General features: G+C 40.9%; 2 protein-coding genes across 4 annotated transcripts; both read right to left on the bottom strand.

Annotated features, from left to right (window-relative positions):
* Window positions 1–971: 971 nt before the first annotated feature.
* On the bottom strand, window positions 972–117,199 carry GALNT7 (polypeptide N-acetylgalactosaminyltransferase 7). 3 transcript variants are annotated; one of them, XM_077815473.1, is made up of 12 exons: window positions 116,768–117,199; window positions 65,440–65,900; window positions 43,367–43,533; window positions 31,904–32,034; window positions 31,544–31,623; window positions 29,112–29,294; window positions 25,628–25,745; window positions 22,906–23,028; window positions 13,464–13,682; window positions 7,587–7,685; window positions 6,134–6,262; window positions 972–3,383 (listed from the first exon to the last, which is right to left on the bottom strand). In XM_077815473.1, exons 1-12 carry the CDS (start codon window positions 116,891–116,893, stop codon window positions 3,246–3,248), a joined length of 1,974 nt encoding a protein of 657 aa, XP_077671599.1. In that variant the 5' UTR covers window positions 116,894–117,199; the 3' UTR covers window positions 972–3,245. The 3 variants fall into 3 exon arrangements, with proteins under 3 accessions (XP_077671599.1, XP_077671597.1, XP_077671598.1); XM_077815471.1 differs by lacking the exon at window positions 29,112–29,294 and adding an exon at window positions 28,770–28,952 and having other exon boundaries at window positions 116,768–117,197; XM_077815472.1 differs by lacking the exons at window positions 29,112–29,294; window positions 116,768–117,199 and adding exons at window positions 28,770–28,952; window positions 95,388–95,406.
* Window positions 117,200–180,468: 63,269 nt separating this feature from the next.
* Window positions 180,469–1,086,612, bottom strand: GALNTL6 (polypeptide N-acetylgalactosaminyltransferase like 6). The gene is made up of 12 exons (XM_077814511.1): window positions 1,086,460–1,086,612; window positions 737,234–737,342; window positions 667,822–667,960; window positions 599,601–599,767; window positions 308,321–308,506; window positions 301,793–301,976; window positions 259,334–259,451; window positions 243,233–243,340; window positions 221,223–221,444; window positions 206,100–206,216; window positions 185,663–185,812; window positions 180,469–180,636 (listed from the first exon to the last, which is right to left on the bottom strand). Exons 1-12 carry the CDS (start codon window positions 1,086,610–1,086,612, stop codon window positions 180,469–180,471), a joined length of 1,821 nt encoding a protein of 606 aa, XP_077670637.1.
* Between the last annotated feature and the right edge of the window lie 66,821 nt (window positions 1,086,613–1,153,433).

Here is a 1,153,433-nt window from a genome sequence, read left to right as displayed (position 1 = left end):
CTGCTGTGTACTCAGAGTTCAGGGTTGGGTTAGTGGTCCAAATTGGAGGTTGTTTGAAAGTCTGGTTGACATAGCAAAGACTTGGAGAAAAAACTCTTATTGTAAGCATCCCTTTGTATTTTCATATCCAGCTGCACATGCCATTTTGTCTTGAAGGGGGTTGCTCACTAGCCTGGTGCTGTGTGTAGCATCTTTACACTTCAGGCCCATACTGAGATTATGAGGGCTCCTGGATATATTTTCAGAGGAGCAGCTGGTGCTGTTCTTGGTTCTGAAGATAGCCAAGTTGGGGTGGATGGCGTAGAAAAGGTAGGTAGCAGTTGCAGGAATATGACTGTAAATGGGGAAAAGAACCAGTGGGTTGATTCTGGAACTCACCAGTTCTGACACTTTCTTGGCACCCCATATGTAAAATGTAAAAGCCTGCCTTGAAGCAGGGTGGTTTAGGGAACTACTTGATGTCAGAGGCTTTCAGTCCCAAGGAAACCTGCTCCCAGCTGGTACAGTAATTCTACAAGTGTCATAGGCTTCCTAGGAAGAGGGGAAGCTTGAACACAACGCTGTTGGTGTCCGAACTCCTTCAGATCTGTTTCTGTGTCCTTTGCCAGACTGACTGACGGTGAGGGTGTTAGCTTCACATTCTTCTACCTTTAAAAAAATAAGATGAGGTCCTAGAGAGGCAGCAGCATTGGAAGCAGCAGTTTTTAAATTGGTATCCCTCATTTCTTGTCCAGTCAGCTCATGATAGGGGAATGCAATCTCTAGTTGTGCCATACAGGCAGCTAGAAGACTTGGCCTTTACTTCAGTGACAATGGGCACCTGAATAAAAGTAAAATAGAATCCTCTACTTTTAAATACTTTTAAGTATATAGCACTCAAAGTTGTCTGAATCAATTTAGATTTGGGGGAAAAGTTCCTACAATGATATTAAAGAATTAGTTCATATGCAGAAGTATAACAAACCCACAAGTTAAAATATTTGATTTATTTTCCTCACCTAGAAAACAAGCAACCCAGCATTAAGATGCACATCGTCTTCCCAAATTTATCCCTAATAAAACTTTTGAAGATTTATACAATTTCTACAGAAACATACAGTGTATCAAAATCTGCATAAATCAAATTTATAAAATGTGTAGAAATGCATAGTGATATTATCATCAGTTTACAAAGCAAGATATGGGAAAAAAAATTTCCCCAAGCAGGCTACAATAGGAAAAGTCATTACAGCAACAGCTTCTGATGTTTTCATGTTTTGTAGTTTGCAGTTTCAGATACAGATTCATATGCACATACAGTATCTTTTAATGAATTGCACAAAATACCCATTTAAAATACACACCTTCACGATTTATATGCCACCTTTCTTTCACTGATGCATAGTAACATGATTAATCTACCCAACACAAAAAATGGAGTCAGTTTTCACACACACAAATAATAAAGTTACCTATACTCTTATTCTCCTTTTTCCAGTTTTTCCCTCCTTTATTTTCTAATTTTATTTTTCACACCTTTTAAAGGACAGCTGAGAAGTTTAAAGAAGCCAGAGGAGATCCCAAATCATTGCCAAAATATGCATAGATAGATATCTAAAGGCAGAACTTGACCTTTATAAAGCTGTGATACATAACCCTTACTAACTTAAATGGAAGTTACACGCAATGCTAATCTGCATTTGAGGGTAGAATTTGGTTCTAAAACAAATACTTTCAAGGTCTGATCCTGTGAGGTGCAAAGGGCTCAACTCCTAGTAAGTCAAGGCACTCATGATGTCATCAACTCTTAATAGTCTCAGAGTCTGGATCTAAAACTAGTTGATAGTGCCCCTTTAAAGTCTACCCCTGTATGTTAATTAGTTTGAAAATTTTTTTTTTTTTTAACTTAAAGTTTTAGTTCACCTCCAGGTGAATTCAATTTATATTAACAATGTCACAAAATCCTTGACCATTCTTAATTTTATACATTGTGCAGCTTTAGCTTTAAAATACATCAGAGGTTTGTACGGCATGATAAAACAAAGAAGTTAGTGTTTGTAAGTTCTTAGCTGTAATTCAGAGCGCTCTCTTCATCAGATATATCACGGAACGCTTTCAGGTTCAGTTTCTTTTGGCTTTTTTTTAATACTGAAAATAAAATAAATGTTTAATTGCTTTAGTGCTGTCTCAGACTACGTCTACACTCTGGATCTTACAGCGGCACAGCTGTACCACTGTAGCTGCGCCGCTGTAACGTCTCCTGTGTAGCCGCTCTCCCTGCAGCATTAATTAAACCACCCCCAACGAGCAGTTATAACTATGTTGGAGGGAGACACTCTCCCGCTGACAGCACTGTCTACACTGGCGCTTTTGTTGGTAAAACTTACGTCAGTTGGGGTGGGGGTTTTTCACTCACCGGTCCAACAAAAGCGCTAGTGTAGACAAAGCCTAATATACCAGCTGCATCCAGGTGCTACTCAGCATATTTCCAGTGAAATTACAGAACCTAGCTTCAAAAGGGACATTTTGCAATATTTTTGGGACCCCCTACAGCATTTCTGGTGTGGTCTGTACCTTTATTTGCCTTACCAATATGTAGTAAATACAGAAGTCACATTGGCAACACAAACTTGTCTTAGGTAATTACATGGGTGGTACAATTAATCCTTATCAATGACATATCAACATATCCATACCATACAGTCCATCAAATGTTTTTCGTGTAAAATATATAGAGAAATGAAAGAGGCACTAAATATGTTGAAATCTACCTTTCCAAAAAAGCAGCATGATTGTGAAAGAAGGCCACTCTGGCTAGTAACCTGTGGCAGTGCTTGGTAGGATGTAAAATTAAATAAAAAGATACAACAGGTTGATAATCACCACATTATGTGAAAGTCTGGTTACTCCAACCTTTTCAAGTGTGTGTAAAAAAACTGCCTTCAGACCCCTGAGTGAAATCCCAAAGAAGACCACAGTGCCTTTAACTTTGTTCCTATAAAACACAGATAAGAGCACATGAAACCCCTAACATCTTAAAACAAAAAGATGTAAACATCTACAAAGTTTAAGGTAAAAGCAGTTTTGTAAACATTAACTGCAGATGATAATGTTATTGTAATATCACAGTTCATCTATGTCCTTCAGCCAAGTTAGGAGATTTCAGGCTTGCAGCTGTACAAAGTTAATAGTTGCAGCAGTTTTCAGGTTATTTTCAGTCCTGCACAAATTAATGTTTCAGTAGGCCAGGTTTTTGTTTGTTTTGTCTATACACTAAGAATGTTGTTCATTTCCCATTTTTGTGTTGCTTTACCGGAGTCACATTCCGTGATAAAGACTTGGTGTAAGACCTCTGAGCGATCTAAGCACTTCCCTGAAGGAATATGGGTAAATCTATGTAGCTTCTGGAAAACAAAAGAATCAGAAATAGATTTAAAATTTTCCCCATCTAATATGTGTAGCTGTTTAAAAACAAATTACCCAGGGTCCTTGTGAAAGTATCATTTCTACATTAATAATTTTATCACTTTTTAGGCCTACATTTTCACATCTTGAAATGTTACATTATAAAAGTAAATAGATGCACTTGGTCCATTTTAAAAACCCATACTTATTCCTCATAGGAAACAGGTTAATTCTGCATAACTGATTCTAAACTATGTTTTCAATGTTTGATTTAAAAAAATCTAGGTTAGACAATTTTTTTTTATTAAAGACAAATGCTTGAAAACAAGACCTTTCCTGCTTAGGATTGCTATCTGATCTGGCTGTTTATGCTTCACCTAAACTTATAACCATAATGCCAACATCAGAGCAATTCAAATATTTGGGGTGAAAGTGAGGATTTGCCTCAGCTCTTCTCCCACATTTCCTTTTTCCAATGGTAGCAGGGAGAAGTGGGGTTATGAGATAGCTGTTGTCCCCCAGATCAACAAAAGTCAGCAAAAGACAAAGGGAATAGTCTGACCAGATCTGGCTATACTCTCTCTGGGATACCTGAGTGGCCTATAGCAGCACTGCTACCGAATCCCTATAGTCACATAATTGATTCACTATAGTGGCACAAATATTGTGACTGTTTGACCGACACAGAAACACCTCCCCAAAAATGTTGCTGTTCATGTCTGCCCTGGGCATCACATTTCTTGTACTGATTATAATTGTTATCTTTCTGCCCCAGTCCACCCCCCTCAGTGAGAATATATTTTAAAAATGGGTTGCACAGTAATTAAACACTGAAAATCTGGCTCACAAGTGCACCCAGTTTCCAGTGTTTGTTTGCTTACCCATCTTTGATCGTCTTTTATCACATTTCTTTGAAAATAAACCCAATGTTTTGGTCCACATTCTGTGTTGTGCCTACTGGACCACTGTCTCCTAACTTCTAGTAACAGAAACACTGAAGCAAACAATTGCACAATTGGCACAGCTACTGTGGAAAGGGATTCAACTCATGTAAAAACAAAGCCTAATGAAGTGGCAAGTAACATGCTGGGCCACATTAGAATTGGTGGAGAGCAAACAAGTTATACATATATACTACAGCACAAAGTAGACACCAAAACAGTGTGTATTGATTTTTATCTAAATTCCTGGGATTTAAAGATCTTGTCTGTCTCTTCCCAACTTTTTAGCTCCATACAAACAGCTTTTTGTTATTCAGGACTTCACAGCTGTATGCAAATATTACAAAAACTTGCATGTCAGTGGAAGGCAAATGGACTTTCACCACGTAATGCTTAACAAAGAATCTAGCTGCTTCAGGCAAATAGAATTCAGATACCAACAGATTAATGAGTGAATTAATAAATGCCCAACAAGCTAGATGGTAATGATTCAGAAAACAACTGGGTAATAGCAATCTGGCATTCAACCCTATTAGACCACATTATGCCCTCAAATACACAATCGAGGTGTGTGTGTGCACGTATTTAAAGGCCAAATTTCCTTATTAGTGTACTCTGTCTCTCTCTTTTTACTGGAACAAAAGTATAAGCTGACTCATTAAATATAATAGAGTATGATAAAAATGTTTTCAAAGTTAATACCTATACGAAAATACGTATTTACTTAATAGCTATTACAAGCTATGAAATCAATACTTCATTTAAAAATTCAGATCTTTCACAACAGCATTACACAGCAGCCACACACATCATTTAGAAAAGATAAGACAATATTTACTCAGCGAATAGTTAGCTAACTCAAAAGAACAAAACCAAATGCTGAACAAGGCACAGGGCAACACATAAAAATAATTAAATTTAGCAGAAATAGAATTAGCATTGCTGTACTTCCCTTATCCCCTCTCAGGACTGCTGAAGAATGTAATTTAAATGGAACGCTATTTCAGTCTAGATATGGAAGGTAATCAAATTACATTATTCGAGCTGCTAAATTCACCCTAGCATCTATGCCAGCTTCTGGCAGTACAGACATTGTAGAGAACTCTCTTGGTGGGAAGGACATTAGCAGGAAGGCTGCTGTGAGCATAAGCTGTTGCAACCTTCATCGGGGTGTGCGGGCCACCACAGTGCCAAAAAGGGGGCAGCGGGAATGTGCTGATTCAGCACATACCCATGGAATCATAGGACCGGCAGGGATCTTGAGAGGTCATTTAATCCAGTCCCCTGTACTCATCGCAGGACTAAGTATTATCTAGACCACCCCTGAGCGGTGTTTGTCTAACCTGCTCTTAAAATCTCCAATGATGGAGATTCCACAACCTCCCTAGGCAATTTATTCCAGTATTTAATCACACTGACAGTTACGAAGTTTTTCCTAATATTTAACTGAAACCACCCTTGCTGCAATTTAAACCCATTGCTTCTTGTCCTATCCTCAGAGGTTAAGGAGAACAATTTTTCTCCCTCTTCCTTGGCAGCAGCTGTCCTGGTGGAACTTAAAGCTGCTTTCCTGCAGTGGAAATCCTGGGAGAGTGTCAACAAAACCCATCTTCCCTCAGAGTGAATTCCTCCCAGAAAGCAAGGGGAGAGCCTGGTACAGGAAAGTGAAATTTACATTTTGCCACACCAAGTTCAGTGAATCTGGTCCTACAGTTTTACTTCCAGATGTGTGCACAAAGTCTAACGACATGGGGTTTAAAAAAAGTCTTAACAAATTGCCTACCCTTGCACCATATGCTGTCACATACCTTGAAGTATTGCCATTCCTTGTATTCATTCAGATTACAGTGCGTAATCATAACTTTTGATCCATCAGGTCCTTTAGTCAAACACTGGTCATACTGCATGAGTTGATTAGCTTCATTTATTCGAAAAAGCTAAAAGAAAATTTTTTTGTTACTGTAAACACAAAGGGTGAACTTTATAAGGTAACTGAAATGTTAGAAGCAATACTATAACGATTAATTTACATCGTCTGGAATAGTCTTTTGAAATTATCATCACACCTACTTTTGCTTGAATAGGGGTGATTTATTTTAAGTGATGCAACATATTAGCTTTTCACTATCAGAGACTTAGCATATGAAGTACCTTCTTTCTGAGCTCAGAAAACTAAATATATGAGACTACTAAATTAAGTTAAGAACAAAGGGGATAAATGCAAAAGATTTTATCTGAGAGGCTCCTGAGAAGAGCTGGATAAATCAATCTGCAGTTTGATGGCTATATAATCACTATCTTTCAAAGAGCTGATAGCCAGTGAACTTTTGTCCTCACCAGTATTTTCAAATGAAGACAATAATAAATTTAAAAACTACAGAGCACTGGGCCAGAGGGAAAACTACCAAACTTAAATACAAACAGATAATTTCTGCTACTTCTTAGATTGGCATTTTATTAAGGTAAGATTTTAGGACTGAAAAAGAATGATTTTTTCACAGGCTTTCTCGAGTACTGTATACTGAAAATGTATTTTCACAGGGTACTGTGCTGTATTTTAAACTACAGTGACAACAGTGACGTTTTTACATTAAGAGCCAACTGAACATGATTTTTGAACAGGGACATCATCCTGTATGTTACTGCACTACTGACAAAGCTTGAGTGCATAGGGTTAAGTCATATATATATGGAAGATAACTTTTTGTTAACCTCTTCTTACCATTTTGCTTTGAGCCATTTTTCAGTTTACAGACTTCCAAAATTTAAAGTATCAAATTCAAGAAGATAAAGCTACCTGACTGCCTGAAGTAGGTTGTGCATTTGTCCTTGTGGTGGTGAGATGGCAAAATTGTGAAGACTTGGGGCAAATTGTGCAATAGTCTTATTACAATTATCTATTAGGAACTAAGCTTTTTCCAGTTTAACTCAGCTTCACTTATGAATTAATTTATATTTGATTCCTTGTTTCTGGTAGTGGAAAGCCATTTAGTGCATCAGTGCATTGCAGACCTATAACTATATCACAGTTCTGAGAAGTAATAACTAAGGCACCACAGTGGGTAAGGGGAATATTTCCTGAGTGGAAACAAATCCCAAATTCCCACCCATAAAAGCTGACACAGTTCACGACTTTTCCCCCGCATTTATTCTACTTTTTGGTAAGCACAGTAGTTTTAGGGACTTTATCAGAGAAACAGCTTTATGATTATTCATTGCATCGACTGTCTCTTTCAAACTTCTCGCCTCAAGGTTATTTACCTGATTTCCTCCCATTCTGTGGCATGGTCCAAGTTCAACAAAGCCGCCATTGGTGTGCCCCATGCTATCTATGCAGTAAGCAGTTTCAAAGCCTCTGATCTGTGGGGAGAAGGGGAAAAGGGGTTTTGCACTTTAGTTTAGACCTTGGACAAATATGATGTCCAGTGCAAAGAAGTTAAGGAATATCCTACTCATCGTCCTCCAAAACGAATAGTATACACAGATATTTGAAGCAAGACTGCAAGAAATTGGAATCAAATGAGATAAGGCTGTTAAATAATCAGGAGAAAGTTTTATGAATCCAACTGGCCATACTAATTTGAGAGCTATTGTGAGATAACAGACATAAAGTATGCTAGTGAATATACTGTATGGAAGTTTGATTTCAAATTTACCATATTCATACAGAGCAGGACCTCTTTCAGGTGTAGGCCTGGTTTCTTATGCAGTTAATCCCCCATGAAAGGATGTTCAATTCTTTATATGTTCCTAAATGGTGTGCAGCAGGGGCTTGTAATTAGGGTTGATCGGGCTTTCCACCTAGGAGAGGATCTGAGGGATGAGATAGAAGGTTGTTTTGTTCAGACTTAAAACGAAATGGAGCTTGACATGAATGTCAGAAAATTACTATGATAAAGCGTCAACATTGTAGAGTTCTGGTGTCCGCATTTTAAAAAAGATTGTGCAAAACTAGAGAGGGTGCAGAAAAGAACCACAAAATTATTTGAAGTACGGAGAAAATGCCGTACACATTGAGAGACTTAAAGAGCTCAATGAAAAAGAAAACGGAGAGCTTATCTGATACATGGGGGGGGGGGGGGGAGGGGGGAACACTGGGTACTAAATGATTCATGATTGGCAGCTAAAGTCAGTCATATACAAATAAGGGAAATAAGGCAAAAAACAAACAAACAGTGAAGGTGATTAACCACTGGAAAAAAATGTCTCCTTTGATATCTTCAGATCAAGACTGGATGCCTGTTTGGAAAGTATGCTTTAGTCAAACAAGTTTTTGAGCTAAATGCAGGGGTAACTGGGTGAACTGTAAGAGCCTGTCATATACATATTGTTTGACTAGTTAATTGTCACGTGATGAATGGCCAAAAATTCCCTTTTAGAGGAGTTGGGCCTAGCTTCGCATATTATAGTAGGGAGGTAGCTGAGCTGAGACATATCAGCAAAGAATCAGGTGATTATAAAAAGGCAGAAAGTGACTCAGCTGGAACAGAGCTGCCAGGAGCCCGAAGGCAGTAACAGGAAGGAGAGCTAGAACTACCAGTAAGTAGTTTGACTCCTGTAGGAGGAAGCAGGGTCTGGCTGTTAGGCAAGTGGCCTGTAGAATGGAAACATGTAGTGAATAGATAAGCCCCTACAGAACACCCCAGGTTATGGGGGAAGGGATGCTCAATGTGCTGCACTAATTTTATGTGGAAGAAATAAAACGGAAGCCCTGAGAAGAGGGTCTGAACCAGATTCTGGACATGATGTCACTTCTTCCTGGGCTGAGGGTACTGGCCAGCAGCCTAGAGTGATCTAAAGGTCTCTTCTGGCCTTAAATTCTATAAATCTATGGATATTTATCACAGCTGTCTTCCCAAACATATACAATTTATCACCAACCTTTGGAAGTCATGAACAGCAGGGATTAATGAAATTTCCAGTCAAATATTAACCCAGTTGTAGTAGAAAGAGAGAGCCTGAGTCACAAGCCCTTGTATAAAAGGTCTGAACTAAAGTAGTGGTCAAGCCTTGCTAATAGAAAGCAAAGTTAGCAAATGTCAGGCTGTGAGCAGAAGTCAGGTCCCGTTATAAAACATGCCTGCGTGCAGGTTCACAGACCCTGGCAAGAATAAGGCTGGTATTGCAAAAATATACACATTCCTGAGAAGTTCTAGGCATAGGAGACTCATGTAAACACCTTCCAAAAGGGTGGTACCAGAACACCCAGATACCAAGTAGGATGCAAACACACTCCCCAGAGCCGATACAAGGACACACTGACCCCCTCTTAAAGATAAGGTCAGGATGACAGGGTGATGAACAGAGATGTTTTGATCGATAAGCCCAATGTGTACAAGGTAAAAGGGTGGTAACTAACCATGTCACAGGGGCAATATGTAAATTGTTTGTATTGGTGTATAAAGAAGAGTCTCAGAGGGAATGTCTTTGACTGGCCAAGGGGGGAATGGAGAATCCTGCCATTCGCTGAGCTGGTCCATTGTTACAGGCATACATGTGCTAGTGTAACTGCAGAAATTTGACCGGGGAGCTAGGACCTGGCTGGGTGCCTTTGCTACTAAACCAAGCCTTGTGGTCTTATTGGGAAGTTCGATCGGAGCCTGCTGTATGGGCTATCTGGCCAGAGCCAATGCAGCACGCAGAGAGAACACACATGCAGCCAATGACTAACTACATCAGTGTCGTGGTTGTTCACCAGCATTCTAGTCTAGTGATTCCACAAACAAGGAGGGAGAACCTACCTGAAAGTTAGGGTGTTTTAAACAGCTGGAAATTAGTGAAGGATTTACATGAACACTAGCCCAAGAAGCTACAATAAAAAGCAGCCATCCACTTAGTGAAGGAATCCTTTAAATGTGAGAAAAATAGGACTGGAAAGAACCTTGTATCCAAGTAGCAGAGTCAAAAATGTTTTTGGCCACCCAGAAATACAGTTGAGACAATAAGAAAAGGAGGACTTGTGGCATCCGATGAAGTGAGCTGTAGCTCAAGAAAGCTTACGCTCAAATAAATTTGTTAGTCTCTAAGGTGCCACAAGTACTCCTTTTCTTTTTGTGAATACAGACTAACATGGCTGCTACTCTGAAACCTGTCATTAATTGAGGCAATGTTATTAAAAGTGAAACAAAGGAGCATTAAAATACTGTAAACATTGTGTAATGACTGCTGGCCATCAATTAAGAGAGATCAAAAACATTTCTGAGAAGCCTGAGGGCATAGCACTCTGATTGATGTCATACTACTTCAAGTTTCCCTGTCACTTCATCCAAGTCCCAGGGGCTGCTGGCTTCAATTCTTTTTTTCAGGGATGCTCTCTGTCAGGTGTCCCTCATTGCCTTCTTTTTTCCAGACACTATCACAGTGACTCTCACAGCTAAGTCAGGAGCTAGATGTTGACACATTTTCCCCACCTTAGGTGGACTTTGGAACAGTTCTATAGCTGATCCACTAATGTACTGCTTTGTATTAACTCTTGGGCAAGAGATTTGCCTTGATGGAGATGGTCTTATTTTCCCGGGCTCCCAGATGCAGGACTGTTTGTCCATCTTCATATGCACTTTGTACAAACAATTTCAAAGGCCTCATAATAGACCCTGACAGATTCCCAACATGCCTGTTGTGCACTGGACAACTCTGTACTCCACCAGTGCTCTCTTGAAGTCACATAAGTAGACCCTTCATACCCATAGAAGAGGAAGTTCTTTAAACTACTCCCTTGCACATCTAATGGATTATCCAATTGACTAAGAAGTAGGATGGAACTCAGGGCTTATTCTGCCAGTTAGAACATTCACTATCTCTGCCTCCAGGTTCTGCAGAAGTGGGTTCAGTGTACTCATGGAGGAGACAGGGCAGGGCTTCTGGGTGACTAATAAACAATCTTCATAAGCCAAGGCATTTCCCTGGCTGAGCAGGGAATCCTACAAAGGAGTATGTAAAAAACCCAACTAGGATTGTCTGTGAAAGAGCATTCAATTCCTGTAAATCACATGCTGAATTTAAACCCTGCCAAGTAGTTTTTCTTGCAATTAAATGAGAATGCTGAATCTGTGATGTCCCAGTAATTTTAACAGCCTTCAAAGTCACATTCAAATGCAAATATCTTGATTATTCTGAATGAGTAATTGTCTCCAGATATGCCTTCTCTACATACACCAGTGTTCTTCATTGCAAGGCCCGCAAGCCAGTGGCAGCTCCCTAAGTTCTCTCGAAGCTGCGCAGCCGCACAGCAGGCTATAAATACCTGTGCAGCAGCTCGAAAGGGCCACACAGCAGAGACTTGGAGAGGAGAGAGGTTGGGGATGTGTGGGAACTGGGGAGGGGAGCAAGTTGGGGCTTGCAGGGCTCCTGTGGGGCTCTCCCCCAGCCCTGGAGCTCCCTGCTGCTGACAGGGGAGAGAGAGTGCCCCTTTCCCCCGTTGCTCCCGTGCTGCCGGCCGGCAGAGGGGAGAGAGGGCCCCTTCTCCTGGAGCTACTGTGCTGCCTGCCAGCAGGGGAGAGAAACATCCCTTCCTCAGAGCTAGCTGCTGCTGGCAGGGAGAGGGCTGGGGTGAGTTCTCTGGCCCCAACCCCGGGGCAGCCTGCCTGCATTCCAAACTCCTCATCCCCGGCACCAGCCCAGAGCCCAGCACCCCCAGCCAGAGCCCTCACCCATGCCCCGCATCCCACCCCTCTGACCCAGCCCTGAGCCCTCTCCTGCACCCTGAACCCCTCACCCCCATCCCCACCCTGTAGCCCTCACCCCTGCATGCCAACCCTCTGCCCCAGCCCTGAGCCCCTTCCCACACTCCAAACCCCTCACCCCTGCACTCCACCCTCTGCCCTACCCTGGGCCATCTCTCACACTTCGACCCCACCCCGTGTGGCTTTCACATTGAAGTTTTTTTGCCAAAGCGGCCCCTACTTCAAAAATAGTGAAGAGCACTGAACACCATATTGTGATTCCAAGTTTCTTCTCAAAATACATTCTTACTCTGAAAGGAGGACTCGGGATTATAAACATCAATGAAGAAGAGTAGACACAGACAAAAGAATTCTCAACAAAAATGTAGAACTAATAAAAAACACATGTTAAAACATCATGACTTGGTTGCTTACTGTTGCATTTGATCTCCTGTCCTTACTCTATAAATACAGTACTTTCATACCTGTCTGTCAGGTGTTATGCAGACTTGCTATTTAGTGTCATGGTTACTGGGTAAATTGTGCCTTAGAACACTAACTCCCTCGCACATTCACCCCGGGGAGACAGGCTTTGCTACCTTCCTCCCCTCTTGGTGGAACCATGTGGTTCTGCCACTTTTTAGACTGGATCTCTGGGCTGCAGCCTCCCTATTTATCAAATGAGTCAACCTGACAGGCTCCAGTGGGTTTAGCACCTGCAAGCTCATTATCTCTGGAGACCTGTGACCAGCAGCTAGTTAAAGTGACTCAAAAAGTAGCTTATTCAAAACAAAGTAGTATGATTTGCCAAAAGGAACACAACATCTAAGAAAATGGGTTAAACAACTAAATGTTGCATACACATATTAGTCTGCCTAGGATTACTCTCTCTATCCATAGCTTGGGTAGGTCCAGTTTATTACCATCTCTGGAGAGCCAGCCTGCCTGCTGCACTTTGGCAAGTCTGTCTGCCAGAAACTCATATCTAGCGATGGCTGCTGACAGCCCACTCATCTCCCCGCCGCCCCTTCTTCTCTAGGAAAGCATCTTGAAGGTTTAGGATCCTCTATGATCTTAGTCTTTTAGCCTTGAGAAGAGTAAAACATGCCAACCAGGTTGGAGCCAGGCAGAGGCATTCCCCCAATTAATAGCTCCACCCATTGTTCCCTTAAGGAGCCATATCTTTGTCATTGTATTGTTTTGTTTGCATGCCACTTAACAGCCTCCTTGGATTTAACTCCTGACACTCGGGCAGGATAATATTAAACAAACTGAGGTACATGCCATACTTGTAAAAAAATAATATACATATCTCCCTCATTTTCCACATTTATAAACAGTAACCAAAATAATTCTTTGTTTTCTGTTTAAATATTAAAATATTTATCATGTACAAGAAGTTACAGAGTTCATTGTGGACTCCCAACTTTAAAAACCTATCGCATGTGCTGATTTTAGATACATTTACTGTACATACCTCTCCCCAGTCCACATTTTTAGATGGTAAGGGATAGTGTGAGGTTATATCATAGGCTATTTCTTCCATAAACCATTTAAAACTTTTGCAGTTGTGATCTTCACGGAACTTTTTCAGCTCAGATACATCCCCATATGGTAGTGCTTTTGTCTCTGGACGACTGGCATAGAAGTAATCTTTGTACTCATCCCACCAAACTTCCACCACTCTGACATAGTTCTGTATGGGGGGGAAAAAAAACATCACTACTGCAAAACAGAACCCATACCCAGAACCCATACCCATCACTACTGCAAAACAGAACCCATGTATGTATGAGGAATTTAATCCCACATATTTAAGAATTCTTATAAACATGTTAATACATGCGTTATACGCACCCAACTTGCCACCTTTAACAGAAGATACAGCACAAAAGTAGCCTTTTTATATATTTTTGGGGTAAGACTAGCATAAGTAAGTGAGCTTAGTGAAGGTACAAGTACTCCTCGTTCTTTTTGCTGATACAGACTAACACGGCTACCACTCTGAAACCTTAGTGAAGGTTGTAATTATAACTAAGTCTGGGGAATTCTCTTTTTGAAGTTAGTTATGAATAGAATGAAAACAGTGCTGTTCATTTGACTGCAATACTCTAGAAAATGTGATGTGTCATCTGCAGTTTATTTTCACCTTCTACGCTTCCTAGCATTAAAACAGAGAGTGACACCTATTAACCCCCAACTGGATACCACAAGTGAATAGGATTTTAGGGCTTTGTCAACACTACAGATGCCACGGCAGCACAGCTGTGTCACTGCAGTGCTGTAGTGCAGACACTTGCTACAGCAACACAAGGGTTTTTTTCTGTCATTGTAGTTAATCCCCCCATCTAACCTCTTGGTAGCAGATAGGGTGACAGAAGAATTCTTCCATTGAATTAGTTGTGTCTATACTGGAACATAGGTTGGCTGAATGACATCTCTTGGGGCATAAATTTTTCAACCTGAGTTTTAAGTGTGGATCAGGCCTTAAACAGTTCAACTGATACACAAGAAAGATTCCATCTCTTCTCCCATGCCTGCATTGGCTCGGCAGTACTAACAGGAATTACGATTATAAATATATATATATATATATATATATGAAAATAAAAAGTGTAAAATGATCTTTAACTTCACACAATCTTATCACACGCGGTCTTATTCCCCCCTTCCCCAGTCTTCATTTTCTTCCTTGGAGTAAGCTGTCAAGGAACCTGTTATGTGAAGTGTCTAGCACACATTTTTATATGGACCTCATCACTGTAGTATTTGAATGCATCTGTCACAGATGGTTCTCTCTTTCTTTCAGCATGGTACAGACAATGTTAACAATATGCAATTAAAACATTCTTGTCATTGAAATAAGCAGATATGACTGAATACACAAGGGAGTAGAGACCTGTTTAGTAAGAAGGTACCAGTTTTACCTTGTCACTTTCAGAATAGAACTGCACTTTAAACTAGAACAGAATATTATTATAGCACAGGAATGCATCACACAGTATTTATGAGGATGGTAGTGATGTATATTTTACTCAATAGGGAGAAAATGATTCCTGATGAGGAATTTTCATATAAACAAGTGCTTCAAGGACTTACTGACTATTCTTAAAGAAAAATGAGGGTTCTTTAAATAGAGAGAGTACGGTAACTTACAGTAACTTGATTTCTTCAAGATATTTTGTCCTGTGGCCATGTGCCTGTGCCCTCTTGACCAGAGAATGTAAAGTGGTGTCTGCAGGCTCACATCTGCTCATAGCAGCGCCTGTGGCTTCCAAACAATGGCATATAAGGAGGCATTGACCTACTGTCACTCAGTTCCTTCTTGACTGTGAAGCCGAGCCTCCAGTGCTGAGAGGAAGGAGGACAGGACGTGAAGCATCCATAGGAACAAAACATCTCTAAGGACTCCAGTTACTGTAAAGTAAGTAACATCTCCTCCTTTAAGTATGTATGTTCCACTGTAGGAGACTCCCAAGCAGTAACTCAGCCAGGAAGTTAGTGCTGAAGAGGCAAGTCCAAAATGTTTCAGAGGACTGCATCACCACAGGTAGTATAATCTCTGGAAGAAGGTAAAATGGTGTAATACTTGGCGAAGGTATGAATGGAAGGCCAAGTTGCTGTACTACAAATTTCTGTTATGGGAACATCCTTCAGCAGAGTACAGATGTGGACTGAGCTCCAGTGGAACACGCTGTCACTCTATGAAGGAACTAGCTGCATCCTCGCCGATTCATAGCAGGTTAAGATGCAACCCAAAACCCACTTAGTCTTTGAGTGGAAAGAGGTTGTTCTTCATCCGCTCTGCAAATGACACACATAGCTTAGGATGATCTTAATCCTGTCAAGGTAGAAGGTGAGGGTCCTTCTGATGTCTAGTCTACGTTAGCTGGTTCACTCCTCTGGAGGTATGAGGTTTTTGGGTAGAACACAGGCAGGTGTATCTCTTGCTTAATGTGGTACTCCAAAGAGACCCTCAGGAGGAAGCGAGGAGGGGGATGTAGTGTAACCTCATCTTTATAAAAGGTGGTATATAGTGGGTCAACCATAAGAGCACTGAGCTCTCCCATTCACTGCCTGAAGTGATGGCTATGAGGCATGAAGACTTGGAGATGTGGAGAGTAACAGACCACCACTGGTTCAAAATGGAGGTTTCCTCAGGGGACTGAGAACCAATCTGAAGTCCTATTGGGGAGCTGGGTTCCGTACAGGGGGGAAACAAATTGCATACGCCCTTGAGGAATGTAGCTGTAGTAGGGTGGACGAAGTCTGAGAAGCCTTCAACAGATGAATGGATGGCTGTTACAGCGGTCAAATGTACCCCGATTAACAGACTGTGCATCATTGACAGACTGTGCATCTTTAAATCCAACAGGTAGTTCAGGATTTGGAGAGCAGAACCTCTGAGGCTTGGGAAGAGCAAAGGGGAACACCAGAAGTGGAAGCATTTCCACTTCTGAAAATGTTTTGTGAGTACTAGGTTTCCTGCTTGATAGGAGAACTGACTGGACCTCACCTGAACAGGTTAGCTCCATGCTCAAGAACCATCCAGGAACCATGCTCTCAGCTTCAAGGAGGAGGGGTTGGGATGGATCAGGGTCCCTGAGTTCTGTGTCAGGAGATCCTTCTTGATAGGAAGACAGAGAGGTGTTGTCACAGAGGTGGAGGAGGTTCAAATACCACACTTGTCTTGGTGCTGTGCTATGAAAAGAACCCTTGCTCTTTCCTGACATGGTTTGAGTAAGGGCTTGAGCATTAGAGGTAGAGGCAGGTAAGCATACAATAGGGGATGGGGCCACAGCATTATGAGGGCATCTCCCAATGAGTGGCAGCTGTATCCTCCCTTGGAGCAGAAAAGGTGGCTTTTTGTGTTGTTTGGGGTGGCAAAGAGGTCTGCTTCTTGGAAGCCCCAAATCTGGCACATACTGTGGAAGACAGAATCGTTGAGCTCCCATTTGTGATCCTGAAGGAAATGTCTGCTCAGGGAGTCTGCAACTGTATTCTGGAGGCCTAGAAGATAGACAGTGGAGATCTCTATCTGATGGGAAATGCACTGGTTCTATAGCCTTAATGAATCTAAGCATAAGGACTAGAATCTTGCTCTGCCCCATCAGTTGATAATATAGTGCTGCTCTTTTGTCCAGCGTTACACTGATGGAATGACCCTGTATGGGGTGAAGGAAGTATTGGTGAGTGTAACTAACTGCTGTCAGCTTCAGAATGTTGATGTGGAGCATAACCTCTTATGCAGACCACTTGTCCTGGACTGTGGCCCCTTGGAAGTGAGCTTCCCATCTAAGAAGTATCTATTGTATCTGTGAGGGATGTGAGAATGGGGTTCCCATGCAGAACTTCAGTGTTTCCTTCCACCACCTGAGTCCAGAACTTTGAGGTATTGTGATGCACTTGGAAAGACTGTCTGTTTGGGGTGTACCTGGACCGTAGCCATGTCTGAAGGCACGTGAGGAGAAGTCTCACATGAGGCACAACAGACATGGAGGCTGACATGTAGCCCATGAGTTATAGCAAGTTCTTGCAGTTGTTTGTGAGCTGTATTGTATTATTGAGATTACAATGGACAAAGTGGAGACTCTCTCTTTGGCTGTGGCAGTTAGGGAATCTAGAGTGACTCAGATGAAGTCAATTCTTTAGATTAGGGTCAGTGTGGACTTTCTTATATTGATGAGAAGGCCCAGAGAGTGAAACAGGGCTAGAGCCCTGGAGGTTGCAAACTGGACCTCTAGAAATGATCAACCCCTGAGGAGCCAATCGTCCAAGTAAGGGAATACTGCTATGCTCCACTGAGGCAGATGGACTATCTGCCGAGAGAAACTTTGTAAAGACCCTTGGGACTGTGGAGAGCTGAAGGGAATGACTGTATTGGTAGTGTTCTGAGCTTAATTTGAAGCGTAGGAAATGTTTTTGGGATTAGTGGGTAAGTACATGAAAGTAGGCTTCCTGGAGGTCAAAGGCAACAAACCAGTTTCCTGGATATAGGGATAGGATTACAGTGGCTAGCATCACAATCCTGAAGTGCTGTGAAAGGATACAGGTGTTCACATTTCTTAAGTCAAGGATTCTGCCCCTCTTGGGAACTAAGAAATAGTTGGAACAGAACATCTTCTGATGAGCTCTGTGGGGACTGGCTCAATTACCTGCAGAAGAAAGAAAGACTGGATGTCTTGTTTCAAGAGATCTTTCTAAGAGGGGTCCCTGAAGAGGGATGGAGAAGACAGGTGGTGGGGGATGGTGTAGAAATGGATGGAGTATCTGTGATACCGGTAAACCTGGTACCAGCACTTGCCAAGTCTGTAGACTTCAGCTGAACACTAACAATTTTGTAGCTGGAAACCACACCAGCTCACGTATATTTTAATATTGTTCAAGACGTTAAGATTTGTAACAATGTGTTTAGACTCTAAACCTATAAAATGCTTGTTAGTTGCTGCATGCATTAATCTTACTTATAATGTCTGTATTTCATGCTACAAGGTAAAATATAAATTTGTTTTATAATTGTAAAAATGTCTGCTCTGAACCTGTGAACTCAGATGGGAAGAGCGGCTCTCCCCACTCATTCAGGAGGACTATCAAAATTAAGTGGGCCATTGTAGGACAAAAGCTTTATTGGTTGCCCCATCTATCCATGGAGAAGTATGTGCGGAAGGCTTTGTCCTATCAGTTAGAATGCAGGAAGAGGGAAACAAAGATAGCTGATGAAGATTTCTTAGCTCTTTGCTGTTTGGACTCTTACAAGGGCTGGAGCCAAAAAAAAAAAAGCATAAATCGCCAGGATCAAGCTGGGTTAGCCCTGAAAAGACATTCAATACTGACAGATTTAATAATTTTATTGAGATAATGTTGAAGTAAAAAGAAAACAGCACAGAGTTTAAGCACAGAAGGTCCTGGTTATCAGGGAATAAGGTACAGATTATCAAGGGGTGCGAAATTCGGTTTAGGAAGGAATACAAGCTGCAATCTCCCCGATTGGGGGTAAAAGTTTAACGGGTCAAAGTACAGACATTGAGGTATGGGGGTATGTTGTCCATATAATGGCTATGTTCAGGTGTGGAGTATAATGGGTGGATATGATGATGAGGATGGATCTACCCTCATTTGGTGGGATTTAATGTTCAGTGAGTTTATGGTTCCAGTTCATATGGTCCAATGGAAAAAATCTCTCAGTCCCTTTCCCATAGTTGATGCATGATGTTGTACCAGCTCACACCTCCTGGTACTGTTGGTGGCCGGTGATGTGTTTAATGTAGATGTCCCTGGACCATCGGATGGTGTCCGAGACCCCATGAGGCGCCGCATGAGCCGTGTGTAGCGTCGACCAATCCCACAGGTCTGCAGCACACGCTCGTTGCAGGGGTCCCAAGCGCCCACGGCTCCGATGATCAGGGCATCCATCTGCACCTTGTAGCCCTTCGCTCTCAGGGTGTCAGCTAGGGGGGCATATTTTTCCAGTTTACGAGCTCGGGCTTCGCGGAAGGCCGGGGTCCTGTACTACATCTGTCACCTTTGGAGTCACAGACCAACTCATTTGTGCATATATGTTGCCCACTTAAATCTGTAAATAACTCATTTCTTTTTCCTAGTTAACAAATCCTTAATTAGTTTACTATAGGATTGGCTAACAGTGTTGTCAAAAAAGAACTAGATAAGTTCATGGAAGATAGGTCCATCAATGGCTATTAGCCAGGAGGGACTGGGATGGTGTCCCTAGTGTTTGTTTGCCAGAAGTTGGGAATGGGCAACAGGGGATGGATCACTTGATAATTACCTGTTCTGTTCATTCCCTCTGGGGCACCTGGCATTGGTCACTGTCAGAAGACCGGATACTGGGCTAGATGGACCTTTGGTCTGACCCAGTATGGCTATTCTTATACGCTTATGTCTTTTGGGTGAGACCTAAGGTACAAATTGAACTGCAGTCTTGGGACTGGGAGTAATACTAAAAATCACAAAATATTCAGGTAAGTGACCATTTATCACTAAGTCCAGCTTGCCTAGACTGCCCAAGGGGAATATCTGTGACTCTATGGTAAAACTTTGATCCAGGAGTTCACATTTGTTACTGGCTTGCTGAAATCTAATTATAGAACATATCCCCAGTTTGGGGTGTCTGTCCTGCTTTTTACAATCTGCCCTGAGACAGACACTCATGGTCATAAATCATTCCAGGCAGCGTGACACCATTCCATGTTGATCACCTCCAAAATCCATCTGTCTAAGATAATTTGTGCCCAGGCAAGGAGGAAGTGGAAGGTAGATTGGTTGAGGCCCTTGACCGAGATGTCAAAACTGTTTCTTAAAAGGAGGTGCAGATGATATTGCTGTAGAAGGGGATGGTCCTCTGCTTTGAGGTCTAAATCTCCTCCTCTGAAAGTCTGGGAAAAACCTGTTGCAGATGTATTGGAATGGCCTTTATTGCTATGACATTTGAGATCTACTAAACCATCTTTTTGTTGCATGAACATAAATTCCCAGTGACCACAAGGTAGTTGCTGAGTCCCTCAGAGTGTAGAGGGAAGAGTCCATGTCAGAGCTGAAAAACTTGGCCCTTCAAAGGGAAAGTCTTCAGCTGTATTCTGCACCTCTCTTTGGAGACTGGAAGGCTGGAACCAAGATGCTCTCTGTATAACCACAGTCACAGCGAGGGATCTAGAAGCCGTGCCCATGGCATCTAGAGCAGCTTGGAGGAAGGTTTTTTTCTATCAACTGACCCTCCGAAATGAGGGCCTGAATTTTTTCTCTCTGGTCCTGTGGCAGATGTTCAATAAAATGAGTGAACTTGGAATCTGTATTGAAGTCATATTTCTCCAACAGGGTTTGGTAGTTTGCTTTACAAAACTGAAGAGCTACCAAGGACTAACTTTTCCTACCCAGGAGATCTAAAAGTTTGGACTCCTTATCATAAAAAGAAGATCTCCCTATTCCTTTTCTTAACTGCGTCCTACACCAGAGAACTGGGAATATGGTGGGAAAAGAAACGCTCCATCTCCTTGACTGGAATATAATACTTTTTATTTGCCCATTTAAAGGTGGACTGGATAGTGACAGGTGTTGACCAGACTGCATGAGCAGGCAACAACAGAGCCTCATTTTTTGGTGATTTTTTCCTGTGGGGTGATATCTGACATGTTCATCAAGGAGAGTTGAGACTCTTGGATCTCCTCTAATGGGATCTGGAGAGATTTCACCAGGTGTTTCATGAGGTCTTCAAAGGCCCGAAAATCATCGGCATAAGAAGGTGGCGGCGGCGGCATTACCACTTCATCTAGGGATGAATAGGATTTAGCTGATGGGGGTAAGTTTCTCTTCATACTGTTCTTAGGTATCTCTTGTTGCCAAGGGGGCATAAAGTACCAGAGGATGATCATGCAGTACTGAACGTTGGTCAGTCAGTGCCTGTGAATGATGCGATAATGCAGTCTCTTTCTGGTTGGAACCCTATAAAATTGTTCACAGAGATAACCCAATGGATTCCAGTAAGCCCACTGAGGCGGTGGACAGGGAAATAGTCCCCCAGATACTCATAATTCCTGGCTCTTGGACATATGGTGGGGTCTCCAGAATACTGGCTCAGTGGCCTGTAGTGGTAAGTTACCAAAAAAGAGCCCTGTACCAAGACCTCAGAGTGTGAAGAAGAATCATCCTCAAGGCTGAAGGGGAGAGTCTCAATCATGGGTGGTGTACTGAAAGCTGGAGGTCCAACTAGGTTCAAGCCAACTGAGCAATTCTGGGGATGGGGCCCGGACAGAGGATCACAGTAGGGAACACTCCAATACTTCTGGTATAAACAGGTCCTCCAGGGAAAGAAATCTGGAAGGCTGTGTCCAGTACTAGGGCCTGGCATTGCTGAGATGTTGAGCACAGTACTGATGAGGCTTGTAGAGGAGCTTCTCCAACCTCAGAGCCCTGGTGTAAGGGAGGTGATGGTATCAGAGTGTGCGTTGGAGGCCTGTGCATATCTCAGTGCCTGGAAGGATCAGTCGGTACTGAGGTAGACTGCTACCTGTGCTGTCTGTTAGAAGCCTCATTCACATGCTGCTTCTTGTAGGGTACTGGTGGCTTGGTAGCAGGTTCTGACAGAACCTCAGCTGTACCCGTTGCAGGATGTGAGGTCTCCTTAGAGAGGAATTTATGGGGTGACCTACCCCTCTTGTTAGGCTCTCTGGAAAGAGAAAGAAGCTTCTTAGAAATCCTAAATTCTGAAGTTGATGCTGCCACTGGGGCAGCCTGGGACATTGAGGCCGACGTACGGGGGTGGAGAGAGCTAGTGAACACTCCACTAGTAGGAGCTTCAGTCTAGCCACCCCTGTTTCCAAGACCTGCCTTTAAATCCTGTAGAAACCTTATACTTAAATGGGACGTGGATGTCTCCGAGGCAGTGGACACAGCTCAAATGCTCATCACTACTAGGAAAAGACCTGTGGCAGGTATGGCAGGGCTTAAATCCTGGGGTCTTCGGTATAACACAGTGGGGTGTGTGGGGAGGTAAGTCCTCTTCTAAACAACTGTATAAAACTAAAGAAATCAAATAATTAAGAAAATAAAGGGAAAAAATTAAGAATAAAAATAGCATACAAAGAAAGGCAGGGAGCTAAGAATCAATGGACACTCATTGCTCTGTCTCAAGCTGCAGGCAGTTGAAAGAAACCGGGTAACAGCAGGTCCATGCCTCCTTATATGCTCTCATTTGAAGGCACAAGATTCTGCTCTGTGCAGGCAAGGGCCTGTGGACACCGTTTTGCATTCTCTGGTTACAAGTGCATGGGCACATGTGCATCCTATGGTGGCACACTCCCATAGAGACATATACTCAAAGACTTGTAATAAAGAAGAAATGTAGTACGTGTACAAGTGTTGTTATTTAAGGTCAAACCACTCTGCAGTTTTAAGTGAAGTCTCACCTTCAGCGTAGGAGAGGACCCAACGTACACTGGAGGTGGATTTCCTTGCCAACCCTGGAGACGATAGATGTGTCCAACACGAGAACAAGGAACAAACAACAACTTCCCTCCACATTGCCAGATCTACAAGGTCAAGAAAAAAATGTGGTGGAAAAGTTGATAATACACATGTAAACTAAACTTAAAAAAAAAACCAAAACCAAACAAATACAAACTAACTTACAATAGAGTAAAAAAAATTAATTACATTAATTGGATAACACGCTAAGCTCATAAAATAAATTTATGCTTAAGCCTGAAGTAAAATTAACAATGAGGGCTTGAAATAAAAGTCCTGGGCTGTATCCAGTACATTCTTCTGTTCTACAATGGATATATTTACAAACACCATTTTATAAATCATGGTTTTGAGATCCTATTCCATGACTATTTGCAAAGACAGGAATAAATGGGTATACAGAAACTGCAGCTGGTCAGGATTTATTTTATTAAACTTCAGCTCATATTTCATCATCCTAGGCAGTGTTCCTCACCCCAAATATTTTTCCTAATGAAAGTTATGGGGACACAGAACCCTTAGGTAACTCACTGGACTACTCTATTCTGGATAGATTCGTCCATCCCAAAGTACAGTAGCAGTGACTGAGGGAGAATCTTAAGAAAATTGCAACAAAACTAGGAGATAATCCTAATTACATATTCATAGAATCATAGGACTGGAAGAGACCTCAAGAGGTCATCTAGTCCAGTCCTCTTCACTAAGGGCAGGACTAAGTATTATCTAGACCAGGGGTGGGCAAATTTTTGGCCTGAGGGCCGCATCTGGGTATGGAAATTGTATGGCGGGCATGAATGCTTAGTGGGGGAGGGGGAGTCTATGGGGTATAGCATAGGGGCTCTATAAGGGATGTTAGCGAGGGGAGAGGGAGGGGGGACACATGTGGTGTGGCGCAGGGTGGGGGGCTCTACAGGGGCAGTACCGGGGATTCCTAGGGGCCCTGCCAACAGTGACTCCAAGGAGGCCATACCAGGCACTGTCACGGGCGGAGGCACCCTAGCTGGGATGAGTGCGGCCCCTGGATGGTTTTGAGGCTCTCTAGGGTAGAGCCGTAGGAGACCGGGAGGGGATTGGGTGTGCTGCTTTGTGTGTGTGTGTGTAGGGGGGGGCACCTGCCATGTAGGGATGGGGTTCCGATCCCGGAAACAGCGCGGTGAAGTTGCACTTGCGTAGTGCGGCTCTGCATGCCAGAAGATGGTGCTCATCAAGGGAATTGTGAGTCGGGGGCTGGAGTGCTGGAGAGGAGCAAGCCCCTGACCCCGCTCCCCGGCAGAAGCTCGAGGGCCAGATAAAAATGTCTGATGGTCCAGAAGCAGCCCGTGGGCTGTAGTTTGCCCTGATCTAGACCATTCCTGACAGGTGTCCTTTAATGGGCTTTGTTGACATCCTGAAGAGATCAAGCCTCCAGTTAATGGAAATCCATCTATCCATCAACATTACTGTTGTAACACTAAAACCAAAAAAGAGGTGAAGAACCACTAAAGTGAAAAAATAACGCTGACACAATAACACACACCACTTTAGGGTCATCCATTAAATTTAAGAAAAAAGAAAGACAGTTTAAATGTAGACTAAATAATGCTGCTTTTAAATGTTTATAATTAAATATGGTCCTGAACTATCACACATGAGCTGAACCCATTAAAACCCTAGGGATGCTCCAAATCACATCTAATTCCAGATTAGGATTGCATGACTTGGGACCATCTATTCCTAACAGACAGTATTATTCATAATATTTTACTTTCTTCACTATATGGATCTTATTATCCTATTGGTTTTCTTTCAGCAGTTTTGTTTAAATATTTACCAAAGAGGTTTTCTTTACAAGTTTTGATTTTACATAATACTATTATATTTGTAAGCTCGAACACAACATCGGTTAAAGTGGCTTTCAGTTCTTCTGAAGAGCTGTCCTCAAATTTTGTTTTTGTCCAGAAGTTAAATTAGTTTAAATGTTCTTTATAGGACTATGTAATGACTTCCATTGTCATTTCAAAAATTACTACACAGAACACTGGTCACTTTCTAGACCCAAACTAGTCCCTTGCTCAAGCAAGGCCCAGGATTGGAAAAAGAAAGGTGTTGCAAACAAGGACTGAGGCTCATTAGGAGAGGTCTGATTGCAACACCAATCTGATTACAAACGTGCTCAGTTACTTTAATAAAATTCAGCCCAAAATTAAAGGGTCATTGTCAAGGATGTCAGACCAGAAATTCGGTCTAAAATATTTGTTCCTGTTTTTGGGGACACAGCTCTCTGTTCTGCTTGTATCTGTGTCCTTTGGAGTCTGAAGGGGCATAAGAAACTAATTCTTATGATCTTAAATGTCTTGCTAGATGGAAGAGCATGCATGTGTTTAGCAATCAAAACAAAATCCTGTGCCCTGGTTTTGTCCGTGATGAGTCACCTCACTGGGATTTTTCCATTTTTATTGCCCTTGTTTTGGGAAGCCTCGTTTATTTTATTTTTTAAAAGAATTGTCCATAATTCTGAAGAACCATAGGGTCATTTTCCACCCACAAGGCTGATGGGGAAGGGGGAAAAAACATCGGCAGGTTAGTTTTCTTGCCAGCATTCTTTAAAGTCATGTCCATCTAGGTTAGTATTTCTAGAACTAAGTTAATTTTTCATTTTAAAAGGCAGATCAATTTTGCTGTTACCTTGTAAGAAATTTCAAAGTTTTCACCACCCCAGATTTGAAGACCTGGATCGTAGAGACCCAGTTCAAAGAAGAAATCACGTTCAATGGCAAATAATCCACCAGCCATTGCAGGGGACCTAAGAGAAAGAACAAACAAAGTAATTCCTTTCACCAACAGAACATGACAGTCCTCTGGAAAAAAAAAATTACTCTTAATATAAGAAGCAATTTCCTGTTAATGCGTGTAAAAGATTAGACTGATGGCAATACATTTAGAAATTACTTGGCTTTATTTTTGGTTCATTGATAAGCCTTCAATGAGTCTCTGAATTTGATACCTGTGTTAGTTTTAAAGAAGTCACTTATTACAGTTCTGAATTACATAGAGCATTGGCCCACACTTTTCAGCCAATCTGCATCTGAAGTTACACGCCACTTATTGCCATGACAAGAACCATTGTGGTGACAAACAGAAAAGGTCTATTCATCTCTTGATGCATATGACAACATGTGCAGTGGACTAGACTCTACAGTACACAAATTGTGTTCTGAGAAGCTGCTACCTTAAAAATCTCATCATGTAACATCCTAGTTACAGTTTCAATCCATACTTTTAAAAAAATTATTAATGTGAAGCCAGTGGGAGGGCCAGGCATGGAGAATAAATAAATTAGAATTATTCTCAATGAAATGTTTAAGAGGGGCAGTGTACAGGCTTCAAATCTAGGTTTTGTTTAATAAAACAGTTTTATAAAACCTTCTATGTATGCCAAGATTTTGATAACATTAAAGACTATTAAATGAAAAAATGTTCTAGTTTTGATTTAAGCATTTTACTGCAATAGTTGCAAATAAAATTCTTTAGCAATATGCTAGGCACATGAGAAAGTGAAACTAGCTAGTCTATTTTTATTGGACTTGTACTGAATCGTCCACCTCGGGATCAAAAAGCACTATCGAAAAATTAATGAATTAAGCCTCACCCAAGGTAGGTAATTATTTAAAACAAAAAACAAAAACCCAACCCCACCAGATATGGAAACATGGCTTGAGATGATCACCATCTTGCCAAGATGATCTGTGGCACAGCCAGGAACAGAACCAAAGTCTCCAGCCCATCATTACTGAGGTAAGTAAAATCCAAACAAGTAAACTAGTAACACAAAATGTGAACAGATTTAAAAAATCTGCTGTGTTTCACGGTGGTGTCATTAGTAACATGAAGGAATCCTTTAATATACTGAATTTTGAACTTGATGGTATCCCTTTTAAATACTAATGGCTATATATTCCTGCCCTGCATAGAAATGCATGGAAGGGAACCATTTAAACTAAGTTGTAGAATTATCACACATTCTCTGAGCAACCCAGAAGAGTGGCAGAGAGGAAGGTGAACAAAAACAACAAAAACTGTGAATCTATCACTGTGAAAATTTCTGAATGGTGGGCTCTTTCTGCATGTTGCCCTTAACTATGCTACTTACTGTAGTTGTATTCCCTTATTCCACATAGTTGTATCATATGGATGCTTTTCAGAAACCAAAGAGCTGCATAATGCAGGGATGTGGAACATTATATGGAAAAAGCAAATATGCAGAAAAAACAAGCACCCCAAAAATAAAGGAGAGCACATGCCTGAAATGTTGACTTTTCAATCTTGGCCTCTGATAAGAACACTATAAAATCCACACAAGCTTAACAGTTTATTTTACAAGGTCTAAGGTGGTGAGCATTAAGATTTCTGAGGATCTTTCCACATTACAAAATGTTTATTTTATTTTTTATGTTTAAGAACCAGTTTATTCTGCCTACACTACTATTTTCAGCAAAATGATTAGCTAAATTTTACTTGTTTTCATATTACTGCAGTAAAATGTGTGTATAGCCTGGGCATAACGGGATAAGGTTCTTTTTCAGAAAGAGAGCTAAACGGTCAAGAATTCAACTATTATAGTTGTTACCAAAACCATTTTTTAAAAATTTTGATCGTCAGAATTGTTCTGAAACCAGTTTATAAAGCTGTGGACAAAGAATGTGATACCAACTTTTGAAACAGCTTAACACTAACTAGTTTAGTGCTGATAAAGTTCCAATGTGGACAGCCTTCTTCTCTATGAAAGGATATTGTCTATATTACATAAAGTACTGAACAGACCAAAGCTTCATAATTTCCTTGAACATGTTTTGCCATTTTTGCAAAGAAGAATCACAGGGTGAGAGCTGAGTGAAGGATAACATCAGTTCCTGCAATTTGTTTAAACCACAAGTAAAAAGTTATATGAAACACTATTTTCTAATTATGTGAAAGTGTTTTCAAATAAAGTAATTGGTTACAAGATTACAGTAGTATAAGGGAAAATACAGAGCAGAACCACAGCCTCCCAAGTCTCAAAAAAAGTCCAGTAACACTAACATTTAAGCAGAAATTTGCATGTATTTTGATAGAAAAGAAAACGTTACACTCATGAAGCAAAAGAAATAGGATGGAATACATGAAATTAATTAAATCCCTCCTCAAAGACAGACTGGAATTATTTTTAGTTAAGTACATTACAGAGAGCAAATTTAGAGCTATTGGGTTATCTTCCTAAGATTTCGAAGTAGTGCACTTGTATTTGTCAGGTGGGACCTTCCATAAAGCAAGTGGGAATGATCGGACACAAAAAGAGGGCTATATGGCTCCTGATGCACTTGCATTGACCTATTAACAAGGAGCTGTACACATGCATCCATGAGAGAAAACAGCCTAAACATTTTATGTATTATGAATTTTTTTGTAGCATGCTTATTATGGAACAGTTAAGTAAGCAATTTTTATTATTCTCAAAACCATACCTGAAAAGAGCCCCCATTAATAGTTCCATGAATTTTGCTTGGAAACCAAATGATAAGAACATCTGTTTTTCCAAATGAAAATTATTATTCTGAAATACATCCTATATTTTGCTTGAAGTGTTAAGTACATAACAGAAACAGAGAGGCACAAGAAGTTAGTGAAGCTACATTAGCAGCGATTGACCAAAATAATTAATAACAGTAAGATACTTTTTTTTTTTTTAGACAAAGCATCTTCAGTTGTTAGAGTATTAAAAATACGTGCAAATATTTAGTAGATCAGTATCTCCTTAAGAAGAGAAATGGGTAAGTGATTTAGTGATTACCGATACGGCTCAGTTTGTGTCTTTCTCATTTCCTTCTCTCGCTTGGTCAAAGGCACCCTCTTCCACAGCATACTCCAATCCCACGCTCCTCTAGCAAACCCATCTTCGTCACCACCCCCTTGGGGTATAATATTGTAAGTGTTGCCATCTACGACATCTATGAGCGGCACAGTGCATGTGGTTCTGCAGGGTTGTGGATGGTGGCAGTGAGGATGAAGTTAGGTACAAGGACCCAAATGTCACATTTACACGAATCGTAGTTCATGGGAAAAGAGGGGGAAAAATGAGATGATTTAGATATGCATTCAAAACAATTAACAGAATAAAAACAGCACTCTTTACCGATAAGGTTCAGTTTTATGCTTTCTTTTGGCCTTTTCCTTGTGGCTTAATGGAATTCGTTTCCACAGCAAACTCCAGTCCCAGGCCCCTCTCGCAAAACCATCTTCATCCCCACCTTGCTGCGGCTCAATGGAATAATCATTCCCATCTATGTAATCTATTAGAGGCACAGTACATGTAGTTCTGAAACATTTTGGAAGGGGAAGAAGAGAGCAAAATATAATTTAAGAAAGATGTGCTGTCTAATCTAATACATCTACCATTAACTTTCATTTTTTATTGAAATGTAACTTAAATGAAAGGTCAAATGTAAATATGTATCATCTCAAAAATGTAAAACTCCATTCTTATGGAAGAAAAAAAAGAATATACTGTAACAGTCCTCACGTTGATGCCAGAGCATCAAATTACACAATCCAATGGTCAGAAGTTAAAGGTAGCCAAATTCAAACAGGAAATAAGGCATTAATTACTCTCACTGTTAAAAATTTACCACTGGTACAATTTACCAAGTGTCGTGGTGGATTCTCCATTCTGGTGATTAAGAAATAAATTGTTGTTTTTTTCTAAAGTGTATGGTCTAGGAATTATTTTTGGGGAAATTCTCTGGCCTGTGCTATACAGGAGGTCAGACTAGATGATCACAATTGTCCCTTCTGGCCTTGGAATCTATGCAATGCATATTGAAAGCAGAGAAGTTATGGTGGAAATGTTGACATACCAATGCTAACACTGGCCTTCAGAAAAAATATTGCCTGGGGCAATGAGGGGGGAAAAATGGGAGACCTGAGAGGGTTAAAGGGAAGTACAGATCTCACGATTTTATAATCTTTCCATAATTGCTGCTATTTATGTGGGATCTCAGCTGTCAAAAAAAAAAAATAGTTTTAGCTCTTCTTGTTGCAAATTGAGCCTTTCACTATTCAAGTCTGAACGGTGTACTGTTGCCCTATAAAGCCATTCTTTTGGGGAAAAACCAAACCAAACTTCGCTGCTGTTGGATCAGGCATGTCTCAGCAGTGGTTTTAAACACAATGGCCAAACATTCCATCAGAAGATTCTACGTTTGCTTTTTACAAATACACTGTTCGCTGTGATCCATCAGACACAATATTCAATGAAGATCAACAGTCTCTTGTTTTTCTCCCAGTGTTTTCATCAGAGGCTCTGCTGATGCACTGACTGAATTGAAAGCTTTTTTCAATTTTTTCCTAAACACTTCCATCTTAGAGGCAAATGCTACATACAATGAGAAAAACAAAAAAGGGAAATGACAGCATAATGCTTTACCTCCAACCAGGAGACCAGAAAAGTAGCTCTTTTATTTAACTCTTTGCAAATTTCCATTTCAGGGCTTTGTACAATGGAGTAGCAGGTATCAATGCTCCTCAACACTGTGGCCTTCAGCAACAATCTCTCCTCAGGTTTTGTCTTTGAGATTGTTTCTTCAACGTTCTCCACAACCTGCCTCCCCCAGGTAAAGGGACATTAGACTGAACAGGAGCAAGAGAAGTGCTCCTATCCCAAACAACTGAAGCACCTGGAGACCTGACCTATCACCAACACAGTGGCCTTGCAGGACTTATTTCCTGGCACTTTTTAAGCCTCTGACATACTTGTAGTTAAGACTCTAGTGGTACAATAGGCTGAGGGATTCAACAGCTTTAAAATAAAGATATGCCACACTCCCATACGCCTCCTTCAACTACTGAATAAGCCAAATAAAGCTAAAACAACAGCACAGAGCAACTGCAGCATACAGGTGGTTCAAAGGATCGGAGGCAGGTGCGGTCCATTCCTTTATAGGCTCAAATGGAGTTTCGTGCACATAGGGCTTGTGGTTCCAACATTAACTACTAGCACAATGTCTGGGCATGCAGACAAGGCAAGCACATCCCAAAGGTGAGGATTTGTTTAAAACTATTCTCTAACTTTAGATTTAAGAGAAACAAATATATTTTTGTAGTAACTACCATAATTATTGCAACCTTAAGATCACACAGGCTTTAGTAGTCTGAAAATTCTCACTAAATCAAAGTTGAGCTCTTTCTCTCTCCCCAATTCCTACCTCCATTTTAAATATAATCATTTTGATTAGCTTTAATAATAATAATCTTGTTTAAGCAAGCTGCTCATTCATCTACAGTACGACATTATCACAACAGGGGGCCTGTAAGATAAAGTCATTGCAACAGACTGGATTCCCCTTAAATGTAACCCACATTTCAGTACCTCCATTAAAATAAACTAATTAGAGATTTATTTGCATGATTGTCACTTGTTACATGACAATATCTTCCACTCTGGGAGATGATGCAATAGTTGTAATGTGAACACCACACTGAATATGGTTTGAAACATGAAGATTGTTACTGTGACTATTTTTCTTCTTAGGAGGCTTTCTGAGTTGTAGAAAAACAGGATAGCGTTACCTGTCCTTAGATATAGGAGCTACAAGTGGTGCATACCAGTTAACTGCCACCTCACAATGGGCATCAAGGTAAATCAAAACCTTTAAAAACAAAAAAAGGCAGGGAGATATAATATCATTTGAGATTTCTGTATACAAATCACACATTGATTGAATTATCATATATCTTAAATTTTGACACAAATTTACACAATTTTTTTTATTACACTATGGTGTAATACCTCACAGTGAGGTTTTAAGAATTTAAGCCATTCTTATTTCAACAATGTTCATAATAAAATAACCATTTTAAGATTTGTTAAAAATATCTATTTTAATATAAAGAAAATACAAATGATTTTATTTATCAAACATTTTCTACCTTTCCAAGTTTAGCCTTCTGAGCTCCAATGCTTCTAGCTTGAATTAAACCTTCTCTCCTCTCATTTCGAAATACCTTTACAAGGCCATTCCACTGCTTAATGTACTCGTCTAGTTTTTCTTTTAAGTGCGCTATCAAATAATAATAAAAAAAGAATTTTTTCCACGTTATAATAATTAGCGTTACACTCTTAATGCAAACTAAACATAACTGACCAGATTTACTAAGGAAATCTAGATGTTCAGAACTAAAAAGGTCTCAAATACAACACTGCCGAATCTATTATTGATAAAGTGCTTATAAGTGTGATAAAGGCTTGATTTGAAGTTCTCTGATTTCATAGCAGAAGTTCTAGCTTTAGAACAGAAAAAGTTAATAGCTGCACTATACTAAGAGATTGCAAAAGTAGATTCTGAACCACCTTTCAGCAAAGACCATTGTCAATGACTCTTCACTAACACTCCTCATGATTTTGACTCGATATCAAATTATTTTGGGCAATTTGCATGATGTCTTTGTTAAGTTATCTGTTTTTGTCACCTAAAACTGCTGGGAACTTGAGGCAAAGTTCTGCCAGACCTGGATCCCCCTATCCCTTTCAACCCCCACATCCCCAGGGTCAGTCAATGCTTCCCACCCATCTCCTCAATGAGTATGTCCTTGTAGTGGCAGCTGTATTCACTAGAAGGAGAGACAAGGTAGGTGAGGTAATTTCTTTTATTGGATCAACTACTATTGGTGGAAGGTACAAGCTCTTGAGCTCTTCTTCAGGTCTGGAGAAGGAAGGAGAGCCAAATACAGGTTAGAACAGATTGTTAAGTAGAAGAGGAAACATGTTGGCGGCATCCGATGAAGTGAGCTCTAGCTCACGAAAGCTTATGCTCAAATAAATTTGTTAGTCTCTAAGGTGCCACAAGTACTCCTTTTCATGTTGGCGGCAGTCACTTGAAATGAAATGGTGTTAGATTGTTATGCATAAAGGGTTTGAAATGGGCAATTAAGGGTAGCAGATAATGTGTGTATTACAAATTGTTGTGATGAGCCATACAGCCAGCATCCCTGTAAAGTCCATGGCTTTTGGTGTCTAGCAGAGTTATGAATTTAGGTTCTCAGGCTCACTTTTTGAAGGTGTTGGCAGGTTTCCCTTGAGGACAAGTACTGAAATATCAAAAATGGAGTGATCGCTTTGTGAAAAGCATTCATCCACGGGTGACATGATGTTTTTGTCTTTTATTATTTTTCTGTGAGAGTTTATTAGAGAGCATAGGGATTGTCTGATTTCACCCACATAGTTGTTATTGGGACATTTGGTGCACTGGATGAAGTATAGCACATGTTGTGATAAGCATGTATAAGACCCATGAAGCTTGAAAGATGTGTTGTGGGGGCAGGTATTGATCATTGTAGCAATGGAGATAGGGCTGCATGTTTTGTATCTGCTGTTCTGGCGGAGTTTGGTGCCTGGTCTGTGGGGAGCTTCCTTCTGATGATGAGCTTGGTGAGGCTGGGAGTTATTTGAAGGCCAGAAGAAGATTCCTTTCAGGACATGGTCCCATTCAAATATGGGTTGTACCTATTTGATGATGCCCTGTATGGGTTCCAGTGTGGGCTGACAGGTGACAACTAGAAGAGTGCGGTCAGTAGGGAGGCCACTCAACTGGTATTAAACTGGACAGTCCCCTTTTTGAGAGGTTTGTCCCCGATCCAGACCTGAGACAAAACCCAGACATCTCTGGTTTGGTCCAATATCGGATGGGGGATGCCACTCCACCCCTCCAGCACTTAAAAATAGTGTCCCCTGTGCAACGTGACCTCACATGTGCCAGGCCGAGAGTGACGCGGCAGGGTGCTTTTAAAAATGGCTCCCTCTATGCGGGGTGACCTCACATGCACTATGTGTATGAGGGCATGCCAGTGGGGGTGGACGCAGGCTCAGGGCCGGATTAACTTTTTGTGTGCCCGGCACCAAACATATTTGTGGGTCCCCCTGGGGAATGAAGGGGCCGGGGCAAGAGCACAGCAGGCATGGTGAATTTGATTTAAATCATGATTTAAATCACTAGTCAGGAAGACGCGATTTAATCATGGTTTTCTACATAAAGTGCATTCTTGTTAGTTGTTATAACCTTAATACATATTCTTCACAACTCACAGATAGATGTAGGTTTCATTTTTAGAAGGTACATACTCTACATTTTTAAACAGTGATTTATTTTGAAAACTTTTCAGATGAGTTTTACAGTTATATCAGAAAATGAATGATTGTTTGGTTATTTCATTTACCAAAGATAATTGAAGCAGATATTTATGAAGTCATTGGGAGGTGAACTATCTGCAATTCAACCGGTTAATCATTAATATTTGGAGGATTTTCTTGCCAGGCTGTATTAGGAGGAGAACATCACCAGACAGACATTTACATTGTTTTATTTAACTACAACAACAACTTTAGGTATTCTGGATTTTTTTCTTCAGCAGCAAACATAACATTTTAACAAAAAAGCATATGTCCCTCACTTCTCACATTTATCTCCAGACTTCTTCTCCTTCTCCAGATCTATTCCACCCCCAACAATCTTCTATTCACTGAACTGTGGCTCAGCTCCTCCCCCCTGATCGGCAGCAGAGAGAGGGAGGGAGATGGGGAGGGGCGGGAAGGCAGCACGCTGGGGGAAGAGGCGGGGGAGGGGTGAGCTTGGCTGCTGGCGGAGCCTGCAGGACCAAGCTTCTGCCCACTGCCCCCGCAGGAGAGACCGATGGGCGGGGGGCAGAGAAGAGCGGGCAGGCCCAGGCCCCTTTGTACCGTGGGCCCGGCGCCATGGTAAATCCGGTACTGCGCAGGCTGTTCCTGGAAGTACCTGAATTTACAGTATTCCGGGAAGATGTGAATGACCACCTTAGTGGTCAGTGGGTTTCTTTTTCCTGTATTGAAGCAGGTTCTCCCGGGGTATTTGGATGGCTCTTTTCATGAAGAGATTCCAGGGAAATCTGCACAACATTTTGAAAGAGCAAGACTGGGAACTTAAATTCATAATTCAGCTAGACACAAAAAGCCATGGATTACAGGGACATTGTTGTATGGCTCGTTACAACAATTTGCAATATACCACACTGCCTGCTGTCCTTAATAGTCCACCTCAAACCCTTTATGCATAACAATGTAACCTCCAATTGCCCATTTAATTTCAAGTGACTGCCCCAATATGTGTTACCTCTTTTACTTAACAATCTGTCCCAACAGCTCTGTGAAGCTCAACAGATTGGAATACCTTCCACTGAAGGAAGTTGATCCAATAAAAGAAATTACCTCACCTACATTGTCTCTCACATATTCTGGGACCAACAGAGCTACAGCAATACCTCAGAGCAGCTGAAGGATGACGACTGAGGGGTGTGCACTGTGGTCCATCATCTGATGATCATATCACAAAGTAATACATAAAATGATAAAGGTGGAGAATCACTGATAGTAGGCAGAAAAACTCTGAGGCAGAGAGAAAGTTTCAGGGAGGATGGTAGGAGCCAGGCTGGGCAGCAGGGACAGGAGGGGCCATACTTAAAGGGCTCGGTTACATATTTGACAAAAAATATTTAAAAAAAGAAAAGAAAAGAAAAAAAATCAATAGATTAAGGAACAAATATATTCTGATGTGGAAATCACATCCCTACAGCACGGTTATGGAAAAAGTGTTTCATTCTTAAGGGTTAACCCTAACCTTGCCCCTAATGATTCAACTCAGAAAAGTCTGAACATGCACCAGGCCAGGTATGTCTTGTCTCCATGAAGTTGCATTGATTTAAATAAAGGTGTTAATTGAAACGGATTTCCTTAAGCCAGTGCAAAACCCAGTGTGGACTCCTATTTTAATTTAAGACTGACATGTTTCAATTTAACTTAAGTCAATTAAGAACAAGTTTAACCTACACCAAAATAAGCCACTCAAACCAAAATAAGGGTCCACACATTAGTTTGCACCAGTTTATTTAAACCAGTACAAGTTTATATATAGAAAAAGCCTTAGATTTTAGTCTTATAAATTATTACATTTTACGTCACCTTTGACAAAACTACTAAGAAGATTCCAACCTCAAAATATAAGTAATGAGATTATGCATTAATAATTGAAATAAAAATGGGATTTAAAAAAACAAAATTTATTTTTGTTCAAAATTGTATTGTATCAAAATTTATTTCAGGAATCGTGCTCCAAAAATGGAATTTTTTTTTAAACTTGCTTTCTTCCAAAGCCACCTGAATACCGAATACTATTTAACCCTCCATTAAAAAGCAAAACAACATAAAAAATTTGATTGTCAAAGTCAGTAGGGACAAAATCTGATTATCCTCTTCTCTCTCCCTTTACATACGTTTGCAAAGCTGCTGTAATTCTTTGAGGGTTACAAACATGTCACTTATACCTAAGGACTAAGTTAGGAAAAAGGACATTTATTTATATAATAAATATATATATGATGTATGTGTTATGCATTATATAGAGCAGGGGTGGACAAACTATGGCCCGCGGGCTGGATCCAGCCCCTCAGGGCTTTGGATCCGGCCCGCAGGATTGCCGGCCCCTCGCCACTCCGGGAAGCAGCTGGCACCATGGCCAATGGGAGCTTCAGGGGAGGTACTCACAGGCAAGAGCAGCGCGCAGAGCTCTCTGCCGCACCCCTTTCCCCTACCCTCCCCCCCCGAGGGGCCACAGGGACGTGGTGCCAGCCGCTTCTGGGAGTGGCGTGGGGCTGCACGCCGCTGCTACCCTGGAGCCGCTCCAGGTAAGTGGTGCCGGGCCGGAGCCCTAACCTCTCCTGCACCCCGCACCCCAATTCCCTGCCCTGAGTCCCCTGCCACACCCCAACCCCCTGCCCTGAGCCCCCTGCTGCACCTGGCACCCCAATCCCCCGCATCCCTCGTGCACCTCAACCCCCTGCCCTGAGCTGGCTGCACTCTGCACACCTCCTGATCCCCAGCCCCCTGCCCTGAGCCCTCTGCCGCACCCCAACCTCCTTCCCTGAACCCCCTCATACATCTCACACCCCTCCTCTGTCCCAACCCCTTGCCCTGGGCACCTTCCTGCTCACCGCACCCCCTCCAATACCCCACGCTCCCTCCCGCACCCTAACCCCCTGCCCTGCATGCAATTTCCCCACCCAGATGTGGCCCTCGGGCCAAAAAGTTTGCCCACCCCTGATATAGAGGATACATGATAGATGCAGGATAGACATTTTACAAAATGAATTTAGTGTGAATTCATAACTACAAGAAAGTTATGAAGGTATCCCACACAAATGTCCATAAAAGCTTTATACCACACCATTACTTATATGCCTCATATGTTACAAGAAGATTTAGCTCTCTGTAAAACATTCCTGATTATTAAAAATTGAATTTATTTCTAACACTTTCTGCCTACAAAGGCAGGTGCTTTAGTTATTATAAATTCACCTATGCAGGGCTCAGAGGGAACTATAAAAACTTCTAACATGGATTATGGAATGTTTTTCAATGGTAAGTATTTCAGAACTTTGAAATCCATTATCTCAGGCCCTTCCAGGCCTAGGAGCAAGTGCCTGTTCTCACTGGGAAGCTGTGAATTTCCCCCTTTCCAATATTATACAGTTCCAAAGTTTAGCCTTACAGGGATGCAAGACATCAGAATATAAAGCCCTGACATTTTATGTCTAGAAAATCTGCCACTGGCCTAGTGCTGAATTTTGTCCACCAAGCAGATACATTTTGTTTCTTCAAAAAACATATAAAGGTGGTTTCAAAGGAAAGGTTTGTTTGTTTTTAAATTAAGGTTTTATTCCTGCTATTTTTAAAAAAACCTTAGAAATATCAGGAATAGCTAGTCTGGTTTCTCCCAGTTTTGCTGAAGAACCTCCTACATGTTTCCAAATACGGAGCTCTGTCATTTAATGTAGGGGGTTCAGAGTGAACTCAATGTTTAACAAAGATTCCCTACTCAAAAGTGTTAGTAAAAACCAACCGACCAAAAATTATTATCAACAGCCTGATTAAATATTCTTTTGCCTCTCAACTGTTCAGATTTTACTTCCTTGATTGATTACTGATGTCAGCGTTTCTTTAATTCCCAAGTTATCATAGGTCCTACCTATACCAACCATTGTTGTAAACTCTCCCATGGTGATGCTACCAGTGATGCAGATCCACTGGTGCCATCAATAGGTGCACAAGCATAGACAAAGCATCAACATTAACAGATGTTTGTACCACTGTTTCATCTATATGTGCTCTGAGCAGGGTTAGCCAATACATTGGTAAAACCAGTGGTTCCCGGCCTATGCTAGCTCTTCCTTTGCCGCTACTCCTGTGGAGCTGCAGCAGTGGCAATAAAACAAGATTTTTTTAAAAAATGGTCAGTGTAGACAAAACCTAAGACAACTTGAGACCTAGTGAAAAGCTGAGATTAGGAGCCCTTAGCTGATGTAAATCAGCGTAACTCCTTTGGATTCAAATGGAGCTGTGCCAATTTATACCAGCTGAGGATCTGGTCCCTTTTGTTTACGAAGGACATTAAGACCTTGGTTCAGCAAGGTATTTAAGCATTAGCCTAACTTTAAGCACAAGTGGTCCCAGTGACTTCAATGGAACGTCATAACATTTTGCTGAGTCGAGGCCTAAATGCAAAACACAATGTTAATGCACCATTAAAGTGTACAGTTAAAACAGAGGGATTCAGGAAATATAAAAAGTAAGGTACCTGCAGCAATCAGCTGTACCCTCTCTATGTCTGACATTTGGCAAAATAAGAAAATATATTAAAGCTATACCTATGAGAAACAATGGAAAGGAAATAGTCTATATATGCACACAATGTGGCCAAGTTGACGCTGCTTTTGAAAGTTTTGCATTCTTTAGTTTTTGGATTTTAACATCCTATTAATGCATATTTTTCCATTGAAGATATCAGAATTGTGATGATTTTACTAACTTGGCATTGAATTCCTGTCATTGCTATTCTCCTGTGCGTCTGACAAAACAAGTTAACAAAGAAAACCCACCCTGGAAATTTTCTAAAACCAAAAACTATTGTGCACAGGAGAGAGTGCAGGGGGAGAGAGAAGATTGCCATTCAATAAGTAAATTACTTCCAATTGATTATTATAAATAAAGAATTGTTTTGAAAATTATTAAAGATGCATAAACAATGCTGTTTCTTTCTCATAACTAGAAAAGAACAACATTATTAATGAATAAAAAATATACGCTAATAGGTGCGATTAATGACCTTTTATAATTCTGAATCTGGGATTTAGGAACACTGCCAACAGCAAGAACATCACCTTAATCTCAAGCAACTCAATGTTCTCTCATGTGGGGAATCAGAGCTCCATTCTTCACTACTAAGAGGGCAATGCAGTTAATATAGCACAAAGCACCTGAGCTGAGACTCAGGCTTTTCAGGCAACATTGTCTGGTAGCTGCATTTAACCAGTTCCAGATAGGGAAAAAGAGAAAATTCAAATATTAATATCTTTAGCTATTGTTTTCAGTTCAAAGCAAAACAAAATTAATTTTGATTTAACTGAGCCTGTGAAAACTGTACTACTGTATGCACATGCAGTAAATCACTAACAATGATAGCATGTGTGAAGCATGCAGCTAAGAATGGCAGAGTTGTACATATATCTGACAGATTTATAAGCACACTTTACAAAATGTTCCTATGCTGGGACCAGGGCCTCTCAGAAGCCCTGGCTTCAGAAGCTTACATGATGTATAATAGCTCCATTCTTGTGAGAAGCCCCAATCTGCCAGCCTGAAAGCAGGAGATCCCCAGCTCCTAAGGTTCACAGAGACTGGCTTCATAAGATGCTTGGAATATGGCCCTCTGCTATTTTCTAGTCAAATGGTGTAAGATTATGTTTTGGTTGGTTGGTTTCCTCTCACCCCTAAAAAACATAGGAAATGCCATAAAAAAAAACCCCTCACTATGTTAAAGTTGCATGCTTAAACACACTGAAGAGAGTTAGGAAATATGATGCCACCTAGTTCTATATAATGCTTTTCAACTGTAGACCTCAAAGTGCTTCACAAAAGAAATAATATTGCCACCTCCTTTTTACAGATAGGGAAAATGAGGCACAGAGAGACAAGTGACTTGCTCAAGATCAACCAGCAGACCAGTGGCAGAAATGGGAATAGAACACAGGTCTTCTGAGTTCCAATCCAGCACACTATCCACTAGGATACATATTATATGTGTAAGAATAAGAGACTATAATTAAGAGTCTATATATTTTATATGACAATGCTAATTACATAGTCATGCTGTTTCTCAGGTAATAAAATACTAATTTTTCCTTATAATCTTAAATACACATATACCAGGGATGGCCTAACTTTCTGACCCTCCAAGCTGCATACAATAATCTTCAGAAGCTCGAGAGCTGGGGCACCGCCTGCTGGGGCTCAAGGCATCAGCCGTACAGGAAGAACTTTATGGGACTTGGGGCTTCAGTCCTGTTCCTGTTGAAACCCTGAGCCCCAGCAGGCATGCCCCACAGGACTGAAGCCCTGAGACCCCTCTCTCCGCTGGGCAGAAGCCCCTACCCCACCACCCTGCTGCAAGGCAGAGTGTCAAGATTCCCTCCCACCCCCACCAGGCTGGCAGATGGCGGGGGGGTGGGGGCGCTATGCGACCCTGTGAACCAGTTTGGCCACCCCTGACATATACTATTCTATCTTGTAGTACTAGGTCTGTTATGCCAGACAGTCCATGAAAGTCACCTATATAAAGTGGATAGTCAGTCATATTCACACAATATGAACAGTACTATGAATTCAGATTAAATACCAACAAACTTTTACTAAACAGGCCACCTAATTTTACAGTGATGTTAGCTTTTATTTAACTGGCTCAGCAAGTCCTTGAATTGCACATAAAGATAGCTGTGATACCAGCTGAAAAGTCTAATATATGGCTGCTGACTAAATTATTAAAAAAAACATATCCTTTAGAGAAACATTTACATATTATATAAAAGTCTAAACCAGCTTCTCAGATGGTGTGATTCCATTAAGGGACACATGAATATAGTGGACCATTCTTTGACAGCACTACTGGTCTAATGGATGCAGGGAAGGAGTACTTGTGAAACATCCTGATTTTAGTAAGGCTTCTGATACAGGCCTTCACGGCATTCTTGTAAGCAAGCTAGGGAAATGTGGTCCAGATGAAATTACTATAAAGTGGATGCACAACTGGTTGAAAGATTATACTCCAACAATAGTTATCAATTATTCGCTGTTAAACTGGGAAGGCATATCTAGTGGAGTCCCACGGGGGGGGGGGGGGTCAGTCCTGGGTCCAGTACTATTCTGCTCCTAATATTTTCCTACCTCATAGGGATGTTGTGAAAATTAATGTTTATTTATCATTTTAATAATGCTTTACATGCAAAAAGTCTAACCTGCTTTTAATACAATCATTTCATCCTTAAAATTAATTTCTAGGATTCATTCTTTACCAATATTCTCCTGTGAGATGAGGACAGGCAGAAGACAAGTATACTGTGTGCCAGACTGTTTAACAATACAAAGGAGAACCACGTCAGCACTGGGTCCCCACATAGCCAGATGCCCCCCATATCTCCAAATTCAACTATTCAAAGAGAAAAAGGAGTATATGGGACAGCAGATCCCAGACTCCAAGAGTAGCTCATACTCACCTATGATCAGACATGCCTTGTCCTTGCTATATACCAATCCAAGGGACAGACAGCATAGAAATGCCGTTGCGTCAAGATTTGGCAATACTAGCTCTGCATAGGAACTGCCATACCAAAAGCAGACCAAAGGTAATGTTGACTCTCACAGCTACCAGTACAAGATGCTTCAGAAGAACATGCAAAGATCCCATAATAATCATGTATACAACAACTTGCCTATAGAGGAAATTTCTTTCTAATCTCAGGTTTATGCACCTTATAAATGTTTATTTTATCTAATTTTTCTGTCTTAATACTTATTTTGCCCCTCATCACTGTAGCATGTGAAAGCTGTCCCTCCCTCCCCAGTATTTCTGGATTTAGCTGCATAATAACCCTGTGAGGTAGTGAAGTATTGTTATCTCCATTTTCAGATGAGGAATTGAGGCACAAAGAGATTAACAATTCGCCTGAAGTCAGAAAGGAAAAGGTAGAGCCCGTAACAAAACCCGATACTCCTGAATCCAAGTCCAGTGCCATAACCAAAAATTATCCTTGCTGTAGAAGCAAATATTTTTTATTCACACAGATGTCTAATCTTTTTCTGACTCTTACTAAGAATTTTGCCTCAACAACATCTTGTGGCAGTGTGTCTTTCAGATTAATTATGCATAGTATAAAACAAAGTGTTTTAAATTGAAAACTGATCAAAGAAAATAGACATCGAACTGACCCTCTCTATATCATTGATTATCTTATTTACATGTACATTAACATGCCACCTCTTGCTATTCTCTTCTCAAATCAGCTTCACTTTACATTGCCAATGAGCATTAGACCTGAAGATTTCAATACTAGGAAAACATTCTGAGAGAGTGAGAGCAAGCAAGAGAGCATGTGTTTTATAATGCATATTATATATTTAAAATCATACATATGTATACACAGCATATACATTCCCATCTTGGTTCACATCTGAGGAAAGGAAGAACAGGGATGACGAGCGTGGGCAGGAAAGACTACAAACGTCTGGAAGCTTTGATGACATGCAGCTGGAGCCCATATGCCACCATGAAATAAAGAAAATTTCATGTAAAAATGTGTGGGTAAAATAGTTTTTCTTTCAATGAAATATAAGCAATGGTAAATGCAGTACTGTGTTTCAAAGAATCATGGGTGGCTCCAAAAAACATTAAGACAACGAAAAAATTAATATGGTTTACTGAATAGTAATAGTCAAATTTCGACTATAGTCAGAATTAAGATAGGATTTCCCTGTGAGGGTAAGATGAAAGACACTTCTTATGTCAAATTTAGCACTCCTCGATTAAAAGAAGAGAAGCAGTGAAAATACAAGTAGATAAGTACTTCATGCTCACTGGTTTGACAGTTACAGATAGAGCATAGTGCTGTGAGCTGTTTCAATTTATCTCTAAACAGATTATCCCTCTTAAAATTCCCAATGACAGGATGTGCTAATTAACCCAGACCTCCATACTAATGTGCTAACCAAACTCTTGGGAAAACCTGCCACAAATTCTATGCATAGAACAGAAATGTATGCATATAGACCAGTGTTTTCCTTTTCATTACTATCCATTGAGATGTAGCTTGTGTTTTACTGAAAGATGAAAATGACTGTATAAATACCATCTTGTTTTTCTTGTACAGTTACACACAATCCATATAACAGAATAATAAATCCAATAAGCTAATTATTAAAATTATTTTAATATTCCCTCCCCCTCTTTTCTACAGATTCATTGTTAATAGCCTATGCATTACCTTTGTTACTGAAATCATCAATCATCACAATTTCTGCCAAGTATTTCCTTGGTGTCCTTTTTATTACACTGTGAACTGTCCTCATGAGTGTGGACCATCCTTCATTATGGAAGACAATGACAACACTGGAGGTGAGCAGGTTCTCATCATAATGCCAATACTTGCACCTGCAAAAGATTTTATTTTGTTATTGTAGATTTGCCAGTGTCTCTCTTAATAGTGTGTGTGAATGAAGTTTTACTTAAAGTCTCTGCTTCTAGTTACAGATAAGCAGGATATCAAAACCAAAATATAGCGTTACTATTTCATAGATTCATAGGATTTTAAGGTCAGGAGAGACCATTATGGTGTCTGACCTCCTGCATAATACATTTATATTACTAATTTATAAAAAGCAGCAACCAGTTTGTAATGTTCCTGTAAACCACATTCTTACAAGTAAAAATAATAGTTTGTAAAATGTTTCCATTTGTGTCACATATTTAGGATAAAAAAACCTGCAAAATCTTGTAAATTACTATTATAAACATTAGGTGGACTGTTTCCCACTGTGTCCCAAAACCCTGGTTTATCAGTCCTTTCATATCTAAACACATTTTTAATCACACAGTTATTAAGTGACAGATGTGCAAAAGCTGCACACATATGCTCATTTGCCACTGCTGCATATAAAACTTTCTGCTCTATATAAAATCTGACAGAAAAGCATAGCTGCTTATGGAGAAGATTTTATCTTTACAACAGAAAAGTTTTTATTAATTGGCAATCACTGGTGCATAAACTTTCAGCTATAATGAATGAAGGCTAAAAGTGCCTTGACATCCATTTCCCCCATGGCCAAAACAAAAATAAAGCATTGTACCCGATCTACTGAGGATACATCTTTCTGCCAAATTCTGTGTAGATATGAAATTTTTTAAAACAGATAAATCAACAATGAAGCTCAGACTGCCAATGACAAATTTCAGCCACAGTCCAACTTCAAAGGCTTCCTATTAAAAATTTTATCAAATAAGAGACCAAACAAGAACTGCACAGAAAATTCAAAGAGCATAAAAATGAACAGTATGAAATTTCACACTGATAGACCACCTACGTTTAGGGGGAAAAACCCCAAGAACTGGTGGCCACTTTAGAACGTAAACTATCTATGATGTTGCTACCAGGCGTCACCATAATAAAAAAGTAATATTCAAAATTCTGAGCTGAGTAACCTTTAAATGGTTGCCATTCCCTCACACATTAACAGAAATTCAGCGGCTAGGACCATAGGAGGTGGCACATCAAATGACAACAGTATATCCATCTAGTAGTCCATACTTCTGACATAGGTCACACAACAGTGCAAAGTAAACTGCAAGGAACCCCCTAGTGGACAACTTTGGAATACCCTCTTCGGAGAAAATTTCTAATGAAGCAATGTGGGTTTATATCCAACCTAATGTAATGGTGGATGTTCTCATTATCCATATAAAAGGTTTAAATATTTTAAAAATACTACTAAGTTTTTGGGCTCTAACATCTTGGGGCAATGAATTCCAGATGTGGGATGCTGCATAAAAGTATTTTCTTTTATCAGTTTGAAATGTGCTACCTTTTAACATCATTGAATATCCCCTTTGACTTCTATGGTTAAAAAAGGAAAACAGGATTTACCACAACTTTGCCCTTTATTATTTTTTATGCCTTATGTCCCCTCACCAAACTAAACACTTCCAATCCTTTCAGACTGTTCAGGTCTCTAAAACCCTTCTACTTCTACTAGATCATATGAGATATAGGGTGATGCACTACATCAAAGTGCACGACAGAACTTTTAGTGCACGGTAACAGGATCCACACAGCCAGTCAGTATGCTATCGAGTCACACCCTGGCTTGCTATGCACAAAATCATTGTGTTGACAAGTCATTAGAAACCAGCAATGTGTTTAAGTAGTTCAAAATATTCCTTCCAATACATATTACGTGACATTTCTCAGCAGTGAATTTCATTTGCCACTGTACTGCCCATTTACCTAATTGCATTAGATCCCCCTGAATTTGCTTAGTCTCCTTACTTGTGACCAGCCTAGGCAAGTTGGGTCAGCTGCAAATTTTATCACCTTACTGCTCTCCCTGTAAGAGCCTGCAGGATTGGAATATGGAACCATGGAGGTTCTGGGCTGATGCTTCCGCATGACCGCATCACTACTGGAAGAGTAGGCTGAGTTTCCGCTGCGGGACTGTATGAAGCTAGACACTGCAGAAAGAACTGTCCAGCAGTGCCTAAGTGGTGACGCCCCCACTCCAGTCTACTGATTGGCTCATGCTGGTATATAAATCTGGTGAGCTGTGTGAGCAACGACATAGAACACCTGCTTGCTTCCACTCTAGACCTTGCCGTGTTGTGGACCCTAGACTCTGGCTTCCGATCCTGGTTTGTCCCTGACTGCTACTTGCCCGCTGTTTGTAACCTGGTGCCTGACCTTGACTCTCTGGCATCCTGACCTGGCTCAAACCTGACTGTGCTACTTGTCTCCCACCTGCAACTTGGTACCTGACCCTGACTGCCGGCTCAATTCCAACCCCACTATTTGTCTCCTGACTGCAACTTGGTAATTGACCAGTACACACAGGCCACCCACAGCCTGGCTCTGGCACTCCTTTTCCAGGTATCCTTTCCCAGAGAATCATAGGGTTAGAAGGGACCACAGGTGTCACCTGGTCTACCCCTCTGCCAAGATGCAGCATTTGTTGGGTCTAAGCCATCCAAGACAGATGGCTATCCAGCCTCCTTTTGAAAACCTCCCATGAAGGAGCTTTCACAATCTACCTGATGGTAATCAATACCACCAGTCCTACTACAGAAAATTGGAGGAACCTACTGTTAACCTATTGCCATGTTGAAAATTAACTCAGCTGTTAGCTACAAGAATGTCTACTGAACAGGAGAGATTCTGACCTTGTTTTCCAGCATTGTCTAACTTGGTGCTCTAGAAAAACAAAGAAAGACAGAGTAAGCTCACACCTTATTCCTCATTTTTATATTTCCCTGTATACTGTACCAGAGGCTATCTGTAAAGAATCCTGCATCTGATTGATAAACTGAACAACTACATTCGTCATGCCATTGGATGTTTCAAAAACAAAATTCAGAAGACAAGCAGACATGGAAATAGTTGGACCGTGTGGATGCCTATAGGCATTTGTACAAAGGGAGGGAAGAGTTTTGCTATTGTAAGGAGATGTGATTCAGTGCTATTCTGTATATCACCAAAGTAAAGTTGAAATCTGGTGGACACATACTAGTCTCACATTCTAGAAATCAGTTTTTAATTTGACTGCAAAATCTATTAAGATTGTCCCTAATGAAGCCTCTACTCTCTCAAATGAGCTTGAAATATCACTTCTGAAATCAGAAGAGCTCTTTAAGAATATGGATTAGAGACTGTATATTTTGTATCTTGATATTTTTATAGCTGGAGATAGAAAGAATAAAAGACAATCACTTCTGACTATCAGCTAAGGACATACAAGTATCTGTGGACAGACTTTCAATTAATCGTACATTCAGACCACTGGTTTTTCACCCAAAGTCTGTGTCACAAAATTTTTTGACTGATTTCAAATAAGAATAACTCCAGTTTGGAGCAGAAACCTTTTCTGGTATCCCTCCACTATGATGCGAGTTGTTGGCATTATATGTACTACACTGTGTGCAGGCTACATGCTTAGCTACTGTGTCCCTTTTAAGTTATTTATTGGAGGAAAGTTTTTCCACTACATATCTACTCAAGGCAGGTTACATATTCCAACTGTATTCTGTTTTAAATATGCATTTATCTGGATCAAGTTTGGAATTTTAGTTATGCTTATTTGGAAATATTTCTACCACACTGTTATCATGCACTCTAATGTATCATGTTCCAAGACAGAATGGTAGCTGAAATCCATTCAAAAATTCAATTTAAAGGACACAGAAAATATCTGTATGTTTGCCTTATGAGAGAAGGTGGTATCTGATCTAGATTGTACTGCCAACTTTTGTCTTTTCAAAGTTTAAGCACTGTTATTGTGTTCTTCAAATAAGGAAAGACATTGATAATTAATACAGTTTAGAGATTACATCCTGTTCCCAAAAAAGCCACATAACTCACCCGAAAAATGGGAGTGACAGCCTTATTTTAAAGCTAAAAAACACATGTTCTGCTTGTTTCTTCCTTCCTGACAGTACAATTTTCAAAAGGAAAAAAAAACTAACAATAAATCATGTTCTATTCCTGTAATAGCTTAAAAAAAATTCTTAAAAATCTGGTTACAAAAGCCGACCATCATGAAACGTCTGTGAGCAATTTAACAGCATTTTGTGCTCTAGTATATTTAACAGACCTATTGTATTGACATAAAACCAACGAAGGTCTAGACTTTTTTTTTATTCTACAAATCCAACCTAATCTCTGCAGATCTAACAGTTAGTAGACATTACACTTGTAGGTTTCAGAGTAACAGCGGTGTTAGTCTGTATTCTCAAAAAGAAAAGGAGTACTTGTGGCACCTTAGAGACTAACCAATTTATTTGAGCATAAGCTTTCATGAGCTACAGCTCACTTCATCGGATGCATACTGTGGAAACTGCAGAAGACATTATATACACAGAGACCATGAAACAATACCTCCTCCCACCCCACTCTCCTGCTGGTAATAGCTTATCTAAAGTGATCACTCTCCTTACAATGTGTATGATAATCAAGGTGGGCCATTTCCAGCACAAATCCAGGTTTTCTCACCCCCCACCCCCATACACACACAAACTCACTCTCCTGCTGGTAATAGTTCATCCAAAGTGACCACTCTCCCTACAATGTGCATGATAATCAAGGTGGGCCATTTCCAGCACAAATCCAGGTTTTCTCACCCCCCCCCCCACAAACTCACTCTCCAGCTGGTAATAGCTCATCCAAACTGACCACTCTCCTTACAATGTGTATGATAATCAAGGTGGGCCATTTCCAGCATAAATCCAAGTTTAACCAGAACGTCTGGGGGGGGAGGGAGGAGAGGGTAGGAAAAAACAAGGGGAAATAGGCTACCTTGCATAATGACTTAGCCACTCACAGTCTCTATTTAAGCCTAAATTAATAGTATCCAATTTGCAAATGAATTCCAATTCAGCAGTTTCTCGCTGGAGTCTGGATTTGAAGTTTTTTTGTTGTAAGATAGCGACCTTCATGTCTCTAATTGCGTGACCAGAGAGATTGAAGTGTTCTCCAACTGGTTTATGAATGTTAATGTGAGAAAACCTGGATTTGTGCTGGAAATGGCCCACCTTGATTATCATACACATTGTAAAGAGAGTGGTCACTTTGGATGGGCTATTACCAGCAGGAAAGTGAGTTTGTGTGGGGAGGGGCGGAGGGTGAGAAAACCTGGATTTGTGCTGGAAATGGCCCAACTTGATTATCATACACATTGTAAGGAGAGTGATCACTTTAGATAAGCTATTACCAGCAGGAGAGTGGGGTGGGAGGAGGTATTGTTTCATGGTCTCTGTGTATATAATGTCTTCAGCAGTTTCCACAGTACGCATCCGATGAAGTGAGCTGTAGCTCATGAAAGCTTATGCTCAAATAAATTGGTTAGTCTCTAAGGTGCCACAAGTACTCCTTTTCTTTTTGCACTTGTAGGTTGAAAGTCATTTCTGGATAAATGTGCTATTTGTAAGCTGTAATACTACAGCATCTATACGCCTAGTAAGATCTTACTCCTAGCCATTTCCTGATCTAATTTCTTGGATAGTCAGTGTGGTGACTCATCACCAACAAGCCTGTGAACAGCACTCAGAGTCTACAATAATCGATACATTCAGTCTACTCTCACAATTCTGCATTTGCCAATTGGAGTTTGAAACAATGTGTGCGTCTAATGGCTTCAAACGTATGCTATGAATTGCCAGTATCTGAGAAGCGTTAAATTAAACGATTTCCAATAGTTAAGTGCCAAATGGATTCTCCCTCCTCCTTTCTCTCCCAACACTAAATAAATCCTTTTCCTGGCTGCATTTATGTGGAACAGTGGTGACATCCAGTGGTAGACTAAATAAATACCAGGTACAAATTAATTCCAAGTAACAGCACAGAGTAAGTTTTGCCTATAGTTTAAACTGATTTTACATAATTTCACACTGAACTTAAAAATCATGACTGGCCAGACTAAAAAAAGAATAGATTAGAATTTGTTTTTATACAGCACCTTTCACACTCCAAGTATGAAGTTAACACTGAGACAGATACAGGAAGATCAGGCACAGCAGTAGCAATTTAAATTTGTCATGAAATTACAGATATCCCACCTCTCCCCACAGGAAAGGAAATCCTTTTGGGGCGGGGGAGGGGAAGGGACAAGATGAAGGGGGATTGATCATACCTGTTTTGTGAAGGAGCAGAAACATTTTATCCCACTGACATCACAGTGAAACTAACATGCGGCTAGTCAGTTTCTCTCTAGATTTTCTTCACTAGTCTACCCCGAACATTTTGTCTAAAAGCAGAACAAGTAGAATCTTTTACTACGGTGCCTGATCTATCTGAAATGAATTGATGATCTCAGTTTCTGGCAGCAGGTCTTCAAATCAGACAACAACGGGTACTGTTGAGTGACCATCCTTAACAGACACAAAAACTGAATTACTGTGGAAATAGATTTCAGAGTAACAGTGTGTTAGTCTGTATCCGCAAAAAGAAAAGGAGGACTTGTGGCACCTTAGAGACTAACAAATTTATTTGAGCATAAGCTTTCGTGAGCTACAGCTCAATGCATCTGATGAAGTGAGCTGTAGCTCACAAAAGCTTATGCTCAAATAAATTTGTTAGTCTCTAAGGTGCCACAAGTCCTCCTTTTCTTTTTGTGGAAATAGAGTTAATTTCTCACTCTGTTCAGTGTATGCATGCATTTCCCCTCCAGAAAACAGGCATTACCTTGGCAACATGGAAAAATGTGTATTCCCAATGAAGTACAATGTCTGTCCTGTGAATGCAGGGCTATCAATATGGCAACTTAATACCACCATCAATTCATAAAAATAATAAAGTCAGTATTCAGAAATCCATTCCCACCACATGAGCTATTGTCCCTTCTGATGACAGCGGCTAAAAATAATCACTATAGAGTTCCACAGTATGTAACATTCATGGAACCCCTGCAACAATCTGAGGATTAGAACATATCATTTGAGTTAGTGCTCAAATCATTGCTCAGAAACTATAACTCACAGAGCAGTAGGGAAAAAAATGTAGTGTAGGGAACAACCCTGAAGCGACAAAGAGACAAATTAGATATCCTCATGGGTCTTTTCCATTTTTACAACTCTTGAATACCAAAAGCAGAAAGATACAGAATAGGTATTGTGGTCAAGTTAGAGTTCCTCCCCAACTTAAGAGGGAGAGAAGCAATTATAATGGGCTATTTAATACTGGATATCTTAAGAGTAAAGTTTTCATCTATATTTTAGTTTTTTAATTCTTAGGAAATCTAGTATCATGGTCTCTCTTGCTTAAGAAATTATGTTTTATATTTCGACCATAACCTTATCTATTTATCTATACTGTAGTCATTTTGACCTATATTTTCGAAAAAAAAGTGTCCACTCATTTAGGATACCCAACTTTAAATGTACAGGGCCCGATTTTCAGAGGTATTAAGCACTTACATTGACTTCTGTGGGAGTTGTAATGGCTAAAAAATTCAGGCTCAGTGGAGAACCAAAAATTAACTAACAGTTTTGAAAATAGAAAAGGAGTACTTGTGGCACCTTAGAGACTGCTTATGCTCAAATAAATTTGTTAGTCGCTAAGGTGCCACAAGTACTCATTTTCTTTTTGCGAATCCAGACTAACACGGCTGCTACTCTGAAACCTGTCAGTTTTGAAAATGTAGGCCGTAAATCTTAGCATTTACATTACTGAAACATATTCCAAATGTCATTTAGACATTAAAAATAACTAATTTACTTCTAAAATTATATAAAGAAAAGATCAAACCAGTATTGAACCCTTCATAAATAAATTGCATTTTTAAGCTGAATTCCAATTTCAAAAGATTTGTGATTCATCATGCCACCTAGTGGTAGCCATTTTGTACTGCTCACTTTTCTGATGCTTTGCTCAAAAGTGATATGCTACTGGTACAGTAGCTGCAATAAAGTCTTTTTTTAAAAGCACATTTCTTCATTCACAATCATCCTTTGCAGTCATGTCTGCTCATTACCTCCCCCAACAGCCTTTCACTGACCAGCACACTAGTATCATAGTCAAATTTTGAATTCAAGCCTGCCCATGACGTATTTTTAGTTATCAAGTTTTGTTAGGAAGAATAGTTAAAACAAAACGGCATTTATTTTTAAGAGGTGAACTACCATTCACAAAATATCCAACTAAAATCCCCAAACAGCATTTTCAGATATTCTGTTGACAGCAGTAAAATCCTAAATTTGTAACTGCAAGACTTTCTGCAAGTCAGAAAACATTGCATGAATTACCGTAGTCATCTCAAAAGAAAGGAAAAGGTCCATGACCTTTTGCAAATAACCAACAGCCATTTAATACTCTGAAGTCTTAACAGCCCACCCTCTTACCGGATATACCACATGGACCTAAAATAATCCAGAAGTGGTTTTGAGGATTGCTATTATGACGTATCAATTTTGTTGTTAACTAGATGTGACCAAGTAAATTAGGCATTCCAATTTACATATGGAAAATATTCTATCCAGTTTATAGGCAATCCACATGTAAATGATAGTTATGTAAATATATTTTATAAAACAGAAAGATGATCTGGAGAGAAGCTGAACAAACAGTCCCCAAACCGATAATTTCAGTCAGCTTGGTTTACCATTTTTTCCATGATTTAATAGGAGATAGCATCCCCCAGGCTATTTAGTCAAACTAGCAACTGGAGCCTGTGCTCCAATGGCTAACGCTCCTCACCACATCCCAGCTTCCCCTACTTAAAGCCCTACCATCACCCTTCAGTCTCCAAAGAACAAACTTTTTCAGAGTGGTGGCTACATTTATTAAAGTGCATGGAAGCACAGATATCTCAATCACATCTCTTAATCTGCCAGTGCCCAGATGTGGAATACAATTTGTGCAAACATCCCAAATTTGGGATTAACAAAACAAAACAAAAAAGTGAATGCAGGAAAGTTAAAACAATGCAGAATTCATTCTTTTTCATGTAAATAACTCTTTCTATAGCACCAGTTTTAAGATTCTTTATTTCTGATGTACATAATTTTCAACAATTAAAATAAGGGGACACGGAATGGTGGTAATTTTGGAACAAAAAAAAAATGAATGATGGCCCTTAACATAAGATATTTTTCAGACTATGGTCCCAATAAATATTTGTTGTTTTGCCACACAGTTTCATATTTCGTATTCTGTTGCACTTGGTAAAAATGCTGCTTTTTCACACTAAGCTTTGATTTCTCTCATGCTACTCTGCACATTACATTTTCACCTTTTATCACAGCACTTACATCATGGACTCCATGCTGGAATTTTTCCGCTTTACATTGCTCTTCTATCTGTATTCCTAAAGATTTTGTAGTTAGTTTAGAAAAGGTTTTGACCCCCCAAAAAGCAAAAGTTTGGGTAAAACAACCTCCCACCCTATTTGCCTGGTTGTCTGGAAAAATCAGAAAAAAATTATGTGAAAAGGAGGCTCCTTATGACCAATATGAAATAATGTATTTTTAATCATGGTTATTTTATTATTACACATTGTTTTGCAATGGGATGATTTTAAAAGTGTAACTGACTTTTGGAGAAGGTTAATCTTAGTGTTAACATTCATTTATCTTTATCGCCTAAGGTTAAGAGGCTATATTAATACATTTTATTTGATGCTGATTTGTTAATCATGACAGTTCTTGTGTATACCAAATGCGAACTAGTGTTTAACATCATATTGCTAACTTGTGTTCTAACATGGTATTTTCCCCTGTGACAAGCCTGCTGAGAAAATGATACTGAGCATATAGGGTCAATGAATGTACTGGGTTTCTTTTTTGTGCTACTTAACATCTGACATGGGTGAGCAACACTCCATTTGCCCAAAAGCATTTAGGAAAAATAAAAAAAGCACATGATGAGAGTGGACAGGTGAGGACTGGGAAGTCTTGCATACAGCAGATGGAAAAAAGCTGCAAGGTCTAGTGGAGAACTTGAATACAGAGTTCTGAAAGTGCTGTACTATATACATTTGATTTTTCAAATCTAACGTTCTGTTTACAGCTCAGTCTCTCCGTTTCAGACTGAGTACACATACAAATACATTCACTTACAGATACCTATGTCTGTGCCAACATCTCTTTTCCCCAGTAGGGGAATAACCCACATTGGGAGTGCATCTACAATGGGAAAATTTATAATGGCAGCAACGCATAGTGTTAAAGCACACTGGATCTGTGTACTCTCTTCTACTGTTAGGGGCACTGGTAGAGCTGGACTGGTACAGAAAAATGCTTACACATTTTCCTGCTACACACAAGACACTGGAGGTCTGATCTGCCAATACATTGCTAATTATTTTTTTAAATAGCTATATTTTCCCCTTTTGGAGTCTTGCCAACAAAGCAGCTTATGAGGACATGCGGTCAAGAGTATAGCCTTCTTCTTCAAGTTTGACAGCTATAATTCACTTGATTCTCATAAACTTAAGTCTCAGTAAAACACTGTTTTATTATACTATTTGCATAATAAAACTTCTTTTGGTAATTCATGGAATTATTATAGTGCGCCATATTACAAAAACTGATTGTTCCCTAGGCTTCATGTATAATGAATGAAAGTCCTTAATGCTTGGTTTCCAAGGACACAGATATCAACTGTAATTACTAAAAGCTTATTTAATTAAACAGTATCATATGTGTAATTAGTACAATGCAATTAAGCAAATCACCACCTTCATGAATAAAGTAAGCTTTGGCACTGAGTCCTTCTGTGGAATCTCCTTGGTTATAGAGTGGGGCTGACTGAAAAATTAACAGTTGTTTAGAACAGGGGCTCTCAACCTTTTCCTCTCTGAGGCCCCCCCTTGATGTGCTATAAAAACTCCAGAGCCCAGCTGGGGGAGAGAAAGGGAAAGAGGGCTCGGGGCAGGGGCCTTGGGCATAAGTGTAATCTGACTTCTATTTGGGGCAGGGAGGGGCCACAGGTGCAGGGAGGGAGTGCTCACCTCAGCAGGCCACCTGCCTGTCTGTCTTGGTGAAGGTGGTGGCCACAACCAAAAATTATAACTCAAAGATGGGGGGGCTTAGCTTAAAAGGTTTGAAAACAGCTTATGGCTTATGGGAGGTGGTAGCTGGGGCTGTGTGCACACAGGGTGGCAGCTGGGGCCGTGTGCAGGCAGGGGGCAGATCAGGGTGCAGGGAGGGCATAATTCAGGGTGCACGGAGAGGAGGTACTAGGGGCTGTGTGCTGTGAAGGCTTCCCTGCGGTCCCTGTTCCCGGAGGCGTCTGCCAGCCACAAAGCCGGGTCTCCCCACATGGGCGGCTCTTACTGGCTGCCTCTGCGGGAGCAAAGGGGGCTGGGACTCAGGAGCTGAGGAGCAGTTTCAACCCGGGGCACCAAGAGGAGAGGAGGGAATGCTGCAGCTGCCTGCTCCATGGCACCAGTCAGAGCAGCACCTACCCCGCAGTGCCCGGTGTAACGGCAAAACAGCAGGCAGCACATTTCCCCACCAATAGTATTTACCTGCTGAGCCTGCTCAGTACAACCTAGGTAGAAAGTGCTGCCAGGGAGTTGTTAGTATCACTACACCGGCAGGGATCGGAGCTTCAGCTCTGTGCCTCCTGGGAGTCCCGACTTGAGCCCCACGAGGGGCACTAGGGCTTGGGGTCTGGGTTTCAGCCGCAGAGCCCCGCGGCCCCCTTGAAAGAGTTCACGGATCCCCAGGGAGCTGCGGACCTCCAGTTGAGAACTGCTTGTTTAGAACTTATTAAATTCACTCTATGCGCTCAGCTTAAATATTGTCCCTCTCTGGTTAGCAGCGGTTTCCTCACAAAATCTGGCATTCGCATTGGATGTTGACGTGACAGTTTCACATCATTATGACTCTAACCTAATAAAGGGCTATTTTTCACCAGATTGCTATCGGAAGGATGGATTCTTCCATACTCCTATCTTCCTACCAAGACAAGTTCTTTCCTACCTTTAATAGTCTAGGAATAATGAGAACCTCCTGCCCTTCAAAAACTATAGGTTAAAAAAAAAAAAAAAAAGAAATCTTTGCCCTCTTCCGCTTTTGAGTCAACCATCAAAATGGTTGACTGTCTTGCTCTTATCAGTTCCTAAAACGTTAGGAAGCAGGGAAAAGGAGAACTTCATCCTATTGCTAAACCCATATCAAGTTAGAAACAATACTTTATTCCATACTATTTTTCATAATTTGTCAAAGTATATTTTACTGTAAAATACACAGTGCTGCAAAAATATATTGAAGAAAGTATTTTCTTAATTTTTGTACACAAATAAGTTGTGTTTGGCACATGATAAACTACTGTGACATTTCTGAAGTGCAATTTTTAATTAAGGTAAACAAGACCAAAATGGGTTGATTGTTCATTTATAAAAACTGACCTTGAAAAAAATGATGACAGTACCCCTTCACTGAAAATATATAGTTGTATATAGTCAGAGGATATGCCCTGTAAGGGCTATAATGTAATTAAAGGTAGGAAAGGGAGGGGAGAAACCCTTGAAGAACTGGGAGGAAGAGCAACAATAAATTCAAAGGAGCAACATAATTAAACATGGATCTTCCTGGTTTAAAGATTATTGAGAACAATTCTATGATAATTTTGCTGCTTTACCTTCAACTAATAATACACACACAATTTGCTTTGATGGAAAGTCTTATTTTAAGTTATATCACAATGAATATTTTTTTGCCAGCAAAATAGCCTAACTCAATTTGTAACTTTCAAATGATAACTTGCTGACCAAAGTCAGATTTTAAGAAGTGCAGCACTTAAGCAGCAGACTGAGGTATTTGATGCTGTGCACCGTGCATCTCAGACACACAAGCCTTGGATCTATTATTATGTAAGAGAAGATTAACCTAATTCACCACGTTATATCACAAACATTCAAGCAAATACTTTAACAGTCATCAAACTACTCAATTTTTTCTCCTATAACTGGAAAAGTCATATATAGGTAAATAGTGGGGGGAAGGAGAGAGATAAAAAACTAGCATAAATAAAATCCTAACAAAGCCATCACATTTGTAACCACACTTTCTATTTGTTATATAATAAAATGGCAAAGAGAAGAACAATATGTTGAGTACTCATCCTTTCCTAGGGCCAAAATAGTTAATTATCCCGGTTTATTATCTTGGCATATAATCTGATCAACAGAATGAACATCTCTGGCCTAAGGGCTCTAACATAAGATAAAAATTAGTAAATAGGACAGACAGGGAGTTTCTAAAGTATTATTTATTCATAGTATACCCTAAGAGAATATTTCTTGATTTAAGTTTCTAATACAAATACTCATTTTACATTGTATTTGGTTTGAATTAACTTAGCACAGTGAACTCTCTCTACCAAAAGGAAGCCACATATGGATTTTAGGTTCTTCTATCAAATATGTCTTTTTAATAGGAGAACTTTGTTACCTCACTGACAATCACAAGAGTAAAAGTTTCAAGCAGTAAAATTACTGCTTTAATTAATGCAGTGTGTACACAGCTTTCTTAAGGATATGAAATGTCAAAGTCCTGTTGTTTCAGTCTTGGATACATTCTGCAGCGTAGTTTTATATGCAGGACTGTTAGCACCACCTATTGTTAAGTTTGCCTGACACTATACCTGACACTGACATTATAAGTTTTTGTGTTCAATTGTTAATGACTTCCACAAACTAACAGTTTGTGTTGGAATTTTACATGCTGGGTATATTTCTCTTTCAAATTTTTTTTTTTTTTGGAAATTTTCAGCCAACGTGGTTCAGTCATTTCAGAGAACGAGGTTAGGGAAAAATATGTTGTTTTGCCCATATTAAAAAAATTCTGGCAACTTTCTCTAAGAACTCTAGCACCCCAATGCTTGGGAGCAGGGACTTGAAATTTCACTGGGATTGTAGTAATTGTGTCAGAGATGTGCCTGGTGCGGTCACCATGAAAATCCACCTATATTTGGCCAAATTATAAGCCTTTGTGGAAAAAAATTGCAGTTTGCACATGCTCAGCAGATATTACTTAGATTTGAGCTGATTTAATCTCTGAAGAATCCATCCTCACTAAGCATACTTAAGCCTATCTCAGCTCCTATACTGACAGGATTGTGCATACACCATCCCCACAGAGCAATGGTGGACGCTCCCTCAAGACCAGGCAATCTTAATACTGGCATGTCCTAACTTCTGAGTGCATGATTTTGCAAGCTTAATAATGTTTTTAATGTAGGTTTGTGTGAGTAATTTGAAATAAAACTAGAGTATCCAGCTCCAATTTCAATGGTTTATTGGGGGTTAAGGCACAGTTAAAAAAAAAAAAAGTGTGCTTTATACTAAAAAAAAGCTAGAAAAACCACACATTTGCTTTGCATTCGAGACACATCTACATACTGAGTAGTTTTAGAAACATCTACTATTTTACAGAAAATCACCACGTGAGGCAAGATGAAACAATGGTTTGCTTAACTCAGGTAATAGGAAAATTCATCCATTCTTACCTGAAAATTTTCTTTCTTCGAGTAGTAAGGTCCACAGATCTGCGACAATGGGTATTTAAGTCGGCTTTCAGTGTGGAGGCGGGAGAGACCTGTCAGGCACTAGCAGCCCAAGAATGCCTCACCTCCAAAAGTTCCCTACAGTTGAGAAAACTTCCACAGCCAGCATAGTTCAAATCTTCCTTCCTAACTTACAGATTGTATTAAATATACTTTAGGTAAAAAGCACAACAACAATTTCTCCTACTGCGGGGCAAGGTAAATCCTATCTAATGACTACAAACCCAAATCCTTGGATATCAGTTTCTGTCACTATTCTGGATGATCCATTTGTACTTAGGATGGACTGGATCTGTGGATCCTATTACTTGAAGAAAGAAATTTTGAGAAGCACTGATAAATTTTCCAATTCCTCTTCATGCTAAAGTACACAGATCCATTACAATAGGATTTTCAGAGCACCGTGGCTTCAGAGTGGGAAGCAGGATCACCCTTTAACCATGGACATCCAAAATGAGGTAGATTATTCATAAATATCTTATCCATCTTCTCATGCACTAAGGCACGGAGAAGACTACTGCCAAAAGAGTGTAAATGGCATTGGTTAAGATTGGATAATCAATATGCAGAATTTGGTGAATTTATGTATTGATAGCCATGTGCTGTCTAGCAGATTTCAATACTGGAGAGATGACTACTCTGCCCTGAAATGGTCAGTTCTCATAAGGCCTTGACTTTGATGCTTAATTGAAGGAAGACTATTTCTTGAATTTGCATAGAGAATGGATGTGATGACTGTTGAAAGGACTACTGCCAGAATTAAAAGTATAATATTGGCTTTCATTAGAGAAAGCCCAATTTCAAGGCCCTCCCCCCACAATCTGATCTGGACATAGGAGCCATCAGGAGGCCTACATTAGTGGATAGAAAGTATAAGGAATCTTTCTGCAGGGGTTCAATCTGAGTACTGCTGCAAAGTGCAAAATGAATTTCCAAGGTCGTGCTCTATGACCTTGTGGAGTAGGAATAAAGTTGATGCCCTAAGGAAGCATCTCATGTTGGGATTTGTGCTAAATTTCCTTTTCTTGTAAAGGCTGAGAATGTTATACCACAGAGTCTTGACCTTTTGGTTGGACCCTCATACCACCATAGTAAAACCCTCCTGGAAGAACTCAAGGCTGTGTTTCATTGGTTTATCATAGTAGTTGAACTGGACTTTTCACCTGCCAGTAGAATAAGAGGAAGACTCAGATTGTCAGATGACAGATCATATTAGTTCGGGTTTTTTTGTTGCCCTGATGTCACCTGAGAGTTTTCATTCCTAGAGGAGGGGCTGAACTGATGTATGCTTGGACTTGACTGCCAGTGAAGATCCAGAGGGGTAGGCCACTCTTTCAAGTAAAAGTCTCCCTCAGTTAGAAACACTGTGTCCCTGACTACCAGGAAAAATAGTTGCATTTCTCTTCAGTACAGATACCAGGTTAAGTTTTGATGTGTGCAAACCAAGCAGCTTTCCGGTCTTATAAAATGGAGGCTGGTGAAAGAGTAGAGTAAAATGAAAGAAATGGTGAGTCAAGAAGCTGCTTACAGCCTACCAGTTCTTTCACATCTGGACTGCTGTCCCTCTGATTGCTCCATAGCATGAGCTGGGAGGAAGAAGTGGAGGTGGTGGTGATACATGGCAATCTACAACTCAAGTTGGGAACAACAGCCTGGACCTTAGGGCATATTGAACCACAGCAACAGCTGGGGATGCAAGCCAGATACTTTCTCCGTCTTCTGGGGACAGTGGGAAACCCCTATCCCTCTATTACATTTTTCCAGGGTGCATGAGGAGGGATAGCTAGCTATAGCTTGTCTAAGGCCCCCATAGACTTCCTAAATGTAAGTTGCACAATATTCAATGCTGTCTTGCCTGAAAGAGGCTCAATTCTTTCTTTTTTTGTATTTTAAATATATTTTACTATTTGATTCTCAAACTCTGATTTTGGCAGTTGGTCTCCTTAGAAGGAAGAACTGCCTTTGTGGGATTGCGTGTTTGCATGCCTAAAAGAATCAGCACATCTATAGACTATCTTTTCTGCACTGATTGACCATGCTGCACTCTGTGAGGTGAGCAGGAGAACCCAGCACTGATTTTATTACTCATTTTATTTCTCCCTTTGGGATTTTGTCCCCATAATCCTGCTTCAGAAGGAGGATGAAGTTGGCCGCAGAGTAGAGAGAGCTGAACCAAAAGGCCCCTTACTGCACTCTCAAGTGTTGGCAGCAACTGTGTGGTATCCAGTGTCTCCATCCCCAATCCAAGGGGACTCAGGGTGGGGAAGGGAGAGGAAAGTGTGTGTGTGGATGGGGGCTAACCAAGCTCTGCAGTCAAAGGTGTGGATGTTGGTGGGGGCTATTGGGACTCAAGTGCACTGCCATTCTGGCTTCACCCCCCTCATGGAGATGGGAGCTGCTTTCCCTGATGCCAGTTTTTTCCCCAGTCTGCTCAAATCCTTTCTGACCCAGAGAAGAGAGTCCAATGTGACCCCCACCCAGCCTAGGCTGTGAAGGGAAACTACACTCTTGCTCCCCAGCAAGACACTTAATGGCAGGGGGAGAGCAGGGAGAGACAGACCCTTCCTTCCGCCTCTGGCTTTTCTTGGTAGAGCTCTCTCCCTGAAGCCTGCAGGGGGAGCAGCTGCTGCAGACACCTCAGAAGGTAAAGTGAAGCTGATGGGTCATTCTCTGCATAAATCAAAAGCAGCCCTGGGACATATCTGGGAATTAAACAAATTCTTCAGATGATCTTATAAACACTTGAAATAATGTTTGGAAATTTCCTCAGAAAAGCTCTGCGGTAAAGAGGTCTCGCTGAGCTGCTTGCCACTGTGGAGGAAACTGCAGGGAACCGTCCCCAAGCTGCAAGCAGGCAGAAGTACCCATTGTAATGAATCTGTGGCCCTCAGCACAAAAAAAAGAAGATGGGGGAAAAAATGCTGTAGTTTCTATGCAGTTCATTCAGAATATGTTCCTTTTCTTTTTTAACAAGCATGCAACAGGCAGTAAATTCAAACAACAGAAGATGTAAAAGTATGAGTCAGGTTAGCAGATGGCTGACTATGTCTCAGCTCCTGGAGTGGAAAACACTCATCAGAAAATACACGGGTGCCGCTACAGTAACCAATCACTCAACCAATGATTCAAATGCCACAGCTGGAGACACACAATCCAGAGCTTGGCTTCAAGTCCTGTGGTTGGTACAGCTCCACATATGGGGATGGCAAGGGAATGAGATAGACAAGTACCATATTTCACATAGCAAACAGAGAAAAAAAAGAGAGATAATAGTGGTAAATGATTTTGCAGTGATCAGTATATTGAACCCAGAGGACCTTTTCTTAACACAGATTTAATAATGAAAATGTGAAGACTGAACACAATCCAGCCTTCTCGAGCTGCTAGAAAGATTATCTGTAAAGCAATTGGAAGAAATTGTTAAAAACTCCCAAACCCCTACATACCAGAGCAAGGAATTTAAATCTCTAGAGCAGTTTCCTTCACTACAATACGCAATAAGCAAAGTGGTTAGGAAGATTATGCTGATGTCAGCTTTGAGTTCTAAACACCTCTATGGCAGATAAATAGTTCTGTGGACGTAGGCAGGTAATCAGTGTTATAGGTGCATACAGCAAGGGAAAGAATATATTTCTTAGTTTTGGTTTTCTGTTAGAAAGAGCTCTCTTTAGAGGGCTTGCGGAGTGATGGGAGGAGGAAGTGTTGTAATGCTCTGTGCAAACTTTAAAAGGACATAAAAAGGCTTATTCACAATATTAAAAAATCTTGATGAGAGATTAAAAATAAAAGAGGGTAATTAAAGAAGTGGCTGACCCAAGACATCCTAATTCAAGTGATCAGGCATGAGAATGGACTACTTCAGAAGGGCAATCAATCGAGATTAATGTTCAAGAAAAGATTAAGTAAAATAAGAACACAGGGAAGTGTTCAGTATGATGTAACAGGAAGTCTTCTAACACAAGAGATCTTATTTGGCTTCATCTATTCTGTAAAAAGAAAAGGAGTACTTGTGGCACCTTAGAGACTAACCAATTTATTTGAGCATAAGCTTTCGTGAGCTACAGCTCACTTCATCAGATGCATACTGTGGAAAGTTTAGAAGATCTTATATACACACAAAGCATGAAAAAATACCTCCTCCCACCCCACTCTCCTGCTGGTAATAGCTTATCTAAAGTGATCACTCTCCTTACAATGTGTATGATAATCAAGTTGGGCCATTTCCAGCACAAATCCAGGTTTTCTCACCCTCCGCCCCCCACCCCCCCAGACACACAAACTCACTCTCCTGCTGGTAATAGCTTATCCAAAGTGACCACTCTCCTTACAATGTGTATGATAATCAAGGTGGGCCATTTCCAGCACAAATCCAGGATTTAACAAGAACGTCGGGGGGGGGGGGGGAAGGGGGTAGGAAAAAACAAGGGGAAATAGGCTACCTTGCATAATGACTAAGCCACTCCCAGTCTCTATTCAAGCCTAAGTTAATTGTATCCAATTTGCAAATGAATTCCAATTCAGCAGTTTCTCACTGGAGTCTGGATTTGAAGTTTTTTTGTTGTAAAATAGCGACTTTCATGTCTGTAATCGCGTGACCAGAGAGATTGAAGTGTTCTCCGACTGGTTTATGAATGTTATAATTCTTGACATCTGATTTGTGTCCATTTACTCTTTTATGTAGAGACTGTCCAGTTTGACCAATGTACATGGCAGAGGGGCATTGCTGGCACATGATGGCATATATCACATTGGTGGATGTGCAGTGAACGAGCCTCTGATAGTGTGGCTGATGTTATTAGGCCCTGTGATGGTGTCCCCTGAATAGATATGTGGGCACAGTTGGCAACGGACTTTGTTGCAAGGATAGGTTCCTGGGTTAGTGGTTCTGTTGTGTGGTATGTGGTTGCTGGTGAGTATTTGCTTCAGGTTGGGGGGCTGTCTATAGGCAAGGACTGGCCTGTCTCCCAAGATTTGTGAGAGTGTTGGGTCATCCTTCAGGATAGGTTGTAGATCCTTAATAATGCGTTGGAGGGGTTTTAGTTGGGGGCTGAAGGTGACGGCTAGTGGCGTTCTGTTATTTTCTTTGTTAGGCCTGTCCTGTAGTAGGTGACTTCTGGGAACTCTTCTGGCTCTATCAATCTGTTTCTTCACTTCCGCAGGTGGGTATTGTAGTTGTAAGAATGCTTGATAGAGATCTTGTAGGTGTCTGTCTCTGTCTGAGGGGTTGGAGCAAATGCGGTTGTATCGCAGAGCTTGGCTGTAGACGATGGATCGTGTGGTGTGGTCAGGGTGAAAGCTGGAGGCATGTAGGTAGGAATATCGGTCAGTAGGTTTCCGGTATAGGGTGGTGTTTATGTGACCATCGTTTATTAGCACTGTAGTGTCCAGGAAGTGGATCTCTTGTGTGGACTGGACCAGGCTGAGGTTGATGGTGGGATGGAAATTGTTGAAATCATGGTGGAATTCCTCATGGGCTTCTTTTCCATGGGTCCAGATGATGAAGATGTCATCAATATAGCGCAAGTAGAGTAGGGGCGTTAGGGGACAAGAGCTGAGGAAGCGTTGTTCTAAATCAGCCATAAAAATGTTGGCATACTGTGGGGCCATGCGGGTACCCATAGCAGTGCCGCTGATCTGAAGGTATACATTGTCCCCAAATGTAAAATAGTTATGGGTAAGGACAAAGTCACAAAGTTCAGCCACCAGGTTAGCTGTGACCTTATCGGGGATAGTGTTCTTGACGGCTTGTATTCCATCTCTATGTGGAATGTTGGTGTAGAGGGTTTCTACATCCATAGTGGCCAGGATGGTGTTATCAGGAAGATCAACGATGGATTGTAGTTTCCTCAGGAAGTCAGTGGTGTCTCAAAGGTAGCTGGGAGTGCTGGTAACAGCCAAGCTCTGCGATACAACCACATTTGCTCCAACCCCTCAGACAGAGACAGACACCTACAAGATCTCTATCAAGCATTCTTACAACTACAATACCCACCTGCGGAAGTGAAGAAACAGATTGATAGAGCCAGAAGAGTTCCCAGAAGTCACCTACTACAGGACAGGCCTAACAAAGAAAATAACAGAACGCCACTAGCCGTCACCTTCAGCCCCCAACTAAAACCCCTCCAACGCATTATTAAGGATCTACAACCTATCCTGAAGGATGACCCAACACTCTCACAAATCTTGGGAGACAGGCCAGTCCTTGCCTACAGACAGCCCCCCAACCTGAAGCAAATACTCACCAGCAACCACATACCACACAACAGAACCACTAACCCAGGAACCTATCCTTGCAACAAAGTCCATTGCCAACTGTGCCCACATATCTATTCAGGGGACACCATCACAGGGCCTAATAACATCAGCCACACTATCAGAGGCTCGTTCACCTGCACATCCACCAATGTGATATATGCCACCATGTGCCAGCAATGCCCCTCTGCCATGTACATTGGTCAAACTGGACAGTCTCTACGTAAAAGAGTAAATGGACACAAATCAGATGTCAAGAATTGTAACATTCATAAACCAGTCGGAGAACACTTCAATCTCTCTGGTCACGCGATTACAGACATGAAAGTCGCTATTTTACAACAAAAAAACTTCAAATCCAGACTCCAGAGAGAAACTGCTGAATTGGAATTCATTTGCAAATTGGATACAATTTAGGCTTGAATAGAGACTGGGAGTGGCTTAGTCATTATGCACGGTAGCCTATTTCCCCTTGTTTTTTCCTACCCCCTTCCCCCCCCCCCCCGACGTTCTTGTTAAATCCTGGATTTGTGCTGGAAATGGCCCACCTTGATTATCATACACAATGTAAGGAGAGTGGTCACTTTGGATAAGCTATTACCAGCAGGAGAGTGAGTTTGTGTGTGTGTGGGGGGGGGGGGTGAGAAAACCTGGATTTGTGTTGTAAATGGCCCACCTTGATTATCATACACATCGTAAGGAGTGTGATCACTTTAGATAAGCTATTACCAGCAGGAGAGTGGGGTGGGAGGAGGTATTTTTTCATGCTTTGTGTGTATATAAGATCTTCTAAACTTTCCACAGTATGCATCTGATGAAGTGAGCTGTAGCTCACGAAAGCTTATGCTCAAATAAATTGGTTAGTCTCTAAGGTGCCACAAGTACTCCTTTTCTTTTTGCAAATACAGACTAACACGGCTGTTACTCTGAAACCTGTCATCTAATCTATAGTTTTAAAGATCGGTTAAAACACATGTAAAAAATTTATCCAATCCTTCAACAACAACAAAACAAGAACAAAAAATTAGAAGTCTGCTTACTCTTCTTGACGCAAGTCATTAATGCTCCGATCTAGTGAGATCATATCACTTGCCACCATATTAAACCCAAACTCTTTAATGCTGGCTTGAATGGATTCTTTGTATTCTGGTCCTAATACATATGGCTTGCCTTCCTCTCCAGGGCCACCAGCAACTCCATGAGGCTCAGGTTCTTTGGGCTCAAAATTACCAAGGATTGCAGGTCGTAAAACAGGATCATGGTATGTAAATGTCTGAGGCTTAAATGTGAGATATTGCCTCTGCATGATGTTCTGCTGATTGTTATCACCAACATGATGTTCTAGTTCATTTTTGGCCTTATTTTTTCTTCGAATAGATTCTAAGTCCACTTCCATGCCTTCGACATGAGGCCAGGGTACCACAGGTTTGAATCTCTCATTTCCTGGAGCTAGTCCATGGTTTCCTTTGTCTGGCACGGGATTCTTCGCTTCTTTGTCCTCCTATATGTATATTAAAAAAAAACAAACACACACACACACACACACACACACCAGGAAACCATTACAAACTATGATAAATATAGAACTCAGTTTTTTAAATCCTAAACTTTATATGCTGATACTCAGTACTAAAGTAGTAATTAAACAGTAGTAGCAAGCAAGTATTGTTTACAGATTGGACTTTAGGTTCTACCAGCAACTGCCACATGCTTGAAGAGAGAGTTACTGGGGACTTCTAACAGGACCAGTTCTCCTAATTCTCTTAGGCACTTCCACAAATCCCACTTACACTCTCTGGCTGAATTTCTCCCATTTATAAAATGGTTTGGTAAAGAACACTGAGTTATTTAATAATGCTTTACAATTCTATAGCACCTTTTAAAAGGGGCTCAGTGTTTACACTAGATACAAAGGGCAGGATTTTCAAAAGTGTTCAGCATTGACCTAACTTTGCTCCCACTGAATTCAATGGGAGTACAATTAGGGTAATGTTGAGTGCATCTGAAAATCCCACAAAGGCCATTATTTAGGACCTATTGTTAAGATTTCTTCAAATTGTGAAGAAAACAGGAATAACGGTAAACTTTAATTTTTCCTAGAACACTGATGAAAGCATTTAAGCCAACGTAACAGCTGGCAAACAAAGTAGAAAATTTGATCAAGAGTCTGTTGCACCAGGGTTATTTTAATACATGCAGAAATTATTAATGAACCAAGTAGCTGAAACAAGTTATTAGACTACTACAACTACACTTCCATCTATAACTGATACTTTTGAGGAAATCTTACAAGGCCAAGACAACAGGGAAGTAGCTCAGCATGTGTTGGGGCACATTTTGCAAGGAGGTAACAAGCTGCCATGAAAGAAATAAAGCAAAACACAAATAAAAACAACAACAAGAAACATACATACACCAGAGGGGACTGGTGAAAAGAGTAAAAGCTACCATGAAAAATAGCCTCTCACGACTGCCACTGGAAATCAAGAGGGAGGTCCTACTGTAGACAGAAGAAAATGTCAGTGTATAACCAATGAAGGACTGGTTTATAGAATGAAGAAGCCTCCAAAAGTGACAAGACTTAAAAAAAAAAAAATTCCTTAGTTAGTTAACAATGATATAAATTATCTTACTCATTCATATCACCTTGTAAAACAGAAGTTGTAGGCACTGATGTAGAGGGAACCTACATGATACTCTTCATATTCACTGGATTCTAGCAATTAAAAAAAAAAAAAGACTCATCACCTACCAAAGTTGCTACTAAAATCCCAGATTCTGAGGGCAACAATTTGAGTGGTGCTGAGCTAATTAATAGCCAAATCTGTAATCAGAGATTAATTAATTAGAGATTACGTCACTTGTTTCTTAAGGCAGTTTCCAAACTCCCACATGATTTATTGTCAGTCCAGGACATTCTTTATCTACTTGATTCAGTCTAAGACTTGGAAGCACACTACAACCAGGGTGGATAAAAATTGGATTTTGAGGAAAGAACCTTTCTAAAGATAGTTTTAATTAAGATACATTATAGCTCAAAGATCTCTCATCATGGAATAGGGATTATAAATTCTAATGCTATAGTATGAGACAATATATTCACGTAATGTTTAAGAAGAGTTTTGTAAATGAGTTCCAATAGTTCATGGATTAGGGACCCAATTTTATGGGGTTCCAGGGTCTTCTGTATAGATTATTTAGGTTAATCTTTCTATCTACCCAATGTGACTCAGTGCTCAGCCTAGAAGATACTATCGGAGATGATTAGTTCTGCAGTTCTCAAACTGTGGATTTGTTTCTCCAGAGATAACATGCTTGTTAACAGCAAAATGTTTTTAAATAAAATAAAAAAAAATATAGAGAGGTAAGAAATAATAGACCTCAATCCCATTGTCCCTCTGCAAATTTGTGTACACAGAGTCAATCCCTTACCTCTCTCTAAAAGTGCACAGTTTCATGAATAGAAGATTGTTGGGGGCAGACTAGATCTGGACAAGGAGAAGTAGTCTGGTGCTAAATGTGAGAAGAGAGGGACAGGCAGTAAAAACAAAAGTGAAACTGTTTGGACAGCATATTCCAGAAGTTTTGAGGTCTTTCTAAGTGTACCCTTCATTGATTTGAGATCTACCATACCATTCTCTCACTAGAAGGGAAAACCTATAATGGCAGCAGGCCATAAAAGAGACCCAGTTTGGGAATATTTTAATGAAGTTTCTCTACCTCGAGTAAGACAGGAATGAAATGAAAACAGTGCAACAAAGAAATGCAAAGCCTGGTTGCCCAAATGAAACAACATCACGAGAAGTGTTCCTTCTCAGGAGGAAGCTGCGTTGAAGATGAGGAAAGGAACATGTCTGAACATGCAGGATCTTCAGGTTGGTAAACTTTCCTATTTTATACTTCTTTCTTTAAGGACTGCCTGTCTTCCTTCAGGACTATTCTTGAATTCTCATGTTTGAGGGAAAAATATAGTTGTTACTCTATGGTACTATCATTTTTGATGCAGCTGTGATAAAAAATAAATAGCTGAAATAGGCAGATCTTCCTTTTTCACTTTCACCTTTAAAGTAGTACTGTCAGTGAATGCAATGAGTAATACTAAATGAGCAGTATGGTAATAATAATTAAATAACTGCATTGACTTATTTTGTTTAGGAGAATCCATCCTCAACATACAGGATTCTGAACACTATCCATCTTCAAGGTCACCATCATTTCAGAGTTATCTGCCAATGATAGTGTTTCAGTCACGTCATGTATGTCACATAGCTATAGTACATCACCTGTAGCCAAAAATATGCATCATCCAGAAACAACCATAGATAAGTTTGTGATAAGAACCAGGAGATAACAAAAAGAGGTAATTGATGAAAAAATTGCCTTGTTTGTTTATGCAAGAAACTCTCCTTTCCATGTGATTGAGAAATCACACTTAATTAACATAGTTCCGTCATTAAGACAAGGATACAGTCCACCCAACAGAGCAGATGTCGCAGGCAAATTGCTGGATAAAGTGTATGAAAGAGAAATTGAGCAGTGTGTAAAAGGTCTAGAGGATAAAACTGTTAACCTGAGTCTTGATGGGTGGAGCAGTGTCCACAATGATCCTGTTGTATGTGCTTATGTGACAAAAGAAGGGAATGTCTTCATTACAGAAACAATTGATACATCAGGAAATGCACACACGGCAGACTACTTACAAGAAGTAGCAGTAAAAGCTATAACAAACTGCAGAAAAAAATTCAAATGTCTAGTACGGAGCTTGGTCACAGACAATGCTGCAAATGTATCCAAAATGAGAAGAAATTATTTAGAAGAGTGTCCCAAGCTAACAACATACGGTTGCAGTGCTCATTTGATACATGTCTTAGCCAAAGACTTCAGTGTTCCAGAAATAAAGGCTAATGTTGTTGAAATTGCAAAATACTTCCGTAACAACCACTTTGCAGCAGCTGCTCTGAAAAAAGTGGGAGGAACCAAGCTAACTCTCCCACAAGACGTGTGATGGAACTCAGCAGTGGACTGTTTTGAGCACTATATCAAAAACTGGCCTAATCTGATAACAGTTTGTGAACAAAATTGTGAAAAAATAGATGGCACTGTCACAGCCAAAGTTCTCAACTTCGGGCTTAAGAGAAATGTTGAACACATGCTGAGTACCCTGAACCCTATTTCTGTAGCCTTGAACAAAATGCAGGGAAATAGCTGGTTTTTGCTGACACTGTTGAAATTTGGAAGAAACTGAGTGCATATTTCTCTTTTTAAGATCTCAATGACAGAGTTAAATTACAAGCATTGAAAAAATGAATGGGACAAGCACTATCTCCAGATCATTTTCTTGCAAATATTCTCAATACTCGGTACCAGGGTCACACCTTAACTGCTGAAGAGGAGGAGTTGGTTATGACATGGACATCCAGCAATCATCTCTCCATAATGCCAACTATAATAAACTTCAGAGCTAAGGGTGAGCCATTCAATAAATATATGTTTGCTGATGATGTTTTAAAGAAAGTCACACCAGTGAACTGGAGGAAGTCACTTAAGCACTTGGATTCAGAGACTGTTGAAGTGATAATCTCACTTTTAACAGCAGTAGCTTCTTCTGCCAGTGAAGAAAGAATATTTTCTTCCTTTGGACTAATTCATTCCAAATTGATACACTGTGTGAAATTATACCACAACAATATGTTGCAATATTGTTACATTGTAAACTAAAAGGTCAACTAGTACTTTGTAAAGCATTTGTACAGTTGGTTATGCAAATATTTGGGCCACAATACAATAAAATACCAAAGTATGTGCTTAACATACATGCTTATGTCCCATTGACTTTGAGACTTAAGCACATGCTTACATGTTTTTATGAATCAGGGCCTTAATGCAGAGGTGTATTTGGTTAGTAGATAGGCGTTACTTATTCAGAACGTACAATAAATAAGAAAAAAGCTACCTTTCTAGATATAGTACAGAGTAGATTCAGCTCAAAGTGTTAGTGGTGTGTTTAGTGTGTTTTAGAAGGAGTTCACAGGCTGAAGCCCAGCAATCTTCAAATCAGTTCTGGTTTATCAGCAGAGATGTTCCGTTTCTTGTATTTCATTTAGTCGTATTGTAATTGGTGGTTCTTTTGTGAGAAATAGTGTTGTGATGCATTTCCTTGATGCTTTTTCTAATATTCTAAATATTTTTTGTACCTTTGGGGAGTACTATCTAGAATATAAATAGGCATGATTTAAATCCAAGTTTATGTTTAAAGTTTTCTCTAAAGATTTATGTATGCATGACAAAAATATATGTAATGTAAGTAGACTCAGAAGAGGTATGGAGAGAGTGCGATTTAAGAGAGGCTGGTTGTAAGGTAGCAAGCACTTTACTGGAATTATTTATGGTTGTTCATATAAAAAGAGGGAATGTTAACTAAAGCACATGCCACAGTCCAACCCAAATCAAGCAGTTATAGACCTGCCTTGATGCAACAGTTACGTAAGATTCCAAAATAGCAAAATGCGTGTTAACTGAGTGACTACTTTTGGCTGTCACCCCTCAATAATACCACCTTAGTTAGGAACCTTCAGAGCTTTTCATTTTTTAATGAATGACCACCCAACAAAAGAGTTCAATTCATCTGATCAATGAATCTGGCCTGCCTCAACCAAAGAGCAATGTACTGTCACAGTCACTTGAACTGTTTTTAAAATGTTCACACCAAACTTGGAAGGCACAGCTATGAGAAAGACTCATTACTCAAAAAGAGAGAAATTCTCTCTTCTCTTCCACTTCAAAGGAGAGAAAATTGGAGGAAAAGCCTGAGAAGAAAGGGAGGAGAGTCTACATTGTAAGTTCCCCTCCGCAGCACCCTCTCTCCCTATTCTACAGAACTGATAAGAAGGCAGGTAAAAATCAGAACAGTCTCTGTGAATGGTAAAAACAATTGTCAGTGTTGCATTAGAACTCCATAACCGACAGCCACTCAGATGAAGAGTAGCACAGAGTTGTGGTCAAAGGGAAGCACAGCCAAAACGCTAGGTCACAGAACTCAGGCTCTCCAAATGCATGCCCCAAGAGGTGTAGGGCTGGGAGCCTGGATTCCCTGCTAATCCTCTGGCTCCACATGAATGCAAGCCCCTCACTTCTCTGATGCTGTTTTCCTAATCCCCTTAAAGGGAATATGAATCAATATTTCAGCTAGTTAAAACTGAGGAGTCATTTTTACTTAGTTTTTCTCCTTCGCATTTTTTCCCCACAAAAGGGGACTGTCTGGCTCAAAATTAACAAAAACGACAGCCCAATGTCCTAACTGTAAATGAGACCTGAGATGCAACACTGAGCTGCTGGTATTCAACAGTAACCTGTGCCATCTACAAGTGGCTTTACTCACGACTAGAAGACTCTCTTTTACAAGCACTTTTATAAATCATCCAGGGTTAAAAAAAAATTTTAAAAATGGCATGACTTGCATAAGGCTGAAAAGTTAGCCAATTGGCTAAATGTGACTTTATCTGATGGCTGCAAATAAAGATATCAAAAATAGAAATGCTAACTATGAAAGCAGAGTATGTAAGTCAGTCTGAGAATATAGACGACCTAGAGACTTCTGAAATAATGTCCAAAGTACTAATTTGATCTTAAACAAAAACAGGAGACTTTTATTTAAAAATAGAGGAAAGGTTGATGATATTCAAAAGAAACCAAGGTGAACCGAAAAGAATGTATAGCTAGATAAAACTCTTGAATGTGTAAAAAATGAAAGAAGAGAGTAAATTGAGAGGAAGAAATTAAAAGTGTGTCAGTTAGTACACTCAAATTCCAAGTATACAAATTCACAATGTATACAAATAGATTCACCCTTAACACACTAGTATTTATCTCAAATTGGTTAAGAGAGAATTACTAAGAGGAATATCTAGCAGATATTTGGGTGTCAGTAGAGACCACCTCAGGATATCATCACCTTGCTGAGTCAAGACACTTCACTACACACTTCAGCATGCATTTAACACATTAAAAGTTTTAATTTTCCTACACTTGCCTAAGCCACATACAGTCCAGCTCTTTGTTCATGCAAAAAACAATAGTACCAGATTAACTTGAAACTGGGTGGGAGATGTCAGGGTGTAGCATTTTGACAAATCTGGGAAAATGGTCAAAGATTTATCCTGTTTACAGTACAGAGGACTGGAGAAAGTAAATTAACGTACTTTAATAAAAAAAAAAATCTATGCTAGCCTGTGGCTGTACTTACAAAGGACACTTTGTTTTAAACTTAATTTCTTAACCCTGTTCCCGTTAGGATCTTGTTCTACCATCAAAAATGTTAACAATTTTATTTTTAATTAACATATTTACATTTCATTATTCATGCAGCATGTTCTCATTTTGCATTTTTTTCTGTTTGCACAGTGAACTTACACCAGCCTGTTACTATTTAAGTTTTACTTTCTGGTCTTTATTCACTAGTACAGAGCTGTAGTATGTAGATTGCAGTGGAACATTTAACCCCGCAACTATCAAAATAAGGACTTTCCATTGTGTTTGAATATTGCTGCATAAAACTTTTTTAAAATGTACATTTTGTGTTCGAGAGAGGAGACTGGTGCTGCTGGGATAAAAAATGAAATGAAACGATGCTCATATAACCGAAACGATCACAGGATACAGACACACAGAAATGTTGGGCCTGAACTACCAGACTGACATTCAAGAGATTAGGATTTTTTGTATATTTCACTTGGCCATCAGCACGCTGCACTCTGTAGAAAGTGCAACACAAGAAAAACAGCTATGACAAGCATATGGAAGACTGCTCAAGAGGTAGGCTCAAAACAGGCATAGGAGAGAACCAACGTATCTAACAAGTCTGATATTTGGAAATAGATTTCATTGTAGATGGCTACTAATTTCAAAGAAATAAAACAAAACAAACTCCTCAGCTAAGGTGAAAGGGGTTAACCTGTGAAAATCCAAAAATAACTTGTATGACTGCAGATCACTGGATTAATCATCATGTGATCCAGTATAAAAGCAGAATTTAGAAGTCTCCTGAGTCTTCAGAGAAACTCGACCCTGACATCAATTACATGCAAGATCATAAGAGTCAGTGGGATTGTATAGGGTGTAAAATCAAAGCAGAATTTGGGCCTAAGAGCATTTCAGCTAAAGAAGAATGCTGGCACTGCAACTTATCTAGGTTTTTATATAGTTGCCCATCACCATGGTATCTGAGCAAACCCTGTCTGCATCTTACCCTCTCTTCCCATGCTGTACATTGATAAAAACCTGCCAACTCTAAAAGCTAGATCTGTGACCTTTCATAATTTCCACAGAAGACAGAATATACAAGCATTTGTGTTGACTAGATTCTATAGCAGGGATAGTCAATTATTTTTTGTCAAGATCCAGATTTCTTGGTCAAGGTATCATCAAAGACCAGACTCCAGAGAAGTAAAAAACAATAATGATAAGAAGTAGTAAATAAAAAGATTCCGTGGTCCGTTCAAAAGTGTCTGACGGTCCGGATATGGCCTGCAGTCCGCCTATTGACTACCTCTTCTATAGTAAATCTTAGAACTTGTGAAGCCTTATAACTATAGTTTAAAAAAAGTATACATAATTGCAATTTTATTCTAATCTTGCCTGATTCTACACTGTGGTTTTTGTTAGATAGAATTTAAGTTAAAGTTTACATGTCTATCAAAAACACATAGAATGCTAAGTCAATGCTAACTTGGTTACTTTGTGATGTGTGAAGCACAGGAAGGTAAGCAATCCTTACAAAGAACTTTCTCGTGCTTACCCAAGTGAGAAACCTTAACATAAGAACCACTGAGCAACTATTTGTGAAACAAAAATGTATTCACATAGAATATTTCAATTATATCTTTGCTGGAGAAAGTGCTTCACAAACACCCACAAAGATAGTCATCTTAGACATGGCAATTAAAAATCTTATATATTAATCATATTAATTTCTTCGCAACAACTTATACTGTTGGAGACAAATGAGGTTCCTGTTGTAAAAATACAGCATACCATTCAAAAAACAAACCCACTAAATTTAAAGGATATAAACAATAAATTACTTGTGTACGCTGTTGTGGAACCAAGAGAAATATTCTAGATCTAGACAAACGTGAGTACCTTTTGTTCTAAAATATTTGTAACATGCTCCACATCCACACACAAAAGTATTCCAGGTGGTTTACAATTGTACAGTTTCAGAAGGAAGACTAGATCCAGCCTCAGTCTTGATCCACAGATACGTTTGTAACTGCCAAACTGCAAATTGTCCTCCTATTACTATCTTAAAGTAAGGTAGCTTAGTCTACTACTTTCTACACTCCACTGGGATCAACTTGGTCAGAAGCAATTTCCACATACAAACAGTATTGCATTCACCATAGACAACTGTGAGCTATTTCCAGACTTTTAAAAAACTGATCTGCAACAACCTGCTGATAACTCAATTCTTCCCTCTCATACTGAGATCTCAAGAACAAAGAACATCTCATGAATGTCCTTCCAGCTGGACAGAAACAGACGTTCAAGCTCCAATCATGTTATAGGGTGTGACACACATCCAAAAAGAGCAGGTAGACTCTATAAATATACTGGCGTATAACTGGATGTCCAAGCTGCTTGCTGAAGTTCTACACAGTACAATGCATTGGTGAGACAAACGTATAGGCTTAAAAGAGCTTTCAAAAATAAAAATAAAAAATATAAAAATAAAAAAAAAAACCCAGAAGATCCAGGTCTGGGTAGGAAGCCTAACACTTCCACAATGCGCTAGACAAAATACTCAAGTATTTCCCCTGTGCTCAACCAGATATACTAGGGAGTCTGGCTAGCTGATCATCTAAAAGTACACCATAAACAGCTGAAAAGACCAGGGGTACAGGACCCTAACCCAAAGATGCCAGGATTATAGCTCAGTTTGCAAGGACGTAGGAGCCAAAGACAGCCGGAGACTGAGCAATGGAGATGGCAGACCTTTGAGGCATGTAAGCAGCTTTTAATGGATAATTTCCAGCTGGGGCTGATTTGGTAGACTCAGGCAAGTGAGATTTCTGGGTTCCTAGAGCTGCTGTCATTATAGTTTGTAACTGAGAAAATATTTATCTTCATTTAAGGAAGGAAGTGTCGACCTCCCTACCTGCTCAGCCAGTACTTGCCCCCCGCCACTCTGCATGCACCCTATCTCTGTAGTACGAGAAGCAGCAGTGGCTTGACAACCCATCCAGTTGAGTTCCTCCATGATTCCCCTTGGCACACATGCTCACTTTGGCTTCCGAGGCCCTATTCCAAGTCAAGGCTAAAGTGCCCTGCTTTACAGTGTTCACAGCAGTTGTCAATATCATCCCATGTCACAAGAAGCACAATAGCTGACTAGCAAAGGGAAAAAAATTCAAGAGGTCACAAAAAATAAAAATATTCTACAAAAAATTATTGGTGCTACGGGCATACAATCTACATCACATTTTATCTGTTGTACATCCACCAGCCTGCAGTATATAAAAAGCAGGCTTATGCAATCATAGTACAGACCTGAAGAAGAGCTCTGTGTAAGCTCAAAAGCTCATCTCTCTCACCAACAGAAGTTGTTCCAATAAAAGATGTTACCTCACCCACCTTGTCTAATATCGTGGGACCAATAAGGCTACAACACTGTACAGTACAGTCTAATTTTCTATTAAAGAAAAAAAAAAAACACAACCAGGTAGAATCACTCTGATTTTCTATGCAATGCATTTCAAACAACAATATGCAAGCTGAAGTTATATATCTGCAAACAAATCTGTTTTTCTATGTCTTACATGTCACACAATAAGCACAAATCTGGAAAGTAACTGGACTGCAAGTACCACAGGCATCCAAGTAGAACAACTTATTCTAACTGAGAGTTTACAACACTATATTCAGCTACAATGCCCCAGCCCTGATCCCCCTCACACCCGCCGAACCCCTCAGTCCCAGCCCGGAGAACCCTCCTGCACTCCCAACTCCTCATAGAATCATAGAATCATAGAATATCAGGGTTGGAAGGGACCCCTGAAGGTCATCTAGTCCAACCCCCTGCTCGAAGCAGGACCAATTCCCAGTTAAATCATCCCAGCCAGGGCTTTGTCAAGCCTGACCTTAAAAACTTCCAAGGAAGGAGATTCCACCACCTCCCTAGGCAACGCATTCCAGTGTTTCACCACCCTCTTAGTGAAAAAGTTTTTCCTAATATCCAATCTAAACCTCCCCCACTGCAACTTGAGGCCATTACTCCTCGTTCTGTCATCTGCTACCATTGAGAACAGTCTAGAGCCATCCTCTTTGGAACCCCCTTTCAGGTAGTTGAAAGCAGCTATCAAATCCCCCCTCATTCTTCTCTTCTGCAGGCTAAACAATCCCAGCTCCCCCAGCCTCTCCTCATAAGTCATGTGTTCTAGACCCCTAATCATTTTTGTTGCCCTTCGCTGGACTCTCTCCAATTTATCCATTCATCCCCAGCCCCACCTCAGAGCCCGCACCCCCAGCCAGAGTCCTCTCCCCCGCAACATCCCAACCCCCTGCCCTAGACCGGAGTCCCCTCCCGCACCCAGAACTCCTCATTTCTGCACCCCCAGCCAGAGCCCTCATCCCATCCCACACCCCAACCCCCAATTTCATGAGCATTCATGGCCCACCATACAATTTCCATATCCAGATGTGGTCCTTGGGCCAAAAAGTTCACCTACCCCTACCCTATATCCACTGAGAAACAAGTAGCTTCTTTTGAAAATGGCCGTACCCCATGATCCCATATTTGATTATAAAGAAAGTGATTTTTCCTACACAAAGTTGGAGAAGACAAAAGTTGTTTACTAGGCTATGAAAAGATACATAGACTTATCTTCACCTTTCCCCCACCTGTTCACCTGTACTTTGTTTTTTTTAAACTGAAAAATTTGGGCAGGATGTTTGCCTTCCTGTATGATTGTACAGCACTAAAAACAAATTGTGGACACTACTACTAATTACTAAAACATGCAAAAATAGAAAGAGGCATGTTGAAATAGATTTGAGAGAATAAAATATTATGGAGGACCGCATCACTCCGTAATTTAGGACTTTTGGTTATGTTCTGCACTTAAAGAAGGGATTCAGCTTCTTTTTATGTATGAAGAATATAGTGAACCATCCCCAAACCTTAAGCATGTCCTTGGAGTACTGAATACATTTTCTGAGGACTTATAAGCTTTAAATTTAAAGATAACCAACATTTAAGTAGAACTAAAATAACAAAATACACTTAGTTTGAGCCAAAACCATGAAGGTATGTTATTTCAGGTCTTGGGTTACTTTACTCAATCCCATTTGCTAGAGATTGGAAGATGCCACCCTTTGTAGCCCATATGGTCAAACATGCAGCTGGAGCGGTCTTCCATGCTCAAAGGGAGAAACAAGTCATTATGGAGAAAGTACTTAAGCATCCAGTCCAATTACCAGTGAAGCAAGAGAATTAAATGCCCTATCATCATGCCTCCTCACTTGTCTCCTCCCGACTCCCAAGACAGCACCTAGATGAATCTGCATCCTAAGCCCTGGCCTACACTATAGAGTTAGGTTCATGGAAGACAATTTATGTCGACCTAACTATGTAAGTGTCTACACTAAAATTTCACTCCTGTCAATGTAAATCGCCTGCTACACCAACTTAATAACTCCACCTCCACAAGAGGGATAGAGTCAATGTCGATGTAGTTAGGTCGAAGCAGGATCAGCGTAGACACTGCGTTCCTTACATTGACAGTTACTGCCTTTCAGAAGCTTTCCCACAATGTCCCACACTGAGAGTTCAATTGGTGCAAGCACTCCTGATGAGGACGCACACCGCCAATTCAAGAAGTAAAAGTGTAGACACAAACAAATGACATAATTACTGTGGCGGCTGTATGCAGATGTAAGTTAGGTCGACTTAATTTTGTAGTGTAGACATGCCATCGGTTTTTTTGTAAGTAGCTTGTGTTCATAATGTTTCAATTTCACAAAACTCTTTGTTGGATGCCATCTCTAACATTTCATTGGTAACCATAAGATTATAATAATGCATCCGATGAAGTGAGCTATAGCTCACGAAAACTTATGCTCAAATAAATTTGTTCGTCTCTAAGGTGCCACAAGTACTCCTTTTCTTTTTGCGAATACAGACTAACACGGCTACTACTCTGAAACCTGTCATAAGGTTAAAGTGACTCATGCCTAATATCAATCAACTACCACCTGTTCAAAATGTTAATCCTTGAAAATACCATACTGGTGATAAAATACTGCAAACAGAGTTCTGAATAAAGTTGCTATGCATAAATCAGGAACAACTAATTTTATATGTCACAATCAATTCAGAAATCTCTTATTTTCTTGACTTTTGTGCCATGAGACAAGTTGAATGGCATATTTAAATCAGATTAGAACAACATAAGAGAGCCAGGGTTGAGTGTAATTTAACAGGAAGGCAACACCAATCTACCCAGGTATTTCTATGATTTTCCTCCTACCCCCTTCACAACAGCATTTGACTGAATGTTGCAGTCCCATAATAGCATGGTTTTAAATACCTTCACTCAGGAAAAATGATGAAATTTGCCTTGGGTTTGGGGGAAGAGAAAAATGTAAGACCATCACAGTTGTATCACTTTAACTAAACTATACTAATATAATTAAGCAGTACAAACACTCATCCACCATCTGGGGTGGATGCTGTTATATTGACATCAAAGTGCTTATACCAGCACAGCTTATTCCTGTATGGGAAGGAGAATAAGTTATACTCATATAAAGCACCTTATTACTGACATAAGCACATTCCTGTTACCAGGGATTGTACTGGTATAACTGTTTCAGTAGATAAAATAGAATCATACCCCCAACTGAAATAATATACCAGTACAACTTTCCAGTGTAGATCAGACTGAAGAGCTAGAAAAGTTGCAAACCTGTTAACTCACAAGATTTACTATCCTGCCATGGGGCAGCAAACAGGACTGCAACATGTAAACATGTTCTACTAGGAAATAAATCCTCGTCCACTGTCACAGTCTGGTAAATGAACATCTGAAAAGAACAATAATTTAGGGGCTTTGAAGACTCCATATCAAGATTTATCAAAATGTGGAAGATGACAAACTAAATCTTCTATGCCAGCTAAGCTTGCATTCTTTTAAAATGGAAAAAAAAAAAGTGAGCTTACAGAATTTTTAGTAATACTGTATCTACAACTCAAACTGTTAAAAAAAGATTTCAAGCACTGACATATTACAATAAGGATTTTTGTTTTGTTGGCGCTTTTCTTTCCCCTCCTTCTTTGCAGGACCTCCTTGCAGGACCAGAGATGCCCTTGAAAAGAGAAGCCGTCGCATTCACATCCAGGGCTTGTCTACACTGCCACTTACAGCACTGAAACTTTCCTCACTCAGGGATGTGTAAATACACCCCCCTGAGCAATGCAAGTTTCAGCGCTGTAAAGTGGCAGTGTAGATAAGCTATTCCCCTCGCAGAGGTGGCTTTTCTTTTCTTTTTTTTTTTTAAACACAGTGCTCAGAGAGCTCTCTCCCAGTGCTGGAGCCGCGACTACACAGCCACGTTAAAGCGCTGCCGCAGCAGCAATTTAATATCAGCTGTGTAGACATACCCCCAGTGAAGTCTTCTGAACAATGCCTCTCCCCCAGAGAAAAAGGCTTTAATGAAGAGAAAGACTGTTCTGTAATTTGTAATTTTAAAAGACAGAGATCCATGTTGAGATATCTTGTTGAGAGACAATCAGATTATTAATTAACCAAAAGACTGCATGCACTGTGTATGCAGTATGTCTGAAGACAGACATTGAGATATGACAGAGAGATGCAGAAAACAGTGGGGAAAGAGAAAGACTGGATGAAGACACTTGTGATTAAAAATCAACAACGCTGTTTTCAGGGACACAGTTATCGCTAAATGAATGTATATTGCAGATGGGAGCTGTGCAAGCTCTCACAATGCTCAGCATTGTGCCCGGCTCCAACTGATGCTATCATCCCTCACTTTCCTCAGCATTTGCTATTATAAGATTTTTTTAGAAGTGTGAGCTTACCTTCTCTTACTAACCTTGCCCTTAAAAAAAAGGTTAGACTACATTTTCTAGTTTTGTTAGTGATGATTTTATTAAGAATGGCTCAGTGTTTTCGTTTTAAGTCACTTTATGAGTAGCACGGGATGGCGGGAAAAGGTCATCCACTGGGATGACCCATTCTCCCAGACAAGGGTTAGATGTCAGTAGATTCAATTTGAAAAACTGTCATTGTAGTTCCTGTATCAGATGTATCCTCCCGCAAGCATCTAGTATTGCCTACGGAGCACTTCTACACAGTTGATTTGATCAAGAAAGAGAAACAAAACATGGTGCTGCACTCTCCCTCAACACATTGCCACAAGGCCACAAAACAATAAAGCCCTCAAAAAGGGGTCTCAGTTCAATAATGGTATTCAGAAGTTTGCATGCAAGACTCCAAATTGAGAATTAATTGTTTTCCCTCTGCTTCTGAACTATGACTTTTCAGCTTTACGGAACTACTAAAAAGAGTATTTGAATATGCAAACTGTTTGAAGAGAATTTCATAACAAAAATGCCTTCGGTTTAGAAGTGCTTTAAATAATCAGGAAGATATGATGTAAAGTTGTGATGAACTAACAACTCAAACTGGAGGCAGAGGGATTTATTTATCCAGATCGCAACTATCACAAAGGTATCAGGAAGCACCTTCTAGGCGTTATTCTGAACTGCCCAATTAAATATCCCGGACAAAAGCTATTTACAAAAACTGTGTGGATGAAATGAAGGTGGAGGCGGCCATATTTGATGTACAGGAAAACAGACTGAGTCCAGACAACAATAGAGAACGCAGAGATCTATATACCATATAGTGAAACATCAACACTGTTATGAGCCAGTAATTTTTCAGCACTGTACTTCTACTGAAACATAATCCGCTTCAACATCCTAATATGATGTGTCTTTTTTTCTCCCCAAACACAAACCCCACAACTTTACTCTGAAATTTATTGCTGTATCTATAAGAAAGGTCATTTTAAAAACAGTATTTAATATCTACAGCAAGAGTTTCTCCTACGAATACAGAAACTTACAGAAGCATTAAGTTTATGAATGACAGAAAATTTATCCAAGGCACGTATATTTGTAGAATGAGGGGCCTCCATATACAAAATCTCATTTATTCCACATGGAACATGACACATCATGGCCTCCTCCTAGACCTCCAGGGAAGGTGCTGCTTTCTACCCACCATCACATTCTGAGCCCAGATTTCCATCTGATTCATACTACCTCCCCAGGGTCTCCTCTGCGTCTATTACTGAGAAACTGGCAGAACAGCAACTATCCATGCAAGGTGAGGATTCCTACTTCCACATAGAAAGGGATCCCCTTCCAGGCAAATCTCTAAGATCTGTAGTTACAGCCTCTCTTCCCAAAATACACTGTTAAGAGGGGATGGTGGCAGGAAATGCAAGGTTCCCCTCACAGGTTTGTTTGTTTTTACACACATGCTATAAACTGAAGGCAGATGCTATTCTGTTTCACAAAGGCAGAACTGCAGAGGCTTGTCTGCAGGTTGCTGAGTCAAGCCTAGGTTAGATCTGTAAGACCTGCAGTGGTTACTATCTGATAACTGTTCAATACACAAAACAGCCTATGCAAAATGAGTCAGCCTGTGGACAGGGATCAAGATCACCAAAACAATTTGCAACCTTTTTGGCAGTCTCAGCGGAGGCCACTGGCTAAATGGGTATGGAGTCACAACTATCCTCTCAGCTCCTGGAAGAAGCTCTCCAAATTAGGACGGAGACAAACTGCAAGACCAAGAAGCTTACACTGCTACTGCCCATAATTGAGGCTCCCGGTTTGTCATGGAGGTCATGGATTCTGTGACTTTCCGTGACTTCTTCAGTGACCAGTGCACCTGGCCCGGGTGCCTCCTGAACAGCTCAGACAGCCCCTGGGCCAGGCACACCAGCTCCTGCTGGGGCAGTCTCAGGCCCCCACCCTCCCAGCAGCAGGAGTTTGGGTGGGGGGTGGGGAGGCTCAGGGTGCCTGCGCTTACTTGGGGGTGACTCCCCGGAAGGGCGACAGGAACTCTCCTCCCTCAGCTCCTAGCTCCATGTGCTGCCTCCGCCCGCAGGCACTGCCCCCGCAGCTCCCATTGGCTGCTGTTCCCAGCCAATGGGAGCTGCAGAACCGGGGCTTGGGGCAGAGACAGCATGTGGCGCTAGGAATTGAGGTCGCCGCTTCCCAGGAACAGGGTAGGGAGCTTGCCACAGCCCCATAGTACCCCCCCCAGCCCCTACAGTACCCCCCAGGCCGCCCCCCACCCCACCCCCAAGCACCCGTGGCACCTCCGGGCCACCCGCAAGGTTTTAGTCAAGGGTATATAGTTAAATTCATGGACAGGTCACGGGCCGTGAATTTTTGTTTACTGCCCATGACCTGTCCATGACTTTTACTAAAAATACCCGTGGTTAAGACATAGCCTTAACCATGGTATGCTGATTATGTGGATACCTAGATGACTTCAGTCTCTAGGACTGCCAATCCACACTCTTTTACTAGCGCCAGAAGAATTCAGAAAAAGTGGATTGGTTTTTGGAGTTTTGTGCATCTTTCTGGACATTAAATACTATCTAAATTTCACAATACTTGTCATTTCAAATAGAGATTCATGGTTGACCAGAAGTAAAATTTTCAAGAGTGCTTAAGAGACAGACTCCTAAGTCGTATTTTCAAAAAGGGTGTAGGCATTTAAGGTCTCTTGAAAACGTTACCACACTCTTCCAAGTCTTTTATAATGAAATATATAACTTGGTTCTTCATATGTTTGAAGGTTGAACATCTGGCGATATGGACTGACCTGGATACCTACAGATCAATCATCCAGAAACCCAACTTTCCCCAAATGAGGTCTGCTTTTAACCAGCACTAGCAATGCAACAAAGAAAATAGAGCAAAAGGATACTATTAAACTGAAAATAATTAAGTTGGGTATTTTGTGAACAGGACTACTGTCAAACCACATTCCCATCAGGAATTTAGTATATGGTGATCTATCTAACTTAATCATGTCTTTAAAGGCATTCCAGCACTTTCACATATTACAACAGCTACCTCTAACACATAGTATGCAGAGAGGTAAGTTCTAACACACAAAGATAGAAATACATTGCAAAGCAAAGCGTTTACAAAGCCAGCCAAAAATAAAGCCCTGTGCTGAAAAGCAGTTCACGAGATGAAATGGAGTTCATTCACAGAAAGTTGAAAAGGAGAATAAAAGGAATGTTTAAAAAGGAATTGAAGTTTTATGGTTATGACAGAACATTTAAAATCAACCAACTGGAAGGTCCAGGTTGAAATAGTCTTTGATTATTCCCCTAGAAAACTGGAAGCATGAGATCAGCTCTCCTTCTTTCAGTCTAAGATTGTCCTAATTCACAACAATATCGCCTCCAACATCAATACATTGTCATTGCTACCTTCTCATTACTCCGCTTTTTCCACAATCTGCCCTCTTTGCACCCTTTCACACCACCATCTGATCTGGTCTTGCACCTGTGCTCCTCACAATACCACAATCAGTAGTCCCATTCCTTTGCTTCTGGAACCTTTCACAATACAGTAGTTTATTGATCGCTGACCCAGTCTTACTGTAACTTCCTTCCATCCTAAAACAAAATTTCCATCCTGTCTTAGTGAAGGAAATACCTTCTTGGGTAAAAGATTTTCAACATAGTATCACTAAGAGGGTCCAACCTGGGATTTGTTTTTGCCATAGCACAGGGGTGGCCAACCGGAGCCTGAGAAGGAGCTGGAATTTACCAGAGTCTATTGCCAAAGAGCCACAGTAATAAGTCAGCAGGCCCCCCCCAGCAGCTCCCCATCCCCACGCCTCCCACCCACTGGCAGCCCCACCGACCAGTACCTCCCCCTCCCTTCCCACACCTCCTGATCAGCAGTTTTGTGAGAGGAGGAGAGAGAAGCAAGGGCACGGCACGCTCAGGGGAGAGGGTGGGAAGGGGTGGAGTGGGGGCAGGGCATGTGGCAGAGCCAAGGATTGAACAGTGAGCAGCCCCTGGCACATTGTAAAGTTGGCACCTGTAGCTCCAGCCCTGCGTCGGTGCCTATACAAGGAGCTGCATATTAACTTCTGAAGAGCCGCATGTCGCTCCAGAGCCACAGGTTGGCCACCCTTGCCATAGCATTTCAACTGCCCTGCTCCATAGAGTTAGTGACCTTTCTGCCAAGTAAATCATCTTCTTCACTTCTGGAGTACTATGCAAATGTGTGCATACATAAGTTGTTAGAATGAGATCTTAAAAACAAAACTCATGTCTATTCATACGGCCAGATTCTTCATGACTTCAAGACTAAGGGTTTACCCAGCTGTCTTTCATTAAAGTTTCTCTGATTCCCCACTTTTGCAGGAAACTGGTTGCTCTCTTCTACTCCAGAAGCGGCTGCATTTTAGTAGTGCAGCATGAATACAAGTATTATATAAAGTTCTTTGGGACACAAAGTGCTTTATTTTACATCTTATCAAGACCAAACCTTGTATCAGGACCTTGTGTGGACTAGGGAAGGAATGCATGTAATTTGAAAGCTGAGAAACCAGCATTATCCTCTTTAAGACTTATTCTACAGAATATTAATGTTTGAAATAGATGTTAGGTTTTGGAGGTGTAAGGGTCAAAACCAGTCAGATGTTTTCGCTTGAGTGGTAGGGAGCCATATAAGGAACTACAAATCATATAGAATTTATTTTGTGGGGGTTTTTTGTTTACTTTCAATTACTACACTTGAGATCCTAATATCCATCTGCATCTCTCTGAGAAAAACCTCATGAAGTTTTCAAGATGAAATGAAACACTCCTATCTGCCAATATAATCTTTTTAATTGCATGATAAGCTGGTGCAGCTGCTCTAGCCCTCCAGGTTTGGAAATCAGTTATGAACATAGTGCTGATAAAAGTAAATGAAGGACACTGGAGGAATAGGGATGAAGTTCCACAATCATCTGAAATACAGTATATGAAACTACTTAAAGCCATACATCTGTACCCCAGCTATGAGAAATTAGAGCAAGGAACTAGTAGCTAGAATATACTAATTGGATTCATTGAGAGTGGTCTCAAATAGGTTTCTGGAGGGGACTGCAATTACACCTCGCATGTTTCAATATTCTTTAGATGAGCTCTTGTCCATATTTATCACTATTAGGAGACTAAGTGTACTGCAGACATTTCTCAAGATAAATGAAAATGCACTGCTCTGTCTTTACACAGCCCTCCGTGCATATGCTACATTTCAAGACTTTATCATCATTAAAGTTATGAAAGGGCATTGTAAGAAGCTTTGAGAAACTCTGCTTTGAAAAAAAATTACAAAATTTGCAGACTGTTTCAGTGGATTTACCACAGAGTGCAAAACAAATATGGGACAGGCACCTGAGTATTTATATGATATTCACTTGGTCTCCACAAGAAATTACTTATTTTGATTTGCTAAACAGAAATAATGAATTCATTTGTGTCCCTACTCTCTCCCTCCCACCACTCCTCCATGCCTTTCTTTTGGGGGGTGAGGGGGGAGAGGGAAGAGAAAAATCTGCATGACATTCAGTGAAAATAGAGTATCATATCAGATTACTGAAGCAAACAAACTTCTCATCTGTCCCCCTTTTCAAAAAAAAAATTACTTTTTTTCTTTAAAGTTAATACAGTAAGAATATGTGTTTCAAACAATGTGTGAAAAAAGTGTTTCACAACCGTAGTGAAGTGGTGTTGTAGTTCCCATACTGAACATAGAAGGCACCTTAGTAAATTGCCTTTTCACCTCATGACAAACACAACAAGCCACACTTCAGCAGGCTTACTGCATTTTGCTGTTAAGTATAGAAGATGAAGCTCAGAATGCATTTCATCATTTTGTTATAGCAGAGCGTGAACTGCTATTATGAATGTGTGGACACTGTGTTTCATTATATCCTCTACAGCAGGGGTGAGCAAACTTTTTGGCCCGAGGGCCACCTCTGGGTATGGAAATTGTATGGCAGGCCATGAATGCTCACAAAATTGGGGTTGGGATGCAGAAGGGGGCGAGGGCTCCGGCTGGGGGAGTGGGCTCTGGTATGGGGCCAGAAATGAGGAGTTCAGGGTGAGGTTGGGGGCTCCGGCTCGAGGTGTGGGCTCTGGGGTGGGGCTGGGATCGAGGGGTTCAGAGGGCAGGAGGGGGATCAGGGCTGGGGCAGGGGGTTGGGGCACGGGAGAGGGTTGGGGTGCAGGCTTGAGGCGGCACTTACCTCAAGCAGTTCCCGGAAGCAGTGGCATGTCCCCTCTCCGGCTTCTAAGCAGAGGCACAGTCAGGCAGCTCAGGGTGCTGCCTCATCCGCGGGCGCCGCCCTGCGACTTCCATTGGCCCTGCAATTCTCAGACAATGGGAGCTGAGGTGGCAGCGCTTGGGGCGGGTGGGGGCAGCACGCAGAACCCCCTGGCTGCCCCAATGCATAGGAGCTGGAGAAGGGACATGTCGCTGCTTCCGGGAGCCATGTGGAGTGGCCCCAGACCCCGGTTCCCAGCTAGAGCGCAGGAGTAAGGCAAGTCTCAGACCCCGCTGCCCAGCAGGAGCTCGAGGGCCGGATTAAGTCGGCTGGCGGGTTGGATGTGACCCATGGGCCGTAGTTTGCCAACCCCTGCTCTACAGTGAGAGTCACCAAGCACATTACTGTTTGGTGCTCTACAGCCAATTCTATTGATGAAGTCTCTAAAAGACAATATTAACATACAAGGTGTGTAAATAACCCCCTCACATACTCTCCTCTATTCCCTGTCCCCCCACCCACATGATGATGGGCTCCTTTATAGTCTTAAAAATAAAACTGAAGTTTTAAGCTTTTAGAATCTTTTCTAGCAACATCTGCAACGGGATAAAGAGGATATCCCCTTCACTATGAAGCCAGACTGCTCATAAATCATGGAATACAAGAACATGGATGCACATGTCAGCAAACACTGGTAAACATGAAAATAAAGATGTCCACAATATTTTGGAATGGTTTATTTATTCAGCTTCAAAGATTGAATGATTGTACAAGAAGACATCAGTAAATAAAGTACCAGACATCAGACATTTGGCAGGTAAAAAGCCTCTCAGCCTTTGGTGAGCTTCTTATGTCTTAAAAGTGCTTAAGGTTCTTATAGCCTTCGACAGGAGTTAATATAAAAGTCACTTTGCTAATGCCTGCTGGAAATTCTTGCATTTAATCAGTAGTACAGAACCTTAAGTCGCTGACACTGCTGCTGTTTAAGTTAGTTTGAATGCAACAGACAAAAGCAAAGATGCATGGATTTTGCTTCAAGGAATGAATAAGAGTCAGTACTTTCAACAGCAGGTCTAACTGCATGACATACAAATTCTACAACTAGCATGGGAATAATTACTTGTATTAATACATGTAATCTTATTAATAAAGTTTACTGCTTGTAAAAATGTTTTGTTAAGAACTCAAATCTTTGAAGTTCAAAGCTCTTCACTTGAATAATTAAGCTTTGAGGTTTGGTTAAAACCGAGACTCCAGAATAAGTATTCAAGTCCCTCCCTGAATGGATACATAGTCATCAAGTCCATTTCTTCAAGGCCCACTTCTGCCATGATGCCTATTAAACATATATTTTTAAAATCAGACAATTAAGTGTTTCAGGAACAGAGGAGGATAGTGGGCACAAAGTAATTTTCAGAGTAAAAAATTGTAAATGTATGTAAAAATTGTATACACCTGTATTAGATTGTGTCCCTCTCTACCCATCCTTCATATGTCACTTGCCATTTTGTAGTCCATGCTTTTCAGGGCAGAGACGGTCTCTTCACACGTTTTTGTACAGGGCTGACCAAGCACACATACACGCCAATGAAGTCAGTATACAGGAAGTTTTTAACTGAAGCTTTTCATTTCAGATCTATCAACGTTTGTTTGTTTATTATTTTGCAGGTAAAAACTGTTTTCTAACATACAAAAAGACAGGACCACACTTGGGGCTGTGTAAACTAGCTTAATCAGGCAGCCCTGTCAAGAGAAGATGCAAACATCTTTAAAAGCCTATCTTACACTTGACCACAGCATGATATTAAAAACAAAAAACATACAAACTTTACTTTTAAACTAAATGAAGCGTTAGATACCCAGACAAAATCAATAATTTCCCAATGCGTTGCCTGATCACAAAGCTCAGACTTAGGCCAAAAAACAAACAAACAAAAAAACCAATGGGAATTTGCCTGAGTCAGGATTACAAAATCAAGCCTTACGAAGGACACGAGCGAAGCAGGTAGCAGGGAACAGTGAATTAAAGATTTAAAAAATAAAAATCATGTACACACAGACCAAACTAACCTGTTATTTCACTTTGTGCTTTCCTCTCTGGCTGAAGGCAATCTTCTGGGTGTTCCTCCTAGTCATTCATGGAAGCTGACTGATTGAAGATATACAATGGTAGGTCCAATGTTTTAGCTACCTTAAACTAAGGTTGCAATAAGACCTAAACCAAGTAAGGGCACCTCTCATGTCCGGAGACTATTATAGTCTATTTTTTCTTAGATCAAAAATAAAGCAAATAAATGTTCTTAACCTGATCCCACATGAACCTCCAATAAAAGAAGCTTGTGGCTGGAATGTTAGGGGTGCCAGAAGTAAGTAGCACCAGAAGATCTGTGTGGGGAAGCTTACACATAGTGTTAACTTGCTCTCCCATAGTTCAACCAATTACGTTATTCTTGAAAAGAGAGAGTAAAGAGAACTTCACAAGATGTAATGTTTCTGTTTACAGCTTACGAACAAGTACGGAACAGAGAGATGCAGTTCAGCTTCTAATATACGCACAGGAGCATTATATTAGGTAAAAAAGCTGAGGAAAAATTGGAGACTCTACATGACTGTCTCTTTAAATTAATTAAACTATCATTTACTATACCTTGTATTTATTCAGAATCATAAAAAAAAAAAAAGTTAATGCACAGCCTTCCATGTCTTAAGAGCTTTTAAAATAAGCAACATTGTTTATCTGCTTCTGCAATAAATATTCTGATGACATATGGTGAGAACAACCACAAGCAAAAACGAAAAGATAGGGGACACAATCCAAGTTATTTTCAGTCATAATACTTTGTTTTGGAAACAATCTTTTCCTTTGCTTTAGTATAGTTTTCAGCATTATAATATCTGACTACATGACATAGTTGGATAGTCACAGACCCAAAAGAAGTTTGTCCTACTTTCTTTTCAAAACCAAACATGCAGGCTCTGAAAAAATCCATTTGCCTACTTGTTAGTGACAAGAGAGAGGTCTTCCCCTAGTAAACAAAGGGGCCCAAAACTTAATTTCTGAAGAAGTTGATTTTTTAAAATGAAAGTTTCTTGACTTTATAGTTTACAGAAAGATTTCTAAATGTGACTATAATGCTGCAGTGATTTAAACTATCTTCCCAAGACGGCAGACACACAGGTTCTATGGCATAGTGAAGCTGACAAAAATCATGTTAATTTCATGATACTGCAGGGTAAACGATGAGAAACTATCAGGGTGCAGCATCTGGCTGAACTAAGAACATAAGAACGGTTACACCAAAGGTCTATCTAGCCTAAGACCCTGTCTTCCGACAGTGGCCAATGCCAGGTGTCACAGAGGGAATGACCTGAACATGCAATCATCAAGCGATCCATCCCCCGTCACCCATTCCCAGGTTCTGGCAAACAAAGGCTAGGGACACCATCCTTGTCCATCGTGGCTAATAGCCAGCCATTGATGGACCTATCTTTCATGAACTTATTATCTACTTCTTTTTTGAACCCTGTTATAGTCTTGGCCTTCACAACACCCTCAGGCAAGGAGTTCCAGAGGTTGACTGTGCTGTGTGAAGAAATACTTCATTTTGTTTGTTTTAAACCCACTGCCTATTAATTTCATTTGGTGACTCCTAATTCTTGTGCTATGAGAAGGAGTAAATAACACTTCCTTATTTACTTTCTCCACACCAATCATGATTTTACAGACCTCTATCATATCCTCCCTTAGTCATCTCTTTTCCAAGCTGAAAAGTCCCAGTCTTATTAATCTCGCCTCATATGGAAGCCGTTCCATACCCCTAATCATTTTTGTTGCCCTTTTCTGAACCTTTTCCAATTCCAATATATCTTTTTGAGACAGAGCAATCACATCTGCATGCAGTATTCAAGATGTAGTTGTAACATGGATTTATACAGAGGCAATATATTTTCTGTCTTATTATCTATCCCTTTCTTAATGATTCCCAACATTCTGTTAGCTTTTTGACTGCCGCTGCACATTGAGTGGATGTTTTCATAGAACTATCCACAATGACTCCAAGATCTCTTTCTTGAGTGGTAACAGCCAATTTAGACCCCATCATTTTATATGCATAGTTGGGATATCTTCCCATGTGCATTACTTTGCATTTATCTACATTGAATTTCATCTGCCACTTTTTGTTGCCCAGACACCCAGTTTTGAGAGATCCTTTTGTAGGTCTTTGCAGTCTATCTGTGACTTACCTATTTTGAGCAATTTTGTATCATCTGCAAATTTTGCCATCTCACTGTTTACCCCTTTTTCCGGACCATTTATGAATATATTGAAAAGTCTGGGCCCAGTACAGACCCCTGGGGGACACCACTATTTACATCTCTCCATTCTGAAAACTGACCATTTATTCCTACTCGTTGTTTACTATCTTTTAACCAGTTACTGCTCCATGAGAGGACCTTCCCTCTTATCCCATGACAGTTTACTTTGCTTAAGAGCCTTTGGTAAGGGATCTTGTCAAAGGCTTTCTGAAAATCTAAATACATATATATCCATTGGATCTCCTTTGTCCGCATGCTTGTTGACCACCTCAAAGAATTCTAGTAGATTAGTGAGGCATGATTTCCCTTTACTAAGACCATGCTGAATGTTTCCCAACAAATTACATTCATCTAGGAGTCTGACAATTTTGTTCTTTACTATCTTTTCAACTAGTTTGTCTGATACTGAAGTAAGGCGTACTGGCCTGTAATTGCCGGGATCACCTCTGAAGCCCTTTTTAAAAACTGGCATCACATTAGCTATCCTCCAGTCATCTGGTACAGAAGCTGATTTAAATGATAGGTTACAGACTACAGTTCTGTAATTTCACATTTGAGTTCCTTCAGAACTCTTGGGTGAATACCATCAGGTCCTAGAGACTTATTACTGTTTAGTTTATCAATTTGTTCCCAAACCTCCTTTAATGACACCTCAATCTGGGACAGTTCCTCAGATTTGTCACCTAAAAAGAATGGCTCAGGTTTGGGAATCTCCCTCACATCCTCAGCTATGAAGACTAATGCAAAGAATTCATTTAGTTTCTCCGCAATGGCTTTATCGTCCTTGAGTGCTCCTTTAGCATCTCAGTCGTCCAGTAGCCCCACTGGTTCTTTAGCAGCTTCCTGCTTCTGATGTACTTAAAAAAAAAATTGCTATTACTTTTTGAGTCTTTGGCTAGCTGTTCTTCAAAGGGATACTATGATCATCAGCTAATGCAATGGAATTATGGTCTCTACATATGCAACCTAGTGACAATATTGATGTAAAAATTCACCTTTCACGTTTCATGAGCTTATCTCTCATCCACATCAGACATTTATGAACCCTCAACATATGCATCTCAAGTGTGTAAAGTGGGACAGAGATAAGTTTGAGAAATGTGTATGGTGAATTTTTACATCAATGTTGTCAATAGCTTGAATGTACAAACTATAAAGGTTATGAAATGTTTACCTAAATGTTTATTGGAGCAAAGGCATATTTAGGCCTGACAGAAGCCTACTATGGATTTTAAGAATCTGTTCTGATAATATCTAACAGCATAAATAAAACTGTGTAAGAAATTGTAGAGTAATCATGTTTGCGAGAACAAGAAAGTAACTAAGGGTATGTCTATATTACCTGCCGGATCGGCAGGCAGCGATTGATCCAGCGGGGGTCGATTTATCGCGTCTAGTCTAGACGCGATAAATCGACCCTCCCGAGCACTCTCCCGTCGACTCCTCTACTCCACTGCCACGAGAGGCACAGGCAGAGTTGATGGGGGAGCAGCAGCAGTCGACTCACCACAGTGAAGACACCGCGGTGAGTAGATCTAAGTAGTCTACTTCAGCTACGTTATTCACGTAGCTGAAGTTGCATAACTTAGCTCGACCCCCCCCCCCTCCCCATGTAGACCAGGCCTAAAAAAAACTAAAAAAGATCAGTCTGAACTAACTCTAAACCTGTACTGATGGTGGAGGAGAGTTAACATGAAAATGAGAGACTAAAACATACATATAAGAAAAGATGCAAAAAATTATAAATAAATTTGTGTAATAAAGAAAGTTTGAAGGAGGCAACTGTGATGAGATTGTCCGGATGAGCTTCTGAGATCACTACTTGTGGTGTGTTTTGCATTAATAAGTATTTGTTAGACCCATCTGCTGAGTAAGTGAATCTCAATCCAACAACCTTCACTTATTTTCACACGCCATAGTGATCTGTGTTTTGAGTAAGTACAGTAGAAAAGATATTAATCATTTGAGTAATATCAATTGAAAATTAATGAAATTTTTGTGGGGGAATTTCCTACCACAAGTTATTTTTTAAATAAAGAATAAAGGAGAAGCAAATCTCTCTTGCAATAGACCTTACAGCTTATTGTTTGTAAAAGGAAAGTAGCTTGCCACAAATTTTAGCACTTAATGGTTTAGTTGTTTATATTTTTAAGAACACAAACATTTCAGCAATCGAACTATAAATCAGTTTGGTTCTACAATTACAAACTTTTAGCAATCTCATTAAAGAAAATGGGTACCCTTGGATCCGAGAACTCTTATTGCTTATTCCTAACTCTGCAAGATCCCTTGGCTCCGGAGTTCTCAAGTCTGAGAGAGGAAAGAAAGGAGGGGGAAATAGCCAGGTAGCTCAGAGGCTGCTAATACCACTGTTACAGGTATTATGCAAGTACTTTCACTACTGGACATTTTGGGAAGCCTTGGAGGCAAGAAGAAGAAAAAGACAGACTTCTCACTGATTTTAGTCATTTTTAGAAATATATATCAAGCAGCATAATTTTTTATTGCACTGATTTGACAAGCATCATGTATTTGGCTTGTGGCATGACTTTCTGTAATGCAAGTAGTACAGTAAGATTCAGGAAAATAGTCCAAGTTGTTAGAAAAGACAGTTTTATCATTTCTCACCAACATTCACAGTGGTGAGCTATTTGTAAAAATTAAGATTGCTGGGATTAAGTTACAGACCTAATACTGTATTTGGACACGTTTCTGTGCAAACTAAATTCCTATGATTATTTTCAGCTTTTCAAAACCTACCAAGTCATTCTCCCTTTGCTGCAATACTAACTAAACCTATCACTTGGATCCCCTGTGTGTAGTGTTCAAGGCTGCAAACTATATTTCATTAGTGTCCCTGAACATAAACTTGATCTACAGAACTAAAAAAAAAAAAAGTTTCTAAACATATGAAGAAAAACATCACCTTTAGACTAAGAAATAAAATATGTTGCTTTTCAACATATTGGGCTAATAGATTTCCTAAACTAGTTTAAAAAAAAAAAAGTACCCTTAGTCTGCATCATTAGTTTTTTCATTATCTACTGAGATTATTCTTCAAATATCTAGTTTAACTTCAGTGCAAGAAAACTGAAGATCAATGTTGAGCAGCAGGTCAGAAAGTGACTATTTTAATTAATTTCTTAAATTTTCCAACAAATATCAGCAAAGAAATCTTTAACAAAGTTATAATTACGTAATACATGAGGTGTAATGGAATAGAATAGTTTTAATAGCACAAGTTTGTGATGGCTGCAATCAATTTTAAATGGCAAATCCACATCTATGTAGGTACTCCCAAATAAGTACCAAAAACCTTTATATTCCCCAACACTATCACAAGGCTTGTGTTTGTGTATATATAAATATATATTTACAGAAAATATATTTTGATTTTAAAAAAATATATATATATTTCCCCCAATCAGGAAATCCCAATACCTTAGTTACCATGACTATAACTGTACATGGCTCAGAAGGAAACAATATTTTAAGTACATCATTAAATACTTTTTCTACAAATAACATCATGACTTTGAAGTCCAATAATTTAGGACCTGCAGGAAGGAATGAAGTGTTTTATGCCCCATTGTGAAGCTGAGAATCATCCCTTTATAATGGTACGAAAACTGTTTCTATTTTTGCAGAATAAGAAGATATTGGTTATTTAAAATCAATCATTGGTCCAGGCCTCAATCTGGCCTTTCCTGAGTCAGACACCAATATACTTTTTAGAGGGGATATTCCACATTTAGGAGAAACAGGAAATATTTTGCAGCAGAATGATTAAAAAGCAACAGCTGTTTGAACCTGCTCAGAGGTTTGGAATGTTAGAATAGTCCTGGGGGAGATGGATTAAGGGACAGAGAAGCAGTCAAAGGTGCATGATAAATGCAATTCATCACAAGGCTATCACCACCACATATGTGGCATGTCACACACACACAAACACACACACACCTTGAAGAATTTAATTTTGAGGTCTTAGCTGAAGATTTTAAACTACAATTTAAATATAAGTGTAGCAAGACATATTTCAAGAGCGAAAAAGGCTACAACAGCATCTCCTTTCTCCCTGAAGAAAATCGTAACTCAATCACCATCTTTCTTGTTATCCTTTCATCAACAGGATTAATAAAAAAAATTTAAAAAAATGTATTATTCATTACATCTTCTTCCCAGCAGCTTTTACAGGTTTATTATTATTCCCAGTAGTTTTTCCATACTCATTTACATATTAAAGTAAAATAAGATTTCTGATGTTTTTAGTTCAGTAAATAGCGACCTACTTGTTTATCTCACACTCAAATATTGTTAAGCATCACAAACCCACAAAAGGCAGGATTCAGTTTTATTTCTCCATTTTCTGTTATGCCTTGTGTTACAGTCTGAGCTGAAATATCACTTCACTGATAAGGGTCATCTGGAATACCTAGTAAAACAGGGGAAGACAAGCAGAGAGTTTCTCCTAGAACACCGATTTTTAAATATGAAAAGCCAAAATGTTCAGTTCCTTAAAAGAATGTTGCCTCCATATTGTTCTACAATATATTCTTTAACTTCTCATAAGAAGAATTATTGAAAAAAACCCACAACCCTTCATACTGTGTTTCAAGGCAACAAGATTTTTTAAAAAAATCCAATATTCATAGAATCATAGAATTTAGGGTTGGAAGGGACCTCAGGAGGTCATCTAGTCCAACCCCCTGCTCAAAGCAGGACCAATCCACAACTAAATCATCCCAGCCAGGGCTTTGTCAAGCCTGACCTTAAAAACTTCTAAGGAAGGAGATTCCACCACCTCCCTAGGTAACGCATTCCGGTATTTCACCATCCTCCTAGTGAAAAAGTTTTTCCTAATATCCAACCTAAACCTCCCCCACTGCAACTTGAGACCATTACTCTTCGTTCTGTCATCTGCTACCGCTGAGAACAGTCTAGATCCATCCTCTTTGAAACCCTCTTTCAGGTAGTTGAAAGCAGCTATCAAATCCCCCCTCATTCTTCTCTTCCGCAGACTAAAGAATCCCAGTTCCCTCAGCCTCTCCTCATAAGTCATGTGTTTCAGTCCCCTAATCATTTTTGTTGCCCTCCACTGGACTCTTTCCAATTTTTTCACATCCTTCTTGTAGTGTCTCTCATGTTATATATGGTGAAAGATTTGCATGGTTTCTAAGCACATGAAAGAATAAAAGAATGTGCCTTCTTTTCTTCTCAGTAATAAAAGTCCATTTCTTTCAACACCTATCTTTCATACATCTGGAATAATTATATTGTCTTGAAAAATCCAATTGTATACTCCTCCCACAACTATCAGGCAGCTATCATCATCCTGTGTGTTGAAAGTCAGAGAAAAATTTCTACAGGGACAAAGGACAATCCAAATTTGTGCCATACCACGAGCTTTCTTCTAATTTAAAATTAGAATGAAATTTCAAGCTCTTTTTCACTTGCAGAGATCAATTTCATAATGCAAAAATTCATTTTATTTTATATTGAATAAATCAGACAAGTTCTTGCTAAATAATAGCAATTATCATTGAACAAGAGTTACAAAGGGCTTAAAACACACATATTAAATATGGATTCTTTTTAAAAGGAAATTGCTATCAGCTTACATTTTACTTTCTTTTAAAGGTTGTGAGCCCTTTGGAATATAAAGAAAATCTTCCAGATGTAAGCAGAGTGTAAACTGGTGCATTGTTTCTTCCAAATTCTTCAGGCAACTCCAGTACTTTTGCTATTGCTTATGGCTTTTCCAAGCAGCAGTGATAACTGCCGCTATTTATATACCCGTGGGCAGCAGTGAAACCACAAAGCTGTCAGGCTATTTTCACCCTGCTGCTGCTTGGAAAGCCAGGCGCAATACCACAGGAGCTATTGACTAGGATGGATAACTCAAAAAGAGGCTGAGAGATGTAAATTAAATGGAGACAATCCTGACCATCCGTGCAGCAACCAAAAGGCTCTGTATTGGAAGGGAACAAAGACAGTTCTTCCTGCATTCCAGCAGCCAGAGAGTGTGTGCACACATGGAAGGGAAGAATCTTCAAAACGGTATGATTCCTTCCAGCTGACGGGACCGAAAAGGGACCAGAGATAACAATCTGGCAGAAATCCCAGCATCCTTCCCTTGCTCAGCAGTTGGAGGCATCAACCTGTTTCGAGGGAGACTCATACAAGCCCAGGAAAAATAAGAACTCTTTTCTGGAACAATAATTTCACTTAGGACTCAGCAAAATCAGGTCTAATATATGCAATCAATGTTCAAGAGACCGTTCTACATTTGCTGAATCCCAAGTAGGAAAGAGCCAGCATGTAAAAAACAATTATCCATTCCACATATGAGAATGTTGGGAGTTTACCTGAAAAGGGAGTGCACAACTTTATGCTACCCCCACCCGCCATGGCTGTACTGTTATAAAAACATCTGTCACAGGATGTGGGAATGTTATTCCTATTGCTTAGCTAAGGAAAGCTACAACAAACTGATAAACCCTGACCTTCAAGATTTTGAATGAATAAGCTCTGGCTTAACCTCTGCTTAGAGTTTATTCAAATCTTTGTCATGAGTTTAAAATCCTCTACTAAATCTACATTAGTCAGAGGATTGGGAGAAGAGGGAGGTAGAAGAGAAACAAACCAATAGACCAAATAGGTTGCAAGGACCTGAAGAAGCTCTTTGCTTTTATTTGATAACCATGCTGGTAACAGCTTGCTTTATGATGACATTAATTTAAAATGGCTATGTGGCCAGACATAATACAATGAGGGGGGAAGTCACTATCCAAAACAGCTTCTCAACATAAATGCTCCCCATGCCCCAATATTTTAAAGTGTTAGATATATTCTAAATAAAAGTAAGCTTTTACATTAGTCATCTTTAATTCACATTTTGATTATGGAAAACCAACAGAGAGGAGGCAGAGACCTTTTAAGCAGTATGTTTAGTTTTGTTTTTTTTTTTAACTAATCACACATGGCAGATGCTTGCATTCTATAATTGTTAACGAAATCTAGTGATTAAAAATAACTTATTAGACCAGAAGCTTCCCTTCAGATTGGGTGTCTTACTGTTCTATGGAAGCAAAAGTCTCCTTTTGTACACACTGTAGGCTGGAGCTATTAATGTAGCAGTAGTGAAGGATAAACGGGCTCCTCTCGGCAGGCTTCTATAATGAAGATTTGTAGTCTGACAAAATAGGACAGAGATGCTGCCATTTTTCATTAGTAAATACTAACTCATTTCAAGCAACTGGTGTGTTGATACAGTTTTTACAGAGTTCTGCAGTGGGTCAGTCCCATAACGAGGAGGTTACATGCTGCTTGGCCATCTGGCAATGCATGGATTCTGGAACAACATCCCTCCCGGAAGGCCAATCTACAGCAGACATCACCAAGTTGACATATTTGATCCTCTGTGAGAAAGTGTGGTAACACCAGAAGTCAGAATTCTAGGACTTCTGCACAAAGTTGCATCCGTGTGAATTCAATTTTCTTCAAAATAACGTTAATAACCTATTTTAAATGGCCCTCAGAATCTGGAAAGAATTCAAAATTAATCTTAAAAGCACCTGATGCACCATCTGTGATGAGTGCCAAATACCACAATGCTTGCTGGCCCAGACTTCCACATTTTTAAAAATAATTAAGTTTTTGATTAACTGATATTTTAAAATGTCCCACTGAAAAGCAACTACTACACAGAACAGTGATGTGAAACATTTTAAAAGCTTTCTAAAAATGACAGCCCAACAAGCATGGTGCAGTGACTGTACTTGAAATGAATTCTGCAGCCCTATACATTGTTTCTTTGGTAAATACTGCACTAGCACCATACAGTTTTGCTTGTGCAGTTATTTCATTAGTTAATACAGACATTAAAGTTCTACTGCATCACTTTAAAACTAAATAAAGGGAGCTACTTGCTACTGGTACGGGTTCCTTGGATGGTCCAACACTCTTTCTGCAGCAACAGGGACCCTTGAGAAACAGTATCAGGCTAATTAAGACCTTCAAATTTTCAAATGCTCAGTTCCTGAATGTGCATGTTTCATTTGTTCCATTTTTCAGATAGTATCAGTTGCTCTGTACATAACATAATGCTAAAACCTAGGTACCAATATAGTACTCCAACTGCCAGTCTTAGTGCACATACATTTATAAGGACTGTAATTATGGTTCTGCAGCATCTCTCTATGGATTTAAAAAGCAGCCCCACTTGTAACTGATTTACCTGTTTCACATTATAATGCGTTTAATATTAATGTGGGACTGTTAGCATTAACTTTTAAAAGTGAAAAAGCACTGAAACTTTTATATTGGGAAACAACAAATGAATTACAGGGATCTTGCAAACATCAGAACATCCTTGGTCACAGCTTAGACTTTACATCCTTGGCAACGTCCTTTTAGATTAAATTAAGCCCTTTAGCAAAACAGAATAAGATTTCTGTCATTTCCGTGCCATTACTCAAAAAACCATTGTGTAGTCATTTATTCTGTAACATGATAGAGAGTGTGGAATAGTAGTGTCATTTTATTTCCCAAATATTTAATAGATTTTTTTAAGTTCCTCTTTAGTCACCCTGGCAAGAGTTTGAATAGGCATGAAGATTTTTTAAAAGCTTTTTCAAAGGATATTTAGAGGGGAGCATACATTTAAAAAAAATACATACTTTTATCTGAAAATATTTAACCTACTAAATATTTAACCGACTATTGTCAGGAGCAACACTTGAAATTACTGTAACTAAGATTTGAGGAAAAAATTGTGACATTAACTTTCCATGTTTGGTTGCACTTTGGGTATAGTAAGCTCACTGTTTTTTCTGTATAGTCAGTCAGTCTTTGCTTAAGATACATAAAATTAGTGAATACTTCTGAAAATCTGGCTGTAAATGTTCCTCTTTCCTCTGCGGAGAGTCTCTCATACAATAGATGAAAAGTGACTACTAAGGCCTTGATTATAAAACAAGCTCCATGCAGGCCAAACCCTGCACCTTACAGCCCCACTGACATCAATAAATCTGAATGCCTGCATGGAGCTCATTGTCCATTCAGGTTCCAAGGATCTGACCTACTTGTAAGGAGACTGTTGCCCCCTTACTAACATTCAGTGGGGGTGTTTTGGTTGGCTAGCTCCCAGTACTAAAAAGGCGGAAGCGTCGATGGGGAATCAGGACCCTGAGACTGACAGCCCCCTGAGACTGACAGCCCCCAGGAACAATGGGGAGAGGCCAATGCTTCAGGTCAGCCTGAATGACAGGGCAGGCAGGCTAATCAGGGAGTCAGGAGGCCAGGGAGGTCCTGTCCTCCGTGTGAGCTGGATTTGCCTGGGTCAGAGAGAGTGGGGCCGAGCTAAGGAGAAAGCAGGGACCCAAGCTAAGTTGGGGAGCGGAGCTATGCCAGATCCAGAGGGACCAGAAAAGCAGCCTGGAGAGAGAGAGCAGACCCTGTCCTGGGAGCAGAGCTGCAGCCCCAAAGCTAGAGGCACAGCCCAGAGAGAGCAGACTTACCCTGGGAGAAGAGCTGCAGCAACCAGAGCCAGAGGGACCAGAAAAGCAGCCCACGAAGCAGGACAGTGCTGGGAGCAGAGTCACAGAAGCAGCCTGCAGAGCAGACCTGTCCTGGGAGCAGAACTGCAGCAACCAGAGCCAGAGGGGCCAAAGAAGCAGCCCAGGGAGCTGGAGGCAGAGCAGCAAAGACAGAGTGGTGGAGCTGGGGCTGGAGCAGTCCAGAGCTGGGTGCGGTGAGGGGGACCCTGGGCAGCAGGCCCAGCACAGGGAGATGCCACAGCCAAGAGGCTCTGCAGGCCAGGCTTGGATCGTAACCCCAACAGGGCAGGGGCGACACTGGGACGGAGGGTCCTACAGCTTAGAGCCTGAGAGCGTGTGGCCACCACCAGAGCAAGTGTCCAACCCACAGCATCCCTACAGCACAGCCAGGGCCTGAGAAGAAGGCCTGGGACTTACAAGGAACAGACTGTGAACTGCCCTGACATTCCAGAGACACTGTTTGTGATGTTCCCTGCCACAGAGCGGGTTGATGTGTTTCCTTTAACCTTTCCCATTTTTCCTTATTCTTTTTTAAATTAATTGTTGATTAAATAACTTGCATTTGCTTTAAATTGTATGTAGTGGTCAGTGGGTCAGAGAAGTGCCCAGTGCAGAGAGAGTACCCTGGAGTGGGGACACCCTAGCCCCTGTCCTAGGTGATCACAGCAGGGTTGGGGGTCGAGCCCCCCAGGAATCCTGGGCCCAGCCTTGTTGGCGTTACGAGGACTCTGCCAGACAGGAGAGTGGAAGGGAGTCCTCAAGGGCAGGGAGGCCACTGGGTAAAGGAAGTGGGAGTGAGGACTCGGATCCTTTCGCTAGCCTACTTCACTGGGGTAGTGCAGAAGCCAGGAAAGTTCCCCACAAGAGCGGGACTATTCCCCCGCTTACATACTACCCATCCCATTCAATGGGCAGTGGATCAGGCTCCATGTGAGTACACTGAAACAGTGAAAATGACCGTAAACAAAACACTTTCAACTGTACAAAATAAGTGAACATAGATTTTGTTCTTTAATCCCTCACTGGGAATGGTAGGTCCTCAATGCCTCTGAAAAATCAGGCACAAGGTGTCTATGGTTGGACACCTAAAGACTGGGACACAAAATCTGTGAGAAGGTTGGCCTTACATAGAAAAATGGAATTGTAAAACCACAGACTGGCAGAGGGACTCATGGCAGGTACACCATTACAAACTATTTTTAAATTGTTTTTAAACTGATTCAATTTCAAGTTCACAGTGTCACTTTAACATTTTCTATAACAAGCAATAAATGTTTATTACAAAATAATCAACAGAAAAAGTTTGTCTTTATCCAAAAAGAGTACTGTAATAGTAACTCATAATTCTCCCAAAGAGTTGCACAAGAACAGTGTTGTGATTTTCCCTAATATCCCCCCAAACCCAAACCTCCATCCCAGTGAAAAACCAAAGGCATAAGCATATATATTCTTCCCACATAAAAAGGCACATATTTTCAGAATTGGAATCTTTTCATTTTGGATAACAACAGAAGCTCACTACAACTGAGCTCCTCCCCCGGTCTACTACTATATGTTAAGCTTGCCACTTTTCTTCCTTTTAAAATTTCCCCTTCGACACAGATAGCTTACTGAATATACTAGCTTTTTCACAACTAGACAGTTACACGGTTTTGGCCAGACCCCTGAAGAGAAAAAAGAAAAATCCTGCTCTGATTTATACTGCAAGAAGAGGGCCCAAAGAATCTCAACTAAGGCACCCCGCAGCCCAGACACCAGCACCCCCCTCCCAACAGAGCCCAGCTGCAGGGCACCCCCCAGCCCAGACACCAACACCCCCTTTCCCACAGAGCCCAGCCACGTGGCACCCCCTAAACACCAGCAGTCCCCTCTCCACAGACCCAAGTCCAGCCGTGGGGCATCCCCCTCTCCACAGAGCCCAACTACGGAGCAGACACCAGAACCCCCCTCTCCACAGAGCCCAGCAACAGGCCAGAGCCCAGACACCAGCACCCCCTACCCCACAGATCCCAGCTGCGGGGCAGCCCCCAGCCCAGACACCAGCACCCCCAGAGCCTTTACTCCTCACAATTTCTTACTGTCCCACTTGGGGACATGGTGTGGTGTGGCCCTGCCCTGAGCTGGGTTTCCCAGGCCCTCTCTGTCCTTGTGAGAATGAGGATCAGAGAACATGCAGCCTCCAGCCCTGCCAGGCTGAGCATTCCGTTCACTGTGAGCTGGGCTCTGCAGAGTCCAGCAGCCCGAAATTCTGTGGGGGAAACAGGGAACTCTGCAATGGTGCAGAATTCCCCCAGGAGTAAATTACTATGTCTGGCAAGTAGGCGTCTAGTAAACACAGAACTTCCTCCCCTTTCCAAACATACACATTGCCATACTGACTCAAACCGGTGGCCCATCTAGCCCAGGATCCTGTCTCCAACAGTAGCCAGTACCAGCTGCTTCAGAAAAAAGGTGCAAAAAGCCACCACAGTAGAGCCTTGCAACCCAACGGGACCTGACAACAACATGACCCTCACAAGCTCAAGCGGAGCCATCTCTAATCACCTCCTCCTGCCCGTGGGGTCAGCGCAGCACCACCTGCCTGCCTCCCTTCTGCTGGCTGCCGCCACCTCACTGCGCTCATGTGTGGTGCAGAGCGAGCGTGATGACAAGCTGCAGTGTCTCTAACTCCACAGCACACGCCATGCGGTGAGATAGCAGTGGCTGGCAGAAGTGGGGCACGGACCCCCTGTTGTGCGGACCCCCAACCAAGCCCAGGCCCCAAAGACAAGGCAGCGGTACTGGCACAGATTTGACGGGCGGGGAAGTGCCAGGGTCACTTCTGAAAATGACAACACACTTGGGCCACAGGCCAGCTGTGCTTGGCTTGGGTACAGGTCCAGCTTGGACTTCCCCATAGGGAAAGTTTCTTTCTAATCCCTCACTAGTGTAAGGGTGGGTCATGCCTGGAGAATGAGTGCTTGCATCCTTACCCAAACTTTTCACTTTTTAATTCTAATCTCATGGTACTGGATATTCTTCTTATCCATACAAAGGGAAGCTTTTTGTTTTTTTTTTAAAAAAAAAACATATGCCCTGTGAATTGAGAGAATATATTTTGTTTGGCTAGTCATTTCTGATTACGTTTGTTTTAGACTGTAAGCTTGTAAACTTTTGAGAACAAAGACTGTCTCTGTCCAGCACTTAGCACAACAAGGCCTTGATCCTGAATGAGGCCTCTTAGTGCGACCATAATACAAATGTTAATAGATGTCCATCTTCTTCTCTAATTCTGCTAAACTCTTTGCCTCAATTATATCTTTTGGAAGTGAATTTCATGGGCAAATTATGTGAAAATTTGTTTCCTTTTTTCAGTTCTGAATTTGCTCCCTTTCATTCTCACTGAATGTCCCCTTCGTCTTCCACTATGGGAAGGAACCAGAAATGCCTGATCTCTATCTTTTTTATACTGTTATTTTGTATACTTTTTTATGTCCCCTCTAGTTCGCCTCGTCTCTTAAGTAAACAGTCCCAATTTTTCCTCCCACCCTCTCTTCATATAGAAGCTTTCCATGCCTCTAATCATTCTCATCTGTCTTTGAAACCTTTCTATTCCACTCATAATTTTTTAGAGAGAGCAAGAAATGAACACAGTATTCCCGGTAAGAGAGTACCACTGATTTATATAATGGCATTATAACATTTTCACTATTATTCACCATTCCACTCCTGGCTGCTGGTGCAGGGAGTGAAGGGTGCAAGACTTACAAAGCAGAAGGGGTCGATGATGGAATGCAACCCTGTATTCACACCGTACACACTACTGTAATACTCTTTGTACAAAATATGCCTTGTGAGGTAGTATTTGAAAACTAAGAACTCACTGATCATATAATATTACTACATACATTTGATCGTGATATTTTTGTAGAGTTATAAATATAAGCTGAAATCATGACTGAAGTGTGTTTACCAGACATATCTGGGGAGTAGGCAAACCACATTTCTCAAAGACAAAGGACAAGCTGACACGCACTTCTACTGGTATCAAAGTTAATGGGCAACCTATCAAGTGGCCATTCTTTGGCAAGGGCGACAGCGGGGGGAGGAAGGAGAGGAGGGCAGGAACAAACTGATCTGCATCTTAGCAAACAACAGCATGGAACCTCTTTCCTCACAAGACTGCATGATCCAACCTCACAGTGGGAACATACTTTATCTAGGGGTAACCCTCAGGAAAACGCATTTCAAAAGAAGTACGGGACTATAAAGTGAGGGGCAAAAACATTCCACTTTCTCTCTCCCTATTCATATCTTTCATTTTCACCTAAAAAGACAAAAGAAAAAATGTTTGGACTTTGGGAGAAATCCTGACCTGAAACAGGGTCAGCCCTATTGCATGGAGCATGAGGTAAGAATTTTACCTTTAATCAAGTTTTAGCACTAGAAAGTGTTATCTTTATTTCTCTTGTAACCATTTCTGACTTTAATGCCTTGTACTTGTACTCACTTAAAATCTCTCTTTGTAGTTAAATAAACTCATTTTATTCTTTTATTAAAACCAATCTAGTATTGTCTTTAAACTGAATGGTGTGGGTAACTTCATTTATGGTAATAAATTGTTGTATACTGATCTCCTTTGAGGACCAATGGACCTAATATATCTGGCCTGTCCAGGAGAGGGCTGGACAGTGCAAAACATATATTTTGGGGGGAAATCTGAGATGGAGTGTGTTAGGGTCACCCTGCAAGTGACAACCCAGGCTGGTGGAAGCCAGAGTGTGACTGACATGTGACTGACAAGCTACAGTTTCCACAAACACTCAGGGTATTACCTGCATGCTGCATGGCTGTTTATGAGCGGCCCAGATTGGAGCTACCACAGCAAAGCAATGTGAGGCTCCTGAGGTTGCAGGGAAGTGGTAACACAGCCCCTCGCTGGTCTGGATTGCACCTCGGAACGTCATAAAATTCCAAACACTTGTTTCTTGAAAGCTTATGTGGTTTATTAGAATTTTACTCCCTGCTGTGTCAACGTGTTTATAATGCTTAGTGGACAAGTGCATTATTTAGCCTTAGCAGTAAAAAATTAAATTCTAGCCTATTTTTAGATTGTATGGCTTGAAAAAGACTTTCAGCAATCTGGTCTCTGATTTTTTCTTTTGTTCAAACAATAATGTAGTTTCTATATAAGAAGCAGAATTTGTAGCGTAATACCTAGCGACAGAAACAATTATCTTATCAGTATAACTGGACATAATGCAGACAAAACCACTTCAGAAAAGTAGTAACAATTATAAAATTCCTTGCTACACTATTTAGAAACAGAATTTAGATAAGACTAGTGTATTAATACCCACCAACAGCAATAATTAGAAATAGAATGTGTGAAATACACTTGTTAGATATGTGCTTTGCACGACATGAATACATGAGGTGTTTTTCTATTGGATAAAGCTGCCTCATAGTAGACAAAATATGTTGCTGCAACAAACATTCTAACAGAAGCCTGTGTTTAATCTGGAAACAACTCTGCTGAAGTGCAGTTTGAGAACTGCTAGTCAAAAGCATACTAGCTTCTGAACTGGTTAGACTGCTGCTTGACTAATGTTTATTAAAACAGAGAGGATGTAAAAGAGTTTATTATTATTAATTAATTGTAAAATAGTGTTTTAGTAGGTAACATCACCCTCTTCATCCAAACAAATGATCCTTGATGCGTGTTCCAAACCCAAATACCAGTAGCCACAGAAAAATTAGACTCAGAGACCTATAGAGTAGGTTTTTCTAGTCAACTATACTACCTATACAAGATTGTTCAGCACAACACATTTTCTAGTACTTTACCAGGACTGGTTTTTAAAAGGCGTTTATGACATTTATGGCGTTTATGGAACAATCTCCCCTTCCTGATATTTAACCTAAAATTTTATTTTTTAATTACATTCCATCGCTTCTCACATTACTACACTCTAATTCCTAATGATTCCTCCCGTCTTTGAGGTGTATACCATTCAATCACTTGTGGACTTTTTTCCTCCTTCCTCTCCCCCACCCCAAACTGTTCATTTGCTGGATTTTGTATAGTTAGCTTTTACTTTTACTTTGTAAAACCATCTCTGCTGATATACCCTAGGAGAAAGTCTTGCCTCCCCCCTAAAACAGTTAGTCATGTTTCAATACATATGCTATTATATAGATATACCCCAGAGGCTTGTGCGTTGGGTACACATTTGTAAATTCCAGTATAAATAATATAAGAACAAAAAATTTGCCATAGTTAAGTTTTGAATTACATTTATACCCCAAATACCACTGGTGAGACAAGCAATTACTTCTTCTCCTAAAATCTTTGTAATGTAAATTCCTCCATCATTTCTAGAAGAAAATTTCAAATGTTTTTACAATGATGACAGCCCTTTTTACAATGATGACAACCCTCCGTATACTTAGCCCAAGTTTTTCTCCCTGCCCCTCCATTTTAGTGTCCATGTGTTTCTGTTGTTGCTCAGTTCATATAATTCCCTTAAAAGGTCACTGTGATATCTTCTTAGGTACATATAATACACAAATCAGAATTATTTACTAACTTCCAACCAGTTAAACTTGAACAGCCTGACTGAAGGATGTGGAGTTGCGCAGCTTCAATTAAGGACATAATCTGGCCAACAGAATCTCTACTGCAGGAACCAAAAAAGATAATGACACACAAGGAAAAGAACCCAACACTGAGATCTCAGACTAGTTGCAGGCTGGTAGTTTTGAGGAAAATACATACAAGAATTCTTTATACTTGCAAAATTAGCTTATTTCATATGGGATCACTGCCAAGCAGAGAAGAATTCATTTTTTCACCTTGTCACTGTTAGATTAGAATTCTTCTGCAAACTGCTCAGGTTTTGCAGAAACTATATACCGTACCTTGATTTATCTGAACCTTCTCCAAAATTTGTACATCCCTTCAGAGATAAGGTTCCCAAAACTGGACACAGTACTCCTAGCCCCAGTGGAGTCTCAACCATGGTTTTATACAGTGGCATATTTTCTTCCCAGCCCCTCCAATTCCTTTGGATTCACCCTATGATTATCTTGACCTTTTCACCACTGCTAAACAACAAGACATTTATACCTTCATGTTCCTTCCAACCTGAATGCAATAACTTTGATTGTTAAACAACTGAAAGTTATAGGCAATCAATGCGAAAGTTACCTCCTAATTTTTAGATACACAAGATATGACTTAACATTTCTCATGTTAAAAATCTATCAGCTGTTCCACAGACCATTGACAATGTATTTATGATAAACTGCATTCTGAAAGATTTGTAACGTTACCAGTGCTTCTAACATTTGTTGTTGTTTGAAAATGCTAAAGTACATCCCCAGAGGTACAAATCTCTTGAGTAAATACAGGATAGTGTCATGGAGTGTTATCATGTCCAACATAGCAGTTATCACCATACTTTCAAATGTAGTTACGTGCCTAGTCTTACGCATGCTTTTTGTCTTATGCATGCTTTTTTATCTGCTTTAAAAAAGAAAAGAAAACAGAAAAGACTGGTCAGTGGGCACTATACAATTGCTCCATTGGTCCCCTTAACCAACTCCAAATTCAATGCTTTATTCTATGTCACCAACTGAGTCACCATTCGCTAACCATCCTCTTTATTCTCCTCCAAATCATTCTTAACTCACTGCACCATGGGCATACATACACTAACACTTGCGTTGGCTATATTTTAGCTGCAGGGCCTGGACCTTGTTTTTATACATAAAGCATCAAGCACACAAACTACAAGATACATAAAGTAAGTGACTGTAAACAAAATAACCAATTCACCTGACTAATAAATTAAGACCTAGTCACTTGGATTAGATTTTTCTCTTGGATAGTGTATTTAACACAGAGAAAAAAAATCTAACTCTTCATTAGAAATAAAGTGCAGTTTTCCTAAATGTATGATTAAATGCTTATCACTGAAATTAAAAGTCTGAGTAGTTCAACCTGCATATATCATTTATAGGTAACCATGGACAGAATACCTTTTCCCCAGATTCATACTTTTCAGACCTGCTCTTGCTAGTTTAAAAAACATGCCTCAGCTGGAAGTGGTTTCCAAATCACTCTTTTTATATGTGACCTGAGATCTCTAACCACTTGAGCCAAGCAGCAATTGTGCATGCACCCAGGGATACAAGGAAGGAGCATGCACAGCTAAGAGCTAGCAGAAAACTGCTTGCTAAGTTAAGGGTCTGTCAGCATTTCCAAGTTTATAAACTCTTGTTTTCAGAGCTTTATAATTGGCAGTAATCATTCATTTATGGCTTATTACAACAATCTATAACCCACGAACCGACCCCTGTCTCCCTCACGACTGTAGAGGTGTTAACAGGCCACTTCACTTTGAATGGTCCCTTGAAATATGGGTTAACTAGTTATGCTAAACAATCTGTTCCTCCTTGTATTTAACTGTGACACTCTGAGTACATTTCCTAGACCAGAAGAGTGAGTGGTGTTCTAGCTCAAAAGCTTGTCTCTCTCAGGCCTTGTCTACACTACGAAATTAGATTGAATTTATAGAAATCGGTTTTGTAGAAAGTGTTTTTATACAGTCAATTGTGTGTGTCCCCACACAAATGCTCTAAGTGCATGTAGTCGGCAGAGTGTGTCCACAGTACCGAGGCAACCGTCGACTTCTGGAGCGTTGCACTGTGGGTAGCTATCCCACAGTTCCCGCAGTCTCTGCCGCCCATTTGAATTCTGGGTAGAAATCCCAATCCCCGATGGGGCTAAAACATTGTCGCGGGTGGTTCTGGGTACATATAGTCAGGCCCCCTTTCCCTCCCTCCGTGAAAGCAACAGCAGACAATCGTTTTGCGCCTTTTTTCCTGGGTTACCCGTGCAGACGCCATACCACGGCAAGCATGGAGCCTGCTCAGCTCACCGTCACCATATGTCTCCTGGATGCTGGCAGATGCACTACTGCATTGCTACACAGCAGCAGCTTATTGCTTTTTGGCAGCAGACAGCACAGTATGACTGGTAGCCATCAGCAACGTAGTCCAGGGTGCTCTTTTAACCGACCTCGATGAGGTCGGGGTGCCTGGGCAAACATGAGAGTGACTCAGCCAGGTCATTTCCTTTTTAAGTTTCATCTCATGGCGATTGAGTCCTACCAGCAGTGCACTGTCTTTTAATCAGCAGCCAGGAGAAGACGATGGCCAGCAGTCATACTGCACCGTCTTCTGCCGAGGACCCAGGAGATGATGATGGCTGCCGGTCGTACTGCACAGTCTGCTGCCAGCAAGATGTATAAAGATAGATGAAGTGGATCAAAACAAGAAATAGACCAGATTTGTTTTGTATTCATTTTCTCCTCCCTCCCTCTGTGAAATCAAACGCCTGCTAAACCCATTTTTGAGTTCTGTCCTTAAGGGGGGCATTCTGTTTCTCGCAAAGCCACCCCTTTGTTGATTTTAATTCCCTGTAAGCCATATTGTCAGTCGCCCCCTCCCTCTGTCAGAGCAACGGCAAACAATCGTTTTGCGCCCTTTTCCCTGGATTGCCCAAGCAGGAGCAGACGCCATTGCACAGCAAGCATGGAGCCCATTCAGCTCACCGCAGCAGTTATGACCATTGTAAACACCTCACGCATTATCATGCAGTGTATGCAGAACCAGCACCTGAAAAACCAGGCAAGGAGGCGATGGACATGAACACACTTTTCTCTAAAACCGCATTCCCCCGCAATTTGGAGATCATGGTGTTAATGGGGCAGGCTCATGCCATGGAACGCCTATTCTGGGCCCGGGAAACAAGCACAGAGCGATGGGACTGCATAGTGTTGCGGGTCTGGGATGATTCCCAGTGGCTGCGAAACTTTCGCATGCATAAGGGCACTTCATGGAACTTTGTGACTTGTTTTCCCCTGCCATAAAGCGCAAGAATACCAAGATGAGAGCAGCCCTCACAGCTGAGAAGCGAGTGGCAATAGCCCTGTGGAAGCTTGCAACACCAGACAGCTACCGGTCAGTCGGGAATCAATTTGGAGTGGGCAAATCTACTGTGGGGGTTGCTGAGATGCAAGTAGCCAGCATAATCATTGAGCTGCTGCTATCAAAGGTAGTGACTCAGAGAAATGTGCAGGTCATACTAGATGGCTTTGCTGCAATGGGATTCCCTAACTGTGGTGGGGCCATAGATGGAACCCATATCCCTATCTTGGGACTGGACCACCAGTGCAGTCAGTACATAAACCACAAGGGGTACTTTTCAATGGTGCTGCAAGCACTGGTGGATCACAAGGGACGTTTCACTATCAACGTGGGATGGCCGGGAAAGGTTCATGACACTCGTGTCTTCAGGAACTCTGGACTGTTTAAATGGCTGCAGGAAGGGATTTACTTCCCAGACCAGAAAATAACTGTTGGGGATGTTGAAATGCCTATAGTTATCCTTGGGGACCCAGCTTACCCGTTAATGCCCTGGCTCATGAAGCCGTACACAGGCACCCTGGACAGTAGTAAGGAGCTGTTCAACTATAAGCTGAGCAAGTGCAGAAGTGTAGAATGTGCATTTGGACGTTTAAAGGGTCGCTGGCACAGTTTACTGACTCGCTCAGACCTCAGGAAAACCAATATTCCCACTGTTATTACTGCTTGCTGTGTGCTCCACAATCTCTATGAGAGTAAGGGGAGACGTTTATGGCGGGGTGGGAGGTTGATGCAAATTGCCTGGCCGCTGAATACGCGCAGCCAGACACCAAGGCAGTTAGAAGAGCACAGCAGGAAGCGCTGCGCATCAGAGAAGCTTTGAAAACCAGTTTCATAACTGGCCAGGGTACTGTGTGACACTTCTGTTTGTTTCTCCTTGATGAAAACCCACCCCCATGGTTGCCTCTAAATTCCCTGTAAGCCACCCTCCCTCCCCCCTTCAATCACAGCTTGCTTGCAAAGGAAATAAAGTCACTGTCATTTAAAAAAACATGTATTCTTTATTAATTGATTATAAAAATAGGGAGATAACTGACAAGGTAGCAGGGTGGGGTGTGGGAGGAGGGTAGGAGGGAAGGAAAAGGCCACTTCAAAACTTGTTGAATGCTAGCCTTCTGTTGCTTGGGCTATCCACTGGGGTGGAGTGGTTGGGTGCCTGGAGCCTCCCACCCCGCGTTCTTGGGCGTCTGGGTGAGGAGGCTATGGAACTTGGGGAGGACAGAGGGCGGTTAAGCAGGGACTGCAGCGGCAGTCTGTGATCCTGCTGCCGTTCATGAACCTCCACTAGACGCCGGAGCATGTCCGTTTGATCCCGCAGTAGCCCAGCGTTGCCTCATGCCTCCTCTGATCTTCCTGCCGCCACTTCTCCTCACGTTCATCGGCCACTGTCCTGTACTCTGCTATTGTGTCCCTCCACACAGCTCTGTCAGTGCCGGAGGACTGCCTGAGCTCAGAGAACATGTCATCGCGTGTGTGTTTTTTTCGCCACCTTATCTGAGGTAGCCTTTGGGATGGAGAAGGGAGGCTTGAAACATTTGCAGCTGCTGGAGGAAAAAAAGGGAGTGAAGTATTTAAAAAGATACATTTTACAGAACAATGGCTATACTCTTTCACAGTGAACAACACTATTCACATTACATAGCCCATGTGAGTTTGGTACAAGGTCGCATTTTGCATCTTATATTGAGTGCCTGCGGCTTTGGTGTTAGCGATCACACACGCAGGGCCAGGCAACAGAATTCGGCTTGCAGGCAGCCGTGGTAAGCCATAGTCTTTCGGCTTCTGCAACCTTCATAACAGCAGCCCCCTCTTTTCCCATACCAAGCAAAGCCTGTTGAGTTGGCCATTTAGTGCTGCAGTTTTCCTGTTAACGTGCAGCAGCAGAAACCAAACTAACCCCCTCCCCCAATCCAGTTCTCTGGGATGATCGCTTTTCCCCTCCCCCCACCGCCTGGCTGGTATCAGAGAAGATACCTGCTAGCCAAACGCGAACCCCTCAGCACCAATGCTGCCCCCCATCTCCCCACGTGGCTAACTGCGTGGAGGATTTCTTTTCAGCCACAGGCAAACAGCCCAGTAGGAACGGCCACCTCTGAATGTCCCCTTAATTAAATTCCCCTATTTCAACCAGGTTACCATGAACGATATCACTCTCCTGAGGGTAACACAGAGAGATAAAGAACGGATGTTGCTTGAATGCCAGCAAACACCAGGACCATATGCTGCCAGGCTTTGTCATGCAATGATATCAGATTACTTGCTACTAGCATGGCATGGTAAAGTATTCTACCATGGAGGACGGAATAAGGCTGCTCTTCCCAGAAACCTTCTGCAAAGGCTTTTAGAGTACCTCCAGGACAGCTTCATGGAGATGTCCCTGGAGGATTTCCACTCCATCCCCAGACACGTAAACAGACTTTTCCAGTAGCAGTACTGGCCACGAATGCATCCCAAGTCCTCAAGGCTACTTAATCATTAAAAAACGCTTGTTTTTATAACATGTATTATATTTTAAAAGGTACACTCACCAGAGGTACACTCTCCGGCTTCATTGGGTTGGGAGGGTATTTCAGTCAGGGTGATAAAAAGATCCTGGCTGTCAGGGAGAACAGTGTACTGTGTGCTCTCCCCAAGCTCGTTCTCCTCCTCCTCATCTTCCCCGTCCGCAAAATCCTCAGCCATGGCGGAGAGTACCCCATCATCGGAGACTATGGACGGGGTGGGGTCGTGGTGGCGGCCCCCCCTAGAATTGCATGCAACTCAGCATAGAAGCGGCATGTCTGGGTCTCTGTCCCAGAGCGTCTGTTTGATTCTTTGGTTTTCTGGTACGCTTTTCTGAGCTCCTTAAGTTTCATGGGGCACTGTGTTGCGTCCCTCATGGCCTCTGAGATTTTTTGAAATGTTTTGGCATTTTGTCTTTTGGAACGTAGTTCTGATAGCACAGATTCCTTTTCACCATACAGCGGTCAGATCCAGTACCTCTCGTTCGGTGCATGCTGGAGCTCTTTTTCGATTCTGGGACTGCATGGTCACCTGTGCTGATTAGCTTGCTTGGCCAAACAGGAAATGAGATTCAAAAGCTCCCAGGGCTTTTCCTGTACACCTGGCCAGTGCATCCAAGTTCAGAGTGCAGTCCAGAGAGGTCACAATGGTGCACTGTGGAATAACTCCCGGAGGTCAATACCTTTGAATTGCGTCCACACTAACCCTAATTCGAAACGGCGATGTCGATTTCAGCACTAATCCCCTCCTTGGGGAGGAGTACAGAAATTGGTTTTAAGAGCCCTTTATCTTGAAAAAATGGCTTCGTTGTGTGGACGGGTGCAGGGTTAATTCGGATTTAACGCTGCTAAATCCAACATAAACTCATAGTGTAGACCAGGCCTCACCAACAAAAGTTGGTCCAATAAAAATATTACCTCATCCACCTTGTCTGTAATCATTCAACTTGGCCACAAGGTTTCAGCTCAGAAGCAATTTTTATCTGAGTGAATTCAGTGTTTGTGAAAGGTGGAAGTTTCATTGCACTACAGTCCTCGTTTTAATCAATACACGCACACAGAGGCGGGGAAAGATTCTTCACATCAGGAAGTGCACCTCAATAGTGACCAGTAGGAACCACCTGAAGCTGCAACGATACCTGCAGCTGGCCTGCGGCAGCCGACTCAAACTCACAGAGCTCAGCCAGTGGGGCTGTTTCATTGCTGTGTAGACTTCTGGGCTCAGGCTGCAGCCCAGGCTCTAGGAACCTCTGAGGCACGACGGTCCCAGAATGTCAATGAAACAGTTCTGCAGCCCAAGGCATGCAAGCCCACGTGAGTGGGCACAGCCCAGCTATGGGTTTTTCTTTGCTGTGAGGATAGACCCTGAATTACCTCTCAATAACTACTACCCATGATTTGCCTATTCTTTTAGGAGACTTTAGTTTCTAAAGCTGTCAAGACTAACACCCTTCATAAGCACTAAAAATAAAAATAAATGATTTTAGTGAATTTAAACTGAAATGTCACAGACAAGAAAATTCATATGCAACTAAAAATTCTAAAGATTTTAAACATGGGTTTATTGTACGGGTACAAAACATGTTTTTAGAAGGACAGATCAGAAATTAGAAAACTCCTTTTCTAATCAACCATGGGAACTCCAAAGGAGCCATTATAATCCATCATCTCAACTATATCTGACACGATCCAACAAACTGTACGGGTTCCAAACGATAGCAACATCTCTTGAAAGAGCCTACTAATGTTCACAAGTTAAGAATTATACAAACTAACTTTCTCTTGGTTATTATGCAAAGCGTTCAGCTATAAAAGCCAAACACACAATGAGTGAAAGCCAGAATGTCATCTCAGATTTTTAGTTTTAACTATGAAATTTCCTTGCTTGCTTTTGTGGGTTAAAGTAAGATCTCCGAGATTACTTTAAACTTAGCTTTTGAACCTCAGCATGATGAATAGCACTTACAAGATATGATCTAAACAGAAATACCTACTGCAAATCCAGTCAAAGGAGGGCTGGTTTATTCTCAACTGCAGTAATTCTATAGTAACACATGCAGTTGGGAAGCATGCACATTTGTTTCTCAGACCTCTTGAAGTATAGCATTTTTACAAGCTACTGGTAAAAAATATTTTAAGAACAAAATGCTATTACAACAGCAGTCAGTTGTTCTAGATATCAGAGACATTGCTACTGTTTCACTGTGGGGACTTGTAGCCCTGAATAAGGTCTGTTCTGCCACCCCCACACCAACTACTACTATCATGCCAGCAGCAAGAGCTTTTCATGTTACTCTTTCTGCTGGATCTGCTTCTCTCGTCTCTACCACAAATGCTCCTCTGTCTGTAGTAGGTGGAGCACAGTGGGGGCCCCTTGAGATGAGAACTACCACATCACAGGAGAATGAAGAAAGTTTGTGAAAGGGGGAAGAGAAGAAAACGTGTAGTGTTTTTTAATACATGGTAAAAAGTAAGCATTATGGGGTATCTGGACACTTTACAAAGTTTACATTGAGACATTAATTATCTTAATGTGACAAAATGTGCCTTTAATCCAACCAGTCAGCTAGGAATTAGATCAACTGGGAAGGCCGAGGCAAAAATGGTGCAATTTGTAGCTTTTACTAAAAGTGCCAGGATTAATGTTCTGTGCATTTTCCCAGGCATGAATACAGAGGTGCAAGGCCTCTACCAGAATTACCCTGAGGCTGAGATGTATATCAAGTGTTTCACAATTAGGAAATCACTGTTCAAGCTATTGTTTACTGCAATAAAAGCATATGCCTGAGCCAGTGCTCTTATCCAAAACGAACAAGGTAAGGGCATTGTTTTTGTATATAAAAGACTGCCTCTGACTGAAACTGATTAACTACAGCTAGCCCTGTACACCTGTGCAGCTCTTGCTCCTGCCATTTAGTTCGCAGAAGAAGGTAGGTTATTTCCTACCACCTGCGGGCGCGGGATAACATAGCCCTTCCAGCGTCGCTCTAATGAACTCGGTGAGTGCCCGATACACCGCCAGAGCCTCAACTCCGGTCTGTCTCCCTTCTCAATTGAATGTCCCTGATCCTCCCTAGGTCTGCTCAGACATTTCAGTGGGCGCTGCATGCCGCCACCATCACCCCGAGTAACGGGGGGGGAGAGAAGAGCGCTGCACCCACCAAAGCCAGCCCTTCTTGGGGCTAGGCTGCCGCTGCACCGGGGGACTGCACGGGCCGCAGCCTGGTCCCCTCACGGGTATCGACGGCCTCGGGGGTGGGCGGGACTCCCCCCTGCCCAGAGCCACAGGGTCAGGGCAGGCCCGAGGGCGGCGGTCGCCCAGCGGGGCTCGATCCCCGCGTGCCCGCCACAGCGAAGCCCGCCCCACCCGTGCTCGGCAGCGGGGACGGCTGGGCATGGTGCCCGGGCGTAGGGGCGCTGTGAGGAGCCCGGCTAGCCAGGCCGGCCGCAGCTCCCCGGTCGGGCCTTCAAACGCCACAGGCCGCAGCCTGGGCGCCAGCCGCCGCCCAGCGAAGGAGGGAGGCCCTGCCAGAAGCAGCCGCCTCTCCTGGAGGGGGCTGGGCGGGCTGGGAGACACCCCTTCCCCATCCCCCCGCACTGGGGGGAGACACCGCCCCGCCCGAGCGCTCGCTCACTCACCCACATCCTGCCCTGCGGGCTCGGCTCCTCGGCGCGGGGGGACAGCGAGGACCAGAGCAGCAGCAGCCCCAGGAAGCTGCCCGCCAGCAGCACGGCGCGCAGCAGAAAGCCCAGCTTCAGCCGCATCGTCCCGCGCCGGCCCGACGCCCTGCTACCGCTTACCGCTCCCGCCGCCCGCCTCGGCCCCCTCCTGAGCTACCCCGTCCCCAGCCCGGAGCCGGGCTCGGCTCCCTGCCCGCGCCTGGCGTTGCGCCCCCCGCTCCTGCTCGCTCTAGCCGCCTGCTCTCAGCTCCTGCTCCTCTCTTTAGCTCTACCCCGATCCCAGCCTGCTGATCTGCTGCCTTCCCTCCGCCGCCGCCGCCGGCTGCTACTGCCGCCGCCCCCTGCTCAGTCCGTCACTGTGCTGCAGGCACAAACTTTTTCTCCCCCTCCTTAAAACTGCCCCGATTCCTCTGCTGCTTGTCTCGTCTTTTCCCTGCTGAGCTGTGCCCAACAGCTCAAATGATCTGAAGCAGGAAGTCACCGCAGCAGCAGCGACAGCTCCACGTGGCTGATTTATAGCCCGGAGAGTTTTCCATATTGATTGTAGGTTGCCTTTTCACACGTCTCCCTAAGGAGGTGGATTTGTACGAGTAAAGCTGGGATGAGGTGTACAAACACCAAGCTGCTGCTCCTAGCTTGGTGAGGTGGAAGAAGGGATCATTTCCGGGTTTATGCCTTTACCTTGGCTTGGAAAGAGAGACAGAGTCCACGGGGATTTATAACTGCCTTTTTAAAAACTACCATCATACCAGATTCGGACCCAGATTGCACCAGACCTCTGTCATACAATACTACTTTTACTTTATTTCCCCCTGAATGTTTGTAATTTGATGTATGGGAACTCTGATATGTGCACTGGCCTCATCACTGGTGAAAACTTTCAAAGAACGGAGCCCAGGTTGTCAGGCCTTAAAAATGATTTAGTATGTGTGTAGCCCTGTCTGGTAAATCTTATGCCTTAAGTATTGAAAAGAATGAAAACCTTGTAGATATTTTACTTTAGAAAATAAACGATATTCCCCTACCCCGTGCTAGCCCTTGCAGCAATAATAAAAATAACTTCCCAACTTTCTGTATAACTAATTTCAGGCCAATACCCATGCAAAGTACATGCTTAACTTTATTCATGTTGAGACCACCTATTGAAATCAAGTACTGTTTTTGTCCATAGTATTAAACTGGTGTACCAGAAACAAATTGTACACAGTCTGAGCAAATAACAAGGATCCAAATTCAGTATAATTCCTGAAATCATTGACTTTTCTCAAATTTTGGCTTGTATTCCTGACAGCAATCTTAAGCCAACCTGTCTTTCATTCCACACTTGCACTCTTCTGAGAAAAATGAACTGCACTGAAAGTTAAGCATTCTGTTTTTATCTTGTGCAACAGTTGTGAAAAATTAGTGTAGTCCAAGTGCAGTTATCAGGAAAGCAGCCATGTAAAAACAATTTTATTTATTTAACAGTTCTGCTTTTGTATAGTCAGTCAGAGTCACTAAGGTTTACTAAGGTTTTTTTCAAATTCCTGTTCACACTGCAGGAATCATATAGATCCAACAATCCTGAACATTGACTTTTCGGTGATAAGTTACTTTAGAACAAGATATTGCATATCAATAGGATTCCTCGTGGACGATTTTTTTAATAGGAAATGTAGTGCTTTACACACTTGGAAACTGAAGTGTCTGTTCGTCCAGAAAACTAGTACAGCACTGTTAGTGGCATTAACATTTTCCCCATTCTAATAGCTTGATGCAAAGAACTAAATAGATTAATGCTGAGTTAAAGGTACAGTAAAAGACTCCAAACCTGCAATCACTTGCACAAGTGCTTAACTTTGTGTGTGTTTTCCAGTGAGAGTTATATCTAGAATTTGAAAAGTTTACTGGACACCTGTTAGGTAGAGATAAATATAAAAGACAAGTGGAGACCCCCCTTAAGGCGCTCATTCTAAATTTGAAGTTCCAGCTCTTAGAAGGGTGAAAGAGGGGGGATATCTTTCTTTGCCTTTCCGAGCCCCATGGCGTCTACTGCAAAAAAAGTAGGTCTCCCCTACTGTCTCTTTTTGCCAATGTCCATTTTTTGGGACCTCCTCTCCACTGACTAACTCTAATTCCTTCTCTGTTGTAACTCATAGCTTTCTCAAGGAACAGCAGAAGAAAGAAATAATTATTTACAGTCTTAATGCTGCCCACAATTGTAATTGATTGTAAAACTGACTAGAGTCTTGTAATTTCACTCTGCTGTTGCGTGCTCTATAACTGAATCATTGAAGCGGTCTGTCAGCAGACTGAGGAAGACACTACTGTGTCAGTTCCAGGCCCGCTCACAGCAATTGCGGGGCAGAATAGTCAATGGGCCCCCACGCACACACAAGCCGTGCCCGCACGGACGGTCCACCTGACATTTGAGCAGTGCTGCACCTGCACTGGCAGGTGCCCAGCAAGCTGCCTGCTGCATGCACTCTTCCAGTACATCCAGGACTTCCACATGCCCGCCTGGCAGGGTTGCCAACTGTCTAATCGCACAAACCCAAAGACCCTTGCCCCGCCCCTACCCTGCCCCTTCCCTGAGACCATGCCCCTGTCCAGCCCCCTGCTCACTCCATTCCCCCTCCCTCCATCGCTTGCTCTCCCCCACCCTCACTCACTTTCACCAGGCTGTGGCAGTGGGTTGGAGTGCGGGGTGCAAGCTCTGGGAGGGAGTTTGGGTGCAGGAAGGGGTGTGGGGTGCGGGCTCTGGGAGGAGTTTGGTGCAGAAGGGACTGTGGGCTCTGGGAGGGGATTTGGGTGTGGGAGGGGTGATGGGTACAGGTTCTGGGAGGGAGTTGGGGTGCAGGAAGAGGTGCCGGGTGCAGGCTTTGGCGGGGGGGTGCAGGTTCTAGGCTAGGGCAGGGGGTTGGGGTGCAGAAGAGGGTCAGGGAGTCAGCGCTTACCTCAGGCGGCTCCTGAAAGTGACCGGCACACCCCTCTGGCAGCAGCTTGTAGGTGGGGCAGGGGTTCTTCATGCGCTGCTGCCCACAGGCACCAGCCCCACAGCTCCCATTGATCACAGGTCCCAGCCAACGAGAGCTGTGGAGTCAGCACTCAGGGCGGGGACAGCATGCGGAGACACCCCCCTCTGGGGCCACAGAGTCAGGCTGGACGCTTCCAGGAGTCGTGCAGAGCAAGGACGGGCAGGAAGCCTGTCTTAGCTCTGCTGCACTGTTGGCGGTGGCCAGGGGCCTCCGGGCCCTTTTAAATCGCCCAGGCACCTGGGCAATTCCCCCTTCGCCCCACTTCAGCAGGCCTGTTCAGTTCAGTTGTGTGGTCATTGTAACAAGCAATTGTTTTTAAATGAAAGTTTAAATTCTGCAAAAACTGATGAATAAGGCCTCCACAGCTATCAGGGAAAGCTTCACGCTCACCCCAGGCCAATTGCCTGAGGACAGCAGTCCCTATGTCAGCCAACTTGGCAGATAAAATGCTTTTTTCCTCCCAAAGGAATCATGGCTTCATTAGACTGCTACTATGCAGCTGTCCACTAGGAAGCAGTGTGGCCTTGTGGACTAGGCACTGGAGTAGGAGTCAGGAGACCTGAGTTCTATGTCTGGCATTGTCACTGACCTAGTGTATTACCTTGAGCAAGTCACTTCAATTCTCTGTGCTTCTGTTTTTCCTCCTACCTTTGTCTGTTTTCTTTGTTTGGATTGTAAGGTCTTCAGGGAAGGAAATGTTACCGACTGTTTATTTGTACAGTGCCCGATAGAATGGGATCTCTATCTTGATTGGATCTCCTAGGATTCTAAATAATGATGAGCTTAGAAGTGACTTCAGATATTTACAATTTTAATTGTATTTTTTCCATGATACCAAAGGCATTACTAACTATAGCTTTTTTTCTACCAGTGAAGCTATGACAATACTAAGGCTATGTCTACAGTACACAGTTTTTAATGACACGGCTGTGTCACCACAGCTGTGCCGCTAAAAGTCGTGCAGTGTAGCCACTGTTTGTTGACTCTCCTGCTGACAAAAAACTTCTACCCCCAACGAACAGCGTTTGCGTTGTCGTCAGGAGAGCGCTCCTGCCGACAATGCACTGTTCACACTGTCACTTGTTGCAGCAAAACTTTTGCCTTTCGGGGGGAGGGAGGGTTTAACACCTGAAAGACAAAAGTTTTGTTGTTCAATTGCCAGTGTAGACATAGCTAAGAAGTTACAGATAGTGACTTACCCCTCTTCACATATTGCATAAACCTCAAGGGCTCAGTCCCGTTGTCCTTATTCAGAGAAGAGTCCTAGTGAATTTAGTTAGGAAACTAACTTCCATGTCAACATACCTCAGCCTGGGTAACCCACATCCAGTATTTCTATGCAAACATTTCTAAGAAAGCTGCCAAACATCTTCATTTTCTTTTTTGAGCATTGATACATGTCTACTAAGCATTGTATTAAGATCACCAATGCATTTCACATAGGCCTCCAAATAGCTGTCAGATAGTATTATTTTTAGTCATTACTAGCCTATTCTGTACTTGAACCAATGACCTACTGTGACCTAAAGGTGAAGTATCCAATTACCAATCCTTTAAGCCACTCTATCACCTTCTTTCTAAGCACTTGAGGGTATGGTATCTGCCCCCAGGGCTGCTAGAAAATGTCAGTCTCATGCATTTTGCTAGCATCTGACAAACCAATATTTGGATACACTTGTTAACTGTTGTCCTGAATAAATATTTTCCCCACAGTAAAGCACTTTAGATTTACATGACCAGAATTATTGAAAGAAGATTTTAATGAAGTTTAATGACCATAAAAACAAAACCCCTAGTCTACTAATAAGAGGTAAACATAAGGTGCTATAAAAGCTTCCTTGTATGTAAAATTGCAAAGGTGCCTAACTGTGATCCTCTTCAGAGGGACTGATGGGTTTTTTTGTTTACAGCCTTTCATGCCTGACCAGTGCTTATGGGTGTACCAGGACTTGTTTAAGCTCGTGTTATTTATTTATTTAATATATATTAAATATACCATTTTAATTCAGCACAGGTCAAAACCAAGCTTTTCCCCCCAATCAACTGCCAACACCCACCTTCCCAAGCACTTCAAAACAGCAATGAATTGTAGGAATTCATCAGAATAATTTTATCTTAAGCACAGCATTATACCTAGGAATTTCAAAAATTCCGCTGCCAGAATTTTCATTTACTCTGATATTTCACTATGTAAGATACTGGGGCTTTAGTATATGTGCAACCTTGGAGTTGATGTCTTTTTAAAAAGAAAAGTTGGTAAGTGTCAACTAGTAGACACTGACTTATTTATTTAAATATCCTCTATACCGATTAATGTTTTTCATTATTTTATTGTTTCCTGAAATAAGATTTATAAACATTTTAGCCTTTAGTAAGTGAACTGCACGTTTATCTAGCTTCATTTTAACTCTGATTGATATCAATACTGCTATCTTTTGTTGAGATATTATAATTTACACTTCAATAGCACCTTCTACCTGAGGAGTTCAAAGTACTTTTAAAAGTACGAATTAAATCTCACACGTAGAAGGATAACGTGGTTATCCTCATTTTACAATTGGGGAAGGGGGGAAAAGGTTGTGTCACACAAGGAGTGTATGGAACAGAATACATATCTCCTGACTCCTAGTGGTATGTTTCAATCATTTGGCTATGCCCCCCACTAATGCTGTTTTGAATCTTATTACAAATCAGTCATCACCCTTGAAAACAAACACACAAAAACAAACTGACTTTTTTTTGGCAGCATTGGTTCTCAGTGAGTCTTATTACATATTGGTACAAGCCTTCCATGGATTAGAGAGTGGGAGTGAAGCTATTTGTGTGAAGAGAGTATTTCCATTTTGAATTATTGTCTGTGAGCCAGGTCTACAAAGTTATTCATCTACTACACTCAATCCACAGCAAATCTCCCACTGAAAATAACAGATTTACCTGGCCAAGAGGAGATCCATATGTCAGTGCCACTAACACCAAGGAAGATTCCAGAACCTTGACAGTATTGATGCAGAGTAGGAGGCAACTCTTGGTGAGTTTCTCAATTGCACAAGGTTGTGAGGTTAGATACGAGAGGCAATAGATGGAAAGATTGTTGTATCAAGAGATGATGTCTTAAATACTGGCCAGATTGAGACTTGCTTTAGAGAGAGTGGTAAATTTCCCTAAAGGTTGATGATCTCAGTTATTAGGGTCCCAGTTGCTCTCAATTCACTTTCATTAGTGAAGAGGAGAATGGATTGGTCAAGGCTGGAGCTCAGTTTCTCTGCAGTGCTTCTCAGACTTCCTATTGTGTACATGGGCTTGAATTCAGAAAGGGGAAAGTATCATGTTATCAGGCCTAGGATCGTTGCATGATTTCTGCTGTGCAGAGAGGCCTTCTTATATGTAAGTGATTTTCTTTGAGAAACATGCTGATAGTTCCTAGTAGCAGCAGATGCTGGGTTCTAGAGTTGTGTGAAGGCATTCCAGATTAATAAAGCAGTTCATGGTTTGGAATAATTCAGCAGGCTTCACGTTGGAATAGGGAATGATGGAGGAGAGGTAGACTGTCTGTGTCCACAAAAATAATAATAAAAAAAGTCTAACATTAACAGAGCTACAGGCTTTTAATTTCATATTACTTTGAATGGTAAGTGGTTTTCTGTCTCATTCATACACATAAAATTGACTGGAAGATACCTTGGTAATATCAGGAGCTCCAGGTCTTCACATTTTGTCTAATTCACAAGCACTTCATCTTACCTACCCTGTCTTCCTGATTTAATAGTCTGTAGCAGACACTAACTTAATTTTCATTTACTATTCTCTCATTCTAATCCATAGAATTTGCATTGCAACTCCTACCAAAATTATCCATTAGTATTTCACTGCTTATATGAATGTTCTTGACATATAATGCGTCTTGCTACCTTTCTGTCACTTCTATAATAATAATTTTCAGCGTTGACACTTGTCATGAAATTTAGCCCAACATGCTCCTGTCGTGCCTAAATCATAATTTCCCTCCTGCAGCATCACCGCTAACATCTTATATTTCAATCCATCACAACAGAAAGTGAGCTGAATATAGTGTGTAGAGCCTTGCTTTATACTACAGTACAATCTTTAGGATGTACAGGAAAAAGACTTAAATTACTCTTAGTTATGATTTTGCTTGTATTGAAGTATCCTAATTATTGCTCATTAATTATCAAGCACTGATGGCTAATATATAGTTTGTAGCACCTATTACATTCCTTTCTGATAAGGAAAGTTTCTGATCCTCTAACACAGGGGTTCTCAATTTTATTTTGTTGGGCCCCCTCTTTGAAAATATTTCAGGCCACGATGACCGACCTCCCCCTCAGAAATGCCACCCTTACTATTGTGCAGATACTGGCGGCCACGCTGCCTTCAGAGCGGGGCACCTGGCCAGCAATCGTTGCTACTCTCCAGCTGCCCAGCTCTGAAGGCAGCAGCAGCACAGAAGTAAAGGTAATACCGCAAACCCCCTACAATAACCTTGTGATCCCTTTTTGGGTATGGATCAACAGTTTGAGAAACACTGCTTAAACACATCTATGATGTTTATAGAGTGCCAATCAATGTATGCTATTTCTAGGTTCTGTTGTTTCACGTATTAAGACTAGCTTGTGTACTTCGATAATTCCTTATCCTGTTTTTCAGCCTTAGTGGCTGTTGGGATAATTGTTAGCCTTTTAATTTTTAATTTAAAATTACATTAACAGAATACATTGCTGAAATATTATTTCCCTCTTGTCATGTTACTTAAAATAATATTTGCTTTTGTGATGCATAACTCCTTATTTTGCTGGCATAGTATTAACTTTTGAATACACTTTTAAAATCAGTCAGACTTTAATTTTTGAGCATCCACCCCTAAATGTACACTGTGTGTTCCAGGAGCAATGGCTTCACCATCTTCATTTCATAGGACCTGTTCTTGGCAGCACTCTTGTAGGGTAGGGTTGCCATATTTCAGGTTGCCAAAAAGGACACTGTGGAGGAAGGGGATAGAAGAGCTGAGGGGGGAAATGGGACAGTTGGGGTGCTGGAGGAGGTAACTGCAGCGGGGGCACTCACTGGAGGTGCAGGGCAGTGTCACTCCCTGTCACAGTGGCTGGTGCAAGCCCAGGATGTGACAGTCAGTCAGCACCTTCCTTCAGGATCCTCTCCCCAGGGCTAGGAGCTGGGGCCTGCGTGGGTGGGATCTGGCAGGTGTGACTGCAAATGAATGAGCCAATTAGCTGTGGATGCAGGGGAGGGATCAATCATGAAGCAGACCAATCAGGGCTCTTTCTGAGCTATAGCATTTGGTCTTTAAAAATCCAGGACATTTCCTGTTTGAGAAATCCGCCAGGACAGAGGACGTAGGCTCGCTCTCAAAAAAGGCAATGTCCTGCAAAACTAGGATGTAACCCTAATGTAGTGTCATTCACAAGTTTACACATAGATCCAAGCTAGGATATTGCCTTAATATGAATTACTTTTCTTTAGTTTCAGATAGCTGAATATATATTAAAAGAAAAAAAAGTTAAACGTTTGTTGGCATGTTTCATACTAGTGATGATACAACTGATAACTGATTTGAAGAGTCTTACTATGCATTAGACTATCAGTAAGTTATCAGTAATGACTGGTGTTTCAAACACTAAAGGAATGTGAATCTGGACAGATTTCATTGGAATTTAAAAAAAAACCAAACATTTAAATTTTGTTTCTCTTAACATAACTTAAATTCTGGATCTAAACAACCTGACAAAACTACCTTTAAACTCACTTGTTGATTTAGCTTTTACAGCTAAACTATATGTTCAGTCATGTTTTGGTGGAAAAGCTGAATCCATAGCTGAAATGCTGGTGTGTTACACACCTTTTTACCTCCCTGGCATGCATAATAAATTGCTGTAACCACACCACACATTTTGGATACAAAAATTCCCTCCTGTTCAATTTTCTCATGCCTGATTCAGAAAAGCACTTAAGCTTGTGCTTAAGTCAATCTCTGTTCTAATCACACACTTAAGCGTTGTCCTGAACAGGGAAGTTTTCCTGAATCAAAGCCTCAGTAGTGGTATAAAACAGTTAAAACTATGCACCTTTTGGTCACTCCACGGTAAGCAATTTCCAGAACAAATGCAATTTTAAAACTATATAGTCGAGTATATTGCTACTTCTTATCTTTTAAAATTTCTCAATACTGCTTTGGAGAAAAGTAGAAGAGTTTTACTCTAAGTAGCATGAAACTTATGGGAGCAGGATTATTCATTTTACTGCCAGGTATATTTGATGGAACCAAAATCTTTCAAGGATCATCACACATAACATAATATTTATTATTATTATTGAAAGTCAGAAGCTTTACATTAATACATATTAAGCATAAAAACATGCTCCTAGACAATTTCTTAACATCTGCATATCTGTGGTGATTACAGAAAGTAAGAGCCTGATCCTGCCAGTAGCTGAGCACTCCTCCTGGATGCTGAGTGCCTTCCACTCCTGTAGTGTTCCCATATGAAAAGAATGTTTAAACAGTGCAAGGCATGGTTATTCCATTTAGTATGCTTTCACACCAGAAATCTGATTAGACTTTCGCTCTGTTAGACATGGGACAGTCAGTGGGAATTGCAACTGTGTAACTTGGAGCAGCAGCAACTGAGGGAGCACAGCATCTTGCATGATCAGGCCACCTATTACTAGATTTAGATTGATCAGATTTTCAGTAAGTAAAGTACAAATCAGTAATGTTGTGCTAAAACCTCCTCTTTTTGATGTTTCAACATATAAAACAAAGCCACCTGGATGAGAATTAATCCTGTTTTGAGAAGATGCAATGTTCCCAACACTCATCATTTTATAACAAGTATTATATTTGTTTTCCCGAAAGGTTTCACTCATTCTAGCCTTCATGGTTTTGGAAAAAGGTTTGAAAATATGAACCTTAAAGGCACAAAATACAAAAGGCAAATAAAGTTTTTTAATCTCATGATTTTGGGGTGGGAGGCCTGACTCATGATGTTTTAGCACATGAAGTCAGTAATATTGATGATGGCACAATCTCAAAGCTCAATTGTGGTCCAACCCTGCAAACCTTTATTTATATAAGTAGTCCTAATGACTTTAATGGGACTGTCAAGGTTCCTTCCCCACTCTGAACTCTAGGGTACAGATGTGGGAACCTGCATGAAAACCCCCTAAGCTTATCTTTACCAGCTTAGGTTAAAACTTCCCCAAGGTACAAACTATTTTACCTTTTGCCCTTGGACTTTATTGCTGCCACCACCAAGCGTCTAACAAATATATAACAGGGAAAGACTTGGAAATGTCTTTCCCCCCAAAATCCTCCCAAATCCTACACCCCCTTTCCTGGGGAAGGCTTGATAAAAATCCTCACCAATTTGCATAGGTGACCACAGACCCAAACCCTTGGATCTTAAGAACAATGAAAAAGCAATCAGGTTCTTAAAAGAAGAATTTTAATTGAAGAAAAAAAGTAAAAGAATCACCTCTGTAAAATCAGGATGGTAAATACCTTACAGGGTAATCAGATTCAAAACATAGAGAATCCCTCTAGGCAAAACCTTAAGTTACAAAAATATACATTCCATTCAGCACAGCTTATTTTATCAGCCATTTAAACAAAACAGAATGTAACGCATAGCTAGCTAGATTACTTACTAAGGTCTAAGACTCCATTCCTTTTCTGTTCCCGGCAAAAGCATCACACAGACAGAGAGCCTTTGTTTCTCCCCCCGCCCCGCCAGCTTTGAAAGTATCTTGTCTCCTCATTGGTCATTTTGGTCAGGTGCCAGTGAGGTTATCCTAGCTTCTTAACCCTTTACAGGTGAAAGGGTTTTTCCTCTGGCCAGGAGGGATTTTAAAGATTTTACCCTTCCCTTTATATTTATGACAGGGACTGTTCACATAATTTGTTTTCACAATGGGGCCAAAACATTGTTTTTCCACAAATGCCCAGGTACAGATTGGAGGACAAAAGCAAATCTTTATTTTGTACAAATATATACACTGCATAGTATAACTTAACTGTTTTACTTTATTGAGTTTATCAATCAACAGAGAAACCTTTCTTTAGAAAAAGAGGATTTACAGTGACTAGATATTAAGCTATAGCCTAACTAATTTTTCCCACTTTGTAAAATCATTGCTCTTGAAACCAGTTTAATTTTTCCATCTACTTGTAAGATTAAAAGAACTGGGAAGGAAGTTATTTGTATTTGCATGACTTCAAATAAGAACAGTAGCAATTAGATATTTATTCTCAAATCTATCCTAAATACTCAAGGGGCTACTCAATGGGAACTGCCCCAACATAACTTGGTTATGTAACATAACATAACCTTACTGTTTTTAATTTCACCACCTTCTTCAACAACATAATGGAAAATATGCCTAATTGTTTGTAGAACAAACACAATATTGTTGAAATTGGTGAAAAGCATTTTTGTTTGAAAATTAGGCCCCTGGTAATAAACAAGAGGGCTAAGGGCAAACTGGGGGCTACAGAAAACATGCATAATGTTAAACAGCCTTCTTCCTCCTTGGGAGATGCATTCTGAACCATTTGTTCGGGGGCTTATTCCTTCACCCACTTACTTCCCTGGTCCTTCTCGCATGAACAGGGAGCAACAATACCCGAAGTCCAAAGGTGCAAACAATTCGATGTTTATTGGGGTGAACTTCCAGCAAGCATGATTCCAGTTTCTTTCCTTAGTCTCCTCCTTCCCAGCTGACACCACAGAGCCTTACACCTGTGTCCCTGTTCCCATTCCTGCCCTTAGCCAAACATGATTCCAATTTCCCCACTCCCATTCCCTGTTCCCATTTCCCTCACCCGCATGCCCACCCCCCTACTTCCTGATTGACTGCAGACTATATAGTAAAACTTGAGTTCTGCTTTGCTATACCTTAACCAATCATCTTCCTGAAATTTAACTAACCAATCCTAACATATTGTAACATGATTATGTAACCAATTATATCCCACCACCTTAATTAGTTTACACCCAGCAAAATTAATTATACAGCAGACAGAAACAACCACAGAACCAGACTGAGATTATACAGACAAACAACAGCAAAGTGGGAACTATAATGACAAAACAATACAGAAGTGGGGATTTCACATCCCAGCTATTGATAAGTGAGTTCTTGCCAGACAGGATGCTATCAAACTAAGTTTCCTTTTACATTTTCTAGGCACTTCCCTTTCTCTGGAGGTGATAGGAATACAATCCTGTCCTGATAGTGCCTAACAGCCCAATAGCACCTTATTTCAATGTGACTAGTTTGGAATGTGAGGATCTGACTGTTCGCTTCCTAGCTTATGGCTGCCTCTGCTGCTTAGCCAAAGGCCTTAGTCTAAGCACAGGGCCACAAACTGTCACAGTAAGAGAAGGCCCTTACACCGGCAGACAGTGATTTTGATTCTTTCTTTTGTACTTCTGTAACTAGCCAAGTGATAAGAATACACCTAAATTCTTAGAGTATAGGCCTTTACAGACAGGCCTGAATATCTATATCCTAACACCATTGTTTGATTCACAGCCAGGCCGAGTAAAAAAAAATTGGTTGGCTCCATATCAGTTAACAAAATACACGAAGATAAGGCTCAGGTTTTAAATGATTTTTTTTTTTTTTTGGTCTTTTATCTTCAGGCCATCAAACAAGCAGGTTTATCATATAAATAAAAAGGAAAGCAATAAGTTACCTTTCTCTCAGGCTTATACCCCAAAGCCCCTTCTCTTCTGACTCATAGGGCTCAGCTTTGGGTGTCAGAATTGATTATTACAACAAAGGAGAGAGAGAGAGCCTCCCTCTCTCTAATATTTAGGTCAGCTCTGATATTCTCCCTAAGTATATCTGGGCCACATCTTTAATTAATCCCAGAAGATTCCATCATTGCTGGGTTATCTCAGCCAGCCTTGCCTAGAGGAACACCTATCTTCATTCCTGGCAGTAGAGATTTTACCTCAGGGAACAGACAACTTTTCTTTACTCCAGGGAAGAATTTTAACTTCCTCACCACCATAAACAATGTAGTCTTTATGCAACTCTTCATACAAGCCATATGCAATCCACTTGGCACCTCTGACTGAGAACAAACTCAGATGGTGTGGAGCATTGTGGGGGACACAATAACCCTTGGGGAGCCCCCTTCCATTTGGCCATGTCATTGGTATCCTTGGCTCCAGCACCTCTGGCTCCAGGTTGTCTGTAGCTCAGCCCTCTGACCAAGACAAAGTTCAAACTTCTTCCATGGTATTGCAAACATGTCCAAACTAATCTGAATAAATCTTCTACTCCTTTGGCTGTTGAGGTCTTCTCCTTCTACTTGCAAAACTCTATCTCAGAGTTTCTCTTTCACTACATCTGTAGTATACTATATCATTATATCTGGCCATTACCCTAACCCTAGGTTTTCAGCCAGAGAAACCTGTTCCCTCTGCAGTGTCTCCATCAACTGAGCTCCTTCAATCTACTTATTATGGCTGACCTCTGCCCCCTCTGGCTGGGAGCCAATTAGCTGCTCACCCCCCTTGTGCAGAACATGACTAATTGGGTGTGTTTGCTAGCCTAGTAGGTGATGGGGGTTAAGCCCCATTGCACACACACCCCCTCAAGGTAGTACCCATCAGGTTATTCTCTCCCTGTGTCTCTACAGGGCCCTGCAGTTGCTCCAGCTCTTCCTCTAAGTCATATACTTGGGTGAACTAATATCTAGCACATCAACATAACATAACATTCCTTCCAGTATTCTCCATCTTGGGTGTGTATATGCAGGGCCTCCTCTACAGCAGTTAAAACTCCCTGATTTGTGTACTCTCTATGACTGGTCTGGCCTCCTGTGGTCACCCTTGGAGTGGCAGGTCAGGGTCTACAATCAAGGCATCTTCTCCTGTCTCCTCACTCAGGATATCCATTCCCTACGAACTCACTCAATTTAGTTTCCTCTTCCACCGGGGCCTGTTCTTGGCTTCCAGACGTCAGGGCCCCCTTGTCACATTTCCATGGTTCGCAGAGCAGTTTGCTCCCCTTCAAGTTGCTTCTGACAGTTCTTTTCATAGACTAGATCTAGTCTTGTCTGAATCAATTCTTGTTTTGCCAGATCCCATAAATGTGCTGCCTCTCTAGGCGCACCCTCCCTACAACACAGGAAAGACTCTATCCTAAACCAGCGATGGTATGCTTCAGAGGTCAGTCCCAAACTATCCAGAATGGCTCTTTTTCCAATTTTGTAAGGCTGTGCCTGCTCATCGGACAGAGCTCCATAGGCCGCTTGAGCTTCTCCGAAGAGGAATGGGGCCACTCAGGCTGCCCAGGAGGATTCGGCCCACCCTCCTGCTGTTGCTACCGTATTGAAAGTGTGCAAAAACACCTCTGGCTTATCACCTGGACCCAAGTTTGCCAGGGTGGGTACTGGTCTGGCAGAATTTTCTTCTCCTGAAATTACCCAGGTCCTTAGGGTCCATTTTCTAGGCGTTGCAGGAAATGTTCTTGCTGGCCTTGTAATAGATACAATAAGGAGCACGCAGCTGCTCCTGTTGGGCTGCCAGCATGCGGACTACATCCTCCATGTTCCCCAAAGGAAATAAAAAAGCCTTAGTGTGTCCAACTGCTCCTGCCCCTACAGTAATTGGTATCTCCCTTCTTCCTTGGGGTCCCCAGAATCCTAATTCTGGTACCAATATGTGGGGGCACATTCACCCTTGAACTGCCGCCTTGCATCCAGGTGCAATGTCAGTAGAATCCAGTTCTCTTGCTAGCCATCTGCTCTGGCTCCAGGTCTTCTGTGGCTCAGCACTCAGTCCAAGTCACAAAGTTCAAACTCCTTGCAGGGTATCACAAACAAATCCAAATGAATCTGGATAATTATTCTGCCCCCTTGTTCTACCGAAATCTCCTTCTACTGGCAAAACCCTACCTTGGGACTTCTCTTGCAGGAGCTATGCTGTCCCTATGTGTGCTACTCTTGTTATCTATTATCCTAATCCTGGACTTCTCTCAGGGGCAGAGACCTGTCTCTCCTGCTCCTTCAGTCTACTAATTATGACTCAGCTCTGCCCCCTCTGGTTCAGAGCCAATTAGCTGCTCACCTCTCCACATGCAGAGTCTAGTTGGGTGCATTTCCTAGCCTTGACAGTGGTGGGGATGGGGGCAAGGTTAAACCCCATCACAAATCTGCTTTACAACCTGAGGTCCCGGGTCATTTTACCGATGTGGGTCTCCCTGCTGAATTCATGACTCTCCCCACTGGAGATCTGGGGAAATCAAACTGCTACTCTAATGCTGGTGTCTCTTGGGGAAATAATGAGTAATCCACCCTAACAGTTGATACTGTACTCCCTTCATAAATAAGTATGCAATTCTTAAATAACCAAACAATTCCAATAATATTTATTTAAACAATGGAAATTATAAACACAGCAAATGCAAGAACTAGTTATACTCTCTCTCTCCCCACCCTGAAGATGAGTCATTCAAATGAATTTCTCCCATCAGCTGAGTTTGCAGATCAGAGCAAAAGGGGGGATAGGGAATTAAAATCTCTAATAAGAAGGAACAGGATCTTTATGCTGCTTGCACTCTGAGGGATTTTCTAGGCATAAGCGAAAGAACCAGAGTGCTTACCTGGATTTACCCTAAAGGACATATAGCATTTGCTTATTAAAGAAACTTCTATTACCTTTTGAAACTTAAGATTGTAACTCATTTGCATATGTATGTTTACCTGCTTTTACCTTGTAAATAACTCTTGTTTCCTTTTCCTAGTTAATAAATTCTTAGATAGTTTACTATAGGATTCGCTAGGAGTGTTGTCTTTGGTGTGAGATTTAAAGTGAAATTGACCTGGAGTATGTGACTGGTTCATTGGGACTGGGACTATCCTTAATATTGCTGTGATTTGTGCTGTAAGGGACCATTTATCACAAAGGTAGGCTTACCTGGGTGGCAAGACACATCGGAGTGTTAAAGCTGTTATACCTGCCTGGGGAGTTTACACTTAATAAACGGTTCATGAAATTTAGAACTCACAACCCATTTGGGGTTTATGCCCTGATTCTTAACAGTCTGTCGTGAAGTTAATATTCATGCTCTGAAGTCATGGCCGGCAGCTTGACAAATATATACAAATATGGCTAGATTTTTAAAATATATGTACATGCCATAACTCTGTTTTATTTTTCTGTTCTGATCACTTTACACAATCACCAAGTCCAGGTACTGATTGGTGTTGCACTTGTAGACGTTGCAGGCATTGTGTGGTCCAGTGTCCATCTTGTCAGAGGGGTCCAGAGCAGTCTGGATCTCAAAATAGCTTCTTAGTTCCAAGTGGTAGTCTGACGCCTGCTCACGCTGGGGTAACAAGCTTAGCTATAAGCTTTCTGCTTTCCTCCTGGCTGAGGTAACTGTCAATGAGTCGGCTGTAGAAGGCAGCTGGCTGAACTAGCCATTGGGCAGTCACTCCCTTCACAATGGTGTGGTAGGCCCTTAGGTTCCCAAACTCGATGGTTTCCCAGTTGCGAATTGGGAAAACTGAAAAAAACTGTCAATCAATCACTCTGTGAGAGGAACTGGATGTCCCCTGCCCCCTCTCCCTTTTCAACTGACACCCCAGAGGGAGGGACTAAATCCTCTCTCCCAGCCATATGGTCCATGGGGTAAAGAACCAATCAGAGCTCCCCTCTTTTGGGAAATCTTGGGCTGCTGCTTTAGTTCCCTCCCTCCAGCCTCCTCTCTGCTTAAATGAGGGTCTCCTAGCAATGGGACAGCAATGCTTCTGGGATGCAATCTTTGGCCCTGGCAGTGCCCCGGTAAGTTTCACAGCCTCCCCCTTAGGATAAGGGATGTGTATATGTTTATAATATATTGCGATTGCAACTACATAGACAATCAAGTCAAATGTAATAGTCTAACTGTCTCTGTGATGGGGTTTGCTACTCACGGCTGGGGCGCCTCCTAGTAATCATCTGGGGATTAGCTCTCAGCTAGTCTGACAGCCCTTCCTTTAGTTGCTTGCCCCATCTCTCTCCATCTTTCTCTCTGGACATGGTTGCTCCCTCTTTGTAACTCAGGATCCGTATAATGCAAAGTAGACATTGGAGACTCAGGTTGGGACCCAAGGTTCAACAACCTGGGGTTGCAAATGAGCACCGACACTCAAGCCCTAAAATAATAAACCCAGGGTCTGCTAACTTGAGTTTTACTAATCCTGGCCTTATGTTGCAATGTAAACATATCCACAGTGTCTGTGCATTGGCTTCCCAGATAGAACCAACTAATTTGCTGATCAGGTTGATTCTTGTCTTTATTTTCAGCAAGGTTTTGGTAAGATGTTCCATGAAAATCAAGGTGCACTCCAGTGTAACATCTAGATACACAGCATTGGTGTGTGATCCAGCCTGTGTCCATTCAAAAAGAAGTTGAGCTGCTTATTGGCCTTCGTGTGATATAGATGGAGCAGCTGGAAACTGTCTTTTTGATACAAGGTTTAAGTACCCATCTTTTGTAGTAGGGGGACATCTCTTTCATGTCAGCATTCAGGACTTCTCTAGGTGACTGAAATCCTGGTCCTGTACTGCCAGACAGATGTAATCTGCATAAATTAAACACCTGGCGTGGTCTTGAGAAGGTCATTTTTGAAGAGGTTGAAAAGTGTTCGTGTTAGAAATGAGCCCTGAGATAGACCGTTGTTTTGGGACCTCCAGGAGCTGTTTCTTTGTCCAAGTAAAACTTGGAACCAGTGGCTGTGACAGATATGGCAATATCCTGATTTATTCTTGGGAGCCCTTATTTAGTTAAGTATCTTTGGGGTCCATTGTATTAAATGGAAAGTTTATGTATTATTGTGGGCTAGAATTGTATGTAACCTCTCCAGGTGAGGGGATGTGATTCAAAAGACAATATTGAAAATGTGCCAGGCAAGAATGGACTTTGGGGACAATAAGTGTGAAGTTGATTTTCTGGGGCATACCTAGAGAGAAGTAAATGCAAATTCCCCACCTCCAGTTATGCAAAAACCTCACCTTTTCAAGGTATGTCCTGAGGAGTGAGTCATTGTCTGCTAATTACCTGTTCCTTGAGACTTGAGCTCCTAGGCCTGAGCTGTATAAAGAAAGAGCTGTTCTGTTCAGCCACTGTTCTGGTTCTGAATCTGAGACAGTGATGAACTTGTGACTATGCGGAAAACCCAGTTGTGGGTTTTGAAGGACTGATACCTACCAGAGCCCAAGGATGGAGTGGGGCTGACCTCACGTACGCATTGTAGCATATGTGTAGGTTCTCTTATTGTTTTTAATATTTTTTCCGTGTAATGCTTGTAGAATACAGGTACTTGTTTAGAAAGAGCTGTGGTAAATATACTGGTCATAGCCCTTGGAGAGAAAGCAAAGCTGTTTCCCACTGCCGGGAAACACTTTCCCTGTTGTGGCGAAAGGCTCCAGCAATGGGGAGCTGCCCGAACCTTTGTCTGTTGCTGGAGCCTTTCACTTCAGCAGGGAATGGCTCCAATTGCGGGGAGCTGACAGAGCCTTTCCCCACAGCCAGAATCTTTACCTGTGGCTCGAAAAGGTTCTGGTGGGGGAGGCAGCGTGAAAGGTGAGAGCCTTTCCTTCCTTCCTGCCAGAGCCTTTCCCCGCTGAGGAAGTCTTTTCCAGCAGCAGCGAAAGGCTCCAGCAACAGGGAAGCAGTGGGACACTACACTGCTAAAAATAGCAGTGTAGACAGGAAGACATAACTTGGGCAAGTAGAGAGCATGTCGGTATGTACTCACATACATACCCATGCCCTTCAAGCATGCCTTAACTCTACTTGCCTAAGCCCTGCCTCACCATTCACACTGCTATTTATACTAGTACTGGGGTTACGCAGGTATGTACTCTACATGCCGCCAAAAGAAACATGCAGTCCAGTGTGGCTTGCTGGAGCTATCATAGTGTAGACAGGGAATTGTGCAGCCTTAAAGAACCCAGTCAGGAGCTAGTGAGACAAGGATCTCTCTCCAATAGAAGTGATAGCTGGGAGCCAGAAAGCTTTAAGCATGTGTCCTCAAAGGACCACATAAAAGAAAAACAGATGCAGTTACCCTGAAACTGTGAGAGTGGTTTCTCAGTAACAGCTGCACAGCCAGGACACCCCACGTCGGTAAGATCAATGATAGCTTGTACATGGGTCTGTATGCCGGATTGTGTCATATGAAGCAGTAAGATCTAGAAACATTGCGCCTGTCTTCTGCCTGGGCATGGAAGCCATTCTTGATGTAGATGCTGAGTGCCAGTATTTGGTGAGACTTACTGTGGTTTGGCTGAAATATGCTTGATCTACACTCAGGACATCATCAGTGATGGGGCAATTCTTTGAAGGATAAGCCTTTCAAGTAACTTATACATTCAACTTAACAAAGAGATGGGGAGGTAAATTATTGCAAGTTGAGGTCTTTCTCAGATTTTGGCAGGGCTATTACTTTGGCTCTGCACAAAATCTTAGGTATTAGATGATCTAGTGGCCCCTTCAGGTCTCAGAGTCATAGAGTTTATTTTATTCCCCTGGATGACTCTAGAAGAAAGATGGCTAGCCTTTGTCTGCTAGTTATTCCAAAGTGCTTCAGGAATTTGAGAGAGATGTTATCAAGTCCATAGGCTTTACCTATTTTCAGTGTTTAGAATGACCTTTCTATTTCATCTGTGGTGAAAGGCTGGAAGTCTTCTGTTTCAGGTATGCACTGTTTATATTGCTGCCATTTCTTCTTCACTTATCCTTCAAACTTTTTGTCCTTGTCTGCCTTTGCAACATTTATTAGGTGGGTAGCAATACTGTTTGGAGAAAATGGTGCTGTGCTGGAGGCTTCTGAGCAGCACAGAGTTTTCTGATTATGCCCAAGCTTTGTGGCTGGATCTTTCCATGTTTATTTCCACTGTGGCCTGCTCTCATCATGCTCTTCTAAAAGAATTCAAGCTGTCAAAAAGATATGTGGCGATGCCTGGATCACCACTCTCTTAATATTGCTTGAGCAGTTCTGCACACTCCTCACCTAGGCAAGGGAATACAGGTCTGACGATAACCTCGTGGAATTGACTTAGTGGCAGCTTCATAAATGGCTATTGTGAATTGTATGTAAGCTTCTTCCACAGGGATGTGTGGGATACAGTGATGTAGTGGTCAGTGAATTGTGCAAAACTGGGCCAGTTTGCTTTCTGATAGTTCCAGTGAGTTTTATTACTGCTCGCAATAGGTATAGTTACTCCAACTTCAGTAAGGATTGGATGATGTTGACTATGCGGGAAGTTTTTCAGTACACTTGAAGTAGATGATTGCCTTTGCTGGTGATCCAGGTGAGGTCAGGGGAGCATCACAGAGGTCTGAGTTAGATGGGAATGGTTCTTGGTCAGCAAGATGTACTCTAACATAGGTAGCACAGCCATATTTAGTATGCAGAGAGTAACTCACAACTAACCTTTGATGTTAAGGCAGTGGGCAGAAAAGGAGTTAACATGCGTTTTCTAAAGGCAAATTATATCCGTGTTTCATTTGGAGTCTATGAACTGAAGAATGGAGCATTTAGTAGCTGAGAAACCTTCAATGTTTAGCTGAAGTATTTTCAGGAATGGGCCAATCGTCCAAGGTTTCTTGATCATGGTTAAGATCACTGAGATCACTTGAAAGTCCATGCTGACTAGGATCTGAAAGATTTGGCCTGCTTGTTGCAGCTTTGGCATATATGATAGGAATGCAGCTGCTTTATACCCCACACAACCCATAGGATATGAAGTATATATCAGGGGTGGAATCCTGACCCATTGAAGTCAATGGGAGTTTTTCCACTGACCATAATGGAGTCAGGATTTAATTCCAAGTTTTATTGGGATGGATTACACCAAAGATGATGTAAAACTGTTGATAGTGGGGTGGGGGGGACAAGGTTCTGGTGGTATGCAGAGGGGTTCAAGGCAGGGCATATCATCCCTGGCAGTAATCTGGGGGAGCACATGACTCTGTGTGCCTCCCTCCCCATGCATCACATCTGGATTCCATTAGGTATCCCCAAATCATAAAGTTTTTTCTGTTCTTTTTATAAACAGACCTGGTATACAGGATAAAATGTTTACTCAAAATATAGGCCAGAAGATTTCCAAATATACAAGTCACCTAACTCCCGTTGAAAGTCAATGGGCATTGGGGGCCTAAATCCCATCTGTGCTTTTTAAAATCTACCCCATAGTTTTCTCTGTTCACTTACTAGAATGATGTAAACATTCTGTTTTGGGGAGTAAGTTGATCTGTTCTGTGAGGTGCCTGAATCAAGCATGCAAGTTCCCACAGGTGCTATGAAACAGTGCATACATAAAAGGTTAGCGGAGATGCAAAAAATGAAGTCTTGTCCCCAAATCAAAAGTGACCAAGCATGTTTTGAAATGGGATTGAACTAGGAAAATAATATATCGATAATCAGTTACCACAGTCCATACATGTACTTGAAATCATAACACTAAAAGCAGCTCTAGGAAATGCTCTGAGCGGTACCATGTCTCCACACAGCAACTCTCTAGATTGTGTCCAAAAACATAGCAATATATTGCAACAAACTCTTTTTCAATCTTTGATTTATGAACTCAGTCCTGTAATGTACTGTACATACACATGACTGTTTGACACAGAAGTATTCTGTTTAAAGACATGCCACATTTTATAACCTATGAGGAACAAGAAATTCCTGTTTTTAATACTTACTAATAACCTATTAAAATAACAAAAACAACAGTCTGGGCGTTTTTGTAGCTAATGGGGTTTTCATTTTTTTACCCCACCTTAGTTTTGAAATTTACGTCCTTGAAATCTCAAGTTCTCATACAGCAAAGATTTTTGTTGCATTTTATACAACACAATTGTCAAGAAAACTTTTAAATAGCTTCAACTAATAGCTTATTGAATTTCATAATATTATAAATGTAAATAGGATGCAAATTGTTTTACACAATACTTATATTTCCCCACGTAACTACAGAGACAGGACATTCTGTGAATAAATGCTCAACACCTGCATATTAAAAATATTCATTTTGAAAACATGCATTTTTAAAACTAATACACTGTCAAAAGCCAGGAGGGATGAATAAAAGAAAGACCAACCATACTGTATATTAAGAAGAGTTTTGCCTGAGTAAGTGGAGAAGTATCTTTTGATCTGCAGGATCTTCCCTCACTGATTTTTTTCATTAGTAAATTACTGTATTATTCATATCCTAGTCAGTTTCTTTGGAAACCTTCATTCAGTGACCATCATCCATATTTCAAGTGCTGCACAATTCTTCTGACAATTAATTTTTGCCTTTGATAAGCCAGGCTTCACAGCAAACTGTTTATAGGTCCCATTACTGTTAAATCACTTAGTTCTCCAAGAGCCCTAAGAATTGAATACATACAACTGCTCACTACTATTTATATGCAGTTTCAAGTTCAAAAATGCAAGTATTTTTGGCATATGAAACATTAAACTGTACCTTTTCTGAGTTTTTTTTAAATAAGCTTTCACCACTTTTTTATTTGTACCCCTTCAGACTTAAGCATCATGGGCTCAGCTGGTGTAAATCGAGTCACTCCAGTAAAGCTAAAGGAGCTATATTGATTGATACCAGAATCCGGCTCTTTTACATTAGTTGGAGTGAAGTCTGGTAAAACTGACAGTAATCTCCCAGCCGCCTTAACCGCATCCACATCCTTCTGTACCCCCCGAATCACTTTCAATTACCTCCTTCTTAATACATAACCCTCAGTAATTCTTTCCTTCCAAAGCCTTCTAAATCCTTCTAGTATTTTTTTTAAACTTAACTAATTGTTAGAAGCATTTGTAGCTCTTTGAAATCATACTTCAGAATGTATTGTGGTATGTTGACTCTGAGGGCTAGAGTTTCTAAGCAGCTTTCAAAATAATGAGATTTGTGTGCAAGGCTCCCATGGACTGCTTTGAAGATTTACTCTTTATAGTTAAAAACTTTTTAAAGAATCAGTTTCTTTGTGATGTTCTCTTGTAAACAATGTGCCAAAGCATGCAGTCTTTACAGTGAAGATTTCCCCCAAGATATTCCACTTTTTTTGTCATATATGCTGTACTGTTACAACAGTTCTGCTTCTTAACATAAGGATGTAGTGCCTTTTCATCTGATATACTGTGTGGTTTTGATGCCAGACTTGCCTGAAGCCTGCTTTCAGCCTTGTTGTATACACATTCCAAACAGGAGTCTGATTCTGCTTTCTCTGCACACCCAAAGTCCCCAATATCTTTGATAAGAATTTGGGCTATAAAAGGAATATGTGAAGTATACGATGTATTTCACATTGGCAAGCACTTGGATTGTGCAGATTTTTATTGTTTAACACTGGAAATGAATGTTGTGGTAATTGCACTATGATATTTTACATTAATAGTGTTTCTTTCATTTGCTGATCTCAAGATGTTTTACAAAGATTAAGTATCTCTCCCATTTTAAAGATGGGGGGGAAACTGAAGCACAGAGGGGTTAAGTCAGTGGAAGAGTTGGGAACAGAATCTATTTTTCAGACCCCCTGCTGTAGATACTAGACTTGCTCACTCAGTTGAAAGTTGCATAGTAAAATTGAATGTCATGCCTGTCATGAGTCACGTGATTTTCATGTTTGATTTATTTTATACAGTATTTCCATGACTTTTGACATTGTGGGATTTTCAGATGATGATGATGATGGTGATGAGCAAGAACAAATTGTAATAGTACAAACTTTGGGCCACATTCTGTCAGTGTTATTCCAGTTCATAAATGTCTTACTTTACAAAACAGTCCCACTGACTTCAATGAACTACTTATGAAATATGGTACTGCTCAGAGTAAGAGTAGCAGAATCTACCCTTTTCAGAAAACAGCCAGTAAGACTAAATGGATGTCTAATAGGGCCAGATTATGTAATGTGCTGAGCATCTCATGAGATATGCTTAGCACTTCAGCTACCATTAAATGTCAATAGATGTTGAAGAGACCAAGCATTTCATAGGGGCATTTGATGGGTTACAGATCAGATCCTTAGAGAGCAAAAGATCAACAATAAAAGTGCAGGGACACAAGGTAAGACTGGTAGAATCTAGACACAAACACTAGAGTAATAGAGCTTTACAGGACAAGGAGGTAAAAGGGAAAAGCTGTCAGAAAGACACCTTTAATAAACACACACAGATGGAAAAGTGACCATCTAGTATATATGGCTACACACACAGAGTTACAATATTGGTAAGAGACAGTAGCTAGGTACCCAAGAGCTAACAATGTGGAAACAAATAATTTAGGGGAAAAAATACATGTAGAGGCCTGATTCTGTGGTTCGGTACCCACAAGATGCGTTTGTGACGTTTCAGAATTTCTGCCCTGACTTGAGGAGGGTTGTGAGGCCAACCACATGTGACACTGTGATGGGCTGGATCACAGAAACCCCCTTGGGGCTACCAACTGATGTGCCAAGACTACTTCTGCCCCTGCCTTCCCTGCCAATTTGGGACTCCAGAGCCCTGCCTGGTTGTGCCAGACACGCTTGCCGGCTACAAACACAGACCCAGGTTTGAACCACAAACTGGAGGCTTAACTGAAAGCAACGTTAGAAATGTTCCTGTCTCTAACACTCAGATGCCTAACTCCCAATGGGGTCCAGACCCCAAATAAATCTGTTTTACCCTGTATAAAGCTTATACAGAGTAAACTCATAAATGGTTTGCCCTCTATAACATTGACAGAGCTATGCACAGCTGTTTCCCCTCCCCCCAGGTATTAATACATACTCTGGGTTAATTAATAAGTAAAAAATGATTATATTTAATACAAAAAGTAGGATTTGAGTGGTTCCAAGTGATAACAGACAGAACAAAGTAAAATAAAACATGCAAGTCTAAGCCTAATACAGTAATAAAACTGAATACAGATAAAATCTCACCCTCAGAGATGTTTCAATAAGTTTCTTTCACAAACTGGACGCCTTCCTAGTCTGGGCACAATCCTTCCCCCTGGTACAGCCCTTGTTCCAGCTCAGGTGGTAGCTAGGGGATTTCTCATGACTGCAGCCCCCTTTGTTCTGTTCCACCCCCTTATATAGTTTTGGCACAAGGCAGGAATCTTTTGTCTCTCTGGTTCCCCACCCCCCATTCTAAATGGAAAAGCACCAGCTTTAAGATGGATTTCAGTACCAGGTGACATGGTCACATGTCCTGTGAGACCCCAAGCCATCATTCCTCCCAGCCTGACTCACAGGAAGGCCTGCCTGCCAACACAGCCATCCACAGTCAATTGTCCTCGTTGATGGGAGCCAACAAGATTCCAAACCACCATTAATGGCCCACACTTTGCATAATTACAATAGGCCCTCAGAGTTATATTTCATATTTCTAGTTTCAGAAACAAGAATGATACATATGTACAAATAGGATGACCACACTCAGTAGATTATAAGCTTTGTAATGATACCTTACAAAAGACCTTTTGCATGAAGCATATCCCAGTTACATTATATTCACTCATTAGCATATTTTCATAAAATCATATAGAGTGCAACATCACAGACACTTCCAAATATTTGATATGACAAATCAATACCATCACAGTTAACTGTCTGCATTGTGCTAGATCCAGCAGTTTGCGCTTGAGTTTTGGAGCTTTTGTGTTTGGCTAATATTGTTTTGCTAAGGGTTTGTTTGCTTTATTAATTTTTCACCTTTTTATCCAGGCGTTAGCAAGGCTATTTGTTCAACCTTGAAGTCACACTGACTTATTATGCCAAACAAGGTTTGTTATTGCTGTTGGTGGCTAGTTACTTGAATGGATTTAACTAACAAATGATGACTCCGCCATCCCATGGCTGTTGCTGTGTGTGCACCAGCAAATTACTGCAGGCAAGACTGAATCCAGAAAGGAACCTCTTTATTTGTTTCATGACTTTGGCTCTTGTTCTTTTTTGAAAGTGCTTGTGGTTGTAACAGGACCACCTGCCCCTTTAAGAGGCAGGAGGCCTTGGGCCAGCCAGCCCTGTTTTGAGGAAGAGCCCCTTAAAGAACAGGTGTCTTGAGCCAGACCCAGTGAGGAAGGGATAAGGTGATTACAGGTGAGAAGCACCTGATTTCTATAAAGTTTAGAAGAGTTCACTCAAAGTGGAGTGTTATAGGAAGAAAGTTGGAGCCTAGGGAAGGGTTACTGCCAGAAAGGCATGCATGAGCTGTAGAGAGCAGAAGACCCAGGCTGTGCCAGTTTTAAGGGCAGGGGCTTGCCTTTGGTCACTGTGCTGTGCTGCCTTTTTTCCCCGTCCCCCTCAAGTAGCATTGTCCACCCTAGATGGCAAAACTGGCTAGGGCTGCTCAAGCAGGCTGTGGGGAAAGAAGGGAAGCAAGGGACGAGTGATGTGCTGAATTTGTGTTATTTGGAAGAAGTACAGTTGAAGAGCTGCAACAGAAGGCCTGAACCAGACTCCAGGTGGGGTGTCAGTCCTGGAGCTGTGGGGACAGGTCAACAGTACTATGACCTCTTATAGTTTTGGGGGAAAATAATCAGAAAAAGAGCTAATCAAGGTGTATGTCCAAGCAATTTGCATGCAGCCAATTACTTTCCTTTGCAATTTTACATCTAAAACTGTACACTCCTGTCTACTTAGCAGTTCTAATGTGAAATTATCAATCCTCTTACAGCTAGATTTCTGAAGGGGACTTAGGTGCCACTGGCATTCATAAAACCACAACTCAGCTGCTACCTATCCCTTTAAGTGTCAAAAGTCCTCATGACACCTGAATTTGTGCTGGTGAGTACATGCACAGCCATGTAAGTCCTGACCCCATTGAACAGCTTGGCACCTAACTTAAACCTGAGTCCTGGTGGAATTCATCAATGAGGCATTCCCCTACTATCTCACCAGTGGAGCCTGATGCAGTAGATGTGCTCAGAGGCTGCCTAAAAGCCCACCTACCAAATAGGGTCCTGTGTGAAACAAAGCTGGGGAAGTGGTGAACACCTTGTACACTATAACCCAGTGATAGTCACCCAGGTTCAAATCCTGACTCTGTCTGACTAGGACAGAGACTTGAACTGGGGGTCTCCCAGGTGAGTATGCTAAGTACTGTGTTATTGGGTATTCTGGGGTAGGTCACGCTCAGTCTCTCCTGTTGAATCTGTTCCACTCTGTATGAAATATGTAAATATTTATTGGAGCACGGACTGGAACCTGTGCACTAGCCACTAGACTACAGAGTCAGTCTCTGGCTCAATGAATATTTAAGTATTCTTACAAAGTGGAACAACTTCAACAGGACTGATTGAGAGCCCCACCTAGAATAACCTCTAGCCCAGTGTTCGGGGCACTCTTTTGCAAGGTGGGAGACTGATTCAAGTTCCTGCTTTGAATCAGGTAGAACAAGGATTTAAATCCAGGTCTTCCACATCCCGGGTGAGTGCTCTAACCATTGGGCTATTGCAGGGGAGGCACCTCTTCTTTCTCTGAAACTTTTCTTGAGAAAGGACTGATCTGCTTTAGGCGCCAGTTTTCAGGTGAGGGTTCACAGTTGTGAATCCTGAGCAGAGACAGGTCCAGAATTAGGCATGTAACTCCCTTTGAGGGGCAGGGTTTAGGCTACACCCCTCTCCTAAGCACTGTTTACTGGCTGTCTTAGGCAGCTCCCTGCTCAGCACGATTGCTTCTGTGAATTTTTTTAGGTGCCTAACTCTCACCAGCATTTTATAGAGAGCTTGGGTGCCTAATTTGGGGTTATGATTTCCACGACTGCAGGATGACTAAAAGTCAGACATTGCAATGCTTAATTCCCCCTTGTGAATGTAGCCCTTTTTTTCACCCAGTTGGTTTGATTACTGACTTTAAAGGGGTAACTTTGAATTTCCCTTCCCCTCTATTTGCTATGAATATACATTCGGGAGCTTGGAGGAAAGTAGAAAGGGGGTATGAAATTTACGGAAAAGAGGTAGTCTATAGGAGGTATCATCTTATATAGCTCTTCCTCCAGGGCCTGAATAAAAAAATAAACAAACAATAAGACCATTTTATCTCACCCTCAGCAAAGAAGTGAATCCCATCAGTGACCACGTAAACTAGAATGACTTACTTTTAATTGTACATTGTTTACATTGACTCCAGCCTCCTTTAGAACTATATACTGTATGAAGAAAAATCCTTTAAAAATCCTTGTTGGATAACTAGATTACTGAAAGCAAGCATTCTCTACTCTCCATTAAGACTCCAGGGGCCACCAATTATACAAAGAATATTAAGGATAATGCTAGTGTATCTATATATACACACTTCCTAGACCCTAGATCCTGAAATTATAGTGCTTACATGTAAAGGGTATTAGAGTGACTAAGTATTACGCTTAATAATGGAGACATATATGTCTGGAAACCAGTTATAAAAATCAGTGCACTGTGGGGCACATTTTCAATACCACCCCCTACAAGCTGTTCCAGTACATTGTCTCCTCCACATTTAAGATGTCTGTAACCATTTCTTTCAGCCTTAATGACCTTCTCATGGGAGGGAGAGACAGTGAAGGAAAATGGGAGGATGGCAGTGGTACAATCACTCTGCTAGTACAATTGCTTCTGTGCACACTTCTTAAAGTCTTTGTAAGGTATATTATTTTTGGATCAAGAGCATTTTCCAAAGTAGATATTACAGGAACAAAGGAAAGATGGGAAACTGGAGTCTCTGAGGGCAGATTTAAGATTGTTTGGGTGACCTTAACTGTGCATTTTCATGCTTTCAAATGTTTAGGGTTTTTTAAAGATTAATCATTAGTCAGAATTGCAGGGTTCTAATGCTTGGGTTTTGGTTTTTTTAATCGTGACAGTATTCTCATAAGGTTTGTTTTGTTTTTTATCCTTAAATTACTGTAATGTAACTTCTAAAAGATTTTGGTTGGGAATTTAATAATCTTAGTCTTCTTTGATTTCATTTAAAAGAACTGCTGTACTCAGATATATCTGCTTCCTTATATTCACAAGGAGTAGAGGATTCTGCAAAATTGCATTGTTATATTCTCACAATCCAAATCCCCATCAGGTTTCTCTCATTTAATTGTCTTCAAATGCTGGGAAGCAGTCTTTGTTGCAACATCCGAGAGCTCAGTAAATAGTTAAGTTACTTGGCACGTCCCTTTAACAGAGAGGAGTCAGCAGGGACCTAGAAACAGGCTTTTGTTCTTGTGAATAGTTCCATGTTATAGTTCAGTAAGCAAGGGTGTGTCTATTTGATGTATGCATAGAGCCTCTTGTATATGTATTAACCTCAGCAATCTTAACACACATCTCAAAAAAAAAATAGCATTCTCCCTAGAAAATGGAACTTAAGTTAGCATACATTCAAAGGTAATTTCTACACTCTTAAAGAAATATACTGTACGTAGATGCTTTACATTATTATGGCTGTCCAGTACACCAACCCCCTCAGGTGTCAGCAGCAATGCCAGGTGTACTGCAACTTGGAGACAAGCACAGTAGGTGCTTTACCAGGGTGGCCTTATAGACACTAGCCTTGGTGCGTCCCCATAACTACTGAGACACATGGTTAAGGGAAAGGGTGTTTTCCTAGTGCTGGCAGGAAAAGGAAAATTCGTAGATACTCTAGGTACAGAGGCTAAGGGCCATGTCTTCACTAGCAACGTTAAAGTGCTGCTGCGGCAGCGCTTTAACATGGCTGTCTAGTCACGGCACCAGAGCTGGGAGAGAGCTCTCCCAGCGCTGTAAAAAACCCACCCCCTACAAGGGGAGTAGCGAGCAGCGCTGGGAGCGTGTGTTTTTTCACATCCCTGAGCGAGAAATTTTCAGGGCTGTAAAGTGGCAATGTAGACAATGCCTAAGACAGTTACAGTGCAAAATGAAAAGAACAAGAGTACTTGTGGCACCTTAGAGACTAACAAATTTATTTGAGCATAAGCTTCCGTGGGCTGAAACCCACTTCATCGGATGCATGCAGTGGAAAATACAGTAGGAAGATAGATATATACACAGAGAACATGAAAAAATGGGTGTTGCCATGCCCACTATAACGAGAGTGATCAGTTGAGGTGAGCTATTATCAGCAGGAGAAGAAAAATCCTTTTGTAGTAATAATCAGGATGGCCCATTTCCAACAGTTGACAAGAAGGTGTGAGTAACAGTAGGGGAAAAAATAAACATGGGGAAATAGTTTTACTTTGTGTAATGACCCATCCACTCCCAGTCTTTATTCAAGCCTAATTTAATGGTGTCCGGTTTGCAAATTAAGTCCAATTCAGCAGTTTCTCATTGGAGTCTGTTTTTGAAGTTTTTTTGTTGAAGAATTGCCACTGTTAGGTCTGTAATTGAGTGTCCAGGGAGGTTTAAGTGTTCTCCAATTGGTTTTTGAATGTTATAATTCTTGACGTCTGATTTGTGTCCATTTATTCTTTTATGCAGAGACTGTCCAGTTTGGCAATAACAGTTATTGTTTGAGCTCCTGGCACTGTCCAAAGCAAGAGTCAGGGCTCTTCAGGCCTAGTGCCTGGGGTGCCCTCTGCAGTCCAGGCTCTATTTCAGCAAGTAGGTACTTGCAGTGTTCCAGGCCAGGCTCAGTTAGTGTCTCTCATTGGACTCCCTATCCAGCTGCTGCTGCTTCCCAGTAAGTCCCATAAAGACCTGCATCCAGCTGTATCATCTGACAGCCACAGCCTGCTCCACATGTGGCTCTGTCCTCTTCCTCGGGCTTCTCTCCAGCTTCTTGCTGCCACGAGTCTCCCACTCAGAGGTGAAAGTAAGCCGGTACACCCCAGTACGGTGTACCGGCAAGAGCCAGTGCGCCGTCCTGGGACCGGCTTTCCCAGATGGCAATTTAAAGCCCTGGGGTAGCGGCGGTGGGGCTCCCACAGGCATTTAAAGGGCCCCAGTGCTCCAGCCGCTGCTACCGCCCTGGCCCTTTAAATCCCCGCTGGAGCCCTGCTGCCGAAGCACTGGGGTAGTGGCGGCGGGGCTCCGGAGGGGATTTAAAGGCCCGGGGCGGTAGCAGCGGCTGGAGCCCCAGGGCCCTTTAAATTCCCGACGGAGCCCAGCCTCTGATACCCCAAGGCTTGGGCAGCAGGGCTCAGGCGGGGATTTAAAGGGCTCGGGGCTCCAGCAGATGCTACCACAGCGGAGCCCCAGGCCCTTTAAAGCTCTGCCAGAGCCCCAGGGTAGCCATGACAGCCAGGAGCCCCCAGGGCTCTGGCAGTGATTTAAAGGGCCTGGGGCTTCACTGCAGTAGCGGCAGCTGAGAGCCCTGGGCCTTTTAAATCACCCCCGAGCCCCAGGGCTCCTAGCCACCTCTGCAGCTGGTAGCTCGGGGGTGATTTAAAGGGCCCGGGGCTCCCAGCCGCCATTACCGCAGCTGGAGCCCCGGGCCCTTTAAATCAAGATTTAAAGGGCCCGGGGATTTAAGGCCCTGCCTCTTCCGGTTCAGGCCACGCCTGTTCCAGTTGAGGCCACGTCCCCTCCTCAGGAGTCCGGCGTACCGATAAGTCCTTTAACTTACTTTCACCTCTGCTCCCACTCCACTCCCGTCCCAAATGCAGCCAGCTACATCCTGTTTCAGGACCTTTCTCCTTACCCAGCAAGGGAAGTGCAGTTGGGATGGGGCTGATGGGAACTGTAGTTCTCTGCTTTGTTGATCATCACAATTCACAAAAGTGCCCAAGAATTTAACTTTTGTAATCATACACAACTCTCACCATTACAAGGGTTGTCATCAGCATTCACATATTTAAAGGCTTTATAACTAAGCAGGGGTTTCTTCTTTGAGTCAAGGTTCCTTCGCCACTCTGAACTCTAAGGTACAGATGTGGGGACCCGCATGAAAGACCCTCTAAGCTTATACTTACCAGCTTAGGTTAAAAACTTCCCCAAGGTACAAACTTTGCCTTGTCCTTGAATAGTATGCTGCCACCACCAAGTGTTTTTTAAACAAAGAACAGGGAAAGAGCCCACTTGGAGACATCTTCTCCCCAAATATCCCCCCAAGCCCCACACCCCCTTTCCTGGGGAAGGCTTGATAATAATCCTCACCAATTTGTTACAAAATCATCAAAAGACCCAAACCCCTGGATCTTGGAACAATGGAAAAATCAGTCAGGTTCTTAAAAGAAGGATTTTATTAAAAAAAAAAAAGGTAAAAATCATCTCTCTAAAATCAGGGTGGAAAATAGCTTACAGGGTATTCAGATTCGAAACACAGAGGATCCCCCTCTGGGCAAAACCTTAAGGTTACAGAAAACAGGAATAAACCTCTCTCTTAACACAGGGAAAATTCACATAAAACAAAAGATAAACTAATCTGCCTTGCCTGGCTTACCTATACTGGTTGCAATATTGGAGACTTGGATTAGGATGGGTTGGAGAGGATGGATTTCTGTCTGGCCTCTCTCAGTCCCAAGAGAAAACCAACACGTAAACAAAGAGCACAAACCAAAGCCTTTCTCCCCCCCCAAGATTTGAAAGTATCTTGTTCCCTTATTGGTCCTTTGGGTCAGATACCAGCCAGGTTAGCTGAGCTTCTTAACCCTTTACAGGTAACAGGATGTTGGCTCTGGCCAGGAGGGATTTTATAGCACTGTATACATAAAGGTGGTTACCCTTCCCTTTATATTTATGACAGAGGCAGACTCAATTTGGAAAAAAATCTCTTTAAAACAGAGTGTAACACTAGCTTGGTCTCATTCTTCCCCTATACAATACACAACCCCAGCTTTTGTCTCTCTCTGCCATTCTAAAAGTCACTGCTGTGTGTCCTGCAGAGGGACACCATGTCACCTCTTTGCCCGTGCAGGTGTGCCATTTTGTGAGCAGCAGTCCTCGGACGTTAAGCAGGAGACGTGGTTCTACTAGCCAGGGGGATAAGTGTGGCACAAGAATAAAAAAGGGATTCCTCCAACTCGGGAAACAACCTTCACCCCATGAGCACAGCCTTTAGTCCTTACTTAGCAGGCAAACCCAGAGTAACTCACTTAACTAATGGGAGCAATGCTTACAATCCAAGGGGGTCCATGAAGCACAGGACAGTAAAATCACAGAATGTGGGCAGTCCACCCTGAATGGCTTCATTTAAACTAACAAGGGAGTAGAAAAGCTGAAGAAAAAGTCTGATTAAATAACTCTATTGGAAACAGTCTAATACTATAAAATCCCACCATCAGACCTTTCCAACAGAGACCTCCCCACACTTCATTCAAGGACTAATTTCGAACACACACGAGGTGGTGGGCTCATTGCAACAGGCAATGGACTCCAGCGACAGGATGGAAGGGAGAGGCACAGAGCCGTGATAGGGAACAGATACCTCTGCAATCATTAAGGCTGAGTGTGAGGCTGAGGCTGTAGCACCTACTCTAACCCTGGCGGGCTACTTTCAAAAAGGTGAGCTCTTGTTGCTATGGCAATTGGAGCTAAAGCCTGTACTCCAATCAGAAGGCCTGGGGCCGGGGTAGGGGTCCAGGAGTCACTGTTGCAAGTTGGACTGCAATTATATGAACCCCTGAACTCTACAGAACTCACAGAAATATGGTAAATTCCACCCTGGTTACATGACACAGTGCTTTCGCTATGAGTTTTGCTTATTGAGGTCATATAGAAATGTTACATATAGCACTTTCTGTGATCTTTAATTTCCAGGTTCAGAAACTCAAGTAGTAATTTTTTCCATACTTGTAATAGTATCCATGGCTTCTTTGTGAGACCTAATTCCTAGTGCTCCTCTATGCCTCATCCATTCACGGTTCTCTAGAAGCCTATGCTTCTACTCCACAAAGCTATTATTTATTTACAGCTGTTTTAGAATAAAGTTTCTGATCCTAAATAGATGGTGCTTTTCTGCACTACAGTATGCCCACTCAGCATCCCCACCCTTTCATATTGCTTACATTTGATGCTAGATTATGAAATTTCTCTCTCTTGCTCTTACTTTAGCTGATGCTAAAATTGTCAGTAATTGATCTGTCTTTGTGTTTATGGTTTTCACAAACTCACATTGATCCTTCGTGCTCGAATCTTCAAAGAAGTGAACTGTCAGCAGTAGAGCAGTTGTCTCCATCTGTCAAGCTTAAGTATTTTGTTTTTACTCTTTGGCACCTTGGGAACTTTCTCTGCATGCCTTTTTTATGCAACTAGAGGAACTGAGGGCATCTCCCAATTTGCCTGTAAAGTTACATAAGTTTTAAATAAAAATCAGTGCACCCTATTATGTTGTTTACCTGCACTTGTATTTCCCTTGATATAGGAGCTCAATCAAAATTTTTCTATTCATACGCAATAAAATCATATACTGTAGTTGATTAGATTTGCCTTCTCCTTACAGTAACCGTATGTGGTAGAGAGAGAGCCTCCATTGCTCAGTTTCTGTTTCATGATCCTGCACGCCACATGTGGCCTTTTTGTCACACTTTGCACAGCCCACCCCCTTGTCCATATCGATGTTCTTCAGTAGCAATTATTGCCTATAAGCTGCTGCATAAAGGTGGATTTTGTATCAGACTCTGTGAATATTCAGGCTAGGGTTCTTTCTGATCTCCTCTAGGTTGTGTTCAATAATAAAAACCTAGCTGCAAGAATGTTGCATTCTGGTTCCTGAAAGTTTCACACTTAACAATGAAGGTTTCTAATATATCTTCATTGAGACTTACCCAAAGAACCTAACTCTGTCTCTGTCCCCAACTATTCAAATTTGGGGAAACTTATACTTCTATATACATGTGTTGGGTGGCCCCATCGAGGTAGTAGCAAAAAAAAAAAAAAAAAAAGAAAAAAAAAAGAAAAAAAGAACACTAGTTTCAAGAGATTTTGCATTCAGAGTATTAACTTTACTTAACCTTAGCTTCATTTAACTGCATCTTGACTGGTTGGGCTAATGTTTTATTGCTTAAAAACCTCTTCTTGAGGTATTTGTGTCATGCATACAAGTTTCTGTGGATTTTTACAGTAACAATAAATGGAAAACAGGCGTAGAAAGGAATCCAAAGAAATTAAAATAACATGTTAACAGTTGTAATGACTATGCAATTAGAATCTAAATTCCTGGCCCAGATATGTTGTTATTCAAAGACCCCTGGAGTAAGGTAACTTTATTATTCAGCTGCCAACCTGAATCCCCTGATTACATTGATATGTAACTACTGGAAATGTTCAGTTGTCTTCTGTTAGGGTATTTCTAGGGATTTTGCTAGTGTAAGGTTTAACTTCTGTAGAAAGCTTGGAAGGTTATTATTATTTTTAATGAATGTGTGGCTTAGTTTACCTACCTACTTTTGTACAGAGACTCAAAGGGTTAACTCCTGCTCAGAGTTCTCCACCCAGGAGACCAGAAAGAGAGGCAATGATCTAAAGTAGGGCCTGCTTAACTAAGCATGGAGAAGCTAAAAAGTAAGGTAAGATTCATGTGTACAGCCTTAGTTACTTCAACCCATATCTGACTTCTGGGTTCCTGTTGACACATCATACATTGTTTTTGAAAAGCCTGAAGTGTGTCACTGCATACATTTTCTGGTTACTAAGATCCCAAATACTTAGTCCTGCCATGAGTGCAGGGGACTGGATTAGATGACCTCTTGAGGTCCCTTCCAGTCCTACAATTCTATCTTTCTAAAGAAAGAAGACTCTTTCAGGGAACCAAACCTGGCTCTGCTGCAGGAGCCGCAGTGTGAAACAGGGATGCTGAAGCTTAGGGACCCAGTATGAGAATGGCAGAGTCACAGGACTCCCCCTTTAATGAAGCAGAGGCCCAGGACTTATCACCAGGAAGGGTGCACTCATGAGAGATTGCAGAAGAGTACAAAGAGTATTGTGTTCTGTGACCCTTTTTGATTGGTTTCAGAGTAGCAGCCGTGTTAGTCTGTATTCGCAAAAAGAACAGGAGTACTTGTGGCACCCTAGAGACTAACAAATTTATTTGAGCATAAGCTTTCATGAGCTACAGCTCACTTCATCGGATGCCACAAGTACTCCTTTCCTTTTTGATTGGAATTTCTCAAAGTGGATTTGTTTTAACTCATGATATCATATACTACTTGCATAATCTTGGTAACCCCTTTTCTTAGCTCTCCTGCAAGAATTAGCCATGTTGATAGTATGAAAAATACCTTTTAATACTCTCAGAAGAGATAAAATGCAACTCCTTTTAAAAAATTGTGAGACTGTTCTATTTTACACATCATGCCAAAATCACTGACGATAGAAGTTAAGCACCAATAAGATTTTACTTGCATCATTCTTCTATTTTGTTTTAAAAAACCCCAACAAATTGGATAAAATTTCTGTCCCACAGACTCTGGTCTTGATTTCATTAAAGCCTGTGTTTAAGCCTTTGTTTTCACTGATTAAAAATTATGTTCTGGCATTAACTAATAGCCAAGATGTTGTTATCACTGGTTCTGGATGTAATAAAAACAGTGACAAGATAAAATGACTCTTGACTTTAGTAAAATGAACTGTAAAACGTTACAAAACAAATTCAGTTGAAAAGTGGGTAAGGCATGAAATATAGATCACTTCCCCAACACTCAGCAGCAGTGTGCCAAGTTCAGAGAGAGACAAGGTGAGTGAGATAATATCTTGTATTGGACCAACTTCTGATGGTGAGACAGACCAGCTTTCAAGCTTACACAGAGCTCTTCCTCAGGTCAGGGAAATGTACTCAGAGTGTCACAGCTAAATACAATATGGAACAGATTGTTTAGCATAAATAGTTAACACAGACAGGCCAGTCCTTACTTACAGACAGCCCCCCAACCTGAAGCAAATACTCACCAGCAACCACACACCACACAACAGAACCACTAACCCAGGAACCTATCCTTGCAACAAAGCCCGTTGCCAACTGTGTCCACATATCTATTCAGAGGACACCATCATAAGGCCTAATCACATCAGCCACACTATCAGAGGCTCGTTCACCTGCGCATCTACCAATGTGATATATGCCATCATGTGCCAGCAATGCCCCTCTGCCATGTACATTGGCCAAACTGGACAATCTCTACATAAAAGAAAAAATGGACACAAATCAGACGTCAAGAATTATAACATTCAAAACCCAGTTGGAGAACACTTCAATCTCTTTGGTCACTCGATTACAGACCTAAAAGTGGCAATTCTTCAGCAAAGAAACTTCAAAAACAGACTCCAACGAGAGACTGCTGAATTGGAATTATTTGCAAACTGGATACAATTAACTTAGGCTTGAATAAAGACTGGGAGTGGATGGGTCATTACACAAAGTAAAACTATTTCCCCTTTGTTTATTTCCCCTCCTACTGTTCTTGTAAAGTGCTGGAAATGGTCCACCTTGATTATCACTACCCACTCTCCTTCTGGTAATAGCTCACCTTTCCTGATCACTCTTGTTACAGTCTGTATGGTAACACCCATTGTTTCATGTTCTCTGTGTATATAAAATCTCCCCACTATATTTTCCACTGTATGCATCCAATGAAGTGAGCTGTAGCTCACGAAAGCTTATGCTCTAATAAATTTGTTAGTCTCTAAGGTGCCACAAGTACTCCTTTTCTTTTCACATATTTCAAGGGACTATTCAAGTTGAAGTGGCCTGTTAACACCCCTCCAGCTATGGGGGTTGGGAGGGGATGCTGGGGAGGAAAGGAAGGGTAAAAAAGGTTCAGAAAGTAATACTTTTCAGCTCCCAAGCAATTTTTGATCTCTTTAAACTAGTCATGCTCTACCTCTCCCACTTAGGCCATAGCTATGCTCGAGATACCTTACAGTGGCATGGCTATACCGATGCAGCTGCACCACTTTAAGATGTCCCATTTAGCTGCTCTGGGCCGACAGGAGAGAGCTCTCCCATCAACATAATTAAACCACGCCAACATAGCACTGTCCACAGTGGTGCTTCTGTTGGTGTAAATTATGTCACTCGTGGTTGTTTTTCACACTCCTGGGTGACATAATTTATTCTGACAAAAGTGCTAGTGTAGATATAGCCTTAGATTTGAGAAAGAAATACTGCCATGACACTTTAAAGCCTACCTGATGACAAGATCCCGTTATTGGGTCTTTCTATATTAAACATGGAACATATTGCAGCTAATGATGTGTTCTGGAGACATTTTTAAAAAACATTGATCTCCTTGAAGAATTTAAACACAGATAAGTTTGTTACAATAGAATTTCCACTTAGCTTTTTTAGCTGCTTTGATTGCAGGAGGATGGAGAACGTCGCTCACTCAGATATGGCTAGCATCTTCAGACCAGACCATGTTACTGTAAAGGATCACCAAGCTCTGTTTTTCAGTTTTCCCAATTTCTTCCTTATCAGTTGAATCTAATGTCAAGTTGACCCGTCCAAGAGCAGCAACTATCTGGATTTGTGAAATACACCACTCATTGGCCCCTCTGCGGCCCTTTCACAGAAGGAAATGTAATGTTTCTTGACCTGCCAAACAGAGAAAGAAGAATGGAAATCAGCCTGCCTGTTGAATTGTGGACCCTGTTGTCTCATGGCAGGCTGCTTTGCCTTACCGTATAAGGGGCAAATAGTATATCAAATAACCTAAAACAGCCTCTGACAAGTCCAAACCAATATTAGGCATGAGATACCTGTTGCTGTCCATAAACAATCTTAGTTAATTCAGTAAACATATTGTTTCATTTCACACCAGAAGGGAAATCCAATTATTGAACAATTCTTTACCACTTTCTCTGATGAAAACAGCAGGCTTGTTGTTTCTAAGGGCAAATCTACACTACAGTGCTATATTGGTGCAGCTGCACTGATGCAACTGCGCTGCTGTAGGGTGTCTGGTGAAAACACGCTATGCTGACGGGAGAGCACTCTTTCGTTGGCATAATTACTCCATCTCAGTGAGAAGCAGAAGCTATGCTGGCAGGAGAGCATCTCCAGTTGACATAGTGCTGGTGTGGACAGCACAAAACTTGCGTCGCTTGCAGGATAGGGTGGACTTTTGCACACCCCGAGTGATGTAAGTTAGAGTGACTTAAGCGGTAGTATAGAGCTACTCTAAGTAACACATACCTCACATACCTCAGCTGTTTGTTTTGTCCAACCAACTTTACTTACTGACACATTCTTTTGTGTAGTGTGTTATAACTTCCTATTTCCCTTCCTCAATAGGTCCCACTTTTATTGAATGGAGGCCTTCTGTTAGTGGGTGTTGTCCTGTAACCGATATCTGTTTTTTTAAAAAAACAAACATTTCAGTTGTGTGAGCAGCCGCTGTTCTCAACCAGTTCTACAAACATAGTGCGTACACTTCAAAGTTCAAATTCCCTTAGTAGGTTTAGTGACCCCACCCCACTCTGCCCTGCCCATAAAAGTTACTCTTAGGAGTCAGTCATAAACCTTTGCTGTCAGACTTTGTCCAACTGCTGCCTCTTAACCTGAATCTTCTCATTCTCCCATACAGCTTTCCAGACACCTTTTCTCTCCTCAATTTCTGCTTGGTGTCCCCTTCAAGTTCCCTACTTTTGACCCTTTGACCTTCACACTTGTCCTTGCTTTCTCTTTTGTTGTCCCCCATACTTATTTGAGTCCTGGGCTCAATGGCCCCTCCCCTTAGGCTGGGGGAGGAGCCTTTAGCTGTGGGTAGGCTTGTAGCTGTCCATTTCCTGGAACCCAACAGGACCTTTTAGCTCCTCAAACTGTGTTGATCAGATCATCATCCGTTCGTTCCATTCAATTTTCAGGTTTTGAACCTCAGATTCTTTGAAAATTTGAGCTAGATGCCTGGGGCATGGGCCTCCTGCTACGTTTAAGTATAGTTCCTACTCTGTAGGCACCTTTATAGCCTTTTCCTGCCCATATAATTCATAGCTTCAGTTTTGGTTTCATTCATTGTATGACTTCAGATATTCCCTTTTGGGACCAAGTAAACTTTGTATAGAGACAGTTGTTTGTAAAATAGGATAAAATATAACCTGTAGAGAGGGATTTTTTGTGTGTCATCAGTGATCCCACGGATGTCGTATTCTTTGTGGATATTGTTAGCCAACAGTTATAAGACCATGCAAATAACAAAGGTGAGAGACATTAGCCTACTCTTGTAACATGCTGTAAACTGAAAACATGTGAGCTTGAGTTATTAACCCCTGACTTGACAAAATGGAAAATAACAAAGAAACTGTTTCTTGCAAACCCTTTTAGTCTATGGTCTGTAAAAGACCATGCCCATTTACAGAATGGTATGCTTTCAACTGCTCAATAATAGTTAGATATTTCACATATTTTGTATATATCTAGTCTCATCCATCAACAGATATTATGAAATCTAATCATAGCTACATATTTGAAACTGCTCAAATGGTCAAAACCTAATCTACGTACTAAAAATGTTGTTTGGTGAGCAAATTAACAAAAAGCTGCAGTAAAAATTTAGCTGAAAACTTTCAATATATGTATACAGCATAAACAAGGATCTCAAACTGCTGGAACACTGTTCATATTAATTGCTAATCTTTTGGTACCAGTAATGATTGTTTGTGATTACTTGTAGTGGCTTGTTGCTTCACCATTTGAAATGCAAACCCTGTTTCCATATTAATAATGTTGTTGAACCTCGCTCTGTTGCTTTTCTTTATAATTTAATTAGATAGTTTTCTAAGACCTGAAAAATACTCGTACTGTGCATCAGCTTATGCATTTTTTCATTGGTTGTATGGTAGTCTCACTTCCATATGCATAAGTATGCAATTAAATACTACACTGACGAGTGCCATACAAGAACCTAAAAGAAACCTATGTAGTTCAGTGTTCTGGATCTGTGATAGAAGATGAAATATTTGACTGTGTATCTCCAGCTTGATGGTGTCTCTCAGGGTAACAAAGTGGATATTCTTAGTTTTAGCCAAGCCTGGACTTTTTTCTTTTGTGTCACTTCATCCTCCATCCATTTTCGACAATCCTGTATTTCCTATGAGGGAATTATTACATCTTCAATCCTTTGAAAAAGATCTTGGGGAGGAAAATCTTGATAAATGGTTCAATGAGTCACCAGTTCAAAAAGGAGAGGGTTTCTTGCAAGGAGAAGAGACTCAGCAGCAGCATGAGGGCATGGGGGAAGAGGATAATTGGACCCTATCTGTTCCCCAACCACATGTAGCCAGTACTTTAGGGACACATGGCCCCACGAGCATCCCTGCCCCTTCCCTGAGCACTATATTGTTGACTGGAGCCCTTTGTTGAACTCATGGGAGGGTGACTATTTAAGTATAAACTCATTTGTAGTAACAGCACGGGGAGGGAGCTAGCTGAATGCCTTCTTTCCACTACCCCACCTGCAGAGACAGGAATTTGGAGGCACATGGAGTTGGCATCTTTACAGTGTAGGAGTCCTGATGATGTCAGCAGTTCTGTGTGCTGTCTTTCAGTGTTGGGAGACAGACTTTGGAGTGATAAGGGCTATAACTGAGAGAGGTTAGGTTATGGGCTGACCAGGGTGACACCTCCAACAGCCTTGGTTGCAGTGACATTAGAGTATAGGTTCCAGGATCAATGTGCCCTCTTGTATCTGACACCTGCAAGGATCTACCCTTGCCCCCTGGGTGCTGGAAGTGGCCTGGGAGAAACCTGAGGACAAGGTGGCTTTCCAGCCTCCCCGTGGAAGCAGAATCTTAAGGGAGGGAGCGTAAGGCAGAGTGGGTGGGTGGGGCAGGTGGTACGATCATGTCAGAGTGTTATTGATATAGTTGTTTCTTTGTTAAAGCAATCTAGACTATAAACTCTTCAGGATAGAGGCTGCCTCACAGAGTGTTTTTGTGAAGTGTCCAACACAATAGGGAGCTGATTTGACTGGGGTTTCTAGTTTCACTGTGATATGACTTGTAATCACTACTTGCTAGGTAAAGAAGTGATTGGGGATAGTCTACACGGAGAGGCAACCTAGTGACAGAGGATGTGGAAAAAGCTAATGTGCTCAATGCTTTTTTTGCTTCTGTCTTCACTAAGAAGGACAGCTCCCAGACTGCTGCGCTGGGCATCACAACATGGGGAGTAGATGGCCAGCCCTCTGTGGAGAAAGAGGTGGTTAGGGACTATTTAGAAAAGCTGGACGTGCACAAATCCATGGGGCCGGACGAGTTGCATCCGAGAGTGCTAAAGGAATTGGCGGCTGTGATTGCAGAGCCATTGGCCATTATCTTTGAAAACTCGTGGCGAACGGGGGAAGTCCCGGATGACTGGAAAAAGGCTAATGTAGTGCCAATCTTTAAAAAAGGGAAGAAGGAGGATCCTGGGAACTACAGGCCAGTCAGCCTCACCTCAGTCCCCGGAAAAATCATGGAGCAGGTCCTCAAGGAATCAATCCTGAAGCACTTACATGAGAGGAAAGTGATCAGGAACAGTCAGCATGGATTCACCAAGGGAAGGTCATGCCTGACTAATCTAATCGCCTTCTATGATGAGATTACTGGTTCTGTGGATGAAGGGAAAGCAGTGGATGTATTGTTTCTTGACTTTAGCAAAGCTTTTGACACGGTCTCCCACAGTATTCTTGTCAGCAAGTTAAAGAAGTACGGGCTGGATGAGTGCACTATAAGGTGGGTAGAAAGTTGGCTAGATTGTCGGGCTCAATGGGTAGTGATCAATGGCTCCATGTCTAGTTGGCAGCCGGTGTCAAGTGGAGTGCCCCAGGGGTCGGTCCTGGGGCCGGTTTTGTTCAATATCTTCATAAATGATCTGGAGGATGGTGTGGATTGCACTCTCAGCAAATTTGCGGATGATACTAAACTGGGAGGAGTGGTTGATACGCTGGAGGGCAGGGATAGGATACAGAGGTACCTAGACAAATTGGAGGATTGGGCCAAAAGAAATCTGATGAGGTTCAATAAGGATAAGTGCAGGGTCCTGCACTTAGGACGGAAGAACCCAATGCACAGCTACAGACTAGGGACCGAATGGCTAGGCAGCAGTTCTGCGGAAAAGGACCTAGGGTTTACAGTGGACGAGAAGCTGGATATGAGTCAGCAGTGTGCCCTTTTTGCCAAGAAGGCCAATGGCATTTTGGGATGTATAAGTAGGGGCATAGCGAGCAGATCGAGGGACGTGATCGTTCCCCTCTATTCGACATTGGTGAGGCCTCATCTGGAGTACTGTGTCCAGTTTTGGGCCCCACACTACAAGAAGGATGTGGAGAAATTGGAGAGAGTCCAGCGAAGGGCAACAAAAATGATTAGGGGTCTGGAACACATGACTTATGAGGAGAGGCTGAGGGAACTGGGATTGTTTAGTCTGCAGAAGAGAAGAATGAGAGGGGATTTGATAGCTGCTTTCAACTACCTGAGAGGTGGTTCCAGAGAGGATGGTTCTAGACTATTCTCAGTGGTAGAAGAAGACAGGACAAGGAGTAATGGTCTCAAGTTGCAGTGGGGGAGGTTTAGGTTGGATATTAGGAAAAACTACTTCACTAGGAGGGTGGTGAAACACTGGAACACATTACCTAGGGAGGTGGTAGAATCTCCTTCCTTAGAAGTTTTTAAGGTCAGGCTTGACAAAGCCCTGGCTGGTATGATTTAATTGGGGATTGGTCCTGCTTTGAGCAGGGGGTTGGACTAGATGACCTCCTGAGGTCCCTTCCAACCCTGATATTCTATGATTCTATGAAAAGCAGCAGCATCCCTCGCCTGCTGGGTAATGGCGTAATGGGAAGTGAAGGTGTGGACTGAAGACCATGTTGCTACCTTGCAGATGTCCAGGACAGGGACCTGTGCCAGGAAAGCTGCGGACATCGCTTGTGCTCTGGTGGAATGCGCTGTAATAGGTGGAGCTGGAATTTTAGCCAGGTCATAGCACATCCTGATGCAGGACGTGATCCATGATGAGATTCTCTGTGATGAAATAGGAAACCCCCTCATCCTTTCTGCAATTGCAATAAAAAGCTGTGGTGATTTACAGAACGGTTTTGTGCATTCAATGTAAAAGGCTAAGGCCCGTCTAACATCTAAGGTGTGAAACATACACTCCCTGCTGGTGGCATGGGGTTTAGGGAAGAACACAGGCAAGAATATGTCCTGGTTCCCATGAAACTGGGAGGCCACTTTGGGCAAAAATGCAGGGTGGGGATGTAGCTGCACCTTGTCTTTATAAAACACTGTGTATGGGGATTCGGAAGTCAGGGCTCTGAGCTCGGACACCCTCCTTGCAGAGGTTATAGCTACTAGGAAGACCACCTTCCAGGACAGATAGGAGAGAGGACAGGTAGCCGTAGGCTCAAAGGGGGTCCTCATGAGAGAGGATAGGACCAGGTTTAGGTCTTGGGGGGGGGGGTGGGGGGGGAGGCAACGGGCTGACGTACATGTAGGTAAAGTCTGTCAAGGCCCTTAAGGAACCTGCCCACCATAGGGTTACTGAATGCTGATCCCCCGCCCAGCATTCCCGGGTGGAAGGCTGAAATGGCCGTCAGGTGTACCCTTAGGGATGATATCGCCAACGCTTGGCTCCAAGAGGTAGTCTAGGACAAGGGGAACTGGGGCTGATTGTGGTTCAGATCCTCTTTGTTGGGACCAAATGGAGAAACGCTTCCACTTGGCCAGGTATGTGGCTCGAGTGGAGGGTTTTCTGCTTCCCAACAGGACTTCCCTGACTGAGTTCGAGCACTAAGTTCCAAAGCACGAGTTCCAAAGGGTTCAACCATGGCGTTTCCACACTGTGAGGTGGAGAGACTCCAGGTTGGGGTGCTGCAGCCAGCCGTGGTCCTGCGAAATTAGGGATGGGAAGATGGGGAGCACTATTGGTGTGACCACTGAAAGGTTCAGCAATACGGTGAACCAGTGCTGGCGGGGCCACGCTGGTGCTATCAGGATCAATGAGGCCCTGTCCTGGCGAACCTTGAGGAGCACTCTGTGTATGAGGGGGAATGGTGGGAAAGCATACATCAGGTGCCCTGCCCAAGATAGGTGAAAGGCGTCTGCAATGGAGCCCGGGCTGTGGTTCAGGAAGGAGCAGAACTTCTGGCACGTCCTGTTGCCCCGCATGGCGAACAGGTCTTTATGGGGAAAGCCCCACTTCTGGAAAATTGAGTGCATCATATCCGATCTGAGGGACCACTCGTGTCCCTGGAACGAGTGGCTGAGGCGGTCTGCCAGCACGTTCTGCACCCCAGGAAGGTATGATGCCTGCAGGTGGATGGAGTGTGTGATGCAAAAATCCCACAGGGCAAGGGCTTCCCAACAGAGGGGAAAGGAGCAAGCACCACCCTGTTTGTTTATATAAAATGTTGCTGCAGTATTGTCTGAGTACTGATATGCACCTCTCCCAGAGATGGCTCTGAAATGTCTGGAATGCAGGCGAACTGCTCTCAACTCTCGGACATTGATGTGCAGTAACAGCTCTGTCTGGGACCAGAGGCCTTGGGTTCTGACACTGCCCAGATGAGCCCCCCAACCGAGCGCCGAAGCGTCCATAACCAGGACAATCTTTTTCTTATGTGGCACCGGAGACTGGGGTCGGCGCTGATGCGAGGCACTGGCCTTGCGTGCCAAGAAACGGTGCCGGTGGCTCCTTGCCGGGTCCTTCCTTGGTGCTGGGACATCCCGCATCGAGGGCGGCACACTAAGTACCAAGGAGACCGGTGCCGGTTCCGTCTGCGGCTGAAGGGCCGACTCCCTCAAAAGGAGTTTCAGGCGGTAGTCCCGCTCTTTCTTTACTCTGGGTTTAAAGCCCCTGCAAATAGGGCACTTATCTGTTTGATGGCCCTTGCCGAAACACTTGAGACAATTGGCACGTGGATTGCTTGTGGGCATAGGCTTCCCACACCTCTCGCACGGTTTAAACCCCTGCGGCCAAGGCATGCCCGAGTAGAGCAAAGGCGGGGAACCCCCTGGGAGAACAATAACTACAACTATTAACTTGAATAACTATCTACACTGAAGACAAAGGTAACCACTAGGCTAAGTAACTTGCCTAGAGCAAATACTAAGCTGTTCCAACGACCGTCATGGGCGGTAAGAAGGAACTGAACGGGCGGCAGGTCAGCAGGCTCATATATACGTCACCATGAGGGCGCCACTCTAGGGGTCTCCACTGCTGACCCGACGGGTACCACAAGGGAAAAGCTTCCGGCACTCGTGCATGCGGCGTGCGCACACACCTATTGGAATGCACATGAGCAATCACTTGAAGAACCCCAAGATTCATACATGCTGGTACTAGGGGTGCTGGGGGTGCGGTAGCACCGCCCTGGCTTGAAGTGGTTTCCATCATATACACAGTTTACAGTTTGGTTCAATGGCTCTTAGCACCCCCACTATACAAACTGTTCCAGCACCCCTGCAAAGATCTCTGTCCTTCACCTAAGAAGACAAAGGCACCAGCAGCTTTAGGCCTCTAGGAGTGACCCTGACCAGGGAAAGGGTCAGTCACCATCTTGCTAGAAGACTGTGGGTGAGAAAAGCCATATTAAACAAAGACTTGAACGAAAGCTTTGCCAGAAGATGGGACTGGGCAACAGGGGATGGATCTCTTGATGATTAGCTTTTCTGTTCATTCCCTCTGGGGCACCTGGCATTGGCCACTGTCAGAAGACAGGATACTAGGCTAGATTGGCCTTTGGTCTGACTCAGTATGGCCATTCTTATGTTCTTATTAAGTTTTAGACTTTGACAAGTGTTTTCACTTTTATTGTCTTATAACCATTTCTAACTTTTGTCTCTTATACTTGAAGTCACTTAAAATCCTGTCTTCTTTTGTGAACCATCTCATTTTATTTTTAATCTAAACCAATCCAGAGCTGTATTTAAACTGAACTGTTTAGTAACTACAGTTAAAATAACTAACGAACAGTTGAATATTGACTCCATGCTGGGGCAATTAACCTTAATATATGAACTGACTGGGAGATGGCTGGACAGTGCAGAACACACATTTTTGGGAAAACCTGGGTTTGGGAGTGTGTTGGAGTCACCCTGCAAGTAGTAACCATGTCTGGTGGAAGCCTGTTTGTGACTAGTGTATTGTTGGCAAGCTGCTGGACAAGGGCTGCACCTATACACGCTCAAGGTGTGACCTTCATGCTGTAGGCTGTTTGTGAGTGGCCCAGGCTGGGAGCTGCAGCAGCAAAGCATTATGAGGCACCCACAGTTACCCACCAGGGGAAGCTGGTGACACAACCCCTCACTGGTCTGGACTGCACCTAGAATGTGACGGCTTGATGTTTCGTGTTATGTTAATTGAACAGTAAGGTCACACCTACCAACCTCAAAAGGGTTTTAACCCAACCCATGAAAAGGTTTCACCCAGCTAATAAGCTATGTTGAAAGCAATATTATATATTGTTATCTTAAAGACACCAAGCAAGGCTAAAATAAAATGAAATGGGAAACCTTTTTAATGTTCTTGTCCTACCGCCTATATTTACATTCTGCATCCTGACCTGATAACGAGATATAAAGTAACAAATAGAAAACCAAGAACTTTTGAATTATGTTAGTCAACTTACACTTTAGTCTTACTGAAAATGACACTCTGGCTTCCAAAATGATAGCTGTATGAATTTTGGGCTGTGCCTACACTTGAAGCTAGTAGGGTGATTCCTAACTCACATAGACATATCTGTTCTAACTCTTATCAAGCTCGTGCACTAAAAGTGGTAGTGTAGCTGTGGTAGCCTAGGCAGAGACTAGATGCCCCAAATACAAACCTACCTGGAATCTGTGGCTAGGCTATTTATTTTAGCATGCTGGCTTGATGAGAACTAGCAAGTATGTCTACACAAGCTGGGAATTACACCCCTAGCTCCAAGTGTAGACATAGTCATATTGCTAATAATGTTATGATGGAAAATTTACAGTATAGCGATTTCTAGCCCCGTATCTAATAAGATTCTAGTTGACTTCAGTGGGTTTTGGACCAGGCCCCATGCTACCTATATTTTCAGTGACCACACACTCATTTTGGGTCTTACTACACAGTGGTTTTTAGCCTACGAAGTTGTGCAAAGAGGGACTGACCAACTTCATTTCTCATGTGGTCCAGAAGTACGGTGGGAAGCGGGGCATGTGTTCCTCTTCCCTCCATCTTCAGACAGGCATATGTTCCTCTTCCCACTCCAACTCTCATCACATTCCCCACACGTGCCCTTACCTGCAAAATGCTTTCAAAAGCCTTTTTTGTAGAGTGTCTGCATCTGATACAATGTTCAGATAAGCCTGTCTTGTATTTTATACAAGTCCTTTCCTCAGGCTCGGAGTTCCTGACAATACTGAGGATAGAAACTTTAGCTATCCTATGTTCTACTTCAGGCCATGTTGTTTATCTTAAAACTGATGTCTAATTGTTTGGGGGTGGTTGGTTTTTTTTGAGGTGTCGAAAATGGCTTAATGTTCTTTTAATAACTGTCCTTTGTTGCCAGTTGTTCTCTTGCCAAGCTTAGTTCCTCTGATCTTAACAACTCCCGCCTCCTTTGGGATCCGGAGCTAATTTTTGCAGCTGTCTTGCTATTCATGAATTCTCTTCATTTAAAGCAGTGATTCAGGGATATTTGTTAAGTACTACACAATTGAACTCCCTATAAAGGCTTAGGCCCAGATAACTTCGTTATTGGATTGGCTAAAATGACAGTTAAGATAATCAATCAATTTTTTCCTCCTCAGCTGGCTGCTATTATTTTTAGTTGGGTTTTGATTATAGGCACCTTTTGTGCCTGTTAGAGAAGCAGCAATCAGTTATTTTAATGGGCGCTTGTAGTCTTTCTTGTCACCTATTATTTTTAAAGGGCTTGAAAACCAAAGCTTGCTTCATTGAAGCTTCAGAAGAGTGTTACAATAAACAAATGCTACCCAAAACAAATTTTGCCAAATTAATCCCTGGTGAAACTCCACTGACTTCAGTGGAATGTCAAGTATTAATTTATTGAGAATAATTTTTTAACCACAGCCCTGTGCAAGTGAAATGTGTGTGAGGATATACATATAAAAGAATAAAAAATGGGAAAGAAACAAAAAATATCATTCCTTGCCTGCCTGAAAGAAAATGAACATACATTAGCAAAAAATACCTTGAAAAGACGATTGACTATTGTCATCTACACAGCATGAGCAATCAATTGCTGCATTGCATGTTCAGATTGGTTCAGTAGGCAAAAAATTCTATTACCAACAAAATGGATACAATTTCTATTTTATAGATAGAAGTTGGAACTATTTACTGTCTGTTGAGGTGATTTCTGTTGTTATTCATCTTCAGTTGCAATGGAGTTGAATAAGCATGTTTCAACCAATCTAATGAAGTAAGGACATGACAAGAAGAATCATCTCTGATGTACTTAAATAGCTAAGTCAAGCAAAAATAATAAAAACACTGGGTAAAATCCCAGCTCCGTTGAAATCAATGGGAGCTTTGCCATTGACTTCAGAAGGGCCAGGAATTCACCGATAGAGCCTGTCTCAGCTTTCACAGAGAATATACATAGGTGTGACACCATTACTTCAGTGAAGATACTCCCAATTTACACCATTGTTAGATCAGAATCAGACCCCTACTATCTTTTTCAGCTCCTTTGTTTCTACTTTATATTGTGTGGGCTAGTGTGTATGTATACAACTGCCCTCTATAAAATGTCAGATATATTGAAGTGTGTATGTCCATATCTCCTTCCAGTGGCTGAGCCACTGAGGATATCAGCCCTAACATTGCTATAGCTAACAGATTCTCTTTCAGTGATAGAGGCTTGTGTTTTTTGGAGAAGAAGATGCTGAGTTTTGTCCCTGCTGATGATCACAAAGTCCATGGGGTCATGGCGTGTGGAACTGCAAACAGTTATGAATTCCTACGAAGCCACATAATTGTTATACCTGCTTACTCATGAAAAAACTTTTCACGTTCTTCATCCACTTGACAGAGCAGGTCATTCTAATACAGTTTCTTACCATCTTGCAAGTCTTAGGGTGGGGAAAAAAGCAAAAGAAAGAACAACAAAAAGACAGGAACATGCAAAGCACCTTATTTGTGTTTCTGTTCTGTTTAGGTCCAGTAAAGAATAGAGACAACTGTAAATTATTTTTATTACTGAGTCTGAAAACCCCCCTATATAAATAAATTACAATGATTTGGATGTGTGTATGTGAATATTTATTTGTTTTTCCTAAAGTTAATTAAGTATTTTAGGAAAAATTGTCAGTGTGGCCACCAGCAATAGTTGGTGGCCACACTCCGAGGTCACCAAAAAAATTGTTGTTAGAACCCCTGTAGCAATGTATACAAGGCAAATTGAAAAAATAAATACTGTGATTTCTGAGAGGTATTTATTCATTCAAATCAAGGTAATTTTTTGGAGATGGTACTTCAACAATTTTTTCCTTTTGTGTCCCATAACTTAATACAATTGAATATAAAACAGGACAGGCGAATAATTTTTATTCCGTATTTCAAGATCTGCATTACAGTCTAGTAATTTACAGGCATGTGCTCTCTGTAAATCCTTTAGAATTGACACTGAAATGTTATTTTAATGAATCAAGTTTATCAAAGCTTCTACAGCCATGATTAATTAAGATCTAAGCCAACTATTTTAGCCTAGTCAGCACTGAATGTAGGCTTGCATTTTATTCATTATAAAGTATATATTATTGGTCATAGTCCAGTATATAATACCTTAAATGCACACACCTGAAAAATAACATTTTCCCACAATTTCAGAAAGATTTAACAAATTACAGTAATCATTTATTGTACTGTCAACTCCCATGGAATTAGACAACTTTGTCTTACCTGTTAATTGGTCATAATTGATGTAGATTGCCAGTGGCTGGCATTGCCTACTTGCTGACTGGAGTAGGAATATGCCAATTTCTCTCACTGAGCACAAGTGGCGCTTTGTGAATGTCTTGGCACCTTTTAAATTTTCCTCTGTTGAGGGAACAGGGGGAGCAATCCAAAAAAAAGGCACCACCCGCTGCAGCACTTTTACTCACCTGGCGGCGCTCCAGGTGTTCGGCAGCACCTTGGCGGTGGGACCTTCAGTCACTCACTCACTCGCTCCGGGTCTTCGGCGGCACGGTGGCGGTGGGACCTTCAGTGCCGAAGACACCCGGAGCAGGTGGTGCCTTTTTTTTTAATCACTCGCCCTGTTCCCTCCACCTGGCTACGTGGCTGCAGAGAATATCTGTTTTGGGTGGTGTGAAATAGTAAACCTTGTGGGTACACTCAGAAGCAGTGTGGTGGACAGTCCTAGAAGAATGGAAGAAAAGGATCCTTGCAGGAAAGGGTGTCTAACTCATTGATATGTCTGGAAGAGGAGATGGCTGTTACGTAGGTCACTTTGATTGTAAGAACATAAATGAAGCTTTTGAGAGGTTCGAAGAGGGCTTTAAACCCGACACTGAGTCTCCATTTTGTCACTAGATACCTGGTAAATTCAGTGCAGGTGTGTCATAAATATAAAGGGAAGGGTGACCACCTTTCTGCATACAGAACTATAAAATCCCTCCTGGCCAGAGGCAAAACCCTTTCACCTGTAAAGGGTTAAGAAGCTAGGATAACCTCGCTGGCACCTGACCAAAATGACCAATGAGGAGACAAGTTACTTTCAAAGCTGGAGCGGGGAGGGAACAAAGGGTCTGTCTGTCTGTGTGATGCTTTTGTCAGGAACAGATCAGGAATGCTCTTCAGAACTCCTGTAAAAAGTTAATAAGCAATCTAGCTAGAAATGTGTTAGATTTTCTTTTGTTTAATGGCTGGTAAAATAGCTGTGCTGAATGGAATGTATATTCCTGTTTTTGTGTCTTTTTGTAACTTAAGGTTTTGCCTAGAGGGATTCTCTGTTTTGAATCTGATTACCCTGTAAGGTATTTACCATCCTGATTTTAGAAAGGTGATTCTTTTACTTTTTCTTTAATTAAATTCTTCTTTAAAGAACCTGATTGTTTTTTCATTGTTCTTAAGATCCAAGGGTTTGGGTATTCACCTATGCAAATTGGTGAGGATTTTTATCAAGCCTTCCCCAGGAAAGGGGGTGTAGGGCTTGGGGCAATATTTTTGGTGGGAAGACGTCTCCAAGTGTGCTCTTTCCCTGTTCTTTGTTTAACATGCTTGGTGGAGGCAACATAGGGTTCAAGGACAAGGCAAAGTTTGTACCTTGAGGAAGTTTTTAACCTAAATTGGTAAGAATAAGCTTAGGGGGTCTTTCATGCAGGTCCCCACATCTGTACCCTAGAGTTCAGAGTGGGAAAGGAACCTTGACAAGGTGCTAGACTACTTTAAGTAATTAAGGAATGGGATTGCCAAATTATCCAGATATCTGGTTAAGAATAGAGCTTCGAGGGCTGATGTTTGTATCCACATGGAAATGTGTCAGTCCAATGATGAACCCATCCTAAAGGAAATAATGAAAGGAATTTATAGAAGTTTTGAGAGGATAGAGACCTATGGACTCGAACCACTGGAAGATGACTCCCCACGCTGATCAATAGGTTCATATGGTCAAAGCTTTATTGGATGTGAAGATATCTCTATAATAATGGGGGAATAGCCAAAAGAATCCCAATTAAACTCTGCCAACCTCTTAGTTATAAAGACTACATTGGCAGGATACAGATAGAGAACGGGACCCTTGTGGAGAAACATGGTTATGACTTGGATGGTTACTCAGTAAGAAGGCAAGAAACCAAGATCTTGGAGGCCAGCCCTTGAAGTTAGTCTGTGATCTGTTAACCTCCTGTGGGGAATCTTTCTTTCTTGGCCATCCTATGAGATTTTTTAGTGGACAATGTTCATGTATGGCAGTTAGACATAACAGACTTTGTAGAAATGGCATTGTGAAGTTCCATGTTGGCTGTATTTCAGCGATTTAGCTGCCAGCTCTGCAAATTCAGCTTGAGTTCTGGGAGTCTAGCTGAGTTCTTTCTTTTCTGTCATCTGTGACAGCCACCATCTTGGCAGATAATGTGGGACATCCAGAGCTAAAATCATGAGCAGCTACATCTTGAGCTAAGGACCTGTAAGTGGCTTTGTGACAGATTCCTATGCTCTGAAGATCAGCACACAGCGGTACTTATAATACACTCTTCACTGCATTATACATAGTCACTTCCACTACACTTATATAACACTTCAATATATTTTCACAGGTGTGTCTTACTGGAATTTAGTACAATTCTGTTTAGAATACACAAGATGGAAAAACATTCAACTCAGTCTCGCATAACTCTGACTCTACAGGGTTAATTTTGTCACCAAATTAAGCAGATACTCTGAATACACATAAGAAGCAGACCTGTTAAGATGCTTTTTTTTTTTTTTTTTTAAACACACAGTCCCTTTTCAGAGTAGAACTGTATTTTATGGAGGCAAGAGACGATGGGATACCTGCTGCTAGATGGTGCTGGGCCTATGGAATCTTCCCCCTCCCTCAGTGAAGATATAATGCCACCTGTCCTGCTAGGCTGGGAACTTTTACTCTGTCAGAGACAGACTCTGCAGAAAGATTGAGTTGGAAGGATGAGAGCCCTGAGCTCAACTGCTGTGGTGGGTCACTGGCTAGTGTAGCAAGTGGGTGAAGGCTGGGAGACAAAGAAGGCAAAGCAGGGAAGAGGGAAAAAAAAAGAGAATAGTTGGCGGCGGTGGGGGGGGAATATCTACAGTGCAAATGCTGGAAGTTTTGATGCTGGAGAAGGAAGACTGGGGATGAAGGCATCAGCTGACTTTTAAAGGGCTAAAGAGAATGCCTAGAGAGAAACTTGCATAATCTTGCCTCTGGACAGCAAGTGGCAGAGCTACTTGGTAGTGATCTGGATTGGCGGCTCCTGGAACATCTGGGTACTGTTTTTTCTCCATCTAGAAAAGCCTGCGATGCAAACTGCTTTCAGAGAGAAACCTTTTATTTTAAGTTGAGATGAGAGCATTGATCCCAGTGTTCTGCTTCAGCCTATTTGATTTGCAACACATACCCACAAAGTTAAAACTCAGTGCTGGTTTGGTCACCCAACAAATCACCACTTTAGTTTTACATTTTGTCATTAATGTATTTTGGACTCTGCAATTGTTCTCGTCATTCTAAAAATGAACCTGTTGGAAAATACTGGTTACCCATCTGTTCCTGCAGATTAGTGATGGACTAGTTATAAAAGGTTTAACATGAATAAGGACCCAAAGTTTCCAGTGGTTGACCTTTGGAATAAAGGGAGGTCCTTCTCCCTATATTTCAAAGGTTAGCCTATCTATAATGTGTAGGGGAGAAAAGCTGTGAGATCATGGTGGACTTCAATTTGAGTGTCATATGCTGGAGGTCTCATGCTGCCAGTAGTAAAATATCCTTGGAATTTCTAAATATTATAGATGACAATCTTCAAGTTCAAAAGAGTTCCCAACACAGGGAAATTCTATACAAGACTTCATTTTGACAGATAAAGAGGAACTGATCATAGACCTAAAAATTAATGGTAACTTAGGTACAAGTGATCATGACTTGATCACATTTATAATGAATAAATTCTCAGCCAGTGAGAAAGACAGATACTTGGTGCTTTAAAAGGAACAATTTCACAAAGTTGAAAATAATTATGAGCCACATCAGCTGGGAAGAATTTAATCAGAAAAATATGAGTGATAATTGGGAATTGTCTAAGAACTCGTTACTTGAGGCCATAAAAGCCACAATGGAGGAAGAAGGCCATATTGGTTACAAACTCATCTGGTTAGAGGGGAAGTGAAGGCATCTATAAAAAATAAAATACATATATATATAACAAATGGAAGAAAGGGGAAGTCAATATTATTGAATATAAATCAGAAGCTAGGAATTGTAGCAAATTGATAAGGGAAAGAAAGGGACACAAGGAGAGATTAATGACCAGCAGAGTTAAGGACAATAAGGAGGAGATTTTTCAGGATATTTGGTACTGGTCCATTACAAGATGGAAATAGTAGAATTATCAATAATGCAGAAAAGGCATTATTGTGTGTAATGAATATTTCTGTTCTGTGTTTGAGAAAAAACAGATGATGTAGTCATATTTTATGATAACTCTTTCATTTCTACTAGTATCTCAGGAAGATGTTAAATAGCAGCTACTAAAAGTTAGACATTTTAAAATCAGCCACTCTAGATCACTTGCTTCCAAGAGTTTTAAAAGACCTTGCTAAGGAGCTTGCTGGACCATTAATGTTGATTTTCAATAAGTCTTGGAAAATTGGGGACGTTCCAGAAGACAGGAAGAAAGCTAATGTTATGCCAATATTTTTAAGAAGGGTAAACAGGATGACCTGGGAAATTATAGGCCTGGGCAAACTAATAGTAGATGCTGGGCAAGATAATGGAGTAGCAGATACAGAACTTGATTGATAAATATAATTAATGCCAATTAACATGGATTTATGGAAAAATAGATCCTGTCAAACTAACTTGGTGTTGGTTTTTTTTCATGATATTACAAGTTTGGTTGATAAAGGTAATGGAGTTGATATAATAGGCTTCTCTAAGGCATTTGACTTGGTATTGTGTGAAATTTTTATTAAAAACCTAGACGGATATAAAATTAACATGTCACACTTTAAATGGCTAACTGACAGTGTCAACATATGTAATTGTAAACATGGAATCATCATCAAATGGGTGTGTTTATAGTGGGGTCCCACAGAGACTGGTTCTTGGCCATACACTAGTGAACATTTTTATTCTGGAGCTGGAAGAAAACATAAAATCATCACTGATCAAATTTGCAGATGACAAAAAAATGAGGGAGTGGTAGATAATGAAGAGGACAGGTCACTTATACAGAGTGATCTGGATCACTTGGTAAACTGGATGCAAGGAAACTAGGTCTTTTAATAGGGCTAAATGTAAATCTATACATCTAGGAACAAAGAATATAGACCATACTTACATGATGGGGGACTCTATCCTGGGAAGCAGTGACTCTGAAAAGATATGGAGATTGTGGTGAGCTCCCAGTGCAATGCTGTGAACAAAATGGTGCAATCCTGGGATGCATAAATGGGGAATCTCAAGTAGGAGTAGAGAGGTTATTTAACCTCTGTATTTGGCACTGATGCAACTGCTTCTGGAATACGCTGTCCATTTCTGGTGCCCACAATTCAAGAAGGATGTTGATAAATTGGAGAGGGTTCAGAGAAGAGCCACAAGAATGATTAAAGGATTAGAAAACAAGCCTCACTTTAATAGGCTCAAAGAGCTCAATCTATTTAGTTTAACAAAGACAAGGTTGACTTGATTACAGTCCATAAGTGCCCAGATGAGGAACAATTATTTAATAATGGACTCTTCAATCTAGCAGAGGAAGATACAACATGATCCAGTGGCTGGAAGTTGAAGTTAGTCAGATTTAGACTGGAAATAAGCTATACATTTTTAACAGTGAGAATAATTAACCACTGGAACAGTTTACCAAGGGCCTTGGTGGATTCTCCATTACTGACAATTTTTAAATTGTTTGGATGTTTTTCTAAAAAAAACATGCTCTAGGAATTTTTTTGGCGGGGGAGAGTTCTATGACCAGTGTTATACAGGATGTCAAACTAGATGATCACAATTGTTCTTTCTGACCTCGTAATCCATGAATTTACTCCCTTCACATTCAGGGAGTATACAAGGCTTACGTGATTCCTGGTCCTTACCTGTTCCAAGCTATCTGCTTCCTCCCTCCTTTTCTAACTAAATTGGCAAGACATAACCTCCTTGCCATCCAGCTTCGCAAATTCCTGTATGTAGGCTTGCGACTCATGATCTTCCTAATTTAGGTTTATTCCTGCAAATCACTTCCCTAGGCTAGCAACCTCAGTTTTGCTGAATGAATCATGGGCCTAGCAGATCCCTACTCTCTCCTGTAGCCCAGACCATTGTTTTATTTTAGTTTTAGTTTCATTTGGGATTTCTAAGCAAATTGTATCCAATATCCTATTGCGCAAATCAGATGGGGATGCCCAGGGCTCAGAAGCAGACAGACTGGACATTTGTCTGTCTGTGATTCTTTCAAGCCAGGGAGTTATGGGCTCAAATTAAAAAAAAAAAAAAAAGGTTCAGGGATAGGACTGAGGTTACTGAGAACCAAGTTTTGCCTCCAATTGCAAATGTCTCTTAGATACTGGCATCACTTATCTAACATTGACTCATCACATCTCACTTTACATCTCCTCCATTCTACCCATAATGCCAGCCTCAATACCCGGTCTTGTCTCTGCTTCTCTGACAACCATCACTGTGCCCTTTTCCCATGTCACTCGCAACACATGGAACATCCTTGGCTCAGTCCACAAGACCATTTACCTCTCCTCATTCATATCCCCCCAAAGATCCACTTCTACCAGGATGCCTACAAATAGTAAATCATTAAACACATTTATTTATGTACATAATTGAAAAAAATAACCTGTTTCACTGTGCTCTGCACATACCATCACTAATCACCCCACAGTCCTAGTGCTTAGCTCGTGCTTTCTTCACTATCCCCATCCTATTGTCTTCATTCCATCACTGTTTGAAATTAGACTGTAAGCTCTTTGGGGCAAGAACTGTTTTCTTATCTGCACAGGGAGATGCCAAGTACACTGTTGGGCACTGTAAAATAATAAATATATATATCTAAGATAGCTAGACAGATGTCACCAAAGGTCTCTGGCATACCTAACCATCATGGCAGAAAGCTCTTCCTTAAAGTACCATCCATGGAAGGAGATACTTTCTCTATTAAAATCACACCGTCAGCCAATCAGCATGCAGAGTGCTGCCACATAATATTTGGAAGTTCCACTTTACTGGGTGCTAGTACTGGTATTATTGATGCCTGGCAAGCTTACTGTAGGAAAGTAGTGCCCAAATATACACCTTCAGCAGTTTCCTCTGGACAACACTGAACTTTGGGAAGCACCTGAAATGTTTTTCAGTTTATCTCTAGCTAAAAGTTAGTTAGTATTCAGTTTAACATTTTGAATGACAAAGTTGCTTTTTCCTGCTTAATTCATTTTCATGGGTATTGTGCCCACAGAACACTCACAGAGGTAATACCATAAGGGTACACATACTCCTCTACGACAGTTACAAGGCGGATAGAGTTGGTTAAAAATAATGCCATCAACTACAGAGGTACCAAACTCTGGTTCAGATCCAGAGTACAACTTGTAATTAGAAAATACTGCATAGGGTAGAACCACTAAGTAGCCATATTACTTACTCATTCAAAGTTTTTCCAGGTGAGGACTTTTGTTTGGGAACAAGAAGTCTGATGAACCTGTGATTGCTGTGTGCAGAGGTGCCAGGTATTTTTCCTGTTAAACCTGCATCTCCACCAGCAGCCATTACCTTAAATATTATTGCAACTCCATATTGCAACTCCTCATTGGTCTATACTGTGAGATCATTTATGGAAGCTCATTCTTTGTTTCAAAGAAGATGAGCTCTCAACAATGATGTACAAAAACAATTCTGGGGTTCTTGTGCTCTTTGAACCAACAGATACAGCACAGATTTGTGGGTCAGCTAGGCAAGTCAGGCTTCCTAGTCCAGTCCTAGCCAGCCTCTACTTTGTGAGCAGTATATGAGCTGTATATGTCTAGTACCCATCACAAAATTGCCTCAGGTCAGTTTTTCAGTTTGAAGGCTTTGAAGTGGTTTTTATAGCCACCTTGACTGACTATTAAAATATATTTTTTCTTTTTAATTTTCTGATTTAATGTGGATGTTGTACGTTCATATAAAATGCTGGATAACAGAGGTATAGCATGGGTGGTAGCAGCTGTGCAAACCTCCTAATACTGCCCTGATCCGACTGGATAAGATGAAAGGGGAATGAAGTCTCCATCTTATTCAATCTTCAGCTTCTGCTGAGACTGCCAACAAGAATGCAAACTGGCATCAATTGTGATGGGAACACCTGCCCTTTGTGAAAAGGACTGAGACCACTAAATTCATTTCACTGAGCTAGTTTGAACCTTTTTGCTACTGGTTTTCCATGGCCCCAGAATTTCACTTAGGTCAGTGGAATGTAAGCACATACTGGGTTAAGAAATGCATGCCCATTTTCTTTTAAACTGAGATATCTTTATCATGATGAACAGTTCTGAACACTAAACATTTATTTCAATATTTAAGGAGCATTTTGTCTATAAACTGATCTTATTCAGATACAGAAATGTGCATTACGTTATGCTATTAAACACCCTTAATCATTGTATCAGAATGGGATTGCTGAAAGCATTGTCTCAAAACAACCTGGCCTTTCTGAAATCAGATCACGACTAAGAAGAAGTGAAATCTTGTCACAATGTCAGGACTTCTTCAGCAAGATTACTTCTCTGACATGTCAATCACTCTGACAGATTAAAGGGCTGCTGATGCTCCTGGAAACATTTGAAAATAATTCTATTTAGAAATAGCTGTGCTGACATGACTTTATTTCACCTCCCACCCCACTTTTGTTATTTTATGACTTGAGATATTTGCATGAAAACAAGACCTTGCTTTCTTAAGAGTTTTAGATGGACCTGTTGCTTATTCCTCTTTCTCTAGTTAAGGTCCTATCCTTTGTTACATTATAATTTTTGCAACAATTACATTTGATGTCACAAATAGATCTAATAACCTTAAAGTGAAGAATGAACAGCAGGAGCTGACGAACTCTTATAAACTAAAGATTTTATTTTCATGACCATGTAAATAGAATCTCTCCTCCCAAAAAACCTATGTTTTTAGAAACAGAAAAAATATAGGGACAGTTCATCAGTTGGTGTAAACTGGCATAGCTCCATTGAAATTCATTATATGTAGAACTAACTCTAAATGGTGCTTTTAGGGAGTTGTTTTATAAGATATGGAGAAATACAACATTTGATGTGATTTTTAGAAAAAAATTAATTACGTGTTTAGTGGGAGTTCTCAAAGGACTCAAGTCTGCCATTTTGGAGAGATGCATGCTGATGCTGAACAATTCAGTAGGCTCTCTTGCATGCAATAAAGGAGACAAAATTTATTTTTCTTTCTGCCCTTTGAGCTGTGCCGATTTTTGCGGGGTGAGGGTGGTGAAGGGGATATGGCTGTGGGAAGACTTGTAGAATTTCTGCACATAAAATCACTATGGAACTCTATTGAGATCCATGGGAGGCTTTTCTAAATATTCAAGGCAGGATTTGACTCTCAGTTTAACTTCATGCTGCAAAATCTCCCAGCTGCAGATGACAATTTATGACTAACTTAAGCTTTTTGGTGAAGGAACCATTGTTTTGGCAGCCATGTCCCATTCTGAAGACCTGTTATCACAAATGAGATTGTCTGAAGTACTTTTTGAATGAATTTTAACTAGCTAGTTGTAAGTCTCCTACACTCTTAGACCCTTTTTCCCTGCTGCACCAGAGTTTTGCTCAGCCTAGCAGTAGCCAGTAATGGTGGCGGGGAGTTGGGTATAGCTGCCTGATTCTGTGCTGTGACCAGCTGGTGGAAAGGTCCCTAGAGTCTAACATGCTCCAGCCACTCCTCCTTCCCAATCCTCCCTGGCTTCAACATGTTCCTGCCCCTTCCACCACAGAGGGTGTGGGGGTGGGAGAGAGGTGGTGGGAGAGGAGCCAGCTATGTTAACTCTAGATCTGTTAGAATTCCCCAGTACCAAAGGAATCTTCAGTAGGGAGGATGAAGCCAGCTTCTGGCCCCTTTGCGCTGGCTCTGGTTATGCAAAGGGGATAGAAAGAGGAAACGAATCTGGCTTTCAACTTTCACTTGTATGTGGTGGGGATATGTGGTAGAAGTTTTGTCCCTTAGGACCATGTGCCTGAAATCTGGTCATTGATTTAAGCACTTTTTTTTTTTTTCCATTTAAGGTGTCTTGTTCAAGTCACACCACCCACCATGGGCTCCCTGATAATTTCTCTATGTGAAATTGCACTGACCCTCTTCTTATAGAAACTGAAAACATTATCTGGAGCACCATTATGTTTTGTTAAAAGATCTTAATTTCAATTATGTGGAAGTTTGTTCATTAATAAGATAGATTTTAGAAAAACCGCCAGATTTCACAAATATTGTCTAATTGCAAATAATGGGAAGTTTTCCTGTGGCAGAGGTTAGTTTAGAGCCAGAACAATACTGAGCATCTGGAAGAGGCATAGAATGTCTTTGCCAAAACAGCAGTCTAGTGCCCTTTAAATATTTTAAACAGATGATTAGGATACATTCATACACTAAATGCTATAAGCCGTGCAATGGATTGTTTAGCCAGGTATGCTGGAGCATTTAGATCTGTTCTCCTTTGCCCCTTCCACCTAAGACACTATTGATACCATGGCTTTGAGGGTTTTGGGAAAGTCCAAATAGATATCCTAGGAATTTCATTTTCACCTTCATACTCTAGACATAATTTTTTCTTCTATTTTCAAATCTTCTTTCCTCATGCTCAAGATGCAAATGAATTGTGCTATGAGTCCTGCAGCTGAGAGGGTGGACAGTGTGTAATGACCCGTTGGGGTCTAACTACTGGTAGCTATATTTAAAAAAAAAAAAAAAAAAGTCAAACCCTTTCTGATGAAAACTCAGATTATCATCAACCTCTCCTGGGCTCAGGTGTAAGAGACGCTAAGGTTAAAATCTGGAGTCTTGTCTTCCATGCTGCAGCGTAGTGAGTCTTCAAATTAAATCTGAACAGTAACATATTTACAGACGTAATGGTAATAGTTTAACTCTACAGACAGATTGCTCCTTGAACATTTGAAATAGATCTTTACTCCCTTGCTGCAATTCTCCAATACTGTTGTATTTCATACAATTGATTTTTCAGGACATGCATCCTGAAGGCTCCAGATCTGACATGCTCCTCCTAAAATGTCCCTGTGACCTAAGGTTTGGAACCCATAGCCACAAACAGCACACAAGTGTGGATAACAGTCATCATCCAGGTACAACTATTGCTCTTCACAGATACAGCTGAAAGAGTAATAAACAAAACAAAATCACCTTCTACTGTCAGGCTGGACAGTTGAAATATGAACATTTTGGTTAGCTGGCCACATTTCTAGCAACAGAAGACAAAGTTTTCAGATTAATTACATACATATTTTTGAAAGTGACAAGTGCTATTACAGCCATCTTTTGTAAGCTTTAATGTCTGCATTCACGGTGCTTTCATCTGTTGGTTCAGGTTTCAAGTAAAACCAGGCCATTTAAATGTGCTCTTAATTTTAGAACTTCCAGAAACTCTCTACTATGGCCCACATTGGTACTCATTGATTTCCACTGAAGAAGAAGAACAGGCCTCTCTAAACACATTTTTAACCCACTAACTCTCCTCCGACCATGCCAAAAATATATAAGAGCTGATGGACACTATATCCCAAAACGATAATCAGTGCAAGAAAATTCTGTGGTGGGTTGGATAGTTTTGTTTATGCTACTAAAAGGTGAAAATACTGAACTTTTTTTGATTTTTATACTTGTTTTCATTTCCTAACTCTCCCATCCAGAAATTTACAATGCCTTAGCTGAAAACTGTGGCACAATCACTGTTTTTACAATGATTTCATCACGTTCTTGCAAAAGAGTTAGCTAGTTTTACAGGACTCCCCACCTCCTTGCAAAAAACAAAAACACCCCCTCTCCCTAAAACTCCTGTAATTCCTGCAGGATCCTGTAAGCTGCAGTGCAGGGAGCCAACACTTTGTAACTGATGCCAGTGTACCAATGCTTATTTGGCTATAAGTCTCTATGACTTACAATAAACAATTAGCCTGTCACGCCTGATGCCTCTTATGTCTCTGAATATTGTTCTTTGATTTAAAGCAATTTTAGTTTTAATAAAAATACTGGAAAAGTAAATCTAGATTTCCAGGGGAAATCCTTTCTGCAAACCTTGCATTGTGCTGCTATTATTGGTGCATATACCTGCTATTGAATGACTTCAAGATTTGGTAGCCTTGTTAATCTTTTGGCCTTTAATTTAGATGAAGGCTAGATTTGAATCACAGTTGATGAGTGTTAGGTAGATTATATCATCTATGGAAGTCTGATTTAATTACTTTGATGGACTTTTTTTTTCAAATGCTGAGGAGAAATGGGACTTTTGAAACCTTGGAAGTCTATTTCATGCTTCGTTACAACACAATTCTAAACCCTTATATTTCTACCATTCCTATTTTGGTAATGAAAGGAATGTAATGGGGAAGTGTTTAAAATCATCATCTGAGGGTTAATCCCGCTTAACCTAACCTTTATTAAGAGAATGGCACCAGATCATATAGTTTGTCTGGAGTGCTGGGAAATTGTTAACATTCCACCAGTGTGGGTTAGTTCTTAACCTGTGATTTCTGCAGGTTCCCATAGCAGTCATGCACACCATATACCCACCCCAACTAATAGCATCCATTCATAACTACTCACTACAGCAGGATTTGACCTGAGAAACTCTAGAATTTTGTTTCAGTTTATTAACTCAGAATGTTTTGAAAAGTTTTTTTAAATAAAGTTTTCCCTCGGCCAGCAAGGGAATTGTCAGATTGAAGTTCTCAGCAGCATCTGGTGAGGCTCTCAGCCAAGTTCTTCAGATACTGTACATCCACAATGACAGCCCATTGGCCTTTGCCGTGGCATTTGCTTAATCCTCAGAAAAGACTTCCTGGATCTAGGAAATTTAAATTCCTGACTCCTTCGACCCAGATGCTGGCCAAAATGCAGTTTGCAATCTGTATTTTTCCCTAGGAACTGGCCTTGCTGTTAAATTTTTCTAAAACAGTCATATTGATATGTTCAAAAATCCACTGCTGAGTTTCAGATAAAGGATCACATCTGTTCATGAAAATCTTCTTCTCAGCTGGGTTGCAATCTATGCAGCTGTTGCTTACTGGATGGAACAAAGTTTTGTCCTACGGGAATGAGAAAAAATAGAATTAAGTAGTAAATACCAAGTGATTAAAAGTGTTCTCATTTTCTAGAACTTGGATTAACACAACCCTAGCTCAGATTATTTAGTTTTCTGTAGATATTCTTTGAGCAATAATCTGGAGTGAAAAACAAAGCTATTATTGGGGAGATATAGATAGCTGAGTGATTTCTTAGGACAAAAAGTGTTTGTCTTTTACCTCAGAGAATAAAAGCACAGAGACAAATGGCAACAACCAGTGATCTAGTTTCCTATCTTCCCATCTTCATGAGACTCTAAGAAAAGTCTGATGTGCTTTCTGTATACATCTGACACAGATTCCATGTGGCATTGGTTGGACAAGTCACTTAAATGCTCTACCTCACTGTCCCCACCTGTAAAAAGGAGATGATAATATTTGTTTCCCTGCCTTATGGAAGTTTTGAGAGCATTAATATTTGTTAAGTTGCTTAGAAAACAAAAATGGATATTTATTATTAATTGAGAGTTTTGGTTAGCTGGAGTTTGGTAAAATGAGGACTGCACTGTAAACAATGCAAACTCGGTCTCTTAGAATTTGGTTTACATCAGTGTAAATTCCAGTTGCACTGCTTGTTGAGAACACTGAAGACTAACACATTGAATTTGAATCTTAGGTAAGGAAGAAAATATTCACTGGGTGCTAATATCTGAGGGTTGCAAAGCTCTAATGTATTTGGATTTTGTGTGGTGTGGGGCTGATTAGATAGCTGGAAAGTTTCTGATGGCTGTACAATACACTTACTCTAGCTGTTGAAATAACATTTCAGATAATCCCTGGTAAGCATATCCAGGTTTCTCCCTCTGTGCCAGGCATGACCCTGCCAACATTTAATATTAATCCAGGATGTGAACACTTGCACAGCCACAGAGTAGAAGGCAAGAAAGAGAATAAGAGACAAACAAGAAAAGGTTCCTGTAATTTGGTCTGACCTATTTCTGTTTTCAGTACCGGCAACAGACAGACCAAATTCAAAAGTCCAAGACTCAGTTCTGTCCTTCTGACCTTCCTGAGGCTTCTCACCTCACATATCATCGCTCCCCGAAACTGGCAGCTGAATACATCCTGTTTCAATATATTTAAAGTAAAAATAATTTACAGAGACTCTGTCAGTGCTGACAGGGCTAACCTGGACCTATAGGCTTTATTTGGATCACTTGTATGCAGGCTCCCACCTTGCTTTGCCTATCTCTGCCTGTCCATTCCATTTGTGTGAGCTGGCAGAATATTTCAGTTCCCAAGAATCCTGGTCTTTCAGGGCTAGGCTGTGCTATTAAAGCCGTGCCCTAAGGAAGAAAGGATGCAGAGCCATACTGCCCAATGAGAACATGAGACACCCTGGTGCAGGTGTGCCCTTCTCTTTGTGGTTGACCAGCTCTAGCGGTCAGGGCTAAACGGGTGTGGAGATTGCCCCTCCTTGCCCCCTCTGTGGCAAGCAGCCAAGCAGTCCCTGCACTCAGGAGAGAGCTGTGACTGTAACTGGCCCCTAGGGAGAGAAGACTCCTTACATCCTTCCTAACCTTTTGCACAAGGGCCAAGCACAAGCACAGTCTGGTCCTCTGTGCTTTGAGATATCAGGATCCCTGGAAACTGAAATACCCCTCTTGTGCACAAGCAGAAAGCAACCTGTTCCAGCAGGAGAAATGTGCTATTCAAGAGCACTGCTGCCTTCCCAAAGAAAGCCTGTGCACTTCTGGGTTAGTATCTGCAGTGCAAATTTTTGGATTCATTATGGTTGCGGCTTGCCTTTTACAAGTTTTCGTAATTAGGAAGCAGACAGTGTCCCTTTAAGAACAGTTTTTTATTACTCTGAAAAACTTCTTGGTTTCTTAAACAAATGTTTATCCATTGCCATCTCTAGTTTTCTCTTGCCTAAGGTTTAATTATTATTGGGTCATGGACTTCAACGGACATGGAATCAGGACCATTTATTTGTAGTTTGTGCTGTAAAGCATAATTTTCCACTTGCAGCCAGAGGGGCATAGGCATGAATCCTCCTTCACAGCCAGCATAAAAAGCCACAAGAAATCCTCCTGTAGATTTCAGTCCTGTCGGGGAAGAGTAATGAGATTTTTTTCTCTGCATGTAGGCAAGTCTGAATACTATTTTAGAAAGAAAACCTTTTCCATAAGATAATGGACTTACTAGCAGGCCTGGACTGCTCAAGTAGTTGGTTCGATGTCTCATGACCTTTCACTTCTTCTTTAACTACAGCCAAGGTCAGTAGTGACTGAAAGTCATTATCCGTGGATGTCTGCGGTAGTTTATTTAACAGGAGGTGGTAGAGCACAGTTTCTCCCAGACAGGTGTCCACATGATAAAAACCACCGTAAGAATGATACGCCCATTAACAGTCTCAGGGAAGAAGCTAAGGGCCTAATGGGCATGGTGAGAGAATTCCTCTGACAGTTTTGCTCCGACTGCCCGACAGAGATGTAGGGACAAATTCTCTTTGTACATGCTTTCTGGATAGAGAACTTTAGTTTCTGATGTTGTAAATCTAGCACATTTCCTAATTACTACACTTAGAGTAAAATTATAGTATCATTAAATTGATTTTTCACAGCTGGCTTTGTTTTTTTAAAATCTACTAAATCTGTCCCTACTTAGATACTCATAGAAGCTCTACAAATAAAGGTGTCAGAGTGCATAAATTGAATCATGCTGTATCAGACTCAAACCACCTGGAGTAACGCTAAAATAAAAACTGAGGGCAGGTCCCTTTACTGGGAGAAATGGAAAATGACAGGGATTGGCTAATATGGCAAACATGGCAAAATTTGCTTTATTTGAGCATTTTATAAGATTCATGACAAAAACTGAAGTACTTCATGTGACATGAGAAGAATTAAAAAAAAAGAATTCCGTGTGATCACTAAGAAGGTGTGGGGGAGGGTTGGGGTGGGGTGGAACAGAGTAACAGATGTGGTCTTTGTTTATGAAAACGGGCTGTTTGTTGCCTCCCTGTAGGCTGTTATTCTTATGGATACTTTTGCACGATTAGTTTAAAATTAATAGACACTTGTAAAAAAAAGTACAGCCAGATCTATGTTAGGAACTTTTGCCAGCATAGTAACGTTGGTTAGAGGTGTGCTTTTTTGAGACATTTCCATGCCAGCAAAAACCCTAGTTCAGATACAGTTATATTAGCATAGAAGTGCTTTTGCTGGTATAACTTATTCCTTCAGGGAACTAGTGTAAGCACTTTTTGCTGGTATAACTTGCATCTACATTAGGAGGGGTTTTGCTGGTATACTTACATTGGCAAAAGTGTCTAGTGTAGATCTGGCCTACATCTGATGTGAGGCAATCAAAAACTATTTAATATACAGTCAAGCTCAGCTGAGAAATCAGCTTAGACCTGAACAAGGGTAATATATTTAACCATTAATTTTGCAGTGTCAGTGGATCCTTGTTTTGAAGTTATGTAGTCAAACCAGAGGCACTTGTGTAGTATGGCAATTAAGAAGGTAGATTGCTACCCGGCTTGTATTATGGTTAAAATTGTGCAAGCACTTTCATTATAAAAAACATTTTCAAGGAATTTCTAATTCAGATGTAAACATTTGACTTGTCCCGAGAATTTTTATGAGATCTCCTCCCTCTAGATAACAAAAACAAAGCAGTACAGGGGACATACGCTGCAGTGTTTTTGAAAGTGATACTATTTCATTGGCTGTCTACTGGATTCTGTCCACATCAAAAGTGATGAACCGGGTACAGAAGACAGCTCCGGAGCTGCATTTTGTCACATGTAACTGGTACACTAAGCACTAATGAAGTGTTAAAGTTGTTAAAGCTTCTTGCTAGCAGCTTGGATAGGCACAAAGATAAACTGGAAGTGGATCTGAAGCAGGGAAGAACTATCATAGGGTACAAAGTAAGATATTCAGCTGGTATACGTTGGCATAGCTCCACTGACTTCAATGGTGCTCTGCTGATTTACACCAGCTGAGGAGCTGGCTTAGCTAATGTAGCTGGATTACAGATGCTACCTCAGTTTCAAATATATCACATTTCTGGAAAACCCTTTGGAACGTCTCTGCTTGCAATGTAAATACTGGATTAAATGGCGAAGGTCAATAACTAGACACCTGAGGAAAATGTCAGTAGCTAAACTATTTCTAACGGTTATAGTTCAGTTTACTAGAATACATCATCTCAAACTAGAAAGTACTACTGAGACATGTGCAGTAAAATCCAAATCCTTGCCATTACGCTCAGCTCGAGTAAATGTAGGCACACAGGTGATGGTGATTATGTGGAGGTGATCAATGGGTGGGAAGGGATCCCTCAGCATTTCAAAGAAAACTGCATAGATTGCAAAAGTGAAAGGGTTAATCAAAGTCAGTAATGTGTTAATAATGTTATTTGAAATCCTGTTAGTATTACTGTGGCACTGTTTGCCCTGAACACAGTTTCCAGCATGACCACATATTTTTAGTGATTTATAAAAATGGGTTGAAACAGCAGATCAAAGGGACACCTAAACTGCTTACGCTTGATTTGTAAACTCCCTCTTTTTTGTGGGCTTACAACAATGCTTTTAATGTTAATTTTTTTTGTAATTTATCTGCCAAATATACACTTTAAAGTATAGTAAAATATTAATATTTAACTCATGAGCAGCATTTCTTGCTGCTGTCACATACAATAAAAATATTCCTTGTGATGCCTTTGTTAAAATGACACATGTCTTAAAGTGTCAAAATGGTAAAGCATCTTTCAAGGACTAAGGGCCAACTCTATGTTGGATCAAATCCATATTAATTTAACTTTGACCTAAGTACCTGCAAATGCACACAATGTGCATAAATGCCTTCTACATATTAAAAGAAACATGCTCTACAGAGATTTTCATTTAAGCTAAATTGGAATAAACCATAATGGTTTTTAAAACCAATGTCTTTTGACTGGACAAACACATTGTTCTCCAAATACAGACTCAAGATAGTATGAATATCTGAAAATGACCCAAGGTGACTCCAACCTTCCTATAGCTCCAGTGCTGGTTACCCTTCATGCCATGACAGTCATACAGTGTGACAGGGCTACTGTGCGAAACGGAATCGAAGCAGAATTTCCTGGTGTGAAGAGGTTCCCCAGGGCGGATGTCTTCTCTCCAACCAAAGGTAAAGAGCTACAAAAACAACCAGGCAAAATGATAATATATGGCTGCTGAAAGACATTTAAAAACAAAAACCAAACCAGTGTATATGCCCTTTCTTTGCATGTCATGGAAAAGGATTAATTAGACACCAGTTGATGATATAGCATTTTCCTTGTTTGGCCCTATGCTGTGCTTATTATTTCCTCTTTCCCCCAGAGTATTGTTTTACATTTATCTACAGCAAAGGACAGTGGACAGCTTTAACATGGTTTTTAAATCAATCCTTGCTTTGTAAAAGGTTAAGTCATTTTCTGCTTTTTGTTGTGCTTCTTGAACAAAGACTCCCACACCTCCTGCTGAGGTACCTTTTTATGTCATCAGCAGTGGGAGAAGCAGGAAGTGGCACTGCAGAAGCAAGGCTGCTGCTTCAAAAAAGTATAAGTCTTAAAGAAAAAAAATTATCATTGTTAGTCTGCAAGCCAAGTTACAGGCCTGCGGCTCAAAATAACCAACGATAGACATGCTGAGAATCCCAGCTTTCCAATGGTGTGGAACAGGGGTTCTGAAACTCTCTCACTCTGTTGACTACTTTGTAAGAGATAGAGCCTCTCGTGGGCCATTTTCTAATCTCTCTCTGCTTAATTCTCAAAATATTTCATTCTGCATATCAGCAGGAAGGGCGCCACAGACACTGGTGATCTATGGACCTTGAGAATGTATTGATACTCAAATTACCATACAGAATGCATTGATACTCAAATTACCAGCTTGTGTCCCTCATCTCCCACCATTTCAATTATTGCACGATTTCTCAAGATGATTGCTTGGGGACTGCTAGAGATAAATTTTGTGCACCATGTCCTGTCTGAAACCTGAGAATTCTGATTTTCCAACATATAGCTTTCATTTCCAGCCCTGGAGGTCTGAGCAATATTGGACCTTAAACATCTGGGCTTTTTTTTTCTTTGTCTTCTCAAATTGTTGCCTTTTGAAACAATATCTACTCTTCTTTTTGCAAGTGCTGCCTCTCCCTGGTGTTGCCATAATAAAAGCAATCTCAGTAGAGACTGGAACTCCTTCTTAGAACTTCGCAGGAAAGGAGAAAATTAGATTGGAGGGGTACCAACCACCCCAAAACAACTATTAAAATCCTGTATTCACAGAGACAATTCAGTGGCATCCATCACTCTTTCAATCTCATCACTTTACACTGGCTCATCGTTTTGTGATTTCAGTCTATCTTCCACGGTCCTGGGAATTCTGCTTAGCTTGATATCAAATCTGGTATTTTATCCCCCAGATAATGTGTGAAGATATTACATGGTAATAGTCCAAGTGATGAGCTTCATGACACTCCACTTGTTACTTTCCTCATAATCTGATGCTGTTGCCCGTTTGGCTCATACCATTAGCCAATTTTTGGGGACTGCAGGACTGTTTTCATTAGGAGGAGAAATGGATGATAGAAATCAGTCTTGTTTATTTACAAAGAACAAACACTATTTCCTTGAACACAATAGGAACAAACAGGCAGTTTCTTTGTTCACAATTTCCAAGTGTGCCCCTCCAGTCAATTCTATGCCACAGGGAGCTCTCTCTCTCTGTGCTCCTTCTCAGGACCACAATCAACTCAACACACACATACCACACCCTGCCAAACAATCCCTTAACCCATTGTTTAGCTTCTCATCAGGAGTTGTGCCAAGTGCCATGCTTCCACAATTGCCTCAGGCAGAAGCTTCTATTGTTTCCAGCTGTTCCTTTCATTTAACCTGAAAGAAGGGTGCTTTGCACACCCATTGGCTTTAACCAGGTCTGTGATCTGCTTTAGATCAAAGGCCTGCTCATGGTAGTCATTAACAATTTCCATCATAACAACATTGTTCTGTTAGTAATTACACTTGTTTATGGTCTGTCAGTCAGTATTGTGTCCACTGTACAGTATTAGCTTTAGCCAGACAGCACATTTCCAATTTTCTACTAGTTTGTGATATGTGACTGTATTAAAGTCTAGACAGTTATATCCACTGAATTCTCTGCATTCACTAAAGCTGTAATAGCGTCAAGACAGCTAGAGTTTGTTTGACACAAATATCCTTTATGAACTCATGTTGCTTATCATTCATTGCCTTTTTCTTAGGCCTTGATCTGGTGTGGTATAGGAAACCTCTGCTGAACGCTTTCAACTCTCACTGAAGTTGGTGGAAACAGAGCAAATAACGTCGGGGGTCTAGACTGTGACTTGGATTACATGCCTATGTAAGGGATTAGGAGCTCCCCCATCCCAGTTTAGACTGCTTGGATGTTTGTTCAGGGTGTTTAGGAGGAAGCAGGTGTGGAGTGCCCACCTTCTGCCTGTCCCTTCTTCCCCAGAGCATATGGCCAGGGAGGGCACAGAGCCATGACTTTACTATTTGCTAACCAGCACAGCTGAGCCTGGACAGGCAGGCGTTATTGCTGCTGGCACATCCCAGTTTACTTTTGTCTGATCCCTTGCCCAGGGCTCTGCCTGAAGTCAGAATCTAGCCTTTAGAAGTAAGAGCTAGAAAAGAGCTATTAACTCATCCAGACTGGCTCACTGCCAGTACAAGCTTGTTTCCTACAACATATTCTTTTTATTCTTATTCTTCTTATTTATTTAGTTTTCCTTTCCATTGAAGTTTCCTGGATCTTCATTTTAAAACTCTGAAAGTACAGAGTTGCACATCTCCAGCCCTCTGATCCCTCACTCCTCACCAGGAATTTAAAAACAATCACAAGCCTTTTGTCTTCAGTTTTGCCTTTGGAATCTTGCGATGGAAGGTCATCTTTCAGGCTACTGCAGGCTCCATAAATTAGATTGGAGGGAGTGCTGCCAAGAGATTCATCTTGATTTCCTGCACCCAGTTACATGATGTGAGTGAAATCCTACAAAATGTTATATCACTGTCTCACGGCAGGGTCAGCATACATTAACTCCTGTTATACAGGTCATAGAATCATAGAATATCAGGGTTGGAAGGGACCTCAGGAGGTCATCTAGTCCAACCCCCTGCTCAAAGCAGGACCAATCCCCAACTAATTCATCCCAGCCGGGGCTTTGTCAAGCCTGACCTTAAAAACTTCAAAGGAAGGAGATTCCACCACATCCCTAGGTAACGCATTCCAGTGCTTCACCACCCACCTAGTATCCAACCTAAACCTTCCCAACTGAAACTTGGGACCATTACTCCTTGTTCTGTCATCTGCTACCACTGAGAACAGTCTAGATCCAGCCTCTTTGGAACCCCCTTTCAGGTAGTTGAAAGCAGCTACCAAATCCCCCCTCATTCGTCTCTTCCGCAAACTAAACAATCCCAATTCCCTCAGCCTCTCCTCATAAGTCATGTGTTCCAGTCCCCTAATCATTTTTGTTGCCCTCCGCTGGACTCTTTCCATTTTTTTCACATCCTTCTTGTAGTGCGGGACCCAAAACTGGACACAGTACTCCAGATGAGGCCTCACCAATGTCGAATAGAGGGGAACGATCATGTTCCCTTGATCTGCTGGCAATGCCCCTACTTATACATCCCAAAATGCCATTGGCCTCCTTGGTAACAAGGGCACACTGTTGACTAAATTGGAAAGAGTCCAGCAAAGGGCAACAAAAATGATTTGGGGTCTGGAACACATGACTTATGAGGAGAGGCTGAGGGAACTGGGATTGTTTAGTCTGCGGAAGAGAAGAATGAGGGGGGATTTGATAGCTGCTTTCAACTACCTGAGAGGTGGTTCCAGAGAGGATGGTTCTAGACTATTCTCAGTGGTGGAAGAGGACAGGACAAGGAGTAATGGTCTCAAGTTGCAGTGGGGGAGGTTTAGGTTGAATATTAGGAAAAACTTTTTCACTAGGAGGGTGGTGAAACACTGGAATGCGCTGCCTAGGGAGGTGGTGGAATCTCCTTCCTTAGAAGTTTTTAAGGTCAGGCTTGACAAAGCCCTGGCTGGGATGATTTAATTGGGGATGGGTCCTGCTTTTGAGCAGGGGGTTGGACTGGATGGCCTCCTGAGGTCCCTTCCAACCCTGATATTCTGTGATTCTGATTCTGTGACTCATATCCAGCTTCTCGTCCACTGTAAACCCTAGGTCCTTTTCTGCAGTACTGCTGCCGAGCCATTCGGTCCCTAGTCTGTAGCGGTGCATGGGATTCTTCCGTCCTAAGTGCAGGACTCTGCACTTGTCCTTGTTGAACCTCATCAGATTTCTTTTGGCCCAATCCTCTAATTTGTCTAGGTCCCTCTGTATCCTATCCCTATCCTCCAGCATATCTACCTGTCCTCCCAGTTTAGTGTCATCTGCAAACTTGCTGAGGGTGCAATCCACACCATCCTCCAGATCATTAATGAAGATATTGAACAAAACTGGCACCTGGACCAATCCTTGGGGCACTCAACTTGATACCAGCTGCCAACTAGACATGGAGCCATTGATCACTACCCGTTGAGCCAGACAATCTAGCCAGCTTTCTATTCACCTTATAGATCATATCTTGCCACTGATTTTTCTACTGAACTCCCCCAAAATTTCAATGGCAAGTTAGCAAACTGGATCAGTAGCAAATATGCAATTAAAAAAAAGACATAGGTACAGTAATAAAATACTCGATAGCCTAATAAACATCTTTGATTTCTATCGGCAAATACAGAAATCAGGATAAAGAGCTAGCAAAAATTAGAACGATATATTTACAACCCTGCTGGAGCACCCTTTTAACCAGGCCCATTTTCATGGATTTCTGAAAAATCTCAAGGGAAATTAGACGTTTACCTTTTCATTCCTTGTGAGACATTTCACTTGGAATATTTAAACTAGAAAATGTACTTAAAGCTTATTGCAGGTACCATTCCTGCACTGGCAGTAAGATATACTAATGTTCTAGCAAGTCTATTTCATCTTACATTTCTGTGATTCTTTGATTCTTTTCTTTCTTTAACTGGCAGCTTTGAACAACTGAGTAAAATAATTCCTAACCCTGTGTCATGGGGTGCAGCCCTCATTGCCAGACTGGTGCCTCCTGCTGGTCATACTGGGGATTAGCTCGAGGCAGACACCCATGTCCATGGTCTGCACACCGTCACTCTGTCTCTGCTCCTGCCTACAGCTCCCATGGGTGGAGGGTGAACCTCCCCTTTGGGAAGGCTAGCCCTCCAGCCCTGCCCCCCTGAGGCCCTACCCCGCCACCCACTGGAGACCTGAGCCTGAAGCCAGAGGACCCCCCGAGCTGCCTCAGTTGTGCTGGCTGGCCCAACCCCTGGGCCGCCCCAAGGCACCGTTGGCCACCGGCTGAAGCTGAGCCTCCACCAGCTTCAGGGGAGAGGGGGAGCAAGAGTGGGGCCTCAGGGCGAAGCATGGGCAAGACCACGACCTGGGTTTGGGGAGGCTAAACCTCCCCTAGCCTTCGATGCCACCACCCATGACAACTCCTCTCTCAGCTCCCAGAACGGCAGTGTCCTCTTCTCGACTCTGCCCTCCGGCTAGGTTACCATCTGTGTTTCCTCCTTCTGGGAGAGGTATCTCTGTCCAACAGTCCAGCCACTTCCCCAGTGGTGAGTAGGGGGACCTGGGCCTGCCCACTACTCCGGGACCCAATCCAGGGACCCTGTAAATAGCAGCCTCCTGCTGCTCCTCTGTAACTTCTGTCAATGCTGCTCTATTTCCCTAGGCTACTTCCCATCAGAGCACTCAGCTGATCAGTCCTATGAGTCAACCATGACTTTGTTCAAGGTGCTTATGTTCTCTCTGCCCTCCAGGGACAGAGTCTTTACTCCCTGGACTCCCGGCAGCAACTGACCCTGCTCTTCCCTGTGGCTCTTTTTATATGGGCCTGCTGGGCCCCGATTGGTTGTTCCTCACAGCCCTTCTCCTATTGGCTGCTTCCTGTGCAGCCTCCCCAGGGCTATATTAACCCCTTTTTAGCCAGTGGGGGTGAAAGCCCTATCATACCCTGCCACAAACATTTTGCAGGGTGGATGACCTTCCATCAAGATTCTCAAGATCTCTTAGAATGTATTTGAATCTTTAGCTTCATATGGTCACTAAAATAATCCAGAAACCAGTATAATGTAAAGAACGACTAAGAATAATCAAATAAAAAGCTGCTCACCATTGCAATGGTAAGCACTAAGCCTCCCACTGCAAATATTTTTGCATAGTGAATCTTCTTTGCTTCTTCAAAACTGATTTTTTTTTAAGTTTAAAAAGGAGAGGTTACTCACCCTGTGTAGTAATGGTGGTTCTTCAAGATATGTGTCCCCATCGGTGCTCCACTTCAAGTGCACGTACACCCCATGCGCTTTTGAAAGGCGATTTTCATTAGCAGCATCAGTTCGGTCTGTGCATGCACCCTAGACATCATCACAACCCATACCGAGGGAATATAGGGCTACGTGGGTGAACTGCCCTCACTTTCTTCTCCACTGCCCAGTCTCACAAGAAACTCCAAAGCAGAGGGCGGGTGGGGGGGAGGGGGTAGTGGAACACCCACAGGGACCCACATTTCAAAGAAGAACAGTTCTGCACAGGGTGAGTACATTCTTCTTCTTCAAGTAGTGTCCTTATGGGTGCTCCAGTGCAAGTGACTCCCAAGCAGAACCCCCGAATGGAAGAATGAGTTTCAGAATCTAGAATTACATCACCAGCTGCTGCATCCAATCTAGAAGCATTGATTAGGGTGTAGTGTCTTGAGACGCTATGTTCAGAGTATCATGTAGCAGTGCTGCAGATCTCAGTTATAGGGACTGTGATGCTGTATGGAATATGTGGGACACTTTATGATATTGTTGATACCAATATTATAAAATTGCAAGGAATCTGACCAGATATACCGTGTGAGGTCTCTGCGAAAAATGTTACAAATTGCCAAGTATGATAATCATGTTTATATGTTTGTATTAAGAGTTATAGATATGTATGGTATATCTGTATTTCCAAACTTGTGCTGTGTTTCTGGAAGACATCCCTGGACAGATTGGCACCAGCACTGCCAAGCTGTTCAATGGTCCATCAAGGGTCATCAACTATACAATGAACACACTGTAAAGAACTAGGGGATACACCTTATGAGTCAGCAAGGTATGTGGTATCATAGGCACTGACTTCCCCTCTTTCCCGTGGGCGCTCGACCCCACCTCTGCCCCCAGCTCCACCCCTTCCCCTTTTGGATAAGATCCAACCTAATATTGACCTGGCAATATGGCTGGCCCTTTGGGGTCAGAAGAACATTTTGTATAGTTTTAAAATAACTTCTCATTGTACTGGACCTAGGTGCTGATTGGGGACCAGAGAAATGGAATACAATAAGGGGGCTGTGTGATTACTCTTTTTTGCTTCTTGAAAACCAGTGTGGAAATCAGAAGCGCAATTTCTGGCTGGTTGGGTAATTTAATTTCCGTGTTACTCACCAATCTTGGGAGTATCTGCTCTCCTTTTTGCAGCCTGCCCTGACCTTGGCATTTTCAGTGAGGGCTCCCCCTGGCACCCCTGGGTCACAGGGACATTTTTTAACTATGGCCATAAAATGTAGACTGTGACGAGCCTGTAGAAGGAGCTAACACTCTGGGAGGAGGTGGAATGCTAGCAGCACCATAATACGCAATAATACATCTGGAGATCCATTTTGACAGTCTCTGGGTAGAAATAGTAGATCCTTTAGATCTGTTCGCAAACGGAATGAACAATTTAGGAGATTTTCTGAATGATGTAGTTATATCTAGGTAGAAAACTAGTGCCCTCCAGACATCTAGAATGTGGAGATCAGTCTACAAAATGGAATTAAGATGGTTTTGGAAAGAAACCGTCAACGATGTTTCCTTTAAATGCAACAGGTAGTCCAGAACCAGTGGAAGAGGGGCAGATTCAGGAACAATTTTCTGGAGGTCACACCACTCACAAAATCTTTCCCACTTTTGAAGGTAAGTAATTCTGGTAGACTCTTTTCTACTATTTAGTAATATCTGCTGTTCCTCTGCAGAAAAGGCTGACTCTAACTCAATGAACCATTGAAGAAGCATGCCTTGAGGTGGAGAGTTCTCAGATTGGAATGCAGTAGTCAACCAGTGTCCTGCAAGAGGAGTTGAGGAATGATTGGAGGATTTATTTCTGGACAGAGAGCTAGGTGAAGCAGGTAAGGAAACCATGTCCACCTTGACAATGTCAGGCCACTAGGATAATTCTGGCTTTGTCCTGTCTGATCATCTTCACCACCTGAGAATCAGAGGTGTTGGGGAAAATGAATAAAACACCTTCCTGTCCATGGGAGGAAGAAGGTACTCCACCAATAAATCACAGCCTAAACCGTCCCTTGGGTAGAAGAGGTAGCATTTTTTGTTTGAGGCTGTGAAGAAGAGGTCCAACTTGTGGGAACCCCCAAGTTTGAAATATGTCAATAAGTATCTGAGAGTCCAACTCCCAATCTTAGTCTTGGGGAAAAGATCTGCTGAGAGCATCGGCTGTGATATTTTGCCTGCCAGGGAGATATACTGCCAAATTCTTATGCAATCCCATATACAGCAGTTCTATAACTTTATTGCTTTGGTACAGAGTGAAGGGGACCCCTTCCCATCTCCACCAGTTGATGTAAAACATGCAGGCCATATTGTACATCATGACTCTGATAAACTTGTCTTTGATGAGAAGCAGAAAATGAAGGCAGGCATTTCTGACCACCCTTAGCTCCAACAAGTTGATGTGGAGGGTGGTTTATTGGGGTGACCATCTGCCCTGTACAGTATGAATGGCAAGGTCTGCCTCCCCATCCTAACAGAGATGCATCTGTCATTGCAGTTACAGTTGGCACCAGTCGGAGGAAGGGAACTTCCACACCTACACTGCGATGTTTTCTCCACTAGTCTGGGGAGTGTTTCACCTGCTGGGGAACTGATACCTTTCTGTATAAGCTGTGTCTGCTTGGTGAGTAAATTGTTCTGAGCCATCCTTGGATGGCATAATCGTACATGATCTGTCACAAAAGTGCAAGAACATTGTGGGACCCAGAAGCTGAAGACAGTTGTTGACTGAGGTTTGGGGGCTCATCTGCATAGACCTGCCAACATTTAATAGCCCTCAGCATCTGTCCCTAGGAAGAAATTCACTGACTACCAGGGGATCCAAACATGTCCCTATAAACTGTATATTTTGTACTGGAGTCAGGGTGAATAGTCCCACATTCAATTGCAGGCCCAAGTTCAGGAAAAGGCAAGTGTCCTCTGTATAGCAGAAAGCACCTCCACGTAAGACCAACTGTTGGGGTATGAAAACAGTATCATTGCCAGTATCATTGCCTGTCAGTGCAACTAGGTGGCCATTACCACTATAACCTTTGAGAACACCCTCTGAGCCAAGGAAAGGCCAAACACAGGAACACTCGGTACTGAAAGTGATCCTGACCTATAATAAAATGCATATATCTTTTGTGAGATGGGTGACTTGCTCTGTGGAAGTCTTTGTCTTTGGCACAAAAGTATTTTGTGTAGAAACCTCTTCTCTTTGTGCTAAGCAGGAACAGGTTCTGTCGCTCAGCTAGAAAGGAGGGAGTTTATTTCCTATCTTAATAAGAGCTCGTGAGGGGGTCACTGAAGAGGAATGGAGAAGGGAGATAAAGTGAATGGTGTAGACCGTTATTACTTCTAGCACAAATTTGAGGTGATATGTTCCCAAGCTGGTTGAAAATGGGAGAGAGGTCTCCAAATGGGGAGGAGGTGGGCAAATGATTGTAGTTGACAGTCAAGAGAATGGGGAGGGTTTAAATTCTTGACTATCCCATAAAAACTGATGATTAGAAGCAGCAGCAGCCTGCTGTGAACTAGTGTCAGATAGATTAGAGTATCTCTCTTTCTGGAAACTGTCTCTCTCTTTTTTGGAGGTTCCAGAGGTCTCTGAAACCCAGAGAAATGCATCAGTCAGGATCTTTGGGCTGTTTGGGATCTACTACATTTCCTTTTGTTCACAGGAGTGTAGGTACCCATTGAATCCAATGTGGCTCTAACGTCTTTTAAAGCATGGAGTGATTCATTAGTATTCTTTTTGAACAACTTCAGTCCATCAAATGGGAGATCCTCTATTGTATTCTGGGTTCCCCAGAGAGGTCCAGATAATTGCAACCATTTAATTGCCTTGTGCATCACTTCCGCAGTGGAGACAGAACAAACTGATGTATCTGCAGCATTTAAGATCCTTGAAGGGCTGTCTTGGCCAGTAACTGTCCCTCAGCAATAATAGCCTGGAATTGTTTCCTTTGGTCTGGAGGAATGTGTTAAAAAAAGAATTAAACCTCTCATAATTTGTGAAGTTGTATTTGGCTATCAACACCTGGTAACTTGCAGTGCGGAATTGTAGGGTTGCATATGAGTAGGATTTTTACCTTAGAAGGTCCAGATGCTTCTGGTTTCTCTCACACGGGTTGCACTTATGTCAGTGGTGGTTACTTCATTCATTCACCACATCAAGCACCAAAGAGTTGGTGGAAGGTAGGAGAACAGGAACTCACAGTCCTAGGAGGGAACATAATATTTTTATCGGCTCTCTTATACATAGGTGATATTAAGGTTTACCAAATTGTTTTTGCAGGTTCCAGGAGAGCCTTATTCAGGGTAGGTGACTCTGGATGGAGTTGCAGAGTGGAGAATATCCAACCATTTGGGTTGTGATTCTTTGATTTGATTGAGAGGTATCTGTAGGGAGTCTGTCATCTGTTTGACAAGCTCTTGGAATTGCTGAAAAACATCATCCATAGAAAGAGAAGGATACATTACCACCTCATCAGGTGATGAGGACAAGATGGTAGTCTGAGGGGTAACTTCTTTGCCTGCCCTAGCCTCTTAATCCACAAAAGTATCCTCCTGTTGAGTGATGTGTTGGGAAGGAGAATTTTGTGCCTCTCTATCATTGTGATGGGACAAGGTTGGGGCCCTGGAGAATTATTCGTGATGACTGCCCCTGGGTCCCAATATGGCCACTGAGGTCTATATGGGGGTGGTGGTGGCACCTAAGGTTGCTGCCACCAAGCAATATGTGCTCCGCTGAAGTAATCCCTGTCTCCTCCGTGGCTCTTGATACTGGCAAGCAATGGAGACTCTGGATCAGCAGTCACTGATAAGTTTATTGGGTACCTCAAATGTTGCGGTACTGCATGTAGTTGTGTAGAGCCGAGCAGACTGTACTTCTCCCTGACAGATGGTACTGAAGTTTTTGAGTGCTCTGAGGTAGCTACTGATGTAGACCGGAGCTTGGTCACATGTGGAACCGAAGAGCCTGTTACAGGAGATACAGGAAGAGTGATTATGTCCGAGAGTACGGCTCTTCTATGCTTTCTCTGCCTATCTCTTCCAGATGGGACTAGTGCCTTCTTGGAACCAGGTTTGCTGTTAGAGCTACAGGGTCTCCCTAACCCACCAGTACTGGAGGAACCCTTAGCCTCTGTTGTACTATGCCTCAAGGTGGAGGCTTGCGAGCCCATTGATTTGCTTGGAGAGCAAAGTCTTTTCAAGGTGGACTCATTAAAAGGTGAGTTAGAGCTTCTCTTCTTTGCATATTTAGAGGAGGTCTCTGAAGCCTTCCCCTCTCTAGGGGAGTGCTGGGCCGAAGTCAACTGCACACTAGATACTCCCGGAGACTGATGTACAAGGGGTTCTACTGACCTGGCTCCGCACCAGCTTGAACCATCATTAAGAGTCACAGCTTGATTTCCTGTTTCTTTCTTGTCCTGGATTTGAGGGCTAAACAGAAGTTATATTTCAGCAGAACATGGGCCTCTCCTAAATAGTGAGCACACTTAAAGTGTCCATCGCTGAATGGGATGGCCTCATGTTAGGTGAGGTAGCGTTTAAAACACAGTGAACTGGGCATGCCCCTCTCTGGAAGGAAGGGCTCCCATGAAGTCCTCCAAATAAAAGTAATTAACTAACTAATTAACTAACTAGAACTAAATGAATCTAATCTAAAATAAATGAAACTAACTAAAATTACCAGAGGCAAAGTAGCTGACATGCACTTGCTGCAGTCACACTAAGGCACATCGCAGGCAGAGACAGCTGAGAAGGAACTGAGGGCAATTTGCCTGTGCAGGGCTATATAGCCTTGGTGTGTGACATGAGGATTTCTAGGATACATGCATAGGCTGAATGGATATTGCTAATGAAAATCTCTGGTCAAAGGTGTGTGGGGCTTGCATGCACCTGAAATGGAGCACCCATAGGGACACTACCTGAAGATGAAAAATAATTTCCTCTTCAGATGAAAATTAGTCTGCATTTATGTTGCTTTAATTTTCTTTTAGAGATGATAATCCTCATAGTATTTATACTTTGAAACATTTATTTTATTTAAGACTTTATGCTGAAAGGTGGATAAATTAATCACAACTCCGTTCCCCACAATTGAAAGAATAACTTTCGGTTACAGTGTAATCTCATCTTGAAAAGAAACCTCCAATTCGTTATTGCAAAATAAAATATAGACTGTATCATTTTAACCTTAGAATCATATTTACTTTTCACCTGAATTTTAAAAGTGATCAACCTTTCCCCTCTTCTGTTGGCCGAGTTTAATCTCTGAAAAGCTCCACCTTTATTGGTTTGGAGGATTGAAAATCTCCTAGAGTTAAAAATTTATTAACCTTTCTATCTTCCTTCACCCTGTATGGTGCTCTGCTTGTCTAGAGCTGCCCTCTGCTGATAAATGTTTGAACTACATATTTCAAATTTCAGCCAATCTATTGAAAAGCAGAGTGGAATGAATACAAATATAAACAACTCAGAGCTTGATTCTATGAGGTGCCTTCAACACCCAGGAGTCCAAGAGAGTTGAAGGTGCTCAGCACCACCCAAAGTAGCAGTCTGCCACTTGTAGGACTGACCCCTAAATTATTAAATACAAACATTAGTACTATATACTTTATTTGAATTTATGCACATTAAATATCTGCACTGGAACTTACCAGTTTTTTCTGAAGCAGTTAATCAATTACACTTATCTGTCTGCTAAAGTTAGGGCTTCAATAGTCCTTTCCCAATGAAACCATACTGTTATTTTCAAGGACATAATCTCTTGCATTGTTCCACGTAATATTCTGTTGTATGAATGCATATATGATTATGTATCACCCACACAGGAATAATTCAGATTGTCTGTGAAGCATAGATCAGTCAGTTTAAAGAGACACCATTGTTCTGATTCTATTCTTATACTGGTTTTACATTGGTTTAACTTCATTTACTTTGATGGAATTACTACTGATCATTAATGTTGGGGAGAACAGAATTAGACTCATAGTATTTTTTAAAATTAAATCTACTTATAGTCACTGTAATATTGAGAAAATCCTGCAGTCATTTATTTCCAACCATTGACTCCTTCCAAAAATTCTCCCACCTTCCTATCCCCTTCCCTCCCTTTCCACACAGGAATTTAATTTCAATGGGAGTTAGGTGCCTAGGTATGTCTACACTACGAAATTAGGTCGAATTTATAGAAGTCGGTTTTGTAGAAAGCGTTATTATACAGTCAATTGTGTGTGTCCCCACACAAATGCTCTAAGTGCATGTAGTCGGCAGAGTGTATCCATAGTACCGAGGCAACCGTTGACTTCCGGAGCGTTGCACTGTGGGTAGCTATCCCACAGTTCCTGCAGTCTCCGCCGCTCATTTGAATTCTGGGTAGAAATCCCAATCCCTGATGGGGCTAAAACATTGTTGCGGGTGGTTCTGGGTACATATCGTCAGGCCCCCTCTTCCCTCCCTCCTTCTGTGAAAGCAAGGGCAGACAATCGTTTTGCGCCTTTTTTCTTGAGTTACCTGTGCAGACGCCATACCACGGCAAGCATGGAGCCCACTCAGCTAACCATCACCATATGTCTCCTGGGTGCTGGCAGACGCAGTACTGCATTGCTACACAGCAGCAGTTTATTGCCTTTTGGCAGCAGACAGTGCAATATGACAGGTAGCCGTCGTCGACATAGTCCTGGGTACTCTTTTAACTGACCTCGATGAGGTCAGGGGCGCCCGGGCAAACATGGGAGTGACTCAGCCAGGTCATTTCCCTTTTAAGTTTCGTCTCATGGCGATTGAGTCCTACCAACAGTACACTGTCTTTTAATCAGCAGCCAGAAGAAGACGGCGGCCAGCAGTCATACTGCACCGTCTTCTGCCGAGCACCCAGGAGATGATGATGGCTAGCGGTTGTACTGCACAGTCTGCTGCCAGCAAGATGTGTAAAGATAGAGGAAATGGCTCAAAACAAGAAATAGACCAGATTTGTTTTGTATTCATTTTCTCCTCCCTCCCTCCGTGAAATCAACGGCCTGCTAAACCCAGTTTTGAGTTCTGTCCTTGAGGGGGCCCAGTTTCTCACAAAGCCACCCCCTTTGTTGATTTTAATTCCCTGTAAGCCAACCCTGTAAGCCATGTCGTCAGTCGCCCCCTCCCTCCGTCAGGGCACCAGCAGACAATCGTTCCGCGCCTTTTTTCTGTGCAGACGCCATATCACGGCAAGCATGGAACCTGCTCAGATCACTTTGGCAATTAGGAACACATTAAACACCACACGCATTATCAAGCAGTATATGCAGCACCAGAACCTGGTAAACCGAAACCGGGCGAGTAGGCGACATCAGCGCAGTGACGAGAGTGATGAGGACATGGACACAGACTTCTCTCAAAGCACGGGCACTGGCAATGTGGGCATCATGGTGCTAATAGGGCAGGTTCATGCTGTGGAACGCCGATTCTGGGCTCGGGAAACAAGCACAGACTGGTGGGACTGCATAGTGTTGCAGGACTGGGACGATTCCCAGTGGCTGCGAAACTTTCGCATGCGTAAGGGCACCTCATGGAACTTTCTGACTTGCTTTCCCCTGCCCGGAGGCGCAAGAATACCAAGATGAGAGCAGCCCTCACAGTTGAGAAGCGAGTGGCAATAGCCCTGTGGAAGCTTGAAACGCCAGACAGCTACCGGTCAGTTGGGAATCAATTTGGAGTGGGCAAATCTACTGTGGGGGCTGCTGTGATGCAAGTAGCCCACGCAATCAAAGATCTGCTGATATCAAGGGTGGTGACCCTGGGAAATGTGCAGGTCATAGTGGATGGCTTTGCTGCAATGGGATTCCCTAACTGTGGTGGGGCAATAGATGGAACCCATATCCCTATCTTGGCACCGGAGCACCAAGCCAGCAAGTACATAAACCGCAAGGGGTACTTTTCAATAGTGCTGCAAGCACTGGTGGATCACAAGGGACGTTTCACCAATATCAACGTGGGATGGCCGGGAAAGGTACATGACGCTCGCATCTTCAGGAACTCTGGTCTGTTTCAAAAGCTGCAGGAAGGGACTTTATTCCCAGTCCAGAAAATAACTGTTGGGGACGTTGAAATGCCTTTATGTATCCTTAATGCCATGGCTAATGAAGCGGTACACAGGCAGCCTGGACAGTAGTCAGGAGCTGTTCAACTACAGGCTGAGCAAGTGCAGAATGGTGGTAGAATGTGCATTTGGACATTTAAAGGCACGCTGGTGCAGTTTACTGACTCGCTTAGACCTCAGCAAAACCAATATTCCCACTGTTATTACTGCTTGCTGTGCGCTCCACGATATCTGTGAGAGTAAGGGGGAGATGTTTATGGCGGGTTAGGAGGTTGAGGCAAATCGCCCGGCTGCTGGTTACGCACAGCCAGACACCAGGGCTGTTAGAAGAGCACAGGAGGGCACGGTGCGCATCAGAGAAGCTTTGAAAACCAGTTTCATGACTGGACAGGCTACAGTGTGAAAGTTCTGTTTGTTTCTCCTTGATGAACCCCCCCGCCCTTGGTTCACTCTACTTCCCTGTAAGCTAACCACCCTCTCCTCCTCCCTTCGATCACTGCTTGCAGAGGCAATAAAGTCATTGTTGCTTCACATTCATGCATTCTTTATTAATTCATCACACAAATAGGGAGGTAACTACCAAGGTAGCCCAGGAGGGGTGGTGGAGGAGAGAAGCACCGGGAGGGGTGGTGGAGGAGGGAAGGACAAGGCCACACAGCACTTTAAAAGTTTAAAATTTTAAAACTTATTGAATGCCAGCTTTCTGTTGCTTGGGCAATTCTCTGGGGTGGAGTGGCTGGAGGTCCCCCTACCACGTTCTTGGGCGTCTGGGTGAGGAGGCTATGGAACTTGGGGAGGAGGGCAGTTGGTTACATAGGGGCTGTAGCTGTGGTCTGTGCTCCTGCTGCCCTTCCTGCAGCTCAACCATACCCTGGAGCATATTAGTTTGATCCTCCAGCAGCCTCAGCATTGAATCCTGCCTCCTCTCATCACGCTGCCACCACCTTTCAGCTTCAGCCCTCTCTTCAGCCCGCCACTTACTCTCTTCAGCCCACCACCTCTCCTCCTGGTCATTTAGTGCTTTCCTGCACTCTGAAATTGTCTGCCTCCATGCATTCGTCTGTGCTCTGTCAGTGTGGGAGCACACCATGAGCTCAGAGAAAATTTCATCGCAAGTGCGTTTTTTTCGCCTTCTAATCTTCGCTAGCCTCTGAGAAGGAGAAGATCCTGTGATCCTTGAAACGCATGCAGCTGGTGGAGAAAAAAAAAGGGACAGTGGTATTTAAAAAGACACATTTTACAGAACAATGGGTACACTCTTTCACGGTAAACATTGCTGTTAACATTACATACATAGCACATGTGCTTTCGTTACAAGGTAGCATTTTGCCTCCCCCCAGCATGTGGCTAGGCCCTCCCCTCTCCCCGTGGCTAACAGTGGGGAACATTTCTGTTCAGCCACAGGCAAACAGCTCAGCAGGAATGGGCACCTCTGAATGTCCCCTTAAAAAAAGCACCCTATTTCAACCAGGTGACCATGAATGATATCACTCTCCTGAGGATAACACAGAGAGATAAAGAACGGATGTTGTTTGAATGCCAGCAAACATACACTGCAATGCTTTGTTCTACAATGATTCCCGAGTACGTGCTACTGGCCTGGGGTGGTAAAGTGTCCTACCATGGTGGATGGAATAAGGCTACCCTCCTGAGAAAACTTTTGCAAAGGCTTTGGAAGTACATCCAGGAGAGCCATGAATGCCAGGGCAAATTAATCATTAAACATGCTTGCTTTTAAACCATGTATAGTATTTTAAAAGGTACACTCACCAGAGGTCCCTTCTCCGCCTGCCGGGTCCAGGAGGCAGTCTTGGGTGGGTTCGGGGGGTACTGGCTCCAGGTCCAGGGTGAGAAACAGTTCCTGGCTGTCGGGAAAACCGGTTTCTCCACTTGCTTGCTGTGAGCTATCTACAACCTCCTCCTCATCATCATCTTCCTTGTCCCCAAAACCTGCTTCCATGTTGCCTCCATCTCCATTGAAGGAGTCAAACAACACGGCTGGAGTAGTGGTGGCTGAACCTCCTAAAATGGCATGCAGCTCATCATAGAAGCGGCATGTTTTGGGCTCTGACCCGGAGCGGCCGTTCGCCTCTCTGGTTTTCTGGTAGGCTTGCCTCAGCTCCTTAAGTTTCACGCAGCACTGCTTCGGGTTCCTGTTATGGCCTCTGTCCTTCATGCCCTGGGAGATTTTGACAAAGGTTTTGGCATTTCGAAAACTGGAACATAGTTCTGATAGCACGGATTCCTCTCTCCATACAGCGATCAGATCCCGTACCTCCCGTTCGGTCCATGCTGGAGCTCTTTTGCGATTCTGGGACTCCATCATGGTCACCTCTGCTGATGAGCTCTGCATGGTCACTTGCAGCTTGCCACGCTGGCCAAACAGGAAATTGAAATTCAAAAGTTCGCGGGCCTTTTCCTGTCTACCTGGCCAGTGCATCTGAGTTGAGAATGCTGTCCAGGGCGGTCACAATGGAGCACTCTGGGATAGCTCACGGAGGCCAATACAGTCTAATTGTGTGCACAGTACCCCAAATTCGACCCAGCAAGGCCGATTTCAGCACTAATCCCCCTGTCGGGGGTGGAGTAAGGAAATCGATTTTAAGAGCCCTTTAAGTAGAAAAAAAGGGCTTCGTCATGTGGACGGATGCAAGGTTAAATCAATTTAACGCTGCTAAATTCGACCTCAACTCCTACTGTAGACCAGGGCTAAGCACCTCTAGGCCTAGCTGTCTTCTTAAAAGATCAGTTCCATTCTCTTTCTCCACTATTCTTTCCATAAGCACCGACTCCATGGGTGCTCTGGGGCTGCAGCACCCATGGAAAAAAAACTGTAGGTGCTCAGCACCCACCGGCAGCCCCGTGGATCAGCTCCTCCCCCTCCGCCCTCCGCCCTCCCATTGGCAGGCCCCACTGCTCAGTTCCTCTCCCTCCCCCCCAGCACCTCCCGCCTGCCTGTGATCATCTGTTCAGTGGCATGCAGGAGGCACTGGCAGGGGGAGGGAGAGGAGCGGAGGCAGGAAGAGGCGGGGCTGGGGTCCAACACCTCTGGAGAAATCACGAAGTTGGCACCTCTGATTCTTTCCTCCAACAAACTCTCTCCCCTGTCACCAAGTTTCTTGTGTCTTCTCCTGCACCCCCTCTAGCATCCTTGCCTGACCTCCTTTGACTCATAGATTATAAAGCCAGAACAGACCATTGTGATCATCTGGTCTGATCTCCTATATAACACAGGCCATAGGACTTCCCTGCATTAATTCCTGTTTGAATTAGAGCATCTGTTTTAGAAAAATATCCAATCTTAATTTAAAAAAAAAATACAATAATGGAGAATCCACCACAAACCTTGGTAAATTGTTCCAATGGTTAATCCCCTCATTGTTAAAAATGTGCACCCTATTTCTGGTCAAAATTTATCTACTTCAACTTCCAGCCATTGGATTTTTTTTTAATACCTTTGTCCGCTAGATTGAAGAGCCTTATCAAATTTCTGTTCTCCATATAAATACTTATAGACTGATCAAATCAATCCTTAACCTCCTGGCCTCACTCTCATGTCTCCACTGCTCTCAACCTTCTCTCTCTCTTCCTTGTCTGCCCCCCATTCTCAAAAAGCTGTCCCTTTACCCCAACTCATTTAAGTACCATCCCAGCACCCTTCTTTCCTTTGTTTCCTAACAGTAGGAGCAGAAGCAGCCAAAGAAGGATTGTTGCACTGGGATGGGAGAGGACAAAATGGGGCTCTGGCCAGGCCGGCCCACCCACCCACAGAATCTCCCTGGATTCAGGACTGTGCAGGGACTATGACCCAAGTGGTGCCTCCCCTTTTTCCTTCCCCTACGCTCCTCCTCAGCATATGGCCTTGGAGAAAAATAGCACAGAGCAGCTGGCCAACCAATAATGGTAGTAGTGGAAGCAGCCAAACCAGGGATCTTTCAGTGTTCAGAGAACTTCCTGCAGTTTTGACTGCACTCTCTCTCTGCCCTGTGCAGATTGGCTGTTTGCTCCAACCCTCTGCCTCCCTCCATCTCTTTACCTCATCCTTATTCCTCTTCATCTGCCCCTTTTACCTCTTTCTCCCCTGACCTGTCCTCCTCACCCTCTTGCCTTCCCTTTCCATTTAGCTTATCCCCTCCTAAGTAAACCCCCTAACCCCCCCCCCGCAAATATTGGGAACTAACACAACGTTTGTTGCCATCACATGGTTCACCCTCCTTGTGTATTGAGACTGTAAACTCTTCAGGCAAGAGACTATCTACTAGTACAGTGCCTAGCACAATTATTGATTGGCTCTTAGGCACTGTCCTAATAAACATGATTGATAATTAATTAATTATTTCTTTTCTTGATTGCCACCTCTTCCTTTCTGGCCTCTTTGAATCCATATGGTTACTATTGGAAATACATATTTCTTCCTTGTACCCAAAATTCATTTAAAGCACAGCTGCTCAGATCATTTTCTTGGCCATTGACCTGACCCACTTGGAATCCACCATATTTGAAATCTTTTGATCTTATTTCCAGTCGTTAGGGTTATTCGGCTGAAGGGACAAGAAGGAGACATGTCTGGTAGGCTCCTCTGCTCTTTTATAATACAGATGTGGATGTTTCATGACAAACATGTCTACTTTCAGAAATGCTGAGAGCTAAATGAATCAAGTCAACATTTTTGTGTAACTAAGCAAAAATCGGAAGCCTAAAGAACTTCTGGGCATAACTCCTCTTTCCATAAATGAAGCTAGGGGAAAACAGCAAAAAAGATGACTAGCGGAGAACCTAAGGTAATATTAAGGTTTGCTTTGTAAAAGCTATTAAGGCCAACAACAGATTTTTAAAAATTCCACACCGTGTTTAGACTTAGGAGGAGGAGGAAACCTCAGAAAAGTCTTTAGAATCTGGGGAAGAGAAGCAACAATTTTACGCTGCATTTTTATGTCATTAAAATACCTGTTCATGTGACCACGTCCGTTCTGAGCCATCCTTCACACAAACATCTAGCCTCAGCTCTGCCCCTGTGGCCCCATGTTTACTGTCCACACAGAGATTGGCTGCCACATTTCGAATCTGCAAAACCAAGCAGCAACATTTCACATTATACAGCAGGCTGCAGAATAGGACTTGTGAGGATGAGGATGCTGAGATTTGACTCTGTCTTGGTTCAGTCAGAAACTAGAGATATGGCTATAAGCACATTGCTTATTTATCATCAATGGGGCTTTGTATGTGGCAGAGAGGCTGAAGAGACTGTATCCGGGAAGTGATCTATTCCTTCCTCTGCTCCAGTATTTGAAAAATTCTGTAAAGAAATTGAGATTACGTTTTTTATTAGAATAGTTTGGGGTATAAGGACTGGAATGAAAAAGAAATCTTGGGAGGATAAAGTTTAGTTTGTTCCTCTCCTGCCAACAAAGCAAGCAAGATCAAGTTCATTCAGAGGAATCTCCTGTTTGAACCTCTATCAGAATTCAGGGTGATAGTTTTCTAAAGCTCAGACACACACAGTTCCAGTGCTTGTGGGTGTGTGTGTTGGGGGAGTGCTATCTCTTTAAGCAGAGCACTCAGGCAGCAGCTGCTGTCAGCAGCACTCACTTCTGAGCCAGCAGCAGACTGGATCCCTCTGTTCCTTGACCCCCTGCTCAGCGGTGACCGCATACATGGGTGGCAGAAAAGGGACATCCCAACATCAGCCCACCTCCCCAACCCCCACTCTGCGCAGCAGACAGGAGGCAGGCTCCTGGTCCTAAGCAGCTTGGCCAGGCGTGGCTCCATGGGAGGGAGGTAGGAGCAGCAGTGGAGCAAAGCATCAGGAGGAGGGGCATTCCTGCCCCAGAGGCATGCAACGGTGCAGGGCACCTGGGTGATGGCTCCCTTTGCCACCCCTCGGACCGGCCCTGTCCAGCGGGGAGGGGATGGTGCAGACAAAGGGGTGCCTCCCTCCCCACCCAGCTTCTGCTGAGCCCCATCTCCAGAGGTGTGTGATTAATGCTCACTAAAAAAAAAAACGCATTAATTTGTTTTGAGTTAATCACATGCATTAACTGAGATTGACAGCCCTAACATATATATATATATATATATATATATATATATATATATATATATATATATATATAATTCTCACAGCAAAATGACTGACCAAGTATTATTATTTTATCAACTACAGCTGGTTAACAACATTGTAAAAGCATCCTGATTGGTTAATAACTTAGATTGGTTAATAATTAAATCATACAGTGTTTTAATATCATGTGCTGCAAAGAGTTTCAAGAGAGACATTAAAGAGTCACTTGTGGCTCCTGAGCCTCAGCCTGAGTATCACTAAACTAGACACTTAATTCCTCTGTTTCTCCCTCTGTAACATGGGGATGATAGTAACTATCTAGCTACCTTCAAATAGTGTTCTGAGGGTTAATTAGTTATTGTTTGTACAGTGCTACATACAATTACTATTTTAGTTTCTAAGATGTCTGCAAGGGAAATAGTTGTCTAGTGTTACTGTAATGTGTGACCATATAGGGAATCTGAATTTAGGTTCTGAACACAATTGATGACTCTCCAGGCAGGCAGGAGCTAAGCAGCACATTAAGATCTCTAAGAGGATGGAGGAAATCTCTCTCTCTCAATCTGCAGGCAGCTCCAGGAGTAACATTGATAGACTCTAAGGGGAGTCATATCTAACATGGAAGGATGATTCAGACCTAGACAAATAATTTGAAGGGAATAAAGAAGAAAATGGGCAGAACTCATGCCTTTAGCCCTTCTGTGATTTAAATTAGCAGAACACCTTTGAAAAGAATTTAGAGAGAATAAGATGATGCTGGAGAATCTTGATTTCTACAGGTCCCTTCTCCTCCACAAGAAGGAAGGTATTAAGGCAGATAGAATTTATGGCACCCCAGCTGGGATCAGGAGTTCTTAACAGAATGCTAGTCATTAGTCAGTCAGTCAGAATCCTGGTAACTGATATGTCTGGCTTCATCTGGTAGTAGTTAGCAATTGTGGAGAAAGGGAAATTATTCTGCAGCATATGGGAAAGGGTAGCTTAAATAATCACACAGAAATAACCACTGTAAAAGGAGTTTACAAAAACAAATAACTTCCACTTATGAAAAATGCTGCTAAAGCTAAGTGCATGGGAGACGGAGTGCATGTCAAATTTCCTTGAAATTACAATATAGAATTAGAGCCTGTTTTTCAAAGATGCTGAGCACTCATCTCTCCCATTAAAGACGAAATGTGTGTGCTGATATGTTCAGATATATATATCCATCTTCAAAAACCAACTGTGAGATTCTTGCAAACTTAGAAATGAAAACAACTTTTCCACATTTGCAGAGAATTGCGTGCACACTATTGCCTGGGCAAAATGACCTGACTTGCAACTTTGATTATTTAGCTCAAAGAATCTCAGCGCTCAATCCCTCACACAGACTGTGTAAGACTGAGCTGAAGGCTTATTAACTGAAAAAGGGTTCTGCAGTTGAAGTAGTCAACCAGGTTGTCAAAACTCTGCCTTCATTTCACATGTTCTAGAAAAACACAAACTAGCAAGATCAGGGAAACATTTTAATTTCAAATTTTCAAGGTTTTAAAACTGAAGTTAAAGATCAATTTCAAATACAGTTTTGACTGTTACCTCACCAGGGCCTCATTCAGACACCTCTAATGTGATTAATTTCACTTAGTTCAAATAAAGAGTATCTGTCCTACTGGAAAACTCTTAGCTGTTTTCTTAATGTTTCGCTCTTCATGTTATATACTCAAAGCATAGTCACCAACTAAAACTGAGAGGCTATGAAACTAGTGTTAACAGTAAAATAAATACTATTTCAATGTTTCACTTTTAAAACCTTATGGTATTAGTAGGGCTTTCATATTTTTGTCTGGTGAGGGAATTTTCTTATCCTGTTCTACATTTAAGGGATAGATTCAATCTATCATATACTGTTCTGGAGAGAGTTTTCATTTTTAAAGTTTCCTTTAGCTCACTTCCTATCTGCCCAGTTTTCTCTGTTTCCCCTCTCCTCTTTCTACTAATGAAATACTCTTCAGCATTTGTTTCTCTGTTCTCTGCATTGTTGTATGTGTCTGTCCCAGTGCCATATCTCATCCTTTCTTTGCCTCAATCTACTCTTCCAGTCAGAGAGCATTGTTTTATTTGGGGTGGAGAGAAGGATTTGATGATAAAAGCATTTAAATCGGGCTCATACTCCTGCTTTGTGGTACTTCTATGCGGCCTTTGCCATTGTTAGAAACTGAATGGAGCCGTTCAAACTGCTGTCAGAACGACAGGGAATATTCTACAGAGAATCAGCACCATGCTGCTTGCAAATCCTACAATATTCTTTTGTATAACAGGGCAAGGAAAGCAGGAAGTCTCAGACAGTGTGTGGCTTGTTGTTGTTTTTTCTTGATTAAGGAAGCGTGCATCTGAGACCCCCATTTCCAATAACAGGCTAATATGCATTTCTAAGTTATTGGACTTTGAGTTAAAACTACTGAAAAAGGCAAGTCTAAATTTTCAAAAAGTTTTCCTCATTTGTACATATGCAATTATTGAGCAGCCTTCTAATACACAGGGGCAGATTCTAATAGTCATATGTACAAAAGATAGAATGGTTACATGCAAAGCGCATTTGTTCACTCCCAGTTTCTGTTACCTGTACACACACAGCTGAGTATGCTAAAAAAAAAAAAAAAAAAGCACTCAAGGGTTTTTTATAAATATCTCTACCCAAGAGATTTGGTGGAAAGTGTAATTGTAATTCCTCCCACTGATAAAAGAAATAGGGAAATACTTTAATTAAACATTCAAAACTCTAGATTGTAAAATTGAATATTCTAATATTTGATAAATAACCCAATACTAGTAATACTCGTAGTTGAGTTGGCAGTTCTGGGCAAAAATGCAGACAGAAAAGTGAATGCCTGATTGAGGCCCCTTTAGAAATCTGGCCCTTAAAATCCTCCATGGTAGAATTTGATGTAGTGGGAAACAATGTTGTCATTCAGAAAACACTGCAAACTTTGTATTTATGCCTTAATGTGCATCAAGATTCTGAACACCATCACACTGCACGCTGAGACACAAACACTAGTGAAGAGTGCAGGAGGGCTTAAATAGAGTCATGCAGCAAAATCCCACAAAGGGTCCCAATCGTAGAGGAATGAAGGGGAGGATACTAGGAGTCAGGGGACTGGCAGGCCCTGGCTCTCCCTGCTTTCCTTGCTGCTCCTGCACTTGGGAAAAAGAAGGTATTGACGGAGAGGAACTTTTGCGACTGTTGGCTCCAGCTCCTTGTGCTTAAAGGATATATCTACAAAGCAATAAAAGACCTGCAGCATGGCTGTGGCTGGCCCGGGTCAGCTGACTCAGGCTCACAGGGCTTTGGCGGTGGGACTAAAAACTGCAGTGTAGACGTTTGAGCTGGAGCTTGGGCTCTGAGACCCCATGGGGAAGGAGGGAGAGAGTCACAAAGCTTGAGCTCCAGCCCAAGCCCAAATATCTACACTCCAATTTTAGCCCTTGAAGCCAGAGTCAATTGACCTGAGCCCTGAGACTCGGTGCGGCAGGTTTTTCATTGCAATATAGACATACTCTAAGTGTCCAGGCCATGAAGAGCAGGCACTGGCTCCTCACGGGCCTAGTGAGGGTCAGGATTTCCTTGACTGGGTAACATGTTAAAGCTACAACTTGCCTTGTCTATACTAGGATTTTAACAATTGTTAGCTAACACATGTTAACAAGATACCTCTTTCATAGTGTAGACAATACCTAGGAAGAATTTTGCTGAGACGGAAGGGTCTTGGCACACTGGATTGTGAGGTCATTCAGTACATAGATAGAGCGAATCATGGGAGGAGGGACATGCCATGAAGCAGAATCTGAAACATAGGCCAAAGTGGGATTGTGGAAGGCCTTAGAGGCAAGACGTTTAAGCTGTGGCAGGCCTTAAAAGTGAGGATGACGGGACATCATCCCTTGCTAATCTTCTGCACCATGACTGTCTGAAGCTAGGGATATTAGTCTGTTAGCTATGAAAAAAACAATATCCTCCACCGTAACTGATAAATGTTCCTGTTTCTTGGGCACCTCCATAAAATGCGGGAATTGTAAATACAAAATATTTTTGGCACAAAGTGTCAAAACTGCCAACTCAACTAAGAACTAGTATTGGGTTCGCAAAAAGAAAAGGAGTACTTGTGGCACCTTAGAGACTAACCAATTTATTTGAGCATGAGCTTTCGTGAGCTACAGCTCACTTCATCAGATGCATACCGTGGAAACTGCAGCAGACTTTATATATACACAGAGAATATGAAACAATACCTCCTCCCACCCCACTGTCCTGCTGGTAATAGCTTATCTAAAGTAATCTTCAGGTTAGGCCATTTCCAGCACAAATCCAGGTTTTCTCACCCTCCACCCCCCCACACAAATTCACTCTCCTGCAGGTGATAGCCCATCCAAAGTGACAACTCTTTACACAATGTGCATGATAATGAAGTTAGGCTATTTCCTGCACAAATCCAGGTTCTCTCACTCCCTCACCCCCCTCCAAAAACCCACCCCCATACACACACAAACTCACTCTCCTGCTGGTAATAGCTCATCCAAACTGACCACTCTCCAAGTTTAAATCCAAGTTAAACCAGAACATCGGGGGGGGGGGGGGGGAGGAAAAAACAAGAGGAAATAGGCTACCTTGCATAATGACTTAGCCACTCCCAGTCTCTATTTAAGCCTAAATTAATAGTATCCAATTTGCAAATGAATTCCAATTCAGCAGTTTCTCGCTGGAGTCTGGATTTGAAGTTTTTTTGTTTTAAGATAGCGACCTTCATGTCTGTGATTGCGTGACCAGAGAGATTGAAGTGTTCTCCGACTGGTTTATGAATGTTATAATTCTTGACATCTGATTTGTGTCCATTTATTCTTTTACGTAGAGACTGTCCAGTTTGACCAATGTACATGGCAGAGGGGCATTGCTGGCACATGATGGCATAAATCACATTGGTGGATGTGCAGGTGAACGAGCCTCTGATAGTGTGGCTGATGTTATTAGGCCCTGTGATGGTGTCCCCTGAATAGATATGTGGGCACAATTGGCAACGGGCTTTGTTGCAAGGATAAGTTCCTGGGTTAGTGGTTCTGTTGTGTGGTATGTGGTTGTTGGTGAGTATTTGCTTCAGGTTGCGGGGCTGTCTGTAGGCAAGGACTGGCCTGTTAATTTAGGCTTAAATAGAGACTGGGAGTGGCTAAGTCATTATGCAAGGTAGCTTATTTCCTCTTGTTTTTTCCTCCCCCCCCCCCGATGTTCTGGTTTAACTTGGATTTAAACTTGGAGAGTGGTCAGTTTGGATGAGCTATTACCAGCAGGAGAGTGAGTTTGTGTGTGTATGGGGGTGGGTTTTTGGAGGGGGGTGAGGGAGTGAGAGAACCTGGATTTGTGCAGGAAATAGCCTAACTTCATTATCATGCACATTGTGTAAAGAGTTGTCACTTTGGATGGGCTATCACCTGCAGGAGAGTGAATTTGTGTGGGGGGGTGGAGGGTGAGAAAACCTGGATTTGTGCTGGAAATGGCCTAACCTGAAGATTACTTTAGATAAGCTATTACCAGCAGGACAGTGGGGTGGGAGGAGGTATTGTTTCATATTCTCTGTGTATATATAAAGTCTGCTGCAGTTTCCACGGTATGCATCTGATGAAGTGAGCTGTAGCTCACGAAAGCTCATGCTCAAATAAATTGGTTAGTCTCTAAGGTGCCACAAGTACTCCTTTTCTTTTTGCGAATACAGACTAACACGGCTGTTACTCTGAAACCTAGTATTGGGTTATTTATCAAATATTAGAATATTCAATTTTACAATCTAGAGTTTTGAATGTTTAATTAAAGTATTTCCCTATTTCTCTTAATCAGTGGGAGGAATTACAATTACACTTTCCACCAAATCTCTTGGGTAGAGATATTTATAAAAAACCCTGCACTTTGTAGAGGAAGCTGATTCATGGGATCTGAAGCACTGGTGGAAGCCTGTGATTTAAGTAAGCATTGTGCTAGTCAAGGCTTTGAATGGTTAATATACGTAAAGATCTGGTTGACAAACTTTAGGTTGCTAAAAATGTCTAAATATGTTGTAAAAGTTAAAGACATATTTACACCCTGGTTGTTGGAACAAGCCCAAATGAGTTCTGTAGAAGACTGTTCAATATTAAGGACATTTAAAGGATTTTTTCCCTTTATACTGACAGGTTTCAGAGTAACAGCCGTGTTAGTCTGTATTCGCAAAAAGAAAAGGAGTACTTGTGGCACCTTAGAGACTAACCAATTTATTTGAGCATGAGCTTTCGTGAGCTACAGCTCACTTCATCGGATGCATACCGTGGAACCTGCAGAAGACATTATATACACACAGAGACCATGAAACAATACCTCCTCCCACCCCACTGTCCTGCTGGTAATAGCTTATCTAAAGTGATCATCAAGTTGGGCCATTTCCAGCACAAATCCAGGTTTTCTCACCCTCCGCCCCTCCACACACAAACTCACTCTACTGCTGGTAATAGCCCATCCAAAGTGACCACTCTCTTTACAATGTGTATGATAATCAAGGTGGGCCATTTCCTGCACAAATCCAGGTTCTCTCACTCCCTCACCCCCCTCCAAAAACCACACACACAAACTCACTCTCCTGCTGGTAATAGCTTATCCAAAGTGACCACTCTCCCTACAATGTGCATGATAATCAAGGTGGGCCATTTCCAGCACAAATCCAGGAGAGTGAGTTTGTGTGTGTGGTTTTTGGAGAGGGGTGAGGGAGTGAGAGAACCTGGATTTGTGCTGGAAATGGCCCAACTTGATGATCACTTTAGATAAGCTATTACCAGCAGGACAGTGGGGTGGGAGGAGGTATTGTTTCATGGTCTCTGTGTGTATATAATGTCTTCTGCAGTTTCCACGGTATGCATCCGATGAAGTGAGCTGTAGCTCACGAAAGCTCATGCTCAAATAAATTGGTTAGTCTCTAAGGTGCCACAAGTACTCCTTTTCTTTTTCCCGTTATACTGTAAACTCTTTCTTATGCTGAAGATTAAATAAGAACTTCTCCTTTTATCCTGGTTTGGGTGGTGATATATGGGTTGGAAATGAGTGGATGAGGCAGAGCCTGGAAGCAAACATACATATTTTTCTTACTATGCACATTTTGATGTGCCAGTTAAAACCATGCTGATCTGCAAAAATGCTATTTTATAAAACAAATTCTTTCCAAGAAGATTTGTTATTAAGGAAACCAAAATCTTGATTAATTTTAAAAATGTATACCCCTTTCATGAAAACCATCAACGTTTTCTACCTGTAATTTTCACAAAATATTTCTCTAAAGGAGGCTGCTTGATTTTCTGCCTCTTTGCAGGCACCTGTCTGTACTCTGCCATGATATGATTCACAGTCCTCTCAGGTCCTAGTTGAGTAGTTTCTCTTTGTCACTCCTTACATTCATCAAAGCTTAGGGGAGTTTTAAATGGCTCGTGCACTTGGATAGCAGCCCCTATCAGAAGAGAACAGAAACCGGAAGTCACTGTTCTGTGAATCCCTGAGACTGAACTGCAGCTATGAACTAAGTAGTATGCAGGATTCTATGCAGAAATTTAAAACAGCACAGTCTTCTAAATTGGAGTTGGGGAACTTATTTGGAGAATGGGCTGAGGCACTGAGAGTCGGGGGCAGAACGATGAGACTGCAGAGTTCCACTGCATAGTGCAGACACTTTTAAAAAGTGATCAGGAGTGCAGAGAGGCCATGCCCACTGCATATTTGCCACACCATCCAAATGTGGAAAGCAGATTTCTGGAATATTTTTGCTAATTGATTAGCTGTGAAGATAACTCATGTGATGTTATTCATGGCGGGTGTGAGTGACAATGCACAACTGATCAGTTTGACTGGGGACATTACAAGACAGAGTGCATCTTCTGTAACTGCTCATCATGAAGATCCAGGTTGCTCCAAAACACAGGTTGACAGCCAACAGCTGTCGCACATTATGCAAATTGCTGCTGCCACTACTCGTGGCACCAAATTTTCCCGACAAGACCAAAACGAAGGGATAGATTTTTTTCAAAAGTGACTAAGGGATTTAGAAGCACATAATACATAGAAAGCCCATGGGATTTATGCTCCTAAATCCCCTCAGCCAGTTGGAAAAATCTTTTCTTAAATGCTTTCTCCACACTTGGTAAATTTAGAATTGATAATGTACAAAAAGTCAGTGTCTCTTATGTTTAAAAAATATAATGACAGCTCAGTGACAGGGTAGTCACACCTTAAATTCCTTTATCTAGTTTAAAAGACAACATGAGAACTTTTTTTCCCCTTTGCGGAAATTTGCATTAATTTATGTCAAAAAAGATGCCACTGAGATAAACAGAACTTCCAGTGCTAACATAGTGACAATTCCTGCCTCTGATTAATTAAAAATACAGAAAACTATATTATTAAATTAATATCCCTTTTAGGCATTGAAAGCAATGCTCAGCTTTCAGCTCTGACGAGTTTCACTTGAGACAGAGTGAATTCCTGGCTTCACTGAAGTCAATGGCAAAGTTCCCAGTGACTTCCGAGGAGCCATGATTTCACCGAGGATGCTTACGCGTTCCTGATGAAGGCAAGTGTTGTGGTGAGTCAGAAAGGGAGAGGCAGTCCCTAAGGCAAGTTGGATCTCAGTTTTGTGCACTGAAGGTCACAAAAACATCAATTTCAAAATAAATATCAGTACTCTTCGGAATGTGTAACCTTCATCTAAAAATAACTTTATGTGGTACTATGGAATAATACCAGTTTAATGACATTTAATAACTGCAAGTGCATGTCTAGGATTCAGGAAATGACTGAAACAGAGTTCTCAAATGAGGTGTTTAAGTTATCTCCAGTACATGAAATGAATGGCAAATCATGTCAGAACTACTGCTCAGTTTAATAATCTGTCCAAATGATGTATTGCCCTGGAATAGCAAAGATGATGCCCCGACTCTGTTGTCAGGGTCACGGCAATTCAATACAGCATCATAAGAGGCTTCCAATTGCTACCAATTTACAGAATGCTTTTCACACAATGTGGTTTAGTGCCCTGAATACCATAGTGGCTGTATCTCCTAGAGAGAACATGAGCAGCATTCACTTGGGTGCAAAAATGGGAATGCCTCTGTTCACCCTCTGCCTTTTAAGTAAGCAGTACTTACACTGGCTTTACTACACTTATTAGTCCTTAGATTTATTATTTACTACACAATACTATTATTATTTACTACACAATATGTCCTTAGATAGTCTTTCAGACATCAGAATCTACAGACTGAATGCCAAGCAATGAGCCTCCTTTCATATTAACTGATATGCAGTAACTTAAAAGGTCCTGTTCTTTGTGTGAAACATAAAAAAGGAAAAGGCCAGGTTAAAAGAAGTCAAGCACAGCCTGAATGAAACATAGAGAAAGCAGGGGACTGTCGATCACAGGTTGACACTAACCTTGATGAGAGAATTTGAGTGGTGCAGAAAGTGTGCATATGCAATATGGGGCTGGGTGAATGTTATATTGCTTTTGTACAACATAAATATGACAAACTGATGGACTGAGATTGACTCAAAGTCATTAAGGATATGAAGCGGACACTTCTAAAAAGACATCTGTTTCTCTTTCAGAGAGAAGAGAGTTACTCAGTCCTAAAACTTTGATGCTTTTTCATATAGGCTATTTGGTTTAATTTCAGTGTTTCAGTTCTGGGATTTCCCATCACTGTTGTAAAGTGGTTCTATGAAATCTGTGAATTCTCATTGGGGGCCAGAGAGGAGTGGGTTCAGGCCCCATGACTTAGCATGAGCGCAATGCCAGACAGACTTACTGAATATTGAACAAGGCCTATAGCAGAACAGAGCCAAACCTTAACATTTAAGTTTTGGATCAGGAAAAGGGATGATTTTCCTGTAGGATCTTGATGATTTTCCTGTAGGATTTAACTGGGAATTGGTCCTGCTTCGAGCAGGGGGTTGGACTAGATGACCTTCACGGGTCCCTTCCAACCCTGATATTCTATGATTCTATGATTCTATGAAAGCAGGACACAAAGTCCAGAACCAATTTACTCATGGTCACCATTTTATGTTTCGTCTTTTAAAAAACACGTTCCCACAGACAATGTTAAAAGTTTGAAATGATTGTAAATACACATTGGACCATAAGTACTTTGAATCTAAGTTTTAAAACTATTAAATCATTCTCATGACAAATCTCATCCACCCCAGCACCATTTTTTACTTCACTGGACAAGACTTCAAGTACCAGCACTGCATGAAATTACATTTCTTTGAACAGAAAGGAGTGTTTATGCATCATTTAATGGATAGTAGACATACCCTTCAACTGGTAGCACATACTTGGCAATCCAGGACATAATCAGAAGGATCAAACTAAGCTGTTTTAATTTGCATTTTTCCCATGGTAGCAGTAAAAATAGTGTTACCCTCCTGTATAGATACAAAACTAATAGTAATATACTCAATATATACTAAGTCTCTCCCACATCTATTATACAACTGCCATTTTGCATGCATTTCAGAGCACAATACCAGATGGAGCACATACACTCTTCCAGCTACATAGGACAGCTACATAGGACAGTGGCACAATTAATTCCCAAAGATCAGGCAACATCAAGGGTGAAAAGGAGTTTGTTTAATTTACTTCTTTTCTATCATGAATAGAGTTTGCCAAGACATTTACCAGTCAAATTCCCAGGAGGTGTGTTTGCAAAAAGAAGGGAGAAGTTCCGAAAAGAAGGCTGCACACATCATTCACTAGTTAGGTATTAAGATGCTGGAGCCACAGATTGTCTGAGGACTTCATTGTTTACCTTGTCTCAGACTGGCACAGGGAAGCAGATGTAAATCCTTTCCAAGTACAAGTGGAGAAGGCAGTGAATGACAGTCCATCTTGGCACAGATGTCCCATAAAAGATTCTTGATATGCATAGCCAGTGAAGTTTTTCTGGCTGCTCGATTCTTCTAAAGTAATAAGGAGCAATCTGTTTTCCTTCCTTCAATTTCTAATTATAACAGCCATTGGCCGTTAAGTTTGTTCAAAGTCTCTGCAAGTGCTGACAAATTAATTAAAACTTTCCAGGAATGGGAAAGTCTCAAAAAAATATAGAGTAGCAGGAAAAAAACTTCAGCTAAGGTTAGTTTACGGATGGAACATATTTTTAGGGGAATGGGAGAGCCTTTGGGTCTCAGTTCCATTCTGTGGTGTCTGGGGGTATTTTTAATAGGAAAAAAGATACACAGTCCCCATGATTCATTTTAAAAACACCTTAACATCATATCAGACCAGGTGCCAGCTCATGCCAAGGCCCTCACTGAATACTCACAAATGCATAGCAGGAAACCAGTCTTGCTTACAGGGTGTTAGTATTATCAAAATAGATATTAGATGTTAAGTTGATAAAGATGTGTTCAGATTTTATGAAATGCTGGTAGACTGCTGCAAATATTTATCTCACTTATAATCCCTACAGCCCATGGTATAAAGTTATACTGAGTGTTTGCACTATAAACCTCTGTAATTTTTTAACTCACCAAACAGGAAAAGAAGCATTGATTAAGGTAAAGTGTTTGTCCATGGCCTACTGAAGGCAAATGACGTATTGTGTAGCATCAAAGGACAGAGACTTTGTTGATTGCATTCCTAACTCCTTCCGGGAAGGAGAGATGGATGCATAACTCAGCCCATAACTTTGGACTCTGGACCAGAGAGGATAAAAATCCCTGACAGGAGAAACTGAATCTTTCTTCCATGCTGTCTGAACTCTGAGGGGCAAAGATTCCTAAACATAAGCAAAGAGATCCCCATGCTGCCTGGCAAGAGTTAGCCCTGAAAGACATTTAGAATTTACAGATTACTATAACTGTCACCTTCTGAAATGTAGACTGAAACTTATTTGCTTGCTGTAAACTATAAATAATTCTCATTTATTCTTCCTAGTTAATAAATCCTTAGTTAGTTTAGAATTGGCTACCAGCATGGTCTTTGCTGTGAGATCCAAGGTCCAAGACCTGGGGTAAGTGACTGGTCTCCTGGGACTGGGAGCAACCAGAATATTTTATGATTTTTCATGTAAGTGACCATTTATTACTAAATCCAGCTTACCTGGGTGGCAAAATAGACTAGCGAGCCCAAGGGGTCTGTCTGTAACTCTATGGTAAGACTGCTATAATGATTCAGGAGTTGACATTAATTACTGGGTTGGCGAAATCTAATGATAGAACATACCACCAGTTTGGGGTGTCTGCCCTGCTTTTTGACAGTCTGCCCTGAGCTTGGCACGCACAGTCGTGAGCCACTCCAGACAGTGCATCATGTAAAATGTGTATTAATTGTGTAAAGCATGAATATCTGAATCTCACAGGTCTGGATATGGTCCTTTGCGCCTCTCTGGAGCATTGAGTGAGGATTGTACAATAGAGCAAGGTAGGTATATATCACATGTTCAAAGTCCTGCAGCTGCAGAGATGTGTCTGAGTGTGGGTTTTGATGGAGGGACATGGAGGAGTTACTGAACTTTGGTCTTTCCTGACTTCTTCTATTAATTTTCTATTGCCTCTGGGTATAACCAGTTCAAATGAAGTTTATGAAACAAAAATGAGGGAATTCACAGTGTCAGGAGTTTGCATATGTCAAGGCACTGGCACCATCAAGTACTTTGAGGTACTGTAGTTGGGGGCTAAAATAAGAGTGCAAAGGCCCAAGTGACTGTAATCTGAGAGGTTATTTTAAAAATCCTGCTACAATATGTAAAAAAATTGGTTTATTTTAAAATGTTCTTAAGAGAAAGGGACCAAAAACTGGCTAGATCTCCCCTCCTGGAGAATATCCTGGCATAATGGGCACCCCTGGAGGTTTAGGGGATTTCACCAAAAACATTTGTTCCAATTTAAACCCTTTCATTCCTTCAATTCACGTGTAAAATCTTATAATCTGAGAGCCCCAAGAAGTCCTCTAGCAAAACCAGGGAAGACTAGAATTGACATTACTGATACTTCCAAAGTTCTTAAAAAAAAAGACAGAAAAATATGTTAAAAAGTCAAGCCTTCTTTACAAATCATAATCAAAAAGAAAAAAAATCTTTTGCATCTCTCCTTTAAAGTGGAAGATGCAAAAGGCCAGTGCAATTTTTCCAACAAGACATATAAATTATATTCCTTCTCTACAGCCCTTGTGTATTAATTTATTTCTAATACATAACGCAACCTGTCGCCACAAGGTGTGCATTAGTAGGCTATTAGTGTGCTCCCCCAATATGTTAAGAGGAATAAATCTGAAGGCAGAATGCATCTGAGAAGCGCCCCAGCAACCTGCTAACACATACCCCAGCATGGCATAATAATATTAAAGTATGGCTCCTTATTTCCTTTTTGTTTAAACTCCAGCTGTGATACCACTAACCAAAGCCAACTATCAGAACATAGAATGAGGCAAGATGGGCCAATTTTTTTAGGAAAAGAACCCCACTCGTTGCATATTTACATTTGCATGTGCAAATCTGACCAGACAAAACACTAGATAGGTACCTAACGAATACCTAATTTATGCATGTAATTTGTAATAACACATATAAAAATGTGCACTGACCTCAGGCCTCCCTTGTCAAAAATCAGATTCTGAAAGCCATCCTGTAATATGCTGTAATGACTATTTGTTCTTTCTGAACCTCCTGTCCTTGTTGTGCAAGCACATCATGGTGCACGGAAGATTATAAGAGATTATACCGGGAACAGCCATAGACATCAGACATGTCAGTTTCTTATTTTAGTGGCTGTTTCATAGATCATTCCAATCACTACAAGCTCCCTTAATGACACCACTAGTAATAGGAGCCAAACCTCATTTCATAAGGGCTTTGTTATAATGTAAAAAGTTTCAGTAACTTTATATGAAATTCGGTGATCTACCAAATTGCTTTGCAATAAAGATGGAACATGCAGTTAAATTTAGTCTAGATTGGGTATTCCTTACCTCCCCCCAGGCAGCAGGTGGGGGCTCCACAGGAGGGTAATATTTAGGGACATCCCATGCCACTGCAGCCATGAACCACTTGAAGTCCTTGCACTTAAGGTGCTTGCGTAGCTCCTTCTGGGCTGAGATATCGCCTGTTGAGAGATGCCTGTACTCGGGCCGCCGCTGGTAAACGTACTCTGCAAACTCATCCATCCATGTCTCTGCCACACGCTTCAGGTTCTGTGTAGCAGAAAGAAAGAGTCATTAACCTGTCCATGCTTTGACTAGATGATATAATTGACACGAAGTAAAAAAACAACAACCCTGACTTGGAATCTTATCATGTTTTGGATGGTGGTGTATTAAATAAATGGTAAACCTCTTTGGAATTAAACACAGTTAGGAGCATGATTTAATTAGACAGATGGCTTCATGCAGTTTGTTTTTCTAATACTTCAGTGCAATTGCTGAATGGGGATTTAATTAACCAGATACAGTAAAAATTCAGCTAATTATTTCAATTGGAATCTCACTGTGAAGCTCCCATTTTTTTTACTTGATTGCTAATGTTGTTTTTCCATAGTTTTGATGCAGTTGAATTTTGAAATTGGAGTTTTGCTTCATATAGTAAAATATTATACGCAGTCCAATTTTTGAACAATGCATCTCCTTCAGGGCCCCAAAATGTCCCTGATATTTCAGAAGCCAGAGTGACATATCTGCAAAGACAGGCTTAGTAACAAGTCTGCTTAGGCTCTCTAGTTACACACAGCTAACTGGGCATTATTAATATATTCAGAAAGTAGGATGAATTCTGAATACACAACATTACATAAACTACTAATGCCTGTAACCAGTAATGCTGCATAGAAGGATGAGCTTAGGATAGTCAACAGAACAATGAAGCCACTTCCTTTTCTTGCATGGGTGTTTGCTCAGGTAGCTTGGAGGGGCCTGAAGATTGCTATTAGCAAATATCTCCAACGACTGCAGATGGGATACCAGATGGGGAGGGCTCTGAATTACTACAGAGAATTCTTTCCCAGGTGTCTGGCTGGTGAGTCTTATCAACATGTTCACAGTCTAACTGATCACCATATTTGGGATTGGAAGAAATTTTCTCCCAGGCCAGACTGGCAGAGACCCTGGGGTTTTTCATCTTCCTCTGCAGCACGAGACATGGATCATTTGCAGGTTTAAAATAGAGTAAATGGTGGATTCTCTGTAACTTGAAGTCTTTGAACCATGATTTGAGGACTTCAGTAACTCAGCCAGAGGTTATGGACCTATTACAGGAGTGGGTGGGTGAGGTTCATTGGCCTGCCATGTGCAGGAGGTCAGACTAGATGATCAGGAGGGTCCCTTCTGGCCTTAAAGTCTCTGACTGAGTTGCATCCCCATAAAACAGGGGTCTCAAACTCAATTTACCTTAGGGCCAGTGCCAGTCCTCAAATCCTCCCAGCGGGCCAATAATGTCACTGAAGATGGTGTTCAGAAAAAAAACACATTTATATTGTATGTTTTATTTCAAATTTCTTCGAAATAATAAAACTGTCCTACAACTTTATACAATTCTTCGCCTGCCAGAGAGTTTTTAGTGTTTGCCAGACACCTGGCAACGCTTCAGTTCTGTCAGTTTGTTGATGTTTGACCTCAGTGACTGAGCAGTTGAAACCTTCAGGATTGCAGCAAGAGGTGCAACAGATAGTTGTGTTCGGTATTTTGACTTGTTTATATTCATTGTGGAAAAAAGTGATGCTGCCTCCATGGCTGACTCTGCCCGGCAACTAATGATGGTCTCTCTGTCCCTCTCCCACAGCCAATGGGAGCTGCAGGAGGCCACGCCTGCAGCAGACAGAGCCGGCAGTGTGGCTGCATGCATCTCTCCACGGGCCGAAGTGGGGAGGTTCTCGGGACGCAACAAAAGCCATCCAAGTTTAGGTTGCATTACCTTTTTTGGATCGTTTCCACAGAGCTGGTGAGAGGATGATGTGGCCCCTCTGGACCTACCCGTACCCCAACTACTCCCTGGTCCAAGTCTGCCACTCCCCTCCCCTTCATCTGCATGGATCACAACTATGAAATCAATTGTGAATTCACCAGGGCTAGAATGCCACTGCCTATGCAACTGACTCCCACATCTGTGTGGGGCAAGGGAAAGTTGCATGTGAATGAGGCTCAGTCCAGATTTTTCTCTTGCCTGTCAAAAAGCAGGACATTCAGAGTAGAGGGTGACCCCTTCAATGTACACAGACACTGCAGCATGCATGGGTTTATGAGAGACCTTAAAATGCTACTTTAAATATTTTTTGAGTGGTTTGTATCTTTTTTTTTGGTATTTCATAAAGCCCTCTGATCATTTTGGTGCATGACACCACTGGTTCCAGTACACTTAGATAGGCAAGGGATTAAGTATGTCCTATTACACTTCTACAAGGGCGAAAAGAAATACTATTATGGCTACACATTATACAGACTTGCGGTCTAACTTTGCATCCTAAAATACATAATAAAAACCATGGACAAAGACTGGTAAGTTGTGGGCCAAACCACTGAGATGTTGAACACTTTCTGTGAGGTGCTGAGTGGCCTAAATACACTCCATAGGGGTGTGTCTTTTGCCTATTGAGCACCTTATTTTTCATCCTGCTCTTTCTGCATCTTAAACTTCTGTTTGCTTTTCTGACTGTCATTCCATGTTGAGCAGTAGTCTTCATTCAGCTGTTCCCTATGATACCCAGGACTTTTCCTTTGTTAGTGAGTTTAGAACCCAGTAAACCAGAGGTGGACAAACTATGAGGGCCTTCAGAACCATCCTGCCCAGCCCTTGAGCTCCCGGCCCGGGAGGCTAGCCAGCCCCAGGCCCCTCCCCTGCTGCCCCCCTTTGCCCACAGCCTCAGCTTGCCATGCTGCCAGCGCTCTGGGCGGCGGGGCCGCGAGCTCCTGCCGGGCAGCGCAGCAGCACAGTCCTGCTGCTCTGAGTGGCATGGTAAGGGGGCGGGGAGCGGGGGGGTTGGATAAGGAGCAGGAGCCCTGGGGTGCAGTCAGGGGACAGGGAGCGGTTGGATGGGGTGGAGGTTCGGGGGGGGCAGTCAGGGGACGGGGAACAGGTGGGGTTGGATAGGCGTGAGTCCCGGGGGGCCTGTCGGAGGTGGGGGTGTGGATGGGGGCAGGGCAGTCAGGGGACACGGAGCAGGGAGGGTTGGATAGGAGGTGGGGTCCCGGGGGGGCAGTTAGGGGTGGGGAGTCCCAGGAGGGGGTGGTCAGGGGACAAGGAGCAGGGGGGGTTGGATGGGTCAGAAGTTCTGAGGGGGGAAGTCAGGGGGCGGGAAGTGGGAGGGGGCAGATAGGAGGGTGGGGGCCAGGCTGTTTGGGGAGGCACAGCCTCCGGCCCTCCATACAGTTTCGGAACCCCGATGTGGCCCTCAGGCCAAAAAGTTTGCCCACCCCTGCAGGAAACAGTATGAGTAGTACAAATTATTCCTTCCAATGTGCATTGTCTTGCATTTGTCAGCATTCATCATGTTGCCTATTCACCTGGCTTTGTTACATGCCTCTTAAGTTTCTCTCAGTTTTCTTTAATCTTGACTAACTGGAATAATTTTGTCTTCTGCAATTTTCATGCCTTTGCCTCCTTTTTCATATAATTAATAATGTTAAACACTAGTCCTAGCATGAAACCATTTGGTAACATGGTGCTAACCTCCGATGATGAAAGCTGACCATTTATTCCTATATTTTGCTTAGCCAGTTTCTCAACCTATGGCTATTCAATTTTTTTTAAACAATTTGAGTGACAGACTTTGACAAAGACTTTTGTGAAAGTCCAAATAAATACGGCACCTGGTTCTCCTTTATCGACTGTTTTGACAGATTCAGAAAGAGGTCTTATAGATTAAGGCGGCAACAGATAATTGATACAACCAAACCCCACAAAATTAATATTATCTGTTCAGCGTTGGGTATGGACTCAGTACATTCATCTCTCCCCCTCACACACTTAACGTGCATCTTCACAGATGCCCCTTTTTCCAGAAGTTTCTCTAATTGGCTTTCATTTTCTTTCTCTGTCAAGTTAAAATCTGCACTTCCACAGCTGCCCAACGCAAAACACCATACGCACATCACATTGGGTGACATTCTGACACTAAAGGAATCTTATAGCCTTGTTTGTAAAAAACAAGATCCTCAAACCGTGTAATGTTCTGTTTATAGAATGCTAGAGCTGCAAAATGCTGATATGTTCTGTAATAAGATAGAAGACAATATACATCTGAGAATCAGCAACAGAAGGTAATGTAGCCTTTCAGAATTGTCTGTGCATATTTGTGAGCCTGATTCCTATTCTGATTTGCTTTCAAGATTCATTTGAAAACCACTCTCCTGAATTTTATTAATTTAGTTTGCTTCAAGCATCTGCACAAACCTAGATATCTCAGAACTAATAAGGCTTATCTGAATACAAAGACAGCGAGATACATCACAAATGAAGTACATTCGGCTGGTGCTGTAAGATAAGTTACTGTGTGCTTTGTCTCTGTGAAGCAAACACATTAAAACCAGAAGAATGGGGGCATGTGCAATTAAGGGAGTTTAAGAAATCACAACACTGAAGTCCCTGTTCTGAATGACTTATGCCCCACACAAGGTTGAATTTTGTTGCTATTTCATTGGAAACAAAACAAGGCAATTCTTCTGGGTAATTTACATGAAATTAGCCTTCAATAGCAAGGGAATGGGGTGTTGCCATGACAAAAGGAAATATAAATCTGATATAAGAATGACAGCTACAAAGGCAATATGACTCTCTTTCAGGGAACATTATAACATGGAAATCTCCCAACCACGTGAGAATACTATTTGCCCTTGCCTGTGTAGACAGAGCTAAACTAGATTTTAACCACATTAATCGGAGGAGGCAAAATCATGAGTGCTAATATTGCCTTTACAGTAGCACATCATCCTCTCATGTATTCTGTTTATCCCACGTTTTAATTAAAAACTATTTTAGACGTGTTTTAGAGTTTTAAAAGTATTATGATACTATTTTTTTTAAACGATGCCATCCGATCACTGACTTAGTACCATGAGTCCTACAGGACACCAAGGAAGAGGAAACTGGTAAATAACTGTAGCAGTGGCTTACCTCTTCAGTAGCAAATGTAGCTACTGCCTCAGTTTCCCCCTTCCTTTGTAGAGTAGTCTAGATCTCTGGCTTAACGAAATATACTCCATCCTTTCTGAAGAAACGAGTCCAGCAAAATAAAAGTCCAAAAGAAGTCCTTTAAACCTCCACTTGTTGGTGCAGGGGCTCACAAATGGTCTTTCACCAAGACAAATTATCACCCTTCCATGCACGGACTCCCAATCAACCTTTACTATTCGGCTTCTTCACAGCCTTTTGGTGGAAAACCATAAGCAGTGAATTTCTTAAGAGGATCGCCTAATCTTTTGAGGTCTTTCTCTACCCTCCCACTGAGCCTCTGGCTTTCTAGCCCACAACACCAACCTTTCCTCAGGGTACTTTACCCAACTCTTTGATTGTTGTCTTTTATAAGACTCTTTTAAAACCCCTCCCAGGCACCTTGTCTGGAGAGACTCAACAGCTTGCCCTATTACCTTCCATTCCTACCTCTTTCTGAAATGGCAAAATTATACATCTCTGCCATCCTTCCCAGTATGCACTGCTTCCCAACCTATCATTCCCCTACTATAACAATAAACCCCAGAATACCTTGATTTTGGACTGAACCTGAAACAGGGCCAGAGCTCGATCTTAAATGGCCAGAGACACCAATACATTTTAGAAATTTCTAAAAGTGCCTAAAGTAGTCTTTCCTTACATAATAATGTCCAACATTGAGATGCTCAAGGTACTGACTAGGCCCAAGATTTGTAGGAGTGGGCATTGGGACTCTTTAGATGACCAAGCAGGATGGCAAGCTCATCATACTCTTGAAATCTTCCTAAGACTCATGAGAACCCCTGAAGAGCCTATCTATGTAGCTATTCATATCACCATCATATCTGAGGACATAACAGGAATTTTAACATTCCTTCTGACATTCGTTGCTTGGTACTTAATAACTTTTAATATATAGTTAAATCCTTTCCTCTTAAATTTTGGAATGTGTAACCAGTGGACAATTTTTGCACCTACTCAAATGTTTTCAGATATCTGTTTTAAAGATCTAGGACATAGAAAATAGGTATTAATGCTTTCTTATTACAACATGTTTTATCTTCTAAGAGATTTCAAATTATATTAATTGAGGGGACATTGAAAAGTATATTTTTTAGTGGGGAAGAGGCACCATTGGGCTTACAATGGAAAGTAGAATGCAACATTAACCATGGACCAGTTTTTGCTCCACAATATTTGAACCATTTCCCTTTAAAATACACAGAATCTCACAAAATACTGACTAGCTAGTTACAAAGCTTCAACTTAAGAGGGTCTAGACCTTTTAGCCCTGGTCTACACTAGGACTTTAGGTCGAATTTAGCAGCATTAAATTGATGTAAACCTGCACCCGTCCACAAGATGAAGCCTTTTTTTTCAACTTAAAGGGCTCTTAAAATTGATTTCCTTACTCCACCCCTGACAAGTGGATTAGCGCTTAAATCGGCCTTGCCGGGTCGAATTTGGGGTACTGTGGACACAATGCGACGGTATTGGCCTCCAGGAGCTAACCCAGAGTGCTCCATTGTGACCGCTCTGGACAGCACTCTCAACTCAGATGCACTGGCCAGGTAGACAGGAAAAGGCCCGCGAACTTTTGAATCTCATTTCCTGTTTGGCCAGCGTGGCAAGCTGCAGGTGACCATGCAGAGCTCATCAGCAGAGGTGACCATCCAGAGCTCATCAACAGAGGTGACCATGATGGAGTCCCAGAATCGCAAAAGAGCTCCAGCATGGACTGAACGGGAGGTACAGGATCTGATCGCTGTATGGGGAGAGGAATCCGTGCTATCAGAACTCCGTTCCAGTTTTCGAAATGCCAGAACCTTTGTCAAAATCTCCCAGGGCATGAAGGACAGAGGCCATAACAGGGACCCGAAGCAGTGCCGCGTGAAACTTAAGGAGCTGAGGCAAGCCTACCAGAAAACCAGAAGGCAAACGGCCGCTCCGGGTCAGAGCCCCAGACATGCCGCTTCTATGATGAGCTGCATGCCATTTTAGGGGGTTCAGCCACCACTACCCCAGCCGTGTTGTTTGACTCCTTCAATGGAGATGGAGGCAACACGGAAGCAGGTTTTGGGGATGAAGAAGATGATGATGATGATGAGGTTGTAGATAGCTCACAGCAAGCAAGTGGAGAAACCAGTTTTCCCGACAGCCAGGAACTGTTTCTCACCCTGGACCTGGAGCCAGTACCCCCTGAACCCACCCAAGGCTGCCTCCTGGACCTGGCAGGTGGAGAAGGGACCTCCGGTGAGTGTACCTTTTAAAATACTATACATGGTTTAAAAGCAAACATGTGAAAGGATTAATTTGCCCTGGCATTCGCGGCTCTCTTGGATGTACTCCCAAAGCCTTTGCAAAAGGTTTCTGGGGAGGGCAGCCTTATTGCGTCCTCCATGGTAGGACACTTTACCACTCCAGGCCAGTAACACGGACTCGGGAATCATTGTACAACAAAGCATTGCAGTGTATGTTTGCTGGCGTTCAAACAACATGCGTTCTTTATCTCTCTGTGTTATCCTCAGGAGAGTGAGATACCATTCATGGTCACCTGGTTGAAATAGGGTGCTTTTCTTCAGGGGACACTCAGAGGTGCCCATTCCTGCTGGGCTGTTTGTCTGTGGCTGAACAGAAATGTTCCCCGCTGTTAGCCACGGGGAGGGGGAAGGGTTGAGGGGGTAGCCACGCGGTGGGGGCGGCAAAATGCAACCTTGTAACGAAAGCACATGTGCTATGTATGTAATGTTAACAGCAAGGTTTACCCTGAAAGAGTGTAGCCACTGTTCTATAAAATGTGTCTTTTTAAATGCTGCTGTCCCTTTTTTTTCTCCACCAGCAGCATGTGTTTCAGTGATCACAGGATCTTCTCCTTCCCAGAGGCTAGTGAAGATTAGAAAGAAAAAAAAAACGCACTCGTGATGAAATGTTCTCCGAGCTCATGCTGTCCTCCCGCACTGACAGAGCACAGACGAATGCGTGGAGGCAAATAATGTCAGAGTGCAGGAATGCACAAAATGCCCGGGAGGAGAGGTGGCAGGCTGAAGAGAGTAGGTGGCGGGCTGAAGACAGGGCTGAAGCTCAAATGTGGCGGCAGCGTGATGAGAGCAGGCAGGATTCAATGCTCAGGCTGCTGGAGGACCAAACCAGTATGCTCCAGTGTATGGCTGAGCTGCAGCAAAGGCAGCTGGAGCACAGACTGCCACTACAGCCCCTGTGTAACCAACCGCCCTCCTCCCCAAGTTCCATAGCCTCCACATCCAGACGCCCAAGAACGCGGTGGGGGGGCCTCCGGCCAACCAGCCACTCCACCACAGAGAACTGCCCAAAAAACAGAAGGCTGGCATTCAATAAATTTTAAAGTTGTAAACTTTTAAAGTGCTGTGTGGCATTTTCCTTCCCTCCTCCACCAGCTCTCCTGGGCTACCTTGGTAGTCATCCCCCTATTTGTGTGATGAATTAATAAAGAATGCATGAATGTGAAGCAACAATGACTTTATGGCCTCTGCAAGCGGTGATCGAAGGGAGGAGGGGAGGGTGTTTAGCTTACAGGGAAGTAGAGTGAACCAAGGGGTGGGGGGTTTCATCAAGGAGAAACAAACAGAACTTTCACACCGTAGCCTGTCCAGTCATGAAACTGGTTTTCAAAGCTTCTCTGATGCGTACCGCGCCCTCCTGTGCTCTTCTAACCGCCCTGGTGTCTGGCTGCGCGTAACCAGCAGCCAGGCGATTTGCCTCAACCTCCCACCCCGCCATAAACATCTCCCCCTTACTCTCACAGATATTGTGGAGCGCACAGCAAGCAGTAATAACAGTGGGAATATTGATTTCGCTGAGGTCTAAGCGAGTCAGTAAACTATGCCAATGCGCCTTTAAACGTCCAAATGCACATTCTACCACCATTCTGCACTTGCTCAGCCTGTAGTTGAACAGCTCCTGACTACTGTCCAGGCTGCCTGTGTATGGTTTCATGAGCCATGGCATTAAGGGGTAGGCTGGGTCCCCAAGGATAACTGTAGGCATTTCAACATCCCCAACAGTTATTTTCTGGTCTGGGAATAAAGTCCCTTCCTGCAGCTTTTGAAACAGACCAGAGTTCCTGAAGATGCGAGTGTCATGTACCTTTCCCGGCCATCCCACGTTGATATTGGTGAAACGTCCCTTGTGATCCACCAGAGCTTGCAGCACTATTGAAAAGTACCCCTTGCGGTTTATGTACTCGCCGGCTTGGTGCTCCAGTGCCAAGATAGGGATATGGGTTCCGTCTATGGCCCCACCACAGTTAGGGAATCCCATTGCAGCAAAGCCATCCACTATGACCTGCACATTTCCCAGGATCACTACCCTTGATATCAGCAGATCTTTAATTGCGTGGGCTACTTGCATCACAGCAGCCCCCACAGTAGATAGGCCCACTCCAAATTAATTCCCGACTGACCGGTAGCTGTCTGGCGTTGCAAGCTTCCACTGGGCTATCACTACTCGCTTCTCAACTGTGAGGGCTGCTCTCATCTTGGTATTCATGCGCTTCAGGGCAAGGGAAAGCAAGTCACAAAGTTCCATGAAAGTGCCCTTACGCATGCGAAAGTTTCGCAGTCACTGGGAATCATCCCAGACCTGCAACACTATGCGGTCCCACCGGTCTGTGCTTGTTTCCCGAGCCCAGAATCGGTTTTCCACAGCATGAACCTGCCCCATTAGCAACATGATGCATGCATTGGCAGGGCCCATGCTTTCAGAGAAATCTGTGTCCATGTCGTGATCACTCACGTGACAGCGCTGACGTCGTCTCCTCGCCCAGTATCGCTCTGCCAGGGTCTGGTGCTGCATATACTGCTGGATAATGCATGTGGTGTTTAATGTGCTCCTAATTGCCAAAGTGAGCTGAGCGGCCTCCATGGTTGCCTTGGTATGGCGTCCACACAGAAAAAAGGTGCGGAACGATTGTCTGCTGTTGCTCTGATGGAGGGAGGGGTGACTGATGACACGGCTTACAGGATTGGCTTACAGGGAATTAAAAGCAACAAAGGACGTAGCTTTACATTAATGAGTATTTCAGGCAGGACTTTACGGAGGGTTCCAATAAGAAATGGTGCACCTAAGTAATTGTTCTTATTGGAACAAGCAGGTTGGTCTGGCCTCTGATTGATACATGGCTAGATTTACCTCGCTGCACCTTCTCTGTGAGTGACTGCAGTGTGACCTAGAGGAATGAGTCCCCTAGATGGGGGAGGAGGGGAAGCAAATGAGTACAAAACAAATCTGGTCTATTTCTTGTTTTGATCCACTCCATCTATCTTTTACATCTTTGGCTGGCAGCAGACGGTGCAGAAGGACTGCAAGCCATCCACATCTCATGGCTGCTCGGCAGAAGATGGTGCAGTAGGACTGCTAGCCATCCTCATCTCTTGCCTGCTTGGCAGAAGATAGTACAGTAGGACTGCTAGCAATCCATATCACCTGCCTGCTCACCATAAGATGGTTCAATAGGACTGACTGCAGGACTAAAGAGAATGACCTGGTCAAGTCACTTCTAATGTAGTCCCTGCACCCATGTCTGCCCAGGCATGTCTGCCCACCTCGGACATGACGATGATGGCTATCAGTCCTACTGCACCGTCTGCTGCCGCAAGGCAAGGGGTTGCTGCTGCTGTGTAGCAATACAGTACCACGTCTGCCAGCATCCAGGAGACATACGGTGATGGTTACCTGAGCGGGCTCCATGCTTGCCGTGGTATGGCGTCTGCACAGGTAACTCAAGAAAAAAGGCGTGAAACGATTGTCTGCCTTTGCTTTCACAGAGGGAGGGAGGGAACGGGGGCCTGACGATATGTACCCAGAACCACCCGCGACAATGTTTTAGCCCCATCAGGCATTGGGCTCTCAACCCAGAATTCCAATGGGCAGCGGAGACTGCGGGAACTGTGGGATAGCTACCCACAGTACAACGCTCCGGAAGTCGACGCTTGCCTCGGTACTGTGGAAGCACTCCGCCGAGTTAATGCACTTAATGCACTTAGAGCATTTTCTGTGGGGACACACACACTTGAATATATAAAACCAACTTCTAAAAAAACCGACTTCTATAAATTCGACCTAATTTCGTAGTGTAGACATACCCTTAGTGTAAGTGTAAGGAACTTTATTCCCTGGACTCAGCTATCAGTAGGAAGCTCTTTCTGAAGTAGTCAATTACAACGTTCAAATAATACAAACCAGCTTCCTCATAGTTTGACTGCTCTAAAGGAGGTTTGTTGAATCAAGTCATCTTGAGCTCATTATCCTGGTTATCTCTACACATGCTGACAATATAGCCTTAATAATTACCACACACCTTTTTGTTTAAAGGAGTAAAGTCCAATGCTGAAAAACACATTCAAGAAGCAATCAATCTTAATACGTCACTTGAATGCATGTTTGCTCTTACGAAAACTAGAGTAAGCTCCAACCATATATTAAAGAAGTAACACAAATGGTTTATTTGTAAATGTTTAAAAGACCCATATTAGGGTCTTATCCAAGCAAAAAATATTTGTGCCCTTCCAAAATGCATGAGCTTTGGAAAGTGGTAGATTCTGGTTCCTGTTCTGGCGAATATATTGGAAGGTAAACTGGTCACTGCCAGCTCTCAAAAAAACCCCACCAAAGCTTTTCTGCAGTGGAGAGCTTTTCAGAGCAGCCCAGCAGGAGGAGAACATACATCAATAAGCACCCCTCTTTCAGTGCTCCACTTCTCTGGACTTTCTGACCCTATGCTTCTCTCACCTGCAATGTTAGGCAAGCAGGAAATACTCCAACTCTAAACTGGAATAACCCGCCTGCATGGCTGCTGGTGGGAAACCATGAAACTTGGTTAAATCTTTTTTTTTTTTAAAGAAAAAAAGAGAGAGAGAGGAGTTAATGGTAGGAGGACTGACTAGAAAATGGGAGGGCAACAGGTATTTCCTCCTCCCACATGTTGTAGGGCTGCGTTACTTGGGAATCATTCCCAGCCAATGCACCCATTAAAAATGGGGGGTTTAGGAAGTTTCAATTTTAAAATATGCTAATGTTGTAATAAAAAAGCCTTGTATTAACATGAGAAGACTCCATGGTTCTAAAACTAAACTGGATATTTTATTAAGTGAACTATCTTAGCCATGTGCATACAAACTGACCACCTGATGTCTTCTTCCCTCCTGCAACCTGTGCTTCTCCCTCCATGTTCCATGCAGGTTTCTACAAGCACAGATCTGGGGTTCAGGGTTTTTGCTGACAGGGACAACATTTGCTTGTTCTATACCAAATTAAAAACTCGTTTACTATTTGTTAGACTCACAAAAATGTTAAAGTATTTAAAACAAAAAATAAATAAATTCACATAAATCATTACTTCTCCCCTAGTCCCTCTCTCCCTATTTATAGAGTGTTTTAACTGGAAACTCTGTGTGACAGTCTCTCAAATGGCGTCAAATATCTTTGTCAAGAAGAAGAGTTAGTTTTGGGCGGCATGGTAGATCTCAGGTCCCCAACTTCAGTTATTACAGTGTGATCCTGTCTCCTCCAATACCTACCTAGGGCGGAGGGAGTAAAGAATAGCAAAAGAAAGGAAAATGAAGCTTTTGTTTCTGGGTTGTACGTGAGCTACTGGAAAAGCACAGATACAGCCCCCAGCACTATTTTCAGCATGCCAAACTGATCACAGCAAAGCATTGCTAGGTTAGATTTGACCTGGCTGGTTAAGCCAGACTCAATAAGGAAAACAAATATAGAAAGATTAAAAGAAAGACATAGGAAAACAAGGTTGGGAATTGACACGTCAGGTAGGGAAGTGGCAAGAATCTTAGGTTTACATCTCAGGAGTTTCTCAGGGCACAGCCCACAAAGATAATAATGCCATCTGGGTCTCTCTCCTTGTCATGTCTGGGCAGAACAATTTTCTGGATAAGGATGAAGAAAGCTTAATGGTGTGATGGTACATGCATATGTGCTTGTGTGGGGTGGAGACAGTTGTGATCATGAAGCGATGTCTCCAGAAGTGTTGACACTCTCACTCCACTGAAATTGAGCAATCGAAGCAAAGTATCCAGTTGTCCCATGCATGAACCTCATCTTGTTTTAATTACACTTTACTTTGTTGCTACAACTCTTACCTCACTAGGAGCCTTGAAAACCCTTAATCACCAGTTCTTTTAATTTAGGCAAACTCACTTAAAATAATTTTGTGACTCTGTTCTATGCTTTTTTTTTTTAACAATAATTTTACATCACATGTTCGTTAAATTAAAATTACTTTCTCCCTTTCACTTTCTTTGGACAGTTCAGGACTTCAGCACAAGGTAGAGTTCAACACAGCTACAGCGAGAGATAAATGTGCACTTTCTTACTCAATTGCTATTCTTGTTGGAATGTTTTGGGCCATTTTCGGTTCCTGTTTTTTTTTCTTTTGTGGCTGACAGATTAATCTCTCCCACCAAATCCCGTATACCTCTTCATTAAACATGTTCAGGTGAGTCCTGAGTGACATTATGATTATGGTGATTCAGGCAACTCAGCTGGGCAGAAGCAGAGACTTTATTCTTGGGAATGGAATGACTGCTTAACAGCTGGGGGCTGCATAGCACAACTGCCTGGTAAAGATTCCAGGGAAGCAAAATTTAAATGGATCAGTCCCTAACAGGAATATTATAGTTTCCTGTTTTAGAGACAGGGATGGTATGCCAGATTGGAATGACAATATTTATGAGCAATACACAGAACCCTCCATGGTGCATGAAACTGCATGGATCTATCCTATGGATTTTTTTTCAATTGACTTTTTAGACAGTTGTTAAATTATCATAAAAATACTATTTCTGCTCCCAATTTCTCCAGCAGTTATTAGGCAGAAAATGGTTTTTCCCCTGGCTGTAAAGCAGTACAATGCTTTTATTATTTGTGCCATTCCACCTTCATAACCCATTTCTTCTCCTTTGTGCCTACCTCACTCTCTGCACATACGCCAGCCTGATCCCCAATCCATGCACTTTGGTTTTTGTCACTATTAAGCAGTTGTATCATATTTGGGTCCTGTAACCAGTTCCTGTTGCTCTAGTGGCAATCTAAACATGTTCCAGGAAGCTGGCAGTCATAAGCAGGACCTCTTTTAAGCAGATTGCGTATCTTACTTATCACAATAGGTTTTTCTCTCATTGGCTATTTATCCTAGATCCTAGTTTTAGTTTATTGTGTCAACGAAGTGTCAATCACCATAGTACACAGGCACTCCTTCACTCAGGGATTCTCTGCAGCTCTGAAATCAGTGCCTTGGAATAGAGTTGGAAGCCACAGTGCAGAATGAGAGGTGCCGTATTTCAGATGTGAAATAAAACAGAGGCCCTGACTGTTACATTCATTAAAAAGCTCATGGCACTTTCTGCAAGAAAACCGATATTAATCCCTCTTCCAGCCTAAATACTGTGGTACTGCTGCTGCTGCAAAGTAGATGCCATGTTTCGCCCCGGAAATGTTTGCATTTCATTCAGACACAATTAGTGGTATATATTAACTGCATTACTGGAAGAGTAAGGAGCTAGAAACTCAAGCTGCTTTCTGTATGCTGGGGAGAGTCACTTTGCCATGTGGCTTTACTGCCTCTATACACTGCTATTAATATGCTCTGTTATTTTTATTCACCCTCAGTTGCATGCTGTAACCACATCTTGCAATGGAAGCACTATGCAGTGCATGCAGAGTTTGGATATAGACTGTTATTTACCCCTTCTATTTCCCAGGCCATGAAGCCCTGTGACAGTTTAGCAACACCTCCTTAAAACAGGCAAATAGTTTGATGCCCATTTTATAGAAGGGCATAATGAGCCACAAAGAGGCTAAACGATTTACCACAGGTCACAGCTTGGGAGTGGCGGAGCTAAAAATACAATCCAGGAGTCCAGACTCCCAATATGTTTCTCTAGGTATTAGACAACATTGCTTTGATAATCCAGCAAATAAATTCCAAAAAGTAGTTACTGCCATTGCAAACTAGTTATCCTTCTGGATAGAATATATTTATCAGTTTTAGTTTTTCCTTTTCAAATGATTAGTAGACCATGAATAAGCAGGTAGTTTCTTTCTCCCCTTTAAAACAAAACATTTTTGTTAGCTTGAAGAAAGCATCTAAAAACTGAGATGCTGATTGTTTTGTTTTTCTTGCATTCAAAAATTACCATGCAGATATTTATTCAAACTTCCTTCTTAAAACAATTGAGACCTTGATTGTTGAGACTGGGTTGAGACTTTGATTCAGCTATTAATTAATTTTGACTATGGACTTATAAATATGTCTAAATGTTATAAGAGGTACTATAATGAAAACTCAGAACTTAAGAGGGAAAACTGCATTGTTATGTTATATATAATTGTGTTACTGCAAGAGGATAATGCCCCAAATGACCCACTCATTCCAAGCTGATGTTTCTGTATTTATGGTGACTGCTGGATCACAATTGAAGTCTATTGCTTCTTGCTGGGCTAAAGGATTGAGTGACTGCAAAGCTACCTGTGCTGTCACCTTACACAGGAGCTGCCTCAGTCTCTTTTGTGAAGACGGCTTTAAAAAAAAATACAAAAGGAGCCATCTGTCAGTTTGCATTGAGGTCAGTGGATAATGTAACTTTATGGACGTGCTTCGTCTAACTCACTGATTCTACTTTGTCCTATAACGTGTCTGGAAACTGACAAAAATGTTCAAAAGTGCTGTTTTCAGCAAACCCCAGTCATTGTTTACAGCTAGAAAAAAAAGTCATCACGCCTAATGCTCTGGCTTTGGGAATCACAGCACAAGATGGTATGCCTACGGTATCTCGGTCTACAGAGCCCTTTAAAAAGCCACAGGAAAAGGCTGAGCAAGTGGTTCAGCTGGGAATCTGAACCCACCTTAATCCCTGCCTCTTGAACTGAACCCAAACTCTTGCAAGTTCCAATTCAGCAACATAGTGCAATGAGGCAAATGTCATCATGCTGTGCCTGCTGGGTCAGAGGATCACTGGGCTCTGGGATCCCAAGCCCTAGAGTGCAGGGAGGAATTCAAGTTAAGGTTAGGATTCACCACATTTTCAGGTTAACATCCAAAGTTGACTTTCACTGGGTTTGCCAATCCCTAGTTCAGAAAGACCTACAGTAGTGTAATGCTCTGGAGACGGTGCTAAAAGTCTGATTTAAAATGTTTGCAAATGAAAAAGATTGCTGTAGACATGTATTGAAATTCTAAGGTCATGGAACAGTGAGTTTTTATTGATAGAACTCTTATGTTGTTTAGGCAATCATGAAGAGAAAAATCTATTAGTATGGAGTTTACAAAACCTATCTAATAAACTGGAATGTACCTATAAGAAATTGCTGATCTTATTTTAAAATCTGTTTTACCAGATAACTGGCTAGGAGATGATGGCTTAGCTAGAATGCATAAAAATGAAGCAATGTTTCTGAATACCAAAGTAGTTAAAATAATGTAGCAAAAGAATCCAGAACTTATATATTGGGGCAGTGTCTTGTATGAGGTTTCAAGACTTCTTTTACTGAAAATTATTTTACATAAAACAATCAGACAAAAATAGTTATTAGTAGCTGTGATTTTGTGCCAAGACAGTAGGGTTTGGAATGAATGATAATCAGTTTGTGCTTCCTTAGGAAGTGGAATCACTGTTAACATCTGTACACCCGTTAATCTTGCTCTATGTGCAATTACCTGTAAATTGGGGACTGACTGTGTTTGGCAGGCAGCAACATCCTGAGGCATCTACAAAAAAGTCTTTTTCTTTAGTAGTTCTCTCTTATTTTGTTTGTCAGAGTCTGCTTTATAAATGTGGTATTTATTTTTCCAGTTTGTTTTGCTCACTTTTTGTGGCACTGAATGTTTTCACTGGCAAAATATTTTTTACATGGAGATTTCCTAGTTTATAGATCACATTTCAGCAAAAAAAGTATGTCTAGGTTTTGCAGGGCTTGACTGATAGCGTGAGAATGTGTGAAATGTGATCCTAAAAGAAAGAAGACAAATGACACCGTGAGACATACTAGGGTGTATAGTATGATACACTAGTGATGGTTTGCAGTGCTTACTGCCCAGATGAATGGGATTTTGATAGGCCAGTATAGTAGAGACTGTGATCCTTATGCCAGTTTTTGAATGAACAAAAGAATGGCTATGCTGGATCCGACCAATGGTCCTGCTAGCTCAGTATCCTGTCTTCTGTCAGTGGCCAGATGTGTCAGAGGGAATGAATGGACCAGAGCAATTATCAGGTGATCCTTCCCCTGTCATCCAGTCCCAGTTTCTGGTAGTTGGAGGTTTCGGAACACGCAGAGGATGAGGTTGCATTCATGACCATCTTGGCTAATAGCCATTGTTGGACCTCTTGTCAATGAATTTATCTAATTATTTTTTTAACTCAATTATAGTTTTGGCCTTTACAACATCTCCTGGCAATGAGTTTCACAGGTTGACTGTATGTTGTGTGAAGAAGTGCTTGCTTGTGTTTGTTTTAAACCTACTGCCTATTAATCTTGTTGGGTGACCCCTGGTGCAATAGGAAGGAGTAAATAACACTTCCTTATTCACTTTCTCCACATCATCATGATTTTATAGACCTCTATCATATCCCACTTAGCCATCTCTTTTCTAAAATGAAAAGTCCCAGTCTTTAATCCTAAATTTTAACCCTAATCTCTCCTCATATGGAAGCTGTTCCATACCCCTAATCATTTCTGTTGCCCTCCTCTGTGCCTTTTCCAATTCTAATATATTTTTTGAGATGGGCAACCAGAACTGCATACAGATTTCGAAGTGTGGGTGCACCATGGATTTATAGAATGGCATTATGATATTTTCCGTCTTCTTATCTATCCCTTTCCTAATGGATCCTAACATTATTAGCTTCTTTGACTGCTGTTACACATTTAGTAGATGTTTTCAGAGAACTATCCATGATGATTCCAAAATCTCTTTCTTGAATAGTAACAACTAATTTAGACCTGATCATTTTGTATGTATAGTTGGGATTATGTTTTCCAATGTGCATTACCTTGCACTTATCAACACTGAATTTTATCTGCCATTTTGTTGCCCAGTCACCCAATTTTATGAGATCCCTTTGTAACTCTTTGCAGTCAGCTTTGGACTTAACTATCTTGAATAATTTTGTATTGTCTGCAAACTTTACCACCTTTTTGTTTACCCCCTTTTCCAGATCATTTATGAATATGTGGAACAGCGCAGGTTCTAGTACAGATTCTTGCGGGACCCCACTATTTACCTCTTTCCATTGTGAAAATTGACAGTTTATTCCTATCCTTTGTTTCCTATCTTTTAACCAGTTACTGATCCATGGGAGGACCTTCCCTCTTATCCCATGACTGTTTACTTTGCTTAAAAGCCTTTTGGTGTGGCACCTTGTCAAAGGCTTTCTGAAAGTCCAAGTACATTATATTGACTGGATCATTCTTGTCCACATGCTTGTTGACCCCCTCAAAGAAATCTAGTAGATTGGTGAGGCATGATTTCCATTACAAAAGCTGTGCTGACTCTTCCCCAACATACTGTGTTCATCTAGGTGTCTGATAAATCTGTTCTTTATTATAATTTCAACCAGTTTGCCTGGTACTAAAGTTAGGCTTTACTGACCTGTAATCAGCCCTGTCCCTATAAATTATGGTGCTCTACCAGCCAGAGCACCTGCTCTCCTCTCCCATGGGGGGTCCAGCCCCTCCGCAGGGTCTGCTCACGCTCAAGGGCTGCAGAACCACAGAGGCAGGAGCTGTAGGGGGCTGCTTTGGGAGCCCCACATGAGTTTGTTGCATTGAAAACAACTGTGGAATTGTATGTATTTCCAGGGGAAGGGTAAATAGGAGAGCGGGTGGGGACGACAACTAGACCAACTCACTCAGGTTATAACATCTCCAGAGAAGCCACTGGTGCACACATACTACTTCAAACTGGACTCTCCAGAGACTGACAGACAAAGAAAGGGTTTTTTGATAAATAGTCTTGCTTTAAATTGGGTCAGGGCCTTCTTCCTGACCTAGCAAATGGACAGGACCCAAGCCCTTTGGGTAGGGTTGGAAGGACTGGGCCTGCTAGAATCCATGGATTAATTCTAGTAAGTTTATTAGAAACTGTGCAGGTTTTTTTATTGTTTTTAATATGTTTTCTCTATTATGCTTTTTACCTTAAGAATAAAGTAGGCTTGCATAGGAAGTGCTGTGGGATAGCTTATAACTATTGACAATCACTCTGTTATCAGTCTCTGAAGAGAAAGGAAGCAGATGTCCTTGGGCAACCTATCAGTGAAGGCAGGGAACTGTGCACCCTGGGAATACCCCAGTTAAAAGGTTAAGGGGCACAGGTCTCCATCCAGAAAGGCAATGGCTGGGGAGTGGGAAGCTGGGAGTGGGTGACCTTGCTCAACCACTGTGGGGAAAATACAGGTGCAATTCCCTGAACTGTGAGACCAATCTCACATGATCTTGAACTGGAGAGCAGTTTTAAATGAAGCATCTGAAGGGAAAACAAAAACACACACAAAAACACCTGCAGCATCCAGATCATCTCTGTGTGCGCCCACTTGGTTAATAACTTCATATAAGGCAGTTGATTCAGAATTAGAGGGAGACTAGCTCAGTAAGGTGGGGCTTCCCTGTTCCTTAAAAGACTATATACGATCTTGATAACTGTTTTAGTTTTGGACTGTCTCCCCAAACCTTTATCTTTTGGACTTTGATCAGCCAATGGGGATAAAGTTATGCCCATGCTGAATTGCTTTGCTGGATCAGGGACCGAATGCTCTTCCTTGATTGACAGATTATCTATTTATTTAGATTGATATGAATGCTGAAAAAGGAGTAGGCCTATCCATATGCTCTAGGTGTCCCTGACTCAAGTTAACATTACACCCTAAGAGCAGCAGTACTATTTAAGATAATGTACTACAAGTAAGCCTGGAAGCTTAATGACTCAAATTCCCCTTCAAACAAATGCCTACCAAGAGGTTCCCCTAAATATCAAGCAATGTATTAGGACCCATTAGTCAAACAGGAAGGATGGAATATTCCCCATTAGGGCAGCAGCTCTTTCCCCACAACATGCTTATCAGTTCTGAATGACGCCAGGCAATCATCCTGTGCATGGTCAGGGACTCTATTCTGCAGGATATGGAGAATTTTAATGTAATATTTCATGGCTGCCTTATTACAAACAAAGGCAGAGAGGACAGGACTATTTTGCCTAATGAATCCAGATTAGCCACCATGGCTGCAGAGGTTTTGTGGAAGCTAATTAACTGTTGAACTGAGCCATATGATAATATCTCAGATAGAAAGGATGGCATTCCACCTCTACAATTAACGTAGAGTAGAGAGCATTCTAGCCATCCAAATATTCTACTCTGTTTTAGTGCAATAGGGAGAAAAGAATACTAATGTTCAAATCTCCTGTTTTAAGGTGCTTATCTAATGTCTCCATTAGATAAACACTCCATTATCTGGGTTCCAATAGCAAGAGACAGGTCACTACAATGTAAAGCGGACTTCTGGAAAGTCATCTTCCTGGAAAAGCTGAGAGAATGGACAAGACGGAATTATTCTTAGTGGAGGCATAGATTTAACAGCATTTCCTACAGTATGTTCAAAGCATTTACAGTGGCTCTTGGTTTATTTGTACACTACCTTATCAATTCACTCATGTTCCGTATTGCATCACATATTAGGACTCCTACTTGCTGTGCTTACTGCCAGCACCCATGCTCTTCCAGGGCAGGGCTTTCTCTCTTACTTTAACTACCTGAAAGGCAACTTGACTGCATGCAGTTAGCAGATAGAGTACAATTCATTTCTTGTCTCTCTTATTAGGCTTATGGTCTGCTAGGCTGTGGAATCATTATAGTGAGTGTAGTCCTGCAGCACAGATGTCAAGAGCTTCTCCTCCTTAAAGCAAGAGACTTATTTTTCATTCATACATATTTTCATTATTAAGAAAAAATATGATTCATAAGATGTTCCCTATGGTGATGGGCAAACACCAATATTTATGCCATTTTATGTTCTAAAAATGGAAATAAAAACGAACCATCTGGTAACATTTTAAATGGAAAAGATTAAAATTAAGGATTAATAAATACTAATATTTGCCTGGAAGTCACAGCAGTGCCCTTAATTTCCCATTTTTGACATTCCTTGAACAAGCCCCTCATTTCTCTCAAGAAATGTATAGTTTTCATAGGTCCATTTCCTCTAAAGAAGGAAAACCTCATGGATATAGAGATGTTTAATCTCTTTGAAAGAGTATTGTGATCTCATAGTTCCCTACTCTCTCATGGTAATAAGGTGGTCATAGTCCTCACAGAGGTTATATAACCAGTCATTTAAATCACTGCTGATCAATTCTTTTGTTCCAAAGAATATTCCTTTCACAAGATGTAGGCTGTTGGATTAATTTGCTGACTGATCAAAATCCTGCCTAAAAATCAACCATCAAATTCCCAGTGACTTGTCAGATTTTGCTTATAAAACCATGACTGACAATCACAGTGAGTGTGTAAAAGGCAATCCTGTGCTTCAGGTAATTCATATATTCTTTTGCATGAATGTGAAAGTAATATGCCTCTATTCTGAAGCCTCTAACTTTATTTTTTACTGAGCACTGTTTTGTTCTTGGAAGCCTTGCCTTTAGAAAGGCGCGATTACAAAAGTAATAGCACATTATATGCTAGTCAGAGAAATGGAGAATTGGATTGTTTTATTCTAAATAAAGAAATCGACCCATAAGGAGTGAAGTGACTGACAACTTAAAGACCACTTTAAAGATGGAAAATTTCAACTAGCAGCTACTCACTCGTGCCAGGCTGGTTCCAGATGGAACTTTATAAGGGACGTACTTCCTGTAAATGTGTCCAACCCTAGAACATGGAACATCAAACATGCCACCTCCACACATCCAAACCTGAAAAGGAAACAAACAGTGACAACTGAATGCCAGCAGGGAAGATAAAAATCCAGAAATCATTCTGCAATGATCCCTCTTAGTGACAGTCCTATTTCATTCTGAATAGCTAGGAATGAAAGATGAAGGAAAATCCATGTTTTGATACTTGGGGTCTCGCTACAAAAAGAGATCACATTAAAAAAGAACAATACAAACTATACTATAAAGAATAGTAGCTACTGTATCTACCAACCATGCTTTTTACAATATAAACAAGATGTCTTTATCCAAGAATTTCCAAATTCTTAATACTCCTAATTAAATTTACTAATTACGTTTTTAATTCCAAAAAGGCCAAATTTTCAAAAGTGGTCTCATATTGGCAATATGCAGTTAAACATACCTATCAGGTGATTATTTAGAAGTTAAACTCAGGACCCTTGGCCTACAATCTATAGGATGTACTTTTGTAAAGAAAAACTGAAACAGAAGAACTGGTGTACTTCAGTTTGTCAGCTAACCAGACTACTAATATGGTAGGTTGGCAAAATGGATCAACATACTTGTAGGATAAACATACTGATTTTAAAGAGCGTATTTTGATTTTCTACTAACAAGTCAGTGGGAGCATCAGAGACGACAGTAAATAGGATAGCAAAACATATAAATAGGTTTTAAAACTAACCACTGTCTAAGGGTTCAAAATGCACTTGTAGACCTAGTGCTGGGGCTACACAATCCTGCAGCAGCCTGCTGAATATGTCAAGTAGTAAAATCACTTTGCTTTTCATAACCCTGGCAAAACAACTTTCTCAGCTCCCTGAGTCTGCAAATTGTTCTGTAAGCAGAACACCCACGATTCCGCACTAGTTCTGTACAGACCACTTGCAGTCTCAGCTTTTTCAGCCTCCAACCTGTGAGATCATCAGCAAGCAAACCACCCCCATGTGCAGAAAGAGAAGGAGGAAACCATTAGCAACAGAAAAACAGAGTCTTACAGACAGAGAACTGCAGCCACAGCATAATGCTGATTTATTCAGTTCTTGGAGGTTTGAAGAGCAAAAGATTTGTGATTAAGACTCTTTTGTTATCTAGGTTAGTTAGAAAAACTGGTTTTGTATAGTGCAAAATTTCCATTAACCCCAGCTCCTCCCCCACATTTTTATGGTACAGTAACTCCCCACTTAATGTCCTCTCGCTTAACGTTGTTTCGATATTATGTCCCTGCTCCATTACTGAACATGCTCGTTTAAAGCTGTGCAATGCTCCCCTATAATGTCATTTGGCTGCCTGTTTTGTCCACGACTGGCGGCCCCCCCTTCCCCCCCGTGCCTCCTGCCTGCTGGCAGACCCCATGGATCAGCGCCTTCCCCTTGCTCCCCCTGCCTCCTGCCCGTGGCAATCAGCTGGTTTGCGGCATTCAGGAGGGAGAGGGGATGGGGGAGGAGCTAGGACGCAGCATGCAGAGAAAAGTGGGAGGAGGTGGAGCGGAGGCGGGTTAGAGAAGAGGCGGGTTAAGGGTGGGGGCTTAGAGGAAGGGGTGGAGGGGCGGGCCAAGGGTTGAGCTCACCGGCAAAGTCGATGCCTGTGCTTGCACAGTATACCTGTATTAAACTGCTTGTTTAAAATTGTTGAAAATGTATATAATGCCTTTTGTCTGGCAAAAAAAAGTTTCCCTGAAACCTAACCCCCCCCCCCATTTATAGTAATTCTTATGGGGAAATTGGATTCGCTTAATATCGTTTCGCTTAAAGTCACATTTTTCAGGAACATAACTACAACATTAAGTGAGGAGTTACTGTAGATTATTTTGGGGGAAATAGTCAAACTTTGGGAAAAGTTCTAGAGTAGAAGAACTTGACCTTTTAAGAGTTCTCCTATTCCCTAAATGTTACTCTGCAGCATCTGCATTCTGTAATCAACTAGGAAAGCATATAACGACGCCTAGCTTCACTGAGAAGTCAAGCAAGGTCACTATGACAGTATGTTCTCTATTGACACTGTGTGGAAGTTGCAATAGTACACTTCATAAACATCTGGAGGGATCACTCTGGAGACAATGAAGAACTCAGTAAGGAGGCATGAAAGATAAGTAAAAAAAAAAAAGACATGATGCTGTATCTCCCAGAATCTTGTCAGAGCTTCCATGTTGCAAGGTTCAGTCTCTCCATATGCATATCCACATGCAAAGGGCCCAGTTTCTGCATCCAGTGTGTTCTGTACACATGAGGCAGAGAGAAAAATGTGCTTGTGGTCTAAGGAAAGGTAGAACACAATACATAGACAACAGCAGTGAGATGCTGGCCCTACTGATCTCAATGGGAATTTTGTGATTATTTCAGTAGAGCCAGGAATTTACCCCAGAGCTGTTATGCTCTCACTGAAAAAACAACATGGGATGTGTGGAAACCAGATAATTAACGATGGGAATATGTAGCTACACCATCAGAAAAGGTAGCATAGTTAAGACACCTGTTGTTATGCCTTTTGGCTATTCTAAATATTCCTCCCAGAGAGCAGATTGCAAAAGTGCTCAGAGGAAGTCTAAGTAAAACTTCCCCAACCCTACAGTGAACACAACAGCATGCATTCAAATTCATACAAGACCAAAAGGTACAACAAATTAGTGCTGACAGACGAATGAGACAAATAGAGAACACAGCAATAGCGCATGCTGATCATCTCAGCATCATCGTCACCTTAAATCAGGACAGTAACAGGAAAAGTGAAGGTCTATGTAGACTTGTAGAGCCAAGGTCTAGGATAATGGTGATTTTGCTGGGTAGGGTGAACTCTGCAATGGGGGACACACATTGTGTATAGCAGCTGAGTAAGGGAACAGTTACCACCACAGTGCTGTCCCTGTATGGTGTTCAGGGGCACCATCTTCTCTATCAGCCTCCAGCTAGCATATGCTTAATAAATGTGAAGCCCCACCCACTGAAAATAATTACTTTTGGAACAGAGAAGGACCATTCCCTCTCTATTCTCACCTCCTATCCTGTAGCCTCCCAGTTGCTATGAAGAGGAGGGTTCTCTTTTACTCAGCTGCAACTCTAGCTCTCTCTCTGCCATTCTACTCCTTCCTCAACATTCTGGCTACTGAAATGGAAATATTTCCACTACTCTGCAACTCCCCTGTTTGTCATTTCTGAATCCATCTCACCAAACCTTTTTCATTTTCCAGATCTTCTCTACTGCCTGCTGGCTGTTGTGTCTGTTTTTTCCCCAGCTACAGCAGAAAACAAAAAGTGACTTGATTATTGTCAGCTTCATTACTGCTCAGAAAAGTCTGAAAAAACAATAGTTAAAATTGACAGGTTTTCACTCTGAGGCGGCTAGTCAGTTCACCTTGCTTACACTGTTCTCCTCCTACAAGCCCTTTCTTAAAACATCTCATCAAGGCCCTTAAACCCTTGCCCATCCACTCTCAACTCTCCTAACTTACTGAAAAACATGTGCACAAACACACAAAAATACATAATGAAACTAACAAGATGTGGTTAACTTCACCATTCCTTCATGTTCCATTATTCCCCTTCCTGACAATCCTTTGGTTGTATGTCTTCTTGTCAAACTGCAAGCTCTTCGGAGTAGGGACTATAGCTGACTGCAAATAACCTAGCACACTGATGGCACTATACAAGTAAGTTTAATATTATTTATTACTGTAATAGAGTAGCTGGCCCATTAGATGAAACTGGGCTCAGCTCTCCTGTTTCAGTCCAGATGATCCCAGCCAATTCAAAGCATGGGGCAGCACCTGGGGGATCTATAAAAGGTCAGTCAGGAGTCAAACCAGAACTGAATCAGATAGGAGAAGAGAGTGGCCAGAGACAGAAGGTGGCTCCTGGGAGATGGCTGAAGGTAGGAGAGAAGCAAGAGGAGTTTGCCAGCTGGTGTCCCTGAGCCAGGACTGGAGAGGGCTGAAGTTAGGGGGAGCAGCAGAGGGAAGTTCCTGCTAGCTCTAAGATGGAGAGCTGGAGACAAGGGCCAGAGAGGACTGAATGAAGGGGGGAGCAGAGGAGGGGCTTACCCGCTGATATCTCCTTGCTGGAGAGCTGGACCCAGAGAAACAGTGAGAGGGCCAGGGGAACGGAGGATTGCTCCCCTGGTAAGGATGCTCCCAGCACAGAGGCTGCGAGACTTCCCACTGGGAAAGGCAGGCTTGCGCACTAGAAGGAAGGGTTGGAGTGGTCAGCCTGGCAAAGGGATGGAAAAGGACAGATAGGAGCCTAAGCTGTGATGGAAGTCACTGGGGTACGGTGAGAACAAGGACCCTTTGCATGGGGTGATATGAACTATGTTTTGGGACTTTTGTTGAAGACTATTTGCACAAGATTTTTGTAATAAACTGGTTCCCAGGAGCAGTACTGGTTAAGTAGGAGCCTGAAGTGGAGTCCTTTGAATTAGTCAAGAGGGAATGTAAGGCGAGGGGCTGCCCTGAGGCCACAAGGTGGTGCCCGGGAGGAAACCACTCATTTACAATTACTATTAATTTTTATTACGACAGTGTTTCTAGGGCATGGGAAGACAATAAAAGGATTAAGGCTGGTCCTTGGAAAAGATGACAGCCTAGCAGATAAACTCAGTGGAAGGTCAGCTCCCTTTTACAGAGCACATACATAATGTGAGGAAGCAGAAATCTATCTAGGTGCTTTATTACTGTAACATATGTAATAAGTGTTGAAGTACACATATATTGCATCTTCTTGATGCTGCAGGAGATCAATAAAAAAGAAAAGGAATTAGAAAAAGGCTATCAGATACACTGAGGCAATAATAATTGGGAGGAAATATCACTGCATGTTAGGCTTGTATTTGATAGATATAAAACTTAATTTGAAAGTGCTGTGCTGCACCTGAGGTGCATTTTGTAGCGTAATTGGAATGAATCTCAGGCCGGCTTGCAGGACATTTAGCAGCTGTTCCTGTTTATCTTTTAGCTTCAGAATGACTAAAGGAATTTTTATATTTTCTTGGGAAGATCAATTCTGGGAACCTTGTCTTTAAATGCGTATTTTTATGTCATCTGTGCTAAATGCTGTCAGAAATTGGAGAAACAACTTGAAATCTTCTGTGTTAAATATTGCAGACCTCTAGTGCACCAGAAAAGGAATTCTGCTGGTGTGGAGCTCCCAAATGCTGTCACAATGTTGATGCCTCCGTTGGCCTAACTAGCAAGCAATAAAATTCTCAAGATCTCTAATGTCTCATATAATAGCAATGAATATGAGCTGTAGCCAAGATAAAATAACCCTCCCCCCAACAAAACAAGTCAATTTAATTTAGAAAGCTCAGAACAGGAATATTTTACGATGCAGTGGTTCCCAAACTTTTTACTAAGTTGACCCACCAACAGCATTGTAAAGAAAAAAAAATGAGTATTTGTGGCCCCTTAGAGACTAACAAATTTATTTGGGCATAAGCTTTCGTGGGCTAAAAGCCACTTCATCCGAAGCATGCAGTGAAAAATACAGTAGGAAGATATATATACACAGACAACATGAAAAAATGGGTGTTGCCATACACTGTTATAGATCTACAATCTATCCTGAGGGACGATCCCTCACTCTCTCAGATCTTGAGAGACAGCCCCTCAACCTGAAGCAAATCCTCACCAGCAACCACACACCAAAAACACTAACCCAGGAGCCTATCCTTGCAGCAAAGCCCGTTGCCAGCTCTGTCCACATATCTATTCAAGGGACACCATCATCACTATTCACATCAGCCACACTATCAGAGGCTCATTCACCTGCACATCTACCAATGTGATATATGCCATCATGTGCCAGCAATGCCCCTCTGCCATGTACATTCGACAAACCAAACAATCTCTATGCAAAAGAATAAATGGACACAAATCAGACGTCAAGAATTATAACATTCAAAAACCTGTCGGAGAACACTTCAACCTCCCTGGTCACTCAATTTCAGACCTGAAAGTCGCAATTCTCCAACAAAAAAATCTTGAAAAAACAGACTCCAACGAGAAACTGCAGAATTGGAATTAATTTGCAAACTGGACACCATTAAATTAGGCTTGAATAAAGACTGGGAGTCGATGGGTACTTACACAAAGTAAAAACTATTTCCCCCTGCTAATTTTCCCCTATTGTTACTCATACCTTCTTGTCAACTGTTTGAAATGGGCCATCCTGATTATCACTATAAAAGTTTTTTTTTCTCCTGCTAATAATAGCCCATCTTAATTCACTAGTCTCATTACAGTTGGTATGGCAACCCATTTTTTTCATGTTCTCTGTGTATAATATATATATATCTATATATCTTCCTACTGTATTTTCCACTTTGTGCATCCGATGAAGTGGGTTTTAGCCCACGAAAGCTTATGCCCAAATAAATTTGTAAGTCTCTAAGAGGCCACAAGTACTCCTCCTCTTTTTTTTTTTTTTTTTTTGCTGATATAGACTAACACGGCGACCACACTGAAACCAACAACACTGTGTCTTTTTGGCAATCTGCCATTATACATATGCACCCTCTACTCTGGCACTGAAACCCTAATCCAGTTTGATGCAGAGGGAAGCCCCTGGTGGGGAGAGGCAGGGTGGGGAGCGTGTTCCAGCCAGGCCAAACCTGAGTGGTGCTATGACCCAACTGAGGGCTGAATGTGGGATGGGCTCGCTTTCAACCCTCCCCTGCACCCTGGTAGAAGTGTATTTGCCTAGGGCGCAGTGATGGGTTAATGTGGACCTGGATGTGGCAACCCATCTCAAACCTTCCTGTCATCCATGGGTGGGTTGGCTTCTACCATTTGGGAAACACTGCACTAAATTATAGTTTATCAGCTCCTTAAGAACATAAGAGCGGCCATACTGGGTCAGACCAAAGGTCCATCCAGTCCAGTATCCTGTCTGCCCACAGTGGCCAATGCCAGGTGCGCCAGAGGGAGTGAACCTAACAGGTAATGGCCAAGTGACCCCTCTCCTCCCATCCATCTCCACTCTCTGACAAACAGAGGCTAGGGACACCATTCCTTACCATTAATGGACTTAACCTCCATGAATTTATCCAGTTCTCTTTTAAACCCTGTTATAGTCCTAGCCTTCACAACCTCCTCAGGTAAGGAGTTCCACAGGTTGACTGTGCGCTGTGTGAAGAACTTCCTTTTATTTGTTTTAAACCTGCTGCCCATTAATTTCATTTGGTGGCCCCTAGTTCTTATATTATGGGAACAAGTAAATAACTTTTCCTTATTCACTTTCTCCACACCACTCATGATTTTATATACCTCTATCATACCCCCCCCTTAGTCTCCTCTTTTCCAAGCTGAAAAGTCCTAGCCTCTAATCTCGCCTCATCTGGGACCCATTCCAAACCCCTAATCATTTTAGTTTCCCTTTTCTGAACCTTTTCTAATGCCAGTATATGTTTTTTGAGATGAGGGGACCACATCTGTATGCATCTGTACTCCATCACAGAACACTTCATTGAGAGGGTCAAAGAGAAAGGCATAAAGGCAAGCTTGAAAAGAGAGGATGCAGTGGTCTGGTGGTTAAGGCACTGGTCTGGGTTTTGGTTGATATGGGTTCATTTCCTGGCTCTGCCACAGATTTTGAGAGACTTGGGCAAGTCCCTTAACTTCTTTGTGCCTCACCTCCCACTCTTTATTTTGTCTATGTGGATTGTAAGCAATCCAGTTCAGGGACTATCTGCTATGTGTAAGTACAGTGCCTAGCACAATGGGGCCAGAGTTTTGGTTGGGATCTCTAGGTGCTACTGCAGTACAAATAAATATAAAGGAAAGGACTCATGGGCTTGGAGATGTGAATTGGAAGATGCGGGAGAATGAGTTTGATAGATGTGGTAGTACAAATAAAAGATCAGTCCTTCCAACTGCAGAGTGCCGTGGAGAAGGGACAAGGAGGAGCCCAAGACTGGAAGAGCACAGAGGGACAGGGAGTTAATGGATGCCCACTAAGGGTATGGTGGAGTGACCCCAGAGAGACTTTTGAACATTCAGGAAACGACCAGAATTCTTCCTTGCAGTGTATTTTCTATTGCTTTGTGCAGTTATCATGTTACTTTATGAAAATGGAACAAAGAAAGCGAGAGAAAACTAATAATATAAATTTAATAATAATAAGATAGTAAATCGTGGGCCTAAAGGTACATGATTTGCAGTTGGGGGAGGAGAGGGAAACGAAGTGATTACTGTGTACGTTGCTGAGAGGAGAGGGCCCAGGCATAGCTCACTTATAAAGAAGCAGCGCTGTGCCCACTGCTGTGTGGCTCTTTCCTGAGCTAACCTGCAACAACAAGATGCAGTATAGACAACTCTTGTGACCTGACCATGAATCTCATTAAGCTTAATATTTTTCTTAAAAGCCCAGTTCCTGGAGTCCTTTGATTTTGAGAGACACGGAGCTTTTATGTTAATAAAAGGAAGTTTCTACCCCTATTATTGTAGCGAGAAGCTGGAAAACATGACCCATTGAAGGCTCAGAACAAGGAAACCAAATAAAGAGACCCCAATTTTATTATTTTTAAGCCAATATCATACATTTTTGGATCCTGACTCATTATTTTTGAAAGCTCAGGGTTTAGAAACACCACAGGGCTGGACACTGCTCTGCTCCTTGCCACCTGCAAAGGACCCATTTCACACAAATGTACACCCCATAGCAACCCCATCAAGATAACTGCCTTCATTTTCAGTTCTTGGAGCCACTGGGATTTTACAGATTTGCCCAACAACTTAACTGTTGAGATGCAAGACTGGCATTTTAGGTTGTTTATTGCATCATGTGTAGTGAAAATATACATTTGCATGGCATTTGTAATTTGTTTTTTATTAAATACCTAACTGGAGTGCTATGAAGGGGTTAATTGACAGTTTCACATGGAACAGATTACACTGAAATATTTTTCTGTAGAAAGACCCACCTCTAGTTAAATTTCTGAACATATGGTTTATTGGACAATTGTGGTTCCAACATAAACCTAGCTGTCTTATTTGATCAGTGTGGATTATAGGAGTATTCCTTGTATATTTTGCAGCATTTGTGTGCGGTAAAGCCACAGGCATTGAAAACTCTCCAAAATTAACTAATTAGTATCACTAATTGTGACTAATTAGCTGCTTCCCAGGTGATGGGTTTGATGCCATGGATCAGATAGTCTGCAGACCACCTGGTTCTTGGCTTAAAAGACTAAGAAACAGCTCAGAGAGAGAAAGCCCTGCAGAGAGCAAGTCAGTTCCTGCAGGTGAGCCTAGGTTAGGGGAAAGGATGGGGCTAGAGATCTTGCTGGAGCTACTTCCAGTGATGGGCAGAAACCTTAAGAGAGGCAGAAGCCTTAGTGGAGGAGGACTGAGGAAATGCCAGGCAGCAGGACCTGGGATTTGTGAAAGAATTTTACAGTCAGCACGAGGCCAAGAAATTGTAGAGTTAGAGAAAGACTTTAGTTCAGTTGACATTTGGATTGTGAAGTTTTAATAAAGCAGATTCCAGATTACAAGAGTCTTTATGCAATTTTTAAGAAGTCCAAGAAAGGGAAACCGAGTCAGCAGTGAGATTCAATGCTGGATCTGTATGACCCTACTGAAATGCTTGCACAGTGCTAGTCTGAGCTATACCTTAGTCTAAGCAGTGGTGTTAGTTCTTTGCTTTCATGTGCACTAAATTTGCTCACAAACTAAATAAATAATTCTAAAATAGAGAAAATATAATCATGAAATGTTAGTTTTATGATGTGTTTCAAATAAAAATAGATGAAAGGATTGTACATATACATTTCCAAGGCTGATTCTGGCCTCTTCCAGCTAGTAAGAGGAACAGCTTCCTGGAAGCCCATTCCTAGCTCTATCTACACTAACTAAGGAAACTTTGAAAAAAAAAATCCTCTGAATATTCCTAACATTATTTCAGGGGTACCAGAACTGGGATCTCTGCTGTAAATGGCCCCTGGCGGCCACAAGCATTTTAAACACTAGGGTTGAAAGCCTGGCCTCATTAAAATTAGTGGGAGTTTTGCAATTTGCTTCAACAGGAGCCAAAATTCACCCAATGTCACTTAGATCTTTCAGAAGGGTGAGAGAACAGTTCTTAAAACAGCAACAGCAGCCAATGACCAGTGTTCACAAGAGCTCCCAATTTGCTTCTGGAGCTGAACCAGTATTAATTATGTTGGGAAGTTATTGCAAAAATTCCCTAGAATATATACGGCTTCTGAATGGCAAGACATTACAGTAAAACAGGGGAAAGGAAAGTGAGACAGCATGATATAGTGTACTGAGTGCAGCCTTGGGAACCAGAAACTCCAGAATTCAAATAGCGGATCTATCACCAACTCAGTTCCCTTTACGGTATCATTTAATTACACTGTGTCTACGGTTTATCATCTATAAAATGAGATTATTAAGTATCAGAAGGGTAGCCCTGTTAGTCTGGATCTGTAAAAGCGGCAAAGAGTCCTGTGGCACCTTATAGATTAACAGACATATTGGCGCATAAGCTTTCGTGGGTGAACACCCACTTCGTCAGATGCATGTAGTGGAAATTTCCAGAGGCAGGTATAAATATGCAAGCAAGAATCAGGCTAGGGATAACGAGGTTAGTTCAATCAGGGAGGATGAGGCCCTCTTCTAGCAGTTGAGGTGTGAACGCCAAGGAAGGAGAAACTGCTTTTGTAGTTGGCTAGCCATTCACAGTCTTTGTTTTATCCTGAGCTGATGGTGTCAAATTTTCAAATGAACTGAAGCCCAGCAGTTTCTTGTTGAAGTCTGGTCCTGAAGTTTTTTTGCTGCAGGAGGCTACCTTTAAATCTGCTATTGTGTGTCCAGGGAGGTTGAAGTGTTCTCCTACAGGTTTTTGTATATTGCCATTCCGAATATCAGATTTGTGTCCATTTATCCTTTTACGTAGGGACTGTCCAGTTTGGCCGATGTACATAGCAGAGGGGCATTGCTGGCATATGATGGCATAGATTACATTGGTGGACGTACAGGTGAATGAGCCAGTGATGGTGTGGCTGATCTGGTTAGGTCCTGTGATGGTGCCGCTGGTGTAGATATGTGGGCAGAGTTGGCATCGAGGTTTGTTGCATGGATTGGTTCCTGAGTTAGAGTTACTATGGTGTGGTGTGTAGTTGCTGGTGAGAATATGCTTCAGGTTGTCTGTGGGTGGGGACTGGCCTGCCTCCCAAGGCCTGTGAACGTGAGGGATCATTGTCCAGGATGGGTTGTAGATCACTGATGATGCGTTGGAGAGGTTTTAGCTGAGGACTGTATGTGATGGCCAGTGGAGTTCTGTTGGTTTCTTTCTTGGGCTTGTCTCGCAGCAGGAGGCTTCTGGGTACACGTCTGGCTCTGTTGACCTGTTTCCTTATTTCCTCTTGAGGGTATCTTAGTTTTGAGAGGTTTCAGAGTGGCAGCCATGTTAGTCTGTATTCGCAAAAAGAAATTGGTTAGTCTCTTAGGTGCCACTAGTACTCCTTTTTCTTTTTGTAGTTTTGAGAATGTTTGGTGAAGATCTTGTAGGTGTTGGTCTCTATCTGAGGGGTTGGAGCAAATGCAGTTGTACCTCAGTGCTTGGCTGTAGACAATGGATCGTGTGGTGTGTCCGGGATGGAAGCTGGAGGCATGAAGGTAGTCACAGCAGTTGGTGGGTTTTCGGTATAGGGTGGTGTTAACGCGACTGTCACTTATTTGCACCATGGTATCCAGGAAGTGGTCCTCCCGTGTAGATTGGTCTAGGCTGAGGTTGATGGTGGGCTGGAATTCTTCCAGGGTTTCCTTCCCATGGGTCCAGATGATGAAGATGCCATCAGTGTAGCATAGGTAGAGAAGGGGCGTGAGTGGACAAGAGCTGAGGAAGCATTGTTCAAGGTCAGCCATAAAAATGTTGGCATATTGTGGGGCCATGCAGGTACTCATAGCGGTACCACTGGTCTGGAGATATATATTGTCATCAAATTTGAAATAATTGTGTGTGAGGATAAAGTCACAGAACTCAGCAATCAGTTGTGCTGTGGCATCATCAGGGATACTGTTCCTCACAGCTTGTATTCCATCAGTGTGTGGGATGTTTGTGTAGAGAGCCTCTACATCCATGGTGGCTAGGATGGTGTGTTCTGGAAGATCACCAGTGCATTGTAGTTTTCTCAGGAAATCAGTGGCATCACAGAGATAGCTGGGAGTTCTGGTGGCGTAGAGTCTGAGTAGAGAGTCCACATATCCGGACAGTCCTTCAGTGAGAGTACCAATGCCCGAGATGATGGGGAGTCCCGAGATTTCCAGGTTTGTGGATCTTGGGTAGTAGACAGAATAACCGCGGTCGGGGCTCTAAAGGTATGTTGATTTGTTCCTGTGTTAGTGTAGGGAGTGTCCTGAGTAGATGGTGCAGTTTCTTAGTGTATTCACAGTGTAATACAGCACTTTCCTACTGGTTACTGAAAAAAGGCATTGTTAATCTGTCCAGTTCCAGCCATTCACTAGCTTGAAAAATATTATCACATGATGAAGAGTATCAGCAGGAGTCTCTATCTTTTTAATTAAAAAATGATCTTGGGGTTACACTGTCAGAAAAACAAAATATATTATTTTTTATTAAAAAAATTAATCTGGAGACTGTTTTCTGAAGACTTAATATGTATAAGACACAAGGCATGGTTCCCTCTCCCCCAGGAGCCACCCATTATGCTGGTATACTCTGATTCTGAAATTTCAGTTAATCAACACGATATCAGAGCTGTGATAACTTCTGCCATCTCTGATGATATTACATGGAGACTGACACTAACAAAAGGGAACCACGTTGCCTCCTGCAAACCGAGAAACAAGTGTCAGGCAAACTTTAAAAAATCTGAGTGATTACAAAGCCTTATTCAAACTGATTTATAAATAATACATAGGGGTCACTTCATCTGTCACTGAAATTAGAGATGGGCCTGAACCAAACCTCCAGATCTGAACACCCCAAACTATGGGAAAATTCAAATTTGACTCCATATCTTCAACTTTGTGACCTTTAACTGACATGCAGTCAAGTCTGAGGTGAAACCTGACAGTTTAACAACACACAGCAATATTACAGAGCCATGTGGGACAGGAAGTGCAAAGAATGCTGTATCTAGTTGACACTTCAGGGGAAACTGTAGGTAGGCTAAATATAATTACTCAAACTGGCATTTGGCCAGGATATTATCTGTACTCTCATTAAAGATCCCACAGAACTTTTGACAGTCACAAATTGTCAGAATGTCAGGCTTAAATCTCATGCAACAGTTGGCATCTGTGGGACACATCACTCCCTGTAACATCATGTTTCGCAGCTATTAGTTCAATACTGACTTCTAGGGAAAAATATTCCTGATCCTACAAAACGTCTTTGTGCTGAAGTCTTTGTGAATGAGACAGGTTCAGTACCAAACACATACATCATTGCAATATGCAAATGTTTTGTCCACATGCCGACTGGGCTTGACAATGCTTAGCTGTGAGGAAACCATAACCGCAAGATCATAGATGTAATAGAGGCACAGCAAATCAAATTTAGTATATCAAGTAGTTTTAGAATTTTTATTTTCACTTGTTGGAATGTTTGAGGTTTATTTTGTAGAATTCCTATTTATTCCTGCCCATAGCGCATTGGTGTTGTAATAAATTATCCAATAATGCTCAAAAACTGACCAACTCCAAGGCTGATTTTTGCTTTCAAGATTAATTGGGGCTTATTTTCCAATGTTCCCAATCATGAGTACCAATAGTGTCAGGCTATGTCTACACTACCACGGTAAGTTGATCTAAGTTACACAACTCAAGCTACATGAATAATGTAGCTGGAGTTGATGTAGCTTAAGTTAACTTACTGTCAGGGGTGAAAGTGAGCTGGTACGGGCCAGTATGGCGTACCAGTAAGAACCGCACCGGCCCATACCCAGCCCACATTAAAGCGCCGGCACGGCAGTCTCCCCAGTAGGTGGCCCTGCTGGTAGGTGGCCAGGGGGTGGCCCGGGGGTGGGGTGGGGTGGGGTGGGGTGGGGGAGGACTGTCCTTTGCCGTGGCAGCAACATTAAAATGCTGTTGCGGCAAAGGACCCTGCAGAGCTTTAATGTCCCTGCCCCTTTTGCTCCCGCCCCCCCCGCTGATTGGCGGGGGTGGGGGGCAAAGGGAGCAGCTGCCCTGGGGCTGGTGATTTAAAAGGGCCCGGGGCTCCGGATGCCGCTGCCGCTATCGCAACAGTGGCGTCCGGAGCCCCGGGCCCTTTAAATCAACACAGGAACGCTGGGCAGTGTGGGCCGGGCAGCCTGGAAGGGCTGGCTGGGGGATGCTGACCCCCAACCCCCACCCCTTCTGCCTGAGGCCCCGCCCCAGCCCTGTACCAGTAAGCGTCCTGACTTACTTTCACCCCTGCTTACTGTGGTGCCTACACCGCACTGGGTCGATGGGCGAGTGACTCCAGTTGACTTATCTTACTCTTCTCATTTGGGGTGGAGTACCAGGGTTGACCGGAGAGCGATCTGCAGTTGATTTGGCGGGTCTTCACTAGACCCACTAAACTGACCCCCGGTGCATTGATCGCCGGAGTGTCGAGCCAGTAGTAGTGTAGACATAGCCTCACTTAATGACCTATATATCAAAAAGTATTTCTCGGTTGCTTTCTCTTTCACTATTCCATGGAAAGCAGTGACCTTTCTGCTTTTGTTGAACATCCACAAACAGAAAGTTGTTATTCCTTCTAGTCAAATGCTACAAAATCCTGTTTAATGTTTTTTTTAACGCTAATAAGGAGGGACAAGGAACCTAAGGTAAATATACAGTAATGAGATGAATGAGGAGATACGACTGAAATAGGACCCAGTGTGACATAGTTGTTTCCAAAAAATCTGTCGCTAAAACAAAACAGGCTGGGTCAATTTAGTATCTGAACTTCCAGTGCCGTTACTATGGTTTCTACACAAAGAGGAATGGGCTGCATTCCAATTTTATTCTTCACAATGACAAATAACAGGAATATGGGAAATGGTCAAATAAAATCTTATGAGTATACGAGTATACAGAATGCAGAATTGGTGTATCCGAACAACCCGTCCATCCATTTATCTTGTGAGTTTCTCTTGCCCTCCAGTCTTATTTTGCTCTTATATAAAGCTGATTCAAACTAACATGATAGCAACACAGTTATGCAAGTCATTTAGCTGTTCCTAAGAACATCCATTAAAAACAGCCTAGCAGTTGGGAGTACAGACTTGCTAGGTTAGCTTCTGTGCATTTCATTCAATACTTTGTTCTCTCCAGCATTGAAACTCAGATGTAGCTAGGTGTACAATGTAGTCAATGATTTATGTACTATATTTCTTCCATTGTAAATTGGGGTTGTGCTTTGTGGAAGTTTAGAACTAGGCTGGGAAAATCCTGAAGCTAAATGTGAACTGTAATGTTGATGTGTCATTTGACTATTCCTTGAAACTCTAGCTACAAAGAGAAAGTTATTATGGTGAAGAGGCTAAAAGGCAAAGTCTTTAATTCCTTGGGTACCTTATATTTGAACATAATGCATTACATATTCTAAATTAGGTACATTTGCATACACCTACTTAATGCATACAGGTACCTGATGTGCTTGTGGAAATTAATATGGCTGCCAACTAGACCTGGGCAAATAAGCAACTTAAGCACATAAAAAATGCATGCACACACTCAAAGGACACTTGTGTACATAGGTAGGCATACACAAAAGCAAATATGCAATTAACGTATCATGGGATATTGAAAAACTGGCCTGAAATATGCAATTATTTGACTTTTGTATGGCCTCAGGGATCTATGGCATACATTTTCCACTGAAATTAGTGGAAACTCCTTTATAAAACAGAGGAATATTGTACAGAACGAGGTCTGACTATGGAGCAATACGCAGTATAAATAAAGGCAACACGATAATAAAGCGCATCACAAATCTGGGTTCGGATAACTAAACCCCAAACCTTTAGAGTCATACCAAACAGAGTAAGTAACTATTAAATGGAAGTGACTTGACTTACCTTAAAGGAGATTTCATACTGCTCTCCTCCCCATATTTCTAAGCCTGGATCATAGCCACCTAGCTCCCAAAACCACTTTCGGTCCACAGCAAACAGACCTCCAGCCATAACAGGAGACCTGAGGAATAATTAAAACAAATTGTAAATGACAGGTACCATCATGTCATGCCTGAAAAATGGAGAAGATCAACAATGCCAATTGACAGATAATGATGAGGCTGCTAGCAATTGTCAGTATATGTTTGTGTGTGGGGGGGGGGAGGGTGGTGGGGTGGGGATAGATGTCAGGTTGTTTTAAATTGCTGGAGAAAGGTGGATCCTAGATCAAAGTTTCATGACTAATCTCTCAGAAATCATCATCTAGAGCTACTTTATCCTATGATGTTTAGATACTACTGTAGCTGAGAGCTATTTTATGAAGAAAAATATAGCGTGGGAGAACATGGCAGACATCTTTTACAAATAAGTTTTATTATTAATCAATTCAGCTATATTTTGCTAAATCAGGATTTTTTTTGTTCGTAGGAAAAGGACTCAGGAAACATGCAAAAGTGCTTCATGTAATTCCCATATTCCATATGAAGTTATGCACTTTTGAACCTTCCCATCCCTTCCCCCCATTAATATGTGAGCAAAACAGGTTAGTTCATTTCAGTTTCACAGTTGCTCTCTTAAAGAGAACAGAACAGTGAAGGGGGCTGGCTGCAGAGCAGTGACAGTGGTTAGGAGCAAAACATCTGCTTGAAATTAGTCCCACATTGATAATTTACCTCTCAGGCGAATACCTCAATTTTTGTGGGGGTGAATATTCACATGACTACATTAACTGAATTTTCATTAACTGTTTTCTCACTCCTTTGTATTCACTTTCCATAGATGACAGAGCAAATGAGTTTACAGGAGGAAAGTTTTAAGTTAATATTAGAGAACATTCATGGAAAAGTGAGTTTTAAATTCACAAACATGAGTATTTGTACTGGAAATCTGACAGTAAGAGTTATAACTCATCTAGTCAAGGAGCAGAGATCCTGATTTCCAGTGTGTCTGAGCGCATAGGCAGTCACAGGAAATCAGCACTGACTCCCAGTCCCTGGCCACTGAGCCATTGTGGAAGTTAGAGTAGAAGGGGCCTTACTCTTACTTCTGTTAGATGTGTGAGCTCAGATCATATCCCAGCATGGCATCACGTGAAGTGGAACTCTGATCCATCATAATCCCCTCTTACTTCATTCTTCCCCACAGAGCACTTTCCCTCCCTCTTATGCCATGGCAGGAAGAGCTTTACAGTGGCAGAGCATCCCCCTACACATGGTATTCTGAAAGCATAATCGGAAATGATTCTCTCCTCTACGTTACAGATAATGAACACAGGATGGATAGAGGTTTTATCTCTTGCTTCCGCTAAACAGTTTGTTTTTGTGCAGTGTTTAATTCTTAAGATTAAATTACATTGTGTATTAATTATTCTGTAAATGATAAGAAGTTGTAGTGGGAAGCCCTCTTTCTTAAAGGATAAAAAGTAAGGTATTTCCCCAGACAGCCCGTTTTTCAAAGTAGTTAGTAGCTCTTTTTGAAAAAAGATTCAATAGTTAGCTGGCAAAGCCACAGCCTATAACGTACTCTGAATATAAATGGGCTTTTTACTTTTATTGACTTTTTGTACCTCAAATATTGACTGTCTGTCCCACAAATGAATAAATCCAGTGAAATCCTATTAGAAACCTTCCTCTGGGGTTTTTCACTGCTATAATACATTTTCAACTCCAACCAAAAGTAATTCTAATTACAACAGGTCCCTTGTGACTTCAGGTTCAAAATAATCAAAACACAATGTCCACTTAGAAAGTGGAACTTGCACGAAGGAAGCTTATAACTCGATCTTTACAAGCATGTGAAACGGAGCCTCAGAAATCACTGGGGGGCACACAGGCTCTTTAGTGCTTTTATTCAGGTGTTTTTCATGACCATTCCTCTGGACACAGTGAAAAAGGCAGCCCCCCACAGGCCCCGATTCAAAGAAGCCAATCAGATTTCATTTGTCTAATTAGGGACTTCACGTTGGGAAACAATTGGCAGGCATTTACTGTACAAATGATACTGTGCAGCAAAAGCTTATATACAGACTTTACACCTATAACATAGGATAAAACTTGCTTATTTCGTAGATGCTGGTTCATTAAAATTCACAACATTTATTATAATTAGGCAAACTACTAAGAAAGAGACTGGAACAGCAACCTTGCACACTCAGTCATTAGAGGGCTGAAGTGATAGTCTGGACAATTTTTTTCTGTTCAACTGTAATTCATGGAGCTGAAGCCAATTGGTATGGTTTCTCTTACTGTTTCCAATCATGACCCCTGGTTGGACAGTTTCATATGTGGTGATGGGTTTGGTATAAACATCTATATAGACTGATAGCTTAGTGTGCTAACTAATCTAGTTATACAGGCATCTCTGCAGGACATCCCTAACATCATGCATTAGGCTTGCTTTTGTCTCCCATCTCTTCTGGGAGTAATTGTGATACACTACACCCCAGGGGAGCAAGATGCTGAATGCATATGAAGTTATGAGAATTGTGTTGTATGATTGTCACTAAAATATGGGAAGTGCCCAGAGACTAGCCCCCCAAAGACAGGAGGATAACCAACCCTCAGGCTGGTGTCGAACAATCGTCAACTGCCATTGTCCAGCAAGGGAGTTACAATTCAATGACTCACTTGCACAAGGCCACGCTAGGGGAATTGCACAACCTTGCCCAGTAATTCAGCAATGCTCACCAGACATGCCTGGACTTGTGTTCTCCAAGCATATAGACCAGGGGTGGGCAAAATATGGCCCGCAGGCAGAATCCAGCCCATCTAAAATTTGTCTGCCTGCCATGACTAATATTTCTGTCTGGACTCCTCTGCCCCCTTGTGATCTCTGAGTCCGGGCTGCTAAAAGTCCCCCGGCATAGTGGGGCATTCAGGCAGGCTGCCTGCCAGCTGTGGCCCCATGCAGCACCCAGAGTGGCTGCGGCCAGTTGCTGCTGGCATGTCTCCGTGCGTCAATGGCAGGGAGAGGGAGGCGGCTCCACACTTCTGCCCCCACTCCCAGCACCATCCTCACAGCTCCCATTGGCCAGAAACTGGCCAATGGGAGCCATGGCGGTGGTGCTTGCGGGTGCTGGCAGTGCATGGCGACCCTCTGCCCCTCTTTCCCCACAAGGGGTGCGCAGAGATGTGCCAGCAGGCCGCAGCTGCTTCCAGGAGCAGCATGGGGCTATGGCAAGCAGGCAGCCTGCCTGAGCCTTGCTGTGCCGCTGGCTGGGAGCCGCCTGTACCCCTCACCCTCTCCTGCACCAGCCCTGAGCTCCCTTCTGTACTCAAACTCCCTCCCAGACCCTACACCCCCTCCATTAATATAGTAGAAATGTGCGGCCCGTGACTACTTACCAAAATTTGTGGAGTGGTCCCCCCTCAAAAATTATTGCCCACCCCTGACATAGACTAAGGGTAAAAAACAGAACACAGTGGGCATATGCTTGGCCTTTTCTCCTCCCCTGACCTAAGCTGCAAGCAACAAGAATGCTCGGAAGACTGAAGGCTCCAACAGAGGAGACTGGCCCAAGTTTAAGAGACAAGCCTGTATATTAAGGACTGTAAGATCCAGTAGGGTGGGAACATTGCTCCATCTTAATACTGTCTAGTGTGATAAGGGTTAAGGTTTAGACTGCGTGCTTATATTTTCTTTTCTGCTGGTAACCACTCTGACTTTTTGCCTATCACTTAGAATCACTTAAAATCTTTCCTTTGTAATCATTACACTTGTTTTACTGTTTATCTTTACCAGTGAGTTTGCCTGAAGTTTTTGGCAAATCTGCTCAGGTTTACAAAGGCTGGTGTATATCCACTTTCCATTGATGAAGTGGTGAACTTGCATTGTTCAAGAAAGGGTCTTGAGCATGGTATATTTCTGAGGTAGAAGGCTGGGAGCTGGGGGGATTTGGCTGGTGCCTTTTTCTGCGTGATTCATGAGTGGCTCAGGGAGAATTCATGGATTTTTTTGCTGGGTGTGGGGCTCCACATGCTATTGTGCTGAGTGATAACAGGGCCTGGAGGGGTTTGCTGCTTGTCACTAGCAAAGCATTGTGAGAGACAGCCCAGGCTGGAGAGATAAGGGGGCGCCATGGTCCCAGGTTGCACCCCAGGGATCCTGTCACAGTAATATTTTCTTATCCCATCTTTTTTGAGACAAATTCCAGTTACCTAACCTCACATTTGAATACTTCATCCAGCAGAATTTGGTCCATCAGCTCTAAGAACCAGACCATTACACACATAAAGGTTTTTCTCTGAATCTGCATCAGAGTCTGTGTCCAACTAGCCACATTCAAGTCCTAAAAAAGTTCTGCCCCTTAATGGTAGGAGATAGTGAGTGAGTAAGACTGGTCTGAAGTGTGGAGAAATGACCAGTCCTGTGCTTTTCTCTTTGATTTTGGCCTTTTAGAATATTTGGATGTCTTGTTTTTTTTCATGGTTGAAGAGAAATGGGAGACAGTCTTGGTACCTCTTGTGGCTGAAATATGATTTGCATTTGGACTTTGCAATCCTTGCCCTACTCCAATATAAGGAGAAGGATCTGGAGCCCGAGGATTCATGATATGCCCATTTGGTGGAGGAGTAGGAAGCAATGACTTATGGCTAATAAAGGGAGAGATCCCTGACTGCTTTCCTAGCATGGACAGTAATAATTTTAAAAGCTTATAGAAGAATCTTCCAGACCTGGGGGATTCTGGGGAACCCAGAAGTCTCCCATACTTTGAAAAACATTGCTCCTTCTCTTCTAACTCTGCAGAGATAGACAGGTGCACATTGTGGCTCTCTCTTCTCTTGGTGGAGCCACTTTAGCACACCAAAGTGTATCTCTGTTGACCTCTGCTCTGGGGAGCAGGAGTGGGATGACCTGTTCTCTACATGTGCCTGCTCTCGTAATGGTGCATCACCTTTCCTTGCCTGCAGAAGAGTATCTTATAAATGCAAGATGACTTGTATTATGATTAATAATATTCCTCCTAATTATGCATTAATGTAAGAAGAAACTATGATGATTCTTCTTCATGGAAAAGACCAGAATTATTTACTAAGGTCTTACGTACATCAGACAAAAATCTGCCTCTGGCATCACTCTATGCATTAAGTAAATGCAAAAATGTAAAAAATGATGTTTCATTGTGATTAGAATGGAACATAGGGCATTAATATAATACCACATGCCATGTAGCACAGATGCTGGAGTCCAAGATTAGCAATGAAGTGGTTAACCTTCTTTCCAGGCCTCTTTCTGAAGCCTGGGAGGTTTATAATTGTATCACATTGCATTCATTTAGAGCACTTATTTTTTTCCTGAGAGAGATTCACCAGTACCAGACATCTAAGTTCTACTTAGGTCTAACCAGAGCCTAAGATCTCATTTGTTTTTGTTTGTTTTTTTATCATATTTTTATACAAAAAAATTCTGCTCACTAAGTTTGCTGATTTAATTTGGTTCTCACTACCATCAGAGACTTTTGTACAGTAATTCTTATATCCTCACCATGAATCTTTCATTGTTGCTTTAATGTTCATTCTCCCATTCTCTCCCTATTTTTGCATTAACAGTATGAGTAATTTATTAGTGAAAGTATTTTAGAGCCACTGTCAAACTTAGACTAACTTTAAAACAATTTATATTTTGTATAAAGCCCATGAAACAATCATATAGTCTTCATTATTTTATCCCTACCCCTTCCATCGCTAATGAGGCAAATTCTAGTGTTCAAACAGGAACTCTTTTCTGATCAGTGACCTGACTCTGTGTGTCTCTAGCTATTGCATTAATATATCCCATCACCAGACATAACTAAGACTTACATTTTAACTTAGGCCTAGTAAACCCAAATTGACTACCCAGAATTCTGCTGCTTAAGGTCTCAATTCTGCACTGGGATCTCAAGTTTAAGCATGTGCTTGCTGAATTGAGGCCCTAATGAGGATCCACACACTTTTGCAGGGTCAGGGCCCCATTTATTTTTCCTGGCTGTTTCATTCATGGATACCATATCTGCCGCCAGTGACCATTTGTCACTATGGGAGAAATTCTCATGTCACACTTTGAATTGTGACATCACTGAACAGAGTTTTCAGGATGCAATCTATAAAGGAGAGATCTGACTTCTATAAACTTACAATTTGTCATTATAGATGGTGGAAATATGATAATAATGTAACATGATTTAAAAAATGTAACAATAAATTTTTATATTATCTAACAGTTTCTGTAACACTCTAGTGTCTTTCATTATTTATGGCTCCACTCAGTCTGACCATCTTGCAACCTTCCCTCTCATACCGTCATCTCAATAATTTGGGTAAATGCATTTTTTTTAAAGCTGCAGCTGTAACATCAATTCCATTTCAAGAGTATGCCCTATGTTTCAACCTGTAGCAAATTTTCAGTCCAATGAACTCTCTTTCCTCTTATTTCATGACTTTGTTCATTTCACAACAATAAGTTCCAGGGTGGAACATAACAAATATATTCTGAAAGTCAAAGCATAAATGGTGTCAGTGTCTGTTATATCTTCTGACTGTATTTTGGAAACAATAACCTCAAAGAATTCTACTAGAAGTTAATAGACTGTCACGAAGCATGTCAACTGTGCAAGGTAAGAAGCTGCCATAAGTTCAGTGTCCTGCCAAGTCACATAAATGAGATTGGAAGATGCAATTTTGAGGGATTTAAGCAGCCTAAAACCTCCCATACTGACTCTTGATGAGGGAAGATGACATGCAAGGGATGAGATGGAAGTCCATTCTGCATGACACACAGCTACATCATAGCCATGGGAAACTGGTGCTGCCAGCACCACCCAGTCCCACTCCATAAGTGGCTGCACATCAACTCACCAAGTCAGTGTTTTCTGACACCCATAAGTAACACACTATGTACAGTCAAAGCAATAGACACAGTACATTTCCTGCCCTCCTTTCTCATCTTCTGGATGAGTAAAACTGAGTTCCTGATCACTTGAGGGGACGTAAGGTCCCATAGCAATTTTCACACGAGCAAGTGTGTGTGAGGTGGGATGGGGAGTGGCGGAGGGGGAGCAGGGGGGAAAGTGGTGATAGCCCCTTTTTATTGGACCAAATTCTAATTTCTGTACTTCTGGTTTGTGTAATTGTATTCTATCTACTTAGACTCCCTCTGTAATTTTAGAGGGCTTTAATATTCTGCACGGCCTAACCTAAGTTGTATAATGGTATTGTCACTGTTAAACAGCTGCCATGTTTCAATGCTGCTTTTCATTAATAGGGGAAACATTTCCATTTATCTCTCTGTTGAATTCATCACATCTATCTATCTACAGTATCAACAGCTTTAAGCTCAAAGCCATCCTCTAGAGGCAAGACACAAAAGATTAAATACCTGAAGATACCAGGGGTAAGATACTCATGTCTGCTCTGGCCCCCTCTAAGAGGCACAGCAGAAAATCTCACCTTATTTTGCTACCATTGTCTAAACTATGTTTTGCTGAATGTTACCTTGAATTTTTTTAAAATTTTTAAAATGTTTCATTTAGCTTAAATAAAAATAATACTGTTAACATACCATAAAATGGCTATAAACCTATAGTGATAAATATCCTTCTAATTATTAATTTGTATTTTAATTCATCCCTAAAGTAGCATTTTGATATTAAATATAAATCATCCTTTCTGTACATGGATGCAATTAGGTAAGAAACACAAGGACTGATTCTCATCACACTGATCTTACACTCGTGTTATTCCATCAACCACAATGGAGTTACTGTCATGCCTAACACTGCCTAATTCTAATTTGGACCCTTCAATGCATCCTCATCATTGTTCCCTTCTCCTTCAATTTAATAGTTGAGTTCCATTAATTCTCACTATAAAATAATGCTTTTTTGGTGAATTTCATACTTGTGAAAAGATGCTGCTATAATAGCCTTTAAGACTGGATACCTCTAGGAGCAGGATCTGGAGGGGACAGACAGCAGCCACACACACTTTCCTATAGTACCCTTGCCACTGTGCCTCAGACTTGACCTGGAAGATACACCACTAAGAGTGGGAAGGTAGCTCAGTTTCCATACCCATATAATCGATTGCGTCTCTACTAAGACTGCCAACAAGAGTTCATATTGGTGCCAGTTGTGGCATAAACTTGCCCACTAGGAACAGAACTGAATAAACATGATAAAACTCTGCATTTATACAGTGACTTTCATCTAAGACTATTAAAGTACTTTATAAACATCAATTAATTTAATCCATGATAGCTTTGTGAGCTGTTATATCAAACAAGTACATTTTAAAGTAAACATTAAATAACATTGTGGTCACTTTGGCATTTCAATAAATACTTTGGTATTATAAACACTAAGAAACTAGGAATTCTCTTACCTAACCTATCATTTATATTCAATAGAACACTGCTGCAATGTATAAAAGTCAAGCTTACGTTTCTTTAATTAGAATTTAATGAAAATCTAATTATACATATATAACTCATGTAGACATGTATATATGATACACACACACACACACACAGTAAAAGCAATGAAAAAGCAAGCTTAAATATATGTATTCATATGCACGTGTGTATATTAGTATTTTTAAGGAACTGTAAAAGCAATAACTCAAAAAACTCTAACTGATCTAACATGAATGTCAGTCCATCCTCCTGCTCCACCAAAAGCAGAGTGTGTAAAGAAAAGAAGAAAGTCCTTGAGGTGTGAGTTATAAATATTTTAAAGTCTTGTTTTAAACAAGGCTTCTTTGTATATTTTTCCTAGCATGGAGCCCACAGTGGATAAACTTTTAAGTTATACTTTCAGTTAGCATAAAAGATACCTGACAAAATCATACCTTGCAGTTGAACCACAACAAGAAATCTAAATACAAAGTATGGAGCATTTTTTTTAAGTGAAAACTGGACTTGGATCCTGGCTCTTCTTAATTTAAAATACATTTTTTTTCATATATTCATAGATATTTAGGTCAGAAGGGACCATTATGATCATGTAGTCTGACCACCTGCACAACGCAGGCCACAGAATTTCACCCACCACTTTTTAATCAATGGAAGTCATTTGTCAGGGTTGTTCTCTGTGAAAATAATCAGCTTTGAAAATTAAAGAAAATTCCATCTGAGGCAAAATATTGCACACTGTCCAAAACCGAGAACCTACATTTAGGCCTCTTTTTGAAAGGGTTCAGTGTGAGGCATGTCTGAAACTAAACAGCTCTTTTTGAAAAAGATACAATCTTCCTCATCTTGTCAGAAGGAAAAACTATGTTAGATTTTGCTTTAAAAGCTGACTCAAGGTCAAAAAGGCAGCAGAGAGATTCTGGGTAGGCATTCTTCATAGCCACAGAATCTCAGAAGCCTGGCAAGTTGCCCTTCTTTGTTCATGTAAAAATCCAATTATTTACATTATGAAAGGGGACTCCATAGGTCAATAGGAGGCACAAATGAGGGTCATGGTGCAACTACAAGTCTCTTCTCTATTCCCTGAGGGGTACATTGAGCTGGAATTTTAAAGCTAGGCCAATGTTCTGCCTTAGAATAAATCTTGTTTTTTTTAACAGGAATAAAGCTGTTCTAGCTAACAAGGGAGTCTATAGCTATAACAAGTGGTACTTTACGCCAAACTGACATCTTAATAGAGATTAAACTTCTACCTTCAAATGAAAAGCAAGGCCAGCTATATATCATCTAGGTCAGTGTTTCCCAAACTTGGACGCTGCTTGTTCAGGGAAATTCCCTGGCGGGCCGGGCCGGTTTGCTTACCTGCTGCGTCCGCAGTTCGGCCGATCGCGGCTCCCACTGGCTGTGGTTCACCACTGCAGGCCAATGGGGGCTGCGGCAAGCGGCATGGGCCAAGGTTGTACAGTAACTAACACCACCTTACCAGTCCTAAGGAATAACGATAGTTCAATATATTCCGTCAATATATTCAAGCAAATGCACTAAGAATATACAGGGATAGTAGGGCAACAGAATTAATATCCGTTCACAATATGTACCCTCTTTGTAGACAGTAAATGAATAAATCAGAGAACTATCTTCCTTGTCCAAGGCCTACTTTTGCTTTGTTTGTGTTCTCAGTAGTTTCATAAGCAAAGCAAACAAACATTTTGAGATTCTCTGTTAAAGATGGCTGTATGTACAGATGATCTACTTCTGATCCATGAGTATGCTTTAGGTGTGGGCTAGCTTCATATGACTTTTCTCAACTCCCAAGGACTCCATACTTAGTAGTGTTCTCCTTCGCTCCCCTAAAATGTTTGAAGATAAATTATTATAACAGGTTCAATCAGCATAGAGAGTTTATTACTGAGTCATTCTTAATTAGTTTACTCCTTTAAAAATGCTAATATTACAAATGTAATATGTTATGAATTTATCCTTCAGATAAATACATGGACCAGATTCTGAGCTATGCCTCTCAGGGAGGTGCAGCACAAGGGGAACAGCCCAAAAAAGTGACTTTACATCTGTATGTAAATGTGACGTTTCACCCCCAGAATTCTAGGCTGCTCCGGGGCAGGCATGTCTGCTCCCCACATCTGTCAATGGGCTTCTCTATAGATCAAAAGACTATGAGCTTAAAATGCTCCAGCCACACTCTGTCCCACCTTGCTGCTTCATAGACCAAAAGAGATTGAGCACAAAGAGATCCAGCCATGCCCCCTCCTACTCCTGGCATATTCCCTGTGCTGCAGATAGGCCAGCATAAGGCTGCCTAAGCTAGATCTACATGACACCAGTACTGGACCTATTCCCAGAATGTTGTTTAAGATAGCTTGAAGGATCCTTTAGGGCAGTTAAAGCCACTGTAAAGGAGACGCAGTGAAACGAAGAATTTGGTCCTGTTATTTTTCAGAGTACCGTCCAACCTAGAAACCCTATTAGAAGAAATTCTCTGAAAGACAGAGAGATTTGAATGACAAAACTCAAATACTCAATGAAATAGAAACACTTTCCCCACGCCAAACTCTCCTCCTCCCCAGTTTTCAGACCTAGCGTCTCATTGCAAACCAAGGCTTTATATGTATGACAGTGAATATTATAGGGTGCAAATGTGTCAAGTCTATACTTAGTTGACCAAAGCAGAACGATGACAAGGGTTTTATTCCCTCGCACAAGATCATCTTGAATAATGGAGATTTTTAAAAAGAAGCCACACAGTTACAATACGCCGCTCCTTTTCTTTAGAGAAATCCTTTCAAATGCTGCTGCTGGGCACACATTTGGATGGAATCAGCTTTTTCTTCAGGCTCCCTTGAACATGCACACAGTGATACTGATTCAAGCAGACGGGGCCTTACACTTTGCTAAGCAGATGAGACACACCGTTAATGATATGGCCTGTGATCTGCCATGGAGCAGAGGATGTGGATGAATATTATTCCTTTGATCAACCTATCCATAGTACTGTCAGCAACTGCACGCACACTCCCCCCTACTGCCCTAAGCCAGGCTTCAGGAATGGGCATAAAAGGTAATTTTAATATTTCATTTACTCTAGTCTTTGGGGATTAATATGGGAGTCTACAGCAATTACATGGTGGCGAGGATGAAGACCAAAGCCTACGTAGCTTCACGTCTGTGCTACATAAAGCAGGTCATCCAGTTACCAGTGGACAGCAATTTCCAGAGAATGCTGTAATTAGATTGTGAAAAGCCAGCAAACACCATGAACTGAAGAGGCGGATATGTGGCCAAATGTAATTTGGGCTCCTGAAATGTACTCTTAGCCTCATCCTTGCTATTTATTAAAGCTTTATAATATACTATGTTACACTATAATGGAAGGTAATGGGAAAGCAGGCATACCCTATTATGGAGGGTAACAGGGAGGCAGGCAGTTAACTATAATGAAATTAGATTCCTCCTTGCCTGCACCAGAAGCACAATGACATTTTCTTGTAAAAGCTGTGAAAGCAGTTTGTCAAAAATGGAATTGACAGAAAAACACTGGAATCCACTTCACAGTGAAGGATGAAGGAGCTGAAAGCTGATGAGATTGAGCACTTTGTTGTCCCATAGTAGTGTCTGCTTTTAATTTGATGTTGTTGTAAAGATGGGCAGGCACTGCTGTGGAAACCAAAGGAAATGAACCTTCCTTTTTATCACTCCACAAAAAGGGGAATTGTTTTCTCATTCCTAGTGAATCAAAAGGAAAAAAACAACCCAAAAACCCCAAACAAACAATTCCCATCTCCATGATAATAAAAATAAAATGAAAGCCAGGCATAGGGACATCTCTCTACACTTGCATAGCTCATTTGTTATATATTAAGAACCCAGGAAAATGTGTCTTACCAATATTATATGTTAGAGAGAGAGAGAGAATCCATATTTTGATCTTTGTATAAGAATACCTCAGAGTTTTAACTTCAGGATCCTGAGGTATTTCTGAAAGGTTTCCATTACCTTATTTTGTTCCTTCACTTAAATAATGATAACAAGTGTCTGATTTTTAGAATTCAGATGTGAATTTGTCATTCCCTATAATAATATACAGTAACTGATAACAAAACGTTCCGATGGCAAAACAAAATCTTAAACAGCGGTTGCCATTAGAAAGTAAAAATTTACCAGTGCAGATACCACAGCTATCTCCTATTCTAAGTGTAGGGAAATAACACAGTGGCAGAGATATAATTGCTACATTATTTATTGGTAACTGTCACTTTTTAAATGTGACTGTGATGCTGTCTCAGAGGTTGCGAGCAGACTAATTCACTCACATGGTAATAGACATCAAAGGAACATTAAAAGGTCATGGTGTGTTCAAACGGATTCACTTGTAAGATATAACTGTAGTGTGAAGCTTGGCTATGTCCTCTTGTTTATTTGCTATTATGCACGTCCGATAATAAATAACCCTAGATCAAAAGGTACATTAGTGTGAGAATGAGAATTTACTTAGGGTGCAGAACTTCATGAATACTAATGAAGGATACTTGAATTGTTTCCACTTATCCATCCCTATTGTAATGAATGGCCAGCAATTACATTATATATATATTACTGTAACTGGATTACTTGTGTATGCATATGAAGTAGAATGTTAATTTCAAAGCAAGCTTTGTTTCATGTTCAACACTGGACATTCACAGGTCAATTGGCCACTGCTACTCATCAAAACCCACCTGGGTGGAGACACCTGTCAGCTAGTTTGCTGTGAGCAAGATCTATAAATACTGGTTTAAGGGAATAATCCTTCATCTCTGATTAATAATTGGATTGTGATGGGGGGAATCCATAGTGATTGACTGAGGTCCCCAAAGCCATTTTGGGAAGCCTTGAGAGACTTATGGAAAACTAGCAGATTACTACAGCACTGCTTACAAACTTTAATTGCTCAGACACTGTGACAGTGACTACCATAGACCTAAAATTCAGAATATAGAGATTCTGATTCTAAACCTAAAGATCTTGGGAAGTTGGGACTAGACCTTCAGATGGTGTGTGTGGTACACACACACACAAATACTTGCTCTCTCTCTCTAGTGTACATACACACACACACAGCGCAATTCTATCTACATAGTTAAGTCAAGTTTGTTAGTCTACATGTCTTTTTAGATGGTAGAAGCTAATGTAGCAAAGTAAAGTCAGCAGAGTTATGCTATGGATCTGGCCCTTGAAGACCAGATAATGATGAAGAGGAGTTTGCAATAATTTTCTGGCATGCTGGGTAGCTCTGGCACAGGCTACTATGAAAATTAACTGAAATGAAGCATGTCAGTCTAAGAAATGACAAGAATAGCACCTACATACTGCATCATCGGCATCCGATGAAGTGAGCTGTAGCTCACGAAAGCTTATGCTCAAATAAATATGTTAGTCTCTAAGGTGCCACAAGTACTCCTTTTCTTATACTGCATCATAACTGCCCTATATGTAGTGGAATATCTACAGCACATCCATAGTGAAATCTCTGCAAGGAATGCTGGGAACCGTAAACAATAATTAAGAAACCATACTACAAAATTATTGTAGCTTATTAAACCTCAAAGCTCAATGTGTGTTCCTGTGTAGGAGCACAATGCAATGCTAGACTGCTATATAAATTCAGTAGTATTTGCAGAAGATATAATCTTTTTTGTGATTTAGCTAGACAAATAATATATAGCTAAAATAAATATAGATTTCTTTTAGCAAATGTTTGAAGAGCAGGGAAAATTGTGGGCAACCTGTTATCCTGATTCATTTCCAACTAATCCATTAGTGAAAGCCCCATTACTTGGGACATTTAAAACAAGACTTTTTTTTTTTTTTTTTAAAAAAAAGCACTGACAAACATCCTGTACAGAGCAATCAAGCATTAGCAGGGAAATGGACTGGATGATAATAGATCTTTTAAAACCAACTTACAAGGTTCTATAACTATTGTAGATACAAAAAGAACAAGAAGAGAAAATGTTTGTGTAGTAACAAATTGGCCAGGGAAACTCCAGTTTCCATCACTGTTAGAACTGGCTTTACAGTCACCACTGGACTACAGGTCACACACCAGGTCTCCTCCATCAAGGTCAAATCCTACATTATAACTGAGTAGCCCTCAATTTGACTGCCCAGTTGTTGAAAGGTAGGGCTCTGTAAGGAAGGGATACTCAGAGGCAGCAGTTAAGAACATTATTTTATAGAGAACACCAAATGTGGTAGGTTTTTCTAACAGGGCACCCTAAGGAAATCTTTCTGATACTGGTGCAAAGATAGTAGTAATAGCTCTTGTAAAGTCCAGGAATCAGATTTAGAGCTGCACACACTTAAACCAAGTCTGAATGTAACTCCAGCCCTTTCTAATGCTTAGACTTCACGCAAGGCTTCAATCTGAGCCTCAGTTACTTCACAGTCTAAAATGGTACCACAGCCATCACACAGTATAAATGCAGGAAGTATAGACTGGTGTCATAGCTTATATAGTTTAACTCTTCTGGGCAGTCAAACTCCTCAGGCTACCTGACACAATTTAATCCTCCAGGCACTCACATCATCACCATTTTTACTTTTCTGCACCACATCCTTACTGTTCCTATTGCTCAAAGTGTAGTAGGTTCTATAGTGACAACTGCATGGGTCGGAAGGTGTTGGAGTTAGGAGCTGTTAGCTGAGGAAAAACTGTATCTTCCAGAAGGGCAAAAGCCTTCTTTGGGACCCTAAAGGATTTCCTCTCTAAGGGGAACAGTAAGTTCCATGAGCTCATTCTACCCTTGTTATGTCCCACTCCCAAACACCTATGGAATGGCAGTGGTGCAAGCAGATCTTTTTAACTTCTGGATTTTGGAAGGGGAGTTCTACCTTTCTGCACTTTCCCCTATACTTCTGAGGGCCGCAGACACCTCTTGCTTTTTTGATTAGCTGCTAAAATTTGTATATTTTTGCCTGCCACTGGAGACATCTATCTTTCTTTGTCGGGATAGGGGGCATCTGGCTGGCTAGTCTACACTGGCAACCCATATGGGCTGATCTACACTGGCAATGCTAAAGCACTGCTGTGGCAGCGTAAAAAACCCCACCTCCACGAGGGGCATAGCTCCCAGTGCTGGGGCACTGTTTACACTGGCGCTTTCAGCACTGGAACTTGCTGCGCTCAGGGGTGTGTTTTTCACACCTTTGAGCAAGAAAGGTGCAGCACTGTTAATTGGCAGTGTCGACAAGCGCTAGGACTTCCTTCTCTCTTCCTGGATTGGGCAAGACTGCAGGAAGTGAGTGCAGCAAACAACAACAAGTCCCCCCACTCCTGCTCAGGAATATCAAGACCTGGGTGAGCGGGAGGGGAGAGTGTTGCAACTGGAGAAAGAAAGAGCAAGAGCTATAAGAGGTTTTCAGTAAGTTTCAATAACCATTTTGATAATCATTTTGGGGAAAAACTGAAAATGGTAAATTTGAACACGTCAAAATTAAGTCCTATACACTTCATATTTTTTCACAAAAAATATATTTTTATTTTTGACCAGCTCTAGTATCAATTTGTAAATATTGGCTGATTGTTTTAAAATTTTCAGCTTCCTTGTTTTCAAATGTTTTACACATTGCTCACTAGTCAAGATTTGTTGGATCACATGGTATTGATTTTTCTCTCTTAAGCTTATTAAAAAAGAGAGCACAGAATGCTGAATGCTAAAAATGCACGTCTGGTACAAATTCATGCCATTTTTGGAATTAGCAGACATTTTCAAGAATACTTGGTAGGTGTCTATATCCTGTAAAGAACAAATGGCATGACCCCACAAATAGCAGCAGATTGAATTTAAGTAATTTATTCATGAACATATTTGCAAAGCATTTATTTCAATATTTAATCAGCTATATATTTTTTTCCCAAGAAAACAAAATCAGTGGAGGATTTTTTTTTAAAAAAAAATCACACACAGACACAGACAGACAGACAGACAGACACACACACACACCTAAATTCAATGGAACAGATTGAAACGTGAAAAACAAGAAACAAATGTTGCGATAAGCTTTGATAGCATCCCTTTAAAATCTTTTCTAGGATTGTGAAGTTATTTAAAAAAAGCTCTTTTATTAAATAAATCAAATAAGATACTCCCCCCGCACAAAAAAACAAACAAACCTCCAATCCCCTGAACATATTCACTAGCTAGTTTTTTCCCCTCAGAGCTGTAATTTACAAGGCAACCTCATAGTACCGCTGTAATTACAGAAGATGCTATCCCATTAACAACTAGTGTTGGGAGAAAGCAGAAAGAAAATAGACTAAGGAAGAAAGAAAAAAAAATCCTGTGTATCATTAAACAACCCCATTCATAATGGTGTTTGCTGTTTCAGTGATGAGGCTTTATTTCTTATTGGAGCCAGAAAAGCAATACAGTCAAAACGAAGTTGTCTTTTGGGGTCAACTGAAGTGGATTCTTGACAAGGTCATTCAATCACTTATGAATGCACCTATTCCTAGAGGGCAAGACCTCCATTGGCAGTAAGATACAATTGCTTGGCAATGAATAAGAAAGAGAAAGAGAGCCTGAGTGCATTTCCTTTAAAAAAAGGGTGAGTCTAGTAGAGGTCAGCATTCTGTCTCTGTCTGTTCTGTTCCCAGAACACAGACAACAACTTCAGGCAAATCTGACACAGCATGCTCTGTACTAGTGATTTGCTTCCCTTGTACATCATCCTTTCTGTACTCATACCCTTTAAATACCCTTCTCTTAGTCTGAGAATGGTTCACATACCTGCATTTCCCAAGGTGACAACTTGACACAATCCAACTCCCCATTTAGAAAAAGATATGAAATAACCTCCCTCTCCCACTATTGAGAAATTCATCTTGAGATTTGATTTCACTTCCTGCCAGACTTAATGGATTTGAAAGCAATGAACCAAACGGTGCACCTCCTGTTTAGGTTCAGTTGCAGAGAAGAATGCTGTAGGATAAGATTTCAGTAAATGTGGAACACGCTGTTATACACAGTAGAAACTTTTTCTGAAATAACTATTGAAGAATAATGAAGGAACAGTGAAAACTGCCATCCTATTTTGGCTGCCCTAACTTCAGGAACACTGCAAGCACAAGGTAAAAATGCCACTAGAGATCCACTTTTACAATAGTAGAAAGCCGATATGCTGCAGAAGTAGGTATGTAGCTTGTGTGTGAGATCATGAGAATTATTATTTGTTATGTGCCCAAACAATAAGCTGTACAATACTCCAGGATATATAAATGCAACACCTACAATCTCTTGCTACCATGAACACTGGCATCCCCACAATGAACATTACACAAATGAACTAATAATGATCATTTAATAGGCTCTCCAAAGCTCTTCAGACTGAAGTTCACCACACTATGTTGATGTATTCACGTACATGTATGTACGTATTCAGACAAAAGACAAATATGCCTCAATGAGTATAAATCATGTGCTTGACAAATAACGTATGTGAACGAGAAACGTATGTTTCTTAGAAAGAAGTGTCAATTTATTTAATTCCCCCCCCCCCCGACCTCTCTTTTCTGTATGAATAGCTTGAAAGTACAGAAAAGTGGTTCACTGATGAAGCATGAACAATGCATACTCTAGGTGGAGATTAATGTAATATCTTTCTAATGTAATATATTTTGCTAAATAAAAAGTAATTATTCACTCTATTGTAGCACTTTTTGGATAGAGAAATAATATATTTTCAGGAAGATCACAGCTAGATTTGCCAATTCAAAGGTTTACTTAAATGTAATTTTCCACACATTAGGCTTGAAAACATTTTGCTTAATATTCTTTTTTAATTCTTATTTTTATTTTATTTTATTTATTAAAGTATTTTAATTCTTAATCTTTAAAAATAACATTTTAAAATAAAATGTTTCAAATTATGGCCATCTTGGTAGCCTGACTGCAACACACAAGGTGTAATTGCTATGCTGGGTTTTTCCCCCCTAGAAGACACATACCTGAGTGATTAAGTGATTCAGGAAGATTCTTCCCCCACATATCATCTACTAAATTATATTCCTTGATTGTGTTAAAGAGTTTAACAAATTGCTGAAGACTGTTCTTTATTCAGGAAAAGGCAGTTTTCTTAGTACAATAAACTGAAGCCCAGTGTGAATGGATCACAATATTAAATAAATCAAACCTTCTGTGTAAATTTTCAAAATCCTACACACGAGGGCAGGATTGGTACTTACAATCATACCAACATATCAAATGTTATATTTTGATCAGTCCCTGTTCAAAAATATTGAACCAAAATATTTTTGGGATATTATCCATCAAAGTTTTTATTGTTAGTTCCTCATCTCTTCTCTCCCCCCGCCTCACAAAGAGAAAAAATATTTATTCAGGATAATGTAGCAGATGCCTCTTTTCCATATTGAGGAGCCTTCTGCATTAAGTATCCTTCACGCTAACCCATTTCCCATGGGAAAACTGCAGCATTTCTAAGGCTGGGTCCAGAGAGTAGCTTCTAGACTGTAGGGCCATTACCAAGCAGCACAAGTTGTATGTTAGAAACCCCACTGCTGCCTTACTCCCTATAGAACTGAAGAAAATTGGAGCATCCCCTTATGCTTTTACTGTTTCCATAGAAGTTAATGCAGAGATTGTCAATTCTGCGGGGCTGCCACAGAGTTTACAATCACTATGTCAGTAGCAAACTCCACATTGCCTGAGGAAGCTGTGGAACATCAGGTTCCCTCAAAACTCTTACGGGGTGTGTTGTAAAACCACTTTATGCACTCCTCCCATACAACCACTACAAAAGAACCTCCCTCCCTCCCCCCATGCACTTCTTCCAAGAGACCACCATACTCTAAAATGAAGAATGTAAACTATCTGTAGAGTGTACAGATTCTGAATTAACCACTATGGGACTGTAATTTCTACAGGGATGGGGACTGAAGAAGATGCGGAGCTTCTACGTTCTCTCCCAGTTTCATGGGAGCTTATACTCCATGCAGAGATCAGTGCAGAGATTAAACTCTGCAGGTGCTAGGATGGATCATAGAACTTCTGCAAGTACTGGGATGTAAACAGTCAGAAAATCAGGACATTTCATGTGTACAACCGTGTCCATTATGTGACACTGCCATCTTGACAAAAACAGCAGGTTTTCCGATTGAACAAAATTAGGAAAATGGCATACTGGCAACCATATTTGTTAACTGCAGCTTGACTGAGTGAGTTGTGTAGTATGTCTAAGATTTTGTGAAGTCAACAGTGATCTTGTTTATCACGTAACTGAAAATGAGATGCCTTTTATGTAGCTGTTCCACAGACTTCTAGCACCTGACATTATATTTCACAGAAAGTACTATACTATTGTAAGTATTATAGTAACACCCACTGAGGATTATGGCCCATTATTCTAGGCTCTGTACATGCTTCCTGCCTTAAAAAGCAACAGACAAAGGCAAGGACATGAGTGTCTTCCACAACCAAAAAAAGATATAGTGCCCTTCCAGCACTGACAAAAACCCAGCAGCGTGAGGAAACCCCTTGCTTCTGTGCTATGAATTACACTACATTAGCGCCTCCAAAGGAATATCAGAACACAAATTCCACAAATAGGAAGCAAAAAGAAAAGGAGGACTTGTGGCACCTTAGAGACTAACAAATTTATTTGAGCATAAGCTTTCGTGAGCTACAGCTAACTTCATAGGATGCAACAGAGACTGCTGAATTGGCTGTCTTGTTGGAGTCTATTGCATCTGATGAAGGGAGCTACACGAAAGCTTATGCTCAAATAAATTTGTTAGTCTCTAAGGTGCCACAAGTCCTCCTTTTCTTTTTGCAGATACAGACTAACACGGCTGCTACTCTGAAACAAATAGGAAGAATGCTCAACTGCCACTGTTCATCCTTGAAAGTTCAACGAATGCTGCCAAATATCAGAGCACCTAAAATTAAAGTCTTATCCACCCCCAGAGGCAAATGAGTGGAAGAGCTGATGAAACATTATGAACTTTCATTGGCTGCTACCATTTACACATTAGCTCCTATATACTTCCTTCCTCTCACTGCCCTTGCAGATCACCAAGGTTCTCTGATGCGCTGTACTAGATGAAACAGGAAGGAAACGTGATTCAATCTAGATTACCTCCAACACAAAGATTTCCTGAAATCATACCAAATAATTCAATTATCACCTTACAATAGACCACAGTGAATGTAGAATCCTGCAGCATTTACTGTGTACCTTATGAGATGTGCAGTAAGGACTTGTCCAAAGCCCACTGAAGTCAATGCAAGTCTTTCCATTGTCTTCAGTGGACTTTGGATCAGGTCTATAAACTAGGCAAGGACTTCTGTTGAATCCCACTTCATTCCCTGTGCATGTTCACTACATATTTTCACTGCACTACTAAGTTAGGAATGTACACATGCACAGCCTATCTTTGTTCAAAACACTGCTACAGAGTGTTAAAAATCAATATGCTGTACCTGCAAAAAGTGTGATTTTCAAAGGATCACTACTTGATCAAACCAAAAACAATTTTCACCAGAAGACTCCAGGACATTTCACTTCAAAGAGAGATATTTCCTTATCCAACTTCAGATTTCTTTCCCAGACACTTTGGCACTGGAATTATTAAAAAAAAACTCACAAAAATTAATACAGTTAAAACTTTCAGTTATAAGGCCAAAAATAGAGTGAGAGAAGTTGGGAGGCAAAGGAAAGGAAGAAAGCATTTTAGGAGGCGATTTGGACAGAAAGGGATACAATGAGGCAGAGAAGCACAGGTAGGCTGATCAAGAAGGGAATAGTTTCAGAAGGGCAGGCTTTTGATCCTACCAGGGATAGAGAGGAATTGAGTACTAGAGGAATGGAGGAAGAGAGACTGGGTCTGTGAAGTGGGCAAGGATAAGACAATGCAGAGATTTAAAAATAACTAAATGTTCAGATTATAGTATAGTTGCTTGGAACTAAAAGTTAGAGGCCACATCTCTGTAAATTAAGGACTGACATGATATATGTTACACTTAATGGGTTAAAGTGGACCACTTTCACCTTGACTTGCGCTCAGCCATTTGTTGATATTACAAACAGTAAAAGTACATGAAATTGAAAGCAAGGACACAGGCACACAACCTTTTAAAAAAGGTCTCTCCACCCCAGCTCAGTTTTAATGAATCCAATTAATTACATATTAGTTCTGGAGAAAATTACACTAATCCAAGAAACCATTTCACTCAGGAAATGAATAAGTTAATAGAAGAGTTATACCAAAAATCCATCCAAAATCTCTGCCACTAAATTTTAAAAAGATGAATTAATTCATACTCTGTTTTCTTATGTATATTGTACAAGAGACCAATCGGCTGAGATTTACAGAGGTATTATAGTTACTTCAGGGTTTTTTTTAATGGCCATAAAGACTTTATAACAAGCGAGTATTTCAGCAGCAAATGGATTTTCTTTTAATGACGTAAAGCATGAAAGAATTAGTAAGAACACATACATAATACACCACTGCAGTAACTCAGTATCTGCCTTTATTAGAGACTCTGGGATTGTGAGGTCAAGGCAGGCTAGAAGGCACAGTATAACTGCCCTCCTGACAGTCACAGTTTGATTCTACAGGAGTTTATACAGGTAGTGAATGTTGAGATACAGTATAAGAATATCTGCAGTAGATCATTTAACTTTTATGCAAGTAATAATAAATGTAAGTAACAGGGATGATGCCTGGTATTCTTGTGGCATTATTCTGACCTTCTATACAGAAGATGATTATTTTTAATGAAAACTTACTTATGTGCTTTAAGGCTTGATTATAGTGTGCAGTTTTTTTGGTTATGGGAAAATGAGGGGAGACTGAAGTATTACTTTAATAGATTTTTCAATCAAAAGCTTTAATTATTATGGTCGAGGTGAGCTTCCCATGTTTGCCACATTTTAATTAGTGTTGGAATAGTAATATGCTGGGGTTGCAACATAGTGCCAAAAGTTATGTGTTTCTGTGCAAATGTGGGGCAGTATACTTATTTGTAGGGGTGCTATAACCATGAATTATATTAGCCCAATATTAACAAAGAGCCAGGATCCTACAATTCACTGCATGAGGGTGCACTGGAGAGCTCCACTGACTTCAAAGAGGTCCAGCTCCCCTGCAGAAATGTGCTCAAAGGTGGCGAATTGCAAGATGAGTGCCAAAGCATGTAAAGTATAAAAAGAACCATGTGTGCAATTCATAATGTTTAATATGTTTGTCAAACCAAGTACATCTGAGTGTCTTTGTTATTTCAGAATTATTCAATTAATATTATTTTAAAATTTGTCTCTATGGACTAATAAGTCATATTCAAAATTTGAGTTGTGTGGCTTGTCATTGGTCAAATAAGTCACATGGTACAGAACTGTTTCTGCTCCCCGACTGGATGAGCATGCACATAGGTGCAAGAAGAAGGGATGCGGGGGGGTGCTGGTCCTGCACCCAGCCCAACTGTGGCCCCAGCCTTGGCCTCCTTACCCCTGTCTGGGTCCGCCGCTCCTAGAGACACGTCTCTGCTCCCGGCCCCAGCTCAGGGCGGGGGGCGTGGACAGGGGAAGAGGGATGGCTTTCAGCACCCCTACTCTTGAAATTTTTTCCAGTGCCACTAAGCATGAACACATTCCAGTGTGAATATTGACATGCATACATTTAAAATGTGCTTTCTGAGAATGCCTATGCAAGCAAATTTGAAATAGGATTTCCATAAATATTTGGGCAATAAAATTAAACAGCTTCGACATCACTAAAAGTGAACACAAAAGAGGAGGCTGGAGTGTTTTCCCTTTAAAAGTTCAATCCAAATGTTTGGGACATTTTTATGTTATTTGCCTAACTCTACTTACAACTAACTGGCAGAAAATATTTTGGGAGATGCTTATACTTAACATTTCATGTGTCAAAGAGGCAACTTACTGTAGTGCACTGAATAATTAACAAAGTGAGTTCAGAATATATACTCTAGAAATATCGTTGCTGGAAAGGATTGGGGCAAGGAGGCCTGGGAGGTGGCGTTTTAAATGGGAGTGGAAGTTGGCCTCTGCCATGTGTTTTCACTTGCATTAGAATTTAGCACACTATTGTATTATGCATTAGGAAGTTTTATCTGAGATGCTTCATAACAAATACCATGATGGCATACCTAACTGAAACACAAATCGCAGCAAACAGGAGAAGGATAGTATGTTGAAGGCCCAGTGTTTATCTGGTGCTGCTAGTTCCATAATCACAACATGAATGGCTGTAGTACTTTCAATTCCTTATCTGAAGGGAGAAATTTCCTTCCTCCAGGCCCCAGAGGTGATGTTGGGAGATACAGCAGAAGCCATAACTGCCCAAATCCACTGCCTAGAAAGGGAGGACGCTTTTGTGGTTATAGCTCTGGGCTGGGGCTTATGGGCTCAACATTACTAGCTCTGACATGCACTTCCTGAGTCACACTGGGCAAGTTACTTACTCTGTGCCTCAGTTTCACACCCAAAATACAGATAATAATATTTCCCTACTTCCAAAGGAATAATACATTCACTAATGTATGTGAAGGAAAGAAAAAGTTTTAAATAAGACCACAATCAAAAGTTCCATGTGAGAAGTCAAACAAACAAACAAAAACAAAAAGACATGCCCATAGAATTAATAAACAAAAAAATTTCCTTGCTAAGGGATTTATTTCAATCAAGAGGAAAGATTGAAGTGAAGCATGTCCATGTTCTCTCAGAGTTTGGCTCAGATGCTCATCATAGCTATGATCCACAAAACCATTACAAAAACAAAAGTATTACAGAATAATCAAAGAAAGAAGGTTTACTTGCAATGTTTTAGGAGAGACCATCAGCAAACTCTGCTTTCTTCCAGGTCTCTCTCAGCTGTGGAGGAGGAAGATTTTATATATTCCCTGACCTTCCAACATGTCTTGCAAAAGGCTAGGGCTATAATATGACCACGAGGGAGGACTGTATTTCCCAGAAAACCTATGGTCTCCTGGATGTCAGAAAGAGACCAACTGGAAACTACTCTGAGTCAGCCTTGTCCCTCACTGCTGAGGGAAGAAGGGAGTTCCAGCCCACTCACTTCACAGAGCTCAGACTCTGGACACTAAACGTGGAATGGTGTCTTCTTTAAAAACTCCAGACCACTCCCTAAGACCACTTCTTCCCCCCTCAATGACCACATTCCCTGTCCCAGTGGTACTTTTAAGGAGCAAATCTGGAATAGAATAGAGCTAGCTGAGAAGAACTCCCCCACAAGTATTAAAGGGCCTGCACATCCAATAATTAGCCCAACACTGGATCAATTTCCAATTCCAGAATCTTCGTCCTAACTTTACTGATGCAATCATACTCACAATGCTGAAAAAATATACACCTGAAAGTGTATCAACCTGGGTTATAACAACTTTAAAAAATAAAAAGAGTTGATGAAGACCAGGAACATGTTGTACAGCACACTGAGGGGGCTACTGATAGGTTAGTATAAAGATCATGTCACCTTTCTCTTCTGCTCCCCACTCCTACTCAACTGGTTGCAGCTATTGTACCAACAAAGAGCAACCAGGCACCAGGACATAGAATCCTTAATTCAGACCTCACAGGAAAAGACTGAGGATATTCAACTCCAATTCCAACCAACAATGATATGTAGAAAAAATACTGAAGAATAACTGAAAAAATAACTGAAGAATTTAGCTAATTCACAGAAGTGAGAAACTGAAGTACCTTCAGAATGAGATGTGAGACACACAAGTGCTACTGTTTAGACTATGCCTCCCTGTTCTTACATCTGTTGGGTGAAATCTTTGTCCAACTGAAGTCAATGGGAATTTTGTCATTAACTTCAATGACTTACCGCTGGAGTTTCTCTAATCCTGCCTTACAGCTTTCTCTACTGACATTTTAAACAACAGTTCCAAGTATTCACAAAATAATTAATAGATAATTGGGAAATTTCTTTCTTCCTGATTTTAGCTGTTTGGCTAATTATCATCCCTGGAGATTCTTTGATTTAGCAGCAGCAGCAGCAATAATGAATAATTTAAGCATATGGAAAAATCAAACGTGCAGAAAAGTAACCTGTCATGAAATTCCCCTGATGTTCTCTTTTGGCCAACCACTTTGGCCAAACTGTCAGTCACAAATACTGCTACGTCACAGTGATGAGCTGTCACAGCTCAAGCTGTGGTTCACAGCCATAGATTCACTCTTCCTTTCTCTGTCCCAATAAAAGTATCTCTAAAAGAATAAGTTATTAGGATTAATTATCCATGTTGGAAAAACAGATAAAAGACACCCCAAATCCCACTCTCTCTCTTATCCTCTACTTTAAGTCAAAGTATAAATCAATTATCTATCTATCTGGCACATTACTGCGGTGCAAGGAATCAATACCTGGAGACAATACAAATAATAGACTGACGGAGATGAATTTTCTATTTAATACAAATGGATTTTGACCTTCTAGATAACACTAACGTTTACTTAAAATTTACTTTGTTTACTTAAACGTATATCAAATTGACAATGAGGTCAGAAATCTCATAGCATGGTTTCAATATCAAAATCATTTTCACCAGTATTACTCTCCCTAACTGTCTTCAGAATGATGACTGTGTTATATTTACAAAGCACATTTTAGGATTTGTTTACTTACATTTCTTAACAGTACAACATCTCTACTAAATGGTGAATTCTCTGTAACATGAAGTCTTTAAACCATGATTTGAGGACTTCAGTAACTCAGCCAGAGGCTAGGGGTCTGTCTCAGAAGTGGTTGAGGTTCTGTGGCCTGCAATGTGCAGGAGGTCAGACTAGGATGATCACGGTGGTCCTTTCTGCCCTTAAGATCTATGAGGTTAAATGAGAACGATCAACTAGTTTAAGCTCAAAGTTTGCTCTTTCCTAAACATTTGTATGGAGAATATGCTCTGAATTCTAAATATCCTTCTAAATGTAGTGCTGCAAGGCATTGAAATGAAAGGTTAGATACTTCAGAAAGTTTCAAATAGTTTAGAAAACAAAAACATTTGGTTATATGGGACCTACCTAAAAATAGTTTGAGCTCCCATCCAGCAGCTAGATAAATGCTATTCCCACAGCTGTGCTAATATTATCAATGTTGTTGTAAACAAGGAAGCAAACAAAAAGCTGTGTTAATTTCAAGCTTCATTAGAAACAGAAGGAAAAAAAAATCGATGTTTGCTGAATGGAAATGGACACAATCATAGCAGAAGAAATGTTATTTTTAAGCTTCTAAAACAACATTTCAAAGGCATGGTGCTGAATATCTTGACTCACACTGTATATACTACACTTACATTTCAGCAAGTATAGCCCACTATCATGGGTAACATATCTGATACATACAGCACTACAGTGATATGTAATACATTTAATTGCTACAGAGCAATCAGGATATCTTGTCCACCTTCCTTTTGTCTCCATTGGAAACCAACATCAATACGATTCTATGGATCAACTGGCTGGACGTTTTGTTAGAGTAGATGTTTTTCATCATTCCCCTGGATCCTAATGATCATAGAATCATAGAACTGGAAGGAACCTCAAGAGGTTATCTAGTCCAGTCCCCTGAACTCATACCATAACTATTATCTTAATTATGTCACCTTTGTGATGTTGCTAAGTTCCACTGACCAATATACAAAGAAGCCTTTTGAGACATCCTCTAAATCTGGTTCTCTGACATGTCAGTGTATTCCTGCTGACAAGATTCCCAGTCTGACTCTAAATAGAAACATCCATGTTTCTGCATTAGAATATTTATACCTTTTTCTGTATTAAGCTATGACTAATCAGTATAGATCAATGAATTTAAGGTCATTGGCTTAATCAGTCTGAATAAAGTCCCACTGAATACTCTATCTAGAGATGATTTGCACTTAAAATCTCTCCTTGCACTGTGCTTGGATTTTTTAAAAGTAGCATTTGAATTGAGACATTATTCCTTTTACCAGTAGATGGAGATAGAAGTCCAGCAATTTCTCCAGGAAGCAGCTTTTTGGTGGTCTTTGCCATACTCCAACATTTGTACATATTATCTAACTATGAGGTTAGATTTCTTAACAATAATTATCTAATAATCATAATAATCATTAGATGAGACAGATAGGATTTGTCTACAACTGAAGCCAATCAATCATCTTACCGGGCACAGCCATTCTTATATACTAGTCAAGTATCTCAGCTTTACCCTGGTATTTTTAAAGAAACTTTCATATTCAGAAAAATATTAATGAACTTCAAATAGTGCCAAGTTAAACAGGGGGAAAAAAGTAGATTTGAAAAAACTGGACCTTATACTGTCAAATTTCTTAAATGTGTGATCAGTATTCTATTAATTTACAGAACTGTGATTAACAGAGGAATGACAGCATTATAGGATATATGACACCACTGTCCTCAGCACCGTACTGCTAACAAGTTTCTGGTTTTCTCTGTGCCATTAGGGGAAATGGGTAAAATTTTCAGAAGTGCATAATTCACTTAGAAGCCTGATATTGACTGCAAATGGAAGCTAGGTTTTGAAAGGACTTAGGTGATTTTGAAAATGTTACCCAATACCATCAAGATGATCACAATGGTCCATTAATCTAGGAAAATGTTAATATTGGGATGAATATAAAAAAGCAGCTATTGTAACAATAATATATTGCATTTATAGCACCTTCAACTGGGAATCTCAAATCACTTTACAAACATTAATTAAGCCTCCCAATAGACCTGTGTGGTAGCTAAATATTATTATCCCTATGTAACAAACTCAGGGTTTGTCTATATGGGAACGTTCTAAAGATACAAGCTAAGGCGTGAATTTAAGCCAATGCAGTTAACCCGGTATAATCCCCCATAAGGATGCTCTTATTCTGGTATACTTTTTTGGTTCAGCTTGTGGCTTAAGAAGGGGTTTAAGCGTAACCAAAAAAAGGACACTTTTATACTGGAATTAAAGCATTCTTATGGGGGATTATAGTGGTATAACGATACCAGTATAACTGGTAAAACTTTCCTGTGTGGACAAGCTCTTGAAGACAAAAGACCATTCTTCCTCCCCTGAATTTGCTTTAAAATGTCATGTAAAACATACTCAAATGCACTTCAAACAGCTCTACCACTGAAATCTGTTATTCTCAGAAATAATCATCACAGAATTCTGCATACTTAATATCTCCCCCACCCCCCGAAAAAACATTGCCTGCATTTTGTCCTGCTTTTCAGCTTTTTTAACCTTTTCTTTGGGTACCCTGTAAAGCTGCTAAATGGCTTTTTATATATTCTAAATGGTTCAAGTGGAAGAATGTAGGCGACTGTTAAAATCTTCTGAGTCTTCTGTTCTCTCCCTCTATTGCTGGTTTGTCATTGACCCTACAGACCCTAATTTACTACACATCCCCATGTGTTTGTACTCACAGGAAAACAAAATTGCTATATGCACTTGCACAAAATAGTCTTGAGAGGGTCTTCAAAATCAGCTAAATTGTCTGCTGTGTGGAGCCAAGAGAAAGGTGGGTGATGTGCTCTGCTCATTATTTGCTAGCTCTATTGGTGGCTAATTAACTTTGGTAATTAAAAACAAACAACGCCTTGCCAACACTGGAAGTAACAGTTACAACAATCAGACAATTAAAAAACACCAAAGATACTGATCTCCAAAATCATTTACTTGAAGGAACGATTATACTGTATTTTCCTTATATGTATAGAGCCATACGCAGTTTCCACATTGGGTCTGGGTATTTTTGGAAATGGGCAGAACTGAAAGAGCAATCTGATTGACTTATAAAGATCACAGGCCTTGCAATTTATGGAACAGCTACTGGCAAACTCTGTTTAGCCTTACTCTTCTTTGTCACTCAAAAAAGACAATGGTAGCATTTTGTAAATGAAATAATGCACTGCAGTGAATGTTGGGAGCTTTCTTGATAATTATCAGAGGAGTAGCAGTGTTAGTCTGGATCTGTAAAAGCAGCAAAGAGTCCTGTGGCACCTTATAGACTAACAAATGTACTTGAGCATAAGCTTTCGTGGGTGAATACCCACTTTGTCAGATGCTTGAGGCACCTGGTCTTTGACTCTTGCATCACAATGCCTCTGAAATGTGCAATTATCTCACAGCCACTATAACTATAGCCTCAAAAATCCCACCTGTCACGGGGATGTATACACTACACACTAGACCTGTGCTTGAGTGTCCACACTGCATTGTAAAACTAGGTTTACAATTGGTAGACCTAGGTCTCACAGCCATGCTAATGCAGCCATACTGTGCTATGGAGACCTTTTGACTCCGATCAGTGGCTTGACCTGTATTCACACTGCAAAAAGACAGGACTTGGACCTGAGTCACAGCAGGATGTGGGCTCTTACTCACCCCCTAGCAGGGTCCGAGGTGCTTGCTGATCTAAATCAGACTAATTTGTGTGTGAATGGAAGGGGGACTTGGGCTCAAATCTGAGTCACAGTCTGGGTTTAGTGTGCACTATAGACACAGTGTCTAGGGATACCTCAGAAGGTGATCTTGTCTATCCGTCCATTTTATTTCTAAGGCACCTATCACGTTGATATCAAATATTCTCCAGATATTTTTAACAAATGATTTTCATAAACTTTCTTTTCTGTAGCCTGAGATAAAACCTTGGTACTGGGGATAGCTGCAGGGGTTAAAGTAAAGGAGAGCAAAGTGGGCACAGCTTTCCTGCTTATGCTAAAAGCAGATGGAGAGATCTCCTGGTTGGATAAAGAGTGCTTCCCTACAGCTCCCCCTTCTTCACTCATGTGGTGAGAGCTTTCCCTTCCCGTTTCCATCTACTGTAGCCACTGGATACACATGCTTGTAGAGTGAAATAATAAGGGACTATGGATTGGAATCTAAGTATAGCTCTCACTCCCCCAAGCCCCTTAATCCACTGAAAACATTCTTTGCAGGAGGCACACATGCACAAATGAAAAACACTATTGCACTAACAATGTGAATATTTTACCTCACCCATCAATCACATTGCATTAGTTGGTCCCCCTGCCACTCTCTCATCTTGTTTGATAGGTTATGTAACTAGACTGTAAGCTACTGGGACAGGGACCTTGTGTTCATATCTGTCTATAAAGTTCCAAGCACAAAAGAAACAACAATATGCATTTAAACAAATAACCACATGGTTTATCTCAGTCATAGGTAAGAGAGCAGGCAATACCACAAGGCAGTATTAAGCTGTACTTTTCTGGAAATGTTTATACTTTCCCCCCTGAATAATATTCTGTCTCTATGTGTGTATATTATATACACATTAGCTATCTACCTGACAGGCTCTATCTACATAATCCATCTACTCACCTATGGAATTATATTGTACCCCATCACCATGTAATACATTGATTTCTGCGTACACGATTTGAGAAGTATTTTAAAAATACCTGACTTTTGAAGGAATTTGTATGCCCCAAAGGTAAAATATTTGTTGTTCAGAAATACAGTATGCTTACTAGTCATTTCTGCCATGGTCATCTCTAAATTTGTTTATAAATCATCAGAAGGAGAGACAAGGTGAGAGACAGTGTAAGCTCATCTCTCTCACTAACAGATGTTGGTTCAATAAAAGATATTACCTTACCTACCATGTCTTTCTAATATCCTGGAACCAACACGGCTAGAACACCACTGCATACAGGAAGAAGTCATCTATATGTAGTATATAGAAATGAACTCCATGTAAGTTCACGCCAACACTTTCTTCTATTCTATTATTTCATGTTTTCTTATATTGCCCTCATCACCTTAGTATGTGAGCGCCTTCCAGGATTGTGTTAAGCAATGTGACTACCATCTGTCACATGTGGTTCATTCTGTCTCTCTATCTTTTCCCAAGAAAATTGTATGTACAGTAATAGAATCATAGAAGATATGGGTTGGAAAGACCTCAGGAGGTCATCTAGTCCAATCCCAACTAAATCATCCCAGCCAGGACTTTGTCAAGCTGGGCCTTAAAAATCATTAAGGAAGGAAATTCCACCACCTCCCTAGGTAACCCATTCCAGTGCTTCACCACCCTCCTCGTGAAATAGTTTTTCCTAATATCCAACCTAGACCTCCCCCGCTGCAACTTGAGACCATTGCTCCTTGTTCTGTCATCTGCCATGACTGAGAACAGCCTAGCTCCATCCTCTTTGGAACTCCCCTTCAGGTAGTTGAAGGCTGCTATCAAATGCCGCCCTCAGTCTTCTCTTCTGCAGATAAAATAAGCCCAGTTCCCTCAGCCTCTCCTCATAAGTCATGTACCCCAGTCCCCTAATCATTTTCGTTGCCCTACATTGGACTCTGTCCAATATGTCCACATCCTTTCTGTAATGGGGGTGGGGGGCGGGGAACCGGATGCAATACTCCAGATGTGACCTCACCAGTGTCGAATAGAGGGGAACAATCACTTCCCTTGATCTGCTGGCAACGCTCCTACTAATGCAACCCAATACGCAGTGTAGGGTTTTGTTTTGTTTATTTTTGGTGTTGGACTTTTTGGTATTATTTTAATTTAATTAATTTCAACCAAATATGTTTTTATATTGGAGAATGCAAGGTTGAAGAAGTATACCTTGTAGTTGGAGTGGGAAGATGGTGTGGTTTATAATGGTCTTCAATTCCTATAAGAGTTCATTTCACAGTCTTGGACTGGCTTCCAAGAAAGCTCCGTTTCCTGCACAAATGAGCTTGAGCCTTATGGTAGAGAATACTACAGGACTGGAGCTGTTTGACGCAGAGTATTCAATTTGTTAGTGGAATTTTAGCAAGCGGCTCCTGCTTGTCCCCTCCAGCACATGACTGAGGTAAACAAGATGTAAATCAGATGTGTTATCATTTCAGTGTTCAGCATTGTAGAAATAAAATGATAATATAGCCAGAGAATGGGTTAGATCTACATCATGTTTGTAGATATTAGAAGAAATGATGATTTTTAGGAAATATGGAAGGCTAGGAGATTTACAAAGCACAGACTGATAAACAACCTCTAGTGACAACACGTTGTGTAGACTCTAAGGAATATAGGTTCATTCTGGCCAATATTGACATTAATTTGCACCTATAAACTTGCTAAACAATCTGGTTTGGAGGCTATCTATTCCTTAATGGGGGTTCTGGCTGACATTGGGTTACATCACTTCTGCTTTTGGGAGCTTCTACAGTACAAACACAAATGAAATGAAGATCTGTAAATCTGTAATTTTGTAAGAATGGCATTTTACCTGCACAGCTGGAATTTGGTGCACAAACTGCTCCCAGGCTCCCATACACAGAAACACCACTAAAAGTGAGAAATCTGCAATGGGATTCTGACATTATCCTATGACCCTTAGAAGCACAGGACTTGCAGACCATCAAAATCTGGGCCAAAATTCTTGTGTCCCTTGAAAAGTATATTAAGGAAAAAAAAAGTAGCTCATCTTTTCTCTTAAACTAATGGTAAGCTTAATTTTCTTCACTGGAATTTTTTCAATGGGATTTTTCTTTTTTTATAATTTTAAAAGCCAAGTCATTTAAATCAATAGGATATTGACTGATTCAAATGGTTCACCCTAAGGCAGTAAGTAACCTGGTCTCTTACTGATTTTCTTTTTCTTTTAGAAGGAAATTAAGGTCCTTAAGAATTTTCCTTTGGACTTCTCCAATTTAAATGTGTTTATGTTGGTTTCAGTAACCCATTCTATAGATATGCTGTTGTGTATAAGAGGAGCTGTGTAGTGTGGTACTTTGTAAATTAATGCAATACTTGTGGGAGGCAGCAGGTTGACAACTGTAGAAATTGGTGATTTCATTTGAGATATCCTTTCAGTTTTTGTGTTAAAATCCAAAATCCAAAGTGAAAGTGATATTTGGAGAATGTCAACTCCCACATATTGAAACCAAAGAAAATGATTACATAGCTCTAGTCATCTGAGACAGGCCATCAAGTAATTGTGAGCAGTTTGATAAGTACTGTTTTGGGAGGGATTTGAACTGCTTATTGGTGGTGTATTGAAAACTGCGTCAAAATGGTAGGCTCTCTGAAAATTTCAGGGATTTTTCCTGGTCCTGCTTATAGGCTAAGGGACTCTGTAGGGAAGCATGCGATCTGAGCCTAGCAGCAATCAATCAGCACACAGCTGGCCTCACATAAGGTGGGGTGAGTTGTGCTTCTATGATTTAGGGAGCAGCCTGATTTGTTTGTTTCTGTTTTGGGGGGCTTGTGGGTTATTCTGACTTCTAAGAAATAAAGTAGTGTTACATTTCAACCTTCCATCAAGAGTATTTGATGTTTTTATCTAACTTCTCAATCAAAATTGTTTGCTGGGGTAACTCTAGAAAAGTCAGTGAAGTCACATCAGCAGAAGGTTTGGCCTTGATGAACTTTACACCTCAGATTAACACAATGTTAATTAAACACACGCATCTGTCTCTTATTCACTTATTTTTGGTGAAAACTTATTGGGTTATACAGAAACATTGTTGTTCACTCCCACAGGAGGTAGAGCCACATTAACAGGGGGAGGGAATATGGGTGTGTCATGGGTGTGGCAGTTTTTGCCTGTGGGTGTGTCAGTTTTTCTATTTTTCATTACAAAAATCTTATGATCTTCATAGTACCACAGGATTAGGAGAACACAAAAAGGTATCAAAGTTATTGTTGACTGTCTTTGATCTTCTTCCAACCACAGCTTAACTAAACCAGAAAATCTGGCCCTTAGTCTATGCAAACTCACATGGTCTGGAGGCTGTCTTTATGCTGTATATCCTGTGAATACCCAGCATGGACTAAAACACAACCGAACTATGCTCAGATAGAAAAAGAAATACTGGCAACTGTTCCTGGTTGTGAGAGGCTTTATGAATACGTTTATGGGCAGAGATCAGTCATAGAAGACACAGACTATAAAGCAGCGGAAGCCATATTACAGAAATCATTGTCCAAAAGCACTACCTAAACTTCAGAAAATGATCATAAAATTGCAAAAAGCATTTGTCAAATGTGAAATACAGGCCTAGTAAGGAGTTTCTGTGAGCTGACATGCTTTCAAGAGAACGTATAAATAGTGAAAGCAAGGAGCTGCAAGAAAAGGGTCGAGAAGTAAATATGACTCCATTTCTAAAATAAAAATGTGTCAAGTTCAGACAAGACACAAACCTTACAATAGTTTGCAAGAGTAATTCTAGATGCAATTCAAAGAGAAGGTGACTGGCAATCAGCTACGCCATCCACTCCAAATTCATATGTCATAACCAACCTGAAGGTCTGTCCCAGAAGAGGAACCAAAGACATCAATACAAATTCAAGGAAGCTACTGGTTTCCTTTCCTTGTGAAGATCCAGAATGCAACTGAAATTCTCTCTCTATATTGATGCCTCACTGCCCCAATAGTATTTGAGTGTCTCACAATCTTTAATGTATTTAGCCTCATAACACGCCTGTGAGGTATGGAAGTCTTAATACGCCTATTTTACAGATGGGGAACTGAGGCAAAGAGAGGCTAAATGACCTGCCCAAGGAAGTCTGCAGTGGAGTAAGGACTCACACCCAGATCTCCCAAGTCATAAGCTAATGCCCTAACCACTGAACCATTCTCTCTCTCTTATGATCTGAAAAACAACACACTCTCATCCTGTCTAGTAAAAAATTCCAGGAGCAAACAACAGGTTTGAAGGTGGCAGATCTACTTCAGCAGCTGATCAGGGCACTTCAGAAAGAACTACGCTGAAGGCAATACGTAGTTCTAGGGCCATATAGACATGGAGTTTCACAGGTGGAAGTCAGCAGTTCAGAGATCATAGCTATTGACAGATGTCCATTAAGGAGCAGAATAATCCTCTCAGCTGTCAGGTCATTCCAATAACATATTATTATTATTATTATAATTTATTTGTATTCCAATAGCTTCTAGTAGCACCCCCTTCCCCACCTCAATCATGGCTGAGGGCTCCATTGTGCTAGGTGCTGTACAAATATATAACAAAGAGTACCTGCTCTGAACAGTACCCTATCCTTCCTCCTATATATCTCTGTATGTTTAATGCATTGGTTTTATTAGTTTGTGATTGCTAAGTGGTTGTTTTGAATTGATATTGTAATTTATTTGGATCTGATAAAAATGAATTGTAACAGTAGCCACTGGTATCGATAATTACTAATGCCTGCCACATGCCAGGGGTATGAACATTTTGTAACACTAATCAATATCATCTGATGGGTGCCAGGGAATAAAGAGCAGTCTCTTCCCAGCACTCTTGTGTATCAAACCACTATTATATTTAGCAGACCCATTTAACTTAGCACAGAAGAGCTGGGAAGCCTGCATGATCCCTAAGGATCACCATATATATGTTACTGTCATAAATATAAAGGGAAGGGTAAACACCTTTAAATCCCTCCTGGCCAGAGGAAAAACCCTTTCACCTGAAAAGGGTTAAGAAGCTAAGATAGCCTCACTGGCACCTGACCAAAATGACCAATGAGGAGACAAGATACTTTCAAAGCTGAAGGGGGGGGGAAACAAAGGGTTCTCTCTGTCTGTGTGATGCTTTTGCAGGGACCAGAGCAGGAATGCAGGTCAGAACTCCTGTAAAAAGTCAGTAAGCAATCTAGTTAGATATGCGTTAGATTCTGTTTTGTTTAAATGGCTGATAAAATATGTTGTGCTGAATGGAATGTATATTCCTGTTTTTGTATCTTTTTAAAACTTAAGATTTTGCCTTGAGGGATTCTCTATGTTTTGAATATGATTGTCCTATAAGGTATTTACCATCCTGATTTTACAGAGGTGATTCTTTTACTTTTTCTTCAATTAAAATTCTTCTTCTAAGAACCTGATCACTTTTCATTGTTCTTAAGATCCAAGGGTTTGGGTCTGTGTTCACCTATGCAAATTGGTGAGGATTTTTATCAAGCCTTCCCCAGGAAAGGGGGTGTAGGGCTTGGGGGGATATTTTGGGGAGGAGGCGTTTCCAAGTGGGCACTTCCCCTGTTCTTTGTGTAACACTTTGGTGGTGGCAGTGTTTAACCTAACCTGGTAAGAATAAGTTTAGGGGGTCTTTCATGCAGGTCCTCACATCTGTACCCTAGAGTTCAGAATGGGGAAGGAACCTTGACAGTTACAGATGAGATTTTAAATTTCATTGGACAAACTGCTTTCTGGGGATGTATACTGGAGCTTCGATGGAAGAATTTAGCTTGTAGGGATAAATCCTGGTCCAGTGAAATCCATGGAAGTTTTGCCATTGCCTTCAATGGGCTGCACATTCAGGGTACATGCACTGGCATCATAAAATCAACATAGTTTGTGGGATGGGCTGCTGGGTCACTCACACATTTCCAAAGTCATAACCTTTATGCAAGTTTTAGTCGAAAACCAATTTGTGATGAGCAAGTTACAAAGGAATGAAAGTGGGGGTGCCTGACTGAAAAGCTGATAGATGCACTGCAGCTATGCTCCCAGTTCTGCTCTAATTAGGAAGGAAGATGCAGCTTGAATGACAATGCGGATGTATGTACAGTAAGACATACCCACACTTTTGTTTCAAATGGCTAAAACAGTCCAGATTCTTCCCAGTCAAGTGAATTTTATACAGAAATACAGTGTCCGGTAAGAAGATGCAACTGCCATACGTAATCAACTGCCAAACTGGACGACAGTAAAAACAAAAACAAAAGTATTTTGATTCCAAAGTTACCAGCTCAGCTGGCTATGGAGTTCAGCAAGCTGCCAAATACCGTCACAGCAAAAGCCTACCCGACAACAGTTCCGATTGTTAGGGGCTACTCACACAATTTTCTCTGCTTGTGTCCACTGCAGCAATATTTTGATTGTGTGCAGACAGAACGCAAGTCTCTTGTTCAAATAATATAGAAGCTGTGCTTTAGTCTTCAGTATTGTGGTCTGCTTTCTGATGTGCAGCACATCTTAGGCTGAGGTGACCTTCCATGCTAAAACACACACTGTGCCAGCATCTTCAATAGGGGAGAAAAAACAAACCAAAACAAAAAAGAAAAAACCACCACCACCATTTTTGAATCACATAGCTATTAACTACTGGTATCTTATTTTAAAAGTTGGCAATTTCTCAGTTCATTAAGAATCTGCCCAGATCGGAAACGGTTGGCAAGAAGTACAGCTATTAGAATACCAATGGCAAAATATTTAGCCTAACAAAAAACAAAATAAAAATAAAATCCCTACTGCTTACAGAATAGTAGTGTGTTGTTGGTTGAATCTGCCTTTAATGTCAGTACACACATACCTAAAGCGAAATGGTTCAACTTTACTGCTGCAAAAACTGTCTAGGTCAATTAACTTTCGGATGGTCTAGGCTTGTAATGTTTACCTTGTTTGTCATATGCTATGTATTAAAAGCATCAGATATTTTTCAGCCTGTGAAAATAAGTGGAGTAGAAGCTGTATTTTTTCTGCATAAAGAAAAGCAGTACTGGCTTTGAATGACAAAATAATAATCGCTAGTCAAAGCAAAACCACGCTGCTTTTTAGCAATGCTTTGGTCCATTTTGTTCTTGGAAAGAAAGTACTTCTGAATGGAAGAACTGACCTAGCACAAAATGCCTAGGGTTGCCACGAATGTTCCCTCTAATTTTTGACAGGCTGTGTGTGCAAAAAATTTCTTCTGTGCAAATTTTTGTACTTCTGTGCAAATTTTTGTGCATGCGGTGTTTTGCCATGTGCACGGGGTTTAGGATCTGTGTGCGAGTGCACACGCGCACAGCTTAGAGGGAACAGGTTTTCCCAAGATTGCCCCTTTTTTGAGATAGCTGTTCCAAGAAATATAGAAGCCTTTCCAGGACATTAGAAGTCCTGGTTTTTGTTAGCAGAGTCACCTCTCGAGCAGCTGCTAGTGGGATCTCTTCTTCCTTTTCCTCCTGTGTGGTGATGCTGCTCACCCTCCGTCCTTGCTGCTCCATGGCTTTCCGTCAGGAGCCTTTAAGCAGCCACTGCTTCCTACCTGACCAATAAGCTGATGAAGAGAGCAAAAAGAGCTCATGTCAGCAGCTTCACTGTGCCCTGTTCCTCACCATGGGGTGACTGCTTCTGCTCAGCAGGGGCCCGGCTCCGCCTCCTGGAGCCACCTCCTGTCTCCCACACTGCTGCCCACTTCTGTACTCCCCTCTTCTAGCTCAGAATGGCCCCTCTTTTGTACCTCAGAGGTGGCAGCCCTATGGCTACCTTGTATTCTGCCTCCCAGTTTGTGATGTAAAGTAGTGGTCCCTGGGAAGTTAACAGAAAGACTCCCATTGCCTTTGGTAAACACTGGATCAAACCTGATATTGTCTGCTGCAACCAAGAGAACTCAAATCACCTCAGAGGTGCCAAGTACTACAGGCCTGATTAAATCCTTCCTTGCACCTGGTGTAGTAATTTACATCTGTGATGAATGAAGGCAGTCAGTGTCAGATGCTACCATTCTGACTGAGTAACATTTTGTGCAAACTTTGCACAGAGCTCTATAACTACATAAGGTGTAAAACCTTGTTTGCACTGGAAATTTGAACCGCTTTAACTATACTGGTACAGCATAGTCCCTGTCAAGGTTCCTCCCCAACTCTGAACTCTAGGGTACAGATGTGGGGACCTGCATGAAAACCTCCTAAGCTTACTTTTACCAGCTTAGGTTAAAACTTCCCCAAGGTTCAAATTAATTTTATCCTTTGTCCTTGGAATAACCACTGCCACCACCAAACTCTAACTGGGTTTACTGAGAAACGTAGTTTGGACACGTCTTTCCCCCCAAAATCCTCCCAACCCTTGCACCCCACTTCCTGGGAAAGGTTTGGTAAAAATCCTCACCAATTTGCATAGGTAACCACGGACCCAAACCCTTGGATCTGAGAACAATGAAAAAGCATTCAGTTTTCTTACAAGAAGACTTTTAATAGAAATAGAAGTAAATAGGAGTAAAGGAATCACCCCTGAAAAATCAGAATGGTAGGTACCTTACAGGGTAATTAGATTCAAAACATAGAGAATCCCTCTAGGCAAAACCTTAAGTTACAAAAAAGACACACAGACAGAAATAGTCATTCTATTCAGCACAATTCTTTTCTCAGCCATTTAAAGAAATCATAATCTAACACATACCTAGCTAGATTACTTACTAAAAGTTCTAAGACTCCATTCCTGGTCTATCCCCGGCAAAGCAGCATACCGACAGACACACAGACCCCTTGTTTCTCTCCCTCCTCCCAGCTTTTGAAAGTATCTTGTCTCCTCATTGGTCATTTTGGTCAGGTGCCAGCGAAGTTACCTTTAGCTTCTTAACTCTTTACAGGTGAGAGGATTTTTCCTCTGGCCAGGAGGGATTTTAAAGGGGTTTACCCTTCCCTTTATATTTATGACAGTCCCCTAGTGTGGACACAGTTGTATTGATTTAAAGATGTTTATACTGGGATAGCTATTTCCATATGGGAAGGAAAATAAGCTGTACTGTTATAAGACACTTTGTACCCATATAACTGTGTCCATACTTGGGCTTGTACCAATATAACAATATTGGCAAAAAAACCCCCATCCCCCGCCAACCATCATGTCTACACTTGGATACTGTATAGAGTACACACAGCACAGGTATAAATAGCAATGTAGATGGTGAGGCACTGCTTAGGCAAGTAAAGATACACCTGAACCCTAGGATATGTACCCCACAGAGGCTGTCTACAAGATGTGCTTCCCATGTCTACACTGCTATTTTTAACAGTATAGTGTTCTGCTGTCTCCCCACAGACAGAGCCTTTCCCTCACCACAGTAAAAGGCTCTGGCAGTGGGGAAAGGCTCTGGCAGCTTTATAGATTACAGCATCTAAAGAAGCTGCCTGTATATGTATGATATTGTATTTTACTTGTCTTGTGTCTGTGTTACAGGTTGTTTTGACATTACTAGACTACATATACCATGTAGACTGTCCTTGTTTATGATGCCTCTTTATAAAAGACATTATACAAAGATAATATTTTTAAAGATAGTGAATAAACACAAGAGTTGTTTTTCACCCAATGCACTTTGTTTTTGTCTTAAATGCACACACCATTTCTCATCTTTCTTCAGTTACCAGATTTTACCATTGTTTTGGATATAAACTTTTAAAAAACACATTAACTTTTGCAGAAGCAGTCTGCATATTGTTTAAATGGTATATTTAACCATGGAGAACTTTATTCTAACCCATCCCTTTGGAATCCAAAAAAATTCAAAAGTTTATATAGGGACTTATAGGTGCCATTACTCTAAGGATAATATCTGCTATGCCATATTGTAGTGCTTATTTTTGCCATTTTATTGACTGCAGGAAAACAGTGAAAACCTGCCTTTGACTTGCTAGTATAAAAGCTAGGGCTGCCTGGAGATGCATTAATTATTTCTTTGTTTTGAATAGAACATACTGATTTAATGTCTCCCTTTTAATTCTTTTTTTTTCTCTCCTCTGAGAGTTGAGTACTGCAAAACATTAGAAAAATGCAAGTGTTACAAAAAATAGCTCTGAACAAGAGCTGGAGGACTGCAATTGTTGGTGGTGGAAGCCATGTGTAAAGGTGGGGCTCGAAATCTGGACTAGACTATTCGAAGTGCTAGGTGACTTCTGGTCTGGAAGCAGGGAATAGGTAGATGGCAAGCAAAGATGACTGTCCAAGGGACATAGAAGGCATCGGGAGTACATTTTGTAGTACATTTCCCAGTGGGAAGGCATTGGAGGACTAGTGGCTCTTGAGCATTGTGTTGCAGCGCTAGCCTGCATCCACATTACAGAGTAGTCATGTTAGCAGCTAATAAATTGTGGTTGCTCTGACACCGTTGCACATGAGTGAGGGGACTTTGTGTGCAGACAGGGTCAAGATAACTGGAGCAATCTAGTTATAACACAACTTAACTTTGCAGTGAAGATAAGCCCAAGGAATCAGCATCTTTTCCCCCTGGGACAGAACCTGTCAAATCCACGGAAACGGTGCTGCATTCTGCACAAATCAGACCCAATGTTTTAGGTAGTGCTGGGCTTTGAGACCAGAGAAAGTTTTTTTGATGTTTTTAGACTGTGCAAATCTGAATGGCAGGTCTAGATACAATGCTGAGTTTCAGTAATGGACAATGAGAGCATCAGAGCAAATCTCATTGCCAGCCCTGCTGGGTTGTGAGCTGCATGACTGATTCTGAAAGTTTAATGAACTAAGCCAGGTTTCTCTCTCTGCTGATGAGGATAAATCCTATGTTGTCCTTACATGACAAGAATAAAATAAAATAAAAATAGATCCAGCTTTGTGGAGACTAGTAGGTCATTACTATGAATTATCTGATCCATACAATACCAGGATCTGACATGGTCTTATCAGATATTATTTACAAATCAGCTTGATATTGTTCTGCTTTGATAGGACTGTGTTTAAATTATAGCAATACATAGACAGTAGCAATACCATCCATCATAAACAGAGCCTTTTCTAGCAGAATGTGGACTCAGCTATTGGTGCAGCTATTGCATTAATCTTCAGCAAAAGAATCAAACTAAAGTATGTTCAGGAAATATTCTGAGGAATAAGAAGACAATAACTATAGTCACATTTATTTCTTGTCCTCTCCCAACTCTTCTTTCCCACTAACTACAAGTATGTGTTTCTGTCTTGGTCTCTCTCTTACGCACAAAGGCCTCTTCCCTGCCCTCCTCCCCGGCATCCTGTTGACACATGCCAGAGGCAAGGAAACTCTGTGCATCCAAGCACACCCTCTGCTATTTCATAACTTGTTACACTGACCTTTTCTCACTGTTCTGCCGTTTGTGGCTTTTTGCTTTTATTACCTTTAATTAGGGCTAATTGGTCTAGAAAGCCCTGGGCTTGGTGTTTCTGTTATCACAGTTACCTTATTTGCTCTCTCTGCCTTTTGCTCGAACTCTTCCCTTTACTGCTACTTACTCAAAGGGGTCACTGGGATCAGACCTCTGGAGCTCTGGAGGAATCGGTATTCTTTTGTAGTACATTTCCCAGTCGAAGGCTCCTCGCATGGCATCCCCCGCCTGTGCCTCATAGCCAAAGTGATTGTGGTCAATGACATCAATCATGGGACACACAATGGTTTTGTGGTTTAGTGCAATCTGGTCTGAAAGATGAAAGCAGAAAATAGGAAATGGCATGTCTAGTCAAGCCATCTATCATATTACAAATCCCCCAGGTTTTTTGAAGTTTGAAGATTGCCTGCTTAGTTCCCTACGGCCCCCAAATCATTTCACTTTTCAAATCTGCATCAGACCTTTATCTAAAGTGGACTTAATGCAGTTGGGCATTGATTAGAAGCAATTATAATTCTTTAAAGCTAGTCACATCCCAGTGAGACCCAGAGAAGTCCAGTCATCTATATCTCTGTCATTTGCTACTCTGGGCTGTCCCCAATCTGTCAACAAAGGAACTAGCCAGTAAGTAAAATATAAAAACACTACTTGTTTAGTGTGAGGTCTGTACAGCGGGAACTTGAAGAGGAAATGCTTTCCCATTTATTTGTGTTTCAATGTATGAATACAGGACCTCGCAGTAATTCTGCATCTGCTGTTGTGGCATTTTAGTGTGCACCAGTTTCTAATTCAAACACTGAAAATTAAAGGTGGACTCCAAAGCCAGAAGCAACAACATGCAAAAAAGTATTGCTCGTTTCTATGAGGAGTGAAGAAGGCTCCAGTGTATTCTTTTCTCTCCCTCTCTCTTTTGAGAAGTGTCAGTGTGAGACTCAACTTCCCACCTTTCCTCATTTGAGGTTTGGAAAAGGGGCAGCTCTGAGATGTCCAGTAGCGTGAAATGGTTATGTCGGGAAGTTGTGTCGTCTTTTCAGACTTACCCCTCTAATGGTGAAACACAGTAAAAACACGTTAATTATCTCACAAAAATCTGCAGGCCTCCTCTAAAAAGCTGTAATGAGGTTTCCTATTATTAGGATATAATTACTAAAAGTAACAACATGGACTAGTGCGCCAGGTAGTATTATACTTAATTACCACCACCATGTCAGTTTTAATACCATCTTTTTTCAATGGCAGTCCTGGCAACAGTCAACATGGGATTATGACACTTTGGCTCTGATGCTCTCCTCTAGTTTCACAGATGGAGGGAAGCTAAAGCATATGGGTTTGGGGGCACTGGGCAGGTAGAGAGGTGGCTTACTAGCATAAGCCTATCCCTTCCAGGAACCTGCAGAAGCCTCTCCCTGAGAGCAGATGGCAGGATTGGAACCCTCTGCATCAGAAAAGGGCACAGATAGGCATAGAGAGAACTGGGTTAGAGTGGTGCTCACTCACCTTGGCATCATCTTCCTTCAAACCTGCAATACTGGCAAGTGTGGCACTGATCTATGGAACCCATTCCTCCCTCAAGAGCACTGTAGTGAGGTAGCCTGCCCCTCTAAAGCTTAGTGGTCTGCCCCATACAAGTAGCCCTGCCTACCACACCTGGGATGAGGTGTACAGTTTAATTAGTAGAACCAGTTGGATAAGGAGGAGCTGATTCTCCTATAAAGAGGAACAGGACACTTCAGAGAATTGGGGGGGATGGAGAGAATAGGGAAAGAAACATTATAGAGACTGCTAGGAGTGAGTAAGCTCCAGCAGGAAACCCTGAGTCTTCAGGAAAAAAGACTCCAGGGAGGGGAAACCTCAGTGTGAAAGACAGAGTGAATGAGAAAGAGTTGCTGAAGATTTGAGGACTTTTGTTTTGGGATTGATTTTGTTATGTTAATAAACTCAGCTCCAAGGAGGGGTGTGTTGTCTCGTAGTTTGTCTCGTAGTTTCAGGGGCCCTGAGTTGAAGAGACGTGAGAAAACTGAGGCAGGACTGCTGAAGAGTGATCTCAAGCCATAAGGGCATGCTCAGGAGGCAGCCCGCCAGCCCATTTACAGGGCTCTTTCATGGCAATATGGCTCTTGATGGAACCATATTATTACGTGTGCGCGTGTGAGGAAATACCGATCCACCGTTCAAATTGATCAGCCTTCTGCAGAAGGGCTGAGAGTAACTGCTCTCTCTCTCTCTCACACACACACACTTGAAGAGGTACTGTAATGACAGCTGAGCTATGGTTGAAATCCAGTGTAACTCCCTTTCCAACTGCTCATAATTCTCTCAAAATTCCTTTTCGTCTGAAAATTTCTGTGCTCAGCTTTTGCCCAGAGACCATTTCTTTTGGAAAGTTTCAACAAAATCTGTTCATTTTTAAATTGTGCATTTAAAAAAAATGCACCAAAAAAAACCCCCAAACCAAAAAGCGTATGTGCCAGTAATCAGAACATTTCACTGTTGCTATACTGCTCTTGTGGTGAGAGAGAAGTCCTGGTCTATATGAGAACACTGCACTGCTTTAACTAAAGGTACAAGGCGGGTCTTTGTCTCTCTAATGTTCTGGGACCGACATGGCTACAACTACACTGCGTTAACTAAAGGAGTGACTTTGAACCGATCTGGTTAAACCACAGCAAACAAACCTTGTGTGGACACTCATTTCAGTATAAGGGTGGCTTATTTCTGATTAGTGTAGATCAATTAGGAATCAGTTTAAGCTAACCCCAAATAAGCCACTCTTATTTTGTATTAAAAGTTTCCATACATGGGCTTGCACCAGTTAAAACACAATTTGACTTAAAATGTTGCAACTTTCTCATGTTATAAAACCCTAAGTGATTATTCTTTTCTCAGCCCTAGTATTTGTGAGGTCTCAACCAGAGGCACTGTTCAGAAATAGGGGCAGGGCAGGCTGATAAACACAGAAAACCTTCACACTAGAACACAGTTGAGTTTGTCTCACTGTCAGGACTTTTCAACATGCTCTGCAGATCCATTCAGACATAATAAGGGCAGCCTAGCTCACCCTGTGGATGCAGCATCAGAGCAGTAAGTGCCAAATGTGCCATCTGCTTCACTAGAGTTTCATCTAGTATCATTCAAAAAATGCAGGAGGCGTTAAAAGAGCTACGAGGTGCATCCTTCGGTTAAAAATGTACAAATAGGTATTTAGAACCACTGTCAATAGAGGGCCAGATGCTGCTCCCATTTAAGCAACTAGAAACTTTTCATTTACTTTAAAGGGAGTAAGACTGGTCCTGAAATGGTTTATTCCTCCCTTTAGGAAGACATAGTGCAGGCTGCCCTTGAAACTTTTCTTTTTTTGTTCATCTTACGTTTGCTTTGCTTTATTTTCTTTTTCAAGTTCCAGGTCTAATGGGTGATTCTTGGTAGGGTTGCCAGGCATCCGTTTTTTGACTGAAATGCCCGGTTGAAAAGGGACCCAGTTGGCTCTGCTGACCAGGCCATTGGAAGTTTAGTTGGCCGCATGCAGTGGGGCAGACAGGTTGCCTGAGTGACTCCCAGAAAGCTGCTGGCATCTTCCTCTGGCTTGTAGGCTTAGGGGTGGCCATGAAAGCTCCATGTGCTGCTCCCCTGCTCCAGTACTGGCTCCGCAGCTCCCATTGGCTGGGAACTGTGGCCAATGGGAGCTGCGGGGGCAGCCCCTGCACCTAGGACACAGAGGGAGATGTCGGCAGCTTCCTGGGAGCCGCCTGAGGTAAGCGCTGCCCAGAGCCCACCCCCTCCCCACACACCTGTCCCAATCCGAAGCCCCCTCCTACACCCCAAACACCTCATCTCTGGCCCCGCCCCAGAGCCCGCACCCCCAGCCCAGAGCCTTCACCCCCTCCCACACCCCAACCCCCGTGCCTCAGCCCGGAGCCCTTCCTGAACCCTGAATCCCTGATTTCTAGCCTCACTCCAGAGCCCACACCCCAACCCCTGCCACATTCCGAACCCCTTGGCCCCAGCCCAGAGCCCTCTCCTGCACCCCAACCCCCTCATATCCAGCTCCACCTCAGAGCCTGCACCCCCAGCTGGTGAAAATGAGCAAGTGTGGGGGAAAGTGAGTGACGGAGGGAGGGGGATGGAGTGAGCGAGCGGGGCCTTCAGAGAAGGGGTGGGGCGGGGTGGGGCAAGGGTGTTTGGTTTTCTGCAAATGGAAAGTTGGCAACTCTATCCTTGGTTTCTGCAAATAGAAAGTTGGCAATCCTATCCTTTGTAATATTTAAAAACCAGACACACCAGCAGTAATTCTGCAACCTCTCCTTCCCTTCCCCATCTCTCCAAAGCCCCGTCCCTTCCCCACCCCTTCCCCTAGGCCTCACCCCTGCCCTGCCCCTTCCCCTAAGGCCCCGCCCCATTCACTCCTCTTTCCCCATTGCTCACTGCTTTTCCCCTCTCCTGCTTTCCCTGCGTGGAGCTGGAGCTGGGATCTGCAGCCACCCGATCAGGTAGGAGGCAGCCCTGGCTGAGTAGCGGCTGGTGCAGGTGATGACTTGGTGCCTCCCCCCCCTCAGTAACTGGACTTTGGGTGTCCGGTCTGATCTGCACCATCAGGTCCCCTTTTCAACCTGACTTTCTGGTCAAAAACCAGACACCTGGACGTCCTAGCCTTAGGCCTCAGTAGGTCAGAAGCATAAAGATTTTTGCACTAGTTGAGGGATGCACTGAGCAACATCCAGTTAACCCTTAAATCTCAACAGCAGGCAGAAGACTTCCATCTGTGCTAGATAAGGTGAGCTCATCCAGTGGTTTCAGCAGTGACCTGATTGTGTAGCTTGTGGAAGCCTACTGGTTTCTGTGCTCCTTCACACGACCAGCAGCTTGAATTTTACATGAAGATGGTGCGCTTCTTAATAAAAGGTTAATGCTGATGCTGAAAATAAGGAAAAGTGATAACTAGGGAATAGACTGGATACATAATTTGGGTACCCTAACAGGGGTACTATTTCAGATTTCGGTAGGTAAGGGGCAACTTTAACCGTGATTCTAAAGGTTATGTAGGCACCTGAAAGCTGTCAGGCTTTTTTTCAAATAATAGGGGGGATGCAATCAAAAATTATAACTCAAAGGGTGTGTGTGTCTCAACTCAAAAAGTTTGAAAACCGCACAGGGTGCAGGCAGGGGATAGCTAGGGGCTGTGTGCAGAGAGGCTAGCTCAGGGTGCAGGCAGGGGATAGCTAGGGGCTGGGAGGGGTGTAGCTCGGGTACGGAGAGGGGCTGTGTCCGAGGGGGGCATGCTGTTCTGGGGCTGGCTGTGCGCTCAGTCCCTAGTTGGCACAGTGGTGGCAGCTCCGCAAGGCAGGAGCTGTGATGAGGGGCATGCTTTGCTTGCTTGGCTACACAATGGGTAGTAGGGAGGGGGACACCCCAACATGAGGCCCTGTTGGCTCTGCGCAGGAGATTGGGATTCAGGCTCCCAGTCCCGAGCAGCTTTGCCAGCAGCAGTTCCATGTCAGGGGCAAGGGGCAATGCTATGGCTGCAGATGGCAACGGGAGGAGAAGGGGCTGCATCTTCCCCCTGCTGAGAACTTCACCCAAATATGGTAAAAAACCCAACTCGGGGTCTCCTCCTGCCTTCCCTAAATGGTGCCCCTGTAACTCTAGTCAGAAAGTATATGGGCTTAAATTTTGTGAATTATGTTGGTACTGATCTGACAGGGATATTTAGGGAGACTGTTTATTGGCCTTCTGGGTTATGTTGCATGGTTCAGAAACAGAACTAGGCATTTTGCTGCTTGAATATGTTTAATCAGCATGTTTTGCCACAAAACCAGTTCCAGCAGCAAAACTCAAGACATAATACCATTCACTGAGGAAAGGCTAAACTGCCATCCTTATGAGAGATGCTTTTACTGAAAAAAAGAAAAAAAGTTTCTTGTCTGTACTCAAGTAAGGAAGCACTCATCTCTCTCTGTAGGGGTGAGTAGTCAGGTGTGTAGGGAAGGGAGCATTATTTCCTGACTTAAATCCTAGACTACTTACAACTGTTTCTTCCCATGCTTTGACTAATGGAGCTTCGCTGGTTCCAGCTAGAATCCAGCAAATAGCAAATCATCCTTTCTGAGCTTCCTATTGTGAATGCAGTTATTGGGTTTAACTCCAAAATCTGGGATATATTTACAACAAAAGCTGATTTAGTGGACCGTGGAAGACTAAGGAGTACAATAGTGCATACCAAACATTACTTAATGCTCTTAGGTTTACAGTACATTCCTTACCTAGTACTAGATTTAGAGGTCTCTTTTTTAAAAAAGAAATTAAGCTATGGGAGAGCAGAACTATATTGCAGAAGTTATACTAGTCATCTCTGGAATAAAGAAGCTCAGATTCCTGTGTTTTGTCAAACAAACAAGCTCTTTCTTATACGGACTTTTTCCAGGTAACCAGTATATATATCTGTCCAATTATTGCAGCAAAAATCAGTGGTGTACTGTATATGAAGGTCTAGAAATCTCATGCTGTGTGTGGGATATCAGAATTGTCACAGGCCACCTGCAGTACAGTACTAACCTTTTTATATAGTGCAAGGATCTGCTTATTTTGGGGCACAAGTTTAATTCTTGGAACTATACCATGTGTTCTGACATTAATGGCCAATTAATGTTCAAGCACTTACTAAGCAATGGAGGTAGCCAATTCACGTTGACTTCACAATGGGAGTCCAGGAACGTCAAGACTTCTCCTTTAGCCATTGAGGCTCCCAGCAATCTGGTCCGAATCAGCCCTTCTCGTTTCTTGGTGCGCACAATCCTCACTTTGGCAAAGCGGGCCATGTACTCCTCCAACTTCTCTTTCAAGTGTTCTGGAAAGAAGGGGAAAAGGGTAGAGGTGTCAGCCATGGAGGGCCAAACTAAGAATGGGCATGTGCAGATACCACTATAAGCATTCAGCGCCCTTTTATTTCTTGTAATTTCAAATCCTTCAGTATCTGCTGTAAACCCTTTCTGAGATGGTTCTTAAATTGCAAATGATCTTTGTGCTAATACACAGAGGAAACCACTGACATTCTAGACCTTTTACTGCTACTTAACTGCTACTGGCAAGTTGCCATGCACCATATAATCACAGCCAAAACAACTGCAGAATGTTCACCCATTCTCTAGTTCCTGCAGCCCAAGGCCAGATGATCATCCTGACATATGGTTTTCAAACAATGCCCTTTCCAAGCAGGCTTTCTACTTTTATTAATTATGTAAGAAGATGCATGGAAAGCAATTTTTAAAAATTAAGTGTTAAATCAGCACGACTAAATTATTTTTTATGAGGAGGGCAAATAAACTAGCAAGTGGTAACTGGCTAGGAGCTTGAAGCAAATGGATGGCTGCCTTGCAAATAAAATTAAGCTGTAGAAGTACAACAATTGATATATTCTGTACTATTCTGTCTGTTTAGCCTGACTGTGTATGCATCACATAACAGCACATTTGGAATATATTTTCTTCTAATTAGAAATAAACAATAGAAGTGAAAACACCTCCTACAGTTTTGCCTCACCGTAAATAAATTACTGAAAATACTACAATCGGGAAAATAATCCACTGCCTATGATGAAACACTTCAGTTTGTCATGTTCATTCCTGCTCTGAATAAATTCAGTAACTATTTGGCAGGGAAAGGAGGAGGGAAAAGCTTGGTCTCCAATACTTAGCACTTTTGACATGTTGCATTCAGGGCCGTCTCTAGGGAGGATGAGAGGCCCGGGACAAATCAGCCTCCGCTGACTTGAGGGCTCCACTCTGCATCAGCAGCTGGGCCGGTGGGACGGATCCAGCATGGTGCTGGGCCACCTGCTGCTGCTGGCAGTTGCCGGTGCCTACCCTGGGGCTATCGTTGGCCATAGCGCCACGGCGGCTCAGGGCTCCGGTCAGGTCGGGGGACTTGCTGCACCGAAACGCGGGTGGCCGAGCCGGGTGCTGTCTCCCGCTAACTGCCAACAACAGGGTAGTTGCGGAAGTGACAGATTCATCTTCCAGGACCAACTGTGCCGGCCACCCACACCGGCCAATTTGCCCTATCCAAGGGACAGCTCTGGCTGCATTTACTGATGCTAGTGGATACAAGCTAATGCACATCAAAAATGACTCTATAAGATTCTGATTGTTTGTCTTTGTTATGCTGCGGAATTTGGAATTATTTTGGAATGCTGTTGTTCCCAATAGTCTCCATGGACTTTGGATCAGGCCCTATATTATTATAGATAGTAGGAAATTTGCCATCAACCAAGATTTCTTTGTTTTGGTCTTATGCAGGTATCAAGGTGGTGGGAGGGGGATAGCTCAGTGGTTTGAGCATTGGCCTGCTAAACCCAGGGTTGTGAGTTGAATCCTTGAGGGGACCATTTAGGTATCTGGGGCAGAAATTGCGGATTAGTCCTGCTTTGAGCAGGGGGTTGGACTAGATGACCTCCTGAGGTCCCTTCCAACCCTGATATTCTATGAAAAAGGCCTATTATTCAGCAGTGATCTCAATCTAAGGATGCTTCCTATTGTTTGAAGAAGCCTACACTGGCCATATACAGGCTGGGTAATTGCATGTACAATGGGGCACTTAGATGCACAGTTCTTCTTTAAGTTCCATTAGCAAGGGAATAAAATTTGCAGAACCACATTCTCCAGTACATATCTCCTTTAAGCAATCCCTCACCAGGCTTCTATAACAACGGATATATGGATATTTCCATTCTAAACCACTTTTGGGGGTTTATGATATAGCCTTTACAGTTTGCTTTGGGCATGTAGGATTTTAATCTGAAGAATAGTGCTTTACCAGATGTGGTATAAAAAGAGCATTTTTTCTTTATTCCTTATGCTCTACGGGGAAAAAAACAGGGACTTCTGAAAAATGATTTTTTTCAGGGGTCTTTTTCCTTTGAACCTCTGTTTCTTGGTAACTAGGGCAGCTGAATTAACATTGGAATACTGGCTACAACAAGTCCTGATCTTTTTATTTTACCAATTTTTATGGTGGAGAATGCTCTTAGCATTTAACAGCACTACTATCTCGGTTTTGTAACCATACAGCAGTCAGATGTCCATCTTGTTCTTCAACAAGTGTATTTTGTAGCACAGATACAGCGATAGCAGAAGCATTAACAGCAAAAGCATATCCTTTCCACTGAGCTTCGGCTGGATATAAACATCATTCCTGGCTTTTAGGCACTAAGCCCCACCAGTATTGTCACAATTCAGTGTGGCAAATATGCAGTACCACCTTGTACCACTAGGAGACTCTTGGTGGACTGTGGAGGCTGCACTACACCTGACGACACCAGAGTCCTTCCTACCCTACAGCACAAGCATCAGAGAGATGAGAGAGAGAGCAGGAAATTCAGGTGTGTGGCACTAGCCCCACTTAAGCAGAGTAAACAGCTGTCTCCACATGCTCTCTGCTGCCTCTGTTTCTGCCTTTGCAGACCCACAGGCTGGAGCTGGGGACTTCTGAGCCTCAGTGTAAGAAAAGAAGAATTGACTCTGGGGATGAGATGTCTAACCTGGAGGGGTATGAGTTGGGATGAGTGTTTTCTAAGCTTGAGACCATTCAGGTTGAGGGGGTAGTTCTGAGCTATGAAGAGGTTAGATAGGAAAAGGAGAGGAATTGGCTTGTAGGTGTTTCTGAGCAGATGGAGTTTGAGTTGGAGCAGTACTGAACTAGCAAGAGAATGGGTTGAGTGCAGGAGGTAACAGTCAAATAGTGAATGACGATGTGGGCAAACTGTGTGTGTGTGTGTGTGTGTGTGTGTGTGTGTGTGTGTGTGTGTGTGTTGGGGGAGGAGGAGATGGTGGGATAAGATCTAGATTGGAGGGAGAGAGACTGGTGCTAGGAGAGGATAATAAAAAGGATGGAAGAAGGATACATACTGCTTTCTCCTTGACTGTAAAGTGTCCCAGTTTTTGAAATTCTGAAAGAGGTGGAAAGAAGCTGCCTCCTTCCCCCTGACTTTGCAGACTGTCCCAATTTTTCACTTTGAAAGTATGATCAGCCTCCATTCATAGAAGCAGGGATGTGTGTAGATTACTACCTACATCCCTAGCACTTATCTTGGGCACCAGCTGACACTAATCACACCCCTGGCAATACTCTCTTTACCTGCTCAAGAAGTACACGCTTATGATTTGTCAGCAAACCACCTGGATTCAGCATCATGACTCCTAAATTCAAAGTTATCCTTGAAACATTTTGTTTCCCCTTGTAAGACCCTTTAAAGTGTATATTTACCCCACTCCTTCCTTGGCTTTTAGGAGCTCTCTTCATAGTTATTCTTTGAGCATAAGAATACAGGAAAAGGTAACAATACCTAAGAACAAAGGCACAGATGTGCCTTACAGCAGCATAAGAGAATTTTTAAAGGGTTCTGAGCCAGTTTTCTCTTTGTAGTAGTTTTAATCACCCTATAGCATTAAGAAATTAAACAGCTTTAATGCTGTTGAGAATTGCAAATTTCCATGGTAAATCAAGCCAAAGTTAGTTGGTACAGTGCTTCTGTGAAATTCTGAAAATTTACCACAACTCAACGATCACTTCACCCCCCACCTCCACCTAGAAATCTAGTTAAACTTACTGTGATTTTTTTGTATGAAAACAAAGGAACCCCAGTCTAGGATCTGGGTCCCATTGTTAGGTACTGTACAGACAAGTAGTAAGATGACAGCCCTGGCCTCAGGGTGCCCACAACCTACATTTCAGACAGGATGAAGTAGACACATGATGAGGATAACATTAAAGATGACAGGTTTCAGAGTAGCAGCCGTGCTAGTCTGTATTCGCAAAAAGAAAAGGAGTACTTGTGGCACCTTAGAGACTAACACATTTATTTGAGCATAAGCTTTCGTGAGCTACAGCTCACTTCATCGTAACAATAAGATAAACAGAACAGCTGTTAGGTGGACTAACAATTTCTATTTGAGGACAATGTAGAATGAATTTAATTGGCACAACTGCACTAGCAAGCAGCGCAAGCAAATAAATCATTCACGAGTCTTACCATCACAGGGAAGAAAGGAAAAGATAGAAAGGGCAGTTGGGATTTGGAATAAGAGCGGAAGAAAAAGGCATTCTTCCTTGTCCTCTGCAGGATCCTGCTTTAATTCCTCTGAGTTTAAACAACACTTCTTCTTTTGATTAACCCTGAAATTGTTTCTTGCCTTGGTTAAGTACAAATGGACACCCAGTACAAAAGGACTTCATTCTATTCCCCATGTTTTGGTAAACCAGGGTTTCCCAAGCTTTTAAGAGTTGCGCCTCTCTTCAGGAAAATGAAGCCAAATCACATGCTCTCTGCAATGCTGCCATGCATTGTCAGTGGCCTAACATCGGAATTTATCCACCTTCCATCCCCCCACATCCTCCAAAAAAACACAACACCCCAACAAAACCAAACTCAAACACTTTGGGAAATGCTGATGCTTCAGTGTAGTTTACACTGACAGGTGGGGTTCTCCCACCAGCATAGGCAATCCACCTCCCAGAGGCAGTAGCTAGGTCAATGGAAGAATTCTTCTGTTGACTTAGGTGCTGTCTACATGGGGACTTGGGTTGGCTTAACTATGCTACTCGGGGGTATAGAGTTTTCACACCCGCGAGCAACATAATTACACTGACCTAATTTTTTTAGTGTAGACCAGGCCTAGGTCAACAGAAGAATTCTTCTGACAATCTAGCACTGTCTACACCAGGGTTAGGTTGGCACTGCTATGTCTCTCAATCCTCACCCCTGCCAATGTAAGTTCCCAGTGTAGACCAGCCCTAAGGTATTTCTCCTTTCTTACCGCATTTGCTAAGCAGTGAAAATGTTGGGGTTTATAGTATCTTCATTGACATCTGAGTTAGCAACCATTGAAATGAAATCCCAGAGCTATGGTTTTAGGCTCCCTGCAAACTCATTCAAGCATCTCTGCGTCAGTTGTGCTCTTCATATTTTGAAAGGTTTTTTGCACAAACATAACAGCCAGAGACTTAAAGTGAAAGCTGAGACTGGAGAGATCTCGATGGGCCATCCTCCTAACTAGCCCTTCATGTCTACCAGGGAGCATATCCCACACTTTGGGAAACACTGTGTTAAATAACTCAGCACATCTTTGAATGTCAGGATCCAGTCTTCCTAAGTTGGGCTTATTCAAAAGGATAAAGCTATTTTTGTCCTGTGACCTAGTCGTTTTATTAGGTTTATAGTATGGCACCAGGAGCACAAAAGAGTTGACTATACAAATGTGTACTATTTACATAGTATTCTAAGTATAGCTTTACTTAGATTTGTACCTACAGAGTCATCCTACTTACTCAGAAAGTAAAAGTACTGGATGTCAGAGAATACTCATTTTTAAAGAGATCAGTTTGACTGATGCCATCAAAACACCAGAGCTCTTTCAAAAATTCAAGAAAATTAGTGATTACTAAAGACATGTAAAGTGTCTAGACTGAGTAACCCCTGAGCAAATTAGGAAATTAAATCCATATAAGCAACATTCTAATCCTAAACATTGATACAGAAGAAGAGAGTATCAATAACTACATCTAATACATGTCTAATTTTGAGATTTTACAAAGATGAAAGATTTGGTACATAATCCATAATCTCTTTACTACAAAAGCTGCCCGCAGAACCCAGTTTCAACAATCTACTATAATATGGTTTAGAGAAGGAAGATTTCTCAAAATAAAAAAAATCGGGTTCACAGATAACAACACTCCTCAAGTTAAATCAATATGTAAGTGCTTCCATACTACACTTCCATTTCAAATGTATGTCTCAGGACACTCGATTCCAGTCCTGCCAATCTCAGACACATAATGAGACCTAACACAACAGATGGCCCCTCTGGGCCACTGCCCCAATATTTTCTAAGGTTATATAAATGCTAAATATAAAATCTTGATGGTCAGTCCCCGACATATAAGCAACCAATGCACTTCTCAGAGTGTTGGCAAGACCCTTGGAAAAAATCATGCTGCTGTTTTTGCAAGAGCAGCACTTTGCAGTTTGTTTTCAAGAGTTGCCCCCACATAAAACACCTCACAACCTAGTGGTCATGAAGGTCAGTGCCCAGAAGAAAGGCAAAACTGTGAAAGCCCCTTTGGCTAAGGATCATTGAAAACTAGATAGTACAAGCATTTGAGAATATGCTGTAGGAAATAACCCTGTCCTAGCAAGATCTCATCTAGTAGATCCGTTACTATTTTCTGTTACTAATTTCTATGAGCTTTGGCTTTGAACATCACATTTATCCATAATATCAAAATAAACTGCCCCTTTACCACAGAATTCCAGTTTGAGTTTCCCTTCATAGTGAAAGGGTGGGGGGTGGGATGGGGGAGGGGGAATCTGATTTTTACCACACACATCTCAATTTAATTTTTATCACCAGCCTGATAAGACTATTCTATTGCTGTAGATATCATCTTCCAAGAAAGTCTCCTGTATACACATGCCCTCTGCATTATCCATGTACATTGAGAAGCCAGTAAGCTGCATCTCCAAACACACACACACATCCTTCAGTGTCAAGGCAACACCATAATTTTGGGAGAAATTCTCTAAAGAAATTCCAATGTGATGCGCAAAATAGAAAACAAAATGAAATGAAAGGCCTTTATATCTCCCAGAGACAACACATTCAGGCCATTTATTGCCAGCAGAATCAGTTCAAGCAAGCTTGCCATGGCAATAAAACACTGAGGTAGGATGGCTTCATTTATATGCGGCAATATTACATAAATTTCACTTTCAGAGGCAGGCATGAGAGAGTATTTAAATTCTTCACTGAGCAATAAATGGGGCACCTCAGATGTAAAAAAAGTCAGCACTCCTGTCACTAAAAATAGGGGGAAATATGCCTAATTTGTCATTTAAAAAGAAAAGATATCATTCTTTCTTTCACAGTGTTGATTAAATGAGGTAATAAATCATATGTCTGATACATGCCAGGCATCTGCCAGGGCAGGAGCTGGCGCAGAAGGTGACAAATAAAGAGTCGTGCAGGAGCAAGAGTTTTATAGGCTGTCACTAGTATGACAAGTGATGATAAAGGGCAGCATTATGTCTGCACTGCTGATAGTCTATAAACAAATTCGCTATTGTAATTCTTTTGTGTGGGTTCTTTATCTTCATTTAAAGCCTGGAGGAGTTTTTCTAAAAGAGCAGTGAAGAGAAAATTGTTTCGTCCTAGTAATTAAAGGTCTGCTCAAGTAGAATACCCAATTGTTAATTCAGTGTTCAAAAGTATACACTTTGAATTGATAGGGATGACAGAGAAGGAACTTGTTTTTTTAAATGGAATTGTTGTTCTTCCCTCTTCTTTGTGTGGCTAAAAGGTGTAATGTTTCTTACTGATTCCTCCTGGTGGCAGAAGTGCTAGGTGAGCACTTCTTCACCTAGACCCCCTAAGTTTCCCAGGAAGAGCATGGAGAGATTTTAGAAAAGACATCAAAGCCACAGATCTTACAGAGCCAGAGATTGATTACATTCTTCTTTCCCAGACTCAGGGACTAGTGCGGCTACAGTGCAGACATATGGTGAGGCCAAGAAAAGAGGAAGTTACTTACCTTGTGCACTTCAAGATGTGTCCCCCTAGGAGTGCTCCACTGTAGGAGTGCTTGTGTCCGTGTGCTTCTGATCGTGTGCTTCTGATCAGAGAACTTTGGTAGCAGTGTCCGTTTGGCCCGCACATGCACTGTCCCCCCACCTTGTGCTCTGCCATGAGGCTAACTAGCACTGCACAGGTTACCCACGCTCAGTTCCTTCTCTACTGAAGAGTCATTGACATGAACTCCAAAGTAGAGGGGAGGAGGGTGGGTCGTGGAGCACCCATAGGGACACTCGTCTCAAAGAGCCATTGTTACTGCACAAAGTAACTCCCTCTTGTTCTTTGAGTAGTGCCCCTATGGGTGCTCCACTGTAGATGACTCCCAAGCCGTGTTCCCAATGGAGGTCTGGGGCTTTGGAGTCGAGTCTGTTATGGATGATAATACTGAGGTGCCAAAGTTGACGTTGGAAGTCGAGTCACCTGTAACCACATAGTGTTCTGTAAAGGTATGTACAGATGCCCAGGTGGCTGCTCTGCAGATTTCCAAAATAGGGACATTCTTGACGAAGGCAACTAAGGCGGAAATTGACCTTATGAAGTGTGTATGGATTTCAGATGGAAGAATGACTCTGCGAATCTCGTAGCAATGCAGTTCAAGAGTCTCTGTGCAGATATTTATGTACCTTTTGATTTGTCCGCAATGGAAAGAGAGAGCTTAGGAGAGTTTCTAAAGGTCTTTGTCCTGTCCAGGTAAAAGGCCAGAGCCCCTCTAACATCTAACGTGTGTAGAATAGCCTTCCTGTTATATCGGTGAGGCTTAGGGTAAAAAGCTGGGAGGTGAATCAGTTAATTTATGTGAAAAACCGAAGTCAACCTGGGGACGAACTTTGGGTGTAGAATGAGTGTAACCTTGTTCCAAAAGAATACTGTAGAATGGGTGTGTGCCTGACATCATTGCCACTATCTTCTCTATTCTCCTCACCGAGGTGACTGCCACCAGGAATGCGGTCTTCATTGACGTGTATGTGAGCGAACAAGGAGCCATAGGTTCAAAGGGTGGCCTAGTCAGGGTATTTAGTATTAAGTTTAGGTCCCATGTTAGGGTGGGATGTCTGGGTTGGGGGACAATGTTTATTATACCCTTGAGGAGTTGCTTTGTAGTTGGGTGCAAGAACACTGAGTATCCCCCTATTTGTTGATGGAAGGATGTTATGGCTGCTAGGTGTACTTTGAATAAACTAAGAAATAGTCCTGATTTCTTGACAGTCAGCCTGTAGTCTAGGATCATTGGGAGAGTAGCAGATGTCAGGGGAATTTGTCTAGAATTACACCAAACCTGAAACCTGGTCCACTTCTGCAGGTAAGTATGACTTTACTACACAGTAGGAAATCAGCTACACACTTCCTGTACCTCCTCAGAGCAGGATCTTTCTATGTGTTGGGACCATGAAGGAGCCAGGCCTTGAGCCACAGTATCCACAGGTTGTGGTTGAGCGTGCATCCTTGGCTGTGCAAGAGAGGTTGTGAAGAAGGATCAGTGGACACTTTGCCAGCTGTGACCGTCTTGGCCATTTGGGAGCAATCAGTATGACACTTGCTCTCTCTCTTTATTTTTAAACAGGACTTTTGATAATAGAGGGATTGGGAGAAAGGCATATAGCAGGCCCTTGTCCCACAAGAGAAGGAGAGTGTCCCCTAAGGAGTGTTGTCTGAGGCCTTCCAGGGAGCAGTAGAATGGACATTTCTTGTTCAGGTAAGTGGCGAATAAGTCTATAGTTGGTGTTCCCCACCATCTGAATATCTCATGAAGTACTGCTGAGTTCATCTCCCATTTGTGGTTGTGTGGGAACTTGAGACTGTCCACTGTCGTGTTCTGTACTCCTGGAAGCTAGACTGCTAATATTGTGACACAGTGAGAAATGCACTAGTTCCACAGCTTTAGTGCTTCTGCACAGAGGGAGTGAGATCCGCCCTGCTCCCAGACGATTTATGTAGTACATGCATGCTGTGTTGTCTGCGATGACTCGTGTGTGTACCTCTGATTAACGGAAATGAGCACAAGCATTCCTGACTGCTCTGAGTTTGAGGAGGTTGATGTGAAGAGACATCTCCATGAGGTTGCTGAGATGTGCACCCCACGCCTTGAGGGATGCATCAATGGTGAGAAATAATGATGGGAAAGGTTGTGAGAAGGACATCGCCAGGCAGACATTTGCTGGGTCTTTCACCAGTCCAGGGAGTGTTTGACTTTGGTGGGCCATGAGAAAGGTTTGTCTAGTCTGTCTCTGTCTGGCCTGTAAACCAAGCTGAACCATGTCTGGAGCTACCTCACATAAAGCTTAGCATGAGTTATCATGGACATGCCCGCAACCATGTGCCCCAGAAGTTAAAGGCAGTGATATTTGTACGGACTCTGAGCGTGGACAAGTTGTGAACCTGTGCTGTGGAAGGAGCGCCCTTGCCTGTAATGAGTCAAGATCAGCTCCTATGAACTCTAGGTAGTGTACAGGGGTTAACATTGATTTTTGGAAGTTGATCTGTAGGCCCAGCTCCACGAACAAGTCCACAGTAGTTTGGGTAGCCCAAAGGGCCTCAATGAATGACCAGACTCTGAGGAGACAATTTTCCAGGCATGGGGTAGATCATGATCCCCTGGGAACATAGGTGAGCTGCCATGTCAGAGAGGACCTTGGAGAATACTCTTGGAACTGATGAGATGCCAAAGGGGAGTACTCTATACTCGTTAAATCTGGGGAGTTGCTGTGGAAGTAAGCATCCTGCAGGTCGAGGGCCGAGAACCAATCTTCCTGTTCCAAAGATGGAATAATCATTGCTAGTGTGACCATTTTGAATTTTTGAGCTCTGATAAACTTATTCAGTGCTCCAAGGTCTAGCATGGGACTCCAACTTCCCTTCTTCTTGGGCATCAGGAAATAATGAGAGTAAAAACCTATGCCTCATAGATGCAGAGGCGCAAGTTCTATGGCTCCTAAGCAGAGAAGGTGATCTATTTCTTGTTGCAACAGACTCTCGTGAGAAGGGTCCCTGAAGAGGGAGGGGGAAGGACGTTGATGGGGAGGAAGGTGAAGTACCCATTGGGTGGAGTACCCATTGCAGATGATTTCCAGAATCCATTTTTTGTATGTTATTCATTCCCAGTTGTTGTGGAACGAAGCAAAGCAGCACCCAAATGGATATGATGGGTTGATCAGCTGCAGTTGGTGTTGAGAGGAGTGGTCACTAAAGTGTCCCAACCAAGGTGTCAAAACTGATGTTTTGAGGTGAATGGTTGTGAAGAGGAAGACTGTGGGCCTGATGGTTTACATTTTGAAAACCTGGATTTTTTCCTTTGAGGCTCATAATAGCACTGAATTGGAGTGCTGGGATTTATGTGGAGGTTGAGAACTAAATTTTCTTTTTTGTCCAGGTATATAAATCCCTAATGACTGAAGAGTAGCTCTGGAAACTTTGAGTGTATGGAGGGATGTGTCAATCTTTTTGGCAAACAATTCGGTGTCCTTGAATGGAGGTCCTCTACAGTAGTCTTCACTTCCTTACGGAAGCCGAACAGGTGCAACCATGATGCTCACTGCATAACAGCTGTGCAGATAGATTGGGTTGCTGTGTCGACTGCATCAGGTGCTGACTGGAGTTCTGTGTTGGCCACCAGTTGTCCTTCATTAACAACGGCATGAAACTGTTCTTGGTGTGACTTTGGGAGCTGATCAATAAATGCGTTGAGCTTAGAGTAACTGATGTAATTGTATTTTGCTTACAGAGCCTGAGAATTTCCAATTCTAAATTGCAGCATAGCAGATGAATAGGTCTTTCTCCCACATAGGTCAAGGTGCTTCCAATCCCTGTCATAGCGGGTGGACTTCACCCGGTGTTGACAACCTTGGGAGTACAGTGCATCCACAACTATCAAACTAGGGAGGGGATGGGAAAAAAGAAATTCCATATCCTTACCCTGGATGTAATATTTTTTATTGGTCCATTTGAAGGGAGGCATGACCGATGCTGGAGTTTGCAAAATAAGCTTGGCTGAGTCCAGAAGGGCCTCGTTGCTGGGGAGAGCTATTCTGGAGGAAAAGGAAGTGTGTAAGATGTCCATGAGTTAATGATACGTGTCTTTCCTCTCAATAGGAATCTGCAAAGTGTCTGTCACCCGTTTTGCTAAATCTTGAAATAGCTTGAAGTTGTCTGCTAGAAACAGCAGAGAAGACATTACTGCCCTGTCTGGAGAGGAGGAAGAAATGTTGGTCTATGGTGTGACCTCCTCCTCAAATCCAACCAGTGGTGTTAGAACTAGGGGTGCTCCTGCTTGAAGCAATAACAACAAACATAAATACATGATTTCCATCATCGGCATGCACTGTGTAAAAATTGTTCTAGCATCCCTGAATCTGACCTCCTGTTCTTCCATGATTTTTTTGAGAGGTTCAGAGGCTCTGGATACCATGGCTGAGGGAGAGCACCTCAAAGGCTCACGGTGGGCCACGCTAGATGTTTGGTGTGGAGTCTGTATGCTGCCTTGGGATCCCAGTAGGGCTACTGGGGTGGTGTAAGGGGTCATGGTGGTTGGGCTCATGGCTGGCCATACCATGGTGGTTGAGGAGCAGGGGAAGGGTATGACTGAGGGGACCCAGATTGGTAGTGGGCACTATAAGGAGAGTGGGAGGAGTGATGGGAAACAACCTCCTCCTGTTTACTCTCCAATTCTCCACTAGAGGTGTACAATCCAGTACTGGTGGAGATTCCTGTGTCCGACGTAAACTCGGTACCAGGGCCACAGTACAGAGCAGGGGAGACTCTGGTATCTCAGCTACCGTAAGGTCCTTTGAGTGTCTGAACTCTTATGGTGCTGTCATACTCGGTACTGATGGTGGTTGTTGGTGCTGGGTCAATGGCATTGAGGGGATCAGATCTGGGACATACTGAGTGCTCTGAGGCTGGATGGCATGTTGTTGATGGTGCCGACGGTAATGCCTGTACTGGCAGCATCTTCCCAGAGGTAGTGCAGTCTCTATCCTTACCTTTCCTTGTCGGTACTGTTGCTTCGGTGCTGATGCCATCACATCCTTAGGTGCATCAATGGTATCTGTACACCAGAACCTCATGAGCTATGGGTACCGTGTTTGGATGGCCTTAGTGCCCTTGGAGCTCACGACATTGAATGTGCCAGAGATATTTTTTGACTAGCCTGGAGATCACTCTTAGGACTCATGACTCTCTTTTTTGAAGCCTTATGTGAGGGTTTCACAGCTGTTTTCTTCGACTCATAGACCTTAGATGTTGAGGACTTTGGGGAAGGTTCACACTATCTAGATGGGTCCAGGGACAGCTTGAGGGCTATCTCCATGAGGAAGAGTTTTAGTCTCAGTCCTTCTGAGATCTGGACTTTAATTGTTGGCAGAAACCACACTTTTGGGAAATGCAGCTTTCCCTGAGACAACAGATGCAGCAGGAACATCTGTCCGCTACTGGGTTGGCCTCTTTGCATGAGAGGAACCTCTTAAACCCCAGTGAATCGGGCATACTTTGCACTAGGGCAAACCCCAGACAAAGGGAAAAAAGGTTCATTTTTAAAAAAAAAAAAAAAAACTAGAGGAACTCCAAGGCTATGTCTACACTACAGCTTATGTCAGCAGAACTTATGTCATTCAGGGATGTGAATAAACCATCCCCATGAGCAACATAAGTTACAAGGATGTAAGTGCCGGTGTGAACAGTGCTATGTTGGTGGGAGATCTTCTCCCGCCACCATAGCTTCTGCTGCTTGTGGAGGTGGTTTTATTATGCCAAAGGGAGAGGTCCCATCAGCCATAGGGTGTCTTCACAGACATGCTGCAGCACTGTATGTGTAGACATGCCCTCAGACTAACTCTTTGAATTCCTATAGGAATAACAATCCGATAAACAGACTGCTAATGGCTCCGTCTCTTGCCGGGGTGGTTGAGAAGGAACTGAGGTAGGCTCATCTGCGCAGTGCTGGTTAGCCTTGCGGCAGAGCATGAGGTGGGGGGGGGGCAGTGCACATCCGAGCCTAACAGACACTGCTACCAAAGTTCTCTGATCAGCAGCGCAGGGACGCAAGCACACCTACAGTGGAGCACTCACAGGGACACTACTTGAAGAAGTAAAGGCCCTAGAGAGACACCTGGGAAATTAAGCCCCCTTGCTCTGCAGATTCTGGCTAGTCATACATATGGTATATTGTCTGTGATCTACTCAGCTTCTCCTCCAATCAAACCGCTGTCCAAGACAGCACAGCCAGCTCCCACATTTCCTGTCATGGTATTATTGACAATTGGGTCACCAGTGGACAACTCACCTGAGGGCAGCCACATGCTCGGAGGATTATTTAATGCTCCTCTGCACAACATTAGCTAAATCTGTTAATATGTTGATTTTATTTTAATTGGAAAAGTATAATTTGAACTAATTTGACATTCACTGGGTGTGTTAAATGGATGTTGAGCCAGGGAAAACCACTGTGTTGTAAAGTCGATGTTGCCATATATACACCACCTTCTCCGCCTCTGAACAGAGGAACATGTTGGGGGGCACACAGGGACATGACTGAGTGTGTGGTGCTCTGCTGATTTTGGGTCAGAAAATTAATCCCTTGGGGGACTGTTCCATTAGGTGTAAGTTAGAGCAGTCCTATGGCTCCTCTAACTTGAATATAGAACTGTTTCAGCCCTTGGCCAATCCTATGATCAGGAAGGCAGAAAGGTGCCTTGAAGACATCTTTTTCTCTTCCATTAGCTGCAGAGATTGTGAGCTCAGAGCAGTTAAAGACCGAGGTTCAATACACACAGTAAGGATTGCATACATTTACATAATTTATTGAGCTCTCATTACTGAAAAGAGAATTGGAATACTATGAAAACATAATACAACAGCTAAAATCCTGTTTCACAAACCAAAGTTAAATACAGAAATCAACAACTGTTCATTAAATTTTAAACCCTTTTAGAAAGGTTACATAGGGAATGTAAGCTGTTCTTCACTGAAAGTTTATTTCATGTCATCCCTGTAATGAGAAACCTTGCTATTTTGTACTACCCATTTCTGCTAATTGTGCTGACTGGCAGTCTTCTTTCATTGGTGTTCATGACTGACAGCAAAATATGTCCCCAAAAAGAAAGACAGTGATGAGAAGAGAAAGACTTGGAAAAATGGTTTTTGTTACAGTAACTTAGCAACATTCAAGCATATTATCCTTTAATATACACCCTTAGCCCTGTTTGTGTCTATGCTTAGGGAAAGTCTTTGAGAATCACTGGGAAAATCCTCTCACCTTCTTTACTTTAAGCTTGCCTCTACCTTTCACTGTATATTTCTTATTATGTATAGCAAACTACAAGTTCTCTTTCTAAAGAGAGATAGTATATAAACATAAAATACTCTTTAGTTCTGTTCATCCAGAAAGATCCAAAATTCCTTACTAACTACTGGTACACAGAGGAATCATTTTTCTCACCATAGCAATGGTAAATTGTGAAATGCAGCCACCTCTACTCAGAATGACGCACACAGGAACACTGCAAAACCACCTAGAACAGGAAGTTAAGAATAAACTAGCTGATAATTTTCTTTACAATTAAGCATAACAATTACCTTAATTAGATTATGGGCAGGAGACCAGGACTAAGCAGTGGTTGAAGCAGATTGGAACAGGAGGGGGAGTTCTCACCACATAAGCCAGGGAGAAAGGAGAACTGTGCTCCACTCTGTTCCAGTGGTGCTAGAACAATTTTTATTGTACGGGTGATGAAAGCGGGAAACGATGTATTTGGGTTTCTACTACTATTTCAAGCCTGGGAGTGTGGTAGCACCCCCTAGTTCCAGCACTGAGGCTCGGTGTCCCTCCATGTTTTAACTTCTGGGGCTAATACCCCCTGTGACACAGGCAAAACAGGTGCGAGCTCTGGCCAAGGCTGTAGGAGTCAGTTGAGCACTGACGGATTCATAGCTGGAAGCCAGATCAGCTCACCTGTATATTAGTATTGTTCAAGTTAGGTCTTGTTAGACTTGTAAGAATGTTTTAGGGTTTAGATTCTATAAAAGCTTGTAAGTTGCTGCATGCATTAATCTTACTTGTAATGTCTGAATCCCTAAAGGTAATACGAAAATTTTGCATTATAGCTGTAAAAATGCCTGCTCTGAACTTGTGAACTCAGACTGGAGGAGTGGTTCCCCCCATCCATCAAGAAGGACTATCAAAACTAAATTGGCCATTGTAGGACAAAAACTTTGTTGATTGCCCCATCCACCCCTGAAGAAGTTATGTGCAGGAGCACTCGTCCCACAGGTTTGAATTCTGGGGGAAGGGCATATAAAGATGCTCACAAGAAGAAATAGTTATCTCTTTGTTGTTTGGATTCTTACAAGGGTTGCAGCTAAGAAACAAGCAGAGATCCCCAGGGTCAACCTGGGTTAGCCTGAGAAGACATTCCATGGACAGATTACTACTGCTTTGTCACCTTCTGGAACCTAGGATTATAACTCATTTGTGCATATATGTTGCCCGCTTTAACCTGTAAATAACTCTCTCATTTCTTTTCTTAATTAATAAATCCTTAGTTAGTTTACTATAAGATTGGTTGCCTGCATTGTCTTTGATATGAGATCAAAGGTACAAACTGACCTGGGGTAAGTGTCTGTCTCTTGGGACTGGAAGCAACCTGAATATTTTGTGATCTTTGGTGTAAGTGACCATTTATCACTAAGTCCAGCTTGCCCAGGGGCAACACAGACTGGAGTGCCCAAGGGGACTGTCTGACTCCATAGTAAGACTGGTATAGTGATCCAGGAGTTCACACTGGTTACTGGGTTGGTGAAATCTAATTATAGAATGTACCACCAGTTTGGGGTAACTGTTCTGCTCTTTGACAATCTGCCCTGAGGTTGGCACTCACTGTGAACCACTTCAGACAGCATGACACCCCAACAGGTGTAAGAATAGTACTGAAGACAAAAGTATCAAAGCCCATTCAGCCATCCTGGGTCTGCTGTGTGAGTGGCTGGTCCCCTGATTTAAATTAGAATAGCCTAATTTACATGGGCTGCTAATTGCTTCAAAAAAGCCCTTGTGCCAGCTGGGAATCAGCAGGGCTTACAGAAACTCTGGCTGTTTGCCTTTTCTCATGGCCATGACCCTCATGCCCCCACAAAGAGGGAAGTGAAATAGAAGGTGTTATGTTGGCTCTGTGTTGCTAGAGGATCCCCCTGAACCGGAAAATCATTCCAGGGCAGACTGCACTGGCTTTCAGATTTCCTCACACTGGTAGTGCAACAAAAGTGTGTCCCTAAGTCAGTGGAGGATTTGGACTAATATCAGTTACAAGGAAAACTATATATTAAGCGTGCGGTAACAAATAAATCTAAGGCTTCCCTACAGATAATTCTTCTGGGCATAATTATACAGTTCAAACCTGTCAAATGGATGACCTTGTTGCATTAAAATTTGATTCTTTTAACACTTCTGTTCATTACGTAAGTATTTATATAGTAAACTATCTCCAAGGAATGAAAGTCTGAGGTTCCTCCTAGGACACAATTAAATGAGGTTACTGAGAACTGAAATAGAGAAAGCATCATTTTCTTGGATAGCAGTAAATTAGTCATAAATGCCATCCTTGTATTATCAGCGTAACATGACTGACTAAACTGCATCATGACAGCATTAATTGTTAACCATTATAAACTATACTTGACAATAACATGTCAACAAGGACAATTTCTAGATATTTATAACACAGTGAAAAGTCTTGCAGATTTGAGACCTGTCATTACACTGACATTTTCTCTGCGTTGCCTGAAACTATCTGACATATTTTTAGTTCTTCCTCTGAAACATACCACTGGCTTCTATACTAGGCACTGTCATCTTAGAAAATTGTTTTTTCCAACATTGCTTTTTTTAACCCCTCAAAAGCCCTAGACACAGCATGCTGGAGAACTTTTGCATAAAGGATAGGAACACAGGCACTTTCAAGGGTGAAAGGAGGTCATGCAGCTCATGTAATCCCTGCACCTTTTTATTAAAATTGGCGCTAAATTCAGATTCCTTTACTCACACTGAATAGCACCCTAGGTGCTACTAAACGTGGATAAGGGTTTCAGAATTTGGCCCTTAGCATTACGCTAACTTTCTGCCTAACAATAGACATGTGTGCTGCCATTTTTGTTGTCCATTCCATATACTAATCATAGTGAGACAAACCCTTAAGTCCTTATTCAGCCTCTAGTCCTTTTACTCAGGCAACATTTCAGTGGAAGTTTTCCCTGAGTAAGGATTGGCTGTCTGTGAGCAAGAAAATTCCTTGCATGTTCTCTTTGAGCCCAGAACTGCCTGAGGTTCAGTTTAAACCACCCCACATTAATCCTTGTTTTAGAACAGGGATATTCAGATTGAGGCTCGGGAGCCACATGTGGCTCTAATGTCTCTCTTGCAGCTCTTTGCAGCGCATGATATTAAAACACGGTGTGATTTAATTATTAACCAATCAGGATGCTTTTACTATATTATTAACCAATTGCAGAATACTCGGTCAGTCATTTTGCTGTGAGTATATAGAATAATAAATGAAACAATGAATTCACACTACTGTGGCTCTTTTGGGTAATGCTGATCACTAATTTGGCTCCTGAATCACTGAGATCTAAGTATCACTGATCTAGAGTTTGACATCAGGTCAAGATGTTGCTTTGGCTTTACAACAACATAACAAAATGTGTTTCCTTCTAAGGTAGTTTCTAATGTAGGGTCCAATGCTGCATGGTGCTGAGCCCCTGTTCAAGACACTGTACACCTTCAACAGATCACAAATTGAGGATGCATAATACCTTGCAGCATGGACTCAACACCGCACAGCATGGCACCCTGCATTTCTAAGCAATATAAATCCTAGAACTAAACACCACTTTTCAAAGATATTTAAGTGTATGGATATGTTGCATCTTTCTTATTTCTTCAATATCTTTTCTAAAATATAGCTCCCACATTTGAGAACAACTTTGGTGGCCAGAAGGGGCACAAGCTTTGAGAAACTGTGCTAATTTATTTTATTGCTGAATCTAAGCACCTGGTTAACTTTCTAGATTGCTTCATGCTACTGTCCTGACTTTCTCTTTCTCTCCTTTGTCCGTGTTCCAAGTCTTTCTTGATTAACTTCTTGCCATGTAGGACTGCTCAGGGAAGGTGCATTCCCTCTTCTGACACTTTGACTCAGTTCTCATCAGCTAATGTTTTTACAATGCTGTGACTGCATTAGCTACTTGTTTGCTTGTAGAGGTCTTTCTGTATCCTGTCACTTTCTTTTTTTGTAATGGTTGAACTTCCCACCATCCTGATTTCTCCCCCTAAGCTTTTCCCCCCTTCACCCCCTCCCAGTTTGAAAATGTTAACTCTGCTTTAGGCATTGCCTTTCAGGATACTGCTATGTAATGAACCACAGTGAATGTAGCAGAAGCAAGGGACGCAGTGGATTAACATTGCTGAGGAAGTCTTTCGAAATCTGCAGCTGATGGTATTCCTCTGAAAACCTGCCCTAACTGTAACACAGGAAAGTGATCTGCTCAAGATTAATTCAAGCAATCTTTCTTTGGTCATTTGCAGTGAAGAGTTTGCCTTCTAGGCTAGGTATTTGGGGGAGGGGGTGTCGCGGTTATATAGCTACAGAGCTAACCTGTTGTTCAGATTCAGTGCTCTGTTTGAGAAGAAGGAAAGGAAGCACAAGGAATAGCTATCAAAAAGGTATCGGTTTCTCAATTCACAAACTAATCTGCCATCATATTGCTTCACGACATAATGAGGCAAACACTGATGCATAATTAGGCATCAAGTAATGACAGTATGAGCAGTTAATCAAACAATAATTCCATAGTTTTTCCATGGATGGATGCTCAGCTCTTTTTTGAGAAAACAAGTGAGCTGCTGGGTATATCAAGCTTGGGAATAAAGGCATTAAGTATTTTTTGTCTTTAGGATCTTTTCTTTCTTGTTTATCCAACTGAACCAACCTGTTCATTCATACTTCTCAGGTACCAATATTGTTTTGGAGTGTCATTGATGTTCTTCATTCCTCCCTTTAGTCTGGCAGGGACCCTCATTAAGGACGGGAATTTGAGAAGCAGAAAAAACACTGAATTTTAAATTAACAGCTGAGGTCTGGAGTTTTAAAAAAAAATTAACTACAGGGTCCAGTTCTGCTCCAAGTGAAGTAAACAGACGTTTGCTGCTAACAACAATGGGAAACAAGATCAGACCCACAGTCGATTTTCTAAATTTATATATAACTTTTTAAAAATAAAAAGCCCCAGGAGACTGCATCAGGCTTAAGTTTTCCTCTTTTTTGCCATGTCCAAGAACATAGAGTGTTAGAGTACCAGCCACTGGTTTTTATTTTATTTGGTGCAAAGGAAATTTTAGTTTTAAATAGAGTTACTAAAGAGATTAGGCACTGAAAGCAAGGAGTAAGACTAGCATGGAAGATTATTTTCAATTCCTATAGGTAGCTGTCTGTACACTCCCTCTAGAATAGGTCTACAAAAATGGATGACTGCTTCGGCCAAACCAAAACTCTACATCCAAACGCCTGAACATTTCTCAGGTCTGACCTTTGCTCTGACCTTTGTACTACCCCAACAGACTTTTCAAAAACTTCCACTAATAAAGGTTTCAGGTAGCTGTGCTGGAAATTGAGGGAATAGATTATTAGAGGGCAATGCAGCTTCAACACAGCACAAGTGTGGATGCTTGGCTAAACAGCAACGAGCAGCGCATGGCTAGCATGGACATGTTGCACCATTGATTCTTACACCAGCACTAAACCACTGGTTCAATTACCCAAACTAGGAACAGCTCATGTCCCAGGACTATACAATAAACACTGCACCTTTGTGAGAATCTTGTACTCACCTGTATATATCCCCATAAATCACAAATATATATTTACGATCTTATGTTACTGGACCTCCATAAAGCAATCCTATGCACTGCAATACCAAAAGAGTACTGACAAACTGGAGAGTTCACAGAACAACCACAAAAATGCTTGGGGCCTGAAAGGATTGACTTAAGAGAAAATGTTAAAAAAAGGCAAATGTGGTATTGTTTGATAACTGACTGCAAAGGGAGGACATGATAATGGTGTACAAACATTTGAAGGATATAAAACATGGAAACCAAAATGGAGAGGAATTATTTATTTAGGATGGTACCTGCCAGCATAAGTAGAAATGAACAGATGATATTAACAAAGGGGAAAAACAGAGGAAAGACCTCTGGACCCATTAGATTACATAACTTGTCAAAATAACCATCACCTGGGATATTTGAAACTAAACTTAACAAAACACTAGCAAATGTGCAACAGAACAATCCTGCATAGCCAGAGGGATGGACTAGATAATAAACATTTTTCTCTCTTCTTTTAATGATTCTACAAACCTTTAAAGGGTTAAATGACATGCAGTATCCGCATTTACCACCTTTCCTTCCTGAAGACCTGGACTGGGTTATAAGAGATTCAAATACACCATCTCAGTTTAATTTCTGCTGGAGATTTGTCCACAAAACATAGCGTTTTAAAAATCTTTGTTCAGAACTGGGCCAGCCTGGGTTAGTATGGATAACACATTGTGAGAACTGCAAGGGGTAGCATGTATCATGCCTATCTCTGGATACTACAGCTACAGTCCTTCATAGATTCTAAGGCCAGAAGGGACCAGTCTGACCTCCTGCATAGCACAGGCCATAGAACTTCCCCAAAATAATTCCTAGCATAGCTTTTAGAAAAATATGCAATCATAATTTAAAAATGGTCAGTGATGGAGAATCCACTGTGCCCCTTTGTAAATTGTTCCAATGGTTAATTATTCTCAATTAAAAACGTACACTTTATTTCCCATCTGAATTTTTCTAGCTATAGCTTCCAGCTATTGGATTGTATTATACCTTTTTCTGCTGGAGTGAAGAACCTATTATTAAATATTTTCTCCCCACATAGGTACTTATAGACCAGGGGTTTTCAAACTTCATTGCACTGCGACCCTCTTCTGACAAAAAAAATTACTACACGACCCCAGGAGAGGGGACTGAAGCCTGAGCCTGCCTGAGCCCTGCCACCCAGGTGTGGGACCCAATGCCAAAGCCTAAGCCCCCTCACTCTGGGTGAGAAGGCCATGTCATGCTGTACCAAAGGGCTTCAGACCCAGGCAGGAGGCCCGTAACCTGAGCCTTGCTGCCCAGGGCTGAAGCCCTTAGGCTTTGGGCCCGGGCTGTGGTGCTGCAGCTTCAGCTTCGACCCCGGGCCCCAGCAAGTCTAAGACAGACCTGGCGACACCATTAAAATGGGGTCCTGACCCACAGTTTGAGAACTGCTGTTGTAGACTAATCAAGTCACCCCTTAATCTTCTCTGTAAGTTAAAAAGATTGAACTCCTTGAATCTATCATTATAGGGCATGTTTTCTAGTCCTTTAATCATTCTTTTGGCTCTTCTCTGAACCCTCTCCAGCTTATCAACATCCTTCTTGAATTGTGGGCACCAGAACTGGACACAGTATCCTGTACACCAGTCACACCAGTACCAAATACAGAGGTAAAATAAGCTCTCTGCTCCTACTCAAGATTCCCCGGTTTATGCATTCCAAGATCACATTAGCTTTTTAGGCCACAGCGTCTAACTGGGAGCTCATGTTTAGCTGAATATCCACTATGACCCCCAAATCTTTGGGGCCTGCAGTATGGCCTGCAGTCTTTGATGCCAGATGTATACTGTTACATTGAGCCATATTTAAAAACATATTTTGCTTGTTCCTAGTTTACCAAGTGATCCAGCTTGCTCTGAATTAGCGACCTGTCTTCTTCATTATTTACCATTCCCGCAATTTTTGTGTGATCGTCAAACTTTATCAGTGATAATTTTATGATTTCCTCCAGGTCACTAATGAAAAAAATGCTGAATAGTGTAGGCCGAAGAACCAACCCCTGTGGGACCCCACTGGAATCAATGACGATTCCCCATTTACAGTTACATTTTAAGACCTCTCAGTTAGCCAGATTTTAATCCATTAAATGTGTGCCATGTAAATTTTATATTGTTATAGCTTTTTTAATCAACTGTCATGCTGTACCAAGTCAACTGCCATACAGAAGTCTAAGTATATTAGGTCAACACTATTATCTTTATCAACCAAACTGGTAATCTAATCAAGAAAAGATATTAAGTTAGCTTGACAGGATATATTTTCCACAAGCCCATGTTGATTTGCATTAATTACATTACCTGCCTTTAGTTTGTTATTAATTGAGTCCCGTATTAGCTGATCCATTATCTTGTCCAGAATCAATGTCAGGCTGACAGGCTTGTAATTACCAGGGTCATTTTGTTTACCCTTTTAAAAAAACTGGCACATTAGCTTTCTTCCAGTCTTCTCAAACTTCCCCAGTGCATCCAGACTTATTGAAAAGCAACTTAATAGTTCAGTGAGTGCCTCAGCCAGCTCTTTTAAAACACTTGAATGCAAGTTATCTGGACCTGCTGATTTAAAAATGTGCAACTTTAGTAGCTTCTGTTTAACATCCTCCAGAGATATTGGTGGAAAGAGTTATCTGCAGCTGATGAGACCGCATCACCTGTTTTTTCCCTTAAATACAGAACAGAAATATTACTAAGCACCTCGGCCTTTATTGCATTATTATTGATAATTCTACCATTTCCATGTATCAATGAACCATTGCCAGGATTCATTTGCTCCTAATATATTTTAAAAACTTCTTATTGTCCTTAACCCTGCTGGCCATAGAGCTCTCCTTCTGTCCCTTGGCTTTCCTTATCAATTTGCTATGATTCCTAACTTCTGGTTTATAGTAATTACTTCCCCTCTCTTCCATATTTGTTGTATATTTTTTACAGCTGCCTTCACTTCCCCTCTAAACCAGGTTAGTTTAACTAGTGCAGCCTTCTTCGTGGGATTGTGGCTTTTGAGGCATCTAGTAAAGCACTCTTAGATTATTCCAATTATCATTCATATTTTTATGATTAGTGTCTTTCTCCCAGCTGATTTTGCTCAGAATTTTTTTCAGCTTTGTGAAATTGGCCCTTTTAAAGCAATACATACATACATATATATATAAATATATAAATAAAATCTCCACATCACTGGTCACGATCACTTGTATCTAAGTTAGCATTAGGTTTTAGTTCTATGATCACTTCCTGTTTATCTGTCAAGATGAGGTCTAATATATAACTCCCCCATGGGCTGCAACACTTTGAGTTAGAAAATAGTCATCTATAATGTATAGAAATTCTAAGGATGTCTTACTATTGGCAGTGTGAGACCTCCAGTATATGTATCACTCAAATTGAAATTCCCAGTGATCACAGGCTTCCCCCCGCACCTTTTCTATAAATTGTAGATAGGTGCATAAGGAAGTGATCATCCTATTCCCTAGTGTAATTTGGTGGTCTATAACAGACACCAGGAGGTACCCCATTTTGTGCTTTATCTGTTAGGATCCATAAGAATTCAAGATTATTTTCTTCTGAGTTATTCGTGACTTGGAAACAGCTAACACCATTATTGACAAAGTGTCACTTTCCCTGCCCTTCTGCCCACTCAATCAGTCCTAAATAGGTTATAATTGATTTTAACATTCCAATTGTGCGAATCATCCCACCAAGTTTCAGTAATACCAATTAGATAGAATTTATGCTCATAAATGAGCAATTCCAATTCCTCTTGTTTGTTACCCAGGCTCCTAGCATTAGGGTATAGGCCATTCAAGAATTCCGTCTCTTCATGTCCTTTGATTCCTTGATTAATTTTGTTCTCAACATCTCAAATTTGTGCTGAATGCTCACATCGTCCCGATTTTTACTCTCTTCTTTTGTGGTTAGTTTTACCCCCTCCTGACTACTCTATCCATCCTGTCCCCAAGGAGAGTGGTCCCCCTTCTAACGAGGTGGAAACCATCCAAATTATACAGTTACCTCTCCCCATAGAAGATGGACCAATGTTTCACAACACCTAAGCCCTGCACCACTTATTTAGCCAGTGATTCACTTTCAGAATCTTCCGTCTTCCATCTTCCTTTGCTTGTGGGACAGGAAGGATCTCAGATGATTGCTTGGATATTCTTCTTTGGCATGCTTCCGAGTTCCCTGAATTCCCACAACACAGTGTCATTAGTGCCAACATGAACTATCACCAACGGATCCTTGCCAGTAGAACTTCAGAAGCCTATCCAATCTTAGAGTGACATCTCTCGTCCCTGCCCTGGGAAGGCAATACACGGTCCTATTGTTCGCTTGTCCCTTGCAGAATGTTCTTTGAATTCTTCTGAATATTGACTCTCCACTAAGTATCATCTGTCTACCATCGACAATTGGAGAACTCTTTGAAGGTAAGCTTGATTTTCTTACAGGTTGGTCTAAGCTGTTGTCCATGTGTTCTGTACATCTCAAGATCCAATGGAAAGGAGAAAGATATCTTCCGTAGCTTCCACCCTGAGGACCTGATATCAATTTCAAACTTCTAGCGAGGGGGAATTCCTGTTAGTTCTCCTCTCTCTGATGACCACAGTATGCCTATCATCATACGTCTCCAGTCACATAGAATACTGCTATGACATCTTGCTTCTGATGATTATGAAGTGCCAGACCTCCTCTCTGATTTCCTTTCTCACAGATTTATTTGTGACCAGCTCCATTCTTACTTGAACCTGAGGTACAGATAGATTCCCAAACATGGATGTCTAGAAACTCCTCAGCTTCTCTAAGTTTTAGCAGAATCTCAACTTGCCCCTCTAGTCCAAGAATCTTTTCTTTCAGCACAACCACCAATGTGCACTTCATACAGAGAAAGTCCCTTCTGTCTTCAGGCAGGAAACAACATGGGGCATCTAGTGCAGGTCACCATCTCTGTTCATCTTGATATCACATGTAGTGCAGAACATGGAAAGGAAGCCTCTCACTTTCCCTCTCTCAACTCCCTCTAACTTCCATTAGCTGCCTTTGTTCACACCTCTCCCATCTGCTTAGCAAGTGACTTTTTATATTAAGTCTTCGCTACTTAGCTCAGCTCAGGTTTGCCCTTCACTACCAGGCAGTGATTAACCACTCAGACTTTAAAAGAACTGGGCTATTAAACTGGGCTATCAAAGGCTAGTGCTTTGTTACCTTTAGGAAGGCACTGATCAAAGGTCTAAGGGCTTTTTCAGGGCGGTGTCACGGAGGACTGCCCCCATTGGCCCAGTGCAGGGTTGGTACCCCCGTCACTGTTTTCGAGACTCCCTATAGAGTCAGATAATTGCAACAAGGAGGGCCCAGGACCCCTGGTGGGGCTGAAAAAACAATCAGTCCATAGCCTCCAAGCGGGGTGGAGCAGAGCAAACAAAGAGTCTATGGCCCCCGAGCCTTCTGGCTAGGGTTCTGACACTCTCAGTAGGGCAGAAGAAATAGTCAGTCTGTAGCCCCCAAGGCGGGGCAGAGCAAATAAAGAGTAGCCACACCTCGTGGCAAGTGGGGTTTGGGGAACCTGGGACCACCCTACTCCACTGGGTTCTAATCCAGGACTCTATGAAGCGGGGAAACTCCCCGTTAAGGATTTAAGCATCGGCTTCTACTACATTTCCTGGGTCACTTCCTACCATAAGGCCCATCTAGGGAATCTCCTTGGCTGGCAGTGTCTTGGCATCCCAGTCAGTCTCTGTGATCGGCTGGTCGTCCACAGCATAGTCTGGGTCCACGGTGTGACCTGGGCTGCCTCCTTTTATCTGTCCCTTCCACCTGGAGCATGAACAGCACTAGCAAGGGGGAGAGGCCAGTGATTGATCCGGCCCTGTTGGTCCAATGTGGGCTTGGTACATCCTGTCTCAGGCTCCATGGCGCAGCTACATAGCCTGTATACAGAGAACAAGCAACCAATCCACCAGTGGACCAAATTCACCACTCACCAAGTCCTGCTACCTCCAAGCACAGAGTTTATAGCTGGACTACTCCAGCTGACATTTCCCAGTTAGCTGCCTCTCTTCGCTGCTCTCTACAGTGCAATGCCACACAAACCTATAGTAGTGTCCAAAATGTAACAATAGATCCTCCCCTCCCAATTTTGGGGGAAATCTGGACTTGGATTTCACCCTGATGTAAATGCCACAGCTTCAGCCAATATGTTTTTTGTTTTTGAAAGGGGTTAAGAGTCTCATAGGAGTAGAAACTGAGAAAGCACATTTATTAAGTTCATGTAGTCACTCGTTATTACTATTTCAGAGAAGAGAGCATAGTGAAATTGGACCAATGGCTCTTTAAAAGGTCTTGTCATATATGAAGTGAAAAATACAAGCATCTGAAAGAACAGTGTCAAAGAATAAGCTGCACACTCCATCAAAGAGCAGTTATACATTAGCAGTGATCAGCGGATGTATATATTGCTAGTGTGACACTATCTTATTGTGAAGATCTCACATCTGTTTCATGGTTCTTAAAGAGTAATCAAATCCATTTCAGTATCAGTCTGGTCATGTCTGCTTTAAAGTAACTGAGATGTTCTCTGAGATAGATAAGATTGCTTAATTTTAAAGGATAATCCTTATACCTTTATTAATATAAGGACATGTAAATGAAATTAAGGATACAGATCATAATTTACATTTACAATTAAACAATCTGATAGTATGAAATATACCCTATCCAAGACTGCATATTTTAAATAGCTACAGTGGATGTACATTAATTGAACCATGTACATTTATTTTCCTGAAATTTTAACATTATTAGGTAATTGCATCAGGGTGTCCATGTACCTGAAATCCCAGTCTTCACTGCTCCAGGGGCTCCCAGTCTGGGGAAACTCAAGCCCATCCCACAGGTCCCTGACCTAACATACCTCTGAAGCCTGCTTCCTCTCTCCCACCTTGTTCCAATCTTGACATTGTTGGTTGCATTGCAGGGAACGGATAGCTCTAGCCCATTTGTAACATACAATTTATAACCCTTCTTGCATTAGTCCAGTGTGCAGTTTTCCAGCCACTGGAGGCTAATCAACAGATGAAGGAAGAAAAAAAAATAAAGGGAAGATGATCTTCAGTGCAAGTTATACACCTTAGAGATTTTGGTTTTTACTTCTTGACTTCAAGCTAGTTGGTTTTAGTGCATCAAGGATTATTTGACCTCAGCAAGCTCCTGTCCTGATCACAAACTGTGTGAACACATGTGTGGCTACTCTTGTTAATTACAAGTACCTTCTGAGGTACTTGTAATTGATGTCCTCCTGGCAAAAGTAGATCTGTTCATAGTGTTGAATAAGAACAAACACTGGCTACACAGCACTCCCAGGACAGCCTTCGCTGTTCCAAGACAATTCCTTACAGCAGTCATTCTGATTTTGGATAGGGAATTACTAGGGGGGAGACGGGACCCAAAATAACAATTTTTAAAAGTCATGTTGAATGACCAAACTATGTGTAGCCATCACCATACTAACTGAAAGATCATATGTATGCATATGATCAGTGGAGCAGCATTGTTTCCTTTTATTTTGTCTGGGAGTGCTTGAGTGCACTTTAGAACAAAGCCACTTGTACAACAATACACAACAGGCATAATGACACAGTGGAGCTTATTGACACAGTGGAGCTTGTGCTTTAACTGGTGCCCAGTCCAATCATCAGAGTGAACAGCAAGAGAAAGTTCTGTAGCATTCAGGACTTAAATATGAAAGCAGAAAATATTCTCCACATGAAGTTTTTTCAACTGAGTCACGTGTGAATAGATAAATGTTATGCATGACCTCTCTTACCATTCACAATCTCACAGGCAACCTCCCCTTCCCATTTGCAATCATGCAACATCCCTGTGGCAACTACAGCAATTACTTGCATGGAAAAAGTAATAGGAATTTTTTTTGGTATTTTATCTGTCAATCTGACAAGTGTTTTGTCCTTTCTGAAAATCTCAATCACACTCTGCTTTTTTGCTCTCTCTTTCATCTCCTTCTCCCATTTGATCTGTTCCCTTCATGCCTGTGATCCACCAGCTCTTCCACACCAGCTGGAAGTGTTTTGCTGGTACCAGTGGTCTATGGACCACAGTTTAGAACTGCTGCTATTATATAGATTTGTTAAAAAAACAAAACAAAAACCCTTAGAGTCCAATTTTTAGAAGTGCTAAAACACTCATAGCTTCCATATCTTTCATGAGAGCTTCAGGTGCTCGGCACCTTTGAAAACCAACTCATATTCTTACTACATTATTTATGGATCAATTTGTTTTGGTCTGTTTCAAACCTTGCTTAACACAGCAGCTTGGAAGTTTGACTCAAGCTCAAATGTTTTGGGGTTCACATTTTGCTTAGGAGGCAGTAGGGAAAAAAAGCAGTGAAGAGAGGACAAAAGAAAATAATAAGGTGAACAGTGGAGGATGTAGTGGGTAAAACTGAGTAAAAGAAACTAAAAAAGAACAGAAGGGCGGAGAGAGAAAATGTTAACACACATATACAATGTACTGTATGCCATATATAGGGCACCTACTCTTACCAGACTAACATTTTACTGGAGAAAATGGAAGTAGAAGGGGGCTTTTCTCTCAACTGCATAGTCCAGATTTCCCTTAGTAGTGTTTTTTTTTAATTGGTTCTTTTTTGGGGGGAAAAACACACCAGCAACTCACAATATTAAAATACAGGATAAAAGTTTTCAAATGAACTAGGTTTGCAAAACAAAACAAAAACAATTTTTTTTAAGATGTTCAGAACAAGGAATGCATACATTTCCTACTGATGCATGGGGAATTAATCTGCCCAATTTGCTTTGGACTAACAGGAATTACTTGTATAAATCCTTTACCCATTAAGAGGAAAGGAGTCCCTTAGGGTGAAATTTATCCCAGCACAGAGAGCCACTAATGTGTATTATTCAAGACCTCTTTAAGCCAAGGTCTTTGCACAGGTCTGAATTTCACCTTTGGGGAGTTGCAGTTGTTCATATAATATTATGTCACAATATTACTTCCGAAGGACGTCTGCATATGTGGGAAAGCTAGAAATTGGTAACATATAACCTTTAAGCCTATTTCAGTTTCCTTGGAACTTATTTCTGAGTTTTCAAAATTGCTTATTCCAATAATCCTACAGTGTCTCTTTTAATGTCTCTGCTATTGTAGGAAAGCTCTGCAGAATATTATGAAAACAACTAAGTCAGCAAGACAGTATTTTACCTAGTCCATCAATGTCAACATTAGCTCCATTCTAAGAGCCTCTATACACCAGTGCTATCTGTTTAATTAGACAATGGTGTGGGGTGGGACCAGGATGCTTGTTCATATCATTCCATAAGACTAGGGTAGGTTTATGAAAACAATTTATATATATAAAACTTTAAATTGAAATGAAAATTTACTTTTGTTTCAAACAAGTGCCTTTTTCAAGAACCTTGTAGTGCTTTAATTCAGTGCAGATAATTTGTAAAACATAGTGGGAAAATCTGAATACAAAGAGTTAGATGGTGACATTTATGCCCCTTCCTTGGTGTAGGGGCAGCTTTTTATTGATGGGGGTGGTAGACAGATGAGCAGCATTAGGATGGAGCAGATCACTCTTCTGGTGTGTTGGTGCTGCTACTTGAGTTGGTGAGGGAGCAGGCCCATTCCTCCTCGCTTCCTTTTTCTGGGACTCGCTCCACCAGCAGAGCAGGGAGCACAAGGGCTGCTACTGTGGGAAGCCTTGCAAACCTTATTGATGAGTGGGGAGGAAGGATCTTCTTGCATTGCCCCTCCAAGGCTATTCTAACCCACAGAGTATAGTAGTAAGAGTTGGACATGTAACTAAAAACAATGTCTGCAAATAATTGCTTGAATTAAAAGTGGAACCTGCTTTCTCTGATCATGAACAATCTATGAACAATTAACTTTGCAGAAAATGCAAATTTTAAGCAAAAATTAGAGAATCTTCAGAAAAGAATGTTGAACTAGCATTTGCAAGTACGTGCACCTGACTCTAAGTTACATAACAAGTGAACAGAAACAATACCCTCACATCTACATCTTCAGTCAAAGCCAGCCAATAAAACTTGACTATCCAGTACTGAGTATTTGCAATGAACTTGCTCATAAACACATCAGAGACAAAAACTGTTCATAAATATTGATTGGTAAATGATTTTGAATAAGATATAAATTTGAAAAAAATTGTTCATGGACAAAAAACAAACCAAAAATGAAGGCACATGCATTGAACATGTTATTTGTTCAGTTCTAATAGTGACATGGTGCTGAAAACATCAGCTGTACAAGAATAAATGACCGAGATATTGGTGGGATTAATGTTTTGGGATTAATGTCGTGAGATTAATGTAGCAAATAGTTTGACTAAATAATACAGGTCATATTGAATGACGAGCAGTTTTTTCTGGTTCTGCTAACTAGAACAGGTATTTAAGCTTTCACTACATCAGTTTGAAGGCTGTGGCTATATTTGTTTACATATGCAATTAAAAGATAGTTTTATCATCCCTAGATTTGATCTAAACATGTTTAGAATGTACACATGCAGAATAACTGCAACAGACTTTAAATAAGTTAAAGTCAACAAAAGTTATTTGTTTCCATTTATTTTTCTAAGAGTTCATGTCAATCTGCCTGTTTGTTTGGGGTCTCTGTACTTCTTTTCATCATCTCAATCAAAATTTCAGTTCTTTCTGGACACAGGTCTGCTCTAAAACCTCCTGAAGGGTTTTAGAAATCAATTAGGAATTCAGACATACTCTGCACATACACATACAGCAATACTCTACTTAAAACTATATTTATGCAACATGGAAGGGATGTAACTAGAGCTTGGCCAATATTGAAAAAGCATTTGACATTGTTTAATATTATACATGATTAAAAGCTGATCTCAGGCTACTTTTCACCCTTTCACATCATGCCCCTAAAAGCAAAGCTGATTACTTACTTGAAAATGGAGAACAGTTGCTATTGGCAAGTATGTAAAATAGTGATTTTTATTCTAGGTTGTCTTTCATCACACATTTGACCTTGGGTAAAACTGTCAAAAGTGCCTAAGTGAGTAAGGAGGCTACATGCCAAAATTTTAAAGGTGTTTAGGTACCCATAGGTGCATATCAGTTGATAGTGGGATTTTCAAAAATGACTAACTCCCATTCAAGTCAAAGCAATGGGAGTTCAGCACTTAAATATCTTTAAAAATCTGGCCCTTAGGCACTTTTGAAAATTTTACCTCTCGTGTAAATTTGTGAATCCTCTTGAAAAACTGGTAAAAATAAATAAAGCAACAGTGCATGGTCTAGAATCCATGTTTTTGGTCTCATCGTACATACTTTTCCATTGTCACGGTCATGGGGCAACTGGTCTCTGTGTATAAGATGAGCCCAGCTCCCCTGGAGAGCCTAATCCAGCTCATTAAAGAGGGCTGAGCTACATCTAGGCCTATAAAGGGCTCCTAGCAGGCAGCTGAAAGGAGGAAGGACTGAGGCAGGCTGAGCCCAGGGAGGAAAAGGTACACTGGAATGGAGCTAACTCCTGTGGTGGGTCCAGTGGGGAGCAGAGCTGACTGAGGCTGGGAGGCAGCCAGGAGCTGGAGTGCCAGACAACTCGGGGGTGGGAGGTGGGGGTGTAGCCCTGAAGCCTGAGGCCAACAACTGAATTAAGACTAATTTCTGTTTGTTTCATAATCCTTGGATAAAAAAAAATAAGCCTTCTTGACTGAGCCTGGTTGTGGCAGCATAGGCTTTGGATCCGGGGAGAAGCAATGGCCTTAGTGACAGTCACTTCTGATAACAGCATATAAAGAACAACTCATTTCTTTATAAGTATTGCAGCCTTCTAACATTCAATACCATTTAGCATTTTAAACCATTAGTATGAACTGAATCTATGTTTTGAGGCGTTATATTTTCTCTGGGTCGTTGTATTTGATATTTACTTACTTTTCATGTCATCTAAATGACTCGCCTGCTACCTGTTCATTGCATTTTTCCTTTAATTGCCACATTAACACCTGCTGTGGAATCAGAGCTGTCCACTAGGTAATATACAGTTGAAAACTACAGCTGCTGTTCCCACAAATCAAGGCTCAAGGGAACTATGTAGCACTTCATCCTCTGGTAGCAATTAAACTACTGTCCTAGAGACTAAAAAAATCTCTCTAAATATAATCCAGATCCTGAAAATGTTCTCATTGAAGCTAAAGTGTGAAGACTGTTTTAAATAAGACCTTCCTGATAGACTCATGAACTTTTCTCTGGTACAGTTAACCCCTGCAATAATATCTTATGAAAGGCTAGTTAGCTGCAGTTCCTTACATTAACAACTGCAACCAAATGTGAACTGCACCCTAGGCAGAAAGGTTTTTCTGAATAATCTAAAATATTCTTCCACAGTTCACCCACATTTTTAAGAACACCAGAAATAAATATGCCATTGATTGCATTTCTTAATAAAAAAAACTACTTTGTGTTACTTGTAGAGAGGCTTTTATGTTTCCCCGAGCCCAGTACAGACACACTCAGGCTTCTTGCTTTACAGACAGAGGGATACAAAAGTAGTCTCAATATTTTTTTAAACTTGAAAAACTACCACACTGACCAATACTGCCTCATTGTTGACTTGTACTCCCATCAATCTCTATCCACCTGTTGTCTCTTGTCTTACGCTTAGATTGTAAGCTCCTTTGGGGCAGGGACTATCCTTTTGTTCTGTGTTCAGACAGCACCCAATGGGGTCCTGTCTCGTGACTGGGGCTCCTGGGTACATAAAAATTGATAAACATTCCTGAAGTAACTTTTCTATAATATATGTAGCATATACAAAATACATGATGGTGCAGTGTTACAACTACAATACCACCTGCAGAAGTGAAGAAACAGATTGATAGAGCCAGAAGAGTTCCCAGAAGTCACCTACTACAGGACAGGCCTAACAAAGAAAATAACAGAACACCACTAGCCGTCACCTTCAGCCCCCAACTAAAACCCCTCCAACGCATTATCAAGGATCTACAACCTATCCTGAAGGATGACCCAACACACTCACAAATCTTGGGAGACAGGCCAGTCCTTGCCTACAGACAGCCCCCCAACCTGAAGCGAATCCTCACCAGCAACCACATACCACATAACAGAACCACTAACCCAGGAACCTATCCTTGCAACAAAGCCCATTGCCAACTGTGCCCACATATCTATTCAGGGGACACCATCACAGGGCCTAATAACATCAGCCACACTATCAGAGGCTCGTTCACCTGCACATCTACCAATTTGATATATGCCATCATGTGCCAGCAATGCCCCTCTGCCATGTACATTGGTCAAACTGGACAGTCTCTACGTAAAAGAATAGATGGACACAAATCAGATGTCAAGAATTATAACATTCATAAACCAGTCGGAGAACACTTCAATCTCTCTGGTCACGCGATTACAGACATGAAAGTTGCGATATTACAACAGAAAAACTTCAAATCCAGACTCCAGCGAGAGACTGCTGAATTGGAATTCATATGCAAATCAGATACAATTAACTTAGGCTTGAATAGAGACTGGGAGTGGCTAAGTCATTATGCAAGGTAACCTATTTCCCCTTGTTTTTTCCTACCCCCCTCAGACGTTCTTGTTAAACCCTGGATTTGTGCTGGAAATGGCCCACCTTGATTATCATACACATTGTAAGGAGAGTGATCACTTTACATAAGCTATTACCAACAGGAGAGTGGGGTGGGGGGAGAGAAAACCTTTTGTAGTGATAATCACCCATTTTTTCATGGTTTGTGTGTATAAAAACATCTTCAGTATTTTCCACAGTATGCATCTGATGAAGTGAGCTGTAGCTCACAAAAGCTTACGCTCAAATAAATTGGTTAGTCTCTAAGGTGCCACAAGTACTCCTTTTCTTTTTGCGAATACAGACTAACACGGCTGTTACTCTGAAACCAAAGATTATACTGACACTTATCTGGGATGACCTACATGATTCAATAGTGGCTTTGTCTGTTGTGAGCAACACAGACATCCAAAGTGGAAGCTAGTTAAAGTCTTTATACCTGACTAGTCTTCTGTATACTCCATATTATGTCTCTTTATATGCAGATACAGATACATATGTAACATCCGTGTGTTGCAACTTCAATTAACACCTAAAAGGACTTCTTCAAAACCAGGTATCAGGGTTCCCTCCCTACTCTCAACTCTAGGGTACAGATGTGGTGACCCACATGAAAGACCCCCTAAGTTTATTTCTACCAGCTTAGGTTAAAACTTCCCCAAGGCACAAATTCTTTGCCCTTGGACGGTATGCTGCCACCACCAAGTGATGTAACAAAGAATCAGGGAAAGGACCACTTGGAGTTCCCATTCCCCCCAAATATCCCTCCAAGCCCTTATGCCCCCTTTCCTAGGGAGGCTTGAGAATAATATCCTAACCAATTGGTTACAAAGTGATCACAGACCCAAACCCCTGGGTCTTAGGACAATAGAGAAATCAGTCAGGTTCTTAAAAGAAGGGTTTTATTTTTTTTTTTTAAAAAAAGGTAAAAATCAACTCTGTAAAATCAGGATGGAAAATAACTTTAGTCAGAAACACAGCAGAACTTCCTCTAGGCTTAGTTTCAAAGTTAGAAAAAACAGGAATAAACCTCCCTCCAGCAAAGGAAAAATTCACAAGCAAAACAAAAGATAATCTAACACACCTTGCCTGGCTTTTACTTACAATTTTTGTAATATGAGAGACTTTTAGGATGGTTTATAGAAGAAGGAGTTTTCTGACCTGATGCTTCTCTGCATCCCAAGAGAAAACACAAAATAAAGCCACCCCCCCACCCCCCAAGATTTGAAAGTATCTTCTTTCCCTATTGGTCCTTTTGGTCACGTGCCAACCAGGTTATTTGAGCTTCTTAACCTCTTACAGGTAAGGAGGAATTCTAGGCTACCCTTAGCTGTATGGTTATGACACCAGGGATGAATCAAACAATGTCTGACTGAGACTAAACAAAGGAGTACTGACAGTCTTGTAAGACATCCAGACTTTAGTAAAAATGTATTGTGAATGTGTTTTGAAACAAAAACAGAGGATTTAGACACCACTAAACATTAGAAAAATTCAGCCCCAATGATAGATTTGGGCTTCATAGCTCACATCCATCTCTAGCTCAGGTATGTTTAGAGCTAAATCTCCACACCTTTGGAGGTTCATCACTTGTGAATCAAACAATTACAGATCAGTGCCCTGATCCTCAAAACGTTTATGCAAGTGCTTAACTTTAAGCACATGGGTAGTCTCACTGAAGTAAATGAAATTGCTTATGTGTTTAAAGTTAAGTAGGTGTGTAGGTGGTTGCAGGAGTAAAATAAATGCAGTAACACTGCTAGAAGAAAACATGGAATCAAACTGCCGGTGTTAAGTTTCCAGAGATGTCTTTAAACACTTCTTTCCTCAGGTGAGCTCTATTATTTCATACTCTATTGCTCAGGCAAGTTTTAGATTAGAGAACTGGGTGACAGACATGAGTCAGGTATCTATTCAACTTCACAGAGAAAAACAGGACTCTCAAAAGTAGGGTGACCAGATGTCCCAATTTTATAGGGACAGTGCTGATTTTGGGTCTTTTTCTTATATAGGCTCCTATTACCCCCCACTCCCTGTCCTGATTTTTCACATTTGCTGTCTGGTCACCCTACTCAAAAGGTCCCGCAATATGTCTGTAAAACAATTTGTAATTTAGTGTATGTATTATTGCACTTAAATAGATTTAAGACATATACAGGGATGTGGATTGCTAATGCTTCTCAAAAGGAAAAGAAATTGGATTTAAGTTTTTACAATAAGTCGAGTGCAAAGTGGTGCTATTGAGTATCACTAATAGAAAAATCAAATGTGACCATGCGAAATAGTTCTTTCTACCCACACAAGTTATGGTTATATAGTCAACATGTGGAATTCCTCATTAGACTGTCAACATCAGGAACTCACGTTTAGGGATTGGTCCTGCTTTGAGCAGGGGGTTGGACTAGATGATCTCCTGAGGTCCCTTCCAATCCTGATATTCTATGATTCTATGAATACCTTACTATTTAATTAAATACTAGAAGCTTCAATTTTATGACATTCAACTTCAAGCACCAAGGAGTGAGATAGCTGCCCTTTGACTCCGTGTTTCCACTGCACATATAAATTTCTTCCTTAATGAAGTAATTCTATTTTGTTCACTAAGAAAATTACTTTGCAGTGTAGAGCTGAAAGAGAATGGTCAAAAGAAAAGATCTCAGAAAATAAGTACTCTCTCTGGCAAGATCCCCATGGAATTCATTAGCAGTTTTATCCAAGAATGGAAATCTCCACTTTGTAAAGTTTTGATTCTTCAGGTTTGCTTCAGTTGAGGGTACCATCTACTACTGATTTGTGCACAGACAGGTCTGTTGATACTGCCAAGAATTACAATTGCAATAGTAGCAATAGGAGAGTAGAACTGCAAATACACAAGAAGAGTGTGGATATGGAATATAACGGTGCCAAAAAAAGGCTCTAGAGGTTAAATGTTGTGAATCTATAGTTCTCATCTCAAAAAGAATGAAAATTAGGCTCAAACTACATTTGCACTAATGAACAACGAAACACTGTTTATTGCACCAGTTAATACAGTTACCCTTCTAGCTGATGAAGGGTATGGATGGTAGTTGGGAATGTTTATGTTTTTCTTCATTATGAGATGTGCTGAGAAAATGGGTTCAAGGCATAACACATTATTTTTTTCTAATATAGCAGATGGCTGAAGATACAAGCCATAAATGACAAATAAAATCCAGGAGAGGTCAAAGCGGTAGATGATAGTAAAATACATACCACCACTCCCATGTTCTGAGAGTAACTTCCTTTCCTAAAATAATAATATACTCTCATAATGCAGTTCATGCCAATGGACTGCTCAAGTGTTAAAAAAAGTCTGTATGAGAATCCTTTAACCATCTTCAAAATCTCTACATCTGTGGGAGGTAAAGGTGGAGCACTGCACAGCAGCTTAGAGCATAAAATGAAAAAGAATACTGACTGACACTGCAGGGTAAATTTCAGTAGGTAGGATGTGGTGGAATTTGACTGGAGCATATTAACAGTCCCGGTCTTGTGAAAAGTGCTATAGATCTTTAATGAGAATGAGTTGTCGGGATGTCAATGTTACTTATCTGAGAGAAGGCATTTCAACAGGAGACTGCCCCATGCATCCATTCTTTCTGAATGTTTGTGACTGCCATTTGCATCTCTCTATTTTGGAAAAATAAGCTGAACTGAAACAGTAATTTGGCAGTTACCTTTATGAAGTAATAGATTTATTACTATTTGTTCCAGATTTATCCAGTGTTTTGCAAGGAGGAAAAGGGAAGCTTACTACACTTGAACTTTAGTCTTCAGTCCTCTTCAAGTGTTCATTTTCCTTTAGTAGCTTTGTATAATTTCCTAAGTAATGTCTGAATAATCAGATCTAACACTTTCTTGTCTTTTGATGATCATGCTCTAAGCAGCTTCCATCCTTCTGTAAGATGAATGTCTGAGTCTTTTGTTAACATCTGTTCATCTTCCCCCTTCGCTCTGAGCCCTAGTACTCCTTGCAGACAAAAGTTGAACTCTGAAATGTAGTATTCACATTGGTTTCTGTTTGCACGTTCATAAGATCTATTGAAGTAATGCAGATTTTGGTGCCTTACTTAGCACCAATACACTTTCTGAAGAATAAGATTAAACGAATTATTTTTAAATGCTGCAGAAAAATACTGAAGAAACTACACCGTGAGTTACTAATAAATATAATTATTCTAAAAAAATCACAACAACATCAGGCATTTTTAAAGGTGAGACATGTTCTTATGAGAAACATGCATAGAATTGGCATGTTATGACATTACGGTCAAATTTGTTTCTTTTCTGTTTTTCATATGTTAAATAAATTAAAGATCAGCGCAGAATTCAGTAAATATCCTGTCACTGTTGATTGTAATCAGTACAGTTTACCTCTATTTAAAATATTGCTTTAATAAGGTAGCTTCAAGGCTTTGATGATCTTGAGCAAGTCCAGTCTCCGGTCAGAGACATGTTTCTGAACCTTCTACCTAGTAACGGTGCAGTGTTATGACTACATCAGTCTCAGTGTAATGGTGTAAAGTACATGTTGTGTACCTATATGTTGTAGGTAAGGTGTTACATTATGGCACTGCACTCTAGCATCTAATTCCTGATTCTGAACTCACTGATTATTACCCAATTTCTCTCAGTCTGTGAAAACAAATTAGGAGCTGTCTGTATCTTGCCTCAGTTGGCAGAGCAGCTCACTCAATGTTTCTGCTCCATGAAGCTCAAAGACCTCATGAAGCTCTTAATGCAGAGAAACGTTAAGAAATATAAGCTACAGTGGCTCTGTAAACATTTTCCATAGTACTAAGTCAATTAAGAAAAAATAAATACATTTAACTCCCCCATGACAGAATATACCTCTGCATTTGCACCATACAACCTATTGTAATAACGTTCATACAAGGTATGCTTTCTGAAGTATCATTTAAAAACTCAATTTCCTGATAAATATTATCATGGCAAAATGCATGTAGCAGCATTATATGAGGTTAGAAACAAACTGAAATCATGACTAAAATTAGACTTTCCAGATAAATCTGGGGAGTGGTCAAACCAGTTCCTCAGAGACAAAGGGCAAGCTGACACCTCAGCCAGGCATATGGACCATTACCTGCTTAGTGGGTATTCCTCGGCAGGGAAGAGAGCAGAGGAAAAAAAAATCTACATTTTAGCAAAGAAACAGCATGGAGTTTCCTTCCACACAGACTTCCTGTCACCTTGCTCACAACTGGAAATGCTTCTCAAAGGGGGACCAGGACTATAAAATGAAGGGGTAGACACTCAAGACACCCTCCTCTGTCTGCCAATTACATTATCTGCACCTGAGAAGAAAACAGCCATTGGACTTTGGAGGAGAGCCAACCTGAGAGTTTGGTCAGTAATCTGCTGGAGCATGTGGTGAGAAAGTTTTCTTCACAACTGAGATAGTTTAAGATACTAGTAAACAGTTTCTTTATTTTTCTTGTAACCACTTCTGACTTTTATGCCTCATTACTTCCACTCAAAAATCTCTGTGTAGTTAATAAACTTGTTTTACTGTTTTATGTAATTCAGTGTGTTAAAACTGGAGCATGTGGGTACTCTATTTAAAATAATAAAATGGCATATTATTCCCTTAAAGGAATAGCAGACTTCATATATTTGTACAGTCCAGGAGAGGGCTGTGCAGGAAGGACATACATTTCTGGGGAAGACCTGGGACTGAGGGTGTGTCGGTGTCACCCTGCAGCAGAACCAAGATTGGTAAAATTCAAGGTGTGGTTGAGTGGCTGCAGCACACACAGACATAGCTGGGAGTGATTTACATGCTGGAAGCTGTTTGTGAGCAGTCCAAATTGGAGGATACAGCAGCAAGGCATTGTAAAGGTACAATAAAGAAGCTTTTGGGGTCAAACTCATCTTGGAGAGACTTATCAGAACCAATCCAAATGCTAAAAAGGGTTCATGATTAGTTTGGTTTCATGTGAAGTTTGAACCAATGAACAATTTTGCCAATCTTTATTATTTATCCTCAAAAGATATTTAGGAACTTAATTCCTGTTGATTTCAGTGGCAGGTAAGAGCCTAAGGCTTTGTCTACACTACAAAGTTAGAGTGATGTAAGCTGCCTTGCATCTGCCTAGTTGTGCACAAGTCTACACTTAAATTTGTCTCCCACCGATGTAAGTGTCCTGTTATGGTGACATAGTAACACCACCTCCAAGTGGCACTGACTCACGGTCAATGTACAGAGGTTAACGAAGTGCAAATGTAGGCACTGTGTTACCTATGTCAACCTCAACAGTCCTTCAGGAGCTGTCCCACAATTCCTGACACTGACCACTCTGGTCACCATTATGAACTCCACTGCCCAGTGGTCATGAAGACCAGAAACCCCCGGCTTCCTCTTTAAAGCCCCATGGATTCATGAAATTCCTTTTATTGATTGCCTGGCTTGGCAAACACATCTAGCAGCTCACCATCCTTGAGTGCAACTACCCAGCTAACTACATTGGCTGCACACATTAGACACTCTCCTGCCTGGAGTAGATGAGATATTGGATCTCCTGGTTCTTGTGGGGTGAAGAGGCTGTGCAGGCACAGCTCTGAATCATCCATAGAAATGTGGACATCAATGAGCAGGTTGTTCGGGTGATGCAGGAGAAACGGTACAACAGGGACCAGCAGCAGTGCTGTGTGAAATTCAGGGAACTGAGGCAGGCATACCAGAAGGCCAGGGAGCTGAACTGCAAACTTGCTGTTTTTATAAAGAGCTGCATGCCATACTCAGCAGAGACCCCACCACCACCAGCACTGGATAACTGTGAGAAGCCTGAGTCACAGGCCCTACTCTGAACAGTGAGGAGGAGGAGAAATAGAAAGACAATGGGAAAAGGTGATCAGGCGTCCACCTGTGTAGTGAGACAGGACCTCTTTTTGTCTCCATCACAGTCCAGAATAGGCAAGCCTGATGCAGGGGAAGGAATCTTAAGTAAATGTGTAGATTAATTTTCATTACAGGGAAGGCACCCCCAAATTAACAGGACAGAGCATTTGTCTTTTCATTAATTTACTCGTGTTATAAGAGGAGGTAGTGGTACAACCAAGGGAGGTAGAGTTGCCATCTGCTTTTCAGTCACATCTAGATTTAGGTAGGTGGGCGGGCGGGGGGGGTCAGGGAGCAGTTTATGTCCACAGTGATGTCCCTTGAAAGATCTTGCTGAAACTTTCATGGAGGTACTCTGCAATCCTATCCCAAAGGTTTCTAGGGATGGCTGCCTTATTTCGTCCTCTGTCGCAGGACACTTTCCCATGGCATTCAGTGATTACTGCAATTGTGCTTGTCTAAGTTAACAGGCTAACAGCCTACAGGCCTGGCTGGCTTCAAGACACCACCAGCAGCTGTGCTCTCTGCTTTTGTTGCCCTCAGGAGAGAGATATCAGCTAAAATCACTACTTGTTGGATACAGTGCAAGTATTCAGTGCCATTGCCTTATACTGGAAGATTCATGCAACTGAGCAATTCTTTCCTTACTTCCCCTAACCCCCAGAGGGATATACTCACCATATCTGGTGCCATGACTGGCATATTGCACAAGCAATCCCAAGCAAAAACGATAGTGTAGTGCTTAAAACTTTAGGGGATCAAGGGGAGTGATTTCTGCATCTTAAGTTTTGCTTTCCACAGTGAATAGACTGACAATGGTACCTTGTGTGTTCTATCTGCAGCTGCTGCCAGTGTGGCCTTCAGGGTCTCCCCGTTCACACTCCCAGAGCACCTGAGTCAGATGAGGAGGAGAAATAAGAGGACTTGGGATGACATGTCCAATAAGATCCTGCAAGCACTGGGCCATGAGCACAGGGCCTGGAAGATGAACATAGCAGACAGCCTTGACAAGGAAAGAAGGAGATGCCTCAGGACATAATGGGGCTTCTCAGGTAGCGAAGAGATGTTGCAGACTCTGGTGGACCTACAGGTTCTGCAAACCCAGGCTCACCTCCCTCTGCAGCCACTGAAAACTGAATACCAGACCTCCCCTATACAACCTCCTCATCATTCCACATGGCATCAGGGATCACTGCCCTACCCCTACCAGTTCACCCACTGAGTTCAAACTCAGGAGACAGCCGTTCCACCTCCACCCATGTGGAACTATTCCTGCTTGCTTCACATATATTATACAGGGCACAGCAGACAGCTATAACCATTGGGATATTTTTCTCAGTAAGATCCAATGTTTTGCGTAGACAATGCCAGCATCAACCAAGAGCACATTCAACTGTCATTCTGCACCTGCTGATCCCGTATTTGAATTGTTCCTTGGTGCTGGTGTATGGCTTCAGAAGGGAGAAAAAAGGGGTAGGCTGGGTCACCCAGGATCACTATTGGCATTTCAACATTCCCAATGATAATTTTCCAGTTGGGAATTTCTTTCTTTCAGCTTTCTGAAAAGTCCTGTGTTCTTAAAGATCTGAGCATCATGCACCATCCCTGACCAGCCCACATTGATGTTGGTGAAATATCCTCAGTAGTCCACCAGCACTTGCATAACCATAGAAAAGTATCCCTTTCTGTTGATGAACTCTGGGGCAAAGTGGCCTGGTGCCAAAAGAGGGATATGCATGCTGTCTGGTGCCCCACCACTGTTCAGGAGCCCCATTGCTGTGAATCATAGAATCGTACAATATGAGGGTTGGAAGGGACCTCAGGAGGTCATCTAGTCCAACCCCTGCTCAAAGCAGGACCAATTCCCAACTAAATCATCCCAGCCAGGGCTTTGTCAAGCCTGACCTTAAAAACCTCAAAGGAAGGAGATTCCACCACCTCCCTAGGTAACGCATTCCAGTGCTTCACCACTCTCCTAGTGAAAAAGTTTTTCCTAACATCCAAGCTAAACCTCCCCCACTGCAACTTGAGACCATTACTCCTTGTTCTGTCATCTGCTACCACTGAGAACAGTCTAGATCCATCCTCTTTGGAACCCCCTTTCAGGTAGTTGAAAGCAGCTATCAAATCCCCCCTCATTCCTCTCTTCTGCAGACTAAACAATCCCAGTTCCCTCAGCCTCTCCTCTTAAGTCATGCATTCTAGCCCCCTAATAATTTTTGTTGCCCTCTGCTGGATGCTTTCCAATTTTTCTACACCCTTCTTGTAGTGTGAGGCCCAAAACTGGACACAGTACTCCAGATGAGGCCTCACCAATGTCGAATAAAGGGGAACAAATCACGTCCCTTGATCTGCTGGCAATGCTCCTACTTATACAGCCCAAAATGCTGTTAGCCTTCTTGGCAACAAGGGCACACTGTTGACTCATATCCATCTTCTCTTCCACTGTAACCCCCTAGGGTCCTTTTCTGCAGAACTGCTGCCTTGGCATTCGGTCCCTAGTCTGTAGCGGTGCATGGGATTCTTCTGTCTAAGTGCAGGAGTCTGCACTTGTCCTTGTTGAACCTCATCAGAATTCTTTTGGCCCAATCCTCTAATTTGTCTAGGTCCCTCTGTATCCTATCCTACCCTCCAGCATATCTACCACTCCTCCCAGTTTAATGTCGTCTGCAAACTTGCTGAGGGTGCAGTCCACGCCATCCTCCAGATCATTAATGAAGATATTGAACAAAGCTGGCCCCAGGACCGACCCTTGGTACACTCCACTTGATACCGGCTGCCAACTGGACATGGAGCCATTGATCACTACCCGTTGAGCCCGACGATCTAGCCAGCTTTCTATCCACCTTATAGTCCATTCATCCAGCCCATACCTCTTTAACTTGCTGGCAAGAATACTGTGGGAGACTGCGTCAAAAGCTTTGCTAAAGTCAAGGAACAACACGTCCACTGCTTTCCCCTCATCCACAGAGCCAGTTATTTCATCATAGAAGGCAATTAGATTAGTCAGGCATGACTTGCCCTTGGTGAATCCATGCTGACTGTTCCTGATCACTTTCCTCTCCTCGAAGTGCTTCAGAACTGATTCCTTGAGGACCTGCTCCATGATTTTTCCAGGGACTGAGGTGAGGCTGACTGGCCTGTAGTTCCCAGGATCCTCCTTCTTCCCTTTTTTAAAGATGGGCACTACATTAGCGTTTTTCCAGTCGTCCGGGACCTCCCCGCAATCGGCATGAGTTTTCAAAGATAATGGCCAATGGCTCTGCAATCACATCCGCCAACTCCTTTAGCACTCTTGGATGCAGCGCATGCAGCCCCATGGACTATTTGTTCACTATTTCCTGCACTCTGCTGAGAATCAAAGTCCTGCATAGCAGGAGACTATTAATTGCTCTGCACACTTAAATGACAACAGCCCCTGTTGTAGATCTCCCAACAGCAAATTTATTTCCCACTAACTGGTAGAAATCTGGTGTTGCAAGTTTCCAAAGTTCATTCACCACTTGCTTCTTCACTGTCAGTACAGCTCTGATTTTGGTGTCCCTAAGGTGGATGGCTGGGGCTTGGTGCACAGATCCAGGAATGTGGCTTGGTGCACAGATCCAGGAATGTGGCCTTGCACATCTGACAGTTCTGCAGCTACTACTTGTCATCCCAAGCCTGCATTATGATGCGATCCTATCAGTCAGTGCTCTTTTCTCAGTCCCAGAAGCAGCGTTCCACCATCAGCAGCTACTCTATGAACACCACCAATAATTTTGAATGCTAAGTCCCACATCAATCTGTCCTCCAAGAAATTGTCATGCTCACCATTGATTTGGTTCTTCTTGTGGCTCTACATATATAGATGGAGAAAGTTGCAAACTGGGAACTTTGCAACTGCTCCCAGTCACCCCAAGAGACTTATTTCAGGCCCATCATCCATTGCCAAAACTTCCCAAATGACAGGGTGCTGGATGGTGGTGAGTTGCACACTGGGATACCTACCCATCATGCACAGCACTGTGCATCAATACAAGCACTTCTGGTGAGTACAGACAGTGCTGACACAAGAAGCAATGTACTAACTGCGGCGGCTCTATGCAGACACAAGTTATGTTGGTGTAAGTTTGTAATGTACACATGATCTAAACATCTTTGACGACCAGGGTCTTAATCCTTTTTTCTAAAAGTCTGTGGGTGAAAAGCTGTAATCCTTACTTAGGCAAACCTCCCACTGACTTCAAAGGGGGCTTGACTCAGTAAAGGCTGCAATTTTGGGCGCTAAGTGGTACGACCCTGCAATTCTGGTTATGTCTTACTAAAACCTCAAGATTCACAATGCAGTTAAATATATATTGCCACTTGCTATGACACACCTGTGGGTTAAATCTATACTACTTTGTCCAGAAGGTACCAATATTCTATTTAAGGAGTATAGAAACTGCCTTTCATGGGAATTCGCCTTGGATGAGGGAGCCAGGAGGCAAAGTACTGAAAGAGTCAGTTAAAGCAATGGCGATAAATTCCAATCCATTTAAAATCCTAAATATGGAATTGTGTAGGTTAAAACGGAGTGTGGATTACAAGCTTTTGTACAAACACAAAATCTGTGTCAATTATTGGAACCATTGCTATCTGAAAAATGATCTGCTCCATTCTGAAGCTACTGCATCATTTCTGATAATATAGGCACCAATTCTGCAATGAGAGGCTTGTGTTTGCACCACTGGACCCACAGAGCTCCACAGGCTTCAATGGGGCCTGGGCACATCCCGTTGCAGGACTGGGGTCAAAAATAGCCATCACCTGATTAATAGTAAATTACTTACAGTGTTTCTCATTCCAGTATATTATGACCCCCACTTTGAAGACAGAAAAACAGAAGCCCAGCCTGACTTACCTAAGGTCACATATAAGTAAGAAACAGAATCCTGATCCTGCCAAAATGGATTATAGGTCTTATTAAAAACCTTAAGATTCACAATACAGTTCTCCATGTCCACTGACTGTAGGACAAGTAATAATTAGCTTAATTTGCAATGAGAGATTCAGATAGCATATTAGGACAAATTTTCTAACTATAAGGGTAATTAAGCACTGTCACAGGTTACCTATGGAGGCTGTTGAATTCCCATCATTGGAGGTTAAGAACAGATAAGACAAACACCTGTCACAGATGGCCTAGGTATATTTGGTCCTAACACAATTGGGGGAGATATACTCGATGACTTATTGATGTCCCCTCCAGCCCTACATTTCTATAATTCTATGACCTTAAATTAATGCACTCTGGGTAGTCCCAATGACTTCAATGCAGCTACTCATGATGCATAAAGTTAAGCACATTAATAAGTTTTTACTAGATCAGAGATCATGTTTCTCTGCTCCAGTCACATGAACGAACCATTGTCATTGTCACCTACCTAGTGTAACAAAATACTAGTACATTTTTTTTTAAAAAAATCTCATCTGATACTGCTTTATAGCCATGGGAATCTATTCAAAATATGTTTTTTTAAATTTAAAATCAAATGCAGATGCAAGTGAAAGAGAAAGAATCACTAAGCCCCATGGGCAGGGGAGGGTGGAAGTTGCCACTTCTTAGTGTGTAATGAAGGAGTATGTAAATCCCATCTAAAATGAAGTGGTATAACAGAATGGGAGGTTTTTTCCCATTTGTGGATCTACCGAGGACACAAAAGCTTCGCATGCTATATGGTCACAAGTGTGCAGTAACATTAATCACAATTCTGTAAATATGCAGTATATGTAGACCAGTAAACTTCTCTAAATAAAGAAATATACTGCATCCAGCTTGCTTTCTTAGGCACTCCAATTGCAATATTTTGGTTACCAGGCAACAAAATTATCCCATTATACAAAATCCTAATGCTACTGGCAGAGTACGCTTGTAGTAAGGCTTAATACAACTTTTATTATCTCAGTTGCTGCATTTGCCAAGCATGTGCAACAGCAGATCAGGGATAACTGGAAGGGGAGTGGATGATTCTACAGTGCAGTCGCATCCTGAAAAACAAATAAAGTATTGATTTTGATGATTCCACTGACAGCCATTTAATAGGCATAGCTAATATTATCTGAATTGATATGAGTGCAATCTAAATCATTGCTAAATGTGTCCGGGGTATTGGCTGAGCAACTGATGTTCAGCCTTCATGACTGCGAATCATACATGGTTATGAAACAAAATTAAACAAACAATGTGAAGGAAAATATTATGGTTGATACATCTCACAAGCATGTAATTTTAGGTGTCAAGGAGTACTGAAATACCTGGGAACTAATGTGGCAAATGAAGGAGACTATGGCCAGTTCATGTCAGAATGTCTTATATGATGATGATTTATTGATTTATATAGCACTATTCACACGCATTATGGTGTTTTAATAAAGGTTACAAATGCCTTTTCAAACTACCACACACACACACAGAGTGAAATTCTGCTCTCAGTTCCACCAGTGCAAATACAGAGCAACTCCACTGAATGTAGAGAAGTTACTCTGGATTTACACTGTTGTAGATGAGTAAAGAATTTGTCTCTCACTCTGTAGGAATTGCTTCACTCAAGACGAAGTACAGCTCTCTCTCAAGTGAAAGAATGGCAAATGTTTAACAGCACATTGCATCCTTTTGTGAACTATTGAGTAAAGACTACTGCGTCTAGTTTAAAGTACAGAGATGATTTTTAGTTAAGTAGAGTAGAATTACTGCAGATGGAATTTGTCCCAAATAGTAAATTGAATGCCCTCATTATTATAAATCTTAAAGAAATGGACCAGATTTTGAACCGATTTACATTGGTGTAAATCCAGATTAATTCCACTGACTTCACATCCTGAAGCCACATAATTCCTTTGACTTCAGACAAGAAGTTACTTACACTGGCATCAATAAGATGAGATTCAAGTCCCTGGAGTGGTCAGGACTTCACATCATACCCAAAAGGCAAAAGAGTGAAAAGAAAAAACAACACCCAAGCACTTGTCAGTCTGTTCCTCAATATTAAGATTATGTAAACATTTTTTGTCCTACAGAATTCCTTCATTTCCTTTTTACCCCCATTCCCAGTGAAACTATCTGTATTTTATTAACTCTTCCGCCAGACAAAAGGGACTGGAGGTGACTCCCTTTAGAGGTCTTATATCAATACATCACACACAATATTCTAAATAGCAATAGTGTAAAATAGTTTTAGGAAAGCCCTTTTCTCTGTAACTTATTTTGGGAATATACGATTATTTGGTAATGCTGGTAGTGAGGAATAATACACACTTGCATAAATGAACAAATTACAGTGGTATACCTACAGGTGGGATGTATAGAATAATTACTGGCTCCAAATAATGCCTACCCAGGATTATATACTGGATTACTGAAGGGGTGGGACAGATACTTCTGTATGCACCCTTTCAGATAACACACACCATGCTATAATGTCTCTGTTTTATGCCATACATAAATCTAGAGGTATTATGGACACTAGAAACTCATTTTTCCATCATCGCAACAGAAAGGCTATATATGTTCAAACAAAGTGGGTCCTGTAGTTCATGACAAGAATTCCATGTATACAAAACAATGAAAATCCATTGTGGCATAGAATCCAAAGCCAGAAGGGACCATTGTGATCATCTAGGGTGACCTCCTGTATAACACATGCTGTAGCACTTCCCCCAAAATAGATCCCAGAATGTGTCTTTGGGGGGGGGGGGGAAGGGAACAATGACCCTGGGTAAATTGTTTCTCTGAGTCCTCACTGTCAAAGATGTATGCCTTATTTCCAGTCTGAATTTGTCGAGTTTTAACTTCCAGCCATTGGATTGTGTTATGCCTTTTGTCTGCTATACTGAAGAGCCTGTTATCAAACATTTGTTCCCCATGTAGGTATATATAAAACTGAGATCAAATTACTTCTTAACCTTCTCTTTGTTAAGATAAATAAATTGAGCTCCTTGAGTCTATCCCTATAAAACATGTTTTCTAATTCTTTAATCATTTTCATGGCTCTTTTCCTGTCCCTGTCCCAATTTATCATCAACATCCTTCCTGAATTGTGGACACCAAAACTGGACACTGTATTCCAGTAGTTGTCAGTCCAATGCCAAATACAGAGGTAAAATAACCTCTCTACTCAGATTTAAGATTTCCCTGTTTACCCATGGTCTGTAGATTCTACCCCCAATGATTCTTGTACAACCCATTGTCTTCTGTAGGCTTGCAACTGCAACTCATTGGAACTTAGTGAAACAATTCTGTGGATACACAAGGAATAGATTCCAGTTCATTCACGCTTAGCTGTGTTGGCTCAGCAGAGCTAACAGGAGTAAGTAGATGTGTGGCCACACAGGAAGACATTTTTGTTTAGTAACATTTTAGACTACAACAGCAATTTAAGTTCTGTTTTTAAAACTACGTTATAAAGCAATGCTTTCATTAGCCTGTTATTGTCCAATGTCACAAGAAATAATAGTGCAATGTACCACATTAACCCTGGCAACTGTTGTCTTGCTCTATTCTTCTGCAGAAGCCAATGTTTCATACCAATAATTTAATAAAGTCTAAAGATGTGTTGTTTTTAATCCTTTGAGTCATAACCAAATTAAGTCATGTTGAATGGTTCAGTTTAGATAGCCTTTCACAAAGAAGGGATCATTCCCTTATGCATTTCCTCATCCAGCCTAATTTTTCTTGTTTCTGTTTTAATGCCTGTTCTTTAGTTGCCCTCTAATATTCACTTCTGTGATATTAAAATTGGTGCTTTTCTGGACACTTTGTGAATCAAAAGACACACAATGGGTGCTACTAAAGGTACTGGGGCTACCAAGTAGCCTACACAGTGGGAATAGTGCACTGCCAGGAGGGATACCCATCCTGAATTCCTATTCTTATTTTCCGAAGGTTGGAAGTTTATGCTATTGCAGTATGTTCACCAGGGGGAAAGAATGATTAGGACTATAATTTGGCTTTCTTGCACATATAGGGGAGCAGATCATAAGCCATTTTAAATGGGCAGAGCTCTGTTGACTCCCGTGGAGCCAACATCAGTTTACACCAGCTGAGGATCTATCCCTATAGCATTTTGAATTAATGTATATGGTAGTGACTTTTATAGATATAAAAGCTTACGTATACAGGAAGATTGTTCCAGAATAGCTATTCTAGTCAGCTTCCCATGTGGAAACATTTATTCTGGAATAAGAGAGTGTTCTCACACAGAGCTATTCCAGAAGAGCTACTGCATTTTAAATTCATACCATACTTTATTCTAGAGTAACTTCCCCATGTAGACAAGCCCCAATTAGTTATCATGGAAATCTTTTTAAATCTCTCCTCAAATGGAAGTCTTTCCATGCCTAGGTTCAGTTTGGTTGCCTCTCTCTGGGCCTTTCTACTATGTCCTTTTTTCAGATGGTCTGACCAAAAACGATAGCCAAGATGAGGACTGCCATTGGTTTAGATAAAGACCTTATAATACTAGCAATATTACTGTATCCCAACGGTTCTCAAACTGTGGGTCTGGATCCCAAAGTGGGTCATGATCCCATTTTGATGGGGTTGCCAGGGCCAGCATCAGACTTGCAGGGACCTGGGGCTGAAGTGGAAGCCCGAGTGCTTTCGCCCAGGCAGCGGGGCTCAGGCTCTACCTCCCCTCCCCACCCCAAGGGTCATGTAGTAATTTTTGTTGTCAGAAGGAGTCACGGTGCAACAAAGTTTGAGAACTGCTTCTCTATCCTTTTCTCAATGCAGACTATCATCAGTTTGCTTTTTTGATGGCCACTATTCACTGAGCAAAGTTTTTCCTTAGGTCTTCTCCTTGAGTTATTGTTAATTTAGAACCTATGTGTGAGTATGATTGAGGTCTATAAAATCATGGCTGGTGTGCAGAAAGTAAATAAGGAAGTGTTATTTACTCCTTCTCATAACACAAGAACTAGGGGTCACCAAATGAAATTAATAGGCAGCAGGTTTACAACAAACAAAAGGAAGTATTTCTTCACACAACGCACAGTCAACCTCTGGAACTCTTTGCCAGGACGTTGTGAAGGTCAGGACTATAACAGAGTTCAAAAATTAATTCATGGAGGAAAAGTCCATCATGTCTATTAGCTAAGATGGGCAGGGATGGTGTCCCTAGCCTCCCAGAAGCTGGGAATGGACAACAGGGGATGGATCACTTGATGATTAGAATCATAGAAGATTAGGATTGGAAGAGACCTCAGGAGGTCATCTAGTACAACTGCCTGCTCAAAGCAGGAGCAACACCAATGCCAAGGCTTTGTCAAGACAGGCCTTAAAAACCTCGAAGGATGGAGATTCCACCACCTCCTTAGGTAACCCATTCCAGTGCTTCATCCTTCTCCTAGTGAAGCAGTGTTTCCTAATATACAACCTAGACCTCCCCCACTGCAACTTGAGACCATTGCTCCTTGTTCTGTCATCTGCCACCACTGAGAACAGCCTAGCTCTATCCTCTTTCGAACCCCCCTTTCAGGTAATTGAAGGATGCTATCAAATCCGCCTTCACTCTTCTCTTCTGCAGACTAAACAAGCCCAGTTCCCTCAGCCTCTCCTCCTAAGTCATGTGCTCCAGCCCCCTGATCATTTTCATTGCCCTCTGCTGGACTCTCTCCAAATTGTCCACATCCTTTCCGTAGTGGGGGGCCCAAAACTGGACACAGTGCTCCAGATGTGGCCTCACCAGTGTTGAATAGAGGGGAATAATCGCTTCCTTCAGTCTGCTGGCAATGCTCCTACTAATGCAGCCCAATATGCCATTAGCCTTCTTGGCAACAAGGGCACACTGCTTACTCATATCCAGCTTCATCCACTGTAATCTCCAGATTCTTTTCTGCAGAACTGTTGCTTAGCCAGTCAGCCCCCAGCCTGTAGTGGTGCATAGGAATCTTCAGTCCTAAGTGCAGGACTCTGCACTTGTCCTTGTTGAACCTCATCAGATTTCTGTTTGCCCAATCCTCCAATTTGTCTAGTTCACTCTGGACCCTATCCCTACCCTCCATCGTATCTACCTCTCCCCACAGCTTAGTGTCGTCTGCGAACTTGCTGAGCATGAAATCCATCCCATCATCCAGATCATTAATAAAAATGTTGAACAAAACTGGACCCATTACTTGTTCTGTTCATTCCCTCTGAAGCACCTGGCACTGGCCACTGTTGGAAGACAGAATACTGGGCTAGATGGATCTTGGGTCTGACCCAGTATTGCCATTCTTATGAGTAGTTCACATTGTTCTTCCAATGCACATTACCAGTGCTTGTTTACATGTAATTTTATTAGGAATCATGCTGCCCAATTACCTAGCTTTGTTAGCTACTTTTAAAGAGCTTTATAATACCCTAGATTTAAGTAACGTAAATAAATCTGTTCCATCTGGAAAGTTTGCTATCTTGCTGTTCAACCCTCTTCCAGATCATTAATATAGTAAATGATACCAGTTCTACTTTGCTCAATTTAATTTCTACATATTACTTGAAAAGTGGAAAAGAAAAATCAAAATGAGTAACAAAACTGCATTTACAAGGAAAAAATAAAGCTGTCATATTTTAAAATAGATTTTTATAGAAGTTCCATATCCCTCATCAGAATGTTTTGTACTATGAAAACAATTTTCTTCCCTGGAAGAAGAGATGACCCATTTCACAGAACTGTTACCACGACCTACACAGAGAGTTGTGCTGACATTTAGATTGAGATATAGCAGAGCGTCCATGGTGACACTGCTGAAGGTTGAACTTGGCATATTAGATGATGTGTCTATATATGAAATGTCTTGCTGTGATAGAAATACCACCTTTAGCATCAGTGACAATTAAGGAACTGTTAATTTAACATGACCAGCACATAATTATTTGGATATGAATTTTTTCCTATACTTTATCATGACTTTCTTATTTGCTAATATCTGGTATATGTCTGAGAGCAGTTAAAGGACTTTGATAACATCTTTAATCCAGGGATTTCAAAACTTTTACCTCCTTCACAGGTTTAATTGGAATTTGTTAATCTTCTGAAATACAGATGCTTATAGGATGAAACAAGCTACCGTACAACAGAAGCAGAAAACAGAAAGCACCGGAAAATCGAACAGCAATACATCCAGTTGATACAAATTGTGGTACGTATGTAATTATCTGAACTGAAATTTGGCAATGGAATTAATATACATATATTTAGAAAAAAAGTTTCATGGGATATTTAATGGCCCCAAGTGGAAGACTCCTGGTTTTCAATATTACCCCAAAAATGTCACCATCAACACCACAACGCCTGCAGCACCATACTGGTGCATTACTTGAATAGTGATGCATAGGGAAGAGTCATCCACTGAATCCCAATACCACTTGTCGTATTGACTGGGTTTTTTGTAGGTCTCCCTTGTAAATATGGTCTTAGTCCAACCCAGGAATCTGCATGAGAAATGATTGCACCATAGCACAAGGCGGTACAGATGTTAACCAAAATCTCAAATAATTGATTTTTGTTATAAATTCTGAAGAAACTTTTATGTTACCAGTTTCAGAGTAACAGCCGTGTTAGTCTGTCTTCGCAAAAAGAAAAGGAGTACTTGTGGCACCTTAGAGACTAACCAATTTATTTGAGCATGAGCTTTCGTGAGCTACAGCTCACTTCATCGGATGCATACCGTGGAAACTGCAGAAGACATTATATACACACAGAGACCATGAAACAATACCTCCTCCCACCCCACTGTCCTGCTGGTAATAGTTTATCTAAAGTGATCATCAAGTTGGGCCATTTCCAGCACAAATCCAGGTTTTCTCACCCTCCGTCCCGCCCCGCCCCCCCAAACTCACTCTCCTGCTGGTAATAGCCCATCCAAAGTGACCACTCTCTTCACAATGTGTATGATAATCAAGGTGGGCCATTTCCTGCACAAATCCAGGTTCTCTCACCCCCTCACCCCCCTCCAAAAACCACACACACAAACTCACTCTGCTGCTGGTAATAGCTTATCCAAAGTGACCACTCTCCCTACAATGTGCATGATAATCAAGGTGGGCCATTTCCAGCACAAATCACAGACATGAAGGTCGCTATCTTACAACAAAAAAACTTCAAATCCAGACTCCAACGAGAAACTGCTGAATTGGAATTCATTTGCAAATTGGATACTATTAATTTAGGCTTAAATAGAGACTGGGAGTGGCTAAGTCATTATGCAAGGTAGCCTATTTCCCCTTGTTTTTTCCTACCCCTCCCCCCCCAGACCTTCTGGTTAAACTTGGATTTAAACTTGGAGAGTGGTCAGTTTGGATGAGCTATTGCCAGCAGGAGAGTGAGTTTGTGTGTGTGTGTTTCCCAGGGGGGAGTGGTGAGAAAGCCTGGATTTGTGCTGGAAATGGCCCACCTTGATTACCATGCACATTGTAGGGAGAGTGGTCACTTTGGATAAGCTATTACCAGCAGGAGAGTGAGTTTGTGTGTATGGTTTCTGGAGGGGGGTGAGGGAGTGAGAGAACCTGGATTTGTGCTGGAAATGGCCCACCTTGATTATCATACACATTGTGAAGAGAGTGGTCACTTTGGATGGGCTATTACCAGCAGGAGAGTGAGTTTGGGGGGGGGCGGGGCGGAGGGTGAGAAAACCTGGATTTGTGCTGGAAATGGCCCAACTTGATGATCACTTTAGATAAACTATTACCAGCAGGACAGTGGGGTGGGAGGAGGTATTGTTTCATGGTCTCTGTGTGTATATAATGTCTTCTGCAGTTTCCACGGTATGCATCCGATGAAGTGAGCTGTAGCTCACGAAAGCTCATGCTCAAATAAATTGGTTAGTCTCTAAGGTGCCACAAGTACTTCTTTTCCTTTTATGTTACCAGTGTGACCCTGTAAATTGCTGCTCAATCACCATAGTGCCTATGACAGGTACTGCAGAAGTTTTTGGCAGTATCATCTGCCATATGTGCCACGATATCTTGATATAAGAACATGAGCCAAGAATGGATTGGCAGCACTTTGAATTTTTTTTGTTGGTACAAGTTACACATTTAATGTCAGTTTAACGTAGCTCACTTTACCATAACAGGTATGACAACTCAAGCATTTCTCAAAATCAAAGCAAAAATTCAAGGCAAGACAGACTAAGTCAATTCCAAGCAGTCCGAACCAGAGAAAGTCTCCAAAGATATGCTCATTAAAGGAATGGGAGGGGCAGGGGGAGGAAGCATTTTGAGTGCTGTGATATATGGGTCATTTTTCAAGCAGTTTTTTTTTTTTTATCTTTAGCTTACAAATTAAGGTTGCTGGAAGATTAAAGCATGGGCTCAGAGTGCTGTCAGTTCTGCCCCAGCTAGTTAGATCATTGTACAACCATGTTTTCCTACCTTACCAGGATCTCATAACAAGCCCTTGTTTTTGAAGAAGTAAAGATTCTTCTCTGGTGGTGGGGTGAGCCTCATGATTGTTCTCCTTATTGTGAATTTTGCCTCTTTTACCAAGAGAGCCTCAAATGGAAAGCAATATTAAGAGAGCTGGTTTGCAGTGGTTTTTTTTAATCTTCAGAACAGAAAAGGAGACTTATTTACTTTGACCTGTGCTAAAACGAAAAAGAAAATGACCTTCATGTCCCTGCTGCACACTTGTTTTTGGTTCTTTTTGCTCGTTTAATTCATGGGCAGAGATTCACAGGCAGACAAAGAGCCCTTTGAGTAATTTAACTCCAGTGTCCTTCAGCACTCTAATAAGCAGAATTTCTCATTCAAAACATTGTTGGATTAAAATCAGGAGAGACCTTATTAAAAAAAAAAACAACCACCATGTATTGAAAGAGAAATCAACAATAGCTCTTACTGGGAAGGAAATATAATGGCCTTTTCAGAAATTTTCTTTTGCAGTGACTTTATATTCAATCCTCCTTCAAATTTGGCACTTCACACTCAAAGGCCAATGTTTCCCTACATGAATTCTTCCCATCTATAGACTGAAAAATTCCACACAATTCCACTCAGAGTTTCTTTCCAATTCTTCTTTTAAGGTGGGGGTGAGGGACAAATTTGCCCCTAAAAATGGCAAGATGTTCAGCCTCTGAAAGCTGTGGGTCTTCCAAGATTTACATAGAGTTAATTGGAATTAATTTGCAAACTGGACACCATTAAATTAGGCTTGAATAAAGACTGGTAGTGGATGTGTCATTGCACAAAGTAAAACTATTTCCCCATGTTTATTTTTCCCCCTACTGTTCCTCACACGTTCTTGTCAACTGCTGGAAATGGCCCATCTTGATTATCACTACAAAGGGTTTTTTTTTCCTCTCCTGCTGGTAATAGCTCACCTTAACTGACCACTCTCGTTATAGTGTGTATGATAACACCCATTGTTTCATGTTCTCTGTATATATATCTATCTTCCTACTGTATTTTCCACTGCATGCATCCGATGAAGTGGGTTTTAGCCCACAAAAGCTTATGCTCAAATAAATTTGTTAGTCTCTAAGGTGCCACAAGTACTCCTGTTCTTTTTTGAGGATACAGACTAACATGGCTGCTACTCTGAAACCATAGATTATGACGAAGTCTCATGATGGAAGGACCTACCATTTGAAAGGACTGTGCCACCACACTGCCACAAAGTAGCTGTCATTCTCCCAAGAGGAGGAAGGAGGCTTCAATGGTTAAGGCCCAAGACAATGGAGATCCAGGTTCAATTCCCTGATCTCCCATGGACTTCTTGTGTGATCTTGAGCAAGTCACAGTCTCTTTATGCCTCAGTTCCCCATCTGTAAAATGGAGACTGTAGTTCGTCCCTACATCACAGGGATGTTGGGAGGATAAATACATTAAAAGGATTGTGAAGCACTTTGAGATTTACTGATGAAAATTGCTATAGGTTCACTATAGGACTGGCTAGAACCTTTGCCTATGGTATGAGATGTAAGGTACAAACTGACAAAATGACCCTCCTCTCTTGGGACTGGGAGCAACCTGAATATTTTGTGATCTTTACTGTATAGCAACCATCTACCATTAAGTTCATCTTGCTGGGTGGCAAGATGGACTAGAATGTCCAAGAGGGATTATCTGTGACTCTGCAATAAAACTGTTATAATGCTTTAGGAGTTGACACTTGTTACTGGTGTGATGGGTTGGACCCCCATTCCAGGGTGCCATCTGACGTGCTGGGGTCCCACTGAGCCCACCTGTCCACCAGCCTGGGTTCCCCTTACTCTGTGCTGCTGTGACAGGCTCTCAAGCCCCTTTCCAGCACACACACAGGTAGGGACACACCCAGCTGCAGAATCACACAGAGTCTGCAATCAGCTCTGTATGGGAGGACTCAGCTCAGAGATTGCCCAGTGCTCAAGTGCACACACCCTCTGAAGTGTAAACCCAAAATGATATGGTCTTGGGCTGTACAGAGATCTATACAGGGTAAGCTCATGAAATTCGGCCCCCTCCCTCAATGTGGAGGAAGATATGCATAGATTTTTGCTCCCCCTGCCCTAGTTATGAATTGCACAAATTGGGTTTTAGAACAAACAAAAAACAAGTTTATTAACTACAAAAGGTAAATTTTAAGTGATTATAAGGGATAGCAAACAGAACAAAGCACATTACTGAGCAAATAAAAAACAACACACACAAACTAGGCTTAATACATTAAAGAAATTGGTTTCAAATAGTAATTTCTCAGCCTTAATGTTGTTTTAAGCAGGTTACAGAGTTTCTTGAAGGTAAACTGCACCACTTGCAGCTTAAATCTCTAGCTATACACTTCACAAACTGACCTTTCTCCCCCAGCTTAGTTCTTTTGTTTCTTCAGGTGTTTTCAGCAGTCTTCTTTCTTGGGTGGGGAGGCAGTGGAGAAGAGCCATGATTAACTCACTTCACAGCCTTAAACAGGATTTACATATGGCGGGAATCCTTTGTTTCCTTGTTTGACCCACACCCCCTTCCAATGGAAAATACCAGAAGTCCAAAATGATGTCCAGTACCCGGTGACACGATCACTTGATCCTGCAGTGTCAAAGCAGCATCCCAAGAAACTTCTCAGGAAGGGGGGAAGATTAGTATCTTCAAAGTCCTATTGTCCTTCCTAATGGCCCATCCAAGCTGTTTGTCTACTGTCTGGTGGGTGTTCCCCAGCTGCAAGCACTTTTGTAATTGATACGTAGTCCATATTCCTGACTTCAGATACAGATATGATACATGCATACAAACAGGATAATCACATTCAGTAAATCATAACCTTTCGAATGATATCTCACGTGACCCATCTTGCATAAAACATATCTTAGTTATACCATATTCATATCATAACAATATTTCTATGAAGACTACAGGGCATAATGTCACGAATGCATTGGTGAAATTTAATTATAGAACATACCGCCAGTTTGAGGTGTCTGGCCTGCTTCTTGATAGTCTGCCTGGAGGTTGCCACTCATGGTCATGAGCCACTCCAGACTGCATGACACCAGCCACATCACTGAAAAGGTACACAGTATGCCCACTACAATACAGCAAAACTACAACTAAATCTTGTGGCGGAGAAATTTCAAAAATTTGGAATTATCTGAAATTTATTACTCTCTGGAAAATTAGGTCCCTTTGGCCCCGAGAGAGACCCTCCAGTTCACATCTGATCATGGTTACCTTTTGACACATGGCTACTGTATGCCTTGTCCCAACTGTGTTAGTATTTCTATAAACATCTCTTTTATAGCATGTACCTTTTTGCCACAACACACACACACAGTATGCTTCTAGTGTGATATGCATAAAAATTAGTCCTCAGGGTTCCCAATTCCAATCACTAAAAGAAAGCTTAGATTTCCAGCAAAATGTTTTAGCATAGAGGGACCAGACAATGCCTGAGGAATTATTCTACTTTAACTAGTGCTAAGTGCCAGAACCCTCAAACTGCAGCAAAATTTTCTCACTGCAAAGTTTAGTCATTTTGTCCATTCATACAGCAAGTGTTTGAGAGTAAGAGAAGGAAGGAGAAAGATGCCTAGGGTTACTAGGAAAAATATAATTTGGAAACTATGACTTCCCTTGAGGTTACAAGATTTGTTATTATACACACAGAGTGTGAGCGCAAGCGAGAAGGAGAGAGCAAAAGGGCACAAGTACACACACACTAGTTTTTGCAGCTAGGATATGGAGCCCTTTAAAATACTCCCCACACTTTACATATCTTCTTTACAAATCAGTCCTAGGATTTCCCTTCCCTCAGCTTCCTCCCTCAACACTCTGGGTGCAGAAAACTGGGGACAGACTCTCTGCAAAGCCTGTCATTGTCAGTTGGAACACCAACCAGAGGAGGATGGTAGAATGAGAGAACACAGGACAGAATTTTTTTTCTTGGATTCATGTTATCCCAAGAATACAATTTAGTACAATTTTAATTGTTATAAATACACTTTACTGAATTGTACAAAGTGGGTTGAATTATCGCTGTGGCGAGGAGAACATACACTTTATAAGCTTCAATAAAGAACTTCAGAATATGTGGTTGCTACTGAGTTTAACTTCAACAGTGAGGAAGAGACTGTAAACATTAAATTAAGAGGTGACTGGATTAACACCCAGAGCAATTTGGAGGAGAGGGAGGTGACACAAGAAACAGTATTAATATTGATTTATTTCACTCTGTACATCAATGAGGTGGAAAAAGGCACTGGCAATAAAGTGATAAAATGTGCTGGCAATACAACATGGGAGGGATGGTCAATGCAAACGAGAGGAGTCAGTAAAATAATTACAGATGGATTCTGCAACCCTTATTCTTGCAGTAAGACATACTCAACCAAGTAGTCTCATTGACTTCAGTGTGTAAGTGCTGCTCAACAGGAGTAAGGTTTGCAGAATCTGTTCCATATTGACTTGGCTATAAATGAGAATGGTCAGATAAGTGGCTTATGCAGTTCACTATATTGAAAACTAAAGTGGTGTTACAGTTGTAGCAAAGTATTAGAAGAATGTACTCTCAATGGTTATAGACCATGAATAGGAGAAGCAGCAAGATTGAAGGGAAGTGAAACTCAAAACAGTATGTAATAGCAGCGAAAAATAAAAACAATTCCAGGAGTGCAAAGAGTTAACTAGACTTGAAAAAAAACTTTTTAATATTGTATAAGGGATTCATGTGTGGAGACAGGAAGCATAAAATAGCCAATGCATCAAGAATCTTACAACAACTGATTTACATGGGGGTATCCTAAAACTCCAGGAAGTCATTAAGTCACTTCAAGAAGAACAGCCTTTACAAAAAAAAGTACCTCTGATAGGGGAATTAATAGAATCAACAAGTTGTACCTGCCAGTATTAAAGGCACTCCTGGAAACACTACTTATTTATTTCAATGTTTTTGCATCTAGTCCAAGCTCTAGACAATTTATAACATTTAAAACTAACAATGTTTTATACAAAAATTAAAAGATCTATAACTAAAAGACATAATCCAACCTAGACATAGTAAGCAGAAATTTGAAATTAAGTCAAGTACTCAGGAATCTATGAAGATCTCTACATTTGCCTCTTGATGTCTCAGATCACTCCAGGTTTAGCAAGGCCACATTCTAACTTGTCGTGAACTGATCTTTTTCATTATTAAAAGAATATCTTAGAAATGGGGAAGATGCAGAAAGGGATAATCGGCATAATCTAAAAGTGTGAAAGATCTTTAGTCCAAAGAGTCGGAAAAGATGGGTCTGTATTCCATGGGGGAGGGGGAGAAAAAAAGAGATCAGGAGGGATCCAAATTAATAAGAAATTAGCTAGTGTAGATATCACTGCACAGAGCTATCTGAGCTAGGGTCTAATACAAGAACAGAACGGCGTGAATTTCAGATAAGAAAGTCGTGACCTAAAAGGAAAGTATGCCGAATTTCTTTACACCAACACATTAATATATGGAATAAACCACCGCAGACAGCAATAATAGAATGTGCTTTAGGAAGAAGTATGAAAATAACTGCCGGGTCAAAGAAGAGAAAGACCTAGATAGGACAGAATCAGGCCAGGAAGCCTATGTTCTTACATTCTGTATAGGAAACATGAAGATTTTATTCAAAATAATAGCGGGTGTCTAAAGCTAATTCTCAATAAATAATTAGGATTATACATTTCTTTATGACCCTGACATATCTGTGAAATGGTGCACCAGCTGAAATGACTTATATCTTTCATAAATTTCATTCCCAGACTGAAAAATGCAACTCCCCCACTACTATCTAGATTATGGATACGTGAACCAGCCCTCACAAAAACTGGTTCATACCATATAGCTATTCCTGAATCAAACTTGAATCCTTTTAAAGGTTTGGATGAGGGACACTCTCCCCTGACAGACATTCCTGCCCTTGTCTAGATGAAGCATCTAGTCAGTTTTCCTTCCAACAGACTTCTCTTTTTTCATCAGGTGCCTCTTCCACTTACTTTTCCACAGAATTACTCTCCTTTTTTATGATTCCTCCCATTTTCTCTGCAGCAATCTCTTTTATCTTAAGCACTCTGTGTGGCCATGAGCATCAAGCTATGATTTTGTTAGCACTGATTCAACTATTAAGTGTTTTAGGGTAGATGAGTTTGTCTGCATGAGAGTATTTTACTGGCTAGACTGATAGTTATACCGGTGAAACACCTCATATGTACAGTGGGGGAGGAGGCTGGCTCTACTTCCAGCTGCGAGGAAATGGGGAAAGATCAGGGCTTCATACCTCCTTGATGTAAGAAGTGCACTGCTGAGCTGGCTCTGTGTAAGATGGAAGGACCTTGTTTTACTCCCTTCAGCAGTATTCCTTCACTTGCTGCTTCTTTCTTATTGGTGAAGAGGCTTGATGTGCCCCTTTCTTCCCTTCACCCATATCTGTCACTAGGTATGTGGGAAAGATACAGTATATGGACATGTGTTTTTAGCAAGCTGAATTTACCACCTCTGAGGCACAAGCTTGGCAAAAGCTTCATCATACAGCCAAGGTTTATGAATTGCACCAGCAAAAAAACCTGATTAATGGTCACCTCACCACATTGCTTTTTGCTAAACAAAAGATTGTAACAATTAGTTCAATATAAAGTATGGTTCAAAGCAAACGGTATAGGACCTTCCAAGGAACTAGGCAATTGACCATGTATATTATTTATTTCATCAGTCCTCTCAGAGTACTCTGGGCATGATTCTGGTACGTTTTACCCTGGTGCATACCGGGAGTAACTTCACGGTTGCCAAAGGAGTTACACAGATGTGTAAAACCAGGGTGAGGTTTGAATCAGGCTGTTGCTCTTTCAATTCTATCTGATTGCATTACATTTAAACAAGAACTCTTTATATCCAGTTGACTGGGTAAAAATATCAGATGCAGAGAAAACAATGGAAGGGTACTCTGCCCTTAAGAGAGCCATTTCAAATTTCTATCTATAAATATCAAACAGCATTTTAATTACCACCATTTAATGCCAGATCCGAATGGCTCCCCTCCCCAGATTTGTGCTAAGGAAGGCAATCAGATAAAGCTCCTGCCATGTGTACTCACAGCTCTGTTTATGGGCTTGAAAAATACATATTTTCTGACTTTACAGAGGAAATCAGGGATTTTAATATTTATGATACTGTGAATATACCACAGATTATTGCTGTCCTCAAGTGCCTTCACACAACCTTAAGGAAAGAAATATAATATTCCCTTAGTATCAGGCAAATACTGTAATACACTTTTTTATATCTTAGCATTCTCACTCTCTCAAGTAGTTTGTACAGCCTGGAGGAGCAACCACAGAATTACAAGCTCAACAAGTTCTCAGCAGAACGTCTGAACCCCTTCTGTGCCTGCCACAAACCGGAGACATACACGATATGGCAAATGAGCATTTAAGCCTTAAAGGTGACCTGAGTGGGGAGGGGGAAGAGGGAAAAAATGGCTTGAGTCTTTGTTTTGCTTCCTTTGATGTTAAAGGCAGCCTGACAGTGGTTTTACTTTAACTTTTATTTAAAAGTTATGGTTTTGCTGATTTTGATTGTTTAAATTAGAAATTTAAGTCTTTCTGGCCATGAAAAATTCTACGATGGTGGCGGAACTACTGAAATAATGTCATAACAAGAATCAGAAGAGTGAAAGGTGAGTGTCTGAGAGGAGAAGGGATTTGTAATCAGATTGATTAATGTTCTTCAGGTCAGATCCTTGGCCCCATTCTAGCCCCTTTACACTACTCTAAAATTTGCCAGAGACCAAATTAGTTCCTAGCTGACCCCAAATTCCAGGGGCCACAATGGTGGCATACAATCCTTTACTCTTTTTCCACTGAGGGCCTCAGCCTCCACCAGCATGCAGAACAACAGAATGGGATCACGAATAGAAGCATGGATCCTGCTAGGCAAGGCTAGGGTGACCAGACAGCAAATGTGAAAAATCGGGACCGGGGAGGGGGGTAAATGGAGCCTATATAAGAAAAAGACCCCAAACTCAGGACTGTCCCTATAAAATCTGGACATCTGGTCACCCTAGACAAGGCAGATCGCCACCAATTTGGGCCACTGAGAAAAGCCTGTAAATTACATTTTAATCAAGAATTCCCAGCGAGTTTGGACTGCGTGTGAGTGTTTAACCAAGAAATAGGAGATGTGATTTTCAAATCACTTCTTTTGGCCAGGCTTCCACCACCGATTCTCACCTTACCCTTCAAACACCAATACAGTACACACAGACACACATTTTAATTCAAGGAGGTTGAACAAGTGCTAACAAACTGCATATACAACATGAATCTTTCACTACTGACTCTCTCATCAGCCCATACTGTCTCCTTAGTTTGTAATCCCTTGCTGAATTAAATCTAATGTAGCTTCTATGGGTCAAATTCAGCTCTCAGCTATATTTATGTAAATTTTGGATAATTCCTTTAAGCCCCTCAGGGAACAGACATTTGATTGCCAAGCACCATAGCACTGTATAAATGCAACTAATGAGGATATGGATTCACTGTAGTAATTAAGAGGTTAGCCAGCATGCTATCTGTAATAATAATAGTAAGTGAATAGGTAATTACTAATAAGTCTGTTGGAGAGGACATTTGGTTTATGGTAATGGCACTGTATTGGGACACAGGAGTTCTGTTTCTGGTTATGGCAGACTTCATATATGACCTTCAGCAAGTCGCATGTTCTCTGTGCCTCAATTCACCAGCTCAAAAACAGGACTAGTGATAATATTTTACTATCTCACAGCGATGTTGTGTGTATAAATTCATTAATGTCTGAGGTGTTCAGATACAAAAGTGAAGAGACCATAGAAAGCCTGTAAACAGATAAATACAATTCACAGATTTTTAAGGCCAGAAAGGAAAAATACAATCACCTAGTCTGATCTCCTGCATAACATAGCCTATATAATTTCACCTAGTAATTCCTGCACTGAGCTCAAATAAGGGTAGGAATATCCTCTTTCCAAGAATTTATAGACAAACCAGTGTGGGATATCAGGCTTTGTCATAATATAAACTTCTTGCTATTTCCTTTTACGTTCATTATCATCTTAAATTCTAATCGTAGTTTAGTTGAATTTAATGGTAAACTTAGTTAAACTGGCAATGGTTCAGACTTAGAGACTAAAACCAAGTGGAGCAGTTTAAGCAGAAGAACGAGTCTCCCCATACTTTTTCACCATCTGTATCAACTGAGTTGTGGCATCCACAGCTAGGGGGTCTCTCGGTCTATTCAGCCTAGTACCTTGGCACTAGCAACTGGTCATCTGACTTTTGTGATGTGGACATCTGGAGTGAAATTCTAGGCCCAGTGAGAAATCCCTTCCCAATGGGAGTTTTGTCATTGACTTTAATGAGGTCAGGATTTCAGACATGTTCACTGGGAACTGGATTGAGACCACCAACTCATGTCAGTTAGGCCAGCAAACTGCCATATCACAGTAACGGCTTTCAGCTGAAAAGTTCCATGTCCCATTATTTCTCAAACACTGAGCATACATGAATGCAAGATCGCCTTCAAAAATTTAAGTGTCAGACAGTTAGATCACCTAGTCTGACCAACTGTATAGCACAGGCTATTAAATTTCACCCAAAAACAACGAGGAGTCCTTGTGGCACCTTAGAGACTAAAATTTATTTGGGCATAGGCTTTCACGGGCTAAAACCCACTTCATCAGATACATGGAGTGAAAAATATAGTATGCTGTGATACATATACTGCTTATTGTATTTTTCACTCCATGCATCTGATGAAGTGGGTTTTAGCCCATGAAAGCCTATGCCCAAATAAATCTGTTAGTCTCTAAGGTGCCACAGGGACTCGTTGTTTTTGCTGATACAGACTAACACAGCTGCCACTCTAAATTTCACCCAGTTAGAGTCCAATAACTTTAGAGTCAAATTTAAAAACAAATATTTCTGCAATGCACTTTTCTTTCTAAAATAGAGTGGAATGCTTTAAACCTAAAGTGGAAGTAGAGTCAACTTCACTGCAGAGTCAACTCCACAATTTATTTGATCAAAAATTAAAATGAATTTGCCCAACTGTAATGTACAGCACTATTCACTACACAAGATACTGCATAATGGCCCAAGTGTTCGCAATTTGCTTAACAGACTAAACTAACAAAAATTACAAGAATAAGCCATTACACTTATCCCATTTCTATTTCTGAACTGAAATGACTTTGGTTGAAATTAGTTGCAGCACCTGTTGCTGTATCAGATGGACAAACAATTAGATCAGTATCTTTCCTATTAAGGGAAAGAAGGATTATTTCCTCCCAAAACTATCTACCAAAATAGACACAAATTCTCTCTTAGAGAGCATGTCAGAAAAGTGAGGATAGGGTTTATATTCTGTGAAAAGATATGGTTACACATATACCATACAAAGTTATAACACAGACAATGTACCGTAACATACTTTGAATGCGGATGCAGCTCCAAGAGCTAAAGAGCGTGTGGTATGACCTGACATCATTTTTCAGCCAGTAAAAATACATAATATTTAATACATTTGACCCAAATGTATAGATTTGTAGATATTACAGTGATGGGGTACAAATTACTTAGCCAGACAACATAAATGTGCTTTGTTAATCTCTTGCAGCATTCTGATCGGCTCAGTCATCCCTTACCTTGCCCAGGCCCTCTCCCCACAGCTAGGCTTTCCCATGCCGGTATTAAGCCGGTAGACATGAGTGCTAGTCTAACAGATTTCTTCAGTTCTATCGGTTTAGTACTCTTGCCTTGGTAGTTGCAGGATGTATTACAGAGAGCAGTGGTCTCCAGAGCAGAATTATTAGCTTTTCTTGTGAGGCATCTGGAAATCACACATCCTGCCACGACCTATTGGGGCATAGCCTGGAAGCAGAGAGAGGAGCAGACTTGCAGGTCAAGATGTTTCAAGGAGCAGAACTCTGCTCTGGAGGCAGCTTCTCCATAAGGTTAGCTTCTTGTGGATTGTCAGACCAGAGTCCCTGTCTGAGGGATCTAAGGGGGCCTTGTCAAGCTTGAAGTCCTACTAGGAAAGGTTAAAACTCCCAGGAAACCTTGGAGGCATGATTGACATTCCCTCAATCCCCCATTTTAGTGCTCACCTCATATATAACTGGTCTGTCTCTCTCTCACACACACAAGTTTTTCCCTTTCCCCTTGCACTTCCCTTCTTTTTCCTCATCCCTTAGTATACCCATGGCCTCAGAGGAGCAGAAACAGTCTAGATACTCCACCACGACAAACCTCCTATGGTTCATCAGAAAAATACTTGTGTTACACCCTAAATATCTAGAAATAATTTTGAGTCAATACAATTAAGAGTGTTGAGACTGGAAAATTCATTGTGCTATAGCAGGAAACTATAATTATAACTTCTAAAGGAATCTGAGCTTACTTGCATGAAAAAAAACAAATCAGGTCCAGAGCAATTAGGGAGTTAGCAATTATTTTCAGATAACACATGAGCTATGATAACATATGAGACTGACAGCTTCTAAGGCAAGAGACAGAATCTTGGATTATTAAAAGCATATGCTAAATAGTTTACTATTGGTTTAATATTTAGTTTAAGTAATTTACTATAAGATTTTAAGTATTTGGTTTGCAGGTGGTTATACCAATTGTGAATTGCAAGAGAAATCAGAAGCAGTTTTGAATTATTAACTATATACCCTGGTTGGTGTAAGACATTTGTATGTGTGGGATAAAGAAAAAAAAGGCTTAACTGTGAATTATTGTCTTTTGAATTATATTGATATTCCAGTAATTAAGTAATTGTTTAAGTTTATATCTTTAGAATTACTTCTGGTTTAACTTTCCCTGACAGTCATGTAATTTTCAGTTGACTGATGCATTGATAAGCATTTGTGTTAAGGATCCATAGACCCATACTAGTATGTAAATCACTTCCTTAGAGTAGTACGTTGACAAATTTGTGATAAGAATTTATTATGATTGAATCTATTACTTCTTAGTAAAGTTTTAATAGTCTGTTAAATTCCTTCATTTAAATTCTGTACTCAATAACATGTATCCAACTTTATTTCACTTTCTCTAAATTCCTAATTATCTTTACGTTCCATTTTAATTAATAAAACTGATACATTTATAAGAATTCTCAATTCTGTAAATTAACAAAACCCAAAATTCAGTCAACTTATGAGAAACCTGATTAATTACAATTACTTAACTATTTCATACTATATTTATTTTAATTATCTCACACTTTAAAATACTGCACATTCTAGTATGGTCATTTTATACTAGTATTTAAAATAAACATTCTTCTAGTGAACAGATAACCACTCTGGTACTGTTGCTTATAGGTGATGTATGCTGTCAGTGAAATAAATAGTTTAGCAATTAATGGAGTGAAGCAAGACCTAGTTTTCATGACTACCACATTGCAATATCTTTATAGGTTACAACCTGCAAGCAACATGACCAAGGCTGGAAACATAGCATTATGGGAATGAGTTAGACTTTGTGCAAAGGATCTAAGGAACTGAACAGCTGCATTTCATGTAAGTGATTGTTAAGATTCAAGTCTCTTCCTCAAACAGCATTTGTGCAATAGAACAGAAAACATTTCTGCTTCATTATTTGTCAGAAATTTAAATGTGATTAGTTATGCTTGAGTACCAGTCATCACTTCCAGAGAAGTAGCCCCAAGAGAATCAGTAGCAGGCTCAAAGGTAGTTTACCGGTACTAGGGAAAGGCCACCTAAGGCTCTCTTCAATCAGAATGGTAACCTGCTGAGTTGGAGTAGACATGTAAGTACCCGACAATAAAAATAAGATTTATTCTCATTCTCTCTCTTTCTCCTCTTTGTTTTTGTCCTTCTGCTATATTTTTAGTGCTTTTCAAAAGAAGTCTAGCAGTTGCTGATTCCAATTCGGATTAAATATATTTACTCATTTCAAAGAATCATTCTGCCAATTGATTGTTTTATAATCCCTGAATTCTACTAATTTCTGATGCATTCTTCCCAGGTTGAGTCTCCAGATGGATGACAGCTAGCTCTGCTGGCTCTCTGCCACCCCCCTCACCCCTGCAGAAACCCTCAATGCAAGGGAAATGTGGGCAGCATACCCCAGGAAAAGAGATGTGAGGTGCTCCTCGCTGACAGTTCCCAGCAGCCAGACTTATTCCTGGGGGCTGTAGTCAGGTGGGTTCAAATTAGGGCAGCCCTCAGAAAGTAAGGGGTGTGAGAGGAAATAGAGGGGCTGAGGCAGGAGGAGAGGTTGCAGAAAGGAAAGAAGAGACTAAAAATGTTAAGAGTAATTAGTAGTTGTACAGAGTCTGTAGCGCACTAAACATTCCCAACCTTGAGGTCAGTACCTTTGTGGAGAATAGCTAGTCAGCTTCTTTCAAGTGGGGCAAATCCTTGGTTGCACTGAACTCAAGGTGAACTTTCCTGTTGACTTCAATGGGACCAGGAAATGGTCCTGTGTGTTCAAAAAGATTTTCTTGTTCTCCAAGCCTGTTCTATCAATTCAAATGTTCCCTGAGTTCATGCTAAAGGTGGTTGCAGCAACATATACACACACCCAAAGAAAAGGAAAAATATATTTCCAAATACCTATATTTAGTAATTGATGTTAAGTTTAGTAAATAATTTTTACAATCTACAGTTATGTTTATTCCTCTAAAATTACAGTTATGTTTATTCCTCTAAATAATATTTTAGACACCTATAGCAATTTCTGAGGATCTCATAATTTACTAATGCTCATAAATCACTAAGACTGAACATCCCATGAGGTACAGAAGAATTGTTTTATATATGAGAAAAGCAAGGCACAGAGAGGCACCGTAGTTCCAAAAATTAGACTGTAAACTTATGACAGAGTCAAGAACAGAACCAAGATCTCCCGACTCCCACTCCTGTGCTTTAATCACAAGACTACCCTTTCTTCCCCATTAGTAATAGCAGCATTTTGTTTATATTAAACTAATTAATTCAGTTACCCATAAACATACTTACTTTATGGCGCTTACAGGGGTTTCTTATAGTTTTATTGATTACAATTTACTAAGTAATTTCCTGAAATATTAGAATATTCTATAGAATATTAGGGCTGGAAGAGACCTCAGGAGGTCAACTAGTCTAATCCCCCGCTCAAAGCAGGACCAACACCCACTAAATCATCCCAGCCAGGGCTTTGTCAAGCTGGGCCTTAAAAACCTCAAAGGATGGAGATTCCATCACCTCCCTAGGTAACCCATTCCAGTGCTTCACCACCCTCCTAGTGAAACAGTGTTTCCTAATATCCAACCTAGACCTCCCCCACTGCAACTTGAGACCATTACTCCTTGTTCGGTCATCTGCCACCACTGAAAACAGCAGAGCTCCATCCCCTTTGGAAGCCCCCTTCAGATAGTTGAAGGCTGCTATCAAATCCCCCCTCACTCTTCTCTTCTGCAGACTAAATAACCCCAGTTTCCTCAGTCTCTCCGCGTAAATCATGTGCCCCAGCCCCCTAATAATTTTCATTGCCCTCTGCTGGACTCTTTCCAATTTGTCCACATCCCTTCTGTAGTCAGGGGACCAAAACTGGTCGCAATACTCCAGGTGTGGCCTCACCAGTGTTGAGTAGAGGGGAATAATCACTTCCCTCGATCTGCTGGCAATGCTGCTACTGACTCTTAACAAACAAGTAATTGCTTTACTTTATGTCAGTAGTTAAAAATGACAGAATTTTTTTTCTTTTAGTATAAGCCCGCTGTTCTTTACTGACTTATGCCTGAGTGGCAGTATATAATTGAACTGGTTTGGGTTGAGAGTTCACCTCAGGAGTCTGCGAGGAGAGCAGATATGATGATATAAGCATTTTTAGTTTAGAAACTTTAAGGAAGATTTTTTTTTAAATCAAAGAAAGTTTTTATCTAACATTCGATTTTCAGTGTTTTTAATCTGCTTTCCATTTTTTCTAATACTTAAATCTAGGGTAAGTGGCAAAAATGAAAATATTCATTTTAAGGAGGTGTTAATTCTGACACCCTAATAGTGATCATTTAAATGTAAACATAGCTTTCTGGTTTTGCTAATCAAGCACACGAGAAAGGAGAGGCATGATCTTGTACTGAAGATTATGCATAAGTGACTAAGTTTCATTTTATTTTGGCATCATGTGTAGGCGGAGCTTGGGATAGTACCACCATTTTTCCCTACAATATGCTCCTATCCCTCCTCCTCATAACTACTAATCCCCAGACAGAGTCTTCTCAGGATTGTTGTTCAATGTCTTATTTCATGTTCTTTTGTCTTATCTTATTTATATGGTAAACTCATGCAAAAAGGCAACATGCCCTGAGAATAAAAATTTGAATGATCAGGCAAAGATGAGGCATCTAACTTTAGTTGAAGTCAGTGGGAATTGTGCAGAGAAGAAGAAAGTAGTGACAGCTGCAATTGGTACACAATCCCATGCAGTATTGTTAATGGGCCCGATTGTCTACTGCACTCTGCTAGTTTTAGGCTGATGTAATTTCTTGGATTTCAATGAGTTACAGTGTCATGATGTGCAGTTGAATCAGACTCATCATCATCTGAGTCGGGGCCCTTCCTTTTGTTTCTTCTATAGCCTTACTTCTCATCTCACTCTGAGGTTTGTGCAGACCACTGAAAAGCAGGGCAGGTTCTGCCTACTCTGGACCAGCTACCTTTGACACACAAGACCCACCAAAGTCCACCTGACAGTGGCAAGAAATGTATACTGTGTAATAAGCATACCTGGGATGTTGACTGCAACGTGTTTCAAAAATATTTGTATTGTACAATTTTCTTTGGAAAAAAGTATAAAGTTGGGGTGTGTGTGTGTGTATTTTTTTGCCCAAAATTCCAAAATATTTTAAGAAACTGCTCTGGGTGTTACCCACTTTTATCTTCCACAAAACTAATTTCCCAGTTGTGTTTTATGACTAAAATGCATAGACACAGGTAGATGCAAAATCATTAACAAATGCAAACTGAAAATCAGTGATGGTGGTTGAGGCTCAGGTAGATGAACTATAATAAAGTATACACTTCCTCACTGGTTCCCAAAACCTAGGATCTAGTGCTCAACTGGGTTTTCACTAGTGTTAGAAGTACAAACCACAGATTTTTTGGCTCACCAGAAAATCTGAAAAAAAATCATACTGGGTCGAACAAATGATTTTATCTTGACAAAAACAAATTCAATTAAAGGAAATGTTGAAATGATCATTTTGAACTAATTTTGTTTTAAATTGGAATTTATTTTTAACCAAAACAATTCAACAAAATCCACAACAAATTGGTGAAACATTTTGGTGTTGTCTAATCTGCATTTTTCACTTTAAGTTTTCTATGAAAATTTTCACCCACCTCTAGTTAGACAGAAAGATGTTATGTACTTAATTACTATTAAAGTATGTTACACATTGAACAACATGTATCCAATGCTTGGTTCATCTGAGATTGCCATAGCATAGAATGCAATTTGATTTATTCAGTCACTTTTGCTGCTGAATGGTTTAGGTACTATGGAGAAAATGAACACAAAATCATATATGCCTCTTTAAACTGAGGAGGGCAGTCACGTGTTTTTCTGCTCTTGGATCACCGCTGTGCAACATCTAATATGTACGGCCAGTGCCATCCATAGAGTGCCTCTAATATTCAGGTTAGTTGATAAAAGGGTGAATGCGCTTTCTGGGGAGGAATAGTGGTGGAAAATCTGAAATTAGTGTTCAACCAAATAAGCATCATCAAGTTTGCACTGAGTTAATGAAGATTTCACAAAAACACTTTTAGATCAGTGACAATGATGATCTCCAGTTTGACGTTTGTCTGTGCTCCTATTCCACTTGATAATGGTCCTTGGGAGACTCTCTAATTATTTGATTATAAAGTCATTTAAAAAATAAAATATGCTCACATGGCTAAGTAGTAAAAGTTTAATTTAAAAGCAGCAGACCATGCCATAATTTGAGTTTAAAATTAACCTCCTGGGCTGAGGCTAATTAAACTAACTTCTGGGTCACAATGTACACACTTCACTACTTAAAAATACTACTTAAAATTATAAATAGCTCAACACATTTTGCCTTTCGGCTGTTATATTTTATATAGAAGAGCTCTGTTTATCAGAAGAGATTCACAGCATTCTGTGATCTATTTTTCAGAGAAAGTCCTTAAGACTGGCTAATCTAATCTTTCAGTAACTGTCCGTTGCTGGAAGCCACATTCTCCTATGGACTCTGAGCCACAGGGCAGAATAGAGGTTGAGAAATAAGGGGCCCAATTCTCCACGATCTTGCACATTGTGTAACCATTAACACCAGCACAAAGTGAGTGCAAAGCGGGGGTAAAACGCTACAAAATTAGAATGCTAATGTTTTATGTCTGGTTTGCACAGGTGTCAGTGATTACACAAGGCAGACACACACACACACACACACAGAGAAAGGAAATCAGGCCCGAGTGTCTCTATTTTTGTTGTTCTTTCCACTGGATTCAACAGGGCCCTTGCATGACTGGGAAAGGAAATGGGAAAAAAAAAATCTGAGCCAAATTAAGTGATATAGAGCAACAATAAAATACATGGTGGTGCAATAGTAGAAGTGTATCATTTTTGTTGACTGATCTCTTTCAAAACACATTGTTTTTCTACACAAAAAAATTGCTCCTCCTTCACAGTATGCATCCGATGAAGTGAGCTCTAGCTCACGAAAGCTCATGCTCAAATAAATTGGTTAGTCTCTAAGTTGCCACAAGTCCTCCTTTTCTTCACTTTACCAGTAGCACAACAGCCATACACCACAGAGCACATGCTACAGCCATAACTCTGACTTCCCCTTTACCAAATTACCTTCCACCACCATGCTAAACTCCCACAAAACAAATTTACTGGCTGGGAGCACAACCATATGCAAAAATCCAGTAGATATCAAATGTATGTAAAATTTTTATAAAAATTTAAACATGTATAAATTTAAATATCTAAATCTAGAAATAAAAAGTCAAAGCCAAAGGACGAGAGGGCAATAGAGGGAATGGGAGACTCCAGCATTTCATTTTATTTCCTGAAGTATTTCATTATTTTTCCATCCTAGAATCAGCAGTTCATTCCAACCCACCCTTGCTTGCAAAACCACCTCTTGCCTACTCCCACTTCATTGCAAAAAAAAAAAAAAGAGAGAGAAACATCCAGCCAACATCTTGGTTGGGATAGAAAGAACTGTATATTTTTGCAGTGGAGTTATTAAAATCTACAGTAGTGATGCTGCTTTTCTGCTCTGGGGAGTTAGAGCAGAGGAAGGACTACAATAAGGTGGTAAGGGGCAATTTAAAGTTGCTATTTTTCTTCTCCAGCCCCCACTTTGCTCTCCTCTCCCCTAAATTCTTAAGAAACTGACTGAAGATCTTAAATCCAAAAACGTAAGAGCCTACAAGCAGCTCTGAGCTTACACTAAAATTTAGATTCAAAGCTGCTCTTCCTGATTACCAGCTGGGTTTGGAGGTGAAATATGAATCCACCATTTCCAAATCCTACTCTTAGAATCCAAAACCCTCAGAAATATACCCATTTCTTCCTTCTTCCCCAATCCCTCCCTTACAAAACCCCCCTCCTCAGCCCTAATCACTGAAGGAAACATCTGCAACATCCTAGGAGGCCCCAAATTTTGCTTTCTACCACCCAGTCCTCAGGTATTCAGCTCATGCCCTCCTCTGCACACACATTCCAGTTTTCCCAGGAACAAAAACCTGGATCCCCAAATCCCTTCTCAAGGGTTGCTTTGCTCCCCAACTCCTTCTGAGAAAACTACAGGTATTAGGGAAGACATTTTTATAATCAAATACCAACACAAAAGTTTCTTCGTAGTACAATCGCCATAATTATGAGCCCCAAGGGCCACAGGCTGGACACCCTTGCTCTACAGCATATAGAGTAATAAAATAATGGTTCAGGTTAAAATGATCAAATATATATTTCTCCTCCAGAGGCTTTTAAGGCCCAGCGCCCTGGCTGGGATGATTTAGTTGGGGTTGGTCCTGCTTTGAGCCAGGGGTTGGACTAGATGACCTCCTGAGGTCTCTTCCAACCCTAATCTTCTATGAGTCTATGATATTTTGAAAAAAGGATACAACCGAATATAATTAATGGGAACCTCTTGTAGCTAGCAAAACAGAGGGAACAATTAGTATACCTTTCACCCTCCAACAGAATGGGCAAATTCTTTGTCACAACAAACAAACAGCATTAAAATACCACTTTGGAGCATTTTATTTATAGTTAAGGCTGCAAGTCTTTCACGGATTCCGTGATTTCTGCAACTGCAGAAACTGCAGTGGCAGCACCCCGGACTGTCCCCCTGCCTAGAGCAGCAGCGGCAGGGTCCGGGACCCAGGGCTGCCCCCCCCCCCCCCCGAAGCATCCACTGGAGCACCCCTACCCCCAGCATCTAAGATTTAGGCACGGGTATTTTTAGTGAAAGTCACAGACAACTCACTAGCCATAACTTTTTGGTTATTGCCCGTGACCTGTCTGTGACTTACTAAAAATACCTGTGCCTAAATTGTAGGCTTATTTATAGTTTAGACAGAGCTCTGATTTTGTGCCAAATGAAGACTAATCTTTTAGTGCGGTAATGGACAGCAACCCAGTAACTTGGAAGAAGCATTGTGAAAAGCAGATTTCTTCAAATTTCAAATAGGATATACACTAGTAGGCAAAAAAATACTTGGTCTAGTGCAATGGGACACTACTATGAATATATTTATTAATCTTTGAGCTTGGTAGCATCCCCTAGATTTTAAATTTCTGTGAAGTTTAATGCTACAGTATATGATATTCTTGTTGTATCCAAAGTCTTCCCAAAACTCATCCCTCATTCACTTACTTTATGAATCTTGTGTTGAAATTGATGTCAAACAGCTGGGTTGTAGTCTGAAAATATTTTGTGGCTGTCTTCTCTATTATAAATTAAAGACACTATGTTAATTCATACATTTATAAACTCAAGATTTCATCCATGCCATTCTGTTTGCTGGACTACAATATACCAACTTCAATTAAAGTGGCTTTCTTGAGGTCAGAGTTTTGCACACTTGCTACACTGCTACTTTAAGAGTCAACTCACTTCATAATGAATCATGTGATGGCCCCATTGTAGTGAGACCAGATGAAGGGCAGGGAAATCATCTTCAAGAGGTAGCTCCTTTTCGCCTTGGAGTGATGTTAACAGTCAAGAGAATTTTGAAAACAAGTAAGAGAGAGGAAGAGACTGAGAATCACAAGAAGGGCTCTTTGAGTGAGTGGGGGCTAAGAACTTTGAAGCTAATTGGTAGTACTACTCACTGATTAGGACTAAAATGAGCAGGGCTACAATGAAAATCTTACTTTTCATCAGGTGATGATTTCTTTTGTAAGTACTTATTGCAAGCTCCCTTTCATTAAAGGGAAATGGATTAAAGAAATCCCATTGAATTCAACTGTAAAACTCTCACTGACTTCAATGAGAGCAAGATTACCTGTCAACCTATGCTTGTCTGCCAAATGTTGTTGTTTCTAATTTTATTTTCTGCTCTCTGTGTTGCAAAATTCTCAATCTGCACTTCTTTCTACCTACAGATATTATTACTTGCCATGTGGTAGGGACCCAGTGACCCCAGCTATAGCAGGCTGTCACTGCAGAGCTAGGACCATGATGGTGGTGCTGGCAGGTGAGCAGGGCACGGAATGCCTCTGGCTCCCTGGCCTGGGAAGGGGAAGGGACCTGCAGAGAGGGGCTGACGGGCTGGCACTGCATCCTGGGCCTGTGCCAGCCACCCTGACACTATGACAGGGAGTGCAACGCTGCTCCCTCTCCAGTGCCACCCCAAATACCTCCTGCAAGTACACACATACCCCTCCAGCACTCCCCACAAATACCCCATTCAGCACCCCCGTCCAGTTTCCCCTCCCTCTATCCCTTGCAGTGTCCTCTATTTGGGAACTTGAAATATGGTAACCCGAGGGTTTGCTCTGTTCTAAGCACCTTAGTTTCTGGAGCTGGCAGGAGTGAGTCCACCCTGGCAGCAGCTATCTGACCCCAGTGCCTGGGCTGGACACTGGGGTTGGGCTGTGTGGCCATGAGCTCGGAAGCCATGGGACTGGGGTAGGGCAGCAAGAGGTGGTTCCACTCTGCGCACAGGGAGTGTGGGAAGAGTGAAATCAACTGCAATGGCAGGTTCCTGGGCAGAGAGCAGGGTGTGACCAGGCTGCCAATTTTGGTTGGACATATTCCTGGAGGTTTCATCACATGACATAATCTTTAATTAAAGATTAATCCTTATTTCCTGGAGACTCCAGGACAATTCTGGAGGATTGCCAACCCTAGCTGAGATGCAGGTGGCCCCAGGGGGATAAGTTCTGCAGGGAGCACCTGGGGGAGCATCTCATGGTAGCCAAGCTCCATGGCAGAGCACAGCTCCAGGGGGTGTCACTGGCCAATCCCAGGCTCCTCCAGGGCAGAGGCAAGAGTATGTCAGGGACACAGCTCGGAGCTGTACTGCACTCCCTGCCTAGCTGTGCAGAGGAAGCTGGCTTGGGGAGCAGGGCAGGGAGAGATGCTGGGCACCTAGCCAGTGCTCCGGGTCCCATAGCACAGAGAATCGGGGGCCTGAGAAGCCGGGCAGCTGCCACCAGCTTACAATCCAACGGCTCCTGGCAAGACACAACTTTTCAAACAGTGGGGTGCATCCCACAGTTTGAAAGAGCCTGTGCTAAATGGAAGTCAGAAACTGAGTGGGGGAGACAGGACATAATCCTGCATGTCCCCCCACCTGAGTTGCCTCTAGGGCACACAAATATGCTTGCTCGCCCCAGGCACTAAAATGTTTAATTACAGTTCTGCAGACAGATAGTGATGTGGATAGGGGTGGTGAGTAGGAGGCCAAGATAACAGGAAATGAGCATGAGTTGGATAGTAGGCAGTACTCCAGCTTCCCTTCCTTAGCCCTGATACGATACCAGTTTTCCCACACACAATACATACAAATCTATTTCGGCCATCTCTGCCGCTCTTCTTTATAGAGGTTTTCTGCCCCCCCAAAACAGACTCAACATATACCTGGCCCTTACAACCTTAATCTGACCTGTTTATGATCAGATTCAACTCTTTACAGCAATATCTTTTATGCCTATATTTTAAATTTCATAGCATGTTTACTTAATACTTTTCTTCAGTGTATAACATATGAAAGGCAAAACACAGTATTAAAAACATTGTTCTATACCCAGCTCAGCTCTGCGTGTGGGGATGTGACAGTAATAAGAACATAAGACTGTCCCTACTGGGACTGCCCAAGGATCCATCTAGCCCAGTATCCTGTCTGCCGACAGTGGCCAGTGCCAGAGGGAATGAACAGAACAGGTAATCATCAAGTGATCCATCCCCCGTCGCTCATTCCCAGCTTCTGGCAAGCAGAGGCTAAGGACACCATTCCTGTCCATCCTGGCTAATACCCATTGATGGACCTATCCTCCATGAATTTATCTAGTTCTTTTTTGAACCCTGTCATGATCTTGGCCTTCACAACATCCTCTGGCAAGGAGTTCCACAGGTTGACTGTGCACTACATGAAGAAATACTTCCTTTTATTTGTTTTAAACCTGCTGCCTATTAATTTCATTTGGTGACCCCTACTTCTTGTGTTATGAGAAGTAGTAAACAACACTTCCTTATCTACTTTCTCTACACCAGTCATGATTTTATAGACCTCAATCATATCTCCTCTTAGCAGTCTCTTTTCCAAGCTGAAAAGTCCCAGTCTTATTAATCTCTCCTCATACGGAAGCTGTTCCATACCCCTAATAATTTTTGCTGCCCTTTTCTGAACCTTTTCCAATTCCAATATGTCTTTTTTGAGATGGGGTGATTACATCTGCACACAGTATTCAAGATATGGGCATATCATGGATTTATATAGAGGCAAGATGATATTTTCTGTCATTATCTATCCCTTTCTTAATTATTCCAAGCATTCTGTTTGCTTTTTTGACTGCTGCTGCACATTGACTGGATGTTTGCAGAGAACTATCTACAATGACTCCAAGATCTCTTTCTTAAGTGGTAACAGCTAATTTAGACCCCATCATTTTATATGTATAGTTGGGATTATGCTTTCCAATGTGCATTACTTTGGATTTATCAACATTAAATTTCATCTGCCATTTTGTTGCCCAGTCACCCAGTTTTGAGAGATCCTTTTGTAGCTCTTCCCCGTCTTAACGATCTTTAGTAATTTTGTATCATCTGCAAATTTTGCTACTTCACTATTTACCGCTTTTTCCAGATGATTTATGAATATGTTGAATAGGACTGGTCCCAGAACAGATCCCTGGGGGGACACCACTATTTACCCCTCTCCATTCTGAAAACTGACCATTTAGACCTACCTATCTTTCCTATCTTTTAATCTATGAGAAAACCTTCCCTCTTACCCCGTGACTCTTATCCCGTTCTGAGGCTCTTCTCTGCCCTGTGCCATGGCTCCGGCCCGGGCTGTGGGCTCCGGCGGTGGGGGGCGCAGAAAGGGCAGGGCTTCTGGCTATTGGGGCAGGGCTGGGGGCTAGCCTCCCCCAGGCAGCAGTTCTAGGACAACCCATGGCCATTTTCTTGTGGGGGAAAGGTGCGGGGAAGGGAAGAATTATTAGGAGATCAGAAAGACCACCTCTCTTCTTGACAGCATGCCAGAATTTGGAGAGAGAAAATTAAAATTGAAGGCCCAGTTGTGTAACTTGTTACAAGGAGTACTACTTTCACACTAGGAGTTCCAATGTGTGCTGTGGAGTGATGTGAGAGTGATACAGTATTACTCAGCATGAAACATAAGGGTTGGAGAATCAGACCTGTGAGCATGCAAATTATCTCTCCCTACCAAGATGCGGCTGTACCTGACTTTCTTCCTTCTCTGTTTTCCCTCCTGCTGAGTCCTCCCTTTTTGGGAGAAATTATGTCTCATACCAATGGCCATACTGCGTCAGACCAATGGTCCATCTAGTCCAAGATCCTGTCTTCAGACAGTGATCAATGTCCGGTACCCCAGAGGGAATGAACAGAACAGGCAATCAAGTGATCCATCCCCTATAATCCACTCCCAGCATCTGGCAAACAGAGGCTAGGGACACTCAGAACACGGTGTTTCATTCCTGCCCATCATGGCTAATACCCATTGATGGCTCTATCCTCCAGAACATATCTAGTTCTTTTTTGAACCCTGTTATAGTCCTGGCCTTCACAACATCCCCGGCAAAGAATTCCACAGGTTAACTGTGCCTTGTGTGAAATAGTACTTCCCTTTGTTTGTTTTAAATCTGCTGCCTATTAATTTCATATGCTTGCATTATGTGAAGCGTAAATAACATTTTCTTATTCACTTTCTCCACACCAGTCCAGATTTTATAGATCTCGACCATATTCCCCCCTAGTCATCTCTTTTCCAAGCTGAAAAGTCCCAGTCTTTTTAATATCTCCTCATACGGAAGCTGTTCTGTACATCTCATCATTTTTGTTGCCCTTCTCTGTACCTTCTCCAATTCCAACATATCTTTTTTGACATAGGGCAACCAGATCTGCATGCAATATTTACGATGTGTGTACACCATGGACTTATATAGAGGCATTATGATATTTTCTGTCTTATTGCCTATCCCTTTCCTAATGGTTCTGTTAGCTTTTTTGACTGCCGCTGCACACAAAGCGGATGTTTTCAGAGAATTATCCACAATGACTCCAAGATCTTTTTCCTGAGTGGTAACAGCTAAATTAGACCCCATCATTTTGTATGTATAGTTGGGATTATGTTTTCCAGCATGTATTACTTTGCATTTATCAACATTGATTTCATCTGCTATTTTGTTGCCCAGTCACCCGGTTTTGTGAGATTCCTCTGTAACTCTTCGCAGTCTGCTTTGGACTTACAGAATTACTCAAGATAGTTAATGTCTGCAAATTTTGCCACCTCACTGTTAATAAATGATCTGGAAAAGTGATAAATACATTGAACAGCACTGGTCCAAGTACAGACTTCTGAGGGGCACCACTATTTATCTCTCTCCATTCTGAAAACGGGCATTTATTCCTACCATTTGTTTCCTATCTCGTAACCAGTTACTGATCCATAAAACGACCTTCCTCCTTATCCCATGACAGCTTAACTTCACTTAAGAGTGTTTGATGAGCATCTTTCAGTGTACTTTCAAGAAAGCCTTTAACAAAGTACACTTTCTTGAAAGTATCCACTAAATTACCCTTGTCCACATGTTTCTGAGCCAGGTCAGGCTTTATTTAGCATGCCATGAAATGGACAAAGGGGTGGAGTCCTGTCTGATCTTCCTGCTATGACTAAACTGTACCTTGTAAAGATGGGGATAGACTATAGTAGTGAACTCACTGCTGGCTGCTCCGGATTGGCTCCCAGTCTAGCCTTTCCATTGATTTGCTTAGTTCACTATAAATCATAAGAGCCATCATGGGGCAAGGGTTGCACATCTTGTCTCCAGTGGCAGAAATCCCAGATGTAAAGATGAGCTTGCACAAATGAGAGCTCTGAGATTGGTCAATTATTGACAAGAGGTCAATATTATGGCCATATATTTTATGATACTTTTCAGTTATCCTAAAAAAGTACACAATCTGTAGGCACCGTCTGCCAACATCAGAGAAGGGTAGAACAGCAGTTGAGTAGGGTGGTGAAGAAGGGGAGGGAAAAGGAAAAAGGAACAGAAAAAATATTAATATATGGAAGGACATGAGGTCACAGGTGAATAAGGTCTTCGAGACATTGTATGAGAGATGGTAGAGTGTTGGTGGTACTTTGAGATCACAATAATGAATGCTGATGCTCCTTTCCCCTCCTCCATGCATCTTCACTACTACTACCTGAGTATCTGCTGCCCTATTCTGGGAACCACTACATTTGCCTGAATCCATCAAAGGTGATGGGACACTGCCAGTGCTTTGTAGTCCTGTAACTCTGATGTTGCCGAAGTAAAACTGCATTGCTGCCTGGAGGACAATGGCTCCACAAGAACCAAAGAGAAGTCACATAACTACCAGGTAGCTGCAAGCGCTCTAGTGGGTTTGACTTCCCCTGCTGCCTGTAGCCAGTTGCAACTCCAAATGTCTTGGAGTCTCCATCCTTGCTGGGCACAGCGCATTCAGTGTCTCAATGTGGATGAAATGCTGGGGTATCAATTGTCCTTGGATACATTGAAAAAGTATGGTGGCAGATGTTTGTGTATATATTTGTCACATTATCCAACACATGAAACTTCTCCCTAGGCAAACAGCATATTTAATACCAATGGCACATATGAAAGATGCTAGGGTGTTAATTTTAGTCTCCAAGTAGTCCTTTGACTCCAGAAAATCATTGGACTTAAATGCACTCTCACAATCACTTGTCTAGCAACTTATCATGAAGGAACACCAATCATTAACATACCCAACTGCCTAAGAATGAGAAGCAGTCCAACAATGAGGACAGTTTCCAAAAAGGGAGGCAACTGCATTGAACATTTCAAGGTACATGTACCTTACGCAGCTGTATATTTAACCTCAAATATAATAAGCTGAGGTCCAACATGGAGCTTCATCATGGTAGAAGACAAAAAGGTAAAATCTTCAGTAAAGTATAGTGCTCAGGACCAGAGGCGGATTAAGGTTTTCTGGGGCCCTGGGCCAGAACAAGTGGGGGGAGCCCCTCCCCATCCCTTCTGCCTCTATCCTTACCCCCAATTCTGCCCAAAGCCCTACCCCTTTCTGCCCCTGCCCTGGGGCCTCCCCAATTCTGCCCCGCAATCCCCTTTGCTTTCTACAGCCCCAAGACCAGAGAAGCTCAGTCCCCACACCATGGCCCAGGGGCTGCAGCAGGCAGTGAGAGCTCCTCTAATCCCATGGCCACAGCAGAGGTCCAGGTGCTGGGGTTCCCACCCCCCACATTTCTGCAGGGAACCAGGGTTGGGGCTTCTCCTGCCCTGTCTTGTCTATGGGGACGGGGTCGGGAGCCACGGGAGAGGGGTTGGGGAGGGGAAGGGCTTCCCTCACCCTGCCTGCCCAGTGGCTGGGGTTCCAAGCTTCCACTCCCTGGAAGCGAATTTTTTATGGGCCCCCACAGTTGGCAGGGACCTCCGGGCACAGGTCCCGTTGGCCCAGTGGCTAATCCATCATTGCTGGGAACTATCCATGGAACAGCAAAAGGAGGCCAATATTTATTAGGCGTCAGGTCTTATCGGTACCACAGCACTATGCCATATGATCCAGGAGCTAAATGGCGACTGAAAATTTTAGGGGAAGCTTTCATATATCTTGCAAGGCAATCACTTCCATGAGACTACTGCTTTTTGAGCATGGCAAGTGATATTTGGCTCTCTTATGTTCAGCCCTAGTATTATTTCCTTTCTCCCCCATCACAGAACTATTTGAACTATGCTATCACTTTAATTGTGCAGGATCCAATTCTTACCTTCCATTCCATACTAAAAAGGAATGTATTAATAATTAAGAGTGCTAAGAGAGCTCTTCAAATGGGTTTTCCCCCCCCACCCTGACCCCTTATCAATTCTGTGAATGATTTCACCAGGCTCTGTATATGATTTTAAAAAGGGAAAAAAATGGAAAGATTGATTGGTAAACAAGAGCTATCATCTATAGACTCATTATTCCTCATGCTCCAACCCTGTACTGCCCTTTAGAAGATAAATTTCCTCTCTGCCGTGTAACTGCTGCTCTATGATTAATTACCAGCAGCCACATGCAAAATCCACCATGATGGATTGTCTGCAGGCATCAGCATAATTACCCACTATAACCATTGACAGTTCTTGTCACTTGAGCAACCAACCATCAGGACACAGAACTGAAAAAATGCCTTGTAAAAGTGGGTAAAGAGAAGCAATTAAAAAAAAGCAAGACCCATCCACAGTAGTTGGCATGGTCTCTTAACTGTAGGGATCAACTCTTTAGCTGACAGCTAAAGCTGTGCGAGTAATTCATAACAAATAATTTTCTCAAACGTAGTTTCTTTTTCAGCTTGCAGACCAGGCACAAGCAAGCTGAAGTTTCTGCAGCTGTATTAATTTTTGATAATTACACAACAATATTTTACAAGACTTTTAATTCTGTGATTTGATCATGAACTGTTAGTATCGGATAACGGAAATTTCAAGTATGTCAGCCAATGGTCACAAAAAAATCATGAAGTATTGTTTCTGTTCCTTGATTGAATGAACAAGTGTAATCTAAGGGAGGGTTTGAATAAGTGCCTGGGCTTCGGACCTTTCAGATTGAGCAAGGATAGCCGTTTAAAGAGAAGTATAGTTCATAATTCTCTAACAAACTGTAAACCCTTCGACTGAGTCACACAGGCTTTGTTTAAGGCTTTATTTCTAGAAAAATTAGGCTGCAGTAGATTTAGGGTCTAAATCAATGCCCATTGAAGTTAATGGAAAGACTCCTAGTGACTTGGTTTGGACTGCATTTACTTTTCCCAACACACTCCCACGAACAGAATGTACGTGTAGTCCTAGTGTCAGATTTTTTTTGTCTGCCTTGTTTAATTGCCTCTCTGCTGGACCCCTTACAGGGGGGTTTGGGTATTCAGTTCCCTTGCTGTGTCAAATGACGTGCCATCCCATATACAATATGCCATTTCCACTGTGAACAGTAATATATGCAAGCTTTTCCTTCCCATGAACATTCATGGGAGTAAAACGCAATCACTTGAGTATTTGCAAAAAGTGAAGTCAAAAGGGCACAAACATAACTGAAGGGAATTTTGATGGGGGAAAAAAAGCCCTAGTATTACATTCTCCTAGCCCTACTGACAACAGGCCTTATAAATTACAGCAATGGTCAGAAACAATTTGCTCTTCCATAGAGTTCAGCTTTCCAGAACATGGCCTATTATTTCCACTTCTATTTTGGACTGAAAATTGTAAAACAAAATTCTGGTTCCTGGTTTGAGACTGGAATGCAAGCAAAAGAGAAGTAAGTAAGTAAGTAAATAGAGCTCAAGCGATTGAGATTACTCTAGAGAAAGTTAGTTGTATGCTTTATTTTTTGACACAATACAATGTGCCATATTCAATATTATATTGGCTGTGTGCCACTGAGTCACAGATTGAGACTTAACTGCAAAACTGTGTCAGGCTAAAATGAGACAGATGTTAAGGAAACAACAATGGAGTGCCTTTGGGTGCTTTTCTGTTAATCAAGGCCAGCCACAGAATGAAAAACGAGCACAGGAGTCACCAATTTAAAATAGCGTGAGTGATGTCACTAGCCATCAAAATGTCCCTTGGGGTTTTTCTATGACTGTGCATACAAAATATCATACATGACACATGCCTATCACATGGGATGTACTTCATCCAGTGCATCAAATGCCCCTACAACAACTATGTGGGTGGAACCAGACAATCACTGTGCTCTCGAATGGACTCTCACAGAAAAATGAGAAAAGACAAACATACTGTAGCACTTGTGGGCAAACCCTTTTCACAAAGGGATCACTCAATATCTGACTGCTCAGTACTTGCTCTCAAAGAAAACCTATACAACACCTTCAAAAGACGAGCGTAGGTACTTAAATTAAAAACTCTGCTGGACATTAAAAACCATGGACTTAACAGAGACACTGGTTTTATGGCTCATTACAATTTGTAACACACCCTACTGCCTGCTAATCTGTAATTACCCACTTCATTTTAAAGGGTATACTACAGCAGTGGTTCTCAACCAGGGGTCCATGGCCCACAAGCAGGTTTCAGGGGGGCCGCCAAGCAGGGCCAGGATTAGATTTGCTGGGGCCCAGAGCAGAAAGCTCAAGCCCTATGGCATAGGGCTGAAGCCCAGGGTGCTAAGCCGCGCCACACAGGGCTGAAGCTAAAGCCTGAGCAATTTAGCTGCATGGGGCCCCATGTAGCATGGGCAGTTACCCTGTTTGCTACTCCCTAATATTGGCTCTGGTTTTTATATGCAGAAAAACAGTTGTTGTAGCAGAAGTGGGCCGTTGAGTTTTTACAGTATGTTGGGGGGAAGCTCAAAGAGGAAAAGGAGAACCCCTGTCCTACAGCATATGTGAACCCCTTATGCCTACCAGTCGGTCTGTCACGGGTAGAGTGACCAGATGTCACGATTTTACAGGGACAGTCCCGATATTATGATGAGTGTTTACAGAAAACCAATTTCATCAGATATAGGGGCCTTCCGAGCCCAAGGGATCAGTCACTTAGCCAGGTCAATATATAAAACTCAGATCATACCCGATGATCGCACTGATCCAATACTTTAGTAACTAAAAACCAAAGTTTAAATAATAAAAGCAGAATAGAGAGTCAGAAACGGTTAATAGATCTTATACATACAAATGATTTTCAGTGTTCATAGATCAGGATCATAGCAGTGATGGAATAAACTGCTGGCTTTCAAAAGTCTCTCTGGAATCACCCAAACAGATTGGGGGTCACCAGTCCTTGTTAGAAATCCAGTCCAGAGAGAAGTGAGAAATGAAAACAAAATGGAGATGTCTCAAGTGCCTAGAAATTTACTGTCCCAAATGAAGTCCATAGCCCCTGTTTATAGAAAGTTACTGGCTCAAGATGGAGTCCAGTGTCACGTGAGCATATCACATGTCCTTGCACATTTTGCTGAGTCACAAGGGATGGCCATTGGCCCCTTGGAGCCTGAGGCATGTGCAGGAAGACCTACTGGTAAGGATGAGTTTCTTCAATGGCCCATTGTTAGAGTGAAGTGTTCTTAATGGGCCCTCAACACATAGCTGTCTAGCCTCCAGGTGAATGTATTTGGGGGATGTCACCCAGGAATACAACACATGCATAAAATACAAGTACATGCCAATATTCATAACTTTTGACACAAAGATGATACATGCATATGAACAGGATAATCATACTTAGCAAATCACAACTTTTCCATTGACACCTTATATGACATACTTTGTACAAGATCTGTTTCAATTGTATAACAGTGGTAGCAACAATGATACAAAACAGTCATCTTTCTTATACACAGCATTGGGGGAGAAACAGAAAGCACTGGAAAGGAGAGAGCAAGGTCACACATCTAGGGAAGAGAACTGCATGAGGGAGAAACATCCTAGAATGCAGAAGTTTGTGAGGCAAAGGACCCTGCCTGTCTTTCTGGACAAAGATGTTTCCCCTGCCCCTTACAAGGGCTCTTAAGGGAGGAGTGAGTTAGTAAGGAGCCACTGCAGTTAGTATGTTTATTATCTTATAGGATCTTTACTTTTTATATGATTAAATAAAAGAGCAATCACGTTAGACTTGTTCAAAGTGTCGTGTGTTTCACAACCACCACATTTTAACTCTCTCAGGGAGGCAAAGTAAACCAGAAGGTTCACACCTTGTGGTGGGATTGGTATGTTTAAGAAATGGGGGAATCTGAAGGGTCAGTGCTGCACCCAGACGGCTAGGTAGCTAGTCAGAGTTCAGAAGAGTTTCAGAAGAGAGAGTGTTAGACACAGGGGTCTGTGCTCTGAGAGTGTGCCTAGGGACCCCAAGATTGGGGCACTAGGATCTGGACTCTATTCATGCCCTGAAGGATTGAAACACTTGGGATCCAAGGATTGGATTAACCTCACAGTAGTCTGGTGGCCAGCAGGGGATGTCTGACTGGATCAGTGACAAATGGGTTTTACACAGATGTCACAAAGAGAAAAATTACCCTGTAACGATCAGAGGAGCTGAAGAGTAAAGAGTTTCTGAACCCCATCTCAGTTTTGATCAAGGGGCATGAGCAAAGGAACTTGTTCAGCAGGGTAGTGGGGGAGAAAGACATAAGATGACCCAAAAGCCTATGAAGGAGAAGAGAATTGGCAGTGATGTTGATTAGAATGATGTTAATAAAAGTTCAAACACACATCACCCTGCAGATTCAGGGCTGATCCTACAAATCCTTTCAGGCAAGTAGTCCCATTGATACTAAATATACACAAGGCCCATATGTTACATTCAGACCAGCCAGACTGTAATTCCTTGAGCCTTAGATGAAGAGACTATTACACTGCATATTACTACTTTAATAGTGGATACAAATTACTGAAAATTATTTATGAGGAAAGGTGCATGGTCCTTGGAGATACTGTGATAACATCATGTGTGGGGCTTTATTGTGAACAGTAGAATAGATTTCATAGTAAAACACTGCATCTGTCTATTTGTACTTAAAAGGTAAGATATTTAAAGTGGGAACAATTTTGGTGATTGATTTATTAACCTATTATATATGCATAATTAGAGTTCAGGAAAACATAAAAAGCATCTGGCCAAAGACTTGGGGAAATCTTAGCCTCAGAGAAGTGAATGGCAAAACTCAATTGACTCCACTACAGCGAGAAAGTCACATTTGATGCCTTTGGCATAAATTAAAAATACAAATGAACATGAACAACAAAAGCAAAACAAAGTAATTTCCCCAAATCAGAAAAGAGAATGGGGATACCTTCTTTCCTCCCTAAAACTTGTGGTACTCTTCTCAGCACACAGTATATCCACACAGATCTCAGTCCCCCTAACATCTCCCAAATTTGGGCACAGAAGTTTACAATTGAAGGGGTTGGAACTGATTACCTTACTGTTACTTTTATTGTTTGGATGGCTGGAGGTATTTGGTCTTTCCTATTGTGCACTAGAATGCATCCAAAATTTTACAGTATCCAGAGTACTACACACCTATTATGTATAAATACTAAAATAATTCAATACAATCCATCTGTGTTTGAAGGAGGAGAGGTTGGTTTAGTAGTTATAAAATATTAACCCAATATTGTTTTATTTACATATTTATTGCTTAAACACATCTCAGTGCAACAAATACACCAGAAATGATCATGTGAAACTGTTAGAATGGTCAGTGTTTCAACTATTGTTATCTGATCTACTATTCTAATATTTATTATAGCAATCATGCCAGACTGGTGGATTTAGGCTTTTGGCTGTCAGAACAATGATGACTATTTATGGTGTGGCTTACTACAAATCTATTCTCATCACATACAAAATGTAGCCACCTAGGATCTTCATTTCTACATCTACAGAGTAATCAGGAGTGTAATTTACAGCTTGTGTACCCAGCTATCTTTAATCTAATTAACTAAAACAGCAGTGAGGATGCAGTAGAATGGGCTTTAGTGTGCGTTTGCAGTACGAGTACTTACCCAAGGGGAGCTTGTGCAGCCCATACTGAAAAACCACACTGCTGTTCCCTCATTGCTATTTTTGGAGAGCCTAGCTAGATTAAAGCTAGCGCGGGTATATCTATGAGCTGTAAATTACACCCCCCAGCTATAGTGTAGACATAACTTAATAGGGACATACAAACGAGGGTGAGGGGAGAAGAGCGCTGTGCCCTTTTATTCTTATTTTATATGCATGTAAAAGAACTGAAAGGTTATTCATTTTGTTTATTAAAGCTTTCTCCTTGGTTTTTACATTGAAAACCGTGCACAAAATTTTGAATTCCCTTTTCTGGGAGATTCTATGGATGACTTGAAAAAATCAGTGGGATTATATCACATCACACATCATGCAGATGTAACCTGATTAGTAGAGAAGGAAAGTGACTTTTATTCAGATTGTTTAAAACTTTTGTTTTTCAACTTTTGAATTTTTTACTCTGCTATTAATCTCAAACACCCTGTAAACAGATGAAAGAAAAGAATGTTTTGTTAAAGATTCAGCAATGTGACTGATTATGGTCAGAGAAAGCTCACAGTACACATCTGATACATCCAACGAGTCCTCCAACAAGAAGCGTGAAGAACAGACAGATATTTCTAAGGTAATAAAATGAATAAATTAATAATAATACATATCCTGTCTGCCTATACTTCATGAAGAAACAAGAGAAGTTCCTTTTCCCACAAGACTGAAAACTGAAGGACAGAATCAATACATTCAGGGAGATGAGTTCTCTACAGCTTAGCTACATTCAAAGACAAATATGTAGATTACAAAATTAGAGAGAATGGCAAATATAAAAACATAAGTTCTCATATTCTGTACTGTACTAGCCCAATAAGAATTTCTACGCACAGCTCTGCAGAACTTACAAACCCAGTCTTTTATCACTTAAATGATCATTCTGGGCAATTGAGTGTCACTATACTAGATAGAAAGAAGTGCACAAATATATTTTAAAGAACCTATTCTTAATGCAATTATTTCCTTAAAGCTGGTCAAATATTAAATTCAATTTTAGTAGAAACTACTGAACAGATTGTAAAATTTAATGATTTATTAAATTAAGAAATGGTTTTAAATACTCCACAAGTCTTTACCTTCAACACTAAACCTCCCTGCCATCTCTTCTCAAATTGTCACTGTGATAAATGAAGGGGTGTGGGGGTAGCTCCCTTCGATGGACACCTAGCCAGCTGTAAAATCCCTCTTGGTAGCTATTCTCTGCTTTACCTGTAAAGGGTTAAAAGTCCCACAGGTAAAGAAAAGGAAGTGGGCACCTGACCAAAAGGCCCAATGAGAAGGTAGAACTATTTAAAATTGGGAAAGAAACTTTCCCTTTGCCTATTGTTCTCCAGAGAAGGAGACACGGAACAGCAATGCTATAAGCAGGAATGCTTTGTAAGGCTTGAACTAGGTATAAAAATTCATCTTCCACACCTTGAAGAAATCATTGGACAGGGCATGTTTAAATAGATGCGATTAGGTTTACTTCTTTATTTTGGTGTATGGATATCCTCTGTGCTAACCCCAGATGCTTTTGTTTGCTTGTAACTTTTAAGCTAACCCCAAAGAAAGCTATTTTGGGTGCTTAATGTTTGGAATTGCTCTTTTAAAATCTAGCAAAAGCCTAAGTTCGATGTATTTTTTTTTTGTTTTTAATAAAATTTACCATTTTAGGAACAGGATTGGATTTCTGGTGTCCTAAAAGGTTTGTGCATGTTTGATTAGCTGGTGGCAACAGCTAATTTCCTTTGTTTTTTTTCTCAGCTCTTCTCCAGAGGGGGGTGGGGTGAAAGGGCTTGAGGGTACTCCACAGGAAAGAATTCCCAAGTGCTCCTTCCTGGGTTGAAGGGTTTTTTTTTGGCGCATTTGGGCGGTGGCTGTGTTTACCAAGCCAAGGTCAGAAAAAACCTGTAACCTTGGGGAGTTTAATACAAGCCTGGAGTGGCAAGTATTAATATTTAGAATCCTTGTGGGCCCCCATCTTCTGCACTCAGTGACAGAGTGGGGATTCAGCCTTAACAGTCACCCAACAACAACCTTATCAAAATGTTAAATGTAATTTTAAAGCTAATGATATCAAAACACAAATGATATTCCAGCTATACAAGAGCATCCTAGCTTGAGTAAACTGTGGGAGTGACAGTAAATTGTAACTGAAGAAAAAGTCACTGGATGCTTGAAAGCAGATGGCCTTATTGGACTCACCATATTACATTTTAAAAGGTTAGTTTAGGTCTTGCTTAACTTGGGATAAAAGTACATAGTACTTGTTCATAAAAAAAAGTCAGCCTATAGCTCAATGGTACTTGAGATACTGCATTTCTCTCAATTTAGATAACTGAATGACCTTAGATACCACTGTAGGGCAACATTGACATTCTGATGGTGACCACTGTATTGAGCATTCTAGGGCTATTGCTTCTCCATTATAACAATAGCTGATTTTAGAGTCCAATCCAAAGCCTACCAAAGTTAACAGGAGATCTTCCAAGGGGCTTTGGCTCAGGCCCCTAATTGTTTTTATATATAATTAGGAATTAATGAAATATTTAATTTAAACCATTTGATGTCTTTCCTAGTTAGCTACTGGTAGTGTCCTGCAGCGCTAAAGTAACAGACATGATTTGAGTCCTGTTCTTGTTTCTCCACTCCCTCGGGTGTCAGTCAATAACCATCAGCAAACTAACAGTAGCTTGCAGTCATACAACTACAGTCTCTAATTTTGTCCCATATGTAAAACAAGAATGAGGTTGGCCACACATACAGTATCTTTTAGCAATGAGAATGCAGTTAGTATTTAATCACCTACATAAAGTATTCCTTCAATTCTAGTTGAACTTCACCTATTCATATTTTTCTTTTCACACTTAAAAGAAAATAGGCAAACTACATTAATGCTATTGTACAGATGTGAATTGCACAAGAATCAGAAATTCAGAGTTAATACTGTAACCTAACTCTGCCTCCATTGGTACATACAGTACATGTTTTCATTATGTAATCATGGGGCAATGTGGCACACTGCTCACCAAATACTACTAGTGTAACAGGGGGAAAAAAGTGTACCTTTCTCCACAAGCATACAGTAGATCCACATATGTAGCTTTTCCTATTTTTTGCTTAATTTTAATTTTTTCCATTAAGACCCATAAAAATGAACAGTGTAGGCACAATTTATGTTTAAAATGCACCTTTTTCTATTGCCTTATGTAATATAAATAATATCTTAAATAACTTCTATTCACTTTGTTCCCTCACACTGCAATGAAAGGTCTAGTCACAGTTCAAGGCAAGTGTATTTGTACTTCCCCTTAGTGACCCAGCAAGGGCACTCAATTTCAGTCTTCCAGCGCTGAAGCTGTTGCCTCTTTTGGGCAAAGACATGCTTCCCTCACCCTTCTGACTGGGGTATTTTTCAGGCTGCACAGTGCCTTGCCTGATCTGCGTTATTCCCAGCACACACAGATTGCCCAAAGATACTTCCTTGCTTTCTCTCTAGATAAGATAAACAGGTGTAGTTACTACAGTTATAAAGGTATCACACAGCACTTCCTATGTAAGCCCATGTTATTAAGGTAAAAAGTATTCCTGAGAAAACATAGAAAACAACAAAAGAACCTACATGCATGCTAATAAAATTACTAGAATTAATCTCAACCCGAACATGGATTCTATGGGTATCTCTGCTAAGGTGTGGCTTCAAAGAGCTGGTAGTGGATGAAGTACATTAAGATTCCCCTCCTGACTACAGAAGGTCTATACAATGCCCTAATACTACATACAGTGTGACCAAAGGTATTAACCCTAATTTGATATGGTTTAATTTAATAAATAACATTTATCTTAATTCCATATGAACCCCCACCCTCCAAATTCCTAGAATATGTCTTCTAGACAAAATATCCAATCATGATTTAAAAATTTCCAATGATGGACAATCCACAGTAACACTTGGTAAATTGTTCAAAAGGTTTATATAATCAGAGCTTGTCAAAAATGTTTTGAATTTTTGATGAAGATAGTTTGCATTTTTGATCCACTTATAAATTGGTTGAAATTTTTAAAAAATGCTAACTTTTCTGCTTGTTACAACAAGTTTTATGAACAGCAACTGCACAAAATTACATGGAACTCAACTTTGTGACCTTCCAACTACCTGTGTATTTAACAGACAGCTGTGCGGTAAATCTTTCAAAAAATGTTATTTGATCAGTGTCAAAATTGCCTTCATCCAAGTTACAATAGGTGACCATTAGATAACCTTCTTCCCACTCCACTTTTAAGAGCAATTAAAGAAATCTCACTCTTTCAAAGCCTTGGAAACAGTGATTCAATGTGATTCAGCCAACAGCTGGATTAGAAAAGACTTCTCAAGATGGACAAGCCCAGAATAATCAATAGTTCTTTATGTAGCCTAAAGTTGCTTATACAAAAGAACAAAGAATAGCAAGAGAACTGCAGGTGTTCAGTGACTGCCCTGTGAGATCAAAGAGAAATGCTGTAGCTGATTTAAAAAATATAAAATACCAGCAGGCTAATTTTATGACCATGCATAACATTTATATCTATGCAAGCTAAGATAATAAGGGTAATCAAATCTCATGCTTCAGTGTGTCAAATGATTGCCGAATCGTCAGAAAGACATTCCCTCCCCATCCATGCCTACCAATGCACAGAATTGGCTAGATGCATTATTGGGCCGTTAGTCTGAATTTTGTTTTATTTTCTGGCGGGAGGTTTACTCTTAAATGTTGAGAATGGTCTGCTTTTGAAATCAGGATGCCATATGTTTGATATATGTTCTGAAGCACTTAGAGGAGAGGAAAGTGATCAGGAACAGTCAGCATGGATTCACCCAGGGCAAGTCATGCCTGACTAATCTAATTGCCTTCTATGACGAGATAACTGGCTCTGTGGATGAGAGAAAAGCAGTGGACGTGTTGTTCCTTGACTTTAGCAAAGCTTTTGACGCGGTCTCCCACAGTATTCTTGCCAGCAAGTTAAAGTAGTATGGGCTGGATGAATGGACTATAAGGTGGATAGAAAGCTGGCTAGATTGTCTGCCTCAACAGGTAGTGATCAATGGCTCCATGTCTAGTTGGCAGCCGGTATCAAGTGGAGTGCTCCAAGGATCGGTCCTCGGGCTGGTTTTGTTCAATATCTTCATATATGATCTGGAGGATGGTGTGGATTGCACCCTCAGCAAGTTTGCAGATGACACTAAACTGGGAGGAGAGGAAGATACACTGGAGGATAGGGATAGGATAGAATACAGAGGGACCTAGACAAATTGGAGGATTGGGCCAAAAGAATTCTGATGAGGTTCAACAAGGACAAGTGCAGACTCCTGCACTTAGGATGGAAGAATCCCATGCACCGCTACAGACTAGGGACCGAATGGCTCGGCAGCAGTTCTGCAGAAAAGGACGTAGGGGTTACAGTGGACGAGAAGCTGGATATGAGTCAGCAGTGTGCCTTGTTGCCAAGAAGGCCAATGGCATTTTGGGCTGTATAAGTAGGAGCATTGCCAGCAAATCGAAGGATGTGATCATTCCCCTCTATTCAACATTGGTGGAAAACAACAATTAGAACCTGTCACTAAGAATATCTCAATCCATCTGTATTAAAATCCAGAGTGGGATAGGGAAGACTCCTCATTGCAAAACATGGCCAATGTAACAGCTGTAAGAACTGTGACTAGATATTGGTATCTGTGACATAAAAGAGGAGATAACAGAAGCTGGGCAAAACAGTAGAGTACATAAGTTATAGAAAGGAGGAAAAACTTGAACACAGCCCCCACCCCACCCTCTGATGCAGTAAGAGCTTGCATGACATAACTTGTAGTTTTAAAAAACTATGAATAAATGTGCCATTCGATTTTGAGCTAATACAGAAACTCTTTGTATTTTGAGTTTCAGGCTCCTTTATACTCCCAGACCATGGCTTGATCTGTTGGATCAAGGCTGCTATTTCTCTGGGTTTGTGGAATGTACGTGCCACATCATCTTTTAGACCTTTTAGCACTGCTGGATACAGGTGGGCACAATTAAAGCCTTTACCCATCAGGGAGTTTTTGACTTCAGCACATGCCATCCTCTCTTTCCACAACTGGGGAGAAAAATCTTGAACACAAATATATGGGGCTCACTACTGACCACTGGCATGCCTCCTCATAGCTTATCTGGGGATTAGCTCGAACAATGCCTGTTCCTTTCATCACTAAGCCATTGTTTCAGTCTCTCACTCTAGGACTCAGAGTGGTTATCTTCTCTGTGACTTAGGCCTCTGGCCAGGTCACCGCAGTCCTCTCCTTCCTGAGTTTGTCAATGGTTTCTGGATAAGCTGTCTCTGCCATTCCAGGCAGTCCTCCATTCTATATCCAAGGTTGTGACACTTCCCTAGTGGCTGGCAGAAAAACCTGGTCTTACCCTCTACTCTGGTGTCCAGTCCTATGGACCCTATGCTTCACAACTATGGTTTACTTGTTCCCAAACCTGGTTGTCATCTCCTTGGGCTCTGTCCTACTCCCTCCTTCTATCCTCTGGCACCTCTGGGTTTACCACCCATCCGGGCTTCCTCTATTCCCTGTGGCTACTTTGCCCTTTGGCTTCTTGCCAGACTGTCATCTCTAACAAACCTCCCTTCTGTCAGCAAATGACTGGAGACTATTTGTTCTCAGCTTTATCAGAGCCCCCCACCAGTTCCCACCCAGGTGAGCTTCATGCTTAATTAAGTATTATCAAGCTCTGGGCTCCCCTCCAGGTGCAGTGTATGAGGTTAACTGGCCCATCTAGCCTATGCTAACCCCTTCAGAACTGGGGTGGCATGAACACCTCAGCTCAACCAAAACAAACAAGCAAACTAATTTTACCCTTGTGTTCTCACTGTTCTTGTATCCATGATGCTGCTAGGATTTTCACCTGATCTGTGAAGTTGTGAAGCCACAGTACAACAGCTCTTGGCCAGTGCATTAAAATCAACCAGTGTCATTATGAAGTGATGTGTTTGCATTCCAGATTTAAAATCTCAGGGAGTCACTTATCCAAAGCAGGTTGTAGGTTGGGGCCTCCTGGAGACCAACAATGAGCAGTGTGCTCCTTCCATCTCTATTTTTCTGTCACGTAGGCACTTTACCATTTTCACCACCTCTTGCTAGAATTGGGGCAAACTGATGAAGTAGTAGCCTCCCACTCTCTAAATTAGAGACACTTTTCTCTGCCTCCTCCATTTTCTCCATTCATTTATTAATTTTGCTAGCTATCTTTTCCACCAACTAACAGCAACGGGAGGCAGTGCATCTGAGATTCCCCTGCTGTTGCTGTCTGTTATGAAGCAGGTCAGGGAGCACAAGAAGATGGTAGATATTTCTGTGGAGAAGCAGCTGGGGGGTATCCACATTCTCTGCCACTGGTGTTCATATGCTTTAAATCAATACTCTGCTAGCAGAAACATCTTGAGTCTGGCCAGAGTTGAAAACAAAGTCATTTGAAAATAACTGCCTTAAAAAAAAAACTTGACTCTATAAATGCTATTGGTTTAATCATTCTATAACACTGTTCATAAGGAGTCCAAAACACAAATTATACAATAGCCTAAAAGAAATTGATATTTCAACCTGGGCAAGCACATAAAGGAAACAATTCTGATTCTACAGGCGAAACATCCTGATTTTGTGGAGCTCCACATAAAAGTACAGAAGACAAATCAACAGGTGGTGCTGCTCCAGGATCAGACCACAGACAGATCTAGAGCAACAAAACATATGATCAGCATCTTCTAATCTTTGCTGATTGACTGCATTGGCAACTGTAAGCCAGAGTGTTTGCCTCTAAAAGGCCATACCATTGCAAAAGGTGAAGATGGGGACCAAGCATGCTGTGTTGTACATCAGCATTTGACAACTTCTTTTCATGAGTATGAGTAAATTGTGACTTTGTGATAATTTGGTTTGGGAAAGTAGCCAAAGTCAGATTTTTGCTTTCAATGGATTGCATAGAAAATCTGAGTTTCTGAATTAAAGTTTATAACCATTCCTTTGCAAATGCTAATGGAGTCTCTGTAACTAAAAAGTCAGACTGTCTTCTGAATTCAATCCTATAACAGAATCATATCCAGTGAAATAAGCAACACCTCCCGTCCTGCAAAAAATAATTTTCTGTACTTAAAACTTTTGTTTTAACCTTTCATTTGGAATGCTGACAGTTTAAAACCATATTAAAATGTCTATCTTGTTTGTTTTCTATATTGCTGGGTGATAAGAGCTAGTGTTCCTAATAAATGGAACAAATGAGTAGAGAGCAAGACTGCCACAAATCTTCAGTAGCAATCTTTAAAAATCTGTTATAAGAAGCTTAAAGGGAAAAATTATATGAGAATGACTTATGTACTTGCTGAGTTATCTGAAGCTGCTGGCCTTTCTGATAGAACAGGCTCATTAACAGATCCCTATACACAGAGGATAGTTTATAATGCATTTTTTATTGAGCAAGAATTGACATGTAGGAATGGAAATTTACAAGGGTTCTTACTGACTGCATTAGCAGGATGTAACATTTTAATGGTAATACCACGTACTGTATGGTTTCTATTGTTTATGATGGAGTTACAGCATAGTCATTGCAAAATACTGAGCTTATTTACACCAGCATAAAACTGGAGAAACAGACTGGTGGGAGAGACAAATATGAGGGGTGATGCTCGCTGATAAATCAAAAATACCTAGAGAAACTAATTATATGCCAACACAGTAATACGCAGTTTTGGATAGGATTCCATAAGTGCTTGAGATTTTGTTAAGGCATGGTTCTACTCTCAAAAATAACTATTTGTGTCAGTCATTTTGACATCATATTTTCTTAGTTTACAAGTTTAAGGAATTTTTGTTTAACTGATAAAGTCGCTCAGAGCTGGAGGTTAAGCTCTATTCTCTCATCTTCAAGAATCTGCACACAAAATTATGCTCTTTGTGGACACCAGGATCTTTAATAGGGTTGTTCAGGTGTAAAATGTAGATAGCATTTGACCCTGCATTTGGAATGCAGGGAACAACTGCTGATGGCTCATGAGCCAGAATAGAATCCAATCCCACTCCAAGAGCTATGCTGGCTCAGTGGCACCCAGGGGAATAAAAAAACAAACATTTTTTTCTCTAAAGGAAGAAGCTGTGGCTTAGAACACACTCAGGGTAGATTTTGCTAATAGCACTTAACCCACAGCAAGGGATAGCAAGAAGCTGGACAACCCTATGGACACCAACACAGGCCTTTTGCCTCCGAGTGCTCAAGGAAGCGGAATACTTCCCAGGGCTCTCTGGTTGCACCAGAGCAACTCACTCTGTGACAGCTCTTTTAGGAGTGTCATACTCCCTTTCACTCCTCACATGTCTGGCCAACGATTGGAGGCTTCATATATTTCCCCATCCCCTTTCAGGAGCATCTCAGTTGCAGTCCCTGTGCTTCTCCTTACTCCTGTCCCCGTTCCCATTCCATGGTGCGGACCTAGCCCACAATGCCATTTTTCCCAGTAACTGCACAAAAGAACTTCATTTTGGGCAGACCTTATAGTCCTTACTCAAGCAAACCACTATTGATTTTAGTAAATGTTTTGTCCCATTGTAACTCCTGCCTGACTAAGAACTCAGAAAGGACTTCAGGTTCTTTAACTGTAGACAATAAACAGATATTTGCAAAAAAAAACTTTTTTTTTTTTTTTTTTGCTATAACTAGGGTGCGACACTGGTAAACCAAGTCAAGCCAAGGCCGTAGGCATTAGCTAAGAACTGACACTCATAGCTGAAAACCAAACCAGCTCACTTGTACGTTAGCTTTGTTCAAAATACGTATTAGTCTTATAAGAATGTATTTAGTGTTTAGACTCTATGCAAATACTTGTAAATTGCTGCATGCATTAATCTTACTTGTAATGTCTGTTTTTTATGCTACAAGGTAAAAGATAAGTTTTATAATTGTAAAAATGCCTGGTCTGAACCTGTGAACTCAGATGGGATGAGTGGCTCCCCCCACTTATCTAGGAGGGCTATCAAAAATGAAGTGGACCATCACAGGACAGAAGCTTTGTTAATTGCCCCATCCATCCATGGAGAAGTCAGGACAAGGCCCTCTTCACAATCAGTTTGAATGCTGAAAGAGGGAAATGGAAATAGCTAACATGATTTTTCATCTCTTTGCTGTTTGGACTCTCAAGGGCTGGAGCTAAGAAACAAAAAGCAGAGATTCCCAGGGTCAACCTGGGTTAAGCCCTAAAAAAACAAAAAAACCATTCAATGCTGACAGATTACAACAACATCTGTCAACTTTTGAATTACAGACTGAAGCTCATTTGTGCATATTATATATATATATATATATATATATATATACACACACACACATACACACACTTATTTTAACCTGTAAATAATTCATTTCTTTTTCCTAGTTAATACATCTTTAAGTTTATAAAAGGATGGGCTACTTGTGTGGTCTTTGGTGTGAGATGAAAGGTATAAATTGATCTGGGGTAAGTGTCTGGTCTCTTGGGACTGAGAGCAACCTGAATATTTTGGGATTTTTGGTTTAAGTGACCATTTATCACCAAGTTCGGTTTGCCTGGGTGGCAAGACAGACTGGACAGCCCACAGGGACTGTCCGTGACTCAGTGATAAGACTGTTACAATGATCTTGGGGATCACATTTGTTACTGGGTTGGCAAAATCTAATTGAAGAACATACCACCCAGTTTGGGGTGTCAGCCCTGCTTTTGACAGTCTGCCCTGAGGTTAGCACTCTTGCTCCTGAGCCACTCCAGACAGTGTGACTGGTGAACTAACAGCATTCAAAGAGATGATTAGCCCAAAATTAGCAATGTAAACAAACAAAACCTTATAAAACCTTAGACCAACAGAACTGCTACCACAAACATAATCTAACGAAAGCAGCAACAACAAACATTGTCTGAACCCCACAAATTGTAGCATTAGGAACCTGGAAATGCAGCTGAGCATAAACTAAAGTGAAAATGACTATTGATTTCCAGTGTCTAAGCTGCCAGAAATGCAAAAAGTAAACAAAAACATTAGGCAAGAATATAGATAAATTAATGTGTTTACACAGCATGCTAAGGTGACAGTTTCCCATTCATTTTACATAGTTATGATGTGCGTGGAAAACAAATTCTAGCCAGCTACTCCATTTCCTTTCATTTACGATATTTATTTACTGATTTATAAAATACTCCCAATTAATAAACAGAAAAACAAACCGCAGAAGAAATGGAAACTACATATGGGTTTAATTTTAACACGTATAGTTTGAGAAGTTTAACACATACTGGTACTACATACGATGTTTTCTAAACTATTATAATATCATATTCATATTGCAGCATTTTGGCTGCCAGTAATTTATAATAAAGAGAACATCAGGCTTGTGCAGAAAGAAGATGAATTTGGAGTTAAATGGTGTGCTTCATAACTAGGTACCATAGAGACTAATCTTCTGACAGGCCCAGATTAACCAATGTGCACTTGTTCAAGTTCACCAAGAACCCCATTTTAGGGGGAATTCTGACCAGTGGGCAGCAAACAAAAAACTGAGTGGTTCTACGAGCCTGTGTGCCAATTCACAATGCCACCCGCTCAAATTTGGCCTGGCTGCCCATCTGTCAGGACCATGCCTTGCAACAACGTGAGTAGAGCGGGGCTGCATGAAAGCAGGGCAGGCAATGGTAGTCAATGGAGTTGGGCATCAGAGATTGGGAGGGACAGCCCTAGCCTGGGATTGGAGTGGAACACTGAGCTTAGAGCAGGGGAAAGGGTCATGCTGGTAAGTGGCCAGAAAGGTCCTGGGGCAGTGGGTGAGGGGCTAGGAGTGAGTGTAGGAGGGCAGAGGATGGGGGTCAGTGGAAGGGATGTTGGGGCTTGCGGTGAGTGGGATGTATGTCAGGCTTCTAGGATGTGTGGGGACTGTCAGACTAAGTGGGGACTAGTGGAGGGTTATTAGGGTATATGTGAGGTGGGCAGGGCATTTGGGAGGGTCTGTCTGTGTGGTGGGGTTGGTGCATTTGTGGCTGGGGTGTTTTGCCGAGTGGCTGTGCAGGAGCTCAGCATACTTTTCATGCCATGCAGGCCTGGCAGCCAGTGGAGCAGAGCTATAGTTTAGGGAAGGGGTGTGTGTGTGTGTTAGTTAAACATACAGCTAAGGGTATTATAAAATCCCTCCTTACCTGTAAAGGGTTAAGAAGCTCAGGTAACCTGGTTGGCACCTGACCAAAAGGACCAATAAGGGGAGAAGATACTTTCAAATCTGTGGGGGAAGGTTTTTGCTTTGTTCCCTTTGTTGGTTCTCTCTGGGTCAGCGAGGAATCAGGACAGGGAAAATACATCTCCCAAAGCCCTATTTGAACTAAGCATCTAGATTATAAAAATTATAAGTAAAGCAAGGAAATGCGTTAGTTTATCTTTTGTTTTAGCTTGTGAATTTTCCCTGTGCTAGAGGGAGGTTTATCCCTGTTTTTTGTAACTTTGAAGTTTTGCCTAGAGGGAAAGCATCTGTATTTTGAATCTCATTGTCCTGTAAAATGACCTTCCATCTTGATTTTACAGAGGTGCTTCTTTTACTTTTTTTTTTATAATAAAGTTCTGTTTAAGAATCTGATTGGGTTTTTAGTGTCCTACAAACCCAAGGGTCTGGTTTATGCTCACCTTGTTTATTTTTCAAGCCTCCCCAGGAAAGGGGGTGTAGGCTTGGGGGATATTTTGTGGGAATAGGAACTCCAAGTGGTCCTTTCCCTGATTTTTTGTCTAAATCACTTGGTGATGGCAGCATACCTCAGCCCAAGGACAAATAGAGATGTGTGCCTTGGGGAAGTTTTAATCTAAGCTGGTAGAAATAAGCTTAGGGGATCTTTCATGCCGTTCCCCAAATCTGTACCCTAGAATTCAGAGTGGGGAGGGAACCCTGACGGGGGGGGTCCCCCAATTTCCATAGCACACAAGACCCCACAATTCTTTAACCTGGGCCTGACCTCTGACGAGGATTTCACCTTCACTTACAGGTAAAGTGATTTTAAAAAGAAAAAAAAAAAGCAGGCTCCACTTGAGCTGCAACAGCAGGAGCTGGCCCTGAAAGTCAACCTGCAGTTTCTGATGCAGCAGATGTTTTCTTGTGGTCTGTAATTTGCAGACTATTAAAGGGTGTCAGGTTTAGCATGTATATTTTGCATGAAATAACATTCTAGAGCATAGAACTGCATAAATTGGCCACAAGGAAATAAAACATTGCATTTACGGATGAGAATCTTCCTACCCACCTATGAACTCAGATAGAAGTTTAAAGTGAAGTTAGAGAACATTAAAATGTGATACATGGTTACGTAAATATACATTACAAATGTGTGGAATCTACACTGTAACTAACAAACATTTTGTATGTATGCAACCCTACTGTGGAGAGAATTTTATTAGAAAATAGGTCTAAATTCTTCAGCATCGACACATAGCAAATGCCTTTAAGAAAAAGATAAGAGTATGGAAAGCCACATTGCCCCTGGAACAAAAAGAGATAAGCTGTATGTGTTATTTTTGAATGAAGCATAAATGTTCTTAAATTAGGCCAATCTTCAAGCTCTAACACTCGGGTACCAATCTGGACAATGGACTGTATGTTCTATTCAAAATGCAACTACAGCTTGTAAGCAACCTATATACAAAATCTTTACCTTGCTCAGTTCCTGATTCTGTGCATATAAAACAATTGCCGAAGATGCCTATCACTAATAAATTAACAGTGCAAGTACGTTGAACAAGTTAAATCTGATGACGCAGAAGGCTGCAAACTATTGCCAAAATGAGATGGTTGCATAAAACAGATTTGGCTTTGCTCTTACAAAGTGCTGCTATTGTCTTCCTTTTTTAACCTAATTTTTGCTGAAGTAACTTTTGATGCTATTTTCATGCAGGTCTCAGTCAGCTGGAAAGTAATAAATGTATTTCACTACAATAGCTGAGTCTCCAAAAGCAAGTTTTATAAACTGTAGCTCACCCTGCACAAAGAAAATAAAACTTGCATAATAAAAGCTCTCATGTTAAAATATGTTACTGGTAAAATTCTTACTTTTTTCTAGCAAAGATGTAATTAGAGTCTTTTGTTCCTGGTCATTATCAGGACATGGCCATCATATGGAAAAAAGGCACTATAATCTGAATGTTACTTAAATAATGCTACAATAATTCGGGTAGCACTTGAGATGTGACGTGTTCTACAATTCTTGGCTGAAACAGAAAAGCTAAAACTTTGCATGGATATTAGAATTAGGGTATATAATCACTTATTCTTATTTATTAACTACTTTGACTGCAGTGAGGTTCCAGGCAGGCACAGGGAATCCCCTGGACAGACCTGATTGCAGGTCTTTATCTAATCTATCTGTTTTATACTGCTGCACATAATCATAGTATCTGAGCACCTTCAATCTAAAATCAAAAGCAATAGTGAAGTCCCTACTGTACTTCATGGAGTCTCTGGCGTGTCTTCCTTTTTGGGCTCAAAACTCTGCTTTAGATAGGGTATTTTGTTCATTTTGAGGGTTTTTTGGGTGGGGAATGTGGAAGGTTGGTAGAGATGTGGAAATAGAAAGAGATGTTTATATTGTGAGATTTGTCAAATTAAACAGCCATGACTTAGAAGAACATACATAAATATGTGCTAAAGATATAGGATTGTTTACATTTATCTAGTCATAGTTAAATGAATATATTTGAATACGCAAACTAGAAAGGATTAGAGAGTAACCAAGACAGTCTCCAGAAGGCTATACCTCACCAGCTGCTGGTTCTTGAGGTTACTGGGCCAGATCTTCACCTGGTATAAACCAGCATAGGTATATTGACCTCAATGGAATTATACTGATTCCAGCTGAGGATACATATACCAGCTGAAGATCTGGCCCATCAAACTCTAGTGGTAAACTAAGATTTTTGACAACTATCTGATAAAGTTGCATACCAGTTGTCAAGGTTCCTCCCCCACTCTGAACGCTCGGGTACAGATGTGGGGACCTGCATGAAAAACCTCCTAAGCTTCTCTTTACCAGCTTAGGTCAAAACTTCCCCAAGGTACAAAATATTCCACCCTTTGTCCTTGGATTGGCCGCTACCACCACCAAACAAATACTGGTTACTGGGAAAGAGCTGTTTGGACACGTCTTTCCCCCCAAAATACTTCCCAAAACCTTGCACCCCACTTCCTGGACAAGGTTTGGTAAAAAGCCTCACCAATTTGCCTAGGTGACTACAGACCCAGACCCTTGGATCTTAAGAACAATGAACAATCCTCCCAACACTTGCACCCCCCCTTTCCTGGGGAATGTTGGATAAAAAGCCTCACCAATTTGCATAGGTGACCACAGACCCAAACACTTGGATCTGAGAACAATGAAAAAGCATTCAGTTTTCTTACAAGAAGACTTTTAATAGAGATAGAAGTAAATAGAAGTAAAGAAATCCCCCCTGTAACATCAGGATGGTAGATACCTTACAGGGTAATTAGATTCAAAACATAGAGAAAATCCCTCTAGGCAAAACCTTAAGTTATAAAAAGATACACAGACAGAAATAGTTATTCTATTCAGCACAATTCTTTTCTCAGCCATTTAAAGAAATCATAATCTAACGCATACCTAGCTAGATTACTTACTAAAAGTTCTAAGACTCCATTCCTGGTCTATCCCCGGCAAAGCAGCATATAGACAGACAGACCAGGCCCTTTGTTTCTCTCCCTCCTCCCAGCTTTTGAAAGTATCTTGTCTCCTCATTGGTCATTTTGGTCAGGTGCCAGTGAGGTTACCTTTAGCTTCTTAACCCTTTACAGGTGAGAGGATTTTTTTCTCTTGCCAGGAGGGATTTTAAAGGGGTTTACCCTTCCCTTTATATTTATGACACCAGTGATTCATAAGAAAGCCATATAGGAGAAGTTATATAGAATAAAAATAACATTAGCTCACTGGACTAAAAAATGACTAAGAGACAGGAAGCCAATTGTACTTATAAACACCACCTTAGTTCATGGCTGGGATAAAATGCTTTATTGTTTCTAGAAATAGCTGGGCATTGTAAGAGTCCCATTAGTGCAGCTACACTGGTCATTCTTAAAACTTGCTAATTCCTTTAAGGAACAGTGGCTGAGATCACCTCTTGCCCTATGGATTGGCCATAGGACAGTAAGGAAGTATAAAACACCATCTTATTCCCAAACTTATTCACTCTTGGAAACAATTTTACTAAGTATTAATTTAAAATTAATAAATCTTGTAGCATTCAAGGAATCCATATAGTAAGTATTCTGTAGAGAAGTATAAGGCCGTATTGAAGATACTGAGACAAAATTTATACATTCATGGAAGGTAAAATTGGCAATTTTTAAGGGTGGCCACCGCTATTAAACTATAAAAAAAGCAAATAATGATTTTCAATAAAGTAGTTATATCACCAAAATACTCCATTGGTCCAAGTCTAAAAGTAAGAGACTCTTTATCCTACTTATACCTCCATGTTGAAGATTTAGCTTTAAGTCCAGCCTAAGAGGGAATGTCGCAGATTCTCCCCAGCTTGTAATTTTCAATAATAGTATTTAAATAAGCAAAATTCCTGCTTAAAAAAGGTAAAGTAAATAAAGCTCTTGGGTATTGTTGTGTAACAGGATTTCATGAGGGGATATTAAATCAAAATGGTACAAATAATTAATATTTAGGATAGTGATCGTAAAATCCAACTTTAAATTTAGACAGCATGTTATGTAGGGCCTTTGCTCAGTGACTGGAAGAATAGAATAAATATAGGAAAAGCATATTATAGTAAGATAGATAAGTAATGCTGTATTTCCATTTTATTTCAGGTGATTCATTAGTCAGACAACTCAGTTTTAGATTGGATTTAAAACACATTGACATACTTGCCATATATAATAAAGCTAATTGTTAATAGCAGGGCAATAAATGCAATGAAACTCATTTCTTTCACTTCAGAGACAAAAATGGCATCTTTGGTTTATAAAAGATGCTGGATCTGCACAGAGCAGCGGACTCTAGAGAGAAAAAAAAGAAAGCAACAGCAAGAAATCAGTGCGCTACACAGGTAAAAAAAAAAGAACAGAACTGCCCATGTGACTTGTACTTGTCCTCCCTGCTAAAGTTGAGAGATACATTGGACAAAATGAGGAAGGTGGGCAAGGGTTAACATTTTCCAAGTTTTGTACAACTTATTTGGAAACACCTCAAAATTTATAACCATTATCTCCAGTGACTGGCACCATTCCTCAGCACAGGCTGGGCAAGAGCATGACAATTTCATGTTACATTGTGGTAAGCTTTTGTGCAAAATAAACTAAATAAATAAATAGAAATAAACTTTCTATCGTACTGTCTGCAGAAAAATCCCTCAGTTCTTTTAGATTCCATTTGTTTTACCTGCCCCCCTCCTCTTTTCTATATCAGGCTGCAGAGATTTGTACTCTCTACTATGAGGTGATTTATTAAACAGTGCAATGCACTGGAACTTTGTTTCAGTTTTACTGTTTATCATCATGCATATTAAACCCCTTTATGCAGCAAGTACTGTATCTCTTAAAAGTGCAGTGTAATTTAGGCCTGGTCTACATTAGAAAATTAAGTTGGCTTCACTCCACCACTCAGGGGTATGAAAAATTCTTCCGACAATCTAGCTACCACCTCCTGGGGAGATAGATTACCTATGTCAACAGGAGAGCCCCTCCCATCGGGGTATGTACAGCCTACACTGAAGTAGGACAGCAGTGCAGCTGTGCTACTGAAGCATTTCAAGTGTAGACAATCCCCCATATGGATGCTGTGGGCACAAACTAAAAGATTACTAGTTTGCATTAATGTAGTCCTGTTTGAAGAGGATTACTTTAATGAGAACCAGAAACCTTTTAGTTCACCCCAAGCATCCATATGGGGGAGTACAGAATAGCAGTTGTGTGCCATGCTGTTTACACCCCCATAATCTGAACTGCAGGGCAGTGTAGACAAGCCCTTAAACTTGCCATAGGCACACTATTGGCTCTTATGGCTTGTCACTGAGATAATACATTGCTAAAAATCGATTAGAACTAAGAGAGAATGAACTTATACTCATTAGTAATTTGGAAAGTGGAAAGTTGCCCTGGAATACATATTTTTCATAATTTTGGATCATGCTTGACCTCACCAATTTTGTTTAAACAAGCCCATTAATCAAATACATCCAAGAGGCAGCTCATGATCTTTCAGAATTAAAATAGAAGCAGAAAGTCAAGGGCAGCACAAATTGATCCACATTACCTACCTTATTAATGTTACGATCCTGACAATGCTTCCCTCATCTTACTCAGAATTACGGCCCATCTGGCCTGCTGTTTTAACAATTTAGAACAATTTACCATACTCATTCTCAGACTGCATAATAGTTTTAGTCTCTGCAAAAAGATAATATATAGTACAGTACACCCCCTATAAGATATATGTTGGAGCTTTTTTTTTCTTCTTATGCAAAGTTATCATACTAAGATTTTCTCTTTTAAGCACCTCTGAAAAATGCATTGTGCTATAAAGGCAAAGGGCCAAATTCTTCCTGGGAGTACGCTGACTACAATTGTGTTACCCCAAGATGAGATTGATCCAAACTGTTCACTTAATTTCTTAGCAAATTCTCTTTCTGTAGAAAGTTTCAGGTCATTAGGCTACCACTTACAGACTATATACTGATAACTCTTCATTTTCCATGTATCCCTGTAGAATTTTTTTCTCATATGATCAATAAGTTGAAAGTACAAATGGTAAAATGAACAGATGAACAAAATATGAATCAAGAGGATGATTGTGACCAGTACTACTGTTCTCCATGGACCTTACAAAGAAGCACACCCTGAAGCTTCTTAGTATTAGGTTTGGCAAAATAGGGAAGTAGGACACAATTTTCAAAGTGAGGCTTCTTGAGAAGGAAATCCCAGAGGGGATGAGACAGATTCATTGCTACAACTTTTGTAGGGGTCTAGAGTTAAATAGATGCTGTCAAGGTTCGTTCCCCACTCTGAACTCTAGCGTACAGATGTGGGGACCTGCATGAAAGACCCCCCTAAGCTTTTTCTTACCAGTTTAGGTTAAAAACTTCCCCAAGATACAAACTTTGCCTTGTTCTTGGACCCTGTGCTGCCACCACCAAGCATGTTAAACAAAGAACAGGGAAAGAGCCCACTTGGAGAAGTCTTCCTCCCTCCCGCAAAATATCTCCCCCCAAGCCCTACACCCCCTTTCCTGGGGAAGGCTTGATAAAAATCCTCACCAATTCACATAGGCGAACACAGACCCAAACCCTTGGATCTTAAGAACAATGAAAAATCAAGTAGGATCTTAAAAGAAGAATTTTAATGAAAGAAAAAGTAAAAAAATCACCTCTGTAAAATCAGGATGGTAAATACCTTACAGGGTAATCAGATTCAAAACAGAGAATCCCTCTAGGCCCCAGCTTTGAAAGTATCTTGTCTCCTCATTGGTCATTTTGGTCAGGTGCCAGCGAAGTTCTTTTAGCTTCTTAACCCTTTACAGGTGAAAGGGTTTTGCCTCTGGCGAAGAGGGATTTTATAGTTCTGTATACGGAAAGGTGGTTACCCTTCCCTTTATATGTATGACAGATGCTGAAATACTGCTGTAGTGAAAAATATGCCGTTTATATTTTAACAGTAAAATGAGGAAAAGAAAGAAAATATAAAACAAGAACATTGCTGCATGCATCACAGGAATAAGAGAAATGGATGACAGCACAATTTAGGGGCCTACCATATGCTATATATAATATTGGTTGTGTGGCAAGGGATGATTAGCAGAGCAAGGCAAAATACGAAGAACATGAGAAGGAGAGAATTAAAAAAAACATTACTTAAAGAAAATAACACTGGTGAGACATCTTAACTTGAAAGCATAAAAAGTAATAAAAGCAAACCTCAAGAAGTTTAAGTTTGAAACAAACCCAAATTAAAGCAAGAAACTTATGAAGCCATCAAAAGTCATCCCATTGTTCCTTAGTACAGTAGCTTGCATTGCAAGGCCTATTCCAAAAAGACAGATAGGGAAGCACAGCAAAACATTTTAAATCCTTCTTCCTATAATACTTAACTGTCTCCTTAGGGATGCAATTTTCAACTTCAAATGTTAAATTTATAGCCTCTGAACTGATTTTCTTTGAACATTGCTTGATTTTTAATCTCAACAAGACCTACATGACAAGAAAAGTTTGAAGAATACAGATTGAGTAGACTTAAGTTAGTGACATTTGGAAGGGGTAGATGTGTACTGATGTAGGAGGTTCTCACAGGTGCATCCAAAACTTTTCAACATGGTCCATAATTTGTGATGGCCCAGTGTTTGAGAGGCCTACAGCTTCAGTACGGCCCAGAACTTGAGGTTTAGTCAGGGATGAAAGTAACATAAAAGACTTACTGGGATGGGGGCCTGCTCCAGGCCCCCAGAAGGGGCGGCGCTGGGGGTCAGCCTCCTGCAGCCAGCCCTTCCGCGCTGCCTGGCCTGCACCACCTGGGGCTCTGGTGGCAATTTAAAGGGCTTGGGGCTCTGGCCGCTGCCACGGTAATGGCTGCCAACAGGTGGGAGTGGCAAAAGGGGCAGTGACATTAAAGCACTGCCACTGCAACACTTTAACAGCGGCTGCGTATGGGCCAGTACTGGCAGCTACTTCTTACCAGTACACTATACTGGCCCACTTTCCCCTCTGGGTTTAGTCAAGAACGGCTGCATTTATGAAGCTTGAATTAGAGAAATCCCATATCAAGCAAATTGGATTGGGGGGTGGGAGGGAGGAAGCTAGTATTTGTCTGATAGTAAGGTTGAGAAATCAAGCTCTCAAAATCAGAAATTGCAAAAATTAAGGTTTAAGAGGTGCAGCCTTATTTTTTCTCTTTTGTGTTTCCCTTAATATAAGCTCCTGATGTAATACTGTATGGTACTTGTCAGATAACACAGGATGTAACTCTAGGCCAAAGTGCAGGTAGACGCAATCCTGCTGGCTCTATTTTAAATACCAGACTGTAAGGATCTGTCTTTGGAGTGTTGGAGTGTTTGCACAGCACTGACTGTAACCGTGTCCTGATCCGGATTGAGGCCTCCATCTCAACTATTTAGTGTTTGGGATCTTGAGTATGACAATAAAACAAACCAATCCCAAACAATGTCTTTAAAGAGTTAGAATAAAAAAAGATATCGCATATTATATATTTAAATTTGTGTAATTAAAAGGAAGAGCATGTGGAATTACAACTTATGTACCGCAGTGTGTAGTCTCCTCCTAACATGTCCACACAAAGTCATTACAGGAGAGCGAATTATGGACCCTATTTAAGTCTAATATGATTTTAAAGGTATAAACCCATTTCTCTGGTTTAAAAGGGGTAATGTCCATTTAACTTGAACTATAGTTGCCAGTACCACTAGAATTGCTCTCTCTATATTGTCACAGACAAATTTAATATTTGTTTTAACATAATCTTATATGCTATAATATACACATAGCCAATTCTAATTTAAAGAAACTAGAATCTGTCACAATACCACTTGCTTTAGTAAGAAGGCAATTGATGTATCCTGGAAATATATCCGTTAAAGCCAAGTGTACAGTACCTGAAATCACCCAAAATTTTCAAGATTATGTTAACATAACAACAATCTTTTATAGAACACTGTTGCCACATTTTTGATTTCTTCATTCATTGTCATGCATTCCCCTACCTACAAGAGACTATCTGTTCCAGGTTTCTTCCAGAGCTCTCTCAAATAAGATTATACTGCAGCTACTGGAAAATACGGCAGATATTTTTAGTGCCATGAGTATGGAATTATTTTAAGTAAACAACTCATAAACATCTTTAAAACCGATTAAGCAATGATCAAATTACTTTCAGCATGTTTCTTGAATCAAATGAAAACAAAATTAAATCAAATGGAAGATGGAGAAGGTAAGCAATAATAGTAGTAATACAGGGAGAAAGGACGCTCCGGAATAGAAGTATTCTGGGACTTGGGAGACCTGGGCTCAATTTCCTACACAGCCACAAACTTCTTGTGTAACCTCAGACATGCCATTTACTTTCTCTGTGCTCTAATGCTCCATCTGTAAAATAGGGATAGAAATACTTCCCTCCCTCAGACGAGTGCTGTGAGGATAAATACATTAAATACTGCTCAAATATTACAGTAACTGGTGTGTGGGTCACAAAAGTACTTAATGTAGATAGATTGAAATATACTGTCATACCTGTAGAAGAGTATCTCAGGATTTTCTATAGTCAAAGTGCCTATCACCACTTAAATGCTTACCAAGTAAATGAAATCTGCCTAAAAATGCCCTTAATGGACTAAGCTGAGTGTCCTACTCTTCTTCCTCCTCCTCTGGTTATAGGAAGCTCTGCTTGGGGTGTGTGTCATTCCTGTTATGATACAAAAACTTTATCAATGAGGAAGGTGTTGCAGCATGCTTTAAACTTGTTCAGAATCTAGAAACAGAGCAGACTAAGTTCTGTGGAAGCTTGTTTCAAGGCCAAAACTCATAACCAAGAATGTTTTATTTCTATCTCTCACATACTTCATCCTTGGCCTGGTTAGCTGCATGTCCCTGACAATATCAATTATACGGCAAGGTTATGGATGGAGATGTAGTTGCTGATGTAGCTGAGCCTAGTCCTTCTGATATATCTTTGAAGATCATTGTTTTTCTGGATGGAGTGTTGACAGCAGGATAGACTTTGCATGCAGTGAAGGGGTAGAGTTGTTGGGGAGGGGGAGTGTGAGTGTGAGTGTATCTGTGCACCTTTAAGAAACAGCTGTTTAGCCAAGAGTAGTCTACCTCACAGGGGTCTTTTAAGGTTTACTGCTTGTAAAACAGTTTGAGTCCCATGAATGAACAGAGCTATATGCAAACACATTTATTACCATTAAAATAAATAAGGATGTGATCCTGCAAAGTCACTGAGTTTTTGATCTAAATAAGGTCTTGCAAGATTAAAAATATTAAGGCTGATTTCTGTTAACCCAAAACACTGAACATAGTAGAATTTCCCCAAACCTAGTTCCACGTAGCCTGCCAAGTAAATACTTCCAAATTGGATGGAACTATTTAAAACTATTTGTCAATATTTTAATCCTAACAGCTGGATGGTTCATTCCCAAACAAGGTACTGTATTACACATGGCAAAAATAACTTATTTAATGGTACTATAGCTCTAGCAGGCCATTGGTTATTCCTGAAGCATTTCTCAAGGGATTAGTAAAATACAATATGATTAATAATCTGCATTAACACAAGTACTTATATTAGTGAGAGAATCATATCAGAGGCTGCACTATAGTAATTTGATATAATGTAATTTCTGGAATTGAATGAAAATAAATCAAGTTACAGTAAAGACAATTGAACAGGGATGTGTGCAGAACCAAAGCAGTGTCAAGCCCAAGTAATGTCCCCTGCTAGCAAATCCATTAATTTTGTGACTAGAGCCTATGAGGTGGCATACTAATAGGGTGGTGGGAACATTAATTACGTGTGGCAATATTTATATAGCTAATATACTCATTTATATCACCAAACAACAAAGTTCTGTTAGCTATTCATTTTGACTTAAGGCTAAAAGAAAAAGCTTTAGCAAAATAATATGCTTCAGAAAATCAGTTAGATGTCACAGAATTTTGTGAAACTATTAGAAAGAGCTGACTCAGCTTCAGAACTGTGGGTTGCTTCATAATTGCAGAAGTTTTGCAGCTCTCTTTTCTTATAATGAGCACCACCTCATTAACCAAATAACAAATACAGCCTAATTACAGGCACAGGCTTACATTATGAACTTCTGAGTCAGTTAATTGAAAACTTAATCTTCTGCAGGATGGTCTTCCTTTACAAAGCTGATATGAGGAGACATTTTACATGGTTTCATTATTTGAATCTTTTGTATCACCAGGGTAATTCAAAAATATCCTTCTTAGTTCAAATTACTTCTCTTTTATGAGTTAATATTTATTGAGGAAAACCAAACAAAAACAGTCTAAGTCAAATCCTGAGGAGTTACTGGGGGCTCTACTCTATAACCTCTTCTCATGGTGAACAGGTTTCAGAGTAGCAGCCGTGTTAGTCTGTATTCACAAAAAGAAAAGGAGGACTTGTGGCACCTTAGAGACTAACCAATTTATTTGAGCATAAGCTTTTGTGAGCTACAGCTCACTTCATCGGATGCATTCAGGGAGCTGTAGCTCACAAAAAGCTTCTGCTCAAATAAATTGGTTAGTCTCTAAGGTGCCACAAGTCCTCCTTTTCTTCATGGTGAACAGCAATTACTTGCACCAACTGTCCCATTGAAGTCCACTGGACAACAGACCTAAGCGATACTTGACATCAGTATTGGTTCTAGAATTGGACATTCAGTTTTTATTCAATCCTTACTGGGACACATTTCTATGTGTATAGCACAAGTGTATATAGCCCAATGTGAAAAAAAAAATGGTTACTGAGCTTCTCAGTGGATTTCACAGTGGCAGCCGTGTTAGTCTGTATCAGCAAAAAGACCGAGTACTACTTGTGGCACCTTAGTGACTAACAAATGTATTTGAGCGTAAGCTTTTGTGGGCTACAACCAGATTCATCGGATGCATGCAGTGGAAAATACAGTAGGAAGACACACGAAAAAATGCCATACCCACTATAACGAGAGTGATCAGTTGAGGTGAGCTATTATCAGCAGGAGGGAAAAAAAACACTTTTGTAGTGATAATCAGCATGGCCCATTTCCAACAGTTGACAAGAAAGTGTGAGTAACGGTAGGGCGGGAAAAAGTTTCCCTTTCAGTGGGCTAACTTCTGCTCTCTCCTGAAATAATTTTGTCTATATCAAGTACAATCATACTCTCAGGGGTGTGCAGAGAAATTTAACTTTGACCCCTTTTGGAGGAGGCATGTTCTGTGCCCTCTCCTCCCCCCCATCCCAGCCCCAGAGGATGGGTCTCTTCCCTCCCCCTGGCAGGAGCTTGCTCTTCCTTCCCCCCACCCTGGCCTAGCAGGAGCTCGCTCTTCCTTCCCCCCACCCTGGCCTAGCAGGAGCTCGCTCTTCCTTCCCCTGCCTCACATCCCTGGGGCTGGAGGAGTTCTGTGCCTCTGACTACTCTTGTGGGCCTGCTTGCCCCTCTTTGCACATGCCCCTGCACACCCTGATTTTCCTGAAGGCTTTATAAAGCATGTGAGCAGCCAACTAGGATGCTGAAGGCTTAGGAGACTACCAGCGGAAAAAGAACAGCTCTAAAGTGTTGGCGTAGGTATGTACTTTCTATCCCCTTAGATACAACTGTACAAATAAAGCGACAGATAGGAAATAAAAATTGTTGATGTAGAAAAAAAATAAAATGCAGCTGTGGGTAGTGGTCAACTCCTAAATAAGAATCCCATTCATATTCCCTGCATACCCCCTTTCTCCATCAGCAGACTGCAGCTAGTCTTTGTGGTACAGCTGGAGGAAAGGGACTATTTTGATGAAGACATCCCCAGTGATTAAAAAAGTTACAAAGGACAAGCATCTGTCCCTTCCTCCCTCCAATGTTTCTACCTATGCACATCCATGTTTTGAAGTGAAAGGCTTTTTCTCTTATCACCCTCTCAGAAAACCCAGTCCCTGAAGACAGATAGGTATCATATAGGTCTTGCAATCTGTTTTATAGCTTCCTGAAAAGGAATAATATATGCATTGATGGAAGACTTGAAAGCAGGAGCAAGAAGAGAGAAAGATGGTGGAACATGACAACAATTCATGTCCAAGCCCGATCACCCTCCACTGAAAAGAGAGAAGCACAAATAGAAACAGAATATAGGGCACTCTGATACTGAAGGCTCTTTTATGTACAGAGATCTTTGTGTTAATTAGGAAAAAAAAATCTCACGATATATTTGCAGCGAGCACTAACATGGGATGAGATATAGCTAGAAGCTTTTAAGCACTTAACTCTCCAATCTAGAGAAGCAGATTTTGAATTAGCTACTTCAAAACAGAATTCTGTGCATCAGTGAGGCTAAAAGAGGCAGGGTGAAAGGAGGACTTATTTTTCTTCAGTGGGAATCACTTTCTAAAGCACTTTGCTAATCTTTACTTTAAAACATCATTACATCCTAGCCTATTTGTATTTAATCTTATTACTTCATTTCAGCCTTTCTGAAGTGACTCAACACTCAATGCATCAGATGTTGAGCCTTCATTTTAATTCTAATAAGTAGCTTTTGTTTGTAGCATATATAACAGTCTTTAAAATGCAAGTTCAAAATTGTACTTAATGGGCTAAGTTCTGTGCTGAATATGCTGGCCCACTGAACTATAGGCAGAATTTGTTTCAATAACTAACAGTCTAATTCCTGGATTCTGAGCTCTCTGGGGCAGCAATCATCCTTGTGTTGTTTGCCTGTATAGTGCCTACTACAAAGGAGTCCTGATCTCTGACTGGGGTTCTTCGGTGCTACTGGTACAGAATTAACAGTCGTTGCGAACAACTAACTATAGTGTATTTCTTGGTATATCCCTCTCTTTGGTAATGGATTAATAAAAAAAAGTTGAATAGCGCTTGAGGTCATGAAAATAAAATGCTTTTCCTATTTTAAAATTTTTTTACTTTGGAAAAGAAATGGCACCAATCATTTTTTATGGCAAACTTTCTGATTTAGAGCTGTACGAATATTCTGGAAATTCTATATCTGCTTATTCACAAAGTGTTGTGCTCATTCTGATCTGTCTGTACATTTGGGAATTGCTTGATGGTGCACAAGGCAGATACTCCATACTTTCCACGATGTGCACCATGTACTATTGCATTACACACCATTATGAGCTTATTAGCTTCTATAGAAGCTGTTATTTCTCATTTGTAAGAATAGTACTGAATTTTTCCAAGCAGAAAAAAGTCTTGTAGCTCTTCATTTGCATTTCAGAGGCCTCGTTTCTGGGCATTTACTGTATGTAAGTAAACAGATTTTAAATATTAAAAATCCATTTGACTGAAAACTTAAACACCTACAGTCCCCCATTACAGAATCTTTGAGTGTGAAATTGAAAAGTATATTATAATATTCTGTCAGAAGGAAGTTTTTCCAACAGTCTGTTAAACTGCAAAGAACCTTATTTAAAAATGCAATCTTAAAAAGAAAGACGCTATGTAGGTACTAAATTTCCACTTCCAGTTCTTGTCCAAATAAATTAGATAAAAATATTTCATCAGGTAAAATGTAAATCAAAGCAATTTTTTTTTAAATTAAAGAGGCAGCAACTAGAGGTGGTCAGAAATTTTCTGACAGAAAATGGCCTGTGAGTAAAATCAAACTTTTCCGTGGGAAGATTTCAAGATTGTCCCCCTCCCAAAAAAAACATTTTGAAATGATGACTGCCCACCTGGCAGGCTTTTGTTAATTCCGCTTGCAGGGAAAAAGCAGAATTGATGAGAGCCTTCTAGACAGGCAGCCAGGAAGCTGTAGCCAGGCTGGGGGAGGGGGAAGGCAGAGAAGCTGAGTGTTCTGCCTCTGTCTTCCCAATAGGCCAGAGGCCTCTCCAGCAGCCAGGTGGTTGGGAGTGGGGGAGGTACCAGGGTGCTGAATATTTAAATCTCTAGCAGCCTGCCTGGAAGGTTCAGTTAATTTTGCTTTCTGCTTGCAGGGAGAAAGTGAAATTGACAAGCGCCTTCCAGGTGGACAGCAGGGAAACTGAAAACATCTGTTTCAGTTCTCCGGAAATATAGTTTCTCTGAAAATCCATTCCCATGAAAAAGATTCACATTTTTGACTGTCCCAATTTGGGACACACAAACAAAATGTACAAAATTGCATTTCCTGCCCCCGCAGGAATGAATTTCAATTTTCTAGACCGCTCCAACAGGAACATGTACTTTAATGTAAACTCCCAACATACTAACTTGATATAAAGGACCCATATTCCCTTTTTCCTCACGTTTCCATAAATGTTAACATCCGACTTACTCTGAACAAGTAAATTCAGAATATGGTATGCTGAATTCATTCTACAAAGCCTTCATCATGAGGTATTTGAAGACCTAAACAAACTCACAGCTTCATTGGTACTCTGTAAAAACCTTAGATATAAAGTAAGAGTTGGGAATGGATCTTAACTTTAAGTTGTAATGTATTCATCTTCAGGTATTAAAACAGACACTTAGGGTCAGACATGTTAATGCAAGCCATGTACATGGACTGAGGACAACATAGCCCTTTATTCACAAACATTCATTCCATTTTTAAAAATTTGCGTTGACAGTGTTTGTATTCTGTGTGTGAAGATATCTTAGCAAATAAATGTACTGGCAGGAATGCCTGCCAAAACAGCAAATTTGAACTGAATGTTTTCTATTAATTTCCAAAACGTTCAGTTGAAACTCCTAATTGTAAGTATTTACATTGGAAATCTTATTCTAAGAGTTATATTTGCCTAATAAGGAAAAGTATATCATGTGACTTATGTCTCCATTCAAAATAACTTGAACATTGAATTTGGAATATTGACTAATCAAAGCAATACTCAAAGCAGTTTGTGAACAATTTTCAAGGATAAAATTTGTTTGCATAAAACATTCATGAAATAATTTTGAATAGTGAACAAATGATACAACTCAATCAGTGAAAAGGAGTTTATGTTAAATTTTCCAAATAAACTGTTCACAGCCAATTGTTTGTTCAGTTCTTTATTTCCCTATATGTTATTGGGATTTAGGGTTTTGGCATTTAGATTTAATATTCCTGGTTTTGAGTGTCATAATAAAAAGAAAAAAATAAGGAACTTTCCAATAATGTATACCTTTAAGCAGTATGTAGTGTAAATTCTGAAAAAAAAAAGGTTAGTATGGTCTTCCACGTATAACTGTACACAAACCATTACACAAAATATTACTTGTCTAGATAGATCATAAAGCCTTTTGGTCATTACATTGACTTGTCCGTATCTTGAAATATATTGTAGCATTACATCGTGCTGAACCCTCAGATCATGCCCAGTAGTGAAAACCTTGCTCTGTCAAAACTCCATTTGAGTTCATAGAAAAAGGAGATAATGACTTGACCCAACACAAACAAAACACATTACAAAAAGGTGGGGAGGGGCACACTGAGCTTTCCGTATACATTGCTGAAGGCTTGAGGCTGATGCATTAGCCCAAAAAGCTGCATTGTCATCTTAATCCAAACTTTCTGTATTGCAGAATAGGGCACAACATTATAGAAATCTTCTTGCACACTTGGGTAAAAATGTTTTAAGCTGTTTTTGTACAGATTTCTGTGAGGTGCTGCTGACCTTTGTAATTTTGCTGGAGGAAAATGAATCTTAATCTCTCAGACTCATGAAACAATAAGAACAAGGTGATGTCTTGGTTATTTCAATGATACACTGTCAAAAACAAGGCTTATGAGTTTGAGGAATGTGCATTCATGCAGAATAGGGAAAAGGCCACATTTGCATTAAAATTCAATTTTTAATTGTTTTTTTTATTGATGCTTGGTGAATTGGATTTGTAAAGAGCCATATTTAAGTAGAATGAAATTTGACAAATAATGTAGCTGTGTAAACAGTTTTAGCAATTATAACAGTAATTACACACTGCTCCATCTCTCAGTAACAAAGAGAAGAAAGTGAAACTAGATCCACTTTAGAAATCCTGGAGAGTTCATAGTATCATGAAGGCCAAAGAAACTGGTGTACCAAAATCTGTGCAAGATAGGTTTGGTAGAGGTTAAAAAAAACCAACACACAATTCATGTCCACAGTGTTAAAAAGGAAGTAGTGAATCTGGCTTTCTTAGGGCAATCTACAGAAACTAATTGGTTTAGTATCTGAAGTACTGCTGTCCACCTAATTAATCTTTGGTATTTAAACGAAGGTGAAAAAAAATTCTGCAGTCAAAATATTCTTAGTGTTCTTATTTTCTACAATCATATGGTTAGTATACTTTTTTTAGAAAATCTGTCACTCATGTTGGCCATGGAGGACCCCACAGGCATTCGAGGTATGTTTAGCCTATTTGTCTTATCAGATAGAAGGTCAAGAATTGATCATGCTCTGTAATTACCTAAATGAGGAGATGATTTCTCATAGCAGAGGCTCTATAATCAAGCAGACAAAGACATAACAGGACTTAAAGGCTAGAATTTGAAGCTAAACAAATTCTGTCAGACTGAAAGTTTAACAGTGAGGGTAATTAACTATTAGAACAACTTACTTTAGTTGGTTTTCCATCACTTGGAGTGTTTACATCAGATTGAACGCCGAGACTGGATTTTAAAATATATGCTTTAGCTCAACCATAAATTATGGGCTAAATGCAGGAATTACTAGGTGAAATGCTATGCTAAGGTCTGTGCTATGCAGAAGGTCAGACTATAATAGAACAATGATCCATTCTTGCAAAAAAAAAATCTATGAATAATTCATTATCCAAAGTTTAACCACTCTGGCCCAACAGACCACCACTTTCCTCCCTCTTGCTCCTCACTAACATAGGATTGGGCTCACTGGGAGTCATAATATACCATGTCCTTGGAAGATGAGCTCTGAGGATGCCAGGTGAACTCCACACACCAGGCATAGAGCTTTGAATCCAACCAATTTATAGGAAGAAAAAAACACCACCACTCCAAGATGCCTAAAGTCCATCCCACCCATTAAAATAAAATGAATACATAAAAGTACAAAATGAGTCTTAGTAGCAGAAAATGATATACTTAAACAAAACAATGGCTCCTTCTGATACTTGGAGACAGCAATAGGAAAGTCTCTGAAACCACAAAGACTTGTTCAATCTATTACAGAGTAAGTCACTAGCCTTTCTTCCAGCTTCTTGTGGCTTTCTGAAACTTGGAGCCACCCAATGTGGAGAAAAGCAAATTTCTGTGACCTGACCATTCTGAAGATATAGTGGACTGTTAGAGATGGAAGGCCACAGATCTCATTTAGCACATACCACCAACCCTCAGTCATTTCACTTCCTCTCAAACAATACAGAAGATTTTAGCAGTGCTTATTGCACAACTCCTTTACTTATTTTTGTAAATAACATGGGCCAAATTCTGCTTTCACTTAGAACATAAGAATGGCCCTACCGGGTCAGACCAAAGGTCCATCTAGCCCAGTGTCCTGTCTTCTGACAAAAAGACCAGGAGGACTTGTGGCACCTTAGAGACTAACAAATTTATTTGAGCATAAGCTTTCGTGAGCTACAGCATCCGAATGCATCCGATGAAGTGAGCTGTAGCTCACGAAAGCTTATGCTCAAATAAATTTGTTAGTCTCTAAGGTGCCACAAGTCTTCCTTGTCTTTTTGTCAGAAGACAGACTAACACGGCTGCTACTCTGAAACCTGTCTTCTGACAGTGGCCAGTGCCAGGTGCCCCAGAGGGAATGAACAGGTAATCATCAAGTGATCCATCTCCCGTCACCCATTCCCAGCTTCTGGCACACAGAGGCTAGGGACACCCTAACATACAATAATAGTCACCTCCCCGCCCATTCCTCATCACCCAGCCTCAACTCCCCTCCCATTGATCAATTGCTAACATGGAAAAGAAAGTATTTAATGTATTTTAGTGGCCTTTTAATAAACTTTAGCAGTTGGAAACAAGGAAGAGAGCAAGCACCATGTGCTCAGCCAGCCTTCTTTGGAACATCTGATCTATGGACCCTATTCCAATACCTTATTGGTTTAATTTTAACTTAAGTTACTGAACTATAAATTAAGTAGTTCAACCCCACTGACATTAGGAGTTACACCTGTGGAACAGCTATAGGGCCACTTACCGCTAAATAATTAAAAGCCAGATTATGCCTTTAAGGCATAGATAGCTTCACTGGGGGTTGTGCTGGGCAGGGCACAATGCCTCCTCAAGATTCTCGTGCACAAGAAAAAGGACACCTAGCACGAGCCCTTATGAAGGTCAGGGTATACTCACCACTGCAGCCAAACAGCTTTGCTGACACAGCTGGGAAGGGAGTAGGGCCATTGCCTCAGTTCCTCCCCTCCTTTAGGAAGTCCCAGGAGGTGCAGATAAGAAAGAGTCAGTAAGAAGAAGCGAACACAGCAACTGCAATAGGGCCTGACTCAGGCAGAGGAAGACTGGGGGGTGCCCAGTTATTACTGAGGTCCCAATCAAGGATCAGGGCTCCAATGTACTAAGCACTCTACACCACATATAATGAAAAGATGATCCCTGCCCCAAAGAACTTACAATCTAAGCATAAGACAAGAGCCAATAGGTGGATAAAACAAACAGATGGGAAGAGCACAAGGGACTATTGACACAGCTGTGATTAATGTACTAAGCAAAGTACACCAACTTCTCAACCACCACCTTTGTAGGCATCACAGCATAGGTCACTGTGGAGAATAAGTTCCATACCATGACTTGATGGGATATGTTACCAATGCACAGCTGTGAAAACATAGATTGGAACAGATGAGTAACTTACACAGCAGGCAGAAGACCCTTCCTGTTCAGTGCAAAACACCTGACAAATCAGTTGCTTTTCTATTTGCTCTGGAGACTCCTTTGTGTTTTCCTTCATACTGCTGAACTCCTTTCAATTCCTAGAGTGTAGCAGACTCATTTTCACTTCATGGACAAGCTGCCTTCTCGGAGATGGATGCCAGTTCTGCCCCCCATTAAATCAGTCAGCAGGAGGTACCAGTAAAGCAGATGGTTGTCACCTTCCCCCTCAGAGTTCAACCACACCCTCTCTATAATATAGAGCTCCTGGACACTACCCCACTGTCAGATGAGAGAAACTTACTTTTATACTTTCATGTTATGAATTACCTTCCTAGATTAGGAATGAAGATATGTTTAATTAGCACATAAGTGGGGACTACTTCAAGAGTAAGACTTGAGGGTTGATGCATTAGACAATCTAATGGTGGAAAGTAAAGCTTAATGGAGCACAGTTAAGCATAAGGGAATAATATCACAGAATAATGAATAGACTATAATATTACTTACACTTTTGCATTTTGAATATTAAAATGATCAGAAAATCAAGCCAAGCTCCTTTCTAGCAGAAAGATGGGAATGAAGGAAGGAAATCCTGCCTTCTTCCCTTCCTCCTCCTTTAAAACAAAAAAATCAGTGGACCTAATTAACGATGTTTTTATTTTCTAAATATAAGATTCTCTGCATCTTGTGTTCATGGCCACACACCCTCTCACGATTTCATTACATTTGTCATTTTTATCATGAAATCCATGATTCCCTACCGCAGCACACTCTCTAAAGGTCTAAATATAAGTACAGACTAGTCCTAATTCCCCCCGCACCTCCCCCCCAATCACATTTTGTTCAAGTGTATGCTCATATAAGACTCTTTTTGTAGTTTAGCAGCACACCTTGTTTGTAAGACTCTTTCAAATCAAGCTTTTTATTCCTCATATGACATTTACAAAAAGGTTTCCTTCACCATTTGTTTGGCAGTCAGATGCCTTAATTATAATTTAATATCTACAGCCTTTTTTCTCATTCTCAACTGTGTAAAATATAAATGCAAACTAAATGACAAACACAGCAAAGCAAACAGCAGGGAATGTTCTCTGATATTTATAATTTCTTTTACTAGCATTAAGATGTTAACAACTAGTTCATTTAATTCATCCAGCCACTGATCTCAAGAGCTAAGTCTTCTGGTTTCTAGTTTCTAGTACCCCAGAAAAGTAACAAACAACAACAAATGGCAGTCTTTTTGCACAGATTTAATTAGTAACTTGCATGGTCTTCAGGCAACAGTTCTATCAAAAACACTATTTTAAATGTCATTAATTAAGGTTAAAAGCAGTATGGGTGACTGGTGGGATTGGTAGTGTGGTACACAGCTAAGCTACACTAAGCCACACTCAGCTACAGCTAAGTCAGTCAAGACCTGGAGGGATGTTGCAGAACACAGATTAACCCATCACAGAACTGAGGGGCTGCAATATTTAATAGAATTAAATGCCTGATTTTGTGAGCTACTGAGTACTCTGTAGGGTTGGACTCTAAGAGAGTCTGAAGAAAAATTAGAAAAAAAAACTGCTTTTTAGGCGTTTAAGTGAACTTCATTGAACTCAATCCCCCAAACTCTCCAGCAAGCAATCAAGTGACTACATATTCAAATAATGCCATACGAAGTTATAACTATTCCATCTCACAAAACCACAAACTTTCTTTGAACTCAGACATTGCAAGAATTACAAAGTAAAGACTTCACATAACTATTCTTGCTTAATGCCGGAACAAAAAGCAGTTTTGACCTGGTAAAAAAAAATCCATTTATCAAGAGCAAATATTTGGGTCAAAATCAACAAACCTGCATAGTTGTGATACCAGTTTCACCAGGAATATAGAATATGAGCTCTGTAGGGCATTAACTGTCCACACTACGTGCTTGTACAGATCTTAGCAACTGATCCTCAACTGGGCCAAAGTAATACTATCCAGGTTGCAAAGTCAAGCACTTGAAAGTTAGGAAATGCCAAATTTATAATTTAATTCTGTTCCTTTGTGCATCCACAGGCAGAGGTCCTGTGGAAACCATCATAATCCTAGCCTTTTATTTTTTTTAAGGTAAAAAACAATTATGTCTACAATCCCCATGAACGCCATATCATCTGCAGGGTGTGGACTCTGAGCCTTACATACTGTAGCATAGCCTGCTACCACTTGGGTTACTGGCAGCATGAGAAGGCTGTTAGCAGCGATGGGGAGGGGAGGAGGATGGGGGAGATAGGGGATGGGCTGTTGGCATCATGTGCTGGGTCAGGATGAGTCCAACCTGATTCTTTTCCCCATCCTGGGAGGTGAGGGTCTCTTGTCCCTATGGGCTACTGGGTCCATGTGCCGAGTCTGGGTGGTTTATGAGCGGAGCCTGGCTCAGCTCTTCCCCCATCACCTTGGGGAGAGGTGCCCCTAGGAAGGGGAGGGGAAGATAAAAAACTGGGGCCTTATATTTCGGAGGGGGATGAGTAGTAGAGGTGCTTGTCTCTTTCTCTTGAGCTCCTAGGGGTTGGTGAAGATCATGCCCCATGTAGTAGCCTCTGAGGGGGAATGGGAGGCTAGGCTCATGTGCTGGTTGGGGATGGCGATGAAGGGAGGGGGGGTGAGAAACCTGTTTCTCTCCTCCCCCTCCCACTACAGCTGCTGTTGCAGCTGACAGGTGTTCTGAGTGCAGTGGCAAATGTCCCAGCCTTGGAATGGTAATTTCAAAAAGTTGAAAAAAACCTGTTTTGTCTCAATTTCAAAGTATTTAAAATAAAATTAAAGGAAAATTTTGAAACAAACTTGCCTCAAACAAAAAAAAATTAAAAGGGGTAGAAGAAAAATGGGAATTTTTACACTGTACTTGTAAGCCAAATCTGAATGAAATTTCACAAGACAAAAGGAAGGACACTGCTTTACCCGAAGAGGATTCTCAGGGCCAAATACCAGAGGGCTGCTGTAAACAATAGACACATGAGAGCTTCTGAAAGAAAGGCAACCTAAATATAATGGTAGCTCCAGAGACACCCTTTACCCCATATCAATGTAGAGGTACCCCAGAAAAGTAACAAACAACAACAAATGGCAGTCTTTTTGCACAGATTTAATTAGTAACTTGCATGGTCTTCAGGCAACAGTTCTATCAAATAAGATAAAGAGAAGTTCCTTCCTGTTTGACCTACATTAAAAGTTATATGGCTAATCTTTTCTAAACCGTACAAAGTTTAGAGATAAATCATAGTCATTACACCAAAAAACATTCCTCCAAAACACAATAAGCTTTTTATTGGGTAGTTTTCAGATGTGTTCCTTACTGAAATATTTACAGCCAGTTTTATTGTCTGCACATTTGTGATGGTGCAATTGAAACACATAAGACTGAATTAGCAAACCCTGACCATCTAAAGAAGGTTATCTTAGTTAGGTGAGTTAGGCAGTATGTGAGCTACTTAAAACTGTTTTCATTCTAAATGCCAGGAACTAATTTCATATCCACGTCCTCATGCAATGGTCACAGTAGACATACATCACATCAATGTACACAAAATAAATGCTTCAGAAACAGTTGTTAGACAGCCATCAGGAAACAAGAGTCCCAAAAAGATGCAGGAATGGTAGAGAGTAAACTAAGGAGGAGTTTAGTTTACCATTTACTATTGTAAAAAAAAAAAAGTCAGTGATATATATACACAAGGACACACACACAAAACAAGGGAGGTAATACTACACTATCAGTCTATAAAGGCCTGGAGCTTCATGTTTTTACTCAGTCCTGTGACAAGTTCAGTAGTGCAAACATAGTTCCAATCCTCTCTACGTACTCCTGTTATGGAATGATGTGAGCAATTCTGGTCATCAGATAAGAACAGTACAGGGAATCTACAGAAAATGCAGAGAACATCAACCCAAGTGGTGTGAAGACAGGATGATCTGACCTATGAAATTTGTTCCCTCAGCTTCTCCTATGAGTAAGGGCAAGTGGGGCGCACTCCTGGGAGGCACGATGAGGTAATGACAAAGGTGTCGAGCAGCACAGAGCAGAGGTGCTTCTGGGTCAGTCACATCCCGCAGGCTGCTGCAGGCCTGCCTGGTTAACACAGATAGGAAACTGCTTCCATCTCCTGACTGAAAATTTTGCCTGGGCTCTGGGAAGGGGTTTTGCCCAAGTTTGAGTTAGGCAGGCTGAAATAGAGGAGGAGACACCATCACTGCAGATATTCAAAGAGGTTAGGTAGAAAATGAGTGGGAATGAGATTATGAATAATTATGAAAAATTCATGACCCAAGCAGGCTTTTTTGTCCTATTTTGAATGATTTGGTGTTCTTCTAGAACAATCAAAGTCTAGAGTTATTTTAAGTCATTGCAGAGGAGTAAGTAAGTTATACACACACACACACTCTCTCTCTCTATATATATAACTTTCAGTTATTCCTCTGTGTGACAAGGTTGGGACTCACCACCCCAGCACCGCTTGCTGGTTCATCAGGGAATTAGCTCAGTCCAGCGTGGAGCGCCCTTCACTGGTGGTGTCCCATCCCTCCCTTGGCACCTGGACCCATGTTACTCCCTTCTTGCGGCATCCTCTTTAAGACGCTGCCCTCCGGTAGTACCCCTTAGTCCTTGCTCACCCCCTTCCAGGGGCTGGGGGGGGAAGGTTATCAGCAGTCTTTCACTTCACCCAGCTGCAGCAGCCACCCGCACCCCAAAGTCTAACCTCTTGGGCCAGGGGTCTGGTGCAGTCCGCTATCACCACATCCAATGGCTGGGTGTATGTGCAAGGGGGGGGGGGGGGGGACCCAGACCCACCCTCTACTCTGGGTCCCAATCCAGGAACCCTTTGGCAGCAGCCTTCCTGCCCTTCTTCTCTCCCTGGGCTGCTTCCTATTCGGCCCCTTTGTACCAGCTAAGCCCTTCCCTCAGGGCCTGCAGCCTGACAGGTAACAGGCTGGAGTTCCCTTCTGCTCCCCTTACCAGTGCCCTCACACAGGAGACAGACCTTTACCCTCTGAAAGCCTGGGAGAGACTGACTGCTTCCTTCCTGAGCAGCCTTTATATAGGGCTGAGCCTGGCCCAGATTGGCTGCCTCTTACTCAGCCTCTGATTGGCTCCCTCGCAGACCTTCTCTGATTGGCCACCCACTAGCACAGCCCCTCTGGCCTGCTGACGCCCTATCTACTATACCAGTGGGGCAGCCACCCCACTACACTTTGCAATGACTTTTATATACCTGCAGGTAAAGTTACAGACATAGTGTAAATCCCCTTCACCCCCCAAAGTAGAGGTATGAAAACAGCTTGCCTCCCACAACACCAATTGATTGTTGATTGTATTCGTAAGTCTTTGATTTTTCCTGTTTAAGGGATCATCTCCATTACTATACAGCAGACAAGGCAGCAAACAGCTGCTGCAACTGATTAAATTAAAAAAAAAAAAAAAGAGATCTAATCAATCACCAAGGCTGCTTATTGTAAGTATGCAGCAAAGCAATTGAGATATTTGCTATTCTAAAAAAAAAAAGGCATAACAGAAAATATACATAAAATGGTATATTTTCAAAATCTGTATTTTCTGTGTAGATGAATTGCTTTAGATTGAGCCAAACAATAAAGAAATAAAGAAGTATGAAATATTTATAAGAAAGCAAGGTGTCTCTCTCAATCTAGCTTGAACTCCCTTACAGCCCTGAACTTCAGGTACAATATACGTTTAGTGGTGGTTTGTGACTTTCTTAAATATGTCAGAACACACACATTGGGGCACTTGAATAAGTTGTCAGAATAGTGTTAAAAAGGATAGTATTTTTAAGGATTGACGAGTCAGCCATTGGAGTGTTTTATGGAGTTTGCTGAGTAAAGGACTAGCTTGCATTCAATGGGCCAAAATTCTCATACACTTCTTTGTATTAGGTAGTACCATGCTGCTTGAAAAGTCTCACTAAAATCACTAAGACTACTCAAGCACTAAAAATTGGTCTACAACTAAACTTAAGGCAACCTAGATACATTGTTCCAGGGTATGAAAAACTCACACCCCTGAGAGATGTAGTTAAGATGACCTAAACTCTGGTATGGACATTACTAGGTCAACCAAAGAATTTTTCAGTTGATCTAGCTGCTACATCTTGAGAAGGTGAATTAAATACAGCAATGGAAAAAACCCTGTCACAAGTGTCTACAGTGCAGTGCTGTAGTGGTGCCCCTGTAGGTATACACAAGTCCTAAGGTACAACTAAGACCTGGTATACATTTAAACTTTAGTTTGACATAGCTGCATTGGTTAGGGGAGTGAAAAATCCACACCACTGAGTGCTGTGTAGATGCACCTAGGTCAACGGAAGAATGCATTTTTCAACCTAAGTACCATCGTTGGAGGAAGTGGTGTTCCTTCTCCAACAGAAAAGCCCCTCCGTCAGTTAGGCTGTGTCTACAGTATGGAGTTACGCCATCATAGCTATGGTGATGTACCTATGTTGGTATAGTCCCCATAGCGTAGACATACCCTGAATGTATGAGATTCTAACCCAATATGAATGAAGCAAGTAAGTCTGTTGTGAAAAGTGATAGCTAGCTGGGAGGCTGTGAAAATTAACAAACATACAAATCTCACTTTTCACAGCAGACTTACTAGTGCCTCATTTCACATTTACTTCTGCGCTGCTCCTGGCAGTAGGCGTTGCCTTAAGAGCTGGGTGGTGGAGAGCAGCGGCGCAAGCTAGCTGAGCCCCCAGCTCTGAAGGCAGCACTGCTGCCACCAGCAGTGCTGAACTGCAGAAGTCAGTGTGGCAATGCCAGACCATGCCACCATTTTGCCATTTGAATTTGTGCTGAGAAAGGTTTGAGAATCCCTGTCTTAATGGGTGCTACTAATATCTGCTCGTGCTACGTCACTTTTTACCTTCAAAGCTCTTCAGAGACATGAACAACTTAATTCTCACAACACCCCTGTGAGATTAGGATACATTGAGGGTGAACTCCAACCATTAGGCCAGGGCCTATGCACAGGTCCACATACCAAAACAAGACACCTTATACAATACACACATTTTGCAGTAAAGAGTTTCCACGTAGTAGTCATGACAGATTCATTTGAGCTCATAATATGCCAATGAGAAACTATGAGGGTGAGGTAGAGGAGCTTCTGATCCACTGCAGATCCAGAAGCATACAAAGGGGGGGGGGTGCAGAAGGGTGTCTGGCACTATTCTCTTATCTTTTTTAAATAGTTTCTGTTCTGCCTGATTCTTGATTCTTTTGGATATTTTGACTTCTTATTCGAGAGCAAAACCGGGATAACCCCTGAAAAATGTCCGTTATTATTGTAGTGAAGTGTTCAAAACCCCACAAAGCTTTTAAATTGCATAGCGTGAAATTCAGAAACATGCCTGTCTTCTGTTGTATATAATGCACCTTTCTCTGAAGCTTCTGCTGCTAGCCATTATTGAAGCAGGAAACTGGGCTAAATGGCCCCCTTGGTGTGATCAGATATTGTATTTCCTGTGTTCCTATGTATTCATGAAGATTACACCCCTCAAACTGTATGTTAGTCAGAGTTGTATCCTGAGTGTGATGATTCTTGGGGTTTTTTTTGGACAATTTGGAATTCTACTCTTAGAGAAATACAATTAGCCATACCCATACAGCTCTAGGCTATCCTAGAAGAATGCAGAAACTAATTACTGTACTGTAGGTCATCAAGTCCCCACTGAGAAATTATTACACAGTCACTTGTAGAAGCTGCTGCTGAGATTTTTTTTAAAAAACTCTTATGTATATCAACAGAATTGCAATTCTGGCAGTTATCCAGCAGGCTAATATAGCATTTTATTGACAGCATCTAGAACACAACAAGTTCTAATACCGTTGTGTCATAATCTTGTTTACTTATCTACAGTATAACAGAAGCATCACATAGAATTTTTTGTCAAAAACAATCTCTTTTCATAAATCTAGTTATAAGTTGTGTAGTGCCATAAAATATTTACCTGTTCCTTTAGATTCAGATTAAAAAAGTATTATTGTCTCACATTAAATGGAGAGAACTGATTTGGAAGAAATCAGTTATAGACCACACTGACAGTCTGTAGGATTCAATTGAAGTAGACAGTTTTGGGCCTGTCTTCATCCAAACCCCATCCAAGCAATCTTTGTGTAGTAAATATATGCTTTCAGTGTTGTAGCTGTGCTGGTCCTGGGATATCAGAGACACAAGGTGGATGAGGCAGTATCATTTATTGGATCAACTTGGGCTGGTAAAAGAGAATATGTGAGCTTGAAAGCTTTTGTCTTTCACTAACAGAAGTTGGTCCAATAAAAGATATTACGTCATCCACCCTGCCTCTAGAGTAAGTACTAGCACTCAAATTATAAACAATGGAAACAGAATCGAATATCAAATTTGCTTTGGGGTTATGATTAATATAAACAGTCATTATTGGTATTGATAACATCTTTGTTTAAAACAAAATACAGATAGAAAACCAAAAAGGGTTCATTTCACCTGCAAACTAAGATTAAGTATGTTTGCAGCATCAGGACCCAAAGGCTCAATCCAATGCCCACTAACATCAATGGATTGGATCGGTCCCGCAATTACTTGTGCTATGAATAAGAGAAGAGAGAGAGAGAGAGAGAGAGGTTGCAATAGAGGCCGCTATTCTTATTGTACATTCAAATCCTGTATGTTCCCATTACAGTTCTGTTAGGTAGCCTGAGGGATGACTGTGCTCCCTCCCATTACTATGAGTACAATATTCACCAGCATATAGAAGCTGTTGTTCAAAATGTAAAAACAAGACCTGGATAGTTTATTAACTCGCATTACTTATTTGGCTTTTCACAGGTCTTTACAAAATACAATTTAACGGTAGTGAGGGTTTTCAATGTTGTTTGCCTGACTGCAGCTTGATTCTCCTTGACTTTGTTAAGGAATGTAAAAAACAAAGAAGAAAATCTCTTTTCATTTCCATCATGCATTTGGAGTCATTTCTTCTGCATATTCATTTCTAGGAGTGCACAAAAATCTTCATAATGACAAGGTAAAAACATAACTGCAGTGCATTTGAATTTCAAAGCCACATACACTCTCTGGGCTTCCAGGTATTTAAGGGCCTGATCCAGAAAGGTGCTGAGCATCCTCAACTCTCAAATGAGCACCTGCAATTGCAGTTGTGACCTTACAGGACCAGCCCTAATTAGTACTATAAAATGTGAAATTCAGTTTTTCTTTAGCATTAGGGAGAAGATTTAAAGACACAAAGCAAATCACTTTGAAGTCAGGGCCAACATTAATTCAGATCTCTGTGGAAAAGCACAAAACATGATTGTCTCAGTTAAGAGTGGAGTGCCAGCTTTGTCTGCTTAAAGAAAACCCTTAGTGTTACTTAAATGCCATCTTTACGTACTTAGTTGCATTAAAAACATTTGAGAAAAAAAATCATGAAAAGTTATAAAAAATATATTACTCGAGAGACTAAACAACCCCTGTGTACAGTATTTAGGCTTTTATTTTATTATGTATCTGAGACTCTAATGCTTCTTTATGAGTCAATATAGCGTGTGTGGTAAATAGGCTTTATAGCTGTTTTTAAAATACTTGCATCATATATTTGAGGTATGTGAGCCAGGGAGCCATTTCACCCTAAGTTAATATGTGTTTCAGCACTTAAAGAAATTATTATGGACTGAACATATTAAAACTCTATAGGGTGAAAGGGACACTGCCAAATAGCTTAGACTAAATGCTGCAACATATTTTATCATTTTTATGTATTTTAAAGAATTAAGGATTTGAAGTATTTTAAAAACAGAATTGATATTTCTGACACATTAGCCACTTAACATAATAGTTGTAACATGGGTGCTACTCAGTGACTTTGTGTATACATGAGCATGTTTGGAGACCATGTTTGTATAAGATGACTGGACTGACACAGTGAAATATAGCATGTGTAAGACAGGGCATCATCTTGCATGAGTTCTTTCCCACCCCAGATATCTTTGTCTCTCTCTGGCATTGACCTGAAGAGTTTTATTTTGATTTCTGCTCTTGCATAATGACCTTTAGCATATATTGTCCTCTGGAATTTGCAGCTCCAGAATATCAGTATATTTTTATATACACATTTATATATCAATTAATCTATATAAGGAATGTAAGGTTGGTAATTAAGTATTTAATCCTTAGTTCTCTTTACTAAGGGACTGATGCAGAATAATTAAAATAAACCCTTTCCCAGTTCCAGTCTCTCTCGGCAGCTGTTGTAATTTATGGCAGCTTCTTCATAGCTGTCTATGGGCTACTCTTCAACCAAGAAGAGCTCAGGGCACTCTAGCCATTCCCTCTGCTACCTGGAACAGGTGAGCTGCAGCCATCATCAATTTGGTTGACTTATTGTATCCTCTCCGTCATTCCCTGCCCCACGGCATTTGAAAGCTTCCGGCGACTAACGGAAGTTACTAGATCGCAGGCCCTGGTTCTCATGGGAGACTTCAATCACCCTGATATCTGCTGGGAGAGCAATACAGCGGTGAACAGTCAATCCAAGAAGTTTTTGGAAAGTGTAGGGGACAATTTCCTGGTGCAACTGCTGGAGGAACCAACTAGGGGCAGAGCTCTTCTTGACCTGCTGCTCACAAACCAGGAAGAATTAGTAGGGGGAGCAAAAGTGGATGGAAACCTGGGAGGCAGTGACCATGAGATGGTCGAGTTCAGGATCCTGACACAAGGAAGAAAGGAGTGCAGCAGAATACAGACCCTGGACTTCAGAAAAGCAGACTTTGACTCCCTCAGGGGAACTGATGGGCAGGATCCCCTGGGAGAATAACATGAGGGGGAAAGGAGTCCAGGAGAGCTGGCTGTATTTTAAAGAATCCTTATTGAGGTTACAGGGACAAACCGTCCCGATGTGTAGAAAGAATAGTAAATATGGCAGGTGACCAGCTTGGCTTAACAGTGAAATCCTTGCTGATCTTAAACGCAAAAAAGAAGCTTACAAGAAGTGGAAGGTTGGACAAATGACCAGGGAGGAGTATAAAAATATTGCTCAGTCATGCAGGAGTGAAATCAGGAAGGCCAAATCACACTCGGAGTTGCAGCGAGCAAGAGACATTAAGAGTAACAAGAACGGTTTCTTCAGGTATGTTAGCAACAAGAAGAAAGCCAAGGAAAGTGTGGGCCCCTTACTGAATGAGGGAGGCAACCTAGTGACAGAGGATGTGGAAAAAGCTAATGTACTCAATGCATTTTTTCCCCTCTGTCTTCACGAACAAGGTCAGCTCCCAGACTGCTGCACTGGGCAGCACAGCACGGAGAGGAGGTGACCAGCCCTCTGTGGAAAAAGAAGTGGTTTGGGACTATTCAGAAAAGTTGGATGAGCACAAGTCCATGGGGCCGGATGCACTGCATCCGACAGTGCTAGAGGAGTTGGCAGATGTGACTGCAGAGCCGTTGGCCATTATCTTTGAAAACTCATGGTGATCGGGAGAGGTTTTCCCGGATGACTGGAAAAAGGCTAATGTAGTGCCCATCTTTAAAAAAGGGAAGGAGGAGGATCCGCGGAACTACAGGCCAGTCAGCCTCACCTCAGTCCCCGGAAAAATCATGGAGCAGGTCCTCAAGGAATCAATTCTGAAGCACTTCGAGGAGAGGAAAGTGATCAGGAACAGTCAGCATGGATTCACCCAGGGCAAGTCATGCCTGACTAATCTAATTGACTTCTATGATGAGATAACTGGCTCTGTGGATGAGGGGAAAGCAGTGAACGTGCTATTCCTTGACTTTAGCAAAGCTTTTGATATGGTCTCCCACGGTATTCTTGCCAGTAAGTTAAAGAAGTATGGGCTGGATGAATGGACCATAAGGTGGATAGAAAGCTGGCTAGATCATCGGGCTCAACAGGTAGTGATCAATGGCTCCATGTCTAGTTGGCAGCTGCTATCAAGTGGAGTGCCCCAAGGGTCGGTCCTGGGGCTGGCTTTGTTCAATATCTTTATTAATGATCTGGAGGATGGCATGGATTGCACCTCAGCAAGTTTGCAGATGACACTAAACTGGGAGGACAAGTAGATACGCTGGAGGGTAGGGACAGGATACAGAGGGACCTAGACAAATTAGAGGATTGGGCCAAAAGAAATCTGATGAGGTTCAACAAGGACAAGTGCAGAGTCCTGCACTTAGGACGGAAGAATCCCATGCACTGCTACAGACTAGGGACCGAATGGCTAGGCAGCAGTTTTGCAGAAAAGGACCTAGGGGTTACAGTGGATGAGAAGCTGGATATGAGTCAGCAGTGTGCTCTTGTTGCCAAGAAGGCCAATAGCATTTTGGGATGTATAAGTAGGGGCATTGCCAGCAGATCGAGGGATGTAATCGTTCCCCTCTATTTGACATTGGTGAGGCCTCATCTGAAGTATTGTGTCCAATTTTGGGCCCCACATTACAAGAAGGATGTGAAAAAATTGGAAAGAGTCCAGCGGAGGGCAACAAAAATGATTAGGGGGCTGGAACGCATGACTTATTGGAGAGGCTGAGGAAACTGGGATTGTTTAGTCTGCAGAAGAGAAGAATGAGGGGGGATTTGATAGCTGCTTTCAACTACCTGAAAGGGGGTTCCAAAGAGGATGGATCTAGACTGTTCTCAGTGGTAGCAGATGACAGAACAGGGAGTAATGGTCTCAAGTTGCAGTGAGGGAGATTTAGGTTGGATATTAGGAAAAACTTTTTCACTAGGAGGGTGGTGAATCACTGGAATGCGTTACCTAGGGATGTGGTGGAATCTCCTTCCTTTGAAGTTTTTAAGGTCAGGCTTGACAAAGCCCTGGCTGGGATGATTTAGTTGGGGATTTGTCCTGCTTTGAGCAGGGACTAGATGACCTCCTGAGGTCCCTTCCAACCCTGATATTCTATGATTCTATGTCTACTTTGAAATAAGGTTTGATATGACCTGTCATAAAAAAGGGGATAAACAATGACACCATCAACATGTTAAAATGACAACTTTGAAATATTTGCATGTGTTTCTATTAGTTTAATAATACTCTATGTATTATTTCATGACATAAAATTGGATTTCTTTGTGACCTCAAAGTATCACAATAACAATCTAAAGGGTAAAACAAAGTCTAATAAATTTGTACAGGTATCAATGAAATGTAATAGTGTTGGTGACATTTCTAGTCAATCATCATAATCTTGTTCACTATTATGATCTTTGTTGGTGTCCATGGGTAACCAGAGTCTTCATTGCTAAGGCACGTACACAGTTCTGTGCAGGGATGATTGTTTGGACCACAGACAGTTGATTGTGCAATGACTCTTACTGGTACAGACACATATAAGATCTTGCAGAAACTCAGATGCAATTTAACCCTTGAAGAATACAGGAAGTAGTTCATAAACATTTTTCTGTCCATGTTGCAATGGTGATCCAATATTTGGTTTACTTGTGTGTGAAGACATCCAAATCTTTGTTTGTCAAAATGCTCTTTTGACATGCTCTTCAAAAGTGTCCTCATAGGTGGAAGTTTGGTCAGTGACTTGTCCTTTCTGATGCATAGACTGAGGTACAAACTATTCCGGTTTCTGAGATTCTTCTTTCCTTTCTCACTCCGGTCATACAGCAGTGCTAACCAACCTTCTTGCTGCAGAAATTTCAGCTTGTCTGTCACTCACAATTTGGCAAGATCTCTTACGTGGTAATCTCCCTTGGTTTTAACAATATCAAATACAGATCCCCCCTCCTCCCAATATCTAAGGAAGACACAGTCTGTTGACGCATGTACAGCAGGAAGTATGTTGCAGAAGTCAGGAATGAGTGCATCACAAACTGCATCCCAAGTATGAAGTGACACTTGTTAGTTGTGCGGGTAATGGTGTCTGTTTCAATCCACATTACCTGTGTGTTTTGTTTTTGGAAAGTAATAAACAGAAAGGACCAAAACATCTATATCAAGTGAACTAATTACTATCTATTCTTTGACACTCAGAAACCCAGAGGAATTTTACAACTGATTGCTTGTTGGATTCCAAATTTGGAGACTTTTTCCATAGAGGCACAAGGTGTCCACCAATCAACTGTTATTTCTTGCATCTAACCTTAGATCCTGCCCAGCACTGTCTTTCTGAAGTTTTCACAGTTACTGCCATCTGTCAAAATCTTTGATTACAGAATTAGCTTTGTCAAATTCTTTTAGGCCTGCATCAAGTACTCAGCAGCAAATTCATCAAATGTGTTGAATTTATCTCCAGACATCATTTGTATGGCATCTCTGATGTACACTGGGAATTCTTTCTTAGTTTATAGATTCTTTCAGTTTGAGCTTCCAGCTGATGCCTTAATCCAGTTTTGTCTGTTCTTCTCATGCTTCCATCAGCATGGAAGAGGAACATAGTTACACCCAGTAGGACCTGTGCCTAAGAACAGTTGCCATTGAATCATATTTGCATCTTTTTAAGGACAGGGATCTGTAGAAAACAATTTCTGGACTCATAGCTACTGTGATTGTCTCTTCCTTGCCAGACTTACAGTTGGTCTTCTCGGTCATGTCAGCAAAATGTTTTGATACCAGATTTCTTTACTGGGCTGAAGAAGCTACATGTCCCATCAGAATCAAGTGCATATCTCACAAATCTCTCCATTTCTTCTTCATCAACATCTGCTATTTTCAGTAGTGACTCTTGTACATCTGATGTTACATGCAGTCCAGTAGATACGTCGATCAGCACCTCTGCATGTGATTCAGGGTCAAATGGGTTTGTCACATGGTTGCTGACATGGCTGGTAAGAGCTGTAACTTGCTCTTCATCCCACTTAGTGCAGAGGCAAGGACTTGTTCTTGTACATTGTCATCATTACTTCTTGTTAGGCCACTTTTTTCTCTCATAACTTTGCATATTCATAATATGAAGCTATGTATTGTCATGTCTAACACTAATACCTTCCTTTGTGTCAGTGAATTAAAAAGCTAGTTTCTAGAATAGTTCAAAGGCTAATAGTGCATGCACAAGCAACCACAAATTAAAACCTTCTACCCGCAGACTAGATACTACATTGTAAGCTTAAAAATGGAGAAGCATGACATTAGGAATTCTAGTACATATATATCTACCCAATATGCAGTACAACTGTGAGCATGCAATCTATTGCTACTGGTGCACAACCGTCAGCATGAGACTGATCTGGTCTGCAAGTTTCAACTGAAAATATAGATAACTATTACAATCACTTGAGAGACTTTGACAATTCTTATATGCACCGTGAAAACATTTCACGTTAGCATATTGCAAAATGTTGCCAGTTGCCTTTTGACACATACTAAGCAGCTTCTTCGTTTCCGAAAAAAAAAAAAAATGTTGCCCATGCAAATCCAGTAAAAAAAATCTTTTAATACATTGTCATTTAGTAGTTTTGACCAATAAACACCATCATTAAGATGTTGAAATTAACTTCAACTGGAGTCAGTCGTGTTGCAGTGTTCCTGGAACTGTGCAAAAAATGACACACCCACTCATTTTGATCTCAATTTATGATTTGTGCATGTGTCAAATATATGTATGGTGGAAGGCTCCCTGCATCTTTCTTCTGTACGTACAAGGCCAATGGGCAGCCTCTTACAGCACCACTTGACAGCTCCACATCATACCTCACCGAATCGTATTTAAAATAAGCTTTCAAATACTATACAGTGCGGGTGTATGTAGTGTGGGTGCAATAAACTCCAAAAATATGACCCTTTTAGAAAATTGCTGCATACTTACAATATACTTCTTCCTGTCCCTGGAAACACCAGTACCCAGGGGGCAGAGGAAGATTGTATCCTGTGCTGGGACAGCTCCCTCAGAAGCCTTGTTGGCCCCTTTATGGACCCCACACTCCATTACAGCAGTGTGCTGGAGCTGGGATCAGAATTTGGCTCTGATGTTGAAAGTTCAGCTGGGAGAAGCCAGAGGCACACATGGCAGCGTGGAACTGGGTTCTCCATATGCTCCATCTTCCAGGAGCTAGAAACAATCCACCTTTAGCACAGTGCTCTCCAGTGGTCTGCCTCAAACATCAGAAAACTGTCCAGTCTCCAGTGTGGCTAATCACTGTCCCCACCTGGGTATTATCAAAAGTCCTAAGGGTGAAATTGTTTTGTGTTATTTTCTGTATTTCAGCAACATACTCTGACGATACTAAGGGCTGTGTTCTGGCTTTGATTGTCAAAGTCCATGTGGGTGGCCGGGTATGCACAGGCGATTTGACTGAGCAGCAGATCTTAAAGGCATGCTGGTCAATTCAATTTCACTCAGCATGCTAGAGTGAAAGCTGCAATACCCTCTGAAAGGCCTCAACATGTCTTCCTATGCTAACTCTGCACTGGAAACCTGGAATGCTGGACTGAGATTATGGCTGCCCATTGGCCTTATGGGTACAGAAGAAAGATGATGGGAGCCTTCCACCATACATATATCTGGCATATGCAGAGATCATAAATTGAGATCAAATCCAGAGATTTTTTTAGCTGTGAAAACTCCAGCCTTAGTTAATATAAAAATTGTCATATCTCTTTCTATTGAAGATATGAAACCAGACAAAAAGGAATAAAAATTTCAGTGCTAATTACAGACTGTGAAATAAAAGGTATAGTAATATGAAATAGGTTGTGAGTACAGATATGACAAGTTGTTTTTTTTTAATTGTCCTTTTGACATATCATGGCTGCTGGTGGTGTGGGTATAGTTGGATCATATCCAAGTGCAAGAGACACAGAAAGTCATTAATTATTTTAATTAGAATAATTTTTGTGTGGCAAGTCTAAAGTACTTGAATCCACAGTAATCAGAATTCTCAAATAATAATTCTTGTTAAGTCCTAAAGATTCAAGAACAGGGTGTATATATGTGATGCTGCACCCGATAATGCTTTATAGAAATATGCTTATGAGTGTAAATATGACATAACTGGAATATGTTTTATGCTAGATATGCCATGTAACATATCTTTGTAAAGGTTATGGTCTACTGCATGTATTCATCCTATTTATATGCATGCATCATTTTTATATCTGAAGTTATGAGCGTTGGCTCTATGCTTGTATTGAAAGTGTTTGCTGTAGAAAGCACCTAAGGCAAATTTGGTCAACATAGCGTGAAGGGGTTATTCAAGTAATTGGGAGTAATTGGCTAGCAATGGACCTTGATAGACACCAATCCACATCTGAGCTCTTTTGGGAACATTCGGGCTAATGTGGGCAATGGCATCGGCCTGTAGAGAACTGAGTCATGCATGGACTTGTGACTCCAAAACTCCATCTTGTAGCTGTGATGCTACACAGGGGGAGAGAGGGGTTTCCACCCACAAGAGAGAGATTATATAAACCCCTGGAAACCCTCCATTTGTCTTCAGCTGACTCAAGAGATAGCCTCTCCACTCCAAATAGATAGCTGAAAGAAACTGGAACAAAGGACAGTAACTACAGGGGTGTGAGTGATTGCTGGATACAGACTAGGAGGAAGTCTAGTCTGTAAAAGAAGCTTATTGGAACATCTCTGAGGGTGAGATTTACCAGCATTTAGTTTCTTACTGTATTAGGCTTAGACTTGCGTGTTTTTGTTTTATTTTGCTTGGTAATTTACTTTGTTCTGTTAATACTTGGAACCACTTAAATCCTACTTTTTATATTTAATAAAATAACTTTTTCCTTATTAATTAACCCAGAGCAAGTAATTAATTCCTGGGGGAGCAAACAGCTATGCATCTCTCTCTATCAGTGTTACAGAGGGTGAATAATTTATGAGTTTACTCCGTACAAGCTTTACACAGTAAAACGGATTTATTTGGGGTTTGGATCCCATTGGGAACTGGGTATCTGGTGTTGGAGACAGGAGCATTTCTTAAGCTGTTTTCAGTTTAGCCTGAAGTTTTTGGGGGACGTGGTTCAGACCTGGGTCTGTGTTTCTAGCAGGCTAGCGTATCTGGCACAACCAGGCAAGGATCTGAAGTCCCAAGCTGCCAGAGAAAATGGGCTCAGAGGTAGTTTCAGCACATCAGGTGGAAGTCCTAAGGGGGTCACTGTGACCCAACCCATTACAATATTCTTTAAACTGTGTGTACAGTCAACCTTTTATTAAGGAACTGTAAAAAACAAATCACCAGGAATGCATTCACGCAATATTATTTACAACATATGGAAAGTAATTGGTCCTTGCTACAATCAACATTGCTAATAAAACATTGCTTATACTTCATTATAAGTGTATCTATTCCACTGCAGTTGGTGCTTTTCTTTCTCTTGACATTAATCAGGATTTAGTAATATTTATTTTGGTGCTTCATTATCAAACACTATGACCTGTGAGTGTTAAGTTATACAAACGTCTTACCGAAGACACTGTAGCTTTCTCTTTAGACTGTCTTTCATTCATCAACAAATGTTACTACGATTTTTTTAAAGTACCTTGAGTTTATCAAGTGGACTTGTACAAAAGTAAAGAGTACTGTGTTATATTACCATGTTGTTATGTGACTGTTAAAACAAAATACAGCATATTTACCTATGGAAAAGAAGCAAACTGGAAACAAACTGAATTAAAGCCCAAAAGGTGCTGAAAAATTAAAAAAAGAAAGGCACTTCAATAAGGAATTTATTTTTAAACCTTTCTTTCAATGTCACTGTGACTACTGAAATTGAAATGTTAGTCACTGAACAGTCTCTGAGTACGAATATTTGAGGAGGAACGGATATAGCAGTCGATTTCAAGAAAGCAGGTTTACAGAGTGTGACCCATCATAATCCTGTAATTTTCCTGCTAGCTAACAAGCAGCAGTTAAAATTTTTCAAAATAGCAGTGCAGTGTTTCTGGGAATAAAATGATGATGAGAGGATAAGAAAAATTATGGCAAAAAATTGTGGTTAGCTTTCATTTGCTTGTTGCATGAAAAATATAGACAGTTATTACAAATCTAATGCAAAATAATAACAATAAAATGCTACAGCCTCTGGTATATCAGCTTTCAAGCTCTGATTATTAAAAAAGAATCCGAGGCTTTTTGGCAGTGTTGTTTTGATGCATGAGATCTCATCATCATAACGATGAGAGCTTTAGTCTCTGAAAAGATTACGGACGTTTCTGCATTGGTCAATTGCATTTTATTGCAAAGACATGAAATTAAATGACTCTGATACACACATTAGATGAGAGGATGTGGATATGTTAGACTATATCCATGTTTCAAACGATAGCCCACACGTTCCAGGTACAGAACTCAAAGGACAATATTTTTCTTTAGGAAAAAAGAAAGGAGAATGAAAAGCGTTTAGATGTTAAAATGGGTCTATGACCTGAGAGGTTCTTTTGATGTTTGGGGTAGTAAGAATATTGGTCTATAGATATGGGCCACATAGCACTGATAGAATATTCTTTGATGACTAGTTAACTAAGATTCTCTCCTTCTGTCTTCTGCTTTTCTTAGTGGCCAGCAATGGTAAAATAGCGATAGCTGAGATTCAGTATATGATAAATATGAATTCCAGAGGTGAGGTAGCTGGATTTCAGGCTGGGTAAATACAGTTGATGCACAGGGTACTGTAGCCCAAGGCTTTTTCTCAGAATGGGTGCATCAGGCCTGATGCTTGAAGGGGTGCACTCAGAGAGACTGGAATGAGGACAGAGGTGCAGCTAGTTCTGGAACAGATTATATGACAGGAAATTAAGTATAGAGCAGTCACTGTAAAAGAGTGAAATGTCAGTCATGTCAGCAATTTCTAAAACTCCTACAGTAAGCTGTTTATATTTGACATGAAATGCTTTTGTTTACCATATCAACAATAATTACAAATGTGCATTTACATTCATGGTTTTATGAAGTGTAAACTTTGCCTTAGTCACCCTATTTGGATATGCTTCAATCTATAGAAAAAGGAACAGGAATACTTGTGGCACCTTACAGACTAACAAATTTATTAGAGCATAAGCTTTCGTGGGCTACAGCCCACTGCATCGGATGCACAGAATGGAACATATAGTAAGAAGATATATATATATACCTACAGAGAAGGTGGAAGTTGCCATACAAACTGTAAGAGGCTAATTAGTTAAGATGAGCTATTATCAGCAGGAGAAAAAAACTTTTGTAGTGATAATCAAGATGGCCCATTTAGACAGTTGACAAGAAGGTGTCAGGATACTTAACTTAGGGAAATAGATTCAATAAGTGTAATGACCCAGCCACGCCCAGTCTCTATTCAAACCCAAGTTAATGGTATCTAGTTTGCATATTAATTCAAGCTCAGCAGCTTCTCGCTGGAGTCTGTTTTTGAAGCTTTTCTGTTGCAAAACTGTCACCCTTAAATCTTTTTCTGAGTGGCCAGAGAGGTTGAAGTGTTCTCCTACCGGTTTTTGAATGTTATGATTCCTGATGTCAGATTTGTGTCCATTTATTCTTTTACGTAGAGACTGTCCAGTTTGACCAATGTACATGGCAGAGGGGCATTGCTGGCACATGGCATATATCACATTGGTAAATGTGCAGGTGAACGAGCCCCTGATGGTGTGGCTAATGTGATTAGGTCCTATGATGGTATCACTTGAATAAATATGTGGACAGAGTTGGCATCAGGCTTAGGGTGGCAATTTTGCAACAGAAAAGCTTCAAAAACAGACTCCAAAGATAAACTGCTGAGCTTGAATTAATATGCAAACTAGATACTATTAATTTGGGTTTGAATAGAGACTGGGAGTGGCTGGGTCATTACACATATTGAATCTATTTCCCTAAGTTAAGTATCCTGACACCTTCTTGTCAACTGTCTAAATGGGCCATCTTGATTATCACTACAAAAGTTTTTTTCTCCTGCTGATAATAGCTCATCTTAACTAATTAGCCTCTTACAGTTTGTATGGCAACTTCCACCTTCTCTGTAGGTATATATATATATATATATATATATATATATATATATACATATATAATCTTCTTACTATATGTTCCATTCTGTGCATCCGATGAAGTGGGCTGTAGCCCATGAAAGCTTATGCTCTAATAAATTTGTTAGTTTGTAAGGTGCCACAAGTACTCCTGTTCCTTTTGCGGATACGGACTAACACAGCTGCTACTCTGAAATCAGTCTATAGAGAATACCATCCAGCTCTGAAGAAAAAAAGTCACTAAAGGTAGCAATTGAAAACCCAAGGAGTTCACACTGCCTAGCTCTTTCAGCGACTAACAATTATGCTTAGGAGAAAACAGATATCGGGTAACTGAATTGAACAGAAGAGCTAGGTAATATTTTGTTACCCCCACAGCGGTCTAAAGACAAAAGCTATGTGGTGGTTTAGGTCCAAACAATGAATCTAAAGGAAATGCGGGTTTATAATTCCAAGCAGGTCTTCCCCGTGTCTTTTGAGACAGTCCATACAGATTGTTTTAAGCCTTTTCATTTACTCCTGCATAACCACTTTTGCCAAGTTCTATAGCTCCTTGCTAGCATGAAGAATGCATTAGCCACAGATAATTACAATAAGAATTTTTCCTAAGAAACATTTAGAACTCTGATTGAAATATAATAGACTTTCTAAAAACCCATTAAGATCCTTAAACTCTTCCAATCTGCAAAGTGATAACTTTGGCTGCTATGCTGTCACCTTACGTTGTCCAATTTAACTTGCTTCACAAACTGGCAAAGACCTTCCTATATCAGTTTTCAGTGATGTACAGTTGTTATACATTAGTTTTCTTGTTCAAAACAAACATTGTTGGATTCATCTCTGTGTTCATCCAAAGTACATTTTCCATAAAAGAAAACATTTATCTTTATAAAAAGTACTAGTTGCTTGGCTTTTGAAAGTTTTTTCCCCCAACCAGTTCACAAAATCATTCTTATATTGATCAAATTCATCCAGACAATCACCTCTATTCTCTCAGATTTGTTTAGATTATTTAACCTAGCAGGAGAGATTAACAGTGCACAGAAATGAAAGAACTCTCCATTACACAGGAGTAAGAGGTTCAAAGGACTTTAAAGATCACTAAACTAATTGAGCCTGGCTTTCATTTATTTTCATGGACATTTGACATCTGGATTATATAAAGTGGCATTTAGTGGTTCACTACAAATAGAAAAGAGGTTATTACACTTGTGCATTATTCATTTATGACCACCTTGTCCATACACATTATCTATTCTACTTAACATACTTTTTATCACGAAAAAAAGCATGTCAGAAAAACATTAAAACCTTAAACACTATAGTGATTCAACATAATATCTTTCAAGGAATCCAGTTATTGTTTGTTTCAGGGATGTGACATAATTACAACTCTCATAAAAACCATAATATCATAATTAAGATCTCAGGCAGAAGGAATGCAAATCATAATCTTTCAGGAACTATTTAAATGGCACTAATTCTCACTTTGCTAATCTGCAAACCTACACCTCACAAAAATTCTTCAAGAGTCTCTATCAGAAAATGATTTTCTCAGGAACTAAAGAAAAGATAGTCATTCCAGGAAAACTGTGGGTGAAATTAAACAAATCTTAATACTACAATTTTCCTTGCCTTTCAAAAGGAAGATTAAAGAAAAACACAAGTCAAAATTAAAAGGTTTTTCCATTCTCTCAAAAAATCGCACAATCCAGTGGTAACCAAAACTAGAGCCTCAACTCAGTAGATATCTGTCTTTAGGGTATAATCACTTTGTAAAATGGATGAGTTCAGGACAATGATTTTGTCCTTCTTATGTTTGTTTCTATCTAGGGACATTAGAGAAAGACGTGCTTATTGACGAGTACATGCCTAAGTAGATCATAAATTAGTGGAGACAGGAATCTTGTCTTCTTTTATATTTATAAAGCTATATGCACTTACATAGTGTCATAAAACAATAATATAAATGAAGTTTTATCCTATGCCCACTGCAACATGACAGTCCTGCAAATAAGGCCTACTACTGGGAACTAGGCAATTTGGATTGTGTTTCTGGTTCTTCTACAAAATCCCTGTGGTCTTGAGCAAGTCACAAGACCTTTCTGGGCACCAGCTTTTCTAGGGATAACATAATACTACAGACCTACCTTGCTGTGTGGCTAATTCACTAATGTTGGGAGATGCTCAGACACTACAGTGACAAGCACATTAGAAATGCCTACATATTAAGATAGTATAGGTGGACTAGTCTATTAAGGTGGCCTGACACATTCCATTATAAGACTATATTTTCAGTTACTCATAACTTTGCCAAACTTTAACCACCTGGGCTGAAATTTTCCAGGCTGGGTGTCTGCCTCTTATTTTATTTAATATATTTTATATATAAAATAAAATTTCAGCTCAGATGGTTCAGTTGTTTCTGAGAACAAGAGTAGGGGAAAATGTGCTCTTTCCCCCATGTTAAAGAATTCTGGAGACCTTTTCCTTCAAAAGCTCTACTGTCCCCATGCTTTGCAATAAACACTGAAATTTGGCAGGAGGGGTGGCCTTTATGCCTGTGATGTTTCTATTGCTGTCCCAGTGAAAATACATTTAAATTTGACTAAGGTGGCAGTGAGGGTGAGAGGAAAAGTGGGAGTGGGAAACAGGGGAGACTGGATGGCTGGGCAAGGAGACTGGCAATGGCAGCCAGGGAGGCACTGGGAGCAAGTTGATGGTGGGAAGAGGCTGGATAAGAAGCCCAGGGAAGACTAGGACTGATTGGGTAAGGAGATAGTTATAAGAATTCATGGGTGTGTGTGTATGTTGGGGGGAGGGGGGGGAGTCAACACTGAATTTGCCTAAGGTGCCTTGGGAGGGAGACTAGGTCTGGAATCCGAGTGGGGAAAGTCAGCTGAAGTCCTGTAAGAGAGAGAATAATTGATTGGGGAAGGAGCTGAACACCTGCAAAACTAATTCCTTTTCCTCCTTTGCCCTCTCCTTTCCTTGTCTCTTAACTGTTGTCTCTTCTTTTTGGTCCCTGTTCCTGCTCACTGCTTTATTAAACATAACATTTGTCAAAAACTGAATTAGGAAACCTAAACCATTTCCTGCTCAGTTAGAAGCACTTTGTCTTCCTCTAAAAACATTCTGGAGAGTCATGTCTCGCTTTGCAGAGGGAAGCAATGATTTTCCTTTGAAGTCACCTAGGCATCTAGCACATTCTAGTACCCGCTCAAGCCACCAACTATGTAGTCCAAAGGCATGATAGAATCAAACCCAGAGAGTTTTGGAATTAAACAGGATACTAAACACCCAGGGTGATCATCAGTACAAGTTCTCTGCCACATTAGGAGATTAGTAAGACCCTGAAGGTGCTGCTGACTGCACCACAAAAAAAGCACGTTCCCTATCCCCAATAGTGGTAGCCAGGAGAAAGATCAGATCTGGAGAGAAATTACCTGAGTTAAACTCATGGTTGACATGACGGTCATGGGAGCCTGGGTCATCATTAGAAATGTAATCTGCATAGACCATAAAGTCCCCCAGAATAATCAGCCATGGTGTTTTGATAACTGGCATCTAATGAGCTCAGGTCAGAAGCCTGTGGAGCAACCAGGTGGCCTATACATGATCAGGATTTGCACACTGGTTTTATCCCAGGATTCACATACCAAATGCATGAGCTCAAAGGATGTCATTCTTGGAAGAGATCAAATGCAAAAAGGAAGGGCCAGTCACCATAGGTGCCAACTTCCCCTCTTTCCCGTGGGTGCTCAACACCCCATATGTCCCCCCTCCACCCCTTCCATGAGGCTCCACCCCTGTCCCGCCCCTTCCCCACCTCCGTTCCAACTCCTTCCCCAAATCCCCGCCCCGGCTCCGGCCACACCTCCTCTGAGCATGCCATGTTCCCGCTCCTTCCATTCCCTCCCGGAGCACGCTAATGCTGCCAAACAGCTGTTTGGCGGCGGCCGGGTGGGAAACACTGGGAGGTAGGTGGCGGAGTGGGGACACGGCAGGCTCAGGGGAGGAGGATGACGAGGTGGGGCAGGGGGTGAGGGGAGCTTGGCTGCTGGTGGGTGCAGAGCACCCACTAATTTTTCCCCATGGGTGCTCCAGCCCCGGAACACCCATGGAGTTGGCGCCTATGCCAGCCACCCTCCCTAGGCGGCTTTTATGCTTATGATCTGAACTATCAATTAGCCAGTTGGAGTTAGTTGTAGCCTCACAAAGCACAGATGAGTCATCAAATCCTGTCTTGGTGATACAAGCAAAAACTTATGTCTAATCATAGAATCATAGAATATCAGGGTAGGAAGGGACCTCAGGAGGTCATGTAGTCCAACCCCCTGCTCAAAGCAGGACCAATCCCCAATTAAATCATCCCAGCCAGGGCTTTGTCAAGCCTGACCTTAAAAACTTCTAAGGAAGGAGATTCTACCACCTCCCTAGGTAACACATTCCAGTGTTTCACCACCCTCCTAGTGAAAAAGTTTTTCCTAATATCCGACCTAAACCTCCCCCACTGCAACTTGAGACCATTAGTCCTTGTCCTGTCCTCTTCTACCACTGAGAATAGTCTAGAACCATCCTCTCTGGAACCACCTCTCAGGTAGTTGAAAGCAGTTATCAAATCCCCCCTCATTCTTCTCGTCTGCAGACTAAACAATCCCAGTTCCCTCAGCCTCTCCTCATAACCCATGTGTTCCAGACCCCTAATCATTTTTGTTGCCTTTCGCTGGACTCTCTCCAATTTATCCACATCCTTCTTGTAGTGTGGGGCCCAAAACTGGACACAGTACTCCAGATGAGGCCTCACCAATGTCGAATAGAGGGGGACGATCACGTCCCTCGATCTGCTCGCTATGCCCCTACTTATACATCCCAAAATGCCATTGGCCTTCTTGGCAACAAGGGCACACTGCTGACTCATATCCAGCTTCTCGTCCACTGTCACCCCTAGGTCCTTTTCTGCAGAACTACTGCCTAGCCATTCGGTCCCTAGTCTGTAGCGGTGCATTGGGTTCTTCCGTCCTAAGTGCAAGACCCTGCACTTATCCTTATTGAACCTCATCAGATTTCTTTTGGCCCAATCCTCCAATTTGTCTAGGTCCCTCTGTATCCTATCCCTGCCCTCCAGCGTATCTACCACTCCTCCTAGTTTAGTATCATCCACAAATTTGCTGAGAGTGCAATCCACACCATCCTCTAGATCATTTATGAAGATATTGAACAAAACCGGCCCCAGGACTGACCCCTGGGGCACTCCACTTGACACCGGCTGCCAACTAGACATGGAGCCATTGATCACCACCCATTGAGCCCGACAATCTAGCCAACTTTCTACCCACCTTATAGCGCATTCATCCAGCCCATACTTCTTTAACTTGCTGACAAGAATACTGTGGGAGACCGTGTCAAAAGCCTTGCTAAAGTCAAGAAACAATACATCCACTGCTTTCCCTTCATCCACAGAACTAGTAATCTCATCATAGAAGGCGATTAGATTAGTCAGGCATGATCTTCCCTTGGTGAATCTATGCTGACTGTTCCTGATCACTTTCCTCTCGTGTAAGTGCTTCAGGATTGATTCTTTGAGGACCTGCTCCATGATTTTTCCGGGGACTGAGGTGAGGCTGACTGGCCTGTAGTTCCCAGGATCCTCCTTCTTCCCTTTTTTAAAGATTGGCACTACATTAGCCTTTTTCCAGTTATCTGGGACTTTCCCCGTTCGCCACGAGTTTTCAAAGATAATGGCCAATGGCTCTGCAATCACAGCCGCCAATTCCTTTAGCACTCTCGGATGCAACTCGTCCGGCCCCATGGACTTGTGCACGTCCAGCTTTTCTAAATAGTCCCTAACCACCTCTTTCTCCACAGAGGGCTGGCCATCTACTCCCCATGCTGTGATGACCAGCGCAGCAGTCTGGGAGCTGACCTTGTTAGTGAAGACAGAGGCAAAAAAAGCATTGAGCACATTAGCTTTTTCCACATCCTCTGTCACTAGGTTGTCTCCCTCATTCAGTAAGGGGCCCACACTTTCCTTGGCTTTCTTCTTGTTGCCAACATACCTGAAGAAACCCTTCTTGTTACTCTTGACATCTCTTGCTAGCTGCAGCTCCAGGTGCGATTTGGCCCTCCTGATTTCATTCCTACATGCCCGAGCACTATTTTTATACTCTTCCCTGGTCATATGTTCAACCTTCCACTTCTTGTAAGCTTCTTTTTTATGTTTAAGATCCGCTAGGATTTCACCGTTAAGCCAAGCTGGTTGCCTGCCATATTTACTATTCTTTCGACTCATCGGGATGGTTTGTCCCTGTAACCTCAACAGGGATTCCTTGAAATACAGCCAGCTCTCCTGGACTCCTTTCCCCTTCATGTTAGTCCCCCAGGGGATCCTACCCATCCGTTCCCTGCGGGAGTCGAAGTCTGCTTTCCTGAAGTCCAGGGTCCGTATCCTGCTGCTTACCTTTCTTCCCTGTGTCAGGATCCTGAACTCAACCAACTCATGGTCACTGCCTCCCAAATTCCCATCCACTTTTGCTTCCCCCACTAATTCTTCCCAGTTTGTGAGCAGCAGGTCAAGAATAGCTCCCCCTCTAGTTGGCTCCTCTAGCACTTGCACCAGGAAATTGTCCCCTATGCTTTCCAAAAACTTCTTGGATTGTCTATGCACCGCTGTATTGCTCTCCCAGCAGATATCAGGAAAATTAAAGTCACCCATGAGAACCAGGGCATGCAATCTTGTAGCTTCTGCGAGTTGCCGGAAGAAAGCCTCATCCACCTCATCCCCCTGGTCCGGTGGTCTATAGCAGACTCCCACCACTACATCACTCCTGTTGCTCACACTTCTAAACTTAATCCAGAGACACTCAGGTTTTTCTGAAGTTTCGTACCGGAGCTCTGAGCAGTCATACTGCTCCCTTACATACAGTGCTACTCCCCCACCTTTTCTGCCCTGCCTGTCCTTCCTGAACAGTTTATAACCATCCATGACAGTACTCCAGTCATGTGAGTTATCCCACCAAGTCTCTGTTATTCCAATCACGTCATAATTCCTTGACATCACCAGGACCTCCAGTTCTCCCTGCTTGTTTCCAAGGCTTTGTGCATTTGTATATAAGCACTTGAGATAACCTGCTGATCGCCCCTCATTCTCAGTATGAGGCAGGAGCCCTCCCCTCACAGACGTTCCTACCTGTGCTTCCTCCTGGTATCCCGCTTTCCCACTTACCTCAGGGCTTTGGTCTCCTTCCCCCGAATCAGATCATGGATGTTGTTAGCATTATTGTTAACTAGTTTTGCATTAATTATATTTACCAGTGACTAAAAAAAGAACCCTCATGATGATAAAAAGCTTGTTAATTTTAGAGACCATAAGCTAAGTGAGCATTTTACAGCTCTCTATTGCACTTGTGCTAAATTATGTCATTCTGGAATCACCCAACCTTATTCTCTATTTAGTTACTAAAGCAATGAATTATTATTTTGTGAGAGATAAGGTCACAAAAAGGGCTGCCAGAATGTCAGAATCACAGAATCACTCAAGGATTATCTAAAATAAAACGAAAACAAAAACAGTTTCTCTGACAACTGCTCCCAATCAGGTATTAGGATCTGCAGTACAAAACAGTACAGCAGATGTAGCATCTGGTTGGATTAGCCTTTGATATCTATTCTGTAGAGTGTGGTCAGATGCTTTCCATTCATGCGCCACCACTTAAAAAGGCATCACGAAATAGATAATTAAATTGTTTTTAAAAAGTAGTGTGACAAGGGGATAAGAGAAAGAAACTGGATAGAATACTTTGAAGGAGATGAATAGCTATTTTTGTTTAATGCAGCAAAACTAAAGAGCAAATAATCAACACTCAGGTCTTGTCTACGTAGGGCAAAAGCATGGAGTAGTTGAAGTGCATTAGCTACTCTGCACTAATTCCCCATGTAGACACACCTACAGCACACAAAGGCCTGGTCTACACTAAAAAGTTAGGTCAAAGGAAGCCGCCTTAAGTTGACCTGTTAATATATGTGTCTACACTACCGGGTCCTTTACACCAACCTAAGTCACCTCTAATGTTGACTGCTATAATCCACCTCTGCGAGAGGCGTAGCACTTAATTCGAGTTTCATGGGTTGACTGTGAGGTAGTACAGATGAAGCGTTGTGTAATTCAACTTAATTGGCCTCCAGGTGGTGTCCCACAATGCTCATCTGTGCTTGTTCTGGGAGTTCATTCTCAACTCTGCTGCGTTGTAGCCAGGTACACAGGAATCAGCCCCTCCCCTGCTAAAGTCCCAGGAATTTTTGATTTCCATTTCTTGTTTGATCAGCATTGGGAGCATGACAGCTTGAGCACTGCTGATCAGGGAGACTACATGCCCCAGATGCTCTCCAGCCTGGTCTGCACAGGAGGTGGTGGATCTCATCGCTGTGTGTGGGGAGAAGAGTCTGTGCAGGCAGAGCTCTGATCCAGTAGAAAAAACACTGACATCTATGCAATGATCACTCATGGAATGGGGGAGAAGGGCTACGCGAAGGACACACAGCAGTGCTGTATGAAAATAAAAGAACTTTGCCAACCATACCAGAAGGCAAGGGAGGTCAACAGTCGTTCTCGTGCTGAACCCCCCACATGCCTGTTCTACAATGAGCTGCATGCGATTCTCGGGGATGACCCTACCAGCACCCCCACAAGCAATGTGGACAGCTCACAGGTGTGAGAGTCTAGGGACAACAATGAGGACGATATGGTAGATGAAGAAGAGGAGGAGGAGAATGGGAGACTGGTGAGTGGTGGATCTATTCTCCGCAAGAGCCAGGAAATATTTTTAACCCTGGAGCCCTGTGGGTCGCAGGACATCATGGTGGCTGACCATGATGCCAGGGAAGGCACCTCTGGTAAGTATACAGTTACAATCAAAGTCCAGTTAAACTTTAGCAGGCAAACACATTCACTGGTATTGCATATTTACTGTGAAAGAAAAGCTAGGTGCTGTGGTTCTCTGCTTACAAGAGACTGCTCCAGCTATGCAGAGGTTGGCCCCCAGAAAAGACTGTTTATGTGGACTGGGATAGCCTGGGAATCCTCCATGGCTATCTCTAGGAAACCTTCATAGAGATACTCTGTAATCCTTTGCAGAAGGTTTCTGGGCAAGGCAGTCTTATTTCTTCCACCATGGTAGGACACTTTTCCATGCAACTCCTGAATTAATTCTGCTGGCATCATTGCAGTACACAGCATAGCAGGATAAGGACCAGGTCTATACCCAGACATTTGCAGCATTTCCTTCCTTTCTGCCTCTGTTCCCCTCAGGAGACTGATATCACATAGGGTCACCTAGGGGAAACAGGGGAAGTTCTCATTAAAAGTACTCTTACAAAAAAAACAAAAACAAAGGGCATGTAAACCTGCGCCACTCCCCCACATTCCGGATCACCAAACCATGCAGCCACTAATGTGCCTTTTCTGTGCTCAGCATGGGTTGGCAAGTAGTTTAAAGTGGCTGATAGGGAACTGGGACCTCACATGAGAGATTCCACAATTTGGGAGTGAAAACGTTCGCCCCAGCCCTGTTCATAAACAACTTCCCATGGTGCTATGGGGAAAGGACACTGTTTGATTAGTTACTTCTGCTCCTGACATGAGCCTGCCATAAACTTCATTAAAAGTAGGTCCCCCATGACCCAGGGGGGCCTACTCACCAGGGCTGGAGCAGCAAAATGGCACAGTGAACGGTTACAGATTCTGATTATGTAATGGCTTGCACTTAGTGTAATAAGGGTGGTGGGTTTTGTGTTGTTGTTTTTTTTTTAATACAAACAGCTTTGCTATGGAAACATTTTATTCATATACAATGGCTCCTTTATTTTTTCCCATGACTGATGGCTGGAAATGTGTCCTTTGGCATGTCATCAACACCTGAAAGCAGATTTTCGCTGATTGGAAGGAGGAGAAAGAGAACGCGGGAGGACATGTTCGCTGAGATAATGAACGCCTCTGGGACAGCAGACACAGAACTGAGAGCATGGAGGATTTCATTGTCCGAGAAGTTAGACATGGACATGGAGAGCAGGAAAGCTTCCAATGAGCAACAGCATGCGGGGCAGGATGAGATGCTTTGGAATGAGGTACCAAGCAGACATGTTGAGGAGTCTGGTTGAATTGCAGGAACAGAAGCAGGAGGGTACAGTCCTTCTGCAGACCCTGGTGGACAGCCAGCCAGCATGGCCTGACACAGAATCACCCTCCCACAAGCATTCCCTGAGGCATGGGAGAAAAGTCAATTATCCCTTTCCCTTAACTCAGGGGTAGGGTACAAGGAACAGACCTTTGATGGCCTGGAATGCGGTATTATGTTACACAGCTGAAAATGTTTCTCCCATTCCAACTTTACAACCCCTTTCCCACAAGGTTACCTTTTTTTTCTGTTCTCCCTTTTTACTTATGTTTGTTAAAGAAAGAAAATGGATTTGAGAAATAAATGTTCTTTATGGAGTAGAAGCAGTGGGCTTGGGCGGAGGGTTGCCTTTACAGGGACAGTGATACAATTGAGGTGAAGGTTTGGGAAAGCACAATGGAGACAAGCAGCTCACATTACTGTGACTCATTACTGAAATGGCTTCTCAAAGCCTCGCAGATAGGCAGCGCCCCTTGCTGTGCTTTTCTTATTGCCCTGGTGTCTGGCTGCTCAGAAATGGTTGCCATGCGATCTATCTCACATGCTCACCCATGCAGAAAAATTTTCCCCTTTTTTACGGATATTATGGAGCACACAGCAAGCAGCTAGAACCATAGGGATGTTCTCTTCACTAAGGTCCAACCTTGTTAGTAAATTTCTCCAGCACCCTTTTAAATGACAAAAGGCATGTTCAACCACCATTTTGCACTTGCTGAGCCTATAGTTGAACCATTCCTTACTGCTGTCCAGATGGCCTGTGTATGGCTTCATGAGCCATGAGAGCAAGGGGTAGGCTGGGTCCCCCAGGATAACTATAGGCATCTCAACATCATCAATGTTTGTGGTCTGGAAAGAGTCCTGGTTTGCAGTTTTTTGAACAGACCCGAGTTCCTAAAGATGTGTGCATCATGAACCTTTCCCGACCATCCTACGTTGACGTTGGTGAAATGCCCCGTGATCCACCAGCACTTGCAACACCATTGAAAAGTATCCCTTTCAGTTTAAGTACTCTTTGGCAAGGTGGTCTGGTGCCAAGATGGGGATATGCGTGCCATCTATTGCCCCACTGCAATTAGGAAACCCCATCGCGGCAAAACCATCCACCATGTCCTGCACATTTCCCAGACTCGCTACCCTTCGTAGCAGAAGTCAATTAATGGCCCTGCACACTTGGAGCACAGCAGCTCCCATGGTTGATTTACCTGCTCCAAATTAATTTCCCACTGACCGGTAACTGTCTGGCATTCCAAGCTTCCAAATAGCGATTGCCACTCTCTTCTCCACTGTCAGAGCAGCTCTCATTTTCGTGTTGCTGAACTGCAGGGCAGGAGAAAGCTCTGCATAAAGTTCCTGGAAGATGGCCTTCTGCATTTGAAAGTTCTGCAGCCACTGCTAGTCATCCCATACCTGCAAAATGATGCAGTCTCACCACTCAGTGCTTGTTTCATGGGACAGAAACGATGCTCAACAGAGTGCAGCTGCTCTGTGACTGCCAGCAGAAACTGGGAATTGTTTTTTTCAATGGCTTGCAGCAGGGTTGCTTGCAGGACATCACAATGTTCCAAGCAGCAGACCCTACTTCGGCTCTGGAAATACTGCAGGAGAAGGCGTGTGGTGTTTGAGATGCTCACAGCAAGAGTGCACAACTGAGCAGGTTCCATGCTTCTGGGGTTATGGAATACACGTGGCAGTTTTAAGGCACGTAAACTACTGGGTTGTTTGCCATTGAGCACAGTGCGTCATGGGATGCCGATGCAATGTTCCCATCCTCCCCTGTGACAATGTTTTGGTCCCATGAGGCATTGCACAAACTTCCCAAAGCACACTGCAGCAAGTTGCCCTTTGGGATAGCTACCCACGATGCACTGCTTTGTGAGGATGCACTCCATCAAGAGTGCTAGTGAAGATGCACACCATTGAGACAATGAGCATTGTGTGGTCATGCATAATCGACTTAATTAATTGAGAGGATCGAGGTCAAATTAGATAAAGTCGATTTAATTTTGTAGTGTAGACAAGCCCTAAGAGTGCCTTAGTGTGCACTAGCTTAATGCACTTTGGAAGTGTGCACAGTAAGTGTGTCCACAGTGGAAGTTAGTGTGGAGCTAGTGTGCTGTAAATTCACATTCTGGATCTGTGTGCACTAACTTCCCCATGCAGGCAAGCCTTCAGTTAAGCCAACGGCCTGCAGCAGCTTTAACCTCAGATCACTGCACCGTGGAAATTAATATTATCCTGAGTCCTTTACAAACAGATGCCAGATAAAAAGGAAAGATGCCAGCCGCAAATGAACAATCTGAAGGTAGTTTGCAAAAAACTTTTAAAACTATTTCTGAAGTAACATTTAAAATTCTTTCAGAGAAATGCTGGCTTTTTCCTGCCCTCCCGCTTCATATATACATGCATCCCTACACCACCATATTCTGCTCTTACTTACACAAATTTAAATGCTCTATAGTCATAACAACTACTTCAGATTTTCTCCAGCATAACTAGGAGCAGAATTAGGCTCACATTCCCGGAACAGGTGAGAAGTTAGGAGAGGACAGTTAGTGAAATAGTTGTGCTAAAGCAGGGGCGGGCAAACTTTTTGGCCTGAAGGCTGCATTGGGTTTCGAAAATTGTATGGAGGGCCGGTTAGGGGAGGGGGGCGTGGCCCAGTTCCCACCCCCTATCTGCCCCCCGACAGCCCCCCCCGACTCCTGCCCCATCCAACCCCCCCTGTTCCCTGACGGCCCCCCCGGGACCCCTGCCCCTTCTCCCTGTCCCCTGACTGCCCCCCGCCGCCCCATCCAACTCCCCCCATCCTTCCTGACTGCCCCCCCCGGGACCCCTGCTCCCGTTCAACCTCCCTGTTCCCTGCCCTCTGACTGCCCCGACCCCTATCCATCCCCCCATCACCCCTCTGAACTCCCCTGCCCTCTATCCAACCCGCCCTGCTCCCTGCCCCAGGAGCTCACAGCCCTGCCGCACCGCCCAGAACATTGCACCGGCGGTGCAGTGAGCTGAGGCTGTGGGGAAGGGGGAACAGCGGGAGAGGGGCCCAGGGCGAGCGTCCCGGGCCAGGGGCTGGGCCGGATGTGGCCCGCGGGCCATAGTTTGCCCACCTCTGTGCTAAAGGTTACTAAATACTATTCATTGAAATATTTACACTGTTATAAAGTGGGGGAAAAACACCACACAACAGCCACACAGACCGTCATATTCTCTTGTTGTCAAAATTTGATTTTGTGACACCACCACAAAAGTCGATGTGCAACCATATGACAAGTGTTGTCATACTTCTTGTAATTCTGGTTTCAGGCACCTGATTATACCTTCATTGAAAAGTGAATTCAGTGTCCTGAGTTTAAAATACTCTTCTTTGTATAAGGCTGGCACTGTATTCTCCATCTCTTCTGTGAATAGAATGAAAAATGTACCTGGAAGCCATACCTACATCTGGACGATAGCCAAGAACTCAGTTCCAAACTCTCACAGATACTCACAAGTACGGATGAGCACTGCTGCTGCTGCAGGAAACACTGCTGAAATTCCAGAGACCCTCACAGTTGCCTGCAAGTTAGATGTCTTGCTTGGTCTTACAAATGAATTCATTTGCAGAGCAGACATTGATTGAAATTGTATTCAGTGAACGGAAGCTTAAACTGGAATTCTTTTCATGTTGTGCTGAAAGTCAATTTGCATAATTTATTTACATATTCTTAGCAACAATTTGCACTTTAAATAATACTAACTAGTAAATTAATTATATCATTTTAGAATCAAGTGAAATGTAAACATACAGTTTACAGAATAAAGTGAATATCTGAACAGCATGAGAAATAATGTATGAATGCCAACTTTAATTAATAAATGTTTATCCCTTGTCCTATACTTAGACTTAGGAACAAGTCATACTTTTACGAACCAGAGTGTTAAGATGAGCAGCAAGCAGGGGTGAAAGTAATTTAAAGGAGTTACCGGTACTCCGGAGTCCTGAGCAGGGGGCGTGGCCTCAACTGGAAGAGGCAGGGCCTTTAAATATCCAGGCCCTTTAAATTAAGATTTAAAGGCCCCAGGGCTCCGGCTTTAAATCACCTTTAAATCACCCCCGGGGCCTTTAAATCACCCCCGGAGCTACCAGCTGCAGAGGCAGCTGGGAACCCCTGGGCTCAGGGGCAATTTAAAGGGGGAGCTACCGCAGTGGAGCTCCAGGCCCTTTAAATCACTGCCGGAGCCCTGCCGCCACTACCCCGGGGTTTGGCGGTGCTTTAAAGGGCCCGTGGCTCCCCGCAATGGCTGGAGCCCCTGGCCCTTTAAATCACCGCTGGAGCCCTGCTGTCGCTACCCCGAGGCTCCGGCAGTGGGTCTTGGGAGGCAATTTAAAGGGCCCAGGGCTCCGGCCGCTGCAGGGAGCCCCGGGCCCTTTAAATCGCCAGCCTGGGGAAGCCGGTCCAGTCCAGCACGGCGTACTGGCTCTTACCAGTATGTCTTACCGGACCGGACCGGCTTACTTTCACCTCTGGCAGCAAGTTACAACAGTACAGTAATGGTCTACACTGAAGGCGATTTAGAGACTCAACAAAGCACTATCTCCAAAACCCTATACTATATGAATTCTAAATTGGGAAGATAACATTAATCTAAAGATTACTCTACAAATTACATTCTGCTTCAGACTTCTTCCCTTACATTGGAGGATCGGTGTGACCGGTGAAGCCAAATAACTACACAAAATGAAGTACGTAGATAGGCTGGAACCCTTATGGTGCAAGATTCACTCAACCAAAACCAACAAATAGCTCATGGCCTACATAGAAACAACCATAAAGCTAAAAAGTATTCCTCTTGGACGCAACTGCATCAGCCAAACGACGGAATGGTGATGCTAAAGCAGTTAATCAACCCAGAATATCTACACTTTTTTCCTGATCCAAGTGTGACCTCACACAGTGATCCCCTCAAGCTTACTTCACAGACAAAAATCACTAAAATTATAGTGTACTTATCTCTTTCTTTGCTAAACACAGAGAACTAGGAACTTCTCCCAGACCATTTGACTTGATGGAATTTTGATTGTCTCATCTTTCATGACACTCCAAGATGGCTGCATTCCACAGGAACATCATCTGGCTGATGAATCTTGCCCATATGCTCAGGGTTTAGCTGATCGCCATATTTGGGGTCGGGAAGGAATTTTCCTCCAGGGCAGATTGGAAGAGGCCCTGGAGGTTTTTCGCCTTCCTCTGTAGCATGGGGCACGGGTCACTTGCTGGAGGATTCTCTGCTCCTTGAGGTCTTTAAACTACAATTTGAGGACTTCAATAGCACAGATATAGGTGTGAGGTTTTTTTGTAGGAGTGGTGGGTGAAATTCTGTGGCCTGCGTTGTGCAGGAGGTCAGACTAGATGATCATAATGGTCCCTTCTGACCTAAATATCTATGAATCTATGAAAAACAATGCAGCTTAGAGAAAGCCTATGTTTGACGGTGTCCATGCCCAAATGTACAACATCTTTCGAAAAAGTTGTTTATTGGTATTGTGCATGAGACGTTACCACCACCATATAACCACTGAACATTTAAATGAACACACTTCTAGTCATGGTGGAACGAAGAATGGAAAGAATAATATAATTTGTGTTACAGATTTTAACATTTTTTATTTTTTTACTGTACAAGGGTAGAACATGAGTCTTAGAAATATGATGGCTAAAGAGAAGTTTATGAATGCTCGTTATATTATTAACGTAAGTAGAAATCTCAGACTGCCAGAGAAATTTTACTCACTATTATCCGCTGACTGGCCTAAATAAATGGAAACCTAAACCACATTGTTCTGGCTGGCTCCATCCTTTGACCAAGCCTCACTGTGTACCTCATTAAGTTACAGTATTATTTTAAAAATGGCACCATTCAGAAAGAATGATTGAAGAATAAATCCATTAAATTATGAGGGTTAGTCCCATTACATAGGGAAAGCATATTTTTAAAATGGTATTTGGCATTTGTCATAAATATAAAGAGAAGGGTAAACACCTCTAAATCCCTCCTGGCCAGAGGAAAAAACCCTTTCACCTGTAAAGGGTTAAGAAGCTAAGATAACCTCGCTGGCACCTGACCAAAATGACCAATGAGGAGACAAGATACTTTCAAAGCTGGTGGGGGAGGGGGGAACAAAGGGTCCTTTCTGTCTGTGTGATGCTTTTGCCGGGACCAGAGCAGGAACGCAGGTCAGAACTCCTGTAAAGAATTAGTAAGCAATCTAGTTAGATATGCATTAGATTCTGTTTTGTTTAAATGGCTGATAAAATAAGTTGTGCTGAATGGACCGTATATTCCTGTTTTTGTGTCTTTTTGTAACTTAAGGTTTTGCCTAGAGGGATTCTCTATGTTTTGAATCTGATTACCCTGTAAGGTATTTACCATCCTGATTTTACAGAGGTTTTTCTTTTACTTTTTCTTTAATTAAAGAAAAGAACCTGATTGCTTTTTCATTGTTCTTAAGATTCAAGGGTTTGGGTCTGTGTTCACCTATGCAAATTGGTGAGGATTTTTATCAAGACTTCCCCAGGAAAGGGAGTGTAGTGCTTGGGGGGATATTTTTTTTTTTTGGGGGGGGGGGGAGACGTTTCCAAGTGGGCACTTCCCTTGCTATTTTTGTTAGACGTAAAGGTTCATGCATAAAGGTTCAATGACAAAAGGTAAAAGTTTGTACCTTGGGGAAGTTTTTAACCTAAGCTGATAAGAATAAGCTTAGGGGGTCTTTCATGCGGGTCCCCACATCTGTACCCTAGAGTTCAGAGTGGAACCTTGACATGCACAGGGAGAGCATATTTTTAAAATGGTATTTGGCATTATGATGGTGTTTTGTGCTAAAACTGTAATGCCAGACAAAAAGAAAATGTATCTATCTGAAAACAAAGTGTTTAAAAAGTGTTTACCTTCTATGAACTTTGTGATGGACTTGAAATCAAAAGATTGTGTGAAACCACCCTGAAAAGTGCAAATACAGGTGAATGAGCTAATTAACTCCAATCCTCTATTCTGTGGTTTAAGTAGTACATTTTCTTTACCCTTTACCAGCCTGATCCAAAATTGATTGAAGTCAGTGGAAAGACTCTCCATTACTTCACCGGCTTTTGAACAGGCTATTTGCCCTTCAGTCTATTTACTATAATTAGAAGCATTATCAACACTATCTTCTGTCATTTATAAAAACTTATCTATGCCCACCCCATTGCACATCTTAAATAGTATTTAAATGAATACAATGCTGTACCTACTGTAACTAAAGAAGTTAAATTAAGACTACGGAGATCAAACACAGAATGAGAGATTATTATTTTTTGCATACCTTTATAACTGAAAAAACAAACAAACGTGTCACTTAGGATAAGTCAGCTTCAGTGAAAAATAGGATTTTGATGAAATAATTGCATATGGGTTTGTTTAAAATAATTTCATTTTTGCTTTAGCGAAGAATGCTTTAGAGCAGATTTCTTCATTATTAAACCTGTCTTTCTTGAAGAAGCTTAATTTTATCTTCTAACTACCTGCATTTGCTCAGCTGTTTTAAGCATTTTCTGTGTTGAATTTGTAGCTTTTTGCATAGAAAGCACATCCCATTTCTTCTTTTTTATTTAGGTATATATTTTTTAAATTAAAGTAATAATGGCAAATTAAGTTTTGTATTGATTCTTGCTAGTTCTCTTTCAGAATTAAATGCCAGTCTAAAAATCTGGTAATACAGCACAGAATATAATTGCTTCCTTATAACACCATAATGCACAGAACCAAATAGAAAGAATTCCAGTGAAAACAATGAATGGTAGCCATCTACTTTACCTTATATTACACTGACTGCTTCATATAATTTCATTTCAACATAAAATAGAGAATTCTATTGTCTTCTCTGCTGCCATTTCTCTTGATATTTGAAATATATTTAATTATACAAGGTCACATCTGAATAGGTAAGGCTCTCTGGAGAGAATGAAATTGAACTTTTTCATATCAGATCACTTCTCTCTCCAGAAATGAATTCTTTATTACCCTAAAATTACATGATATTACCCTGAAATGACATGATATGTCTTATTTCTCATCTAGCACATTCCTGGAATTAGACTGGAGTATAAAAGAAAACTAATGGTTCTGAGAATTGGCTGCTCCAAAGGGTACACTCTTTCATTACTTACTCTTAATAATTGGCAGTCCACAGCAGGAAAAGCTGTAAGGAATAAGCCAGAGATGGGAGTTATGGCCTTTTCTTTATGATGTAGCATAAAAAATTACAGCAAATTATAACAGCTGTTACGGATGTGTTAAATCTGCCAAAGTTCTGTTTGTGCTAAAAGGTTCCATTCCAAATTGTAAATTAAGAGAATTCTCCAATTGTTCACATACCGAAAGGCTTAGAAACACTGTTTGCAGAGAGATGTCACAATTAAAACAAATCATTATGGTGCAGAGAAATGGCACTAAAGAGCAATGAAGGCTTTTTTTCCAAAATTTTCTTTAGACAGTAAACTTTTGTTCACTGCAACTGAATAGATGAAGTAAAATCCAAAGCATCAAGGATTTATGGCTGTAAATATTAGCAATTTGATGCATTTTCATCAGGAAACCCTCATTTTCTTGTCTAATTATGCAAAGTGAGTGCATCTGTGTATGTCTGATTAAAATAAATGGCTATTCCCTTTTTTGCCATTGGAATTCATTGTTAGATAGTATTTATTATAATTTTATCAGGAAACAATTATATTGGTTCTGTATTACCAGATTTTTAGATTGGCACTTAATCATATTAACTCTGAAAGAGAACTAGTAAGAATCAATACAGAATCTATTTATTATTACTGCTTCAGGTTCCCAAACTTATCTGTTGAGTCTTCCAGATTATGTGGAGAGGGTTTTTGTTTGTTTGTTTGTTTGTGGGTTTTTTCTGGTTTGTTTGGGGTTTTTTTTTGCATAGAAAGAAAAGAAATTTCAAAACAGGAAATACCCAAAAACAGCTGCATATACACACCCCGCCCCCCAGGTGTATGTAGGCTTGTATATGCCCGCATGCACTTCTATAGTGGAATCTCATTATAAGATTGATTTTGGAACCCCAGCTTTGGTCATCTATCAAAATGGTTACTGCTTCTATATCCATAAAACAACCTCCCAAATCAGTACATAAGTAAAATCTCCACCAAGCAAAGACACTCAAATTCTAATAGGCATTTTTATGCCCTGAAAGGTCAAATGGTTTACAACTGTCTCTGTCTGACAGTCTCATCTTTTGTAAATTCGTTGAGTGAAATGTTGGCCCCCCCCGAAATCAACAGGAATTTTACTATTGACTTCAGTAGGGCCAGGATTTCATCTCAACCCTGCAGATAGGTTGCACATTAGAAAATACTTTTGTATCTTCTGTTGTACCTCTGATAGCATGAAAGAAAATTAAAGTATCATTTCCAGTTCTAACCTCACTATACAATGCTCATGAAGTAATATGAAAGAAGACAAACAACAGAACCAACAGGAAGTATCTATCAATATTTCCAATTCATCACTAAAACCAAGATGCTAACATTTACAAATTGAGTTTTATAATTATAAATAAATGGAACCTGCAAGAATTAATTGGGGAGATTTTTAGGGATACTCGAAGAAGTGGGTCCTGAGCAATGTTCCCTCTAATTTTTGACAGGCCGTGTGCGCAAAAAATTTCTTCTGTGCAAATTTTTGAAGCAGAGTTCAAATTCGTGCCCCATGAGGCAAATGCGCCCAAGAGAGTAAAATGCTTATACATTTAAAATTTTTAATTTGCAATTTGTGTCGATTTATATGGATTTTCAGATTGACACATCATAAGTAAAAAAAGAAAAATAGGAGTTTGTGTTTTAAATTTAAAGTTTTCCTAAAAAATATCAATAAATGATTATCAGCCAAGAATAAGATATGTAATTACAAGTGAATTTTAATTTCCCTATTGGTTGAAATGTCAAAGACTGCTAAACTAACCTTACTGTTTTGCCCTGCAATCTTTTTCATTTGCCCATTCAATATAAACTCTGTCCAGATCTATCAGTCCTCCAGCCAGCTGGTAACTCTTAATACACATCAGCATGTCCAAATGATCTACTTGTAAACGATTCCGTAGTTTGTTTTTCAGAGAGTTCATTAAGCTAAAGCCACACTCACAGCCTGCACTTGATGTTCGGAATGTTCCTCCAATATCCATCAACTTTGCAAGATCCTGAAACTGTTCGTTCTGGTGAGCAAATGTCACCATATCCAGGAAACTTAAAACCAATTGGCTTTTGATTCTTTCGGCTACTGCAAACTTGAAGTCATTGTACTGACTGACTATAACAATCTCTTCAGCAAGAAAGTCTTTGTATTTTGAACATAGGGATTTGACCTGATGAATTCCAAAACTGAAGTCACACTTAACTACTGATGCACAATCAAAAGCGGACCATTCCTGGACCAAAACCTCCCCCACTGCCCAACACCCTCCACACCCTCACAGCCGAGCACGCCACCACAGACCTCCCAGACACTCACTCCATCACGCCCTGCCCCCATCCCTGGCCGCACTCACCAACCCCACTGGGAGGTTTCTGGCTCCTAGGGTCAGAGCAGCGAGGGGCCGGGAGAGGGGTGAGTGTCTCCAGACTCTCCACGTGCTGCACCTGCCACAAATGCGAGCTCCGTGGCTCCCATTGGTTGGGAAAAGCACCAATGGGAGCTGCTGGAGCCGCGGAGCGGGGCTTGCAGGCGCCAGCAGCGCACAGAGACCCTAAGAACCAGCAGGTCCCTCTGGCTCCTAGGGTCGGGTCGGGTCGGGTTGTGGGGGAGAGAGGGCGGAGGGTTCTCTGCCCACTGCCAGCACCTGCTAGCCCCGCACCCGCAGTTCTGATTGGGCAGGAGGGAGCCAGAGCAGCACACTGAGATCCCCTCCTCCTCTGTGTCTAGCGGCTGCCCTCACTGCAGGCTCCTGAGGGGAGATTTGAGAAGGTAATGACATCACTGATCTATTTAGGAAAGATGTTCCATGTGTAAGAGGCAGCAAGGAAGAAGTCACGGGGGCATTTGTATGAGAAGCAGATAAGTGGGCAAATGGTGCTAGCACCATTTTGTAAATGTAAATACTCACCATTTTGTAAACTGTAAATACTAACTACAGAAGCACATGTTTGAAGATCAGCATGGAGGTGAAGAAGAAGGCGTCTGAAGAAGGCCCGGAGGCATTCGTATGAGAAGCAGATAAGTGGGTAAATGGTGCTAGTACCATTTTGTAAGCATGAAGAGCTGCAAAACTGTAAATACGAACTACAGAAGCACATGTTTGAAGATCGTTTGTGCACATAGTACTGTGGTTAACTTGCTACGTGACACTACAGCTGGTCACAAAATCAAGATTTTTCTCTATGGAAAATTGTGAGTTTCCAATAGTAGTTTTCATCCACAAGCAGATAGGACAAGCAGAAATCTATAGCCAGCAGAGTTAAAAATACTTAGAAGGGTTTTGTGAATATATTAGGCACAAAAAGAATTCTAACGAAGATATTGGTCCAATATTACATGGAAACAGTAGAATTGTCAATAATAATGCCAAAAAGGCAGAAGTGTTCAATACATATTTCTGTTCTGTTCTGTATTTGAGACAAGCCAGGTGATGTAATCATATCATGGATGAAGATGAAATACTTTCTATTCCAACAATAACTCAGGAGGATATTAAACAGCAGCTACTAAAATTAGATATTTTAAAATCAGCAGGTCAGGATAACTTGTGTCTAAGAGTTTTAAGAAAGCAGGCCCAAGACCTCTCTGGATCATTAATGTTGATTTTCAATAAGTCTTGGAACACTGGAGAAGTTCCAGAGGACTGGAAGAAAGCTAATGTTGTGCCAATATATTAAAAGGTTAAACGGGTGACCCAGGCAATTATAGGCCTGTCAGCCCGACATCGATCCCAGGCAAAATAATGGAGCAGATTATATGGAACTCAATTAAAAAAGAATTAAAGGATGGTAATATAATTAATACCAGTCAATTTGGGTTTATGAAAAATAGATTTTATCGAACTAACTTGATAACTTCTTTGATGAGATTACAAGTTTCACTGATAAAGGTAATAGCATTGATGTAATATACTTACACTTCTGTATGGCATTTCACTTGGTACCAAACATTTTGATCAAGAAACTAGAATGATACAAAATAAACACAGCACACATTAAATGGTTTAAAGGCTGGCTAACTGATAGATCTCAAAATGTCATTGTAAACGGAAAATCATCACTCAGCGGGTGTGTTCCTGGGGTTCTGAGGGATCAGTTGTTTGGCCTAGAATCCCTAACATTTTTATCAGTGACCTGGAAGAGAATATAAAATCAATAAAGTTTACAGATGACACAGTTTGGGGGACATGTTAGATAATAGAGAACAGATCACTGATACAGAGCAAACAAGATTGTTTGGTAAACTGGGCATGAGCAAACCCTGTGTGTTTTAATATAGCTAAATGCCAAGTAATATAACTAGGAACATATTTACAGGATTCGCAAAAAGAAATGGAGTACTTGTGGCACCTTAGAGACTAACCAATTTATTTGAGCATGAGCTTTCGTGAGCTAGCTCACGAAAGCTCATGCTCAAATAAATTGGTTAGTCTCTAAGGTGCCACAAGTACTCCATTTCTTTTTGCGAATACAGACTAACACGGCTGTTACTCTGAAACCTCTCAATTTACAGGATTGAGGACCTTATTCTGGGAAGAATCTGAAAAAAGATTTGGGGTACCATGGTGGATAATCAGTTGAGCTTGTGATCCCAGTGCGAAGCTTTGGCCAAAAAGGCTAATGTGATCATTGGATGTATAAAAAGGGGAATCTCGAGTAGGAATAGGAGGTTATATTACCTCTGTAATTGGCACTGGTGCAACAGCTACTGGAACACTGTGTCTAGTTTTGGTGTCCACCCTTCAAGAAGGATATTTAACAGCTGGAGAAGCTTCAGAGAAGAGCTACAAGAAGGACTGGATTAAAGGGTTGGAAGGATGGTTAAAGAATTGGAAAACATGTCTTATAGACTGTGCTCCTTTAGCCTTTCACTATCAGCTTATCAAAGGGAAGGTTAAGGAGCAATTTTATCAGCGTCAATAAGCATGGAGAACAAATATTTGATAATAGAGAGCTCCTCAACCTAACAGAGAAAGGTGTAACAAGATCCAAAGGCTGGAAGTTGAAGCTAGGATGTCTATAATCATGGGGAGAGTTTTGAGAGACATGGGGTGGGGACGGGAGGGGCACTGTCCCCTCCTCCCCGCAAACTGCAGTGCCATAACCAGAGCACAGCAGCCCCAGGGGTGACTCCAAACCCGACACCTGCTCCTTTTCCCCCACCCACGGCCCTGCCCTCTGTGCAGGTCAGAGACCAGAAACCTGAGCCGGGCAGCACGGGGCATCTGCTGCTCTGGCTGGTGCTGTGGAGCAGGCAGCCTCGGTGTTCTCCCAGCTCCTCCTCCTGATGCTGGTGCCCAGGGCTGTGGATACTTCTCAGCTCCTTATCTTCTTTGACTACTTGCACAGCTGGTAAGAGCCACTCAGGTGGGGAGACCCAGCTCCAGGGCTGGCAGAGCCCTCGGGGAGCAATGACCTCAGTGGGAGCCTCTCCCGACACACAGTCCCTAGCTACCCTCTGCCTGCACCCTGATCAGTTTTCAAACTTTTTGAGCTGACTTCCCCCCACACACCCCTTGAGTTATAACTGTTGGTTGTGCCCCTCCCCCTCAACCCAGACAGGCTAGGTGGGCTGCTGAGGCAAATCAGGAGTGGAGATGGCACTCCCTCCCCAGACCCCACTGTGCAGAGCTGGCCTGAGCCCCACTGGGTCCTGCCCCCCTCACATATAGAAGTCAAACTATGCCTATATGTCTATAATGCAATCACAGGGTGTGATTGCAGCTTGAGTAGACATACCTGAGCGAACTTTAATCTAGCTAGCTCAGGTTCTGGAGCAGTAAAGTGGTGGCACGCAAACACCAGTGTGAACTGTACAAAAGCACCAAGAACCTAGGGTTACGACTTACGGCGCTCACCCACATTAAATGTGGGCTGCTGTAGCTTCCATGTTCCAGGTCCTGAGTTAGCTCAGGTATGACTGACCTGTCATTACATCCTGTTATTCTAAATAAAGTATAATTGCTTTTTTAAACAGTGAAGGTAATTAACGATTAGAACAACTTGATAAGGGTTGCAGTGGGTTTGCTATCATTGGAAATTTTAAAATCATGATTCCTAAAAGAATTGCTCTAGCTCAAACAGGAATTAATTCAGTTAGTCCTATGGCCCATGTTATGGAAGACATCAGATCAGATGATCCCTTTGGCATTATCCATGAATTTTGAAATAAAATTTCTCACTTTGTTTCAATTAGAACTGACATTTTCAAATGAAAATATGCTGAAAAAGCAGTTCAAATATGAAAAGTTTTTTCCTCCTAGAGTTTCATATACACTCAAACATTTTCCTCTTTCTTCTGCAGGAAGAGGAGGAGGGGATGGAATTAAAAGACAGGAGGAAAAAATTTCCAAATTCAAAACTGAAAGGTGATTCCCTCCACATCCCCCCCAAACGGAAACAAAACGACATGTTCAATCAAAATGAAAAAAAAAAAAGTTTTATCTTGACGTGTCAGTTCAAAAAGTCATAGGGCTGGAAGGAACCTTGAGAAGTCATATAGTCCTGTGCTTGAGCAGGACCAAGTAAATCTAGAACATTCATGACAGGTGTTTGTCTGAAATCACCTGTTCTTTAAGTCTCTATGACAGGCATTCCACAACCTCCCTGGAAGCTTGTTCCCTTGCTGCAGATTAAGCCCATTACTACTTCTCCTACCATCAGAGGACATAAAGGAAAACTGATCACTGTCCTCTTTGTAACAGTCCTTAAAATATTTGAAATTTATCAGGTACCCCCTCAGTCATCTTATCCAAAGAATAAAAATGCCCAGCTTTTTTAAAAGCTTTCCTTGCAGGTCAGGTTTTCTAAACCTTCTATCATTTTTGTTGTTGTCCTCTGGACTCTCTCCAATTTGTCCATATCTTTCTTAAAGTGTGGTGCCCCCAACTTGTCACAGGCCTAATCAGTGTTGAGTAGAACAGGACAGTTGCCTCCTTTTCTTACATACAACACTCCTGTCAATACTTCCCAGAAAGATATTAGCCTTTTCAGCAACTGCATCACATTGATGACTCATTCAATTTGTGCTGAAGTAGATCTTGAGGTAATAGAGGGATAGCTTCCAGATTCACTTCAGCAGTCTACTGCCTAGCCAGCTATTCCCCATTTTGTAGTTGCCCTTTTCATTTTTCCTTCCTAACTACTGTACTTTGCTCTTCTCTTTACTGAATTTCATCTTTTTGATTTCAGCCAATTCTCCAATTTGGCAAGGTCATTTTTAATTCTAATCCTATCCTCCAAAGTCTAAGCAACCTCTCCTAGCTTGGTGTCATCTGCAGATTTTATAAACACACTCTCCGTTCCATTATCGAAGTCATTAATAAAAATATTGACTGGTACCTGAACCAAGACAGGCCCCTGCAGAACACCGCTAGATACAGCCTTTCAGTTTGACAGCAAACTATTGATCATTACTGAATGAATTCTTTTCATTTTGAATTTTCCAGTCGGAGAATCAGACTGGTTCAATGCAATTGACATTTTCCTACTGAAAAAGTCAATGTTAATGAAATCTCCTTTTCTACAGGGAATATTTTTCATTCAAAAATTTCAAACAGCTCCAGCTGAAACCTTTCCATCTTTTTATTACACTAGAGACCATCCTGCTTCCTTTGGATAATAAGGACCAAATTCTGCTCTCATTTACATCCATACAAAACCAAAATAAATCCATTAAAGAATGAGGCAAGGATTATTATTTGCATATTAGTAGCACCTAAAGACACTAATAATTAGGGTCCCATCATGCTAGAAACTTTTGGTAGCAGGCTCCTGAGGCAAGAACAGCGTAATCCTATGTGTCTCTGCTGTGCCTTGGACATTTGAGGCACAACTGTAAACAAATTATAAAAATAATCCCTGAATCTGTATGAGTTTGTAAACCAATGAGAGTATCTGAGTAGTCAAAGCATTTGCAGTTTCCTAGTGCTGAGGAAATGCTGTACATTTTTTATATTAACAAATTTCTTGACAATACAAGGTATCATCTTATATATGTAGAAAGGGCATCAATTATACAAGATGAGAATACAGCAAAATTGAGTTAGTAAAAATTATGAGTTATAGTAAATGTATGCTGTAAAAGTTAGATCAGTTATTTGCTTTTAATTAGTTCACCCCAATTTCTCCTCTTTTCTATTTTTAATTTCTCTGCTAACACCTTCTGTGCTTTCGCTATACAGTAGGTTTTCTTTATCCAACTTTGAGGCAATTGAATTCAATTTCAAATCTCAATTAAGCCTAGTTCATGATATTTTTGACATGTTATTCTATTTCAGCAGATCCAGAGCAAAGACAAAAATGAACAAGTAAAGCCAACACAACTGCCACTGCTTCGTAGAAATAAAAAGGGAGAAGACTTCTGAGGAATAGTTTGCTAATGATTTCTACTGTGGCAAAAGAGGGAGAGGGTAAAGGGTGAAATACATAACATTCTGAAAAGTGCAATGTATGTTCTAAGCTTTCCTGGAGCTTTGAAAGAGAAACTTCTTTGGATTAGTCTAATCCACCTAATTACAAACAGGAACAAGGTTCAAATTCTTCTCTTTAATAAAGCAAGGGTAAAACTGGAATAATCCCAGAGATGTCTGTGGAGTTACTACAGATTCACACTTAAGAACAAGAGCAGAATTGGTCCTGAAATCACTAAAATTTACAAAAGGATTTCTTAAACTTAGTGCATTGACCATTTTAGGGGAAATTGTCATCATGACAGTCTGATGACATAGTTGGAGACACAAGAAATGTTGAACTACTCTTAAATTTAACCTCTTAATTTCCCTAAATAATATAAGTTATCTTGCAAGACTTGCTCTTTTCCTGTTACGTATTCAAATACTGATTTGTATTTTCTGTGTCTCAAACTATATCACCAGACTGGATTTCCTGTTGGAAAGTTATAGTAAAGTGATAACTCACTGAACTGGACTTGATCTTGCAGTCATGATATGGGAAAAATTCCAATTAACATCAAAGGAAGTTAATACACACCAGTGTTTTAGGGCTCAGCTATGTTCCCAGATGAGAGAAACCAGCACCATTAATAGGGAGAGACATTGAAACTAGTATTTCTTAAGCTGGTTTTAAAATTCATTTTTAACATATACATTGTAGGCCTCTATTCTGACTTCCGTGGGACTCAGAGCAAGGGCCCATGTAGGAGTGGGCCCTAGGGCGTGATCCTTACCCAATAAAGTCACTGAAAGTTTTCAGTGGGAACAGTATCGAGCCCTTAATTAGAAAAAGCAAACTTCCCCTCCTAGTTCCACACAGCAGATCTCACCTCGAGACATTCTGCTCTTTCTTCTTGTGTGGATCTCCCATCAACATGACTGATAGTTCCACAAACACACAGAGAGTATACTATCCAAGCTGAGAACAAACACTGCAGATGTGAAAAAAAACGAGGAGTCCTTGTGGCACCTTAGAGACTAACAAATTTATTTGGGCATAAGTTTTCATGGGCTAGAACCTACTTCATCAGATGTATGAAGTAAAAGATACAGGAGCAGGTATAAATACATGAAAGGATGTGGGTTGCTTTACTAAGTGTTAGGACAGTTTAACAAGATAAATCGATTAACAGCAGGATACCAAGGGAGAAGAAATAACTTTTGAAGTGGTAAGAGAGTAGCCCATTACAGACAGTTGACAAGAAGGTGTGAGTAACAGTAGGGAGAAATTAGTATTGGGTAAATTAAGTTTAAGTTTTGTAATGACCCTACCACTCCCAGTCTTTATTCAGGCCTAATCTGATGGTATCTAGTTTGCAAATTAATTCCAGTTCTGAAGCTTCACGTTGGAGTCTGTTTCTGAAGTTTTTTTGCTGAAGAATTGCCACTTTGAGGTCTGTTATTGAGTGACCAGAGAGATTGAAGTGTTCTCCTACTGGTTTTTGAATGTTATGATTCCTGATGTCAGATTTGTGTCCATTTATTTTTTTGCATAGAGACTGTCCGGTTTGGACAATGTATATGGCAGAGGGGCAATAATGGCACATACCACATTGGTAGATGCGCAGATGAATGAGCCCCGGATGGTGTGGCTGATGTGGTTCGGTCCTGTGATGGTGTCCCTTGAATAGATATGTGGACAGAGTTGGCACCAGGGTTTGTAGCAGGGTTTGGTCCCTGGGTTGGTGTTTTTGTTGTGTGGTGTGTAGTTGCTGGTGAGTATTTACTTCAGGTTGGGGAGCTGTCTGTAAGCGAGGACTGGCCTGTCTCCCAACATCTGTGAGAGTGTGGGATCGTCCTTCAGGACAGGTTGTAGATCCTTGATCATGTGCTGGAGAGGTTTTAGTTGGGGGCTGTAGGTGACAGCTAGTGGCGTTCTGTTACTTTCTTTGTTGGGCCTGCCTTGTAGTAGGTGACTTCTTGGTACCCTTCTGGCTCTGTCAATCTGTTTCTTCACTTCACGACATTTTAAAAACGCTTGATAGAGATTCTGTAGGTTTTTGTCTCTGTCAGAGGGATCGGAGCAAATGCGGTTGTATCCTGCTGTTAATTGATTTATCTCATTAGACTGACCTAACACTTGGTAAAGCAACCTACATCCTTTCTTGTATTTATATCTGCTTCTGTATCTTTTACTTCATACATCTGATGAAGTGGGTTCCAGCCCACGAAACCTTATGCCCAAATAAATTTGTTAGTCTCTAAGGTGCCACAAGGACTCCTCATTTTTTTTTGCTGATACAGACTAACATGGCTACCACTGAAACATGTCACACTGTAGATATGAGAGCAGAATGTATAAACCCCATACTGAGCACAGGTAGAAGGAAGGAGAGAGTGCGCTTTCACTTCACACCTTTAGTTAGTTCATCATAACTTTCCTGAGTGTCCCTGCATAGACAAGCCTTCAGATACCCTAGTGATGAACAGAGTTTAGGAACCAAGACAAGTAGATTAGGAGATAACACCAACTCTTTCAGCCTTCCCTTCTTTTACTACATCACTGCTTCTTTCAATAGTCTCTCCCTCTTTCTTATTTTTTTAACTATGTCCCCAATTTGATATCAGAGTTAAATTAAATTAAGTCATGTAGGAGTTAATCTCTTAAAAATTAAAAAGGTAAGTAAAATGCAAGCAATTAAATGACAGGCTTTCTCACAGAGAATGTGATTTATAGGGTAAATATAATGTTGAAGGGATAGTGGATAAAAGAGTTATATATGCCACAATGCTCCAGGCATTCTACAAAAATTCTACAAGGAATTTTTTTTAGTCATCCTAGAATCATTTTTTAGTCAGCAAAATATCAGAGGGCATTTTTAAATTGCTAACTATTTCTGCAGCCAGTTCGTTCTTGCTGATCTATGAGATAATCTCTCTTTGAAGAAGTTCTCAACATACTAAGAGTATCTACACTATGGCTATTATATCAGTATATATACAGCACTGTAGCTATGCCAGCATAACCCCTAAGGTAGATACAGCCTACACTGATGGAAGGGATTTTTCTATCGATGTAGAGATATCACTCCCCACCCCCTCCGAGCAACAGTAACTATATCAATGGAAACATTCTTCCATTGACCTAGTTGCGTCGCGGCCCATGACCTGTCTATGAATTTTACTATAAACCGCCCTGACTAAAATTTATCAGCTCCTAGGGCTCTGGGGTGCTGCTGCTGCTCCAGGTGGCCCTGGGACACCACTGCTCTGCAGGGCCCCAGGGGCCGATGGCTGGCCCCTGCTTCAGCAATGGGGGCTGACTGCCCCCCCACACTACTCCGAGGCCCCTGGGGACCACTGCTGCTTCAGTGGCCCCTGGGGCTAGTGGCACTGGCCACTGCTTGAGTGGCTCTGAGGCCAGCTCCTCGGGCAACCCTGGGGCCAACTGCACTGGCAGCTGCAGAAGTCACAGAGGTCCCAGAAAGTCATGGAACCCGTGACTTCTGTGACAGACTCACAGTCTTAATAATAATTAATAATTACTTCATTTTTAGAATAAGGTAGTATTCAATGTCAGTAAAGATATTAAAATCAGGCCATTATTGGGTTGGTAAGAGGCTGAGATGTCTGCAGCAAGGTATCAAAATAACTCTGGGTACAAATATATATCTGTGATCTGCAGCAGGAGTGAACATTTGCTAATTGGAGCTAGAAGAATTACTGCCATGCTGTGACAAACTTTAAAAATGGTAATTCCTTCTTAATTTCTTTCTCTTTATAGAACAGTTACAAGGATATGTGTGCACAAATAGTTGATTTTTGCTTTATCATCAATCTGTTTTAACTGCCCTGTTCCCTCAGTGATGTTGCTTTGTGATGTTTATGGCATCACAATTCAAACAGTGGAAGTGGCTGAGCTGTCAAAATACCAGGCTAGTGAAACGGTGAATGAGTCAGACAAAGGAACAGGTTGGTTTGAAAGATGACAGTTTCTGTTCCCGCACATCTTGTCACAGTCATCAGCAGCAATAAGAAAGCAACATGACAATTTAATGGAGGTTTAAATAAAATATTACATTTTGTAAAGTTTGCCAGAACACGGCTGTGTTTTATTAAGAGAACAGTGATATATAATTAGCTGATAAGTTGCAAGTACTTCCTTCTTCCCTAAGGGCGTGTGGGGTGCGAGGGGAGGAAGAGAGTCAAACCAACTTAAAATGTCTAAACAAGCCTTGAGAACACAAAGGTGTTACACATCCTATGTCACAAACACTATAAAATATTTTTAAAGTATGCAACACAAGTAAATCATTTTGCATTAAAGAGTTGTTTAACTCTCACTGTTTAACACTACATTGGAACTGACATTGCTACACAGAAAGGAAACAGTGGAAGCAAGAACTTTTCTCCATCCTAGTTATCTAGAAAAACCAAGAAAACAAAAACAACATCCCCACCCCAAAACAGATTTTAGTTAGATTTTTACAAAGAAGGTCTTCTAGTAATACTACAGAAAGCAGAAATAATTAAATAAAACAATGCCCAATATTGCATGGGATTCCATTTGGGGAAAGGAAGGGAGAGAAGTGATATTTTGAAATCCAGAGTTAAAGACTCTTTGATTCATTGAGCTTTTCCAGATAGAAGTGGCCAGAAAATAATTCCTCAGACCACCAAGTTTAGAGACATTCTTGAAAAAGTGATGTGTTTGTAATAGGTATAGAGGTGTTGTATCTCCAGTATCTCTGACTCAGAAATACTAGGAGAGATTTTTAATATTTCATGAAACTTTAAAGAGAAAAGTGTCTGGGGCTGAAGTGGCGGGGAAATGAAAATCAGAGTCTTGGCCGCATGCTTAGAATCATAGGCTACAGGCATATAATAAGGATGTCACTAAAATGCATTCTCAGGACTTGAGGTCTAGCATATATAACAAACACCCTTTCCCTATCATCCTGCAGGATAATATTAAAGCACATGTTCACTCTGAAAAACACCGGCAAAAATGATATTGTTGGGATCCACATATACTTTCCCCAATTGACTTTGATATCTAATTTGCTCAATTTACAGATGCAACATTTTCCATAATATTGCATATTCCGTAATATTTCCAACATTGACCATAATATAATTAAATTTAACATCCCTGTGGTGGGGAAAACACCATAGCAGCCCACCACAGTAGCATTTAATTTCAGAAAAAAGAACTACACAAAAATAAGGAAGTTAGTTAAACAGAAATTAAAAGGTACAGAGCCAAAATCCCTGTGAGCTGCATGGAAACTTTTTAAAGATACTATAATAGAGGCTCAACTTAAATGTATACCCCAAAGTAAAAACCATAGTAGGAGAACCTACAAAAGTGCCACCGTGGCGAAACAACAAAGTAAAAGAAACAGTGAGAGGCAAAAAAAAGACATCTTTTAAAAAGTGGAAGTCAAATCCTATTGATGAAAATAGAAAGGAGCATAAACTCTGGCAAATGAAGTGTAAAAATATAATTAGGAAGGCCAAACAAGAAGTTGAAGACCAGCTAGCCAAAGACTCAAAAAGTTATAGCAAATTTTTTTTTAAGGAAGCCTTCTAAACAACCGGCAGGTCCACTGGATAACTGAGATGATAAAGAAGCACTCAAGGACGATAAGGCCATTGAGGAGAAACTAAATTAATTCCTTGTATCGGTCTTCACAGCTGAGGATATGAGAGTGATTCCCAAACCTGAGCCATTCTTTTTAGGTGACAAATCTGAGAAACTGTTCCAGATTCAGGTGTTTATAGAGGTGGTTTTGGAACAAATTGATAAACTAAACAGTAATAAGTCACCAGGACCAGATGGCATTTACCCAAAAGTTCTGAATGAACTCAAATGTGAAATGGCAGAACTATTAACTATGGTATGTAACCTATCATTTAAATCAGTTTCTGTATCAGATGACTGGAGGATAGCTCATGTGATGCAAATTTTTTTAAAAAAGGCTCCAGAGGTGATCCCGGCAATTACATGCCAGTAAGCCTAACTTCAGTACTGGGCAAACTGGTTGAACCTATAGTAAAGAACAGAATTATCAGACATATAGATGAACATGATTTGTTGGGGCAAGAGTCAACATATTTTTTGTAAAGGGAAATCATGCCTCACAAATCTACTAGAATTCTTTGAGGGGGTCAACAAGAATGTGGACAAGGGTCATCCAGTGGAATATAGTGTACTTAGATTTTCAGAAAGCCTTTGACATAGTCCTGCACCAAATGCTCGTAAGTAAAGTAAGATGTCATGGGATAAGAGGGAAAGTCCTCTCATGGAGCAGTAACTAGTTAAAAGGTAGGAAACAAAGGAATAAATGCTCAGTTTTCAGAATGGAAAGAGGTAAATGGTGGTGTCCCCCAGGGGTCTCTTCTGGGACCAGTACTATTCCCCATATTCATAAATGATCTGGAAAAAGGGGTAAACAGTGAGGTGGCAAAATTTGCAGATGATGCAAAACTACTCAAGATAGTTAAGTCCCAAGCAGACTGCGAAGAGCTACAAAGGGCTCTCACAAAACTGGGTGACTGGGCAACAAAATGGCAGATGAAATTCAATGCTGAGAAATGCAAAGTAATGCACATTGGAAAATATAATCCCAGCTATAATATGAAATGATGGGGGTCTAAATTTGCTGTTACCACTTAAGAAAGATCTTGGATTGTGGATAGTTCTCTGAAAGCATCCATTCTATGTGCAGCAGCAGTCAAAAAAACCCCCAAAAAACTAACAGAATGTTGGGAATCATTAAGAAAGGGATAGATAATAAGACGGAAAATATCATATTGCCTCTATATAAATCCATGGTATGCACACGTCTTGAATACTGTGTGCAGATGTGGTTGCCCCATCTCAAAAAAAGATATATTAGAATTGGAAAAGGTACAGTAAAGGGGAACAAAATGATCAGGTGTATGGAACAGCTTCCATATGAGGAGAGATTAATAAGACTGGGACTTTTCTGCTTCGAAAAGAGATGACTAAGGGGGGATAGAAATCTATAAAACCATGTCTGGTGTGTAAACAAGGAAGTGTTATTTACTCCTTCTTATAACAAGAACTAGGCATCACCAAATTAAATTAATAGGCAGCAGGTTTAAAACAAACAAAAGGGAGTATTTCTTCACACAATGCACAGTCAACCTGTGGAACTCTTTGCCAGAGGATTTGTGAAGTCCAAAACTGTAACAGCGTTCACAAAAGAACTAGATTAATTAATGGAGGGTAGTTCCATCAATGGCTATTAGCCAGGATGGGCAGGGATGGTGTCCCTAGCCTCTGTTTGCCAGAAGCTGGGAATGGGTGAGAGGGGATGGATCACCTGATCATTACCTGTTCTGTTCATTCCCTCTGAAGCACTTGGCATTGGTCACTGTCGGAGGACAGGATACTGGGCTAGACGGACTGACCCAGTATGGCCGTTTCTATGTTCTTATGTATTATACAATACAATAAAGCATTCATTCTGACCAATTTTTACATAGCACATCATCTTGCACAATCTTTTACCTTAACATTGGGGCTACTTGCTTGAGGAAGGATTGCTTGCAGGAGTAAAATTTTGAGGAACGAAGCCCCCATTCTGTGTTTGAACCGTGTGTCAAGAGGCTGGAAACAAAAGTGAACAACTGACAATGCTGGCAAAGGAGAACCAAATCCTGATATCTTAAATATCTTCGCCCCTTTAGTGGAAGCAGTTCAATTCTTGAAAATGCAATCTTCTCTTGGCACTTTGCCAAACATCTTTCAATCATTTTTTATTAAGCTAGGTTCCCATATTGTTTCTGTTCTGTATGTCTTGATAGTGTACTCCAGCTAATGGCACCAAAGTATTCAATTCCTTTTTAAATTTGTAAATGCTTTGAACTGAGAAAAGCATTTGTTGCTATTAAATAAGAGATGATTTCTTTTTCAAATCCAAAAGGTCTCCATTAGGATATTTTACTTCCAGTTAAAATGTACTTGGCTTTTAGATAATGTGGGGGAGAGACAGACAGAAAACAAACAACAGGGAGGAATTTGGTGAACTATCATACCTTTAAATGGTTGTGTCAAATATTATTGCATGTAAAACTTTGCAATAGATTTTGGTCCACAGAAATGCAACAGGTAAGTCTGTTAGATAGAGAAAAACAATAGTTTGCAAGATTAAATCTGGTTTCTATTATAACTCATACTGAATAAAATTACTATTATAAAATGAGTGCTGTATTTTGGAAAGGAAATTTTCATAGTCACAAAACTCAGTTCTATAACAGGCATTAAATATGGAATGCTAATTCTTGGATTAACTCAATAAAATCATATGAGGTTGCTTGGATTTTAAAATATAATTGTTTCAATTTTTTTTTTAAAAGCCAGAATTCTGAAATGTTAAATAAACTTTCTGCCATTCACCCATGAAATACACTACATATGGAAACACAAAACTGCTTTCATTTAAATTGTGTGCTGAAATTTTATTTTCAGTTCGACCTCTAAAAAGCTTATTTCCTTCTGATGCTGTTCCAATCACTCTCAGTAGGAAACAATAGAGTTTATATATTACTCATTCATTTCAAAACCCTGAGGCAGCACCCCTGTGGAGTTTCTTCAGTAATTGGTCTCCAGATGCTGGTGATGTACAGCGCTCTGAGAGTCCTTAAACGTCATGAGAACACAATTCCATTGGCTTCAAAAGTTGCATGTGTTTAAAGCAACAGCAGATTGCTCATATATGTTTCACAGTGCTCTTACAGTATCTAATTATTCAATACCTTATATGTAGTGTGCTACAATTTACTAGTCTAACTCAACAGTGTAACAGTTTGCAAATTAGGTAAGTTGTGTATTATTGACTAAAGATACAGCATAACTGTATACTTCATCCAGAAAAATCAGTATGTGTTAGAAATAAATGGTCAGGTGTCAGAATAAACATAGTCTTAAATCTCATTCAATTCAGTGGGCTATTAGCATGTACTGAAGTGATCTGCTGAAGCAGGACTAAAGTTATTTTATTTAAGATTATAATGATTACATTCAATCTCCATTTTCACAAAATAACTTTGCAGAAGATAACTGAATTCTTCATAACATTTGTTTGATGAGATATTTACCAACATTTGTAGAGTTAACATTTTAAAATTTCCTTTTTATAAATTTTCCCTGAGTCTGACATATTTCTGTGTTCCTGCAGTTAAATCATCCCTGTCACCAAAACATCAAATTTCACACAGTCTCATAACATCTCAGATGTTGGCCAAATTTTATACTTAAACATTAAAAGAGTTATTCCATAACTTGAACTGAGATCTGCAAAGCAGAGCTGACAGCTCTCCAGAATCACCAACAGAATGGCTCTACTTGCTGTACTAGCCGTTCTGACCCACCTCACTCCCGGGTTCCCAGCTACAGCCCACACCCAACTTGCTTCTATGCTTCTCTCTACATCCATACCCCTCAGTGACCTCCCTGCAATGTGACAACCTTTAACAGCGAGAGTCCCAGTCTGACAAACCCATTAAACCCTGTAGGGACGGAGTTGTCCTTTGGCTAACAACAGGATGTTCACCAGACTGAGAAGCTGTTGAAATAAAAGAGCTGCAATCCCAGAAAGCTTTAGCTGCAAGTCTCCCCTCTCTGCATTAGTCTGTCTCCTCACTACTCCCTGTAGGTAGTATGGGCCAGGAATGGTGCAGGGGAGTTGTAGACAAATTTGCCTGAAAAACACAGCTGACAAGTCCACCATGGTGGCAGCTCTCTCTTTGGTAAGCCTGTTACATGTTCTGACCAACCTCAGTAGGTCTTTTAGGCTGGGAGTACTAATACAGTCAATGGTGGCTTGGTTGGAGGACTACTCACATGAGCAAAGTTTAATGAGTGTTTGTATTTGATAGCATTTACTTGATGGCATTTGGTGGCCCTTACTTGATAATAACCTTTCATCTTCACAATATAAGCTTTGTCTGTTTGTTCGTGATAATTATTTTTTACACTCCAAAAAGCCTGGAGAAATTTCCTCCAAACCCTCAGCTCACCACAAATACTCTGCATTAACCTGCAGTAAATGTTGCCGACATCTGTACCTAAATCAAAATTCACATAAGCAGCCTTATTTCTGATCATGTTTACATTACTGTTTCTCCCAATAATGTGACATCGTTTGTTATTTATTCCGGGATAAGGCAGTGTTGTGTGTGGAAATACACCGAACATAACGGGGGCCCCACTCCTGGATGGAGCTTTTAAGCATTACTGGGAGTATAAATAATAATCGTCAACTGTTGTAAACTGTCATAGCTCCATTGAAGTTAATGGATCTATGCTGATTTACAGAATCTAAGGATCTGGCCCTTAATGCCTGCATTTTAAGGTTATACTTATTCCATGAATATTAAAAATATCAGATGTTTGTATAAATTTATTTCCTTTCAGTTTCACTAATATTTTTTGATATATGATCAATGACAGGGCACAATATTGAGTGGATGTATCACTGGTCTGAACCAGTATTAGCAATTCCTATGTTCAAAAGGTCAATGAATGTGTTAACCATGTTGGTTATCCTCTGATCTTGGGAAAAGGTAGGGTATGGGGGGAAACAGTAAGGAATTCTGTAAAGTAGACTTTGTATCAAAAAGACCTTCAAGACTCGGTGCGTGTGCTGAGAAAATGGAAAATCCTTCCTCCTAGGACCCCAAATTTTGAGGACAATCTGTATTTGAGTGGACAATACTGCACAGGGAGGATGAGAGAGAGACAAAGAAGTTGACTTGTTTTTGTTCACATGGGCAAGAGTGGAAATCTTACTGAGGACAGAGATAAGGACATCTCCAAACAGTCCTAGGCTTCGGAAAAAAGAACCAAGGATATGCATTACAAAAGAAACCAGGATATTAGCTCATAGCCAAACATGTCATGCAATCTGTTGACCATTTGGGGTTTAAACTCAGGTTCAAGCTTAACACCCCTTCTGTTTAACACAAATTGTGCTAATCCAGGACTCAGACCCAGGGTGTGAGACTGAGTCAAGTCAGAACCCAGAATTCAAACCCTACTGCCTTGCAGTGTAGATGCAGTCCCTTGGAGTTGTGCTCTGGGTGTCCCCAAAAGTATCTAACAAGCCCATGGGCTGATTTTCTTTGTCCTCTAGACAGTCAAGTTTTTAACAGTCAAGTTTACCAAGACTGTACGACATACAAAAGTCTAGAATGCTCACTTTTTGGGAGGGTACTAAGAAGTTGGATGGTTGGACTTGAGCCCACATAATGCAATGTAGATGCTAGAGCCACAGGTTGGGATCCTGGGTTCAGTAATTCCTAACCAAATGAGTGTATATGCTCGTTCCTAACCTAACTCCTTACAAATGAGTTTATATGCTCAAGCCGTCGGGTGACAAACTCAAGATTTGCTAACTTGAGTTCTACCCTGGGCTTACATTGCAGAGTAGGCACACCTTAGAAGACACCTGAGTAGATTCCTGTACATCAGTTTGGGAAGTCTGAAATTCAGTCAGTCCTCTGGTTGAATAATATGCATGTATATCCTATAGCTATATGGGTAGGCCCTAATTCAAACATTCTCCTTACAGCACTTCACCAGGCACCAAAACCTTTATCATCTGGATTTGCTGTGTGAGTGACTGCCAGAAAAGGGAAGGGAATCCAGGGCTAGATTTCCTTTCATTTACACTGGTAAAATCAGGTTTGAGAGAGGAATATAGCCCTTAGAGCCTGTATCAGCAGAAACTACATACCAGAAACATTGCTATTTAAACTACACTTACACATCTGGGAGGTAAGAATTAAAAGATACAAGCAAGCAAGCCAGCCCTTTGTTATACTAAATACTAATTTGTCACTAATTGCCATTATTTCTTAGGCTGTAGCTTTAAGTTAAAAATGCTACAAGAGGTGCTCTTTACCTACACTTCTTGGAGCAATATTGGTCAGAGTATAAACCGTGTATTTTTTTCAGTACAGGGATATTGCTGTGACTATGTGTGTGAAAGGGCATTTCTTATTACAGAGATGTTAGTACAGTATCACTATTTTTTAATTTACAAAGATATTAGAAGTTTTAATAAGATCCTCTAGAAAGAGTGAGATAAGGACAAGGTTTTCATATTGTATTAGTGAACTCTGTCTACTTCTAGTGACTTTCATTTCCGTTATGAAAACTGGCTATCCACTTTTGCTACACTGTGCCGATAATATTAAGAAAAAAAAAACCTGGTCAGCCTGCTTTACATTCATGAAAGTATTCCAACCAAAAAACACACAAAAAAAAAGGAATCAGGAGGCTACCATTAGAGGAGAGATTACATATGACAGAGGAAATATGGATAGAATACATGGCCTGATTTTAATACAAAATCAGTCCCTCAGACAGTAAAAGAAATCCTAGAATGTCTTTTATGTCACCATAATAGTACAAAACTAAACTGATACTTCCTTTTCCACATAGCAAACTTAAAAAGCAACATTAAGCTTGACGTCCAAGTCCGTAATTTACTCTATGTCTTCCAGTGACATGGAATGGATCAAAGGCTGTCCCTCTAGAGAAAATCTTAGAGGGCAGTGGTTCATTAGATGTTCCATACTGTGGATGTCTTCTCCATATTTGCATACCAGGCCATCTCTCAGTTTTCATTCGTGTTGTAGGTAATTGCAATGACGCTGGGAGGTTCTGATGCAATTTACTGTGACCCATATCTTGTGTGCCATGGTGAAGCCCAGTGGTTGATTTATAGGATCTATGATCTAGTCTTGATTCTTAACCCCACTGTTTTCCCACAACTTCTACCACAGTTGACCGTCCCAAAGTTTTGAGGGTTTTGGTCACTAACCAGAAGGGGGGTTCCTGCACTTAAGGTGGCACCTTGGGGATGGGAGCTTAGGGTGGAGATCTTTGCGGATGGGGTAAGTCTGGATTTGTTATCATGTAGTTATGTTCTTGTATTATTGCTGGGACAGGGAGCCAACCTGTCCGTGTTTATTTTAATTCTTCAGTGACAGTTCTCATAGTAGCATTCAAATGCATGTCTACAAATTTTGAATATTTCATGTGAACCATAGAAAAAGTGGTTTGCCAAATACCTATGAACATAGCCAACTACAATATTTTTATTAACCTCCTTAAATTGGCTACAAAAAGGAACATCTCCTGTGGCTACAGGAAACCCTGCACACCCTACTGCTCAGCAGACAGTGAGGCACTACTATAGAAGTACAGGACAACAGGTAATCCTGTTGCTGCAACCACTCTCCTGGAATCACTGAACTCTGCTTGACGAGAGCAATGGGCAAAAGCTATGCAGAGCCTAGATTTTACTCACTCAAGCAGGAAAGCCTGGAGGCTTTTCCATAACTTCTGTAGAGCTAATCTTCCCCAAAACAGAGTGCTACATGTTACAGCTGACGTCACAATCACTCAAATTCTCCTGAACTCTGTGGTCCAAACAGAGCATCATCACAAAAGAAAAGTGAAAAATGAGCTTCATCACTCTCTATCCTGCTGCCCAGCAACATAAAATTTATCACAGCCATTCAGTAAAGAAGAAGTGGACAAGACCATAACACTCACCAGACTTTGCAAAGCTTCAGGCTTAGATGGCATCTTCCCAAAATGTCTGAAAAACCTAGATCAGCATGGCCACAACTGACTGACATGTTTCTCTACCAACGCATATGCCCTTAGCCAAATGCCAAAAGTATCGCAGCAGTCAACAGTCACTGCCATCCTGAAACCAGGAAAAGCAGCCAATGAGCTGAAAAACAACTGGCTGATATAATTACTACACTTTATGTACTAGCTCTTGGAAAGTTGCTATTCCAGACACTTGACCATGTCTTTGAGGACTACATCCCTACAGAGCAATTCAGGTTCATATCAGGATGAACCACCTGTGATCAAGTAATTGTACTAACAGCCCATTTTGAAGCCCAGTGTCAATGAGAATTCAAAACAGCAATGGTCTTTGTGGCTCTCTCCCTGTCATAAACACAGTTTGGCAGGATGGCCCACTCCTGAAAGTGTTGAAAATAGCACATTGCAGAACAACACTGAGCCTACTGCCAGTTACGTTCACCAACCACAAGTTTTGTGGGCATCTAAGGGAACAGACCAGCCGATCTCACCTACTGAATGTAGGCTGGGCTTGCCATGGGTAATTAAACATGGGGGAGGCCTCATTTCTTGGGAGACAGGCTTAAGGAGGAAAATGGATTAGCTGAAAACAGAATGTCTGCACTAGCTAAAATAAGGGGGAACACCCAGGGAACCATTTACAATGGACAAGATAACAATGGATGAGATAAGCCAGGAACGTAAGATGAGGTAAAGAGTAAATTCTGCATGGACAGAGCATGGTGTACAGTGATGGGTTCCTACAAAGTGTCCAAGCCAATTCCAAAACATGTAATGCAATGTGTAGTAAATATGATATAACGTGTAAATGTATACAAGAGAAGAGGTTTGCTGTGTATAAGAGAAGAGATTTCGATGTGTTGCATGCCCTATACCCAACCCCTATTCTTGAGCCTGATCAACTCACGTGTAGTTTGATTGTATGCCCATAAAGAAACCTCAGTTATGAGTTTAGAGTAGAACTGAGTTCTCGGGGAAGCAAATGGAAGAGGTCTCTGAGGCTACCCCAATATAGTGGTGCCATGAGTCGGATCGGATCCATTAGTCCGGAACAGGTAACATATAGTTTATAATCCATCAGTTTAGCAATGGCATTGAAAGCTTTTAAATTTGGGGAGGTTACCAGGGCACTGGAGGAGTAGGTTAAATCAAAGAGTGAACCCTATGGACTCCTCAGAGAGGTATTAGGGGGAGACTGGGGCCAAGTGGAAAAGAAACTCCAGTGAATAACGTTGAATAAAAATGCAAAAAAGAAAAAGAAAAAAACTTGTTATTGTAGTGACAAATCCTGGGAATAGAAACTCTGTGTAATGAAATAAAAGAGTTAATTATTATATTAGAAATCTTGAGGGAAAAAATGAGCTGGAAGAGCAAAAAGAGATAAATACTGTGCATGCCAGGCAGTCAAACCAGGCATTTTTAACACAAAATAAAAACAGTGAGAAAATCAGAAAGGTACTTTAAATACCTGTGTAAAAGAATGTTTGGCAAAGCACAGCAGAGGACTGTTAAATGACACTAAAATGTCCAAAAATAGGATGCATAGGCAGGCATAAAAATTTTATTTTTTTATCCTATGGCAAAGAAAGACCAAATCAAGGCAGCAGTTTCACAAGGATTATTTCAGGTGACTGACTAAAACGTTACAAATGAAATGTGCCACCTTAAGGAATGAATGAAAAAACATAAAAAGAAAATCCAAGTTGTAGAGGAGGAAACAAACTAACTAAAAACAATCCTGAAAGTTTGAGGGGAAAAAGACCAATGTTACCTATTTACATAAATCTGAACTAAAAAGCAGATGTCCTTCAAAGACTATATTTAGTGAGTACAGCTTTGCAGGAAAAGCATACTGAGATAAAAAAATAAGACCAAAGCCTATAAAAAATAAGCTTAAAGTCACCAAAAAATTCAGCTGAAAAAGGTATCACGAAAAAAAAAGTGTATATTTACAGTTAGGAAAAGCTTTTGCACAAACTAACACTACAAAGTTTGGAAGGAATTAAACAGTTAATGTAAAAATGTTAAAAAAATAAGTGTTGAAAAAGGCAATAAATTAAGATGTTAAAAAATGTTTCATTTAATAATGAAACCTAGTTATGGCCGCACAACTCGGTGCAGCCATGCCTGGTAAAACCCTTAGTAATAAAACAATTTGTGAAAAGGGGAGGTCAGGTGGTAACAACTACCATCACTTCATGCTTATTTCCCTGAAAAGACTTTAGAGCTATTGTGTAAGAAATAGGCCTTTCCCAATAAATGTGTCTGTAAATAATCAGTCGTGCTAGCTGCTGCAGGCAGAGTAACAAGCTAATTTAAATTATTACACTATACATAGTTTAATCAAAATCACTTAAAAAATAGAAATCGGTATATTGCTTAATTGCTTCCAGATGTATTAGTGGGAATGTAAACTGAGTATAGCTGTATAAAAAAAAAAAATAAAGGCAATGCAAGGGGTGTTAATGAGCTCAAATAACAAATTATTTAAAAAAAAACCCACAGGGATCTGTCTTGGCACCACCACTCTTTAATATTTATATCAGCAATATGCCACCATCCATTTTCATGGAAATTTGGAGATGCTGATGATCTTTTGCTCTCCATCCAAGTGAGCACTTTCACCCAAGTGGAACGTGTGCTCAGAAGACCTGAAAAAAACCTGGTTTCAGAGTAGCAGCTGTGTTAGTCTGTATTCGCAAAAAGAAAAGGAGGACTTGTGGCACTTAGAGACTAACAAATTTATTTGAGCATAAGCTTTCGTGAGCTACAGCTCACTTCATTGGATCAGTGAATGCATCCAATGAAGTGAGCTGTAGCTCACGAAAGCTTATGCTCAAATAAACTTGTTAGTCTCTAAGGTGCCACAAGTCCTCCTTTTCTTTTTGAAAAAAACTGGAATACCAACATTGGTCATGGCGACTCCAATCGAACCCTCAAAAAACCAATAGTCTCCATGTTCCACCTGAACACCACCATGTGAAGAAGTGCCTGAATGTCACCTGCTGTGACTCTAAACTCAGGCATGTGGATTTTCTGAAATATTTCGGCGGGATTCTGGATTGCAGCCTTACATATCGCCAACATTTGACAAAGACTGCTGCCAAAATAAAGGGCTAGGGATAATTTAATCTATCAGCTAGCCAGAATCAGTTGGGGAGCAGATACTTACATGTTGCGAACATCCATATTGTCCTTTGGCTTCTCAGCAGGGTGAACACTGAGTGCTGGTATGCCAGTGCCATTAGCACACACAGGAAACTGATGCTAGAAGCAACCTAATCATTTACAGTGTTACCAAATCATAAAACACATAGTAATGATGGCAACACATGGCTCGGTGCAAGTTTGGGTAAGTAACCCACAGTAAGTTTTCCATATAAAATATAGAAGTAGCAAATATTGAAGGAAAACTGAGAAATAACATTGCTACTGTTACAGCTTTAAGGTTCCTGGAAGTGCACCTTAACTGAATTTTAAAATGACTTGTATTTCCACGAACAAGGACACGAAACTTTAGGGAAACTGAACCACTCTCTTGGCATCCAGAACTTGTCTCAGAGCTATAAATACCAATCAGAGCCATATTATTATATTATGAACGAGTTTTTAAACCTATATAAAAGAAAGCAGCGTACAGCTCAAACTTGTATGCCTTATTAAAGTATGTAATTTCCACAACTATGTACTGCTGACTCTCTAGAAATCTGTTAACTGTAAATAACTACTTTTAACAGCACTGCTCAATTTTCCTCAATACATTGCAAAGCAATTTTTGTTTGGAAGTTATAAATGACTGTCAGCCAACATTTTGCCAATCTACTGCTTCATGGCTTATGCAATCAAATATTTTCACTTTCTTATAAACTCCTTAGTTTCTATTAAAGTATTAATGATACCACCACTTTCAATGAGATGTGAAATCAATCACAACTGCAGTAGGTTATGTTCTCAATATTACTTAGTTATCTATTAAAATCATTAAGCAATAATCAACAGTACTACAGAGTATAACTGCATATTCAATTAGCTTCTGCAATCAATACTTTCTCATTAAGCCTTTTTTGATTGTTCTTCCTATCACCATAATTACTTATAGGTTTCATTTTCGTGAAGTGAAAAGCAGATATGGAAAAACTAAAATATTAGCACATCCTAATTAAGGGTCAGATTATCACCAGCCCAAATCAACCATCCAGGACAGTGAGGTGCCAGAAGAAGTGGGTGAGGAGAAAGCAGTTTCTTTGAGGCCACTGCTCCACCCACCCTGGCAAGCAAGTGCATGGAATGGGGTAGAGAGTGATGGAGGGGGTTGGGGGGGGGGAAGAGTCTTGACTGTCCCTCTGTCCTCGCACAGTGTACCACCTTGCAGAATCTGGTTGGATGTAACTGGGAAGTGTGATATATGTTGTAAAGGGCTGTAGCAAAGTACTTCTTTCGAGGGACAGCCCAGGAGGAATTATGAGTCACAATTCCTTCCCAAATCTTCTTTAAGGTTAGTACAACTGTGTGTCATCTTTATTCAGGGGTAGTAGCAATATCTCATATAGCCATATATTAAAATCTTCTAATAAGTGTGGTTAGTGCTTATTTCAGACAATTTATAGAAAAATATAGAAATATCTTCTCCCAGTTTATTTGAATTATTTTTGAGAATGTTTCACTACAGGCGAAACTCTAGTCCCTTGCAAAAACAAGTATCAGAACAGGTGGAGCTAAATACACCCCTTTTCCTGTCTGGGTTGCAAATGTTTAGTTAACTGAGGTTAAGAACATAAGAACGTCCATCTAGCACAGTATCCTATCTTCCTACAGTGCTCAATGCCAGGTGCCCCAGAGGGAATGAACAGAACAGGTAATCATCAAGTGATCCATCCCCTCTCACCCATTCCCAGCTTCTGGCAAACAGAGGTTAGGGACACCATCCCTGCCCATCCTGGCTAATATCCATTGATGGACCTATTCTTCATGAATTTAGCTAGTTCTTTTTTGAATACTGTTATAGTCTTGGCCTTCACAACATCCTCTGGCAAAGGGTTCCACAGGTTGACTGTGTGTTGTATGAAGAAATACTTCCTTAGTTTTTAAACCTGCTGCCTATTAATTTCATTTCGTGACCCCTAGTTCTTGTGTTATGAGGAGTAAATAATGCTTCCTTATTTACTTTCTCCACACTAGTCATGATTTTATAGACCTCTTCCATATCCCCAATTAGTCATCTCTTTTCCAAGCTGAAAAGTCCCAGTCTTACTAATCTCTCCTCATACGGAAGCCATTTAATACTCCTGATATTTTTTGTTTCCCTTTTCTGTACCTTTTCCAATTCCAATATATCTTTTAGGAGATGGGGCAACAACATCTGCACACAATATTCAAGATGTGGGCATATCATGGATTTATATAGAGGCAATATGTCTTATTTTATGTCTTATTATCTATCCATTTCTTAATGATTCCCAACATTGTTAGCTTTTTTGACTGCCGCTGCACATTGACTGGATGTTTTCAGAGAACTATCCCCAGTGACTCCTAGATCTTTCTTGAGTGGTAACAGCTAACTTAGGTCCCCATTATTTTATATGTACAGTTGGGATTGTTTTCTCTAATGTGCATTACTTTGCATTTATCAACATTAAATTTCATCTGCCATTTTGTTGCCCAGTCACCCAGCTTTGTGAGATCCTTTTGTAGCTCTTCACAGTCTGCTTTGGACTTAACTATCTTAAGTAGTTTTGTATCATCTGCAAATTTTGCCACCTAACTGTTTACCCCTTTTTCCAGATAATTTATGAATATATTGAATGATAGTGGTCCCAGTACAGACTCCTGGGGGACAAGGTTCCGGATGTACTGGGGGAACGTCATCTCACCATTTGCACTAGAACTTTGCTGTTTATACCTGGTAGAAACCAACAGATATGAGAACTGTTAATAACTCCGAGAGAGGCCAGTATGCCACTAATAAAAATATGGTTTTTAAACTCTCCCTTAGGAAATTATCCTTTAACATTAATATTTTTCATAACCACTGCCCAGTCTCTATCTTTTCTTTTCAGAGAAAATGGTTTTTCAAGAGCTTCAGTTATATCTAAATTCTATTGCTATTCTTGATCCCCACCTGTCTGATTTCAAACATGGCTGTTGTACCAAGACAGTGATAGTATCTTATTGACAATCAGTTGTTAGTGAGGCACACAACAGAGGTAAGGTATCTGTGCTGATTATATTACACCTAAGAGCAGTTTTTGAATCCACTGACCATATGGTTTTGCTGATTCACTTGTGGGCCTAAGTAGAGATGGTGGGGAAATCTTATAATATTCCAGGGGTGGCCAAACTGCAGCTCTTGCTGGGGGTTCAGCAAGAGCGGTGCTGAAGCCCCAAGCCACGGCAGGCGGGCCCTGAACTTCTGAAGATTGTTGTATGCGGCTCGGAGGTTCAGTAAGTTTGGCTACTCCTGTACTCTTCACTTTGTCTCTGAGAGGACTTAGGAGGGCAGTTATTCCCCCTAACAATAAGCTTTGACATTTGGAAACCCATGTGGTTCCATTATGTCAATCCTCTTCTTCAAAGCAGATGTAGAGTCACAAGGGAAGATTGCAAGATGAAGGGGCACCAATATATGGCTGATACCCATCTCTGCAACTTCTTGTTGTCAAACTTGCTTACTGTGATATTTCTGCTATCCCAGTGCCTGACAGAGATGGTACATAGATAAGGCCTGGTGTATACTACAAAATTAAGTCATCTTAACTACATCACTCAGGGGTGCGGATTTTCTCCAGATAAGCCGAATTCTTCCGTCGACCTAGTTATTGCCTTTCGGGGTGTTGGATTACCTATGCTGATGGGAGAACCCTTCCCGTCAGACTAGGTAGTGTCTACACTGAGATGCTGCAATGGTGCAGCTGCAGCAATGTAGTGTTTTAAATGTAGACCTATCCTAAGGATGCTGAAGCTCAATGCAGGTAAAATCAAATCATGCTGGCCTGTAGGGAAAAATGTATGGGGATTATGCCTACTCTCACTAGTGTTTATAAGTTCACCATTTGTTGGCACAGTTTGAAGCCAAGTAGTCACATTCAATTTATGCTTTTGGATTCTCACCTAATAATGATGACTCAAGTGGTTTTGTTCTGGAGTTTTTTTGGGGTCATTTATGGTTCACTAGGAAATTGAAGCAAATTGCTCTGAACCTTCACTATCATTTCTGCAAAAGAAATGTGAATTTTCCATGTATAAATTGTAACTTCCCCAAATGGGAAAAGTCAAGAAATGGGTGTTTTACCACCTATGAGAGGAATCTCAAGCAATTTAATGGAATATATGACATTCAGATTTCCTCAGATGTGGCAGATATAGTAGAAAATTAAATCTGTTAACCAGTTCACTGTTTTAGTCTTTTGCAGCCTCTGCACTGCAAGTGAACATGGCCATATTTTCTGTTATATGTTACCACTTTAAGGCTCTGAATAGCTCTTAGATGTTCCTAACAGCACTTTATGCTCCATATCCACAGTTATTAGATCCGCCAAATTGGATATAGGAGTTTGGAGGCTGTGCCTTCTGCATTTACATCAATGAAACTGTTTGGTAATTCAGGCCATGATTTTAAATAAAAATTGAAGTTATTCCTTTAATTTTTCCTCTGCTTGCGTTGGAGTGACATTCAGAAACTTTCTGCAGAGGGTCAGAAAAATAACATTTATTTATTATTATGTACCAGTACCCCACACAGATAGTGGCATTTCACCAAAATATACAACTTACATGGACAGCATTAGAAGTGAATTGCCCTACAATATCTGGTATGTTAGACAGCATGTAAGTTATTAAAACTTGAATTATGACTCACAAAAGTGAAGTTTGAAGAGATTATATTTATTTTCCTAGAGTAAGTCATTGTAGTACTATGAATCAGCAATTTCAAATTTACAATTTAAGAGAAATGAACAAGTGAAAAATCCTAGGAGGACTGGAAACATGAAACAATTATTGCTATAGGCAGCTTTATGGATTTCTGCTTTACAGTCATTATATCTCAAATTGCAGTGAATAAGGAGAATTTTCAAACGTATTTGCTAGAAAATGGATGTAAAGAGACAAAATATTAAAATATATGAAAAAATGTGATATAAAACAGGGGTTCTCAACCTTATTCTTTCTGAGGTCCCCCACCCAACATGCTATAAAAACTCTGTGGCCCACCTATTCCACAATAACTGGTTTTCTGCATATAAAAGCCAGGGCCGGCATTAGGGGCTAGCAAGTAGGGCAAATGCCTGGTGCCCCAAACCACAGAGTGCCCCCACAAAGCTACATTCTCAGGCTTCGGCTTCAGCCCCAGGTAACGGGGCTCAGGACCCCAGGCTGCAGCCTGATGTGGTGAGGCTTTGGCTTTGTGCCCTGGGCCCCCATGAGTCTAACACTGACCATGCTTGGAGGATCCCCTCAAACTTGCTCATGGCCCCTCAAGGGGCCCCAGACCCCTAGTTGAGAACCACTGATATATGCTACATTTTTACATTAAGTGAGTTTAAACAACATGGTGACTTTTGCATTAGAGGTTAATGCGGGTTAGTATTAGCTAGGAGACTGACACTAGTTTATATTTTCTACAAATGGGGAAACTTTCATTGGAAAACAACAACGCTGGGTGAAGTTCAGAGTTCTCCATATCTTTTGCAGTTATTTTGTGGGCTAAATGTTAATCACTTATTATGTGATTTTGATTTAATTTGGGTGTGATCTTTTCATACATTTTATGCTTTGTTTTCTTTACAAAAGAGACTCCTGCAAGTAATTACTGTAATAGAAGAGTGAGTTACAGAAAATTCATTCATATGGCTTGATCACAGAAGCTAACTGAGTATATAGGTATATAGTGTTTATATTTCTCTCACTCTAAGATGGACAAAGTGTTCATCAAAGACACCAGAATGACTGAAATGGAAACAAAAGTCCTCACTACTTACAGGTCCTGTGTAGCCATAAGTAATGACAAGCTTTTCCACACTGCACTTACAAGTACATTACTTCTGATTTGTATGAACTTCCTTCAGAGATAAGAAAATAGTTTAGTACCCATGGATCATTCATTCCTTTAGTTCCCTGTCGAGAAGGCCAACCTGGGTGCAACCTGCAATAAGATGTAGTGGTGGTGGTTGTATTTGGGATGTGGACTCTTTCCACTTCGATAAGAACTGAGACCATCAGCTTGTGCTGAATGACTTTTAGCAGAGGACTAAGAAATTGATGTTGATGAGAGAGTAGATTGAAGGAGTCAATCTCTTCATATCTTTTGTACAGTGATGATGTCAAGATTTCACGAGTGGAAACCACGTGTTTTATAAGGGAATGAAAATATTTAATGATATAATCCCTCAAGGAGGTAGATATTTCCAAAATATGGTTGATGGGCATTTATATTCCAGGTAAGTATAGATTTAAAATACATGAACAATTTACAAGCAGCTCTGTTTAGGAATAGGAATCAACATGATGGCTATGCCTGAGCTCACAAATAAGTTTTAACATTTTGGTTTAACTGTTTCCCTGTACACAATGGGCCGGATTCTAAGATGGTGTAAACTTGCATAGCTCCATTTAACTTAGTTGAAGCAATGTGGTCAAGTGGAATAGGTACTAGACAGTGATCAGGAGGCCTAGAATTTATTGTCTCTGTGCTACTTACTTATTGCATGACTTTTGATAAGTCACTTCACTTCTCTGCCCCTCTCCTTCCTTTCTCATAGTTTGTCTGTCTGGTCTATTTAGACAATTAGATCATTGGGGTAGGGGCAGTCTCTTACTGTGCATATGTAACAGTGTCTAGCACAATGGGGCCCCTATCTTGGTTGAGGGCATCTATGCACTACCATAATACTGATAATAATTATGTAGAAAAATACATTAAAAGAATGTGGAGCACAGGAGACAGAGTCTCCCTGCTTTGTATTCCTGGAGCTGGCTATCTGAAATGTCTCTTCCCAGCAAGTCCTAATCATTCACTGCATCCCTGGGCTGGAGCATGTTCAGTACAGATAGATTCTTGAAAGACTTTAGCTGCCTAATTCTAACAAGTGTCTACTGAGCATGTGTGAGCTGCAATTTTTCCAGAGGCTTATAACATTGCCAAATTTGAGCACATTTTCAAAGGCACAACCCTAACACCAGTGCAATACCCCTGACAAATATCAAGCTTCTACTCCAAAGCATGGAGATGATAGAGCTTCTGAATGAAATCGTGGCAAGAATTTTTTTAAATGAACAAAGTAATACATTTTTCCCTAATCTGATTCTCAGAAAAGGTTCAGCCACTTTTGCTGAAGATTTCCATACAAAATTCAGCCTGAGGCAGATATCCAGTGTGGAAAATTTTAGCTCAAGCAGTTAAAGTCTGACAAAAGTATAAGCAACTGAAAATAGGGTCTTATAATGGAAAGTCTTAGGCAGCTTTAAATATAGGCAGCACCTGTAAAAACTACAAATACTTCATGTGAATGTAGCAAAAGGAAATGAATCTTAAGTTTGCCTCCAATCTTATCTACTTGTTTTTGTTTTTGATGTCTCAGGTTTGGCCTGACTCAAATGGCGCAGAAAGGAAACTGTTTCAAATGCCCTAAAAAACTTGAACCCTCATCATAGAACTCTAAACTCCACAAAGTTCTCCCACTCTCCTGGAGTCAATCAAAGGACACATAACTTGTTTTTGGCCTCTCCTTTATCGCAACTGTGCTCATCGAGTTAGGAAGGAGCTGTAACACCTTGAGACTAAGCTGACTGTTCACAGAGAGGTAACAATCAATAATGAATAACAAATACACGCGGTGAATATAGTTTACAAGCAATACATAGCCTAAAATGTATGTGCAAGAAACACTGTAAAAAATTTCAAATGATAAAATAAAATAAGTATGTTTGAAAAAAGAGCAAGATTTGTCTTATTTTTTTGTTTTTTGTTTTTCTATGGATAGCATGGCCAGCTCAGCTAACAACAATAAATTATTTAAATCAAAAGCAGTCCACATTTTCTTTTTAAACTCAATGCACAGTAATGATAATTGTGTACATAATTTCACAAACTAACTACTGAAAATGCACTCCTGGGAAATAAAGCAGTAAAATAAAATTGGCCTATTAGGAGGTATTTGGTGCTTTTGAGAGCACTTCATTCCTATTGACAAAAACAGTTTTGAAAATAAGAATCTATATTATGTTTCATTCATATATTTCTCAAGGTTTGCAAAGACTGATTGGAGAAATAAAATATAAGATAAGGAATTTATTAATCTAATATCCACACAATTATACTTAAAAGCAATGTAGAGCTATTTAATGACAAAATATATATTCACAAACACTAGCCCTGTCTAACATGTAAGTTCATTAGCCATCACTTGGTTGTTAGAGTCAAGTGCTTATCCTGGCAATGCTCATTTATTCTGTATTTTGAATTCCCATATGCTAAATGGAATAAAAAGTCTAGTATCACTGTAAGTGAACAGAACAATCATAAGGGTTGGACTAAATGATTTAAGTTTGAATTAATTTATGTCCAATTTGGAAGGCAATATGTCTATGATTCAGTAATCCATTGTTATCTTCTTAAAAAAAAGACATATATGAAATCTCAACATGGTACAACTGGTTAACATGCAGTCTTGTTTTTCTAGTATTTGTCACTCTTGTCTTCCCCTCCACTGTGGTCTATTCCCACCTATTTCTATTGTGATCTCTATGGCAAAAGGCCTATCTTTTAATTTGTTTGTTCAGTACACAACATAAAAGAGAGTCACAATCCTGACAGAGGCTACTGTAATGCAAATAATAAATATAACAGCAGCAACAATTTACCTAGGGAGGTTGTGGAATCTCCATAATTGGAGATTTTAAAGAGCAGATTAGACAAACACCTGTCAGAAATGGTCTAGATAATACTGAGTCCTGCCATAAGTGCCAGGGACTGGACTAGGTGACCTCTGAAGGACCTTCCAGTCCTACGACTTTATGATTCCATGAATTTTAAATTGTAATGGTAATTAAAATGTTAAATAGAATGTTTAACTATATAAATGTAATTACATTTTGTAATCTCTGTGTAATTGTAAACAGGGAATAGTCATTGACCAGGTGTGTTTCCAGTGGGGTCCCACAGGGATCAGTTATTGGCCCTATACTATTTTTGTCAGTGAGCTGGAAGAAAACATAAAACCATTGATAAAGTTAGCAAATGACATAAAAACTGGAGGAGTGGTAAATAATGAAGAGGACAAATTACTGATTCAGAGCAATCTGGATTTCTTGGTAGACTGGGTACAAGCAAACAATATGTATTTTAATAGGCTAACTGTAAATGTATATATGTGGGAACAAAGAAGGTAGCCCATATTTATAGGATGACGGACTCTATCCTGGGAAGCTGTGACTTTGAAAAACTTTTGGGGGTTGTGGTGGATAGTATTGCTACAGTAGATTTCTTTTTGTACAAATCAATGGAAAACATCTTACTAAATCAGAGGTCAGATACAGAAAAACTATAAAAACCCACAATTCCCCATTGTAGAAGCACTCATCTTTTATCACTGAACTTTAATTGAAAGATTTGGTTAGGTTCTGACCCTCTAAATAGATGGAATTTTTTCCCCTTCCCATTCCAGAGGATCAAAACAGAATCTAGAGTCTAACAGGAGACACTTGGTCAAATCCCAAAGTGATGACAATATGTAGTGAATGTATTACAGACGTGCTTGATAAGGACATGCAGACAGAGCACTACTTCTGTCCCATAGAGAATCCACCAGAGAATAAACATAGAAACATCCTGGTCATTCCCAAAGTATGGCAAATCTATCTGATCAGCAAAATCTTTCCTTTTCTGGACTTTAGCAGTTAAAGGATATAATCTCTAAACAGGATCACTGATGTGCTAGATCAGGGGTGGGCAAACTTTTTGGCCTGAGGGCCACATCGGGGTTGTAAAACGGTATGGAGGGCCAGGTAGGGAAGGCCGTGCCTCTGCAAACAGCCTGGCCCTGGCCCCTGCCCCCTATCCGCCCCCTTCCACTTCACGCCCCCTGACTGCCCCCTTAAGAAACCCTGACCCAGCCAACCCCCACCCACTCCTTGTCCCCTGACTGCCCCCTCCCAGGATCCCCATTGCTAACTGCCCCCCCGCTCCCTGTCCCCCTGTCCCCTGGGACCTCCCAGGATCCCACCCCCATCCAACCCCACTGCTTCCTGTCTCCTGATTGCCTCCCCCACCAAACCTCCACCCCATCCAACCACCCCGTCTCCTGACTGCCCCCTGGGACCTCCTGCCCCTTATCCACCCCCTCTCCCCCCACCCTCTTACCTTATTGGAAAGCCTGGGATGTCGGCGGGTGCAAGCCGCGCTGCCCGTGCGGCGGTACAACTACAGGGGAGGGGGGACAATGGGGTAGGGGGCGGGGGCTAGCCTCTGCGGCTGGGAGCTCAGGGGCTGGGCAGGACGGTCCTGCGGGCCATAGTTTGCCCACCACTCAAGATTTTTTTTTGTGTCAATAGGAACTCTGTTAAATCATTGAATTCACCAAAGAAAACCCCCTGTAGGACACAAAGGAATTTTAAAGAGTTAGGATTATAGTGTGTAAAATTACTTTATACAGATTAAATTTTTGACGGTGAAGTAAATAATTATTTATTGTCTCACTGTCAGTCAGATATCCTGTAAATGTTTCTGGGCACTCTCAGCCCCCAGGAGGTGAGTGTATGAGATGAAATTCATGTACTGCAGGAGCTGAGCGTACTCGACACTTCTGAAAATCAGGCCAGCCATTTAGGTGCCAAAATATGGACTTCTTAAATATCTAACTTTAGGCACTTCTGAAAATGTTGATCTCAACCTAGATATTGTATAAACTAATACAGAATATAAAAAAAGTTAAAATAATTTAGATGCACACTGGAGTCATGCAACTGTAAATTACTTTAATCTGATATGTCCAGTATAATATGGTTATTAGGAACAACAATAATAGAAAGATATCTGAACAGGATCAGAGAGAAACAGAAATAAAACGAATAAATAAGGCACAATGTAAGACAACTTAGAAGAAGGGAGTTGTAACTGTTTTAAACCTTTCAACTTGCAGTATTATCCAGTTCCTTTCTTCCATGAAAGCACACTGTCTAAAGACAAAGTGCTATCAGGAAAGGATTAAGAAAATGAACAAAAACCAGCCCAATGCTTAGAGGAAAAACAAAAAATGATCAACAATGCAAAAAAGACAGGGCTATGCAAATCAGGAAAAGACAAAATATGTTTGAAGTACAATAAATGACTTAAAAAACTCCAGGAAAAAAGACTTGTTAGAAATGCAAAACACAACTGATAGGGTTTTTTTCCAAAGCTTCTAAAGGACTGGAGTATACTAAGTAATGAAAGAGGAAATGGTAATTTTATAGGAAAGAAAGTCCAAAATAATCACATTACTTAAAATATTATTTCAAAACTGAATTTTAAAAATGCTTAACAGATACTGACTGCTTTTCTACTCTTCCTAAATCCTTTGCAGGTCAGTCAGGGATGGTTGATATGTACATTTTGGCAATGTAGTATCAATGCAAATTTAGCTTCTGTCAGCCTACTTGCCAAGTGCCCTAAATTTGGCAGCAAATGAAATGTTCCAATGCCATATCCAAATCTGAATATTCATCTGTTGATGCTGCCACATTTCCTTAATAGGCAACAGCAGCTGCACATATGAGGTACTCTGTGGTTGCATGAGGGAATGTGCTCCCTCCACTCATGAGGCATTTGACAGCATATACACCAGCAGTTCCTGAACAACGACAGGAAATCCAGTAACAAATCCAGCCACTATGTAGCCACAGGGCTCTTTGCTAATCCCTCTTCTTCTGATACAGCTGTCATGAGCCTCCATCTTTTCTTCCTTACCATGCAATGCCTTCTCTGTCTCAACCAATCCTTTAATATCATAATTTATTGTTCATCTGTCTTCATTCATTAGCCTCCTTTTCTCCCCAAAAATCTGAAAGCCTCATAATGTGCTTCCAAGATAGATTTTTTTGTCCCTATTTTACAGCTGGGAAAACTAAGGCACCTAATTTAAAATTATTTGTTCAAGGTCAACACAAGGAATGAACAGAATATAAGAACTCAGTGACCATAGCTCACAGGCCACTGCATAAACTGCTTACCATGCTGTTTTCTCATTAGCATTCACCTGGAGTTCCTCTTGAATGTGCCTTAGATTCCTTTATGCTGGCTGCTATAGGGTTATCAAAGAAGGGCATCAGGAAGGTACTGAAAAACCTAGTGCAAAAGATCCTGGAGCAGATTTAGGAGTATCTGAGAATGTGAGTCAGGGAATTGAGTGGGTTGCTGATCTGGATGTGGATGGGAATTAAGAAAAGATTAACAGCATTGAGGGAGACTTGTGTTGCAAAAAAGAGAAAGGGCTAATGTATTGGGTATGAGAAAAGAAGGAAAATAATACACATGGAATAAAGGAAAAGGCACATATGAACTGAGAAAGAAGAAGGAATTTCATTACTTCATTATTTTCAGGACATTACATACAGGCTTTTCTAAATACATTTTCACCATCTGGATAAGTGGCCCCATTTCTGGATTCAGTTTTGGCAAGTATGAGATGGTGTACAGCCAAAGTGGCTGTTAGATAGTTGGAAGAAAATCTGGGTGAATATTGTGGGGAGGGGAAGATTTGTGAACAAGTTCTGTAAATCTGACTCACAATTTGGGTTTGATTTTCTGAAAACGTTCGCATGAGCAGTTTTTGTTTTCACAAATCTTTGGGGAAGAGTGACAAAAGCAAACTGCATGTAAACTCTGCTAGACAGTTCTATTTTTATATCTTTTCTCTCCCTTAGTCAGGAAAGAACACATCTTAAAATCTGGGGCCCTTGTACATAGTCAAGTAAAGTACATAGTCAAGAAGAGAAGAATGAGGGGGGATTTGATAGCTGCTTTCAGCTACCTGAAAGGGGGTTCCAAAGAGGATGGATCTAGACTGTTCTCACTGGTAGCAGATGACAGAACAAGGAGTAGTGGTCTCAAGTTGCAGTGGGGGAAGTTTAGGTTCGCTGTTAGGAAAAACTTTTTCACTGGGAGGGTGGTGAAGCACTGGAATGGGTTACCTAGGGAGGTGGTGGAATCTCCTTCCTTAGAGGTTTTTAAGGTCAGGCTTGACAAAGCCCTGGCTGGGATGATTTAGTTGGGGATTGGTCCTGCTTTGAGCAGGGGGTTGGACTAGATAACCTCCTGAGATCCCTTCCAACCCTGATATGCTATGATTGTATGAAGTATAATGTCCTTTCTTATGCAGTAGAGGAAAGGCATTAATGGCTGTCCCTCCACTCACAGCAGAACATAACCTCCTGGTGCATAGGGAAAGAGGAGCAGGGTATGAGCTCCTGTGGTGGGAGTGGGGGAAGAGTCAACAAAATTATGTAAAAGAGCAAAAGAGAATACAAGAGGCAGAAAAGGCAGCAAAAAAGAAAACAGCCAGAAAAATTAGTGTGTATGTGGGGGAATAGACAGAAAGACAAAGATACTTGGGCAACTATGTCAGGTATGAAGGGGTTTGGCCAGGGAGGGGTGGTTGCACCAATCCATTAAGCCACCTCATGAAGGTACAACAACAACGGTTTGGGAAGCGCCGATTAAAAAACTAGAAACAAGAAACACATGAAAAACAAAGACAAATAACTTTTCCTTTCTTCTTATAGTCTAGGTTAACTCATACTACAATTACGAAGGACAGTATCTGTAGCTATTAGATTTTACATAGTAGATGCTAATTCTTTTGTTTTCTCATGCCCTGCTGACAAACCAGGATTTATAGTTAACCTTCTAGAATTATTTTTGAGGATTGATGGAAAACAGAGTGGGGTTAAAGTTATGGTATGAAGTCTAATTGTGCCCAGACAAGTTAAGACATAACCTCTGTATCGAATCAAACCATTGAGACCAAGTGGCCCATTACCAAAAATAACACAGCACTCATCTCCTGGGTCACTGCTCTTGTGGAATAGACAGGAATCCCCTGTAACTGGTTTATCTGCTTTGACACTAGAGTGTTTGTCTTAACAGGATGCCTTCTAAAACAGAATATTGGGCAATATGGTAATGGATTCCACTGAGCGAACAGAGTGTCTATTTACTTTAGAAAAACATGGACACTCATTCTAAAGGGAAAACCAGATAGGACAACAGCAGGACGGCTATCAGCTGTGACCAGAAGGGTCACAGAAAGCTCTTGTGCATATAGGAGAATGTAAGGTGGTTCTTGATTTTCTGCAACTGAAACAGAGAAGAGCCTACCCTGGGTAGCCTTTGAGGAAATGCAAGTTTTCGGTATGCTGAGATGTGTGATTGCTAAGTTAGTGGCTTGCTATTTTCCTCTATGCTTTTAAATCTCTAAATAAAACCTTCAAGAAAGAATTACTGACTTGTTCCATCCCAGTGAAAAGTGAGCAGCAAAAGCCCCCTCACCACGTGTGACTCAGAGAGGTACAAGTGTATAGAAAATATGATTATGTTCACTTAGTGCAGAGGCTCTAAAAGACTAAAACAGTCTACTGTTTACTAAAAAGTATACTGATTTTATCTTGCTCTTAGCAAAAGCAGATGTCAGTGCTAACATTAGCATTTTGTGATATGATGACTTTGTCCTCAATATAGTTGCATGCCAATATAATTGCTTCCTTTTTACTTTTACCTAGCTTCCTTCATTTGGGGCATTTCAAATGGTTCTTTTTTAGGTGTGGTAAAATTGGCATCTTCATTAACTTTTTCAAAAAGCATGCTCTCACTGTTCGAGTGTGTTCTAGCTAACAATCCCCAAGCATCTTACGTTGGGGAAGGTGTTGGATTCCCATGCTGTGTGGTCTCTCGGGCTGAGAATAACGACAGGCTTTTGGGCTCGGGTACATATTGAGAGAAGGCATGTAGATAAGAACATTAAAAATTATAACTATGTACAGTTACTTGTTACACTGGTACTCAGAGTTCTCTCCTTCCATCCTGAACTGGTCTGCTCACTGCTCTCTGTTATTTGTATTGTGGGGTTTTGGAGCCCCAAAGATGGGCCAGGATCTCATTGCGCCAGGCACTGTACAAATATAGGATAAGAAGACAGTTGCCCTGTCCCAAGAAGTTTGCAACTTAAGTAATAAGTAATAAGTAATAAGTCTAAATTATGCTTTTCCCATTTCTAAAAAAGGTTTTAAATACATTTCTTGAATTTCATCCATCACTTTTGACACTCACAAAGTTACAGAAAAGATGTTTTCTTGCCCTGAATTTCTGTCAGGTTGCAAATGTTCTTGTTTCTCGATCACCACATTTTAATGTGAACTTGTTTCTGGCATCCATCTCTATCAATCTTTATATATACTGAGGCAGAGAGAATGTATACAACATCATTTTAATAAGGACTATGTTTTAAATCAATGACCAACATTTAAAATCATTTTGTCTCCTTTACTGACCTCATCTTCTTTATTGATTTGAACCATTTTTCTTTATCTTAACTTCTTGCACAACTAGGCAGGATAAATAATGAGAAAAGTTTCAAGCAGATAAAGAAAAAGAGGTCAATGAAGGAGACAAAAGGGCTTAAAAGGACTGTAAATGTACAGTATTAATTAAAAGGCATAGCTCTTCCGCCATCTTCTCTTTTAAAGGAACACTGAGGAGCAACTCACACTTACGTACATTCCGTCTTGTGATGTGCATGATGCTGTCAAACCTCACAAGCTCAGAAAGAGCAAACCTGGATATATGTGGATGGGAGACCTACAAGGACCACCCGGAGTAGGTGCTGCAGGATGTGATGCTAATGATTTAGTATATTATGCTTTTCCCTTTGAGTCACAACATAACCAATGCCCTGGCACAGCATTTAAAGAGACAGGGTGCACGTCTATGGAAAGACCTCATAGATTTCATGGGATTTGGATCAACCCCGTACTGCTTCCAGGTGTGCCATCGTTTGGCTGTTGTACAAGACTAATGCCTTGCCCTCATGTGGTCACTGAAGATCCTTTGACATTTTCAAAGCATAGGGGTGAATTCCTGGCATCTTAGTAATTATATTCTGTTTACAAAAACAATTAGGAGTCCGGTGGCATGTTGTTTTTATGGATACAGACTAACATGGCTACCCCTCTGATACTTGATTCCATCTACAGAAAGCCTCCCTGAAGTTTATTTGCATATGGTACTCTTTACTTCCTGTCTTAAACTATTGAGAAGTGCTGCTGTTAAAGAGCTATCAGCCAGTAGGAGTGACATGATCCCCATATATCATTAGACTACCAGGTGTTTTGAGGAAGAACTATTTCATATTTGTCATGCTTGGATGACAAGCTCTATATATCTGCAAAAGTGTGTTACTTGTATATTTTCTCCAGTAGTGCAGAGACTGGATATCATCTGCAAAGATCTAAAATATGTTGCAATTAGTGTGAATTTATTTCCCTTGTAAATCTGCCTATTTACACCATCATTCTATTTTTTGAATAAAAAGCTGCACTTATACCACATCAGCATTAAAAAGCATAGCTCTTCCTTATTGCATGGATGTTAAAGATACTTAATTCCCCCCCCCACCCCTTCTTTCCCACCTTCTTCGGTATTTTCATATGCAGGGACTAAAGCATGTCTTTATTAGCTGCATTAACATTCATAGGCTGTAGTAAAATCTGACAGTGAAAAGGTCCCCCTACCCTACCATCAGTTACACAGTATAATACCCCAAGGATTTATATCTGCTAATGTCTCAGTTAATGCTAGTTTTCTTTCTTGTGGATATTGGAGTCATGTCAGTAAGAGAAGGTAAAAAAAAAAAAACAACTGAATACAGGTGTGTGTGAAATCCCGCCCCCCACACCGCCAAACATTGGGCCAAAATCTCAGCTGGTGCAGCTCCATTGAAGTCAACAGAACCACATTAATTTACATCAAGTGAAGAGCAGGCCCTGTTGTTGCAGAACATAGAGAAGGTCATGCATTATTCTCCCATTATCCCTGTGTGCACACACTTGCCCAAACCACAGGTAGGGCCAAGTTCTGATCTGAGTTATGCCAGGCTAAATCCAGGAAAAAAAAACACTGTACTCAGTGGAGTTATTTCACTGGTATATCTGGAAGCAGAAACTATGCAGCATATTGCTGTGTTATAGCTGACTTTATTTCTTACAGTTTAATCTATTAAACATTGTAAATTATTTATTCATAAAGCAATGTTTCACACGTTGCCCCATCTGAAGACTGCTAGGACTCATAAGATTATGTAATTATACAATTAGAGGGTTTTTTTAAATGTAAACAATTAATAGTTCAGAATAGGCTATTGTAGCCTACCAAGTTTATATATATTGAGAGACTTGTGATAGTGAGAGTTGGGTGAAACGGTAAAAGGAGGGGAAAAAGCTTCTGAAACTGTGTATTCCCCCATCCCTCTCCCCACCTGCTCTCTCTCACTTTTTTTTTTAAAAAAACAGATGCCTTAGTCCATATTTAGGCATCTACTTAACCGGCCTGATTTTCAGAAGGGCTGAGGACCCATCAGCTCCCATTGATTTATTTATTGGAACACGTGGATCTCTGGTCCAATCCAGTGTGGCCTAAGAATTCAGAATTTTTACTAATGTAATTGCCTTCTTCATGAGGACTCCACCCACTGCACTCTGAGTAAGGGTGCCATATTTCGTATAGCGGTCTTTAAACTTTAAGCAGGAGACAAGGATTTTAGGACCATAGTGCAAACTCTCCAAGAGGATAAGTGTCATACCAGATTTAGAAATGTGATGTGCTTCCACTTGGAAAGAAATCTTCACATACTAAGTGTGAGGCTTAAGTTTCCCTTGAAAATATTATGGCAAACACAAAATAAAGTAGTAAAGGAAAAAGTTTCTTTTTCTGACTTGTGTCAGAAAAAGCAAATTTAGATGATGAAAACAAAGATGATGAGCAATCTACCTTGAGACATTCTATGTAGGGATTTAGAGCCTGTAAATTTTAAGTAAGACTTGATGAAATGCCCTTAAACTACTAAGCCAATTGCTTTGAGCATTTACTCAAAATAACTCCCAACACACTATTATGGGTTATCTAAGACATTTAAAGAAAGTCCACAGTAGCTAAAAACCATTAAAACACTTAACAGTGCACAAATGTTGGTCAGCTATTAGTAGTAATAAGGATGAGAAAGGGCAGGTCCTTATCTGGTTTACAGTGTTGCCATGACTCCATTGATTTCAGAATCTCTCTGTGTGTAAATATTAGTCTCATACAAAAACTACATTAAAGGAATGTTAAGGTTGCAAAGTGAAGCACTCAAACGTTTGGAAATAACCAAGTTTGTCTCCTGCCCAAACCTTTCATCCCCTCAGGGAGGGTGTTCTATCTCCTTGGAAGGGGTTAGGCAGTTGTAACTATGAGCATTGCTCTGAACTCTGCCTATGAAATATATTTACACCCCTACCCAGCTCATGTTTACATTAGGCTACCTGGGCTAAATATACCTCTGCTGTAGCACCATTGATTTCAGCTGACTTACATTAAGAACAATATAGGTCCCTATAATATGTTTAACTGATTGCATTGGGGAGGCTGTCTGGAAGATCACATAAGTCAGCAAGTTTCTCTGTCAACTTTATCAGGAGTAAGTCAGTTGGCTTGACGTTAGAAATGTGCTAATGGATTGCCAGAGGACAAGCTGGAGCAGAGGGAAAGATAGAATAAAGAGGTTTAATTTAGGTTTGATCCCTATTAACAGAAAATTAATTTGGGGCAAAACTGAAAATAGCTGTGGTGTTCAATTAGTTAATTTATTTGCTCAAGAAAGGATAAAAGTTGTTTTTCCTTCTATTCAGAATTTCTGTCCTAGAAGAGTACATTGATTATCCAAGCAAGGAAAACAGAGAACTGGGAAATGAAACTCAACTCTTGAAGAAGACCTGCGTAAAAATGACAAAGGGGCAGTGAAAGAAGAGTAGAGCATTTTCTGAGAGAGAGATTTAAACACGTCTTTGTTTCAACTTTTTAAAGTGTCTGGCTGAACAAAGAATTTAAAAATTTACTGATGTTTTTTAAAGGAAGGCTCTTGCTGAGGAAAGCTCTGCCTTTAGCTGCAGGCATCCCTGATGCTACACTGAGCAGCTGGGAGAGAACTGCAGGCTGGCACTTTGATCCCTCATTGGAAACTGCTGCTTAGTTGGAGAGTTCTGGGGCAGATTCGGAAGTAGAATAGAACAGCCCCATAGAGTGCTATCATACCCAGAGTGCTTTCAGCCTCCCTCTCTTTGGAGCTGCTGCTCGTATGGACAAAAACAGAGGAGACAATAAAACATTGATAGAAAAGCACTGAAAATTACAAGCATTAAAACTGCCAAAATGGGAAGAGTTGCCTCTTCTGCTCTGCCCTCTAGAAAGCTCATTGGAGAGATAAAGAAGAGGGCATAGTCTAGGTAGCTAGAAGGGTCCAACATTTTGGAGATTCTTCCTAGATGTTATTTTTGGTTGCAGCTTTGACACAAAAAATGCCACATAAGGTAATAGCAGGGCTCTCTCTCAACAGAGAGTGTTCCACACAATTAAATGTTTTCTACCATTCAAGCTGGAAAATGGCTACTAGTGGTACTGCCTACTACATTAATTTTATTGAGGAACTAGACAGTTGGCAGGGGCTGACAGCCCATCTGTTATTCTTCTAGCAGTACCTCAGTGGAACAGCTGATCTGATGGTGAGCTGCTCTTTCTTACCTCAGATATGATGACTCTCCTATGCCAAAATTTTGGTACTCATGGATACTGTTCAAGTGAAACAGTATTTCTACAACCACTGGGGTCATTACTATGACAGAGAATATGTTGGTCTTGTTTTTATCATCATCATTATTTTGTTGAGACAAAGATTTTTTTTTTAAAGCACTGAAAATAATTGAATACTTCATGTTTGTTTGGTGAACATTTTGTCTTTCTGTAAGGGCAACAGCACACTCCTGGTCACTTGAAGTTTTTCCATTGTCTTAAATGAGCTGTGGATCAGAGGGCATTTTAGAGGACGCTAAGGTTCAGGCTGTTGAATTTGCTTATATAAATTTACACTAGCAAAATATTTTAATCTTCAAGTTGTTTAATATGAGTGTCCCCCTTTACTATGGCAAGATGGAATATAACACCAACCAGGGAAGTGACAATCCCCAATTTATCTTGCAAACTCAAATATTTATCTTAATCAATACAAATATCCATTTAAAATGTTAGAAGCTTGATTCATTCAGGGCTAATGAAAGAAAAATGGCTCAGTTCCCCTACAGCTCTGATCGTACAAGCTGGTACATCACTAGGAGTCCGAGCTCCATTGTAAGAGGACTAACCTGAATACAGCTTTCCTGATTAAGCAAATGGACAAAAAGACCAAAAGTTATATGAGTTAATTCTACATGGATTTTATCATTACTTTTACCAGGAAGTTTGTACAGTATTAATACATTAAATCACAGACATATAATATTTAGAATGCAGAATTGACACCCTTATTGATTAACTGATGATCAAGAGTTACATATTTATTAGGTAGGAATGGTTTTCAAAGTCATCACAGTTCATAATTTAAATAGTAAAAGCCTAATCCTGCAAGATGCCCAGCCCTTTCTGAGTAGTACTGAGCATCTATTATTTCCAATGACTTAAAAATAAGTCAAAGTGCTCAGTAATGCTCAAGATCACATCCTTAGGGTCTGATCCTTCACCCATTGTAGTCAATTGCACTTTTGCCATTAACATCAACATATGAAGGATCAGATCTTTAAAGAGCAATGCCCTGGTCCTGCTAAATCTTGTGCATCTATAACGCCTCTGCTTCAATGGGAATCAGCAGTGCTAAATACCTCACAGAATTGGGTCCCACTTATGAACATTTTAGAGGTAACATACTTGCAAGTACAGTTCACAGAGTACTTGAAAAAGTAATCAGTGTCACTTGCTTTATAGGTCTCTCTTGGTCTAAAAGAGAAAAATACGCTTTCCAAGGAGAAAAGGACTACACTTTAATTGGAGGACTAAATTTATTTAGAAGTTCTATGGAGGTCCAGATTCTTCTCTGTGCCACGAATTATTAGTCTTGAAGGACTCAAAACATTCCTGAGTACTGCCCCAAAACCATCTGTAAAATGGTCTGTAATATGCAGAAAGAAATTACTGACTGGAAAAACACTCCAAGATAGTGAAGAATAAGTGCCCTTAAAGTATACACCATTTTAAAGTCCTTTTTTCTAAAATTTTAGTTCACAAATTCTTTTGATAAGGTTATCTCTGTTAGTATGTTAATGGGAGAAGTATTTTTTTTACAGAGGAATACAGAGCTAAGACAAACTGACTTAGAACATTCTGCCAGCACTGAATAATGGAAACTCAGCTGCCTAGAGGTTGAGCAGCTAATTGTTTACCCACTCTTATCTATTGTTATAATTTTTCTTGTTCAGATTACACATTTGAGCCTGCAAAAGACAACATATGAGGTACACCAAAGTAATAATTTAAGACTGCTCTTTACTTCAAACACCACACTGTTATTTGATGAGTTTACTGCAGCTCTGATTGAGAGACAAAAAGCACGGACCAAAGTTTGGGCAACTAGGATTTTCTCTTACTAAAACAAAGTGCTCCTCACTAGTAAAGTACACTTTATATGTTGTATAGCATTAGACTCTCTCCCCCACACATCAGTAATGCATTATCTGGGTATAGCTTTGTAATATACACAATTCAATAAACTTTATACTGTACTTAGCCATCATATAAAAGCATTACACAACTTTTCAATCACTGTCTACAAACACAGGTTAATTACACAGGCTACGTTGCATATAGAATTAGCACTGGTGCCAAAAAAAAGATCACCAGTGATGGACACAGAATATCCAGCCATACTGTCTAATGGATCTAGCTAAAGATCAATCCATGATGTGCCTGATCTGCAAGGAAACTACACCCTTGTGGGATTTGCCTTGAAGCTGATGATGATGAGTGCAGGAATGAAGAGAGATGATGTGACAGATGAAATAACCTGTGAACTGTGAAATAACAAAGTTTCAAAGGAATGTGAAGAAGGGGCCCCTCTCTCACAGAGTCTATTCCAAGTTTCCATCCCTTGGTTTGGGGTGGAGAACTCTCTCACAACCTTTTGGGAGGTAGCAACGACAGTCACTCAAATACAGAGATCTATTCCAAAACCTTTAGCAGCATGGAGAGAAGAACCACAGCGCCATTAAATGGAATAATTAATGACAATATAATGAAATAAGAACATAAGAACGGCCATATTGGGTCAGACCAAAGGTCCATCTAGCCCAGTATCCTGTCTTCTGACAGAGGCCAATGCCAGGTGCCCCAAAGGGAATGAATAGAACAGGTAATCATCAAGTGATCCCATCCTCTGTCATCCATTCCCAGCTTCTGGCAAAAAATCCACAATGCTTAACAAAAGAGCTCTTATTCTATCCAAATGACAACAAACCATCCAAATGACCCCATTAGCTCCAGGTTAGGGCTTCTTTGGTCAGGGGCCAATTAATGCATGTCACACAATGAAAGCTTGTAGAAGCCATCCGCACCCAGGCTGCTCTCTAAATCCGTCTCCTAATCCACAAACTCAGCCTCGGGGTCTGCTTCATCCCTGCAAATGAAAAACAGGTCTCTATGCAAGATCCTTTCTAGAGTGACATTCCCATCCTTCAGTGGGAAGGGAGCTGGCAGAAGGTAGTAAGGGCGGCATTTCTGGTCAGTTCTCTAGCCAGCTAGGGCTTTGTGGGTAGGTTAGGAAGGACCTACTCTTTCTACTCCTGCCCATTCCATAACCAATCAGAGCTCTAATTACAGGGTTGCCTTTAACAACAATGTTGCTGACGTATGGAGTGGGCAGGAGTTTCCCAATATTTTTTCTCTTTCTCTGCAACAGCTCTATGATTCCCCCACTCCTAAACCAAGGTGTACACTAGTAAAATACACTTGATAATGTATATAAGTACAAAACATTTAGATCTTCTCTCTTTGCCTCCCACCCCCAATGAATCTATATTGCTTTCTTTTAGTATATAGGCATATAACACAGAGACTAGACTATACGATGAATATTCAGCTCACCTGCATTTCAGGTAATGTAATGCTTATATTTCACAATTACAGAGTATTTTAGTTGCTGAGAAAGGTGTTATTTTTATTTCAACATACCAAAATAAACTATGCAGCTACTAAATTGTTTCATACAGTATGTCTTGCTTGACAGCAATTTAGAACATTATCAATGGCAATATTATGAAATAATATAGTAAATAAAATAGTATATGAAACAAAGAATAATTCACTTGTACATTACATTGAAGGTGTTCGTTTGCTATGGCAGCATTTGAGCTGACAAACAGTATTTTCCTCTGTTAGAATTTAGCCTTCTCAGCTATAAGCAAGACTTGGATTTAGATCATATATGGAATCAATATTGATTGAACTGAAAAGCTGCAAATCCTGTCAAACTGATTATCCAAAATTTTACAAAGAAAACTTAGGCACACTGATAAATTTGTCATTCTTAAACACTTCCATTACTGTAAACAATAAAACCTGCTCTGATACAGAGGCATTTACACTGACTCACCAGATGAATACATTGTCATGCACTGAGCAATGCATATATGGCTCTTTTCAGGTTTATGTTAACAACAACCTTGGCATGAAAAGTCATGTGGGACACAAGCTGTAGTTATCCCAATAACTGGGGACTTTTATGCTGTTCACAAATAATTATTCTAAGGTATCTCAGTTTATTCCTCTTTTGAAAGAGATAAAAGCTTTAAAACTATGGTTTTGGAAATGCCTCAGACATTTCCGTAAAAAGTTGTCCTTACAAAGAGAAAGATCATATTAAATTGCAAGCCTGCGCTCTTTGTGTATGCATGTGAGGGACTACATACACATATGCAGTAGGCACACTAGCGGCTCCTGCTGGATCCCTGGATGCAGAAATGTACCTAGCAAACAACAGGAATGGGAAGAAATGATTGGTAGGAAGATCCCCACACTTCTAGCATTACAGTCAAGTGCTCAGCTAATGTTTCTGTTAACTCAAGCCTGCAGGGAACCTTCAATCCACACACAAAAAAGGATAACCCTCATGCCAAACCTGAACTGCAAAGTAAGAGTTTTGCGCCATTCTAATTCTGTTTGACACAAATCACTCTACAGTTTCTCAGAAGGAGGGGGAAAAAAGGACATCATGTTTATTTGCTGAGTTTTAGGGCAGGTCTATACCACAGGGTTAGGTCGACTTATTGCAGTATCTACACAGCACTGGGTCAACAGGAGAAACTCTCCCGCTGACTTACCTTATGCTTCTCATTCGGCTGGAGTACTGGAGTCAACGGGAGAGCGATCTGCAATTGATTTAGCGGGTCTTCACTAGATCTGCTAAATCGACTCCCGGTGGATTGATCACCGCAGCATCTATCCACGGTAAGTGTAGTTACTAGAACTCTATCAATAGCAACATAGTGAACAAAACAGTAAAATCTCTGTTTAATAATTTTTTCTTTTAGTTTGCCTTCACCATCCACCCCAGGCAGGTAAATAATGAAAAGAACCATCTAGTTGCAGGAACCAGAAAATATAGATCAAATGGGCCAGCCTGATCTCACTCAACAGTGTGTAACCAGAGTAACATCACTGAGTCAATTGAGTTACTCTAGATTAACAAGGGTAAGAGATCAGACACTAATAGAAGTACTAAATAGAAGTGTTAAATATATTCAATATACAATCAGAGGAGGGCGAAGTGTTCGCAGTGTCACTTGACTGGCTAATTAATGACTGCACAAGTACCACAGCCATATTCAAGCAACTTTTCATTTGCCTTCTCTAATAAGGTACAGTAAAATGCTCCAGGATAGACGCTACCAGCAATCATAGGAGAAAAATTTATGGTGTATTTTATAAGAATTTTATGTGAATACTGGCCACAAACTTCTTTAGAAAGAAAATGAAGACTTCCATTATTTCTGAAGAGATGAGCCTGATTCTTTAGACTGGGAATCAGGAGGACAAGGTTGTACTCTCAGCTCTGCCACTGACTTGCTGTGTGACCTTGGGCAAATCATTTCATCTCTCTATGCCTCCGTTTCCTCTGTCACCCTTTTTCTGTTTTGTCTCAATAGACTGTAAGCTCTTTGAAGCAGGGACTGTCTCTTACTGGGTCTTTGTACACTGCTTAACACAATGTGGTCCTGGTTGGGACCTCTCATCACTACTCTAATAAGTAGTAATAATAATTCAACTAGCTATATAATTTTAAAATAACACTATTTCTAGACATTGATGGTGCTGTATAAATGTGGATCACAGGTGAGGGCCAAATTTTTTTTGCTTGTGCACATATTTGCATGTGATGTCTTGCTTGCATGTACAAATACAGGTATTCCACATGTAACGAAGAGCGTTGTAGATACCGTTTTGGAGGCCTGTTGAAAAAGTTTGCCCCGGAAGAGTCAAGAGTCTGACTTGAAGTTTTAAAATATAGAAGACTTCTGGGAGATTGGATTCCTAGATATGGTGATTTTTGTATGGCACTTTCCCCATGTTAATTTACAATCAGAGTTCCAGAGGGAGCCACTCAATCTGCCTTCTATTGGTTTGTTGTGCAGAAGACAAGCAACATGCACCATGAATGGAGAGAGAGAATGAAGCCTTTCAATAATGTCAATTCACAGCCATAATGAAGACAAAGGGTCATAAGGAAATCTCATTTATACAAAATTATACTTTGGTGACAAAATCTAGGAAAGGGGAAAAGCAAAATAAGACAAGATAAAAGTGAAATAATGCAGATTTTATATTTGTTCCCCAAGGGTGATTGGATGATAGAAACATCATATTACATCCAAAAGTTATACTCACTCCAAAGCTGATGGAGAGTATCATATTGGAGATCTCATATTTACACACCCAGAGAGAAAACTGAGCACTTCTTGATTGTGCTCCGTCTCCAGCAGCCTTCTGACTCCACATAGCAACAGTAGTTAAAGCTTCCCAAAAAACAGATCCTTTCTGAAAGTCATTATACAACTGAACGAAATGGCACAGGATCAAACAAATGCTCACCCTTTCGATTTTCACCAGAAGGAAAGATTATTGAATTATTTCCCCCGCAGATGTTCCCTTGCCCCAGACACAAGGAAACAGGAAGTGGAAAACTGTTGTATGCCAAGAATTATTTTTGCTTCCCTTATCCAGCCATGCTAGAACCAGCAGACTATAATGCACTGTGTGACAAAGTTCCTCCTCTACCTTGGTGGGTCTTGCACTTATTGGCAGATTTGCTCACCTCGGAGATTCATGGCAGCCCTCAATTTGGCTGTTTTCGTGAACCCACAGTCCAGGTCAACTCCTCCTGTGTCTGATCAGGAGTTGGGAGGTTTGGAGGGAACCCAGGCCCGCCCTCTACTCTGGGTTCCAGCCCAGGACCCTGCGGAATGCAGCTGTCTAGAGTGTCTCCTGGAACAGCTGTGCGACAGCTACAACTCCCTGGGCTACTTCCCCATGGCCTCCTCCCAACACCTTCTTTATTCTCACCATAGGACCTTCTTCCTGCTGTCTGATAATGCTTGTACTCTTCAGTCCTCCAACAGTACATGTTCTCACTCTCAGCTCCTAGCACCTCTTGCTCCCAGCTCCTCACACGCGCAGCACAAACTGAAGTGAGCTCCTTTTTAAACCCAGATGCCCTGATTAGCCTGCCTTAATTGATTCTAGCAGCTTCTTGATTGGCTGCAGGTGTTCTAATCAGCCTGTCTGTCTTAATTGTTTCCAGAAGGATCCTGATTGTTCTGGAACCTTCCCTGTTATCTTACACAGGGGAAAGGGACCTACTTAACCTGGGGATAATATATCTGCCTTCTATCACTCTCCTGTAACCGTCTGGCCCGACCCTGTCACAACTGGAAATTGTACTCCATAATTAGACAGTGGTTGGTTGAGAACTTGAATAACCACCATTCCCTATTTAACTAGGCTTTTATGATTAGTTGTTATGTCAGTTTGTCAACGAGGAGTCCAGTGGCACCTTGTTGTTTTTGTGGATACAGACTAACACAGCTACCCCTCTGATACTTGGTAATATGTCAGTTTGGAAACCTTAGAAAAGGGCTAATACAACTTTCACTGTCTACAAAATCCGCCTCCCCGGCTTCTCATGGGAACTCAATGAGATGTTATTTGCAGAATCTCTCCTCGCAACTTAATGCAGTTGATATAATACAGTTCACACTTCACCTGCCTGCCTTTACACCAGAGCAAAACTGAAAGAACAAGTAGGATGCCTGCAGTAGACTTCCAAATAATGTATGATCTATTACTTTTCTTTAACTGCAGATTTGAGAGAGAATAAAAAATAAGCTCATTAAAGAAAACAGAACTTTCAAATTCAGGAAAAGCCTTAGGGAAGTTACAAGTCAAAATAGGAAAAAGAGTGGCAAAAAAAAATCATTTAAAGTGGGTTATCCTGATAAAAAAAAATCTCCAGAACAATACCCAAGAAATATTATCTTCCCTTGGAAACTGAATTTACCTTTTAGTAAAAACTAAACTGAGGAAATGTAATATCTGAAAATTGAAATTTTATTTGGAGGGATAATTAAGTGAACTTTCAAGTTTGCCAACAGACTTTCAGCATTTATCTTTCTTAAAACAGTTGCGATCTTAAGAAACATTAACTAATTAAGCCCCCAATCCTGCGATGTGGTCTACACAGGTGGACTGATGCAGAACCCCACTCAAGGTAATGGAGCTCCATGTTGATGCACCAGTCTATCTGCATGCAGAATCAGGGCATTTTGTTAGTTTAGTGCAGGGGTTCTCAAACTTCATTGCACCACCTCTTCTGACAACAAAAATTACTGTATGACCCCAGGAAGTGGGGACCAAAGCCGCACTGCCCCGAGTGGGAGGGGGCAAAGCCCAAGGGCTTAAAACCCAGGCAGTGGGGCTCAGGCTTCAGCAAATCTAACCCCAGCCCTGGTGACCCCATTAAAATGGGGTTGTGACCCACTTTGGAGTCCCAACCCACAGTTTGAGAACTGCTGGCTTAGTGAAATACTTAAGGGCTATCTAGGACAGTGGTTCTCAGTCAGGGGTATGCCTACCAGTGGGGGTATGCAGAGTTCTTTCAGGGGGTACATCAACGCATCTAGATATTTGCTGAGTTTTACAACAGGCTATGTAAAAAGCACTAACAAAGTCAATACAAACTAACATTTCACACAGACAAAATGAGAAAGTAAGCAATTTTTCAGTAATAGCGTGCTATGACACTTTTGTATTTTTATGTCTGATTTTGTAAGCAAGTAGTTTTTAAATGAGGTGAAACCTAGGGTACAGAAGACAAATCAGATTCCTGAAAGTGATACAGTAGTCTGGAAAGGGTGAGATTCACTGATCTAGGACACTTACCACTGAAGTGCATTAGATGTTTAATGCTGATCTATAAACAACCAAAGAACACTGTAGGATAAAACACAAACTAAAGTTTAGAACATGCAGTAAAGAATATGGCAACCAAATAATAAACATACTTTGTACTTCTGATGTGCATAATAGCACTGTAGGTAGGTAGGAGCAGAAACTAGAATCTGGCTCAAGCATCACAATTGACACCCATGTCTTAACATAAAAAGTGGTAGCTGCTGACAATGATCTTGATTCTATATGCTATGACATTGGTCCAGCATCAACTCTGAAGGACGAGTGCACAGGAGACTTATGCTACTCAAAAATGAGTAAACATAAAAGGAATATTAAAGTCAAAACAGAAAACGCAAAGCCTTCTCTGAAGTGCCTCCACTGAAGAGTGCCATCATTTAAATCACTAACACCACTTTTCTGTAGCATTCTGGAACTAAATTAAATGCAGCAATGACCATTTACACTAGCCGAGGACCTGCCCAATGGTGTTTATTGGAAATATGTTCGTGTAATTAATCCAAAACTAAAGGATAGCACTTCTTACGGTATTCAGGAATTAAGATACCTGACTCACATCAATGTTACTGGGAAACAAGAAATTAAATCCTTGCACATGGCATTGAAAATACACCTCTCTATGGGCCATTTTTTCTCATTTGAAGCCTATCTGTTCTTCCTTATTTAATACTAAACAGAGCATCAGTCATCATCAAGGTTCCTCCTCCCCAACAAGAAATAATTAAAACACTTTAATTTTTATTTTCTTGTTCTATACAAGCATATTTATGATCATTAAGTGACAGTTCCTGAAACGCATTGCTGAGTCTAATATGGCCAGTCCTGTAGTGAAATCACTAAGTTAAACTGTTTATTGAAAACTAGCTTTTAAGAATTATCACATTACAATCTAAATCTGAGTCAATGAATCCTATTTCAGTACTCCGTTATGATTCTGCAAAGCCATCAAAATTCAATTAGACTTTACATCCATACACATTCAATAGATGTGTCAACCTAAAGTTCATAATTAGTAAGAGATGGAAATTGCCATCCTTTGTCTAGCCATAAAGATACTTATTGGATGCAGTGTCATCAAAAGCAGAAACCTATTGTTTAAAAGAGTCAATTATTTTGACTAATTCAAGTAGTCAGTGACTTCAAACTGAAAACCCAGAAGCCCTTTCATTACACTTCATTTAGGATTAGCAACATTTATGATTGGGATATTTTATAAATGATGGCTGTTCATTAGTCACTGGTATAATTAGACTGTACATAATTGTTCAAGTCAGATTTGAGGAGTGCTATTTTAGGAAAGCTAAAACCTGCAGAGTGAATCTGAAAATGTTCAGCTATGACCACAAAGAAGAATATTAAATGACATGATCTGGAGCTCTGTTACCTGTGTAATTTTCTCAGTTCATATTTTAAACTATAATAAAGGTATGGTACATAAAAGCAATTGAAATATACCTTAAGACAAAGAGGACCAGATTCTCTGCTGGTGAACAATGACATAGCTCTACTGTAGTCACTGAAGAGATATACAATCCAGTGTCTCACAAGTATGAAAACTAACCTTACCCTCTCATGGGAACTTAATAGCTTGGAAGTGATATAAATAATCGCATATGTTTGGAAACAGAACAGACTCTACTTGCAGTGAGAACAGAGACTGCACAAATCTTGTTTTGCTATTTCTCCTTGATTTACCTTCAGAACAAAAACAGACAAACTAATCACTGATATATTCAGAAGATCAGATTGGATTCATGAGAAAATGTAGAATATGGCTTAGAACCATTGCTTAAAAATAAATAACCATGGCAAGGTGTGAAAAAAAATAAAATAAATTAATGTAGTAACTAACACTACAGTGGGATTATAAAAATGTTATGAAAAATATCTAGATTTCCTGCATCTTATTTTCACCTGTTATGAAAATGTGTTTTAATTTAAAATGTATGGTAACAAGTTAACATTATCTATGGTCTTCAGAGAAAGTGATAAACATAAGCTCTTGTGACAGATATTGCAATCTCATGAAATATCTTTGGGTACCATATTGTATTCAGTTATGGATCAGTGCCGGCCAGGGATTGTATGCAATTCCAGTGGAGAGAGTTACCACAACTTCTCCAAGAACCAAAAATAATGGGAGAGATTAAGCTGAACCACTCAAGTTGTAAACTCCTCCAGGGAGGTACCATCCCCTGGGGAGATTTGCATATACTGGTTCAGCGGGGTTTTCCAGAGATCAACAGACAAAGAAAGACTTTTGGCATAAAAAGGCTGTGTTTAAACTAAAGGAGTACTTGTGGCACCTTAGAGCCTAACCAATTTATTTGAGCATAAGCTTTCGTGAGCTACAGCTCACTTCATCGGATGCATACTGTGGAAAGTGTAGAAGATCTTTTTATATACACACAAAGCATGAAAAAATACCTCCTCCCACCCCACTCTCCTGCTGGTAATAGCTTATCTAAAGTGATCACTCTCCTTACAATGTGTATGATAATCAAGTTGGGCCATTTCCAGCACAAATCCAGGTTTTCTCACGCCCTCCCCCCCCCCCCCACACACAAACCCACTCTCCTGCTGGTAATAGCTTATCTAAAGTGACCACTCTCCTTACAATGTGTATGATAAGCAAGGTGGGCCATTTCCAGCACAAATCCAGGGTTTAACAAGAATGTCTGCCCCGCCCCCCCACCCTCAGACGTTCTTGTTAAACCCTGGTTTTGTGCTGGAAATGGCCCACCTTGCTTATCATAAACATTGTAAGGAGAGAGTTAATGTTAACTTGTTTAGATAAGCTATTACCAGCAGGAGAGTGGGTTTGCGTGTGTGTGTGTGTGGGGGGGGGGTTTGAGAAAACCTGGATTTGTGCTGGAAATGGCCCAACTTGATTATCATACACATTGTAAGGGGAGTGATCACTTTAGATAAGCTATTACCAGAAGGAGAGTGGGGTGGGAGGAGGTATTTTTTCATGCTTTGTGTGTATATAAAAAGATCTTCTACACTTTCCACAGTATGCATCCGATGAAGTGAGCTGTAGCTCACGAAAGCTTGTGCTCAAATAAATTGGTTAGGCTCTAAGGTGCCACAAGTACTCCTTTTCTTTTTGCGAATACAGACTAACACGGCTGTTACTCTGAAACCTGTGTTTAAACTGACTCAGATCCTTCTTTATGATTCAACAAATGGACAAGATTGTCTGTCCAGTGGTACTTTGGCCTACAAGGGTCCCATAAAACTGATAGGTGACTCCTGGTCTTTTTAGCGTGTGTTTAAATGTGTGTGTTTATTTAAAGATGTCTTTGTAATTCTTTTACTTTAAGAATAAATGTGCACGCTTAGAAAGAGCAGTGTGGTAACTTGTAACTGCAGGATCAGAGCCCTCAAAGAGAAAGTAAAGCACAGGTGCTGGTTTATAGGCAGACTGTGTAAGGGACCAGGGTGTAGCTGGTCTGGCCCAGCAGTCATAGCTGGGCTGGAGCCCATACGTCAGGGATGGTAATCAGTGAACCGGGGGCTCAGAGGAATTGCTAGAGTCAGGTTCAATAAGCAAGAATCAGGGTCAAAGGTACGCCAGGGTTGGAGACTGGAGATCCAAGGTAGTACCAGGCTAGAGTCAGGAGATAAGAGTCAGTGTCAGAGTCAAACTGAGATCAGAGGCTGGAGATTGGGCGATGAGATGAGGTCTGGAGTCAGAGCAGGCCCAAAGTCTGCGAAGTTGCCCCTCATAACTTTCTGGGGCACCTTACAGGGTTAAATGGTGTGGTGAGCCAATCAGAGGGCCATGGAGTACTGTCACTCTGATTCCTTTGGGTGGTACTGCCTGTGGCACCTGTTCTCCACAGTGCTACTTGGCTGTGGCTTTGTCTGGTCTCCTGGTGGCACTGTGAGAACGTGAGCCATCCCACGTATTGCAGACCTGGGTTGTAGTCTTGGCATCCTTACAGACTGCCTTGCTGGGGACATCACAGTGTAAAGCAGGGGGCTGTCCAGCCTTAAGACCCCTGCTCAGAAGGGAGTGGGACCTGCCCAGAAACAGGTAATGGCTAGAGACCTGACTGGGCAGTCCTGGACTAAACCATGTGGGGTGGGAGTGTGTGAGAGGGATACAGATGCAGTTACGCTGAAATTGTGACAACCCTGATTTTGAAAGGTACTTAGTGCAGGCACAAGCACCCATCCACACTCTGCACCCTCCGGGATCAGCGCCTACTACTTTCCTTCACAGCTCATAACTAAAGATGTGTGTTGGAAGACTTATGTACAGTGATTTCACAAATACCATATGTGATTCACTATTAACAATGAAAACGTTAGATAATGAGGAAATACATACTTTTTGTATATAATGGAAGTTATTGGGGGGGGGGGCGCTGGGAAGAAGGAAGTGCTTTTTAAAAAGTGGGATTTCAGTAGCATCATGCACATCATAGCAGGGATATAACATACTGTTAAGACTAAAATTTTTATCCTGGATGCTTATTATATGAATAGTCCTTACTGAATCCAATGACATATCATGTGTAATGACTCCTCACATGAGTAAGGGTTTTCATAATCAGACACTACCATTTTAAAATAGTACTCAGCCTAGCCCATAATTTTACAGGCACAATCTTCCCTGTCTTTAACTGTACCCACAATCAACTGCAGGCAAAAATGATAGGATTTAACCACAATCAGGTAAATATCGTTTGTCCCCGCAATCAACTGCAGTTGCGAAATTAGAGGCACTCTTTCAAAATCAGACCCTTTAATGGTCTGCGATTGACATAACCAGGGCCCAGGTGTGATTTATCATAAGGCTGCTTGGGAAATGTGAAAGATGCACGTTTTCTAGACTCTAATTTATTATTTTACTTTTAAAAAATAGTTTTGGACTACCAAAACTGGGTTGGACAAATAAATGCATACATTGGATATAACAAGGTAAAATCTTGTTAGATATGTATAACTATTTACTTGCAGTTATTATAATTTTCTTACTCCTACAGATAACAGATAGCAATCGCTGATAGTTCAGCACTCATAGCCAATCATGCTCATTATACAAACACTTTCAGCAAAAATCTTGGGACTTATGTAAAAGCAAATTAAAATAAAAAAGAGATTAGATGATGATAGCCATACAGAAATGGCTATATTAGTTTCTGCTACAAAAGTGCTAACTACAGGTAGTCTCAAGCTGTAAAATCCATATCTGGACTCAGGTTTGTATTTTAACCCTCCGCTCTCCAAAGGTTAGGGTTGTTCAGAAATGAAGCTTTGGTTCAGCCCAATTCTGGGAGAAACTTTAATTGTGAAACTTGTATATGAACTCAGTTCTGGATTTCAGACTCCCCACAGTTCAGCCTTTGGTGCTAACTGGATCCTTTTTCACTTTATACCCGATAAAATGAAGAAATTGATTCCTTTTCCAAACATCTTGTTGATTGCTGACTGCTAACTAGCTCAGCTCTAATGGTCTGGATTTCTGACTATGTTGATAGAAAGGGATCAATCTACTATCTTTAGACTTTTGATGAGTTTTATCACATCATTTCTGATGTGTGCGTAAACTGGAAAAATAAATGAAAAAGTTGTTAGGTGAACCACTCAAATGCTGCTCTGCTTGGGAACCCACTGACACTGCTTGCTTTAGAGGGTCTGAAATATGTTCAGTGGCTTGTTTTAACCAGTAGTCCTCATTCAATTCACCAGTTTTCCCTCCATCATAACTCCTAAGGGAGAGTTCACAAGATGGTTTTGGTGGGTCTTGACTAAAAAATATTTTTCCAAAAAGTTTTCTCAGGTTGCTTTATTTAGAAGTTCAAATTAAATTTGGAGATGGCAATTATAGTTTTCTCCTATTTACACACATGCACGCTGTAAAGAACACAGGACGTATATAGGTTCAGGTGCGAGTGACTTTGTTTGACCAAATGAATAACAGAAGTCAGCATTGCTAAGAGATACTTAAAGATACTTTTTATTTGTAGGCAAAGTGTTACTAGCATAAAGGCTATCTACTTGTCCTAGACAACATGTGGGAACGTGTGAATGCATATCCTTGAATAATTCATGAATGCTTAAACAGTCAAATCTTATCACATGGCTACTTCTGCCATTCTGTTTTCAAGAGACATCTATTTGCAGTTAGTAAAGAATTGGGTTACAACATGTACAGCCTACCCTGGAAACTTGGATGTAACTCCAAGACCAAAGTGTCAAGTCATTGGTCCCTGGTGACCTACACCAACATGCTGGAACCCCTACCTGGACAAGAGTATGCCTGAGGGTGGAGCAGAGGAATTACTGATATCCAAAACTAATGCCAATCATGTGGAGAAAAAGAGTGTGGGGACTCTCTTGCATCAACAAGATACCTGAAGCTGTATCCTGTTCTGTTCCCTAGACTGGCCACCTGGTGGAGAAGTGAAGAGCTCTGACACTTACTAAGTCAAGCCAGAGGTGTAACCAAGAGAGAGGTAAAGATCAAAATCCCAGTGCATATGAAAACGCAGATCATATCTTATCAGTTTAAAGCCAAACTTGGACCAATCATGTGAGTTAGAGCCATTAAAAAGAAGGTGGTCTGAAGAGCCTTCTGTAGAGCAATTTGAGGATACTCAAATCACTCCAACACCCACTAGTGTGTTTGTGCATGTGTGTATCTCTGTGTGTGTTACAGAGACTGTTCCTCAAAGTAGACACTAAACCCATAAGTCTGTTATGGAAACAGTGAGGGATCCACAGGTTAAATCAGTGACATTTTAAAGCTTCTCTAAGGCTGGAGTTTAATAAATAATTTTGTGTTTGTGCCAGATTATCAGTGACTTATAGGCATTGTGTAACATGGGAAGGGGAATATATTAGACAAACCAAGCTGAATATAATCTTTGTGATCAGCCAAGCTAAATGGGAGAGACGTAGCCAAAAGGAAGCTACCAGGAAAGCATTGTTCTTCCTTAAAATCAAGGTGAAGTAACAACTGCTGCTTTCAGCAAATTGAGTTAAATTAAATCTAACAATTGACTTTTTGATTGTGTTCCAGCTGCAGTACCAAATTGACCATTGTAATGTATTTCTTGTAAATTAAGTAAGGAGAACTAAGTTCACCTAGCTAGTAAAATATTTCACTGAAACTTATGTTTGTTTTATAATTGCCAGCCTAATCTTTTAATTTATACAATACACACTGAACTGGTTTATTTTCCAAATATTCAATGCAGACAAAGTTACCTATAGTTGAGAAAAGGTAAAATCCTTTATAGTAATTCCTGAGCCCATTCTATATTTCAATAATTTAAAATATAGCCCTATTATTCCAACAATGCACATAAACATATACATACATGTCTAATAAACACAGTATCACCTAAAGTTCTTTTGGATGCTGATTTTCATTTATTTAGCTATCTAATACACCTCTCTCATGGTTTAGTTTCTGCTGTCCAAAAGCCAAATGTTCCATATTACCTAAAATGTAAAATGGTGGAAAAGCTTTTACATTTTTAATTTTGATAAATCGACTTTTTACTGATTTTGAATCCAATGGTTCTTCAGCAATTGAAGCCATCAGATCCTAAATGATGTACAGTATGTTTAAGTAATGTACCATGAAGCTTTAGCCTGAAGTAGTTCTCTAAAATTCTTCAACAGGATCCTGGCAAGTCTTGATAAGACACTAAATAGTATTGCAAGGTAAAAGCCTTGTTTATTAAACCCTAATGCTGTGGATTTTGATGTGAAATTTCTTTTTTTTAAATGACCAATATGGCTTTTAGAATAATTAGACTTTGTTGTACATTTTCCCTTCCAAGGAAATAATACACAGTGTTTTAAAAGTGTGTGTAAAGCTAAACACTGCATTGTCAAAAGAGCTTCTCTGTGCCATGGCTGCAGGTAGAACTACTGAAAATTCTTCTGATGGGCATCTGGCTCAAGAGTGAAGGTTTTTCAAAGTAGGTGAAAGTCTTACTTCCTAATAGGCTGCTGTCTTTTCATGGCTGCCCTAAGATCTTCATTAGACTCAGTGTACAGATTAAGTCTGAAAAGTTTAAAACTATAACCTGCCAGCTGGGTGGAAATTTAAAGATTTGTGTGCATGGAATCCAATGGGGATGATAGCACAAAATGCCTCTTTTTATTACAATGTTACAGTATTGCCAGCCCCAGATATTTGAAAATCATGAGCTAGGCCTTAAAAACCCATGTTTAAAACTTGATTAGATTTTTATAAAAATCAGAAATCTGGAAGTCTTTTCCTTTGCATTCTGCTTTCTGAACTTTTGGGATATATTCAGGTTACATTTTCACATTATTCTCTGCAACCATGAGGGCTAGAAGCTTACTTTTTAAAACGAAAGCTGAGTTTCTCACAAATAACTTGACTCCAGGAGCTGCGGCATTAAGAAAAAATACCCAACATCTACATACTCACATTTTTTTAATACTGAGGTCATGAATATAATTCTTTTCTCGGGGGGGGGGGGGGTATGATAAGGTGAACTTAGTAGTGGCTTGAATCAAACAGTTGCAATGAAACAGTGTTGTGAATTAAGAGTCTATTGCTGTCTCCTAATATATGTAGAAGTCACTCATGTGCATGGAAATTAAATGTGTGCCTAGAGAAAATAGAACCCACTAAGACTCTAAAACAATATTGCTAGATCCCTCTTTTTTTTGCTAAAAAACACAGGGGAAAAACAGTTTAGCAACTGAATATTGGAGGAAGAGAGGAGAGAACACAACAATGTTATTGCTTAAATTTGCTTTCTTTTCCTTCCAGAAATACCTAGAAGTAGTATTTTTCTATTTTGGAATTATTAGGATCATCAAACTTACCAATGTTTTGAGCTACCACTTGCATGAATTTTTTTCTATCGAATAATACATTTGTTCTTGAAGAATATGAAGAAATCCATATCCTGCACTTTCTGAGATAAGTATGAAATCTCACAACCTCACTGCTCACTCTGCTTTCCAGATCATTAATAAATATATTAAACAACATGGGACTTACTTATTACTGAACCTTGAGGCATCTCACTGTTAACCTTTTGCCACGATGAAAATCAACCATAAAATCCAATCTATTTTCTGCCTCCTAGCCAGTTTTTGATCTAAGAGAGTAAGTTCCCTCTCACCCCATGAAAACTTAACTTCTTTAGTAGTTTCTTGCACTAGACTTTGTAAAGGCCTTTCAGAAGTCTAAATAAATTATGCAAACTGGTTTTCCTTTATCCTCGTTCAGTAATTGATCCTGCATACCCATATGCTTTAAGTATATGATTGTGAGTAGCCTTATTGACTTCAGTACATAAAGTTAACCAGGTGGGTATTTTCAGGATTGTACCCAGCATAGGTATTTAGTTTTTTTATTGGCTCTCAATAAGCATAACAAGAATATTAGTGTTCCAATCACTTCCTTTTTAACTTCAAGTTTTTATTCAGATTGAAATCAAAGCCTAATGTTCTTAGTATCAAAGTAAAACAAGAACAAAACCAACAAAACTTTCAAATATATATTATGTTTATGCAAATACTTCAGAATTCCAGAAAGGTTAAAAAATACCACTTTCTCTTTCTCTCAAAAGTAAACATATATGTGGCTCTAACAACAGGAGTGAAACAAGCCATTTGTTCCAAACAGAATTTTTTTTCATTATATATAAAAACAATACAATTTTTGTATAAGCTATTCACATACACTAAGTGAACCTTAACCACCAATAGCTAACTTTGCACTTTTGCCTACTAATCCCCACTTTTGATACCAGATGCTGTAGTAACACATGTGGTTTCATTAATGAAGATAGTTACCTAATTCTATATTTGATGTTGAAAGTTAAGCTGCATTAGTAGTAAGTGAGAAAAACTTATCTAAAATTGGCAAGTTATTTCAAGGGAAATATATACCAAATGAGAAAAACCTTATTAATCAACTTTTTGGAATAAGAGGCAATGTACCTTAAATTGAGCTGCACAAGAAATGATAGTTATGCTCTAAGACAAAGGTTCTCAAACTGTTGTCCATGGACCACCAGTGGTCTGCAAGCTCCATTCAGATGGCCTGTGGATAGTTCCCTCTAAGGTACATTCCTGGACAGCCACACACAAGAGAATGAAGGGCCACGCACCTAATCAGTGGAGCTGCACAGGCATGGCTCCAGTAATTAGGTGCCTGGACCCTAGAGAAGACGCACATATAAGGTGAGATGGTGGCCTTGGGGAGCAATAGGAGGTAGGTGGTAAGGGGCAGTGGGGTGAGAAGAGGGGGTAGAGGGAATTTGGTACGTGCGGGGCTGTGGTGGCCAGAGAAAGAGGCAATTTTCCCTGGCTCCAGGGCTGGAGCTGGCTGGGAGAGACAGCCCTCCTTCCCAGCTCCAGCTTGGGGGCTGCCATGGTCGAGGGAGAGAGGGCACATCCATCACATTAAAAAGGTAAGACTACTGATAATAAAATATGCGTTGTGTGCTTTTATTTGTAGAACAAAAAAAAGTTAATTATTATTAATTTTTTTATATAGCGCTTTTATCCAAAGCGCTTTACAATAGTTAGCTAGTGGTACAAACAACATTTGGAAAGATCATTAAGTGATCCGCCGAAACCCACAGCAATTTTCAAGTGGTCCGTGAAAAAAAATGTTTCCATAACTTGTGGAAAAATATCGGAAGGGCTACACAAATATTAACACTTTTAAATTTAACAGACGCTCATGAAGGTTGCTTAAGATGTTTCAGATAATTTTTAAAAGGACAATGTCAAGGCTGACAGATCCAATATTTAACTGACTCTAAATATAACATCATTAAAAACTTAGCTTGGGCCTGAAAAATCTATCATCCCTTCTAACCTAAGAGCTGCAATGATTACAGATTTACCCTATTAGATAAGGCCATTGTTCCAACCTGTCCTGTTCCTTGCTTTCCTCACTGTCCAAAGCAACCTGATTCTAGAGAGGATGATTAGAAACACACAATGCATCTAGTCAACTGTGCAATGCTTTACATGAGAGAACAAATCTCTCTGGATCTCTGCAGTAATCAGCTTATACCCTGAAGTGGGAGTTCTAATTTACCCTTCCATTATCTTAGCTTGCATAGCTGTGAACATTGTTAATGCTATAAAATTAGCCCTAGTATTTGACTATGACTTCCTGTGATACTGATGCCAACTACACTGCTACTGGGTTTATCACTAACAAGCATAAAGGCTAGATTTGTTTGCGATTTATTAATCAGAACTAAGAAAATACACAACACTTCACTCAACCCTTCCTGCTCCCTAAGAGAAAATTTATATTTGAATAACTTTTACTTCCACACAATTGGAGAAATAAGACCAAAAAAACAACAAAACAAAAAAACCCAAAACTGATACTGGGCTAACCAGCAGCTGGTTCTTGTTTAAACCTAGAATATTGCCAGCTAAGGTCTGGTTCTGGGCAGTGATGAGCACCTCACCGTCTCGATTAACTTCGCTGGAATTATGCGTGCTAAGTGCTTTGTAGGATTGGGTCTTTAGTAAACTTAAACCTCTTGTTCACACTCTTGGTGTTTTTAGCCTGTGGGCCAACAGCTCCATACAGACGAATAATTTGCATATAAGGTCCTAATCGAGCAAAATGCATAAATTTAAAGCATGGTCATAGTCCCATTTAAGTCAAGACGAAGTGACAACAGCCTGCACTGCCTATAAGTCATGCCTACAATCATACAACATCCACAAGCTTACAAAATTAATTCTGACAAGCTAAAATTCTATTAAAATTGGGGATGGGAAAACCCACTGGTGCTTTGGGCTTTGCAAAACCTGTGGTTTCTGAAACTTAAAAAAAACGAAATGTGTTTTGAATTTTACAAATTAATCGTTACTTTTAATTTAAACCCTTGGTTTCAGAGGAAAAAATTAATAAAAAACAAACAGAAAATCAAGTTTTCCATTAAAAAGAATGGAGTAACTTAAGAGCAGGAAATGTTCTGTAAAACACTAAAGGCTCAGCAAAACCCCAAACTTAAAAAATATATTCTAAACATTTAACTGAATTAATTAGAAACTTGTTCTATGCAAATAATAGAGCTTCATGCTTGAAATGAACCCTTTCTTAGGTTTCTTTTGTGGATCTACCAGAGAATAAAATAAGCTTACCAAAATGTACAGGATTCTTATTTTGCCAGAAACACCATAAACTCAAAACCTCAAAGAATTCAATTTATCATAATCAAGAATCCATCTAAATGAAAACTGCCTAGCAATTAATTGTGATCACACAACTTTTTTGTAGAGGAGAATATTTGTATGTACAAACACTGAAAAAGAAGAACAGCAGCACTTTTAAAATGATGCAAAACACAATGATTGCTTTCCAGAGCACTTTTCAATTCATGAGTGACATTTGAACAGAAATATCATAAAGCAGATAGGTCTCCCTCAAGTTAGTTAGATGCTATGGTTGGCTGAATGGAAAAGGCAATGGAAGACATTTGTACAACTTGCTAGCTATCCATTTGAATTAAGCAACTAAGAATGGACTGCTGCACATGAAAATTATTTCATTCACGTCTGAGGACAGTAGCACATAAGCCACACAAGAAAGCACTGATATCCCCTAGCTTTTCAGGATTTAAATGCCAAGCATAATAATTTGTTCTTCATTTCCATTTGCAAAGAGCTTTTGCATGGCATTTCTTTATTAAATACTTTGTCAGTTAATGTTTATCTGCTTATTTGCTTAAATCTATTTATGCTGAGAAATTCCATATCAAAGATGTCTATTCTAAACTATTCTTCACAACGGATCCCAACATTCTGACCATCCTTTCTATATTTTTGTTGGCTTGCAAAACACAGAAAATGTGGTGATGCTGGGCTGCAATTCTTATGGCTATGTCTACACTACAGGGCCTGTGCAAGCATAGTCCTCAATGTAAATGCAGTTCAGCTGTGCCACAGAAGAAGTTCTGTTGGTTGCATGAACACAACTTCCTAAACGACGTCTGCTATGTTGATAGAAGTGCACTTCTGTCAGCATAGTTGTGTCCACACTGGGGGGGAAGTGGAGGGGTTGTTGGCAGGGTTATGTCTCTGTGCGTGTTTTTTTTTTATTTCACAGCCCTGACTGAAAAAGCTCTGCCAGTATAAATTTTTAAGTATAGACCAAGCCTATGAAATACTGGTGAGAAGTGAGCTGGAGAAACATTATATCTGCTTGCAGTGGATGACCAAATTATTTTGTTTTTAATTTTGAGAAACGAAGTGGTAAATAGACATCCACCTTCTGATGCTAAAACCTAAAGCCTCTAGCAAGCATTAAAGCATATGCTTTCACTAGATTGGGGCAAAAATATATTCCTAAATTACATGCACAGAATATTTAATTCCATATGAAAAGCAGGTAATGCATGTTAATTTGAAATGTCCATAAATGCAAGTGCATCTTTCATACATAACAGCATGTGTTTTCATGCTAAACTGAGGAATGCAATTATGAAAAAACAGTCCCCAAATGTGTCTGTCTTCAGAGTTCATGTACACAGTGGCACTGTTGAGCTGTGCAGCAAATTTAAGAACTCCAGCCAGAGTAGTAAATGTTCTGCTAAATATATTGTCTTGTATCTTCTGAGATATTTTTCTGCTGCTGTGTATGTATCTCGGGAAACAATTAAAAAAAACGGTGACAAATGTTCTTGTCAAAAGAATACTCATGGAACAGATGTTATGATAAGTGCAAAGCCCTTATCAACACATTTGTTATTTGAAGATTCCACTCACCAACAACTTCGGAGACGATCATTGGGTTTTTTGGTTATAAAAAGCAGCTTTTGTTTCTTCTATTTGAATCAAACAGACTTTAAAGCATTTCAGAGAAAATTTAAAAGCAGAAACCCATTGCCAAAATATTGTAAATAGCAGCCACCAGCAGGTATCACCACAGTCTTCTAAGGTCTTTGAGTGGGAGCCAACGGTCAGCTGTGGGAAGACAAGCTATGTTGTTAGTTTTCATTACACAAAGTTCTCTGTACAGGCAGTGCTTGCTGGACAGTTTGGTCTCTGCTTTGGTCTCTGATTAGAGTCAATGCCTTAGGCAGCCTTGCTTTGTGGGAATCACAGAACTGGAAGGGACCTCGAGAGGTCATCTAGTCCAGTTGCCTGCACTCATGGCAGGATTAAGCATTATCTAGACCATCCCTGACAGGTGTTTGTCTGACCTGCTCTTAAAAATCTCCAATGATAGAAATTCCACAACTTCCCTAGGCAATTTATTCCAGTGCTTAACCACCCTGACAGGAAGTTTTTCCTAATGTCCAGCCTAAACTTCCCTTGCTGCATTTTAAGCCCATTGCTTCTTGTCCGATCCTCAGAGGTCAAAGAGAAATATGTTTCTCCCTTCTTCTTGTAGCAACCTTTTATGGACTTGAAAACCTATCATATACCCTCTCAGTCTTCTCTTCTCCAGACTAAACAAACCCTTTTTTTCAATCTTCCCTCATAGGTCATGTTTTCTAGACCTTTAATTATTTTTGTTGCTCTTCTCTGGATTTTCTCCAAGTTGTCCACATCTTTCCTGAAATGTGGTGCCCAGAACAGGACACAATATTCCAGCTGAGGCCTTATCTGCGCAGAGTAGAGTGGAAGAATTAATTCTCATGTCTTGCTTACAACACTCCGGCTAATACATCCAAAAATGCTGTTTGCGTTTTTAGCAACAGTTACACTGTTGACATATATTTGCTGTAATTCACTGTGACCCCCAGTTCCCTTTCTACAGTACTCCTTCCTGTGCAGTCATTTCCCATTTTGTGTGTGTGCAACTGATTGTTCCTTCCTAAGTGGTGTACTTTGCATTAGTCCTTATTGTATTTTATCCTATGGGGCACTGGTGTTTGGCTGAGACTTCTGAATGAAAAGATTGCCCTACGAGCTCTTTGACCATCTTTGTTTCAGGGCTGGTTTTTATGTGTAAATAAAACAAGTTATACGTAGAATATACCTAGATTCCGCATCACTGATCTTTCCTCAGCTGGGAAGCCAACCTTCCAACACCCACCACCCTTTGACAGACAGGCAACACTGATGTTGGAATAGAACACTGGTGTCAGAAGGACCAACAGAAGCAAAACAGAGTATGAAGTATTTCAGATAATTTAGAAGCAGAATTCCACTGGCAAAACATTGTAAACGTTCAGCTGCCCAGTTTTTAAAACATGAAATGATGTAAAACTTCCTAATCAAGTAAGTTAAAGAGGATGGCAATTTGCAGGCACGCTTTTAAGGCAAAAGTGCATTCCTATTCATTAATGATTTGAAAAGGTACTAAAAATTACATTACAGTACCAGTAATAGGCATGGTAAAAGGGTTTCCATGTTTTTTTCTTTAAAAGAAAATCACCGGTTGAGCAGTACTTAAGCATACAATCCTCCTCACCCTCAAATGGATTGGTAGGTTTTACACCATGGTCGGGTAAAACCGATCTGTTGTGCCATGAAGGAACATATGTAGAATATAACAGCTTACAACTGAAGGTTTGATGATGCTGTTAGCTTTTGCAAGATGTACTGTACTTTATGTCCTTAGGAAGGAAACTGACTTCTTTTTAAATGACATATATGAAAAGTCTTGTTGCTGATGACTTACTCTTAATCAGGTAATCTATGATGATCCATTTGATGGGAATGTTCATAAAATGTAGCTTCCCTTCATAATGGAAATCTCTCTCATGATATTCAAAATCTCTTTCAAACTCAAGTCAAAATTACATACTGAATTGTTTAAGAGAAAAGGGCATTACTTAAACCATAATTCATAATGCAAAGTATAGCAGGATTGTTAGTGTCATTATAAATTAAAAAGTTGCTGATGCCTCGGAAAAATGTGGAAAAAGTCATCGTATTTAGGAAAACAAGTTATACTTAGAATATACCCAGACTCTGCATGATGGGTCATATTTTGTGATTTCTTCCTTGACCTTTATTACTTTTGGTAAGGAATTATGTATCCTAATTGGGGCCTCTGAGTGCTACTGTAATACAAATAGTAAGCACAGTTTATTTCAAAAGAAAGAATAAAGGATTTTTGCATGAAAACAAAATCTAATTTTTATAAACAGTTGAACTCTTATGAACTGTTTCTGTTCCTGTTTTTTATTCCGCACATGAAGTAAAATTCGTTTCATGTTGTCTTTTCCATAGCAACTACTTGTAAAGTCAAAGAAGATTATGATTTCAGGTGGGGAATAAAGAGAAGAAGAAACTCTTACCAGTACAGATCTCCTGTATCTGATTTTTCACTACCTTGCTATTGATGTAGTCACATTCACTATTCAGAATAAGTGCAAAGTGAGTATAGCAGCATTTTTCACCCTCTGGGCACTCACTTTGGACAACAGTAAATGACTACATATGGTGCAAGACAGTGAGTCCCAATTTTCAGAGATTTACCTATATTTATCTAAAAATAACTACAGAAGGAAAGTTAGCATACACATAATGCCCAATTTTCCAAGGCCTGCCCCACAGATATGCCAAGCAAAATGCACACAACAACTCGTGGATGCACAAAACACTATGGGCGAGATCCTCACACCTATTCTAGCCCCTTCATGGTGGGTAAAAGGACTGGAGTCATGTAAAACAGTCTGAACATCCAGGATCTGCCTCAGGGAGAATTTCTCTGGCACAGGAACAGAGGAAGACAGTTTCAGGCTGCATTTTGAGAACCACTCATAAGCCCAGGGATGGAGATGTGCTCGGGTGGGGCTGACAGAAAGGCATGGTAAGGCAGAGACCCTGCAAACAACTCGGTGGTGATCCTGAACACTGCCGACAGGACAACAAAGGGAGACTGCCATAATTTAGAAGTGCCCCATGGTGTCCAAATTATGGCAGGAGCTACAGACAGCACAGAATTGGGAGGATGTAATGGCGGCTTGTCAACCTGTCTCCCTCCCTGGGCTGGGAATTCTGTACTGTGCCTCCTAAGATATGTCTTCATTGCAACCAAAGGTGTGATTGCAGCATGGATAGGCTTACTCTTGGTAGCTTTAATCTACCTAGTACAATAGCAGTTACAGTGGCACTTGAACTAGATGCCAGGGACCCTGGATCCACACTCAGGTTGCTAGCCCAGGCTGAAGCCCCTGCCACCATATCTTCATTACTATTGTTACACAATGTTTTAGATTGCTAGCTATTTCAAAGAAAGCACGGGAATGCCCAATAATGCTAAAAATATCACACCTTCACTTTGTAGTAAAGACATACCCTTGAGCTGGAGGTATAATTTCCAGCTTGGTTAGATGTTTGTACGCTATTTTGATAATTAAAAACAGAACTGTAGTCATGGATGGGCTAACTGCCCCAAATTTTAATGGTTTTTATCTTTAACTAATTTGTTTGTTTGTTATTCTTTCATTCCAACATCAGATGCATCACCTGCACCTAAAATGTAATTACTAAACATTTAGCTTCCTGGCATTACCAGCACATTGTCATATACTGACAAGCTAATCCCTCCTCTAAACAGTCAAAAGGAATAATACAAGCATATGTTAGACAAACATTAAACAAAGTAAAGGCAGACCAATTGGTGCAGAAAGAAGCCGGATGATCAGGCAGGCTGGCTAGCACCAGTCAGCTTTGTCACTGCACTTTTTGTTGAACATGACCTTGCCTTTTACTTGAAACTGAGATCGCATCCCTATCTTAGCATATTGTCTTGTCAGAATACAAAGTGCAGATGATCTGTATCTCAATCAAATTTGCATGTCATGAATACATGTATGGGAATGTTCCAAATCTGAGGACTGATGTCATTTTTATGTTTTTAATAATCATAATTCAATTTTATTGGCTTATTCAATTGGAAGGAAACTAATTAACTTTAAATGTAGTGTGTCTTGGAAAAAAATGTGTTGTATAGGTTGGGAAGGATATGATCCACAGCTCTAAGTCATTCTGGAGTAGTGAAGAATTTAATGAAAGTGAAGAGACATGGCAGCAATGGTAAATGAAATTCTGCATTTATTCTGACCACGCACATTGGAGAGACCCCAAGGGGGCTACCCAACAGTCTCTTGTTTGACTTTAACCCTGTTTTGGAAGGACAGGCATAGTATGTCCAGGTTACTTCTTTACTCCTTTTTGGAGGACTTAGAGTGAAGAGTGAGGATTCCATCAAATAGCATATGTTGTAAACTGTGGACTAATAATTAGAGACTAAATATGCTGGTACTAGAAAGTATCTGTTGCACACATGCGTATATGATTACAATGACTATCATCATTTCAGTTACTCTAGTATTAGAGGCCTCACATGGGTATCAAGGCCCTGTTCTGCTAGGAACTATGTGGGGCAACAGCCCATTTCAAAAGATGATGGTGCAAGCACCAAAGAAATTCAGTTACTATGTATCATGCTGCAGCATCATGAGTGATTAAAAAATCCAATTCTTTAGCGAGAGTCCTTGCCACTGATAATGCTGGCATAAAACGCAGGACAGATGAAGTTGGTGCATTACTAGTGCTTAAGGCTTGCTGCATTTTCCTCTTTGCTTTCCTTTCTCTCAGCCACCTCTCAGCCTTGGCTCCCTGAACAGGCCTCCACTGTGGCCACATCTTCCCAGCTTGAAGTGTCAATGTTGGACATTTTTAGCTAGGAACTATAGATGTATATAATTAAAATCATTGTCAAACTGTAGATAAACATATAACGGGAGTAAGGGGGGCAGGAGGATGAGGAAACCAGTGAAACAATCCTGTTTAGCTAAATAGTAGTGTCAAAACAATAACTGCATAAGGTCCTAATTCAGCAAAGCACTTAAGCATATGCTTATATTCCATGCCTATAGTGCTTCGCTGGATCAGGGCCTAACTTGATATTGGTAAAAATGACTTTTAATCTCTCTCTATATATTCTATTTGATGTTCAGGGAAATTTATGGGAGAGATGAGATTATTTGTCACGGGAATCTGAAAAAGATGCACTGCTTAAAAAAAAAAAAAGATTACAGGATCTCATCATGAACCTATCATTGCAGACATGGAAACACATTTTCGCAAGTGCACATCTCCTACTGTGCTTATTTATCAAGTGACATTTAGTTGCGTTCATGTTGCTTCCAAAGTCCTTGTCTTATATATTCAGGGACTTGGATTTATTGTTTCTATGTCCAAGCTTACAGGCAATATTGTGGGTGAAATAACAATGACTAAACATTATTCTACATGTAAGGAGATGTGATGCTGATAAAACTAGACATGGTTGACAATGAATCAATGATGGGAGGATGTGCAACTGCTGAAGAAAATTCTAATTTCAACATTAAAGTTTAAAATGTTCTACTAAAAATGTTCATTGTAGAATCACTACCTGAGGAAAAAAAAGTGGAGCTGGAATAACTCAACCACAAGGGTGTGCAGGCTTGTGTTTTAGTGGCTATGTTCTTGATTAAAAATGTCCAGATTCATTCAGGGGATTCAAAAGGAGATGCTTAAGAGTTCATGAAGGAAACATAAGGGCTAGCTATAGCATTTTGGAGAGGAAATAATTTTTGTACCATGTGCCTCTTAAACCCATGATCATAATATATCCATGAGATATGGATAAAAAGAAGAGTGAGAGATGCTGAAAGGGAAAGAGTTTTGCTAACTTTTTGGCTGAGTGTAGCCTAAATGTCAACACAAAGTGTTTAGCAAACTTACAAAAATGGTTGGCTTGTTTATTTATGAAATGTGAACAACAAATAAAGAATGTTTCATTGTAGTCCACGCTGGAAGGAACTGATGTTGCTTCTACCTTGTCTCAATTCATCCTTAACCTTAATCTTGGCAATCAAATTATATGCACACTGAACTAGTAAAAATATATGAATTATTTTATAGAAAGGCTCCACAGTCCGTGCCAACCAACTCTCCTGCTACATATGCACTTACTGTGTATTTTGAAATGTCTGTTAGTGTTGTAGCCTATTTTCTTTTTCTTTTAAAAGCTTAGATGAAGGAAGATCATTCTGTTAGCAAAGTATAATTTATCAATATTTTTCTGGACTAGAAGTCACAGATGATAAACGCCAATTTTCCATTTCAGGGGACCTGGACTGAAATATAGATAAGGGCACAAATGAAAATAAAGCTGGAGGACAGCTGTTGCTTATCCCTAGTGACTTTGTAGCCCATATTACAATTTAGCACAATCATGCCCAGGAGATACCTAGGGATGGAATAGTGAAGGGTTTATACCCAAGGGGCACTGACAGAGCAGAGAAGAGAAATGTATGCTACATTATGTTATAGAGGTAAAGACTTTAAATATGGAGTGATGTGTGTTTTCACTGTACTCAAGCCCCACCCAACCAATCACAATGTAAAAGGGGAAACTCAAAGGTATCAGCAAGAGGCTCAGAAGAAAAAAAATTAGCATCAGCAGGCAATAGATATTGAGAAAAAGTGGACAAGTGGTAATTATGTGAAAAACAGCACTTGCTTGTCCGATCTTTGGCTCCAGAGTCAGTCTGGATCCCTTTTCATTAGCATTAAGATTTAATGGGTGTGATGTTGTATGATTGAATGTGACCATTTACATCATTTATACAATTGCAACAACTCTTGTACAAAATATGTCACATACGATGTCAATGGAAAAGTTATGAATTCCAAAGTATGATTATCCTGTTTATATGCATGTATCATTTTTGTATCTGAAGTCATAAATATTGGCCATATACAGACATCATACATATATACTCTATTCCTGGGTGACACCCACTAGGTAAAATTTATATTGAGGCCAGGCAGCTATGTACTGATGGCCCATCAAAGACTCTTAGCTCTCACAATGAGCCATAGAAGAAACCCATTTCGCCCAGATAGCACTTCCTGTGGGAGCCTCAGCAAAAATATGGGCAATGGCACCCCCTGTGACTTATCAGGACATGTGATATGCTCATGTGACCCTGGATTCCGTCTTGAGCCAGTAACTTTCTACAAACCGGGCTATGAGCTTTGTTTTGAGACAGTAAATTTCCAGGCACATGGCAGAGGACATAAAAGACCCCATAGATATCTCCATTTTGCCTTTTTCCAGCCCTGATTCTCTGGACTGTGGATTTACAACTAAAAGGAGCATTTTGAACTATGGACTGAGGAACTTCCAATCTCTTGGAAGTTACCAGACATACTTTACAAGAGAGCAATCTAGTCCATCACTGCTGAAAACCCGATATGAGTACTTTGCAATTATTTCTATGCATATGATCTATTAACCATTATTAACTCTCTTCTTCTTTTCTTTGATTATTAAACCTTTAGTTTCTAGTTACTAAAGGATTGGCCTCAGCATGACTACTGGGTAAAATCTGGGCTATATATTGACCTGGCTAAATGGCTGATCTCTTGGAATTAGAAGACCCTATAGTTGATTAAATTGGTTTTCAGTAACCGCACATAATATAGTCCAGTATCTGGGTGGTGAGACAAGGGCTAGAATTCCTAAGGAGACTGCATTTTTGACTTCCTGTTTACCAGTGTGGTAAGACAGAAGTTTAGTTTTGTTACTTACTTGTTACTTGTATAATCTAATGAGAAAACAGTCAGTTTGGGGTGAGAGTCTGCCCTATTTTTCAGCAGTTTGTCCTGAATTTGGCTCTCTCAGCTGTGACCCCCTGAAGCATGGTGACAATTGGAGAGGGGAACATATCTTGATTATCCACAGCAACTAAAGGTAGAATCTTCAAAATCAGTTTAACTGTCCAGTTTGACATGTGCTGCCACAGCAGCTCACATGAAAACAAAGAATTATATCCTTTATTCTTTGCCACTTGTGCCTGACATGAGTGAATCAATACTGTCCTTGCATTATTTCTGAGAATACATTTTGTTATACAGGCCAAGAATAGACAACCTACTGAAAGAAAATTCAACAGAGAATCAATAGAGAGTATATGAAATTAATTACTGATGAATGATTGGTTATAGTTAGAGCTGGGTGAAATTTTTTCAGTCAAAACTTATTTTTATTTATTTATTTCAACCCCTCCACTGCCCCAAATGTAGAATCAGTGAATTTGTGGCAGTTTTGAATGATTGTTTCAATACACTCCCTCTCTCTAAAACCTATCCCCCCAAAAAGTTTAAACATTTTGTTTCAACAGGTTTTAAATTCAACATTTCAGTTTCTCATTTCAAAATGCCTGTTTCAAAATTTCCTTTCATCTTATTAAAAACAATTAAAAATGGTCAAAATAAAAACAAAACATTTCAGTTTTGTTGAAACAAAATGTGTTTTTCAAACTGAAAAAATTTTCTCAACACTTTGATTCACTGAAAATTTCAAAAAAATTCATTTTGACCCCAAATATTTTTTTTTGGAATTTCCAGTAAACTGAAAAGTACATTATTTTTGCAACTCTCATATATCACAAACAGTACCTTATATATACACACAGTATTCCCATATGGCATCTGTAAAAAATGACAGATTAACAAATGCAGAATTAGGATGAATAAAAAAAAGAAGTGTAGCAATAACTCGTGTGGAATAGCACATTTAAAGTTATGAATGATGGGCACCATAAATGGGGAGTATTTCGGCTGAATCAAAAATACCATATTTAATTAAAGTTCATTTTTAATACTATGAATTATATTATGGTAGCACCTAGAGATCCATAGTAAGAGAGCCTAGAGTCCCTGCCCTAAATAGTTTACATCCCAAACAGACAAAATGGACCAAGGATGGGACAAATAAAAAGATTATTATCCCCATACTTTACAAATGAGAAAAAAAGATTCACAAAGATTAAGCCACTTGCCAAAAGTCATGCAGGAAGTGTATGGAAGATTCTGGAACTGAACCAAGATTTCTTGAATCCTAGTCCAGTGCCATAACCACATATCCTCTCTATATTGTTCACCATTAATTGTGCAATCACCATAAATTAATCTGCTAAAAAGAAAAGTCCCCATCAGACCTGGTTTTAACCCTTTGTCTTGTCCCATGTCAGACTCTGATACTCCATTTACTATATGCTATCCACAGTACTTCCTTGAGCCAAAATTCCAATAAATCTATGTTACGCACAACATAAAAAATCATAGCCAAGGGCAAATAAGACAATCACTTTGTATGTGTCATTAAAGGTAACATCTGATCTCTAGTTGCATACCAGTGTGGAAATTCAATTATAGACTCCTTCTGATATTTATATTTAGCTCAAACTGTGGACTTGAAGTTTATGACATCAGAATTACTACCTGAATTATAGTCTTGTATTCAAATCAGAGATCACATATCACACTTGGTAATAAGGGCAGACCTTCCAGTGTTTGTACAAATCTCTTCATACTACAAAGGGACAGCCTATATTCAGTTCAGCAGTGTTATCAGGGCATAAATATTCAGGAATGTTGAATCAGTTCATGTCTTCACATTTTAAGTATGCAGATATACATTTTATTAGTCAGTAAACTGAACCATGTCAGAATAATATACATTTCACCTCCATTTTTCCTCTCAAAACATCTTTTTTAATCAAGTTTTTGCATTTAAGTTAGAATTATTTGCACAAGCTGAATTTGAATTTACTTCTAACCACCCACTTTACTTTTTTCCTGAATATTCTCATTCAGTTCAGAACACAGAAGTTATATAAGTGACTCCTTTCTTTGCTTTATAATAAAGTGCCAAACACAAAAATGTTGCGGGGAGTACTACAGCCATAGCAAGATTATTTGAATCATAGAATCATAGAATATCAGGGTTGGAAGGGACCTCAGGAGGTCACCCACTCCAACCCCCTGCTCAAAGCAGGACCAATCCCCAATTAAATCATCCCAGCCAGGGCTTTGTCAAGTCTGACCTTAAAAACTTCTAAGGAAGGAGATTCTACCACCTCCCTAGGTAACACATTCCAGTGTTTCACCACCCTCCTAGTGAAAAAGTTTTTCCTAATATCCAACCTAAACCTCCCCCACTGCAACTTGAGACCATTACTCCTTGTCCTGTCCTCTTCTACCACTGAGAATAGTCTAGAACCATCCTCTCTGGAACCACCTCTCAGGTAGTTGAAAGCAGCTATCAAATCCCCCCTCATTCTTCTCTTCTGCAGACTAAACAATCCCAGTTCCCTCAGCCTCTCCTCATAACTCATGTGTTCCAGACCCTTAATCATTTTTGTTACCCTTCGCTGGACTCTCTCCAATTTATCCACATCCTTCTTGTAGTGTGGGGCCCAAAACTGGACACAGTACTCCAGATGAGGCCTCACCAATGTCGAATAGAGGGGAACAAATCACGTCCCTCGATCTGCTCGCTATGCCCCTACTTATACAGCCCAAAATGCCATTGGCCTTCTTGGCAACAAGGGCACACTGCTGACTCATATCCAGCTTCTCGTCCACTGTCACCCCTAGGTCCTTTTCCGCAGAACTGCTGCCTAGCCATTCGGTCCCTAGTCTGTAGCTGTGCATTGGGTTCTTCCGTCCTAAGTGCAGGACCCTGCACTTATCCTTATTGAACCTCATCAGATTTCTTTTGGCCCAATCCTCCAATTTGTCTAGGTCCCTCTGTATCCTATCCCTGCCCTCCAGGGTATCTACCACTCCTCCCAGTTTAGTATCATCCGCAAATTTGCTGAGAGTGCAATCCACACCATCCTCCAGATCATTTATGAAGATATTGAACAAAACCGGCCCCAGGACAACCCCTGGGGCACTCCACTTGACACTGGCTGCCAACTAGACATGGAGCCATTGATCACTACCCGTTGAGCCCGACAATCTAGCCAACTTTCTATCCACCTTATAGTGCATTCATCCAGCCCATACTTCTTTAACTTGCTGACAAGAATACTGTGGGAGACCGTGTCAAAAGCTTTGCTAAAGTCAAGAAACAATACATCCACTGCTTTCCCTTCATCCACAGAACCAGTAATCTCATCATAGAAGGCGATTAGATTAGTCAGGCATGACCTTCCCTTGGTGAATCCATGCTGACTGTTCCTGATCACTTTCCTCTCGTGTAAGTGCTTCAGGATTGATTCCTTGAGGACCTGCTCCATGATTTTTCCGGGGGCTGAGGTGAGGCTGACTGGCCTGAATTTGAATTTATATGGACTTTGTTGTGTGCATGTAAACAGAAAGAATCAAAGTATCACATCATTCCTCTTGACCTCTTTACAACAGAGAAGAAAATAAAATGAAAAGGTGCAAATAAAGTTCCCAACTGGCATGAATGACCATGCTAATCTTACACACAGATCAGTCAACTGGAATGTTTCAGTGTAATTTCACTTAAAATTTATTCTGGGGCCAAAACAAGGGTGGATTTTAATTAAGATCCGTGATATGAGATGGTTATGAAATAATTTCTTCCGTAGAGTTCTCCAGATGAGACGTTTCACTGAGATTTGAAGGCTATTTATCAAGCACATTTTTCTGTAAATCTATTGCATGCCAATAACTATAATCTCCACAGGTCATCCAGTCACAACAGGCTTCTTGTCAGTTTGGATGAAACTTTGTAAGAAAAAAAAACTCTCTCTAGAGATACCTAATATTTCCATTGGCACCTTAGGAGATAAAAGACAGCATGCATTTTTAAACTTTCTATTTTCATCAATATACTAGAGCAGTATAACTGAGAATTAGTGCATACAAGAATTACAAGACTTTTTTTTTATAAATATTAAATTAAACTTACAGATTTCATTACTTCAGAAATCTATGATAACTGAATCCAATTCAGAAAATTTCAGAACAACTAGAACTTTGTGGATCAGAAATTTCTCACAGGGAGTGATGTTTCTGAGCTTTGCACTCCATTGTTAATGGCCTATTTTAGGCTAAGAAAAAATAACAGGTAGGGAAAAACTGGTGGACATAAACGTTTTGTTGCAGTTTAGTCAACTCTCTGTACTATACTAGCTATAAGTGTTTGCGCACCACTCCACTCCACTGAACAGAATGTCAGACTGTTTAAGTGTCACCATGTAGTGATGGGCCTACAGAGAATGTATGGACCTGATACTACTATTAACAGATCTTCCTTGACCTTAAAAGGCATCTTTTGGGGGGGCTGGAGTTGCTGGGTTTTATCTCCACTTCTGTATATTAGTAGTTTCAGTGGTATTCATGGTAATTTGTGAGTATGGCTTTTTTACAACCTCCCTCCAGCCAATCAGTATCATAGGCAGGGGTGGCTCTACCAATTTTGCAGTCCCAAGCAGTCGCCGCCGAATTGCCACCACCGCAACAGTGGCAGAGCTGCCGCCGCGGGACACAGACTGCCGCCCCATTCTCATTGCCACCCCAAGCACCTGCTTGGAAAGCTGGTGCCTGGAGCCGGCCCTGATGATAGGATAGCAGTCAAACTGCAGAGGCATTAGCAAGTGATAAGGAAAGGAGACCAGGTGGGGATAATGCCAGAGAAAATATACTGGAATCACAAAAGCACAAGAAAAGTTGTGTTACTAGGTGCCAGATCATAAGACATATTCCATTGCATTGTTCTGTAACTACAGAGGTCTACACAGAGCCTAGGGTGACTACCCATCCCAAATTGGGTGGGACACTTCCGAAATGCAGAATTACTCTGGGACAGCATTTGTCCCAGATTTCCTGTGGTGCCCCTCTACGCCTGTCCAAGGCTCAGGGGCGGTGCCAGCCTCTTCCCAGTGGGAAGGGTGAAGTTGGCCTTAGCCTCCCTTGCCATAAGGCCCAACCCCAGCTCTTCCTCTGAGCCCCCACCCCCTGGGCAGGACAGAAGCCAGAGTCGGGCAGTAGTAAGAGCCACTCAGGCAGCCCGGGCCACTGTAGGGAGCCCACCTCTAGCCCCTCCACCTGCCCTAGACAGTGTGACCCGGGGGCAAGGACACGGGCCAAGGGTGCTCCTAGGCACCCTGGCCTCTTGGCTCCTGGCCTGGCTAAGGGGCAGGCCTTGTGGAAGAGGAGGAGCAGAGGCAGGACCCCTGCATGTGTCCCACTTTTGCCATCTAAATAGGTGGTCACCCTAACACAGCCTGAGGGGGGACAATTCTGTGTTCCATGAGTGCCCACCTTTTCCCATCTCTCCAGAGTCACACATACAATTGCAGGGTGAGCTGAGAGCTGGAGGACAAGTTGGGCCATACATCTAAAGAACTTTTTGCTGAGTTGTAGAGGGACACCAGATTATCAGTGGCATGTGTTGTGGATTTTCCATCAATTAAAATCTTTAAATTAAATTGGATGTCTTTCTAAATGATATGCTGTAGCTCAGCCAGATGTACTGGACTAGATGCAAGGATTGCTTGGTGAAAGCCTATAGTTTGTACAATCCAAGAGGTCAAATGGGGTCCCTTCTAGCCTTATAGTCTTTGAATCACCCCCACTTCAACCAGTAAAAGATTGTATGTTGTTTTCTCCAACTACAGAAGACCCTTTCCAACCCCTCTCTCCTCCCAGGAGTATAATTCAGTGCCTGTGCAGAGAGAGTGGTTGAGAGATGCTTAGAGGGGAGTGCACTTGCATTGGATCTCTGCTTGCTCAGGCCTCTTTGAGAGTCCAGACTATGAGTTCACACTTCTGGGAGCTTAGCTTAGTTGACTCTCACCCAATTCCAGTGATCATAGAAATTTTAAAGCTGATGCTTAAACCTTTCAGTCATCTCCCCTTTCCTGGTAAACCAGTCTGGTACTATGATTATTGTATTTATTAAATAAAGAAAAAGTGTAGAATATACTGTTCTGTCAGTTGGGGCTCTGAGCAATTTTTCTGCCTTTCTGCTGTTGCACTACTTGCCTCCCTTCAATCCATGTGGCTTGCTTCCAGTGAAATGCTCCCTATTTCTATTTTCTTTGGCTTCAGACCTTAAACACAGTTAAACTTTGCACAGTAGTTATACTATAATCAGTGCCATAAGTGTTCAAAATAAATGAAAAGCCACGGTCCCTGCCTTAAAAATCCCACAGTCTAATACATGGAAGATGATGGATATAATACAGTTGAGTAATTTCGTGTATGAAGATTCTGTAGAAGAAATGCATGTTAAGGAAAGATCTACTGGTGGGAAGGGAGAGAGACCAATTGGTAGTCCTGAAAGAGGAGGATGTTCTAATTATACGGTTCAGGGTGGTGAAGGGAGATTAAAGGGACATAGTGACAACAGGAAGTAAGAGCCTAGTATTTATTATTGTATTTCAGTAGCTCCTAAAGTCCACAGCTCCTTTGTGCTTGGTGATGTACACATGTAACTAAAATATGGTCCGAGCCCTGGAACGTTTATAATTAAGTATAAAATGGGACACAACAGATGAATTAAAAAAAAAGCAAAACAGAGAAACATAAGATACCAGTGAGAGGATTATAATCAGCATGATAGGCAGGAGTCACAACGCACCAAGGATTGCTGAGCATTTAGTAAGCAACCAAGAGAAGTGAGTTTTAGAGGAGGACAAAGTGGTGGCTTTGTGGATTTTTATAGCAAAATCAATTATTAAGCCATTTTCATTAGCAAAAAAGACAAAATATTTGTCCTGGGCTAGGTGTGTAGCATTGCTCAAAAATCTGTTATATTTTCCTCTCTGTGACTTGGTGCTGGGCAAAGAGTGTTTAATCAGCCCCTTGCCAGGCCCGCTCCAATGAAGAGGAGTAGACTGGAGCTGGCTGAATAGGCCTGTGCCTGCCTGGCAACTAGCAACAGCTGCCAGGCTAATTAGCCAGGGCCTATAAAAGGGGTGGGGAGAGGAGCAGGGGAAAAGGAGAGGCCAGAGGCTGAGAGGGACTGGCGGCTCTGGTCTTCTGCTTGTGAAGCCTGGCTCCAAAATCCTGTATACAGATAGTAAGGTGGTGGTGGGAAATAGATATAAATAAAATATACTGGTGATTGCATCACCCTGAGGCATCCCTGACTGGTTTGTGACAGCAGCAGGGGCAGAAGCAAGAAGGGCCCACCAGCTGCGCCTCGCTATACTCTCCAAGGTGATTCTTACACTATATCTTGCCTCGTGGCCAGGCACAGGTGCCTCCTTTACTTTTGCTATTCAAGTAACCCTTTTCAGCACATAAATATAAAAAGAGTATCATGATAGACACGTTTGTCAGCACTGTCAAAATAGATGCCCTTCCTATAGCAGGGATGGTATTTGCAGCAATATGCAGGTTTCCTCTCTAAAAACATGTTGATTTGGCACCTATTAGAAATGGGCCCCATGCCATCTTCACAGAGGAGTGCAAGTGTTCACCACCAAACTATCATGTAACATACCAGTTGTGAGTCAAGAACAGAATTCTTAAGTAAGAACATGCACATGCTGTCAAATTTCTATTTATACACTTCTGGTTAAAGCAATCTGCCATTGCTAATTCTGCTCTGAGCTAAATTAACCTTCCAAGTGTGAAAAGTTAATTCTGTAACATATTTGAGTTACAAATAATGATATATGGAGAAGGAACAAGAATTATATTATCCTTAGCAGTCCTGTAAAGAGCTCCTTTGTCCTCAGAGTGATCTACAAATAAATGTTATTTGTCAAATGGGGAAAATGAGGCAGAGAGAGCAAGTGACTTTTCAAAACCAATGAGGAATACACTGAGGATAGGAGCTAGAAATGAGGAGTTTTTAACTCCCACTTCTGTGCTCATACTCTACAAACTATCTTTCTCTCATTCTCCATCGTGGGGGTTGTGGTTGCTAAAGTTAGGGATGCCAGATTCCATTCTAGCCCCTTGTGGCATGCATATGTATGTAAGGTTTTGCAGAAAAAATGGAATTAAGCTTAACTGATTTTTACCTTAAAAGTAATAGGCCAGATTATCAGAGTTCAGTCATGCCATTAGGTGCTGGAAATGCTCCTGCGATTACACACTCAAAAGTTATTGTGATTGTGCATGCACACTTACTCACAGTGAGTGAATTAACTAAGAGACAATAAGAAGAGTTACAGAAAACAGGAATAAACCTCCCTCTTAACACAGGGGAAATTCACATAAAACAAAAGATAAACTAATCCGCCTTGCCTGGCTTACCTGTACTGGTTGCAATATTGGAGACTTGGATTAGGATGGGTTGGAGAGGATGGATTTCTGTCTGGCCTCTCTCAGTCCCAAGAGAGAACCAACACATAAACAAAGAGCACAAACAAAAGCCTTCCCCCCACCCCAAGATTTGAAAGTATCTTGTTCCCTTATTGGTCCTTTGGGTCAGGTGCCAGCCAAGTTAGCTGAGCTTCTTAACCCTTTACAGGTAACAGGATGTTGCCTCTGGCCAGGAGGGATTTTATAGCACTGAATACAGAAAGATGGTTACCCTTCCCTTTATATTTATGACAAATGGTGACTGTCAGAGAGTATTTTCTAGAATGTACTGACATTGATGATACTACAGGAGCTGGTATGACAAATGTGCTTCTTAAAAAGCTGGAAGATATGGGAATTGCGATTGCTGACATGAGAGGTCAGGGCTACGATAATGGTGCCAACATGAGAAGAAAGAACAGAGGAGTGCAGACACGGATCCAAGAGTTAAACCCTCGAGCTTTTGTTGTCCCATGCAGTTCTCATTAATTGAACTTGGTGGTCAGTGATGCAGCATCAGCTTCTAGTGAGGCTGCTGAATTTTTTAATGTAATTCAAAGCATCTATGTATTTTTTTCTGCATCAACTCATCGATGCCAAATTTTGAAGCAACATCTGGGAACATCCTCTCTGACACTGAAACCACTGAGTGCCACACGATGGGAAAGTTGAGTGGAAGCGATAAAGCCTATCAAACACCAAATTAGGAAGATAGATGATGCCATAGTTGCCATTATGGAGGATAATGCTATGACAGGAACTGTTCGTGGGAGAACTGTGGCAGAGGGAAATGGAATCTCTAGAAACATACATAACTTCAAATTTCTGTGTGGCTTAGTGTTGTGGCATGACATACTGTTTGAAATAAATGTTGTAAGCAAGAGACTCCAAGGTGTTGACCTTGATATATCTGGAGCAATGGAACAACTGGACAAAGCAGTCATACCTACAGTCTTTCCCGTCAGATGAGGGATTTCAAAACGTTCTGAAGAGTGTACAGAAGTTGGCAGAGGAACTTCACACTGAAGCTATTTTCCCACCCATTCAAGAATACAAGAGTCACCAAAGAAGACAACATTTTGATTATGAGGTATGGGATAATCCCATAAGAGACCCCAAACAACAATTCAAAGTTGAATTCTTTAACCAGGTGCTAGATTGTGCAATACAGTCAGTTGAAGAACGTTTCATGCAGCTCAAGGAACACAGCAGTATATTTGGGATGTTGTATGATATTCCAAAACTCCACACTATACCTAAAGAAGGCCTACACCAGCACTGCAGGGCACTAGAGACAGTGTTGACACATGATGACATGTGCGATATTGATGCGAGTGATTTAGGTGATGAACTGAAAGCCCTTTCAAAATACATTTCAGCAGGATCAAATCCAAAGGCTGTTTTGGAATATATGAGCACGAAAAAGATGACCACCCTCTTTCCAAATGCTTTTGTTGCTCTGCACATACTTCTAACACTCCCTGTAACAGTTGCTAGTGGAGAATGCAGCTTCTCCAAGCTGAAGTTAATAAAAAGACATCTATGCTCCACAATGACACAGGAAAGGCTAGTCGGCCTCGCAACCCTCTCAACAGAGCATGAGCTGGCTCAGACTGTGGACCTTCAGCCGGAAGCAGTTCAAATCTTTGCAACCAAGAAGGCATGGAAAGTACCACTTTGATTATTCAAACAGATAAAAATGCCAGTGTTTAGTATGCAGACAAGAAAAGTTACATTTGCTGTTCAGGTGTTTGAAAGTTAAGTGTTACTTAACATTTTTGAACAAGGCATTTTAAGTTGTTAGTTCTCTTTTATTGGGGTAGGTAGCAGAGCAGTACCATGAGAGGAATAGAACAGGAAGAAGGCAGAAGTGAGACCTTTCAAAGTTTTGGCCCAAGCAAAGGGGCATGGGGGCGTCATTTGAGCTCCCTGCCTCAGGAGCCAAAATGTTGTGGGCCTGCCCTGAATTCAGGCACAAAACCTGTCACCCAGCTGTTGCACCAGAAAGGAAGAATGGATCACCTCACTCCCTTACTCTCAAGAGACTCTACAAACCAAAAAGGACACAATGACGTGGCTGCCTGATTCCCCTTGAATATCTGATTATGAAAAAATAGATTGTCAAAAATAGAAGCAACAGCTAACACAAGGTGAGACTGGGAGTTAGAGTCAGAATGGAGGAGGACGAGAGCCACAGTAGCCCTAGAGGGATTAATATAAGCAAGAAGGGCCAGTTAGCCATAAACTGCACCTGGAGGGAATCTAGGCCTCTATGAGGCTTAATTGGGGATGAAGCTCACCTGGGCAAAAACAGGCAGGGCTTCTATAAAACCAGGGAGCTGGCAATAGAGCTCTAGCGCAGCAGTGAGAAAGTCTTCAGTCATATTCTCTAATACAAGGGTGGCACATAGGAGCCAGTAATAGGAGTGTAGGAAGCAGTCCAAGGAAGGAACAGTAAAAGGCTGAGAGAACAGACCATAACTGTTGGTTCGAGGACCCCGGGATTGGAACCTGGTGTAGAGGGTGGGCCAGGGTTCCCTACAAGCCACTGTGGAAGTAGCACAGTTGACATGGCGACTGCATAGAGTAAGACTGGTGGAAACCCTGAATGGGAGAATGATTGTGACTTGGCTGGAGGACTAAGCCATGAAGGAGAGGCATTGCAGCTCCTGACCAGTCAGAGGGGGACCACAGAGCAAGTGACTGAGGCAACAGACTGAATGACAGCTGGACAGGGCATGGAGAGTGGCGAGCTAATTCCTCATATAAGCCACGAGGAGGGGCCATCAGAGCTGTGTAGAGAGTGGTGCCCTGCCACAGGCCTGCTTATCTCAAATGTTGTACAGGTTCAGAGAAGCTTCAGTTGAGAATACTTTTCTATACTTATCTGAATTGAACCTCCCAAGCTTCTGGAGTTTGTCTATTACTAATATAATTGTTTACAATTTGCAATCATTTTATGGCCAGGCTTTTAAGTGTCCATTAATTTTGGGTTTGACCTCCATTTCTGAAGTCCATTTTGAGATATGGAGGGATGATTTTCAGAAGTGCTGAGCAAAACAATTCTAACTGAAGTCAATGGAGCCACTGAAAATCAGGCTGTAGATTTCTAAAGTTGGGCACCTGAATCTGAGATACCCAAAAGTACTGGACACTTACAAACAATTAGGTCCATACCTCTACTTCATAAATCACTAGCAGAGCACTTAAAGCATTGCCTGTGATTTACTCCTTTTAGTGCTCAGTGTCCATGGCTTCTTTCCAAGCTTTATGCTTCATTTTCCAATGAAACACTGCATTTGAGAGTAAGGAATCTCAAACGGCTTTTGCAATTAAAAACAAAAGTTCTAAAACTTAAATCGTGCTCAGCAGAATTCACTGCTGAGTAGAATTAACCCAAGATGATAACCAGAATATCAGTTCCCACAGAATTCTTCAAGATATTACCTTGGTACCACAGGGCACAGCATCTTAAAGCAATAATAATGTAATTATATTTTTATATTGCAGTAGCTATGGTAATGACCTCTATAATTAAAGTTGACATGCAAATTCCATCATAATTTTTCCATCTGTTGTGTTGGGGGGAGAGGGGAAGGCACAGAAATCTTTTTGGGAATTTTTTTTTCCAGCAATCTCAGCCCAGAAATGAGTGTAGTTTTTTTTTTTTTTAAATTTCAACCAAATTCAGTCAGCCACTTGAGTTGTGAATGTGTAAAAATATTTCCAAATTGGAAGTGTGTACATATCACTCAGTGTAACAGCTGATGTCTTGTTCAAATATAACTTGTTTCTAGGTATAAATCAGATGAAAGGTACAAGCCAAATTCATAGGATTTGTCAGACCACTTGTTATTATGTGTAAGTGCATCCATTCAGGCATCTTTTGGGAAGGCAACTTTAACAGGGAGAAGGGGCATTAGTACTAAAATGATATTTATAAAGGTGCCATACTGTGCATTTTACAGTTTTCAAAAATCTCATAAATTATGTAGCCTGTTGGACAAACAGGTATGTTAGTCAAGTAACTGACCTGTTCCTCTCGCTCTTTCCCTTGGGTTTGTGGCTTCTGGCAATGGAACCAATGCAATTGGTTTCAATATGAAGATGCTCAGAGTTTAAAGTGACTTGTATAGGAGGCAAGGAAGTCTACTGGATTATCCAGGGAGTGAATCAGAAGAGCAGGGTTCTCTAATCCTACTTCTGAGATTGACTTGTGTGACCTTGGCTGCCATTTACCCTCTCTGTGCCTCTGTCTTCCCAGCTATGAAAAGGGGATAAAAGCACCCTCTTATCTATATCATAGGAGGATTGTGAGGGTTATTTGATATGTGATATTTGAAAACATAAATCACTATCTTAAAGAGTATTAATAATTTCCTCCTACAGTACCAGGGTTTACTCAGTCCATCTTCTACAGAGATAAATAAAGTCATCTATAGTTTATTATAAAGACTTTTCAGACAAGTTCCTAAAAACTTAAGCTCGGACTACACTGAGCCAATGTTAAAGAGCCTGTGCTGCATATTGTAAAAATGTATGTTTGCCCCAATGTTATTGTTCAAAATTTCCCCTCTCCCCATTAAACTGCAGTTTCTTAGGTGCCAGTTAGCAGCTGCCCTCTACCACAGAGGCAGCTGTAGTCCAATAGTTCTACACATGTCACAGAGTGTGGGGGAGTCAGGGCCCAGCACCCTCACTTCCTGCGGTTCACCATGACTCTCAGCCAGCCAGTAACACAGAAGGTTTATTAGACGACAGGAATACAATTCCAAGCAGGGCTTGTAAATACAACCAGGACCCCTCAACAAGGTCCCTCTGGGGGGCAAGGAGCTTAGAACCCAGACTTGGGGTTCCCTGCATCTTCCCAGCCAGCCAAAAACTGAAACTCCGCTTCCGCAATCTCACTCCTCCTGGGCAAAGGTGTCACCTGGGTCCAACCCCCTCCCAGCTCAGGTTACAGACTCAGGTATCCTTACTCAAGTTGAGTCATCCCCTGCTCTCCCATCCCCCATGCAGACCAGTCCCAGCAGAACTAGACGACATTCCCCGGTCAATCCACCCCGCTCCCTGCTGCGTCACAATATGTAATCATCATGAAACACTTCAAGAGAAGTGCTGTGTAAGTGTAATATTCTATTACCAAATACTCTGCTTAACTTGAACATGCTGAACTGGGACTGTCACTTTACTAAGATATCTCCCAGAAAACTGATTTAGCTAATGATACTGAATGGCAATAACCATTGCTTAAACAGGACACTATTAGCACAAATTCAACATAATGGGGATGAATCTAGATAGTGTTAAGTGGTGTTTAACCAACTGATAAATTGGTATGAATGTATAATCTCTTGTCTTTTAATACACAAGTTGCCAAATAAATTTTAAGGGATATATATTCCTGCAGAGAAGGTGTTAATCAAAGACAACTGGATTCATAAGGCTTTAAACCAAGTAGTTCCAGAAAAGAAGGGTGTGTGGGGGGGGGAAATGAGGAAGCTTCCAGATGATTTTCTCTGTCGCCAAAAAACAACAGACAAATCATCCAGTAAAGACTACTGCATGTATGGCAACATGAAAAGAGAGAGATATACCAGTTGCTGACCTCTCTCCTCTCCTCAAATGTTTTATGCCTACTTTTAAAAAACAAAACACTTGACATACAAACTAGAGATTTTAGACCATAAGGGAAACTTTTAAGGGGAATGATAAATCTAATATATTTTATAAGGAAAACCTTAACTGTATATCTCATGGTTTAGCATTTTTATATATATTTACCACATGTAATAATTCTCTGCTAGCAAGGATGGGAGCTTTGTCTCTTTTTGTTCCTCCAATGCCTTTTATGAAACTACTCATCTACACAGCTCAAAAAAATCAGCCCCCTAGAATAGATATTGGAAATTGAATATAATTAAAATGGTGAGGCACTAAAATATGAAATGACAGTAATGGTCATAAAAGAAATGCCACATTTACACATATTAAACATTAATATAAAAATTCTATGGCATTGTTGTCATAGAACCTGTCAAGCGCATGAATAATCCTGCATTCTCGTGTATCCGTTTATCATCTTCAGCCTTCTGAGTTGCCATGTCTTTGGAATAAATGGTGCTTGCTATATGGGCCAAAGCATTTATCATTTGTGTAGTGTCATTCCACATAGTTTTACAGCTGCAATGAGAACTTTAGGTATTGATTTTATAAAGTTCACACTAGATGTAATCATAAGCATGGAAATTAAAAGACTAATAAAATCTAAGCAGTGTAAAGTAACGAATAAAAATATAATACAACTGTAGCCTATAGAAACTGGATGAAATAATGGGTAGAGACCTTGAATTGTATTGTCACATTAACTTCTGTAGGCTGAGGAACTTTATATGATCCTCTCCAATGAGGGCCTCTCACAGAGAGCCAAAACGTAGCGATTAATTACAATCTAGGTTTTTGTCATGTCAACAATTAGGGTAATAAATACATGTGGCAGGAAGTGGAGTGAAAGAGGTGAGACAGGATAAAGGTTCCAAATAAAGTCATGCAATTAGATCAGGCATGTGTACATCTTGATGTTTCTGTTTTTTTCCTGGGGGATGGGTGTTTTCTTGTTTAATTCAATTCTTGTAGGGAACACACTTACTTTAAAGGAGGGATATGAGAGCGTGGTAACTTGGTGAAGAGATTGTAAAGACAGGCGTTGTTTAAAAGAAGGCATGGGGCAAGAAAAAGACAAGGAAATGAATGTGAGATTGAGGTTGGTATCACTGAAAGAGCAGGGGATGGTGAGAAGACTCGGATGAAGATGTAGACCAGAGCTAAGCCATGGAGGTTCTTGAAAATGTGGACAAGGCTGGACGACACGTGTAAGATAAGAATAGAAAACTATCAGTCCTCCCAGCTGAGAAACGTTCCTTCAACCAACCTACTACTTTTCCTGATTGCTCTGATGCCCGGTATAAGGCCAACGGAAGCCAGCTGAAAATCCTGGATTCTATTTCCACTGATTTCAGTAGGATTAAGATAGGGCCCTTTGGTGCCAAGTGCTCTATCATAGGGCAGAGATATCACATCAAGATGGTTAAAATGGGTTAACTACAAAATTCTGCCAGCATTTTTTTGGGTGGGAGGTGAGGGTCAGGGAGAGGGAAGAGGAATCTGTCTTCTGTTGAGGAAGGCACATGACATTTCATTTGATTGAATCAATTGACACTTGTAAGACGATAAATCAGCTATCCTGAAATTCCAGTACCTTCTTTCTTTCTGCTCCTCTGATGTATAGTCTAGTGTGGAAAAAATACTTTGCTAAAAAAAATGTTTTACAGCTCCATCCCCATACTCTTGGGGAGAGACAAATGGAACATTTTAAATGAGTGAAACAGATAGAAATATGAAAACAACTGTCTTGTTTCATTTCATAAAGATGTAAAAGGAGATATAATGGCCCCCTCTATAGTGCTACAGCCAGAGGTGAAAGTAAGCTGGCACGGTGTACCGATAAGAAAGTGGCTGCTGGTAAGAAAGTGGCTGCCGGTACAGCTGACATTAAAGCGCTGCCGCGGCTGTGCTTTAAGGACCGTACCAGCAGAGCCACCAACATGGGGGCCTGGCAATTTAAAAGGGCCTGGGGCTCCCAGCTGCCACCGCTGCTACTGCAGCAGTGGCCGAAGCCCCGGGCGGCACAGGCTGGGCAACAGTGAAGGGCTGGCTGAGGGAGGCTGGCCCACTGCCCCACCACCCCACCCATAGGCATGGGAAGTAAGGGTGTTGGGGGCGCTGCAGCACCCTCAGACTTTCTGCCCAGAGTGGTCCCATGCCCAAGGGCCCCACCGGTGCCTGGGTGCTGGCCACTGGCCCCTCACCCGCTAGCCCCGAGGTCCCGGCCCCTCACCCGGGGTCCTGGCTGCCGGATCTCCACTGTTGCCGGCCCCGGGGTCCCAGTCATGGGGCTGTGCTCCTGGCACCAGCCCAGGGTTCAGCAGCCGCGGTGGTGAGAGGCGCAGACAGGAGTGCGGGGGGGGGGGGGGGACCTCAACAGCATCACCACCCTAAAAATTGTTCCAGCACCACTGGCCCCACCCCTTCCACCCGAGGTCCTGCCCCTTCTAGGGGCCTGAAGCAGGCCCCCCACCACCACCAACTTGCCCAGGGGCCTGGGAGACCTGCGTAAGAGATTTAAGTTACTTTCACCCCTGACTACAGCAGATGTGAGCATATTACTTGCAAGAGGAAGATCTAAGCAATACCAAACAATGCTCCAGGTTTAAGGTTACAACATAGTGCTAAAGACAAGAACAGTATACAGTATCTTTTCTATTTTAAAATACTCCTCTTGTAAACTATTTTTCATAGTGTATGTATACATATAAAGGGTCTGGATCTAAAAGGTGCAGAGTTCAATGGGAGATGTACTCATGACCTCTTGGGACCAGGCCTGTGACCCATAAGAAATATATATTTGAAATGCAGCTATACAAAACCAAAAGCACCCTAGAATGAAGGTATTTATTTATAATTGTGGCACAAATTTAGAAGACAGTCTAAAAACACAGAATCAGGAATTAGAACACTGATCTGATTTAGCACAGTAAAATGTATGTCTTTCTGGAATGCTAAAGTTAAATCTCAGAAATCTCTCAAAAAAGTCTGAGTTGTATGATTATGCCCATTTCTGCAGATCTGATAAGTATGTGCATGGGGATCTGTATTTTTGGTCCTTACCCAAATCAAATCAGAATACCAAGGTTTACCTATTGCTAAGTGGATTTATAAGGTAAATAAGATGACACTGCAGATTCACAAGGAAGAAATTGTATTTGGTGCTATTGTGCCAGGTTAGAAAGTATATGAGGCAATTTCATAGGACATCAGGCCAAATGCACCATTTAACTGATGACAAGGTATCAAAACCTTTGTGCAAGCTAGTATTCCGTCACAAAACGCAGTCAATTGCACACATCTATTCAGAAATAAATAAAGTATTCTGATATTTTGAAGCTACCTCTAAGAAGGTACACTTCATAGAACTCAAAGAAATTATTTAAAAAACACTGATTAATAAAGACTTCGGAATAGTCAGAAAACAGAACCCAGACATGCATCAGCCCAATGACTGGTTCAGATCACCAACCGATCCAGTTAATCAAGGCAATTAATAAAATTCAGATTAAGTGCTAGAGCTATTGCACCAGCACACTACCATTTCAAGCTTAACTGGAAGAAAGAAAATATCCACATCCAAACTAGAATCTCTCAGCTAGTATAGGGCTGACACAAACAGGAGAATGGCAGCAGTCAGCTGTTGGTCTTGTGACTTCCCATTAGACATGTGACATCACAGCAATAGCAAGAATTATTTTAGAGGTCAGAGCATTTGAAAGCTGACATACCAGACTTCAGTTGTCACCAATGGTATGACACCTGAAACAGTTTCTAGTCAAATTTCAATTTCCAGAACACATCTGGCATAAAGTAGCACACATGAAAGGCTGACAAGAAGGCTTTTCAAATAATTTCTAAAAACGCCATTTAGTTCTTTCCAAAAAAGTGGCAAAACTAAATCAAACACCATTTTCTTAGTAATTATATGGGAAAGCATGTAATCACCGTAGCCTCCTGAAACGGAGAGAATGGTAGGCTTGCAACTGGGCAGTGTTCCACTGTTGCTTTTGTTAATGTATTAATGAGCCATTTTCACACTAGAGCCAACCTGGCATCAACAGTTACAATAAATTTACTGCAAGAACACTGCTGTTTGTAATTAGCTCTTCATTACACAATCAGGCTGATGTAGAGAAACTGTCTTATGATTTGCTCAGCAAATGAAGCAATATAATTACACCTCACTTGAAATCAACAAATTAGACTGCTGTTTGCAATTGACTATATTATGTATTATTAGCACTCCAGCAATTGCCGGCCTGTTGCAGCCTTTAGCACTTAAATAAAGTAAGCCTAATTAAAGTACAGAATATTTTTGAATTTGCAAGATCAGCTGCATAATAGTCACTATTTTTGCAATTAAAGAAGGAGCCAAGATTTATGTGTCGCATATTCGTCACAAGTTTAAGTCTTGATAATACATGTAGGAATCACACAGATTAACATTTTATTATATATCAGGTATGAGAAAAGGGAAAACATTTACTTTGTAGCAATTTATATTCTAGCCAGACACAGACAACTTCAGTAAATTCAGATTAAGAGGAAAAGGCATCTGTGAACTATTTGTTCAATTTCAGTTTTTCTGACAGTAAGATGCTTTACTAATCTTAACCTATTGTGACATTTCACAAGTACTTTCCTTCTGTTTTGGATTTCTGGCTTAGTGCCATGATTTCTGCCTTAAAATAAGATCAATAAGGAGTCAAATGAGCTATTTGAAAGTTACAAATGTGTTTTGCATAAAACAAAAATAGTGAACAGCCATGGTGCAAGAAAGACTTAATCCACATACATGAGCACTCACCTTCTTATGGCACAATTACTGTGAAATGGGAGAGATGCTGTTATATCATATTGGTAAATTGAATGCCACAGAAAATATTTTATTGAAGGGGTGACTTTTTTTTTTTAAATTCTCAATGTAAAATTATGAGACACTTAAAATGAGCATTGTGGGGAGAGAGGGAGATAAAATACAATGATGGTAACCTGGTTACAAAGATCTTCGTATAAAAATTCATGGTTGAAAAAGCAAAAAATATAAACATCCATATAATGCTGTTGGAAAGTTCACTCTCTCATGTTGCTTCATATACTCTTAATACTTTTTAATTCAACACAGAAGAGAAAATTGAATTTTAACAAATTAATCTGGAAGGAAAAGCCTTGAAGAATAAAACAAAAGGCTAACTTTCTTCTGAAGTAAAAAGAATAGATAAAACACAAGAATATGAAATTATATGATGAATGCTGTGAGGAAACAATAGGTGTTCACAGATTAAATGATTCCCCTATATTTGGCAGATCATTACCAGAGTCTACCCAGCAGAGAAAATCAGGTGTGAGGACTTCAACAAGAGCAGTGAGGGCCGAGTGTCAAAGCAGAGGCAAACTTGAGGCTAGGAGTAGCCGAGCAGTTTGTAGTCTGTTCCAGGCCAGGGTCAATACTGAGAGTCCAAGTCCAAGTCAGGTTTCAGAGTCCGAATCAGGAGGCAAAGTCCAAAAACAAACAGCACTCAAGCCAGGAGTTCAAAAGCATAGAATAGGAATAGTTGTGGCAGCCGCAGAAGATACACGCTGTTGCCTGAATATTTCCTGGAAGCAGTGCATAATTTGTAATGAAAGAGGTGCTGGGGCTCAAGCAATTTTTTGACTTTCAGAACTGACACAGCAAGCCCAGGGGTGCCGGGTCTCAGCCCTGGCAAACCCTGGCACAAATTAAACACTGCCTGGAAGGCCCCTTGGGTTTATATAGTGCACGGAGCCAATCAGGAGGGCTGCTGCCTGTCAAACCCTTGAGGCAGCACTTGCCATGGTCTGTGTCCGTAGCAGGTCATGGGAAGTGCAGCATGGATTGGTTATAGCTGCCACTTCATGGTAGCCTGGAGATGTTAATGGTCTGATAGCTCTACAGGTCTGGTTCTAGAACCATGGGGCTTTACATCAGGTATAATTCAGCATATTGCATTACATTAATGCAAGAGATCTAAATCTTAAGGATGTTAAGAATTATGTTGGCCAACAATAAAATGGCAACCACGCAGCAACAAATCTGACATTTACTCCTGTTAGACAGCAATAATTTTTTTTATGAAAAGTATAAAACCATAATCTGCTGGCCCATTCAGTTTAGGCAGGAGCTGTATTTCTCTTCCTGGATCTGTCCAGTGCATTCTGTACATCAAGGATGAGATGTTTACAGTGTGACAAAGTTTCTCCTCTACCTTGGTGGGTCTTGTGCTTATTGGCGGATATAGTCGCCTTGGAGCTTCACAGCAGCCCTCAGTTTGGCCGTTTTCATGAACCCACAATCCAGGTCAACTCCTTCTGTGTCTGACCAGGAGTTGGGAGGTTTGGGGGGAACCCAGGCCCGCCCTCTACTCTGGGTTCCAGCGCAGGGCTCTGTGGAATGCGGCTGTCTAGAGTGCCTTCTGGAACAGCTGTGCGACAGCTACAACTCCCTGGGCTACTTCCCCATGGCCTCCTTCCAATACCTTCTTTATTCTCACCATAGGACCTTCCTCCTGGTGTCTGATAATGCTTGTACACACCAGTCCTCCAACAGTCCGCGTTCTCACTCTCAGCTCCTAGTACCTCTTGCTCCCAGCTCCTCACACGTGCACCACAAACTGAAGTGAGCTCCTTTTTAAACCCAGATGCTCTGATTAGCCTACCTTAATTGATTCTAGCAGCTTCTTGATTGGCTGCAGGTGTTCTAATCAGCCTGTCTGTCTTAATTGTCTCCAGAAGGTTCCTGATTGTTCTGGAACCTTCCCTGTTACCACACCCAGGGAAAAGGGACCTACTTAACCTGGGGCTAATACATCTGCCTTCTATCACTCTCCTGTAGCCATCTGGCCCGACCTTTCACAACAGGTTTATCTCAGCTCATTGTCAGGACCTGACACAATATACCCAACAAAATTAATGTATGAGATTAAGATAAACAGCCCAATAATTTGCAAGAACATATTTTTAATCAAGCCTAGCATGCGTAATAAAAGAACTCTTCCACCATACAATTTCACCACAGCTCTTCCAGCAGAGATACAAGAAGAAGTTATCAATTTAAAGTTGTTTCTTCAAGGTAACAATACAGATGTTATAAGTTAGTTTTAGTTTCTTTACTGATATAGAAGACAGAAAAATTATGAAGATACTTCCACATCACAGTGCAGCAGCTGAATGTATTTCTGACTGTAAACTGCATATAATGTCCTGTGTGCATTGTATATTTAAAGATGATTACTTGCATGTATATTTTCATAAAATCTTAAAGAAATCTAGTACTTTGCTGCTGATTGTGAATATAATTAATAACAAAATGTCAAAGTTGAAGGCATTAGACATATTTCTTCTCAGGTCCTATAAAGACCTCAGCTGACCTTCCATGAAAAGTTGAGACAGAATTGTAATATTCTTAGTGCTAAAAGACTGACCAGTCTTTAGCACAGTTATTGTCCATCCTGCTGGTAAGATCTCTGTGAAAATATTGTGTTCTTTGCTAATGGAAATTGTCAATATCTCTCGAGGCTGATAGGTTACAGCTTGTTTAAAGGAAGTATATATTTGGCCTCTGCTAAATGATTGCTAATGATGCTGACAATCTGTCCAGTTATTGACCAGCACTGAATCTTCCATTTTTGGTTAAGATTAGAGAAAAGATGGCAAAACCATTCTCATGTAGCTAGAAGTTTCCAATTACCTTGATCCTGGCAATCTAGATTCCAACACAGAGAGACTCCTTTTATTGCATTGGTTGATAATTTTTTGGCAATGGATAAAGAGCTGGTGTCCATGCTGATATTAGATCTATCAGCTACCTTTCTCCTGCTGGTAATAGCTCATCTTAAGTGATCACTCTCCTTACAGTGTGTATGATAACACCCATTTTTTCATGTTCTGTGTGTATATAAATCTCCTCAATGTATTTTCCACTGAATGCATCCGATGAAGTGAGCTGTAGCTCACAAAAGCTTATGCTCAAATAAATTGGTTAGTCTCTAAGGCCCCATAGTACTCCTTTTCTTTTTGTAAATACAGACTAACACAGCTGCTACTCTGAAACCTTCATGCTGTTGATGCACTTGTGGTCTCTGGCAGGAGAGGCTGTTCTTCAGTGACTTTGTTTCTTTTAAAAGGGAGATTGCAGAGGGCACTAATAGGCAATTGGTTTTCAGGCCTAAGGATCTGTTTTATCACTCCCTTATGAGATGTATACAAGAAGTTGTTACAAAAAGTATCAGAGAGGTCTGAGACTATCATGGTGGGTTGGGAGCAGCAAGCAGAGGAGCTTGTGGAGGTAATAGCATCCCCCAGACTTCTGGAAGATGCATGTCCATGATTTGTAACCAATATGAATAACCTAGGGGTCTGGTTAGATATCCAGCTGCTTCTGAATGACTACAGAGATGTGATTCACATCTGTCACCTTTAGATTGGATAACTGTAATAAGGTGAGCATACACAATGAGCCTAATGCTCAACAAAGGATCTCACTTTTTAAGTGGGGCTTCTCAACATGAGTAGGTGATAGTGTCCTGAGATCCACCACTGGCTGCCTGTTGGTTTCTGAGGAGAGCTTAAGGTGTTGCTTTTAACATGTAAAGCCCCAAATGACTGGGACATTCCTATGAGAGATATACTCTCTCTCTTTTCCTGTCATACTGCTGCGATTGTGATCAGACCCGCTCAGGCTAAAATCCTCTGGATCAGGGATGAGGCTGCAGAGTGTTCTCTGCAAGTGCCCCTTGAATTTGGAACATGATCCGCAGCTTGGCCCAAAGTATTCAGAATCTATTGACTTTCCAGGCTTGCTGCAAAATTCATCTATCTGAAGGGGAATTTGGGATAGGAGAGGCTGGTGAGGATGGATCTTTAGTATGAAAACGTGATGGGTGGGAGTTTGATTGTTAATAATTGTGCTTACAGGTGATTGTTATGTGATTGGTGGATGGGAGAGAACTCTGCTGATGTTTTAGTTGTGCAGTTATTTTGGTATTGTACTTTTAGTTAATTTTAAAGGTCACCCAGACCCCTAGGTAGGAATTTATGTTGTGTTTTAAATTCATCTATTTATATTCACTGCTTTTCTAACATTATTATTGCCATAAATCCCACCTAATTACAATGAACTAAATATGTCATTACTTCCTCAGATAGGAAGCCAATGTTTTAGAAAATATGGTAAAATCTGTATTCTGAAGAGAAATACCTCCATATCTTTCTCTGCAGTATCACTGTAGCTATGTCAGTCCCAGAATATTGGAGACACAAGGTGGGTGAAGTAATATTCTTAATTGGATCAAGCTTGTCTCTTCACTCTTCAATAAAAGATATTACCTCACCAACCTTGTCTCTTTAGTATCCTTCTGACAGTTTATTCTTTTTAAAACATAATCATAAGGTAAGAGTGGTTTCATACAAGGTTTCGGCCCTTTTATGGATCATTAATGGTTTGTTTAAAGAGTGGGCCAATATAGGTGCTATAGCATAAGCCTGATCTGTACAGCATTCTGGAAGAAACCCATCAGGAACTCTATGAAGAGATTAAATTAGATTGATTATTTCCTAGGGTAAAGTATCAGAATTTAGAATGTTCAGAAGTGATTTTTGGTAATCGAACCCCATCTAGCATATTGTACATCTGTCCATTAGACTGATCATAGATGTAAAGTGTTGTTGAAAGGATTCCAATTTGTTTTTATTTACTATATTGAAGTAGAAGAAGTTTCTGTGACTTCAGTGGAGGTGATTCAATTGTTACTTTTTAAAAAAAACAGTCATGCTGAAACTTATCATCTTTGTTATTTTTTTCCACAATAAAATCCTTCCAAAAAACCTCTTATGTGTGTCTCTAAGGCATCAGTTTTACCACAAAGATTAATACATTTTCTATCCAGGTTATGGATTTTTTTAAAGTGAACTTTACATACTTTCTAAAGAATGCAGTTTGCTGTAGAACTGTGGTAGCTTTTCTTTTTTTTTTGAATGTGTAGACATTGACATTTCTCTCCTATTGCTATTTTTGAAGTTTACTAATAAAGAGAGACACTAACTTCCTGTGTATCATTATGTGACAAAATCTTCAAAAGTTGAATTTAGTTCTTGTATGGCTGTTCTGTCATCAATTTTTTCCCACAATGGCAGGTGAAAAAAATATATTACAGGTCATGGATTAACCTAACCAAAACAAACACACAAAACAGTAAACATACAGCCATCATCACAAAGGGAGATTTTGTTCCCGCAGCATGCTTAATCCAAAGATCTCGGTCTCCTATACTGGATAAAATTAAGCCTATTCTCAAAAAGAAAAGTGCTTTGCCTTAAGGGAGAAAGAACAGTTCTTTGTATTGGTGGGCAGCTCGTCCCCATACATATGAAAGATGCATGTCAGTAATACAATCTTTGTGTAATATAGAGCTTGGTGAGAGAGGTAGTGGGAAAGCCAGACCTATTCTCCAATCATAGAACACAATTAAGGTGATCTGAAAAGGTTCTGACAAATTTCCTGTTTAGTGCATATGTAGCAATTATAGCCACACTACATCTGATCAAAAAGTTTCCAATTCAAAATGTTCAGATGAAAAATGGGCAAATTTTTCACAAAAAAAGTTTCCCATTTCTCAACAGCTCAAATCTAGACCATATACGATGACCCAATCTCGTAGTATCTTCAGTAGTGGTTTTCATGTGTTTAAAATGAATACAATGTTCAACAACTCTAACCATTCTTCCAGTATTTTTGTAAGATGAGTAGGAACCCCTGCTAATCTATGTGCTCTGTAATTGTTCACAATCATCTGAAGAAGAGTGAGTTTCTTGAAAATCAAAGAAATCTGATTTAAAGGTATTTAAGGAAGAGAATTCTTTTCTTCTTAATTAGATGGTTTGGCTCATTCACATTTACAGAGACAAACTCATCTATGAGAGCTAAGCACCTCACTGCCATTTATACGTTTTAAAAAAATCTCCCACTACCCATTCATTTTGAAGTTACATTAGTTCAATGTATGTGGTGTGTGACAAAATGGCTGATGAAAAAAAAATAATAATCAAACAACGCCCCTTCCCCTGCACACACATTTTGTGGATGATTTCAGAGCTGTCTGGCACCTGAACAATACTTGAAATACCAGCTGCTAATTTCATGTTGTGTGTGCGTGTGCGTGCACGTATGCACCCACATTGGTGCATTCTTTTGCTTCACTTTCATTATGTGTGGAAATGGGGGTGTAAAAAGTGGGGGGGAAGCACACATAACTGGTCCCGAGGGAGGGCTATGCTTTCCTTTCCAACTCTCTCCTTTGTGTGTTAAACAAAAAACCAAAAAGGGGTCACGGTTTGCTCTACTCAGGTGCAATAGCTCCTTTGTCTTTAAGTGGTTTGTTTTTGTTTTCTGGGTTTGTTTGTACTGTTTGCTACTTCCTTTTCTGATGTACCATAGACCACTCACAAATAAGACCCAGGAGTCAACCACCCACTCTTCCTATACACTAAAAACAAACAAAAAAGCTAAATTGTGTCTTTCTTACTTCATTTACAGAAAATTATTCAAGACAGATGAAAATGCTTTGTAAAATTTCACAAATTTGCAACCACTTCTCTTTAGGTTTCACATTTCATGTCATAAGTAAAACAATGCATATGAAATCCAGCTTTGTGTCACCCTCTCTAGTTGAGAAATACCATGCAGGAGAGCTAGGTGGCAGAATGGCTTAATACTAGGTTTTCTCCTCGAAAGATTTAGCTTTAATCTGGCTTCAAAAATGAAATGAATTTGGTGGCCTTATTCATTTATCCACATGTCAAAACCATCACAGTGTGTGACAATTCAATACAATTGACAACCTCTGCTCTTGAGAGGCCAAGAACTGTAATTGCAGGGGTGCTGCACTATACAAGGGAGAGTGAAATGCAGTAAAATTTGCAAAGCACTTCCTGGTTCTAACCACCACTGCTTTCTTGAGCACTACAATTTCTCTCACCCACAGATAGAAATCACCACATACCCTAATTAACAGGACATTTAAAAAGATGACAATGACAGAGGGTCAATAATGCACATTAGCACAGAAAGAACATTATCAAGTGCAGAAAGCCTTTTAGGAGACTTTTTGGTAATTTGCATGGTTCTACATAGATAAAGTTTGCAGAAGTTTTCTAGCATGGTATATTTTGAAGATGTTGGGAGCACATGGCACATAAAGATAGGAAAGAGGTGAAGTCACCCCAATCTGGAAAGCAGAAAAGCAAGCATCCTATTACTCATGGCTTGGGAAAAGATCACCCTTGTGTTAAGTGGCCTGAAGAGAAAAAATGACTGTAATCCATTAGAAAGCAATCTTAGTATAAAACAAACAATTCCAGCACTGCTAACTCCCAATGTTTAAAAATCATCGCAGACCTCCCACCCCCAAAATCATGAGATTCATTTAAAATCATAAGATTTAAACAAAATTACATATTTTGGGTTCTTTTCATTTGCCTTCTGTGTTTTGAGCCGGTCCCATTTTAAATCCCTCTCTACAAACACAAGGGCTAGAAATTTTCTTATTTTAAACAAAAGCCACAATACTCAATCATTTGTCTCCAGAAGCAGAGGCTTTAAGTAAAACACCAAATAACACGAAACTCTACTAATTCAGGATTCTAATCTTCCACTAATACTCAGATGAGCAGTCTCACTGGGTAACAGACATAAACCTCAGTTTTAATGGGACCAAGGAATGGCTGGAAAATCAGGCCTCAATGTAATCAATTATTGTGGAAAACAAGAATCAGGATGTGGCTTCCCATCGAAGTTTTTGGGGAGTGTTGGTGACAACTTCCTGGTGCCAATGCTGGAGGAATCAACCAGGGCTGTGCTCTTCTTGACCTGCTGCTCACAAACAGGAAAGAATTGGTAGGGGAAGTAGGAGTGGGTGGCAACCTGGACAGCAGTGGTCAAGTTCAGGATCCTGACAAAGGGAAGAAAGGAGAGCAGCACAATACATAACCTGGACTTCAGAAAAGCAGACTTTGACTCCCTCAGGGAACTGATGGGCAGGCTAATATGAAAGGGAAAGGAGTCCAGGAGAGCTGACTGTATTTTAAAGAAGCCTTAGTGAGGGTGCAGGAACAAACTATCCTGTTGTGCAGAAAGAATAGCTAATATGGCAGGCGACCAGCTTGGCCTAACAGAGAAATCTTTGGTGAGCTTAAACACAAAAAGGAAACTTACAAGAAGTGGAAACTTGGAGAGATGACTAGGGAGGAGGATAAAAACATTGCTCAAGCATGCAGGAGTGTAATCAGGAAGGCCAAAGCACAACTGGAGTTGCAGCTAGCAAGGGATGTGAAGGGTAACAAGAAGGGTTTCTACAAGTATGTTAGCAACAAGAAGGTGGTCAGGGAAAGTGTGGGACCCTTACTGAACGGGGGAGGCAACCTAGTGACAGATGATGTGGAAAAAGCTGAAGTGCTCAATGCTTTTTTTTTGCCTCCGTCTTCACAGACAAGGTCAGCTCCCAGACTGCTGCACAGGAACAGTCAACATGGATTCACCAAGGGCAAGTCATGCCTAACCAACCTAATTGCCTTCTATGATGAGATAACTGGCTCTGTGGATATAGGGAAAGCAGTGGGCATGATATATCTTGACCTTAGCAAAGCTTTTGATAAGGTCTCTCAGAGTATTCTTGCCAGCAAGTTAAAAAAGTATGGATTGGATGAATGGACTATAAAATGGAAAGAAAACTGGCTAGATTTTCGGGCTCAATGGGTAGTGATCAATGGCTCGATGTCTAGTTGGCAGCCAGTATCAAGCGGAGTGTCCCGGGGTCTGTCCTGGGGCCAGTTTTGTTCAACATCTTCATTAATGATCTGGACGATCGGATGGATTGCACCCTCAGCAAGTTAGCGGATGACACTAAGCTGTGGGGAGAGGTAGATACACTGGAGGGTAGGGATAGGGTCCAGAGTGAGAGACAAATTGGAGGATTGGGCCAAAAGAAATCTGATGAGGTTCAACAAGGACAAGTGCAGAGTTCTGCACTTAGGACGGAAGAATCCCATGCACTGCTATAGGTTGGGGACCGACTGGCTAAGCAGCAGTTCTGCAGAAAAGGACCTGGGGATTACAGTGGATGTGAAGCTGGATACATGTCAGCTGTGTGCCCTTGTTGCCAAGAAGGCTAATGGCATATTGGGCTGCATTAGTAGGAGCATTGCCTGCAGACTGAGGGAAGTGATTATTCCCCTCTATTCAACACTGGTGAGGCCACATCTGGAGTACTGTGTCCAGTTTTTGGCCTCCCACTACAGAAAGGATGCGGACAAATTGGAGAGAGTACATACCTGCAAAAAGTTTCAGTTTTGACAAATCGGTATTTCCCAGTGAGAAACCATTTAATAAATTCATGACTAGCTCTAGTCAAACCCTTCAGTGTTTCATTTTTACAATCTATAAAGTGGTAATAACAGTACATATTCACTTTTGGGGAGCACAGAGATTCTGGGATGAAAGAGCTCATTGGTGGGAATGCCTAGTAGATAGAGCACCAGGCCTCGCCTCCAATGTCTCTCACTGGCCATTCACACTTGTGGCAGTCTGCCTTTTGGTGGGTATTGACATAACCCTCCAGCAGGCCACTAATTTGTTACCCTGGAGAGGGATAAAACTGAGTCCAAAGATGATATTGGATCCCACGCCCTCACCATTTGTCTATTGAGCTCGGCATGTGTCCAGTCCCAGCTAGAGTTTTCAAGTCTTTACCCTTCCCTTGCTTCCCCAAGGGGGAGCCTGGAAGTGAGGGTTTTCATGCTTTTTGTAACAACGGTAGTTGGTAGGGAGACCATTCCACCACGCTCTAGCCCAGGGCCCGGTAAGAGGCAACAATGTCCAGCACCCAGGAGTGCCTTCAGGCTGCCTATTTGGGCCACTTTCCACCATCCAGTTTCCTACCAAAGTCTTACAGTTTGACACAAAACAGCAAAGAAAAAGAGTAACTGAACCTTTGGCCCCTCTGGGTTCAGCAGGCAGGCTCAGTCTCCCAGAGAAAGGCTTCTGCAGCACCTTTCTTCAGGAGATCTGTCTCTGCCCTGTCAGGCCCTTTTTGAATTATCTGGTTCCCTTTTTAAGCTCCACCTCCAGCTGGGGCACACCCTTCAGTTGGGGTCACCTGAACCCAGAGTTGCTCTCCTTAACCCCTTCATTTCCAGTGGAGGGTTTAAACACCCCATCACAGTGGCAAAAGGAACATGTCTCAGTTTCCTTTCCTGACCACACAGTACCATAATACCAGATGAGCAAGAATCAAGGTTCAGCTCTTGAGGCACATGGGTTGTTTACTAGTGATATTTCTAGTACCATGTTCCAAGATGTGTGAGCCAATCTAAAAGAGAAATTCAAATTTACATTTAATCTAAAGAGCAGGTATACTCCAGATATACAATGCGTATTTTATAATATATTTCTTTCAACCTGTCTCCAGTGTTTTAATCATTTGTTTGAATAGCAGTAAATTCTATTTTAAAAAATATATATTTTATACATTATATTTTAAAAGCTATCTTTTATATACATTAAAATATAATTTATTGCTTTTCAAACAAGTGTTTTAAATGTTAAAATAGATGTCTGAAGTAACCATAGTCTTCTTGACTGAAATTTAAGCAAGGATATTGTCATGAATTTGTTATCATTCCTTTTTGTCCCTTTTCTTTTTTCAGTCATGTCTTATAGTCAGTTTAAATCACATCTGCCAGGCTGGTGAGAGAGCTGTAAAAGCACCAATTAGAAGTGCTGAAACTACCCAAATTATTTATTGACACCAAGGGATCAATTTGTGTCAGCTGGTGAAAAATGTTGTAGTCCATCGCCTCAAGACAGCCCTGGACCAAGTCATCTTTCAAAGTCAAGAAAGAAAAAGGAGGATATGGTGATGGGTTGGGAATAAAAGAGGAAAAGAGTTTAGCAGGGACTGAGGGCCGTGCAGAATTGTGCACAACAATACTTGGAAATGGGATGCATAAACACACGGCAATCTATCTGCTTTCTCTTCTCTAACAAAACAAAGCCTAGGAGTTACAAAAGCTTTGTTTATATTAGAAACCGCTCATTGCTCAGAAGAAAAATAGAATATGATGTTTGTGTAATGCTAAATGAAGTGTGAAAAAGTCAATTCTAGAAAACTCAAGGTAAGGGATAGCAGTATCAATATAGTCTATTTGACTGTGCAGTATTAAATGTCTTAATCTGCTGCAGAATATTTTAGGTAATTTTTGCAAAATCCTTCCATTCAACCCTGAGTCAAGCAAGAGTAAGTATGTGGGTGGGTGGAAATAGACCAGGGAAGGAGTCCTTTCCTTTGGCAGAGGCTACACAGCAGCTGCATCTCCTCTGCATCCTTGCTCCGCAGGAAACACGGATAGCAGATCTGAGTGGCTGGATCCCCACTGTTCTTTCCTATAGCCCTACTGTGACCCTGCACACAGAAAGTCACTGCAGAACTGGGCTCCAGAGAAGGCCACAGGTGTACTTTGTGGAGGATTTCTGTTGCCCGAACACATTCAAACACCTTGAGTGCAATGGAAGGCATGAAGTTAAAACTACCTGAGAAGCCTGTTTGAAAAACAACTGTATCCTTATAAAAAGAAAAGGAGTACTTGTGGCACCTTAGAGACTAACAAATTTATTTGAGCATAAGCTTTCGTGAGCTACAGCTCACTTCATCGGATGCATGAAGCTCACTTCATCGATGAAGTGAGCTGTAGCTCACGAAAGCTTATGTTCAAATAAATTTGTTAATCTCTAAGGTGCCACAAGTACTCCATTTCTTTTTGCAGATACTAACCAACAGGCTGCTACTCTGAAATGTATCCTTATAAATATCCTGGCACTATATTAGGCAATGTATTACTCGGCTCTAGAAACTTTGCACTTAAAGTTTCAAAATAATGCATTTCACATGTCTAACATTTATTTGGCCTTCATATTTTCCACAAATTAATATTTTAACTATGTATTTTATTAGTTGTACAAATAGGTTAATCTCTTACTGGCAGTCACTATTTCTAATTGTTCCATGTAATAGTTTAAAAATGAACAGTCTATTGCCAGTATTGAAATGTACACTGATTCCGGATAAGCACATTTGGGCTCATAGCTCAAGAGGAACATTTGGTTAGATGGTTTTAGCATTCGGGAAATATTTCGTTCCTAATAATTGATACATGTAATGAACTAAGCAATTCTTGCATCTACTTGCTATAGTTGATTGCATGCTGCCATTAAAACCAAAACAGAACTCTGGACATAAGATATACGTTTTAGATTATTGTATGCCAAATTATCCCAAGCCAATGCAAAAGAGGCCTGAAAACTACACCCAAACCAAGAATTGCCTTATAGATTTAATCAAAAGCCTATTTTTCTCTTTGCATGTTTCACTTAATTGCAAGTAGTCTGGGACATATGTACCAGCTGGTATGTGAAATTACCTCTACGAAGTTTGGTAAATTTTGCCTTGTGCTCACTTCAGATTAGCTGTGGATTACATTGGTGTAATGCACTAGCATAATATGACAGATGCGTTCTTAATTCAGTGTTTATCATGCATCCAACATTTTAACATTCAATTCTCTAGATTACCAGATAGAAACTAATATGCACAATTTGAACAGTCAACTGTCTGTAGTCATGCTGCAAACTATTAAAATTAATAAATAACTTTTAAAATCCCCAAATAAATATAAGAATTAAATTTTCAAAAAAATTGAGAAGCCCTTATTTGAATCTGCAAGTAGTCATTTGCAATGGCAAAATGGTTAACTGCAAGCATATCAAACTACTCATTTAGTGCTTTCAAATGGTTTGAATTTTTGCCTTGCAAATCAAAATCAAGACATTTACCCAGTGGATGGTATTCTACATTGTGTAAAAATAGTAAGAAAAAGTAAACTTTTTGCCTTATTTACTAATGCTTACTGAATATTGTGAAAAATTAAGATCTTTTTCATGTTTACATTAAGACTAAATTTTCATTACCTCTGTGCTCTAAAAATGTTATGAATAACACAGTAATAAATGTCAAAACAGAAAGGCCTTCAGTATGGAAAAAACAGCTCAAAGATAGATAAATTATACAATACATTCTTTCAAAAATTGTAAAGAAAACAACATTTATAACTCTCAGTTGTTAGTTCCTTTGTTACTAAACGATAGAGAAAAGTACAGAAGTACATTTATTGAGAAAAATAAATCGACACATTACATTAAAATATGGAATAAAAATGCTGCAGATAAAATGAACATGTCAGACTAGTACTTAGTCATTAATTAAAGCACTTGTATAATTTCATCAATATTCCGAAAATATGTGGGTATTTTACACACATTTTCTTACGTTATGGGCATCAATAAACTGTCTTTTACCATATTTTGGCTCTGATTCAACAAAGCATTTAAACATGTGCTTATGTCCCATTGAATGGTTTTCTTAACAGTTATGGACATGTGCATGCAAATAAATAAATAAATAAATAAATGCAATCTGGACCTTAATTTACATCAGAATTATTGCAGTTCTGAGACCTGGAGTAAAATTTTCAGAAGCATTGAAGTGACTTAAGCTCTTAAAATCCAATTTTCAGAAATGACTTAGGCCTTTTCTATACACAAAAGTTGTATCCCTTTAACCATAGCAATACCAATAGGTAAGATCTTCCTAATATGGACACAATTATACTGATGTTAAAGTGCTTATGCTGGCATATCTCGTTCTCATACAGAAGAGGGATATGTATACCAGTATAAGGCAACTTTATACGGCTACAATTGTGTCCATGCTGGTGGTTGTACCAGTATAACTCTATCAGCAAAAATAGCACATCCCCAACTGAAAGAGTTATAAGGGTACAAAATCTACGTGTAAACATGCCTTTGTCTCCTAAATCACTTAGGCATTTTGAAAATTGTACCTCAGGAAGCAAAATGGCTACAACAGGACTCAGCTACAGAACTCAATTGAATTTAACAGAAACAAATCCAACAGTGGCCAGTAAAACAAAAAGTAGCAGCAGTAACTGAGAATTATACAGTCATTCTAGTAATAGTCATATTCCCATGATGCGGGGGATAGGGGGCATCTGATCGGTATAACATACTTTAATAGGAAATGAGGAAAAAACATTTTCCCACACCTTGTTCAAATCAATATAAACTTTGCTTATTATTCACTGTTTACACAGGGCCACTAGGGTACAAGCACTTCTCACAAATCTTGTTTTCATGGTCTCCCACAGCCAATATATATATTTTTACACTGTCAAATGATGGAGTCATTAACATGTGCTTTGAGACATCACAAACAGAATATTTTCAATTGCTGTACTGTAATCTACTGGTAGGGCAAGAGATCTGATTAGAGAGCCGTGGGAACACTGCAAAAGTTTAAAATATAAAAGAAGCATAAACATATGTTAATCCTGGGGCCCACCTGAGAGCTTTCCACAAAGTATCTTCTGCTGTTCTGCTCATATTATGTTAACAATAAGCTGCTCTCTTGAGTCTTTATAATATCACTTGTAGAACAACAACAGTATCTCTTCAGCATAAAGTTCCTCAAATGCATAATCTTATCTGCTAGGTTACAATTCCAGCTGGCTAGAAATATTTTCAGGCAAATAAATGAATCAGGTATTCTCCCAGGAATGAGACAGTTTATTATAATAAATAGGAGTTTTAGGGAGCTAATTTCATTCTGCTCCATTAGGTAAGATATTGTTGGTCTCCCAGTTGCAATATCTAATTAAACACACCTGTGAAACATGTTCAGTGCACAATCTCAAAATACCATAAAATACCATAGCAAGGAAAGACAGACCGCATGCAGTTTGCAATCCATAATGCTGAAGAAATTAAAGTCAGAACTTGTCTTAAAGCTTAAATCTGGAGTGGGGGCCATGTATCACCCACCAGGAGAATCTCTAGTTCAAGAGAGCTCCCTAAAGCCATGAAACTGAGCTGCAAAGTGGTAGTAACAATGCAGAGTGCCTGATGAGAAATTCTGAAGTGTTTGCCAAAAGCTCAGTGCATTTCATCTTTCTCTACCTTTTTCTTTTTCTTTTAAGCTTTCTGTAGCACACAGGATAGCTACCCATATGCAACTTACGTTCACTAAGATTGTTGCTAAAAGCACTACAAATCATAATCGTTGTACTGCGCATGCAGAAAGTACAATTTTTTAAAGCATCCATCACTGCCCATCTCAAAAAGTAAGATACACTACTCTTCAATCAGGATGGAAAAAATCAATGATTTTTTTTTTAAATCGGATTTTTTTTATTTAAATAGGATTTTTTTGATAAAATGCTTTTTGAGGAAAAAAACACCTATCTAAAGATTGAGCTATGATGTATCTTAATTAAAACAAAGATCTCTCATCATGGAATAGGGATTATAAATTCTAATTCTATAGTATGAGACAATATATTCATGTAATGTTTAAGAAGAGTTTTGTATATGAGTTCCAATAGTTCATAGATTAGGGACCCAATCTTATGGGGTTCCAGGGGCTTCTGTATAGATTATTTAGGTTAATCTTTCTATCTACCCAGTGGGACTCAGTGCTCAGTCTAGAAGATACCATCAGAGATGCTTAGTTTTGCAGTTCTCAAACCGTGGATTTGTGTCTTCAGAGGTAACATGCTTGTTAACAGCAAAAATGTTTTTAAATAAATAAATAAATACAGTAATATATAAAGACAGGTTTCAGAGTAGCAGCCATGTTAGTCTGTTCTTGTCAACTGCTGGAAATGGCCCTTGATTATCACTACAAAAAGGTCTCCCCTCCTCCCCCTCCCCGCTCTCCTGCTGGTAATAGTTCGCCTTTCCTGATCACTTTTGTTACAGCCTGTATTGTAACACCCATTGTTTCATGTTCTCTGTGTATATAAATCTCCCCACTGTATTTTCCACTGTATGAGTCCGATGAAGTGAGCTGTAGCTCACAAAAGCTTATGCTCAAATAAATTTGTTAGTCTCTAAGGTGCCACAAGTACTCCTTTTCTTTTTAATATATAAAGGTGAGCAATAACAGACCTCAACTCAACTTTCCCTCTGCAAATTTGTGTACACAGAGTCAATCCCTTACCTCTCTCTAAAAGTGCAAAGTTTCAAAAAGTTCAATGAATAGAAGATTGTTGGGGGCGGAATAGATCTGGAGAAGGAGAAGAAGTCTGGAGATAAATGTGAGAAGTGAGGGACATATGCTTGTTTTGATAAAATATTATAATGTTCGCCGTTGAAGAAAAAAAATCCAGAATACTTAACGTTTTTGTTTCAGTTAAATAAAACAATTTAAATTTCCTTCTGGTGATGTTCTCCTCCTAATACAGCATGGCAAGAAAATCCTCCAAATATTAATGATTAATATTTGAATTGGAGATAGTTCACCTCCCAGTGACTTCATAAATATCTACTTCAATTACCTTTGGTCAATGAAATAACCAATCATTCATTTTCTGATATAGCTATAAAACTAATCCGAAAAGTTTTCAGAATAAATCACTGTTTAAAAATGTATAGTGAGTACCTTCTAAAAATGAAACCTACATCTATCTCTGAGTTGTGAAGAGGTTATAACAACCAACAAGAATGCACTTTTATATAGAAAACCATGATTAAATTGAGTCTTCCTGGCTAGTGATTTAAATCAAATCCACCTATCCTAAACTTCAGTGAAGACAGGCTCTCTTGTTTGAGCTTCCTGAGATATGTAGGAGAGGGCTCCCTCCTTCAGATCACAAAAACTGCGTGGGATTCCATGTTCCAGTGATGTCTAGGCAAATAGTTCCACATAGGGTCCAATGCTGTCCCCTTTTTGGGCATTCTGAGTAACACCTTATTCCACTGTTCCACATATTCCATTCCATTGTTGTAAATGGCAATACCTATGGACTAAAGCACTACTCAACATTTATCAAACACAGAAGAAAAAGATAGCCCCCACCCAGAACTGCTTATAATATAAGGTAAGAAACAACAGATGGATACAGACAGACTGAAAAGGAGTACAAAAAACAACAAAAAACAAAACAAACAAAAAAGTCAGCATGATAGGATGGTTGTAGCACCCCAGTAGCTTTTTGTTGCCTTCAGGGCAGAGGAGAATTTTAAGAAGAGATCTGAAGGAAGATAAGGAGTCAGATGTTCACAAAGAGCTGCTCCCAAATTAGAGGGGCAGCATACGAGAAAGCACAAACGTGTTCATTTGAAAGTCTAACAAATGGGCAATGGAGGCTGACATCATGGGTTGATCAGAAATGGGAGTTGACCTTTCTATATAGAATGAAAGATAATAGGTAGGGTGGGGATAGGTCTGGAATGACCACGAAAGCGAAGACAAGTAGCTTATGTTTGATAGGGTAGAGAAAAGGGAGCCAGCGGACAGATGCAAACATGAATGTATGAATAGGGAGAAAAAATGGATCATCATATCCTAAGGTTATTTTTTTCCCTTTAAAATGGAAGTAAATTATACTAATAGAAGATTAAGGTTGCCTCTGCCTAGCAGTCAAAAGTCAGGAAATGTACAACTTTAATTCTGCCTCTCTATTACGATAACTTTGTATATCCATTACAATTCATGTTACTTCACTCATATTTGAATCATAAGTCAAACATATAAAACATGTTACATAGTATTCAGAGACACGATATATAGTTTTGCTGGAAGTTAGTGAAACACTAATTCAGGGCTTTTTGAAGATCTGCTCTGCAGGAGACATCAAATCTGCTGTCATTTTGGTTGACCTGACAGTATATGCAACTGACAAGCAATAACATGGCTCCATATCCAGTTAGAAAATAATTGTTCCTGTTGCAATAAATGAATTCTTTATGCTACACAATGAATATAAAGATGGTTTACTTGTTGTTGTTTCCTACAATAAATCTCTCAATTATGCTCTACCCTAAGGTTGTTTGGTTTTCATTATCATCACTTATATAGATTTTTGGCTCTGTTTGTAAAGGAAACAGTCTTGATGAATACTGTATTATCTTGGTTAATTCTTCTATCTTATTCTACCTCATGCATAATCAATCTACTTTAAGCCTTCCCTTGCAAAACAACCTATGTACTAAGAAACAAGATGCCTTCTGGGAGGAAGATTACATCACCTACTTTTTACCTTATCACATCAATCGCTCTATTTCAATTCTCCTTGACAACTACTAGTTCCCTGAAGCCATGAAAAACAGCAAAAAATGTTTTTTATAGTCCCAATGCTTCCTCATCAGAGAAACAGAAAGGAGCCGTTTTGCCTCTCTTTGATTTACCATGGCTTAATCTAAGTCTTTTAATTAGCATCTGTACTCTCCAACTCTTACGTAGCAGAAAAATCAGATTTACAGGTCATTATTATTAGTTAAACTAATTCATTCCATCTGCATATTTAAACACTTACAATATTAAGAAAAGTTGACTGTATTTGGGCTACTTTGCATGGCAGTCTACAGACAGTCACTTTCAAGAGAAACAGTGAAACAGCTGTTAAAGACTGTAACCAGGAGCTGACCTTGGTCTTGAAGCAGCACAGCTCTGTTTAAAACAAAACAAAGTGCTTTCCTTGGCAGTTTTCAGCAGTGGCACCCACATTCAAGTTCTGAGGAAGCAAGTTCACAGCCCACGGATTCATCAGTGTAATCCTTCATGCAGTGCATTTCTGTAACTAAATTGAAGACAGCAAAACAGAATAGTGTAGGAGAGCCACAGCCATTTGGAAAAGTTAGGTTCATTTGTCCTTTCAAAAACAGGATGATGATGTTTAGCTTCTTTCACATTTTTTACAACACCAAACCAAAAAATGAATAAACCACTTTCCAAACAAAAAGAACTGTAGTACAGCCAAGTTAAGTTTGAAGGCACATATCGGTCTGTTACCAAGAATGTTAAAGTTAAAAAATCCAAAAGACAACAATTAAATAAAGAGGAAATATTAGAAACCCAGGAAATTAAGAGCACTTCTGCAACAAGTTACATGCACACAACAATCAGAACCTTAATTCTGACCCGCCCAAGTTGCAACAATATCGTCTCATATTGATTCAGTAAGTATTGCAGAATGTTTTTTTCCCCACAGATTAAAATATTTGTTCAGTTGGATGTCTTGAATTGAGAGAAGTCAATGTTGCAGTCATTGAGAGTAATGGTGCAACTGTCTACTTGGTTTATGGACAAACTAACGCTTGTTTATGATCTTCTGAAGTAGAGGGTTATTTGACATTATTTTCTGTTGGTAAATATTTAATTTAATAGATTTATTATTTATATTATGCTAATGTCAAGAGAGTCTGATCAGGTTTGGAATCCTATTATACTAGGAGCTGTACAAACAAGGGTTACGCTCCCAAAAGTTTTATACTTCAGCTTGCAGAATTCAATTTTCTAAATTTAATTTGACACAAAGTCAAAGTTTATTTTTAAGCATTTAAATTTCCAGAGTTGCAGGAAATTATGGGGGAAATTATGAAAATTATTTAATGATAGTAACAATTGATTTTCAAAAGATTAAAGCTTTATAACTGTTAAAATACATATTTTCAGCATGACTTGTCAAAATATACAAAGTAAATATCCTTAAATCAAGCTCCGAGTTCTCAAGCAGTATGTGTGTGTGTGTCTGTATACATATATAGTCGGTCTGTGTGTATGTGTTTTGTAAAATTGACATTTAATGACAATACCAATAAAACTCATACTTCCAAGCCTTTTTATACTCCACACACCAAAAGAAGAACCAGTGCACCTCCACACTGAAGGGACATGCTGAGCTGCTCAAAGCGTAGCAAAGCGAAATCACAGCCACATCATATAGTTACATAATGGCAGCTAAAAATCTGCGTCTACTGTCCTACTATATGGGCACTGGCAGCGAGCAGCACTGTGCTGTGGAAACATGCAAGCAAAATGTTCATAGAAGATCAACATATTTCTTGACATCCAGCTATCAGACAGATACCTGACACTCCAATGTTCTAGAGTGACAAATACACAAAAAAGCCTCACATTTTTCTACTAAAGAAACATTTTGCCTGTTCACAAAAGGTAAAACACAGCCATGTGCAGAAGGCCAGCACAACAAATAGATTGGCAGTTTAAAAAAAAAAAAAGAGGTAAGAGAAAGTTATTTCATGTAGACTGGTACAAGTACAATAATATGAAAACCAGTAACTTATGATGCAAATCATTGTGAGCAAGAATATATGCAATAAAAAACTAGTGTTCTATAGGTTAATATTCTCCCATCACAAAAACAGTGCACAGTTGATGTTATAAAGCACAGAGGCTCTATCCTGTGGGCCTCCTTAACAGGCTATTACAGTAAAAATCATCATCATAAAGGAAAAGAATAGTGATATTAAACTCTTTTCTCCCAATTTGTTATTTTCAGAGTTCATAATAGAGTATACTGATTTTTTTGTAGTGCTATTTAAGCATTATCAGATTGAGTTTCTTCCCATAAGCAGGTTGCTAAAACTCAATGCAGTGTGTGCAAAATTAATTAGATATCCTACATGAGTTGCAAGCCATTTCATCATAGATTTTTCCATCAACATAATTGTTTTATTACCAGGACAAGCACATTCCTTCTAATGGGCTTTGCATGAATTCTAAAAGTATTCAAATAGAGAAAATAAAAACCATTACAGCAGACTGGAATACAAGTCATTATCTGTGTTAAAGTGAGGAAATGGAAGTGTGAAACCACAGTGGACAAAAACAGTTTATTATTGACTGACTATTTACATACAGCATGTTGCTTTGTTTATTGAAGTATATATTCCCCACTTGAAAGGGTTTTAAATTATGAGAGATAACCTCTTCCACAGATGTTCTGGTTTTAGGTAACAAACAAAGCCCAAATTTTGACTTTGTTGGATTCCATTTTATAAAACACTATTTTGTGGTCATCTATGGTTAAATCACATTTTTTTTTTACATGAGAATGATAATTGCCCCTTCTTAATACAGCTTGCATAACAAAAAGCGTGACAATTACATGAAGAGAAGTTGTCCACCGTAGGAAGGAGGCAAGGTACAACTAAATAAGAGAGAACAGTAGTCTAAGAATAGTATAGGTGGTGGCAGGAGAAGGAGAAACCAGTCCAGTTTTCTTGCAGCATGAGTTCAGATCCTAACCTCGACTAGGCTGACACGGACTAGAAATTCAGCAGAAGTAGTGCATTCAGTCGAAGAGAAACAGGTGCCATTTGCCTTCGAGGAATTTTATTGATTATTTTCATTATTCATGGTAATTATTTTAACACACAAGGACCAATAAAGAATGGGCCCCATTATGCTAACACAGAACAGTAAACACTACTGATTGGCACTGATAAAACAGTATCCAGCCTTCCTTCAGTGGATTCCCAAGGAAGAAGTTCAAGAAGAAAATAGGGAATGAGATTTCAAAAATCTTGGGAGAATTCCATCCATTCAAATAATATATATTTAAATAGCACTCTCAACAACCTATACATTGCAGCATATTAGACAATAATCACAGACAACCGATGATAGCCACTTACAATAATGATGCAACTACCAATGCAAAAAAACAAGATGGAAAGGATTATGGAAAAAATGAGTGCATCAATTATAGTTTCCAACTGCATACGGATAAGTCAATTGTTTTAAGCATTCAAATATGGTTTGTTTGTTTGCATACACTATCTTTGCTTTCTTTATTGATGTAGGCATGAAATATTTTTTTAAAGGAATAACAGTCAATAAAAGGACTGAAATCAGTTCTGAATTATTCTGTAAAGATTAAAGAATACTAATTTTCATTACATGACTACTTCACTTTCTTGCTCTTTTTCAATCCCTGTCTCTCTCTCACACTCACTGATTGGAATGGATACTGCACAGATTGTAATTAAATATATTTAAAAGTTTTAAATAGATTTTTTTCAAAAATTTTATTTAAACAGATCAAAAGTATTAACTGAAGTATGCTATAAAGCACCAATTCTTTCAGAAATGGATTAACTTTTTAAAAAAAAAAAAAATTAAAATGACCATATCAAAAATAAAATTTGTGAACAATTGTTCATACTGTCAAATATTTTACAAAAAACTAGTCCTTTTATTTTTTAAATTTTTTAATCAAAATTATTACAGAAATGGTTATAGACAGATTTTGTTTATTAAAACAAGGCTAATTAAAGCAGAAAAAAGCTTCTATAGGATATACACAAATCGAAAGTTATGTTTCTATACTGAGCTCTCACCCTGTGATTAGCATAGGATCCAGTTTTTTTAGTCTGCTATGAGCATTGCACTATGGATTTTTAGAAGTGGAAGGGAATTTTTCTCTTACTGCCAGATTGGCTGGGCCAGGGAGAGGTTTTTCTTCTTCCCTACAGCAGTTCAGAGACCTGGTGGGGTAGGTTGCGAAATGAGATGTTGTCTAGAAACAGTATGGCCAATGAATGACTACTCACTCCCTGGCCCTATCCCTTTCTAAACCCTTGAAAATTTGCCATAGAAGAGGAGGTTTGTTTGTGGCCACAGTCACTGGTTTCCATGATAGCCTGGATCCTAAGGGACCTATTAGATTGAATGGACACTGGTGTTTCTGGGAGGGCCAAAGGTTGTATCTGGAAGATCAAGAGAGTAGTGGACACTGGGAGGACCAGTCAACGCCTGCATCTCTATCAGTAGCTCCATGGGATGGTGGTCCCAGGAGCAAACAGAGTCAGAATCTTCTGTCAGCTGAGGTGAAAATGACTCCCCGTCTCTCAATGAGAGGATTAGCTGGGAACGCCGCAAGTTTCAATTTCAGGATTCATTAGTCCCTTGGTTTTTTGTTTTGTTTTTGTTTTGTTTCCCCCCCCCCACACACACACAAGATGATTTGGTCCCAGGTAAATAATGCACATTTTGGCCCATAGTTAACATTACAGGTTGTTGGTTTACTCTTTTCAAAGCTAAAAAATGACATGGAAAAGTGCACAGGAATATAATTACCAGTAAGTATAATTAAATCATCCTTCAAAAATCCTGACCATTAAAGCTTTAATGTTTTGAAAATGGATATAACCGCAGGCTACGAGGAACGAACATCACCTTAAAGAATGTACATATTAGAAGCAGATGTTGTGGACATAATTAGCAATTCATATTGTGTCATCTCTGATCTGACCTTGCAATAAAAAAAGCCCTAGGGATCACAGATATTGAAATGTGGGAGTTTGCTACACTAGATAGAATACTCTCAGTTTGCATTTGTTGACAGAAAGCATGAGGCAGGATTTTATTTCTGTTAGGTGGCTATGCATTTTCAGGTTACCTGTGCCACCTTGCCAAATGATGTAATGCTGGCTCGATTTCCCCCCCCCCCTAAGGTTTTAAATGATATATCCACAGGTTTTCATTAAGGGTGAAATGTATTTTTGGAGATAGACACATTCTGTTCTACACCACCTTGGTTTCAGATCACAATCCTTTTCTTTAAAGTTAAGTTCTTGAATACTGAATATGGCACTTTTCTTTTTTTGTAGTTGCTGTTGAATGAAAGTCACCCTTTACTATGAGACAAAATAGTACAGCTCAAGTGCACAGGCTGTATCCTCAGGAAAATTCAGAATTTTTTTTTTCTGTGGGACAAAATATTCAGCCCCAATATGCATTAGCCAGAATACAAGCAGGAATATGCCATTATTTAAAAGATAAAGGATTTTTTTTCCTTCCAACTATAAGGTGTTTTGTCTCAAAAGGCCCACAGCGTGCACTAGCCACAATCTGGCCCACTTCTATTCCTCCATGCTTGCTCTTCCTTCTTCTCCATAGCCTTTCCACTATGTCTGGACCTGCACACAGGTTTGGAATTCTGATTTAACCCAGTCCTATTAAAATAAATCATGTACAATTTCTAGCAGCAAGTTACTCATATTTTTTTGCACAAATCAGCAACATTTTAAAAACCAGACAAACTGTGTCTGACAGATTGCTAAAGCATGCACATATTTATAAACTTCCTAAATTGCCCATCTGCAGCAGGAAGATACTTGGGCATAGCTTGAAAAAAAAAAAAGTAGACCAAAATAATTTCTTAAAATCCTGAATGCCATAAAATATTTCTCTCCTCCTGAATCCTATCAAGATGATAATATTGGATAATATATGGGATGATTTGTAAATAGGACAACTTCATACATTGTTAGTGTCTCTTATGGTACACCTAAGGAGCACATAGCAGTAAATAAACATGCATAAGTACTTTTTTGGTCTTTGTCTGCACAAAATACAATCTATCTGCATAAACACATATAGATGCCAAAGAAAAGAGATAGTGATGGCAACATGACCTTCATTTATGCAAAGAAAGAAATATGGTGGAACTGTCTATTAGCTAGGGAAGAATCATCAAAAACAAATGCTGTCCAATTATCTATTGCATTGCTCTCCACAGGCATACAACAAGATTAAATGAATGTAGATGAATTACAGCTTTTTTCACACTAAGATAAAAAAAAAATCCTGTTTTTTCTTTTTTTTTTTTTTGACAGGATCAGGACATAACAAAGCCCTAATGGAATCAGAAATTGCCTTCAGAAAGCAAGGTCACTGTAGCTTTTTAAGCTCTTTAAAATGTCTCAGATTGTCAGGGTTACCAAATTAATCTGACAGAACAAACCTTTTGTCCCTGTTAAATGTAAAATCTTGGAGGCATGCATTTACTACACATTACCTACCTCCCCCCCTTTAGATTTTGTAGTAGGTTAGTGATGAAACACACAAGTTTAAGAAACAGCCTGCAAAAGGTTTGAACAATAAATTGAGAGACATTTCTGAAAGTTTCTGCACTTTATAGAAAATTCAATCTTCTTATATGTACATGCACTGCCAAATGAAGTGAACAAGAGCTTTTATTTGAAGACATATCAGATCTCCCCTAAATTTTCTTTTCTCAAGACTAAATATGCCCACTGTAATATTTTTTAAACCTTTTATCATTTTTTGTTGCTCTCCTCTGAACTCTCTCCAGTTTGTCTACATCTTTCCTGTATATTTTACAAATGTAGACCAAGGTGCATTCTAAACATAACCATTTGCTTCTTTGCATATTGGTGCTTTCCCTCACATCCTATCCTTTCCGAATCTGTACTTCATCTAGTTTGACTATTGGAGAGGAAGGATGATCCCGTGGCAAGGGCTAGTCAAACTCTGGAAACCTGTGGTCAGGTCTCTGCTCTGCCACAGACTTCCTGTGTGACCATGGGAAAGTCAGTTAGTCTTTCTATGCCCCGGTACCCTACTTCTCAGGGATGTTCTGAGGAAAAATACATTACAAATTGTGAGGTGCTCAGATATTACAGTAATAGTAGGTATATGCGAATTTGAGGTAGATTGTAATATCTCTGGGGCAGGAATCTTTTCACCTTTCTGTAAAGTGCCTATCACTTTCTTTGCTGGTGCTGAGTAAATACATATAAAAATAACATCATGGTATTTAATATTAGTGGCAATGTATACACAGGGCTAGAATAGCAGGATTATCACAGTTAAGAAGGTATAGTCACAGTTAAGAAGGTATAGATGGGTCTAGAAAGTATACTAAGAACAAATTTTTAATCTAAGCGATTATTTACTCAAGAAAGTTAGCATTAGTTGCTATACTTGGTTTATTATTCAATTTTAAAATTTTCATTCATGCCATCAGGGAACAGAAACAATACCATAGAATCATAGAATATCAGGGTTGGAAGGGACCCCTGAAGGTCATCTAGTCCAACCCCCTGCTCGAAGCAGGACCAATTCCCAGTTAAATCATCCCAGCCAGGGCTTTGTCAAGCCTGACCTTAAAAACCTACCATGTGACTTAGGTGACAAATTACACACCTCAGTTACCAACCAGCAAATAGCCAGAGTGAACACGTCCAGGAAGAAGGATGAAAATTGTTCATTCAAACTGTTTCACAAAAAATTAATACATTTGCAGAAATTGGTATGCATTCACAATGATAGTCAACAGAAAAATATGATAATCAGTTGAATAATTTATTCACAGCATATAAATTGTACCAGTTCTAGGAATGGTGTCCCCATTTTTAAATAACTAATTTAGCCAGAAATGCAGAATAATTAATTCTGAGTTATACAGTGCTGTTGTCTGTTCTATTACTAAATTCACTGTGATATTTGTGGGGAGTGGAGTGTTTGTTCTGTCTGTTTTTCAGGGCCTATAACTCAGTTATATAACTCAGTTTTCAGGTGGTGTGGTGTGTGCTGGGTGGGGGAGAGAAGAGGCAGACAGAGAAAGAGAGATGCTCAGTAACTTTAAACACTATAATTAATGAGGCCCAGATCAACATTTTAGTACCCAAGAAGAAAAATCAAATCAGAAACTTAATCTGAAAATTGTAAGACAGGGAATACATCTGGAAGCTGCCAAAAGCCTGATTATAAGTAAAAATGAACAGAGTATTGCCCCACATGACCAGGGACAAGTTTCTCATACATAACATGACAATTCTGGGGATGAATTGAGACTGATATGGCCCAAGGCTTATTGGATTGGCCACCATTCTGCTCACACCAATTGCAGGTGTTAACAGATTTTGAGTCTCTGATAGTTCCATCGAAAGCTTCTGTGATTTCCAAGATCAGATATCACAGCTTCAGCTAAAGTAGACTAAAACATCACCTTTATTTTATTTTACTGCTTGAAAACAAATTTAACATAAATCCTAAATGAAAATATACAAAAATATGAAGAGAGCTTTGTTATAAATACCCTAGGTTTTCTAGCTTTTGGACTATTTCTGATTTATTCATATTTCAGCAATGATGACAGCTGAAGACGGTAACCATGAGTTAATTGTTCAAGCCCATTTTTGGGTTGTTGGATGTTTCAGTGTACTGTCATCATCATTTTCTTTGGAGTGTAAAGCAAACAGCTGATGCTGGAGAGAGAAACTAATGTAGAAATTAATGTTCACCCAGGTTTAGCAATTTTCTCTGCTGTTTATGAAATCCAAGTCTAAATATTTCACATGGAGAATTGGGGGATAATTTCCTCTATAGCTAATCTTATTTTAACTCCATAACACCCATACAAGAGCATTTCAGGATCCGTAACTGAATAATTTTAAAAAAGAAATAGAAAAAAGTAGGGTGAATATAATTTACAACATGAGAAAAGAGTTAAATATACTCTCACAGTATCTTTAGGGAGATATTTCATAACTACAAATTTGGTTTACATTACAAAATAGTCATACAGACTTTGTTCAGAATCCTCACTTAAGTCTTTAGCAGATATCTCAAAAGTCAGAATGAGATCATGTGCAACTAATGTGTGTGCACGCATTTTTGGAAGCAGACATAAAGAAGCCCCAGTTGGCAGCATGTTAACAACACCTTGTTCACATTCTCCTTAAAATCCTTATGTTCACACTGGGGAGAAATGCAGCCTGAAGTCACCAGCAGAAATGTACCCTTCACACATTTCAGAAGGTTGGGCAATGGACTACTCTAGAGACTCTCAGATCCAAAGATCATGGAAACAAAGCCTCCATAATTGTGATTCTACAAATTCTTGAAGTAAAATTACCTGTCATTTGCAACATCTTATGCATGGGACTGTGCAAGGAATAAGAATGGGTCTTTTCATAACACAGCTGAGTTGGGCTTGAGATACCTCATATAAAGGCTAGTTTTGCTTTTTCTTCCCCTTTAAAATTACATCTCCTATTCCAGCCACACTCACAACCAGTTCAAAGCAGCTGGACTATGTGATTTCAATTATTTGAAATTGCTTCTTTCCCCCGTCCCAACATGACAATATTCTTCCCCGTAGGGAATGAAATCCATTTTGAGATTGGCTGCAGATGTTCTCAAGATGACCATCAGTCTCATGAGTGCAACTACTGTTGCTGGGAAAACTCTCCTGTTCCCCACAGGTACACTAAGTCATTCTGCCAAGCCGTAATGCCTTGGTAATGAAACTGATATGGGTGGGTTCACTTACTTGCTGAAGGCAAAAAGCTGTAAGCTTCATTTCAGGAAAAAAAACAACAATAGAAGGATATAATATTAAATAATCAAAATGGGGATGAGGGAGGGAAAGAGTAATGGAAAACTGAATGTTCTGTCAACTGGGAATCTTGGAATGGAAATCAAAAGCATTTTGTTCCTACTGCTGCTTACATGTCCTTTTATGATGCACTTATGCAATGCAGCATTAGCAGAAATAACCTACGTTATTTAAACTACAGATGGACCTAATAGCAAAATTAGATTTGTAATCTAATTGAAATCAGAATATCCCCAGACTTGGGGGCTTGGCCCAAGAGATAACTCATAATCCCAAACTTCGGGGTGATCTGAACCCCATGTCCTGGGTTGGGCTATCAAACCTCTAGGAATTAGTTCACAGCATTTCCTGTTATTTTCCTCTTTTATTCTCTTCCCACGAATTTGTGTCAGGAAGACTGCATCCTTTTGGCTTAAAAGAACTGTGTATGACCTTCTTCTAGAGTCAGTCAATATTTTCCCTTGAATGGCTCTAGAGGTCTCTGCTGCAAAAGTGAAATCAAGTGCTTCCATCCGCACGGATAGAGTGCCTCATTCCTGTAAGGTAGCATCTCCTGCCATTCTAAAGCGCCAAACATGGATCTTGCAAGTAGTAATATGTTACTACTAGATCACTAGGCTAAACAGCTTGAAGGCCCACCTGCCACTAAGGAATTAATATAAGAAAGTATTTTTCAACACATCGTACAAAACATGGAGTAATATTACATTGTTTCAGATTATATAAAATTGTACTTTAAAATTTTGCAATCCTTTGCAGGACCGGGGCAGGGACTGTTATTCAGTGTACATCTGTGTAGTTATATGCCTAGTATAATGGGGCCCATACCAGACTAAAACCTCAAGATGCTTTCCCATACAAAGAAGACAAACACATGGCTAGAACACAATAGAAATTTGCATTCAAATACTGTCTTACACATCAAATCCAAATGATTTGGCTCCGGTAGCTGGAGTAAGTAGCAGCATCGTGTTTATTGAGAGATTTGTCAATTTGATTGGGGAGCAAAGGCTTTAGGACACAGCTTGCTGGCGGCTAGTCCATTCAATCCTACAGAGCCTGAGGATCTAAAGTTGGCATTCCTATTATGACAAGCTCTCCATCTATGTAGTTTCACTGGTATCCTCCCTTCCCAAATAGCATGCCTCCTATCGGAGGCAGATTATTATTAGTAAGGTCCCTCTATGGCCTATTAGTAGCAACTACAGAGGCAACAGAGATGAACTAAAACTGTTCCAAGTTGCATTAACTACTGCCTAGATTTTTGGGCAGAAACACAATAGGTCTGCAGGGAACAGACCCACTAAGTGGAATGTCCCCTCCACTGCTCACCTCTTTCCTGCGCTGCATGCTGCATACCTTAGAGCCATTTGCTTTCTTTGACAAAGGTTTCCAGAGGCTTAAGGAGCAAATTAAATGCCATAGAGGCAGCACCCCCCACTTATACATGGGCATGGTGAGAAATAGCACTAGCCTTTTTTAAAGCAATAGATTCAGAGTCATCTTCTGTTGAAATCAATATGAAATTCCCCCCCACTCCGCCCATGTATTTCAGGATCTGGCCCAATGTTTATACTGGTTGCAAACTATTGTTCCAATTGACATTACAGTGGTCTCCATAGCACTGTCTCAACTTGCTAGAGTCATGGAGAAGAAATAAGTGCCATGTGTGAAAAGGAGTTATTGCTTAAATGTCAGCTCTAGCTATAGCTCACTATATACAGCATGTCCCTCACTGAGAGGGAAACAGCCATTTCAATCATTTCAGAAATTAAATGAAATAAAGGGCCAAAAGATTAAGAAGAAGTGCCAGCTTTTATCCAGGAATTCATATTAATCCTTCCTTTGCTGCCTTTGGCTAGCAGTTCATTTGGAGTGAGTTACAAGATGCTGTCAGGATTTTGGCCTCTCTGCTGGGCAAATATGGCTTTATTAAAGCACTGACCAAAGAAACTCCAAAAACAAACCCCTCCAAATTATTTTTGGGAAACAACGATACAAAAGAGGTGGGATAAAAGAAAGGGACCAGTCCTGTGAATCTGTTACTTTTAATATGCCTCAGGTATTCCACATATTGCTTTGTTCACCCTTACTTATTGACTGACCCTTTCCTTTTTTAAAAGAGAAATTATGTATTTTGACATAGGAGAACAGCTACTGTGAATAAAGAAAAGGAGTACTAGTGGTATATTAGAGACTAACCAATTTATTTTAGCATAGGCTTTCGTGAGCTACAGCTTATGCTAAAATAAATTGGTTAGTCTCTAAAGTGCCACTAGTACTCCTTTTCTTTTTGCGAATACAGACGAACACGGCTGCTACTCTGAAACCTATTGTGAATAGCGAACATTCACAATATCAGAAACCTCCTTCTACTGCAAAGTTTTCCTGTGGCAAGATAGATAAACATGCAACACAGAATCATAGAATATCAGGGTTGGAAGGGACCTCAGGAGGACATCTAGTCCAACCCCCTGCTCAAAGCAGGACCAATCCCCAACTAAATCATCCCAGCCAGGGCTTTGTCAAGCCTGACCTTAAAAACCTCTAAGGAAGGTGATTCCACCACCTCCCTAGGTAACGCATTCCAGTGTTTCACCACCCTCCTAGTGAAAAAGTTTTTCCTAACATCCAACCTAAACCTCCCCCACTGCAACTTGAGACCATTACTCCTCATTCTGTCATCTGCTACCACTGAGAACAGTCTAGATTTATCCGCTTTGGAACCCCCTTTCAGGTAGTTGAAAGCAGCTATCAAATCCCCCCTCATTCTTCTCTTCCGCAGACTAAACAATCCGAGTTCCCTCAGCCTCTCCTCATAAGTCATGCGTTCCAGCCCCCTAATCATTTTTGTTGCCCTCCGCTGGACGTTTTCCAGTTTTTCCACATCCTTCTTGTAGTGTGGGACACATAGCCTTAATTCAATCGCTAAAAGTTATGCCTGCCCAACATCTGAAGCCATGCATCTATAAACTGGTGTCACAAGTGACATCCTACTCAAAAAGCTTTTGCAAGTAAAATAAATGGGATTTAATCTGCCATAAAACAGACTGAATTTATTATTCTTGAGAAAGACATACAGTTCTGACGCTGAACTACAACTGCTTTGCTTTTAAAACAGGCAGCCCGCAACCTTGCCAAATCACTATTTGCAATCTTGCATGAAGCAATAAAGTCAGATATGTGCTACATGGCCAAACTGGCTGCTGCTGGATATTATTATCTGAACATTGATGGTGCTCTTGATTCTCTACAGACACTGAGGAAGATATAGTCCCTGTCCAAGGAAAGTTAGAATCTAAACAAAATAGCCAACAACTAAATAAACCAGGCAAGAAACCCCTGGAAAATTGGGCATGGAGCTACATGAATGAATAATGTGTGAAGTATTCCCCAAGGGGAATACAGTGAGAGCCAGTGAGATGCTAAACTACACCTTCTATAACGTACCAGTTTTCATCACTTGGTGGGCAACCTGCGGCCCTGTCAGGATAATCCACTGGCAGGCTCCGAGACAGTTTGTTTACATTGACCGTCCGCAGACATAGCCGCCCGCAGCTCCCAATGGCTGCAATTTGCCATTCACAGCCAATGGAAGTTGCGGGAAGTAGTGCAGGCCGCAGGGATGTGCTGGCCACCACTTCCCGCAACTCTCATTGGCTGGGAACGGCAAACCGCGGCCACTGGGAGCTGCGGGCGGCCATGCCTACGGGTGCTCAATGTAAACAAAATTTCTCATGGCCTGCCAGCGGATTACCCTGACGGGCCGCGTGCGTCCTGTGGGCTGAAGGTTGCCCACCACTGATCTAGACTATTTTTCAACTCCTGGATGTATAACTTGAAGAGGCTTGCTTGCACTATATACAAAAAGAGGGCTTGCATGGATCAGGTACTGGAATATTCTTCACCCGAAGATTTTCAAAGATGTTTCACATTTCTTCTGAACAAAATTAGAATTAGATCTCTTTTGCATTCTTTTACATATGTAAGATTTAACCTGTTTTCTAGCTTTCAGTAGACAGCAACTTTATATGGCAAAAATACAGTAAAACAATTTGGAAGAAAATATTGTGCATCACCAAATGATTTTACAGCTGATAAAGGTCTTAATTAGAAGAGGGCTTTACAGAAAAATGATCATATATATATTTTAGAAGTATAAGTCGTACAATGACACAGAGCTGGAACACAGTTAAACAGAAATCAGTGCAGTTTTCTAACTGAGAGAACAGACTTCAGCTCATTAGGAGAAGAGAAGCAAACCCCTGATTCTAGAGGTCTGCTGTAATATAGTACTATTAGCTCCCAAGTTAGTGCCTTTTCAGACAAATCATGCCATGGAAATAAAACACTTGTCTCTTATAGAGCTTGTTAAATGACAGTATATTCTTTTTTATGTTTTGTATTTGTATTTTGAATTTCTCTCCCCCCCTCCGCCCCGATCACCCCTTTACTTACGTTCTTTTAAGACCCAGGCTCATTTCTCTTTGACCTTGACAACACACTATGTTTTACATTCTTGTTATGATCATATAAAACACTATGGCTCACTTAAAGTTTCACATCCCTTTTTTTACCGCATTGTTGTTAAGACAACCAGAGAAAAGAACTATTTCTACTAAATACATCAATACATTTTTCTTTGATTTCTTCAGATGTAATAGGAAATATATGAAAAAAAGGCTTTTTAAGATACTGTGACTTCTGAGATATACCAAAATGTAGATTTCTGCCTCCGGATTGTGAGAGCTTCTTTCATTCACACAGTCATCAAATACTGAATTTTTTCATAAATAAATATTGCATGGCAATATTTTATAATGTTTGTTTAGCTTCCTTTTTTATACCAGCTCCCTAGTTTCGGTTATATCAAAATTTAAAAGGTATAGTCATTCTTCCAGTTTTATATCATCTAAATGTCATAATTTATTGCTAATGTTATGCATGAACAATCCAAAGGTTTTGGTATTGATAGCTAAAGCTGAAGGAATAAATGTGAATAAAATCAAGGCACACAAATAACTTTTCATAAATAGTCTAGCCAAATGCTCAGTGGTATGCTATGCACTAAAACATTTTTGCTGTCTGTCATTTAAGACTCTTTATATGCACTTCAGTGTTAGCATTAGGTAAGAATATAAAATAAGAAAAGAACTGACATTCCTTCATCTATTTTTACAGTCCTGTGAAGTTAAGTGTTCTCCACTTTTCTAAATAATTGTATTTCCAACTAGTTTGTCTGTCGCTTAGTAATCTCTCCTCAACAGTGTTTTGAAGAAGAGTTGATTAATAAAGGGACCTGTGAGGGAATGCTAGACATCTACCATCAGTTTTAAAATAATTTGGAAGGGATAAGTACAGTTTAAATGAACCTACTCCCATCCTGAACCACATAAAAACTTTAATGGCAGAGTGCACTAATTCACGCTTTTCAGTTGAATACCATGGCACAAATGTAACATTATTTAAACAAAATAACTGGGTCCAGAACAAGAGGAACTAGAGTAAATCAGGCACCCACAATATGGCACTTATTAGGAAAAAGGACAATGACACTAATGGATACACATTCATCACTAGCACATGTGAAAACATCTCCAGCACAGAGGTGATAGAGTACAACAATTTGCTCTCTATTCCCATGGATTTCAATAACACATGCATCCAAGAGATTAATTAGCCCTAGACTGTTTTAGATATGCCTTCTTTGCTTCCTCTCCTAGTCTTCCAAAAAGTTCCCGTACAGGATGAAGAACGGATTTTACTAATTACAGATAAAGTATTTCTACTATTATGGAGCTGGAGAGCCCCCACAGCAATTCAAGTTTCCATGAAATGTTTAGATACTATTGAATCAGCATTTTGCACTGGAAGATTTTTTTTTAAACACTATTTTAGTGTTAAGCATCTTTGAGGTAGGAACAGAGGTTTGGCAAGTAATTTCTTTAAACTAGTATTTATTTTTCAGAAGGACACAGTCTTGTACTGTCTCTTTCAGAAGCCTTATCTTTATCCCTGTATTAACAACAAATGTCTTGTTGGGTTAAGACTTTCTCAAAGCTGCATGCCGTTTTGAACTTTGTGACTCCCATAGAGTTTAGCTAAAACTTTGCACAATGTTTTGAAAATGTACTCTAAAAGTTGAAATGTGGTGACACTTATTCACACAAAATATTTTCACCCTGGTAAAGAGAGGTCTTGCTTACAGGAGAGGGCCCTCACTAGAAACAAACCAACACACTGAAAACTGCTAAAAGAGAGACAAGATTCTTTGATTAATTGTAACTGACTCTCTCTCGTAACCAGGAGGTAGATTTAAACCTGGTAGACCAACAACATTTAATATTATAAAAGCTACTTTTATAGTCAGTAAAACCTTCATAAAACACCACTAATATACAATCATATTCCCAACACATATATGGTCATGAGTGATTATGAGAGAACAAGGTCTCAGCAACAATGTTCTCTTGTAGTAAAATTATTCTTTTTAACTTCTAGTATGTTTTCAGACAACCAGTAAGACTTCTCCTTACAGATGTCTCTACAAATTGTTTACTACTGGAAAATCACTTGCCTGTCGAAAAATTGCAATGCTACCTTATGATTCTTGTCCCAGAAAACTCTGGTCATAGTATAGAATCTATCAAGCAGGGAGCAGCCAGCATTACACTTGCTTACTTCATGATTACAGTTAAACTACATTATATGTAGAAGGACAGTACATCAAAATCTATATGGCAATAGAGATGACAGTGATGAGAAGCCAAGACAGATGCATGTGTCACCATTCCCTCCACCCCCAAATATTATTGTGAAATAAAAATCTTGCTGAGAAATGCTCTGTCACAGCAATGGTCCTCAAACATTTTTCTCAGACACCTAAAGGCTTCCTGCCATTATAGTTGTAGGTCAGAAATTTGCTCTGATAAATTCCATACTGAGACAAAAGCTAATTATCTAGAAAACTACCCAAGAATGCAGTTTCCCCTTTATACCACATATCAATCCATTTGGAGATGAGCAACATCTTTGGTGGATTGCAGTTCAGAGAAAGGTTCACCTAAATCAAGTACCCACTGATAGTTTTAATATTCAAAGTTGTTTACAAGATTTAGGATCAGAAAAATAACGTACACTTGAAAAGAAATAATTATTTGATTTTTTTATCAAAATCTCAAACTGCCATTGTTGGATTTTACCAAGAAGAGAAGGGACTTCATGATACTGAATTCAAGAACTAATGATGGAGGATGACGAACACTTTCAGCAACTCAGAGGCTAAGGCTTCAAAACAAAAAAACAAAACAAAAAAGGAGATTTTTTAGTTTTACTGTATCCAGACTTCTAGAAATTTCAACTAACTCATGTTCTGAAGCAATTATCCCTTTCTAGTCAAAAGACTAATATTTGGAAAAAATTATATTGTCATTCTTCGGTATGGCTATTTTGTACAGTTAAATGGAGCTGCCTCATGCAATAAACATAAGTTAAGAAATCTGTCAAGTCACATCCAAAAGGTGAAAGTTAATTGGTTTTTACTGGAGAGAATAAAGCCTAGAGAAAAAAAGATGTTTACAACATTACAATTTGCAGCATTTCAGAAAGATACACCAATTTGAACATTTTATTAGTGGGAAGGCATGAGAGAACTTTTATCTTTTTCTTCTTCTTAATCTAATATATATTTCACCCTTCATCCATAGTAACACACAAGCTATCCATGAAAACCTAACTAAACAAACAGTGCTCAATGCATGAGCAAACTATAACAACTAAACTGATCTTTTCTGGGTAGAACTGGTCAAACAGATTTTGTTTCTTTATATTTTCCTCTCCTTTAATTTCTACATAGTCACAATCTTACCCACTGGACCTTACCTCTGTCACTGAAGTCATCCACAAGAATGATTTCAGCTATAAGGATGTCTGGAGTCCGGTTGATAATGCTGTATATGGTTCGCAAGAGTGAAGTCCATCCTTCGTTATGAAATGGGATAATTATGCTAGTATTTGGCAGCTTTTCCAAGTATACCTTGTGCTTACAGCTGAGAAGGGGAAAAAAAAGGAGGTGTATAAGAACACAGAAGAGTAGCCTGGACTCCGTATATACAACTCAACTGTTTGCTCTCTTCAGCCATCACATTTTCTGGTGTGAAATGACTCAGTATATCCAAACAGTGTATTTAACTCTTCAATCAATCACATCACTAACTAAATTATGTATTTAATTAAGTAGCATTAACTACCTAAACAGTACCTGCCACGAAACTAATATTCAATAACTACTGGGTCCTTTTTTATTCAAGTACTCAATAGCAAGGATTTTACAAATATAACACTTTAAATTAGAAAAAATTGAAGGTACAATAGTGTAATGCTGATGTAAACTCAGAACTAGATTATCTGGCTTCAGTGGGAATTTTTCCTGAGTAACTATTGGAGGATGTGCATTCTAAATACTATTTCTCTTTATAAAGATATATTTACTCAAAATATTTTTGGAATATCATATGAAAAGCAGAATTTGAATGATCCCTTTATTATTCAAAGGGAAGAATTGTAAAATTAGTTCTTTACTCAAAAAGGCAAAACTGATAGACAATGAAAAGTTATTTTACTAGACGGTATATATTCAAACAAAGACTTACGCAAGTACAACTCCAGCTCTACATCTAAATATTCAATACAATGGATGCCACTGTGCTATAAAAAATATGTCTCTGGATATCAACACTAATCTTTTGCAGCTAACTTCAAGACAAAGGTATTTCAGAACTGTTAATCAACAACTGCATTTATATAATGCCATCCAGTAAAAGACATACTTAAAAGCTCATCATTTTGCAACAATGTCTCAAAGCTCCTTAATTCTGAGGTAAACTTTCAGACCAAATAACGTCTGGCATGGATAGCTACACTGCATTTAGTGGGCTATAGAGCCTTTTATCTCAAGGTCAGTATTTCAAAATCAGCTCCAGTCAACAGTGATGCAAAGTCATTATGATCCCATATCTTTTTAGTAACCCATGGGAAAGAGTTGGTGACCTCAGCCCAGTCCCTAATGGATGTTCAGATCATAGTTGGCATGCCTTCTTATCCAGTGCAGCAAAGAAGCCAAAGATTGTGTAAGTATGGTACCTGATTCATCCCCTCACACAGAATTCTTGGGTCAATACCCTCTGGTCCCAGTGATTATTACCGTTTAATTTATCAATTTGTTCCCAAAACATCCTCTATTGATACTTCAATCTGGGGCAGTTCCTCAGATTTGTCACCTAAAAAGAATGGCTCAGATATGAGAATCTCCCTCACATTCTTCGTACTGAAGAGAGAGGCGGAGAAGCTAAATATATTCTTTGCAACAGCCTTATTTTCCTTGAGTGCTCTGTGAGCCCCTCAAGTAGCCCCACAGATTGTTTGGCAGGCTTCCTGCGTCTGATGTAGTTCAAAAAAAAATTGCTGTTGGTTTTTGCTTCCATTAGTTGCTCTTCAAATTCTTTGTGGCCTGCCTAATTACATGTTTATACTTGACTTACCAGAGTTTATGTGCCTTTCTATTTTCCTGAGTAGGATTTGACTTCCAATTTTTGAAAGATGTCTTTTGGTCTCTAATGGCCTCTTTTACTCTGCTGGTTAGCTATGGTGGCATTGTTTTGGTACTCTTCCTTTTTTTAAAAAAAAATGGGATACACATTTAGTTTGAGCTTCTATTGTGGTATTTTTTTAAAGTTGCCATGCAGCTTGCAAGCATGTCATTCTTGTGACTGTTGTTCCTTTTAATTTCTGTTTAACCTTATCCTTACATCAGTAGTAACTGCAGAAGAGAGTCTATTAGTGTTCTTTGAACAATATAATGAAACTTGGTTTGGTCTTATATTTTCCAGGAAACATTAATTAAAAACCTAACAGTCTTGGGAACAGATGCGAGGCACAACTTTCAATATCACATTCTCCTCACAAGTATCCGTGACATTGAGAAGCACTCTTAACTGTTAGCAAGGTACAGCCAGCTCTTAATTTCTTCATTGCCATATAAACTGAGACAAGTACTCCTTTTTCTGCACAACCCCCACTTCACTGGAGGAGAAAGAAATTGGAATGGAGCAGCAGTAAATGCTATAGCTACAGACACTACGGTGAAGAATACAAATAATAAATAAAAATATCCGTGCCATGGTTGTGGCATTGGGAGGCTTAATCCTCAGAACAAATGGTGTGATAAATGAAGAGGGGGTAGCTCCCTTTTATGGACACCCAGCCAGCCAGTTAGCTGTAAAATCCCTCTTCGTGTCTGTTCTCTGCTTGCTTTACCTGTAAAGGGCTAGAACTTTTTTAAATTTGGAAAGAAGCATTCCCTTGTGTCTGTTGTGTCTCTCCAGAAAAGAGGGGAACAGAGGACAGCAGGAATGCTGTACAAAGCTTTAAGCCAGGAATGATCGTCAGATCATACCTAGAATTACTTATTTGAAATCTCCCAAATATGTAAGTAAATTAGGAATGTTTAGATAGATGTGATCAGGTTTATTTCTTTATTTTGGCATGTGAATCTCCTCTGGGCTAACCCCAGATGCTTTTGTTTGCTTGTAACCTTTAAGCTAAACCCCCAAGAAAGCTATTTTGAGTGCTTAATTTTTGGAATTGCTCTTTCAAAATCTAGCAAAAATCTAAGTTCCAGATGTATTTTTGTTTCCTTTTTGTGTTTAATAAAATTTACCTTTAAGAACAGGATTGGATTTTTGGTGTCCTAAGAGGTTTGTGAATGTTTGATTAGCTGGTAGTAACAGCTAATTTCCTTTGTTTTCTTTCTCAGCTCTTCCCTGGAAGGGGGCGGGGGTAAAAGGGCTTGAGGGTACCTCACAGGGAGGAATTCCCAAGTGCTCCTTCCTGGGTCCAAGGGGTTTTTTTGCATTTGGGTGGTGGCAGCGTTTACCAAGCCAAGGTCAGAGAAAAGTTATAACCTTGGGAGTTTAATACAAGCCTGAAGTGGCAAGTATTAGTTTTAAAAATCCTTGTGGGCTCCCAGCTTCTGTACTCGAAGTGCCAGAGTGGGGATTCAGCCTTGACGGGTGGCCTATCACTGGCATTAGTTTTTGTTCATGAAAACAAGAGGTTATGTTAACTGATCATGATATAAGGAAAATATACTTAAAGCTTTACATTCAGAGAGTTCTTAGAAAAATGTGTGCTGTCTTCTAATCTGAAAGAGAAAATCTGAAGTTTCATATGTTTAGTGTTCATCATTAAAAGTTTCCAGCCCCTAACAGTCTGCTTTTCTTCATGTCTATGTAATCTAGTTATTTTTAAAAGACTAAATTACCTGTAATTCTACTTATCTGAAGATATCAGGGCATATCAGCTGGTAAGAATTATCATAGTTCCATGTGCTTCTTTGGACCTATGAAAATTTACATCCTGATGCAGGAGGCTTACTCCTGTGTCTCATGCCTCCAGCATAAATCATTTCGGAAGCTTTCCTACCTCTGAAGATTTTTGATCCTCAGACATCTGTAGATTGCTTCAGGGGTCTGCCCTGTTGATCATGTTTCAGCTTCAGGATGAAAGAACCTCCTAATCTTTAATTACAAATAAAAATACAAGGCCAGGGTTTAGTTGAAATGGATACAAGAGCATCTAATCATTCCTGAACAAGGACTAGATGCAGGACAAATGAGTACTCCTTTGATGACTCCCTACATATCACTTCATCATTCAAGCCCCACACTCTGCAGAGAGAAGGGTGAGTGAATGAGTGAGAATCCTAGAAGCTGTTGTCCAGAGGGAAGCAGAGTTACATATATAGACCAGGCTCTCTCACTGTATGGGTCTGACCAGTATTTTGGTGGGACTTGGAACTTTCACCTAGTTATAAGTGGTATTATACTTAAGGTTGCCCAATACTTCCCATTTTAAGACCTGGCTTACAACTGCTTACAATTTTGCTAATCTTTAACAGTTTGAGTTGAAATTTTCCAGGCTAAGTGTCTGCCTCCAACTGATATTACTCTGGGGGGTATTCTGTGCCAAAAAATTAAAAATGCTATGCCAAATAATTAAAAATTCTGCAAACAATATTTTAAAATTCTGCAAAATTCTGCAAATGTTATTTGTCAAAATAACACTACATAATCATGCCAGCTTCAATTATTTTGGTAATTTATTTCAAAATACCTGCCAGCAAGTATGTCTGTAACAATACAGACACACACATAAATTTCCCCAGAGTACAGTGTTAAAGAAACCCCTATGAGAACCCAGTTCCTGTTTCTCTGCTGCCTCGCCCCCCCAGAGCCCAGCTAGGAAGTCACCCCCCGCAAAGCCCACCTTCAAGAGCCCCCCAGCTCACCCTGTCTCCTCCTCAGAGCCCAATTGTGGGGGCTCCGCCAGCCCAGGTACCCGCACATCCCTCCAAGCCCAGCCGCAGGCCCCCCAGCCCAGATACCTGCACCCCGTCTCCCCCCAGTCCTAGCTGAGGGGCTCCCTCTTTCCCAGACACCTGTCCCCCTCCACCCCCAGAGCCCAGGGGTCCAGAGGGAGAAACAGCCTGATGCTCGGTCCCAGGCTTGCATGGAGTTCCCTGCGTTCTGCCTTCTCCTTCCCTCAGGGCATACTGGGAACTCCAGCTGCCAGGAACCATCTAGCTCCCTCTCCTTCCCTCCCTCCCTCCGTGTCTTCGATGTGCAAGCTGGGCTCTTCAGGGTCCAGCAGACCTTAGTGACGGCTAGCAGCACTGCAGCTCAGTTCTGTGGGGGGAAAGGAAATTCTGAGTGCACATTAATTTCTGCAAAATTCCGCATTGCGCAGTGGTGCAGAATTCCCCCAGGAGTATGATATATCTATATCTATATATAAAGTTGCATCTAAAGTGATTCAACTATTTCCGAGAATTGGATAAGGGAAAATATTCAACTATTTGGAAATTTTCTGACAGAAATTTTTTCCATTGGAAAATGCCAGTTAATCCAAAATTAAATGTTATGCGAAAACCATGTAAATTTCAATTAAATGTCATTTGGAAAAAACAGGACATTTCAATTTTCCATTTTGCAATGACTTTTTATTCAATTTTTAATTTTATAGATATAAAATCAGTCAGAATGGGAACATTTTGATTTTATTGAAACAAAATATCAAAATGTTTCACTCAACCTGAAACCATTTTTGGGGGAGGGAAAGGAATTTTGTTTTGTGAGAAATTTTCAATTTTTTTGGTTTTGTTCTGTTTTGGAGTAGAAAAAAATGAAATCATGGAATTTCTCACAAAAATCCAGTTCCTGGCCAGCTATATTTAAGTTTTACCCAGGTTAAAAAAATATTACAACTTCTTTGTTGGGAAGCTCTAATGCCTCCATACATTGGAGCAGGGCCTTGACATTTGTCAGAGGGGTTTTCTTTCTATCTGGGATGTGCCTTTTGCCATCTCTGTGAAAATTCACCCAAATTTGGCCAAGTTATGAGTTTCTGAAAAAAAAAATCACAGTTCATATATGCTCAATACAGACTTTTTAGAGTTTGGCAGCTACAGTCTCTGAAGATTCTAACTGCCCCAAGATGGACTTTCCCTGAAACGGCAGCATCTGGCAACTAGGATCCACAGTCTCACAGTAAGATATACCAGGGACACTGCCTGTCTTGTGCTCTCAACCTCCCATTACTTCCAGCAAGGCAGCAGAGTTGAGAAACCGGATGCAGACTGATTTGAACGCAGAGTGGTGAGGGAAAAAAGAGGAAGAATAGGAGGAGGGTTGCAATGAGTCAGAGGTTGGAAGTGTGCAGAAGTGGGGATGGGGGTTGAAGGTGCTTACAGGGAGAGGGGACAGGAGCCAGCTCAGGGAAGGGTGGCTAGGAGAAAATGAGGATGGGGACAGGAGGAATCAGGGTATGGAGGGTAGCAGAGGGGAGTGGGATAGGAGCCAGGGAATGGAGGTGGGATAGGAAGACAGGGAGAGGAGTCCAGTGGCTGGATAATAGCAGCAGAGGAGTGGGGCAGGAGAGTGGATAGGAAGAGAGAAGGGAATGGGGACAGGCAAGAGGTACAGGGTCAGAAGGATATATAACCAGTAAAACATAGAGGATACACACACAATGTCTTTGTGTACTAATATACTAAGTATCTTAGTATTTCATTCCTTGCACCCATATACAAATATTGCCTCTAGCGCACAGGAAGGCGGGGCCTGAGCTCATTTTATTTAATAAAAATGGGGACTGAAAGTACATTTGGGAAGTACTGCTGCCCAGACTGTCTCTTTAGAGGAGTCTCACTCATGGATGGTAAATATAGTAACTCAAGGGATGTATAAAAGAGATAAAGAAGAACACTGCCGTAAGCACTGTAAGTAAGATCAGTGTTAAACTACAAAGAAATGGGAGAATATGAGCTCTGCTTCTGTGGAAACATGTTTTCTAAGACTGAGGAACCAAAACAAGGTTCCTCCCTATGATCTGAATGCAAGCAGAAGAGATTTACTAAGTATGAGTGAGGACATGCAGCTGCTTTTGCCTAAAATCCAGATTTAAAATTTCGTAAGTTAGACAGTAGAAAATATTCTGCCTCAGATAATATAAGCCTTGACATGACCTGACTGTCAGCCAGCCAGGTCATAGCAGTGAAAAATGCAGTTAGACAGCGCTTTAGGTATGGCTTTAACGAGAGCATTTCCCCAAGGAATTAGCATCAAAGAGACAAAAATTGAATGGATGTTCTCAGGCCTTTATATCCTGCTCCAAGTAGAATCTCAAGGAGCTTTAAAGCTTGGAGTGTGGCAAGGGGTCTCCCTGGGATGGGCATGGAAAGAACATGGAGCTTTATTTTACAAAAGAACCTCAGACAAGACTGAAGCACCATCTTATCCATGCAAAGGTTATGTCAACCTGTAATTAATCTATGCAAAGGTTTTGTCAGTCTGTAATTAAGTGCCTCCTAAACCCATAAGAGCTTTTGTAAGTTTAGTGTCTTTCTCTTCTGAAATATGTGCTTTATTTTGATCCAAGTTCCCTTTTGACTTAGTGCAAATATAAGAAGAGCCATACTGGGTCAGACCAAAGGTCCATCTACCCTAATATCCTGTCTTCCAATAGTGGCTAATGCCAGGTGTCCCAGAGGGAATGCACAGAACAGGTAATCATTAAGTGATCCATCCCCTCTCGCCCATTCCCAGCTTCTGGCAAACAGAGGCTAGTGACACCATCCCTGCCCATCTTGGCTAATAGTCATTGATGGACCTATCCTCCATGAATTCATCTAGTTCTTTTTTGAACCCTGTTATGCTCGTGGCCTTCAGAACATCCCCTGGCAAAGAGTTCCACAACTGCAAAGATTGACTGTACGTTGTATGAAGAAATGCTTCCTTCTGTTTGTTTTAAACCTGCTGCCTCTTAATTTCATTTGGTGACACCTAGTTCTTGTGTTATGAGAAAGAGTAAACAATACTTCCTTATTTACTTTTTCCACACCAGTCATGATTTCATAGACCTCAATCATATCCCCACCTTAATCATCTCTTTTCCAAGCTGAGCAGTCCCATTCTTATTAATTCTCCTCATATGGAAGCTGTTCTAGACCCCTGATCATTTTTTTTTTTTTGCCATTTTCTGTACCTTTTCCAATTCCAGTATCTCTCTTAAGAAGGGTTGACTACATCTGCACAAAGTATTCAAGATGTGGGCATACCATGGATTTATATAGAGGCTTGTGGTTGCGGGAGAGGCCGCGATGTTTGACGTTGTGAACGTCATTCTATTTATGATGGAAAAGCTGAGCCACCAATCATTTCTGTTTTTCTTAAAAAACAACAACTAAGTGTGAGGCCGATCATGATTGTAGAAAAATATTTTATCTTCTACAACTTACTTTAAGACTATGTTGGGTATTTGTTCTTTCTCAATGAAGATTAAATAGTGTGAGGAACACTCAAACAGAAATTTAGGAAGATTACATCTGAGCGGCACTCATCTTTTCCATTTGTTTTAGTTGTCTGAGCAGAAGGCAAAGAACTAATTTTCTCTGTTTCTGGATGACATCCTCAGCAACTTCGATAAAATATTCTGCATTATTGTTTGCTCACCCAAGATGGAAATCCATATCAGTAAGTAAAAATACATGACATTACTGATTACAAGTCACAATAAAAATCAATAAAATTTAGGTTAGGACTCAGAACTTCTAGGCATGAGAATTTCAAATCGGTTTGTTTTCTTACATCATCTCTTGACATAAAAGTGTCAATGCTTATTTTATTGAGAGGACTACTATGAATATCAAATATTACTTTAGGTTATAACATTGATTTACAAACATTTTCAGTTCAGTTTGTGTTTTGATTTAAATGTCATTCAGTAGAATCTATTTAGAAGTCAATAGTTGCTGACTTACCACACAGCTGATATAGTTATCTTGTATTCTAAATAGAGTGGAAACTGTTGCTGTTATAACTATTATTATGTGGTAACTGCTTTAAATGGCCACTAGTGAATAATCAAGGTTTTTCAAGTTGTTTTAGCAATAAAATTGATCTGAACTACTTTTTGCTTCACTCATGTGTTCCTAAGACATGGTAACAAAGCTGCCAATTTAACAGCAATCAGTTTGTATTAATGACCCCTAAATATTACTTTAATCCTCCTGTAGAAAACTTTTTAACTTAGATACAAACCATTTAATAAACACATTTGAGAAAATCGTTACTTAAAGATTCCAAGGCATGGAGAAAATATTTCTTATCTTCCAGGGGGAAAAAAACCACAACAGATTGCACAGATTTTTAAAATGCAAAAGATCTTTATTCCAGAATGTAAGCATCAAATATGGACTTTTTTTTAAAACAATGCATCAACATTTATGTAGTACAGCATGAGGACTGAATGTAGGTGAATTTTCATTTGTGCTGATCTATAAAAGCATCTTATAAACTGATTTTCTGTTCTAGTAGCAGAAAGTATTTCAATTTGCAAACAAAGGAAAGTGAACATGGAACACTCATTGGACTAGGCTCCAAGTTTTGTTCATTGTGCGCATACAGTTAAATTTCCTGGATAAGCATAATTGCATTACTCGTTGCATTTCTAAAAGCAAGCTTTTAGTTTAGCAATTATCTAAGACTCTTATAGCTAAAAATTGTGTTGTTCTTCACAACTAACCATTTCAAAAAGGAAAAGAGCACGCTCAGCACAGGGTAACTTTTAACTAAGCAGAATAATAATAGTATTGAGAGTGACCATATGGTGGACTGTTTACCAGGCCCATATATGCCAGCATAGGACTTAATCCAGTTCCTACTGAAATCATGCAAATAGTCCTATTGACTTTAAAGGGAGCTTAATCAGGGCTACATAGAGGTGGCTTAGGTTGGGTTGGATGAGGGGCAAGAATACGCAGAATTGATGGCCAACACAGCCTGTATAGAGATTGCATAGTGGTAGCTACTGTTATGCCAGTTTATGGAAATATAATAGCAACATGGAAGGATTAAGTTTACTGTGCTGCATTCCTCCCAGTTTGTGAGGAAAATTCCTTCCTGCTCATAGTGTCCTCTATGAAACACCATTGCTTGGAATGTGAGGGGGGAATTTCACCCTAAACGTTTCTACTCTTTTTCTCTCAAATATTCCATTCTCATGTTCTCCCCCCCGCCCCCGAATCTTTCCTTTTGATAAGTATTTGCACAGGCTTTAGCAGGAGATGTCTTGTCACATATGAACCAACACCAAAGAGCACAACACTAAGGCTATGGCTATACTGAGACAGGGAGTGTAATTTACAGTTCACATAGATGTACCCATGCTAGCTTTAATCTAGCTAGCTCATTAAAAATAGCAGTGAGCTCACAGTTGCAGAGTCTTCTGAATCACCTGTAAAGCCCACATGGATCCCAGCTATGAACTCATGTATCTAATCCACATTGAAATCCATGCTATTGCAATCTTAGTGCTATTTTTAGAGAGCTGTCTAGCTTAAAGCTAGCACAGGAACATCTAAATGAGCTGAGAACTACAGCCCTGGTTGCAGTATAAATGTAGGAACCTTTTAAATATTTTTTCTTCTTCTGAGTTGGGTTGGTCAGGTTTCCCCAATCCTCCACAATGGGTAAAAGTTAGGAGTGCTTATACCTTAACTTTCACCCTCTTTCATATAAGCACACCAGATAGACTATGAACTATTGGCTGAACCGTACAGTCCTTATTCAAGGTCAAATGCTGGAGCACCATGTAGGTTATATTGCGGTTGGTCAACCAAAAGAGTGTCCACTGTATTCATAGGCCTGATGCTCTGGGTAGGGCAAGGCCTCTAACAGCTGGTAGGTTGACACAGGATAGGAGGAGGAGAACTTCTAAGAACCTCTGCTTAGAGTCCATTACATACCCTTAACTCTCTTCCTTAAAACCTTTCACTATCGCTACCACTCCACCCATTGTAGGGAATTCCCACTAGCTTAGAAAGGGCACAATCATTTTGTACCTCTGTGTTCTTTAACCATGCTCAGAGCAGGTCTTGATGAAATAATAATAAGAATGCTGTCAGATATCAGCACTCCCACTCTTGTTACTGCTAGTGGAATGACACCAGTTGTAGCAATGGTGGGAAAAGCGTCTTATGAGACAATAGCTGGAAAGGATGATGGGGAAAGAAAGGAGGACAGCATTTGGCGTTCAGTCTTGAAAACTGAAATGACTGTGAGGTTTTTCTGATTTCAGTGTAGTTATAGCTGTGTGGGTCCCAGGACATTAGAGATACAAGGTAGGTGAGGTAATATCTTTTATTGGACGAACTTCTGTTCTTGAAAGAGAAACTTTCAAGCTACACAGAGCTCATCATGCCTGGGAAAAGTACTCACAGGTAAATCCAAAGTGGAACAGATTTCCATAAGTAATTCACACATTTTGTAAGAAACCATTCAAGGTGAAGTGGTCAATTAACACCACTACAGTCACAAGACAAAGAAGCCCCTGAAATCCATCCACCAGACAGCAATCAAACAAGCAGACAAAGGGGGTGCCATCATAATTCTCCTCCACCAGGACAACTATGTTAACAAGGCAAATCAACAGCTTTCTACTATAAAGAACTCAAACACAACCCCACACCACAAGTCACCCAGGAATTTAAGGACACAATAAAATCCTTTCCCAAACAACCCCAAGAAAAACTCTACAACCTCATTCCTCACACACCCATCCCAGGTATCTTATACATACTTCCAAGGATTCACAGACAAGGGAACTCAGGCATCCCCATCATATCTGGCCATGGCACTCTTACTGAAGGAGTATCAGGGCTCATAGAAACCATCCTCAAATCACTCAGCACACAAAAAGTCCAGCTTATTTCAGAACACAACCGATTTCCTCCAGAAACTCTGCAACATTAACAACCTCCCTCAGAACACTATCATTCCGACCATGGACGTCACCTCCCTCTGCAACAACATCCCTCACAATGACGGGTTAGCTGTCTGTAACAAATATCTGCAAGACAATGAACAATACTCAGATATCCACCCTAAACACATTGCCAACCTCATCCATTTCATCTTCATCCATAACAATTTTATATTCAACAAACACTTTGTCCAAACCATGGTAACAGCCAAGGCTCCCCAGGATGGCTCCCCAAAATTCCAACCTCTTCACCTTGAGGAAGACTTTCTGGATAAGGGCAGAAACTCAGTGATATACCTGGGAGATATCAATGATATTTTCATCCTCTGGACAGACTACGTAAACTCCTTCACAGATTTCCATCACAATGTCAACAACTGTCACCCTTCCAAACAACTCTCTAGAATACTCCTGCATCAGCATCAACTTCATGGACACCATGATCAGCTACAACAATTGAACCCTGCAGACAACTATACGCAAGAAACGAATGGATCACCACACTTACCTACCAGGAAGGTCACTTACCAGTAACCATACAAAACACACCAAGAAATCTGTTATCTACAGCTAGGCATTCAGATTCACTGAATATGCTCCCAGGAGAAAGTTTGAGATATACAATTTAACACACTTAAAACTGCCTTCACCAGACAAGGACATTCCAGAGAAGTAGATTGCATCATGGAATGACCCTCCCAAATACCTGTTTCAATACAGAAACCCTGCCTTCCAACTACATGCCCCTACTTGTCACCTATTGCCCCACACTGGAACCCATACAAGGCACCAACAAACAATTACAATCTGTATTTGAAGGGAATCACATCCTGAAAGAAATCTTTCCTAACCCCCCCTCTTCAAACAACACCCAACCTTGCCAAACTCATCATCGGAAGCAAGCTCCACAGAACAAGGTATACCAACTCAAAGTGGCACCTGATCCTGCCAGAACAATAGATGCAAAACCTACAGACATATCTCCCGCACTACAATGATCAATGCCCACCCCACAACACACCTTTCAAAATTCATGGGTCTTACACATGCTTATCACAACATGTGGCGTACCTCATTCAGTGCACTAAATGACCCAATAACAACTATATTTGGTGAAGCCAGTCACTACACACTTGAATGAACTCACGCAGAAAAATGATAAAAGACAAAAACACCCTATAATTCATAGGTGAACACTTTGACAAAGTGATCACTCCATAACTGATCTCTCAGTCCTCATCTTCAAAAGAAACCCTCACAACGCAAAAGAGAAGTCTGGGAGGTTAAATTCCTAACTTTGTTAGACTTTAAAAATCATTGTCTAAAACAGACACTGGATTTGTGGCTTATTACAATAATCTGGAATCTGCTAACCCTGTTTTTTGTCCTATGGCTGCAGAGGTGTTAACTGGCCACTTCACCTTACATGGTCTCTTACAGTATGTGTTAACTACTTATGCTAAACAATCCGTCCCATGTTGTATTTTGCTGTGATACTCTGAGCACCTTTCCCAGATGCCGAAGAAGAGCTCTGTGTAGCTCGAAAGCGTGTCTCTTTCAAGAACAGAAGTTCATCCAATAAGAGATATTACCTCACCCATCTCGTCTCTCTAGTTCCATCCGAGTAAGAATTGCAGGGTATGGCCGAAAAGTCTGGAACCCCTGACAAATTTAAATGGGAGTAAATCTGTCAGTGCCCTGTTGCTCTTGACCTTCTGCATTTTAGAAGAGATGTCTAATAAAAGGTGGACTGCAATGATACTGTTCAACACTATGTAACACCATGAATTTTGGAATTTCTAAATATTACAGATGACAATTTCTTAACTCAAGAAGTGTTGCATTCAACGGGGGACTTCTATATTATACTTCACCTTGACAGATAAAAGGGGACCGATCACAGAACTAAACATTTATGGTAGCTTAGGTGCAAGTACTCATGAATTGATCACATTTTTTATGTGCAAACAGAAGGAAGTCCAAATGAGTACCACATATACTTGGTGTTTTAAAATGGCCAGTTTCACAAAACTGAACACAACAGAGTCAAATCAGCTCTGAGGAAGAAAGTAATCAGGAAAAACTGTGCATGATGATTGGGAATTGTTTAAGAATATTTTTTACTTAATCCTCAAAAGTCATAATACCACAACTAAGGAAGAAGGTTATATGGTTAATATACCAACATGGTTCATATGGGAAGTCAAAGCAGATATCTATATAAAACAAATGGAAGAAAGGGAAGTCAATAGTAATGAATTGCAGTCAGAAGCTGGGAATTGTAGAAAATTGATAAGGAAAAGAGACAGAGAAATCTATATTCAGAAGAGTTAAGAACAATAAGGAGTTTTTAAAGTATATTAGGAACAAAAAGAATTGGTCCATTACTAGATGGATATGGTAAACTTGTCAATAATAATGCAGCAAAGGCAGAAGTGTTCGATTTTTTTCTATAGTTGGGAAAAAAAAACCAGATATCACATGATGACATTTTCCATGGCAGAGGTGCTTAATGACTTCTTTGTTTCAGTTTTTCAACAAGAAGATTGGTGGCAAGTGGACATCTAACATAGTGAATGAATGGCAGTGAAAATGAGGTACGATCAGAGTCTAAAATAGGGAAAGAACAAGTCAAAAATTACTTAGACAAGGTAGATGTCTTCAAATCCCCAGGGCCTGATGAAATGCATCCTAGAATACTCAAGGAGCTGACTGAGGAGATATCTGAGCCATTAGCGATTATCTTTGAAAAATCAAGGAAGACAGGAGACATTCCAGAAGATTGGAAAAGGGCAAATACAGTGTTCATTTATAAAAAGGGAAATAAGGACAACCTGGGGAATTACACACCAGTTAGCTTAACTTCTGTACCCAGAAAGATAATAAAGCAAATAATTAAGCAATCAGTTTGCAAACGCTTAGAAGATAATAAGGTGATAAACAACAGTCAGCATGGATTTGTCAAGAACAAATCATGTCAAACCAACCTGATAGCTTTCTTTGACAGGGTAATAAGCCTTGTGGATAGGGGGAAAGCAGTAGATGTAGTATATCTTGACTTTAGTAAGGTTTTTGATACTGTCTCGCATGACCGTCTCATAAACAAACTAGGGAAATACAACCTAGATGGAGCTCCTATAAGGTGGGTGCATAACTGGTGGGAAAATCGTTCCCAGAGAGTGGTTATCAGTAGTTCACATTCATGCTGGAAGGGCATAATGAGTGTGATCCCACAGGGTCCAGTTGTGTTCAATATCTTCATCAATGATTTAGATAATGGCACAGAGAGTACACTTATAAAGTTTGCGGACAATACCAAGTTGGGAGGGGTTGCAAGTGCTTTGGAAGATAGGATTAACCTTCAAAATGATCTTGACAAACTGGAGAAATGGTCTGAAGTAAATAGGGTGAAATTCAATAAGGACAAATGCAAAGTACTCCAATTAGGAAGGAACAATCAGTTGCACACATACATAGGACAGTTTAGATTGGACATTAGGAAAAACTTCCTAACTGTCAGAGTGGTTCAGCACTGGAATAAATTGCCTAGGGAGGTTGTGGAATCTCCATCACTGGGGATTTTTAAGAGCACGTTGGACAAACACCTGTCAGGGGTGGTCTAGATAATACTTAGTCCTGCCTTGAGTGCAGGGGACTGGACTAGATGACCTCTCAAGGTCCATTCCAGTTCTATGATGCCACTAGTATCTCAGAGGGATGTTAAAAAGTAGTTTCCTAGGTTAGATATTTTAAAATCAGAAGGTCCAGATAACTTGCATCTCAGAATTTTAAAAGAGCTGGCTGATGATCTCATTGAAACATTAATGCTGATTTTCAATAAGTCTTGGAACCCTCCCTGGAGAAGTTCCAGAAGACTGCAAAAGAACTAATGTTGTGTCAATATATAAAAAGGATAAACCGGATGACCTGCGTAATTATAGGTCATCAGCTGACATCGACTCTGGGCAAGATAGCGAAGCAGCTGATATGGGACTCGATTAATGAAGAATTAAAGGAAGATTATATAATTAATGTTAATAACATAGATTTATGGAAAGTAGATCCTGCCAAACTAACCTGAATTTTTTATGATATTACACGTTTGGCTGATTAAGTGTATTACATCAACACTGTTACCTTTGATTTCTGTAAGGCATTTGATTTGTTACCTCATGACATTTTGATTAAAAAACTAGAATATAAATATTCACATGGCACACATTAAATGGATTAAAAAGCTGGATAAGTCTCAATTTATAACTAAATGGGGGATCATAATTGATTGGGTGTTGTTTCTTGGGGGCAGTCTCAGAGGGATCAGTTTGTGACCCTATGCTATTTAACTTTATCATCAGTAACGTGGTAGAAGACAAAAAATAATAACTGATACAGTTTGCAGATGACTCAGACATTGGGGGGAACAGTAAATAATGAAAGATTGCTAAAAGATCTGAGCAATCTTGACTGTTTGGTAAGCTGGACAAGCAAACAATATGCATTTTTAATATAGCCAAATATAAGCATAACATCTAGGAAAAAGGACTGTCAGCAATACATACAGAATGGAGGACTCTATCCTGGAAGCAGTGACTCTGAAAGAGATTTTTGGGTCATGGTGGATAATCAGCTGAACATGAGCTCCAAGTGTGATACTGTGGCCAAAAGGGCTAATGAGATCTTTGGATGCACAAACAGAGGGTTAGGAGTAGGAATAGAGAAGTTCTTTTACCTCCAAATTTGGCATTGTTGCAACCGCTACTGGACTTCTACACAACTGCATCTAGTTACGATATCCACAATTCAAGAAAGATGTTGATAAATTGGGGAGGAGAAGAGACAAGAATGATAAAAGGATTAGAAAATATGCCACACAGGGTATGTCTATACTGCAGCTGGGATGCTCCAGATCATAGAATCATAGAATATCAGGGTTGGAAGGGACCCCTGAAGGTCATCTAGTCCAACCCCCTGCTCGAAGCAGGACAAATTCCCAGTTAAATCATCCCAGCCAGGGCTTTGTCAAGCCTGACCTTAAAAACTTCCAAGGAAGGAGATTCCACCACCTCCCTAGGCAATGCATTCCAGTGTTTCACCACCCTCTTAGTGAAAAAGTTTTTCCTAATATCCAATCTAAAACTCCCCCACTGCAACTTGAGACCATTACTCCTCGTTCTGTCATCTGCTACCATTGAGAACAGTCTAGAGCCATCCTCTTTGGAACCCCCTTTCAGGTAGTTGAAAGCAGCTATCAAATCCCCCCTCATTCTTCTCTTCTGCAGGCTAAACAATCCCAGCTCCCTCAGCCTCTCCTCATAAGTCATGTGTTCTAGACCCCTAATCATTTTTGTTGCCCTTCGCTGGACTCTCTCCAATTTATCCACATCCTTCTTGTAGTGTGGGGCTCAAAACTGGACACAGTACTCCAGATGAGGCCTCACCAATGTCGAATAGAGGGGGACGATCACGTCCCTCGATCTGCTCGCTATGCCCCTACTTATACATCCCAAAATGCCATTGGCCTTCTTGGCAACAAGGGCACACTGCTGACTCATATCCAGCTTCTCGTCCACTGTCACCCCTAGGTCCTTTTCCGCAGAACTGCAGCCTAGCCATTCGGTCCCTAGTCTGTAGCGGTGCATTGGATTCTTCCGTCCTAAGTGCAGGACCCTGCACTTATCCTTATTGAACCTCATCCTTTTTCTTTTGGCCCAATCCTCCAATTTGTCTAGGTCCTTCTGTATCCTATCCCTCCCCTCCAGCGTATCTACCACTCCTCCCAGTTTAGTATCGTCCGCAAATTTGCTGAGAGTGCAATCCACACCATCTTCCAGATCATTTATGAAGATATTGAACAAAACCGGCCCCAGGACCGACCCCTGGTGCACTCCACTCGACACCGGCTGCCAACTAGACATGGAGCCATTGATCACTACCCGTTGAGCCCGACAATCTAGCCAGCTTTCTACCCACCCTATAGTGCATTCATCCAGCCCATACTTCCTTAACTTGCTGACAAGAATACTGTGGGAGACCGTGTCAAAAGCTTTGCTAAAGTCAAGAAACAATACATCCACTGCTTTCCCTTCATCCACAGAACCAGTAATCTCATGATAAAAGGCGATTAGATTGGTCAGGCATGACCTTCCCTTGGTGAATCCATGCTGGCTGTTCCTGATCACTTTCCTCTCATGCAAGTACTTCAAGATTGATTCTTTGAGGACCTGCTCCTCAGGGAGACAGATTCATGTTAAGCAGGGCTTGAGATAGTACAGTGAAATTAGCAGTGTGAATATTGTGGCTCTTGCTGGAGTTCAGGCTCTCAAGTGTAGGGGGTCATGTGGGCTTCAGAGTCTAAGCCACAACATTCACACTGCTATCTATAGTGCATTAGATCAGACCCCACTAGCATAAGTCTGTATACCCAGTCTGAAGGCTTGCTCCCAGTTGCACTGTAGACATACCCATTTTCATGCTGGCAGACCAGGTGCTGGCTCATTCCAAACTCTGATGCCTCACTGAACGCTTACAAATGCACAGCTGGAAACCTGTGTGTTACCATTGTTTACCTGTGTGTTAGCATTATCAAAATAAATATGCTGCATGTATTATTCTCACTCAACTATACCCTATGTTATACTGTAACAGCAAACATTCACATTGTATATACCCCTGTAATTAAGTAACCCATCAAATGAGAAAGAAGCCTTGTGTAATGCAAATGATGGTCTCTTACAAGATTATGTTAAATCCTGTTCATTAAATGCAAATGAGCCATTGTGTGAGTTCAAGGATCAAATACTATGTTAAGTGTGTTCCTCTCCCTCCTCCAGCACCTAATGAAGAAGAGACCTGTGTGGAAACTGTTGTGATCACTTCGTTTCTGTGAGAAGAAGCTATAAATATGGACAGAAGTAATAATTCTTCATCTCTGAACTGTTTGGATTCTAACAGGGCAGAATAACTGAATACAACGATGGAGATCCTCAGAGTTACTCTGTGTAGCCCTAAAAGACATTTGGGAAACTGGCCAGATTACTACATCACTGCTACCTTTTGAAATTATAGACTATACATACATTTTACCTGCTTTAACCACTCAATAACTCATTCCATTTTCTTAGCTAATAAGCCTTTGTTAGCATTGCCTTTGGTGTGAAATCTAGGATGCAAGTCAACCTGTGTGACTGACTGGTCTCTTGGGACTGGTGTAACTTGAAAATATTGTTATTTTTGGTGTAAGTGATCATTTATCACATAGTCCAGCTTGCCTGGATGGCACAATAGACTGGAGTGTCTTGGAACTTTCTGTGGTTCCATTATAAGACTATTGTGGTACTTTGGGAGTTCACATTTGGTACTGGTTTGGTGAAATCTAATTATAGAACATACCACCAATTTGGGGTATCTGCCCTGCTTTTGACCGTCTGCCCTGAGGTAGGCACTCATGGACGTGAATCACTCAAGACAGTGACATACCCATAGTGAACAATTCCAGGATCCTAATTTTTTCAGCTTAACAAAGAGAGGGTTAAGGGCTGACTTTATTATGGTCTATATGTACCTACTCGGGGAAACAAACGTTTGACAATGGGCTCTTCCATCTAGCAGAGAAATGTACATAACATGATCCAATTGCTGAAAGTTGAAGCGAGACAAATTTGGACTGGAAATAAGGTATAAATTTTTCACAGTGAGAGTAATGAACCACTGGAACCATTTTCCATTGGTCATTATGGATTCGCCATCACTAGTAATTTTTACACTGAGGTTGGATTTTTTTTTTTTTTTTGAAAGACATGTTGACGTTCAAAGAGAATTGTTTTGGGGAGTTTTTTTTTTTTTTTTTTTTTGCCTGTTTTGTACAGGAGTTCAGACAAGATGATCACATTGCTATCTTTTGGCTTTGGAATCTATGAAAATGGCTTATTGAGAATCATTGGTGGTCTTCAACAGTGACTATTCCTTCCTACTAACTAGGATGTCAGGAAGTTTCACTGGACAGAAATAATTTTGTAAATAGAACATCATGAACTTTTATTGTGTAAATGATGCTTGGAACCTACAGATGGAATTCACCAGTTAAAACAATCCAGATAGCCCTAGGACTTACATGAAAATACAAAGATAATAGTTCTAATGATGTAAAGGGCCAAAATCCATGTGCTGTGTATGTAAAATCCTAACACAGGCTATGTCACCAACTTTTCAGAGGCCCAAAGTCCAAAGCTTGGTCAAAGAGGCCTAGAGGCCTAGCAAAAAGTGAACAATATTAGCTAAGAGAAGTAGAACAAACAAGAGACAACCTTGTTTTTTACTAAGATAAGCATGGTAAGCAAAACTCCAGATGGGGAGCAGTAATTCACACTCTTATCTGAAGCTGAAAACAGACCAAAGTATTGAAAGGGGCCCACTGTGTCTATGTCTGTGTCTAGGTCTACTCCTTTTGCAGGAAGAGATACCGACACTCTCCCTTACATACCAACCTTCAGTTCATGGAGAGGTCCAAGCATGTTGGTATGAGATCTGACATCTCCTCTTCTAATTGGTGCACCTCCTCCCTCTGAGATGCCAATGTTAGCCTTTTAGAAACACAATGAGCAACCTGAAAAACAATTTCTATTGCCATGTACTTTTCAATGTCTCTTTGCTTTAACCCCCAGGAATGTACCTGTTGGATAATCAGAGGAGCTACCTCATTCCTATGGACCCCAAGTCAGAATTCAACATATATATTTTGTACTTATACACTTTATACATTGTTTAAAGGAAAACACCTGTGTACAAACAATATATGTTACATGTTAACCTGAAACCATGGGTGGAGACATTATGTAATCATTAGACTATTGGCTTACTGTGCTTATCTTGTCTCGCTGCTAGACCTATACAGGGGCTCGGGACCTCCCACCCCATCACTTCCCTCCACCCATGATGATTCCATATAATCCATCGTATTCAATTGTTTGGCAGTGTCTCTGAGCCTAATAAGCAAAGTAACACTCCGCCAGTGCTATGCATAATAAACCCACGTGCTTGATTCTACACAGTGTCCATTTTGTTCCTTCATGATGCATCCAAAGACTTGAACTAATTTGCAAGTCTTGAAAGAATTTCTTTTGGCTTGTTTCTTCCCCCATCTCTGTTTTACTGATAGGAATCAAATAAAAAATATCAACAAGTTCTTATTAATAGAGGTTGTCTTTCATTGCAGGTCATATTGTTACTACTTACTGAATAATTTTTTAACTTATTCTTACATTTATTCAAAGGATGAGGAGACAAAATATCAGCTCAGAATTTTTAGGAACCAGCTTCAGTCCTACTAAAATGTATTTTGAAGTGTACCTATTTTCTCCTCAGCATTAAGCAATCAAAGGACTTTGGAATTAGCAATGTTAGTTATTTCAACATTTATTAATTCATTTTCAAGAGTTTTGGAGTGTATATTTTGAGTGCTGCTGCACTAAAACTACTTTGCATTATAACCTTGAAATAACCTTGTTTAAATTCAAAGAAAGCTTCAAGTTGGAACGGTTTCTGGCAAGTGCTTTATTATATTCATAATGGCCTATTTTATTTTTCAGCCCACACGTAGTAATGGTTTTTAATACAGAAGCATTATGCTCTTAAAGACGGTCATGATCAGATAAATCAAATAATTAAAATTCCCTAAAGTATTTGTTCAGTGAGTAGATATAGGCCCTGATTCAGCAAAATTTTAAGCATATGTGTATCATATTAAGCTCAGTGGGACTACTCACATCCTTAAAGTTAGGCATATACCTAACTACCTTGTAGAATCATGGTCTAAAAAGGGAGTTCTTTGCTGTTCTGAAGTAGCAGTAGCAGCAAGAATACCTGATATTTACTACAGTGGGCTCAGGAATTGCCTATCAGTATCAACCAGAAACTAACAACCTAAAATAATCAGGGTCATTTTATGGTAGGATGGGAGAAGAAGAGAATGTTTTTAATAAAATTCCACGTAGCGAGAGATTGCCTTTCTTGACCTTTGAAACCCATATGTTGTGCCTCAGAGCACTACGTATCAATTCCAAGATGCCAACATAATTGACATCTCATGTGTTCTGTGAAAGTTACTTGAATATTATCACAAATATGTTCCAATATTATTCTATGATTCACAATATGGGATTTTTGAAACCATTTACACTTCAATACAGGGAATTCTGCCAGACTTTCATACTTACCTGGAAAATGATAATGCTCATGTATATTGGCCTCAATGCAAAGTGAATAGTAACTGTTCCTCCTTGTCATGAACAGACTGCAGTGCTTAGCAAATGCACACCTTTAAGTAACTATGGGCACCCAGGGAATTGAATTCAGAGATAGTGAATACATAGTAACAAGGTTATTTGAGTACACAGAGGCTAATAGTAGCCAGAGTATTTGAGCAATTGGCCATGTTACAATATAAGTTTCTAAAAGTACTTTTTGTGAATATAGAAGAGATTGCCCCAGAGGCTATTCTAAATTTTTTCTCTCTATATATACATATACACACACACACACACACACACACACACCCCTACCTGAAAGTGAGTATTAACCTTTTGAAACCTTTAAGAACTAGTGAAGAATGAGGAGTTAGGGTCTGGAGCTATCAAAAAGTGTCCCTCACCCCACTAATTTCTTATAAAGCCAAATAGTAACACCAGTCTTATTATTCATTAACACATTTACAATATTAGTAAGATAAAATATAGTGAGGTGTATAGTTTTTACGTGGCTCGGTTTTTTTATATATATTTTACATTTGTTTAATTTAACAAGACAGCAAGTTGAAACTAAGGTGAGGTAAATTGTGAAAGCCTTGTACAGTGTTCTAAGCTGCCCAACTCAAACTGACTCAAAGTTTACCCAAATACAGGTGATCTCTTGAAAGTCCCAGAAACACAGTATTGATTAGTGCTCCTTAACTCTGTTTTACTTTGAAAAATGAATAAAAGTTACTTTCCAATATTAACACTATTTCCTAAATGCCTGCAGGCAGCACACAGAATATCTAATACTGTAAATGTATGCATAAAAATTCAGTGAGAGTTAATTAAAATATGTTGTAAGCTATGTGACCATCATGGATTATATAAAACGTTCTTCAAAGCCACCCTTAGTTTAGTAAAGACACTATATACTGTTATTATGATCAGGAAATTCACGTTGTCAATATGATACATTATAAGCCATTCCTGTGTTGATGGGACTGAACTATCTACATGTCGAAATTCTTAGGAAAATTTCCATCCCCAGGCACAGCAGTGAAAATCTGAATGGAGTAGCTTCATTGGTGTTAATGGAGTAACTCTGTTTCTATACCATTATAATTGGCCCTAATTCATGAAATCATTTAAGCATGTACTTAGGTCCATCCCTATTCAGGAAGGATGCTGAAGCACATTAACTTTACACATGCACTTTAATTAGAGTGATGTAGCAGGGTAGTCACCCTGCTCCGGCCCAGAAGGAGTTAAAGCAGCCCTGGAGAGGGCTGTGGCTGGGAAAGGCTAGGCTGATTGGGAAAGCAGCCACAGGTGTGGCCAGCTCCATCAGCACCCAGCTGACCTTTGTAAGAGGACTGGGGGCCAGAAGCACAGGAGTCTCACTCTAGCCCTGGAATGGGAAGGGCTAGCTTCCTGGGAGCAAGTTACCGAAGCAGAGCAGTGCGGGGGAAAAGGGCAAGAGCAGTTGGGGAGCTCCAACCTGGTAAAGGTGAAGGCCTACAGAGGTACTAGGGCTGCAGAGATACCGCCTGGGAATAGGCAGAGACAGCAGGTCCTAACCCCTTGCCAACGATGAGTGGCCATTACAGACTGCAGTCTGCCCCAGTGAGCTGGGGCTAGATGATGACTGGCAGTAGCCACTGAGGCAAGGTGGGTTCAGAGGGCTGGGGGTTCCCCAGGGAGGGGAGACCCAGAGAGAGTGGATTACTTCTGGGGGGCAGAACCCTAAGGAAAAGGGGCACTGGGGTCCAGGAGGGACACAGGGCCTGTGGCAGGTGAGACACTGGCCTGCAGAGGGCGCTCAGAAGGCTGGAAAGAGCTAATTCCTGAGACGACCAGCAGGAGGCGCCACACTGGCAAGTCTTGCCTCGCTATAGGTGACCAGATGTTCTGATTTTATAAGGACAGTCCCGATATTTGGGGCTTTTTTTAAATATGGGCTCTTATTACCTCCTACTCCCGTCCTGATTTTTCACACTTGCTATCTGGTCACCCTAACTTTAATCACATTAAAGTCATGTATGTGCTTAAGTGTTCCTCCTGAATAGGGATTTTTCCCAAACTAGGGCCCTTGAGAGCAGGATATTCTGTTCCACAAGTCCCCATTTATTTATTTATATTATAGTAGCTTGGAGAGAGTTGCATAATCCTGGAGAAAAGCCATATTAGCTATAATACTACTAGATTTTAATTTGCGCTATAGATTAATATTTATATAGGAATAAGGAAATTTACAATGGGGAATTGTAGATGTGTAGTTTTGTTTAGGAAGTACAATACAGATGTAGACTGGAGTGATTTAAAACAAGGAAATTTAAATAATTTATTAAATTCATTTTTACAAAGCATCAACCCGATTGATACATTTTAGGGCTGTCGATTAATCAGTTAACTCACCCCATTAACTCAAAAAATTGTGATGAAAATTAATCACAATTAATCAGTTTTAATTGCACTGTTAAACAATAGAGTACCAATTGAAATTAAATATTTTGGATGTTTCTACATTGTCAAATATATCTATTTCAATTACAACACAGAATACAAAGTGTACAGTGCTCACTTTTATTATTTGCAGTGTAAAAATAGTATTCAATTCACATAATACAAATACTGTAATGAAATCTCTTTATCATGAAAGTTGAATTTACAAATGTAGAATTATGCACAAAATATAACTGCATTCAAAAACAAAACAATGTAAAACTTTAGAGCCTACAAGTCTCAGTCCTACTTCTTGTTGAGCCAATCGCTAAGACAAACAAGTTTGTTTACATGTACGGGAGATGATAATGCCCGCTTATTTACAATGTCACCTGAAAGTGAGAATAGGCGTTTGCATGGCTCTTTTGTAGCCAACATTGCAAGGTATTTACGTGCCAGATGGGCATACAAATGTTTAGCATCTTAATGCTTTGGCCACCATTTCAGAGGACATGCTTCCATGCTGATGACACTCCTTAAAAAATTGAATTTGTGACTGAACTCCTTGGGGGAGAATTGTATGTCTCCTGCTCTGTGTTTTACCCACATTCTGCCATGTATTTCATGTTATAGCAGTCTCGGATGATTACCCAGTTTTATTTTTTCATTTTAAGAACACTTTCACTGCAGATTTGACAAAATGCAAAGAAAATAGCTACAGAACTTGATCCAATGCTTAAGAATCTGAAGTGCCTTCCAAAATCTGAGAGGGTTGCAGTGTGGAATATGCTTTCAGAAGTCTCTAAAGAGCAACACTCTGATGCATAAACTACAGAACCCGAAACACCAAAAAAAGAAAATCAGCCTTCTGCTGGTGACATCTGATTCAGATGATGAAAATGGACATACATCAGTCTGTACGCCTTTGGATCGTTATAGAGCAGAACCCATCATCAGCATGGACATGTCCTCTGGAATGGTGGTTGAAGCATGAAGGGACATATGAATCTTTAGCACATCTGGCACATAAAGATCTTGCAACGCTGGCTACAACAGTGCCATGCGAACGCCTGTTCTCACTTTCAGGTGACATTGTAAACAAGAAGTGGGCTGCATTGTCTCCTGCACATGTAAACAAACTTTGTTTGTCTGAGTGATTAGCTGAAAAAGAAGTAGGACTGAGTGGACTTGTAGGCTCTAAAGCAGTGGTGGGCAACCTGCAGCATGTGGACCGCATGAAGCCCATCAGGGTAATCTGATTGCGGGCTGCGAGACATTTTGCTGATGACTATCCACAAGCGCGGCCCCCGCAGCTCCCAGTGGCCGCAGTTCACCGTTCCTAGCCAATGGGAACTGTGGGAATCAGCGTCTGCAGGTGAAGGGGTCATTGGCCAGGAATGGCGAACTGCGGCTACTGGGAGCTGTGGGGGGCCGTGCCTGTGGATGGTCAATGTCAGCAAAAATGCCTTGCGGCCTGCAATCAGATTACCCTGATGGGCCGTATGTGGCCCACAGGCTGCAGGTTGCCCACCACTGCTCTGAAGTTTTACATTGTTTTGTTTTTGAATGCGGTTATTTTTTGTGCATAATTCTGCATTTGTAAGTTTAACTTTAATGATAAAGAGATTGCACTACAGTACTTGTATTAAGTAAATTGAAAATTTTTCCAGTGCAAATATTTATAATAATAAATAAACTAAGCACTAAACACTTTGTATTCTGCATTGAAATTGAAATCGATATTTGAAAATGTGGAAAAATCCAATAATGTTTAAATAAATGGTGTGCTATTAAGTGCGATTAATTGCGATTCCTTTAAGATCACTTGACAGCCCTAATAAATTAACCTAAAATTGCAACAAAACTTTCAATAAACTACATAAGTGCTGATTTCTAAAATATTTAATTAGAATGGCACTACTAGTGGAGTATCTTTAAATTTTACTAAGCTGCTGTAGACAAACTTGTAAATGCTCTCGTGAGTAATCTCATTAACTGCAATAAAGCACATGTTAAAGATACACACATACAAGCATTTGCAGGATTAGGTAATAGCTATATTTTTATTTAAAATTGTTTTTCTCACAACTCAAACAGAATACTATCTTTCTCACTACAAAACAAACATAATGTTAGTACTAAAAAGTTGTCTAGAGTCAATAAATTAACGAAGTACTAAAATATAAACTTTAAATATGCTAATCAGATGCTGTATTAATACATCAATATTAATTTCATTATGCAACATTAAATAATTATAATCCATGATAAAAACTCAAGTCAATTACCATTGAGTGTACTTACAATGCTTTCAAAATTAAAATACTTGAGAAATAGAACTTCAAGGTTTGTTTTATCTGTTCCTGTGGTTTCTAATCTTTAAATCCACTAGGTCAAATGATGAAAATTCTCATACAACATCAGCAGAAGTAGCTGATTTGAGGCACAACTTTCATAATCACCTTGTTTTGTCCCAGAGCATTTACTTGAACTGTTACATTGCTCAATATTTCATTGGAGACCACAACTGTGAGGCGCACTTGCAGCCAGACCAGGGCTGCTCACTTAGCTGCTGCAGTGAATCAGCACTCAGGCATGCAGCATTAACCTATCACTGATCAGAGCCTGGGTCAAATGACCCCAGATCAGGTATCTCCATAATCCCAGCAGAGTTGCAGATCAGTCTGAGTAATAGCGTCACCCAGTCAGGAACCATCCTGATGCCTTGCAGTACACCAGACTCCAGGGACTCGCAGCCTGCTCCTGCACTAGCCTTCCCTGAGCCTGATCCTTGCCCTGCACTAGCCTCACTCCAGCCTCATCACCGACCCACTCCAGCCTTGCCTCCTGATCCCCCACTAAACCCTCAGACCCTGGCAATCTGGTTTTCAACCTTTGGCACATATCTGGACTCTGGGTTCAGTACTGACTGGGCTTATCTTTCAATGCTGACCACCTGGCTTCAACCTCTGGCCTGCACCTGGACTCTGGCTATGGTTCATCTACAGACTCTGATCTCAGTGTTGACCCTGGCCTGACCCTGGATCTCAATTCTAGGACCACCCTTGGCTCAGGCCCAACTGTATGCTTTCTGTGATCCATGATCCAACCACTAGTCTTGATTATCAGAGGCAGTGCCTTACAGTTTGCTCAGGCTCCATTACAACTGGACCCCAGGGCCTTGATGGAGAATCTGGGTGCTGTAGCCCTGGAGGCAGAGTCCATCCTCCAGAACCAAATTACCCAGCTGCAGTTGGAGAATACCTCCCTCCAAGCTCAAGTCCAGAGCCCTCCAGAGCATGGCCTGAAAATCCCCTTGCCAGAAAAGTTAAATGGGTTAATCAACCAATACCCCTTCTGTTCCTGATGCTGCCATCTTTGTACCCAGGCTACTGGATGAAACTGAGGCTAGTTATCAATCTATTGTCTGGAGAAGTTCTAGGTTGGGCTTCACCCATCCTGGAACAGGCTTACCTAATGTTGGGCTGCTTTGAAGAATTCATTTGATCCCTCTCATTAGTATTAGATGACCCCATCTGAGCCTGTGCCACTGAGGCAGCCCTACAATTCCTCACACAGGGATCATGACCCATCTCCACCGCCCACTTCCAGCTCCTGACCATGGATTCACCCATGGATTCATGGAATGAGATGGCTCAAGTATACTATTTTCATCAGGGATTGAAGGACACCTTGACCTGTATTGTGGCAAAAAATGGCCACTTTGCCTCAGGGTGCCCCCACAGGCCCAGGTCTCCTACGGTGCTGGGAAACCATCCCATCCAGCCTAGGTAGGGGGTTGCAGTTGGACATGACCCAGGCACAGCCTAGGCAAGGTCTACAACCAGATCCCAACAACCACACCTGCAGGTCCTCCTCCATATCTAGCCCCCTACCACACGAAAGCAATTGTACCTAACTCACACTAATAGACGCTGGAGCATCCAGCAATTTTATGGACCTGGTCTTTGCCTAGGCCAACCATCAACGCATCCAGAAGAAGCATGTTATGGAGCATGCAAAGACTATTGATGGCAGTATGCTGACCTTCAGGCCAGTTGCCAACTAGATGGCCCCTCTCCAGGTCAGGATTAGGGACCATAGAGAAATTATATAATCGACCTAATTCTGTCGCTACACTTTTGGGTCATATTGTGTGTCTCCTGGCTCTCTATATACAACCTGAACATTTTATGCGCTGCATGGCAGGTATACTTAACTCTGGATTCTGTCACAGCTGCAATGCCTCACATGACCCTCCCAGAGAAAGGCATCACAAGTTCCAATGGCTGGAAGATGAAACTAGACAAATTCAGATTAGAAATAAGATGCAAATTTTTAATATTACTCATTGAAGCAGCCTACACAGTGAAATTTTAAGTTCTCCATCACATGCATTCTTTAAATCAAGATAGGATGTCTTTCTAAAATATATGGCCTAGCTCAACCAAAAGTTAGAGGTTTAACGCAGGAATTATTGGGTAAAATTCTAAGGCCTTTATTATGCAGATCAGACTAGATTATCCTAACAGTCCCATCTGGGCCATCAAAGCTATGAATTAGAATTACAGTAAAGTCCCATTTGTCAGTGTTGAATAGAGGGAAGTCAGCAGCCCACAATGACAGGCACTAAGGCCCCAGTCTTGCAAATTCTACACAGGAAAAACTGTATACCCAGGAAAAACCCCACTGATGTCAAACAGGATTCCAGAGGGGTGCAGAGATTCATCTGTGAAGAGCAAGTTCTAAGATAAAGCCTGAGCTGGCATAGTTAAGTACTGAAAACAAATCAGGAAATGCCAGAGTTAAGACTGTAACTCTGTCATCTTTGCCATATGCATCACAATAGGATTTTTAATGATATAATTACATATTATCCTCCAGCTACCATAAGAATATCAGAATTTTTTTTACAACCATGGATACATGTGTACTGTCTTTGTATTTTCAATTCTTTCACATACAGAAATGGAAATTACCATATCCAAGGTGGAAACAAAGTTCAGAGTTGAATGACCTCAAGGTAGGGGGAACAGGTAATCTCCATCCCAGAATACTATGAGAACCAACACATGAAATTGCAGTTCTGGTAGCAAGGATTTTTAATAAATCTCTCAGTTGGGGATGGTACCATATGACCAGCGAATAGCAAATGTGGTATCAATGTTTAAGAAGGGGGAAAAGTGATCGGTGCAACTTCAGACTCATGAGTCTGAACTCAAATATGCAAAGTTTAAGAATAACTATTCTTAAAAAGTTGAAGACAGAGGTAAATGGAAATTGGAATAAAATGCAACATGGGTTTACCAAGGGCAGACCGTGGCTAGGTATTTTAAATCAAAGAAAGATTAATCTAACTGATTTCTTAGACAAGGGAAATGTAGTAGATCTAATCTGTATTTCAGTAAAACACTTGACACAGCATGGGAAATTACTAGTTAAAATGCAGAAGATGGAGATTAGTACAGAAATTGTAAGGTGGGTAAGGAACTGGCTAAAGGGGAGATAACAAATTGTGCTGAAAGGAGAACTATTGGGCTGGAGGGAGATTAATAGGGCTATGCAGACACTAAAGCTTAAGTCATTATAAATTATGTCACGCAGTGGTGTGAATAAACCTCCCCCAAGTGATGTAAATTACACTGACCTAAGTGCCAGCGTGGACAGCACTACATTGGCGGGAGAGCTTCTCCTGCCAATGTAGCTACTCGTGGGGGCTGCAGTACTCGTGGGGGCTGGAGTAATTAAGTCAACAGGAGAGCTCTCTCCTGGCGGCGTAGAGCATCTGCATTAGCAGAACTACAGCAGTGCAGCTGCACCGTTGTAAGCTCTGTAACGGAGCCATAGTCTAGTCGAGTTCCTCAAGGATCAGTCTTGAGACATTTTTATTAGTGACTTTGGCACAAGTAAGATTGTACCAATGAAATTTGCTCATGACACAAAGTCGGGAGACAATACAGAGCTGGATTGGAATATTACACAGGAAGAACTGGATGACCTTGAGGACTGTAGTGATAGAAGTAGAATGAAATTGAATATTACAAACTGCAAGGTCATGTACTTAGGCTCTAACAACAAGAATTTCGGCTATAAACTGGGGGGGGAGGGCTCCTCTGTTGGAAGTGACGGAGGAGACAAATCTAGTGTATTATTAATCAATCACAGGATGATTATAAACCAACATAATGTGGCCATAAAAAAGTAAATGTGATCCTAGGATGCATCAGGTGAGGTGTTTCCAGTACAGCTAAGAAATATTAGTGCCACCATACAAGACAGTGGTAAGACCTCATTTGGAATACCATGTACAGCTCTGATCATCAATATTCAAAGAGATTAATTCAAACTTCAATTTATATAGAAAATGGCTAGTAAGATGATCTGACAAGTGGAAACTAAGAACTTGGCTTAATTAGCCTTGCAAAATTGAGGCTGAGAGGGTATATGATCTCTCTATAAATATATCCGGGGGGGGGGAAGAGTAAACACAAGAGAAGAACTAATTTAAACTAAAGAACAATGTAGGCAAAAGAATAAAGGGATATAAACATGGCAAGAATAAAGTTAGGTTGAAAATTAGAAGGAGGTTTCTAATTATTATAGGTGTGAGGTTCTGGAACAGAAAAAATTAAATCAATAGTGGGTGTTATTCTAAAAGTTGTGCTCTGGAAAATGTTTTGGGGAAGTTCTATGATCACAATGATCCCTTCTGGCCTTGGAATCTATGAACATAGCTTGTCTGCCCCTATTACTTCTAAATTTTGTGATGGAGCTTGATAATTTTATGAACGAAATTATCCATGAAGCAGGGGACTGGACTCAGTGAGCCTAGAGGTCTCTCTGTCAATGTACCTTTATAAGCTTAGGGCTTGTCTACACAGGGACTCGGGAAAATTAATTCATATTAACTGAAGGTGTAAATTAAAAGTGGATTAAACTGCATTAAACACTGTGGGGGGGGGACAGCCACAATTAGAATGGTTTTAATTTGGTTTACCTTATTTCACTCTGAGAAAACCTTAAGTTAGATCTACACTACACACCACTGACAGTGGCGTGAAGTATATGTTTAGCTCTATGCTACTGTGAAAAGCAGACTGCATCCATACTGCAATGCATATCTTCACATGTTAGTGAAAGGCTCTTGCAGAGGGATGCAGCGGGGAAAGACTTCACAGCTCCCTGCTCCCAGAGCCTTTCATTGTAATGAGAGAAAGGCTCTGGCATGGGGGAGGCAGCAGCGAAAGGCTGAGCCCCCTGCCACTGAGTTTTTCCCTGCAGTGGCAGAAAGACTTCAGCAGCTGGGAGCCAGCAGAGCCTTTCCCCGTTACCGGATTCTTTCCCTGCAGCAGAGTGGGGAGGCAGTGGGGAAAGGCTAGTCTTTCCCAACTGCTTAAGACTTCGCCTGGGGGAAAACTCAAGCAGTGGGAAGGCAACAGGACACTACATTGCTAAAATCAGCAGAGTAGACAGGGACAGGACTTGGGAGAGTAGAGAGTCATGTAGCATATGCACTCTGGAACATACCAACAACAATCAGGTACGTCTTTACTTGTCTAAACCCTGCCTTAATGGCTACACTGCTATTTATACCTATGGGGAGGAGGGGGGAGGAGAACGTGTGTATGTACACTACAAGCCACTGAAAGAAGAGTGAATTGTAGAGGTACCCTAAGTGAGAAAATCCGGTGAAAAATCTATTGTACATGCAACATGATTTTCAAAGGTTCAAAACTGTTAAATCAAAATCAATTCTACCAGAATGCTCAAAGCACTTCAGAATTTTAATACCAAACTGCAACTTTTTATACTAAGCCATTTTAGCTGTAGATCTACTTTTTCAAAAACAAACCAAACAAATGTAAAGATTTCTTGGTAATTTATTGTTTTTTAAAACCATTTTCCCCCCATTCTTCTATTCAATTATTTATTTTTTAAAGAAAGAAACATTCACCTTCAGATGGTGACCAACTCTGGAAAATTTTCAGTCCAAGAGGTTAGTTTCAAGAAAGCTGACTAACTGAAAACAAGGCATTAGAATGATAAACATGATTCAACCCAACTCTAGTGGTTGCTGTTGCTTGAGGTATAATGAGAAATGTACAGTCAATGTTTTTTCCATAGAAAAGATCCACCTCAGGCAAGAAATGAGAAACTGAGGGCTATTGAATGAGTTAATTTAACACCCATAATACACATGAGAAAATTCACAGTCCAACAAACCTTAAATTTCCATTTATATTCCATAATGACCTAGTGTTAGTATGATGGGATTTAATATCAGACATGCAGGATTTTTGACTGGTCAAATAGTTATGATAGGTTTGATAGAAAAGGCTCTCCAAAGATGTAAAATAGCAGCAATTGTGGAAGCACACGCCAAAGAGCTGAATTCACCAGAAGGAATTATCCATGTACTAAAGTGGAAAAGAATATAGCCCTAATAGATCAAATGAAAGAGTGGAACCACTCACTATGAAAACCACTCCTAGGAGAAACTGCGTACAGCCAGCCATGTGGAAAGTGTGGGGATCACAGCATGGCCCCAAACAGTGTGTTGCCTTTGGAAAACTGTCATAAATGTGGGAAAAATAATCATTTTGCAAAATGTTGCAGATCCCAAATGCAGAAAAGTCAAGTGTATTCAGTTAAAGACAATCTGGTTGAGGAATATTTCATAGACATGGGATCCAGCAAGCCTGATGAGGGGCTGGATACTGCCTATCACAGTGAATGGAATAATTATTCCACTGAAACTGGATACAGGAGCTCAGGTTAATATTCTGTCTGAACCTGATTATGAGAGACTGAAAATAAAACCAAAACTGGGATGTTGTCATGACTCTTGAGTCAGAGAGTATCAGGTGCAGGCTGTTGGTACAGAAAAGCAACAAGGGAAAATAGTGCTGTAAAATCCTGTGCATAGTATCCATTTTATATGTTTCACCTCTCACATGTCCCCTTGAATAGATAAACCAGAAGGCTCATACCTTTGGGTAGAGTTCTGGGAAAGAATGTATTAGCTCGGGGTGTAGTCTGAGTGATCAGCAACTGGTTTCAGGGACTGGGCAGTGGGCCATGCAGCTGCAACTCTCACGATAGGGTGATAGAAGATCTTCACCCTCAGAATACGCTAAGATGCCTTAAAATAGGGATGGGACCTGGTCTCTGTTCAGACTCTGGAGTCTTAAAATACACACTATCCGGTGGCTGGATCACCTCACAGCAGGTGGTGAATAGCCAAGAGAAGATACACTATTGTTAAAATTTACCTTATCTTGAAATAATACAGTCCCAAAAAAGTTGTTTCCCATCCTGGAAGTTTTGCAGTTTGGCGTGCTGTTTAATCAAAGCACAGTCAATCACTGGAGTGTCTTGTGCTTTGAAGAGGAAAGTGTAGGTTAGGCTTTGTCCTTAAGACTTAGGCCCATGACTTTTGAGGAAACCTAGTTTATTGACTGTGTGCCCATTTAGTTGCTGTTTAAGGTTGGTAAGTTTAAATACTGTAGTGTGCTTTTACTAAAGGAATATGTGCATTAAAGGAGAGGGATTACCTATCCGGTCTGTTTGCACCATGGAAGTTAACCAGGGGAAGCAGAGATGCAAGGATTCATGATCTACATTTAACTGTCACAGTTTTTGCAGACTTTATGTTGCAGACTCTTCATTTTCATTTAACATCCTTATTGAATTTTAAAAGATAATACAAATGACATAATAAGCATAAAGAGATATCTAATATAAAGCATTAATAAAATTTCAACTGATGTAAAATGGGGTTGTAATAATCAATCCTACATTATGGAAGTCTTCTGTTTAATACAAATTAAATCAAATAGTCAGTTACTGTATTCCAAATGTTCAGAAATCTCTTGTGTTTAAATGCATGTCTTTTGTACATGTACATCTAAAATATGGGATAAAATCATTAATCAGTTTTGCAGCTGCATTGCCTGCATCTTTACGATGTTGAATGTTAGGTTCACTGGTTGAGGTTAACAGAATGTCAATTTCTTAGTGAAAATGTGAATACATTCTGTTAAACTTATTGATTAAATATATGCTCAAAGTAAATTTTGCCTTTGTTATTATGTGATATAAATGAAATCCAAAATGCCTTGGTAGAGATATTGGAGGAGGAGATAGGCGAGAATACCAGTTGTAACATACCATGATAGTCAGGAATTATTGGATCATTCATATACATAACTTAATAAAAATATAAGTGAGCCTTGTACAGTAGAAAAGGGAAAGATAAAGAGTACAAGTATAACAAGATGCATTCTGCATGTTGCCTGCACACTACATTTTGCACCAGTTTTCATAGAACAGTGAAATATTAGTAGCAGTTTCCTGTGTTAAATATAGCCCTATTTATTGAGAAAAGAAAACCTAGGACAAGATCTTCAGCTGTTGTAAATCAACATAGTTCCATTGACACCAACGGACTATTTGGCTGATGAACTGGTGTAGTTTTCTTGTCTAAGCAGAGAATTTGAGATATCAAGACTTCCACAAATCATTGTTTCAAAATTGTCAGGATCGAATAATTTTTTCAACCTTCTGTGATAGCTTAATTGAGTTCCACACCATTAATGTGGGGGTGGGGAGGGCAGGAGAATGGGGACTTTAAGATAAAACTTTGGAAACAGAGGTCCTGTCTGCTTTTCATGAGCACTACACATTTCATAGCAGTTTTCACAGCAGTAAGATTCTTCCCTGGTATCCTTAGTTAAAATTTATTTTTCTATGATTAGTATGCAACATGTTGAGCCCCAATCAGTTATGATCCTGTCATTTCAGAGATCTCAAATATACAAAGCATAGTTGATGAAGTGCCTTTCGAAACTTTGGCAATATCAAACTGTTCTATATTGGAGAGGCATGAAAAAGATTATAGTTTTGTTTTGAGAACTTTATTGATTTCATAAGACTGGAAAAAGTCTATTAATTTGTTTTCAAGTGGTTTAATCTAACAGCCAAAATGTGCTATTTATTAAATTTAAATGGAACAAAGGGCCCAAAGAGTAAAAGATGTTAGCCCAGTCATTTGCCAACATTAGTCTGCCTGCTTAGTACCATGACAAACATCATTAAAATCCTTTAAACTTTTTATTCAAGGCACAGAAGAGAAGGAAAAACAGTTAAGGAATTTGGCATGTAAAGTATTAAATAAGACTTTCATTTTACCATCCCTTGTTCCCTTTCCTTTTAGCTGAAGGGAGTTTTTAAGAAGGAAAAACTTCATTGTCTTAGATAACAACTGTCCTTTTGGGTAAAAGAGAAAAAGTTAGTTGAGATGAGCTGGACCTGTAGTCACTGGTACTACTGGTAAAGTCTGATCCCATTTCCTAGAAGACAAAAGAATACAAATGCACACAAAAGGGGAAGAAAAGAACAGCAAAGATAGAAACTGCAGCTTCTGTCCTTGGTGTTGATTCTCACTTGCAATCTCACTGCTGGAGAATCACAGGCACAGCACATGGTCTTATCAACCACATCAAAACCTGAGAAAGCTGTACCAGCATCAGGCAGCTTAGGACATTACTATTAATAGCCTCTTTCTGGCCACAGGCTTACAGCAGTTTAGCTAAATATATAGTCTTGTCCAGCTAAACAAAACTCATAGAATTAGAAGGGACCACAAGGATCATCTTCTCTAATGCCTATATGAGACAAAGAAAAAAGGAAAAGGATAGCAAAATAAAGAAAAAGTGGAGAAGGATGAGGACACATTTGGGGAGGGAGACAGTCTCATATCCCAGATGGTTGTTTAAAAATCTAGCTGGATCCTTTGGAGGTAGCAGTGTTATCTGGGTCTCTTTCTCTGGCCCATTACGATCAGGACATCTCTCAGGATTAGGATGAAGGCGGTTGGGGTCCCAGGAGATGGTGGGGTGACAGCCATGATGGTGAAGCTGGCTCTGGTAGCCAATTTTTCTCACCAAAAACTCTTTAAGGAATCAAAAAGGGAGCAGTGGACAGAATAACCCATTCTCCCAGGATTTTGTCCTTGAATCAGGCCTAGTTTCCAACACACTAATTTTGGCTCATTGATATTTGGTTCCACACTTTTCTTGTTTACTAAGCATGATCTTAACAGTCCTTGAGTTATATTCTGTAAGCCTGTTTTGTTTGCACTAATTCAGTCTGTCTCCCTTTTGCAACTTTTCCCATCAACACTTGTAGTATTACAGGTTATTGTGACACTTTCACTCACTTTTTACCGTTTATCTTTAAATTAAATTTGTAAACTCAATTATGACAACAGTCATCTGTGTAGATAAGAGGAAACGTCATGGGCCAGATATCCAGTTGGTGAGTGTTTTTCTCCCTTTTGCTAGTTGAGCAGAGCATTTGACCCTAGATAGTTTCATAAGACTTTACTGGGCATATCATATATGGTCAGAAGATCGTTAAAGGATTATGACCTCACATTGCAAGTGCAATCTAGACGAGTAAAAGGTTGTGTCATCACCTGTTCTGCAACCTTGGTTGCCTCACAATGGTTTGCTATTTTAGGTCCCAACATGGGGCCACTCAACAAACAGCTAACCAGCATGCAGGTCAAACGCTGAGTGTCTGTGTATAACTGAAGCCCGGTCCAGCAACTGTGACCCCAGCAGTCTGTCAGTAACACCAGCCACACCCGGGTCTACAACAGCCTCACAGAGTGACCCCAACACATTCCCAGTTGTCAAGGTTCCTCCCCCACTCTGAACTCTAGGGTACAGATGTGGGGACCTGCATGAAAAACCTCCTAAGCTTATCTTTACCAGCTTAGGTCAAAACTTCCCCAAGGTACAAAATATTCCACCTGTTGTCCTTGGACTGGCCGCTACCACCACCAAACTAATACTGGTTACTGGGGAAGAGCTGTTTGGACGAGTCCTTCCCCCCAAAATACTTCCCAAAACCTTGCACCCCACTTCCTGGACAAGGTTTGGTAAAAAGCCTCACCAATGTGCCTAGGTGACTACAGACCCAGACCCTTGGATCTTAAGAACAATGAACAATCCTCCCAACACTTGCACCCCCCCTTTCCTGGGAAATGTTGGATAAAAAGCCTCACCAATTTGCATAGGTGACCACAGACCCAAACCCTTGGATCTGAGAACAATGAAAAAGCATTCAGTTTCTTACAAGAAGACTTCTAATAAAAATAGAAGTAAATAGAAATGAAGAAATCCCCCCTGTAAAATCAGGATGGTAGATATCTTACAGGGTAATTAGATTAAAAAACATAGAGAACCCCTCTAGGCAAAACCTTAAGTTACAAAAAAGATACACAGACAGAAATAGTTATTCTATTCAGCACAATTCTTTTCTCAGCCATTTAAAGAAATCATAATCTAACACATACCTAGCTAGATTACTTACTAAAAGTTCTAAGACTCCATTCCTGGTCTATCCCTGACAAACACCAGCATATAGACAGACCCACAGACCCTTTGTTTCTCTCCCTCCTCCCAGCTTTTGAAAGTATCTTGTCTCCTCATTGGTCATTTTGGTCAGGTGCCAGCGAAGTTACCTTTAGCTTCTTAACCCTTTACAGGTGAGAGGAGCTTTCCCCTGGCCAGGAGGGATTTCAAAGGGGTTTACCCTTCCCTTTATATTTATGACACCAGTCCCAAATTTTCCCAAAATGTGTGTTTTACACTTTCCAGCCCTCTCCTGGACAGTTCAGATATAAAGGTCCATTTCCCCTGTAAAAGGTCAATATTCAACAGTTTGCTACTTTTAACTGGAATTACCATAGAGTTTGGTTTAAATACAGTATTGGATTAGTTTAGATTAAAAATAGTACAAGTATTAAAATCAGAAACAGTTACAAGGAAAAGACTAAATGCTTTGTAGTAGCTAAAACTTAAGCTAGACTTGATTCAAGATAAAATCCTTACCACAGGTTCCCAGCAACATGGCTGACCAAATTCTCAGCTCAGGATCTGCCCCCAGAGACAAAGGGCTTGTTCCTTTGTTCTCTTAGGTGGATGAGAGCGTGAGTGTACGCACTTCTGCGGCGTTCTGTCCCTCACTTTTATAGTCCAGTCACCCTTTAAAATGCATTTCCCTGAGGGTTATCCCTAGGTAAAGTTCATTCCAGCTGTGAGGACAGAGACATGGAGTCTCATGGTGAAAGAGGTTCTATGCTGTTTGCTAAAATGCAGATCAATTTGTTCCTACCCCCTCTTCGCTGCCCAAAAGTGGCCACTTGCCAGGTGATTGCCAATCAACTTTGAAGACACCTGGAGGCATCAGCTTGTCCTTTGTCTTTGAGGAACCAGTTTACCCCCTCCCCAGACTTGCCTGGTAAACATATTGTAGTCATAATTTCAGCTTTTGTTCATAACTCTTAATATGCATTTTGTACATACCTAACACCAATCATGAATATTCTTGTGTAATTTGTTTAAAGGATACCTCACAAGGCATATTTTGCACAAAGATTACTACAATAGTGTAGGTTATGAATATAGGGGTGCTTTTATTCACAGACATCACATCCTTACCTAAACTTCCTAGATACTTAATACCATGAGTTAGCCATTCATTCTAAACAAGTTTATTTCCTATGTTTGAATGAGGATTGAGAATCAAGGAGTTTGCTTATAATAGAATCTTTTGAAATCAAGTTAGCTGTCCTAAAAGACGCAGTTGCAGGGACAGGGTGGGATTTTCCTGCACACCAATCTGACAAGGAAAACATGAATGCTAAAAAATGGCGCCCACAAAACTTTTTAGCAATTTAAAATATAAAAATGTCCCCTATCTCAAATAGAGGTTCTGAAAGGAGGCGGGAGCTCAGCCAGCTCACTCAGCTGCACAGGAGCCTTCTGCCTGTTCCCTTCCCCATATGCACATGGAAATCATGCCAAGGTGGGCAGGAACAGGAGGAGAGGTTCCACTGCCTTTCCCTGCTGCCAGTGGCTGGTATATGGAGGGGAAAGGGAAGTGTTGACTGTTTCTTGTAGTCCCCTCCTTGCTGTATCTGAAGCCCTCAGAGCATCCAACAATCATTCTGCAGTGGTTGATATCCCACCCTCTCTGCCCTATAATGGGTGTATACTTTGAACTTGTTTTTAGGATGCTGCAGTTCTGACCAATTACTAGTCTTGATTCTCAAGACGGAATTTTTCCCTCAGGGCAAAACTGATGAAGGTGCCTGGTGGTTTTTTCCCCCACCTTCCTCACAGCATTCTGTAGGCCTGTTTCTAGGTTAATTAGGAGTAAGGACAGGAATTTAAGAAGCTGTATGTTTGTAAGTGGAGTGTGTAGTATCAGAACTCACTGTTCTGGTGTAGGTGAGAGAATCAAAAGAGGCTGCTCCCAGAGCTATGATGAGACCTGGGAGATAATCAGTGGCCTTGTCATAAATATAAAGGGAAGGTTAACCACCTTTAAATCCCTCCTGACCAGAGGAAAAACACTTTCACCTGTAAAGGGTTAAAAAGCTAAAGATAACCTCACTGGCACTTAAACAAAATGACCAATGAGGAAACAAGATACTTTCAGAGCTGGGGGGGTGGGGTGGGGGACAAAGGGTCTGTCTGTCTGATGCTTTTGCTGGGACCAGAGCGGGAATGCAGGTCAGAATGTCTGTAAAGAGTTAATAAGCAATCTAGCTAAAAATGCGTTAGATTTCCTTTTGTTTAAATGGCTGGTAAATAAGCTGTGCTGAATGGAATGTATATTCCTGTTTTTGTGTCATTTTGTAACTTAAGGTTTTGCCTAGAGGGATTCTCTATGTTTTGAATCTGACTACTCTGTAAGGTATTTCCCTTCCTGATTTTACAGAGGTTTTTCTTTTACTTTTTCTTTAATTAAAATTCTCTTTTAAGAGCCTGATTGCTTTTTCATTGTTAAGATCCAAGGGTTTGGGTCTGTGTTCACCTATGCAAATTGGTGAGGAGTTTTATCAAGCCTTTCCCAGGAGATGGGGTGTAGGGCTTGGGGGGATATTTTTGGGGGAAGATGTCTCCAAGTGGACTTTTTCCCTGTTCTTTGTTTAACACGCTTGGTGGTGGTAGCATAAGGTCCAAGGACAAAAGGTAAAAAGTTTGTACCTTGGGGAAAGTTTTAACCTAAGCTGGTAAGAATAAGCTTAGGGGGTCTTTCATGCAGGTCCCCACATCTGTACCCTAGAGCTCAGAGTGGGGAAGGAATCTTGACAGGCCTCTATTAGGCCTGGAGGAAAAAGGGAAGTCTTAAATCTTTGCAGGCTGACTTACCTTTCATGTGTACCTCTTATTGTCTGACAGGTAAGGGGAGGGGAGGAAGAGAATTCAGAATTGGACTGGGGTTTAGGCTGAATGGGGCCAATTCTGAATATTAGTTATTTGACAGATTATATTTAACACTATACAGGATCCTAATAAATGCTTTGTATTTTGGGGGCCAGGGAGAAGTTAATCCTCCCCCCTTAGAGTTACAAGTTAACTTTTGCTTTAAAATCCATCCCTAAATCTGTTTCATTCTCCTGCATTTCCTGACAATAGGATCATATTTCATACAATTATTAGAGGTAAAAAGGATCATTAATAAAATCTCCATGTGTAAAAAAATCTTTGAAGATGTGCAACTTTAAAACTATGACAGTTAGTATCTCTAAGAGACTTAACAAAGCTCTGTAGAAAAGCACTGAAAGAAAATGAGCTTCTAAAATGATGAGAAAGGAGGGCAGTGCAGGCACCATTTCAGTCAGTTTATAGCAAAAGTCAATTCATAAAAGCTGCAATTTGTTTTCCCCTTTGGTTATAACAACAACATTTTATACACATTAAGGGAAACCAGTGGCAGTACATTGGCCAGCTACCAGATTTTACGCCTTCTAGACTTAACTGCCTTGTAAAACTGCCCTTTCTGATGGATAATGGCACAGGAAAAGTTAAGTGCAACAAAGGTTGTCTGCAAAACATTTTAGGAAGCAACCCGCTATAGCAGCTAAGAGATCATAAAAGTAGATTACTCACAATATTCTCTTTTAATTCTTATAAAAGCATGTCAGACTAAGTCACAGCAAAGAAGAAAAATAGTTTCAATTTTCTTTTGAGTTTCTGTCTACACATTCTTTCCTAGCTGAAATCAAATTTCAGTGAATACAGTGCCCACCTGGCATCAGGCTAAGGACAAGCATGCAACAAAACAAAAACGCCAAAACAAAAAAAACCCTTGTACAAGACATTTTTCTAGTGAAGATTTACATAATAATTGTCTCAGAGTGTTAAAGTATTCAATTTACAGTGGCCAGCTTCAGTTATACTGTGTTTCTGTGTTGCCTTGTCAGTTGGACTTGATAAAGTAATAAGTGGTAATTTCTATTTCCATTTAACAAGTCTGTAAAGTTACTTTGGATGCAAGCAGAGGGAAGTGGGGAAGGGGAAGAAAAATCTTTAATTTTCACTGTAGCTCTCAGCTGGGCAGTGAGCAAGTATTAGTCAGTGAAACCTGACTGAACTTCAGAAACTTCTGTCAACATACTACCCTCATTCAGAGATTTACCATCATTTTCTGAATCGATGCTGGCCTGTACAACATAAGTGCCCAGTGAGGGCAGCATATTTGTTATTAAAGCACTATAAATTCACAGACTCATTCCATGATTGAGTTTATACGTCACATGTGCCTAAAGCCTCTAGCACAATGGTGTTCAGGCACTAGTACAGCACAAATATGCAAATATATTTATATTTTTAATAATCTCACAACTGTTCTATATATTTTTATCTTCCTTGATTCACAGAAGTTGCTTACTTATTACCTTTTATTAATCTGTAATGGGGCATGTCACTCGCCGCCACGGCACCTCCTGCTGGCTCTCCTGGGAATTAGCTCTGGTTCGCAGGTGCGCCCTCATCTAGTGGTGTCTTGCCGCTGTCGCTTCAGCCATTGAGACTCGTGTCACTCTTAGGACCATGGTGTCCTCTTCTGGACACAGCCCTCTGTCTGTGCCCCACTCTGGGGGGCTGGCAGTCCTCTGTCCAGCCACTTGCCTCAGTGGCAGGCTGCAGTCCAGGGTCTAGCCACCTGCTTCAGTGGCAACTGGGGCCAAAAGGGGAGGGGGAGGGACTGGCAGTTACATTCTGCGTCACCTACAGCCCCCGCTGTCCGTTTCCTTGGGCCGCTTCCCTACAGCCCTAGCACCTTCTCCGCCCTTCTATCAGGGCCACAGTCTGGCAGCAGTCAGCTGGGGTTTACTCATGCTCCCCTGACCCCACCCAACACTACTCAGACCATGGTGCTGTCTCTTCTCTCTCTCTTTCAGGGCAGCCAGTTCTCCCCCCTTGAACTCCAGGGAGGGACCACCTCTGCTTTGCTCAGCAGCCCCTTCTTATATGGGCCAGCCTGGCACTGATTGGTTCCTCCAATAAACCTTCCCCTAATTGGCTGGCACTACAAGCCTTTTCCTTATTGGCTGCCTGCCATACAGCTTCCCCAGGGTTGCTTTAACCCCATATATACCAGTTGGGGCAGCCACCCCATCACACAACCTCCCCCTTAAGAGCACACATCCTGGGGGGAGGGTTCCCCCCCTCATCTTTCCAGCTTCCCTCACAGCTGGGCCCACAGGGTGTCTCTCTCCTGCCTCAGGCTCTCCACCAAGAGGAGCAGCCTGTCTCCCTGTTTCTGGGTTCCCAGAGTAGCCTGTCCCGCTCCTGTGTGGGTTTCCCTGTCTGTCTGGGTCCCCACCATAGCTTGTCCTACTCCCATGTGGGTTCCCCTGTTTCTCTGGGTCCTTTCTGCCCCACTCATCTTACCCATCACCTCCCTACCTCCCCCTGCTGGGTGTGGTAGATGGCTGTCTATCAGGGCCTTGGTCCTCACTGCTCCCTCACTCTTTGTCTCTGACTGAGCCTGGCACTCAGGCATCCCCCCCTTCTCCTCTGGGGGCAATGCCTTTTTATATGGTCCTTCTCATGGCACAGAAAGCACAGCCATTGTCTCCTCTTGGCCATGGCCCTCTCATCGTCCTTCTCCTTTTGCTTGGGCCCTTTCCTTAGGTTAACTATACCCCTAAAACCCAGAGAGAAGTTCCTCCACATGCCCAGTGCCTCCTTGTTCTCCTCACAAGGGGGTCTCTCTTGGGCTCTTTTGCTTTCCTGTTCTCCAGATGAGGCCTCTGTTCCTCACTCCCACAGGGACACTCCCCCCACCCACAGGCAAAACATTCTCCCACCTCCTGGTCCTGGGGCCTGAATTCCCGTCTTGCTTCCTGTGATTGTTATGGAACCCCCCATTCCCCCCGCCCCGCCCCGCAGTGACTTAAACAGGTACAGCTGCTGCTTTGCTAGTCCAGACATACAGGTCTGCAGGTACTCCTGTGCCTCCCATTGTCTCTGCTGGGCTGTGAGCACCTGCTGTACCAGGATCTGAAGTTGCCCTTGTAGCTTGTCGGCCCTTTTCTGCAGGGGCACCAACGTTGGAGTCCAATTCAGGAAGGTCCCAGAGCCCTCCACAAAGAAGGCCTCTGACTCCATTTTCTCCACCTTACGTGCACCTTAGTCTTGCAAACATCTATACCAGGCAGTAGTGCCCACTGTCTTCTATCTTCCCTGTGTATTAGGGGTGACCATATGCCTGCATTCTCCACCATGTGTAACGCGATGTGTCACTCACCACCGCAGCACCTTCTGCTGGCCATCTTGGGAATTAGCTCAGGTTTGCTGGTGTACCTTCATCTAGTGGTGTCTCACTACAATAGCTTCTGCCCTCAGGACCTGTGTCACTCTCAGGACTGTGGTGTCCTCTTCTGGACACAGCCCCAGTTGGTTCTCTCCCATCCCACCTTCTGGGAGTGGGGGGTGGGCAGCAGTCCTCTGTCCAGCCATTTGACTCAGTGGCAGGCTGCAGCCCAGGGTCTAGTAACCTGCATCAGTAGCAACTGGGTCACCTCCAATTTCCACCATCTGTTTCTGTGGGCCTCTTCCCTGCAGCTCTAGGGCCTTCTCTGCCCTTGTATCAGGGCCTCAGTCTGGCAGTGGTCAGCTGGGAGCACACTCATGCTCTCCTGGCCCCGCCTAGCACTACTCAGACCATGGTGCTGGCTCTTCTCCTTCCTTCAGGGCAGCCAGTCCTCCCTCCTTGAACTCTGCTTTGCTCAGCAGCCCCTTCTTATATGGGCCAGCCAGGCCCTGATTAGCTCCTCCAATAAACCTTCCCCTAATTGGCTGACACTACAAGCCTTTTCCTTATTGGCTGTCTTTGGTACAGCCTCCCCAGGGTTGCTTTAACTCCTTAAATACCAGTGAGGGGTAGCCCTTGTTTGTTTAAAAACCTTCACAGAATTAGAGTAACAACAGACTCAGGCTTTGACCTGACTAACTCCTGTCATAAATATAAAGGGAAGGCTAACCACCTTTAAATCCCTCCTGGCCAGAGGAAAAACCCTTTTACCTGTAAAGGGTTAAGAAGCTAAAGATAACCTCGCTGGCACCTGATCAAAATGACCAATGAGGAAACAAGATACTTTCCAAGCTGGGGGTGGGGGGAGTGAGGGGGAACAAAGGGTTCTCTGTGTGTCTTTTGCCGGGACCAGAGCAGGAATGCAGGTCAGAACTCCTGTAAAGGGTTAATAAGCAATCTAGTTAGATATGCATTAGATTCTATTTTGTTTAAATGGCTGATAAAATAAGTTGTGCTGAATGGAATGTATATTCCGGTTTTTGTGTCTTTTTGTAACTTAAGGTTTTGCCTAGAGGGATTCTCTACGTTTTGAATCTGATTACCCTGTAAGGTATTTTCCATCCTGATTTTACAGAGGTGATTCTTCTACTTTTTCTTCAATTAAAATTCTTCTTTTAAGATCCTGATTGCTTTTTCCTTGTTCTTAAGATCCAAGGGTTTGGGTCTGTGTTCACCTATGCAAATTGGTGAGTATTTTTATCAAGCCTTCCCCAGGAAAGGGGTGTAGGGCTTGGGGGGGAAAGACGTTTCCAAGCGGGCTCTTTCCCAGTTATATTTTGTTAGATGCTTGGTGGTGGCAGCAATAAAGTCCAAGGACAAAAGGTAAAATAGCTTGTACCTGGGGAAGTTTTAACCTAAGCTGGTAAAAATAAGCTTAGGGGGTTTTTCATGCAGGTCCCCACATCTGTACCCTAGAGTTCAGAGTGGGAAAGGAACCTTGACAAATCATTACAAATGTCTGTGGCCTGTTCCCCAGCATCTAAGTTATAATGAACAAGGGATTGTACAACTGGGTGTTTGGTCACATGTCAGATGCTGTTGCCATACAATCAGAGTTAAAGCAACTAGAACATGGAGGAGCTCTAAGATCCTGGGACCAAACACAGTTACAACAACAATGCATTGTTTCAGGTTGTTTATTAGATTAAATACTTAGTTGGTATGGATAAAACTGAGGATTCCTCTCTCTCCTCCTCCCCATGCCTTTGTTTGGCAATAGCAACAAGACTATTACTGTTCACAAAATATCCCTGGTCCTTTTCAAGGAGTTGCAGATTGAATAGAAGTGGCCTGAAATGATTGAAATGTCCAGTAAGACATCACCACATCCACCTTGTCTCTCTGGTCCTTAATATTAGATGAAACTCAGAAACATTATAGATAACATCTCCATTTCCAAATCCTTCAGTTAGAGTTCCACAAAGTCCGTGTTCTCCATAATATTATTCAGCAACTTCATGAAGCAGTTGGAAAAGCCAGTAAGAAAATTTGGGCATAAGTGCCAGCGGTGCCAGGATGACATCTGTGCCTACATTTCCTTTACATCAAATGTACTCAGCATTATCTCCCCGGGTTTCTCAATGCCTACTCCAAAGCAAGACCTGGATGAAGAGCGACTGGCTGAATCCAGGCAAGACTAAGGTCATGTCAATAAGAAGAAAGTGCTTCTAACATACCTCAAAATCAGTTGGCATTTTACCTCCAATTGCCAGCCAGGCTTCAACAGCACTTGAAAAACAAAATAGCTATGGCAGCAAAAAAAAAAAAAAAAAAACCAAAACGACAACAACCCACCCCCCCACGATTCTCAGGTGTGATTATCCAAAAATTTGTGACCCAGCTTACCAGATAAACCTAATCATAGAGATCAATCCACAAATGACTTTCAGGTTTGATTATTGCAACCTATGAAATCCAGAAAAGCCCTAAAAAAGTTCCCAGTAGTACAAAAGGCAGCCAGTTCTTGCTGTCTAACAACGTCACTGCAAAAAACATCATCCATCCGTTTAATTCTCTGCATTAATCCCCACTGATTATAGCATCCCGTTCAAGTTAGTGTCCCAATATTCAAACCTGAGAGACTGTCCCTAATTACCTGAGAGAATGCCTCTTCCTCTGTAACCATGTCGTTCTATGCTGGCTATATTCCACTGAAACTTTGATACTGTGTGCCAATAGGAGAAGGCTTGTGAGTACGGGACACAAAAGTTTCACAGGAGCTGGACCTAGACTATGGAACACACTCATACAAAAGTTAATGACCACTATGGAACTGACCACTTTCAGAAATAAATATAAGACTCATTTCCTCAACAGTCTTCATACCACATTCACCCACTCTCAAACACGAGCAAGCAAGCAAACAACCTATAAACCAATCATCCTATTTCTCTTACAGGCAGGGAAAACAGAAAGCAAGAGACAGACAGCTATTATTCCTATTTTTAAATACTTGGAAGGCCCTCTGGTACTACAGAGATGGGGGGCATATAAGTAGTTAAAGATGTAATAATAATTATTTCAAATTACATATCTACTGTTACAAAATAAATCCCCATTTGTCTCTATACCAGTTCTGTGGTGTATCTGGAGTAGAATTGGGTGAATGCAGTAAAATTATTTGCCTACTCTTGCAACTAAAACCTAGTAATTTACAATTTATTGCTTTAAAAATACATATTTATAAACTTTCAAATGAGGGAGACTTCTGCCTCATCCCTTCTACCAGAATTTTCACAGAAAGCAAAGGCATCACAAATACTTATGGAAATAAATATTTGTGTCTGAGTATTCTGGTGACCATTTTGTAAAGCTTTTTTTATTAGTTTTCCAATAGATTGAAATAATTACAGACTATTTGCAAACAGTTAATAAATATTTATTAGGTCATCCAACCAGAAGCAATACTATGGAAATTTGTCATCAACTTCAGTAGGACCAAGATTTTACCCCTTGTGCTTTAGGTGACCAGAGAATAAATAAGGAACATCAGCTATTCAGAGTGAATTGTTTTTGAACAAACCATAGGCTAGTTTGCTCATAGTTAATTATTTGAATAATTATGTCAAATTGAAAAAATGCTCTATTTGCAGATAATTTGAAAACAGAAAAAAGGGCTGAGTTTGTAAGATAAGTTATTCACACATATTTCAAGAAGTTCTTACCCTGAGTCACTTTAAAAAAAAACAACACTCCCTACCCTCTCCATACCGAAAGTGGTCTAGATTAACCTAATCTTTGCCCTGTTGTTGTGGGCATTATTGGCTGGATTCATATCAGATTGAATTGCACTTGAGGGGAGAAGTATAGTTGATTTTTTCCCTCTGCTTACCTAGAAACTGATGCTCATGCACATCCTTAACAAATGTTGTCATTCCAAGAAATACCATCCATGAAACTATACTTCCAGGAGGCATGTCACAATGTCAACTTTGTCAGTCAATTTGTCAGTAATCATGAGCTTCTTCCTAGTGCTTGTTGTATTTTGTAGTGCAGTCAGCAATCCCTTCCATGACTGCTTAAATTTTGCCTAAGGTTTGTAGCTAATCTGGTATCATTATAGGCATTCCTTTATGGCCAATATTTCAATAAAGAGCTGCATTCACCACAACAGAACTTGTCTCTTTCTCCACCATGAACAACACTGAAACTTCACATATTGAAAAATTGTTCCCTATTATTTTGAGGATGTTACACAATATTGCTTCAGTCCTTACTCAAGCAAAACCTCTACTAGGGGCTAAAAGATTATTTTTTTATTAGATATGGCAGGTTTCAAAAAACCTGACAAGCTTCCCGACAATATCCTTTCCTCTACCCTACCACCTTAAAAAAAAGAAAAGAAAAAGAAAGACACCTAAAATATTCAGGTCATGAATCTGGTCCCACTGAAGCTAGTGACTAAACACCTCAGTGTCTCATGGCAGAGGAGAAATAGGTCTCATTTGCAGTGAATTTCAAAGGGATTGCTTTACTTAAGGTACAAGAAACAAACAAAAATCATGTCGCTGTCCATGGCTCTAATTCCCAGGCTACTTAAGCAGCCTGTGCTGGCTAATGTCACTTAGGGGGATCAGATAGCAAGTGTGAAAAATTGGGACAATTTTTTTGGGGGGGAGAGGAGGGTGGTAATAGTTGCATACATAAGACAAAGCCACTAATATGCAAAGCTATGGTTTTGGCCCATTATTGATTTTTTCCAGCTTTTTTAGCTCTCATACTAAAAATGGAAATTATAATTGATTTTTCTCTTTTTGAAGGGGAAGAAGATGCAGTTTTCTTATCCAATTAATAAAATTTGAACATAAAAACATACACAGAATGCCAAAACAAGAATTGGAATAAATTCTTAGGCTATTTAAGTTGTTTTTATCTTCACATCAAAATGTAATTGAAAAATAAATCTACTTTAAGAATTCACTACATCCAAGAATTTCATTAAATATAGTTAAATTTAGAACATGTATATTAGGCAAATTTATTTCCTCTTAAGTATCTTGGAGTTCTAGCACTTATCTGCCATGAGGTATGCAAACCTAGATTGTCAGTAAGTCAAGTGAGACTCAAGGAGCAGAATCTATTTATCTTAAAGAGAAGATTAAGGGGTAACTTGATTGCAGTCTACAAGTACCTACATGGGGAACAAATATTGAATAACGGACTCTTCAATCTAGCAGAGAGAGGTATAACAGTCCAATGGCTGGAAGTTGCAGCTAGGTAAATTCAGACTGGGAATTAGGTGTAAATTTCATCTTAGAGTAATTAACCATTGGAACAACTTACCAAAGGTCTTGGTAAATTCTTTATCACTGAATTTAAATCAAGATTGGATGTTTTTCTAAAAGGTATGTTCTAGAAAAAGGGCTGCCCAGAAGGGGGCGGGGGGGCAAGGGGGGCAATTTGCCCCAGGCCCCACAGGGGCCCCCAGGAGAGTTCTCAGGCCCCCCCCCCGAGAGTTTTTTGCGGCACTTCAGCGGCGGGTCCTTCAGTGCCGCCAAACACACCCAGAGTGAAGGGCCCGCTGCCACAGACCCGCCGCCGCTTCTTCTGCTCCGGGTCTTCAGCGGCAATTTGGCGGCAGGGGTTCTTCCGCTCCATGTTTTCAACAAAGTGCCTTGAAGACCTGGAGCACAAGGACCACCACCGCCAAAGACCCCAGGCCCCCTGAATCCTCTGGGCGGCCCTGTCTAGAAATTTTGGGGGAAGTTCGAGGGACAGTGTTATACAGGTGGTCAGACTAGATGATCACAATGGTCCCTTCTGGCCTTTGAACCAATAAATCACAGATTTCTGTGGGAATTTACTCTGAAGGAAACATTTATTTAGCAGCATTTCTCGTGATTTGAGGTAGAACCTCAAATCATTTTTAAAAATTGAAATTACCAGATTCATCAGTATGCTGTGGCTGCTTTTTGCCACTCTAGAGCAAAACGAAGCAGCCATAACATACTAGCTAGCTAAATTCTGCTTACTGCCACTGTTTTGCCGGAGTATTTGAAAATTGATGGCATGTACACTGTCATAAATATAAAGGGAAGGGTAACCACCTTTCTGTATACAGAACTATAAAATCCCTCCTAGCCAGAGGCTATTAAGAAGCTAAGATAACTTCACTGGCACCTGACCAAAATGATCAATCTTGAGACAAGTTACTTTCAAAGCTGGAGGGGGCAAGGGGAAGAAAGGGTCTGTCTGTGTGATGCTTTTGCCGGGACCAGGTCAGGAATGCTCTTCAGAACTTCTGTTAAGTTAGTAAGTAATCTAGCTAGAAATGCGTTAGATGTCCTTTTGATTAATGGCTGGTAAATAAGCTGTTCTGAATGGAATGTATATTCGTGCTTTTGTGTCTTTTTGTAACTTAAGGTTTTGTCTAGAGGGATTCTCTATGTTTTGCATCCGATTACCCTGTAATTTACCATCCTGATTTTACAGAGGTGATTCTTTTACTTTTTCTTGAATTAAAATTCTTCTTTTAAGATCCTAATTGATTTTTCCTTGTTTTTATGATCCAAGGGTTTGGGTCTGTGTTCACCTACGCAAATTGGTGAGGATTTTTTTCAAGCCTTCCCCAGGAAAGGGGCTGTAGGGCTTGGGGGGATATTCTGGGGGGAAGACGTCTCCAAGTGGACTCTTTCCCTGCTCTTTGTTTAACACGCATGCTGGTGGCAGCATAGGGTTCAAGGACAAGGCAAAGTTTGTACCGTGAGGAAATTTTTAACCTAAGCTGGTAAGAATAAGCTTAGAGGGTCTTTCATGCAGGTCCCCACATCTGTACTCTAGAGTTCAGAGTGAGGAAGGAAGCTTGACATGGTGCGGAGCGGTGGGATAATTTTAAGGGGTTTTTATTTAGATCATTTTGAAGCAGAAGCACAGTAGAATTTTAAAAGGACATTTTTTCCTTTGGGCTGTTTGGAAACAGGTTTTAAGCTGAAAGAAGTTAGAGTTTTTTTGTCTCTGCCTGGGGGCCAAAGCAGTAAGCATAACAAAGGGATTTGTCGTTTTTGAGCTGGAGTTCTCTACCTCAAGGCAGGGTAGTTAACCTCCGGCAGGGAAATTCACAAGTTTTTCACAGATCTGAAGAGGTTTGGGGGTTTTTTTTTAGCTAAGAGCAACTAGAGGGGTTTTCTGTCTATTTGCCTGGAGACAAAGGATTTTTCTGTAGGCTGAGAATAGCTATCAGAGAACATAGGTATCACATTACAGCACAAAAAAAATTTTACAAGCCAGTTCTTTGGGTATTTTTTAACTCTTGGCTGTAAAGTTAGTTAAAACAGAGAGGCTAAGATGACAGAACCCAAGGCAGAAAAAGCCAAAGCCACAGGAGAGAAATGGAGGTAAAGGAAAAAGAATGGAGGCTTGCTGAGGAGGAAAAAGAGGCTGCCAACAGGAGAGAAATGGAGGCAAAGGAAAAAAGAGTGGAAGCATGCACTGGAGATGGAGAAGGCAAAGGCTCAGCAGAATAGCAATCCTTCTCCAGGTACCGCTTCACATCCCAGGAAGTTCCCAACCTACAAGACACGTGATGATACCAAGGCCTTCTCAGAAAACTTTGAAAGGGCCTGCCTTGGGTACAGCATCTCTACAGACCAATACATGGTAGAACCGAGGCTGCAGCTCAGTGGACCCTTAGCAGAGGTGGCGGCTGAAATGCCGAAGGAACACATGAACAAGTATGAACTGTTTAAATCCAAGGCGAGTGTCAGAATGGGGCTAACACCCAAGCATTCCCGTCAGCGGTTCAGAGCCCTAAGGGGGAAACCAGACGTGCCATTTACCCGACATGCCTACCACATTGTGAAACATTGGGATGCCTGGATATCAGGAGCAAGTGTTAAATCTCCAGAAGATTTGCCCTTCCTAATGCAAATGGAGCAGTTCTTAGAGGGTGTTCCTGAGGAAATAGAAAGATACATCCTAGATGGGAAGCCCAAAACTGTAATCGAGGCAGGGGAGGTTGGAGCCAAATGGGTGGAGATGGCAGAAAAGAAAAAAAACTGGTCGCAGTTGGAGCAGATACCAGAAGGGACAACCTCAGACCACACCCTACTACCGGGACAGCCCAAGGCCCCAACTACACACCAAGGAATGCTCCAGACACCTTATCATCCCGCCACACCGTTTTCCAGCAACCCACCTCGCCCCAGTGACCCGTCAGCTGGACAATGTTTTAAATGTAACAAGCCGGGGCATATAAAGGCCAACTGCCCAAAGAAACCCAACAGATTACAGTTCATTGCACAGGAATCACACCAGAGGTCCTCAGGCCCAAATACCTCCCAGATACCCTTGGAGCAGAGGGAAACTGTGAGTATGGTTGGGAAGAAGGTCACCGTGTGGAGAGACACCGGAGCACAGGTGTCGGCTATCCATGCTTCCTTAGTGGACCCCAACTTAATCAACCCAGAGATCCAAGTAACAATTCAACCCTTCAAGTCCAACTCTTTCAATTTGCCAGTCCAGTACAAGGGCTGGTCAGGAACGCGGACTTTTGCAGTATATGATGATTATCCCATCCCCATGCTGTTGGGGAAGACTTGGCCAATCATGTGAAGCTAGCCAAGAGGGTGGGAATGGTCACCCGCAACCAGGCTAAGCAAGCTGTCACGCCTAGCTCTGTTCCGGAAACTTCTACCAGGACCCGGTCAGAGGTGATGGAACTGGACCCCATGCCAACATCTGCAACAGCAGTAGTGGATCCAGTCACAGAGACCCAGACAGAGCTAGTCTCAGAACCGGAACCGGCGGAACAACCGGCACCAGAACCATTGCCAGCACTGAATCCAGTACTTACAACCCCAACACCAGCAGGCCCCACCGAACCTGCACTGGCAGCAGCAGATAACCCTACTCAAGAGGCTCAGCCGGAGCCTGAACCCCAACATAGTGCACCAGCGGAAAGCGGTTCACAGTCAAAGGAAACAGCCCCATTCCCTACATCGCTTCCAGAGGGACCAAGCCCAGATCCACAATCCAATGAGGAATTGATGTCTTCAGCCTCAAGGGAACAGTTCCAGACTGAACAGGAAGCAGATGAAAGGCTCCAAAGAGCTTGGACGGTGGCACAGAGCAACCCACCGCCTCTCAGCTATTCTAATCGATCCAGGTTTGTTGTAGAAAGAGGACTTTTATACAAGGAAAAACTCTTTCTGATGGACACCAGGAAGACTGGCATCCTCAGAGACAGTTGGTAGTTCCAACTAAGTACTGGGTCAAGCTCTTAAGCTTAGCCCACGATCATCCTAGTGGCCATGCTATGGTGAAGAGGACCAAAGACAGTTTGGGGAGGTTATTCCACTGGGAGAGAATGGGCAAGGATGTTTCTACCTATGTCCGGTCTTGTGAGGAATGCCTAAAAGTGGGAAAACCCCAAGACCAGGTCAAAGCCCCTCTGCAGCCACTCCCCATCATTGAAATTCCATTTCAGCGAGTAGCTGCGGATATTCTGGGTCCTTTTCCAAAAAAAGACACCCAGAGGGAAGCAGTACATACTGACTTTCATGGATTTTGCCGCCCGATGGCCGGAAGCAGTAGCTCTGAGCAACATCAGGGCTAAAATGAACAAGATCAGCTCCCAGACTACTGCACTGGGCAGCACAGCATGGGGAGGAGTGACCAGCTCTCTGTGGAGAAAGAAGTGGTTCAGGACTATTTAGAAAAGCTGGACGTGCACAAGCCCATGGGGCTGGATGCGTTGCATCCGAGAGTGCTAAAGGAGTTGGCAGATGCGATTGCAGAGCCATTGGCCATTATCTTTGAAAACTCATGGCGATCGGCGGAAGTCCCGGACGACTGGAAAAAGGCTAATGTAGTGCCCATCTTTAAAAAAGGGAAGGAGGAGGATCCAGGGAACTACAGGCCAGTCAGCCTCACCTCAGTCCCTGGAAAAATCATGGAGCCGGTCTTCAAGGAATCAATTCTGAAGCACTTTGAGGAGAGGAAAGTGATCAGGAACAGTCAGCATGGATTAACCAAGGGCAAGTCATGACTGACTAATCTAATTGCCTTCTATGACGAGATAACTGGTTCTGTGGATGACGGGAAAGCAGTGGACGTGTTGTTCCTTGACTTGAGCAAAGCTTTTGACACTGTCTCCCACAGTATTCTTGCCAGTAAGTTAAAGAAGTATGGGCTGGATGAATGGACTATAAGGTGGATAGAAAGCTGGCCAGATTGTCGGGCTCAACGGGTAGTGATCAATGGCTCCATGTCTAGTTGGCAGCCGGTATCAAGTGGAATGCCCCAAGGGTCGGTCCTGGGGCCGGTTTTGTTCAATATCTTCATAAATGATCTGGAGGATGGCATGGATTGCACCCTCAGCAAGTTTGCAGAGGACACTAAACTGGGAGGAGAGGTAGATACGCTGGAGGGTAGGGATAGGATACAGAGGGACCTAGACAAATTGGAGGATTGGGCCAAAAGAAATCTGATGAGGTTCAACAAGGACAAGTGCAGAGTCCTGCACTTAGGACGAAAGAATCCAATGCACCGCTACAGACTAGGGACCGAATGGCTCGGCAGCAGTTCTGCAGAAAAGGACCTAGGGGTTACAGTGGACAAGAAGCTGGATATGAGTCAACAGTGTGCCCTTGTTACCAAGAAGGCCAATGGCATTTTGGGATGTATAAGTAAGGGCATTGCCAGCAGATCGAGGGACGTGATCGTTCCCCTCTATTCGACACAGGTGAGGCCTCATCTGGAGTACTGTGTTTCATCTGAGTACTACTGGGCCCCACACTACAAGAAGGATGTGGAAAAATTGGAAAGAGTCCAGTGGAGGGCAACAAAAATGATTAGGAGACTGGAACACATGAGTTATGAGGAGAGGCTGAGGGAACTGGGGATAGTCTACGGAAGAGAAGAATGAGGGGGGATTTGATAGCTGCTTTCAACTACCTGAAAGGGGGTTCCAAAGAGGATGGATCTAGACTGTTCTCAGTGGTAGAAGAGGACAGGACAAGGAGTAATGGTCTCAAGTTGCAGTGGGGGAGGTTTAGCTTGGATATTAGGAAAAACTTTTTCACTAGGAGGGTGCTGAAACACTGGAATGCGATACCTAGGGAGGTGGTAGAATCTCCTTTCCTTAGAAGTTTTTAAGGTCAGGCTTGACAAAGCCCTGGCTGGGATGATTTAATTGGGGATCGGTCCTGCTTTGAGCAGGGGGTTGGACTTGATGACTTCCTGAGGTCCCTTCCAACCCTGATATTCTATTCTAAAAGTGTTTGCCAGGCACTAACAGACATTTTTACCAGGGTAGGTTGGCCCTCCGACATCCTCACAGATGCAGGAACTAATTTCCTGGCAGGAACTATAGAAAACCTTTGGGAAGCTCATGGGGTAAATCACTTGGTTGCCACTCCTTACCACCACCAAAGAAATGGCATGGTGGAGAAGTTTAATGGAACTTTGGGGGCCATGATATGAAAATGCGTAAATGAACACTCCAATGATTGGGACCTAGTGTTGCAGCAGTTGCTGTTTGCCTACACAGCTGTACCACATCCCAGTTTAGGGTTTTCACCATTTGAACTTGTATATGGCTGTGAGGTTAAGGGGCCATTACAGTTGGTGAAGCAGCAATGGGAGGGATTTACACCTTCTCCAGGAACTAACATTCTGGACTTTGTAAACCACCTACAAAACACGCTCTGAACCTCTTTGGCCCTTGCTAAAGAAAACCTACAGAATGCTCAAAAAGAGCAAAAAGCCTGGTATTATAAACATGCTAGAGAGCGTTCCTTCAAAGTAGGGGGACCAGGTCATGGTATTAAAGGCACTCCAGGCCCATAAAATGGAAGCGTCGTGGGAAGGGCCATTCACGGTCCAGGAGTGCCTGGGAGCTGTTAATTATCTCATAGCATTCCCCACCTCCAACCGAAAGCCTAAGGTGTACCATATTAATTCTCTAAAGCCCGTTTATTCCAGAGAATTAAAGGTTTGTCAGTTTACAGCCCAGGGAGGAGATGATGCTGAGTGGCCTGAAGGTGTCTACTATGAAGGGAAAAGTGCTGGTGGCATGGAAGAGGTGAACCTCTCCATGACCTTTGGGTGTATGCAGCAACAGCAGATCAAGGAGCTGTGCACTAGCTACGCACCAACGTTCTCAGCCACCCCAGGACTGACTGAATGGGCATACCACTCCATTGACAGAGGTAATGCTCACCCAATCAAAGTCTAACCTTACCGGGTGTCTCCTCAAGTTAAAACTGCTATAGAATGGGAGATCCAGGATATGCTACAGATGGGGGTAATCCGCCCTTCTGGCAGTGCATGGGCATCTCCAGTGGTTCTAGTTCCCAAACTAGATGTGGAGATATGTTTTTGTGTGGACTCCCATAAGCTAAATGCTGTAACTCGCCCAGACAACTATCCAATGCCACGCACAGATGAACTATTGGAGAAATTGGGATGGGCCCAGTTCATCTCTACCTTGGACTTAACAAGGGGTACTGGCAGGTACTGCTAGATAAATCCACCAAGGAAAGGTCAGCCTTCACCACACATGTCGGGCTGTATGAATTTAATGTACTCCCTTTCGGGCTGCGAAATGCACCCGCCACTTTCCAAAGACTTGTAGATGGTCTCCTAGCGGGATTAGGAGAATATGCAGTCGCCTACCTTGAGGATGTGGCCATATTTTCGGATTCCTGGGCAGAACACCTGGAACATCTACAAAAAGTCTTTGAGCACATAAGGGAGGCAGGACTAACTGTTAAGGCTAAGAAGTGTCAAATAGACCTAAACAGAGTGACTTACCTTGGACACCAGGTGGGTCAAGGAATGATCAACCCCCTACAGGCCAAAGTGGATGCTATCCAAAAGTGGCCTGTCCCAAAGTCAAAGAAACAGGTTCAATCCTTCTTAGGCTTGGCCGGATATTACAGGTGATTTGTACCGCAATACAGCCAAATCACCGCCCCACTGACAGACCTAACCAAAAAGAAACAGCCAAATGCCATTCAGTGGACCGAAGAGTGTCAGAAGGCCTTTAACCAGCTTAAAGCGACACTCATGTCTGATCCTGTGCTAAGGGCCCCAGACTTTGACAAACCGTTCCTAGTAACCACAGATGTGTCCGAGCGTGGTGTGGGAGCAGTTTTAATGCAGAAAGAACCGGATTGAGTATTCCATCCTGTAGCGTTTCTCAGAAAGAAGCTGTCTGAGAGGGAAAGCAACTGATTAGTCAGTGAAAAAGAATGTTACGCCATTGTCTACGCTCTGGAAAAGCTACACCCATACGTTTGGGGACAGCATTTCCACTTGCAAACCGACCATGCTGTGCTACAGTGGCTTCATACCACCAGGGGAAATAAGAAGAAACCTATTCGGTGGAGTTTAGCTCTCCAAGATTTTGATTTCGACATCCAACACATCTCAGGAGCTTCTAACAAAGTGGCTGATGCACTCTCCCGTGAAAGGTTTCAGAGTAACAGCCGTGTTAGTCTGTATTTGCAAAAAGAAAAGGAGTACTTGTGGCACCTTAGAGACTAACCAATTTATTTGAGCATAAGCTTTCGTGAGCTACAGCAAAGTGAGCTGTAGCTCACGAAAGCTTATGCTCAAATAAATTGGTTCTTCTCCCGTGAAAGTTTCCCAGAATCAACTGTTTAAAATCGTCCTTGAGATGTGGAAAATATTGTTATTCTTTATACACTTGGTAGCATATTTAGAGGTGCATGTGCCTTATTAATTATGTTTTCTCCTAGAGCTCCAGGAAGAAATCACAGCCAGTGTTTCACCTTAGCTGTGATTTGGGGGGCGTGTCCTAAATATAAAGGGAAGGATAATCACCTTTCTGTATACAGAACTATATAATCCCTCCTGGCCAGAGACAAAACCCTTTCACCTGTAAAGGGTTAAGAAGCTAAGATAACCTCGCTGGTACCTGACCAAAATGACCAATGAGGAGACAAGTTACTTTCAAAGCTGGAGGGGGCAGGGGGAAGAAAGGGTCTGTCTGTGTGATGCTTTTGCCGGGACCAGGTCAGGAATGCTCTTCAGAACTTCTGTTAAGTTAGTAAGTAATCTAGCTAAAAATGCGTTAGATTTCCTTTTGTTTAAATGGCTGGTAAATAAGCTGTGCTGAATGGAATGTATACTCCTGTTTTTGTGTCATTTTGTAACTTAAGGTTTTGCCTAGAGGGATTCTCTATGTTTTGAATCTGATTACCGGGTAAGGTATTTACCATCCTGATTTTACAGAGGTGATTCTTTTACCATAGAGTTCAAGGACAAGGCAAAGTTTGTACCTTGAGGAAGTTTTTAACCTAAGCTGGTCTTTCATGCAGGTCCCCACATCTGTACCCTAGAGTTCAGAGTGGAGAAGGAACCTTGACATACACTCTTGGGTAGCTCCTTCTCTCTCCTGTGCTCCAAGTTCTCACTGCTTCTTCCACCTACATACATTTCCCTAGATTCACACATCCTAGTTTGCCCTTCCATCCTACAGTCCACATTTTTCTGTACCTCATATTCTCCATGTTGAGTAGATCTAGTGCAACACAAAGCTTTTGAAAATTTGTGTTTATGATTAATGGTCCTTTTTGCTGTTATTTTCATAATGGAAAGTTTAGCTGTCCAACAAAGGTCAATGCATAAAATCTACATCTTCAGGACTCAAGAACTCAACAAATTGCCCTATTTTAAAATGGCGATGTTCTCAGGGGGACTGAGGACACAGGCTTATGCCCTCTTTCAAAATGGCCACCATTTCTCATTTTCAGTTTAAGGTATTTTCTATAGAAGAACATTTGTTAGTTTCTGCTGAAAAAGAAACTTTCACTTAGGCAGAACAGGTTAAGATTATCATTAATTCTAAAACACACCTTCATATGTGGTTTGAAGCTTGAAACATCTGCATTATTCTGTTAAGATTCATGTGTACATTTGTCAGTGCCAAATGTAAAGTAATAAATCTAGGAATAAAGAATTGAGAGTCACAGGATGACAAACTGTACTTTGGAAAGCAGTGACTCTGAAAGGAATGTAAGGATTATGGTGGATAAGTAACTGAACATGAACTCTCATAACACTACATGACAGGGATAACAGTCCTGCAAGTGGCATGCTGCTTAAGGGTATTTTTTCCATGACAAAATCCAGACAGACTAGCTAAAAATATCACTAACTCTACTAATGCTACCTGATTATGAGAACTACATATACTAAAGGTTTAAAGTTGGTTAACTGAAGGAAAAGCTACAGGGAGCTCCAACTCTGACCATTGGAAGCAAGAAGGAACTGAGAGGGAGGTGGCAGACACTCCTCTTTTTATATCCTCGGCTCAGCTCAGCTCATGACGAGATTGTAGGTAGGAGCAGGCAGCCTAGTGGCAAAGGCCTCTGACTTGAGTGCATTGGGTGCGCATACGTTCCACTTCAGGTGTATATGTGCACAGTTACTCAAAGGAATACAAATCTTTTTTTTTCCTCTCCAGGAGAGTTCAGATTTCCAAGCTTTTATCACAAGCCCTGAGCCCTTGTGCTTCAAGCTTCACTTGATTTTTCTTCAAGGAAGAACATGACTTTGCCAAGTTTGAGCTGAATTGCTATTGCTTTATCTGAGTTATAGGAGACAGAGAAAGGAAAGAATTTACAGTAGGAAAATGGGCCTAGGTTTTGACATCTGTGTACCTCACAAATAGTGCAACAATCTACCTTAATCATTAAAGCAGGAAAAATTCATCTTTGGGCTAAGACCAAGGATGGAAATTACCAGGTTGAAAGGAACATTTTGGAGATAATGTGAGAAACCAAAAAACATTTCTCAACTTTAATTATAGTGTTCACTATCCATTAATGCAATAATAAAGGATTAATTTTTAAGTGTACTTCTTGAAGTATCCCTGCTAAAAGCACAAAAGTGAAGACCATTCCATCATGGCTGTTACAAACTGACCCCTCCCTCACCATCTGCAAATACAATGATAATAAGTCTTTTCAGACTGAGGTGAGAACAAAATTGGTTTGGAAATGAAGTTCTAGCCCATGGAGAGAAAAGAAGAGCCAGACACTGGAAACAGCTGTCTGATGTTTCAGGGATTAAAATGATGTTACAGTGTGAATATTAGATATTTTTGTAGTATTTTTCTGAATAGTTTCTAGTTGTCAGCTAGGCTTTGGAGCAGAGAAATGAGTCTGTGAGTTTACTGTTGGTATTCCTGATAAAAACAGTAGACATGTAGGCATGTCTGGCCTGGGGTTATTACTCTCTGGCGAACCAGACCACCTCACTACTTCTGTCAGGTGTGTCGGGGAATTAGCCTGCCTGAGCAAAAAGTTCAATAGCAAGGGTCAGGGCGTGGCAACAATCAGTCAGTAGCTCAAGGCCCTCAGACAGGGGCTGAGCAAAGAGTTCAATAGCAAACCCAGGCTCCTGGCTCCAAATGGCCTGGGAGAGGGGGAGACTGCCACCTGCGAGATGGGTGGCGGGGGGACGCAGGCCCACCCACTCCACTGCGTCCCAGCCCTGGGCCCTAGCAGTGGTAGAAGACCCACTGCTGTGTTCCTGGCTGCAACGCACTGACATTGGCTCTGGCAGTGTTGCAGCCCGACTATGGTCAGCTGCCCCCGGGCTACTTCCTACGTCCCCCTCCAGAGGTACCTGGGTCCGGCCGGCTGGCATCCTCTAAGGGGTCACACACCATGGGCTCCTCGGGGTAACTGGCGCTCAGTTGGCTTGGCGGCTCCTCAGGGTAACTGACGAGCAGCAAGCTTGGCAGCATCTCTGGGCTCGGGCTAGCATCAGGCATTGGCTGATCTGGCCAATCCTCGGGTTGACAGCCAGTCACCGTGGTCTCGTGGCTGGGAGCTCCGCCACATGTGTCTGGCCTCTCCGATGGCTGTGTTTCAACTGAGCTCTGGGGTCGGGCTTTTATACTTCCGGTCCTGCGCCTTTACCTCTGAGGGGCAGGTGCAGGGTTCGCTGGCTCCGCCCACTTTGGCGTCCAGAGAGGCTCATCCCTCTCCGGGGCGGCGGGGAACCAGACCGCCTCACTACAAGACCAGACACCATAGTCTCATGAACTCTTCAGGAATTTCCACAAGGATACTGCTTTTTTTTTAGCTCTGAAGAGAACCCAGTGCCCCTGTGCACAAAGTGGGTCACTGGCACAGCAGCCATTCTCAAGGAAGAGTTCTACCTATTTAATCACCACTTATTGCCACACACAGAGTTAGGGCTTGTTTGCAAGACAACATTTACTGGCATAACCATATTCTATAATTATATGTCCGTAGTTATAATTTTCCAGCTCCCTGTGTGGAGACATTTATGCTAAACTGGAGAGAGACCAGAATATCACTTTGAAAGCAGAATAAACTAATCCAGAAAAGGTTGTACGCACAGAGAGCTGCACAGTTATAACTATAGAGGTATAATTATACTACTATGGTTCTGTCAGTAAACTTCCCTGTGTGGACAAGCCTTCCATTAATCTCCCAGCCCCTGGATGACCACACCCAAATCTGCTTAATTTGTGAGATCTGACAAAACAGGCCAACATGGTATATATTTTTAGGATAATTGCTGTCAAATTGTAGCATGTAACTTATTACTAGGTATAAGAACTATGTTTACTTGACATAGAGTTTTAGTTTACACAAGTAAATCTATTTGTAAACAAGCATATTACTTACATTTCTCAAATATAATAAAATAGCTGGCAATGGGGATGAAATACAGTTTTCAAATTTCTAAAAGACAAGCTCATTCCATGTTAAACACTTCTATTTTAAAAAGAAAAGGAGGACTTGTAGCACCTTAGAGTCTAACAAATTTATTTGAGCATAAGCTTTCGTGAGCTACAGCTCACCTCATCAGATGCATTCACTGGAAAATACAGTGGGGAGATTTATATACACAGAGAACATGAAACAATGGGTGTTACCATCACTCTCATTTACAGTGTGTATGGTAACACCCATTGTTTCATGTTCTCTGTGTATATAAATCTCCCCACTGTATTTTCCAGTGAATGCATCCGATGAAGTGAACTGTAGCTCACGAAAGCTTATGCTCAAATAAATTGGTTAGTCTCTAAGGTGCCACAAGTCCTCCTATTCTTTTTTCGGATACAAACTAACACGGTTGCTACTCTGAAACTTCTATTTTAGTAATCATATATCATCACAGGTATAGTGCTATAAACATACACTGTGCTGTACAACAACAGGTTGGTACCAGTTATCAAGTTCCTTCCCTGTTTATTACCTAAAAGCACAAGGGAAGATCATTCATACTGCTTCAAGACCCATTAAAGTCAATGGAAGTCTTCCCATTTACTACAGTGAGCTTTGGATCAGGCCTTCAGACCTGAGCAGTGGACATTAGAGCTTTAGTGTCTGATTCTGCCACCCCAATTCACATGTACCTTACTGCACAAGTAGTTTCACAGGAAATCATTTCTGTCCTATTTGGGGCAGTCAGTTTTGCAATGGACGACTTGTGTAATAAGGTACTTGTAGCAGGGTGGTCACCCACTCCCGGGTCAAAGGGGTTAAAAGCCAGCCCTTGGAGAGGGCCAGGGCTGGGAGCCTTAGGCTGGGTTGATTGGGAGGCAGCCTCAGCTGTGGCCACGCCCCAAACAGACTCAGCTGACCTTATAAAGGGGATGCTGGTCTGTAACTCAAGAGACTCTCTCTAGCTTCTGGGGGGGGACCTGGCTGCAGGGACCGAAGCAGAGTACCTAGATTGGAGCAGGGCTGGGGAAGGGCCTGAGGAGCTGGGGGAGCTCCAGCCAGGAAAGCCCCAGGCTGTGGCCTAGTATTAGGCCCAGCAGGTACTGGGGTTGCAGAAGACAGCCCAAGGTTAGATAGAGGCAGCAGGTCCAAACCCAACCTTGCCTGTGATGAGTAGCTTATACAGCAGTCTGCCCCAGGGCGTGGGGGGCTTTCTGGTGTCTGGCAGTAGCCTATGACTGAGGTGAGGTAGGGATGGGGGTGGGGGTTCCCTGAGGAGGGGAGACCCTGCAAGTGAGGGGTTACTGACGGGGGCAGCATGGTGGCGTACAAGGGGCACCAGGTCTGGGAGGGACATGGAGGCCTGGCGTAAGCGGGACACTGGCCTGCAGAGGGCGCTCCAAGGCTGGAAGTAGATCTAATTCCCAGGACACTAGCAGAAGGCGCTGCAGGGTTGAGTCCCGCACACTCACAGTACTACATAACATGAGTAAGGTTGGCAGAGTTAAGCCTTGTTTGCTTTTGAAAATCAAGTCATACAGATATTACCAAGCCTAATCAATTGTACAGGGCTACACTGAATAGTATAATAATCTGGTTGAATCAGAACAGGAGAATGATTTGCGTGCCTGAGGACTGTAGTTTTCCAAATGAGCTAGCTGGGGTTGTCATAAATATAAATGGAAGGGTGAACACCTTTAAAATCCCTCCTGGCCAGAGGAAAAACCCTTTCACCTGTAAAGGGTTAAGAAGCTAAGATAACCTTGCTGGCACCTGACCACAGTGACCAATGAGGAGACAAGATACTTTCAAAGCTGGAAGGGGGAAAAAAACAAAGGGTCTGGGTCTGTCTGGGTGATGCTTTTGCCAGGGACAGAACAGGAATGGAGTCTTAGAATTTAGTAAGTAATCTAGCTAGATATGTGTTAGATTATGATTTCTTTAAATGACTGAGAAATTAAACTGTGCTGAAAGGAAAGGATATTTCTGTCTTTGTGTCTTTTCGTAACTTAAGGTTTTGCCTAGAGGGATTCTCTATGTTTTGAATCTAATTACCCTGTAAGGTATTTACCATCCTGATTTTACAGAGGTGATTCTTTTTTACTTCTATTAAAATTCTTCTTTTCAGAACTGAATGCTTTTTCATTGTTCTTAAGATCCAAGGGTTTGGGTCTGTGGTTACCTATGCAAATTGGTGAGGATTTTTACCAAACCTTCCCCAGGAAGTGGGGTGCAAAGGTTGGGAGGATTTGGGGGGGAAAAATGTTTCCGAACCACTCTTTCCCAGAAACCCGGTTAGACGTTTGGTGGTGGCAGCGAAAGTCCCAAAGGTACAAACTATTTTACCTTTTGCCCTTGGAAGTTTTAACCTAAGCTGGTAAAAGTAAGCTTTGGAGGTTTTCATGCAGGTCCCCACATCTGTACCCTAGAGTTCAGAGTGGGGAAGGAACCTTGTCAGGGGTGAAAGTCACTTACTAAGAAAAAGAAAGCGGTCACTATAGTGCTGACTGGTTCCTACTAAGTCACTGCTGACAATGCCTTGCTTCTGGGGAGATTCTGAGAAATGCTGTGCCCCATGTGACTAGTTGTGGGTAAAAAACAAATTACTAGCAGATATACTGGCAAAAACAGGGAAATGGACACTTTATCTTCCTTTTGTCTCTTACGATTTTCTGCATTGTTTCCATTCACACTCTTTTGAACACCAACACAAATTAAGATATTCTGTTGTGGAGAGGAGATTTCTTTATGAGCATATTTATCATGCCAACAATGCAGTTTAATGGGACTTTGATGCTGTGCAATTATGCATTTAAATTCCATCTTACTGGAAACATTCATGGTCAGGGGGAATTGCTGAAGACAATTTCAGGCAACCTGGGGATAATTTTGCCAGCCACAAGGCATAAACAAATTTTTTTAAAACATACAGTTTAGGGAAAAAAAGGGTTAGTTCTTTGCATTCATCCTATGGAAATCAACATTGGGATATGGAAATTAATATACAGTCCTACAAGGACACTGTTTGCTTTTTAAAATAAATTCATACAATATGGTATTTAGATAGGAAAACAACAATAATAAAATACATTCTTTTGGGGATTCTCCTTGGGTTAATTCCTCCTCCGTAAATTTTGAAATTCTTTATTTACCCAATTATGTTGGCATTTATATAGTCTCTCTTTGTTTTTGAATTTCAAGAATGTTACAAAAAAAATTCTCAGTTTTCGAGATTTCCCCTCACCTCCCACCCCCACCATTTCCCATCCAGCGTTATTAATTCCATTCAGTTCTCTGAACATTTCAAAACAGATGATTACCTCATATGATGCACACCTGTCCTGAGGAGTTTATACACCTTCAAAACTGACCATTTTACTTGGGTTTGATGCATCATGAGGTGGTGAAGTAAGGGCAGAGTCAGGACTCCTGGACAGAGCTAGTCTGTCTGGCAGGGAACCCGCCTCTTTCCCCCAGCCTGGGTATAAGAGTTACTAAAGAAGTGTAGGGGGAAAGGAAAGCAATAGATTGAGGTAAAGACTTCCTGGCATGAAAACCAGAAATGATTCCATGTTGAAGAGGTAGCTGATGGAGAAAGGAAAAACAGAGGAGGAGTTTGAGGCTGCCATCAAACAGGGATGAAGGGAAAATTTTTAGCAATTGCAAGTGGAAGACAACATGGGGAAAAAATATCACACACTTTAGTTTTTAAGTATGTTTTTGGGTTTTCCCCCATATTCACAGTACTTGTCAATATTATTAGAGCTGGTTGAAAAATGTGCCTTTTTTTGTCAAAAAAAATCAGCATTTGAAGGTTTCTATTAGATCTAATATTTATCACCATTGATGTGTTTGATTCTTTGCAATTAAATAAGAGGTTCCCTGGTACAAGTTGCTTATGATCTTTCAGACACATGCAAAACCAAATCAGGCACAAATATATGCTGTACTGGCAGCTGTCAGAGGTGATGCCTGAATGTATAGAAGTGGTCCGTTTTAAAGATTTATTTTATTAGAGAGTTCTGTTTAAAATGTGAGAAATAGTGTCCTAATAGTGAGTTGTAAGTGGTAAACTTTCTAAGGAAAAGGAAACAGTTATTTACTTTTCTGATATTTTCTTTCCACCCAGCCAAAAGTGAGCCAATAAGCTGCCAGAGGTAAATCACTGCAAAAAAGTGAGAATAGGGCCTTTTAGGGGTTGTAGTGAAGCAGAGTGGCCTCCCTCTGGACTTGAGAGCGAGGTACCACTACCCTCCCCCGATAGGTGGAGCCAAACCCCCACCAGAAGTACCAGGGCAGGGCAGCAAGTATAAAAAGTGTGTCCTGCAGCTCAGTTGTGGCTGCACCACAGAAGGAGATGGATGTCTCTTCTAGAGAGCCAAGCCTTCTGTGGGACCCTGGACCAGCAGCCAAGCAGACCAGTGCCCTACTGACTGAAGAGTCAAAGGACCCCAGAAAGTGGCTGAAGTTGCCACTGCCCAATGGTGAGGCGATGAGACAAAGCCCCAGCTCAATGGAGGAACACCGACGAAGTGAGGTAGGAAGTAGACCAGGGGAACAAGACTTCGGTCAGGTTGTGCTGCTGAGAAACCAAGCAGCAGATTTCAGTTTTCCTGCTGACGCAGTGGCAGCACCATCCACCAGTAATAGGGTCCTGGGCTGGGATCTGGTGGAGTAAGCTGTGCCGTGGTCTCCCTATCCCCTTTTCTGCTATTCCACACTTGAGGATTGGCAACACACTCGCCCTTTACCCGGAAGGCTGTACCCTGATGGTTGGTTGCCCCAGCCAGGAGGCTGTGGGCTCTAGACTGTTGACTGCTGTCCTCCTTAGCCAGGAGGCTCGAATCTAAAGACTCTTTATTTCTCTGCCCCGTCCAGAGGGCCAGAGCCCTAGACTGTAGATTGCTGTCTGCCTTTTTTTCGGTCAGGGGTATGAAAAAAACACAAGTTGACTGACAAAAGCATCGGTGTGGGCAGCGTCTCCTGCCAACATAACTACCGCCACTTGTTGGAGGTGGTTTAATTATACCAGCGGGAGAGCTCTCTCCAGCTGGAATAGCTGTGCTGCTGTAAGGTCTGTAGTGTAAATATAAGCCTAGAGTCTCCTGGCGAAGGCTAAACCCAGAGGGCCAGAGCCCAGATTGTGTTTGCTGTCAGCCCTAGTCAGGAGGCTCAGAGCTAAGACTGCTTGTTGCTCTACCCCAGAATCAGGCCAGAGCCCCAGACTTAACTCTTTGCACCAGCCAGTAGACTGAAAACTATAGCTTTTTGCTCGGCCCTGACCAGCAGGGCCCAAGCCAGACTTCTGTTGCCTGCTGGAGAGAGATGGAGTGGCCTCCCTCCCCACTGAAGAGTGAGGGTCCACTACAGGTTAAAAGTTTAGTTAGTCATCTATTCTTGTTCTGAACTTTTCCCCTTACATAGTATCCTTACTTGTTGCTGGTTGCATCAACTTTTTCCTACCGCAGTCTATCATTACTTCTGCTGTTGGGAAGGTCAGGAGACCATATTCAGAGACTGAAGTTTTCATAAATAAAACTTCTCTAAAAAAAGCAGTTGCCAAAATACTGTACACCAGAAGCAATATGACTTGTCACCCTTCCCCACTAAAGATTTGCTAGGATTTTTCAAACTCTCATTTAACAATAGCAGCAGGAGGCTCTAACATACTATGACATTTATCTCTGTCTAATAAAATACTGCCTGATAACTCAGGGGGAAATCATTCTGTAAATAGAAGAGCAGTCTGATCAAAAATGAAGTCCTGGAGAATCATTAAAAAATATATACAGATGCATTATTATTTCAAAGATATGCTAATTTATCTTAAAGCAAGCTTTTTAGATGAATTGAAAACATATTTTACAATTCTTGCCTCTTTCTGATCAGAAATTATCAGAGGATTTTGATTTTAAATTTATTATTTTTTCTAAATGATTCACTATTTTCTTCAAATATTTCTTGTAGTGTAGATTGTAAACCATTTGTTGTGAAGAGTCAACATTTGAAATTTGAATTGTCTTGATTGATTTGGATTGGTTACATGAGTACATTTCTGTTCCCTGACTAGATGACGGGAACAAATAGAATCAGGTTTCTAGCACAATTAAATGTGTTTGAGTTCAAATTTCACACTCTGAATATTCTGCATTATTTGTTTAAAAACATACAGAATAAAACTATTAGAATCAGGTTCCTAGTGAACATAATCAAACAAGCTCATGAGTTACTGAATATTCAGAATATCAACTACTCACAGTTAAAACTTATAGTTTCGGCAGACATTTCTGCCATGGAACACAACTAGAATATTCAGGAAAATGGGATATGGGCACAAACACAGTGAAAACTTGTTTAAAAATACAAGTTAATATTCACAAATTGTTTGCAGGATTCACTAAGATCCAGCTTACAGTATTTATTGTGAGATCAAATCAGATTCGAACAAAACCCCATAAAAACCACAAACCAGAAAACTCTCACCCCCTCAACATAAGGCTGCCAAACTACTGCACTGCTTGTACATTTAACTCCAGCAAATAGTTATATATCTACTTTTGGCCAACTTGGACAAAATACCTTCATCACACAGCACCACAGCTACGTAGTCACATTTCCTGTTAGGCTGCAAGGTACTTCACCAGAAAGGCACAACAGGTGAATACATAGAGTGAAATATTTGATCAAATATAGTTTACTTACTTGGGATGTCGAATGTCTGGTAGCGATCGTTCCAGGGCTATGTTGTTACTAACAAGTATGTTGAAGCCATTCTCCCTATAAGCAGAATCGTCACGGTCTTCCTCTGTTAGAGGATACGGCTTTCCATGCTCACCTTTCCCTGTACAAAATGAAATAGTTACCGGTCTCTGTTATTTGACATCATAGAGAAGGTTCAAATTTGGCACAGTAGACAACGATATAGTGAGGAGGAAAGGAACAGGAATAATCATAGAGCAGATCTCACAGACATGTGGGAAAATACAGGTCTACGATGATTGTCATAGAGGACAAAGCTTTGGAACCAGAAATGAAGCTGATGAGGATATCTTTGCGTTAGCCAAAGCTCATTGTTACCAATATGTACTTCGTATAGAGAGAGAAGTATATTTAATTTAATTATATAAAGAGCAACAGCAACAAGTCCCAGATCAATTATTTTCTAACAATAGGAAGAGATTTAAACAAACAAGAGAAACTGTAAAGTGACCTTAGGAAAGCAGATTGCAGACCAACATAGATTGCTTGTAATGGATATAAAGAAGAAAAGTCTAGTGGGGGGGGGGGGGGCAAAAGAAAAGTTGTCGAACAAAGGATAAAATGGCAGAGAAGCATGGCTAGAGAAGTTAGTCTGAGATGCAAGGATGAGGTCCTATAGAAGATGCACAATGACCAAGTCAATTACTAAGATACCAACAAGGTTTGGGGGAAACTTATTACAGAAAGTGCACAAGCTGCCTGTGGCCAAATTAAAGGAAAGAAATTTAATGAGAAGCAGATGTGGTGCAGAAGACTATGAAAAAGGAGGAAAGGTTTAAGTGGTGGCAAAAAGTAAGATTGGTGGAAAGTTTATGAGGAATACAAGCTGGTAAGGAAAACAGCAAAACGCTGTTGTGAAAGCTAAAGATCAGGCATTTAAAATCTTACATGCAGGACTACCAATGAAGGGGAGGGAAAGAATATATAAACTAACCAAGATTAGGCACAGAAGCATAGAGGACTTGGGACCTCTAAAGATGAAAATGGAAGAGTACTGGTGGAAGACAGCAAAACCATTAGGAGATAGCAGAGGTTTTATGAGAAACAGATCAATGAAGAGGAAGTGAAGAAACAGTTGAAGGAAATATGTGCAAGCAACAACCTCACATGATGGGGGGAAAAGCAGTGGGATTGGACAGTGTACCAGCTGAGGCTTATAAAGCATTAGGTCATGAGGGAATGGTGGTAATGACAAACTCTCCATATTTGTAAGGATCAGCAGGACTTGAACCTGGGCTCTCAGAGCTGCCAGGCAACCAGCATTTCCACCTGTTGACAGCTGTAATCTGGCCACTCCGTGACCCGCAATCCACAGAGGTTACACACCACACAAAGCTAACCTCTTGCATGATCTAATTGACAGTTGCCTTAGTGATCCCCGATTGAATCACTGATCCTCTATAAGACCATGCAGCATACCAGAAAGTGTCCAAGGAACAACACGGATCTCTAGCTAGCTGCCACCACTGCCTTGCCTCTCTGTTCTGAATTCCCAGTATCTGATATTGACCCTTAGCCTGCTTCCTAACTCTGTCTCTGATTTGGACCCTCATCTTGACTTGGATGCTTTCTATGTCTGTTGGCTTCAGTTCCTAGCTCCCAAGCTCCTGATACTAATCCTGCCTACCTTTCCTCAGAATCCTGACAGTACTGGAAAAATGCTGGATGAGTGGTGGAAGAGCACATTGGTCCCCATCTTCAAGCATAAAGGAGATGTACAAGAATGTAGTAATTACTGACCCATCAAGCTAACGAGTCACATGATGAACTGTCTGGAAAGAATGATCAAGAAAAGACTTTGGATGGAATTGGAGGATCAAGTAAGTGACAGCCCATTTGGCTTTATGCCAGACAGGTCAACAATAGATGCAGTGTCTGCTCCCCAAATATTGCTGGAAAAGTACCAAGAGAAACTCCTAGTTTTGGTGGATTTAGAGAAGACTTAGACAGTGAAGGAACATAAATTTACACCGTGTAGAGTTAAGCACAGCAACCTTATTAGGTACAGCACTGACTGAGTGTTATGTTGCTTATTAGGCTTAGACACTGTTAATTAATTGATTACAATGGAATATATGGATTTTCCATGGGCGGGGGAAAGTGACGGGGTAGGCAGTTTTACACCCCCGGAGACGTTTAGCAGCAAGACAAGATAGCACAGTGGCCAATGGTTAAAAAGATTACATAATGTTTTTGCCCATGGTTTTAAGTTAACAAGTTAACATTTAATTAGTACTTTAATAAAATGTATTAGTATAACATATATATGTGGAATTTTGATTTGGGGTTTATAGGAATGAAGCAAATTTTTCGATTGTTTAACAGGGTACATTTTTAGGGGTTAAAGCAAAGAAACAGTGAAAGTATGACAAAGATTGAGTTGGTTTTTTTGTTTGTTTGTTTTAAGGCAGGCATTGGTTTTTGGGAAAGGGAGGAGGCCATATTTTATACTGACATGTTTTAACCTTTTTATAAACTTAAGGTTGGATGTGTGGGAAGAACATTTTTTTTTTTTTTACACAAAAGAAAGTAACACAACAGAACCAGGGCTTTTTTGTTTTATTTGCAACTTTGCATAAGACACAATTATTTAGTACTTAGCTTTAACATTTGGCAGTTTGCTCACTAGGCTTATTTTAGCAAAGCAACGTGGTTTTTTTTTTTTGTATTTTGCGTTTTTAGCTAATTACTATTTGCTAGGCCTTTGACCTTTTGACCAAACTTTGGGCCTGTTATAGAGCTGACACAATCCATATACCAGGTGGTTATGTAAACAGCACATGGATTTTAACCCTTCAGAAAGGATTCCTAGAGAGCTGTTATAGTAAAGCATGAGGTCATGCAATCTGCCAGAGACACATGCTCAGACTATCATGGGCATGTACAAGGGTAGCACAACAGTAGCAAGAAGCAGTTGCAACTACAGTGAGTCATTCACAGAAAGGATAGGTCTACACGAAGGATCAGCCCAAAGCCCATTCCTATATGTGGTTGTAAATGGGCACCAGGACACAGGAGATTAGTAGAGAGGCTCCATGGAGCATGTTTTTTGTTGATGACACGCAGGAAGATAAATATAAACTGGAAAGGGACCTAGAACTATAGAGAGCTGCATTAGAAGAAAGTGGCTTACGAATTAGCCAAACAAATAAACATAAAAGACAGAATACATGCAGCGCTTCATTGGAAGGGACTATGAGAAGCCAGTAAAACTGGATGGTGTAGAGTTAAAGACTATGCAACACTTTAAATAGCTTTTGACATATGGCAATTTCCTGGACAAATCTATTGAATTAAATTTAATTCCTTTTGGGTTCATTGTATTAAAAATGTAATTGTTTGTATGTTGTTGTGAAATTGTAGGTAAATTCTCTTAGAGGAGGGGGCTTGCTAATATACTTCATCTGGTTAACAGCCTTTTGAAGCTTCATACAGGGGAGAGGACCCATTGTCTGGCTCATTACGTAGTCATTGTCTCTACAAAGGTTCAGACTGGATTCTCTTGGAACCAACTGACAAAGAAAGAATTTTTGAATACATAGGCTGCGTTTAAGCTGACTCAGGGCCTTTGTTTTGATCAAGAAAATGGACAGGACTCATGGAAAACCCCAGTCCTTAGGAAAGTCTTGGAATAACTGACTTCAGCCAGAGCCCTTATGGAGTTGGGGGTGATCTCTGGCAAGCTTATTAGCATGTGTGTAGGTTCTTTTATTGTTAATGTTATCTCTGTAGTGCTTTTACCTTAAGAATGAAGTATGCTTGTTTAGGAAGAACACTGTGGTAACTTATAACTGGGGCAACAACACTGTTTATGGTCTCTGAGGGGAGAAGCAAAGCAAGCCTGCTGGGAATAACAGTGAAGTCAGGGAACTGTTGAGCCTGGAAATACCTGATCAGGAGGGAGAAACAGGTGGCTCTCCCCTTGTGAAGGCAAAGTCTAGGGGGCTGGAAGCCTGATAGTATGTGCCTTGCTGGACCACTAAGGGGAAATACAGGTACAGCTGCCCTGAACTTTGACACCTTGTTTCAGTGTTTAACCATAAGGGGAACATGGATGTGAATGTTAGGAGCCACATGAAGAGTGGTTGGTGTAAATGGAGGGAGTTGATAGGAATTCTCTATGATAAGAATATGCCCACGTATCCTAAAGAGCAAATTGAAAAGATCATGATTAGGCCAAAGATCTGTGGGTCAGAACAAAGAGAAAAGAACTACTTCATACTGCTGAAATGAGAAAACTTAGGTAGATTCTGAGTAAGATGAGAGCTGATAGGCTATGCAATAAAATGGTATGATCCCTGATACAGGTAGCCCCGATCGAAGAAAAGCTGAGAGTATCCACTCAGATGGCAGGCTCATGAGACGATGAGATGTGGAATATGCCGGCCAGGGAGCACAAGGACTAGCAGTCACAGGGCAAAGACCATGAGGAAGACCTAGGAAAGGATGGTTTGAGATGATATGAAGAAGGATGGTGTCAACTTGAAGATGCACTTAACAAAAATGCTTGGAGCTGAAGAACAAGAGCCACTAACCCTAATGAATGGGAAAAGGAGAAGGCAAGGACGAAAAGGATATAGCAGAGATGGACTCAAACCAGAACCTCACACCTGAACACTTCTAAGGAAATTTATGATCTAGATATGCATGTTGATATAAACATCATGATTCAGGTCTAGTGCATATAATGGACTGAACATCAAATCAGAACTAATCTGAATTTTCCGAAAGTTCTGGGGTAGTTTAGATTAAGATCCAATTCTGGACCTTAACTTTAAAGCGTGTTTTCATGTCTTGTTTTCAAATTTATATTTAAACTTAGACGTTACAAAAGCTTTTCACATTTGTTTCAACATTATTGTCCTTGATATGGCCTACACTTAAATGATGGTGTCATTTAAAGTTGGTGGGAAAATTCAGACAGAATATTTTTTGCCAGTTCATCTAAATAGAAATGTTTGATGGAGGCAGTTCGATTACAATGACTTTGCATTGGAATCATGGCTGGTTTCCTCCCAGATCACCTACTTTGCTCCGCTGCCAGGGAGCTGAAAGCCATGGAAGTCCCGGCACCCAAGTCTGTGGCTCCTTGGCAGCCTGGGTTCCCAAGGCTTCCAGGTTCATGATGCCTCAGCAGCCTGCCAGCCCTAGAAGGCGCTTTGGCACCCAACTTCCTGCGCCCATGGCTCTGGGTTAGCCCATCATGCAGACTATGCCAAAGCCAGGGGTCCATTTCCCTTCATGGAGAATTGCAAAATGTCTCATTTTTGTTCTGAAACAGTGAAATCAAATTTTGAAAAAAAATCTAAATTCCTCTATGAAACTGAATTACCTTTTTCTGCTCAGCTGTGGTGTCATCTTCTTTAGTTACAAATACCATTACAAAAATATAAGGGGGAAGGCAATCATTATGTAATAAGTAGTAGTAGCTAGAGTAGATTGAAACGAGGGAAACCCCTCAATGAACCAGCCAAGGAAGAGAGGGAGCCGTAAGGAAGTGCCACTCTAAGTTAAGTATAGGAAAAAAGGAGTTCATTTTTAGTAGAGGGCGGGGAACTATGGTCCTTAGTCATATCCCCTTAATGTAACCTTTAATTATAAAAGACATAAAAGATAATTTGTCAACTTCTGTAACTCTTAGTTTGGGGTGGGGAGAGGGCAGGATGTTGAATACCTGACTAAATGGCTGTAAGTTCCCCCATAGTCATGTGAACCAACAGCTGGGAAAGAATAATTTCCTACAAGGGTTGTTATAACAATCTTGCATTACATTGTTTAGTATGTGCATGAGGGTAAATAGCTGCCCTCACTTGCACAGTTGTGCAGTACAAATTTGACTAATAGAAAGCCAAAAACTCTCCTCTGCAATGTAGACAAGGCAGCAAGAAAAGAAAAAAAAGTGATCTATGCCTTTAAAAGACAGATGATCTAAGGTCTAGCTTGTCATTCCTCTGAACCTTGTAGGCCTGATCCTCTGCTCCCTCACACTTTGAGTAGTGTGGCATATCTCGCTATATTCCTTTTTTAAAAGGGGAAGGATATTTGGTCTTTGGCATTACAAGACCATCTCAAAGTGCGATAAGGTGTACTAGTCAGAAAATACTGTTTTTTCTCTCCTGCTCTTGAGAAGAATATAACTTGATTTATTTCATATGCTTCTTTCACATCTGTACTGTCGACTCAAAAGAAAATTTTATATTTCTGGAAACTTAATTTATACTTTTTATTATATTAGGAGAAAAGTAAAGGATTGTACATTTTTATTAAAACCAAAGATCTTTTGGCCAAATGCATGAAAAGTTCCCTTAAATTCCACAGAATTCTAGTATTGTCGTATCCATAATTCTACAGAGAGGACCCTGCATTCATGTGAGTGAGAGCTAGATTTGCTGACAATGTGAAGATAGCCTCCAAAGAAACTGCATCAGGAATTTCTTCACATAGTAATACCACCAAACTTTTCTTTAAAATACTCCTTAAATCCAGCGCCACTGATTCTAAATTTTAAGCTTAATTTTGTAAACACTTATGCATGTGCTTAACTTTACACAATGGTTAAACCAAAATTTTTCTAAGGAGGGGGCCTGTGGAGAGGAGCCATCTGCAGCTGGGCACTTGTCCCGGGGTAAAGACAGTAGGGCACAGAGTGACCTGTGCACACAGCATAGCTGGGCACATGGCTTGCAGAGGGCAGAGCCTGTCACAGGCAGGTTTGCAGTGCTGGAATGTGCCAAGACAAGGCTCTGAATGCCAAGGAAGGTGGAGCGCAAAAAGCACAGTGGGAGGTACAGTGCAGTCCAATGAACCCCCAGCACTTCTGCTTCCTATGGAAAGCCCCAGAATCTGGGCTGCCCAGAAGAGGGGGCTCGGGGAAGTGCTGGGGCCTCCCCCCCAGCCCACAGCTCCACGACTCGGGTAGCAGCTCCCCAGCCTGTTACCTCCTGTGCAGCTGCCCTGCACTTCTGTTTCAGGCAAGGTTAGGAGTGGAGGGGGCAGCTGCTGGGTCTCTGCTCAGAGCTTGCCAAGGTGGGCAGGCCTAGGTCTCCCTTGCTGTGTCCCAATTTTACACTAGTAGTCCTAATGAACATAAGCATCATTTTTTTGCAGGATCGGGGCCTTCTATATTAGATTGTACACCACCAGTTTCTTATATGTCCATCTCAGCCCTTTTGATATCTACACAGCACTCACTCTCTCCGAGACCCTCACCAGGTTTTAGAGCCCAGTCTCTCACCCATGCAGCAACATCCACGCTGTTATTTTTAACTCCAGTGTGTGTTTCCAAGTCAGTTGACCTGGTTCTGAGACTCGCTGCTGCTAGTGGTGTGTGTGCGTGCGTGCACACAATGCAGACTTTCCCAGACTCTCTCTGTTAACTTCAGTGGGCTTGTTGGCTTTGAATCAGCCCCAAAGGGTTTGAGAACCCATGCTAATTACTCTTTCTGAGCCACATAACTTTCTCTAAATCTCCCACTTCTCACTCATTCCTGATACTTCCAGGCTGTAGCCAGTTTTTAGAGGGGAAATTCTTGAACCTTTAAGGGAAAACGTATTTAGTATGGTGACAGCAGTTAATGTTGCCAGCTCAATCTCTTTGCATTGGCACCAAATACTTAACTTTGCAAGTAAAATTGTGAGGTGCCCTAAGTATTTTCATTATTTACTCTGGCTTCATTTGTAATGGTGCCGATAAATGATTATTTCAGGTTTGGAGATTACTGACATTTAAAGGTTTTGTTATTCACGGTTAACTTATTTCTATTCAAAAGGAAAATATCAAAATCCCTAAAGCTAATATGGAAACACAATCCCTGAAATTGTGATTCTATGCGAATCTTCATGAAATTCACACGAAATAGCTGCGAGATGAATAATCATAACAAAAACTGCTCATTTATTGATTACAGTACCCAGCTTTAATACAGAGCACTAGTCAAAGTCTACCGGTGGATTAATATTAGATCTGAATGATAAAAAATAGCCATATGCTGTCATATTTCAGTCCAACAAGGCATTATATAGTGGTCAATGTGTATAAATCTCTCAGCATGTATCCCAAGTAGACCCCAAGCAGTTTTTATTTGGTTGTAATAATTCACAATTTGGAAAGTACTACTGAGGAAATCCCAGAACAGACAGCTTGTATAATTAAACTAGTTTCAGAGTAACAGCCGTGTTAGTCTGTATTCGCAAAAAGAAAAGGAGTACCTGTGGCACCTTAGAGACTAACCAATTTATTTGAGCATAAGCTTTCGTGAGCTACACTCCGATGAAGTGAGCTGTAGCTCACGGAAGCTTATGCTCAAATAAATTGGTTAGTCTCTAAGGTGCCACAAGTACTCCTTTTCTTTTTATAATTAAACTAGACAGCTCACACATCCTTTTCACTAATCAATGTCCCTTATAATCCCATTGCTTGCTCTCTTTCAAGTCAGGTGTTTTTTTCTTTAAAGGAGACTATTTCCTCTGAAGTTTCCTCTAACTAGGAGAGAGAGACAGTTCACAAGACATTGTACCTTTCCTGAAAGAACAGTCACAAAGGGTGATGAATTACTCTTCTACCAAGGAAGTGTCAACTATTGTACTTCGAGGGGGGGAGCTCTGTAAGGATATAAGGGATGGGATCCTCCCCAATCCTTTGCCTCTGTAGCTCTGTTCCAATACATAGTTTGAAATAGCAACAATTTCTGTTCCCCATATACTTTGTGGTGGTAATGGGGCACGAGAACAGTACAAAGACATCACTTTAACTGGGCATCCTAATTAGCGTAAATCAGCATTGTCAACCCCACAATTTCAAAGTCATGAGTCAGAGCTGCGAACCTCAAACAAATTGGCTTGAAAATCATGAGCTGTTAGAAACAAGGTTTTGGGTTTTTTTATTATTATTTATTTATTTTCTAGTTTTCAAGCCTTTGGGGTTCACATTTTCAAGATTCCCTCTGCCACCATCAGAGCTAGAAAGTTAGTTTATTAAGGAACCATGAAAGCTGAAATTCTCAGATATTGAGAGATTTGTGATAAAATGGCAACACTTGATATAAGAGTATAGTATAGAGCAGCAGTGGCCCACTCCCCCAATTCCTCTCCATGTTGAAATATTTGGGGGATGTCTTTGCTCATGGCTAGCACAAAGCTTCCATGACACAGAATGCCTATTACAAGCCCCTTCGTTGTAGGGCTGTGGAAGTGTGAATTTCATCCTCTGGACCAAAGACACTTGGAAAAAATACTTCTGAGTTCCATGCCGTTGAAGTACGCAACAGTAAGAAAGCTGTAAAAAGTAAACTTTTGAGGGCTTCAGTGACATTACATGGTGCATTTACAAAAAGTGTAAACTTTTTAAAAATTAGGTTCTAAATTAGATAGTAGAATTCAAAGGTGAAGAAGTTAACATTGTCTTTATCTCAATTCTAGACCTGAACTCAAGGCAGCATAGGAACAGCAATTTTTTTTTTTTTAAAGAAGAGAACAAACAAACAAACATTGGATTTGAAATTTGATATTTGTCTTCCTTTAGGTTCAAACCTAGAGCCCTTTCCTACATAAGTTATACCTCTATTTCCCTCTTGGGTAGGGTTCAGTTACATTTTCTCTGATACAAGCTGCGGCAGAGAAAATATATAGCAGCTCTGAGCCATAGCACAGCTTTCCTTTTAAATGCTGTCTTGCTACTCTGGTTTCACATGTTATTTGGTTTAAGTGAATGTATTTCAGTCAATGAATTGCTTATGAAATATTTGCCATGACAACTTCAAATATTCACTATTCACAATGTCATATGGTATTGGTCACATAAGTCAGTGTCATATTTCTAGTCCCAAACACAACTTTGGGGACAGACACATTAACACTTTCAGTGGAATTATATATCCACAAAAGTATGTACAACACATTCACTTTTCACAAGCTTTCTTGGGGAAAAAACCTCTCATATAGATGCTAAGAAAAAATACAAGAAGTTCGTTCATACCACAAAGTTTGGCTCACTATCTCTATCAGTGTCATTTTATCAAAAGTTCAGGGATGTTCAGATTCAGTACAACAATTCATGGCCATCTCCACTAATTACTGGAATTCTACCCTTTTATTCCATAAATTAGTTGTTCACCTGCAGCAAAAATGATGGCTACTGATCAAGAAGAAAGTCATTAATAAACCCTATCACTGCCTGGAACAGAAGGTGGTGCAGGACTGCAATCTTGACATGTTTCTAGGACACAACCCAGATATAAAACTCAAGTGTTGTTTAATTATTACTTTTTAGATCAGACTTCTCAATTCACTACTCAGGTCTAAACAATCTGAAAATAGAATGTTCTTATTCCCTGTCACACAAGGGGTTTTACATTTCCTAAAATAGTGTAATTTTTTTTTTTTTTTTGGAATATGGCACTTCCATGTTAGTTAGCCGAATGCTATTGTAAGTATATAAATGCACATGGAACTTAGAATAATAAATATTTTCTAAAAGCCACCAAAACCCTCAGATAATCTGATTATAAAAGAGAAGGTGTGAGGTTACAGAAATTTTCTAGAAGTCTGCTTTTATCAGAGTGGCACATATACAACAAGGCTTCTTCAGTCCCAATGGAAGAGCTCTGATGTCTCCTTGGAATGGACATGTATTCCAGGGGTTTGAGCTCTTACGCTCAGTTTGTGATGCTGGTAGCCAGAAGTGTCTGAATCAAAACATCTGCATATGATGGAAGATGTCAGATACAGCAGAGAGAGGGAACACTTTCTTGCACAGTAGACAGCATGACAGGGGATTGTGTGAGACAAGAAAAGGAACATTATTCTCAGAAGTACAAATGCACAACGCTGTAAAAATGGCACAGTATCAGCCAGAATGGCACAGTTGCCAGATATGCCAATTATTAAGAGAACAAGAGCAAATCAAACTGTACATTTAAAAAGCAGCAGTTCTGTGCAACTTTAATGTGCACTAGATAAAAGTACTGTTGATTAAAAAACACTGACAGGTTCTGTATTTTAAATTTGATGTTATTTATGTTTCCATAGACAGCAGAAAAACATTGGCTTTGCTACTGAAAATAATCAAGGTTCATCAACTGCAAACTTGGCATTCTAGCACATGGGCTAATAGAAGATGGATAAGGGATATAAATGGATAAGGGATATAATCCACTCAAATCTCCTAGACTATATACAAACCTCATTGTTTTCTTATATTCAATCTACTGCTACAATATTCACTTACACTGTATATCCATTTCACTGCACACCAAACCCAGGCCTTGATTCACTGAAGCACTTCACCACATGTATGTGTCCCATTCACTAAGGGCAAGTGATTGTATTTTATGATGAGATAACTGGCTCTGTGGATATGGGGAAACTGGCGGACGTCATATAACTTGACTTTAGCAAAACTTTTGATACGGTCTCCCATAGTATTCTTGCCAGCGAGTTAAAAAAGTATGGATTGGATGAAGGGACTATAAGGTAGATAGAAAGCTGACTAGATTGTTGGGCTCAATGGGTAGTGATCAATGGCTTGATGTCTAGTTGGCAGCCGGTATCAAGTGGACTGCCCCAGGGGTCTCTCCTGGGGTTGGTTTTGTTCAGCATCTTCATTAATGAGCTGGATGATGGGATGGATTACACCCTCAGCAAGTTTGCAGAGGAAACTAAGCTGGGGGGAGAGGTAGATATGCTGGAGGGTAGAGAGAGGGTCCAGAGTGACCTCGACATATTGGAGGATTGGGCTAAAAGAAATCTGATGAGGTTCAACAAGAACAAGTGCAGGGTCCTGCACTTAGGATGGAAGAATCCCATGCACTGCTACAGGCTGGGGACCAACTGGCTAAGCAGCAGTTCTGCAGAAAAGGACACGGGGATTACAGTGGACGAGAAGATGGATATGAGTCAACAGTGTGCCCTAGTTGCCAAGAAGGCTAATGGCATATTGGGCTGCATTAGCAGGAGCATTGCCAGCAGATCGAGGAAAGTGATTATTCCCCTCTATTTGGCACTGGTGAGGCCACATCTGGAGTACTGCGTCCCATTTTTGGCCCCCCACTAAAGAAAGGGTGTGCACAAAGTGGAGAGAGTCCAGCAGAGGGCAATGAACATGATTAGGGGACTGGGGCACATGACTTATGAGGAGAGGCTGGGGGAAGTTGTCTTATTTAGTCTGCAGAAGAGGCCTTCAACTACCTGAAGGGGGGTTCCAAAGACAATGTTCTCAGTGGTGGTAGATGACAGAACAAGGAGCAATGATCTCAAGTTGCAGTGGGGGAGGTCTAGATTGGATATTAGGAAAAAAACTATTTCACTAGGAGGGTGGTGGAGCACTTGAGTTGGTTACCGAGGGAAATGGTGGAATCTCCATCCGTAGAGGTTTTTAAGGCCCGGCTTCACAAAGCCCTGCCTGGGATGATTTAGTCCTGCTTTGAGCAGGGGGTTGGACTAAATGACATCCTGAGGTCTCTTCCAACCCTAATGTTCTATGATTGTATGACTTCAAGAGGACTTAAGCATGTGCTTCAATGTAATCACACGCCTCAGTACTTTGCTGAACAGGGCTGGGGTTATTATGTGTTGAAGTGCTTTACTAAATCCATGTCTTAATGAATGTGTGCTATTTTCATTAAATCACCTATTCCCGTTGTTTCCTGGTACTTTTAGAAAAATTCTTAACACACACAAATATAAGAAAGATGGGGTATAAACGAAACCATAGCTAAGCATACTGCTTAACTGATTACCCATCCTGCCTTTTTAAGGTTCTCTTAATTTTGATTGCTTACCTAAAGATAAAAGCCTTGAGAGTTTAACTGTATAGTGTTCTATTAACTATTCTTATAAACAGCAAATAATAGTATCGGATGCAAGATGGCAAAAATAATACTGGACTATGATTTTGATAAACTAGAAAACTGGTCGATACACTAGCCATCCATGTTTTCAGAATCAAACACCACAACCACAATAGACAGTAACACTTATGTTCAATCACTGTCTTGGGAAGGTGACCTTGTTTATACTTTTGACTAAGAGTCCTTCAGAATAGGGCCTCTCTTGTGCCAAGTGGTTATCAACTCCAGTGTTGCTATCACAGAGGGAGGACAATCCAAAGCTAAAGCATAAGACAATTTGGTGAATTATTTACATGCCAGTTCATCAAGGTCTCCTTCTGAATGAATATATAATAGCTGATCCTTTTAGCCTATTTCCCCACAAATGATATTAGCTCCAGGGTTTGTTAGATAGTTAAGGATTTTAATCAAACTTACATTTTTATGACAAACTACATAGACTGGGTACAGGTCAAGAGGCTTGCACGCTTGGTCTCATTTTAGGTCTGTATATACCTAGAACTTGAAAGGCTATATGAAACCCTTAACTAGGGAGACATATGCAGTGTTCCACAGCCTTAGTTAACAATAAATTGTTCAGTTTCAAAATCACATTACCACCACGATGATGGGAACCTGTTACAAAACACCACACACTATAACTCTGACAATCTTTAAAGCATATACACAAAGATTTACACTTCCTTACTGCTTAGGTACCCAGTTTCAGGAAGTGGTCAATTGACTGACTTCGGTCTTTACACAAGAGAAAGCATGTGTACTACTTTTCACCAGATCTTTACTCAGCCCTCACTCCGTTACTGTTCACAGCAGGAAGTGATACAGCAAACGCAGGTGGATCAAAGGATGGACACAACTATAGTCTTTTCTCTGTGAGCTAGTGGGCAAACCAAATTGCTGGAAAATAGAAAGAGACAGTTAAATCATGTGTCTACAGGAGTTGGGTACTTAATATCACCAGGTTGATTCCCAGGTGGCTGAGCCAGGATCCGAGTCATCTCCATTCCAGGAATCTATGGTTTGAGAAAGTGATATGCTGAAGAAGAAAAGCATTTCTGCTGGGGTTATCTTCTTGGTCCATACCAGCATCTCCAGTCAGATAATGACCCATATTCATGCCAAAAATTCAAAGTGTCCAGCCAAAATGAGAGTTGTCCTCTCACCAGGGAACAAGGCATGCCTTTTGAGTTCTTGCAATTAGGGCTGAAATTTTCTAGTCTCTTGGTGCATATCAGCTTGTGCAAGGCCATTTAGGCCACAGCTGTTCATACAACCATCTTGAGACATATATTGAACACTGGCTGATTTGCTCCAAAAGCAACTTACTTCTGCAAGTCACTTTCCAAGGCCCTCTTTATAATGCACCCCTTGGCCAACTTTGCACACCATGCTTGCTCAAGTTGCCACTCTGCCAGCGGCTGAAATTGCCAGTTTAAAGTTCATGTAGTTTATACAAAGAACTGTCTACATGGTTAACATCTAACAAGATATATTAATTGTATGTGTCTATTACTTCTAATCCTCTAACAATACAGGTTTGCATTTCAAAGCTCTAATCTATCTAAATGGAAAAGTACCAGATTTAAGATGGATTTCATCATCAGGTGACATAGTCACATGTCATTGTACGACCCCTAATCTACATTCCCCATGGGCTGGCCCACACATACACAGGAAGGCTTTCAAGTAACTAAGGCCATTTACAATTGATTGTTTCTGGAGCACCCTTAAATGGCTTCCACTTAATATGTTTAAATCAGTGATACAAGTTTATATCTTATTCTCCTAACTCCAGACATAGAAATAATACATGCAAACAAATAGGATGAACACACACAGTAGATTATAAGCTTTGTAATGATACCTTACAAGAGATCTTTTGCATAAAGCATATTCCAGTTACATCATATTCAAATTCATAAGCATGTTTTCATAAAGTATATGAAGTGCAACATCACATACTATTTGCTTCCTGTCCCTTTTAATTACTGTCTTTCAGCATAGGTGAATTTCACTAACTTAATAGCATAAGTGTGCTTGATTCCAAATATTAGCCTTAGTTCTTCACTTCCATCACTAAACTGAAATAAATTAATATGAACTACTTCTTTCCTTAACAGGATTGCTTAAGTTAAACTCTGTCATTAAAGTTTACAATATTTTGCCCAATGCTGTATCACTTCCCTTTTACACATTTAATCACAATAGGTATTCTAGTTCCCTATTTTTATCATTATTTATCTGGCACATAATACCTTATATTGATATCTATATTTTAATTCATTCATTCACAAAACATGGAAGAAAGGGAAGTCTCTTCAGCTGCAACAACAGCACACTCTGGTGAAAGGCTGAAAACTATTTGGAAAGTTTGAAGAAGCCTTGCCGTTAGACTTTTTTAATATTATTCTTATCGTCCTCAGCCCTGTCTTTTCTTAAAAGCCTTGATGTCCAGGCAATTCTTAAATAGTAATCAATCATAATTTTGGGGTCCCTAGTCCTTACAAAAAACAAATGCAAAAAAATCCAGAAGTCCAAATGAAGAGCCCAGTCTAAACCATCCAAGCTAGATAACATTCCAGAATAACCAACTACAGTACCGGACACATCCTGCATAAACCTACTCCCTAACCAAAAGTTAGAAAACAGGTGATCCTTGTAGCATGCAAAGCTGGAATAACAAAAAGACCCTAACTTCAATGGACCAAAGCAGCAAGCAAGTTCCAGACCTGAGGACCTCTCACCGAGAATGGTCTGCCACTATTCCCTCTTTTTCATCAAGGGATCTGTTAGTGCAAGAGCTTAGAAACTAATAGTGCAGATTGCAGAACACCAACCAGCGTGCTGTCTACACACAGCACCATTTGTAAGTGGACAGCCACATTGTGACTTCTGAAAGTTCATCTCCCCATAGTGTTTTATAGTAATTTTAGTGCAAGGAGAAGATTGCCATGTAAAGTTGTAGTGAGTTACACGTTTGAAAGAAAAAGTCAAACTCTTCTCATCAGGGACAAAGGGGCGGGGGGGCGACACCATTGGCCACAAGCTTAAAACTGGCCAGAAAAAAGAGGTATGTAGCAAGAACAACAACAAATAGGAGGTCGGAACTTGAAGAAGACATCCTCATATTTAATTTCAGCTCCTTATGTGTAAGAACCTTTTACACTCACTTTCATGAGTCAGTGAGCGTATGGATGTGGGTTTAAGAGTGTCAAAATGCAAGAGTCAAGTTAATGTAAGAGACTCTACAGTACTTTCCTCCTCATCTCTGATATTGCCTAGTGAAACTTGGTGATTTAATCTTTTGAAATAGATTCTGTGCACAAAAATAAATCACAGAGTCAGAACTCTGTTAAAGTAAACACTTCAGTGTCACACCTGGCTTCAAATCTGCCATCTTGTGCATCTGGAATCGAGTATTGCCGATTTCCTTGATTAATAATCTGCAATCTGTTAGACTCTTTCCCACTGTCAGTGCAGAGTGCCACCATCTTCTAAGATTTGGAAATGTAATTTCTTCTTTGAGGACCAAGAAACCAAATTCAATTTATTTAATTTATTTATTTAATCGGAGGCTTTTCTATATCAGTCATCACCATAGTGGAAGAAAAAAAGTGTTTTCTGCTGAGACTGGTTGGCCAGTTATCTATGTGGATGGAGGGATCATTTTCTAAATACACAGTATAAGATTTGGTTCATAGGACACAAGTCTTGCATGTTCAATGGGCCTCAAAATGTGTTACAATGTAAGGGATAAATAAGTAATGCAATGATCAGGTGAGTAGGAAGCCTTTATTAAGTTCAACATTAGCTGAAACACAGCCTTAGAAAATAGAACGGCTCTGAATAAAATCAGTTGTAATAACCAGGATTCAAGAATTATCATGTGAACTTTCAGAAGTAAGATAGAATATTTTATTTTTATCTTCACAGTTGGATGAGACTTCAGTTTAGCATCTCAGGAGTACAGTGCCACACAAATATATAATGCTATAGAAATATTTTAAAAATTTAGGTTATAACTCTATAAGGTCAACTGAAATCAATGACTTGAGTAAAATCTGGATGAGAGCATCTGGATTTGACCCAAAAGAAAATAAAATAGTTTCCATTTTGGACAACAGAAACAAGGAGGTAATTTTGGAAACCACTATTTAAGTTTAGATCATCATCACTGAGTGGCTGAACATATGATTTTTTGTTCTGATTTAAATCCTGCCGCACATATTGTTGCTGCCAGCTCCCTGATGAAAAAAATAAATGTAAGACATAAGGGAGAACACATCCTGAAAATTTCAAAGGTATAGCCCATATTGTAAGATTGCTAGCAAGAGTGTGACTTGCTAGTGTGTATTACTACGGTAGAATCAGAAAAGGTTTTAACAAATATAGTCTTATATTGGTTTCCCATTGGAGGTAAAATCATTGATCTACAATCTGGGTATTCTCTAGGTGTAACTTGTTTCAATTTACAGTATATACAGCAGTTCTTTAACAGAGGTGGTCAAAACCAGCTTGCAGACAGACAATCTCCTCTTTGGTGTTTTGGCTGATATTCATTAATGTCCAGTTCCCAAAGAGCAACTCTGCCTCAAAAACTGACTAGTTAGAGACACAAAGGCAGTGAGTGAACTTTTCTGCTGCTCGCAACTGCTCTCCCCCAAAGAATTGCACCACAAAATGCACTTTATCTTCAGACAGAACAATGCTTGTACATTACAAAAATATATACAATGATGTAGAACAGCACCATCCCATGACAGCCATGATCACTATGTATTTTGAAACATTTTTGTTTCATTATCTAATATTACTTTCCAATACCTTCCTTGATTTAATTCAGTCCAGGAGATAGTATTGGGGAATAGGTTGGGGAGGCACTGAATACTGCACTGCTTCCCCAATGTCTTTGCAGGGGTTGGATACTTTCCCTGGCTGGCTGATGGTCAAACAGGAAAGAACATGAAACAGGTAACTTAGCTGAAAGCTCTGGATGGAAATCAGTCAGCAAAACATGGAGGAACCACTGAATTGAAGATGCCAGAGTCATCAAGGGAGGGGACAGATCTACCCAACACCTGGCTGTGACATTAAGCCAGAAAGGGTTAAGCAACTAGCGGGCTAAATGATGCAAATTCTACTTTTAGAGATTTGTTAGAAAAGTATGTAAATGGTAATTAGGGCCATTTCATGTTAGATAGACTAGAGCTTTGAAATGCAAACCTGTATTGTTAGAGGATTAGAAGTAATAAATAGACACATACAATTAATATATCTTGTTAGATGTTAACCATGTAGACAGTTCCTGTCTGTTACTGTATCTATTGATTCAGAGATCAAAAGGGAATATTAACTTTTAGATGAAACTTGGGTGTAATAATTTCATTGTCTATGTTTCTCTTTGAAGTCTGTAGTAATCTGTCTATGAACTGCTTAATGGATAATGACCTTATGCTGATGAATGCAACTAGTTACCTACGTAAACATAGGAAATAGGTGATTCTACTTCAAAGCCACTGTACTTAACTCAAGGAATACCTGCTATCAAGAAGCTATCATAGCCTGCCAGTGAACTATATAAAGAACTCTTGGGCTCTGATCCTATTATCTCAGATTTGCTTAAGCTTCATCAGGGGATGTTTGAGTCTCAAAACCGACATCCCCAGCTCCAGTCTGGCTCACCCTGATATTGGACATGAGACTATGACCTATGAAACTAATTCAGAAAGAACTCTTTGCAACACTAAAGCTCACCATCACTACTATGAAACTGACCTAAGAACTCTACTCATATCAGTATGTATAATGATCTTTTAACTAATACTCTCTCTCTCTTTTCTTTTTAAATAAATCTTAGTTTAGCTAATAAAAATTGATTGTAAGCGTGTATTTGGGGAAGATATGAAATATTCATTGACGTGGTTGGTAATGTGTCCAATCCTTTGGAATTGGTAGAACTTTTTATATGATGAACAAGATTTTCAGTAATCCTCCTCATATTTGACTTGGCTGTCTGGGTGGAAGCCCAAGGCTGGGTTGCTTTAAGGGAACTGTGTTTTTGGCTTCTAGATAACCACTAAGGTATTGTAGAAGCTGTTTCATTGCTGGCTTGGTAAACCACCTTTGGGGATTGTCTGCCCCATTCTTTGCATTTTGTGCTAACTGAGCAATCTCAGCGTGCCCCCCCGGGACCCTGGTCACACTGGCATTTGTATAATTTTAAATCTGAGAAGTGCCCCTGTTCTTACCCTTCTTCCCCCTACCCCTTCTTTAAACTTGAACCAATGATGATTACTTCAGCCCAGTGGGAGACGGGAGTCTGGATACATATATAGATACCTGAATGGTCATAAATCATTTACATGAATTTGCCATTCTTGGCAACTCTGCATGAACCCACCCACAGAGTGGATGGAGGTCTATTCTGATACCTGTCAGCTCTATCTTCTTGGGGAACCAGGTCACAGTATCCAGCCTGTTTGACTCATGAAGGACACATCCCCGCCCCCACACCAACCTCTGCTTGAACCAAAGCCAATCAGAAGAAAGACTTACAAAAAGCAATGAAAAGGCAGTGGGAGACACATCTAAACTCCTCCAGACAAGGGTGACAGGATTAAGGCAATTCCCCTAACTTCATTTGCATCAAAGATGGGACAGGGAGGCATCTCCATTAGCATACAGAATGGAGAACAGAGATTCCAAGGCAAGAACCACACTGAGTTCTGGGATCAGAAAAGCAGGGAAACACTGCGTGATGGGGGATCCCTGCTCCAGATGTTAATGAACCCATGCCTACACACACCCAGCTCAGTAGTTTTCAGACCAATTCTAGTAATAAATCCTTTATTGGTATCCAAAATACTGAAGCTGCCTAATTGCATTATGAGCTCCCTCGAAGGAACACTACCCATAGCCAGGAATGATCAGTCCCTATTGCCTAGCCTGAACAAAGCAACTTTGGTTTATTCTCTTGAGCCCTCAGTTCACCCACAAACAAATCTAATGTTCTCCCTTGAACCATTGTTGTTTCCCTGCAAAAATCCCTACCCAAGCTCAAGTAAGTGTTCTGATGCCTGGATCCAAAATCTGCATCATTTCCATAGGGACTTCATCTTCTCCAGACTAATCAGGGCTCTGCCTTTTCTCCAGCACTCCGGACCCTCAGCTACCACCACCATCTCGGAACCCCGATTGGTTCAAACTTCGCCGAGTGGTGAGAACCCAACTCTCTCTCTCTCTTTTTTTTCCTACTCTAGGTATAGCTTTGTAACTCTGACTTGTGTGATCAGTTACAATTTTCTAAACCTGACTTTTGTAATCAAATTTAAGCTAGATTTAATATTGTAACTGTTTTGTTTGTTTGGCTCTCCTTGTATGGTTATTATCTGGCAATAAATAACTTTTATGGCTAAGCTGGTTGCTTCCCTCCCTCCCTCTTTTGTGTTTTTGGCTTCCCCATTTGCTCTGCAGCAATGCTTCTCTTACCTGTGGTGCCCAAAAATCCTGTGGGGTTTGCTCATCACGTGGGTTACTACCAGAACAATTGTACCGTGAAAGTGGGGATAGGGACATGCTGATCCTGTGGCACTGGACGGTGGTAGCTTGAAAGTGCTGTTCGACTCAGCCTGCTTAGTCCAAAGGCATATAAAGGTGACAGCTTAGAAGTGCTGCTTGACCCCGCTGCTGAGTCCAAAGACACATAAGGGATCAGCTTGGGAGTGCTGATTGACCCGGTCTGCTCAGATGTGCTCTGTTAATGTGCGTGTTCATCTGATTATGGGGTTGGAGGAACCCAGCCCTGGGGTACCTATGTCCTGCAGGATAGCTCCATTGGGAGGAAACTTGCAGCAGGGAGAAGTAGAGCTCCGTATGAAAACACAAGTGACACAAGCAGTACATCAATAGACCTCCCTCACCTCCAGAAGAGCAACCCTAATAAATTAGCATACCCCAAAATAATGGGCAAATCTGCTAACACTTCCTCCAGGCCTTTTACATCAGACTGTTGTGCCAGGATAGGTCAGCCTGGTGCCTAGTAGTTCACATGACCAGTTGAGTCTTACAGCACACCTTCTATTGCAGCATAAGATAGCACTGAGATTCTTCCTTCCTAAGAATACATAGTCCCAAATCATCCTCACCTTCCTTGCTGTTTATGAAGGATTCAGAAAGAAAGTATCCACCAGAAAACAAAAGCTTAAAGCTGGCTTTAAAAGAAAGGGACATACCAGGAAGGAATAGAACTGGATGCTGAAGTTCTCTCCCACAAAACCTTCTTCCCCTCAGAAACTCAATGTCTATCCCATTTTAATTGATAGTTGTGGTGGTAATTAAACATACAGATTCTGAAAGAGTAGCACATATGGATATGTCACATTTTCTAACAAACAAAATACTCATTTATCATATTTAGAAAGGGTTTGTTAAAGTACTTGACAAAAACAACAGGAATGTAATCTTTCCTTTAACAACCAGTAAATTTTCTAGCAATAGATGTAAGATGTTAAAGAAGAAAATAATTAAGGGGCATGGACCTTCTGTTCTCCTCTGTACACCAGTCAAATCTGTCCTCTTTTAATCCTGCTGTAGCTCTCTATGTCCTGGTCTACACTGCGGGCGGGGGGAAAAAGGGGGTGAATAATGTAGCTGAAGTCGACATACTTAGATCTACTTACCATAGTGTCTTCACCGTGGTAAGTCGACAGCTGGTGCTCTCCTGTCGACTCCGCCTGCGCCTGTCGCCTTGGTGGAGTATTGGAATCAACGGAAGAGCACTCGGCGGTCGATTTATCACATCTAGACTAGGCGCGATAAATCGACCCCCCACTGGATCGATCACTGCCCGTCAATCCTGCGGGTAATGTAGACAAGCCCTATGTTCACTAGGCTAATAATGATAGGATTGGTTTCTTAGTTACAGAGAGCATCATGACAGGCTATCGTATGTATTCTAAATGTACCGTAAGTCATGATTTTGAGCTAACAAAGGCAAAAACAATAAATGCCAATACTGTAAACTGAGGTGTCTACAAGCTATTGGGCAATAAATTAGTGATAGGCAAATCTCAAGTGGTTCTGCATCTTGGTTCGGAGAAGCTTCCGAATGTGAATATTTTCAAACTTCCAAAAAGAAGTTTAATTTAGTTCAAGGGTTGGGAGGTATATGTGACGCAGGGCAGGTTTTCACCAAGTCATTTTGCTCTTCTTTACTAAGTAAGCAAATATTTGTCTGAACTATCCCTCCAGTATATCTTTTTATGGTCTTATATTTATTTTTCATTAAAAACAAAACTAATGTTCAGATTTTAGGTCTACAAAGGTATCATGCAAAGCCCCTGGATACATTATCATCAGAATGTTAAACTGCTGCAGGTAAAGGTTTGATCCTTTAAGATATTGAGCACCCTGCCCCCAATCCAAAAAGCATTTAAGCATGTGCTTAACATTAAACACTTAATACATTTCAATGGGATTATTCACATGCTTAAATGCTTTCCTGGTTCAAGGCCCAAGAGACTGGCTATATGGAAATTTCATATTCTAATCTATTAAGAATCTTTCTATACCTCCTGTTGCTTTTTTCAACAAACGCGTTTTTTACTCAGACAATTTCAGGAAAAAAACAGTGATGTATTTAGATGATGAAACCCTTCCCCCTGAATTGTGTTGGTACTGGTTCCATGGCACCTAGCTGTAGTAGATGATCTACTTCTAGCCTTAGGAGGTGCTCGTGAGAAGTGTCCCTGAAGAGGGATGGGGAAGGGGATAGAGTAGGGGGGCAAGGAGTAAAGGGGATGGAATAGCCTGCATATATGATTTCTAAAACCCAACGATCTTGTGTGATGTGTTCCCAAGCCTGGTAGAAATGTCTCAGGCGGTGGCCAAATGGGCACAGTGGCGCTGGTGTTAGAGGGAGGTCATTCAGACCGTCAACCAATCCTTCAAATTGCAGCATATTAGATGGCGGTTGAGACACCACTTCCTGAGGTTTTGGTGGCATGGGTAGTGGTGGTCTATTTCTCTGCCTGCCCGACTTGGACTGTCTGGACTGAAGGCAGGTGTATTTTGTGTCCCTCGTGCGGTAGTAGGGTCCCGGGCCCAGTCCACACCAGGCTCTAGCCTTCAAGTTGTTACAGTTAATGCACTTCTGTGGTATGCATGTTTCTCCAAGGCATCTCACACAGAGGGAGTGCCCATCGGGCCATGGCATCGCTTCTCAAGGAGGAGCCACATCTCTTAAAGCCAGGGTATCCTGCCATGTTTGGGGTAGTGCCTCTAGGAAACAGGGAAATAGAGAAACTTTTACGGTTGGTGCTCCAAATGGAGCAGGGAATTGGAGAAGAAAGTATTTTTTTTTAAAACTACTAACTAACGAACTAACTAAACATTACTATAAATGTATCTAACAACTATATTTCTATTTTGTCTATGGGGGAGAAGCTGTCACAGTGCCCTGAGCTCTTTCTTCAACCAAGGATGGTTGAGAAGGAACTGAGGGGGTCAGGCCCTGTGCACACTAAACAAGACTCCAACGATGCCACGAGATAGCTACTGCACATGAGCGGCCCAACCGAGCACTGCTACTGAAAATCTCTGATCAACAGTGCCGGGACGCACTGTTACCTGAAGTGGAGCACCCACAGGGACAACACTTGAAGTAAATCAACTTTTTATTCCTACCTGCATTGTTAGCATTTTTTAGGGGAAACAGATAATATTTCTTTTAAGGACAATTATGAAAATTTATTCAGACTGAATAAATTTTCATTCAGGAATTTGTGTTATGGTTTTGGTGGTTTAAGATGATGTCTTAAAATTTCCTGAGTGAGAAATTAACTCAAGCTGTGAGAAAGATGGTTGGGAGCTCAGTTCAAGTCAGTTTGTGATCTTCAGTGGAATTAATGATGCAATTTCATTAACAAATTTATATTAACTTTTAAAATGACTTGTAACATCAAATTATGCACACAGATAGCCTATGTAAGCCATTGTTCTTATGACTTGTATGGTTGTCAGCCTTCCCTCCCTCTCCATTACTGTTTGTTACTCTCCCTTGTCTCTTTTCTAACATTATATTATAAGCTCTTGGGGCAAAGACCATTTCTTCCTAGATGTTTGTACAGTATGTAGTATAATAGGTCCAATACTGATTACAGCCTTTGGGTTTGACCACAACAGAAATAATAATGTGCTTGATGCTCTTCATAATACAGCTCTAAGTAAAAGTTCACTTGATGATGACCTGAAAAACTGAAAGTCAGATACACTACATAAAACACACAAGGCCTTTGGATTTCTTAAGTGTCAGTTAAGTCCCACAGATTAAGTGGGACGGGGGGGTGCATAGACCTTTGGCTGGTCTGCAATACAGGGGCAAAATGTCACTATTTTCAGTGTTCCTGTACCTAGTACTATAAGGAATACTGCTAATACTCAGATAACATTATGTAGTTATCCTAGGGTTACCAGTGGATTTCCACCATCTCTGCGTACTGCTGGGGAACTTGTCACTTGAGCACACCAGCCACCCAGAAACGTATTTCCCTCATTTTCATCACTCAAAACATCTTGATTAGACACCTCCATCTCAGCTTCTATTTTTAGCTGAATAGACTGGAGGGCTGGAGGATAGGATGGGAGAGTGCAGGTGGTTGCTAGAATAATTTCTTATTTGTAAATCAATAGATCTGTACTTGAGACAGATGTTTATCACAATTCTCTACTGTCTTTCCCAGAGTTCTCAAAGGATCCCACTATTTATACAACTTTCTGAATGCAATTCTGATCTGTCATTACACAGGAATCTAGCTCCACTGTCTTTACACTGGTGTAAGTGGGATCAGAATCAGGCCCATTGTTTTGATTTTTTTACTACTTTAGTCCAATAACATATTGGAAGTCTCTGCCAATAAAAGATTCAGAATGCTTTCTAAAATATTTATTATGTACCTCCGTCAAGGCCTGGGGGCAGCAGAAGGCTTTTTCTTGGCACAATATCTACTACTGTTGAATTCAGAAGTTGTTTATATCACTGAAAAGGCACATTTTTGCTCAGGAGTTCCCTGACAGAATTTCTATAAGTGTTTCTGTAATAATTAAAAAATCATAACAGTATTTCTAAGCCCTAGAAGAAAAAGCCCTGGGGGCCTGATCCAGTAAAATATCAGTGGCCTCTTGGACTATAAACCCTACAAAGTCACAAATGCGGACTCTGTATCTAAATGGCCTTGGCCAATTTGTTCCGCTGCAGAAGCCAAAACAACCAGAAATTCACTCTAGTTACCTGGTGGGAAGAGTTCCTGTGGAAATGAAAAAAGAAAAGGAGTACTTGTGGCACCTTAGAGACTAACAAATTTATCTGAGCGCAAGCTTTCATGAGCTACAGCTCACTTCATCAGATGCATGCAGTGGAAAATACAGTGGGGAGATTTATATACACAGAGAACATGAAACAATGGCTGTTACCATACACACTGTAACAAGAGTGATCAGGTAAGGTGAGCTATTACCAGCAGGAGAGCTGGGGGAGAGGGGGAAGCCTTTTGTAGTGATAATCAAAGTTGGCCATTTCCAGCAGTTGACAAAGTGCGGGGAATAAAGTGGGCCATTTCCAGCTGTGTGTGTGGGGGGGAATAAACATGGGGAAATAGTTTCACTTTGTGTAATGACACGTCCACTCCCAGTCTTTATTCAAGCCTAAGTTAATTGTATCCAGTTTGCAAATTAATTCCAATTCAGCAGTCTCTCATTGGAGTCTGTTTTTGAATTTTTTTTGTTGAAGAATTGCCACTTTTAGATCTGTAATCGAGTACCTGAATCTGAATAATCTGTATTATTAATCTGAATACCGATCAGGGCTATTCTATCTGCTACCCAAGATCCATAAACCTGGAAATCCTGGACGCCCCATCATCTCAGGCATTGGCACCTGACAGCAGTATTGTCTGGCTATGTAGACTCTCTCCTCAGGCCCTACGCTACCAGCACTCCCAGCTATCTTTGAGACACCACTGACTTCCTGAGGAAACTACAATCCATTGGTGATCTTCCAGAAAACACCATCCTAGCCACTATGGCTGTAGAAGCCCTCTACACCAACATTCCACACAAAGATGGACTACAAGCCGTCAGGAACAGTATCCCCGATAACGTCATGGCAAACCTGGTGGCTGAACTTTGTGACTTTGTCCTCACCCATAACTATTTCACATTTGGGGACAATGTATACCTTCAAATCAGCGGCACTGCTATGGGTAACTGCATGGCCCCACAGTATGCCAACATTTTTATGGCTGACTTAGAACAACGCTTCCTCAGCTCTCGTCCCCTAATGCACCTACTCTACTTGCGCTACATTGATGACATCTTCATCATCTGGACCCATGGAAAAGAAGCCCTTGAGGAATTCCACCATGATTTCAACAATTTCCATCCCACCATCAACCTCAGCCTGGTCCAGTCCACACAAGAGATCCACTTCCTGGACACTACGGTGCTAATAAGCGATGGTCACATAAACACCACCCTATACCGGAAACCTACTGACCACTGTGCCTACCTACATGCCTCCAGCTTTCATCCAGACCATACCACACGATCCATTGTCTACAGCCAAGCTCTACGATACAACCACATTTGCTCCAAACCCTCAGAGGCAAACACCTATAAGAGCTCTATCAAGCATTCTTACAACTACAATACCCACCTGCTGAAGTGAAGAAACAGATTGACAGAGCCAGAAAAGTACCCAGAAGTTACCTACTACAGGACAGGCCCAACAAAGAAAATAACAGAACACCACTAGCCATCACCTTCAGCCCCCAACTAAAACCTCTCCAATGCATTATCAAGGATCTACAACCTATCCTGAAGGATGACCCATCACTCTCACAGATCTTGGGAGACAGGCCAGTCCTTGCTTAAAGACAGCCCCCCCAACCTGAAGCAAATACTCACCAGCAACCACACACCACACAACAAAACCACTAACCCAGGAACCTATCCTTGCAACAAAGCCCGTTACCAACTGTGTCCACATATCTATTCGGGGACACCATCATAGGGCCTAATCACGTCAGCCACACTATCAGAGGCTCATTCACCTGTGCATCTACAATGTGATATATGCCATCATATGCCAGCAATGCCCCTTTGCCATGTATATTGGCCAAACTGGACAGTCTCTACGTAAAAGAAATAAATGGACACAAACCAGACGTCAAGAATTATAACATTCAAAAACCAGTCGGAGAACACTTCAATCTCTGTGGTCACTCGATTACAGACCTAAAAGTGGTAATTCTTCAACAAAAAAACTTCCAAACCAGACTCCAACGAGAGACTGCTGAATTGGAATTAATTTGCAAACTGGATACAATTAACTTAGGCTTGAATAAAGACTGGGAGTGGATGTGTCAATACACAAAGTAAAACTATTTCCCCATGTTTATCCCCCCACCCCTGCTGTTCCTCAGACGTTCTTGTCAACTGCTGGAAATGGCCCACCTTGATTATCACTACAAAAGGTTCCCTCCCCCCGCGCTCCTGTTGGTAATAGCTCGTTTTAAGTGATCACTCGTGTTACAGTGTGTATGGTAACACCCATTGTTTCATGTTCTCTGTGTATATAAATCTCCCCACTGTATTTTCCACTGTATGCATCCGATGAAGTGAGCTGTAGCTCATGAAAGCTTGTGCTCAAATAAATCTGTTAGTCTCTAAGGTGCCACAAGTACTCCTTTTCTTTTTGTGGATACAGGCTAACACGGCTGCTGCTCTGAAATCTGTGAAAATGAATTTCCCCATCGTTGAGTTGCTCTTCAAAAACAAACAATCCAGACAGTCTGTTTTCTCACCAGCAGTCATTTCAGTCCACAATAGTTCATACGTCACTCGGTGGTGACACAGAGTAGCCCCAGGCTCTGCCCTACAAACCTTAAGGTAACTGGGAGTGGGGATGAACCTTGCTCGTTTCATGACTGCTGGTCTAGGAGTGGGAGTAACGTGAATCCTGATGGTTTTCTTTCTGCCTTCCCACAAATTGCTGAGCAAATGTGTATCTGGGATCAATGTTTGGACTTCATGACCGCTTCTCCTATCTGCCTAGTTCATCTCCAGTACAAAAGTCATCAAGCAAGAAGAGATAGCTGCCCTTTTAAAGCTCTTGAAGAACACATCTCCCTCAGTATATGGGGATCTACTCTGTGTTGTCTAGGCATCATTCCATGATCCTGCTGATCTAACATGTCAATCATGTGGACAGTATCACAGACTCTGCCACCCCTGGGAAGCAGGTAGCTCTGGGTAGCTTTGAGCTGCTAATGCCCAACTGTTAATTAAGAGGTGGGAGCAGCCTCTGTGGATGTGCAGTTTCCAGTCTAATTATATTCTGTCAGCAGCCACAGGTGCTCATTTGGGCTAGATAGGGCCTATAGTAAAGGTGGGCAAACTTTTTGGCCTGAGGGCCACATCTGGGTTGGGAAATTGCATGCAGGGCCATGAATGTAGGGCTGGGGCAAGGGGCTGGGGTGCAGGGTGCAGCAGGGAGCTATGGGCAGGGGGTTGGGGTGTGGGGTGCAGGAGGAGTTCAGGGTGCGGGATCCGGCCTGGCGCCGCTTACCTGGAGTGGCTCTGGGGTGGCAGAGGCACGCAGCGGGGCTAAGGCAGGCTCCCTGCCTGCCCTGGCCCCATGATGGGCTGCGCCACTCCCGGAAGCGGCCGGCACCACGTCCCTGCGGCCCCTGGGGGAAGGGGCAGTGGGCTCCGTGCGCTTCCCTCGCCTGTGGGTACCTCCCCTGAAGCTCCCATTGGCCACGTTTCCCCATTCCTGGCATGAGACCTTCCCCACTACACTTCTTATCACAAAAGGATGGAGAGAGAGAGAGAGAGAGAGAGAGAAAGAGAGAGACCGAGACTTCACTGCTTTCAAGTGTACCATGAATATAGCCTGTATTTTTCCACATTTTATTTCAGTACACATGTATTACAATAAATGAGTACTGCAAGCTCATATTTGAAAACTTATATTAAAACTTCATCAAAAACCCAAACTTGAGTGCTTGGAACAACCACTCCCACTAGTACAAAGGAATTACAAAGAAAAAAAATACTGAAATCTAGACTCTTACCTATCATCATAAGCCAAGATTCCAAAACAACTGCTATACAGTATGTCCAGTGTATTTGAAATACCATAGTGTATAATGCATGATAATAAGCAAAACATGCTGTTCTCATAGGAGTTGACCCGCTGTCACCATACTGGACAAGCTATGTCCACAGCAGCATGCTACAGTCTGAGCTAAAAGTAATCACAACTCTGTAGCCAGGAGGCTCACAGTACATCTTCTATTTAGTCCAGCTACTTATTACCAAGTGTCACAAGCAGAAGAATGCTTTTCTTTTTTTTTCTTTCTTCATTTAACATTAGAACAGACTGGCAGTAGACCATTATGCAGAGCCAAGCATTGTAAACAGTGAGTGAGCAAGATGTGAAAAATACCACTGATCTCAACCATAAAGCTTTGCAATTTGGTTCAATCACATGGATAAAAGAGACCCAATATGGACCTAGATCATCTGAAGAAATTCAGCTAACAGAGTGAGAAGGATTTCAGCTTAAATAAAGGTTTCAGAGTAGCAGCCATGTTAGTCTGTATCCACAAAAAGAAAAGGAGTACTTGTGGCACGTTGGAGACTAACAAATTTATTTGAGCATAAGCTTTCGTGAATAAACTAATTCACAAAAGTTGGCTCACAAGTAGCATTCTAATATTCTCTTTAATAACAGTGTTTCTACTGTAACTAATGTGTGCCTCCAACCTGATTTCTTTGAAGCACTCGAACTAGACTGTCACAAATACTGTATATAATTAAATGTTAAAAACCCTACCTTAATGCAGTATTACAATCTCAGAGTTACAAGTTTAAGAGATCAGGAAATGCAAAAGTTAGGATTCCTACACTTTAAGTTAATTTAGCCAGAATTATTGGTTTTTCATTCTTTTATTCCTCTCTCTCTTGTTCAAGGTATTTTATATGTTATAATATATACATAAGATATACAGTGGAGCAATTAGGTTGTAAATTTCTTAACTTTTGGATATTCTGCCTTTTTACACTACTATGAAGTCTACAAACCTGAGCCCTTCCCTTGAAAGAAACTATTGCTGTAACAGCAGCATACATTTCCCTGGCATGGAAATATGGCTGTTTCCCCTTTTCCAGTTGGTGGTTCAAAGTGCTCCCCATGGATAAATCATTTGGGGGTTTAGCCCTCCAACCAAAACCTGTGTCCTTCCCTGGATCAGAGTCCAAATAAAAGGCTAATGAAAGGAAAACAATGCAGAAGTCTTCTGCCCACTCTGTATTGGGGAGGAGCGGAGTAGGAGGGATCCAAGGCTCCACCCATGCATGAGCTGGTTGGCCACATGGAGAAGAGTATGCTACGTCCTTAAGAGGGGCGTAGCAGTGCATGCACTTTTCCATGCATACCAGGAAAGCCAGTTGTTCCTCCTGGCACAATCTAGCCCTAATGGGTTTAGTCTCACAAGACCCATAGTAAGGAATCTATTCCCATTTTACAGATGAGAAAGCCATGATATGGAGAGATTAAGTGACTTTTCCAAGGTCACGCAGTAAGTCTGCAGCAGAAGCAGGAAAAGCAGCTACATAACCTGATTCCCACTCAAGTGCCTTAGCCACAAGGCCAGCCTTCCTCCCACAGTGAAGTCAATGGGAGTACTTATGTGAGGATTACTCAAATGACAGGAATTTGCAGACAGGGCCTTAGCTGGTAAATTCTTCTGCATAGCATGTATTTATTTCATTGTCCATTTATCACCGAGCATATTTATAGCACAATAAAAATACACTGGAATGTATTTTAGGCTTTAGTAAACAAAAATACATTAATATGGAGTTCAAGTTGAGGGAACATATCATTAATCTAGGAGAAAAACAATATTGTAGAGGTATTGAGAGGTATTGTAATTATGCTCAAAACCAAACATTATAAACCAAGGACATTCAGAGTTAAGATTTGAAAAAAATTCTCAACATTTTAAGGCATGGCGAAACACATTTATGGCACCTAAACACTTAACTCAGCACTGTAATGATATTATGCAACCACCATACTTTTATGATTAAAATGTTTTTTGAAGACATTAGATTCTTCCCTCCACCCCAGAGTGTAACACTGAATCACCACGTTCTTTTCCCATGGCTCCTTCTTTTTCACATTTTCTTCCAAGTCATTTACTCCCTCTGCTAGTGGCATGTGCACAGTGCTATTAGCAAACTTACATCAGTAAATCCGAACTTTCAATAATCGCTTTTTCCATCTTCTTACAAATTACTGGTTTCAGAGTAACAGCCGTGTTAGTCTGTATTCGCAAAAAGAAAAGGAGTACTTGTGGCACCTTAGAGACTAACCAATTTATTTGAGCATGAGCTTTCGTGAGCTACAGCTCACTTCATCAGATGCATACCGTGGAAACTGCAGCAGACTTTATATATACACAGAGAATATGAAACAATACCTCCTCCCACCCCACTGTCCTGCTGGTAATAGCTTATCTAAAGTAATCATCAGGTTAGGTCATTTCCAGCACAAATCCAGGTTTTCTCACCCTCCACCCCCCCACACAAATTCACTCTCCTGCTGGTGACAGCCCATCCAAAGTGACAACTCTTTACACAATGTGCATGATAATCAAGTTAGGCCATTTCCTGCACAAATCCAGGTTCTCTCACTCCCTCACCCCCCTCCAAAAACCCACCCCCATACACACGCAAACTCACTCTCCTGCTGGTAATAGCTCATCCAAACTGATCACTCTCCAAGTTTAAATCCAAGTTAAACCAGAACATTGGGGGGGGGGGGGGTAGGAAAAAACAAGAGGAAATAGGCTACCTTGCATAATGACTTAGCCACTCCCAGTCTCTATTTAAGCCTAAATTAATAGTATCCAATTTGCAAATGAATTCCAATTCAGCAGTTTCTCGCTGGAGTCTGGATTTGAAGTTTTTTTGTTTTAAGATAGTGACCTTCATGTCTGTGATTGCGTGACCAGAGAGATTGAAGTGTTCTCCGACTGGTTTATGAATGTTATAATTCTTGACATCTGATTTGTGTCCATTTATTCTTTTACGTAGAGACTGTCCAGTTTGACCAATGTACATGGCAGAGGGGCATTGCTGGCACATGATGGCATAAATCACATTGGTGGATGTGCAGGTGAACAAGCCTCTGATAGTGTGGCTGATGTTATTAGGCCCTGTGATGGTGTCCCCTGAATAGATATGTGGGCACAATTGGCAACGGGCTTTGTTGCAAGGATAAGTTCCTGGGTTAGTGGTTCTGTTGTGTGGTATGTGGTTGTTGGTGAGTATTTGCTTCAGGATCATGCACATTGTGTAAAGAGTTGTCACTTTGGATGGGCTGTCACCAGCAGGAGAGTGAATTTGTGTGGGGGGGTGGAGGGTGAGAAAACCTGGATTTGTGCTGGAAATGACCTAACCTGATGATTACTTTAGATAAGCTATTACCAGCAGGACAGTGGAGTGGGAAGAGGTATTGTTTCATATTCTCTGTGTACATATAAAGTCTGCTGCAGTTTCCACGGTATGCATCTGATGAAGTGAGCTGTAGCTCACGAAAGCTCATGCTCAAATAAATTGGTTAGTCTCTAAGGTGCCACAAATACTCCTTTTCTTTTTACAAATTACTATTGCAGCAGTCATCAGTGTTTTCCTTTCTCATTTGCTTTTCGTTATTGAAAACACATTCTTTATCTGAAAAAATCTTATACTGGAGTTTAGTAAATATGCTCTGAGCACGCACTGTCTCTGTCCTGTTGTGGAAACAGCAAAACATACTGATTGAACTAACATGAACACACACAACGGCTGCTTCCCATGCCAAACCTTTCTTCCATTATTTCACCTTTTTCTGACTACGTGAAGTCTAACCATTCCATCACTATTTTCACTTCACCCGTGGCAACACTTAAATTCAGTCCTCTTGCTGGTAAGTGAGTTAAGCAGGGGCAGATCTTGTGGACTCATGAATCACTCCCTACCACCATATACTGAACAGTTTGCCACCTACTTTATAAAATATACTTTATATCAGAAGCAGAATTCAGCATCTACAGCAAGTCACTAACAGCTCTGCTACAGCCCAAATCTCTGCAGAAACTTAATATTCTCTGACATGCATGTAGCAACATTTTCAGTAAACTGCTGCATTTAACTCTGAGAAGCCTGAATACATCACATTCCTATACACAGATGCATGCGGCAATTACATGTCCCATGAGAAGTTCTCAATAGGACTTCTCTAAAAGATGAGAGAGACCAGGCTGACTCCTTTATCTTTTCTCTGTAAATGGAACTCCATGAAATGGCAAGTTGAGATTCTTCAGTGAGTAAGAAAGCAACCCCTAGCTCCATGACCACAGGCAGAAGGCTAAAGATGCTCTAATCCATGCCCTACACTTCAAAGAGTTTCCTGAAATTATTTGACAAGGTGTGAGGCACTTGGAAACACAAGGAGGAAGAGAAAGAGAGAGAGAGAGGCAGGCCCCATGCATTTTTGGTAAATATGGATTATTTTTGCCCTTAAGTCATCTCTGCATTCATGAGACACTCCTTTGGATGAAATGACAGTATTTTCTGACTTTTTGTTTTAAAATTAGTCCATCTGTTAATTATTGTAAAAGCATGGTGAGAGATAGGTGACCCTAAACTTGAAACCGGAGTTAAGCATTATTTAGGACTGTGGTTCGAACTGTGTTTCAAACCACATAATACGAGTTGTTGTTTGAAATGGCTCCAAGTATTCTGTTAATATGGTTTTCTATCTATTTTTGAAGGTACTTATCACCTTCCTCTCAAAAACCCCACTCCATCTAATATTGTTGTTATAATTCAGGCAGAAATAGTTTGGTCTCAATGAAAGTTTCCGGACTGCGAAAGGCTCGATGGCCCAATTCAGTACTTACAGAGAAATAGTGGATTTAGTTCTTTGAAAAGTACTTCAAGTGTATGTAGAAATGAAAATTGGGCCTGCTCCTTAAACAAGATTAAGCACACAATTAAAATAGTTTGAGAAGGCAGCTGAGGAACTTGACCTGGGGTCTCCAACGTGTCAGGCCAGTATCCTAACCACCAGTTTATAGAGCATTAGTGAGTCAAACATGATCAAATCACCTCTAGTGGAAATATTAACAAAGACAAAATATAAAATCTCCACAAAATATAATGATAAAAATTTATTATAGACTTAAGTGAAAAGAAAGTGGACTTTTGAGGACTGCCCATTAATTTTCAAAATATAATCTGAAGTAGTACTAAATCCATTTAGTGCTTTGGCACCATTTCTAATGCTGTTGAGATAGAAATACATCTATACAGAATTGAACCACTGACACTAATTGCTAATTAGTATTAGACTGATATCACTGGTTACTATGGGGGAACATTTATTTTTCCCTTCTTAAAAAAACACCCTTCATTTACACAAAGAAAACAGCCTGGTGCCATGGGCTCTTCTCTGTTCCCAGCCTTAAAATACTGAATAAAAAATTGGGCCATTTTGTATATCAGACACTTAAATGTTCTTTTTGCTGGACTACATGTTTGAAAGTAAGTTTGGTGCCTGGCAGAATGAGTATTCTCATTCAGGAGACTCACATGAGATGATACTACTTGTCGCTCTCGGGCTACGTACATTAAAACAATGCTTTCATTCTTTCTGGAAGGTACTTTAAATACACTTCTGCTGACTACAAAAAAACCTGTTTAAAAAAAATATTAACCCAAGTTTCAGTTTTGCTAAGAAGCCAAAAATGGTGCATATTTTTCTCTATGAATCAGTTAACCAATCAATTTAGATTTTTTGTTCATGAAATGATCTTTAATTGACCCTCATTACTGAGAATTTTAAATGTGTGCCAAATTATTTAGATATGAAAATCTGTTCATTAGTTATTCATGGGCTGTTCATTGATAAATCATGATGAATGAAGGTGAATAGTGGGGAGGAGGGATAGAGGAGGACAATACTTTAAGCAATATGATCTCTTGATGAGAGTTTGGGCATGTGCACATCTTGATGGTTCACCTTGACGATTTTATTTATATACAGAATATTACAATTACTCAACTCACTTCTTGTGAGGATCAGAAGACATGAGTGTTAAACTGGTACTCAGAGTAAATTGTCTTACTGACCAAAACTTGAGAGAGTATTTATATTAGGTGCCATAGAAAAATATATTGAGACAGGTATGAGAGAAGCTGAGGAAGGAGGCCTGCCAACAATTGTGAAGCAGAGCAGTGGGTGGGTGGGCAACACATTAGGTGAAGATAGAATAACAAAGCCTTCAGGCAAGGACAAAAAGTTTTAAATTGAAGTAGTTGAGACAAGGGAGGCACTGGAGAGATTCTAAGGAGGAGTGGTGATATGGCAACACCAAAGGATAAGCAGCTCAGTTTTAACAACTACACTTTGAATGGACTGGATGGGAGGTATGTGTGGAGCAACATGGAAGAGCTGAAGTAACCGAGATGAAAGATAAACAATGCATGGACTACAAGTGGATGACTAAAACCGGAGAGGTTGCGAACAAAGAAACTGCAAGGTACCAACACAACCTTATTGAACGGGGAAGAGAGAGAAAAGAATCAAATAAGATAAAATAGTTCTTAGTCTTCGAGATAGAATCCAGTGGCTCTCTCTGAAGTGCCATTTCTCTTCAAATCAGGATTTATCCCCCCCATGGCCCTGCAGTAAAAGTGTGTTTTGGTCAACATCTAATATGCTAAGGAGCATGAAATGGTAGTTCATGCTATTAGTACAAGTGTTTCATTAAATCAGTTACTAACTAGTGTGGCAGAGCTCCATCCTTGTCCCTGTGGGTCCCTTGCTTCTAGGCGGTTTATGCTAGCCTCAGAGGCTCACTGTGATGCTCCTCGTAGCCCTTCTCTCTCTAGGGCCAGGGTTACAGTCTACTGAGCCCTTTTCATCATAAGCCAGCAAGGAGGTTGGTGAGAGAACTCCCACAGTCTCTGTTGTCCCTATGGGCTTATTCCTGAACAGTTTAGCCTCCTGTCCTGACAGGGGCCTGTCTTCCCCTCCCAGGAGGTGTTTCTGTAGTGACAGGTTGGGGGGAACTCGGGCCCGCCCTCTACCCCAGGTTCCGGCCCAGGGACCCTAATAGTAGCAGCTGTCGGCAGCCAGCCTTTCACTGCCGGAGTTGCTACATTTCCCTGGACCACTTCCCCACAGCTCTCCCGCTTCTCTCTTCTTCACCCTTACCTTAGGACTCCCTTACTGATGGCTTGAGGGTAGCATCATTAACCAGCCCTTCAGCTGCACTTCCTCTCCTCTACCTCCCTGGCTCTCCTCTGCCTGACTGAAGTGAGCCCTTTATCGTATCAGAGGGCCTTAACTAGAGTCAGGTGGTCACATTAGCTTAATGACCTCACCTGACTCTTTGCAGGTTAATTGGAGTCAGGTGTTCTCATTAGCCTTGAGCAGCCCCTGTTCAGGGAACAGAAAACTTAATCCAGTGGCCAGTATATCTGCCTTCTGCTACTCTGCTTTTCGCAGCTGGCCTACGTCTATCACACTAGCTATATTAGAGGAAACTATTCAAATTTCTAATAAGGGGAGGGGGGAGAATTCACCAAAATTGCATTGACTTTGCCCTTGGCACTTCCAGGGAAAGCCAGGCTAAAAATTACAATCCTCTACCTTCAGTTTAGATATTTAAGACAGTGGAGGTAGTTAAAATAGATAATGATTAACAGGCGGGAAGACAATGATGTAAGATATCAGCATTCTACAATGAAGAAATGTAACCTATGCCAGGTTTTGAGTCCAAGTGAAAGTCTCTGAATCTTGAGTAATTAGACCTGAGCATATAATTTACAAAATATTTTTCTCAATGAACATAGCCTTTTTTGGGGATAATGTCACTGAACAGATCACAGCTCCTAAATTATTCATTATTTTAAAATTACTCGATTTTTGGTGAGACTTTTATTTTTAAAGTCTACAAATTGATCATTAACAGGCATGCTAAAAATATTTGATAATAAAATATTTAAAATGAAAGCTATGGTATTTGACAGTGACACCTAGGTCATATAGTACAGAATTTGTTTTATGATTGGAAGAGCATAACTTTTATGCTGAGGAAGCAACTTTAAAGGCAGTACTAATGCTCTGAATCTCCTGGGAAAAGGACAGTAAACCATTCAGAGAGGTAGAAAGCCAGGCTACTAGAAGCCATTGTGATAATCTATTCTGCCCTCCTCCCTGACACCGGCCATAGAATTTCACCCAGTAATTCCTGCAATCAAACCAAAGATTAGGGAATTTTATATGATTTTAAATCTTTTGGATTTACAGGGTTCATCTGAAGCATCCTTCCAAGAAAAAAAAAAAAGGTTTATTGGCTGTGTATAAGGTAGTTAAATCGTCTATCATCTTATTTACACCAGTCTGTTTAATTGTCCCCAGCAATTAAGGCTGGATCGTTGTCTGCCTTGATTAATTGTCACTGTTTCAAGGCTCTGGCGAGAGGTGTTGTTGGTAATCCCATCTACCTACTTTGTCAAGCAGTGTCGCATCCCACATACAAACATTCCATGTGTCATGAGAATGTTTGCATGTACAAATTTTATATTGTACTGTGAGTATTAGAGCAGGTAAGCTTAAATTTTGTTTTGCATCTGCAATTAAAACACGATCAAGATTGTTGTGGAAAGTGATGACAAGAGATCTGAGCACACTTGAAGCAAGATCACTTGTAATTTCAAGCAGATGCTTAGACTATTTTATTTTAGCACATTCACCTAGCTTGCTACTGGAAAATATCAAAACAAAAAAAACGCACAATAATTTTACAATATTCCATAGAATAATCAACCCTTTCCCTCAGTGTGGGGACCCAGGACTAAATTAGTAGTAGGAGGTCTTCCAGATCAAGGTAAATGTGAGTTAAAAGAGCTGTGCTGACACCCCTCACCCCTGACTTCAGATAGCTCTTTCAGACACTTTTAGGATCAAATTCATTCCAAGAGGACAAAGGAATGGGGAAGTGGTTGGATGTGGGAGAAGATAAACCAGTTCCAGTCTATAGTTTGTAACATACAGACAAATGGTGATTTCGTATAGTGGTATACTAGGTTGTTACAAGTGTTTAACAATAAGGTCGTTTGTAGGACTTCAGTGTTATGAAAAAAAGTTTCTTAAAAAACCCTACTCTGCAACTCTCAGTTCCAGAGAGTGCAAGCATACCTATTTACAACATTGTAGCTACAGCTGAGAAAAGGATAAGGATTTGGCTGGATTAGTACATGATGTTTCTGTGGGAAAAACCTGACTTTGCATATGATTCAGTTTTGGCACCACACAACATATGTGGCTCTGGATACATCAGACAGAGTTGGTCCTAACTGCTGACTCCAGACATTTTTTTTTGTTTACATGCCTTTCAGAATATATTTTTCAAAATTCAGAGAAAGCTTCATGAAAGACTTGAAGCTGGCAGAAATGACTAGTAATGAGCTTACTTCCATAACAATGGATTCATCATCATGACAACGGCTGGTGAAAATATATGAAATCAACTTCAGGTCATAGAAGGATCTAGTTCAGGGTGTGATTTTTGTGGGGGGAGAGGGGGGAGGGAAGGGCAAGTTTGAATATGAAGGTAACAATTTAATGACCCACCGAGAGAATCTCTCAAATTCTCTTTTGTTGGGGGCCTCCAGGACCACTTCTGTCCATTACAGGGGCTGTAAAAGGGGAAAGAGAGACAGACCCAGAAGAGGGCAACATGATTTTCTCTATGGGATGAGGGAGGTGAAGGTATTTTCTCCAAACAGTATTCTCATCATGCCTCCTTGCCCTCTGGAGGCTGCTGCTGAGCTGGGAGAGTCACCACTATCCAATGTCCTGGAAACCAATCCCCATTATTCTGGCATGTGAGGGCTGCCCTCCAGATCACATTTCACCTCTGGGATAATAGCGTAAAGAATGTTTGAAAGCAAAAAAGTGTTTTTATATGCATTCTACTATTATTTGGTTAAAAGCAATAATTTGGGAGTTATCTATGCAAAACAATATTACCTGTTCAAAGCGTTAAACTTGTTTTAATGACTTGAAATGAGGTTAGGAAACTTTTTTTTAAAAAAAATCTTTATTTTGTAAGGGTAGCTTAACCTCATTTAAGTTATTAAATATATTCAGAATTTATTGATGGAAGACCGTGGTAATCACTTTAAAAAATATTTTGGACAATGCAACTTCCAAGTAATTATTTTTCAAAAAAAAAAGTTAAAATCTGATTGTTGTAGTCTATTATATTTCACCAGTCAACCTGATGACAGACCTTATGATTTGTCCTGCAATAGCACAAAAACCTCTGTATAGTAGTCTGGCCTCACTGTGATACTGTGTCTGAACAGCACTTAAGTAACACCGCTTTTGTTTCAGAGTTCTGCTGAACTTCCAAACAGATGGGTGGAAGAAGTTCCATTCAATAAGAATGTGTTTTCTATTTTTACACCATTTTGGTGGCAAAGAGAACAAATCCCTTTACAAGGATACTGCACATGGGTAAGGTGGGAGTACATTTAATGGGTAGCCAGGGTCTGCACACAGGCAGTGATGTCAGGAGCTTTAACGAGCTAAAGCTTATAAAATACATTATAGCATAGCAGCACATACCTCACCCCTCACATATATAGGTCACATGTCAAACAGCAGTATCACACAGGAAAATTGCAAGGCTGGTGAAGCAAAATATATTTTATGCAAACTTAGACCCATAGACCCTATCACAGAAATCCCTCACAAGCTGCAGCAGTAACAGAGACACAGTCTCTTTATCATGTACAAAAGGAGTTATAACCCACCCTTGCTCCCCAGAGTTGATGGCACCAGTTCTATAGTGCACCTTCAGGTCCACAGCCTGTTTGTCTTTTCCCATAACAGAATGAAGATGATCAGACAGGTTTATGCAGAGGGCAGTCACAGGATCATACATATATATAAGCACTTTATGAGTAATGTGACTAATTAGTGGTAACACAATATAAAATACAGACCAGTAAATTAAATGTGTCCACTCAGGAACGTATATCATATTTCTGCCATGTAGATCACATAGGATATGGAATTTACAGTAAGTCTCTAATCCCCGTTGGCCAGAACTCTGCTCCTCAGACATTTAAATTGACAAGACAAGAGCAACTACACCCTTCATAAACAGGACTGTGCACACACATACAACCACTGTGTGTCAACTGAATGTAATGTCTGCTAAAGAGACAATAGATTTGGCTTATACCTGTCTGTCACCCTTGATAGGAGCCCAGACTTTTTAAATGAGGTATCCAGGTACCAGCACAATCCACACAAACTCAGCGTGACTCTCTGTCCCATTCTGATAGCTAGATCACATACATGAGTCTGGCCACTGCCACCAGAATGATGGGCCTGGTCCTTTAGTTCAAATACTGCTCACACACATTTACTTCTGAAATCACAAGTTCAGTCCATACAGACAAGCAGGCCAGAGATATTGCAGCAAAATATAGTTTATTTCTTGTGTAAAAGAATAAGGAGAAAAGCTTTTCAAATGTAAAATCCCCTAGGCCTGCTCTTCTTACTCTCCATCAGAAAGTACATCCATTCACTCTATGTGGAAAGGCAAAGCCCCACTGAATTGTTCAGCTCTTGCTTACTACAGCTGATTGTAAATTTTCTTCAACATTCGGGCATTTTTCCAACAAGCTTAGAGCAGACAATAGTATTTGCAAATTTGAAATTTTGACCAAAGATGTTGGTGAAATTATGTATTTTTTTGGACAGTTTGGCTGTGTATACAACCATGAAACAGAAATATCAGGCTATTTGGGTGATCAAATAGCTAATATCGAAGTAACAAGTAACAAATACAAATTATTCTAGTGAGTAACAGTTCAAGAGCAAGTTATTAGATCAACTTTAATGGCACAAAATCCCTGGTGGCAAGGTGAAGGGTCCCATATGCCATTGCTTGAGGAATGACAACTGAATGAACTCTGGTGGGGACCTAGATCCGGCATGGTGGCAGAGACAAATGCAGAGGTGGTGGCATACAGGTGTCCCTACCCATCACCACTGTAATCCCTATAGCTAGATTAGGTGGTAGACCCTGAGAATCTGCATTGAGATGAGAGATTGTGAGAGGTTACACAGAGAAGATGGTGGCCAGCTGTCCCTAACAAACATCACTAAAATGGTAATCCCTATAGCTGGGTCAGGTGGCAGAGCCTCTGGACTGGACAGCATTACATCAAGAGACGACTCAGAGGCAGCAGCCAGGTATCTTTTCTTGGAAGACAAGTAGCACTTCCTCCTAGAGATTGGAGATGGACCTGAGTGTGAACTAACCACTGGCAACAAACTACGAGTAGGGGGCACAGAAAAGGATGGAAGTGGCATTGATCCACTGAACATACACAGTGGAAAGTAAGGAACCCGAGGAAAAGAACTACTTCAGAAGAAACTGTATGTAGGTGTGTATGTGGGGGGAGTGGATTAGTTACTAAGTGTTTAAATGTACTGTTATTTATTGTTTCCCCAAATAAATGCGGTGTCCTTTCTGCCTTTATATCATTTGCTTGGTTGTATACACTGATCCAGTACTTGCGAGAGGGGAAATATTGCTTACCAAGGGCATCTAGGCAAGGTGTTTCATTTTTCCATTTCCTGGAGTGGGGGCTCCAGCCAGAGGTGTAGGCAAGTTTTTAGAGGAACCCATAGGTATTTGAGGCCAGCCTTTCTGCTGCAGACAGAAAGGTTATACCTGTTTCACAAGTAATATAAATATTTAAGAAGGGCCCCATTCACAAAGTATTCATGGCAAATTGTTTGCTCAGCTCTACCATTTCAATTTCAGAGATTATTCCAATATATTTGAGAAATATAGCCATAGACATTTGGCAAAGTATTTAAATTGAAGCTCTTATGCTAGGTCTTTTGAAATATTTCCATGCCCTTATGACAAATAGTCTTTAAAGTTAATTGACAATAGCTTCTTCTGAGATACAAAGTTTTCTTAGACATTAGTAGTTGGGGGAAAACTCTTTTGTAATGGTTGTGAGATGAAAAATATGATCTAGATTGGCTATAATTGCTGTCAAGTTTTTGTACAAGTCCTTTGCCAATATTTATTTTGGGAGGCATTCTCTTTTCTTTTAAAATTCGACTTCCCATATCAATATGAAGAAGATCACTGACTTTTTCTTTGTTCTGCTGGGCCCAGTCACTGCCTGTTCTTAACTGACAGGGTTGATAATTTTTACAAATACTAGCAAAGTCAAGTCGACCCCATTTAATTGGTCTATAAATAGTGTCCCCCTTCTTATGCCAAGTTAGGCATTTTATTTTGAGGAGCTTTCAAAAATTTGAAATGGAGAAGAAATACTCCAGAGGAAGTCCATTCAGGCATGAATGCCCCAGAGGAAGTCCATTCAGTGGTTCACAGTTATGCTGGAAGGGCATAATGGGTGGGGTCTCTCAGGGATCGGTTCTGTGTCCAGTTCTGTTCAAGATCTTCATCAATGATTTAGATAATGGCATAGAGAGTACACTTATAAAGTTTGTGAACGATACCAAGCAGGGAGGGTTTGCAAGTACTTTGAAAGATAGGATTAAAATTCAAAATGATCTGGACAAACTGGAGAAATGGTCTGAAGTAAATAGGATAAAATTCAATAAGGACAAATGCAAAGTACTCCACCTAGGAAGGAACAATCAGTTGCACACATACAAAATGGGAAATGACTGCATAGGAAGGAGTACTATGGAAAGGGATCTGGGGGTCATAGTGGATCACAAGCTAAATATGAGTCAACAATGTAACACTGTTGCAAAAAAAAAAAAAAAAAAAAAAAAGCAAACATCATTCTGGGATGTATTAGCTGGAGTATTGTAAGCAAGACATGTGAAGCAATTCTTCTGCTCTACTCCACGCTGATTAAGCCTCAACTGGAGTATTTTGTCCAGTTCTGGGCGCCACATTTCAAGAAAGATGTGGACAAATTGGAGAAAGTCCAGAGAAGAGCAACAAAAATGATTAAAGGTCTAGAAAACATGACCCATAAGGGAAGACTGAAAAAACTGGATTTGTTTAGTCTGGAGAAGAAAAGACTGAGAGGGGACATGATAACAGTTTTCAAGTACATAAAAGGTTGTTACAAGGAGAAGGGAGAAAAATTGTTCTAAACCTCTGAGGATAGGACAAGAAGCAATAGCCTTAGAGTGCAGCAAGGGTGGTTTAGGTTGGACATTAGGAAAAACTTCCTAACTGTAAGAGTGGAATAAATTGCCTAGGGAGGTTGTGAAATCTCCATTGTTGGGAATTTTTAAGAGCAGGTTGGACAAACACCTGTCAGGGATGGTCCAGATAATACTAGTCCTGCCTTGAGTGCAGGGGACTGGACTAGATGACCTCTCAAGGTCCCTCCCAGTTCTTTGGTTCTAGGAGGTTCATTCACTGTCAGATGCCTCACACTTGAGGGGTGGGGGGAAGGCAGCTGGTCTAAAAAAAAAACAACCCTCCCTAATGACTTATTAGTGTATAGTTTATATCAAATTAGATTTAATTTACTTAGCGGATACAGAAATATTGAAGTGGCCTAGGTAAAATGAGCAGGACAGTAGGGTAATTACCAGATAATTTTAATAGCAAAAATATTAGCAATACCAGATTGATACACAGACTCAGGCCCATGCCAAAATATCAGTGATTAAAAAAAAAAAAAAAGAAAGGAAAGGTCCTCCACCCCTCTCATCTTCTCACTCCAATTACCCATACCATAGAATATTACATTCAAACTAAAGAAATTATTGAGTACCAGGCTCTTGGTAATTTTAACGTTTGCTGGCAGTACCTCACCACTGTGGAGAAGCCATGATGTTCAGTAACACTCTTGTGACTGCAGATAATCAGTCAGTTCATTGGTCATCAATGTGTTCCTTATTTTTTCAAAAACTAAATAACTACATTGACCTTGAAATTCAGTAAGTGGTAAAAGGTACTGGAGGGAAGTTCTTGGAACAATTCTTGCTCTACAAAAGCTTCTGGCCACAAGAGGTCCTTTTGTTTGTGTAGATAAGAGATTTGTCCTCTCTAAATACATAGGAAATCTAGGATACCTGGAATATTTGAGCAACTTTGATGATTTCCTCACAGAGCACTAATGGAAATTTAGAAATGCAGGTAAGGGATATTGCAAATTGTGACACATCATTGGTTAATGATGAAATAATTAGGAAGTATTATTAGGGGTCGATATTTTCTGTGCAAAGATCATGCTAAAAGTCAACCTCTCAGTGCCCATCATAAATGTACATGTTCAAGCTTTCAAGACAGTATAAGCCAAAATGAAACCACAAGAATGGCCATATTTGGTCAAACCAATGTTCCATTTAGCCTGATATCCTGTCTTCCGACAGTGACCAATTCCAGCTGCTTCAGAGGCAATAAACAGAACAGGCCAATTTTAAAGTGCTCTATCCCACATTGTCCAGTCCCAGCTTCTGGTAGTCAGTTTAGAAACTTCCAGTACATTGGGTCGCGACCCTCATCATCTTGGCCAATAGCCATTGATGGACCGATTCTCCATGAACTTATTTAATTATTTTTAAGCCAGTTAAACATCCCCGTAAATGAGTTTCACAGGTTGACTGCTGCCTATTACATTAATTCGGTGACCCCTCGTTCTTGTGTTATGTGAAGGGGTCCTTCCCTATTCACTTTCTTGACTTTATAGACCTCTATCATATACCTCTCCTAGTCCTCTCTTTTCTAGGCTGAATAGTCCCAGTCTTTTAAATCTCCCCTCATATGGAAACTGTTCCATACCCCAAACCATATTTGTTGCCTTTCTGTATTTCTTTTCCACTTCTAATGCATCTTTTTTGAGGTGGGTTGATCAGAACTGTACTGGGCATACCATGAATGTATATAGTGGCATCATGATATTTTCTGTCTTAGTTTCTGTCCCCTTCCTAATGATTTTTAACATTGTTAGCTTGACTGCTGCTGCACATTGGGCAGATGTTTTCGGAGAATGATCCACAATGACTCCAAGATCTCTTTCTTGAGTGGTAATAACTAATTTAGATCCATCATTTTGCATGTATAATTTGGATTATGTTTTTCAATGTGCATTACTTTGCCCTTTACCAACATTGAATTTCATCTGCCATTTTTTTGCCCAGTCACCCAGTTTTGTGAGATCTCTTTGTATTTAACTATCTTGAGTAATTTAGTGTAATCTTCAACCTTTACTACCTCACTGTTTAACCCTTTTTCTAGATTTATGAGTATGTTGAACAGCATTGGTCCCAGTACTGATACTTGAGTGACCCCGCTTTTTACCTCTCTCCACTGACCAAGTATTCCTACATTTTGCTTTCTATCTTTTAACTAGTTACTGATCCATGAGAGGACCTTCCCTCTTATCCCCTGACTACCTCTTTTAGTTAAGAGCTTTTGGTGAGAGACCTTCTCAAAGACTTTCTTGAAGTCCAAGTACATTTTAGTCACTGGACCACCTTTGTCCACATTTGTTGGCACCCTCAAAGAATTCTAATAGATTGGGGGAGCATGATTTAGAAGAGAGGAAAGTGATCAGGAACAGCCAGTATGGATTCACCAAGGGCAAGTCATGCCTGACTAATCTAATTGCCTTCTATGATGAGATAACTGGCTCTGTGGATGAGGATGTGTTGTTCCTTGACTTTAGCAAAGCTTTTGACACGGTCTCCCACAGTATTCTTGCCAGCAAGTTAAAGAAGTATGGGCTGGATGAATGGACTATAAGATGGATAGAAAGTTGGCTAGATTGTTGGGCTCAACGGGTAGTGATCAATGGCTCCATGTCTAGTTGAAATCTGATGAGGTTCAACAAGGACAAGTGCAGAGTCCTGCACTTAGGACGGAAGAATCCCATGCACTGCTACAGACTAGGGACCAAATGGCTCGGCAGCGGTTCTGAAGAAAAGGACCTAGGGGTTACAGTGGAAGAGAAGCTGGATATGAGTCAGCAGTGTGCCCTTGTTGCCAAGAAGGCCGATGGCATTTTGGGATGTATAAGTAGAGGCATTGCCAGCAGATCGAGGGACGTGATCGTTCCCCTCTATTTGACACTGGTGAGGCCTCATCTGGAGTACTGTGTCCAGTTTTAGGCCCCACACTACAAGAAGGATGTGGAAAAACTGGGAAGAGGGCAACAAAAATGATTAGGGGACTGGAACACATGACTTATGAGGAGAGGCTGAGGGAACTGGGATTGTTTAGTCTGTGGAAGAGAAGAATGAGGGGAAGAGAAGAATGAGCTGCTTTCAACTACCTAAAAGGGGGTTCCAAAGAGGATGGCTCTAGACTGTTCTCAGTGGTAGCTGATGACAGAACAAGGAGGAATGGTCTGAAGTTGCAGTGGGGGAGGTTTAGGTTGGATATTAGGAAAAGCTTTTTCACTAGGAGGGCGGCGAAGCACTGGAATGCGTTACCTGGGGAGGTGGTGGAATCTCCTTCCTTAGATATTTTTTAAGGTCAGGCTTGACAAAGCCGTGGCTGGAATGATTTAGTTGGGGATTGGTCCTGCTTTGAGCAGGGGGTTGGACTAGATGACCTCCTGAGGTCCCTTCCAACCCTGATATTCTATGATTCTATGATTTCCCTTTACAAAAACTGTCAACTCTTCCCCAACATGTTTGTCTAGGTGTCTGATAATTCTGCTCTTTACTATATTTTCCAACCAATTTGCATGGTACTGAAGTTAATTTTACCAGCCTGTAATTGTTAGGATTGCCTCTGGAGCCTTTTAAAAAAAATCAGCATTAGCTTAGCTGTCCTGCAGTCATTTGGTACCGAGCCTGATACAAGCAATAGATTACATGCCACAGTTAGTAGTTCTGCAATTTCATAGTTGAGCTCCTTCAGAACTCTTTGGTGAATACCATCTGCTCCTAGTGACTTATTAGTATTTAATTTGTCAATTGGTTTCAAAACCTCTTCTAGTGACACCTCAATCTGGGACAGTTCCTGAGATCTGTGACCTACAAGAATGGCTCAGGTGTAGGAATCTCTCTCATATTCTCTGCAGTGAAGACCAATGCTAAAACTACATTTAGCTTCTCCGCAATGGCCTTGTCTTCCTTGAATGCTCCTTTAGCACCTTGATTGTCCAGAGTCCCCACTCACTGTTTGTCAGGATTCTTGCTTCTGATGAACTAAAATGTTTGGTATTAGTTTGTGTCTTGCTAGTGGCTCTTTAAAAAACAATGGCCTCCCTAATTATATTTTTACATTTCACTTGCCATAGTGTGTTCCTTTTTATTTTCCTCAATAGGATTTGATTTCCAGTGAACTCCCACTACTGTGACCTCTCTTTGCTATTAGAAGTAATGTTACCAGTTTGATATGAGAAATATCATTGTATTTGTGGAAAAAGGGTACGGAAACTCAAGGAAGAAAATTTGAAACTATACGAAGGGCTACATCTTTATTTTCAGCACTGATTTTGGGCAGCGTGTACATGTGCTGTCCAGGAATAGCTCCAAAAAGCAATTCTGATTTAGAGGGATTCTTGTAAGGCAACTCCTAATAATCTCATCTGGGCACAATAAACCTCTTGTCTGGGCTAGGGTCATCTTGCCACTGACTGGTTCGAATAGTACCCCCATGTATATTAGTGCCAGGAAATGTTGCTGGTCTCTGTGTATGATTATGGGCCAGGGAAAGTTTTCCAGCTGACCTTACATCTCCCTCTATTTCTCTTGTCCAGTAGAACCAGGTCTTGTCGTGTATACAAGAAATACTTACCAGCACGTGTCTGTCTATTCTTGCTACCTGGAAGTGTTTCCCTGACTAAGGGCTGCCCACATGTGGAGTTGATCAAATCTCTCATTTCCCATCCAGCTACCTTAACACGTACTACATAAGATGGGGTGCATACCCTAAGGAGAGAATGTCCCAAATAACAAGCTTGACTGTAAGCTGTCCAAACAGCTACACTCTGTAAGCGGGCAATCCTCTCTTATATGACCCAATGGGCCATATCAGAAACACACAACCGCGTTCTCCTGACTATCTCCCAGTTTGGTTTCCTGTTTTGTTTTGTTTTTTAAAAAAAAACAATAAGCGAGTTGATACTTCCACCAGTTTTCTAATTCTACAACTGTACAAAAATTAGTCTCTCCATATGTTCCCTTTGCCACACAGGGTTAGGGTTCTCAGTCCTCATTTTCTTCAACATGATTCATGCAATCTAATCCCTTGTTCGGGTGGTTCAGTATCAGCAGCTTCCAAATACACTGTAGGCCTCTGTTCTCACTACAGCCTTGTTAGTGGAAACCAGCCGAAACCTTTGGACCCAGCTTTGGGCTCTAGCTGGCAGGACCATTAGAAATTGTTCTAACACTTGAAAAGTCCACAGCTTATGTCAGGCTGCTATCATTGTGGCACTAGACCTGATATACTTCATTAAAAATATAAACTTAACCTAGGTTGCAAATGTTTTGTGAGAAGCAGCATATTTTCATGGGGGAGAGGGTGTATGGTACCTAGTTGTTCTATTTATATATTACATAGCTCACGGTGATAGGATTTTATGCAGTGAAACCCACTTGAAATGCTATTTAAGTATTTGAACTTTTCATTTTTACTGCTGTTAGTGAAGAACTACAGGAGTAACTCATTTCATACAGTACTTACAACTTTTAGATTGTAAACGTAACTGCTACACAACAAGTATTGCCTTTTCATAACCCATTGGGAATTACATTTAACTCTGCTATCATATTGGTGCAGCGTTATAATACTTCTAGAGGCATCTTAATACTAAGCTTTGCTTTGGCAAAGTTCCTCTACATTTGTAAACAAGCATAATTTAAAAACAAAAAGGATTAACCAAAGACTTTTGAGGGAACGCTTCTATTGCTCTTCACTCTAAAACACACTGTGGGAGTGCTGATGAATCCCCTCAGAATAATAGAAAGTAGGTCATCTAACAAGTCAAATCCCTGTGCACTCTAGTTTGGTCAGAGCTGTACATGAATAATCCTGGCATGTTTTAAATCAGTAATCTGAACAATGATAGTGTTGCACTCCTGGATATTAATCACAAATCTTGTGATATTTGGAGTTGTTTTGTTTTTGTTGTTTAAAGTTCACCTTCTGGAATCATAGTGGCATAAGAATCTCAGCTTTAGTTTGAAAGAGAAGTTTGCAGTCCTCATAGTTGCAGAGAAAAGCTTGGAAACCATGAACCTTCTTTCATGTATTGCACACTAGATAACATAGGATTCATATCCTGGGGGCTCGGTGTGTTGAGCGAGGCAACCCCCATTGGTCCAGTGTGGGGTTGATAAAACCCAACACGGTTGTTGGGATACCCTGCTAAGTCAAATGATTGTGATTAGGAAACTCAGGACCCTGGACAGGGCTGAGCAACCAAGTAGTCCATAGCCTCTGGGCCATGGCAGAGAAAACTTTCAGGTCTATTGCTTCCCAAGCCATCTGGGTAGCCATCTGGGATAAACAAAAGCTGCCGAGGGCTCTGACCCTATGGGCAGGGCAGCACAGGACAGGGCACTCTGTAGCTCCTCGGGTGGGGCAGAACAAATGCTCAGTCTATAGTGCACAGTGATTGGTCATCCCCTGTTGACCCACTATGGGGTCAGTCACAATTCCATATTTCTAAGACTTAAATGGCTCTTTATTAAGAGAACTATTTTACAGAGATGCTGCAGCTAAGAGCCCAGTTATGTGAACAGACCAACTTCCTGCTTGCTCCCTCTGGCAATCTGTGCTGCTTCCTTGAAGTTCCATGAAGGTGACTACAAACCTTAAAGGCTCAAAAACTGGAAGGCAAGTAAAATGGACCCCCTAAAAATGTTTTTTTTTTACTTTTAGGACAACCTCATGATTCTTTGGGGTCTACATTGGAATTGGTAGTACCGTCAAGAGGAAAAGGATATTGCTCCCCATTCTGCCCACTGCTTGTTTTGAATTTGTCCTTTGTTTTTTTTCAACAATGCCATTTTAAATGTTTATCATCTCCTTTTTAAAATGAAAATGGCCACCCTAAAACCTCTCTTTTGCTGAAGATAATGGTCTCTGTTTTTAGATTTTGTTTCCTAGCAATTCATATAAAAAGGCATAAAAAACAGGCACTACTTCATTAGTAATCTGCAATTACAGAAGTAACTGACACAGGGATCAGAATAAGATTTGTACACAGTCTTGATCTTTCCTAAACTCCCTTTGTGAATTTTACTGATTAATAATTAACAATTTGTAAGTGTCACCTGAACACTAAACTACCTTTAAAAATCAGGCCCTTAAGCTGCAGATAGGTGCCTACTGGCATTTTTAAAGGTGGCTATGTACTTTTGAAAACGCCACGAGGCACCTAACAATATTTGGTGGCTAAATAGCTTTAAAAATCTGGCCCTAGCACATTTAGCCTCATTACAGTAACTAGAACATACTAGTCACTAGAGCACAGGGGTGTTGGAACTAGGGGTGCTGAGGGTGCAGCAGCACCCCCAGGCTTGAAGTGGTTTCCATTATACACAGGGTTTACAGTTTTGTTCAATGACTTTCAGCACCCGCACTATAAAAATTGTTCCAACGTCACTGCTAGAGTCCAATAAATAATTTGTATTTAAGAGGTGATCATGAGATTTATATGGGGAGAGCACACCTCACAGTTACACTGACACCATCAGTCAGGATTGCTTGTGTACGGCTTCAAAATTTTAAAATATGATTTTTATCTCCAGCATTGGACTGAATACATAGGAGAAGCAGTTCCTTCCCCCCTTCCAACATCTACTTCCCTTTAAAAAAAAATAAAAGCAGCCACCATAATAGCTCTCACAGCCAAAGAAATAGAGAATGTTAGAATAGCTGCCAAGTTAACAACTGGGAGATTGAATATGTTTTAAATATCTCTTTCTGAGGGAGCATATTTGTACACAAGAGCCATGTTCAAACACAAACTATCTTTGAAAAAGGCATTTTAAAATCACTTGTGTTTTAACCAACCTCCTTCGAAAGCTAAGTCTGTCTTTAAATTATGTTCAATGCTACAGCACAGATGTTTAGCAGTTAGCGTCCTTTTTCCACAAATTAACTATCTTTCCATTATACTGAATTTTCTGTGATAGCCATTTAAGAATACAAATGGGAACACTAAAAACCTGGTAAAATATGTAGCTCCAAAATTATGAGGAAAAGAACAAAGAATATTTAAAGAAAATTGCCTCAAAATATTCATTCAGTAACAATATGATACTCGTATATTTGTAAAAAACAAAGACTTCAGTAAAACTTCAGGGTGTGAGTTTTCCAAAGTCACTTCAATTGCCTTTAATTTTAAGGGGACAGCTCTAAATCAGAGCAAAAGAGAATTGGGTACATCTTTAAAAGACTTGATATTTTATTTCCACCAGTTCTGCTTGACTAGAAAATTTCATCAATTTTCCTGTCTCTTAGTCCTCCAGCATTTCATAATGCAGAAAGCTTGGCAATCAAAAATGGCTCTCCCACATTTGAATCACTAATTCTGTGGCACAAACGTTACTTGGAATCTGTTTGCATTTGTAGTAGCCCACTGAGAGCTAGAGCCTGTATAGCCTAGAGCACCTAATGGATTCTAACTGGCATTTGTAATGCACAGAATATGCCAGCAGCCATCTTTTTAGTTGCTTCTAACTGTGGCAAATTTTAAACATTTGGTCTGTAATTTCCCCCCCCCTCCCCATCTGCCACAGGCTGCACTTTTTTTATTTAAGCCAAAAAAGGTTCAAATGTTTCAGAGAACAAACCTAATGTAAATATGATAAAGGGACTCAATCCTATAAAGAGACGTGTGATTCAGGGTGGATTCAGGGTGAATGTGCTGTTGTTCTCTGAAGAAGACAAACTCTTCCCTTCAGTGGGAGGGAAAGTGACAGTTGGGGGAAAAGAGAGGGTGGGGGGGGAGCTTGAAAGAGAGATGGAGAGAAACGTCGTCTGTGAGCAAACAGAGAAACGGGATCAGAGAGGAGGGGGCAGCCAGAGGGATGGAGGGAAACCAGGACAGAGAAACAGAGTAAGTGGAGAGGCTGAGGCGAAGCAGGACAGATGGGCAGGAGAAGGTCCCTTTGGTTTAAAACTGGCTGGTCAGGTCAGTCCCTGAGTGATGGTGTGTTCCTGAGTCTCGGATTTGCTCGTCCCTCACCACTCAATCCATGTTATCCTGGATATCCAAAATGGAGAACCAAAGGTCCTTCAGATCATAGAATCATAGAATCATAGAATATCAGGGTTGGAAGGGACCCCTGAAGGTCATCTAGTCCAACCCCCTGCTCGAAGCAGGACCAATTCCCAGTTAAATCATCCCAGCCAGGGCTTTGTCAAGCCTGACCTTAAAAACTTCCAAGGAAGGAGATTCCACCACCTCCCTAGGCAACGCATTCCAGTGTTTCACCACCCTCTTAGTGAAAAAGTTTTTCCTAATATCCAATCTAAACCTCCCCCACTGCAACTTGAGGCCATTACTCCTCGTTCTGTCATCTGCTACCATTGAGAACAGTCTAGAGCCATCCTCTTTGGAACCCCCTTTCAGGTAGTTGAAAGCAGCTATCAAATCCCCCCTCATTCTTCTCTTCTGCAGGCTAAACAATCCCAGCTCCCTCAGCCTCTCCTCATAAGTCATGTGTTCTAGACCCCTAATCATTTTTGTTGCCCTTCGCTGGACTCTCTCCAATTTATCCACATCCTTCTTGTAGTGTGGGGCCCAAAACTGGACACAGTACTCCAGATGAGGCCTCACCAATGTCGAATAGAGGGGGACGATCACGTCCCTCGATCTGCTCGCTATGCCCCTACGTATACATCCCAAAATGCCATTGGCCTTCTTGGCAACAAGGGCACACTGCTGACTCATATCCAGCTTCTCGTCCACTGTCACCCCTAGGTCCTTTTCCGCAGAACTGCTGCCTAGCCATTCGGTCCCTAGTCTGTAGCGGTGCATTGGATTCTTCCGTCCTAAGTGCAGGACCCTGCACTTATCCTTATTGAACCTCATCAGATTTCTTTTGGCCCAATCCTCCAATTTGTCTAGGTCCTTCTGTATCCTATCCCTCCCCTCCAGCGTATCTACCACTCCTCCCAGCTTAGTATCGTCCGCAAATTTGCTGAGAGTGCAATCCACACCATCCTCCAGATCATTTATGAAGATATTGAACAAAACCGGCCCCAGGACCGACCCCTGGGGCACTCCACTTGACACCGGCTGCCAACTAGACATGGAGCCATTGATCACTACCCGTTGAGCCCGACAATCTAGCCAGCTTTCTACCCACCCTATAGTGCATTCATCCAGCCCATACTTCTTTAACTTGCTGACAAGAATACTGTGGGAGACCGTGTCAAAAGCTTTGCTAAAGTCAAGAAACAATACATCCACTGCTTTCCCTTCATCCACAGAACCAGTAATCTCATGATAAAAGGCAATTAGATTAGTCAGGCATGACCTTCCCTTGGTGAATCCATGCTGGCTGTTCCTGATCACTTTCCTCTCATGCAAGTACTTCAAGATTGATTCTTTGAGGACCTGCTCCATGATTTTTCCAGGGACTGAGGTGAGGCTGACTGGCCTGTAGTTCCCAGGATCCTCCTTCTTCCCTTTTTTAAAGATTGGCACTACATTAGCCTTTTTCCAGTCATCCGGGACTTCCCCGGTTCGCCACGAGTTTTCAAAGATAATGGCCAATGGCTCTGCAATCACAGCCGCCAATTCCTTCAGCACTCTCGGATGCAACTCGTCCGGCCCCATGGACTTGTGCACGTCCAGCTTTTCTAAATAGTCCCTAACCACCTCTATCTCCACAGAGGGCTGGCCATCTCTTCCCCATTTTGTGATGCCCAGCGTAGCAGTCTGGGAGCTGACCTTGTTAGTGAAAACAGAGGCAAAAAAAGCATTGAGTACATTAGCTTTTTCCACATCCTCTGTCACTAGGTTGCCTCCCTCATTCAGTAAGGGTCCCACACTTTCCTTGGCTTTCTTCTTGTTGCCAACATACCTGAAGAAACCCTTCTTGTTACTCTTGACATCTCTCGCTAGCTGCAGCTCCAGGTGCGATTTGGCCCTCCTGATTTCATTCCTACATGCCCGAGCAATATTTTTATACTCTTCCCTGGTCATATGTCCAACCTTCCACTTCTTGTAAGCTTCTTTTTTATGTTTAAGATCCGCTAGGATTTCACCGTTAAGCCAAGCCGGTCGCCTGCCATATTTACTATTCTTTCGACTCATCGGGATGGTTTGTCCCTGTAACCTCAACAGGGATTCCTTGAAATACAGCCAGCTCTCCTGGACTCCTTTCCCCTTCAAGTTAGTCCCCCAGGGGATCCTGGCCATCCGTTCCCTGAGGGAGTCGAAGTCTGCTTTCCTGAAGTCCAGGGTCCGTATCCTGCTGCTTACCTTTCTTCCCTGCATCAGCATCCTGAACTCAACCAACTCATGGTCACTGCCTCCCAGATTCCCATCCACTTTTGCTTCCCCCACTAATTCTACCTGGTTTGTGAGCAGCAGGTCAAGAAAAGCGCCCCCCCCTAGTTGGCTCCTCTAGCACTTGCACCAGGAAATTGTCCCCTACGCTTTCCAAAAACTTCCTGGATTGTCTATGCACCGCAGTATTGCTCTCCCAGCAGATATCAGGAAAATTAAAGTTACCCATGAGAATCAGGGCATGCGATCTAATAGCTTCCGTGAGCTGCCAGAAGAAAGCCTCATCTACCTCATCCCCCTGGTCCGGTGGTCTATAGCAGACTCCCACCACTACATCACTCTTGTTGCACACACTTCTAAACTTAATCCAGAGACACTCAGGTTTTTCTACAGTTTCGTACCGGAGCTCTGAGCAGTCATACTGCTCCCTTACATACAGTGCTACTCCCCCACCTTTTCTGCCCTGCCTGTCCTTCCTGAACAGTTTATAACCATCCATGAAAGTACTCCAGTCATGTGAGTTATCCCACCAAGTCTCTGTGATTCCAATCACATCATAGTTCCTTGACATCACCAGGACCTCCAGTTCTCCCTGCTTGTTTCCAAGGCTTTGTGCATTTGTATATAAGCACTTGAGATAACCTGTTGATCGCCCCTCATTCCCAGTATGAGGCAGGAGCCCTCCCCCCTCACAGACATTTCTGCCTGTGCTTCCTCCCGGTATCCCTCTTTCCCAGATCTTGTGGATCTGGTCTGCTGTGCACCCCCTCGCCCCAGCAAGCAGCACTGAAATCAAGTCCATCTCTTCCGGAAGAGATGAGATGCTTGAGGCTCAAAGACTGACTTTGGTGTTAAACAGCACCTAGTGAGATATTTAGGGAAAGGGGAGCCTTAAACTAATAACCCATAATAGCCTGTACAAAGAAGTAGATATAGATTTTTTTAATTTAGAAGGTTATATTTACTGTAGTACGTGTAGTAGTAAGTTTAGTATTTGCGTATTCACTTTTTATGTACATTCTTCATATATTTAGCATTATTGTAGATATGTGGAATCCACTTCTGGTTTTTTTCCCCCACAACCATTAGTATTGTTTTGTCCATCATTAAATAATCTTTTATCACAGTGTAACACCTCCTCAGCTCTCACCTGCAACGTGAATTATACCACCACTCTGACAGACCATGATTAAATCTTGGTCCATAGTTTTGGGAGGCGGTGACCCTGGGATGTATTTCAAATCGTAACATACTAACTCTACTGAGAGGTCAGTTTATAGTAAGAGTAAAATATTAGGGCTGTCAAACAATTTAAAAAATTGCAATTAATCATGAGATTAAAAATAGGCATGATTAATTGCCATTTTAATCACACTGCTAAACAACAGAGTACCAATTTAAATTTATTATACATATTCTTGGATGTTTTTCTACATTTTCAAATATATCAATTTCAATTCCAATACAGAATAAAAAGAAAAGAGTACAGTGATCCCTTTAGATTTGATTCCAAATATTTGCCCTGTAAAAAAATACTGTTTCAATTCATCTCATTACAAGTACTGTGGCGTAATCTCTATTGTGAAAATGCAACTTATAAATGTAGATTTTTTTATACATAACTGCATTCAAAAACAGAACAATGTAAAATTTTAAAACCTACAAGTCGAAGCATGAAGGGACGTATGACTGTTTAACATATGTGGCACGCACATACTTTTCAACACCAGCTACAATGGTGCCATGTGAATGCCTGTTCTCACTTTCAGGTAACTTTTTAAATAAGTGGTTATCTCCCATAAATGTAAACAAACTTGTTTGGCTTAACATGAGGTAGGACTCAGATGACTCGCAAGGCACACATTAAAAGGATTAAAAACTGGCTAACTGACAGTAAACGGACAATGATCATCAAGTGGGTGTATTTCTAGTGGCATCCCACAGGGATTGGTTCTTGGCCATATTCTAGTTAACAGTTTTATCACTAGGGTTGCCAACTCTCCAGGATTATCCTGGAGTCTCCAGGAATTAATGATTAATCTTTAATTAAAGTTTGTGTCATGTGATGAAAACTCCAGGAACACATCTAACCAAAATTGGCAACTCTATTTATCAGTGATCTGGAGGAAAACAAGATCGGGGTAAGGAGAGTAGTATATAATGACAAGGATAGGTCAGTGGTACAGAGCAACATAGATTGTTTGGTAAACTGGGTGCCAGCAAACAGAGTGAGTGAGTATGTGTGTGTATCTAGGAACGTAGGCCACACTTACAGGACGGGGGACTCTATCCCAGGAAGCAAAAACTATGAAAAACATTTGTGGGTGGAGCTGGACAATCAACTGAAGATGAGCTTTCAGTGCAACACTATGACCAATAGGACTAACTTCTCCCTCCAGACTTGACACCCCTGGCACAGTAATAACAGGGAGAAGCTGATTGAGCCCACAGGGCTCTCATTAACTCCTTCCTGGCCAACATAGGGTCTGTATACCCCAAAACAGTGTCATTCTTATGCTTCATAATCAAATTTGTTTCCCCCCATTGTATTTTAAAAAAAAAAACGCAAAGAAAATACCACAGAGAACGACTTTAGAAAATCATAATTAAGGTTGCAAAATGAAGCACTCAAAAGTTAGGAAATGCCAGAATTAATGTCTGTGCAACCTTAATTCAGCCCTTGTGCATATGCATTTTGATACTGTCTGTAATTGAAGTCTTTAAACCATGATTTGAGGACTTCAATAGCTCAGACATAGGTGAGAGGTTTTTCGCAGGAGTGGGTGGGTGAAATTCTGTGGCCTGCATTGTGCAGGAGGTCAGACTAGATGATCATAATGGTACCTTCTGACCTTAATATCTATGAATCTATGATCACACCTTTTTCCCCCACAGGACTACTGCGTCCTTCAGTGTACACATAACGAGCAGCTAATATTTAGTTTTTCTCCCATTGATTAATGTGTGGTCCTACACTTTATTTGCTGCACCCTTTTCAAACACTGTTTTAAAAACAAATTTATCAGTTTCCTTGCGGGGTTTTCTACAGGACTCACTCTAACCCAGTGGTAGATAACCTGCGGCCTGTGCCACTTCCCGCAGCTCCCATTGGCCTGGGAGCTGCGGGGAGCCATGCCTGTGGTCAGTCAATATAAACAAACTCTCTCGTGGCATGCCAGCAGATTACCCTGACGGGCCGCAGGTTGCCCACCACTGCTCTAACCTCTGCCGGCTTCAAAAACATCATTTTGTAGTCTAACAACACCCCTATGAGGTGAGGAGATGGTATTATCCCCCTTTCACAGATAAGGAACGGAGGCACAGAACGATTAAGGTCAAAGTATCCACCAATTTTGTATGCCCATACTGACATCTACTACCTGACTTTTCAGAATCTCTTTGCATTATATAGCACTTCCTATGTTCAAACCACACCACATCAACTTCAGTTGCAGATCTGAATGCTCAGCACTTCTGCAAACCAAACCTCAGTATCTCAGATATGGAACCCAGAAAATGAGAAACAATTAGAGATCATCAGGACTGTCCCTAAGGGGTGTGTGGGGCCTGGGACACAGAAATTTGGCACCTAACCTGCCGGGGGGTGCTCCCCCCCTGCTCTGCCGAAGCCCCACTCCACTCCACCCCTTCCCCCAAAGTCCCACTCCTGCCTCACCTCTTCCTGCCCCACCTCTTCCAGCCCTTGCCCCAGCTCTTTCCTCCTCCCCAGTTCTGCCCCTCCTCTGAGCGTGCTGAGCCTTTGCTCCTTTCTCCTCCCCAGCATCTCCTGGTACCACGGAACATCTGATCCATGGTAGGCACGGAGAGGGAAGGGGAGGTGCTGATTGGTGGGGCCCGCCAGCGGGCAAGAGGTGCTGCAGGGAGAGGGAGCTTCTGGTAGGGGGGGATCCTCCTTGCCCACTGCCTGTCTGCCACTCGTCTCCCTGTTTGCCTCCTCACCTTGCTCGCCTGCCTCATGATTTTATCAAGCGTGGGCCCTGGGGCAGTGGCCCCGATTCGCCCTACCCAAGGGATGGCTTTGGAGACCATCGCTGAGAAATTTGGTTTATGTGACTTGCCCAGCACCACAGAGGAACTCTGTGGCAGAGGCAAGGATAGAATCTAATTCTCCAGGGCAACGTTCTACTGCCTTAATGGCGAGACTGTCCTTCCACTTTCTTCAACCCCTGCTTCATTCACTGCACGCTTTCCAATTTCTGTAACAAATGAGGCAAGGGTCCTAGAGACAACAGTCTACACAAGCCTGATTCATCCCAAGAGCACCAATAGTCCTGTGCAGTGAGAGAGAGATCCTCCAGAAAAAAAAAATATGATCATGCAATTAAAGACTATCATAATGCATACGCACAAGGGGGCTGAATTAAGGTTGCACATTTCTTAGGCTTTGATGTTAACGTACTCACGTTGCCACGCATACGGGTCATCTGCAGGGTGGGAACTTTTGGATGCACCACGGAGACCTCTGCCACTTGAGCTAATAGAGTGACTGATAACAGTAGTATGTTGTCATCCATTATGAGCAGCAGTACTAGAAAGGCATGGGACACTTGGCCAGTGCCTTCCACAAATATTTGTGGACCAAAATGGTGAGACACAGAAACTTTATAATAATTTCATTCCAGGTTCTGGAGCGGGCCATGCTCCAGTGGTTACAGATTCTTCTGCCCTGTTCCCACCAATCTGTTCTAGTCCCAGACATCTCTCTCCACTCTCAGCTTCTCATCCAATCTCAGCATGCTGCCTCCACTAGCCAGTTCTGATCTCCACTTATCAGGAGTCTCATACTTGTTCCAGTTTCTCCCTCTGGACTCTGTTCCAGTTCTCCCCGTTCCTGGCTCCTCATCCAATCAGTCTCTCTCCATCCTTTGTCTTCCAGTTTCCCCCATCCCTACTGGCTTCCAGTCTCTCCCTCCTTAGACTCTTTGTCCCATTCCAGCGTCTCCCCTCCCTTGCCTTACCTCTTTGTCTCGGGGCCTTTGCTCAGCCTGTTAATCTCTCCCTCCCACTCCTTATCTCAATCCATATCCCACTACACACACACACACCCCACCCTGATCCACCTCTTGTCCCCTCTACATTTGAATCAGACAGCTTCCTCCTCTATGTTGTATAGGCTCAAAAAATAATCAACCTAAGAGGTATTTGGCATGGAAAATTTAAGCCCAAACTGTTTGTGTTTGGCAGTCTTCTAAGCAATTGAAAACAGGATCTTGTAAAGGGAAGTGTTGGGACAACCTTAATTATAGGTGGCAATACCTGCCCTGCCTGTAATACATGCCATATAATTTCACACCCCTGCACTCCACTAAATCGAATAGTAAAAATCAATTTTTTTGGCAGAACCAAACTGAAAATTTAGGTAAGCAAATTAAGTCTAGTCCAGCAAGGTTCTGAGCAACTTCAACAGCCATTGACTTTAATAGGAGTCAAGAATACACAGCCCTTTTCAGGAGGCATATATCATCTTGCAGGATTGGGATCAGTGTAAAAAATAAGATGAAGTTTGCTAACAGGAGGATTAACATCCCTACTTAGAGGGTGATATTTCCAGTTTGATTCAGAAATGCCGATGTGGCTTACTGCTCAGTACTCATCTGAACAGAACTATGCCATTGTACAGTTTGTGCCTTTCACTGTTTGCTTTTTTAATGTAAATTAAGCAGGTTCCTCATCAAGACATGTCATCTGTTTCTTAGTTGAATTCCCAAAAGAGCTTAAATTAATAGGAACTATTCTTAGCTTAATGCTGATTTCTTATCGGAAATAAGTCATGACACCAGCTGCACTAAAATCAGTTACTCTGATTAATCTTTTTTTAGCAATTGTAATCTTTGACTGCTTTGCTGAACTGCTTAGCAAAAAGGCAACAAAATTAGGCAAAAATAAAATCAGAAACTGTTAAAATGTCTATCAAAGCTATTTATGTTTTGTTAGGTTTATGAGAAAGACTGACTTATCTCTGAACATACACTCTCCAATGCCCTTCGCTAGTATTTCTATTACAGGTATTAAAGTGCAAAAACAGAGATCCATGCCTTTCTTTGAATACAAGTACTTGGCAAGACTAGATGAAATAACACTGGTTTCACTAGGGCTGTACTCTGATAGGCACCATAGTTTATTCAAAACATTTTTACACATTGTTTTTCACTTTCCATCCTTTGCACAGCCTGGGGCTTGGATCACTAGCAGTAACTGGCTACTTGGCTGGTCCCTTTGCCCCAATAGCAGCATAGTCTCCTGATTTGCTCCTCTCACTGCATGATTCAAGAACTAAAATGAGGAGAAGCATGGGCAGATCTCCATTTGAAAAGAGACTGAGAAGATTAGGATGGTTTTGCTTAGAGACATATGAAGAAATGTCTAGAGAAACTAGTTCAGGTGTTCCTATTTACCCTCTCATAACACAACAAGATTGAAACTGAAAGAGAAAAACACCCATACAAACCTCATAATTTACCTGTAGACTTGTTCAACAAAAGGAGATTATTGAGGCCAAGAAGTTAGCTTTAGATATTTGTAGGAATAGCTACAGTTACAGAAGACAGTTTTCATTCTATATCAATATAAAGGGATGCAAATGCTCAAACTTCATGGCATCAGTCAACCACTGAGGACAGTTAGAAAGCTTTCCCATCTATGAGCAACATAACCAAGCACAGCCTTCCACTTCAGTAAGAGACAGGAGGCTCTGGTTAATTTTTTCCTTGAAGTGTCTTTGGTATATATAGAGGTGCTCTTTTTTGTTAGGCTCTTGCGGCACAAGCAAAAAATATACAACCCAGAAATCTGTTTTGTGTCCCCAGGCCACTGTTCCTTTTATAGTCTTTAGCAGCAACAAGTTATTAGGGGGAAGTGTTTCTACAACCATGGCAGACTCATCCCTCCCTGTTATCTGGACCAATAGTCTTACTGTGCACTGCTTAGCTCGTCTATGAGTGGCCAGGACTTCATGCAGGTAAGGTCAGCCAGCTATAGTGTTTCATACTTGCCACACACGCCTAGTTATTTACTCCCTGATGATCTGAGTAACACCTGAAGCAGAGGCAGAAGAAGGGTTTCTTTCTAGGGACCAGGATTGGGGCAGGGTACTAATGGCCAACAATGGTTTATTCCTTGAATGCCAGAGGGTTAGTACAAATGCAGTGTGATAGCCTACCCTTATCTGCCAATTCCTATGGTCATATAGTCACATCACATGCTCCACTTCTACTTCCTAGAACACTAAATGTGAATTAGAGCACATTTTTTGGCAAGTGGTGTTGCACCTCTTCAGAGGAACAGGGATGAATAGGTATCTGTGAGACATACACCTGGCCACCCAGGTACTCTAATTCCTTAGTCAAGGGGGCAGCAGTGCGTGAAGCAGAAAGATGCTAGAGGGAGGCACACTCGCTGAGGCTTGGGAAATAAAAGGGAGTTCTGTGCCACTGCTTTTTGCAGAGGATGAAGTTGTCTTCAGGATCATTTAAACTAGTGAATGTAGGTGATGTAACCCAGCGTCTCTTAAAAGGGCAATAATTAACTGTATACTTTCTACTTTAACTAACTGAATTATACAGATTTACAAGAATACTTTACAATAAAATAAGAGGCAACCAAAAAGAACAAAAAAAAGCAAGGGCACACCTAATGATCTCGGAAAGAAGAAAATCTCCTAATACTGTCTCACAACCCCATATCTACCACCTCTTCAGTCACATCTTTTATAAAGTAGGCTTGTCAGGAAATACCCAAGGAGAATAGGTGAGTTACCTATTCTGGCCAACAACATGGGTTCTGAGAGACAAGGGAAGAAAGCCAGTTCTAAATCCTTGCTAAGAATGCTCCGCCACCAGCCCACCTCATTGTGCCAGTAAATGCTTTTAGCTTAAGTGCTTTACATGACCTCAAATGCCACAATCACTGTAGTGCCCAAGAAATGTGGTCTCTGAAACAGCTGGGACCCACATCATTCAAAGGTTACAGTGTAAATCTTAAACTTCAACAGGAAGTTGATCGATTGCTTATCTGATCAGTGCTCTGAATAGACTATGTGCTCTACAAGAAACTCCACTTAATAAGCAGGACATCGTATCCTACACTACCTCCAAATGGCTTGTTGACAGCCTACGATAGAATACACTCTAGTAATCTAACCTCAAGTTGACAAAAGGCACAGATAATACAGTAAGGTCTGTCTCTGAAAGGAAAGACGGCAACCTCCTTTCTGGATGCCTAAGAAAGATATTACTGAACCACCAGAAATCATGGGTAGGGCTCAGTGTTTGTCATAGAGATCACGGAAGTCATGGATTCCATGACTTTCTGCAACCACCATGACTTCTGCAGTGGCCAGTGTGGCTGACCCCAAGGCCAGACTGCTCAGGTGTCCCTGGGGACGGCCACACCAGCTGCTGCTGGAGCAGCTCTGCAGCCAGATGCTCAGGCGGCCCCGCAGACAGCCACATCGGCCACTGCTGGAGCGGCCCCAGGCAGCTGACCCCAGGGACGACCCGAGCAGTGGTGGCCAGTGCTGCTGGCCCTGCCCCAATGCAGTAGTGGCTCCCTGCCCCAGCAGGTGCCCCAAGACAGGGACAGGTTATGGGGGCGTGAATTTTTATTGATTGCCCATGACCTGTCAATGACTTTTACTAAAAATACCCATGACTAAATAGTAGCCTTAATCATGGGAAAAGAACACAGAAACTGCTTTTTTAAAAATCATGAATAGCCACACCTGGGAAGCAATATGGAAAAATAAACATTTCACATACAGTTTAAGCCATCTGATATTTGCTGCTACCTGTAAATCCAGAGCCAAGTAGAGTTCCAAGAATACCATACAGTAAACCACCTTCACTTTTGTTTGTATTTATATATCATGTGCCAGATGGAAATTTCAGTCACTATGAGAATGGTGAACCATACACCATGTTCTTTCAGAAATATACGTTTCCTGCCTAATTTAAATAGAATACTTATGTGGACTAACTCTCCAGGTGTACTGGGTTAACCAACAGCTATCAGCACAGCCAGGTATCAGAAGTTATTATTCAGCTATTCTGCCATTGTCAAAGTTCTGGCAGTTGATGAAAACACATTTAATTAGGAAAAAGGTGGCTCAGACTTTTATTTATTCAGGGCATCATTGCCCAAGCCTTCGCTGTGTTGAACTCTGCTTCATGCACAGATTGAAATATGTTAAACCTACCACTGGTCTAGCCCCAGGGGAGAAGAAGCTCTGAAAAACCACACAAAATACAGCCCTAAATGAACAATGTAGGACTCAAAACAAAAGCCTGCTCAATGTCATGGCTGGCCTGATATTTCTCAACACCAATGCCCATACTTCCAGGACAGGACTCTCTCTAATTACATTGATACTCAACTCAAATATGTGTAGTCACTTGAAACAAAGAACTAGATTCCTTGTTCTCCCGAAAGGGACACATTCTGCTACGAGCAGAGCCCTCAGAATCTGACTCTAGAACCTTTGAAAAGCAGCAGTTCTATTTAATATTTAATTTAATGTTGGTGCTGTAGATACATTTTAACAGAAAGAAGATCAAAAAGTGTTGTAAATCAACTTCTATTTTGATCACAGATGGAGAACTGTAGGCAGAAAAAGGTGTAGTTTCTTTTAAAAAAGATTATATATTTCCTAAGGTACAGTACAGGAGGAAGTTTGGGGTCAAGAACAGCATTATTCTGGTTGGAACAGAACTGTCCACTGGCAAAATCAATGGGACATTTTGCTGTTTCACAGAAGTGTGTTTGTCTTAAAGTTTTTAAATAACCATGTTGAAAAAAAGTGTAAATAGCGATGTGGGTTAATTTTTGTTTACATAATATCTTTCATCCCAACGATTCTCAAAGCATGTGTACAAACTATAGCCTTGATCCGACAAGAAAAAACACTCAGTGGATCCCAAACCCTAAGCTGAGCCCTCACTGGGGCTTTTATGACCCTTGGATGAATGAGCCTGAGGCAAATCAAGTCTGACCACCCTTCTGCCTCTGTCAGGTACAAGGGATGTTGTCCTGCACCTGGGCTCATCCTTGAGGTGGTGCTCCTTTCCGTTGATATAACATAGTGGAGAACGAATGCAGCCTTTGAGTGGATATCTCCCTGGAGCTCAGGACAGAACAACAGCTCACTGATGCACCGAGAGACTAACCCAATGGTGGAGGCCTTTCGTAGCCTTCCTCTCGGTTTCTGAGGTGGCCAGTTCTGATTTCTCTAGAAGAGAGAGCTCCAGATGTGCCTCCTTCACTGTGAGTATTCTCGAAAAGAGCAACAGACTGAATACTACTCTGGGACATGTCCTTCTCCAAGACAAAGCAGACACTGGAAGTGCAGTCATTAATAGATGTTGATATGTTTCATGAAGGACAGGTCTTAAACCTTGGTCTTAAATCTGCTATAATGCCAATACCTTGTACATGGGGGTGGGTTCTAGTTTAACAGACTTATATTTAAATATATTTTTCTTTGCTGGCTGGTATAAAAAGAAAATTACACATTTTATAAAAGGCTAAGGAAGACTAAACTGCACTATAGGAAGAGCAAGCCAACAGAGTAGGGGATTCAGGTCTGCTGCCATAAGTAATAAGAAGGCATGGGGCACGGTTGGGCCTGCTTTGGCCTTTATGCTTCCAGGGGAGTGGATACAAGGGAAACTAGAATGCAGGCCCATCCCCAATAGCCACTGCTGGCCAAAAGAATCCGATCTCGTGCTGCATATGGGTCACATGCATGCAAAGAGTGGAATCTGTGTGGATAATCACTCAAAGAAGAAAGGTTAGTTTCTGAGGGGCTCAATCTCTGCAGGAGCCCACAACTAAGGGTATGTCTATACTGCATTTTAAAACCTGTGGCAGCGAGTCTCAGATCACAAGTCTACAGACTTGGGTTTGTGCTGCTGTTAAAGGCAGCAGTGTAAACACTGCAGCCAGGCTGCAGTAAAGGCTCTGGAACCCATCCCCCCACATAGGCTTCAGAGCCCCACTCTCCAGCCCAGGCTGCAATGTTTACACTGCTGATTTTAGCACTGTAGTGCAAGCCCAAGTCTATAGATCTGGGCTTAGACTGGGTAGATATAGCCCAGCTCTCACCTTAGTCCTCTGCTACATCAAGACCTCATCACGGCCTGTCTCTTTCTTCCAGCTCAGAGCCATCCCACACCTACACCCTTCTTGGATATTATCCCTGCTCAAGATGTGACCTTGGAAGGAATATAGTTATGAGACCTTGAGACTGTGAGCACACCACAAATGGACCCCCGCAGCTCACAGAGGGGCAGTCCTGTTGAGGAAACGAACCAAATTCTGAATTTCATAATAAATGCAAAGACATTTAAAAGATATGATGTTAAAAAGATGGGCTAGAATATTTTGTATAAATTGATATACATCTGTCATGTCTTGCAAATGGCTTGTCTATTTAACCTCAAATTGTCCCAGTTTTCTTCCCGGATAGAGAACCACAAGTGCATAAGTACAGGCACATTGGTTTTGTTTCAGTGAAACTAGAAGAGGGTCAAACTTTGGCTTTAGAACAAAACTTGTAACAATAACCTTAATCACAGCTAGACTAGCATCTCTCCATAATTAGATTTATGAAATTAACATCCCTTGTACCTTGGAAAATGTGAGCTTTAGAGATAAACAGTGAAGCTGAATTTTAAAAAGACTTCATTTATATTTTTCAATGTAGTGAGCTGTGACTGACATTTCTGAAATCTCAGGAGAAGTCTTTTCATTGCTGCTATTTTAATGTCTTCAGATTGAGAGGATTATTCCCTAGATAATTTTAACCAGAAGTAGATTTCAGATAAATTTTCTTCTGGTAGTCAGAAGAAAAATAATACAGTATGTCCCAACAGAGTGCATTCAGAGTCTCTTGCACTCCAACTTTGCACCTGCTTTATTATATTGTGACTGTCAAAGGAAAGATTTCATTAAAAGTTAATTTTAATCTAATGAATAATAATGAATACTGCTTAGACATTGCCTGCCAAAGTTGACTGTCTAAGGAATCTTGCAGTGATTGCTATGGCAAGGAAGCTAAAGCCATAAATACATCAATATATTTTAATTAATTATTATTGACAATAAGAAAAGATATTAGAATTTTATTTAACTGCTACTGACATTCTCCTAGAGTTAAGCATGCAGATTAGGATGATGACTCTTGGATGCTGCAATTACATTACAGTCTCTCCTAATTTCTCAGTTGACATTATACTACAGACTATGATGATTATTAGTATTCATGCAATGCCACAGTTGTGCATGGCTCTTTACAGACAGTTTAGAACTCCAATTCCTTGGATAGGAATTGGTAATAATCTAATTAGTCATAATACAGCGGATCAGTGACATGCTGCCAAAATATCAAGTGGTTTGTTAAAAAAATTTCCACCTCAGTTAGCAAACATATCACATTCCTCAGCAAGCATGCATGCAAGATAAAGCCCCAACAACAAAAAATAAACACACAAAAATAAAAATACTTTTAATTCCATTGTTTTTTTGCACCTTCCTTTGAAGCATCTGGTACTCTGTCACTGTCAGAGATTGAATACTGAGTGAACACTTGTCCAACCTGGTATGTCAATTGCGTATTTTCCTGTAACAACTTTACATGCTCCACTCCTATTCACTTAGGACATACATGGGGAGATTAGAGGATAATTTTTTTTAGAAGTGGTGTTGCACTTGATAAAAAAAACCAGTGAGATTATAAAATTAAGCACATTTAAATGCTTTACTGGATTGCAGTGAGTGCTCAGAACCTTGCAAGATCAGTTACTGAGCCTAACAACACTGTCAATTAGAATAAGCTGTAACGGTACTTTCTGGGATGTGGACACTGAACATTGGCAACTTAATTCAGACAACAAAACTCATTTCACAGAAGCCAAACTGCCACAGCATATGGACTTTCAACCACTGTTCTGATAAGGGCAGGATTTGACTATTGCTCCTCACCTTTTTGACAGGGTTACTGACCTAGTGGATATAGGGGAAACAGTGGAAGAGATCTTGATTTTAATAAGGTTTTTGTCACAATCCCACATGACATTCTTATAAATCAACTAGAGAAATGCTGCCTAGATAAAATTACTATAAGGTGGGTGCACAATTGGTTGACAGACCATACTCAGAGTAGTTAATTATCAATGGTTCACTTTCAAATTGGGATGGTGCATCTAATAGGGATCCACAGGAGTCAGTCCTGGGTCTGGTACTATTAAATATTTTCATTGATGACTTGGATAAAATGCTTATCAAATTTCAAAATTTGCAGAGGACACCAAACTGGGAAGAACTGCAAGCACTTTGGAGGACAGGATTAGAATTCAAAACTTTGACAAATTGGAGAATTGGTCTGAAATCAACAATATGAATTCAATAAAGACAAGTGCAAAGTAACATACTTAGGAAGAAAAAAACAAATGCACAGCTACAAGATGGGCAATAACTGGCTAGGCAGTACTACTGCTGAAAAGTATCTTGGGGTTAGAGAGGATCACAAATTGCACGAATCAACAACATGATGTAGTTCCAAAAAAAAAAAAAAGTCTAATATTCTGGGATGTATTAACAAGAATGTTGTAAGTAAGACATGGGAGGTAATTATTCCATTCCACTTGGCACTGGTGAGGCCTCAGATGGAGTACTGTGTCCAATCCTGCATACCAGACTTGAGGAAAGATGTGAACAAATTGGAGATTGTCCAGAGGAGAGCAACAACAATGTTTAAAAGGTTTAAAAACCTGACCTATGAGGAAAGGTTAAAAAACTGGGCATATTTAGACTTGAGAAAAGTGGTGAGACTTGATAACAGACTTCAAAATATGTTAAGGGCTGTTATAAAGAGAATGGCGATCAACCATACTCCATGTCCACTGAAAGTAGGGCAAGTAGTAATGGCTTAATCTGCAACAAGAGAGATTTAGGTAAGCTATTAGGACAAAACTTTCTAACACTAAGAGTAATTAAGCTTTGGAATAGCCCTCCAAAGGGAGGCTGTACAATCCCTGCCTTTGGAAGTTTTAAAGAACAGGTTGGACAAAACACCTGTTGGAGATGGACTAGGTTTACTTGGTCCTGCCTTGTCAGAGGGAGCTGGACATGACTTCGAGGACCTGTCCAGCCCTAAATTTCTGTGATTCTAGTACTCCTTTTAATTTAACCCCTTTCATATAGGGTAGTTATAAATTACATTAAGCAACAAAAAAGTGGTAAATTGGAGCATATTCCTGTGTTTATGAGTGGGAGGGAGGAGCACTTCAAGGAATACCACTGACATTTTTCCTCCATTTGTGGTATAAAGCCATATAACAAGGGTTATCATACTATTAGATCTCATTGTGATCTGAAGGCCAGAATAAATGAGACAGACTAAGACCACAAGTAGGGTCAGTGTTACTAACATATTAGTAGGCTTAGAACTTATTTGGATTCCTTTGTGCCCAATATAACCTTGAGGTTCTTGATACTGGGTGAGAACTGACCTTCCAACAACAATGATTTTGGAACAGTTCAAGTAAAGCATCTTTTTTTCTCTTTTTTTTTTTTTGAAAACATGACTTCTAGTCTATTTAATTATGACATCAAGAGCGGTTTAAAAAAAGAACAGAATAAATCATTTTCACTTATAGCTAGCATGATAAAGATGCAACTACTATATAAGGGCTAGTAAAACCTTTTTTTCTTTTCACCTACCTATTCTGCCAGTCAAGGTATTATTTCTAGTTGGCCAAAAAATCTCAACTTGAAATCTCATGTCCTGATGAGATAGTGCAGTGAAATGTGACCAAACATCAGAAAGCTAGCATCTGCAAATACTCTAATGGAAAAATGCCTCAGTGGAAAAACGAGTGAAAGATTTACATTTACTTTGAGCACCATACCTGTACGCATAGCATCTTTCTGAATACTTTCATAGTTATGCCAGTCCTTTCTTTTCAAGCCATCTGTCCAGGTATAGAGTTGTCCATCTCCCAGGCCCAGTGGAAATGTCTGTAGAAAAGAAAGGGAATGATTTTTATTATTAAAGCATAGAGGCATTTATGATCTAATACAGGAATTGAGGCATCCTTTTAACTGAAAGTTAATATAAAATTGGTTTCTAACAAGTTTAATTTTGTACAGGTATTGTACAACAATACAACTGTAAAGGAGATTAAATATTTTGTAGCACTGCTTTTTGAGTCTGCCATTCTTGTCTGCAAGGTATTTGGCTAATACAAGGCACATATTGAACTCCACATGCAGTAAATCAAGTCTAGCTGGACCTGAAAATTCAGCAAGAAAGCTACACCATTTCTTTCTCGACTAAATGACTAACAGCCACACAACAACAGTAAAACTGTACCACTTCTTCAGCCTTGTATTTCTCACTCCCATGGATTTTTCATAGCAAGAGGGTAAAGGGAAGGAAGATGATTCACTGAAAGTGAGCAGTTTACAAAACACCCAGGACACACAAAACACCTCCCAACCCCGTAAACTCAAGAGCTGTCCAGCAATTTTTTAACTAATCATTGCTCACAACGGGAGATTTAAGTGCTCAGCACACCTCCATAGGGCTCTTAAACGCAAACTATTGGTACACACAAAGGACCACATTCTTGGGTCTATTCCAGCCCTTTCACTTTGCTCCACTAATACAAAAGTCCTGTAAAGCCAGTAGATGTGGCCCTGGTATAGTGGGAACCAGAGGAGGGCAAGAGGTACTGCTGGCATATTGGCCTTACATATTCCAGCCCTCAGTTTGTTGGGAGAGAATATTTCTATGCTATGGCTATTCTTAAATGTCAGGCCAGTTCCTTGGAATCATAGGAAGCTAGGTGTATTATAAATTAGAACAATTTAGGGCCACTGTAATTTATGTTGGAGGTCAGTTGGCCAGCCTCAGAATTGTGAAGCTTCAAAAAGGTGGCATAAAGCCTCCTTTACTTTTACTCCCACTTCACTGCCTCAGGTCCCTGCCCAAGCACAGTTAATCGACCCCACTTTCGGGGCCAATACATTTAACAGTAGTGAATGCTATAACCTTTCAAGTTATAGTCATGAGATATAGTTATGAGTTAAGTCGTCACCACAGGACACAATTGTGCCATCGGTTTACAAACGTGCTATTCCTATTGATTTCAGAGAGTCTCACAGCTAAAGGGCAGAATTTGTCTCAGAATATACACTGGTTAGCAGCACATTTCCACTGTGTTTAATCACATGCACACCAAACTTTGATCCCTTTTTTCAGTTTTGAATATTATTTCACCCACATAGTAAAACATTTTTTGCTTTAAAGGATCAAACAGCAACATAAGAGAGACCACAGTAAACTGACAGGAAATGCTTCCAAAATCTTCAGATAAAGATTTGAGTACCCCCTACTAGGCCTGACTTGTAACTGACACACACAGTGCAGGTCTACACTATGGGACTAAGTTGACTTAAGTTACACAACTCCAGCTACGGGAATAATGCAGCTGGAGTCAACATACTTTAGGTCGACTTATTGCAGTGTTTACACCATGCTGGGTTGACGGGTTATGCTTCTCATTCCGGGGGAGTACTAGAGTTGATGGAAGAGTGATCGGCAGTTGATTTAGCGGGTCTTCACTAGACTCACTAAATCGACCCCCAGTGGATTGATCGCCACGCATCAATCCCTTGGTAAGTAGAGACAAACCCTCAGAGACAGGTCTCATCTGGAATAGGTAGATCGTGCATGACAATTTCCATGGTGACTATATAAAATCTAGTCTTAAGATTACTGTCCTGCATCTTAGCATATTGGACAGGGCAGTATGGTCCAGGGGTTATCTCCTACCCATTGAACCATAACATACTCCCCATCTTTTCTTCCTTGGATAATGGAGCTGGAATTTCTATATGGCCCTTTCCACATCCAGTTAGAAGCCAAGTTTCCACCTTACCCCCTGCCCTCAGATTACTGGGGTCCTTAGGCTCAGCCATACCCCTCTGCCTGAGGGAACAGAATGGTTAACAGTTTTCATGCTCTCTGCCTAAACACAGTCAGAGAAAACAGAACACCAGTCAGCATATTTCCTCATGATGTGGAAACTAGCCCAAGCAATGTTCCCTGCCACTTTGTCAAGGCTCTCTTGCAGGTAATAAGTGTGGAAGCAGTAAAGATAAATGGTGCCAACATGTGCTAGCCAATTTTGAGCCCTGCTTCTACAGTATATTTCACCTGCCTCCAACAGTAAAAGACTTTTTTGTCTCGGACTCTTTTTGGAAAAGGCTCTCAAAAATGAAATGGTAAAGTATCATTAAATAAAAGTAGTAGATAGCAAATAAAATCCGAATCTGACAGGCTGTATGGCACTGAAAAGGTAATTTCAAATGCCACTGGAGATTTTTTTTTCGAACCCTTAATTTAAGAAAACTTGCTCCGAAATTATGTAGACATGGAAATACAAGCGAAGTGGAATATTATACATTTTTACTGCTATCTACCCGATATGAAAACTGCCACTTAAATTGAAGGTAAAAAGTGGGTCTGTTCTGTTAATTGCAGCTTCAAGCCAAAAAGTTATGCAAAATGGAAAGCATATTCATATTTATGCATCTTACAAATGTTTTCAAGTGTGCATCAATGGAAACATAAAGATCTGCTTGAAAGGCAACCCTAGGGAAGCAACATTTGATAAGCATTCCGCTGAACAGTGCAACAATTCCAACATCTTATATTGTGCTAAAAATGTTATAAATCTCATATGCTTAAAGTATATGAACTAAATAAACACAGGACTCAGTCCTATTCCATTAATGATGTAGACACTTAGTGTTACTGGCAGCCCCAAAATGGGTGATACTCAATGGTTTTGCAGTACAAGACTAAAGCATATCCAGCTTATTACATGTAACAGGAGGGTGGAAGGAAAAAAAAAAGTAGGACAGCTGCATGCATTAGCTCAGTGATGGTTGATTGCTTGGTTTTTATGTCAGAAATGTGCATAAACATTTTGGCAACCAGATTTAGATCCATCAGTCATTCTTATTTGATTTTACTTGATTGTTTGACATACTGTATTTTCTGATGACAGGAAACTAATACTCAAATTCATTGAATATCAAGTATCTCTAATTACAGCAGTAGTTTCAAATGTCCTAAGAGTACCTATTAATAGACTGAAAACCGAGTTGAGGAGGGAAAGGAAAATCTCTTTCACAGAAGTAATTCATCATGTTTTATCCACCTTTCTATCATGATGATTTTAAATTCTAACATGACCTAATATAGGTCATTGCTTAATTCTTACAGTATGGGCAAGTAACTTACAAACCTATCACTGGAAATGCAATCCAGTCTGTATTACTGAGGTCAGAAGTCATTCCATTATCTTTTAATTAAAAATGCATATTCTTAGAAACGACAAAGCTAGAGGAAGTGTTTAAACTGTTTTTAGCAAAAACAAAGCCCAAGATGTTTATTTAGAATCCATACCTTCCACGTATCTGTTCTCTACTATTAAAGAGAATTGTGAAATTCATTGCAGATCTCCCTTCTATCGAAACCATTTGCTCCTTCACATAAGATTCACATTGCAACTGATTTTTGATGAATGCCAGGAGCAATTTGATACTTACTTTAGTATTTTCACCAAAATAATAGATTCTAGTGTTCTGGTAAGAGACAGTTTCTACTTGTTAACATAATACAGAGAAAATTGGTTAACAACTGAGAAAACTACTGAACACAGTTATTGCTTGATAAACTGTCACTTCTGTAGGTGAAAATGTTCCTACTCAAGCACTGAGCTCACTGATATGCATTCTAATAATTCCATGTGATTGATTCAGTTTACAGTCCGTATGAGTGTTGAATTAAGAATTTAAAAGTTCATTTTCAAAAGAAAATGGTGTCCATGCTGTACATTACCCTAACAAAATTAAGTACAACTCTGCTCTGAGACCATACCTTCCTGTGAAACCCTGCATCTGGGGTCATTCTGGCTCATTGAATAAAATTTAAATAAGATCACACCACATTGAGAGCATTGAGTGTTGCAGCCTACAGCTAGTTTGCTGGGGTCTCCAACTTGCATTTAGGCACACTCTTGTTAATTATTTGCATTTACTTTACTTGATAGCATTTACAATTCTAATGTACTATAGATCTTTCTTGCAACCACAACATAGTTTAATAAAAGCGGCAAAGAGTCCTGTGGCACCTTATAGACTAACAGGCTTATTGGAGCATAAGCTTTCGTGGGTGAACACCCACTTCGTCAGATGCATGTAGTGGAACTTTCCAGAGGCAGGTATAAATATGCAAGCAAGAATCAGGCTAGGGATAATGAGGTTAGTTCAATCAGGGAGGATGAGGCCCTCTTCTAGCAGTTGAGGTGTGAACACCAAGGAAGGAGAAAGTGCTTTTGTAGTTGGCTAGCCATTCACAGTCTCTGTTTTATCCTGAGCTGATGGTGTCAAATTTGCAAATGAACTGAAGCTCAGCAGTTTCTCTTTGAAGTCTGGTCCTGAAGTTTTTTGCTGCAGGATGGCTACCTTTAAATCTGCTATTGTGTGTCCAGCGAGGTTGAAGTGTTCTCCTACAGGTTTTTGTATATTGCCATTCCTAATATCTGATTTGTGTCCATTTATCCTTTTATGTAGGGACTGTCGAGCTTTGGCACACTCACTGAAGGACTGTCCAGATATGCGGACTCTCTACTCAGACCCTATGCCACCAGCACTCCCAGCTATCACCGTGACACAACTGATTTTCTGAGAAAACTACAATGCATTGGTGATTTTCCAGAAAACACCATCCTAGCCATCATGGATGTAGAGGCTCTCTATACAAACATCCCACACACAGATGAAATACAAACTGTCAGAAACAGTATCCCTAATGATGCCACAGCACAACTGATTGCTGAGCTCTGTGACTTTATCCTCATGCACAATTATTTCAAATTTGGTGACAATACATATCCAGACCAGTGGCACTGCTATGGGCACTCGCATGGCCCCACAATATGCCAACATTTTTATGGTTGACCTGGAACAACGCTTCCTCAGCTCTTGTCCACTCATGCCCCTTCTCTACCTACGCTACACTGATGACATCTTCATCATCTGGACCCATGGGAAGGAAATCCTGGAAGAATTCCACCACGATTTCAACAGCTTCCACCCCACCATCAACCTCAGCCTGGACCAATCTACATGGGAAGTCCACTTCCTAGACACCATGGTGCAAATAAGTGACGGTCACATTAACACCACCCTATACCAAAAACCCACCAACCGCTATGCCTACTTTCATGCCTCCAGCTTCCATCCCGGACACACCACATGATTCATTGTCTACAGCCAAGCGCTGGGGTACAACCGCATTTGCTCCAACCCTTCAGACAGAGACGAACACGTACAAGATCTTCACCAAGCATTCTCAAAACTATGTTACCCCCACGAGAAAATAAGGAAACAGATCCATAGAGCCAGACGAGTACCCAGAAGCCTCCTGCTGTGACACAAGCCCAAGAAAGAAACCAACAGAATTCTACTGGCCATCATAGAATCATAGAATATCAGGGTTGGAAGGGACCTCAGGAGGTCATCTAGTCCAACCCACTGCTCAAAAGCAGGACCCATACCCAATTAAATCATCCCAGCCAGATGATCACATACAGTCCTCAGCTAAAACCTCTCCAATGCATCATCAGTGATCTACAACCCATCCTGGACAATGATCCCTCACTTTCACAGGCCTTGGGAGGCAGGCCAGTCCTCACCCACAGACAACCCGCCAACCTGAAGCATATTCTCACCAGCAACTACACACCACACCATAGTAACTCTAACTCAGGAACCAATCCATGCAACAAACCTCAATGCCAACTCTGCCCACATATCTACACCAGCGACACCATCACAGACCTAACCAGATCAGCTACACCATCACCGGTTCATTCACCTTCACGTCTACCAATGTAATCTACGCCATCATGTGCCAGCAATGCCCCTCTGCTAAGTACATAGGCCAAACTGGACAGTCCCTACGTAAAAGGATAAATGGACACAAATCAGATATTAGGAATGGCAAAATACAAAAACCTGTAGGAGAACACTTCAACCTCACTGGACACACAATAGCAGATTTAAAGGTAGCCATCCTGCAGCAAAAAAAACTTCAGGACCAGACTTCAAAGAGAAACTGCTGAGCTTCAGTTCATTTGCAAATTTGACACCATCAGCTCAAGATAAAACAGAGACTGTGAATGGTTAGCCAACTACAAAAGCACTTTCTCCTTCCTTGGTGTTCACACCTCAACTGCTAGAAGAGGGCCTCATCCTCCCTGATTGAACTAACCTTGTTATCCCTAGCCTGATTCTTGCTTGCATATTTATACCTGCCTCTGGAAATTTCCACTACACGCATCTGACGAAGTGGGTGTTCACCCACGAAAGCTTATGCTCCAATACGTCTGTTAATCTATAAGGTGCCACAGGACTCTTTGCCACTTTTATAGATCCAGACTAACACAGTTATCCCTCTGATAGTTTAATAAATACATTCACTGACATTAATTTAGGAAAAGGGTAAATATAAATCCAAACACTATGTAACAAACAAGCTGGAGCTCCAGCTCATTAATCCAATGCATGAGTAAATATGGTGGTTAGCCTATATCCATCTGAAATCCTTTTCTGGAATTTTGTTAGGACTAGGTGACCCTTCAAAAATAACTAACAGGAAAGGAAAACAAAACAAACAAAACCTCACAATATATATACATAGCTGATGCTGTCAAAAGAATAATTGGAATCTGTGTGTATAGATCCCCCACCTCCCTTATATCAAGTTAAATACAGTTAAGGGGAAAAAAAGATACCATGGTGATTTTTGAGGCTTTATCTTACATGCCTTCATTCATTCTAGAGGAGAATTAAATACAGTGATCTTGTGAGCCATTTCCTAACTGTTGCATTCAGACAGCATACTATCTCTAATGAAACCTGTTGACGAGAAGCGGTTAGGGGATTAGATTCAATTAAATGTACATGTACACCCGTCTGCCCTCCCCTGCCCCCCCCCCCCCACACCACAGTGTTGCTTATGAACACAAAACACGTTTTTTGCAATTTTGTACTATTTCAGAGCCAAAATTCTGTGGAAAAGAGTGAAGGAATTTTGCAGTAGGGCAGATTCTATGGCTATGGAAACTTGAGTTGAAGGACTGCAGACATCTCCAAGATTTCCCTTGTTAGCAACTGAGGAAAGCCTTTCCTTTTGTTGTTTCTATACTGCTTAACAAGTTTTTAAAACCATTTGAAAAAACTGTTTCCTGGACTTGGCTTCTTTTATTTTTATTTTTTTTAAAGAGGCCAGTCTGACAGGTTGGATCACAGAAACCCCCTTGGGGCTGCCAACTGATGTGCTAAGACTATTATTGCCCCTGCTTTTCCTGCCCTCCCAGCTTGGGACCTCAGTGCCCTGCCTGGTTTGAGCCAGACCCACTAGCCTGCTGCAACCCAGACACAGGTCTGAACCACATCCCCTAACAGCTGTAGGCTTAAACTGAAAGTGGCTTAAGAAGTGTTCCTGTCTTGAACACCCAGATGCTCAACTCCCAATGAGGTCCAAACCCTGAATAAATCCACTTTACCCTGTATAACGCTTATACAGGGAAACTCAAATTGTTCGCCCTCTATAGCACTGATAGAGAGCTATGCACAACTGTTTGCCCCCCCGCCAGGTATTAATACATACTCTGGGTTAATTAATAAGTAAAAAGTGATTTTATTAAACATAGAAAGTAGGATTTAAGTGGTTCCACGTAGTAACAGACAGAACAAAGTGAATTACCAAATAAAGTAAAATAAAATGTGCAAGTCTGAGTCTAATACAGTAAGAAAACTGAATACAGACAGAAAAGGAGTACTTGTGGCTGTTACTCTGAAACCTGAATACAGTCAAAATCTCACCCTCAGTGGTGTTCCAGTAAGCTTTCTTTTTACAGACTAGTCTCCTTCTTGTCTGGGTCCAGCAATCACTCACACCACCTATAGTTACTGTCCTTTGTTCCAGTTTCTTTTAGGTATCCTTGGGGGTGGAGAGGCTATCTCTTGAGCCAGCTGAAGACAAAATGGAGGGGTCTCCCACGGGCTTAAATAAACTTTTTCTTGTGGGTGGAGATCACCTACTCTCTCCTATGCAAAGTCCAGCTCCAAGACAGAGAGTTTTGGAGTCACCTGGGCAAGTCACATGTCCATGCATGACTCAGTTTTTACAGGCAGCAGCCACTGTCTGCATGTTACCTTGAACGTCCTCATGTAGACGTCTTATGTGGATTGGAGCTTTCCAAGGTCCATTGTGCATTAAGTGCTTCTTGATTGGGCACTTAACTTACAAATTCCTTTCTAAAGAAGCTGACCAAATGTCTTACGAAGGCTATTTAAAATCAAACAAGTATACAGCCAATATTCATAACTCCGAATACAACAATGACAGATGCATACAAATAGGATGAATATATTCAGTAGATCATAACCTTTACCTAGATATGTTACATGGTATATGTAGCATAAAACATATTCCAGTTATGTCATATATACATTCAGAAGCATATTTCCATAAAACCTTATGTGGGGCACCATCACATCCAGTTACACACAAATTAATGGAATATGATTTTAAGACTGATGAAAACTGACTTTTAACCTCATGTCAAGGAAAAATTCTAAAAGGTCAGTATTGCCCCAACAGCTCTTTAATGACTTTAAACAAAAATAAAAAATTCTATCCTACAAAAAAGAAACAAGGACAATTTGCTCAGGTTCATGTGGCAGATATAGTAGTTTCCTGAAATATTATTGGAAAACCTTAATGAATTAAGTTGAAGCATCCTTGAATTTCATTGTATTAAAAGCAAAAGTTATTATTATGGGTCTGGATGATCAAAAATCTGTACTGAAGAATCACAGAATTATAGGCCTTAAGGTCAGAAGGGACCATTATGGTGGTCTAGTCTGACCTCCTGCACAACTCAGGCCACAGAATCTCACCCACCCATTCCTGTAACAAATGCCTAACCTATGTCTGAGCTATTAAAGTCCTCAAATCATGGTTTAAAGACTTCAAGGTACAGAGAATCCTCCAGCAAGTGACCCGTGCCCCACACTGCAGAGGAAGGCGAAACCCCCCTGGGCCTCTGCCAATCTGCCCTGGAGGAAAATTCTTTCCCAGCCCAAATATGGCGATCAGCTGAACCCTGAGCATGTGGGCAAGATTCACCAGCCAGATACCTAGGAAAGAATTCTCTGTAGTAACTCAGATCCCACCCCATCAAACATCCCATCACAGACCATTGGGCATATCTACTGCTAATATTCGAAGATCAATTAATTGCCAAAATTAGGCTATCCCATCATATCATCCCTTCCATAAACTTATCAAGCTTAGTCCTGAAGCCAGATATATCTTTTGCCCCCACTGCTTCCCTTGGAAGGCTGTTCCAGAACTTCACTCCTCTGATGGTTAGAAACCTTTGTCTAATTTCAAGTCTAAACTTCCTGATGGCCAGTTTATATCCATTTGTTCTTGTGTCCACATTGGTACTGAGCTTAAATAATTCTTCTCCCTCCATGGTATTTACCCCTCTGATATATTTATAGAGAGCAATCGTATCTCCCCTCAGCCTTCTTTTGGTTAGGCTAAACAAGCCAAGCTCTTTGAGTCTCCTTTCATAAGACAGGTTTTCCATTCCTTGGATCATCCTAGTAGCCTTTCTCTGTACCTGTTCCAGTTGAAATTCATCTCTCTTAAACATGGGAAACTGGAACTGCACACAGTATTCCAGATGAGGTCTCACCAGTGCCTTCTATAACAGTACTAACATCTCCTTATCTCTACTGGAAATTCCTCGCCTGATGCATCCCAAGACCACATTAGCTTTTTTCACTGCCATATCACATTGGCGGCTCATAGTCATCCTGTGATCAACCAATACTCCAAGGTCCTTCTTCTCCTCTGTTACTTCCAAGTGATGTGTCCCCAGTTTATAACAAAAAATTCTTGTTATTAATCCGTAAATGCATGACCTTGCACTTTTTACTATTAAATTTCATCCTATTACTATTACTCCAGTTTACAAGATCATCCAGATCTTCCTGTATGATGTCCCGGTCCTTCTCTGTATTGGGAATACCTCCCAGCTTCATGTCATCCACAAACTTTATTAGCACATTCCCGCTTTTTGTGCCAAGGTCAGTAATAAATAGATTAAATAAGATTGGTCCCAAAACCGGTACCTAAGGACCTCCACTAGTAACTTCCTTCCAGCCTGACAGTTCAACTTTCAGTGTGACCTGCTGTAGTCTCCCCTTTAACCAATTCCTTATCCACCTTTCAGTTTTCATACTGATCCCCATCTTTTTCCAATGTAGCTAATAATTCCCCACGTGGAATTCTATCAAATGCCTTACTGAAATCGAGGTAAATTAGATCCACTGTGTTTCCTTTGTCTAAAAAATCCGTTACCTTCTCAAAAGAAGGAGATCAGGTTGGTTTGACATGATCTACCTTTTGAAAAAACATGTTGTATTTTGTCCCAATTACCACTGACCTCAATGTCCTTAACTACTTTCTCCTTCAAATTTTTTTCCAAGACCTTGCATACTACAGACATCAAACTAACACACCTGTATTTACCCGGATGTGGCAACAAGAATAGTCTTTTAGGACAATAGATGTGAACTATTTCCTGGGCAATATTTAGGGAGAGGTGAATACAAATTCTCCATTCCCAGTTATGCAAAAAACTAGCCTTTGGAAGAGTGGGCCTTTGTCTGGTGATCACATGTTGCATGAGGCCAAGATCAAGGCACAAGCTGTATAAATGATGAACTGCACTATTCATGGTTGTTCTGGTTCTGAGCTAAACCTGTTGTGAACTTGTAACCACAGAAAAACTCGTGGTGGGATTTGAAAGGTGGGAATCCTGTGGGAGTTTGCGGAGGTGTTAGGGGAAAGGTGTGATCTCCGATAAGCTTATTAGCATGTGTGTAGATTCTTTTACTGTTTTTAATATGTTTTCTCTTTAATGCTTTCACCGTAAGAATAAACATGTTTTTTAGAAAGAGCTGTGTGGTAACTTGTAATGGCTAGCAATTACAAATGTTCATAGCCTTCAAAAAAAAGCAAAGCACAGACGACACTAGCCTATTTAAGCAGTCTGGCTTGCTGGGATCAGTACAGGTCAGGAGAGAGATATGGACCTTTGCCCAAGAATGGTGAAGGCTGAGGAGTTGGGAGCCTCAAGTAGGTACTCTCAAGGGATCACAGAGGAGGAATACAGGTGCACTTATTCTGAATTGTGATATGAGTACAAACATGTAGGGACAAAATCAGAAAGGCTAAGGCACAAAATGACTTACACCTAGCAAGGGACATATAAGGAAGTAAGAAGAGGTTCTATAAATAGGAGCAGGAGAAAGACAAAGGAAAGTGTAGATCCTCTACTTAGTAGTGAAGGAGAACTAAAAACAGAGGACATCAAGGACGCTGAGGTGTTTGATGCTGATTTTTCTTCTATCATCACTAAAAAGGTAAATTGTCAACAGACACAACGCAGTAAATATTAACAAGAGGGAAGAAACATGAGCCAAAATACAGAAGGAACAAGTTAAAGAATATTTAGCTATGTTGGATGTATTCAAGCAGGCAGAAGCTGATGAAATTCACCCTAAGGTGAAAAACTAGCTGAAGCAATCTTGGAACTATAAATTGTATTTGAGAATTCATGAAGGACAAGAGGTCCAGGGAGACTGGAGAAGGAAAACATAGTACCTATATCTAAAAAGGGAAATGAAGAGGATCCAGGGGATTATAGACCAGTCAGTCCAACTTCAATACCTAGAAAGACACTGGAACAAATCCTTAAGCAATCAATTTGTAAGAATCTAGAGGATAATTACATGAAAACAACAGCCAACATGGATTTGTCAAGAACAAGTCACACCAAGCCAACCTAATTTCCCTTTTTGACAAAGTTACTGGCCTGGTGGTTAGATGGGACATGGTATGATATCTTGATTTTAGTAAAGCTTTTGACACAGTCCCACATGACATTCTTAAACAAATTAGTGAAATGTGTTCTAGATGAAGTTACAAGGAAGGTGCACAACTGGTTGAAAGACTATACTCAGAGTATTTATCAATGGCTCACTGTCAAACTGGGAGCGGGTAGTTAGTGGGGTCCCATGGGGGACAGTCCTAGGTCTGGTATGAGTCAATATTTTAATTAAATAACTTGGATAAGGAGGCAGACAGTATGCTTATAAATTTTTCAGATGACAGCAAGCTGGGAGGAGTCACATGCACTTCAGGAGGACAGGATTAGAATTCAAAACTACTGTGATAAACTGGGGAATTTCTCTTAAATCAACAAGATGAAACACAAAAAAAGTCATGTGCAAAGCACTTTACTTAGGAAGAAAAAAAATCAAATGCACAACTACAAAATGATCTGGGGCTTATAGTGGATCACAAATTGAACGTTAGCCTACAATGTGATGAAGTTGCTAAAAAGCCTAATATTCTGGGTTGTATTAATAGGAGAGCTCTAACCAGTGCTGTTGAGGCTTCAGCTGGAGTACTGTGTTCAGTCCTGGGCTCCCTACTTTAGAAAAGAAGTGAACAAACTGGAGAGAGTCCAGAAAGGAACAAAAATGATAAAAGGTTTAGAAAAAAATATATCAGATTTTCCCCACAGTTCTATTGAAGATCTAATCATCTAACTATTCATGATTGCTTAACGTGAGCCAGGATTTAGTAGGATGAGGCTTTCTTCTGGCAACCCGCAGAAGCTACTAGATCGCACGCCCTGGTTCTCGTTGGTGACTTTAATTTTCCTGATATCTGCTGGGAGAGCAATACAGCGGTGCATAGACAATCCAGGAAGTTCTTGGAAAGCGTAGGGGACAATTTCCTGGTGCAAGTGCTAGACGAGCCAACTGGGGGGGAGCTTTTCTTGACCTGCTGCTCAAAAACAGGGAAGAATTAGTGGGGGAAGCAAAAGTGGATGGGAATCTGGGAGGCAGTGACCATGAGTTGGTTGAGTTCAGGATCCTGACACAGGGAAGAAAGGTAAGCAGCAGGATACGGACCCTGGACTTCACGAAAGCAGACTTCAACTCCCTCAGGGAACGGATGGGTAGGATCCCCTGGGGGACTAACATGAAGGGGAAAGGAGTCCAGGAGAGCTGGATGTATTTCAAGGAATCCCTGTTGAGGTTACAGGGACAAACCATACCGATGAGTCGAAAGAATAGTAAATATGGCAGGCGACCAGCTTGGCTTAATGGTGAAATCCTAGCGGATCTTAAACATAAAAAAGAAGCTCACAAGAAGTGGAAGGTTGGACATATGACCAGGGAAGAGTATAAAAATATTGGTCAGGCATGTAGGAATGAAATCAGGAGGGCCAAATCGCACCTGGAGCTGCAGCTAGCAAGAGATGTCAAGAGTAACAAGAAGGATTTCTTCAGGTATGTTGGCAACAAGAAGAAAGCCAAGGAAAGTGTGGGCCCCTTACTGAATGAGGGAGGCAACCTAGTGACAGAGGATGTGGAAAAAGCTAATGTGCTCAATGCTTTTTTTGCCTCTGTCTTCACTAACAAGGACAGCTCCCAGACTGCTGCGCTGGGCATCACAACATGGGGAGTAGATGGCCAGCCCTCTGTGGAGAAAGAGGTGGTTAGGGACTATTTAGAAAAGCTGGACGTGCACAAGTCCATGGGGCCGGACGAGTTGCACCCGAGAGTGCTAAAGGAATTGGCGGCTGTGATTGCAGAGCCATTGGCCATTATCTTTGAAAACTCGTGGCGAACGGGGGAAGACCCAGATGACTGGAAAAAGGCTAATGTAGTGCCAATCTTTAAAAAAGGGAAGGAGGAGGATCCTGGGAACTACAGGCCAGTCAGCCTCACCTCAGTCCCCGGAAAAATCATGGAGCAGGTCCTCAAGGAATCAATCCTGAAGCACTTACATGAGAGGAAAGTGATCAGGAACAGTCAGCATGGATTCACCAAGGGAAGGTCATGCCTGACTAATCTAATCGCCTTCTATGATGAGATTACTGGTTCTGTGGATGAAGGGAAAGCAGTGGATGTATTGTTTCTTGACTTTAGCAAAGCTTTTGACACGGTTTCCCACAGTATTCTTGTCAGCAAGTTAAAGAAGTATGGGCTGGATGAATGCACTATAAGGTGGATAGAGAGTTGGCTAGATTGTCGGGCTCAACGGGTAGCAATCAATGGCTCCATGTCTAGTTGGCAGCCGGTGTCAAGTGGAGTGCCCCAGGGGTCAGTCTGGGGGCCGGTTTTGTTCAATATCTTCATAAATGATCTAGAGGATGGTGTGGATTGCACGCTCAGCAAATTTGCGGATGATGCTAAACTGGGAGGAGTGGTAGATACGCTGGAGGGCAGGGATAGGATACAGAGGGACCTAGACAAATTGGAGGATTGGGCCAAAAGAAATCTGATGAGGTTCAATAAGGATAAGTGCAGGACCCTGCACTTAGGACGGAAGAACCCAATGCACAGCTACAGACTAGGGACCGAATGGCTAGGCAGCAGTTCTGCAGAAAAGGACCTGGGGTGACAGTGGACGAGAAGCTGGATATGAGTCAGCAGTGTGCCCTTGTTGCCAAGAAGGCCGATGGCATTTTGGGATGTATAAGTAGGGGCATAGCGAGCAGATCGAGGGATGTGATCATTCCCCTCTATTCGACATTGGTGAGGCCTCATCTGGAGTACTATGTCCAGTTTTGGGCCCCACACTACAAGAAGGATGTGGATAAATTTGAGAGAGTCCAGCGAAGGGCAACAAAAATGAGTAGGGGTCTGGAACACATGAGTTATGAGGAGAGGCTGAGGGAACTGGGATTGTTTGGTCTGCAGAAGAGAAGAATGAGGGGGGATTTGATAGCTGCTTTCAACTACCTGAGAGGTGGTTCCAGAGAGGATGGTTATAGACTATTCTCAGTGGTAGAAGAGGACAGGACAAGGAGTAATGGTCTCAAGTTGCAGTGGGGGAGGTTTAGGTTGGATATTAGGAAAAACTTTTTCACTAGAAGGGTGGTGAAACACTGGAATGCGTTACCTAGGGAGGTGGTAGAAGCTCCTTCCTTAGAAGTTTTTAAGGTCAGGCTTGACAAAGCCCTGGCTGGGATGATTTAATTGGGGATTGGTCCTGCTTTGAGCAGGGGGTTGGACTAGATGACCTTCTCAGGTCCCTTCCAACCCTGATATTCTATGATTCTATGAGATCCCATGTAACAACATTGCAGCATAAGGTGTGTTCCTCAGCCTGCATACAGAAACTCTAGTTATGAGTTGGGATCTGATTTTCTGCTTCATCTGTAGTTCGGCATGAAGTTCTCCCACATGTCAGAGAGCTAGCAGAATGGCTCTCCACCCTGCTCCCCTCACACACACACACACACTTGTGGCCCCTAGTGTGGGGGAGAAATGGCCAAATGCTGGGAAGAGGGTCTAGGCTATGGCTATTCTCAGCTGCCCATCATTCCTAGGAGACCAGAGGAAGTCCAAGTAAGGGTACTCTACCTTGTTCTGAGGACTAGGTAGACCCCCAAATGGCTTGAAGTCATTTTCCCTTCCCCATTCCCTAGGGAAGATATTCATAGATTTTAAGAGACTTATGAAAATATATACACACACCAATGAAGAAAAAATTGCCAACCACTAATGTGATACTATAAGAAGTTCTAAAGAAGGATCAGTGAGATTTCAAAAGTTAATGCTATATGCCTTGCCAATCTCCTTTTTCGCTTTGTCCTTTTCAACTAGGCCTTTTCAGATGCCAAACAAACAAATAAATATCACCACTAGTTTCTGTAACACCTTCTTTGAAAGACTATAGGACAAGGCACCTGCTCAGAAGTAGCACAGGTATTTCTGTGTACTGGTTCCTACTACAGAACTGTGATTTTGTATTACTGCTGAAGAGAAACACAACATCATCTCAACCATAAATTGATGGCTAAACTGGAATAAGGGAAAATCAAACAGCACAACAAAGCACAAAAGAGAAGTAAAATGGAGAGTGGGAACAAACTGTTAATTTTAACCACCGAGCAGTTCAAAGACTGAAAGTGATCAGATATCTCTCCCCGCACACACACACACACACACACACACACAAAATCCTTTTTAAAATGATTTAACAATCAAGCAAGAGTCTTTAAAATAGCAGACATTTCTTCCTGTAGTGTATTTTACTAGCTTTTTCAGAGAACGAACAATACACCTTGCCTTTTATAGGCAGGAATTCTAACTCTTAATTCAAGAGCTGAAAATATCACAATGTAAAATATGAACCAATTTGTAAGGGAAGCTACTGCTCCAGTGGAAACAGGACTAGGTCAATGGAAGAATTCTTCTGTCAACCTAGCTACTACCCATCAGGGAAGTGGATTACCTACACAGGTTGGAGAATCCCTCCTGGCAGGGTAGGCAGTATCTACACTGAAGTGCTGCAGAAGTGCCACTCTAGTGTTTTAACTGTACATATACCCTTAAACTGCAGGTTTGTATTCCCATTGTCTAAGACCCAGAGATTGGGGCTGTGGCTGGACTCTTTTCAGGCTCTAAAAGCTAAAAAGAGGCTTGGATTCCCCTCACAGCAGTTTGGTAGCTGGCTGAAAGGGAGCAGCCAGCCAGATCTGTGGCACAGAGATCAAGTTGTTTTTTTGGTTTGTATGTTTTAAATGGGTGCCAAATGTTAAGCTATGTCCATACTTAGACACCCAAGTAAATGGCCTGATTTTCAAGAGTGCTGACTGGCATCCAGCACTCCCACTGAAATCAGCCCACAGTGGGAGGTATAGAAGGTGGGAGAGAAGGTTTGTTCACCACTGAGGCCTTTAGACAGAAGTTGGGCTTTTAGTTCTCATCTCAAGGGGTTGAGAGTCCTCTGCTATCATCTTAAATGGATAACAGACTCCTCAAAAGGTACAAAAATAATGTGGCATTTTTTGTCAGTGTGTAACTGAAATACTCTAATGTGCATGTCAATGAATGTTTTCTGCACATTCTGAAGTCTGTATGCAGCTTTTATATGTTGGTGTTCTTATTTTATAAAATCAGTAAAGTGTGATCCTGCTAGCTACCCTGGATATTAATGATCCTGAGTATTAGCTTGGGAATTAATGATATAAGGCTTGTTTTGTTTTAACCTAACTGTAGTGAAATTTATGAGCCATGAGTACTTATAAATCCGTATTTTAAGCCCAATCTGGCACACACTTCTATACATTCATAGTCATATTGAAGTCAATAGGACTACTAATGTGCAAAGAGGTTAACATGGGCATAATTCTTTGCAGGATTGGTGCCTTAGGCTATTATCTTTTCAGCCAAATTTTGGAAAAAGTGTACCTAAAGTTAAGCTGTTACTGTAATAGGTCTAAGGCTCTTTCTGCATGTAAATCTGGTTTTTGACTGACTGTCAAAGATTCCAGAATATTTTATACTCCAGCTGTTTGTTACACCTAGTCAGAATCTGTAAGCTGCAAATTTTTAAGTGGTTTGGTCCATGAGGAATTGTCAACACACAACAGATTACATGCAGTATCTACCTCACCATTTGATTTTGATATTAACCTCAAACCGTATGGGATGCCAGCCTGATAAAACACTATATGAATTCAGAAGATCCATCTCCTCTAGAGAAGATTTAACATCTGGTTTAATTAGAGACTATGATGAACCAAAAAAGGAGTGTGATTAAGAAAATTTGAATCTTTTTGATGGATGTCACAGGCGAAGAAGCCATGCTTTGTTTCTTTGCGGAATCTAACTTTTTTAATTTCACTGTATGGAGGTACACAATTAGAATGAACTTCTTAGGCTAAAGTAAATAACAACATGGAAATACAAATTTCTTAAAAAATGTTATCAAACTTTCGGGGTCCATTTGACTCTCATTTAAAGGGTATTTTAGTGATCTCCAATGCAAATAGAAATACTGGCATAAGCAGGAAGTACAATTCAATGTAGAACTGTAAAAAAAGAAAAAAAAAGTTAAGTGTCTGGGTAAGTTTCACCTGTCTAAAGATATTCTATGCTTACTGTAGCTGGGTGAATACTGCAAAACTTTCAGTGATTTTGTTCAGCCTGAAAATGAATTTGCTTTAAATGTGCTTTTGTTGCTTTGCTATTTGTCTAACATGAACATCTCAATGATCATGGACAAGAAACTGATATCACTGCTGTGACTATTTAGTTATAGAGATGGGACACTAGTCAATACAGCAGAGTTAAGATAGAACAGATTTTCCCAAAACCACTTACCAAAGCACTGACACAGAGGCAGTTAAAGGAGTCAGATGAAGATCCGATTGCACCTTTCACAGCCAGGTCCACATAATATTCTTTTATCACATTTATATCAAATAATTGTAAATTTAAACTCTGTGCCCAATCAGTAAGTGTTACAATAATTTTCTTTTTAGCAATTATATCTATTCAAAAAGAAATAAAGATTTAAACTTCTAGAATCCCCTCATCTTATTTATCTACTCTCTCTCTCAACTGCTACCTCTCATTGAGAGATTCAGAGCCCCATTTCCTTCAAGATTTCCTCCTGATTATAAAAGAGTTACAATAGTCCAATCAGGAATGGGTTTTATATGACCAACAACAATGAAAGAACAGAGCTAAAAATGTCAAATGCTTACAAGTACCTGTTCATAATCAATCCACGAATGCTTCAAAATTTAGCATTCCACAAGAAGGGACACAGAAGATTGGGCAACAAAATGGCAAATGAAATTTAATATGGATAAATGTAAAGTAATGCACACTGGAAGAAATAACCCCAACTATACATACAATATGATGGGGGCTAATTTAGCTACAACTAATCAGGAAAGATCTTGGAGTCATTGTGGATAGGTCTCTGAAGACATCCACGCAGTGTGTAGCGGCAGTCAAAAAAGCAAACAGGATGTTAGGAATCATTTAAAAAGGGATAGAGAATAAGACAGAGAATATCTTATTGCCCCTATATAAATCCATGGTATGCCCACATCTTGAATACTGTGTATAAATGTGGTCTCCTCATCTCAAAAAAGATATACTGGCAGTAGAAAAGGTTCAGAGAAGGGCAACTAAAATTATTAGGGGTTTGGAACGGGTCCCATATGAGGAGGGATTAAAGAGGCTTGGACTTTTCAGCTTGGAAAAGAGGAGACTAAGGGGGGATATGATAGAGGTATATAAAATCATGAGTGCTGTGGAGAAAGTGAATTAGGAAAAGTTATTTACTTGTTCCCATAATATAAGAACTAGGGGCCACCAAATGAAATTAATGGGCAGCAGGTTTAAAACAAATAAAAGGAAGTTCTTCTTCACACACCCCACAGTCAACCTGTGGAACTCCTTGCCTGAGGAGGTTGTGAAGGCTAGGACTATAATGAGGTTTAAGAGAGAACTGGATAAATTCATGGAGGTTAAGTCCATTAATGGCTATTAGCTAGGATGGGTTAGGAATGGTGTCCCTAGCCTCTGTTTGTCAGAGGGTGGAGATGGATGGCAGGAGAGAGAAATTCATTAAGTGAATTATTTGCTCCGTTCTAAGTCATATACAATAGCTCTTATTCATATTGCAGCCAAAGACCAAATTAAAGATAGTTCAAAACCAGCATCTACAATTCAATCCATTGACAATCCTGGACACTTTCAGTGTTGAACTCAAATCCTTGGCTACACATATACCTCCCTAGTTTTGGTTCCTGGTCAAATACAATATTATAAGAAGCCTATTTCACTTTTTCAGTGCAGATATGGCTGCAATCTTATGAGGACAGATATTCCTGTAACAGTATAGTGAAACTATTAATTTCACAAAGCTCTACTACTGATCAGGATGGGGAAGCTATCTTAACATCAAAATTACCTTTCTGCATATTTTGTCTAAATTCTCACAAAAAACCACCACACTAAATGTCAGCACAACCACATCTAATTTTGAAATCTAGCCCCAAACTCAAGCCTGGTCCCAATCTAGTTCCACTTACAAACACCATCTATTATGACAAGATAGCTTGCCATTCATGGGACTATAGTAAGATTACGTACAGGATGTGTATTGTACTTTCTGAAAGCGCTGGATGAGAAAACCGCAGCCTAACTGACATACTCTCTCACTCACTCTCTCTCCCTTAATGTCCAATCACTAAACACTGACTGGTAGGCTTATCACTACTTAAATGTCTTTCAGTTTAGCCTGACAAATGGAACCAAAAGGTTATATCTGAACTGCCAGCCAACTGAGTGGTCCATCTCTCTTCTTAAGTACTAGATCAAGAAGAGTGAAGCAGCTATCTGTTAGGTAATGGGCACTCTACACAGAGGTGAAAGTAAGATGGTACGGTCCGGTACGGCATACCAGCAAGAGCTGGTATGCCATGCCAGACCGGACTGGCTTCCCCAGGATGGCAATTTAAAGGGCCTAGGGCTCCCGAGCCCCACCACCGGAGCCCTGGGGTAGCGGCGACAGGGCTCCGGTGGTGATTTAAAGGCCCCAGGGCTCACAACCGCAGCCCCGGGGCCTTTAATCTTGATTTAAAGGCCCCGGGTATTTAAAGGCCCTGCCTCTTCCAGTTGTTGCCACGCCTCTTCCAGTTGAGGCCACGCCCCCTGTGCAGGACTCTGGTGTACCAGTAAGTCCTTTAAGTTACTTTCACCCCTGACTCTACAGGATTCATAAGTGTTAGATTTAGTGATCTGGATCCACACAACATAGGCCATTGCTGGATTAAAGTTATGTTAATCAGTGGCTTTTTTGAAATCTCAAACAGTTGGCATACAAGGTTATTCTTGTGAGTGGCCATTAGCCTTCTATCTAAGAGGGTATATATTTGGTGACTGCATCGCCCCCTGCCCCACTCCTCTGCACTTCTAGTCACCAAGCAACAGCAAGTATTACTTGATTCAACAACACTTTGAATTAACATACAGCATATAGTGGTTACCTAATTTTCCAAGGGACAATAGGAAGTTTGTGGCAGAGATGCAAAAACAAAGATCTTTAATTCACAGTCTGGTAAGCATAAGACTGTTCTCTTCCCCCCCGGGATATCAGGACTATGTTCTCGCCTCATCAGGCATTCCTATAGTACCTATCCACATTAAACACAAGATGTGTACAAAATTAAGAGTGAGCAAGTTGCCTGTCTGCAAGCAAATACCTTTTCCTTCAAATTTCGATACAGTTCCCTATTAGCTTCAATAGATTTTGAGGACACTCAGACACAAGCAGGAGTTGCTCAGAACGCTGTGACATCAGGCTCATAACTGCAACCCATTACCAGTAGGCAGCAGTATGGGAACTGATCTTTGGAACCTTAGAAAAGAAAAAAGTCATCCAGAAAATAAAAATAATGCTACATGGCATCAAATAGTCCCTCTTAAACACACTTAAAACATTGTAAAAAGAAATAAATGAAAGGTTGCCAAGATACACACACACTTATTTCCATTGACTATTTGTAGCCAGTTTATTTAATAACAAATTTCTTCACCCCCACTGTCAAGGTTCCTCCCCCACTCTGAACTCTAGGGTACAGATGTGGGGACGTGCATGAAAACCTCCTAAGCTTACTTTTACCAGCTTGGGTTAAAACTTCCCCAAGGTACAAATTAATTTTATCCTTTGTCCTTGGAATATCTACTGCCACCAAACTTTAACTGGGTTTACTGGGAAACGTAGTTTGGACACGTCTTTCCCCCCAAACTCCTCCCAACCCTTGCACCACACTTCCTGGGAAAGGTTTGGTAAAAATCCTCACCAATTTGCATAGGTGACCACAGACCCAAACCCTTGGATCTGAGAACAATGAAAAAGCATTCAGTTTCTTACAAGAAGACTTTTAATAGAAGTAGAAGTAAATAGAAGTAAAGGAATCACCTCTGTAAAATCAGGATGGTAGATACCTTACAGGGTAATTAGATTCAAAACATAGAAAATCCCTCTAGGCAAAACCTTAAGTTACAAAAAGACACACAGACAGAAATAGTCATTCTATTCAGCACAATTCTTTTTTCTCAGCCATTTAAAGAAATCATTATCTAACACATACCTAGCTAGATTACTTACTAAAAGTTCTAAAACTCCATTCTTGGTCTATCCCCGGCAAAAGCAGCGTACCGACAGACACAGACCCTTTGTTTCTCTCCCTCCTCCCAGCTTTTGAAAATATCTTGTCTCCTCATTGGTCATTTTGGTCAGGTGCCAGCGAGGTTACCTTTAGCTTCTTAACCCTTTACAGGTGAGAGGATTTTTCCTCTGGCCAGGAGGGATTTTAAAGGAGTTAACCCTTCCCTTTATATTTATGACACCCACCCAGATTTTCTGTCCCATATATTCATTATGCTACAATATCAAGTTACTGTTTATTTCACTGACATTTACATTATAGAAACAAAACAAAAACAAAACAAAAAAGGGAAGCATTTGATTTCAAATCAGAATGACTCAAGGTTATTTAATTTTCGCAAACACTTAAATCAATGACTGTGTTTTTAGTTTCAGATATTATGGGCACCACTGCAGGAACATCAGGTCATTAAATGCAAATGAAAAGAAAAACCTTTAAAAACCATTTAGGAAATACCAAGCTCCAGGTCATTTCATTACCATGAAATTTTCTAAAGACACACACACATTATATTAGGCCTATTACTGCAAGATTACCATTGCACTGTTTTAAAATCAGAAAAGCAAAGTAAAGGTTCCAGCAGCAATGTTAACTCAACCATGCTGTGTTTTTCATGGTATGGATTTTATTACAAACAGTAATATAGTAACTTACATAATTAACAAGGAAAAACACAGGTATTGAAAATACCATGTGAAAAATATAGTTATGTTAACTTTTGCATTTCCTGAAATATGGGGATATGGAAAGAGGAACTGGTATGTAATCTTACTTTAGTGTTTACTTACAAACAACTTACTGCCATATCAATACTATTGACCATGTTGGAAGAAGGCATTCAGTTAAGGAGTACTCTCAGGCAATGGAATTGACATGTTAGAATGCATCACTGGCATTTTTCTAACAAATCAACTAACTAACTAAAGCTTATCTAAAGCATCTCCTTACTTTCCACCCAAACAAATCTCTCTTCTTTCCCTTAACTCACCTATTTAGTAAACCTCAACCATATATTACTGTTCTCTAACTCCCTCTTTTTTAACACTTGGTCACTAGTGTTCTGAGATTACTGGCAAGTTTCCTGAACGTTAGAGTTTGTCAGGTATTTTATAATCACACAACCAATTTAACCAGACATCTGAGAGCTCTGTCTTATCCAGAATGGAACATTGGGTCAGCACAATTTCCAAGGACTACATTTTAGGGTATGTTGTAGAGCTGATCAAAATATTTTGGGATTTTTTGCATTGAATATTATTTTGTTAAAACAAAAAATGTTATGTAGAAATGTATTGATTTTGACAAAAAAAAGTTTAATCAGGAAGCTCTTTCAGGTCCAGATTCAAGTGTAAAGTCTGTGGTTGCAGATGCACTTCTGTTCTCTTGTAACTCAATTATGGCTTTGATGCAACACAGAAAATCTGTAGACTATTCCCCCATCCTTCCTAAAACAGCTTAATACCTTACAACACTCATTTCCATTGCTGTTTGATTGAAAAGCTATCAAGAAAAATCCATGAAGTTCTATCATACCAATGTTTTTTTCCCCAGACTACAGCCAATATTCAAAATCTGTGGTGGCAGAGAGGAAGTTTACAGTTGGTTTGTCCCCATCTGCCCTGCTGCTAGTTACATGGGTGAGGGAGGGAAAAGGAGGATAAGTTGCATCCCCACCTTACCCACAATGAAGCCTACACACTGTATAATAGGGGTGGGCGAACTATGGCCTGGGGGCCGCATCTGGCCCTTCAGTTGTTTGCATCTGGCCCTCGAGCTCCCGCTGGGGAGTGGGGTCGGGGGTTTGCCCCATTCCAGCACTACAGCCAGGGAAAGGGGTCAGGGGCTTGTCCTGTTCCAACCATGCTGTGGCTCCGCAAAGCTCCTGGAAGCAGTGGTGTGTCCCCTCTCCAGCTCCTATGCGTAGGGGCAGCCAGGGGGCTCTTCATGCTGCCCTCACCCCAATCATGGCCCCCACAGCTCCCATTGGCCAGGAACCGAGGCCAATAGGAGATGCAGGGATGGTGCCTGTGGATGGGGCAGTGTGCAGAACCGCCTGGCTGCACCTCTGCGTAGGAGCCAGAAGAGGGGACATGCCTCTCCTTCTGGGAGCTGCTTGAGGTAAGCACTGCCCAGAGCCTGCACCTCTGACCCCCCTCCCCCGCTCTGAACCCTTGGCCCCAACCCAGAACACCCTTCTGCACCCCCAACCCCTCATCCCCAGCCCCACCCCAGAGCCCGCATCCCCAGCTGGAGCCCTCACTCCCCCCTGTGCCCCAATCCACAATTTCATGAGCGTTCATGGCCCCCCCTACAATTTCCATACCCAGATGTGGACGTTTGCCCACCCCTGCTGTATAAGGTCAAACTCACATCTTACCTAGGGTTTTGCTGTACTGGTAACTCAAAAACCTTAACTATCATCCTAGGCTTTCTCCCCAAACCAGCCAATTCCTAACTTCCCTCTCTCCCCAGCTTTCCCTGAACAATAGAGGACCTAGAATCATAGAATATCACGGTTGGAAGGGACCTCAGGAGGTCATCTAGTCCAACCCCCTGCTCAAAGCAGGGCCAATCCCCAATTAAATCATCCCAGCCAGGGCTTTGTCAAGCCTGACCTTAAAAACTTCTAGGGAAGGAGATTCTACCACCTCCCTAGGTAGCGCATTCCAGTGTTTCCCCTCCTAGTGAAAAAGTTTTTCCTAATATCCAATCTAAACCTCCCCCACTGCAACTTGAGACCATTACTCCTTGTCCTGTCCTCTTCTACCACTGAGAATAGTCTGGAACCACCTCTCAGGTAGTTGAAAGCAGCTATCAAATCCCCCCTCATTCTTCTGTTCTGCAGACTAAACAATCTTAACAAGCCACCATCTGCTGAAACGAGTCAGGTGAATCTACTCAGCAGCTTCCAGAGGAATGTAACTCTTCCAAACATGGTCAATCAGAGGAGCCCCATCTGGGGTAGATCCAGCTACCACAAGTCAATCAGCTCTTCTTAATTTGGCTGCTATTTACGAAACGGTAATAATGTTTTCACTTAGTTTTTAAATGGGGATGGGGAGAAATGAAAGCTATCATCCTTTTATGATTAGAAGAGGTAAGAGGGGAGAGACTTCTAAGATGCAGGCCTATAGGAATAAAGGAAATCAGTAACACCAGTACCAGTTCATAGTCTTGGTACCTCGGGTAAGTGAAGGAGATGGGACTGGCAGTTACATTCCCCCTCATCCCTGCCCCCAAAATGACCAATGCTGACAGCAACAAAAATAACGTCGCAGATAAAATCTGCCAAACAGCTAACCAGTTTGAATCCCTTCCCCTTTCATACAATAAATAAGTTCTTCTGCCACCACTGCTCCCTAACTCCTTCTGAAAGTGAGCAAGTAGCCCCCGTTTCCACTTTTCTCCTTCCACCTAAAGAAGAGCCAGCTCTGCTCCTCTCTCACCTGGTCAGAGTTAGTTCTTCCTTACCAGTTACAGGATACGATCTTCTGTCTCCTTGAAGTCACAAGTCACCCAAGCTCCTCATTCCGTCTACCTCAGTTTCTTCTGCACCATTTGGGCCACTATATAGGCCTAATATAATCATCCTCTTGGCCTGATCTGATTCTCTCCCTCGCCGAGTATTGAAAAGAGCAGCCTGAGAGCATGCTCGGATTTTAGCACTGTTCAGTGGAGAAGAAAACATTGTCTCTTCCTCCTCAGATTGTGGTACGCTGCACAAGCTATACCCCCAATCCTTCATACCTCCCCAATTCACTCCAGGAGAAAGGATTTTTTTTTAAAATTAGCCTCCACCTCACAAAAGATACGAGATGAACTCTTGAAGTCCCTACCCAGTTTTTACTCAAGCAGATTCCCATTAAACTTTACAATTTGTCCAAAGGAAAGAACTGTTAGGTTGGGATAGGGAATAAAAGTAAAGACACTTATTTCCTAAGATAGCCTGCAGAGTGAAGGTTAAAAAAAAAATCTGTGCAATTATAACGATAGTGTATTCATGAACTCTCATTCAAAGAGAGTTACAAAAATCAATGCATTTAGCCTGTATACTCCTATCAGGAACGTATTATCTTCATTTTACAAATTTAAAAATGGAGGCACAGAAAGAATTAGTGAAGTCTGATGCCCTTCTTTTCCACTTTATATTTTCAAAAGGAGTATTAACACATGCAATAGCTGTGCATACTCAGTACAGTATGAAGTTTACAGGATGAATTTTAAAAATGTTTCCCATTAACACAGCAAACAAATGTTGCAGTAACCTATGAATTAAAGCTCCCTAAATCTGTATTTGCATATTAGACTCCTGATTTATCAAGTCAATTTTTAGAAGATCCCTAATAATATGCATTGACATGATCAACTAACAGATTCATTGGTACAGGTAGGGTCTTTTGAGACCATTATCCGTGGATGAAGAGCTCTCAGCATTCACTGACATTCAGAGTAGTACTGCCTATTTGGTTAAGATGCTATAGATATTGGGTAAAGGAATTTGTGAACCTTTCGTTTACTGCATATTGCCGGGCTTCCTGAGTATGCCAAGGAGCACCAAGAAAAATGCTGAGCTTTGGTACCCTTTGACGCATGTTGAAAACATCTCCAACATACTTCTGGCAATGTTTTATATTCCCTTTGAATTGTAACATGATCTATTATCTCCTCAATGGAAAAACTATGGCAGTTTCAATTACAGTGGCATATAAACAAGGCCTGGCACCTTCTGTGTGCGTGCACAAGGGGGGAAAGGAGGGCATCTGAAGGCAGCCTGAAAGTTGATTCCTGCGCTCTTCAGCTGTTGAGGATGGGTTGAATGGTGCAGCCAGCAGCATTCAGAGCCAGAAAGGGGGCACTGATGAGTAGGGTGGAGCAATATCAGGGCTCCTCCATGTGTACCTACTCACACTCAGATTGGTACCTAGAGCGAGCACCTGCCGTAGGCCTAAAAATTATATCAAAGTTACTTATTTGACCCCCACCACCAGCACACTATCTGAGCACCTCACAATCTTTAATGTATTCATCTTCACAACAGTGGGGCTCAAGTCCCAGGCTAGCACTCTAACCACTGGACCATCCTTCCTCTGAAGTAGTATTGAAACTGCAATACCTAAGTGAGCTCCCCACACCTGCTTCTGTCAGCTGTATAGGTCTCCAACTCCGGTATTACATCTCTCTACTGAAAACAACCCTGTCCCACGGTGAAGCCTTTAGGTGTATGTGTAGCGCCTTTCATGAGCCCTCTCCACCCTCATCTGGCAGCAGTGGCTCCTGTCATGCAGGACTGGACTCATCCCTACCATGACTGGCCGGGGGTGGGGAGAGCGTGGCACAGCATAAACCAAAATGTGGTGAGACCTTGTGTGCCAGGTTGCAATGCCTGGATTGATGAGCTGGGTCTAGCCCCAAAGGACAGGAGCTGCTGCTGCTGCCACCCAGTGAATGCAGGGTGAGCTTAGTAGCTCTCCAGCCCACCACCTATGACCCATTGACTTCTGGTTGAAAAACCTGGCTCTACCATTGATCTGTCTTTCAAAGCCTGAAGGGAGATCTATTCTTACAAATCCAAATGAAAACAGTATGAAATTAAACACAAAGCTACTTTAAAATAACTTATGATTGTCTAATAAACCCAGAGGAGCTAGAGAACACATACATTAAAGCTTTTTATATTGTCTCATAACATTGAGCATGCCTCTTCTTGGACTTGAGGATAGTGTAGAGATACAATTGCATGAGCTAAGGGAAAGTCCACAGAGTGAATTTTCTAACTTTGTAAAATTTAGAATCGAACCTCTAAGGTTATTTTAATATTTCATTATGTTGTTAATAGCTACTTGATTCAGTAATTATTTTTAAAGCAGAAAAATATGAGGAGCGTTGAAGGGGAATTCACTGGCATTATTGCTATTGTTTATTACTTGCAGCAAGTTCCATTTCTAACAGTAACTGCGCTTAGAATATTTACATATCAAAGTTTTTCCCCCCCACACTTTTCAGCATTCTCTATTGAGATTCGTGATGAACATTATCAAAATGTGTTTATGAAAATCTGAGTGATTCTTGGACATGCAGATGAGTAACGTGTTTATGTGATGGGTGATGATTGAATATTAATTTTTCCTCACCATGTCATGTTGCTATAACAAATTTTAAATAACAGTTTTATATAAGACAGCCTTTCACCTCTCTCTTGAAAAAGTTCTCAACATCAACAGTACAGGATAAAAAACAAACATTCTCTAATCACACTGTCAAGAACAAGCATTATACTGACTGGACCTCCGCAATTCACATCACTGATTGTTTAAATAGCACTAGAAGAGAATGGAAACTACTTGAATTTCCTTATGGTGTTTTCTTAATCACATTTTTAAAAATGTATCATTTATTTTTACAAATAATTGCAAGTGATTAATTTATTAAACTTTCATATCACAGAGGAATGAAAATGCAAATTCAGGCTGCAGTATGATTTATGACAAGCCCAGTAAATATATAATTTGGCAGAGTTCATGTGCTAGGTATTTTGAAAATCAGGCCACAGATTTAGGTGTCCAAATAAGAATTAAAATATGTATAATCCTGGCAGGATCAGGGAAGTAAGACGGAGATAGGAAAGAAAGAGCCTGGGACTTGGGAGACCAGGGTTCAGTTCAGTGTTCAATAGCAGACAACCCATGTGACTTTAAGCTAACAGTCTCTCTGCCTGAGTTTTGCATCCATAAAAATGCACATGAGTATACTTCACAGGGAAGTTATGATGATAGTGATTGGGGCCATATAAATAGCTTACACATCAAACAGAAAACAAAAGAAAGGAGGAAACCAAAACAGGAGTCAAGATTTCCTCCAGCATACCAAGGAAGTTTCTCCTCAAGCCTGTAGCTGAAATCAGGCATCTCTGCTTTGGTGACAGAATTTGTAGCAAGAATTCAATGTAATAATATTTGATGTTTTTATTTAAAGCTCCAGCTTCTGGAGTCAGGTGACTGCATGAGAATCTCAGCTTTTCTTTTTGAAAATAAGTAATTTTATACCATTCATGTTTATGGAGAAAAGCTTGAGAAGGTGACCCTTAAATGTTCAGGAAACAAGGCAAATAAAGAACCCCAAAAGTATTAAAATATTTTAAATCCAATTTGATATATAGAGTCCAACTTAAGTCCTGACCCCTTGGAGTTGGCAATGATGCAAGAAGGAAGCACTACCTTGAATTGTAAGAGCACTATATCATAAGCATTTAAAATATGACCATTAAACTATATCAAAAACAAGTATTATGCTTTGTGGAGGTCCAACAAGGACTTGATTTAATTTGGGAGACACTCTGCATGGATATTCACAGAAGTTTTGTATGTTACATTATACTGTAGTCTATAAAAAAACAGAAGTCAGATTTGAACATATAAAGTAATTTGCACATATGGCCATCATCCATGCTTTTCCAATAAAAATGAAAGCAATGTTACATACTTTAATTTCCTGCTGCATGCTGCAAATTAAATTTGTCCCTCAGTGGGTATACATGTGCTGACAGAAAATTAGCTTTTACAGTTCCAGTTTTTTACAGTGAAATCAATAGATCATTAAAAACGGCTTTTGTCAGCTTTAACACCAAATCTTTGTATACATTCTACCATACTGTCAAGTCATGGTAAAACAGGATATCCCTGTTCCGTTTCATATCATATTTCAAGGTTTTTGATAAATACTTCAAAACAGTAAGAAGCAGACAGTTTAAAAGTGTATTTTGGGCTGTTTTGTTGATTTGTGATGGAATACAGTAGAACTACATATACTAATATACATACTAATGTTGCTTTCTGCAGTGCCAAAACCTTCGAGACTTTAATAGAATAACCAAAATTTACAAAGAAAGCATGGCATTAGAATATTTTCCTGAGTATCAGAGTGTTGGTTTGGCAATGGACACTCTAAATTAAGCCATTCTACAAAGTAATCTTTTACACTGGAGAAAATTGAACATAGTACTGTTTCCATCAGATGTCTTTCTTCCTGCAAGAAGATCAACTGGGCATAGGAATTAAATGACATACAAAATTGGCATGTTTCAGCACTTAATTTTGGGGTCTGGAGCAGTCATATGGCTTACATTATACTGGAATAAAAATGACAAAAAATTAAAACTAAAATCTCATCTCTGAACAACTAATATTAAATTACATCTTAAAATAGTCCTTCTAAGTCAAACTAGTCTCTTGCTAAACCCCAAGTGCTGACTGTGCTCAGCATGCTACCAATGTTCCAATTTGTGTGTGATTACTAGATCTCTCAATATATTCTGTTCCCGCCCTTGTTTCAAGCAGCAGTTTCCATTCACTAATGGACTCTTAAAACACCTTAGACTTCTGAAGAAAATAAGTTAAATTAACTTAATTGGCAGGTTTACATTGTAATTGTCTTGTTGAAGTCTCAGATAGAAGAGGTCTCCTTATCAAGCCACTTTCTAAGCTCACTGGCAAATGTTAGCATGCAAACTGTTGTGTTTTCAATAGGCATTTTTGTGACATTTCCGAAAGTGGGAGATTGCTGGCCTGATCTTGGACCACTGAAACCAAATGTTTGTTTTGCCATTGATCCCAGCATGATCAAGGTTGGACCCAGAGAAGTTCCAGAAGTTCCTGCAGCTCCTATTGGCTAGGAATGGCAAACTGTGCCCATGCCTGCGGATGGTCAACATCAGCAAAAGTCTCCTGGCCTGCAATCAGATTACCCTGATGGGACACAAGGCCTGCAGGCCACCCACCACTGTATTAGGGATGATCAGAGGAACGGAGAACCAGCCTTATGAGAGAATACTTAAGGAGGTTTGCTTGTTTAGTTTAACAAAATGAAGGCTGAGGAGTAAACACCAGAGAGGGAGAGGAGCTATTTAAGTTAAGGGCTAATGTTGGCAGAAGAACAAATGGATATTCACTGGCCATCAACAAATTTAGGCTTGAAATTAGATGAAGGTTTCTATCCAAGAGGAGGAGTGAAATTCTGGAGCAGAGGGAGTAGTGAAGGCAAAGAACCCAACTCTTTTCAAGACTAAGATATATACATTTATGGAGGGGAAGGTATATGAGGTTGCCTACAATGGGATATGGCCCATTCATATCTACTATTACCAAATATCTCCAATGGCCAGAGATGGGACACTAAATAGGGAAGGCTCTGCATTACTACAGAGAATTATGTCCCAGCTGTCTGGCTGGTGGACCTCACCTACGTTTTCAGGGTCTAACTGACTGCCATGTTTTGAGTGGGGAAGGAATTTTTATTTGGGTCAGATTACCAGAGATTCTGGGGTTTTGTTTTGGTTTTTGCCTTCCTCTTTGGTGTAGGGCATAGGTCATTTGCTGGTTTGAACTAGAATAAATGGTGGATTCTCTAACTCGAAGTCTTTAAAACAAGCTTTGAGGGTGTTAGGTGGAAGTGTTAGTAAGTATTAACCTTTTTTCTGTATGTTAACCAAAATCCTTTTTATGTTGTGTAACATAAAAATTGAGTTATCTATATAGTCAGTGCCTTATACCGACATTGAAAATGTTTGTCCTTCAGTTGAACCTAATGGGTGAAGGGAAAATGAAGTCAATGGAACGTGTCTCAACTTTTACCCTGACCTTACTAACAAAGCCCTGATATCCAGGGAAGGGACCCCTTGAAACTAATGAAGGGACCCTACAGAAGTATATCATAATAAACAAGACTGGGCAATAGATGAGGCGTTGCAATCCAATTATGTTCTGTAATTTATAAAGAAATATTTATCAAATGTTTTCTGTGACTTATGAAATGATCCATTCCCAGATGTTTTTAACTCATTAGGAAGTGTTTATTACAACAGGTGTTCTTAATGGAATTAGAAATTCCTTTAGCTTGTAAAGCTATGCATGCAGGATCCATAATAAATTCCATAAATAGTGAGGTAAAATGAGGAACTAGAAACACAATGAAAGGAGAATTTGTCTGAAACACTATAAAAGGAAAGAGGTTTTGGGAGTTAGTTGGGGAATGAAAAAAGAGTCAGCATTCCACCAGTTACAGAGGGAGGAAAAAGAGACTAACTCTTCAACATACAAAGACTGGTAACATAGGTTCTTTTTCTGTACAGTGTTTTAATCTTTGATAACCTTTGATTAAATAATTCCATTTGCACCTTTTATTTGATGGTCTCAAATTGTTATTAAATGCAACAGAAGTATCAAGTTCATCTCAGGAACATGTCAATCAACAATACTGCTGGAAGTACTCTGATGACTCGCGGTATTAAGAACATACATCTCCACCAAACCCCCCAATTTGACTCATGAGGGAGAATGGACGTACCGTATGTTAATACCAAACAAAGCTTTCTCCAGTAAATTAGCTCACCTCTACTACTTCCCCTGGCAAAATCATGGAGTAGTAAATGGTACAACTTTTCTTGGAATGCCGAGTGTGCACATTGACTGCTTGGAGACTTATCAATTTCTGAGTCAGATCAGATGACATGAAGCAGAGGAATTTTTTACAATGCAGTTAAGAACTCTGATTTTTATGTTATTTTATTTGTTTGGACATTAATGTCCTGCTATATCTGAAAAGCTGATATGCTGCCTTTTGTGGAGATTTCACTGTAGGAAGTAAGTATTGCCAATCTGAAGCTTTTAATGGCTGATATAGAATAAAGTAGTTTGTGCTTTGCCTTGTTCTCTAAATTGATTAAAATACTTTGATTATCCTTATCAGGTGTTTATATTTTCTGCATAATATATATTTAAAGGCATTTAGAGGGGAGTTCACAAATCTGTACAGAACAACACTATGTACATAAGACTTGTTAATTTTTTTACTTCTTCCCCAACAGGAAGATAGGCTGTTTTTGAATAGTTTACATGTGAAATGTTTCCCTGTACAATATGTTTTTATTATAAACCTAAGTTTATTGAAGAAAAAGATACAAAGAGTAAGAGAGAAAAAAAGGTAATCAGCTACCACATTTCCAAAAGTAAAAACCACCTTCCTTACATAATCACCAACAGCTATGTAATTTGGATTTACTACTGTAAACAGATAAACCAATAAGCCAGATCATAACATGGTACGAGCAGAAGGAATATGACTGCATATTCAAACTGAGACAGAATCACTGGATTACATAGATATTGCCATGAGATGTTATAAGTGACCAAAAAGACAGACCAAAGAAAGATCAAATCCATTGTTCAAGCACCGTGAAATGCAGTATCTATGCCTCAATAATATCTTGTGAGACATAAGACAGGCACAGCTATGCTTTTCTATCACACATTTTTTTTAATCACACAATTTTTATCAAAAGTACCTACAGTCTGAAATTTTGACCTGACTGAAGTCAATAGGAGTTTTGCCATTTACTTCAGTGGCACCAGGATTTTATTAAATGTCTATATTAGACCTTTCTGAATTATTGGAAAGCCTTTGGCCAAAACTTTAGAGGTGTGACATGGAAGAAGTTACATTAAAATAATCAGAAGCCTTTATGAAATTATGTGCAACCTATTTTTCCTACCAACTCAACTGCACACTGGCATTTTTCTGGCAACTTTTTAGTATGTTTTCAAAGTTTGAGCAAGATCAGTTGGTTGTGATTGGTCACAAGTCATATGGTATTCATTTTGATCTCCTGGGTCGCTCCAGTGGTCAACACGATCATCATAAGCTATTTGGATTCATTTTGTCACAAGGAACGGCAGCATTTCCTGACCTGCATCTGACCCATTTATTTAAAAAAAAAAAAGTCAGTGGCAGGATTATGGAGTGGTTCCATACTGCTATCCCCAAAGAACATCCTAGATTTTAATAGGACAGTGACCTATCATGGCAGCCTACCAAGGGAGACCAGTCCATTCATGAAAGATGGTTGACAAAGGAGCAGGTTACAATTCCAAGAGATAGGGTTAGAGTGAACTTGTGTCGCGAGAGATGGTAATGTGGTATCGTGAGGTCCTACATGAGTTTGGATGATTTGAACAAACCACATTTTGAATCTTTTGAGGTTCCTTCAACCCAAAATTTATGTCCTAACACAAACACTACATTTTGCAATCAAGAAAGCCAGTTATATTTATCAAATTATGACACTTGGAACTAGTCAACAACTTATAGAAAGCACAATGTTTATCCAACCACATTTAAAAACTTTGCATAATCAATTATATTCACACACAAATATCTCCTCAAAATAAGGGATTAGAGGACTCAGTGGATGAAGTGGAGGAAAGGAAAAAATAATGGTATTGCCTTGAAAAGAGGGAGGAAACAGGATGAGAAGAGGGAACAAATTTCAGGTAAGCCAAGAAGTGCTTCAGATAATCATCCAAATTTTTGGGGTCTTAGTTGGACCTTCTTAGGTTTACACATTACCTTCCAGATTATATATAAGAACTTTTTCTACTGAAAATTATGTCAAAAAAGAAAAAAGGTTAATCACATTTTTCTTAATCTGATGGCATGACAATTAAGCATGAGGAGGATTTGAGGTTGACAGGTTCCAGTGTGAAACAGTCCTGTATCTTATGTCAAGACATTTCTTGAGAGAAGAACATGAACATGGAAAGAGCATTAATGTTGCCCATATAGTGGTTTGCAAATCATGTGGACTAAAATTAATTTTACCTCCCCTTCATATGATGTTAATGGGGCATGTTACCTATAGTACAAATTCTATTATTTAGAATTTCTCATTAAACAGGAATAGATTTAAGAAACTTATTTGAAATCCTCTAAGCATAGAGATAATGAAGAGGTGATTAATTTATGTATGGGTCTTGTAAAAAGATAATGTAATCCATAGCGTGTAAGTGCACAAAATAGCCTGTATGGACATCATAGCTGTTGTCCCGCAAAGAGACATGCAAGAGGATGATTAAAACTCATGGAATTGGATCAAGAAACAGTAAAACTCTCCAAGTGGTCCGTTCCTCCAGGTCTCCGCAGATGTACTTCCATCTTCTGCTTCAATCAGAGTTTTATTTTCATTTCAGGTGAGGTAGTCCCACTTATCCTAGGGCATCCCAATGGATTTTGCACCAATGCTGCATTCTGTATGACGTAAAGACCATTGGCCAGATCTTTGCATGCAATGCAGTGCTTCAACCATAAAGGTGTACCTGCCTATAAAAATGGCTTAAGTGGTCCAAGGAGGATCACTCCAATGTGAGGTGATCCTTTTCTGGCATAGAACCAGTGCCGAGAGACTTACACTATACCACCCTACCTGCTGTCAGCAGGAAAAGAGGGATGGTAGGGACATCCGTATACCATGACGGTCCTTAAGCTGTTCTCAGCCTCTTGTCGCCATCCCAGCTTATCAAAAATTAGGGTAGTGTTCACAATGGTGAAACAGTAGAGACAGAATGGCATGCACAGAGCAGCACCACAATTAATGCACTGCTACAGTGAGCTTTAAGCCATCTGGGAACACTATACTCTCATAGTGTTCAATCTGCCTGTAAACCACAGATGTCATCCCATACTTGGGAAGGCATTATTTTGGTAGGTGCATGAGGTAGGGCAGAAGAGGGTAAAAATTAAATGAAGTAGAGCAAGGGAAAATAGATTTTTCTAATAGATAGCCTAATACTTCTTACAGAAATATAATAGGCTGTGCAATAGTCTCATAGGGGGAAGTACTGGGACTAGACAAACAACTAGAAAATGTACCATCAGTAATAATCATGCCCTGGCAACAGGATGGATTAAATTACCTACTGTAATAGGTCTTTTCTGTCTAACTTTGATGATGCCACTAACATTTAAACCTACATTAAAATAACCTCAGATACTAACAAACCACTAGTTCAGCCAAATACTCATACATTGTATGAGCTAGAAAGGAACCTCTCTAAAATGATTTTAAAATGGACATACCATTGAAAGGGTTTTTTTTTTTTAAATGGGTGATTAAGATAATCTAAAAGTTTTGTTACTACCCTGGAAAGATCTCTGAGTTAAAGTTTAATACACGGCTAAGGGTATTTAACATTAGACCTGACAAAGCACCAGAAATGGAAGAGACCTGTTAGATCATAAATCCACCATCTCCAACTTCTGATATGTGGGGATTCAAAAATATCAATAAATAGCTGAAAGAGAGCTGATTTTTCTTTAATATTGAGACTATTAAAATAATCCAGGGCTGCATTAAAGCTCTTCCATTTGTGCCAGAGTGTGAGAGAAGGGGGTTACTGGGGGGCAGAGGGAAAAGATTGAATGAATTGCTTCAAATCTAAAAGTATGGCCAGGCTGTAATTTTAAACCAAAAACTTTAAGACTGAACAAGTAGATATTCTCTCCTTTGTCTTATGCCATTTAAATTGACCTTTCCATTTTATGCTGATATTTTTCAATTACAGAAGCAATCATGGTATATTTCACTAAACAAAGTACTGTGATTAATTAATCTAATTGTATAAACAGCCAGACTGTGAATAGCATATTAAAATAGGATGAAAGAACAGCTTTGATTGAAACTCGGTGTATCAATTTATATTTCCTTGTCTCCCGCACTTTTTGTGGGAATTGAAGGTTACACCTCATTGAGCACACTAAGCTACTGTAACTCAAATGGAGCTTTAGACATTTAACCTTCAGCTTTTGTCTGACATTTCCCCCAGCACATAAGCACCAAACTTAGGTTTGAAGCTCTTTTAATTGCTTATGTCGCAACATGCACAGTGCTTGCACCAAAATAATCTTTAAAAGTAATTATCATAGTCTTCGTGGCACAGGTGCTGTGAGTTAGGAAATCTGAGTTAGAGTCTCAGTTTTGCTACAGATTTCTTGTGTGAGTTGAGACAAGACACTTACAACAAAAATTTTAAAATGCTCAAAACTAGCACCTAAATCCGTATTTATTAATCTTTATAAAAAATGGCCTGATTTTCAGACAACCGCCCCATGGACTGAATTTCAATTGAATTTGAAACCACTGGCCGTGGTATCCCCATCTGTAAACTAGTACATTTCATTTCCTCACAGGGCTATTGCAAAGATTAATTCATTAACGTTTGTAATGCATTTTGAGAACTTATGAGCTAGTATCTAGATACTGTAGTGATAAGTGCTTTAAAATTGTGATTAATCAGACAAATGGTACTGTAGCAGGGGCTTAGCCAGTAAGGTTTTTTCCACTGCCTTAGTTTCCATTCTCTCTCAGGGAAAGAAGTTTTGTACTGCGGACGTTTTCTTAATAATCCTCGGGTTGTTAAAGTTTAAGGCCATTCTGGGTCACACTACTTGGTGCAGAGCTTAACCTTTTCCCTACTAAAGCTTTTCTCAACAGGCTAGCATTCCCCCAGCCTTTCTGAGTCCTATTCCCCGCAGGCTTGCTCTCTCCAGGTTCTCTGGTTGGAAGTTAAGGAGAGCCTCTGCTTTTTCTCCAGGCCTGACTCTATACAGCAGCTTATAGAATCCTCCTGCTCCTCTGAATTTTTCCCTGGCCCTACCCAACATCAAGCTGGCCTTATATCCCTCAGCAGGTCTAATTCCTAATCACATACTCTGCTGGCTGAGAGGTTCAATCCAAGGCTCCCTTAAAGGGCCAGCTCACCCTGCAATAAAAACAGTTACCACCATTAGAAAGTCAACATTTGCCACAGGGAAAAATATATGTCCTCAAATACCATTATGCAGAAATTGTTTCAAATGCTAACTTTTTATTGGTGACTACTGTAAGAACAAAGGATTAGTATTATTAGCCCTCTTTTTCCTGTCCCCTGACTATTACAATTTCCAACTCCAGCCAAGATGAACTTTTAAAACGTCCTGGGTCTGGGGGAGGAATTAGAGGGGGAAATGGATTAAGCTGTCAGTTTAACATATCTTAGAATACACAGGCTTTTTACTAAATTTCACCTTCTATCTGTAGATATGAAGATGGAGATCTCAGGTACAAAGACATTAAAGTAGAATCAGACAAATTTGACAGCGTGAATGAGTGAGAGAGCACCCACACCAGGGTAGTTAATGAAAAGCACATGCCTAGAATTGCCATTGAATTGCCATAAAGTCCAAGCATAGAAAAGGTAAAATATGATTAAAACTGGGTTTAAAAACCAACAGTTATACATTTCCATACTTGGAGCTCACATGTGAAATAAAGGAGCGTGAAATACTGAAAATATTAGAGCTATTACATACAGTATAGAATGCTACTCACTAGGATTTCTAATTTATTAATATTTAGATTGATTGGTTTACAGCCAGACTTCTTGTATTTGGTTTCCTTTGGGGGAAAAGGAGAACATTAGCTGGAAGAGTTTATAACACAAACAATGCCATGGAAATGTCTTGTTCCTGTTGCCCTTCCTCCCTCTCTCTGGGCATATTTCTGAAATGCCACCCTGATGCCATCAGCTATAAATTATATTAAAAGGACTAAATTTTTTTGTGACTCAAATGGTGATGTAACAGTTAGCACTCCCTTTTGTGAATGCCTATGATCTTATATTGATAACTGAAATTTTCACAGTTGTCAAACTATTTGGACAACCTCCCAGGGTGCTTCCCAGCACTCCCTACCCTCCCTATTTTCTGTATGGGGTTGTGGTGGTATAGGGTCAGAGAGTTTAGTTGGAGTCCTGTTTCATACAGACCAGAGTGTCTTTTTGCACTGCATTATAGGTGTTTGTACTATCTAAATTAATAAAGATCCATGTACCTTCAAAGAAGAGATTGACTTTAAAAATGTGTTACATAAATGAGACAAAGTAGGTACAAACAGTTAAGTAGTGTAACTTGGAACCACTATGGCATTCATTGGGTATGCAAAGTACACAGAGAAAGAGAGGGTGAGTGGGAAAAGCAACTAACAGTAGGGATTATTTTAAAGGAAGTGGGCAGGAGACAGCTTTATCTTATACATACCTGTTGCTTTTCCTGCTTCATCCCTCTATTTGCTGTCTTAGCTGGTAAGTTACAATGACACTGCATCCACTGAATGCCATACACTGTTTCACCTGTTTAACAGCTCACATGTTGCATTTAAAGCTACTCTAAAATTTGAGTTGTATTCCCTGTACTTAAAATGAGGAATACCACTGGAGTCAGTAAAAATCTGAACTATAATTTGCACCTCAATAATTCACCTATGTCTTTGTCCAGTTTCTGATTGGAGGAAACTGACCATGAAAATCAGACAATAAGGGCTAATTTTTATTTCTAGCTAAAATGAACCAAGCTATTCTTGCCATATCAGATCTGTTGATACAATATAAACATTTGCATCCCTGTGATTTTAGTATGAAAATTTGTGAAAGGATATTGGAATATATGGCCAGGTCAACTTATTGCAAATTCAACTTTTGTCAACAAGATGCTTAATAAGCCCCACTGCACTCTGAAACAGGGCATAGTAGGATACCGTGTTGATTGTCTAACGACATTTTTCCCCCATAGCAATTTACAAGTAACTTTTTTCCTTTAACTGTCAGTTCTAACACCTCAACCACAGATCTGTAGTTCAGGCTTGACTCTTTGATTCTCTCACTTCCACCTCCAGTAACTGGGATTCAGCAGGTGAAATTATGTGTTTAGTTAAACCTGTGCAACCCACTGTTCTCCACATTAGTCTCTCAAACACCTATGAAAGTTCATGCCTGTTCATGGGTTTACACAGGTGTAACTAGTTGACCCTATAATTGCATTTTAGTAAAAATTCTGCTCCCAATGCACAATAAGGAATAGAATGCAATTCACACTCTTAGCTGCCTTAGCTCTGCAGTGTTAGCAGTAGCAGCAAAAAGTAGTAAAAACTTAACTTTAGACACAAAGTCAAGCAGCCATGACTGAATCCACAGAGAGCAGATGTGTTAAGTAGAAGGTGCCATTTTGACAACACTTTTCAGAGTAGAATTATACCTCTGTAAACTTTTGCAATAGAGAGGATTTCAGGCACTCAATGATCCCAGTAGTTATTTATTTGTATTATCATTGTGCCTAGGAGCCATGGTCATGGACCAGAGCCCACATTGTGCTGGGTGCTGTAACAAATACAGAAGAAAAACACAGTCCCTGCCCCAAAGAGCTTTTAAATTAAGTAGAAGAAACAGATGGATACAGACAAGTGCAAAGGGAGTACAAGGATGCAGTAAGGCTACATTGCTCAGCCCAATAGGTAGTGATACCATCACACCAGTGGCCTAACCATTGTCAAGGTTTTTGTAGGCATCATGGCAAAGAGAGATTTAGGGAAGGATTTGAAGGTGGATAAGGAAATAGCTTGAGGATGTTTATGGCACCCCCTCCCAAGCATGAAGGGCAGCACTGGAGAAAAGCACTCTTTTGAAAATGTAACCAGTGAGCGATGGAGACTGGCATCATGGGTTATTTGGAGGTTGGAAGTGACATGTCAGTAGTGAATGATTATAGGTAACAAAGGGCCTTGAAAAAAAGTGAGGATGAGGAGCGGATAAATTGATAAAGAAGGGGGATCCAGTGGAGGGTATTCAGAGAGGATTGTGACTGAATGTAGCCTGTATTCACATCCCTACACACTAATGTAATAATTTTTGCATCAAGTATGACTTGTAAGATACCATTTGAAAACCCTGGTCAATATTACGGTGAAGTGTATGTGGCAGCATTATGTGTGAAGTTATGAATTCCCCCTGAATTATGTGGGTGGGTCATGTTCAAACTGAGATAGCAACAGTTAGGCAAATCGAGTCAAGCAGGTCTTAAAGGGATGTGTGTTTACCTCAAATTCACATACAATGGTAAACAAAGTCCTCAGACAATGTAAGGAAGAAAGCAGGAGACAAAGGAGATCTGCATTTCAAGGATGAGAAAAAACAGCAGGAGAGACTCTTCACCAGGAGACTTCATGCTACCAGGCTCTCTGCTGGAGAGAATTTTTACCTAGAAATCATTCTCAAGAGCTTACACTTTAAAGGGAGAAATGAATTATAAAAATGAGAGGCAAACACTCCAAGGTACCCCTCTCTTTGTCTCTCTCTTTGCACCTCAGAAGACAAAAGAGCCATTTGACTTCGACCTTTTTGGTCAGGACCTCTCGCCCAGTCAGTAAGGCTGTGGGTATGATCTTTGCTTTAAATCAAGCCTAATTTGTTAAAATTTTAGCATCAGAAAATTTCTTTATTTTTCTTGTAATTTCTAACTGTAAAGCCTATACCTGAATTCACTTTAAATCCTATCTTCTTTTGTTAATAAACTTGTTTTACTGTTTAATCAAACCCAGTGTGTTTAAATTAAACTGTTTGGGTAACTATTTAAGGTGGTAAATTGTTGTGTTGTACCCTTAAAGGGACAATAGACCTAATATATCTGAGCTGTCCAGGAGACGGTTGGACAGAGCAAAATGCACAATTGTGGAGAAATTTGTAATTGGGAGTGTGTTGGGGTCACTCTGAAAATAGCAGCTAAGACAAGCAGGAGCCAGGATGTGGCTGGTGTTTGCTGACAGGCTGCTGGGATCAGAGGTTCTGGACCAGGGCTGTGGCTGCACACAGACACAGGGGGGGTAAATGCCATGAGGGCAGGCAGTTTGTAAGCAACTCTGGGGAAAGCGACGACAGAAAGGCATTGTAAAGCACCCAAGGTTGAAGGGTAAGTGGTGACACAGCATCTCACTGGTCTGGATTGCACCCAGGAGGGTAACAAGAGGTGACATGATCAAAGTGACATGCTAGGAGAATGACCTACTATCTTTGCAGCAGCAGTCTGAGTGGATATGAGTGAGGCAAGATTGCATTTGTCTGGCCAGAGTAAAAGATGTTGCAGTAACTAAGATGCAAGATGGGGACAGTGTCAACAAGAGATTTAGCTATGTAGATGGATAGGAGAGGCTGTATTTGGTGATGTTATGTAAGAATCTGCAAAAATTTAGATGTAGCCTGGATGTGAGGACCTAATGAGATGTCTGAATTAAGGATGACACCCAGATTATGGGACTGAGTGACAGGCAGGATGGCGATGTTGTCCACAGTGATTGAGGAGGGGCGGGGGAAAAGTTCCGTTTTAGCCATGTTGCATGTGAGCTAATGACCAGATAGCCACAAGGAGATGTCAGAGAGACAGGCAGATATTTTATTTTGGACAGAAGGAGACCTGTCCAGTGCATGCAAACATGCACACAGAGCAAGAGAGCATGAGACTGATGAGTTGTCAGCATGGAGATAGTGGTTGGATGTGTTTGTGGATGAGATTACCCAGCTATAAGGTGTAGTGGGGGGAAGAGAAGAGGCCCAAGGATAGAACTCTGGGGTTGCTCTGTGGAACCCCCTGGGAAAGCTGGAAAAGAGCTGAAGATCCTCTTCGGAAGGACAGGCTGATGAAGTAATGAGAGGTATAAGGAGAACCAGGAGAGGACAGAGTCATGGAAGTGAAGAGAGGACAAGATTTCAAGAAGAGCATGACTGGCTGTCAACGATGGCCAACAAATTGAGGAGGATGAGGATTGAGTACTAATTCTGAGCTTTGTCTAGGAAGCACTAATTAGAGACCTTGGCAAGAGCAGTTTCAGTGGCATGGAAAGGATGGAAGCTAGATTGGGAGCAACTTCAGACTGATCACAAACTACTTATTCACTGAACTCAGGTGAAATGGAGAAGGGAGCTGGAAGAAGCAAGTGGGGTTTTTAAGATGGGAGAGGTTAAAACATGCTTCTATTGTGAGGGGAAAAATAACATGGGAAAGCGTCAGGCTAAGGAGAAAAGAGTATGAGAGGGAATGAGAAAGGGAAGGTGAGCCACTGAGAAAAGGAAGATTACATTGTATTTTGTCAGTTCTCTTGGGGGAAAAAAAAACAACCAATGATGGCAAAACTGAAGCAGCAGAGGATGAATTTGTAGAGAACGAAGTCAGCCTGCTCAGGGGTTAATCGAACAGCAAGTAAGGCAAGAACCCCAGTTAAAAAACAAAAAGCAGGAAAATAAACAGCTAAATGTCTGATCTGTTCAATCATCCTGGGATTGAGCACAGGATCTATTTAATTAGCCAGCATCAATCAGGGATCTTCCCAGAGACATTTGGAGACTGCTAGATGGATAGTGAGATAATCAGCTGGTAGGTCAGTCATCCCTAAGACCTGGCATAAAAAACCATCACTAATGCACATTCAAACAGAAATGTGGGCAGTAGTGAGTTAGCCGAACATGAAAACTGAGGGTGGAATCCACAAGACTAACCCAGAGTGCCTCAACACAGATTAAGGCACCTAAATCAAAGACAATACTCTTGAACCCTGTAGGCGCCTACCCTCACTTGGCAGCTAAATTTTTCAAAGCAAACGTTTCCTAGGTTCTTAGGTTTTTGCCTGTCAGCAAGCACGTTGCTGCATCACTCTAGGTGTCCAGACACCTGTCTCCTGCCTAAGACAGCGTGATTCATGAATCAAGGGAAGACAGGCAGTCGGCAACCTAACACTCCCAAGGGGCCCAATCTAGTAGGGGCCCTCTGAGCACACTTACTGGATCACGTTCCATTCCAAATCCAGCTAGAGGATGTGATGGTGGTATACCTTTTAGCCTGGTGGTGAGGGTACTCACCTAGGATGTAGGAGACCCAGCCACAAAACTCCCCTGTCCCTGACAGAGGGGCGGGGGGGGGGGGGGGGGGGAAGGAGACCATTGTTCAAAACCTCTCTCTGAGGCTGCTGTAACCACTGAGCCATAGGGTATTGTGATGTGAGTGCCCTCCGGTTGAAGATGTCCCACTGCGGATAAATAAACAAACAGTGATTGGGCCATAAAGAAAGAGAGACAGAGGGAATGACTCTGCACTTAGTGGTTAGAGCACCCAGCTTAGGCACAGGAGACCCTGGGTCAAGTTCCCCTGCTCCAATCCCTTTATTTATCCACAATAGAGCAGCTTCAAGAGGAGAGATTGAGATAGACAGATACGAGTATCCCATAGCTCAGTGGTTAGAACACTTTCCTGAGACATGGGAGACCCCCTTCTGCCCCTCTGTGAGGGAGGACGGAATTGTACCTGGTTCTCAAATGTCCCAGATGAGTACTCTGACTACTAGGCTAAAAGTTAAGATGGGCACCACCACCTCTTCCTCCTTAGGCACCTGTCTTGCTTCACAAAAAAGCAGCCAAACTCATTCCTCAAGAAACTGCAGAGGTACTGAAGCCAGGAGAGGGAATCCTATGGATTGCTAGCAGAGGAAAGTGCCTCCCTGCAGTCTAAATCTAGACTGCAATCTGAGACAAATATGGGGCACATCTCCCATTGGCTAGCTTAGGTGGGGGGATCCACCCACCTCCATTCATTGTATAGGGAGCCTAGGAACCTAACTTGGCTTTGTGGATCAGTGTTCCTCCTGTGATTTTCTAGGCACCTAAAGAGTTAGGCACCATGATGCTAACTGTTGCAATGCCCAAGTCCCTTTGAGGATTCCACCCAGAGTAATCAGCACACCATGGTGCTACCATTAGCCAAGAAACAAAGCACAGCAGCTATGAGACTGAGATAGGTGAAGTTCAAAGTGCTCAGTTCTGGGCATCAGCGCAACTGCATCAGGAATACGTATGCACTTCTGGTCAACAGTTCAGACAGGTTAATAAATTGGAGAGAGTTCAGAGAAGAGCCATGAAGATGATTAAAGGATTAGAAAGTGTGCCTTATAGTGAGAGACTCAAGGAACTCAATTTATTTAGCTTAACAAAGAAGGTTAAGGGGTGATGATTATAGTTTAAGTACCTGCATGGGGAACAGATATTTGATAATGGGCTTGTCAATCTAGCACAGAAAGATGTAACATAATCCAACGGCTAGAAGCTGAAGGTAGACAAATTCAGACTGGAAATGAGGTATACATTGTAATTAACCACTGGAACAATTTGCCAAGGATCAGGGAGGATTCTCCATCATTGACAATTTTTAAATTAAGATTGGATGTTTTTCTAAAAGCTCTGCTGTAGGCATTATTTGGAGGGAAGTTCTATGGCCTGTGTTAGAGAAGAGGTCAGACTAGATGGTCAGAATGGTCCCTTCCAGCCTTAGATTTTATTACTTTCTCTTCAGACAAACTTTTGCACAATAACTTGAAGCTAACTAGAACTCTCACCACCTCATGGATTTGTAAAATTGCTCTGAAAGTTTAAGAAAAGAGGTGTCATGAGATGTCTTGCGTGTTGGCTCCCAGCTGCAAATGAAACAATAGTGGAGTGGGTTTTTTGGCACCTCAGATTCTGGTCTCACTCACATCTAGAGCCCAGAAGGGAAAAATATGTGCCAGTTAAACAAAATACTATTCTCTTAGGTGTGGTCTACACTCAATATTTATGTCAACTCACCTATATTGCTCAGGGATATGAAAAATCCACACCTCGGAGAGACATAGTTAAGCCAATTTAACCCCCACTGTAGACAATGCTAGGTTGACAAAAAAAAATTCTTCCATCCACCTAGCTACTGCCTCTCAGAGAGGTGGGTTACCTTTGCCAATAGGAGAGCCCCTTCCATCCATGTAGGTAGTGTCTATCCCTAAAATGCTGCAGCTATGCTGCTGTAGCATTTCATGTGTAGACAAGTCATAACAAAGGCAAAACTCGGGTGTGGGGATGGTTGCATTGCCACTGCATGTGACATTTCAGGGTTAAAAGCAATCTTTATATAAGAGCTACATATTACTAGTATTATTTATAAAAACATGTTAACGACAGACACTGAGGCTATTTTGGGCCTCGGTATAATCTGTAAGAACAGATCAGCAGAGAGAATTAAAAAGCTTCCCCCTCTCAAAGAAGAGGTCAGCCAAGAGAACTACTTTAAAAATAATATTTTTTAAAAAAATCTGTCATTGCTTTGTTGTCCGAATTCATGAAAACAGATAGCATGGAAGCAATCTGGGATAAAAAAATGCTGTTTTAGTTCTTTCATCCTGTAAATATCAATATTTCTAATGCACGTTATTGCTAATGCTCCAAGGCTAGTACCAAAAGTGTTTCTGAACAGGTAAGGAATAACTTAAGAGTACAAGAATTCAGCTGTTTTAATTCCTCATTTCAAAGAGCCAACCTTAAAAATGAACTAGTAGTCTTTTCTGGAAGAAAGACTTTCACTATTGTTTTATCTAAGTCCAATGGAAATTTTAAATGAATGTGGTCTTATTCAATTCCTGCAGAAAATGGCTGCAATTTATTTCTGACATGTTAACATATATTACATCTGTTTAAAGGATGGGATCATTAGCACAGCAAAGACTGAGTGCTTGAGTAATTGCCCGACTTCTGTTGCTAATGTACACAATGAAAAGAAAGGCCCAGAATTAATCCTTGCCAAACAATCTGATAAATGTGTAAGGTTTTTTATTATAAAACATATTTTGCTTTCTTTCAATAAACTATTGTTCTAGTTCTGAGACTATTATGACTATCAAAAGGAAATTTTGCTCACTGTAATATCAAAGTTATGATCCACTAAGTCAAAAGATTTTTCATAGATCTATTGTACACTCAATTCACATCTAAAATTAGAGTAAAAGTGAACCTTGAAAATAAGCAATCCCTTCTTAGCAATCCTTAAAGTAGTATTTTAATGCTCAAGCTTTTTACACAGAAAACACCACGTTATCTACAAAGAATAACTTAAATTATTGAATCTCCCTACGTTACAAACATTTTAAGATTTCTCCTTTTTCAAAAAGATTAAAAGTGGGTTTGAAATTTTTCAGGAATCCACAGTAATATCCAACTCATAAGAATGACTAGGGATTTCAAACCATTGGCATCTTCTAAAGAAATTTAAATTAGAAATTGTTAAAATATGGAAATAAAATAATCCCACAATGCAAAATAAGAATATACAGTCAATGCAGAGGATCAGCTATATGTCCAGAGCCTCACTTGTGAAATCCAGACAGACTTGTGAATTGCAAACTAAGATAAGGATGAACTCTTAGGAAGATCAAAAAGGTTAAAGACATTGCACTGTATCTTCCAGAAATTTGCTCTGGAGAACTGAAAGTAGTCTGAATTATTATTTGGACTGCTTCAACAAAATTACCTACAGAGGTCCATCTGCTCAAGTTATGTGTTAAATGCCTTGTAAGGTGTATGGTAAGCCTGAGGTGAATTGATTCTGCCCAACAACAGATGGAGGTCAATTTTCTATTATCTTCAAAATTCTCTTGGTGAGCCTGGGTTTAGTGTAAATGGCCTAGGGCCTTCTTCAGTCTGCTTCTGGTGAAGCTACACTATTCATTGAGGTCTGGACTCAGCACAAGTTATTTACAAGAAAAACATCATACCGCAAAGGTCATAAAATGCTCAATTATATTAACGTACGTGAGAACACAAGCTACAAACATCAGTCTGTCTTTGTGGAAAAATATGATGCTACCAACATATTGTACTACTTGTTAAAGAGGAGCAGTACACATAGACTTATAAATAAAAACAAAAGGAAGGGAAAATAATTAAGACACAGTTTCCACTCTTAGTGGGTCACATCAGTATTTAAACAAATTTATTGTATCAGGATACCATATAAGTTAGTAACATTATAAAACCAGGGACTATATGAAAGGGCAGAGAATGGATATATTTTATTACTGTAAAAATGTAAGTCTGACACAGCTGATTGATGCTTCCATTCACTGCAGAAAGGAGTAGATTGGCACAAGGATGGAATTTATGTTTTTTCAGTTTGCTTTAAAAAACTGAAACAAAAAAATCCCACAAAACTAGGAAGTTACACACAAAAGCTGCTATGTGATGAAAACATCAAGTTTGCAAAAGTCAAGCACTCAAAATTTAGAAAATATGTAACATTAATTTGACTCCTTGTACATATGTATGCATGCAATGTGATTAGGGCCCTACCAAATTCACGGCCATGAAAAACACGTCACGGACTGTGAAATCTGGTCTTGTGTGCTTTTATCCTATACTATACAGATTTCATGGGTGAGACCAGGATTTCTCAACTTGGGGGTCCTGCCCCAAAAAGGAGTTGCGGGGGAGGTGTCACAAGTTTATTTTAGGGGGGGTCATGGTATTGCCACCTTTACCTCTGCTCTGGTGCTTTCAGAGCAGGGCACCTGGCCAGCAGCTGCCACTCTCCAGCTGCCCAGCTCTGAAGGCAGCACTGTCACCAGCAGCTGCACAGAAGTAAGGGTGGCAATACCATACCATGCCACCCTTATTCTGTGCTGCTGCCTTCAGAGCTGGGTGGCTGGAGAGTGGCAGCTGATGACTGAGGGCCCAGCTCTGCAGGCAGCAGCGCAGAAACAAGGGTGGTGATGCCAGACACCATGCCATCCCTATGTCTGCTCTGCTGCCTGCTTCCAGGTGTGGTGTTCTGTCCCAGTTAGTGGCACCAAGACCACTTAGAGTTAAATGAGTTTGATCTATAGCTTTAGCTAAGAGACAGTTGACTTTTTGCTCATGCAGTAGAGACTCATGCACTAAGCTCCAGAGATCCCCTATTCAATCCTGCCCACTGACGAACAGGGTATTTGGTGTTACACTGGCAGCAGCTCTCCCTCCAGAGCTGGGCTCCCGGCCAGCAGCCATCACTCTCCAGCTGCCCAGCTCTGAAAGCAGCACTGGCAGCAAGCGCAGAAGTAAGGGTAGCAGTACTGCAACCCACCCTACAATAATCTTGTGACCCTCCCACAACTCCTTTGGGTCAGGACCCCTACAATTACAGCACCATGAAATTTCAGATTTAAATAGCTGAAATCATAGAATTTATGGTTTTCAAAATCCTATGACCATGAAATTGACCAAAATGGACTATGAATTTGGGAGGGCCCTAATTATGATATAGTCTTTAATTACATGATCACAAACTAACACCTACTTCACTACATACCCCTATTCATCCCCAGAACAGTCAATTCTGTACCCTGATTAAGGCATATGCACAAGAAGGTGAAATTAAGGTTACACAGACAACCTTAAATTTTGATATATCTTAACTTTGGAGTGCTTGACTTTGCAATCTTAACATTGTGTTACAGGCCTTCCCTTGGTGGTGCCCCCTTGTGGGCATTATTCACCCTGTCATGGGGTCTGACAGTATTGCCACTTCTCAAATGTCCAGTACAGTGGGTTTTTTGCCCTCTAGCTAAGCTACTTTTGAGTCCCACTCCTTCCAAGCCAAGGAATACAGTGAACTGAAACCCATGATCATCCAAGGAGTCCTGGTCATGAGTCCACCATTCTTGCAGGGCTTGTCTTCATGCAGCCAATACTTTTATTCAGTCTTCCTGGGCCTGGTCATCCCACCTACCCGGAGACGCATCCAGGCAGCAAGCTGTCTCAGACTTTTGGCTGAAACCAGGCTTCCCTCACCAAGGGAGAAGTAGAGCTCTACTTTTCTTCTTGGTCAGACCCAACCTGATCTGGTCTCCTCCTTTTAAACACCCATCTGTGCTCTTGACATCTAATACAGGTGTCATGGGGCCAATCGAATCCAGAGACCCTCATTAACTCCTTCTTGCCAGTGTGAGGTCTGTATGCCCCCATACAGATAATTTGGGTGTATTTAGTAATATAAATTATTGCATATTTTAAACTAACAGCAAAGATACACAAATTAATATATTTAGAGTTGTTATAGTTGTGCACTGAAGTTTTCTAAATCCCATATAGAGCTGATCTGTTAAAATACAAAGATTCTTTGCTGTGATGACAATGTAAAATATGTAAAGGAATTTGTTCATTGATGAACCTTCAGGTAATTTTAATTGTTTTAAATATTAATAAAAATAAAACTTAAAAATCTAAATCTTGAATTGTATAAGCATAACAAAATGCTACCACATTAGCCAACTTCAATTCTAACCAAAGTAATTAATCAGTGTGATAAAGTAATAATCAAAGCATAAAACTTGAATGCTTCCAACACCTGTTTTTAATTTGTCGAGTGTCAAAGTAATTCTTGAAATGTCTGCTGAAAAGGTTGCAGCCACTGCTAGTAAGTGGTGGTACGCTGAGGAATACACAAGTGTACTTTGATGATTGTGGTTAATTCTCATGGTCACTCAGTATTCTTAGGGGATTTTCATCATTGCTACATTTGAATTCAGATAATGTGAATGTCTGACAGGTAATCAGATGTTTGATATTCTGTAAGATTTTAAAAGATCACAAAACACATTTATTTTTGTCTATAAGACAATGTCTCCTGACAAAGAAATAAAGCCTCTAGTAATGTTACACACCATGCAGTGGTTATCTTTAAAAAGTGGACATTTGCAATTTAAAAGTAAATAGCATTACTAGAGTATTACAAAACAAAAAACAAACACCACAATGACGAGTACTTGTGGCACCTTATAGACTAACAAATTTATTTGGGCATAAGCTTTCGTGGGCTAAAACCCACTTCATCAGATGCACAGAGTGGAAAATACAATAGGAAGATATATATAGCAGTACATGGAAAGATGCCTTACCCAGTGGGCAACAGGATGAAAAAAAAAAAATCACTTTTGTAGTGGTAATCAGGGTGGCTCATTTCAAACACTTAACAAGAAGGTGTGAGCAACAGTGGAGGCAAATTAGCATGGGAAGATTAGTTTTTTTTTTTCTAAGTTCTTGTAGTGACTCATCCACTCCAGTCTTTATTCAGGCCTAATTTGATGGTGTCCAGTTTTCAAATTAATTTCAGTTCTGCAGTTTGTCATTGGAGTCTGTTTTTGAATGTTTTTTTGTTGAAGAATTGCCACTTTTAAGTTTGTTATTGAGTGCCCAGGGAGGTTGAAGTGTTCTTTGACTGATTTTTGAATGCTATAATTCTTGACGTCTGATTTGTGTAGGGACTGTCCGGTTTGGACCAATGTACATGGCAGAGGCACATTGCTGGCACATGATGACATATCACATTGGTAGATGTGCATCTATGTAGCGTAAGTAGAGTAGGGGCATTAGAGGACAAGGGGCACTGAGGACACGTTGTTCAAAGTCAGCCATAAAAATGTTGACATACTGTGGGGTATGCCATAGCAGTGCCACTAACTTGAAGGTATACATTGTCCCCAAATGTGAAATAGTTGTGGGTGAGGACAAAGTCACAAAGTTCAGTCACAAGGGTTTGCCGTGACATTATCGGGGACACTGCTCCTGACGGCTTGTAGTCCATCTTTGTGTGGAATGTTGGTGTAGAGGGCTTCTACATCCATAGTGGCTAGGATGGTGTTTTCTGGAAGACCACCAATTGATTGTAGTTTCCCTCAGGAAATCAATGGTGTCTCAAAGATAGCTGGAGTGTTGGTAGCATAGGGCCTGAGGAGAGAGTCTACATAGCCAGAAAATCCTGCTGTCAGGGTGCCAATGCCTGAGATGATGGGGCATCCAGGATTCCCAGGTTTATGGATCTTGGGTAGCTGATAGAATACCCCTGATCGGGGTTCTAGGGGTGTGCCTGTGTAGATTTGTTCCTGTGCTTTTTCAGGGAGTTTCTTGAGCAGATGGTATAGTTTTTTTTGGTAACCCTCAGTGGGATCAGAGGGTAATGGCCTGTAGAATGTGGTGTCAGTGAGTTGCCTAGCAGCCTCTCGTTCTTATTCTGTAATGTACATATTACAGATATTCTCTATATTCCTATAATTTAATATATAAAAATACCTTTACTATTATATCACTGCTAATAGATTTCAAATGGTATATGAGAACAGCAAATACTGTAGTGATCAATGCACCAAATGTAGTAATGTATGTGCCAACCTATTAAATAAATAGTTTTAAAAAAAATGAGATTTGTGTGGGAGGGGGCTCTGGGCTGAGGCAGGAGGTTGGGGTGTGGGAGAGGGTATGGGCTTTGGCCTGGAGGGTGGGCTCCAGGTTGTGGCCAAAAATGAGGGGTTCAGGTTGTGGGAGGAGGCTCCAGGCTGGGGCAGGAGGGGGTGAGGGTTTTGTCTGGGGGTGCAGGAGGGTGAACTGGGCTGAGACCAAGGGGTTCAGAGAATGTGGGAGGAGCCTCAGGCAGGGGGTTGGGGTGTGGGAGGAGGTTTGGACTGCAGGCGGTGCTGACCTCAGGTGGCTCCTGGGAAGCGGTGACATGTTCCTGTGGCTCCTAGATGGAAGTGCAGCCAGGAGGCTCCAAGCGCTGCCCCTGCAGCTCCAATTGGCTGTGGTTCCTGGCCAATGGGAGCTGTACAGCTGGTGCTTGAGGTGGGGGCAGCACATGGAACTCTCATGGTTACCCACACACCCCGAGCTAGAGAGACATGCTGGCCCTTCCCGGGAGCTGCGCAGAGCTGGACAGATAGCCTGCCAGCTCCACTGTGCCACTAACCAGACTTTTAACGACCGAGACAGTGGAGCTGCCCGGAGCTGACAGGGTCTCTTTTCAACTGGGTGTTCAGGTCGAAAACTGGACACCTGGCAACACTAGATGAAAGGCACTATATCAGTACTGAGAATTATTATTCTGAAATTATATGTTTTGGCTTTTGACATTTTGCCTTTTATTTGCTCCCACCATTACTTTCCCCAACAATTTAGATGACAAATACAATAGTTTAGTTATTTGTTTTTCAAATAGAAATAAAGAATACTTAAAAACAGGACTCAATCATTCCCTTACATCTGTGTGTAGGTGTCCCCTAGCTTAATGGGAGAAGAGGTTCAGATGTGTCCTTGGCACCATTCCCTCCATTTCTGTAGTCTGAATTCTATAAATAGGAAAGAAGCAAGGTTGAAGGAGGAATACCCCTCTTCCAGAAACTTACAGGGAATTCAGGAAAAACAAATCTAGTAGTCCAGTCCATGGTCACCTCCCCTAAAGATGGTTTCTAGAGGCAGATGTATTCAGGATTCCTGGTTTCTTCATTGAAGCAGTGGAGTCCAGGAAGAAGAGGTTTCAAAGAACACTGTAAAGAGTCACAGTTACCTTCTCCTTTACATTGAACAAAGAACTTTAGTTTAGTGAAGAGAACAATATTATCCTTATAACTGCTCTGTCTCTGCTTTACTATAGATCTGTTTGTTGGGCTACTGGACGTGGATTTTCAGAAACAGTACACTCAGTAAAATCTATCATATTTTAGAAGTGGAAAAATAAGTATAATTGTTAGCCCAATTATGTGCTTTAGTGAAATGAGGATCAGTTCAGGACAAAAATGTTTGTTAGGCATCAGAAGACATTGCTGCAGGACACTTATTGTTTGTTTTAAAGGAAAGAAAAGAGGATGAACATAACTGTCAGAACATGTGCCTCATCCAACCATCTCTGGCATTTCCCAGTTTGCTGGGCAAGCTATCTGGATGCTCAGGACTAGAAAAAGCAGCAGTTAGCACTTAATTTGTAAGCTACTACAAGTCCCTAAGTCCCTGATCTCCTGCTGATAATTTAGGGTCCTTTGAGTATTGCCATCTGTGCAACTGAGTACTGCTTGGCAAACAGATGGATGTAGAGGCATAACATTTCCATACAAGGTTATCCCATGGGTGCCGGTATAAGATGGAGAACCACAGAATAGGGCACTTTCCTACTTTTTGTTCTGTCTCTTAATTAGATCATTCCCATTAACAGGGAAATTAAACAGATTATATATTAGAATAATTAATATAAAGGCTCACGTTATGTTCAGAGGTAAATATTCTGAATTTACTATTTGCAAAGCCATTAACCCAGGATCTCATGGGTTTGTTCTGTACCTTATAAAGGTATTTCAGTAAAATACCACATAGGAATAAATGTGAATCTTGACTGAAGAAAAAAAAAAAAAAAAAAAAAGATGGAGCAATCCTGAGGAGAGGATAAATATATTTGTGCTACAAAAATCATTTATATACAGGCCAAATTCATCACTGTTTCAGAAGTTAATCTCAGGTTATTCCCTTAACTTTCAGCCAGTAGATGGAGAAGGTTAGGGTTTTTTTGGTGGGGTGGGTGAGGAGGAAGAGAATGTGTACCTAAAGGCTGTTTAACCCATCCATAGGCCAAATCCTTTTATGTCCATCCTGATAGGGCTCCCTGCTCCCCTTTTGTGGTTAGCTCCCCCATGCAGTCACTCAACAAGTCCTGCAGAGCACAAGAGACATGGACTGCGGGAAGCAGAGAGAGGCCAGGCTGGACCCTTGGGAGGATCTGATGTAGGAGCTGTCCCCACGGCAGCAATGAGGCAAAGCAACACTGGCTGCCCCATTTCCCTCTCATGTCTGGCCCTGCTATCCCTATGTAATGGGGTAGTTAGCCAGTCATTCAGATTTGGCCTTTGTGACCTGATGCATGGGGTTGCAGCACCACTCAGGTTGCTCCCCACCGCCAAGACATCCACTGGGCCCTCAGCATGTGTCTAGTTTGCCTATGCCTTAATATGGCCCTGTGTGTGCCTTGTCACCTATGATGGATGGTCTAGACGAGGGGTGGGGAACCTCCAGGCTGCAGGCTGGATCCGGCCGCCTGCTTCATTTCATCTGGTTCGCAGCAAGTCTCTGTGCCGTGGGCTGGAAGCCCCAAGCCTCAGCACCCCCCGCGGGGCTAGTGCTGTGAGCACTGGCTCACCCCACTGTGGCAGGAGGGTTGCCAGGCCGTTAGAAGTCTGGTTGGCTCTGCACAACAACTGGAAGGACTCTGTGGCTCCTAGATGCAGGGGTGATAAGGGAAGCTCTATGTGCTACCCCTACCCCCAGCACCAGCTCCGCAGTTCCCATTGGCTGGGAACCACGGCCAATGGGAGCTGTGGACTGCCCAGCAGCCAGACACAGCAGACACTTCTGGGAGCAGCATGGAGTCAGAGCAGGCAGGATGCCTGCCTTAGCCCCGCTGTGCCACCAACCGGGAGCTGCCTGAGGTAAGTGCTATCTGGCCAAAGCCTGCATCCTAAACCTGCTACGCCTTGTCAGAACCCCCCTCCTGCCACGCTAACTCCTTTCCGGACCCTGCATTCTACACCTCATCCCGCACCCCAACCCCCTTGGCCCCAGTTCAGAGCCCCCTCTTGCACCCCAAACCCCCTCATCCCCAGCCCAACCCCAGAGCCTGCACCCCAACCTCCTTGCCCCTGCCCAGAGCCCCCTCGCACACTGTGAGCCCCTCATTTCTGGCCCCACCCCAGAGCCTAGGGAAATTTCCGAGCCTCTGTGCCCTCGTGCAGAGTTGGAGCTGTGAGTGCAGACTTGCCCCACTGCGGGGGCAGGGGAGAAAGCCAAGAGACTCCACGCTTCCCCGCAGGGCTATGTGGGGCCCATGACTGATTTTTTCTGTGGGTCAGTGACCCTGGTAGGAAAAAAAAGGGTTCCTCACCCCTGGTCTAGATAATACTTAGTCCTGCCATGAGTGCAGGGGACTGGACTAGAGGACCTCTCAAGGTCCCTTCCAATCCTATGATTCTATGTATATTAACATTGAAATTAATCCCTAAACTGATTGTACTGTGACAGAATAGGATGTGTCTGTATCCAGTTGCAGACACTGTTTTTGTATTACATGTTGAACTGGATTGTACAGCCCTGAAGAAACAGTGACCTACCACAAGAGGTGCATTACATCTCCTTGAAGGATCAGGGAGAAGGCCCTGAGCCAGTTTAAAACCAGGCTATTTATCCAAAAACTCTTTGTCTGTTGGTCTCTGGAGACTACAGTTGGAACTAGTATATGCACACCTCTCCAGGAATGTAGCTTCAAAGAGCTGATAAGGGAGGAAATATATTAGCATCCCCCTCCCCAGGAGAGAAAATCCATACAATGCCACACCACCATGTACAATGTACCTGTGGGGAGGGCAGGGCTCGCTGAATCCTGCAGCTCCCACTGTGTGTTGTTTACCCTCTCTTCTTCCCCAATTAGCAGCCCTTATTGGAGCTTTGAGCACAACCACCCACAGATAGGGGAGTGTCTCCTCCTCTACCCTTCCCCTTGCAAGAAAGGAGGGTCTGGCCGACACAAGGACCAGAATCTTTGGCAGCCCCAGAGATTCAGCTCTAAGGGCTCAGTCTCCAAATCTACTGCACCTTCACAAGGTTTACCTTCCACCTCTTCCTAAGGGCAAATTGCTCTATTGTCAATTATAGCAGCTTCAGGCATTGTGTGCTTCCTGGCCCTCTCCTCAGCTGGACTACGTGTGTTATTAGCATTCTTCTTGTTCAACCCCTTTCTGTGCAGATTTTCCACTCTTTTAAACTCCTCCTCTTCCAGGCTGCATAACACTTGCAGGTGCATCTCGTTAGCATGGGATAGGTCCAGAGGAGCTCATTAGCCTCCTCCATACCAGTTTGAGGCATGTCCTTTCACAGTAACCCAAAAGATATTAACCCTACTTTCATAAGGTTTGCTCAAGATATCATCAGTCTGTCACTCACAAGTGCTGATCATTGCCACATGGAAGCAAGATTTGCAGGAGGGACTCCACCCAGCCTGGAAGGCCGACAAACTGTAGACTCATAGAAGGGTTAGATCAGATGAGGGAAAGGTTTCAGGACTTCAGTTATTTTCAAATTTCTGTAACTCTTGAATGCTTAAGAGTAAAGTGACTGTGGGAAAGAAATTTTTACTAAGCTTGTGTTCCTTGCTCTTCTGCCACATAGTCCCCAACAGGATTAAACTAGAAGCCCAGAGTGCCCACAGCCAAGATGGAGCATTCAGAGGCCACTCAGAAGGTCTGAGGCACTAGTTTCAGGGTCTAGGATAGTGTGTGTGTGGAGTCTGATGTCTCAAAGATGGGTCTTAGTCAAGAGGTCTCATCCTGGGAGTTTGCTTGATAGTTCCAGAGCTAGAAACAGTGACTGGACTCTTCCCAGACTCAGCTAGTTTAGATGCATGTGGGAAGTCCAAGTGGACTGGGTCCACTCTCAGACTGGAGACAGTAGAGTGGAGTAATGGGACAGGTTGTGACAAGTACACAGGTGGAAGTTGTAAAGAGAAAGCTGCCCTTCTAAATTGTGAAATGTTATGTTTTACCTCTGCTAGCACTCCAAAGCCAATACAACTTTGGCAGAGAAGGTAGATATTACCTATCGCTCAACAGGAAGGCTAAATTTCACTTACTTTCTTACTCCCCCCCCCCCCATAACCCTACATTTAAAACTAAACTTTATGGGTGCTGATTTTGACCCTAATCCTGCTCTTTTTGCTGCAACTAAACTAGAGTTGGAGGAGACTAGAGGCCAAGTGTAGGTGAGAGAGGTTAGTGAGGAAATGGGGTGAGGTGAGGTTTTTTAAAAGCAAGCAGTATGGATAGGCAGCACATATGTGGTACGCCAAAATATACCCACTAGCCAACAAAGCATCTTCCCTCATGATCTTTAGCTGGCAGCTGAAGCCCACTTTGGACTGAAGCAGAAGGGACTATGGACCCTGCTCCCAGCACTTAATTCTCTCTGGAGCATTTCGTAGGTATCCTGGCCTATTGCTCCACAAGCTCCCTGTGGGAATGGGAGAACAACTTAAAAAACCCTCCCCCCTCATTTCCAAAACAAAGGTCAGGGTGCAGCAATATGTAAAGACAAAGCATAAACTTAAGTGGATGTGCACTGATATGCGACATTTAGGCATGTGCTGCTTTGAATGCAAAGCAGGGTCAGGCAAATGAACTGGATTTATAACCAAGAAAAAGAATACAAAAAAACCCAGCATTTTTTTCATGTTAACTATCTTTGAATAACATGAAAGCAGGCAATGGATGTGCTAGTAATCAAGCTCTATGTAAAATAGAATATTTCAAATACTAGTGAGGAAATGGGGTGAACACCCATTGTTTCATGTTCTCTCTGTACATAAATCTCCCCATTGTATTTTCCACTGAAGGCATCCGATGAAGCAAGCTGTAGCTCAAGAAAGCTTATGCTCAAATAAATTTATTAGTCTCTACAGTGCCACAAGTACTCCTTTTCTTTTTGCGGATACAGACTAACACAGCTGTTACTCTGAAACCACTCAAACCAGGGGTGATTGTGAATGCCATCTCCTATTTACATCATTATCAGGCCTGGCATGGGACCCTAGTCCCACCCACTCACCTCCTCCACACTATAAGTAGGAGAGAAAAGATAAAAGGAGTCATAAGCTGCACAAGAAACAGAAGCCTCCCCCTCACCAGGTATTGCAGTGCCCAGGATTAATGCCCAGGCACTCTACAAGGACCTCAGTCAAATCCTTTCTAACCCATCAACTGCCTTGGAACCCACTGAAATGGTTATACTTATAATTTAACTCACCAAAATCAGCTCTTTTGGGTGGTGGATTGCAGGTGAAAAAACCTCACAGCAGTTTGTCATTTTGCCATGTGGGAAAAATCTGTTCCAGACCCCAAAACTGGCAATTAGCCTTGCCCCTAGTATTACCAGAGGTCCTACAAATAGAGGAAGGGTAGGGCTGAAACAGGGAGCCTGCAATGATTACCTGGCTGAAACAGCAAACTGCATCAGCCCCCCTGCATCAGACTGCACCTCCACCAAACGGGAACCAATCACCCTGCCCCAGCACCATCCCCAGCTCCCGATGGTGTCAGCAGCAGTGGGCAAGACGGGTCACAAAGCCTGGGCCCTAGATACAGCATGTGACACCACATTCCATGCTCTTCAGCATAGGAAAAGAAGGAAGAGGGGTTAAGGGGAAAAAGATAAGTAGCCCCCATATGCTGAAAGCAAAGGTATGAGAAGGGGGAGAGAAAAAAAGGAAAGGAGATGGGCCACATAGAACATTGCTTCAATTGCTTTGAGATTTCTCCCCAACTGCCCCAGAAGATCTCTCCACTGCTCCCAGCCCCATCAAAGCCTCACCCCAGCTAGCAAGGTGAGCAACTACAGACAACTGTGAATTTAGAGAGAGTTATGTAGATCATTCTGTCATAATGACATTCCATGCACAGTAACAGTAGTGATTTGGGTAATCACAAGAACCCTGAAATAGAATTGTAACTCAGTCATATAAAATGTAACAGTTTAATTTTATTTCATGCAATACTTGGATTTGACCCTCTCTTCTGAATGATTGATTTTCCAAAAGTTTCCTCCTAAATAAATTACAGCTTAATTTAAAAGATTTCTTTGGATGTCCTGTTAACGCAGAAGTTAATCAGATCTGATTGCTACAGTCTAATTATTTAAATCACTCAATCTCTACTAAATTTTTAAAATAAAACCTCGTCAACCTGCAGATAGCATAAAAGTTATCACTATTTACACTCACATTAGTATTGATATCATATCAATGCTAACGTGAACTTTTGGAGTATAAAATGCAAACAGGCAATGATTCATAGATAAATATGGTACCAACATTCTATTGTAAAAATTACATTAACAAATAGCAGTGTATTATGAGATGATTCCATCTTGAGTTTTTGGGTTGAGTGTTCACATGGAGATGGTGCTGAGGTTGACGTGTATAATAGAGATGGGTGACCTTATGTCCCAAAGAGAAAAATGAGACACCACCGCATGGGGCTGTCCCAAGCCGCTCACTCGAGCCCCACTCCCCATGTGGGGCTGGCATCACTGCTCACCTGATCCCTACTGCACCCCACGTGAAACTAGCATTGCTGCTTGCTTGATCCCTGCCTGTCAGCCTCATGCAGGGGAGAGCAATGGCATCATTGTTTGCTTGAGCTCTGTTTTCTCCCCCTTCCACCCTATGCAGGGCTGGCTTCACCACACTCCACCTTTTTGACAGAAGTGGGCATTTGGCCCATTTTCTCTTGCCAAAGTTGGCAAGAGAAAATGGGCCAAATGCCCACTTTTGCCAAAAATGTTGGGACAGTCGGGAGAGGGCTTAAAAAAGGGACTGTCCCAGTAAATACAGGATGCATGGTCACCCTAAACAGAGAATATATTGGTGACCTCCATTTTTTAAAACTGCTTCTAAAGGAGACAGAATTGAATAAGCCAATATAGTAAAGGTCATGATCAAAACATATCTGGATAATGGTCTGTGTTACTTTAGCAACGCTATAAACAGCATGATTAAACAAGCCTTTCCCCATCAATACAATATTGCTAACATATTTCATAATCTTTGTTAGAATGCTGCTGCCGCCTTTTTCACTTAAGATAAACACTTCCTGAGTCACACTCTCCCCATGACAGGGGCTGTGTCCCCTCCCACATTCCCACCTACCCCACCCAATTAATATTTTATACTTATCAGAAGGTAGGGGCTTTGGTCCCCCCTTTCTCCCCCTGAACAATCAATATTGTTCTGGCCCAGAACAGTCCCTGAAATTTTGGAATTGATCAGATGTGCTGTGGAAAGTTACTGCATTACATAGACAGAGAAATGCTGTCATGTAAAGTGTAAGGCCTTCACAAGATCAAGATCTGGCTCTGTGTGAATAAGAACACCCTATGCATTACATTTGCTAAGATAAAAGTGATAGGAGTTATCAACCCTAATGCTTCAAGATGTAAACTGACCTCCTATGACCACGAAGAAGCAATTGCCTCCAGAAGCATTAGAATTTCACTATTTAGGTGTATTACAGGCAATTTATGCCCTCCATCAGGCATATACATGGGTCATGGTGGAGACAGAATACTGGATTAGCTAGATCATGGGTGGTAATTCTTACATTTAATTCCTGTAAGTGGAGCATCTTAAAACCCCATCTATCAAGTATCTATCAATACATTGCACTAATGGATGCGTGAAACTGAAGGAAAATTGCTAGAATCATAAAGCCACTAAATACTATTAAGTGCACTAATGCAGAAAACTAATGTAAGTGTTTTATCAAATTCATGAATTTGACCAAAAAAGCATCAAGTGCTGATGAAATTGCTGATCATTCTGAACTGAAAAGTAGTATCAAAATTATGGAAAAAGCCTCCTCCTTTAAAAAACACACAGACTACATCTAGACGACAAGCTAGGGGTGTGATTCCTAGCTCACGTACACTTACTCACACTACCGCTCATTGGTAAGCAGTATAGCTACGGGAGCACGAGCAGCAGCACTGCTTAGTTGTGCAGAGTATAAATCCGCCTGAAACCCCTGGGTATGTGTAACGCTGACAGACCCTGGTTGTTGGTGGGCGGGATTGAACCTGGGACCTCTGGAGCCGAGTGCATGAGCCTCTACTGCATGAGCTAAAAGCCAGCTGCTGTTAGCCAAGGCTGTACAGCAGATTCATTTTATCTCTTTCTCTAAATGATCTCAGTGCTACTGGATGGGAGAGAACACCACACCCAGGAAGTGTGTGGGTTACATATGCACTCAGCATGGCTTAGAGAGGATGGTGATCAATTGTTCTCCATGTTCACTGATGATAGGACAAGAAATAGACAATCTGGGTTCAATATTAGAAAAATCTAATTATAAGGCTAGTTAAGCTCTGGAATCAGCTTCTAAGGGAGGTTATGGAATCCCCATTATTAGAGGTTTATAAAAACAAGTTAGGCAAATACTTGTGAGGGATGGCCTAGGTATACTTTGTTCTGCCTCTCAAGGTCCCTTCCAACCCTATCTTTCTATGATTTCAGCGGGGTTGAAAAAAAAAAATCATACACGGAAGAAAAAAGTTGCTCATGCACACACACACTCCCATTCAATATGGATGGCTCTCCATTTCAATGAATTTGCTCTTCAGATACAAACAGAAATGCAAGGACAGAGTAAAAGAACACATTCTAGAAAAGTAGAACCAATAGAAATAGACAGTCATATATAAATGTCCAGTTTGGAGCAGCATTTAGCTTTTTTCTTGATCAAGCTGCAGTCATTTTCATAATCATTCCAATTATGAAGCATATACTGTATCATTCATATGCAGCTATCAACTTAGATATTCTTTCCAACGAGTGGGATGAGCTTACAAAAATGCCATATTTATCAACACATTTGCTTTGAGAGCAACACTTTATTGTGACTCTTTCTGCATTATATATTTTATTGTGTACCCTGCCACCACAGGAATAGCTTTAAGGTTATTTCCTACATAGAAATAGTGTCAGTTGTCTAACTTACTGTGTAGCAAACTAGAATAATACATTTTTTTCAACTGAGCTGGCATCTAGGGCTTATCTTAAATTGGATACATAAATATATATCACAAGCACACTGATTTATTTTTTAAAGCACCACATCTCAGAAATTCTTATGGACTCAGTAAAGATCTACAAAATCTACCACTTTTTTCTGCATCAACGATAAGGCTTGACTGCTGATTTCCTTGGCAGGGGAAAATGCAAATATTCATTAGTACAGGTTTATTCCACGTACCTCCAATTTGTGAATATGCATATAGTGGAGTGAGTAAATTCAAAGATGTTCAGTTACAGGATTTAGCTCCAATGATTTTTATAGCACTATTTCAATGCAAAACAAACAAAGTGAATCTCACAAAGAAGCTGCACCTACTGATAAGTCAGAGTACCTATTACACTAGCTCTCCTGATGAAACACTTCAGTTCAGTACTGGATCCACATCCAGACTCCTGAAGCCCAGGAGAGAAACAGTCTGGCACCCTGCAATGACTAAGCCCAGGTTTAAACATGAAGGAGTGGAACAAAAGCCCTTTAGCAACAAGCTGCGAGTTCTGCATCACCCTTCTGATGAAGCTCAGGAAGATCCCTATACTCACCACCTTCAAAAATATTCCCCCTATCAAAAACAAAATGGAAGAAAACCTTGGGTGTTCAATCACATCTCTAATGCATAAAACATAGAAAATTCATTATAGAATTGAAGAATTTAGTGACTATTTTATTTCCCAAGTAGCTGAGCCAATATAGTCTGTGTTTTGGTATAGGCTTGTATCTAACCAGAGAGAGGAGATGCAGCGGTAGATTGCTGTTATCTGTTGCCATGGTAGCAGTATCACAGAAATGCAGATGTTGGGTGTAGTAGGTGAGGACAAAATGGAACGGAGATAGAGAAGACATGCAGTGGCGGAGTGTTGCCATGGTAATGGCAGCACCACCATGGTGGAAGGTTGTAGGGGAAGGTAGAGAACTGATGAGCTTACAGCTGGACACTCACCATACATTCTTTTCAGCAGATTATACATTAACTGTGAAAACATATTTGTAGAAAAAATATCTCCAGTTCTGCGCTATGTTCTCTTTTTAAAATTTGCATATGTGGTGAGTATAAAAAAAAAAGATGCTCCCGGATAAAAAAAATCTTGTTAAAGCTCCTAGACTGTGTATCCTACCAGTGCAAACCATAAACAAAGGAAATAAGCCATTGCCTTATTCAAGGCACCCTCTATAATCTAGTCATCAGTTCCCCTTCTCAGCATCAGATATTTCCTTTCCACCATTCAGAGATCATTTTGTTGCACTGGAATTTCTGTCAGGAATCTTGGGGGACAAGGAGGGAGGAATGGTTAAGAGGATGAGGCCATGAGAGTAAGGAATAGGGTTGAGTAGACACACTCCCATTGACTCCCTGGGCCCTTCTCTGCCCAGCACAGTACACAGAGTAATAACTACCATGATTGTTAGCCTGTTTGGAGATGGAGAGCAGCCCTGTAGATATTCATTTATGAAATCAGGCCAATGCAGTTAACATTCTCGAGTGTATCTTGTTCTCAAAAAGTCCAGTTGCTGGCATTGTATTATTATTTTGATATTTTGTTTAATAGTCCACTGAGTGCATGATAAAGAGGCCCTAGAAGGCAGACAGCAATTGCTGCAGGATAAGAGACAACATGTACTCAAAAAAAAAAAAAAAAGGATGGTATGGTTATGTGCTTCAAGATCAAGTCTCTCTCCCTGAGTTTAGCCACTCATTTGCTATTCTGAATGGAAACTGTGTGGGCAGGCCTCATTATTTCCATGCGCACACACCTGCACACGGATGAATTTAAAGGTTGACTTAGTAACTATTGGCAAAATTATTATATAAGTAAGTGAAGTTAAGGAGGACTCTAATCTTCTATTTTAGAACTGTTAAAAGTCTTCTCCGGATGTAGATTAAGATAAAGAGGATGCTTATGAGTATTAGAAGGCAATATCCCGCAGGAGACAAATTTATAGGAACAGATTTCCCTCTTGGACCTCAAGGAAGAATATATTTCCAGTGATACACAGATGATAAACAGACCATTCTGGATGTCTGTGAACAATTTAAATGTGATTTTTAGAGATCATTGTTTTCCTTCAGTGGTAGCAATAACTTTAGCCTCCTTAGCATCAGACTTCTACAGAGAAGTAACCAGTAGGGGAATACAAACACAGGGGGAAGTAATACTTGTAACCCCCCATTACCATTAACTAATTACCACAAGCATTAAATTAGGCAGGGACCTGTGGAAATAACATGTGATCATGTAATGAAAGACTATACTGTGGCGCATAAGCACAAAAGAGCAGAGCTAAGTTTACAAGTGCAACCTAGCTTCAACATTTCTGGATTTAAGTGAAAAGTGTACTGGTGTGTTTGCAGCACAGAGTATTCTTTGAATATTGCAAGTCTTTTTAAAAAAAGTTCCTTCCATTGACAATGGATCACTCCAATATAAGGTGCTTTCTGTGAGACAACATCTCATTGGAAAAGAAATAAAAACAGGGTGACAGAGTGCTCAATCAATGGAGCTATCTGATCAGCTAGACAGTCGGCTTTTCAGGATGACCACACAAACAACTGGCTTGAGCTATAAAATCGTGCAAATTCAGATGCTTAGTCACATCAATAATCCTAAAATATTAAAAACTTCCAGCACTTTATTTCCATTGTTTTTATTAAATTGTTCTTTATTGTTGCTTTGTGCAGTAGATCAATACAAGCAGAAATCCAGTGCTATCTTCAGAACCATGCTTTCAACCTCAGAAACAAATAAAACCATCCTCTCCTCCTCTCTCACGAGTGATATGAATTCATATTGAGTTGTGTTTATGCTTTTGAAAATGTAGCTCTACGTTTTGACTGTTATTTAGGTAATTAAAGATACTTTATTTGTCCACTATTGTATTGTCATAGGATTTAATATTTTACACTATACTCCCTTTTGTTAGTTAGTGTCTCATGTTACAAATCAAGGAAAGTGTTTAAGCTTATACTTCTAATGTTTACACCAAACTGAAATGATTTGGGTGTCAATAATAGCCTGATTATGACCGTTTTAATATCTGAATGGTGCTGTGATGTAGTGCAATTTACTATTAGCAATTCATATTCTAAACAGCTCATCTTACTATTCAGCCACCTTCAATTATTTTAAAACTACACTGCAAAATTAAAGTACATTACAACTGTAATGGCCCAGTACATGACATGCTACATCTGTGTGGAACAATTTTCTGGAAATTAAGTCAAGGTTAAATTCCTATTATAATTCCCACAAGAGGAACTTTCATGTAAAAAAAGGACAGACTTATTAAGCTTTTGAGCCCAATGCATCCTCCATAAAAAAAATTGACTGAGACAGACTAACAATTCCTGGCCTACATCACTGGTGGAAAACAAAAGAATTAATCCTCTATTAAGCCTAAGACGGCACAGAAGCTTAGGTGCTAAAAGTATAGACTGTCATAAATGACCATATATATTATAGCCATTATATTATATCCCTGCATTATTAGTTTTAGTGGCAAAGGGATAGGTCAAAAGCAGGAGTTGTCTCAGTCTTGAGAGCTGTAAAATAAAGTGATACTCATGTTTTATTTCCTTTTTCATTCCATATAATCAGGTAAGGGGTGGGAAGGAATCACTGACTAAATTTAAATCTGTCCAAATTCTATTCTGCAGTATTCATAATCCTTGCTTTCATTTTTTTTTTGGGGGGGGAATGAAGTGAAGGTGAGATGATCTAGACCACATGTACAAAGTTTAAGAGCCTGTGAAGAGAGACGGTAGGAGATTATGTAGCTAGGATAGATATTTGGATACGCATCTGATCTATCACATTTCCCTTATTTCTGGAAATTGTCCCAGAAAGCATTGCTGAAACCCCCCCCTCCAAAAAAAAAATCCCAAATCCCACAACTCCACGCCCCACAAATACCTAAAGGAAGCATACAACTAATCATAGTGCCAGCCTGTCAGTATCTGACACCGTTGATTTTCTTTACGTATTTGTATTTGATGGTGTTTTCCTTTTTAGGTACTGTGTTTCTAGGACTAACTGCTATACTTTCATAGCAGCTTTGCTTTGGAGGTGAAGTATTTTCAGTCATGTTTTGGAGGCAACAATAGATATTCTAAAAAAATATTTTGTGCCAGTTCATTTCTGGATTCTATGGTGTCTACTTCCAATGAAAGCCTCCATATTGCACACATTACATTGGTGCATGTGTTACAGAAACCTGGTTGAACAACACTGCTGAACTCATTTTGGCAGAATTTATTCCAGCTAGGAATTTGATGTAGCATGAATTGAAAAGTATAAGTGTGTGTGGCTGTGCTGTCTGCATTCAACCTGAAATGCAGGTAGCCTCCCACTACAGAACTGGATTGAAAGCAGATCACCCACCGTGTGCGAGTTAAGTTAATACTGGTGGTTGTGTACTGATCACCCCACTCTAAAATCCTTAAGTGAGCAGCTGGCATTTATGGTCTGTACTCCTGTGTTCACAAATTTTACAGGATTATGATAAATTTTGTACAAAGTATGCCTTGTGAGATATCATTTGAAAACTCAATTTGCTAACCATTATTGTCCTGGTAAAATGTGTGGCAACATTGTATGTAAAGTAAAGATTCTTCTGTATGATATTACTAAGACGTGTTCCAAGTCTGGCAAGTGACCGCAAACCAGTTTTGCGGAGACAAAAGGCAGACTGAGGAATCAGCCAGGTGTCAGCAAAATCAAATGGACCATCACTTGGTTAAGTGGCCATTCTTTGGCAGGAGAGGGGTGTAGTTGGAAGAGAGCCTGAGACATAAGCCCTTGAATTAGAGTCCTGGTATGAGGCAGGACCTCCTTACAGAATTTGGCAAGAACAGGGCTGATATTGCAGACATACACGTTTCCGAGAAGTGCTAGTCACAGAATACTCAGGCAAACATCCCAATATCAAGTGGTTCCAGAACATTCCAATATTAAGAATGGTACAAAAACATTCCCCAAGGATAACAGGAACACACTGACCCCTCCTAAAAGATAAGGTCAGGATGACTGTATGCAATACAGATGTTTTAATTGAACAAATATTTACAAAATGATTGGTGATAACTAGCGACATCCAGGGCAGTAATGAACTATAACAAAGGGGCAGTATTAACTTGTTTGTATTGGGGTATCTCAGAGGGAGTGTCTTTGGCCAGCCTAGGGAGCAGTGGAAACTCCCACCACTGACTGAGCTGTGTCCATTGTCACAAGCATACATGTCTTAATATCTTCGTGGAGTCTGCCAGATGCTATTACCGTGCTTTGTTGACAGTAAACCTGGCTGGGTGCCTTCACTAAAAATCAAATCTGTGGATTTATTGGGCAGTTTAATTGAGGTCTGCTATCTGCACAGAGCTGGGACAGCACACCAAATGAACAGACACACAGTCAACGTCTGACCACAAGGGGGTGTAAGTGAAAAATCCCCATCTTGACAAAGAAACAGCTTGGGGTTCCTGTCCACAGACTTTCTCCTGAACTTCAGCTGGTGATGCTTCTCATAAGAGAAAGAACTACGAGAATAAACTCCCCAAATTAGTCCTCCCTTTCTCTCTACCCATGGAACCCACAACCCTTGAAGGACAAAGGAAGCAGCATTGGATTGGGGAATGGATCCTAACTGAAAAATTCAGCCAGTAAGACTGCTGAAACATGTGGTGAGAAAGACCTTTGCTTTGAATTTACTTTAGTTTAAGTTACACATTAGTTGCATTTTACTTTTATTTTTCTTGTAACCAATTCTGACTTTTATGCTTCATTACTTATAATCTATCCTTTTGTAGTTAATAAATGTGTTTTATCTAAACTATTATGTTTAGACTGAAGTGTTTTGGAAATTCCATTTGGGATAACAGGATTTGTGCACATCATTTTCTATTAATGAAATGACGGATTTTATATGAGCTTATATTATCCAGGAGGGGCTGGGCAGTACAAGACTCACATTTCTGGTGAAAGTCTGGAACTGGGAGTTTGCTGGTGTTGCTCGGCAGTGTAATTCAAGAGTGGCTGGCCAGAGCATTCATACAATATAACTATGCGCCATTTTCATGCTGGAAGCTATGCGTAAGCAGACTAGGAGCGGTAGCTCTCACAGCAAAGCAGTGTAAAAGGCACCCCAGGTTTGAGAATTGAGGTGACACAGCTGTTCATCAGTCCAGATTGTACCTGGGTATGTCCCAGCATTCCTCAATGAGATGGCACTCTAGGTGTATTACACTGTGTGTGTAATAATATCCACAGATGTCCATTCTGTGGAGACAGCTCAAAATATTTTAAAAATCCACAGTTAAATGAAAACACTTTATATAGTGACAACATAATAATATGGTTCCTACAAACTAAAGTCTGTTAACATTCCTTGCATCCCTTATTTGTTACTAGCTAAACTAATCTCCATATAACGTGCTCATAGCCATGATATTTGAGCAAAAACATAACAGCTCTAAGACTGAATGTCAGAAAATTTTACAATAAAGCACAGTAGTATCAATTCATATTACAGCTCAAAGAGGCACAATAGAGACCTTTTTGCACTCTCCACTTAGCTAATGATTAATCTGGAGCTGATTCTTTTTTCTAAATTTGTGACGTTTGTTAAGGTCAGGTTCCCACTTTTTCCACAAAGAGTTTGAGTCGTCCAACTCATAAAATCCATTCTTGTGCCCTTGCAGTAAAGGCTTCTGCTAGTTAAAAAGCTCTTATTATTGCACTGAACTTTCTTGACTTCTCTTTTAACTTCTTTCATTAGACCTGTGATAACTTATTTGCAATCCTGGCAATAGATGTTGTCTGTACAATGTTTTAGAATGCTGCAGCTTAAAACTTGGCAAATACAGCATGCAGAGCAATGACTAGTTCAGGAAACCTCAAAACTATTTTTGTCAATTATTTGTTATCAAATTAACAGTGCACATCTAGCCTTCAGTCTAGGTCAGGGGTTGGCAACCTTTCAGAAGTGGTGTGCTGAATCTTCATTTATTCACTCTAATTTAAGGTTTCGTGTGCCAGTAATACATTTTAATGTTTTTAGAAGGTCTCTTTCTATAAGTCTATAATATATAACTAAACTATTGTTGTATGTAAAGTAAATAAGGTTTTAAAAATGTTTAAGGAGCTTCATTTAAAATTAAAATGCAAAGCCGCCCCCCCCCCCCGACTGGTGGCCAGGACCCGGGCGGCTTGAGTGCCACTGAAAAATCAGCTCACGTGCCGCCTTTGGCACGTGTGCCATAGGTTGCCTACCCCGATCTAGATCATTTCTGCCCTGAGCCTGCTCTTAAAATTACACACAAAGTCTAGCACATTTGATATATTTTAAATGATTTATCCTAATAGCAATTTTTGGTAGAATATGCAAATAAGCAAATTCACTACAGTCACAATCCCTCCCGTATGTCTGTGCAGTATCAAATTATTCCCATGGTGGGGAGAGATTATGGTCTTAACTACCACCATTGTCTTTTGAAAAAAGCAGGGTGGCTTTTGTAAACAGGCAGTGAATATTGATTTAAAGCTTAAAAGTAAAGGCTTTCTGAAAGCACTTAAGAAAATGGAGTTGAAAATATTTATGGTAAGAATTGGGAAAATGCATAATCATTTTTATATATTATAAACTCACTACTTTCATACAAGTGTAGCACATGAACACTACATTCAACACCAACAAACAAAGCTACTTTCAGTATGTTTCTGCAAGTATTTGTGATAAATGTTTTCAACGAAACTCAACTAGGTGTTCATTTTGGGTTTTTTTAGTTATTTTGTTGTGAGCCGGTGGAGTCCCTCCCCAACTCTAAACAAACACAATCTGCACATTTCACAGAGTCAAAAAATGATCCCTTCAGGGGTCTCATTTTATGAACAAGGTGTTTTCAATATAGTGTGACATGAACCTCGCCTTCTCTCTGACAGCTGCTGTACATAGGGGTTCCTTCCCTAGCTCCTGCTACCAGAGGGCTACTCCCACCTCCTTTAAATTGTTATGCAAGAGGCTGCCAACAAGCAGGTCTTTGAGCCATAGGCAAACACAGACCCTGTTGAAATTGATGGGTGTGCTAGCCAGTGGCGGTGAGTACGGAGCCCAGGTGGCACTGGGCTCCCAGCAGGGAGCTTCACACAGAGCTGAGAGTCCAGACCCTCAGCCCCTGACACTGCCCCTCTTAAGTCGGTGGAAGTGCTCCCAGTGAGGATGCGCACAGCCAACAGAAGAAGGGTAGTGTGGACAAGAAAAAACACGGTAATTACTGCAGTGGCTGTAAGTTGACCTAACATAGGTCGACTTAAGTTTGTAGCGTAGACATACCCTGAGCAAGGAAAAATGTACTGTTTGATTGTACTGTATTAAGGGAAATGGGATTTGGGTACATACTTTGTAAATTCACAAAACAAAGGACAGTTTACTGTTAGAGTTGTTCTAAATCAACTAAATCACAAAAAATTTGGAAATACAAATGAAAGGATTAAAAAATATATTACAAGGTTGCAATGTCAATCACACTGAGGTAAGGAAATTCCAGAATGAACACTGCTATGCAACCTTAATGCATATGAACAAGGGGGGCAAATTACGATACAGCCTTTAACATCCAGAAGTGACTACTGTGACAAAGCTCTGACCTTGCCTCCATGGGTTCCACATTTCCTGGTGGATTTCACTAGTCTCAGAGGCTCACTGTGACCCTCCACGTAACTCTTCTCTCTCTAGAGACAAGGGTCACAGTCTACTGAGCCATTTTTATCATAAGCAGGCAAGGGAGGTGAGGAGAAGTTATCCTTCCTTGCACAGTCTCTGTTGTCTCCCAGTCTCAGTGATTACTCAGGTGGGGGGGGGGGGAGCCCAGGCCCACCCTCTACTCCAGGCTCCAGCCCAGGGACCCTAATAGTATCAGCTATGGTAGTTGACCTTTTAGAAACATGACATGTACAATTCCCTGGGCTACTTCCCCCACAGCAGGCCTCACTTCCTCAGGCTCCACTTCACCCTTACCTCAGGGCTACCTTCCTTGTGCCTGATATGGTGTGTACTACTCACCCTCTCCAAAAGCACAACTTCCTTCCACAGCTCCTGACATGTACACCCACCTGACTGGCTGGGAGGCTTTTAACTAGTTTCAGCCAGCCCCTGATTGGCTTCAGGTGTCCCAATCAACCTAGCCTTCTCCCTGCCTTCTGGAAAGTTCTTAATTGGCCCCAGGCGTCTTAATTGACCTGTAGCAGTTTCCATTTCACTTAACCTGGTACCAGGGATTTGTATAGCCTGGAGCTAATATATTGATCTCCCATTACTTTTCTATAGCCATCTGGCCTTGCCCCGTCACACTACCTTTGACAAGTTTGATGTAAGTGACTTTGCTGATATAACATAGGAACCGAGTGGCAGCAACAGTCTCCAAGATAGCATTCATATTCAAAAGATCATTCTCTCTTCCTGCAGTCCCATGCCTCATTCATTACAAACCTTTCAGAGTATGCAACAAAAGAGAGAGGAGTCTTCACTAAACAACCTTGACTATCCTTAGAGCACATCCATCCTATGCATTGACTGAAGCAGGGGTTCTGTGGATAAAATAATATGGGTAATAATAATCAAATAAGATTGAACCAAAGATTACCAGATATCATCCATTTCTCCCACTAACAGGGACAACCTGGCTACATCCCAAATATTAGCTAACCGCTAAGGCCAAGGGGAAACAATATTCAGAGTAGAGTCTAATGAACCATACTTGCCCAATACATAAGCCATAGTTAACAGCAGCTACTCACAGTGTTTCAGCATCTGCTTACCAGCTGGGGAAAGAGTAAAATCTTACCTTCTTGTTACACATACTTCAAAGCAAAACTGCAATTCATAAAATATGACTTACAGAAGTTAAGCATTCCTGTTCTAAAAACAGAAGATACTGTAGGGTACAGCTAAGAGTATGTGCATTTATGAAATTACAGAATGGGTAAAAAATTGAGGGGAAAATTGTAAATGTTTTTGAAAAAAAAATCATCTTTTGGTTTCAAAAATATCCAACCAGTTCTACTGCTCTCTATAGATGGTCGAAAATGGGAGGAATTTTACAGAAGCATTTGCTGAAAATTCCTTCTTTCATCAACGTTTGTAATTTCAACCAAAAGTTTGGTTGAAAAAAAATCAAAATTCAGAAAAATTTATACCAGTTCTGTGGAATTAGTTTCACTAAATGTCAGTGTTATTCAAAGTATCAAATTTTGTACGTATACATTATGAAAACTACTCTTTTCATTGCTATTACTGAACAAAATTGTGCACCTCTGTACAACTTCTGGCTTGTCTACACATTGCATTAGGCTACAGCAGAGGGGTGTAAATTCTAGCGTGCACTGGCACATTGCCTACTGGCACGCCTCGAAAATTTCCTAGTGCATATTGACGTTGTGCTATTTGAAATGAGACTACATCAATGCATACTTGGGAACCTTTACCGCATGTCAGCAGGGTCCACATGGGCCAGTTAGTGCACAACACACTAGTGTGCTTTAGAATTTACACTCCTCTGCTAGACTAATGCGGTGTGTAGTTAAGCCCTTGAACTGCTGTGGAAGTGCCATACTTCTGTTGGGTAGGGTGTGCTTATTTCTGAGCTGAGAGCATTGGGTGAAGGAGGAGGATGGAGACAGGCAATGCATGAGGACACTGCAACCTTTAGCATGCTATAAACTCTATTTTACAATTGCTCTATCCATAGGAGCGTGTAGGAAGAGTTCATAGACAGGCTGGAGGAAGAGTTCATGGACGGGCTGGAGAAGTTACAGAGGCTTGGTTAGGAAGGGTTGTCATAAGCACAGACAGGCATTTCATACACTGGTTTCTAGTAGAGGTGGAGGATAATCCCCCGCCCCCCGCGACTCTCCAGATAAAACTTCCATGTAAATCCCATTTACTCAGACTTTGTGCTGATCAAATGAATTTCACTATTCATATTCTTGATAGAATAGTAATTGCTACTACCTCAAGTCCCACCAAAGTTTGAAGTGTGATGAAACTCCAAGCTGTAACTGTGAGAGAGTCAGTAAAATTCACCAGAGCATCCTGGTAAAAATCTAGACTTTGTTTGTCCCAAATGGTCTTAACTTAAATGGTTATGTTCTGAAATGCTTTTTCCAGGAAGGGGGAAACCCCTAAACACAACAAATCAATACAATTTGTGTTTATTTAAACTTGCCAAATAATATATTTTTAAATTACAGTGGTTCCAAGGTGAACTTATTTCTTTTAATAAAAAAGTTACACAAACAACAACTGTTTAAGATCTTAAATCATAAAAAGATCACATACTGTGCCTTAAAATTTATACCGAATGTGTTGGTAAGAAGGATTAGTACCCTCCACAAGTTCTAGCTTGACACCCATGGAGATAAATACTTCTGTTTCTCTCCCGTTACAGCATAAACAGAGTCAGGCTTCCCCAAAGTGCCCTGTCAATGTGCTTCTTCTCTGAACTCAACTGACGAATGAAAAAGGCAAAGGCTGATCATTTGTTTCTTTACTTTTCTGCTGATCGTTTTCTGAAGTGAATACCATTGACTTCTGTCATAAAAATAAAGGGAAGGGTAACCACCTTTCTGTATTCAGTGCTATAAAATCCCTCCTGGCCAGAGGCAAAACCCTTTCACCTGTGAAGGGTTAAGAAGCTAAGATAACTTCGCTGGCACCTGAACAAAATGACCAATGAGGAGATAAGATACTTTCAAATCGGGAGACAAAGGGTTTGTCTGTCTGTGTGAATCTTTTGCTGGGAACAGATCAGGACTGCAGTCTCAGAAACTCTGTTAAGTTAGTAAGTAATCTAGCTAGAAATGCGTTAGATTTCCTTTTGTTAAATGGCTGCTAAAATAAGCTGAGCTGATGGAATGTATATTCCTGTTTTCGTGTCTTTTTGTAACTTAAGGTTTTGCCTAGAGAGATTCTCTATGTTTTGAATCTGATTACCCTGTAAGGTATTTACCATCCTGATTTTACAGAGGTGATTCTCTTACCTTTTCTTTAATTAAAATTCTTCTTTTAAGAACCTGATTGATTTTATATTGTTCTTAAGATCCAAGGGTTTGGGTCTGTGTTCACCTGTACAAATTGGTGAGGATTTTTATCAAGCCTTCCCCAGGAAAGGCGTGTAGAGCTTGTGGGGATATTTGGCGGAAGACATCTCTAAGTGGCCTTTTTCCCTGTTCTTTAGCACGCTTGGTGGTGGCAGCATAGGCTTCAAGGACAAGGCAAAGTCTGTACCTTGGGGAAGTTTTTAACCTAAGCTGGTAAGAATGAGCGTAGGGGGTCTTTCATGCAGGTCCCAACATCTGTACCCTGGAGTTCAGAGTGGGGAAGGAACCTTGACAACTTCTGTGAACGGGCCTGAGACCAAACTTCTTACATGTAGCTATCCACTGAACTATCAGAGATCAAGATATTTTGATTACAAGGGATGTCAACTGGATTTAAACTGGCATCCTAATCTCTCTTACCACCATTCCCTTGACCCAAAAACTCTTTCCAAATAAATACATTTTAAAGTAATCTGAATATTTTTATAAAAATAGAAAACAAAAGAACTGTTAAGACCTAAATGCAGTGATCTTTGTTTCTCCTGGAAGTTGTTGACATAAATAAACCTCATCAGTCAGGGCAGAGAGTTGCATTAGATTTGATTATGCATTTGACTCTTAAAAAAGGGGGGAAAAATGAATGCCAGTTTAGGCATGTAAAAGGAAATTATTTTCACTTATGGTGAGTCTAAAAACATGTATTTTCCACTGAAGTTTACGCACATATTTTCTTAACTATCTAGGATTAAACACTAGCCAGTGTTTTATGTGTAACCTATATCAAGTAATACTACTTCTGGTTATTTTGGAGGTTTTTTGTTTAAAATATATTTTTGCTTCACCTCCAACATCATTTTCTCCTTTACTGTTCCACTAAGAACTGTGTTCGTTCCCCTATAGTATATTTCTCCAGAAGGTAAGAAGCCTCTTTTCACTTTTACAAATTACAAATCTATTGTAAGGTGATAAGTGGGCTATGCTAATTATTAGTTCATTTTTTCAATTACTTTTCTTTAATAAAGCATTTCATTTCACCTTTAATAGCTCTTCCTATAAAAGAAGTGTGGTTTTTCTTTGTTTTCAAGCATATTTGCAAACCATGGGAAAAATAGTATGTTTGATAACTGTGCACCCACAAATAATGCAACATTATCACAATGTTTCTATTACCACATATCTTTAGGTTAATAATCTATCATATTTACAACAGCCCATGAATATAGATCATCAATACAAGGGGCCCCAGTTAGAAATTGTGGCTTCACAAATCAGAGGGGGTGGGGAGGTTAACTAACTGTAGCAGTACCCTGAAGCAGTTCTCGGAATGAATGAAACACATAAGATACAACCAAGTAACAAAGGTAGCAAATAACATCCAGGGTTGGGCCTGAAATTCAGTTTGCAAAAGTAGCAAAAACTGATTATTCAGTCTGTTAGCACAAAACAGGATGTGGAGAGAAGGAATAACTCCTGCGGTGGTTCTGAATTTTGGTAAAAGCCCCTGTTCAGTTTAGATTCAAAGCACAATGCATGAGGCCCTGACTTATCAAAACGTATTTAAACACATGCTTTGCTTCCCATGACTTCATCAGAACTACTCATATACTTCCATGTAAGCATGTTTTGATGGATTGGAACTTGAGTCCATTTATACATACATTTAATGAGTAATATCTTTTTCATTTGCAATTCTCCCAAAGCATTTGTGTGTGTATGCACAACACACCACTAACTTCTACTGGCTGGGAAGTCAGTCATAATCTAGTTTCTATTAATATATTCCCTCTCTTATTGTTGGCCTAAAGGGAATGGAAACATAGTCACGGGAAATTTCTCCTTTCATTCTACTAAGAGATGGAGGCCTTTTGTACCTGATTGTCTCCCTAGGCGATTTAGCTCATGACTGTAATGACTACATATACTAGATGCAATAAACTAATTACAATATTTATTTATGGTATTAAACCAATAAAGCCAGTCATTAAAATGTCAGTGATAAAAGCCTTTTCTGCAATTAAGAATCAATATTAGAAGAAAAAAGTAAGAATGTTTTGTTGGGTTTTTCTTTTTGTTTGTTTTTTTAAGAGTAGGGTGGCACCCTCAGAACAGCAACATATGTAAGAAAAGATCGGAAAAATATACCACTTTGTATTAGCTTTAGGTACATATATAAATATTGCACACACCCACACCAATCAATGCTAACTAGATAAAATCAGATTCAATCTGTAAATAAGATGTAATGCAGGCAATTTTAATCCATGAAAAAATTAAGGCTTCTCATAGCAAGAAACGTTCAACTCTGCTGCCAGGTGAGAGCAGCCTGGATTCATTAAGCTATCTTTCAACCTCTCCTGGATGAAACTTTGTGAATGGTCTTGCTGAGAAGAAAAACATCTCCTCCTCCTCCACAGTGACAACATAGAATTTTAATAAATGTCTAGCTGTAATTGGTTTAGTTTGCACTGCAATAACCTCCCACATACTCTAACTTCTGTCTCACATATTTAATTTGTGGCAGGTTCTCTGTATTCCAGGGAAACCTCTGCCCACCTAGTCGCAGAATACGAAACAAGCCCCACCATCTCCATGGTTGTCATAGTACCCATAACATCTTGAGTCAGCTTAGAAGAGCTGTCACCTGACGGACCCTGAAGTCTCCCAAAACAGTGTATTTAGGCAACTCCAATCTAAATTGCATAAAAGTCAGTCAGCTCAACTGGATCTTGTGTACCTCAACTATTGCCACTTTAAACCAAAATTTAAGATTTTCATAACAGGGAATTAACATTCTTCTCCACTACCATCTGAAAATTCATGCTGTGCCTATTATCCATTTGGAGCAAGTTCCCTGATAGAAAGCCTGCTATACCTTGTAGCCACATCTCAGCTATACAAGAAAATATGTCAGACAAATCCATCATCAAATCAATCAGCAAACTAATCACGTGTTGTATAGTCATTTTCTTGACCGCACTTTGGTTCATTACAAAATATACCAGTTTCTGGGAAGCCACCTCATGCAGAGTCTTTAAATTCACCTTCAATAGAAGATGCACTTCTAAAGTTATACCCAACCTGCATACGGTATTCTTTTATTTGTAAATATTATCTGGGGCTAGATTTAACTGGTCATCTTTCTACCTTGTTTCTCTGGTACTACAGTGTATCCCTTTTCTCTTTTCCTAAACACAAGTATTCTGGGTGCCAAGATTGTGGAGACATGTCCTAGGCCTGTACCACAGTAGAACACTCATCTTGATCCTGACAGTTTTCCTGTCTACTTAAGATCAAACTTACTTTATCTTATGCAAGGTGTTATGGGATACTTAGCATAAATGAACAGCATTATAAAATGACATAGGCCAATTCAGGCCATTTAACTGATAGCATATATTTACACAATATCATGTTATATGGATATATTAATGTGTTAAGCACATAATGTGATATAGAAGTCCATCGTAGTTAGTCAACACATACAAGAAATTATAATACAAATATTAAGGTCCCTGTCGTCCGATGCCCTTTGCTCCAGAAATGAGAGCCTAGCAAGATCAGTGGGACGGATGATAAATTTCACACACTTAAGAAAGTTTCTCTTTCAATTTTGTCTTCCCATGCCCATTATAGCCCTATTTAGGAACCAATCCCTATTCAGAGCAGCATTTAAAGAATATGCTTGAAGCATATTCTTAATTCCTATTGAAATCAACGGGACTTCAGCACGTGCTTGTCTGAATGGGGTCCCATGACAGGGAGCAAAGAACACATACTTCTCAAAATAGTGAATGCCACACCCAGTCTTCACAGTTGCGGGTGCATTCCTGGCCCCACTGAACTTAATTGCACAACTATTATTGACGTATATGAGACAAGGATTTCACCCCAATCCACAGTAATATTACTCAACATTTTCAGCCATTTTACAATGACTATTGAAAACGTTCACAGACTTGGTTGTACACATGCATGCACATGCACACCTCTATGTTAGAAGAACATTATTAAGGATGCGAAGTCAAGCATGTAAAAGCTAGGGAATGTCAGAATTAAGGTTATCTGTGCAACCTTAATACATCCACTTGTATGTATGCATTATGATACAGTCTTTAATTACATGATCACATACTGATTCCTCCCCGCCCCTCGGACTCTTGCCTCATTCACTGCATAGGATGGACAGTGCTCTGGGGATGAATCAGGATTCTACAGTGAAGGAGGCTGTTGTCTGTAGAACACCTAACCTCCTTTGTTGCAGAAGTTTGCACAGGCAACCTTAATTCTGTCTTTCCTAACTTGAGTGGGAAAGTCAATTGCTAGTCAATTTCACAGCTGTTTTCTGACAGCGGAAAAGGAGTGAGATTCAAGAATCTTGGGTTCCATTCCAAGATGAGGAAAGTGTTTTCTAATGAAAACTTTCTTTTGCCTGTCTCCCACAAGCTTGACCTGTTCTGCCCCATCCCCTTTAATCTGTCTCTGTCCCAAGTCTTGTCTCTTCCCCACATTTTGCTTCATGTCCCAATCTCTCAGCCACCGTTCTCCATGCCTCAGGATTCTCATCCCAGTCCCATCTCCTTGTCTTACCAGCCCTACTGGGTTTACTATCTGAATTCCCCAACTCCTCCCCACCACCATACCTAGTTCCAGTCTCCTTGCCCAGCCAGTCTTAGTTCCCCACTCCTGGCTCCTCATGAATCTGCCTGTCCCAGCTCCCAGACCAAGTATCCTCCCCCAGGGCCCTCATCCAATCTGTTTTCCCCACATCCCTCCCCAGCACCTTTTCCCAGGCCCCTCGCCTTCCCTCCACTCCCAGTCTTGCCTACCCACTCCCTATTTTCCCCTCACATGCCAGCTCTTAGTTTTATGTCTTCACACCTCCCCACCCCCATTTCCCACAAACTTGTTCTAGTCCCAGTCTTTGTCCAGCCACCCCTCCCACTCCTCATCCAATCTGTTTCCTCGTCCAAATCTCCCAAATCTCAGTCCCAGTCTCTTCACCCAGCCAGTCCTAGTTCCTCTCCCCACTGCAGTATGAATCTCACTGGACTGTATCATAATCTACTCATTTCCTACCTCTCTGTAGTCAAGTCATATGATTTCTTCCTCCACACTGCCAGGGGCATGGAGGGCATTGAGACCATACAGTAGCCTGCTCGCAGCTCCAGTGCCTGGCCCCACCCATGCTTGGAGCAACTGGAAGCAGTCACTATAGGGAAAGCCAGACTTTCCCCCTGCAGCTCTAGGATAGGGAGAACATGTTCAGTTGATCTCAGCTGGGGAATACGTGTAGTCTGGTCAGACATAGGAAATAGCAGGGAAAGCAGCATGTTCAGTTGCTCAGTGGAATGGATCATACAGAGTCTGGTCACCACTAGGAGCTGTGAGAATCTGGATCAGGCTTACTGACGCCACTAAGGCTGCTCCGGTGGCCCCCGGCAGCGGTCCCTGGGTGCTGCTGCCCGCCCCCCACCCCTCCGGCAGCAGCAGCCCTCTGGGTCCCTGGCCTGCAGCAGCAGGCACCCCAAGATTTAGTCAGAGGTGTTTATATTACAAGTCATGGACAGGTCACAGGCATGAATTTGTGTTTATTTTCCATGACCTGTCCATGAATTTTACTAAAAACACCAGTGACTAAATAGTAGCCTTAGTTACCAAACAGCAACCCAAAATAGTATCTGATAATAGTTTGTGTGGTGGATCTAAAAGCTCCAAGTCTACTGATGACTCACGTGGGTATCAACATGATGGATTTTTTTTTCCAAATCTAGGAAATTGCACACACAAAAACATTAGAAGACCACTATTAGAGTCGCAAAGTTAAGCACTCTGAAGTTAGGAAATGCCAGAATTAAGGTTGCCTGTGCAAACTTCTGCAACAAGTGATATAGAGCGTCCTACAGACAACCCCACTTAATAATTCTAACTACAAAAATCTGTGATAAATATCTTGCTGACATAATCTGGATCATTAGAGTTCTCTCACAGAGATTGTCAGGTTGCTTTATTATAGTATTAAATGTTAAAGACAACAAAAGCAGTCCTTTCAAAAATATTTTTAAAAAATCAGATTAGAGATTTAAAATGATTTCACATGAGAACTGCAAATATTTTTACAAAGCAGTGTGCACTTAAGCATGTAAAACACTTCCAGTTGTACGTTGCTTCACTTAGCTAATTTTTCAATAACAACAGAGGAAAAGAGATAATACATGAAGCTTTTGTTTTGTTACTTTTTTTATAGACTTCAGATTTTGAAATAATTTACTTATTTTGTTTTAAACTGTTTTACACAACACAAAGAGAGTCAGGTTCAATTTTTATATATCTATAGGACCATGACATGTTTGCCTCTTAAACAGAATCAGTACAATTAAGCCTTAAAGTAGAGAGAACTTTATTTTTTATGTGCAAAACCAAGTCGCTGAAAAGCAAGGATATATTATATTTGTGTTTGTTATCTTATCCAATATAAAGAAATACATATTTCATCACAACACCACAACTTTAACTCTGACCATCAGTTCATCAAGAGGAGGGTTTTTCTGGTAAAGCATTTAAAACAATGTCATTGTATAATTAGTTCAATAGTAAAAGTGTTTGACAGTATTGGTTTTGGAAAATTATGTTTGCATATGGACTTGTATTTGAGGAGTATTAATCTGTGTATTTTTTCCAAATGTTTATTGTTTTCATATTTTGAAATGGCTGATTTTTTTTTTGATTTTTTTTTTTTAACAGTGTTAAGGTTCACCAAATGGAAAACACCTCATGACAACAGAACAGGGAGGACTGTAGACCACCCTTCCTACTACAGACACAAAAAAGAGTTTCAACAGCTGAATGAACTATGCAGACTGGATAGCTTGTATTTTCACATGTATCTTCTGTTGTGACACACGTTTCACCTTATTCCTGACTGGGGAAATACTGATCAGCTTATGACCATATTTGAAACTGAACTGAGAAGTCCTGCAGAAAGCAGGAAAATTGGAGAACTATATCCACACTTCATGAAGTCCTAAATGATGCAGAAGCATACAAGTAACTGCATATAACAGAGAAAAGAATGAGACTTCCAGATTCTCACAGAAGGCTGCACTTGGACAGATGCCCTCATTACATCATCTCCTCACAATCTTAGAGAGGATTGCAAGAGAAAATATCATACATATCTTCTACACTCCAGTTATTAACAAAAAATGAATACGAAGACCCTGTAATGGGATGCTCCATTAACCACTAGGATAACACCTTCTCCTAGTCATTCTGGGGAATAGCTTGTGAGGTTGATGCCCCTTCCCATGGTTACACACGATCTCTCCACCCCTCTCTTGCTTCACAAGCTACTGCTGCCTCTTCATGCCAGTCCTCCGGACAGGTCACTGTTAGATTTAGAAACCCTTTGGTACCCTGGAAGGGGAAAACTTTCTCCATACTAGAAGTCTCAGGTAGTCTTCCCCTTCACTGCCCCATGGTACCACTCCCTCACTAGCTGGTAGGAGAACCCAGGCCCACCCTCTACTCCGGGTTCTGACTCTGGGACCTTCTAGCCAGCGGTTAAGGTCTGTTCCCTCCTGGACCTTACTGCCTTTCCCCGAGCCCTCTCCTACCCCATCAGGCACTCCCCTCTCTGGGGTTTGCCAGCCACCTAACTCACCTCTCCTAAGGAGTAACTAAAGGCTACCTGTCCCTGTAGCCTCAAAACTCTCCTCCTAAAAAGTGACTGCAGACTTTCCCAGCCACCCCCTTCTATTTCCAATTTCCTGTCTTTATACTCTCAGCCCAGCTTGTTCCTCCTCAGCTGGGCTCCCTCTTTCAACCAGGAGATTGCTTAGCCATTTGATTCCCTTCAGCTGTTGCCTGTTGGGATCGTTAGCCCCCTTGTCAGTCTGCCTTAACCCTCTCAGGGCAAGTGTGGGGTGAACACCCCATCACAGACCCCTGATTCTCTTTTGGAGATGGGTGCAGATAAGTTACTCAATCATATTTTTCTGGGGCTGGTCTCAAATACAAAATTTCTGGTCACACAAACAGTAGAACGCAAAATGTCTTTCAATCAGTTTTACTACTAATCCAACCTTTTATATTCTGGTAAGAACCCTTCATGTTCTTTACAGTAATACAAAACAACATTTGCACAAAATTGTAACAGTAGCTGGTGGGGTGTGTCACCTTCTGTGGCATACAAAGAGAGCCCCTTCACATAAGATATGGCTAGACAAGATTCAAGGAATGCAAGACATGAAACAAATTACAGCCTGAATCTGACAATCATGGGACTGGCTTGAGCAAAGATGGGCCTTAGCAGGCTACTTCTCGCAGCATCTAAAAAAACTAATGTGCCCCCCGCTCCCCTTGCCCCAAAAGACACACAACCATGAACTCAAAAAAAAATATTGCAATAAAGTATCAACTCAAATTAATTTGGGCAATATGACATAGCCATTCCAAACATATTAAAAACTGATCCATATATAATGTGACTACACTAAGGATATGTCTACACAGCAGTTGGGAGCTCATGTAGATGTACACTCATGCTAAAAATAGCCACACGGTTATGTCAGCAAGGGCTGATGCTCAGGTGAGCTGCCCAACTAGTGTCTCTCACAATCCCCTGATTATGTACTGGAGTGGCTAGCCTGAGTCACTGCTATTTTTAAGTGCTAGCCTGAGCAGAGCTAGTGTGTAGGTCTACCTAAACTGGGAATTACACATCCCAACTGCTGTGTAAACACCCCCCAAACTTTGCATATAGACTGGCTAATCTGCAAGTGTGTCTACTATTTGTGTTCAAACTGACTTATTGTACCTAATATTCATTTGACTTCCTACGACCAGTGTAAAAAATAGATTGTTCATTTTCCTGTTACTTTCTGTCGACATAATTTTCTTGTGAAAACATGCATATTCTCTGCAACTGTTTACAATATTTATCTTAGATATATTCTCTTTGCCTTCCTGAAATGATGACTTTGAATCAGAAAGAAATGGCTGTAAAAGAAGCAAAAAATACTCCCCACCCTCATACAATCCTCCAAATACACCTCACTGTTCGCCAGTTGCCTCAGGAAACTGGTGTATTAATATTACTTATGATGATGAATATTAGATTTGTGTTGGTGGTGGTATGAGCCAATTGGAACGAAGGATTTCCTAGTACCATTTTACAAACAGGAGTTTTGTTTGAACAACAGCTGTTAGGCTTGGTCTGATATATATATTTTTAAATATTAGCTTTACTTCACTTTAATTTTACTTAGTATGAAAACTTTAAAGACAAGTGCATCAGAAGCCAGTGAGGATTGTATGTGAGAGCTGCATAATTTTAAAAGCACCAGAAACAGTCCTTTCTTGGTTTCAGAATCATTTACACTGGAGTCAGTAGGTCAGTTTAAAACGTATGGTAGAATAGCTGATGCTAGCTTCTAATCCTTCCCACCAAGATTTTGCAGAGGTACTGAAGAATTGCTTTATTAATGATTGCTATTACATAGTCCATAGATTTTAGGAACAAACAGGCTCCTAAGATCTGTAGCATTTTATCATTAAAATAATCTGCTTCTCACTCTTTCTTAAGAGAGTGGATTTCAAGGGTGTAATGAAGCTAATGAATCCGAACTCCTGAAAGAGCACTGTGGTATCCAAACAGCTTGGAATCCTCATTGGCCTGTCAGAGTCCTACTTTTATCCTTTTAGCTTATACCCTAATAAGAGATAACTAATAATGGTCTTGACTCTACTTTGGGAACTTAACTTTCTGACATTGCTAATGCTTTGGTGAAATTTTCTTAATTTAGATGACTTTAAAATATACATGGGCATGTTCTCTTCTCTCTGTGTGGGAAGTACCATGTGTATATTTATACACATCAACAAGAGCTTATGCACATCCCCTGAGCGGCAAACAGAGACAAATGTTCTGCTATGAAATTATTCAAAATATTAAAGGAGGCTTTTTCATTGGAAAATAAACCCTTACAAGCCAACACACACAGACTTCTTTGCGACTTGCAATACTGCAGCAAGTATCTTCCTCAGTTTTGTTAAGGCTAAGGACAATCTCAAAGGTTAACAAATTATTACCCTCATTGTTTGGCCTTACTAGATCTCCCAAGGCAGTTCATCCATTAAAGAAAGCAGGCAGAGAGAATATTAATGACTTTACCTCTGACATAAACTCAAGCTGTAATAAACAGAAAAACTTCTCTGGCATAACAACAAAGATTAATCAGTATTGCATTCAATAGTAGCATGTACTATACTGTGAGGGGAAGGGAAGGGGCATATCAAGGGAGAGAAGAGAAAGCTTAGACATTTATGTCTTGTGAATGTTTGGTAACAAATAAAGCCACACTACAGGAAAGGAGTCAATTTGGACTGGTTACCCTAGAGCCGAGCTGGAACTGCACCTCCTTACAAGGCCCAATTCTAACCACTAAGCAGATTCTTTTTAAAATCAGTGAGTGTTGTGTGGGGACTGAGCACAACATCAGGCATAAAACCTCTTTCTTAACATTCCTGAGCATTTAAACAACAAATATAACACAGTGAAAAATAAGATCATATTGGTCCTTTAAGCTTACATTCACTCTCTACTATTGGAAAGTACAAATTAAAACCTTTGTAAAGCTTTAAGCATATGGCAATATAAGCAGATACTGCTGAGACGCAGTGCTTTTTTACATTCATGTTCTTATGATGAATGTAATCTCTGAAGAAAGGAGATGATAGAAAATAGGTAGTACTATATACACGTTCCCTCTGTGGATTTCATGTGGAGATTTGACTTCTGCATTGCAGATTAGACATATATAAATGTGAGAGGTACCAGACTATATGGGCTAGATTGGGCAAACTTTACACAGGTGAGCTCTTATCACATAAGTATTTCCATTGATGTCAAGTCATTGGCAGCTGCTGGAACAGCAATCCAACATTTTGGAAAGGCAACCCTCTAAAGTAGGCACTTCAATACGGATTTAGGATCATAACTTTAGGCACCCATTTTTAGTAGTCTTGATCTATAAGCATTCATTTCCTCTTAGATTGTAACATCTGTAGTAGGAAAAAAGCCTGAGTCAGAAGCCCTTGTATCAGAAGCCTGGCCTGAGGCCTGGGTTAAAGTAGTGGTCAAAGCTTTGCTAATATAAAGCAAAGTCGAGCTGTGAACTAAAGGCAGGCCCTGCTCACAGAATCTGGCAAGAACAGGGCTGATATTGCAGAAATATACATGCCTAAGTAGTGTTAGGCACTCATGTAAACACATTCCAGAAAGGTGGTACCAGAACACCTTGATACCAAACATTCCCAAAAGATAATGGGACATGGCATCCCATCTTAAAGATATGACAGCATGATGGATAGAGATGTTTTGATCGAACCAACATGTACAAGGCAAGGGGCGGCCCCTGGATACATCAGAGGGTGGCGCCTGGCCGCGTCAGTGGGGCAATACAAAACTTGTTGGTATTGGTGAATAAAAAAGTATCTCAGAGGGAGTGTCTTTGGCAAGCTTAGGGGATAATGGAAAGTCCTGCCATTAACTGAGCTAGTCCATTCCAACAGACATACATGTGTTAGTGTACCTGTAACCATTGAGCCAGGACATTAGGCCCATGCTTCGTTGACAATAAATCTGACCAAGTGCCTTTGCTACGAACCGAGTCTGTGGATTTATTGGGCAGTTTGATTTGAGCCTGCTGTCCAGGTTACCTGGCCAGAGTCAGTACAGCACGCAGAAAACACACACACAGTCAAACATCTATCAACAACATCTTTAGGATAAGGATGATGTCTTTATATGTGTTTATACTACACCAAGTATAATGGAACCCTAGTCCTGATTGGATTACAATGATATAAATAATAAGAAATGCATGTATAAGGAAAGGTTAAAAGAACTAAGCATATATATCTTGTCTAGAAGAATATTAAAGGGGAAAGGATAGTACTCCATAAATATTGAAAATGAATCCATATTAAGGGAGGTAGAGGATTGTCTTTAGATAAATGATTAAAAGTAGGCCACAGTTTAAGGAGAACTGAGATTAGGCATCACGAAGGAGGTCCTAAAAATAAGATTAGTTAAAATATAGGATAGTTCTCCAGTGGACATGGAAGGCTTCTTATTACTAGAATAATTCAAAATGTAGGTTTGAGAAAGCACTTGAGAAAGTTTAGCATTACTAGAATTATGAACTGGAAAATCAAATAGACCTTTACAAACTAAAATTCTATGTTTCTCCAAGCTGTCAAGTTGCATTCAGAATCTGAAGAGTGGATTGTAGCCATGGTGAAATGAAGTTATGCAGGATTAGGAGAACTGGAACTTTGCCTTCTTTCTTCCCCCATTCTACATACATTATTTTTTTTTTAAATTCCATAAAACACCCCCCTTAGGTTTAATGTAATGTTAAGGCTGAAAGCTCAGCTCCAACTCTGCCTCTTTATGTAAGTCTTCACATATGGTCTTTTCTTCTATCATTAAATATGATTTGTTAAACAATACAAAGTAAAATTTGTGTACATCCTTTCACACAGTAAGTTACAGTACAGACAGCAAAATTCCACTGTGCACGCATGAGCTGTGCAAATGTCAGTTCTCATAGCTTTATATTTATTCAAATGATTCGGTCTAAACTTTATTTTTTCCTTAACCATCAAGGAAATAGAACAATAGAATATCAGGGTTGGAAGGGACCTCAGGAGGTCATCTAGTCCAACCCCCTGCTCAAAGCAGGACCAATCCCCAATAAATCATCCCAGCCAGGGCTTTGTCAAGCCTGACCTTAAAAACGTCTAAGGAAGCAGATTCCACCAACTCCCTAGGTAAATGCCAAACTAATGTTTCTACTTTCAACCACTGAATTACTCATGTGCAAAATTTCAGAGATACAGATGCTTTAAAAATGTACATATGCATTTTTATAAGTACCATATCATATATTTAACACATATAATAGAACCCCATGTATTTGCATGAATGACTGGAAGAGCCACTGCAAGTTACTAGATTTTTCAAATTAGAAAACAAAATGAACAAACAAAAATAAACAGGGATAATGCACTACTAACAGTACTTAATTTATTTCACAAGTGTTGTTTAGATGAAATGATTTAAAAACATACTTCACTGAGTATAATTGTAAGTGTTATATAATGAATTTTGTAAAAGGAATGAAGAATTAGTCATTTAAAGACCTCACCGGAGAATTATGCTGAGAAGTACCATAGGGAGAGACCACTGTTTTTGTAGGGCCGGTATGATCCTCACAAGTATGTATTCAATGGCAAATATCTATATTAATACAGACTTAGGGTTGATTCGTTGTATGTCATCCCCCTTCAGAATGTTGAGCTGAGAAAAACCAACTTTTGAAAGCCAGGGAATGCACGGTTAAGGTTGCCCAGGCAACCTTAACTCTACCTTCTTTCACCAGTATGCCCTCTTCACACATACACACACATTTATCCCACCAACCCCACAGTTGCTGAAATGTACAAGCACTTCTCCTTTTACAACCCATTCTCTCTCATCCACAGAATTTTATCTAACACTACCACTGGTGAGCCAAATTATTAGGATTATGTAGGAGCAATAATCATGGAATAATAGAAGTGTAGGACTAGAAAGGACCTCGAGAGGTCTTCTAGTCCAATCCCTTGTGCTGAAAGCAGGACTAAGTATTATATAGACCATCCATAACAGGTGTTTATCTAACTTGATCTTAAAAACTTCCCATGACAGAGATTCCATAACCTCCTTAGACAATTTATTCCTAATAAATAATGGTCAGGCTTGAGTCTGCTTAAAGTCAAAGTGTGACAATGTTTAATGGGTAATTGTATTGATTTAAATTTTAATAGTGCAAAATTATGCATTATATGCTTTCTTATTTTTATCTATTTAAATATTCACAGTTGTGGGAAATTATGGAGGGAGGTCAGACAATTATTTAACGACCTCAGATGTTGAGCTTCAAAAAGTTAAAGCTTTACAACTGTTAAAACACAAATAATCAACATCACATGTCAAAAAAAGAAAGTAAACATCCTTAAACTTCTCAAGCAGCATTTTTCTTACTTTGCCTATCCTAAATGTTGATCATCATCAATGCAAATATTTTTTCATTGGTTTGTGCACATGTGATGAAATCAACATTTACCAATAAAATGGCCAAGCCTATTAATGTTCGAGGACAGAAAATTTCTGTGAAAACTGCAAAAGTACTCAAGGTAAAAGTTAAGGAGTACTTGTGGCACCTTAGAGACTAACCAATTTATTTGAGCATGAGCTTTCGTGAGCTACAGCTCACTTCATCAGATACATACCGTGGAAACTGCAGCAGACTTTATATATACACAGAGAATATGAAACAATACCTCCTCCCACCCCACTGTCCTGCTGGTAATAGCTTATCTAAAGTAATCTTCAGGTTAGGCCATTTCCAGCACAAATCCAGGTTTTCTCACCCTCCACCCCCCCACACAAATTCACTCTCCTGCTGGTGATAGCCCATCCAAGGTGACAACTCTTTACACAATGTGCATGATAATGAAGTTAGGCCATTTCCTGCACAAATCCAGGTTCTCTCACTCCCTCACCCCCCTCCAAAAACCCACCCCCATACACACACAGACTCACTCTCCTGCTGGTAATAGCTCGTCCAAACTGACCACTCTCCAAGTTTAAATCCAAGTTAAACCAGAACATCTGGGGGGGGGGGGGAGGAAAAAACAAGAGGAAATAGGCTACCTTGCATAATGACTTAGCCACTCCCAGTCTCTATTTAAGCCTAAATTAATAGTATCCAATTTGCAAATGAATTCCAATTCAGCAGTTTCTCGCTGGAGTCTGGATTTGAAGTTTTTTTGTTTTAAGATAGCGACCTTCATGTCTGTGATTGCGTGACCAGAGAGATTGAAGTGTTCTCCGACTGGTTTATGAATGTTATAATTCTTGACATCTGATTTGTGTCCATTTATTCTTTTACGTAGAGACTGTCCAGTTTGACCAATGTACATGGCAGAGGGGCATTGCTGGCACATGATGGCATAAATCACATTGGTGGATGTGCAGGTGAACGAGCCTCTGATAGTGTGGCTGATGTTATTAGGCCCTGTGATGGTGTCCCCTGAATAGATATGTGGGCACAATTGGCAACGGGCTTTGTTGCAAGGATAAGTTCCTGGGTTAGTGGTTCTGTTGTGTGGTATGTGGTTGTTGGTGAGTATTTGCTTCAGGTTGCGGGGCTGTCTGTAGGCAAGGACTGGCCTGTCTCCCAAGATTTGTGAGAGTGTTGGGTCATCCTTTAGGATAGGTTGTAGATCCTTAATAATGCGTTGGAGGGGTTTTAGTTGGGGGCTGAAGGTGACGGCTAGTGGCGTTCTGTTATTTTCTTTGTTAGGCCTGTCCTGTAGTAGGTAACTTCTGGGAACTCTTCTGGCTCTATCAATCTGTTTCTTTACTTCCGCAGGTGGGTACTCTCACAAATCTTGGGAGACAGGCCAGTCCTTGCCTACAGACAGCCCCGCAACCTGAAGCAAATACTCACCAACAACCACATACCACACAACAGAACCACTAACCCAGGAACTTATCCTTGCAACAAAGCCCGTTGCCAATTGTGCCCACATATCTATTCAGGGGACACCATCACAGGGCCTAATAACATCAGCCACACTATCAGAGGCTCGTTCACCTGCACATCCACCAATGTGATTTATGCCATCATGTGCCAGCAATGCCCCTCTGCCATGTACATTGGTCAAACTGGACAGTCTCTACGTAAAAGGATAAATGGACACAAATCAGATGTCAAGAATTATAACATTCATAAACCAGTCGGAGAACACTTCAATCTCTCTGGTCACGCAATCACAGACATGAAGGTCGCTATCTTAAAACAACAAAAAAACTTCAAATCCAGACTCCAGCGAGAAACTGCTGAATTGGAATTCATTTGCAAATTGGATACTATTAATTTAGGCTTAAATAGAGACTGGGAGTGGCTAAGTCATTATGCAAGGTAGCCTATTTCCTCTTGTTTTTTCCTCCCCCCCCCCCCCCCGATGTTCTGGTTTAACTTGGATTTAAACTTGGAGAGTGGTCAGTTTGGACGAGCTATTACCAGCAGGAGAGTGAGTCTGTGTGTGTATGGGGGTGGGTTTTTGGAGGGGGGTGAGGGAGTGAGAGAACCTGGATTTGTGCAGGAAATGGCCTAACTTCATTATCATGCACATTGTGTAAAGAGTTGTCACCTTGGATGGGCTATCACCAGCAGGAGAGTGAATTTGTGTGGGGGGGTGGAGGGTGAGAAAACCTGGATTTGTGCTGGAAATGGCCTAACCTGACGATTACTTTAGATAAGCTATTACCAGCAGGACAGTGGGGTGGGAGGAGGTATTGTTTCATATTCTCTGTGTATATATAAAGTCTGCTGCAGTTTCCACGGTATGTATCTGATGAAGTGAGCTGTAGCTCACGAAAGCTCATGCTCAAATAAATTGGTTAGTCTCTAAGGTGCCACAAGTACTCCTTTTCTTTTTGCGAATACAGACTAACACAGCTGTTACTCTGAAAGGTAAAAGTTGTATACATAGTTTGCTTTTTAAAAAGCAAGTGCTTATAGTTGTGTTCCCAACCAGGTCAGTGACCACAACAAACAGTGAAGTGGGGTTAAAACAGAAATATACCACTGAGGAAACTAATAATGGGCTAAGTAGTCAATAAATGGTGTGGCTATCATATATGGCTTACATATAATTGATAATTAATCAATGAAATGGCTAATACTGTGTGTCTGATTTAATTGGAAGGTAACCGTTCATTATCTTTTTCTGTATATCTGTTATTGCTTTAATAGTTAATTACAGGGTATGCTTTGGTTCAAATAAAGGTTTACATTAATAAACTTAAGTGTTTCAACCCAAGTGAGTTAATGGACTTGGCACTCGCCAGTGCAAATTATTTGTGTACACTCCAGATGCAGTCAGTGTGTTAAGTGTACCTATGCTAAATGGCAGAGGCAATAGTTGGCTTGCTAGGTAAAAGAATGTTTGTGATATGAGGATGTGTGGATTACTTTGAGATACATGACAGAGCTGTGATTATGATTTGAAATCTATGTTTTGCACCCTCTGATGTGTGTGAGGCAAAGAAAGAGGTGCACGTGTACCTTCAGAATGCAGTATACATCATGTCAGTACAGAATTGTGTCAATCATGTTGGTAGCACTGACTAGGGCTTTTCTTACCCATGATATTATTAGCAGTGAAGTGGAACATGAGAGAATTCTAATGCTTTAATAATAGTTAAGTGAAAGTTTAGGTTGAGTTAGTATCTTATAAATGTAAGGGAGCTATAAAAGGCTGTCAAGTGGTATGTAAATTGCAGACATGTGGTATTTGTCTGGGGAGTGAGAGAGTGCATGCCAGGATCTGGAACCTCCTGAATCTTAAGGGCCAGTGTACGTGTTATAGAGTAACAGCCGTGTTAGTCTGTATTCGCAAAAAGAAAAGGAGTACTTGTGGCACCTTAGAGACTAACCAATTTATTTGAGCATGAGCTTTCGTGAGCTACAGCTCACTTCATCGGATGCATACTGTAGAAAGTGTAGAAGATCTTTTTATATACACACAAAGCATGAAAAAATACCCCCTCCCACCCCACTCTCCTGCTGGTAATAGCTTATCTAAAGTGATCACTCTCCTTACAATGTGTATGATAATCAAGTTGGGCCATTTCCAGCACAAATCCAAGGTTTAACAAGAACGTCTGGGGGAGGGGGGGTAGGAAAAAACAAGGGGAAATAGTTTACTTTAGATAAGCTATTACCAGCAGGAGAGTGGGGTGGGAGGAGGTATTTTTTTCATGCTTTGTGTGTATATAATAAGATCTTCTAAACTTTCCACAGTATGCATCCAATGAAGTGAGCTGTAGTTCACGAAAGCTTATGCTCAGATAAATTGGTTAGTCTCTAAGGTGCCACAAGTACTCCTTTTCTTATTGTAAGGAGAGTGATCACTTTAGATAAGCTATTACCAGCAGGAGAGTGGGGTGGGAGGAGGTATTTTTTTCATGCTTTGTGTGTATATAAAAAGATCTTCTACACTTTCCACAGTATGCATCCGATGAAGTGAGCTGTAGCTCACGAAAGCTTATGCTCAAATGAATTGGTTAGTCTCTAAGGTGCCACAAGTACTCCTTTTCTTTTTGCGAATACAGACTAACACGGCTGTTACTCTGAAACCTATTTAAAAGGGGTAGAGTGAAGATAACATGAGCAACCTTCCATCCACGCCGTTTTTGTCCTATAATAATATTAGATGGAATCTGTTGAGCGAGACTGTATGAATTGTAAAAGAAGGTGAAGAGCTTGTACATTTTAGCTCCTATGGTGTTAGCAGAGTAAAAGTTTGTGCATTAACAGAGCCTATTGGGGTACTGCTGAAGGAGGGTGGAGTCAAGGTTCCACAGGATGTCTCAGACATTTGAATTTTGCTCAACTCAGCTTTCTGGCAGGGGATGGCATTTCACCACAAAACCTTAGCTCTGCATTGCTGTAGGTTTCTGCCATTGAATTTCTGAGTTTGTTGAACAGGAAAAGTTGTTATAGGCAGGAGTTAGTTGTCATTTAGGCAGTTTTACATACCATGTCTTGCAATTAGCATACAAAGTCAAATCAGCCTGTAGTCAGCAGTCCCCACATCATGGTGTACTCCTTGCTGTCTTTAGATTTCTGCAACCTCATGATCATGGAATCACTCAGAATCCACATATTGGCAACCCTGGCCATACACATTTAATTTCCCTCAGCAGGTAAAGGTAGCTGTACTCCCAGTTCCAAACCTCTGCACTGTGTGTCTTGTGTCTTAATCTGCCCCAAGATCAGGAAGTAACCATTTTCTCCCCCTTGGGCTAGTAAAAATACAGATTTTCCTCAAACACCCAATCCCAAGGCTTGCCTTCCACCACCAGTCCTCATTGTTCAATCCTCCACAACTGCAACCCCTCTCCCCATACCCTATCTTCTCCCTATCACCACAAAGTCCTCTGTCTCTGGCTCCTCCCCACCTGATATAACAAAAGCTTTGGTTAAACCGGTTTCTGACTATACTGCTGTGTTCACAGTAAATAAAAACTTTTAACAGAGAACTCTTGCTGCTTGCCACAAGTTAATAAGTCTTTATTTCACAGGTGTACAAAGGTTCTAACTAGAAACATCAGAGATGTGTTCACTAAGCACAATGCATCAGCACATGCCCTCAAACTACTCAGGTAACCATGAAGTGGCTGCCTAAAATCCTCTTGCAATTTGTTTTCTTTATTGGTGCATGCATATTGTAGTCCTTCCAGACTGCAATTCTACACAAACAAAGGAGTGAACATGTTCTTAAATGGCATTCACAATTTGGGTTCCTGTAATGGGCTCCTTCCTCCACCCTTTTGGACCACTGCAGGCTGGATACTTCCAAGCTTATAAGCACCTGTGTATTATGTATTGGGTCCCCTCAAGCAGGTCACCAGTGCAACCTTGTGCAGCAACATACAATTGGAAGTAAACTTCCCCGGTAGTCCACTCTCTGGGGATGGAAAGGGCAAGATCTCACCATCCAGAGATCCCATATCCCTGGCTCCTGTGCTCCCCCCTTTTCTTAGTGAAGTAGACTTGACTGGATAGTCCATAGTGGCCACCAAATATATATATTTTGTCCTCCCCTGTTTGTTTTAGGTAATATACCTTTCTAATACTATCCCATTTCCCCAATATTTTCATTAAATAAAGTAATGTAGCTTCTTTTCTCTTTGTTTATCAAAGTCCTTACATACCCATAAAGTTAGGTCCAGGAGTTTCATTCATAGTGGAACAGGAGTTCACTAGCAGCTATCTGTAGCGCACATATGGGTGTTGTAAGAAAAGCACTCCACACAACATGTTATACCTGTGCTTTCACTAAACGTAATTTTTTAAGTTTTGATTTTGATGCTGAACCAAACGCTTGGCAGCTATATTAAATAAGTCGTCTGATTAAGGCTTGGTATACCATCAGCACTGTTTTCTTACCCACTCCCCAATTAGTCCTTGCAACAGCTTTTAAGTAGGTTGATCCTTCTTTGCATTTATCTCTAACATAGGCTATATGATCTTTCCAAAATACTTTAATATAAAATATTGTCTGTAGGAATGTAAACCTTTTAACTATATCTCTTTGTTCTCCATACAGGTAAAGTTTGCATTCCTTTGTAGCTTTTCTTTTTGTGAAGATCAATCCTTTCGTTTTAACAATGGAGAACTTCAAACCCCATGCATTTCCTCAGCCTCCCCCTTGCTGCTCTAGTGCTACATCGAAGGCATTACTATGCAGATGGGAGAGAGTCTGCTGGTGTAGTTAATTCACCTCCCCAAGAGGCAGCTGCTGTATCAGTAGGAGAAGCTCTCCCATTGACATAGCACTGTCTAGACGGGGAGGGAGCGGGGGGGGGGTTAGGTCAGTATAGCTGCGCCACTCAGGGCTGAGTGATGTCATTATATCCATATAGGTCTATAGTGTAGACCTGGCCTGAGAAAGGTCAACCTTTAAACAGACATCATGATGCAACCTTAACTGTAGTGATGTGGCTGTGGCATTATAACATGTCTTTATAGTAACCACTTGTTTCAACTATTAGCAGAATTTGAACCTGAGACCTTCAGAGGTAGAGCCTTTCCTCTAATGTGTACTAATGAGGGCGAATCCATAAATTTGTAAAGCAGTGTTTGGCTCTTTAAATAAAAGGTTTATTCTCAGTTTGGTTAAAAAAACAGAATTCATAACAATGAACATTACAGATATGAACAGAACATCTTGTAAATGCAGACTTTGCCACCAACCTGATAAGCCCACCTGACTATCCTTTGTGTTTTATTACATTGACATATATTTCAAAGCAGTTTGGAGGGAATCCAAAGAGCTTCCAGATGCTGTTTCCCAGAGATAACCACAGATTGTCTCATGATAGGAGACTGCAGATCAAGATTAAAAATGATACATCAAACTCATTTAGGGGCTCCATTTGGTTTTTATTTTATTTATTGAATGTGTGTCTATTTCTATAGGGTTATTTTTCACAGTTGGATTCCTTGGCTACCATATATTCTGCCCAAATTACAGCCAAAATATTCTACCCCATGCTAGATTCTGTAACATTATTAGCTGCTGGCGTATTTGAACCTAGATTTCTCCATGCCAGTATCTGAAGTGTGAAGAGCCGCTGCCTCCATATTCTGTTCGAAGTGCCAATGAGCACCTCGGAGATATGACACTGGACACATATCCAGGATTTTCACAAAACAAAATGAAGATAATTAATCTCAAAAACATAACAGTTTGAAGGGCATAAAGAACATTAGCAGCAGAACTGGAGCTTTAAATAAGACAATTCTTGAACTTCCGCTATAATGCTGTGAAAATGCTGACTAAATTTGAAGATCAGACTCTCAGTGTTTCAATGGAGGCACCCAAAATTAGTGAACACTTCTGAAAACCTAGGCCTAAAGTAACTCACCTCAGGTTACAAAGGAAGTTTGCAGCAGATGTCAGAAGAAAATGTAGATCATCTCACATCCAGCCTGGTTTTTGGCCTTATCCATCCTCCATGATTACCACTCTCCTGCTGGTAATAGCTCACCTTAAGTGACAGGTTTCAGAGTAACAGCCGTGTTAGTCTGTATTCGCAAAAAGAAAAGGAGTACTTGTGGCACCTTAGAGACTAACCAATTTATTTGAGCATGAGCTTTCGTGAGCTACAGTTCACTTCATCCGATGAAGTGAGCTGTTGCTCACGAAAGCTTATGCTCAGATAAATTGGTTAGTCTCTAAGATGCCACAAGTACTCCTTTTCTTTTCACCTTAAGTGATCACTCTTGTTACAGTGTGTATGGTAACACCCATTGTTTCATGTTCTCTATGTATATAAATCTCCCCACTATATTTTCCACTGAATGCATCCGATGAAGTGAGCTGTAGCTCACGAAAGCTCACACTCAAATAAATTGGTTAGTCTCTAAGGTGCCACAAGTACTCCTTTTCTTTTTGCAAATGCAGACTAACGCAGCTGCTACTCTGAAATCTGATCCATGATTTATGCCATTCATGACTGGGGCAGCTTGAACTTGAATGGATTCCAGTGAAGTTGCAGTGCCAGGGAATCAAAGAAAAAAGCTTACAGGGGACTGAGCAGTATGGAGGCACAAGACCTCTTTACAGATAGCCCAGGTTACCATGCAGCCTTGAGGAGCTTCAGGTTTGTGGGTAGGTGCCACAGCCACTATTGTACAGTGGGGCAAATCCTGTGTCCCTCATGATATGATGGGGGAAAATCTTTGTGGAGAGAGCCTCACAGAGACCCCTCCACATCACGGTATTTTGCCTCAGAAAAGGAAATGTGTGTGTCCGCTGGCAAATGGTGATCTTTTGACATTCCCCATTATAACACACCCACACGCACACATTGTATGTATTTTAGTGATACAGGCCCTTGGAAATATGAACCTGTAATAACTTATTAGATTTTCCTTTCTTGAAATTAAAGAAATCTTCCTTAGAAACTGTATAGAACTGAATGATGATAATAAAATTTGATTAGAACATTCACAAAACTAATACTTTCTTGCAGTAGTACAGTTAGCCTGCCACATAGGCCTGGTCTACAGTGGGTGCGGGGGGAGGACGAGCTAAGTCTGTCTAAGTTACACAACTTCAGCTACAAAAATAGCATAGCTGAAGTCAACGTACTTAAAGCTACTTACCGGGGTGTCTTCACTGCGGTAGGTCGACTGCTGACACTCCCCCATTGACTCCACATATGCTTCTCGCTCCGGTGGAGTACCAGAGTCGACAGGAGAGCGCTTGGCAGTTGATTTATCGCATCTTCACTAGACATGATAAATTGACCCCCGCTGGATCGACTGCTCCAGAGGTATGTGTAATCATGACCTTAGTCTGAGATTCTTTCTCACCAACAAGTGATACACACTAGGCTGTGTAAAATGTGCTCTCTGGCTGCTAGAGATATCGCTGCTACTGGAGAAGACAGCACATATTTCCATGTTGATCCAGTGATGAATGGAATTTTCTTTCTGCTATTTTCCATTCACTAAATCAGCTTATGTGTAATGAGTGGTACAGACCTTTGGAGGCTTATTAATTTTGATTTATAAACAGTTTTCTAAAAGGTGTCTGTCTGAGATGCTAGTCACCTCTGACATAGGTTACTTACCCCCAAAAATAGCATCTAGCCCCACAACAATTCAGACAACTTGACCTCTCAAACTCTTGCAAACTCCCCAACCTTCCCATAGACCTCAACCGTCAGCAAACCTGATCTCTACAAAGCCAAAAGAAGTAGATGTGCTTTGCAGGACAAATGGTGGATAATGGACATGGGCTATTTCAGACAAAGATGGAGAACTTGTTCCCAAATTAAAGGCTCCTCATGGAGAATACTCAGCCACCAGGCTGCTCTTAAATCAAGAGGGATACATCTCAAGATCAGATTATTAGGGTGCTTCTCCTGAGGCAATAACAACTTATTCCAGAATTGACTAAAATATCTGTGCATCATTGAAGGGCAAGAATTTTTCTCAAGGAGGTTTATAAAGAAATCTGGGCTGACCCTGGCTTCAGGTCCTGGGGCCAGATATTATATGAGTGGCTGGGACTCCCCAACTCCTTCAGTGGTTAAGGATCAGGCTGGCTGTTGTTGGTTTCAGCCAGTCTCTCTCTATGAGAGCCAAAAACACAGGGCAGGATGGACAATGCAATGACTTCTGGCAAGGCAGGATGGAGAAAAAGGGGAGCATATAAACTGTCCACCTTTCCACAAGACAGAGAGCTATCTGGAGGTGTGGTGTTCTACCTTCCTGTAATGTGTGGACAAAAAAAAGCCATTCACTTTTACTCTTTTAAATTTTGTAATCCTTTGCTTTATGATGTTTTTGGAGTAGACATCTTTGAAGAGTGTCTGAAACAGCCTACGAAACTGTTGGTGCATTTTGCTGTCTACTTGGGTAAATTGAAATAAAGAACCCCCTTACTCCATGGAGGGGAACTTTGTAATTTGTGAATAGAAAGGATGTGTGTTTTTTGTTGTTGTTGTTGGGCCTGATACCCCCCCGCCTTGCGGAAAACGTACCACAAACTCTATTGATTCCAGTTTTGTTCAACATCTCTGTTCTCAGAATACAATCTACATAATTAGCAAATAGCATGACTTTTGTATCTAGCACACCGGGAGGGTAGAGATATTGTGCTCTTGCCATCATTTCATATGCCAACTTCTAAAACTCTGATGTGATAATAACATACTTTCAATTTAATAATGGTAATGGGTGTGCTGAATTCCCTGTGCAGTAAAATCAAATGAAACAAAGGAATGCTATGAATTTATTAAGACAAGTGAAGCCTCACATTTAACTTAAATGTCAAGTAAAATTTTTGAAAATTGCAATACTTCAAGACAATCACAATAGCTGTTCTGTCACCCAGAGTAAATGCAAGACAAATGGGACACACAGCAAACTTCTTATAAAACAGTCCATAGAGTATTCAAAGAATTATTTATGCTGAAGTCATAGCTTCCCCCCCTCCACCTCTGCATTGTGGAGCTCACGTTTATATGCAAGTCTTAGATCTTAATTCCCAGATAAAAGAAATGCTATTCTAGATAGTTCCCTACAAACAAATCTTGTTGGCTCTTCTGATTCATCACCTCCAAAATGCACCACTTCCTCTCCATTGCCACAGCTATAACCCTTTTCCATGCCTTTGTCATTTCATGTATTAACTACTGAAGCCTCCCCCTTCTTAGCCTCCTTACTTCTCCTGTCTCTGCTCTCCAGTTTATCCAACATGCCACTGCTAATATTACCTTCCTCCATTGTTGCCGTTACCCTTTTGTTGTGTTCCAACTAGCTTCCATTCCTATTGATTTCCATCTCACAACCTCTGCCTTCACCTTCAAGGTTCTCTGCCCTGCCAAATCTAGTCCTGCCAATATCTCTGCACTCGTTCCTTATTTACTACCATCCCTCTGCCAACTCAACTCACCTTTACGACTTGTTGTTTTATGCTTTCTTATAACCATTAGGGACTCCCTCTTCTTTTGTACATCATGCAACCTCCTCATAACCCATTTCCTCTTCCAACAATATAATTTTCTTGGGAGCTCCTTATTACTTAGCCTGTGCTGACAATAAAACAAAAAATACATTTTACAAGAATACAAAAGATATTTAACTTGACAGCTCAAATGATATATGCATTCCATCAACACTTCTCAACACATTGATTATTTCTAAGTTACTTGTGTGACGATGCCTCCCATAAGGCTTTATAGAAATATGCTTATGAATGTATATATGACATAACTAGAATAGGTTTTATGCTACATATACATAAGATATCTCTGTAAAAGTTATGATCTACTGAATCTATTCATCCTATTTGTATGCATGTATCATTTTTGTATTCGAAGTTATGAATATTCGCTTTGTACTGACTTGATTTCTAAGTAGCCTTCATAGAGTATTTGGTCAGCTTCTTGAGAAACAAATGTGCAAATTAGGTGCCCAATCAAGAAACACTTAAAGGACAATGAATCTTGTAAGGCTCCAATCCACATAAGAAGTCTACCTGAGGACATTCAAGGAAGCATGTGAACCGTGGCTGCTAACTAAGTTCTGAGTCATGTGTGGACATGCGACTTGCCCATGTGACTCCAAAACTCCATCTTGGAGCTGGACTTTGCATAGGAGACAGGAGGGGGTCTCCACCTACAGGAGAAAGTCTATTTAAACCCCGGGGAGACCCCTCCATTGTGTCTTCAGCTGGCTCAAGAGAGCCTCTCCACCCCCAAGGACACCTGAAAGAAACCAGACCAAAGAACAGTAACTACAGGGGGTGTGAGTGATTACTGGACCCAGACTAGAACTAGTCTGTAAAAGGAAGCTTACTGGAACTGGTGAGGTTTTATCTGTATTTAGTTTTCTTAGACATAGACTTACATGTTCTATTTTATTTTCCTTGGTAATTCACTTTGTTCTGTCTGTTACTACTTGGAACCACTTAAATCCTACTTTCTGTATTTAATAAAATCACCTTTTGCTTATTAATGAACCCAGAGTATGTATTAATACCGGGGGGGGGGGGGTGTGCAAACAGCTGTGCATATCTCTGTCAGTGTTACAGAGGGCAAACAATTTATGAGTTTACCCTGTATAAGCTTTAGACAGGGTAAAACGGATTTATTTGGGGTTTGGACCCCATTGGGAGTTGGGCATCTGAGTGTTAAAGACAGGAACACTTCTTACGTTGCTTTCAGTTAAGTCTGCAGCTTTGGGGTATGTGGTTCAGACCCTGGGTCTGTGTTGGAGCAGACTGGGGTGTCTGGCTCAGCAAGACAGGGTGCTGGAGTCCCAAACTAGCAGGAAAAGCAGGGACAGAAGTAGTCTTGGCACATCAGTTGGCAGTTCCCAAGGGGGTTACTGTGATCCAACCTGTCACAACTTGCATGTTAGTATTTCCAAAAATGTTGTGTTTTATATAATGCCAAACTGATGACTCACTTGCAATGAAATGGCCTCTTGTCAAGCCAAAGGGGTCGCAGGGGAGGGGGCTCAGATATACTTAATGAAGCCACACCAGGTGCATAGTATAACCGGTTTTATTACCAAAGTATAAGAAGCTTCCCAGTCTTCACACATTATTAAATATGTGCTTTTCAGCAAGGAAGCAAGCATCAATGCTTATGCCCTTTCTGCTACGGACAGTCCCAGACCCTCCAACCTTGTCCTTGAGGGCTCATAGCAGGCGCTGCTCCAGCGTGGGGAATTCCTGGGCACCCACAAGGCCAGAGTCCGCAGGTGAGACTATTCATCTAAAGCAATCTGCATAGCTGTTTTTAATTATCTCCTTCTAAGGATGGAGGCATGTACATCCACAAGCAGGCTCGGGCAGGAAACACTACTGTTTTCTATTCCCACACTTAACCCTCCTTATCTTTTTTTCTGTTTGACCGGCCAGGCTGGCTTGCAGCCACTTGACGGGATAAAGCCAGGTCACTACTAGCTCCCCCCAAGCCATTCTGTAACAGCCCCACAAGGTAACTTGCAATCAGCCCCAACACCTCTTTGAATATATTATCTCAGAGATACTGCAGCTAATTCTTGATCAACAATTAAATTGGAGGAGTAACATAATGCTACCAGAATGGGTGTAGTAGAGGAGATATATAGATATATATAGCGATAGATAGATAGATATTATTTTTGGAAGTGAGACTATGTTCATCTTTGGCAGGTGAAAGTTTTGCAATATACTAGGGGAAAATATGATATACATTTCAACTGTCTGGTTTTACCAGAACTATAGTTACTTTGTTAAAACTCAGAAACTAATGCATAACCCTGGAAAGTTTAGAACCTTCATCTGATCCTACTGGGCCTTTGCTTTGGAAATATGTTGCAACTGACTCCTGGTAGCCCTGACATATTATCTAAAAGGCAAAGTTTTTTGTTGAGATGAGTTCTTATTTATTGATTGGCTTTTGGCAGTTATTTACTGCCAACTAATAAATTAGAAAAGTTCACTGGCATTGATCACATCAAACTTGTAAGTTAGAACACCTTTATCGGGAATCTGAGCTCAGCAACTATGAGTCTAAGTGTTAAGGAATAGAAAACTTCTGATTTTCAGTTCAAGCTGAGTAAGTCTTCACACACCTTAATTCTGTGCTATAAAATCGGTTACAAATATTCATGCTTGTAGTACTATTAAGAGTCACAATTTTGATATCCCCAATTGTTTTCACACCAGAAATGCACTGAAAATTAAAAGTTGCAATGCTGGCACTTTTTAAACGGATCACAGGCTCCACAAAATTCTCAATCTGTATGATACAGAATAGCACACTTCTGAAATTGCTTTTATGCTATTGGTCACTACTACATCTGCTGCAGATCTGTCACTGCATGCAAAATGATAAACCGGTTCTTGAATTTACATCTCTATCTTGTATAAATGTTTCTCAACCAATTTAATGGCACATGTCATTTACCGCCTCAAGATAATGTAAGTTACATTAAATTAAGTAACATATTATTACTTTCTTAGGGCCAAATGGTGCCACTGTACTCACACTAAGTAGTACCTTACTCCACTGAAACCAGTGGGAATAACTTCAGAGTAAGCTATTATTCTTTGTGAGTGATGATGGTATAATTTGGCCACAAGTGAGCAAAGTTTTCTAAAATAGTATACATTTTGGCTTTAACTATCAATATACTTGACAAATAATATGGTTTATATTAAAGATGTAATCATAAAAGCTTATAAAAGAAAGAAATACCTTTCAGGCATATAAAGGCAAAGATCTGTTTTATTGGTTTCTGGTAATTCCCACAAAGTGCTAAGTGCTGTATAAGAACAACAACAACAAAAAAATAGTCCCTGCCCTTACACTTTAAAATGACAAAATGGAGGGAGGTGGGAGGGAAAGGTGCGGCATACAAGTAAAAGGGTCAAGCAGGAATTGGCCACATCTTGACAATACAATATTATAACAACATAACTTGTATTTGTTTGTTTTCTCTCTCTTTTTTAATTTGGAAAATAAATAGTTCAGAAGCTTGCTGTATCCTGTTTCTTCCCCACAACCCCAGATCAGTGTATGTTCTACCAGATCACATCCATCAATTAGTGGGCACAACAACTTTATCCCCTGTGTGAAGAAATAATGCAAGCTGACAACATACTCTCTCTATGCACACACTCACAAGGTTTTTAAACTGAGACATCCAATCATAATTTCATGCCACATTCAGCAAGAGAATGTTACATGCTGTCCTTTTTTGTACACAGCTGATTCAAAAACCAGAAAATACTCAATTTTGCTGGGTTACTTATTGCTTGTAACATCCCAATATAAGTTTAGTTAGATGTGAAAATAATGAATAATTGAACATTTGTTCTTCCTGATTTCTTCTTCCAGTGATTCCTGTCCAGTGAGGATATCATAGCTACAGAAATTATCTCCATAAGAGGTTAAAATCTCTCTCCATCTCTATAGTACTAACAACTGAAATATGTCACTGATTGCTGGTCTCAGAACACAAGTGTTACTCTTGAACAGCATCAAGGGCTCACTCACCAAGATGAAGAGCTGCTGAAGAGTGCTAATTAAGTATCTTGAAACAGGTGGTAACACCTCCATGCATCTAAATGTAGTTCAAATCCACACAGAAGCTGAACAGAAGAGCACACAACCAGAAGGCAACACTGATTCAATGTCAAGTGTCAAGGGGGGGAGTGAAAGTAGTGGTTCTAATTTAAGCATTAAACCTATAAAGTAGGCAGATGATCATTGCTTCTTGGGACAACTTATTGATTATTTTTCTGTAAAATAACTGAATCTACATGCTTTGGGTTACTGGCACAGTCACTCTCAATTAGCTCCTTTTTCCTCTGCTAATACCTGCCATACTCACCAACTACGTTATATATATTTTATGTATATAAAGTATTGGTGTGAGGATACACTAGAGAAAGAGGTCCTCAGCTGGAATAAATTGTCAAAACCTCATTGTTGTCAATGGAGCTATAACAACAATTTACACTATCAGCTGAGTATTTACTACAACATATCTAGAGTATAATAAGCACACTAAGCAAAAAGGAGGAACAGGAAAGAGATCAAATTAATATATACTTAATATATGTAGCTGTAATATTAAGTGCTGTAGTATCTGGATATGCAGTGCATCATGGCAGTATAGAATCAGAGAACTGCTGTTTATGGCCCATTTCAGAAAATTATTTCAGCACACGTTTAAATCCATCCATATTCAAGAAGGGTGATTAAGCACATAGTTATTAGTAAGTATTAGCTCATGTTCCATTGATTTCAATATGACATTTTCACATGTTTCATGCCCTTCCCAAATTTAGATGTTTTCCTGAATTGGGACCATTAAGGAGATACATCTCCTCAGTTTTGAGAGGAGGAGAATGAATATTTTTGCATTGAAGGGAAGGATTACCTGCCTTGGTCCCAAAGGCCACAGGTGCTGGTGTGATCAGGGATATAGCCATGTGTATAAATACTCTTTATATTATGGTATCATAGTGCCTAATATGTGCAATAGGAAGGCAATTCCTGCCCTAAATCTGAAGGCAATGAGGGGAATTACTGAAAGATGCATAAAACTGGCTCAAGGATTATAAACAAAGATTAATTACCAGTGTTCTGTCAAATATGAAAGAGACAGAAGAACAAGAGTCAGGTTTGGTTTTAATATAATTAAATATCTTCAGAAGTCTTTTAGCATTAGGAGCAGAAGTCATGCTGTAAACATTTGCTTACAGTGTGAAGAGAAAAGACATGGCTAACACTGTGGCCCTGGGATTTTAAACAGATGGGAAAATAAGTAAAAACCATTTAAATGAGCTTTTATCAGAATACATTAAGAGGACATTCATTTGGAGAGGAAAGAATCTAAGGTACAAGTATAAAGAAGTGAAAATATTGATTAGGGAACTGTATTACAGTAAGTAACCTCAGAAGAATTGGAGACAAAGTACTGAATATGAAATACAATGCTGCCACAAAAAGGCCGTGTTACAGTATGCTGAATATATCTAGAGAGAGGTGTTACATCCAGCACCAGGGATAATTATTTCTCTGTGCACAAAATCCATGAAGTAATAGATAGAATCCTGTGTGAAGCTTTGGGACACATTTTTATTTAAAAGAACTACTACTAAGCTGGAGAGAGTCCAAAGAACAATTTTAAAAAAAGGTTAGAAAACATAAAAAAAAAAGTAGATAAATTTGAGTTAGTAGACACTAGAGGAAAAAAACAAAAACAGTGAAACAAAACATGGTAATTCTCTATAAATAACAGCGAGGAATTAATAAAATTGGAAGGCGTTTCAGTAGTTATTGAGCGTGCTGCAATATGCAATGGCATAAAATTAAGGGGAAAATGCAGGCTAAATAATGGGATGCTATTTTAGTGAAGTTAATTAATAGCATAACCTGCCAAGGCAGGCAGTGGGATTATCATTTTAGGAAGCATTCAAGGCAAGAGCTAAAAAAAGGGAGAGAAGTAATGAGGAGTCTGTAGAAATCCACATATAACTAAAGCCTTTGGATGAAGGTACTGACCAACAAGGTCATTACCAACCTTATAATCAATTAATGTAAGTATTCAATTGGACAGTATGTTTCAATTAACAATAAAGGTCTCTCCAAAGATAAGTTCAGTCAGCCAAAACAAAACAAAACAAAAAGGTTAGAAAAACTGACACACTGAAAAGAACAATAGACAGTTTGTGATACGGGGTCAGATCCACTCCCATTAAATTCAATGGGAGTTTTTACCACTGACTTCAACACCACAACAAAATAATAGGGAAACACAACATAATGCCAATAAATGTGAAGTCAGTCTAACTACCATGAACCAAACAGAAGAGCACTTGTACATATTACAAGTAGGTAATGTAGTTAGGGTACATCACCTAATGTGAATGCTTGCTTCAATCCTTTTCAAATATGTTACAGTGATCTGCAGAGGCAAGTATGTGGCCATGCAAGAAGAATGAATGATGCATTGGTTAGAGTGCTACTTGGTACTGGATAGATTTGAAGTAAATTCCTTCCTCTGATACAGATTTCTTGTGTAATCTTGGGCAAGTCACTTATTTTCTCTGGACTAGGTCCACAAAAGGCACTTAGGGGTTTAACTGCCTCTTTAGGCACCACAGACCTCAAACCGCTATTTGGCTGTAGGTGCCTAAAGTCCTCTAGGCTTCTGAGTTTCTGCCAGTAGGCATGCGCAAAGCCACTTAAGTCAAGGGCACCAGAATCTTTGTTGAAGCGTGGAGTGGGGAGGCAACACATAGCTGTGGCTAGCAGCAGGGAAGGAGAAACAGTCCCATGGGGGGAGGAGCTCAGCTGGCACCCGGCAGCCAGCCGCCCTGAGCTTCCTCTCTCCCTGTCCAGGACACACACACACGCGTACACACACACAGTGCAGTTGCTAGAAGAGCGCTGCCTTCTCGCTACTGCTGGGTATCCCATCCAGAGGGGTCCTGAGAAATCTGGGGGAGGCACATGACCCTGCATGCCCCCCATGTGTCACCTCTGCCACAGCCAAGCCCAAAGTAGATTCCTGTGCCCCTTCTCCCCAACCCCATCCATTCCCTCATAGCCCTAGCTCCCCAGCCCCTCAGGTACTTGGTACAACCAGTCTCCTATCTCCAGTGACTGCACTTAGCTCGCCAGGAACAAGCCGTGCAGCCCATCTTCCTCTGCCCTTCCCACCAGTTGCCATTCAGCACTGTGATCAGCTGCAGAGTCCAGTCCCTGCTGGTGCTACTCAGTGCCTGCCTGAGGCTTGCAATGCCTCCCGAAACTACACCCATGTTAAAAAGTGGGAGTCATGGCCTCCTGCTCCTCTCCCATTCCAGTGCTGGAGACCTAAGTCCCAACACTGCCCCACAGCTAACAAGCTGCTCAGAGCCCTAGCTCATATCTGAGCCCTGGAGGGGTGGGTGGGTGGGTTGGGGAAGTGGTGGGATAGGAGGGTGTTCGCCTCACCTATCTCCCTAATGGAGCCCAATCCAATAGGTATTCTCAAAGCAACATGTATAGGATGGGGCTTTGCACAAAAGAAAGCCAGGGCAAATATGTGAGTGTGCATTACGCAGCACTGTCCTCTTCATAGCTTAGCCCTCTCAAGCCTTTTGAGGCAAACTGTCCCAGGCAGTCTGCTCCCCACTACCTGGTATGTGCCACTCCACAGTGGCTGGTAGGAGACTATGGGCCCACCCTCTACAAAGGGTTCCAGTTCCAGTTCCAGTCAAGGGACCCTCAACCCAGAAGCTCTGGGCCCTTAACTGCTACTTCCCTGGACAGCTTCCTACTCTGTTCTTACAGCTTCCTGGTATTCTCCTTGTATCAGGAAGTTCAACTGCAGGTTTCCTCCCCCAGCCTGCCAACCTCCTCTCTTTATAGGCCCTACTCTGTTCCTTCCCCCAGCTGGACTTTATCTGCAGTTAGGCTCCAGCACTTCCTAGGTTTCCTCCAGGTGCAGCCTAAGGTTAATTGACCTAAGTTACTCCTTCAGGCCTTGCGTGGGGTGGACAAAACATCACAGGAAGGTAGAACAGATTTCATCTGCACAGGACATCTATTAATACTGTGTATAAAATTGTGTATAAAACAAGAATATTTAGAGTTTGGACTGGAGTTAGAAAATTGACTTTTTCAAGAAAGATTAATTCATCCTAACTTACTTAAATCCACCTGAGCAAGGTGAAACAGGTAATTTCTGGTTCCATCTTTACAACTCTACCAATAGGTTATAGATGCACACAGACAATGAAATACAGTCTACTGTATATTCATATAGGTCAAATATCATTACATTTCATGACTCCTGAATCAGACCATTGGATCCCACAATAATAGAACTTTGTGATCAAAATCTGAACTTGGCCAAGAACATCAGGCTATAGAAACCAGATTAAAAAAATCAAAAAACTGGAAAGAGTGATTTTCTTGTACTGGGCACAACAAAACTTTGTTTTATTTTTAACAAGCAAAAAACTCAAGAGAACCTCCTAATCTTAGAGAGAGGGAAATGTGCTAACTTGCAATGCAGCATACAATCCAAACAACTTCTGCACTTTACAAATTTACAAGTAGCAACAAAGATACAGGTTTGAACCTCATAAATTCACTACAGCAAGTCAGTTTGCCAAACAAGACAAGGGTTTCAATGGATGTATAAGACATAAAAAGCATCAGGATTGTACTCATAGGGCTAGAACCATGAGGAATCTGCACATCCCAGTTTTAGAAAGGTGTACTTAGAATTTGGTCCATATAACTTACTCAGGATTTTGCCTGCATACAGTATTAATGGGATCTCTTATCATTAGTCACAGCTCTTTCATAGAATATTTGAACATCGATGCCCTGTTAATTCCTTTTCAAAACTAAATATCAAATTTGACAATGGGAACATCTTGGAAGCAGTGTTCCGACATGCATAGCAGGTGTTCAAAGCAGCAAGTATTGTGTATGTACAACTGAAGTACAGACAAATAGCTTGAAAAGTAAGTCCATGCCAGAGAAGTCTAAGATCTGCTTCTATCACTTTGTCCAAGAGTCTTGCTAAAGGACATCCTGAATGTCTAATCTTTTTGTATCTCTCTCACAGAAACTAGAAACCTGCATTGTGTCTTGTAAAGGTGAGACCAGAAGTTTAAATACGTAGGGCCTTATTATTTTCTCATTTAGACCATCCATACAAACCGATTAATTCTAGCCTACTATCCCCAAAATAAGATGGGCTGAGCTTAAGAGTTGCTTGAGTGCCCTCAGCTCCCTATAACTCCTTTGCAAGATCCAGATCTTTGCAGGCACATCCTTTCCATATTTTTTCACCCTCTGAAAAGGAGCAACACTACTCTGAAAGCATGAATTCTGTGTGTACATTGTGTAAACTTGTTCGCTTTCATGCTATCAGCAAGAATAAAGCACATTGCTTTGAATCAGTATAGAGATCACTATGTTCAACTCATATATGTGTGTGGCTTTGAGGCATCAACTAGCAGCTTTTTTTTTTAATACCTTAGTATCAGAAACCATTGCTATTATTCTCTCACCCTATTGTACCTATTCCCTGTCATACTGCATCTCTACTCAATAGGGTTTTTAATATGTAATGATTTCAGAAATCATAATACTCCTACACAATTATCCTACAATAATTATGTATAATAAACCTTTTCAGTAATACTTAAAGCTTCTAAATACCTTGGAGTAGAAAGACCACACAGCTAAAAATAAAACAACCCACCTTAATTAATCCAATGCTAAATTGAAGGATCCTCTGTCACCAGAGAGCTTCAGAATAAGTAAGGAAAAAAAGCCCCACATAATGTTACTCTCATGACATCAACACTGTAATGGAGACTATGTTACCATTCCAAGTTCCTTGCAAAATCATCAGAAAAAGGCTCATTATTCATTTTAATTATCAGAAACTCCTTATATTAACCATAATCAGAGAAAAAGCATTTTCATTGTCTTTAGACAAGTGAAGCTTAGTGCAAGAAACACTTAAAGCAAGTAATAACTTCTGCCTTCTAGCCTATGATCTTAGAAAGACTGAAAAAAAGAAAATAGAGAACCTGTAATCATTTTATAACTTCATTCCTTTTCTTACCCATACTTGTTACATAATTCTCTCTAATTGAAACTGACGTAGTTACAGTGGAGGAAATACTTGATCTGGAAGAATTAGATATGGATAATTAGAAAATTCAGAGTTGTATTACTAAGGATTAAAAAAAATGTTTGGAAGGGATATAAACACTTATGCTTCGGGACATACGCCAATACGTAAATGATGAGTGTCTGAAAGAAATTTCCCTAGTAAGTTATTCTGTTACCACCTACTGAGGGAATCTGGCCCTTGCTACTGTTAGAGGCAGAACAGTGGACTTCAGAGACCCCTGGTCTCATCCACCATGTCAGTTCCTGTGCTTCTAGTGAGGCTTCATTTGATTTCCTAAATACAAGTAGTATCAAAACACACCTATAGAATTTAAAAAGGCAGATGTCAGATCAGAAATGTTCTCCCATCCCGATGGGTCAGTGGAAATCCCACTATACTAATTCAAAGATCTGAATGCCAGGAGGGACCAGTGTGATCATTTAGTCTGACTTCCCATGTAATATAGTCTATACAGTTTCACCACTTAGTTTTTTAATATAATTTTTAGAAATATTGATCTTCTCACGTATCTGGAATTAACCTTCAGTCATTTATCTGGAAGAGGCTTTGAACTACGTTGTTCAAAATTTCAGTTCACTGTAAGTGTTCTGTGAGTTTTCAAAGTTCTTTTCAATTTTTTCTCCCTCATTTTCCCTGAAAAAAAATGATTAGAGTCTAATTTGGGGTCAACCACATCAACCCGTGCCTCTAGTCTCTGAATTGCAAGAACTATCGTTTCAAAAGAAACCTCAGTTGTAACGGCAGCAGTTGACCTCAGAAGCCTTACTGGTGCGTTCTGTGGTAACAGCCTGAGATCATGTAGACAAACTGAATATAAGAGAATGTCTCATTGATATTTTCTATGGGTCTTTACAGCAGATTCGACTTTAACATTTTTCCATAATAACCCCATTTCCCTCCTCTGGAGAACTTTTAAATGTAATACTATGATGGGAAAATATATCCTCAGTATAGCACTGTATAAGTTAATAAAGGAGAATCATTTCTGTAAAGCCCACGCTCGGCTGCATTAGAGGTAGCTGCACAGTGTTGACAGTCAGAATAAGAGTAATAACAGTAATAGTAAATCAAGGATTATAAGAAATAGGAACTTTACAAAATACCCCCAATCCTTCCTAACTTGGTTTTAAATGCAACAGGAAACAAGGGAGTGATATAACCCTGATAAAACAGCAGAAAGAACAATGGGGAGAGAAAGTAAGTAACCCTTTCTCCCTGATGTCCACTTCAAAGCTTAAGACAATCTTGGCATATTGCAAGGGGCCTTCAGCATCTCTGACAGTCTTAGAAGTCCTTCTGATAACGTCACTTTTTTATGAAGAGATCTTCCTCTTACACTCCTGGGCAACACCAGAAGCTGAGGAGACATTTTTTTTTTTTTTTTGCTTTTCCCCCCTCAGTGATACTACTTCTTGCAGAGATGCAGGGGCTGAGAGAAGAGGGTTCCTCTGATTTCTAGTCAGCGCCAGTCTCTACATAGCAGTTTGTAATCTTCTCTGCAGCATCTTATTTCTCAACACTAATGCAAGTTTTGGAAGTAGGCCTGTAATGGCAATTTTCCAGGAAGGTGAGGGCTGTAACAGATTTGCACAGAGTTTACATAAAAGTTATTAACATGAAATGTACACAGCCATGATACTTGATTGTACTTGTATCCTTCTTAATAGATAAATAGAAACTGTTTCTTGTTCAAGTTCACCAGTAACAAAAACCTTCAGACCAGCTTAATTCTAATTTTCATTTATAAGTAGGGGATTGGGAAGCCCTGTAGCTTGAGTTCACCCAAATTTAGGTATGCCTTACAGAAGGAGCCAATTCACTTCCTTCAGCTTTGCTTTCCATTTGAACTTAAAAACTCAAAATGCAACTGTACAAACCCACGTGAGTTTCCGATTAAGCCAGTTTTATCCACCTGTATGCCCTTACCTCCCAGAGAATTTATTTTCAGGATGGCCTGAGGCATGCATGCTTACTCCTCCCCACAAACGAGATAACTGCATTCACAGAAAGGTATATAGAATCATAGAAGATTAGGGTTGGAAGAGACCTCAGGAGGTCATCTAGTCCAATCCCCTGCTCAAAGCAGGACCAACACCAACTAAATCATCCCAGCCAGGGCTTTGTCAAGCCAGGCCATAAAAACCTCAAAGGATGGCGATTCCACCACCTCCCTAGGTAACCCATTTCAGTGCTTCACCACCGACCTAGTGAAATAGTGTTTCCTAATATCCAACCTAGACCTCCCCCGCTGCAACTTGAGACCATTGCTCCTTCTTCTGTCATCTGCCACCACTGAGAACAGCCTAGCTCCATCCTCTTTGGAACCCCCTTTCAGGTAGTTGAAGGCTGCTAACAAATCCCCCCTCACTCTTCTCTTCTGCAGACTAAACAATCCCAGTTCCCTCAGCCTCTCCTCCTAAGTCATGCATTCTAGCCCCCTGATCATTTTCATTGCCCTCCGCTGGACTATCTCCAATTTGTCCACATCCAAAACTGGTCGCAATACTCCAGATGTGGCCTCAGCAGTGCCGAATAGAGGGGAATAATCACTTCTGATTCACTCTGGACCCTATCCCTACCCTCCAGCATATCTACTTCTCCCCCCAGTTTAGTGTCATCTGCGAACTTGCTGAGAGTACAATCTATCCCATCGTCCAGATCATTAATAAAGATGTTGAACAAAACCATCCCCAGTCACTATTTAAAAAAATAAATAAACAGCACTTGCCTGTTGCAGTATTGTCAACCCCAACTCTACAAAATAAATCAAGAATCTGGCCCAAAAATCATGAGATTGATGTTTTTATAAGATACATTTTGGGTTATTTTTATTTGCATTCTGTTTTTTCAGCAAGTTAATATTCGGAAGCTTTTCTCCATGATGGCTAGAAACGTACACCTTTTTATAAATGAAACCTGGGATTCTCACATCATAACAAGATTTCACGAGCTTTAAGAAAAAAATAAAATTGTGAAAGGTGGCAATATTGCAATAGTTATCAAATAAGAGAGCTAGAGATGGGGAGACATCTGTAACAACAGTTGGCAATACTGTCTTTTGGATGGTTTCTACTGCAGATTAGCACACACTTACCTTAACGTCCATGCACCAATGCCTGTTTGCAAAAAACAAAAACAAAACAAAAAGTCCTCACCCTCAATTTCCATATCTCTAGATAAAGGGAGACTAACATACACAACAGTATAAGAATAGAACAGAAATATATTTTTGTGGGTGTAGTAGAGTCTTCCTTTGGGAAAAAATGCCCCTTTTGTCAGCTTGATCTATAATATTTATAAAGGTCATAAGAATAACCATACTGGGTTGATCTAGTCCAGTATCCTGTCTTCCAACAGTGACCAATACCAGGTGCTTCAGAGAGAATGAACAGAACACGTAAGCATCAAGTGATCATTCCCATAATATATACTCTACTATAAACACTTGTATTAGTGGTGCCTAGATGGTATGGTGACTAGTGCGCTATAAACATCAGAAATTGAATTTATTGCCCCAAGGACTGAAATACTTTGGTCTACTTAAAGTCACTAGGCTCCGTATAGGGGTATGTGGATGAAATGTAATGACCTATGATATACAAGAGGTCAGATTAGATGATATAATGGTTGCTTCTGGCTTTAAACTGTTAGATTTTAAATGAGCACTTAGAGAGATTAATATAGGATCAACACATTCTGACTCGGGACTTTGAGAACTGCTTGAAGTACAATAAATAAAGAATAATTACCAAAGATTAAGCTCTTAATATGTATTTTGCATTTCCTTACTTTCCCCATATTTGCCACATTGTTGTGTGACTATTTCAAAGAGAAGGATACTTAATTGTTAGTACTGCAAGTTTTAATTAGAGATTTTCTGCCCACTAAGTCCAGTATAATCAGCACTGAAGCCAATAAAAGCCAAAAGACTTGCTCAAGATCTGAGTACCTGATCTCTGGCTATGTGGATAAGGATGGTTCTGATAACTGGGCTTACAAATTTACACTAATGGTTAAGATTAATTGTAAAAATAGGTACGCTCATAAGATGTTTGTTACAATAACCTACAATATAAGAAATGTTGATGGAAAGTAGGTCAAGTTGTTTTTAATAATGAATGTTATAAACAGGTGCCAGAGGACCAGACAGAGAGACTAAATTGGGGCAAACAAAAAAGGCCATGCTGATATGATTCAAGGACCATGCTGAAACCAAATTTGCTAAAATCAGAAAATATGGAGCTGGAAATTTATGAACCAAAATTGGTGTGTTGAATATTAGGCCTAACTAGTGGACAAAATAATGAGGTGATGGGCTATTCCATACATTACTCCCTTTATGGGTCCTTAAAAAATAGGCAGAAGAAAATTGGAAGGACAGGCAAAGCTTGCTCCAGTAGCTTTGATGATCATGGCTGCCACACCATCTCCTGGGACCCAGCCTTTCTTTGTCCTAATCCTGAGGGATGTCCTGACCAGCTCGGGCCAGAAAGAGGTATCCATATGACATTGCCACCCTTACTAGCTCCGGCTGAATCTCAATCAACAGCTGAGACAGAACGAGATCTGACTTTAACCGCAGCAGCAGCAGCAAGTATCATGCCAGCCCATTTTAGCTAGTGCCTTTTTCCCCAGAAAGGACAGTTTCAGACTTAAACAGTATTAGCAACAATAGCTCCAGCTCATAACAACTCACTTAAAAAAATACCCCACAGGACAGTTATTACCATCTTTCATACTATTTAAGAGATGGTCAAACAAGTGGCTTTTTCTTCTAAAACTCTCCAGCAATAGGAAAGAACAAAAGATGGTGTTAAAATAAAAGCCTGACTTAATACTTTACTTTTCAAATGCTTTCCCTGTTTGCCTTTCTATTCTGCACCTTTAATAAACGGTTTAAAGGATTGTTAAGTAGGCTAATGTCTCTGTATACCAAACCCGGGAACTTGTTTAACACTGTTTAATGTTGGACAGTGACCGGGTTATATTAACACCCTTAGCCCATATATTCCATTAAAATTAATAAAACAGGTCTCAAATGACCTTATATGGAGAGCAACATTTCATATGTACTATATATGTATGCATATTTTAAATCTGTAATATCAGATTCAGTGCTTCCACTTGGCTCTCACCTTAACAATGCTTTAAAATCTATATCAGAATATAAGAATATAATTTGGGGTGGAGAAATGAGCTATCCTTTCTCTTCCACAGCCACCTAAATCTTCTGGTCAAGCAAATAGCTCACTTGCCAGAATTGTCCAGGAAGTAGAAACAGAACATAAATCCCATTCTGCATTCTAACTGAAAAAAGTTGGCAAGGCCATAAAAGGGGGTTATTTACAACAGTACTGACAAATATTATAGGTACCTAAACTTCTACACCATGCAATGTTGTAAGTAAATCAAGCATATTAGTCTCTGGATACTGAAAATGATGTTCTTCCACAAGGAGGATTTGTTCTTCTCAGAGGCGAAAGCAACAGTTACCTAAGATGACTGGACTCGGTCGATACTTTCATTATTTTGTTTACTTTTTATGGGTCAAATAAATGTGGGTAGACATGAGATCTTGGCAGTCTCCTTTGCATTAATTAATTCAATTATATTTTTGTATAATCAATTAATCCAAAGTAATACATTAATTAAATTAACTATGCAATTTAAACAAGCCTCGTAGATTTAGACCTTTAAATACTTACATGGTTTAATGTCACAATTGTACAACCCCCCTTCTGAAATTTTTGCAGTAGGTTAATTACCTGATCACTATACTATGATTCTTACCCTGTGGCAGATCATTGGGCTACAGAAATCATTAGTTGCCTTTAAAAGGCCACTTCTTGTTCTAGATCTGAGACACAACCCAAACCATGGAGGCAAGTTTGATCCTCTCCTACAAAATGTGATGGGGTTATATAATTGGGTGCTGCCCTTGAGCACACACCCTTGTGTCCCCTCATGGTCCTTCAGGCACATTGCCCTCAGCATCCATTCCAGTTCTTTCTATTACCTAGAGCAAATTAATTCAAAGCAAATACCCCCTTCATGGGGTTTGGTTTATCAACAGTTTCTACAGGGTGTAACTTTCTTGTTTAGTTGCTCATGTTCATGCCCGTGCTGGCTCCATATAAGACACCTGGAAGGTTTTCTTGCCCCTGCTCAGGAGGCCTCAGCCCTCCTCCTGTGGCTGGGTTCTACTTCAGGCAGGAAGTCTCTCTTAAGACAGGACATCTTGTCCAATCCCCTGCTCAAAGCAGGACCAACACCAACTAAATCATCCCAGCCAAGGCTTTGTCAAGCTGGGCCTTAAAAACCTCAAAGGATGGAGATTCCACCACCTCCCTAGGTAACTGGACATCGTCATCACCAACAAGGACCGGAAGAAGATCATCATGGTGGATGTCACAGTGCCATTCAAGAACAGGACCCCGGCCTTCCACGATGCCCAAGCTCAAAAGATAGAGAAATATGCCCCTCTGGCTAAAATCTTGAGAGCTAAGGGTTACCAGGTCCAGGCACACACACTGATCGTCGGAGCCTTAGGCGCATGGGACCCCAGTAATGAGCAAATGTTGCAAGAATGTAGAATCGGTCAATGCTACACTCAGCTGATGTGGCAACTCATGGTGTCGGACACAAATCAGGTGGTTGAGGGACATCTACATAGAACACATCACCAGACATCGGCAATACCAGGAGGGATGAGCTGGAGTGCCAATGAGAAGCACAGTCAGGAAAGTAACTGAAATACTTTCCCCATGGATTGTATTTTCTAAATAGACAACCAACCTAATTTTCAATTATTGAGGGACCATCTCCACTCATTGATATATTTTGCTTTCCACAACCAAATTGCTGTACAACTTTTCATGAGTGATGTACCCAAGTACTCGGATTCTAATATCTAAACTGTATTGTTAAATCTATTCACTTAAATTTGGGTTATTGCTGATTGTGTACTCTATGTATCATATGACTTTTAAAAACAAACTTTGTATTTGTGGATAATCTAAGCACTATACTCAGATGTACAGACACTGTTTTCCGAACCTATGTATTATACAAATTTTTTAACATTAGCTTTAATAAAAATTGTAAATATATTCTCAATGTGGCCCTTTTTTAGTTGTAATAACATGAGTTTGTTGTAGAATGCATATAATAAAGATCAATATAAGAAAAGCTTCTTAGAACTAAACAACCCTTTCTTCGAACTAAACAATCCGAAAAAATAAATGTTTTCAGGATAAAACAAGTGGGACTATAAAATTTAGAAATAATTGTATATATAACTTAAAACCAAACCAAGAAAATATTTTCCTATTCTTTTCATTAGCCTTGCAATATTCAGTCCAATGGCTTATCTTATTCAACTGCACTCCCACTGTAATCAAAATAAGATGGAGACATCTGCGAATTCCTATTTTATTTTCTTCTTTCAACTAGTCTTTTTTAAAGTGTTGAGCCAATCTCAAAACATCATCATATATTGCACAGTCATTCATGTGCTAAATAAATATGCATCTTTGACAGGATAGTATCACAGTTGCAAATAGAGAATGCACGCAGAAGCTTAAAAGCCTTGATGCCTGAAAAAATTAGTCTGCTTGGGGTGTTAGGGAAAAACAACAAAACAAAAACACCTTTCTAAATTATAGTTGATCCAAAAAGAAATATTACAAAAGCAGGATCAAAAGTAGCAGCCCCCTGAAAGCTCCTTCTCAGAGTGCCAGCAGAGTTGGAAGAAGCAATTCATTGCTGCTCTGTATTAATTGTTTTCCAAGGGTTTCCTAAGCAGACAGAAATATGGAATCCCGGCAGGGAAACAAGAGGCTCAAGAGAGGTTCAGCAAAAGTCTAAAAATTGACAGCTGTGTGCACTATGTTAATATATAAAATAAAATTTTATCTGAGTTTCCAGCCAATGGAGAACAGATTCTACAACAACCACAGGCAAGCATCATACCTATTTCCTCCAGCAACAAAGATGTTAAAGACAGATTACTCTCCCTCATCCTACCGCTTTCTGCTTTTTGTTCTTTTCCACTGTACACCTGTCAGAAAGATTGAGAAAGACCGGATGATGCTGGAATACAGTGCAATTGAAATTTTTGGCATGGTTATCCTAGTGTTATCATGCTAGAGCAGAAGTCTAGGAGTCCCATCTAGTCCCAAGTCTGCCATTGACTCTGTGTGACCCAGGATAACTGATTTATTCATTTATAACATAAGGCTCATGATACTTAAAAACACAGTGTGTTATAAGAGGCTTAGCTAAAGCGCTTTGAAAACCTTATAGTGCTAGCTCTTTCGCACAGCAACTGTCTCTTATAATGTGTTTGAACAGCCCCCCCTGCACAATGGATCCTCAGACCAACTGGAGCTTCTGAGTGCTACCATGTTACAAATAGGTATAAATAAAATTAACATATATGTAAGCACAGATTTTATATAACTTCTGTTTTCTTTTGTACAAATATCTTTCCTATAATCCTTTTCTTCTTGTACTAATTTTTTCAAAAGTAATCAAGTACATTTTTAAAAGTGATCTGACAATCTGCCTGAATATTGATCCTGAGCCCTGAGGAGTAACATTTGTCTAGACTGTGATCATACTGAGTGGTACTTTATTCCACAAATTGATTGCTTGACTTCAGTGGGACAATTTGTGATGCACACTACTATTTAATGTGAGTAAGTATATTACAATCTGTCTCTTAAACAACTGGGAGAGAAAGGTAGATGAGGCACAAAACTTTACAATGTATCAAATTCATCAGCAAGAGGTTGCAAGGACCTCACAATTCCCATGGGCAGCATGCCACTGAAATGAATGAAAAGGGAGGACAGTGAGATTAAAAACCTGTGAGTAAAGCTGGTTGGAAAATGGGATATTTTCTGTGGAAAATGTTGACTTCTTTAGGAAAAATGAAAAGCCAAAATAGCGCTGCTGAAAATTGAAATACCTTAGAACCCTGTTTATCTGAGCCTCCATTATCTGGCTTCCCGCATTAACCAAACCACCAGCACACACACAGGAACATGGGAAATTGACACTTAAGCCCTGGGGCAGCAGAGCTCAGAATCTCACATCCCCCAATCTTCCCCCAGGTGGCGGGGCTCTGGCTCTCAGTCCCTCCCCTTCTTCTCCTGTGTTATTTAATATCACCTTAGCTAAGTTATTATAATGATAAGCTTTATAAAAATAAAATATAGTTTGCAACCTGGATGCAGTTTGTTTACTTTTTGCTCTTCACTCAGCTTGAACAATGAAACTAGCAAGCTGCACTGAACTTAAGGTATGTCTACACAGCAGTTGGAGGGTGCTTCTCAGGGTGGGCAGACACACATATGCTAGCTCTGCTTGAGTTAGCATGCTAAAAATATCAGTGTGGCCATGTGGCATGGGTGGCAGCCATGAGCTGGCTGCCCGAGTACATATGCAGGGGATTGGGTGAGACTGAGCTGCTGCCTGTCTGTCAACCTATGCTGGGAAGCACCCTCCCAGACACTGTGTAGACATACCCTTATGGTATTTCACTTTCTGGAACACAGATTTTGAATGAGTATCCAAGAAAAAGTACTCCCTTTTAAAATGTGGGTTTGAAATAATGAGGGAGTATGGACAGAGAAGTTTGGGGAAGGATAGTTTTCTCAGTTAAAAATAAATCCTTTCTAGCAGGTCAACAGGAGGACCTGGGTGATTTTCAGAGATGGTGCCAAACATCCTTCAATTATTCTTACTGAAGTAATAGAGCCAAATTAGGGAGTTTTAGACCAGCTGCTAAGGCAGAGTGAAGAACCACTTTTCACTTTACACCCACATCCTCTTACATTTGCTGCCATTTAACTAAGTTGGACAGCAACTTTCAGACAAAATTCTAACCATGCCTGTGTGAACCCGCTACAAAGTAAACATAAATCTCTTCACCACTTTATTTCCATGTCTGCACCAATAAATATATCCTGCCATTTTTCTTCACAAATTTTACTTTTAACTAAATCTTATCAACCACATTATACAATCAAGTTGCCATGTAAACAGCCTTGACTCCATCCTAAGCCAGTTATAAAGTGTCACGAAAGAGAGAATGATATTTAACACAAACACAAGTTTCTTTCCACTGCATCTAGGCATTTGAGCTTCAGTAAAGAAGTTGTTTAACACATTCAGTCAGGAAAGAAAGTAATATCCACAGAGAGCCACGTTCTAGCCTCAGTTCTGTTTTCCCTCACTTTTTATTCAGACCCCTCGTCAGAAGACCTAAGATGGGATAGGGTCTATGCTTTAATCCAGCCCTGCTTATCCTGAGTGAAAAGTACGTGAAAATCCACTTCTGAAATTTCCTACAATACAAACCTCCACAAGCTATTTTGTACTTCAACTGTTCATATCAATCTGTTTTCTTGTCTGTTGATAATGGTATTGGATTAAAAATAAAAACAAACAAAAACAAACAAAACAATAAACGAGAAAATGATTTCTAACAATTCACTCTTATCAGATTGGTAGCTTGCTTTTGATATCATTTACTCCACAACTCCATCTCTAATATTTCTCTAACCACAGTTTTCTTATTCTCAGGTAAAAAGGGGCAGAAAAAAAGCTGGGGAAAATTCAACTAATGCATCATTTTGACACATTTGTTGTTTAGCCAGTGGTGTGCAGTCTGCTATTTCTCATATAATAAATGTTTACTGTATTTCAAATTTAATGAGTGCTCTAGGCTACAGCAATTGTTTAATATACTTCTATGGTATATATATAAATATCTCCGTTCTGAAAGAATACCACAAGATGTCTGTTTAAACTAATAAAAAGCAAGGTTGAATGGAAAAAATAAGATTCAAGTGCATTGGTCTCAATGAACATTTTCCAAAGAGTCATTAGAGAGCTGCAGAGAGTGCAGCAATAGAAAAGTGGCAGTAGATGGGTCAGTCAATTACTGTGGTGGCAGTGAGCAGGAGGAGGAGGAGGAAGGCAGGAACCATTTTTCGAGATTTAGATTCTATGTAATGATGTCTGGGAAGCATTTTGTTCTCTTATGGACCCCAGATACAATCAGACTCTGATTATAAGCCTGATCCTGAGTATAACCAGAGTTTAACCTGATTAGGAATTGCAAGGTCTGGCCCTAAAGCAATAGCTTCTGCTCACAGATGAAGACAAAGAAGTACTGACTTAACAGAATCCATAAAAAGTTTGGAGTGTATTCATATATAGCTTCCTACAAAAGAAAAACATTATTGTTAGCTTGGAGGTAAGGTTTCCCAAGTTCAAATTCTACCAAAGTCATCTCTAAAAATCTAGATCTGTGAAATTCCTCTCTCTTTTCCCCATTCCACAATAATAATAATACTAAAATCTGTCCTTTTATTCACCTATATTTAGCCACTATGCATGTACCACCTCCATCACACTCTGAAGAAATGTGCAACCTTCTCACCCCAACAACCTCCATCAGCCCCCAAACCATTCCACTTTAAAGCATATTTCCTAAACACAAAATAGTGACTTCAATATACTTTTCTATGTAGACACTCCAATTACACATGCACATCTTAAAAATTCATTGTTATTTCCTGTTATTCCATTCCTCTGCCACACTAACACAGTTCTAATGCAACAAAAAGTGACACTGAAGAAATAAAGAATGACAGGGAGAGATGATGCATTTTATAAAGTGGGAATTTCCTAGATTTTTAGAGATTAGATACAGAACAAGTGGAGTTTGCACTTGAGGAACCTTATCACCAAATTAACAGTGCTTTTTGTTTTGTTTGCACTGTTTTTGGTGGAGGGGGTAGAGGGGAGGTATTATAAGTATATATCAATGTTCTCAAAAACGTATTTGATCTTGCCCCCCTTCTTTGTATCTGTAGTAGTTTACGCCCTGCCTCCCCCACACCTACCCAGACAGCAGGCGTCAGTCTCTGGCCACTCAGCTCTGAAGACGAAGTGGAGGCTGCTGGCCGAGTAACCCAGCTCTGAAGGCAGCACTGATGCTGATGTAGGGAAGAAGCAAGCATGTTGAATGGCAGGGCTATAGGGATGTATGTAGGGGAACAAGGATGTATGAAGAGCAGATTAGAACATTGGGTCAATACACTGGAAGGCATTGGGGGCTTAAGAGGAAGGGAGAAAACTTTGTTGCGGTGCTGTGGGAGGACTTGGGGACCATTTTGAGAGGAACATAGATATGTAGGGGTGATTTTTGTCATGTTTGGGGACATACTAGGTGTGTGGCCTATAGGTGGCGGCAGTGGGCAGAAGTGGGATTTGAGTTAGGCCATGTTCTCTGGTCTGCTAACAACAACTTGCACCACACTGGCAAAAATGGTATAGCACAGTACATATTAACTTGGCTCAGGAAGGTCTTCGGGGTCAGACATCTAACTCAAATCCCACTTCTGCCCGATGCCCCCACCTATAAGTTCACACCCATTATGTCCCCACACACTGCACAAACCACCCCTACATAGCTATGCTCCTCTCAAAATGGTCCTCAAGTCCTCCCACTGCCTGCTACGAGTTTTCTCTGTTCCCCTCAAGCCCCCAATGCCTCTACCAAACTCATGTGTATTACTAAATGAAATGCATACATTTGCAATCATTCTGTCTGAAAGTTAAATAATTTACAATAAATAACTTTTGTGGATATAAATAAAGAGAGAAGAATGGTTTAATTTAATTAAGTGATTATTCAAAATAACACAGCCTATTCAATAAAATGTAATTGAGTCATACTACCTGAGAGATTAATTTTCCACAGCATACATACATTTTAACACACATTATATTTATGTACAGTATTTAGGCTGCTACATTGAATTAAACAGCACTAGATATTGCATACATTGGAACTGAATGAAGATTTCTGAATTCCTTTGCTGCTACAGACCTTGGACAAGCAGGTATAAGCAGCTGTTACCTCCATCACTGTTTTGTTCAGTTTCTCCCAAAACAACAACATGCATCCACATGTACTAAAATAATAAGTTCTGTAACTTTGGAAATGGCCAGAGAGTAGCCCAAGTCTGAAAGATCAAAATCTAAGCATCACCTACAGTGTTCATCTTAGGTCATGTACCCACTAGCTCCTATGTCTGCAAAACTTTTGTTGCTCATGGGTGTGAAAAAACACCCTGAGCGATATAAATTTTGCCGGCTTAGGCTCTCATGTGCACAGCGCTAGGTTGGCGGGAGACACTCTCCTGCTGACATAGCTACCACCACTTTATGTCAACCAGAGAGCTTTTTCCCGTTGGCACAACACAGCTACAGGAATTCTCTTACAGAAGCACAGCTGTAAATTTATCAAATAAGTGTACTAGCAGTATTACTCTCTGGTCTGAAGCAGCTGCACTTAAATGAAATTGACATCAGAAAGTTAGAGGCAGTAGAGATGACAGGTGTAAAGTGGAATGAATTTTAAGACAAATGAAAAAGTCAGAAGGAAAGTAGGATGTGAAATCAGTGTACAGATTGGTTATAATCAAAACAATTATAATAGTGGGGACACTGCAGAAGACAAAAAGAAACAGATGATAAGATGCAAAAGAAAATAATATAAACACAAAACCAAGGTCAGTCTAATCCAGAGGCTGGGCACTGACTAAATGGTGAGACATCACACACAGGGATATGACCAGGCGGGGCTTAATGGAGGAACAAGCCACATACAGGAATACATGGTTACTGTCCTGCTCCCCATGTCTGCAAAGATGCTTTGGGATGACAACAAAAGGAATAGTTTGTGGGTGAAATACACATATAATAAATGTAAGTACATGTGTCACACGAGGATATAATAAATCATACAAGATGCTAATGAGCACTTGAATAACACTATATTCAAGGTGCTTTGCAAATAATGATCCTCACAACAACTTTGTGAGTTAGGTACGTGTGTATTTCAAAGACAGAGAGATGGAGCCAGAAAGTTTAAGTGACTAATACTGGGTCAAAGTGATAAATCAGAAAAAAATTTAGAACTCAGAATCTTCCAATTCTGTGTTCACAGCAACTCTCACATGTCACAAACATGATGACTTGAGTCATGCTGATATGTCTCCCAAGCTCAAACTCACAAAAGTTCAGGCTGGAAGGTGATAGGTTCAAGTTTGCATTTCAACCATTTGCCAAGAATGCCCTTTTGTTTCTACTAACCTCCAGGGCTTCTAACATTTGAAATGTTTTCTGGCAAATTTACCTACTGTCTCCATGAAATATGAAGAGCTACAATATACAATGCAGTTGCCTCTTCTCCCAATTTGTGTTCTCATGTCCATTCAATATTAACAAATCTCCTCAGTAATAAGACTTCATTGGGGTGGGAGGGAGAAAGGTCAAAAACTGGCCCTGGCAAAGAGTAACTTCTGTTGGATGACTTATCCCACAGTAAATTAAGTGCTTCATCTATCTACCAGCATGATTAAAGACTTATTATTGATTACTAATATGCAAGTTCACTAAATTTAAACAAATTACCTTGTGGCTTTTTTTTATTTTTTAAATAACCTAAAAAGGTCTTGTGGATTAAATGCACCTGTCTGATCTGGTAACCTTCTCACACTTTTTTATTTTGTCTGATGTGTGTTTTATTAACCCCTTTCCAATAGACTTGGTGCAAGCAGGTTAAGATGAAAAGCTCAGCAATTTAAGATAACATCAGAGTGGCCAGACTATTAGCACACAATGTCCTGATCTTATTTTAGCTGGCTGTAAATGAAAAACTAAAACTGCCTGCTTTTGTGTGGTATAATGCATCATCAAAAAAGACTTAAAATGCTAAGCATTGCTTTTAATAGATCCTATTTCCTCAGCTTTCAGCAGGTTTATAATGAATGTTCTCTTGAGAGATGTTGAAGCCTGAAAGGACATAATTTACTCTTGAAAGTTTATATTAGTCCAAGGAATTTACTTTCCTGAGCAATAGCTCTGGAAGCATGTGTGCATATGTGTACATTTTGAGATTTTTGGTTTTGTTTTAAAATAAGAACTAACTGTTGCAGATTATCTCTGTACCAAGAGCCCCTCACTATGATCAGCAATACTAATTCTATGTAAACTGGAATATACTTATAGTGAACTGAAGTGGAGTGAAAGTCAGTGCATATCAGTGGACTTTCATTCCTTCTATAGGGAGTATTAGCATTACAGACGGCTGTGTTTGACATCAGATTTTAAATATGGCAGCCTTCCTTCCTCTCACGTTAGTGTGGGTGCTATGTCCTGTACCTGCAATCAATACGGTACGTTCTGTATGGAATCTGTCATGGTACAGGCTGTGTATAGAAGCCAACATTCCTCACTAAAATTCTTCCACTTCTTATTTTCACAACTGATTTGTAATTTGTTGACATCCAGCCAGATTCTGCTAAACATATGCATATACTGAACTGTATTAACACAAGTAATCTCACTGACTTCTTACATTAATGTCCCGGGGATTACTCGTGTGAATAAAGTTCAATATATGCATACATTTTTATGAGATCAGGCCCATGGTTTAAATACAGATTTTGATATTTGGCTACCACTTTCCTCAGCAAAAACCACCAGGCTCTCTTAATCTTTGACTTTAATTTTAAAGTGTAGGGCAAAGGTGAAATAATCTGCAGTTTAGTCAGTGAAAATTAAAAGGAATTTAATGACTGACATCAGTAGAGGGATAGCTTTTACTGACATAACTTAAGTGGGAACCAGATTTACCAGAGGCGCAGGCTTACAATAAATTTGACTTCAGCCTTGTGCAAATCAGGGTGAGAAATACTGCCATGTCACAGAATTTCTCCAATATGGTTCTCTTTGCATAATGGCATGTCACAAGCAAATATTATATTCTCTAATCATCCATTCCTCATCCAAATGATAAAAGCACCTGATTAGCTACGGAATACTAAACTGGCATATTTTTGAAAAATGTGCTGATTGCGTAAGACACATAACAACTCCGCACAGTTGCACAAGTTTTCATTCGAAAAACAAATATGCCACTCCAACAAATTTTAAGAGAGACAAAATTATACAAGGGTAAAACAAGACAGTATTATTATTTATACAGTACCTAATGACACCTAAGTTACTGTTATTATTTTGACTGCAGTAACAGGAGGTTCAGCGTCATTGACGTGGAGTGACTCACACAGGCACTTAATTTCTGATTATTGGGGCACACGACTGATAATTAGCACAAAATTCACTGTATATACATGGGCTCGGCAGAATTCAATTTTTATTTTTTATGTAATTTCTAAAGATATCAACGTTTATTCTTACACATGTTTGTTATTGATTTAAAGTTTCACAGTCGCACAAAATTATGGCTTTTACGCTTTTTTTAATCAATGTAAATTTTCAGTTTGGGATATTATGGGGAGTTGGGCAAAAGGAAGAGGAGGGGCAGAAAATTATTTAATGACAGTAGACAAATTCAAAAAGTTAAAGCTTTATAACATTAAACCACAAATTTTCAATGCTGGTTTCTTTTGGAAAGCATGGTACCTGGGGAGATGGAAAGGGTGGAAGGGCTGATGAGAGTTGTCAGCCAGGGAATTTTTCACCCATTTGGGGGAACTCCACTTTCCCAATATGGATGGACCTCCAAGTCATCCTCAACTACCCAATGGCTCCTCCCAATACACCTGAAGATACAAATTGTTTCCTTTCCCCTTCCCTAGTTTAGAGTGTACAGTCCTGGTCCCACTCTTCTGTTGTTGTGCAAGTTCTAAAAGTCATGGAAGCTCTAAGGCTGCAATAAATTCTGCAGCCCTGAGTGCAGGGCAGAGAGAAGCTCAAGATCTACGATGGGCTGTTCTTTCACATGAGCTCCTCTCCTTCCCCCAGGCAGCTCCAGAGTTTGACTGCAGAATGAATACGGAGTCCATATGTTGTAGTACCATACCTGTGGAAAAATAGGTATTGAATTCTTCATTGCTTAAGTTGCAGGTTATGACTATTTGCATATTATGACTGAAATTTTAAAAAAGGAGTATTTGTGGCACTTAGAGACTACCATATTTATTTGAGCATAAGCTTTCATGAGCTACAGCTCACTTCATCGGATGCATTCAGTGGAAAATACAGTGGGGAGATTTATATACATAGAGAACATGAAACAATGGGTGTTACCATACACACTGTAATGAGAGTGATCACTTAAGGTGAGCTATTACCAGCAAGGGGGATGGGGGGGAACCTTTTGTGGTGATAATCAAGGTGGACCATTTCCAGCAGTTGACAAGAACATCTGAGGAACAGTGGGGGGTGGGGGTGGGGGGAATAAACATGGGGAAATAGTTTTACTTTGTGTAATGACCCATCCACTCCTAGTCTCTATTCAAGCCTACGTTAATTGTATCCAGTTTGCAAATTAATTCCAATTCAGCAGTCTCTCGTTGGAGTCTGTTTTGAAGCTTTTTGTTGAAGAATTGCAACTTTTAGGTCTGTAATCGAGTGACTAAAGAGATTGAAGTGTTCTCCTACTGGTTTTTGAATGTACAGAACAACTAACCCAGAAACCTATCCTTACCACAAAGCCTGTTGCCACCAACTGTGTCCACATATCTATTCAGGGGACACCATCATAGGGCCTAATCACATTAGCCACACTATCAGAGGCTCGTTCACCTGCACATCCACCAATGTGATATATGCCATCATGTGCCAGCAATGCCCCTCTGCCATGTACATTGGTCAAACTGGACAGTCTCTATGTAAAAGAATAAATGGACACAAATCAGACGTCAAGAATTATAACATTCAAAAACCAGTTGGAGAACACTTCAATCTCTCTGGTCACTCGATTACAGACCTAAAAGTTGCAATTCCTCAACAAAAAACTTCAAAAACAGACTCCAACGAGAGACTGCTGAATTGGAATTAATTTGCAAACTGGATACCATTAGCTTAGGCTTGAATAGAGACTGGGAGTGGATGGGTCATTACAAAAGGTAAAAGTATTTCCTCATGTTTATTTCCCCGCCCCCCCACCGTTCCTCAGATGTTCTTGTCAACTGCTGGAAATGGCCCACCTTGATTATCACTACAAAAGGGTTTTTCCCCTCCGCTCTCCTGCTGGTAATAACTCACCGTACCTGATCACTCTCGTTACAGTGTGTATGGTAACACCCATTGTTTCATGTTCTCTGCGTATATAAATCTCCCCACTGTATTTTCCACTGAATGGATCCGATGAAGTGAGCTGTAGCTCACGAAAGCTTATGCTCAAATAAATTTGGTAGTCTCTAAGGTGACACAAGTACTCCTTTTCTTTTTGCGAATACAGACTAACACGGCTGCTACTCTGAAACCTGAAATTTTAAAGTTGTTGAGGAAGATTTTCTTTACCACTTAGCCTCATTCACATAAGCTAACTACAGCTGAAAGGACTCATGACTTACCAGTGTCCAGATGAATGAACATTTTCCCATATGGAATAACAAAAATCATTACTAACTTTAATAAGCTTCTTCTTATTAAGCTGTCGGCTGGAGTTTTTTGGCCCTTAGAAACTCCATTAGGTTCATGAGGTTTCTGAGCTCCACAGATGTGAGGATGACTGAATGGATGACACTCCGTGTTGAAAGTACCCTTTCTCTGGCAATCACAGAATGAAATTTACACACTTGCTATGTTGGGCTGCCTAAATGAACAGTCAGGCTCCATAGCTTTTCACAGCTCAAAAGGACACACATACATACTACCTGTTGAACTGGATCTATTGCCTGATGATAGTTGACGTATTGTTGTGGATTCACAATTTAGAAAGAAGCAGTGCACAAATTTCAGGTAAATATTAATGTTTATTATGATACTCACATTATGTTTTCTTTTTATTCTTTAGAACATGAAGAATATTAGCTCCCGGTGGATTTTCTGTGTGTGATATGAAAGTCCATCTTCTATCATAAAGAGAATGGTATTACTATTGTAATTTAAATATCAGGACATGTAGAGCTAAAAAGATGAGAGCAGCCATGTGTGATGGACAAATATTTCAGTTACATATTAAAATATTTTAATGAAAGAAATGTGGAGATAGTACATGTTTCAAAGAGATTGCTAATGTAAGCATGTTTGGATATGTGGGTGAGTGAGTGGCAGAAATCAAGTCAGATTCCTTCCTGATAAAGCCATTTCTCTAGTTGACAACTGTCAAAAACACCTCAGAAATCCATGAATATTGAAGTGCTGTTCACTGGCACATCTGGCATTCTGAAGCCAGGCAAATAGAACTCATGAAATATGAAAGGAGTGTTTCATGTCGCTTTGTAGAAAATGTTGCCATTAAGATGATGTATGGGGAAGTTCACACCTTCATCTTCTGGGAGTGCTATACTGTATTTTCAATCAGCTGTATTACTTTGCTTTGAAAGTATTACTGTTGGCCTATATTCCTTCTCTTCTGGCTGCAGGATCTCTATGAAACTAGAGCTATACTCAGGGTTTTAAATGTCTGTTAATACTGATATATGTACTTATCTAAAACAAGTGCATATTTTATATAAAATATAATGAAACTTCCTGCTGAGGGCAGCTTTCTAAACCAGGTGTTTTCATACTTACTAATAGCCACCATGTGGCAGTTATTTCTGAAGCCAGTTTTGCCTCCTCAACTTTTATGATTCAAAACCTTATCAGAAAACAGAAATAAGAGGTGTTGTTTTTCTTCATCTAGACAAGTGGCAAAGAGTCCTGTGGCACTTTACAGACTAACAGATGTATTGGAGCATAAGCTTTCGTGGGTGAATACCCACTTTGTCGGATGCATAAGCTCCAATACGTCTGTTAGCCTGTAAGATGCCACAGGACTCTTTGCCGCTTTTACAGATCCAGACTAACATGGCTACCCCTCTGATACTTCATCTAGACAAGCTCAGAATCAATTTTATCTATGCTTCTTCTTGCCCTTTTCTTGTTACTAAACATCATGGACCAGTTCCTTAACTGGTGTAAACTGCCACAGTTTGATTGATTATGGCAATTTACACCAGCTGAGGATTTGGCCACTTATTAAGGAGGTGCAATAGTGCCTCTACAAATTTATTATGGTGGGTCTCAATTTTTCACTTAATGAATGGATCCAAGCTTTCTGTTTTGTATGAGGGATGCAGTGTGTTATCTCCAAATTCACAGCACATAATCTGGGAGAGGGGTAGGGGTAAAGATTAAATTTTCTGAGGATTTTCAACTAAATTTGTTGTCTAGTTTGAGTTAAATTTCATTTAAAATTTAACCTTTAAGACATTTTTCAATGTCTGACCTTTTATTTGAAGCTTTTTTTAAAAAAAACCATTCACACATTCAAACACATTGCCAGCACTCATCAAATGTATAAAGAAATTAAGTTGTAATTAAGCAAAGTAATAAATAATTGTTCTCGGTCTTTCCCACTGTGTTTACATTTTCCCTTACTCACAGTGACCATACTACACCTGAAGCAGGGGAACATTGTCCGGGCTTGCTGAAAGAATACAGCAGTGCTTAATGGCAAGGGTGGGGGAAGGAGGTCAGAAACCGCTGCAAAGGTGAGCAGTGGTCAGCTTTGCGGCACTGACTCACCCCCCTGGGGAATGTGAGGGTGGAAGGCTATAAAGGTGCAAACTCTGGGTGTTGGAAGCCTTTTCTCCACATAGCAGGCAAGGCAGCACCCACCCTTCCTCCCCGAGAGGTGGCAAATATCAGGTTGGGTTAGGACCTGCTGTGGGCATTGTGCTAGTCACTCCTTTTTACGGGGGCTAGAAAGGAATTTTTCCCTCACAGCATATCGGCTTTGGTGGAGTAAGGTTTTTCTAACCTTTCCCCACAGTGGGTGTCAGGGAGGACCTTCTCTGGTAAGAAGAAAAGATGGTAGGCTATATGTCGCAACTTATTTAGTAAGTGTGGGTGGATGTCCTGTGCAGGTACTTCATGGAGAAGGGATACAGTGACCAGATAAATGGCCTGGTAAAGGACTTAAAAGGAGATTCTGGATAAAAGAACAGAATGGGGCAGGGGGGTTGGGGACTGCTACAATTGGTATGGCAGCGAGCCAACCAATCCCCCCCACCCCCGTTCCTATAGCCCATCTTAACCCTCCTACAAGGGGGATGGATAGTAAGGTCCAAGCCATGGGTTAGCTGCGGGACTTGGATGGAAAATGAATGGGGGCTGGTGGAAGCCCCAGAGAGTGATTTGAATAAATATGGATTTGCCTGCACTGTACTCTTTATCTGCTGGATAGTCCCAGACATCTATATAATAAAGTTGCGGCCTGATTAAATCCATATCAAGTGTCTCCTGCCTCCTCCTCTTTCAGTACAGCTGGACAATGTCCACCATTTCCCAAAACTTAATGGTATGGAAGCTACCCCTTTCCTCGCAATGTAATGCAAAACACTATGAACTCATACTTCCTCCACAAACACATCATTTAAGTAGATTTGTAGAACCATAGAGACCTCAACATCATTTAGTCTAATCCCCTGCCAAGATGCAAGATTTGTTGTGTCTAAACTATCCAAGACAGATGGCTATCCAACCTCCTCTTGAAAACATCCAGGAAAGGAGCTTTCGTGACCTCCCTGAGCAGTCTGTTCCATTATCCTACTGTTCTTAGAGTTAGGAAGTTTTTCTTAAGATTTAATATTCCTGAGGGAATTCGGTGCCAAAAAATTAATTCTGTGCAAAAAAAAAATGTACACAATATTTTAAAATTCTGCAAATTTTATTTGCCAATAAATAAATGTGTCTCCAGCATGGCAGTGGGGAACACAGGCCACTGGCTGCATTGAGGTGGGAGATCACCCTGAAGCCCCCATGTCCCCTGGTACAAGGACTCGTCAGTGAGGCTGCACCTGACCCTGACACAATGCAAGGGCTGAGCCAGCCCCTCTGTGCCAGGTGCACCAGACGTGGGTGGGCAGGCTCAGCCCATCAGGATACAAGTATGGAGGGACTTAGTGTGTGGAGATCCAGGCGTGGGGTGAGAGGTTTCTGGGGGGGTGCAATCTGGATGCAGGTGGCTCAGTGGTGAGAGCTGGATGCACAGGGGCTCATTGTGGGGCTCTGGGTGCAAGGGCAATGGGACTCTGCATGAAAGTGGTTGGGGCTCAGCAGGGGGGGTCTGGGTGTGGAGGGCTCATTGTGACAGTCCGGGTGCTGGGGAGTGGGGCTTGATGGGGTGGGGATGCAGGTGTGGCTCGTTGGTGATCAGTGGGGTGGGGGGCTCATCAGAGGGGTCTAGGTGTAGGGGGATGGGCTTGTCAGGATGAGGGTTTGATGGTTTGAATAAACATGGAGAAATAGTTTATTTCCCCCTCACACACACACACACTGTTCCTCAGACGTTCTTGTCTACTGCTGGAAATGGCCCACCTTAATTATCACTACAAAAGGTCCCCGGTTCCCCCCCTCACCCTCCGCTCTCCTGCTGGTAATAGCTCACCTTACCTGATCACTCTCCTTACAGTGTGTATGGTAACACCCCTTGTTTCATGTTCTCTGTGTATATAAATCTCCCCACTGTATTTTCCACTGAATGCATCCGATGAAGTGAGCTGTAGCTCACGAAAGCTTATGCTCAAATAAATTTGTTAGTCTCTAAGGTGCCACAAGTCCTCCTTTTCTTTTTGCGGATACAGACTAACACGGCTCCTACTCTGAAACCAGGTATGTTATGTTCACCACATTCCCCCTACCCACCAGACCTGTTATCCTGTCAAAGAAGGAAATCAAGCTGGTGTGGCATGACATGTTCTTAGTAAATCCATGCTGGCACTAGTAATTAACCCTTCATCCTCCAGGTATTTGCAAACTGAATGTTTCATGTATTACCCTCATAGCTTCCCAGGCATTGAAGTCAAGCCTGAAGTAAACCATTAAAATCCATGCTAAGTCATTGACCATTCAGTACTTAAGAAATTGTGAAGGCTTGCATTTCACAACAGTCCATATGTACTCACAAAACAAGATCAGATAACTCTCTCACATCAAAACAAGAGTAAAATTCACTAACAGATCCACCAAGCAATATTTTGTCAAAATTGAGGCTTTTTTCGCCCTATTTTTTCCTGTTATGTGACTATAGTAGAGGCTTGTTCTTTAACTGCTTATCAAAGTCAAAATATCTAGGCTACCTCAAGACATAAGCATCAGATTTGTACCATTCATTTTTTGCATATCTCTATCATGTTCCCCTTTATTCATCTCTTTTCTAAACTAAAGATCCCTACTCTTTTTGGTCTCTTCTCAAACACAGTCTCTCTCTGTCTCTAATTATTTTAGAAACTTTTTTAAAAAAAAAATGGTGAACAGAATTTAATTTGGGTGCACCGTTTATTTAAGTAATGGTATAAAATATTCACTATTTTGTCCCATTTTTTATACCATTTTGCATATTTTTTATGTGGTGGTGATGCCTTGTTAAAAGTTTTATCTTGAGCTTTCCACAAGGACACTCAAGTCTTTTTCTTGAATGTTTACAGTTGATTTAGAACCCAACTCTTTGGCTTTGAATCCAAACTTCTCGTTTTTCTCCCACTCCATTTACTTGTGTCCTCATTACAAGTCAGGATTCAGAGACAGCATACAATATTAAAGCTTAAAATATTGATAACAGCTGAGCTTTTAGTTATTTATTTTAAACTAAAACATATTAAGTTTGTGTGAGTTTGTCCTTACGTGGGTTTAATATTGTATCTGCCAAGCCTTAATGTGGTTTCCAGTTAAAATAATTCTACAAATTATATCAAATCTAAATATCTATCTATCTATGGAACTGTGAATAAATTATTTTGAAAAGAATGGGGATTAAGATTTCCTTTTCTTGAACATAATCTCATTTCCCTGAAATACAATACAAGCTGTGTTTAAAAGAAATGAGTTTCATCTTCACATTGAGACAGGAAACTGGAAACTTCACAAGTTAGCCAAAAACTAGATGGAGGGAGATTAGAGAGACACAAGGTGGGTGAGGTCATATCTTCTATTGGACCAACTTCTGCTGGTGAGAGAGACAAGTTTTCGAGCCACAGAGAGCTCTGCTTCAGGTCTGGGAAAATAACACAGACTGTTACTGCTAAATATAAAGTGGAACAGATTGTTTAGCACAGTATTTAAGGGACCACTCAAGGTTAAGTGACTCGTTAACACACCTCCAGTCACAGGGAGAAAAAGAAGGTGGGGAAGTTGTTGGGGGAGGGTGGCTAATGGGTTACAGATTGTTGTAATAAACCATACATCCAGTGTCTCTATTCAGTCCATGATTTTTAGTGTCTAGCAAAGTTATGAATTTAAGCTCCCAGGCTCATCTTTTGAAAGTGTTGAGCAGGTTTCATTTGAGGATTAGAATTGAAAGGTCAGACAGAGTGATCACTTTTTGTTTGAAGGCCAGAAGAGGAGGTTCAGCAAAGATTTTTTTTCCAGGATGGGTTCCCCATTGAGTATGGGTTTGATGATACCCAGTATGGGTTCCTGCGTGGGGTGGTAGGTGACAGCTAGGGTGTGCGGTCAGAAGGTGTTTATTTCAGTACTGAAGCAGGTTCTCTCGGGGCATTTGGGTGGCCCATTCCATGATTTGATCTACTTCGATTGTGGAGTGTTCTTGCTTGGCGATGATGGTTTTAAGTGTATTAAGGTATTTATCCCAGACTTTCTCCTTTGAGCATATTCTGTGATATCTAGTGCCTACCTAGCCATAGGTACTGGAACTAGAGGTGTGGGGGGTGCTGCAGCACCCCTGACTTGAAGTGGTTTCCATTATATACAGGGTTTACAGTTTGGTTCAATGGCTCTCAGCACCCCCACTATAAAAACTGTTCCAGCACCTCTGCACCTAGCAGAAGAGAAAAGATGTCTTGCTGTGTTTGGGGTAGTTACTGGATCTCTGAAGATAGGTGTGGTGATCCATGGGTTTCTTGTGTAAAGTTGTTTGTCGGGTTCCACTGCTGAAGGTGATTATGGTGTCCAGGAAGCTGATGCTAGTGTGGGAGTGTTCCAGAGACAGTTTAATGGACGGGTGGTGGTTGCTGAAATTGTGAGGAAGTTTAAGCCATCTGTCCAAAGGATGAAAATATCCATGTACCTTGGGTATATCATTAGTTTCATGGTGCATTTGTCCAGAAATTCTTCAAGGGGTCCCACAAAAAGGTTGGTATATTAGGGATCCATTTTAGTACCCAGAGCTGTTCTCATGGTTTGGACAAATTGTTTGTTGTTAAATGTAAAATTGTTATGAGTGAGGATGAAATGGGTGAGTTTGGCGATGTTTTTGGGGTGGATATCTGAGGATCGTCTATTGTCTTGTAAATATTTGAGGCAAGCAGCTATGCCGTCATTGTGAGTGGTGTTGGTGTATAGGTAGGGGACATCCATGATGAGCTGTGAACTTCAGTGAATTAAAATGGAGCTGGGTGAATACTGCATAAAAAAAAATCAGCAAAAATGCATTTGACTTTTTAAATGAATTCATTTTGGTCATGCCCACATACTTTTTTATTTTAACATTCTATGAATAGCTATGGAACTGATGTTACTAGCATGAATGCTCAAAGAAGCAAATTTTAAGTTTCCACAATCAAACCCTTGCAAAAAGTACATTTTAAATGCACTTCATGGAGCATTAGCACCAGAAATCTGATCAGAAGAATTGCATTCATGCAGCCATTGAACAGAAACAATATTATCTGACTTATGGGACTGATTTCACCTAAACAACATATCTTGAATACCATAGCTTTAATTTTAAATAGCAAGCAATATAGTAAATTAAATGCACAGAAAAAAATCTACATAATATGTAGTGTATAGCATGGTGTCTCTTTACATATTTTGAAAGCCCTCTGGAACCACTCACTGTGTTCTCGGTGTTGGAAAGCCTCCAGAAGAGAAGCAGTATGTAGGTAGGTCTTGCATGTTTTCATATAATTAGTGTAAACAGTTATTTGGAACCCGATTGCACTGATGCAGCTTCTTCATATTGTTGTTTACAGAGCAAGAGAACACAATAATGAATATATTTCAGAAATTTAGTGTGTTCTCTCAGATATTTTGCAAACAGAAAGAGATGCAATATGTTGTATAAATTATTCATCACAAAATACTCCCTCTGGAAAAGAGACCACTCACACTTTTTACCTTACTGTCAAAAAGTTGCTAGTTTTTCCACGTACTGTAGAATCTAATTTGAAATACACAAAATATGCACCCTAAGAATGAATGAAGTACTGTATAGTATTCCAGGACAATACTGTTCCCTTCATAGTGGACTGTTTGTTTTTCCTTACAATTACATCCCTATAAAAGCCTTACTTTTCTCATAGCTATGCCTCATTTAACAGTGCGCTGGGTCCTCTTTTGAACTGTGTGTAAACCGGTATTTCTTATACTTGAGAATTAATTTTGACAGATACTTCCAAAGGCTGGAGCTCAACAGCTCATTGACAAGCAGGGTAACCCCAAGTTGGATCTACCAAAGCAAGGATGCTATAGTACATATAGTATCCTTATATACAAGAGACATCATGTATTCTCTTTAGGTAAACAAGGCCATTCCTTCCTTGCGCTGTGAAAGTGAGATGGAGAAGGAAAATGGCATTGAAAGCCCCTTTGCCTCTAGTTCAGCAGCAGGAGAGTACAGGATCCAAAGCCATTTAATGTCAATGAGAGAACTGCCGTTGACTTCAAAGGGCTTTGGATCAGGCCCCTAGTGATTGCTTAGGGGACTGCTGCTACCTTGCCAGTTGGTATATGACTGTAACGACATGGTGTGGTTTTCTGTATGCTGCAATCTCCATCACACAGTAGTGAAGGGTGCACACTATTCCTTTATGGAGCAGAACTAAATTGGAGCTCACTAAGTAACTTATCTCTGGCTTCCCTGATCGTAATAAATGACCAACTATGCAGTTGCATTGGGCCCTGTTCAAAAATCCCTACTATCAAAGGAGAATATGACCCTAAAAATACCCGCAGACATATATTAGATGTGCCATTGTTTTTTAATCGAACCTTGATTGGAAGCTAAACTTCTTTAACATAAACGTGTTAGGAGACACTACTCTCATTAAGGAATTACTCCTTGAAGATGCAAGTCACAAGAGTTCTTTCCCATCTATACCTATTTATTATGTAACCTATATTGTTCTTATGTTTTGGATCAGGTTCACTAGAGTTACTATGGTGTGAGAGAATTAATGTGTATAACTCCAATTAGTAGCACCAACAGTTAGTCAAGCTACTCACCATACTGAAAATACAGCACTCCTATAGAACTATCTGTTTTTCACTCTTGTTCTGAAATCTACCAAAGTTTGTTTGTTTTTTTAAAGTAGCGTTATCTTATTTTCATCTTGATGTAAAAACTCCTTTTTGGGGTCTCAAACTCCATACTCTCAGCATGCGTGTTAGCTACAAATCAATATACCATTTTAGCAATGAGGATTTTAATTAAGATAAACAGGCTGCTAAATATTTGTTTCTTTATCTAACTGATACCCCTTTGAGGTTTTGTAATGCCTTCCTGCATGTTTCTGCAAATATGCAGAAATACAAAAACAAAAAAGATATGCAGTGAGGTGTCAGCGGACGTTATTTTGCATGAATCAGGATAATTGACTCCAAGGATGTCTTTGTGAACAAAGACACTAATATTTAGCAGCTGGTTTATTAAATCCTTATTGCTTGAACAGCATAGGATTTTGAGATGACATGCTAAAAGCACAAATTTACAGACCTACTGTAAATGCAAATGAAAAAACTCTCCATCTGTAGTCTGTACAAAATGACTCCTGCCCTTTCGGTATGATAAAATGATCTTCAATAAATACTTCTCATGTTCCTGTATCTTTTAATAATTCACTTTGAAAAGCCAACAATAGCTGTAGGCACAGTCTATTTTGATTAATGACAAAAGCAATGGCCTTTGTGTAACAATGCTGTACTCGTACAAGGAGTTTTCAAGGTCATTATTTCTTTCTGAAAAGTTTAACTCAAGTTAAATATTCATAAAACATGACCTGGTTTTATGTGGGGTGCCATATTTGTTGTCTCAGACAGTATGCTACAAGAAATCTCCCAGGAAGCTTAAGATTAATAAAATTCACACACACTTCAACAGCAGAATGTAATTGAAAGGTTTTGTTATTGTCCTCCATTAAGTGTTGGGGAATGAACCAAGACATGGAAGTTTTAAGGAAGCCTCTCTCCATGGTATCATTTTTCACTACACTAATGTTACCTTCAAAAGCCAGAAGCTACATTAAACTACCTTTGGTATATTCTGTTACGAGAGTGAAATGCTAATTAAAAAATCAGTCTTTAAAGAATTTTAAAGAACGCCTCATGTCCTTTAACAAAAGCCACTGACAACCTTTAGAACACAAGAATGTAAGAGCTGCCATACTGGGTCAGACCATGGTCTATCTTCCCCAGTATCCAGTCTCCAAAAGTGGTCCACACAATGTACAAAATAGGGCAATTATGGAATGATTCACTCATCTTCCACTGCTGGCTTCTGATATTCAGAGGTTTAGGGTCACCCCAAGCATGGGATTGTGGCTAACAGACACTCTTGGACCTATCTGCCATGAATTTATCCAGTTCTTTTTGAACCCAGTTGTACATTTGACCATCACAACATCCCATGTCAATGTGTTCCACAAGATTGTTGTTGTGTAAAAGTACTTCCTATTGTTTGTATTAAACCTGCTGCCTATTAAGTTAATCAGGTAATCCCTGATTCTTGTATTATGTGAAAGGGGTAAACGCGCTTCTCTATTCACTTGTCCCACACCATTTATGATTGTGGAGACCTCTATCACATCTCCCCTTAATTGTCTGTTTCCCGGATGAGCAGCCCTAACTTTTTTTTAGTTTCTCTTCATATGAAACCATTCTGTAGCCTTGGTTAGTTTTGCTACTCTTCTCTGAAACTTTTCCATGTCCACTATATCATTTTGAGATGGGGCAATACTGAACACAAGATGTTGGCACACCATAGATTTATATAATGGCATTCTGATATTTTCTGTCTGATTTTGTATCCCTTTCCTAATAATTCCCAGCAGACTGTTAGCCTTTTTTGATCACTGCTGCATATTGAGGAGAAGTTTTCAAAGAATTATCCACAGTGACTCCCAGATTTCTTTCTTGGTTGATAATAGCTAATTTAGACCCTATTATGGCATATGTCTACTCAGGATTATTTTTTCCAATGTGCATTATTTTGCACTTATCAATAATGAATTTCATCTGTTATTTTGTTGCCCAGTCACCAAGTTTTGTCAGATCCCTCTGTAACTCATCACCATCAGGTTTGGACTTAACTATCTTGAGTAATTTTCTGTCATCCGCAAACTTTGCCTGTTCACCGTTCATCCCCTTTTCTGGATCATTAATGAATATATTGAACAGCACGGGTCCTAGATTCTTGGGGGATGGTGCTGTTAACCTATCTCCATTGTGAAAATGGACCATTTATTCCTAGCACTTTTTCCCTTTCTGTCAACCAAATACTGATCAATGAGAAGAACTTCCCTCTTATCCCATGACTACTTAGTTTCCTTAAGAAGCCTTGGAGAAGGTCCCTCAGCAAAGGCTCTGAAAATCCAACTACACTATATCGACTGGATCACCCTTCTCCATATGCTTGTTGACTCCCTCAAAGAATTCTAATAGATCGGTGAGGCATGATTTCCCTTTACAAAAGCTGTGTTGACTCTTCCCCCAACATATCGTGTGGATCTGTCTAAGAATGTTCTTTACTATAGTTTCAACCAATCTGCCTGGTGCTGAAGTTAGGCTGACCAGTCTTTAAATTGCCAGGATCTTCTCTGGAGCCCTTTTTGTAAATAAAATGGTGTAACACTAGCTACCCTCCAGTCATCTGGTACTGAGGCTGATTCTAGTGAGTTTTCATACCACAGTTAATATTTGGGCAATTTCATATTTGAGTGCCTTCAAAACTCTTAGCTGAATACCATCTGGTCCTGGTGACTTATTGCTGTTTAGTTTATCAATTTGTTCTAAAACCTCTTCTATTGACATCAATTTGAGACAGTACTTCAGATTTCAGACAGTACCCCACTCCAAAATAAATAGCTCTCAGGTGGGTATCTCCCCTTATTCTCTGCAGTGAAGACCTATGCAAAAGAATTAATTTAGCTTCTGTTCAATGGTTGTGACTTCCTTGAGTGCTCCTTTAACACCTTTGTTGTGTAGTGGCCCCACTGCCTATTTAGCCATGGTGGCATTCTTTTGACCCTCCTCCTGAATTTCTGATTTGGTGGATACATTTAGTCTGAGCATCTACTATAGTGTTTTTAAGTAGTCTCCATCCTGCTTGCAGGGATTTTATTCTTGCGACTACTCTTTTTAATTTCCTTCCAAGTAGCATCCTCATTTTTGTGAAGTTCCCCTTTTTAAATTGTGCTGGTGGATTTATTTTATTTTTGTATTTTCTCCCATAAAATGTGACATCCTTTAACTATATTATGGTCACTATTACCAAGCAGATCAGTTATAGTTATCTCTTGAATCAGATCCTTCACTCCACTTAGGGCTAAGTCAAGAATTGCCTCGGTCTTTGTGGGTCCTAGAACTAACTTTCCAAGAAGCAGCCATTGATGGTGTCTAGATATTTTCTTTCTGCATCATGCCCTGAGCTGACATTTACTCAAGCAATGAGGATAGTTTCAATCACCCACTATTATTGCGTCTTCTGGTCTTGTAGCCTCTCTAACCTCCCTTAGCATTTCACAGTCACTGTAACCAGCCTGGTCAGGTGGTTGGTAATATGTTACTGCTGCTATACTTGTATTGTTCAAGCATGGAATTTCTACCCATAGAGATTTTATGGTACAATTTGATTTGTTTAATTTATTTTACTATATTTGATTCTATGCTTTCCTTCATATATATTGCCACCTATCCCACTAGCTCGACCTACTGTGCCATTCCTATATATTTTGTATCCTGATATTACAGTGTCCCTTTATGTATCCTCATTCCACCAAGTTTCTGTGATGCCTATTATATCAATATCCTCATTTAATGCCAAGCAGTCTCGTTAACACATCTTAGTATTTAGACTTCTAGCATTTGTCTATAAGGACCTGTACATTTGGTCAATATTTAATTGCTTGCCTTCATGTGTTATGTTTAAGTAGGACCCTTATGTTGGACTGTTCCTCACTAGTTCCAACCTGTACTTTACCTACTTCTTTGCTATCATCTATGCTAGGATATTGAGTTCCCCCTGAAATAAAATTCATTCTTAGAGGTTGTCTCTGCCCAAACTGTGTGCTTCTCCACACCTCTTGGCTTTTCCCCAGCCCTTAAAGGATTTTTAAAAAAAAACAACAACCCTATAACCTTTTGATTTTAAATGCCAGCAGTATGGTTCCATTTTGGTTAAGGTGGAACCCATCCCTCCTGTATAGGCTATTTCCTCCCCCAGAAGGTTCCCCATTTCCTCATAAACCTAAACCCTTCCATTGTACACCACCATGTCATCTATGCATTTAGACCATGCCTATCTTACTGGCCCTGTGCATGGATCTGGAAGCATTTCAGAGAACATTACCATGGAGGTTCTGAACTTTAATTTCTTACCTAGCAGCCTAAGTTTAGTCTCCATGACCTTTCTCCTACTTTCCCTATAGCAAATGCTTTGTTCTTTGTCTTTATATAGTAAAAATCTATGTTATATCACTCAGAAATCACTACCACTTATATACTGCAACATATGTGGTCCAACATGAAAGAAGTTCAGCAACACTGCACTTTCCACCATAAAACATATATTTCTGTTGATTTCTGCTCCTCTATAATTTTGTACTAATTATTATACAGAAGCCATTTAATATGGTTATCAGCAGGGTTTTGCAATCTTAAATACAATGCCACTTTATTTTGTATAATGCCTTTCATAAAAAGCACAAGTCAAATTAAGAAATACAAGACAACAGAAAACAGTACAGTTAAAGACCACTGTAATCAGGTTTAACCCTCATCACCTGCAAGGCTAGCAAATGCCCCAAATGAGTCCTGCTTTGCATCTGGGGAGGTGAGTAGCTAATTTGCTTTGCTCTGCCTTCTCTGGCTGGGAGCCATAATAAGTAGTCTGAAGGAGCTCAGTTGAGGGAGGGAGAGAGAGAGCAGAGGAGACAGGTCTCACTGGCTGAGAAAAACCTAGGGTGACTACACATGGAGAAAAGGGGGAAATGTAGGCTCCTGCAAGGGAAGTCCTGAAATTGCAAGTATAGAAGAAATGATTTCAGCAGCCCAAGAGGTTTGGTTTGGACTTGTTTATGATAACCTAACTTAAGTACCTTGACCAGAGGTCTGAGCTGCAGAAGACTTGGGGCCAGAGGTAGGGAGTTGTCAGGAGGAGCCGAAGATAGCAGCAACAGCCTGCACTGATGCAAGGGGATGCATACCGAGGGTGAATGAGCTCTGCCACAGTAGTGTATAGCAAATACATTAAAGCCTGCTGTCATAAGTACAACATATGGAGGGAAATATGACTATGTAAAGAAGGAGGAGGTTTAAACATAGATAAGGAACAGCTTAGGTACACACAACGAAAGCTGTTCTAGATGACAGGAGCTACAGAGGAAAAGGTTCTCATCTCCACAGTGGAGAGATCAGATAGGAAGCAGATATTCAATATGCAGTGAGAGTAGATCAAAAGATGCTCTATGAGATTAAGACTGGTACATGGAGTGCTTCTAACAACGAAGGACGTTTTGAACAGCCTCTGGAAATAAACAGGAAGCTAGTGTAGTATTGCCAACTCTTGGTTTTATTGGAACTCTCATGCTGTTTGCTGTTTTTTCTTAAAGCCCAACTCTATCCCTGATGTGAAGAGATGCTTGAGAACATGACTCATGTACTCTAAAGGCTCAAAAACCAAAAGGCAAATAAAAATAATCATGCTTTCTAAAAAAATGGATTTTTAAACTGATCTCATGGTTTTAGGGCTTGAGTTAGGAGTTTTGACTGCTTGGGGTTGGCATTGCTGCCAGGGTGTTGAGGATGGGGATGATGTAGTCATGCTTTTTGATATGTCTGTGCAGTTGATTAGAATGCTGCTACTTATCTGATGAACTCGCTGAGTCCTTTTATGGCTCCTTGTGAACCAGCTTCCTCTTCAGCTCTTGGAAACCCTGGCTGGTAGGCCTTTTTTGTGTGCTGCTTAATTCACACAGTCCACCAGGGTACCTCCAACAAGTGCGTTTATTACTGTTTATGCTCCAGGTACATACACAACATAGCAGCAGTAATGGGGAAGCCCCCTCTCTTGTTCCCTGGCCAAGTCTTTTATACTGCCTATTTTCTTCTCAGAGCTATAAGCTGGTGAGCTAGTTACCATCATGCTCCGTACGGGTGCAAAGAATCCCTTCTACCCTTCCAAATCCAGACTAAGTCCCTCCTACACTAAACTACATCCAGTGCCCTGTGTGTTCTACATGACCAGCGTGCTGTCTTCTAATTTATAGCTGCTAAGAGTACCCTGCCACACCTGTTTCCACAATATCTCAGCACCTCATAATCTTTAATGTATTTATCTTCATAATTTACAGATGGGCAACTAAGGAAGAGACTTAGTGGTTTGCCCAAGGACACACAGGAAGTCTGTGATGCAGCAGAGAATTAAACCTGTATCTCCAGAATCCCAAGGTAGTGCCCTAACCTTCCTTTTTAAAATGGACCTTAGAGGGGGCTATACAGGAGGGAATTACAATTGTTAAGTCTAGAAGATGGATTACAGGAAAAGTTGAATCAAAGCAAAAGTGGTCACAGGCAATGTCACTGAGACAATGAAAATTGGATTAAACACTTCAGAAATTTTGGAGGAGGAATGTCCACAGTCAAAAATATGTTCCAGGTTATAGATAGTGAAAAATAATGGGAAGAAAATTGAGGAGGAAGACCAAGGACATAGATTTATATGGGGTTACCAGTCTTGCCTAACAAAAGCACTTGTGGTTTCATGGACACTTATGGTAGTTATAGTTAAACAATTCTACTCTGAAAAATTACAAAAAAGCAGTAACTTCTTATTTCACAGACCTGTTCTCTTCAGGTATATTAAGTCACGTCTGCTTATACTACAATAAAAATAAACTGTTACTGCATTTTACTCCTGTTACTATTGCAGGTCCTGCTGAGAGTCTGTTACAGATCATTTATCAGCAGAACTGTTAAATTCCAGTTGCAGACTTTTTTTAACCTTGTTGGTACCTTTGCCAGAAAGAACCTAGCTTGATTTTGAGTTTCTAAATGGAGTTTGCAGGGCTTAAAGTTTACAAGCAAGAGGTAGCTTTTAAACAGCAGATTCATTGTGGAGATATTCAGAAATAATAAATAGGGAAACTAATTTTTTCAGAAAGTTACACTTTAACCAAGTCTGAACTTTACTTGAACAAGTTAGACAGAAACATTGTGTAGCGTTATGATGAAATTTCAAGCATCCCGGAATTCTAATAGGATTATGAGATAAAAGGCCAAATAAAATGTGATTATGGGCCACTGTGATAAAATGAGAGTTTAAAAAATGCAACTACTTCCAAGATTTCAGGATACAAATTAGAGCTCAATTAGATGCAGAAAAAAAATGAATGAGCTGGATCCTTTGTGTGAAATGATATAAATCAACTGAACTCATGGGAGGCATGCTGATGATCTGGTCCAATACATCATCCAGTATACCTCCTGCCAATTGAACCAGTTCATCTGCAAAATCCTCTTGTAAATCAGCACTAGATTTGTTTTGTAGTTTAACAGCTGAATCACGTAGTTCTGATGCAGAAAGTAATATGAAGATTATTCATAAATCCAAAGTAGCGGCATACCCCTTTGTATCCTTCATACCTGCGATGCAACTCTGCAACAAATTTATCAAACAACAACATTGAAAACCTCCACGCAAAATTTCTCTCAGCCTGGCAATTTTCAGTCCATCTCCCCAAACTCATCCTGTTTTTTATGCTTCAGTTCATGGTGCTTTTCCGGTTTATACTGTTGAGAAACTCGAGGTGTCATTTGTTTAGCGATCGTTTCAAAGCTGTCAAACTGAACTCGTAGACCAGGCACAAAATCCTTTAAAGAGCCCACCAACTTTACAGCATTAGGCAAGTCAAGGTCAACAGCCTGAAGTGCACTGCTAGTTGCTTGAAATCTCTGCAGAACTGTGTTCCAGAGGTTACAAAGAAAAGCAATTTCCAGCTTGTCCATTTTCATGACTAGTGATTGAGCATCGTTGTGCATATTTGGATTCTGATTTGGATCATCGGCTAGTTTTCGGAGAGATTCCTGAATATTTTCATAATTCAGCCGTAGTGCTTTTGTAGTCTGGGCATGTGCGAAGCGCCTTGTATCTGAAAGAGCTTTCAGCATCTCAATTCATTTATTGTCATTTAGCTCTATTCCTGCAGTAACAATTTGCCAGTGAGTGGTTGATCTTGAGCAGAAATTAAGAAGCGACTGAACAAAGGAAAAAAAATCGTTTGCCTCCAAGCAGCAGTTTACGCTCGTAACCCCAACTAAATTGAGAGTGTGAGCTGCGCAAGCTACCCACTCTGCTAAGTGGCTTATCTCCAGAATTCATGATTGCAGATATTGTATGCCCCTCACATATTACTAGCATTGTCATAACAGTGATCTCTGCAATTTGCTATGTCAATGTCCATCTTCTGCAAAACTGAATCACAAAGCAATTCTCCAGTATGACTTGTTTTGAGAAATTTAAGAAAATGCTCTTGAATCTGCCCCTCTTGCGACACATAGTGGACAATGAACGTAAGTTGATATACGTGGGATATGTCAGGAATGGAATCTACAATAATTGAAAAGTACTTTGCAATCTGCAACTAACTCTTTATTTCTGAAAGCACCCTATGTCCCATTAATGTTATAAATTCCTCACAAATCATTGAAGAAAAGTATGAAGACCTTCCTTTACCAACGTTCCCATATTCTTTTTATATGTTCATTTAGAAAAGGATCAAAGTGACTCAATAATTCCAGCAAGCCCAATTTCCATTACTGGGGGATCCAACAGCTTCATTGTCTCCTCTGAAAGAAAGCAGACGCTCTGCTAGAAACCTAACAACCCATCTGAGGACCTCTTTCCAATAAGCAAGGTGAGTTTCAAACTGTTTTTTCATTTCTAAGTTGATTTGCCCTTTGGCTTGTGTCAGAGAAATCTAGGTAAGCATTACATTTATGTGACAAATGTTGCTCTCGTGCTCAACAAGAACTGCAGAGTGTTTCCAGTCATTAAAGCCATAACCACTAAATGTCGTTGTATTAGAAGACAAATCTCCAAACAACACACACAAAAAAACCCAGATCCTATCGATGGAGAATACAGAACCCAATCACAAGGTATAAATCCCCCATTTTGAAGAGTACATGTGAAGAGGGTTTTCGATAAACACTTTTTCTGTTGTGTGTATTGTTTTTTAGACACTGAAAAAAATCAGTTTTTGTTTTGACATAGTAAAAGATCCAATAAGATTGCACTGTTTCATTTATTGGGCCACAGCATGCTGCATCAGTGCTGTATGGGTCAAAATTAGCTGCATTTTTACCTTCATCACATGCAGCTATTTCAATCTTGTCCAAAACTGGCTGACTGGCTGTGTCTGGACTGTTTTTTGGGGTTGCTGTCATTCCCTCGCATGGATTTGTGATGCTTGTTGACTTATTTTCTAAATCACTAATATCTAGTGCATTTGTTGGTGGTTTACTAAAATAGCCTGTCAATTTTGGTATTTTGTTTAACAACTGTTCCTCACGAATCTCTTTTAACTTCTGCACTTTCCTCTTTTGAGCTCGCTGTCATATTTTCTAGGTGCCTGTGCACTATCATCCAACATTTTTATGAAACCCCTGCAGAGGCGCACAGATCCAACCAATAAGAAATGGCACGTGATAGGATTTTATCACTTGATAATTATGATCAGGAGGGAAGTTGTTTTAATAAGATACGTTGATAAAATAGATTTGTTCTATGCTCATTTGTCTATTTGCACATGTAATTGCAATAATTGCCCATATAAATTGGGTATGCAAGGACAAATGCTTCCCACAGCTCCCATTGGCTGGGAACGGCAAACCATGGCCACTGGGAGCTGCCTGCAGACACCGACACTCAACGTAAACAAACTGTCTTGCGGCCTGCTAGTGGATTACCCTGATGAGCCACGTGCCAAAGGTTGTTGCCAACCCCATTTTTTCATACATATAATTGGATTTATTTTTGCGGGGCCGGGGTCCCCCTTAGCCCAAGGCCCTGGGCTGCAGCCCCTAAAGCCCCTGCATTAATCCGGCCCTGGTAATAACCAGGAAATGGATCAGTGGGCAAAGAGGAAATGAACATGATAAATGCAATTTAATCACAGAGTATATGTATATTGTATATTATTTCACATATACAAGTATATATCACATAAATGTACCTAGATTAAGGCAGTAGGCCAGTTTTTAAAAACAGGCAAATTAAAGTACAGTTGCAATTGGGCAAGTGATTGTACAATTATCCAATCTGCACGTGTTAATTTTGCATTTGTAAATACACATGTAAAAATTTGGCCCTGTACATGGATTTCATATGTCTGAGGTTAATGAAATCAATCAAAATTAGCCACCATCAGCACTGTGTCTGTACATCGTGGGGTATATAACAAGCCGCAGCATAAGAAAAGCAGAGCTACAAATGATAAGTTTGCTTTTACACATTTAAGGCTCAAGAGAAGCATCCGACCCCATAATGCTTCAGGGTTTCTTTTGAGAAAATATTTAATGTGACCTTTGATTCACCAGTTATTAAAATCTCACTTATGTATCACTTACACTCTTAGCAGTCTTTGGGGTTAAAGCAAAATATCCATCTTAATGAATACCTTTCAGACCAAGTATTTCTCAAAGTAGTCATTTTCCAGTACTACTCCTCACAGACACAGTTGGTGCTTTTATAACAGTATAAAACATCTCAGGCTGGTGTTGCAATAAAAAATTCAAAAGTTCCCACTGCTCCTTGTAGGCAAGGGGAGTTGTAAAAATGCCATTTTGTAAACTGCATACTTTCTACTTCATACAAAATGTGTTTTATTAAGTGACTGAAAGGGCCAGGAGTTTACTTTGCATCCAGCACTACCTGAAAAGGAGGAAGAACAATATATCCAAAAACTATTCTGTATATATACTAAGAAATAAAAAAAACAGCCTGCACATGGATTGAAGGATCAAGAGCTATATGTGCCATACTAAATTTCTTTTTTTTTTGGTACTATCTTAATTTTGATTCCATGCCTCTTCCAAAGGCCTCTCATACCAGCAACTGTATTAGTTTTTGTTGATATTTGGTTGAGCAGGAGATAGCTCCTAATGCAAGAACATACTGGTACAGAAATGCTCTTTTCTTCCATGGGAAAGACAGTAATCAGCAAGTTTCCATGGAGATCTTAAAGTTTACTTCACCTCCACCAACTTGCTTGTAATTTACACCAGAGAGATATACAGCTTTCTCAACATTTCAGAATGTGGTGTTCTCCTGCGGAAACTACCCATTTTAGCATGACAGAATCAGCTTGAACATCACATGTCTACCTGAAATGTGTCCTTTTATAGTTCAAGTCATACCCTTATAGTAATCTCCTAGGTAAGATGTCGACTATATTCTGTATTTTTTTGGTTAGTTTACTTTGTGCATTTGAGAGTACAGAGTGGGTAGTCAGTGTTACTGTTTCCTTCTACATTCACTGGTTTCTCCTTTACTGTAGAAAAGCCTTACAAACATCAGCAAGGAATCAGAAAAAAAATCTTATATGCAATTTTAAAGGATTAATACAATTTGATATGGATACATTCGAAGGAAGCTCTATTAAAAAAAACTGGCATTCAATGGAAAAATCAAGTTGACAGTGTCCCAGTGACTAAGCCATGGGCTTTGAAGGATCAAGACCTTTGGCCATAAGAGCAGGAGTTTACATCCATTGTAGATTCAAATGTACTCAAGGACATAGCTATCAGATAAAATAGTTTCTCTGATGAGGAAAGGAGAGCAAGAGCATCAAAATGTATCTGGTTCCCTGGAGGTTTAATTTTACAGCCATAGGGAAGTGAGAGGAATTAGGGAATGAGGATTGTAGTTGAGTAAAAAGGGGTAACCTCAGAACTGAGTTGCACAACAGCCAGATGGATAAATGTCTAAGGAGCAACCAATACAAATGATCAGTTTGATATGTCCACTATCTGAGCAAACCCTACTATGCTCAAGAATGGCAACAACAAAAACCTTGCTCTTGCCATATGAGATGTGTAGTCATTAAGAACATTTGATAATCTATATTTGAACACCTAAACAGAGGTTTCACTAGATTGGTGTTGCACTGGAATTTTAATTGACTAATTGGTATAAATCCTAAACTGGGAATTTAAATGATTATCCATAACTGAGGTCATCATATGACCTAATTAACGTAATTGCTTTCTCTTGAATCCTTTGAATGATTGCCTACACTGAGTGCCAAATTTATTATTGCCAACACTAGTTCCACATACAGTAGCAGCAATGTGAAGTGTAGTATCCTTTAGCATAAATCCCTGTTGGTATTTTTAAAATTATATTTCCTACTTTAGTTGCTCTGGTCCTGGTCAGCATGGCCTACGACACTCTAGTTCAATTTTGTCAAGTTAGACAGATCATTCCAACTGTGTGCACTTTAACTTGTAATAGTTTCAGAGACTGGCAATATAACCATAACATTAGCAATCTTTTACCATTGTCAAAATATGAAAAGTTAACTTTGTGAAAATTATGCAAGACAAGCTACCTTAAACTGTAATAACTGATGTAGAAATGCGGATTTTCTCTGGCCGTGTTTTCTAGCTCCATTTTCAGGGTGCCCTAATCTCCAGGCAACAGGCCTTTAATTGTCTATGTTATGCTCAGAAAGTGACATGGTAAAAATAACTGATGGTTCTCCATGTAACTGCTCTTAGTTGTCCTTCAAAAGATACCTGGTTAGTTTATTGACAATTTTTTTTTTACACTACTAGCAGCAATGCAAAGCTAGTATAACACTCCACTTTCTGCATCATCAAGAACTTCACAAACACAACTGATTCTAAAGTATTTACTGTTGGTAAAACTTTGATTATTAGGGCTCAAACATTTTTTATAATGGGAAAGTCTGAATTTGTTGTTTAAAAATTCCCTTCATATATTCCTGGAGATTCCCCAATTATTAAGGCATAAAGTTAGTATTAATAATTACACTTCTATTGAGCCTTTCCTATAGGGGTGTCAGAATAATTTATAAACACAAACCCACCTTATGTTTATATGTGTGTAAACTGAGGCACAAACCAGCAGTATGGTGTTCCGGCATAAATACAGATGTACAGGGGAAAATGGAGAGCGGGACCCACACATCTGAATAAAAAGAACCACTTCTTACAACTCCACTGCTATTAGAGTTGACAGAACATTCCAATGGATGTTTTTGAACAGTTATTGTAGATATTATTCAATGAAAATGATACATCTGCTCTAGACTACCAATGAGGTTTTTGAGAAAGAAAATGTGACCTGTACCATTATAAAACTTAAGAAGCTGTTAAAGATGACAAGTCCCAATTTATTAGTTTACGTAAAATTGGCATTCCTATGGGCTAACCTCTCTGCTTCCCCATTGTTCAGAAAGCAGAATGTTGGCAGGAAAAATATGTCCATGCTGGCACATTTTAGAAAGAATGTAAAAAAAAAAACCCCACAACTCATTCCTTTAGAAGAATACAGATCTTGTTGGTCAATTGGGAAGCTAAAAGGAGCATAAAATTGTGCATAAACCCCTTAAAATGGTCCTTTCTTAAGCATGTATTTGTCTGCCCTAAATTTATGTTGTTCTTTCAAGGTTTCTTGCTGTATTGAAAACTCCATTTTTTTCTCCTTTCTTCTCTCCCAGTGTCTGTCACAAGTCTCATAATTTTATGTTTTATTTAAATTCCCAGCTCCTTGAGTCCTGTGATTACATGAAAATCTCAGCACATTTTTAAGAGGTATGTCTCTAGCTCTCACAGTTGCAGAGAAAAGCTTGAAACTGTGACCCAAACACTCCCTAAAGGCTTAGAACCCAGAAGACAAAACAAAACCCCCAAATTTTATTTTTAAAAATTATCCTGATTTTTTTAAGCCTTGATTTTTGGGGAGCTTTGATTCATGATTTTTGAACTTTTGGGGTTGGCAGTAGCACAGATGCTGGAATCAATTTTCAGACTATAACTAGCACTGCTACTACAAAATAATATCTAAAAATAAGAACACACTAAAGTTCTGCAAAAGTGTAATTTTTCTACAAGCCAAAATTTCTGTCCCTTCTGCAATTCCTCAGGACTCAAGTTCCAGATATAGATTCATAGATATTTAGGTCAGAAGGGACCATTATGATCATCTAGTCTGATCTCCTGCACAACGCAGGCCACAGAATTTCATCCACCCACTCCTGCGAAAAACCTCTCACCTATGTCTGAGCTATTGAAGTCCTCAAATCGTGGTTTAAAGACTTCAAGGAGCGGAGAATCCTCCAGCAAGTGACCCGTGCCCCATGCTACAGAGGAAGGTGAAAAACCTCCAGGGCCTCTTCCAATCTGCCCTGGAGGAAAATTCCTTCCCGACCCCAAATATGGCGATCAGCTAAACTCTGAACATATGGGCAAGATTCACCAGCCAGATACCCAGGAAAGAATTTTGTGTAGTAACTCAGATCCCACCCCATCTAACATCCCATCACAGGCCATTGAGCCTATTTACCAAGAATATTTAATTACCAAAACGATGTTATCCCATCATACCATCTCCTCCATAAACTTATCAAGTTTAATCTTAAAGCCAGATGAAATTCTATACATCTGGAGCCTAGAAACTGTGCAAGTGAGAAAATTCTTGTGGAACTACCAAATTCTGCAAGATGAGAGCTCCTCTGACCGTGGCCAATAGCTGATGCCCCAAAGGGAATGAACAGACAGGTTATCATCAAGTGATCCATGCCCTGTCACCCAATCCCAGCTTCTGGCAAACAGAGGTTAGGGACACCATTCCTTCCCATCCTGGCTAATAGCCATTGATGGATCTATCTTCTATGAATCTATCTAGCTCCCTTTTGAACCCCATTATAGTATTTTCCTTCACAACACCCTCTGGCAAGGAGTTCCAGAGGTTGACAGTGCGTTGTGTGAAAAAATACTTACTAATTTCATTTGGTGGCCCCTTGTTCTTGTATTATGAGAAGGAGTAAATATGATGTCATAAATAAAACTTATCTGCTCTTGCTTGTGGAGTTCAAAAGTTATGCTTATGTATTGGCAAAGTTAGTTAAATAGTCAAAGTCTTTGCTAGAAGTATTTTAAGAAATATCATGGAGTAAATAAATAGAGTATGAAGCATGTGAGATTTTAGTTTGTTAATTTGCATTTATTTCTTTGGGGATTAAGCTCAGCATGAGCCACAAAATACAGGTCAGTACATGTTCTGAGTTTCTCATGCTATTTCTATTGATGGACAGAAAATCTCTTTTGTTCAAGGTGACCTGTCCAATTCAGAGGCAAGGAATAGGTTGATTTGGGGAGAGAAAAAAAGTGGGGAAGTTTGACAAGCCCGGTAATTAAGAAGCTGGGGGCAGCAGGGACCCCAACACAGCCAGAGTTCCCTTGTTCCCCCTAATAAGTGGATCCCCTGCAGATATAAGTGTCTGTTAGTAAATAGTAACCCTTTAGTCCTTTACTTTCTTGTATATTTGATTAATTTATATATCAATGATTTTAGAATCTTAATGATATTAACAAGGAGTATGTCCAAGTTTTAAGGCCCAGAACACTGGTCCTTGACAGATAAGTAACACTATTCACGAATTTTATGCATTAAGCTGTATTTAATATGTGGTGCACTCATGATTATAATACTCTAGATATTCTTGGAAACTATCTCCCAGTACATTTTATCCATACATATATAAAATGCTTACATAAGCATTATATAAACTTAGAAAATTAATAAGGGATGATTCTTACAGAACATGTTTTCTGTTGGGCAATTAAGAGGGAAGAATGATTATGGGGGTAAGAAGGACCCACTGAGAGAGATTATCTTGATGAATTGTTAGTCCTCTCAGCTGTAAATAATCATGCCTTCATACATAAATCAGGTAAATCGAGAATGTATAGAAATGACATCAAAACGTGTGTTTCTTAGACAAAGAGGTTTTCTTTGTCTGAAACTCTACATCAGAAGCGGATTACTCTTTTGTGGGGCCCTGGGCCAGAGCAAATGGGGGCCCCTCCACAACCCTTTCACCTGCAGTGTCCCCTAGCACTCCTGCAGGGGAAATGGGGTCATGGCGTGGGGGCTTGACTCTGCTCCCCAGCAGAAGTGCTGGGGGTGTGCATGCGTGGAGCAGGTCAGGGTGCATGGGCGCCCATTTTTCGGGTGCCCCCAATTGGCCAGGGACCCTGGGCATGGGCTTCTTGGCCCAATGACTAATCTGCCACTGCTCTATATAATGACCCTAGTATGGGAACTTAATGGGCGAATGAAACTGTGCATCCTTCCAGATACAGTGAAGGAGAGAGAGAACCAGCTTCCATCTGACAACAAGGAGTGGTAACATTTCTATTCTTTCTGTATAGCGCTGTACTAATCTCCGATCAATAATCTTTGATTAAATAATTCCAATTGAGCCTGTGATTTGACAATCCTGAGTTGTCATTAACTCAGACATGCAACAATTTCACCTCTCGTGTGCACCATGCCGCCAGGGTCTCCCCCAAGCCATATGGACAAGAAAAAGGAAGAATCAGGATCAGATCCAGCTTCCAGGAACAGAAACCTGCCAGTAGCCACAGGGCACACACAGTGTTTGAGGTTTCATTCCTGTGAACTGGAAGTGATCCTGGGCTACAGGTTAAAGGAATTCTGGAAAATGTATTTGAGTAATTAGTGATGATTTAATTTTGTCCATTGTTTGTTTGTAACTGGCTGGATTCAAAGTTATGATTTTAAGAGATTGTGGGTTTTTCTTTTTGTTAGGTAACTTATTACACGCTTTAAATTAGAAACATGTTTTCAAGTACATTTGCTGATTTAATGATGTAATTTTCACAGCAAGAAAGGTTTTGTTAACACTGGAGAAGCGGGTATATTGATTCTAATAAAAAGAATAGTCTGGGCAAGCAACTATAGCAGGCTATTGTATTAAATCCCTGCCTTGCTGGGGCAAAAAATGGGGTCAGACAGAAATCTGATTCCAGGAGCGTGCCCTGAGTTGTAGATTTTATGTGAGCTACATTCGAACAGGACCTCTTTAAGTGAATACCTTCTATTGTCTCGTATCTGGATAGTCCTCTCTACTTTTAACGTTTTCAGTATACCTTCCCAGTCTATTTAGTGAGACAGCCCAGGCTTTCACACGGAGTATGAAAGACTCTTTCAAGCTGGAGTTACAGCCTTTTCCCCCTCCACGTCTCTGGCAACTAGGGCGTTCCTTGATGTTAGGATGAAAGAAGTTACGACAGGGACATTGGCTATTTAAAATGAGCATATAGGAAGCCTGAACAGCAGCATATCTTGCATCAAATATCTACTACATTTTTTTTCAGTTAAATGATGCTTCTAGAAACTCAACAAAAGTGGAAGAAAGGGCGGTAGCGTTACAGGTTACAGTCAGGTTACAAGCTCATGGAGGAGGGCAGAGTGACAGAGTAGTGAGCACAGCTAATACTTTTAGGGACTAGCAGTAACTTATTTCTCACTGAAGCAGTTGTTCTGCCATAGTTTTTCAAGGCTACAATAGCCATAGGAAAGAATCCACCCAGCCTTCCCTGCCTTATCCCCACACACCTGTCTGCCACCCTAACTTTTATCCATTATGTATCTTTGCATCTGTGGGGGAATACCAACCTTTGCAATCTGGACACACTTAATTACACACTGCAAGTTATATATATTTTGCCAGCATGAATGTTTCCTTTTTTCTAAGACAGAAAATTATACTTAGAATGTAAGCTCTTCAGGACATGGCCAAGCCTTCCCCTATGATCTGTACAACACCAACGACATTGGTCAGCATTCAACAAATAAGTCTTGCATGTCAGCATTGCAATTTGTGATTTAAAATACATACTATAAAAGTGAACTCTCATTACAGATAAAGTAGCAAACAAGCAGAACAGATCACTTCCTTCAAATGCAGAATATAATTCCAGATTTTATAGCAGTATCTGAGTCAATCTTAGCCAACCGGCCATGAGGGGCATATGAACTATGATGTGAAAATCTTGGAACTTGAATAAATATCAACAAGGAAAAGGAAACTGTTGAAAGTTAAAGGGACTTATATTTGAGCATGATCCCATTTAACTAGTCTACTTTGCATCTTATATAAACCTAAGAGAGAGACTACGTGACCGAGTTCCACCAATATTATGGTTCTTTTTTGATCTTTCCCAGCTCTCTTTCCAATTATTTTGCTTGAATTTAGCCTTGCAAGTATCTTCACTAAAACAGCATTCCCAATTACCTTAGCCACAGTACACAAAACATGCATTCTAAAATTGCACAGATCACATTTATTCCTGCAGAAGGTAACCTCGGAAACTAATAAGTTGCAAACAAAATTTATTTTTGGAAAAGAGTTGTCGTCACCTATTGAATGTGATAACGAAACATTGATAGTAGTTGTTAGTTCTAGCAGATGTATAGATAAAAGCCACTACTGATTTTTCAGCAATGCACGTTGAGTTCCAAAGGTCTAAGATTCTCTAACTCAGTACGTATAAATATAAACAAGTGCAAGACTGGCATCGCACAAGAGTACTGTACTGGTTAGAAGGGGAAAAAAAGACATCGGACCTATCTATGTTGTTATTGCTGCATGGTCAACATTTGATTGTAGACTGTTCTTTCATTTATCTATTTAAAAAAGACAAAATTCCTGAGGGTGCTGGAATTTAATTCGATAGCCATCAATTTCTGTTTAGGTCTGAATCTTCCTCTGCAGCCCCTCAAAATCCTATGGGACAAATTCTGTCTTCAGATACACGTGTCCTTTCCCTTGAAATCATCAGAAATTGTGCATCTGCATTAGAGGGCAGACTTTTGCCCTATTTTAGAGGCTAGCACAGACACCCTATTGAAAAATGTGCTTCTATCAAAGAGAGAGATTTGAATCAAGGTGCACTGTGCTCAAGCTTGTAGCATTTTAAGTAACTGAAAAATCAACTTCAGGTTATGGTAAAATTCATAACAATATATCTGGTATCTCTGTCCTCAACTTACTGTCATCATTTACTCCAGTGTCTGTAAACTTGGCATCACAGTTTCTCCTTCTCCTATATCTGAAACTTGCCTAAAATCACCTTCACAACAAGATCCATAAATCACTCTGACTCTACCTCTGCAAAAATCCTTCACCTGAGACACTGTAGCCTTTCTGCTCTCTACGCATTCCAGCCCTCTTGCCTCCAGTATTCTCCCCCATTTGAAAAAGCACACACACATTACCCCGTACATACATGAACTCTTCAACTGCCTAAACGTATAAGTATCTAGTTCCAAAGGATCCAACTCTGTGTGGGTCTAGGTGTGTTTTAAACTTGGACTTCATCCCTCATTATCCTTGTGATTTTTAAAGCTACCCTGGACCATGTTACTCTGTCCTGATCACCTACTCTCAGTTTCTTCTCTCTTCCTTTACACAACAGTCTCATCACAGTTGGTGCAAGAACTTTCACTACCATTCTTTACAAATAGAACAGACGTCAGTAGCTCTTTTCCTCATCAGCAATCCATCATATTCTACGCAGCACAGCCTCAGCTGGTGTAAATTGTCATTCAGCATACAAGGCTACTCTTGTCATTCAGCATACAAGGCATATAATCTACCATTTTCTGTGATGATCATTATGGTTAATCAATAAAACATGTTAGTTGTGGGTCTTTTGAAAATTAAGTCATATTTCTAGGTTTCAGTTTCTGTTTAGGATTTTTTGTTGTTTTACCTTCCCACTATCCTTGGCACTGATTAAAGAACTACTCTTAGCTCAAAGTAATTGCAAAATAATCAAATTCCTTCTGTTTCTGCCAAAAGATGAAAGGGGAATGACAAAATAAAAAGTAACTCCTCTTGCTAAATACCACTTGCATGCCATCCCTGGCTCTGCTAATGAAACTTGTATTCTGGTGACTTGCTTAAATTAAACAAATTGCCTTCAGTCAGAAACCCACAAACTGTCAGTTGATCTCGTTCATTAGTTGTTGGCAAATGGGAGAACCGAAGCCAATTCTGACATGTACTTATCATAAGTTTATTACTATGTCTGGCATGTCCAGCTTGAGGGGAGGAAAAGAAAAGGAAGTCAATAGGAAAAGTGTAATAGGAGTTGTGGGTTTTATATTTGTTTATTTTAAAAAACTACTTGTTCAAAGAATAGTTGTTTGTATTAGTTCTCTAGAACATTTTGGGATCTAGTTCCTATGAAAGATGATATACAAAGCAAAGTTATATAAAGTTGTACCATTTAATACAGTTGTTTTGTTACATGGTTTCTAACTTTTTTAAATTTTGCTTTCTTAGATTACCTCAGGAGATACACATCTATCTTTAGCTGGTGTGAACTGCCATAGCTCCATTGTCATGACTTCATTCAAGTTATGACAATGTATCCCAGCTGAGGATCTTCTAGTTTCCTTCCAACCATATTACTACAGCATTCTTCAGTACAGTTCAAAAATATAATTTTCATAAGAGCTACTCAAGGGAAAAAAATCAAGTGTTTAAGTAATCAATTTATATGTAAGTAATTATTTATACTATTATATTGGACTTTTATTTTTAATTGTATTACTGTCTAAGTGGAATGCTCAATTTTGATTACTATAATTGTCAAGAAACTAGTATATCATTTCTCGAGAGAAAATTAAAATCTTCAAAGCAAATATCAACTTGAAGTGACCTTCAGTCAGAAGAGTGACTATGTAAATTGGCACTTTTTGATTCCACAGAGATGTTGCATCTTTGTTTTCCATACCAATCCTGTTTACTTCACTGGCAAGAAAAAAAACACACAACACCCAAAACAAATGAGAGAAAACAACCAACCAACCAACCACATACAAAAACTTCTAGCCTCATTTTACTTTTGGAGCAATACAGTGATGGAAGAGTAGCTGAATTCTATTCTGGTTCACACATCACCAAACTTAACCAAGTTCTAATGACAGGACTTTTATGACTGGTGATAGAGTAAGAGCCAGAAACACAACAACCTGATTTTCAGACCCCAGGTTGAGTTTTCAGGGTTGGAAGCGTAGGCTTAAATTCATAGGCTGTTCCAACTTAAGTGGAGCTAGAGCCATAGTCATTTGACTTTTTCAAGGAACCTGATGGTCATCTCCCTTTCCTGTGCCAAGTGGATCTTAGTAGAGGAAAAAAAATCCTACCCAATGTCGTCATATAATTTCTGAGGTGACAATGTTAAAAAAAATCCGTAGATCGGTAAATCAATAAAAGAATAGTCCATTCAATGCTCTGGGCATCCCTGACAATGCTTGACAAATACACTAACAAACCGTTGCAAGAAGGGCGGCTATTCCAACGAGACCCTGCCCCACATCCCATGCAGCTGCATGCCCCACTCCAGAGCCTGGCAGCTGTGCCACAATGCCATCCAGAACCGCCTGGTGAATGCCATCGCACCGTGTCTGGGGGAGGTTGCCATGAACTGCGCCATTCCTGGGACTGACAGCCAGTTGTGACCTGACAGTCACCAACGAGGCCTAGAAAAAGATCATCTTCGTCGACATCACAGTCTCCTTTGAGAACACGACCCCCGTCTTCCGCGAAGCCCGAGCTCATAAGCTGGAAAAATACCCCCTCTTAGGCTGACACCCTGAGAGCGAAGGGCTACGAGGTGCAGATGGATGCCCTGATCGTCGGAGCCCTGGACGCTTGGGACTCCTGCAACGAGCGTGTGCTGCGGACCTGTGGGATCAATCGATGCTACACACGGCACATGCAGCGCTTCATGGTCTCGGACACCATCCGATGGTCCAGGGACATCTACATCGAGCACATCACCAGCCACTGACAGTAGCAGGAGGTGTGAGCCGGTACGACATCGTGTGTCAACTATGGGAAAGGGACTGAGAGACTTTTTCCATTGGACCATATGAACTGGAAACATAAACTCACTGAACATTAAATCTCACCAAATGAGAGTAAATCCATCCTTATCATCCATTCCACTATTATACTCCACACTTGAACATAGCCATTATATGAACAACATACCTCCATATCTCAATGTCTGTATTTTGACCCTTTAACCTTTTACCCCCCCATTAGGGAGACTGGAGATTATGTATTCCATATGCCACCCGTTCCTAAACAGAATTTCGCACCCCTTGATAATCTGTACCTTATTCCCTGATAACCAGAAACTTTTAAGCTTGAACTCTGTACCGTTTTCTTTTTATTTCAACATCATCTTTAAAAAATTATTAAATCTGCCCTGGAGGGTTGTTACAGGCCTGAGCAGGGAGTGAGTTCAAGGCCCATGGCCCTAATGGTAAACTCTCTGCCAGCTGTCCCATCTCTGATTCTCATTTGGTTTCAGCTCAGGTGCTTCCATCCGAGTTTCATAAAACCTTTCGGAATAAACTTCTAATCTGCATTTCTATATCACATTTCTATAATTGTATTGCAAATCTCACCTTCATAATTTCAGAAATAGATTCAGCAATCTGTTCAACTGAACAAACTAAAGACACCAATGTTTTTAAAAAGTGCTTTTTTCAGTCAGAACAGTCAGGAAACCAAGACAGCAGATTATTTTTTCTCCCTTGGCTTCATGAAACAAACATGAATTAGGGTGGTGAAAGGTTAACAAAATCCCTACAGAAAACAATCATGTCATTGACTAATATATTTTCAGTTTTGGTGTCCTGAACAATTTTGATGTGTTTTTATCCAGTAGCAAATCCAAAGTGATGCCGTTGTTATCCCTACAGCTGATCAATCTTCCCAGTTTCCAAGGGGGGAAATCCTGTAACCCTTCTTCTTTCTGCACATCCATCAGGCAGGCAAAACAAAAGGCAAACTTGGCAAACACTGCCTGCCCAAGGTAAGCATTAATCTTAATAGCTGGCTGTAATTAGGAACAAGATGTATGAAGAGACATAAAGCAATAAATAACTTTAAACCAGAAAGGCGATAAGATTAAACCCACAGACTGAAATTGGTCTGCATCAGTGCCGTTCCTGGTATGCCTCTCTCTAGTGGGGTCTAAATTGCCTAGATTAATTGTTCTGGATTATTTCAATTTTTGGATACCAGCCACTGTGAATCATCTCAGGATTTTGTGGACTCCATGACAACCAAGGCACTAGCCCACATGTGTTTTGACTCCACTCATGCATGGGGCACTCCGGATTTTGGAGGCCCATTCCACTCCCGTAATAAGATTCAGGAAATAAGGGTGGTTGCTACCCCCATCTGGAGATTCCCCCGCAGCATATCCAGCTCCTACAGTATCCTGGCCACTTGTATATAGCACTTGGTAGGGATGGGGAGGCAGGATGGCTGGAGCACACTGCTATCTAGTTACATTCAGCTGACAGTCTTTTGAGGACTTCTGCCAGTTGTTGAATGCTAGAACAGCCAGCTGCCCTGACCATAGTTCTCCACTGATGCCCTCTGTAGAAACTGACCCCATGACTTGGTGACTGCAGTAGAGGAAAGAGGGATTGAAACTGTATGCTTATTGACCATTACCTCTCCTGTCCTAGCTTCAGTATGATGACACACACTATTTCTCTTCTGATACAGCCATTGTAGTAGAATGACTCACCTAACAGAAACTGGGGCAGGGTCAGAGTTAATTGGCTGACTACAATGGTAGAATAGCATGAAATCATGCTGATAGGATGGAAGAAAAGAAGTTGAGGGAGTTATATCAGCATCTTTGACTGGTGGGATGTGTCTGTAGTTCGTTTCCCCAGTTGCTTCTGGAAACTCCAGCACAAGTATCAAAAATAGTTCTTATCGGACAAGCAATTATATGTGCCTTATTCACCTCAAAGTTGGATTAATGTAATACATTCTACATGGAACAACATCTTCAAATCATCTAGAAATGGAAGCTAATGCACATTGAAGAGGCCTTTCATGCAGGAAACACATTATTCCTATACTTAATAATTTGCATCTGGCTACCATTCAGTTTCCAAATGAAGGTTAATATGCTAGTTTTGATCTCCAAATCCCCAGTGGTTGACATTCTGTCTATTTGACATACTTTCTCTGCCTCTATCTGATATTAGAATAGTTGTGATTGTTATGACATTGCACTCCATATGTTTTACGGAAATATGTTTATAAATTTGAATATAATGTCCCTGGAATATGCCTCATACAAAAAGTCTCTTGTAAAGTATCATTACAAAGCTTATAATCTACTGAGTGTGTTCGTCCTATTTGTATGAATGTATCATTCCTGTATCTAAAACTAGAAATATGAAGTATTACTCTGAAGTCCTATTGTAAGTATGCAAAGTGTGGGCCATTAATGGTGGCTTGGAATCTTGATGGCTCCCATTAACTAGGACAATTGGTTGTAAGTGGCTCTATTTAATAAGGGGGGAGGGATAGCTCAGTGGTTTGAGCATTGGCCTGCTAAACCCAGGGTTGAGAGTTCAATCCTTGAGGAGGCCATTTAGGGATCTGGAGCAAAAATTGGGGATTGGTCCTGCTTCAAGCAGGGGGTTGGACTAGATGACCTCCTGAGGTCCCTTCCAACCCTACCCATCTATGATTCTATTTACTTGTAAGTCTTCCTGTATACGTGGGTGCCAGCCAGTGACTAATGAAGTCTCACAGGACATGTGAACATGTCATTTGATACTGGAATCCATCTTAAACTCGGTGCTTTTCCATTTAGAAGGAAGGGTGGGAGCTCAGAGAGAGACAAAGGATTCCTGCCTTATGCCAAAGATATAAAAGGGGGCTAAACAGAACAAAGGGGGCTGCAGGCATGAGAAATTCCGTAGTTACCACCTGAGCTGGAACTAACAAGAACTGTACCAGGGGAAAGGATTGGGCCCAGACTAGGAATGAGTCAAGTCTGTGAAAGAAGCTTATTGGAACATCTCTGAGGGTGAGATTTACCTGTATTCAGCTTCTTAAATGTATTAGGCTTAGACTTGGTGTTTTGTTTTATTTTGCTTGGTAACTTACTTTGTTCTGTCTGTTATTACTTAAAACCACTTAAATCCTACTTTTTATACTTACTTAAAATCACTTCTGTTTATTAATTAACCCAGAGTAATTGATTTATACCTGGGGGAGCAAATAGCTGTGCATCTCTCTCTATCAGTGTTATAGAGGGCGGACAATTTATGAGTTTACCCTGTATACGCTTTATAAAAAGAGTAAAATGAATTTATTTGGGGTTTGGATCGCATTGGGAGCTGGGTGTCTGGATACTGGAGAGAGGTGACCTGATGAGCAGTTTTTGGTTAAAGCCTGCAGCTTTGGGGCCGTGGATCAGACCTGGGTCTGTGTTGCAGCAGACTAGCTTATCTGGCTCACAATGTTCCCTCTAATTGACAGGCCGTGTGCGCAAAAAATTTCTTCTGTTGAAATTGTTGTACTTCTGTGCAAATTTTTGTGTGTGTGGTGTTTCACCGTGTGCGTGGGGTTTAGGATCTGTGTGTGCGTGCACACATGCACAGCTTAGAGGGAACAGTGCTGGCTCAACAAGGCAGGGTTCTGGAGTCCCAAGCCATCAGGGAAAACAGGCTCAGAGGTAATTTCAGCACATCAGGTGACAGTCCCAAGAGGATCTCTGTGACCGAACCCATCACAACTGTCTGATGTGCTCCTGGCTTAATTTGTAGGTTGATGAGTGCTTGATTTTGGAATTTTTCCTGTACTGCTTTTCCAGAACCTGAATTTGGAGATCTTCAGGAGATGCTTCAAGACTCACCTGTTTCCAAGGGTATTTCAGGGGAAAATTATTATGGTGTCTGCATTAGCTGCCATGTTGATAGGCTGGAACATTTGTAAGACAGTAACCAATGTCCATATCATTGGTTTTACACTGCTTGTATTGGAAAAGTTTGCACAACATATTGCTGTGATTCATTAAAGTCAGATAACTTGATTAAGATACAACCTGTCCGTTAGGCATCAGTGGTTATTTATCTAAGGCCAGAAAAGTCACATTAGAGAACTCATATATTTCAGAGCTGTTGTCCGAATCTTGATGGCTCTCAGTCTTCAGGGATTGCTCAATTGCTTTGTGAAAGTACTATATACTGGCACACAGGAGATCTGTTTGGCTGCAATTTCAGGAAATCATTTCATAGCCTGACGGAAAAGAATCCTGTTGGGGTCAGGTGGTCTTTCCCATAATCATTCACTAGATCACAGAGAACTGTTATGGTTTCACATGAGATACCTTGTCTTTCAAGAGGCTGGATGTGATTGTGGATCAGAAAGGAGAAATGAGAAACATTATCAATATGGGGTTAAAAGGATAAAATGTAGCCCAACATATATATATATATATATATATATATATATAGAAAAAAAAATCCAGGACTAAGTTAGACTAGCTATTAGTTTCCTTGGAAAGGTATAAGCTTCCTTATAAACTATGTACAGGATTTAAGGGAACGTCAAAGATCAGATAACTGAAAAACACGCAAGTCATCTCCAACTGTAATGGTCAATTTGGTGGAGTTATAAGACCTAAGGAGAGAGTTTGCCCTTTTTAGGAGTTGCATTAAAACCCCCCAAAGAACACTTTTAAACATGTCCTTTTTATTTTATTTTTTTTACTTGCACGTTGAAGGGTAGATCATTGGAGAGATTGCTGGCATACACAACTGAATCATTTGGACCATGACCATTAAAAACAAATGCTTTTTATTTATTTGCTTATTGAATATATGATTGTTAATCTGCTTAATTCATTATAAATAAATCCTCTGGGAATATTGTATGTTCCAGTTTAATCCTCTGCTCTTTATGCTTACATAGCCTATTCTTCTAAACAGATTTTACCATGTTGGTTTTTAGACGTTATTAGTATTATTTAATATTATGGTTAACATATGTAACAAGGGAGAATATTTCCTGCCAAATCTCCACCAACAAGCTTTCGGTATGAATAATGCTTTTCTAAGGAAATGTATAAACAAGAAAAGAAAAATATACCACTGCTTGTGAACTGTTCTACTGAGTGAAGGATTGTTGCATAATAAGTACACAAGTTACCAAGGGAACTGACATGCTTAGCTGGTGTTTGCAGGATCACCTCTGTAGGTGAGGGAATCCATTCCATTAAACCTAAAATCCAAGAGCCTTGGGAGAGAGCCTCTGAGTGAGAAGTAGAGGAGAAAAGCAGGCTGTGTATTTATTCCTTACTGTCACCTGTAGACCCCCCCCTCCCCCACAAAAAATAAATAAAAGATCATGCCTGTGGTGAAACCAACAGGAAGAACCTAACAATGTGATTCTGAAGAAAGTACCACCACATAGATAGGATGTGAAATAGAGAATATGTTTCCAGTTGCTGAGAACACTAGACAACTAGTGGACTGTGGCCCAGATTTTTAAAGATATTCTGGTGTTGCTCCACTCAGTGTTGCAAGACCCAAGGCCCAGATTTTAAATGTATTTAGGTGTTGCAAGGTGTAATCATTTAATGGTATTCAGCTTTGCAAGGTGTAAGTGACTTAGGAATGCTTATGTGCCTAAGTCACTTCTGAAAATGGGACTTGGCTGTCTAAATAACATAGACCTAGCAACACTGAGTGGAGAAATGCGTAAAAAAATTTAAAAATCTGGATTACACCCTTTGTATGAGACTGCACATGGAAAACGGAAAGCTGGAAAGAATCAGAGCATTTACTTGCATCCTATATAATTTTGCTTGAAAGAAAAAGTACTTTGAAAACAAAACAGTCTTACTGGAGTATTATGGGAATAGAGAAATCTAGGAGGATGCCATAGGATTTACTGAAGGACACAAATGTGATGCTTACAGGGAATTTGCTTGGGCTAATAGAACATCATTAGAAAAAAAAGTTTCGCCCTAGTCTGAGTGCTAATAAAACTATAATCCTCCAAGAATGGTTGAAATCCTGGAGAGTCTGATAGGGTCATTAGGAGAGCAGCTGGAAGGGCTTATAAAAATAAGTTAGAATGACAATGAAAAACCAGCCAAAGCCCCAAGATCGAACAAAAAAAAAAAAAAAAAAAAGCAAGCAGGAAGTCTGTGAAGAGCATGAAGCCAAAAATTCCCAAACCAAAATACACCTTATAATTTTTTTCAGAAAAATCCATGTAACTAAACCAACAGCTCTGTCACATAAATTAACTCTGATTGAAAGATTTCTTCTCTTGATAAAGGAATAACCAAATAATGCTTCTGAGATGAAGTCCTATGTTAATTCAAATGAATTTATTCCCTCTTCCAATGTACCTGTAGGTACAAGATTTTATAACTGTACTATAAAAATTGATGTAAACTTTGAATTAATTCTCCCAGCCACCCTTTTTGAATAACAGAAAGGAATGACCGTCTGAGAGTGGGATCTTGTTTCCTATATGCATTATAAACTTCCCTCTAGTTATTTCTTTGGTTTAAGGTTTTGTGAGTAAAAGACAGGATCTTGTATTGTGTCTATGTTAATTAGATTAAAGAAATGTTAAACGCCTGAGCCACAATGTAAAATGTTTTGACCACAAGATTTAGTGAAGTTTAATTTACAATGTATTCTGCTGAATATAAAATACCGCTGCCTTCTCTGTGAGAGATTGTGTGAATGAGGAATGCATGCATCAAGAAAAGATAAGGTGTGAAAGCCATCACAAACGTCCAGATGGTCAAGAAAAAGTGAGACTTGGAAACACCAGGAGACAATCAGAAAACATCCATTGTATCTGATGCTAATCATGTTAGCAGCATTGAAGGGCTCAGAGGTGAGGCAACCACCCTGGAAGGCAAGACAACAAATAGGAAATAATGATGGAAAGCCTGACAATAACCATCAAATTATAAAAATGGAAAACCCCAAGATTACTACCACTTAAGGACTAATGATTAAAGGATGACATTGCAAAATGCTTGGACTCAAATGGGAATTTACAAGTATAAAGCTGGGGTGTTTTGTCACGAAACTCTGGGTTCAGTCCTGCCAAAACCTTGGAGCAACAGATCGCGACCGACAGAGCCCAGCTCCTCACTCGTGTTCAATCTAACTGGTCGTTAGATTGACTCAAGCTACAACAGATTGGTAACTATAAAAACATCAACTGGCAGGACTGTGTGCATGATGTGTATGTGTGTGACTGAAAAGCATATGCTAACTATTGTATTCTCAGTAAATATGGCGTATTTGCCTTCTCTCTTAAAAAAGATCCTGTGTGCTTGGTATAGCATAACATCCCTTATTCGTGTGAGAAATCTGGGGAGATAAATAGGAGGAGCAAATTAAAAATTGGTTCATACAAAATGACAGTTAAGAAACTTGTAGTACTGATGAATTATCCTGGTGGCATGAAGTGTTAGATGTTTGTTTTGTTAAACTAAACGGCATCAGAAAAAGCTATAAATGTAAGGATATGTTAGTTTCTCTAGCTAGTTGGCGAAGCTAGTTTGACAGGCATTAGTGTTCTCTGACAGGCAAAACTCTCTCTCTGAGATAGAATCTTTTTCTGCTTTTCTTTCTTTTAGGTGTGTTTATTCTTTCTGACCATGAAGGGGAGGAAGGCAATTTCATGTGGACCAGGAAGAATCATTGAAGACGTGGCCACTCTGCTTCCTTTCTGTCTCATTGCTCCAACTCCCTGATGGGCCAAGCAGCAAGGGAAGATCTCAGAATCTGCATGCCTGTTCTCCATCTTGCAGCTAATATGTACCAATAGCAGCATATAAAGACTTCCAAAGATTTACCAGGTTCAGTGTTTTAACTGAAAAATCAATTTACCTGAAGGCATGCTATTCTAAAACAAAGTGTTTAATGACGGTGTACAGTTTTTAAGACTCAAATGGGCAAATTTTCTTGTCAGCCACTGGAACTGAATGGATGTAAGTGAAGGCACTATTTGGCCTCATTTTTAATACCTTTCTCTGTGAGAAGATTACTTCACGAGAAAGCTTAATTAAAATATACATTATTGTGGCACTGCTGAGGTCAGAGAGAACCTCTTCCTGCAGTACAGACTTCAGATTGTAATCAGCTTTTAGAGCTTAAAAATAAATAACTCTGACATTAGCAGTTCAGTTCCAGTTTAACATTAAAGACCGTGCTCACAAATTATCTGAAGTCGGCTCAGGTCTATTTTTTCCACTTGCAAGAGCAGTCTTTATAGACATCTATACTGTAGGAGAAATTTCATAAGCTATGTTAAGAGTCTTCCAAGCAGACTCCTTAAACATTGTTATTTTGAAATAATAAGGCACATGTAAGCTTTTCTAAGGGGGGAAGAGGTTTCAGTACAGGCAGGAGTACAGAAATAATAGTTTAACTGCTATTTTTATATTTGATTTCCTTAACGTGACTTTTTTTCTATTTTTGTAAATATGCATGATCCCAAAAGTTCCTCAATAAGATAATGGAGAGTGGTTTGCTAGCTGTCATGCCGAGGGAAGCCAGCAGTGCAGTGCTAAAAGCTGCTACTGCCAGCTGTGGTAACACATTGACAAAAGTGCCACAATCTGAGCTCTATTATGCTTTAAAATAACTCAGAAATAACCGAAGTAAAGCATGATAATAGTTAAAACTTTATTATAGTAATAATGTCAAAAATAATAATTTTGGGGTTATTTGTTTAAAAGTGCAATGCAGTAACAAAAAGCTGTGAACACTGGAAAAAAAAGACAAAACAAGCCCTCTAAACTTTTTTTTTTAATGCAGATAGATGGAGGAGCCTGAATTTCACAGTGGACTAACACTGCTTTTTCACTGGAGAAACTCCATTTATTTCAAAAGAGCTATTTCAGATTTACACCACTATAAGTTACAACAGAACCAGGAGTGCTTTGCCTGCTAATGCTGGAGATGGGCCCAAATCATAGTCTTGAAGTTTAACACACAGATTATAAAATACTACTTCCAATCTCTGCACCCCTTGTCAAAATTTATTTTTTTTACAGGACAGCTATGATCAGGAAAACCCAGACACTAGGTTGGAGCCATCCTATGGCCAGACCTTTGTAAAAATGTGTAATTATACATGGCCAGAGAGCAGGATACCGAGACTTACTTGTGACTCTCTAGCTACCAGGTAATAAATGAATGACCAGCATCAACAGGTACTCCATAAAATGACCCAACTATACACCACTCAGGTTTTCAAAGAAGTTTTAATAGTCCAAACATTGAGTACTATTTCTATGCCAGGGTGAAGAAGTCAGTAAAACTGTTGGGTTTGTTCAAACAAGGAGAAAATTCTAGCATGAAGAAGCTGTTGCCAAGCAAAACCAGTCTACCCACCCTGCTTGTGCTGCCTCTCAGTTTTACCACCTACTATTCAAAAGTTATGAACAGAGCTCTCAAAGGAGGATAACAGCAATACCCATGACATACACTGAACTAAAAGAGCTTTTTAGAAGGTCATAGTAGAACAATGACAAACCCTGTAAAATATGGACACTACCCCACTGTGAAGGGGAACTGACCAGCAGTGCTCCATAGTGATCAGGCCAGCGTGTAGCACGATGTTTTCCTCTCAGACATTCCCCTTTCTCACTGTAGATCTACTGTGTGGGGGTCTGTCCTTTTAGCAACACAGCCCTCTGGCTGGGTTACACATTCGTGCCCACCCCTTTAGGGGTACACAGAGTACAATGAGATGGAAGTCTGTAGAACTCAGCAAAGGGCTTCCCCCTGGAGTCAGGGTCTTAGGGTCTGGACTCTTGCAGCTTCAGGATCTTCCCCAGCTTGGGTCTCCACAGAAGGATAGACTTCTGTCATTGTTCCCAGTTTAGGGATTGGGAATGGAACCCAGGTCCACCCTTTTCACTTTCCACCTTTTCCAATCACTTCTTACCCGTGTCCCCTCTTTCTGTAGGGTAAAATAAAGAGCGAAACACAAAATTAAAGTTTCTAACCTTCAAAAGTCACCAGTCCCTCCTCTGCAGGCTTGGACAGGTCAGCATTTCCAAGTCTCAGGCAACAAGAGCTCCTGGGACACTCCTTCACAAGAGCTCAGGTCTGCTCCCTTCCACCACCTGCCTCCCTCTAAGCTGCTCTGCTTCCCTTTTAAGCTCTGACTCCTGCTTGTGCAGGCTTTGCAGGTGCAGCAGGGCATGGCTACCAGGGCCCAGAATTGCTCATTAACCCCTCCTTCTTCAGTGTGGGGTTTGTATACCCTATCACACCCCCTAAACAGCAGCAGGGTTTATAGAACCATAGCACTAGAGATGCATCCCCAAAACACGATAGAATAAATCTGTCATAAAATAGTGTAGGTACTTTCAGAGCCATTAATGTATAATGCACATCTGTACCACAAATCCTGCTACACATTTATACAAATTTCAGAACAAAACGGTACTTACAAGGTATACTACACACATTCATATACAAATTTTTGGAAAAAAAATATCAAATTGACTACTTTAGAGCCATTAAGATATATGTGTGTATTTATGCAATGGAGATACTAATACAGAGATCTTTTACAAAGTATAGAGCTCTTAGATTGTTAGCTTTTAACATGGCCATTAAATGGTTAATAGAGAGAAACAAATTAGGGAACAGTTACTGAACACACAGAATTTGATTTTTTCAAAAGTTACCAGTGTAGCTGTTTCACTTTAGCATATATCCGAGGACTCTAGAATATGTTATGAATTATTATGATCTGTGACTATATCACTGGGAGGGAAAAAAAGAGGTGTATATACTAAACCCAAGGCAAATTCTGCTGTGTCATCTTTTAAACCTTTAAAAGGCAGTGTCCAAAGCACTGAAGAAGCTACCTGAAGTAAAATGCCACGGCAGTTGAGGCTACTACCACTGTACCTGATGAAGAACCATCATGATAATCCAACCTCAAGATATATTGTCCCAGGGATGGATACAAATAACCACTGTTCCAATTCTGTTCTGACTTTTTCATTTCTAAAACATAGACTGCTAATTGCTCTTGTAAGAAAGCTAGTTAAGCAACTTGAAGAGGTATTTGTAAATGTAAAGAGCATAAATTAAATTAGTATTAAAGAGCTAAAATAAGGATGCCCTGGAGCATGAGTGTGAAGAATGGGAATTTAGCAGTAGTGAACTGGAGGAAAATTGAAGACTTATTCAGTTTACAGCTGAATAAGCCTGGAGTGCTGTAAAGCAGCCCTAAATCATCACATTATCTGTCAGCAGTTTGAATATTACAGTACCATGGGCTTCTGAATAATTGGACAGCAGAAGAATTCTGTTAACCGGTTGCCTAACAGCAACAGTTCAAGTTACATGAAGAATGAAGCAGACACTGTGAAGCTCAAGAAGGGGAACCTTCAAAAGGAATTACTACAGCTAAGCCACACAAAAGCATGAAAAGAATGAAGAACGAATTTTCACCTTACGTCCCTTTCACAACAAATCCCATTTTGACTTCTTGGGTTGTTTTTTTTTCAAATTTTACTAAAAGATTTATTTCTCATTTTAAAGCAGATATTGTCAGAATGAAAGCAGTATTAATAAAGTCATTTCCCATGCAAAGAGCACCATCGGTTACTAAAAGAGAGAATTTTTAACATGCAGTTTACTTTTCCCCTAGATTTTTTACTTTTTGTTGTTTGTTTGTTTCATTCAGCCTGGAAGGTGAAACGACGTTGAGTTGCTATGAGGATGTGCGGATGGACATATGGGAATAGGGCTGTGCCAGGGTCCTGGGATTGCTGTTTTGTTTATTTTTATGTTGATGTTTGTTTGCTTGCTTGTTTTTAAAGCTGCTAGTTGCACTTCATACAAGTAGCAGCAGAGGGCGCCTGAGTTCCTACCACCAGACACTTCATGATTCTCCCTGTAGAGGAGCCAGCGTGGATCAGAGCTGTATGACTCTGAAAGGTGTACTAAAAAATCCAGTACAGGGCAGGGAGAGGCGAGAATGATTCCCAATCCTTGCAAGCAGCATGCGATAACAGGAGGTTGAGGAGGAAAACCTGGAGGAGATATGCAGGGGAAATCCTGCTGCTCCAGCTTTTGGCTTCACTAGGAAATAGAAAAAACTCCTGCTCCCTGAGGTAAGTGAGGTCCTCCTCGTCCCCGCGAAATCTGCAGTGTTTGGTGGAGGTGACTGGGCGAGGAGAGGTGTGGGTGTGTTGATGAAGGATATGACTGGAGAAATAGGTGAAAGTGAAGCGGTAGCTAGTTGAGTGGAATGTGTCACCATGGCCAACAACTTTACTCCTCTGGCACAATGGAACTCTCTGAAACAAGGGTAATGTCTGTATGGGAGGCAGAATTTTCTTGAGGGCCAGTCCCAGACTGTGGAATGAACTACCCCTGGAAATAAGGACCCTCACAAAACATGATCATCTTCCACTCCAAGTGCACATTTCCTTGACTTTACCAAAATGAATAAAAAGCAAAAGATATATTTTAAACATTAAGCCTGAAAACCTTGCCAAAAAAAGGCATCCTACTGCACATGCTTCTTTCCCAGGAGAGAAGATGAGAGAACAAACAAGACCTGACCAATGTTAGTCACATTGCTTAATGCATGACAGCAAGGCGCTCAGATACTACAGAGATAAGTGCGGTATAAGAACCTGAATAGACTACAGTGTGTGGTGTTCGCTGGGTGAGTGGTGGGTTCAGTAGGGTAACTAGGAGATGACTGTCTGGGATATGTGATGATGTGCACATTTTTTACAGGTGGGAAGGTGTGGTGTATGTGGCACTTACTGGGAGCGAACGGTGGTATTTTTGATTATGTCAATTAATTGGGATTGACTAGGTGAGTTAATGAATGGTGAGGGGCACAGGTGGATGTTTAAGGGGTTGACAGACAGTGAATTAAATGTCTGAGTGTTCTGCTTAGGGGAGAATAGGGATTTACCCAGCTGTGTTCTACACCATTTTCTTTAGTGACTGGAAGAGTAAGGAACTACCTCCCTGGAATATGCTGGTGTGGTCATCTGCCTGGAGTGCTGCCCCTGCCTCAATCTTAACATGTGCAAATGTAACCCACACACCTTCTGGGTATGGTGTTGTGTCCCATCTAGTGGCATCAAGACCACTTAGTGAGAGAGATAAAATGAGTCTGCTCTATAGCCTTAGCTAACAGTCAGTTGGCTTTTAGCTCATGCAGCAGAGGCTTATGCACTAAGTTCTAGAGGTCTCCGGTTCAATCCCGCCCAACAATGACTGGAGTCTGTCAGCGTTACACAACTAGCAAAATAAATCAGGATACAAAAAATAAGAGGGAGATTAAATTATTGAGGATAGATAATTATGTTTAAATATAAGAATGTAAAACCTACTGGTTGAAGATGACAAAATCATGGTGTTGGGAACAGGGAACCATGAAGATGAAAAACTGCAGTGGGAAAGCGGGGAAATGCTGAAGGGAAGGCAGTGGGGCGGGGAGAGAGGTTTCAAAAATCGTTCCAGTCTCTCACACTCCTGAGCATGGTCCTGCGCTGGTTGGTCAGTTTCATTTTCTGGTTCTCAAAATGCAAGAGTTATTGTGTCTTCAACAGAATAAATTTAAAGCCTTCCCCCCCAAACACATACACACTTTTGTGTTTGTTTCATGATAACCTTTTTGTTCAGTTTAGGTTTTGTAAAGCTTCAATATTTTTTTTAACACAAAAAATTAAATTTGGGACAGTTCATTCTGTCCATTTTAAAAAATAAAACAGGAATATTTATGAAAGAATGGGAAGTTTGGTGAATGAAATGGATTCATTTTTCACACCACAAAAATGTTCAGGAAAATTAGATATTTATGCTTAATCATGAAAATATGTTCCATCTCTAATCTTTCATAATGTACCACTGACTGGGCACAGGTACAAACTATTTCACTTTAAGCAAGTAAAGGTGGCCTGCCCCATCCCTTGAAGTCCATCCCACCTCCCCCCCCCCAAAAAAAAAATAAAGTAAGCATCATAACAATGATGTCTACACTGTGCAACTTACGTTATGTCAGCCTTTTCATTAGAAACCCAAAGGGGTTTTCTCACTTGGTTGTAAAATTTCTCTCTGGGTTGTGCCTGCTGAAGTGGCTTTTAACTTAAGAACATAAGAATGACCGTCTGGGTCAGATCCAAGGTCCATCCAGCCCAGTATCCTGTCTACCAACAGTGGCCAATGCCAGGTGCCCCAGAGGGAGTGAATCTCCAGGTATTCCTTTCAAAGGCTAGACCTTTCTTTCCTGGGCTCAGCCCCCACCCCCCGCTTAGTTCCTTTGTTTCTTCAGATGTTTTCAGCACTCTTCCTTCTTGGGCCAGGAGGTAGTGGAGAAGAGCCCTGATTATCACTTCCCTGCCTTAAATAGGATTTACATATGGCAGGAATCTTTTGTCTCTCAGTGGGATCCCCCCCACCCCACCTAGTGGAAAAATACCAGAAGTCCAAGATGAAATCCAGTACCAGGTGACATGATCACATGGCCCTGCAGTGTCAAAGCAGCATCCCAGGAAGCTTCTAGGGAAGGTAGGAGATTAGCATCTTCAAAGTTCTATTGTCCTCCCTAATTGCCCATTGACTAACCAGTCACACTGATTGCATTTTGTCTAGTGAGCATTCCCCAGATGCAAACACTTTAGTAATTGACACATAGTCCATATTCCTAACTTCAGCTACAGAACTGATACATACATACATACAAAGAGATAATCATAACCTTTCCAATGATATTGACCCATCTTGCATAGAACATATTAGTTATGCCATATTCACATCATAAGCATAGCTCTTTGAAGAATATGGGACGTAGCGTCACAGACTCCAACTAGGTAGTGATATCAAATCAGAATATTACTATAAATAATTTACTTCTGTAGTTACCATACTGTGAGTTAATCTTTCTGGTTTAAAGCTGTCTGAAAAGTTCTTACCTTTCCATATCTATATTGACAGGTTTCAGAGTAACAGCCGTGCTAGTCTGTATTCGCAAAAAGAAAAGGAGTACTTGTGGCACCTTAGAGACTAACCAATTTATTTGAGCATAAGCTTTCGTGAACTACAGCTCACTTCATCGGATGTATACTGTGGAAACTGCAGAAGACATTATATACACAGAGACCATGAAACAATACCTCCTCCCACCCCACTCTCCTGCTGGTAATAGCTTATCTAAAGTGATTACTCTCCTTACAATGTGTATGATAATCAAGTTGGGCCATTTCCAGCACAAAACCTGGATTTGTGCTGGAAATGGCCCAACTTGATTATCATACACATTGTAAGGAGAGTGATCACTTTAGATAAGCTATTACCAGCAGGAGAGTGGGATGGGAGGAGGTATTGTTTCATGGTCTCTGTGTATATAATGTCTTCTGCAGTTTCCACAGTATGCATCCGATGAAGTGAGCTGTAGCTCACGAAAGCTTATGCTCAAATAAATTGGTTAGTCTCTAAGGTGCCACAAGTACTCCTTTTCTTTTTTCCATATCTATATTGTACACTGAGAATCTTATATTCTCAGTTGTCAAAATATTTAAAATGTCCAAGCCCCCATCTTTATCTCTTTCCAATTTGCACTCCCTCAGTAATTGTTGGTCCACATTTTTTCCTCATGACTTAGAGATACAAGACCAGATTAAGGCTTGCTATATCTTGACATAAGAGCAATAGGAAACCAAGACAACAAAAAAGAGAATGGTACTGACTAACAACATTTCATTGTTCTTTGGATTAACACTAAACCCAAGGAACAGGCATTTATTCTCCAGTATCTAAGACTGAAAGTAACCTTCCTTAGTCTAGCCATAACCCTGACAGAGCTACCATCCTTTTTTATTCCCTGAGAACTAATTTAGATTCTGTAGCTCAAAGTCCTCAACAGCATTAATACATCATGCTTTCAGTATTCTAATACACTCTGACTTCTCTGCACAGTGGTTCTCAGAACAGAGGTATTAGAAAGATATATCATATTAGCAGTGTGCTTATCAAAGGGTCTTTATATTAAGGAACCTGAATATCTTAGGAGTCAAGGATCCAAAGTGAGTTGAATTCTAGCTTCTCCTCAAAGACAAACCATTTCTTAGAATGCAAACTTGAAAGTGGCAATGTAACCACACATGGGTTTTGTTCACTTTAAGTCAAATTAAACAGAAGCTGTCTCACACATCTCTCGTAACAAAAAGTTATACTGCAGGAGGCAGGCGTATCAGTTTACAACTGGTTGTGCAAGGAGCGTAGTGCCATTAACTCACATGGATTTCAAGGGCCACTCAGGAACTTGCAAAATTGAGCGCAGGCTGTATGTTAATCTGCTGAAGATCTTTCTGGTTCCATACACCTATGACACTTGTACACAAAAAACGCAAGACACACACTACTCGAATGAAAAGAAGAAATAACTGGAAAGCAGGTTCTTTTGTCAGTATAGCTGGTCTCTGAATTGAGCTGTTTTAGAATTAATCTATCTTGTGTGTAAATTGAAAGAGCATAACTTTAATTGGCAGCCAATTCATGGCCTTCCATTAGATAGCTATGTGCATTATGAATTGTAATGAGGGTTTGCTTTCTGGCATCTTTTGGATGCTGGTGGCACCTTATCTAAAAAGCTATAGCAGGTAAAAGAAAAGTTGCACACAAAATGCTTTATATTTAAGGAGAGGAACACTTTCTCATAATTGTTGGTTAGTCAGTTTTCAACTACTTAAAAGCTTCACTTACAATCATGAAGAATAGTGGATTATTTTATTGACTCCCCCCCCACCCGTAATAGCAGCGAAGCTGTTTATCAGTATAAGAAAGAACACTATTTTTTCTTGCTTTTGCCATTTCCCCTTGTATACACTTACAGTATGATTGCTGTGTCCATTCATCAATTTCAAAGAGCTAAAGCACAAAACAACAAAAACCCTTTGTAAGAATCAAAAACAAGGATTTTGTTCAGGCATGAAATTCAATGCACAAGTAATCAGATTTATGAAGAATTCAAGAATATATTACTCCTCTAAGTAGAAGTATGTTCCTTTGGAGAGATTTAGGCCTGGTCTACACTGCAAAATGCAAGGCAGCTTACAGTGGCCTAGTTGTGGAAGCGTCTTCACTTAAACTTCGCTCTCGCCAACATAAATGCCCCAGTACACTGACTTAACACCACCACCTCCTCAAGTGGCATCACCTCCCTCTGCATCCCATAGAGGACTCTATATTGGGATCTCCCTATAGCCCACCTCAACATGCCACGTGGCATCTGGGGTCAATGCACTACCCTGACCATTCTACCCAGGGAGACATTAAAGAAAAGAACAGCTTCATATACACTGACCTGTGAAAGACACGGTTGGTGTATACACCTGAAATAACTTTTCTTTCCCCTTCGTAAGTTCTGATCCCTTGTTTTATTAAGTTCTAAATATGGGTTTTTTTAATTTTCCTGGTTCATGTTACAGAATAAAATTCTGTTTTTTTGGAACATAATTCATCTTTGTTAGTTCACAACATATGGTGGCTGGTGATGAGCAGGTCTGACAGCAATCGATTTCTTGTTTCTGCACTGTGTCACAGAACCCATAACATCATTCACAAACAATATCAATAGGTGCATTGACAACGTTAGATTCCTACATATACAGCAATGACTGCAAGATTCATTCCAGGCCGCAAAAGAGAGAGGCCCGGTGGAGCATACTACAGCAACTCATACCACTCTAGCTCACCATAGTTCAGCTCTTGTATCTGGCCACTCAAATTCAGCAGCCTGCCTCTACACCTCCACCTTAGCGGAAAATTTTCTCCCTTTGTTTCACAGATATTATGCAGGACACAGCAGGTAGCTAGAGCCTTTGGGATTTTTTCTCACTGAGATCCAATCTCATAAATAAATAATGCCAGTGATCCTTCAAATGACCAAAGGCACATTCACAACATTCACTTTGAGAAAAATGTTCATCCACAGGTATTGTGGGTTTTTTGGTCTTTTAATCATTTTCCTATGTAAGTCCATTCAAGAGGGCATTGGATGGGATATAGCACATATGTTGTGATAAGAATGTGTAGGATCCATTGGTCTTGGAAGATGTGTTGTGGAAGGTGTTGATCATTGTAGCAGTGGAGATATAGCTGCAGGTTTTGTATTTGTTTTTCTGGCAGGGTTTGATGCCACTTTGAGTTGGTGTGTCCTAGTCTGTGGGCAGCTTGCTTCTGATGATGAGCTTGGAGAGGCTGGGGGCAGAAGTGGTGGTTCAAGGAAGATTTCTTTCAGGAAGGGGTCCCCCTTGAGTATGGGTTGTAATTGTTTGATGATACCCTATACGGGTGCCCATGTGGAGTGGTACCAGTGGCTGTGACAGTCTATACCTTGAGGGTATACCCTGTAACCCCCATAATATTCATTATACATTAATTGTGATATTGGATATAAAGCATGCCATGTCAGGTATCATGGGAAAGGTTATGATCTGCAGAAGCCATTGTTCCATCTAAATGTGTGTACCATTAACGCATATAAAATTAAAAGAATTGTGTTTTATAGTTTTCACTCAAATACGCCGTGGGTTTGGGAAGTGCCCAGATACTAGCTCTCCAGAGACAATAACAAGGGAAGAGGTAACCAATCCCCTGGTGGGTGCTGAACAGACATCACCAGCCATTGTCCAGCAGAGTTACAATTCAATGACTCACTCACAGGAGATACACTAGGGGGATAGCTTTACCTTGTGACTCAACAATGCCCATGAGACATGCCTGGACTAGTGTTCTCCAAGCACATGGACTAAGAGTATAAAACAGAACACAGTGGCCCCATGCTTGGTCTTATCTCCTCCCCCATCTATACTGCAAGCAGCAAGAACAGTCAGAAGACTGAAGACTCCAACAGAGGAGACTGGCCTAGGTTTCAAAAGTGAAACTTGTGTACTATGAACTGCACTATCCAGTGGGGTGAGAAAAACTGCTTAATCTAGACGTTGCCCAGTCTGACAGGGTTGAGAGTTTAGACTGCGTGCTTATATTTTGGTAACCACTCCGACTTTTTGCCTATCAGTTATAATCACTCAAAATCTCTTTTGTAATGAATAAGCTTGTTTTTACTGTTTATCTTTACCAGTGAGTTTGCCTGAAGTGTTTGGTAAATCTGCTCAGGTTTACAAAGGCTGGTCGTGTATATCCACTTTCCATTGATGACGTGATGAACCAAACAAACTTGCAATGGTCAAGAAAAGGTCGTGAACCATGCAAGATGGTACATTCCTGAGGAGGGAAGGCTGGGAGCTTGGGTGATTTGGCTGGTGCCTTTCTCTGTGTGATTCATGAGTGGCTCTGGGAGCATTCATGCACTCTAGCTGGGTGTGGGGCTCCACATGCGGTTGTGCTGAGTGATGACACCACCTGGAGGGGTTTTCTGCTTGTCACTAGCAAAGCATTGCGAGAGACAGCCTAGACTGGAAAGATAAGGGGGCACAGTGGTCCCACAGTCCCAGATGGCACCCCAGGGATCCCATCACAGTGGTAGTTCGGGATGTACAGTCAGAGGGGTTTTATTTCTGTATTGAACCAGAGTCTCTTTGGGTATTTGAGTGGCCCATTCTATGATGCGATCTACTCCTCTTGTGGGGTGTCCTTGGTGGACGAAGGTGCTTTTGAGGGTCTTACGGTGAATATCCCAGACTTTCTCCTTAGAACATATTCTGGTATCTGAGTGCCTGGCAGTAGATAAACAGATTTCTTGATGTGTCTGGGATGGTTATTGGATCCATGAATATAGGTAGGGTGATCTATGGGTTCCTTGTATATAGTTGTTCATTGGGTTCCATTGTTGAAGCTGACTGTGGTATCCAGGAAGTTGATTTTAGTGTAGGCTGGGGGGAGGGGAGGTTCCAGAGAGTGTTTAATGCATGGGTGGTGGTTATGGTGACCATAAGTCCGGATTTTCCTGGACTTGACCTCATTTTCGGTTCGCCCATCTCCATCCAGGCGGATTTTTAAAATATCAGCAATTGTGGGGGATTTTTCTCCTCCCATGAAGGGGCTGACAGTTGGAGTTGCAGCCTTCACATCAAATACCACTTTCTTTCCTCCCTCCCACCCCCCAACCTTCCTCCTCTCTGGCCCTGTCTTATTTTAGAGAAGCTGAAATATGGTAACCCCAATTGCAGTTGTTGAAGTTGTGGTAGAAATCTATGAGAAAGTTTAAGCTGCCTCTTTAGAGTATGAAAATGTCATCTATGTATCTCAGGCTTATTACTGGTTTCATGGTGCACTTGTCCAGAATTCTTCCTCAAGGTGTCCCATGAAAAGTGTGGAATATTGGAGAATGGAACCCTACAGACAATCATATACAAGAAACCTGCAGCCATATCTCCACTGCTACAATGACTGAAACCCCCCACTCCCACAACACACCTTTCAAGATCCATAGATCCTACACCTGACTATTGAAATAACTTTGTGGGTGAAACCAGCTAATCACTGTGCTCTTGAATGAATTCATGCAGGGAAATGATAAAAGACAAAAACACCACATCACTTGTGGGTGAACACTCTTCACAAAGTGATCACACAATCTCTCTCCTATCAGTCCTCATCCTCAAAGGAAACCTGCACACTTTCAAAAGACGAGCCTGGAAACTTAAATTCATTACTCTACTAGACACTAAAAATCATGAACTGAACAGAGACACTGAATTTATGGCTGATTACAGCAATCTGTAACCCACTAACCCCCTCTTTTTGTCCTATGTCTGCAGAGATGTTAATGGGCCACCTATCTTGAGTGGTCCCTTACAATATACACTAACTACTTATGCTAAATCTGGTCCATCTTGTATTTTGTTGTAAGGGTAGGAATACTTTTTCCCAGAACTGAAGAAGAGCTCTGTGTGGCTCGAAAGCTTGTCTCTCTCACCAACAAAAGTTGGTCCAATAAAAGATATTACCTCACCCATATTGCCCCACTATCATTGTGGGACACCCCTCCGCCCCCCGCAGTTATAACTGTACTACACAGGTGGAATATATTCATAGCAGAGAACATTATAGTGACAGTAGTGTTCCCTTTTAATGCCATGAGGTTTCCATTATAAAAAACTCATGCACTTAGTCATGACTACACTGAAATCCATTATAAGAACCACTTTTATGATTATATACCCTACTTATTATTAGAGATGGTAAAATAATTCATGACGAACAATTTACCAGTCAAACTGAACATGTCACAATTTTTACAAATGCATCTGTGATGGATGGTCTGGGGTCTGTTGCTAGGAACCTGCCTACGCTTAAAAAGTCTTGCTGCTTTAATTATGGTTCCATAGGCAAAGTGGCAACTCCCACACCCACCCTACCATCTTACTGTGGACGCAATTATACTGGTTTAAAAGTTCTTCTACTGGAATGGCTTATTTTTGTTCAGGAACAAAAATAAACTATTCTGGTGTAACTGCACTAGGACTTTTATCAGCATAGCTTTGTCAGAAAAAATCACATCCCAGCCAACATAGTTATGCTGGGAAAACTTAAGTGTAGACCAACTGATGTTTTATAATAAGGGATAACATGAAAGAGGGCTGGCTATGGGAGAAAATACATTCTGCCTGTTTGAGAGAACTGAATTAACCAAATAATCTTAGAATTACTGTATTTGAGCCAGGTGGCTAAGCATTTCAAAAGGTAGCTATTTAATAGTTCTAATTGGCCTTCTTTCCTGCCCTTATAGGCTCCTGGAGGACAGGGGAATCCACATGATTACCAATCCCTACTGTGTATACTTATCTTCTGAAAAATATTTGTGAAAATGGGAGCCTGCTGAGACACTGCCAGATCCAGTGCCGATTGAAGTCAATGCCCTCATTTAGTTCAGGGGTGCAGAATCGACCCTAGCCGACTCTAGGAGCTGCTTGGATGAAAGACTTCATGAGGAAGTCCTGATTAGGAAAGTTTTTAGATACAGCATAGAGGGCTATCAGGCTGAGGGAGGGATTGGATTTCAAGAGATGTAAGATTTTCTTGTACTCTGTAACTAAGGGTATGTCTACACTACGGAATTAGGTCAAATTTATAGAAGTCAGTTTTTTAGAAATCGGTTTTATATATTCGAGTGTGTGTGTCCCCACAGAAAATGCTCTAAGTGCATTAACTTAGCAGAGCGCTTCCACAGTACCGAGGCAAGCGTCGACTTCTGGAGCGTTGCACCGTGGGTAGCTATCCCACAGTTCCCGCAGTCTCCGCTGCCCATTGGAATTCTGGGTTGAGATCCCAATGCCTGATAAGGCTAAACATTGTTGCGGGTGGTTCTGGGTACATATCGTCAGGCCCCCGTTCCCTCCCTCCCTCCGTGAAAGCAAGGGCAGACAATCGTTTCGCATCTTTTTTCCTGAGTTACCTCTGCAGATGCCATACCACGGCAGGCATGGAGCCCACTCAGGTAACCGTCACCCTATGTCTCCTGGGTGCTGGCAGATGTGGTACTGCATTGCTACACAGTAGCAGCAACCCATTGCCTTGTGGCAGCAGACGGTGCAATACGACTGGTAGCCGTCATAGTCATGTCCGAGGTGCTCCTGGCCACGTCAGCCGGGAGCGCCTGGGCAGACATGGGCGCAGGGACTAAATTTGGAGTGACTTGACCAGGTCATTCTCTTTAGTCCTGCAGTCAGTCCTATTGAACTGTCTTATGGTGAGCAGGCAGGTGATATGGATTGCTAGCAGTCATACTGTACCATCTTCTGCTGGGCAGGCAAGAGATGAGGATGGCTAGCAGTCGTATTGCACCATCTTCTGCCGAGCAGCCGTGAGATGTGGATGGCATGCAGTCCTTCTGCACCGTCTGATGCCAGCCAAAGATGTAAAAGATAGATGGAGTGGATCAAAACAAGAAATAGACCAGATTTGTTTTGTACTCATTTGCTTCCCCCCCTCCCCCATCTAGGGGACTCATTTCTCTAGGTCACACTGCAGTCACTCACAGAGAAGGTGCAGAGAGGTAAATCTAGCCATGTATCAATCAGAGACCAGACTAACCTCCTTGTTCCAATAAGAACAATAACTTAGGTGCACCATTTCTTATTGGAACCCTCCGTGAAGTCCTGCCTGAAATACTCCTTGATGTAAAGCCACCCCCTTTGTTGATTTTAGCTCGCTGAAGCCAACTCTGTAAGCCGTGTCGTCAGAAGCCCCTCCCTCCATCAGAGCAATGGCAGACAATCGTTCCGCACCTTTTTTCTGTGTGGACGCCATACCAAGGCAAGCATGGAGGCTGCTCAGCTCACTTTGGCAATTAGGAGCACATTAAACACTACATGCATTATCCAGCAGTATATGCAGCACCAGAACCTGGCAGAGCGATACCAGGCAAGAAGGCGACGTCAGCGTGGTCACATGAGTGATCACAACATGGACACAGATTTCTCTGAAAGTATGGGCCCTGCCAATGCATGCATCATGGTGCTAATGGGGCAAGTTCATGCTGTGGAACGCCAATTCTGGGCTCGGGAAACAAGCACAGACTGGTGGGACCACGCAGTGCTGCAGGTCTGGGACGATTCCCAGTGGCTGCGAAACTTTCGCATGCGTAAGGGCACTTTCATGGAACCTTGTGACTTGCTTTCCCCTGCCATGAAGCGCATGAATACCAAGATGAGAGCAGCCCTCACAGTTGAGAAGCGAGTGGCAATAGCCCTGTGGAAGCTTGAAATGCCAGACAGCTACCGGTCAGTTGGGAATCAGTTTGGAGTAGGCAAATCTGCTGTTGGGGCTGCTGTGATGCAAGTAGCCCACGCAATCAAAGATTTCCTGATATCAAGGGTAGTGACCCTGGGAAATGTGCAGGTCATAGTGGATGGCTTTGCTGCAATGGGATTCCCTAACTGTGATGGGGCCACAGACCGAACCCATATCCCTATCTTGGCACCAGAGCACCAAGCCGGCGAGTACATAAACCGCAAGGGGTACTTTTCGATCGTGCTGCAAGCCCAGGTGGATCACAGGGGACGTTTCACCAACAACAACATGGGATGGCCGGGAAAGGTACATGACGCTCGCATCTTCAGGAACTCTGGTCTGTTTCAAAAGCTGCAGGAAGGGACTTTATTCCCAGACCAGAAAATAACTGTTGGGGATGTTGAAATGCCTATATGTATCCTTGAGGACCCAGCCTACCCCTTAATGCCATGGCTCATGAAGCCGTACACAGGCAGCCTGGACAGTAATCAGGAGCTGTTCAACTACAGGCTGAGCAAGTGCAGAATGTGCATTTGGACGTTTAAAGGCACGCTGGTGCAGTTTACTGACTCGCTTAGACCTCAGCGAAACCAATATTCCCACCGTTATTACTGCTTGCTGTGTGCTCCACAATATCTGTGAGAGTAAGGGGGAGACGTTTATGGTGGGGTGGGAGGTTGAGGCAAATCGCCTGGCTGCTGGTTACGCGCAGCCAGACACCAGGGCGGTTAGAAGAGCACAGGAGGGTGCGGTACGCATCAGAGAAGCTTTGAAAACAAGCTTCATGACTGGCCGGGCTACAGTGTGAAAGTTCTTTGTTTCTCCTTGGTGAAACCCCCCGCCCCTTGGTTCACTCTACTTCCCTGCAAGCTAACCACCCTCCCCTCCTCCCTTCAATCACTGCTTGCAGAGGCAATAAAGTCATTGTTGCTTCACATTCATGCATTCTTTATTCATTCATCACACAAATAGGGGGATGACTACCAAGGTAGCCCAGGAGGGGTGGTGGAGGAGGGAAGGAAAATGCCACACAGCACTTTAAAAGTTTACAACTTTAAAATTTATTGAATGCCAGCCTTTTTTTGGGGGGGGCAATCCTCTGTGGCGGAGTGGCTGGTGCCCCCCCCCACGTTCTTGGGCGTCGGTGTGGAGGCTATGCAACTTGGGGAGGAGGGCGGTTGGTTACACAGGAGCTGTAGTGGCAGTCTGTGCTCCAGCTGCTTTTGCTGCAGCTCAACCATTCACTGGAGCATACTGGTTTGGTCCTCCAGCAGCCTCAGCATTGAATCCTGCCTCCTCTCATCATGCTGCCACCACATTTGAGCTTCAGCCCTGTCTTCAGCCCGCCACCTCTCCTCCCGGCCATTTTGTGCTTTCCTGCACTCTGACATTATTTGCCTCCACGCATTCATCTGTGCTCTGTCAATGTGGGACGACAGCATGAGCTCAGAGAACGTTTCCTCACGAGTGCATTTTTTTCTCTTTCTAATCTTCACTAGCGTCTGGGAAGGAGAAGATCCTGTGATCATTGAAACACATGCAGCTGGTGGAGAAAAAAAAAGGGACAGCGGTATTTAAAAAGACATTTTATAAAACAGTGGCTACACTCTTTCAGGGTAAACCTTGCAGTTAACATTACATACATAGCACATGTGCTTTCATTACAAGGTCGCATTTTGCCTCCCCCCACCGCGTGGCTACCCCCTCAACCCTCCCCCCTCCCCGTGGCTTACAGCGGGGAACATTTCTGTTCAGCCACAGGCAAACAGCCCAGCAGGAACGGGCTCCTCTGAGTGTCCCCTGAAGAAAAGCACCCTATTTCAACCAGGTGACCATGAATGATATCTCACTCTCCTGAGGATAACACAGAGAGATAAAGAACGGATGTTGTTTGAACGCCAGCAAACATACACTGCAATGCTTTGTTGTACAATGATTCCCAAGTACGTGTTACTGGCCTGGAATGGTAAAGTGTCCTACCATGAAGGACGCAATAAGGCTGCCCTCCCCAGAAACCTTTTGCAAAGGCTTTGGGAGTACATCCAGGAGAGCCGCGAATGCCAGGGCAAATTAATCCTTTCACATGCTTGCTTTTAAACCATGTATAGTATTTTAAAAGGTACACTCACCGGAGGTCCCGTCTCCGCCTGCCGGGTCCAGGAAGCAGCCTTGGGTGGGTTCGGGGGGTACTGGCTCCAGGTCCAGGGTGAGAAACAGTTCCTGGCTGTCGGGAAAACCGGTTTCTCCGCTTGCTTGCTGTGAGCTATCATCTTCTTCGTCCCCAAAACCTGCTTCCGTGTTGCCTCCATCTCCATTGAAGGAGTCAAACAACACGGCTGGGGTAGTGGTGGCAGAACCCCCTAAAATGGCATGCAGCTCATCATAGAAGCGGCATGTTTGGGGCTCTGACCCGAAGTGGCCGTTCGCCTCTCTGGTTTTCTGGTAGGCTTGCCTCAGCTCTCTTAAGTTTCACACGGCACTGCTTCGGATCCCTGTTATGGCCTCTGTCCTTCATGCCCTGGGAGATTTTGACAAAGGTTTTGGCATTTCAAAAACTGGAACGGAGTTCTGATAGCACAGATTCCTCTCCCCATACAGCGATCAGATCCCATACCTCCCTTTCAGTCCATGCTGGAGCTCTTTTGCGATTCTGGGACTCCATCATGGTCACCTCTGCTGATGAGCTCTGCATGGTCACCTGCAGCTTGCCATGCTGGCCAAACAGAAAATGAGATTCAAAAGTTCGCGGTTCTTTTCCTGTTTACCTGGCCAGTGCATCTGAGTTGAGAGTGCTGTCCAGAGCGGTCACAATGGAGCACTCTGGCATAGCTCCCGGAGGCCAATACCGTCGAATTGTGTCCACAGTACCCCAAATTCAACCCGGCAAGGCCGATTTAAGTGCTAATCCACTTGTCAGGGGTGGAGTAAGGAAATCGATTTTAAGAGCCCTTTAAGTTGAAATAAAGGGCTTCATCGTGTGGACGGGTGCAGGTTTACATCGATTTAACGCTGCTAAATTCGACCTAAAGTCCTAGTGTAGACCAGGGCTAAGCTAAAGGCAAACATCCACACTGGGCTTTGTAGAGTATTCAACTAAAGTAAATGTTACACAAATAGTCTTTTGTTTTACTACCATTGCAGTGCCTCAAGGAGGTTATAGTCCAGGTGCTTCATGCACCCATTTTCTATTTTGAGCCAGGTTCTCTGCATTTCCCATGATGCACCACAATGGCTCAACAAGAGAGTGAGACCCTCGAGCATCATGGGAGAAGTCATCTGACCACGGATTCTAGTCCATAGAGGAGAATGGGCGCATGAGGCACAGTGACAGCACTTCCAAATCAAAAGATTTTGTCTAAAAACTTTTGGTTAGCAGCCAGAAGTTTTCAGTTTTTATTTTTTTCTGAAAGATTAAATTTTTCTGTGGACAAAAAAATCCCATCAGCTCTAGCTGAGGAAACAAAATGTGCTTCTGAAACCCCCACACTCTTAGTTTTGGTCAAATGAGCCATTGAGAGGCTCTCCTCTCCTATGAAAGTGTAATGCAAGGGGCCGTGGTGGGTGAATACAACTCAGAAACCAAAAAGAAGGTTTCAGAGTAGCAGCCGTGTTGGTCTGTATTTGCAAAAAGAAAAGGAGTACTTGTGGCACCTTAGAGCCTAACAAATTTATTCTCCTCTATGGACTTCTTTTTGCGAAAAGAAGGTGTGAGCTGACAAGGGTGCAGATGACAATACTCCTAATTCAAGATAGTTTACTGGATGATTTAGGCAAATAATAATCACCTCATGAATTGTTTTCTATTTTGCTGCAATAATTGTAGTATTTGGAATTTACTGCTTGAACTATATGACTGGTTACCTAACTCACATAGTTGTTTTCTCCCCCCCTGCTTCAAGATTGGATGACCTCACCTTTATAAAGAGGAGGAGTACATGAAGAAAACTTTGTGGTTTGATCCTGCAAGGTAAAAGGTGGTAAGGAGATACAGCACCTAAGGAAGAGATTGCAAGAGATCCAAATAAGTGATATTAAAAAAATATGTTTTTGGTCCAACACCCACGGAATTCAATGGAAAGGCTCCCATTGACTTCAAAATGAGTGATGGATCGAGCCATTATTGAATCCCTGATGGGGAGGGATAGCTCTGTAGTTTGAGCATTAGCCTGCTAAACCCAGGGTTGTGAGTTCAATCCTTGAGGGGGCCATTTAGGGGTCTAGGCCAAAAATTGGGGATTGGTCCTGCCTTGAGTAGGGGGTTGGACTAGATGACCTTCTGAGGTCCCTTCCAACACTGATTCTATAAATATAGTGGTCTCCCATTTTCTGTCACCATCTAGCACCATATACTACATTCAGTTACACACACACACACACACACACGCACTGACTGCATGTAGGTGTGTGCATGCATACACATGCCTGCTCCTTGGGAAAAGCACAGTCAGATCCAGGAAACACTCTTGGTGTTGGGACTCTGTATAAAGATTTGGGGAAATATCACAGGTTTGTCCTCCTGCAGTGGTAACTAAAGCAATGTCTCATTCCCATTTGTAAGGGCCATTACTTATCAGCACATTCATTACCACTCTGAATACTTTGAATAGATTGCAAGAAGGGTTTGAAGGGAGGAATCTGCTAAAAGAGCCAGGTTAGATCATAGACAGAAATTTGGAGTCAGTGTTATATGGTCACCACCAGCACAGCTTTATTCTCACAACTAAGCGCTTCTGCTGGTGGAATGGTGATTTTACCATTGGGGATTTACCATTGGTGACAATGGTGATTTACTGCAAAGAAACATTTTTTTTTTAATTGGACAAAGATTAGGAAAAGCCCAAAGTTAGAGGCCAGAGATAACTGCGTAAGAGGAGTACAAGCTGTTGTTTAATCTCCAGAGAAGAAATATCTGCGGTGGATCAGAATGACAGGTTTTCAAGTGAACTGGTGATAAGCAGGGATCCGTGATAAAATTTTCCATGATAAAAACCCCAACATTTTCTCTGTAAAAAAAACCAAACACTATGCTGAACTTTAGTTTCCCTAGTCACTATATATATAGGTATCAGATGAACGCTTACTGATATATTCACAATTTTTAAGCAAATTTGAAGCCTACCAGTGCCATCAATTATAATAATAAAATAAAATAGAATGATTCATTAACAGTGCATTATTTCTTTACTGTTGTTTATGGCCCTGCTGTTTCAGTCTCATTTTCATTCAATTTACATTTAGCGCTTTCCATGTGTTCTACAGTTGTCTGCCTTTGAATGTAACCTATACCCTTGCTGCCTATAGTAGAGAACAGCACATTATAGTAATGTGAAATTTGTCCTTGCCAAAGACTCAGTGACATGGTCTTTAGAGGTGATTTTTAAAGTTTTCTGCACCTTTTTGTAACTTCAGTTACTCATGTCTGGAGGCTAAAGTGAAATTTGAGAGGCATTACCATAGGAACCCCTATACACCATTGAATAACCTCTATACACCAGAAGCAGTTTATTGTGGTATGTTTAGCTATGTAAATTTAAAGAACATTCAAAAATCAAACCACAAGAGGGGGATGTTGTGTGCATTGAATATGTGACACTGGTACTTTCAGTAAAATTTAGTTAATAGTGAATATATGTTTTTATTTTTTCACAAAATTTACAAGATTCTCTGTAAAAAGGCAAATTCTGCATTTTTCAGTGGCAAATGGATTTCTAGGATCCCCGGTGATGAGGATGACCAAGCTAACAGTGGAAATTATTCCTGAAAACAAGGAGGAGCATAACTGTCATCTTGCTGAGTGCAAGTGCTAAAAGCAGGCTGGGAGGAAGAGCTCCCCGTAATAAGCTGCTGAAATTTTACTTGCTCAGTTTCCTAAGAGAAAGAAAAGAACACCCGGGGAGGAGTAAGAAGGTAGAGAATGATCGTGCACCATTGAAGTCAATGGAAGTTTTACCTTTGACTTCAGTAGGGCTGGGGTCAGGCAGTTAGTGGATCAATGGAGACTGCGGAGAGCAGTGAGGGAGATTCCCAGGTGCTGTCTTTAGCACACCAACAACTAGCAGCAGCAGCACAAGATACAGAACTGGGCAAATTGGCTGGAAAAATATAATCAGGTTTCCAGCACTCGGATTCCTTTACCTTAAAAAAAAAAAGGGGGGGGGGGTGTAAAACTGGATTCTCCAATAATTCAGAAAAGACCCCATCCATACAAAAATAGGCTGAGTGCAGATAATTGTGATACTTATTCTGCTTACACAATGATGCTTACTCTATCAAAGCATTGTTTATTTTAAATTTAAGCAATTTAATTTATTTTCCCGATGTCACTGCTGAAATGACAAGAACATTACTTGGAGGGTGATGCTTGCACAATGAAAGAACAAGCTATAGTAATTTAAACAGTAGTCATTACGATCTAACTGTTAACAACATTGGTTCCCTCACCAGTGATTTAATTATACGTTAAATGAAAAAATGTTCCTACTTTAGTAATCAAATGATTATATCCACATTTTCTGGATGTGAATAAATAAAAATCACACAAATATTTTCTTGCATCCATTGCCCCTCCCCTCCTTAAACAGAATTTGTTGACTGTCTATTGATAAACATTGTACAATTAAAATACCTTTTTTCAACTTTATTATTTTAAAAAACCATTAAGGACCTGACCCTGCTTTGATCCCTGTGTGGCTGCAGGCATCTGCCTCCGTGGTGGCCAGTGTAGCACCAGGGTCTACATAAACTGAAAAAATCAAACAAGCAGAAACTTGTGGACACTTCTGAACTCTGAAGAGGCTGGCTTGTTCAGCAGAGAGTAACTGTTCTAGGAACAGTAGGAGTCTTGGAACACTAGAGGCATCCATTTATGGTAGTTACATAAACAGAAGCGTCCTCCTTGCTAGCATCAGGAGGAGCAGCATCCACTACATCCATCAGAATGGGAGGGGCAAGTAGGGAATTGCAAGAAGCCTTTGTTCAGGGCTTCATTTCATGCGTAGCTTGTACACAAAAGGTCAGATCTTTTAGATCGCTACAGCACGTGAACTATACCACAGCCTGTTGATTAGTTAAACTTTTGCTTGTTTATTAGCTGTCAGTTTAAATATTTTAAATTGTTTGCTTCCTAGTGTACTGCTCCCACTACAGATCAGAGTCAGGTAAGAGCTGGTATATAAGATATTATTAGGATATTAAGCTTTTGCTTGTTTCTGACCCAAATGCAGTTTATGTTGGAATAAGAGTCTCCTGTTGATTGTTTAAGAGTTAGTCTTAATTTATTAACAACCTAACTTTTGGTTATTTTTCAGGATCAGCACAAGTAATACTTAGCACAGTGGTGTGCTTAAAAATTGGATTCTGCAGATGGGAACTGAGTAATGAGCGATTTTACTTCAAATAGTTGTTTAGGTTAGTTAAGTTTTTCTTAGAATTTTTGAAAGTGGATTTGCATTTATATAAAACTAAAAAACAATAATTCTCTCATTTTCTTTGACACTTCCCACTCCCTCAACTCCTACTGAAGACAGAAAAAATTTACCAGGGTCATTCAGGAAGTTGTCAAGAAAAACTTATAAATTATACCTATGAGCTCCTTTCCTGCCATTTCAGAAAAAACAAAAACCCCATATGCTTACATAGTCATAGCTACCACAAAGACCAACAATTAATGTTGCCTTTGATAAACAGCAAATGGCAACTTGATGGCTAAAATAGTAGAAATGTTTCCAATTGGAATATGAATCTCATGCTGATTTCAAGATAGATTTATTTATTATTTGTTCATGGTAGTGCTAATGAGTTGCTAGGTTCTTTCCATAGATGAGGAAGGTATGATCCTTGTCCCAGAGGCCTCACAGGTCGAAGGACAGACAAATAAGCAGACAGAGGTTAGGCGAAGGGGAACAACAAATAGGGATTTTTAAAGTGGTACAAGTCACCTAGATTCATAGGAGGAAGCACAGCAGAAGTGGGTTCCTTAGTAGAGATTTAAATGTGGACGGGTAGATATCATGCAGATGAGTGCAAGAAGATCATATTATGAAAATGGTATGGGTTGAACTAGACTGTTTAAAATAAAAAGACTGATGCAATGATGTGACAAGCTGGCAAACGGTCGGTCAAACGTGAGAACAGTTGCAGAGCAGAGGTGGTGATGTAGGCAGTGCACACAGTTTGATATAGGAGAAGCAGAGAGTTATATAGGGCTTTGAAAGTGCTAAACTTGGATTTGATGCAATAGCAAATAGCGAGACAGCGGACATGTTCAAGGATCAAAATCACATGATCAAGTTAATGGGCAAGGATGATGACTGAATTTTGTATGGACTGACGTGGGAACGTGTGTGTTTGGAAAGTCAGAGAACAGGATATTACAGTTGTCAAGGCGAGAGATATCCTTGATTCATCTAGGAATTTAAGCATGAGAGTCAAAGGCGGAGAGAGTACAACAGAGGGAGTGAACAACTGACTGTACTGATCTCAAGCAGAGGACAGTTTTGAGGAGGGAGATGAGGGTGTCAGAAAAGTCAAGCATATTGAAGTATGGTAGATCACGGTAGGCCGAAGTGGTGGGAGAAACAGGTATGAATGACTGATGTTGAATGCCATGAGTTGTTGGCCAGAAAAAAAGAACTCTGATATTGATAAATCAGAGAAAGACCTGTGTTTAGTGTAAACAAGGTTGAGTAAGTGGCCATTTTGGCGTGTGGAAGAGTAATCCATGGCTGAAAAAATGGGAAGAGGTGAGGTGGCTAATGTGTTGCAAGGGATGTCAATATGGAAACTGCAGTCAGCAAGGGTGATGGCAGGAGACTTAGATCAGAGAGAAAGTTGATTGGCAATGGGGTGAAGGGTAGGTGACAACAACTACTTGGAAGGGTAGATGAGAATACAGTCTGATGGGGTGTTGGTCAAAGGAAAAGTAGTGGGAGGAAGTTAGATGTTACCATATATAGACAAAGGCTCTGGAGTTAACATGCTTTCTGAAAAAACAAAACAGTTTTACTAACAAATAATACCTTAAAATTGAAGTGGCCAGTTAGCGGAGGGCTGATTTAGTTGGGGATTGGTCCTGCTTTGAGCAGGGGGTTGGACTAGATGACTTCCTGAGGTCCCTTCCAACCCTGATATTCTGTGATTCTATGACACACTATACTGGCAAAGATAATGAATTTGTGCCGTTGTAGCATTAGCAAAGCATACAATTGCTATTTTATGCTGTGCTAGTGGACTATACAACTTTGCTCGTTATTACACCAAACATTCAGTAATACCATAAAGGTCTAGATAATAGCTTTTAAGCCACAGTTTTGGGTACGAGGCTGTCCCAACTCAGGAGGAAAGCCCAAGAAATCATTCCTCAGACAGGCACAAATCACTCAGAGGCTGTCCTTGAGCATGGGATGCTGCTCTATCCATTCGGATAGGGAAGATTGCTCCCTATGATGAACTGGCTACACTCTGCATTACTGGAGGACAGAACAAAAGCATGGTCCAACCTTGCCCAGTCTCACTCCCTTTTTGGCATTCTTCTCCCCAGGGTTTGTTGTGGGGACAAGCAATCCCTAAATTCCCCAGGGCATAGGGACAGTCACCGAGAGTGATCTTTACATACCTGTGCAAGGAGGTTGGAAGCTTGTTGTCCATCACTTGGCCCTTGTACACCCATACAAGGTGTGTTCATGATCCAGCCTGAAATATATAGTTCTGTCTCCTTAATCATAGCATCATAAAAGCAGAGGGCTAGAAGGGACTTTGAGAGGCATCTAGTGCAATGTTTCTCAACTACTGGTCCGTGAACTGGTGCCAGTCCCTGAAATCTCCCTGACACAATTTAGGAGGGCAGCAAGCCAATAAACACTGATTTATAGTCCATCTCCCCACTCTGGGGCAAGACCAAGTATACTGAGGCCATGCTCTAATGAACATGTATAATCCTGTAGCAAGACAGACTCTGAAACAATTACTGAGATATTTAACTTGTCTTACTTTGCTGATCTACTGCCTGATACAATGTCAATGCACAGTGAGTATCCTGGATCCAGAAAAATGAAGAAGTCCATGGGCAGTGCTAAACTAAGCACTGAAATACAGCAATATATGTTGACACTGGCATTTGGGGAAGTAAAGCTAGTCTTCCATTTTCTCTGTTCATACTTCATCTCTCTTTTAAGGCACCTAAAAATCGCTGAGTGCCATCTACCGCACTCAGTGAACACTGCACTGTTACAAAAAAAAAAAAAAAAAAGGGACCAACCCTAAACTTCTGACAGACTGCTGAAACATGAAAAGAAGAGTAGAATGGATGTGAAAATTTAAAACAAGTCACCCAACGGCCATTATACTCAGCAACAACACACTGCAAATTATAGCAACAGACCTGCTGCTGTTTCCAAATATGTAAGCCTTCAGCAAGGTCTTTAGTGCTGCAGACTTACATTACCGTTTCTAAAATAAAAGTGCTGATGACATACCCAGTTTTAATAGTAAAACTGTAGTCATCTCCTCTGGAGTTAGAGACGGTGGTTACTGACAGTTGGCAGTACTGATGCATCAACCAAGCTACAACTCTGGTAAAAAAGGCTCATTGTTCTTAATGTTCTTGAGGGAATATGTGAAAGCAGACACAAGATAACTGAAAACATATAGGCACCTCTTCTAATTTCTTTGACTCCATAGCATGAAAACAATTTGTAAAAGACATTCCCTGACTGTTGCATGCTTTCGTCTGTAAGAAGCGAGTGAATGAAGCAATTTCTTAGATGTGTGTAAATCTAAATTGTACTACATTGCGTCATCGGTCTTTCACAAGTCTCACTATCTGCTGAATTTACAAGTAAAAATAGATCCCCCCCCCTTAATGGCCAATGCTGCAAACTTATCCTGGGCTCAAAAAATCAAGATGCATTGTCAGCAAAAACATAGATTCTGTAATCCAAGTGTGTGGCACCACTGAAGAGACAAACTGTGCAAGTGTGACTGATAAGGTCTTAGTTAATCATTCTGTTGATGATGCACAAAATGGAATACAATCCACCTCACTCACTCAAAACCTTGATTAACTGTGTAGATGTAACATGAATTGAAATCCTAATAATATTTTGTAAAATATTGTTGTCATTAAAGTTAGCAGATATGACAATGAATACACAAAAAGAGGCAAATTTGTTGAGTAAGCTGGTATAATTTTTTACATGGTTATTCTTTGAAGTAGAGTAGTGGTGGGCAACCTGCAGCCCATCAGAGTAATCTGATTGCGGGCCGTGATACATTTTGCTGATGTGCTGGCTGCTGCTTCCCACAGATGCCATTGGCTGGGAACAGCAAACCATAGCCACTCGGAACTGCCAGGGGCTGTGCCTGTGGACGGTCAATGTCAGCAAAATGTCTCGCGACCCACAATCAGATTACCATAATGGGCTGCATGCGATCCTCATGTTGTCCACCACTGAAATAGAGCCACACTTTGAGAATGACCCAAAACCCATTAAAATCAATGACAGTCTTTTCGTTGATTTCAGTGGGCTTTTGATGAGGCCCTTCAAAGATTATTCCAAATCAATACTTCCTTTTGCACGATCTCCAGCCATGTAAAAATTTTTACAGTGTGTGCTAGAGCAAAGCCAAGTGGCACTGATGAAAAACCCGCAAACTATGTTATTCGTTTTACATGGTACAGCTACTTAAGATATGCCACCTTGAGCTTTGCACATTCCCCTTCATTAAGCATCACTAAGTGCGGATACGTTCAGAGTTTGGGCAAATGAACAGCAGATATGGTATTTTTTTCTTGGTAGCACGAATACCAGAAAATAGCAAATTCAGCCACATGTTGTAGTCAAAGTTTTATATTTCTGAGAACAATTCTTGCTGGATGTTTTGCCTTATTTCAAAACTTCAAGATCCTGACATTTTTGAACCACAAAGACATTACTGAAACAAACTCAATGTCCCTGGGTTATGACAAACATGTGCCAGAAGAAATACTCATGCCTCCCCCAATCACGGGCATTGCTGGGGGCCAATCAACTGCCAGCACTGCAGAACAATTTTAGGACTGCTCTAACTTGTGCCAGTGGATAGTGTTTCCCTAAGAGCCACTCCACTGGCTAGGACTGCTGAATCATATTGTACTTCTGCCCTTTCCTTACATGGCCGTTCCACGTCTCAGGGCACAATGTAATAAGAACATAAGAACTGTCATAGTGGCTTAGACCACTGGTCCATCTAGTCCAGTATCCGGTCTTCTGACAGCAGCTAATGCCAGGTGCTTTAAAGGGAATAAACAGAACAGGGCAAGCATCCAGTGACCCTTCAGTTGTCATTCAGTCCCAGTATCTGGCAGTCAGAGGCTTAGGGACACACAGAGCATGGGGATGCATCCCTAACCATCTTGGCTAATAGCCATTGATGAACCCATCCTCCATGAACTTATTAATTCCTTTTGAACCCCGTTATACTTTCGGCTTTCACAACATCCCTCGCAATCAGTTCCACATATTGACTCTGTGCTGTGTGAAGAAGTGCGTCCTTTTTATTGTTTTAAACCTGATGCCAATTAGTTTCACTGGGTGATCTCTGGTTCTTGTTAGGTGAAGGGGTACATAATACTTCCTTATTCACTGTCTGCCCATCATTTATTACTCTACAGACCTTTACCATATCCCATTAGTCTTTTCCAAGCTGAATAGTCCCAGTATTTATCTTGCCTCATAGGGAAGTTGTTCCATACTTAGTCATTTTTCTTGCCTTTCTCTGTACCTTTCCCAATTCTAATATCTCTTTTTTGAGATGGGGTAACCAGAACTGCATGCAGTATTCAAGGTGGGGACATACTATGAATTTATACAACATTATGAGATTTACTGTTTGATCATTGATCCCTTTCCTCATGGTTCTTAACATTTGTGTTAGTTCTTTTGAAAACATCTGCTCAATGTGAAGTAGCAGTCAAAAAAAAAAAAACTATCTAAGATGACTCCAAGATTTCTTTCTTGAGTGGTAATAGCTAATTGACACCCCATTATTTTGTACGTATATAGTCAGGATTAGGTTTTCCGATATGCATTATTTGGCATTTATCAACACTGAATTTCATCTGGAATTTTGTTGCCCAGTCACTCAGTTTTATGAGATCCCTTTGTAACTCTTTTGCAGTCTGCTTTGGACTTAACTATCTTGAATAATTTTGTAACATCCGCAAACAGCAGTTGCCACCTAAGTGTGAGCGGCAAGTGATACTGATATCAACAGCCTTCAGCGTCAAGAAGCTGGAGGATGGGAAGTGCCATCTTGGCAGGAGTAGTCTTCCTGGAGACCTTCATGGAAGGAAGGGGCACTGTCTTGCTCTGGATGCTGGTAAGAGAGCACCCAGGGAAAGGACTCTAATGGACACTGCTTCTTTTACTGGGATGCCTTGCGAGAACTTTTGGACTCAGACTCACATGTGTCCGAAGAGCAGATGAAGGCTGAAGGGCAACATACCCCCCACCAGGCCAGAGGTCTGAGTGGCTGCAAGCAGAGCAGAATGCCTCACCAGGTTACTGCATCTCAACTTTATGTGCACCACGAGTAGGGTTGGAGACTTTAGTTAGGGGCTAAAGGTTTTAGACACGGAAGGAATTGTGCTACTGTTTCACTGTTGTCTAATTCCCTTTAATCTTCTATTGACTTATAGCCCACATCCATTGCCTTACCTAATATTCTTTTATATAAATGGTTTCAGAAATCTTCTGGTTCGATTGAGTCTGTGTGACAAGGGCATCTGGAGTCATGTATTCAGTGGGGCCCAATGTCTGACGTGAAGAGGAATAGGTGGAGGAGACTCTTTACTTTAGGACATCTACCAGAACCTGTGATCAGTATGAAGGAGGAGTGGGGATTGCGTAACTCTTATGCTGGCTGAAGATTCCTCTATATGCACGGCAATTCTTCCTTACTGTTGTGAGGCAGTTTTATGGGATTGGATGCAAGAACTAGATGATGTTTTTATGATTTACAAGCTGCAGGGGATTAAACTAGATCTTAATCATTAATAGATTCATAGATTTTTCAGGACAGCATTAACTCCCCTTGGGCTTCTGCAGTAACTGGAGAAAAATCCCTGAAAAGTAGAGGCAGAAAGTGAAAGAATGGCAAGAAAAACCTGTCTTAAAATGAGATGACCCATGAAATGTGGGGAACTTGAGAGTTCTAGGTTGTGTTCTTAGTTGCCAACAGCCACTTGAGTCTGAAGATAAGGAACTTGTTCTGTGACAGCAGGGTTTTAATATTTGTAAGCCTGATCCAAGTCAGCTGACTGGTGCCAGGCAATAAAGTTCAGTCATCTCTTACCAGTATTCCAGCATGGCACATTTTTATCATAGGTAGATGAACCATGTATGAAAAAGAAAGGAAAAATAAAAGTGTCCAATTTCTAAAACACTTGGACAAGACATCCTGAAAATCTGGTATATTTCCTTTGGGCCTATTCAATGGCAACAACCACAGATCTTCTGTACTCAAGGTCAGATCTTTAAAGATATTTAGGTGTGAAAAAGATGTAGATAGATACCTCATGGAATTTTCAAAAGCACCTACGCACCTGAAATCCATGGGAACGAGGCATCAATGCCCATCTGATAATCCCACTAGATGCCCATCTGCATCTGTGGGTATCTAAATACCTTTAAAAACTGACCTTAAGTATCGAATGATGATGATGATGTACTGATTCATTCCGAGTTTATCTGAAAAATCTTCAGGTGCTCAGGTTTTGTTATTCACCAAAGGGTCAGCACCAAAATCATCACACAATATTAAATGTTCAGGAAGTACAAACACTGTAGAACAATGCTTCAGTCTTGGTATACAGGCTTTTTATGTTGCTTGGGATTGCTCTATAAAATGGTTCCAACTAGGGTCTATTCTCTGAAAAGTTTTATACTAAAACCTAAAAATAATTTTTTTTATATATATATATGACACACACGCACACAGGGAAATTACTACACGTCACATCAACAGTATTACTGAAATTTGTTGGAAAAAGCAATTTGTTAGCAAGATTATTGATCATCTCTCAAAGCATATCTCATTTACCTCAAGATTTTAATAGCCTCTAATCGTGATTGCTAATATTTACTTGCAACTGTGGCTAAGTCGTGAAGTAGGATGGTCTTATATTCTTAAACAGTCCTTCCATTCTTTTATCAGCTATTATATTTCTGGAGATACAATGTAGTTCAAAAACAAAAGTGCAAAATGTATTAGGTTAGATTTGACAAGGGACTTGTTTTGGTAATGTGGTAAGTAAGACCTGAACAGATGTCAGCATTAATAAGAGACTCAAATGAGGTGTACAGAGATAAATGTACTGTTCTGGCTGTGCCGGCAGGCCAGACATCATTGGTAGCAATGGATGGCATGGATTCAACAATTCTTTGATTGAAAAAGCTTTTGGTAGGATCTTTGGTAAGCAGGAGCTCTGATACTACTAGCTACTGTATATGCCATGACTACAAACAAAAATTAGGATGTGACCAGATCTGGTATTTATGCTCGCAATGCTAGCAAACAGCAATAAGTCACCAGGACCAGATGGTATTCTCCCAAGGGTTCTGAAGGAACTCAAATGTGAAATTGCAGAACTACTAACTGTAGTCTGTAACCTATCATTTAAATCAGCTTCTGTACCAGATGACTGGAGGATAGCTAATATGATGCCAATTTTTAAAAAGGGCTCCAGAGGTGATCCTGGAAATTACAGGCATGTAAGCCTGCCTTCAGTAACAGGCAAACTGGTTGAAACTATAATAGAGAACAATATTGTCAGACATATAGATGAACATAATTTGTTGAGGAAGAGTCAACATGGTTTTAGTAAAGGGAAATCACGCCTCACCAATCTACTAGAATTCTTTGAGAGGGTCAACAAGCATGTGGACAAGGGTGTTCCAGTGGATATAATGTATTTAGATTTTCAGAAAGCCTTTGACAAGGTCCCTTACCAAAGGCTCTTATCCCGTGGGAAGTACTCTCATGGATTGGTAACTGGTTAAAAAATAGGAAACAAAGGGTAGGTATAAATGGTCAGTTCTCAGAATGGAGAGAGGAAAATAGTGGTGTCCCCCAGGGGTCTGTTCTAGGACCAGTCCTATTTAACATTCACAAATGATCTGGAAAAAAGGGGTAAACCAGTGAGGTGACAATTTGAAGATAACTATCTTTAGTAATTTTGTATTAAGAGACCGACTGCGAAGAGCTACAAAAGGATCTCTCAAAACTGGGTGACTGGGCAACAAAATGACAGATGAAATTTAATGTTGATAAATCCAAAGTAATGCACACTGGAAAGCATAATCCCAACTATACAGATAAAATGATGGGGTCTAAATTAGCTGTTATCACTCATGAGAGAGATCTTGGAGTCATTGTGGATAGTTCTCTGAAAAACATCCACACAATGTGAAGCGGCAGTCAAAAAAAGCAAAACAGAATGCTGGGAATAATTAAGAAAAGAATAGATAATAGGACAGAAAATATGTTGCCTCTATATAAATCCATGGTACACCCACATCTTGAATACTGTGTGCAGATGTGATCGCCCCATCTCAAAAAAGATATATTGGAAAAGGTACAGAAAAGGCAGCAAAAATGATTAGGTGTATGAAATGGCTTCTGTATAAGGAGAGATTAATAAGACTGGGACTTGTCAGCTTGGAAAAGAGATGGCTAAGGGGAGATATGATTGAGCTCTATGACTGGTGTAGAGAAAGTAGATAAGGCAGTGTTTACTACTTCTCATAACACAAGAACTAGGGGTCACCAAATGAAATTAATAGGCAGCAGGTTTAACGCATATAGGAAGTATTTCTTCACACAACGCACAGTCAACCTGTGGAACTCCTTGCCAGAGGATATTGTGAAGGCCAACACTATAACTGGGTTCTAAAAAGAACTAGATAAATTCATGGAAGATAGGCCCATCAATGGCTATTTGCCAGGATGGGCAGGGATAGTGTCCCTGGCCTCCGTTTGCCAGAAGCTGGGAATGAGCAACAGGGGATGGACCATTTTATGATTACCTGTTCTGTTCATTCCCTCTGGGGCACCTGGCACTGTTGGAAGACAGGATACTGGGCTAGATGGACCTTTGGTCTGATCCAGTAGGGCCATTCTTATGTTCTAGGGAAGAAGGAGGGTTGAGTGGGTTGTCCCCAGCTGCCTTGGAGGAGACATTGACAGAGACACCCTGAGGCTATGTCCACACTACACAGCTTTTAGTAACATGGCTGTGTTACCACAGCCATGTTGCTAAAAGTCAAACAGTGTCGCCGCTGTTTGTTGGCTCTCCTGCCAACAAAATACTTCTACTCCCAATAAGCGGAGTTTGTGTTGTTGGCAGAAGAGCTCTCATGCCAACAACGCACTGTTCCTACTGCCACTTGTCACGGCAAAACTTTCGTCTTTTGGGGGAAGCGGGAAGACACCTCTGAAAGACACAACGTTGTCATCGTTCAATTGCCAGTATAAACATAGCCTGAGAAAGAGAAACTTCAGGAAGAAAGCGGTCCGTCCCAGGCAGACATAGGGGTCAATGGGTGAGGAAAACTTAAAAAAGCTTGCAAGGAAAGATAATATAGGTAAAACCCAGGCATATAGCCTTTTATTGTTTTAACCCTTTGCTCTTTATACTACTTACCTTTGGGCTGAATACATTATGCTTTGTTTTGAAGAAATGTTTTTGAACTCACTTTAATCAGCTACTGTCTCAGACTCCTGGAGGAAAACTGCTTTAAGGCGCCAAACACTCATATTTACATGGTTGATAAACAGGGCTGCAGCCCACAGACAGTTCTAAAGCAGTCGAACTGTATGAATCCACCCTTGAAAGAGGTGAATGAACCTTGTCCTATAATCTGAGTGATGCACTTTAGAGGACTAAAAAAGGGAGCTAAAACACAGCTTGCCCTGCAATTCTGACAGTTGCCTTGCCATATACACATTTTATTTTACTTGAAAAATTACTAAACTTCATATTTGGTAGAGGATAACCAACACTAAATGTACAGAAATAAATGGAAGTAACATGGCTCTGTCTAGCTGGAATACAATATTTCTAGAAATCATCATAAATACTAGACTTCCGATTGTATATTCTTTTACAGAAATTCAAGGTACAGCACACTGCCAGCAGGCAGTTTAACTAGATTGTTGGAAGAACCCTAAATCAATGCATTAGTATCAGTTTTCCAGCATCACTGCATGAATAGGTAGAACTGAATTCATAGTCGATATTTTGGAATAGATGCACACAATCTGTATACTAGTGATTTGTGGGTGCCCCTCTACTGCAGTGTAACTTACACTTCCCAGTCAGGAAACAGATTAAACTAAACTAACCTGGAAATTAAGATGTTAGATAAGTAACTGACATCCCTGGTACTGTGTATTTGCACAGCTTCAGGCTTGGATCATAAACCTATCTTGAATGTTTGAATTACACTGTCCATACTCGCTTCAGGCCCTGATTTTATACTCCCTGGACAGTTTTATGTACACTATGACTGCAAGGCGGGACCCTTGGATTATAAACTTTTTGGGGCAAGAAGAGTGGGCCAGATTCTACACTGCTATGGGTCATGCAGCATCCTTTCCACCTATATAGAGTGAGTGCAAAGCGTGCGTAGAATACTGCCATTCTGATACGATAGCATTTCACATCTTAGGTTTTCATACTTTATACAAGGTGTAAGACAGAGCAGAGTCAGGCCCCATGTCCTCCTTTCCTTTATGTTTTCTCATAGCAAAATGGTCTGATGAGATTCAGAAAGTAAAGAAAATAAAACATTAGTATTTGTATAAATTTTTTAAACCAAATTAGCCCCTCACAGAATAAGCTTTCCACTCACTTGTTTGGTAGACTCTTTTCGAAGTGGGCCCTGTGAAGCACTCACTTCTTGATCGGTCATCTGAAAAGCAGGCCGATAGACTCAGAACAGGTTTACCTTTAAAAAGCTGCACTGCTGCAGAGCTTTAGAGATGCTACTACGCGGATGTGGAGCTTCTCCCATTGGCATAGTTAATTCACCTCCGCGAGAGGCAGTAGCTATGTCAACAAGAGAATCTCTCCCATCAACCTCGTACTGTCTACACTGGGGTTAAGGCGATATAACTGCACTGCTCTTGGGTGTCGATTTTTCATACCCCTGAGCAATCTAGTTTTACTGATGTAAGTTTATAGTGTAGACCTAGCCTCAGACTTCCAGGCTTATGCCTATTGCATAAGAATTGTAATGTACTCAGTAGATAAGAATGGTCAGGAGAGCACTGGCTGCAATGCCATTACACAATATGTCCTGTCTTCTGGCAGCTCTGAGGGCTTGTGTACACGAAGAAAAAAAGCCCAGGACAGCTAGTGCAAAATAGCTACTGTTGAACAGATATGCTGCTCTAGCTCCCTATGTGGACACTCTTATTCTGCATTAAGATCGTGTCTGGGGTTTGGATTAACTTCCCTGTGAATTCTGCACAAAGACAAGCCCTTAGTATGAGTCCTGTATGCAGCCATGGCCCCAAATAAAGATGAATGCATATGAAAAACTGTTTATGGCATTTCGATAGAAAGCCACCAGGTGAAAGCCTACAACCCTGAAAACTTCTCTACCAGTTAGTAAATAGGACCTTCTCTCCATGCAGTAATAGGTTACATTTGAACCATCTATGATGGTGCATAAAACAGCATTCAGAAATAAAGGGCTGTGTTCACAAGCCCTAACTGACACTTCTATAAATCCAAGTCACTGTAATCTGTAATTCATGTATCAAACTTTAGTAAATCTTTCAGAAATTGATCATTAACTGACAAAGATTAAATAAAAAGTTGATCATTTCGTTTCCAATTGATCATTTGTGGTTCCGCAAGAAGTCCTGTCTTATTGCCTGGAGTAGTGTATATATCTTTTTAAAAAGATAAAAAATTATATTTAATAGCATGCCCAATGACATCACTCTGAGCTGCCAAAAAAAACAGACTTATTTTTCTACTTTTATTTTCTACCTACTCTTAACAGGAATCATTCTACTCTTTTGGAGCAGAGTGCAGAAAAACTGCAGCTTTTAAACAGTAAATTAATAAAAAATAGAAACATCATCTTTTCCTCATTACAAGTTCATGGTGTGCTTATACCCTTAGGGCCTGTTGCAAAGAAACATTGAAGACAATGGGAGTCTTTCCATTACTTCAGCATGCTTTGGATCGAGCAAACCCAACTCATTTTCCATTACAGTTCAATTTTGTGATGAAACATTTCACAATTTTATCTGCTTCATTTCCTTAATATTAGAGCTGTGTAAGGCTTGCATTATACCATTAAGAGCCTCTTTCAACTGACAGATTACAAGTTTCATTAGAAACTCAAAATGCAAGCAAGATCCATGATTGCTGGTCCTCTTTTAAAGAGGCCAGGATGGAGTTAGGGTTTTACACTGAACTGGATGATTTGATTTGGGGGGGTGGGAGGTGCAAGACGCTGCTCACTGATGTTTCGTATTTCTTCTTTTTGTGAATGATTCACAAGCTTAATTTGATGTTTATAAATCTATTCATTATTCTTAATTAGTTTATGCACATAAATTTCAGCCTATGGGGCACTCATGAACAGTATAATAATGAATAATGTAACAGAATAATAATGAATAGTGAACAACAAATAATTTTGTTCTCATGTAAATAGTGGCATGTATCTACAGCACAATCTTTCTGCAAACAGAGTTGCAAACAAAAAGCAGCTTGTGCAAATGTCCATGATATCCAATAGTAAGGACCATGAAGATGGTTGGATCAAACAGCTATTCAGAGTTTGCAAAAGTTTGCAAACCTTATTTTAGATTACTCAATTAATTGTGGTGCGAAAGTGAGTATTATCTCAGTTATTCTACATCTGTGCAACTCCACAACTATGCTGATTTACATCAAGGATCTGGTTCCAAATATTAAATGCAGCTGGTCAGAATATGGAGAGAGGGGATTATGAAGTTTTAAAAAGAGATTTTGTATTTATTGAAATTTTCTGACCATCTCTGATATTAAATACTAATAATCAATTATATTAACAAAAAAATCAAAGCAAAAGTTCAGATGGATGTAGATACATGCAATTTGAAAAATGAAGAAAAGAGTTTTATAGGCAACTCTGGAAAATGAAATTTCTGAATCAGCCAGAGATCTCCTTAACATCTCTTAAGCTTTGGACAATGACAATGGGTGCTTTATATTCAGAAGCTTGAGTCTCCTGCAGATTGTTTCGACCATATGCATTCTATTGTAATTTTTTTTGTTACTGTTCTATGGTTTGTTGCCTTACATCACCATGTCTGTCTCTCCTTTAAAAAACTGAATCAAAATGACAACATTCAAAAACAGTTAGTCACACATAGGTCCTTGAGAAATCATGCTATTTCTTGCTCTGTGTGGAATATTCCAAATCCCAAAACAAGAGACAGTAAAACACTTTTTCAAAGCTCTTTGAGAAAAAAGGAAGGGGGTCTGTCACAGGATGTACCACTCACCACTAGTGTGGGCCTCCTCCTGGTCACTCTGGGGATTAGCTGTTGAGGTCAACGCCCCCTTCCTCAGCTTGCATGCCATTGCACAGCCTCTCTCGCACTTCTGCGGCTCCTCTCTCATCCCAGGAACTGCAGTGTCCTCCAGCTAGGTTAGTCAGTGTTCCCCCCCGCTTCCGGAGTAGCAAAGTCCCTTTTCCCCAGCAGTTCTAGGTGGTCTTCCCTTCCCCTGCTCCTTCAGTAGCTGGTAAGCTCAACTCAGCAGTTTTAGGCTTTCCTCTTTTAGCCCTCACTGCTCCTTCTCTGGACTGCTTCTTACCTCACATGGTTCCCCTTCTCTCTCTGGGTTTACCAGCTACAACCTCCCCCTACTCCTCTCTTCTTAGGGAGTAACTTTCCTACAGCATTCCCTAGCAGCTGCCATCTGTTGCCAGCTATCAGTTCCTGCACAGCTGAACCTGCTTCCAATTAGTTACTTGCTCCCTGTCTCTTCCTCCAGGTGCAGCCTGTGGAGTTAATTGGCTTGCCTGGCCACCTTAACCCATTTCAGTTCTGTGTGAGGTGGTCACTGCACAACAGGGCCCTACATGAAACTCATGTAACAAGAGAAATATTTGTTACAGTCTGTCACTGCTACATAAAGAATCATAATCATTTAAAAATCATAGTAATTTCCACTTCTATAGCTCTTTCAGTCTCAAGCTCTTAAACAACACTGCAGACATGGATTACTTTAACTTTATCACACCCTTGCAGAGTTTTAGTTGCATTAGCCCCAGATTGCAGATGGGAAAACTAATGCATAATGATTTTGAGTAACTTTTCCAGGTTGTGCTTTGAATCTGTGGTAGACCTGAAAATGAAACCAGAGCTCTCGATTCCCTGTGAGCTATGTAATGAATGTTCTGATTTATATATGTGTTAATTTTCAGCTGTCTGTGATTGCAATTTGACCATACTCAAAATAAACATATATCTGTCAGCAAACTGATCAGTCATTTGACCAGCTAATCTAAATTGAGATAACTCTAGAGAGGATTTCATGCAGCTGAAAACTCTCAAAAGGAAAAGAAAGTCACTACAAGCAATTCTCAAAAACTGAAAGAAAATATTAGAAATAAATCAGAAAGGATATCTGCTGGTAATTAATATTGTAACTGAGAAGAGGTATTTGATTTTGCTTCCCCAGCACCAATGGGCTACATAAGCATAAAATCTTTTATTGCAGTGTTTATGCTTCCATTTTTCTAATGCACTTGCTCTCATACTATTTTATTCAGGTTCTTGTATGTTTTATATTCTCAGGGTACAGTTCTCATATAATTATATTTTATAGCTACTTTTATTTAAACTAAGTTAAAGAAAAACAAAAGAAAAAACAGAAGGGGAAACAGGCTTTGTTTTGAATATTGCCTATTTTAATGTGGATTGGTTTGTGAACCACAAAACAATAAAGGTGCTCAAACTAAACACTGTGGTGTCAATAGTAAAAGTTATTTTATAAGCAGGTTTATAAAAGTACAAAAATAGTTATAAACATTCAAAAGATGGTAACACAATGCTACATTATGGTGGACTACAACATTTTCTCTCATGTATTGCTCTTTGGGGGCTAGTTTTGAGGAGGATGAAAGATTTCTGTGGAAAAGCACTTAAGGCATTGCCTAGCATATCTCCCCTAAAAGTGGTAATTCTAGTTGTTAAGGGCCAAAAGCACAATGGCCCAGCTGGGAAAATAGATGATCTGCAAGCTAAGAACCTACAGATTCTTTTCTTCTGAGGCTATGATCCAGAACACCATATATTGATTGCAATGCCAAGCCACAAAAGTGGTGCAGCTGTTGACATTCAGCACAGCATTCTGTACTGGGGAGTATTTTACATAAGCTAGCAGCCATTTATCAAACTGAACTATGTGTGATACAAAAAGACATCACACAACCAAATCTTAGCAATGCTTGAAAGAGTAACTGGAAAATGTAAGCGGTTATGGGATGATTGGTGTTGTAATACATTTTGAGCTTTTTTTTTTTTTGTTAAACTACCACCTATTATTGTTCATACCCTTAAGAGTTTTTAGACTCCAAGAAACAGATTATTGTTGTGGCATCTGTTTCCATAGAGTTCTTTTACACTGCCGTCCTGCTAGGTTATTATTCTAACAACTCTTATCTTTTTGGCAAGTTAGATGATTGTTTTAGGAGATGATTCTTATTTCTCAGGCCTCCATTGTATATGGACAATTCATCTCACTTGACAAAGGTGATGTTTATATGCATTTATATCTTTTATTTTCTCTCACTAAATTCAATATAGTCATCAGAGTAGGATTTCTATTCAGCTTAATCTTGTGCTCTGTGCTTTGCAGACACAAAGTGCAAGCAAACTAACGCATGCTAATCCGCTTCTCCTATTTGCTTGATCTACCTTGCTCTTTTGCACCCTTTTTAATATTAATAATAATTATAGCTGTTTTCCTCTTCAGATGTTCTTCTAAGCCTCCTCCAGCAATGATTGTAGCAGGCTGGAGTCTGGCTCGTTTGGATACAAAAAAGAGCACAGCTAGAGCTCTGGCTGAGTCAGAGCGAGGAGTACATCCATTTACAACATGATGCTGCAATGTCAAGACATTCTCAGTCTCCCAACAGCATTTCTGACATAGTCTCATAAAGTTCCTCATGTTTGAAAACCGTCATTTTTGTTTCTGAACTGTTTAGAATAAAGCACATGGGGATGAGTAACAGTCTACCACTGATGTCCAGGGCTGGTTTCCCCTTCCTCACACTACCTGTAAATGTCAACAAAATCATCCTTAGTCAATTATTTTAATATATAAAAAAGGGGAAAAAGAGAACCCCCGTTCCCTACCCTTCCCCCCTTTTTGTTCTGAACAGTTCTGTAAGATCTATGTCTATAAGTGGACTGAAAGTTGTATTCCTGGGTTATTGTAACGAGGCGGTGTGGTTCCCTGCCGCCCTGGGGAGGGACGAGTCTCTCTGGACACCAAAGTGGGCAGTGCCAGAGAGTCCTGCACCCGCCCCGCAGAGGTCAAGGACATGAAATATAAAAGCCCAACCCCAGAGCCCACCAGAGGGGCAGTTGCTGGAGAGGCCAGACACCTGTGGCCTAGCTCCTGGGTGGGAGACCCTGGCAACCGGCAGTGGACCCAAATACAGGCCTGCCCGACCAATCCCTGATGCTGATGAGAGCCCAGAGGAGCCACCAAACCTACCCCTTGCCAATTACCCTGACGAAACCATGGTGTTTGGCCTCTCCCTCCGGGAGGACACCATCCGGACCCAGGTACCTCTTAGGAAGTAGCCCTGGGGTAGCTGACCCTAGTTTGGCTGCAGCACTGCCAGAACCTATGTCAGTGTGTTGTGGCCTGGATCCCCACTGACTCAGCAGCCAGCCATCTGTTGTTTCTAGGGCTCTGGGCTGGGATGCAGTGGAGTGGGTGGGCCTGTGTCCCCGCACTCCACCCCACCACCACCCAACTTGTGGGTAGCAGTCTCCCCCTCTGAGCCAAGAGCCTGAGTTTGCTGTTTACCTCTCTTTGCTCAGCCCCTGTCTGAGGGTCTGAGCCATTGACTCTTTGCTGACCCAGGGCCTGGGCTGGCTAACTGCATGAACTGTTGCTCATCTCTGGCCTGAGGACCTGAGCACCTGACTCACTATTGCCTGCCAACCACAGGCTAGACACAAATAACTGCCTGTGTTTGACTCTACTGCTGCCATGGTGAGAAACTCCCATGGCCCAGCTTATTCCCCATCAACCACTGGAAGGAAGTAGTGAGTAGTTTGGTTCCCCGCCGCCCCGGAGAGGGACGAGCCCCAGCCAAACCCCTCTACAGTTATGTTTCCAGTTCTGCCATTGACTCACTGTATCAACTTGAGAAAGTCAGCTAACTTCACCTTGTGACCTTGAGAAAATCAACTAATGTCTCTGGGGTACAGTTAATCATATGGGGCTACTAATTCTTACCAGTCTCTCTGGGGTATTGAGAGACTCAAACTAGGGCCAAATTCTGTTCTGAGATCTTCTCTAATGATCTATTTTGCATCTTCACCATTATGGCCCTGAGAAAATTCCCAGTAGTTGTTAGCGCTGGGAGTGTGCAGTATGCCAAAGCTATATAGTTATAGGGACTCTCAGCACCTCTCAGGTTCAGGACCACTGATCCATATTTTCAGCTAGCCTAAATAGGTGTGGTGCCACAGTGAGCTAAAATGATTTACATCAGCTGAGAAACTGGCCCCCTTTGTTTGCAAAGCCTGTTGACATGCTTGGAAGCAAAGTGTTATGTGGGTGCAAATATTTTTGGCAGCAAGAAATGCATAACCAGAACGATCATGTAACATTTCATGAATAAGAGAATGTAATTTGAGTTATGCTATATGACTTCACTTATGGAAATGCAGTAACAGTAAACAGTGCCCCTTAACTACATGTTATCATTCCATATACAATACCCCAGTCTGCCTGTGGAATGACATCCCTAAGTGACCAATATGTTATGAAGCAAAAAATACAGATTAAGCTGGTGTTCAGAAATTCTGGAAGACACAATAAACTTCCCAACATGGCTCTGTATTTTCCTTTTAAATGGCAATGTTTTACTCTTTCTTCAGCAATAACTGTTTGTGTGATTCAGACAAGCTTCCCCAGCTTGTGTTGGCTTTGCAGCACAGAAACTAGCTGTATTTTTTGCAGCATCTATCCTTACGTGATTAAACATTCAGACCATCTGTATGTAAAAATACTTTCACACAAACACAACATATGGGGCGGGGGGGTTGGAGGCGATTTTTTTTATTTTGGCCATTTTGTGGCATTTAAAATCATGATTTGAAAGAGGTATTTCCAAATATATTCACCAAATGGTCTTTTTTATATATATACAAGTTTCCCTTAATAGGGGAGCAAGTGATAAAGCAGAAATGCAACCAAACAGGAAAAAACACCTGATTTATATTTTGTGCATATTCATATTGCTATAGAATAATAAAAATAATAATTAATAATGACATATGATAACTGTATATGCTTAGAGTTATGGCCCCAGCCCTAACAGTTAGCAGGTTGTATTTAGTCATTAAAGCAAAATATAGTACACAAACCGATGACAGAATTATGCTGAGCACATGGGGAGGAGAGAGATTAAAAGCCTTTAGAAAAGTGATTGTATCACTGATTATAAATGTACCAGATGCAGAGAAAATGCCTTCTTATATCAGAATCTATTATAAAGTAGCCTTATTTTTTATGTAATCATGAAGAAGATTGCTATATTTGATTGGAATTATGGGGTTTATTTCTGCTGGCAAAAGTAACTGGTTAAAGGCTGGCCCTGTCATGCTTTATGCTCTAGTCCTAAAGCATCTGGCAATCTCTAAAACACCAATTAAAAGTTTGCTTTTATTTTTCTGTTGTCCAAACTACTTTCTCTCAGGAGCCAGGCTTTCTGATTTTTTTTTTTTTTTACGTTCATAAGTTTGGCGTATCCCTTAACAAAGTAACTTTGTGGTCCTAAGAGAACTCACCTGACTGTCATTTTAATCCAATGTAATACTTTCTACTAAGGAGGGACCCTCGTATATTACCACAGTGGTTGTAGTAACAGAATGTTTCTTTCCACACTTCCAGTTTTAGCCTGAGCCTGTTAGTGACTCATGGGTGAGCAAGTGAAAGGTGTTGTTTGTATTTTAAGTTTTACTGCTCTCCTGTACAAGTCTCATCTCTGTTTATCCCTGTCCTTTTTTTCGTCTGTCCTAAAGTTCTCTTTGGTTCACTTATATTGCAAGGTCCTCAGGGTAGAGACCATAGAGCAGAGCATGCAATTATGTCCATCATCTACACTGGTTGAGGATCTGGCACTAAAGATCCCTCTACAATGCCAGATAGCGTTATAGGTCTATATTACAATTTACTCATAACAAAGTATAACAACAACAGGAGAGCCAAGGGCTTAGTTTCTACCAGTCTGCTATGAAAGGGCTAATCTCATTCTATTTCTTTTTAAAAAAATCTGAGTCTCTACCCAAAAATAAAGGGAGAACAGAACAAAAGTATACACAAAAAGTAAAGAAATGAGAAGGGAAGATTTAAGAGAGTGAACTCCAAATAAACACAACATAAATTTAATTACTCCTATAGTAAGAAATAATAGGCAGAATAAACAGTTCTCTTTTCCCTTCGTAACTATGCTAATAAAAGCTAGCAAAACAGTTTGTCATTTCAAGTTTAATAGATTGGTTGGGTACCTGGTCAGTTTACGTAACATACCTTTTTAAGGCTGATTAGTTGTGAGAGTCTATTAGTCAGCATTAAACTATTTACAGCTAGGGATGATTATGTTAGTACACATGCAGTCTGCACAGGATGCTGATGGAAGAAAAGAATTCACAGCAGTTCTTGTTAAAAAGTCTCAAGTCATGCTGCTGTTTGTTAAGTGGTTAGAAGGACGCATGTGTTGCAATGACTCTCTTCCATAAGGGTGACTTCTTGGAAATCAGTATGCACTAATCACTCTATGTTCTCCAAAGGGCTACATGAAAGTTTTGGTAATTTCCTTTTATGCAAAATTACAGATTGAAATGGTTTATTCAGGAAACATTTCATCCCAAAAAATATTTCACATGAACATCAGAGTTCTTAAGGCAACCACTGTATTATTTGCACTTTGATGGCTAGCAAGTTCTGCTCCTGAATTGCTTCTATTCACTCTAATTCAGATTTTTAGTGGATTTTTTTTGCAAGGACTGCAACTGAAGAATAGGCAAGAGATGGTTTGTACCAGCACATTTAGCTTTGATAGCTACAGTGAGATCTGGATAGGTTTATGAGAATCCCCATCTCCCTAAATTGAGCATACTGAGGAATGAGAACTACCTACCTTTAGTAAAGGTAAATAGGGAGCATGCTAGGGTATTAAATAAGGTCATACACTCTAAATTCAAAAGAACCTAAATGCAGCAGGAAGTTCCCTCACTGCCATACTAAGGATTGTCTGACTAGCTCCTTGTGGAGCCTGAGAAGGAACATGATCCTGCAGAAGCTTTTATTCCCCTGTCATAGGTGTTGTCAAGGTGAGATTACAGATTTGTCCCAGATAATACCGAGGTGAAATCAAACAACTCCCACAACCAAGACTCCAGAGCATTGGTTACATCTTTTGGGTCCCAGGGACCTCTACTGGATCCCTCCAATATAATAAGGACACTGTAGAAGAGAGGTACATCAGCACTCAAAGACCCATACTGGCCATGAAGCAGTGAGAGTCTAAGTCAGAATGACCAGTATTAGTAGACCAGCTGGAAGTGCTTTCAGAACTGAATAAGATGGAGCAGAGACGATGGACCCACCCATACACTCCCAAATCCACAGTAACATTTCTTATTCTTAGAGCTGGTCGGGAATCATTAGAATGATTTTCCAACAGAAAATCCAGTGTCAACAGGAAAATTTCAGTTTTGCAAAATAAAATTCTTATGGGAAAATCAAAACAAAATATTTTGGTTTGGGTCCATTCAACCCAAATTGGAATATTCAGTTTTATTGAATGAAAATAATTCAATAAAACATCAATACACTTGTCATAAATATAAAGGGAAGGGTAAACCCCTTTGAAATCCCTCCTGGCCAGGGGAAAGCTCCTCTCACCTGTAAAGGGTTAAGAAGCTAAAGGTAACCTCGCTGGCACCTGACCAAAATGACCAATGAGGAGACAAGATACTTTCAAAAGCTGGGAGGAGGGAGAGAAACAAAGGGTCTGGGTCTGTCTGTATGCTGGTTTCTACAGGGGATAGACCAGGAATGGAGTCTTAGAACTTTTAGTAAGTAATCTAGCTAGGTATGTGTTAGATTATGATTTCTTTAAATGGCTGAGAAAAGAATTGTGCTGAATAGAATAACTATTTCTGTCTATCTTTTTTGTAACTTAAGGTTTTGCCTAGAGGGGTTCTCTATGTTTTTGAATCTAATTACCCTGTAAGATATCTACCATCCTGATTTTACAGGGGGGATTTCTTTATTTCTATTTACTTCTATTTTTATTAAAAGTCTTCTTGTAAGAAAACTGAATGCTTTTTCATTGTTCTCAGATCCAAGGGTTTGGGTCTGTGGTCACCTATGCAAATTGGTGAGGCTTTTTATCCAACATTCCCCAGGAAAGGGGGGTGTAAGTGTTGGGAGGATTGTTCATTGTTCTTAAGATCCAAGGGTCTGGGTCTGTAGTCACCTAGGCAAATTGGTGAGGCTTTTTACCAAACCTTGTCCAGGAAGTGGGGTGCAAGGTTTTGGGAAGTATTTTGGGGGGAAGGACGCGTCCAAACAGCTCTTCCCCAGTAACCAGTATTAGTTTGGTGGTGGTAGCGGCCAATCCAAGGACAACCGGGGGAATATTTTGTACCTTGGGGAAGTTTTGACCTAAGCTGGTGAAGATAAGCTTAGGAGGTTTTTCATGCAGGTCCCCACATCTGTACCCTAGAGTTCAGAGTGGGAGAGGAACCTTGACAACACTGTTTCATGAGAGTTGTCTCCTGTGGGCTGTGGTCACTGGAGGGGATATATCTCCTATAATGCAACGTCTATTCCTCTCTGACCAAGTTGTGTGGTGCATCAAAGAAGAGATAGTCTGGTCAAGGAGGCTGGCTACGGGTGTGTGTGTGTGGAGAAATAGGGGCATTAGGATCCCACATAATTTCCATAAGGCAACATGTCGCCATGAGAAAAGAGAATTTAATGTTGAGGTGACTCAAAACAGCGTTTGGGTCAGTTCAGCAAACTGAAATGAAACATTTAAATTTTGGAATGTCAATGCTTATTTTCAACATTTCTAATTAGAAATTTTTAGGAATATTTCATTATGGAAAAGTTTTTGATAATTCAGCTTTCTCCTGATTTGGGACAAAATTAATTTTTTAAAAATCAGAATTTCACATGGGACAAATTCTGAACTCCACAGAGTTCTAATTATTCCTTCCTTTGGGAAGCACCACATTCACCATTTTTAAGATCTACTTCCTCTGTCATTATGCTTGAGGACAAAGGAAAGTGGAACTGATGCCGCTATAGATGTGACCCCAGATCCAAGGGAAACTCAGCACTAAAACAAATGTGACACCATCACCCCCTACCTGGGAAGGGGCACAATTAATTTCCCTGGCACCTACAGTTACCTATCTATAAAGTCTAAAATACAGATTATTTGGGGTTAAAACAAAGTGAAATCTCTTGAGGTGGAACTGCTACATTTGCAGCACAATCTAAAGTATTTTAAAAAAGAGGCAGTTCCTTGGCCTCTTATAACCTCAGCTACAAACACTCAGTGCCACAAGGCCTCAATCCACATTACTTTTTCAGCACACTGTCAGAGCTCAGGGAGCTAGGCAGAATTGGGGATACATCTGAATAATGGGAATATGTAAAGGCCACCTTGAGGAAAAATTAATTTGTCCTAATTTCTATGTGACAGACATAGTCACTCAAGAAATGTTTGTCTCAGGCTTGGTTCTGATTGAAAACTGCACCAATTTCCCATGAATGGGGCCTGTTTTTGTTTAAAGTATTTGGAAAAAAATTCTGCAGAAATGTCTTATGTTCAAGTCCCTAATGAAACATGATGAACCTCAATTTATGTAGTTTGACTTTGTCCCTATAAATTTGTCACACCTCTGGTGGTGAGGGGAAAAGGGGTCCACTTAGAGGGGTGTGTTTGTAAAAAAAACCTCAACCTTCAAGCATACAAGCAAGTGTTAATTCATTTCTAAACCTAGTGCACTGAACCTTGCAAAGCTCTAAGTATACACCCCAATTTTGTTTGATAAAAAGTAAACAGAAAATATTCTTTTAAAGGTTTGGGCATTCTTCAGTTTTCAGAATAAAAAAATAAAGTGAGTAATGTTTGATTTGTCACTACATTTCTGTAAAAAAAAAAAAAAGATGGTAAATATACAAAAATGTCAATATCACAATGTAAAAATACCTTTGGTTAGGCGAACAAGAGATTCTTCCTCTGTTACAGCTCAAAGCTTGTTACAACCACATGTAAGAATATGAAGTGAGAAGGGATACACTGCAAATATTTTTTTGAAGAGATCAACCCATTAGTAACTCCACTGTGAACAGTGCTGAGTATGGGTGAATTCAGGTTAGTGAGTGACTGCCTCTGTTGGACAGTAATTTGAAGTAATGATTGATTTCCACCACAGCAATGATGGCACTGATTGAGCTGACAGTAGAGAAGACCATTTTGACCTTCAGCCTTGAAAATTTCTATCAGAAATTAATCTGGAAACTGTGAATTACTACAACAGGGTTTGACACTGATGCCTAGGACATCAGGTGCACTGGCCCTGTGTTGACAAGGTACAATAGTAACAAAAGGTTTAAGGTGGTTTCCTTTCCAAGGAAACCAGACAAGGGAAAATAGCTCTATATTCTGTAAAGAATCCTACCAAAATACATAGAGCCAAGAATTTTTGTCCACTATCACTTATATTACAAGATAAAACCAAAAGATTTACCATCTTCTTAAAATTGGCAGAGTAGCTTTATTTTGCAAAACCAGAAGTCATCTGTGTACAGGAGTTGTGCTATTATGTATTTTAGTTAGGTCAGTCAGAAGGAGGATTAATTTACAATACATGATAACTAGGTTTGCAGGTTTTTAGTTAGAACATACACCTGAATTTATACTTTAGAAGGACAACATAAAGGATGGTGGACCAAAAATTTTACCTACCCTTTTTTTTTAAAAAAAATCTATTTATAAAGTCCATAAAACTTTTTGTGTGTCATCATTTCTATGGGTTAATTCACAAACAAATTCAATGGCAACGGGAAAACACTTCTATGTCTTCAGTATCAAATCAGTGCACATCTTGGAACAAATCATATTTCAGTAAGAAATAGATATCAATTTCAAGTTTCCAGTGGGTTATTATAAATCAACAGTAACAAACAATTAATTTAAAAATAAGTCAAATACCGTCACATAATCCTTTGAATCAAACATTAATTTGGCAATACTCTCCTCTCTCCCAGTCAGTAACTGGGATCTCATAGAGGAATCAGTCTTGTAAGGTACTTGACACCTTCTGAGGTACTAAACTCTTTGAACTATTATCGAAGTCTAAGGGTTTAGTACCTCGCAGGTCCAAGTTTCCACAGATCAGTAACATGTCCCTTTAACAGAGTGACAAATTCAGCAAAGGAATTTAAGCACATAATTTTAAGCAGGGGAATTCTATACTTGAAGTTAAGCAAGCATTTAAGTGTTTTGCGGAATCAGAGCCTATGTTAAGTGATACTTAAATAATATGTTTCATTTGAAATGCCAGCATTCCAAGGAGTGCAGGCTCTTGTATGTGGACCACCTTTCCTGCCGAGTGGCGAACAACAGAGATGTTAGAAACAGATATTTAAAACTATTCAGTGCCTGACCCTGCAGAATTCCCACAACCAAAACTGTCACTGAAGTCAAATTAATTCCGTCTTCAATTGTGCATAATGAACTTCAAATCTGAGCACCAAATTTTCAAATTATATGTGCAATCACTCGGAATTAACCACCCTACCATCCCAGTTCTAGTTATTACCAAAGTTAGGTAATTGTTAACTGGGTGGAAATTAGGCATTTAGTTGTGCAGCTAATTTGTCTGAAAATGTCCCCCATAAAGTTTTGATTATTACTAGGACACCTTTTTAAAAAGTTTAACCAAATGAATTACCAACCATCTATTGTATGCTCATGTAAGAGTTTAACCACTATTAAACTTACCCCAATATTTCTGAAATCACATTTTAAATTCATTTGCAGTGCTCAGTTCACTGGCACATACAAATTACTATACATGCTACTTGTTACAGTTTAAAATTGAAGCCTCCCATGCTGTCAGAGCTAATAAAACATTCTGTAAAGACTTTTTATTCCTTCCAAGTACCACAGGCTAGCACAAAGCAGTGCTTTTTGTGTGTGTGTGGCTCCTACTGGTTCAAAAGATATAAACAAAATATCTGTCCTATTCACTGTCATTTTTGCAGCATATTATAACTTTATTTTTAACATGATTCTCTTTGTAAAGCCTTCACAAACAAAGAGGAATAAAATGCTGTATAATTCTTCATTCCCTGTAGAGAAACTTCCTTTTTTTCCCTCAGAAAATTAAACAGATAGCTTTAAAAAAATACCAACCAAAACAAACAAACAAAAACCAACAACAACATACTTTTCATTTTCTTTGAAAGATGCTGTGTAAAAATGTAAAGCTGGACCTGAACCACACAATTAAAATATGGAACCACATTTCAGAGAGGTTTGGATTCAGAGCCTTAGTTGGCCCTTGCATACATATGGGCCAATCATAAAGTTCAGATCGAGCCCTGGCCAAAATCAGAGGATGTCTGGATGAAGGACTTTGGTTTAGTCCCATCTCCAGTACAAACACTGTGTGTTGTGATTGTGTTGGGCTGCCTCCTAATAGTTCATATTATATGAAAGTTCATGACTCTTTTTATGCATCAAAAAGATTTTAATGGGTTAATAAATACATAAAATCATTGGCAACAGGACCACACTTCTGACTATGCCTTACTCCTTAGATGGAAACATGGAAGAATTAAGAATGAATGCTTTGAGTTTTTGTGTAGTAATTCCTTTACCCCATTCAATGGTAGCACTATCAGTCACATCCTATCCTCAGACTTGGAGGACAACAGTCATAAGGGGGCCCAGAATAGCGCAAACAAAAGAAAACCTCAGGGATCTAGAAGGTTTGCAAAAGAGCCCCATAGAGGGGAAGGAAAGGCTTCTGCACTTGCATGCTGCAGTCTTTAAATAGGTCCCAAGCTAACGTTAGTTTTATTTCAGATATTCTGGATCACTCACAAAGCATTCATTGTAACATCTTTCTCCTTAGAAACTTATGAACTCTTAGATTTAAGAAAATAAAACAAATAGTAAGCAATTTCCAACATTTTTCCTTAAATATTTTGTCCTAACTCTTTTTAATTAGAGTAATTAATTAAATGGGTTTTCTTCATTCATAACATGTTAACCAGAAAATTAGATTAATCATCTGTATAGACCCATAGGATCTGACCATTTTCACAGTGGTCGGAGCTGATGTTCTAGTAACTACACATGACCAGATGCAGCAACTGTGATGGTAGCTGGTATCACAATGGTCATACACATGTCCTCTTCCCACACACATACAGCATGAAACTCGAGCTAGCATCACTGTCGTCCTCTGACCTTTCTGTGCTAGTGCACTGGGAGATACAGGCTGGTGACTATTGCAGTGATGCTGGTGATATATGTGGCAGTTTTTAGCTTTCCCACAGCTACAACTAAAACCAACCAAGATGAAGAGGGGGAAAAGAACACAGGCATGTAAAGACAGAATAATGAGGAAGGGGGAGGAACTAACAACCAATGACCTATATTGCCAGGGGTGCTGGAACAATTTTTATAGTGGGGGTGCTGAGAAACCCTGAAAGCCCTGTATATAATGCACTCCACTTCACACCAGGGGGTTCTACAGAACCCCTAGTTTCAGCATCAATGCATATTGCCCATGGGGAAACAGAGAAGAAAATCAGAACACTGGCCTGTTGTGATATCTCTTTGGAGATGTTCTAATAGTACAGTGATGGGCATCATTACATAAAACGATTGTAGCTATAGAGAGAGAGTTTTAAGTATAATCTAGAAATCTGACTAAAATTTAATGGTAAGTTTACCTTTTAATTCCCATCCCTTCAAAAGAAAGTAGAATAACTGCAATTCACCAGAAAAAGGGTCAAGGTCCCAGGCAGTGTGTTGTCTGAGATGCTAACAGCTATTGTGAGCAAACAATCAGAATCCTTACCCAATGCCAGGCTTGGAAAGCTCACTCATCCAGTTGCCAGTGGTGAGTGAGAAGCTTTTCCTGGTGAACATGGGGTCTTCAGCCACAAATTTCTACAGAATGTACACTTTCATTAAAAATATTTTTATCCCTGATGGTTACAAAGAAATCAGATATTAATTAATGCAGTGTTGTCTGATTCTACACTCAAATAGCCCCAGTGCTTATGGTTTTGCCAAATGGCACCAAAGTTTAAGACTCTAGTCAGTCCCACTGCTGCAGTTCAGAACTCTGTAGAGAACACTGAAGCTGTGAGGAATCATGTTGTAACTTGGGAAAGTTATGAACAACAATGGGCAGGCACTGGAATTACTTTACATTCCTCTTCCCTATGGAAGGAATAAGAGGAAGGAAGAGGCAAAATAGCAGAACTCTTGGAAATTCTAGGGCACAAATAAAGTAACAGAGACCTTCCCACAAGCAGAGCTAGCAGACTCCAGAGAGACTACCCTTTCTCTTGTAAAGCTATCTGTTAAGCCAGAGGCTAATACAAAACAGAATTCCTAACACATCAAAGGGACAGCAGCCTAGTAGAAATGCCAGCACATTCCCCCTTACCCATCATCTACTGGTAGCTGGTGTAATGGCTCTCTCATTGCTAGAGCTGCCCTATTCTCATCTGTCCTATTAATCACAGTTAGTCTTTTTTAAGACCTGTACAATGAGATGTGTCATGTATTCCAGAAGCAGTTAACAGGCAACTTTTGGAATCTAGTCTTGTATACTGATAAATTTCAGATCAAATCTAAAAGCCAAAAATAGATTACAGCCATTTTTACTAGTTGTCTTGTATCCTCATATCTTCTTTTCCCAGTGAATCCTTGCAGCACACCACATAAAATGAATCATCTGATGAATCATTTAACACTAATTTTTGTTGCCTATATTGATATGGAAGGGAGTGCAGTAGGCTACACAGAAACAAATGGGTGTTAAGAAGTGCATTATGAAAAAAAAAATCCTTGATATTTCATGGAGATTCAAGATGGCAGTGTCACTCAGAACTTAGGGGCAAAATCAGGTGTTTAACATATGTGGAAAATCTAAGAGTCTATCACAGAAAGACAGGGGCAAACAGCAGCATTTACTTCAGCAGGCAGAACAAACAGTTTAGAAACTTAACTGGCAGCCTTGGAAGCAGAGGTAGAAAATGAGAAACAAGAGGAAATCAGATTATCAAACCTATTTTGTAATGGACAAGTAATGGTAATAATGAAAAGGTAGCCTCATCTGTGAATGAGAAAATAGAATATAAGGGGAACCTGTGGAAGGAAATAGTGTAACCAGTTTGGATCTTACTTGTAAATCAGTCATAGTTCAGTTAAAGTCAATAGAGTCCTTTCCAGTGTAAAGGAAATCAGAATCTGGTGTATAGTTTATAGTGTTCCTTTTTGAATTTATTGTGAAAATGTATTTATTAAAAAAAATAAAGTAGTTTACTCTCCTGCTGATGATGGACACTAGCACAGACAATTGCTAGTATAGCATGATTCAGAGGAGGGAACTTTTATATTCATTACAATATAGCAGGTGAAGCAGGTTTGGGTTATGTAACAAGAGCCATGTATAGGAGCCAATATATACATTCTATATATTGTGCATAATTCCTATTATTTTATATGGTTTTCATTTGTTTGTTGAACACAATGTAACCTTCAGGATTAAGTGATATACAGAAAGCAAAGAGGGAGTCTAAATCTGTGCAATCATGATTTAGAAGTTTGCAAGTTGTTAGTGACTTCCACAATATACAGAATGCAAGATACATAAAGTAACAGTCCGTTAAAATTGAATATGAGAGCTAACAGAAAAATAGGATCTCTGTCTCACAGAAAATTCTGGTATTTTGACATTTTTTTTCATCCCAAATTGGAACAAAATGTCAAATATCAAAGCTTTCCATGGAACAAAAGTTCAAAATAATTGCAATTCAGAAATGTCAAAACTGTTCATTTTCATGTTTTTGGCCAAAATGTAACATTTCAACATTCCTGTTGAATGTTAACATGAATTTCTGCAACTGCCTGAGCCACATAATGTTTTATGGGAGGCCCCTCATGCGTCTGTTCTCCACATTTTGACATGGGCTATGCTCCCCAGCTAGATTACATCTCCCATGATGCCCAAAGGTCTTTTCCTGAGGCAGAGCTGCACTGGTTCATCACGGGAGAATTTTTTCAGAACATAATGTTGCAGCTTCAATCATATTTCAAATGAGGTCTGAATTTCTGAGGCATATTTTTGTTCTTAAACATTTAGTAGTATAATATTTAATTAAGAATTAATACACATATGTATGCCACTATCAGACCTCTCTGAAACCTACATTTTGAAATACAGAATTTACTTTAATATTTAATTAAACAAATCTAATTTTAGTCACTTGTTTTTCCATTTGAAAGTGCACTCTACATCTATTTTGAATGTCAGATACTGTACAAAATAAGACAGAAGCTGTTAAGAAAAACTTAGCATATATGCATATGTGACTCCATTTTAGTTTGAGGCCCACCATTGTCTAAAAGCAAACACATCATGCACCAGAAGAAGCGTTCCTTAAATACTGCATTCCTGTGAAAACCCCCGCCCCTTGTCTCCAGCCCGTCTTGATTCCCGGTTTCTGTTCTTTGTCTGTTCCTAACTTCCTGCCTCCTGGCCTTGATGTGAGCCTCCCATCCTAATAAGAAAGGCTACTGGTGCATTGGTTTAGGACCACGTTGTGTAGTTAAAGTAATAGTCTAGCACGAAGAATGTACCTAGCAAAAATAAATAGTAAATTAAAAAAAAGTTTGTCTATTGGCTAAGGTTTCCGATGCACGAGGTCAACATGCTTTGCTAAAAGATATATAATCTCTGTATAACCTGCATTCGGGGTCCCCTCCTAATTAGCAGGGGGGCACCATGCTTGAGCGTAATAAACTTAGTATCTTTGGGAACTCTGCAGTTGTGGACTTTGTTCATGTGCCTCAGCCTAGACTCAAACTGTGCGTGACCTATTAGGTATAATTCACAGCAGTTTGTGTGCGTGACCTGTAAGGTATAATTTGTAACAAAGCTGATAGTGCTCTAGGTATCTCCAATAGAAATGGTGCTTGTGGATCAGGAACAATGGATGCTTTACATGCAGAGTGATGTTATACTTAGGCTTTACGTTTTCCTTAAACTTTAATTAAGCTTTTCATTTTTTTCCTAAAGAATATTTTCCCAATTTCTATAGGTGTACAACAAAACTTGCATTCACTTTTCAAAATGTTCAGCTTTGTTTTTAACAACTCAGTTATCATCACTTCCTAATTACTACTTGTGACCTGTCATTGCTGTTGGGAAATGAGCTGAGCTGTCCTTTTTAAAGAGCTGGAAAGCCACATATTTTTGGCTCAGCAATGGAGAAGTGTGGGATTAAGGTAGTGGCATTCCAAACTCTTTTCTCTGTCACTCGTTTTCTTGAAAGCCCAGGAATGATAATATTCAGTTCAGACAAGAAGACGGCCACAAAATCTTTCGGAATGATAGAGTAATGGAAATATCAAGGAGAGCGATCCACAGATCTGGGGCTGGATTCAGCAAATCTGTATTTCCCACATTCCCAAATAATATTTTTATTTGTCCAATAGCTGAAATTCTTGATCTGAACTACTGAAATTGGACAGTTCACAAATAAAATGCTAATAAGCAAAAGTGTAAAACATCATGACAGGAATATTCAAAATACCTAAGGACCACCTGCTGAAACATTTCTAAATCTGTTTCTCGTAAGACAACACCATTGGAAAATTCTGCTCTTACTGTAGCTTTCAGCAGTTAGCTTTTACATTTTCAGTCAATGAAATAAATATTTTTTAAAAAAAAGTATCCATACTGCATATTCAGAAACATCACCAGATAAGAAGGCTGACATAGGTGCTGGAACTAAGGGTGCAGGGGGTGTTTCAGCACCCCCTGGCTTGAAGTGGTTTACATTATATACAGGGTTTACAATTTGGTTCAGTGGCTCTCAGCATCCCCACTAGAAAAATTGTCCCAGCGCCTCTGAAGGCTGACAATTAATAATGTTTGATTAATCAATACAATAGGATTTAAATGTTTTTTTTTCCTCTTAGAGAAGAGCCAAAAGAGATTGGGGATGAAGTGGTGGTCAACTTTAACACATTTTAATGGGGATGAAATTCATCACCCAAAAAGACAGATTAAAAATACTAAATAGAAATCTCAAAAATAACAAAACATATAATCTATTTAGGGATTTATGTGGTCAGATTGTGCTTTCACCAACATCAGTGCAAAGCAAAACTTTGATGAATCCAGTTGTGTTCTTTCAGATTTACACCAGGTAACTGAGCAGAACTGGCCCATAATCTTCAAGATCCATCTATGACACGAGTTAACTTTTTTTTAAACACACACACACACACGGTGTAGTCTAGATAAAAATAATAACTTTGCCTCAAGTTACTAATTCCAGCCTACACACATTTGTAAACTGTCGATTGTCAATGGTATTTAATTTCTTCCTCTTCTTTTTTTTCCTTATGTTGAAAATAAATGTATCTGTCTGCTTAAAACACTGAAAAGCTTTATATTACACAAGATCATGGGCAGATAACTTTTTATAGTAGGTATTTTGCAGAAATCTGGGATATTATCATAATTTCAGAATGACATCCATTCCACATTTCTACAAATAGAAAGGAGGTGTGCGGGTTCTCTCCTCTTCAGTTTTAGGAACTCACAATGAACACCTTTCTGGGGTATTTAGAAGATTGAGCCTGAAAAGTGGCCTTTGTTCTGATAATAATGAGTGGGTTTCTAGACATGTGGCATTAAGAAGGAAGAACTTTGAAGATGATTTACTGACATCTTAGAGGAAAACTGCAAGTGTAAAGTCAATGAAATAATTATAATGTATCCATACTGAATATCTAGGGGCATCACTAGATAAGGAGGCTGACAGTTATTAATGACTGCTTAATCAATAAAAACGTATTAAATGTTATTTTTTTGTTCGGAGATATTCATCTTCTACTGTGCAGGACTTGATACAAAGAAAGCACATTGAGGTGATTAAAGTGAAAATAGAATAAGCCCACCTGCTCATATTTATGTGAAACTGGAAAATTGTACTTCTGGAGAATTGCCAGATTGTCATGTGTGAAAGTATCAATTTGAAATAGACTGCTATATACCGAATTTGCACCTCAACAACTGGGATAAAGGGGAGTGGTGGCCATGCCTCAGCTTTTAAATGTTCCTGTGACTTCTCAGGATTTACAAGTTTAACCTCAAAATATTTGCTGTGCATGTTATGGGTACTAGAATTTATACCAGATTCTACCCTTTGATGTTTGTGATTATGTGCATGTGGCTCTGCATGTTGAAAGGCCTATCTGTTCTTAAGTCACCATCTAATATGCAGACAGGCCCACTTAAAAGTACTGTACCTATACATCCATAACGCCAGGATGGTCTTTGTTTCTACTGCTAGGCACCAAACTGGATCGCTGTTCATTTCACCACTTCACCTACAGGGACACAGATCAGGCTCTGAGGTGAGAACTGATTTTATTGTTATTATAGGCAGGACTGATATTATTAAAGTTGCCTAACATTTCCCATTATAAGATCATATTTTCAGTTGCTTATAACTTTTCCAAACTCTAACTGTTTGGACTGAAATTTGCCATCGTGCATATCTGCCTCAGGCTGATTACCCTCCTCTCCATGTTCAGCAAAGTTATAAGTGTTTGAAAAAAAAATCACAATTTGCACATTCTTCATTTTTAAAAGAGAAAACCTCCCAAGATTCCATGTTCACTGAGAGCAGCTCAACCCCACCCACTTTCTAGTGCTGACCAGATTTCACATGTGCCACCCCAGACAGTGAATAAGCATGGTCCAGACCAAGGCTACATGACTTTCCCTCTAATGGCCTTCTCAGGACTGAGCACTGGATCACTGAGAGCAGGGAGCCTGTCTCTCCTGTGCACTCAATGTCTCACTCCACTCCGGTGGTGCCCAAGCAGCGTAGAGAGGGTAGCCATCCATCTTAATGCATAAGGGACAAAAACCAGTTGAGTGGGACAGAAAGGAATAGATTGGGACAAGAAGTCTGGTTAGACTGGGACTAGAGAGAATTGGGGGAAGAGAAACTGGGACTGAAATTGGTTGGGCAAAAGATTGGGACTGAGACATGGTGGGTATCAGATGGCTGGGAATTCTTGGGCACGGAGACTGGGACTGGGAGTTGGGGGGAGGTGGGTATGAAGAGAGGAAGTTAAAACTGGTTGGGCAAGGAGTCAGAAAGGTGGTAGATGGGAGACTGAAATTAGATAATGAGTCCAGAGAGAGAATTTAGGACTGGGAGTCACTGGGGAGTTGGAGGGGAAGAGGCACAGAAACCTAGGAATTATACACAAAGAACCCGCATTAAAAGGAACAGTATTAATGTTGCAAAGTCAAACACTCAAAAGTTAGGAAATGTCAGAATTAAGGTTGCTCGTGCAACCTAAATTTGACTCTGTTGTGCATATGCATTGTAATACAGTCTTTATGGTCACATATTATTTTTTGCAGAGAACCCCTGCCCTATTCAATGTATAAGACAGACCTGCTCTGGGGATAAATAAGAGTTGTACAGAAGAAAGGATAAGAAGCGAGTATTTTTAAAATAAATACATTGGATATTTTATTTGAATTAAATATATTTTTTCAAGGCCTTAATGTAGGTTGTCATAAACTGAATTTTAATTTTAAAAAATCTCACTAGGCATATATCTGCATTGTTAGACACATAAATACCTTTGAAAATCTGGCCCATGATGACCAGAAACACTCCATGAATTCACTAACTACAGTTAATGCTTTCTTTATGTAATAAATCCAGCATGTTTAAGTAGTTTCATTTAACTAATAAAAACAATTAAAATGCTATTTTGTGCTTTCAATTGAATTCTAATTTCCATCCAAATGCATCTTAACACAAATAATGAATAAAATATAATCTAGTAAAGAAGAAATGTGTAATTACCATTTTGTTACATAATAAAAAATGTGAATAATAAGGATCTGGATAAATGTATGTTGAGGTATATAATAGTTTAAATAATTGTGTATAAATATAGCATTTTATCCTGGTTCGCAAAAAGAAGTAACAAATTTAGTGTAAGGGTTACATTTAGTTGTGAATCAACAGATTCTAATGGTTAAACCAACCAATATACCTTTCTTTAGGAAAATAACCAATATAGATACAAAACAGTATTTTAATCAATGTTTGGTGATTTAAATTTCCTATTTAAATCAATCCACCCTGTTGTATATTAGAGGACACTGCTGAATGTAGGACCTCTACCTTATTTGTTGTAGACGTTGGAAGGTGTCTGGTGAATGCAGCAGGGGATTGCAGGAAGAAAAAGGATGGTCTCATGGTTAAGGCACTCGAATGCTGCTCTGGAGAACTAAATTCTATCTCTGCCTTTGATACAGAGCTCCTACATGATGCTAGTGAAGTTACTTAAACTGATTATTTCACAGATGGTCACCAATTATATGTTCCTCATTTTCTTGCTTCCCAATTTGATACCCTGACGTTGGAGGGAACAGCTTAGGGAGTCCACACCACTGCCTTTAAAGACATAAAATGTATGAAGCCCCTGTTCACACAAATCAGATAGTGATGTGTGTAAAGGTATCAATTAAGTTATTTATCATTATTAATTTTTAGTTGGATTCAAAGAGTTGAATAATTTTAGCATCTCTACATCAGAAATCAAATCAGTATGGTTTCTTTGCCTCACCTGAGCATATGGAGTAGTCTCAGCCCACCAGAAAACTAAAATAAATACTATAGAAACTCGTTCATCACTATTATTGTGTATTTCAGTTGAGGCCAGGAGTTCCAGTCATGCACCAGGACCCAGTTGTGCTAGGCCCTGTACAAATAGAACAGAAAGTTAAATTATTTATGACAGATTATAAAAAAGAGACTACTAGTGGATACGGTCAGGGAGCACAAGGTAACAATGAAATTGAGCAGCAGGATAGACAGCAATCTCAAAACACCAGCAGCCTAACAGATCTCCATTTTTTTAAGCATTATGTCAAAAGTGTTTTAAGGAAGGACTTGAAAGTGGAGAAAAGTAGTTTTTGGAAGTTTATGGATCCCATCTTTCTTGTGAAAACTCTGCAACTTTTCCTTTAACTTGTAAATATGGGGGTTGGGGGGACTGGGTGTCTCAAGGCAGATCTCAGAAGTTTTCTGCATTTCACAATACATTGGGCTTTGAGATTATGTTCCACCATACTACAGGCACTTGGTCTGTTCTTCATCGAATTACTTCTCCTCTCCCATTTCCGTATATTATGGAAGGGTCCTGGACCCTCCATAATTAAGGTTGGAATTAACTTTCTATTTTTAATCGAGGATACACAAGTAGCCCCTGTCTCAAAAAAATCTCCTTAATTGGCTTGTGTTTCTGGATATGGACCTGAAGCGGGATTAATTCGGACTAGAGAATAAAGTGCATTTAAAAACATTGTAGTGATTAACCATTGGAACAACTCACCATGGGATGAAGAAAAGGAGTACTTGTGGCACCTTAGAGACTAACAAATGTATTTGAGCATAAGCTGTAGCTCACGAAAGCTTATGCTCAAATAAAATTTGTTAGTCTCTAAGGTGCCACAAGTACTCCTTTTCTTTTTGCGGATACAGACTAACACGGCTGCTACTCTGAAACCTGTCACCATGGGATGTGCTGGATTTTCCATCATGTGAAGTATCCAAATCAAGACTGGTTGTCTTTCTAAAAGAAACTCACTAAGTCAAGCAGAAGATATAGGATTGATACAGGAATCACTGGGTGATGTTTTCGGGCCTATGTTATAGAGGAGGTCAAACTAGATGATCATAATGTCCCTTCTGTCTTTAACAATCTATTTAATCTATGTGATCAATCCCAATTCAAAATTCCAAGCACACTGCGAACAAGTACCTAGGGAAATCTTTGCTTAGTGTCAGAGAGTGCAAAAAAATAAATAAATTACATACTGAACTTCTTCAAATGTTTTACTGATTATTATTAAAATATTTCTAGCAAAACATGGCATGTTTATGGAAGTTGCTCAAAAATTAGAAGCAAGGACTTTGAGTACAACATTTTACCAACAGTACTCCTCTCATAATCACACTCCGTCCCAGGAACCCTATGAGTCTATTTCCCAACATACTTTATTAACAGCTAGTAGTCCCAGATCTTCTACAAAAATAATCAACTCCAAACTTTAAAAACTAACTAGTGTTAATACTGCAGCAATCTAAGGGCAAAGCCAGCCCCTTGTGTTTGTCAGAAAGATGCTGGGGATCACTATGAGGAAAGGAATCAGATACCCCACTCAAAATTATGGATGTGTTTTAATAATTTACTGTCAGAGACTCACCATCCTTGAGGCAGCCTCTCCTGGCTGGCAGTGGCATAGCAGGCTCTCATTTCCTGCAGCCCCCTGTCAACAGCTGCTCTGGCCCTGTGGTGTGCTGCCTCTTCTTAGGACTCAGCACTCCTGCTTGGTTACCACATCTTCCAGTGTTAACAGAGAATCCAACAGAAGTCCTCTAGCTTCATATTGAGTCTTTGATCCGAGTTCAGAGTCACTAGTCCTTCCTCCCCAGGGCCTTTGCATCACCTTTGTTGGTGGCTTGCAGGATCCCCCTCTCTACCTAATAGTACTAGCTCAACTAGCTAATAGTTGTAGTAGCCCTTGCAACCAGAGCACAGTTGGAGGATAAAGACTGGATCCATATGGTAGTGGTGGATTATCCAGACCTGATCTGAACACATGCTGTGCACTGTTGCACAGGGAGCCCTAGTAGAAATGGGCTTCTATGCACCTCCCTGCAATGCACTTTCATATCTTGCTTTCCAGCAACAGCCAAACGGAATCAGTTCCAGTCAAGGACATGATACATACATCTCATAAAACACAGTATCAACAGAGACTCTGCAGAATAAGCTTTTGTGATACAAGAAACACTCAAGACACAAGAAAAAAATGAAAGCAAATTATTCATTTTTGTCTTATCTGTAAGTATGAATCTTCTAAAACATTTTCTAAAAATGTCACTGAAAATTATTAATTACTGAGTCACAGTGGCTTTAACTTAATGCCAATTTATCATACTTCATTTGATTACAACATGACAGGTAGTATATTTACCTTGTAGCCCTGAATCAGGAACCAGGGGCATGGGGAGGAGGAAGAGTGAAAGGGAAGAAATACAAGCAAAAAAATAAAGGTAAGGTAAAAATAAAGCACAATCAGCAGTATTTTATTTAAAGAATATGCCCTTTGAAAATAACACACAAAAAACAAATCTGCCAACATTACTGAAATAGTGCGCTTGCTGCCAACAACTTTACACATTTGCAAAGGTAAATGGAGACCATATGTTAGATGCTTCTGTGAACATTATAAAATGCAAGTCCCATTGAGGAATCAAATGATTTTTAGTAAATGTCAAGGATTTCAGAACATTTCAGTAATTTTTTTGTAATAGTTCCAGCTGTCCAATAGTTTTAGAACATAACAGCATTTAACAGCCACTATCTTATGTTCAGAAAGATACAGATGTAACATTTATTGATTTCGGCAAAGAAAATGACTTGAAAACTATTTCTATCAAAATACCAAGAATTTTTTCCCCAGCAAAGAAATATGGGCCATGTCAATAAATATACTGGCAATGCCCACTTGGAGTTTGTCACTCCAGCTCCTAGAACTCTGGACTGGCCTACTGGGGGAGAAAGGGGCAATCTGACCCCATGGACTACAATAATAATGGCTACTAGAACCCTCTGACATCATTTCCCAGAATGCCTGGAGTCAGGGAGAGGATAGAATGGACTACAAACTCCTCTTGAGACCATTAGGGACTCTTCTGCATGGGGGGTGATACCAACAAGCAGTTTGCTGGGCCAGTAATGAGACAGTTTGTCAGCCCCTCTCTGAAACAGGACAGCCTGACTGAGAAAATGAGACTAGTTCTAGTTTCAGTTTTGAGCTTGGGAGCTGAGACAAGCAGAACAGCTCAAAGAATCTCTGATTAACTCTCCTCCCCACAAAGGGAGTCTTTGAACTGTTGTGGGAGCCCAGTGCATGAGTCAAGCAGTTACAGGCCTGCTAAGGTCCAGCTACAGAGAGCCAACTGAAATGTCCACAGGACTCCAGACCCGGGAGCCTGGAGAGGACCCTGCCCCTCCCAGGGCTGAAGACACTTTAAGAGGATCCTCCTTTTTTTGTTTCAGCCAGCCAACATTCATTCACAGTGCTGCAGCAGTCATCTCTGGACTCATCCTCAGCAAGCCATCTGTCTGAGAAGGTGCCAGCCAGGTAGCAAGGGGTTTGGAAAAGTTAAGTGTTGAGAGATGAGAAATTTGTTGATCTGTTAGTATTTATTAGTTATCCTAACCCTTTCCTTCCCCAGGTGCTATTTTCCTGTTACCAATAAAGCCCCCTTTTGTTACATTGTTATTTTGGGTGGGTCATTTCTTTCTGGGTTTTTTTGGGTGGGTCTTTCTTTTTGTGTTGATGCACTTTATTGTTTCTTATGCACTGTGTTTTATACTTCTTGTCTGCAGTGGTAGCATTATTCATTTTCCCAAGAGACAGCACCTTATGTTTCAAGCACAATGAGAAGTCACCTTTGGTGGAGGCACCAGGTATCACAAAAGAACCCAGGACCCAACCCATGTAAGAAGAAGGAAAAAACCATTCTTAGCAGCAAATACCCTGGAGGATTCTTGTGCCATAACTCAGAGCAGGAGCTACATACTTTCTCGGTTCACCAGAATTTCACATTTGTTTAGCTAACTGATTTATAGATAAAAGTAGAATGAAAACAGCAGGAAGAGAATCATACTGAAAGATTAAATACCAGGAGAATTCAGTTAAAACATAACCGAGAGGATCTTAGTCTGAGCAGTTTCTCACAATCCCTATTTGGAAATGTTCAATGTTGAAAACAGCTCTGTACCCATCTGGTTTATTTATACTAAACATGTCTTATGTATACTAAACTGCCTATTTAAAAGGAGACTTTGAGATGGAAGGAAATGTAGACATCATGACACTCTCCATCCCAATCCTACAGGTTAGTCTACTTCAGTGGTGTCAAAGCCTGTTGTTCATATAGCCTGAGCCTCAGGTTGTTCTGTACTCAAACACTCACTGACTTTAAAGTGAGTTCCGTGTATGGAGCAATTTGCAGTGCCCTGTCTACGTAATGCAAACAAGGTACATATACAGTATGTTGTTTTATTACTTGCCTTCACTCATGCCCATATGTTTGGATGGGATGTTGCTTTCACACAGTTTGACTTTTTGAATAAGCCAGGTAAAAAGCTTTGAGGTTCAGCAGGAAAGGATTACAGGATAGGCATAATAAGAGCATACCACTGGCCTCACCTCAGAGTCACGGGATGACAACAGAATCTAAGCTCTCCTGTTGAAAAAAATTATGTTTCTAGCCAGAGGCACTGACTTCCCCAGTTCCCGGGGAGTGCTCAACCCCTGCTCCCAGGCCCAACCCTTCCCCCAAACCTTCACTCTTACCCCTTCCCACCCCTCTCCTGCCTCTTCCTGCCCCCCAGCACCTCCTGCATGCTGCTGAACAGCTGATTGCAGCAGGTGGGAGGCACTGGGGGGGACAGGGAAGAGCTGATCCATGGGACTTCTGGTAGGTGCTGAGCACTCACTATTTTTTCCTGTGGGTGCTCTAGCCCTGGAGTGAATGTGAATGTGAATGCCTGTGTAACATTAATTTTGGCACTTCCTAACTTCTGAGTGTTTGATTTTGCAACCTTAATAATGTTCTTTTAACATCTTTTTTGTGTCTATAATAGCAAATTCATACTATATAGAGAACATTTTATGCCCAAATGCAGATATTATGGGTTTTTAATTTTTAAAATGTTATATATGTAGAGAGAGAGAGGCAAAACTTCACATTAAAGGCCTCCCCCACCGAAAACCAGACATTTTAAAAATATCCACAAAATATGCCTTCAGGGGCAGATGCTCTACAGTTTTCCTTTAAAGAAAATACTATAGTAGCTACTGTAATAAACATTTAAGTAGGAAATAAAATATTTAATTGAAAAAACATTTTTTCCAAAACATTCCAAAAAGGTCCAAAGCTCACATGGCATACCATTAAATGCTCTTCTTTAAGGTGTTTTGTACCTTAAAGATAACTGAAAAATTACTGGGTGTGGGATATGGCAGTTGTTATGGAAACCATTGCCATTGAACAGACGAGCTAGAAGTCATATAAAAATCAGCATATTGGGTTGGCAAATAGAACTCTTGTTTACAAGGATATGTTAATTTTCTCTTGCTACGAATTAGATGCAAAAATTCTATAGGTTGGCATGTTACTTAACATATCATTTACTTACCCACCCACAAAAACACAACCACTTATCAGATGGGCCTACTAAGATTGGACCAAATATTGTGTAACCAGCCTTCAGCACTACTATCATAAGATGAGATAAAAAAAAGAAATAAGAGGGAAAAAGAAAACACTTCTGAACTCTTATTGAGACATCCCTGCTCTTGTTAAAACACACACTGCAGTATTTTATGGTAATATCCCAAAACACTGGGGTATCACTAAAGTAAGTGGAACATGCACTATAGAAAACTATTATATTTAAACAAATTACAATGGTGCTCTTGTCAGTCATTGTGTTATATCTCAATTTTCCCATGATAAACAATGTCCAGCAAATGGCTACTTCTACTCTTCATATTTAGACCAGTGGCCAAAAAAAGCACTAAGCCTTCACCTTGGTGTCTTTGTGAAACCCTAACATAACCTTTTGTGTAGGGTTAAGATCACCAATGAGGTTGTATAAATGTTGACCCAGAACCTCAAAACCAACTGGGTAGGTATTATTGAAACTTGAGCTGGGTAAAAAACACGGGGAAAACTGAACGCAAAATGTAGATAAATTGTGTCTGTTTCCTGAAAAAGCTTTGAGGAAATTTTTCAGTCAACTCTAATTACAATCCTGAGTCTCAATCCTACAGGTTTGAGGTGGCCTGCTGTGCTTTGCAGATTGAAATGGGGCTCAACCATAGCACTAAGGGTCTGCCAACTTTGATTCAATTGCAGGACCAGAGCCTTGAGAAACAGCCCAGGTCTACAGAATTTCAGTGAAACAGTCCTAGTTGAGTTCACACACAGCATGCCCTATCCCATACAAATAGCTTCCTTTCCTGCAAATATCCCCCCTCCCACAACACTTTGGTTGTCTTTGCAGTGTAGTAGCCACTTCCCTAGGTAGTGCACCAAAGCTTATGGGCATTATTTACTGCTAGAATTATAGTGAAGAAAGAAATGTATTTCCTTTAGTGCTAGAAGAAGAAAGAAAAAAAAATCCACACATACTTATTCCAGTTTTGGGAATTCACAAAGCAGGGTCTCAGCTAACTTTAGTTGAAACTTATTCTTTATTGATATATCTACATGTTGTGGTGTTAAGCAAAGTGCTGGTCCCTAGCTGAATCTTACAGGCTGGTGTGTACTGTTCCTTTGGGAACAGCAGTCCTGGTAATTCTGTGTTTAGCGGATAAGGGGCTCAATGCTGCAGGGAATGCTCTCAGTATTAGGAGGTTGGTGTGTGCCTGTCACTATCTGTGCAGACAGAACAAGGTCTGCGGAGGCCTGGAAGGCAGTTTTTTGTGTTGCTAGAGGCTGTTGGTTTTAGGGAGCAGTTCCACTGCAAGCACAAACAAAACTCCTTCAGGCTAAGGGCAGGTAGTGGTGGCCTCACAAACCTGCGTACTCCTGGGACATATCATAATGTGGAAATGGGGATAAATAATTCCTTCCCTTCAGTACCACCAGCATCCTCTCCTCCCCCTTATCTGGAGGCTCTCTATCCCAAAAATCTTGATATATTTCAATCATAATGAGCATTTCAGGGTGCAGCCATGGAGGTATCCACCTTGCAAAAAAGGTAAGTTAACTGTGACACTGACAATATGAGAACAGTATGGAATAGACTATAAATGGGTGTCCAACCTACTTAACAGCCAGCAGAAAAGCTTTACTCTTTATTGAGATAACCAACTACCAGAGAAGGTGGCCAACAAGAGCGGTTGCAGGATCAGTTTAAGCAGGGACTGTTTGACGTTGATAATGTCAGAGTATTTTCTACAGTTTTGACTGGACATTCTGTCCTGTGTGCTGATTTGCTCTTAGTTCCAACCTCCTTTCAGGTCCTCCGTCGCAGTCTCTTCACCTTGGCCTCACTTTACACCTGCTTCATATGCTTCTTGTTCCTCAGGTGCTCTGTTTCTCCACCTCCCTCCCTCCAATGTCCCCACTCGCTTTCCATGTCTTTCCATTCAGTTTGTCCCTTCCCAATTGAATCCCAGTACCCAAATAAAACTTGTGGGACTAGTGACATTTGACACCATCATATTGTTCTCTCTTCTTGTGTGTCATACTCCTCCCCTTTATCTTTCCTCTGTTCTGTCTATCTAGATTGTAAGCTCTTTGGGGCAGGGACTGTCTGCTACTCTGCGTTTGTACAGTTCCAAGTACAATGGGAACCCATTTTTGTTAGTCCCTAAGCGCTACCATAATAAACATGATTACTAATAATATTAAATTTACACTCATTTATATATTAGATTTCTTGTATTGAATGTTGCACTACTATTTCCATATTACCTTTAGTATCTATTTATTAAATCCTCATTTTTACTTTTAACTTTTATGGAATTTCTCCATTAGTTCACACACAGGGGTCACATTAATATTTTTAATAAATTATGCCAAGGATCCCACAAGGGCATTCTGCCAGCAAAACACTTCCTTTGAACAGCTGTGCAATGACCCCTGTTGCATAAACAAGGCACTTCATCTACCAATTGCTTCCTACATAGGACAGAATTATTCTCAGAAAGATGCCGCAGGCCCACTGACTTTGAGCTGCTCACCATTGATAATGAACTGTGCCAGCATTCTCTGTACACAATACCAGGCTTTCACCAAGGACAGTCCACCCACTGGCTGCCACATAGAGAACGAGGACAAATCTTCTGTTAAATGCAGTTCCTCATGCAAAAATCATTCTGATCTTACTCCATTGGTGACAATTCCAAGAAGGCTTCCTTGTGACTAGTATTATAAATGGAGAGCATCAATGTGCACATTTGAGTGAGACAAACTCATAATAAACAAAGAAACAGATTTACAATTCCAAATACATTTGTACTATGTTTTATTTGAAGGGTACTCAGTAACTTCAATGATAGTACAATCCGGAATGACATATGGTCTATTAAAGCAATCCTCATCCCTACTTTGCTATATATAGACTCATAGAACTGGAAGGGACCTCGAGAGGGCATCAAGTCCAGTCCCCTGCACTCATGGCAGGGCTAAGTATTATCTAAGACCATTCCTGACAGGTGTTTGTCTAACCTGCTCTTAAAAATCTCCTATGATGGAGATTCTACAACCTCCCTAGGCAATTTATTCCGGTGCTTACCCACCCTCATGGTTAGGAAGTTTTTCCTAATGTCCAACCTAACCCTCCTTTGCTGCAATTTAAGCCCGTTGCTTCTTGTCCTATCCTCATAGGTTAAGAAGAACAATTCTTCTCACTCCTCCTTGTAACAACCTTTTATGTGTTTGAAAACTGTATCATGACCCCTCTCAGTCTTCTCTTTTCCAGACTAAACAAACCCAGTTTTTTCAATCTTCCCTCACAGATCATGTTTTCTAGACCTTTACTCATTTTTGTTGCTCTTCTCTGGACTTCTTCTATGTGGGTATTCAACTGCTTTGCATTGCAACAACTCTATTAGCGGAGCAAACAGCTGAAAGATCCAAATGAAAGATAGCAAAAGAAGAAATTAAAACACTGTGTAAAAAAGATCTGAATTAAACCTTATTCAGTCTGGAAAACTCAGACTTCAGAGCAACTATCCATTTATATTTAATGATAATAATAGTCACTGATTCACAAGAACTGTAATTTGTCTTTTCTACCCTGGTTTAGTCTGGAAACAAGTATTCACTAGGAAAATAAAAACACGTGACTGAATTTTTCAACTTCATTCACTAACGGTATATTTATGCTAAATTATTCTTCTGTGCATTGCAAAGAAATCAGATTCAGGATATCATACATACATGGTAGAAATTGTAGCTGTAAATGAATAAAGTACAGTTATCCCCATACATTTTGATAGGTATTTCATGTCATCCAACTGAGACACCAACCTGAATTGCATTCAAAAGGCTGAGAATATTGTCACCGGTTTTTAATATGAAAAGAACTGCTAATGGTGTTTGTAATGTTAATCCAATAAATACAGAGAAAAAAAGTGCTAAATACAAAAAGGTTATAAATAAATATTCCAAGTTTAGGCTCTGATTTGTGAAACTAAAGGAAAATAAGATTTGCCTGGATATTCTCTAATTAAGTTTAAATGGAGTTATGGACATGAATTTGGTCAATGTAAATCAATCCAAATTTATTCACTTTCTATATCTTCCATTCCCTGCTCTCAGCACGCTAAGCATTTCTGTGGTTACTATAGATCACGAGGATCACTGCTTTGGGCTTCTCATAATACAAGCTAACCAGATCAAATAGAGGATCCTTTCTCTACTTTTATATTTTAGAGATTCAGATCTTTAAACTGCATAGTCAGGAAAAGGTTCATTCATGTCCTTAATATGTGAAATATGTTTTTTGCTTTCTTTGCTTCTCTTACAATAGTCTCCTTTATACTGCCCCTGAAGAGTTCAATTCACACCCATGTATACTACTTACACTTCCATACATCTATGTGGAGTACAATAATTCAATTTTGTTACTTCATTTTCTCATTTTAGCAGAATAGTATGCTGAAACCTATAATACTGGTGGGAAGGGAGTATTAAAACATTTTGCTAAATTTTAAAAAGCTTTGCTAAAGTGTCTCATTAAAAATCTCCTGTATAATGGAAGAACCTAGCCTTCAGCAAAGGCCCCACAGCACTGATATTCAGGTGCCTTCATATTCATATTTCTACAAACTCCTTACTAGTATCTTTAGATATACAAAACCTTAGGAACAATAGGCCTGAAATCCTTAAATTCACATTCAGAGCCAGATTCTGCCATCCTTACTCATACTAAGTGATTCTTTACTTCATGAATTCCAAGCATGAGTTCCATTAATTTCAATGGTGTAACTGCAGAGTAACTGTCATGAACAAATGTGATAAAATTGTGCCTTCAGTTTTTACTCAGCTATAACTCAGGCAGAACACATATGCCCCACTCCACAAAACACCATTAAACATGAACACAGGACCAAGGTCTGCCTGGCCCTTACATGAGCATGCAGAGGTTGAAAGGAGAATGTAAGGATTCTGCCACCCCCTGCATTCTTGTACTGCTAGCGTAAGAGCCTGGAGGAATTCCAGTTCCTATGGTCTGAGACGTCTCTCCCCCCACCTCTGTTGGCAAGATTATTGCCTATCAAAGTAAAATCTATTGGAGGAAACTCAGGGATATGTGGGAGGGAAATCTCTGTAAGGATGGTGTCATCCAGAATTTCCTACTCCCATCTCATTCAAAAGGACACAGGATCTGCTTCAAACTTTTTAGCGTTTCAAAGAGGGATGGGGGGGAAGTAGAACTACCAGGTGAAAATCCTTTGTCTCTGCACCTGCACTGGCCTCCCTGGCTCAACTGTAGCTGCCCATATAGGAATTCCTTCTGGTTGCACTAACCTGAGGGGGAACTCTGCCGAAAAGATAATGCAGCCTCGGGCTATGTTATCTTTTCAATTTACACTGTGTAAGGACAAAGAAGAGGGGGAGGAGGATAATGTGTCCATTTCCAGATCTGTCTTCGCCCATCCACTCACTCCTCCTTCCCAATCTACCCAGTTGCCAATCTCTACCCAATTCTGATTTCCAAACCTCTTGACTTCTTGGTTCCCAAAGGGAGGAAGGGCATGGTGCCTCAGAAGTAGCTGAACCTCCCCTTCCATGCTGTACAAAGAGAAATTAGGATGGAAGGGGCATTATCTGTGTTTTGTGTGAAGCTGCATAGTATTGCATGCTGTGTATTTCTTTCTGTTTACTCTGCAACAACACTAATGCTGGCTGGTTCAGTATCTCAGTCAATAGGAAGGTAGCCACATCCAGACATAATGGTTCAAAACTAAACTGTACATAGCCAGACAGCAGTAATCTAACCTAACCTCAGTACAGTACATAAAGATATCATAAGGTCTCAGAATTAATTTAATTCAAAATTATTAGATAATGGGTAGAAATATATTTAATTCATTCTTTGTTGTTCGCAATTCAAAATGGATTCCCATTGCAATTAAAATTAGGATTGCTATAATATTGCAACTAATATGGTATCAAATATTAATTAATATTATTTTATCTATCAGTGTTGGAATGCCTTTTTTCAAGTGTCCTATAGGAGGTGTGGGGGGTTTCCTAACAGATTTTATTTCCCTGACATGTAAAAGGGAAAAAATATATAAGTCCTTTCAAAAGATTCCTACAAGTACAATAAAAAAATTTGCCTGAAGATTCATTAGGGAATTCTTTGACATGACAACTTAAAATGAATATGTTTTGGAGTGTGCTGTTGCAGACAAACAAGCATGCAAAAAGTTGCATGAAGGAATTTATGAAAGTGATATGTAGATTGATTAGCTATCCCAAGTTTCCCTATTAAGTGTGCTCCATCTGTTTAGGGCATAGCTTCCATATTATCTCAGTGCTGTCTATTTTGAAAGTTATTTACAAAGAAAGAAAAAAGTCACATGAGACTGGATGAAAGTGGAAATTTCCCTGCTTAGTAAAAGTTTAGCAATGAGATTTAAAAAAAAAAAAAACAAAACACACACAAACCACAACTCTTTAGAGGGAGCATCTTTCTGAAAAGAAACTTAGACACTAATGTCTTCTTTATGGGTGAAATTCACCCTGGCCAGAACACCAACAAGGCTATGCACACTGTGGATCACTTACATTTTATCTTGAAGACTAAGACCTCAGTCTTGCAAGCTGCTCCATACAGGCAGACCTCAATGACCCTGCAGAGTCTCACTGACTTCAAGAGGTCTGCCTGCATGAAACAGCTAGCAGGATTCAGGCTGTAAGCAGAACTTAAGTGGCACATAGCTGGTGCCCTACAAAGGGGTGAAATTCACCCTAATGGAACATACTGTGTCCTTCCATAGAGAGAGAATTCTCTGAGCATTTTGTGGTGTAATAAAATTTATTTTCAATGTAAATCGAAGGACATATTACTCAAGAGTAGCTAATCCCTTGTTAGTTATGCAGGTCACCCAGTAAAGCAGCAATACGATTTTTATGCATCACTATCATGCACTCTGTATATGCCACAGTTTTTACAGCAAACCTATTTTTAGGTTATTAGAGTTATTAGTTTTGATTTTTTGTAATTAATGTAATTTATATATAATTTAGACTGAATGCTCTTCCAGGCAGGGAAGTGTATCTTACTGTATTTTCTAAAGCCTGTTTTGGGGGCTTGTTCTTATAAACTCTTTTCCTGTAAAGCCAGCTGTCTGTCTTAGAACTACAAGTCCAACTGTTCACAATTCCGAAGAAGTGGGGAAAAACACATAGTTAATAGTGTAGGTGACCCTAAACTTCTGACTGCCAGATGTCAGGAGAGAAAGACATGGATGGAAGGCTCCAAAATTGCACTATTCTGTACAGTTCCCATAAAGCCCTGGTTCTGGCCACTGTTGGAAGACAGGATACTGGGCTAGTTGGACCACTGGTCTGACCAAATACGGCCATTCTTACGTTTTTACTTTAAAACCTCTAAAATACAGCCTAAAATAGCTTTTCTATATACAAATATATCAACATTTTGATGCCATTTTTTCAGGCTATTCCAGGGATAGAAGCTTGTGGTTCTTACCCTTCGGAGCTGGGAAGCCTCCTTTTTCAATGGCATAAACCTCTCTTTTTTCACCCTGAAAGTTCCTAATATATCAGAACTTCAATCGGCCACTGGTCCAATTACTAAATATTGCAAATCTTGCACAAATGTAATTTTTAGGAGAAATTCCACATTTGGGAAAGGAGTAAACACTTCTCAGGCAGGTTGATTTTTCTTTGAAAATGGTGGCTGTTCGAAGTTACTCAGAAGTATGTGGTGAAATACTGGCTCGGGTGACAAAACTCAATTTTAGTGATTTTAGTGGGGTAGAACTTCACCCATGGAATACTGGACGTAATCCTGGTGGAGATGCTTTAGTGGGAAGAGGGTTAACAAGACACTCAAGGGGGGTGATTTATTGCATGGCTCTGTAATATATCACATAGATATCACCAACACATATGTAGTACACACATACACACGCTGTTTTTCTCTCTCACACACATATGCACCTGTGAACCACAGACCATAGTGGTCAAATAGCTCACCAAGAAAAGCCATCAGGCTGCCTAGGGCCTTTTAAGCAGCATTAAGGCTTCAAAGAAAATGACCCTGCTTAGCTGAGCTTTAAATGAAAAGAGCTAAAGTGCATCACTTTTAACGCCACAAAATCACCTGAACAAAACTGTCTCATCAGCATTTTCTCTGAAGTTCCACAAGCTCTTGGAAAGGTAGAAGGGAGGCCTTTAATTTTCAGTCTGGAAGATAAGAGACAGATAAGCTCAGATTTCATATAAGCCCTGTTAGTAGGCTCAGAATACCTACAATTCTGCTTTCATACTGTGACTGACTTATGGTACATTCTTCCACAGATGCAGATATGAAAGTACAGAGGTTAAGTGACTTACCCAAAAGCCATGACCCAGTTTTGCTCAGTAAGTCAATGTCAGAGCCAGGATAAGGATTCAGGAGCTCTTCCCTTAGTACAAGCTGCCTTTCTGTATTGCAAAGACAGATTGCTATCTACTCAAAGGAGGAACTTCCCCATCTGAAGCAGCCACATAATGGCTGCCATAACGTCTAACCCTATCCACACCTGCCTCCCTTACAGGAGTAGAGAGATGTGGCAACCATGCTCATAGGAGTGACATTGGTGGATGCACAGTGCAATCACAGACACCCTCACTCAAGGGCAGGTTATTCTCTGGCTGACTGGAAAGACATTTACGTGAAAGGGATTGCATAATGCAAAGAACCACCCAGTGGCTGACAGCTCTGAAGTGCACATTTTATTTCAGAAATAAAAATCAATTATAAAAAGGGAAAGTGCATGAGTATTATCTAGTGCGGTACAATGGTGTTGTCTATGGCTATCAGTAGACTAGTGAAATTAGGTAAAATGAACAATTTAAAATAAAAATAACTGGAACTGAAAGCCTAACTTTATAAAGGATCAATTACATATTAAGGAAAATGCATGTTATGAGAAAATACTACCCACATTTATCTTTTTCATTCTGGTCTTACTAATGGGAATAAAATCTATTCCCCATCTATTTTTTTTTCTCTTCTGTGACATCTGGAATTTCCCAGGGAACCACATTAGGTCTTTTAAAATTTCCTCTTTACATGTCAGCCGTAGGCAAGATTATGGTTAGTTATGCCCTCCAATTTCATTGTTATGCTGATGACACTCTGATCTATTGCTCTAATGATCATTTCTTTTCAAATGTATTTCTGGTAGTAGAAAATTCAAATACCAGTGCCTATTAATTCTTTATATCTTAATGCCTGGAATACAAAATTACTCACAAATAAATCTTCTAAAAGGCTCTATTCTGTAACACTTGTTAACCACTTGAAAACAAAATAATGTCTATATTTGATGACAAATTGCAAACTTCTTTTTCCTTTAATATTCATCCTATGGTACCTGTTAGAGACACACACAGAGGTATCTGCTCCCACAGTAGCCCCTGAGGGCCAAGAGCAGTACATTCAACTGTATTTTAATGAGCAGAGACTCAAAAGTTGCAGAGATTTGTTTCTTTTTTATTAAAAAAATGATTAATAGTAGTAATATCTTGCATCAATAAAGTGCCTTTCTTGCGAATCTCCTAACACTTTACTAATAATTATTTAAGATAGGGGTATTGTTTTGCTCATTATACAAAGAGATGAACTGAAACACAGAGAAACTAAATGTCTTGCCTATAGTTACACAAAAAGAGTCAGAGACAGAGCTGGGATTACAGAAGAGAAATCTTGATTCCCAGTCCACTGGACCACATTTCCTCCCTATTTGGTTGTCAAATAGTTCAGGGATTGGTCATGCTGCATGTCCAACCTTGCCAATTCCTCAACCTCAGCAGCATATCAGTTTGCCTTGTCTCTTCAGTAATCTTTCATAAAATGTCAAATGCAAATACTTTATGGCTACTTTATGAGATAAAGGGCTTGATCCTGCTCCCATTGGGGTCATTGGCAATACTCTTATTGAAGCTAATGGCGCAGGATCAAGCCCTTTATCTCGGCCTCCTTATCGGGCAACCAGCATCCAGGATTCCCCAAAATTCAGCAGCAATCTTATTTTCTTAAGAGTATCGTTTCAAGTCACCATCAGACAACTGAGGAATCCTCATTGATTGGTAAGTTAAAGGAACATTATTCCTTTCCAAAAAAACCAAACAAACATACAAACAAACCTTAAACAGTAGCGAATGTTAATTCATATAAATGTTTCCACTGATTTATCATTAGGTACTAACAATAACAGAAAAGTTATATTTTTTAAAGAATCTGGCAAGGCTGAAAGTATGGAAGGGGTTGCATTAAAGTTCATCATCTACAAAAGCTTAAAAAGGACTTGACTATTCAAATAATTTCTCAAAATGCCCTGGATCTGGTTTGCTTTCCAGTGTCCATAACAATATCATGACAGGTTTCAAAGTTTCCCTCTGCACAATTTCACACTTATTGGGCATGATTCTCATTTACATTAACATCCCTTTATAGTACTCTGAAAGAGGGGGATTAATATGGATGCAAATTACAATTATGCCCATTTTAAGGCCCCTTTATATGGCCAGAGTGTTGTGCAGAGGCCTTGGTGTTACTGAGAAATCAGGCCATTTTCTCTTATGACAATATTCATTGCACTTGAGATTTGGCATTCCCTGGTGGCAGAGAAAGACACTGTTCGCTCAATTAAGGACACTGCCATCCTTACACTGACTAATACCGTCCTCCATGAGTAGTCCAATTCATTTCAATGGAACCATTTGTGGAGTAAGGTACTATTCAACTTGAGAAATGATGGGTAAATATGGCCTACAATGTTTTTCTCTCGTGTTTGTTGTATATGTTTTTTTAAAAACACTTTTTGTGGGTAAGGAGAGTTCAGTTACTGTTAGTTAGCCCTGATTTCTACCATAGCAAATGAATACATACTATCTCTCTCTCTCTCTATATATATATATACATATATCTTAGAATATGAGTGCCAGTGTTTCCAGTTCTCTCATCCACTCATTACACAAACATCTAATGCCATATTTATATGAAAATTGATAGTATGTAGTATTCTAGTCTCCTGTTTACTTCAAGCATTCATCATACTTATTTGTCTTAAGCTAAAATAATATGTATTACATGTTCTTCTGGTCTTCCTGTACATTTCAGCAATCACATACAGCTCTTAACCAGAAAGTCTGCAGTGTTTTGCTTCACAATCTGATAAAAACAGAGGGAACAGCTTTATCTATTTACTCTCCTAGGTTTTTGTCCCCACTTCAGTAAGATCAAAATACTGTACTACCTAGTAAAAAAACTGAGACACAAGGATCCACTTACTGCCTCTATTAGATAAATATGTGAATTATATTAGAAACAATTTTAACCTGATATATAAACAACAAAATCTATACTTATGGTGACCATAACTTATATTGCCTTGACTGCTGTACTTCCTTATCATGTCTATCTTGCATGCTCTTTTAACTGCTTGTTTAAGCAAATAATTTGTACAGTCAGCAATTCTGTGTATCTTTAATATAACAAAAGAAAAATGGTCCATTTTGCCCCTCCTGTATTCCTTAGCATTGTAGCCCAAGCAATTCCCATAAGAGAAACAATTACCTGAAAGGGACCTGCAGAATATAAATTGCATAAGATCATTCAACACAGGTCTGTTGAACAAATTCAGTGGGACAACTCATGTACATACTCATAGGCAGGCACAAGACAGTGTTTGTAGGGCCATCATTTTGGACAGAACTATTTTTGGTAGACTCAATAGATACCCACCCAGTTTTAACTGATTTGAAAGATCCTGCCATTTCCAGCAGAAGTTCCCATTAGAAAAATAGGGAATAATGATGGAAATAATAGAAGTTTTCTGCTTCTCCACATTTGTAAGCAAAATATGTTGTGAATATAGATTAGAAAAAATAGGGTCACATTACCATCCCAACAATAACTGTTACTCCTAAATTTTGCCTATTACAGTAGCATCCAACATTTTCAGCCTTACAGTTGTGTGTGTGCCTGAGCATGAGTGTATGCACACACACACACACACACACACACATATATGTATATTAAATTAAGAGGACACAATCAATGATTTGGGGAAGTTTTTCTGCCTATTTTGCTCCCATTTTGGCACTCAGAAAGACAAAAGAGAGCAAAAACCATGGTCAAGTCCCCAGCTGGTGATTCACAGCCTTGTCACAGCAGGTATGCTGGAATAGGGAGGAGCTTGTTGGGCAAGGGGAAGGGAATGAATTTCCACCCTGAGATTACTTCAACCAGTCTGCCTATGCAGGTCACCTTGCAGGATCAGGCCATAGATATGAATCTCATTTACATTATGTTTAACAAAATACACAGACTATATAATTACATGAGAAATGTATATAGTTTCCCAAATCGATGCATTACACAGTCACACCATTGTGCTACTAAAGCAAAGTTCAGAACTCTTATAATTCCAATTTTCAATTCTAATTCACTATTCTGTAGCTATGTCTAGTGTTTGCGTTTTTCTCCAGCACAAAATGTTCCTCACTGCTTCACCTCTCTTTAATGAAGATTTTGTTAGTTACACAGACCTAGGCTCTTCTTCAAGTCACTGTCATCTGAGTTTGACTTCAGCAACATTAGAATTGGGACGTGAAAGAAGACAGTACAGACAGTGGCCTCATTATCTCATGATCCTCCGATGGCAACGATCCTTCCTTAGTCACAAATCTGTTGAAAGTATAATACTTTACTTCGTCCATGCCAAGAAACAAACTACCTCTCCTTTATTTTAGTGATAAATAATTCAGATAAAAATTAGATATTGAAGATTTCTCTTGCCATATTTTTCCATAGTTTTCTGTTATTAAAACATAGTTTTCTGTTATTAACATATAGAAGACATTCTATACCCACAACTCTGTTTTGCTACTATTTTCTCAACAAATAGGACTGTTTGAAGACTTTCCAATTTGTAAAAGTCCTGCTTGCCATATTCTAAGGTAACAGCAATGGGCGAACAGCAAACAAGTACAGAATAAAATCTATTTACATGAATCAGTGGCAGTATTCTGGAAGAACAGCTGTTCCAAGTAGCATTTAAGGTTCCTATGAAATTCATTGTGAGAACCCATCAATTTAAGAAAATTAGAAATTTAAGGATTAATTGGCAATAAAGAATCATTTTAGCAATAATTGTCAATCAGCTGATGAAGTTCATGCTTAAAGTTGTTCAGGCTGCAAATTGCTGCAGTTTTACCCAGAATACTATTTATAGGATGATGATATCTTATAGCATGTTTCATTAACCAGTATAATGGTAATCTCCCATATAGCCTATTACTTTGTGGCCTACATAGCTTAACTAAGTTTTCATAAATTTGAAAGAAAACACATCTGTGACTTTTACTAAAAATAACCATGACAAAAATCTTCACCTTAAGTATCATGTACGTCTTAGTTTACCTCTGTAATGTTATCCTGCCCAAATGAATAGAGTTACATCAAGGAAGGTATAAGAGGGACAACAGAAAAGGTGACAATGGCAAAGATATCATAAGGGGGTCCATGAAGAAATGATGGGGAAGCTATTAAGTGGAAAATACCCCCTGCCTTTTCACACACTAGGCTGGCAAAGTTCACTCTTCCCAGGGCAAATCTAAGGTCAAAGGGCATACTAAAACCTTAAAGATGCTGAGCTAGGCAGAAAGGGTAGTTGAGTGGGTTGTCAGAAGCAGCTGGAGCTGGGTCTCTGACAGAGAGTGTCACAGGCTGCTCCTACCAGCCTAGATATTGAGGTAACTAGGGTGAATGGAATTTACCAAAGTTTACAAGGAAAGAATAACATGTGGGTAAGAGGAAATATGAATATAGGCCTTTAATGGTTTTTACCCATTGCTATGCACATTTGGGTGAACAAATAATGCATTGTTTTGAAGAAGCAGTTTTTGTGTCCCTTCAAACTTATTCTGGTCATAGACACCAAACCCAGTTAAGACTGTTGGATTAATATAGCAAACAGGATGGCTGCAGCCAGAGATCCAGTCTAAGAGTGGTAGGACTGCATGGTTCCCCCTTGAGAAAGGTGCAGGAAGCCAGACCTGTCACTAAGGAGTGCATTCCGAGGGACTAAATGGATTCTAAAGCACAGCTCCCCATGTAACCATGAAAGTTTGTTGGTAAACAAGGGACAAGTAAAGGTTTATGAACTAATAAAAGTCCAAGTCAACTACTTGTATTTGGCATATATCTTTAATAATTATTACAAAACACATTTTCTTCAAATGTTAGTCAGTTACTAAGGCTAGTTGAGACTTGACAAATACTCATTTTTAACTAAATGGTGAATCAGCTTTCCCTAATTTTCTCTAAATCTTAGGCACAAATTAAAAATCTCCAGCAGATTGTCTTGGCAGGAATAACAAAAGACAAAATATATAAAAATATCGGTTTTATTACCGTATCACCTAGGAGCTCTAGGTCATGGACTTGGATCCCCACTGGGCTAAGAGCTGTACAAACTGGAATAAAAGGGTAGAGATAGCAAGAATGCGAAGAAGTCTTAACTGAAGCTGCTTTTGAAAGTGTATTCTCTCTTCTTCTCTGGGGAAGGGATTCAAATCTGAACATGTAAAAACAGTACAAAATATAAATAATATTTTGTACTTATTTTTATATCTTTAGAATTATGGTAAAATTATCCAAAGAACTTCAGTGATATGGAATTTCAATTTTGAAAAAAAGACTTACGAGTCCAAGACCCACTGACTTTCTGTAAAAGAGACTCCAGAGTACCCCAATAACTTTTGAAAATGGGATATAGATGCCTTCTGTAAATGTCTTATGCAACAGTGTCTGACCCTCAATAGATACTTATCTCATTCTCCAGGTGCCCATATGACAATTAACTTTGCTATCTCACATAAAAACATAATAAATTACTCATCCCACCACAAATACCTAACACCCCGATTATCAAGATAAAAGCTCCACAACCCCAGACAATTTCTACCCAGATGCTTAGGAGGAAAAATGGGCCTTGAACCCTGTGTGAAAAGTTAACAAATCTGGGCTCTGGCATTCTAGAACAGAGAACATTTTCTTCACAGAGAATGACCTTCTGTTATCTCTGTTTAGCTCCCTACAACTACAGCTTTCATTCCTCAGCTGATGAAAACTCGAGCAGTATAGAACAAAGCAGAAAGTCTCTCGGGTAACATGATCTCAAGCCATTTAGGGTATTAAAGGCTAAAACCAACACCTCGGATTCCACCTGGAAACTGAAAGGCAGCCTATACAGCCTCCAGAGCATTGGCATTATGTGCTCTTAATGTGGTTGAAGTGCTATGAAACTGTACAGTAGGAGGATTGCCATATTCTGAACAAGCATCTTTCTCAAAGAGGTATGAAGATACAGCCCTATGTAGAAGCTCATTCCAGAAGTCTAATCTTGAAGAGACAAAAGTAAGCAAAGCAAGATCCTCATCCAGAACCAACAATCATATTCATCTCACCCAATAAAGATGAAAGAGCCTTTTTGGCTACAGCTGCTGCTTGAGCATCTAATAGTAGCCTGAGGTCTATCAAACCCAGAAACTGTGAAACCGAGACACAAATATCAGAAGCACTGCCTCAGTCAGGGTGCTGATATGATACTTATTATTTCATGTAACTGCTTCCCTCAATTTACCAACAATATCTCTATCATATATGGATTGAATCTCAGCCAGTTACCTTTATCTAGATCCCATGATCCTGCAGATTCTAAGTAATTTGTTCCACTGCATCAACAGGATCATTTGAAATAGAGATGTAGAGCTGAGTATCATCAGTGTTCTGAAGATATCTCACAACTGTCTCTCAGATGCCTAATATAAAAAGTTGAGCAGAAAGGAGGCAGAATAGTATTCTGTGACACTGGCATTAGAGTACCCTCAGGTCAACTGACCTATACTCCATGATTATCCTGAGTTCTCTCAGCTGCAAAGGAATGAGCCATTCTAAAGCAATCCCAACTATGGTCTATGGATCACAGATATGTGACGAGGGAGCAACAGTATCAAAGATTGATCTGATAAAATCAACTGAGACATCACCTATTATTAGGAAGAAGTCATCAACCAGTATGTCTAATGATGTTTAGCTGTATCCAAAGCCATATCTAAAACTGGATTGACCAGCATTAAAGAAATGAGGATTCCAGATATTACCAGAGAAGCTTTGCCAGAACTCTATCTCAGTAAGCTTTCCCAAAAGGAGAGAAAAGTGGCATAGCTAACATAGTCAACAAGATTATAAACATTAGATTACAGTTTACCAACTGAAAACCTCACCAATTTTTGAGAGCACCTGGCACTCTACCCTCATTAAGGGAGGTATTGATAATCTCATTCAACAAATGTCTTCCCACTGGGTTTAGTCAGTTATGATGGACATGTGTCCAAAACTCATGTAATGCCCTAAAGGGCTTCCAATAATCAGCAAAGGCGCTGACCTTAAGCAGCGAAGCCTTTGTGTTTGGCCAATCAATATAAACAAACACATCTGAGCAATATGTGAAGTTAATAGAAAATTTCTCACAGCAAGAAAAACTTCATTTTGTAATCAAGTCAAGGCAGCCTGGGTTAACTTGGCTCTTCTCCCAAAAGTTCTGCTGTGGATAATTTTGAAGATGCTATGGTAAAGGCAAAGAACACTTTCTTCTACACAGCCTCGCACATTACTTAAAAAATACTTTATTCTAAAATCAGACTCAGCACTAGCCTTCGCTTACCAGGATTCTAGCCATCTCCCTTCTCAGTTCTTCGATAGCTCTTCTTTATAACTTTTTGTTCTAGACATCTGCTAGCTGTTTAAGTGCACATGCAGTGCACATGCAGTAAGAGTATGAGCCAAAGGGTAGATGATGTGCGTCATTTTTTCCTCACAGTGAAAATGTCATGATTGCTCTTTGTCATGGCTCCTCAAATTGTTTGACATCTTATGTGATCATGGATCAAATGCTCTTCTTGCCCTCAAAGCTGTCCTTGGTTGCAAGCACATCTCTGAAAGAGATATACAGTGCAATATGACAGTCCACTGCATTGCTTAATAAGAAGTTCCAGCATTTATCGTATTTCTAGGTTGAGTAGAGCTGGTCGGAAAATGTATTTTTCCACACAGAAAAGGTTGGGGTTTTTGTGGAAAATTGAAAACCAGGACATTTGTTTGAAATGGAAATGCCATTATGGTCTCTTATGAGAGCTGGAGTTAGGATGACTCATGCCTCCATTGTCTGGTATGGGCTGGTCTTCCTGGCCAAACTATTTTTCTGTGATGAACTATGGTCTGCCCTTTCGGTGTGCTGCTGAAGCGCATCATGGGAGCCCCTGCCCATGGTGCATAAGGAACCCATATCCCAACTCCTATCAAGCACTGTGGCAGTATTTCCAAATCAAAATGTTTCAATTTTTACCTAATATAACCCTTCTGCCAGGTGGAGTCAACAGCAAGAAAGGCCAGGTTCAATATCTAGGGGTTCCTCTTAACATTACTAAACACAACTGGCTTGAGCCTCCACCCAGTAATCTGGGAAAATTAACCACCACCCCAGGCACCTCTAAAAGGCAATACTTCCCCTCTCACAGGCCCTGAGTCTGTGTATAGCAAACAAAACTTTTAATAAAGAGGGCGAAGGTGGAAAACAGAACCATGAATCAGCCAAACATCCACCCAAAAGTACACTGAGCAGCATCCTTTGCCTCAGCTTCTCACCATGTGGAGTGAACATTTGACAAACAAATGTTCCTTTAACATGCCACTCCCCTCTCTCTCCATTGCACCCCTCTCACAGTTGCAGTCCTTGGTCAGCGAAGACTCTGAATTCAGAGGTGCAATTATATGAGTTCACCTCCCAAGCTGGGTGGCCGAGGAGGCGTTTAGCAACACCTCAGCTGCTGAGGCTGCTGCTGCAACTGGCTCAGAGTTGCCACCATTCACTCTGCCACCGTTCCTCTATCATCACTCTCTGCTACAATGTCAACTTTCTGAGATTCCATCACTTGACACAGCTCTCAGTGATTTCAGCATGTATTGGAGAACCTCACAGCCAGTGCAGAATGTGCAGTCTCTTTCACTGCAAGACTATCTCATGCCAGGTCTAAGGCTCAGCACTTGGTTATCCGTAATTTCACTCTAGTGATCACTGAACAAAGCAAGGACTCTCATTTGAGTCTAATCAGCCCTGCCTTTAAACAGTGGAGAGGGGAGGTTCAAATGGTGTAGAGGGTTGCATAGGCAGAGCCCACACCACCACATAGGAAGAATAGTCCCCATCCTCTCTCCCCTTCACTGGGATTTGGCATCCCTACTCCCTGCCTAGCAAGTGAGATTCAGTTTAGGCTGACCCTCTCCATCAGGGCAGGCTAAGTACAGTTCTGCTGCCTCCCATTCTTACAAAGACTATAACATTTCTTTATCTCCACACTCAAGTTTAATAATTTTATTAAGATAATGTTGAAATAAGGAACGGTACAGAGTTCAAGCACAGAAGTTTCTGGTTGTCAGGGGATAAGGTACAGATTATCAAGGGGTGCAAAATTTGATTTAGGAGCTGATGGAGCAAGGATCACATAATAATCTGCAATCTCCCCGACTGGGGGAAAAGTTTAACCGGTCAGAGTACAGACATCGAGAAATGGGGTAAGTTATCCACACAGCGGCTATGTTCAGTATGCTGGGTACAGTGAGTGAATACGGGGGTGGGGATGGGTCTACCCTCATTTGGTGGGGTTTAATGTTCAGCGGGTTTACGGTTCCAGTTCATACGGTCCGATGGGGAAGGCCTCTCAGTCTCTTTCCCACAGTGTGTGCACAATGTCGTATCGGCTCACTCCTCCTGGTACTGTCGTACTAAAGTGATTTGCAACCCAACAACAGCCACAATTGATCACTTTGGCAAAGCAGCTACATCATGCTATGCACCTAGGCAGAGTAGGTGTGTTTATGCAAATACAGTCTGTTCCTGAAGTCTTTCCCCTGCAGCTCACCACTGGATGTAAAGAGGGTGTAAATGAGCTCCCCCTTACACTAAGAACTCTTTTTTTCCAGTTTTTGGATGTTTGGTTTTTCAATGAAAGGTTGATATTTTCTGCAGAACACAGGCATGTTTCATGAAAAAAATTTGTTTAGTTGTAAACCTATATGTAAAAAAAAAAATGTTTCAAAGGAAAAGTTTCAATAGGCCCAATTTTTTTCTGGCTGCCAAGAGAGAAATAATTCTATCTGTGACCATTTAACAGAGGAAAACAAAAAATATGAACTAGCACTTAGTGGGAGGAGTGGCCATTGTAAATCAAGAAATACTACTGGTTTAACTCAATCTCTACCCTAAACCCAGCTGTTGTGCTTAATGTAAGCGGGGGAATAGTCCCGCTCTTGTGGGGAACTTTCCTGGCTTCTACACTACCCCGGTGAAGTGGGCTAGCGAAAGGATCGGAGTCCTCGCTCCCACTTCCTTTACCCAGTGTGCCTTTGAGGACTCCCCTTCCACTCTCCTGTCTGGCAGAGTCCTCGTAACGCCAACAAGGCTGGGCCCAGGATTCCTGGGGGGCTCGACCCCCAACCCTGCTGTGGTCACCTAGGACAGGGGCTAGGGTGTCCCCACTCCGGGGCACTCTCTCTGCAATGGGCACTTCTCTGACCCACTGACCATTACATACAAGTTAAAGCAAATGCAAGTTATTTAATCAACAATTAATTTTAAAAAGAATAAGGAAAAATGGGAAAGGTTAAAGGAAACACATCAACCCGCTCTGTGGCAGGGAACATCACAAACAGTGTCTCTGGAATGTCAGGGCAGTTCACAGTCTGTTCCTTGTAAGTCCCAGGCCTTCTTCTCAGGCCCTGGCTGTGCTGTAGGGATGCTGTGGGTTGGACACTTGCTCTGGTGGTGGCCACACACCCTCAGGCTCTAAGCAGTAGGACCCTCCGTCCCAGTGTCACCCCCGCCCTGTCGAGGTTACGATCCAAGCCTGGCCTGCAGAGCCTCTTGACTGAGGCGTCTCCCTCTGCTGGGCCTGCTGCCCAGGGTCCCCCTCGCTCTTCCCAGCTGCTCACCGCACCCAGCTCCAGACTGCTCCAGCCCCAGCTGCACCACGCTGTCTCCACGCTGCTGCTGCTCTGCCTCCAGCTCCCTGGGCTGCTTCTTTGGCCCCTCTGGCTCTGGTTGCTGCAGCTCTGCTCCCAGGGCAAGTCTGCTCTCTCTGGGTTGTGCCTCTGGCTTTGGGGCTGCAGCTCTGCTCTCAGGACAGGGTCTGCTCTCTCCGGGCTGCTTTTCTGGTCCCTCTGGATCTGGCACAGCTCTGCTCCCCAGCTTAGCTTGGGCCCCACTCTGTCTGGCCCAGGCAATTCCAGCTCACACGGAGGACGGGACCTCCCTAGCCTCCTGACTCCCTGATTAGCCTGCTCACCCTGTCATTCAGGCTGACCTGGAGCACTGTCCTCTCCCCATTGTTCCTGGGCGCTGTCAGTCTCAGGGTCCTGATTCCCCATCGACCCTTCCCCCTTTTTAGTACTGGGAGCTAGCCAACCAAAACACCCCCACTGAATGTTAGTAAGGGGGCAACAGTCCCCTTACATTAAGAAGGACAAGTGGTAAGCAGCCATTTAATGTTACTGTTGAATAATACATTTATTATGTATGATTGGGAGAATGGATTGACAGCAATGGAGTGTGCCTTGCACCTGGAAAAGAATGTGAACCAGTCACTCCTTGATCTGCACAAGCTGGCAACTGACAAGAATGACCCTCATTTGTGTGACTTCATTGCAAAGCATGATAGAGCTTGACTCCTACAAAATATATTGTGTACTGCTTGACAAAAAGCTTAAAACCTTTTCATGTGTTGTGCTTTTAGACCAAGAGGTTATAAACATAAAAGCTGCATCACAAATAACTTTAAAGGTTTGTATTTTCAAACATTTCAAAGACTTAAGCAGATCAAATTGAGGACACAAATCGATTCTTGGTGTTTCAAAGCCAATGTGTTCTTGATGCTTCAAACATTAAGATGGGTATCTTATGCCAATGTACTTGCACCAGTTTAGATCAAAGTTAACAAAATCCTTTGACGTTGTCCAGCAATAAAAACAGCATTTCTAAGAGAGGCCGACAGTTATTTTATCCTGTGTCAGGAGAGGGAATTATTTTAAGAGGTTATATGTTATACCGGGAAAAAATGGTGTCTTCTGTCTGACAGGGGAAGAAGTGGAGAGGTCAGTGGGAGCCTGCTAATACTGCAACAAGTAAATATGAATCCCTCCTATAAGGTGTCAAAACTCCAAGGATAAATATTTTTGCACAGTTCTTCCTCAGCATGTTTAAAATTTCCACAAAGGACTAAAAAATGTCTCTTTAAAGTCCTAAACCTCTGATTTGAAAAGTTTAGAGAAAGATTTCTTAAATTAGAATGATCTCTCAACGTTCCATTGCTACTTTCTTTGTTTACAGTAGGTTTCTGTGCTATGCATATGCAAAACATGAACTTTCGCAATAAAACATTAAAGGAGTTTAATTATCTCATCTGGAAGCTGCCTACAGAGTCGGATAATGCGTAGGCAGGGAGAAAAGTCACTGTGCATAGTTGAGTGTAGGGAACCACTAGCAGCCGGACACATGAGCATACTATGCTGTCAGGGAGCAATGGGACTGGTGGGTGTATGGAAGGTCTTCAGCTTCATGTACCTGCTTAGGGATCCATGGTCTTTGGATAGCCTTGCAGGCATCTCCATCCTACATGGGGATTACAGGCACCAGCTCCTGCCTTTCTAGAGGCCTTCAAACCTGCCTCACTAATGATATAATGTAGCAAAAAAATCATTACTAGCACCTCATGGATTGTTTCAAATCAGTTTTACTCTCTCAAGAAAAGGGAAGTAACTAGAAATTAAAGGGTCATATTTGATTTTGTTCTACAAACAGCACTTTAAAACAGAATGTTAGATGTCTTCTAGAGGCCTGGTCTACATTTAAAAAGGTCCACTGGCATAACTATGTTGGTAAGGGATGTAATATTTTTTACACATATAGCATGCCAGTAAAATGACTACAGTAGAGGCAGTTATACAAATATACGGTGCTTTATATTGGTGTAGGTTATTGCGCTTTGCGGAGCTGCAATATGCTATATTGGCATAAGTGTGTCCATACTAGAACAACTGCATCTACACTAAGGAAGTTTTGCTGCTTTAAATATGCTGGGAAATTGTTAGTGGCAAAATTTAAGTGCAGACAAGGCTTCACTTTCACTAGTCATGCTGTTTGTTTACTTTGTACAGTTTGTGGACATTGAAAATAAACAAGTTACTGTTCCTTTTTTCCTGAGTCTATTTCATTTTCAAATTCTCAAGAACTAATCAATATCTGAAGTGCTTGTGTTCCAACACTTTGGGTAAATATTTGGGAAAAACTGCTTTCATCTTATACTCTGATTAGATCTCAGTGAATAGTTGGGGTTTTTCGTTCAAGACCAAATATGGAAGCTAATTCTTTTTGGTTTCTCACCAAAATGAAAAAGAAAAAAAATGGTTTCCAACTAAAATAGTACCCAAAACAAAAGAAAAAAAAATATTTCATTTCATTTCCAGAGTGCTTTTCACCCTTTTTTGGTGGAAGAGATTGTTTTTGTTTGTTTTTTAAATATAGCTAAATTTGTAAATGAAATGTTCTGACTTTTTTTAAAAAATTGCAGATACTTTCAGCATTCCTGAAAATGCATTTTTCCAGTAAATTTACTATACACCCAAAAACTTCACGTACCTCTATTTCTGATATGTAGACACTAACAAACTTCTGTTACTTCATTCTCTTGAGTAGTCTGATGGACTTCAATGAATAAAGAGTATAAAGTTCACATGAATAAAAACAACAAGGAATCTGGTGGCACCTTAAAGACTAACAGATTTATTTGGACATAAGCTTTCGTGGGTAAAAAGTCCACCACAAAAGCTTATGCCCAAATAAATCTGTTAGTGTTTAAGCTGCCACTGGACTCCTTGTTGTTTTTGTGGATACAGACTAACATGGCTACCCCCTGACACATGAATAAAGCCACTCATTTGTGTGTTTGCAGGATCAGATGTCTAGATTATTTTAAGGTTCTCAAGATAGACAGTTTGTCTTGCTTGGTATATGAACAATGTCAAGCATATTAAAGCTAATGGGTTTTAAACACCTTCTTAAAGTTACAAATATATTTAAGATAGACTAGATGACCTTTGTGGTCCCTTTTAACCCTATGATTTGAAATGCTGTGTTGAATGTGGATCTTTGAATCCTCCTGCTTACAAATCATACACATTTAGGGCCCAATCTTGCATTACACGATAACAATGGGACTTCTGCCTGAGTAGAAGAATGCAGGACCAGGCCCTTTTACTCAAAAACTACCATGGGAAATGTTTTGTTAGAAGTGAGACAAAATGCTCTAGCTTTTACAAGAAGACTTGATGTTATAATTATGATGTCAAAGTAATCAGCACATCACTGAAATATTTTAGATGACAAAACATTATTCTTCATCTTCATGTTTCACACTGCATTTTAAACATTGCTGGTTAAAGCGGAGATTACAGCTTGTAATAATTTTCTATCTTCCCTTTGAATTATTCAGGAAAGGGCAGAGGCCTCCACTGCAATTCGGTGGAAGAAAAACTGCTGATGTCAAGAAAATCAGCAGTGTGTCTCATCATTAGTCCTTGAAGGCACAGAATACATACCTTTTCAAATATAACACTCAGTACTTAATTAACAAAATTAGATAAGCCAAAAATGTGGAATGTAATTTTATTACTGTTAGAGATCTATCATGATAGAACTGCATTGGCATGCACAATGAATGCATTCACAGCGAGCAAAACCCACCTACTCCATTGGGATACAGATTACAATTTGCAGAGATATTTTCTCTCTCCAAACATGAAGGTTATATCTCTAATTTCATTCAAATCACAGTGAAATTATCTTTCCACTCTCTGAATACCTACAAAATATTAGTCATTATAAACAGGAATTAGTCATTGTGGCCTATGTCATTTATCTCAATGACCCTCTGATCTAATTAGTTAGGAGTTTCAAGACAATTTTGACAAACGAAGAGAACATTATGTATTACAATTTTAGGGCTCTATTCCCCTATTATAAATCCTGCAGAGTATTGTCAGTTTTTTGTGTAATCTGAACAAAAAAATGGCATTAGGCTGGCTCTCATTCAAATTATGTAAGATCAGTACATTTACTTATAGAAGTTATGAAGCATTCCCAGACAGATGTGTGCATGTGTGTACGTGCAAGTGAGAGAGCGTGCGCACACATGCATATGATTTCATGAAAGGGAGGAGAAAAGAATCCTTTTAAAATTGGTAAATTTGAAAAAGTATACCATCTTGTACAACATTTTTCATAAATCAACATTCTGCCCTCCACATTAATTTGTGGAACGAGAACATTTCACTCAAAAGATCACAATAGATGTCACTAATTTTCAAGTTAGCATTCTGCCCCATGCACATACTGTATTTCCATTAATAGGACGAAAAGAGGTGGACCTGCAGAGCCAGACAGTACAGTGCTGTGAAAAGCAGGGTTAGGACACAATGTAAAATGCTCAAATCTCTCTCTCTCAAAAAAAAGTTAACATGTCCCAAGTACCTGAGCTGGGAATTGGAAAGATGTGCCAGAGGATGAATGTTCTTTGGTTGGACACAGAGCTACTTTGTGGAGACAGCAGCAGCTCAATGGCTGGAGTAGGCTCTGCAGTCCTTAACACACCTACGCAAGTCAACTTCACAGCTCTCATTCACCACCAGTGGTACCAATAGAAGCAACCACATTGTAGAAAGGATTTGGGTGTTTTTACCACTGTGACATCTAACCTGCAAGATCAGGGTTGAAAGAGACCTCAGGAGGTCATCTAGTCCAACTCCCTGCTCAAAGTAGGACCAACCCCAACTAAATCATCCCAGCCAGGGCTTTGTCAATCTGGGCCTTAAAAACATTGAAGAATGGAGATTCCACCACCTCCCTAGGGAACCAATTCCAGTGCTTCACCCTTCTAGTGAAATAGTTTTCCTAATATCCAACCTAGACCTCACTCACTGCAACTTGAAGTCATTGCTCCTTGTTCTGTCATCTGCCACCACTGAGGACAGCCTAGCTCCATCCTCTTTGGAAACCCCTTCAGGTAGTTGAAGGTTTCTATCAAATCCCATCTCACTCTTCTCTTCTGCAGACTAAACAAGCCCAGTTCCCTCAGCTTCTTCTCGTAAATCATGTTCCCCAGCCCCCCTGACTTTTGCTGGACTCTCTCCAATTTGTCCACATCCTTTCTGTAGTGGGGGGCCCAAAACTGGACGCAATACTCCAGATGTGGCCTCACCAGTGCCAAATAGAGGAGAATAATCACTTCCCTTGATCTGCTGGCAATTCTCCTACTAATGCAGCCCAATATGCCGTTAGCCTTCTTGGCAACAAGGGCACACTGCTGACTCATATCCAGCTTCTCATCCACTGTAATCCCCAGGTCCTTTTCTGCAGAACTGCTGCATAGCTAGTCTGTCCCCAGCCTGTAGCGGTGCATGGAATGCGTCCATCCTAAGTGCAGGACTCTGTACTTGTCCTTGTGGAACCTCCTCAGATTTCTTTTGGCCCAATCCTCCAATTTGTTTAGGTCACTCTGGACCCTATCCCTACCTTCCAGTGTATCTACTTCTCCCCCACCTTAGCGTCATCTGTGAACTTGCTGAGGGTGCAATCCATCCCATCATCCAGATCATTAATTAAGATGTTGAACAAAACCGGCACCAGGACCGACCTCTGGGGTACTCCACTTGTACCAACTGCCAACTAAATATCGAGCCACTGATCACTTTCAGTTTCTTCCAGAGAAGCCTTTGAAAACTGCTCCTTCATTTCTGCTGTTGCTGAGCATTCTCCCATCATTGCTCTAGCACAGATGTAGATCCATTGGTTCTAGCAATGGGAGTGCTAATGCAAACCAGCTGCTAGTGTTTCTACCACTCTCCTCTGTACAGGTCTAAAGGATGTACTGATGAAATTGCCTGTGTCTGCTCTATCACTCAGCTTATTGTGTGTCTCATACATACTATTTAAAAGCAAAGTTTACTCTTTCAATGGAAATAGGAAATTTAAACAGGAATATCGCTAGTACCAGTAGTAGCAATGCAGCAAATTGTCCTTGATTAAGCCTGGTAGAATCAGGTGATTAACCCTTTGAGAAGACTACCAAAAGATACAATAACCATTGAAAAGAAAAGGAGTACTTGTGGCACCTTAGAGACTAACCAATTTATTTGAGCATGAGCTTTCGTGAGCTACAGCTCACTTCATCGGATGCATTGAAAGCTCATGCTCAAATAAATTGGTTAGTCTCTAAGGTGCCACAGGTACTCCTTTTCTTTTTGCGAATACAGACTAACACGGCTGTTGCTCTGAAATAACCAGTGAGAGCTACTTTAATGCTTATTTGAACAGTTGTTCTCTTGTTGAAAAGCACAGCAGAGTTCAGTGACTGGTTGGTTAGGTAAAAGTGATGGAGATACAGTTGCATTTTTTCTTCTTCGATGCAGGCCCTGAACGATGTAGAGACATGTAAGGTCTTCTTAGAAGCAGAAGATCTCAGGGTTGCATATGAGTGTCATGAGTGTCTAACGACCCTCCTAAACCAATTTGGTTCATTCTAAGTAGTGACCAGCACCACTTACAGAACCTGACTGGACTTCAAAGAACAAAAGCACCAGGGAAGAGTCTATATGTTTTCTACTGGCATTAAGGCTAATGTCTTCATTTCAGCCAACATAAATACGGCAGCTTATGCACAGAAAAGGATTTGTAGCGGTGTGAAAAAATTATATTGCAGCAGTAGATCGACTATTAAAGAAGCTGCCACTGAAGGACCAAACGTTGCAGAATTTAGTGGTGCCTCCTCCTGTGAAGAAGACACACTATGGTGCCCAAACCAATCATCTCCTCCTTAGGAAGTTTCCCACACTAGTCTCCTTTGAGACAGAGAAGGAAAATTCTGCCATAAATTGAATGAATGTCAAGTATACTTGCCTATGTTCAGACCTTGGGAAAAAACAGATGTGTGGTGAGGCCAAATATTTGCTAAGAACTGAGCAAAAAGGATTATGCAAGTGTATCCATACTGACAAAGAATTGTTGACTTTGCCAGATAAGCAGGCCAGTGTTGAACGGGTGTTTTCAGACACACACAGAAATAAAATTGTGTTCCAGGCATGGGTATCTAGTGAACTAGTATGCCCAACTAAATCTGCAAAACAGACTGCAGTGATATTAACTGTTTTGAGTGTACTTCAAATATAGAATTGATGCAACTGGCAAAGCAAGCCACCAGATAAAATCTTTAGAGCTATATGACTAATGGTATTTAACAAAGCAAATACATATATATATTTGCCTCATCAACTGCTCTTCCCCACCCCCGTGTTTCTATTTCTTATTTTTCTACTGCTGAGAATTTTTATACATGAACAAGATATCAAATGACCAGAACAAATGTCTATTTGCAAATATTCTGGAAATGTTTCCTCCAGCACTGATAGTGTTCTTTAAAGTTGCCAACCATAATGATTTCTCCTGAACCCAGCTATCAAGATAAATGATTATATATTAAAAACAAAGGCCAGATCCTCCACTGATCTATGTTGACATATACCACTGAAGAACTAAACCAAAATCCTAAAAAATATGTGGATATATTCTGCACTTTGCCCACACTGCTTGAAATGAACTGTATACAATTATAAGATATTTGTTAGGTCTGGTGTAAAATGAATTGTTGGGATTGGCAATCCTATGACAGCAAGATTATGGTCTTGAACAAATCAAGAAACAAAAAATTAAGATTTCATGGTAATTTGGTAGCATTTTCTATCGCTGCTTCTCTCTCTTTCTGACCTACAAATATACTTTTAAAATAAAATAATGTTAGAATTAGGTACAACATGTATCAAACATTAGTATTTAGCATATTTTCCCTATAAAACTTAACTTTTGATTTTCAGTCCCACAAAAGTCAGATCCATTGCCATTTGACACCTGCTGCTCAGGATGACATCTTTGACTCTTTTGTGACACACTGTGCAGAACCCTACTAGAGACTATGGGTAGATTCACAAAGAAACATAGGAGTAATAACACTCAACATTGTCATGTATAACTTTCAGGTGTCTTTAAAAATCAATGGGATTCACAAATCCTGGATCAGGCACAAAGACTTCCTATACCATAAATGGGAAGAGGTTGGGGCCTCAGAAAGGGACTCACAAAAGCCAGCATGCTAGGTGGCTCCATGCCTAAACTAACCAATGGGAGGTACCACACTGAGAGGGGAGTGTTAATCCCTACTCCTCTCCCAGTGATAGGCACCTAAACCTGGGCTGCAAGGAGGCACCTACATGTGCTTGGGTTTTACAGCTGCAAATCCTCTCTTGAAGTTAACATCCATGCTATCTTGCAAGGAGAAGGAACAACTCCCTCAAAATTTTTAGATAGTGGCCTCACCAAGGAGGCAAGAGACCCAGGATCCAGACCCCCTGTGCCAATTAATTTTAAATAATATTTATCCACAGTGGACCAGCTTCAGTAGTAAAGAATGAGGGAGCCCCACATCAGCATATCCCCTAATTCAGTGGTTTAGGCACTCTCCTGAGAAATCCCTGTTCAAATCTCATCTCCCCCAGTCAGAGGGGGGAACCTGAACAGGGGTTTCCCAGTTCCCAGGTTAAGTGCTCTAACCACAGAGTTATGAAGAAGTGTCTCCTCCTCTTCTTTCCCCTTCTGTTTTGTGTAAGCTTCTTTACAGTGACCCAATATAGTAGGCAAGCTCTGAGAATGCTTACCAGGTCAGGCCCAGCAGGTGAGTTAGGGGGAGAAACACCTATCTTCCCCACAGTTCATGGGTTTTAGGTGTCCAGATGCCTGTAGTGGCACTAATATGCATGCACACAAGTAGAAACACAGGCTCCTAGAGAACGTTTACTGTAAACATTTGGGCACCAGGAGAGTTTAGCTGCCTATAGAGTTTGGGGGCAGCTGAGTGAGAGCTTTGTGAATTCCTGTGGGGCCTGATTCTGGGATTAGTTGCCTTACAGTGGGAATTAGGTGCCCAAGTGTTTGTGAATCTATCCTTAGACATACATAAACTCCACTGAGGAGAGGATGGGAGAAAGAAGGAAAGAACCACCCGTGACAGTTGTTAGTCACATAACTTAATGCTGTACTGGAAGGCACTCAGATACCACAGTGATGGGTCTAAGATCCTGAACGGAACAGAGTATACCCCTGTAATGAGGTCAGCACTCAATTCTCATAAGTGCCCACTCTGGTTGGGTGTTTCCATAGTTAAACTAGTCCGAGACCTGCCTTCAGGCCATATCCCCAGGGCTTCCTCTATGGAGGCAATGTTTTTGCCCTCCTAGTCTGTTTTGGCCCCAGTCTTCAGCTGGGACTCCTGACAGTTCAGTCCACTTCTAGGGGTTTTCTGATGTCCAATTGTAGGCCCTTCCCCAGCAGCCTATGGGGGTGACCCCGGCATGCCCACTACTCCAGGCCCTGGCCTTCACCAATGTCTTATACTTAGCTCAGGGCTCTTCTAAGCTCAGACCCAGTAGTCATCCAGGAGCTCTTCCTTGCTCCCCCAGTCCCTACTAGCACTGGAATGTCCATTGTGTTGCAGTTCCCTCAGCCATCCACACTCCTGCAGCTCTAGTGAGGAACTATCTTGTCTCTGTAGCTCCTTTTATGTGGCCCTCCTTGCCCGATTGGCGGCTTCCCCTGCAGCCACTCTAGCCTACTTGGAGGACCTCTCTTCTGCTCGTTTCCTGGGATGGTTGTGGCAGAACCCGGAGGCCTCCAGCAGGGGGCCTTTCAGCCTTGTCCACCCCATCACAATCCCTTAAAAACAATTATTTAAAAAAATCACTTAAAAGTATATTTTAATTTTATGTGGCATGTAAACTACATGAGGACTTCAGATTCACATAAAGAGGATTTCTCAGATTTTACTATTTGAGTTCATCTCGGTGTCTTTCTGGATTTTTCTACAGCATCAGCTTTCCCTGTATTAAAAACAGGAACTAGCCCCCTTGTGGCAAAACATTAACAGCACAGTCAGACAAATGAACAACACACTTAAATATGGCATTTTGTCCCCTTTTGCAACTATAGCAATTACTAGTGCAATCCAGAACAGAAAAGATTAAATTTGGTGCTCCATTTTACAAAGTAATGATCCAGCTCTCAGGTGGATAAACTATGAAGCCAAAGGCCAGATAGTTCATTGCCACGACAGAAGTGGATTACTGCTGAATGCACACCCCTTTATATCATGGTTAAACTGCAAATATAACATTAGACATTTATTAATGGAAATAAATTTCTCATTTACCTGAGTACCCAATTGCATTTTAAACACCATCTTGTAAAGACTTTTGCTAATGTATATAAAGTATCCAGCCATTCCCTTTAGTTCAGTAGTTCTGTTTGAGACTAATTTAATAAAATGTAAAAAAATTAAATCTTGCCCATTTTCTTTTGTCTGCAACTCTACTGTGCTAAGTATCTTAAATGCCTTTATAGTATCTTTTCATTCAATCATGCATAAAACAGATTTTAAGAATAACTGTTTAGACAATATACAATAATTAAGTTTATAGAAACCAGTGAAAGGTCCTGAAATAAATATACAAACATCTAATTTGTTCATGTTTCTAGAATTTAAAAATAGCCTGACAATTTTTATTTAGAAAATCATAAATATACATACTGCATATGGCCTGCTTTCAGGCTAAGAGAGACCAACTTGAGATCTATTTAATTAAAGAAAAGAGTTAAAGCAGTTTCAGGAACTTTGCCTGCCGTCTGAGTCTGTTTTTCCAATTACATTATTTTATATATACTTCTCTGTTCTGTTGCTTTGTGAAATTGACTAGTCAGAAAAAAAAACAGCAAACAAAGATTTTTCCCCTTTCATTTCTTTCATTTATAATGATCTTTGGTGCCACTTGTAACAATGGGTAAAAGGTTTGCAGACATGATTTTTATGTTGATGAAAGTCAATTCAGAGAGAGGATTGCTTCAGTTACATTCTCCTTACTCTCCAACTCTCCTGTTTTGTCCATATTCCCGTGACAGTAGTCCTGGAATACACGCTGTCCCAGAGAGCTCTGTGGAATAATGATTTTGTTTCTTTTCCATTCTTTCTTTAGTTCCCCATACTTCTCCTTTAAAGTTGTCGGTGAAAAGATTTTTCCTTCTAATGACAGGTTTCAGAGTAGCAGCCGTGTTAGTCTGTATTCACAAAAAGAAAAGGAGTACTTGTGGCACCTTAGAGACTAACAAATTTATTTGAGCATAAGCTTTCGTGAGCTACAGCTCACTTCTTCGGATGCATTCAGTGGAAGCTTATGCTCAAATAAATTTGTTAGTCTCTAAGGTGCCACAAATACTCCTTTTCTTTTTTCCTTCTAGTGCACCTTCTTTCCCATCATTTGCCATTTCATCCCCTCAAGCCCTTGTCCCCACCATTTATCTGTCCATTTCTTTCTATTAGCTTTTTCTCTTTCACTTGTTTAGCCTGCTACTGGCAGCTTCATTGCACCAGGACCTGGCTTTGGACTAAGCAAAGGATCCACAGTGGATGATGGGAAATTTATAGAATCAACCCAAACCACAGAAAGCTTTGTGTAAGTAAGAAGTATAGTTTTCAGAGTAACAGCCGTGTTAGTCTGTATTTGCAAAAAGAAAAGGAGTACTTGTGGCACCTTAGAGACTAACCAATTTATCTGAGCATAAGCTTTCGTCAGCTACAGCTCACTTCATCGGATGCATACTGTGGAAACTGCAGAAGACATTATATACACAGAGACCATGAAACAATACCTCCTCCCACCCCACTCTCCTGCTGGTAATAGCTTATCTAAAGTGATCACTCTCCTTACAATGTGTATGATAATCAAGTTGGGCCATTTCCAGCACAAACTCAGGTTTTCTCAACCCCCCCCCCCCCCACGCACAAACCCACTCTCCTGCTGGTAATAGCGTATCTAAAGTGACCACTCTCCTTACAATGTGTATGATAATCAAGGTGGATCATTTCCAGCACAAATCCAGGGTTTAACAAGGACGTCTGAGGAACAGTGGGGGGGGGGAGGAATAAACAAGGGGAAATAGGTTACTTTTTATAATGAATTAACCATTCCCAGTCTCTATTCAAGCCTAAGTTAATTGTATCCAATTTGCAAATGAATTCCAATTCAGCAGTTTCTCGCTGGAGTCTGGATTTGAAGTTTTTTTGTTGTAATATCGCAACTTTCATGTCTGTAATTGCGTGACCAGAGAGACTGAAGTGTTCTCCGACTGGTTTATGAATGTTATAATTCTTGACATCTGATTTGTGTCCATTTATTCTTTTACGTAGAGACACCATCACAGGGCCTAATAACATCAGCCACACTATCAGAGGCTCGTTCACCTGCACATCCACCAATGTGATATATGCCATCATGTGCCAGCAATGCCCCTCTGCCATTTACATTGGTCAAACTGGACAGTCTCTACGTAAAAGAATAAATGGACACAAATTAGATGTCAAGAATTATAACATTCATAAACCAGTTATTAATTATAACATTCATAACCAAATAAATTGGTTAGTCTCTAAGGTGCCACAAGTACTCCTTTTCTTTTTGCGAATATAGACTAACAGGGCTGTTACTCTGATATAAAACTAATGGGATTTTACATGCATTGTTTTTACTTATCTGTATCCTGTCATAATGTAATGGCAAACATTTACATTGTAAATACCCCTGTAACTAAATAGATATCAAAGAAGCCTTATGGAATGCTAATGAAGGACTTTATCAGAAAAGGTGCTAATTCCAAAGCAAATGGCCATTTGTGTGGGTGTGATGACCTGAGGTCAGAGATTCAAAGTGCATTCCTCACTCAACATCATCAAAAGAAAAGCCCAGGTGGGCAGAGACACTGTCAGCTTGTCTTCTGTCAGAAGAAGACATAAGAATGGATTCAAAGAAAGATCCTTCATCTCTGAATGGATTGGATACTTATAGGGAAGTGTGCCAGATGCAAAGCAGAGATCCCCAGAGACAATCTGGGTACCCGAAAAAGGCTTTTGGGAAACTGGCAGTGATTACATCACTGCCAGCATCTGGACTTACAAACTGTGACTCCCGTGTACATATATTGTACCTGCTTTAACCTCTCAATAACTCAATTCTTTTTTTCTGAGCTAATAAATCTTTAGTTAGTTTACTATAGAATTGGCTGCCAGAATTGTCTTTGGTGTAAGATTCAGAATACCAATTGATCTGGGGTAAGTGACTGGTCTCTTGGGACTTGGAGAAACCTGATGCAGTGTGATTTTTAGTTTAAGTGACTATTATCACAAAGTCCAGTTTGTCTGGGTGGCAAGATAGGCTGGAGATTCTAAGGAGTCTGTGACTCCATGGTAAAACTGGTATAGTGATCCAGGAGTCCACATTTGTTACCGACTTGGTGAACTCCTATTAGAGAGCATAATACCAGTTTGGGGTGTCTGCCCTTGTTTTCTGATAGTCTGCCCTGAGGTTGGCACTCATGGTTGTGAGTACTCCACACAGCATGACAGCTTCATAAACCATGTGTGTTGCATAAAAAAACCCTTGAACACAGGATTGTTAATTATCCCTTTTTGTTCCTCATTCATGATTCACTATGATAATGTCTCTTCCCTTATTTTCTATGCTACCCTTACTCTGCCTCTCCACATATATTCATGATGGCAGCTTCATTACATGATCACATTATCCTGGGAATGGGACAGACAACTAAATAAATATTTATTTTACAATCTTGGTTGCACAGGACGGAGGTGTGGAAATATTTCATACGTAAACCAATAATCCAGTGTAATCAGTTTAGATAGATAAATTGACACAGGAGAGGTTCTCTATAATGTTATGCTATATCATGCATGGCATTAAGAGAGAGAGAGAGAGAGAGAAAGACACCAAGGTGAGAAAAGGATCAAAGGGAATAGAGAAGAGGAAGATAGATGAAACAACCTTATCTCCTTAAATTAAACATGGGAAAACCCCAGGTCTGGCTGCCTTTCAAGTTGAGTTTGTAAACTGATGACATCAAACTTGGCTCTCAAAAGTATTTATAAATCTTTTGAAAAAAGGACTTCGCCATTCCTTCTAACACAGCATGTATCTCTTTAAATATTAAAGCCCAGATGAGGATGGGGATTAATCCATTTTGTTTGTTAATAAAGATGTTACTTTTCTTCACAAAGATGCTGACTAGCCATTTGGATTCATTGCTCTCTTTTGTTTGGTCCAATCAGGTAAATTTAGTAAAGCTGCACCACTTACTTTTACTATTCAGTATCTCTTAACATATATGAGGCTGTCCACATCCAAGGGGTAAGCTGATTTTGATTATATACCTAGAGACAGCGGAAGCCTTTGACAGTTATTACTAGAGATCAGAGGAGAGCAACCAATTGAAAATGGGTACTTGTTTTATGTGTTTCCTAGGGGCCACAATGTGCCAATGATTTATGTTCTGCTCTTTGTTAGATGGGACTGAGGAAGTTGGCAGTGTTCTCTCTGCAGTTGGGATGGGCTGCTTCCTCTCCCTGAGTTATTGTATGGCAAGATGGACTTCAAAGACAGCTGGATCAGGGCACACAGGAGAAGAGTTTAACTGTCAGGGACATTTAGGGGCATGTTTTCAAAAGTGGCCTCTGATTTTGGGTGCCCAATTTGAGCGCGATAAGTGTCTCAAGTTGGGCACCCAAAAAGTGGCACATTCAAGTCACCTGCTTGTGGTCTGAGAATTGAGAAACTTTATTGCCATTTTTAGTCCTTTAAATGTGATCTTTCCTGAAAGGAGGACAAATTATTCAGTAGAATTCACCCTGCAAGAAGTTTCCTAGAGGACCCACAGAAATTTAAGTCTCTAAGACAGTAGAATTGCCCTGTTGTATGCATACACATACAATACATAGATAGCAAAAAGAAAAGGAGTACTTGTGGCACCTTAGAGACTAACCAATTTATTTGAGCATAAGCTTTCATGAGCTACAGCTCACTTCATCGGATGCATACTGTGGAAATACAAAAGATGTTTTTATACACACAGACCATGAAAAAATGGGTGTTTATCATTACAAAAGGTTTTCTCTCCCCCCACCCCACTCTCCTGCTGGTAATAGGTTATCTAAAGTGATCACTCTCCTTACAAGAAACTCCCTGAAAAAGCACAAGATCAAATCCACACAGACACACCCCTGGAACCCCAACCTGGGATATTCTATCTACTACCCAAGATCCATAAACCTGGAAATCCTGGGTGCCCCATCATCTTAGGCATTGGGACCCTGACAGCAGAATTGTCTGGATATGTAGACTCCCTCCTCAGGCCCTACGCTACCAGCACTCCCAGCTACCTTCGAGACACCACTAACTTCCTGAGGAAACTACAATTCATCGGTGATCTTCCTGATAACACCATCCTGGCCACTATGGCTGTAGAAGCCCTCTACACCAACATTCCACACAAAGATGGACTACAAGCTGTCAAGAACACTATCCCCGATAATGTCACGGCTAACTTGGTGGCTGAACTTTGTGACTTTGTCCTCACCCATAACTATTTCACATTTGGGGACAATGTATACCTTCAAATCAGCGGCACTGCTATGGGTACCCGCATGGCCCCACAGTATGCCAACATTTTTATGGCTGACTTAGAACAATGCTTCCTCAGCTCTCGTCCCCTAACGCCCCTACTCTACTTGTGCTATATTGATGACATCTTCATCATCTGGACCCATGGAAAAGAAGCCCTTGAGGAATTCCACCATGATTTCAACAATTTCCATCCCACCATCAACCTCAGCCTGGTCCAGTCCACACAAGAGATCCACTTCCTGGACACTACAGTGCTAATAAACGATGGTCACATAACCACCACCCTATACCGGAAACCTACTGACTGCTATTCCTACCTACATGCCTCCAGCTTTCACCCTGACCACACCTCACGATCCATTGTCTACAGCCAAGCTCTGCGATACAACCTCATTTGCTCCAACCCCTCAGACAGAGACAAACACCTACAAGATCTCTATCAAGCATTCTTACAACTACAATACCCACCTGCGGAAGTGAAGAAACAGATTGATAGAGCCAGAAGAGTTCCCAGAAGTCACCTACTACAGGACAGGCCTAACAAAGAAAATAACAGAACGCCACTAGCCGTCACCTTCAGCCCCCAACTAAAACTCCTCCAACGCATTATCAAGGATCTACAACCTATCCTGAAAGACGACCCAACACTCTCACAAATCTTGGGAGACAGGCCAGTCCTACAGACAGCCCCCCAACCTGAAGCAAATAATCACCAGCAACCACATACCACACAACAGAACCACTAACCCAGGAACCTATCCTTGCAACAAAGCCTGTTGCCAACTGTGCCCACATATCTATTCAGGGGACACCATCACAGGGCCTAATAACATCAGCCACACTATCAGAGGCTCGTTCACCTGCACATCTACCAATGTGATATATGCCATCATGTGCCAGCAATGCCCCTCTGCCATGTACATTGGGCAAACTGGACAGTCTCTACGTAAAAGAATAAATGGACACAAATCAGATGTCAAGAATTATAACATTCATAAACCAGTCGGAGAACACTTCAATCTCTCTGGTCACTCGATTTCTGATCTCAAAGTGACTATCCTTCAACAAAAATCTTGGAAAACAGACTCCAACGAGAGACTGCTGAATTGGACTTAATTTGCAAATTGGATACAATTAACTTAGGCTTGAATAGAGACTGGGAATGGTTAATTCATTATACAAAGTAACCTATTTCCCCTTGTTTATTCCTCCCCCTCCCCACTGTTCCTCAGACATCCTTGTTAAACCCTGGATTTGTGCTGGAAATGATCCACCTTGATTATCATACACATTGTAAGGAGAGTGATCATTTTAGATAAGCTATTACCAGCAGGAGAGTGGGGTGGGGGGAGAGAAAACCTTTTGTAGTGATAAACACCCATTTTTTCATGGTCTGTGTGTATAAAAACATCTTCTGTATTTTCCACAGTATGCATCCGATGAAGTGAGCTGTAGCTCACGAAAGCTTATGCTCAAATAAATTGGTTAGTCTCTAAGGTGCCACAAGTACTCCTTTTCTTTTTGGGAATACAGACTAACACGGCTGTTACTCTGAAACAATACATAGATAGGTTGTGTTTATTCTGGGTACATACTCCTACAATTAAATCTCCTTTTTATTCTAACTAGTGAGGTACCCTAGTCAGATGCAGTCTTCTCCTTAAAAACAGATTTGGTATAAAGGTTATAGATCATGGTAAAACTGATGGGAGCAACTGGCTAGATCTTTTAGCCCCAATACTGCAATCAGGATTTGTTCTTCTTAACCTCTGAGGATAGAACAAGAAGCAATGGGCTTAAATTCTAGCAAGGGAGGTTTAGGTTGTACATTACGAAAATCTTCCTAACTGTCACAGTGGTTAAGTACTGTAATAAATTGCCTAGGAAGGTGGTGAAATCTCCATCATTGGGGATTTTTAAGAGCAGGTTTGACAAACACCTGTCAGGGATGGTCTAGATAATACTTAGTCATAGAGCCATAGAATATCAGGGTTGGAAGGGACCTCAGGAGGTCATCTAGCCCAACCCCCTGCTCAAAGCAGGACCAATCCCCAATTTTTGCCCCAGATCCCTAAATGGCCCCCTCAAGGATTGAACTCACAACCCTGGGTTTAGCAGGCCAATGCTCAAACCACCCTTAGTCCTGCCATGAGTTCAGGGGACTGGACTAGATGATCTCTCGAGGTCCCTCCCAGTTCTATGATTCTATCCCCCACTTCCTGAAGGTTTTACCATAGATGGGATTGATCTGGCCAAATATATTTATACAGATGAATACCTTCCCTCTTCAAAGCACTGCATATACATTCATTAATTACTCCAGACACACCTGTGACTTGGTATTATCCTCCCCCTTATACAGATCGAAAAACGAAGTTCAAGAAGAGGAAAGTCATGGCATACATACGAAGAAGTGAGACAAAAAACATCAAATACTGTTGCTGGAAGGTTGCAAGGCAACACAACTTTATTTCTCAGAATTCAGAACCATAACACACAGTAACCAAAAACAGAGAGACAAAGCAGGCTGCTCCCTAAGGCAGAGAGGCATATCGCACCTGGTTCTAGGTAAGTTCCTTCCAGAGTGAGTCTCATCACACACTTTAATGCAGAGCTCACCCCCTCTCCATGTTCTTAAAGTGAAAATTTGCAATTCCAACACAGTCCCCAATATACCACAGGACAGTTCAAGGTTCATATCAGTGAGTCAATGACAGCAATGTAAAGAGAATTCAGGAGCTTTTTCCTTCCAGCACTTTGCTGATCCTTTTAGGCCACTCTGCCAAGTAACTCTCTTAGAGGTCACAAAAGTTCTTTGATTAACTTTTTTTCTGGGGGAAAAAATGCAGATTTGGATTGATTGAAACATTTTGAGAACTTGTGACAATTTGGCTCAATTGTTTCAGCTCTGAAAAAAACCAAGGAAAGTGTGGGCCCCTTACTGAATGAGGGAGGCAACCTAGTGACAGAGGATGTGGAAAAAGCTAATGTACTCAATGCTTTTTTTGCCTCTGTTTTCACTAACAAGGTCAGCTCCCAGACTGCTACGCTGGGCATCACAAAATGGGGAAGAGATGGCCAGCCCTCTGTGGAGATAGAGGTGGTTAGGGACTATTTAGAAAAGCTGGACGTGCACAAGTCCATGGGGCCGGACGAGTTGCATCCGGGAGTGCTGAAGGAATTGGCGGCTGTGATTGCAGAGCCATTGGCCATTATCTTTGAAAACTCGTGGCGAACCGGGGAAGTCCCGGATGACTGGAAAAAGGCTAATGTAGTGCCAATCTTTAAAAAAGGGAAGAAGGAGGATCCTGGGAACTACAGGCCAGTCAGCCTCACCTCAGTCCCTGGAAAAATCATGGAGCAGGTCCTCAAAGAATCAATCTTGAAGTACTTGCATGAGAGGAAAGTGATCAGGAACAGCCAGCATGGATTCACCAAGGGAAGGTCATGCCTGACTAATCTAATCGCCTTTTATCATGAGATTACTGGTTCTGTGGATGAAGGGAAAGCAGTGGATGTATTGTTTCTTGACTTTAGCAAAGCTTTTGACACGGTCTCCCACAGTATTCTTGTCAGCAAGTTAAGGAAGTATGGGCTGGATGAATGCACTATAGGGTGGGTAGAAAGCTGGCTAGATTGTCGGGCTCAACGGGTAGTGATCAATGGCTCCATGTCTAGTTGGCAGCCGGTGTCAAGTGGAGTGCCCCAGGGGTCGGTCCTGGGGCCGGTTTTGTTCAATATCTTCATAAATGATCTGGAGGATGGTGTGGATTGCACTCTCAGCAAATTTGCGGACGATACTAAACTGGGAGGAGTGGTAGATACGATGGAGGGGAGGGATAGGATACAGAAGGACCTAGACAAATTGGAGGATTGGGCCAAAAGAAATCTGATGAGGTTCAATAAGGATAAGTGCAGGGTCCTGCACTTAGGACGGAAGAATCCAATGCACCGCTACAGACTAGGGACCGAATGGCTAGGCAGCAGTTCTGCGGAAAAGGACCTAGGGGTGACAGTGGACGAGAAGCTGCATATGAGTCAGCAGTGTGCCCTTGTTGCCAAGAAGGCCAATGGCATTTTGGGATGTATAAGTAGGGGCATAGCGAGCAGATCGAGGGACGTGATCGTCCCCCTCTATTCGACATTGGTGAGGCCTCATCTGGAGTACTGTGTCCAGTTTTGGGCCCCACACTACAAGAAGGATGTGGATAAATTGGAGAGAGTCCAGCGAAGGGCAACAAAAATGATTAGGGGTCTAGAACACATGACTTATGAGGAGAGGCTGAGGGAGCTGGGATTGTTTAGCCTGCAGAAGAGAAGAATGAGGGGGGATTTGATAGCTGCTTTCAACTACCTGAAAGGGGGTTCCAAAGAGGATGGCTCTAGACTGTTCTCAATGGTAGCAGATGACAGAACGAGGAGTAATGGCCTCAAGTTGCAGTGGGGGAGGTTTAGATTGGATATTAGGAAAAACTTTTTCACTAAGAGGGTGGTGAAACACTGGAATGCGTTGCCTAGGGAGGTGGTGGAATCTCCTTCCCTGGAAGTTTTTAAGGTCAGGCTTGACAAAGCCCTGGCTGGGATGATTTAACTGGGAACTGGTCCTGCTTCGAGCAGGGGGTTGGACTAGATGACCTTCAGGGGTCCCTTCCAACCCTGATATTCTATGATTCTATGATTTCATCTGATATTTTTTAAATGAAACATTTAGATATTTCAATTCAAAATTATTTTTAGTTTTGAATTTTATTTCAATTTTATTAGAAAAAAGGATAAAAAAACTCAAAAAAAAACATTTTTCTTTAGGCCAAATGAAACATATGGTTTGACTCAAATATACTGTACACACAAAACATATTTTTATTCAGTATTTAGCTTTTTTGTTTCACTGAATTTTTTTAAAAAAATATTGACCGGAAATGATTTTTTACAATTTTTTTTTGGTTTGACTGTGAATCAAAAATTGGTTACTTTCACAGTTTTAGTCTCCCTCTAAACAGAGTTAGCAAAATACTATTTTTATTTTATTTCATGTTTGAAGGATAATGTCAATGCTTATAATCACTTTAGATTTTATTGCTGAAAATATACATTAAAACCCAAGGCCACGAAAATGTCTTAGATTGTTATTTTGAGTGGAGAATGCAAGCTACTACTTCTGTGCTGTAGGAAACAAGCACATACCCTCAGACTCTTGCTTTGGTGTATATCCAAATGCAGGATCGGGGCCTTATATACTCTCTCATGCCTCAGCTTCAACCCTAGCTTGTCTTCACACATCTTACACTTATTTTTAAGCTTATGTAAATGAGAAAAACATTTTTGTTGCTTTGCACTTTTATTACTGAAATTGATTTTCATCAGTTTCTAATTTGATTGCATTTACTAATTGAAATCAAATCCTACCTTAGACCAGTTGTTTTCCCTATGAACAAAAACTCCACTCTTGAGTCTACATATTATAGGCATCCTTCTCATTTACACTAAGGCCACTTTATATTGCTCTGGCATTGCAAAATGGGTGCAGATTATGTTACATTTTAGCCTACTTTAAGTCCCTTTTCACTGCCAAAATGATGCAAAATGGCCTCACAGTAAATGAGAATCAGGACCTATTATATTATTATTTTTTAAAAAAGAGGTTTTCCTCTACATGGGTCTGATCTGAAGTCTATAGAAAAGAATGGGACCCTTTCCATTCACTTCAGTGATCTATGGATCACGTCCACTGTGCTGAAGCTTCAGTTACTCTCTGTGAAACATCTATATTTTAGCTGACAAGAATACATCAATAGTGGAGCTCCATCATGAGTCATCTAAGATAAATGCAAGAACAGACAGATCATTTTCCACACATTTTACAGCTTTTCTTCTCTCTTTTACTTTAAAGTCTTGGTCTCCATGCTATAACATCTTACCCCTGTGAGTATTCCTAATAATTCCAATAGGGCTACTCCTGTGTGTAAGATTTTACAGGATAAGTTTTCCTGGGTGTATTCCAACATCTTTATTAACTGTGTTACTTTTTTGGATCATTTTTGCTTCCTTTAGTCAAGTCTTTTAATACTAAAAAATATTTATTTGCTAAGACTTTGGATAGCAAGTTTCAGCCAAAAGTGAATATTTATAGCTGAGTTACTATTCTTTAGAAAATAGGGTTTATAATGAAAGGAGTAAGGTCGCCTTATTTATCTCGCTTCTATTACGCCCTGCTGCATCCATGAAAGGATTTCCCTGCTGCTAGGAAAATACCACACAGTGCTGACATTTTCCCCTCTTTTATTAGTTTTCTAATCTTGTGCCCATGCTCTCTAAAGACAAATTGACAGGGAGTTGATTCTCAGATTCTTTGATGTGAGAGTCTGTAAATAAGCAAAGCAATATTACAGAGTAATCAAACGCTTGAGGTCCTCTTTTTATTAAAGTAATGAAATTTTTTAAACCCTTTCATTTCCCTAAAATTAACAAGTTCAGAAGTCTAAAGCTACACCATTTGTGCTTAGAATTAATAGCTCCCTAGTTCTAACAAAACTGAATTAATTTCCCAGTTAATTTAAATCTGTTGAAAGTTTTTCATATCTTTTAGAATTATGTAAAATTTCAATCAGATAATGGTGGATTGCTTTCCAAATGTAGTTTGTGTAAATATTTAACATAAGTGAAACAAGGAAGTAATTTTAAAGTTAAAATCCATTTTAACAATTTCAGAAAACATCCCTATTCAAGACAATACTTAAACTTTGTGAGAGACAGATAGGGCAATTTCATTTAATATTCTTGGGAGATGTTATGAATTAAGTTTAAGTATGTTTGGGGTCCATTGTATTAAATGCTTAGTTTATGAATTATTGTGGGTGAGGATTGTATGTAACCTCCCTTAGGGGAGCTGAATGCAAATTCCCACCTCTTTTTCTGCAGAAAACAGGCTTTTGAAGCTACGCTCAGAGGAGGGGACCATTGTCTATTGATTACTTTCTCCTAGAATCTGAAAATCAAAAGGTCTAAGCCGAATAAAGGAAAGACTGAACTATTCATGGCTATGCTGGTTCTGATCTAAAGTTCTTATGAACTTTTGAACACAGAAAAACCCACTGGTGGGATTTGAAGGACTGACACCTACCAGGGTCCTTGTTGGAGTCTGGGGCAACCTTTGGTAAGTTTATTAGCATTTGTGGAGGTTCTTTTATTGTTTTTAATATGTTTTCTCTGTAATTCTTTCACCTTATGAATAAATATGCTAGTTTATAATGGGCTGTGTGATAATTTATAACTGCTGGCAATTATGCAGTTCAGAGCTTTCAAAAAGAAAGTAAAGTGTAGATGCTAGCCTGTATAGGCAGCCTGGGTTGCCTATAAAGACTATCAGATACAAGATACAGACACAAGACTATCACAGAATAGGCATGGAATTGTGCAGAGTCTGGAAAAACCCTGGTCGAGTGGGAGAGACACATCTGAGGGGGCACCTGAGGAGACAGGAGCCCATGGGCGGTGGGTATTGTAGGCCAGGGGAGGCTAAGCCTCACTTAGCCCAGGCCTGTGGCCCCACCCTCTCTCCCCCTCCCACCTAAAGCCAGAGGAGGCTCTGCTCCAGCCAGTGGCAGGGACTGGGGTGACCGGGGCACTTCAGGTTGGCCAGCAGCCCAGAGAAGCTCATCCTGGTGCTCAGGCCCACCAGCATAGCTGGGGCAACTAGGGTAGGCGGGCCGGGTGTCCTCCAGATGTGTTGGGAGGGGATGCCAAGGGAAGAAGGGGAGGGGCTGAAGGGCTAGCCTCCCCAAAGGGGGGGGGGTTCACCCATTGCCCATGCTGAGAAGCCTGGAGTGGGTGCCCTTGCTGAACCATGGAGTGGGAATATAGGTGCCATTGCCTTGACCTTTGACAATGTGTATAAGTCCCATTGACATAAGGGGGTCTTAAATGCACAAAAAAGAAAAAAAAAGAGAAAGAAACCACCAAAGTAATGACAAATAATGGTACTGAAGGAAGATTTGTTGTTAGGATGGCCACAAATAAAAACAGGTGGGAAAAATTCTCTTATCACCTCCTTGGGGTGGATTGATGGAGACATTCTGACTTCTTATTTGTAACATGCAAATGTTGCTAAGGTTTAAAAGTAGAACACTGGAATAGAAATAGCCCTCAATGAAGAGTAATGCACAGCCCGGTTCCAGGAGAAACTGGTTTTCATGTGAGTTATGAGTTTTTGAAAACAACACATCAAATGATTTTTTTCCCCACCAAGCTTGTTAGGGTGTGATCCAAAGCCCAAAGTTTGGATCAGGCCCTTTAAGTGCACCAAGCCTGTACTGTGTGTATCTATGAACAATGAACAGGCAAATCAAATGGATGAAATCAATAGGATAATCTCGTGTTGAAGGAATAGGACCTTGTAAGGCATCCTGGCAAAGGCTCCACAACCCTTGTGGATTTTGTGAAGTATGAAGGAGGTGGAAAGGTTGCTGTTGCTGTGAAATGTATATGGTATGTAGGAAGGAGCCCAGCTCTGATGTACCTCAGGAGACTTGCATTTTGGAAAGCTGAAAAGTGCAACCTTCATTTTGGCATTTCCTGACTTTGGAGTATTTATGTGCATAACCTTAACTTAATTTCCAGTCAAGTTATGGGTATTTTGTACAGATTCTATATACATTACGACCATTCAGAAACTAAAGCAAGTGCAGAATGTACCATGACTCTTGAGCAGAGTTTCATACCTGAAGTGCATAACATCATCACTGCAGGATCTGCACTGGCTATCAAAAGATCTGTGTGGAAGTCATGGTATTGTTTTTAACTTACAAGGTCTGCATTTGAGATCTGGCCACTTATTATTATTTTTATTATCGTAGCACCTAGGAGTCGCAATCATGGATCAGTTTTCAGAGGAGCAGCCGTGTTAATCTGTATCCGCAAAAAGAAAAGGAGGACTTGTGGCACCTTAGAGACTAACAAATTTTGATGAAGTGAGCTGTAGCTCACGAAAGCTTATGCTCAAATAAATTTGTTAGTCTCTAAGGTGCCACAAGTAATCATGGATCAGTGTCTCAGTGTGCTAGGTACTGTACAAACACAGAACATGATTCAAGGTCCATCTTCTATGCCCTTACATAGGTTCTGTGCTAAGAGTGGGAGGAACACAATGTGCTGAAGAGGCTTTAAAAAAAAAAAGTCTCACACTGCATATTTGTACATATATCCAGTGATGTTTTACTGTAAAAGTATGTTAATGTGCCTGCAACATGGGGTGGGTGCCTGTCTATATGTTATAAACTGAAAAACTTATAGCAGATCCTTTTAAAACCTCCTTCAATCAGTTATCAATTATTAAGTGAACAATACCATGCGCATTTTGCAAAACCTGCAATTATATTGTTATCCTAAAATCCATGAGAATATCAGATGGGCCATTACAGCCCATCCAGAAATTATATGCAAATCAAGCTGCACATAATTACTTAATTATTCTACAGCTAAGTATACTGTGTATTGAGGGGCATATTATAATACTTATATACACATATTCAAAGATGATATAGGCTATACTCATGTCCCTGCATTACATTACAAATTCTGATTTAATTTAATTTATTTATTTATTGCTGCTATAGGTTTAAATCAGACCTGGTTTTAGCTTGTTATTATACATTTTCCCTGCTGTGTTTCTGGATAAATGTTTTCAAAACAAAATCTGTTTTGTTGATTTTCAAGGACAGTGGAGAGTGATATTTTAATGAGACAGCGAAGGCATGGCTCCAACAACAAACAACAACCACCACCACCACCCTCTGGTTTGTGCTGTTCCTGAGACAGACAAACAAAAGGAGTGAAGAAAAAGTGGTTTGTATGTTACTGAAGTGCTGGATTCTATCGTCAGACATAGAGATTTGCTTGACCATCTTGCAAGCTCAGAAACTGGTTTGGCAAAGTACCAAAACTGATTAACTGTATGCCCACATAAATTGGACCAGTGATCAAAAACAAACACCTCCCATCCCATCACTCAACTGAACCAGGACTCTGTTGAGTTGGGGGAAGGAAAGGGAGCACACTTCAGAGTAAAAGAACCCACTCAGGAAAAGTGTCCCATCCCTAGCCCCATCCTTTTTAAATTAAGAAGCTATTAGCTCAAGTGACTGCACCTGTCACAACTGTCATGGCATCACATGGACAGAGATGTAGTCTCTCAAGTAGCCAGGATTAAAACAAATTAAGCTTGGTTTATGCTGTTTTGAGTCACTGGAGCAGAGCAAAGCATCCAGAGGGTACTGCTGAATCTAACCCCATATCTCTTAGCTATCTCTGGGGAAGCTATAGTAACTGTTTGTTACAAAGGAGAATTAGAGGATGCTCCAAAGAATATTGCACGCTTATATTTCTCTTGTAACATAAATCTTCCCTAAATTATACCATGCAATTATACTATTATTCTATAACATTATTATGTTTACAGTAAAAACGAAAGACAAGGAAAAATGGAAGCCTTGTAAAAATGACAGTGAATGATATTCCAAAATAATAACCTAGTCAATGCTTTCTTTATATCTTCGGCAGCTTTTGCAACTACATTCACCGTAATGATGTTTCAGCCGCCTCATTTTGGTAAATTTGATTTAACGACATTTAACCTGACATCTTCTCATTTTTCATATGTTGACCTTTCCATACCCCTAATTGTGGACTTTGGCTGAAAACATATGAAATGATAACTGGATTAGTCTTCTTTCCTTACCATGAAAACCATTTCACAGGAGCTAAAACTAGCCTTTGGTTCACAAAAACACTAAGAATTATCAATCTCTTTCTCTGTCTGACCTAAATATTCCTGTGTGATTATAGAAAGCTGTGATAGTCTATTGGGCTACATTCTGTAAAACAAAATTATTAATCATTACTTCAGTAGCACGCACCAACTATCTTTCAAGTCTGCTATCACATGGAAAATGAATGCATTCTTTACTGAAACCACTGTTGTGCTCCATTGGGGCTGTTTGTCAGTTCCTCCAGAGTGACACTAAATCAAGTTGCAAAGTACTGTAATGTAAATCTCAGTCTAATTTACTTGTCACTGTGTTGTGACATTTGGTTAAAAATGCTTTTTAATTGTGACTATAAATTATACATTAACAATTCTTAGTGGCAGTCTTAATACTGCATCAGATTATTTCACTCAGGAAAAAAATTGAACAACAACAGCAAGTTATGATAGAAAATTTTTAAATTCTAATTTTGTACGGATCAATGGTGATGACGACGATGAGTTCTGTCCCCGCACAAGCCCTCCCAAAAATAATAACAGCTTTTTACGTTCTATAACCCATAAAGGAAAATTACTGTCTTCTTGAACCCTTCAGATCACTCCAGCTTCTCACTTGTGGATTATTAGTCAGAATACCTAAAGTAATACGAAGTGGCTCTCAGCCCCGAACATTGGTGGAGCCGGGCCCCTGGGCACCACAGGCCCATATAATTTGATGCCACTGTAATTGACACAGTCATATCATATAATGATGATGAAACACTTCCCATTCCAATACTGATTCAGAATTATGTTAAACAGAAAATGCTAAAATTAGACATTTTAAAATCAGTATGCACTGAAAACTTGTGAATGCAAGTTATCTAAGAGCTGGAAGAGGAGGTCACTGGACCATTAATGTTGATTTTCAATAAGTCTTGGAACACTGGGGAAGTTCCATAAGACTGGAAGAAAGTTAATGTTGTGCCAGTATTTAAAATGGGTAAACAGATGACCGGGGTGATAACAGGCCTGTTGGTTTGACATTGAATCTGGGCAAAGTAATGCAATGGCTGATATAAGACTCAATTAATAAAAAAAATTAAAGGAGTATAATATATTTAGTCCAATCAAAATGGATTTATAGAAAAATAGATCCTGTCAAACTACCTTGATATATATTTTTGATGAGATTACAAGTTTGGTTGATAAAGACAATAGTGCTAATATAATATACTTAGAGTTCTGTAAGGCATAAGACTTGGTACTGCCTGACATTTTGATTAAAAAACTAGAGCAATATGAAACCAACATGGCTCACCTTAAATGGATTAAAAGCTGGCTAACTGATAGGTCTCAAAATACAATTGTAAATGGGGAATCATCAGTAAGCAGGTGTATTTTTAGAGGGGTCCAGCAGGGATAAGTTCTTGGCAATACGCTATTTAATATTTTTGTCGATGCCAGGAAGAAAAAGTAATCACAGATGAAGTTTGCAAATGACACAAAGATTGGAGGAGTGGTAAATAAAGAAAAGGACAAATCACTGTCACAGAGCGATCTGGATCACTTGGCAAACTGGATGCAAGCAAACAATATGATTTTTAAATGGTTGAATGTAAAGTCATACCTCTAACAACATGAAATATAGGCCATACTTTCAGGATGTGTCATGCTATCATAGGAAGCAGTGACTCTGAAAAAGATCTGAGGGTCATGGAGGATAAACAGCTGAACATGAGCTCCCAATGCATTGCTGTGTCCAAAAGGGCTAATGCAATCCTGGGATACATAAGCCAAGAGAGAGTCTCAGGTGGGAGAAAGATTATTTTAGTTGGCACTGGTAGTACCACTGCTGGAATAGTGTGTCCAGTTTTGGTGTTCATAATTAAAGAGAGATGTTGATAAATAGCAGAGTGTTCAGAGAAGAGCACTGAGAATGATTAAAGGATTAGAAAACATGCCTTATAGTGGTAGACTTAAGGAGCTCGTTTTACTTTACAAAGAGGTTAAGTGCTGTGATTACAATCTGTAAATACCTAAAGGGGAACAAATATTTAATAATGAGCTCTTGAATCTAGCAGAGAAAGGTATAATATGATCCACCAGTTGGAAATTGAAGCTGGACATTTCAGACCTGAAATAAAGCATACATTTTTAACAGTGAGATTAATTAACCATTGGAACAACATATCAAGGGTCATGGTGGATTCTCCATCATTGGCAATTTTTAAATCAAGAATGGATGTTTTTTTCTGAATGATATGTTCTAGAAATTATTTTGAGGATGTTCTATGATCTGTGTTATACAGCAAGTCAGACTTCATAATCACAGTGGTCCCTTCTGGCCTTGGAATCTAAGAATTTTCTTGCAGGGAACAATTCTATGGCAGTAAGTGACATAACGTCACTTCCTAGGAAGGAAACAGCTAGCGATTCCTTCCCCAGAAGCTGGAGGAGGGGAAGCTTATTTGGAACCATGCCCAACAAAAGGGAGAAGGGGTCATGGGAAGGAGAGGAAAAGAAGACTTTCCCTCAATCTTTCTATATTAAGAGCTTTGAATCCTCCCCCTCAAGCAAGAGCAACCTAAATTTTCTTTCCAACAGCATCTGGTCTGCTTCTGTGCAATGCTCCTGGATTTCTGTGTCGCTGCAATCACTGAAATTCTTCAGTAAGTTGAAATGCATAGTCACAAAGCTATAGCCATGCATTTCATACTACTACACAAATTTCAGATTTATGCAGAATTCAAAAGGCTCTTGCTGCAGGACAGTCCTAATGTTCCATAGACTACAAAGAACCCTGTCAATATTTCAGTGGCTAATAGAATTAATGAGCAAAAACGACTTGGTGACCTTTTAAATACATGACTGAGTTAGTGCTCATTACTGAGAAATATATAGATTGTAAGCCTATAAAGTGTATGTTTTAATCCAACATTCACCCTATATGGTCAGGCATATCTCATGGTGCTTCAGATAGGAACGTCCTGGGTTTTGTTTTGTTTTTGTTTTCTTCTGTGGGGGGGGGGGGAGGTCCCACTCTTTTTTCCTGTAATTTGAACATTTCATCTTCCTCTCTCTCCTTCTCCCCATACTGGGTAAGGACTTTCCAACTGAAGCAGAATAGAAGGAGCAAACTGACACACTGGGTACCCTATATGAATACACCATATTTGTTTCTTGCTTCTCCTGCACCCCGACTCTCCCCTCTACATTCATATTTCCCTCTTTGCTGAACATGAAGCCAATAATGTTTGACTCAAATTTGGGGGATTATGAGATTTAAAAGGCTTACAAATTAGGCAAAACAGATTAGCTCATTTTTCATGTGACTGGCAAGAATATACACAAAGGACAATATGCTTTAGTAACACCTCACATATATTGGGGCACATCAATGTAACAGGCTAATAAGCAGGGGTGGCTAGGCAGAGGATATACCGGGAATGTGACTCACATCAAGGGACACGAGTGCAGTTCATTCCGAGGGAATTCAAAAGGCGAGGAGTGCATAAGTGTATCTGAAATTAAAGCCTATGCTTGTATCCCCCAACCACAACAGGTTCCATGCAGGGATGGATTTGGTTCCTTTATTAGTGGAAGGGGCCTAGAAATCAAACCTGAAATACAAAGAATGCTGTACCAACCTAATGAGAGTACTTTGGCCTCATCCCACTGCCAGAGTAGCATGTGCCAAACCAGTGGGCAATATCACTGGGCCAGTTGGGCCCTCACTAACCCCCCTTGAATCACTCAGGGCACAATGTGGCCCTATGAGTTTCAGCTGCTTCCCCAGCCCAGCATGTCAGTTCCCCACTCAGAAAAGAAGGTTAAGGGGGGACTTGAATATAGTCTATAAATACCTACATGGGGAGCAAAAAAAAAAAAAATAATGGGCTCTTCACTCTATCAGACCAAAATATAATAAGATCCAATGACAGGAAGTATAAAACTTTAAGCGTAATTAACCATCCGAACAACTTACCAAGGGTCATGGTGGATTCTCCATCACTGTCCATTTTTAAATCAAGTTTTGGTGTTTTTATAAAAGAGATATTCTAGTTAAAATGGGAATTAATTTAGGGAAGTTCTATGGCCTGTGTTATGCAGTCAAGATCAGACTATATGCTCATAGTAGCCCCTTCCGGCCCTGTTATTATGTTATTCCTTACAGTTATTAATTTTGCATAGTTCAGCATATTAATTGAAAGCATATTTACTCATCATCCCAGAAAAAAAATTAGTATCATTTAAACCTAAATCATTGCAATCATGTAATTTCAGAGTAAGAAAATTCCCAGGTTTTATCCCAGTTATGACAGGATCTAAAATAGACCCAACAGTAACTGTTAAAAAATTAAAGTTTCTCTCTCTGGAGATTTGTGTTGCAGTTTCCACCTGACACTGACTGAAGATTTCAGTTTATTTAGGAAATTGTTTACTATCTCTTGGTGTAAACTGTATTAAAAATAATTAAATAAGTCCAATTTGTGACTTGTAGATTGTCTTTTACAACAACAAAAAATCAATACAAGATATTCATTTTATATATTCTTTTGCCTGAGAAAGCTTTTTTTTTTTTTTTTTGGCTGGTTGAGTCCAACAAACCTTAAATATACTACTAAGGTAAAGCTGCCCGGCTACACAGAAACAAAAGAAGTTATATCAGCCGTTACCAGTTTTGAAAGATTTATGCGCATTTTAAAGTAACTAAGGCACATACTTTTTCCTTTTTCCTGTACCTTTTTCCTGTACTGATTCTCAGACTCCATTTGGTATACATACTGGTGAGTAAATGAACATGGATAACATACACTATTACAAAAACTCAATACTTCTCTAGATTTGCACACCTCTCATTCTTCTATTCACAGACTTTTTACAGCAGGTCTGGAAGAATGTTCCTTTTCTCACTCAGAAATCATTATTGCCAAAGAAAAATGCACAGGAGAATTGGATGGCTCAGGGAGCTGGTAACAGAATACAGATATAAGTAAGCTTCTGGCTTTCTAGGGACCTTCCCGGTAAACTGAAAGACTCTCATTAGCTTCAGTGGAAGCTGGATCATGCCCTAGGTCAGTGGTTCAGGGGCAGACAGGTTTTAGGGCGTCTGCCAAGCATGGCCCAGGGCAGAAAGCCAAAGCCCCACTGCACAGGACTGCAGCCAGGGGCCCCAAGCCCCACCACCCAGGGCTGAATCCAAGCCTGAGCAACTTAGCTTTGTGGTCTCCCCTGTGGTGTGGGGCCCCGGGCAATTGCCCTGCTTCCTACTCCTTAACGCCAGCCTTGGCTTTTATATGCGGAAAAAAAAAACCCAGTTGTGGCACAGCTGGGCTGTGGAGTTTTGATAGCATGTTGGGAGGGGACTCAGAAAGAAAAAGGTTGAGAACCCCTGCCTTAGGTGAACTGTTCTCACAGACCTAAAGACTGCAAATTCAGCCTAATCTGGATGTGACTGAAAACCTATGGTACCTGTTTGGTAAGCTATGTGGAGTAAGGTTCCAGGGGAATGTTCACATCAAAAAGCAGAATCGAATTTTGAACTAATCAGCACTATTGTCATTCTCAACTCTGGAAGTGATCCTTCCAGATCAAGTTTGAGGCACACTGGCCAGGTGGTATGGGGAAACTGGCACTATCATTCTCTTTACTGTACCGGTAAGTGTCAAATTAGCTCTGAGGGAGCTCCCCACAACTCCCTTGTGGTCACTAGAATTTTGCCCTCATTTTTTGTTGTTGTTTAAATTATGGGGCAAAGCCTGGTATGAACTGTCATAGCTTCATTGAAGTAAATGGAGCTATGACAATACTACATGGCAAATATCTACCCTCATATCTTTTATAGCTAAATTGACAGAGTTATGTTCAAAGATTTGCTATTCTGGAAGGGAAGCAATAAGATCAGTGCAAGTGGCTTTCCTTTCCCTAGCACAGTTCTTCAGCAAACATGAAGCATGACTTAAGTAGGAACCATAGCTGCTTCTCAGCACTTAGGTGCCTAACTTTAGGCACACAAGTTTGAATATTTGATCTTAACTCTCTTTAATTAACCTATCACCACATTAATTGATCTATTCTGGTTTCAGACACAGTCCAAGTCCAGATAGAAAGATCTGTCAGTGGCTCTTTAGGTATGTCTCAAAAAATGCATGACACTTGGGAGGACAGATCCAGTTTCTGAGGGTCAAAAGAGGAGTTTGACTGAAACAAAAAGGGAGAAGTAATATCTTACTCAAGCAATGCTTACTCAAATAAAAATGTGCATGGATGTTGCACTCAAAATAGAATGATTCTTCAAGCCGAATTCTAGAAAGAGGGAGAACACCACCACCACCAAATTCCTTGTTAACTGCTTGTAAATGTAGAGAGAATGTTTCTCTCAGTGACTCTAAGAAGCATTTGCAAGTTTGTGTTGCTTAACCCTAAAAATATCTGCTCCCAGAAATGGGCTCCTCTCTTTCTACACATAACTTGCATTCAAAAACTTTGAGCCATTTAGAGCCCGCTCCAGCCAAGCACTTTAGAGCTGCGTGAAAATCATTTTCTGTATTCCCGGCCTATAGAATATCCAGAGCATGTTGGAGGAATCTGTTGCAGGCCAAAGGGAGTCATTTGTTTTCCTCTGTGAACAAAAGTCATATTTGGAGGATAAAGCTATATTAACACATGCTCCACCTAACCACACAGGGCTAAATATTCAAAGCATGGCTTCTAGTTCTGCATACATTCTCATTGATCCCCACAAATGACAGAAGTTCCATGAACACCTGATGTTTGTGCATTGCAAGCACAGGCATTGTCATTTAGGTGTTCACTTTCTATCCTTTGGACATACAAATGATAAAATGGTAGTGCATGTAAGTTGGCACGCACAAATGTTTTGATTCATAGAATTAGCGGCCAAGTTGAGGTCACACAAAAACATAGCTCAAATAGTTTGTAGTATGTCACAAACATATGCCCTTAGCTAAAACTTGACAGTAGCTAACGCTACAAAGGTCTTAGCCAGGGAGAATAATTTCAAAATCCTAACCAGATTTGCCTTTTTAAAATAAAGTATTTAAGTTACTGCATTAGGGCTTTATACTGTAATACACGAAGTGAATTCAGCTCCTCAGGTAAATGGAAGTTGAGCACACTCAGCACTTCACAAGACTAAGCCTTCTTTAACACTTTATTTGGTTTATTGATTTTGTGCCAAGCTATTCTGTGTGGTAAAACAGGTCACCACACACGGACAGTAAAACTTTTCATAAATATTTACGAAAGGAATTTTAAAACGCAGACTTAGTGTACATGCCAGGAAACCAAATTATTAGCCCAATCGTTCAGGGCCCAGTCCCAATGGGCTTTGGATCTCGGCCTCAGTAAGTGAGTTAGGCACCTTTTAATGGGAGTAAGTCATTTAACCTGACTAGGTGCTTTTCTAAATCCCACCAGGTGCCTCTCTACTTCTTTAGATTAATACCTCTGCAAATATTCAATCACAAAAAAAATCACAACGGAAATGAGAAGAGCAGGATGCTATCGGTACAACCACTGAATGAATTTCTAAGAGAAAAATATTCCGATTGCACTTTATGATAAAAGATTCATATCGTAATATAAATCTGCACATTTGTCTGCAGCTTATGGAGCCAAACTGACAGAAAGATCTTCTCACAAAAGGATTACAGTCTGTGTTATCAGAAAGGATACATACAGTTGTGCAAATTTTAGTCTTTTAAACTGAGCCAGAAAAGACTCTGAAAAAGAATATTTTTACTTTGTGTCAAAAGGGGAGACCAATTACAACTGCATATGTGACAACTAACTTTAACAAAGCAGTCAGCAACTTCATTATTGTTGAGCGTACCAGCATATTATAGTTTGCATAAGACGCCAACTAGATAGGGATATTATACAGATCCCAAGGTACTTCTTGCAAATGCAGGATGTAGGGCTGTAGCTGAACCTGCTTAATCTAGGGTTGATTTTGGTCTGTTAACTCCAATGTCCTAACCAAATCCCAACCTAGGTATCTACCTACCTAAATAAATAATATAATAATAATTTGTACTGGATAAAATATTCCTCATTTCCTGTTCTAAAACTATAATTTATACATGCTAGAGATGATACAACAGGTGCCATATCCCCAATTCTGTGTAGAAAGGATATATAAATCAAATACAATATATTAATAAATAACATTTACTTATACTCATAGTAATGTCCAGAGGCCTCAATCAAAATCGGGACTCAATTGTACTTGACACTTTAGAAATACCTATATAGTCCCTGCTCTGGTGAGCTTTCAACAGAAGAAATAAGATCAGTAAAATAAACAAAATCTCACCAGCACATAGACAGTGTCAGAACATAAGTACATGGGAAGAACTGGAAGGGAAAGGGAAAAGGAGACTTGGACTGAGAATGGCCCCAAATAGAACAAAAGAAACTGAAAACAACCTAGGAAAGTGAAAGGCCAGGGAAAGATAAGAGAAAGTGACTGGCCTGACATGGGGAGTACAGAGAATGGATCTGAGCAAGTAGGTTGAAGTGGTCAGTATAGCACAGAATAGCATCAAAAGGCCTGACTAAGTACATACCAATTTTACACTGGTGTAATCCCATTGCTCTGGATTTACACTGGTGGAATTAAGGGAACAATCAGGTCTAAAGTGTCCAGGAAAGCAGTGAGAGAAAAGGACAGATCAGAGTAGCTTTCACAAGCTCAATGAGCACTGAAGGGACCAGGAACCTAAACAAAAACAAAAAATATTTGAGGACAGCCATGAGAAGTCGAGACAGCAAGTGCAATGTCATTTCTGCTCACAGGAAAGGAGAAGGGGGGTGGGAGGAGGGAGAGAGAGAATCAGAGTAGTTAAGATGGCATCTAACAGAAACACAAAACAGCCCAAAGGGAGTCGAGTTTTGCAGTGGCCCAGGAAAATGCAGAGAAAGCATTGAAACAGATAAGGGTGCACAACAAGGGCATGAAAGCAGGCAGGAAGTTCAATCAAGGAGAAAAGAGAAACTCAGAGCTAAGTGGGAAGCACAAAGAGAAAAAAAATCACAATTATAGTGCAGACTTGCTGCTTAAACTGAGAAAAATCAGAGCTTGTTTGAAATAACTTATGTTAAACACAACCTCTCCACAGCTTCTGTCTCCTGCACAGTGAGGACTTTAGAAAGAGAGAAATAAGGGGAAAGAGAAATAGATTACACCATATGTGCAAGCCATTACCTGTGACTACATTCAAATATACAAACAAAATGTAATTTCTTGAACACTTTTCTTTTCTTTTCTCCCCTCTAGAGGTTAATATAACATGAGTGGGTGCACGTGTACCTGCTTTAGCTTACTTCTACATTAGACAACACAGTGCTTTTTTCTTTGCAAATGAATTGGCTCATTTGTCTTTAGATGCCCTAATTTAGACCCAAGTTAATTAATAACAATTCTTGTACGCTGGACACTTAGTGCTACAATAAGAAAAAGAGACTGAACATCCGAGTCACAAGTGAATTAATCAGAAAGGTTTTAGATACACTGGACCAGATTTTCATCTGCTGTATATTGGCACAGCTCTGTTTAAGGCAAAGGAACTGCGCAATTTACAAAGGCTGAGGATCTGGCCCATTATTTTGCTTTAAGCTACCTGTTCATCCTCGAGACTGATCTACATTGTTTCAAGAGTCAGTGATCACCAGCGCACAGACCCTCTCCATGGCAGACATTCCCCTCGCGCCAGGGGCAGGCAGAGGGCATGATGCAAGAGCCACATCATCTATCCCACCTAAGAATTTGCCAGTGCAACAAAGGTTCTCAAGGGACTAGTTAAGATGGCTTTAATGCTTCTTTGCACTGCCAGTGTGGTATACAGCAGCCAGAGCAGGGTCAAAGACCTGGTCTACAGTCTGCAAAATGTGCTACTTCAGGAAGAAAGGTCCTATTTAAATGTAAGCTAGTGCAGAGAAAGTGACAGTAATATGAAAAATACACTTCTTGTTATGTCATATACAAAATAGGTGAGAGGGAAAGCCACTGCAGATTCACTCAACTCCTTACAAAGTTCAGTTAATGCTATACTTAAATGAGAATAATTATGCCTTCAAACAGGAAGCATACATGAGTCCTCATTTTAATGGCGTTTACACTGTATGCTTCCTTCAATGGCATGTAGTATACATACCCATGTAGCGCCCCTAGCATAGGTATAGATAGATAGTAGACAGTGAGCCATGGCTTAGGCAAATAGAGCACAGACACATCTGAAGGGCATGGGTTGGTACTCGAGGACATACCTTACATGGCTCTCTACTCGCTCCGGCCATGCCTCCCTGTCCAGATTGCTATTTTTAGTGTCCCCCTGCTGGAGTCTTTCCCCAGAAAAGACTCTTGCTGCAGGGAAAGGCTGTGGTGGGGGAGGCAGTGGAGAAACGCTCAGACTTTCCCTACTGTGTCCCACCACCAAAGCCACCACCAGAGCCTTTCCTCGCCAAAATGAAATCCTCACCACTGCCGCAAATCCTCCAGCATGGGGGAGTTGCTGAAACCTTTCCCTGCTGCTTTGTCTCCACCACAGCCTTACGCTGACACAGGTAGCTGCACGCCATAGTGTGGACGTGGAGTGTTTTTCATTGCAGCATGTAGCTGCACATACAGTACACGCTGCCGTCAATGGTGTTTAGTGTAGATGTAGCCTAAGATAAATGTTTTTTGCTTTCAAGTGGTCTTTTTGTGCTGCCAAGCAGCTATCAGCAAGAGAGGCAACACACCTGCCCAACCCATAGACTATTCCACGTGCTTTGGGTGTTAGTACCACTGTGGCTTTGTACATTTGTAGCACTATAAGTGTATGATCACTTGTTTATTGACAGATCAGGAACATGCCTATCACCATATCGTCCAAATACATGTCAATGGAAGGAGATGCGTGTGGTGTAGACCTTGCTTGGCATCTCTGGTGGCACACAGTTGACATACTACCTACCTTCCCACAGAGAAGTCACTGAATGTCAAGGAATGGAACCAGAAGGTGACAAGATGCATCTAGAATATTTCCAGTACATTTTACTGGTAGCAGACAGCTGGATACTAATAATCAGCTGACAAATATGGGGGTTCCTCGCCAGAAGACAGTCCACATCTTAGAGACACATGTATCTGCCTTTATTCTACCACTCTAGCCCTCTAATACAGGGGTCTCAAACTCACAGCCCACAGATCATCTGCGGCCTGCGAACCTGCCCACGTGGCTCCAGCAGTTTTGGGGCCAGGTCTCTCCCTTGGCCCCACCTGCCGCCCCTAAGTGCTCCCCCTCCCCGAGGCGATTTACAATGGCCTGGGGCCACTCACCACCGGCAGCACATGTCTGCTGGCCCCTCCCTGTGGCCCCAGGACAGGGCTGTGCCTCGGCGTGCTGCCCCTGCCCCGAGCACCCCTGCGGCCAATGGGAACCTGTGGGGGCAATGCCTGGGGGCAGCAGCACATGGAGGCCCCCCAGCCCGCCCCACCTTGGAGCCCCAGGTAAGCACCGCACCCCCCAACCCCCTCCCAGAGCCTGCACCCCTCCCCACACACCCCAGCCCTGAAACTCTCTCCCAGAGCCTGCAACCCCACCCCCAGCCCAGAGCCTGCATCCAGCACCCAAACTCCATCCCAGGGCCTGCATCCCAGTCCTCCTCTCCCACCCAAACTCCCTCCCAGAGCCCAACCTCTCACCCCTTCTGCACCCAAACTCCTTCCCAGAGCCTGCACCCCAAATCCCTTCCCCAGACCTGCTCCCCCACCCAAACTCGCTCCCAGAGCCCTAGGCAGGTCGGGGGCGGAGTTTTGGGGGGCAGGTTCTGGGAGGACATGAGTGACGTTATTGGCCCACTGGGAGCATTTGAGGACTGGCACTGGCCCTAAGGTAAACTGAGTTTGAGACTCCTGGTCTAACATATTTCCAGTGAGTTAACATGGATAAGGGGCAGAATTAAAGTTCGTGCAGAAAAATAAACAGCTATATTTCTACAGCCTTTAGACTTCAGAGTAAAAAGAAAAATAATCTAAACTGTAACAATATTCTCTTAACATTATTTCAGGGAGCAACATAATAATCAACCTTAGCTCTGTCTTAAAGATTTTTCTCTTGGACTATTCTGTTGAAACAAGCTACTTGTTCAGCCCTGCATCAAACAAGAAGCCTAATTCTTAATTATTCAAATAGTTACCAGACACAGATCTAGTTCCAACACATTGCTAGCTTAACACAGAAAAAAAAGTATATTAAAAGCTAGCATTCTTAGCTAGTGAATCACTTTATTAAAATCTTGACAGATCCGAAGAGAACAGTGGGGATTATGAAATGGTCAAGGGATGCACCTTTGCGGATTAAACCAAATTCCTCTGCTCTCACAAACTCTGCAGAATGTCGTCAATGGAAATTAAAAGGAAGTATTATTGCTAGGAGATTTGTTCTTAGAGATGAGCATGAAGTCTTCTGAACAATTAAAAAAAAAACCAATTCCCTCCACACATGATTTTATCAATATTTATTCATTAGGCATTGAATTTCTACTGCACTGGGGAAACCAGAAATAGAACTTGGGACATGAGAAAAATATTAACACTGAGAAATTCATATCTAAAGGTACATAATGTTTCTAATACTATTTCAACAAAAATACCTTTCCAAACAAAACTGGACATTAACTCAAATTCACAAAAGAAATTGGAAGGCTGATAATAGATGTGTGTCTTGACAAATACAATTACAATTAACCCAAAAAACAGAATGTACTATATAGGATTTGTAGAGCTGATTGAAACTTTTACTGAAACTTTCACAAGCTAATTGAAACACATTTAATTTCAATTTGTGTTACAAACTCCCTCTACTGTCCATGTCCAGAAGGTTGCCATGTTTCACCAACCCATTGGGTGAACTTGGGCTAAGTTTCAAATAAATGTAGACCTACCTAGTGTCAAAAACATTTGGGCTGAACTTTGTGAAAATTTCTGAAATACATGTAATTGAAACTATGTGGGACTGGATGGTTTGGGCACAACTGACTTTAAATATGACTTAGACTCCTAAGTGCCCAATTCACTTATGAAAATGGGTCTCAGATTATTAAGACACTTAGGTGCTTTTGAAAACTTTACCCAGTATCTCAGATTCTGATCTTTCACACAGTTATGTACGTGCTTAATTGAGTAATCCTACTGCACCAGCTTTGCTTTTAAATACAGTAATACATGTGCTTACATGTTGGCAGGATCCAGACTTGATAGCTCATTTTCAATGGGAACTGATATGGATACTTCTGGAATTCAAATCAGTGATGATGACCAATTTTTACATATTGTAATATGTCTGTGTGTGCAAAAAATTGTGTAATTCAAAAATGGAAATACATCAACTTCTCCACGTGAAAAGTCCCCCTCCCTACCTGCCGGAGAGAGAAAGACTCTGATGAGTATATGAAAAAATAATCTAAAACAACTGAAAAAAGTGACAGGACATTTACAGCCATGTGATACCCACTTGATCTTTATTTGATTAAACTATAATTTAATTCAGGACAATATAGCTCTTTAATATTAAGCCATTATCCAAACAACCATTGGAGAAAAAAACATATATTAAAGGCATTTTAGGTTAAAGACGCTGTAGCAGGGTGGCTTGTCCCATAGACTGAAAAGCCTGGAGCTAGTGAACCCTGATTACAAAATGAGCCTTATGAAGAGCAGCAAGAGACTGTAGTGAAAGTGGGGACACAAAGGGATGCTCAGGGAGAATAGAGACTACTAAGAGCGAGGGGCTCCATTTGGGATTTAGTGTATGTCAACGCTGCAATTAGACACCTGTGGCTGGTCTGTGCAGGTTAACTCAGGCTCATGGGGCTCGGGCTAAGGGACTGTTTAATTACAGTGTGATGTTTGGGCTTGAGCTGCAGTCTAAGCTAGAGACCCTCCCACCTTGCAGAGTATTGGAGTGCAGGCTCCAGCCTGAGCCCAAATATCTAAACTGCAGTTAAACAACCCCTTAGCCCGAGCACAGCAAGCCCAAGTCAGCTGGTATGGGCCAGCCAGTGGATTTTAACTGCAGTGAAGACATACTGTAAGATTCCAACCAAGAAGGGCTCGGAGTAGTCTGTTAAGGCAGGAGACACCCTGAGTAAACTGAAAGACTGCAGCGCTCCCGAGGCAGAAAGGACAGGGAATAGGAAGAAAAATGTTCGTTTAATGGACTTTATTTTGGACTGAGATTTCTTTGGGGGTTATTTTCTGTGAATAAACACAGACCCAAGGAGGGGTATTTTGACCACAGAGAAAAATGTGTGGAGACTGCGCAAGGGAGCCTCAAGAGGGGGAAACAGAGGTAGGGCACTGCAGAGTGACTCTGAGCCATGAAGGGGTGCTCAGAAGGCAGCTGCCAGTATTACAGATATAAAAACAAGTAACTTATTTTCTTAAATGTATCAACTAGACAGTTAATAAAAACACTTAATTAGGAACATAGGACAGGAAGGGACCTTCTGGGTTATTCAATCCAGTCCCCTGCAATCACAGACAACCCCATCACCTAACCCTGTTCATAAACTTATCAAGCTCCACATTAAAACTAGCTGGAAGGCTAATTAAAACCTGTTGGGAGCCTGTTTCAGAACTGCCCACGTCTGAACGGTAGAGACCGTCTTCTAATTTCCAATCTCATTGTATTCGCACACAGTTTATATCCATTTGTTCTTGTGCCAACATTTTTCTTTAGCTTAAATAGATCTTCTCTCTCCCTGGGGTTTACCCCAGGATGTATTTATAGAGCTCAAACGTATCCCTTCTCAGCCGTTGTTTCGCTAGTTTAAACAACCCAAGGGTCTTTTAGTCTCCTCTCATAAGACAGGCTCTCCATTCCCTTGATCATCCTGGTGCCATTCTCTGCATCTATTCTAATTTGAATTAAACTTTCTTGAACATGGGTAACCTGAACTGGATACAGTATTTCAGATGAGGTCTTGCAGTGCCTTGTACAATGGCATTAATACTTCCCTATCTCTGCTGAAAATGTCTCATCTGATAAATGAGATCCTGGGATGTGTCTTTCACCACCATACCACATTGTTGGTTCACAGTCATGTGTGGTTGACTAATACACCGAGGTATTTCTCCTCCTTTGTTGGTTCCAACTGATGAGCCCCGGTTTATAGCAAAAATTCTTGTTATTAGCACTTGCACTCTGTACAATTACATTTTATCCTACTTCTATTACTCTAGTCCTCTATGTCATCTATTTCTTCCTGCATAGTATTCCAATCCACCTCTGTATTGACAGTGTTTCCCAGCTTTGTACCATCAGAAAATTTCATTAGAACACTCCTACTTCTTGTGCCAACATTATTAATGAAATTATTAAATAAGATGGGCCACAGAGATAGATCTTTGAGGAACTCCAATAGTAAGAGTCCTCCAGCCTGATAATTTCCCTTTGTGCACAGCCTGTTGTCTTCCTTTTAGCCAGGTCCTTACCAACTCTGTAATTCCTGTACTAATCCCCATTTTCTCCAATTTAACTAATAATTTCCCATGTGGTACTGTGTCAAATGCTTTACTGAAGTCCAGCTAGATTACATCTATTGCATTTCCCTTATGTAAATAATCAGTTATTTTATCAAAGAAAGAAAGAAATTTTATCTACCTTTGGTAATACCATGTTGCATTTTATCCAGTATTCCATTTACCTACATGTCTTTAATTATTCCTTCCTCTGTTTAGTCAGACAGAAAGGAAAAAGTACAAAGGGCCCTTCATGACTGGCATACACAGCAGTTAAAAAATTCCATTTGTAATGAACTGTACCTAAATTTTATATCCAAGCATGCAGTTTTGAAAATAAATAAGACTGTTGAATTCCTTTTTGTTTAATGTCATATCAGGCTCAACAAGTATTCACTTACTATTCTCATTATTTTGTGACAACCTAGCATCACACAAACTGCATGGGAAAAGCCAAATTAACTTGAGAAAATAATTTTTAAAAATAAGTTTGGGTCTCAGAGTTGCCCTAGGATTATTTTGATTAGTTCATTATCTTTCTCTGCGTGGCAAAACAGGAGGCCTAGGATAATAATTCTATATTCTCCTTAAAGTATTTTTACTAAATTATGAATGTGACACAAGAGAATTCATTTAGGTTTCATTAAAATATTTTGATTAGTGCCTGTGCATGTTGTATCGTTCCTTAAAGACCAATAGCTGCCATTTAGTAGAGAAAAAATAGTTTATGATGGTGGACAGCAGGATGGCTACCAGATTACACTCTTTCATAAATGCAGAGCTCAGAGTGGGTCTGACCATGGAAATGGGAGCAGCCACTGGGGAGTGCAGTGGGACTTGTCCCTCCAACTTCCCTCCTCTTGGCAACGCAACTGAGTCAGACAACACAACTGGAAGGGTGGCAGAAATTAAAGTTTGGCTTCCTCTTCCAATGTCTCCGCTCATCCCATTCTCCCTCACCCCCAACACCCAGTGCTCCTTCCACGCTGCCTCTAGGTCTTGCTGAAAGTTTTTGCCACTATTCCTTTTCTCCCTTCCACAGGCCAGTACAATGTCAGAAAATGTGTCTTTATCACATTTTGTTCCTCTAACACATCATCAGTTCGCTCCTCTATATGTTAGACTCAAAGACTCAGACTTTAAGGTCAGAAGGGGCTATTATGATAATCTAGTCTGATCTCCTGAACTTTTCAGGCCACAGAACCTCCGCAACACACTCCTTAACCTCTGGCTGAGTTACTGAAGGCCTCTAATCATGGTTTAAAGACTTAAAGTTACACAGAATCCACCATTTACACTAGTTTAAACCTGCAAGTGATCTGTTCCCCATGCTGCAGAGGAAGGCAAACCGTGCACCCCCCACTCTCTACCAATCTGACAAAGGGGAAAATTCCTTCCCAACCCCAAAAATGGTGATTTAGATGCTGATCTAGTAGGTGAGACTCACCAGCCAGACACCTGGGAAAGAATTCTCTGTAGTAATTCAGAGCTCTCCACATCTAGTGTTCCATCACTGGTTCCTGGAGATCTCTGCTGCTAGAAGTCACAGATTGGCAGTCTCGTCATACTCCATACATTTATCAAGCTCAGTCTTAAAGCCAGTTACGATTTTTGTCACCACTGCTCCTCTTGGAAGACTGTCCTAGACCTTCACTCCTCTGATGGTTAGAAACCGTCATCTAATTTCAAATTAAATTTGTTGATGGCCAGTTTATATTCATTTCTTCTTGTGTCCACACTGGTGTTTAACTTAAAGAACTCCTATCCTCCCAGGTATTTATCTCTTTGAAGTTTTTAGAGAGAGCAATCATATTTAGAACTATTTAGACTATTTAGAAAAGCTAGACGTGCACAAGTCCATGGGGCCAGACGAGTTGCATCCGAGAGTGCTAAAGGAATTGGCGGCTGTGATTGCAGAGCCATTGGCCATTATCTTTGAAAACTCGTGGCGAACGGGGGAAGTCCCGGAAGATTGGAAAAAGGCTAATGTAGTGCCAATCTTTAAAAAAAGGAAGAAGGAGGATCCTGGGAACTACAGGCCAGTCAGCCTCACCTCAGTCCCTGGAAAAATCATGGAGCAGGTCCTCAAGGAATCAATCCTGAAGCACTTACATGAGAGGAAAGTGATCAGGAACAGTCAGCATGGATTCACCAAGGGAAGGTCATGCCTGACTAATCTAATCGCCTTCTATGATGAGATTACTGGTTCTGTGGATGAAGGGAAAGCAGTGGATGTATTGTTTCTTGACTTTAGCAAAGCTTTTGACACGGTCTCCCACAGTATTCTTGTCAGCAAGTTAAAGAAGTATGGGCTGGATGAATGCACTATAAGGTGGGTAGAAAGTTGGCTAGATTGTCGGGCTCAACGCGTAGCGATCAATGGCTCCATGTCTAGTTGGCAGCCAGTGTCAAGTGGAGTGCCCCAGGGGTCGGTCCTGGGGCCGGTTTTGTTCAATATCTTCATAAATGATCTGGAAGATGGTGTGGATTGCACTCTCGGCAAATCTGCGGATGATACTAAACTGGGGGGAGTGGTAGATACGCTGGAGGGCAGGGATAGGATACAGAGGGACCTAGACAAATTGGAGGATTGGGCCAAAAGAAATCTGATGAGGTTCAATAAGGATAAGTGCAGGGTCCTGCACTTAGGACGGAAGAACCCAATGCACAGCTACAGACTAGGGACCGAATGGCTAGGCAGCAGTTCTGCGGAAAAGGACCTAGGGGTGACAGTGGACGAGAAGCTGGATATGAGTCAGCAGTGTACCCTTGTTGCCAAGAAGGCCAATGGCATTTTGGGATGTATAAGTAGGGGCATAGCGAGCAGATCGAGGGACGTGATCGTTCCCCTCTATTCGACATTGGTGAGGCCTCATCTGGAGTACTGTGTCCAGTTTTGGGCCCCACACTACAAGAAGGATGTGGAGAAATTGGAGAGAGTCCAGCGAAGGGCAACAAAAATGATTAGGGGTCTGGAACACATGACTTATGAGGAGAGGCTGAGGGAACTGGGATTGTTTAGTCTGCAGAAGAGAAGAATGAGGGGGGATTTGATAGCTGCTTTCAACTACCTGAGAGGTGGTTCCAGAGAGGATGGTTCTAGACTATTCTCAGTGGTGGAAGAGGACAGGACAAGGAGTAATGGTCTCAAGTTGCAGTGGGGGAGGCTTAGGTTGGATATTAGGAAAAACTTTTTCACTAGGAGGGTGGTGAAACACTGGAATGCGTTGCCTAGGGAGGTGGTGGAATCTCCTTCCTTAGAAGTTTTTAAGGTCAGGCTTGACAAAGCCCTGGCTAGGATGATTTAATTGGGGATTGGTCCTGCTTTTGAGCAGGGGGTTGGACTAGATGACCTCCTGAGGTCCCTTCCAACCCTGATATTCTATGATTCTATGATTCTATGAATCGTGGAAGTCAATGAATGGCTATGCAGGTGGTGTTGGAGAGAAGGCTTTGGATTCTTCAACCATGGGATGGTGTTCCAAAAAGGAGGTGTGCTAGGCAGAGACGGGCTCCACTTAACGAAGAGAGGGAAGAGCATCTTTGCGAGCAGGCTGGCTAACCTAGTGAGGAGAGCTTTAAACTAGGTTCACCGGGGGAAGGAGACCAAAGCCCTGAGGTAAGTGGAGAAGCGGGATACCGGGAGGAAGCACGAGCAGGAGCGTGTAAGAGGGGAGGGCTCCTGCCTCATACTGAGAACAAGGGGCTATCAGCGGGTTATCTCAAGTGCCTATATACAAATGCACAAAGCCTGGGAAACAAGCAGGGAGAACTGGAGGTCCTGGCAAAGTCAGGGAATTATGATGTGATTGGAATAACGGAGACTTGGTGGGATAACTCGCATGACTGGAGTACTGTCATGGATGGGTATAAACTGTTCAGGAAGGACAGGGAGGCCAGAAAAGGTGGGGAAGTTGCACTGTATGTAAGGGAGCAGTATGACTGCTCAGAGCTCAAGTATGAAACTGCAGTAAAACCTGAGAGTCTCTGGATTAAGTTTAGAAGCCTGAGCAACAAGGGTGATGTCGCAGTGGGAGTCTGCTATAGACCACCGGACCAGGGGGATGAGGTGGACGAGGCTTTCTTCTGGCAACTCGCAGAAGCTACTAGAGCGCATGCCCTAGTTCTCATGGGTGACTTCAATCATCCTGATATCTGCTGGGAGAGCAGTACAGCGGTGCACAGACAATCCAGGAAGCTTTTGGAAACTGTAGGGGACAATTTCCTGGTGCAAGTGCTGGAGGAACCAACTAGGGGCGGAGCTCTTCTTGACCTGCTGCTCACAAACCGGGAAGAACTAGTAGGGGAAGCAAAAGTGGATGGGAACCTGGGAGGCAGTGACCATGAGATGGTCGAGTTCAGGATCCTGACACAAGGAAGAAAGGAAAGCAGCAGAATACGGACCCTGGACTTCAGAAAAGCAGACTTTGACTCCCTCAGGGAACTGATGGGCAAGATCCCCTGGGAGAATAACATGAGGGGAAAAGGAGTCCAGGAGAGCTGGCTGTATTTTAAAGAATCCTAATTGAGGTTACAGGGACAAACTATCCCGATGTGTAGAAAGAATAGTCAGCTTGGCTTAACAGTGAAATCCTTGCTGATCTTAAACACAAAAAAGAGGCTTACAAGAAGTGGAAGATTGGACAAATGACCAGGGATGAGTATATAAATATTGCTCAGGCATGTAGGAATGGAATCAGGAAGGCTAAATCACACCTGGAGTTGCAGCTAGCGAGGGATGTTAAGAGTAACAAGAAGGGTTTCTTCAGGTATGTTGGCAATAAGAAAGCCAAGGAAAGTGTGGGCCCCTTACTAAATGAGGGAGGCAACCTAGTGACAGAGGATGTGGAAAAAGCTAATGTACTCAATGCTTTTTTCGCCTCTGTCTTCACAAACAAGATCAGCTCCCAGACTACTGCACTGGGCAGCACAGCATGGGGAGGAGGTGGCCAGCCCTCTGTGAAGGTAGAAGTGGTTCGGGACTATTTAGAAAAACTGGACATGCACAAGTCCATGGGGCCGGATGCGTTGCATCCGAAAGTGCTAAAAGAATTGGCGGATGTGATTGCAGAGCCATTGGCCATTATCTTTGAAAACTCATGGCGATCGGGGGAAGTCCCGGAAGATTGGAAAAAGGCTGATGTAGTGGCCATCTTTAAAAAAGAGAAGAAGGATGATCCTGGGAACTACAGGCCAGTCAGCCTCACCTCAGTCCCCGGAAAAATCATGGAGTATGTCCTCAAGGAATCAATTCTGAAGCACTTAGACGAGAGGAAAGTGATCAGGAACAGTCAGCATGGATTCACCAAGGGAAGGTCATGCCTGACTAATCTAATCACCTTCTATGATGAGATAACTGGTTCTGTGGATGAAGGGAAAGCAGTGGACGTGTTATTCCTTGACTTTAGCAAAGCTTTTGACATGGTCTCCCACAGTATTCTTGTCTGCAAGTTAAAGAAGTATGGGCTGGATGGATGCACTACAAGGTGGGTAGAAAGCTGGCTAGATTGTCGGGCTCGACAGGTAGTGATCAATGGCTCCATGTCTAGTTGGCAGCCGGTATCTAGCGAAGTGCCCCAAGGGTCGGTCCTGGGGCCTGTTTTGTTCAATATCTTCATTAATGATCTGGAGGAGGGTGTGGATTGCACCCTCAGCAAGTTTGCGGATGACACTAAACTGGGAGGAGTGGTAGATACGCTGGAGGGGAGGAATAGGATACAGAAGGACCTAGACAAATTGGGGGATTGGGCCAAAAGATATCTGATGAGGTTCAACAAGGACAAGTGCAGAGTCCTGCACTTAGGGCAGAAGAATCGAATGCACCGCTACAGACTAGGGACTGAATGGCTAGGCAGCAGTTCTGCAGAGAAGGACCTAGGGGTGACAGTGGACGAGAAGCTGGATATGAGTCAACAGTGTGCCCTTGTTGCCAAGAAGGCCAATGGCATTTTGGGGTGTATAAGTAGGGGCATTGCCAGCAGATTGAGGGACGTGATCGTTCCCCTCTATTCGACATTGGTGAGGCCTCATCTGGAGTACTGTGTCCAGTTTTGGGCCCCACACTACAAGAAGAATGTGGAGAAATTGGAGAGAGTCCAGCGAAGGGCAACAAAAATGATTAGGGGACTGGAACGCATGACTTATGAGGAGAGGCTGAGGAAACTGGGATTGTTTAGTCTACGGAAGAGAAGAATGAGGGGGGATTTGATAGCTACTTTTAATTACCTGAAAGGTGGATCCAAAGAGGATGGATCTAGCCTATTCTCAGTGATAGCAGATGACAGGACAAGGCGTAATGGTCTCAAGTTGCAGTAGGGGAGATTTAGGTTGGATATTAGGAAAAACTTTTTCACTAGGAGGGTGGTGAAACACTGGAATGTGTTACCTAGGGAGGTGGTGGAATCCCCTTCCTTAGAAGTTTTTAAGGTCAGGCTTGACAAAGCCCTGGCTGGGATGATTTAGTTGGGATTGGTCCTGCTCTGGGCAGGGGGTTGGACTAGATGGCCTCCAGAGGTCCCTTCCAACTCTGTTATTCTATGACCACGGCATACCAAACTCTCCTGTGACTCATACAGTTCTCTCTATCAAGAACCCCCTGCATAACCAAAACTGACACCAGAGCACATCTGCCCAAAGTTGCACAGTTGTTTGAATGCTAAGAAGAAGAACTTGGAAGAGTAGATGTAACACAGCCACATACTAACACCTTCCATAACAATGTATATTCGCTGAAACTAAGGAATTTGCAATTTATTGTTGTATTCTATCTCTTGGTCTAATAATGGATGGATCATGAGACTGGGTTCTAATCCTGGCTCTGCCACTAGCCTGCTGTGTGACCTTTGGACAAGTCACTTCACCCCTTTGTGACTCTATTTCCCTTCACTCCTTTTATATGTATTGTCTAAATAGACTGTATACTCTTTGGGCCAGGATGGTCCCACGCAGCATTTACAGACTGCATTGTAATACAACTATCAAATTATTATTATTCTCATATACAGATGTAAAGAAGTTCTTCCCAACTCATTTTGTTACCCTTCCCTTGGCCCTTCCTATTTCTTCTAGGATATAACTGCACAGGTACAAATGTTTAAGTGTGTGTATTATACCAGACAAAGTCAGCTTTAAGGTATGCTCCAAATTTTCCTCACAGCTTTGATTCAGCTTTGAGCCAATTTCTGCAGATTCCATTCATATTTAATCAAATCTTACTCCCTTTTGTAAGACATGGGGAAATGGAGGTCCATTGTTTTTGGTGGACTGAGCAGAGATGCACTAGTGAACAGTGCAGAGTCTAATGCTGACCCACTGAATATTTATCTAAATTCAGATTTTGCATATTCTCAATGTGGATCTGATGGTATCATATAATCCTAAATGTTTTTTCTTACACATATTCTGCAAGCCCTTTTCACAGCACCTTACTTGCTCTTTACTCATATAAAACTCCCCTAAAAGGGGTTCCTAAATTATTAAAAAAACATTGGGCAAAGCTAGGCACAAAGCCACCTACATAGTCCATTATTTTAAGCTGATTTGTATTTCTTAAAAAAGAAAATCTGATACAAATGTCTTTGAAATGCCTGGGCTTGATTTCCCACAGCTTTGCACCTTGTGATGGTAAAGCAAGAATAAAGTGGGCCTAAAAATCTCACCATATGGTAGCATTTTTATTCCCACTACACAGGTGTAATATGACTACACAAGGTGCAAGGGAAGGAATAGGCCTCTTGTGTTTAGGTGGCATAAAAAACCCTCTTGGATTGATGCTGGCCTTGAGGAATGTGTGGACTAACTTGTATAATGTGATAACACTGAAAATAGAAATACTCCTGTATCTGGCAATACTCCAATATCTGACTAAACATAAAAACATGTCGCAGTCACCTTCCCTGTTATACCTCGATTTTCATCTGCTGACTAAATCGGATGTTTCATTGTCATAAATTATTTTCCAAATAATTGCATTGCTTTATTGCATGTTGCCCAAACGTAGCCAGTAAACAGTTATGCTTGGCAAGACATTAGCTTTTCAGTCAGAACCCCCAGATCTGAAATTGTATTACATTTCAGGATATATTTTTATAGGAATTATAATGACATTTCAGCAAGGTTGTTCTCTCAAGTACTTTAACTATCAAAAACAATTATGCGAAAGATGTGAATCACACTATTCCATTTCCTAAGATATTCAGATTGTAGGTTGATGTCTTATGCAATAACGATCAGGGCACAGAACACTTCCTAGAAATTAATTTGCAACTAGGAGGCATAGACAACCTGAGGTGTAGTCAAGAGCCACTAACCTACAACTGCTCATTAATCCTATGAAATGCCCTGTGCCAAAGTCAGCATTACTATCATCAACTGAAAATGAAAAACAAAGAAATACAGATTTTTTGCAGGTGATGCTGTTTCAATTGCTTTGTATAGAGTGATTCTAGGGAATCAGGACCATTTATATTAACCAAGCAGGTTTCTTGAATCATCTCTCAACATTCCACTCATTTATTTTACGCCCACCATGTTATTGATTAGACTTGTCAAATGGTGCACTGCACATAAATTACCTGATAATTTAGTCCTTTTTCTGTAGGCAAATCATTCACAAACTGATCCTGCTTTGAAAGAATGCATGCTGTTCATCAGAATCCATCCGTGGACAAATAAATTTCATCCTATGTGGTTTATGTCAGGTATCACTTTGACTCTTGTTCGTGGTATAGAATTGGTCATTTTAAGAAACATGTTTTTACTCCCGGATTAGATTTTTTTTTTTAAACAGGAGAAGAATGAACAAGGAGAGAAAATATCTGCTGGCAATATCATTGAGGCCCCAATCCTTCAAATTATTCTGTTTAGGCATGGAATAACTTCCAGGAAATATGTTTTTTTAATACTGTCATGAATTGAAGAGTAGCAACCTCTATATATGCTTGGCAGCTGTACTGGATTGCCTTACCTGTAAAGGGTTAAGCAGTTCAAATAATCTAGTTGGCACCTGACCAGAAGGACCAATGAGGAAAGAAGATACTTTCAAATCAGGGTGGGGAGGAAGGATTTGTTTTGTTGCTCTGTGGGTTGTTCTCTCTACAGATGGAGGGAAAAAACAGCAGGTACACTATCTCCCAGAAACCATACCTGGAATAATTCAAGTAAACCCACAGAAACTGTAAATAGGGCAAGGAAATGCGTTAGGTTATTTTTTGTTCTGGCTTGTGAATTTTCCTATGCTAAAGAGGTAGTTTCATTCCTGTTTTATAATTGTGAAGTTGAGCCCAGAGGGGAATCCTCTGTTTTAAATCTTTTGATTACCCTGTAAAAGTTACCTTCCATCCTGATTTTTCAGGTGTGATTTTTTTACTTTTTTCTTTATAAATAAAGTTCTTCTTTTAAGAACCTGATTGATTTCAGTGTCCTGAAGACAAAGGGTCTGGTCTGTGCTCACATTGCTAAGGTAACTGGTTGGTATATTATTCTCAAGCCTCCCCAGGAAAGGGATTGAAGGGTCTTGGGGGGATATATTGGGGGATAGGGATTCCAAGTGACCCTTCCCTGAATTTTTGTGTAAATCACTTGGTGGTGGCAGTAATATACCGCCCAAGGACAAGGAAAGGAATTTGTGGCTTGGAGAAGTTTTAACCTAAACTGGTAGAATATAAGTTTAGGGGGGTCTTTCATGGGGGTCCCCACATCTGAATCCCAGAGTTCAGAGTGTGAGGGGAACCCTGACAAATACCTATCCTTAATGGGGAAAAAAATCATCCTAATTCTTGCTGCTCCATTCCTTTTTGTGGCGGAAGGGGGCTGTGGTGGAGGGCTGATCACATGGGGAAATCGTGGGTCCACTGTTTTTTGCTGGTTTGGAGAATATCAGTAAGTGGTGCAGAGATGTATGAGTAGAGGTGAAAGTAAGCCGGTACAGGCTGGACCGATGCACTGGTAAGAAAGTAGCCGCCGGTACAGGCCAGTACACAGTCGACCACACTGGCAGTGCTGCTGACTGGTGGAGGGGTGGGGGTGTAGGAGGAAGGGGCGGCTGCCCCAGAGCCCGGCAATTTAAAAGGGCTCTGGGCTCTAGCTGCTGATGCAGTAGCAGCTGGAGCCCCAGGCCCTTTAAATTGCCGCCAGACCCCCAGGCGGTGCATGAAAGGCTGGTTGGGGGAATCTGGCCGCAGCCCCATCCCTTCCACCTGAGGCCCTGCCCCTTTTGGAGGCCCAGAGCCACCCCTCCACCACCACCTGGCCCAGGACCCCATCCTTCCTGCATACCAGTAAGTAATTTAAGTTACTTTCACCCCTGTGTCCGAGTGAACAGTACAGAGGCTAATGTTAGCCTATCAGATGCCTACATGAAGCCAAATAATGGAAATGCAGGGGAGCCTGCAGAGCAGCCTTTTTGGGGAAAGGGCAGGGTGAGAGGCAGTGCCATAGAGTTTAAGGCCAGAAGGTCCTACTTGATCATTTAATCTGAGCTCATGTATAGCACAGACCACCAACAGCACCCAGCACTCACCAGTACAAATGAAACCAATTACAACCCACAGGAGACTAGACTATTATGTATCACAAGCAGAGAATAAGAGGGACCAAGGTGCATCAGTGCCCAAGGCCTCTGGAATGGCAGTGGCTAGGCCATTACCATTTGGAGTCGGGGCGGGGGGGGGGTGGCAGAGTGTCAAGGACTACCATGGAAGTGGCCATGGAACATTTATGTTGGAATTCTATAGCCTGTTTGAGATGATCCCTCCCCCACAACATCCTCCTCCACCAATCCAAGTGATTCAGGATCACTTCAGGTTGACAGGATTTAGCTTTAAGAAAGTGATTACATTATAGGGCCCATAACACCACATCCCTGAACATCTCTCTCGTTTTTATTTGCCTGTTACACCACACATATATCCTCCTTCATTTAGAAACTCAATTGATTTTCTGTTGAACTCATTGAAGCTCGTTGCCTCTGTTGCCCTCTTTGGTAATTTATTCTGTACCCTTTATTACCTTTCAGTTTAAACTACCTTTTTCACTCTCACATTCCTAATTTTAAGATCATGTAATCTTGGCTTCGTATTTGTGTATTCTTGGCAAGCATCCAGAGTTTGTTTCAATCAATACTATTTATCATTTCCATCCCTTTAACAACTTCAGTAATGTCACCATGATGCTTTTTGTTTTCTAACAAGAAAAAGACAAAAATCCCTCAAACTTTGCCCCCAAAACCAGTTGAAATGTGTGAGATTGGACATTTTTCTAGTTACTCCTCATTGCTGGTTCCCTGTCCTGCTCTGTATTGAACCACTGGGTTTCAGGCTTTTATGACTGGCATTCTAAAGCATACACTCCCTACCTTAGATCTAGCGACTTCGAGGAACTAAGTGCCCTCAACTCTCATTCACTTCACTGGGAAGACAAGGGCAGTCAGTAACTTCCAGTGCCAGTCTGTGTGGGGCAGCACTGGGCCTCTAATGAGTCTCTGTGTTAGGGCCTTAGAGCATCATTGCTGACCACCTCCCACTCATGCTCCAAACCTCAACAGAATTAGAGCCATTCCAAACCCTACTATGCACCAAAGTCTAGCAATCACAGGACTCACTGCTGGTGAGAGCAAACCCAAACGAAAAGGAGGTGGCAAGTATTGCCTGGTGCAGACAATGTCAGTTCCCTGATAACATTTTGAACCCACTGGTCTGTACTGCCATCCACTCTCACCTGACACCATCGTGTTCTTTTCCTTTTTAAGAGAAGGTCTAGTATATTATACACACAGTACAGAGCTCTAAGGTTTAAAGAGGGCTTCAGTCAGAGTAACACAACTTTTCATTTTCATAGAGTTCCTTTGGCAAAATAAAAGAGAAGCTTGTTTTTTCTTCAGTACGGATGCATGTTGGATGTAAGGCTTTAGGGCATTTTTCTCTCATGAAATGTCTGTGTCTCTTAAAAAAATTTAAATCCTGATTTAATCTGATACTACAAATTGTTCTGACAAATAATTTAACACCAGAGCCCAGCTCTTTACTATAGCCTGTAACCACCTTTAGATATTTTCATAATCTAATAAACAATGTTTTTGCACATTCTGTACTTGCATTAGTTTGATATTAAATTTATGCACATACTTTTCTTTTAATCCTGAGCATATGATACTCATCAACAAGGGAGAAACTGACTTTATAGTTGGGAAGTGAGTTGACCAACAAGATACCCATGAACTCCCAATTTCAGAGGAGAGAACTTTCCTTTCTCTAACTAGCAACAACTCCAGATCCCCTCAAGGCTTTCCTCCAGGATTTCTCCCAAAACATATTCCTGTTCACTCGTGCAAGATCTGATGCACCCCTTTCCTGAACAAAAAAATCACTGATAATAACATGGATTCCCAACTGATTACTTCCCCTTCCCATTCCAAACTCATATCCCTTCCCCACACACCCTTTCCTCCAGATCTCTAGTCTATGCTTTCTTTCTCTGTCTCCAGCAACTCTGAATCCCTGATTACCACCCTGGTCCCCTTTCCCAATTCTTCAGGAGCCAGAGGTTATGTCTTTTGTGGGCTCCTCCCAGGAGAAACAGATTTTCTTTTGGAGAATACCCATGGCTGGAACTGTTCCAACACCAGGATGCTGGGAAGGCTGGCTAGAAGGAGCTCTTCTCTCCCTGAAAGAGGTAGAGAGACATGTCAGACTCAAAAGATCATCTTCTCCCTCTGCAGGGAAGGACAGGAAGGTTTGAAATGGCTGCCTCTCATTTGCTCTAGCCCAGGCTCCCTTCACTCCTTCACATGTCATAGACACAGATTAGAGATAGAAAAGATCTATTGCTGTGGGTCATTTTTTCCACCCCTTCATCAGCACAGGAAGACTGCCAGAGGTGGAACAGAGGATCCAGACACAGCATAAATGAGTACCGTCATTTGGATCACCAGCTTTGAGAGAACGTTCCTGGTATGGAGATATAACCCTTTATGTTTTCAGGTGTAAAGTGTGAAAGACTTAAAATCCCTATAAACACTAACAGTTATTGATAAAATAATAACAATAAAGAATCTCACCATAAAATGAAAACAATTTCCTTAAGAAGTTAAGTAAATTCAGTGCTCATTAAAGTTCTTCAACTGACAGATCAGAAGACAATATTTCTACTTGTCCACAGAATAAATATTGCATGGGAAGTGCAAGCTGTATTCAGGCCAAACAGGACTTTCTGTTGTGTTTGGTTGTGAATTTATCCCATGTTCCTGAGATGCTAAGAAAATTTTGGATAAAAGCAGGGAAGTGAAATCAGTAAGGCACAAACCAGTTAGTGTCTCAGTGGAAATTTCCAGTTTCAGGGCTGTCCTAAAGAGAACCCATATTGCTTAGGCTTAGTTTAGATCACTTGCACTTACCATCTGAAAGTGAGTTTGAATTTTTAAACTACCTCCCTCACTGCTACTAGAAACTTTTTTTGGGGGGGGGGGGGAGAGGCGGAGGTGTTAAAATTGATCAGTTTAACTGAGGGAATCATCCTGCAAAATGCAGAGCACTTCTGTGAGCCACTGAACTGCTTCATTATCCACTGAAGAAAATGGCAATTTAGCACATGCAGCACTTCACAGGATAAGGGCCAGATTCATCTAACCAACAATTCAGTGAATTGCCACAGTTTCTGTTAAAAGTAATAATCTAATCATGCTGAACCTAGAACTGCTCAGAGACAACTGGGAATGCAAACAGGTTACATTATGTTGGTCTAAGATGTTAAAAAAAAGAGTAAATGGAAACAAAATATGTCTGGAATATTCTCGCTGCATTTTTGTCTGATGTTTTCGAAACTACATTAAAAAGGATCCCTAATGTATCATCACAGCTTGGTAACTACTAAAAGGATAATTCTCCATCACTACGATAAGGCAGCATACGCTAGCTGGAATTGCACAATGCTCCTTTTTAAATGAGCATCTTGCAACCAGCATGCCCCTCTTTGCTCAGTAGGATTTGCAGAGCAGAGGATGCATCAGGCAGTGTCTCTGCTTGACAGAACAGGATTTGGATAATAGTAGGGAACGTTTGCTGTATAGCAAGAGGCACCAGCTGAAAGCATAAGGTAGGGAACAGACCATAGATTGGCTGATGACTGTCTATATTCACAGGTATGGTTTCTATTCTAACCAGAATATATTAAAAGTAGATATTACTTCCAAAACACTACATTAAAAAAATAAAATGTTGCAAAAAGTGAAGCTCACATAAATTAGGAAATGCCAGAATCAAGGTTGCCTGAGCAACTTTAATTCAGCCTCCTGATGGGTTATGCATCATGATACAACCCTTAATTACACAATCATATAATATTTTTTTCCACAGGACGTCTGCCTCGTTCACTGCACAAGATAGTTGGTGCACACATAAAAGATATTCAATATTTTGTTTTACTCTCATTGTTCAATGTGGCCCCATGAATTATTTACTGCACACTATTCAATGCCTGCTCAATGTGCCGCCCCCTCAGTTAATAACTTCCTCATGGCTTTTCTAAGGTGCTCATCACTATAGTATCTGAGTGTTTCCCAGACATTAAGGAATTTCTTTTCACAACACCCCCTGTGAGGTGAAGGGCATTATTATCCCTTGTTTACATATGGGGAACTGAGGCACAGAAATTAAGCATTCTATATAAACTTTCTATGTTTGAAAAACATTGACTTCAGTCCCAGCTCTGAGTGCTCAGCACTTCTACAAATCAAACCCCAGGGTCTCAAGACAGGCACCTAGAAAATGAGGAAAACACAATTAGTGACCACCTGTGAAAAGTTTGGTTTAAGTGACTTGCCCAATATTCCATAGGGACTATGTGGCAGAGGAAGGGGTAGAATCCAGTTCTTCAGGGCAGCATTCAACTGTCTTAACCCTGAGGCCATTCTTTCATTTCCTGCAACCCCCTGCCTCATTCACTACCCATCTTAAATTTCTGCAACAAATGAAGCAGAGTTCCCACAGTAGGGTAACCAGATGTCCCAATTTTATAGGGATAGTCCTGATTTTGGGGTCTTTTTCTTATATAGACTCCTATTACCCCCCCACCCCCATTTTTCACATTTGCTGTCTGGTCACCCTATCCCACAGACAACCACCACAGACAACCATCTCCTTTACTAGCCAACCCTGATTCATTCCCTGAACATTGTCCATCACACATATTGACTGAAGCAGGAGTCCTGTCCAAAAATTATTATGTGATCATTTAAAGACTGCAGCATAATGCAAACGGCCAAGGGATCATATTAAGGTTGCAGAGGTTACCTTAATTTTGACATTTCCTAGTTTTTGAGTCCATGACTTTGCAAACTTAATGTTCTTTTTACATAGTTTTTTTGTTTGTAATTCCTACTTTTAAAAAAAAGTAGACTAAAAATGCAGAAAGTGCAGTACATGGACCCATATTGTCCCACAATTTGACTCATCAACATAGTTGGAACTAGAGTGGGCAGAACACTAGTGGGGGCTGAAACACACACACTTTGTCAGTGGATTTCACAGCTACTTGTTGACATCAGAGAAATATAGTGATTTAGGACTCCAGGTTTCAATTTCAGGTTCTGGAAGAGTATGTGTCAAGTGGTTACAAACCATTTTACCCCTGGACCCCAACCTTATCTGTATCCCCTTCTGCTACTCTTCACCCCACAGCTCCTGATTCCCTCCCCCTCTGGTCCTATCCACCTTCATGCTGGATCCTGGTCCTATTCCTCTCTACTTCTATCCAACCTCTCCCCCACCTTACCCTGGCTCTGGCCCTGTGCCCCCATCTCCTCTGCACCTATATAACCCGTTAGATATTACTGCGTTCAAGTCAGGTTCTTTAACGTCATCTTCTCCTTGCTGCATGGGCACCAGCAGGTGCATTGAGAGAACAAGACTGTCTCCTTGGTCTCGGTTGCAGTACCTGGTGCCACTGCAGCCCCTTGCAGGTAGGGACAACAATTGCAGGGAAACACCTGTCCAGAGCCTACAGCTGCAGGCTGCACATGCTCAGTCACTCTGTGGGGACGGTACAAATATAGTTTGGTTGACACACAGCTCTGAGGAAGTGGAGCATGCGCAGTGTAGATGGACTCTTTGGAGAATTTAACTACCAAATGCTAACATGTCTCTATTGAGCTTGTCTCAACTGAAATTTTTTGAAAGCTTGTAACTTGGCCAAATGTAAGCACTCTTTCACCAGAACAGCTAAATGAAAATTCCTGACTCCACAACAATACTCCTACCACCCCACCTTTCACATCCCACCAAATTTCTAATCCCTGCTTTGACATTAGAAAACAGGAAGTCTGTCAAAGCCAACATACATGAATGCTGTGTCCTGGCACAGGCTGGGATGTACCTCTCTATCCAACTGGTCTGGAAGGTAGTATCCAAAACAAAGATAAGAAAAAAGTAAAGAACAAAACAACAAGTTAAGGAATGCTTAGGTGATGGTGGGTTGGATTTTAGTGTTGGGTAAAGAGCTTTGTAACTTGTAAATATCACAATATAAATACAACTAGCTGAAATGCATTATCTTTGAAATACATTTTCTGTGAAAGGTGAACATGCTGAAAGATAAGAATTGCTTCCTGGAAGGAGGGCATGCAGCTGTTCTTTCCATATTGTACTACTTTGTCTTTAGACAATACCTTTGGCTCAGTTTAGTCTCTTGAACATTTTTAAAGAATGACCCATGAGTATAGTCAAACAATTGGTTACATCTTTCAGTCTATATTACAATTTTTATTTTAAAAAGGATCTTCTATGATGGTTCATTTCAGTCAAGCCACTTCTACATATAGTGCATCAAATTATTTTCTCAATCACAGTGGCATAACTCTGTTGAGGTCAGTGGGATTACAGAGACGTAAACGATAGCACACTTTGCCCTATTATGGATATGCAATACTTATTTGACAGAATATATCAGGCTACTGTAGAGATTGGCTGTTCCTCAGACAGTGACTTAATAATTACCAAATTTGAGTCTCTTTCTAAAACTATGATAAGTTTGACAAGCACCATTTTGTTAATGGATTAGACAAAGGAAGCTGACAAAATACATTCTAGTAACAGAACAAACTGGGAGCTTGACACAATGAGTTTTTTCTACAGCATCTACTAAGGCCTTCACAGTGCAAATTTTGTTGATACATCTAGTTTGATAGGCTGGGAGAAATTCATTTGATTGTTGCCAAACTGACAAAGAAGTCAGATATCTATTTCTTCAGAGTCAAGAATATTTTGGCATAGTGAATGCTCAGTAGTGTCTAGATCCTGTTCCTACTGAAGCCAATTGGAGGTTTACCCACACCAGAAGCCCAGACTTTTCTCAACGACTCTGAAGTTGGGACAATAATTTACATCCCCCCACCCCCCACACACACACCCTCTTTATCCAAAACCACTTTAGTAGCCTGATTTTCAGAGTTGCTGAACACCCACATCTCCTGTTTCCATCAACTAGGAGGGGTACATGCTGAGCACTTCTGAAAAGTCAGGCCATCTATATACAGCACCACATAAATGAAGTTATGCCCTTAGAGGAGAGAGTAGCAACCAACTAATTCACCGTGTGTTTCACAACAGCAGGGAAAAGGTAAATTAAGCCAAAGACACTTGAGCAATGCTTTGTTCTTATACAAAGTTCCATGGACTCTTTAATATTCAATCAGAAAGGAAAGGATCCCTGGTTTGAAGGTCTCATCCAAAATATCTCAACACCGTAAGTTTCATGGTACTAAGCCAACTTGTACTCTTCTGTTGACTTCAGTGGGAGTTGGATAAAGCTTTGTACATACCTCTGAAGGATGAAGGGCTATGTCAGGCTGTGAATCTGTAGTTCCGAAGTGGGGAAAACTCCCATTCACTTCAATGGGGTCAGAATTTCATCTGAGGAATCCAGATTGGCCTATTCATCAGGTTTGTCCTCTAAAATATTCCTCTTATCATGAGGTCCAAGACACACAATACTAGAATCGCACATTTTGAGAAATAATTGGGCCACTTTACTCAGCATAATTCAGTGTCCAAAATTAAGCCTTGAGGTTTTTTCCAGAGGATTATCAGAAGTAACTGGATGAGAAGTGTCCTGCCTTGACTTTTCTAACACATTTCTTTAAGAAGCTTTTCTTTAGAGGAATCCATTGTGTGTGTCATAATCACACACATTGTTTCTGGTGAATTTACAAATTGAACTAACATAGACCAGAGATGAAATACTGTATTCTTCTGCAACAGGTTATTACAACAAGTTTTTAAAGCTTATATATGGAATTAAAAAGGAAGAAGAAATCACAGAAGACTCCATGTCAAGGAAATGAGACCTGAAGTGCTTTAAAAAATTGATGGTTTAATATGGTCAAAATGAGAAAAATATAAAAAGCCAATAGGATTAGCTTACTACTTTTGCCAATAAGCATTCATTTGACAACCTAGTCACTTTTCTAAGTAGTTATTAAACATACTTGCTTCGAAGCCTGTTTTTGAAATTTTAGATTTCTGACAACAGTCTAACATTACTATATCCAAAATCAGCCCAGGATCCCTCCTGAATGTGCACCACTATGTCACCCTTACACTTCTGTTGAAAAATATATTGGCTGTTAAGAGGTGTTAATCACAATTCCACAATGGTGTTGTTTAGCTGCTGCTTACAGGAAACCTGACAGCTGTTATAATACATGAATTGCTTTGGCAAAGTAGAATATACAAAAATGACAGCTTTATTTTCTGAATTTTTTTTTTGCTTAGTCATGCATCTCTTTTCCCTACAGACATTCTGTCAAAAGACAGATTAATTTGATGCATAGTAATCTGCTGTCAGAACATATCATAGAGGGAAAAGAAAAACCACTTATCTGTTTTAGTCGGTAGTATACAAGATGGTGAAGGCCAGATATTATGGTGTGGCTGAGCCATACTTCAGTCAGGATTGAAGGACGAATTTGCAGAGGTGGCTTTAAGTTACCTTGCAGCTCCTGGATACAATCTGGCCAATGAGACACTTGGTACAATTAAGAGCAGCCTGTAGGCTACTCTAATTTATGGCAGTTGCCCTCAGCCCCCAAGGATGTTGGGATTGCTAAGGTATATAAATGACTTGACCACAACCCCTACTCCCTCGCTGGACTACAGTGGCCAGAAGGTGTGGTATATATGTTGGTCTGGTGCTTTTACACCACCCCAGGATTCATCTAAGCAGAAGGATTCCTGATCTGCCAGCTTTAATGTTGCTTTTTGCCCATGGATAAGAGGGTATGAAATTCACTTGGAAGACAGTGGGAGTTGCATATATACCTCTAAGAGCAGAATTTGGCCCTCATGTATTAATATTTTCAAAATTACAGTAGTTCAGAAAAGACAGCACGTGTAACTTGTTGCTTCACTCACCCTTTTCTATTTTCTCTGCTATTTGGATATCCTACAGTGCCAGACTTGACCCCCGCCCCTCCACACCAGCCAACCAATTACTCCTGACATTTTCTGAAGTATACATCAAATTCTAGGAGGGAAACCAGTAACTTCATATTGTTTGAAAAGAGCAATTTCCAGAATCAAATGTTCATTCAAATTATGTGAAAATCCAGGGTATAAAGATAAAGATGGCTCAGAGTTTCATGGATTCAGAATTCTTAAAGGTTCTGGACTGCATTCCATTTTGCATTTCCATTTATGTTTACTGCTGTATGTGACATGAACCTAAATGACGCTAGTAAAGTGAAAGCATATCACAGCAATAAAGTAAAATGACTGGCAGTTGGAACATGGAAGATGACAATTCAACCAAACAGAAATATCCAATGTCACTTTCTGAATCTAATTTGACCATCTCAGTATAGTTCCTATTAGAATTTATACTCTAAGAAACATCTGCTTATTAATTTCCAAGGTACTGGTGTACTGATATGTCTTAAGACTATCCGTAACTTTGGTTTTCTGGTTCAGTTGAAACCCATATAAGCTTTCCCCTCACTTTTCTGTGAATTAGAACAGTTATAGCAATCTGAGTGTATATCTTAGTTCTGACCTACGTTAAAAACAAAAAAGTACTCATCTTCTATAGTTCTCTATTACTTGTATTAAGAGCAGTTCAAAGACACTAATTAAATAACTTGATATTCTAACTATTTAGCTTTGAAAAGTACATTTGTCTTTTCAAGCTTATTACTATGGAACTAACCTAGTTCCTCAGAACTTTGCATTTGAGTAGGAAATGGAGAGGCAGAGTAGGTCAATCTCAGACAAATAAATTTCTGAAATTAAATAAAAATGATTTTTCTTTTTATGCACTTCAAAGCAAATCATTAGAAAACAGGGCCAGTGACATTATAGCCCTGGCTCATACATGTCATTAAAGTCTTAATAAAAGACACAGAGGTTTTCAGTATGTGCGCCCTCAAGCAGCCAGTGATTCTTGTTATAGTTTTTCCTCCCCTCCAAAAGCCAAAATGTTATTTCCAAAGAGATCTTTCAGCTCACAGTCCCTTACAACAAGAGAACAATCTTTTTCCCCTAAATGTAAGCACTGTTGGGAAGCGTTATTGCTTTCTTCATGCTGCAGACTAAGTTTAAACAGAACAATAGGTTCTAAAAATAAACATAATATATAACAGTCTTTCAGGCAATGTCAAATGCAATGGAAAAAGAGTGATGAGAGTTCTTCAACATGAGTTTTAATGAACCTTCTCCCTTGAATCAGTGCAAGTATCATTTATTTTTAAAGCAATTGGTCACAGCTTTCTATTAGAATGATGGCCTCTTGACTGAATCTGCCAAAGTGCAGAACAATAAGGAATAATAATATTCCCAAGCTGGAAATCAGTAATGAACAAAGTTTGATGTCAGCTAAAATGAAGTACTGGATGAATTTGGTTGTATAATATACAGGCTATAAATCCTCATGCTTCAGGATATAAACCAACCACTTAATGACATGGGTTAGGAAGAAACTTCCTCTGTGTGCAGGTTATTCCATAATTGTCCTTTATGGGAATTCATAAAGCACCTTGTACCGGCCAGTATCGGAGACAGAATACTGGTCTAGATAGACCAGTCATCTGTTCTGGTTTAGCAGTTCTTATGTCCCCTAACTGAGAATGCTCATTCCTTGTGGAATGGCATAAATGTAAATGGTGAATAAATACCAATTGTAAAACACAAAAAACAAAACAACAGTAATAAGTTAACTTCTATCTTTTCTTTCTATTTTTTACATAAATGTTACTTCTATTTTTGCCCTATTGCTACAATGGTATCTCACTCTCTGTGATAGGGTATGCAAACCCCATCCAAGGTTAAAAGGCAATACTGGGCCCAAGTAGCTCCACCCCTACAGGCCTTCTGAGCACACGCTAGATGGAGAAGCGATTGAAAGGAGCTCAGATGCTCAGGCAAGGAGCGATGGACAGGCTGCAAGGAAGAAGAATCTTTTTCCAGGAAGCCAGACAGAATGTGAAGCCTGAGAGGGGACCACATAGTGGGTAAGGCCCCCAGAAGTGCCTTCTCCAACCACCACCCACTTCAAGATGCAGCAGGTCTTGCATGCCCCACTCATTTGGGACTTTGTGAAGCTCTTGACTGTTTGGACTACAGAAGTCATGCCCCATACTAAAGGGGCACACAGATAGGAAGCAGCCCAGGGTGGCAGATGTAGGCTCTCTATGGGGAGGAACGTGCTAGTGTTACTTCTTACAGGGTCCTTGGCTAGGACCCCGTGGAGAGGGTAGAATGAGGTCCTAGGTCTCTGTTCCATGCCCTGCTTAAGGACAAAGACACAGTGGGGAGATCCAAACACTCTTGGTCTGGGGTCATGGACCAGACATTGCTACCAACTCTCCCCGCATTCCCTCCCTCAACAGCAAGACAAGGGGTTGGAGGTCAGGTGCACTAACCACTCGGCCATCAGGCCCTCCAAGCACCCTATCGCATTCATATAGAACTTTTCACAGTAAAACACAAAATACTTTACCTGGGTTACAGATAGAATAACTGTGCTTCAGTTTCCCTATCCTCGCCCCAGCAGGTCAGCGGCAGAATCAAGAACAGAACCCAGGTCTCTTGAATCTGCATCCAATATTCTTCTGCTAGGCCTTGCTGCCTCCTAATAGATAACGGAGTTATTTCATGATTATAGTAAAACCGGTAGCTAAAAAATGCCATGTCAAAGCTCCAAAAAATAAAGATGTTTCTTACAATAAGTACTGTTTACAGTATTTATCCAGAATTCCTTACGAAAGCTTAACTTTCGTAAGATAAAACCAATTTTTCCTTACATCCAATCTTTCGCAAAAGATATTAGAACTTTTTAAAGCTTTTCAATTTTTTTTTATGTATTAGTACTTACTCAAATAAGATAAAGCCTTTTCAAATCTGTACATTAATCAGGAACTGTAGAGTAAATACAAGCAGTAAATTCAAATCTGAACATCTTGTAAAGAACTGTTTTAGATTTTGGAACTAATCTGTTTTTCTTTAATTCCTGTGTCCACTGGAACTGAGTGACCTGGAAACAACAGATGTGCTTGGATGTCAACTCCAGTCTACATGTCTGGTATTTAGGACTCCTGTATTTGCTTATAATACATTTTGTGGCAAACAATACATTTGTCCAGAGCCCCAATTCTCCAAATGCATCCACAAGCATCTTCCCTTACTCCTCCGTGGGGAGACTCACTGAAGCAAATCGATGGGTCACTAGCTTGGGAGGAAACTTACTAAAGATTGTTAAAGGTTACCACTATTATTATCCAGGTTTTTTTAAAAAACTATCCTATGCACTTTTCTAGGCTCCATTACTGTAGTGACTAAGTGTCTCACAATCTTTAGCGTATTCATCCTGCCACTTTCCTGTGATTACGTGACTTGTTGAAGATCTTTCTGTGCCTTGGTTCCCCATCTCTGCAATGGGGATAGTAGTACTTCCCTTCATCAAGACAGAGAGAATCTTAGGCTACGTCTACATCGCCCCGTAGTTTGAAGTAGGAGATGTGAATAGCAGCGCACACCAAAGTGCTGCTCTGTAACTGTGTGGACGCTGAAGGCATGAACTAAAAGGTTCCTAGAGGACTATATTAAAACACAAACTAGGAAGCTATTAGTTCGCATCCGCAGAATACACCTGGGGGAATTACAGTGCAGAACTTTGGTGCATGGTGCTAATCATGCCCATGCACGCCAAACTGCAGGGCAGTGTACATAAGCACGAAGTGATTTGACCAAGATCACAGAGAATCTCTCTGATAGAGTACAGATTTCAGAGTAACAGCCGTGTTAGTCTGTATTCGCAAAAAGAAAAGGAGTACTTGGGGCACCTTAGAGACTAACCAATTTATTTGAGCATGAGCTTTCGTGAGCTACAGCTCACTTCATCGGATGCATACCGTGGAAACTGCAGCAGACTTTATATATACACAGAGAATATGAAACAATACCTCCTCCCACCCCACTGTCCTGCTGGTAATAGCTTATGATCACTTTAGATAAGCTATTACCAGCAGGACAGTGGGGTGGGAGGAGGTATTGTTTCATATTCTCTGTGTATATATAAAGTCTGCTGCAGTTTCCACGGTATGCATCCGATGAAGTGAGCTGTAGCTCATGAAAGCTCATGCTCAAATAAATTGGTTAGTCTCTAAGGTGCCACAAGTACTCCTTTTCTTTTTCTGATAGAGTAGCAATTGAACCCTGCTCTGCCAGAGTCTGGCTAATACTTTAATCACTGGACCATCCTGTGCCAGGTTTGGAGCTGCTCTGTAATAATTTATGAATACCGTATGTTGTCCTGGTTACTGGGATGTTTACAGTATAACATTTTGGTTTAGTTTAATAGGGAGCTGTCAGGAAAAACAGGTAGGAAGTGGAAAAAAAGGCTCACGAGAAGCCATTTTTCAGCACGCACTTGACGGTTGCTACAGAACAATGCCCGAACCATTGGACCTGAGGATTGTGCCTTGATCTCCTGGTTAGCCTACAGGAGGGCCAAACCCCAGGAACAAAAAGGAACTTAGCAGGACTTTAAAATGGTGTCTCTCTCTAGACTGCAGGACATTGTTTGGGTAAACCAGACTGAGGCAGAAGTACCCGAGTGAGTTAGGACTGCCAAGGTTACCATCAGGGGATGGTAAAACTTGAGGTGAGATAGACCTATGTGTAGACTGTTGTAAAATCCTTTTTCATGCAATCATTTGTTTCTACTGTTAAAGAATCAATAGCATGTTTTAAGAAGGCAGCCTGGTTGCTATATAAACCACTGGTTACAGATTCCTGAAGGGAAGTATGGCAGGTATCCAAACTCAGTCAGACCCTGCTGATACTGTAGCCCAGGGCCCAGTCTAGGCATTGGACAGTTGGGGAGGTCTGACCCTGGATAAGTAAAGGCATGCAGTCTGACACCGAGGGGGCTGCACTTGGAAAGATTAGAAAGGGGACTGAGGTGCAGCTAGCCCTGCAACCATGACACAAACTCTCTCTCAAACTCTAGTTCCTTAATCTGAAAACACATTACTCTGTTGAGTTTTAAGTGACAGCAGCCAACATTTTAATTTTACAGCGGTTGCTGTGTGACAAAATCCTGTATTTGAACAGGTCCACCTTACCTACAAAATGGCCTCACAAACTAACTGGCCACTCAGAGGAGTAGCAACACAAAAAACAATTAAAATGTATGGAGAGAGGCATTTCAGTAGCAGCATAGAGGGTATCATGAGAATGATTGCTGCTCTGTTTAATTTCTGTCAAGAACAGAGGAGCTGAATCAGAGAAAGGAGTGAGTGAGACAGATAGAAAGAAGCCAAACTGAAGTGCTGACAGGCTTCCCTGTGTTAGAGTTGAAGCTGAGCCTTCACAGAGCTGCTGAAAGCTGACATAATAGGACCAGATTCTGCCACCCTTATCCATGCTAAATAGCATAGCATTCTGTGAGCAATACCCCTGGTTTCACATGAACAGGCTGTAAAGAGATCTGATATTCTCTCTTCATGTGTATCTGCCTGTGAAAAATGACAGTTTTATGCCAGTGGAAATAGCTGGTTCTTTTTGGGTGGGAGAGGTGGAGGGATTTAACTTGAGAATGAAACATGTTTTCTCGTGTCACTAACCTGCAAGAACAATATCTCACTGGCTTTGCTGGAAGCAATAATTTCTTTATTCAGCACTGAAGATGGAGAAGTACAGTAAAAGTAAGCCACAGGGTCAGCCCACGGAGAAGAAGGTCATGATAACCACAGCTACCTCAGCCAGGAAAGGAAAAGAAACACAACTCCCAGAAGTGGCCAGTGCAGCGAGCCCCTTGCAACAGCAGGGTTGTCAGTCCTCTAGCAGCAACCACAAGGGAGAGGCCTCCCAGCAATGTCAGTCGTAATAAATAAATGATAAAATAATATCCAGCTTTTCTATACCATTTTTCCTCTGTAGTTTTACAAATGCTTTACAAAAGAGGTCTGTTTCATTCTCATTTTACAGATAGAGAAACTGAGTCAGAGAGCGGTGAAGAAACTTACCCAAGTGGCAGCCATGAAAAACAACCCATATTGGTCCACACTGCTCAATGAGAAAGGAGAGAAAGATCCCAGCAGCAACAGAACAGAGGAGAGAACTTTTCCCCCAGTATGCAGATATTAAATAGAAAGTCGTACATGTTTCTGTTCAGCCTCTGAACAACTTTATTTGTTTTACTTTTATCTTAAATACAGCTAGACAAATTAAGTAAGGGCTTCACAATCAGTATGTGTTAATTTTTAATTGTGCAGCAATTAAGATGTACCTTTCTGTGTTGCACTTTTGCTGTTACTAGTTTTTTCACATAAAAATTAGCAGATCTGTGGTTTTATTGGGAAGTCCTTACCAATATACAATTTATATTTTAATACTCTGTGATGAGATTGCTCTTTGTCACACTTCTCAATATTTTTAAAAGAAAAGATGGATGGTCTAAGTTGCAGTAGGATGTTCTTTCCCATGGTTATTCATTTCCAGGTTATTCATTCCAGTATGTTAATATGTACATTTTATATTTTTATTTCTACATGCTTGGTGCCCGGCAGCATTCTGCATATACAATTTTTAATCCTCCAAAAAACAGTTCCATAAAATTACTGTCATTACATCTGTATGTATTGTTCAGGTCAAATTACAAGCAATCCCAAATCATTCTTGGTTAGAGATCAAATCATATTCATGAGCAGACAATGGTCTGCTCAAATTTTGTTTGAATGAACTGTTCACAGAAGCCTGTTGTAAACATGTCTGCTCTGTTTCACTCCATGCATCCGAAGAAGTGGATTCTAGCCCATGAAAGCTTATGCCCAAATAAATCTGTTAGTCTTTAAGGTGCCACCGGACTCCTTGTTGTTTTTGTGGATACAGACTAACACAGCTACCCCCCTGATACTTGACTACTCTGTCTAGATATCCAGATTTCCAGGTGTCATATTTGGTGCATTCCACAAGATATCCTTTTTCTAGTTTAACTCAGTTTTTCCACATAATTTTAAAAGTTATTTCCAGATGCTTTCCCCCTCCTTCTAGAATTCATAGCCAAGTAATTAGCCAACAGTGCAGTTTCTTTGTTCTCCTTCCTCTCGATTCACCAGTGTATCTCATCTCCTGCGTGTCTATCTTTTAAACTCGAAGGCCTTTGTGTCCAAATCCCAAATTCATATAGTCTAAACTCCTTAAGTCAAAGAGCATTTTAACATTTGTTTTCTGTTCTGAGTGCTACAACACTCCTCTGTCTAATCCACCAGAAATACAAGCACTATGCTCTGCTCAAAACAAAGCTACAACAAAATAAAATAAAATAAAAAAGTAAAACATTGTGCAGGATAATAAATTATTGTACGCTTAGTTCCAGTAGTGCTGTTGAAAAGAGGAACTCCACCAAACAAGTTAGAGCTCCCTTAGAAAGGCTTTTACAGTGTAGAAGAACAATACAAAACAGGACAACACAAACCAAGCACAGTATGGCCTGGACTACTTATAGCTAGAGTGCTTCATGGAGTAGATGAATTTTCAGAATTTATTTGAAAGAGGCACAGTTTTGGAAGACTGTTTCAGGCATAGGAGAAAACATGAGAGAAGGTACAATGACAGAAGTTGGGAAGGAGTCAAATCAAGTAGTCAAACAGATGCTACCCAAGAAAAGAAGAACCCTGTATTGGGGAACGAAAGGGAAAGTCAGCCCAAGATGGTGAGTAATAATTATAACTGTTCCTATTGAAATCAATGGGCATTTTACCGATTATTTCAGTAAGTGCAGAGTGAGGCCAATGATGAGTACTTTTGAAAACTCCACTCCCAATTGTTTTGGCAAGAAATAGACTGAAAACACTAAAAATGACTAAGTAGTACAAGACTCAGAAGTCTGGTAATTCTAAAACAACTGCAAGGCAGGCACAGTGTCATACTGTGAGTCATTTACATATGAGCGAGAACTGTGAACTACATACATGTTTAAAAAGAAACAGGACAATTTTTGTCCTGTATGTAAAGCTTGATTTTTCTAGTATATAGGTAGGTTTTAGCAAATGAGCATTCATTAGGAAACTCCTTTTTGTCTTATGAATTAGATGCACTTTTCTGTGCATTAGCAACTGCACACTGCGTTATGCACTGGAAAAATATCAGCTTTTATTTCCACCAGTAACTGTCAGCAAGCTTTAAGTAGTATTCTGGTAAGCACCTGGCAAATCCCTGACTAGCACATCCCATACAGAATTCTAATGAAAAGGTTTCCAGTAAGTAAAACATGTACTTAAGGGAAAAGATGTTTTTCTTTATTCTTGAACAGCTGAGTTGCATACTTCTGGGATAGATTCCATTCATACTGGCATCCAATATATTTTCTTGTATATCAAACAAAGTTTAGAGCTGAAGAACAAACGTGTATAAGGCAGAAGTAACAGAATATCATTCATATTGCACAGAGTTCTAACTACAGTCACACATGTACAACTCTGTCCCACAGCATAGTCCAAACAAAATTCTGAGATCCTGAACTCACCCCACACAATTATGCATTGATGCAGACAGACTTTTCTCCATACAGGAAGAATCAAGCAACTGTTTCACATGTACCATGCTAAAGCAAGACAACAACTTGACCTCTGATTGCTGCCTGGCCATCAGCCCTGTCCAAGATTTTTCTACTTTACTCTAGGAAGGGAGGAGTGGGGGAAATGACATTGCAACAATATTAAGTTGGTTTGTACATATTCCCTCCACTTTTGCTGTCTTTTCTAATTAAGCATGCATGTAGATTTTGGGGGAGATATTGCTAATGCCCAGCAGAAAATGGGGAAGATTTTCAAAAGCAATAATGATAGGTGATGCTCAATTCCCATTGACTCTCAAAGGGAGTTATGTGCCTACCTGCCATTTGTGCCTTTGAAAATCTCCCCCAACCACCCCTGCACTTCAATTTTCTGCTGCTGAGGTTTATCTCTCTCTCTCTCTCTGAAGCAGTTTGGCACGCAGAAATACTTTTTTTAAATATGAAAATGCATATAATTACAGATATGTTCAGTCCACCATAGTTTCACATCATCTCTCAATTTGCTACACCTCAAATTCACTAAGAAACTGCAACACTATGAATCTTATGCCAACTTTTACCATCCTTTCTGGTATACCTGGATATTTTCAGCCATCCAGATATTTGGTGTCTGAAAAGATATTTTCAGACATCCAGGTAATTAATTTAAAATCTCTTCACTCTGTGTGGCTTGATCTCCCAACACCACCTACTACACGTAATCTGAAGTTACATGCTACTCAGTTTAAGGCAAATTGTTCACGCTGAGGGCCAAAGTCATGGACAAGTGCTAATGAATACCACAACTTGTTTTTTAGGTTTCTTGTAGATTCTGATTCTGCTCCGAAGACCCAATCTGTACACATTATATAAACGTGATCTCCGATGAGAGAATGCTTGCTGCAGTTAGTGTGCTGAATGTCGGGTTCAACGTTTGGTAAGGCCAGAAAATCAGGTGGGCAGGATTCCAAGCACAACTTAAAAGTGAGGATCCTATCCTACACAACTTTCTGTCTGATGCTCTGTCCCTTCCTCATCTATGGAAAGAGCCCACCCTAGTGCCCCTCCACAAGTGGCTATTGGTTTCCACATTGATTATTTACCTATCCAGGTGTTTCCACCACACATATCATTGTAGTGTCTGAGCACCTCACAAAGAGTTAATAACAAAAACAACAACAGGAGCAGCAGCAACAAAAGACAGTGGTCTACTTTCCCCTCCCTCCTTCTTCTGTGGCTGCTGGGATTAAGCTTTTTTTAAAAAATAATGTATTCATTTTTTTCCTCCACTGACTGGGCTCCTATAGTGACTCTTAAGATCCCTGTTGGTCTCTCATGGGCCTCAGTCACCACCAAACTCCCTGCTTCCTAGACTAGTAAACTGAGTTCCTGGCCTTATAACTGGCTACCATACCCTTTCCTCATAGTCTGGCTGCTCCAAGCTGGTGGAAAAGGCTAAAGTTTCTCTTCCTCTTCTACTGCTGAGATGGAGGGTGGGATTATTATAGATCTGCTTGGCAAACCTCCAGCATCATTCTCCCTTCTTTTACAGGAGACTGCCCCATTTGTTGTCACTTGTTATGTGCAGTAGTAGAGGTAGAGTTTTGTGGTGGTGATAAGAGGTTATCACTTCTCCTCCAAGGACTGCTCCTATTCTAGATATTGAATAAGAAGAAACACCACAACCGCAGTTAAAATTATGTGGGTCATGCTGACGCTCCAAGACCCAGAGATGACCCGTGCCTGCCTATAGTGGGAGGTGCAGAATGAGGGCAGCCAGCTTCAGCAGTATTAATGAGCATGCTCAGTACAAGCCAACCAGCAAATCTGGGGGACGGGGCGCACATGACCCCGCATGCCCCCCCATGCATTGCCTCTGGCAAGACCCGTGAGTCCCCAAAGCATATAGGACTTGCAGACAACAGTGTTATATAGCTGGGACTACCTGATTATAAAGTATAAGTAGACAATCCCAATGTCATTGGAGAGTCAGCTCTGCTGTCATTAAATGCTGCCATTGAGATGACTTTCTATCTGTAATATAGCTAACCAGAAGACCTGAAAGGGAGATGAATGCTCATAGGAGGAACAGCAATACATCTCTATATTCAAAAGTAAAATCAGTTAAAATATGGGGGGGATTTACTGACAACAAATAAATTGATTGTGAAAAATTTGTCCCTTTCTTCAATCAAAATTATTTTAAAAATGTAATTTTTCAACCAGCTCCACTCAAAAATAAAAAGCAAATGGAAGTGACTCCTTTCCAAAGGAAGAAAGGAAGCCATGTCTTCTGCACATAATTACCATTATAATCACTAATGCAAACTTCATCACAAGAAATTAGATGTACTGTTTTTGTGAATGAAGCTTGGGGGAGGGAGAAGTTCTCTGATGCTCTGTTGTTGCACAATAGTCTCACACAGTGCTAGGAATTATCCTTACTTCCCATTCAGGTGCCAGCACGTCACGGTAATTCACCTTCATAGTATCTCTTATGATTTCCTGTTTAGTGCACCTCATAGTCCATCTCAATGGCAATATCACTACGGATTTAAATTTGTTCGCCACCGGAGTCAATTTGCCCAAGAGAGATCTGGGTTGTGGTTTTTTCAGTGCACTGCCCTGCACTGTGTGACTGTGGAACACATAAGTCCATGTTTCTCTCCACACACTGTCACAGATGCCTTTGCTACCCCGGAATTTGAGAGGAATTGAAGGCCTGCTTCTACCCATGAGCTTCAGAACAATCTGATGATTCTCCATTTTGACATCATCATCTGCAAACCTATAGCTGTCTGCTGCTGTCTGAAAGGGCACAGCATGTCAGAAACATAATAAAAAGTCATTCAGAATCCCTGTTTTGCCTTTGACTTGATTTTAGTAGGAGTTTAAGGAGTCGTTACCAACAGTATAGTAAAAGTTTGGGAATCTTACTTTTACCTCAAGTTACACCCACTACCAAAAATAAATAAATAAATAAAACCCCACTCTAAGCTACTCAAGCTATTTCTCCCTGGGAAGGAAGAAGGAGAGATTATATCTATTTTTAAATACTTGGGAGGCACTATAATATTACTGAGCTGGAGGCTATGGAATTGAAAGAAAATGCAGGATTACCTAATTGACCATAAGCGGCACCTGTGCCTCAGTAAATTCTGCCTTTTTATCACAAAGGTCAGACAAGCCTGCTCTACTCGGAATCAACACAAAAACAGTGACCACACATATACTAGAATAGAATGAGACTGTAGAGTCTGCTTGCTGAATGCCAAGTCTGAGCAGAGATTTCAGGGTTTGGTTTTTTTAATGGAAAAAAAGAGTTTGAAATATGCTATTTTGAATTCAGTACAACATTAAAACTTCGCAGGTCATGTTTGTATGATGTGGTTAACATAAAACTAAGAGCTTACTGCAATCAAAATAAAATATTCCTCACTGGCATTATTTCAATAATTGACCTCGCCTGGGGTCATTTTAAAGCAGTTTAAATGCATCATTAATCCATGGCATTCCAAAACAGCTTTACTACTATACTTTAAGAAATTACAGTGGAGAATTAAGGTAGAGCTGAGCTGTGCACACACACATTAAAAAGTCATCAAAATGATATGGAAAACAGAAATGTGAAATAAAGAAAGGAGGTTAACAATAAGACATGGCGATTTCGGAACATATTACACAAGGGAAATATGTCCCCCACCCCTGACACTGCTTTTCCTCCTCCTCTCTGTTACTTTTATGCCTGCACTAATCCCCCTTTCTGTGTATTTCCTCTTATTTTCCTTTCACTCCCACCAGCAGCTTCCCTCTCACTTTCCAGCATCACTAAACAGAACAGCTTGGCTCTCCCAAAGAGTAGGTCAATAAGTTACAGATCGGCCTGTGACCTGAAAAAGGTAACTAAGCTGAGAGGATCAAGTCAATTGATTTTGTTAGCAAGCACACGAGGAGGAGAGAAGGATGGCAGACAAGATCTTTGAAACCTTTTCTTCATGACCAAACTGGAGATAGACTTCATGACTGAAAGGGAGAAATAAAAGGTAGAGTCCACGTGCAAAGAGTAAAGATAACTAAATGTCAGAAAGGAATGAGTAAGATTAAGATTTTGTCATGGTTACTTTTAGTGAAAGTCACAGACAGGTCGTGGGCAATAAACAAAAATTCGTAGAAGTCTGTGACCTATGACTTTTACTAAAAATAATGGAGGCGGGGAGGCTGACTGCTGGTGGAACTGAGTGCTCCTGAGCCCCATCGGCAGCTGATAGCTCCCAGACACCCGCCGTCCCAGGGCATGGGGCTCCAGCTGAAGCGGAAAATATCACGGAGTTCTCTGAAAATCACAGAGTCCATTACCTCCATGACAAAATCTTATTCTTAGTAATGAGAGTGAATGTGAAGAGCCAACAGCTCCTCTAGCAGATGATTCAATAGCTCCATATCTTACAGAACATCAAGATAATCAGAGAGCTGAAGCATTCATTAATAGCAAAGACTCCCAAAAGCATAGTAAAGAATCCATGACGATCCCTAAGGTAAATCATCGTATAGAACAGTGGTTCTCAACCAGGGGTCCAAGGCCCTTGGGGGGCCATGAGCAGGTTTCAGGGAGCAGGACCAACATTAGACTCAATGGGGCCTGGGACTGAAGCCTGAGCCCCACCACTCAGGGCTGAAGCTGAAGCCTGAGTAATTTAGCCTCACAGGGCGCCCTGTGGCATGGAGCCCGAGGCAGTTGCCCTGCTTGCTACCCCCTAATGCTGGCCCTCGCTTTTCATCTACTGGATATGCAGAAAAAGAGTTATTGTGGCACAGGTGGGCTGTGGAGTTTTTATAGTATGTCAGGGGAACCTCAGAAAGAAAAGGGTTGAGAATTCCTGGTACAGAGCGACCTTTGCAAAAGGAAATGTGTATAAATAGTCTGTGAAGGAGCAAGCAACAAAAAACATTATGTAACACCATGTGAGCAGAAAAACCCACTGGCAAAGGGTCCCCCTGCTCTTTGTAAGCAGCTCTCACCTCACACCTGACAAACTCATTTCACCAAACACATATCTGGCAGGGTATTTATCCCTAAAGGATATCATGTGTGGTGTCTAAAGAATGCTTGTAACTTGTCAATGTATGGGTAATATTTAAGAAATGATGTATTTATACTGAAAGCACGCTTTATGGACTTGGAGTAAAAACTGGTCTCCAGAGATAATGTGTCTGGGTGATGACCCATTCAGGCAAGGGGAATGGTCATTCCCCTCCTTAATCAGCTGGTGAGATAATAAAAGGCTCAATTGAACAGCCTTGCTCCTTCCCAAAACTATCAATGGAAAACCATGAGAGATACCACCAAACAATCAAAACCACTTAGAAGGTGAAAAAGGAACAGCTTTGCCGTTGTTGTGAACAGAAACAAAAGATTGTTTTCAGTGTAACAGAGCATAGGAAAAGACACTCTGAATCCATTCATTGAGGAAAACTCCTGGCTGAGAGGAGTTTTCTTTCATGAATGTTTTGGATCCCAGTTCTTGAGAAATCAGCCAACTTAGCAAGAGACTGCTTTTTGGGGGAAGGGGGAAGAAGCGGGGAGTGAAAATCTACTTTATTGGAAAGGAAAGTTAACTATTGAGAAGTGTAGCCCCAGGTTTTATGATTTTGTTTTGTATTGTAACCAGTTGTTTTCACCACTCACTCTTGTTTCTAGTTAAATACTCTCTCTTAAATCAACCTACTTTTGGTTGGTTGTAAGTGCTCACCTGAGTGCTATGTGGTTTACAGCAGCAACAGTTTAAGGTAAAACTGGTCAACTGGGCTACCCTGCATCTTTAGGTGCAGAGGATCTGGAATTTCTGGGAGTAGCCAGTGTCAGGGGTGGATACCACAGGGGAACAATTCAAGGGGGCTCTGGGATTGGGGTGCACCTATTGTTAACCTGCAAGCAAAGTTAGGGCTGGCATAGCCCAAAGAAAAGTGCTGGAATGGCTAAAATGCTGGTGGTGTTAGGGAGCTCACCCCCAGCTACTCCAAGAGTCCTCCTCACTGGAGGTAAGGAATAACAAGATGACTCACAGTCCTGGGTACCCCAAGAATCATCACACATGGATAAAAAGGTAACACTGCAGAATGGCAGAAATAGGAAATAGCATTTTGGATGTTACTAAAATTAGTTTGCAAGCTCTTTGAGGACAGGGACAATGTTTTTCCTATACATTTGTACATTTGTATCTAGCACAATGGGGCTCCATTCCTGTTGGGACCTTTGACACTCACTACAATAATAAATAAGAATAGCACAGAGGACTAATAAGTATTTCTATAGAGTCCACTCTTCTAGTGGATCAAACAAGGCTGAAAACAAAGGAGAGCTTCAACACACTGAGTCTTATTCTGTTTTCAATTCAATATGACTTGAGTTGCTATTCATAACAATAAAGTGTTGACAGAGTGGAAGAAAACCACAGGCCCATCAAGTACATTTTGAAAGGCAGGTATGATGCACCCCAAATAGGACTGCACACTCTGTTTGGGTTCTGACCCCCTCATGTCCATTTGTCATTGCTGACCACTGCAGATCTGGTGGCAGGTTGCTATGTAGCACAGTGACATCTGCACGCTCTCTCTCTCTCTTCCAGCACCAGACAGTTTTTCCTCATCACTTTTGGATGAGATGTCCTAAGGTTTCAGATCATTCGAGGAAATATTTGTCTCCCTTCCTCATATTTGAGACATTGGAACAGAAAGGTCGGTCTGTCTTAATCTGTCCTCTGTTACACGGGCCATGCAATCACACCTCTCTGGGTTTAGACTGTGCTTTGTACATCCTCATTTCCACCTCTAGGTTGTGGTCACTGATTTGGTGAGAATCTGCCTTAGTTTTGCATATTTCATTGAAGTGAGGTGGTCTCCTAGTATGATAGCTCTGTGCAGGGATCTGAGGCAGGCCAGCTTGCTGCTGCTTATGATTTATCCCTCCCAGTAACTTATCTATTGGTGGCTTAGGGTGTGGGTCTTGCGTTTTGAGCATCTTTCAGTTTTGATTGTTTGATCTGCTGGTCAGGAGTTTGGATTTGATGAGCCCAGGGAGTGATGACAAATGACTGGATTGTGTTTTCATTTGGATATAGCTTTTGATCCTCTAGTGGTTTGTGGTGAAGGGAGTGTTTGCTCCTTTGACTGAGGTGATACCAGAGCCTGAATATTCTTTTCTTCTTTGATTAACATGGGGCATTAGCCCCATCATGCTCTGCAACTATTGTAGCTGGAGTTCCTGTACACCTGCAGTGTTTGTAGAACTGCAACTGTTGGGTTACTGTTGGGGTTTTATGCTAGTTAGTGCAAGGTATTGTTAGAGTTAGATCCAGATTTCACTCTCATATACTAGAATGGGCTGGATTCATAGAATCATAGAATATCAGGGTTGGAAGGGACCTCAGGAGGTCATCTAGTCCAACCCCCTGCTCAAAAGCAGGACCAATCTCCAATTAAATCATCCTAGCCAGGGCTTTGTCAAGCCTGACCTTAAAAACTTCTAAGGAAGGAGATTCTACCGCCTCCCTAGGTAACACATTCCAGTGTTTCACCACCCTCCTAGTGAAAAACTTTTTCCTAATATCCAACCTAAACCTCCCCCACTGCAACTTGAGACCATTACGCCTTGTCCTGTCCTCTTCCACCACTGAGAATAGTCTAGAACCATCCTCTCTGGAACCACCTCTCAGGTAGTTGAAAGCAGCTATCAAATCCCCCCTCATTCTTCTCTTCTACAGACTAAACAATCCCAGTTCCCTCAGCCTCTCCTCATAACTCATGTGTTCCAGACCCCTAATCATTTTTGTTGCCCTTCGCTGGACTCTCTCCAATTTCTCCACATCCTTCTTGTAGTGTGGGGCCCAAAACTGGACACAGTACTCCAGATGAGGCCTCACCAATGTCGAATAGAGGGGAACGATCACGTCCCTCGATCTGCTCGCTATGCCCCTACTTATATATCCCAAAATGCCATTGGCCTTCTTGGCAACAAGGGCACACTGCTGACTCATATGCAGCTTCTCGTCCACTGTCACCCCTAGGTCCTTTTCCGCAGAACTGCTGCCTAGCCATTCGGTCCCTAGTCTGTAGCTGTGCATTGGGTTCTTCCGTCCTAAGTGCAGGACGCTGCACTTATTCTTATTGAACCTCATCAGATTTCTTTTGGCCCAATCCTCCAATTTGTCTAGGTCCCTCTGTATCCTATCCCTGCCCTCCAGCGTATCTACCACTCCTCCCAGTTTAGTATCATCCGCAAATTTGCTGAGAGTGCAATCCACACCATCCTCCAGATCATTTATGAAGATATTGAACAAAACCGGCCCCAGGACCGACCCCTGGGGCACTCCACTTGACACCGGCTGCCAACTAGACATGGAGCCATTGATCACTACCCGTTGAGCCCGACAATCTAGCCAACTTTCTACCCACCTTATAGTGCATTCATCCAGCTCATACTTCTTTAACTTGCTGACAAGAATATTGTGGGAGACCGTGTCAAAAGCTTTGCTAAAGTCAAGAAACAATACATCTACTGCTTTCCCTTCATCCACAGAACCAGTTATCTCATCATAGAAGGCGATTAGATTAGTCAGGCATGACCTTCCCTTGGTGAATCCATGCTGACTGTTCCTGATCACTTTCCTCTCATGTAAGTGCTTCAGGATTGATTCTTTGAGGACCTGCTCCATGATTTTTCCAGGGACTGAGGTGAGGCTGACTGGCCTGTAGTTCCCAGGATCCTCCTTCTTCCCTTTTTTAAAGATTGGCACTACATTAGCCTTTTTCCAGTCATCCGGGACTTCCCCCGTTCGCTACGAGTTTTCAAAGATAATGGCCAATGGCTCTGCAATCACAGCCGACAATTCCTTTAGCACTCTCGGATGCAACTCGTCCGGCCCCATGGACTTGTGCACGTCCAGCTTTTCTAAATAGTCCCTAACCACCTCTTTCTCCACAGAGGGCTGGCCATCTATTCCCCATGTTGTGATGCCCAGCGCAGCAGTCTGGGAGCTGACCTTGTTAGTGAAGGCAGAGGCAAAAAAGGATTGAGTACATTAGCTTTTTCCACATCCTCCGTCACTAGGTTGCCTCCCTCATTCAGTAAGGGGCCCACACTTTCCTTGGCTTTCTTCTTGTTGCCAACATACCTGAAGAAACCCTTCTTGTTACTCTTGACATCTCTCGCTAGCTGCAGCTCCAGGTGCGATTTGGCCCTCCTGATTCCATTCCTACATGCCCCAGCAATATTTTTATACTCTTCCCTGTCTTATGTCCAACCTTCCACTTCTTGTAAGCTTATTTTTTATGTTTAAGATCCGCTAGGATTTCACCGTTAAGCCAAGCTGGTCGCCTGCCATATTTACTATTCTTTCGACACATCGGGATGGTTTGTCCCTGTAACCTCAATAGGGATTCCTTGAAATACAGCCAGTTCTCCTGGACTCCTTTCCCCTTCATGTTAGTCCCCCAGGGGATCCTACCCATCCGTTCCCTGAGGGAGTCGAAGTCTGCTTTCCTGAAGTCCAGGGTCCGTATCCTGCTGCTTACCTTTCTTCCCTGTGTCAGGATCCTGAACTCAACCAACTCATGGTCACTGCCTCCCAGATTCCCATCCACTTTTGCTTCCCCTACTAATTCTTCCTGGTTTGTGAGCAGCAGGTCAAGAAAAGCTCCCCCCCAGTTGGCTCCTCTAGCACTTGCGCCAGGAAATTGTCCCCTACGCTTTCCAAAAACTTCCTGGATTGTCTATGCACCGCTGTATTGCTCTCCCAGCAGATATCAGGAAAATTAAAGTCACCCATGAGAACCAGGGCGTGCGATCTAGTAGCTTCTGCGAGCTGCCAGAAGAAAGCCTCATCCACCTCATCCCCCTGGTCCGGTGGTTTATAGCAGACTCCCACCACTACATCACTCTTGTTGCTCACACTTCTAAATTTAATCCAGAGACACTCAGTTTTTTCTGCAGTTTCGTACCGGAGCTCTGAGCAGTCATACTGCTCCCTTACATACAGTGCTACTCCCCCACCTTTTCTGCTTTGCCTGTCCTTCCTGAACAGTTTATAACCATCCATGACAGTACTCCAGTCATGTGAGTTATCCTACCAAGTCTCTGTTATTCCAATCACGTCATAATTCCTTGACATAAATCTTTGGATTATGCTGATGAATGTTTGGCAGTAGTTTTATTGGAGGCTTTATCTCTTTATGGGCCTTCTATGCCATAAGGAAGATTCTAAAGCTTTTTCTTGTTGGGCTTTGATAAAGCAAGAAGGAAAATAAGATTTGACCATTATAGGATGGAGATTCTTGACATACTTAGAGAAAATTCCCTACCACTCAACATCTGTTGGCAAAATGTGTCTGACAGTTTCAATTATTTTTCCAGGATGCCCTTACTATTGTTGGGGGATCTACTATGCTGAACAAACTAATTCTGCATGCAAGAAAAGTTAAAAAAAAAACTATTCAATATTTTGCTGTGATGCTTTCATACATCAGTTTTATAGAGGGTTCAGGTAATTCTTATAACTATCCCAACTCCTTTTTATATCCCTTTCCTTGTTGTGCTTTGTGACCATTATTTTAATAGAGCACTCTTGGCTTTACTTAATGTCAAAAGTTCTGGATTTACATTTTTATATCCATGTTATAATTGCAAAATTTGATCAGCAATTTGATTGTCACTTTAGTTTATACTGAAGCATTCTGGATAAACAACATCCATTCAAGCTTGTCATTCATTTTGTGTATATATCAAAGACAACTTAAAATGTGGTTGTTTATCAGAGCCTGTAAAATAGCAATATACTTCTTGTAGTGTGGCATTAATGTGTGTTCTTCATGCACGCTCCATGCTAATGTGTAACAATCACTCCTTAGAAAGGCAATCTACAAAGTTCCAAGATTCAAGGAACCAAATATAATAATTTTTCACAGCACTCAAATGAGAAATCCAAACAATAATTAATACATTGAAATGTATTTCTTTTTAGAGAGAGAGTGTGGTATGCTGAGAGACTGAATAGGGAAGATCTTTCCCCATTACATGACCAGTGTGTGTGCTTAACCTTTCTTAAAAATCTTTAGTACATGTTTAAATTGCCATAAAAATGGTTAATAAAATCAACAAATGTGTTAGGCTGTGACTTTAAGAACTACCCTGTGCTGGAAGACAATGCAAAGTAGCTGAGTCACAGCTGGAGCCCCAGGAAAAAAATCCTTCTGAGGCGTTCTGGCTGGCAGGAGATCAGGTGCAGATTGCACTCACCTCTCTGGCTGACTAGCTTTACTAGTTGACCCATGAGCTGAGAGAGAGTTTCAGAGTAGCGTGGCAGGACTGTGCAAAAGGTAAAGCTCTTCTGTGCAAGAGACAGAGCTTTTTGTGGGGTTACTACCAGGCTGTGGAACAAACTCCCCCAGGAACTAAGGACCCTAACAAACCTTCCAATTGCATGATTCACTTTGACCTTGCCTTAATATAAACACAAAATAGCAGTGCATGCGCGCGAACACACACACACACACCTGTGCTTAATTTGTGCCAGGGCTTGCTGGGGCTGAGCCCAGGCCCCTCTAGGCTTGGCATTTCAAAGACTTCTGGGCTCCCAGTCAGCAGCCACCACTCTCTGGCTGCCAGCAGCAGTGCAGAAGTAAGGGTAACAATCCACCATACCATGCCACCCTTCTGTGCTGCTTCTCGCAGAGGCACTGCCTTCAGAACTTAGCACCCGGCCAGCAGCCACCCCCTCCAGCCATCAAGCTTGAGCCCTGACACCTCTTTCATTACAAATTAAGCACTGACACACACATATTTAAACAACCACTACCAAAACCAAACACTGAACACACAACTTTCTCCTTAGGGAGAGGTTGAGAGAACCACACAGGACAGATGTTAGTCACACCACCTAGTGGAAGGTGCTGGGATAGTCCACTGATGAGAGCAGTGTAAACACATTTAGAATAGAATACCCTCATCTCATCCATCCCACCCCTTCTTGGGAGATTAGCACTGCTGACAAGGATATCTGGCCACAGTGTCTGCACTCCCCAGCCACACTGTCATTAGCTCCCAAACAGGTACACAAGGCATTGGGAATGCTCCTTGCTTCTTCCCCACCTTGTATAACCAGTCAGGAGCCCATCACAATCTGGCTATAAGGTTTAAGTACACATGCGATCACTAACCACCTGTTTTCATACTCTTATTTCTCAAAATAAATTCTTTATAATGCTCTTTTGTGGGGTGAGAAAGGAGGAATGGGTCACAAAAACAGATTAACCCATTTTTCATTTTAAATAGAGCTGTGAAACATACGATAAATTCCTACTGTAGTTTCCTGTTCTGTCCTAAACTTTTGTACGGTGTTGATATAGGTTGTTAAATGGTCTCTATGTTTTAGCCCAGAACTCACTGTTTTTCAGTGGTGGATGAAGTAATGTATGAACTGTATGGGCCAGAGTATCTAGTCCACTAAGACCAATTTGCACTGCATAAACAGTACGAAGGGGCCTTAAATTCAGCCAAAGATGGCTAATGGAAAAGGCTCCCTCTGTATGGGAACTCTCTGCTGCTATAAATCTGGTGGAGGTGGCTCTACTATCCTGTATGAGAGCTATCCATTCCTTCCCAGTGTAGTGATAAGGGGAGAGCATGTTGGAGACATTCCAGAAACAGGGTGTGCGGAGGAGAGGAAGGGGAGGGGGCATTGCAGGAGAAAGTTCTACTCTGTCCAATTCTCCACTGGTATAAAGTCCTCTGAGGTACCTTACACCGGTGGCGTAAGTTTGGGCTGTCCATGTACATCCCTAACTTGTGCTGGGACCGGGTAGCTCTGATTCAGGGAGTTACAAACAACTCTTGGACAGAGTGGACAATCAGGGACTATATATCTTGTATATTAGTTCAAGCTTATAGACCACATGGAATCCTTCAGTAGTAGGAAAGGCATTACAGAAATGTAAGTTCATAATTCATATAGAACCACTTTGTACAGTTCACTTTATATTTCTTTTTCACACAGTGCAATTGTATGGGGCTTGGCAGCTGACATGATTGTCAAGGCAGGTATTTGTCATTGGAGAAATCAGGTCAGGTCAGTGGTTGAGAAACTAGATATGAATAAGTTTGGAGGCCATCATCTAATCCATTAATTCAGTATTTTTTAATAAGAGTCAGAAAAACTCAGTTTAAGATCTGTTGATGCCATGTTAGAGAACTTATGAATGAGAAAGGCAGACAATTTTCAGTTAAATTCCTACCTACACGACGTTTGCCTCCTGCCCCCTCCTAGTATGGTATAGCTACATCTGTTGAGCAAGCTTTCTCCTCCCCTTCAGAATACTACTCTGTAAGTAATGCTTGGCAAGCTGTACAAATGTCCTCAGAGAAGAGAGTTCATTCGCTCCTCCATAATTGCAGAACTATTTTGAGGAAGGTTCCAGCAGAAGAACCTTCTCCAAAAAATGGCAGCACAAGGTCCTGTACAGCATGTATAGCAAGCCATAAATCATAAGAGACTTGGGCTTGCCAGTATACCATGTACTCTGAGGTTACTCTTTTAAAACATTTTCAGACGGGAGCTGGTATATTAGGCTGAGATCATGTCAACCAAAGACAAGGGAAAGAGTTTACTGGACTGGTTCCACCGCCTCTACACGCCGCCCATTAGCATTCCATTAATTTTGAGGGAAGGGCAAAGATTTATGCTGTAGCTTATTTTAGTCAGCCTAGTCTGCTCCGCCTGACTGGCTGCGGGTGAGGTGGGGTAGGTGTGGGAATCTTAATTGAGAATTTCCTGAGTTCCTTTTCTGAGTAAATTATCAACCTTCAAATTCACTTTTCTGCAGTGTTTTTTAATGTGACCATTCAAACATGCCCCTCTCCTAGGCCCCAATCCAGCAAAGCATTTAAACGTGTGCTTAACTTTATGAACATAGAGTTATATCACTGAAGTCAATACATGCCTAAGTGTTTTGCTGGATCAGGGCCATAATGTAGCTATTTTTTGACATTTTTATATAGCTGAGCTGTTCTTTTTCTAATTTAGGTCCCAATTCTGTACTGTGTTCCCTGTGGACAGACACCTGAGCCCACAATAGCTCATTGACTTAAATGGATCTCTGTATGGATGCAGAGGTCCACATACTCGGAGTTCAGTGCAGGATCAGGGCCTTAGATTCTTCATGGGGAAAATGTTTTGGATTATTTTTAGATTTTTTTTCCTAGAAAAAATTGACAACAATTAATCTAAAATAGACAGGGGAAAATGTTAACAGGATTTGTATACTAGACATACATAAAATTTAAATTGGACTGTAGTTTAGACATAGAAAATAGTCATTTTATCTTCAAAATTATACCCTTCTGGGTAATATCCATGCAAAGAGACAGGTATCAGATTAGCCACAGGAGGACTTCCTCTGGTATACTGAACTCAACATAAAAATATTGTTAGGTGCCAAAAGTAAAAGTAATAAAAGTTCTATCATTTTAAAATGAGACTTTTTAAGATCACACCAAGATGTACAGGCACTCAAAAGTAGATATAACACGTTTTCCTCCTTTAACTGCATTTTTAACTATTTCTACTGCAGGTGAAATTCACCCCTGTACAGACAGCCAGTAGACAGAACTTTATACCATTTAAGCTCTGATTTGTGACTGCCAGGCAGGCTAGGAGTCACTAGATCTGCATTTATATACTTTCAAGATTCATCTGCATTAACATTCTCTCTCTCACTCACTATCAAGATACTGATTCCTGACTCCAATCAGTCCATGATGCCAACTTCCAGTACCCATTTGTTAAATTATCAAACAAGCACCTTTGTGCTTTCTCCCATAATACCTTGCAGGCTGGGGAGCAGCTCCCCATAAACATTGCCAAAACTATCTCATTTTCCTGCTTCAAAACTTTCCTTTTCCATGATGCCTGCAAAAACCTGGCAATGGTTAGACCACTGGTACACTGAGATCACAGCCTATCATGCTGACCAATATTGTCTCATTGTTTCCTTCTATTTCCCCATCTGTCTCTATCTTTTATCTCATCTTATACTTAAGTTGTAAGCTCTTAGGGGCAGGAACTGTCTTTTTGTTCTGTATTTGTAGAGTGTCTAGCACAATGACTGGAGGTCCTAGGTGCTTTGATACTACAAATCAATAAATAAATAATTTTGAAGGGATGTTCCATAATGAAAAGGGCTGGAAGTTTTAAATATGCAAATATCAGTGAATATTCTATCACACTTGGGGAGAAAAAACTATTATTTCATTAACAGAGAATCAACACTTCTCTTAGTAGGCCACAGGGTCATCAAAGATCATCACAAGTTACTCCATTCTCTATAGGGCCCCTTGCAGGTCAGTAGACAGAGAAAATGAAGTACCAAGTAGTAATGGAATGTGCTACCCAGTTTCCACTATACCAGTAATAAAAAGAATATAAGATGGCTCTTTTCATTGAGATGTTTGCTATGGGACATAAAAAAATAGGGCGTAAAGTGGTGTTTTCACTCAACTTGCAGGTTCCCTGTGGTGCAGGCAAGACTACTTCGTAAAAACTCTGTAAAGATTGTTCCTGTTTTCATGATTTTCCTTGTGGCTTACAATAGTATCTCATATTAGAATATAAACAACAAATCCAAGCACAATAGAAAATAAATTACTGCAAACATTCTGGACATTTGGTAAAATCCCCACTAATTTTTCTACAAATTTGTGTAAAACTATCCCAGCATATTTCTCCAAATGCCCTGTAGTTTTCTATATTCTCTGGCTATTGCTGAGTTCCCAACAGCTGCCATATTTGCCTATACAGCCCCTGAATTATCATTATCTCACCTGGAGCTTTACAAAATGCTTTGGGATAAAAAGTGGCTAGGGAAAGCGGAAGCATAGACTCATTGACACACAAAGTTGTAGTAATTTAACTAAAGGTGTGACTTAAAACTGTATGTGCATACTCTTACATTGCTTATATCCTGTATCTTAGAGAGAAAGGACAAACTAGAGAGGAAGGCTATTTGCGTTGGACTTCAGAGACCCAGACTCACTTCTTTGCTCTGCCACAGATTTCCTGTGTGCCCTTGGGCAAGTCAATTAGTCTATGCCTCAGTTGTCCATCTGGGAAGTTGGGACAGTAGTAGTTGGGACAGAGGTGTTGTGAGCTTAAATACCCTAAAGCGATTGTGATGTGCTCAGATACTCTGGTGATGGGGATCATATAAGTACCATAGACAGACATATCAGTTCAACCTGCCCAAGCTAAACTCACATAATCAATTTGAAATCAACCTAGGTGTGTCCACGTAGGAGTTTGAACCAGCTAAATTAAACCAGTGTAAATTTGCACAAGACATTAGATTTGGGACAGATGCAGTGTTGGTGATAGAGGAAAGAGCAGGAGCTGGGAGAACAAGGTGACTTCTTTAATGACCCCTGCCAACCTACCTTCCTTACCCGCTTCACTCATGACAAAGCCCTGCTTACTAGTGTACTGCTGGGAGAATGGAGTAGCCAGTGCACCTAGGGAGCTAACTAAAGTACCCACTCATCTCTGATCTGTTCTGCTCTTATGCACTGCAGAACATTGTGGAACACAGGCAGATGCTGGACACCCAGAGAAGCAAAAAAGTTGAAGCACTCTTTCCTATAGACTCTCCAATGTGGAGAAGTCAGACAGACAGACTGGGGAGGGGGAGGAAAAGAGAGAAACAGTGGAAAGGGTATGCAAATAATAGGAGGAGGGGAATGATGTGAGAAACTAGGGGCGGGGGAGATGGGGGAAGAATTCAAGCCGGTAGGAAAAGGATATTCGAGCAACCAAAAGGAGGGAGACTTGGAGGTGAGAGAAGGATTTAAACAAATAGAATAGGGGTGATAGAGGAATTTTCTAACAAATAAGAATAAAGAGGAGTTACTTGACTTGTATAGTAACTTGAGTTCTTCAAGATGTGTGGTGCCTATCTGTATTCCATTATGGGTGCAGAAGATTTTTGCTAGCAATGTCTGTTAGTCCATGCCTGTGCCCTTCTCCTTCTTGTGCTCCAAAGAGAGGACATATGGCATACAACCACCTCTGCATATGGCAGAACAACCACCTCTCTGGTTTCTTCTCTACCATGAATCTTGCATAAAGGATCCAAAGCAGAGAGGATGGTGGGTGGGTAGAGGAATACAGAGAGGGACCACATATCTTGAAGAATTTCAGTTACTTCATGAGGTAAGTAACTTCTCCTCCCCCTCCAAGTGATAGTCCCTCTGTGTATTCTGCTGTAAGTGACTGACAAGCAGAGCTAATTAACGGAGAGTACGAGGACTTCTGTGGTATCGATGACTGGAGGGCTTCTGTGTCCAAAGAAGCATCAGCTGAAGAAACTTGCGACAGGGTGTAATGTCTCATGAAGGTACAAACAGAATGCCATGTTGCAGCTTTACAGATTTCAGTAAGAGGAACATCTCAAAGTGAGATTACCAAAGCGGCTTTGGCCCTAGTTGAGAGTCTAAGCAATTTCCTAAAAGATTTTGTTCTTTGTAGGTAGAATGCCAAACCTTGATGGATCAGCTCACCTACCTGTCTAGCTGAGGTGATGGTGACCAGAACCTTCACAGATAGGTAGATCAAAGAACATGAGGCCAGTTGTTTGAATGGAGGTCTTGTTAATTCTGAAAGGACCAGATTGAAGCCCCATGATGGAGTAGGTTTCATTATAGCAAGGAAAGACTATGACCAGACCTTTCAGACACTGTACATACATTGTACAGTGGTTGTAAATTAGGGAATGCCAGGCAGAAAAAGCTGTTGTGTGTACCCAGATCTAAAGTCTTTAAAGAAAGGATATATTAGAATATCTATATATTCTAAACACAATGGGGATGTTAGAGAGTCATCAGATAATACTGACACCAGACAGAACCTTTTCCACTTCTCTACGTAGCACTTTCCAGTGGACTCCTTCCTACTGTAGTTAAGAATAACCTCAACCATTTGTGAATGTGTCCTTTTTAGAGTCAACACCCATCCAAATACCAGCCTGTCCTGTGGTGGGAAGCTGTATTGAGATGCCTGACCTTGCCTGTCCTAAGAGAACAAGTCCAGGGACATCTGAAAAATATTGGGCAAGCAGAATGGTCTCGACCATCTAGGAACAATCAGGATGACCAACACTCCGTCTAGTTTGAGGCATCCGCTGTCCCAACCAAATGACTAGGAGTGAGTCTCCCTGACCTTGAGCTCCTCTGGAACAGTAGATCATGCATTTTCAGTCCTCTTGAGATGCAGACAGATACTAGGATGGAACACGCCCTCCCCCCAAAATTGGGAAAATATGTCTATACTATGGAATCATGTAGCTCCCATTCATGGTCCTTGGAAAACTGTCCATTGAGGCTGCCTGCCAAAGTGTTGTGTATTCCTGAGAGCTGCACTGCCAACAGAGTGATCTGGTGGCAAATACACCGGTTCTAAAGATTGACAGTTTCTATACATAGAGGTACGGATATCATACCCCCTTGTTTGTTGACGTTGAATACTGTAATCATGTCTGACATCACCTGACTATACAAGGTCTGTATGAATGGCAGGAATCACTTGTAGGCTTCACGGACTGCACACAGTTATAGTTTTATGTGCATCCAGGACCCTTGGGAAGTCCATGTCCCTTAGGGTGGGGTGCCTATCTAGATAAGCATATAGCACAAAGGAAGCACTGTGATTAATGTCTTCTGAGCCAGGGGGCCTTATTCTCCCACCAGGCTAGAGAAGCTTGCATTGTGTGTGGAAATCAATGCTAGCTTTTCCATACTGTGTTTGCTCAGCACATATACTGTTCAAAGCCAATCCTGGAGGCAACAAACGCAAAGTCCCATGAAGGGTGTCACACAGGTGCAGGAAGATATGTGACCTAGGAGAATAAGAATAAATGGATTGATGTCTGTGGGCTCAGCTGAAGTTGTGTGACAAGTTCTTTATAGATTGGAATCTGTCCTGAGGAAGGTATGCGTTGGCACTGATAGAGTCCAATATTGCCTCAATAAAATCTAGTCTGTCTATAGTCTAAAATGGACTTTTGTATGCACAAAACTTTATGCAGATTCCCAGTGAACTCAGAAGATTGACCAAAGTTGAGGTTGCTGTCAGTTCCTCTTGATGAGATCACCCCCTCAGTAATCAGTCATTAGAATGAGCTGCTACGACAAAGTACTTTTGTAAATATCCTTGGCACAGTTGCAGGGCTGAAGGGAAGCACGTATACTGATAATGGTATGAACATACAGTGAACCTTAGGAATCCTCTGTGGGAGGAATGGATGTCTATATAGAAATAAGCATCCTTCATACTGAGAACTGTGAATCAGTAGTATTTTGTTCAGTGAGGGAATTACTGAAACTGAACCTCAGTTTGCAGATACAGTCATGGAGCTATCTGAGATCCATGATGAGACTCCATCTTACCTTCTTTTTGGGAATGAGGAAATATTTTGAGTAAAAATTCCTTTCCCAGGTATTACAACAGCACTGCCTCTATTTCTCACAGATGAAGCAGAGGATCTAGTTCTTGACCGTGCATCCTTTTGCAAGAGGCGTCCCTGAAGAGGAACAGGGAAAGGAACTCTATAGTGTAGGCAGTATGAATAATGTCAAGTACCCATTTGACTGTTATCTGACAACCTTGGAAGAAAAGAAACAGATGGCCATCAAAACTGGATATTATAAGTTTGGGTAGATGGACATGGTATCTGGAGTGGTTCACGGCTCTCGGAAATCCGAAAGTGTTTCTTAGTTGCAGGTTAGGGTTGGAAGGAGGAAGAAGGGGAAATGTGTTTGTTTTACTGCAACTTCTGTCATTTCTCTGGTGATTCATAAACCCTTTATCATTAAAGTGTTGAGGTGCGAGTCATGGCTTATATGGTTCTGGCCTGTGGAATTTCCTCCTTGTTGATGGAGTATAGATCTCTAGTGAGTAGAGGATTGCCCTTGAGTCTTTCAGTAAGTGTAACAAATCAGTTCTCTTCCCACTGAACAGATTGTTCCCTTCACAAACAAATTCTCCACAGTAGGCTGGACTTCCTTGGAAAATCCTGAGGACTGAAGCCACAATGTCCTATTCATGACAATAGCTGTTGCCATCAAACAGGAAGCTGTGTCTGCTGCATTGACTGAGGCTTGAAAATGACCTGGCAGCTTGGAACTGTGCTCTGTCCTCCTGCAGGAGCTTGTTAATTATTCCAAGTTTGCAGAATTTACTAATAAAGTTGCATTTAACAATTAATGCCCCTGACAGAATGTTATGTGGAACTATAGGTTGGATGAAGCAAAAACTTTCCTCATCAACAGGTCCAACCCTTCAGCTCCCTTATCGGAAGGGATGGATTTTGGCTAATATTGCCTGTTTCTTTCAGAGACTGCTTGGCCTAAGGAGTTCAGGGCAGGGCGTGTAAATAAAAATTCTGCTCCCTTGGCTGGTACAAAGTATTTATTTTCTGTCCTCTTTGGAGTGGGACTACATGTGGCTGGAGAATGCCAGACCACCCTGCCAGATTCTGAAATATCTTCATTAACAGGCAGTCCCTTGCTAGGTCCCATGTGCTACAGAATGTCAAGGAATTTGAGATGTCTCCTGCATTTCCTCCAGGAGAAGGAGACAACCTTAATAGGTCTTGGAGTTGCCTGTAATCAGGAGGAGAAAGTGAGGCCAGCACAACCACCTTATCGGGGGATGATGATGATGATAACCCCATCAGTTCCGATTCTTCTTCCCCTTCCATTAGTTCCTAAGCAGGTTCAGATTCCTCTCTCTAAGGAGAGGAATGTCGTGATTTCTGACAGGTTGTTCTGACACAGGATAGCATATGTATCGGTCACATTGTCCTCATTACAGCCATTAAGGAGGGTCAAATGGTGGTTGAGGTGGCCCTCATGGAATAGATCCCACACCATTGGTCCCAACATGGGTGCATTGTATTATTAGAATGGAAAGGAGCCCAAGAGAGACTCTAAATCTTATATCTTGACTAACCTCCTGACTCCTCCTTACTGCAGGCAGTGATGGTCTCTTGCCCATTTTTGATGCACCTGAGGAGGAAAAGATAGATCCCACTTCCATGGGTGGTGTTATTGGAATCACAGAACTTGTGAGATCATTGCTGGGGAACATATCAGGGAGCAACTCTCTCTTTTGTGCCACCCTGGTCTGCTAGTATCGATCCTTGTGAGGATTGAATGGGAGACTCTACATCCTGGAGGATGACAATATCCTCATTGGTACTGTATCTCCCTGCGGGCTTGTGGTGGCATGGAGGACTCCTGTCTCTCTGTCTGGAAGAGTCAGCATTGTAAGAACTTTCAGCGCCAACAATTCCTTATCATAGTATGACTATACAATAGTTGGTGGGGGAGGAGCTTGATACTTCTCTTTCGTCAGTACCACGGATGGTTCCATTCCAGCAGATGGTGCCAGTCTCAAATTACTCTTGCTCTTTAGAGCCAGGAGATTGGTACTGTGTCTCTTGTGAGTGCCTCAGCTTCCTTTTACCAAGGGCGCAGAATCTCACCCAACTTTAATAGCATTGAAAAAGGGGTCATCTTCTTGAAAGTGGACCTAGAGGAGGATTTAATCATTGAGGAGTATGTTTTCTACCCTCCTAATGTCCCTGTGTGAAAGAAAGTCTTCAGGTCTACTCCTCTTGGCCTTGGAATCTCAGTGCCTCCACCAGCAGTCTGACCCAGATCAAACTGGGGCCTCATAACACGATCCATAAGATATCTTCAAAGTCTACACTCATGGACTTGTTGAGTCCTGCTGCGGAAAGATCAGCAAACGCTGCACTTCAAGAGGATGTGAGTTTCCCCAAGGTAGTAAGAGCCACTTCAGATGGTTACTGACAGGGAGGGCCAGGAGAGACAATTCTTGAATCCCAGGCATTCAGGTCACCCTGTTCAGAAGAGAGTGTGAGGGAGAGGGAACACCCAAGCCCTAAGCTTATTTAAACTAACTAGGTACTAAGAAATAGCTAAAACTATCTAAAAGTATTAAAGGAACTTTTTACAATTTTAACTGTAAATAAGCTGAAGAAAGTATCAAGTGCTGCAGACACTGAATGGTTCCATCGGCAGTGGAATGGAACTGGAGAGTCAGTTGGTCTGCATCGCCCCTTATGGCCTTGGTTCGGAGCAGTAGGGTACAGGCATTACTAATGGATATTACTAACAAATCTTCCAGTCTTAGGCACATGGAGCGCATGAGCATGCACAATGGAATACATAAAGACCATCACTTGAAGGTGGGGTTTTACTTTACCATGTTACCTTCTCCACCCCACCTCTCCCTCAAAAAACAAACAAACAATAAAAAATAACACAGTAATTTTCAACATGTACCTATCTTTGGGATACCTTGACTATGAAAGGCATTACAGGAAATTCTATCCTGTGGAATAATTTTTCCTACATTAAAGAATAGTTGCATAGAATAAACATGGATAAAACTTTATTACAGGTGCATAAAACAGTGTTACAAAGATACCATTTGTGATAGACTGTCCCCCACTGATGGGGTGCCACCTGATGTACTGGAGTCCCACTGAGCCCGCCCGTTCCACCAGCCTGGGGTCCCTCACCCTGTGCTTTGCCAGGCCCTCAAGCCTCCTCTAGCACACAAGCAAGTAGGGACACACCCATCTGCAGAATGACATAGACACTGAAATCAGCTCTGCATGGGAAGAATCAACTAAGGGATTGCCCAGCACTCAAGTGCCCTCCCCCTCTGTGGTACAAACCCAAAATTGTATTGTCTTGCTCTGCACAGAAAACTGTGCAGCGTAAGCTCATGAAATTCACTCCTTCCCTCAATGTGGACAAAGATATGCACAGCTTTTTGCCTCCAGTTATAAATTTCACAAACTAGTTTAGAGAGAACCAAAAAAGTTTATTAACTACAAAGGATAGATTTTCAGTGATTATAAGGAATAGCAAACAGATCAAAGCAGACTATTTCAGTAGATAAACAAAAACTGCAAACTGAGTTTAACACACTAGATAGGTAGATTATAAATTAACAAATTATCACCCTGAGTGATAAACAGACTGGCAGAGTCTTAAGGCACAAATTGCCTTTGGTTTCCCAGGTTTTCATACACAGGCTAAAGATCCTTCTAGTCTGAGACCATCACTTTCCAGGGTGTTTCCAGGTGTGTTGTTGCAAGGACAGTGAGGTAGCCTCATGATCGCATTATCCCCCTTTTATATCTTCTTCACACTTGCTGGAAAGCTCTTTTGCTGAACTGGGTCAAACGGTTCCCATTGTGTAGTGCTATCTCTGAGAGGTCTCTACTGTACACAGTCCTGGGGTAATCCTTGTACCTGTGTGCATTTCCTCAATAAGCCATTAACATTGTTTGGCCTTTTCACTGTTGTACCTGAAAGGCTGCTTGTGGGTGTTTTCAACCTCACATGTTTCAGTAACACATACATAGCCAAACTTCATAACTTCACACACAACAATAACACATATAATGCAACGAGATATTAATGTCTAGCAGATCAAGACTTTTAGAATGATACCTCACAAGCTATACTTTCTATAAAACATACACTAATTTCATGGCAGAGGTGAATACTGGGGTGTCAGGGTGTCACACCATCCAAATTAAATAGCTCTGTATTAGCACTATATCATAGTGGCTACAGGAGTAAGCAACAACAAGCACTCCAATAAGAGAAAATGAGAAGTGAAATTAAAACAGTGAATCAGAGTAGTTTAATATCCAAACTCCTTTCCTTGGGCAGGTGATAAGAAGAGATCAGACAAGACACTTAAAATAATGTATATGAATATTTCAGTGACAAACAATACAAAGGAACAGAATGAATGAGTTACAATAAAGTAACGCCAACTGTAAAAACTGTAAATAGAACTCAAATACACCATGATGTGCTAAAGAATTAACAAGGCCATTAAAATAAAAGAGAGACAACCTGGTCTATTACATGTATCTTGTTTCCATGGTATAAAAAGGAAGACTGATTTATAGAGAGTAAAAGAGAAATTCAGTTTCATTTTTGAGATTTATATTTAGGGTTTCTTAATTACCATTTAATTGTTAAACAGGATTTTTAGGGAGAATTTAATATTCTTTCCTGTCATTTTAGAACCCTTGGTCTGTGCCACTGTGCCTTTGGAGTCTCTGTTTAAATACTTGTGATGATAATTGATCGGTTTGTGTTTATCAGCAGAGTGATAAAGCTACCAAAATGTAAATAATCACTCCAGAAAACTACAAGAGACCAGAGAAATAAAACTGTATGAAACACTCAAGGATTAGTACTGCATATAAAATTAATGCACAATGACTAAAGTGATGATATACTCCGAAACAGTGCTGCCAGTATCATATTTCCAACCTGATTTTCCATTTCCCTCTCATAAGAGCAAGCTTTGATGTTAACAATAGCTACGCAAGACTTCCATGATACAAGACTTTCACAATGTGATCTGAATAAGTTTAAGGATGGTCTACTGAAATTCTATTAATTATTATTAGGAACTGTAAAATCATCATTTCACTGTAACATAGTCTATCAGCTCAGGTATATAAATACCACAGATTTTCCCCACATGCAACCATACCATACAGCAGGGCCTCTTTCCTATATATTGATAAAAACAGACACCTCATTTAACTATGTGATCCATTTTGAGTAGTTTTGTTGCCTGCTATTGTCATGATGTCAATGCTTCAGTCAGCCCACTATCATTCCTCGCATCCTATTCTGTAACTAGCAGATTCGTAAGGTAAAAATGGTTGACAGAACCTTTATTCACCAAGTAAGTTGGAAGATATCTTCTTTAAAAATTCACTGGTAATTTTTATGCAATATATAGAGTCAAAGTGCCATAAAACTATACCGTACCCTCCAGTGAAGGACAGCTGATGGTTATTCAACATAATGTTAGCCTAATTTTAACAAAGTAAGGTATCAGCTCTATAACTAGTACAGACAATGTCAAAATATACTATAAAAATGTTGGACACATGTTTTATTCATGACAGCAAGCGTCACTCCTGATTCAGCCAATTGTTCACCTATTATTTTAGGGTCATAATTCTCTCTTCTTTCTCCCTCTTCCCAATCATATCCATGTTGTACAGTAACAGACTAATTTTTCCAAGTTATACATGCTTTCTCTGACATCACAACTAAAATACATCACAGCTAACTTTTTCGATATCGTACTTAATTAGGCTTAAAATTAACTTGCAGCATTCATTATTGATCAGTTTAGAATGTTAATATAAAAAGTCTGTAAGAAATATAGTTTCACAGCTAAACAGTTATTCTCTTTGTACAGTTATTAGAAAAATGGGTCAGCAGATTGTTAACATTGTTTTACCAATTCTCTTCCCTGAGATTACCTTAAAATATAAAGCAAAAAAGAAGACTGTAAGTATTTAAGTTGTTTGGTTCAAAACTATCTGAATCCTTTGTTCCTTTTGTACACCTTTGTCTATAATATAGCATACATTAAATCATGACATCAACTGGACGAGTTAAATGTACTGAAGTAACATTACTCACCTCCACTTCAACCTGATGTTCTCATTTGTTATGACATCTTCAACAATGAACCTCACTTATGATAGTGATATTGGACTGTAGGCAACTGAACAGATCCAGATCGTTTTGTAAAGTTGAAGTCAGGGCTGAAAGTTTCATTGCCAGGTTTTATTGTTTTTACGTTCGTTTCCCGCAGTCACATTGCTGTTCAATTAGCATTAGAAATAAAACTTACTCAATTTTAAAGTTGCTAAAATCTTATTAATAAGACTCATTAGCTCTTCACACATTCCACCAGCTGATCTCTCAGAGGTGGCAAGTTCACTCTTGTAGTATTTGGTTTTTTAATTGTTTCCTTTTTTTTCTTATACATGTTGCTCTACTTAGGCTGTAATCTCTAAAACTGGAAAATATATTTCTAGCCATGATTTTTTAGAAAACAGAAACTGTTTTTGTGCGTCAGTCATTGAAAGGTTGATTTCGCATAGAACACCTTACCTTCCTTAAATCACCAGCTGAAGAAGAAACTGAAAAGATTTTAAAGTGTTTTTTTCCCCCTTGTACACTACTGATAGCCACCAATCAATATTTTAGACTTTCTTTCGAAAAAAATATTTCTAGCCCCTAATAATCTGAGATCCAATGTATTTTAAAAAATCTGTAAAGACAAAGGATTCTGCAAATAGAGGAACTGACATTGATTTCCTATTATTATAAAGTAGTATCTTCATTCACAACATTTTACAACTATACATAATAGGTATGGTAATGTGAAGAGTAAACTTTAGTAGTAGCAAAACTCTTTGATTGTTAGTGACATATGTCATTGTTCAACTGAATAGGATGACAAATACATTCAACATGTGCAAATTGTACGATGTATATGGGTGATGACCCTTGAAATTAAGAATATTAATATACTAAGATGATACATGATGCTATCTAATAAACTCATATCAACGCTGTGGAAATGGTAAACAAGCTAAAAGATCAAACTAAACTTTTTTTAAAAAATAACCAGCCTTAAAGCATACCAAAGATTACACAGTGGAAACACAGCAGTGTTATGCAAAAGAAGTAATTATGGAATTTAAGAGCAGTTAGTGATTAAAAATATTGAATTATAACAACTCTCAATATATATAATTTAATGAAAGTCTTATTGAGATTTATGAGCAATATATAAATCTAATGAGCTGAATCATATTAAGAAAAAACAGGTTATAACAACTGCTGCTAATAATAACTATGACTGAAGGACTGTACATTTGAAATATTTAAGTGCATATTATGACATCAAACACACAGCCTGATCTCTGTATACATTATCTACAGTTGTAGCAGGCCATATTAACAACATTCAGTAGAAAGGAGAAGACTGACAGTCACTTCTTTAAGTTTCTAGTAGAAAAAGTAAAAGCAGTTCCTAGCAGGAGAAGAACAAATGACAGTTAACTTGATTGGATGATGAGCAATTTTAATAGACACACTGCTGTATTTCCTTCTAGGAGGCAACACTGACTGCATGCTGGCTAGATGGAAGTTCTGATAATGTCTGCACTTTTTGTTTCCCCCTAGTGAATATTACAGAGTTTGGGGGGGCAAATTTAGCCAGGATACAGCCACTGGACTGTGCCTGTCTAAATCAGAGTGTGCATTTGGTCCCAGCTCTTTAACATTACATAGTCAGATTTTGTAACCATTCATGCAAGTGTTCTTCTGAGAAACTTAAATCCATAGATTAATTTGCCTTCTACAATATCCTCACTAAAGTTTTCTTGTATAATGCATGCTTTCCTTTTCTCCACATTATATTTACCATTTGGGATATCAAAGACGTCATCAAGCTATTAAATATAATTTGGCATTCAAAGCAATCTCAAGTTAAAAATGACACATGAGCATCATTAAGTGCAAACTAGCTTTTTATAGCAGCCACGGATCAGGCTAAATGATGCTTTTAAATCTTAATGGTTGGTTACTTAGCAAACAAAACTATAACTCCCCCCCCACACACACACACACCTCACTCACCTGCTGCTCTCCTGGCTCTGGGGATTTCACCAGGTGCTTATCCTTGTACAAAGACCACAGGCCAATATTAGGCAGGAAAATTAAAGCCACCATGAACAACAACGTCATTTGCAAAAATCTCTTCTGTTTTCTCTTCATGGCAAATGGCAGCATATATAGAAGAAGAGGAGCTATTCCTTGCACTCGGGGCCAGTTTCCTTTCCCCTCTGTCTCTCTCCGTCACCCCGAAACTGGGAGTCAGTTAGAAGAAACTTTTGTTACAAGCCTCGAGTCACCACCAATCCGCGCAGTTCACAGGGCGAGTTTGTAACCTGCGGAACAAACGCAAACACAGATTCACTTAATTCCCCCACAAATGCGACTGAAATCATCGCCCATCGGCTGAGGCTTTCCCGAGGAAACTGTGAAGCACATGATCGATCCACGTTATTATAAAACAAGAGAGTAAATATGATCGGCAGATAGACTGATCAGAAGTTATTGAGAAATCGATACGACAATAAATGGTTTACGGGAAATTGGGTGGGAAGTGGGGGCCACGCGCTGGTCAAAGCACGCAATTCCGCAACCCACTGATCAGAGCGGGACTGCCAGGGAGCAATTTGCAAGCTCTTCCTTTGCCAGATGAAATGCTACCTCTGCCTCTAGCAGGAGGAGATCATCTCCCCCATCAGAACAGCTGCTTCCCACCACGAAAGAAATCCGGAGCTACAAGGTGCAGCTCCAGCTGGGACCGAAGGAGGGAACAGGAACTCCCGTTTGAAAGGCGAGCTCTGAACTCCTTGAACCAAACACACACCCCTCCGGAGACGGCCTCGGTTTCCCCTCCTCGCCCTCAAGTCTCAACTGCACTTCGTGACAGAGGGAAAAGAGCCCTTGAAGGAGACAGCTGACATCATTACCAGCAAAATACCAACTAGTCTGAGACTTACCCTCCCCCCTTCTAGGCACTGTTAGCGTATTGCAAAGTGCATTCACCACCGCTCGGTCTCTCTCCCTCCCGGACAATATTTTCACACTCTGATGCGGTTCGTGTTACCATTCTTCTCCTGGGACTGATCAAGCAGAGAAGAAAGAAAAACATAATGAGCTCACCAATTTATTAAATAAAAAATGCGCAAAGGTACAAAGCTCTAAGTGTGCAGGAGGGACTGGCGAGGGGATGATCAAGGGGGATGAACAGCTCCCTCCCGAGCCACCTCCTCCAGCTCTCTCTCTCTCTGATGGCTTTCAGCTGAGATGTGAGCGGGTGTACAACATGTGCACGGGATCTGAGCGGGGGGAGGGGGAAATCTCTCCCAGCTCCAGTTTAAACAAAGCCGGAGAAGGCGCAGGATAAAACCCTGGATCTCTAGGCTCCGTTCCTCCCGGACTCGGCCCACAGCGCCCTCACCTCAACCCAACGGCTCCGGGCCACAAGGAAGGAGCTAAAGGCCAGAAGTAGCCGTTGTTTCCTGGGCTCTTTCTCGTCGCCTCCTTCATGATGGGTTCCCGGGGAGCAGCAGCTGCGAGCTGGCCTCGCCGGAGAGGAGACCGGGAGGAGGGTGGGAGGAGGCGGGGGGAGAAGAGGGTTACTTGGCACAGAAAGCTGCTCTTCCCGATGCCTTATTAGTGGGAGCAATTCCAGAGCCGGCCGGGGCAGGTAAAGCGTCCGGCTCCTGATCTGCTCCGCCCGGCTCCGCTCCTGGCCGCAGAAGCCGGGGGCGGCTGGCGCTTCTTGCCTCCCCGTGCTGGAGGCGGCAGCGGGCCCGGCCGGGCGGGCCCCGTGCAGCCCCTGGCTGGTGCTGGCGGTGGACGCTGGCGAGGCTGGTCCGTAAGGAGCCTGGCGCAGCAGGCCGAGCACTTGCATGGCGTTAGCTGCGGAGCCGCGCCACCTGGGAGCCAGGGAGAGTCCACCCCACCGCCGAGCTCTGCGCCCCACCGGCCTCCAGGGGGCCGACAGGCTGGGCTGGGGCGGCAGCCCAGACCCCGCGGGCCCGCAGCGGCGTTGGCGGAGGCACCGCTGGCTTGGCCAAGGCCGCCGGGGCAGCGGCGAGAAGCCGGGAGCCAGCATCTCAGGCGCGTTCCAGTAATAAAGGGGCCCGATCCATCGCTGGGGTGAGCGCGGGGAGCCTGCGGGGGCCGGGCCCCAAAGTGTGGGCTTTCGTTTCAGTCCCCTTCTGCACCTCCCCGGAATGAAGTGCGCCCGTGGTGTCAGTCACCTTCCCGGAGGCTCCTCTCCCTAGCCCACCCCCTCTTTGTTAGCCTGATGGGGGGGGGGGCCCAAATGGGGCGAGAAGCTGCTCCTAAAGCATGTTGTCCTTCGTGTATGTTTATGCCAGCCACCCAAAACGTGAACAAACCTGCTTTGCCTACGATGTAAGCCTTTGAAATACCACAAACCTCCAACCTGAGTCAAACATTCTTGGTTCAAGTTTTGCTCAGGCAGGAATGTGGAAGGGGGGTAGAGACTTTAAATAGGGCTCCGTGCATAGATCATACAGTGTGCCAGTCTGCCCTTGCTATGCTGGTTATTAGAAATTCCTCCCCATAGCTGAGGAGGGTGGGTATTTAAATTTAAATTACATGAAAAGAGTTGCAAGCCTCCTCTCCCCACCCCGATCAAACAGGACCTTCAAAATCTCAAGGCCCATGATTTATGCCTGATTGTGCATAGGGTGAATGCTGGATTACAAGGTATGCTTGACAGGCATACAATCTGTATATTTCTGTGTAAAGAGCACTAACTCAGTCATGTATTAAAAAAGTCACCAAGTCGTTGTTGCTCATTATTTCTATTAGTCACTGAAATATTGACAGGGTTCTCTGGAGTCTGTGGAGCACTGGAGCTATCCTGCAGCAAAACCCTATGCTTAAGTCTGAAAATTGTGAGGTGGTATGAAATGCCTGGCAATAAATTGTGACTAGTACTGTGCATTTCAGCTTGAAGAATTTCAGTGGGTGGAGTGACAGAGAAATCCAGGAGCATTGCACAGAAGTAAGGAAGAATCATATGGAAGGGGTGTAAGTTGTGCTTGCATCACAAAGTGGGTTCAGGGCTCTTAAGTATAAGAGGAGTGAGGAAATTATTCTTTTGCTCCCCCCCCCCATCCTCTCTTTCCTCTAGCTTCTGGAGAAAAAATCCCCTAATATCCTTCCTGGAAGATGATATGTCACTTACTGCCAGAGAATTGGACCCTGCAGAAATAGATTCCAAGGCTAGATGCGACCACTGTGATCATTTAGTCTGACCTGCCATATAAAATATACTATCAAATCTCTCCAAACTAGAGCCTATATTTCATGGAGTTGTTAACCCTCACTGTTAAAATAGTAGATCTCAGTTTATCTAGCTTCAACTTCCGCTCATTGAGTGAGCTCGATTCAAGAGTCCATTATCAAATATTTGTTCCCCTGGATATACTTACATACTGTAATCAAGTCATCCCTTACTGTCCTCTTTGTTAAGCTAAATAGAGTGAGCTCCTTCTGTCACTATCAAACATGTTTTCTAATCCTGTAATCTTTCTTAGAAGTCTTCTCTCAACCCTAACTGTGGACACCAGACCTGGGCAGAGTATTCCAGCAGTGATCACAAAAGTGACAAATAGAGGGGTAAAATAGCTTCTCTACTCCTACTTGAGATTCCCCTGTTTATGCATCCAAGGATTAGCTCTTTTGATTCAGGATTGCACAGGAAGCTCATGTTCAGTTGAATATTTACCACAATCCCCAAACAGTTTTCAGGGTCACTGCTTCCCAGGATAGTGTCCCCCATGCTCTGAGTAGGCTCTACATTCTTTGTTCTTAGATGTATATGTTTACCCATATTAAAATGGCTGTTTGCTTGGGTCCAGTTTACCCTGCAATCCAGATTCCTCTGTATTAATGACTTTCCTTCTTCATAATTTGTTTCTCCAATTGTGTCATCTGCAAACTTTAGTAGTGATTTATGTTTTCTTCCATGTCATTGATAAATATTATAGGTCATATAACCCATCCCTATAAGACCCCACTGAAAATGCACCTAGTTGATTCCCTCTTTACAATTCCCTTTTGAGCCCTAGCAGTTAGCCAGCTTTTAATCCATTTAATGTGTACCATGTTAATTTTATATCTTTCCAGTTTTTTAATCATAGTGTTGTGCAATAATAGTGCAAATGTCTTACAGAGGTGTAAGTATTTTACATCATACCATTAACTTTATCAACTGAACTTTTAATCTCATCCAAAGAAATCAAAGTTTCACTGGATCTATTTTCAACAAACCTATTTTGACTGGCATTCATTTTATTACCCTCCTTTAGTTCTTTATTAATTGAGTCCCATATCAGCTGCTCTATTATCTTGCCAGGGATCGATGTCAGACTGACAGGCCTATAATTACCCAGGTCATCCTGTTTACCCTTTTTAAATATTGGCACAGCATTCACTTTCTTCCAGGCTTCTGGTACTTCCCTGGTGTTCTGAAACTGTGTGTAAGGCAACTCAGGGCCAAAATGGAAGTCAAGTGCATGAAGTCTGGTGGGGCATCTGAGTCTAGTCAGGAGAAGACCATCAAACCCCATGGATTTTCTGGATCCCCATTTTGGGAAAGCTGAACCTTGAGAGCACATGGTAATAATGTGACTTTTCTGATATGGTTGGAAGACCACCACCTTTTTCCCACCTAAATCTGCTCCCTAGATGGTGTTTCTGTATTGCTTTCTCTCCCTCACTTCATAGACCATGGTGGTGTGAAGTTTCCATCCCATATGGACACAGGGACAGAAAGTCTAGCAGCTATAATGGTGGCAGACATTGGCACTTGTGGCAGCAGGTATTGATTCTTTTGATCATGACTTTACCAACATGTTAGTCAGTGTGTAAACCAGGGGTGGGCAAACTTTTTGGCCCAAGGGCCACACAGGGCTGTGCAACTGTGTGGAGGGCCAGGTAGGGAAGGCTGTGCCTCCCCAAACAGCCTGGCCCCTGTGCCCTATTCGCTCCCTCCCACTTCCCACCCATCCAACCCCCCCGCTCCTTGTCCCCTAACCACCCCCTCCCAGGACCCCCACCCCTAACCACCCCTATCTACTCCCCCAAGAACCTCTGCCCTATCCAACTGCCCCCCAGGACCCCACCCCCTATCCAGCTTCCCCCTGCTCCCTGACTGCCCCCCAGGACCCCCTGCCCCTTATCCAACACCCCGGCCCCCTTACCATGCCACTCAGCAGCATGTCTGGGAGTCGTGCCGGAGCCAGACGCGCTGCCCTGCATGAGCACGCCGCCCAGAGCACTGCCCATGCGGTGGCATGGCTGCGGGGGAGGGGAGACAACAGGAGCTCAGGGGCCGCGCAGGACAGTGCTGTGGGCCGGATGCGGCCTGCGGGCCGTAGTTTGCCCACCTCTGCTGTAAACAGTACTGATCAGCCCTGTCTTGGTGTTGGCTTTCTCTTAGGGAATCCACTTTCTAGGGGATATATTCTGTGGCAAAAGTCCAGTGCTGCAGAGCTGAAGTCACAGAAGACATGGTACTCAGTAATAAGGCACATTATTATAGCTTGCAAAAAGGAACTTGCTGTAGACCATGAATGAACCCTGCGGAGTTAAGATTAATAACCTGTAACTTTCCGATATAAAAATGTAACTAAGTTCATGGAAATAGAGAGAACAATGATTGCAATATCTAACACCAGTTGATATGTTAAGTCACGAGAAAGTGAAATGACCAGATTTCCAGCCTGTTGACCTATTGCATTAGGCTGCCTAGCTCTAAAAAAGAGAGGAATGCTATGACTTTCAGGAGGGTTTTCCTGTGACCTTTACTACCTAGGTCTGAAGTAGGATTGTTAGCCAGTAGTGATCCAGATACTTCTGGGACTGACTTGCTTTTAAAAGGATGCTTCCTCTTTGTTCAAGTACTTGTGGGTCCCTCTCAGCCCATTTGTCAATCTCTTATCACTTGTCCTAAGTCAGGCTAATATGAGGGCAAGGACACTTTTGGTGTTGTATTGGTAATAAATATAAGCAATATAAAAAGAGAGGGAACCACTTATTGTAAATACTTACACACACAAACACAAGAATGGCCGTACTAGGTCAGACCAAGGGTTCATCTAGCCCTGACTCCTGACAGTAACGGGTGCCAGAGGCTTCACAGGGAATGAACAGAACATCTGCCAAAGAGTTCCACAGCTTGACTGCATGTTGTACGAAAAAAGCACTTCCTTATGTGTGTGTGTGTGTGTGTGAAACCTGCTGCTTATTAATTTCATTCGGTGACCACTGGTTCTTGTGGTAACGTTACCCAGAGTACAAGCTGGACCAATGAACAGCTCTCTCTCCTCAATTCTCCAGCCTTGGCTGCCTTCTACACTGCTTTGCGATAAGAGCTACCTAGGGTGACCAGATGTCCCGATTTTATAGGGACAGTCCCAATTTTTGGGTCTTTTTCTTATATAGGCTCCTATTACTCCCCATCCCCATCCCGATTTTTCACATTTGCTGTTTGGTCACCCTAGAGCTACCTCTCGTGGTCTACTCCCATAGCTGCAGCATGTAAGTTACTCCCAGATCTATTGTATGAGTGCTATGCCACTCAGAAATTAGACTGGATCCTGTGCTTCACATAGGACTAAAGCAAGAACTGTCTCTTCCCTTGTGGGTTCTAGGACTAGCTGCTACAAGAAGCAGTCATTAATGGTGTCTAGAAATTTTATCTCTGCATCCCATCCTGAGGTGATATGCTCTCATTCAATATGAGGATAGTTGAAATCCCCGATTATTATTGCATTTTCTGTTTTTATAACCTCTGTAATCTCCCTGAGTATTTCACAATCACCATCGTGGTCAGTAGTATATTCCTAATGCTATATTCTTACTGTTCAAGCATGGAATTTCTATCCATAGAGATTCTATGGTACAGTTTGTCTCATTTAAGATTATTACTACAGTTGATTCTATACTTTCTTTCACATAAAATACCACTCCCCCAGCAGCATAGGTGCCAACTCCTTGGGTGCTCCAGGGCTGGAGGGGAAAAATTGGTGGGTGCTCTGCACCCACCGGTGGCTCCCTGCCCCATCCCAGCTTGCCTTCGCCACCTCCCCTGAGCGTGCTGCCACGTCCTGCTTCTTCCTGCTCCCTCCCAGCGCTTGTGCCGCGAAACAGCCGTTTCACGTGGCAAGCCTGGGAGGGAGAGGGAGAACGTGGCATGCTTGGGGGAGAAGGCAGGGCCGGGGCTGGGACTTGGGGAGGGATCCAATGGGGCAGGGAGGGACGGAGTTAGGGTGGGGACTTGGGGTAGGGGCAGGGCCGGGTAGGGGGCAAGAGCACCTACCGGTGCAGAAAAAAGTTGGTGCCTGTGCCAAGCAGTACAACCTAATCTGTCATTCCTATATGTTTTGTACCCCTGCTATTACCATATCCCATTGATCATCTATCAAGGTTCTCTGCTACCTATTATATCAATATCCTCAATTAATACCAGGCACTGTAGTTCACCCCCTTAGTATTTAGACTTCTAGCATTTTTTTACAAGCATTTATAAAATTTGTCAACATTTAGTTGTTTGCCTTCATGTGATATAATTGAATGGGACTCTTGTTTGACTCTTTCTCTTCAGTTCCTACCTGTACTTCAGCAACTCCTATCATCCCCACTTTACTAGAATATAGAGTATGTCTTGAATAAGTCCTCCCTAAGAGATGTCTTTGTCCAAACTGTATGTTCTCCACATGTGCCAGCTTGGCCCCAGCACTCAGTGTAGACTCCTCTATGCTCTTTTTAATTTTACATGCCACCCATCTCGTTCTATTTTGGTTTAGATGGTGCCATCCTTCTTGTATAGTATCCTCTTTCCCAAAAAGTTTCCCCTGTTCCTAATAAACCTAAATCCTCGTTCCAACACCATCATCTCATCCACACATTTAGACCCTCTAGTTCTGTTTGTCTGTCTGGCCCTGTGTGCAGAGCTGGAAATATTTCAGAGAGTGCTATCACGGAGGCCCTGGACTTTAATCTCTTATCGAACAGCCTAAGTTTGGCCTTCAGGATCGCCCTCCTATCTTTCCCTATGTCACTGGTACCTGCATGTACCACAAACACTAGTGCCTCCCCAGCACTGAATACAAGTCTATCTAGAAGTCCCAAGAGGTCAGCAACCGTTTTTAATGATTGAATCCCCCATTCCTATCGTCTGTCTCTTCCTAATAACTGGGGTCCCCTCCCAAGAGGGGTAGCCTCAGAGCAAGAGGAAACCATTACATCATCTAGAAGGAGGGATTGGTTTCCTCCACTCCAGCTAAATGTTTGCCTTTTCCCAAGACTTTCCATTCTCCTCCATAGCACAGAGACTGTCAGACCAGGAATGGGACCATTGCACTATGTCACTGGAAGTCTCCCCTAGGTACTTGTCTGTCTCCCTTAGCTACTCCAGTTCAGTCACTCTGGCATCAAGAGCCCATACTCTGTCTCATAGAACCATGAGTTGCTTGCACACTTATGGCACCTGCCCACAAGGCACATAATTATACATGCTGAATTCAGAGCAATGAACTGGATAACCCCCACCTTGCTGCTGGAATTCTGCATGCATTATTATTATTTTTTTATTCTTGCAGGATCTTTTTTCTGTGTGTGCGGGGGGAAGTATTGGCCTAAGTTTACAGTATGCTAGGTACAATTGGCTTTTCATACTCCCTCACAAACTCCCATGGTTGTTGCTCCTGTTCACTTAAGAGCTATTTCATTGAGATACATCTCATATTAGACATATTTACCTGCACGCTGAGATCAATTCTTACTGCACTATTGGTTTTTAAAAATTGAAATGCTTATTTTGTATATAAATTCTGGGTTAAACGGCGCCCTGCTCGAAGCAGATTTAACTCCAAAGGTATACCCACTTCTACTAGGGGTGAATTTGGCCTAACGTTTCACATCATTTTAGGCTTCCTTTTGTCGTCATATTTTAAAACCAGCATCACATCTTTGTAGTATTGTCAACTCTACCAACTTTCTCACAAATGTCATATTTGGAGGTGAGGGGGGAGACTAGTTACTAGACCTCAGTGGAAGAATACAAAGAAATTGAACCCTAAAAATTCAACTCAGAGGGCAAATAAAAGAACCAAACTTTTTTTTATGTGATGACTTGGAAGCTAATCTCATGATTGTGGAAACCTGACTCAGTTTTTCAACCCTTGGGGTTAGTGATATTACAGGGGTGCCAAACTTACAGGCCCTCTGAGCTGCATACAATAATCTTCAGAAGTTTGAGCACCACAAGACACACACAACCTGCCCTGTGGGGCGGCACCCACCATCTCCTCCCACCCATGCAGGACTAAAGCCCCCAGAACCTCTCCATGCAGGGAAGAGCCCCTAGTCCTATCACCCTGCCACAGGACAGAAGCCCTACACTCCCTCCTCCAGTCTGGTAGGTGGAGAATGGGGTGGAGGTTGGGGGGGAGCTCAACGAGCCGCACTTTAATTGTGCTCAGCTCGCAAGCTGCAGTTTGGCCACGCCTGCAATATTATGTTTGGGCCAGTGAAGATTTGTTGGAAACTATGTCTCAACACATATTAAAACCTTTAGTAGAAATAGACCTAAAATATTTCTTCTTTCCCAAACCAGTCACCTATGATTCTTCCACTTTGTGTCTAAAATGTAGTAAAATATCAAGGGAAGAAGCTGGGAATCTATGAGCTTAAAAGCTTTAGATAATTTAATAGACATGAAAATAAGATTTTATAAAATCTCCTCTGAAAACCTATAGAATTTAGAAAAGAATGTTATCCATATTAGAGAATGCTACAGGTTGGTTTTTAAAGAAATCCATAGAAAAGTTATTGCTCCATCAAGTTCTATAGGACTCTTACATGAGTAATGCTAAAGCCATGGATTATTTCCACTTTCAAATCTTTATTCTGTCTGACGAGCCAGCTGATAGATGGTTGCTGTGCCACACTACAAGCTCAAAGAAGCAAAAAAAAAAAAAAAAATATGCAGATAAACCCAACTCTTCACTAGTTACCTCACACACTGTAGAAAATCATTGAAAATGTGGTAGTAGTCAGATAGAAAAGTTGATTTTGTGAGAACATGAGTAAAATGTCAAATAATTAAATAGCTTTTAATTCAGCAAAGTGCTGATCTCTGGAAAAAAATTCTCACTGTTTCTCTGCCTTTGAAAGTTTACATAAATCTCGAACCTAAGCATGGAACATGAGCACTCTATTTTCAAGAGGAGAGTTTAAAAAGAAAATATCAATTACAAGAAGAAAAATGAAAACAAAATGGCTTTGGAAAAAAATAAGAACAAATGCACAAAATCCCAGGCTGGATTGCAAACTGGATTCTGTATTAACTAGGAATTGTATTAGACTTTCTCACAGACCTAACCCCTTTGTAGGGCTCTACTACATTTACCAGCACAAACTGAATTTCACAGAATATACCTGAAGCAAATGGTAATGTTTATGCTATCCTATAAATATGATTGGTTTTAGATCCTTGTCATATGGCTGATTTCATAGTTCCCTGTTCATCTTTTGAGGTTAATTGGGCACTTGGCTCTTTATCATTACTTTTTGTACATCTGGGTGAATTAGCTCCCTGTGTGCTGGTATGCAGGCATGGTCTGTGGACCCTGACATACTCAACCAGCTTGAGTCCAAAGAATTATTGAGTCACTAGAAATAATAGGATAATGAAGCATCCTATTTGTAATGTTTCCACATGAAACTGAAAATATCATTAATCTTGTAAAATATTAATATGGTTGTGCACTATTTAGACAGTACAGCATATCTGAAAGGAAACAGATGTGAACAACATTATCGCTGATCTTTTACCAGGGACATTGTGAAGAAACTTGATTTTTTGTTGGACCAAAACAAAATATCTCCTCTCCCCCCGCCAAAGAAATTTATACAATAGATTTCAAGGCCATGCAGAACATTATGAACATCTAGTGTGATCTGCTTCATAATACAGGTAATTTAATTTCAGTCATTAATTTCTTCAGCCAGCTTTTAACTGCTGGTTGAGTTAGAAAATCTTTTCAAAAAATACGTATGTATAAAATTACAGTTGTGCACTTTAATACCCCCAAAAGCTTTTTTTGTGGTCTGGGCCAGTTTCTTGCCTCTGTCACAAGCTTATAATTTAGAGTGAGTGTGCAATGGGGAAATAAACAGCCCACACAGAGAATGAGGCATTTGGATGGTGGAAGGAGTTTTGTATAACCCAGAGGACTCTAAAAGACAGAAAACACCCACACCTTCTTGGTAGCTGTCTCTAACCATAACAAAGATAATGTCAGTAAAAAATATCTAAGATAACTTGTTCTGAAAGTTTTCTAACAAACTGGCACAAGGACAAACTGCTTTTTTGAAAAAGCAATTGCTGTTTATTGACCATGATATGCCTCAAACTTTTATATGGTAATGTGGTTGCCCTCTCTCCCACAAAGAGTTAGGAATCTTACAAGTGAGTGATAACTGAGATGTAGGAGTTATTGTGCTTGGGGAGCTGTGTTTATGAAATATTACTGAATGGTCTAACTTCTCTGCTCTCAACTATTGCAAGAAATCAAGCACTGAACTGAAGGACTGGAGAATTTTAATGGCAGAAACTCAACTCAAATGATTTTTGTTTAGATGTGTTGTCTGGGGACCAAATGGGATGTTTATCGCTCTGACTGTACTGTAAGTATTGGTGTCTGAAGAATGTTAGAAATTTGTTTTAATTAAGTGAAGTAAGGTTTTTTGATGCTGCTTGAGTATAATCATTATTCCATGCTTTTCTAAAACAAAACATAGTGAAGGCATATTAATTATCTGCAGTTTATTTTAATCGTTTTTGTAAGATATCAACTTAATCAGGTAAAAATGTTGGTTCTCATATTACCAAGCACTTTACTGTTAATAACATTTAGCCTTTATATAGCACTTACTCTTGACAGACATTAATCCTTTTAGCAATCTGTGAGGTAGGAAAATATTATCCCACATTTAACAATGAGTGAACAGAAGCAGAGAGGTTAAGTGAAGGCGATAGAAGTCGTCTTTGAAAGAGACATGGTTACAACTCAGGAGTTTGTGTCTATGTCCTGCGGGGACATCATGCTACTTCCTAGTGATGTATAGTTACATGAAAGGCAAAGCAAATAGAAGTATCCTCTTCATATCACAGCATTATATGACAGCACTTATATTAGCAATAAACAGGCTCCCATATTTGACAGAAAGGCAACATAAATGCAGGGTTTCTATATGTTTTCAATATTTTATTTTTGCTTTTGCTACTTAATGCCTGACAATTAGAAGGTAGGTTCTAGTGATTTTGGAATGTGTTACTTCATTATGAAGGGGAATAAAACAAGACATGTCGTCCTGTTTTATATTAGGATTACCAAGTTTAGTGATTTGCAATCAACTGTATAAATATAATTTCCAATATTATTTTCTTATTTGACTATAATGGAAACAAGTTTTAAAAATGTGGATTAAATTAGATCACAATATTTTCTTATTAGGAAGCTTGAGCATATATTAATTATTTAACTGGTGTAAGTAAGCTATTAATTATTAAATGGCAGACATCAGTTCAGTTCTATAATGAATGTTTTATAATTGTCATATTGTTTTCCCCGTAGAATATGTATATTAAAGTTAAAAGGATTTTCTTTTATTTACACAACAAAGTAAGAGCAAAAAAGGCATATGGAAACATACTCTATTCAGGTTCAATCCTGCAGCCTTTTCTCATATTAGTCATTTGCTTATGGAAGTAGTCCCATAACATATAATGGGACTATTTGGGTGAGTGGGAGCTACCAATGTAAGAATCACAGAACTGTGGTCTTACTGCATGAACCCTACTACACCTTACATTCTACGGGAAATGTGTTAAAAGTTAGTCTGTAATGTGTAAGATACCAAGCTGGCAGCACTCCAGGCTGAAGTCTACTACCCACGAAAAGACAGTATAAGGCTTGATTCTTCCAAAAAACCTAAGCCCCTGCTATGGGAGCTGTAGGTTATCTGCACTTTGAAGAATCTGGCCCACAGAGAGGGGGAGGGGGGCTAATTTGAGCACAGGACTGGAGCCAGAAACTCAGGAGTTCTGACTTTTAAGCCTAGAGCAAATGACTTAGCCTTAAGTCCTGGTCCTAATGAAGTCAACTGTAAAATTATCTGCTGCCATATCAGTACAATAGGAATAATATTACTTATCCAGACATTTAGCTGGTTGAAAGTTTTTCCAGAGGAACAGTTTTTCCATCAGAAAATGCAATTTGACCAAAATCAAAGCATTGTCATGTGTTGTGAAAAGTGTTATATTTGTGCTAAGGCTTATTGTTAGTGCACGTGCAGCTGCAATCTCCATTCTGCCCCAGAAATCGGACAGTGGGGTGTGAGGAGGTATTGTTTCATGGTCTCTGTGTGTATATAATGTCTTCTGCAGTTTCCACGGTATGCATCCGATGAAGTGAGCTGTAGCTCACGAAAGCTCATGCTCAAATAAATTGGTTAGTCTCTAAGGTGCCACAAGTACTCCTTTTCTTTATACCATACCCCTGTTGCTGAGGTAATTCCCTGGTAGCTAGTTCCAGCAAGTTTATTGTCTATTTGTGCCAGCATACCTGGTCTAAAAGAGCAATGATGAATCAGGCCTTAAGTTCCTATAGTTGAGCTTCCACATATCAAGGCCTCCAAAATTAGAAGCCACTTTTGCAAATTAGCCCCAAATTACTTCTAAGGCTATGTCCTAGACAAGTGAAAGACAAAACTTTTGTCATTCAGAGGTGTTAAAAAAAAAAAAACAAAATAAAAAATCAACCCACTTCCCTGAAAGACAAACGTTTTGCTGACGACAAGCACCAATGTGAACAGCACTGAGAGTGCTTCTGCCAACAATGCTTATGGCGGTCGTTGGGGTGGAAGTTTTTTGTTGGCAGGAGAGCCAACAAACAGTGGTGGCACTGCCTATCTTTTAGTGGCACAGCTGTAGCAGCACAGCCATGTTGCTGAAAGCTGTGTAGTGTAGACATAACCTAAGTCACACAGGAAGCCTGTTGCAGAGCCAGGCAAAGTTCAGCCACAGAACTCTCTTTCCTCTTTTAAGGTTCTTTGGCTCCAGGCATTCTCCCCTGTTCTTTTTTCATTCTAGAGTTAGGGCTCTTAAGAAAACAATGGCTTGATTTTCCTCTTACTTGTATTGGGGTAAGCTAAGTGCAACTCCATTGAAGTCAATGATGTTAACTGGTGTAAGTAAGAGGAAAATCATGCCCTAAAGGTTTAAAAGCTGCATTTGCCACATACAAAGAAAAGCTACTTTCTGCATTATGTGCTGAATTTATTAAAAAAAATGCATACTCGCAACTAATTTTTGTTAAATATGTTTTAATGAGCTAGCACTGAGAGTGTTTAATTTTAGTAAACAAATTAGATTTCTGCTTTTTATATATTATGTAGAAGGAGGAAACATGATTAAACCTAGGAAATACTGAGGATTTCTCACTTTCTGAGGGAGTATCAGGTGATAAAATTAGAAGTATTCAAAAGGGACTGCTCCATGTCAGAGGATAACAATAGCTGAGAGCAGAGCCAAAAGCATTTTCTGAAAGCTTTTAGTATTCCATTTAATGATCACTTTAGAATAAGTGCTGTTAAGGTCACCTCAGGTCAGTGACTAAACTGGTTAGTCAAGTAGTAAATGCTGATTTCTCTGGAGCCCTTTCTCATATGCATGCTTTCTCCTTGAAAATATACATTTATTGTTAGAAAGTGCTACAGTTCTTCGTTAGGAAGATATTTATTCATTCAGAGAAAGAGCAAGCACTACATTCCCTTTTGCCCCTTCTCTGTTTGAATATAACTTGTATTGAGAAGTCATTAACGCTTTTTGAGTTTGCATGTATAATGTTACATTAGAGTTAAATCCGGACCCTCATAACAAGTTCAGGGCCTAATCCTGCTCTCACTGAAGTTGGTGAGAATTTTTGTAGATTCCAAGGCCAGAAGGGACCATCGTGATCTTGTCAGACCTCCTGCATAACACAAGACCTAGAACTTCCACAAAATAGTTTCTAGGACATATCTGAAACAGACATTCTATTTTGATTTAAAAGTTGTCAGTAATAGAAAATCCACCGCAATTCTTGGTAATTTGTTCCAATGGTTAATTACACACACTGTTAAAAATGTATACCTTATTTCCAGTCTGAATTTGTCTAGCTTAAACTTCCAGCCATTGGATCACATCATACCTTTCAGTGCTAGACTGAAGAGCTCATTATGAAGTATTTGTTCTCCATGTAGGTACTTATAATTTAATCAAGTCACCCCTTAGTTTTGCCATTGACTTCCAGGAACTTGCAAGCCTTGTTGGTCTTGTGGTTGAGAGAAATTATTTTTTTTTAAGCACACACGACCCCTCTAAACCATGTCCCCTCCTTAATCAGTGAATGTCATTCTGCAGCAACAGGTCACTGTATTCATCTGAAACGTCTTGTAAAAGAGCTTTAAAAAGACAATATGGTAAGCTACACATTGAGCGTCTGTATTTCACTAATCTTATCACAATACCCCCCCCTTTTTTTTTTCTCGAAGTCTACAGACAACTGATGGCACAGACGGACAGTCTGGTGAATGATGCAGTGAAGGGTGTATCACTGCCCAATATGAAGCAAAGCCTTTCTCTTTCACTGTCATAGAAGGACCTCCATCTGTAACAAGCAAGTTTACTTTCTGCAGATCTAAACCTTTTCTTTTTTTTTTCCCGTAAAAAGCCTTTTTACCTTTTCAAAAATGTTCTCTCCTGTGGTGTAGGTTAGTGGTATTAAGCACAAAAATTCTTCCTTGAAAATTTCACCATCATAAGATCTAACAGACAGAGATAGCTGGGCAATGTCACTTAAATCACTTGATTCATCCACTGCAAGAGAGATGTATTAGGTGTTTTTTAAAATTGAAAAGCAGTGCTGACAAAATCCTTGTGAACTACCTCCAATCTCTGCACTGCCGTGGAACTAGAAGGGGAACTTGCTTGATATGGTTCACAATGTCATCTTTGTTTTTATCCCTGGCAAAAAGCTCCTCCTGCATTTCCAACATGCTCAGCATTCAGGAAAGTCTTTTCCTTTTACCTTACAAACATTATCTGAAGAGAAACATTATCCAAAGAGAAGCAGCTGTTGCTTTTTCCCATACAGTTGCTGAGATTGTGAGAATGATGTTTGAAGTGTGATACGAAGACTTTAGATTTTCAATTTTGTCACGTCTTGCAACACTGCCAGGAGGATCAGCTGTATTGAAGTTATGTGCTTTAATTCAAAAAGTGGCACTTCCCATTGACTACCTTACAGACTAATGTAGTAGTTTGGCATATTAAACACAAAGGTTTTGTGTTTAAATGAGGTAGCATAATTTAAAAAAGTTGACTGTCCAGTTTGGGTTACCAGCTCAGTTTTTGCTGTGAACTTTGCAATGTTTACTCCCCGTTGCATTCATTTTTTGCTCCATTTCCATCACGAATGGAAAAATGGGTGGTGTTCTAGCTCAGTCATAACTAGTGCTATCAGGAGATCTTAAGATCCAGTAAATAATGCTTAATTTGTGCCAGGACTGAGCCTGGCACCTCTAGGCTTCGCTGTTCATAGCCCTGGCACCACTGGGCTCCCGGCCAGCAGCCACCACTCCCCAGCCATCCAGCTCTGAAGGCAGCGCTGCCATCAGAAGCTGGGCAGAAGGAAGGATAGCAATACACCATACCATGCCACCCTTACTTCTGATCTGTTGCTGGCGGCTGAGCTGCCTGCAGAGCTGGGCACCAACCAGCAGCTGCCACTCTATGGCTGCCCCAACAGTGCTTCATTTTTGCCGGGGCTGAGCCCTGGCACCTCTTTCATTACAAATTAAGCACTGCCAGTAGGTTACTTACTAAGGAAGTCATAGGCAAATGATAGGCTGTGCATCACTGTTCATGAATTTAATTATAAACATTTTTTAGGGTGAGCTGGCCCATGGGCCACTGTTGAGTATCACTGCGCTAGAGTCTCTTTCAGAATCTTGAGGCAAAAAGACAAAATAATTACCCCTCCCCGCTTATGAGTATTCAGTCACTGAACTACTGTATTGGTATATTCACAATAGGAGTTGAGTGCCAAATAGATATGTTTCCTGCCCCAAAGAGCTTACTATAGACCTGAAGGCAAACAGTACATAAATACACATCAAGATGGGGAGTGGCCCATAGAATCTGAATGCTTTAGGGAATAGGTAGATATTTAGAAGTTTCTTATACGCCTTCAGAAGCACATTCACATAGTAAAATATAATCTGACTCAACTGAATTAAGTGGTTTCAAAGCTTTAGGCAGACCACCAGAGCAGTGTTGGTATTGCAATTATTAGGAGTAAATGAGAGGGTTTAAGCCCTGTAGTTCTTGCCCTTTCTACAGTCAACTCATAGAGCAAAGAGGGCATTAATTCCAAAATGGAAGGCGTTAACCATTACTTCTCTGTGTCAATAACATACCATGGCATCACAGGCCACTGTACAATAATGATAGAGATATAGTTTCTGTAAAAAGTTATATACTACAGTATTCTTAATCTTTGTCCTCCCACTGTGCCCCCAATTTCAGTTTCTCTTTTTGCTTGGCTGTCTGCTAATGGAGATCTTCCTTGCCAAGAATGCGGTCCCCATCTGTCATTCACCTTTCATGTTTCTTAAAGGAGGTAAGGAGCCTGACAGTTTCCATGAATAACAATGACATATATTCCAATATGTCTCACAAAAAGGCAATTATATTGATGAAAAAGGGAAAAAGCCACAATTAACAACATTTTTTTCTGGCTATTATTCATGTCTGGGTTTGAGCAAAGGTGACGTTGTCCTCATGCATAAATCACCATCCTGTCTAGATCAGAGTATATCTGCTGACTTAGGCTACTGAAATTCAGGCTTTATCTACCCTATAAAGAGTACACATTCGTTGTAACCAGGACATGATAGCTCCATCTGAGACATTTTTCAACAAACAAGGTTGAGTGATAGTCACAAAAATAACTACATATTGACCATGTTTATGCTTCTGTACCTATCTAGCTGCTTTACTGTGTTTGCATGAATGAATTCTAGGAAGCTATCCTGTAAGTCTCAGCAGGAGACAGAGTACCTGGAGAACATGAACACAGAGCAGCATGTAGGAAAGTGTACTCTGGGATAACTTACTGCTCTGTAAACTGGAGGTGATGGAAGGATCACAAAAGCTGGTTGTGCAGATGCAGCTATAGGGTGACATCCATGCTGCAAAATGAAGCAACCTGTTTTTCAGGAAGATGTCACCCTAACAAGGACAACATATGGTTTGATGCTACGTTTATTGTGTGGACACAAATGTGTGGGAGATGGGAGGGGTGGAATCACCAAGTGCTGTAAAGCCGAGGTAGCCAAACCTACACCAACCACACCTGGTCTTCCCCGTGATTGGTGCACTGCTTCTTTCTCCCAATCTCTGGACAACAACAGTTCTAGCATATTATATATTTCTTGTGCAGCTCCAGCTAATTTGCACTTGAGACTTGGGGTGGCAGGACAATGCAGGGATAGACAGCACTCAGCCACCTTTCCTCTAATCTCCTTGGTTCCTGCAGTGATCGTGAACAACTTTTTGTATTATTAATTATTACTGTAGGAAAGCTGTATATGAGAGAGAAGTCTTGCATTCAGTCCTAGAAGAGGAAGGGTTTTCATTTCTCTCATTTCTTGCCGAGTTCAATATTCAATTTTCCTCAGCCACATTTTTGAACTTCACACTCTGGGTCAATCAGGTTGGATTGTGATGTCTGAGCAGTTGGCGGTATGAGATGCTTCAGCTCATGTACCTTTTCCCTTCAGAAACTTCTCTATTCACAGTATACAGACTCTGTTATCTCATCTGACCTGAACTACTTCAAGGCTCCAGTAATACTGCTCATGTTTACAGTGTGCTAAGTGATATAAGAGACCCCTGAATTCATTCATTTTACTCCCCTCCAAGAGCTAAGAGCACTACCTCCTCCCAACATTTTCTATCTGACTCAGGCTTGCAGGAATGAATCAGCTTTTCTTGTGGTTAGCCCTTAATTGACACCCAGCTTTTGATAGCATAACTGCTTGGCTGATGCTGCTAAATTAAGTTACAAGCTGTGAGGCCCCCCTCTCCCCCTCACACACACACACAAAAAGTGAAGTAGCTAAAGTTGAATTGGCACAGTGAGAAATATTTCCCTTGATCAAAACCCTATCAGAAATATTAGTGTCATCTATACATACAATGCAATGCTTTCAGGCTCGGACTGGGCCAAGGTTAGATTTCAGGGAGAGTACATAGCTTCTTACATGTAGTTGGTGACATGAGCATTTAGCCTGTCCTCACATCAAGTCCCCAAAAGGGAGAAATAAATGCTAGGAGACATAATTTGGCAGTAGCATGTAGTGTAACCCTTGAAGATAATTTGTGCTAGTACTTTCAACTTTGATTGTTCCTCTTTATGGGACAGGGACACAAGTATACCAAAAGAGGAAAGATACTGAGGCACATCAACATACACTCACATACCTCACAGTGCCATACAGTGGTCTCTTTTTGTGACAAAGACCATTAAGTCAGACGTTTAACTAGCCCATAGAAACATGTCCATAGAACCTTACATGTATAGTTGCTATTAACATATTTTCAAATTAGGATGTCAGCTTCAGAGGACTTCATTTGGGAAAAAGCCTTTTGGCTTCATTCAAATTGCTCACCCAACAGCCCCTGTAATGTGAAAAAAACCACAGTAATGTGAAAGTTTATATATACCTAAACACAACCCTACATTTTTTAGTCTTTAAATACAGGTTGGGAGTTTTCTAAAATATCCCACCATTCTAAAATGGAAACAGACCAAGAATAGTCTCACAACCACAAACTTTTGGAACAAAACTAGATCAAATTCAATTTGTTGGGCAGTTTGTTACTAGCTGAAAATGTAGTTCTGCTTTGCCGAACTAGGTAAGTCTTTCAGATGAAACTTGCCCTAGTTTCAGACAAAGCTTTCTCCACAAAGTCTCCATCTGACTCCACAGCGTGGGATGTGTTTCTTTGAATTTTCTAGTTTGGTCAAACTCAAAAAATAGTCACAGCAAAATTCACATGTTCACCCAAACCCAAGGCCTGATCTTGGCAGGTGCTGAATGTCCTCATTTTCCAGTGGAGGACCATCTGCACCTACCAAGATCTAGCCTCAAACCAAATTTAGCTGACCCCCCCCCCCATGCAAAATGAGATTTAAGAATGTCACACAGTTCTACATCCTGGTCTGTAAGTGGGGTCACACCACTGTGAAAGAGCAGAATTTGGCCCTGCACATTTAGTGTGTCTATTAGTATTGCATGCTTTATTATTCAAAAAGAAGTCAAAGGTCCTTAAAATTGGAAGTGACACAGAAAGCAGCTGCCAGGATCTGAGAATATTGGAAACCATTTCATTATTGCAGACACCTTGTAATGCTGGATTAACTGTCCATCATGGGATAGGTCTAGTTGAACACAGTCCTTGGCTCATCCAGAAATAACATTCTGTGTCAAAAAGGAAGATAATTGTAGGAAGATTTAATGAAAGATATTAGGCTTTTCAAGTCATGTTGTCTTTCATTACAGGTACTTATGGCTAAAACAATCCATAGAGAATGGACCTGGCAGTGTGACTTGATAGTGTGTTATGTTAATATGTGATGAAGTGACATGTGACAAAGTAGCATGCTGATATATGATGTGATACATTATTCCATCCAAAGCTGTTTTGTGCTTTGTCTCCTTTTCTTCTTTGAAGAAGGTCATCCCCATTTGTGGCTGACAGTAATGGAACTTAAAAATTACAGATTTATGTGGAAAAAGGAACAGGTGTTCCTCAACCCTGGAAATTATGGGGGCAAGTGTTGTGGAACTGTTGCTTCTGAAGCAGTCTTAGGTGCTGTGGTTTAGGGCTTCACAGTCGTGTAAGAAGTCATCAGTAAGAAATCCCATTTTGTGAGGATTGAAGTCTATAAATGAGGAAGAACACTGCTGAACTGAAACGGACAATGGGGGGGGGGGGCAACCAAGAGAGGGAAAATCAGAGGTGACTGTTAGACAAATACATATGGCCAAGCAGCTCCTGCTTTAAGCAAGAATTTAAAATAAGTTGTCCTAGTAAAAGGCTGCATACTGATTCATTTTTCCATCTAGTTTGGGTTTTAAATTAAGACATCAAACACCCATTAACTTTCAATTGACATTTATATCATTTGATTATTTAAACATCTTTCCACCATTTTTACCTTTTTCTTAGTATAACACTTGCATGCTTTAAAGAGATCTAATGCCTGTCTATTCTTATAATATACTACAAATAAGCAAGGCAGAGAAAAGAAAAGAAAAAGTATTGAGATTTAAGCTTGAAACCAAGCAGCTGCTTCAAATAGGATTCATATTAGTGGTGAGTGGCAACATTGAACTTGCAGTTACACTTGACAGCTCCATGGTGGAGCCAAAAGCATGATCTTTACGTTTATTTTTCAGAGTGGAGAGGAAAGCTGAGAGTTACAGAATACAGTTGCCTACAACTGCTGAATATTTTATATAGAATATTTGTAAATAATATGCAATGTTTTCTGTAGATCCATTTGTAGTTGTTTTAGACAGTCTGTTTCATTAACTGAAATAGGTAATCCTTTATGTAGAATTCCAGTTTACTGCATTTCATGAGGGTTGAATGTAGACAATATCACAGACCTACCTCTGCTAAAGGACATATCCAAGGTCTAGATAACAAAAATCAAAACTAAGCCATTCCTAAACATTTTTAGATTAAAGATGCTATATGTCAACGAGAGTCAATACTGATTTTCTTTTGCTTTTTTAGAATGACAGCTGTTATAACAGCAATAGAAAAAATCTGAAAATATAAACATTTTAACAGTGGTGTTTTAGGGAAAGAAAAACAGTTAATGTGATTTTTATATTAAACCTTTAAGAGCCTAGTTTGGATGGAGTTTAAAAATTGGATCCCCAGGTAAAACAATGTTAAAAGTTTTATATGTAAAGCAAAGATGGTGACTGACATTCTCCCTATCCCTACCACATATCTGGGAACATAGCACAAGAAATCAGTTTTCAGTGGTGCATTTTCATTCACTGTTATAAGTGAATATGAAAAATCTGCAAAGGGGAGAAGGTACACCCTTTGAGACACTGCTACACTGAGTGTTCTGAACAAGGCCTTAAGATATGGCTTGAGCATGGTCACACACTTGTAATGGATACATTAATTTTTCACTGGATCACCTAGGAATAATTGTTGGCAAGGGTTAAAATTCAGGAATTTTGTAACAAACTTGAAAATAAAACATAACCAAATGAATTTGTAAAACCAAAAACAGAGGATAAAACTACTGAGACCCAATAGAATTTACTCCCATAAACATACATCAAACTGCAACCTTAAACTGAGCCCGCAGCCACTCCCCACATCCTGTCAGTCCAGGCTCCTCTCAGAAAACGGGGGTGGGGAAGAAGTGTGGAACTCTGCCACATTTATAGAGGCGTGGATGTGGATTGTAATGAAGAACAATCCTTGGATGTTGCTTGAGGGTTGTCTCCCTGACTGAGGGAACTAGCCTATCCTCCGTCCATTACTATTTATGGGGATCTCTTTGAAGTTCAAGTAGGAGTCACTTTTAAAAGGTCTGTATGACCCAAAGCTGTCTCTATTGGTGACTAACCTCAGTCCTCTAGGAATGACCCTTCCTTCACATGTTGGGACATTGGAGACATGTGGAAGTTGGTAATGGGAAAAAGAAAAAGAGTACTCATCCGATGAAGTGAGCTATAGCTCACGAAAGCTTATGCTCAAATAAAGTGGTTAGTCTCTAAGGTGCCACAAGTACTCCTTTTCTTTTTGCGAATACAGACTAACACGGCTGCTACTCTGAAACCTAATAACTCAGTGGACAACATGGTGAAATGTATGGATCAACATATGTAAAGTTATGAACATAAGCTGCAATTAAGACTGAAATGTGTTTACCAGACAAGTCTGAGGAGCTGGGGATAAACCTGTTCCTCAAAGACAAAGGACAAGCTGACATTTATAGCAAGGTGCCAAAGTCAAATGACAATCACCAATTAAGTGGTCATTCTTAGGCAACAAAGAGGGGCAGGAACAGATCAATCTGCATTTTAGCAAGCAATCATATGGAACCTCTTTTACCACAAGACTCCATGTCCCCATCCTCATAGTGGGAGGGAACTTTATCTAGCAGTAACCCACAGGAAAATGCATTTCAAAGGGTAACTGGACTATAAAAATGAGGGGCAAAGATGTTCTCTCTCATACACTTAAAACAAAGGGTTTTAACTTGAGAATTTGGTCAGCCCTATTGCTTAGAACACGTGCTAAGGATTTTACCTTGAACCAAGTCTAGCTTAGATTTTAGTTACTAGAAAGTGTTTTAGCTTTATTTCTCTTGTAACCATTTCTAACTGTATTGCCTTATACTTGTACTCACTTAAAATCTCTGATTAAAAAATAAGTTTATTTACCTAAAATTAATCCTGTGTTGTCTTCAAATTGACTTGTTTGGTAACTCCAGTTAAAGTAGCAAACTATTTTATATTGACTCCTTACAGGGGCAATAGGCCTCTAATATTGGAAGTTCCAGGATAGGGCTGGATTGGGAAGAATATATGGTTTGGGGGGAAATTCAGGACTGGGAGTGTGTTGGGGTCACCCGGGGAGCGTGCAGGTCATCACCAATGCTGGTGAAAACCAAAGTGTCTAGTATGTTGCCAACAGGCTGTTGGGGTCAGAGATGTTGGACCAGGGCTGTAGCTATGCACACCCAGGCTGTGACCCAATGCTGTTTGCGAACTACAACAGTGAAGCTTTATAAGGCACCCAAATATGCAGGGCAGATGGTGACAACCCCTCACTGCTCTGGTTTGCATCCCAGAATGTGATAAGCACCTAGCAAAGTGAGCCTCCCCTCTGACTGGGTCTCTGGGCATACAGTTCTAGGTGGTAGGTGACAATATTCTTTGAGGGGTGGGTGATGAGTAAAACTGTCCCTGCGTAGTGCAGAGGGGAGACACTGGGAGGTGAGGATTGGAGCATGAGCCCACCCCATGCTTATAGGTCTATAGGATTTGGGTGGCTTACGGTATTCCATTTCTGGATGGGAGAGCTCCCCCCAACACTGCTCCCATTCAGCTCTGCACAAACTGATAGACTTTGTTGCCCACTGACTCGCAAGCCCCAGCCGTGGAGCTGGTGTTCAGTTTTATTCCTCAGTGCTTTGGATGAAGCCTACTCCTCTGCCTGCAGTCAGACAGCCCCTTCCTATGCTGAGCCACAGCACTCTGGCAGCAGGCTCTGGTGGTTAAAGTTAAGAGTGCCCACAGATGGAGGGTCAGCCAGAAAAACCAACCAGATAGCTGTGCTCAGGGCTTGTTTGTGGGATGGGAGCTCAGGGTTTCCCTGTGACTAGCTCCTCCTGCTGCACTTGGATCTCTGGCTAGGGAGGGCACTGCTGAGCCCATCTTTCTCAGATACATTGGGAAAGGCAAGGATGGACCCTGCAAGCCCTGCTGCCTACTCACTCCTGGTACAAAATGGACTTTTCCCCTCTGAAAAAAGCAGAGCAACTGCTGGATCCAGCAGGCACATAGCCACAGGAGACAGTACAAATGGGACTCACAGCATCCGTCCCAGGGGCTAAATCACATTCCTAGGCAAGTACCAGCTTCTCTGGCTCTGTGTTCAGGCTCCTTCCTCCTGCTCAGCCTCCAAGGCGGAGGAAAGTCTAGGGATCAACACACTCCTGAATAGACAGCACCTGCCAGCACACCATAGAGTACCCTACACACTTGCCATAGCCAGACTCCTGTAGCATCTCCACACAGCCAAATCAGCGTCCAGCCCCTCACTACTACTAAAAAGCTACAGCAGCATCACACTCCAAACTTTTCTCTTAAAGAACACTTGCAGGGCTAGGTAGTCCCTGCCCAGCCCTCTTGGGTCTCTGTTCCTGGATTTTTCTCCCCAGCATCTCCTACCTTCACCATTGTGCTCAGAGAACATAGTCCTTGCAGTGAAGCAGGGCGCAGAAGCCACTGTGCCCCATCAGCAGGGGCTGGCTGTGGGATGCCCAGCATGGGGCCAGAAAGCAGGCTGTCCCAAAGTGCCCAGTAGGCACAGAGGATCATGGTCCCTTAGTGTACCATTGGAGCTCACAGTCATTGTTCCTATCAAAGCAGCAAAACTTAGAGTCCCTGGCATGCACCTCAGCGTACCTAGATCAACTCCAGCAAGGCACAGCTGTCCTCCTTCACTCCCACATTGATGGCCTATGGGACCCATTTAGATTCAAGGCTGTTGCTGCTGAGCTGGGTCTCCTGCCCCATGGGTCCTCCAAGCCATCTCCCTGCTCCAGTTGTGTCCCCGGGGGAGCAGCAGCTCCTGTTCCACAGGGCTAGACCCAGCTCCCTGCTCCAGCCTGTCGGCTTTTCGCACTCACAGATTTGGAGGATTCTGTCAAAGTACCACAACCTGTATCCATGCACAGGTGCCTATAGTGCCCACAGGGATCAGTAGTAGCCCTGGCACTATTCAATGTTTTCACCAATGATCTCAAAGTAAATATAAAATCACTGCTGAGAATGTTGCAGATTACATGTAGACTGATCAAATGGTAAATAATGAGGACAGGACAGCTATATAGAATAATCTGAAATACTTGGTAAACTGGTCCTATTCAAAGTAACTGCTTTTTAATGGTCTGCATTTCTTGTTCCTAGATGTCTTACAGAATGGTAGGCTGTATCCTGAAAGCAGTGACAGTGAGAAGGATTTATGGTCAAGAAACTGAAAGTGGCCTCCCAGGGCAATGCTGCAGCAAAGAGGCTTAATGCAATGCTTGGTTGTACAAATATGGAGTACTGATTAGGAATAAGGGAAGGGTTTTATCTTTGTATACTGCAGTGGGATAACAGATACTGGAGTACTGTGTACAGATAGTTGTCATGTTCACCTTTTAAAAAGGATGTTGCAAAAATTGGAGAAGTGCCAAGGAAGTCTACAGGAGTGATTTGAGGCCTGGAGAAAAAAAGCCTTACGGTGAGAGACTTAAAGAGCTCAATCTGTTTAGCTAATAGAGAAAGAGATGGAGAGGTGGCTTGATTACAATGTAATAGTACCTTCACAGGAAGAAAATACCGGATACTAAAGGGATCTTTATTCCTTCAGACAAAGGCATAAAGAACCACCACTGGCTGGAAGCTGAAACTAGACAAATTCAAATTAGGCACACACTTAACAAAGAGGGTAATTAAACTACTAGAAAAAAATAATCAGGAAGTGTAGTAGATTCTCCATCTTTTCATGCCTTTAAATCAAGCCTGGATCCCTCTCTGGAAGATATGCTTTAGTAAAACACAAGTTATTGGGCAGAATACAGGAGTAACACATATGAAATTTGTAAAATTTAATGGCCTGTGCTTTACAGGTCGGACAAGCTGATCTAATGGTCCCTTGTGGCCTTAAGCTCTATGAATACTATTCCAATGGTCTGTTTTCAGTGTAGGTTACTGGTGGAAACTAATTTCCGTCTGCTATGCCATGGCTGTACTTCCCGCTGCCATTGCTTTCCCAGAGAAAATTTACTGAAAGGACATCTTTTTCCTTTCAAGCCTTGAGTAATCCTCCTAGGCATCTCATTTTCCTATTTGTCTTTTTAAAAAAATTACTTTATTCAATGTTTCAGAAGTCCTGTAGTCTCTCGGTTGCCCTCTTCAACTTCAAGTGGTTGGGGACCAGAAGGCGGGGCTGGAAATCAAAAAGGAAACAATTAACCCTTTCTGCTTTATAAGATTTTTCTAAAGTCTTTGGGAAATTCCTCCAAACAGCTTCTTGTTTCTTGCAGCTGCTCTTCTCTCAGCTCTAGCCACAGCTTAGACACAGGGTTCCTCTTTTCTTCATGGAAAGAAATCCTTCAGAAAAATAAAGTTTCCTTTTCCTTGTACATTTTACTATCTTAATGGTCTTCAAAGTTCTTCGAGTGGAAATGTTCAGGCAGCACAGCATTGAATTTATTCTATTGCTTCCAATGAAGTTTTACCTGATTCTGGTGGATAGTGGGTGCTGAAAATCAGAGTTGCTGATTAAAAACCACCTCGGTGCCTGAAGAACACAGTTTACAAGTTTATGTACATTGGCGGTTTTAAGAGAAAGGATGGTCTTGAAGTTAAGGTTCAGATCTGGGTGTAAATCCTGACTGTTACAAACTTCCCGTGTGATCTTAGGTGCGTCAGCTAGGTCTATATTCAAGAGGCACTTACACATGTACTTCAGTCCATCCTATTCCAGAAAGTACTTACACACATGCTTAAATTTAAGCATGTGCTTAAATGCCCTTCCTGAATACAGAAGGCTTTCTGGATTAGGGCCTTAATATTTGTATCTCAGTTTGCCATATGTAAAATGGGGATAGTATTTTTCCCCACCCTCTGTCTTCTTTTTAGATCAAGTACTTTTTGAGGCAGGACCTGCCTCTTTTTACGACTTTGTACTTCATCAAGCCCAGTGCATCCTGATGTGGCTGGGAACTCTGGGCACTGTAATATGAAAAAGCTAAAAATGATACAATTCTCAAATGGGCACATATCACAAGATTTGTGATGTTTCCCCATCACAGTATAAAAGCACATGAAAAGTGCACAACACTGCTTTCTCAGTTTCAGATCTGGAACACATTGTAATATCAGGTTTATTAACATTTCGATTCATAAGTTAACAGCAAGATTAATTTATTTGTTTGCAAAATTATGTATTATAATTTCAGTTATTTGCATGATTCTATGTAAAATGACTAATTTACATACCCAACAAACTTCATTTTTATGCAGTGCTTAAGGTCAGAAAGCAGTCATTGGATATTTTTATTCTCCATTCAAATTTAAACTCTCCTTCAGGGCTCTCAGTTTTGCTGGCCATAAAAAAGGTTCAGCAGAGCTCAAAATACAGCCCTAAATAGCAGGCAGCTGAATAGATGCTTTATTGTCACTAGCTCTAGCACATGGCTAAGATACATTTATTGGCTTTCCAGGCGCTTAGTTCATTCTCACTCTGCACTGAAACCTCAGGCATGCTCCTAATAACTTATAATTCAATTCTCTCCAAAACTCTAGGCTTCCTGGAGCTCTTCACATGTGAACGACAATTCAGCCAAAACATCTGCCCAAAATTATATTCTCAGCATACCTGCATCCCTCTCATCATTCATTTTCTCAGTAATTCACCAATCTCTTTTGTCTGGATAGCAAGTAGTGAAACCTCTTTCTAAAGACTCTTCTCCCACCATGAAAGAAAATGGTGGGATCTAAGAGCTCATTGTGATTAGAGGATAGCCAAAGAGGCTATTTCTATGCATCTGAAGAAGTGGGGTTTTTACCCATGAAAGCTTATGCTCAAATAAATCTGTTAGTCTTTAAGGTGCCACCAGACTCCTTGTTATTTCTCTGTGTATAACTACCAATCTACTGGTTAACTCAAGAACAGTTGCCCTTTTACATAATCTAGAAGCCACATCGTAATTAAAAAAAAAAAAAGTGTTACATTTTCATTCCCACAACAAATCCATGTGACACTTAGCATATGTATTTCTCCTCCCACCCCACCATATAAAAATGTTGCTTCAGAGTGCTAGAAAAGTGGATAATTGTCAATCTCTGTTTGACTGGGTATTAATAAGATGTCTTGAGAGAATCAGGTTCATTAAAGTTCTCTCAGATACAGCCACTGATTGTTGCCTTGTGTTTTATTTATATATATGGAAATTCAAACGTGTAACACTTCTGTCTAAACCATGTGAAATAAAGAATTGTGAAACAACGTAAACTTTTTTTGTACTAATAGTGATTGTTTAGAATGGATTTTAACTAATAGCTAGTATTCATGGTGTAAGGGAGTATTTACACAAGGAATCTGTGGTAAGGAACTTCTTATGGGGAATCATTAGGGAGCAGGGTATTAAGCATTCCTACCTAAAGTGCCCAAGATTATTGATATTTTTATATAACAAGTTATTGCAAATTGGAAAAACCAATTTGTTGTAGTTAAAGTATGGCTACCCATTCATCTAAGGCCATTTGGAAAAAATATGGACCAACTTTTAAAATAAATTGGAAAAAGTGTCAGTGAAATAGACATCTGAATTTAATAACTAGAGATTTATGGTAAAATAGAGAGATTAACCTTTTATTAAAAAACAAACTTGGGTTTGGTGGATACATGAACTTTCATGATGCACTATTACAGATTAGGCTGATAATCAGGATTTTGGATCTGATGACTTATGTGGGTCAGCAATATAGGGTCTTTTGACATTACCTCTTAATTAGATCAAATTATAATAAGGTATAGGTGAAATAAATCTAAGAAAAAAAAATTGACCCAAACCTTTACTCACAACCTGCACAATATCTGAATCTCTTTGGAAACTGAATTAGCCAAATGGAAAGATTCCAGTACCTGCATGCAGTTCTATCCCATGTGCTGGATTTGGAGAAGAAAGTCACAGGCTCTTGGGAGTATCTGAAATATAAGATTGGTGAAGGTCAGTTAGCTTCATGCAACTTATTGACAGGGGTAATTTCCATTAATATTGTATCTTAAGTATGCTGTCAAACTGGCACAAAGTCTTATGCATTAGGTTTTCACATGAACTCTAGGATGGAATATTGTTTGTAAGAGCGTGAAAGCATAACACTGCTATAAAAAAAAGCATACTGCATGCCATTAACATAGATCTTTTACTTTAATACACAGACTTTTAAAATACAGTCTTTACCTCTCCTGCTCTTTTAGACTGAATATGAAGGCAGAAAGTGATTTGGAAGCCAAAACTTTATCTGTTTTTGAGATATTTTAGAAATGTGCTTAATTTCTTAAAGTAATTTAGGCTTGATTGTTTAATTGCTTATTTTGCTTTCAAAATAGAATTTAAAAGTATTAAATGATGTTTCTAATATTCCTTAAATAGCTTCCTCTGGTGTGTAGACCAAAAGGATGGAGTTCACCAGAAAAAGAAATAGGTAGGGCTGATGAGGGAATCTTCCATTATTACAGTCCCTGCGGTTGCCTCCATGATTACGAAGGATTGGAGAGGGTTTGTCCCCATGCTGGAAATCAAACAGGCATCACAGATTGCTATTTGTAGACCAGCTGGTGTTCTACACAAATAGATATTTAGTCCTAGCAGTAAACCCATTGTATGAAGTTTGTCTACTCAAAAATATTTTGATTATTATTCATTCAGGGAGGAATTTATTGTTAACAAGCAAGCAGAAATAGTGCATTTTGCTGCAGGGGAAGGACAAGATTCCTTGAGCCTATGCAAAGGACATCGGCTATACACTGCTAAACTATTTAATTGTTCTCCATCCGAGTGTCCTGGGCCCTAGCATAGAGGGAGCTGTGTGGGACTGGCAGCGGCAGCGCTGTAGTCAGCAAATCCACAGTTATGTAGATCTATCAGGCATTTCCTCCTCTTGCAATGCCCAGAGATACTTTCACAACCAGGCAAATCCTCAGGCAACTGAATTCCCCAGTTTTGCAGCCACTGTGGAAATGAATCAGTAAAAAGCAGCCACTGAATGGCCAGGATCGGACTCTGATAGTATTTATTCTAAGTACGGAAAGCTTAAAAATAATTTCTAGATAGTTTGTGCAAGAGTCTACTGCCAAAGTATGGGGTGAAATATTTCAGGAGAAAAAGCGTTAACAATTTACATGGAAAATTGTCAGTCCTGATGTTACTAGATATAAAGCTGCTCCACGTACTGAAAACAAGTCATTGTCAGAATCCCCAGATCATTTTAAGTGTTGTATTATTGTACTGGAAATTCACTGAACAAGCTTTACACTAGTTTCATGGTTCCTCTCATGTAGTATTTAATAATGTTAGAGTACGATGAAAAGAGGTGGAGATGTGACACCTATTGAGCAAATGTTATTTTTACCTCACATAATGTACATAGGAATTGTTTATTGTCATTACTAACACATTGCACTTGTTTAGTATCTCTCATTTGCAGATATCAAAGCATTTTTGTAAATGAACTGAGTCTCAGAAAAGCCCTGAGAGGTACAGCATTGTTATAAAGAGCAGACTGGAGACTGAAACTAAGGGACAGAGCAATTAACCCTTAGAATCATCAGGACATGTATTTGCATCCTGAGAATTCCAAACTGAGGGACAGGGCTAAGCAAACTCAGCTAATGTCCTTCTCCTGCTTTTCTCCAACAACAGGTCCCTGCCTCCTTCCTCTCTTCTGCTCCTTCTCTCCCATTCACCTGTGTCTAAAGTGACCACATCTATCTCCTCAGTTTACCACTTGTGAAGTAGATTACTGGTGGCATCATCAGGACTGAGTGTTCACCATATAAACTGGGCATATTTTTGTCCTGTAACTTCACCCCAATATTTAGAGTATTCTGATGGATAGTGTGGTTTATTGATAAAGATTATATAAAATGCATCTGAAATGTGTCAGCAGGAAAACCACTGCAATAACACTGTGAATTATTTAGTACATTTCCTTTAAACACAAAAGTAGACAGCATGCAGTTCTTTAATGCTTGGTTAACTTTCTTCTTAAATGACTGGCAGTTTAAGTATTAGCCAAGTTTGGCACCTTACTCAGGTATTGAGCCAATTGCCTGGATGACAATGTTTCCAAATATAAGTAATTCATAAGGATGTTTTATAACAGATTTACCAGTAGCAGCATATTTTCATTAATGAGAATGCAAGACTCACACGAGTGTTAATGGCATATAAGCACCATTTGTGTCAAAGGAACATGACTAGGTTGCTTAAGATATTCATGCCAGTAGCAAGTTGTATTTTTAAAATGCCCCTCACACCAAGGTGTCCTTGAATGTTATGCCAAAGCATTTTAAGATTCCAAAGTCAATATAAGTAATAAAAATAAAATCTGAAACACCCTTTGAACAAAAAATTCTGTGCCGTCTTCCCCCTTCCCCTCCCCATAAACACTTGGGAAACTCTGTTTAAGACACAATTAAACTTCACCTTCTCAACTAGGAGCCAATCCTGCAAACATGTATGTTTAACTTTACTCATGAGTGGCCCCACTGGCTTCATCTACATGTGTTTGCAGGATTGAGTCCCAAGTGGGTTAACCATACTTTTCAACTTGGTTTAAACGTGTGGAATATAAAAGAAAAAGTGAATGTTGAATAGTACCACAGTAACATAAGCAATTGTTACATTAAAAGAAAAAGGAACTTCCTAGATTCCAAGACTAGAAGGGACCACTGTGATAATCTAGTCTGACCTACTGTATAACACAGGCTACAGAAGTCCCCAAATCTTGATTTAAAAATTGCCAGTGATGGAGAATCCATCACGACCCTTGGTAAACTGTTCTAATGGTACCCTCACTGATAAAAGTGTACTCCTTATTTACAGTCTGAATTTGTCTCACTTCAACTTCCAGCCATTGGCTCATGTTATACCTTTCTCTACTAAATTTAAAGAGCCGATTATCAAATATTTGTTCCTCTTGTAGGTACTGTGAATGACTAAACTCTGACCAAGTTACGCCCGTAACCTTCCCTTGGTTAAGCTAAGCAGATTGAGCTCCTTGAGTTCTATTGCTATAACATACATTTTCTAATAATTTAATCATTCTAATGGCTCTTTGCTGAAACCTCTCCAGTTTATCAATATCGTCCTTGAATTGTGGCTATCAGAACAGGACACATTCCATCAGTAACCTCACCATTGCCAAATACAGAGGTGAGAACCTTCCTACTGGAGATTCCTGTTTATGCATTCATGCATTGCATTAGCCCTTTCAGCCACTGGGAACTCACGTTCAGCTGATTACCTACCACAACTCCCAATTCTTTTTTGGCGTCACTGTTACCTGTGACTGTAAATAGGGCTTACATTCCTAAAGTATATTTAGCGGTATTGCAATGCATAATTTGTTTGCACCTAGCATACTCAAGGCACACTAGAGTATGTCAATGTTATTACATGACAATATAGTCACTCCAAAGTCAGAGTGAAAGTTCAAGGATCATTTAAAGTTGTCCATTGTAGTAGCAAGTATTTTTTCTCCTTTCAGTAGAAGGTTAATGTTGGGATCCCAAACCCCAGCAAAGCGTTTGAAGTGCTTATATATAGGTGGCAATAAAAAGAAAAAAAAAAAGACACCCAAAGGCATATATTACACTTCAGTGTTCAATTTTTCTAATGAAGTAAGTTCCTAAATATGTAGCGAAAATATTTCAGTGCGTGAGCTGAGCCTAGACAACACATACATCCAAAACTACATCTAAGTCTTTATATTTAAATGGAACAGAGCTCAAGAGTCGCAAAGACATAGAACACAGACCCATAGCTCTCTCGTGACACTCTAATATTGTCTTTCTGAAGATGGCAGGCAGAAACTTGACCAATTTGCTCACTAGCTACCCTTTTTGTCCTGCCAGATCCCTGTGTCCCCTTTGTCCGGGACAGGAAGGAATCTTCCTAGTTGCTATATGATTTTCTATTGATACTCACAGCCATAGTATTGATACCTGACAGGTTAACCCTTTCCTTCCTACCTCCCAGGAGGCATTCTGTGGGTAGCATAGCTAAGATATGTTAAGACTTAAGAGTGGGGGAGTAGTCAACTATTTAATTTTTAAAGTCAGCGCAAAAAGAGTTTTTACCTGATTGTGACAAGGTACTCTACTCACCACTAGGATGGCACCGCCTCCTGGTTACTCTGGAGAATAGTTCATAGGGTCAGTACCCCTTCCCCAGTTGTGTGCTGTCTCTCTCTCTCTGGGTCTGCAGCCCCTCTCTCACTCCACAAGCTACAGATTCTTCTTTGTGACTTGGCCCTCTGACCAGGTTGCCCTACAGATTTTACCCTTTCAGATCCTGAAGTCTTCCTTCTGAAATCCTGGGCAGTCTTCCCATTCACTGCCACATAGTGCCACTCCCTCAGTGTCTGGCAGGAGAACCCAGAACTACGCTCTGCTCAGGGTCCCTCTAGTCAGCAACCAAGGTCTGTTCTCTTTTAGACCTTACTGCCTTTCTTTGAGTTCTTTCCTTACTATTTGGCATTCCTGCCTCCCTGGGTTTGCCAGCTTCACCACTGCCTCATCCCAGGGAAACAACTGCAAGCTACAGGTCTCTGCTGCCTCTAAACACTCCTTCTCCCAGATAGTGACTACAACCTATTTCCCAACAGCTCCCCTTCTAGTGCCAATGTCCTGTCTTTATAAGTCCAGCCCGGCTCGTTCCTTCTCAGGTGGGTTCCTTCACTCAGTCAGGGGATTGCTTAGCCACATGATTCTACTCAGCTGTGGACTGCTGGGTTAATTAGCTCCCTTCACAATCTGCCTTAACCCTTTCAGGTCAAGTATGGGAGAGAACACCCCCATTACACTGATATTATCTTAAAGACGTAGGGGGTAAACCATTTGTCAGCAATAATGTAGTATTAGTCCCTGACTCACAAAGAATAGGAACAGAAATACTGAGGAAAGACAACAGTAAATAAGATCCACAGAAGACGAAAGGTAGGAAAAATTTTAATTCTAACAAGCATTATTAACTGGAAGAACATATGTTTTCTATATCGTTTTCATGCTTTCTGGACAGGGAGGTTTTGTTGTTTTTAGAACTAATGAGAATCATTGCCCAAGCTCAGATCCTGGTAAATGGGTCAGAATGTTTTGGGTTCTCTCATTCCTGCTGAACGAATCAAAATCCAAGACTCAACTCTCCCAATTTGTCAGTTGCTTAACTGTCTTTACTGCCTATATCTATGTGTTTTGACAACATTTTTCAGTAAAATGTCCAATAAATATTTGGCTAGAAGAATACACCCTACAAAATAAGTTCAGCTTTGCTTGCTTGGGCTACATGATATGTTGATAAGCAATAAAGCATTGGCATAGGATAGCACCAAAGTGTCACCCTATTCAGCAACTCTTCAGATCCATGCACCAAAGGTTTAAAATTCCATTCAGGTGAACATAGGAAGGGTTGTGTGTTTGTTGTTATTGTTACATCTTAGTTGCAGAGTCCACAAGAGAAAAGAGTGTTTGTGAAAGTTATCTCCACAACTATAAAGGCCAGAATCTCACTTACTATGAAATCTGTAACCCACTAACAACCTCCTGCATCTGCTTCCCCCCACCCTATGTCTGGAGGGCTGTTAACAGGTCACTTGAATGGTCCCTTGAAATGTGTTAACTACTTATGTGACAACTCTATTTAGCTGTGGCACTTTGAGTTAGTTTCCCAGACCTGAAGAAGACCTCTGTGTGGCTCATAAGCTTTTCTCTCTCTCACCAACAAAAGTTGGTCCAATAAAAGATATTACCCACATTGTCTCTCTAGAATCTCACTTGGCATAAATCAGTGAAACTTCATACCTGATTTAAATGGAATCAGAGCTAGGGCCTTTGGGCCTCATCCAAAGCCAATTTAAATCATTGGAAGTCTTCAAGGGCCTCAGAAGCCAAAACATTTTTTAACTGTCAATATTTGAATGAAAGGCTTGTAGTAAAAGTTTTGTCCATAGCTCACTATGCCACAATCATAATAATGCACAATTTCAAGGAAAAATGAAAATAAAAAGGCTCCTAGCTCTGCTATATGCTAGATCAACTGACCATCACACATTAAAAACAAACAACAATTAATGCATTCTGTTTTGCAGTAAATCATTTGGGAATGTTTGCTACTTTTAGTTTGCCAGAGTTTTGCTCTTCTACAAATCGAATTAGCAATCATATATCTTGTTAGGCAGAATTTTAAGGAAACTGCAATTCATGGACAGTTAGGCAGCAATGCCCTAAGCTTTTTGTTGCTGCTGGGGGTCTGCTGCTTGCTAACAAGATGCAATCACAAGATGAGAGCGCCTAAGGGTTCTGATGTAACAAAAGTCAGAATTACAGAGTCCATGAAGCTCATTGAGCATCCAGATTCTGTGCTCGATGAGCATATTTGAATCTCAGCCACATAGTTTTATTCTTTTGATTGTTTCTCATTATGCAGCTGTACTAAAATATCAGTAAAATTAAAATCTTTTTATAAGTGGATTATAAAGCAACGATGCTGATATTAATAATTAACAGCCTAGAATGTAAGCTTCTCTGAACAGAGAGCTTGTCTTATTTTATGGGACTGATTCTGTAAATCCTTACTTACCTCAGTAGTTCTTATGTAATTAAAGCTCACTCATACATGTAAAAATTGTAAGATAAGGCCCTGGGTTTGTTAAGCACCATTAGAACAATGGATCTGTTGTGATAATTGGGCCTACAAATTTACCCTAGTTGTGATCTCACCAGTAAGAAGTATGTGAAAGTTCATAAGGTATCACAGTAACTTATAACAAATGTTAATGGAAAAGATACAAAAGGGAGGCAAAGACTGAATTTATAAAAAAACAGCAACAAACAACCACCACCACCCTACTGATATACAAAAGCTATTAAACTCATGTTTGGTAAACAAGAACAGTGTAGAATGAGAAATCAGTGAACCAAAGTTGGTGAGTCAGAAACTAGGCCTAATTGGTCGACAAAATAATAAGGGCAAGGGCTATTCTGCCCACCATTCCCTTGTGGGTCCATACAGGAAAGACTTAGGAAGAAAAATTGGCTAATAGATAAAGCTGCACTATCATGGCTGACATCCCACCATCTCCTGGGACCATGGGCCTTCATTATCCTGATCCTTACAGATATTCAGACCAGGCCAGAGAGAGGGACCCAGATGACTTTGCCTCCTCTACCAGCTGCAGCTAAACCTCAAACTTCATCCAGGATGAAACAGGATCAGACTTTAGCAACAAGTATCAACAACAACAGCTCCAGCCCATCTCAACTAACTTCTTCTCTTGTCCCAAAAGAACAATTATTGCCATCTTTGATACCATCTAACAGACTGTCAAACAAGGTGGTTTTTCCATCTAAAAACTCTTTCCAGCTATAGGGAAAGGAGACAAGCAATGTTAAAATGAAAGCCTTATTTAATACTTTACATTTCAAATGCTTTAATTCTTTTTCCTTCTTTTATCTTTTATTAAAGATAAAAGAATATTTAACAATGTTTTTGCCATGGTACTAAGCAGGCTGAGGGCTCTGTATATCAAAACCCAGATGTTGCTTAATATTATTTAATGTTGGAGAGTAAGTGGATTACATTAATACCTTTAGTCCATATATTCCATCTAAATTAATGTAACAGCCCAACTGCAATATACACATTAGATAATATTTTTCCTTTAATGAGGCCTCCTGACCGGCAAGTACATTAATATCCACATAAGAGTAATCTTCAAAATAAAATAGATGTATTTCTAAAGGGTTTTCAAATAGCAAGGTCTACTAAACTTATCAGGCACTGTATGCCCTCATGTTGTATAACTGAGAATATACACCAAAACCGAATTACATGTCAACATTCTCATTTCTCTTCCATTAAGTTATTCTGTGCAAATTCCTGAACTAAAACTATTAATTTCAAAGATAATATACGCCAAAAAGGGAGCATATATCTACTAACCAATGACACAAAATCATATTGATCCATAATTCTTGTACACTTTTTTTTACTTACTCTGTTGAGGGTTTGATTCTGCAAACCTTACCCAGACAAAATTTTCATTAACTTTAACAAAGATTTAATCTGAGTAAAAGTATGCAGGATCCTGTATGAATATGTGTTTTACAAAGCTGAAACATTTTTAATAGGTATGACAAATATCATAGCTACATTTTAAAAATGCAGGAGGATTCCCTTTTTAGATGACCATAATGTACTTAAAATTAGAGCCCTGCAAATCTGTGCACATCTGTGTTGTATCTGCAGATCATGCTTGGAGGATCACAGATCAGATGTGGATGCAAACTTTGTATCTGCACAGGTCTCTACGTAATATCTGTAACTGGTACATTCCCTTTAAGCTGAAGCAGTGGTTAGTGTTACAATTGTTATGACACTTGTGTGCAGGACATTTACTAGGAGAATTCCAGTATAAGATTACACATCTGATGTTGTCTCTCAAAGTAAATTTCGAGTTATGGTGTGGTGGGGCCTACCTAATTGTTCTGCGAACATAGCCATTTCCTCAGTTTTCCTTGGCAAGCTGGTTTATCTGTCCAGCCAAACTACAAACTCCACCTGATCAAGGATGACAAAATTCCAAGTAAACAAAAGTCTGGACAAAAGCAAATTCTCTAGCTGTTCTCTTAAAGCCAAAGGGGAGCTCCCACGCGGTCTTCTGAGAATGATAGCTTTGGTTCCTGGGTTACTAAATGGGCATCAAGTCTGACCCTGAATTTCTTTTCCCTCTAGATTACTTCCTTTGGCTCAGTTAGTCCATGGCCTTTCCTCCCCCTAGTCTTTCATAAACTGAGGAAAGGGAGCTGTTTATATATAGCCTCTCTTCCTAGCATTTTTTACTGTGAGGACTACAGTTCCCATGTGTCCCTCCAGACTAAATGTGGCAGGCTAGCACTGGACCCTCGGCCAGCCTTAAATGCTGTTACATATGTAACCCTTCTGCCCATCAGAGTTGGCAGCAACAAGGGCCAGGTTCAGTATCTAGGGGTTCCATTCCAGTAACACAATGCAAAACCGGCTCGAGCCCTCACCCAGTGACCTGGGACAAATATATACCACCCCCGCTGGGCGCCTCTAAGAGGGAATACTTCCCCTCTCGCAAGCACACCGTCTGAGTGTAGCAAAAGCCTTTTAATAACAGAGAGAAACAATGTGGCATTATGTTGGGGAAACACCACCAACAAGATTCATAACACAACCCATGAGCAAAACCCATCCCAAGCAAATTGGGCCATGTCCTTTCCCTTTGGTTCTTGAGTCCAGCAACCCAAAAGTCACCCAAAGTCCCAAAAGTCCAACAACACAAAAGTCTCTGTCCCTGATCAGTGCAGCCCCAGAATTTGAAGGTTTATCTGCAGAGTTTTACCTCCCAATCTGGGTGGAAATGGGGTGGGGGGTTTAAGGGTCACCTTACATGGTCCAAAGCCAATTGCCCCACCTCTTCATGGGGCTCTACTCCACTCCACCAGCCATCCCACAAATCACTCTGCTGTGCCAGCCCCCCCCTCCATGAGCTGCTCCACCCATCCCGCAAACTGCTCCATTCCACCAGCCTCTCTGCTCTGCCAGCCGTCCCACAAACTGCTCCACAATATATCTTCAGCCCCCCTGCCCACTACTTAACACAACACACAGTAATTTTAGCTCTTTTGTGATTTTAGCTTGTAGTAGGGGAGCCTCAGCGCTGATGCACCATTGGCCCAAAATGAATTCAGCTGAGCAGCCTGTAATTAGACACCTAATAGAATCAAAATTAGCTTTGACATTCTACAGTGGAGGGGAAAAAGGAGGTGCAAGTGGCATATAAGATCCTCACCAAGTATTAATACCTACCCTCAGCCTCTCTCAATTCACTGAGTTTTGGAACCCGTATCCCTTGCCTAGTGAGTGCTAATTAGTTGATGGTGAGTCCCTCCATCATAACAAAAGGGCAAGTACAGTTCCACTGTCCTTGATTCACATAATCAGGATAATAACAGTTTATTCTTCCTGCCCCAATAACAGAGAAACTGGGGATCCCACAGCAGCCAAAGTGACCATTTGGGCAGCTATGGGCTCATTCTAGGTGAGGTGGGTGTGCCTATGCAAATGAGATCAGCCCCTGAAGTTCTTTTCCACAACTTGCCACAACTCACCACCAGATGTCAGGGTGGAGCTCGTCCTGACTCTGCTAACATATATTTAGATTCAATCTTGTGTCAGAAATTTGATTGACCAATGGTTCAGCTAGTCTGAGGCTTAGATACCTGCAGGTATCCTACAACAGTGTTCAATTAGGCAGTCAGGTAAAGCGTAACCAGCACTATCACTTGCCTAATGGTGCAAAGTTTAAACACAGGTGGACTTAGGGTGATCAATTTATTTCCCAAAGGAAGCATGAGAATTGATCATTGTTGTTGTACCAGAATGATTGATTGAACTTGTGAGGTGCTGAATACCTGTTAGGCTCATGGCCCACATTTGGTCCACACCAGAGAACTAAATTAATATGATTTTTAAAGGTATTTTTACAAATTGACTGCTATTTACATACAGTGTTTGAACAGAGTTACATTTTTGTTCCAGCAAACACATGAAGAAAAGGAATTGTAGAAACTAATCTGGAAAGTTGTTGAGCTGGAAAGGATGACATAATATATAGAATAGACACAAAAGTTTATAGGGCTGCATGCATACCACTGACTTTGCCCTGAAATAATGTGTGTTATAGATTTTGAATTTGCACATGATAAAACAAATTATTTCATATAAAGACATCAGGGTGCCATGCAGGACTGTTACCTACTTAGGAATACAGTTTTATGCATACTTAGTATTCATGTTACTCATGTTTTTCCTCTGACATTCTTTTGCCTCCAGATAGACTTTGATGTTATATATTTCAGCATGATTCTCATAATACATTCAAATCTTATTTAAAATGAGATGTTATATAACATTGGAGGTATGTGCATATGCACATTCTGTATGATTATTAAAGGTTTTAAATATAATTTTGATTATTATATTATATTTAATTTAATAGATCACATCATATATTTTAATTTTAAAAATGTGATTTGTTATTGCTAGTGTGGGTGTGTTTATGGAGGAAAAGAGACAAAGAAAAATATGTTTATCCTTTTGAGAAAGTCCTATGGAATGTAATAGAAAATTATAACCTTTCCATAGGTTTTAATATTTAATGGAGAATTATATTGCAGACATGGAATTCTATAGGATGGTTTAAATAAAACATACAGAAATGATATTTATTCTCTATTAAATCCAATAGATATTTCAGAATGAATTCTAAAGAACCTTACCAGTGCTTATAAGGTATAGGTATAATTAGGTAGGTCCAACACTGTACATGGACTGAAAGAGTATGTTTACACTTCAATTTGAAACCTGTGGCTGGTCCATGCCAACTGGCTCACAGGGCTTGCAGGGCTCAGGCTAAGGGGCTGTTTAATTGTGGTGTTGATGTTCTGGCTCAGGCTGGAGCCCAAGCTCTAGGACCCTCCCACCTCACAGGGTTCTATAGCCCGGTCTCCAGCCTGAGCCCAGACATCCACATTGCAATTATACAGACTCTTAGCCCAAGTCCCAGTCTGCTGGCATAGGCCAGCTATGGGTTTTTAATTGCAGTATGTACATACCCACATAGACAGGTGCACTAACACAAAGTATCAGGTCTCCAGAAATCTGGCTTGTTAAATCCGTCCCTGGTTTCAAGAAGTCGCATTCTAACAATATCGATTCCACACGTTTTTCTGCCTTCCTGTATGTATTTATAATTTCAGCTTTTCCCTGGGGCAACTGCCACAGTGTCACTAAGACATCATGCAATGCCTTCAACCTGAGAAAGGAGCTCCATGCAGATAGGTAGAGCCACAGGTGACTTAAGTGCCTCAGGTTATGTATCATTGTGTCAAAAGAACTAAGCAAAGGAAAAGCCTTAGGCAACAGAAGCCAATAGCCATCTTTTCAATGCCTTCAATGAGCATTTATCAGGCCTTTATCATGAAACATTAACCATGAAAAGTTGTGATGACAAACATTGCTTTTCTATCTTTCCTTAAAAATATTCTTTTGCAAACTTTCTTCATAAGATCTATGAATCACAAATCCTCCTAAAGAAATTTAAAGTGTCTTTATATAGCACATCCTAATTTAATTTCATGTTGTTACCTAAATAATCTTTTCAACCTCATATGGCAGTGGTCCCCAGACTTTTTTGTCTGTGCCCTTCTCTGGGAGGTATGGTCAGGAACCGGGGCCAGGAGTGGGGCTGTGGTTGGGGCTGGGGGCCATGGTTGAGAGAGGAGTCAGTGCGGCTGCTGGGGCCTCAGCTGAGAACAGGCCTGCAGTTGAGTCAGGAAGCCAGGGGCCACATCCAGGAGTGAAGCCAGGAGCAGGTGGCTGAGGCCAGGGCCAGACCTGCAGCTGGGGCTGGGGCCACAGTGGAGATGGGGACAAAGCTGGGCTGCCCTGCCATCCCCCCAAAACATTCCTCTGCAGTGCACCCCCCTAAAGGTGTTTGTGCCCCACAGTTTGGGGACCACTGTCGTATGGGGTATAAATAATTTGTTTCCTTGGTGGTTATGCTGATATGAAGAAAATAATTCTAGGCTAAAAGTACATACTTTAGAGGAGTCTTAATAGCATCTGCTGTATGGTTGAAATTGCAACAAAGTTTCAGTTACAGGCACTTATTTTCACATGTTCATATCTTCACAAAATGCTCACCTTTGGGACTGGAATTTTTCATACTTATCTGTGCCCAAAGTTGATTTGAAAGTCTGGGCAAAATCCTTTCAGCCACATTTGAGTTTAGTGAGGATGGAAAATCTGCAGCTTGCAGTAAGTCTTTCATTGGGGCACATAATGTGTTTGGGTAGTTTCTTGTGGCATATGATTCGCTGGACAAAATCCTCATTTTTCTTCTCAAGTGTTATCTGAATACTTTATCCAAATAAAAAAAATTGTGTATGCTTTCAAAATACTGCAGTCAAAATGTACTGTCTGTGCAATGGAGACTGCTGCCCTTTAAGCAAATACTTTTAGTTTCTTCCTCTCATAGTACTTTGAACAATGTCCTGCTGCCCGTTCCTCTCAATATGTTGCTTCATCTTCTTTCTTTGGCTTATATTGATAACCTCCTGTAGTGGCATCTTTCCTATTCACTACATTATGCAGCCTGCGGCACATCAGGCTCTGCATATTTCCCTAAATACTTTGCTGAAGGTCACCACTGTCATCTGGAAGAAAACAAAACACACGGAAAGTTATGCTGAGCATCACTTGCAAAGTCTGGGAATGAAAAAAATTACTTTTCTGGTGGTGGTGTTAATTTGCAACCCTGGGACATTCTAACCTTTGATTTTGGGCGGGCTGCCAAAAATAACAGCAGGAGATGGATTCTGGCATATTTCACTTGGGTTGCAAACTAACACAAAACAGACCTGGAGACAAGACAGGGCTGAAGGCAGTGCTACATGTCTACAACTGACAACCTGTGGCGGGATTGCATTTGGAAAGCTGGGGTGAAATTCAGGCAAAACTCCTGTTGATTTCAATGGCATTAGGATTTCACCCCTGCAATTCAAGTGGAGCTTCTTGGACGAAGGAGCGGCGGTCTAGTGTCCCAGAGAAATGGATGCTCCCCCAAATAAAAAACAGGAGGAGAAGTCTGAGCAGGATAAGGATTAGTTAAAGTAGGTTATTTGGTTATATGTAAGGTAATATAAATACGGTCACAGTGAGTTTATTCCCTTCATTATTATTTAGATAGGAACAAATACTAACTCTATATTTGTAAGTCTGAAAAGCCCAATAGACAGTAGAACTTGTGCATTTTCACTATCTTTGGTGTTTCCTCATGTGCGTGTACACACACACACACACACACACACACACTTCTTAGCACAGAGGGTTCAGCATCGTCTACAATTCTGAGACTGAGCTGTGATTACTCCACAGATTCTTTGCAGTAGAAGAAGTGGATTCAAGCTCTCATGTGCCAAGTCATTTTACCTGGAATGGACAAAGGGCACAGATTTGGCCCACAGTAGCATAGCTCCATTTGTGTATATGTTAATAATAGTTGTCAGTGCTTTCATATATCATATATATGGTTCTTCTATCCATACTTTTCAGACACCAGACTGCTCCACCTGCACACTGCCCATTCTCACCCCACACAGGACTACATCTAACCTTCCCAAAGCTCTGAACAGATTCAAACAACGGCCATTGCTTAAAAAAAGAAAAAAAATGATCAGAAAAAATGCTTTTCTTTCCCCCCTTGTTATGTGGAATTTCCCCTCTAAGCTACACAAGCACATTGCTTGAAGAAGCAATATTTAGTCCTGGACCTGGGACAAATTTAGTGTGTGGAGTATCACTACCCACCAGTGGAAGCCAAAAGAACCCTTCCATCCCTGCAGTGTAAGGCATTTGTTTCTAGCAGATCATGGCACTGAACCTGTGGCTGATGGCAGTAAAATGTATACAGTATACAAGCTATTTTAGAAGCCTTCAGAATTGCCTAAAACATGTCATAATATTTCTCTCCTGAGCCCTGTATTTTCAGACTCATGCTAATGAAAGCATCTGAGTTTACCTGTACAAACATCAAAAATAGTACCCATCTATTTTTAAACAGCTCTCCCAAACATTGATAAAATAGCTTTTCTATAAAACATGTGGCATGTGCAGAATAAATAATGACTTGATGCACTCTAGAGGTTATTGGCACACTTTTGGGGATGATCCTGTATAACTTATATTTTTTAAAGTTACTTTGTGGCTATCCCAAGCTCAGGATAATAAAATCTGTATACCACACCATCATGGTATTTTCTTTGCCAGTGTACTGTGTTTGTACACTGGAGTTCTTTGTTTTATGCAAATTGTGTTCCTACGGTTTTTCTTTGCTCCTTTGATTTTGTTAGTATTTATAAATAAATACATCTTTTGTTTCTCTCCACTCTTGTAATCTGTCTCCTGACAGTAAAAGGAAACATAAAAAGAAATAGCCTAATTTTCATCCACCCTTACATTGCCCTGAATAGCTTCAAACCTTAAAGAAAGAGTTGAAGGTAGCAATAAAAGTTCCTACAATAACCCTCCTAGGAATCAACTTGTTAGGGACAGTATCTGTTTAGGTCCCCAATCTTGCAGTGGGCTCAATGGAGCTTTTATATAGGGACCTACCCCCATGGATCTCATTGCAAGATCAGGGTCTAGGTTACTAAGGGTTTATTTACATAGGGAAGCTATTGTAAAATAAATTAGAACAGTGGCTTTCAAACTTTTTTTTCTGGTGACCCAGTTGAAGAAAATTGTTAATGCCCGTGACTCAGTGGAGCTGGGGATGAGGGATCTGGGCTGTGGGAGGGGCTCAGGGCTGGGGCAGAGGGTTGGGTGTGGGGTGAGGGCAGGGAATGAGTGGTTCAGGGTGTGGGAGGGGGCTCTGCGCTGGGGCAGGGGGTTGGAGTGCAGGAGGGGGTCAAGGCTCTGGGCTGGGAGTGCAGGCTCTGGGGTGGGGCTGTGGATGAGGGGTTTGGGGTACAGGAAGGGGCTCCAGGTTTGGGGGGGCTCAGGCTGGGGCATGGGCTTACCTTGGGCGGTTCCTGGTCAGCAGTGCAATGGGGGTGCTAAGGCAGGCTTCCTGCCTGTCCTGGCACCGCAGATTGCACTGCGCCCCAAAAGTGGCCAGCAGCAGGTCTGGCTCCTCGGTGGAGGCACGCAGACGACTCCACGTGGCTCTTGCCTACAGCCACCGACGGCCCAGCTCCCATTGGCTTGTTCCCTGCAAATGTGAGTGCGGAGCTTCTGCTTGAGGTGGGGGCACCACACGGAGCCCCGTCGCCCCACCACCTAGGAGTCAGACCTGCTGCTGGCTGCTTCATGGTTTCAGAACAGGTAGGAACTAGCCTGCCTTAGCCAGGCAGCACTGCTGACAGGACTTTTAATGGCCCGGTCGGCGGTGCTGACCAGAATCGCCGCAACCCAGTGCTTTCCATTCCGCGATCCAGTACTGGGTCGCGGCCCGCAGTTTGAAAACCACTTAGTTAGAGTATGAATTTAATGCATGACAGCTACTCCTCCCGAACTCCCCAAGGGACATTTCCAAAGTGTATTAAGGTAAACCTCACAAAGGAACTCAGCCTGGAATAAGTTTGTCCACAGGGGGAGCTAGTGGAGAATAGCTATTGAGGTATTGAGGGAACAGCTATTTTCACATCAGCTCCCCATGTAGACAAGACCTGATAAGTACGAGATGTGCTCAGCGCTATACAAAATACAAATCAAAAGACAGTCCCTGACCTGAGAAACATCACCAGAAAGATTAGAGAAAGGGAGATACTGAGATGATGTTGACAGACTTTTTTGTTTTCTTTTAATTTCACTATCATTCTCCTCCCACATGGAGTTGGGCATGAACAACACATGTGACTAGTATGAGTAAGTGTTGGTGGATCTGACTCCTGATTATCATCTTCATTGTCATTGGATTCACATGGCAATAAATGTGGTTTGCTTTTTTTTTTTTGGTGTCACATAGAATTGACTTCCATCTTGAACATTCTCTTGCAAGTCTTCTTCCCTTGTCAAGAATTAGTATGGGAGGATTTATGTTTCTGAAATCCCTCAAAATAGTGTTTTCCAATCTCATTCCTGGCTGATCTCATCCTTTATGTCCTTCAACCCCACATCTATAAATCCTCAGTTCTTCTGTACATTGGACATGAGCCCATCATTGCAGTCATCTTGTTCTCAGCTGGTGTAAGATGGCAACTTACCAGTATCATCCAGGTATCTTCTCGGCTGTGACAAATCAAATCAACAGAAGTTAAGAATACCCGTAACTTTTGGCATTGAAAATTGTTTAGTTTTCTCTCCTCAGCTGTTTTTAAAGGCCATGTTTCTGCTGCATATAACATATGACTCCTGATCAAAGGATTAAAACACAAAACTGATCAATCCACCAGTCTGACCCTGCTGGTAACATTGCGTGAAATCAATCCATATTCCACTAGGGCAGTCATATTTTGTGAATTTAAGTGGGACTTGCATGGTACATAGGACCTTATATTGGTCCTCTGCATACCAGTGAATTTTACCCAGTATGATTAGTTATGTGATGTAAGATTTACATATCACATTTATTGTGACTTCAAGATCACATCAATTTTTTTCATGTTTGTGTTAGGATGTCTCTATCCTTTTGTATACATCTTTCGTAGGCACATCTGAAATAGCTGCACTTGGTGATATGAAACCTATTGATAGAACTAGAACTTGAGAAAAATTGCCCCTGACCTCAGAGTATTCAAAAGACAACTTCTAAAGTGAAAGTTCCTTTTCCAAAGAATATTTTCAGTAGGACTTTGACTCATTTCTATCATAAGAACTTATATGGCCAAGCCCTCATCTCTCCAGTATCTGACTGGTGCAATATCCTTAATAAATTTATCCTTACCACAACCCTGTAAGATAGAGAAGTACTATTATTCCCATTTTACAGATGGGGAAACTAACTCACAGGAAGGCTAAATGACTTGCCCAAGGTCACACAGGAAGTCTGTGGCAGAACAGGAAATTGAACTCAGGTCTCCCAAGTCCTAGGCTAGTACCTGAATGAGTGGACCATCCTTCTCATTTTAAAATGCCCTTTTCCATTTTTCTGACCATACATGTTCATTTTGATTAAATCCTACATTGAATTTGTGGTTGTCTAGCCAAGAAAACCAGACACATTAGTGTAATGCATTTATGTGTGGCAATATATTCTGATTCAGTCTAGATTAGTATCTGCTTTAATCTCAATTAAATATACAACAAATACATTTATTCGCCTCATTATATGCTTTCGCTGCAATTTAGAAGTTAACAAAAGACAATTTAATTGCTTTAAGAAATTTACTGTTACTGTTTTCTGTGAGTTATAAACTAAATATTATGCATATCAGTCACTGCAAATACAAGTATAACTCACATTTTAATAACACTAAATGCACTTTCACTGAATAAACCTCCACTGTGATGACACATAATATTCAGATTACCTTTCATTTAATAGCAAAGGGCACTGAAAAGAAAAAGAGAGCTTAATTTTAACGCCATCATATTTTCATTTCTGTTAAATATCATACACAGTATGATACACATGAAACAATCTGGATATGCAGTACTTATGAGCTAAATTATGTGTATTTTTTTTATTAATTATTCCACAAATCAGTTTGTATGGGAAGACCATAACAAAATGAACAGTTTCATAAGGGCATCACATGTTGTCCCTAAGTTTTCCCCGGACTCCAGTTAAAGAATGAATCAGAAAATCTCACATATTACTTTCCCTCTTGTGATATAACATATCATACAACTATTCAAGCAGGTACCAGTTTTCTTTCTTGTATGCTTTCTTGCTGTCTGATGATATGTCTTTGAAAGATTAGGCCTGGATATTCAAAATTAAGGGCACACAATTGTAAATACAATAATGTTTACATAACTGAATGTCTAATTTGCACATATAGTTACCACAAGTTTGATAATTAAATAGATAACTGTCCATTTGGATTTGCAAGTACCTGATCTGTGTGTGTGGTCATGGTAATGACATGTACCTAATTTTGAAATTTAGGCCTTACGCTGAATCTGAGCTGTGCGCTTTCAGCCCTTCATAATTCTGGGGCCAGCTGGGAACTGGACTGGACTCAAAGCTTATGGCTGCTTATAAGAAAAGGCATTAGAAAGAATCAGACTGCCAGTTGCTGCATGTACAGTAGATTTTCAGTTCATATAGATAAGGTCTAACAAAGGAATATTAGGGTGGGCTGTATTTGTTTCAATGCATCTGAATTTTTCTGTCCACAGCCTCTTCAGTTTTAGATTTACCAGAAAATGACTGCAGGAAAATGCTGGTTAAAAGATAATGCTGTCAAAATTAAAGTGACTTTATCAATCAATTACAGAAGATATTAAATCACAATAGGAAAGATATTATAATGTGATGATTACTCTCTTGGGACATTCTAAAGCATGACAAGCAGCCAAGAGTTTCATACACTACAGAACTGTGAATATCTCATGACAACCATAGACCCTGGAGATCACTTCAGAGCTATTTTAAAGAGATTGTGGAGAAAAAAAGTGTGTATATGTTGTGCTACAGGAAGATGGAGGTGGCACTTTAGAATCACAAGAAGTAGTTTTAGCTGACTGTGAGGTGCACATTGATTAATGTAAAGTGTTATCAGCCAATTGAACAACTCTTCAGTTGAAGCATATTTATAATACAGTGTACTGTACAGTTAATCACACTTTGAAACTGTAACATAAAGAGGCAGTTTCAGGGTAACTCCATTTTGATTGCAGTTATTTATCCTAATTCAAAGCGCTTTCACTCTATTTGTGCCTTTAAATAACTTTTTTTTTAAATGTAAGGCTGTTCTCCTATTTCTTAAAAATTACTTTAAACTTTGGCAGTTGGCCTACTTATGGAATACCGCTGAAGAGGGATAGTTAGAAGGGTTGTAAGTAAGCAGGTTTGAGTCCTGCGGAATTTCAATGACTGACCTAACTGAACTCAGTTTACAGTTTTCACAAATAAGATCTTTCTATCTTTGCCATATGTATATAATAATTCCAATATTCCAAATATGCATCTGCTTACATGGTTCTATTAGTTACACATTTCAGTACCCCTGGAAATATGCAAATCATCCCCTCTGTCTCCAATGTCTCATTTAAACAACAACAGTATTTCACTTTAGCCTGCAAGTTTTTCAGACAGCCCATGCATTCGATTACCGTTCTGTCAAAACAAACTATGTAATGAAGGAACTATATAAGAACTTTTGTTCTGAACTCTCTGTGCTGCTTTTGAAAAACAACCTTAAAGAAGTGCATAGAAAATTGAATTCTTACATATGAGAATATTTCATGCAAAAATCCCAATGTGGGTTAAGGAATTAGCAAGCAAAATGTTAAACTATAAGGCAAGGATTTTGATAGAGCTGGGTTCAGTTTTATAACAGCCAGTTCTGTAACATGAGCCATAGAAAATCATTTGTTGCTACTTTCATAGCCTTCTGCAGTGATTATACTGATATATTCTTCAATTTAATCAAGCCCTCTGAGGACAAGGTTAGCACCAAAAGACTTGTGGATGTATAACATCCTTCTTATATTTAATAAAGAATCAAGGGAGAATACAAGGAACTATAGTGCAGTAATCCTCAAAACAGGTATGCATAAGAGAAGAAATAGAAGCATGGTAATAAGAATATATTTTTATTTTTATTATTTTTTTAATTTGCTCCAGTAATGAATATTGGTGCAATTGAAACAGAATAGCAACAAGCAGCTAAAATGATTCTAAGGGTACGCATTATGAATAAAGGTTATCCAGATTTAGTCTATATTGTGGCTTATCTTTTTTACTAAGAAATCTTGTGGAGATATGAGAAAGGAAAGGAACAGATCATTGTTAGTGCTCTGAGATAGTATTTAATGGGAAACTGAAGCTTGTGCCTATTCCTACTTGGTCCTGGGAGTCTTCAAAATGGGAGCTGAGTGCTCTCAGCACCTCACAGACCTGTGAAGAGGGAACCAAACTATGAGAAATTTATGTAGAACTTCTATATGCAGAATGGGTGAAATTCATCCCTGGGCAAGGGGCCAGAACAAAGTTTATGCCCCACTTAAGTTTTATGTTGAGGGCTTAAGAGGCACTTGTGACCTTGTGCTGGCCATCTGCTTGAGATGAATTTCATGTGTGGTGATTAGAATATGGAACAAATTGCCAGACAACATTGTAGTGTTTTTGGATAAAATATGAACAATATCCCTTTTGAGAAAAGGGATGAATCTAGAGGTATCATTAGTCACCAGCCATAGTTCAGAGATTTAAATGAGCCATCAGTTGTTTTGTGTTTCCTGAATTTAATAGAGAAGTAGCTAATTAATGGGCCATGTGATCGCTCTTGGCTTATTATTCCTCTCTTGCAGTTTACTCTTAAACACTCTAACACACTATGTAAGAAATTATGCAGTATTCCCTTTACAACACATCCTCTGTGCCCTTACTAAAAAAGCCTTACTTACTGTCACAGGTCAGAACAACTGCACCTGTATTTTCTCTCCATGGTCCAGCAAGGGCACCCACTCTCAGATTTCCAGATTTCCCTAGTTGTTTCCTTTCTGGATGGAAACCCACATCTCTCTTCCTTCTGACTGGAGGTATTTCTAGGCTGCACATATCCTTGACTACATTGTGTTATTCCCAGCACAGACAGGTTACCCAAGGATACCTGCTTGTTTTCTCTTTAGAGACGGTTAACACATGTAATTGCTACAGTTATAAGGTACCATGCAGCACTTTCTAGGCAACCCTACTTTATTCAAGAGCAGTCTGTCAACCCCCTCCCAAGGGAGATTCCTTGTGTTTACAAGTTCATTGCAGCTTCAACTCAGAATCAGCACTCAGTCCTACCACCACATCAGTATCAGATAAACTGATTATCATGGGGCACATTAATGCAGGAGTTGAATCTGGTGGCTTGACATCAGACAGCATAGGACTGTAACAGAGAATAGTAATGGAACTCTGCTGCTAGTGTCTAGCAGCAATAAGCAATCATGAATACCTTTTTCCGCCAATCAGACAAAGAGAAAATGTTGTGGATGCCCCCAAGTTCTAAACAATGGCATTTTATTGACTACATCTTCATCTGTTGGCTAGACCTACAGAAATCACCGCAGCCATGCCCGGGGCAGTGTACTGGACAGACCACCACATGAGCCACTGCAAACTGTTATTAATAATTCAACCAGTGCATCGCAAGTCATCTAAACCCAATCAGAGGGCTCAATGTAAAACGATTACAAGATGAAGTTACATGATTGCAGCTCTGTCATAACATTACTCCAGCTTTGTGTGACCCTGCTCGCTTGACAACTAGTGTTAATGTAAACAGTGAGCTCAACACAATGTATCAAGCTGCTCTTGCCACACTGAGTGGCAGCAAAATGACATAATCAAGACGGACTTGATGAGAATGATCCAGAAATTCAACAGCTACTCACTAAAAACAGGAGATGCATTATCAAATTTGTGTATCCCATGTCTCTGTAGGTACAGCTATAACATATAGGAATCTGTGTCATGAAATCCAATGTTCGATGAGACCCAAATGCCAGTCTCCGGATACATTTTTGATTGTCTGGAAAATTATTTAATCTGAATAGGATGCAATCTTTCACAAAAATCTTTGAGGCAGTTGTTCATGAGCTTCAATAAGCCAATGACTGTGCTCTCCAGGCACATACTGTAGAAGATAGACCACTGATTATGGACAGATTTGCAGAGTCTGCAGAAAGATTCAGGCTGAAAATCAATCAGAAAATGACAGAGGTCATGTATCAACCTGTGCCAGGGAAACCCTACACAAAACCAAAAGTCACCATCAGCAACAAACAGCTGAAAGCTGTTACAGACTTCTGCTACCTTGGTAGTATATTGAATGATGTTACTGTAGACAAGGAGATGACAAGTGGTATCAAAAAAGCTAGTTCGTTATATGGCAGGCTCTCAGGCAGAATCTGGCAGCAACATGGCATTAAGCTTCGAACCAAGCTAAAAGGAGTTGGTGGATGTGATTGCAGAGCCATTGGCCATTATGTTTGAAAACTCATAGTGATCGGGGGAAGTCACAGATGACTGGAAAAAAGCTAATGTAGTGCCCATCTTTAAAAAAGGGAAGGAGGAGGATGCTGGGAACTATAGGCCAGTCAGCCTCACCTCAGTCCCTGGAAAAATCATGGAGCAGGTTCTCAAGGAATCAATTCTGAAGCACTTTGAGGAGAGGAAAGTGATCAGGAACAGTCAGCATGGATTCACCAAGGGAAAGTCATGCCTGACTAATCTAATTGCCTCCTATGATGAGAGAACTGGCGCTGTGGATGAGGGGAAAGCAGTGGACGCGTTGTTCCTTGACTTTAGCAAAACTTTTGGCACAGTATCCCACAGTATTCTTGCCAGCAAGTTAAAGAAGTATGGGCTGGATGAATGGACTATAAGGTGGGTAGAAAGCTGGCTAGATTGTCGGGCTCAACGGCTAGTGATCAATGGCTCCATGTCTAGTTGGCAGCCGGTATCAAGTGGAGTGCCCCAAGGGTCGGTCCTGGGGCCAGTTTTGTTCAATATCTTCATAAATGATCTGGAGGATGGTGTGGATTGTACCCTCAGCAAGTTTGCAGATGACACTAAACTGGGAGGAGAGGTAGATACGCTGGAGGGTAGGGATAAGATACAGAGGGCCCGAGAAAAATTAGAGGATTGGGCCAAAAGAAATCTGATGAGGTTCAACAAGGACAAGTGCAGAGTCCTGCACTTAGGACGGAAGAATCCCATGCACCGCTACAGACTAGGGACCAAATGGCTCGGCAGCAGTTCTGCAGAAAAGGACCTAGGGGTTACAGTGGACGAGAAGCTGGATATGAGTCAACAGTGTGCTGTTGTTGCCAAGAAGGCCAATGGCATTTTGAGCTGTATAAGTAGGGGCATTGCCAGCAGATCGAGGGACGTGATCGTTATTGTCTATTCAACAATGGTGAGGCCTCATCCGGAGTACTGTGTCCAGTTTTGGGCCCCACACTACAAGAAGGATGTGGAAAAATTGGAAAGAGTCCAGCGGAGGGCAACAAAAATGATTAGGGGACTGAACACATGACTTATGAGGAGAGGCTGAGGGAACTGGGATTGTTTAGCCTGCGGAAGAGAAGAATGAGGGGGGATTTGATAGCTGCTTTCAACTACCTGAAAGGGGGTTCCAAAGAGGATGGATCTAGACTGTTCTCAGTGGTGGCAGATGACAGAACGAGGAGTAATGGTCTCAAGTTGCAGTGGGGGAGGTTTAGGTTGGATATTAGGAAAAACTTTTTCACTAGGAGGGTGGTGAAACACTGGAATGCATTACCTAGGGAGGTGGTGGAATCTCCTTCCTTAGATATTTTTAAGGTCAGGCTTGACAAAGCCCTGGGTGGGATGATTTAGTTGGGGATTGGTCCTGCTTTGAGCAGGGGGTTGGACTAGATGATCTCCTGAGGTCCCTTCCAACCCTGATATTCTATGATTCTATGAAAAGTTTATAAAGCAGTTGTGCTGTCTGACTTGTTGTATGAATGTGAGATCTGGACCTGCTACAAGCATCACATTAAGCTTCTTGGTAAGTTCCATTTATGACATCTCATACCATACTTTGCAGCAAATGGCAGGATGAAGTTAAATAATGAGATTTGGGACTGTAGTCTCTCCACAGGGATTGAAGCCAGGCTTATCACATCACAGGTGCGCTGGGCTGGTCATGTATGGAGGATGGGCAACAGCAGAATGTCAAAGCAGTTGCTGGATGCCAAATAAAGCAGACAACCACGTAGGAGGCAGCTAGAAGAAACTCTTCAAAGACAAACTGAAGCATAACTTGAAACAGTGCAACATTGATGCCAACAGCTGGGAGTCCTCAGCAACAGACAGATCATTCTGACAAGCAGTAACCCACTATGAGGTTGCCCAGTTCAAGACTAACGAGCATATAGATCTTGAGGCGCAGAGGCTGAGCCATAAACAGCAGTAGGCACAGACTGTAATCCCTTCCTTGGCATCAAGCTATCTATGTACTTCATGCAACAAGGACTGCAACTCATGCATTGGTCTTTTTACCTACAATTGTACTCACAAGACGTAAAACTGTCATCAATGATCAATGTCATCTTTGGTTATGAAGGACAAGGACACCAACAACAACAACTTGTTTTCAGTACTTACCTGCTTCCCTCAGTGACCAGGCTCTCTCTTCAGAACAGTGCATCAAAGACCTCCTGGTACATCAAACAAAACACCCAACTCTAACAAGGGCCCACTACTTAATGCCTGTTGCCTGTCAGCATCTTGCTCTGACTCCCCACGTAGCTATTCCTCTCAGCTCCCAGCAGCCAACAGTCATAATGTGATCTCTTTCCCCATTTGGCTGATTTCTTTCCTGAGAATGGGGTCAAGAACTGGTTGGTCACATAGGGAGCTCAGGCCAGGGGAAGAGTAAAGGTGGATTCTTCGTAGAAGGAAGAAGGGTCAGGTTGGGATTTGTTCCACAAACAAGTCTTGACCTATCCCACCTCCTACCTGTAAGAATCTCTTCCTCTTTACTGCTCAGTGCTCCATCTTACATCCAGAGCTCTTAACCACACAAAGTTAATGAGTTCCCAAATAGTAGCTACCTGAGAATTGGACAGTTTTCTAAAGGATAACAGAATATCACACCCGCCCTTAGCCCTGTCTGCATCCCTGACCCTGGGAGCCTGAGGTGGTGGGAGGGAATGCGCAGACAGGGGTAAGGGGGCTGAGGCTAGGGCTGCAGCTGAGGGTGGGGCTGGGAGCTGGGGGCCACGGCTGGAGCAGAGCTGGGGGTGGGGCAAGGCTGGGTTGTACTCCCACCCTGTCCCCTGTGTGGGTTGACCTGGCCCCCAAATGTCCCTCTGTGCCCCCAAAGAGGGATGCATCCTGGAGTTTGGGGACCTCTGGAATATGGCATAAATAAGGCCCTACCAAATTCACACTCCATTTTGGTCAATTTCAGAGTCATATGATGTAAAAAATTTCATGATTTCAGCTATTTAAATCTGAAATGTCATGGTGCTGTAATTGTAGAGGTCCTGACCCAAAAGGGATTTGTGGGGTGGGGGTCGCAAGCTTATTGTAGGGGGGGTTGTGGTGCTGCTACCCTTCTTCTGCACTGCTGCTGCTGCTGGCAGTGGCTCTGCCTTCAGAGCTGGGCAGCTGGAGAGCAGCAGCTGCTGGCCAGAGCTGCCGCTAGCAGCAGCGCAGAAGTAAGGGTGGCAGGGTATGGTGTTGCCACCCTTACTTCTGCTCTGCTGTCTGTGGAGTTGGGCCCTCAGTCAGCAGCCACCGCTCTCTGGCCGCCCAGCTCTGAAGGCAGCAGCACAGAATAAGGGTGGCATGGTATGGTATTGTCACCCTTACTTCTGGTGCGGCACTGCCTTCAGAGCTGGGTGCCTGGCCTACAGCTGCCGCTCGCCTGCCACCCAGCTCTGAAGGCAACACAGAAGGGTGGCCATATCGCGAAACCCCCAAAATAATCTTGTGACCCCGCTGCAGCTCCCTTTTGGGTAAAGACTCCCAATTTGAGAAACGCTGGTCTCACCTGCGAAATCAGTATAGTACAGGGTAAAAGCACACAAAAGACCAGATTTCACGGGGGGGACGACCAAATTTCATGGCGCATTTTTCATGGCCGTGAATTTGGTAGGGCCCTAGGCATAATACCTCGTGTACAAATATTTAGAAAACATTAAAGGTGCTTGAGGCTGAATAAGTGCTACCAAAAGAAAATGGCTAAACTGAAGTGTTAGGAAGTATTAGTTTTGGGAACAGTTGACTCTATCTGGTTTTTGCCTTCAGTGTGCTGCTGGTCTCAATCCACTTTTATAGAGGTTGCATAACAGCTTTCTTTGTAATTGGGACAGACAGCTCCTTTTATAGCAGCACAAAGCAGGAAAGCTGTCCCAAAGGAGCAGCCAAGGATTATCACATAGGGATCATGTTGGGGGCAAGAAAGGGTGAGGAGGAGTTATTCAGTGTACAGGGAGGAGCACACCTATCCTTGATGCCTGCAACGGTCTCTGTGGGGCAACTGCATTCATCCTAACTAAGGCCTAAGCCTACTGTAAATTATCCTGGGGGCTATTTCAGCCCCCAGTTGCCCTGAAACCAAAACACAATGTAGAGCCCACTTTCATCCCTACTCTCCTCCATTGCAGGTAAGTTTAGCATAGCTGTGGATCTGACTCCATGTATTTAGTATTGCACCATCTCGGTGGGTCTGAGATGGCACAAAGAATTTTTTTAAAACCAGGTTGCACAGAACAGAACAAAACAGAATGGTGAAGTGCAATTTTCAGTGCACAACCGTTAGTATGACACTTTTTTATGGACTCTCAATATGTCAGAGTCCAGTACTGAATATGGAAGAGATAGTCAATCTTATTTTTTTCTGAAAAATGTGTAGCACTGATATCCATTTATCCTCAAACATTTCTGCTCACTGAGTAGTTTGATTGGTATAACATTCAATGAGTAGGTGGTCTTTTATTAAATGGAACCAATTGTCATAGCATGGGAAAGTGTCAAATGCCAGTAGTTTGAGCTATATACGGTTTGTCAATGCAAGTAAAAACTGATACACTTCACCTGTGGTTTCCTTAATTGCTTTCTTGATTTTATTTCCAACAAGCAAACTTCAGAACTGGAGGGAAAAGTACATTGACCGGTTTGTCCTAATGCCAACTGGATCTCTTTGCAGAAATTCTGGATTATGAGATGGGGATAATATGGAACAAAGAAAGGAGAGGATGATTACTATGTCTGTTATCGTGGATAATATTAACATATAAAATATTCCGTTAACATTAAATTAAGGTAATTACTATATAAACTAGTAAGTTTAAAAAAACCGCTCACCTATTAAGAGAAATTAATATTCAAATACACGCACAGTTCATGCAGTATCCTAAATAAATGCACACATGTAAAATTTCATATTGCATTTCCCCAAAACCAACAGTAACTCTGTCCACTATAGTGGCCCGCTATCCAGCTAGCAAAGGTACCCTTATATCAGAGCAACTACAGCTCTAGATATTTTTGCAATCATTGACTACAAGTGAAAATGTAACTTTGTCTCAGTGTACTACATTGAAGAAATAATGTAAGTGAAAAAAGAATTTGGCTCTTTGAACCAGATTTTTAAAACCCATCCACTCCTTTTTTCCCTCTCAGCTGATGCCAGTTAGTCATGCAAATGCTTTACATATGACCAAATTAGGTAGTTAGACATCGGGATAACATAAACTTCTCTACATAGAATAATCAGCATTTACAAAAAGGGAGACCACATTGAGGCCTTGTCCAAAATGTCATCACCAGTCTGTATTGAGAACTCCCATTCAAGGCAAGAGGATTTCCATATTTGGATGGCTGCAGTATTGGACCATTAATTTACATTTTCTTTATTTTGTTGCAAATGTTAAGGCTGCCCTGTAATAATGGATGTGCTCTAACTTTAAGTCAGTGGTTCCTAAAATGTAAATTAAATTCAACATTATCTTTTTCCTCTTCACAAAATGGGTGAAAATGGCTTTCAGCTGAACAGCAATCATGAACACCCATAATGCAGCTGACTCTTACTTGGCACACGTAACTTCTGTCTCTACTTCTCTGCTACAACATTTTTTTCATTGTAAGTAAGTACATATAACAGAAAATTATTACAAATAATACTCTTTTTTGTGGGGAGGGACAGTAAAATACATCAGTGCCCACTGCTTTTCCTATCTATCTTTTCTCTACCTATTCTATCTCTGCAAAATATACCTTTTTGTCAGTTGCTTCACAAATGTATTTGCATTATCAAAAACATTCAGAGGGCACTTCCAGACAGAAAATGTTCCAGAAGGTCATGGGTGTCAACAGTACAGCCAAAATCCAGAATCATATTCACAGCCATTTGGTAATTTAGCCTAAAGTGATGAGTGGCCCAAAATCTGTCACAGACTGTGTTCAGCAATTTAGTAAAATGGCATTTTCTTTGTGATGTGACACGTGTCTAGACAGTGGACAATGATGACAAGTGGCTGAATAGCTCTCTGATAACATCAGTCACTACAAACTAGGCTCAAAATCTAATAATTGATAAATGATTAGGACTGTGATAAGCTCAACAATTTTGCTTTTCAGTTTTATATGTGTATTTTATGCTTGGCTGCCATTAGACATTTGCCTGAGTCACAACGCTGGGTGGTATTCTGGGTCAGCATGTGATAAAATGGAAGATCAAGGTCAGACAACTTTGATCTACAGCTGGAGCCTGACTGAAAATTCCTCACAGTAGTTAAGAGGATGGTTTGGAGTGAGATTCAGTGACCCAGTTCAGACTTTTGTGCATACGTGCATTGCCTCTTTGTATTGCCGCAGGAAGCCAAAATGGAGGGGGAGAGGGTGGGTTCTGAGCACAAAGTTCTGCAGTCAGAGAAGATGTAGGAATAAGATTTTTCCTCATTCTAATATATTTCCTTGTTCATTATTAGAAGAAAGTATTTCTATTTGAGAGTCTTTAGTAGTGCTTGTTGGAATATTTCACTGCAAATGAAACATAAGACAAAAATCAAAATAAAAGTTTTGTGAAATTTTTCATAATATTTCCCCTTACCATCTGCTCTATTCTTTATCTTGTTTCATTTCCCCCTGGCTTCAATACCCACTATATAAAATGGTAAAATAGCCATGTTTAATCTAGTTCTACATCAAAATGGGAAACTTCATTAACTGTACTTAACTTTGAAAAGATATCAGAAACCAATGAGTTTATAACAAAACCTCACAGGGTGTGTGGTTTCACAGTGAACATTTTGCACAGCTTCCCTTGAGATCTAAAGATGAAAGAGTTCATGGTTTGGATCATTCTGCCGCATTCTCCCACCTTCAAAAAAAATACTTTACAAGAGGGTTCTGGGGGAGGAAATCTCCAGCAGGATACCTCTGAGATACAGCTCTCCCATGTCCCATTGGGGGTGAGATTTGTTCAGAAACATGGTAAATTTAGGAGAAGTGTTGTGCTTCTACACTAACTCTGGGCTAAGGTTGTTTCCTAGTAGTGCATGTCTATTGGAGTCACATTACCACACAGGCTTCCTGGATCCAGGATGTATTCTCTTTTCCACTTTGCTTCTTCAGGGTTTTGAAGAAGTGTGAGGGAGGGAGGATTTGTCTGTGTTCCTACTGACACTGCCATGGGTCTGCCCGCTCTTCCCCATGCCTGCACCCCAGACTCATGGAGAACGCTCTTCAGATCTGAAGAAGGGTGGGACAGTGTTGCTAATCCCCCACCTTTATCAGCACGTGAAGGGAAAATATATGTGTTAGCAGTGTGAGGAACAATGTAGGTTTCAGGCCTATATCTTCATCTGCGATAGAATTTTGGGTCTTGTTTGTCTATTTGATTCTTAATACACTTAGATTCCTAACTATCTCAGGTGAAAATACAGGTCTGAAGCCTACATTGTTAAAACACTCCTAATAATATGTACTGAGGGGCTATATCCCTGACAATAAGCAGTTCTACAAAATTTTGACTTTTCTGGTTCAGTTTTGCTGAATGTCAATCGTCAATAAACTTTTAACAAAATGCTGTGTCAACTTCATTTGGAGTTAGCATAGCTTTAATGAATCTGACCCTTTTATTCTCAACTCCAAGAAAAACAACAAAGGTATAATGAACTGTCACATTGTTTAGCATACATTCTTTTTAATCTCATTTAATTTTATTGCACATTTTTTTAGTCTTAAATCTTTAAAAGTTTATTGAGCAATTAAACTATGTTCTCTGTCAGGGAAAAAATGCCCATAAAAAAGCAATAAGCTAAGCAGTAATTTCTAGAGAGAAGTCACTTTTTATTTCTTCCTGTCCAAGTATGAATGAGTATTTGCTCTGTAAAATAAGAAGCAGAGCCTGCTGAAAATGACAATTGATTTTTAGTGAGATGAAGTTTAGGATTCTTGGAGTAACAGACTGTTTCTGCTATACTGGCTTCCTCAGATCAATCAATAGAACGAAATAAGCAATAGTTGATGGGATCCTTTTCTACAACCTTTTTGCTGACTTATTGCTACTTTCATAGCACTGCACATTGAATTTGTTTCCAGAAAGCATCCCTGCGTTAACATGAAGTTTTTATTGGCAGCCCTGTTCCCACTAAGAAAACTAATGAAATCCTGTACTTGTTAAAAGAAATTGATCTGCTGCTCAAAGAAAAAAGACGGAAGAGACATCTTAATGATGTTGCTGTGATTCCTAAAGAGCTATAAAGATGATGCTTAGAAATATAAGATGCTACTTATGGTATGTAAACATGACCTCAACGGTAGCAACTACGAAGATCAGAATAATTTTTATAGGTAGGAGTCTTATGGACATTTAAAATAAATATTTAAAAAGTTTTTATAAATCAATATGAATGTACCCTATTAAGGGTCAGGTTCTGCCATCTTGATTTACAAGAAGCAATACCTTACTTCAGGAGTTGCCCCTTTGATTTTCACTGGATGAGTCACAGAGTAAGGCACCACTCAAGATGAGTAGAGATGGAAAAATCTATCCTCCCAAAAATATACAGAAATGCTAAAAATTGGTAAAAGTGCAGATGTATTTTCCTTGTGAAAAATTAAACATTTAACTCCCGAGGCATCCTGAGATAATCTAACACAGAGTAAATTTCTTTTCTTCTGTCTACTGCTAAAATATCATTGAGAAAGTGGATAAAAAAATCACTAGGTTTCCCAGAACAGACCTTGCTAAAACAGTTAGAAAATATACAACTAGAAATATACATAAGTGACCACTTATTAACTGTACTCTTTCTTTGAGTAAATATGAAAAGTGATAAGAAGATACTAGCAGGGAACAATAACTTGGGAAGAGATAACACATACTGCTTGATCTTCACAGAATCATAGAAAAGTAGGACTTGAAGGGATTCAAGAGATCATCTAGTCCAGTCCCCTGTGCTGGGGCAAAGACAAGTATACCTAGACGATCTCTGACAAGTTGTGGTGGGGCGGTGCCCCACACCCAGGCCAGATTGGGCTACAGTAGGCCAGAGTGGCTGCAGGCAGCCAATCAGAGAGGGCCTGAGGGGAGCCAATCAGGGCCAGGTTAGGCCTTATATAAAGGCTGCCCAGGAAAGAGGCAGTCAGTCTCTCTCAGACCTTGAAGGGAGAAGGTCTGTCTCCTGAGCAAAGGAGACCAGCACCCAGGATAGTGTGGTGCCGGGCAGGCTTGGGGAAGCTGAGGAGAGCTCCAGCCCAATATCTGCCAGGTTGCAGGTCCTGATAGAAGGGCCCACAAGGTGCAAGGGGGCCAAAGGAGAAGTGACCCAGGGAGGAGAGGCAGACAAGGGGAGCGAAGGAGGGCAAGGAGGCTGCTGTTAGAGGGTCCTGGGCTGGGACCCAGAGTAGAGGGAGGGCCTGGGTCTTCCCCTTGTACTAGACCCGGCTGTTAGAAGTGGACATAATAGACTGCACCTGACCCCTGATAGAAGGGGTTAGACTTTGGGGATGTGGTTGGCCATTGAGGCTGGGGTGAAGCGAAAAGACTGCCGTTAATACCCCCTGGGAGGGGTTGAGCGTGGACTACGGGGCACTGCCGGAGGGCAGCGTCCTGAAGAGGATGCTGTGAGAAGGGAGCAACACGGGTCCGGATGCCAACAGAGGGTGAGAGACGGACAGGGCACCACCAACGGAGGGTACTCCACATGGACTGAGCTAATTCCCAGATGTGCCAGTGGGAGGTGCTGCGGTGGTGAGTCCCAACCCCAGGTTTGCCTAACCTGTTCTTAAAAGCTTGCAATGTAGTTAGAAAGTTTTTCCTAATACCTACCATAAATATCGCTTGCTACATATTAAGTCGATTACTTATTGTGCTACCTTCAGTGGCCATGGAGAACAATTACTCATAGTCCTCTTTGTAACAGCCCTTAACATATTTGAAGGCTGTCAGTCCCCACTCAATCTTCTCTTCTTATGACTGAACATGCCCAGTTTTTCAATCTTTCTTCATAGATCAGGTTTCCTAACCTTTTATCATTTTTATTGACCTTCTCAGGACCCTCTCCAGTTTGTTCATATCTTTCACAAAGCATTGTGCCCAGAATTGTCAAGCAGTGCCAAGCAGAGTGGTACAATTACCTCCCATGTATTACATCTGACACTCCAGCTAATACATCCAGAATATTAGCCTTTTTAACAACTACATCACATTGTTGATTCATTAAATTTGTGATCTACTAGAACCCCTAGATCCTTATCAGCAGTACTACTGCTTACCCAGTTAGTCCCTATTTTGTATTTGTGCATTTGATTTTTCCTTCCTAAGTGAAGTACTTTGCACTACCTTTATTGAATTTCATCTTGTTGATTTCAGATTGATTTTCCAATTTCTCAAGGTAATTTTAATTTCTAATCCTGTCCTTCAAAGTGCTTGCAAATCCTCCTAGCTTGGTATCATCTGCAAATTTTGTAAGCATACTCTCCACTCCACTGTCCAAATAATTAATGAAAATATTAACCAGTACTGGACCAAGGACATACCCCTGTAGGACTTCACTAGATACGTCCTCCCAGTTTTACAGCAATCCATTGATACTCTTTGAGTATGGTCTTTCAATCACTTATGCACCCTCCTTATACTAATTTCATCTAGAACCCATTTCCCTCATTTACTTATGAGACTGTCGTGGGGACTATATCAAAATGATTACTAAAATCAAGATACATCACAGAGGGGTTCTTAGTTGCGGAGAGAGGGGGGCACATGACTGCCCCATGTGTCGCCTCTGGATGCAGGAAACTTCTAGCCCCACCTTCCTAGGCCCAGCCTGCCAATCCCGCTGGCTCTTGGAGGAATGGAGTCACAGGAGCAGGATGCATGTGTTGCCAGGCCAACCCTGCCCCGGGTGTGGAACTCACAGCAACGAAGTTTCTCCCTGGAGCTCCCACACCATTGCAGACAACTTGGTGGGGGAGGGGCACAGGCAATGCCTATAACTCAGGCTGAGCAAAGGGAACCTGCTTCCAACATCTTCCCCAGCAACCCTCTCTCCTGTGCCCAGCTGCCATGATCTCCCCGCCCCACAGGCCACTACCGCCACTCCAGCTGGGCTCGTGAAGGTAACTGCTGCACTGCACATGGGCAGCAACCTGGAGCAACCACCCTAACATGGCAGGAAAAGCATCCTGCCCAAGCTTTTCTCCCTACTGCCAGGCTCAGCTTCCAGAGAGAGGGACCAAGCAAGCTGGAAACATGGAGAGGGAAGAGACAAAGCCCCCGACTCCCCTGGCAGGCCAAGCTCAATGAGACCAGGAGTGGCCCACTGAATAATCATAGAATATCAGGGTTGGAAGGGACCTCAGGAGGTCATCTAGTCCAACCCCCTGCTCAAAGCAGGACCAATCCCCAACTAAATCATCCCAGCCAGGGCTTTGTCAAGCCTTACTTTAAAACCCTCAAAGGAAGAAGATTCCACCACCTCCCTAGGTAATGCATTCCAGTGCTTCACCACCCTCATGGTGAAAAACTTTTTCCTAATATCCAACCTAAACCTCTCCCACTGCAACTTGAGACCATTACTCCTTGTTCTGTCATCTGCCACAACTGAGAACAGCCTAGCTCCATCCTCTTTGGAATCCCCCTTCGGGTAGATGAAGGCTGCTATCAAATCCCCCCCCCCACTTTCTTCTCTTCTGCAGACTAAACAATCCCAGTTCCCTCAGCCTCTCCTCGTAAGTCATGTGCCCCAGCCTCATCATCATTTTTCTTGCCCTCCACTGGACGCTTTCCAATTTTTCCACATCCTTCTTGGAGTGTGGGGCCCAAAACTGGACACAGTACTCCAGATGAGGCCTCACCAATGTCAAATAGAGGGGAACGATCACATCCCTCAGTGTGCTGGCAATGCTCCTACTTATACAGCCCAAAATGCTATTAGCCTTCTTGGCAACAAGGGCACACTGACTCATATCCACTGTAACCCCTAGGTCCTTTTCTGCAGAACTGCTGCCTAACCGTTTGGTCCCTAGTCTGTAGCAGTGCAGGAGTCTGCACTTGTCCTTGTTGAACCTCAAAAGAACCAGATTTCTTTTGGCCCAATCCTCTAATTTTTCTAGGGCCCTCTGTATCCTATCCCTACCCTCCAGTGTATCTACCACGCATCCCAGTTTAGTGTCGTCTGCAAACTTGCTGAGGGTTCAGTCCACACCATCCTCCAGATCATTAATGAAGATATTGAACAAAACTGGTCCGAGGACCGAACCTAGGGGCACTCAACTTGATACCAGCTGCCAACTAGACATGGAGCCATTGATCACTACCCATTGAGCCTGACAATCTAGCCAGCTTTCTATCCACCTTATAGTCCATTTATCCAGCCTGTACTACTTTAACTTGCTGTCAAGAATACTCTTGGAGACTGTATCAAAAGCTTTACTAAAGTCAAGGAACAACACGTCCACTGCTTTCCCCTCATCCACAGAGCCATTTATCTCATCATAGAAGGCAATTAGATTAGTCAGGCATGACTTTCCCTTGGTGAATCCATGCTGACTGTTCCTGATCACTTTCCTCGCCTCCAAGTGCTTCAGAATTGATTCCTTGAGGACCTGCTCCATGACTTTTCCAGGGACTGAGGTGAGGCTGACTGTAGTTCCCCGGATCATCCTCCTTCCCTTTTTTAGAGATGGGCACTACATTAGTCTCTTTTCCAGTCGCCCAGGACCTCCCCCCCATGAGTTTCCTCCATGAGTTTTCAAAGATAATGGCCAATGGCTCTGCAATCACATCCACCAACTCCTTTAGCACTCTCGGATGTAGCACATCCGGCCCCACGGACTTGTGCTCGTCCAGCTTTTCTAAATAGTCCCAAACCACTTCTTTCTCCACAGAGGGCTGGTCACCTCCTCCCCATGCTGTGCTGCCCAGTGCAGCAGTCTGGGAGTTGACCTTGTTTGTGAACACAGGCAAAAAAAGCATTGAGTACATTAGGTTTTTTCCACATCCTCTCACTAGGTTGCCTCCCTCATTCAGTAAGGGGCCCACACTTGCCTTGACTTTCTTCTTGTTGCTAATATACCTGAAGAAACCCTTCTTGTTACTTTTATCATCCCTTGGTAGCTGCAACTCTGAGTGTGATTTGGGCTTCCTGATTTCACTCCTGCATGCCTGAGCAATATTTTTATACTCCTCCCTGGTCATTTGTCCAATCTTCCACTTCTTGTGAGCTTCTTTTTTGTGTTTAAGATCAGCAAGGATTTCACTGTTAAGCGAAGCTGGTCGCCTGCCATATTTACTATTCTTTCTACACATCGGGATGGTTTGTCCCTGTGACCTCAATAAAGATTCTTTAAAATACAGCCAGTTCTCCTGGATTCCTTTCCCCCTCATGTTGTTCTCCCAGGGGATCCTGCCCATCAGTTCCCTGAGGGAGTCAAAGTCTGCTTTTCTAAAGTCCAGGTTCCATATTCTACTGAGCTGTGGTGAAGACTGGGAGCTGGAGGGGGAGCAGCAGTGGGCACATTGGGCCCTCGCAGCATGTCACACAAGCCCAGCCATGGCTCTTCATGGGGCTGCAGGCCTAGTTTGCTCTGAGCCCTGCAAGGACAGCTCAGCACTCACAGAATTCTGTGGGGGGGGGAACATGATCCCATGCTCCCCTCCCCCCCACATGTTGCCTCTGATACATCATGTCTACAGCTTTATTCCCATCCACTAGACCTGTAACCCTATCAAAGAAGGAAATTAGGTGGGCTTGGCATGATTTGTTTTTCTTATCTCATATTATTGAAATATTCAGAGGGGGAAATGAAATGATAGTCTCATTAACATGTATAAAGAAGCAGCATTGCTTCTGGTTCATAATTCACTGTGGCCCTAATTCAGCAGGGTACCTGAAGTCAATAGGACAACTCAAATGTTTAAAGTTAGGCACATGCTTAAGTACCTTGATGAACTGGGGCCCTAGATAAATAATAATGAGCCATATCCTGCAGTCCTTACTTAGACCTTGATTGAATGGCTGGGATTATTCATAATGCACAAAGTTAAACACGTATGTAACTCTCTGCAGGATGGGATCTTGGTCCTTACTGGGTTAAAACTCCCCTTGATTTCAGTTACTATCTGACAGATAAAACTGTGGTATCATCAGAGAGAGATTCTTACAAAGACTCACATTTTTGTGAGTTAGGAGTAAGGTGAGAAGGAGGTAAATTCATCCAGCATTATCCTGTAGTTACAGCTGTTTATTATCATCATAACACAATTTATAATAGTGTATAAAAATAAAAATGTAAATTTGAGATGAATTACCTTGACCATATGGAAGTGAAATTTCATAATGTTAGAATTTCCCACAGATTAGAAATTCTGAATTCCAACCCAGCTCTCTCTGGAATCATGTTTGCTTTCATTTCTTTTACAGTGGACTAAACAGTATGGAATGGCAAACAGCAGAGTTATACTACTGAAATGTAGGGGTTGTGAGATCAGTAAAGTCATTGTGACATGCTGCACTCCCAGGTGAAAGGAAAATTGAGCTGGAAATTGACATCTTGTAGCTGCCAGCTCCTTACACTCACAGCCATGGCTCCTT

Source organism: Eretmochelys imbricata, chromosome 4, assembly GCF_965152235.1.
Source record: "Eretmochelys imbricata isolate rEreImb1 chromosome 4, rEreImb1.hap1, whole genome shotgun sequence".
Classification (NCBI taxonomy): domain Eukaryota; kingdom Metazoa; phylum Chordata; order Testudines; family Cheloniidae; genus Eretmochelys; species Eretmochelys imbricata.
The sequence above is the reverse complement of the archived record's forward strand: the minus strand, read 5'-3'. Positions and strand labels throughout refer to the sequence as shown.

Coding starts and splice junctions, on each gene's coding strand:
- GALNT7 (XM_077815473.1), bottom strand. CDS start 116,893: ATGCGGCTGAAGCTGGGCTTTCTGCTGCGCGCCGTGCTGCTGGCGGGC. Junction 31,624..31,903: donor AGAAGGCTAAACTTGGAAAG/GTAGAAAATGTT, acceptor TTGTTTTTAAAG/GTTTTGATTTACCTTGATGC. Junction 13,683..22,905: donor GGTCCTCTCCTACGCTGAAG/GTGAGACTTCAC, acceptor CCCCCCATACAG/AACTATGTCAGAGTGGTGGA.
- GALNTL6 (XM_077814511.1), bottom strand. CDS start 1,086,612: ATGCTGCCATTTGCCATGAAGAGAAAACAGAAGAGATTTTTGCAAATG. Junction 599,768..667,821: donor CCAGACATTCGACATCCCAA/GTAAGTAAACTA, acceptor TCCCCTTCTCAG/CTGTAAGCACAAGGTATACT. Junction 221,445..243,232: donor CTGGAACCAGCCTGGCACGA/GTGAGTAGCTGC, acceptor TCTGCTACACAG/AACCTGAAGCGTGTGGCAGA.